This window comes from Sus scrofa, chromosome 13 (assembly GCF_000003025.6).
Source record: "Sus scrofa isolate TJ Tabasco breed Duroc chromosome 13, Sscrofa11.1, whole genome shotgun sequence".
Lineage (NCBI taxonomy): Eukaryota > Metazoa > Chordata > Mammalia > Artiodactyla > Suidae > Sus > Sus scrofa.
The window spans coordinates 140,965,535-142,118,967 of NC_010455.5; the positions used below are offsets into that span (position 1 = coordinate 140,965,535).

The window sequence follows — 1,153,433 nt, forward strand, 5'->3', positions numbered from 1 at the left end:
TCTTCCAGGCTCTTTCCTTTCCCTCTGCCCTGCTTGAAAATTCTCTCAGGAGTTCCTGTCGTGGCACAGTGGTTAACGAATCCGACTAGGAACCATGAGGTTGCGGGTTCGGTCCCTGCCCTTGCTCAGTGGGTTAAGGATCCGGCGTTGCTGTGAGCTGTGGTGTAGGTTGCAGACGCGGTTCGGATCCTGAGTTGCTGTGGCTCTGGCGTAGGCCGGTGGCTACAGCTCTGATTCGACCCCTAGCCTGGGAACCGAGGGAGCGGCCCAAGAAATAGCAAAAAGACAAAAAAAAAAAAGAAAAAAAGAAAATTCTCTCAAAGTAGTAAGCTGGGGCAATTGTAGGGCTCATCTTGTTTGTTTCCTGTCTCTCAGGGATTATTGTCCTTTGCTGCCTGATATAGAGTATTTTGAAAATTGTTGTTTTATATATTTTTTCTTTTCTTCTTCTTCTTTTTTTAAATGGATGCTTCAGGTGGAATGGTAAGTCTGGTCTCTGTTACTTCTTCTTGGCCAAAGGGGAAAGCCTAGTCATTGTTTTTTCCATTTTGAGATTTAAGATTTAAACCTTTCTATTTTATTTAAACTTTTAAGAACATTTCAAGGCTTAGAAAAGTTGTAATAATTATCAGGAACATCTCTATACACTTTGATCACTTGTTAACATCTGTATAAATTGATCACTTGTTAACATTTTGCCGCATTTGTGGGTTCTCTCTCTCACTCTATCACAGACACAAATTTTAATTGAACCGCTAGAAAGAAATTGCAGATGTCATGATACTTCATTGTGAAGTAATTCTTAAGAATATACTTGTTCTCCTATATAATCACAATACAAGGATCAAATGTAAGAAATTTAAGATTGACAATTTTTTTTTTTTTTAATTTTTGGCTTTTTAGGGCCATACCCTCGGCATATGGAGGTTCCCAGGCTAGGGGTTGAATCAGAGCTACAGTTTCTGGCCTACATCACAGCCACAGAAATTTGGAATCCAACCACAGAGTTCCTTTCTGTGTTTGTTACTGCTGAGCCACAACAGGAACTCCTAAGACTGACAACAAAATATTATCATACAATATATGGTTTGCTCTGATTATCTATTGTTCTGTAACAAATGACTCCAAAACTTAAGAGGCTGAAAACAACAATGTAGTACTATCATATCTCACAATTCTGTGGGTCAGGAATTCAGATATGGCGCAGTGGGGAGGGCTCATCTCTGCTTTATGATAATTATGCCTCAGCTGGGGGCATTCCTGAGTGATTAGTGGTTGGAACATTTGGGAGGATGTTGGGCACCTCTTTTTCTTTTTCCACTTGGTTTCTCCATATGGCTTCGCATGGACTTTCTCATAGTATGGTGGCCTCAGGGTAGCTGGGCTACTTACATCATAGTTCAGGGTTCCAACAAAAAGTTATTCTAGAGATCACTAGTAATACAAATTGGCATCACATCTCAGAGGGGATACACAAAGGACATAAGCTCATCTTTATCATATTTCTGCCAAAAATACATAATTGGAATTTAACCATGAGGAAATAATCAGATAAGCCCAAATTAAGGAATATCCTACAAACAACTGGACTGTACACTTCAAAAATGTCAGTGTCTTGCAATACAAGGACAGATGAGAAACTATTTCAGATTAAAGGAGACTGAATTAATTTCCTAAGGCTGCCAAAACAAAATACCAGACTGGATGGCTTAAACAACAGAAATTTATTTTCTCCCAGTTCTAGAGGCCAGAAGTCCAAGATGAAGATGTCCACAGGTTTGGTTTCTTCTGAGGTCTCTCTCCTTGGCTTGCAGGTGGCCACCTTCTAGCTGTGTCCTTGCATGGTGGTCTCCCTGTCTCTCCTAATCTCCTCTTCTTTATTAAGACATAGGTCATACTGGATTAGGGCCTACCACAACAACCCTATTTTAATTTATGGGCCTCTTTAAAGGCCTAATTTCCAAATATAGTCACATTCTGAGGCACTAGGAGTTAGGGCTTTAACATATGAATTTAGAGGGTGTGGAGTTCAATTCAGACCATAGCACACACTGAGATTCTGTGTGGCTTTAGATTGGAAAAAAAGTTGCTATATTATTGAGACAATTGGAAATGAATATGTACAGCATGGGAGATTAAAAATAGCCCTGACTTTTTTGACAGTCCTCTCACTAAGAAATGGGACTATATTAACCCCCCCCTTTAAATTTGGGCTGGCCTGTGACTGCTCTGACACACGGAAAAAAGTGGGAGAGGAAGTAGAAACTGCCTTTAAAAGGCTGGGCTTAGAACTGGCCTAGCTTCATTTCCACTCCCCTTCATGTGTCAAAGCGGTCACAGGCCAGCCCAGAACTAAAGGAACGGGAAAATATTCTTATTTCTCCGTGAGAGGACTGTCAAATATTTTGAAGCTATTTTTAATCTAACACATTGTACCTACCTATTCCCAATTGTCTCAAGAATATACTTTGTGGCAATTTTTTTTTTCCCATTCCAGAAATTTAAATGTCAAATCTCTTCAGTCTCCTTTAATCTGAAACATTCCTCATCTTTCCTTGTTTCTTTCATGACATTGACATTGACATTTTTGAAGTGTACAGACCAGTTGTTTTGTAGAATATCCCTTAATTTGGGCTTGTCTGTTTCCTCATGGTTAAATTCCAATTATGCATTTTGGCAGGAATGCAGTAACAGTGATATCAGTTTGGTGAAATTAACTTTGAGTACTTGGTTAAGGTGGTATCTGCCAGATTTCTCCAATGGATAATATATCCTCTTTGTAACTGGTAAATAACCCCTAGGGAAATCTTTTTTTTTTTTTCCCCCTTAATAATTTTCAAAAAGAGCTCTCCTGTATTCTGCAGCAGACAATTCCAGTGTCTGATGTCTTTGGGAGTATAAATCTCTTGGTCTTAATTCTGCCCACTGTCTTTTCTTTCTTTTTTTTTTTTTTTTGTCTTTTTAGGGCTGCATCTGCTGGCATAAGGAAGTTCAAAGGCTAGGGGTCAAATCAGACTGTAGCAGCTGGCCTATGATCTACACCACAGCTTTGGCAATGCTGGATCCTTAACCCAGTGAGGGAGGCCAGGGACCCAACCTGCATCCTCATGGTTACTAGTCAGATTTGTTTTCACTGAGCCACAAAAAGAAGTCCCTGCCCACTGTCATTATGTGTGGCCCCTGGAGCTTGGTGATTTTTTTTAAAGATTGTGCATTTGTATTTGTTTGGATTCTGTGGGACTAAATGGAAGATGCACCCTATAAAGTATGTTTCCACTGCTCGGACCTCAGGAGACTGGGAAACTCAGTAGTGCTCTTTCACAGTCTTGGCTGGATGCTGAAGGGGCAGGTTTGGCTCTCCTGTTTGGGTGCCAGATCACAGTGCCAGCAGAGATCTTCCGTGTGCCCTCAGCAAACCCCAGGTCTCCTGCTTAGAGCTCAATGACCCCAGGGTTGGTTCCATTTGCAGTGGGGTGCTTCTTGGAAAATCTCCTATTTCTTAGAGAATCTAGTCTGCTCTCCTGCCAGCCTAAGCAGAACTTTCCATGATTTTTCACTCAAATCATCAGTATAAATATGATTCTGTCTTGGCTTTTTGTATTAATATCTGAAGAAATTTGGTTTTCTCACAACTCAATATTCTCAGTAGTTCTGTGAAATGGGGAAGTCAGTTAATTTGGCACATTGTGCAGTTGAGAAAGCTGAAACCTTTCGTCAGGGTGATGTAAGGTAAATTTATTAACTTCTAAAGCCTCAGTTTCCTACTCCGTAAAATGGGAAGGTTCATCTCTCCTTCTCAAAGTTTTGTGAGCATTTACGAGAATGGGATTTGGGAAGCGTGCAGACCCTAGGGCAGTATTGGCATAAGGTTTTATTACGATCACTCAAAAGATAAGCTGGCGTTTTCCCTCCTGGTGCTTCTTCTGTTGGCCGGGGACGGTTACTGGGTCGATCGGACTCGGCTTGCATAGGACCGCGCAGACGGCCCCGGGGCCCGGCCTCAGCTACTTCGGGGGAGGCGGAGCCAGCCCGCAGGAGCCGCCTCCCGGGAGGCGGGGCGGTCCCGGCTGCTGCAGCTTTTGCCTCCTCCCCTGGCTCCGGGTGGTGCTCTTCGCGGCCGCGTCAGGGGTGAGTACGCTGGGCCTCCGCTCCGCCTGCGCCCGGGACAAGCAATTCCGTGGGGAGGGCGGCGGCTGGCGCTCTATGGGCATCACCGGGTGGCGAGCGGGATCGGTCCCAGGGCCTGGGACGGCCCTCCTGCCTTCCTCCGGGCGGTGGGGCCGGGCAGGGGGCCTGCAGAGGCCGAGCCCTGAGGGAGGCACGGGCTCAGGTGCCGGGGCCACCGCGGCGCTCCCTCTGCTGCCGGAGGGATGGTAGGTGAGATGCTGCCAGGTAGGCCCTCAGGGGTCGTTCCCCCCGCCCCGAGAGCCCACCTCAAGGTTCTGGGGTCGCCACTAGCACTTCTCTCCCCTCCGGGCGCATCAGTGTGAAGAAGCTGCTTCCTCCCTGGAGCCCTATTTCACCAAGGTTTCTACTAGGAAACCCATCTGCTGATACCGACGAGGGGCCTGCAGGGGCCGAAGAGCTGGGGAGGTCGACTGGATTTTAAAGTACCTTGGATACCTGCCCTTAGTCTGGCTCTGCGTCCATCTATGTCGGTCGTATCGGTTGCTGTTCGGTCTTCCATTAGATAAGAGCCAACTCTCGGTTTGAGGGGGGAAAAAAAAGAAGTCTATGAGGACTGAGACTGAGAAAAGGCCTTTGGGTTGGTACCCTTGGGAGAGCACTTCTCAACGGGGTGGGCGTGTGCTGGATTGCAAAGTGTTCGAGAGTGGGTGAGGGTTGAGGACCTGGAGGCGGCCAGGGCACAGGGAGACCTTTCCTGTCCTTTGGTGGTGAAAGGGAGGAGGAAGAAAACAGCAATTTGAAGGTTGAGGGACTTTTTGCTTTTTTTATTTTTTAATTTCTAAATTTCTTTTAAGAAAGGCGAATCACATTGAGGATGCAAGAAAGTGAAGGAATCTTGGATAGTGATGAATAACATTCAGGGTCCAGACTGAGAAAGTGGGCTTAAAAAGGGGCTGAGGGCTCTTCTAGGCACCTGGGCTGAGCTGGTGGGCCAGAGGGCTGGAATGCGTTTCTCTGGCCAGAGATAACGCTAAATGCGACCACAGTTTATCGTTTTGGAATTTTATCTTCTAGAGCAGGGTTGGCTTTTCAACCACATGCAATTGCAAAATTTTAATGTGCCTGTTTGTGTTGTAGGGGAGAAAACCTTTTCCTTTTTTCCTCTCCTAGGTCCTTTAGCTGGTCTAATAATGGAATTGATGTGAAACATAAACAGGAGAAAAATTTAATTTCATACCGGTGGGATTCCATAACAGTATGAGGCTCAAAGAAGTAACCAAAGCAGACAGCTTTCATATGGTTCAGACAAAGAAAAAATAAATTTGTGAAGAATTGAAAAGGCAGAAGTTAGGGCTTGGGGTAGCGAACTGATGAGGAAGTAATAAGGTTTGTTATATAGCATTCTCCACCTTGAATTCCCAGCTCTAGTAATAAGAGATGCCTTATCCTGGTGCCTTCCTGGTATAGAGAGGGTGCCTTTCACCTGGAAGATTTATTTCCTGCTTTCAAGAAGAACAAAAGAGGGTGAAAGTGATCTTGCACTGACTGTTAAAGTAACTTTAATTCAAAATAATCAGTATGCCCAAGTGGCATATGTTGGCATGGCATATTTTGCCTACCTTCATTGTTTTTTAGAGGAAGATCCTTGTTTTGGTAAGATTTCGACAGCCCCCCCCCCCCCAACCGTGGCATGTGGATGCCCTCAGGCCAGGAATCAAACCTAGGACACTGCAGTGATGATGCTGGATAGTTATCCTGCTGTGCCACAAGGGAATTCCCCTTTGATCAGATTTTCTTTTCCCCGTCTGATTAAAAACATCTGTTAAATAGAAGTACTGAACTGTTTGACTACATAATCTTGCAGAGGGCAATAAAACTAGCTCTCTTAGTGTATTTTATGTGTCACTTGGTGGCCTAAGTATTAGTATCTACTTTAAACTGAGCAAATAGTAATTAATGCATGTTTTTCCCCAGAGGTACATGCATGACTGGAGAACTCACCATTTCTTTGAAGATCTTTAATTCAGAGTGGAAACAGTCAAAGCAAGTCTGTTGTGATGGTTTTCTCCTCACTCTAAAGCCATCATAAAACAGTGATGATAATTGAAGCCTACCTGGGTTTCTATTGAAAATATTGATTCCCTGGCCCCACCCCAGGCCTTGGCAATAAAAATCTCTGGGGGTGAAGCCTAGGAATAGGAATTTTTAACAGAGACTGCAAAATTATCTGGCATTGAAAATTATTGGAAGCGTCTGAGGTTTTTCTTTGAGATTTGGGCTTGTTGACCTCTTTAGAGTAGATTTCCTTAAAGGTTATATGAATGAATTACTACTAAATTTAGGTAAATCATAATCCCCGCCTATTGTGTCATCTCTGAGTTTTTAATACATTTTAAAACTAGGTAATGATTTTATCAGAAAAAAAAATTTCTGATCATAAAAAACTGTTTTAGAAAAATGAGAAAATTGAAAAGGAATAAAATTTCTCTAATCTGTAATTAAGAGATGACCACCAGTGATTCTTTCTGGCATTTTATATGTAAAAGGCATGCACATCACACATTTATAGCATAGTTTGGATTGTATACTCTATACGTTTTTATATTCTATTTTAAAAAATTTATTTATTTTTAATTAAAAAAATTTTTTTGTCGTTTTAGGGCTGCACCTACCACATATGGAGGTTCCCAGGCTAGGAGTTGAATCATAGCTGTGGCTGCCAGCCTACGCCAGAGCCACAACAACGTCAGATCTGAGACTTGTCTGCGAACTACACCACAGCTCATGGCAATACTGGATCCTTAACCCACTCAGAGGGGCCAGGGATCAAACCTGCATCCTCATGGATACTATTCAGATTTGTTTCCACTGAGCCACTCTGGGAACTCCTGTATATTTTTTTTAACTTAGCTACCATGAGCATTTTCCCATGTAAAGTTTTTTAAGCACCATTTTAAGGAAGGTATGTGTTTCATCATATTGGTACTGTAATTAATTAAATCAGCTCCTTATTAACATTTTGATTTTTTTCAATTTTTGGTTATTTTAGTAATGTTAGTTTGAATATCATGTCTACCTGTCTGATTATTTCTTAGAATAAATTTCTAAATGATGGAGTCAAAAGCTAGTCAAATGCATTTTAATTTTTTAAAAATTATATTTTATTTACAATGTTGTGCCAGTTTCTGCTATACAGCATCAAAGGCATTTTAAAAATCTGCTTTTCACATATCTCCTTACTGCTTTTCCTCACCAGAAGGAAAATGAACATTTCTGAAGGGTCTATTACATTAAAGTCCAATCTCTTATTTCAGTGGTTCTCAAATTTTAATGTGTATAAGAATCACTTGGGGAGCTTATTAAAAATTCATTTTCCTGCGTCCCAGGCCCAGCTGTTCTGACCCATTAGCTTTGGAGTACGGCCCAGGAATCTGCAATTTTAACAAATTTCCCTCCGTATTTGATATAGGCACTCTTGGAACTACACTTTGAAAAATGTTTTTTTAAACAAATGGCAAAATGGACTCACATTAAGGTCACTTGCCCAAAGCTATTCATGCATCTGGTTACCAGATGTGCACTTAGCTCTTTGTGATTTCAGAACCCTTGTTTGTTCATTACCTCAGACCTTCTCAAACCTTTTTGTTGATGTGCCTGTGCTGACTTTGGAAAGGGGGCTCCACCTGACCCCACTGCAGGATTCTCTGGGATAGGTGGGAATGACGCATTATATAACAAGCCTCTCTTAAAGCACCCACCAGAACTTATGACTACTTTTATGCTGCATACATAACAAGGGCTACATAAAATGATTCCAGTCTTTTGCTAGTTAAATTTATTTGTTTCATGCCAACTCTTGTAAAGTAGATTATTCAGGACTATTGGGCAACTTTTGCCCAGAGGCAGGGACACTGACTGCTCTGGTGTGCCCTCTAGGTGGAGGGAGGAAGGGGCAGGCTAAATAGCAACTCCTCCCAGAGTCAAAAAAGAGCAGTACTGCTTTTGAAAACTCAGCAGAAGCAGCAGAAGGTGGTGGGCATGACTAAAGGAAAGTGCCATCTATTAAAGATGAGGCCCTCTACCCTTTTAGAAGAGTGTTGTTGTTGGTAAACCAAAGGGATCTTGTGTAGGGCTGAGCCTTTTTCACTTTTTAAAATCTGCTCTAAATGGAATTTTGCACACATTTAATTTTTTCCCTCCTTTATTAGTCTTTTTTTTTTCCTTCTATTTTCCCCATGTTGCATTTGTTCTATTTTTATTTATTTATTTTTGGCCGCACCCATGGCGTACTAAAATTCCTGGGCCAGGGACTGATCCCATGCCATAGCAGTGACAATGCCAGGTCCTTAACCTGCTGGACCACCAGGGAACTCCTGCATTTGTTTTAGTAGTAGCCTGGGATCATTGTGTGTCCTTATGTATTTCAACTAGTATATCCTAGAAAGTCATTCATAATTTACCAAATTTAGTATCTTCTATATCATGTCAGTTTGAGGTACTAGGAGTACAAGAAACAGTGCTTCTCTTTGAGAATTAAGTTAATTTTACTGTCATAGGTTGACTTGGGCTATATGTAGTCTTTGACTTATAACTTTAAATTTTTAACTAATTTTAGGGAAAAATTACAAATATTGTACAGAGAACTCACTCAACTTTCCCTAATATTAGCCCCTTCATAACCATTGTTTAGTTATCAATACTTTTAACTAAGTTATAGACTTCATTTGACTTCATCAGCTTTCCTGCTAATGAATTTTTTTCTGTTTCCATATGTGATCAAGGATCCTACCTTGCATTCAGTTATTTCACCTTAGTCTCCTCCAGTCCTAGATAGTTCCTCAGTTTTTCCTGGTTCTTCATTATTTTGACCCTTTTGAAGAATACTGATGAGTTATTTTGTAGGATGAAGTTAATTTGTAGAAAAGTACTGGCTAGTTGTTTTGTAGAGTGCGTCACTGATGCATGAGGTTGCTAGATCTTATTACTGGTAATATTAACCTTCATCACTTGGTTATGGTGTTATCTGCTAGGTTTCTTCACTATAAAGTTACTGTCTTTCCCTTTGTGGCTAATAGTTATTTGGGGGGAGATACTTTGAGACTATGCAAACTCTGTTTCTCTTCAGATTTTTATCTACAAATGTAAGCACTCATTGGTGGGTTTTGTCTTCAACAATTATTTACAGTGGTGTTTGCCTAATGATGATTTTTTTTTCTATCTCTTGTTTCCTTATTAATTGGAAGTTAATTTTAAGAAAAAGCTGCCCTTTCCCATTTATTTGATCATTTATATTAGTATGGACTCATGGCTATTCATTTCACTCTGTGGGTTAAAACATAATATCATTTTCTTCCTCCCTCCAGTGCTTCCACTTTTGTCCATTAAGAGCTCAGCCTGAATTTAAATGACTTGTACATGTAAATGGCTGTTATCATTTCTATCCCGTCTTTGCCCCCTGCCCTGTTACCCTAAAACAATGAACAGTAAAGCAGCCAGTTATTTTATAAAATGGGTTTATTCAGAAGCAGCAAAGAATTGCAATTTGGGACATGCAACTATGGCAAGCCACATGCAGTTTTAGATAAAGCAAAGGAAAAGGAAACTCTTATTGAGGAGAAGGGAAAATTGGGAGGGGCTGTTATAAACAAAAAATCCGGAGTTCCCGTCGTGGCGCAGTGGTTAACGAATCCGACTAGGAACCATGAGGTTGCGGGTTTGGTCCCTGCCCTTGCTCAGTGGGTTAACGATCCGGCGTTGCCGTGAGCTGTGGTGTAGGTTGCAGACGCGGCTCGGATCCCGCGTTGCTGTGGCTCTGGCGTAGGCCGGTGGCTACAGCTCCGATTCAACCCCTAGCCTGGGAACCTCCATATGCCGCGGGAGCGGCCCAAGGAATAGCAACAGTAACAACAACAACAACAACAACAACAACAACAACAAAAAGACAAAAAAAAAAAAAATCCATTGGAGGAAATTGGCAGTTTGAAGTATAGTGGCTTTTCATTGGCTGAACTGTGACAGTCTCTCAATGGCTGTGGTGTTGCCAGGTGAGGAGAAAATCTTCCTACCCCTGGTAGTAAAGTCCTGTTACTTCCTGCCAGAGATGCAAGGTAGGTCTCTTCCTGTTGGGGTCTGTATTGTTGTGATTTGTATCTCCCCTTCCAGCTTCCCAACTCCATTTCAGTGAATTTGCTCTTTATTAGTTTTCACACAACCATTGCTTCTTTAGGGTCTGGGAGTAATCCCTCAGGAGCTGGGTAAAGGAGTTTTAATTGGGAAAATGAATATTAGCGGTCCAAGGACAACATGTGTGCAAATAGTCAGCACTCAGGAACTCTGCAGTAGTAAAAGGAGTAGCAAAATATCAGCCTTTCCACTGGTACTTCCCCAGACAGGCCCAAGGATAGGACTACGGGCCTAGGGCCAGATCTTGCCGGCTCTGAGATACCCTGTGTCTGCAGGATTATCAGACCAGATGGATTTAGAGACATTAGGATGCTGATTTTATTGCTCTTGGCTGCTGAGTGAAGACCACACCCTTTCTCTGAGGTACATAGTGCTTAATATTTACAGAGTCCTCCCTCCCCAACCCCATCACTTTCCACCTTCCATCGTGGTGTAAAAATCTGTGCATGTAGAGATTCTTTGAGAATGCTACTTGGCATTCCTGATTTACCCTTTGTTGTAGCTTGTCTTCCATGCTCATTTTTTTTTTAATTGAAAGTTTCAAATATACAAAAAAGTAGGGAGAAAAAGAAAATGAACCCTCAGATACCTATCACCTTGCTCAATAGTTTTTGATATTTTACCTACCTTATTTCATCTATTCCCTTATCTTCAGAGTTGGGGCTGGCATATTTGAAAACACATTGCAGACATTAAGATTTAAAGAAGGAGTTCCCATTGTGGCTAACTGGGTTAAGAACACAACATAGTGTCCATGAGGATGCAGGTTTGATCCCTGGCCTTGCTCAGTGGGTTAAGTATCTGGTCTTGCCAAGAGCTGTGGTGTAGGCTGGCAGCTGCAGCTCTGATTCAGGTGCAGCCATAAAAAGCAAAAAAATAAATAAATAAATAAAATAAAATAAAATAAAAAAGGAAAGAAAAGATTTAAGGAGTAAGGAAGTCTTGAGTGCAAGAACTATCCCTTAATTCCCATTGTAGCCCAGTGGTGCCTCCCACCATGCCTGAAAATAGCAGGTGCTTAGAAAAGACTGGTTGAATTGGGAGGAGAAAAAACAAAATCATGAGAACGTCATCATTTTGAACTAACTCTAGGGCAGACCTCGAAAGGAAAAGGGTGGTGAGTCTTGCCCTAAAATAACTTCTTTCATGTTACCTGAATTTGTTCTCTATAAGCATGTTCCCCTGTCACTTCAGGACAGCCTTAATTATTAATTAGAAAACTCTTCTGAAGGAGAGTTCAGGGTCTCTCATTTATTTAAATGTTTTTCACAAATCCAGTCTGATGCCATTTTCCCAAACACCAGCTGGGAGTTACCTGCCCTAAAAAGAACCTTCTTTAAAAAAATAATTTTTAAAAAATTATAAAAGTGGATATACTCCCTGAAGGAAAAATAGGAAAGTACAGAGAAATAGCAAATAAAAATCATTCAATATGTATTTTAATATGTAATTCCAGAGATAACATTATCTTAGTTAGCATTCTGATAAAATGTGAAGATGAATCACATTGGTAATCAGTCAATAAATATTTATTATATCCTTTGTATGTACTGAGGGTGTTTGTTGCATCATCTTGTTAAACTTCTTACATCAGTGTTGTAAGATAAGTTAATTTTTTTTTTGGTCTTTTTTTGTTTTTTAGGGCCACACCCATGGCACATGGAAGTTCCCAGGCTCGAGGTCGAATTGGAGCTACAGCTGCTGGCCTACACCACAGCTCATGGAAAAGCAGGATCCTTAACCCACTGAGCCAGGCCAGGGATGGAACCTGAAACCTCATGGTTCCTAGTCGTATTTGTTTCTGCTGTGCCACGATGGGAACTAACTCCCAATAAGTTAATTTTTTTTTTTAAATTGTTTTATAGCTGGGAAACAGAAACATGGTGAGAGAGTTTTCCTTCAGTCCCTTAGCTGATAAGCAGGCCTGGCAGATCTCTCTTGAAAGACAGTGGGATGAAGTAATAGACCGTTCATCCTGGGGGATGTTTATTAGCAGGAACTGAGGAGACCTCTTACTTGAGCTTCCTTCATGCTGGCTCCCTGTGTGGTCGGTTTTGAGGAGGGAGTTCTTGTGGTGGCTCAGCAGGTTAACAGCCTGACTAGTATATCCATGAGGATTCCGGTTTGATCCCTGGCCTTGCTCAGTGGGTTAAGGATCTGGCGTTGCCGTGAGCTGTGGTGTAGGTCGTAGACATGGCTCGGATCCTGAGTTGTTGTGGCTGTGGCGTAGGCCAGTGGCTACAGCTCTGATTCGACCCCTAATCTGGGAACCTACATATGCCTTGGGAGCGGCCCTAGAAGAGGCAAAAAGACAAAAACAAACAAACAAAAAACACTGTGGTGTAGATCAGCTTGAATCTGGAATTGCTGTGGCTCTGGCATAGGCCTGCAGCTGCAGCTCCAATTGGACCCATGGCTTGGGAACTTCCATATGCTGCAGGTGTGGCCCTAAAAAGGAAGAAAAGAAAAGTTTTGAGGAGAGCAGTAAGGCCTATGAAAATGAGGGAGTGATTAGTTGTAGGTGGATCCCACCTAGTCTCAAGAATCAAGGTCAGCAATGAAGGGCTAATTAGTACAGCTGACTATTGAACAACACGGGTTTGGAGTGTATAGGACCCCTTATATGAATGAAGTTTTTGTCGATAATTACTACAGTGCTACACAATCTGGGGTTGGTTGAATCCAAGATTGCTGAACTGCCCATGCGAATGGCTGACTCTGGGACTTGAGCACCCAAGAATTTCGGTATCTGAGGCAGGTCCTGGAACCAGTTCCCTGCAGATACCAAGGGGTGACTGTAATCATTAAGAATGTCTCCTTGCTTTATTATAAATTTCTTATCTTTGGACAAATTCTATGGGTTGTAGTGCAGGATATTAAGTCTGTGGTTATTCCTAACTTGCTACTTGTTGGGTATGTTTTTAAATCTCCCTAAAACACAGTTCCTCTTTCTTTAGAATGAGGGGGCAGGATTTGTATGGTCCTTTCTGCTTCTAACACTGCAGTACTTCTTTGATCAGAAATCCCTTCAGCATGTGTCTCATTGTCAAGGGCTATTCCTCTATTATTTTTTTCTATCGAAAAACAATGTTCCCTATCTAAATTTTCCAAGATGGAGATGTTATCGAAACCAATTGCCAGTCCTAGCATTTCAGCCTCCTGTAATTAAGTCCACAAGAGGTCATCTGGCTCTAGGAGCCTGCAGACTTTCTGTTACCTGGAGGGAAGAAAATAGACTGCCAAGAAACCCTTTCAAGGACAGTCCCAAGGAAAGGAGAGGAGGAGAGAGGTAGAAGGCTACATTTTTCAAGGGTTTGTGCTGGGCATACCCAGGCATGCAGGGGAGGAAAGAGATTGAAGTGTCCATGTGAAGAATGTGGCAGAAGCCCAGGCTGGGGAGCTGAGCATTTGGGCTCAGACCCTCAGCTCCATCACTTACTAGTTGTGTGGGGTTGGGCACATTCCATAATCTCTAAACTGTTATTTTCTCCTCTATAAAATTAGGAGACTCATAATTTTTATCTATAAAGTTGAAATAAGAATTAAATAAGTTAATACAAGTGATTTAGCCTCCGTGCATAGCACTGAGTAAATATACAAGTAAATCACTCTTTTGTTTTTTTGGCCACCCCAGGCATATGGACTTCCTGGGCCAGGGATCAGATCCCAGCCATAACTGTGACCTAAGCCATGGCAACATGGGATCCTTAACCCACGGTGCCCAGCCAGGGATCAAACATCTGTCCCAGTGCTTCCAAGACGCTGCTGATCCTGTTTTGCCATAGCAGGAACTCTAACAACCCTTCTTTTTTTTTTTCTTTTTAGAGCTGCTCCCTCAGCATATGGAAGTTCCCAGTCTAGGGGTCAAGATGAATCTGTAGCTGCTGGCCTACACCACAGCCACAGCAACTCAGTCTCTGAGCCTCGTCTCGACCTACACCACAGCTCTCGGCAACACTGGATCCTTAACCCACTGAGCAAGGCCAGGGATCGAACCCACATCCTCATGGATACTAGTTGGGCTCGTTACTGCTGAGCCACAAGGGGAGCTTCCTCACTCTTATTAGCAATTAATCTTCTAAGTAGTTTTTATGCCCTTCAGCATTTATTTGTGATACCTTCCCAAGACACTAAACGCGGGCCCTACTGTTTAATTGCTTGCTGAGTCAAATCTTCTTTTTGTGGTTTGACCCAGGAAACTAACCTCTGTTTATAACAGTGTCCAGGAATGCTTTCTAGGTTTCCTCAAGCTCACCTCAAGCTCAGTTTTGGGAATGCTATCCTTTCGTAAGTATGAGGTTTTCTTGAGAGTTGCTAAGATTATTTTATTTTTTTCCACAGTAAATTACCACATCCCCACTTCTCATTTGAAAAATCAACAACTTTGTTTTCTTTACAAAAGCACAGAAGTGTATCATACAAAATTCCAAAAATGAAAGAAAGAGAGAAAAAAAAAAACACCCCTAGCTAATCCCATACTCCTAATGCAACTATTGCTAGTTTTTGGCTGTATTTCTTTCTAGAGTTTTATTTCTATAGTTTTAGTGGTAATCATGCACACATGTATTTTCTGTTTTTTCTTTTTGTCCCTTAAGATTTACTCATACATGTTTTTGTATTATTTCAGCACAGAAAATATTTTGGTCTCCATTCTGTCCATTTAATTGAGACTGTGTTTAGCTGTGGAGATTATCAGTGTTCTGGCCTTAGCATTTTCCATACTCTTCTGATAACACATTTGGAGGAGAGATGTGGTTTTGGTAATGCAGAAAGCATGTGGGGCCTCCCAGGTAGCCTTCATCACCTTAGTGCATTTGTGGTCCAAGGAGGGCCCTGAGCTATGTGGCCTCAGAAACTGGATTTTTGTCCATAACTAAGAGCATGGCCCCTTCTCAGGGGTGAAGCCATACTGTCCTACTACATGCTATTGAAACATGATTCAGAATGGCGATTCATCCACTGACAGAAATACACTGCAATAGAGTGGTGGTTCTGGCAGCCATTAGTGGGTCTGCCTGTTGGTTATCCCCAGTCTAGAGACATTCAATGTAAAATAATATAACAGTAACACTTAATAGGTGCCTACTGTGCATTAGGAGGTGGGACAACATTTTATGTATTATTAGGTCATCCAGGCCCACAGTAACCTCTCTAGGAAGGTGCTGTGTTTTTTTGTTTGAGTTTTTTATTTGTTGCCTTTTAGGGCTGCACTTGTGGCATATGGAAGTTCCCAGGCTAGGGGGCGAATTGGAGCTGTAGCCACCAGTCTACACCATAGCAACTCAGCATCCGAGCCATGTCTGTGACCTATACCACAGCTCACGGCAATGCCAGATCCTTAACCTACCGAGCGAGGCCAGGGATGGAACCTGCATCCTCATGGATTCTAGTTGGTTTGTTAACCACTGAGTCACGACAGGAATTCCTGGAAGGTGCTGTTTTTATCCCCATTTTACAGATAAGGAGACTAAGGCTCAGTGAGCCATGGGCTCTGTTTCACAGTTGATATGTAGGGGAGCTGTGGTTTCTGTCTAAACCAAAACACTGTGCTGTAGTTAATTACTGACCTCCTGTGTTAGCATTCTCTTGTGATCCTTGCCTTCTTCCCCACCTGTGGCAGTGCCTCATTGTGGATGTAATACTTATTACTGAAAAATCCTTGACTTTTCATTCCCTGTTGTCAAGAAACATGTAGAGGAGAAGAGCTTTTGTCTTTCCCTTTATTTTCTCTTTGGGTCAAAATACACTTTAGAACAAGATTTCTCAGGCTGTTACCTTCTCTCTCTCTCTTTTTGCCATGCCAACAGCATGTGGAAGTTCCTGGGCCAGGGATCGAACCCAAGCCACAGAGGCCACCTGAGCTGCTGCAGTGACAACACTGGATCCTTAACCTCCTGGGCTACAAAGGAACTCCCATGCTGTTACTGTCTCTTAAAACTGTTTCAGGAAGGGGCAACTAAGGAAGAGAACCATTAGGGTTGAATTTGGGGGGTGTGCCCAGCTCATTGCCCATCTCTTCTTTGCCTTCTCCTGTGTAACATCTGGAAATGGCTTTTCTTCTGGGGTTGATGGATGTCAGCTGGGGTGACAACCCATAGAGAACCCCTGTGATGCATAGATGGTTGGAACCTTCTACCTCATAATCTCTGGTTTTCTGATCTCCAACTGTAGTTAGAGAATTCCTGTTACTGTTAGTCAAGATCAGTTGGGGGTAGGTTTTCAGTTTATACTGATAGGAATCATTTCAGGATAGGATTTCCATTTGAAACAGGATGTCTTTGTGATTGCATTTTAGAGACTGCTGGAGCAGAACTATCAAGCAAGAGCAGGCTTTGCACTGTCATTTGTCATCAGGTTTGCAACCAGACTGGAAAAGCTGAATTTGAAGCTTCCTGCCTGCAGTGAGGCCAAGAGACACCTATTGCTCACAAAATAAGACATGAGCTTCAACGTGACTTTTCACCTTTCCTACAGATTCCGATTACTGCTGCTTTTTACCTTATGCCTGACAGTGGTTGGGTGGGCCACCAGTAACTACTTTGTGGGTGCCATTCAAGACATTCCTAAAGCAAAGGAGCTCATGGCTAATTTCAACAAGGGTATAGTTTGGGGGAAGAAAGGAACTGTGACAGATGAAGCATCTGTGAAAAAAGCAGACCTTGACAACTGCCCTTCTGTGTCTCCATACCTCAGTAAGTATTTTTTTCTTTTTTATAAGTAGTACATAAACTGTTTCTTTAACTATAACAAATGTACAGAAAAGTACAAAAACCAGATGTGTATACATCTCACTTAAGTTTCACAAAATGAACATACTTGTGTAACCAATTTGTAAATTAAGAAATGAAATCGGGTGTTACTGTTGTGGCACAGTGGGTTATGGACCTGACTGGTATTCATGAGGATACACGTTTGATCCCTGGCCTCCTTCAGGGGGTTAAGGATCTGGTGTGGCCATGAGCCATGCTATAGGTCTCAGACGTGGCTCAGATCTGGCATGGATGTGGCTGTGGCATAGGCTGGCAGCTGCAGCTCCGATTTGACCCCTAGCCTGGGAAGTTCCATGTGCCACAGGTATGGCCCTAAAAAGCAAAAAAAAAAAAAAAAAAAAAAAAAAAAAAGGAGAGAGAAGTGGAATCTTATGGAGTTCCTTGGTGGTGCAGTAGATTAAAGGTCCGGCATTGTCATTGCTGTGGATTGGGTCCTAGCTGTGGCTCTGGTTTGATTCCCTGGCCCTAGAACTTCTGCATGCTGTGTGAACAGCTGCAAAAAAAAAAAAGAAAGAAAGACATGGAATCTTCGTAGAACTCCAGAAGTTCCCATACTTCTTTCAGTCACTGCTTTTATTTAAGATTCTAACACCAAGTGTTAGCTTTTTCCTGTTTCTGAACTTTAGATAATTGGAAACATACACTGTACATTCTTGGTGTCTGGCTTCTGTTGCTCACCATTATATTTGTGAGCTGTATCTGTATTGCTGACGTATAGTATTTATTATATAAACATCCCTAATTTTATCATCCAGCCACAGAAGTCTCAGGAGCATGTGTCAGTAGGCATGTGTGATGAGCTGGGGGTTGGTTGATCTGGGTTGATGGCTCTGCCCCGGTCCTCCTCCTGGGACCAACAGGCTGGCCTGGGCCTGTTCTCCTGGTGTTTGCAGAGCACAGCAGAGAAACACCAGCACATCCAAGCCTCTGCTTCTCTCACAGCTGTTGGCATCCCCTTGGCTCAAAGTAGGGAGTCAAGGGAAAGGATGGTACATTTTCAGTGTAGTCTTTCTTAGTTTATTTCTGTGTTTACTTCTTAAATATGTTGTATGTTTTGATTCTCCGTTGATGTCTCACCTTTCAGTTTAAATGAACAATAAACTGGTTTTTGGGGAGTACTTTGATTAGGAAGGAAAAACTCTACAGCAGTGTTATATGTAACCCACAAAGGTTCTCTCAGACCTCTGATTCTCCAGAACATCAAAGTGCTTATAATTCTCCAGATAATCCTGGGCCTGTCTTTCCAGAATGCTCTTCCTCAATCCATGTCTGCCTGGTGGATTTCTATTTAGTCATCAAAAATCTAGCTTAGATGACCTCTCTCCCAGAAAGGTTCCTGAGATGGGCCCAGAGTTAATCTTAAGTTCCTTGTGTCCTTGCCTTTTGTTCAGTTGTTGTGTTGTTCAGTGTGTTGCTTACATGTTTGCCTTTTTTCCCCCATGCAGGCAGGATGAAGGTAGGGTGGTCCTTTCCAGTTCTGTGAAGTCCAGAGCTCTTCCTTGGTCCCATGGAGGTGGCTCTCTGCATACACTTAATTATCTCTCTGTTGGGCGGCCTGGGGCTCTTTAACTGAGCAGAACCTGCAGACCCCCTTTCCTGACAGCATCACAGACTTGTATTGTGCTCATCCTTTCTTTACTCGGTAGTAGAAAAGCCAAAAAACATTATTCCTGATTGTTCGAGGGAAATTGTTCCGCTCACAAGTTACACAAGTTGAGAGAGGAAAATGAGTTACTGAAACACAGATCTGAGGGTATCATCTGCCTTGTTCAAAATCCTCTCAACATATTAAAGCCACAAACACATTCATAAAAACCACTGGGCAGTGACACAATACTGAGTATGGATCAAGAGGGTGACATAAGTAGTGATGAATTAAGATGGAACATTAGTGACCCAAGGAGGAACAAAACTTGAGAAAATAGCATGGGAGCGGAGAGTCAGTGAAAACAGGCTGCAGAAGGGTAGGCATGTAAAAAGTTATGACAGTGAGAGAGTAAGCAAGGGCCTTCGTTTCCATCAGACATGTTCTATGGGGCCCTTTCAGGGGCCAAGAATAGAGATGTGGTCAGGTTAACTCAGCTGATGAGGTTTATGAATAGATGACACAGGAAAACATCTCAACAGCCACCCCATCAGCTCCCGGCAGCTCTGAGAGTTTGCCTTTTGTTAGAACTCCTTTTCTCACTGTTTTTAAGGCATTATTGCCTGCTGACTCTGTGTCTCATGTGAAGACCCTTCTGAAAAGTTTTTTTCTTGTAGGTTAGTTGTTTTCTCGAGGTGGCTAGAAGCAGTTATTTGCTCTTGGTGCTGTTGGGGAGAGTCTTGCAGCCACTTCACAGATATTAAAGCCTGGTCTAAGCAGCCATGCCAGAGAAGAGATGGTCACATGAAGCAAGGCACAGCGACATAGATAGGAAGGGTGCATGACTGAGGGTAGTGCAGCTTGCAAGCATCTTGAGATTTTTTACAGCTTGACCACTTTTGAAAAAGTGTGGCTGTCTTCCTAACCATAGCTCTGCCTCCTCTCTTTCCAGTCAGCGTTCCCTGTTGATTCAGATGCAAGGGGAGGGTCAGGGGCTTCAGCCTTATCTTTAAAGGCTTGCGTGAGGTTGGTTACCGTGGATGGTCCTTGGGGTTCATCCAGTCAGGCTGTGTCCAGACTCACTGAGCAAAACCCCACTAGGCATTTCTTCTGGAACAATGGAGAATTCTTGCGGTATTACACATACCTGTTACTATTGAGTTACGGAGTGAGGCTGGTTTCAATATCCTTTTGCTGTTTCACCTTCAGGGAGTTAGAATTGCTCTCAGGAGCTTAGGCAGGAACCTTAGGTAAAAGGGCCTTATCCATGAGCTTGGAATGCTCATCCATGGAATGCTCCTGATTTTTAAGAGACTTCACCCTCCTTTGGAATTTTTTTTTTAATGGCAACAAAAAAGTTGGGTTTATTTAACTTATTTTTCCATGGGTGAGTCTTCCTCCCCACCCCTGTTTGAAATTTTGAGAAGGAAAAGAGGGAAGAGCAAATTTGAAGTTTATCAGTCTAACCCCTGACCCCTGCTCTCTCTACTGGGGTCATCTGGACAGAGTGTGTCTCCTACATATGGATGAATCATAGAGCCAGGCTGGTTACCTGGCCACAGGGGAATTCTCAGCTATGTCCTCTGCTTGCTTTTGCAGCCAGTAACCTGAGTCATATCATTGTGTGGTTATAGTTCATGACCAATAATAATAAAAGCGAACACTCACACAGCGCTCACTGTGTGCCATGCAGCATTCAGAGTACCTCACAGGTACTAGCTCATGTGAGCCTATCAGCGCCTGGCAAGTGAGCTCCTGTTGACGCCCATGTCCTGTTTTTGTTGTAGAAGGCCAGACCAAGCTTGTTTTCAAACCAGATCTCACTCTGGAAGAAGTACGGGCAGAAAACCCCAAAGTGCACAGAGGCCGGTATCACCCGGAGGAATGCAGGGCTGTGCAGCGGGTGGCCATCCTGATTCCTCACCGGCACAGAGAGAAGCACCTACTGTACCTGCTGGAACACCTTCACCCCTTCCTGCAGAGGCAGCAGCTGGACTATGGCATCTACATCATCCACCAGGTAAGTGGGGGGTGGGGCACAGACCAGACTCTGCTTTCCAGACCCTCCTCTCTCTGAGGACTTGGCTGCTCATCTGTCTTGGGTATAAAGGCATCACACTGTCATCAAGGGAGAGGTCTCCTACCTCATTTGTCCTTGAAAGGAGTAAAGGAAGTTCTTGTTCCAGTATGTGGAATAATGGGATCAAGTGGTGGGAAATTTTACTGGCTCTTTAAATGAACCTCTGGAGGAAGCCTGTTTTTTTTGTGTGTGAGCCCTTCCATGTTAGCCAATGACTGCCCGAAGATAGTCCCCTTGGATTCACCTTACATTTCCTTCTGCATTTGCTATACACTACATGGTGAGATGCTGAAACTGTGTTTTATTATGGACCCTGGCTATTCCATGTGGATCTAGACTGAGGAGGCGGCAGAATACTGTGTGCTGATCACCATAGAAATCGATGACTTGTCTCCACCTTTCTGTCTTTAACTTTGCCACTCTCTATTATATAAAGCATTGTTTAGTTTTCACTTTTTTGGCTTCTAGAAGCATGATTTAGTAGAAACACAGTAAGTATAAGTTTTGGCTGCTTTTGAGAGTTTAGCTCTAAGTCGACTGGGGGATTTAAGATGCTCTATTTGGTATTAACATTTATTGGAAGAAAAATAAGGCATCAACTTAAACATCTGTGGTGAGCTTTTCAAAAGTCACCTGGGCCATTCAAATAATTCCCTCTAAAGTCCTTACAAATGCTTAGAAAGCAAGCAAAATCATTAACTATGTGCCTAATATTGGTTGTAGCTGGTAGTATTTGCTTTAGGAAAATGTTTTTGTTTTTGTCTTTTGCCTTTTAGGGTCACACCCGAGGCATATGGAGGTTCCCAGGCTAGAGGTCTAATCGGAACTGTAGCCATTGGCCTACACCACAGCCACAGCAACGCCAGATCAGAGCTGCGTCTGCCACCCACAGCACAGCTCACAGCAACCACTGAGTGAGGCCAGGGATCGAACCTGCAACCTCATGGTTCCTAGTCAAATTCGTTAACCACTGAGCCATAATGGGAACTCCCTAGGAAAACTTTTGACAGATCAGGGGATGCAGTTCTGCAATGTATACTTGATAATAAACTGGGCCTCTTGAAAACCAGTGTGTATATATATAGTACATCTATGCCCATATTTTAAGGATTTGAAAGAGAATTTCACTGTTATATTGGTTTATAATTATTTTTGTTTTTAGCACTATTAATCCTTCAGAGTTCTTAGGACAACGGCTCCTAGTATATAATGTTTTTATGCATAGGAAAATATATCTGCTTTGTGGTGTTCTTTTCAGGAAAGTACTGTGATCAGTTTTGAGAACTGCCTGTACTTTTGTTATGGTAAACTGTTTATTGAACTGGAATTTATTCTTAAGAAATTCGATCCAAATAGCCCTGAAAAAAACTACTAATGTAAAAATTTTTTTCATACTATAGCTTTGATTGTATTACTGGTTGATTTATGTTCTTGTCTTACTCAGTAACAATTCCTCTGTAAGGCCATGTTTAGGATTAGCTCTGCCGTTGAGTGTGAAAACAGGATCTCTTACAGTAATTCCATGAGACTTTTTTTTTCTTTTTTTTCTTTTTTGGCTGCCCCTTGTCATATGGATTTCCCAGGCTAGGGATCAGATCTGAACCATTGTGGCAACGCTGTAACCTTTAATCCACTGTGCTGAGGCAGGAATTGAACCTGTGTCCTGGGGCTGCAGAGATGCCACCAATTTTGTGGTACCACAACAGGAACTCCTTCATGGGACTTTTTAAGTAGCTTAGGAATATTAGCATAAACTTCACTGTTTATAGGTTAAGATTCCTCCCTTCCTTCCTCTTCCTTCCTTCCTTCCTTCCTTCCTTCCTTCCTTCCTTCCTTCCTTCCTCCTCTCCCCTCCCCTCCTCTCCCTTCTCCTCTCCTCTCCTCTCCTTTCCTTTCCTTTCTTTTCCTTTCCTTTCCTTTTCTTTCCTTCCTTGTCTTTTTTGGGCCATACCTGCGGCATACGGAAATTCCCAGGTTAAGGAATTTCCCTTCCCTTCCCTTCCCTTCCCTTCCCTTCCCTTCCCTTCCCTTCCCTTCCTTTCCCTTCCCTTTCCTTTCCTTTCCTTTTCTTTCCTTCCTGGTCTTTTTTGGGCCATACCTGCAGCATACGGAAATTCCCAGGTTAGGGGTCAAATCAGAGCTACAGCTGCCAGCCTACACCACAGCCACAGCAACGCAGGATCTGAGCTGTGTCTGTGACCTATACCGAAGCTCAGGGCAACACTGGATTCTTAACCCACTGAGTGAGGCCAGGGTTCAAATCTGCATCCTCAAGGATCCTAGTTGGTTCCTTACTGCTGAGCCATGATGGAAACTCCCTAGGTTAAGATTTCTTGATTCTTTCTGGCAAACTGCTTTTTGGAAGCTTAGTGTAAATTTGTTACATAGGGTAAGTTTGGGATTAGCTGAGAATTGAACAATGAAGATACTAATTGGGGCGACTGGTATTTAAGGAAGATTTTGTAGTTTTACGTGGAATAAATAAGTGTATAAATTTTTTTGGGAGTAATTTTTATTTGTATTTTAAAACTGGGTTTTTTTGGGGCGTTCCCGTCGTGGCTCAGTGGTTAACGAATCCGACTAGTAACATGAGGTTGGTTAAGGATCCTTAACCCACTCGCTCAGTGGGTTAAGGATCCAGCATTGCTGTGAGCTGTGGTGTAGGTCACAGATGTGGCCTGGATCCTGTGTTGCTGTGGCTCTGGTGTAGGCTGATGGCTGCAGCTCCAATTCGACCCCTAGCCTGGGAACCTCCATGTGTCATGGGAGTGGCCAAAGAAGTAGCAAAAAAGACCAAACAAACAAACAAACAAAAAACAACTATGGTTTTTTTGGAGTTCCCTGGTGGCCTAGCAGTTAGGGATCTGGAATTGTCACTGCTGTGGTGTGGGTTCGATCCCTGGCCCAGGAACTTCCACATGCTTCAAATGTGGCCAAACAAAAACAAAAACAAAATGAAACAAACAAACAAAAAAATAGGGCTACTGTGGCTCAGTAGGTTAAGAACTCAACTAGTATGTATCCATGAGGACATGGGTTAGATCCCTGGCCTCACTCAGTGGGGTAAGGATCTGGCATTGCTCTGTGGTGCAGGTCACCCACATGGCTTGGATATGCTACAGGTGCAGCCCTAAAAAGTAAGATGAAGAAGAAAAAAGAAGTGTTAACTATATTCATATTATTTTTATTATTATTTGTCTTTTTAGGGCTGCACCTGTGGCATATGGAAGTTCCCAGGCTAGGACTGAATCGGAGTTGTGGCTGCTGGCCTATGCCACAGCTCAGGGCAATACCAGATCCTCAACTCACTGAGTGAGGCCAGGGATCAAACCTGCTTCTTCGTGTATACTAGTCGTGTTTGTTACTGCTGCGCCACCAGGAAACTCCGTATATTCATGTTATTGTGCAACTGATCTCAATCTTTCATCTTGCAAAACAGAAACTTTAAACTGATACAACAAAAGCAACAAAAACACAAAGCATTTCAAAGTTGTGGCATATAAGTATGTATGAATCAGAAAGAAAAATACAGTGGGGCTCTGTTCTTATTATTGCATCTTCCGAGCTTCATGTCATGTGTATGGTCTTGCATGTTAGTAAGAACACAGCTCCTGCATCTGAACAGAAGACTGGCATGAAGTGAAATCTTGTCTCGGGAGCTTTTCATATTTTAATTTTCATACCCACAGGCTGGAAATAAAAAGTTTAATCGCGCCAAACTCCTGAATGTGGGCTATCTAGAAGCTCTTAAGGATGAAAACTGGGACTGCTTTATATTCCATGATGTGGACCTGGTGCCTGAGAATGACTGGAACATTTACAGGTGTGAGGATCAGCCCAAGCATCTGGTGGTTGGCAGGAACAGCACTGGGTACAGGTAAGGTGGCTCTGCTCTCGGCTTGCTTAGGTTGAGAAGCCTGGCCTGTTGTCATCAAGGCTGTGCGGACATGGTGTCCAGGATGTCTGAGGAAGATGTCAGAGAGGAAAAATGGACCATGATATATCACTTAAAATAGGAATTAGAGCAATTAGATTTTTTTTTTTCTTTTTTCTTTTTTCCCCCTTTTTGGCTACCTAGCAGCATATGGGAATTCCCAGGCCAGGGGTCAGATCAGAGCTGCAGTCATGACCTAAGCTTCAACTGTGGCAATTCCAGGTCCTTAACCTACTGTGCTGGGCTGGGGATTGAACCCACATCCCAGTATTCCCAAGTTGCTGCTGAACCTTTTCTTATCAGGAAAACATCCTACCACAGCCTTGGCAGGGGATCACAAAGACAAAGCGGGGAGAAAACAGGAGAGGGAAGATAATGCAGGCCTTGCAAACAGTGGCCAGCCTCAGCTGAGTGCCTGCCTGGTGGAACTTTTGTAAGTGCTTCCACACTGGGTAGAACTCAAGTAACTTATCTGAATATCCCTGCCTTTGATCTCTAGGAGGCAATAAGAGTGTGCCCCCAGGTCAGCTTTCAGGTCTCTTTTGTGAGACTGTGCATTCTCTTTCCAGACTGTGGCATCTTTCCAGAGTTGAGAGGGAGACTGGGGAGGGGCCCATCCATAGAGGAGTCTGCTCGGGAGCCAGGACACCCAGGGCAAATTCCTTTCTCCCAAAGCCACTGTGGGAAGAGCTCAGCACCATCACTTCTGTTTTCATTCCCCGCCCCTCTGCCCCCAGGAAAGGCATAGCTGCTTTTCAGCCTTATTTTATATCAGCTCCTATATGAGAACAACTGAGGGGAAATAGCCAAGAAAATTCTTCACAGGTGAAACCGTATGTTCATTTCTCTGTGTACACACTTACCTGTCGGCTTCCTCCAAGCCCTGCCCTTCATGTGTGCTCACACCTGGGGTGCTTACTGTGCTCAGGGATGTGAGACCAGTTTGAATAAGGCCCGTGAACGTGTCCTCCCTAAAGCGCTCCCTGTTACAGGCTGGTGTGGGGAGACAGGCAACTACCACAGAGCTGGATCACTTTTGTACTTCACTTTTGCACATTCATCTATAAGCACTTGGTAATAACAGGGAGAGTAGAGGAGAAAGGCAGAGGGAGAGAGAGAACAGCAAACTATGAAGTAATACGGGAGATTCCACCCGTGACTCGCAAGTGCGCATGAGAGGCAAACCATGGATCTCTTGATGCCTGCCTCGGTCTTTGTTTCCAAGTTGCTCTGACTGTGGGTTTCGCACTTTGGAATGTTTAAGCAATTTCCATGAGAAACCCTGACTGCAGGTGATTTTTGCCTTGGGTACAGACCTTAAACTCAATCTGTGTCAAGTATGGGATTTAAACACATTTCTGGAATAAGCTACAGTGGGTGAGTGCAGTGTGTCTTTAAGAAACACCCAAGGAAAGGCTGAATGCTGTTGCACCTTTAAGCCTTCATCTTGTGGAGTCAGTGGGAGCTTCCCAGCAGGGTTCCAAGACACGGAAGCAAGAGAGAGATGGCACAGGTTTGGGAGAAAGGCGGGAAGTTCATTGGTGCTGGAGAATGAAAGTCTTGGGTGGTGGAGGGAAGAGAGGCAAGAGATAAAGTAGGCAGGGGCCAGATGATGCAGGCCCTGTTCAGTCTGGAAGGAGTGTGGCGTTCCTGTGGAAGGAATTAGGGAGCTGCTGGCACATGGTTACGGCCAGAGAATGGCAGGGGGAAGGTCATTTTAGCTGGCCTCTAGTGTGTGGGATGGAGCAGGCAGTGGGGGAGAAGTTAAGGGTGATGCCCTTTCCTGCCTCCAGGCTACCAGGCAGTGGGGCCAGAGGGCAGGGAAAGGGTCTGGAAGAGGACCCCAGATTTTTTCCTTTGGGGAACTTAATCTTGAATCATTATCTGGAGGTTTTGCTTTCTGGTCTCTGAGCCATGTCTGCCTTGAAGAAAGCAGCATGTCATGCCTAGGTACCTCGGTATTTTCAGAAGCATGTCAACCATCTGCTTACTTATTGGTTCTGAGATGTTTCTACAACGCAGAATACCTGTGCTTCAGACCCTTGACATGGAGGATAACTTCCCACTGCCCAGTCTTTCCAAACATCTGTGGTGAGAAATTACCATTGCACAGAATTGGTTTTTTGTTTGTTTTTGGAGTGTTGATGCACAGGGTTGTTTTGTTTTTTCTTTTTCATCTTTTTAGGGCTGCACCTGTGGCATATGGAAGTTACCAGGCTAGGGGTTGAATCAGAGCCACAGCTGCCAGCCTATGCCACAGCAATACCAGATCCGAGCCGCATCTGCAACTTGCGCCACTGAGTGAGGCCAGGGATCGAACCCACGTCCTCATGGATACTAGTCGGGTTCGTTACTTCTGAGCCACAATGGGAAATCATACACAGGGTTGTTTTAAGGACAGGCTTTTTGTTGGGATTCCAGATTTTATTTTTATATTAAGCTGGACCGTAAGAAAATGAGTTCTTGGGCATTTCTGCTGGGAACCAATTTTGAGTAAAATTTTGGTGTGAGGATTATGGGTTTTATCAGATGCTACTCACTCTAAAAACAGCCCCTGTATGAATTTTGCTGTTTAAACTTGCTATTATAACTGGCCATGTGTTTCTTTTATAATTGGGTATCAGGAAGCATTTGTCTTCCTTGAGTAACTTGAAGTTTTCTTAATGTGAACCAGGTGATTGAATGTGTCTCCTCTTTTGTTCAGGATGCAGGAAGCTGGAAGCCAAATCCATGACCTTTTAGAAGCGGAAAAGAATCTTATTTGCATATCAGAGTTCTTTTTTGCTTTTGTTTTTGGCCATGCTCATGGCATATGGAAATTCCTGGGCCAGGGATCAGACTCTTGCCACAGCAATGACCCAAGCTACTGTAGTGACAATGCCAGATCCTTAATCCAATGCACCACAGGAGAACTGCATATCAGAGTTCTGTTTCCCATTCTAATCATCTGTCTCATTGACGTTTTCCTCTGGTCCTGGTTTATCATTTATATTTTTCTACTTTATTATATGTAGCATGTAAACTGCCTCCTCATCTTCTGTGGCCTGGGGGAAGTTTTCATGGCTAATGTAGGGGGTGTCTTTACTTCCTTTACTTCTTTCCTTTCCTCCTTTGAGCAAAATCCCTTTAGCTGCAGGCAGGTACAGTTGCAGGCAGCGAAGTGTCTGCCCTGTTGGTAACTGTGTGTCCCTGTGCCACAGAGCTTAAATCAGCACACTTCTCATTGTCACAACTGCCCCATGAGTATGAAGAGAAGTGCAAGAAAGGTTTTCACACACACACACACACACACACACACACACACACACGGAAGAAGTTAAAGCACCTTGCCCCAGTGGTCTCAGACTCAGAGGAAGAGAAATAAATGTTATTTATCCCACTGACTATGGGTCAGTGATAAAGATCTGTACCAGCCTGTGGCAGATTTTACTGTTGAGAATTCCTCTGGTACCTGCCTGCTTTCTACAAGGACTCTACTGTTATTTTATGACTACATTTCCTCCACCCTTGGGCCTTACAGCCCTTTAAAAATAAGGAAAATGGTTTCAGAACCAATCAAATATGTATGCTTTTCTAGATAAGAAAAATTAGAAGCAAAGATCAACAGACATGTAGACATTTGCCATCCTAGAGGCAACTGAGAAGCTGAGAGTTCTTTACCCTTTCTTTCCAACTGGTTTCCTCTGACACCTCCCACTGCAGCTAGACTGGTCTCCAGAAACTTCTTAGATAGCCTGCACTTTTCCATTTTCTACATTTTTTTTTTTCCTTCGGCCACACTTGTAGCATATGGAAGTTCCAGGGCCAGGGATGAAAAGAGCCCGAGCAACAGCAGTGACAACACTGAATCCTTAACCGCTAGGCCAATAGGGAACTCCATCTCCTCTCTACTTTTCTTCATGGAGTTCTAATCACCAGGAGACCCCCGTTTTTCTACCTGTCTGGATCCTCCAAGGCCCACCCAAGCTGATGTGCAGCATCTCCTTCCTCAGAACCCTGATAATGTTCACCTCTCTCGTTAGACCATAAACTGTATGAGGATGGGGCCCGCTGACATAGCGTTGAGCCAGCTATTTCGCACACAGTGATTGTTACTTAATAGAACACTACCAGAGCATCAGTGCTGGTTCCCTCCTGGTGACCCCTTGTTGGTGCTTGGCAGGTCATGCCTGGACAGTGGTTCTACTCGGTGTCCTGAGGAAGCTACTGCTCTTTATGTAGTTTAGGAATCCCTACCCGGCCAAGCAATCCAGTAACCAAGGCAACACATCACTGCAGTAGATGACTCGGTCAATAGTAGCTGCCTTCTGAGCACTTTGTTCCAGTTGTTTGTTTCAGGTTATTTTCCAGAGTTTTGGGTTGGGGTATATAAGTAAACCTAGTTCCATTACGTGTTAAACTGGGGCCACCCCATCTGTACTTGGAACATAGGAACAAACAGCTGAGCTGCAATTAGCTTTGGGGACCCCACCTGTTAGATGGCAATTGTCTACATGTTTATTGATCTTTTGGTTTTTCTTATCTGGAAAAGCAGAAATATTTAATTGGCCCTGGAGTTAATTAAAATTAGAACCGAAGTTAATTAAAATTAGAAATCCTCCCTATATTCACATCCTTTTGTTCGCTACTAAGTTATTGAGCAGGCTTCATTTGCATTTCTGAATTGTTAGTGTTCCATTCAGGGTTCTGTTGCTCCAGTTTGCTAATTCGTCCATCAGCACAGTGTGGGAGGTGCTCTTCTCATTCCTCTTTTTCTTATTGGTGTTCCCACGGCTCCACCCTTTGTACGCTTCGCTTTTCACTCACTGCATTGTTTTTGAGCAGTTTCTCCTACTCTCGTGCCTTCAGGTACCACCTCTTGACAGTTATTTCCAAAGCTATCCTTGTAGCCATGCCTCTTTATTGAACTTGGACCCTGTATCCTTTTTCCCACTGGCAGAAGTTCCAGGGGTATCTGAAATTCAGCTTAGCCAAACAGCAATTTATTGTTGTCATCCTAAAAATGTAATTATTATTTATATACCCTGTTTTTGTGAAAGGCAGAGTCATCTACCTCGATGCCCAAGCCAGAAACCTCAGGGTTATTGAGATATGTTGGGTTGTCCAGAAAACAGACTGAGATGGAGATTTGCATGCATGAAAGTGGAGAATTACATTCAAAGTATGTGCGGGAGCTGTCTCCCGCTCTCCACCCCACTCCTTAAAAAAAGTGAAAGTAAAAAGATAATAGAATTCCCTTGGTGGCATATCAGGTTAAGGATCTGGCATTGTCACTGCTAAGGCTTAGGCCACAGCTATGGTGTGGGTTTGATCCTTGGCCCTAATTTATGCATGCCAAGAGCGTGGCAAAAAAAAAAAAAAAAAAAAAAAAAAAAAAGACAATATATTCATTATGACACTCATTCATGCTGAACCTGGCTGCAGCCTCAGAATCCCACCTAACCTAGTGTGCTTGACAGCCATTGCTGTTCATTGGATTAGTACACGAGATGAAACCTGTCATGCAGATCTGATGTTTTAGAGCACAGTTACAGGTACCTCTGTAGACCTCTGCACAGAGTAATGGTAACAGGTGGATGGCACCTTGCTTAGTGTGCATTTGTGAGCCCTTGTGTAGACAGGACAGAAGGCCAGTCAGGGCAGGGCAGGAACATGGGAAGGTGAACATTAAGCAGGAGTGGCTGGGTGAAAGTGCTTGGTCTTCACAGTGTCCTAGAATGCCTGCCCTGCAATCTGAGACTTGTGAGGCCTCTGTGGAGAACAAAAGGTCTTTGTGCTAATGGTCTTACCTTTTCTCTTTCCTCTTTTGCTCCAGGTTACGGTACAGTGGATATTTTGGGGGTGTTACTGCCCTAAGCCGAGAGCAATTTTTCAAGGTGAATGGATTCTCTAACAACTACTGGGGATGGGGAGGCGAAGACGATGACCTCAGACTCAGGTGAACAACGGAGACAGGTCCCCTTCATGGGGCTCTGCTAGCAGTGGTTGTGTATGGTTCTTGTAGGTGCCAGTCTGGCAGGTCATAAGGCTCAGACTTGGGTTTCAAGGGTGGCAGGGGTCGGGGGAGGGCAGGGAAGCCCAAATTGCTCTTTGCCACTGGCAGTTTAAACATGATGGAAGGTGATCTAGTCCTGGCTCTGGGTATTTGGGGTCCAGAGCATTGATGGAGGTCTCTGTGGACTTGTCAGTAGGTATTACTGAGACAGGGTCTCACCAGGGAATGAAAAGTCCAGACTGCAGAATGTCTGCAAAGCTACAACCTGAGGGAAGTGGCAGAGGACCAGTTATGAACCGATGCTTTCTCTCAGACCCCAGGTGACCCTGGCAGTTCCCTATATGCAGAGCAAGCAGTGCCAGCAGCCTGTGAAGGGTTGCATGCCCCGAGGCAGACCAAGATGCCCTCACACACAAGCCAGCCCCGTATGCTGTGGGAGCAGCTGGTGGCCTGATTCCCAGGCCTGACTCTGAGCTGCTAGCACGACCCTTGGGTTCTCTTAGATTCTTTCTGCTCTGGAGGATTCAAAGGGAATATCCCTGGTCTCCTCTCTCAGCCCCCTTCCCTGAACTTGGGTTTTGTGGCCAGATAGTTCTAGAAATACATAATTATTCATGACCCTGGACCCAATATCTTTGGCTTGTAATAACGTCTTTCTATTGGGAGACCCACTTTGTTGCCTCTTAGAAAGGAAATTTCTCAGCTGGGGTTGTACATTCATAGATATGCAACTGCCAGAAATTTTCCATTGCTTCAGCCTAAAGATGCCAGGGCTCCATGCCAATCTTGTTTCTATGTGTAGGCTGAAAGTCTCTGGAATGTTTCTGGCAGGAGGGAGTGGAGCTCCCTGACCAAAGGTACATGGGAATGGCCATAATGATGGGCAGAAGTGCAGCCCAGCCCAGCCCAGCCTGTGTAGCTGAGGCTTATGAAGTGGATGAAGCGTGCCTGCTAGATTTTAGGGCAGGAGTAGCAAGGACTAGGGAATCCACAGTATCCGTCATCTTCCCCAGTTCTATTTTACTGCCCAAGTGGGATGGTTAGAATTTTGCACTGATGATAGATCTTCACTCTCTTCATTCCTCTTGCTCTTGGCTTCAAGGCAAAGGGGAGTCCCAAGTTTTGCTTTCATTTGATGAGAATATCATGGCCTCCAGAGTGGTTTTTGACTAATGCTATGGATAAACCAATGCATTTGAGCATAAAAGCTGGTTGGGAGGTCTTTACTTATTTACTCACCTATATAACAGGCACCACCCTCTTTGCATTTATATAGTACATTTCAGTTTGCACAGAACGTTTCATGTGGTGATCTTATTTGAGTCTGTTGGATCCACCCCAGAACACCATTGTCATTTTATGGTGGAAAAACTCAGACCTTGAATAATAAACCGACTTACCAAGATTGTCAGTAACGAAGTCTAGATTTGAACCTAGGTTTGTGGCCTTAAGTGATCACTACTTTCCTTGTTAATAGAAGGAAACGCTAAGTAAATTAGGAATCCTAAGAGGCTTGATTTTTCTTTTTTAAGATGTGTTTTCTCAGTTGTTTTTGGAAAATGACAAACTGTAAATTGACACATCTTCCTTGTATCGCAGTAGTAAATGTTAAATGTGATTCTTTTAGACTTACTGCCTGAGGTCCAACATAAGAAAACTGTTTTTTTTTTTTAATATAAAATAATCAAGATACTTGAGTATAATAATCAAGATATGTGAGTACGTGCAGATGTTTGTAAATTTTTGCAAAGATTCTTTTTTAAGTGCCTAGTGGTAGATAAATAGGATAGTTTTGTTTTGTTTTGCCTTTTTGGGGCCGTGCCCATGGCATATGGAGCTTCCCAGGCTAGGGGTCGAATTGGAGCTGTGGCTGCCAGCCTATGCCACAGCCACAGCATCAGATGCGAGCTGTGTCTTCGACCTACACCACAGCTCCTGGCAACATCAGATCCTTAACCCACTGAGCAAAGCCAGGGATTGAACCCACGTCCTCATGGATACTATTCAGGTTTGTTAACTGATGAGCCTTGATGGGAACTCCTAGATTTTTTTTTTTTTGAGAATCCTCTCTTATTTTTCCAGGGTTGAGCTTCATAGAATGAAAATAATCCGGCCACTACCTGAAGTGGGTAAATATACTATGATCTTTCACAAGAGAGACCAAGGCAACGAGGTGAATATAGAACGGTAAGTCCTAGATATGTGTGCCTGGCTGGCTATCTGTGTAGTCTCTTCTGTCAGTAGTACTATGACAGATTTGATCAGTTAAGTCAGTTCATTTTGTTCTAACCTTTTTTTTTTTTTTGGTCTTTTTTTTTTTTTTTTGTCTTTTTAGAGCCTCATCCAAGGCATATGGATGTTCCTAGGCTAGGGGTTGAATCAAAGCTGTAGCTGCTGGTCTACACCACAGCCACAGCAACACCAGATCCGAGCCTTGTCTATGACTTACACCACAGCTCACAGCAATGCTGGATCCTTAACCCACTGATCGAGGCCAGGGATCCGACCTATGTCCTCATGGATACTAGTCGGGTTCCTTAACCACTGAGCCATGATGGGAACTCCTAATTTTTTTTTTTAATGGCCACACCCACAATGTATGGAAGTTCCTGGGTCAGGGGATTGAATCCGAGCCACAGCAACCCAGATCCTTTAACCCCCTGCACTGGGCTGGGGATTGAACCTGCGCCTCTGCAGTGACCCAAGCCACTGCAGTTGAATTCTTAACCCACTGTGCCACATGGGAACTCCTTAAGGTAATTTTCAAACAGACCCCAAAGCAGAGGGAAGGTCTGTTGAATTTTCAGGTACATGTACCCCATACTCAGCTTCAACAGTTATCACTTCATGTCCTCTCTTCTTTCTCCCACTTTTTTTCTCCTCCCACAGTGGATCCTTTAGAAGCAAATCAGATATCATAGCATTTCATGTGTAAATACTTCAGTATGTATCCTTAAAATAAAAGAAGTCAAAAATAGAACTACATCATTTTTTATTAGATTCCATATATAAATGATATCATATGATATTTGTCTGACTTACTTCACTTAGTATGATAATCTCTAGATCCATTCATGTTGCTGCAGATGGCATCATTTTGTTCTTTTTTATGACTCGGTAATAATCAATTGTATATTGTGTACCGCATCTGTATCCATTTCTCTGTTGGTGAACATTTAGGTTGTTTCCAATGTCTCAGCTATTGTAAATCAAACTTAAGAGTTACCAAAGGGAAAACTGGAGGGGGCAGTGAGTGATAAATTGTTAGGATGGGATTAACAAATATACACTGCTACATAGAAAATAGATAACTAACAAGAACCTACTGTATAGCACAGGGAGGTCTACTTAATGTTCTGTAATAACCTATATGGGAAAAAGAATAGATTATATGTATAACTGATTCACTTTGCTATAAACTTGAAGCTAATAATACAACATTGTAAATCAACTATAGCACAATAAAATAAAAAAAAAAATAGAACTGCAATATCATTATCATTCCTAAAATAAAATTAACAGTACTTCTTTATTGTCATCAAATGTCCAGTTAATTTTTGGGAGTTCCTGTCATGGCACAGCAAAAATGAATCCAAATAGGAACCATGAGGTTGCAGGTTTGATCTCTGGCCTTGCTCAGTGGGTCAAGGATCTGGTGTTGCTGTGAGCTGTGGTGGAGGTCGCAGACGCGGCTGGGATCCTGCTTTGCTGTGGCTGTGATGTAGGCCAGCGGCTACAGCTCCAATTGGACCCCTAGCCTGGGAACTCCATATGCCATGGGTGCTGCCCTAAAAAGCAAAAAAAAAAGTCTAGTTAGTTTTCATATTTCCCTGATTTTCTCATAAATGCTTTAATTTTTTTTTCTTATGGTTGCACCCATGGCATATGGAAACTCCCAGGCCAGGATTGAATCTGAATCACAGCTGCAGCAATGCCAGATCCTTTAAGCCTCTGCACTGGGCCGGGGATTGAATCCATGCCTCCACTGCAACCCAAGCCACTGTAGTTGGGTTTGTACCCTAATATACCACAGCAGGAACTCCTCCTGCCCCAATTTTTTTTTTTTTTATTTTTTAAATTTTTTTGTCTTTTTGCCATTTCTAGGGCTGCTCCTGCGGCATATGGAGGTTCCCAGGCTAGGGGTCGAATCGGAGCTGTAGCCACCGGCCTACACCAGGGCCACAGCAACTCGGGATCCGAGCCGCATCTGCAATCTACACCACAGCTTACTGCAATGCCAGATCCTTAACCCACTGAGCAAGGCCAGGGATCGAACCCGCAACCTCACGGTTCCTAGTTGGATTTGTTAACCGCTGAGTCATGATGGGAACTCTCCCAATTTTTTTTTGACAGTTTATTCAGATAAGATTCTAGACAAGATCTACACATTGCTTTTGGATAATCTCGCTGAAATCTCATTCTATAGGTTCCCCCTCCTTCCTTTTTCTCCCTTTTAATTGATTTGTTGAACAAACCAGGTCATTTGTCTGATGGGATTTTCTACATTGTGGGTTTCGTGGTTGCACCCCTGTGCTATAACATAATTTGTGCCTCTGACCTGTGCATTTCCTTATAAACTGGCCTTCTATCTGGAGGCTTAAACAGATTCCAGTACTACGTTGGGGCAAGAACACTTCCCTGATAGTGCCAATTATCTCCTTTTGTATCCCAGCAAGAGGACATGATGGCTGACGTCAGGATGGATCTCTTATCGGCCTTGTCCAGGCATTGTGAGGGCCCCCATCAGTCTGTCACCCTTTGATTTTAGCAGCCATTGTTGATCATTGCCCATGTTGATTATTCGTTTAGGGATTGCGAAATTCTGATATTCTCTCACTCCTTCTGCATTTACTAGATAGATTTTTCTACAAAGAATAATGTGCCTTCTTCATCTTTTTGAGTACCTTGGGGTACAGTTCTTATCGAAAAGGCAGGATAAAGGGAAAGACTCATCATTGATTTATCATTTCAAAATGATGAGTTGGTATTTCTGACATCCTTCTGGATGTAGTTAATATTGTTTTTGATGCCCACATTGTTTTTGGCAAGTGGGTTCTTCTTCCAGCTGGCTCCTGATCCTGTGACTTCATAGTTTTGAGAGGTTTTTTCCCCCTGTGCTCTGGTGTGATGAGGTATTCTAGGGCTCAGCTTTTGCTTCTCCTGCCCCAAGAAATAATCCTTTCACCAAGGAATCCTGACAATTAAAGCAATTCCTTTGGGGGCTATGACTGAAAAAAAAAAGATATCTGCATTTCTTTGTTCTGTTTTTTTCTCTAAAGTTTGAAACAGTATTAAAGGACTTTTAGCCTTTTTGTTAGAGTCTGCATTTTAAAACAATGCTAAAAGACTCTTAGCCATTTTGTTAGAATCTACCACTTTAATAAGGCAGCTATTTCTATTTTCCATGTATCTTTTAAGTCTTTGTCCATAGGTGTGCAATTTTTTCTTTAAAGAAAATAATAAATAGATACAAAAGAATACTTTAAAACTGAATGAAGAATCTGAAGATTCTTGATCCCCTGAACCCTGGCGGTATTCCCTAGCCAATTTATGCCCATGATCTGTGTGGCCCTTCCTGATCCTGTATCTTCCCCCTACCCCAAAGGTAACACTTTGCTGCATTTTAATGCTAATTATAATTATTTCTGCTGTTTCTTGGTTTTCTTATCTTCCCGTGTGTTTTTATTCCTCCACAAAAGATTGTTGAGTAGTTTTGCACGTTTTTCAATGTTATGTGAGATCATGCCGTATTATTGTCCTCTGACTTTATTGAGCTCAGCTTTGTTTCTGGTCTCCATCCACGTTGTTATTGTAACTGAAATGCATGCCTTTCACTGCTCAGATCTTAGAGACCAATTCAGCTTACCACTTGCTCTTGCCTACATCCCCAGGCTCTGGCCACACAATTGCTTTCTCTTCTTCAAACTCGTTCTACTCCTTGGCATGTCTCTGTGTCCTGCACAGGATGGTCTCTTTTCCTGGGTGTCCTTTCCCTCACCACTTCTGCTGTGAATTTCTTCTCTTTTAAGCTTCAGTTGCATTTATCTTCTTCTTTTTTTTTTTTTTTTTTCTGTATTTTTTGCCATTTCTTGGGCTGCTCTCACGGCATATGGAGGTTCCCAGGCTAGGGGTCTAATCGGAGCTTAGCTGCCAGCCTACACCACAGCCACAGCAACGCAGGATCCAAGCCGCGTCTGCGACCTACACCACAGCTCACGGCAACGCCGGATCCTTAACCCACTGAGCAAGGGCAGGGATCAAACCCGCAACCTCATGGTTCCTAGTCGGATTTGTTAACCACTGTGCCACTACGGGAACTCCGAATTTATCTTCTTTACGACCCCTCCCCTGTCCCTCATGAAGTCAGGTGCCGCTTCATTCAGCCTCCTCTGTATACAGTCTAATTTTCTTTGGACTCTTATGAAAGCTCTATACCCTCCTTGCCTGCAGACACAAAGTTCTTCCAGCAACATTGGAGGATTCATAGATTCCTGGAAGCTTATCCAAGGACCCATCAGCAGTGGATGACATGTATCATCTACGTCCCTCTGTCCTATAGACTGGGGGCCCCCTGTGTGTAGGAGTCTTCTCATCATTGGTCCTCAAGGTCTTACGTGGGGTCTGATATGTGAACACGTGGATGTCATTGGTGTCTGTTACCTTAGATGGGGAAAATAAACTTCTCATGCCGTAGCAAACCTAGCAAGTGCAATAATTAACAAAGATGCTTTTGCCAAACTTTGTGGTGAGGCAAAAAGTGGTGGAAATGGATGTCAAATTCTTATCATTCACGATTGTTCTCTTTATCTTTAGGATGAAGCTCTTACATCAAGTGTCACGTGTCTGGAGAACAGATGGGTTGACCAGTTGTGATTATAAATTACTCTCTGTGGATTACAATCCTTTATATATCAATATCACAGTGGATTTCTTGTCTAGTCCATGACTCTGGATCTTTTGGTGACATTTGGAGGAACTGAATATTTGATTGCAATAATTTTGACCTAGAGATTCCCCTGGTAGCACACATTAAGAACTTGTTGCAGCCAATCATTGAGCTGAATTCTCCTTTTTTGGTGTTTTCTTAGCAGAGCTCCTGGTGATGTGGAGTGTAAAACAATTGTAACAAGACAGCTTTCTTAGTTGTTTTGATCATGAAGGTTAAATATTGTAATGTAGATACTTGAAGGACTAGGTGTCAAAGGACTACACAAAAGATCTCATGAAGGCTACATACATATTTTCTGATATATTAAAAAGGCCATGGGAGGTAAGATTGCTAAATGTCCCGGAGAACCAGAATTATTCTCATCCAAGGGAGACAGAGATGAAGATGTGTTTCTCTTACTTATTTATCCTGTATGGCCATCTGTGAAGAGGTGGGTCCCCGGTGAGAAGGCAGCCAAGGAAGAGGAGACAAAAGGTGAAGAATCAAGGTGCAGTGAACTTGGCACTGAAGAGGTGGCAGAAGGACTGTGTCAGATGGAGAGCTGCTGTGGTGCTGCTGCTGCTGCGGCTGTGCTGCTGCTGCGGCTGTCACTCTGCAGTGGTGTCACCTGCCCAGATGAGCCTTCTGGTAACAACCTAGCAGAGAACACGTTACCTACTCATTTTTAGAGCATTTTTGTAAAATGATTTTGTACGTGTAGGATATGAAATAGTTGTTTACAAATTACATATTAACAATAATACCTACAAAGTACCTCTGTAGTAAAATATGAAAAAGCTTTGGTTTTTCAGTCTTGTTTTTTCCTATTGTTTGAAGCCTCCAGATGTGTTCATGTCAGTATCCACAAGCCTGCTGCTTAAGAACAGAACAGGTGAGACTAAGCCTTCTTCATCCCTCCCCTCTGTCCGCATCCTTCTGTTGCTCCATCCTGTTCTCTTCACAGCCACCTTGTGAGCCAGCTTCAGGCCTACAGCAGGCGCCTCTGCATCTCACTTCGTGTTTTCGTTGTCTGCATCCTCCTGTGCTTGCTCATGGCCAGTAAAGGGCACAGCAAGGCTGCCTCAGGGGCACAGCTGGTTGATGAGAGGCAAGGAAGGGGTGGGGCCCAGAGCTGGGGAGGTCTTTCATTTGGAAGGAAGGTGGGGCCAAAGCATTGATTTAGGAGAGAAGCTACAGTTACTCCTGAGCTTCCTGAGAGAGGGGCCAGGACATGGGAGGATAATCTAAGGGAGGTAGTAGGAGGTGGTTACTGGGTCAGAACAGATATGAGAATACTTTGCATAAGAGAAAGGATACAAATAATGTGGTTGCGGACATCCTTGAGCAAGTATTATGCAACCATGCCCTAAGTTGCTCAATCCATCATTATTATATAACACTTAAACTTTAACATGAATGAGGCCCAGCCAATTACTGTAAATAATATCCTCCCCAGACAGGGAGGGGGAAGGAATAGGATTTGGGGTTTCCAGAGAAGATAGCAGTCACCACCCATGTGGGGAAGGAGAATTTGCAAGGAAAATACACTTTATGGACACGACAGGTTTACCTACGGCTGGCCTGGCTTACCTTTAACCCAGTAGGGACAGGTAAAAGCTGCGTATTTTTTTAATTCAGAAAAGAAAGAATAATGGTTTTCCTATTTCCACCCCCCCCCCCACTCTTGTCTCTCTTTTGCAGAAGCTTCCTCTAGTTTTCCATCCTAATTTTAACAATTGAAGTATAGGAGTTCCCGTTGTGGCGCAGAGGAAACAAATTCGACTAGGAACCATGAGGTTGCAGGTTCGATCCCTGACCTCGCTCAGTGGGTTAAGGATCTGGCATTTCTGTGAGCTGTGGTGCAGGTTGCAGACATGGCTTGGATATGGTGTTGCTATGGTTCTGGCTTAGGCTGGCAGCTACAGCTCTGATTAGACCCCTAGCCTGGGAACCTCCACATGTTGGGTACAGCCCTAAAAGCAGAAAAAGACAAAAAAATTAAAAAAATAAAATTGAAGTAAAGATTATTTACAATATTGTGTTAGTTTCAAGTATACAGCATAGCAATTCAGGATTTTTTGCAGATTATATTTATTACAGGTTTTTACAAGACGCTAGGTATAATGCCCTGTGTTATACAGTAAATCCTTGTTGCTTATTTGTTTTATGTATTTTGCATCTGGTAACCATCTCAATTTTCTTTAATTTTTTATTTTTTGCTTTTTAGGGCTGCACCTGCAGCATATGAAGTTCCCAGGCTAGGGGTCGAATTGGAGCTATAGCTGCTGACCTATGCCACAGCCACAGCAACGAGGCATCTGAGCTGAGTGCGACCTATGCCAGAGCTCATGGCAACGCTAGATCTGAGCTGCATCTGCAACCTACACTGCAGCTCATGACAACATCAGATCCTTAACCCACTGAGCAAGGCCAGGGAATGAACCTGCATCCTCATAGATACTAGTCAGATTAATTTCCTCTGTGCAACATCAAGAACTCCACCAGTTTTCTTAATTAGAAGCATATACAGACTAAAATATTGTAATTGCCAACAGCCTATGCTAGGCGCCTCCAGTTTGGAGGCTGTGTGTTCCTGGTCATGGTTGAGGAAAGTAAAGGAAGAAAAATAGTGTGTGCAAGGAATCTGAGGATCCATGCTGAAAACAATTTCTCATTCAATGGAAACAAAATACAGTTTTTACCACATGGAAACTACCTTTGTGTTTTCACCTATTAACAAGGCATCTGCATATTTTTTATAATGTTCAAAACCACTGCACTAGGCCTATTGATATTCAGGTAATTCTTTCAAACAAGATAATGTACAAATCATTTGAATGACTCACTATGAAACTTCTTGAGGTGGAAGATAGTATTTTGAGACCTTTATTTTCCTGCTGTGCCACTGTACCTGCACCAGGATTCAAAGCCACTGGCGGGAGATGTGTGGCTGCGACCTTGCTCTTTTGGGCAGTTTGGCCTCAAAGGAATGAACCAAGCTTCCCCCATTTCCTGCCCTGTGTATTTTTTAATTGTCAACTGCCACAAAGAGGCCAAGCTTTTTTGTTCATTTGTTTTTTCTGCCGTGCCACAGTATATGGAAATTCCTGGGCCAGGGATCGAACCCATGCCATAGCTGTGACACCAGATCTTTAACCTAATGAGCCATTAGGGACCTCCCAGAGACTAAGCTTTTAGAGATTTGTAGATAATGCCTACTACACTTGCTAAGGAGTATATGAGGGCAATCTCTTTGGACACCACAAATACTTAATGTGAAGAGTGAGCCACTTTAAAATTTTTTATTGATTTTTTTCTCACTTGTACTACTAGTCAATTTTATAGTGCTTTATGGGTTATGACATTCTTACGCACACTTTATTTGTCCTGCTGGTCACTTTATTGATCCTGTTGACTCAAGATAAGTGGGGTGGAAGAGGAAATGGAGGTTCCATTACACCATATTGCCTCCATCTGGATTTCTCTCTTTAAGGAAGTTTTCCCATCGCCACATCCCTATCCGAGCTCCTAGAGAACTGTGGCATATTCTGGACTCAAAAGTACATTCCATTCTGGTTTCTGAACTTTTTTCCAGACTTGCTCCCTGTTTGTTTTGTTTTGTTTTGTCTTTTTAGGGCCGTATTCACGGCATATGGTGGTTCCCAGGCTAGGGGTTGAATTGGAGCTGCAGATGCTGGTCTACACCACAGCCACAGCAATGCAGGGTCCAAGCCACGTCTGCGACCTATAACACAGCTCATGGCAATGCCGGATCCTTAACCCACTGATCGAGGCCAAGGATTGAACCTGCGTCCTCATGGATACTAGTAGGGTTTGTTAACTGCTGAGCTATGACAGGAACTCCTCCCTCCCTGGTTTTTCTGCTCTTTTCCCTCTCACTTCCACTCAAGCCCCTAGGGGGTTTCCTGGGGGTCCTAACTGCCCTGTGAATGGACTCTTAGGAGAGATGAAAGACATTTTCTCCCAGACTCAAAACCTGCACTCTCCCCAAGTTCTGTGTATACATATGGTCTCTGTCTAAAGCCATGAATATGTCCCACAAAATGGAGCATATTCAGGAACATTTCATAATTTCTTTTCACTAATGATATTACAAAATTTTCTTCATGTCTGTTCCTTAGTACTTCAGATATTTAAGCTATTGCTGTCTTCATTGGGTTTTTTTTTAGTTGTATATAGTTTTTTATTTTACCACTCTAATATTGTTTATTTCATTACTCCTCAAATCCACCAACTCTCAGAATCCAGACTTCTCTCTTTTTATACTTGTAGAAGAAAGCTGATATTATTTTGGTGCCTAACGTGTACAATTGGCTATGTTAGGTAATTATAAGCTTTGTCCTATCTAATTGCATCTTACAAACTCCTGGGCAGTTTTATCTCTTTTTTTATTATTAATATATAGTTGATTTACTACTTTGTGCCAATTTCTGCTGTATATCAAAGTGATTCAGATATATATATATATATATATATATATATATATATATATATATATATATAACATGTGTGTACACACACACACACACACACACACACACACACACACACATCTATATATAAACTTCCATCTTGGTCTCTCCCAGGAGACTGGATATAGTTAGTTCCCTGTGCTATACAGTAGGACCTTATTGCTTATCCATTCTAAATGTGATAGTTTGCGTCTACTAACCCCAAACTCGCAGTCCATCTCATTCTCTCCCCCAGCCCACCACTCTGTGGTGAGTCTCTGTCTGTGAGTCTGTTTCTGTTTTGTAGATAGGTTCTTTTGTGCCATATTTTAGATTCTACATATAAGTGATATCATATGGTATTTGTCTTTCTCTTTCTGACTTACTTGACTTAGTATGAGAATCTAGTTGCCTCTGTGTTGCCGTTAATGGCATTACTTTGTTCTTTTTATGGCTATGTAGTATTCCATTGTATGTATGTACCACATCTTAATTGATTCGTCTGTCAATGGGCATCTAGGTTGTTTCTGTGTCTTGGCTATTGTGAATAGTGCTGCTATGAACATAGGGGTGCATATATCCTTTTGAATTACAGTTTTGTCCTAATATATGCCTGGGAATGGGATTGCTATATCATATGGTAGTTCTACATTTAGTTTTCTAAGGAACTCTATACTATTTTCCATAGTGGTTGTACTAATTTACATTCCCACCAACAATGTAGGAGGGTTCCATTTTTTCCATGCTCTCTCCAGCATTTGTTATTTGCAGATTTATTAATGATGCTAACTTCACTAGTTTTAAGTACACCAAAGACCACCTTAAACCTGCTGAGAGGGCCTGGTGGGTCTCAAAGATATTCACAGAGGAGGGAGTACCCCAGGGAGCATACCCATACAGGTAAGTCTTCATTGTTCCACTGACAACCGCTGAAGTAGAAAATTCAAGTGAAATGGAATTTCGTATACGTATGTGGGGTGTGTGTGAGATCTGGGACCTTGGAGGAGAGGTTGGTGAAGGGTGGGGTACAATAAAATGCCTGCTCTGTATTTCAATTTTCCTTTGTTTTTTCTTTTTTAACTTTCCAATATTTCTGAGGTATGTTTGTAGCACTGCAAAGAAAAAACAAATTCAAGTTAAGTAACTTCCCAAAGAAGGTTGGTAAGAGGAAGAGATAAGATTTGAACTCAAGTCTCTTGACTCCAGTGTCTTGTTTGTTTTTTTTCCCCAGAATATCACATTGTCATGAGATTATGAGATTTCTCTATCAATGCAGCAACAGCTGCAATCTCATTTGTAGCTAGGATTCTGGAAATAATATACAGAACTTGAGATGTAGCCATTTAAATGCCTTATCTTGATGCCCTAGTACATTCTTCCAGTGTTGAGTAGGAGTTTTGCTGAAGAGTTATTACTCATAGCTATTGTTTGAGGGCCAATAAATTTGGACCCATATATTTGGTCATTAAGCTTACTGCAACAAAATGAAGTAACATGATATTAGTTGGCATGTTCCCAGGGATAATAGGCCATGCAGAGTTCTTCAAGTCAGATTTATGGTATAACTTCCTTTTAGTATCTCTTATAGGCTGTTAGCTGTTCTAATGCACACATTATATATCTTATGGAATTTCCCCCAATTCTCTGTGAGACCTTTTTCTGAAACAGGTTCCAAGAGGCTGACTTGCCAAAGTCATGCAGAGCTGGGACTTGGAGCCAGATTTTTGACTCCAAAGCGCAGGTTCTTAATCACTTCATGGTAACAAACAAATAAACCTACAAACACAAAGAGGGAGGAAATAAGGATGGGCAGAGTTCTTTGGAGACTGTCTATGCCCTTCAACCAAAGACGCCCAGAAACACACCTGCAGATAAGTCACTCAGAATTCTGACTCATCACCTTGAGCTCTTGAGAACGCACTTGGGGAATCTAGAAGTATCTCGGGAAAAGGGAGACAGGGTCTATCAGAGTATCTGGGTTTGGGTGGGTCATTTGGGGAGGGTCTAAGCCAGCTGGCTGTACTCTGTATGGGATGCTGTCAGAAAGTCGGACAGGTCTGTGATTGTGTATCTCAACACATTTTACCTACAGGGAGAGACCAGCGGGGGAAGTGAGTTGTAATTGTAAACATGGAGCAGTCACTTATTTTAGTCGGAAAGGGTGTGTTTGGTATTTGTGGGTGGCACAGTGACCTTGTTTTTATGCTTGGACAGAATTGTGAAGTGGCCTCGCTTTGCCTCATTTTATGCGACCTTCTTTGAGGCTGCTGTTTTGTGAATTGTTTACATCTAACAGGAAAATAGATGGCCTGGTTGTGAATGCCAGGCTAGGTTCTGAATGCCAGAGTCTGCTCTTTCATCTTTTTTTCAAGAGGAACTCAGGGTGGAGGCAACTAGAAAGTAAGTCAAGACAGCATTGTTTCTCTCTAACCCCAGGATTTGACTATTTACCTTTTTCAAAGGAAGGAGAGAGAGAGAGATGAAGGGTGGGAAGGAGTGTGCGTGTTTTGGGAGTTGGCTGGGGGTTGGAGAGGGGTCTGGGAAACATGCATTCTCAGCAATGTACCCTTTTCCAAGATGTTCCTGGATCTCATTGTCTTTTTTTTTTTTTTTTTTTTTTTTTTTTTTTTTTTTTCTTTTTAGGGCTGCCACCTGTGGCATATGGAATTTTCCAGGCTAGGGGTTGAATCGAAGCTATAGCTGCCAGCCTACACCACAGGCACAGAAACACTGGATCCTTAACCCACTGAGCGAGGCCAGGGATTGAACTTGCATCCTCTTGGATACTGGTCAGATTCGTTTCCTCTGAGACACGATGGGAGCTCCTGGATCTCCTCTTTGGATGTGGCCACTCGAGCCTTATGATAAAAATGTCACCTGTGAAAGCAAACCCAGTAGCTTACAGCTCTCTCCCCTGGGTTTTTCTTTGATTCAGCCTCACATGTAGGAGGTGATGAGGATCTGGGTGAGGTGAAGCAGAGAAGAGGAACTAGACCCAGGAGAAAGGAAATTGTTCATTCTATAGAAATGAGAAAGCAGCTTAGTTACCAATTTGCTGACCACAGTTTCCAATTCTGGCTTGTCAGTCAGATGAGTGGAGGTGGGGTTGGGGGGTTGAGAGGAGAAGGGATTTTCAAACTCCATGAGTGTGATTATTCCTTCTTCCCTTTATGGGTAGCCAGAAACTACCTGATCTGCTGCTTAGAGTAGGAGCAGTCCCTGTTTATTCCAGCTGATGTGGGAAAAAGTTACAGGGCTGACAAAAATGAGCAAAGGGCTTCCTAAAGTTTAAGGGAAACAGCCTGCAGGGAACCTGAATAGCAGTCTGGGGAGGAAACAGCCAGCCACAGAGCGTGATGACTCATCTGGTGTTGCAATCAAGGTAAAACCAACCCCAGTGTCAGTCTGACACATTTTTGGTGTTAGGTGCTAATTGTTCTCTGCCCATCTGATAAGCAGGTAGAGAACAATTGGAGAAGTGTGAGGTTTCTTGAGACGGTTTTGTCTGGGTGTGTCTCAGGCCTGGCAACCTGCTGGCAACCCAGAGCCAGGCTCTCCTGCTCTCTTTCCCTTCCCTGGGTTGGTGGGGCTGCTGGGGACCTTGATAAGCTGGGTCTGGGCCTCACCCTGAACTGTGGCTTGTGTCTCATTGTGAGCTTCACCTCCAGTCTCAGAAAGATGATGGCAAGTCTGGGCTTCCTGGGAAGGTGAAGAGGATGGAAGCAGGAACGGGGCAGAGCAGGAACAGCCCTGAGGTTAAACTGAAGATGCTTGTAGCAGGGGTTTCAGAGTCCTGAATGGCTATACTCTCTGTAGGGAGGTCCTCAGGCCTGGGTTTGTCTCAGCTGAAAAGTGTGTCCCCCCTTAACGCTGGAGGCCTGGACATAGTGAATATCTGGGTCCAGAATCCTATTTGGGAGGAAGCTTGCTGGAGTTGGGGCAGGGCAGTGGCCAATTGAAGGTGTGTTCTTTTTCTTTTGGCCACACATGTAACAGGACTCAGATACTGTGTCAGGTTCTTAACCCGTTGTATCAGGATGGGAACTCCCAAGACTTGTACTTTTGATGGTATGTGAGGCAAACTTGGATATATATGATATGGGATTTCAGTTCCCCTACCTGGGATTGAAGCCGAGCTGCACTCAACAGACCATCAGGGAACTCCCCTGTTTTCTTATCTAGCTACCTCTTGGTAGAGAAGAGAGGTGGTAAGATTGAGGAGCAACAGGTGGGCCATTTTCCTTCAAAATAGCTCTTTCCTGCTCCCCTTGCTGCTTTGGATCCCACCAACTGGGGTCAATTTCAATTATTAAGAAAAAATCTGCAGAGGAGGTTAAGAGTGGGAACTAGTTGTCACTCACCCCTTAGTATGAATTAGTTTGCAAAAAGGCTTTCTCTTAACCTAGCTAAGTCACAAGGAGAATGGAATTTTGTAGGTAGAGAGAATGTTGAAGCTTAACGAAGCCTTGGAGGGCAAGGCAGGAGTGGGTCTGGGACTGGATTTACTCAGGCATGAGGATGCTGGAAAATCCGCTTAGCAGTGGAAGAAAAAGGCACCAGAACACATGAGAGAGGATGGGAAGGGAGATGGGAGAGAAGCATCAAGGCTTTGCCCAGAGTAAGCTCCTTCCCTTTCCTCTTCTCTTCTAAAAGACCACAGAAAGGAGTTTCTGTTGTGGCTTGGTGGTAACAAATCTGACTAGTATCTGTGAGGACTCAGGTTCGATCCCTGGCCCTGCTCAGTGGATTAAGGACCCAGTGTTGTATGAGCTGTGGTGTAGGTCACAGATGCAGCTCGGATCCAGCGTTGCTGTGGCTGTGGAGAAGGCTGGCAGTTGCAGCTCTGATCTGACCCCTAACCTGGAAATTTCCATATGCCGTGGGTGCGGCCCTAAAACAAAAAGAATGAAAGACCATAGAGAGACCCATCTCAGTCAAGGGCAGGTGTCATTGTCACAACCCAAGCCCTGTCCTGGAGAGGCAAGTGAGCCCAGGGAGGGTTTCAGAACATGGCTTTGGCTCCCTGTCCTGGGAATCAGGGATCATGCTGCTGCCTCCAGCTTTACCACCCAAGAACAGGCCAAGGCTCACCTCCACCCCTCACTTCTTTGTCCCTTCCTGCCCGGATGCTCAGCCTGACTCAGAGGAACTTGGTCGAGTTCGCTGATGAGAGCAGGACCCTGAAGTGACAGGTACCTTTTCTTCATAGGGGACACAGTTGAGCTGTTGAAGTCAGAGAGGCAGGGGGGAAGGATTTGAGAAGCAGCAGCTCCATCTCCACTTCTGGGCTAAGTGCAACAGAAGTAAACTTGGAAGTTCCCACCATTTAACTGTACAGCAGGGTTACTGGTATCCAGCAGGAAACCACACCTTGTTGCATCCATCTCCTGGAATTTTAATGCTGTGAGCTCTTCTGTTGGACCACGCATTTTGCTAGACTCATATATGGCCAGTTATGACAGTGGCAAAAAGAAAAGAGAGTGAACATATTTAAAAGCCCTCTTTATTTATAAGGCTAGGCAAACAAATGCTGAGTTATAAGAACTTCCGTCAGGATTACCAGAGGAAACAGAGATCAGAAATATTTTGACAGTAAATAAAATCACCGACCTAACAGCTGGCTTGCTTCTCCCCTGTTTGAAAGGGGATTGAGGTTGAGATTGGTAAATACAGAACAGTTCCCTCCTTTGTCCCCCAAAGTCCACATACTTTTAATTAATGAGAGAATTGAGGTTACTAAGCACACATCACTCTGCAGTGTCGGAGAGGAAATTTCAACCATTGTTGGCTCAAGATGAGACACTGTCCTTTTAAAAAGGATGCCAAGGTGGCATTGAAAGAATCACTTGAGTCTCTGAAGATGGAAGCCACTATAGGACAAAGTATATTTCAGCACTGTTTTCCTTAGTTCTCTCACCTGGACAGTACTGAGATGAAGGAAAGCCTTTGAAGCTTTCTCTTAGAAAGCAGTGAGAAATACACGCAAATTTGCTGTCCAAATACAGACTCATCTCACTGTGATAACACAAGTTCCTGTGTACATCTTTATGCCCCCAAATTAAAAATAAACAGGGATGAGAATGGTTACTATCTGCTATCCTACCTTCTCTTTTTCCTACAGTCTATAACAGTGTTGCAGACTCCTAGATGAGGGTGAAAACACCAGTGGTGAGACTTTCAGGAGTCTGAGAGCCTAGAGGAACTCCATACCGACTGACATGGCCATTTGAGGAAGAACCCATATAATCCCAAGGAGCACAAAGGTGGAATATTAGGACAGAGCGGTTCCAGAACCAAATGTAGAGTCACTGGGGGTAGGTGGTGCGGTGGTTACTTTTTATTCTTAATATTCAATTCTGCTCCAGTAGAACATGGTACCCAGGAGAACCCAAAACTAGAATACATGGAAAAAAAAAAAGAAAAATAAATAAGGGACTGTTTTAGAAACATCTCATACTTGGGGGAAGAAATGGTGTTAGGTTCATTCAGGCTTCAGTGAAACTGGATTTTTAAAAATAATCTTGCCTTAAGCATCATCACAGGGGAAGAGGTGACACTGAATCTATCCTGTTACATAGTGAACCAATACTTTCCTAAATGACCAGTGCATGATGTTCTATAATGGTGAATGGATAAAACATCTGTGCAAAACTGCAAGACAAACTACTGTAACATATTTTAGTGTAGTACAGTTTTTTTGACATAGTTCAGACTCCATATTGCAACTAGCCTTTAAGAAACTACTACTTGTCAAGTTTTGTGTAGTACCAAAGAAGAATATTCAGTTATCTTTAGATAAAACTACCCAAAATTCCTGCTTTTTTCAACCCATGTCAGTGTGAAGATGTATTTTCTTCAAATCCTTCAACCTAAGCAACATATTATAACAGATTAAATGTAGATGAAATATGAGAACCCCGCTGTCTTCTCTCTATTAAAGCCAGACATTGAAGAGACCTTCAAAAATGGAAAAGAAATGCCAATTTTCTCTCTCTCTCTTTTTTTTTTTTTGTTTGGGAAAAGAGTCACTTCTTCCCCACATAAATATATTGTTAATAGTAACATATATCTGGTTTATTTTTGTTATTTTAAATGAATTAACAAGTATTTTTTAAAATTGTGTTAATTTCCAATAGGATAAAAATTAATAGATATAGCCCCCATAGACAAAAGATGTTTGGAGTCCTCGATAATTTTTGAGAGCATAAAGGGGTTCTAAAACCAAAAGTTTAGGACTGCCTTCTCTTAATCCTGATAGCAAATTAGAATCATCTAAAAATTAGAAAATAAAAAAAGTCTGGGTCCTGCCCCTAGATCAACTGAAATCTGAATCTCAGAGTTTGGGGTTCAAATATGCTTTTTCCCCCCAAGCTCCCCCACGAGGTTTGGTTTTTTTCTGATTGTTCGTTTTTGTTCTGTTTTGCTTTTGCTTTTTTTTTTTTTTTTGTGGGGGTGGGGGCCACATCCAGGGCATATGGAGGTTCCCAGGCCAGGCATCAAACTGGAGTTGCAGCTGCCAGCCTATGCCATAGCCATAGCAACGTGGGATCTGAGCTTCCTCTGCAACCTACACCATAGCTCACAGCAACACCAGATCCTTAACCCACTGAGTAGGGCCAGGAATCGAACTTGCATCTTCCTGGATACACAGGAACCCCCCCCCCCAATGAGGTTTTATGTGCATTTAGGGCTGAGAACCTCCATTCTACCCTCCTGCTGCATATGCATCAGATAAAGTGGGCAGCAGGGCAAGGTGAGCCTGGTGAAGGCAGCTCCTTGGAATGGCTTAGGGTTGGGCAGGGGCCATCTAAATAGATGACAGTCTTTGACATCCACTTGTCATGAATGTATGTGATCTGGAGAGATGGAGGAGCATGCAAAGGCACCAGTCAGAGAAGGAGCTGATTGGTAGATGAAGTTAACACCTACCTCCTGAGGGGATCCACTGTCCTTGCCCTGGTGCCAGCAGCCTCCTGATTAGCCCTCACATCTGAGGTTTTGTTTCTAGACAGTCTAGTGAGGTTGGGTTAACCAGGGAGCAATCTTCAGGTCTCTCCTTATCCCTCTCCTCCCAGAAATAAAACATGTGATGGGGAATACTCACAGTCCAACAGAGAATGGCAAATCCAAACCATGCAACCCCCCAGGCATGTCGGTTCATTGGTCCAGAGATCAGTTCATAGCAGCCCTGGAGGAGTGGGTGATTCCACATGCACGTGAGAGGGGCCAGAAAAAAAGATGTAAGAGATGGGCAGGAAAGCTGATTGATCTTTGAATCAACTTCACTCCAGAGTCCAGTGTAACATCACCAGGCTATTTCTATATCCCTGTGGACAGCCAGGTATTAACTGAGCTCTACTGAAGAAATAGGACTAATCCTAATGAGCAGCTCTTCTGTATCACATTTATTTGTGTCTTTCATACAGTCTAACTAAGTGAGGTGCTATTTCAGCATAACACTTTTCTCATATTGAATATGTGGGCCATATAAAGTATTCCTAATAACATTTGAGATTTTTTTCCTTCCAAAAGATTTTATTGGTGATTTGAAGCTACAGTTACCTTTTGATTTGTTTTCAACAAAAGTGCTTCCAGTTAATGAAAACTAGAGGTTTTATGTTTTAATCATTAAAGAAACCCCTATACTCCACTTTCTAAATTCTCATTTATGTCAGAGTTCATCATATCTTTATAGGATTCTAGAAGAGCCATGGTGTGCGTGTGAAAGAGATTCATTTTTTATTCACCAAGTCATTCATTTATGCATGCTATAATCTGATAAGTTTTTATTTGTGGCCCATTCTGTTGTAGTCTTTGTGAAAAGTGCTGGAGTGAAACCCACACACAGGGCTAGACTTGCCATCTGAGTGACCACTACTAATGCCTTGGAAATGTGATGTCCAGGCTGGTTTCCTGAACCATTGAGGTCCAGAGAGAAAGGCCCCCCTTGAAATGCAGGCCCCGCCCAGTGTCTACAGGTGGCCCCTTGCAATTCTGTCATTTCTGACCCTGCCCCAGCCCCTTGTTCACTCACTAGCACACCCTGCCTTTGTGTGTGTGCCTGGATTTCTCCATTTATTCTTCTCCATCTACCTGATATCTCCATTCACCTAGATGCTCCAATGAAAAATCTTGGCATTATCCTTCACTACCTTTCGCTCAAGCAAACCCTTTCAGTCTGCTTTTTAAAATAAATCTCAAATCCCCACAGGTATTACTTCCTGCTACCACCTTGGTCCATCAATGCCTCACTCCAGGATTCCTACAATTGCCTCCTGGCTGGTTCCCCGAGGCCTACGTCACCCTTGGTGCCCTACTAGTCTTTATATGAGGCCAGAGGGGTCCTTGTAAAACAGAAGTCAGATTACTTCCCTTCCTTTTCAAAACCCTTGAGGACTTCCCATCACCTTTAAGATGAAATGCTAAGTCCTCACAATGGCCCATGAGGGGCTGCAGGTTATGGCCCTGCCTCTATCTGTGATCCCAGCCACCACTACCAGAGGCTTTTTCAAGGCAAAGCTAATAACATCCTTGCGCTCAGGGCTGCTTACTTGCAAGATGATTTCAAAGCCCTGTACCTAATTTTATATGCATGTTTTAAACTTTTTCTAAGAAGACCTCTCCCCAAGAATTTGATAAGCTTCAGGCCCTACAAAGTCTGGATTCCTGCTTGCTTCCTACTCTTCCTTTGCTTGTTCCAGTCTTGCCATATGGATGCCTTGATGTGCCTCAAAAAAGCCAAGGGCCCCCACTTCAGAGCCTTTGCACTTCCTGCTTCCTTTGTTCAGAACTCTTTTCTTCAATCTTCTTAAAGCTAGGGTCTCCTTTCCTCACTTAATTCAGAACTCTGTGCAAATATCTCAATAAAGCATTTTATGGCAAACATAGAGAAAAATACCTTTCCCCCCATCATTTTCTATGCATTTATCCTGCTTCATTTCTGCTCATGGCATTTATCACTACCTGGAATTTATGGTGTCTTGGTTTGGTAACTTGTTTGTGGTCTATAGACAAGCTCTGTGAGAGTAGGAATTTTATCTTATTCATTGCTGAATTTCTAGAACTTAGAACAAGGGTCCAGCACAAAGCAGCCACCTAATCAGAATGAATGGAAAATGATAGGAAGTAATAATTACAGCAATATTATCTGTGATATACTTGATGGTTCACAAACACTCCTATATCCATCACTCATATGATGTCCCTGACAATCCTGGGAGGTGGTCCTTTGTCCAACAATATGTATAGAAGTCCACTTATGACAGGTGGCAGGCACCAGGCTGGGCATTCAGCTGTGACAAAGCAGAAATAGGTTGGGCCCTCTTGGAGCTCTCAGACAAAAGCCCCAGTTTTTTCACTCTGATGTAGTGCCTTTCATGATGCCTTTTTTTTTGTTTGTTTGTTTGTTTTTGTTTTTTTTGTCTTTTTAGGGTTGCGCCCTTGGCATATGGAGGTTCCCAGGCTAGGGGTCGAATTGGAGCTACAGCTGCCGGCCTACGCTGTAGCCACAGCAACACAGGGATCCAAGCTGAGTCTACGACCTATACCACAGCTCATGGCAACTCCAGATCCTTAATCCACTGAGCAAACTGAACCTGTGTCCTCATGGATGCCAGTCAGATTCATTTCTAGTGAGCCACAACAGGAACTCCTCATGATGCCTTTTTAATCATTGTAGTGGTACTTTTCTTGATCTTCCCTAGTTCTATCACAGTATTCTTGAGGTGTAGTGATCAGAAGTTGCATAGCATTTTGGGGGCAGATGAACCATGATGTAAGAATATATATATTTATTTGCCTCTGATGTCCTACATGACATTCTGGAGGATTTCTACTATTACCACACTTATGACAACTTCCCTAGTTTCATTAGTCTTCCTTTGTCATTGTAGATCCTGCAAAGCTACAATGTGGAGGTGAAAAAGAGTCATTTGCCTCTTCATTTGCCCACATACCAACCATTTATTGATGTCTGCTTTTTGCCTGGTGTTATACTAAGTACTGAAGATACAGAATTGAACAATGCATGGCCCTCAAGGAGACACATAGGAAAAATAGACTTGCCAACAAAGAATTGTAATATATTTGAAGGGTCAACTGCAATCATAGAAGGAAAGTGTATGAGATACTGGGGTGGCCTATCTGTTTTGTGGAAAAGGATTGCTACAGGAGAATTAGCAGGCTCTGTAACTCACAATAGTGGTGTGGTGGGAATCTGGAGACAAGGGCAGGGAGAAGTGGGAAGGATGAGTAGATAAGAGATTCTGTTGAGGGTGAAGAATGAGTGAGATTGAAGAAGTAGGAGCTCAGGAATGAGAGACAGAGAAGAATTTCAGGATGTGGGACCTGGGAGGAGCAAGGACTCACCTGGTTGTGATAGTAACCGGGTACTCCTAGTTTGCAGGCCTCCAGGTTGAGAGGTTCTTTAAGCTTGTTCATGACACAGCACTGACGGGGCCAGGGTAGTCCGCATCGTTATTCTCAGTCCGGAAGGCAGAGGTGTATTTCTGCCAGTCGGATGGGCCATTGACCCCACAGCAATAGTCCTGTCAGCACATGAGAGACACAAAACTCCCTTCCATGGTCCTTGCCAGAGCCACCAAAGTAGCAACTGTGATTTTATGGAGAAAGAAGATATGGGAAGTGTACCATATCTTACGTTTCTGAAAAATCCTCAAATGAGAGCTGAAGGTATTTTTAAGGTATTACATTTTAAAGTTTGTGAAATACTTTTACATTTATTACCTTACGAGCTGCTAATGAGCTCTTTTTGACGGGTTAAACTTTCTAAGCCTCACTTTCCATAACTGCAAAATTGGGACAAACATAGTACCTATCTCAGAATTGTGTGAAGATTAAATTAATACACTTATGTGTTTGGCACAGTGCCTGGTCAATAGTAAACCCTTAATATGGAGCAGCGGAAAGGAATCTGACTAGGAACCAGGAGGTTGCGGGTTCGATCCCTGGCCTCACTCAGCGGGTTAAGGATCCAGCATTGCCGTGAGCTGTGGTGTAGGTTGGAGATGCAACTCGGATGTGGTGTTGCTATGGCTGTGGTGTAGGCCGGCAGCTACAGCTCTGATTGGACCCCAGGTTTGGGAATCTCCATATGTTGTGGGTGTGGCCCTAAAAAAAAAACTTAATAAATGGTAATCATTATTAATACTAATATCTTGATAAAACAATGTGAGTTATTATCATGTAAGTGAACTGAGAATCAGAAAAAATTTTGTGGTGAAGAAATTATGAGTGATTCTTCTTGTTTTACTTTCCTATATTTTTAACATTTTCTAGAGCTATTATGTGTTATATTTTATAATGGGAGAAAATAAACAGGAAAAAAATAACCCAAACCCAGTGGCACATGGCATCTACACAGGAAAGGAAGATCACTTAACACATAGCTTATATCTTTACACTTTGAATGGAATTGATAGAGGATAAAACATAATTCATATCACTTTCTTTGCTTTTTATAAATTCTACTAAAATGTTTCAAGGGAAGAAATTAAAACTCTGGCATTTCTCATCTTTAGGGATAAATATATCCAGCAAACTTGGTGATAAAACAACTGTCTTAAAGGACAGTTTGATGGAAAATATCTCACCAAGGAAAATAATCATTCTGTAATTTGACCTGAGCATTTTAGAGGAAAAAGGCTAAGTCTAAACCTGACTTAGTTCAGAACAGGCTTTAAAAAGTTGGTAAGTGGATTATTCAAATGTGTGAGCATTCACATTTTCATTTGAAAAGCTTAGTTCTTTGCTAACAGAGTGGAATAAATACTTGGCCTATCATTGGAAGAGTGCTCACAAGTGAAAAAGTGCCCAATAAATTGGAGGGTCTGATGGGCTAAAAAAATTGATAGAACAGGGTATATTAGAATAAATGAAGGAGATTTTAGAAGATAGAGAGTAAAGAGAGTGTTCAAAGAAGGGGTAGAGGCTATCATGGATTTTGCTGAAGACTGTGAAACACTGGAATCGGGGTCAGTAGAGGAGCTGGGTCAGATGAGGGCTCCTGCAGGGGATAAGAATTAACATACTTACAGTAGTGTAGAGGTGACAGTAGGTATTCTGAAACACTTGTACTTTTGAAGGCATTTGAGGTAAACTTGGATATAAGGTATAATGGCCACTTAGGCCAAACTACGTGTTCAAACCATGTCATGGCCCCTGCTCCTTAATAGGACTACCCCACAGGTGTGAAAACTTACTAAATAAGCAAAATAACAGTAACTGCCACTTGAGTTCATAGTGGGGAAGGAGAGGCACCATTTATTTATTTTTGACTATGGCTTGCAGAAGCTTGACATGGGATCTCAGTTTCCAGACCAGGGATTGAACCTGGGCTACAGCAATGAAAACTCTGAGCCTTAACCCCTAGGCCACCAGGGAACTCCCAAGGCAACATTTTTTAAGGTGGTGATGCCTGAGTTCTAAGAGGCAGAGGGTGTGATTAGTCTAAACTTCTTGACAATGTTATTACTCCTATAAATGGAAACTAATCAACACCATGGCTTAAAATAAAACACAGATCTAGGGGTCCCCCTGAGTCATGTGTATACCCCCAGTCCCTGCCAGTAAATGAGGGGGGAACTGATGAACTTGCCTATGCCTAGTCTTTCTCTCTCTCTCTCTTTTCTGCTTTTTAGAAGCGCACTCATGGCATATGGATGTTACCAGGGTAGGGGTCGAATCAAAGTTTTAGCCGCCGGCCAACAGCCATAGCAACACAGAATCCAAGTCGAGCCACATCTGCAACCTACACCACAGCTCACGGCAACGCCAGATCATCAACCCACTGAGCAAGGGCAGGGACCAAACCCGCAACCTCATGGTTCCTAGTCGGATTCTTTAACCACTGCGCCACGACGGGAACTCCCCTCAAATCTCTTTTTGAAGGAAGCGCCTTTGGAGGCTGTGGTCCCTACACTTTGACATCACACCCAACCATATAGACACCCCTGGATACTGGTTTAGGTACAAAATGGCATCTCCCCACAATAACTGCCACAGGCATTACCTGGAGCATGAGCCTGTCCCAGGTCTTGGTGACCCCATTGTTTTTCCACTTGTCATCGTTGCTTGGAGGACTGTTGTTCTGGTACCTCTCCAGCATCTGCTTCAGGAAGAGGTTGGGTGTGAACTACAGTGGGAGGAGACAACACAAGTGGAAGGGTTAGCACCCTGATCCTCAAGGAGGCGAAGTGATTTGCTTGGCCTGCTGCAGGGGACACTGAATGTTGTCTCCTAGAGTAAAGCCAAGCTCAGAGGCATGGAGAAGGGCTGAGTGTGGGTGTGAGGCTGCTCTGGGTGGCCAAAGTCCCTGTGTAGGAAGGAGACTTCCATCTTCAAAGAAATCCCAACGAGACAGGGTGGACAGGCATTATGGGGTGGCCTAGGGTAGGGGATGGAGAAGAGAGAAAGCTGGATGATGAATTGGGAGGAAGTCTTAGATGTGGAGGATTCCTGATCATCTTATTGGAAGGCCACTGACTATGGTAGAGGAGTGCAGTGCATGGTGGTGCAAGCTTGGGCCCTGGGAGTCCCACTGCCTGGCCTCATGATTCTGCTCTTTCACTTACCAGCCACAGAACTTGGGACAGGTTACTTTACTCTTTAAGTCGCATTTTTATTTTTATGTATAAAATGACAATAGTATTTTATTTCATAGGGTTATTATGAGTAAAATTATATATTTATTATTAACATATGAATTTGCATGAACACACATATTACAATGTCTGGTACAGGGTAAGGGCTTAATACATGTCAGTATATTAGGATGGTAATGATTTGTACCATAGTTGCTGCTTTCTCCTTTTTGAGGTTGTACTCACAAAGTCTCGTTGTGTTGCAGCTGTGATACAAGATGCCACTTCAAAGCCATATACAATAAACATCAGAATGAAGTACTGGAAGGGAAACCAATGGAATAAAAGAATTACATCTACCTATGTTTTCTGTAGCACATGACCCAAACATCATTATTCAATCATTTATGTAATTTACTCAACAAACCCTCACTGATCATCTTTTTGGAGCCAGACTTGGAGCTAGGTGTTAAGCAGTTCAATTCTCTCCTTTCCCCAAAGAACAAACTCTAGTTCAGTATCCTGCATTTCCATTTTAACTAAGAAAAGCAAACACAAGAGAATGTACTGGGGTGTGTGTGTGGTTCATTCAATGGCTGGCAAGAAAGTTTCAGTGTATCTCACACTATGTAGACCCTTATAAATCCCCTTTCACTGGGAGACATTTTCTTTATGGTTTACCGAAAATTTAGGATAACTGAGGTCAGAAAAAGATTAAGTGAACCATGTTTAATATCCATTGTCCCTTTTGATAATCTCCAGTCTCATCAGAGAGGAACAGGCGGCCTCCATGTATACAGCTCCTCACCAGCAACTTCTCTCACCCACTCCCACTCTAGATACAACCCGTCTGGTGAGTAAGACAAGTGGGCTCTGTGTTTTTGTTAATTTTTGTGCGCGCATCTACATGTATATTGTTGGGGGTGGGGGGGAGGTGCATGCGCACATGATGCCTCCAGGCTGCACATGACGACCCTATTTGTGGCTGGAAACCATCTGAAGGACAAATGACCTCTGAATCTGGGACGGGGACTATTTGCAAGAGCCTGTCTTTGCTGTCCCTAGCCTTGCACATGTGCTTGTGGTCCTTGGGTTCTTCTGGGATGGGTGCTGTGAGCAGGGCTGGCGGATGAGTGCGGGGAAAATGGCACTCTCTCCCTGTGTAGGGGAATCTCTCAAAGCAGGACCCTCTGCTGCCCTAACACTCGGCCCAGAAAAAGGCTTTGGCTACTGTTAACTCCCAAGTTACCAGCAGAAGCCCCTTCGGAGGATTCATAATATTTCCCCCTGTATTAGTTGCTAACTTGCTTTTTGTCGAGAGCTTTGCTGGCTTCCCTTTATGGAGGCTCAGAATCCACTTAGAGACAGTCCAGAAAAGAGGCTCAGGTGCAGGTGTTTTCTCCTTCAGCCCCATAAAGAGTGAGTTGCTCCTCGCTTTTCCAGGCATGGTGAAGGATGTTCCCCTGCGCAGGTCTCCCGGCTGTGCAGGCACACACAACTGGCCCGGTGTGAGACAGGGATGCTGCTCAAGCTCCTCTCCAAGGATCGCTGCCCCTTCGTTACCTTTCCCTGCATTCCTCTCCCCACCCTGCAAAAGTGGTGCTTTTACCCTGAAACTAACTCACACCAAGGACCCAGGAAATGTAAATATTTTACATTCCCTGGGCCCCGGCAGGATGTTAGTTCACAGGAAAAGCAAACCAACAAGCGCCTTAGCCTGCTGGACTTGTTCTATGAAGGTGGGACTCAGGTCCTGCAGCATTTGGGCAGGAGAGTTATTTCAGGGCAGGGAGTGGGGCTGAGGCCCCATCACAGTGTGAGAAACCCCTCTCCTGAGCATGGGGACAGAGAGTCGCAGTCTAGACCCAATACTGAGGATTCTTAGCTCTGCTGGCTGCAAATCTGCTTCCATCTGCAAAGGCAGGGCATGAGCTGGTGACTGTGGTTTGGGGAAGAAGCCTCCCTGTGGGTGCCCAGACTTAGAACCTCCACAGTAGGTAGGAGCTGAGGCTGTTCTCTACAGTGGTACCCATCAAGGGTTTCCAGGATCCCTAAAAAGCAGAGTGAATGCATAAAATGGGAAGGGTCAGCCATCTCACAAAATCATCAGCCTTGAACTCAAAAAAGCCTAAAAGGACTCATGCTTTCTCTTAAAAATTTATGTATATTTTGTATCTTAATATATCATTGCTTAATATTAAAAAGATGTTTTATACTACTTATTGTCAGAAGAAAAAAAATCGAATTATCACCTTCTTGCTATGTTTCTCCCTTGGCCAGTGTAGTCTCAGGTTGTATCTGTCGGGTACATGCAACCAGTTGGAGAAACAGATCTGGAAAATACCCACATGTTTCTCCTTTGGAGTCTGTATTACTCTCTGGACTTGCCATCATGGAGAGCATCTTGCCCCCACATGGACAGTCTTCACCTCAGAAAGTGTCTTCCCTTCTCCGTACCCCTCACTTGACCCTCTCTGCTCCCACCCACCCCACTGAAAGCCAAAGCATTGTGCTAAGGGAAGAAAAAATAATCCGTCAAAATTGGTCCAGGAGAGAAATACAGAGCATTTTAAGATCTTACCACCAAAAGGATTTTCCTGTTGGACTTCATGATGCCTACAATGCCTAGGACAGACAGGCAGAAGAGGCAGATGCCGACAAATATGCCAATCCAGGCTGCCCCATAGATGTCATCATTGTCAGTGGCTTCAAGCAGCGGGTAGAGGCTATATTGGTCTGATACGAAGAAGATGCACTCTGCAGTCAGGGCGATGCCGCACATCTGGGGACACAGGGGGATCTGTCAGGCTGTTGGCCAGGAGAGCAGAGTTGGGATAGGGATGGAGGAGTGTGTGTGTGACTAAGAGAGTAAGAGAGACTTAACTCCATCCTCTGCATAGGCTTTAAGCAACTGACATAAACTCTTCATTGCCGGAAAATCAAATCTCTCCTTCCATCCTACCAGCTGGTTTCATACTTCCTTCCACATTTTGCTCTATCTTATTATACTTTGGAGGAGACTCAATTTCAGACCAACTATGAAGCCCTAGGGCCTGAACCAATCAAACAACGGCTTCTTGTACAAAATTAATCTCTCAGCCCCATTCCCACTGCCCACTGCCCAAATTCCTAGACAGTAATATTTAAACTGGTCCTGGTCATACTTAGCAGTGCCAGAGAATCATGGAACATTAGAGCTGAAGGAACCTTGGTGGTTATCCTACCCACCCCTTAGGCTTTATAGATGAGGGATCTTGTCCTTGAAAGGTGATGACTTGCCCAGATTCACACAGAGTCGGAGGCAGGGCTGTGCCCAGAGCCAGCGACATGAGTCCTAAGTGCTCTCCTCACATGGTTCCCACCCCACGTAGGCCGGCTTCTGAGCCACTCTCATGTCCCAGTGCTGGCATCTGTGTGACCAGAACAAGAAGATGCAAACATCTGTGCCCAGCAACCTTAACAGCAGAGTCCATGGAAATCAGACTAAGGTGGGATGAGAGAGACACACCAAAGCCTGTGTTCTGGGAGTGCTTGGAGTCTGACTGTGGCTGGCATGGCTCCTTTTAGACACTTGTGTTTTAAAATCAGGAGGGAAATATTTGCTTTTTTCAACATGGTCTTTTGCTATATTACATAGTTATATATGATAATTTCTATAGGTAAATTCTAGCTAGTATATTTTACTATCCATTTCTTAAAAGGAAGATGTAGGGAGATATTGTCATTATATAATCATATTAATTATAATCATATAATCATAGTCACATAAATACCATTATTTTCCTATAAACTCTCACTTTTTAAAAATTAGTTAATTTACAATGTTGGGTCAATTTCTGCTGTTCAGGAAACTGCATCAGGCATACCTATACATACATATATATATATATATATACACACACACACTCATATGTATATACATTTTTCCCATATTGTATCATGTTCTATCCCAAGAGATTGGATATAATTCCCTGTGCTGTACAGTAGGATTTCATTGCTTATCCATTCAAAACGTACTACAAAGTGTCACTTTGGATTGATCTAAAATCATGATTATAGGAAGAGCAGAATTTCCTGGAAAATTACTTACACCAATAATCACATTTCCAAAAACCAGCAGGCTCTGGAAGCAACGAACAGTGGAGTCATCTTTGGCCATCTTCAGGATCTCCCACAAGCTGAGGACACAGTTGAGAACATCACAACTTGATAGGAGCAAGTAATGAAGGCCACTGCAAGTTCCACAGCAGGATTAAACCATGCCACAATGCACTGTCTTGGGTTCGAAAGCATCCAAACCAAGTCCTTAAGGTATGGAAATTGCATCCTTCCGAGTGATGAACCGAGGCTCCAAAGTCACTGAGGGCAGACCTGAGATGGTGATGAAGCAACTGAGGGTCCCTGGTATGTCTCTGCCCACTCTTGCTCTTGGCCAACTGAAACCCAAAAGATTAACCTATGGCTGGAGTTGGCAATTAGTTCCCCCATGAACTCTAGGCAGTTGCAAAAAACCATTATTTTCAGAATGTTTTGATATCCTCAATATAGCTGGCAAATTAAAAATGCCCTGTCACGGAGTTCCCATCGTGGCACAATGGAAACAAATCTGACTAGTATCCATGAGGATGTGGGTTTGATCCCCGGCCTTGCTCAATGGGTTCAGGATCTGGCGTTGCCGTGAGCTGTGGTGTAGGTCGCAGACACCGCTTGAATCTTACATTGCTGAGGCTGTGGTGTAGGCCAGCAGCTGCAGCTCTGATTCAACCCCTAGCCTGGTAACCTCCAAGTGCTGTGGGTGCAGCCCTAAAAAACAAAAAATAAAAAATAAAAATAAAAGTTCCCTGTCACATAAAAGGGGCAGGGGGTGAGAGAAAGAGGAGCTAACATTTAGTTCCTTCTATATGCCACCACAGATATTTTATATATGTAATTCTCATAACCCAATTAGGTTGAAAAAGAAAAGGAATACGGCGGCTCCATGTTGCAGCTGAGGCAACTACAGCTTAATTGGTAAATGAAGATCCCTGGGGTCATACAACCAATAAGTGGAAGGGCTGGGTTGGAAGCCTTGGTCCACATGACTCCAGGGTCCAAGTGCTTCCCTCCAGCCCACGCTGCTCTCAGAAAATACTTACAAGGTTTAGTGCTACGTGTGGCACTTAAAAAAACGTGGGTCTCTCCCTCCCTGAGGATTCTTTGGAAGGAACACGGGGGTAACTGTTTGGGTCAGTTATTTTGGCTTTTTGCATTTGAATTACCTTGAGATAAGCCATCCATGTCCTTCAATGTTTTATTCTTTTAATTAACTATCCACTCCATGCACTGAGGGTCTGAATCAAAATGTATTATATGATACAACTTGCCTCCTGTGTATACAAAAATATGGAAGGGAGATTGTTGTATTCTAGGATTTGGCTTTAGTAGGGAAGCTGTTTCTCCAAATCATTATCATGAATCTAGTAAGACCTTAAGTACTGGGGGAGTTCTGGGGGGAGGGGAAGAGGAAAGGCTTACAGAATATGTATGGTTTTGATGGGTCAAGTAGAGGTGGGAGGGTGTGGGAGGAAAGGCGGGAGTGACATCCCAGGTGAAAGGAGAGGGAAGGTCCGAGCATAGAGCCCTAGAAGAACAAGGAGCCTGGGAAGTAAAAATTAGCCAGTTTGGCTGAAGTCCGGGCTTGTGAGGGAATCCAGGGGAGACAAGCCTTCTATGTGACTCAGACCTTGCTGAGTTTTAACTTCATCACTACACTCTTAGGGAAGTGCTAACAACCTTCTAAGTCCTCTTAAACAGCCCTCAATATTTCCCTTTACCTGTTCCTCTGGGTAGAGATGGGAACTGAAGGAGTTGACATTTATGAGGGGTTGAAACTTAGGAGAACTGGGTACACTGTGGGTACTCCATCAATGCTTGCTGAGGGAACAGGAGAAACCAGGCCATTGTTACAAGACCCCATGTGTAGTTTCTGCTCAGAAATGCCATTCATTCTTTGCTGGGACTATGGCACCCTGGGTGGAGTGGAGCCTGAGTGCTCAGAAGTGCACACCCCTCTGAGTGCACACACCTCCCACCCACCTCCCCACCCCTTGGCAAGGGATCCTCACTCCCAGAGCTGGATTAGCCACCTTATAAATTTCCTCACTGGAATGCACAGACACTGCTCCTGACCAGTTGGGTTACCATCTAAACTAGAGACACAGGTAAATAGACCGTGAAAGGTGGAAGTTCAGACAACACAAGTACATATGGAGAGTAAAGGGCAAAAACCTGGAGAGGCCAAATTTACCCCCATTATCACCCAGTACTGATTAGGACCTGTTTTCAGATAGCAGCCTATTTTGTGGTCATTAGTTGAGCTCAACAGAAAGAAGGCAATTTTTTCTTTCAAGGGGTTTAAAGTATGAAGATAGGTTCCCGTTGTGGCTCAGTGGTTAACGAATCTGACTAGGAACCATGAGGTTGTGGGTTTGGTCCCTGGCCTTGCTCAGTGGGTTAAGGATCCGGCATTGCCGTGAGCTGTGGTGTAGGTCGCAGACACAGCTCGGATCCTGCACTGCTGTGGCTCTGGCGTAGGCAACAGCTCCAATTAGACCCCTAATTAGACTCCAATTAGACTCCATATGCCGTGGGAGCAGCCCAAGAAATGGCAAAAAAAGACAAAAAAAAAAAAAGTATGAAGATAGCAGCATGGATTCATAGCAAAAATGACCATACATCATAGACTAAAGGGGAAAAGTAAGGCTATGGAGAAGAAGAAGGCAGGTCAGACACCAAGGAAGGGCTTTATGGGTCCAGAAGAAGCTGATGGGACCCTGAACAGGGGATTTGGCCTCAGAGACCCAACTGTGTCCCATAACAGGCATACTTTCCCCAAGATGTATCTGCCACATGGAGTTTTTAAAAGGGGAGGAGACATATAAATACTCTGGGAGAATTGCAAGTCAGAATTAAGAAAGGAATGGGTTCCCCTGGTGGCTCAGCAGGTTAAGGATCTGGTGTTGTCACTGCAGTGGCTTAGGTCATGGATTTGATCCCTGGTAGGAACTTCCACATAGCATGGGCATGGCCAAAACAAAACAAACAAAAAAAACCCCAACAGAATTAGGGTGGAAAAATGCAGACCAGAGTGGGAGGAAAGAAGGAAGGAGGCAGGTGGGAACTTGGTTTGAGCAAAAAGAAGAGTGAAGTGAGGAAATCTAGATAAGCATGGAGCAGGAGATGCCCAGGAAGCAGCCTGGCCAGAAGCTGATTTAGGAAGGCAGGACTCTGTGGACAGGCACGGAGTGCTGAAGTTGCTTCCCACTAGACATTTCTCCTTTTGTGCTGTGTGTTCTCCTTTTCCTCCTCCTTCAGTGGCACCTTGTAACATAGATGAGAGCTCAAAATAATGAAAGATGATGACAGCTGTCATTTAATGAGTGCTAATGACAGCCTCAGCACATGCTGTCACTGTGTTCATCCTCTCAACAGACCTAAGAGATGGGTAGTTTTCCCAACATCTGTATTCATTTCTTATTGCTGTTGTAACAAAAGTCCACAAACTTAAGTGACTTCAAACAAGACACAGCTATGATCTTACAGTTCTGGGGGTCAGAAGGGTGAAATGAGTCCCACAGGGCTAACATCTAGGTGTCAGCAGAGCTGCCTTCTTTCTGGAGGATCTAGGGAAGAATCTATTTTCTTGCCATCTTGCAGATGAAGAAAAGGAGACTTAAAGAGATTAATCACTTTCATGTTGCTAGAAATTGCAAAAGCTGAGGCTTGAACTTATATCTGCCCAGCCCCAGATCATTTACTTAACATGACTGTTTGTAAAGACGTGCATATGGCTAATGTTTTCAGGAGAAAAACAAACACCTGACTCGCCTCCTTGCCAACCCTGGAAGCAGAGAGAGTAGATATTACATCTCCCTGTTCAGACGATCCTGTCTTTGCACAGGTCAGTTATGGGGACCCTCTTTACTCAGTTCTCCAAGTTTTTGCCTCCTTAGCTCCTCAACGCAGCACTAACCTTTGCACATTTTCCCCAAATCTAGTGCTGCACCCACACATTGTTTTTTTTTTTTTTTAATCTGTCTAGATGTATCCCAGACCTGCAGCAATCTCACCCACCCCTTGGGAGCAAAATTCTAACTAAGAAGAGGTGCAAATGTGCAGGTCAATGTGAAAGTCAGCATTTCATGGCCTCTCCCTGGCCATTGTTTTTAGACTAGGTGGTGTCTGGAAGACCTGAAATATTTATCGCATCCCCCGAATGGTCATGAATGTCAAAGAGAGGTGGCACTTAGGGAGCTAGGTGTAGGCTTCTGGATGCTCACAGGATTGTCTACTGGCTGTGGTCTAATGGTGAGCACCCAGGCCTGGTGTCAGAAAGCCAAGGGTCAAACCCAGTCTCACCTAGTCCTTACCCTGGGTGATGCTACCCAGTGTCCATTTCCTCATTTATAAAGTGGATAAAACATGACTTGTTTGATGTGATTGTTGTGATCTCTGAGATAAAAGATGTGGAAGTGATTGGTAAACACCAAATGCATTTACAAACATAAGAAATGATGAATAATAACCAGGGGGCTATTGAGGAAGGGCAGGCTATTGGGCTGCGGCTTTGCTTTATGCACCAGTGACATCCAGGGCCCAGAAGGTAGGTTTTAATGGTTACTGGTCCTACAGACAAATGCTTCTAGACTGAGATTAAGCAGCCCCTTCCACCTTCCCTCTGCTCTCTGTTCAGGGACTGCTCTGCTGGAGGGTCCTAAAAGCCTTACCCATCTCCGGTCTCTCCTTTTTATTTTCCATGGAAGGATTCATGGAAGGAAAAAAAAAAAAATCCCTTTGGGAGAAGATAAAATGCTTCCTAATTGTGCTTGGGGTATGGCCAGAATGAGGTACCAAACAGCACGTCCATATGGGAGGGGCCCTCTGCATTCCGCCAGCATTCCTGAACAGTTAACACCTGCCATTGGGCCTCATCCCTCTGGCCTGGGCCAGCTATGGAGCCTCTGGTCTAGACTGCACTGTGATGCAGAGACTACCCCAGAGGTTCCTCCTCTGTACTGGGAGGCTCTCATCCTGACACAGAAATTACTCAGGGAGAACTCTGTTCTGCTCCTCTTGTATGTCCTTTCCTCCTGCTATCAACCTATGAAGGGCTTCCTGCACTTCACTGCAAGAATCTCCAAAGCAGGAGAAGGCCCTGGGACCTTGTTTAATTTGTCTTCTTAGGTCCAAGGTGGCAGAGTGCTTTATACATGGTAGGCACTCAATAAATTCTTTTACTCGGTGAAAGGACAGATAAAGTAAATTTTAAAAATGTGTATTTAAATGAATGGAGCATATCTGAGTGAATTATTTGCCTAGACTTTTATCGCTGAACAGGTTAAGGAGTTCCCATGTGGCTCAGCTGTAAAGAACCTGACTAGGATCCATGAGGATGTGGGTTCAATCCCTGGCCTTGTTCAGTGGGTTAAGGATCCAGTGTTGCACTGAGCTGTGGTGTAGGTCGCACACTTGGCTTGGATCCTGCATTGCTGTGGCTGGGCGTAGCCTTGGCCTAGGAACTTCCATATGCCCTGGGTGAAGCCCTAAAAAGAATAAAACAAACAAAAAGAACAGGCTAGGGTATGGTGAAGTAGAAGGAACATGGGCTTTGGACAGATCTAGGTTTGAATCTTAGCTCTTCCATTTAGCAGTTTTGTGGCCTTTGATAATCTTGTAGAGCTTTATCTTTAAATGGGTATTGTAATACATAACTAAAAGGATAGTTATGAAAATTACATGAGAATATGTATGAAGTTCTTTTGCTTCAGTTTCTTTTTTTAAAAAATTTTTAAATTATAGTTGATTTACAATGTTCTGTCAGTTTCTTTTTTGTTTTTTTTTTTTGGCTTTTTAGGGCCGCACTCACAGCATATGGAGGTTCCCAGGCTAGGGGTCTAATCAGAGCTGTAGCTGCTGGCCTATGCCACAGCCACAGCAATGCCAGATCCTTAACTCACTGAGCAAGGTCAGGGATCAAACCTGCAATCTCATGGTTCCTAGTCAGATTCGTTTCCACTGTGCCATGATGGGAACTCCTGTTTGGTCAATTTCTGCTGCACAGCAAGGTGACCCAGTTGCTTCAGTTTCTTGAAGCAGATAGACCAGAGCACACAGTGAATGGTGAAGGCACCTAAAACTGGTGATTTAATTTTGTTTTAAAATAAAGTCATATTGGGAGTGTAAATTGGTGCAGCCACTTTGGAAAACAGTATGGCAATTTCTCAAAAAACTAAAAATAGAACTAACTTTTGACACAGAAATTCCATTCCTGGGTACACATCTGAGAAAAACCCCACCAATTCAAAAAAAGAAGATACATCATCCCAATGTTCACAGCAGCATTATTTACAATTGGCAAGATATGGAAGCCACCTAAGTGTCCATCAACAGATGAATGGATCAAGAGGATATGATGTGATGTGTGTGTGTAAAGAAGAATGGATTTTTCCATTTGCAACAACATGGATGGGCTTGGAGGGCATTAGGCAAAGTGAAGTAAGTCAGACAGAGAAAGACAAATACTGTATGATATCACTTGTATGTGGAATCTAAAAATATACAACAGACTAGTGAATATGATAAACAAGAAGCAGACTCATAGACGTAGAGAATAAACTAGTGGTTACCAGTGTGGAGAGGGCAAGGGGAAGGGGCACAACAAGGGAAGAGTATTAATAGGTACAAACTATTAAGTATAAAATAAGCTACAAGGGAATATTATACAACATGGAGAATAGCCAATATTTTGTAATAACTATAAATGGATTATGACCTTTTAAAATTTGAATCACTATATTGTACACAGGTGACAAAATATTATACATTAAGTATACCTCAATTCACCAAAAGAAAGAAAAATAGAGCCACATTTTAAAAGGAAATATGGACATATGATTTCAATATGAAACTCTATAAACCCAGATCAAAACCTGGCTGTGATAAGAGTAGAGAGCCTGAGCCTCTCAGAATTTCCCCTTATCAGTTCTAAACTTCTTAATCATAGGGCCAGCCCCAGAGTGGTTGGAAACTACTGTTCTATAACTAACAGAAAAGAAGCATGTAGGCACATCACTAAGGTCAGAAGGCAATTACCCAAGATGCTCAAGAGTGAAGTTGGAAAACCCTGGTCAAAGTGTATAGGTTGATATTACACAATCTCTCAATGGAAAACGTCTAGGAAAGACTGCTGGAAAACTGGGGGAGATAAGTTTACTTCCATAATAGACCAGCTGAAGGAATCTCCAGGAGGTATTTTGTTTTTGATCCATTTAGAGGAAAGGCAATACGATTGCTATGAAAGGAAAGGATCAGACCTTTTAGAATGTTTTGAAGGCTAACAGATGCCTGTGCCTAAGGGAAAGCTAATGAACTTATTCAGATTGAAAAAAGAAAAACTTTGACAAGGTTTCATCCTGATGGCTGTTTAAAAAAAAAAAAAGACATTATAAATTCATTGAACTTTCCACAGAAGACAGTCATGTGGAGAGAACAAAATGGAGGGACAAATGAGCCTTTTTCTATACATAGAATATAAACTCTGGTGTTCTCTGGGGCCTGGAGTAGTTGTGCCTTAAGAAGTTAATAACTTCTTGAGTTTGTCTCTGCCTGCCTGATAAAGAAGTATCAAAATAAATACCCTTTAATGATTAACTTTAGGTATCAACTGGACTAGGATATGGTGCCCAGTTGTCCAGTTGAATATAATATCAGTCTAGATATTGCTGTGAAGATATTTTTTAGAAGTAATTAATATTTAAATCAGTTGCCTCTGCATAAAGGAAATGACCCTCCATAATGTGGGTGGGCCTCATCCAATCAGTTGAAGGGAACAAGAGCAAAGACTGAGCTTTCAGGAAGAAGCAATTCTGCCTCGAGATTGCAACACAGGATGCCTGTCCAAATTTCCAGTCTGTAGATTTCAGACCCAAGATTGCAACACGAGCTTCTCATCTGAATTTTCAGGCTGTTGGCCAGCTCTACAGATTTCAAATTTGCCAACCCCCACAACCACAAGAGCCAATTCTATAAAATGAACCTTTTTCTTTATATATGTCCTATTGGTTCTGTTTCTGTAGAGAACCCTGAATAATATATCCCTGATTTAAGTTGACTTATACTATTAATAGAAGCAAAAATGATCATTTTCTTATGTTTCCTGAGATCATCATTTCACCCTTTCTTTCCAATTCCCACTGCAAGCTCCTAACTTCTGACTCAGAAGGATCCACCAGTTTCCATTTCCCTTCCACACAGTGCGTTCAGAGTAAATATTCTACAGCAGAATTTCTCAAACGACCCTATAGGGCACAGATGTTCTGCCTACTGGGGCGACTTGTTTAGATACCAAAATTGAATAATTGCAGTCATTTCCTAATCTGAGGGGAAATGAATGATCGAAATTGGTCCTTTAAAGTATTTTCTTAAATCCTGGCTGCCCGCTACCATCCAGCTGGCTGAAATCTGGTTTATAGTATGAATTTAAGCCAAAATGATTGACTTAGTTATTTTAAATCTCATATATCAGCATGTTGTGGTGTTCCACAAAAATAAACATGCCCTCTAAGTGCCAGCCACTCCATCAATCTTGAGATGCATTGTCCTAAAACACAATTGGTTTTATATCCCTCCATGGTTAAATACCCTCAAAGGCTCCCTTCAGCCTCAGTTCAGAGGAGAGCCCTCCACAGCCCCCACACCCACCTCCAGCTCAGCCACAGGCTCCTCCTTGTTTCCTGGTGCCAGATGGTTCTACTTGTCCACCCATCCTTTCCTGCTGGTCCATCCCTCCAAACCCAAATATCTCCTCTCCTACTCTGCTGTACTTGAATTTGAGAACATTTTGAATTTCAGCCTTGGAGACAGATGAAGGGCTTCCTTTGCCTGTATCTACAGTATTTGTCTGGACCCAATCATTTCAGTCTCTTTCTGGTCCATGAGGGGAGGTTGCACAACCTAAGGGATAAAGCACACACTCTTTAGCTTGTATTCAGTCAGCACCAGCCAGGCTCCAGTGGTCGCCTGTTTACCCTCATCTCCTCTCCTGAGTCTTCTCTCTTTCTTCTCCGTGGGCCTCTTTCCCTCTGATGGTGCATTCCCTCTGCCTTTGGAAACACGTGAAAGTGTTCTAATACAATCATTCCCGTGTGGCCTTGACATTGCTGGCTCTGAGGCTCACTGTGTGTCTTCCCACATGTGGAGGTTCCCTGGCCAGGGATCCAGCCTGAGCCACAGCAGCCAGCCAAGCTACAGCAGTGAAAATGCAGGACCCTTAAAATCCACTGTGCCACAGAGGATTCCCCCAATCAGGAGTTTAGAGGTTTGTCTGTTAGGCTATGGGTAGAGACTGACCCCGATAACATTTTGTGTTCTTCCCTGCTTTTAGCCCAATTTATTGAAACTTCCCTGTGTGATTCCAAAATAGTGCTTCCCTCACATGTGTTTGACTGTTTCCTCTCCTCTCTTCCTTTCCCCTCCCCTTCCCCTCTCCTTCCCTCCCTCCCTTCCTTCCTTCCTTCCTTTCTTGTTGCTATTTGAGAGGGCTAGTAAGGAGGCAAATGGGATGGGGAGCATTTTAAAAAGTGGTTTGGGGGAATTCTCTTGTGGCGAAGTGGATTTGAAGGGTCCTGCATTTTCACTGTTGTGGCTTGGGTGGCTGCTGTGGCTCAGGTTGGATCCCTCTGGCCAGGGAATTTCCACTTGCGGGGGGAGGGGAGGTGCATCGCCAAAAATGGGGTTGGTAGGGGACAGAGGATGGAGTAACAGCTGTCCCCTTTAGAAGTGATACTGCCCCTGACTGAGAGTGTGCATTTTTCACCTCAAAATGTTTTCCACATACAGGAATAGCCCCTGTGAGCCCCACCCTGTGGAAGACTGCTCAGGGGCCTGGCACCAGGGTGATTTACTCAAATTGCACAACATCCTGGGAGTTCCTCTGCTCTGAAGAGTTCAGATTTTTTGAAAGCCTGAGGTTGTCTTTATTTTTCTTGTGCCTGCATTCAGTTTACATTCTTATAAAAATTATTCATCTCCACAGTGTTGATGTTTCTAGACACATTGAACAGGTCTAAAACCCACCACGGTTCATTAAACAAACCATTTTTTCAAAGCAGAAGAAAAAGAAGTGAGACTCACCCACCAAGCATGAGATCATTGTTTCAAGTTCATTACCTCTTTTCCTCACCCAAGTTTGTGGGACCATAGAACGCACAAACCACACCTCACACTTGAGCTCTTGTTAATGAAATTTGGATTGACAAAAGGAAAAATAAGAAGGAGAAATGGGAGAGGAAGAAACACACGATAGGCTGTTACCTTAGTCCTGATTCTGAAACCCAGAACAAGATTAGACAGTTGGATGACCTAGAGGTGAGAATAATGATGACTGTGGAGAGATTAGATCAAGACAATCCATGGCTGGTCTGCTTATATTTAGGGTTTGATGAGTCCTTGGGAAGGAGGAAAGGAGGAGCTTGTTCCCTTGCCCATAGCATTCATTACTTTTTTTCTTGCTTTAGAGCTCTAAATCTGCTCTGACCAATGTGATAATGAGTAGAGGGTTGTAGCTATTCAAATTTAAATTAATTCAATTAAATAAAATTAAAAATTCAATCCTTTAGTTGTATTTCAAGTCCTCAGTAGCCATATGTAGTTAGTGGCTGTTGTGCAGAACATTTCAGTCTTGGCAGAGCCTTCTATGGGACCAGCATCCCTCCAGATGCCCAGCCTTGCTGTGCTGATCTGAGGGTCCCTCACCCACCTGAGGTCAAGAACTAAGATGTCAGCAGTGGCTCAGAAGTCCTCAGCTAAGTGAGGACCTTGGGTGTGGGCCATGCCAGTGGGATGGCCAGCCCCAGGGCAGCAATGCTATGGAGATTTCTCAGGAGGTGAGCTTAAGGTATCTGCCCCAATTAGAGAAGGGTGATCCATCACTAGGGTGGGCTCCCTGCATGGCCATGAGGGTAAAGCATATCTTAGGGCTAATCAGTGTCTGCTCTGGGTAGGAATGTAAGCAGGAGAGGGCAAAAGAAATTCGGAGATTTCATTTGTTTTTTTTTGTTTTTTGTTTTTTGTCTTTTTGCCTTTTCTAGGGCCGCTCCCATGGCATATGGAGGTTCCCAGGCTAGGGGTCGAATCGGATCTGGAGCTGCTGGCCTACACCAGAGCCACAGCAACACGGGATCTGAGCCATGTCTGCGACTTACACCACAGTTCACAGGCAATGCCGGATCCTTAACCCACTGAATGAGGCCAGGGATCAAACCCTCAACCTTATGGATCCTAATCGGATTCATTAACCACTGAGCCATGATGGGAACTCCTCATTTGTTTTTCTTGATGGTGTCTAAGATCTCCTTTGTATTTACAAGTCAATGATTTTTACCAAGTAGTGAAAAAAATAGATGAGTTGATTTTTTTACCTGTTGTTGCAGAAAAGCAAAAAAGTTTGTTGCAGCAGAAAGCAAAACAAGAAATTTTTCTCCTCATGGAGAAAAGTTAATTTTAAAAACCCCATGCATTTCTTTACAAGGTTTGAAAACTATGTAACCCAAGTTAGATATAACTGAAATACGTACATATATGTAAAATCTGAGTTTTCTTCTTAGGCTTAGCAATTCCATTCAGGCAAAACATGGTCAATAAACATTAAGTTTACTTAAAAAACACATTCAAATTCATAAAGTTCAAGATGTTTTAAAAATATTAAAAAATGGGGTTTTAAACTCATAAACATAAAACAATACTAGTATTTGAAACTTAATCTGTGTTATGTGTAGAAACGGTTGTTAGAACCAAAAATATGACCTGCAAATTTGGTGGATCAACCATCTGGTGAACAGTAAAAATAAGTCATGTAAAAATGACATTGTGTAGATAAAGCTAATTTGTTGACCTCTTTCAACATTTATTAAGCACAACTGTTGGCAAAGAAGTAACATGAATAAATTACTTCAGAAATCCCACTGCTCCCTGGCAGGACCAAATGATTTCTGACAAGAAGTCTAAGGCAACTTTCTCTCTGATAGGCTAAGGGATAGATTATTAAGAAAGATGATCACCTCTTTCTTTCCTTAATTTTTCTTTTGCTTTTTTCTGATTCTACAAGGAAATTGGAGGTCCCCAAAGGTGTCTGTCTATCTGAGATTTAATCAAGAGATAGAGGTTTTCCCAGGGTTCTTGGATTTTTCTAGTTCTTTCTGTGAGGAAATGGGAGGGGGAAATCAGGATGGGTGAATAACACCTCCGGAAGAACTTTATCTTGTTCTGAGAACTGGACAATATCAAAGGGGTTACGAAAGCATTTGTACAGTTTAAAGTAAAAGAGAACAGTCACAATATCCTAAATCACAATAAACGACAGGCTCTATTCATCAGGAAATTAACTTCTCACCCTCTCCCTTTCAGAAGCTCGCTCCCTTCCCAGGAAAGCAACCCACCCTCTGAGAATGCATTTATCTTCCTGTCCCGCCCCCCGCCCCCCGCCCCCCTCCCCCCAGCCCGCCCCTCAAGGGAATGGGTCTACTCACCGCGCCCTCTCCCCCTCCTCCTTCTTCTGGTCCGGTGCCGGCCAACTCTGCACACTGCTCTGGCCTGGGGTGCTTTTCTACCTGCACCAACTCTTTGAGCCTCCCCGTTCAGGGGAGGGTGGTCTGTGATTGGGAGAAGGTACCTCACATGGGCTGAGCCTGATGCTGTCTGACCCTGCCTGGCTCAGGCCCGGAAGTACCAGGACACTTTCAGCCAGTAGATTTCTGTTGCTTTGGAATGTGTGATTCTGAGAGGTGGAAGGAAACACCTCGATGGGGCTCAGCTTATCGCTGCTGCTCTGGATTCCTTGTAGGTCAGCGCTTCCTCAAAAGCACACTCAGGACTTTTGTTTTGATTTGATGTGTTTTTATTAGCGAGATTTAATCCTTAAGTCTGCTCGTGTACCTTAAAAGGCCTGACTGCTGTCCTACCGCCTCACAGGGATGCTGGTACTACTTGTCTGTTCAGGGTCATGTCTAGCTTCAGTTTCCGTAACTTGCAAATGCTACATTTACTGGGCATAGTAATTGCCTAAGTAATGCTCCCAAAGCCTAAGGGGCAAGACATCTGGAAGCAAAGAGATTGGGAGGAATTCAGACAGAGAGAGGGCACAAGTAATTATCTGATGTTGTCCAATGAATTTCTCCCTTCCCTCTTTTCTCTTCCCTTTCCATCCTCCTTTCTCCTGCAGCTACCATGGGCCACACGCAGAATCGACGAAGTCTGAACAAAAGAAACACTTCTTTCAGTGGCTGCATAGCATATGCATACATGCATCACAGTTTATTTAGCCTGGTGTTAGTGATGGGTCATGGCAGCAACATCAGGATTTCCTGAGTGTCCTAATCAACAGATATGGGAGTTCTCATGGTTAGTACCATCTCTGTAGCAGGTTAGGTTTTTTAGGAACATACTCTGAGGCAGAGTATAGTGTGCAATATATTCGTTAGCAATTAAACACCCATGGAAGGGAGAAGGAATGGGATTGGGCAGAGAGGGGAGTTGAGCTATCATGGCAACATCCCTTCCTCAGCCCCAGGAAACTCCCGAGGAGGATGGCCTGTCACCATTGCTCTGCCTTGGGCCCCTCTATGATCAGTCCTTAGATGTGGGTTGTTCTGGGAAGGTGGCTTTTTGTAGCTAAGGCAATCCTGAAGGGGCTGAAATGGGGGCTGGAGTGGTCAGTACTCCTGACGGCTGGGCTGCGTATTCCCTCTTAAGGGGTCAGCACCAGGCATCTCTGTGTCCATCACACACCTTATTCCTCCTCAGTTCTGCAGGGCCTGGTTAGAGATGGCATGATTCACACAGCGGAATAACATGCAATTTTTTTTTTTTTTTATTTTCAGGGCTGCACCTGTGGCATATGGAGATTCCCAGGCTAGGGGTCTAATTAGAGCTGTAGCTGCTGGTCTACACCACAGCCACAGCAACGCCAGATCCAAGTGGTGTCTGCAACCTACACCATAGCTCACGGCAACGTCGGATCCCTAACCCACTGAGCGAGGCCAGGGATCGAACCCGCAACCTCACGGTTCCTAGTCAGATTCCTTTCTGCTGTGCCAGGATGGGAACTCCCAGAATTCTATGCAATTGTGATGGAAAATAAGGCCACATAAAAATGTTTCATGAAATGGAAACATGTTCAGTTATTTATTCAATACTTATTTATATAAATATTTATTTAAAACCTGGGATGTGCCAGACACTCTTCTAAGTGTTACAAGTGAAAAGAGCAGGTTACAAAATAGTTTGTACAATTTGATACGCTTTAAAAAAAGTGCAAATGCATGTATATGAATTCAAAAGTTAGAAAGAAATGAAAGATTAACAGGGTTATATCTAGATGATGTGATGTGGGTGACTTTTTTTGTAGTTCACATGTTCACATATGATCTGTGTTTCAGAGAAATATGTAAGTTACTAAAAACGTGTTCTTTTGGAAAGCTTTGTAGTAAAGTAGCAAGGACATATGTTTCCATTCGTATCTTAGGCATTTCATGTTCTATTACTGGGATTACATGGGGAGAAAATAAACACGAATCTTTTCAAAATAGACAATGTGAACACAAAACTCATAACGAGAAACCAGAGACTAGCTAGGAATAGGAAGTTTAATTTTCAGACAATAACTGCAGCTGATTAGATGAGGTATTTCAGGTCCTTAATGTACAAAGATAATCTATTTTTCAGTAAGTGCTTTCTGACTATGTTCTACTAATTTCTCCTTCCCTCTGGCTTGGTGGTTCTCTTAACCACGTCTTAACTCCAGTGCAAAGCTCATCAGTGAATTCTCATTACGGAAAAACTCAGTTCAGTTAGAAAGACTTAGAGATTTTCTTCCTATCATTACAATTTAGACTGGAGACTCCAGTGATTTGGGGGGATGGAGAGAAGGCGGGGCTGTCTCCCCAATAATTCCCTTTCCAATTCCCTGAATACACTCCTTTGAGAGTGAAGTGATGTTGTCTAAAGGACTGGCCCTGGAGAGGCTGCTGTTTTTGTTTATTACCACCATTCACCATCTGGCTCACCACCAGCAGCCTCAGTGCAGACAGGGGCTGCTGCACAGAGCTGGCTGATGAGAATGCTCGCTCAACCCCAAACAGCTCCTCTAAGTTCCAGAGTGTAAACACCTTCATTGGTTTATAGCCAGTTTGAATCTTCTCATCTCACACTTAAGGACCCCAGTTCTCTAACTGTATCCACCTGGATGCAGGGACCTGAGCTACAGGGAGGTATGTGTGTCTGTCCCTGCTTGGTTGTGTCATTGCCCATCACTCTCCAATGATTTCCCTTCTCTGTGGCAGTTCCCAGGCAATTCAACAAGCCTGGTGACTAATGTGATTTCTAGCCAAGTTACCAGATGTTGGGTCCTATACATACCCTCAAACTTTCCAACCCTCACGGGGTTTCTCTCCCATCTTTGGAACAAAGAACCACTGGAATGTTTCTGTTCACAAACACTGCACTCCCTAAACAGATCTCTCTCTTAAAATCCACTTTTTATTGAGGAAGGATGGAGCTGTAGTGTAAACTGGCCCCATATCTGGAAGTTCTCTGTGAAAGAGACTGGCTCCATATCTGGAAGTTCTTTTTTTTTTTTTTTAATTTTGTTTATTTTTTGAAAAGTTTTGGCTGCAACATGCAGTGGCTTAATGTGAAATCTCAGTTCCAGACCAGGGACTGAACCCAGGCCACAGCAATGAAAGCACTGAATCCTAACCACTAGACCACCAGGGAATGTTCTTTGAATTAGAAATGTGAGTTATATAAGGCCTTTTGCTCTAATTACCAGTTTCCGGGGAAAAAAAGAAAAGACTTCTCCATGTTGTCTACCATGTTTCAGGACTTACTAAAAGTCCCAGGTATTGTCAAATTTACTCTTCACTGTGAAATATATACTATTTTTGTTTGTTTGTTTTTGCTTTTTAGGGCCATACCTGCGGCATATGGAGGTCCAGGCTATGGGTCGAATCAAAGCTGTATCTGCTGGCCTATACCACAGTCACAGCAATGCAGGATCCAAGCTGCGTCAGTATCCTACACCACAGCTCATGGCAACACCAGATCCTTAACCCACTGATCGAGGCTAGGGATCGGACCCACAACTTCATGGTTCCTAGTTGGATTCGTTTCCGCTTCACCATGATGGGAACTCCTAAATTACTCTCTGCTTTAAAAACAATATCCATTATTGTACTCTGATAACAAAGTGAATGTATATTCATTGTAAAAAATAAAAATTCTTATACTTCCTTAACCAGTGATAAACGTGATGAACATTTTGGTGTTGAATCATGCATTTAGGAATATTCGGGGTACAATTATTGTCAGGTACAGTACAACAGACAGAATTCTTACTCTTGTGGTACTTTGGATCTTTCTTGTTTGCATTTCCTCCCAAAGTAATTGGAATCATACTTAATTGCAGTTTTCTAAATTAGTTATTTTTACTTACAGTTCAGTGCAGACCTTTCCCTATGGGATTCTTCTACAACATCATTTTAAAGGATGTATTGTATCCCACCAAGCGAATATGTTATGATGTACTTACTGACTTGTTTAAGGTTGAAAATTCAGATTTTCAATTTCTAATATTAATAAATAATTCTATGGAGAATATTCTTGTACATAAAAATTTAAACACATTTCATTATTTTATTCACACAAATTCCTAGATTTAGAATTTCTGACGAAAGGGCATGCTCATTTTAAAGTGTTTGTCTTCATGGGGTCCAACTGCATACCAGAGAGGTTGTTAAATGTATACTCCCAACAACAGTATAAGAAAGTGCCCATTTCTCTGCACTTTAAGCCAGGTTAGCTACTGTCTATAACAATTTTTGTGTTTATAAAAATATTTAAATTACATCTAATTTTTGTTTTAATTATATTTATTGAACCATTTACATGTGTGTGTTTTTTAAAATGTTTCCCACTCATTCTTGGCCCTTTGACTGGGGTACTTACAGTTTCAAAAATTGGTTTGTGGGAATTTGTTCCATATTTAAGATATTGACCTAACATGTTTAGTGCATCTGTTTCTCTTCACCATTTGCCTTTTTGCTAACATTTTTTTCCATACATTTTGAAATATTTCATGTCAATTATATAAATACTGTTCTTAATCATTTCTGCCTTTGGCATTACACTTAAAAAGGGCTTTCCAACTCAAGATTTCATATTTTCCTATCCTTTCATTTCTTTCAGTCTGTCTTTTTCTCTGTCTTTATGCTTAAATATGTATATAGTTATGAGTGTGTATGGATGCTGTTATATGATATGGGGGTAGATCCAACAATGCTCATTCAAATAATTAAACAATAATCATCACATTAACTGGATGCATAGAATTTCATTGAAGGATATGCCACAATTTATTTGATCAATCTGTGCTTGGACATTTTTGAGTTTGGACAATTATCCTCACATTTTTTTCTCATTAGAAAAATTTAACACAAATCATCTCTATAAAATCCCCCAGGTTCAGTGTTACTTCTGGAAGTGGAATTTTACTACATGCGTGATTTCACTGTGGGGCAGTTCTGGTGATGATGAGGTATGGCTCTGGTGGGAGGCCACTAACAGAGTGTAAAGGTCATAAGAAAGGAAGAGCCCTTTGTTACTCATAGCTCACTCCTTTCCCCTGTACCTGCCCACACTGGGCTCCGAGCTGGAAAATATTCTGCTCTTAGCCACCTCTGTGCATTCTGAGGTGGATCCTCTGCCTCAGTTTATCCATCATTCCTGCACGATCTGCTTTCCAGTTTGAGAAATCATTAAAATCTCTAGTTTCTCTCCCTTCTGCTTTGAGTAAATATTTGTAAATATTTACTATACTTTTAATGGCATTTGAGGAGGATGGCTTTTTGCCTTTTTTGTGTGTCTTTTCTAGGGCTACACGGAAGTTCCCAGGCTAGGGGTCTAATTGGAGCTGTAGCCACTGGCCTACGCCAGAACCACAGCAACCCAGGATCCGAGCCATGTCTGCAAACTACACCACAGCTCATGGCAATGCTGGATCCATAACCCACTAAGAAAGGCTAGGGATCAAACCCACAACCTCATGGTTCCTAGTTGGATTCATTAACCACTGAGCCATGATGGGAACTCCCTGCTTTTGCTTTTTTAAAAAAAAACAAAACACAGAATTAGGCAGACAACTAAATGTCTACTTAATGGAATCCTATCTGTTCATAATAATAGGCCATGCTACCATTGTGTACCTGGTGTTAACTTATTGCAATTTCTGCCAACACTACAAGAAAAAAAAGTAGCCCCTTCAGAGCATAATAAGCTGATATTGCCCGACACTCATAACAACCCAATTCTCTTTGAGTTTTAGCCTTACAACATTTCCAATCAAATAACTGGCATGACGAGCCAGCTACAGAGACACAGCCATCCATACCTGTCCACACCCCTATTCAAAAAAATATATCTAGACACATGTGAGCACAAAACATCAACTGACATAATCATACTTAAATACTCACGACTTACTATTCACAAGAATAGGTGGTTTGCATAGACTTAACACAAAGGTTGGTGAATAAGAGCAGAAGAAGACAAGTGAATAAGAGAGGGTGAGTAAAACAGGTTAGTCAAGAAATCGTGGGAGGGAGTTCCCACTGTGGTACAGTGGAAAGGGATCCAACTAGTAACCACGAGGTTGAGGGTTCCATCCCTGGCCCCTTTCAGTGGGTTGAGGATCTGGCGTTACCTTGAGCTGTGGTGTAGGTCACAGACTCGGCTCAGATCTGGCATTGCCTTGGCTGTGGTGTAGGCCGGCAGCTGTAGCTCCAATTTAACCCTTAGCCTAGGAACCTCCATATGCCGTAGGTGTGGCCCTAAAAGAAAAAAAGAAAGAAATCATTGGAGGCTTTATTGTGGAAAGTATTTCTCAATATGTACATATATCAAATCATTACATTGTACACCTTAAACTTATACAATGTTATATGTTGACTATACCTCAATGAGCTAGAAACATACACAAACATACAAACACACACAAACACACACACACACACACACACCCACTGACACACACACATAAACATGAAATAACAGAAGGTTAATTTAAAAGAAAGTAAGGTGTATGCAAGAGACCAAAGAGTAAAACTTAGGGAATTTGTAAAGAATGGGGGAAACAGGGGGATAATTCTGGAAGACTTGGGTACTCTTGCTGCTATTATTTTTGAGTTTAATAGCTATTCTTCACTCTCCTCAGTCACAAAGTAGACTTAAAGATATTAATCTCCGCATTAATTTTTTAAAAACAGCTTTATTGATATACTATAAAAATTTACCCTTTGAGGATATACATTTCAGTGGGTTTTTTTTTTTTTTAAGGAAGTCAGAGCTGTGCAACCATCACCACTATCTAATTTCAGAACATTTCTATCTCTCCCCAAAGAAACCTCACATTCAGTGCGTTGAGTCCCCACCTCTTCCTCTCCCCTGCCCCCTGGCAAGCACTAATCTACTCTCTGTCTCTGTGGATTTGTCTATTCTGGACATTTCACATGAATGGGATCACATAATACATGGCCTTTTGTGCCTGGCTTCTTTCACTTCACAGAATACTTTCACGGTTCATCCAAGTCATAGTCATATATCAGTCATTCATTCCTTTTTATTATCCAACAATATTCCATTGTATGAATATATCACTTTTTTTCATTTTATACTTTTAAAACTTGTGGGGAAAACACATAATACCATCTAAACCATTTAACATGTACCGTTCCGTAGGTTAGTGTACACACATTGCTGTGCAGTAGAACTCCAGAACTTTTCCACTTGCAGAACGGAAACTCCATACCTTTTCAGCCCCTCCTCCTTCCCCCTCCCCCAGTGCCTGATAACCACCACTCTACTCTGTCTCTGTGAATATGCCTACTTTAGACACCTCGTATAAGTAGAATCACAGGGTACTTTCCTTCTGTGACTGGCTTATTTTACTTGGCATGATGTCCTCAGGGTTCTTCATGGTGTAGCATGTGTCAGAATTTCATTCCTTTTAAGACTGAATAATATTCCATTGATACATATACTACAGTTTGTTTATCCATATCTGTCAATTATCATATGTAAAAAACCCATTCATTTTTGATGGACATTTGCGTTGTTTCCACTTGAGGTTATTATGAACATTCTGTGAATATTCTTGTACAAGTTTTTGGATGGCTGTGTATTTTTAATTGTCTTAGGTATACACCTAGGTGTCAAATTGCTGAGTGATAAGATTTTGTTTAACTTTTGAAGAATTGCCAAACTGTTTTCCAGAACAGCTGCACCATTTTACATTCCCACTAGCAGTATAGGTATTCTAATTTCTCCATAGCCTTGTCAACACTTGTTATTATCTCTATTTTTTTTTTAACTTTTTACGGCTGCACCTATGCCATAGGACTTGAATTGGAGCTGCAGCTGCTAGCCTACACCACAGCTACAGCAACGCTGGATCCAAGCTGCATCTGCAACCTATGCCACAGCTTGCAGCAATCCTGGCTCCTTAACCCACTAAGCCAGGCCAGGGATTAAACCTACCTCCTCACAGACACTGTGTTGGGTTCTTAACCTGCTGAGCCACAATGGGAACTCCTCTGTCCCTTTGTCATAGCCTAATGGATGTGAAGTGGCATCTCATCATTGTTTTGATTTGTGTTTCCCTAATGACAAATTATATCATGTTTATTCTTTGAGTGAAAGAGGGGGTAGGATATGCCCAGGAAAATTGTTCTAGTAACTTCACTCTCTATTACTGTGAGGGGATCAGAGGGTTTGGGGAATACAGTGAGGGAGGGTCACCAGGATTACTTAGATAAAATCCAGTATCAATATTGTTGATAATAATATTATAGAAATAATAAGAGCATATAGTACCAGGCACTCTTGTAAGCACTTTTATGTTATTTCTTTTAACCACACTTGAGACACTCACATCTCAGATTTATAATAATAACTTCTTCAGGAGCATCCTTGGAGATTCCTTTAAGTGAAATTATATCCTCTGATCAGTGCTTGTTCCGACACTGAAACTTTTATTCCCATTACATCTTTATTCCACATGTCCATCCATGTCCTCTGCCAGTTTTACTCAGAAAAGGCATCTCTGAGACTCTTCCTCCTCTTCCAGTTGACAGCCAGCTCCACCTAGAGTGTCACCTTTCATGTTTACTCCTGACCTGGAACTACCTCCTACCACTTAGGGACCGAATGTGCTTTTCACTGACTGATCTTCTGCACTAGGCAGCTCTTTTTGGAGACAGCCTGAGTCACTGAGAGTGAGACCTGATCTGCATTTTTTCCCTTCTCCTTTCAGTCAAACATGTTCAGACAAGATCACTGGACCATGCCAAGCCCATCCTCTCTGGTCCATTGCTCCATTGTGAAAGGTCAAAATGACAGCTCTGAAATTCATCACCGAATGCTGATGAGAAGGGCGGAAGTGGCTGGGGGGGTCTAATTTGAGAGGTTCTGCTTTAAGAAACATAAGAAAGCTGTCTCATATTACGGCTGAAAACCAGTGAGCTAAATTCAGTATTTAATTGCATATGTTATTGATAACATCCAAGTTTTTGATCACTAATAATATTGTTGGCCTTTCAATATTTGGGTTATTTTATTCTGCCAACTGATTAATTATAACCTTACTCAAGTTGCTCGAAGTTTTCCTGTAGGTTCACAGCAAGTTTATCAGCTTTCACCTAGTTTGGTCAGCCCACAATCAACAGAAAGACTGCTTATCTCCCTGGAGAATGTTTACTGACTCTGGGCACATGTACATTTGGTGGACAAATGAAGGAAAAACTAAATAAGCTTTGAAATTATAAGCAGATATTTGAAAAATGTAATAATTAGACATGAAATTCAGGTATAAGAAAGGGATTTCTGTATGATTGTTCAAATAGCAGCTTAATTCATTGTAACACAACCATATAATCACAACAAGTCACCAGCAAAACAACATGGAGAATCAAGTCTGCTTTAATGTTCAGCTAGAAACTAAATGAAAGGTTCAACTCACAAAAGTAGTACCAGATGATCACCTCTGTTATCATGGCCAGGCAAATAGTCTCATACCAGGCAGACCACATTGAGGCTTTTTGCTTTTAAATACCAGTTCAACTGGTCACACATTCCACACCTTGTAGACACTCTTCAGAGAATAAAGGTAATAAGGAAGCGACATTCTGCCTTTCCCATAGGTGTGTACGGAGAAGTATAACATGTTTGAGTTTGGCTGGAGGTTATAGATCAGATGAGGACTATCTCTAGGAATGGAGTAAATCACATCCACTAACATAACAGGCAGGAGGGTCAAAGAGGAAAAAGTAAAAATTCGTTGGAGGTATTAAAGAAAGACTTTACAATAATTTAGCTCCCGCTAAGGGAGAAAAATAGCGCTGTTACAAATTATTTTCTGCACATTTTCTGATTGAAAATTTTATAAACAGCTTTCAGACATAATAGATTTGTGTGCTTTTTGGAATTACAGATAAATTGTTAATATGCTTTTCTTGATCTTTGGAATTTGTGAACTTGCTTCTGTTTAGCACTTTGGAGGACTGAGTATTGAAATATCAATGCATGGATAAATATACGGGTGTATATGTATGATTAGCCAGAGGTATTTGTAACTGTTATATGAATTTTAAAAAGATGCCCAGTAGATTTCTACTTAAAAAAATAATAACATATTTAGGCAGAGTCACTACCAATGACCATTCAAAAATGATTTTTTAGAGTTGGGAAGAAGAACATAGTGTTGACACTGATGGTTTTAGACGACGTCGAAGAGAGACTCATTCTTTTTAGGTTTCACATTTCTCTCTGTTTTGTATCATTTCCTGTACCTGAGAAGAATAAAAAAGGATTTTTTTCCACTTGCACTTTTGGTCTAATTGGAATTACTATATCTTGTAGGGTTAAAATATGTAGAAATTTAAAATACACAAGTCTTTGTACCAATTTGGCACAAATAACTTAGACTTTAATAAATCAAGAATACATGTTGTAAAATCTAGGGGAACAATTAAAATATTAAGAGGATTTTTTTAGGGCTGTGACTTTATTCTGTTTGATACTGTGCAGCTACATGCATATATTTGTCCAAACCTATAGAATGTACAACACAAAAGCACTTTATGTAAATCATGGACTTCAATTAATAGTAATGTATCCAACTGGCTGATCAACAGTAACAAATGTACCACACCAATGTGAGACGTAATAATAGGAGAAACCAGGGATGGGAAATGGGGGAAGGAGAAAGGAGTAAATGGGAACCCACTGTACTTTCTGCTCAATGTTTTGTAAACCTAAAACTATTCTAAAAAATAAAGTATATTAATTTTAAAAAATAACCCCAGGAGTTCCTGTCATTGCTCAGCAGTAACAAACCTGCGCAGTATCCATGAGGATGTGGGTTCTATCCCTGGCCTTGTGCAGTGGGTTAAGCATCAGGCATTGCCATGAGCTGTGGTATAGCTTGCAGAGGTGGCTTGGATCCCACGTTGCTGTGGCTGTGGTGTAGGCTGGCAGCTGCAACTCCGACTTGACCCCTAGCCTGGGAACTTCCATATGCCGTGGGTGAGGCCCTAAAAAGACAAAAAAAAAGAAAAATCATACCCCTCAAAATAGAGTATAATTTCTTAATAGAAAAACTGGAGCAATAAAAGAAGACAAAATAAAAAGGAAAAGAAACAAAACAGGATGGACAAACAGCATAAAGTAGGACAATAGATTCAAACCCAAATATATCTTTAATAACATTAAATAGAAAGGGACAAAATGCTCCAATTAAAAGCTTGTCAGATTTGAGACATTTTCCACAGAACTAGAACAAAATATTTTAAAGTTTGTTTGGAAGCCCAAAAGACCCAGAATAGCCAAAGCCATCCTGAGAAAGAAAAATGGAACTGGAGGAATCAGGATCCCTGACTTCAGACTATACTACAAAGCTACAGTCATCAAAACCATATGGTACTGGCACAAAGAGAGACATATAGATCAGTGGAACAGGATAGAAAGCCCAGAATTAAGCCCATGCACCAATAGTCAATCTATGACAAGGGAGGCAAAAATATACAACAGAGAAAAGACAGTCCCTTCAATAAGTGGTGCTGGAAAACTGGACAGCCACATGTAAAAGAACAAAATTAGAACACTTTCTAACATTACACACAAAAATAGATTCAAAATGGGAGTTCCTATCGTGGCGCAGCAGAAACGAATCTGACTAGGAGCCATGAGATTGTGGGTTTGATCCCTGGCTTCACTCAGTGGGTTAAGGATCCAGCATTGCTGTGAGCTGTGGTGTAGGTTGAAGATGTGACTTGGATCTGGCATTGCTGTGGCTTTGGTGTAGGCCAGCAGCTGTAGCTCTGATTAGATCCCTAGCCTGGGAACCTCCACATGCTGCAGGTGTGGCCCTAAAAAGACAAAAGAAAAAAAAATTAAAAAAAAAAAAACCTCGAAATGGATTAAAGACCTAAATATAAGATTGGACATTATAAAACTCTTAGAGGAAAACATAGGCCAAACACTCTCCGACAAAAACCACAGCAACATTTTCTAAGATCTACCTTCTACAGTAATGATGATAAAAACAAAAATAAACAAATAGGACTTAACTAACTTAAAAGTCTCTGCACAGCAAAGGAAACCCTAAACAAAACAGAAAGAAAGCCCACAGAATGGGCAAAAATATTTGCAAATGAAGCTATTGACAAGGGATTCATCTCCAAAATTTATAAACACATTTTGCAGCTCAATACCAAAAAAACAAACAAACAACCCCATCAAAAAAATGGGCAGAAGATCTAAACAAATAATTCTCCAAAGAAAACACACAGATGGCCAAAAAAAAAAAAAACACATGAAAAGATGTTCAACATTACCAATTATTAGAGAAATGCAAATCAAAACCACCATGAGGTACCACCTTACACCAGCCCAATGGCCATCATCAAAAAGTCTACAAACAATAAGTGCTAGAGAGGGTGTGGAGAAACGGGAACCCTATTGCACTGTTGGTGGGAATGTTAGTTGGTGCAACCACTATGGAAAACAGTATGGAGATTCCTCAGAAAACTAAACCTAGAACTACCATTTGATCCAGCAATCCCACTCCTGGGCATCTATCCAGAGAAAACCATGACTCGAAAAGATACTGAAATGTCTGAAATGTGTACTTTGGTGTTCACTGAAGCACTCTATACAATAGCCAAGACATGGAAACAACCTAAATATCCATTGACACAGGACTGGATAAAGAAGAAGTGGTACATATACACAATGGAATATTACTCAGCCATTAAAAGGAAAGAAGTAACAGCATTCACAGCAACATGGATGGACCTAGAAATTATCATGCTAAGTGAAGTTAGACAGTGAGACATCAGCATCATATGCTATCACTTGCAGGTGGAATCTAAAAAAAGGGCACAATGAACTTCATGGCAGAATAGATATTGACTCACAGACTTTGAAAAACTTATGATTTCCAAATGAGACAGTTTGGGGGGGTAGGGGGCTGCACTGAGGGTTTGGGATGGAAATGCTTTAAAATCAGGTTGTGACGATCATTGTACAACTATAAATGTAATAAAATTCATTGAGTAATTAAAAAAAAAGCTTGTCAGATTCAAATGATAAAATTATATGCTCTTTATAAGAAAGCAAAAATATAAAGACAAGAGTAATATAAGGGTAATAAGGATGGAAAATATATACCATTTAAATGTTGACTAAAATAAACCTGATATATCTACAACAATTTTGAAGAGCACTTAGAGTTCATGTTATAGCTCTTAATGATAAAAAATTCAACTTACCAGAAAGATATAACAACTCTAAATTCATATGCATCTAATAACATAGCCTCAGTTACACATACACAGCATAATCTGACAGAACTATAGGAGATAGGCAAATTCACAATAATATTGGAAGACTTGAACAACATGTTTAGCCACACTGATCTAGTGAATATATGTAGATACTTCCCACTAATTGCAGCATAAACATTTTTTTCAACCCCAATTAATTCAGTCACAGCAACTAACCATATGCTGCATCATAAAGCAAATCAATACATTTCAATGATTTGAAATCTTGTTCTATGAGTAAAATGCAATTGACTTATGGAAATCATTATCAAAGGGCAACAAAAAATCCAATATTTTATAATTTATATAAATAATCTAATGTCCAAAAATTTAAGTTGAAGAAGATATCATAATGAAAATTAGAAAATATTTTGAGGAGTTCCCGTTGTGGCGCAGTGGTTAACGAATCCGACTAGGAACCATGAGGTTGCGGGTTTGGTCCCTGCCCTTGCTCAGTGGGTTAATGATTCGGCGTTGCCGTGAGCTGTGGTGTAGGTTGCAGACGCGGCTTGGATCCAGCGTTGCTGTGGCTCTGGCGTAGGCTGGTGGCTGCAGCTCCGATTCGACCCCTAGCCTGGGAACCTCCATATGCCGCGGGAGCGGCCCAAGAAATAGCAAAAAGACCAAAAAAAAAAAAGAAAAAGAAAATATTTTTAACTAAAGTGAAAGCACCATGTACTTATGTGCATATATTAAAAAGGAAGATCTGCTTCCTATATGCAGGGTAAGTACTCAAAAAAAAAAAAAATCAGTTTTTAGTTCCTTCATAGCCTAGTAGTTAAGTAACCAGCATTGTCACTGCTGTGGCTCAGGTCACTACTGTGGAGTGGGTCATTCCCTGGCCCAGGAACTTCTGCATGCTGCAGATGTGGCCAAAAAATAAATAAATTCTGCAAGTAACAGCTATCTACTATGGACAAAATACAACTCCCCTCCAAAATAACAAAACAAAACAAAAACCCTGTAAACCAAATCAAAAACAAAAAACCTCCACAACTACCTGAAAGTTCTGCAGACTAAGCAGACAGGCAGATTTTGGAGGGAAGTCTGAACTTAAAGCAAGTAACCAACATGGGACAAATACCTCATTTTTTGTAATTTTGACACAATGACAGTCATAGCCACAGCCATAGCTTTGGCTGCACAGGAATACCTAAATCTCTGATAGAAAACCCACTGTGTAGATGGATGGAAGAATCAGGGGAAGTAGTAAGTCAAATAAGGCCAGATGAAGAGCGAGGGGAAATCCAGCAACACTGGATCCTAACCACATCTGTGATCTATGCTGCAGCTTGTGGCAATGCCAGATCCTTAACTCACTGAGGAAGGCTAGGGATCGAACCTGCATACTTGTGGACATTATGTTGGGTTCTTAACCTGCTGAGCCAAAATGGGAACTCTGGTTTGCTAGTATTTTTTTGAGAGTTTCTATAATCAACAGGGATCTTGGCCTATAGTTTTCTTTTCTTGTGTCTTTGTCTATCTTTAATAATCAGGTAATACCAGCTTTATGAAGTACGCCTGAAGTGTTCCCTCCACTTCAATTTTTTGGGGGGAGAATTTGAGAAAAATTGATGTAAATTCTATAAATGTTTGATAAGTCTTCAGTATGTCTTTTTTTTTTTTTTTTTTTTTTTTTTTTTTTTTTTTTTGTCTTCTTAGGGCTGCACCCACGGCACATGGAGCTTCCCAGGCTAGGGGTCTAATCAAAGCTGTTGCTGCCTGCCTACACCACAGCCACAGCAACACCAGATCTGAGCCGCATCTGTGACCTACACCACAGCTCATGGTAACGCTGGATCCTTAACCCACTGAGCAAGGCCAGGGATTGAATTCACAACCTCATTCGGATTTGTTTCTGCTGTGCCGAGATGGGGACACCAGTCTCCACTATGAGGCCATCTGGTCCTGTGCTTTTTCTTTCTTGGGAAGTTTTGATTATTGTCTCAATGTCCGTACTAGTTAAAAACTCTTGGGAGTTCCCGTCGTGGCTCAGTGGTTAACAAATCCGACTAGGAACCATGAGGTTGTAGGTTCGATCCCTGGCCTTGCTCAGTGGGTTAAGGATCCAGCGTTGCCGTGAGCTGTGGTATAGGTCGGAGACGCAGCTTGGATCCCACAGTGTTGCTGTGGCTATGGTGTAGGCCAGCAGCTGCAGCTTCGATTGCACCCCTAGCCTGGGAACCTTCATATGCTGCGGGTGTTGCCCTAGAAAAAAAAAGGCAAAAAGACACACACACAAAAACAACAAAACAAAACAAAACAAAGCAAAAACTCTTAGTTTCATTTTTTTCTACTTTCTTCTATTTTCTGTTTCATTTTTTTCTGCTATAATCTTTGTTATATCCTTCCGTCTGCCGACTTTGGTCTTAGTTTATTCTTCCTTTCCTACCTCTGAGGTGTAAAGTTAGGTTATTTGAGATATGTCTTCTTTCTCAATATGTGTTTATTGTTATGACCGTCCTTCATTATTATCATTATTATTGTCTTTCGTCTTTTTAGACCCGCACCCGCAGCATATGGAGGTTCTCAGGCTAGCGGTCTAATTGGAACTATAGCTACCCGCCTACACCACAGCCACAGAAACTTCAGATCCGAGCAGCGTCTTCGACCTACACCACAGCTCACGGCAACGCTGGATCCTTAACCCACTGAGCAAGGCCAGGGATCGAACCTACAACCTCATGGTTCCTAGTCGGATTTGTTAACCACTGAGCCACGACGGGAACTCCCAAGAGTTTTTAACTAGTACGGATCCTTAACCCATTGAGTGAGGCTAGGGATCGAACCCGCAACCTCATGTTTCCTAGTCGGATTCATTTCTACTGCGCCATGATGGGAACTTCCTGACCTTCCTTCTTTAAACCTGTTTCTGCCGCATTCAATAAATTTTGGTATGATGTCTTTTTGTTTTCATTTATCTTGAAATTTTTTTTTTTTCCTTTTTTCAGTGTCATACCTGCAGCATATGGAAGTTCTCAGGCCAGGGGTTGAACTGGAGCTGTAGCTGCTGGCCTGCGCCACAGCCACAGCAATGTCAGATCCGAGCCATGTTTGTGACCTATACCACAGCTCTTAGCAATGTGGGATCCTTAACCCACTGAGTGAGGCATGGGATTGAACCTGCATCCTCATGGATGCTAGTTGGGTTCTTAACCTGCTGAGCCACATGGGAACTCCATATCTCGAGGTATTTTCTAATTTCATTTTTTTAATTTTTATTTTTTAGTCGATTGAAAGATTATTTAAATTCTATAGTGCTTTACAATTTTCAAAAATTTCAGACACATGGTTTCATATAACAGCTCTTTTTTCTTCTACCTCCCCTTCCCTTTACCTCACCCCACCCCCACCACTGGTAACCACTAGTTTGTTTTCTATACATCTTTCCTCTTTTTTGTTTCATTTACTATTTTGTCATATTTTTTAAGATTCCCTATATTTGTTACTTTTGTCTTTCTGTCTGACATTTCACTTAGCACAATGCCATCCAAGTTCATTCACATTGCTACAAATGGCAAAATTTCATTCTTTTTTGTGGTTTAAGTGTGTGTGTGTGTGTGTGTGTGTGTGTGTGTGTGTATCTCAAATCTTCTTTATCCATTCATCCATTCATTTGTTGATGGACACTTAGGTTGCTTCCATACCTTGGCAATTGTAAATAATGCTGCTTTACATAAACATTGGGTATATGTATCTTTTTGAATTGGTGTTTTGGGTTTTTAAAAAAATATATATATTCAGGAATGGAGTTGCTGTATCACATGGTAGTTATATTTTTAGTTTTTGAGATACTTCCATACTGTTTTCCACGGGCTGCACTAATTTACATTCCCATCAACAGTGTATGAGTGTTCCATTTTCTCCACGTCCTTGCCAACATTTATTATTTGTATTCTTTTTGATGATAGCCATTCTGACAAGTGTGAGGTGATATCTCGTTGTGGTTTAGACTTGCATTTCCATGATTATTAGGAATGTTGAATATGTTTTTATGTGTCTATTGGCCATCTGCATCTCTTCTTTGGAAAAAATGTCTGTCCAGTTCTTCTGCCCATTTTTAATTGGGTTGTTTGTTTTTTTGATGTTGAGTTGTATGAACTATTTATATATGTTGGATATTAACCCATTATTGACCATAGATTTTGCAAATAGCTTCTCTCACATAGTAGGGTGTCTTTTTGTTTGAGGTATTTTCTAATTTCCTTTTTGATTTATTCTTTGATCCACTGGTTGCCCAAAATTGGAAAGGAAGAAGTAAAATTGTTCATTTTTGCAGATGACATGATCTTATAAATACTCCCTTAAAAAACTCATAAAACTAATAAATGAATTGGACACATTTTATTACATTATGTTACAATTGAATTAACATACAAAAATAAGTTGCTTCTCTATACACTACTAGCAACTACCTGAAAAGGAAATTAGGAAAACAATCCCATTTACAATAGCACCAAAAAGAATAATATACTTAGAAATAAGCTTAAGTAAGGAGGTAAAAATTTGTATGCTAAAATCTATAAAATTAAAGACACAAACAATTGTAGAGACATCTTATGTTCATGGATTCGAAGAATTAATATTGTTAAAATGTCCATGCTACCTAAAGAAATGTAAAAATTCAATGCAATCCCTATCAAAACCCTAATGGAATTTTTTTTAAAAACAGAAAAAAAAAATGCTGAAATTTATATCAAACCATGAAAGACCCCAGGTAGCCCAATTAAGTTGAAAAGAGAAGGACCAAGATGGGGGCATTACACTCCATTATTTCAAAGTATATTACAAAGCTACATATGGTACTGTCATAAAGACAGACAAATAAACCAATGGAAAGAATACAGATCCCAGAAATGAATCCATATGGCTTGGAACTGGTCTTTGACAGTGGTGCCAAGAAGGGTAAAATGACAGTCTCCTTAACAAATGATGCTAGGAGAACTGGAAATTTAATGCAAAACGATGAAATTGAAACCCTTATTTTTTGCCATACAGAAAAATCAAGAAAATGGAATAAAGACTTAAGCATAAGACTGTAAATTTCCTAGAAAATAACATGGAAAAGCATCATGACATTGGTCTTGGCAGCAATTTCATGAATATGACAACAAATGAACAGATAACAAAAACAAAAATAAACAAGTGAGATTACATCAAATAAAAAGCTTCTGCACAGCAAAACAAACAATCAACAGAGTGAATAGGCCCACTACAGAATGGGAGAAAATATTTGCAAACCATATATTTGATAGGGGGTTAATCGCCAAAATATATGAAGAGCTACAACTTAAAAAACCCTCAGTAACATAATTTAAAAATGGACTAAAGACTTTGAATAGACAGTTTTTCAAAAAAGATATACAAATAGTCAGAAAGTATATAAAAAATACTCAGTGGTGCTAATGATTAAAGAAATGCAAATCAAAACCACCATGATATCATTTTATACCTATTGGGATGGCTACTACCAAAACAACAAAAGACAACAAATATAAGTGAAGATATGAAGAAATTGGAATTTCTGCACATTGTTGATAGAAATGCAAAGTAGTCTAACCACTATGGAAAAGGGTAAGGAGGTTCCTCAAAAGATTAAAAGTAGAAGTACATATGATCTATCAATTTCATTGCTAGATTGCTCTATTTATCCAAAAGAATTGAAATCAGTTTCTTGAAACAATATTAGCACTCTGATGTCCATTGCAGCACTATTATAATAGCCAAAATGAGGAGACAATCTAAATGTCAATCAACAGATGAATGGACAAAGAGGTATATACATACAAGGAAGTATTATTCAGTCTTAAAAAAGAAGGAAATTCTGCAATATGTGAGATCACGGATGAATGAAGACATTATGCTAAGTTAAATAAGCTAGCCACAGAAAGACAATACTGTATTATTCCACTGTTACAAGGTATCTGAAATGTAAATTATTGAATCAAGGAGTGGAATGGTAATTGCCAGGGGTTAGAGGTAGGGGGAAATTGGGTGTTACTAATTAATGGGCATAAAATTTCAGTTAAGCAAGATGAATAATCTCTAGAGATCTACTGTACTCATTGTACCCATAGTCAACAATAATGGATATACACTCAAAAATTTGTTAAAAGGGTAGGTCTAATATTAAATATCCTTACTACATTAAAATATTAAAAATAAATGGAAAGGACAACCGACAGATGCCAACTCCAAGATTATCCAACGTTGAGATTATCAGATGAGAGTTTATATCAGTTATTATAAATATCCTCAATGAAATAAAGGAAAATACACTGGAAATGAAAGAAAATATAGGAAATACTAGAAGACATTAAAATATAGAAAAGAACCAAACAGAAAATTTTCGAACTGAAAAATAAAACTTTCACTGGCTGGCCTGTAATAGCAGAATATAGATGGTTGAGGAAAGAGTCAGTAAACTTGAAAATAGAGACAAGGAGTTATTTAATGAAGAGAGAGAAAACTTGGAAAAAAATGAAGAGAACTTCGGGGGCCTGTGGAATAATATCAAAATGTCTAATATAAGTTTAATTTGAGTCTCAAAAAGAGAAGGAAGTTCCTATTGTGGCTCGGTGGTTTAAGAACATAGTATCTGTGAGGTTGGGGGTTCGATGCCTGGCCTTGCTCAGTGGGTTAAGAATCCATGTTGCCTCAAGCTACAGATTAGGTCGCAGCTGCAGCTTGGATCTGGCATTGATGTGGCTGTGGTGAAGGCCTCAGCTATAGCACATGATTTTATCCATAGCCTTGGAATTTCCCTATGCCACAGGTATTGCCATTAAAAAAAAGAAGAAGAAGGGGAGAAAGAAAATGGGACAGGAAAATACCTGAAGAAATTTTTACAGACAACTTCCAAAATTTGGTATTAGAAGCTAATATTGACTTAAAAAATATATGCACAACCTAAAAGTTGAGGGTTAAGTTTTATCTGGGGGCAAAATGAAGACTTAAGTCTAGGAGGCAGCATGTCAAGTAACCCTGAGAAAACTGCTCAGAGGAGGCATGAGAGGAGCTAGGATATATGAGTTTTGTTTCAAAGGGCAGGCAGTAGAAACAAAAGATTACTGTTGATAACAGAAAACTGGATATCTCTAGTTAAGGAATTTAGTGCTTTCTCTATGTATGGGAAGATACAAGATCTGAGCTCACTGAGCTCATTCCTCTGATATGCACCTCAGCTGTCTGGGGCCTGTATCCTGTGTTTTCACAGCCTGAGTTTCCTTAGGGCTCCCTGTTAGGAGTGGCTGCAAGTCTGATAGCTTCTAGATGGCAGATATTCTTTATCTCCTTCCTAAGTTCTCTCAGGGCTCACCAGCTTGGAGGTGGCTGCAATCGCTGAAGACTGTGACATCCTTTGTTTTACTGATATGGTAGACCTTTTTTTTTTTTTTTTTGCTTTTTAGGGCCACACATGTGGCATATGGAAATTCTCAGGCTAGGGGTCGAATCATAGCTATAGCTGCTGGCCCATGCCGCGTCTGTGACCTACACCACAGCTCACGGCAATGCCAGATCCCTGACCCACTGATAGAGGACAGGGATCGAACTTGCATCCTCATGGATACTAGCTGGATTCCTTTCCGCTGTGCCACAACAGAAACTCCACGGCAGGCCATATTTTACTTCTCAATGAGCTAGCCCCCAAATAAGTGTCAATGAACATGATGATAAAACCCCGGGAATCTAAAGAAAAAGAGAAGATCATAAAGGCAGCCAAAAGAAAATGACATATTATACAGAGGGGAATGACAATTTGGATGACCATAGACTTCTCATTAGAAATCACGAAGGCCAGAAAGTAGTGAAACAATCTTTTTTTTTTTTTTTTTAAGGGCCGCACCCTCGGCATATGGCATCTAATCGGAGCTACAGCTGCTGGCCTACACTACAGCCACAGCAACACCAGATCTGAGCCAAGTCTGCAACCTACACCACAGCTCACAGCAACGCTGGATCCTTAACCCACTAAGCGAGGCCAGGGATCGAACCCTCAATCTCATGGTTCCTAGTCGGATTCATTTCCACTGTGCCATGACGGGAACTCCTGAAGCAATCTGTTTGAAGAGCTGAGGGAAAAAGTCAATCTAACATTGTTAAGAGAATTACCATAAGATCTATTCTCTTAACAAAAATTTAAGGTACAGGAATTTCCATTGTGACTCAGTAGGTTAAGGACCTGCTGTTTTTGTGAGGATGTGGGTTTGATCCCTGGCCTGGCTCAGTGGATTAAGGATCCAACATTGCTGCAAACTGTGGCACAGGTCAAAGATGCAGCTTGGATCTGGTGGTGTTGTGACTGTGGTGTAGGCCCCAGTTGTAGCTCTGATTTGACCTCTGGCTCAGGAACTTCCATACGCTGCAGGTGTGGATATGAAAAGAAAAAAAAATTAGGAGCCCCCGTCATGGCTCAATGGTTAATGAACCCGACTAGTATCCATGAGGAGGAGAGTTCAATCCCTGGCCTCACTCAGTGGGTTAAGGATCCGGTGTGCCGTGAGCTATAGCGTAGGTCACAGACGTGGCTTGGATCCTGTGTTGCTGTGGCCAAGGCCGGCAGCTGCAGCTCTGATTTGTCCCCTAGTCTGGGAACTTCCCTATGCCGTGGGTGCGGCCCCGAAAAGGCAAAAGACAAACAAACAAACAAAAAATGTACATTATTGTTGACTACAGGTACAATGAGTGCAGTAGATCTCTAGAACTTATTCATCTTGACTGACTGAAAAGTTAATAATTTTATATCTAGCAGAAATGCCCTACAGTAATGCATGTATAATAGATTTCTGGATAAAGAAAAACTGAGAGTACTTATTATTTGGTTCCATTTACATAAAATCTAAAAAAGTCACATTAATCTAGAAGTCAAAATAGTGGTTATTTTGTGGAGGAGAAAGGGCAGTGATTGGAAATGGGCAACATGTAGGATTCTGAGGAGCTTATAACTTGCAATCTTTGATTTGACTGGTGGTTTCATGGTTCTATTCAATTAGTGATAATTAGTTGTGGTACAATTTTGATGTAATTTTTTTGTATTATGCTTGAAAAGTTTTTCAAATGAAAATAAATATATTTCACTACACTAACAGAAGGGAGTAAAATCATACAATCATCTCAATAGATATAGAAAAATAATTTGATAAAATTTAATGTCATGATAAAAACTCTCAGAAAACTGACTATAAGGGAACTTCCCTAATATGATTGATAGTATTTGTAAAAATAAAAATAAACAAACACCATACTTAATGGTTAAATAGGGATTTTTTTTTTTTTTTTTGGCTGCACCCACGGCATATGGAAATTCCTGGTCCAGGACTGGAATCCAAGCCACAGCTGCAACCTATGCCACATCTGCAGCAATGTGGCACCCTTTTACCCACTGCACTGGTCTGGGGATCTAAGGAACTGGCACTTCCACAGAGAGAAGTTGGATCACTAACCCACTGTGCCATAGTGGGAACTCTGGGATTTTTTTTTTTTTCCTTAAGATGGGAAGCCAGCAAGGTGAACCATTGTAGTTACTTCTATTCAACATTAATTCTATTGGAGAACTGTAACCAGTGTACTATGTCAGTTAGTGTTCCAACAGGACATAGACAGCACTTTCAAAATAAATTCAATGAGAGTTTATTTAAAAGGGGGCTATTTTAAAAGACTTAGGCATCATGTAGTTATAGGAAATAATGTAATAATCCAAAACTAGCGGAAGTTGAATTAAATTTAGGACTGAAGGTCAAGGGGAGGGAACATTAATTGAGAAGCAAAGAGTTATACAAAGTAAGATGCCTTGAAGGAAGTAATGACTCCCAAACAACTCAAGACAGATAGGAAAAAGACAGGGGAATAAATCTAACTTCACCCTCTTTCTTCCTTCCAGTCTTTCTCTAGGGTTTCCTACTGGCTTAATCTGATTGGAGGTCAGAAGGAATGTAAGCCTGATGATCTAGTCTGTACAGATTAGCATCTTTGCAGGATAAAGTGAGGAAGATGGATCTGAAGGGACAAAGAGAAGATACACAATACATGTAATAAGACAAAAGGAAAGAAAAGGATAAGGATTGGAAAGGTCAAATAAAACTGTTACTGCTTGCAAATGATATAATTGTATTTGTAGGAACAACCGGAGTATCTACAAATGCAGGATTCAAATTAATAAGTTGAGTTCAATAAGGTCGCTGCATATAAGATCAACAAAAATGAGCTATATTTCTATATGCCAGAAATTAGTACCAGAATTTTTTTTAATTTTTAATTTTAGGGCCACACCTGTGGCATATGGAAGTTCTAAGGCTAGAGGTCAAATCAGAGCTGCAGCTGCTGGCCTATATCACAGATACAGCAATGCCAGATTCGAGCCTCATTTACAGCCTACACCACGGCTGGTGACAACAGAGGATCCTTAACCCACTGAGCGAGGCCAGGGATTGAACCCACATCCTTATGGATACTAGTCGGGTTCTTAACACACTTAGCCATAATGGGAACTCCTAGAACCTGAAAATTTTAAAGTTTCTATTTGATAGCATCCATATTATAAATTACCTATGAATAAATCTATCAAAAGGTATATAAAACCTTTATGCAAATAATCAACTGTATTAGAAGACAATAAAGACCTAGACAAATAGAAAGGATTTATCCATTGTTTCAAGCTGTCACTTTTCCACAAATGATCAACAGAGTCAATGCAATGCTAATAAAAATCCCATCAATGTGTGCCAGTGTAAGAGTGAGAAAGAGAGAGTGTGCATGTGTGTGTGTGTGTTTGTGTGTGTGTGATTACACTACTGATTTGGAAATGCAGGGCCTAAGACCATCCATGATATTTTAAAAGAATAATAAAATGTGAGGACTTGCTCTGATATTAAGACTTATTATAAGGCTTTCTAGTTAAGACATTCTCAGTTTTCTTATTTAACTTGCAAAGACTGACAAACATACCATAGGAATCAAATAAAGAGCAGTGTGGAAAGTGCTGTTATTTTATGGAAGATGCTGATCAGTTGGATGTCGGCTTGGAGGAAAATGAAAATTGACCCAATCTCACATCCTACACAAAAATCAATTTCAGATTGATTGGATATGGACATAAAATGCAACAAATGCACAAAATTTAAGAACAAAAAAATCCCCCAACCTGCACAAACTTGACAAGGTAATATAGGGACTATGGTCAGGAGCATGGGCTATAGAAAGACTTAAATTGGACACCAGAAGTACTGCAGTGCCCTGGGTAGCTGTGGAGGCGAGGGTTCTATCCAGGCCTGGCACAGTGGGTTAAAAGATCCCTGTTGTTGCAGTTGTGGAGTAGGTCTCAGCTGTGCCTCAGATTCAGTTCCTGGCCTAGGAACTTCCATGTGCTGTGGGTGTGGCCATAAAAAAATGGCTAATGCTGAAAAGACTGAAAATACTAAGGGTCGGGTGTAAGTGGTAAGGTTATAAGACAGAACTCTTAATACACACTGCTAATGGGAATGTAAACTGGTACAATCTCTTTGGAAAATCATTTGAAATAATCTACTAGAGCTGAGCAAACCTTATGATCTAGCAATCTCTCTTGTGGTTATATGGGCAAGAGAAATATGTGTATGTGTGTACCAATAGACATGCCCATAAAAGTTCCTAGGAAAAACTTTTGTAATAGCGCCAAGCTCAAAATAACCTACATGTCCACATCCATCATAGAATGGATAAATTGGGGCATGTCATACAAAGAATATTATACATCAGTGAAAATGAATGAACTACAGCCACACATAACTATTCAGGATTAATTTTACAGACACAATTTTGAGCCAATGAATGAACAAATTAATCCCTGTTACATGGTTCTCTTCATATAAAGTTTAAAAGCTGACAATTCTACACAGATATAGAGAACAAATTAGTGAGGGTCAGGGAGAGGGGCAGCAATATAGAAGTGGGAGAGTGAGAAGTACACACCATTGAGTGTAAGCTAAGCTCAGGATGTATTGTACAACAGGGGAATATAGTTAATATTTTATAATAACTGTAAAATGGAAAGTAACCTTTAAAAATCATATAAAGAAATGAAAATTAAAATTTTTTTGAAGTCTAAAAAATAAAGCAGTGTGGCTCTAGAATCCATGCTACTAGCCAGCAAAAAAAAAAAGTAAATAAATAAAATAATACATTTTTTAAAAAAGCTGACGAGTCTAAACAAAAGTGTACCATGATTCATGTTTCATGGTAAAGTTATAAAGAAAAAGGAGAATGTTGGAGTTCCCATCGTGGCACAGCGGAAACAAATTTGACTAGGAACCATGAGGTTGCAGGTTTGATCCTTGGCCTCGCTCAGTGGGCTAAGGATCTGGTGTTGCCATGAGCTGTGCTGTAGATCACAGATGCGGCTCGGATCTGGCGTTGCCATGGCTCTGGTGTAGGCTGGCAACTACAGCTCCAATTCAACCCCTAGCCTGGGAACCTCCATATGCTGCAGGAGCAGCCCTAAAAAGACAAAAGAATAAAAAAAAAAAAAGTGAGACTGCTATTATCATAAAAGTCAGAATAATAGTCCCTTTGTGGGGAGTAAGTAACTATGAGGAAACGGAAAGGGGCTTCTCAGATGCTGGCAGTGTTTTAATTTTTTTTAACTTGAGTGGTAGTTACAGGTATGCTCACTCCATGATAATTCAGTGAGTTGTACATGTTTTGGACACTTGTATGGGTACTATTTTGTAATAAAATAAATAGGTTGTTCTTTTTCTCCTATTCCATACCTGGGACAGCATAAAACTCAGGGGGTCCTCTGGCTTTTCATAGACTAGGTTTTCAGTGATCTGCTGAGAGAGAAAGGTATCACATTATTGTTCTGAGCTAAAGCCATGTGGTCAGGTTATACTTGAAGCAATCTTGCATTAATCTAACATATACCATAGTATTTTAGAGAAATTCATATATCTTCACAAAGTGACAAGTTACTTAGTACTGATAAATTTGGGCAAATTGAGGTAAAATGTGAAAGAATAAAATTTAGTAATCAACAGCAAAGGCTATTTTTCTAGTTTCCAAGATCAAAGAGGTAGTGAGAGTGTTTTGGGAGAAAGTTTTCGTTTTGAGAATTGTGATTTTGCTAGACTGAGAATCAATAAATTATTTGCTTTGAAGAATAGTCAAAAAATTTCTTGAATAAAAATTTTAAAGCACTTTATGATTTAACATAGAAACTTCCCTCTCAGGCATTTGGTTCAAAAGGTGAAAGTGATGCTCAGTATTTGTAATAACAAATGAGAGAGCATATAAAAAAACTTCAGAGACTCAATCCATATTTTTTGTTGTTGTTGAATAACTCAAAAATTGAGTAACTCAAAAATTATAAAAAGCAGAATTCTCACATCAGGGAATAACGATAGGGAAAATTTCTGGTATAAAATATTCTAGTCTGTTTAATGTATCAAGCCAATTTATTATTTCATATGTGTTTCTATTGAACATATATTTATAACTAATTTTTCTTTCAGAAATGTTCAATGCATAGATATTGTTTTTTCTTGACAGATGAAGAAAATTACTTATAGAATGATTAGAATTCTACTTTCTATAACTTTCATCCTTCAGTTTAATAATTAATAGTTCTTTGGCTAAAGCCAGAAAGCCCAGCCATTAGCATTCTCCCACAAAAGGACATTTTAAGCAAGAAAAGAGCAGGGTTAAAAATGTACATGTCACTTATACTTATTTTACATGAGGAAACTGAGATTCACAGAAGTTAGGTAATCACCCCCAAATCACAAAGAGGAGGGGTGGCACAGTTAGCTTGGAGCCTTGGGGTAATAGATCATAAAATTTGTGCTTTTTCTTCCACATGCTACCTCTTTAAACTTAAATTCTTCCAGTTTAAATGTTTTTATTTGAGGTGGGCCATTCTTACTTACAAGGTTCTAACCATAAAGTTACTTCATGTATATATATTATTATATATGTATCTGTGCCTTGCTGAGTAATAATAGTAAGATAAAAATATACACATCAGGAAAACAAAAACAACAGACAAAACAGCAAAAACTTTATTAATGTGATAATATAATTCTATATTGGCCAAGGAATGTCATACTGTAAAGAAAGTTCCAGCCCCATATCCTGTGGTGAATAAAATGTATAGTTTCAAGAATTAGAAGCAACTTTTAACTACTTTTTCCCCCTAAAGAATGTGGTTTCTTAGGTGGTCACAGGGGTCATCTTTTGAAAGTATTATATTCCTGGCTGAAAATTCTTTTTCTCTCCTTTTAAACTGCCAATATTTTGTCCTTCCTTCCTAGTCTGGCTCAAACATTAACCCTTAGCCAGGTTTTTCCCTAGCGATCACCCTACCAGCTCTCTAATTCCTCCGAAGGGCCTCATATATCATCGTGAGAATCATTCATTTGGTATTTATCATTTACTACTTTTGGTTAATACGTCTTAAAGCACTTACTGACTTGTCAATGAGATCACAAATCTTTTATAGTAAATGCCCTTTCCCGTACCTCTTAAAAGCCAGATCAAAGTTGGTGTTTACATTACAATTACTGCAAAACTCACAATTAAAGAGAAGGGTTGAGAGGTTTACCTGGAATATCTGCAGAATGTGGTGTTTCTCCATGTAGCGCAGTGAAACTTGATAAGGATCTTCATATACCATTGGAGGGAATGGCTTCCTATAAAATTGATTGTATTCCTGAGAATTCCTTCTTTCCTGGTATTCTGAAATATCTTCCTGAAATGGAAATATCCCCCAAGAGGGTCTTTAATACATTGAAAATCCCAAGGAAGTTTTGTCGCTATTGTTGCTGATGTTGATGGGATCTGAACACCAGGACTTGGAGTGAAGACATATTGTGAGAGACCTGGCTGATCTGCCAGGCAGTGTCATGCACTTTAAGTCCTGGGGAGTACACCTTAGGCATCTCCAATCTACTTTTTTTTTTTTTAATGATTTTTATTTTTTTCCATTATAGCTGGTTTACAGTATTCTGTCAATTTTCTACTGTACAGCAAGGTGACCCAGTCACACATACATCTATACATTCCTTTTTCTCACTCCAATCTACTTTAGATAATTTTCCCTTCACAGAGATCTCCAGTGGACACCAAATTCCTTTCCTTTGGAACAGCCCAGAGAGGGGAAATAACTTAGTGTTCCAGTGTCAGCAGCAGAACCAGGACTTGAAACCCAGGTCTCCCGAATCCTGGCTGATTGATCCTTTCCCGCACGGCCTTACTTAGGGCAGCAGAGAAGGCAACATATCTCTTTGTTTCCCACCCTCTCTTGCCCTTCCTGAATCCTATGGGTCACACATACTACAACAATGTGCCTCTCCAATGTCACCACCTCAGGCCCCTGTCTTGGCTCCAATCTCCCAGGTGGGTATCAAATAAACCTGTAACCTACAGTAGGCCTGATGTCCATGGGTCGAATTTTCTCTTTACTGATGATATAATCCACTTTGGATGAGATGGAGGGAAATCTTCGAGAATAGGCTTGATCTTGTACATAGAAATTTCTGCTCAATCTCTGATCAAATGGCATGAATGATCGCAGATCCATTATACTTTCAGTGTCAGTTTCAAGGGAAGCCTTCGATTCATCGCTGTCTCTCTCACTAGGCTCAAATTTGCAAGGTTGTACTCGGAAGTCTTCCTCTTGGTCTTCCTTGCTGTAGCCAAACTGGTTGAATATTCTGTCGTCAGACTGGCTATATTCTCCATAGTCAAGCAGGTTGTCATCTGCGTAGTCATCCTCTTCACCCATTAAGTCCTCAACCTGTCCAGATTCACTGTAGTCAGCCTCGTCAATTGCGAGGTGATAGGCAGGGTCAGCAGCCTGGTATTCAGCTGGTTTAGTAGCTTGGTCAAGCACTTTGTGGTAAATTTTTACAGATGTTCTGGGCTTAACTTGGTCAGACGATATATGGCCAATCTGTTCCGAAGTTTTTTGCTCAACCAGGCCAGACAGTCTACTTTCAATCTGTTGAGAAGTTCTTTGGTCAGCGGGGAGAGACATTCTGTGGTCACTCTGCTGAGAGGCTCTTTGTACAGATGGGGCAGACTTTTTAGGGTCAATCTTTTCAGAAGCTCTTTTCTCAGTTGGGCTGGACATTCTGTAATCAATCTGCTCAGAAGTATGTTGTTCAGGAAGAGCAGACATCTGGACCTCAGCCTGTTCATCACCATCAGCTTGGCTAGACGCCTTGCTGTCCATCTGTTCTGACATTTTTCTATCGACGCGATCAGATGCTCTACGATCGGCAACATTTGTGTGGTTGGATGCTCTGAGGTCAGCCCGATCAGATGTTCTTTCCCCAGTATGTTCATATACTTTGTGGTCAGCAAGGCCAGACGCTATTTGGCCAGCCAGGTCAGCTGCTCTGTGATCCATCTGGTAATCTGCCTCCACATCATCCTGTTTCTGCCCGTTGTCTTCCTGGCCATCTGTGTGGCTGTTATTTGGGTACTCGCCTGTATTTTCGATTTCTAAGGATTCAGCTGGAGCCTCTTCTGGGGGCTCTTCCATTTTCTGCTGGGTACCTGACCTGTTTAGGTTGCTAGACGCTGTGGGAGGGGTGGGGTCCGTTGCCTAGGCGACGGTGGGGCGCTTACAAAGACAATGCCTGGCGCGCAGGCTTCCAGGCACCCAGCGGATGCTGGGAGGTGAGCCCACTGCCGGCTGCTGCTTGGGCAGGGGCTGCCTCCAGGCGCAGCCTGGACCACGGCGTCCGCTGACGCTCAGTGTGGATGTCACCAGAGGGGCGGACACCCTCTCCCAAGAAGAGACAATGAGCACAGGCTGGTGTCGCCACTGTGCAACGACCAGGCCTCAGGGCTCTATGAATCCGTGCCTTTGAGCAGTCCCTTCCTCGTTTTCTTGCGGAGATCCACAGCGGTGTGTGTGAAATAGGATCGATCAGGTATCACTCGAACCAACAAAATGTTAGCGATGAACACACATCCAACCACACGAGGGCAGCAAACCCGAAGAGAAGTTATTCTTATCACAGCTATGACGCAGAGTGTGATATTCGTGCCAGGCTCTGTGCTAGTCAACGGTCCTGCTAAGTGTTGTCTTTAGACCTTAACGGATATTGTGGTGATGTGGCCAAATTCTGTGTTTTTTCTTTTAATTTTTAAAAAACCTGCTTTAAAATCCTGTCTTTACAAACAGTGCTGGTGCTGTTTTCAGTGGTACCAGGAAGGATTTAGTCCATCTAACACTAAGTCATCAAAGTCATACAAGTCTTTCCTTACAGTAAAAGAGTATATAGTCAAAGAGTACCTTACACACTCTCCTCCTTACCCTCACCCCCACACACTTCTTGGCAGTTCATTGCCGCAGGAGCGTGCTCTTCGGGCGCTGTCTCACGGGACAGGTGAGCAGTTGTTTTCTATCTACCCTGGGAAGAGCTATCCTGGCTGTGGAAACTCAAGCCCCAAGATGTTTTCTTGATGAAACAGTCCTCTATGATTGGAGGGCTGGAGGGAGGAGATCCAGTGAGAATGGGTTCTAAAATCACACCATCTCATAGTCTTATAGCAAAAGGGAGAGTTAGGGTTAGGAGTTAGAGTTCCAGAAAGACAAGGTGAGGTAAGACAAAGGAAGGTAAGGGTGAGATAGGAAAAGGAACATTTAACAAGTGGGGAACTTGCACTTGATGGTGGTGGCCAGTGGCGGCCAGGTGTTGAGATTAGCCCAATGCTTTTTGAAATAAACTTTAAGAATCCCTTTCAGGCCACCAGGAACAGGGCAGTACAGAGGTGGTGACTGATGAGAATTTGATTTTCCAAAGTCTAAATCACTGAGGCAGGCCAAGGATAGGTAGTATAATGACTGGTATGCTCTTAATATGGGTTTAGTTGCATACAATAATTAGAAATTAGACAAAATCCAAATGCAAATAGTAGGAATTAAGGAGAAGGAGCGTGGGTACCTTTGGCGCCTTACTTAGGAGTAGAAAGGAGAATTTAGATACACTGAAAGAAAATCATTTACCTAATAATACCTAGAGCATAGTAGGTGCTCAAGACATGTTTGTTGAATATAAACATATTAAAGGTTTGCCTTATTTATTTATCTAAAATTGTGTGAAACAAATGGATGCTATGTTTGGAGTAAAATAGGTGATAGGCTCTCGTCTGCAACTTCAAAGGAGCATTGGTTTTGTAGATTTGTTTTTCCATTTATAAATTAAATGTCATTATTGTAGAAAGGTTTCTTTTATAAAGCATAAATTTAAAAAAAAATTCCCCAAACACCCAAGGAATAACCTTTATTAAAATTTTGACATATATCCTTCTAGAATTTTTCCTATGCAAATTTATATATCTAATATCTATAGATATGTGTATATTTCTCAGAATTGAATCAAACCATGCAACTGTTCTATAAACTACATTTTTATTTAATGCTATGGTTTAAATGTTCTTCCATGCCAAGAACTGTAATCTAAATTAAAGAACATTGGCTTTTGGAGTCAGACCAAGTTTGTTTTAATTCTGTATCTGTCACTTACCAGCTTGCTGAGCTGCAAATCTCATTATTTTTCTGAACTTCAATTTTCTCGTCTGCAGATGAAAATGGGAATAATATAATAGTTCTCAGAATTCTTGTGAAAACTAAATGAGATAATATATATAATTAGCTCATATGCGCTTCATAGAGTAGCTATTTTAAAATATATGTAACTTATTATATACATTTATTTTGTTGCTTTTAAAACAGTGCTGCATCGACCATCATTGCATCATTGTACAAACATTTTATAAGCTTGTCATACTTTTTCCTTTTTTTTTTTTTTTTTTAATGCTTTTTGGGGCTGCACCATATCGGCATATGGAGGTTCCCAGGCTGGGAATCAAATCGGAGCTGCAGCTGCCAGCCTACGCCACAGCCACAGCAACGCCAGATTTGAGCTGAATCTGCGACCTACACCACAGCTCACTGAAACGTCAGATCCTTAACCCACTGAGTGAAGCCAGGGATCAAACCCGCAACCTCATGGTTCCTAGTTGGATTCGTTTCCGCTGTGCCACAATGGGATCCTATTTTTTTCCTTAAGATACATTTTCAGTTGTGGAATTGCTTGGTTAAGGAAGTGTGCTCATTTTGATCTTTTGAAAGTACTATATTTAAAAATGCCTTCTAGAAAAGTTGAGTCAATCTCTAGCTCTATCAGTAATATATGAGAATGCTATTTCCCTGTACCAAGTCCAATTCTGTGTGTATTTTTCATTTTGCCTATCTGTTAAGTGAAAAATAGTACTTTGTCTTGATTTGTGTTCTGTTTTATATTTTTAACGACTTTAGATTTCTTTTTTTTGTAAATTTCCTAGTTATTGCCTTGTCTTTTTTTTTCTTATTGATTTGTAAGAGCTTCTTTTATATTAAAATATTTAATTCTCTGCTTAAAAAATTACAAATAAAACTCTCTGGCTTATTCACCTTGTAGTTTTATATTTTTTGTTTTTATGAAGTTAAATTCATTTTTCTATCTCTAATTTTTATCTTTGGAGTCAAAAGTCTCCTTTGTTATTTCTTAAGATTACATTAATGTTTCCTGCTTATATTTTCTTTTAGTATTTTTCAGTATGTGTGTATTTATTTTCTTCTTGCATAGAGTTAAGTGCACAAAGCTAAGTGTGAAGCCTGATGAATTTTTACACACATATACATCTCTATATAGATTGCCTAGATCAAGATATAGAATATCTGCAACATAACAGTAGGATCCCTCATATCCCTACCCAGTGAATACCCCTCCCAAAGTTAAGTACCTGTCCTGATCTCTGTTTCCATAGCATAGTTTTTCTGGTTTTTGAACATAACACAGTATGATTCTTATTCTGGTCATCTTTTATTCTGCATTATATCTGTGTGATTAAGTTATTTTTTGTTGCTATGTTGTATTCTATTGCATGATTATACCATATGCTATCAATTCTGATGCTGATTGACATTTGACTGTTTGTAGCTTGGAATATTTAAAACTTTCTTTACATATCTTTTGGTGGATAACAAGTGCACATTTCTCTTGGGACAGACCAGAGTGTGGAATTCCTGGATTGTAGGACTGGCTCATTTTTGGCTTTAGTAAATACTGCTAGGCATATTTCCAAAATGGTAGTACCAATTTGCACTCTCACCACCTATGCATAAAAGTTGCTCCACTTCTTGCCTCTTACTTTTGATTGCTTTGCTGTATTGGTTGAAGCCTTAACATGTGCATTTCAGGAGGACATACTTTAGTCTGTTACAGTGGTAGTTGTGAGGGTTTATTTCTCAGTTCTCAATTTTATTTCATCAGTCTATCTATCCTTATGCCAGTACCACACTGTTTTGATTCCTACTGTTTTGTAGGAAAGTTTCAAATCAGGAAGGGTGAATTATCCAACTTTGTTCTTTTTCAACATTGTTTTAAATTTCTAAGACCCCTTGAAGTCATATATGAATTTTAAGATCAGCTTTTCCTTTGCTGCAAAAAGCCTATAGGAATTTTGATAGATAGTGCATTGAATCTGTGTAGATTGCTTTGGGTTAGTATTGCCATTCTAAGGACACTGTCTTCCAATTCATGAACACGGGATGTTTGTCCATTCATTTATGTCTTCTTTAATTTCTTTCAGCAACCTTTTGTAGTTTTCAGTGAACACACCTTTTATCCTCCACTTGGTTTAATTTATTCCTAGGTATTTTATTCTTTTGGGTGCTATTGCAAATGTTTACTTAATTTCATTTTTTGGGTTGTTCATTGGTAGTGCATAGAAATACAGCTGATTTTTATAAGTCGATCTTGTATCTTGCAGCTTTATTGTATTTGCTTATTATTTCTAATAGGTGTTTTTTGTGGATTTTAAAGGATATTCTTTGTATAGGATCATGTCACCTGTGAATAGGGATGGGTTTATTCTTTTTTCCCCCATTTGGATGCATTTTCTTTTCCTTACCTAATACTCTTACTAGAATTTCCAGGACAATGGTGAATAGAAGTGGTGAAAGTTGGCATCCTTGTCTTGTTCCTGATCATAAGAGGAAGGCCTTCACTATTGAGTATAAGTTTTTCATCAAAGCCCTTTATCAGATTGAGAAAGTGCCTTTTTGTTCCTTGTGTTTGAGTCTTTTTATCATGAAAGCGTGTTGGGTTTTAAAAATTACCTTTTATGCATCAACTGAGATGATCATGTGGGGTTTTTTTTTGTTTGTTTGCTTTTGCTTTTTAGGGCCACAACCACGGCAAATGGAGGTTCCCAGGCTAGGGGTTTAATTGGAAGTACAGCTGCAGGCCTACACCACAACCACAACCACAGCAACGCAAAATCCAAGCCACGTCTGTGAGCTATACCACAGCTCACAGCAACGCCATTAACCGACTGAGCAAGGCCAGGGATCGAACCTACCACCTCATGGTTACTAGTTGGATTTGTTTCTGCTGCACCACAATGGGAACTCACAGTTTTTATATGGTGAACCACCCTGACATTCCTGGGAAAATCCTATTTGATCATGAAGTGTGATGCTCTTTTTTTTTTCATTTTTTATTTTAAATTTTTATTTATAATTATAGTTGATTTACAGTGTTTCAGGTGTATGTCAAAGTTATTCAGATATACATAAACATATATTTATCTATTCTTTTCCATTATAAGTTATTAAAAGATTGAATACAGTACTCCAAGTTACATAGTAGGTTGTCCTTATTGTTTATCCATTTTATATGTAGTAATGTGTAGAGTGTGATGCTTCTAATAGGCTTCTGGAGTTAGTTACTAGTATTCTCTTGAGGCTTTTGCATCTATATTCTAAGAGATTAATTGGTAGGTTTTGTGTGTGTGTGATGTCTTTTTCTGACTTCTGTATCAGGATAATGCTAATGTATGGAACAAATTATAGTGTTCCTTTCTCTTTTTTAATTACTTAATGAATTTTATTACATTTATAATGTACAACGATCATCACAATCCAATTTTATAGGATTTCCATCCCACAACCCCAGCACATCCCCCCACCCCCCAACCTGTCTCCTTTGGAAACCGTAAGTTTTTCAAAGTCTGTCAGTCAGTATCTGTTCTGCAAAGAAGTTCATTCTGTGTTTTTTTCAGATTCCACATATCAGTGAATGTTGGTGTCTCATTGTATGACTGACTTCACTTAGCATGATAATTTCTAGGTCCATCCATGTTGCTAAGAATGCTGGTATTTTTTTCTTTTAATGGCTGAGTAATATTCCATTGTGTGTATGTACTACATCTTCTTGATCCACTCCTCTGTCGATGGGCATTTAGGTTGTTTCCATGTCTGGCTATTGAAAATAGTGCTGCAATGAACATCAGAATACATGTGTCTTTGCAAATCATGTTTTTCTCTGGATAGATGCCCAGGAGTGGGATTGATGGATCAAATGGTAATCCTATTTTGAGTTTTCTGAGGAATCTCCATACTGTTTTCCACAGTGGTTGCACCAATTTACAATCCCACCAAAAGTGTAATAGGGTTCCCTTTTCTCCACACCCTCTCCAGCACTTATTGTTTATAGACTTTTTGATGATGGCCATTCTGGCCAGTGTAAGGTGGTACCTTGTAGTGGTTTTGATTTTCATTTCTCTAATAATTAGTGATGTTGAACATCTCTTCATTGTTTTTTGGCCATTTGTATGTCTTCTTTGGAGAGTTGTCTGTTTAGATCTTCTGCCCATTTTTTGATGGGGTTGTTTGTTTTTTTGGTATTGAGCTGCAAAACGTGTTTATAAATTTTGGAGATGAATCCCTTGTGAGTTGATTCATTTGCAAAGATTTTCTCCCATTCTATGGGTTGTCTTTTCATTTAGGGTTTCCTTTGCGGTGCAGAAACCTTTAAGTTTAATTAGGTCCAATTTGTTTATTTTTGTTTTACCTGTCATTACTCTAAGAGGTGGATCTGAGAAGATGTTGCTGTCATTTATGTCAGAGAGTGTTTGGCCATGTTTTCCTCTAAGAGTTTTATAGTATCTGGTCTTATATCTAGGTCTTTAATCCATTTTGAGTTTATTTTTGTGTATGGTGTTAGGAAGTGATCTAATTTCATTCTTTTCCATGTGGCTGTCCAGTTTTCCCAGCACCACTTATTGAAGGGGTTTCTTTTCTCTATTGTATATTCTTGCCTCCTTTGTCATAGATTAGTTGACTGTAGGTACTTGGGTTTAATTCTAGGCTTTCTATCCTGTTCCACTGATTTATATTTCTGTCTTTGTGCCAGTATGATATGGTTTTGATGGCTGTAGCTTTGTATTATAGTCTGAAGTCAGGAAGCCTGATTCCTCCAGTTCCATTTTTCTTTCTTGGGATGGCTTTGGCTATTCTGGGTCTTTTGTGTTTCCAAACAAACTTTAAAATATTTTGTTCTAGTTCTGTGAAAAATGTCCTTATTAATTTGATAGGAATTACATTGAATCTGTAGATTGCCTTGGGTAGTATAGTCATTTTGATAATATTGACTCTTCCAATCCAAGAGTGTTATATGTCTTTCCATCTATTTGTGTCACCTTTGATATCTTTCATCAGCATCTCATAGTTTTCAGAGACACGTCTTTTGTCTCTTTAGGCAGGTTTATTCCTAATTATTTTATTCTTTTTGATGTGATGGCAAATGGGATTGCTTCCCTAATTTCTCCTTCTGATCTTTTGTTGTTAGTATATAGAAATGCAGTCAATTTCTGTGTATTAATTTTGTATCCTGTGACTTTGCCAAATTCATGGATGAGCTCTAACAGTTTTCTGGTAGAGTCTTTAGGATTCTCTAGGTATAGTAGCATGTCGTCTGCAAATAGTGATAGTTTTACTTCTTCCTTTCCAATTTGGATTCCTTTTATTTCTTTTACTTCTCTGATTGTCGTGGCTAGGGCTTCCAAAACTATGTTGAATAGTAGTGCTGAGAGCAGACATCTTGTCTTGTTCCTGATCTCAGTGGGAATTCTTTCAGCTTTTTACCTTTATTATGTTAAGGTAGGTTCCCTCTATGCCCACGTTTTGAAGGTTTTTTTTTTTATCAAAAATGGGTGCTGGATTTTGTCAAAGGCTTTTTCTGCATCTATTGAGAGGATCGTATGGTTTTTATTCTTCAGTTTGTTAATGTGGTATATTGCACTGATGGATTTGTGGATATTGAAGAATCCTTGCATCCTGGGATAAGTCCCACTTGATCATGATGTACAATCCTTTTAATGTATTGTTGGATGAGGTTTGCTAGTATTTTGTTGAGGATTTTTGCACCTATGCTTACCAGTGTAATGGGCCTTTTTTGTGGTATCTTTGTCTGGTTTTGTTATCAGGGTGATGGTGGCCTCATAGAATGAGTTTGGGAGTGTTCTTTCCTCTGTAATTTTTTGGAATAATTTCCAAAGGAGAGGTGTTAGCTCTTCTCGAAGTGTTTGATAGAATTCACCTGAGAAGCCATCTAGTCCTGGACTTTTGTTTGTTGGAAGTTTTTTAATCACAGTTTCAATTTCAGTACTTATGATTGGTCCATTCATCTTTTCTATTTCATCTTGGTTTAGTCTTGGAAGATTGCACTCTGCTAAGAATTTGTCCATTTCTTCTAGGTTTTCTGTTTTATTGGCTTATGGTTGTGTATAGTAGTCTCTTATAATCCTTTGCATTTCTGTGATGTCCATTGTTACCTCTCCTTTTTCATTTCTAATTTTATTGATTTGAGGCCTCTCTTTTTTTCTTGTTAAGTCTGGCTAAGGGTTTATCAATTTTGTTGATCTTTTAAAATATCAGCCTTTTGTTTCATTGATCCTGTCTATGGTTTTCTTCATTTCTATTTCATTGATTTCTGCTCTGATCTTTATGATTCCTTTCCTTCTACTAACTTTAGGTCTTGTCTGTTCTTCTCTTTCTAGTTGCTTTAGTGTAAAGTTAGGTTGTTTATTTGAGCCTTTTCTTGTTTCCTGAGGTTGGCTTGTATTGCTATAAACTTGCATCTTAGAACTGCTTTTGCTGCATCCCATAGGTTTTGAAGTGTTGTATCTTTGTTGTCATTTGTATCTAGATATTTTTTAATTTCCTCTTTGATTTCTTCAGTTATCCATTGGTTGTTTAGTCTCCATGTGCTTGTGGTTTTTGCAGATTTTACCTTGTTGTTGATTTCCAGTCATATAGCGTTGTGGTCGGAAAAGATGCTTGAAATGATTTCAGTTTTCTTAGAGTTCCTGAGGCTTGATTTTTAGCCTTAATGTGATCAATCTTAGAGAATGTTCCTTGTGCACTTGAGAAGAATGTGTATTCTGCTGCTTTTGGATGGGATGTCCTATTAATATCTATTAAGTCCATCTGGTCTAATGCATCATTCAGGGGCTGTGTTTCCTTATTGATTTTCTGTCTGGATGATCTGTCCATTGCTGTAAGTGGGGTGTTAAAGTCCCCCACTATTATTGTGTTATCATCAATTTCTTCTAAGGTTTTTAGCAGTTGCCTTATATATTGTGGTGATTCTATGTTGGGTGCATAGATATTTAAAATTGTTGTATCTTTTGGATTGATCCCTTGATTATTATGTGGTGTCCTTCTTTGTCTCTTAAAATATTCTTCATTTTAAGGTCTACTTTGTCTGATAAGAGTATTGATACTCCAGTTTTCTTTTGATTCCCTTTTGCATGGAATATTATCTTCCATCTTCTCACTTTCAATTTGTATGCATCCCTGGAAGTGAAGTGGGTCTCTTGAAGACAGCATATATATAGATCCTGTTTTTGTATCCATTCAGCCAGTCTATGTATTTTGGTTGGGGCATTTAGCTCATTCACATTTAAGGTAATTATTGATATGTATGTTCTTATTGCCATTTTATAACTGTTTGGGATTTGTTTTTGTTGCTTTTTTTCTTCCCATCTTCTCTTATTCTCTCCTCTTGTGGTTTGATGACTATCTTTTGTATTGTATTCGAGTTGATTTTTCTTATTTGTTTGTGTATAAATTATAGATTTTTTGTTTGCGGTTGTCCTGAAGTTTTGATATAGGAGTATTATATCAACTTGTTTTAAGCTGTTGGTCTCTTAAAGCAAATGCCTCTCCAGTGTCCTGCATTTGTACCATCCTTTTCTCAGGAATTCTGATTTCGGTAGCATAATTTTGTGTGGATGATTTCCTATCTTTCCTGTATATATGCCTTTACTGGTTATTCTTGTCCTTTGTGGTATTTTTGTTTCTGGTGGTGACCTTTTGTTTCTGCCTAGAAATATTCTTTTAGTATTTGTTGTAAAGCTGGTTTAGTGTTGCTGAATTCTCCTAGCTTTTGCTTATGTGTAAAGCTTTTGATTTCTCCTTCAAACCTGAATGAGAGCCTTGCTGGGTAAAGTAATCTTGGTTGGAGGTTTTTTCCTTTCATCACATTAAGTATATCATGGCACTGCCTTCTGTCTTTCAGAGTTTCTGCTGAAAAATCTGCCAATAACCTTATCAGGGTTCCCTTGTATGTTATTTGTTTCTTTTCTCTAGGTGCTTTCAATATTTTCTCTTTGTCTTTAATTTTGGGCAGTTTGATTAATATATGTCTTGGGGCATTCCTTCTTGGGATTATTTTATATGGTACTCATTGTGCTTCCTGGTTCCTTTCCCATGTTAGGGAAGTTTTCAGCTATTATCTCTTGGAATATTTTTTCTGTCCACTTCTCTTTCTCTTCTGGCATCCCTATAATATGGATGTTGGTGAATTTCACATTTTACCAGAGTTCTCTGAAATTCTCTTCATTTCTTTTCAATCTTTTTTTCTCTTTTCTGTTCCACATCAGTGATTTCCACTAGTCTGTCCTCCACCTCACTTATTTTTTCTTCTGCCTGCTGTATTCTGCTGCTGGTTGCTTCTAGTGAATTTTTTAATTTCAGTTATTCTATGTTGCATCTCTGCTTGCTTAAGTTTAACATCTTGTATTTCTTTGCTCATTGTTTGCTGTTAATTATGAGTGTCTGCCTCCAGTTTATCCAATGTCTTGCACCATCTTCAGCATCATCAGTCTAAAGTCTTTTTCCTGGAAGCTGATAATCTCCAGGTCACTTAGCATTTTTCTGGACTTTTTTCTTTGTCCCTTATCTGAGTTATAGTTTTCTGCCTTTTTATTTTGATAGGTTTTTGATATGGTGTCCTTTTTGCTGGCAATAGATTTGTAGCCTCTCTTACTTCTGGTGTCTGCGCCCCTTGTGGCTGAAGTTGGTACAGGACTTGCTGTAGGCTTCCTGATGGGAGGGACTGGTGCCTGCCCACTGGTAGGTGGGGCTTTTTCCTATTTCTCTGGTGGGTGGGGCTTTGTCTCTGGGTGAGATTACAGGTGGTTTTTAGGCCTTTTTACTGATGGGTGGGGCTGTGATCCTACCTGGATTATTGTTTGGCCTGGGGCTTTTCAGCACTGATGGGTGGGGCTAGATTTTCCCAAAATTGCCATCTCCAGAGAAATACATGCTGATGAATATTCCCAAGAGCTTTGCTTCCAATATCCTTCCCCCACAAGGAAACACAGTCACTTCTGTTTCCCAGGAGATCCTCCAAGAATGGTGGTCAGGTCCAATCCAGATTCCTATGGAGCCTCTGCTTTGCTCTGGGACCCAGGCACATGAAAGTCTGTGTGTGCCTTTCAAGAATGGGGTCTCCATTTACCCCAGTCCTGTGGAGCTCCTGTGCACAAGCCCCACTGGCCTTCAATGCCAGATGCTCCAGGGGCTCTTTCTCCCAATGCCAGATCCCCAGGAGTGGGGATTTGATGTGGGGCTCAGAACTCTCACTCCTGTAGGTGAGTCTTTGTGATACAGTTACTTTCCAGTCTGTGGGCTTCCCACCCAGGAGATATGGTTATATCACGTAATCTCCCCTCCTACCTTTTGATGTGGCCCCCTCTTTGTCTTTTGGAGTAGGATATCTTTTTGAAAGTTTCCAGTCCGTTTGGTTGAAGGTTGTTCAGCATTTGGTTGTAATTAAGTGTTTCTTTCTCTTATTCTTTGGAAGAATGTGATAAGGATTGGTCTTAATTTTTCTGTAAATGATTGGTAGAATTCATCAGTGAAGTCATTTGTTCCTCAGTTTGGTTGTTGTTGTTTTAGGTGTTGTTAATTCTATCTCTTTATATGTTACAGATCTGTTGAGATTTTCTATTTCCTTTTGAGTCAGTTTTGGTAGCATATGTTTTTCTAGGAATTTGCCCATTTCATCTAGATTATCTAGGTTTTTTTTTTTTTTTTTTTTTTTTTTTGTCTTTTTGCCTTTTCTAGGGCCATTCCCACAGTACATGTAGGTTCTCAGGCTAGGGGTCTAATCGGAGCTGTAGCTGCTGGCCTATGCCAGAGCCACAGCAATGCCAGATCCAAGCTGCGTCTGTGACCTACGCCACAGCTCATGGCAATGCAGGGTCCTTAACCCACTGAGCAAGGGCAGAGATCAAACCCGCAACCTCATGGTTCCTAGTCGGATTTGTTAACCTCTGCACCATGATGGGAACTTCAAGATTATCTAGTTTTTTTTGCTGTACAGTTGTTCATTGTGTTCTTACAATCCTTTTTCTTTCATAACGTTGGTAGTAATGTCTGCAGTTTCACTTCTGACTTTGGCTATATACTACTCTATTTTTTTGTCAGTCTAGCCAAAGTTTTGTCAATTTTGTTGATATTTTCAAGGAACCAACTTTTTGTTTGGTTGATTCTATTATTTTTCCATACTCTATTTTATTTATCTCTGCTTTATGTTTCAGAGTAGAATTTCTTTCCATCTTCTATTTTGGCTTTAGTTTGCTCTTCTCCTTTTAGTTCTTTAGAGTATAAAATTAGGTTATTGATTTCAGATCTTTCTTATGTTTTAATGTAGACGTTTACAACTCTACATTTCCTCTGGAATATTGTTTTCTCATTAATTTCGGTATGTAGTGTTTTTATCTTCATCCATATCAAGGTATACATTTCCCTTGTAGTACTTTTTTTCATTGATTGGTTATTTAAAACTATGCTTTTTAATTTTCAAATATTTGTGAATTTCCCATTTTTCTTCTGTTACTGATTTCTATCTTCATTTCACTGTGTGTATCAGAGATGATGCTTGTAGGATTTCATTATTTTTAATCTATTAAGATTTCTTTTGTGGTCTAACATAGGATCTATCTTGAAGAATGTTCCATGAGGGGTATGTGTATCTGCTATTTTGGGGAGAATGTTCTTTATATGTCTGTTAGGTCCACTTGGTTTGTAGTTGTTGTTCAGGTCCTGCATTTTCTTATTGATCTTCTGCCTTGATAGTCAATCCATTAGACACCTTATGTCAGTATTTCAGGTAGCCCTTAGACAAGTTAAAAAAGACAAACACAGTCTTTGAGAATAGGGTGTGTTCTGCTCCCTCTGTGACCAGAGGCTAAAGTCCCCTGCTGTGAACATGGGCTGCTGTATTCAAAACTGTTGCTGAGTTGAGAAGCTGGAAGAAAGGACAAGTAGAAATGCTGCACTACTTTCCTACTGTTTGTAAATTGCCTCTTTCTTGACTCAGTATTGCTGAAAACCTTTGTCTACTTTCCAGAGTCCTGACAAACTTGACTGACAGTTTTTGCTTTGTTTTTCTTTCTTTTCCGTGGCCTCTGAAGCTACATACTCTGCTATTTTCACTGACATCACTCCCCACCCTACCCCCACTTAAAATTTTGAAAGTGAAACTTTGTATATCCACATAAGATTTCCAGTTTCTTTTGAAGAATTAGACAATCTGTCAATACTGGGCTCATAGTTCCACATATTAAAAACTGCCTAATGAGTAACGGTTTCTGTGTTTCAAGTAAGACATTCCTTCTTCAATTTCCGCACACTGTTCTTTTGGACACTTAATCATTTAAGTTCCTCCATCCATTTTGATTTTTTTTTTTTTTTTTTGCTTTTTTGGGCCATACCTGTGGCATATGGGAATTCCCAGGCTAGGGGTTGAGCCATGGTCACAGCAACACAGCTCATGGCAACATCAGGTCCTTAACCCACTGAGTGAGGCCAGGGATCAAACTTGCATCCTCATGGAAACTAGTCAGGTTTGTTACATGCTGAGCCACAACAGGAACTCCATCTATTTTTTTTTTCTTTTTAGGGCTGCACATGCAGCATAGGGAGGTTCTCAGGCTAAGGGTCTTATTGGAGCTACAGCTGCTGGCCTATGCCACAGCCATAGCCATAGCAGCACAGGACCCAAGTCATGTCTGTGACCCACAACATAGTTCACAGCAATGCCATATCCTTAAGCCACCAAGCGAGGCCAGGGATCGAACCTGCAGCCTCATGGTTATTAGTCAGATTCATTGCCACTGCACCTCAACAGGAACTCCATCCATTTTAATTTTTGATCTCTTAAGTAATAAAATAGTAACTAATAGCCCAGGCATTGAGCCAGACAAAATTGGATTTAATAGGGTTTTGAATTTCATCAAATGATTTGTAGCACCTATTGAAATAATCTTGTGATTGCCTTTATTAATTTATTCATGTGGTTATATCAACAGATTTTTTTTTAAATGTTAAATCATTTATCCATTCCTGGAATAAACCTTACTCGGTCATCCTAAATTAATCTCTTGATGCAATTCTGTTATTAGTTGCTTAAATTTTTACTTAGGCTGTTTGTATCTTATTAATTAGTGAGATTGGTCTGTTATTACCTTTTTTGCTTTATATTTGTCGTCTTGGTATCAGGATTATAATAGATTTATAAAATAATTTAAGAAACTTGGAGTTCCCGTCGTGGCGCAGTGGTTAACGAATCTGACTAGGAACCATGAGGTTGCGGGTTCAGTCCCTGCCCTTGCTCAGTGGGTTAACGATCCGGCGTTGCCGTGAGCTGTGGTGTAGGTTGCAGACGCGGCTCGGATCCACGTTGCTGTGGCTCTGGCGTAGGCCGGTGGCTACAGCTCCGATTCAACCCTAGCTGGAACTCCATATGCCGCGGAGCGCCCAAGAAATAGCAACAACAAAACAAAAAAAAAGACAAAAAAAAAAAAAAAAAAAAAAAAAAAAAAAAAAAAAAGAAACTTACTTCCTTTTTCTGTGTTCTGGAAAGTTTACATATGAACTATCTATTCTTCAAGCTTTGCTAAAACTAACCTATAGAATCTCGTGGTCTGGTTCCTTGGAGTCGGAGGTTATGGTTGTACTATGTAGATCTTTTATAGGATTTCCACTTGAATCTATGATTATTAGTCTACTTACATTTTGTCTCTCTACTTGAAAAAATTTTTAATAATTTGACTTAGAAAAATATTTCATTTCATCTCAGATTTAAAATGTATTGAGAATGAAGTATTTTCTTACAATATCATTTCAATATTCTCTATATAAGTTTATATTTCCTTATTTCCAATATTGAGTCCTCTTTCTTTCTTGGTTATTCAGTTATACCTTCTTTCTAAAATTTTGTTCAGTGTTTCTTTCAACAGCCTTTTTAAAGAAATACTTCTCTCATTTATTAATTCTGTTGTAGGTCATTTTGGGGTATTAAGTCCATAATAAAATAGACAATGAGTTTACAGTTCTGTGCTTCTCTAATTTGTAATATCTGACTCTGTGTAGACTCCCAAGACTACTAAAATTTGGGTGTATATCCATTATGTGCAAATGGGTCAGTAGGGAGGCAAGTTGACTCTCTTTCACCCTTTATCATTAATATTCTTTACCCTGTTTATTTATTGCTATGTGAGTTAACTGAATTGAAAGCAACTTTGAACTGATTTTAAGCTGTCATTCTTGGTTATACTTAAACCCAATTAATAATCTGTGGTTTTGGGGGAAAGTTCAAGGTGGCAGAAGAGTAAGACGTGGTGCTCACCTTCTCCCACAAACACATCAAAAAAAAATATCTACATGTAGAATAGTTCATACAGAACATTTATTGAATGCTGGCAGAAGACCTTAAACCTCCAAAGCAGGCAAGAAATGCTCCGCATAACTGGGTTGAACAAAAGGAAAAAAACAGAGAGAGAAGGAATGAGGATGGGACTGTCACTCCTGAGAGGGAGCTGTTAAAGAAGAAAGGAACCCACACCCTGGGAAGCTAGCTAACCAATGGGGAGATCAGCTGAGGTGGAGGGACCTCAAAGTTGCAGAGAAAATCACAGCAGCTGAACTGAGGAGACAAAAGCAGAGTGAGAGCCACACAGATCATCTGAACCACTGCCCAAGACATCACAACCTAAGACACTTGGATGGTGGCTGGGCACTGAGATTCAGGCTCCAGAGGTTAGTTCCAGGGAGAGGACTAGGGTTGGCTGTGTGGAGACAGCTCAAGGGGCTGGAGAGCTGAATGCCATGGGCTGGGGAGCAGAATGACAGAGCTGAGGGAACCTGGGAGGAGATCTGGCCCCACAGGAGAAGCAAGGTGCCATTGTTGGTGAGGGCAAGAGGAGGACAAGTGGACCACCATAGGACTATCTTTCCATATGCATGCATGGGCTCTTGGAGGGCAGGGTGCCTCTGGTGCAGGCTATGGGTGGTGAGGTGCCACTTCCTTGTGCTACAGGTGACTGGGCACCTCTTCTGCCAGCTATGGGTGGCCAGGCACCTCTTGTGTGGCCTAAGGGCAGTGGGGGGGCTAAATGAGGCATGCCACCTCTTGCATGCTCTGTGGGCATTGAGGAAAAACCACAGCAGTCATCAGAGAGGGATCCGTGAACAGGCACTACCTGTATCCTGGTCACACCAGAGGTTAGCAAAGAAGAGGGAACTGCAACCTAGCACCACCCATTGTTGTTCTCACTCCCCTGGGAACACACCTGCCCTGAAACTGCCCATGCTCACTATCACTTCACAGGGCCCTGCTACTAGGAGCAGCCTAAGCCACCTTCCTGCAGGTCCTTGCCATTGTTAAGGGCCCAGCAAACAAGCATGGGCTACTAGCCCTGACCATTGCCTCCATCTCCCTGGAAGCACAGCAGCACCCTAAAAATAAAAAGTAAGCCCTAACAAAATACCCAGGGGTACTCACTAAGACCAGAGTAGTTGTTTTACCTAAAAACTCACAGAATAAGAAAACTGCACACAAAATGAAGAAGCTCTGGAACCATTCCCAATTAAAAGATCAGGAAAATTCACCTTAAGGAAAAAATAATGAAACAGACACCTGCAATCTGACAGACATTGAGTTCAAAAAGGAAATTGTGAAAATACTGAAGGAATTAAGAGTGGATATGAAGGAATTAAGAGCAAACATGAACAGTAATGCAGATTATGTTAGAAAGGAACTAGAAAATATAAGGAGGAGCCAAGAAAAAATAGAAAATTCATTTGCAGAGATGCAAGCTGAGTTAAAGACCTTGAAGAGCAGAATAAATAATGCAGAGGAACAAATTAGTGACTTGGAAGATAGAATAATGGAAATTGCCTCATCAGGACAGTAGACAGAAAACCAAAAGAAAAAACATGAAAGCAATATAAGAGATCTATGAGATAATACAAAGCTGGTCAATCTATGCATAATAGGGATTCTAGAAGGAGAAGAAAAAGAAAAGGGGATTGAAAATATATTTGAAGAAATTATGGATGAAAACTTTCCAAATCTAAAGGAAATAGATATCAAGATACAGGAAGCACAGAGGGCCCCAAACAAATCGAACTCAGGCCCACACTAAGACATATTACATTAAACATGGCAATATGACATTAAACATGGCAAAAGTTAAAGAGAAAATTCTAAAGGCAGCAAGAGAAAAACAGAGTTAATTATAAGGGAACCCCCATAAGGCTATCAGCTGATTTCTCTACAGAAACACTATAGGCCAGAAGAGAATGGCCAGATATATTCAAAGTTCTAAAAGGGAAAAATTTGCAGCCTAGAATACTCTACCCAGCAAGACTATCATTTAAAATAGAAGGAGAGGAGTTCCTGTCGTGGCGCGGTGGTTAACGAATCCGACTAGGAACCATGAGGTTGCAGGTTCGGTCCCAGCCCTTGCTCAGTGGGTTAACGATCCGCATTGCCATGAACTGTGATGTAGGTTGCAGACGTGGCTTGGATCCTGCGTTGCTGTGGCTCTGGCGTAGGCCGGTGGCTACAGCTCCTATTCGACCCCTAGCCTGGGAACCTCCACATGCCACAGGAGCGGCCTAAGAAATAGCAAAAAGACAAAAAAATAAAAATTAAAATTAAAAAAAATCTAAAAAAAATAAAAATAAAAAAATAAAAAAGAAGTAAGAAAAAGTAGGATGGAGAAAATCACCTTAGGGCAAGGGACACATATAATTTGAAAGTGAGGGGATGGAGAAAGATATTTCATGCAGTGGAAAACACAGGAAAGCAGGGGTTGCAATACTCATATCAGACAAAATCAACTTTAAAATGAAGGCCATAGGAGTTCCCGTCATGGCACAGTGGTTAATGAATCCTACTAGGAACCATGAGGTTGTGGGTTCGATCCCTGGCCTTGCTCAGTGGGTTAAGTATCTGGCATTGCTTTGAGCTGTGGTGTAGGTTGTGGACGTGGCTAAGATCCCGCATTGCTGTGACTCTGGCGTAGGCCAGCAGCTACAGCTCCGATTAGACCCCTAGCCTGGGAATCTCCATATGCCACGGGTGCGGCCCTAGAAAAGACAAAAAGACAAAATAAATAAAAATAAGAAATAAAATGAAGGCCATAAATAAAGACAAAGAAGATGACTATTTAATGATAAAATGGTCCATTCAAGAAGAGGATCTTACAATCATCAATATATATCCCCCTAATATAGGAGTGCCCAGATACATAAAACAAGTGCTAACAGACATAAAAGGAGAAATTGATGGGAGTACAATAATAGTAGGAGACTTTAATACCCCACTCACATCACTGGACAGATCCTCTAGACAGAAAATCAATAAGGCAGCAGATCATAAATGACACAATAGAAAACTTAGACTTAGTTGACATTTTCAGGACATTACATCCAAAAAAATCAGAATAAACATTCTTTTCAAGTGCACATGGAACATTCTCAAGGATTGACCACATCATGGGACACAAAACTAACCTCAACAAATTTAAAAATAAATAAATTATTTCAAGTGTCTTCTCTGATCACAATAGCATGAAGGTAGAAATCAACCACAGGAAAAGAATGATAAAAAAACTAACTACATGGAGACTAATCAACATGCTACTAAAAAACCAATGGGTCAATGAGGAAATCAAAACAGAAATTAAAAAATACCTTGGGACAAATGGTAATGAAAACACAACTCTTCAAAATCTATGGGATGCCACAAAAGCAGTGCTCAGAGGGAAGTTCATAGCAATATAGGCCTTCCTCAAAAAAGAAGAAAAATCTCAAATTGACAACTTAACCCACCACCTAAAAGAATCAGAAAAAGAAGAACAAACAAAACCTAAAGTCAGCAAAAGGAAGGAAATCATAAAGATCAGAGAGGAAATCAATAAAATAGAGATTCAAAAAACAATAGAAAAAAAAAAGAGTTGGTTTTTTTGAGAGGGTAAACAAAATTGACAAACCTCTGGCCAGAAGAGGATCTTACCAAGGAGAGAATTAACTCAAATAATCAAAATAAGAACTGAAAAAGGAGAACTCTCAACAGAGACTGCAGAAGTACAAAAAACCATGAGAATACTATGAACAATTATATGCCAACAAATTTGACAACCTAGAAGAAATGGACAACTTTCTAGAGACATACAGCCTGCTGAAGCTGAATCAAGAAGAAAGGGATCAATTGAACAGACCAAGCACTAGAAATGAAATTGAATGTATAATAAAAACACTCTCTACAAACAAAAGTCCAAGACCAGATGGCTTCATAGGCGAATTCTACCAAACATGCAAAGAAGTACTTACACTTGCCCTTAAACTTTTCTAAAAGGTTGAAGAAGGAACACTCTCAAAGACATTCTATGAAGCCACCATCACCCTATATCAAAACCAGATAAAGATACTACCAAAAAAGAAAATTATAGGCCAATATCTCTGATGAATACAGATGCAAAAATTCTCAACAAAATTTTTGCCGATTGAATCCAAGGACATATAAAAAAGATCATACACCACGACCAAGCGGGATTCATCCCTGGTTCACAAGGATGGTTCAACATATGCAAATTAATCAATGTCATAAATCACATTAACAAAAGGAAATACACAATCATACAGAAAAAGAATTTGACAAAGTCCAACATTCATTCATGATAAAAACTCTTACTAAAATGTGTATACAGGGAACATAGCTTAACATAATAAAAGCCATTTTTGACAAACCCACAGCAAATATAATACTCAATGGAGAAAAATTAAAAGCCTTCCTGGTAAAATCTGGAACAAGACAATGATGCTTATTCTCACCACTTTTATTCAACATAGTATTGGAAGTCCTAGTCACAGCAATCCACAAAGAAATAAAAGGTATCCAGATTGGAAGAGAAGAGGTAATTTTGTCACTCTATGCAGGTGACATGATACTATATATAGAAAACCCTAAAGACTCTACACAAAAGCTCGAACTGATCAACAAATTCAGCCAAGTAGCAGGATACAAGATTAACATTCAGACATTGGTTGCATTTCTGTATACTAACAATGAAATATTTGAAAAGAAATATAATTATACAATACCTTTAAAAATCACACCCCAAAAATTAAATACCTAGAAATAAAGGAGGTGAAAGACTCATATGCTGAGAACTATAAAACATTAATCAAGGAAATTAAGAGGATTCAAAGAAATTGAGATATTCCATGCTCCTGGATTGGAAGAATCAATATTGTTAAAATGGCCATACTACCCAAAGCAATCTACAGATTCAGTGCAATCCCTATCAAATTACCCATGACATTTTTCATAGAACTAAAACAAACAATCTAATAATTTATTTGGAACCATAAAAGACCCAGAATTGCCAAAGCAACCCTGAGGAACAAAGCAGGAGGAGTAACTCTCCCAGACTTCAGACAATATTACAAAGGTACAGTAATCAAGACTCTACTGTTACCAAAACAGACATACAGACCAATGGAACAGAATAGAGAACCCATAAATAAACCCTGACACTTATAGTCAATTAATATTTGACAAAGGAGGCAAGAATATAAAATAGGAAACTGTTTTTCAGGAAGTGGTGCTTGGAAAACTGGACTGCTGCATTTAAATCAGTGAAACTAGAACACTTTGTGGATTGCTGTGACCATGCACAAAAATAAATTAAAAATGGCTTAAAGACTTAAACATTAGACAAGACACCATCAAACTCCCAGAAAAGGACATACGTAAAAACATTCTCTGTCGCCAACCATACAAATGTTTTATTAGGTCATTCTCCCAAAGCAGTAGAAATAAAAATGAAAATAAATCAATGGGACATAAACAAACTTAAAAGCTTTTGCACAACAAAGGAAACAATTAAATAAAAACTTATGGAATCGGAGAAAATAATTTCAAATTATGAAACCAACAAGGGCTTAATCTCCAATATGTACAAACAACTCATACAACTCAACAACAAACAAAACAAACAACTGAATTGAAAAATGGGCAGAAGAATTAAATAGACATTTCTCCAAAGAAGACGTACATATGGCCAATAGGCACATGAAAAAATGCTTAACATCAATAATTACCAGAGAAATGCAAATCAAAACTACTATGAGGTACCACCTCACACAAGTCAGAATGGCCATTATTAATAAGTCCACAAATACCAAATGCTGGAGAGGGTGTGGAGAAAAGGGAACCTTCCTACACTGTTGGTGGGAGTGTAAATTGGTACAATCACTATGGAAAACAGTATGGAGGTACCTCAGAAAACTAAATAGAGAACTACAATATGACCTAGCAATCCCACTCTTGGGCATGTATCTGGACAAAACTGTAATTGAAAAAGGTACACACACCCCTATTTTCATTTCAGCTTTATTCACAATAGCCAAAACATGGAAACAACCTAAATGTCCATGGACAGATGAATGGATTAAGAAGATGTGGTATAAATACAAAATGGAATACTACTCAGCCATAAAAGAGAACAAAATAATGCCATTTGCAGCAACATGGATGGAACTGGAGACTCTCATCCTGAGTGAAGTAAATCAGAAAGAGAAAGACAAACACCATATGATATCACTTATATCTGGAATCTAATATATGGCACAAATGAACCTTTCCTCAGGAAATAAATGAACTCATGAACTTGGAGAACAGACTTTGATTGCCAAGGGGGAGGGGGAGGAAGTGGGATGGACAGGAAGTTTGTGGTTAGTAAATGCAAACTATTGCATTTGGAGTGGATAAGCAATGAGATCCTGCTGTATAACACAGGAACTATATCTTGTCACTTGTGGTCGAACAAGTGGAGGATAATGTGAGAAAAAATGTGTATATGTATATGTGTGTGCTTTTATATATATATAAACCTGGGTCACTTTGCTGTACAGCAGAAATTGACAGAACAATGTAAATCAACTATAATAGAAAAAAACAAAAAAATTAAAAAAAATAATCTGTGGTTTGGACTAGGGAAGATGATTTTCTCTTCTTTTTGCTTTGCTTTGTTATTTTTGATTGGTATCTGGAAATTACCTGTTCTTTAAACATGAGGCTAAGTGCTTAACATAATTATGTATTTCTTTTTTGTGTGTGTGTGTCTTTTTGCCATTTCTTGGGCCACTCCCGCGGCATATGGAGGTTCCCAGGCTAGGGGTCTAATCGGAGCTGTAGCTGCCAGCCTACACCAGAGCCACAGCAATGCCAGATCATTAACCCATTGAGCAAGGGCAGGGATTGAACCCGCAACCTCGTGGTTTCAAGTCGGATTCATTAACAACTGTGCCATGACGGGAACTCCAATTATGTATTCCTAAAAATATTTTTTATTAAATTATATTTCATCTACCATAAAGTTCACTGATTTAATATGTGAAATTCAGTGTTTTTTTTATATATTCAGAGTTTTGTAACCATCACCACAATCTAATTTTAGAATAGTTTCTTTTAACTTTTTATATAATGATTTTTACTTTTTTTCAATTAGAACTGGTTTACAGTTTTCTGTCAATTTTCTACTGTACGGCATGGTGACCCAGTTACACATACATGTATACATTCTTTTTTCTCATATTATCATGCACCATCATAAGAGACCAGATGTAGTTCCCAATCCCAACGCTACACAGCAGGATCTCATTGCTAATCTATTCCAAAGGCAAGAGTCTGCATCTATTAACCCCAAGCACCCCAGCCATCCCACTCCCTCCCTCTCCCCTTGGCAACCACAAGTCTATTCTCCAAGTCCATGATTTTCTTTTCTGTGGAAAGTTTTGTTTGTGCCTTATATTAGATTCCAGATATAAGTGATATCATTTGGTGTTTGTCTTTCTCTTTCTGATTTACTTCACTCAGGATGAGAGTCTCTAGTTCCATCCATGTTGCTGCAAATGGCATTATGTTGTTCTCTTTTATGGCTGAGTAGTATTCCATTTTGTATATATACCACATCTTCCTAATCCATTCATCTGTCCATGGACATTTAGGTTGTTTCCATGTCTTGGCTATTGTGAATAAAGCTGTAATGAACACGCGGGTGCAAGTGTCTTTAATTTCAGAATAATTTTAAATTCCAAAAAGAAATTCTGTACACGCTAGCAGTCATTCCCCATTCCTGCCCTCACCTCTTCCCCTCTTCACCTCAACCCTAGCCAATCAATGATCTATTTTTTGTGTTTATGGATTTGCCTATTCTGGACATTTCACATAAGTGGAATCATATAATATTCTCTACATCTGGATTCTCTCACTTAGCATAATGTTTTCAAAGTTTATCAACATTGTAGTCTATATCAATACTTCATTTTCTATTGGTTGTGATGATCATTGTACAACTATAAATGAAATAAAATTCATTGAGTAATAAAAAAGGAAAAAAGAAAAAAGATATTTACCAAGTCATAAAAAAACCTTCATTTTCTTTTTTAATGCCAAATAATTTCCATTATTTGGATATATCACATTTTGTTTATCCATTTGTCAGTTAATGGATATTTAAGTTATTTCTACTTTTTGGCTATTATGAATAATGCTGCTATCAACATTTGTGTGTAAGATTTTGTCTGGATACATATTTTAATTCTTTTTTGGTATTTACGTAGGAGTAGGATTGATGGGTCTTATGATAATTCTGTGTAATCTTTTGAGGAACTCCCATACTTTTCCAAAATGGCTACATAATTTTACAGTCCTACCAGCATTGTATGTAGGTACCACTTTCTCCACATCCTTGTCAGCACTTGGTATTATGGCTCTATTATTTTTAGCCATATATTAGTGTATATGAAGTGGTAAATCTTTGTGGTTGTGATTTGCATCTCCCTGATAGATAATGATGTTGAGGATCTTTCTATGTGCTTATTGGCCATTTGTATATCTTCTTTGGAGAAATGGCCATTCAGAATCTTTGCCCATTTTTAATTTAACAAGTAATTTAAATTTACTTATCTATTTATTGTTACAAGAATTTTTAATACATTCTAGATATAAATCCCTTATGAAGTATATGACTTGTAAATATTTTCTCCCATGCTGTGTTTTTTTCTCTTTCTTGATGGTATCCTTTCAAATACAAAAGTTTAAAATTTTAATGAAGTACAATTTTTTCCTTTTTTGGTGTGCTTTTGGTGTCATATTTAAAAAACCATTGTCTAATCCTAGATCCCAAAGATTTATACCTATTGAAGAAACCCAGTAAATGCCATCTTCCAAATGAAAAGACTCAAAGCATCTGTGGTTTCCTATTCCTCAAAGAGCTTATAAATATTTTTTAATTTTAAAATATGAAATTTAGGTATTATAATATTATCATAGCACAGACTCTTCCTTTCTCCTTTTCCTCATTCCTCTCAGGTAAGCAGAGGAGATGTCTCTGGTGGGACTTTTGCTCTGGTGGGACTACTTTTCTAGTACTGGTGAGTGACTTGCCGATTGATAAGATTTCAATACAATTAGCAGTTATTATCTCTGATGACCTAGGGGAGGGAAGGGCTTTTTATGATTCTGACCTCTGGTTACATTCTCCTACTTATTAAAAATAAAAGTCTCCCACTTCTCAACCCTGGAAAGAAATGGTTTTTTTATTTCAAAAAAAATTTACCTAGCACTTACTATGTGTCAGGCAAGACGGATGCAATAGAAAACAAGACAGGTACAGCTTTTAACCTCAAGAACTTCATATTCTAGAAGGAACCTCTTATAAGAAAACAAGCAATTATAATAATGTATTAAGAGCTATGAAGGGAGAAGTACAAGCTGTTTTTGGTGTGTTTAGGTGAGGCACTGAACCCAAAGTTGAGAGATGGGGCGCATAATGAAAGAGGAGCATAATATGTAGTCAGTTTGTTGTTGGAGGACCTGCAGCTCCAGCATCTACTAGCTTGTCACTTTGGGCAAATTTCTTAGTCTTTACCACATTCAGTCTCTTCGTATTTGAAATGAGGATGATAATAGTACTCACATCATTAGTTTTCTATGAAAATAAATGTCAATACATATAAATAAATATAAATACATATAAATTGCTTAGCATAGTACCTCAGTAAACAATAAAAAATGGTAACTCATTATTATTCCAAAAGCCAAATTGTTATCAAGAGTTAAGAATTAAATGAAATGGTCAATGTCAGGGGAAGAATATTCCAGGCACAGAGAAGGCAGAATAAATCATGGAGAGTATGAATAACTAAAAGAAAGTCATTATGCTGTAATACTGGGTATGAGGGGGTTGGAGAAAAATAGGTGAGGCAGGAGAGGTAGACAGGCACCAGATCAAGGCAATGCTTGGTTTTATCCCATGAGTAAGTAGAGCTGTGATCAGAGCAGGGTGCTGACATGATCAGATTTGCATTTTAGGTCATTCTTGTAATTGAAAAGATGGATTGAAGGGTAAGGTTGGAGGTAGGAAGACTAATAAAACTCTGCTGCAGAGGCTTCAAACTTTTAAACAGCCAAGTAAAGATGGCACTATACTCTTCTTTCAGAAATCAATGCAAGACAAGAACAAAAAACACAAATGTAACTTCACTCTTCAAAAAAAGTGAAATCTATAACCCACAACCATAATATATGAGGAAGGGTCATTGAGAGCTGCTATGGTCAAACAAGAGAATGAGTAGATACAGAATGATGCTGCACCTGCTTATTTCAGGCAAAACTGGCAGAGAACAGTTTTCCAGAAGAGACACTACACCCCCGAGGGGGAAAAACCCCAACATTACCTTATTTGGAATGATGGGAATATGTCATTATTGACATGAGAAGAGTGAGAAGGAAATGGAAATATATAAATTTAGTAACTGCTGACTTTATGGAGTAATAGATACTGCCCAATGAAATAGATGATTAAACATATTATAAATTTATAATTATCACACAGACATACTTATGAATGTGAAAATAAAGTATGTGAAGAGACATTCACTGCAACATCATTTGTAAAAGCAAACAATTGGAAATAGTATAAATACAATGTATAGTATAGAGTACAGCTATTATAAAGAATGACTCTATGTATACTTAGATAGAATGATCTCCAAGATGTATTATTAAGTGGCAAAACAAGGTACAGAACAGAGTGAACAGAACAAGGACAGAAACCAACATATATACATATATGCTTGTGTGTGTATATGTGTGCGTGTGTGTGTATGTATACATATCTGAAATATATATATATATGTATATATGTGAAAGGATGCACATAAATTTGGTTCGTTTGATTTCCTCATATTAAGGAAATAATGTCATTGGGGGAATTCTGGGGTGGGAGGGAAATGTTTATTGTATACCTTTGGGATTTTTTTGAATTTTTTACCATTACTTTAAAAAATAAATTTTTCTTAAAAGAGGATATTGAAGTCACATATGTAAGAGATGATGGTAGCCTGGGCTAGAGAAATGGCAGTAGGGATGGAGAGAAGTAGATGGATTGGAAGTGTTATCAGTTGGAATGATGGGTATTGAGGAAGAAAGGGTCGAAGATGACATCTAGGTATCCTCCAGCTTAGGTGACTGGGGAGGTGGTGTGTCATTCCACAAGATGAGATACTCAGGTCCTTTGAAGTTCTGTCTCCAGGCTACATCACCTATTTTCATCTATAGAATTCCGTAACCTCATGCCTTTCTACCTCTTTACCCCTTCAGTTTTCACCTCTTTGAGAACAATTTTTACACCTTTTATAAACTCTAAATTACCAGGTGCCAACTAGACTTAATTCAAATACATACCCTTAAGTAATCATAGCCCTTAAAGAATCATAAATTTTAGATCAAATTAATCAGAAATTTATTATGGTCTCATCATTTTATTTTACCAATGAAGACCCTAAGACACATAGGCAACATGTGACAGATTTTTGTTACAAATTTACATACATTAGAGCATGAACTTAATGTATTTTCATCTCTCTTCTTTATATTTTTCTTTTTATATTTACATGTAGTTGACATACAATATTATATTAGTTGCAAGTGTACAAGATAGCGATTCAACATTTATATACATTGCAAATTGATCACCATAAGTCTAATGACTATTTGTCACCATGCAAATATATTACAATATTACTGACTCTGTCTCCAATGCTGTACGTTATATCCCTGTGACTTACTTTACAACAGCAAATTTGTACCCTTTAATCCCTATCACCTATTTTGCCAACCCCTCACTCCCTTCCCTTCTGGTGACCTCAAGTTTATTTTCTGAATCATGAATATGTTGTTTTGTTTCTTTTTTTAGATTCTACATAAAAGTGAAATCATATAGTATTTGTCTTTCTTTGTCTGGCTTATTTTTCCTAGAATAATATCTTCTAGGTCCATCCAGGTCACAAATGGCAAGATTTCATTCTTTTTGGTGGCTGAGTTATATGTTACTGTATAAATACCACATCTTTTTTTTTTAATACCACATCTTCTTTATCCATTCATCTATTGATGGATGCTTAGGTTGTTTCCATAACTTGGTCATTGTAAATAAGGCTGCTATGAACATTGGGGTGTATGTCTTTTCAAATTGGCATTTTCATTTTCTTTGTATAAATATCCAGAAGTGGAATTTTGCTAGATTGTATGGTAGCTCTACTTTTAGTTTTTTGAGGAACCTCCATACTATTTTCCATAGTGATTACACCAATTTACATTCCCACTAACAGTGTTCAAGGGTTCCTTTTTCTTCACATCTTTATCAACACTTGTTTTCTGTTTTCTTTTTGGTAATAGCCATTCCGACAGGTGTGAGGTGATACCCCGTTGTGGTTTTGATTTGGATTTCCCTGATGATTAGTGATGTTGGACATCTTTTCATGTGTCTATTGGATATATGTGTGTCTTGTATGGAAAAATATCTGTTCATATGGTAGAAATAGCTCATTCTTAAGCTGTGTCTCCATCTCTTTCCCACTTAAGAATGTGTGTTATAATTTAAATGAATGAGAGTAATTTTACCACCTCTAATCATGAATCTTTCTAATTCATTTTTAGTCTTAAATAATTTAATAATTTTTATACTTTTGGTAACAAATAGCATGCAACATACCTCTATCTTATATTATCTGATAAGAACACTGTAAACCAGCTATAATGGAAAAAAATAAAAATCTTTTTTTTTTTTTTTTGTCTTTTTGCCATTTCTAGGGCCGCTCCCATGGCATATGGAGGTTCCCAGGCTAGGGGTCGAATCAGAGATATAGCTGCTGGCCTATGCCAGAGCCACAGCAACAAGGGATCCGAGCCACGGCTGCAACCTTCACCACAGCTCACGGCAACGCTGGATCCTTAACCCACTGAGCAAGGCCAGGGATCAAACCTGCAACCTCATGGTTCCTAGTCAGATTCATTAACCACTGAGCCACGATGGGAACTCCTAAAAATCATTTAAAATAAAAAAAAATAATGAAAAAAAATCTGTTCAGATCCTTTGCCCAATTTTTAATCAAACTGGGTTTTTTTTTTGTTTTTTTTTTTTGGCTATTGTGTGAATTCTTTTTATATTTTGGATATTAACCCCTTATGAGATATATAATTTGCAAATATCTTCTCATTAAGTTTTTTGTTTTATTGATGATTTCCTTGCTGTGCAAGAGCTTTTTAGTTTGATGTAGTTAAGTCTTTATTTTTGCTTTTGTTTACCTTGCCTGAAGAGACAGATCCAAAACAATATTGCAAAGACTGATGCTTGAGCATATTGCATATTTTCTTCTAGGAGTTTTATGGTTTCAAGCCCTACATTTAAAATTTTTAATTCATTTTGAGTTTATTTTTATATATAGTGTACGAAAGAGCCCCAGTTCCATTCTTTTGGAGGTACAGTTTTCCCAACACAATTTATTGAAGAGATTATATTTTCCCCACTGTATATTTTTGGCTCCATTGCTGTAAATTAATTTCCTATAAAAGTGTGTATTTATTTCCTGACTCTCTATTCTGTTCCATTCATCTCTGTGTCTATTTTTGTGCCAGTACTATATGGTTTTGATTCCTACAGCTTTGTAGCATAGTTTGAAATCAGGGAGCATGTTACCTCCAGCTTTCTTCTTTCTTAAGATTGCTATGGAAATTTGGGGTCTTTTGTGTTTCTGTACAAATTTAAGATTATTTGTTCCACTTCCATGAAAAATGTCATTTGTATTTTGATAGAGATTTCACTTAATCTGTAGGTTACTTTAGGCAATAGAGAAGTGTTAGCAATATTATTTCTTCTAATCCATGAGCATGACATATTTTTTCATTCATTTCTGTTCTCTTCAGTTTCTTTCATCAGTGTCTTACAGTTTTCAGAATTGGTTTAGGACTGATGAATTCTTTTAGTTTTTGCTTGTCTGAAAAGTTATTGCTCCTTCAATTCTAAATGATAATGTTGCTGGGTGGACTATCCTAGGTTGCAGAGTTTTCCCTTTCAGCACTTTGAATATACTATGCCATTCACTTCCGGACTGCAAAGCTTTTTTGTAGAAATGAGCTGATAGCCTTACAGAGATTCCCTTGTATATAACTCTTTTTTTCTTGCTGCCTCTAAAATTCTCTCTTTATCCTGAAGTTTGATTATTTATTTATTTATTTACTTTGCTTTTTAGGGCCTTACCTGAGGCATAAGGAGGTTCCCAGGTCAGGGGTCTAATCAGAGCTACAGCTGCCGGCCTGCACTACAGCCACAGCAATGCCAGATCTGAGCCACGCCAGTGATGTATACCAGAGCTCATGGCAATGCCGGATCCCCAACCCACTAAGTGGGGCCAGGGTTGAACCTGCAACCTCATGGTTCCTAGTTGGATTTGTTTCTGCAGCACCATGATGGGAACTCCAAGATTTGCCATTTTAATTATTATAAGTTTTGGGTCTATGTGGATTCATCTTCCTGTACCTGGATATAAGATTTTTTTTTAGGTTTGGAATATTTTTAGCTGTAAATCTTCTTTCTTCAAACACTTTTGATCCCCTTCTCTTTCTTTTCTCCTTCTGGAACCCCTACAATGCAAATGTTGGAACACTTGATGTTATCCCAGAGATATTTTAAATTGCTTTCATTTACTAAAATTAGTTTTTCTTTTTGCTGTTTTGTTTAGGTTATTTCCATTATTCTGTCTTCCAGATCATTTATGCATTCTTCTGTATCATTTATCTTCTACTCAATCCTTCTAGTGTGAATTTAGCATTTCTGACTTTGAATAATTTATTTTTGATTGGGTCATTTTATATTTTCTAGATCCTTGTTCAAATGGTAAGTGTTTAGGACAATTATTTTCCCTAATTCAGTTAACACTTTTATTACTAATGTTTTGAATCATTAATCTGACAAATTGTTTATTTCTGTTTCGTTGCCTTTTTTTTAGAGTTTTCACTTGTCTTTCAATTGAGAGTAGCTCCTCTGCCTTTTCATTCATTTAACTTTCTCTGCCTCTGTGAATTTAGGTGAAACTTACCTACCGTGGTCTTAAAGAGATATCCTAATGTGGGAGTGACCCTATACAGACTGCGTGCTGTTGGTGGGAGAGCTGGATTTGACATGGACAGTCATGTCTTTCCTCAGGGTGTACTGGCAGCTATTGCCTTGGTAGGAGGTGTGGCTAGAGATGGAGAGGCTAGAGTTGGCACCAGGTGTGAGGTAGGACTTGCTTTCAGCACAGTGGCCATTATCACTCTGTTCAGGGGCAGTGTCTGATTGCCAATTGCTGAAGCAGAATCCCTGAGAGTCAGGCTCCAGCTGGCTCTGTTCCCCTTATGTGTGTGTGTTTTCCCTCTACTGGAACCTATGCCCCAGAGGAGGGGAGTGCTGAAGCAAGGGTTTCATGGGCATACAGAGGTCCCTTGCCATGCCTGTATAGGTGTCTGTGCTTCCACTTAGACACAGCTTTCACTGGAGTCTTTTCTCCAGTCCTGGCTGCCCCAGATCCAATGCCGCACTGTTGCGTGGACTAAGCAGGGCTGGGCTGGGCTTTCACTGGAGTCTTTTCTCCAGTCCTGGCTGCCCCAGATCCAATGCCGCACTGTTGCGTGGACTAAGCAGGGCTGGGCTGGGCTAGGGCTTGGGCAGGAAATTTTCAGTCACAGAGCAGACCTTTCTCTGCCCTGCCTGGATGGGCAAGACCCTTCCGTGTCTCACAGCTGTTCTTCACTAGCTTTTTTTGCAGATATATCAAACTACACATTTTCCTTGGATGGCACTCATGGCTTCCATGATTTGTAACTAGCCCTTGTTTCTGATTTCATTTCTGAATATAACTGCTGTTGCAGCCGTACTTGACTGGTCATCTTTCCCAAAATTCAAATGTGCCTTTCCACTAATGTGTATTAGTTCACTTTTTCCCTTCCATCTGAGAACATTTTTCTCTTGTTTATTTTTGTTGATGTTTTAGCCATCCTTCAGGAACCCTTCTTTTTCCCCCTCTCATATCTTTGAGTTTGTACCACCAAAGGAACAGTATTCTGAAGTTTTCATTTTAGCCGTGCTTGTGTTCATGTACTTTTCTCTTTACATGCAGAGACTGTATCTTTTTCATTTTGGTATACTCTACCAACTTTTTCTCTTTCCTAACTTTTGCATATTCTAGATGCTCAGAAGAAAAAAATTGGATTGAATTGAGGGTTTTTTGTGTCTCCACTGCAGAACTTCAGTGGTCTGGAACTGGTTTGAAAACTGAGATTAGAAATTAGAGGAATTAATTTATTTTTTTTATTTTATGTTTTTTTGTCTTTTTGCTATTTCTTGGGCCGCTCCGGCAGCATATGGAGGTTCTCAGGCTAGGTATCTAATTGGAGCTGTAGCCAGCGGCCTACGCCAGAGCCACAGCAACCCGGGATCCGAGCCACGTCTGCAACCTACACCACAGCTCACGGCAACGCTGGATCCTTAACCCACTGAGCAAGGGCAGGGACCGAACCCGAAACCTCATGGTTCCTAGTCGGATTCGTTAACCACTGCGCCATGACGGGAACTCAGAGGAATTAATTTATATATTTATGTAATAACAGAATAAAAGTACACTTGAGCGACTTCAACTTCTAAATGGCTTTCTTTGCATGTGACTTTTTTGTTGCAATTTTCTCATATCTATTTATTTTGCAATTTATTAAAACTGATGCACATTCTAAAAAGTGAAACATTTGTGCTTAATATGACCGATTTCCAAAGGGACTAAATTATAAATGCAAATAAACTTTTACTGGAGATACTAATACAAAATTTGAAACACTTAAAATGTATAAGAATGGAAGTTCCCACTGTGGCTCAGCAGGTTAAGAACATAACTAGGATCCATGAGGATGTGGTTTGATCCCTTGTCGCGCTCAGTCGGGTAAGGATCTTACGTTGCCATGAGCTGTGGTCACCGAAGTGAATTGGATCTGCCATTGCTGTAGTTGTGGCATAGGCTGGCAGCTGCAGCTCTGATTTGACTCCTAGCCTGGGAACTTACATATGCCGCAGGTCCAGCGCTAAGAAGAAAAAAAAAATGGAGAAGAGTATTTGGAAAAATATTTGAGTAGAAAAATTTGTTTTTTTACAATGAGTCACTTAGCTGATAAGGCTGTGATCTTTATGTGCACTACATTACGTCTTCCACAAGAGGGCAGCAGTGACCCATGATTGCACCAGACAACAGTGAAATGCTTTGCGATTATCCTTGGAGTACGGTTTCTAATGCAAAATTGTACTAAATGCATTTGCCATTAATTTTTAATATATATATATATATTTCGTTGGCTTTCTGGACGAGTTTAAATTAAGAGCTAATGTTAGTTGTTAAGTTTAGTAGACAAATTGTGTTATGCATTAGAATAATTTTCTTAGTTTTCAATTTCATTTCTCATTTCATGTATTCATGTATTAAGCTCTGTTCTAGGGGAGGCACTTTGTTTTTCCTGGGAATAGAAAGTTGAATGAGACATAGTCTGAGCTTTGTTTCATTAAGAAAAATTTGGGGGGGGATTCCCATACCAAATACAATAGGGGCTACAAATATGGACAAGAAGTAATAACATATAGAATGCATTGAATGCTTACAATGGGCTAGGCCCTGCTCTATGTGCTTTACTTCTGTTATCTCACTACAGACAACAGCTCTGGAAGTATTAGGCACTGGTATTTCTATTTTACAGGTGTAAATGGAAGCACAAAGAAGTTAAGTACCTCCTGCATAGTATTGCACAGCATTTGAACTTAGGCAGATCTTTTTTTTTTGCTCTTGGGGCTGCACCTGCAGCATATGGAGGTTCCCAGGCCAGGGGCTGGATTGGAGCTACAGCTGCTGGCCTCTGCCACAGCCACAGCCACAGCCACAGCAACGCAGGATCCAAACTGCTCTTGTGACCTACACCACAGCTCATGGCAACACCCCATCCTTAGTCCAACATGAGGCCAGGGATTGAACCCTCATCCTCATGGATACTAGTTGGATTCATTTCCCCTGTGCCACAAGGGGAACTCCTGAACTTAGGCAGTTTTAATACAACACCTGGATTCTTCAACATTGTGCTACTAAACTATTTCCCGCAATAAGCTCTGTTCTCAGAAAGCAATCACTTATGGAGAAATGAGACATCCTGGGGAAATAAATAGCATCAAGTGAATTAAGTGCTTCCTCTTGAGGTCTGTGAGAGAGTGTCAATAAAGGAACTCTTTCTCACCTGGATTCTGAACAATTTAAGGAATAAGACAAAAGAGTTGGGATATGGGGTCAAAATATCACCTTTATTACTGATAGAAGCCAAATTGGAGGATTTGGCTTTAGATCTGTTAGCCAAATGGGCTTGTTGATCCTGAGCCACAGAATTAGTAGGTTCCTCCCTCACCCACTGTGAAGGGAAGCCCAGGCTTAGGGTACACCTCATCCCCTCCATCCAGTGCTGACCCCCAGTAGGGCAGAATCCCAGGATGAGCGGTGAAATGTGTCCACTCTAAATACCTCACATACCTCAAAAAGAAGGCAGGCTCTGAGCCAAGCAAGCCTAATTTATTCTTTCCCAATTTTCCAATCAGATTAATCACTCCATCTCCTTGGAGCAGTGAGATGCCAGTAATTACAGTGAATGAGTTTTTTTTCTGGGAAGGAAATATCAGAAGCAGTGGAGATGCATACCTTTCTAATATTTGCTAGCTCCTGCCAGATATTTATTAGCTAATTTTTTTTTGAGAAGGTCATTGTGGTAGATAGGATAATGCCCCCCCCCCAATATGTCTACATCCCAATCCCCGAACCTGTGACAGTTGGATTACATGTCAAAAGGGAATAAAGATGCAGATGGAATTAAGTTTGCTAATCAGCTGATTATAAAATAGGAGATTATCCTGGATTATCCAGGTGCGATACAGACTAAATGTGTTCCTCCAAAATCCATATGTTGAAGCTTTAACCACTAATGTGATGGTATTTGGAGGTGGGGCCTTCAGGAGGGAATTGGTTTTGGAAGAGGCTGTGAGGGTGAGTCCCTTGTGGTGGGTAAATGCCCTTCTAAGAAGAGGAATCTCTCTGTCCACGAACACGCATGGAAGAAAGGCCCTGGAGCATAAAGCGAGAAGGCAGCCATTGGCAAGCCACAAAGTGGTCTCTTAGAGGAGCTCACCCATGCTGACCCCTGATTTTAGGCTTCAAGCCTCTAGAATTGTTTGCGTCACACGGTCTGTGGCATTTTCAATAGTAGCCTGAGCTGACTAAGATATGGTGGGTACAATGCAATCACCCCTAAAAGTGAAAGAGTCACAGAGATGGCAGTATGATGAAGACCAGGCTCCCCAAAGCATGAGATAACTTATGACAAAATAGTGTTTGATGAATGTGGGACTCCTGGTCCAGAAGAGGGTATGTGTGGAACAGAGGGAGTAAACTCAGTGAATCAAGAAGCGGGATCTCCACAGCTGCACTCCCTACCTAAGGCCCCATGAGATGAGACAGAGCCTGTATGACAAAGTTATAGCCACTCAAGGTTGATGCTACTCCCTCTGTTTCCCTTATGATGTGTCTCGGCATTTAGTAAAGGCATACATGTCCAGTCTTTCTCAGCTGTGCTGCTGGAAAGATGGGGTAGAAAAAGCACACGGTAGAGAGCTCAATGCAAAGTTGTGCAACTTTATAACCTAGAAGCAAATATGATGATGGCATTAGACCTCTGCGAGGAGACTCAAAGGGGAGGGAAGAGTCTCAGTCAAGGTCAGGAAGTGTAATCTAGTTCCTTTCTCCATTTGAAGTGTCCTTGGAGTGTCTGACTTCATCATCATCTATAAAGCTGCATTTCCTTTTAAGAAGTTAAGGTTGTGTACGTTTCCTTTGTGGTGCAGTGAGTTAGGAATCTGACTGCAGTGGATCAGGTCACTGGAGAGGCACGTGTTCGATCCCCAGCCCAGTGCAATGTATTAAAAAAATGGCACTGCCGCAGCTGTGGCTCTGATTCAATCCCTGGCCCAGGAACTTCCATAAGCTGCAGGTATGACCTTAAAAAAAAAAAAAAAGTCAAGGCCATATATGTCCATTTGTCCTACTTACATATATTCCCAAGAGCCTGGGCCATGGGAGTAGGCCAGTTAAGAAAGCCTTGAGGACAAGCATGCTTTCCCACCAAGAAGAGAGCTTGAAAGATAAGTCGCTACAATCATGGTAGATTTTATTTGATATATCCATTGCTTATTTGGTGACTCTATATTAGGTACTAAACAGTGCACTAGGTAGTTGTTAGACATTAAAAAAATAAACAAATAGTCCTTGTCCTTAAGGAGCTCAACGTGTTCTTGGGGTAAAAAAAAGACAGGTAAATGAGTTATTAGAACACAGTATGATATAAGTGAAAACCAAAGATGCTAATAAGAGGCAATCTCCCATGGGCCCTGAGCATCCCTGTGTGCTTCTCCTGGATGTGCCAAGAGCACAACACCTGAGCTCCCTTTATGTGGACCGTTTCTTGGAGTTGGGTTTGTACAAGCCATCTTGAGAATAAGGTAATGTCTCCTGAGGCAAAGAATCGTCTTGCTTACCTCTCACTGTAAAAGTGGTGCTCCAACTGCAGTGTTTCTCTCTTGTGATGCAACCCACAGCATATGCAGACAACTCTCTAGACCCATTGGGGTTAACCCTGTGGGACTGGGAGAACCCAAGGAACTGGCACACGTGAAACTTTGGCTACTACTTTTGTCATAATGAAGTTCTTTGTCTCTGATGAAGGAGTCCTGTGTCTTCTGCCAGCACTGTGAAATAGTAACAAGCTAGCTTGTTAACATGTAAGCAGGGTACAATCCCAGACCCTTCACAATTTCTGACTGTCTGCTACCTTGGGGAAGTAACCTGAGACTTGAAGAATGAGTGTGGATTTTCTAGACTGACAGGAACCACATACACCATTCAGAGAACACTGAGTCAGGCAAGGCTGTCCTCTTAAGGCCTCAGGTTGCCTATTGATTTGAACCCACATAGATCTACTTGGTTCATTGGTTCCAGTCTCAGAAAAATTAAGTTTGAATATTCTCTTTGCAGGGGCTCTTTAATGTTTCCTGGCTCTTAGTGTAAAGGAGACGGTGTCAGCAAAAAGAAAGCTTACGCATTCTCCGACTTCAGCATGAACCATAATCTGAAGAGCGTGTGTGTGTGAGAGAGAGATTAAGAGAAAGATTGATTTAGCTAATTTGGTTTAGGTTTTGACTTCTTTTTGGCTCAGGTGTGCAGCAGCTTGATGTGGGATCTCAGTTCCCAGACCAGGGATCAAATGTAGGCTGCAGTGGTGAAAGCAAGTCCTAACCACTAGACCACCAGGGAACTCCTGGGTTTTGACTTGGATACTTTTTCTTAGCTTCTTTTATGTGAAAATTTACTGAACTTTTAGAATGAAGTGTATTTCAGGAAAGGTTATCATTTGTTTTCATTTCAGAAAACTAAGTCTTTTGTATGGTATTAAAAATATGGTGGCTTGCATTTGGGATCTTCTGGCTTTCTTTACCTACACTAGTTTGGTCTAGGTATTCCTTTATTTTTAGGGTTGCACCTGTGGCATATGTAACTTCTCAGGCTAGGGGTCGAATTGGAGCTGTAGCTGCTGGCCTACACCACAGTCACAGCAACACATGATGTGAGCCATATCTGCAACCTACACCACAGCTCATAGCAATGCTGGATCCTTAACCCACTGAGTGAGGCTAGGGATCGAACCCTCATCCTCATAGATCCTATTCAGGTTCATTACCGCTGAGCCACAATAGGAGCTCCTGGTCTAGGTATTATTCCTTTTTCCTCTTTTCTGCTCAATTTTTTGTTTGTTTTTGACTGCCCCACAGCATATGGAAGATCCTGGGTCAGGGGAATGAATCCAAGCTGTGGCTGTGCCTACCCAACTACTGCAGCAATGCTCGATCTATAACCCATGGCGCCAGGCTGGGGATCTAACACTTGCTTCCACAGTGACCCATGTAGTCAAATTCTTAACCCACTGTACCACAGCAGGAACTCCTCAGTTCTGCTCAGTTTTGATTGCACTCCCATAAGTTTCTCCTCACTCTTCTGCCCTTTCCTTCTTGGAGGACCTGAACTGATAAAGGGGTTCTGTCGAGTCCATGAGAAGATGCTAATTTCTGCTTTGTTTTCCCTATAAAATAGACCCCAATACCATACAAGGTTTTTTTTGTTTTTTTTTTTGTTTGTTTGTTTGTTTGGTTTTTTTGTCTTTTTGCATTTTCTAGGGCCGCTCCAGTGGCATATGGAGATTCCCAGGCTAGGGGTCTAATTGGAGCCATAGCCACCAGCCTATGCCAGAGCCACAGCAACGCAGGATCTGGCCGCGTCCGCAACCTACACTACAGCTCACAGCAACGCCAGATCCTCAACCCACTGAGCAAGGCCAGGGATCGAACACGCAACCTCATGGTTCCTAGTCGGATTCGTTAACCACTGTGCCATAAGGGGAACTACCAATACCATACAAGTTTTGTGCCTTAGTGGTTCACCTGCACACCCATTTTTGTTCTGTGGTTTGTAATCATACCTTGTCATCCAATTTTTAAACCAATGTTGTTTGTGGCTTTTGACTTAGCTATCTAGTTGCCCTTCTTGTTTTCATGTGAGAATTTGGATAAATGGAAAAGTTATGCAGCTGCTACCCCTATGTTCCTGCAATCCATATTAAAATTCTTGTCAACTCTAACTGTTGATAGCATTAGCTGTATAGTGTACTATTAGATTAGTATAATCCTGCCACATGCTACACATGACTCATGTACCTGAGGCATTTGACAAGGTTGCTCCAGCTTTATGAAAACATCCCTTAAAAGGATCATTGTCCTTCTTGTATTTCGGCAATCTTCTGATCTTAATTTGATTTCTCCCTTGGAAGCAATCTTGCTGATTAGCTGAGATGACTAAATACCCTTGGTTGTTCTATTTCTCATGATAAATTATTTACATATTCAGTTCAGGTTAACCCTTATTTGGGCCCATTGTTTGTGCTGGGCACTGTGAGGTAGGTGCTAGAGAGAGAGTTGAATAAGCCATAGACCCTACCCTTGAAGGAGTTCACAGATACATTTGTTTGCTGATATTTGGCGTCTTTCCTTACCCCAGATGCAGTCAGACCCCTAAAAACAGCCTCAGATGCAGAGAAGGAACTTGGACTCTCTGACTAGTAAAGCCTTATAAAAATAACTAGTAAAATTTGGGGGAGGGAGTTCCTTTCGTGGCTCAGCGGGTTAAGTACCCAACTTGTCTCTGTGAGAACAAGATTTGATCCCTGGCCTTGATTACTGGGTTAAAGATTGGAGTTGCTGTGAGCTGTGGTGTAGGTCGCAGATGCTGCTTGCATCCAGTGTTGCTGTTGCTGTGGTGTAGGCCAGCCCTGGCCTGGGAACTTTCATATGCCGAAGGTGCAGCCATTAAAAAATAAAGAAAAAAAATTTCTGGGAGGTAGAAAGAAACAAAAACTGGTCCTGAACCTTAGATGAATGTGGAAGATGAGACTCTGAGTAGTGATATTGAAAGTCACTGGTGTTTGTTCGTAATTTGTTATCTCAAAATGGAGTTGGATCAAGTCATTTAATGACCCAAGCTTTCCTAAGAGGTATGGTCAACCAGAGTAATTTTAATGGTCTGGGGAAAAAAGACCTCATAAGCCCAAATACATGAATGTCCAGAGGCTTCTGCAGGGAGCCATGCATAGTGCAGTGTCTGGGTCTATCGGAGCTCCTCCACTGACATGGAGCTGATGCAGTGGGATCCCCGGGAAGGAGGCAGAAGAGTACAGGACTACTGACTGAAGGTGAAACCAATGAGCTTTGCAAGTAGAGCTAGTTTAGCAATCTTCAGTCTCCTATATAACATTAACGCAGTTAGTGTGTGGGCTATATGATCAAGCATTTCACCCCTCATTATTTATGTTTTTAATATATCTTTGTGGTATTGTACATGTATGTGTGTGTGTGTGTATGCAATAGATTGAATGTTTATGTCTCTCCAAAATTCACATATTAAAACTCTAACCCCCAAGATGATGGTTTTAGAAGGTGGGGCCTCTGGGCGATGATAAGGCCATGAAGGTGAAGCCTCATGAAGGGGACTGGTGCCCTTTAGGGAGGCTCCAGAGACTCTTTGCCTCATCCACCACCTGAGGACAGAGTCTATGAGGAAGGGGGCTCCCACTCAGCAAACACTGATTCTTCTCACACTTTGATCTCAGACTTTCCAGACTCCAGAACTGTTAGAAATGGATTTCTATTGTTTATAAGCCACCCAGCTTATGGCGTTTTGTTACAACATCCGAACAGACTAAGGCTGTCTCTATAAAAGCTTTGTGGTAAGAGTGCATGTCCTATAGAGCAGTTAGACCTGTCATTCCCAGGAGGGCTGGGAAAGGAATTGAGAATATATGGTAGAGAAATAGTTCATGAAGCCATGGGGGGGGTAGTCAATGAAAGAATTCACAGTTTATAGTACTGCATTTGTATTTAGATGATCCATTTAGGCTTCTTGATTATAGTTTTATCTTAAAACATAGTCCTTATGATTGATTTTGGACTTTTTTCTTGTGTGCGTTTTTTAGGGCTGCCTCTATGTCATATGGAAGTTCCCAGGCTAGGGGTTGAAATGGAGCTACAGCTGCCAGCCTATGCCACAGCAACGCAGGATCTGAGCTGTACCTGTGACCTACACCCCAATTCATGGCAACGCCAGATCCTTAGCCCACTGAGCGAGGCCAGGATCGAACCCACATCTTCATGGGGGCTAGTTGGATTAGTTTTTGCTGCGCCACAACAGGAACTCCCTAACAATTGACTTTGAAGCTCTTATCCTTACCTGGTACTATTCTTTCACAGCCCCTAGAGACAAGACAGTTTTGTTTGTTTGTCTTTGAGAATCCTGCTTTTTGTAGCTTAGGCCACAGAAGCATGCTACGTTGATGTTTTCAGAGAAAATTTTTCTAGTCTCCCAGATCCTTCTCTTAGGATTTAAGTAAAATTCACTTTTTTATTGTTATAAATGTTTGAACATACAAACCCTGAAGACTAGACATAGGTGAACAGAATTTTATGCTGTAATCAGTGAAACTTACAGTGACGTCAATTAATCTGAAATAGTCAACGATGAGCATGATTAGTATGATGCTTCATGAAATTTAAGGACACACAATAAGAACTGAAATTTAGCATTAAAGTATTTATCTGTTGAAGGATAGCCATAATCCATAAAAGACAGTATTGTATTAACTGTGAGGATATTGAGGTTATGACTTAACACATTACCTACCAATTTCTGTTTGAGTTCTCATGGAAGGAATTTCTCCCTGTTCTTGGTACCAGGAATAGTTATGCTGCTGCTAAACTATTGCTTTGTTTACCTGTTAAGGACCCTATGTCTTATGACTGATCATGTTTCTCTCTGTGTTGCCTGCCATGAAGCTCATAGTCAAGTTTATGGCTGACCCATTGTAAGTCTGGGCGATATTACAGCTTGCATTATCTGTCTTAACCTCTCACTTCATCTTACTCTCACCTTGCCATCATTTCTTACCAATTAATTTTTGTTATAACTTATCTTGTTTTTAATTGTTGATGAGCCTCTAAATTTTAATTAAGAGGCTTGAATTAAAAAATGAGTAGCTCATCTAGATAATTACATGGGGTAGTAAATACATACAGAGTTAAACTCCCCTGGCCTGTCTTGGAACTGAATGTAGGCAAACTGGATGAAACAGGAAGTTGCCTTGAACACTGTATGATTTACTCAGGATCATCATGTAGAAGGAGGCAGGAGGCCAGGCATAAAGATTTCTCTCATTGGTGCCTTCCACATCTGTGACTTCAAACTCTCTCCTTGTTCTTCCCTCGTCTCCATTTTCAGTGTTTGCCTTAGCAGAACAGATCCAAGACATGTCTTGAAAGAGGAGGCTTCTTGCCCCAAATATCTTCCCTTGCTGAATGAAATTCCACCAGGCATAGGTTTATTTGGACAACCAACAAATAGGTATGGAAGGGCTAAGAATTAGGTCTTCCTACCTCTTTCTCCAAAATGGTGTGGCTAAACCACAGCAGTATAAAACTGGAAGGGACCTTACGGTACCCAAACAACTCTTCTTTTATAAATGAGGAAATTGAGGCTCCATGAGGTCACATGATTTGCTCAAGGCAATAAGTTTATAAATGTTAAAAACCAAGCCTGGAACCCTTTGTTTGAAACCTGGTGTGTGTCAGAAAATAGGTTTTTAAAAGCACTGTATGGCATGGTATAGTTCTTTATATGTATTTATTACATACTTAGCATATATATATATATATATATATTTAGGTATTCTGGTCATGATAATGAGAACAGAGATCAAGCAGAGCATGAAGAGACAGACTGGGAAAAAGAATACATAAGAACAAGTAGCAATAAACAGCAGAGGGCAAAGAAGTAAAGGAAAAGATTATGAGGAGAAGCAGAGGCAGATGGGAAAGAAAGAGACAGAAGTAGAAGTTAAAGGAGACAGAAGAAGAAGATTAAAAATGAGAAAAATGAAGACAGACAGTAAAGGGGACGATGAGCATGAAAAGTGAGCAGAAAGACATAGTAAAGAATAAGACATGAGGAGTTCCCGTCGTGGCGCAGTGGTTAACGAATCCGACTAGGAACCATGAGGTTGCGGGTTCGATCCCTGCCCTTGCTCAGTGGGTTAACGATCCGGCGTTGCCGTGAGCTGTGGTGTAGGTTGCAGACGTGGCTCGGATCCCGGGTTGCTGTGGCTCTGGCGTAGGCTGGTGGCTACAGCTCCGATTCAACCCCTAGCCTGGGAACCTCCATATGCCGCGGGAGCGGCCCAAGAAATAGCAACAACAAAAGACAAAAGACAAAAAAAAAAAAAAAAAAAAAAAGAATAAGACATGAGGGCGTTCCCATTGTGGCTCAATGGGTTATGAACCCAACTAGTATCCATGAGGTTGTGGGTTCCATCTCTGAACCCACAGTGGGTTAAGGATCCTCTCAGTGGGTTAAGGATCTGGTGTTGCCATGAGCTGAAGTGTAGGTCACAGATGCATCTTTGATCTGGTGTTGCTGTGGCTAGGGCAAAGGCTGGCAGCTGCAGCTCTGATTTGACCACTACCAGGGAACATCCATGTGCCCCAGGTGCAGCCCTAAAAAGCAAAAAAAAAAAAAAAAAAAAAAAAAAAAAAAAAAGAATAAGACATGAAAGAGATGAGGATGGGCCCCAGGAGCAGTCAGATGTTCAGCCAGATGTTGTAAATAGCAGATGCAACACATGGAATGCTTAATGTTGAAAAACACCGGGCATTCACTTTACTTCTAAGTTGTTAAGAGGCACCAGTGCATTGCCCTGAAATGAAAATCAATTCAATGTTCAAAAAGCAAAACCACCAAATAAAACCCCAAATTTTCTGGGTAAAATTTTAGGAGGAGTAAATTCATGAATATATTAATAGATTTTTGGTCTGTGGGGAAGTAGTTAAAAACTGGGCTATAAAAACAACTGTCACCCTAGGTAGGGTCTGTCTTTCTTTAAAGATGCAAATTAAGCATGGACTCTCAAATGTTTCTTAGGATGGGAAAGTTACAATTATCTGCTATAATAATGTGCTCTTTGGTTCTTGCTTTATTTCACAGTGGCTTTAATTAAAGGCCTAGCGATGTCGGGAAGTCACATTAATTATTCATCTGCAAACATTTGCATAGACTTCCCTGCTCCCCTTCAATAAATTATCAACTTCACATCTCCATAATTTAATCAAAATGACTAAAAATACACCATCTCCAGCTTCTGCCCCTCCCCTCTGGGCTTTGTCTCCTCAGTGTTATTTGTTACTGGAGAAGATGTCCCACTGTTATTAAGAAAGAAGAGAAGAAAATCTGTCTGCTGAAATTGTGTAGAGTGTTTACTTTTTTCCACACTGTCATATTGGTTGGTATAAAGCTGTAGTTTGCAAATGTCCATAATATTTTTGGAGCAAGATAAGAGGTACCACAGAATTGTGCTATTATTAAGGGCCAACATGATGTTAGGATATATTAATAGAAGCATAATATTCAAGAATAAAGCAGGAATTTCTCCCATAATCCTCAGAGTGTGAAGAATCAAAGCCTCGACCACTAAGCATAAAGAAAAATCATAAAAAGGGAAACTTCTAGGGGTTACAGCTGAAGGACAAAAAAAGTTTTGGTTTTTTTTTTTAATATTTGGGATTTTATTGTTATTATTTTTTAATAGTTATTTCCCCAATACAATTTTTTTCTACTGTACAGCATGGTGACCAAGTTATACATACATGTATACATCCTATTTTCACACATTATCATGCTCCATCACAAGTGACTAGACATAGTTCCCAGTGCTACACAGCAGGATCTCACTGCTAATCCATTCCAAAGGCAATAGTTTGTATCTACTAACCCCAAGCTCCCCAACCACCCCAATCCCTCCCCCTCCCCCTTGGCAACCACAAGTCTATTATGCAAATTCACGATTTTCTTTTCTGTGGAAAGGTTTGTTTGTGCCTTATATTAGATTACAGACATGTGATATCATGTGGTATTTGTCTTTCTCTTTCTGACTTACTTCACTCAGGATGAGAGTCTCTAATTCCATCCATGTTGCTGTAAATGGCATTATTTTGTTCTTTTCTATGGCTGAGTAGTATTCCATTGTGTATATATACCACATCTTCCTAATCCAATCATCTGTCGAGGGACATTTAGGTTGTTTCCATGTCTTGGCTATTGTGAATAGAGCTGCAATGAACATGCAGGTGCATATGTTTTTTTAAGGAAAGTTTTGTCCAGATATATGCCCACGAGTGGGATTGCTGGGTTATATGGTAGCTCAATGTATAGATTTCTAAGGTATCTCCATAGTGGTCGTACCAGCTTACATTCCCAGCAACAGTGCAGGAGAGTTCCCTTTTCTCCACACCCCCTCCAGCATTTATTTGTGGACTTATTAATGATGGCCATTCCGACTGGTGTGAGGTGGTATCTCATAGTAGTTTTGATTTGCATTTCTCTGGTAATTAGTGATGTTAAGCATTTTTTCATGTGCTTGTTGGCCATCTGTACCTCTTCCTTGGAAAAATGTCTATTCAGGTCTTTTGCCCATTTATCAATTGGGTTGTTGGCTTTTTTGCTGTTGAGTTGTATAAGTTGCTTGTAATTCTAGAGATTAAGCCCTTGTCCGTTGCATCATTTGAAACTGTTTTCTCCCATTCTGTAAGTTGTCTTTTTGTTTTCATTTTGGTTTCCCTTGTGCAAAGGCTTGTCGGTTTGATTAGGTCCCATTGGTTTATTTGTGCTCTTATTTCTGTTGCTTTGGGAGACGGACCTGAGAAAATATTCATGAGGTTGATGTCAGAGAATGTTTTTGCCTATGTTCTCTTCCAGGAGTTTGATGGTGTCTTATCTTCTATTTAAGTCTTTCAGTCATTTTGAGTTTATTTTTGTGCATGGTGTGAGGGTATGTTCTAGTTTCATTGATTTGCATGCAGCTGTCCAGGTTTCCCAGCAATGCCTGCTGAATAGATTCTCTTTTTCCCATTTTATGCTCTTTTCTCCTTTGTCAAAGATTAATTGACCATCGGTGTCTGGGTTTATTTCTGGGTTCTCTATTCTGTTCCATTGGTCTGTCTGTCTCTTTGGGTACCAGTACCACATTGTCTTGATGACTGTGGCTTGTGATATTGCCTGAAGTCTAGGAGAGTTATGCCTCCTTCTTGGTTTTTGTTCCTCAAAATTGTTTTGGCAATTCTGGGTCTTTTGTTGTTCCATATAAATGTTTGGATTTTTTGTTCTAGTTCTGTGAAAAATGTCATGGGCAATTTGATAGGGATTGCATTAAATCTGTAGATTGCTTTGAGTAGTATAGCTATTTTTACAATATTGATTCTTCCAATCCAGGAGTATGGAATATCTTTCCATTTCTTTACATCTTCTTTAATTTCATTGATTAATGTTTTGTAGTTCTCAGGATATAAGTCCTTTACCTCCAAGGTCAGGTGTATTCCCAGATATTTGATTTTTTAGGGTGCAATTTTAAAAGGTATTGTATTTTTGTATTCTTTTTCTAATATTTCATTTTTAGTATACAGAAATGCGACTGATTTCTGAACATTCATCTTATATCCTGCTACTTTGCTGAATTTGTTGATCAGTTCAAGTAGTTTTTGGGTTGAGTCCTTAGGATTTTCTATATATAGTATCATGTCATCTGCATACAGTGACAGTTTTACCTCTTCTCTTCCTATTTGGATGCCTTTTATTTCTTTTGTTTGTCTGATTGCTATGGCTAGGACTTCCAGTACTATGTTGAATAAGAGTGGTGAGAGTGGGCATACTTGTCTTATTCCAGATTTTAGTGGAAAGGCTTTCAGCTTTTCTCCACCGAGTATTATATTTGCTGTGGGTTTGTCATAAATAGCTTTGATTATGTTAAGCTATGTTCCCTCTATACCCACTTTGGTAAGAGTTTTTATCATGAATCAGTGTTGAACTTTGTCAAATGCTTTTTCTGCATCTATTGAGATGATCATATGATCTTTGATTTTTCTTTTGTTAATGTGGTGTATGACATTGATTGATTTGCTTATGTTGAAAAAATATGTATTGTTGAACACCAAATACAAAATTTTAAATGCCACTTAAGAAAATTTACTCAAGAAAGCAGACGCTCAATTTGATAAGTAGTTACTTAGTAGGTCTATGATTTTGCCTAACTTTTTTTTCTTTTTATGGCTGCACCTGTGACATATGGAAGTTCTCAGGCCAGGAGTCAAACTGGAGCTGCTGCTGTGGCCTGTGACACAGCCATGGCAACATCGGATCCTTAACCTGCTTCAACGTCCAGTTCTTAACCTGCTCAGCCACAACAGGGACTCCATGACCTAACTCTTAAAGGTACATTGGCCAACAGTTAAATCCAAAGACTCATAAAGGATAGCAATGGGAAAAACATGAACTTGGAGTTCCCATCATGGCTCAGCAGTAACAAATCCGACTAGTATCCCACCTTCAATGAGGATGAAGTTTCAGTCCCTGGCTTTGCTCAGTGGGTTAAGGATCCAGCATTGCTATGAGCTGTGGTATATGTCACAGATGTGGCTCAGATCCCACAGCACTGGTGAGGCTGTGGTGTAGGCTGGACGCTGTGGTGTAGGCTGGCGGCTGCAGCTCTGATTGAACCCTTAGCCTCGGGTGCAGCCCTAAAAAGGAAAACAAACAAGCAAACCCCCATGAACTTGGAGCCAGCTGAACCTGAGTTCAAATCTTAACTCTGCCATTTATGAACACTCTGATTTTTAGATACTTTCTGAACTTTTCAAAGTCTGTTAATATTGATAAATAATGTCTTAGCTTAGGATCTTTTGATCACTAGGAGCAGAAACCCATTCAAGGCCAGTTATGCATAGCAGATTCACTATAAGGAAACAAAGGAATCTCATAAAACACACACATTAAATATAGCCAGGCTTTATAGGAATTAGAAAGTCTTCGGACAGCTTTTCCTTCTCTGTGTGTTCTCCTAGATTCTCTTATTTATGACTTCTATTTATGATGCGCATTTCCTGAAGAGATTGAGAGGGTCTAGATAAATGGGAGTACAGCTCATGTTTGTAGATTAAAAACTTAATATTGTTGAGATGGTAATACTTCTTAAATTGACCTAGAGATTCAAAACAATCCCTAACAAAAGGCCAACTTCCTTCCTTCCTTCCTTCCTCTTTTTTTTCCCCCTAGAAATTGCCAAGCTGATTCTAAAATTCACATAGACATTTCAGAGACCCAGGATAGCTAGAATGATCTTGAAAACAGTTGGAAGACTGATACTTCCTTATTTTAAAACTTAATACAAAACTGTAGGAATCAAGTGTGGTTCCATTGTGAGAATACACCTATATATTAAGTGGGATATAATTGAGCATCTAGAAATAAATCCATACATGTAAGGTCAATATATTTTTGACAAAAATTCCAGGACTTTCAATGGGAAAAGAAAGGTCTTCTCAATAAGTGGCACTGGAACAACTGGACATTCATATGCCAATGAATGAAGTTGGACTTTTATTACCTCACAGCACATACAAAAGTTAACTAAAAATGGATCAAAGACATAAAGCTAAAACTTTTCAGAAAGAAAAATAGGTCTAAATCTTCATGACCTTGGATTAGGGGCTAGTTTAAATATGACACCAAAAGCACAGGCAACAAAATAAAAAGCAGATAAATTGGACTATATAAAAAAATTTGTATACCTAGGTCACTATCAAAAGGGTGAAAAGACAGTTCACAGAATGGGAGAATATATTTGCAAATAATTTATCTGATAAGGTCTAATATGCAGAATATATAAAGGACTGCTGAAAATTAACAAGAGAAAAAGTCTCAAAAAGACAACACAATTTATTTTTTTATTACTCAATGAATTTATTACATTTATAGTTGTACAAAGATCATCACAATCCAACTTTATAGGATTTCCATCCCACAACCCCAGCACATCCCCCCACCCCCCAACCTGTCTCCTTTGGAAACCATAAGTTTTTCAAAGTCTGTCAGTCAGTATCTGTTCTGCAAAGAAGTTCATTCTGTCCTTTTTTCAGATTCCACATGTCAGTGAAAGCATTTGATGTTGGTGTCTCATTGTCTGACTGACTTCACTTAGCATGATAATTTCTAGGTCCATCCATGTTGCTAAAAATGCTGGTATTTTGTTCCTTTTAATGGATGAGTAATATTCCATTGTGTGTATGTACGACATCTTCTTGATCCACTCCTCTGTCGATGGGCATTTAAGGTTGTTTCCATGACTTGGCTATTAAAAATAGTGCTGCAGTGAACATTAGAGTACACGTGTCTTTGCGAGTCGTGGTTTTCTCTGGATAGATGCCCAGGAGTGAGATTGATGGATCAAATGGTAATCCTATTTTGAGTTTTCTGAGGAATCTCCATACTGTTTTCCACAGTGGTTGCACCAATTTACAATCCTACCAAAAGTGTAATAGGGTTCCCTTTTCTCCACACCCTCTCCAGCACTTATTGTTTGTAGACTTTTTGCTGATGGCCTTTCTGGCTGGTGTAAGGTGATACTTCATAGTGGTTTTGATTTGCATTTCTCTAATGATGAGTGATGTTGAACATCTTTTCATGTGTTTTTTGGCCATCTGTATGTCTTCTTTGGAGAATTGTCTGTTTAGATCTTCTGCCCATTTTTTTGATGGGGTTGTTTGTTTTTGGTATGCAGCCGTAGGAGCTGTTTATAAATTTTGGAGATGAATCCCTTGTCAGTCGCTTCCTTTGCAAAGATTTTCTCCCATTCTGGGGGTTGTCTTTTCATTTTGTTTAGGTGTGCAGAAACTTTTAAGTTTAATTAGGTCCCATTTGTTTATTTTTGTTTTTATCATCATGACTCTAACAGGTGGATCTGAGAAGATGTTGCTGTTGTTTATGTTGGAGAGTGTTTGGCCTATGTTTTCCTCTAAGAATTTTATAGTATCTGGTCTTATATCTAGGTCTTTAATCCATTTTGAGTTTATTTTTGTGTATGGTGTTAGGAAGTGATCTAATTTCATTCTTTTCCATGTGGCTGTCCAGTTTTCCCAGCACCACTTATTGAAGAGGCTGCCTTTTCTCCATTGTATATTCTTGTCTTCTTTGTCATAGATGAGTTGGCTGTAGGTGCATGGGTTTAATTCTGGGCTTTCTATCCTGTTCCACTGATCTATATGTCTCTCTTTGTGCCAATATATGGTTTTGATGACTGTTGCTTTGTAGTATAGTCTGAAGTCAGGAAGCCTGAGTCCTCCAGTTCCATTTTTCTTTCTTGGGATGGCTTTGGCTATTCTGGGTCTTTCGTGCTTCCAAACAAACTTTAAAATATTCTGTTCAAGTTCTGTGAAAAATATCCTTGGTAATTTTATAGGGATTGCATTGAATCTGTAGATTGCCTTGGGTAGTATAGTCATTTTGATAATATTGACTCTTCCAATCCAAGAGCGTTATATGTCTTTCCATCTATTTGTGTCACCTTTGATGTCTTTCATCAGCATCTCATAGTTTTCAGAGACAGGTCTTTTGTCTCTTTAGGCAGGTTTATTCCTAATTATTTTATTCTTTTTGATGTGATGGCAAATGGGATTGCTTCCCTAATTTCTCTTTCTGATCTTTCATTGTTAGTATATAGAAATGCAGTCAATTTCTGTGTATTAATTTTGTATCCTGTGACTTTGCCAAATTCATGGATGAGCTCTAATATTTTTCTGATAGCATCTTTAGGATTTTCTAGGTACAGTATCATGTCATCTGCAAATAGTGATAGTTTTACTTCTTCCTTTCCAATTTGGATTCCTTTTATCTCTTTTACTTCTCTGATTGCTGTGGCTAGAGCTTCCAAAACTATGTTGAATAGTAGTGCTGAGAGCAGACATCCTTGTCTTGTTCCTGATCTCAGTGGGAATTCTTTCAGCTTTTTACCATTGAGAGGGATGTTAGCTCTGGGTTTGTCATATATGACCTTTATTATGTTGAGGTAGGTTCCCTCTATGCCCACTTTCTGAAGGGTTTTTATCAGAAATGGGTGTTGGATTTTGTCAAAGGCTTTTTTCTGCATCTGTTGAGAGGATCATATGGTTTTTATTCTTCAGTTTGTTAATGCGGTATATTGCACTGATGGATTTGTGGATGTTGAAGAATCCTTGCATCCTGGGATAAATCCCACTTGATCATGATGTACAATCTTTTTAATGTATTGTTGGATGAGGTTTGCTAGTATTTTGTTGAGGATTTTTGCACCTATGTTCACCAGTGAAATTGGCCTGTAGTTTTCTTTTTTCGTGGTATATTTTTCTGGTTTTGTTATCAGGGTGATGGTGGCCTCATAGAATGAGTTTGGGAGTGTTCCTTCTTCTGCAATTTTTTGGAATAGTTTCAGAAGGATAGGTGTTAGCTCTTCTTTAAATGTTTGATAGAAAATGCCTGTGAAGCCATCTAGTCCTGGGCTTTCATTTGTTGGAACATTTTAAATCACATTTTCAATTTCAGTACTTGTGATTGGTCCATTCATCTTTTCTATTTCATCTTGGTTTAGTCTTGGAAGATTGCACTCTGCTAAGAATTTGTCCATTTCTTCTAGGTTTTCTGTTTTATTGGCATATAGTTGCATATAATAGTCTCTTATAATCCTTTGCATTTCTGTGATGTCCATTGTTACCTCTCCTTTTTCATTTCTAATTTTATTGATTTGAGTCCTCTCTCTCTCTCTCTTTTTTTTTTTTTCTTTTTGCCATTTCTTGGGCCACTCCCACAGCATGTGGAGGTTCCCAGGCTAGGGGTTGAATCGGAACTGTAGCTGCCGGCCTACACCAGAGCCACAGAAGATGGGATTTGAGCCATGTCTGCAACCTGCACCACAGCTCATGGCAACATGGATCCTTAACCCACTGAGCAAGGCCAGGGATCGAACCTGCAACCTCTTGGTTCCTAGTTGGATTCATTAATCACTGACTCTTTTTTTTTCTTGATAAGTCTGGCCAAGGGTTTATCAATTTTGTTGATCTTTTCATAGAACCAGCTTTTTGTTTCATTGATCCTTTCTATGGTTTTCTTCATTTCTATTTCATTGATTTCTGCTCTGATCTTTATGATTTCTTTCCTTCTACTAACTTTAGGTCTTATCTGTTCTTCTCTTTCTAGTTGCTTTAGTGTAAAGTTAGGTTGTTTATTTGAGCTTTTTCTTATTTCCTGAGGTTGGCTTGTATTGCTATAAATGTTCCTCTTAGAATGGCTTTTGTTGAATCCCATATGTTTTGAAGTGTTGTATTTTTGTTGTCATTTGCATCTAGGTATTTTTTAATTTCCTCTTTGATTTCTTCAGTGATCCATTGGTTGTTTAGTAGCATGTTGTTTAGGGTCCATGTGTTTGTGTTTTTTTGCAATTTTTTCCTTGTTATTGATTTCCAGTCGTATAGCATTGCAGTCAGAAAAGATGCTTGATGTGATTTCAGTTTTTTTAAAGTTCCTGAGGCTGGATTTGTAGCCCAGGATGTGATCAATCTTAGAGAATGTTCCATGTGCACTTGAGAAGAATGTGTATTCTGCTGCTTTTGGAGGGAATGTCCTATAAGTATCTATTAAGTCCATCTGATGTAATGCTTCATTCAGGGCCTGTGTTTCCTTATTGATTTTCTGTCTGGATTATCTTTCCATTGCTGTAAGTGGGGTGTTAAAGCCTCCACTATTATTGTGTTATCATCAATTTCTTCTTTTAAGGTTTTTAGCAGTTGCCTTATATATTGTGGTGATCCTATGTTGGATGCAGAGGTATTTAAAATTGTTATATCTTCTTCTTGGATTGATTCCTTGATCATTATGTAGTGTCCTTCCTTGTCTCTTAAAATATTCTTCATTTTAAGGTCTATTTTGTCTGATACGAATATTGCTACTCCAGCTTTCTTCTCCTTCCTGTTTGCATGGAATATTTTCTTTCATCCTCTCACTTTTAATTTGTATGCCTCCCTAGAAGTGAAGTGGGTCTCTTGAAGACAGCATATATATGGGTCTTGTTTTTGTATCCATTCAGCCAGTCTATGTATTTTGGTTGGGGCATTTAGCTCATTTACATTCAAGGTAATTATTGATATGTATGTTCTTCTTGCCATTTTATTAATTATTTTGGATTTGTTTTTGTTGCTATATTTTTCATTCCTTTTTTCTCTTGTTTTCTTCTCTTATGGTTTGATGACTATCTTCAGTGTTGTATTCAAGTTGATTTTTCTTATTTGTTTGTGTATCAGTTGTAGATTTTTGGTTTGCAGTTGCCCTGAAGTTTTGATATAGGAGTCTATATATATATATACAAGATTGTTTTAAGTTGAAGGTCTCTTAATTGCAAGTGCATCTCCACATCCTGCATTTGTACACACCTCGTCTCATGATCTCTGATTTTGGTAGCATATTTGTGCATGGATGATTTCATATCTTTACTGTATATATGTCTTTACCTGTGAGCCTTGTCAATTGTGGTATTTTTTTTTTTTTTTGTCTTTTTTTTTGCTATTTCTTGGGCCGCTCCCGCGGCATATGGAGGTTCCCAGGCTAGGGGTCTAATCGGAGCTGTAGCTGCCAGCCTATGCCAGAGCCACAGCAACGCGGGATCCGAGCCGCGTCTGCAACCTACACCACAGCTCACGGCAACGCCGGATCGTTAACCCACTGAGCAAGGGCAGGGATCGAACCCGCAACCTCATGGTTCCTAGTCGGATTCGTTAACCACTGCGCCACGACGGGAACTCCAATTGTGGTATTTTTGTTTCTAGTTTTGGCCTTGTCTTTTCTGCCTAGAAAAGTTCCTTTAGTGTTCGTCATATTGCTGGTTTAGTGTTGCTGAATTCTCTTAGCTTTGGCTTATCTGTAAAGCTTTTGATTTCTCCTTCAAATCTGAATGAGAGCCTTGCTGGGTAAAGTAATCTTGGCTGGACGTTTTTTCCTTTCATCATATTAAGTATATCACACCACTCCCTTCTGGCCTGCAGAGTTTCTGCTGAAAAATCTGCCAATAACCTTATCAGGGTTCCCTTGTAAGTTATTTTTTCTTTTCCCTAGGTGTTTTCAATATCTTCTCTTTGTCTTTAATTTTGGGCAGTTTGATTAATATGTGTCTTGTGGTGTTCCTCCTTGGGTTTATTTTATGAGGTATTCGTTGTACTTCCTGGATTTGAGTGAATGGTTCCTTTCCTATGTTAGGGAAGTTTTTGGCTATTATCTCTTCAAGTATTTTTTCTGTCCCTTTCTCTCTCTCTTCTCCTCCTGGCACCCCTAATATATGGATTAACATTGTCCCAGAGTTCTCTAAGACCATCTTCATTTCTTTATAATATTTTTTCTCTTTTCTGTCCCACATCCATGATTTCCACCAATCTGTCCTCCACCTTGCTTATTTGTTCTTCTGCCTACTGTATTCTGCTGTTAGCTGCTTCTAACGAATTTTTTTATTTCTGTTATTGTATTTTGCATCTCTTCTTGCTTAAGTCTTATATCTTGTATTTCTTTGCTCATTGTTTCCTGTAAATTATCCATCTTTGCCTCCATTTTATTTCCAATGTCTTGCATCATTTTCAGCATCAATAGTCTAAAGTCTTTTTCCTGGTGGCTGAGAATCTCCTGATCACTTAGCTGATTTTCTGGGCTTTTTTCTTTCTCCCTCATGTGAGTTATAGTTCTCTGCCTTTTCATTTTTTATAGGTTTTTGCTGTGGTGACCTTTTTGCAGATAATAGAGTTGTAGCCTCTCTTACTTCTGGTATCTGCCCTCCTTGTGGCTGAAGTTGGTATGGGGGTTTGCTGTAGCCTTCCTGATGAGGGGACTGGTGCCTGCCCACTGGTAGGTGGAGCTGATTCCCATCCCTTTGGTGGGTGGGTGGGGCTTTGTCTCTGGGTGAGATTAGAAGATGCTGTGTGCCTGGGCGTTCTTTTAGCAGCCTTTTTACGAATGGGTGGGGCTGTGATCCCACCTGGATTGTTGTTTGGCCTGGGGCTTCTCAGCACTAATGGGTGGGGCCAGAGTTTCCCCAAATGGCCACCTCCGGAGAAAGGCATGATGCTGAATATTCCCAAGAGCTTTGCTTCCAATGTCCTTCCCCCACATTAAGCCACATTCACCCATTTTCCCAGAAGCTCCTCCAAGAACTGCAGTCAGGTTTGACACAGATTCCTATGGAGACTTTGCTTTGCCCTGGGACCAGTGCATATGAAAATCTGTGTGTGCCTTTTAAGAATGGGGTGTCCATTTCCCCCAGTCCCGTGGAGCTCCTGTGCACAAGCCCCACTGGCCTTCAATGCCAGATGCTCCGGGAGCTCTTTCTCCCAGTGCTAGATTACCACATGTGGGGGTTTGATGTGGGGCTCAGGCCTTTCACTCCTGTAGGTGAGTCTCTGTGAACCAGTTACTTTCCAGTCTGTGGGGCTTCCCACCCGGGAGGTATGGGGTTGCTTATATTGCATAATCGCCCCTCTTACCTCTTGATGTGGTCTCCTCTTTGTCTTCTGGTATAGGATATCTATTTGGAAGTTTCTGGTCCATTTGGTTGAAGATTGCTCAGTATTTGGCTGTAAGTCTTGTTGTTTTTAGGAGAGCAGTTGTGCTCCAGTCTTTCTATTCCACCACCTTAATCCCATCTCCAGACAACACAATTTAAAAGTAGACCAAAGACTTGAATAGATGTTTCTCCAAGGACGAGACACAAATAGCCCTAAGTACCTGAAAAGATGATCAGCATTATTGGGAATCAGTAAAATATACATCAAAACCACAATGAAATACCATTTCATACCTACTAGGATAGATATAATCAAAGGGGGATAATAATAAGTGTTGGTTAGGATGTAGGGAAATTGGAGCCTTCAAAAACTGTAAAATAGTGTAGCCACTTTAGAAATAGTCTGGTAGTTCCTCAAAAGGTTAAACAGAGTTGCTGCATGACCTGGCAGTTCTACTACCAACCTGTGGCATATACCAAAAAGAAATGAAAATACATGTCTACACAAAAACTTGTACATGAACATTCATAATAGTATTATTTGTAATGGCCAGAAGTGGTAACAGCTTCAATATCCATCAACTGATCAATGAAAAATACAGTATATCCATAAAAGTAATCAAGTTCTAATCCATATACAACATGGATGGACCTTGAAAAAAACTACATTGAGTGAAAGAAAACTATCATGAAGACCACAGATTGTATGATTCCATATTATGAAATATCCAGAGTAGGAAAGCAGAGACAGAAAGTAGATTAGTGGTTGCCTAGGGATGTGAAGGATTTGGGGGTGGGAAATGGGAGTGACTGCTAATGAATAGGGGGTTTCTTTTAGGGTGATGAAAATGTTCTGAAATTTATTGTGATGGTTGCACAACTCTGTGACTATACTAAAAACAATTGAATTGTACACTTTAAATGGGCAGATTATGTGGTAGGTGAATTATGTCTCAATAAAGCTGTTTTTTTTAAAAATTCATATTTTCTGATTTATGGTGACTCTAGTTTGCTTACTCGGGGACATGGTAGGGAGGGATTTAATGTAATACCCAAGTCTCCCAAACTGGGTCGTATGTTCCCAAAAATGGAGTTTGGCTCAGTGGGTTAAGGATCCATTGTTGTCACTGCTGTGGCATGGGTTCCATTCCTGGCCCTGGAACTTCCATATGCCACAGGCATGGCAAAAAAAGGAGTGTGAGAGGAACTGATGGTTATTCTCTAATACAAAATATTATATTTACCTCAAAATCGGGAGGATTCAATGAGATATGAGAAGCATCAATAAAAGTGCCTCCCAGCTTCCCCTTCACCAGTTTGACTTTGCTCTTACTTCTTGACAGACTGAAACAACCATCATTAGATATACTACATACAGCAGTTCTTTGCAGCATGGTTGCCTAGCAAGGCCAGGCAAACCAAATCTATGGCAAGTGACAAGTTAGCTTATGGCAAATGGTTTGTAAATTCTGTATTCTTAGTTTTAAACTTCCAGTTGGGGGTGAACTATTCAGTTTATGTAGTTGGATTTGACACTCAAGATTTCTAATAGGCGTTCCCACTGTGGCTCGGTGGAAACAAATCTGACTAGTATCCATGAGGACGCATGTTTAACCCCTGACCTCACTCAGTGGGTTAAGGATCTGGCATTGTGGAAAGCTGTGGTGTAGGTGGCAGACGTGGCTCGGATCTGGTGCTGCTGTGGCTGTGGCGTAGGCTGGCGGCTACAGCTCCAATTCAGTCCTTAGCCTGGAAACCTCCATATGCTGCAGGTGCAGCCCTAAAAAGACAAAAAAGAAAAAAAAAAGATTTATAATAAAACCTTTGCTATACAAGTGTGATTTTTCAGATAAAGCTTGGTCCATGGCCTCAGTCATCAGCAGATCTGTCATCAGACTGTGGCCCTGGGCTGGCCATGAACGTCAGTCAGTATTCCCTCATGTTTTCTTGTGTGTTTCCTTTGAGAGAGCAGCCATCAGTAGGTAATTGCTCCCACATGATCATCTCAGGGACTTCTGATTATATAAACTAAGCCTTTCTCAGAAGTATGGACATTTATTTTGATGACAGTTTCCTTATATCCCTGGCTAGTATAAACTAGACTAAAGTAGATCAGACCTCATTACAGTCATGCAGTTTTGCTTGGCTCCATTGGTGACAGGGAACAGAGTGTGTTGCTGCCAATTGCGTTGACAGGACCAGATATGGAAGTGTCTCTGAATCCTACATAATTTCTCAGAATAGGCAGAGTTGCTTAGTAGCTTGGAGAGCCAGGTTCTGGATGATACTAAACAAGACGTGAGTGGTAGATAAATATAGGGCAGTACTGCTTGTACTTCTGCATCTGTTGTATACATGGTTTATTTTTAATAGGCTGTTTTCAGACTTCATGTTATAACCACTTCATGTTATAATAGGTAGAGTGGAGAGAGGAAAGAAGGCTGAATTTATCATCAAACAGACTTGTATCAATTCCCCTATTATTTCTACAAATATGAATTACATGCCTTGTAATATGTCACTTGATCTTTGTATCATGAAGTTGTGGTAAAGAGTTTTGGTATTTTGATACAGCATCAGTAGGAAACTGGGACCTCAGCCACGGCAAGATTGTGATCTAAGCCCTCTCCTTAGCCTCTCAATCTTTATGCTTGTTCTGGCTTATCTTACTCTCATCCATGACTTCAGGTCCAAACAAGTCAACTCATGCCTGCTAAATCCACAACAGTCACCTATCTGAACTACAAATATTTACTTTATTTGGATGTCCCATATGAATCTTAAAACAGGTATAAAAACTAACTTCATAGATGTTTTTACCCCAAATCGGATTCTTGTTTTGTGCTCCTCGTTCCTGTGATTGGTACCAATATTACTCAGTTGCTGGCTAGGTGCTCTATCACCTCTCACAATAAATCATTAATTTCTCTAGTCTCTCTTCTTATTTCCTCTCACCCCATGACCACTTCTCCATTTCTATTGTCATTGCCTTGGTTTAGGCTTTTATCAAGTCTAGCCTGAATTACGATTTTCCATAATAAGAGTTCCTCCCTCATAGTCCAACTGCCAATCAATTTTCTGTTGTAATGCTGCAGTATTCTTAAAAACAAAACCCCACAAATATATCACTTCCCTGTTTAAATTCCTTCATTAACTTCCTGTAGTAGCTTTTGATATCTCCACTTGGCAAGACTGAACTACAGTCCCCATAATGTCATTCTAGTATGTTTGTGGTTAGGGTGGTCTACAAGGAAAATTTTCTTGTAAGGGTTGGAGGATGGTAGCAACACACACCTTCTCCAGATTATGCAAACAAATACTAAGTTAAGTGCTCCTGAGAAGAGATCTTGTAGATATGAGTAAGTTCCCCTAATAAGGTGATTTTAATCAGAAGGGAAATTATCCTAGGTGGGCCTGAATTAATCAGTTGAAAGGCCTTTAAAAGAGGGTTTAGGCCTTTCCTGGATACCGAGCTGCCTGACTGTGAGTGACAGGCTTTACCTTGTGCTCCAGGAGTTCCAGGCTTCTCACGATCTTCTATTCCTGATTGTGGGCTTTAGCATTGCTTCAGCCAGCCCCCAGCAGTGGGTAAGCCAATGCTGTGTCATAAATCATTCTGTGACTAGATGTATATCTAGTATCTACATATAGACCTATATCTAGATCTAGACGTGTGTGTGTGTGTGTGTGTGTGTGTGTGTGTGCGCGTGCGTGCGCATGCATGTGCATGCAGTCTACTGGTTCTTTTTCACCATTTGAACTGTGACTGATACATAAGTTGATACCAAAAGTATTGTTTCCAGAGGAACTGAGTATTAAATACAATTTCTTTGAATTGGTTTTGAGTTTTCTGGAATTGGTTCTCTGATTAGATTTAAAGACACTAACGACCCTACTTCCAGTGGTATAAAGTGGCAAAAGTGTTAAGAAATTTATCACATTTTGATACCTACAATCAACTACATATAGAAGGCAAGGCTCTGGGTCACCAAGTATTAGCAACCCTAGAATATCTGAGTCAACATAAGGACTAAAATGGGATTGATTGGTTGTTTTTAATTGCACTGGGGAAAGTAGGGAAAGAAAATGAGAATCTCAGGGCTTCAAATTCCTAGCTCAATGACCTGAAACCTTCTATAACTTTCCTGAAGTTCCCTTATCTCTTTTATCTGAAAACCATACCCAGAGTTTCATCTTGTAAGTAGCTGAATTACAACATAAATTGAAGTACCAACCTTGCAGCGTCTATTCAAGTCAGATGGATAGGATGGGATCAAGAATATATCATTAGGTTCCAATGAGTGTGGGGGAATTTGAGCCCCTAAATTAGATAGAGGCTTCATTAGTAGTAGAAACAGCCTTTCTGCCCTTGCCCAAGAAGGTTCATGGTAGATTTGAAACTGAGCATGAGCCCAGTAGATATAACATAGGTCGTGCAGGCACAAGTAAACTGAATGAAAAAGTGGTCCAAATGTTTATGGCCTCTACTCCTGCCATATTGCTTTTTTACTCTCTTTTTCAACCTGTACTTATAGCCTCACAGGAAGTTCTCTATGACCAGTGGACTAAGCAAGAAAAAATCAAGCCTGATTTATAGATGTTTCTGTATGATACGCAGGCACCTACCCAATGTGGACAGTTGTAGCATGACAGCCCCACTCTGAGACATCCCTGGAAGAAAGTGATGAAGGGAATTCCTCCCAGTAGGTTATACTTTAAGTCATGCACCTGGTCGTTTATTTTGTTGGAAGGAGAAATGGCCAGATGTGTGATTGTGTATCACTGGCTATGGCCAATGGTTTGACTGGATGGTCAGGGACTTAGAAGGAATATGATTAGAGAAGTGATGAAAAAGCAGTTGTATGAAGAAATATGTGGATAGACCTCATTGAATGGAGGAAAAATGTGAAGATATTTGTGTCCCGTATGAATTATCACCACAGGGTGACCTCAGCAGAAGGACATTTTAGTAATCAAGTGGAAAGGATTACCTGTTCTATGGATCCTCGTTAGCCAGCCTCTTCCCCTAACCACTTCAGTCTTTGCTCAATGGGCTCATGAACAAAGTGACCATGGTGGCAGGGATGGAGGTTATGCATGGGCTCAGAAAAATGGACTGCCATTCATCAAGGCCAGCCTAGCTATGTCCACTGTTCACATTGCCAGAAGCAGAGACCGATAACGAGCCTCTGTTATGGCACCATTCTCTGGAGTGATTAGCTGCTTACCTGGTGGTAGGTTGATTATATCTGACAACTTTCATTATGGAAAGTACAGCACTTTGTTCTTAGTGAAATATATAGTTATTCTTTTCATTATTATTATTATTATTATTATTATTATTATTTGTCTTTTCAGAGCTGCACCTGCGGCATATGGAAGTTCCCAGGCTAGGGGTACAATCAGATCTATAGCTGCCAGCCTATGCCACAGCCACAGCAATGCCAGATCCAAGCCACATCTGTGACCTACATCACAGCTCATGGCAACGCTGGATCCTTAACCCACTGAGCAAGGCCAGGGATCGAACCTGGGTTCTCATGGATACTAGTTGGGTTCGTTACTGCTGAGCCATGACGGGAGCTCCCACTTATTCTTGATATGGATTTTCCTTCCTTGTACACAATGCTTCTGCCAGAACTAATGTATGTGGATTTATAGAATGTCTTATCCACCTTTATGGTATTCCACATAGCATCACTTCTGACCAAGGAAGCAATTTCACAATAAGCAAAGTGCATCAGTGTGTCCATGGTCATGGAGTTCACCAGCTTTATCAAGTTCTCCATCGTTCCAAGGAAGCTGGCTTGATAAAGGGTGGAATGACTTTCTGGATAACCAGCTGTGGTACCAACTAGGTAATAATACTTGGCAGAACTGAGACAATGCTTCCAGGATGCAGTATATGTCAAAATCCCGTGTACGATATATGGTACTGTTTCTCCCCTAGCAAGAATTCATGGTCCAAGAATCAAGGGGTGAAAATAGCACTGCCTCCTCTCACTATTTCTCCTAGTGTCACATAAACAAAATTTTTTGCTTCCCATCCCTGCATTTTTAGTTTCCACTGATCTAGAAGCCTTCATTCCAAAGAGAGGAATGCTGCCATCAGGGGAACACAACAACAATTTCATTGAACTTCAAGTTGAGATAGCTACTTGGCCACTTTGGGTTCTTCATATATCTGAATCAATAAAGAAAGGGATCACTATACTGGCTGTGATGATGTATAGTAATTTATACTACAAGTTTTGAGATTTGAGGAAATATCAGAAATAAAATTCCCTAGAAATAAAACTCAAGTTCCTCAACTTTCAGCAATAAATAAGTCAACATCATTAGGTGTATATCGATAGTTGCATCAAATTATTGGGTTACAATTTCCATGATATACAATATTCCTCAGGTAAAATACCCAGAGCTTAAACAATCTCCCCTCAGTCAAATGAATGACCTCATTTCTGAACCCTCCTCCTGGGTCTCATTGTCTTCCTGTACCCTTTGGACTGTGGCCAGATCACATTTTGTCTAAAGTAGTGACCACAAATAATATGAAGATTATAACTGCTATGATAACTCAAACAAGATACGTCACGGTTTCTTTAAAGAGCTTATTTCTTACTGTAAATATTTTCTGTCTGGTAAACATGGAACCTGGACAACCAAAGCTTCACTAAGTGTGAGTCTGACTGTGGCCATGTAACATGTATGCCCAGTCTGCCTCTTCATAATATCTGTTTTCACAGGACCTCGTCTCCCTCTCAGAAATTTCCCCTGTCATTTCAAGGGGAACCTCCAATATTCTGATGTTTCACATGTGCTCATAATACCTCTCTATATTCTTCCACTCTTGTATAAGCCCCCTGACTACAAACCACAAAAAAAGACACCTTTCCCTGGCAAAGAGCTTAAGAGATTTTTGTGAGAAAGATGCTCTGCTGAGCACTGCTGCCCAGCTATCTGCCTGCTATATATCTGTATCTGTATCTATAATCTATATCTCTATCAACATTGACATCTACATCTATTTATCTTGCTCTATGCCGAAGCTGTGGTCCATGGTGGAGTTGGGGGAAAGGGAAAGTAATCTCTTCCAATTCTCTATGCATTTGATCACCTGGATAAAGGTAGCTCTATTCTGTTGAGAGCCTCCACAGACTGTCATAAATATATTCCCTTCAGCCATTTATCTTCATGCTGCTCTCAGAGGAATTTGAGCCCATCCATCAGTGCAGACATTGAGAGAAATGGCATAGCATCCTTATAACTGTCCCCATTTCCCCTTGTCTTTCCACAGGTGCCTTTATACTGCTCTATCTTCCCTTAGAAAAAATTAGAAAAAATTAAAAGCCCCAAACCAAAACAACAAAGACATACAAAAAATTATCTAACCCCTCGTTCCCTCAAATGTACATGTACTCTACAGATAGATACTTAGATGCTACCTCCACATCAGCATATCTGATTCTTAGCTGTTTGGGTAGCATCCCCTGGTAAAATTTTTTAAATTAAAAAATTAAAAATCATTTTAAGGTAATTAAATGTTGAGTCTACATAAAATATCATCCATAAGGAGTTATTTGTGTTTGCTTGCTCTGTCAGTCAAATCTCATCACCTTGTCCATTTTCCCTTAGGTATTCCAAATATGTTATCCTTTTCATAGCTAGGAGAATATTGTATGGAGTTCCTTCATGGCTCAGTGGTTAACGAACCCTACTGGTATCCATGAGGACGAGGATTCAGTCCCTGGCCTCACTCAGTGGGTTAAGGATCTGGTGTTGCCTTGAGCTGTGGTGTAGGTCACAGATGCGGCTCAGGTCCTGTGTTGCTGTGGCTGTAGTGTAGGCTGGCAGTTATAGCTCTGATTCGACCCCTAGCCTGGGAACTTCCATATGCTGTGGATGTGGCACTAAAAAAAAAAAAAAAGATATTGTAATATAGTAGTTTATGATGGGTAAAAATACCAGCACTTTTATATGCTGAATTCCAGGAAAAGAAGTAAGCCCTTTCTGGAAATCAGTTTATTTTTGCTTTCACAATTCAAAAGAGTAAAGAAAACACATCTGAAATTCTTGCTGAGGGCCTAGGGTTAAAAGTATACCATTTTATTATTTTATCCAGGAGAACATGTGTTCTAAATTCCTAACATCTGAACTCCAACTTCACTGCTTATGTACCCTAGGTTAAAGTACTTTATGGACCTGTTTCCTCCTTTGTAAATTGATGATACTTCCCAGTATTGCTGTCAGGGTTAAATGGGTTAATGCCCAGCTCTTAGTAGGGTCTCAATAATTGTTACTCCTCCTACCCAGTGCCTCTTCTTCCAGAGTTGTATCACACTGTAGAGAATCATTGCTATGTGGAATTTCAGAGCTGGGAAGATAGAGAACTCCATTTTCATTGCCATGACGACAGAATTAGAGAGGTGAAAAATTTCCTCCCAAAGCCGTGAGCAACTGTTAACAAACTAGCACCTTTTTAATTGGTGGCAAGTGTGTGATTTCTTTCCTACTGTTTCCCTCTTTGCTCAAACTAGTTTACCCAAACCTATCTGTTTACTCTGAAAGGACCAAAAGGAGAAGTGGGAGATTGATTTTCTGATTATTGGGTAAATGTTAACCATGCTATTTTGGAGTTCCCGTCTTGGCGCAGTGGTTAACGAATCTGACTAGGAACGATGAGGTTGCAGGTTTGATCCCTGGCCTTGCTCAGTGGGTTAAGGATCCGGCGTTGCCCTGAGCTGTGTGCAGATCCGGCTCGGATTTGGCATTGCAGTGGCTGTGGTGTAGGCCAGCGGCTACAGCTCTGATTCGACTCCTAGCCTGGCCCTAAAAAGCCAAAAATAAAAATAAATCATGATATTTTGTACATTTACATCACCTACCTTCGAGCTGCTACCTGCAAAATATCCTGGAAGCTTCCTGCGATCTTATTATTACCTGAAATTAGGCCTTTTCAAAATCAATACCTGGGTTTTTCAGAAGTATTTAAACTATACTTTATGAGTTTAAGAGTTAACAATGGTCACCATCTTTTTTTCACCCTCTAAATAAGGAATTTTTTCTCCTGTTTTGTCTGCCTAAAGTTGACTTCACTCAATTAATCTCTGTGGTGATATTTCATTTCCTCATACATTTTATGGTCTTAATTAGCAACCCAACCTACTAAAATTTAAGCCTCTTCTCTCTTACCAAAGATATAGAAAATATTTACTCATTGTCATTAACAAAATAACTTTTATATATGTTCCATTAAGAAATACTCCAATTACTATCTCTTCTTTAAGATAAACTGTTTTGTTTGTTTGTTTGTTTGTTTTTTGCTTTTTAGGGCCACACCCATGGCATATGGCAATTCCCTGGCTAGGGGTTGAATCAGAGCTATAACTGCTGTCCTACACCACAGCTCATGGAAATGCTGGATCCCCAACCCACTGAGCAAGGCCAGGATTCGAACCTGTATCCTCATGGATATTAGCTGGATTTCTTTCCACTGCACCACAATGGGAACTCCAAAATGTTGTCCTTTTATCACCTGACCTTGTGCAAAGCTATTTTAAAGCAATATATTCCACTTAAAACATACTTTTAAAACGTTGCTTTGAATGCCTGATTTCTTAAAAGCAGCTTGGCAGAAATCTGTGACTAAGGTCAGGCTTCAGAGATCAGTAAAGAAGCCATTTACTGAAAATTTCTTATTTGAGAGAAGAACTGAGTGAGGTAGAAACATGTTGCCAGTAAAATTATTTCCTTCTCATTGGTAAAAGATCACCACAGATAGGGAAGTCATGCTTCTTGCATGCAAATATGAAATAACAGGACAATTTGGGCTTTTGACAAGGTATTTGGAACAGAAAATAGTTTTTCCCTTGTTCAATTATAGAGAGGAATTTATTAGTTAGATAAGAAAAAAGGGCTAAGAATGGAACTGTAGCAGACATTACTAGCTCCCCACTTAATATGCATCTCTCCTTTTTTCTTTACTAAGGGGAGCCGCATTTTTTTAGGAGCAGCACTGTATCTAGATTAGCAAGTATTACATTTCCCAGCCTCTCCTGTAGATAGAAGTGGACAAGAGATACAGATTGGGTCAGTGATGTACAAATGGAATTTTTTTTTTTTTTTTTTTGTCTTTTTGCTATTTCTTGGGCCGCTCCCGCGGCATATGGAGGTTCCCAGGCTAGGGGTCGAATCGGAGCCGTGGCCACCGGCCTACACCAGAGCCACAGCAACGCAGGATCCGAGCCGCGTCTGCAACCTACACCACAGCTCACGGCAACGCCGGATCGTTAACCCACTGAGCAAGGGCAGGGACCGAACCCGCAACCTCATGGTTCCTAGTCGGATTCGTTAACCACTGCGCCATGATGGGAACTCCTACAAATGGAATTTTAAGGTTAGAACTTCTTGGACTACTTCTTAAAATGAATGATCTGAGTGACTACTTCTTAAAATGAATGATCTGAGTTGCTGTGGCTGTGGCATAAGCTGGAAGCTGTAGCTCCAATTGGACCCCTAGCCTGGGAATCTCCAGATGCCGCGGGTGCAGCCCTAAAAAAATAAAAGGAAAAAAAAAGTGAATGATCCGTGGCTGATATGCCTTTTCTGCTTTATGGACTTGTTTCTTTATCCTCTGTGAAACATGAAAAGCATAACACATGGGGATCATTTACCTTGTTGAGGTCAAGGCAAATCATGAGAATCACCCGTGCCTCTACTCAGATCGCAGTGTTGGATTAGTTTCTTTGATGAGGTCATTATTGCTTAAGCTGGGCATCTTATTAGGATCTTCTGAGGATACTCTACAAACTCAATATTGGGACTTCTTCTGGCAGGTAGAATGTACTTGAGAGCAGTGGGCCAGTGTTCCTGTTGCAAAAGCCAGAGAAATTACAAATATATTTCTAAAGGTGTTAGAGAGCTGTAAAAGCAAGTTTATGGCACTAAAATTCCAGACAGGGAGGAACCATTCTTAGGTAGGGGGATGAACAATGGCCCTTTCTCTCCCAGGGGTCAATGGCCAATTCTGGGCATGGTCTGAGGATCTGACTTGGCTTAGACCTAGGGACTCCACTACAAAGTGAGAACCGTATAGGTTTCAGTGGTCATGCAGGGCTGGAGTGAAAAAAGGAAACTGAAGCACTTCAAATGCCATGTCTGGTTTTCCCTACAAGATATTAGCCAAGTTTGGTGCCACATAGGTGGCTGAGGAGCCAACCTGAAAGTTTCCGATAGATGGGGTGAAATCTGCTGAGGTCTCGTGATACTTAGAAAATACTCACCAAGGGAAGGGGGTCTACCTCAAACATACAGCTAGTTCCTCTTTAAGACACTGGCTAGATTTTATTTGAATTGTAGGTATGGGAGACTGAAGAGTTAAGCTGAAACCTTGGGCAGGGGAGAGATGGATCTTTCAGTTTGTCAGAACTGAAAAATGGAAAACTACCAGGCTCTAAAAAATAAATAAATAAATAAACTTCAGGAAAAGAGGCGAACCAGAGGTAGACTTGAGTATTACTGAAACTGAAAATTGAGCTCTAACCTAAATCAGTACTTAATGGGTGGAGGTAGTCAACCTCTCATCCTAAATGCTATTAGAGGATAGGAAAAACTCTCTTTGGTGAAAGATGACATTATTTGGAACTTTTGTATTTTTTTAATACACAGAGTTTGGCATACAATAAAAATTTACTAGACATATGAAAAGACAAGACAAATAGGACCTATAATTAACAGGAAAAAAGCAATTGAAGTAGGAACATAGATGGTCCAGATATTGAAATTTGCAGACAAGGAATTTAAAATAACTGTGTTTAATGTGTTTAAGAAAATAAAAGCATGGCCAAATAGATGAAATGATGAAAGATATAATCAGAGATTAGAATCTATAAAAGAGTGAAATGGACTAAAAAATTAAAAAATACAGTATCTGAAATTAACTCAATAAATGAGTTTTTGAGGTTGTACACAGCTAAGCAGAGATTTAGTGAACTTGAAGATGGTTCAAGAGAAAATATCCAAGTTGACGCATAGAGAGACAAGAGGTTGGAAAGAACAATACAGAGTATAGCAAACATGTATGGTGGCATGGTAGATCCCAGCTGTCTGAAAAATAAAGTCTTGATTTGTAGTGATACAACTGATTTCCATGGTGTAAATACTATTACCATAGTTGAGTTCAAGCTACTGATGATTTAAAAGATATCTCACAAAATTCCTTAATATTGAACCCTTGACTCTGGCAAGCTGCAACAAGCTGACTCCAGCACACTCTTCATATGAATTATATTCAGAAGGTCTTAAATTAGAGACCTAGAAAGAGAGAAGAGAATGGGGCAGAAGAAACATTTGAAGAAGTTATAGCTGAGACTATTCCAAACCTTTTAAAGTAAATCAAGCCATAGATTAAAGAACTCAGGCAACTACAAGCATCATTAATACAAAGAATACTTCATCTGGGCATATCATTGTAAAACTGTTGCAAACCAAAGAGTAATGGGCTGGATGGCAATGCCCAAAAAAATATGTCCATGGCCTGATCCCTGGAAACCTGTGAATGTTACCTTCTCTGGAAAAAAGAGTTTTTGCAGGTATAATTAAATTAGGATTCTGAAATGATGATTGATCCAGGTGGACTCTAGCTGTTATCATATTCCTGTTCTACCCTTTAAAAAATACAAGAGTTCTCTGTTGACCTAGTGGTTAAGGGTATGATGTTGTCATTGATGTGGCATGGGTTTGATTCCTGGTTCAGGAACTCTTGCATTCCATGGGTGTGGCCAAAAAATTACCTGTGTAAGGTATAAAAAATGTGACATTGGTATGGATTTTGTAGCCATCAAAAATATGCAGACTATTATGAACAATTTTATACCAGTAGATTTGGATGAAATGGATAATATTTTGAAAAGTATATCTAACCAAAGCTGGCAGAAGAAGAACTAGAAGAACTGAATTGTGTTATGTTTATTTAAAATGTTGTCCATTAAAAACAATTTTCCATAATGAAAATCCCATGTTTATGGATACAAAATTGAATACTTACATTTATGAGGAGGTGAAACAAATCTTTCACAAATTCTTTTGTAAAATCGAAGAAAAGGAATACATCCCTGCTTTTTATGAGGGCAGCATAACCTTGACTCTAAAACTTGATGAGGAAATTGTAAAAGGAAGGAAAATTTCAGACCAATCTCTTATAAAAGTGGATTCAAAAATTCTTAATAAATCATTAAAAAAACATCTATTTAAAAAGGGTATACATCATGACTAGTGGGATTTATTTCACAGTCAAAATGGTAGTTAAGTATTCCAAAATCAATTAAGGTAATTTAAAAACATGTACTTTTTTATCTTTGGTATATTCAACTTTATTCATAAGTTTTTGGAAATTTACAGCTGATAACAGCCAATGTTGAAGTTCAGATCTGCTATTCACATTGGCTATAAGTGAACTCAGACTTACATTTAGTTAAGCAAGATCCACTGTCAGCTTTACATGCATCACTTAATCCTCATCATAGCCCTCTTCATTGTGACTTAACAAATATGCTTGTTCTGGTGAAGCTTACATGCTACCAGAGAACAGACAATAGGTATAAAAATAAATGAGGAAGCTAGTCTGTCTCAAATCTCTTTAAAAGTGACCTCTTAGCACTGAATTTTAAAGGTCAGTGGTTATCAATCTTCTCCTGAAAGGAAATTAAACTCAATTAAGGTAATTTACACATTACTAAGTAAAAAGGAGAACATCTATGATCATCCCAAGGCAAAAAGAGAAAAGTATCTGAAACAATTTAAGACACATTAATGATTTTTTAAAAATCTTGGCAGCTTAGAATTAAAATATATTTTTCTTAATTTTATAAAATAGATAAAAATTTGCAGATGACATCATAATAAACTATGAAACAGTAAATTTTTTCCTTTGATATTGACTAGAGGCAAGGAGGCCTGCTACCAGCACTTCCATTCTATCTTTTTTAGAGGTCTTAGGAAGTGCAATAAGGTAAGAAAAATAAAGGAGGATTTAAAAGGAAGAATTAAACTTATTTTCAGACAGCATGATTGTATATGTGGATAATTAAAAAGAAGCTATGTAAATGAGTTTAGTGATATTGTGAGAAACAAGTTAGATGTATGAGAGTTAATTTTTTTTATATTCCAGCAATAACCAAATAGAAAAGGAAATTTGGAAAATGAAACAATTTACAATAGCATCAAATAACATCACATACTTAGGAATAAACTTAAAGTGGATAAGAAGCCATTAAATATCATTGCAAGAAATAAAAAAACTCTAAATACATTGATTGGCATGACCTGTTTTTGGATTGGGAGACCTAAAATAGTAAAGGTACACTTTTCCTTAAGTTAATCTATAGTTTCAACACAATCCCAATCAAAATTCCAGCAGATTTCATTGTAGAAAATGAGGTGTAATTCTAAAATTTATAGGGAAATGTAAAGGTCCAAGAGTAGTCAAGGCAATCTCAGGAAAAACAAAGCTGCTCTCAGATATTGAAACTATTATATACCCATAGTAATTAAGACAGTGTATTATTGGAGTTTGGCTGGAGAAACTGATCAACAAGAACAGAATAGAGGCAGAAACCCTGCACATATCCAATTATCTCATTATGCAGGAGACAGTACTTTTTCTTACTAGGAATAAATGGTGCTGGGTTAACTAGGTATCTCTATTTCACACCAGACACAAAAATCAAATCCATATGGATTGTAGATATAAATGTGAGTGGTAATATAATAAAGCTTTTGGAAGAAAATTTAGGAGGACATCTCTTCTGCACTTACTGTATTCCTTCAACGGTGGTCATTCCTTTCCAACTGCAGAGTCCCTCTGGCACACCGTTTTTCTTAGCATCTCAGAGTACCCTCCCTTCCCTCACCCAAGAACATGGTAACTCTAACCTGTCTTTATGCACCACTGTAATGGAGTGCCTGCAGCTCTGTGAGACCACCTTCTAGGCTCATCCCCACCCATCAAGATTTCCCCAGCCATGTTCTTCTGCCATCCACTTGGCTAATTGCAGCACTGCCTCCCTGAGCTGCTAACCCCTCCAGGGAAAGTGAGGACCCTCCAGTTTGACTTCCTGCCCTTCTCGCTCACTCTCTCAGTTCATCTTTGAAAAAAAACTTCCCTTTACTTTTTGCTAGAGCAGGTTGGAAACCTCGTTTATGTAATATCCTCCTACCTGTCTTAAAGGTGACTTACAAAAGAATCTTTTTGTTTTTTAATTTTTATTATTTTATTTGCATATGGTTGCTTTATAAAGTTGTGTTAGCTTCAGGTGTACAGAAAAATGAATCAGTTATACATATACATATATTCGTTTTTTTCAGATTCTTTTCCCATATAGGTTATTACAAAATATCAAGTAGAGTTCCCTGTGCTATGCAGTAGGTCCTTCTTGGTTATCTTTTTTTGTTTTCTTTCTTTTTTTTTTTTTGTCTTTTTCCTTTTCTAGGGCTGCTCCCGTGGCATATGGAGGTTCCCAGGCTAGAAGTCTAATCAGAGTTGTTGCTGCCGGCCTACACCAGAGCCACAGCAATGCAACATTCGAGCCGCATCTGCAACCTACACCACAGCTCACAGAAACACTGGATCCTTAACCCACTGAGCAAGGCCAGGGATCGAACCCGCAACCTCATGGTTTCTAGTCAGATTCGTTAACCACTGCACCACGACGGGAACTCTGTTGGTTATCTATTTTGTATATAGTAGTGTGTATATGTTCATCTCCAATTCCTAATTTATCCATCCCTCCACTACCTTTCCCCTTTGGTAACCATAGTGTATTTTTTAAATCTGCGAGATTGTTTTGTAAATAAGTTTGTGTAGAATCTTTATATTTGAATCCATCTCACTTATCTTTTGATACTTAAAAGGGAGCTATTAGAATTTAAAACAAACAAAACTATTAAAATAATGACTAGAACAACAACAAAAAAAATAGGTAGAAATTTCCCTTCTCTTGAAGTTTGGCTACAAGAAAGTAGCTTTGGCATGAACTCAAAGAAGTTACTGTCATTCTCAAAGCAGAAGAATGACTTTTTCACCCCCTAAGTGCCTTTTCTGCCCTTCTCTGTGCACAAAAGAATTTACAGCTTGACCTAGAGAAGGGGGGGACATTGAAGACATTGAAGACATTGAACAGTGATTTACAGAGGAAAATTAAAAGTGCATGGTTTTGTTTCAAAATACCTCCATTACACATTCTGTTGCCTGAGCCAGAAATGATCAACTTTGCCCCATCAATGTTTCAGTCCTTGCAGAGGAATCCTTTTTTTAGGGAAATTTCCCCAGATCTCTTTAATATCTTAAATTTGTTATGAGCACAATTAGCATCCTATTTCTCTCCTTCATATCACTGTCACATTGTTTATAGGATTATGTGATGAATTTCTGCCTTTTCCTCTAAACTGGTAATTTTGTAAGAGCAAAGACCTTTCAATTTTTGCTGTTTAATGTATCACCAGTACCTTGGACAGAGCTGTGGAGCTCAACAAATGCTGTAGAAACATATTATAATATGCTCCATCAATAATGAGAATTAGTATGTAACACAATTTACAGTTCCTTTTCTATGTTCAGTTCTTTTTTCAAATGGGGCACAGGATGGAGGTAGTGGAAATTAAATATTTGCTTTCTAAGGGAGCATGGGGTGGGGTGAGTGGCATTAGAAAGTTAGATGGCAAGCAGTTCTGTCTTAGGAAGTGGAAGGTGTGTCCCTGTATGCTATGGCCTAGTATTCTCACATCAAGCTGATGAAGCAAGTGCCAATTCTATAATTCCTGGAATCACTGAGGCCGCCCTGGAAATGCCAAACAGAGTAGGACCCAGGAATATTCCCAATAGCTGAGCTTGGTTTGAGGTGCCACCAGGTGGTGCTAAACCACAACTAGGACAGGAATGGATAGGATCTAGCAACAAAACCTCTGGAATTCCTGGCCAGCTAGTCAATTTATTAACCCAGTTACGTTATTAACCTCACAATAATGTGGGTATGCATTTATATGACATAATTTTTTGCTTGCCACTCAACAATCCTATCTGGATTTTTCTGTAATGTTAAATTGATAAGAAACTACATGAAAGCTGTGTACCTTCAGTAATGGTAGAAGGACAGGGTAGAGTTTGTTGTGAGGCAAAGGTATTTGTTAAACCAATAATGAAGTTTCTCATTTCAAATATCCATACACAGATTTTCTCATTTATTCTATGGATGTATCTTGATTCCAAACGCTAAATGAATTCAAATATTTACTTATGGCTGCAAAGTGCAATTGATGAAAAAGGTTTTGGGTGAAAATATCAAGTCTGCGAAATGGATATTATATCCTCATGATGGCAGATTTTCTTTTTATTTTTTTAATTAAAAAATTTTTATTGTTATTTCCCCAATACAGACTTTCAAATAAAATCAGTATTACTGTCTTATTTCTTCTATTTTCTTTGGACCTATTTTCTTAACTTCTTAAGTTATATTCATTTGTGTTTAGGTTTTCACATTTTTTCAAAAAATTCAAATAGAGTTGATTTACAATATCATGTTAGTTTCAGGTATACAGCAAAGTGATGTCACTAAATATATATATATATAATTTTAAGGTTATTTTTTATTATAAGTTATTACAAGATATTGAATATTGTTTCCTGTGTTATGGAATAAATTTTTGTTGTTTATTTATTTTATATATGATAAGGTGTGTCTGTTAATCCCATACTCCTAACTTATCTCCCTCCCTTTCCCTTTTGGTAACCATACATTTGTTTTCTATGTATGTGAATAGATTTCTGTTTTGTGAATAGATTCATTTGTGTTGTATTTTAGATTCAATATATAAATGATACAATATTCATCTTTCTTTAACATCACTTAATATAAAAATCTCTAGGTCCATCCATTTTGCTATAACCGGAATTATTTCATTTTTTTAAACTTTCTAGAATAATTTTATGTTTTTTTAAATATTTTATTGGAGTATAGTTGACTGACAACATTGTCTTAGTTTCAAGTGTACAGCAAAGTGAATCAGTTATACATAATACATATAACCATTCTTTTTCAGATTGTTTTCCCATACAGGTTATAATAGAACATTGAGTAAAGTTTCCTGTCTCTACAGTAGGTCCTTGTTAATTATCTATTTTGTATATAGTAGGTGTGTCTATGTTAATCCTAAACTCCTAATTTATCCCTCCCCTTCACGTTTCTCCTTTGGTAACCATTTGTTTCAAAATCTGTGAGTCTGTTTCCATTTTGTAAATAAGTTCATTTATATCCTTTTTAAAATTAGATTCCACATATATGTAATATCATATGATGTTTGTCTTCCTCTGACTTAGCATGATAATCTCTGAGATAATCTCATGATGCTGCAAATGGCATTATTTCCTTCGTATTATGGCTGAGTAATATTCCTTTGTGTATATGTACGGCATCCTCTTTATCCATTCCTCTCCAGATGGACATTTAAGTTACTTCCATATCTTGGCTATCATAAATAATGCTGTAATGAACATTACAGTGCATGGATCTTTTTGAATTAGAGTTTTGTCTGGATATATGCCCAGCAGTGGGATTGCTGGATCATATGGTAGTTCTATTTTTAGTTTTCCGAGGTACCTCCATACTGTTTTTCATAGTGGCTGCACCAACTTATGTTCTCACCATCAGCGTAGGAAAGTTTGCTTTTCTTTATATCCTCACTAGCATTTATTATTTGCAGACATTTTGATAATAGCCATTCTGGTCAGTGTGAGGTGATACCTCATTGTGGTCTGGATTTGTATTACTCTAATAATTAGTGGTGTTAAGTATCTTTTCATGTACCTGTTGGCCATCTGTATGTTTTCTTTGGAGAAATGTCTATTTAGGTTTTCTGCCCATTTTTTGATTGGGTAGTTTTGTTTTGATTTGTACTAGCCATTTGTATATTTTGGAAATTAACCCCTTGTTGGCGAATCATTTGCAAATGTTTCCTCCCATTTTGTAGGTTGTCTTTCCATTTCGTTTATGGTTTCCTTTGCTGTGCAAGAGGTTATGAGTTTGATTAGGTCCCATTTGTTTATTTTTGCTTTTATTTCTTTTGTCTTGGGAGACCGACCTAAAAAAAATATTGCTCTTACTGATGTCAGAGGAAGTTTTTAGGCTTTCCTCTTTTTTATGTAAACATTTAAGGCTTTAATTTTCCTTCTAAGTATGCATTCTAATTGCATTTTAAAGGCTTTGATATAAAATATTTTTATTTTTGTTTTCTTCTAATACTTTTTCATTTCCTTTATGATTTAATTTCATGTTTTGAATTATTTAGAGCTGCCTTTCTTAACATCCAAGAGTGTGTGTGTGTGTGTGTGTTTGTGTGGTGTGTTTATTCATCTTGTTATTGATATCTAGCTTAATACAACTGTGGTCAGAGTGTGTTCTGATTGATTTCAGTCCTGTGAAATTTTGCTTCAATCACTGATTCACCTATTCGAAATGTTTATTCAGTGTCTACTATGTGCCAAGCACTGTTAAATGTACCAAAAATTCAGCAGTGAATAAAACAGATCAAAATCCCTGTCTTCATTGGTTCTATTGGGTAATGCAGGCAATAAACAAACATGATTATTAAGTAAAACATAGAGTGTGTTGGTGATAGAGTGCTTAGAAATAATACAACAGGGAATGGTATTTTTAAATGCCTTTAAATTTTTATTTCAGATAGAATGGTCAGCTAAGTCCTTACTTGGTGACATGTAAAACTTAAAGGAAGTGAAAGAAGAGTTATGCAAAAATCTAGAGGAACAATTTCAGTGGTCCTGAGGCAAACATGTTCCTGCTTGTTCAAGGAACACTGAGATCATCGTAATATGAGCAGAACAGTGAGGGGTAATAGAAGAAGTGATTAGGGAGATAATGGGGGACTAGATTGAGTACAGGCTTGTGGTAAACAGAGTAAGCCCCCCTCCCACCAAAGATGCCCACTTCCTAATCCCTAGAACCCACCAACACAATATACATGGCAAAGGGGAATTATGCTTGCAGATGGAATTAAGGTTACTCTTCAACTGACCTGAAGATGAGGTCACCCTGGATTATTCAAGGGGGCCCACTGTAATCATAAGGGTCCTTACATTTGGAGAAGAGAGAGTCAGAGAGGTGGCAGTGTGAGAAGGACTATGTGGATGCCTTTGAAGATGGAGAAGGGGGCCAGGAGCCAAGGAGAGGAGGTGCACTCTGGAAGCTAAAGGAAGTAAGGAAATGGATTCTCAAGAAGGAACATAGCCCTGTTGCCATCTTGAGGTGAGATTGTTACCTAATGAAACTGACTTTGGACTTCCAACCTCAAAACCTCAGATGATAAATTTGTGTTGTTTTATGCCACTGTAGTAATTCATTACAGCAGCAATAGATATCTAACACCTACCCTTCAGTTTACAACAAGGATGTACACTTTCACTCTGCATGAGATGGGAAACCGTTAGAAGGATTTGGGCAGAGGACCCGATCTGACCCAGTGGGATCACTCTGGCTGCTGTGTTGAGAATAGCACATAGGGGAAGGATTCCTTCCTTCTAGATTTTGGTTTGACTTCTCCATATTTTAGTGGGAACTCACCAATTCATTTAAGAGTAAAAAAAGAATTTCACAGTTTTTGTAAGTCAAGGCCTCTCATCTGTTAGCAATGAGAGTCATATCCACACTTTAAACTTCTATGGAAAACTTACCAGAATTTGAAAAAAAAAAAAAAAAAAAAAAGACAACTGACTGTCAATACCCCAATATGCAAAAATCCAGTGACAGAGTTGGCAGCAGATTAATTTAGATTAGTAAAAACTGGTAAAGGAGTTCCTGTTGTGGCTCAGCAGTAATGAACCTGACTAGTATCCATGAGGAGGCAGGTTCAATCCCTGGCCTTGCTCAGTGGGTTAAGGATCTGGCATTGCCATGAACTGTGATGTAGGTTGCAGACTCAGCTCAGATCCCAAGTTGCTGTGGCTGTGGCATAGGCCGACGGCTACAGCTGGCTACAGCTCCAATTCTCCCGGGAGCTTCCATATGCTGCACATTCGACCCTTAAAAGCAATAAATATAAATAAATAAATAAATAAATCATTTTTATCATTAGAAGGAGAATACAAACAAACTTCAGGTGACAGAAAATGCTTCTTATGCAATTGCCCTTTTCAAGTCCTAAAAAACAGAATGGTGCCGTTTTGAATTTGCCATCAGAATGAACTCAGTAGTACTTGATTACACTCGTCCCTGCTCAGGGAATGACTTTGCCTCCAAATAAATGTGTTCAGAATGAAACGGCTTCAAGGAAAAGAGCTAAATTTTCCCCAAATGAATGAAAATGTGAAACTTCACTTCAGCAGTATTCATAAGGGGGATGGAGACTGGGCTGTGGTGAGGATGGAGATGCTCTTTACCTTGGCATAAATCCCATCTAGCAAGGCTTACAGAGGAGTAGGCAGAAACAGATAGAAGCAAGGCTAAGCTAGCGATATATCTAGGTTATAAACTGATCCAACAATTCGAGAGGGATGTTTTAAAATGTTAACTGAGAGGAGGCAGGGAAGTTAATGTATGGCTATTTTATGTGCTCAATGTATTGATATGCATAGAAGTAGAAATGCAAATATTACAATAAATTACATAGAAAGGCTATAAAATATGATATAAAATAAAATGGATTTATGTAAACCTAAAATTTTCTAAATAGAAGTCGTTGTAGAGAGATAAAGATGAAAAAAAATGTTAAAGGATCTACTTATGTTTAAATATACAATAAGACTTACTGGTTTGCTTATTGCTTCACTCTAACAGTTCCACTATTATCTTTACTCCCTTATTATTATTTTTAGAGACTTTATTGCCTCTTCACAAAGGGGAATTGGGAAGAATTCCTCTCAAATTTTACTTCTGAAAGGACCAAGCTCTCTGCTATAGACTATATATGGTTCTAAGAAACCAGATTAAAATAGTTACAGAATGAGTTATTGGCTCAAACAAGGATCAAAAAGATACTATCTAACTTTATGAGTGATGTTTTTATAAAGCATTCCAGAGACAAACATTCTCAAAAACTTAAATTAACAGCCTTTAATTATACACATGCATAGAGAGGGATAGGTTCTGGTAATAATTTAAATTAGCTAATTCAAGTAACTAATATTTAGCTTTGGAAAGCGTTATAATTCCCTCCATAGTTTTCCTTCCCCAGCTATATTTCTCCTAAGCTGATCACAAATTAATTTTTCATTTTTTTTCCTTGGCTGTTCCCGAGGCACATGAAAGTTCCCCTGGCCAGGTGTCAAACCCCAGCCACAGCAGTGACAATGCTGAATCCTTAATTGCTAGGCCACAAGGGAACTCCTAATTTTCCATTCTTGAACGCAGAGTAACTGATTTTGGAAAGAGATGGTCTAACATTTGATGGGTGGAGGAAAGAAGCTGGTCTAGGACTAAAGTTTGAATTTGGATAGTTCCTATCTAAATATTTAGAAATTGACTGTATTCTCAGGTCATCAGTGTTTTTGATCCAAGATTATTATTACACTATAACAGGGTCCCTTGTTCCGGTTTTTGCCCTTTCCATTTCTTCCTTGGTCAGCTAGGCCAACTATAGTACCCCTTCCCTGAGGTGAGGCTGAGGCTAGTCTCATTTGATTTTTACAGCTACTCTTGTAATGGTGGTGGAGATGGAGGGGAGGTGGTATAAATATTGGGGAGGCCACTGCAGTGTTCCCCACGGATAGCTTTAACATACCATGGTTGGTGAAAATTCTTTAGATGTTAGTTTATAAAGAGATAAAAGAAAAAGATTTGGTGGTGTGGCTGGAAATACCATAGGGTTGGTTCCAGGTCTGCACATTGGGATTTGCAATCCCTGAGGTGTCCCTTGATCTTTTTGAGACTTAGTATCTTAGTGAATGAAGAGGAGGTAATACTATTTGCCTTTCCTACCCCCTGGGGCGGCTGTGAAGATCAAATCAGATAAAATATGTGAAAGCGCTTTGAAATTTATGAAGAATTACACAAATGAAAGATGTTGTCTATTGCTTTAGCACTCAGAATAATTAAGAGTGTTAAAGAAATCCTACTGTGGTCATAAGGCAGATTAGGATAAAAGAGTTTGGAAGAACTCATTACCAATAAAAACTTTAGTCAAAGTACATGCCAGGGGTATTATCTCTTTGAATTAAATAGCACATTTTTTTCCTTGTTTCGTGTGAGAATGTCCTTCTGGGTGCCTCTGTGTACAGCACTTGGAGTTTTCAGAACTCTTGACCTGCTGCCTTTGAATCCACCATTTACTATATGCCCCCAGCTTTTGGGCAGCCAGATTGCCTCCTGAAATCTGATCATCTCCACTTTCCTTTCAGAAGCCACACTTCTTTTTCAATTAGAATGCCTGTTCCACCCAACAGTGTACCCTCTGTCCTCTTAATAACTCAGCAGCTCCTGTAGGGCAAGGCAGAAGTACATGATGGTGACAAGGGGCAGGAGAGCTCTTTCTGGGCTGATTCATAACATTGCAGATATATCCCAAGAGCAAATGGAAGTTATTTAAGGGTGAGGATAACATTTTATATTTTATGTTTAACCACAACCCAGTGCCCTACACAGTGTAGAGACTCAGTAAATATTGGCTGAATTAATGTACTAAGAAGTATATCAGGTAACTTGCCTTATCAAGGCTTTTAAGCCTAGATTATTAGGTTATTAATTTAATTAAAGAATAAATATTCTCTCTCCATGTATATTTCTTTTTTTGGCTGCACCCATGGCATACGGAAGTTCCCTGGTTAGGGATCAAACCCACACCACAGCCGTGATCCAAGCCATAGCAGTGACAATGCCAGGTCCTTAACCCTCAAGCCACTAGGGACCTCCTCTATCTCTATACTTAAGTCTGGGATTATAGTGAAGCAGAGTCCTGTTCTGAGTAGCACCTGCCATTTGGCAGTTTTCTTGTTTTTCTTCATGTATTACTTACTCTTATACCCTGCTTGGGGCTGCATTATAAGTACAAGATGAAGCAAAGAACTGAATTAGATGAAAAAAAAAATCTAGTCCTTACTCTGGAGTTTAAAGGAATGAGAATGAACCCATGATGAAATATTACACTTCTGTTAATATAAAAAATTCTATATTGTCATATCACTCTTTTCTTGCCAGCAGAGATCTGATAAGAGGTTTCAGCAAATTAGAAGTAGTTAGGAAAGTTGAGGCATTTTAAATTCATAATCAAATTGTATCTTTTCAGGGTGTTCTTGTCAAAGGTGATTGGCATATCTTAATGTGCTCCTTTTTTAAACTTGAAATCCTAACAGCAATGTTTTCCAAAAAGAAAAGCATATTCATAATTCCACCATCTTGATACTATTTTAATTTTTACATGTCTTCCAAACTTTGTCCAAATGCATAGATGCTTTATATATTTGTCTTTCTCCTGTGCATACTATTTTCATTTCTAGGTTGCCCTGGGAGAATTTCATCTGCTAGATGGAGGCTCAGAACTTCGGAATGGCTCCAAGAATCCTAATCTGTGCTGCTGTAGAAATTGATCAGAATGACTTGTCATTCTTTGGAGAGGTATCACCTTTAATCCAGAAGGCTTGGGTGAGAGGCTGAAGCAGAATGGGACAATGGCCTTTATGAACGAGACCAGTGACCTCACTGGAAAAGAAATGAAGATTAGGTTTTATAAGGAAAGGTAGATATTTAAGCAGAATAATTTCAGATGCCAGGAAGGTCCCTCTTCCCACCTAACCAAAACAAATAAGAAACAAAAAATAGAAACCCAAAGTAACAACCACAATAAAAGCATCTTTAGTTAACATAAAATACAAGCTTTACTAGTTAACGAATACTTGAAATTAGGTTAAGAAAGCAATAGCGTTTAAAACAAAATTTAAATATTAGAAGTTGACATATGTTTTACTAAAGGGGCAAGGGAAGGTGATAGTGTCTTTGATAGGAATGGGGTGTGAGGGGACACGGCACGGCCGTTATGCTTTTTTCAAGGAAGAAAGGTCAGGGAAAAAAAGATATAGGATAAACCTCATCGATTCTTAATTTTTTTCAGAGTCAGGCTCTTTCGAATTATTTAAGTAACAGAAGAGAGGCCTGCGAAAATGTGAAATAGCCAAACAGAAATAATCTGAAACTGGAAAAGAATCTTGTGGCCTCCGACGCAGTCTTCGGTGAAGTCCCTCCAGGAGCTCTGTGGGCCTCAGGACTGACACCACGGGTGTGGGGAGTGTTTCAGAGCAGGGGAGGGGCCCTGGCCGCGAGCGAGGACGACGCCCGCCTCCAGGTTACCGACGACAGCGGAGGCGTGCGGGAGCCGGCGCCCAGCGCACAGGTGGCCCTGCCGCGCCAGCTGCGCGCCGCGCTCGCTCCGCTGGTGGGCCGCCAGGCGTCGCGCTGGAGCCGCGGTTGCCGGGGAGACCGAGCGGGGCGAGTGGGCGGCGCGGAGCCGAGCGGGAGCCGGCTGCAGCCAGAGTATCAGGGCTAGAGTTGGGGGGGAGTGGCTCCCCCGGCTGCGCTAGGGGCCGGCGGGTCCTAGGGCAGCGCGAGGTGGCCGTGGCGCCGCGGGGCGAGTCCGGCGAGCCCGGAACGCGCAGGCTCTCAGCTCGGCCTCCGGAGTCGAGCGGGGGGGGAGTTGCACTCGCCTGGTCTGCGCGCCCCACTGTCCCAGCCCCGCTGGACGGACTGCGGCCGGGCGGTGGCTCTGGGAGGTCCGTACTGCCCCGAGAGCGCCGAGAGCCCGGCCCGCGCCTCCGTTGCCTCGACGAGGAGCCGGGCGGACGGCGGGCGCGCTCCCCGCGGCCCCGGGATGACTTGTCGGGGCTCTCCTCTGGCGCCTTTGCTGTTCCTCTCTCTGCATGGTGAGTAGCCCGAGCCCTCCCCTCCCGGTGGGGCCGGGCGGGGCCGGCGGGCAGGGGGAGGCTGTCTGGGACGTTCACAGCCTTGTCGCCGGGGAGGTCTTGGGATCCCAACTTTCTCCGGGGGCCCTATTCGTTGCTGTCTGCCGAGGCTCCTGCGCCCACGCACCCTGCAGCCCCTCCGGCGCCCCCGTCCCCGCCCCCTGCACGGCTCAGGTGTTCTGATCCGAGAGGTAACTATGCCTGCCACCGCGTTACTGCCGCCCTGACTCTGACCCTGACCCCGACCCCGTTCTTTGCCCTTTTTAGATAACGAACTCCCCTAACTTACAGGGTCCAGGGAGAGTTAATGCGAGTTAGAATCGTTTCTGTCGCCGGGCGGCTTCAGGAAAACTGGAGAGGCTTGTGAAATAATTTGGAAAACTTTAAGTTGTAGTTATCCCCAAAGGTTTAACAAGCATGTGCAGGGTATGACTGAAAATGTGATATTTGTATAAAAAATAACTATGGAAGTGTGCTATCCTGTGTTCGAAAATAAACTTTTTTTTTTGATAGTCTGGCTTCTTCCCCAAAGAATTTAAACTGACAAAAATACATAGACTATTGCAATATTAGAACAAAAGAAATATGTGTTTGATTTTCTTGTTAACTGTTTTTAAAAAATCTATTTAAATTTAATTTTCTGATTTCTATTTAAGCTTTCTTATGTTTTATTTTCAATGACTAGCCCCTATATATAGACTCTAATTTTCGTTTTATACAGTGCCCTTTCTTTTTGTGAGTGTCCTGTGGTTTCAAGTTTTCTGTTCCATTTATGAGGTTGTTGAGATTTACTGAGATTTATTCTGTAGGGTTTTTATTTAAAAAGCAGGTTCACTGATGTATGGAGTGTCGTGGTTAATTTTGTTTCTTTCTGGAGGTATCAGTATGTTTCCCATAATTTTATGACCTCATTTGAACTGATAATGTACCCATAGATCTTGAGGTAACCTAATTTTAGTAGACTTAAAGTGTGCAAGTTCATTTAAGGGAAGGAAGAAAGGAGTACAGAACTTCTGTATACTTTATCCATAGAAGACAGAAGAGGAAATCATCAAAATTACAGATAACTTCTCTGGAAATCAGTAGGTATATATTTAGTGATGATGTGTAGATAATAAAGTGACATCAGTATGTACATTATATAAGCTTGTGCTTCCAAATTAATTTTGTCTGGTTACTACTTTGAGAGGAGGAACATTTCTGTCTTACCTTCTTTAAATGTGAAATAAGAGTAAAAGCGTTTTTAAAGAATCTATTGGACATCACTGAAACTATTATGAATATTACTATAAGAACAGCTGAAATTTATGGTGAAAATGTGTTGTTAACCTTTGTATATTACAATAAATGCCTCTCTCTTCTTGTAAATATCATTTGTGAATGGTTTGTTTTTTAGGTATTAGGCAGCACTTTTAAAGGGTTGGTGAAATTTGTAGAATCATCTCACTTGTTTCTTTTCTTTCAACAAGAAACTTTTCCTAAACTTTAGTAGGATGTTTTTAAAGACTTCCAAGGACATGTCAGTCCTCGTGTCAATCTATTCTGTAGAGGCACTTTTCACCTGCAAAAAAAAAAAAAAATGTATTCATTTGTTCAGCAGATATTTACTGAGCTACCAATCTGTCCTTGGGTGTCTGGGGGGGAGGGATGGTGGTGGAAGACAAAGATACACAAGAGTTTGTCCACAGCTCTTAAGGAGTTTGCAGTTTTAAAACAAGCTAGAAGCATACACAAGTGATTTATGATTCAAGGAAAGGTGATATCAAGGGAGACTTCATAGAAAAGTTTACTCTTGATTTGGACTTTGAATGAGTAGAATTTGAATTGGCTACGATGGAAGTGGTTGGGCTTTCCTAGCCAAAGGAACAGCTTGGATGAAGGATATAAAGTGGAAAGTGCAGGGGCATATTGTGGAAAGGCTAGACTTTTGGCTGCTAGAGCAGGAGATGTGTGCAAAGCAGAAAGGGCTAAAAAGGAGTAAAAGGATGGTAGAGAACCTCGAATACTGGTTTGGGCTTTATTCAGTGGGCGGTGGATAGGCCACTGATACTCAGGTTCTTTAGGACGGGGAGGGTGAATAGCTAATGAGTGCCCAGCATGAGAGTCTCCAGAATACCAAATCCTGACTGTATTAAGTTCTTCAGCCAGTCATTGGCAGAGTTGGAGTGAATGAATTAAGGCCCATTCCTAAGACTTCCAATGTGGAATGGGTGGGGTAGGGTGGATGGATTTCTGAACAAAACCATTATGAAGGGGGGAAAGAGAAATGGATGCAGGTAAATAACCATTGTAGCAGTGACTACAACAGTGGGAGAATGCACCAAAAGTAGAACTTGTGTTTTAAAGTTTTGGAAGAAAATGGTTGTCAAAAATTTCTTTTTTAAAAGTTTTGTTTAAATCTCTGTGGAGTAACTTCAAAGGGAATTTGAATTGAAAAGTTGACTTCTATATGTACCAACCAATAGGTTAGATATATCTAAAGTATTTTTTATACTACTTGTGATTCCTTGAAATAGCAAATAACTTTGCACTATCTGATAAAAATGTATAAAAGACCACATAATGTGAAATGCAAATGAAAAGAATTAATGAGCCTAAATGTTTGCATTATGAAAAATTTATAGTAAACTTCCATTTCTTAACTCTAGTTTTAATTATGGACCTGTTTTGGATGGCTTCACTTTTTAATAAAAATCTGTAGTTTGACCAACATGAAAGGTGACAGCCCCTGGATGAAAACTTTAGAAAAATTAAGTTCCATACAGTGTATATTCAACATGGACTATTCAGGAAGCGATTTAAATAATAAATCACCAAGCACTTTAAAAATGTTATGCTGGAGTTCCCGTCGTGGCGCAGTGGTTAACGAATCCGACTAGGAACCATGAGGTTGCGGGTTCGGTCCCTGCCCTTGCTCAGTGGGTTAACGATCCGGCGTTGCCGTGAGGTGTGGTGTAGGTTGCAGACGTGGCTCGGATCCCGCGTTGCTGTGGCTCTGGCGTAGGCCAGTGGCTACAGCTCCGATTCGACCCCTAGCCTGGGAACCTCCATATGCCGTGGGAGCGGCCCAAGAAATAGCAACAACCAAAAGACAAAAAAAATAAAAATAAAAATGTTATGCTTAGAGCTGTTGTCAGGCCCAAGGTAATGATGCAATGGGTAAAGGCTTTTTGCCCCCAGTAACAGTATGTGGCAGATTTTCAAATGTGTTTTCGCACTTTGATAGTGGAAGCATTTATAATAAAAAGTCTCATTTGAATCTTCATACTTAAGCCATGTGATTTAGTGTCAAACAGGGTGATGTGATGCTGCACAAGATTCTTTAGTTGCTCTGAGTTATACAGAACTCGGGTCTGGAAGGACCAGCTGAGTTGGGAGGAAGTTGGAAACATTGTTATGTTCCCCTAAAATTCTCATCCATGACCTGTTTATTTAGAGTAAGGATTCTGACTGTTTTGCTAGCTACACCAGTAACACCAATTTATTTCTATATTTTAGGCCTTTTGAAGTAGGATTGTTGGCTTTCTTCACTTCAGGTGAACCAGGTCCCCTCAGTTTCCTCCTCCTTTGGTAAGGACTCTCTGACACTTAAACACTTAACCCTGGTGTTTTGAGGGCAACCTCAGACCAAATGGAGGCTCTGAAATCCTCCCTTGGTTGTACTTGAAAATACCTAGTTTAAGAGAGGGTGTCAGTTTTTGGGTGGTATCCAAAACGCCATCTGATTTGAGCTGATTTTGGTCTTAAAAGTGGAAAGTTAATTAGTATACTGATGAGTTAAGCGGATCTTGCTAAACTGGGAAGGATTTCTTCCTGTTAAAGTTTGGGTAATTGATTTCCTCAGTCCTTGGTTTCTTGTCACCTAAGAAGGAGTCTGTAGTTGTAATTTGCATCTGTGTTGGTTTTAAAATTGGGGAAATGTCATGGCCAGTCAAAGAAAGAATCTGTTTGCTAATTTCAGAAGTGGTAGACTCAGCCCTTGATCTGAGACAGCCCATCATTACCATGATTGGGTACTGCATAGGTGCTATGTGGTGTGGTTCTGCTTCACGCATGTGTTATTGAAAGATCACAGTTTTACCAGTTAACATTAATTTTTTATTTTTAGGGAACAGAATTAAACAAGTGCTGTTTGCCAATGCAAATAAGAAGTCTATTCAATAAAAAACTCTTAGAAGTCCGCTTACTGGTTTCTTTTCATTTAGCATTTGCATCTTGAGAGAGGTAACAAACTGACAAGGTTAGCTGCACAGTTTTATTTAGAAAAGCATTGCCAGTAAGGAAGTTGAGATCCGGGAAAATTCTTGTACCACATAAAGTTCTTTGGAACAGTCTTCAGAGAATTAGGTTAACAGTGGCTAATAACGATATTGAATCAGGATTCAGAGTTGGGATAGCTGGTTAAAGTATAATAGGTTTGTGGGATTGTAGATTCACTGTTGTTTTTCTCACTGAGGGTCAGAAGGGGCTGTTCTTAAAAGACTCATTATTCTACTATTTTAAAAAATGAAGAGAAACTTAAATTTTAATCTACCATTTTAAAAAGTGAAAAGAAACTTAAAATTCCACCAAAGTCTGTTGAAGATCACACTGGTGGAAGCTTCAGAAATGTTGTAACTTAGGGAACTCCTTTACCCACCTCTGCCCAAAGGCTCCTTGTTCACAACAATAGCTTGTGTAAAATCTGTTCTCTCAGTCCTCTTGTCTTGGTGATGTTGATTTTTTCTCTCCTCTTTCCTCTTCATCTTCTTCTTCCTTCTTGGAGAATGTTATATTCTGTTTAGTAGTGTCATGTTCTTAGGTAGATAAATCTAGCCAGTCATAGCTCCTTCCAGTGATTCAGCCCTGCCTATTTCTAGGATTGGTAATAAAAAGAAACCCTGCAGCCAACCAGGCAGACCCAGAAATTACCTTAGAGCTGGACATGGTGGGGGTATATGGGAGTGTGGATATAGTTCTATGCCAATATTTCTTCCATGAAGTTAACTTTATAATTGTGTGTGTGTATGTATGTATGTACACTTTCCCTAAAGACAGTACCATGCCTGGCACTTAGTAAGTGTTCAGTAGATAATTGTGGCCAAATGAGTGAGTGGTTACTAATATAGGTGGTACTCAATGTGTGCTTGAAGTACCCGAAAAGAATGCTTTTTTCCTTTTAAAGAAAAAGAGAATTCCATTATAATTCTCCTTAGGGATTTGATTTGACTGTGTCAGCTTCACCTAGTCTTTAAACCTTCTTGTGTTTTGTGAAACGGAGGTGATAGAGATCTATTTTCAATTAGTCTTTTCAGATTCTATAACTTTATCGGTTTATTTAGAAATGCAGTACTTATAACTCTTTTAAAATTGATCCTAAGCTTATCTCTAATCCTAAAACTTTGATGTTGTCCATTTTGAAGTATTTTTTTCCTAAGGAATATCTGAAGTCTTTGTTCTTTGTAATGAAGAATGACATTGGACTTTTGGGTATCCATTAAGAACGTCAAAGAAGTTTCCCACTCACTCACTGGTTATTCTTAGTCCTAAGGACCTGTGTGTTAGAACTCATCTCTCAAATAATTAATTAAAATAACACCTCCTATAGTCTGAGTCCTCTCCCCCTCCCCAAATCATGTACATAAATACGAGAGGATATTTTGTTTGTTTGTTTGTTTTTGATCTAGGATCAGAAACTAAACCAGCCTCTTGTCTAGAGCATTATAACCTACTCCCTGTGGGGATTTCCATTTGTCCTCCCCTCCCAACCCTTTCCCTTTCTCTAAAGTCTACATCTTTCCTGCCACAGTTTCTTTCAGCCCTGATTCATTCTTTATGGACCATCCTTTCAGTCTGCAGTGAGGTTTCCGGCTCTCAAAATGTCAAAAAAGTCTTCTACTAATCGTAATTGCATCCCCAACAATAGACTTGAAGATGCCTTAAGTATCATCGGTTTTAAATATCATTATACTTAATCTTTGTTCCTTTGGACCAGGCCCATCACTGTCAGTTACACAACTTCACTCAGCCCCCACTGGTCAAGATGATTCACCAGAACACAAAATACATGGCAAAAAGAGAGGTGGAAGTGCAGTAAACATCACTTGTTGCAGAACATCTTCAAGTCAGGCTAGCATTTTATGCTTTCATTGGTTAAGAAAGTTTGTAGTCCAGTTCACTTAACGTGTATCACGCATGGATAAATACAGATTGCCATACTAGCATTTGTAGGCCAAGACTTAAGACAATATGTGTAGCACACTTGAAAAATGTTAACAGTGTGCTGCAGAGATTCTCAAAAACTTTTTGATGTTGAAGATTATTGGGACCTTAAAGATTACTGAGGGCAAGGAAAGCTTTTGTTTGCGTTGATTATGTGTATCCATATTTTCCATATTAGAAACTAAAAGTGAGAAAATTTAAAATATGTATTAAGCAATTTAAAAACAACAGTAATAAACCCATTACATGTTGACATTTCTGTGACAAGAATTTTTCCAAAACTCCAAAATATTAGTGAGAAGAGTGGCATTGTTTTACATTTTTGGAAATCTCTTTAAGGTCTGGCTCATTAGAAGACAGTTGGCTTCTCCTATCTGCTTCTGTATTTAATTTATTACTATGTGTTGTCTTGGTTTGGGTGAAATATATGAAGAATATCTGGCCACACACAGATGTGTAGTTGGAAAATGAGTATTTTGATAGCATTTTCAAATAATTTTGGTTATTCTTCTTTGCTGTTCCACCAAAACACTTTAAGTGGTAGTATGTTAAAGATTGGGTGCCAGGCAGAATCAGGAACTATAGCAATAAGCCTCTCTTACTCCATTATATAAAATCCACTTTAATGGATTTAAAATATTGCACTTTAAAAGAATATTTTACTCATACTTGATTTTTTTTGGTAACGTTATTCATTGATCATTTGGAAAATATTGGTCCACTGATGCAGACCTAACAAATGTTGACATGTATTACATTTTAGAAAATGAAAAAAAAGGTGACATGTTAATATCACCATTGATTGCAACTGGCAGCTCTTTAAGTATTACGAAGATGTTAGGCTCGCAACGGCAGATACAAGTTTTTCAAAATTTTAATATTTGCTCAAATTTTAGCATTGGCAACAAGCAGTTGTCAATTGTTTCCCTTGGAGCGAGAGCCTTATTTTGTTCAATTTTGAGAAAATGTCATCCAGATACCTAAGTCTGAATGATCGTAGTCTGGGTTGTTCTTTCAAGTGAAAGCGCTGATCCATGGAAAAAGCGAATAATTCAGTTAGCTTTGAGCTCCAGCAGCTGCCCCATCACTTCTCCTCGGGACAGGCATTTTGCTCTGGTATGTGGCGTATGGGATTCATGTTTCATACTGCCCATTCATTCGCACAGAATATTATAAAAGGTCAGGATTTAATAAGATCACTGTTGTTTCACAAAGATATTTTTTAAAAACTGGATTTCCTTTTGTAACTGTGAGCGTACGACAGTGACAACTATTGTGACTTCTCCTACAGTTTAGTGACAGTGTCTTGACTTGTACTTAGGCGCCAGCAGTCTCACCCACCATTGCTTCTGCACCATCAAGGCAAATGTTAACAAAGGCAAAAAGGCAGGTAACATTTTACCATTATTAAGAAAAAAGCTTTTACCTCATAGACTTTCTTACAGGATCCTGGAGACCCCCATGAGTCCATGGACTAGACTTGAAATGTTGTTGTACTGTAATGGAATGTTCGTTTTTTTTTTTTTTTTTGGATAATGTTTTAGAAACAAATTGTCACACAATTCCATGGTGTGTGGGATGACATTAAATGGAACATATATGCATTTAAAAAAAATGATGCTCATGTAAAATTCTTTATTTTTGTATGATAATTTACATAAGTAACATATCCTAGGGGGTAAAAACTCAGAACAATGCAGAAGTGTTTAGCATTGATTCATACCCCACGTCCATCCACTAAATTCTCCAGTTTTGCTGTGCATTGTCCAAGCCCTTTTTCTAATCACAAATCCTACATGTGCATGTAATTAAAAAAATAATGCCATACATATTGTTTTACAGCTTATTTTAAAAAGATACCAATTTAATGTGGACATCTTGCCATATCTATTACATGGATTTACATCATTCTTTTTAGTGACCATTTAATATTTCATAGCATATATACACCATATTTAGCTGTTTCCCCATTGTTGGTCATTTATGTTGTTTCTGTTTTTTATATTAATGATGTAGTGAACATCTTTGTACATATGACCTACAAATGTGTGTTGGTGTTTTTGTAGTTTAGGTTATGTGGAATTGTAGCATTTGAGGGGAGACAGTAGCATCGTGTGTATAGCATCATGTAAAAGTTCATGGCCTTTGTAAGGTCAGACAGGTTGAGTGTGAATTCCTGACTTGTCGTTTACTTATTCTATGACTTTGGAAATATTATAATGTCCTGAGCTTAAGTTTGATTATCCTGTAGAGTGCAGATGGCCTTCTCAGTGTGCTGAGAAGTACTAAATTAAATGAAATGACACATCTCTAAACCATCTAGCATAGTACCTGGCGTATAGAAAATGCTTGTTAGTGGCAGTTACTGTGATAAAGATTGCTCAGCCCCGACTTGAGTCAGAAGGTAAGAGTTGTGTCCAGGGTTATCGGTGAAGCTGTGACCTGGAACTCATCTACAGCTCTCCAGGCCTGCTTTCATTTGTAAAACCAAGGAGGTAGATTAGGTAATCCCCTGATCTTTTCCAGCTCTGTGATCTCATGATTTTTAAACTTGGCTTCCAAGTGTTGAGAATATTAGCAATAAAATAAGCTGGAGATAATGTATGACTGGTGTTAACATATGTCTAAAACATATCCTAAGATAGTTATTTGACTTTCCTCCCCCCTCCCCACATCAATATGAGTCTTTATGGTGATAGTTATTCTAGGAATTAAAATCATCTTCATCTTTTGTAGAAAGATTACAAAAAATGGTTTCAAATATAAAGAACATTATTTTAAATTAAAAAAATTTTAAATAGTAAAATAAAATTAAACAAAAAATTTAAAAATTATTTAAAATCAATTTTCGTTCACTTTGGCTCAGGCTATGTAATCTTATTTTCTTAAATCCCTTATATCATAGACAGGTGTTGTATGTGTCAGGTGAGGGTCAGTTGTGAGTAGGCTTTAAAAGAGACAAAAAATTTTTTTACCGCAATCGCTGTGTTCTGGTCCTTTAAGTTGGTTTTTAGGACCTTTCTTTACTTTTATCTCATAAAGACTTTTCTTGATCTAAGCTGGGCATGGGTGTCTGAAATTTATCTGCACTGGGTTATGACGAATATAGACATTTTAGTAGCGCTATTAATGATTAAAAGGGAAAAGCCTGGGAGCTTTTAAAAAACAGTGAGTGTCCTCAGGGAGGTAGAGATACTTAAAGCTTTGGAGGGGTGTGGTCAGGCACATGTTGAGTCTTGGTTCTGACTTAGTGTCATTGATAGTGCTTCCCAGCTGTCCTTTGTCCATTTCATGAAAGAGGGTGTTTTTATACAAAGCCAGGTGGTCTCCCAAATGGACAGTTAGTCACATTGGCAGAACTTTCAAAATAATTCTAAGATTCATAAACCCACTGTTGTCTGTGTTTTCTTGGTAAGTATAGTTTGTTTTCAGATCATTAAATTTTTCCTTAAGTTAAACCACACTAATAGAGAAGGTTCTGGGGTTTTGTACTCCAAAAGAGTTACAGAAACTTAAACGTGATTCATTTTTATGACAGTATTTTCTGAAAGTGTGACTTTTAGTTCTTCCTAATTCGTGATTTCCTTGTCCTCAGAACAAGACATGTTCAGCTGCCCTTTGCTCAATCTGTATTTCCAGTTTCCATCTCAACATTTGCACTTCTTTGGACAAGATAATTGTACTGGTCCCTCCTCCTTCCTTCTTTACTTTGAATTCAGGGGGTTGAGTTGTCTTTCTCATTAACAAGGAAGTGTGATGTTGTGAGCCACTGGGAGCTGGACCAGTAAGGTTTCTTAGAGCCCTTTAATTCCATAATGTCCTTGATCTGATGAAGCCGCTCAGTAAATCTCGTCACAATTTCCACGACCAAGCCATCTGCCTGCATTGAAATAAATCAAATCTGCTTACTCCGTCAGTGCCTAACGAATATTCTATAAACGATGATGATGACCATGAACACGAAAATAATTTGCAATCTTGAGCACTTCCTCTTGAATTCTTGTCCCAGATTCTCTCAGCACAGTGGAAGCTGGCTTGCCAGCTTTCTCTTTGACTTGACTAAGAGGGTAGTGGAACCCTTTCCCTGATCCTCCTATTGTAGTTAATCCCGCGTATGGTGCACAGACTGCTTTAGCTTTTCCACATTGAGATGGAACTTCACAAAACCGTAACTTGCCCTTCTACTTCATATATGCTTGCTAATGTGTAAACGCACATATTTATCTAATTTTATATTTGGCAGTTTGCGTGTGTGTGTGTGAGTGTGTACAGATACACCGTTTTTTTGTTTGTGGCTTGTTTCTCCAGACTTTGGTGGCAGCATCATGCTGTGCAAGTGCGTGATCCCGTGACCTGTTCCTAGGCACATGTCAAAATCATCAAATCTTTAAACTATATCTTCTCAGTGTTCTTAACTTCTTGCTCTCCTTTCTTTCCTCACCACCTTTGTTAATTTATATGCTTATCAGAGTTTCCATTGTGGCTCAGTGGTTAACGAATCAGACTAGGAACCATGAGGTTGTGGGTTCAATCCCTGGCCTCACAGCATTGCTGTGCTGTGGTATAGGTCACAGACGCGGCAGCGTGGCTGTGGCTCTGGCATAGGCTGGCGGCAGCAGCTCCAATTAGACCCCTAGCCTGGGAACCTCCATATGCCGCAGGTGCGGCCCTAGAAAAGACCAAAAAAAAAGGACAAAAAAAATTTATATGCTTATCATTTTAAGTGTGTATCATTTCGACAGTTTTCTAGCATGTTTTTACTTCATCTTTCTTGTCTTTGGTTCATCCTTTACTCTCTGCCAGCTTGCTTTTCTGTCAGATACTGCTCTCATTATATTCTTCCCTTCCTTCAACAACAGTAACAACAGCAAACTCCAAAATTTTTAATGCAGTTATTCAGCCTTTTCCTTTATGGGGACTAAGTTTACGGTAGGGTCCCACTTTCTTTGAACATGCTTCTGCCGCTTTTCTAGAATTTATCCTTTGTTCAGTCCACTGAAGAATGATGACATGTAGTCATTTTTCTTGGATTATGATATATTTCAAAGTTGTTGTGTTTATTAGAAAAGAGAATAGTGACCAGAATTAAATTTTTTAAAGTGTAGTGTACACACAAGTAGAGTAGAAATACTGAGTACTACTTAGTAAATTATCATAAATGAATATACTTATGTAACCATTATCTAGATCCAAAGACAGCATGTTGCCCACACCCTATAGCCCTGAAAGACCCTCTCCGTCACCCTGCTGTTCCCTGCTCCCCAACAGTAACCACTTTTTTGATTTCTAGTACCAGAAATTAGTCTGTTTTTGAAATTTATATAAATAAAATCATCCGTATTCATTATGCTTTCTTTTGTGTCTGGCTTTTATTTTTTATTTTTATTTATTTATTTATTTTACTTTTTTGTCCATCTAGCAGCACATGGAGTTCCCACACTAGAGATCAGATCCAACCTGTAGTTGTGACTTATGCTGCAGCTGTGCAAGGTGGAATCCTTTAACCCAGTGTGCCAGGCCAGGAAATGAAATTGCATCCTGGCACTGCAGAGATGCCGCTCATCCCTTTGTGCCATAGCAGGAACTCCTGTGTCTAGCTTATTTTAAAACTCAATGTTGTTTATGTGATTTATCCACCTTGATATGATTAGCTGTAATTTTTTCACCTCCGTTACATATCAATGTATGCATCCTGCTACTTGTAGACATTTGGGTTGTTTCTGGTTTTGGCCTGTAATGAAATGTTGTTGTGAATATTCTTGTGTCTTTTGATGCGTGATCAGAGTTAGGTATATACCTAAGAAACAAACTGCATGTATTCAGCTTTAATAGGTACTGCCGTTTCCCCAAAGTGATTGTGCTGATCTTTATGCTCTTGTAGCAATGTGTGAGAGTTCTTTCTCCTCTGAATCCTTGTGAGCATCAAGTATTGTCAACTTATTTTACTTTAGTCATTCGATGGGTGAATAATAGTATCTCTTTGTGTGTGCCCCTTTGCAGGTATTTTGCACTTCCCTGATTACTAATGAGGTTGCTCACCTTTTTCCATCTTCCAGACCAAACATTTAGGTATCTTCTTTTGTGGATTGTCTGTTCAAATCTTTGGTTGTTTGTTTTTAAACATCTTTATTGAAATAGAATGCGCGTATCATGTTTCACTCATTTAAGGTATACAGTCAATGGTTGGAGTTCCTGTTGTGGCGCAGTGGTTAACGAATCCTTCTAGGAACCATGAGGTTGTGGGTTCGATCCCTGGCCTTGCTCAGTGGGTTAAGGATCCATCATTGCTGTGAGCTGTAGTGTAGGTCGCAGATGTGTCTCGGATCCCGCGTTGCTGTGGCTGTGGCATAGGCCGGTGGCTACAGCTCTGATTAGACCCCTAGCCTGGGAACATCCATATGCCACAGGAAGCGGCCCTAGAAAAGACAAAATAAATAAATAAATAAAATAAAATATATAGTCAGTGGTTTTGGTGTATTACATTATTAATTTTTAAGAATTGTGGTAAAATGTTACATAAAATTAGCCTTTTAAAGCATTTTTTAGTGTGCAGTTCAGTGGCATCAAGCACTTTCACAACATTGTGCAACTGTCATGACTATTTCCAAAACTTTTTTTATCACACCAAACAGAAACTGTAAATATTAAGCAGTAACTCCCTATTCCCATTTTCCCCAGCCCCTGGTAACATCTAATCTATTTATATCTCTAAGACTTTGTCTACTCTAGGTATCTCATATGACTCTCATATGGAGTCATACAGTATTTGTTGTGATTGGCTTATTTCACTTAGCATATTTTCAAGAGCCATCCATGTTACAGTATGTATCAGAACTCTATTCCTTTTCATGGCTGAATGATATTTCATTGTTGGGTATATGCTATATTTGTTTACCCATTTATCCATTGATGAACGCTTGTGTTTGTGCCAGTTTTTATTTACTTTATTTTATTTTTTTGGTCTTTTTGCCATTTTCTTGGGCCGCTCTCACGGCATATGGAGGTTCCCAGGCTAGGAGGCGAATCAGAGCGTAGCCACTGGCCTGTGCCACAGCCACAGCAACATGGGATCTGAGCCGCGTCTGCGACCTACACATAGCTCCTGGCAATGCCGGATCCTCAACCCACTGAGCAAGGCCAGGGGTCAAACCCGCAACCTCATGGTTCCCAGTCGGATTGGTTAACCACTGTGCCACGATGGGAACTCCTGTGCCAGTTTTTAAAATTAGAGAGTCTGTGTGTCCCCCCCCGCCCCCGATTTGAATGGGTTTTTAAAATGTTTGCTGAAATATTGGCACTTTATTGGTTGTGTTACAAAATCTTTTACTCTGGGACTTGCTTTTTCACTTTCATATTTTGGTGGATATTAAAGAACAGGTCTTAATTTTAATCAACTCAGTTTTGAATTTTTTTCCTTTTTGACTAGCACTTTTTGTGTCTTGGCTAAGAAGTCTTTGCCTGTTGCAACGTAATGAAGATAGTTTGTGTTATCTTCTGAAAGCTGTACTGTTTACCTTTTGTATTTTGACTTGCAGCCCACTTGGAATTGGTGTGTGTGTGTGTGTGTGTGTGTGTGTGTGTGTGATATGAGAGTTGGGAGTTGAGGACTAAAACTTGCTTTTTGTAGTGGTTTGCCTTTTTATGCTTATGTCCAATCTTCTTGGTTAGTTAAGTACTTTGATGTGATCCTACGCTTCATTTTGCCTCCAGGGTCTAGTACAGTGCCTTGCATGTGGTAAGTGATCAATAAATAGGGACCCAAACAGAACAGTACAAAGTAGGACTTTATTCTTAAATAGCATTCATTTATTAATTTTGTCTTCATAGCATTATTTTCTTCTCTCCTTTTTTTTGAAGGGGAGTCAGTCATCTCCCTCTTCTTCTTCCGTAGCCACTGCCATCTTTGCCATCATCATCTCCTTCATTAATATCATCTAATTTTACTATTGTATAGTACTTCCCTTTAAAAATAGTAATTTTGGGAGTTCCCGTCATGGCACAGTGGTTAATGAATCTGATTAGGAACCATGAGGTTTCGGGTTCGATCCCTGGCCTTGCCCAGTGGGTTAAGGATCCGGCATTGCCGTGAGCTGTGGTGTAGGTCGAAGACGTGGCTCAGATCCTGCATTGCTGTGGCTGCGGCATAGGCCTGTGGCTACAGCTCCGATTTGCCCCCTAGCCTGGGAACCTCCACATGCCGTGGGAAGCAGCCCTAGAAAAGGCAAAAAGACAATAAATAAATAAATAAATGAAAATAAAAAAAATAAAAATAGTAATTTTGGTTTTATAATAGTGTTTTATTTTTTTAAAAAACATTTATTTATTTTTAAGGCCACACCTGTGGCATACGGAAATTCCCAGGTTAGGTGTCGAGTCAGAACTGCAGCTGCAGACCTATGCCACAGCCACAGCAATGCTTGATCTGAGCTGCATCTGGGGCTTACACCACAGCTTGTGCCAACGCCAAATCCTTAACCCACTGAGTGAGGCCAGAGATTGAACCTGCATCCTGATGGAGAATATGTCAGGTTCTTAATCTGCTGAGCCACAGTGGGAGCTCCATACAATAGTGTTTTATATTGTTGACTACCTTGCATTATAACAATGCTACCTTACATTTGTTTTGTACCAGAAATTTTAACCCATGGTCCCCAGATGGTTTTAGAGATGTCACAGAAATTTTTGTGTTTATGCGTTTGATATTTTTCTTTTTCTTGGTGAGAATATCTCAACTTTTAAAAGTATATTCTTTCATTTTCTAATAAACCATTGAGAAACTACTCTATATTCACCACTGTACGAGGCATCGTGGATTACAGAGTATTCAGTATGGTACCTGGTCTTAAGGAAGTTGATGCATATATAACTATAGTTAGAATTGTAAGCACAGTTACAACTTGAAGATTTATGTGAATCAGAAAAGGAGTAATTGTGAAACAATTGTCACAATTGTGAGGAAATTGCAGATATGTAGTAATTTAAGTGTCAAGTGGAAGAAGATACAGCCAGAAGTAATGGCCTTGTGTACTGCCTATCTGGTCTTTATTCCAGCCGATGAGGCGAAACACCTTTGCTTTTTCTGAATTCATCAGTTTTAAAGGAAAAAACAAAGCAAAACAAAAAAGGAGGATTTATTATAGTCCAGGCATCTGGGGATAGATAGATGAAAAAAGGGTAGGGTCTAGTCTTCAGGACTCCATGAGTTTAGTTTAAAAGACAAGTATGATTCATCTCTTTAGGATTTTATTTGTTACATTAATAGTATGAAGTGTTTTCTCCTGCTCAATATTTTTTTTTTTTTTTTTTTTGGCTACACCTATGGTATGTGAAAGTTCCTGGGCTAGGTATCAAACCTGAGCCACAGCAGTGACTAGAGAACTCCTCTCATTCCTGTTTTGCCTAAGCCATGTTGTTTTCCTGGGTGGTATGATTCCTGGGGTCTGTCAGCTCTGCAGCTGGCCACTTTGAATATGTTCCAGAGTGATGGCATGGAGACAGTGGCAGAAGGCGGGTGGAGTCAGAGGGAGTGCCTGGTTCCCCAGGCCCTTCATGCAGTGTGTGAGAGGCCTGGTGAGGGACTGAGAGAGGTCTGAGGTTAGAAATTTACGTGTGCAGCAGTTTCAAGATCAGAGATAAATGGCAGGGACCGCTGTACAAAAATGGGAACCAGCACATACCCACCACTGTTCTGCATTCAGCACCACCACCACCACTGGAAGGGACACCTCCATGGGGGACCAGTCTCAACTTACTGGTTATTAGTCTGAGAGTAAGGAAGTCAAGATACTCTACAGCAGAGGCCAGTACAGACCCAGAGAACTTTGTGTGGATATGAGGGCCAGCTCTCTTCTCTGCCTTGGGGTAGTTAGAGGACTCTCCTTCATGCAGTCAGATACCATCTTGAAAAAAAGCAGGATAAGAGGAGAGACATCTGAAAGACCAAGCATTTATCCATGTCATCCAAAAGAGGTATCTATATGATTACTTAAAGAGCTTGTTCAAATTATTGGATCAGCCTTAGCAGACCAGATTGGGCTGAATTTAGTTATCCTCTTCACCATTGCTACCCATCTGGTTTTGGGGTGGGTTGTCAGGAGGTGAGAAATGGTAAGAAGATCACACCAGTGTGAGAGAAAATAGACTCTGCTTCTTTGCATATGCTTATTTATTAACAAAGAAATGTAAATTTACTTATTGCTCTTCTCTTGATAACATTTGGTATAGATGCATGGCCAATCCCACAGAATCTAGAGTGCTCATCTGGCCAGATATGCCCATCTTGATCTCTGTCCTAGTTTTTAACTTGAGTTGATGTACCAACATGGCAGCAAATGTGTAAGAAATTGCAGGAACCATGCTACAGTGGTTTATTGAATCTCAAATGATCTTTTCTTTTACGAAAAGCCTCTTTATTTGCTTGATCACTTGGAGTGCTTTTTTAAGATACTTGGATTTGGCAGGCTTTTTCAATACTGAGGTGCCCACAGTGAACTGAATGTGGTTAAACAGCTTGGAACACTGGAGTTGAATAGGCTCTGGGCACATGTGCCAAAGGGTGGCAAGCCAAGCTGTGCTGCCGCCAGTGCCAGCTCTGGCAAGCTTCAGTTCTGCTGCTCCACCACTTCTGGTGTCTAAGTCAACACATTTCTTTGGCTTTTAGAGTCCCACGTTTCCAGTCTAGATGTCAAGTTTCCAGTAAGGTCATAGCTGCGATACCCACCACGTGCTATGCATCACCTAGGCATTTTAGATATGTTTACGCGATAATCCTTAAGATAAGCCTGTGAGATAGGTGAAATTTCAGTACCCGGAATCCAGTGCCTGGAAGAGAAAGAGTGTGTGTGAAGTGCGCAGTACTGTTTCAGGCTCAGATAGTCAGTGACTGCATTATATTTTCTCTTTTAAGCTCTGACTTTATGGTGGCTTGTCCCCAATCCTAGGGCTTAACTGGAGAAGAATTTGGGGAACATTTATGTGAGCTGTGTGGACAGGGCTTATAAAGATGTTTAGAACTGTAAACATGAAACGATGATGGTGCCCCCGTCCTGTGAAACTCAAAACGAGACACTAAACTCTAAAGTAAGGGTAAGCAAGTCCAACATGATTGTGTTTTTTTCCTTCCAGAGGCCTGCTTTGATCTTTCTTCTGAAGGATCAAATATCAGCCTTAAAACTCCCCCTTTCCCCTGCCTTTTCTCTTCCTCTCTCTCCCCTCCTACCTTGTTGGTGCCTTAGGTATTGGTTTGGGGTGCCTGTTGGATAAACAACTTGAGCCATAAAAGAGTTTAGAACTTACTTTTGTTTATTTTGACTAAGTTGGCATGGTGGAAGGTTTATGAGTTCTCAGGTTCAAAGGAGAATGATAGGAAAATTATCCTACCAAAAAGAAATTGTGCTTGGCCTTTCCGTTAGACATGGCAGGTTGTAGGAAAGAAGTATAAAATGCCATTCTTGCCTTCACTGAGTTGACAGTTTTCAAGGCAGGCAGGGAGGACACTTTTTTTTTTTTTTAAGCCTATTAGATAGTAGCCCTTCAAATATACATATATAATTAATCTTCACAACATCCTTGCATTATTCGCATTTTATAAGTAAGGAAAAGTTAAATTAGGTCACAGCTCGTATCTTTTGGTATCCACTCCTGCCCTCTTCTTGCTTTGGGAAAAGGAGAGCAGGAAAATACTGTCATTTCAATTTGCAGTTCCCTTTGTCTTCTTCTCGGCCTGGAAAATAAGGCTTGTGCTTCAGCCACAGGTTGGATGTCACTTCCCATGTGGTCTCCCTGAGCTGCCTTTTTCCTTCTCTGTCTCTACAGAATGTTTGGACTTCAGCCTGTCCTGTTTTCTGTAATCCACACACTCACCTCTTTGTTTAACCCTCCTCTTCCGTGCTTACCCTTAGGTGTTGTGCCTGATACACAGCCAGGGCTTAATAGATGTTTGTTTCATGAATGACGAGTGATAATTGTATAGTTCAAGCTATAAGTGCAGCTGAACTTCAGAGAGACTTTGAAGACTTTATGGAACAGCTGGGGACTAGCAGAATCTCGCCATAACTGAGTAGGATTTAGCCTAGCACACAGGGGAGGTGGAGCATGGCAGATTGGAGATGGGGGTGGGGCGGGGACAACATCAGAAGTGGTCACGTGGAAAGGAGCATTGCGAGCTCCTGTTAGGAAGTAATGTGAGTTAAATTTGGATGCCACGTTTATTATTTCAGCTCTTTGAAAACTGCCCCTAATGATATCTCTTTTCTTTTGTTTCCTCAAAATTAATTATCTGTTTGTAGCTATGGCAACTCATTTGAAGCTCTATTATGCTTGTAATCTGTACACATTGAACTATTTGCCTCAGCATTCTAAACATTTTCCTGCATAGTCAATAATTCTATATTTATGATGTTCTCTTCCTTCTGGTGAAAATTGGCTTTTCCCTTTAGATTTCTAAAGACGATTTAAAAAAGAATTAGGAGTGACAGCTTGACTAATAAATTATCATAAATGACCATCATCTTTGTCACTAACATTCATGTCATTATTTGCTTGTACTGACATATTTCTAGGCTGTTTTACTTTGAGAAGCTTTGAACACATGCCACACCACCCTGGTTTCCCCCCTGCTCCCTCATCCTGAGAGATCTACACCCCCGGCTATCCTTCTTGGACTCCCACAGTCCAGCAGGACACCCTGTGTGCCTGCTGCCTGGCTCTGGCCCGGCTGGTTACCCTGCTTGTGTGTACCTGTCCTCTTCCCCTGCACTGCTTAGCCTGCTGCTAACCTGCCCAATCCAGCCTCTTTGTCTGGTCTCAGACAACTTGTCTTTTGTGTCCTGCCTCTTGGAGGAGTTTCGTACCTGCCCCTCAGCTCACCTAGGTAGATCAGATGGACAGGTGGTCCATATTTTCTCCTCCTCTTTGGCCAGAGTATTGTTTAGACTTTGACTCTTTCCCTTCATTGGAAAGTGAGATACACAACACCTACCCCACTGAGTGTCTGGATTAGATGAGGAAATGGCCCAAAGCATTTGGCGCAGGCACAGTGTCTATAACTCTTAAGTCCCTGCTGCCTCTTAAAACACTTGTCCACTTACAGTGTCGTGGTAGGTTAAGAATAATGTAACTGACACAGAAAGAAATTATGTTAAGAACTTACGTCTCCTTCAGTCGTGGTAAACATGCTTTTTAAAGCTTTCCCAGCCTTTTGATTTGTTCGTGTTCTCTAGCTCTATCACAGTTTCCTTAGTGAAGGCACAGGATCACGGTGGGTACAGCCTGTGCTGGGTCTTTGTCGCTGAAGCACTTGGAGTTAGTTGTATTCGATGTGTTGGAATTTGGAAGAATTTGGAACTGACTCTGGTTAGTTGTATGGTTTTTATTTCTAATTAAGTAACTCCCTGTTGCTGAGAGCAGTAATAAAAACTTGAACGGTTTCATCTGAGACAGTCGTGACTGCTCAGTATTGCTTATACCAGAGTACCTTACGCCAGGAAGGCATTCGGGAAAGGCTTATGGACCTAGAAAATGTTTATTTCTCTGAGAAATAAACTTCTCTTTTGGGGGCTTTACCACAATTACATTTGATGTTTATCACCAGTACTAGACATCATCCTAGTCAGTGCTTGCTTCTCTTTCTCTTTTACCTTATTTTTGTACTTTGGAAATGTAAAATTGTCCTTTTTGAATTGTGTTTATTTTAAAAGTACTTCTAAGTTGTTTTAGTATTTACTAAATATTTAACTTCCTATGTATGTGATTTTAAGGGCAATAAAAAGGTAATAAAAAGCTATATATAAATAAATATTAATTTGTGGGTTTCACATTGAAAATTTCAGACTAGAAGAGGAAACTTCTTATGCTTACAGTGGCTTTTTGCGAATATTTCCACAGCTCTCATACAGTTCTGGAATTGTAGATCTGGAAAGCACCTTCAGTCTTCTGGTTTCCCTTCTTTGCTCAACTCTTTCTTCCTTCGCCTCCTGTCTCTATTCTTGCACATTGTATAGTAACAAACCCAAGGAGATAAAGTAATCTTTTCAGAACTACACAGCATCTAAGTGGCAAAGTTTGAACTGGAATTCAGGTTAATGCTCTTTCCAATAAAGGCAAATAATACAGCCAAACAATGTTTCAGTTGCTTTTTCTGTCTTATTCATGATAGGGTAAAACATCTCTTCCTAGGGTCTTTGTGTCTCTGCCACACCACCACCTGAACAAAATATTATACAGGAAAATTGTATATATACCACGAGTGTACACAGGTGTGTATAAATAGCACGTGTTGGTATAATTGTGGTAGGGTGATTGAAACGCAGTGGAGGTGTTGTGTACCCCCCAAATATATATATATGAATGATACCCTGCCCTTGGCTACTTTTATGCTTCTGTCATGTCCTCCTATTCCAGACTGGGTAGATGAAACAGACGAGAAAATACTCGAATTTCATTTCAGAATCTGTAGCAGCTGGAGTGAACGTCAAACAGATGGGCTTTTCCACCCTGATTATCCTAACTTCCTAAATTTAGAAATACATGCTTTAAAAAAATGTAAATTACCCGAGGGGGTGGTGTAGCACATGCCAGGCAGTGCTAACGAGTGCAAATAGATGTCATCTGCTGACTTAGATGAATCTCAGCTCCCACTTCTGGGTCTCTCTTATTTTGTTCCCTTTAGATTTGTTTTATGTCACTGCATTCCTTTCTGCAAGTATAGTGTCAAGCCTCTTTTCACATATAGATTAATATTATTTTTAAAACGTTGAGATTTATATAGTGTCTTAAACCAAAATAGTGTTTAATCTGTCTTATTACTCAGATTTCCTTCAAACTGGTGGGAAAAAGATAGGAAAGAAACATAAGATGAGCAGTTTCTTACATCTTATCTTTGCAGCTAATTAGTGGGGTGAATTTGGCCAAGATTCTTCTACCCTCAAATGGGTGGACTGGACTCAGTGGTTTCTAGTACACTTTTCAGGTGTAAAGTTTTCTGCTTCTGTAAATTATATGTATCTATAAAGTAGTTAGTGCAGTGTTGTGGCCTTAAAAATCTAGCATAGGGCCTAGCACATAGTAGGTGTTTAATAAACGTTGTCAGAAAAATCAGTACAGTCTTATATTTTCAATTTACAGAATTTATTGGGCAAACTGTTTTAGAACTAAGTGTTTTATGGCCACCCTATTTCTATTAGAATTTCTATTTCTCTCCTGTGTCTTATGGTTAAGTTGAGATCAACAGTCATCCAAGGACATAAAAAGCAACATCCAAATAAGGAAGGAGTATATTGAATATACACGTCACCTCCCACTGGAGGAATCACAGTTTATATAAGTGAATATGTTGATAGAATCTCCTTTATTCCAAAGTCACAGTAGGGAAAGCAGAAAACAGTCTGCAAGTCCATCATCAAGGGACAGTGGAATGACCAGGTTTGCAGGATGAGGTCGGAAGTGAGTCCCGAAGCTTCATCTTAAGGGATGAATAGGCGTTCAGGAAGCGAGGGGTAATGTAGAAGGGTGGAGTGAGAGAGCTATCCTTTCTGGGCAAGAGAGTAGAGGAGCAGAGTTACAGAGGCACAAAACAGTCTGAGATATGAGTAGTCCTGCGTGCCTGGGGGGAGGAGGGTTCAGGAGGAGCAGAGGCTAGAATAGGCCAGGAGGGTAGGCAAGCACAGGGATCCAGCTACCTGGTGAGCAGTGGGAAGCCTTCCCAGGGTTTTCAAGAGGAGTAACTTACTCAGCCTTGTTCTTTTAGCAGTTTGACTTTAGCAGTAGAGCGAGTGGAGGATGGATTGGAAGTGGACGGGGAAGGAGACAGCTAGATCAGTGAAGAGCCTGTTGTGGTAGTTCAGGATCACGTCACGTTTCTCGGAAGTGTTGATAAGAGGAGAGACGTTTTCTCAATGAAACTTTTAAAAACTTGGCATAATTGCTGTTTCAAAGTTTCCCTCCCCACAAAGTAGAGACACGTAAAGAGAATATTTTCTTCTCAGAATGGAGGAAACGTAAGAAGGAAAGAAAGTGTGACATTTGTGGTAGTTTCATTAACAGATGGATAAATGTGATCAATTGAAATGTTATTAGTGGTGTATTGAGACTGAAACCTAGCCATTTGTGTCCGTATTCTATTCTGTCGTTGATGCCCAGGTCATACCTTAGAAAGCTAGATATCATAGCAGATGAAGTTTGGTTTCAGCTAGATACTACCTGTCTGAGCACAAACTAAACCAAACCACTTTTTTGGGGGTGGGTATAAATTATGAATGCATTAACTAGAGCAAATAAAATCATAGTGTAGCTATGATTGGGAATTTCTTAAGGTTTGGGAAATGTAATGAATATTCCTGAGAACAGCAGGTGTTTGTGATTTTTTTCTTTTCTTGAGTCTGCCTCTAGAGAAAAGCCACTGATGGTTTGTTTGCCAGTTTCTCCATATTTCTAGGAGGTTCCCAGGAATCTCCGCCAATCTCTTGGCCTCAAGGCTCTTTTCAAGAATTCTGATCGAGTTGTGTGTTTCACTTCCTGAAAGGGATCCTCTCCCTTTGTCCTGGGAAGAGGGAGCTGTGTCCTCGCCACCTCTCCCCTTTGCTTTTACCTTAGCCTCCCCAGTGGAAGCCCATTAAGTTAAGTTATCACTTATTAGCTATGGCTTCTTTCCCACCCTCCTTCATGGGGAAATAGTTTTTAAAAATTGTCATCCCATTTATTTAGGGTATTTTCGTGCAAAAATGAAACATGATTTATCTTTTTAGTTTGGTTGATGTAATGACAGCTTTTACTGACACCATGATTTTGTGGAAGGTGTTAAGATGGTGAGTTGCCTATGGCTAGTTCACTCATCTTACCAGATCCTCTAGTGGGCACTGATGATTTTTTAAAAAATTACTTTGATAAGGTATAGTTTGAGTACAAAAATCTGCATCTATTTTAAAGTCCACAATTCGAGAACAGTTGTATGTATCCACGGACCCACCACTGCAATCAAGATATGGAACATCTGCTGTCTGCTGCCCCCTAAAGATTATCTGCCTTGTTTTGCATCCCTCCCTCCCTCTGCCCCCAAGCAGGAAACCACTAATCTACTTGCTACTACCATGTGTTGGTTTGCATTTTATGGAATTTTTGTAAATGGAATCAAACAGTATGTATTCTTTTGTGTCTACATTCTTTCACTCAGCATAAAGATTTTGCCATGTTGCTGCATGTATTGGTTTGTTGCTTTTTATTGCTGAGTGGGACCCCTAAGGCATGGATATTCTATACCAATTCTTCTATTGAGGAAAATATGAGTTATTTCCAGTTCTGGCATTACTGTCGTATGAGTCTTTGTGTGACCATGTTTCCATCTCTTCACTTGCTTAGTAGTTATTTGTATTATTTCTTTAGGGAAGTGTTTGTTCAGACTCTATTGAACATTTTAAAAAATGGGTTATTTGTCTTATTTTTTTTTTTTGTTTGTTTGTTTTTTTTGTCTTTTTGCCATTTCTTGGGCCGCTCCTGCGGCATATGGAGGTTCCCAGGCTAGGGGTCGAATCGGAGCTGTAGCTGCCAGCCTACACCAGAGCCACAACAACGCAGGATCCGAGCCGCGTCTGCGACCTACACCACAGCTCACGGCAGCGCTGGATCTTTAACCCACTGAGCGAGGCCAGGGATCGAACCCTCAACCTCATGGTTCCTAGTCAGATTCGTTAACCACTGCACCACGACGGGAACTCCTATTTGTCTTATTATTGAGTTGTAAGAGTTATTTGTATATTCTGGATACTATTTCTTTGTCAAAGATATATATTGTGAATATCCTCTGCCTTTCTGTGTGTTACCTTTTTACTTTATTAGTGGTTCTTTTGAAGAGCAAATGGTTTTGATTTTGAAAAGTTTGCTATAGTTTTTTTCCTTATGGTTTGTGTTTTGTTTTGTTTTGTTTTTGTCTTTTGCCTTAGAGGGCTGCACCCGCGGCATATGGAGATTCCCAGGCTAGGGGTCTAATCGGAGCTGTAGCTGTTGGCCTTTGCCAGAGCCACAGCAACGTGGGATCTGAACTGCGTCTGTGATCTACACCACAGCTCACGGCAAAAACATCAGATCCTTAACCCACTGAGCAAGGCCAGGGGTTCCCAGTAGGATTCGTTAGCTGCTGAGCCACGACGGGAACTCCTGTGCTTTTTGTGTTCTATCTAAGATGCCCACCAAAAGTTGCAGATAATTTCTGCTGTTTTCATCTCGGAAATTTATAGTTTTAGTTTTTACATAAAAATCTGTGATAATTTTGAATTGATTTTTGTATATGTTTTGAGGTAAATGTAGATGTTCATTTTTTTAAATGCAAATACCCACTTGTTCCAGTACTTTTTGTTTAAAAGATGTTCTTTTTCCTTATTGAATTTCCTAATATCCTTATTATTTCTTTTTTTTAGCTTTTTATTTTTTTAAATTGTTATTTCCCCAATACATTTTTTTTTCCTACTGTACAGCATGGTGACCCAGTTACACATACATTTACACATTCTATTTTTGCACATTATCATGCTCCATCATAAGTGACTGAACAGCAGCAACATGGGTGGAACTAGAGATTCTCATACTGAGTGAAGTAAGTCAGAAAGAGAAAGACAAATATCATATGATATCACTTATATCTGGAATCTAATATAAGGTACAAATGAACCTTTCCACAGAAAAGAAAATCATGGACTTGGGAGGATTATTTCTTTTCCTCTATTAACTTGTCTTTGCTCTTCTTTTTCTAGCTTCTTTCAGTGGAAACTTGACACTGATTTATACCTTTTTGTCCTCATCATAAACATATATAGCAGATCACTGTCCCTATAAACACTGTTTTTCCTGCATCCCACATATTTTGATAAGTCTGTTTTCCATATGAATTTATTTTCCATTGTTTTCCAGTTTCCATTGTGATTTTTTTTAAAAAATATGGGTTCTGTAAAGGTGTCTTATTTAATTTCCAAACACTTAGGGAGTTCCCTAGATATGTTTTATATATATATATATATATTTTTGTGTGTGTGTGTGTGTGTGTGTGTGTGTGTCTTTTTTCCATTTTAGGGCCATACTTGTAGCATATGGAGGAGGTTCCCAGGCTAGGGTTCTAATCGGAGCCGTAGCCACCGGCCTATGCCAGAGCCACAGCAACGCAGGATCCGAGCCGTGTCTGTGACCTACACCACAGCTCACGGCAATGACGGATCCTTAACCCACTGAGTGAGGCCAGGGATCGAACCTGCAACCTCATGGTTCCTAGTCGGATTTGTTTCCGCTGCGCAACAACAATGGGAACTCCCTAGATATATTATTGATACTGATTTCCAATTTAAATCCTTTTTGGTCAGGAAACATACTTTGTATGATGTCATTTCTTTTAAATTGATTGTGACTTGTTTTACAGGAAAACACGTGTTCCTTCTTGGTGAACGTGCCATATGTACTTGAATTAATATTGGAGGTCACGGTGGTTGATAGTGTTGTTCTGATCTTCTTTTTTCACTATTAATTTTTTGTTTAGTGTTTCTACCAATTGCTGAGAGAAGAGTGTTAAAATCTTCCATTATTGTGGAATTATTTTTTTCCTTTTAGTTCTGTCAGTTTTTGCTCATGTACCTTCAGGCTCTGTGTTATTAGGCTGACATACATTTATGATAATAATGTCTTCCTGGCAAATGAACTCTTTTATTTTTATAAATTGTCCCTCTTTATCTTTGGTTATACTCTTTTCCTTTAAGTCTATTCATATAACATTACAATATCTCTTTCAGATTTTTTCAGATTCTTTTCCATTACAGTTTATTATAGAATATTGAATATAATTCCCTGTGCTACACAGTAGGACCTTGTCGTTTATTTTATATTGTAGTTTGTATCTGCTAATCCCAAATTTCTCATCCATAAATTTGTTTTCTGTATTTCTTTCAGACTTCTTATACTTACCATTCATTTGCATGGTGTATACTTTCCCAGTGATTTATTTACAACCTGTTTTCATATTTAACACTGTCTTGTAAATAGCATATAGATGTGTCTTGACTTTCAGTATATTTTGATAATTATCTGTTAACTTGTAAGCTATTCCTCTTTATTATTCTTTTTTTGCCGATTGCTCTAGAGATTGTGATATACATCCTTAACTTGTTGTGGTACACTTAGATTTAATATTGTGCCGTTTCACATAAAATATAGAAACCTTTCAAACATAAAAGTCCAATTACTGTCACTCCCACTGTCCTTTGTATAATTGTCATATATATTACATCTACATATATTATAAACTCAAAAGGCAATTTGTTTGTCAAATAGTCATTTTTATTTTGAAGAAATTAAAATAAAAATATTTTAAATAAATTAAAAAAATATTGTTTTATGGAGTTCCTCTTGTGGCTTAGCCTGTTAAGAACCCAACACAGTGTCCATGAGGATACAGGTTCAATCTCTGGCCTCACTCAGTGGGTTAAGGATCTGGCGTGGCCACAAGCTGTGGTGTAGGTTACAGATGTGGCTCAGATCTATGTGGCGTAGGCCTCAGCTGCAGCTCCAATTTGATCCTGAGCCTGGGAACTTCCATATCCCATGGGTGCATCCGTAAAAAGAAAAAGTGTTATTTTATATTTACTTAGGTAATAGCCATATCTGATGCTTTTCATTCATTCATGAAGATTCAAATTTTCCTCTGGCTTTATTTTCCTTTAGTTTGAGGACCTTCCTTAGCATTTCTTATTGTACAAGTCTGCTCATGACATATTTTCTTAGGTTCCTTTATCTGAAAATGTCTTTGTCTCTCTTTCATTCTTCAAGGGCATTTTTGCTGAATATAGTATTTCTAGGTTGACAGTTAAAAATATATTTTAAAAACTCTTTCTCAAAGATAGTGTTCAGCTGTCTTCTGGTTTCTGTAGCTTTGGGTGAGAAGTCTATAGTCATTGGAATATTTCTTTTGTGTATGTAATGTTTTCTTTTTTCTCTTAGTTGTTTGGCTGCTTTATTTTTTATTTTTTAAGCATTTTAACTGTGACAGTCTTAGATGTAGTTTTCTTTGAGTTTATCTTGAGCTTCTTGACCCTGTATGCTTTTCACCACATTTGGGGAGTTTTTGGCCATTATTTCCTCATTTATTTTTCTCATTTGGGGAGTTTTGGGTCATCATTTCCTCATTTATTTTTCTCTGCCTCATTTGTTCTTTCTTCTCTTTCTTGGAAGACTGTTACTGTGAGGGCAACATTTTGAAATTGGTGCAAATATCTTAGATTCTAGTCCTGTTTTTAATATTTATTTATTTAGGAGGTTCCCAATCTAGGGGTCTAATTGGAGATACAGATGCTGGCATAAGCCACAGTCACCGCAATGCCAGATCTGAGCCGTGTCTGCGACTTAACACTACAGCTCACAGCAGTGCCGGATCCTTAACCCACTGAGCAAGGCCAGGGATCGAACCTGCAACCTCATGGCTCCTAGTCAGATTCGTTTCTGCTGCACCATGCAACCTCACGGCTCCTAGTCAGATTCGTTTCCACTGCACCATGACAGGAACTCCTGGGCCTGCTTTTTTTTTTTTTTTTTCTTTCCATTTTTTTTATTACTCAAATGAATTTATCACATCTGTAATTGTATAATGATCATAACAATCTGATTTCACAGGATTTCCCTCCCACAGCCCAAGCACATCCCCCCACCCCCCAAACTGTCTCCTCCAGAGACCATAAATTTTTCAATGTCTGTGAGTCAGCATCTGTTCTGCAAAGAAGTTCCATCTGTCCTTTTTTCAGATTCCACATGTCAGTGAAAGCATTTGATGTTGGTGTCTCATTGTATGGCTGACTTCACGTAGCATGATAGTTTCTAGGTCCATCCATATTGCTAAAAATGCTGGTATTTCGTTCTTTTTGATGGCTGAGTAATATTCCATTGTGTATATATACCACATCTTCTGGATCCACTCCTCTGTCAATGGACAATTAGGTTGTTTCCATGTCTTGGCTATTGAAAATAGTGCTGCAGTGAACATTGGAGTACATGTGTCTTTGCGAGTCGTGGTTTTCTCTGGATAGATGCCCAGAAGTGGGATTGCTGGATCAAATGGTAGTTCTATGTTTAGTTTTCTGAGGCATCTCCATACTGTTTTCCACAGCGGTTGCACCAATTTACAATCCCACCAATAGTGTACTAGGGTTCCTTTTTCTCCACACCCTCTCCAGCACTTCTTATTTTTTTTATTTTATTTATTTATTTATTTATTTTTTATTTATTTATTTATTTATTTTTGTCTTTTTGCCATTTCTTGGGCTGCTCCCGCGGCATATGGAAGTTCCCAGGCTAGGGGTCTAATCAGAGCTGAAGCCACTGGCCTACACCAGGGCCACAGCAATGCTGGATCCGAGCTGAGTCTGCAACCTACACCACACCTCACGGCAACGCCGGATCGTTAACCCACTGAGCAAGGGCAGGGATCGAACCCACAACCTCATGGTTCCTAGTTGGATTCGTTAACCACTGCGCCACGACGGGAACTCCTCCAGCACTTATTGTTTGTAGACTTTTGGATGATGGCCATTCTGGCTGGTATAAGGTGGAGGACCTGCTTTTTAAATCTCTTTTTTTTCTCTTCTTGGTTCTAATGATTTCTGTTATTCTCTCCTCAAGTTCACTGGTTTTTCCCTCTTTTATTTACTATTCTGCTTTAAACCTTACCCAGTGAACTTTTAAATTTCAGATTTTTTTCCAGTTTTAAAACTTTCATTTTATTCTTTAGTAAATTTTTTTTTTGCTATTTCCTATGTTTTCATTCATTACAAATATACTTTTACTTTGTTGAACATTCTTATTAGAACTAATTTAAAATCCTCATCTGATAATTCCAGTATCTGCTTCATATTGAGATTAAAATCTGTTGATTATCTTTTTATTTGAGAATAGATCAAAATTTCCTAGTCTTTAATGTGGGGTAATTTTAGAGTGTATTTTTGACATTGTGAATGTTATGTAGTAGAGATTCTGTTTCTGTTATCCTTCTCCGAAGTATACTGATTTTTTTTTTTCTTTGAAAGCAGGCATTTAACTTGGTTAGACTCAAATTGCACCCTGTCGTGCCTGTGGTGCTGGTGGTGGCAGAGATCTTATTTCAGGCTTTCAGCTTTGCCTTGTGCATCTGTGGTTCATGGGTCAGCCACAGACTTGTGCAGTCTTTGTGCAAAATTTTGGGCTCTTTCCCTCTTTCCTGCAGTGTTTCTCCCTTATTCTCTGGTGGCCTTTGTTGCTTTGGGCTCCGATTTCTTCTGTCAGAAATGCAGTGGATTTTTCAATTGGATTTTTAGGTCCCACATGTTGTGGCCACAGTGGGTGGCGGCTCATCTCATGTTTTAGACTAATTTTGGTCTGTTCCACACAGACCTGCTTCAAGGGTCTGCCAGACAGTTGGGCAGTTTTTATAAAGAGTTTGAGGTTCTTCTTTTCTGGGTGTCTCCTTCTCAGGGTTTTCGTTCACTGTTTGGTGCTCTGATTTCCTTTAGCTCCTTTCTCTGGTTCTTCTGGTCACTAAGAGGATAGGTTTTTCAAAGTGAGGGTTTAGTGGTTCAGCACCACCACCATGACTGTGGCTATTCTCAGGGAAAACTTGCACGCTTGAAACTCACCCCAGGCTGGTCACTTCCAAGGTTAGACTTCCTGTCCAAACACTTCTGTTCACTTGCCAGAGCCCTCAGGTAGTTGTTTTTTATATGTTGTCCAGAGTTTCGTGGGAGATTTGTAGGAGGATTAATTGATAGAAGCTTACTGTTCCATACTGGAAGTAGGCCTCACAGTGATTTTTTTCTCCCCAAGTACCTTTATGTCAATAACCTCTTAAGCAGGAATATTGGATTGGAGAACTTTTTAGTTCCTTTTTAACCAATATCGTTCCTTGAGTTTAAAATGATATTTACTTAAGGTGACCACATGGCCCGTTCTTGGCTACCATTTTTGAGTATGAGGTATTGAGAGAAGCATCTTAATGTTTCCTAATGTAGGAATTGCTGCCATCTTTCTTGCCTTTCCCTTTCTTGTTGTGTTTGCCATCTTTATTCCTTTTACACAAGGCTGCTGGGAATCCTGGTTGAATCTCTGTGACCTCATACATACTGCTTTGCCAGAGGAAGCCCTATTCTTGGGAACACTCTGTGCAGGGATGTCCCCTGGCTCTAAGTCCAGCTGGCTCAGAAACAGGAGTCTGAAGGAAGGAAAGCCAGTTGGCAACACATGGAGCCCCAGAGGGCAGCCTGTAGGGTGATTCTTCTCTCCCTAACTTCCACTATTTTCCCTTCATCTTTCATTCTTCCACCTTCTTTTTCCTCTAGTTTGCTCATTCCTCATCGCCCTCCTCCCCTTATTCTGCTGATTAATTTTATTAATTAATACTCAAAATCACATCAAAATGGTATCTTATATTTCTCAACCAGTAAAACATTACCTTTTTATATTGTCTGTTTAATTTGAAATCTAGGTATTGTATATTTCAAGGTAGATGTTAGATCTTTTATAGAACCCTGCCTTCCTCACTTTGTGGGGTGGTTGAAAATTGTGTGACAAAACAGTAGAAAGTTCTACAAGAAAATTCATAAAGTCACAATTACGTGCGAATGGAAATACCTGGAGAGGCTGAGTATAAACAAACTATATATATATATATATATATATAATATATATATATATGTATATATATATAATGTCTTTTTAGGGCCGCACCCATGGCATATGGAGATTCCCAGGCTAGGGATTGAATCGGAGCTGTAGCTGCTGGCCTGTGCCACAGCCACAGCCACAGCCATGCCAGATCCAAGCTGTGTCTGCGACCTACACCACAGCTAACGGCAATGCTGGATCCTTAACCCACTGAGCAAGGCTGGGGATTAAACCTGCGTCCTCATGGTTACTAGTCAGATTCATTTCCACTGAGCCACAGTGGGACTCCAACAAAATAATCTTATTATCTGTTAATTCCTATCAGTTCTCTGTATAAAGTGCTCACATTATTATTATTATTATTTTGGCAGTATAGATGTTTCAAAGGGTGTGTTATGGAAGAAGGTATTGGGTAAGGAGAAAACTTTGGGAGTAAAATTTCAAATATCTTAACTCTAACACTGGTTGGCCTCTAGAATTTACTGTCTTGAGAGACTGAGCACAGGTAGGTTACAAATAGATTAAGGCATGTATACTCTTCATGCTCATGGGCATGTTTATTTGTGAAAGAGGCTAGGCCCTAATTCAGGAAAACTTCAGGGACTTACTTATAATGACCAGCAGTATCTGAAAGAGGTCTCTAGGGGGAAGATGTGCACGGTCAGCATTCAGCATTGTTGGCTGCTTCCTCCTTCTAGAAACTTCTTGCTTCTTATCGCCCATTTCTCTTTCTGCTTCTCTGGCTCCTTCAGTTTCTATGGAGGGTCTTTAACACTCAGATTTAGACTCTGTATTGCAGACAAGTGCATGGCAGGGGGAGGGAGGAGCAGAGAAAAGGAAAAGGAAAATTAGCTTTCCTGAAAAGACTTCACAGTGGAACTTTATTATTTGGTTTAGATGTTTGGGAATTTACAAAGTTCAAGGCTGCATTCCAGAGCCAACTGAACTGAATTTTGGACTATCTGTTGCTCTATTTGTATTGACCTTCATTTCAGATTGTAAATGTGACTCTTCCTTTCTGTTTTGTGGAGATACCAGAAATAACCTTGAGTAAGGGTCATCTTGCTTTAGTTAGTTGTATTTTTTTAAACCAAGGAATGTGTATTCTTCTGGGTAGAGGGCTGTCAAGATTGTGGCTCACAGTGATTCGCTATATAACATTGGTCAGATTAATCCTTTGTGGGTGTCGGCTTCCTTAACCATATACAGAGCCAAATGAAGGCCTCCTCAGTTTTGATTCAGTGATTAGGAGGACATGGGGCAACTTTGATAAGACTCTTTTGGTAGAGGACTTGAAACTAAAGCATCCTGAAAGAAAAAGGAAGAGGTAATGGATGTGAATTAAGTATTTGGGTAGCTTGATTAGAAAAAGGGGAGAAATATGATAGTAGTTAGAGGAGACAGTAGGGTTCAGGGAAAATTTCAAAATAACAAAAGATCTTTGCTCTTTTGAAGCCCCAAAGGAAGGGGCCAAAGAAAAGGGAGCGCTCGAGATGTGAAGTGGTTGGGTGATGAAACAAACAAGAACTTGGTGGAGGTTGAGAGATGGTTTAAGTCAACGGGATGGGAGAGAAAGGCAAGGGGATAAGAGATGGACACTCTGGGGTGGTAGAGAGAATTCCTTGAATTTCTTCTAGAAGAGATGAAAAGTGAGATGTTTGCCAGCAGTTGGAAGGGTGGGATGGGAAAAGGAGTTAAGAAAGATGAATCTTTGGAAGAGCTGTTAAAGTCTGTCTGCTATGAACTCGGTGAGAAATGGATAACACGAATATCCATTTCAAGTTGGATGGTGAATAGAAAAGCCAAACTTTTTGTTCATCTTGTTTTATATTTTTATTTCTCTCTCTCTCTCTTTTTTTTTTTTTCCATATTGGCTGTGTCTGCAGCATGTGGAAGTTCCCAGACCAGGGATCAAACCTGTGCCACATCGTGACCCAAGCCACTCAGTGGCAATACCAGACCCTTAACTCTAGGACACCAGGGAGCTCATGTTTTATATTCTTAGATTTTTGCTCCCCAACAACTCTTGAGTGTCAGTTGGTCACTGGTACCATAGGCATCATGCTTTGTTATCACCTTTTTTTTTGAACCTGAGACCTTGTTTCTCAAGAACCTCTTTATGAATTAAATTTTATAAAGCATTCTTTCATTGAGGGGAAGTACAAGCTGATGTGATTAAAATAAAACATCTTAAATGGAATTCTGTTATTAAGTGCTATCACTATAAAGTTTATATTTAATATGTGATGTAATGTAGCATTGTAAATGAAGAGGCATTTACATCTTTCAATTAACAGGTGATATGCAGTTTAATTAGAAAAATCCAATATTTTCACAACTTTTTTGCTCAGTTCCTTCTTATGAGAATTTGTCAAGGGGCTGATGTTTAGACTGCCTTTTCCTCATAACCCTAAGGAAATGAAGGAGCCCATTGTAGCTGCTATTTCAACCATTGATGGAATCTGGAAAGGATTTGAGGTGAAATTAACTCTAAGATTGCTATGTTCCATGTGATTCATGTGAGCATGTAATGAACAGTTTTAACATTATAGACGTAATTGTGATAGTTCTTTACAAAATGGTTTTATGTATGTAATATTTATAATGTAGTTATTGAGTACTATATTTTTTAAAATGTTCATTTCTTTTAAAATAATCTTACATGTGGTTTATTTACTAAAAATGTCATCCATTTAAAACAATTCTTTCTTGGAATATGGTTATACATTCACATGGCTCAGATTTCAAAAAAATAAAATAAATAAAACCATACTTTAGGGAAAAGTTTTCATTGACCTTATTTCTCCAGTATGTTTCTTCCACAGGGTAACCAGCATTGTTGTTGTTTTTTTTAAGTATCCTTTTAGAATTATTTTAAGTGTATGCAAATACTTTTATAACTTACCTCCTTTCATGCATAAGTAGTAGTACACATACCTGAGTGATTATTATTATTATTATTATTATTTTTTAGGCCTGGACCCATGGCATATGGAAGTTCCCAGGCTAGGGGTTGACCTGGAGCTGCAGCTGCCGGCCTACGCCACAGCCACAGCAACGCCAGATCTGAGCCACGTCTGTGACCTGCACCACACCTCAGGGCAACACCAGATCCTTAACCCACTGAGCAAGGCCAAGAGTGGAACATGCCTCCTCATGGATACCAGTCAGATTTGCTTCTGCTGAGCCATGATGGGAACTCCCCTTATTATTTTTTTTAATGCATGCATAACACTTCACTGTATTGATTTACCATAACTTATCTTCCCTGTTGATGAATACTTAGATAGTTTCCTATCTTTTACTATTACATACATTACATATTAAATAAATTTATATATATGTTATTTTGCATATGTAGCAGGGCTGCTGTGTTTATTTATTTATTTTTGAGCATACTTTATATATATTTATTTTGGGGCTGCACCTGTGACATATGGAAATCCTGGGGCCAGGGATCGAATCCCTGCCATAGAAGTGACACCACTGGATCCTTAACCGGCTGAACCACCAGGGAACTCCTAAGTTTACTATTAATCACATCAAATAAAGCAGCACTTGTCAAATTTTAAGATGACTTGCTTTTGGGCATGAATATATATTGTGTAGATTGAAATTTAAGGTTGTGTTGAGGCACTGAAAATAAATAAAAACCTTACTTTTTCACCCCGTAGTTGAAAGTCTATTATTTTGTCTTATTTTTTAAAAATTATTTTGAGGCTTTCTTTTTGAATGTAATAGATGAAATATTTCAAGGTGCTGTTTGTAAGTATTTTTTTGGCAAATAGCACACTGTGGGAGCAGTCTTTATTTTTCATAGATGAAGAGCCTGTTTTGATATTATATTTTCCATATCTTTCCTTTTTTTTTTCCACTGGATTTTGCAGGTTGGAGACATTGTGTTAGATGTGAGAAATCTGACCAGGTAATCTGATGGAGATGGTAAAAATCATCTTGAGTTGAAGTTGCAGAATTTAATGTTTGTGTTTTTTATTGACTTGTATTTCAACAATTCTTGTGTTTTCTGTATTTAACCAGTGGTTTTGTATAGATATCAAATAAATGATAAATGGCTAAACATAGATCTTTTTATTTTATTTTTTTTGTCCTTTTGTATTTTCTAGGCTGCACCCACAGCATGTGGAGGTTCCCAGGCTAGGGGTCTAATCGGAGCTGTAGCCCCCGGCCTGCACCACAGCCACAATAGTGTGGGATCTGAGCCGCATCTGTGACCTACACCACAGCTCATAGCAATGCCAGATCTGTAACCCACTGAGCGAGGCCAGGGATTGTACTCCCAACCTCATGGTTCCGAGTTGGATTCGTTAACCACTGAGCCTCGATGGAAATTCCACATAAATCTTTTTAAAACCTTAGTACTGCAAAGTTACCAGGCTATTGTCTTTGGTCACCTGACTGGTAAACCAACCAACCAGGTCATAAGCCGACCCATCTTACATTAATTATAGTCATACATGCTCCTTGGCTATATGTAGACAGAGGTTCTCAAAAGTTCTTTTTTGAAAGTTAAAATACTTGAGTAATTATTTAATTATCAACTTGAAGGTTGAATAGATGCCATTACCGTCTTATTGAACTTGAAGAGTTCATATACAGTAGTTCAGAAACACTGATATTGGGGGAAATCAAGGAGGAAAAAAGAACTAGGAGGTTGTAATGAATGCGTTTGCATTTATAAATGTAATCATTACTTACTAGAAATTCTCTGGAAGTTCTTAATGCTTACAGTCATGTGCAGTACTTTATATTAAATGCTTTGCACAGTACCATAGGAAGCCCACTATAAGTCATAATTTAATTATTAATGCCTAAAAATCCTTCTAGCAGCCAGATTCTGTCACAACTCTCTAGTGTCAATAGGAGAGAGGAAGGGAGATAACTCTTGTATCTGTTCCCTAAACTGTTAACTTAGTGACATCCCCAGACTGAGAAGTTGCCTGGTGTAGTTGTCAGAATATGGACTGCTATGCACTGCCCCAGATGTACTGTCTGAGTCAGGAATGATTTATGATTAACCAAGAGAGCAGGCATTTGGAAATTGGGGAGGCTCTCAGAGAACAGAGGTATTGCAACAAGTTTGAAGGAAGTAGCCAAATCATAGCTTTGCTACCAAATTGCTCTTTGTAAAGATCCCACCACAAATCTAGTGCTATCTCAGTGGTTTCTGTTGTCCTTGAAATGCTAACCTAGGCCTCACCCAGAGCTGCAGAATTTCAGATTAGAGAGACACTTTAATCTTTTCTAAGAAGCTGAGCTTGCTTCAAGCTTTATTAACTTAGTTCATGATTATCTAAAATAGTCTTAGTCCTGTTTACCATAGATAACTCCACTTCTGTTAGTACTGAAATAGTGAAGCCAAATGTCATTGGGATCCAAACTCAAACTGCCTGTTGTCAGGAGAGTAACTCTACTTAGATAAACCAGAGACACCTCAAACCCGCTGGCCTGTAACTGAACTCATCATCTTCCTCCAGACCTGACCCTTTCTCCTTCACTCATTCAGTGTATTAGCCACTGAGTATCCCCACATGGACAAAAAAAAGACGTTCTCTGTCTTTAGATGTGAAGTGCAATGTGAGTTCACAGAAAGCTTTTCACTTTAAAGAGATTATCCTTGTTTTATGGAATGGAGTGAGTCAAGGGTAGTGGTGAGAGGCTGATTAAGGAAGGACCATTGGAGAAATCAAGGAGTCAGAGGATGGCAGCTTGAAGCAGACTGGCGGCAGTGGTGATGGAAGTGGTGCATAGATGAGACAAACTTTGGGATTAGGATCAGTGGCACTTGGTGATGGACTGAATATGGGGGCTCTGGGGAGCCGATGTCACAGGAGATTCCCAGGTTTCTGGTTCAAGCACTAGCATCAGCCTCATGCCATCTTCTGAGATATGCACCCCCATGCTGGGGAACAGGTTTAGCGGGAAGGGCAAAAGTTCAGTTTTGAGAATTATTAGACTTGAAGGATCTTTAGGAAAGTCAGCTATCTCTTGTATGTTTCCTCTTATCAGTGGCTATAATCCTTTTCATGCAGGCTAGAAGCCTGGAAGTTACCCCTGATTCTTTATTTTTCCTCGCTCTCTAATTTCAGGAAGTCATGAAGTCTTGTCACCTCCATATTTATATACTTATATAAAACTCCTTAGAGTTTTCTGGATTCCTTTTTCCCCTTTCTTCCTCATTAATGCTTGTTTTAAGCTCTGATCATTCCCCCCCTGGTCTATTGCACTGGCTCCCTGATAATCTCCTGCCTCCCATTATGCCCATTAACAGTCACTCTTCACTTTCTCCCACCTCCTCTTAGTACAGGGCAACCTCTAGTCTGTTTTCTGTCTCTGTAGAGTTGCCTGTCTGGAAATTTCATATCAGTGAAATCCTACTGTATCTGGTCTTTTAATAGCTTCTTTCACTTAGCATAGTGTTGTTGAGGTTCATTCATGTTATAGCATGTATCAGTACTTCATTCTTTATGAAAAATGCTGAGTGATATTATATGTGTGGACATACAAATTTCTGTTTATCCATTCCGCAATGGGGGTATTTGGATTGTTTCCACTTTTTGGCTTTCATGAATACGGCATGAACAGGTTTTTGTGTGGACATACATTTTCATTTTTCTTGGATATGTACCCAGAAGTAAAACTGCTTGATCTTGTGGCAACTCTCTGTTTAACTGCCAAACTACTTTCCAAAGCAGCTGTTCCAAAGTGGCTGGCTGCATCATTTTAGCGTCTCCCCAGCATCGTGTGAAGGTTTTAGTTTCTCCACATCCTCATGAACACTTGTTACTTACTGTCTTTTCATTGTAGCCATTCTAGTGGGTTTGAAGTGGTATCTCATTGTGATTCTACATTTTCCTGATAACTTATAATGCTAAGCATCTTTTTGTGTGCTTATTGGCCACTCATGTGTTTTCTTTGGAGAAATTCTAACCCTTTATCAATTCTTTAATTGGTTTTTTTTTTTTTTGGTCTCTTTATTATTAAATTTTAAGATACCTTTTTAGGTGCTAGATGTAAGTTCCTTATCAGACAAATGATTTACAAATATTTTCTCTCTTCTCTTGGCTGTACTTTCACTTTATAGGTATTGTCATTTGAAGCACGAACATTTTAAATTTTGATCAAGTAAAACTATCAGTTTTTCCCTTTATTGCTTGTGCTTCTGGTACATATCTAAGAAATCATTGCTCAATTTCGGGGTGGTTTCTTGAACCTCTCTTTTTCCACCGAACGTCATTCTTCAATCCCAAAGTGGCTGTGGAATCATGGTAATTTATCTGAGAGCCTGTGGGCTTGTTATAGCCCCAGGATTGGTTTCACAAAGCTAGGTCTATAGATCGGATAGGCCAGTATTGCATGAGTGCTGGGAGGTGGTGGTGATGATGGTAACTCTTTGTCCAGCCAGTCTGGAAGATTGGTACAGATTTGCTAGAATCTGTTACTCTGGTAAATAAAGGCTTTTTAAAGTAGATTCAAATGGTGTATAAATAGGCTTTGTACTCTTTTACTAAAAATGTTTAAGGAACACCATGTAAATCAGCTGTGTGCTGGAATCTCAACTATGGTTGACGCTTGTATGTATGTAATAAGAGATTTAAAAAGGGGAGTATCTGGGTAAAATCTACCAGTGTGGGTTGGCAGCTGGGAGATCCATAACATCTAGACTCATGTCTGCTATGTGGATTTTTCAAAATGCTAATAACCCTAGTAGTCTTTATTATGTATTTCACATTTTGGAATGTAGGTTGTTTGTGATGTTTCTGGTACAATTCCCTGTTCTTCCTGTTAGTGCCAGTTTAAGGAATTGCTAATTGTCCATTCTTGCTGGAAAGTACTGATTTCCATTTGAATATAACAGTCTTTTTGCTAAAACTTTCCTATGGTCGACTCGAGCAAATACAAGAAGCCTTCTGTTTGTGGACTGAATGTTCAGCCAGCCGTGACGTGGCCACTCTCCTGAATGAAGCTTATTCATCACTTTCCGTGCGGGTGCATTGTATGGGCTTGCCGAGGACCCCGGAGACTTTGCATGGAGAGCTGCTCCTCTGCTTACCTCCATACACTGTCGGTATTAAGCGATTCTGTTCTCGATCTTTTCCAGACCTTGTGGATAATTAGATCTTTTTGTCTTCCATTGATTCCCAATCGTGTCTTGCAGATGATGGGCACTGACTGAGAGTTTGCTCATTTTTCTAGTAACAAAATGGCCATTAATGCTCTTAGGAGATAGTTTTATGTTCTCTTCTTGCTTATGTGAACTTTTATCATAGATCCAATGTCATTTTACACACATAGTCAATGTTATATTTTTATAAGATAAAATGAAATGGCTGTTGATCTTAGATTCAAAGCTTACTACTCTTCAGGTAAATTAAACTTTTTAATATTTAATCTTATATACTTGTTAAATAATTAGTTTAAAATCACAGGTTAATTGCTGAATTTCATTTGGAGAGATAGATCTGTAAAGATACAAGAGGGGTTATTTGTTCCAGTTCATGACTAGAAAGCAGTGGGAGTTGTTAGAAAACTAAGCCTATTGTGTGCTTTGGTAAAATCATGTGCCCTGAAACTTAGCAGGCACTTATTATAAGAGAACCTGATAAAACACAATCATACCACGGAACTGTGGATACCAGACACAACAATAGTGTTATGATAAGTGGGTTCCTTCTGTGTGTTAGCCGTGGCTAATGGGGTATAAATATCCATGATAGAATAATATTTGATAGTTTTTGGCTACATTTAACAACAGGCTTTTTTTTTTTTTTTTTTCCAAAATAGTTGATGAAAAATGGTGTATGTTTGCCCTACATCCCCCATCCCTTGCTTTCTCTCAAGAGTTGCAGTGTTTCAAGGATTCACTAAGCCTGTGGCCTCTATTCTAAGAAGCTGCCAATCTCTGGAACTTGGTAGAGTTTACCTGGTGTGGGAAGGCTGCACTTCCTCTGAAGACTGGGTGTTTCCAGAGGAGCAAGTTGACATAACAGTTTTCATTTGAAGGACTCAGACTTGCCCTGGGGACATTTTAGGAAATACTAATTTCTTCCAGCCAAAGGGTCCTTCCCCCAACCCCCCTAAAGCATGAGTGTGTACACGCACACCATGCCCTTTAGAGATTCCTTGAATCCATGGAATTCTCTGGATTGAAAGTGAGTCTGGGTTCGGTACTTACTGAAGTGAGCACTTCAGACTTCTGTGGCCCAGAGCTTAAGTTCTCGGAAGTCTCAGGAGACCCTAAAGTTGCCCTGGGACTAATAATGGAGGGACTGTTCTTATTGCCTTTGTACCTCCCATAGTGTCTGCAGTACTGCTCTGTGCATAGAATGTGCAAAATAAATGTGTTGGCTCCAACTCTATCTGTTGTTCTTTTCCGCTGATATATGTGCATCTATTTAGATTTTAAGCCCAATGTCATTCTAGAATTTCACATTTCACCCCAGTTACCTCCCCTATTTCTCAGCAGCACACTCATCATACTTGTATTTACTGAACCTTCACGTATTCATTCCCAGTATCATTTTATCCCAGTATCTCTTCGGTCTCTTAATAACGCACTCATCATCTCATCCTTACTGATCTCCCCCTTGTATAATCAAGCCACTGATTGCATATTCTGATCCATATTGATAAGGAATGTTATACATTCCTACCTTGAAAACATTTCTCTAATGATACTGTGTGCTCTATCAGGACAGTTACAAATCTCAAGGTTATGTAGGTTTTTGTAAGTTTTAAATTGTGCACATTTTCCTCTCTAGGTAGCCCCAAAATGGATGAAGGCTTAGCTTTAAAAATAGCTCTTCCCAAAGAAAAGTAGAACATGGCTCTAAATTCCTTAATCTCTCAGTTTTAATTTTAATCTAAATTTATATGTAATAGTTGATAATAATTTACTCATTTGAATATGATCTGTGATATAAGACCAGTGACTTTTTTTCCCTGAAAACAGTTTGGTTGCTGCAGGTCAGCATATTCTAGGGGTGTTATGATGAGTAAAAACTCCTCATTGTCTGCTTCTTAAAATAAATTAACCTGTTCTCTAACCATTTTCTCTTGCCCGTTTTTCTTTCTTCTCTTCCTACCTGGATTATGTTCATGATTGGTCTTGGTCCCTCCCTTTCTTTGTTCTCGCTCCCTTCAGATCTATCTACCACACTTGCGAAAGAATAACTTTAATGAAAATATAAACACATCCTTCTGCTGGTTGTAAAAATGGCCATTGGTTCCCTCTTGTGTTTTGATTTAAGCCCAAAGCCTAAACTATAAAGTCATACAAGACTTTTTGAATCTTTGTAGCTCAACTTGCTGCACTTTTACTGTTTATTACTTGGCCTCAGAGTCTTTTCTCTAAACACACCGTCCACTTTTATGGGCTCTGAGCTTTTGCAGATCCTTTCCCTCTGCCCAGGATACCTTTCCCGTCTCACTGTCTCTGACATACCCTCCACAGCCCAAAGGTTATCTCCTCCCTGGAGCCTCTCTGAAGTCTCACAGCCATTCGTTTTCATCTGTGCTCATATAGTATCATACTGTATAGAGTACTTCTGATAAATCACTTTATTGTGTACTAATACTTCTATAAAATGTAATAAAAAGGAAATAGAAAAATGAGGTATAAAGAGGACATAAAACATGGAAACCTCATTTTAAAACTATTAGATTCAACAGACCTAAAATAACAAGGTTTCTAAATGTTTACCCTGTTTTGAACTGAACTATCTTCTTATGGATCAACAACAGACAATTCACAGGGTGCAGGGTCACAAGTCACATTTTGAGTAGCACTGTTTTGTAACATTTATCAAACAGTTTTACAGTTACTTGCATGCTCATTTTTTTCCTGACTTATCTTACGTTTTCCTTTGTCTGGCCTCTCCCCCTTGTCCCCTAACCTGGCTCGTCATTGTTGTCATCATCCACACCCCACCCCCAGCCAGGTCTTAAAATAGTATGGGACACAGAGTTAATCAGTGAATGTTTGTTGAATGAATTAAGTGAAGCGCTGGTCTAATTACCTTATTATCACAACTGGCTTGCCTTTCAATTTGCAAAGGAACATGGATAGAGCTTTGTATTAGTTCATACAGGTGTGGCTTTGAACTTTATGATGCTGTAGTGAAGTTCTGCTGGGGAAAGGGCTTGATAACTCCATCTGAAATAGATACAGTTGTGTTGTTCTCTGCCTAGTTTCGGTAGTCTCTAAGAAATCTTGCACGCAAGACCTCTCTGCGTTCTTAGTGCAAGTGGTAAATTAGCTCTCTGCTGCCGTAGGGGAGGAGAAGCGAACTAGTAACACCATTGTGAAATAACCTTTTAGCAGATAGTTGCTTTGAGGAGAATGTTTGCTGTCAGTTACAAAGGAAATCCTCTTCGTTTTTTTCCGGTTTTCCTGACATACTGCATGCAGATGCCAGGTCTCCCACCCTTGGGGACATCCAGCCCTCACACCCCTCCCCCCATCTCCACTCACAGTTCTTTAGGCAGTTTGTTTAGAATCTGCGTTTGTGAAAGTTGTAGTTACCTAGCTTCAGAAGCCTGGGACTTGTTGCATATCTGTGACTTCGGGACAATGTTCTGCTATGGTGGAAAGGTCTGGAGACCTGAGTTACAACCCAGGCTTTGCGTCTTAATGGGCTGCATGACTCTGGGCAAGTCATTCTCCCTTTACAACTGGTGTCCTCATTTGAAAATCCAGACTAGATTGTTCGTAGGTTTTTTTTTTTTTTTTTTTTTTTTTTTAACCCTCCCCTTTGGTCCACATGGATGTCGATGGTTGCCTGCTTTGATTTTGTTCGTTTAACTCTGGCTGGTGATCTTCATATACTGTTGTATCCATATCGTGCCAGCAGTTATCATATTATATTGACATTCTTTTTGCCCCTCCCCCTCCAGTGCACAGGAGTTTCCTCCAAGACCTCTTATTCACCTTTGTATTACCTGCTCTTGGCCCAGTGTCTCAGTTCATGCCCTGTTAAGGTTGGTTGACTTGTTAAGCTGAACTCTGTTCCTTTGTTTTTGCAGCAGAGCTTTGTTTCTCTCTATGCCGACTGGGGAAGAAACCCTGCATTGGTTGCATATTTGATACCCAATTAATATGTTACAAGCTGTTTCAGGTTGTAGAAGTCATGGAGCCTGGTTTGCACATGACTGTGCAAAGCAGGTGAGAGTTATGGTTATTCATTCACTGTTGTCCTCTGGAGAGTCTCATTGATGATTAGCTTGCTGGAAGATATGAGTTGGTAGTCCTCCGTCTGGTCTGGCCCTTCTTAGCCTCTGGCAGCTGAGAGAAAGATGTGAATTCTCTGCCCACAGACTGTCCAGTCTTGTGGGGCAGCCTGCCAAGAGTCTCAAGTCACATGCCCAGGGAGTTGCTGCTACATTTTTTCTTCCTTGTCTTTTTCAAGGCTGCCATTGTTGGGCTTTCTGCCTAGTGTCCCTGAGTTGTAGCTCTTTTAGTTCTCTGGGTGCTGAACTCCAAGCATTGCTGAGCAGCCGATGCAATTTTTATTTTGGCTGAATTACTTCCACCCAGTAGGCAAAGCGTGTTTTTTATGATGCCGCACTACCAGGCACGACTTGCTGCCGGGACCTGTATGCTGAGCCTCTGGTCCTTGGTACCTGCAGCGTGCCCCAGAATGTCCCCAAGCCAGGGTGTGCGGGATGTGGTGCAAGAGGCAGCTTTTCCTCACCCATGTCCTGAAAGAGAGAAACCCTAGTCCTGTGGTACAGGCCATGAACTAACCCTCATGCTTAGCTCTTTCTAGGTAGGAATTCCAGAGCGTATTCTCTTTGCAGAGCTGAGCCCTGAGCCTCTTCGTAATATCTTCATATACAAGAGTATTCAGGCACCACAAGAAGGTTAGTACTTCAAGCTGTGTTGTAGTGGTAGTATTGGATTAAAATTGAGCCTCTGCACACATGGTCCTGGTCCATGTGTTTGTGAAATGGTTCATGAGGTTAGAAGTTCAGTAGATGGATATCTAGTGGGATGAAATGGATTAATCCTTAAGTTTATTGAACCACTAACCTTCACTTTCCTTAACATGGTGTTCTAAGTAATAGCCGTGATCTTAGCATGACCCCATCACCCTGAGCCACGTCTTCAGATGAGTAATAGGGAGAAAAGAGAAAACTGGGAGTCTGGAGGAGAACTTAGAAAATTTTCTTTTTTCTTCCTTGTTTGGCATTTTCTTTCCATTTAATTTCTGTGTTCTCTTATGTGAGAAGCACTATTGGATTCATGTAAAACCTATATTGTAATATTGACCCATTCACTTTCCACTGTGTAGCTCTGTAGCCCTTACTATTCTCTATGAGTTGTCATTTCCTTCTCTGCAAAAACAAGATGCTGCCACTACTTAGCTTACGTGGCTTTTTTAAACATTAAGTGCTGTGTGAAGAAGTGTACTTGGTAGTACCCTGCTGACCTGGGGGAAACTAATAAAGGCTCCTTGCCCTTTTCCTGTTGAATGGGGCATATAAAATAGGTCTTCCTATGAACCACTCATTTGTACTTGTGTTGAAAACTAGCAGCACTATTCACAATAGCCAAGACATGGAAACAACCCAAATGTACATCAACAGATGATTGGATTCGGAAGATGTGGTATATATACACAATGGAATACTACTCAGCCATAAAAAAGAATGACATAATGCCATTTGCAGCAACATGGATGGAACTAGAGAATCTCATACTGAGTGAAATGAGCCAGAAAGACAAAGACAAATACCATATGATATCACTTATAACTGGAATCTAATATCCAGCACAAATGAACATCTCCTCAGAAAAGAAATCATGGACTTGGAGAAGAGACTTGTGGCTGCCTGATGGGAGGGGGAGGGAGTGGGAGGGATCGGGAGCTTGGGCTTATCAGACACAACTTAGAATAGATTTACAAGGAGATCCTGCTGAATAGCATTGAGAACTATGTCTAGATACTCATGTTGCAACAGAACAAAGGGTGGGGAAAAATGTAATTGTAATGTATACATGTAAGGATAACCTGACCCCCTTGCTGTACAGTGGGAAAATAAAAAAACAAAACAAAACAAAACAAAACAAAAACTAGGAGAAAATGTTACAAATAGCATCTAGTAGAAATTGCACATAATGAAAAAAATTTCGAGACCATTTCTTGGGCAGCAGGCACTGAGTGAAGGAGAAGGCAGCTTCCTAGAGCTGTCAGCAGCCCCACGGGTAATAGAATAAAGCAGACATGTGAGAGGGTGTGATAGGTAGCTGCTGAGGAGGCCTGTGTACTGTGCAAAGACAGAGGGAGGACCCCCCCTCCTGAAGCCAGTGGAGCAGAAGGGGTGGCAAAAAGTCCGGGGAGGGTTTCTGAAGGAATGGGTTTTTGAACTGTGGCTTGTTGACGAGAAGGACGTTCCAGGCAGAGGGAACTACATGGCAAAGAAAAGCATGTAAAGTAGCATGTGGAGTGCTGCGGTGAGCTACCTCATTGTGTCGATGTGTGACACGGAGTGCTGGAAGGGGAAGTTGATGGCCGGCCCACGAAGGCCTTTCTGTCATGCTCAGAAACTTGGTTTGTATTTTTTAGAGAACGGGATCTAGTCATCCCAGGGCTCTGGGGTGCAGCCTGATCAGATTTGCATCTTGGAAGCATCCCTCTGTTCGGTGCTCTGGCGCAGATTCTGTTGGTGGGAGACAAGATGAGGAGAACCGGGGACATTTGCTAAGAGGATAGCGCAGGGGTTCTGAGGCCAGATGGGAGGGTCTGAACTGAAAGCCTGTGGCAGAAGGGATGAAGAGTACACCAACCAAGAGTAGCTGACGAGGTGAAAGCTTTGATTCTTTCATCTTAAAGGGTGGAGAAGCATCCGGGGGAATCAGATTCTTGTCTTGGGTGCTTTGGAATGGGAGATTAAGGAAGAAGAGCAGATTTTGGAAAAAAAAAATGATAAATTCAGTTTTGGTCACATTGAATTGTTGTTGCTTATGGAATGTGATTCAAGGGAAGGGAACACGAGGAAGCAGTTCCATATTATGGGTCCAGGGCTTAAGGGAGGTCAGAGCCAGAGATGTAGCTTTTCACCTTAATCAATAATAGTAAAGTAGGAAACAAGAAGTAAAATGGTCCCTTTGTCTTGCACTGTGACAGAAGGACAGACCTTCACAATATATCACAAATGACGTTGTCGTTAAAATGTCTGGCAGATGCCCCTCCCCTCCTGCCTCAGTTCTGTCCTTAGTAGAGATGGACTGTTGTTACCTCCCTTTTCTCTCTCGATTCCCACAGGGCCTTTTGGTTTGAAATACTGCTTTGAAATTAAATAAATGATTTTTATTTTTTTCCATTATAAAAATCATTTATTTAATTTCAAAGCAATGAAATTAAACAAGATTGAATTTTTTGAAGGGTCTTAAATTTTAATGCGATACTTTGCATAACTCCATGCTGCATTTTAATGTGGCTCAGCATAGCTTCTGTTGCCTCTGGGGGTGCTTCTCAGTAATTTACTATTATTATTTTGTCATTAACTCTCAGACAAAAGTTGGGAGAACAATTAGGATGTATTCCCTAGGCTGTAAAAGGGTTAAGTGTAAGTGTCTCGGCTACAATGGCTTTTTGTCTTCTCCCTCAGCACACCCTGCCTTCCCTCTCCTGGGGGCTCTGCAGTTTTACTTCAGAGTCAGTATGTCACTGAGGGGCAGCATTCAGTGACACAGTTGTTGCAGCTTGGAATTTTTGGATAATCTTCCACATCGTTACCTTTCTTCCTACCATTCCCTCTTCTTTTCTCTGCAGGGAAGACAGACTTCACCTTATTTCGGTGGACCTTAGGAAATCATATCCTTGCATGTTCTCATTCTGTTCCTTTGTGGTCTATGCATATTTTCCTTTTGTCAATATTGAAGTTTATGGTAACCTGTCCTTTTCTATCTTCTTCCACTTGGATATGCATAGAAAATCAACCAAGGGAGTTCCTGTCGTGGCTCAGTGGTTAACAAACCCGACTAGTATCATCAATGAGGACGTGGGTTCCATCCCTGGCCTTGCTCAGCAGGTTAAGGATCTGGCGTTGCCGTGAGCTGTGGTGTAGGTTGCAGACGCAGCTTGGATCCTGTGTGGCTGTGACTGTGGTGTCGGCTGGCAGCTACAGCTCCAACTGATTTGACCCTTAGCCTGGGAACCTCCGTATGCCTCAGGTGTGGCCTTAATAAGACAAAAGATGGGGAAAAAAAAAAAAAGAAAGAAAATCAACCAAGCTCTTCTGGCTTCCTTGAAATTATAGGTTTGTCTGTTTTATATATGTGTATGTGTGTATATATATATGTATATATTTTTTTCTCTTTCCTACTGTCCATTAAGATGGCAGATATTCTAGGTCCAGTCACTGCCAACCTCCCACCCCCACTTCCCGAATATATCTGTTAAACCTCTATATTACTCTAGCTACATGACCAGCTGCACTTGTCTTAGACACTTGTTATACTGGGAAGTTTACAGTCTCACGTGGCTCATTTCATTTTCAGTAGCTTCAGTTGTCAAAGGCTTTCTTTTCTTTTCTTTTTTGGGCCACAAGTACAGCATATGGAAGTTTCCAGACTAGGGGTCAAATTGGAGCTACAGCTGCCTGCCTACACCACAGCCACAGCAACACAAGATCAGAGCCACGTCTGTAACCTACACCACAGCTCACAGCAATGCCGGATCCTTATGCCACTGCATGAGGCCAGGGATCGAAACCACATCCTCATAGATCCTAGTTGGGTTTGTTACCACTAAGCCATGACAGGAACTCCAAAAGGCTTTCTTTACATAACATGTGATATTGTGATATATTAACTGATGTACTTCTGTTCCTGGCATTTCCTGCTGCCCTTTGACAGTTTTACTTTTTGTGGTTAGCAGAGGAGGGATGAGACACTTCAGCAGAATGCAGAGAAGAGGCAAGTGTCTGGTTCTAGTATTTCAAAAATTACAAAGTCTGAGTCTGCCTATAAAATTACATTTGGAGAAGTCAAGAGAAAAGATTTTTTAGACAAGTTGAGGCGTCAGCTACGGAGTTGAGAGAGCCCAGATATTGGTCTTGTGTTTGAAAGAACCTCTAGGAATGTTTGGTGGGTTTGATGAGGAAAGTGAACTTCTCCCCAAGACCTCACAGCAAAACTGCAAAGATTAAGTTTCTGCCTCTCAGCTAAATGTGGCTCACAACCAAAATTAAGTTTGGTGACTGAGAAAATGAAAAATTAAGAGAACGAAGTTCCATTGCTTGCCCATGTGATTTGTGGACTGTGGTTTGTGTATGTTCTCCCTGTATTGAATAATAGGGAGACATGGTGGAAAATTGCTCAGGCTTGTAAGCCAGATTAATTTGGGTTTGAATCTTGGCTCTGTGTAATATCCTAGGCAAGTTAATCTCTCTAGGTCTGTTTTTCTCATTTGTGTAACTGAAGTTATAATACCCACCTTGTGGGAGTATTTTGAGGCTTAGCTGAAAGGTACATATAGTGTCTAGAATGGTGTCTGGCTTATAATAGGCTCACAGAAATACTCTTTCACTGAATTTATTCTCAGTAATACCTCTTATTTTGTCCTCTCAATGAGAATATCTAAATCCGTCTTTCATATGATAGGCCTACAGATACTTGAAGACCAATATCCTTAGTAGTGTCTTGCATATTTGAGAAGCAGTGTGATGTAGTGTATTTTGGAACCCCTATTGGATTTGAATCCCAGCTAGGGCCCTTACTGTTAACTTACATAAGGTGTAAGTGGCTTACATTATGTGGCTTACATAAGGTGAGTTACTTAATGTCTTTGGACCTCAATTTCCTCATTTGTAAAATGGGATAATAATGCTAATATCTATCTCATGAGGTGATTGCAGTTAGGTTAGGGCCATATACTCATTCTAGGCAGTAGATTATGGATAGAGTGACAGGTGTCACTTATGAGCCAAAGCTGTTTCCCATGTGGATTGTGGAGACCTACATGTTGAGTTGATGGTGTCAGGGGGTAATGCGAGACTGGGTCCCTGAGTCACCATGTAGTAGAGAGCTTCTGGATCCATAGAGGACATTGTGTGAGCAAGAAATAAACTCTGTGTAAAGCTGCTGAGGTCTCAGAGTTAATTTGTCCCTGAGGTATAATGTAGCCTATGTGTATTAGCATAATATGGCTATTATGATTATTGACTAGTTGAATACCAAATGAGAGAAGCTGTTGAGTCAGTTTTAGTAGAGGCCTCTTCAATGAAGATATTAAGGAGAGAGAAGGGAATTTTATTAAGGAAACAGAGATAGGATTAAGATAGGGACATTAATTTTTCTTTGCTTTTTATGGCCGTACCTGCAGCATATGGAAATTCCCAGTCTAGGGGTCAAATTGGAGCTGCAGCTGTGGCCTGTGCCACAGCCTCAGCAACACAGGATTTGAGCCACATCTGTGACTTATGCTGCAGCTTGTGGCATCACTGGATCCTTAACCCACTGCTCAAGGCCAGTGATCGAACCCACTTCCTCATGGATACTAGTCGGGTTCTCAACCTGCTGAGCCACAATGGAAACTCCTCCTAATTTTTCTTTTTGAAAGAAATTTCATGAGAGTTTATGTCTGGGTAATAAAATCCTTTGCACTTCTTTTCCTTGCCCCAAATCCTATACTAGAAATTTATTTTTTTTAAAGCTTCTTCTGTCTTGTTAAATGTAAAACAGTTATATTCTTGAATGGTAATTGGTGCTTTTACTAGTGAATGAGTTTATCAGATATATTTGATATTACTAACCACAGCATGAGAAGAGTCTGAAAAAATATCTCCGAGGTTAGAGCCTGTTGTTTCCATTAGCTAGAAAAAGAGGTTGAGAAGACATACCTATTTTTAAGGAGACGGTATTGACTGTGTTTCTGGATGTCGAGTTTGAAGTGATGAGTATGAACCTGGTGGTTGGAAGTTTGACGCTCCATTTCTTGTGAAAAGCTGGGTTGATGTGGTTTGGATAGAGACTTTTTGCTGTTAGGCTCAGGTTACCCCAGCCCCTCCCCCCATTTTATATTCGATGGAGCACATCTTTGAGGTTATAGAACAGGTTTGTGTCAGATTTTATTAACTCTAGACAAACTTCCTGTGAATACGTCTCTTGTTTAGCAAGGGGTACAAATTGATCTATTATATAAAGTAATAGAAATCACATGAACTGAGTAAATTCTTTTTTTAAGTAAAGGTACTACTGAAGAAAATAGGAAGTGGTATAGCATTTTTAAAAAATGTACATTTGGCTTTGTGAACAAAATGATTTAAAATTTTTCTTTTTCAAGGCAAAGTTCCTTCACTAAATGGATGAGAGAGAAGAATTTCTTCTCCATCAAATTTAATCTGTAGCCATCTGCTGCTGTATCTCATTATGTTCTTCATGTAATTAGAGCAATTAGGATGAGGCTTGCACTATATATTGGTCTTTGAAAGAGAGTTGAGCTATTTTCAGGCTTATTTTGAGCGATTGGAGATTAATGGCCTAATCTTTTAGGTAAACTGGTGGAAACTGAGAAACATTTCAGCTAGTAAAAGAAGAAGGGCAATTTTTTCCTCTTGTCTGTAATATTGTTTTCCTTTCACCATGGTAACTAGGTATCTTGGCAGATATGTTTTTAATGAGATTAACTCAAAAAGTAGTAGAGAAGAAAGGTTATAGAAGAAAAGAGGGGAGGTGGGCTCCGTGGTGTGGTGATTGGGGTGGAAACTTCTATCCAGAATTTTGACAATGAGCTGCTTGGAGGGAGGGGATGGAGAAAAGGAGGAAGAGAATTGAAGGGAGCCAGCATTGATCAGAGATGTGCAGAGCTCTCTTTTGGGGAGCCAGTCATACGGATGTGGTTCGTGTGCTGAAAAGGGCAAGGGGGTTAGGCACCCTAACTAAGATGTGCTAAACTATCATGAGGTCCCTTGGGTAGGACTCTGTGTCACCCCATACACCCAGCGAGGCTTAGTGTGCCATTCACCATCCTGGAAGGGACTTCTCATGAGGTCTGACGGCTCTTCTTGCTCTGTCTCCCTTTGCCCTTTTATCATCGTTGCAACTGCCGGTTCACTAGTGGTGATTGGTTGTCATTACCAATAACTGAACTACTGCGTTGCTTTTCAACTCATTTTTGTTAAATCGCTATCTACTCCAATTCCACCTCCCTGGTAGCTACCAAATACATGTTTATGAAATATCACTTCATTTTGGACTTTTAATTCACATGCTTTCTGCATTGCCCACAGTGCCACACTTCTTATCCTGGCATTCAGGGTCCCTTAAAGGAGAGTGACCTGTGTTATGACCCATAGCTCTTCTGCATGAGCCCTACTATTTCCAGCTGGTCTAGTGTCTTCCTTGTCTTACGAATGTTCCCTGTTCATCTGTACTGCTACTTCTCTGCAGATGCTGTTGCTCTTTCTGAAAATTTCCTTGTTTATTATCTAAGTCCTAAATCCTTCCAGGTCCACCTCAGTACTTCCCTATCCTAATTATTTTCTTTTTTTTTTTTTTTTTTGTCTTTTTTTTGTCTTTTGTCTTTTGTTGTTGTTGTTGTTTGTTGTTGTTGTTGTTGCTATCTCTTGGGCCACTTCCGCGGCATATGGAGGTTCCCAGGCTAGGGATTGAATCGGAGCTGTAGCCACCGGCCTACGCCAGAGCCACAGCAACGCGGGATCCGAGCCGCGTCTGCGACCTACACCACAGCTCACGGCAACGCCGGATCGTTAACCCACTGAGCAAGGGCAGGGACCAAACCCGCGACCTCATGGTTCCTAGTCGGATTCGTTAACCACTGCGCCACGACGGGAACTCCCTAATTATTTTCTACCGCTGTCGTCTCTTATGTTTTTATTTCATCGACCTGACAGTGCTCAGAATAGTTGTTTTATAATACAGTGGATGCTGAAAAGTTGGTAGTGATTGAACCCTAGGCCTTTAGAAGTGGAAGAACTTTAGAGATTAGAATGGCTCATCTTGTTCTGAATTTCAAGTGGTTGTGGCACCAGGTCTTTGGGAACACAGACAGCTCAGCTTAAAGAAATGAGTTGAGTCTTTATTTTCATTCCTTTGTTTAATCTTCCCTCAGAGCTCTGGTGTCCCTGAATTCCACCATCCTCAGGCAGTTGACAGAGACAGCCATTTTCTCCAGTTTTAAGGGGATTTATCCTGGATGCATTGAATGTGTTTGGCTTCTGGGTGCATGCCCAGGGCTGTGTGCATGGAACAGTTAATTCTAGGGGCTGTCCGTGCTCCACTCTATTCACATCAGAACTTATTTATGTGTGCCAGGCCACTGCTGAGCTTGGCACATGGTGGTGGGCAGGGGAGGCCTGCTGGTGTCTGTGCATATGACAAGTTGTGCTCCTGCTGGCTGAGGCATATGCCCGGGTGAGAGCACGGCAGAGGGAACAAAACACTGGGGGGTGAGAGACTGGGAGTGAGCAGTAAAAGCAGAAAGAAAGGGAGATATTAAAAATAGAGGGAGTTGGTATCCACGTTCCCAGTGGAAACAGCCAGCCGGAACAGGGTTGTGATGTCTTTCTCAGTGTCTTGCATCTTTATCTGGGGCCTAGCATCACCTGAAAGTAACTGACTCCAGCTCTTTATGCACTTATGGTGTGATCTACGCCTTATCCTAACTCTACTTTAAGAAGGTGTTAATTCTTTATTAAAGATGTCCGTATTTTAGTTCTTTGGGGCTGCTGACCTCTTTATTTTAGTTAATCCAGTGAGACCCTCGTCACAGTATCTGAAACTTTCAATTTATCCTTCAATTATACCTCCAAAGCATTAAGTGCTAGCTTTTACAGATTCAGGAGTGGTGTCTGTCCAGAGTAACCAGGATCCAGCTGTCCAGCCCTATAACGATATGTTTCAGGCACATGGATTTTGTTGCTTCAAAATAGCAAATTTATAGGGTGCGGGGATTGCAAAGACTATGCACATGCATCCATTCAACAGCTATTTACTGAGCAAGGATTCTCTGATGTGAAAAATGTAAAGATCTTTGCCCTCACAGAACCTCCATTTTAGCAAGGAGAGACCGACAGTAAACATTAAGAATAATAAGTGTAGGAGTTCCCATTGTGGCTCAGTGGTGACAAACCTGACTAGTATCCATGAGGATGCGAGTTTGATTCCTGGCCTCACTCAGTGGGTTAAGGATCCATTGTTATTGTGGCTGTGGTGTAGGCTGGCAGCTGTAGCTCCAATTGGACCCTTAGCCTGGGAACTTTCATATGCCACTGGTGCATATGGAAAAAAAAGCAAAAGAAGAAAAAAGGGTGTGAGTGGGGAAAGGATGCATTTCCTTTGTCCTCCAGCTAAACTTCAATTTTTCATTCTCCCTTTTTCTTCCTGTTACTTCTCTGTAAGATAATCAGTGTTACTGAAATAGGGAACTATAGCTCAGAATTAAGAGCAAACAAATGGCCTGGCATAATCCTCAGTTTCTTATGGTCTGTTTTTCGTGTGCACACGTAAAATGTTTTTGCTTGTATATTTATTTTCTGTTACTGGATTTTCATTCCCTAAAGTTCACTAGTCCGACTGGACCTGACTGACTTAGTAATTTATAGTATGAGAGTCACTCTGCTCGCTGCCCTGTGTGCATGCATGCCATGGGAGCCCGCTGTGTACTCCAGTCATTTAGTGCTTTTTGCTCTCTAATATGATGATTGACTTTACTTCTATTTCTTCAGGTTGTCTCCTGGGCAGAGATTTAGCCAGTGAGGTAGCGCTAGGACATCTGTCTGTTGCAAGGCTGGCCAGAATTCGCCTTCAGGCATTGGTAGGGTGTGGAGAGCTGGACCAGTCCTCATTTTCTGTCAGCTCTTGTCACCTGTTCTGCTTCAGCTGCCCAGCTCTGTGCATGTGGAGGAAGCACAGCATTAATCTTGGTTTCCTTTTCAGGTAAATATTTTTTTCCCCAAAGGATAAATAATCTGTGTGTCTGTTCCTACAGAAGAAGAGACTGAGTAATAGAGAAGAGTAATGGAAAGGCAGATTTTAGGTTTTAAAAACTTTTAAAAAAGATCAGTTGTGCTGTCTCTTTCATAAAACTGTGTAGCAGTTTGAAATCTGATAGCATTTGAAAACCATAGTAGTGAATGTATGATAAGCAACAACTCAGTAGTACTAATTCCTAGAATAAATCTCCGTTCCTTTTTCGTTGGAATGTTAGGTTTTTTCATTTTTTAATTTAATTTATTCTTTTAATTTTATGGCTGCATCTGTGGCATATGGAAGTTCCCTGGCCAAGACTGACTCCAAGCTACAGCTGCAACCTATGCCAGATCCTTTAATCCACTGCCCACTGTACAGGACCTGGGATAGAACCTGTGCCTCCACAGTGAACTAAGCCACTGCAGTTGGATTCTTAACCCTCTGTACCACAGCAGGAGCACCTCACTGACATTTTAAATCATCACCTTGAACCAGAAAAACCTATCTTAATGTTATTCAAAGCCAAATTCAGAACCTTTTCATTCTAAACTGTCTACTGTTTTGATAATGTCACTCTTTTCCTAATCTCGGAGGCTAGAAAACCTCTCTTATTTAAATACTAGTTATTTTCTCTCTTAAATAGCATCCTCTCCTTCTGTCAAACATTCCTATCAGTTTTCCCTTTTAATATTTCTCTCCTTCCTTTTTATTCTCCACTTCCAGAGAAGCCCAGGTTTAGTCCTCTTGACCTCCTGCTTGGAGTGATGGGATGATGTTTGTGATACTAACCAGTGGCGTCCCCTCCCACCCCTGTCTTTTATACTTACTTTTTTTTTTTTTTTTTTTTTTTAACTTGGCTGTCTGACTTTTTAACGAAAAGATAAACACAGCATATTACATACTGCAAAAGCATCAGGTTCTTGACTTCTTAATTTTAGGAGTCAAGTTCCAATCATAAAGGGAATTGATCTGGAAGATTCCAAATCAGCTATCCTGTCCTCAGAAAAGTAGGGCTTGGAGTGGTGGCCCAGAGATACCCTGTGCCCAGCATGGTAGATGCTCCTGAGATAGCTCTGCCAGTGCCCATGGCCGGGACAGCTTAGGTGGCACCAAGGACATGCCTGTGTATGCAGAGGGACAGGAATGTGGCCAGGAGAGACCAGACGTGCAGAGGCTTGTGGAAGGGCTGAGGAGGTCGAGAGAAGGATCTGGGTAGACCTATTGGTGGAAGAGCTTCAGATATTTGCAGGGATAGAGGCAAATGATGATCTTCACACATCCTGTCCTCTGCACCCCCCTGCCCTAAATATAGCATTTTGTGATTCTCTGGAATTTAAATGCAACCCTGAGAAAGAGGAAGCCAGAAATTGATTGAGATTACCCCGAATTGACTGAAAAAATTTTTTTTCCTGTCTTTTCTAGGGCTGCACCCGCAGCATATGGAGGTTCCCTGGATAGGGTCTAATTGAAGCTGTAGCCACTGGCCTATGCCACAGCCACTGCAGTGCCAGATCCGAGCCACATCTGCGCCCTACACCACAGCTCACAGCAACACCGGATCCTTAACCCAAGGAGCGAGGCCAGGGATCGAACCTGCAACCTCATGGTTCCTAGTCAGATTTGTTAACCACTGAGCCACAACGGGAATGCCTGAAATTTTGTTTTAACCATTCAGTGGAAAGCTGGCTCCCAAACAGAAATTAAGTTCAGTTACATAGAAATAGACTCCAGGGAGTTCCCACTGTGGCTCAGTGGAAGTAAATCCAGTTAGTATCCATGAGAATGCGGGTTTGATCCCTGGCCTTACTCAGTGGGTTGGGGATCTGGCGTTGCTTAGAGTGAGCTGCAGTGTAGGTCGCAGACAAGGCTCGGATCTGGCATTGCTGTGGCTGTGGTGTAGGCCTGGGGCTACAGCACCAAATCAACCCCTAGCCTGGGAACTTCTTTATGCCATGGAGGCAAAAAAAAAAAAAAAAAAAAAAAAAAAAAGACTCCAATTTCTTATACACTTAAGATCATGCCTTGCAGTATGTGTACCTGTTACACTAGTTCCTTTCCAGTGCTCTAATCTTGCTGCTTTCTGTGGAGGAATTTCCATAGCTTGCAATACAAGGCCTGGATTTCCAGATTTTGTATAGTCTGGTTCTGCCCCCTTGTTTCCCACTGTTCTCCAAATTCAACCTCTCACTTAGGCAGGCCAGTCACTCCATTAGCCTCATGTCTACCAAAGGACTTGTCAGCTTCCCATCAAACCGCTCTTTATTTGCTTCTATTCCTCCTCTTTAGTTCTGACATGGACCGTGCCTCTCCTCTAATTCTATCCACTTTCAAGGTTCAGCCTAGATTTTTCTGCTTTTAAAAAGTTTTTTTTTTTATTAATTTTCAAATTCACAATGGTCTTGGTTTAAAAAAATTACAATACCACTTAGCACTTAGTTACATAGTGCTATTTGTGCCTTGATTTTTTTCCTATGGCCATTAGTTTTTATTTCTCCAGCTAGAGGTAAGCTTCTTGGAAATATGGGTCATAGACACCTATATTTTTCTTGCATTCTTTTGAATAGTAGCACATGATGGGTATAGAGCAAATAATGGAAAATTACTCATAATTAATATGGTAGAAGCCATTGCTCTTTATGTTGTATGAGATGAATTTTATCTTTATTGGTTTTATTCTTTGTGTGTTTCTACATCTCTACCACTCTAGCATTTAAATACGAGGCAAGCAGTGGGTGGATGCACTGAGCATGTCTCTGACAAGTGAAACAAAGCTGATTTGCTCTATTTTTAGAAACCTTGATGGTGTTCATTTTTGAAGTGTCACTTAAAATTGGATAGCTAAATAAGTACTTTGAGTTTTTTAATGCCATAGGACACTTCAGTAAAAAGGCCTTTGAAATATGGGCACCATGGGTTTAACATCTTTAGTCAGCACTTGTTCGGAGTTATGGAAGGGATAGAGAAAGCTAATATTCTGTCTTATTTAAATTTTTAATTATGGAAAATTATCTGACATTAATTAGAGTCCCTTTTAGACACTTGTAACCTCAAAAGAATAATTTTATCACAAATTTTAGTTCTGTGTTTTATTTGTTTGCTTGAAAGTCAGCTGGTTTCCTGCCCTGTTCAGTACTTTCTTTTTTATTCAACATTTGGAGGCTCTTCATAGAAGGGCCCTACATTAGGGTTTGGAGAGGCAGAATCTTCTTTTCCCATAATAATTCCCTGGAGACCCAGGGTAGGAAGGAGACCTGGGGAAGGGAGGAAGGAGCCGAAACCCAAGGGGCTTCAAGCACATAGGGATGTTATCCTGTTCCCTTTCCCCACTCTCTGAAACAATGCATCAGTTTTTGCTAGTTTTGTAGGAGAGAACACAAATCCCATTTTGCAGAAATAGGCCATATGCTCCTATTTAGGGATGACCTATAAGCATGTATCCTTTTTCACATGTAAAAATGCATAGTGCATCTAATTTTTTTAAAATCCTCAAATGACCCCTTGCTAATAATTTGAGTTTTGTGATACTCTTGCTTGTAATGCAGCCTTATCTGAGTTTTTTTTTATTAAGAAGCTCTAAAAAAAGTGATGTGTATGTGTGTATACACATACATGCACACTTTCCTACTAATAATGACCTTGATAATAGCCTGTCACAATAAGGTCATTAGAAAGTGTGCTCTAATTGTGAGGGTAAGGAAGAAGATACATTAACTTTGGGAGGAATCCTTGCTCATTCAGTGATACTGCTTGCCAATGAATAATAAAAACTGAAGTAAAATAAGTAGAAAACCCTCTGCAACTCTATTTATTCACTTGCTTGCTCATGCACTTATTTATTTAACGTGTTTCAATAAATGTTGATAAGAAAAAGCACCTGGTATTATGGGAAAGAATGCACAGGAGAGGGGGCCTTTCTGAAAAGGTTCTTTAAGGGAATGATGTCTAAACTGAGACCTGAAAAGCAAAATAGGAATTAAGAAAATAAAAGAGACTGTCACTCTGAAACAGCCAGGTGTGTTGGAGGACCTGAGGGCTAGATGTGTGGCACAGCAACTGAGGGGCAGAGTGGCAGGTGCTGGAGGCAGCTTCATTTAGAAATGCTTATACTTAACTTAAAAAAGATGATTTTTATGCAGTCATGTCTAACTTTTTTTTTTCTTTTTTCTTTTTCTTCTTTTAGGGCCATAACCATGGCATATGGAGGTTCCCAGGCTAGGAGTCGAATCAGAGCTACAGCTGCTAACCTACACCACAGCTACAGAAACACCAGATCCAAGCCACGTCTGTGACGTACACCACAGCTCATGGCAACGCCAGATCCTTTAACCCACTGAACGAGGCTAGGGATTAAACACATGTCCTTATGGATACTAGTCGCGTTTGTAACCCTCTGAACCACAGCAGGAACTCCCAGTCCTAATTTTGATAGCGAATGTAAAGAAAGCCTACAGGAAAAACGGAACACAGGTCATTCTATGATCAGTAGCCTTTATAAATCTTTTAATCTTTTACTTTAAGGTAATGAGCAGGGGAGCTCCTGGATGGCTCAGTTGATTAAGGATCTGGCATTGTCACTGCTGTGGCTTGGGATTGGTCCCTGGCCTGGGAACCTCTGCATGCCACAGATGCGACCCCCACCCCCAAAGATAATAAATGGAATACCTAGACTTTTACTTGACAGATTTTATATATATATGCCAAAAACATTTTGGCATTAATTCTTGAAACTCAGTTTATTTGGCATCCCCACATGTTTAGTAACCTTTAGAACTTGGGCTCTCTCACTGAGAATATAACAATGCTGTGGGTTTAGAGGTGTCTTTCAGTACTCATTTAACTTTGGAATGTGCATCTTTTTTTCCCCTTTCCCTTCCCTTCCCCAGCTTATCTTTAGGTAGAATTACAGAAAGCAGTGGGAGTGGCTGTCTTTTCTAGACGTGGTGCTGTTATTACCACCTCCTGGGCAGACAGAGCCCTACGCGTTCCAGAGATGTCCTGGGAATGGAAATGAGATGAAAGGAGAGCACTGGGCTGGCCTGGTTAAACGGAGGATTGTTCCGTTTATGAAAGGACAGCTGAATATAATCATTAGGAAGCAGCAGATTTTCACTCGGCTTTCAAATATAAATCTAAATCTGGTCCTCATTAATGTAATTCGGCTCCTTTTTATTTGGGTAAATATATAGCCTTTGCTGTACTGTCTCAGTGCTCTCTTTGTACGATCCTGTCTGGAAATCCTTATATATGCCATTGAAGATCCATGATATGGAGGTGGAAGTTGCCTTTCTAATTCTTGCCCCTTCTAATTCACATTGTCAAGTGCTTGATAAAGGCATCAGAGAGGTTAGATGTCTTTTGATAGACTTAGAGACACCATTTCTGATTTTTGAATTGTGTAAGATATGATTAAGATAAACCAGGTGACTCAGTCAAGCTTGTAACAGAGCTGTGACATAGGGAGGAGCAGAGTGGACTTGGGTCCTTTGAATTCCTGCTCTGCCACAAATTGACTATGTGATTTTAGACTAACTACTTGGCCTTTCTGAGCTATTTCTTCATCTGTGAAATGGAGATAGTCATCCTACTTCATTAGGGTGCGTTAGGAGGGTTACAGTATATGTGAAAGTGCACAACATAGGTAAGCATGGTTCCTAACCTTTAAATACATGTAATGAAATAATTGTGGAAGGTTAGGTATGCTAGTGCAGGCATCCCTGGCTCCTGCCTTCCAACAGTTTACAGCTCAGTAGTTGTGAGACCTGACTCCTTTATTTATTTATTTATTTATTTATTTATTTATTTATTTATTTATTTTTGTCTTTTTAGGGCCAGAGCCGAGGCATATGGAAATGTCCAGGCTACGGGTTGAATCGGAGCTGTAGCTGCTGGCCTGCATCACAGCCACAGCAATGCCAGATCCCAGCCACATCTGTGACCTACACCGTAGCTCATGGCAATGCTGGATCCTTAACCCACTGAGCAAGGCCAGGAATTGAACCCATGTCCTCATGGATACTTGTAGGGCTCATTATCGCTGCTCCAACACAGGTGCTCCTGAGACCTGACTCTTTTATAGTTGCTCTCTTTGTTGTTTGAAAAGCCTTAGCAGTGCCACTTCTGCATCGTGCTTTGATTCAGTGGCTACCCTGGTGGTCATTTACAGGGCCCCGCAGCAGCCAGGACACTCACCATACTGCCACTCTCCTGGACCACATGAGATCAGGGAGTGGAAGAATCACCCTGGTTTCTCTGCTACTCAGGTTGGTGAAGTGGAAGTGAGTCCACCAGAATCAGGATGGGTGGAAGAGAGCCTGCATTATCACAGGGAATGACGATGTTGCTGGGAACCCAGCAGTCAGAGTCAGCATGTAGATGCTGTTTGATGAAAACTGTGTTGAGCTCTAAACATGGTGGCTGGCAGGATGTGTGGCAAAGTGAAATTAACCAAATGGGGATATACCTGATACTGGTTTTATATTACTCATTATGTATTTTGTATAAAAAAGGAGACAATATTTTTGTGCATATTTTGAAATGGGATCTGATTACCCTTGTATGACACTGGTTTGATCAGCTACTACTCCAGTTCTACCTCTGTAAACTCTTTTTTTTTTGCATTTTATTCTCCTTTCTGTGGCCTTTTCTTACCTTTTCTTAATCTCCTGTTTGGTCTTTTCTGAACACTCTGAACTGTTCCACCCCCAGAATTTATCTACTCAACTGCTGGGTATAAAACAAATTGACTTTTCCTCATCTTTCTTTTATCTCTTTGAAATGACACTTGTATTGCTATGCAGTAAGCATGTTTTAATAGATGCTTCTATAATTCTATGCATTTTTTGTAGGAAGTTTAGTAGATACAGGAAATTATGAAGAAGAAAATTAAAATTTACCTGTAATGCTTTAGCACCTAGAGACCACATATGTGTCTGTTTAAGAGACAGACACCTTTCTGCCTCTTAAAATCATTTAGTAAAATTCAGATTTTCAGTGCAGCCCACATAGACTTGTTATGTTTAGAAAACCACATGCTGCATTTACTTATGATCTCTGATAATTTGGAACTGTTTTTCCTCAAGAATTGTCACTTCTACAGGAAAGTGCTGCTTTTTTTACTTATTAAAAAAAACCCACATCTGGTATTAAACCAAAGAAGAAGCAATGGAGTGGAAATTAGGAGAGAGAAAAGTTTTTTATTTAGTAATTTATGACATATATTAGATGCCCAACAAATACTTTTCCTTTCTCCTATCTTTCCCTCTTTTTATTTTCTTATGCTCCTCTTCAGCTCATATGTGTAGCTAAGGAATGGAGCCCTACCAGATCTCTTTGGGGTGTTTGGTGTGATACCTGTTAGAACTTGGGTGTAGCCCCTTTGACAATGCATTGAGTCATCTAAGTTGGGGTCTTCTGACCCAGAGTGTCTATTTCTCTAAAATTGTTTGTTAAAATATATGTGTGCTTTTCTGGGAAGAGAATTGGTTCATGAGTCTCATCAAAATTTCAAATGATTCTGTGACCACTACACAGATCTGAATCTAAGATCTGGTTGTAGCCTTGTCCTTGAATTGTTGTCAACTCCTTGCAAGGCAGATAAACTCTCTGAAAGGAGAGGGAGTTACGTGTGCATAGTACACATGGAAATTGAAAAAAAAAAAAAAAAAGGAAAAAGAAAAAAGAAAAGTAAAAAAAAAAACTTACCACAAAATGGCTTTATTGGTAAGAAAAAAAGTCGAGACAGTTTACTGACAATCTGAACCATACTGTTCTTTTTTGTTTGTTTGTTTCATAATATTTTTTAAAATTTATTTATTTTTTATTTTAATTTTTTCCTGCTGTACAGTATGGGGATCAAGTTATTCTTACATGTATACATTTTTTTTCCACCATGAACCCTACTGTTCTGAAGCTTGCTATGAGCTGTGGGATTTGGGGACAGCATAGATGCATAGCATAGGCTTCAAACTCTAGTCTGATAGATTTGGGTAGATGTATGGTGACATTGTCTATGAGAATTTCACACACAAGAATGAGTTTGTTAATCCTCTCTTCTACAAGCCCCCATAAATGAGATAAAAATGTTTTATTTGTGTGAGACAGTTTAGAAGTGATCTTTTTTGGAGTTAAAATAGGTTGGATTACCTATGAAAGAGCTATGAGCTGAGAGTCTTAAAAAAAATCTAACTTAATAGCTAGTTAAAAGTATAAAATGTCTTTTTTCTTTTTTTTTTTTTTTTTTTTTTTTTAGGTTTGTACCTTCTCCCTTTGCCTTGCTTTTCTTCCTGCAAGTAAACTTGGGTATTTGCTGTAATGTGTCTTCTTCCCTTAAGCTAGCGTTTTCAAAGCTTTTCTCATCCTTCGACATACTGGTAGGAAATCCTCAACCCTAAACCCCTTCCTTTCCTTTTTAGTTCTGCCCATTCTCTAATCCACCCTCTAGTTTGTACTATTATCAGTGTGTATGTTAACTGTTTATGTAACACCGTGGTTAATATACAATCATAGAACCCTCCAACTTTCTGACTCCCACTTACTTGCTGTTTTACTTAAAAATCTGCAAAGCAAATATACAAACCCAGAATGTAATGATAACCAAGACTGTCTTTCCCAAGGTCCATGTACAGAATGCCATAATGAGTCAAGAGGGAGTAACTGGAAGACCTCAAGGGAAATGAGTACCTCCTTTAGGCTTTGAGTTGTGGGTGGAGGGGTGTTGGAATGACTTTAGAAAACTATGTGGAAGCTGAATGAGATGGCCTCCTGAGGATCTTTCTGCCTCTGGTATTCTGAGACCTAAAAAAAATCTTGCCTAGTTGGAGACCACTAGAAACAAAAGGGTTCTGTGCACAGTGGAGCTCATTGTGCTTCTGACCCAGGAAGCTTGGCAGCGACGCCCATCATAAGACTGTCATTAGTCAATTCAAATCAATGCCAATTAGGGAATAGTAATTAAAATTATTGCCTCCCTAAGGAAAAAAATATTGATTCTGAATCGTTTCTATATATAGATAAAAAGTTGACTCTTTCTATATATGAATAAATAGAAACATAGTCTTTTTTTCCCCAAACCAAAAGGAAGGTAATATCACTGAATATTTTTTGAATGTATCTAACAATAGTAATCCAGCATTTTTAGGTTGCATGCATTCTTCACAGCAACTCAGTACCACCAGAGCTTTTTCTTTTCATTCTTATTTGATACAGTTCACCTGGCCCTCAACCCCCATCTCTGTGGTCTCCTATCTACCCCAAAACGTAATTCTCCCCCAAGGCTACTCTACTTCCTCGGCCCTCATTAGACTGATGGTACCACATAATCGAAATGAGCTGATGTAAATGAAGGGCAGAAGTGTTATTTCTGCCCTGAGTACTTCTGATTATTATGTGTTTATCATGTAGTTTCTGACTTCTGGGTGGATGCCAGTAATTATTGGTTTAGCATCCTGTTTTCAGAGAGACAGACTGTTGAACTACAGAATGTCAGAGGTAGAATGGACTGTGAAGAGCATATAGTCCAGTGTTCCTCAAATTTTAGCACGCGTTGGATTACCTGGGGAGCTAATTAGGGATACCTAGCCTTGAATTTTTGTCTCTGAAGATTCTGATTCAAATGTCTGAAGTAGGGTCCTTGAAGCAACAGTTTTAAACAAGTACGTCAGATAATCCTGGAGTGTGTGGTTCAGGGTTTGGGGAGCCCAACGAATCTCATTCTGGCTCACGTAGGGCTGGGGATGTGGGCTTCTGATTCTGCAGTTTTATGTTTTAGCAAAGTGGCCAGATCTCCTACCTTTCAGGGACCGCCTTTTGTAAAGACCACCAAAGATCTCCTGATTGCCAAATCCAGTGTGGTTGATTTGGAGGTTTCACAATAAATTGACTTTAATGTACTAATTGATTTCGTCTTTTTTGTTGCCCCCCCCCCACCAGTCTTTCCCTTCTCCAGGCACTTGCCTTGCCTTCATCTTTCTCCTTCCCCCTTTCCCTTTCCTCTGCTTGCCTCTGAAATGTGATGTGCCACAAAGTTCTGGCTTTGATTTTTGTGTTTTCTTGAATGATCTTTTGTTCAGTGTCATGACTTCATGGCTCATTTGTTTGTCTGAGACTCTTAGATCTTCTTTTTACCGGTATTTCTGGCTACCTACTGAGCATGTTCATCTGCTATTCTCTTAGAATATTCAAACTCAGTGTCTAAAATTGAACCCCAAATCATTTTTTCCCAAACGCTTCTTCCACCTGTATTCCCTATTTTAGTAAATGACCCCATCCGCAGGCTACCCAGAGTACTTGATAACCAGAGTAGATTATTTTTTAACACCCTTTTATTCTATATGACAAAATTATTTTCAGTAATAATCATGAAATGAGATAAATAGTAATGACCAGGAAATAACTTTTTTTTCATTGAAATTTTAATACATACAATCACGCCAGTAACAAATATTACAACACAAAATGAAAACTTGTAAATTATAGTAATGCAATTATATTGATGTAAGAATTGGAAGGAGGAAAATATGTGAAGAAACATTTCCAAAAGAGTGATTTTTGCAAGGTTCGGAGAATGATTTTGGGGAGGACAGAACTAAGTTGTGTTTCTTCCCTTACAATCACTTTGTGAATCACTGTTTATTTAGAATCTACTCTTCAGTATACATCTAAGGATAACCTGACCCCCTTGCTGTACAGTGGGAAAATAAAAAAATAAATAAATAAATAAATGGGAAAAAAAAAAAAAAGAATCTACTCTTCAAACACAGGACTATATAGTGGGATTCATATGTGGGTTATAAAGAGGAACTGCACTTGCAGTGAGTTCCAGTTCTTACAATTGAACGTGTGTTGGAGGCCAGGCCATATAATTATGTATATGTACATCTTATATAATAGTAATTTTTCTGAAATAGCTTCCATGTGGAATATACTATTTGTTAATGGATAATTAATAAAATTGTCCTAATTCAAAGTTTACATATGTATTACTAAAACTTAACAGTAACCATGGCAATTGTTTAGAACTTAGACCAACATATTTCTCAGAGAGTAATTTATTAATGACATTGTGTAGAATTACTTCATGGTGACAGTAAGAAGCAAACTGACTTTTGTCAGCCTTACTGTTTTTAAATTGGCTATAAAGAGTGCGCCCCGGTGTTGTCCAGCTCACTCCCGGGCCCTTCCTTTCTCCACTGGACCCTGCTGCTACTCATTCACCTCAAGCCAGAAGTCTTAGAATCACTGTAAAAAATTCCTTTTCTTCTGTGCTTTTTTGAGCTCACTTTGTTATTCTTTTTTAAACTTTTCCTTTATGAGGTTGATTCAGTAATTTGAAGATTTTCTTTTTGCTAGTGTGAACATTTTGGGCAAATTTCCTTTTACCACTTTAAAAAATAGCTTTGGGGTTTTTTGAGGAGTGATTTATATGTAGTAAAATTGACCCTTTGTCTAGTGTACAGTGCTGTGACTTTTGAGAAGTGAATATGGTGTGTGAGTGTGAAAGAGCCTGTGGACCTGCAGAAGCCTGGTGTTGGAGCTGAGAGGTCGAGTATTGGGCATCATGACCAGAGTCAGCTGGTACCACAGGCCCCATAAGTGGGTATCAGCAACTCTCCAGGTTAGCCCAGGACCAGCCACATCTGAGCAGGAACCTGTGGAAAGAAGAGAGCCAGGTACCTGACAACATCACCAGGATCAAGGCCCTCTTCTCCCCGTCACCGAAATGATCTTATGAACTCCTTATGTACTGTCTCCTTTGGTCTTCCCGGATAAGGGAAAGGAGTGAGGTACAGCTCTGAGAGTCTGTCCAAAGGAGACCACTTAAACCAGCGATTTTGTCAAGTCAGATTTTGACTAGATAAGTTTTTAAATTGAAGGATTATTTAAACTGGAAGAGATTGAAATATTAATGATTTGCAAATATGTTTTCCCACTTCCCATGAGGATGAAGTGCCTAAGGATGATTAAATCAGCCATAGAAATGAGAGGCTGCATTTTCTTTGCACAACTGAAAGTTTCAAAAATAAACTTGTAATATTCTACCACAAAAAGGAACCATTGCTAAAAATAGATGTGTAGCCTTATTATTATTGTGATAATAGGAGTGATATGATAAATGCACGGCAGAAAGACCAGAAATATGAACGCCAATAATCGTCATCTCTGAGAAGTGACATTACAGTGATTTTTCTTTTTGTTTTTTTTCCCCTAAATGGTCTGAAATAAATTATATACTTTACTGCCAGGAGAAACAAATGTTACTAAAAATAAGTTAATCAGCCATCAGAACCACAGAACCAGTAATTTCTTTATTGGATGTATGCATTACTACATAGCCTTGTGGTATTTATTTTGCATGCACATATTTGATGCAGTATTTAACAGAATTCCATATCCTGTTTTTAATCACCTAATATTAGAATATGATCATTTTCCCTTTTCCCTGTTTTTTTTTTTTTTTTTTTTTTTTTGCTTTTTAGGGCTGCACTTGCAGCATATGGAAGTTCCCAGACTAGGACTGAATTGAAGCTGCAGCTGCTGGCCTATACCACAGTCACAACACCAGATCTAAGCCACATCTGTGACCTACACCACAGCTTATGGCAGTGCTAGATCCTTAACCCACTGAGCGAGGCCAGGGATCGAACCTTCACCCTCATTGATACTAGTCAGGTTCGTAACCCACTGAGCCGCAACAGTGATGCCCCCTAGATGTTTTTCAAAAGTGTTTAAAAAAATTTTATAATAGCTTTTAAAAATTAAAAAAATTATTTTTTAAAGATAAATTTTATTGGAGTATAGTTGACTTTCCAAGTTGTATTATTTTCAGGTGTATAGTGAAGTAAATCAGTTATACATGTACATATATTCATTCCTTTTCAGATTTTTTTTCCCATGTAGACTTATTACAAGGTATTGAGTGCATTACTCTGTTATACAGTAAGTCTTTGTTACCTGTCCGTTTTATATATAATAGTGTGCATATGTCAGTCCCACCCTCCTTATGCCATCCCCTTCCATGTTTCCCCTTTGGTAGCCATAAATTTAGTTTCAAAATCTTTTGAGTCTGTTTCTATTTTGTAAGTTCTTTTGTATCATTTTTCATTGGATTCTACATAATAGTGATCTTGTATGATATTTGTCTTTATCTGACCTACTTAAAGTATGATAATTTCTAGGTCAGTCTGTGTTGCTGCAAATGGCATTATTTTGTTCTTTTTATGGCTGAGTAATATTCCATTGTATATATATACCACATCTTCTTTATTCAGTCCTCCATCATTGGACATTTAGGTTGCTTCCATGTCCTGGCTATCTTAAATAGTGCTGTGATGAACATTGGGGTGCATGTATCTTTTTGAATTATGGTTTTCTCTGGATACATGCCCAAGAGTGGGATTGCTAGATTATATGGTAGTTCTATATGTAGTTTTTTAAGGAACTTCTGTACTGTTTTCCATTAGTGGTTGCACTAGTGTAGGAGAGTTCCCTTTTCTCCATACCATCTCCAGCATTTTTTTTTTTTTAATCTTTTTAGGGCTGTACCCATAGTAGATTCCAATGCTAGGGGTTGAATTGGAGCTGTAGCTGCCAGCCTAAAGCCACAGTCACAGCAATGGTAGATCCAAGCTGTGTCTGTGACCTTCACCACAGCTCATGGCAATGTCAGATCCTTAACCCACTGAGCATTTATTTTTTGTAGATTTTCGATAATGGCCATTCTGAGTACTGTGAGGAGATACCTCATTGTAGTTTTGATTTGCATTTTTCTAAATAGTGATGTTGAGCATCTTTTTCATGTGCTTTTTAGCCATCTGTCTGTCTTCTTTGGAGAATTGTCTGTTTAGATCCTCTGACCATTTAAAAAATTTTTTTTGTTATAAAACTGTATGAGATGTCTGTATATTTTGGAGATTAATCCCTTATCGATCGCTTTGCTTGCAAAGATTTACCCCCATTCTGTAGGTTGTCTTTTTGTTCATGGTTTCCTTTGTTGTGAAAAAGCTTTTATGTTTAAATAGGTCCCATTTGTTTATTTTGTTTTTATTTTCATTACTCTAGCAGGTGGGTCAAAAAAGATATTGCTGCAATTTATGTCAAAGTATGTTCTACCTATGTTTTCTTATAAGAGTTTTTATAGTATTTGGTCTTACATTTAAGTCTTTAATCCATTTTGAGTTTATTTTTGTGTATAGTTTTAGGGAGTGTTTTAATTTCATTCTTTTGCATGTAGCTGTTTAGTTTTCCCAGCATAACTTATTGAAGGGGCTGTCTTTTCTCCATTGTATATTCTTGCTTCCTTTGTTGTAGATTAATTGCCCATAAATGTGTGGGCTTATTTCTGGGCTTTCTATGTTTTTTCCACAGATCTAATTCCTGTTTTTGAGCCAGTACCATACTGGTTTGATGACTGTAGCATTTTAGTATAGTTTGAAGTCAGGGAGCCTTATTTCTCCAGTTCCATTCATTTTCTTTCTCAAAATTGCTTTGGCTATTCAGGATCTTTTGTGTTTCCATACAAATTTTAAAAAATTTTTGTTATAGTTATGTGAAAAATGTTACTGGTAGTTTGGTAGTGATTTTACTGAGACTATAGATTGCCTTGGATAGTATAGTCATTTTGACAGTGTTGAGTCCTCCAATCCAAGAACATGGTATATCTTTTCATTTGTTGGTGTCATGTTTGATTCCCTCCATTGGTGTCTTATAGTTTTCAGAGTATAGATCTTTTGCTGCCTTAGGTAGGTTTATTCATAGGTATTTTATTCTCTTTGATGAGATGGTAAATAGGATTGCTTCCTTAATTTCCCTTTTCTGGTCTTTCATTGTGTATATGAATGCAAGGTATTTCTGTGTATTAATTTTGTATCCTGTAACTTTACTAAATTCACTAATGAGCTCTGATAATAGTTTGTTGATGAACAATTTCTCTATTTCTGGACATCAAGCTTGTTTTTAAAATTTCACCTTTTAAAATAATCCTGTAGTATAAGTAATTCCTTATAAATCTTTGCATCTTTGATTGTTTCCTTGTAATAGATTCATTGGAAAACAACAGCAACAATCAAAGCACACACTTGTGCATGTGTACACACCCTCCTCCTCCTACAGCTGTTCTGATCTATCTAATCAAGACTTCCCAGCCCATAGGCTCCTAAAAATTTAGGACACCTATTGTCTATTCCCTTTGAAGGACCTCTCACTCCTGATACTAATTGCTCTCTCCTTCTGTGAACTCAACAAGGACAACCAGCTAAGAATGGCCTTGTTGGTCATTTCTTTGGTGGGGTCACATTACCTTGGGGTGTTATTTCTCACCTGTTGTTCCTTCAAGAGTAACTCTTGACATGTTTCTATGAGGAATTCATTGCTATTTCCTTTGTCTGGAGTGTGGTCCTACGTCTTTGCTATTTAATTATTCTGTTCCATGTCTTTCCAGATGTCAGGCAAGACTCAGACTATCCACAGTCTTTCTGTTTTGAGTTAAAAAAGTCTATCAGTCTCCTCCTTTTCTGATATCCAGTAGTATATATAATAAGTCAGACATCTTACCTAGTGGCTTAGATCTTCTCTAAGCAGAGCACTGTGGCCTATAGTTTATCAGAGGGAACAGGAAGATTGACTCCCTGTTTAAAGAAAAATCTTCCATACATTTTGGAGGACAGGTAGCCTATTTGTACTTCTTGCCTAATCCAGATATCACCTCCAAAGTGCAATCTTTAACATCCAGTGAAATCCATTGTATCCAACTTTATTTGTTAGTAAAATGGCCTTCTCTCTCAGACACATATTTTGCAGGTGCCTTTGTAGTTCATAGCACTGAGAAGTAAAATTATTTCTGGGAGGGAAGAGAGGAGTTAGCACTTGGAACACATGAAATGGGATGATGACTTCTATTAATGTAGAGAATCTCATTTACTGCTTTTGTGTTCCTTACAATGCCTAACTCAATGCTAAGGACAAAACTTGTCCATAATAAATATCTGTTCTCTCTTAAACCGTTATTCTCTTTCATTTTATTGGCATAATAATGCCTTCCATGATAGTTAAGTGTTGAAGAACATCTGTTATGAAGTATGCCTATTAATCCCTCAAGTCACCAGCTGACCTTGTTATTAACTCAGCTTTTTACTCACTGCTCTTAAATCTAGTGTTCTCCATTTTTGAATCATTCCAATGGCTGAAGCATTCATGTCCATCAAATGTTTACATTTTTTGAGGTTACCTATTGAATATGCATGTAACCCTTTGTAATAGGGTTCTTTATTTTGCTGTTTATAACACCATTTTTGTTTTCTCATTGATTAGGGAAAGTTGGAGATTAATGCAATGCTTCCTAAAAGGTCCCTAGACTCTCACGTAAGTCATCTCTGAGTACATTGTGCTAAGTAAGGGAAGGGAAACATTAAACTGATAAGTATAGTCCCAAAGTATGCCTATATTCCTCCTTGCTTCTCCCTCTTAAAGCATGAATGGTGGTTGCAGAGATGGTATTTATGATGGCTTCTGGATTCTGGTTCATTGCCACATCTGTCAACTTTATTTCTCTTCTTTTATGGAAGAACAACAGTGGTCTTCTTCATTGGCAAGGTTAATTGTTTAACCCTTCCTTTAGCGACTCTGAATTTTTTTAAAAGTGCAATCTATGAAATATAGAGAACTTTGCAGAAATATTTGTAACCCCAAGAAATACAAGGAATGCAAGAGGTGATTTGCAAGTGATTGTAGAATAAGCAGTATTGTTTATAATTTTTTTCTTTTGAATTTCCAGTTTTGGATTTTAGTTGCCTTTGATTTTAGGAAAAGAGCCTTGCAGCCACTGTAAACCTTGCCCATCTTGCTGATATCTTCCTAACCAAATCAGAAATATGTAATAGACTCAGAGAAAGTAGGAATGATAAGGAAATTTGGAGTGTAATGTCTTTTCTTGGAAGTAAAGAAAGGAGTGCTGGTTTCTTGAGCCCTACTCAAGTTGGTAACAAAACCGTCTGTTCCCTTTCTCTGGCCTGTAGACAAGGCACTTTCCTTAATCCTCTTCTAGCAGTTGGCTGCTGTTTCAAAGGAGAAATTACTTTTATTCTGTAAAACAGAGGTGACTGCTAATTGCAATGAAGCTTATGTTTGAAATATGTTGCTTGTAAAACAAGTGATGATTTGAGGAAATACGCTCACCTGTGAGACGTGGAGAACGAGGTGGTTAAGAGTATGCATGGGCCCTGGAAGCAGACTTCTTGTATTCAAAATTCAGCTCTGTCATTTATTTTCAGTAAGTTGGCAAATTGCATAATCCCTTTGTCTTACTTTTCTTATCTGTATAATAATAGTACTTATATAAAGGTTTTAAGGATTGAGTTAATACATGTGAAGAATTTAGGATGGTTCTTTTTTTTCATTTTTTAAATTATTCAGTGAATTCTATTACATTTATAGTTGTACAGTGATCATCACAACCCGATTTTATAGCATTTCCATCCCAAACCCTCAGTGCATCCCCCCACCCCCCAAACTGTCTCATTTGGAAAGCATAAGTTTTTCAAAGTCTGTGAATCAGTATCTGTTCTGCAAAGAAGTTCATTGTGTCCTTTTTTTAGATTCCACATGTAAGTGATAACATTTGATCTTGGTGTCTCACTGTCTGGCTGACTTCACTTAGCATGATAATTTCTAGGTTCATCCATGTTGCTGCAAATGCTGTTATTTCTTTCTTTTAATGGCTGAGTAATATTCCTTTGTGTATATGTACCACATCTTCTTTATCCACTCCTCGGTCTATGGACATTTAGGTTGTTTCCATGTCTCGGCTATTGTATATCATGCTGCAGTAAACTTTGGAGTACATTTATCTTTTTGAGTCACAGTTTTCTCTACATAGATCTATATTGTTTTCTACAGTGGTTGCACCAATTTACATTTCCACCAACAGTATAATAGGGTTCCATTTCTTCACACCCTCTCCAGCCTTTATTGTTGTACATTTTTGATGATGGCCATTCTGGCTGATGTAAGGTGGTACCTCATAGTGGTTTTGATTTGCGTTTCTCTAGTAATTAGTGATGTTGAACATTTTTTCTTCTTTTTTGGCCATCTGTATGTCTGCTTTGGAGAATTGTCTGTTTAGAGCTTATGCCCAGTTTTTGATGGGATTGTTCATTTTTTTGGTATCGAACTGGTGAAGGTGTTTGTAAATTTTGGAAATTAATCCCTTGTCGATTCATTTGCAGATATTTTCTCCCATTTTGTGGGTTGTCTTTTCATTTTGTTTAGAGTTTCCTTTGCTGTGCAGAAACTTTTAAGTTTAATAAAGTCCCATTGGTTTTTGTTTTTGTATTTATTGTCATTACTCTAAGAGGTGAATCTGAGAAGATGCTGCTGTCTTTTATGTTGGAGAGTGTTTGGCCTATGTTTTCCTCTAAGAGTTTTATAGTATTTGGTCTTATATCTAGGTCTTTAATCCATTTTGAGTTTATTTTTGTGTATGGTGTTAGGAAGTGATCTAATTTCATTCTTTTCCATGTGGCTGTCCAGTTTTCCCAGCACCACTTATTGAACAAGCTGTCCTTTCTCCATTGTATATTCTTGCCTCCTTTGTCATAGATGAGTTGGCTGTAGGTGCATGGGTTTAATTCTGAGCTTTCTATCCTGTTCCACTGATCTATATTTCTGTCTTTGTGCCAGTACCATATGGTTTTGACGACTGTTGCTTTGCAGTGTAGTCTGAAGTCAGGGAGCCTGATTCCTTCAGCTCCATTTTTCTTTCTCAGGATGTCTTGGCTATTCTGTGTCTTTTGTGCTTCCAAACAAACTTTAAGATATTTTGTTCGAGTTCTGTGAAAACTGTCCTTGGTACTTTGATAGGGATTGCATTGAGTCTGTAGATTGCCTTGGGTAGTATAGTCATTTTGATAATATTGTCTCTTCCCTTCCAGGAGCATGGTATGTCTTTCTACCTGTTTGTGTCATCTTTGATTTCTTTCATCCGTGTCTTATAGTTTTCAGAGTACAGGTCTTTTGTCTCTTTAGGTAGGTTTATTCCTACGTATTTTATTCTTTTGGATGCGATGGTAAACAGGATTGCTTCCCTAATTTCTCCTTCTGATCTTTTGTTGTTAGTATGTAGAAATGCCGTTGATTTCTGTGTATTAATTTTGTATCCTGCAACTTTGCCAAATTCATTGATGAGCTCTAACAGGTTTCTGGTAGAGTTTTTAGGATTCTCTAGGTATAGTATCATGTCCTCTGCAAATACTAATAGTTTTCCTTCTTCCTTTCCAATTTGGATTCCTTTTATTTCTTTTACTTTGCTGATTGCTGTGGCTAGGGCCTTCAGTTTGTTAATGTGTATCACACTAATTGATTTGGAGATATCGAAGAATCCTCACATCCCTGGGATAAATCCTACTTGATCATGATGTACAATCCTTTTAATGTATTATTGGATTTGGCTTGCTAGTATTTTGTTGAGGATTTTTGCACCTATGTTCACCAGTGAAATTGGCCTGTAGTTTTCTTTTTTCGTGGTATCTTTTTCTGGTTTTTGTGTCAGGGTGATGGCAGCCTCATAGAATGAGTTTGGGAGTGTTCCTTCCTCTGCAATTTTTTGGAATAGTTTCAGAAGGGTAGGTGTTAGCTCTTCTTGAAATGTTTGATATAATTCACCTGTGAAGTCATCTAGTCTTGGACTTTTGTTTGTTGGAAGTTTTTTAATCACAGTTTCAATTTCAGTACTTGTGATTGGTCCGTTCATCTTTTCTGTTTCATCTTGGTTTAGTCTTGGAAGATTGCACTCTGCTAAGAATTTGTCCATTTCTTCTAGGTTTTCTGTTTTATTGGCATATAGTTGCGTATAGTAGTCTCTTATGATCCTTTGTATTTCTGTGATGTCCATTGTTACCTCTCCTTTTTCATTTCTAATTTTATTGATTTGAGTCCTCTGTCTTTTTTTCTTGATAAGTCTGGCTAAGGGTTTATCAATTTTGTTAATCTTTTCAAAGAACCAGCTTTTCGTTTCGTTGATTCCTTCTATGGTTTTCTTCATTTCTATTTCATTGATTTCTGCTCTGATCTTTATGATTTCTTTCCTTCAGCTAACTTTAAGTCTTGTCTGTTCTTCTGTCTCTAGCTGCTTTAGGTGTAAAGTTAGGTTGTTTATTTGAGCTTTTTCTTGTTTCCTGAGATGGGCTTGTATTGCTATAAACTTGCATCTTAGAACGGCTTTTGCTACATCCCATATGTTTTGAAGTGTTGTAGTATCCTTGTCCTTTGCTGCTAGGTGTATTTTAATTTCCTCTTTGATTTCTTCAGTGATCCATTGGTTGTTTAGTAGCATGTTGTTTGGTCTCCATGTGTTTGTGTTTTTTGCAGTTTTTCCCTTGTTGTTGATTTCCAGTCATATAGTGCTGTGGTCGGAAAAGATGCTTGAAATGATTTCAGTTTTTTTAAAGTTCCTGAGGCTGGATTTGTAGTCTAGAATGTGATCAGTCCTAGGGAGTGTTCCATGTGCACTTGAGAAGAATGTGTATTCTGCTTTTGGGTGGAATGTCCTATAGATATCTATTAAGTCCGTCTGGTGTAATGCTTCATTCAGGGCCTGTGTTTCCTTATTGATTTTCTGTCTGGATTATCTGTCTATTGCTGTAAGTGGGGTGTTAAAGTCCTCCACTATTATTGTGTTATTGTTGATTTCTCCTTTTGTGGTTGCTAGCAGTTGCCTTATAAATTGTGGTGATTCTATGTTGGGTGCATAGATATTTAAAATTGTTATATCTTCTTGGATTGATCCCTTGATCATTATGTAGTGTCCTTCCTTGTCTCTTAAAATATTCTTCATTTTAAGGTCTATTTTGTCTGATGTGATATTGCCACTCCAGCTTTCTTTTGATTCCCATTTGCTTGCAATATTTTCTTCTGTCCTCTCATTTTCAATTTGTATGTGTCCCTAGAGGTGAAGTGGGTCTCTTGAAGGCAGCGTATATATGGGTGTTGTTTTTTATCCATTCAGCCATTCTATGTATTTTGGTTGGGGCATTTAGCTCATTAACATTTAAGTTAATTATTGATATGTATGTTTTTATTGTCATTTTTTTTAACTGTTTGGGATTTGTTTTTGTTGCCCTTTTTTCTTCCTTCTTCTCTTGTTCTCTCTTCTTGTGGTTTGATGACTATCTTTAGTGTTGTATTTGAATTGATATTTCTTATTCGTTTGTATATCAATTGTATATTTTGGTTTCCAATTGCCCCGAATTATTGATATAGGAGTCTGTATATATATATATAATATATATATTATTATTAATATATATATTATTAAGATTGTTTTGTTTGTCTCTTAATTGCAAGTGCATCTCCAGTGTCCTGTATTGTACCCTCCTCTTCTCATGATCTCTGATTTTGGTAGCATAATTGTGCATGGATGATTTCGTATCTTTACTGTACATATGTCTTTACCAGTGAGCCTTGTCATTTGTGGTATTTTTATTTCTGCTTGTGGCCTTGTCTTTCTGCCTAGAGAATTTCCTTTAGTATTTGCTGTAAGGCTGGTTTAGTGTTGCTGAATTCTCTTAGTTTTTGCTTATCTGTAAATCTTTTGATTTCTCCTTCAAATCTGAATGAGAGCCTTGCTGGGTAAAGTAATCTTGGTTGAAGTTTTTTTCCTTTCATCATATTAAGTATATCACACCACTCCCTTCTGGCCTGCAGAGTTTCTGCTGAAAAATCTGCCAATAACCTTATCAGGGTTCCCTTGTAAGTTATTTGTTTCTTTTCCCTAGCTGCTTTCAGTAGTTTCTCTGACTTTAATTTTGGTCAGTTTAATATGTGCCTCATGGTGTTTCTCCTGGGGCTTACTTTATATGGTACTCATTGCACTTCCTGGATTTTAGTGAGTGGTTCATTTCTCATGCTAGGGAAGTTTTTGGCTATTGTCTCTTCAAATATTTTTTCTGTCCCTTTCTGTCTCTCCTTCTTCTGGCACCCCTATTATATGGATGTTTGTGCATTTAACATTGTCCCAGAGTTCTCTGAGACTCTCTTCATTTCTTTTCAATCTTTTTTCTCTTTTCTGTTCCACATCCGTATTTCCCCTAGTCTGCCCTCCACCTCACTTATTCGTTCTTCTGCCTACTGTATTCTGCTGCTGGTTGCTTCTAGTGAATTTTTTTATTTCAGTTATTGTATTTTCCATCTCTGCTTGCTTAAGTCTTACGTCTTGTATTTCTTTGTTCATTGTTTCCTGTAAATTATCCATCTTTGTCTGCAGTTTATTTCCAGTGACTTGCATCATCTTCAGCATCAACACTCTAAAGTCCTTTTTCCTAGAGGCTGAGAATCTCCTGATCACTTAGCTGATTTTCTGGGTTTTTTTCTTTCTCCCTCATGTGAGTTATAGTTCTCTGCCTTTTCATTTTTATAGATTTTTGGTGTGGTGACCTTTTTACAGATGAAAAGAGTTATAGCCTCTCTCACTTCTGGTATCTGCCCACCTTGTGGCTGGAGTTGGTACACGGGCTTGCTGGAGGCTTCCTGATGGGAGGGACTGGTGCCTGCCCACTGGAAGGAGGAGCTGATTCCCATCCCTTTGGTGGGTGGGTGGGGCTTTGTCTCAGGGTGATATTAGAGGTGGCTGTGTGCCTGGGGGTCTTTAGGCAGCCTTTTTACTGATGGGTGGGGCTGTGATCCCACTTGGATTGTTGTTTGGCCTGGGGCTTCTCAGTTCTGATGGGTGGGGCCAGGTTTTCCCAAAGTGTCCACCTCTAGAGAAATGAACACTGATCAATATTCCCAAGACCTTTGCCTCCAATGTCCTTCCCCTGCAATGAGCCACAGTCACCACATATCCTCCAGGAACTGTAGTCAGGTCTGACCCAGATTCCTTTGGCACCTTTGATTTGCCCTGGGACCCAGTGCACATAAAATTCTGTGTGTGTCTTTCAAGGATGGGGTCTCTGTTTCTACCAGTCCTGTGGAGCTCCTGTGCACAAGCCCCACTGGCCTTCAATGCCAGATACTCTGGAGGTTCTTTCTCTCAATGCCAGATTCCCAGGCGTGGGGATTTGATGTGGGGCTCAGAACTCTCACTCCTGTAGCTGAGTCTCTGTGATACAGTTACTTTCCAATCTGTGGGGCTTCCCACCTAGCAGGTATGGGGTTGTTTATATCACATAATCACCCATCCCACCTCTTGATGTGGCCTTTTGTCTTCCGGAGTAGGATATCTTTTTGAATGTTTCCAGTCCATTTGGTTGAAGGCTGTTCAGCATTTGCTTATAGTTTTGTTGTTTTTGAGATAAATTAAGCTCCAGTCCTTCTATTCTGCCATCTTAATCCCATCTCCAGGTGGTTATTAACTCATATTGAAGTGTTCATTAAAGGGCTAGATACCAGATATCAGGATTTTATTGTAAAAAGAAACATCACCTGAAGCTTACTAAATGTGAATTTGTGATGTTTTGTGAAAAGGAATCTGAAAAACAATGCCATCATTTTTGTAGGAGTAGCAAAGTCAAATGCTTTTGTGTATGTGTTTGTGTTTAGGGGAATCAAGAAATGTTAGATATAGTGGCCAACTGGGGAGTACCCTTCTAAAAGTATTTAATTTAGATCAAGAGCAAAAAATGCAGTGATCATCAAATCAAACTCACCTGTCAGCCACGTTTGGTCTATGGATCAGCTGTTGTAATCTCTGTGTGAAGAAACATGTTTGATGGATTGTATAGCTCTGTAAAAACACTAAGAATCTAAAACTGTGCTGTCCATTAGGCACATTTGGATATTTATGTTTAAATTATTTAAAATAAAAATTTAAAAAAATAAATAAAAATTCATATGGTATTTGTCTTTCTCTTTCTGACTTACTTCACTCAGTATGAGAACTTGGGGTTAATAGTTGCAAACTGTTGCTTTTGGAATGGATTAGCAATGAGATCCTGCTGTGTAGCACTGACAACTATGTCTAGTCACTTATGACGGAGCATGATAATGTGAGAAAAAAGAATGTATACATGTATGTGTAACTGGGCCACCATGCTGTACAGTAGGAAAAAAAATGTGTTGGGAAAATAACAATTTAAAAAATTTAAGTAAATGAATAAGTAAAAATTTAGTTCCTTAGTCACTCCAGCAGCAGTTCAGGTGTTCAGTAGTCACATGTGGCTAGTAGCCAACATATTGGGTAAATGCATATACAGAATTTTTCATCATTACAGAAAGTTCTGTTGGATAGAGCTGCTCGAATGGTTTATAAAAATATTCACACATTGCTGTTTACCAACTTACTTATACCTCCATGAGAAATGGCTAGGCCAAATGTAGTGAGGCCTTGGGAAGAGTTATTTTCTGCTGATTTTACATTACAGCTGTTAATCCACTCCCTAGTAGCAGTTTATACCTTTGTTTTTAAGAAAGCTCTGTAGGCTTTTGGCACTAGGTGAATCTCATTTGAAGAGAAAGTTCTATAGGGCAGGGGAATTGGAAGTGTGGCTTTTCCCACTGAACTTCAAAGGATACATTATTAGTGCCTTTCCAGGGATGAATGGGAAATTGAATCAAGGTACATATGTATTTACATTTGTGTGCATTTCTCCCCACTAAGAAAAATGCCTCAGTGAAAAACATATTCTTTATAAAATATATAAAATGCATGTTTCCCTAGAAATTTTTTTTACTGACTTAATAATGCTGTATCTCATGTTGGCAATCAGTACTTTCTATTGCTAGAATAATATTTTATCATGTATAATGGGAAATATCACACTTTTAAGCATTTAATGGTGATTTGATGAATTTTCACTGTTAAAACAACTGGAGGAAGCTTAAACTGGGGGTGGGGTGATGTAACAGATCAAATTCCTTAGGGCTGTTCAGGTTAGTGGATAGGATTATATCTTTGTTGCCATTCATGACAGAGCCTATGTGTTACTCTTTAAACAGAGATGGAAAACAGAGGGAGCCTGTATATGGTTGTGGTTCCTTTAGGAAGAGCTGGTAGCATCACATATTATATGTATCAGGGGGAATTATTAGTTTTTCCTCAACAAATCTGTACTTTCATTCCTGACTCAGTAAATATAGGACTTGTAGAAGTGAATGTATATCTTCCACAAGGGTTGAAGTATGCAGAGGCATATATTTGAGATGTGTGCATTTTTATGCCTGTTATGTTTAAAAAATTTTGCATTAAAATATGAAGTTGTAGCTAATTTTATATTATTTGTAAGTGTTGGGTTTATTTTTGTAAATACTTTTTTTTGCTAATTCATCAATTTAAAGCACATTGATTCTTTTATTTTATTCCTCATTATAAAAGTAACACCTGTTATAAATTTTATTTGCTTTATTAGGTAGTTTTCTAATACAAGCATTTAGAGCTATGAATTTCCCTTTAAGTACTGGTTTAGCTACATCCCAAATATTCAAGGTTATAGAGAAAAACACCCATGGCAAAGCCGAAGGGTTAATTCAAACCTGACTCATCATTGCCAGGGGAAAGACCCCTAATCCTGATGATACCTATTTAAGTCCCTCTGGAGGAATAAATTTTTAAACATTAAAAGGATAGAGAGGATCTCCCTGAAGGATGTTAGGAATCACTGAAAACCCAACAAGCAAATGTCTGGACACATGGAAAGGAACAAAAACCTGAATCAGAACTCATCAGGTTGGCCCAGATGGAAATCCGAAATTTATTTAAAGAATTTAACAAAAGGATAAAAGACACTGATTGACTTTTCACCTCTGCAACAGAGGTTCTGAGTTAACTTAAACATCTGCTGAAATACATGTCTTTAATTGATGCTGGGACTCAAATTGCAGTTATATCATAATCTTAATAAATTTAATCAAGGTAACCCTGTACATGAGGATCCTACTAAATTTTAGTAGGGTACCCCCTATATCTTAGAGAAATTACCAAATATGTAATAGAATTGAAATACACATGTCCCACCTTACCAGTTGGAATTATCTTTCCTAAATTTTCCATGTTCATAGCATTTATTGCCCTAATATCCTACAGTCAGCATGGATACTTGGACCCAGCGAATAATACATGAAGTTAAATTACATTTTTGGCACTTACAGTTGGCTTGAAAAAAATGGGACTTCCTTGAATCCCTACTCACTTCGTGATTAAAGTAGCTAATATTGCCCAATGCCAGGAACTTAGGGAGAACTAACTCTAAGTAGACATCTGGAGCTTGTTCTCTTTACAGCTTCTCCTACCCTCTGGTGACCTACCCCAGAAATTCCACCCACCTCTATAGCCCCAGTCTTGAGTGTCTGCCTTCTTAGCTTAATGAGTGTGCTGTGCTCTGCTTTGATTGTACTTGTCTACACTAAGTCTAGAATGTGCCTCAAGGCAGAAAGGCTGGGATGATCATGGGCCTCACTCATTATGGTCCTGTATGCCTCTTTTCCAGCTTCTGAAAGCAATTGCTTCATGTGTTTTGCTAAGTTTTATAGCTATTTATACTCAGTGAGAGGGAGAGCATGATACTATTTAGTCTTTTATGGCTGTTAGTAGAAGTTATAATTTACTTTTTACTAGTAGTTGGTGGCAACTTTTTCCTAGCCATTTCAAGTAATATCATCAGCCTTCTCCAATTGTATGCTGTATCTTAATCACACATTATACTTAGCTTCATTTACATAATCTAGATCATATGTTGTTTTTTACTACCATCCCAGTTATATTTCTTAAATAGCTGTTAGGTTACTTACAGGTTTTCCACAGAACTTATATTTCATGATACCAGATTCAGTTGTGTATAACTCTGGTACATGATTTGTATATTTTATGCTTTATATTTTTTATCTAATTCAACTCTCAAATTATTTCAATAACTTTAAAAAATATTTGAATTTTTATACAATATAATTTGATTATCATAAATAGCATATGCTGGCATTAATTGTAGCCAAATAGCATTTGTTTTTTCCCTGTGACAGAGTATATTTTCAAACCCTTTGTATTTAGTTTCATGCAGAAACATTAATATGAATGTTTGATTTTCTAATCTGGAGAATATTTATTGATGTTTTCGTGGGGATTGTGGCCTAATATATTAGAAGGTGGGGAGATATGAAACATAGATAATTGAAATTATTTAAATCACCAACTGCAATTTCTTCCCTATAATTTTAATCTCTTTTCATCCAAAAACTTTAAAATAACTAAGTTTTCTAGAAATTATTAGACTGTATTGATTTCACAGTCATTTTCTTTCTGTCATCCATAATTTGGTAAACATCCAAAGAGTGATGGAATAAATAAAAGTGGAAAAGATAAAGAGGCATACATTTCAGGCTTCTTATTATAAATACTTGAGATTTATTCCTGGGTATTTGAGTTTCTGTCTTTTGTGCAACTAATCTGATCCCAGGAAATAACTGAGCTGGAAATTAAGCACTAGCACTAGCTAACAGTGATTTCAGACCAGTGACTTCCCAGTTGTGGGGGAAGTTTCTCATTTATGAAATGAAGGGATTGGATTAGATGATATTTAAGGTCACTTTCTACTCTTTATTTATTTATTTTTATTTATTTTTTAATTTTTTTTGTCTTTTTGCCATTTCTTGGGCCGCTCCTGCAGCATATGGAGGTTCCCAGGCTAGGGTCAAATTGGAGCTGTAGCCGCCGGCCTATGCCAGAGCCACAGCAACGCGGGATCCGAGCCGTGTCTGCAACCTACACCACAGCTCACGGCAACGCCGGATCATCAACCCACTGAGCAAGGACAGGGATCGAACCCGCAACCTCATGGTTCCTAGTTGGATTCGTTAACCACTGCACCACGACGGGGACTCCCCACTTTCTACTCTTTAAACATTCCGAAAAGTTTCAATTAAAAAGAAACAAACATTAAAATGAAATGACCCCTTAAGGTCTAGGATTTACCCCAAACCTTTATTTTTACATGAAAAGTAAAAGAATCTGTAAGCTCTATTGGGAATCTTAAGGGGGGCACATAAAACCATTCAAAGTAAATACTTTCAGAGAGACTCTTAACAGGAGAGCAACAATGGCAAATGCCATCTGATTAGTGACTTGATTTCTGAACACAGTTTGGGTAACTGATACTTACAAGGAACAGAAAGCTCACTGTAGGTAGAAATAGCTGTTGAAATGTTCCCTAAACTAAATACAACTTGGAGATGAAAACTTGTAAATTAAGATTGAAACAATCTATATACAGTTTAATCTTTTTGTTTTTTAAGCTTCAGTTTATAAAATTGAGAAACTATTTATAGACCACTCTTTTACTTAAAAGCTAAATCACTAAATATACCACCCCACTACTGGATTGGCAGGAAGGCGAAGAACTTTTTGTTTTTGTCAGAACTCATTGATTTTGCCTGAGTTGGTTGTTTTCTCTTCCAGACCATGTTCCCGTTGCAGTTACAGAGCGGGCTTAGTTACAGTTTTGTCTCATATTGCTGGCACTAGACACTGGTGTCTGAGCATCTAGAGAATCTATACTGTCAACTCTAATTCAAAAAATAGGAGGTGGTTGTTTTAAGTAGAATAACTAGCAGACTTTAAGTTGAGCTGCTTATCTGATTCACCTTTAGTTTTTCAGGCATTCTGTCTGTTAGAGTTTTATGCATATACACACACACAGACATGCGCGCACACACACACATCTTAAGATGTAATGTTAAGACTGGTCATAAATACTGTAGAAGATTCCTCATAATTGAGTAGTGAATTACCTAGTTTGGGGATTATGTAGACCTCTGGCCTCCATGTCACTTTTCTCTTTGTTGATAACTTTGCTGGTGAAGTGGTGGTCCCATTGGAGTCTGGACTCAAGGAGAAAGTGGAGTAAAAGGAGCAGATGATTACTTCGAAGATATTTTCAATTAGGAGACTGGGTTGAGAGGACAGACTCGTGACGTCCAATTTCTCCCTGTTTTGTGCATGGGCAAAATATTTTTAACTCTTTGAAAATTGTAGATAAGTGGCAGTCTTATTGTTCTCCTAACCTTCAGCTCAACAGCTACTTTATTCTTGCAGTTTTGTTACTACTGTTCTTTTTTGTTATCCAAAAAGGGGTAACTGATTTTTATCTCCAAATTCTCAGGTTGTGTACACACACACACACACACACACACACACACACACACATAGATGCTTCTGTGGTTAATTAATTAGTTGCAAGCTATTTTCTCCCTAGTAATCTCTTTTTGTCTGGCTAAATCTGAAAACCATAGATAACTTTGATTAGCAAGGGAATTGTCTGAAATGATTAAATTGGAATGGTATGAGGCTCTGTATAGTTCATAGGGTGCTGGGAGGAGTGGCCTTCTTGGGTTTAGAACATAATATGGTGGGTACTATGCAAGGAAAAGTTGTCAGGGTCTAGAACTGCTGCTGTTTCCAGTCTCCAATTGGAAAGTGTTTTGGGAGGAGAGAAAAGGAGAGAAGGACTTTAAAATCATGTGGAGTCAATGTAATATTGTATAAGAAGTTGTAGGACCTTAGATCTAAGAGTGCTTTACAGTTTTCAAAGCCCCTTAACTCAGAAGTCAGGGGAAGCACACATTTTCTTGTACTCACACAGCTTGTCTCATTCTCACTAGGGTGGAGCTGGGTAAGTTTTACTCTCAAATCATTACTCTTAGGGATCAAGCTTATTTTTTGCAGAAAAGTGGCTGCTATGCAGAAAGTTCTATCTGTCCTGCTTGGTGTCTTCAGGCCAGGATCATTTTTTTCTCATGCCAAAGAAAACATCCCTCCACCAGCCTGGTAGGTCTCCCTCTGAAAATCAGTTTTATCAGAATTCAACTGAAATCCTCCCTGAACCTGAGACAGCTCTGGAAAGGCTGGATGAGCACAATGGAAGCCCACAGACCCTCTGCACTGGAGCACAGAGTCCTAGGACTCCAGGAAAGAGTGGTGCCCTCTCCTTCACCCTCTGGGTACCCTGTGTCAGTTGCAGACCATGAGCTAGCCCTGATTCCATGGTATTTTTCCTGAAACCTGAGGATTCAGCATTGTAGACAGGCCTCTCAAATTGTAATGAAATCTCACAATCAAAAAATACCTCATCCTGAGAAAAGAGAAATAAAACTGCATATCTTCTGCATTATATATATCACCATTGTGTTTAATCGATTTACAGCTGTATTTCCACTAGATTTTAGGTTCTGTGAGGGTAGAAACTGTCTGCCCTTCGTACTGGTGCCTGGCATTTGATTGGCTGCCTGAATTAATAGTGTACCGCGTGGTCACTCTGGGCTCACATGAGCCTTTGGGTGGAGGTGAAGCATGAAGAATATGGTTCCCTGTGCTCCAAGCCCTAGCCCCTAAGCCAGTGCCACTTCCTTCTGTCCTCCCCCTCCCTCCCCTGCCCATCACACACATGCATGCATGCATGCCACGTGCACACACACACTGCAGTGCTCTGGCCGTTGGTTCTCTTTCTGTTCCTGAAAAGAATCAAGTATATTCTTTCCTTAAACAATAATATACCTGTCATCAAAATATTTTCTCCTCATGTCTCCTCCACTTAATCCGTTGTGTTCAAAGCCTTTATATTTCCTCTTCTTTCCCTGTGTTTTAATAAAATTTATCTTCCTGTGATATTCAAATTACTGGATGTAAATATTTGAGCTAAGCCAGTAATGACTTCAACATTTAGTGAGAGAACCTAGTGAACAGTCCTAAACTCTGCCTGGGGAGATCTTCTGGAGTCTAGTGTAGGTTTTAACAGGTGTTTAGCACCTTCTGAGATGGTTTCCAGGTACTCAGATAAAAGGAAAAATCCTCAAAAGAGCAGGTCTTACAGGAGAACATTCATTCATTCATCTAATGGCATTTCCATCTCACCCTAAGAAGCTCTTTTCCTGTCTCTGCTGTGGGTCTCTGGAGGTGCCAAACTTTTTCTCATAAAACCGTGCTTCCCCATAGCTGCCTGGTTGGAAGACCTCTTCATGTTGAAACCTTCTGTTTTATGTGCAATTATTTTTTTTAACATGTGACCTCAGTTTAATTACTAAAATAATTCTAAGAAAAAGTAGGCTAATGGAAACCAAAGAAATATGTTTTGACTAATTTTAGTTTCTTTAATTTTTTTTTTTTTTTTTTTTTTTTGTCTTTTTGCTGTTTCTTGGGCCGCTCCCGCGGCATATGGAGGTTTCTAGGCTAGGGTCAAATTGGAGCTGTAGCCGCCGGCCTACGCCAGAGCCACAGCAACGCGGGATCCGAGCCGCGTCTGCAACCTACACCACAGCTCACGGCAACGCCAGATCATCAACCCACTGAGCAAGGCAGGGACCGAACCTGCAACCTCATGGTTCCTAGCCCGTTAACCACTGCGCCACGATGGGAACTCCAAAAAATTTTTTATTTTTTGGTTAATAGTTGAATTACAATGTTGTGCCAATTGCTGCTACACAGCAGAGTGACTCAAGTCATGCATATATATACATTCTTTCTTTAAAGTCTGTCGCAGAAGATTGGGTATAGTTCCTGCGCTATATGTAGTAAGAACTTGTTTATCCCATGTGCAATTCTTAATTCTGCAGTTGAACATCAGTGTTAAGCCAAAATAGTGCAACAGTGACTGCAAACTAGGGCAATAGTTCCCAAAGAGTGACTACAGTCCTTTCTTGCTTTTACCTGGCATAAAAGTCCTTGTCAGTGGGGCGACCCTTTCCAGTTTTTCTAGCTTTAAACTTTTCACCAGCAGTATAATGTGCAATGGACACAAAGTCACAACCTTACTTTACTGTCATAATACTCTTATTTAGGAATGGTAGGCAAGGTAAACACCTATTCTTCTGGACCAAACATTAGGAAATCTGTTAGGCCTCAACAGATTTTTTTTTTCCTTGTAAAATAGCTCATTTTAGAGATCAAATCTGTTGTGAAATGCTATAAATATGTCACAAATGTAAGTGCTATAGAAAATAACAATTATACTACCAGCTATAATGGAAAAAAATAAAATCATTATACAAATTTTAAAAAAAGAAAAAAAAAGAAAAATAACAAGTATGCTATGCTTGCTTAATTCTGGTTTTGAGTGGTGAATCTTCCACAGAAATATGGAATTAAAGAGGAATGTGTAATATTTTTAAAAACCATTACTGGATTCTGCAGTTTCACAGGATTTACATGTAAGTGTGTGTGTATACATAATAGGCGCCTTTTTTTAATCTTCTCATCTATTTCTTGCCACTGCAGTTCTGTGGTTGCTATGGAGAAGGTTATGATAAGGAAAAGCTTCAGAAGGTTAAAAGTTCTTCCTGCATCTGGGACAGAAATAACAATCCCCCATACCGTCTCTTTACGCCCTCCCACTCCTGTGATGATCTCCAGTCCTGCACCTCCCATTGCTGACGGAGGATGGCTTTTGCTGTGTGTTAAAAACTATGCAGAGGAGCTCATTCTCCCTTTTTTCTTTTCAGCTTTGTCACATTATCATTTTAGTAATCATGTAGATTGGAAGGAAAGAATAGGAACATTAGGGTGAATCGTCAGCTCGGGACATTTCTGTTTTGTGTGGGAGGGCTTTTTTCTTCTATTTTATTTGTGTGTTTAAAATTTTTATTCATTCTTTATTACTGGTCTGAGGAAAGATAGGCTTAGAGAAAGGACCTGATGTAGAACAGTTGGGATTTGGTTAATCTGCTTAGAAATAACATTAATCAGTGGCTCAGATACTGTCAACAATACAGGGCCTTCTATCCCCATTCTCTTCCCCCGTTCTCTTCTTGCTTATTCTTCCTGCATGATCTTTGGTTTCATGAAGATTTGTCTTTTTAAATTTCCTATCAGTTGTTTTCTCTTCTCTTCTCTCCTCTCCTCTCCTCTCCTCTTCTCTTTTTCTTTTCAGGGCTGCCCCTGCAGCATATGGAGGTTCCCAGCCTAGGGGTTTGAATCGGAGCTACAACTGCCAGCCTACAACACAGCCACAGCCACATAGGATCCGAACCACATCTGCAACCTACACCACAGCTCATGGCATCACCGAGCAAGGCCAGGGATCACACCTGCAACCTCATGGTTACTAGTCAGATTCGTTTCTGCTGTGCCACAATGGGAACTCCTAGTTGTTTACTTTCTAACGTATCTTTTATATTTTTACGTCACATTTAATTTTTGAATTTCACTCCTTCTTTGTCATGGGGAAGAATTTAGTCTTTTAGCTTTTGACTAGGGGAGTGGGGGATATAAATGTGTAAATAACACATCTACCAAAAGAAGTTTTCTCTTAAACATGTGCTTAAGCACAACTTTGTATAGCTCTTAATAATTAAAAAAAATCACAACTGTCGATATATGTCAAAAGTAAGCATATGACTATGATTTTCATGAAAAGTTTCATGCCACCAGGACAATTGTGTGTCTAGGTGAACAGATACTGTCTTCTGTTCTTTCTTAATGCTGCTTCAGCTTATCTTCCTGAGATCAGATTCAGTTACCATGCATTCAGGACTTCCTTTAATGCCAAGTACTTAATGTGCACTTCTTCACTGTGATCGCATGAGGCAGATATTTTTATCCCCTTTGTTAAAAATGAAAGAAAAGAGATTTAAGTAACATGTCCAAAGTTACAAGGTGCGTAAGTAGCCATGCCTGGATTCTAAGTCCTGCACCCTTTCCACTGTTACTAGGAAGATGTATGAAGTCGTGTTAGGAAAGGCCCTAGAGTCAGACTAGACATTGCTTTGAATCCCAGTTCTTTCCAGGAATGTTTTTTAGCATCTTTTGGCCTTGGTGTCCATATGGGCAAAATATGATCAACAGTCCTATCTCCAGGGCTTGTTTGTTTCTAAGCTCATGTAAGGTGCTTAGAAGAGTAGTTGGCATGTAAGTTCTTAATGAATATTATCAAATACATATTGGACATTTACTATATTGTCATTATAAGCTGCTGGGACCTAGGCCTGTAGTTTCTACTCAGAATCTGGTAAGAAGGTACTCTGACAGTTTCTGGGAAGTACAGGGTTCTGGGGAAGCATTTCATGGGGAAATGTAACTGTTCTGTAGACCAGGGAAATTTTGAATCTGAAGGATGAGTAGGAATTAGAAGGCTCGTGTGTGTGTGTTGGGGGCAGGGAACAGGGGAGGGTATTTCAAGCCAAGGAAAGAGACCATACAAATCCAGGAGAGCCCAGTGTATTCCTGGACCTGAGAAAAGTCCACTGTAGAGGAAAGTGCTATAAGGCTGGAAAAATAGGCAAAGGTCATACTCAGCAGGGTCTGAAGGTCATGGAAAATACTTGGACACATTGTGTTAGTATATGATTCTGATGTCATACTACCTCTGTCTGCATTCTTAGATTTCTGAGAGCCTCTAACAGGATAGATAATTAGATTTTCTATTTTCACATTTCTAATTGAGATATAATCGACATAGACATTATGTTAGTTTCAGGTGTACAGCATAATGTTTGTTGTACACATATTGTTTATTGATGTGTACATATGTATATTGAAAAATGATCACCACAGCATGTCCGGTTAACATCCATCACCATGCATACAAAACTTTTTTTTCTTATAATCAGAACTTTCAAGATTTACTCTCCTAGCTAATTTCAAATATCAAATACAGTTTATTAACTATAGTCACCCTGCTGTACATTACATCCTCATGACTTATTCATTTTGTAAGTGGAAATTTGTACCTTTAGACCCTTTATTTGGCCTACACTCCTGCCTCAGGCAACCAAAAATCTATTCTCTATGTCTTTGAGCTTAGCGTCTTAATTTTATTTTTTTAGATTCCGCATATAAGTGAAATATTTATCTTTTTCTGTCTGACTTACTCCACTTGGCATAATGCTCTCATGACCTATACATGTTGTCACAAATAGCAAGATTTCATTCTTTTTTATGACCGAATAATATTCTATTATACATACATACCATATTTTCATTATCCATTCATCCATCCATGGACTTTTAAGTTGTTTCCATGTTTTGGCTATTGTAAATGATGCTGAAATGAACATAGAACTACAAAGAGTTACAGAAATTTTTTTCAAATGAGTTTTTGCCTTCTTCGGATAAATATCCAGAAGTGGAATTGCTGGATTATATGGTAGTTCTATTTTTAATTTTTTAAGGAACCTCCATATTGTTTTTCGTAGTGGCTCTACCAATTTACATTTCCACAAACAGTATGCAATGGTTCCCTTTCCTCCACATCCTTACCAGTACTTGTTATTTCTACTCTTTTTCATGATAGCCATTCTGACAGGTGGAGGTGATATATCATTGCAGTTTTGATTTGCATTTCCCTGATGATCAATGAAAGATGATATTGAACATTCTTCTATATATATTCTTTGGAAAAATGTTCAGATCTTCTGATCATTTTTAATTTGATTGTTTATTTTTTTGCTGTTGAGTTATATGAGTTCTTTAAATATTTTGGATATTAACCTCTTCCTGAATATATGACTTGCAAATGTTTTTTCCTGTCCTGTAGGGTGCCTTTTCATTTTGCTGATCTTATTTCCTCCACATTTCAAATCTCTTTATTTTTTTCATGTTGTACATACTGAAGAATGCTTGAAACTAGTTAAAAGTTAAACTGGTACTGCTACCAATTATCCTCCAAAAATCAAGGGAATTAAAAAAAATAATGTTTCGTTTGGAAATAGGCAGTGTTATTGGTGAACAAGAATAAAATATTTGTCGAGTCATTTTTAAAAAAGAATTTAATTGTTTTCAGAACATAACTTCCTTCTTGATAGTTTCAGATGGCTTTATTTGTTTATAAATAACTCTACTTTTGACTTAGCCTCTTTTATCATATGACTGCTTCATTAAACAAACGGAGCTTGCTCATTACAGCCAGGTGGGGCTGTGTTCAACCACATGGTGAAGTTGAGGGTACGTGGTTGTAAAGGCCATTTAACTTGCCTTTTGCCATCTTGGAAACTCTAGTTAATATTTCCCAATATAAATCTTCAATCTGCTAATCAGATTTATACTGGCATTTAGTTATAGTGTGACAGTGTCAGAAAGGCCTATCAAAATATAAACTAAACAATTCTGTAATTTCTTTAGAAAACACAATAAAACTAAGGAAAGAAAAGTACATTCTTCCCACCTCAGTCATTGTCTAGGATAAAAGCCTACATTTTAAGGAGTTCTTTAGAAAGCAACACAGTAAAAGCATTTGACTTTTTTCCCCCCCTTGGAAAAAGAACAGTGACTTGCAAGTTCAGATTTGGCTAAAACATTACCGCTATAATAAATAAAAGGCAGTTCTCAAACGCTGACAGATAGCTTGTAGATGGTCACTTTTCTCTCCCCAGACTCTTTCAAAACAGTGATTTCTGAAATTTGAAAGCACGGAGATTAAAAAAAAAAAGTCTTTCATAGAATCCTTGGGGCATTAAGATTTATTTTTAACTCATACATGTTCCTAGGACCCACAAAAGTTTGCAAGAAATGCTTTTCATCTATTTTCTTTCAATCAAGTTAAATACAAATTTGAGACTCTCTTATCACAATGGCAGGAAATTTAACATCAGTTATTACTGGGGCTCCCTCCTCCACACTGCAGGGCCTCATACAGAGCCAAAACACTGGGGGAGCCCTCTGGTCCTCTAGGAAGGACCCCCTGTTTGAGCCTGCAGGGTCTGCTGAATCTAGCTTTGCAGCTCTGTACTGTGACAGAGGGCCACTGTCTAAGGGCAGCCATGTCTTTGAAGGCACTGCTATTTCCCTTGGCCTGGTAGGAAAGTAGAGCATGGATTCCCTCTTCTCCAGGAACTTGGCCAGTGTCCATGCCTTTCCTAGCAGCCCTTCCTACCTCTTCTCTCCAGGACAGTCTGCTCAGTGTAGCCCAGGCTTTCTCTAGAGACAGGAAGCCTGTTTGTCTTTGGTAGTTTCAGCTTCCCACATTGGAAAAGCCTCTGAGTTGAGGAAATACAGGGTGCTTGACAAAGGAAGGCTTAGGAGAGGTAGAGGAGAGGAAAGAGAAAGATAAAGAACTTTTTTTTTTTTTTTTTTGCTTTTTACAGCCACACATGCAGCATATGGAAGTTCCCAGTTTAAGGGTTGAATTGGAGCTGTAGCCACCAGCCTACACCACAGCCACAGCAACACGGAATCTGAACTGCATCTGCAACCTACACCACAGCTCATGGCAGTGCTGGGTGCTTAACCCACTTAGCAAGGGCAGGGATTGAACCTGTGTCCTCGTGATTATACTAGTTGGGTTTGTTACCACTGAGCCAGAACAGAAATTCCGAGAAAGAATTTTTAACATTTTCATTTACTGCTTGTTGTCATCAATACTTGTCCTATTCATGTCTGGCTTCATATTTTGAGAGCATTTCTATAATTAGAGAAATTTCCACATCATGGATCCATCTCCCCAGGGTCAAAAGTGAAAATTCAGTTTCCAGCCTCTTCTGCCACTTGGACTTCAGATCTCCAGGTGGAAGCACATAGGTGAGACCATGACTTGGAAGAGAATCATGTGAAAAACTGGCCCTGTGCACAGCAGGTGTGGCTTTGGGGGAATAATATTGTTGTAGGGTTGGGTGCCCTGCTGAGTAGCAGTAAGGTTCTGGCGTTTAGGGTTTAATGAAGGGATAGATGCAGCAGCGTTTTGATCAAGCCAGTTCTGCAGTATAGTTTTGGATGTTTTCTTAGAAATTTAACCTTGAGCTTGTTTCTCTGGCATCTCTGATTCTGTGAACTTCCCCGGATCCTTTTTTTTTAATTAAAAAAACTGATTTATTGAGGTATAATTTACATATAATGAAATACTCCCTTTGGGGTTTATTGTTTGTTGGATTTTGACAAATGTTTACACTGTTCTAATAATCACCACAGTTGTGATGTTGAATACTTCTTTCACCCCTGCAGTCTTCTTTGTGCCCCCTTTCCTCTCTGCCTCAGCTCCAGCCCATTTTCTGCCACTATGGTTTTCCCTTTTCCATAATACTGATTTTTTCAAAATGTGGATACATACTGTATATAGTTTTTGTTTCTGGGTTCTCTCACTTTGTGTAATGCCTTAGATATTTATCCATGTTGTGTGTGTCAGTACTTTGCTCCTTTTTGTTAATAAGTAATTTTCTAGTATATGGCTATGCCACAGTTGTTTTATCCATCCGCAAGCTGCTGGGTGTTTGAGTTGTTTCCAGGCTTTTTTTTTTTTTTTTTTCCTCTTGTGAATAGAAATGCTATGAACACTTGGAGATAGTTGTCTTATTTTGTGTGTGAGTGTATGTTTTTACATCTCTTGGATAAACACCTAGGATTGGAATTGCTGGATATTATGGTTAAGTGTGTGTTTAACTTTGTTAGAAGCTGTGGAAATATCCCAAATGACTGTACGACTTTGTAGTCCCTCCAGGAATTTATGGAGTTTGAGTTGCTCTGCATTTTCAGTGAAACTTGATATTGTCAGTCATTTTAATTTAACACATTCTATTGATGTGGAGTAGTATCTCAGTGAGACTTTAATTTCTCTGTTGATTATGAACTCGAGCATCTTTTCATATGCTTATTACTTATTGGTATGTTTGAATGGTATATTAAAAAAATTGAGTTGTCTTACACAATGAGGTACCACTTTACACTGATCAGAATGGCCATCATTAATATATCTACAAATAACAAATACTGGAGAGGGTGTGGAGAAAAGGGAACCCTGCTACACTGTTGCTGGGAGTGTAAATTGGTACAACCACTGTGGAAAACATTATGGAGGTACCTCAGAAAACTATAGAACTATCCTGTGATCCTGCAGTCTCACTCCTGGGCATATATCTGGACAAAACTTTCATTCAAAAAGATACATGCACCCCTATGTTCATTGTAGTACTATTCACAATAGCCAAGACATGGAAAAAACCCAAATGCCCATAGACAGATGGATGGATTAAGAAGGTGTGGTACATATATACAATGGAATACTACTCAGCCATAAAAAAGATCAAAATAATGCTGTTGGCAGCAACATGGATGGAGCTAGAGAATCTCATACTAAGTGAAGTAAGTCAGAAAGAGAAATACAAATACCATATGATATCACTTGTATCTGGAATGTAATATATGGCAAAAATGAACCTATCTATGGAAAAGAAAGAAACTCATGGACATGGAGAACAGACTTGTGGTTGTGGAAGGTAGGGGAAGGAGTGTGATGGACTGGGAGTTTGGCATTACTCTAGCATTTGGAGTGGATAAGCAATGAGATCATGGTGTAGAGCACAGGAATGTGGATGCAAACTATAGCATTTGGAGTGGATAAGCAATGAGATCATGGTGTAGAGCACAGGAAACTATAATCAGTTGTGATGAAACATGATGGAGGATAATGAGAAAAAGAATGTCTATCTATGTGGAACTGGGTCATTTTACTGTTTAGCAGAAATTGACAGAACATTGTAAATCAGCTATTATAAAAAATTAAAAAAATAAAATAAAATCCTTGCCTGAATGCAAAAGAAAAAAAATTGAATTATCTTACTGAATTGTAAGATTTGTTTATAAGTTATAAATACAAGTCCTTGATGTGTTTTGAAAATATTTTTTCACAAAACAAATTCACAAATTATGCTTTTTTTCCCTTTCTGTTCTTTATTCTATTCTTTTCCTTTTCTTTCTTTCTTTTTTTTTTTTTGGCTGCATCTGCAGCACATGGAAGTTCCCCAGTCAGGGATCAAATCCAAGCCTCAGCTGTGACCTATGCCACATCCTTAACCCACTGCATCAAGCTGGGGATCAAACCTGTGCCTCCACAATGAATAAGGTGCTGCAGAAATAATACAGCGGGTTAATAGATCCTTAACCCACTATGCCACAGTTGGAACTCCTTTATTTTCTTAATAGTGTCTTTTGACAAGAAATTGTTAATTTTGAAAGTGTAATTTATCAATTTTTTCACACATTTTGTACCATAAGAAATCTCTTCCTAATTCAGAATTATAGGGATGTTCACCTATGTTTCCTTCCAGAAGTTTTACAGTTTAACTCTTACATTTAAGCTTTTGATCCATTTCAGGTTAAATTTTATAAGAGGTGTAAGGTAAGGGAAAAGTATTTGCATGTGGAGGTCCAGTTTTTCCAGCACTATTTTTTAAAGAGTATCCTTTTCCACTGAACAGCCTTTACATCTTCAGTGGAAATCAGTTGACCCACATGCGTGTGAATCAATTCCTGTCCTCTATGTCTGTCTTAATGCCAGTCCTACACTATCTTGATTACTGTAGCTTATAGTAAGTTTTAGAAATCAGATCTTGCAAATCCTCAGATGTGTTTTTCTTGTCAAAATTTGTCTATTTTAATCTATACTTTTACACATACATTTTAGAAGCGGTCTTTCTTATTTCTACCATACAGTTCACTAGAGGTTTGTTTAGGATAGTATTAAATTAATAAATGAATTTGGGGAAATTTGACTTCTTAATGTATTGTCTTTTGATAAATTTCCATGGTTTATCTCTTTATTTAGGTCCTTAGGTTTTTCTTAGGAAAGTTTTGCAGTTTTCATTGTGTAGGTCTTATAGATATTTTGTTAAAGTTATTCCTAAGTATTTCATCTTTTGGTGCTATTGTAAATGGTATTATTTAAAAATTTTAATTTATAAATATTCATTGCTATTATATAGGAATATAGTTGATATCTATATATTGACCTTGATTTCTACAGCCTTGGTAAACTAATTTATTAATTAGAGTTGATTGCTTTTTAATAGATTCATTAGGATTTTTAATGTAGGTGATTTGTTATCTCTAAGTAATGTGTATAATTTTACTTGTCTTTTGTTTCTTATCCTTGCCTTATTGCAATGGCTAGGACCTCCATGTTGAGTATATGTGGTGAGAGCAGACATCCTTGCCTTGTTTCTAATCATAGGAGGAAAGCAACTTTAGCCATTAAGTGAAAGTTGTCTTTTATTATTAAATATAAGATTAGCTGTCTTTTTTTGGTAGATACTTGTTACCTATTGTGGAAGTTTACTACTCTTCCTTGTTTTAAGAAAGTTTAAAAATAGGTATTGATTTTTGTCACTTTGTACCTATTGAAAAGACTGTGTAAATAAATATATATGTAGGTATATTCTAGTATTGAATGAACTTTGCATTCAAAATGGTACACATCACTTTTGTCATGATTAATTATCCTTTCTATATATTGCTGGATTCAATTTGCTAATATTTTGTTGAGCTTTTATGCTTATATTTATTTATTTAAAAATTTTATTGAAGTAAAGTTGATTTACACTGTCCTTTCAATTTCTGCTATACAGCAAAGTGATAACAGCCACTCATACACACACACAATCTTTTTTTTTTTTTCATTTTCCATCATGTCTAACCCGAGACCGGATGCAGATATCTGTGCTGCACAGCAGGACCCCATCACCCATCCATTCTAAATGTAGCAGTCTGCATCTACCTACCCCAAACTCCCATCCGTTGTCCTCTCTCCTCCCTCCCTCCCTGGCGAAAACAAGTCTGCCTTCCATGTCCATGATCTGTTTCTGTATTGTAGATAGATCATTTGTTGTGTATTTTAGACTCCACATATAAGTAATATCATATGTTGTTTGTCTTTCTCTTTCTGACTGACCTCACTTAGTATGAGAATTTCTAGTTCTGTCCATGTTGCTGCCAATGGCATTATTTTGTCCTATTTTATGGCTGAATAGTATTCCATTGTGTATATGTACCACATCTTCCTAATTTATTCCACTATTGATGGACTTTTGGGTGTGTTTCCATGTCTTGGTTATTGTGAATAGTGCTGCAATGAACATAGGGGTGCATGTATCTTTTTGAATGAAAGTTTTGTCCAGATATATACCCAGGAGTGGGATTGCTGGATCATATGATAGTTCTATAATTAGTTTTCTGAGGTACCTCTATACTGTTTTTCAGTGGTTGTACCAATTTACATTCCCACCAACCATGAAGGAGGGTTCCCTCTTCTCCACATCCCCTCCACTCTCCAGCATTTGTTGTTTGTTGACTTGTTAATGATGGCCACTCTAACTGGTGTGAGATGGTGCCTCATTATAGTTGATTTACATTTCTCTAAATTAGTGATGTTGAGCATTTTTTCACGTGCCTGCTGGCTCTATGTCTTCTTTGGAGAAATGTCTATTCAGGTCTTCTGCCCATTTTTCAGTTGGGTGGTTTATTTTTTTGGTATGAGATGTTTGTATATTTTGGAGATTAAGTCTTTGTTGGTTGTATCATTTGCAGATTTTCTTCCATTCTGTAGGTTGTCTTTTTTTTTTTTTTTAAATGATTTCCTTTGCTGTTCAAAAGCTTTGGAGTTTAATTAGGTCCCATTGGTTTATTTTTCTCTTTATTGTCATTATTCTAGGAAGTGGATGAAACAGGATGTTGCTGAGATTTATGTTAAAGAGTGTTCTGCCTATGTTTTCTGCTAGGAGTTTTATAGTATCTGGCCTTACATTTAGGTCTTTAGTCCATTCGAGTTTATTTTTGTGTCTGTTATTAGAGAATGTTCTAATTTCATTTTTTTAATGCAGCTGTCCAGTTTTTTTTTTTTTTTTTGGCTATTTAGGGATGCACCCAAGACATATGGAGGTTTCCAGCCTAGGGGTTGAAGTGGAGCTACAGCTGCCAGCCTACACCACAGCCACAGCAATGACAAATCTGAGCCATGTCTGAGACCTACACCATAGCTCACAGAAGTGCCAGATCCTTAACCCATTGAACAAGGCCAGGGATAGAACCCGCAACCTAATGGTTCCTAGTTGGATTTGTTTACACTGCGCCACTATGGGAACTCCTCCAGCACCACTTATTGAAGAGACTTCCTCCACTGTATGTTCTTGCCTCCTTTGTCATAGGTGCTTGGGTTTCTTTCTGGGCTTCCCTGTTGCATTGATGTATATTTCTGTTTTTGTGCCAGTACCATACTGTTTTGATGACTGTAGCTTTGAAGTATAGTCTGAGGTCAGGGAGCCTGATTCCTCCAGTTCTGTTTTTTCTTTTCAATATTGCTTTGGATATTTTAGGTCTTTTGTGTTTCTGTACAAATTTTTAAATAGTTTGTTCTAGTTCTCTAAAGAGTGTCCTTGGTAATTTGATAGAGATTGCATTGGGATCTGTAGATAGTATTATCATTTTGACTATATTGATTCTTCCAATCCAAGAGCATGGTATATCTTTCCATCTATTTGGGTCTTACACAAATCTTTGATTTCTTTCATTAGTGTCTTATAGTTTTCAGAGTACAAGTCTTTTATCTTTTTAGGTAGGTTTATTCGTAGGTATTCTCTTCTTTTTGATGAGATGGTAAAAGGGACAGTTTCCCTAATTTTGCTTTCTGATCTTTGATTGTTAATATATAGAAAGGCAATCGATTTCTGTGCATTAATTTTGTATCCTGCAACTTTACTAAATTCATTTGATGAGCTCTAACAGTTCTCTTTAGGATTTTCTTAGTATCATGTCATCTGCAAACAGTGATAGTTTTACTTCTTTTCTAATTTGGATTCCTTTTATTTCTTTTTCTTCTCTGATAGCCATGGCTAGGACTTCCAAAACTATGTTGAATAACTTTGGTGAAAGTGGACATCCTTGTCTTGTTCCTAATCTTAGTGAAAATGCTTTCAGGTTTTCACCATTGAGAGTGATGTTAGCTGTGGGTTTGTCATAAACAGCTTTTGATTATATTGAGGTAGTTCCTCTCTATGCCCACTCTTCAGAGAGTTTTTATCAGTGGGAGTTGAATTTTGTCAAAAGCCTTTTCTGAATCTGTTGAGATGATCATATGATTTTTATTTTTCAATTTGTTGATGGTGGTATATCACACTGATAGATTTGTGGATACTGAAGAATCTTTGCATCCCTGGGATAAATCCTACTTGATCATGGTGTATGATCTTTTTAATATATATTTAGATTTGGTTAACTAATATTTTGTTAAGGATTTTTGCATCTATGTTCATCAGTGATATTGGCCTATGATTTTCTTTTTTGTGTCTGTTATTTTTGTCTGGTTTTGGTATCAGGTTGATTGTGCTTCATAGAATGAATGATACTTATGTTTAGAAGGGATGTTAGTCTGTAATTTTCTTTGCCTGTATTATCTTTGTTGGATTTTAGTATCACAGTAATTCTAGCATCAAAATGACTTGGGAGTGTTCCCTTTTTTTCTGCAAGAATTTATACATAGAATTCTTTATTGCATTATTTTTTCTTTAAATGTTTGGCACAGTTAACATTTGAAGCCATTTGGACCTGGTGTTATCTTGGTGGGGAGATTCTTAAATGCATATTAATTCATTTTTTTTTAAATGAGCATAGGGCTAGTCAGGCTATATTTTTTTACAGAGAACTTTGGTAGTTGTGTCTTTCAAGGAATTTGTTCATTTCATCTGTGTTACCAAATATATTAGCATAAAGTTATTTACAGTATCCCTTTATTATTCTTTTAATGTCTCTAGGATCTGTAGTTATGTCTCTTCTTTAATGACGGTAATTTATGTCTTTTCTGTTGTATTCTTGCTCAGTCTGGTTAGAGATTTATCAAATATTGACTCCCAGAGAACCAGCTTTTGATTTCAGTGATTTACACATTCATCATTTTCCTGTCTTCATTTTCAGTGAATTTTACTCTTATCTTTATGCTTTTCTTTGACTTGATTTTGATTTAATTTTCTTTTCTTGGTTTCTTAAGGTGGGTGCTTAAGTTGTTGATTATAAACCTTTTTTCTTTAATTCTGTGAACATTTAGATGCTATTCATTTTCCTCAAAGTAGTGTGTGGTTGTTTCCCATGTGTTTTGATATGTTGTTTTAGCTTTTATGACATTCAAAAAATTTTCTAATTTTCCTGATAATTTGACCTTTGACCCATGAATTATTTGGAAGTGGGTTTTTATAAATATTTGAACATTTTCTAATTTTTTTTTCTGTTATTGAGTTCTAAATTAATTAACATTTTTGTATGATTTTAATTATTTTAAATTTGTTAAAGTTTATTTTGTAGCTCAGAACATGGTCTATCTTGGGGAATGTTTCATATGCACTTAAAAATGTGTATTCCACAGTTCCCCTTGTGGCACAGCAGAAACGAATCTGAATAGGAACCATAAGGTTGCAAGTTCGACCCCTGGCCTCGCTCAGTGGGTTAAGGATCCTGCATTGCTGTGAGCTGTGGTGTAGGCTGCAGATCCTGCATTGCTGTGGCTGTGGCATAGGCTGGCAGCTGTAGCTCTGATTAAACCCCTAGCCTGGGAACCTCCATATGCTGTGGTGTGGCCCCATAAAAGGAAAACAAACAAACAAAAAAAAAGTGTATTCCATAATACTAGGTAGAGTGTCCTAAAAATCTCAGTTAAGGTAGTGTTGTTTATGTCTTCTGTATTTTTACTAATGTTTTTAAAACTGATTTTTTATATTCATTTTATATAATTGTTAATTACAGAAGAGTGTTCTAGTCTCTAACTATGTTTGGGATTTTTTTTCTTTTCTCTTTTCAGTACTGTTAATTTTTACTTCATGTATTCTGAAGCTCAATTGTTAGGTGCATAACAGGATTGATATGTTCTTGATGAATTGATACCTTTAGCATTTTTTAATGTCCCTCTTTATTCCTATTTTTGGTGATCTAGTTCTTCTCTCTCTCACATTGCTTCTTTCTCAAACTCTCTAACAAGAGGGAAGATCCTATTGAATTTTCCAGGCACTATTGTATTTGTTACACCTCTTGACAAGGATCTTAGGACAGTTATCTCATAAACAATTGTCTGGTCCATAGGTGACTAATTTGGTTAAGTTTTATATCTTGTATCTCTTTGCTCAGTGTTTCCTGTAAATTATCCATCTTTGCCTCTAGTTTATTTCCAATGTCTTGCATCATCTTCAGCATCGACAGTCTAAATCCTTTTCCTGGAGGCTGAGAATCTCCAGATCACTTAGCTGATTTTCTGGGTTTTTTTCTTGCTCCCTTATCTGAGTTATAGTTCTCTGCCTTTTCATTTTTATAGATTTTTGGTGTGGTGACCTTTTTACAGACAATACAGTTGTAGCCTTTCTTACTTGTGGTGTCTGCCCCCCTTGTGGCTGAAGTTGGCAATGAGGCTTGCTGTGGGCTTTCTGATGGGAGGTACTGATGCCTGCCCACTGGTACGTGGTGGGGCTGAATCCCATCCCACTTGTGGGTGGGGCTTTGTCTCTGGGTGAGATTACAGGTGGCTATGTGCCTGGGGGTCTTAAAGGCAGCCTGTTTACTGATGGGTGGGGCTGTGATCCCACCTTGATTGTTGTTTGGCCTGGGGCTTCTCAGTGCTGATGGGTAGGGCCAGATTTTCCCAAAATGGCCACCTCTAGAGAGATGAATGCTGATGAATATTCCCAAGAGCTTTGCCTCCAATGCACTTCCCCCACAACAAGCCACATTCACCCCCTGTTCTCCCAGGAGATCCACCAAGAACTGCAGTCAGGTCCGACCCAGATTTCTATGGAGCCTTTCCTTTGATCTGGGATCCAGTACATGTGAAAGTCTGTATGCACCTTTCAAGAATGGGGTCTCCGTTTCCCCCAGTCCCGTGGAGCTCCTGCGCACAAGCCCCACTGGCCTTCATTGCCAGATTTCTCCAAATTCCAGAACCCCAGGCATGGGGATTTGACGTGGATCTCAGAATTCTTATTCCTGTAGCTGAGTGTCTGTGATACAGTTACTTTCCAGTCTGTGGGGCTTCCCACCTAGTAGGTATGTGGTTGCTTATATTGTGTAATCGCCCCTCCTACCTCTTGATGTGGCCTTTTGTTTGTCTTCTGGAGTAGGATATCTTTTTGAAAGTTTCCAGTCCATTTGGTTGAAGGCTGCTCAGCATTTGGTTCCATAGGTGACTAATTTGGTCTAGTGCTAATTCCTGGCACAGTCATTTGTAGCAAGCAAGAGTGTGAATGAGATCCTATGTCACAAATCATGGTGACCTATGTTTAAAGAATTGCTTCATTTTGCTTTCCCTGAAGGGAGTTTTGGCTGTGAAAGCAGTCATATTATCATGTCCATTATAACACTACCAAATTTGGATCTGCTTTTGTGGCTTGCTTCTTTAAACATCTAATTATAATCACATTACTCAGTTTTACAAAAGGATTTGTAAACACAAATGTCTGTAGGAGTCAGGCAAGTATCCTGACTGAGTAGAGTATGGGCTATATTGTAGACAATAGGGAGTGGTGGGGATTGTGGCAATGTGGAGAGTACATAATTTGTCTGATGGGGCAGTAGTAATCAATTGCCATGAGAAGTGTGGGGCCAGTTTTACTAAATCTTAAAGTTTTTAAAGATAAGCTAGTAATCTAGAGTTTTATACTATTTACTTGTAAGTAATTCAGAGTACTTAAAAATTCTAAGTGGGTCATATAATATAGGCTAAACAAAATATATATGTAAATCATCTGTAACCTTATTAGAGTGTAGTCAGCCCTGTAAGGGAATTCCTAAATGGAGTGGAACATCTATGCCTGAAGCCAGATATAACATCAGGAGAGGGTGGTAATAATGGGAGATTTGCTGTAGAAGAAAGGTTCTGTTCAGTTTCACATAAAGTGTTAGGGGCTGAGTAAATGTCACCCATATAATAGATATACTGTGTCATGAGCGGGCCAAGAAGGCAGATGCATATACTTTTGATCATTTGAAAAATGACAAAGGGGTGTGATAATGTAGAATGTGAGCATTGATTTAGTATAAGGCCGTGGCCACACTCTGGACCTCTGGGTCATCTCTGGGTCTACTTTTTGGAACTCCACCTGAGGAAATCACTTCTGTACCCAAGTTCCCAGGCATGCTGTTTGCCTTTGACATGTTTCCTGAGTAATGTTTGTGGTTGAATAGGAGGAGTCAATGAGAAGGCACTGCAATGACATTGCAAGGGGCAGTGTAACACCGTGGAAACACAATACTGTGATACCATGGAACATGTATGATGTAGATTGCTTCAGTCAGTGGATGAGGATGTATAATTTTATGGTAGCCTGCCTTTGCATAACAACAATAAACTATGTGTATTGCTTATTATGGCATAAAATGAAGTAGAAATTTGGCACTGATCCTGTAAATTGGTAGATGACCAGTGCATAATAAAGCAGTCTACATTGATCAAATTAACCAAATATTTACTCTTCATTTAATTTGGTGCTGTGTTGATGGCTTTAACCTAATTTAATGTCAGTTAACACAAATAATATTTTTTAAGTTAATACAGCAGTTATATATAATGTGTTGGCAAGATTATTTCATCTGATTACAATTTCCTTGAAATATGAAGAGAAAGTGATTTCTTTTAAAACTACTATAGTATTAGAGACTTTGCTTCAGAAAACAAGTAGTATAGCATAGAATTTTTTCTTTAAATTTATTTCAATCTGATGGAACTGTAAAACTGAATTTGAACAGGTTAATGAATTTTATGTTATAATTTTTATATGCACAAAACAGCACTTATGAAATCATACTGGACTCATATAAGCCATTAGGCCTTATGTGACTTCTGATAATAACATTTTGGGTGAAAGACATCATAGGTTTCCCAAAATGCCATAAGATCCTTTTGAGTCTTTGCAGACCACATTCCCAGAGGGCAGTGTTCTGGCAGTTGGGCTGAAACTTGAACACATGCTCAGCAGACATCAGCCAATGCTCTATTTTGACCTTTCAGTTGAAATGCTTGTGTTGGGTGCTGCTTCTGAATCTCAGACATTCTGGCTGTGATGGATTTGTAGGGGAGGCCTTGTCCCTTGTCTTTTGAGTCTAGCCAATCAAAGTGCCCTTTGTCAGTTCTCTTGGCTATGTAGTATGGATGATTCCTCAACATTTTTAAAGATTCTTTGCTGTCATCCTCTTCTCCTTTAACATGTACCTCTTGGCCTAAGAAAACGTGGATTTCTTTCTGCTTTAAATCTTGGGGAATAGAGGTCTAAAGAAAGAGTATAGACAACTGTTATTTATGGTTTCAACTTCTGGGAGGCAACAGTACCATGTGCTTTATGTCTATCTTGTTTAATTGATGAGAGTCATTCACAATTCATGAGTTGACTTAATTTTTCTTGGGTGAAAGTACTAAGGAATGATTCAAGTCTGCAAAATGCTGCCAATTCAACTCTTAAATTATGCATTTTACATGTAAATATTACAAGTTGTAAGATATTTTAAATGAATTTTTAATTTGATATTTAGCATTAAAGTTTAAATTCCTGTCTAGTATTTAAAACATGGAAATACACTCTAAAAGGAAATAGGGTGAGTTCCTGCTGTGGCTCCATGAGGATGCGGGTTCCATCCCCAGCCTCGCTCAGTGGGTTAAGGTCCAGAGTTGCTGTGAACTGTGGTGTAGGTCGCAGATACAGCTTGGATCCTATGTTGCTGTGGCTGGGGCGTAGGCTGGCAGCTGCAGCTCTGATTTGACCCATAGACTGGGAACTTCCATATGCTGTGAGTGTGGCCCTAAAAAGACAAAAATAAAGCAAAATAAAATAAAATGAAGTAGAGTTTTTAGAATTTTTAAAGTAAAATAGAAAAAAAGTTAGCATTTAAAATGTGAAACAATTCACAATAGCCAAGACATGGAAACAACCTAAATGTCCATTGACAGTTGAATGGATTAAGAAGATGGGGTATATATACACAATGGACTACTACTCAGCCATAAAAAAGAATAAAATAATGCCATTTGCAGCAACATGGATGGAACTAGAGACTCATACTGAGTGAAGTAAGTCAGAAAGAAAAAGACAAATACCATATGATATCACTTATATCTGGAATCTAATATAAGGCACAAATGAATCTGGCCACAGAAAAGAAACTCATGGACTTGGAGAATAGACTTGTGATTTGCTGAAGGGGAGGGACTGAAGGTGGACTGGGAATCTGGGGTTAATAGGTGCCAACTGTTGCCTTTGGAATGGATAAGCAATGAGATCCTGCTGTATAGCACTGGAAATTATATATCTAGTCACTGATGATGGAGGATAATGTGAGAAATAGAATGTATATATGTATGTGTGACTGGGTCACTTTGCTGTATAGTAGAAAATTGACACAACACTGTAAATCAGCTATAAAGGAAAAAAAATAAAAATTATTTAAAAAATGTAAAATGCACCTATTTCCTTCCTTCTTACTCTAAGAAAATTTCAGTTATATTCATTTTTGAATCAGTGTGTCAAATAGGAATCCTGAGACACAATCACAAAGCAATTTGAATTTTAAATTTTATTTCACATCTTTAAATTTATTTCAGATTAAGTTCTTTTTCTAGATGAAAACTTAAGCAGGTTACATGATTTTTCTGATCACTCTGAGTTTCAAAATAAAGCAAAACAAGAAAATCTTAATTTATATACAGAAATGTATGTGTAGTTCTCAGAGTGCCAGTGGTCCACTCTCTGGTCCAGAGGTCTACCTCCAGCTCCCTTCTCCTGGACTTCTCATTAGATAGCCCTCTTGAACAGAACCTAAGTACCAGCTCCTGTGTGTTCACATCTGATCCATTGGAAACATTCAGATGTCCTTGACCCCGACACATTCAGGGAATATAGGCCCTTTTGCTAGGTGGGAATGGAGTGGGACTTAGAACATACCACAGCTCAAATGAAAAATTTTCTCCTCAAAATCTCTTTACAGACATTCACCCCAACCTGTTTATTATCTGTGTAATCCTAAAAGTTATATGGCCAGTTTTCAGCCATCTTTGTGCAAATCCTTCAGGGTAGCCATTCTTAAAACTCATTTTGATATCTTATATCTTATATCTGGAATTTTAGGGTGTTGGATGACTTTCAAAATTGTTGCATAGAAAAAGAGCATAATGGGCTTTTTTATGTTAAATTCTGTATGCATGAGACTGAGAGTAGAACAGATATATTTACAAATAAATTGAGTTCTTCTTGCTCAGTATTGGTTCTATTGGTAAAGAAGTGTCCCTTTATCCTAATTATAATACAAATAATAGTATCATTTGTTTTCAAAAATGCAGTCCATGAAAGAGTTGGGAATGGTAGAAAATACGCTCTATTGGCAGTCAGAAGAAATGGGTCCTAATCTTAAGACTTTGGCAAGTGTAGCTCTTTGGACTCTGGTGTTTTCATGTGCAAATTGAACTAGATCAATCAGGCAATATGTATTTATTGAGTTCTTATTGTGTGCTTTCAGTAATGGAGTTCTTTATGTACCTCACAATATTTGATGAAGTTGTCTTAAATAATCCCGCTGATGAAAGTATGATTACAAGTTTGAATGGTGTTTAGAATGAAAGGAACAGTGCTTTCTGAGACCCCGATCTTGACTGAGGGATCAGGAAAGGTTCTTCTGTGAGAAGGTAGCATTTAAGCTAATATGAAGAACGGGTAGGAGGTTAATAAGTAAAGAATTAGATGTGGAACCGAAAATCAGAAGAAAGACTTAAGATAGAACAAAGGCTCTGTTTTAACAAGTCAAGAGAAATTTAATTGGTAAAATGGATCATACTTGATCATGGATTGGTTTTGGGAGATGTTGAGAGAGTAGAAGGAATCAAGAAAGATTTCTAAATTTCTGACTTTTGTCCAACTGGATGGCTAGTTGGGCCATTCAGTAGCCTAAGGAACTCTAGAAAGGAGCCGCATATACAGAGGGTGCTGGTACAGAGGGGAAGATCAAGAGTTTGAACGTGGACAAGTTGACTTGCGATACCTCTGGGGTGGCTGTGTGGAGATGCCTGGAAGGCAGTTGGATGTAAGAGGAGAGGTTTTGGTTAGATAAATTTGGAGTCCCTTGGCCTGTATCTGAGAATTAAAGCCGTGATAGTGGATAAACTCTCTGCAGGGAGAGTTTAGAATAAGAAGAACAGGCATCCCTTTAGGACTGCCAACATTTAATAGCTGGGTAGAGAAGGGAGAAGAAGCAGAAGAGACTGAGAAGTATCCAGAGATATGGAAAGAAAACTAGAAGTAAATTATATCACTGAAGCTAAGAGAAAACCGATTTCAAGAAGGAACGAGGAATGGTCCTCTTTGTTAGATGCTACTGAGAGTCCAAGTGTGAATTCAAGAGTTTTGAATCCATCAGGAGGTCTCTGGAAAACCTCGAGAGAACTGTTGTTAAAAAGTAATGATAGCAGGAGTGGATTGAAGGCAGAATGGTGGAAGAGTCTGGAGAGAGTGAGTATAGACGCTCTTTCAAACAGGTTGATGGGCAAATGTCAGAGGGGCAGGCCCTGGAGGGAAGCATAGGGTGGGTGGAGGGAGGGAGGGACTTTGTTTTTAAGTGGAAATACCTGAATATGTTTAAATGCTGTCAGGGGTGCAGGGGGAGAGGCTGAGGCTACAAGAGAGGGGACAATCTGATAAGGTTACTAAGGAAGCTAAGAGGACAGAGTAGAAATGATGCTCGGATGAGGGGTTGGCATTCGATGAGGAGAGAGGAGGAAGAGGATGAGATAGATCAAAGCTGCCTTGTAGGCTGGGAAATAGAACGTTAAGGGAGTTTTCATCTGATGGCTTAATGTAAAAGTCCATACTGATTTATTATGTGATTGTTGGAGTTCCTGTCGTGGCTCAGCGGTGATGAATCCAGCTAGTATCCATGAGGAGGCAGGTTCAAATCCCTGGCCTCGCTCAGTGGGTTGGGGATCTTGCATTGTTGTGGCTGTGGCGTAGGCTGGCAGCTACAGCTCTGATTTAACCCCTAGCCTGGGAACTTCCATATGCTGCAGGTGCGGCCCTAAAAAGATGGAAAAAAAATATGTGATTGTATAATATAGTAGTAATGACAACAGCAAACATTTATAGACTGATTTTCTAAGCTTTATGTGTGGTCATTAAGTATATGTTCTCTGTAGAGAAACTGTCTGGATTTGAATCCAGGGCTTACCACTTTGTATGTGACCTAGAGCTGGTTTTTTTTTCTTCTCTGGGCCTTAATTTCTTATGTATATGAAATTATGTATGAGGTATAAGATACCTTGTAGTATTACATGAGTGTGTGTATGTGTATGTTTATATAGAGTGCTCAATGTGGACTTGCTATGTGGTCAGTGTGCCCTCTGTGTCAGCTGGCAGTAGTGACCGTGGAGTGGTCATCGTCAGCCGTCAGCCTTTTACCCTGGAGCTGCCCTCACATACGCTTCTGATGATGTGATGGTATTCTTAGCCCTAATTTACAAGAGCAGCAACAGAATCAGAAAGTAAGTGGCTTATTTGAGCCCACAGAGCTAAGTAGATGAAAGAGCTGGATTTCAAACTAGACCTATTCAGCTTCAAACCCATATTTTTACAAGTTCTGAAAGCAACATACCTGGAATATATCTTCTGCTGGTATCTCAGTGCTTGAGATTTCCAGCGTTAACCTCATGGGAAAATGTGAAGCCAATGGAGACACTCTTTCACAGCTTCTGCCACCCTGGGGGCCTGCCCTCTGCCGGCTGACCTGCTCCTTTTCTCTCAGCTCCCACTCCATCCTGCAAACCTACCCTTCCTTTATTGAAATCCTGCCACATTTGGTAGTTTCTCCATCTCCATCTTCATCTTTCATTCTTAGTTTATATTACCCTTTTTTTTTCTTTTTAAAACCTGTACCACAGATTGTGTGCATTCATCTTGAAATTATTGCATTGAGGGTGGGGGGTTGCATTATTTTGTACAGTTAGTTATAAGGGGTGCATGTTTCCTTCACTTCTTCCTCAGAGTATTAGCTGAAGCATGGAGTGAGGTAGGTTTTCTGCCAGTTTGGTTTCCACACTTACTTTTAAAAACATCTCCGTTGCATCTATCATAATCATTTTAACAAATACCCTCTCTTAATCCACTTCTACCCATGGGGTGGCTTGTTCCTGTCCTTGCCAAAGATAACATCTGCTTTCTCCCTTTTAACACCTGAGGTTCTTTCAGCTTACCTTTTTAAAACTTTGAGATTTTCCCTAATGTTATTCAACTTAGAGACTTTTCCTGATGCTATCAAGTACCTTATATTCTCCCACAGATAGCTCATCTTATGAAACATTTTATCCTGCAAATTTAACTCCTAAGAGCATCATCAGACTATATGTGAAGAACACGAAGTTCTATAGAAGGAAGGTGTTATGTATATTTATTTTTTAAATGAATTGGAATCATAACAGTATGCTATTTTGTTACTTTTTTGAGAGAATTGAGGTAATAACACTTCAAAATAAAACAGTTTGAGATACTGCCACCGACTTAATGTATTTTCATGTTCAGAATAACTTCTTTGTTGGATCCCTCTGACCTATTTTAATCTCCTGTTCCTCCCATATTGTTCTATAGTCCCAGGGGGTAGGCTTTCTTTTCAGAAGAGGTAACAATTGATTTTGACTTGCCAGGAATTAGCTCTGGTATGTTATTCTTTTCCTTTTTATTTTTTTTTTTGAATTTTATTTACTTATTTTTAAAAATAAATTTTATTGGAGTATAGTTGACTTAGAAAGTTGTGTTACTTTTAGGTGTACGGCAATGTAAATCAGTTACATGTATACATATGTTCATTTTTTTTCAGATTCTTTCCCCAAGTAGATTATTGCACAGTATTTTTCAGGTGCTTTCCCTAAATAGGTTATTACACAATATTGAGTAGATCACCCTGTGCTATAAAGTAGGTCCTTGTTAGCTATTTATTATATATATAGTAGTGTGTATATGTCGGTCCAGCTCCCTAATTTAGCCCTTCCACCCCGCATTTCTACTATGATAACCATGAATTTAGTTTCAAAATCTTTGAGTCTATTTCTGTTTTGTAAGTTCTTTTTTTAAATCATTTTTTTGTTAGATTCCATGTATTAGTGATCTTGTATGGTATTTGTCTTTCTGTATTTGACTTACTTCATTTAGTATAATTTCTGGGTCCATCTACATTGCTGTAAATGGCATTATTTCATTCTTTTTTGTGGGTGAATAATATTCCATTGTATATAGGTACCATATCTTCTTTATCAAGTCCCTCTGTTGATAGACATTTGGGCTGCTTCCATGTCTCGACAATTGGAAATAATGCTGCAATGAACATTGGGATGCATGAATTTTAGTATCAATATTGGGGTATAATTTACATTTCAAAGAACTCACCTCTTTAAAGTATGAAATCCAATTATTTTTAATAAATTTGTAGAGTTGTACAACCATCATAACAACCCAATTTTAGTTTTCTATTGCCCTTAAAGTTCCATTGCAACTATTTGCATCAATCCCTTATCCCTTCTCTCTAGCCCCATGCAACCACAGATTTACTTCTTGTCTCTATAGGTTTGCCTTTTCTGGACATTTCATTTAAATCGATTAGTACAGTATGTAGGTTTTCGAATCTGGCTTCTTTCACTTAGAAGAATGTTTTTGAAAGTCTCCTCCATGTTGTAACATGTATCAGTAACTTGTTGCTTTTCATTTCTCAGTATTATTTCATTGTATGGGTATACCACATTTTGTTTATCCATTCATCAATTGATGAATATTTTTATTATTTCATTTGGAGATATCATATCAGTAATGGTATTCTAAGCATTCATGGTCTCTGTGTGGGCATATATTTTCATTTTACTTGGGTAGATTCCTAGGAATGGAACTTCTGGTAAGTTTATGCTAAACTTTTTAAGAAAACAAACTATTGTCTGAAGTGGCTGTACCATTTTATATTTCCACCAGCAATGAATGAAGAGAATTCTAGTTTCTCTGCATCCTTGTCAGCACTTGGTTTTGTGTTAGCTATAGCCATTCCAATGTATGTGTGATGGTATCTTATGGTGGTTCTAATGTGCAGTTTCATAGTGAGTAATAGTGTTGAGCATGTTCCCATGTATTTATTATTAGCCTTTGTTAAAATATTTACTCAGATATTTTATTCATTTTAATAGTAGGTTGCTTGTCTTGTTATTTTTGAGTTGTAATTGTTAATGTATTGTATATACAACTCCTTTATCAGATATGTGGCTTACAAATATTCTTTCCCAGTCTATACCGTGGCTTTTTGCTTTCTTAATTGAGTCTTTTTAAGCACAAGAGTTTTTTTAAAAATTTTAATGAAGTATAATTTATTACTTTTTTTCTCTCACAGCTTATGGGCCTGGTGACATATCGAAGGACATATCTTTGGTGAACTCAAGGCCACAGAGATTTTCTTTTACATTTATTTCTAGAAGTTTTATAGTTTTAGTTCTTACATCTAGGTCTGCGATGTATTTGGAGTTGATTTTTGTGTATGCTGTGAGGCAAGGATCTGAGTTAAATTTTTTGCATAGTGATATTAAATTGCTCTAGTATCATTTGTTGAAAAGACTTTTTCTCTCATTTAATTGTTTTGTACCTTTGTTGAAAGGCAATTTACCATAAACACAGGGTTAATTTCAGAACTCTCAGTCCTGTGTCATTTGTCTGGTGCTCTGTCCTTATGCTAGTATTGTGCTGTCTTGATTGCTACAGCTGATTTATAGCAAATTTTGTAATCAGTGTGACTTCTCCCAGTTTGTTCTTCTGTTTCAATATTCTTTTGGCCATTCTAGTTCTTTGCCTTTTCACATGTCTTAGAAGTACTTTGTCAGTATCTACAAAAAGGCTGCTGCGATTCTGATTGGGATTGCTCTGCATCTGTACAGCAATTCGAGAGGATTGGCTTTTAACAATATCGAGTCTTCCAACCTATGAACATATCTGTCTGTCCATTATTTGGTCTTGATGTATTTCATTAGCATGTTATAGTTTTCTGGGTATATAGATCCTGCTCATATTTTGTTGGATTTCTATATAAGCATTTAATTTTACAGTGTGCTAGGTGTAATGATGCTTTAAAATGTTTTCAGTTTCTTATCCCCTGTCACCATTAAAGCTTTGTTCAAACCCTGTCAATTGAATTCTCCCAGTTTGTTTTTGAATCTGGCAAGTATGAGATAGTGTCTTACAAAATGGAATAGGTATTCTGTAATACTTTTCGTTTATAGTTTATAACATATAAAGGGATAAACAGTTTTTAGTATTTTGATACAGTGAATGGTCAGTAGTAGTTTAGTAAGACTGTCATGTCAGCCTATTTACATTGTCGATAATGTGAAACACACAAACCTTTTCCGAAGGAATTTGGTCTGTTAGGAAAGGGTGATCACATAACTTCCCTGTTCCTTCATCCTTAGGTGTTGCAGCTTCCCTGGAAGTCTCAGAGAGCCCTGGGAGTGTCCAAGTGGCCCGGGGTCAGACAGCAGTCCTGCCCTGTACGTTCACTACCAGTGCTGCCCTCATTAACCTCAATGTCATTTGGATGGTCATTCCTCTCTCCAATGCGAACCAACCTGAGCAGGTACTTCTGTTCCATCCTATGCTACCTCTGAAATTCTAATCTTTTCATAAAAGGTGGGTCAGAAAGCTTCTTGAGTTTGTATTTGCTTTCTAGAATAAGGTGATACTTCCGGCGTGCCTATGCTGTTTTAAGTGCTCCTTAAAATATTAGTCAACTGTCAGAAGAAGCTCTTCTCTTTGTAAAAGACTTTTTTTTTTTTTTTTAAAAGCAATTAACAGATGTCAAGGGAACTCCCCTATGGATTTTATTTAGGAACCTGGAATTTCATTAAAAGACATTGCTGACAGGAAATACCAAGGCAGAGAAAGCAAAGTGTATTTTGACAGGAAGGGGACTAGCACTAACACAAGTGGTTAGGGAGTACTTTTAAGGATAGTGATAATATTAAGTAACATTAGATAATAGCACTTGATTTATTTGGTTAATTGCACAAGTGTTTTAAAATAAAGCCAGGCACACTAGCCATCTCCCAAGAGTCTCAAATAAATTAGATGTGTGATAATACAAGTGCTATCTATTAAACTGTATCACTTAAAGGTAAAAGACCCATAACGTGTGATGCCCACTGTAGACAAAAATGCTCAGAAAATTAGTGAATTGTGACCATGACTATACTTTCATTCCCAAAGTTAGCTTATTTCTGTTATGAAGCTTTTCTGCCTCAGTAAGCCTTTTACTTTCTAAAATTATTTGATAAGCTAAGTTTTCTGATACGAAATTAAAATAGACATATTTAACAGTAAGTTCTATTTCTTTAATCCATGGAACTTTTATAATTAGGCTGAGACTTTGAGATCATTTTGTTTATCCTTATCATTTTAGGAGTCAGTGATAGAGGCAATGAAAGACTTGACCACAGTCACCTAAGCATTTGCAGGTAGAGCTTGAATGGAGCCAGGTACTTCACACTCAGCCCTAAGGGCTTTTTGCAACACCACTCTGAATCCTCTTCCAGGAATAGTTAACTTTGATAAGGAAACTAATATAAGGAAAGCAATGATGGACTTGTGACTTTTCTTCCTTTTTATGACATTCATTTATGGTCAGTCTATAACTGAGTGATCTGTCATTTTGTGACCTGTAAAAGCATGGGAATGGCAGTGCTAATTTTAACTTTTAGTTTTGGAATTAATTTTTTGAACTGGTAAAAGTATTTATGAACTGATAGTTAGGTATCATAAAATGCACTTTCTGCATTCTGATGCGTTAGGTAAGAATACGATGTCGCACCAGTTTGATGTGTAGGAATTTAGAACCCTGGATATCTATAGACAGGTGCTAAAATAAAAAGTTGGTGCCAACTCTAAGATTAGAAATAAAATTTTTCAGTGCTTGATAGAGCCTATTGTTTCCTAGGTAGTTATTGTTATGTGTGTAGAAAGAGATACAGTGGCCAATTTATTTATTTTTCTTTCCTTTGCAGGTCATTCTGTATCAAGGTGGACAGATGTTCGACGGTGCCGCCCGGTTCCATGGTAGGGTAGGATTTACAGGCACCATGCCAGCCACCAATGTCTCTATCTTCATTAACAACACTCAACTCTCAGATACAGGCACCTACCAGTGTTTGGTTAACAATCTTCCAGATAGAGGGGGCAGGAACATTGGGGTCACCGGCCTCACAGTTTTAGGTGAGTGACAGGAAATGTTAGCTTTACTTACGAATTTACTCTCAAGCATATTTCCCTCTGTCAGTTCAGTTCTTCTATACTCTGTCCGCTTGTGTGCTTTTCCTGTCCTCTCTCCTTTCAACCCTTTCTGAACTCTGCTTCTCCATGCCTCCTCTGCATAGATCTCCCCACTCTTTATCCCATTTCAGGGGACTCTCAAAAGCCTGCTTTTTAAATGACTTTTCCTGAAGGTGAGAGAGGTGATATAAAATAACATAGAAAGTGGCCTCTCACATTTTTTTTGGCTGTGCCCATGGCATTCTGGGGCTGGGGGTCAAACCTGCACCACAGCAGCAACCTGAGCCACAGTAATGACAACACCAGATCCTTAACCTGCTGAGCCACCAGGGAACTCTGTCTGCTCACTTTTCCTAAGTTTTCGCAGGATATGATTTATTGTTGAAAGGAAATTAAATCAAGAACAATTGGTTGTGAGTGGGAAGCAGGGGTTTTAGCACATCTGAGTCTGTTTACCACTGCTACGTATCTGTATAACACTGAGTAGGCCCATGATAGTTCTAAGCTTACGCCTCTTGTCTTGGCAGAATTTTAATAATAAAATGATTATTAAATAATCTTACTCTCAAAAGTATCCTTGAACAATAAATTATATGATAAATTTGGTCTTAATACTGAGACCAAATAGATTTAGCACCTTTTCCAAAGTTATGTAGACCATGAACAACAATAAAATTTAGATTAAAATGAGGTCTCTTTTCTCAAACCAATGTTCTCTCCTTTATACCATGCAGTTAGACTATCTCATGCTAAATTAAATTCATTCTCGGCATGTTTTATTTCTCAGTGCTGCCCCTGAAATAAAGAACTGCCTCCTAAATGGGTACTTGTGGCAGGAGTGACTAAATACAGTTCATTTGGGGAAACCGAGAGGTACTGAGAGAAGGCAGATGCTCTTGACTGTCCTCCCCCTGCTTAAGTCCCAAAATCTACTCTAGGATCCCTTGGCACATTCTCCCTGCTTCTCTTTCACTGTTGAGTCACCTGCGGATACCAGTGTAGGGGATCCTTGCAATTTTCCTTCTCTGGGCAAGAAAATGCTGTAGCCTTGCTGCCTTGTTCTCCTAGTCTTCAAACAGAATAAGATAACTCAGGAAAAGTGGGAGATTTCTGTCCTAGAACTGTTGTTCATTCAAATATATTAAACTGTATAGACTTTTTTTTTTTTTTTTTTCCAGCCGCCCCATGGCCTAAGGAGTTCCCCAGGCCAGGGATCTGATCTGAGCCACAGTTGTGACCTATGTCGCAGCTGCAGCTACACCATATCCCTAACACGCTGTGCCAGGTCAGGGATTGAACCTGCATCCCAGTGCTCCCAGGACACTGCCGATCCTGTTGCACCACCACCATGGTGATGCAACACAACAGGAACTCCAGAACTGTACAGACTTTCTTTTTGGCCACACCCATGGCATACAGCAGTTCCCAGGCTATGGGGTCGAATTGGAGCTATAGCTGCCAGCCTACACCACAGCCACAGCAATGTGGGATCTGAGCCACTTCTGTAACCACAGTCATGGCAACACTGGATCCTTATCCCACTGAGTGAGGCCAGGAATTGAACCTGAATCCTGATGGATACTAGTTGGGTTCATTACCACTGAGCCGCAATGGGAATCCCCAAAACTGTATAGACTTTTAAACACTCTGAGTACTAAACACAAAGTACTATTGGAATTTAATGTTACTTGGATGCTCACACCTGGAACTGAGCTAACGAGCTTCCCACATGATACACATTTGTTTATTTTTTCATTTTTTAAGGGAAGGAAAAAACCCTTTAATTTATCTTATAGTTAATGCTACCCTCAAATAATTATTTTGGGTTTTCCTTCATAGTGTCGCAGTGGCAATATTGAAGAGAGTAAATTGAAATTGGTTTATCCCATCATAGCAGTTAGGAGTCCTTGAGACTTTAGTCTTTCTACCTATACCCTGTCATTGTTCTCTCTTCCCTCACCTACTTTCTTTCCTGGTTCCTCTGTGTAGTGCATTCATTTTCCACTCATTCATTCATTTTTGCAAGGTGAAACACAGTTTATTGAAATGTCACCAGCATTACAAGTATATCACCACTTGGATATAACCTCTACTGCGTACTTTACCCAATATGAAAATCCAAACCCTGGGCTTAGATGGAAGAACTTCCATCTTCTTCCTTTAGTGTTCTTTTTTTAATGTAATTTTTTGTTTCACATCATTTGTGTTCTTGTGTCTTAATGATTATAAAATGTCCATTGCATTACCATCAAATAGTAGATACACTTAAACCTGACTCTAATTCCCCCCGTCATGACAGCAACTGATATAAAGTTGGTCTTTCTGGTTTTTGTTTGTAAAGTAACGAAGAACTTTGTTAAGATAATCTTAGCTGAGAGTAGCTGATAGGGTGAGTGGATGCTGTTCTTGAAAATATCTCCTTTACAAATAGGCTCTTTCATTAATCAAAAAAAAATTATTGCAGGGAGTTCCCATTGTGGTTCAGTGGGTGAAGAACCCGACTAGTATCCATGAGGAGGACAGGTTTGATCCCTGGCCTTGCTCAGTGGGTTAAGGATGTTGGTCTTGCTGCAAGCTGCAACATAGGTTGCAGATGTGGCTTGGATCTGACGTTGCTGTGGCTGTGGCCAGCAGCTGCAGCTCTGATTCAACCCCTAGCTTGGAAACTTCTTTATGCCACAGTTGTGGCCTTAAAAAAACCTGCAGTAACATATAATGGAATTTACCATCTTAGCCAATTTTTAAGTGAACAGTTCAGCAGTGTTTAATACATTCACCTTGTTGTACAACCAATCACCAGAACTCTCTTTGACTTAAAAGAATAAAACTCTACCCATTAAACATTTCTCCTCCTCTAGACTACTGGAAACCACTGTTCTGCTGCCTTTTTCTATAAATTTGACTACCCTTGGTACCTCATATAAGTGGGATCTTATATTATTTGTCTTTTTATAACCGACTTATTTCATTTAGCATTATGTCCTCAAGGTTCATCCATGTTGTAGCCTGTGACTTCTTTACTTATCAAAGCTAAATAACATTCCATTGTATGAATGTACCACATTTTGTTTATTCCTTCGTTTATCTATGGACATGAATTTTTTCCATTTTTTTAGCCATTGTGAATAATGCTGCTGTGAACATGTGTATCTTCAGAAATGCTTTTATAAAGCAATAAGTTGACATGAAGGATCCGAAGAATTCTTTGAATTTTTTGAAGGAAGCAGAGTGAAACCAGAATCATAAAATAACTTGAAAATATAAGCAGAGGGTATAGCCCCCTTTACATATTTGTTCCCTGCCAGCTGAAATTTTAGGTCCTGCACCTGTGGCCTAGTCCCGATTCACTGCCTTCACTCCCGAGCTAGTGTCCTGGTCTGTGGTCCCCAGTGTTATCTGAGGCCCCGGGGTGCTGGATGTTGATGTCTCCACCATCACCAGTTGGCTCATAGTAAATGTGTACCTTACTCCTTCTTCTTCCTGCTCTAGTTCCCCCTTCTGCCCCACACTGCCAGATCCAAGGGTCCCAGGACATCGGCAGCGACGTCATCCTGCTCTGTAGCTCAGAGGAAGGCATTCCTCGACCCACTTACCTTTGGGAAAAGTTAGACAACACCCTCAAACTACCTCCAACAGCCACTCAGGGTAGGTATGGCATTGATTTGCTCATTTAGTTCTTTATCATGAAAAATTCTGATTCTCAGGCTCACAAAGTAATTCACTTTAATAGCTTTTGAAAAATAGCATACTAGATTGGTAACTGCTAAAAAAAGCCAGCTGGATCATTTTGTGTTTTCAACTTTAAAAATATTTTCTTTCATCTTTTCATTGCTGCCCTTTATGAAATGTAACTTAACCAGTGGTAACTGTATATGGAAATTCAGTTCCTTTACAGTACAGATTTAAAATAGCTAATTGATCGTTTCTTTGTATCATTAACTGTAAGATAATCCTTGAAGTTTATCACCGAGAATTCACTCTCTACTTAAGAAACAGCTGCCTAATTTAGTATAAGCATCAGCATGGTCATGAGAGGGTTAATCATCCTATTTCAGCTTCAAGTCTAATTAGAGGAGCAAGATGGGAAAGAGAACAGGAAAAGGCCTCAGATCATGGGAGATCCAGGAGTTGATCACACCAGACAGGTAAAGATGGAGGAGGCATGAGTATCACTGATGGTTTTCTGTATGTAAATCCAGCTGCTTAAATTTGATGTTAAAGGAAATACCCTTGAAAAATTGAGGAACATTTATGAGATAAAATGAGGGAGACTATAGAATTACATGTCTAACCTTCTATTTCAAGAAAACTTTTAGCAGCCTGTGTGCTGTATCATCTCTGATACAGAGCATGTCTCTTCTAGCCTTCTCAGGGCAGATTTAAGATGTTAATGTAAGGAGCTGGCAGTTCATGGAGGGGTCCCAGACAGCCTTACTTATGCCTGATGGGTCGGAATCCTACTGATGGTATATACCTGTCATGAGAAAGAAAGTCCCGAGTTGTATGGCGAGGTAGACGTTAAGGAATAAGGACCAAAGCTTTTAAGTTTCCTTTAAGAATCTGCACAGAAACTTATAATGGCTCTTCCCCTCACCTTTTAATTAACCCGGCCCCAAATTAGTTATTTAAAAAACTTCTTTTCAACATAATCACATTTTAGATTACTCTAATAATGATTACTGCAGTACTTTTGTTCCCTACTGATTGTTCATTATTAAATGTTTTAGCCACACTGTGGGTGAAGTAGCTTTTTATTTTTGGTGGACTAACCTATTAATCTCACTGTTGCAAGTAGCATGTTTTAAATAGCTCTTGCCTTGAAATCCTGAAATCCATATTCAAATTCTAAATTTTCCAGTAGCTATTTCTGTAACAGTTTACCTCTTTGGGCCTGGGCTTTTTTTTTTTTTTTTAAGAAGGGGATTTAACAATATCATCTCCAGGGTCCTCTATATCAGTATTAAGATTATACTATATGATTTATGGAGCTCCTACTGTGGCACAGTGGGTTAAGGATCTGGCATTGTTTCTTTAGTGGCTCAGATTCAGTCCCTGGCCTGGGAACTTCCATGTGCCATGGGTGCAGTCCAAAAAAAAAATTAGATGATTTATAACATTTCTTTGAAATATCAGGCTGAGTTTAGAATTACAAATGAAAGTTTAAAAATGGATGTATGTAAGTTGCAAAATATCTGTAGAAAGAGTCTCCGATACCTCTTTCTTTCTGGATAAATATGTATGAATCAAATTTCTTGGTATCTTCTTTGTAACTTCAGTATTCTGTGGTACTTTGGGTAGAAAAGTGAACTTAAATGCCAAAGATGAAAACCTTTGTATTTTATAATTCAAATTCTGGATTGGTTATCAGAATTACTTTGAATAACTATATCTATCATAGTAATAATGTGCATTAAAGGAGTCAGATTTTTAACTTAAATTTACCTCTTGATGTCTATATTAGTAAAGTAGATCTCAAAGTAGTGTATAATCCCAAAATAACAGAATTTTATTTTCAGAATATTTACTTTACTAATGTGTATGCATTTGCTTGATATAAATTCAGGATGCATTCTCTAAGAAAAGAATAATTGGCAACAGGGGAGGATGCCCCAGAAGTCTGATTAGTGGCAGGGGCATGATATTTGGGGATTAGAATTGTCCTTGTACATAGGGGTCAGCTCAAAATAGCTCCTTCTGGCCTACTCTGGGACAATTTGAGCATTTAAATAAATATGTAATCCATTGAATAAAATGAGAATCCCTGAATCCCTACTGATAAACATACGTAACCGGGGAGAAGGGAAAGCATTTTCTTACAGTAGAATGCCTAGTGATGTACATAGAAGGAATGATGGAGTTAAAAAATCATCTCTGATGTCAAAATAGCAGGCAAACGTTTGATGAGGAGCAAGGTATTTACCTAGTTCCAAAGTATTTCCCTACAAATAACTTAATAATTTCAGAGAAAAACATAGTAACTTTATAGTGGAGAGACCTGGTGGATACCGCTTGAACCACATAACCACTGTTGTGACAGACTGGTATCTGGTGCCTCCTGTCGTATGCACTGAGGAGGACACAAGCATCATTGCCGTGGTGTTACTGTCCAAAAAACATCACCTAAGCCCCATCATGTGGAAACATCCAGCAATCAAAGGTGAAGACAAACTGTTTCCGACTGAGAGACTGAGGAATTAAAACAACTAAATACAATACAGAGATTAGAATCTGGATGGGGGAAGACAGAGATATAAGGGACATTATTGAGTCAGTTGATGAAATCTGAGTATAAGTCGAGTGAGATAGTACTATGATTATGCAAAAAATGTCTTTGTTCTTAGAAAGTACTAAGTTCTTAGTGGTAAAAAGGCACTATGTCTTCAACTTGCTCTTAAATGGTTCAAGGAAAATACTTCTGTTTGTACTGAGAAAATGATAACCTAATAGAGAAAAAAATATATAAATGTTGAATCTGAGTAAATGATAATGATGCACAAAGAATTCCTTGTATTCTTGCAGCTTTTCTATAAGCTTAAAATTATGTTGCAATAGGAGTTCCCATTGTGGTGCAGTGGAAACAAATCTGACTAGTAACCATGAGATTGTGGGTTTGATTCCTGGCCATGCTCAGTGGGTTAAGGATCTGGTGTTGCTGTGAACTGTGGTGGAGGTCGCAGATGTGGCTCAGATCCCGCATTGCTATGGCTGTGGTGTAGGCTGGTGGTTATAGCTCTGATTTGACCCCTAGCCTGGTAACCTCACATGCTGCAGGTGTGGCCCTAAAAAAGCAGAAAAAAAAAAAGATTATGTTGCAATAAAAGTTATCAAAAAGTTGTCCTCATATAGTTCATATGTGGTTACTAAATTAAAGCCTTAGTAAATTTAGAGCCAGCATCCTATGGAAGTATACCTCATTTTCATACAGAGGAATAACAAAGTGAATTTAATATTGTCCTTTTGGTGTGTAACACTAAATTCTAAGTAAAAACTATATTTGATGGGTAGTTATTTGAAACAAAATGTAGGAGTTTGGCCTGTGTTTCATTAGACTTGTACAGTTGGCCCACATCTCATTAAGTGGAAACATGATGCATGAGACAGTTCACCAAGCTCTGCATCAGTGGTTCTCAACCAGGGACGGTTTCCTTTGGCAGTAAGTCTGGAGATACTTAAGTATGAATAAGTCTAGAGATACTTTTGGTTGGCACAGCTGGGAGAAAGGTGGTATAAGTAGATAGTAGGTAGAGGCCAGGGATGCTGCTAAACATCCTATAATGTACAGGACAGCCCCACAGCAAAGAATCATCCAGCCTGTAATAGCAGTAAGTGAATTATACACTAACAGATTTTCAAACATTAAAACATCCTGGCATTTTTGAAATCAAATCTGATTTTTTTTTAGGTAAATTGCTCTATTTGATATGCTAATATTTTAATAGAATTTTTTCATCTGCGATCATAATTGAAAACGGCCCAGGATTTTTGTTTTCTGTTGTCCTTGGTTGAGTTTTAGTATCAGATTATATAATATCCTTTTAAAATGAGTTGGGCAGCTCTTTCTCTTTTTCTTTTCTTTGAAGCAGTATGAATAAGATGGAGGTTATCTGATGATTTTGTAGAATTTCTTGTAAAAGCTTTGCTTGCTCTTGCGGTTTTTTGGTAGATTTTAGATTACTGATTCAATTTGTCTAATGGGTGTAGGTTTATTTAGATTTTTCTTTACCTTTTTTATTTTATGGGAAATTTCTCTTTTGTCTCAGTTTATGCATATTGGCATCAAATTGTTCATAGTATTCTCTAAGTGAAAACAGAAGCGTGTATTTAAGAGTGCAGGTTCTAGAGTCAGAGGATGTGGTTTGGAATTCCAGCTCCAGGAATCACGGGCTATGTGACCCTGTACCTTAGTTTTTTACATGTAAAATGGAGATAGTAACAGTAACTGCCCCAAAGGGTTGGAATAAAGATTAAATGGAAGCACACGTAAAACATTTAGTAGAACAGCATCTGGCGTGTATAAGCAGTTAATAAGTATTAGCATTTATATTATCATTAGTATTATTATTCCTTTGTGAATTTTAAAATTCTCTGCATTTGGAGTTCCCATTGTGGCTTAGTGGTAATCAGCCTGACTAGTATCCATAAAGACACGGGTTCTAACCCTGGCCTTGCTCAGTGGATTAAGGATCCAGCATTGCCATCATCTGTGGTGTAGGTTGTAGAATTGGCTGAGATCTGATGTTGCTGTGGCTGAGGCGTGGGCTGGCAACTACAGCTCTGACTCATCCCTAGCCTGGGAATTTCCATATGCCATGGGTGCAACCCTAAAAAGACAGACCAAAAAAAAAAAAGTTTTCTTCATTTACACCCTTTTCATTCCTAATTCTGTTTGTCCTTTTTATCTTTATGTTTTTGATCAGTCCTGCCTAAACCAAGCTTTTGATTTTATTTATCTTCTTATATATATGTTTTAATTTCTGTTCTTCATCTGTTCATTAAACAGATATTTATTGGACACCTACTAGGTTCCAGACACTGTTCTAGGGGTTGGAGATACATCAGTGAACAGAAATCATTCCGCTGTAGAGCTTATATTCTAGTGGGTGGAGGTTGAACATAATAAATCCGTAAGTTGTAGAGATGCTTACAAAGTGATAAATTCATTGGGGAAAAAATAGATAAAGGTACAATGGATTAGTTGAGGCACAAGGAGCTGAAATTTGAAAAAGGTTCTTAAGGTAAAGCTCATTGAGAAGATGATATTCCAGCAAAGATTTGAAGATGATAAAGGAATGAGGCATGTGGATGGGGGTGGGTGGAGAGCATTTTGGGCAGAGGGAACAGCTATATGGAGGCCCTGAGGCAGTGTGCTTGGTGTTTCAGATGGACAGCAAAGACGCCAGTGTGTTTGGCGTGGAGTGAGCAAAGCAGAGAATCGTTGGAGCTGTTATGTCCACGTACAGCAGCTAGGATGGAGATATATATTTTTAAAATGTATATTTGTTAATTGTGTTATTCAAATATTGTATATCTTTACCAATATTTTATCTATTTCAGCTAGTATTTTATGAGAGAGATTTGTTTAAAAATCACATAGTAGGATTGTGGATTGGTTATTTAAGCCTTTTTTTAACTTACCTTGAGCTTCTGTCATGTGCTTATAGATTGCTATATCTCACTGATTCTCTAAGTTTAATATACATTTTTTTAGAGCCACACCTATGGCATGTGGAAGTTCCCAGGCTAAGGGTTGAATTGGAGCTATAGTTGCCAGCCTACTCCACAGCCACAGGAAGGTGGGATCTGAGCCACATCTGCAACCTACACCACAGCTCATGGCAACACCAGATCCCTAACCCACTGAGCAGGGTCAGAGATCCACATGCTCATGGATACTAGTTGGGTTTGTTACCACCAAGCCACAATGGGAACTCCTAATATGTGTTTTTGTATTATTCACTGTTATTAAAATCCCTGTAGTTGCTTTCTTTGGTTAATTCTTAGTTATGTTTCTCTTTTATGGTTCATTTACTCTCAGGTTTCCATGCTTTATGTTGTAGGTGTTTATCTTGTAAATAGCATGTCTGGACCTAGTTTGGTTTCCAGTCTACAATCTGAGAGCACTTTTACTTTGATTGATTGAACTCATTTATATTGCTTGTGACCATGGATATACATAAATTAATTAATTTTTTTTTGACCATACTCACAGCATATGGAAGTTCCTGGGCCAGGGATCAAATCCAAGCCACAGCTGTGGCAATGCCAGATCCTTAACCCCCTGTGCTGGGCTGGGGATTGAACCCACACCTCTGCAGCCACCCAAGCTGCTGCAGAGACAACACTGGATCCTAACCTGCTGTGCCACAGTGGGAACTCCAATTCCTTCCTTCCTTTCCTTCTTTCTTTCTTTCTTTCTTTCTTTCTTTCTTTCTTTCTTTCTTTCTTTCTTTCTCTCTTTCTTTCTTTCTTTCTTTCTCTTTCCTTCTTCTTTTCAGAATTAAAATGTCATATTTATTTTTATTGGAAAACAGTGACAGTTGAGACAGAGTTCAGATATCTTTGGTTAACTGAAGAGAGACCTTGAGAATTTCACGAAAAACTCACTCTTTTGAGATAAAGTAGAATTAACTTAATGGAAGTGTAACCACGGGTTAACCTGCCTATGAATTATACCTACAGGAGCCTTCGGAGTAAAGCTTTTTGGAATAAGCCCTGAAATATGCTTATAATACATATCAAACCCTTTGTGAACCTGAAAGAGCTATCATGCTTTTATTATTTATTTTTTAATCAAAGTAAAGATATTTTTCTGGTTTATACTTTTGGAGCCATCTGAAATTTCCTTCAAGAACAGTGTTTTTAAAAAATAAAATGTTAACACTACAAAGTTCTAGAAGGTGTTTGTGGAATGATTCAGCAGGGTTAGTCTAGAACTCTTAAATTAGCAAGGGTTCTAGCTGTATGAGTATTGCACGCAGTCTTTGCGTCTCTATGAAGGGATAAAATGGCATGTGTGCTAATAGATGATGACAGATTGTGGGTGGCAGAGGGAGGGCTCCTCCTAAGCCCATGAGTTTGTTGTCACATGGTAAGGATAGTTAGGGCTGCAAATGGGATCAAGGTTGCTAGTCAGCTGACTGAAAGATGGGGAGGTGATCTGAGACTTCCTTCTCTCCTTCCTTACTTCCTTCTTTCCCTCCCTCATGGATCCTAGACAGATTTGTTTCCGCTGAGCTACGATGGGAGCTCCCATTTCAGTGTTCTTTATAAATTGTACATTATTCCTTCATGGTTCCTAAGGATTCTTCTGTTGTCCTCATCCTTTCCTAATTTAATATGGTGAAGAGAGATGATTAACTGCTTGCTTGAGAACTCTGTGCAAAACTTGGTGTGGAGATAATAAATGGAGCATTCTAACTATCACTGAAGCCCAACACTATTGTGGGATAGGGGAAAAGATTGAGGCCCAGAGAGGATACCAGGTCTGCTTAAAGTCCAATGATTGAAAGCACTCCTATTCTCCTGCCAGCTGGAAGTCTCAGGAATCTTGGTCCTCTTTCTTGAACTCCCACTGCCAATCCCTTCCCAGTGAGAGTGGTTCCATTACTCTCTCACAGGCAGCAGAAAATTTTTTTCAGCCACTTATGTTGTAGAATAAATAGGTGCTTATTTCTTCTTGATCCAGATGTTATTCTGAATGAAGAAAGGTTTCCCCTTTGCTTTATCCTCAGACATAAAGAAACTGTTTCCATTCAGTGTTCAGTTCTCCCTCTTCTGAAAAAAATTAAATATGAATGAATATCATAAGTATATTCATTTGTTTATATAATTGCCCATTCTTTAAATATTTGTTTGTGTTTAGGTTCACACACACAGACACAGCCTTTATTCTGTGCAACTACTTCAGGGTAGAGTGTTGGGAAACATAGAGAAATGTAAAGAGACATATCTCCATTCTAGAGGCAGATATAAAGAGATAACTATAGTGCTGCATATTTAACACTATAAAAATGTTTATAGTGCTATAAAATTAAAAAGATGAGAGTATTAGTTTTCCCTGAAGAGTCTAAGAAGGACTTTATAAGGAAAACAGTTCCTGAATGAAAAAGATCTTAAAGGATGAGTAAAAGTTTTATCAGGTAAAAGGGTAGTCATCGATACAGAGACTCATGCATGCAAAATCTTGCAAGTGTAAAAGTTTGACTATTTTGTATTGAAGTACAGTTGATTTACAGTGTTATGTTAGTTTCAGGTATCCAACATAGTGATTTGATATTTTTATAGATTACATTCCGTTTAAGGTTGTTATAATATACTGGCTACATTCCCTGTGTCGTACATCACATAATTATGTCTTATTTATTTTATACCTAGTATTTTGAATCTCTTAATCTCGTCTAACTTTCCCTCTTCCCTACCACTCTCCCCCTGGTAACCCACTAGTTTGTTCTCTTTATCTATGAGTCTGTTTCTATTTTGTTACATTCATTCATTTGTTTTATTTTTTACATTCCACATATAAGTGAAAACATAAAGTTTTCGTATCTCTGTGACTAATCTCACTAAGTATAATACCCTCCTGGACCATCTATGTTGTTGCAGATGAAAGAATTTCATTCTTTTTAATGGCTGAGTAATATTCCATTGTGTGTGTGTTGTTCCATTCATCTGTTGATGGACATTTAGGTTGCTTCCATATTTTGGCTATTGTAAACAATGTTGCTATGAACATTGGGGTGCATGTATTTTTTTGAATTTATGTTTTCATTTTCTTTGAATATTTACCCAGCATTAGAATGACCGGATCATATGGTAGTTCTATTTTGAGTTTTTTGAGGAGCCTCCATACTGTTTTCTGTAGTAGGTATAAAAATTTACATTTCCACTAACAGTATACAGGGTGCCTTTTTCTCTGTATCCTTGTCAACATTTATTATTTGTTGTCTTTTTTACAATAGCTATCTGACAGGTATGAGGTGATAGCTCATTGTGCTTTTGATTTGCATTTCCCTGCTGACTAGCAAAGTTGAACTTCTTTTCATGTGCCTGTTGGCCATCTGTATGTCTTCTTTGGAAAAATGTCTAGTCTGGTCTTCTGCCTAGTTTTTAATTAGGTTGTTGGCTTTTTTAGTATTGAGATGCATAAGCTATTTATATATTTTGGATATTAACCCATTACCAGACATAGCATTTGCAGGTATCTTTTTCCATTCAGTAGTTTTTTCATTTTATCTGTGGTTTCCTTCACTATGTAAAAGCTTTTAAGTTTAATTAGATCCCATTTGTTTATTTTTGCTTTTGTTTCCATTGCCCAAGGAGATAGATCCAAAAAAATGTTGTTAAGACTTATGTAAAAGTGTATTGCCTTTGTTTTAAGAGTTTTATGGTTTTCAGTTTTACATTTACATCTTTAATTCATGTTGAATTTATTTTTGTATGTATAGTTTGAGAAAATGTTCTAATTTTATTCTTTTACATGTAGCTGTCCAGTTTTCCCAGCATCACTCATTGAAGTGACTTATTCTAATTGTATATTTTGTCTCCTTTGTTGTAGATTAATTGACCCATACATGCATGGGATTATTTCTGGGTTCTCTATTTCATTTATCTATGTGTCAGTATTTTGTGCCACTACCATACTGTTTTGCTATGGTAGCTTTGTAGTCTTGTCTGAAATCAGGGAGGATTATACCTCCAGCTTTGCGGTTTTTTTCTCCTTAAGATTGCTTTGACTATTCAGAGTCTTTGGTGGTTCCATATAAATTTTAGGATTATTTGTTTAAGTGCTGTGAAAAGTGTCATAGCTATTTCGATAGGGATTGCATTAAATCTGTAGTTTACTTTGGGTAGTATGGACATTTTACAATATTAGTTCTTCCAATCCATCAACCTGGGATATTTTTCCATATCTTTTGTGTCATCTTTAGTTTCCTTCATCATTACATTATAGTTTTCTGATTATAGGTCTTTCATCTCTTTGGATAAGTTTACACCTAGGTATTTGATTTTTTTGCTGCAGATGTAAGTGGGATTGTTTTCATGTTTTCTTTTTCTGATAGTTAATTATTGGTGTATAGAAAGGAAGCAGATCTCTGTGTGTTGATTTTGTATCATGCAGCTTGATGAAATTCACTTGTCTTTTAACTTTTGCCATTTTAGTTATGTTATATCTTGGTGTGAGTCTCTTAGGATTCTTCTTGTTTGGGACTCTCTATGCTTCCTGTACTTGTATATCTGTTTCTTTTTTCAAGTTAAGGAGGTTTTCAGTTGTAATTTCATCAAATACATTTTCTATCTCTTTTTCTCTCATTTCTGGGATCCCTATAGTACAGTTTATTTAGTATACTTGATGTTGTCCTTGAGGTCCCTTAAGTATTCTCATTTTTAAAATTTGTTTTTCTTTTTGCTGTTCTGATTGGGTGATTTCCATTATTGTGTCTTCCAAATCACTTATGTGTTCTTCTCTATCACTTTATCTGCTGTTGCTTTCCTCTAGTATATTTTTCTTTTCAGTTACTATATTCTTCTGCTGTGTCATGTTCTTTTACATATTTTCTAGTTCTTTATTAAGCTTTCACTATGTTCATCTATTCTTTTACCAACTTCAGTTAGCATTTATTATTATTGCTTTGAACTAGTTATCAGGTAAATTATTTATCTCTGTTTCATTAGGATTTTTTCCAGGTTTTTCTTGTTCTTTAGTTTGAAACATATTCCTTTTTCTTCTTATTTTACTTAACTTTCTCTGTCTTTATGAAACTAGATGAAATAGTCACCTATTCCAGTCTTGAAAGTGTGTCCTTGTGTGGGAATGTCCCTGTACAGTCTGTGTGTGCCCAGTGGCTTTGGTGGGAGAGCTGCCTCTTCACCTTGGTTTGCTGGCAGCTGTCAGCTTGATGGAAGGTAGAGCTGGAGATGGAGGGGCTAGAACCAGAGCCACGTGTGAGGTGGAGCTTCTCCCGTGCTCAGTGGCCATCACTAACCTCTTAGGGTGGGATAAGGGCTACAAAGGCTGGAGCAGATGTGCTGGAAGTCTCAACCTTGGTTTGGGGTATATCTAGGACCTGAAGGTGTTTAAGACTGCACTCTTTGCTGCTTTCACTTTTTCCTCACTGTGAACACCTTGGTTAGAGGCTGGGTTGGGGCTAGAGGTATTGGTTCCACACTAATGGGCTGGCTTCCTCCCAGGTGTGTGCAGAACACATGCTCATGGGATGTCAGTCTCTGCCCTGAGTGTGTGTACCAGAGCATTAATTGAAAATGGCTGTCTTTGCCCTGGTCAGAGGCAGGGCTGGGGTCAGAGCAAGTTCTTTTCTCTCAAAGTGTGTGCATGATTGTTGGCAATAGCAGCCTCTGCCTTAGTGGAGAACAAGTCTGGAACAAGAGTGGCTGGAGCAGGCAGCTGCTGCTGGGTGGGGAGCATGCTGGGGTGTTCCTGGCAGGCTGGCCAGAGCCCCATGCAGCTTCCAGTCTGCTGCCTTTACGCTGTGACTGGGAGCAAGCAAGCTTGTGCACATGCTCTTCAAGAGTAGAGTCTTGGTTTCTTACGGCTCTCTGGTTAACCCCACTGGCTTTCACACCAGCTAAGGGGGCTCATTTTCCTGGTGTTGTGTCCCAGAGCTGGGCTGCCTAATATGTGGCTCAAACCCCTTGTTCCCCATGGAGGATCCTGAGCCTGTGGTACTCCTTCTCTTCTGTGTCCCCTGCTAGAGATAAGGGTCCTGAGAAGATTTCTTCTCCTCCCTTCCTCCCAGACTCTGTGGCTCTTTCTTTACAGCCTTGCATGTAGAAGAGTCATCTTGCTAATCCCCAGGTTGATTTCAGTGAGATTTATTCTCTATGTAGTTGTAGTTTTGATGTGTTTCTGAGTGGGTGAACCCAGGCCTCCTACTCTACTGTCTTGATCCCACACACGCTAACAATTTTGACATTTTAAAATGAGAAGATCTATGAAGCTGACATGAAGATTTATGGAGGTTTGGCCAGAGAGGAGGTTGGCAGGTTCAGTCTAGATTGTGAAAGTCATTGTATAACATTCAAGGAATTTGGATATTATATTTGAGACTGTGGGTATTGACTAGCCTTAAAAGCCAAGATCTCAGGCCCAAAGCCAAGTCCACCAGAGTGGCTGTAGGCTAAGCCTAGAGTCCCTGCAGGTCAAACATTTATCTTAACCTGCTTTGCCTGGGTGGGTCTTCAGCCTTTCTCTATCCCCACAGGAGCTGACAGGTGAAAATAATAGACTTTATTTAAAAAAATATGTATATGTGTTTGGAAGATATCCAGATCTGTATTTTAGAAACAGCCTCAGCAGTTAGGGTGAGAGATTGGCAGCCAGCTCACAGATAGGAGGCTTTGATAATAGCTCCACCAAGAAGTTAAGAGGGTCTGAATTAAGGACCTACTGATCAGGATAGAGGAGGGATGGGGGGACAGGGTGGGATTCAAGAGAGATGGAAGCCAGAACCCACAAGACATGGAGCTTGACAGTACACTGGGGCTCAAAGAAGGGTCAGAGTTAACTCACATTTCCGTCTTAGGCCCTTGAATAAATGTAACTATTAGAAAAGATTTACTTAGAGATTTGTTTAGGAAAGTAGTGAGTTAGTGGTCCTTCGGGACCTCTAGATGGGGACTGAAATAATGTTAATGGTAATAGGCACCATTCCTTGAGCACCAAGTGCCATTTTCCCTTGATAATTAAAGCTTAACAATCAGTGTAGAGACGTACTGACCTAAAAGAATCTACTTATGTCAAGTTAGAAGCAAAACCTTTCAGAGTCAACATTTCTGGGAACCTAGACAGAAATATATAGGAGAAAAGTAGTCACAATCTAATCAGACATGGTCGTAGCTGTTGTCATGCTATGAGTTTGTATTCATGACTTGGTCTGTTGCCATTGGTGAGTCATTCTTGGAAATAAATATTAGTATGTTTATCTGTGTATATTTACATATTTTATACAAATGCCATGAGTGGTATTCCAATAAATAACAAATTTTTTGAAGCAAAATCCTTGACTTAGAATTTTGATGCGTGATTCTATGCAATGTTGTTAATACCAGGAAATTCAAACCTTGTGTTATTCAGAAATCCCCCAGTAATGTTTACTGGTGTTTTCTCATGTTGAAGTATTTGCTGTGGATTACTGTTATTTGTAAATACTTTAATAACAGAATGCAAAGAGAAGTAGATGGGAGTGTTGCTATAAAATACATTGATGTGAAAGCAGAAATGGACTTAAAATCTAAGTTGGCAAAAGTAATATCTATTTCAAGGGCAGAATGAAAATCAGGATGAAAAAGCCAAGTATTTTCACTGTTAAATATGAAGTAGCGTGTGTCCTCACATCTGCCTCGAAGTTGCTTAGAATATTCTCTTAATGGGGAAAATACTCGCTGTATCCCCTCTCCATCTCCATCTTAACTCAACCAACATCAACACAAAAGGATGTTAAATTTTCTATGTCTGGAAAATTGGGCATAAAACAAAGATGAAGACTATTGGACTGGGAATCAGGGGTTAATAGATGCAGACTATTGCCTTTGGAATGGATAAACAATGAGATCCTGTTGTATAGCACTAGAAACTATATCTAGTCACTTATGATGGAACATGATGGAAGATAATGTGAGAAAAGAATGTATATATGTATGTGTGACTGGGTCACTTTGCTATACAGTATAAAATTGACAGAACACTGTACACCATCTATAATGGAAAAAATAAAAATCATTAAAAAAAGACTATTGCGTAGTGCACTTAATGCTGCATAGTGTTTTTAAACTTCCTTTTGGAATGACAGAGTTTAAATAGTAAGTATTTGTGATACTACCTTTGAATTTTTGAATAGATTTTAATTTGGCATTTATTCGGTGTTAATGTTCCCATTTTACTGTTCTTTATCATCAAATGTTTGTATCTGATTGTGATCATTTTTTGGAAATTATTGAATACATAGTATGCCATAATATATTGGCTCAAATAACAATAAACTATGAATTCCTTATTTTTTTTTCCTACAGAATACTTGTGAAACTTTTATGTAGGAAATGACTCACTGTTTATGTTTATGGCCACTCATTTTTATTTAAAAATGCACAAATCATATAAAATATGGAGTAGTTTAATTTAGGAATTATAATCTCTCAACCTCAAATCCTGAGTATTAGTATTTATGGGAATTTGGAAGACATTCAGCATTTTCCCAGTTTCTTGATCAAGTTTTCCTATGATTAATAAAAAGTTTTCTCAAGCAATGTCAGGAGGGCATTTACCCATGGAAGCCTTGCCAGGCGCTGTGCTGAGCTTGTTATCTGCAACACCTGTCCTTAGAGTAACCCGTGACTCAGAGGCATGTTGGCAGTTCCATGTCACACATGGGGAAACAAAAACAGATGCTAGGAAGAGGTGACACATTCATGACCACCTCGCTAGTAAGTGATAGAGCAGGTTCCACACCAGGCCATCTGAGTCCAGAACACACATCCTTAGCCAGCGTGCCATCCCCTAGACAGCAGGGGGGTGGTTCTGTAACTAAGGAGAGAGGATGGAAGTGGAAATGTGCACTTGTGTTTATTTCTGTCTAAATTTCTGTAGGGTTTTCTGGTCCAGGTATGCAGCTTGCGTGGAATTCAGTGTTGCTATGAACTGAAACAGAGTATGGGGCGGGGTGGGGGCGGGGGGCGGTGATGGAGTTTGTTGCTTTCCAAACTGTAGGTCCACACCGTTGGACTTACTCTTTAAAAGAAGAAAGATCAGAAGAGTATTTATTCTCTACCTTCATCTCAACAAATTACTCTGTGCCAGAGCAGACCAGATGAAGTGACAGACCAAGGAACTGGCCATCTTGTTTGTGAAATGTCTGGGAGCAGACTGGTGCTCGCTGCAGAGGTGCGCTCAGCTCTGTGTTGCTTTGGCTACAAGAGCAGTGCTGTTCTGTTTCTGGCTCTGTCCCCTCTTTGCAATGCATTTGTCCTATCCCCTGATTCCCTTCTGTGTTAGCTGCGGCATGTGCTATGTCATATGTCAGCCTCAGTGAAGAGCACTTTCTTAAATCACTCTGCTTGTGGTGTTGGTGTCTGCAGAGGCAAAGGGAAGAACAGTGACTTCATCTTTTAAAAATAACTTTTTACAGCAAGAATCTTTAAAGTTTACCTCTTTCTGCATGGCAGAATGCTGCTTAGGTAAGCTGTTAAAAACTTCCCAAATTCTCTCTATGTAAAAAACGTCAACAAAATCACGGGTTTGGTGTGAGCTGATCAAATTTCTAGAATTTCAGGATTTAGGAAAACAACAACACAGTGTGTGAAACTGTGGAATTAGTTGCCCAGAGACCATGGTGTAAGTATGCATGGTGACATGTGGTAAGGTATTGAAGGTGGAGTTAGGCAGATGGGCTGGTTTAATACCGGAACATTGCGAGGTTAAGAAACAGCCTATAGAGGCACCCCACTGAATATTGTAGTTTTAAATACCTTCTGGAAAGCCAAGTATATGTCTGGTGATTACGAGCGTTGGACATGGACAGACCTGGTTTTATATGCTGCTGTTTGTGTATTATGTGATCTTGGACAAATTACATAGCTTCTCTGAGCTTTTTCATCTTTGAAAAGTAGGGGACATAAACTTAAGGTTTATAAGATTAAACAAGACTCTTAGCACAGTGCACAGGGTACACAATAGACCCTTCAGAGAAGATGGCCCGTTTATTTATTTATTGCCCACCTCTCTGTGTGCTGGGTGATTTCTGACCATGGTGATGAAGTGATGAACAGGACAAACTCAGTCTCTTAGTGAGACAGGTAGGCAAGAAATCACAATGAATGGGGTAAGCTCTAGCACTAGAGAATATCGGGTGTGGGGCAGCACATAGGAAGGACATTTAATGAAGGCGCAGGAAATCAAGCAGAGCACGGAGGAGGAGAAAACAATTTCCCTCCAGGCTGGCCAAGTTATCTGAGTGAACTCACTGAAAAGCCCCACACATTGGTAGCCATCAGAGCTGTTTGTTTGTTTTGTGGCTCTACCCCTGGCATGTGGAAGTTCCTGGCCAGGGATCAGACCTGTGCCACAGCAGTGACCCTAGCTGTTGCAGTGACCACATTGGATTCTTAACCCACTGTGCCGCAAGAGAACTCCCCAGGGTTGTTTATTTTTAAGGAAAAGGAAATAACATGCAAGTGTGAACCAAATAACCACCAAGTATATTGACCTGGGTTATGTACACTACAATCCAAATGTCCATCAAGCATTGTGTTCTGAATATGTAAGATATCCACATAATATGGAGTTGGCTATTTAAATGCTTCCGTTAAGGAGTTCCCATTGTGGCTCATCCGGTTAAGGACCCGACATTGTCTCTGTGAGGATGTGGGTTCAATCCCTGGCTTCGCCTCAGTAGGTTAAGGATCCATCATTGCCGCAATCTATGGTGTAGGTCACAGGTGCAGCTCAGATCCGGTGTTGCCATGGCTGTGGCGTAGGCCCCAGCTCCAGCTCCGGTTCGACCCCTTGTCTGGGAACTTCCACATGCTGCAGGTACAGCGGTAAGAAAATTAATTAATTAATTAATTGAATGTTTCCATTAAAAAAAAATAAAAATAGAAGCAAAAAAAAACAAAACTCCTTTCCCTGGCCTGAATATTGATGTAAATTTCAGTGTGTGTTTGATGATTCAGAGTCGTGTCCTAATGTTACCCACTCTATTGTGTTAGAAGGCAGAGTGATAACCCTGAGGGATGTTGATGTTTGGGGTCTTTCAGAATTTGCTCATCCTCGTTAGATGCCCAGTTATGTGTCCTCGACACCCTGTATCCTCTAGTGCTGGCACTTAGCCCATTTATTGTGAATTCTTGCCTACTTGTGCCATTAAGGTGCAGTGCTGGTTTGTCTTGTCATTGTATCACCATCCTCAGAAATTGTTCAGCACACAGAAAGATGCTCAATAAATATTTATTTGTTAAATGACTGCTTTTGATCTAAATAGAAATGAAGGTTGCCAGCAAAACCAGGTCATTCAACCTTAGTTTCATGTAAAAATTCAGCACAGCTTAGAGATGGCCACAGCTGTTGCCCTGGGATTACATGATTTTGTGCCAGAAATTTGCCATCAGGGGACTTTTCCACTTGCTCCTAGATTCAATGCTCTTAGAGTGGTTGAGGTGACTAAGTGTGTTAGGTTCTGCCTGAGAGAGGCAGTGAAGCCCTGAGCTTAGAGCTAAGACAGCCCCCACTCCCCCATTCAATTCCTTTGTCATCTTATTACTCATCTAAAGCCTCAGTTTCCTTATCTGTTCAATAGGATTAATAATAATACTTCTGAGAGTCATCGTAAAGCTTGAGATAATAAAAAGCCTAGCCAGGAGTTCCCGTCGTGGCGCAGTGGTTAACGAATCCGACTAGGAACCATGAGGTTGCGGGTTCGGTCCCTGCCCTTGCTCAGTGGGTTAATGATCCGGCGTTGCCGTGAGCTGTGGTGTAGGTTGCAGATGCGGCTCGGATCCCACGTTGCTGTGGCTCTGGCGTAGGCCGGTGGCTACAGCTCCGATTCGACCCCTAGCCTGGGAACCTCCATATGCCGCGGGAGCGGCCCAAGAAATAGCAACAACAACAACAACAACAACAGACAAAAAGACAAAAAAAAAAAAAAAAAAAAAAGCCTAGCCAGTTCTTGGCATATAGTAGTAACTGTTAACTTTTTTTTTAATTATCATTATAAGTTACTTACATTTTGTTTAAAAGGAATAAATATCCTAATGTTGACAAATTACTAAAATGGGAACCGCTGTAATATTTCTTGGTAATATCAGTGTGGTCACTTTGAAAACACACCGCCCAGATGTTCCACTAAAAATACACTGCCCAGATGTCCTGCTGTGGGGAATGTGATGGACTGACAGCCCAAGTGCCTTCAACCTGTAGCCACTACTGCTTCCCACCCAAGCTGAGCTTTGCTCAGGCAGCTCCCACCCAGTCACTGGGCACAGTGAGGCTGCTAGTCCAGGTCTGCTCCTCAAGGCATGAGATGCCGGTGAAGTGACTTGGGCTCCAGGACTCCCCCAGCAGCCTGATGGAAACTCCCATAACACTGCTGTGTGCTCTCAGGCGCTCCCCTCCTTCTGCCCCTTTCCCTGTCCCAGGGGCTGGACCTGCACTGGAGTTTCTGCCTGCTTTCTCCCTATTTCCTTTACTGGCATTGCCTCCAGTTAGCCTCTTGCTTGCCTTGGTGTCCACTTCTTGTGAGCCACAATGGAAGTCCTTGGTGTCCACTTCTTGGAGAAGCTGGACTTCCACAAATGGGTATAATAGCTGTTGGTCAGGAGTAACAGTCTTACATGCTTGATCACGGAGTGAATGTATTTTCCATCATGTAATGATGACTTCAAATATGAACATTATTATAATGTTTTACTTCATCTTTATGTTACTGCATTTCCTCAATTAAGATTTGGTGTCTCTTGGAGTTCCTGTCGTGGCTTAGTGGTTAATGAACCTGATTAGTATCCATGATTCAGGTTCGATCCCTGGCCTCGCTCAGTGGGTTAACGATCTGGCATTTCTGTGAGCTGTGGTGTAGGTCACAGACGTGGCTCGGATCCCATGTTGCTGTGGCTTTGGCGTAGGCTGGCAGCTGTAGTTCTGATTCAATCCCTAGCCTGGGAACCTCCGTATGCTGCATGTGTGGCCCTAAAAGACAAAAAAGACAAAAAAAAAAAAAATTTGGTGTCTCTAATTGTTAATGCTCGAAAATAGGCATTAGCCAACATTTCCTCAAGGAAGGCCTCCCACATTTAGGACCTCACATTAATCTGTAGGTTAAGTTGTTAAGCCCTTAGCTCTGGGTCTTTAATATTATGTTATGATTTTAGTCTTTAACATTCATGAACCAAAAAATCTCTCTCAGTACATGTACTGATAGCTCTTCACTGTTGATCACTTTTTATAGTCTTTCATTGGTCTCTTTGGTTTTCTCTTTTCTTTCCTAAATCCTCACTCAACTATTGTTTGTGTGACAGACCAAGTCCAGGGAACAGTCACCATCCGGAACATCAGTGCCCTGTCTTCAGGTTTGTACCAGTGCGTGGCTTCTAATGCCATTGGGACCAGCACCTGTCTTTTGGATCTTCAGGTTATTTCTCGTAAGTATGTAAAATTCTGAAGTCTGGTCTGGGTCTAAAATGCCAAGATCTTCATTAAACCAGGGAGTGAAGAGTTCTGCTTAGTTGTGTTTAGGTTGTTTGAAGATTTAAAAGTTCTTTGAGTTTTAACATTATTGAAAATATTTAATAAATGTATTAGCATACTTTTTAGCCTCAGCAGTATGACTTGTTCTTTATGGTAAAATGTCTTCTCAGAATCATTAGAATCAAATCAGTTCTGACTGTGTAGTGCTATAGATATAGAAAAATTTGTAATGATCTTATGGTCATGGCAAGACCTTCCTGTATTTTCTTCTGATCCCTTATATCTGCTTAAATATTGGGTGCCCTGGTCACACATAAGCAATACAGAAACTTTCTCTTTAGTTGAGAAGTCGGGGTTGTTTGAATTCCACTTGCAAAAGGGAATGATGTGGCTGTGAGGAGGTGACAAGTTATCTCACTGCTTGCTGGCTTCATTTGGGGTGGGTCACAGAGGCAGTCAGGGACCATTTTTCCTGCTCTGCCCTGGTCATGGCTCTCCTACAGCTGTGTGTCATGTAGTGGTTCATTCATTCAGTAAATGTTTGTGAGCTTACTGTGTGATAGTACTAGCCAAGGGGATACAGAAAGTTAAGGGGGGTTTAACTTTAAACGGATATGATACTGTAGGCAATTTTGTACATTTTAGGAAGATTCTCCAGGAGTCTTATCTTGCTTATGAAGTTGTATGAGCATATTCTGTATCTCTCTCTTTCTCTCCTTTTTTTCTTTAAATATACCTTAAATATATTTTGCAGCTCAGCCCAGGAGCATTGGACTAATTGCTGGAGCCATTGGCACTGGTGCAGTTATTATCATTTTTTGCATTGCACTAATTTTAGGGGCATTCTTTTACTGGAGAAGCAAAAATAAAGAGGAGGAGGAAGAAGAAATTCCTAATGAAATAAGGTTTGTGTGTCGTATAATTTATCCTGTATAGCCAATGTCTGTATTTCTATTCATTTTGACAGGTGAGATTTTTTTTTTGCTAATCGAATGACTGTGATGGCCAAGACAGTTAAAGTGGCCAAATGATATTTTCTTGTATGTTTTATCAGTCTTCATCATGGTACTATTCAGCTTTATTTCCTGGATCATGGAAGGAGTGGAGTGGGGAGTCTAGCATGTGCCCAACCTGGAGGAAAAGTGAAGAATTACTCCATATCTCCGTGGTGGTGGTGTTAGGTGATTGCCCTAGTATAAAAGCTAGTTTAGAACATGTGTCTTAATACTGGCATTTATAAATGATGAGAACATGAGTTCCCGTCGTGGCACAACAGAAACACATCTAACTAGGAACCATGAGGTTGTGGGTTTGATCCCTGGCTTCACTCAGAGGGTTAAGGATCCGGCGTTGCCGTGAGCTGTGGTGTAGGTCACGGATGCACTTCAGATCTGGTGTCACTGTGACCGTGGCATAGGCCGGCAACTACAGATCCAATTAGACCCTTAGCCTGGGAACCTCCATATGCTGCAGGTGCAGCCCTAAAAAAATACATGTGTGTGTGTGTGTAAATGATGAGAACATAAAGCAAGAAAGAACACCACCTATACATAGACCAGAGCACTGTGGCATGGTGTGAAAATGGCTTGGTCAAAAATATGAACATCTTAAGAAAACAATGTCAAAATGATCTTTAAAGAAAAATGACCCTTGGCTTATTGTGCAGATGTGGGCCAGGCACAGTCTCCAATGGCATCACATCAGTGTCCTTATTGAAAATGCTTTAATGACTCCAGTCTACTTAACATGACCTACACAGCCCTTTAGGAGCTGACACACCTGCTTCCCTGGTTTTATCTCTCACCACTTCCCTGATCACTTTGTGGTCCAGTCTCTTTTATCTTCTCTCATGCCTCAGAGCCTTTCCTGTAGCTTCCACCCTCTTCCTGGACCCACCTTCCCTTTTCATCCATCTCTTCAGCACATTCTTGATCTGGTTCCAGACTAGTCCAGGCATCATCTCCTCACATAACTTAGGCCCTTGTCCAAACTTACAGACTTGCAGATGTCCTTGCATTATTATTACCTTCATGTGACTGCATGGGCTTCTTGGGTAGAGGAGCTGTGCCTTTTTCACAGGAAACATCCAGTAGAATGCCTGGTACTCAGTAAATGTTAAACGAATTAGTAAACATCTTAACTTAATGACTGCCCTTAGCCTCTTGTAATTCATAAGGGTGTGGACTGTATGCAGGGACAGAGTTTGTCCCAGTGTAAGATTACTGAGAAAACCTCTCATCGCTACACCATAGCAGTTTCTCAAACCCTAAAGTGCAGTAAAATCAGGTCAGCTCTAATAGTTTCTTGAGGTTCCCACATCCATAGTTTGGTTTCCTAGCTGTTTTACAGCAACGAGCCCCACACCCGCAAGTGTTTTTCAGTTTTTTCGGAAGACACAGTCTTCGAGAGATTTGGTACTACTTTTTTTTTACCCTCAGAGACTGAGATGCTGAAGGAGAATTTTTCCTAAGTATTGTCCTGAAGGGAATGAATGTCAAAGCCAAGGCCACCAGGACTGCCTTCTTTGCTCTCCTGATAGGGTGGTCTGTTCTGAGGACTTGAATTTCACAGACATGTTAGTCCAAACATGAGAAGAAAGGGTCCTGAGCAGGAGGGTAGGATGAACCTCAAGTAAATCCTTACAACAACTTTATTTTTTGTTCCTTTTCAGAGAGGATGACCTTCCACCTAAATGTTCTTCTTCTGCCAAAGCTTTTCACACCGAGATATCCTCCTCGGAGAACAACACATTGACCTCTTCCAATACCTACAACAGTCGCTACTGGAGCAACAATCCCAAAGTGCACAGGAACACCGAGTCGTTCAACCACTTCAGTGACTTGCGCCAGTCTTTCTCTTTCCACCCAGGCAATGCCAGCGTACCATCCATCTACGCCAACGGGAGCCATCTGGGCCCAACCCCACACAAGACCGTGGTGGTGACAGCCAACAGAGGGTCATCACCACAGGCCATGTCCAGGAGCAATGGCTCAGTCAGCAGGAAGCCCCGGCCTCAGCCCCCACACTCCTGCACCATCAGCCAAGCAACCCTAGAGCGCATTGGCGCTGTCCCTGTCATGGTGCCAGCCCAGAGTCGGGCCGGGTCCCTGGTATAGGACTGCGGATGCATTGTGTAAAGAGAAGCAAAGAAGGTACCCGTGCCAGGGGGAGGCTGGGGTGGTGGAGCGCTGGGGGACATTCTCCTGACGGTGATAAAAAGCACAAAGGAGGAGGTGGTGCTGTGACCTGGTCACCAAGATGCGTACGATGAACTGGAGTGCTCCAGCATGAAGACTGTTCCTCCACCCAAGCTGTCCCAGGATTCTATTCAAAAAGCTGGATCTCACTGATGTGCCAAGCCAAGGAAAAAGGTATACGAGCAGAACAGTATTTAAAACCCAAACTGCAGTCCCGATGGGCTTGTTTTTTAATTCATGCCTAACATAATAATTTTTCAAGAGACTAAAGTGCCAGATGGAGTTTAAATGATGAAATTATTTTAAAAGATAGGCATCTTTAGAAAAAACACTGAGCAACCCTGTGGTATGTTGTGCCTCTCCCACCCCTTCTTTGCGTTGGGGCTGAATGGCATAAATGGTGAACCTTGGTCCTGACAGGACTGGCTCTTGTATCATAGAATCAAAACTTTTTACACCAACAGAATTCAGTAAGGAATGGGGGAAAACTAGAAACTGCTTTGAGAAGCCCCTTCATATTTATTTATTTATCTCTTCCTGGACCATGAATTTCATATTTGGAATATTGCTGTATTGACAGATTATTGCCTGTCTCTGTTTTTCTAGGGTCTGTTATAGGTCCATGAAAATTACTGTCCATTATTTCCTGGGAAAATATTTTTAAAAGGAAACCTTTTTTTTCTTTTTTTTTTAATATATGAGAGGCATTGGGTTAGGAAAGAAAAGACTGTTGTTAATACCACATTCAGTGAGTGTGTTCCTTGAGCCTGGCAGGGCAGAAGGCCCATCACAAAGACCTGGGACCTGCCAGCAGCACAGGAGCAGGAGGTGGGTGGAAGGGAATTCCTGGCAGCCTCTTAGAGCAGGGCTGTCCAGCCTCCCTTGCTGTCACACCAGGCTACTCTTAATGAGGGCAGCCCCCCATGCCTCTTGTACTGCGATAGGTAACTTTTTCCTTGTTTGACAAGTCAAGTTACTAGGTTGGTACATGCAGGGAAGAACCTGCTTTGCTTTTTTGGGTTTTTTTTTTTGTTTTTTTCAGAATAAACAGTTGTGCAAATGAGATAAAACTGAGACAAAAGGGATGTCTTCACATAAGCTCCCAGGAAGGTCTGCCCTGTATTTGTCACAGCTCAGGGTTGCAATTTTGCCCAAATGCATTTAACACCACTATAAAGAGACTCTTGGTGATTAATTACCTAGCCTTGGAGTTTACCAGGTGACTTGCAAACTCCCCGCTCTATTTTGTGCTGCATAGATCTGGCCATGCTTGTGTTGGTGACTCTCTCGCCTTAATCACACTTTAAGCAACACACAAGTGATTTCTTCTCAGATTCGTTTCTCAGATTATTTATAATACTGACGCCGTGATTCGATAAGAGCATCTTTTCTTTCCCTAGTGTTGTCTCTCACTCCCTCTTCCCTGTATGTTTTTTGCCCTCTTTCCTGGCAAGCATAATAGTCCCAGGGAGTGGCCTCCTGGTTTTCAGACTTACTTGGATAGTGGAAACCCACAGCTGCTGCATATGCTATGTTTCCAAGAGGGCTAAGCTCAGAACCTAACCATTGCAACCATTCCAATATTGATGGAAAGTTGAATTTACTTTAGCATTGCTTATTTTTTTTCTGTTTGATGGTTCTTGACTTTGTAAAAATTTAAACAAATGAATGTCTATACTTTTTATAAAGAAAAGTGAAAATACCATGACAGAAAAGATGATACTATCAGATGTTGTTTAGAAAGCATTTATCTTGCATTTCTTTATTCTTTCTAATTATCTAAAATTCAATAAAAGTTTATTCATATAAAAAACAAGTTGTCATTAATTATCATATACCTATGAATATATGATTTTTTATTTAGTGCTCCAATGCTATAAGCATTTTCCATTCTGTTGAATAGTATTCATAGCAATTTGAATGAGCATATAGTACTCCAAAATGTACTTACCTTTATCCTTATCATTAGAAATTTGAGTCTGTCTGTCACATGTATGGCTAAGATGTAATAGTTCTTTTCACACATTGAGCTATTTTCGTGTTTCCTATCCTATCCACTGTCAACTAGTGTGTGCCTGACGTGGATATGGAGTAGATGGATGATGGTTTCTGACCTGAAGTTGTCAAGTTTCAATTTGGAAAGTTATGGTCATAATTGTAGCTCTTGATATATATTGGATTATTCCCTTAACTTTTTATTTTGAGATAATTATATAGTTAGATGCAGTCTTTAAGAAATAACAGATTCCCATATACCCTTCACCTAATTTTTCCAAATGGTAATATCTTGCATAAGTGTTATACAGGATCACATGTTGATATGGATACAATCCATTAATATAATTCAGATTTCAACATTGTAAATGCACTTGTGTGTGTGTGTGTGTGTGTGTGTGACTCTCTGTATGTGCATGTGTGCATTTAGTTCTGTGCAGTTTTGTCACTTGGGTAGATTCATGTGGCTACCACTACAGTCAGGATACAGGATTTCTTGAGCTTTTCATTTATAGTCGTAGCCAACTCTTTCCTCCCCAAGTCCCTGATCTGTTCTCCATCTCTCTTAATTATTGATTTTTAAGAATGCGACATGAGTGGAATCATGCAATATGTGACATTTGAGGATTGGATTTTTTTTTGTTTGTTTGTTTGATCAGCATAACTTTCTTGAGATCCATCCCAGTTGTTGCATGTATCATAGTTCATTCCTTTTTATTGCTGAGTAGGATTTCATGGGACATATATACCACAGTTTGTGGAAAAGTTTACTCACTGAAGAATGTGAAGGATATTTGGGTTGTTTCCAGCTTGTAGCTACTGTGAACATTTTTTTTTTTTTTACAGATTTTTATGTGAATGTAAGTTTTTATTTCTCTGAGATAAATGCCTAAGTGTATAGTAGTTCCAGCACTATTTGCTGAAAAGTCTATCCTTTAGTGAATTGCTTTTGCACCTTTGGATAAAATCTTTACCATTTTAAGCATGTTGGTGTGGCGCTCTTTCTGAGTTCTTTAGCTTTTCCTCTGATCTTCCTATCTATTCCTCCATCAATACTATGCTGACCATTGTAACTAAGTAACAAACTTTAACAACTAGTAGAGTGGTTCCTCATATGTTATTCTTCTTTTTCAAAATTATTTTAGCTATTCTATGTCCTGTACCTTTCTATATAGATGGTCAATGCCTATAAAACATCTTGCTATTTTAATAGGAATTGAATTAAGCCTATTTGGGGAGAACTAGCATCCTTACTATATTGTCTTCCAGTCCATGAACAAGTTTTGTCTCTCTTGTTATTTAGGTCTTCTTTGATTTATTTGATTGGCATTTGTAACTTTGGGGAAACAGATCCTATACACATTTTGTTGGATTTATCCTTAAGTATTAATTTTTCTTTGAAGCAATTGTCAGTGTAACTGTTTCAAATTTTGGTTTCTGTATATTTGTCATTAGGAAATGGAAATGTGATTGAATTTTTTGTGTTGATTTTGTGTTCTCTGCAGTCTTGCTGAACTCACTTCTTCAGGGTTTGATTTTTTTATGTGTGGAGGTTTTTTTGGTAGATTCCTTGGAATTTTCTACGTAAATAATGTCATCTGCATATAGGGACAGTTTTGTTTCTTCCTCTCCAATCTGTATGCCTTTTCTTTTTCTTATCTTATTGCAATGATTAGAGTTTATAGTACTATGTTAAGTTAAAGCAGTGAGTGTGATATCCTTCCCTTGTTCCTAATCTTGGGGTGACAATCATTCTTTTACCACTAAGTATGATGTTAGCTCTGGGGTTTTGTAGATGCTTTTTTTTTTTTTTTTTTAGTCATTTGAGGAAGTTTCCTTCTATTACCAGAGTCTATGGGTGTTGGATTTTGTCACATGTTTTTTCTGCATCAACTGATATATTCATACGATACTTTTTTCCATAGTATGTTGATATACTGGGTTATATTGGCTGATTTCCAAATGTCAGACCCGCCTTGTGTACCTGGAATAAATTGCAGCTGGTCATGGATAAAATGTTTTTCAACATTTCTGGATTTGATTTACTAATGTTTTGTTGATGGTTTTTGTGTCTAAGTTGATGGAATTCTCTAGTAAAATTATCTATGCCAGGAGATTTCTTTTTCAGGTTTTAAATTATTAATTCAATTTCTTCAATGGTTATAGGAGTACTCACATTATCTATTTCATCTTAGTTGAGTTTCAGTAGTTTGTGGATTTTGAGGAATTGATCCATCTCTTCTAGCTTATCAATTTTGTGGGCATAAAGTTATTTGTATTTTCCTCTTATTATACGTCTAATGGGAGCAGGATATGTATTGGTATCTTTTGTTTCATTTCTGATGTTGGTGATCTGTATCTTCTGTCTTTTTAATTTTTATCAATCTTGCCTAATGTTGGTTAATTTTATTGATTTTTTTTTCCTTTCAAAGGAGCTTTCTGTTTGATTTTTTCCCTATTTTTCTGTTTTTAGTTTTGTTGATTTCTGCTCTTTATTCTTTCATCCCTTGCTATGGTTTTGCTATAGGGTCAGCTTGCTATGGGTTTATTTTTTGCTTATTTTTTTAATTTCTTGAGGTGAGAGCATTTGAAACTCTTCCTCTGAAACTTCCTCTTTTCTAATGTAAGCATTTCAGGCTTTGATTTCCCCCTCAGTAGTTTCTTAGTTACATCCACAGTTTTTTTTTTTTTTTTTTTTTGGCCATGTCCATGGCATGTGGAAGTTCCTGGGTCAGGAACTGAACCCATGCCACAGAGTGACAACACTGGATCCTTAACCTGCTACACCACAAGGGAACTTCCATTCATGTATTTTCAATGTTAAATTTTCATTGTCATTCACGTCTATGTTTTTAAATCTTGTAAGGATTTGCCTCTCTCTCTCTTTTCTTTTTTCTTTCTTTTTTTTTTTTTTTTTTTTTTTTTTTAGGGGCTGCATTTGTGGCATATGGAGGTTCCCAGGCCAGGAGTCAGATTGTAGCTGCAGCTGCTGGTCTACACCACAGCCATAGCAACACAGGATCTCACTTATGTCTGTGACCTACACCACAGCTCATGGCAACACTGAATCCTTAACCCACTGATGGAGGCCAGGGATTCAACCTGCATTCTCATGAATACTACCTCTGCACCACAGAGGGAACCAGCCATTGTTTCTTAAAATAACCTTTCAGCCCTCTTTCTTTCTCAAATCTTCCTGGGACTCTGATGATGAATCTTTTGTTATTGTTCCTCTGGTTCCCGAAGCTCTGTTCAGTTTTTCAGTCTGCCTTTTGGGTAAAGGCAGGATACAAAATTTCTCTCTGTTGCTTAGACTAAATCCTAGGGATCTGTTCTCAACGTGACTGATTTCTGTCCTCACGCTTCTACTGAGCCTGTCCAGAAAGTTATGTTGGTTACTGTATTTTTTAGTTTGATAACTTATGTTTGATCCCTGTTAAAAAGAAAATTTAATTATCAATTTAAATCGACTTAAACTATATTGAGATACAATTTACATAGCAGAGTTCACTTATATAAAGTATATAATTCAGTGGTATGTAGTATGCTTACAGAGTTGCACAAGCGTCACCAAAATATAATTTTAGGACATTTTTCATCACCTCAAAAAGAACTCATACCCACTGACAGTCACTCCTTATTCCATATTACCTTCAGCCCCATGCGACCACTGATCTACTTTTGGTCTCAATAGATTTACCTACTCTGGGCAATTTCATATAAATAGTATCATACATGTGTGTGTGTTTTTGTGTGTGTGACGGACTTAATTTACTCAGCATAGTGTTTTTTAGGTTCATCCATGTTACAGCATGTATTATTACTTTATTTCTGTTTTTGTTTTTTTTTTTTAATGGCCTCTCTGTTGGTAGGTGGGGTGCAGGCTCCCCTCACTGCTGGGCCTGCAGAAGCCAGGGGAACGGAAAAGGGAGTGTCCACTCCCGTGCTTTGTACTACCTCTTTCCACCTTGTTGGTGCTGGGTGTGAGTGCAGGCTCAGTTCCCCTACTGGGGGCAGGGGGGAGTGTGTGCCTTGGTCCCTAGGAAGTGCATCTTCTTTCCACTGTTTATGTTCCTGTGCTTGTTTGTTGTATTACATCCAGGTTTTTTCCCTCGTGAGAAGGAAGACTGTCTTATAATAAGACTTGTAATGGGCCTATTCCATCTGGGCTGGAACCAGAAATCCCAGAACTTTGTTTTTTAAGATAATCAGCAGTTAAACACATAGTGCTCTACTCTTTGATGATGTTCATGATTCTCAATTGTGTATTAAATAAAGTTCTTACTCCTTGGCTTGACTCCTTCAGTTCCTTCCACACGTGGTTCACTGGCTTTCCAGTCTCAGCTTTTGCTCGTCTTCTATAGGCAAACTTTGCTCTAGGCCTGTTTATCTTTTTTTGAATTAACTTTTTTCTTTTTCTCTATCTCTTCCCCACTCTTTTTCCTCCCTTATCTTCCACCATTCTCCACCCAAACCTTTCTGTGCTACCAGTCCAGATACTCTGTCTTCCATAAATACTCTCTTTTTCAGTCTAGTGAGAAGTGACAGTTGCTTCTTATAAGCTGTGTACCATTCACTCCCTATGAGGGAATTGTCACAGTCTGTGTTATAGTCCTGTATTTGTATACATGATGCACCCCCCTTGGGGACTATAAACTGGGTTGTTTTTGATCCCTTACTATGTGCTAAATACTGTTCTAGGTGTTGGAGATAAAAGCAAAATAAGCGGCAACAGCTGTCCTCAAGGAGCTCATGTTACAGGAGGAATCAGACCTATAAACAAATAATTACAATTAGTATTCTAAAGATATGAATGGATGTATATACATGTACAGGCAGACAAGAGGATCTTTTCTTGGCTATGGTCACACTTAGCACGTTGCCTCACTTAGACAAGGTGCTTGAAGGGTATGCTAACTTGATGAGACCGAAGGTATAGGGGTGGTCTCTTAACCTCAGGTGTTAAAATAGCACGCAAATATCTGAAAAGTTCTAAAGTAATTGGTGCATCAGAATCATTTACTTAAGGGGAAGATGATCGTACCAATTTCCTGGGTGGCATTTGCTGTTATACTAGAGATGCCGTGTTCTTTGGGGAAGCAGTGGAGATAACATACTAAATCCAGTGATTTGGAAGAAACTCAGGTAGTTAGGAAGTGTTCATGTACAGATAATAATAGCTATTACTTATTCTATGCTTCCTATGTTACAGGCTCTTTTAAAAATATATGTAAGGGGGTACCCCTCTGTGGCACAGCAGGTTAAGGATCTGGCATTGTCTCTTAGGTTGCATGGGTTTGATCCCCTGCCTGGCGCTGTAGGTTAAGGATTCAGCATTGTTGCAACTCTGGTGTAGGTCACAGCTGTGGTTGGGATTCAGTCCCTGGCCCACTCAGGAACTTCCCTATGCTGTAAGTGTGGCCAAAAAATAAAATGCATGTAAGTGTTAATTCTTTTAAACTTATCCCAATCCTATGTGGAATGTATCATTACTCATATTTTACAAGTCCAGAAACTGAAGCTAAAAGTGGTTAAGCAATTTGGCCAAACTAGTAATCTGCTGGTTGCTTTTCAGTACTTCCGTCTGAGTGAACCCTTACCTGGAGGAGAAATCTGGGGTCCTAGTTGTTTTGCCTTCTGATGGCCTCTTTCAGACAGCCATCTCCCTTGTGTTTACTAAAATAATACCCAATCTTACAGCAAAATGTTGAGAAGATGAATGCAATCTAGAGAAAGGGTGACTTGTAAATTCTATGTGTATGTAGTTATTTATAGCTTTTCCTCACAGCTCTCTTGTGAATAAAATCTTCATCCCTATTTTAGGTAAAGGCAGGGTATGAAATTCTGACTTAATCATAAGACATTAATGATAGAGACAGAATTATTGGATGAAGCAATAAGTGTAAGTGCCTGCTGTGTATTTAACACTGTAAGTTCAGTTGTTATCTGATTTATTTTGGCAGTTTGGATAATTAGATTAGATAATTTAGCCTAAAAAAAAGGTTTTCTTTTTTTTTTTTTTTTTTTTTTGTCTTTTTAGGGCTGCACCCATAGCATATGGAGCTTCCCAGGCTAGGGCTCTAATTGTGGGCTGATGCCAGAGCCTCAGCAATGTGAGATCTGAGCTGTGTCTGCAACCTACATCACAGTTCATGGCAACACTGGATCCTTAATCCACTGAGCGAGGCCATGGATCAAACCCACAACCTCATGGTTCCTAGTCTGATTCTTTTCTGCTGCGCCAAGATGGGAACTCCGAATTTAGCCTAAAAAATTTTACACTGAAAATACATTTCTGTAGCATCATTGCTCTCCAATTAATCAGATTTATAGCACTTTTGCATTTGGGGCTTGGACAAGATTATATGTTCATGTATACATGTATATATGTACATGAATGAATTGCAGTTATTCATTATATAGGACAATTTACCAAATTCTTGAAGGCTCAAATTCATCTACAAACTAGAGATAACAGTAGCTATTTTTGAGATCGTGAGGATTAGATGAAATAGTGGACATAAAATGAATAGCATGCCTGACTATGGTGAACAATATTAGCCGTTATTAGTAGTAGTTCAGAAGCTTAAATTTCCAGGTGATAGTTATTTACACTTACTATTCCAGCTCTTCTTGCTGGAATTTGAGTGCTGCTGCATATAAACTAGCATTTTGAGAGTCTTTTCGTTTAAGAGAAAGCAAAAAACTCAGCATTTATTATCTGTCTGACCAAATTGTCCCCTTGTTTTTTATTTTCCCACATTTTTTCCCAGAATAGCACACCTATGCTCTGGTTACATCAATTTTAAATCACTGAGGAGAATTAAAAGGGTGGGGAAGCATCAACATTTATAGAGCACCTACTGTATGTCAAATAGTATGCTAATCACTTTGTGTGCCATCCCATTTAACCCTCACAACACACTTCCAAGTTCAGTGTTAGGCTAATTTTATAGATGAGGAAACCAAGCCTTAGGTTAAGTAATGTGCTCAAGGTCTCAAAGTTAGTAAGTTGTAGGGCCAAGAATATTACTGTTCATGTATTGCCATAGGCTGCTCCTCCATTAAGATAGCTCATAAATATTAAAAGTCTTGGCATTGCCTCAAATTTGGCATGACATAGACAGAACTCTTAATTCCTTTCAGTCATTCTTTGCCCAAGTGTTTTCTAATGATCAGAGGAAATTTCCGTCTCTGAACTTCTAGACAATCAGAATAATTTTCTCCACACAGTCAAGGTTTTGAGGCATCCTTTTTTAACTCCTGTACTTTTGGGAATCTCACAGCTTTTTACTTTTTTCTCATTGGTTTCCTAGCATATCCAAATTTACATAAAATACCTGTCCCCTCACCACCTTTAGCTCAAGAGGGAGTTGTTGTGAGGGAAGGGTGGATTTGAGGAAATTCTCTTAAGTGAGAGGTTTTGAGGGGGACAAAGAAGTCCTTGGAGGCACTGGGCAAATTTGGAGGGAACTGAAACCTGGAAGGATGCATGTGTTACCCTCGACCTAGGGTCTAGATCCCCTCTCCATCACTTCCTAACTGACCTCAGCCAAGTTGTGTAGCTTCTCAGAACCTCTTTTTCTTCATCTATAAAATGAGGATCATCATTCCTACATCATAATTCTGAGGATTCAATTAGCTGGTGTATGTAATGTGGCATAGTTCTTGATAAATTGTAGCTTTTGCTGTTTTTTACTTTATAAGTCTTTTATTTGAGTTTTAGAAGGAGGGGGAAAAAGTTCCAGTGGAGAGACTACAGAAGGTCTGAGTCTCATGTACAACCAGCTCATCATGCTGCCCCATCTTCACTTTCCTTTCCCAGTCAGCAAGGAGGCAAGACTGTGTCCACCCCTCCAACTTCACCTCACAGAACCACTCCTTTATTATGAGGTGGGTATAGGCTGTCACTTTCCACGCCCCAGTCCCTTTGCTGTATCGACCACAACTTCACATGCCTGGAGAGGTTGAGGAAATGAGAGGATAGGACCCACTGGGTGGTAATGACCTGGAGACTGACTGCATATCCACCACCCACTGTTTAGCAGCTCCTCACTTCCTGCCAAGAGTTGCTCCAGGCCCAGGAGGACCAGATCTCTGGAATCTTTGAGAGAAGTCCCAAATGCTGATTTGTTAACCTCCTAAATCGTGTCTATAGGCGATGCAGTTTTGAAAGGCCTGTTCAAGTTAAACATACATGTCTGTGGGCCTTGCTTGTCATGTGGTCCAGTGCTTAGAAGCTCTCTCGGAGAACAGATCCTTTTCTAGCATCTCCATGGGTTGGGGTTGATCCAGCCCAGATCTCTCCTAAGCTGAAGAGTGTCTGGTGACCAGAAACCACATGGCAAGCACTTTCCTGAGCACTTAACATCTATTAGCTCATTTTAATCCTCACAACGCTGTGAGGTAGATATTATTGGCATCTCATTTTACAGATGAGAAAAAGAGACCCAAGCAATTTGGTAGCCCCAGTAGCAGAGCTTGGACCAGGATTCAAATGTAGGCAGCTGGGCTCTTAATTGCCAGATTTTCTTATTTATAGTGTTTTGTGATATTTATGCTTCCAGAGGAGGAGGAAAAGAGGCCTTTCTGATCATTTTTAAATTAAGAGGAAGTTTTTTTTTTTTTTCTTTTTTTTCTGAACCCATGACATACATAAGTTCCCAGGCAGGGATCAAATGTGAGCCACAGCTGTGACTTACACAACAGCTGTGGCAACACTGGATCCTCAGCCCACTGCACCGGGCTGGGCCAGGGATTGACTCTGTGCCACTACAGGGAAATGGGATCCTTAACCCACTGCAACGCAATGGGAACTCCAAGAAGAAAACATGAATGATTTAGATCACATGTCCTTCTCCCTAGTTTTCCACATGACAATCTGGGCTTCACACTTGGAAAGGCGAGAACAGGCCTGGTCTTGGCTTCTGACTTCTTGAACTAGGTTCTTCTGAAGTAAAGGTAACCGAAAGCCGCACTGTGTAAACTCCCAGCACCCCCCCCCCCCCCCCCCCCCCCGCAGTGAGAAGTCATGAGCAAGTCTTAAGTCTCTACAGGACTCTAGAGGCCTATGGAAAACTCTTCGTTAACAATGCATTGATTTGTGACTGCACTTTTATAAAAAGAACAGCTTTAATAGAGGCCTCTACACCCCCACCCCCTGCTTTAAGTGCAGTGTTTTTGGTTACTTGCAAAGCACTGAAGAGGAATTAACTTTTAGATGGGTACAAGAAATCTTCAATGTGTTGCTGCTAGCACTTTTTTTTTTTTTAATTGAGTATATAGGTGAAAAGAATGTTACATTTCGGGGGGGATTATCAGGAAAGAGAATTTCTTCTCAGTTGATAAATCACAGCCAAAAGTGGGGAAAAGCTTTCACCTAGCTCTTCCTTTAATTATTCCATATGATAAAAAATTCCTCTGTCTTGTCTGAAAAAGAAAGTGAAAACTTGTCATTTTAGTCTTGCACTAGAACACTTATAAATGTGCTTAAGACAGGCAAACAGAGCTGGGTAGAAATTTTGGTCAGACAAGAGGAGGACTGGGGCCTTAGCCATTCCTGTCCACAAAAAGGAAATGATCTATTGAGAGCTTACCATGTGCCAGACACAATCCATACATGATCTTATTTATTCTCACTTCATATATCTATGAGGTGTTGGAAAAGGCAGTCATCCTTAATTCCCCTCCACCTCCTGTTTTACTGCTCTGCCTCCAGAGTGGCATCAGGAAGAGGAGTGGCTTTGAGGTGGCAACCTTTTGGAAAGTGGGCAAGGGGGAGGAAGGGAAAGTGGAGATTTTTCCTATAGTTCTGTTAGCATAGCAAATCTCTGCTTTCATTTCACTTGTTTGTTTAGGAGGGCTACAGGGAATTCTGGGGGAGCTAAACCTCCCAGCACCCAACCTGCCCTCTGTCACCACCACTGCCTTCATAGAAGTCCAGACTGTGGTCTTGACATTTCAATATCCTTCTCCTCCTCTCCTTTCCAACTGTTTGCCTTTAGCCTCCCCCATCCCAACTCATTCATGATGGTTTCTTTAATGGGGCTTCCTGCCTTCAATCTGTTCACTTCCTGTCTACTCTCCACCCTGCTGCTGGTTGGACATGTGATGTCACACCTTTGCTTACTGCACTCTTTAAATAGCCTCTCATCGCCTAAAGAAAGAGGTTGAGCAAAAAATAAACAGTAGATCTCTAGAGTTCCCATTGTGGCTCATTGAATGAACCTGACTAGGATCCATGAGGATGAGAGTTCAATCCCTGGCCCGGATCAGTGGGTTAAGGATCTGATTTTGCCAGTGAGCTGTGGTGTAGGTCACAGAATCAGCTTGGATTCCACTTGCTGTGGCTGTGGCGTAGGTTAGCAGAGCTGCAGCTCCAACTCCACCTCTAGCCTGGGAACTTCCATATGCTGCCTAAAAAGCAAAACCAAACCAAACCAAACCAAAACACAGTAAGTCTCTTGAAGAGTGGACCTATCAATATTACCCAATCAGTATTACTGGAGGTGGGTCGGGGGGTGGTGGTGATCCAGGCGTTTGCAGTTCTCAAGGCTGTACATATGATGATGATGTGTATCCTCCTTAACATCCAGTGGCCCAGAGTGCAGTCTCTTTAGCAGGACGCACAGGCCCTCTGATCTCACCCTGGCTCAGCTCTCCAGCTTCATTTCTCACCCCAGTTCCTACCTTACTTTATGCTCCTGTCATACCAAGATGCCTCACATCCCCGAATTCACCCTGCAGGGTCACCCTTCCCTTTTCCTGCACCCCACTGCTCCATCCTTCTATCTGGTATGCCCTTCTTTCCTTCTTTGACTCCTTGAGACAAACTCATCTTTAATCTCAGCTCAGGAATCACTTCCCAGCAGAAATAAGGACTTTGTTTTGGGCCCACATTGTACATCTTATGTCCACCTGTAATACCAGTGCATTAGTTTGTTTCAATGTCTGCCTTCCCATGATAGATTTGGCACATATTTTCATTTTGAGTACTCAGTACATAATGTTTACAGCTAATAAATGTTTATTGAATAAAATGAATCTACAGTTAATTCAGGGTCACGTAGGACTCCAGGACTGTCTTACCCCTCCTCCCCTGGCTCTTCCCCCGCTCTCCTGTTCTGCTCCATGCAAGAAACTATGGCAAAGGAATATTAGTCAAATTGTGGACAGAATGAAGTACCTTATTTCTTATCTATGGCCCCAGAGAACATTCCCAGTGAATTCATACTTAAAAAATATTAGACTATTAAAATATCAGACTGAAAAAATCTAATCTAACATTCTGTCACTTACCCCCGGCACTTAGCACATAGCTGTTGTCCTAGAAAGAATTCCTGATTGATAGTCGAGGGGGGTAGAATGGGAAGAAGTAATCTGCTAAAAGTAATTGTGAAAGTAATTGTGAAATGGTGCATTGGTTTTTTGTTTTTGCCTTTTTTTTTTTTTTTTTTGTATTCCTTAGTCCAGGTTGAAATGTAGGCGGTATCAGGTGTATTACATCCGTTCTGTCTCTTGATAACTTCAGGGCGCAGGCATAGATTGTTCGGTAGCTCTCGGGTGACACTTGCTGCAAATTGTAGGAACTGCAACTTTTAAAAAATTCAACATCTGGGTGTGACGGGTTAGTAATTACACCCGTTCCGCAAACCTCCCATGAAAACCAGTTTCTCTGTGCCAGGGCATACCACATTCCTGGTATTGGTGTACACCTGGATATTAAAAGCGGATTAAGAGCACCAAGCGCCTACACTGTGCACTGTGTTGCCACCTTGTGGCATGGGAGGCGTGGGCATAGTGGGGTCCCCAGGCCTGGGAATCAGGCTACCTGCAGCTCTGAAACATTTCTGTGGGTCCTAAGATCTCCCTTGCCTACGCAACCGGATTGTCACGTGGTTTAAATAACATGTGTGATAACTTTTGTAAACACGTATAAAACGGTTGTCCAAAGCCCTCCTTAGGGACCTTACACTCTCGTGGAGTGTAATACAAGCAATACATAATAATGACAAAAGACCCCATGCAATACGGCAGCAATAATAATAACACCAACTAACACTCTATGGTGGTTCTACTCTGGGACAGTTGAGCTAAGAGGGGACCGTGTCCTCCAGGATTCCTTCCTTATCTGGTTCTGGCTTAGTGGTGACCGCAGGAGCAATCCACGCGAGACTTGGAAGGCGGAAGTGACGAGGAAGCCCTGTGCTGGGAAAGTTGGTGTAGGGCGCCGTGGTGTGTGGTTTTGACTTTGTTGGAATCAAGCAGCAACTGGGACTGCATCTCTTCCTGTTCCCACTGGATCTCCTTGAGCTTCTTCCAGGCCAGGTAGGTGCATGCCGCTCAAGGAAGGGCACCCGTGTGTCTTTTTTGGATCACCAGCGGTGAGTGGTTAAATGCAGCAGGCGATAGTCTTGAGTTCCAGTTTTCCTTGCTTACCTTGGCTTTGATCCCGAGTTTCTTCCCCATCAGCTTGCTCTTCTGACCCAACGCGTCAGGCCGCAGGAGATTCCGAGGCAGCCTTCCAGTAGTCTTCGTCATCGGCTTTCCTTTGTGATCTTGATTAGTGATTTTTCTCTGATGCTCCAGCTTTCCCCTTGCAGACCTTTACTTACCCAGATTTCCCCACAGTTATGTAAGGGAATCACTATAACAAAAACATGGATGTCAGTCTCATGGTTCTGTTTCCATGATATATGCTTAGAGATACTCTTCTAAGCATTTCACACATATTTACATATCTAACCTTCCAATACAAGCCTGGTGAACGGAACAGGTCCATTTTATCTGCATTTTGAAAATGAGAAAATTGAGGCATAGAAAGACTAATAACTTGCTCAAAATCATAGTCACTAAAAGGCAGAGCTGGGATATAAGTCCCAACTTCTCTTTGGCTCCAGAGTCTTGTGCTCTTATTCTCCATACTATACAATCTCTCTGGGTATTATTTTTGTGAATAAATAAACAGATGCCGCTGTTGTTCATTGTCAGGAGTGAGCCATGAGGACTGAAGTTGTCTCTCAAAGTTAATGAGATTTGCGTGAGAAAAGCTGAACCTGAAGAGCACTGGTCCAGAGGACCAGAGCAAAGTTGAGCTCCAGACTGGGTCACCAGTCCACAAGAGAGAAGGGACAGGCAAGTGGTGAGAATTAAATCCAAGGTTCAAAGGCTGAATGGGAGAATGGAGTTGGTTAGGTTCTCAGAGGACCCCATGTAGGTTAGCCTGGGAGAGACTGAGCACACACTTAATAGGACCTGCAGATCAGGAGTGGGAATCCAGTGGGAATTCAGCTTCCTGACACAATGATTATGGTGTAAATAGAAAAGAGGAACTTTTAATCAAGCAGCTCTTAATACCAATCTTCCAAATTCCCCTTGCCTCGTGGCCATTGAGTCCAGGGTCTCAAGCAGTTTAAGCCCACAAGTAGTAGTTACATGGATATATGTGACTTGTGCCATATCTGTTTCCTTGGGGACCCCTCTTCTTTGATTCAGTGTGATTCATGTCATGATTATCAGCTCTCTTACTGAACCACAGCTCCAGGCAGTCAGAGCCTTGTTTGCCAGAGCTATTGAAGACAATGTAGGTAGGTTGGAGTTGGGTCTCTTCCCTTGGCTTCATTGGTTGGTTCATGGATTATGTGATATTGGCAGGACTAATCATTGCTATCACAATGATGTTTTTTTCCTCTGAGACCATGAGCTACAAGCACAGTATAAACTGGAACTACTTGTAGGCCATCGTGTCTAGCCACATGAAAGTATCTCTCCTTTTGGGGAGGATGAGCCCAATATGCAAAGAAAAGCGAAACTGAGGGAGAACCCAGACCATACTAGTAAATTCCTGGATCCAGCCATACCTGAAGGTCTAGCTCTAGGCCTGTGCTGTCTAACATGGTAGCCACAAACACATGTGGCTAGTGATTGCTTGATTTATGGTTAGTCCTGGAGATAGAAGATATACACCAGATTTTTTAAAAAAATTATTTTTTATGGCTGCACCTACAGCATATGGAAGTTCCCAGACCAGGGTTTGAATCTGAGCGCAGCTTCAACCTACGCTGTAGCTATGCTGGATCCTTTAACCCAGTGTGCCAGGCTGGGGATCTGATATGAGCTGCTGCAGTCAGATTCTTAACCCACTGTGCCATAGTGGGAACTCCTCACAGCAGATTTCGAAGACTTTCGTATGTTAAAAATATAAAAAGATAAAATGTCTCAATAATTTAAACTTTCTGTTTACATGTTGGAAGTAGAATAATTATAAATATATTGGATTAATAAAGTATATTATTACAACGAATTTCACCTGGATCTTTTAACTTTTAAAATGTGTCTGTTAAAAAATTTTAAATTATTTCTGTCTCACATTTATTTCTTTTCCTTTTTTTTTTTTTTTTTTTTTGCCATTTCTTGGGCTGCTCCCAAGGCATATGGAGGTTCCCAGGCTAGGGGTCGAATCAGAGCTGTAGCAGCTGGCCTATGCCAGAGTCACGTCTGCAACCTACACTACAGCTCACAGAAACACTGGATCCTTAACCCACTGAGCAAGGCCAGGGATCGAACCCACAACCTCATGGTTCCTAGTCGGATTCGTTAACCACTGAGCCACGACGGAAACTCCTTTTATTTCTATTGCTTAGTACTCCTCTAGACTCGTTACTTACAGTAGCCAATAGATTCTCTTCTTTATTAATTCTGATTTGAATTGAGTTTTTGTCACTTGCAGATGAGAGGACAGGCTGGATCCCAGCTTGGAGGATTGGAAGATGCAGGAGTTCTGCCATGCACAGCCCTGCATAAATCCTCAGGATAGAGAACACAGTACATTAGACTTCCATGTATGTGGCTTCTGTGACATCCCAGATTACATCTTTTTTCTTCATTTCTCTTCTGAGTGCTAGGCACAAATCCACAGATGTTAGCTAGATATTTCTCTTTGACCATTCCCTACCAAAAAGTCAGTATATTTATAAGGAAGTTTCTAGGTGTTTCTGGTTGACCATAGTCTATAATTTGAAGTCATTCTTGATCACACCACCCTTCCCTACTTCTGATTTTCAACCACAAAGACTATTGAGCCAGAATGAATTTTAAGGTCTTATAGTTGGGTGTAAACTCAATTCAGAGATGTGAAAACTGATTAGTCAGAAAGCTTGTTGAGTCTTCCTCTGTGCCCTTTCCTTGTCATAGCCCTTCCCAAGTGATGGGAACAAGCAATTGCTGCATTCTGCGCCTCTCCCCCACCTCCAGGAGGAAGCCCCTGACTACTGGTGTTATAACAGCTTGGGTTAAATGATCTGCTTGATTGCACTGCCCCCTTGTGGTGCCAACAAATGTTGGTTAGTAGTGCATCTTATAAAAAAGAATAGTCAAGGATTATGTTATATATATAATAGTCGTTATATTAATTTGATTAATTTGGTGTTCATTTACTTGTTTTCGTACAAGAGAAGACATAAGTTTGAGTCATTTACTTACCAAAGTAATGCTTGAGAACAGATCTCATTCATTAAGTTAAAAGTAATTAAAAAGCATACTTCAATATTAAGAGTGAAAGAAAAGAAAAGAGCAGAAAAGGGAATGATAAGGAGTAAGGGACAAAGACCCTAAGAATGAGGCAGAGAGAGAATAATGAAAAGGTATTTAAAAAATAAAGAGATAAGGAAATACATAGTGAGAAACACAGAGACATCCAGGGAAAGAGACCTTTAAATGAGAAAAGCCATCGCTAAGGAACGATGGCTTCTGCAGAGTCCAATGCTGTCTTGCCATGGCGAGTTCCTAGCAGTTCAAGACAAGGACTGGAATGCTTTCTGGGTGGTGACTAAATGGGCCTTCTAATGAGAATGATAAAGAGGCATCAGGGAGCTGACGGCTGAGACTCTGTTCAAGGCTGGATGGTCAGGGGGTGGTGGACAGTTACAGGTATAACACTTGATGCTCCTCCCCTAGTGCCCCACACTTAGCCTCCAGAGGGGCATCTTTCAACCCTCCTGCAGGAGGGACTGTAAGGAACTGAGGATAGAGGGCCACACACATAACAGTGTACTGGAAGCAGCTGGTATTGCGTATCTATCCTGTTTGGGACTCTATTAGTCACCTCCAGCTGCTGTAACAAAATACCACAGACTGGGAAGCTTAAACAACTGAAATTTATTTTCTCATATTTTCGGAGGCTGGAAGTCCAAGATCAAGGTGCCAGCAAGGTTTCTTTCTTTCTTTCTTTCTTTCTGCCATATCTGTAGCATATGGAATTTCCTGGGCTAGGGGTGGAATTGGAGCTGCACCTGGGGCCTACACCACAGCTAAGGCAACACCAGATCTTTGACCTGCACTGCAGCTTGTGGCAATGCTGGATTCTTAACCCTCAGAGTGAGGCCAGGGATCAAACCCGCATCCTCACGGACACCATGTAAGGGTCTTAACCTGTTGAGCCACATCAAGAACTCTCAGCAGGGTTGGTTTCTGATGGGGCCTCTCTTCATGGATTTAAAACTTCTGCCTTCTCACTGTGTCCTCATGTGGCAGAGAAAGAGAGAGAGAGAGTTCTGGTGATCTTCCCCGTATAAAGACACCAGCCCTATCAGATTAGGAGCCCGCTCTTAAGCTCCTTATGACTTCATTTAACCTTAATTACTTCCTAATAACCGTGTCTTCAGTATAGACATATTGGGGGTAAAGGCTTCAACTTAAGGATTTTGGAGGGACCAAGTTAGAATGTTGGAACATTAGTTTTGAGAAAGTCCTCTCCTGCCTCAGTGGTGTAGTTGGGGAGGTCAGTGGGGCACCCAGGAAGGGAGGGATGGTGGCAGGGTGGTGATGAGGAAGTGGAAAGGGCTGGCTTGAGGGTGAGGACTGCTTCCATCAGTGATGGTCAGGTCTTTCCATCATCTGCCATGTCACAGATACAAGAAGAAAATAGTAACTCTAGCCCAGAGAGGATCAGAGGAGAAATTTGTGCTTTGACCATAAAGGTGAGCTTGGAATTACTCACAAGCACAATGGGCCACCCAAGAACCTTGTCAGGAAAAAGGAGGAACTCTGGCAGGATTGGGTTCTAGTGTTCCCACAGGCAGGGACTTAGTTTCATTTTTTAAAATTGCCCACGCCTTTCTCAGGCTGGTGATAGCTAGGAGACATAAAGACAGTGGGGCCAAGGAAGACAGCAGGGGGTGTGGCTGATGTACATGTGAGGGTTGACTGAGGGGAGTAGGAGAGACTGACACACACACACACACACACACACACACACACACACACACACACACACACCCTACACACGACACCTGAGCTCCACACTTCCATTCTGTAGCTGAGAACCTTTATTATCTGGCCTTCTGGTTTACCACTGTGAAAGACCTTAATGTGAGCTCATGTTTTCCCAGTCGCAGGTGTGGGGGGAAATGGGACTCTTGGTCCTTGCTGCTGAGGTAGATGGTATTGAATCAAAGGCTGGAGTCTGGTTTGGGGACCAGAGGTTCCATTCTATTCACTCCGAGTAGAGTGGAGCTGGCAGAAGGCCAGCGGGAGGTCTCCTCCCCCTGTGTCCTCCTAAGCAGATGTGCTTTGGGCTGTGTTTAGTTCCCAGGGCACCCTACAGCCAGCCTGTCTTCTAGCCAGTGGCGAGTGTAGCAGAGCAGAATCATAATCATCACGTTGATGTATCAGTTAGGGATGTTACAAGAGGAGATGCAGGAGGCGACTAGGAGCTCACACTCAAAAGAGCTGGGCTTTTTGCAGTTGGTAGAGGAGAGACAATGAAAGGACTGAGAACTAATGAAAAGCAGGTTGCCCCTTAAGTTCAAATACCTTGAAGTTCTTGCCTAAGCCGTTTAGAAAGCAGGGCACACCCAGGCCAGATTCACAGAGCTCAGTATCCCCAGCCCAGCAACCACCTGTCGTGGGTGGACACAGCCACCTTATCAGAGGCAAGTATAGAGGAAGCAGTGAGCAGTCAGCTGCAGAGCAGCACATCCAGGACCACCAGCCCCAGTGCCCCAGGCAGCACCTGGTAAAGTTACTCTTAGCCCTGAAGGCTGGCCTCTTCCCTTCCTCCCATGCAGATCTGTGAGCTAGCATGCAAGCAGAGCATGCTGACAACAGAGTGAGCAGAGTAGGCAGGTGTCCTCTGTCGGGGCTTTGTGTCCAGGAGACTGAAAGCCACCAACGAGCTAGGCCAGCAGATGGAAGAGACAAGAAGTTAGAGATTGGGGGGAGAGGAAGTTGAGGGGATCATTGGTGTTTGGGGAGTGGGGAGATTGTGTGTGTGTGTGTGTGTGTGTGTGTGTGTGTGTGTGTCCAGCATGAGTGAAGGATGTGACATGGAGAAAATAAAGGTAAGTAAGACCTTTCTGCCTCGGTCCTCGAGCTCAGGGGAAAAGCTATAGCTTTTCTGTGCTTGGTGACCTACCTCTAGTTCTCACATTCCCAAAGTCGTGTGTCCGTATTCGCTGTTGTTATTTACTCCTTCTGGGATAGAGTCGAAAGCCCAGCCCCTTGCAGAGGAGGTTATTTCTGTGTAAGGTTTATTTCAGTTCATTACAGTGGTTGGTAATCTGACTGTCCCTGTGTTCAGAGATCTGAGATTGACAGTCCCCAGGATCGCACTCCAATTGTCACATCTTGTTAGAAGGGCGGGAACCTGTGTTGGATGTCTGAATTATGCTGGTGCCTTTGAAGGCACTTGTCTCCGGAGATTCTGCAGGCTGGGTGGCTCTCCCAGCACTGTATGGACCTCTTGGCCATAGCAACCCCTGAGACCTGCTTAACCTTTGCTTGTTTGCTGATATCATGGTAGTCTGAGAAGCAGTGCATCAGGACCTGCTTGCAAAGCTAAACTGTGCCAGAATTTTACAAAGTTCAAATCTCTCCCTACTTTAGAGGAGGGGTTGGCCTACCTTTTCTGTAAAGGATCAGGTAGTGAATATTTTAGGCTTTGTGGGCCAGTTTCTGTTGCAGCCACTCAATTCTGCCATTGTAGAATGAAAGCAGCCTTAAACAACATGTAAACAAATAAGCATGGCTCTGTCCCAATAAAACATTCTTTACTAAAATGGGGGCTGGCTGCTGGCTGGGTTTGGCCCACAGGCCATGGTTTGCTGATCCTTGATATAAAATATCTTTTATAATCCTCTCCCTTTTTTTAAGAAAAAAACCAAAAATTTAATATGAATTAAAAAAAATAATTTGACAGGACAAACCAGGAAATCTCTGCTTTCCCCCCATTCCATTTCCTGCTTCCTAGAGTAAATCACTTTTCTTCTTTTAATTATTTTTCAATCGCCTCTATGTCTAAATCACATGCTTAAACCACTATTTCCTTCCCTCTTTCTTTCTTTCTTATGGCCAAACGCTTGGCCTATGGGAATTCCCAGTCCAGGGACTGCATCTGAGCTGCAGCTGTGACCTGTGCCACAGCTGCGGCAATATCAGATCCTTTAATCCATGCTCTGGGCCAGGGATTGAACCTGTGCCTCTGCAGTGAGCCGCTACAGTCAGATTCGTAACCCACTGCACCACAGTGGGAACTCTGGAAACCACTATTTCTTGTTATACTCATTGTAGGCAGTGTCTAATGATGTATCGCTGGGAAAGATATAGTTCTTTCACTCTGCCACCTCCTGTTGCCCTGCACATTCATACTTCCTGCCCTCTCCTGTCTGCCAATAATCATATCACTAGTTTGGTTGGATTGATATCAGGATTTATGTTCAATCCTCTCCCTTCTTAAACTCCTGCCATCACTAGAACAACCTATATTCCATAGTTCTCAGGAGAGATGGGAGGAGCTTGAACATTCAAGGTATTTGTTTTGACACTTCTCAATGGGTCTTGGCCCTTGATAAGCTCAGATATGTATGCTTGGTCCATCAGCATTTGAAAACCCTCTGGGCATGAGTTATTGAACAGAGTTCTAAGTGTCCTCCCTACTGTCCTGTATCAATAGACAATTCAAACAAGATTACATTGCCTCTGCCTGGCACAGGTAGGGAGGATGGAACAGTCCTGCTCCCACTGTACCCCAGTGATAAAAGGAGTCTAAAGTGTTTCCAGATAAAAATGGAATTCAGGATAAAATTAAAGAAATATGGGTTAGATAAATGCAAATGTAATTTTACTAGAGGTTGCCATTTTGCCTATCTGCCAGCTAAGAAGCAGAACAGATGTTCTCCTGTAGCTTCACCTAAAGGATTTATGGTTAGACTCATGGTTTTTGCTGGGAGATAAGTGAGAAATAGTGTATCAGTGTTGTTTTAATTGTGTTTTCACGTTTTATGAAACATTTATTTATCTGTGAATTTATTTGTTAGTATCTGCTATGCCTTATTTTACAGGGTTATTTGTCTTTGGTGCTACAATTTTTATAAAGAGTCCTTATGTACTTACAGAGATTATTGTCTATTTTTCTAAAAATATATGTTACATTTCCCCCAGTGTTCACTTGTATTTTATTTATTATTATTATTTTTAAATTTCCCTTTTGATTTCCTCATTGACCCATTGGTTTTTGTTTTTTTTTTTGTCTTGTCTTTTTTTTAAGGGCCACACCTGTGGCACATGGAGGCTCCCAGGGTAGGGGTCAAATCAGAGATGTAGCTGCTGGCCTACACCACAGCCACAGCAACTCAGGATCTGAGCTGCATCTGCAGCCTACACCACAGCTTATGGCAACGCTGGATCCCTAACCCACTGAGTGAGGCCAGGGATCAAACCTGCAACCTCATTGATGAAACCCACTTGGGTTTGTCAACCACTGAGCCATGATGGGAACTCCAGTATTCACTTGTATTTTAGATTTTCTTATTTTTTTTAATGTAAAAGTATTTTTTCTTTTTTATATTTTATATACTCAAATAAAGCAGTTTTTTTCTTTCTTGCTTCTAAAACTTGTCATGTGGGAAAATTTCCTTTTTTTCTAAGTTGAAAAGAATATACCTGTTTTTCCTTTAGTTTTTAATATGATTTCATTTTTTATGTTTAAATCTCTAAGTAATTTGGAAATTATCTTGGTGGGTAATGTGAGGGAGGATTCAATTTTATGTTATTTTCCAAATGGCTATCTGGTAATTTCACTATTAAAAAGTCATTTTTTTCTCTATGATTTTGAGATAAATTTGTTCATGTATCAAATCATCATATGCACTCGCATCTATTTCTAGACTTTCTATTCTGTCTACTCATATGTCAGAATTATACTTAAAATGTTTTAATTTTAAAGGATTATAATATGCTCTGGTGTCCCAGAGCCTAGACTCTCCCCTCTCTTCTTTTATCAGGATGATTTTGTTTCTTCTTCTAATTGAACTTTATAATTTAGTTGTCTAACTACAGAAAACAACTCTTTTAGTATTTTTGTTAAGTTGAAGTAAATTTGTAAGTTAACTTATAGTTAAGATATTTATGATGTTGAGTCTTCTTGAAATATGTGATATGTTTACATTTATTCATATTACTCCAGTGTCTTTCATTAATGTTTATAATTTTCATCATGTTCCTTCAGTTCAAAGAACTACCTTAAGAACTGCTTGTTGGGCAGGTCTGCTGGTGATGAGTTATCTAAAATTTTACTTATCTGAAAATGTCTTTGTTTTGCCTTCATTTGTGAAGAATACTTTTACTGTATATATAATTTTAGGTTGGCAATGTTTATTTTTCCTTTCAGCATTGTAAATATGTCATTTCATCAGTTTCTGGATTGCACGGTTACAAATGAGGGGTCAAGGATAATTCTTATTATTTTTGAGCCTTTTTTATCTGGCTACATTTCTTTTCACCATTGATTTTTAGAAATTTGACTATGATGAGCTTATGTGTCATTTTCTTTGATTTATTTGGATCATTAGTATACTCTTGAGCTGCTGAAATCTGTGGGTTGATATTTTTCATTAAGTTTGGAAGTTTTTCAACCATTATTTCTTCAAATATCTTTTTTTTGTTCTTGTATTTTATTCTTATTCTTCTTCTTATTTTACTAAAACATCTCTCTCCTCTCCCACTATAAATCCAATCACATTTTCATTAGACTCCTAGCCATTGAGGTTCTATTCATTCTTCTAGCCCTCTCACCCCATCTCTAATCCCACTGCTTATGCTTCTGTTTGGGTAGTTTTTATTGTCCTGTCTTTATGTTCACTGATTTTTTTTTCTTTATTGTTCCATCTGCTGTTACATCCATCTAGAACATTTTTAATTTATATTCAATTATCAGTTTTAAGTTATATAATTTCTATTTGGTTCTTTTATGTAGGGTCCACTTATATCTTGAGATATTTATCTCTTCATTCATTATATCCACCTTTTCTCATAAATCCTTAGACTTATTTGTACTACCTATTTAAAGTAGTTGTGTGCTAATTGCAACATCTCTATCATCTCTGGATTTGTTTCTATTGAGTTTTAAAAATGGATCACATTTTCTTACATCTCATGTCTGATAATTTTTTTGTGTGTGCTAGACATCTTAGCTACTTTAAAAAAAAACCCCTGACTTCTGTTGTCTTATTTTAAAAAGTGTTGGCTTTTGTTCTGTCAGGCAGGTAATAGAGGATCAGTTTGATGATTTCAGGGTATGTTTGAAAGTTGTGTTAAGATAGATCTCTGTTGGACTTTATGGCTAGAATAAAGCAGCTCATTTTTTGGCTTTTCTAAGGTCTCAGTTGGATTCTTAGAGTGCAGTTAGGTTTTTTTGCACTGAGTGGTTGAAACACTCATGTCTCTGTGTGCACTCTAGGACCTCTGCAATCTCCACTCAATACACAGATCTCATCCTCAGTAGCTGATATCTGTTATGCCTCATCTACTCTCATCCTGGGCATCTTAATCGTTGTTCAAAGTGTTGAGATGCATTTGCAGAGTTCTGGTTCTTCCCCTCAGTGAAGTGTCCTTCTTTCTAGTATTAGCCTCCACAGATTTCATCCCCTTGAGGTCTTAATCTTCAAGCTCTGTCTCTCCAGGTCATAAACCTATTATTATGCTCTGTATAAACTTACCTTTCTGAACTATGACCCAGAAATTGCTTTCATACAGAAAGCCAGGGAGAGCATAGCATTTATGTCATTTGCTTACTGTAACCCTTCTTTTTTATGATTCTTTTTGTCCAACATCAGAAAACATTTACTTTCATAGATCTGTCCTATTTCATGGTTGATTACTGGGAGAGTATTAGTTTTGTATTAGTTACTGTCATGGTCAGAAGCACAGATAGGATCTTCATTTGTTTATTCTTATTCTTATTATGTGGCATGATGTTTAGGAGGAAAATTTGTAGATCAAATAAACAAAAAACCCTATCCTGCTTCTTTTTTTCTGCAGGATAGTAAAATCCATATCCATGCAGTTGACTATAAATATGTCCTTATCTCTATAGCAATTCTCTGAACCATTTTAGCTACCACATTTTGCCTTTGAAGTTTTCATGGTTTGTCACATATGCTTCTGAGCTTGTCAGTGTGTTGGCCCTCAACTCTTGAGGGACTCTGTTTGGATCTGAGCTCCCTTTGTAGCCTTAGGAACTTTAAAACTCAAGCCACAGCTGTGTCCTCGCCTAGTCCTTGTGTTTGGGTATCCCATCAGCTGAAGCAGGATTCAGTTCTTCACAGCATGAGAGAAATATGGATCACAAGTCTTTAGAGTCCCTGTATAGTACAGAGACACCTCAGTTCATGTGAGCACAGCCTGAGAATTCAAGCCATCACCCCCTGGGATTGTTGTTGCTGATGGCTCACACTTAGCTGCAAATCTGATAGGGATTAATAGTGACTCTGCCTCTAAAGCTTCTAGTCTTTGTGGCAATGAGGCTGACTCTTCCCTGGAATTATAGATTCATACAGTGCAGCTGCCTCATTCCCATAGAGAACTGACATGGTTTCTCACTGTATGGTGAGATGCTCTTTCCAAAGGCTCTTTCCAAAGACAGCATCCCCCTTCCCAGCCTTTCCTTCTCTTCTTCCAGGCAGCCTGGTGAAAATGTGCAACTGTTCCCGCAAAAGGGCATAGGGATGCTGATTCCTTTTATTACTGTATCCTAGGCTGAAACTGTGCTTTTATGACATCCACGCACAGTTTTATTTTGTCTTCTTTGGCTTACAAGAGACTTAGCTGCTTCCATTTTATTTATAGAAATCCACTTATCAAAAGAGAGAATAAGGGAGATTTTTATACGATGTGGCTCTTAGTGAGAATCTGCAGCTGTTACATGCATCTCTCCCTAATTGCAGATAGGCAGCCTGTCTTTGGAAAGGGCAGGAGAGACTCTGTCACACCTTTCTACCAAATCATGATTATAGTCTGTTGGTTCTCTTTAGTCTTGTAAAGAGGAAAAGTCTTTATGTAGTAGTGCCAGAAAATCTAGGCCCCGTTTTAGGACATTTTCTGGAGAATATCGAATGCATCATATAATATGAATGTGTTGTAGTTTGATTCAGAGCCCCTTTTTCAGAAAATTCTCAGTCAACTCATTTCATTGACCATGAATAGTGTTGCTTTATTTCCCCTCTTTCAACACTCTGTGAATTAAGGAGTTTTTTTTTTTTAATTACAGAATTAGTTAATTAGAAATGTAATTTGGGGAGTTCCCGTCGTGGCTCAGTGGTTAATGAATCCAACTAGGAACCATGAGGTTGCAGGTTCGATCCCTGGCCTTGCTCAGTGGGTTAAGGTTGCCGTGAGCTGTGGTGTAGGTTGCAGATGTGACTCGGATCTGGCGCTGCTGTGGCTGTGGTGTAGGCCTGCGGCTACAGCTCCAATTAAACCCCTAGCCTGGGAACCTCCATATGCCTTGGGTGTGGCCCTAGAAAAGACAAAAGGACAAAAAAAAAAAATGTAATTTGGAAAACAACACATGATGAATGTTTGTTTTATGTAGAAGCCAAGATTTCTTGCTGGCTGGGATGTTCCACACCTCATCTGTGTGGCTGAAATCTCGGGGTCTCTTTCCTGGGCCTCAGTGAGGGGTGTCATCAAGTCCTTCTGGAAGCTACTCTTTCCCCCACCTCTACTGCTAAGAGCATAGCTTTAGTTGTTGTTTGGACCCCTGGGCAATACAGAAGCCTGATACATACCTCACATAGCCCTCTATAAGGGGCTTAGACAAGAGGAAGGAGCTACAGTTCCTTTTCTCTGCATGACACTCTTTCTTCTTACCTTCCCCCGGCTGTTCCCTCCCACTCTCCTGCTGCAGTGTTTCCTTTACCAGCCAGCGTGATCCTGCGGGTCTGGAGCTGAAAGGCTCTTCCCTGTCAATTATTCAGCCTCTGCCCCTCCCTGTGGTGCGTTCCTGTATTGCAGCCACGTTGCATTATTAAATATTTTCATGATAAACAATTCAGAGCAGCATTCAAAATTAAAAACATTCATCCCGAGGCAAATAACAGCTCTAGTTTATTGGATGCGCTTTACCAATAATCGGATCATCCCCAGAAGCGGGTTCTCAAATTACAGCCTGCGTTGCTGGGTGGTGGGATACCTCTGTAGAGTCCCAGGGTCTAGTGACCCTCTCTGAATTTGCACTTGATTCTCAGAAGCACAGTTCTCTCTCAAGCTGTGGGCCTTTCTCACATAGCTGATTTTCTGTTGGACAGTTTCCCCTGGTTCCTCTTTCTTACCACACCCCTTTGAGAAATGGGAGCCAGTTTGCTTCTTCCATCACTCATTCATTCTGGGTGAACTACCTTGTACTAATGGCCTTAATGAAGGTGTGCATTGAGTAGCACCAAGCTTAGCATCATGTACATGAACAGACCTTTAAAATTCCTTTAAAATTCATTTCTGGAAGAAGTTTCTTTGTTTTATGAACCCTTAAGACAAGTGTCTAGGATAATCTCAAGTTCTTCCTCATATTTCTTAAATAGGTGGCATTGCCTTTAAAGAGCTACTCAAATCTGCCAAAAATGGTGGAGGCGTTGCTGCCCCGAGACTTTGCAGCTCAGATCTTAAGTACAAAACAATGATTATAGTAGCATCCAGCATTTAAAGTTATTATGAAAATACAGTAAGTAGATAAATGTAAAGCACTTAGGACAGCAACTGAAACATCCAGCAAGTGTTAGCTGCTATCACTTTTATTTGAAAGGACTTATTATAAATAACGCACTTTAAAATGTGTGTCGAATCAACATTGACGTTAACACCATACTGTCCCTCCAGTGCCTCAGTGCCACTAATTTAATCCGTGGTTTAGGTCTCTCCAGACAGCATCTGAATGAACTCCGGGGTACAACTGGGGTTACCTCCTTTCAGTGGACCATGTAGATACAGCATTCCCACCCAGACTTGCTGAGGTTCACCTTTTCTTTCCGTGATCTCTGTTACCAACTGAAAGAACCTCCAGTTTTACCTTGCTCCCCTTCCACTTCCTCTTCTGACAGCCACAGGTGCGTATTTGTACAGCCTGAGGTTAGAGAAGGATACAAATCAGGAACCTCTGGTGGCATTCTCAGCTGTCACCTTCCCCAGTGCCTTTCCCCCTGGATCAAGTGCTCGCTCAGTCCCTCTCCTCTCATCATGTCCTGTTTTGAGTAATGACTCATTCAGATGGGATCCTACTCTATTAAAAAGTTGCTTATTTCTCAAGGCCAGAAATATCTCAGGTTTCAGGAGGGTATCACTGGAAATCCTTCACAAGTAGCTCATCCCCAATATGATGTAGGAAGACCATTGGTGACAACAAGGTATGTTGTTGGGGGTGTTTATTATTTCCAAGATGCTATAGACTGTTTGTGTCCCTTTAAAATTCATATTTTGAAACCTAATCCGCAAGGCGATGGTATTTGGAGGTGAGGCCTTTGGGAGGTGATTAGGTCACGAAGGCAAAGCCGTCATGAATGGCGTTAGGGCCCTTAAAAAAGATACCACACAGAGCTTCTTTGCCTCTGTTGCCTTGTAAGGTTAAGGTGAGAAGATGGCTGTCTGTGGACCGGGAAGTAGACCTTCACCAGATACCAAATCTTGGATTTCCCAGACTCTAGACTGTGAGAAATTCCTATTGTTTATAAGCTACCCAGTCTGTGGTAATTTTGTCATGGCAGCCTGAACAGGCTAAGATATAAGATGACTGGAAGATGATCTTATACTAGTGTAACCTTGTTATCAGTTCATCCAAGTTAGTCTTGGTTTAAACTTGTAGTCCTAGAAATTATTATTATTATTATTATTATTATTATCGGCCACACCTGCACCATGCAAAAGTTCCAGGGCCAGGGACTGAACCCATGCCACAGTTGTGACCCAGGCCACAGCAGTGACAATGCCAGATCCTTAACCCACTGAGCTACCAGGGAACTCCCAACTTTTTTATAGAGAGGTAATTAACAAATAACATTGTGTTAGTTTCAGGTGTACAAAATAATGACTTACTCTATATGTATATTGTGAAATGATCACCACAATAAAGCCAGTTAACATTCATCACCATACATAGTTACAGTTTTGTTTTTCTTGTGATGAGAACTTTTAAATTCTACTCTTAGTGACTTTAAACTATACAATACAGTATTTTTAACTGTGGTCACCATACTGTACATTATATCCCCAGGACTTATTTATTTTTTATCTGGAAGTTTATACCTTTTGACCACCTTCAACCATTTTGCCCACCCCCAACTCCCACCTCTGGCAACTTCCAGTCTGTTCTCTGTATCTGTAAATTTTTTGTTTGTTTTTAGATTCTACATGTGAGTTCATACAATATTTTTCTTTTTCTGTCTGACCTCACTTAGCATAATGCCCTCAAGTCCATCCATTCTGTCTCACATGGCAGGATTTCTGTCTTTTTTATGTTTTAATAATATTCCACTTAGTGATATATGTATATATATGTGTGTGTGTGTATATATGTTTGTGTGTATATATGTGTGTATGTGTGTGTGTGTATGTATATGTATATATATGGCACATTTTCTTTATCTATTTATCAATGGACACTTAGGTTGTTTCCATGTCTTGGCTTATAAATAGTGCTACAATGAATGTGAAGGTGACGATATCTTTGAGTTGGCACTCAGAATTTATGGATCATATGGTAGTCCTGTTTTTAATTTTTTGAGGAACTTCCATGCTGTTTTCCATAGTGGTTATATCAAGTTACTTTCCTACCAGCAGTGCACAAGGATTCCTTTTTATCTACATTCTTGCCAACACTTGTTATTTCTAGTCTTCTTGATAACAGCCATTGTAACAGGTGTGAGATGATATTTCATTGTGGTTTTAATTTGTATTTCCTTCATGATTAGCGATGTTGAGCACTTTTCGTGTACCTATTAGCTGTCAGTATGAATGCTTTGGAAAATTGTCTATTCCAACCCATTTTAAAATTTTTATCCTTTATTTTTTCCATTTTTGAATTTACAGGTTTTACATACACACACACACACACACACACACACACACACACACACACACACACACATACACACACACGGTATTAACTTCTTATCAGATATATGGTTTGCAAATATTTTCTCCCATTGTCTTTTCATTTTGTTGATAGTTTCCTTTGCTGTGCAGAACTTTTTAGTTGATGTCGTCTAACTTGTTCATTTTTGTTTTTGTTGCTCTTGCTTTTGGTGTCAACTCCGAAAACAGTCATTGCCAAGACTGATCTCATGGAGCTTACCCCCTATGTTTTCTACTAGGAGTTTCCTGTTTCAGGTCTTACATTCCCTAGAAATTATTTACTTTTATTTTTTTTGTTTTTATGGTCACATCTGCAGTATGTGGAAGTTCCTGGCCTGGGGGTCAAATCAGAGCTGCCGCTGGGGCCTCCACCACAGCTACAGCAACACTGGATCTGAGCTGCAGCTCCGGCAGTGCTGGATCCTTAACTCACTGAATGAAGCCAGGGATAGAACTCACGTCCTCATGGATACTATGTTGGGTTCTTACTGATGAGCCATGAGAACTCCCTTGGAAATTATTCATAGTATCTTTCCTTCATTCTTATAAGTGTTTTAGTTTGGACAATATATTATAAGGGCACTCTAACTTGAACTGTTGTCTTCTAACCTTCCAGATTATTTTAGGACAGATGTTCACCATCTAGCATTACTTTCCCATAGATCTCTACCTCTGACTTGCTGGCTGGTGGTTTTCATAGGCTCCTCTAGTTTAACAACTCTGTTACAAAACTTCCGGAGAGTTACGTTGGGAATTATGTTAGAAAACCTAACATAAGTGTATTTGTGGTGAAAAGCATGGTAAAAATAGGACATCAGTCCCCACCACAGTGGGGAAGGAAACAGACACTCTCTTAGGTGACACCTCTTCCTGAAGCCTTCCTTGATTGTCCAAGACAGGTGAAGAAATCTTCTGTGCTTATACAAGATAGCCTGTACTTGTATCTGTTTTAGAATGTACCATATTATATTCAAATTAACTTTACCTTGTGACCATACTCCTTGAAGGCAAGAGCTATTTTGCAATTACTTGTACTTTCCCAGGGCCTCACACAATGCCTGACACTAATATCTGCTGGAAAATATGTTTGTTGTTCTGAACATTCATCAGGCTAATCGAACTCAGGGCTATTTTTATCAACTCTTCTCTTGATAGAAGTTGGTTAGTGTGTACTCAAGGCTTCTGCCCACTTGTGTAATAAAACAAATTAATCTGATGTGTTATTAGTCGTGCAGCTCCCTCCCCTCTCCCCCGCCCTCTCTTCCATGTCAGCAACATTCTCTTCTTCTACCCACATGGAGGCAGGTGAACCCCTTTCTTTCTCCTTACTCTCAGTGAGTCTCATGACACCACATGTTCCTGCTCACCTGATCCTAAGGCACCAAAAATAAGGTTTTAGAACTGAAGAAACACTTACCTGCCAAGAATTTCTTGGTAAGATCCTGTCAGGGGCTATAGCCAGTCCCAGACAGACATGACCCCGAGGCCCATAAGCAAAGCCCATGACCCAGGTGAGGAAGGTGGCAGTAGGTTCTCCTGGCCAAAGTCACATGTCTGGAATCTGAGATTAGAGCTGATCTTGGCAAAAGAAATGGATCAAATAAAGAAAAACCTGGAGTTCCCATCCAGGCTGAGAGGAAACAAATCTGACCACTATCCATGAGGACGCAGTTCAAGCCCTGGCCGCACTCAGTGGGTTAAGGATCCACTGTTGCTGTGAACTGTGGTGTAGGTCACAGATGCTACTCAGATCTGGTGTGGCGTGGCTGTGGCATAGGCCAGAGGCTACAGCTCCGATTCAACCCCTAGCCTGGGAATCTCCATATGCTGGGGGTGCAGCCCTTAAAAATCGGAAAAAAAAAAGACCAATTAGAACTTAGGATAATTCTCATTCCCCACCTGTAATTCTGGTAAAACATATGAAAATCATGGCACACATATGGTGTTTACACTCTGTGGATTTGAATGACCAAAGCTATTCCTGTCCTGCTTTACAATGAATACTTGAGATTTGGGCTTTGTTGGCTGAAAAAAAAAAAAAGGTATCAAAATCCAGAGTGACTATAACAGTATCTGCCTTTCAAGTGGGATGAGGTGACATATTTCGTAGCAAAGGAAAATATGTATATACAACTGTACTACTTCTTTCTGCTCACAGAGGCCGGAAGGGAAGAAAGAAAGGAAAGCATGAAACTTCAAAGTCTCCCCTGTTCCTTCTTTTCCTTTCTTATTCTAATCTGCATAATGCTGCACGTTCTGGGGGTGGGGGGGGGGAGGCCGGTTGAGATAACCCACTGTTTTATCAAAGGACATAAATGAATTTTTTTAAACATATGCCATGTGTGCTCAGAGCTAGGTTAGAGTGAGAACTAAATTACTCTCAACAGTAAAATGAGGGTAATTGAAATGTGAGATTTAAGGTATAAGGTATAGGCATTGCTTTTGTGCCTGACCCTTCATTGTCCCAGATCTGTAATAAAGTCTATTATTCTCTCTGTGCTTTTGGGTAAATCAAGGAGTGACTGAGTTCTATATCTCCAATGTCTGTGCTGAATATAGCAGAGGTCCTCCAACTCTAATATACATGCAGATCATGCATATCTGAAGATTTGTTAAACTTGAAGATTTTGTTAAACTTGTTAAACTTGAAGATTTTGATCCAGCAGATCTGGGGTAGGTCCAAGGGTTCTGAATTACTAACTATTGCCCAGGTGTTACCAAGATCCCTGGTCTGAAGAACGTATTTTGAGTTGCAAGGGGAGAGGTGAGAGAATCACAGGAAGAAATGCAGGAGGACTGTCATTTTCAGTGGATTGAGAAACAGAGAATCAGAAAAACCTTGAGAACAAAAGCCCTAGAGCTCCTCACGTATCTCAGGGGAGAGGATTAGACTGCCCACTGAACATAGGGAAAAAATGATGGAATCAGTTTTATTAAATCTCAGATGACAAGGAGAGGGCAGCTGACATGATCTATAGCACTCTAATTACTTTTTGAGTTTGGGAGTTTAATGGGTTTCAGGATCGAAACTTTCTTGATTTGCTTTTCGTGGTCCCTCTCTCCCTCCCTTCCTTTTTCTTTGCCACTGTTCCTTCTTTCACTTTCTTATCCTGATCTGCATTTTGCTCACATCCAATGCATGGTCTCCCCTGGAATCCTTGGAAAAAAAGTTAAAGTTTGCCCTGAAAGTGTCACCCCTAATTAATATCCTAGAAGGCCGCCCTTTCATTAGTATTCAGACCTGGTTTCAGCCCAGAACATTAATGGACTCTTTTCTCCAAGGATGATAATTATGTGTGATGCTGATGTTCCCTGTCAGTCTGGAGGTACGAGGAGCTTTATCACTGTGGTGGGTTCATCAGAGAGTTCAGTGGCCTGGCTGAAAGCTGTTCCACAAAGAAAACATCTTTGGACACTGCAAGTAAAGTTTCAGCCGTCCCGTCCCCAAACCTGCTGTTACTGCATAAGCTCATTTGGGGTTCATGTAGTTGCTGATGGATGAGGGTGTGAGAACTGCTGGGTACTCTTGGGGTGTCTGATGTTCCTACACCCTGTTCATTGTTCTCGGCTCCTCTGTTGACTCAGCCTCAGGTAGATGCAACAAAAACAACAGTTCCTCCTCTGAAATCAGCTCCAATCTAGGACGTTCCCCATCCTGACTTAGTTATTATGAACTCTGATCACATGATGTTTCCAAATGCCTCATTTCTCCTCAGCCTTTCACTCTGTTGACCATTATCCAGTCTAGTCTTTTTATAGCTTTGTGTATATCAAAGAGCTTCCACATAGATGCTTGTTTGATGCACATGCCTTTACCTCTTACTAATTCTCTTTTATTGCTTCATCACCTTCCCAGTAGGAGAGTACTTGTCACTTTCTGTGGTTTACATTCACAGGGCAGTGTGTTCCACAGTATTAGGCAAGCCTTTCCTTCCCTCTTCCTGATATTTCGCAGAGCCCTGGCCCAGACTGACACACAGGGGTATGGGTTGCAGCTCTTCCTTTGTGGCAAGTGAGTGATTAAGCCAGGCCCTGGAGGGGCGTGTCAGGAGTAAGAACCAGGCCAATGGGCAGGTAAGGAACAGTCAGGCAGGCCAGAAACCTGGGGCCACAAGTTCATGGAAAGCAAAGTCCTAGGTGGCCTACCTTCCAGGGAAGGGGTTATGAGTTGCAGTTCTGTAGAAGCTGAAGACAGAAAAGTAAACAAGAAAACTAAGGTCTATAAGAATAGCTGCAAAATCAGGCTCTTTATTTCAGTCGCAGAAGTTTATAGATGTTTCTTGCCAAGGCTGAATCTGTTCCCTGGAGAGGCCGCCTCTGGACCTGCAGGTGGAAGTGAGTGAACTAACTTGCTGAAGTGCAGGATAGGGTGGGACTCAGGGCCACAGAGAGAAGTCAGTTCCTAATGGAGACTCTATTGTTCATGCAATTTTGGATATCCAGGTATCCAGAATTATAGGAGATGATCAAGGTATATTTGTGTAGAAAGGACAAGACCAATCAAATTGCAGTCTAGATTTTCTGTTTTATTTGATTTTATTTTATTATTTTATTCTTGCTTTTTAGGGCCTCACCCATGGCATATGGAGGTTCCCAGGTAGGGGTTGAATCGGAGCTACAGCTGCCAGCCTACACCACAGCCACAGCAAGGCAGGATCCCAGCCATGTCTGTGATCTATAGCATGGCTCATGGCAACGCCAGATCCTTAACCCACTGAGCGAGGCCAGGGATCGAACCCGCAACCTCATGGTTCCTAGTTGGATTTGTTTCCACTGTGCCACAATGGGAACTCCGCAGTCTAGATTTTGCAAACATTTATGTGAAGCCAGTATGAACTTTACTACTAGAAGAAAGGCTGGTTCCCAGCACACAGTTGGTACTATTAATCTTTGCTGTGCTGAGCTGGACTAAGTGGGAGTGCACTGAGCTTTGTCCAACTAGAAGCTCTGGATGTGTGAATCGGGTAACTGGGAATTAACATGAGTTAAAAAGGGCAGAAATATTGAGAAAATGAAACATAGCCAGAAAAGGAAGGCTACATGTTGGAAGCAGGGCTATTGAAAAAGAACACAGTGGATGTTCCCTGGTGGCTCAGCAGGTTAAGGATCTGGTGTTGTCACTGCTGTGGCTTAGGTTGCTGCTGTGGCGAGGGTTTAGTGTCTGGCCCAGGACTTCCATGTGCTGCAAGCACAGACACACACACACACACACACACACACACACACACACAGAGAGAGAGAGAGAGAGAGAGAGAGAGAGAGAGAGAGAGAGAGAGAAGAGAGAAAGAGGTCCAGAGGTCCAGAGTAAATTAACTTTGTCTCACCAATGTCTTGGAGTAGCCAGCTTCTTTCATCCTGATCCCCAAGCTCAGTGTGGTGCTTCTCTCTCAGGATCGGCCTTCCCATGGTGATAGGATGGCTACGTCCTTTCTACAGTTGCATATACACAACAATAAACAGGGTTATGAGAACTGTCTCTTTCAGGTTCTCCTTCATAGAGAGATTTGAGTAGATCTCTCTTCACATCTCTTTGACAAGAACTGTGTTCCCATTTACTCCTACCTCAGTCACTGACAAGCAGAATGAGATTTCCATGATTAACATATATAGTACTGAGCAGAATGTATTCCTGGGAGCTAGGGAGCTGGGAGTGGAGCTAGACTCTTTTTAAACACTAGTTGGGAGAGGATGAAGAAGAGATTTTGGATAGGCTACCGTCAGTGTCTGTTATAACAGAGACTTAGGGGGTTGGAGAAGCTTTTGGACTTAGTCTCGTGAAGGTCAAATGCAGTGTCTGGTGTGCAAGCCACATTACCTCACCTTGCTATAACACATGTTGCTCTCTGAATCACTGTCGTGGGATTGTGCTGCAGATCTTACATTCAAGAAGGCTAATGAAGGGATGCAAGAGGAAAGGCTGAACCCCAAATCATGATCTTTAGAAGTAAGCTGGTCCAGTGACTATTCTGCATGGTCCTAGTTTAAAGACTAATGGCGTGGATGCTCATTCCCCAGATCCCTCTCTCCTTGCTAGCCAGATGTCTTGTCACAGCTCTCTTTGGCCTTCCAGACCCTACTTTTTTTTTTCTTTCTTTTTAGGGCTGTACCCGTGGCATATGGAAGTTCCCAGGCTAGGGGTTGAATCGGAGCTGCAGATGCCAGCTTACACCACAGCCACAGCAACACGGGGTCCGAGCTACATCTATGACCTCCTCCACAATTCATGGTGACACCGGATCCCCAACCACTGAGCGAGGCCAAGGATTGAACCCACATCCTCATGGATACTAGTTGGATTCTTTTCCGCTGTGCTACTTCTTGCTGTAAGCCCAGGCTCCTATACTTTCCAAGGTCAACTTTGAACTAATGGAGAAATGCATCTCCATCTGGGACTTTCAGACAGCCTTTTGGGGTAGTTTGGAAAAGGGAAATCTTTAATGGTACCCCATGTTTTGCTAGATAATTGTTCTGTCCATTGTGCCTCCTCCTTAAGCTCATTCTTCCAAATATATTTCAAGCTCAAAGAGGCCAGAGTGAATGGTGCTTTCTTCCTCCCCAACTTGTAATTATGTTTTTCAGTTGCTGTTGAGGTGGTTGCAACATTCATGACATCATAGTTTTAGATTTGGAGTTCATCCTTTATCCCCTAGTAACAGCTGTAAATCCCTTGGCTAAATTCAATTGGAAAATGAGATTCTCCTTATCTCATTCTCAATTTATGTGAGAAAGTCACAAAAGTTACTTTTTATCTTCTGTCTCCTGAGGTTTAAATGCCAGTCTAACCTCATGTACCCTTGACACATTGTCCCAAGATGGACTGACAGTGGAGACATTTTAGATGCCATAGGATATTTCATAACTTTAAATATTTTATAACAAATTAAATGTTAATTATATGCTGGTCAGGGAAGAAGATAGCTGAAGTATTTAATTAACATTTAATTTATTAGTCATCAAATATTTAAGTAGCTCCTATCTGAGGGTCTTTTCATTAGTTGTAAGTTAGTAATAAGTTATCATTGTTAGTTGCTGCAGCTTCTGCTAACCAAGTTTGGATGGTCTTTCTAGATTTCTTTAAAAATACCTTTGCATTTGCATACAGGTTGACCTCAGTATAGAAGGATATACTTCTGAAGCTTTTTGTTTCCCCAGAGTCTTTTTTGTGAGTCCAGTCAATTCCTACTTAGACATATTTTGTTATAGAAACCCTATGTTTGTATGGGACTTTACAATTTAAAAACTGCTTTAATTTTCATGGGCTCAGTTGGCCTTGTCACTAGCAAAATACTTTCATGAAGTTTGTAGAGTAGGTAAAATCACTTGATATCCTATAAGAGTTGGATTCTCAAAAGGCTTGTATAACCTCCAGTGTCACCATGACAGAGGTGGAATTTAATCCCAGATTTTCTGCCTACAAATTTAGCCTATATCATGGTTGATACTAGGCTGTATTTCAACCTTGGAAAAGTCTGGAGTTGCTTTAGTGACCAATTTCATCTTTTGTTTTTAATTGATTATGAGTGGAAAATGTGGTCTAAAAATGATTATCTTTAATATATTTTTATTTTTTAATTAATTAATTAATTATTTTGGCCATCCCTGCAGCATGTGGAAGTTCCCGAGCCAGGGATCCAAACTAAGCCACAGCAGTAACCCAGGCCACAGCAGTGATAACACCAGGTCCTTAGCTGTTAGGCCACCAGGGAACTCTCTTGAATATATTTTTATTTAGGCAAAGTACAAGATCAATGTGAACATTTAATGGACATAAGACAAAAAGGTGTATGTATTCTCCATTTGGAGCTATATGGTTCTCCACATATTTAATACATTTATTGCTTGTATTTAATTTATTGATTGCATTATTCAGTTCCTCTAGGTATCTGCATATTTTTTGTCTAATAGTTTGACCCTTTTTTTAGAAAAGTATTTTGAATCTTCCTAGTATACTTTTTGTTTATTTATTTATTAAGTTCTCTTTGCATCTCCAATACTTCTTGCTTTACGTATCTATCTGCTTTGTTGTTTGGTGACTGTAGTATCTTCTTTATAAATACTGCATTCTTATTATTGCAAAGTGTCTCTTTGATGTGTTTGATGTTTTCATAACCTTGTTGAATTTAAAATGCTCCATTCAACTTTTTATATTTTCTGAGATTCTCTTTGTATAATTCTTTATTTTCAACCTTTCATTATCACTTTAAGTATTTCTTGTTAGCTCAGGTTTTTTTTTTAATAAGCAAATCTGAATTCCGTCCTTTTTTAATGGGAGAATACAGTCATGCACAGGGCAAGGACTGGTCTACTTGATGTTATTTATTCTATCTTGCTTTGTTTGCATTCATTTACATGGCTTGTTGAGCTACAACTGAAGCAGACTAAATGCACATATTTGAAGTATACTATTTGATGACTTTGATACATGTATATATTTGTGAAATCATACCTTCAATTAAGATAAGAAGCATTCCTATCACCTGTAAAATTTCTTTTTGTTTCTTTGTAATCCATCCCGCTCTCCACCCTGGCTTGAGGCAAACACTTCTGCTTTTTGCTAATATAAATCAATTGGAATCTTCCAGAATTTTATATGAATTGAATCACAGAGAATATACTTTTTTTGACTGACTTCTTTCAAATGGCATAATGATTCTGAGATTTCATCTACTTTGTGTGTGTAACAGTAGTTCCCTTTTCTATTCTGTTGTATGGATATATCATAATTTGCTTATCCAGTGACCTGTTGCTGGCTCTTTGGGTAATTTCTAGTTTTTGGACTTCATGAAGAATGCTGCTATGAACATTCATGTAGAAGTCTTTGTTTGGACATATGCTTTCATTTCTTTTGGGTAAATATGTAGTAGCAAATTAGCTGGGTTATATGGTAGATGCATATTAACTTTATGAGATACTGCCAAACTGTTTTCCAGAGTTGCAACATTTTATATTCTGATCAGCAGTATATGAGAGTTCCAGTTGTTCCATGTCCTCATGAACACAGAGGATTATAATAGGACCAAGAGTCTACATGACAGAAAATTCTCAATGTCTAGTTACTTGATATATAAAGAACCAGAAGAATGTGACCAATACTCAGAGGAAAAGACAGTAAATAGATGTGAACACTTAAATGACCCAGATGTTGGAATTATCAAAGTCTTTTAAGCATCTTTTATAACTATGCTCCATGAGGTCAAGGCAAACACACTTAAAAATGAATGGAACAATAGCCCTCTGCAGAGAAGTAAACTATAAAAAAATATTTAATGAAATTTTTAGAACTGAAAAATATAATATCTAAAATAGAAAGCTTACTGTATGAACTCAATAGTATAGTGAAAAAGACAAAATCAAGTCAATGAATTTGAAGATAATCTGAAGAAACAAAGGAATAAAAGATTTAAAAAGTTAACAGAGTGTAGAACTGTGGTGCAACATGAAAAAGTCTAATATATATGTCTTGGTAGTCCTAGAACAAGAGGGAAAAAATACTGAGGCAGAAAACACATTTTAAGAAATAATGGCCAGGAGTTCCCATTGTGGCTCAGTGTGTTAAGGACCTGACATTTTCTTCGTGAAGGTGTGGGTTCCATCCCTGTCCTTGCTGAGCAGGTTAAGGATCCACAAGCTGCTGTGTAGGTTGCAGATACAGCTCAGATCCAGTGCTGCTGTGGCTGTGGCATAGGCTGACTTGTGATGCCTGGCCTGGGAACTTGCATATGCTGCAGATATGGCCATAAAGAAGAAAAAAGAAAAAAGAAAGAAATAGTGGCCCAAATTTCCCAAATCTGGGGAAAATAAATCCATATGTTAATAGATTCAGGAAGCTCAGTGAAACCTAAATGGCACAAACTCAAAGAAAGAGTTGCACGTAGATGCATCACAGTCAGTGTGATGAAATAAAGGTAAAGACTGTTGTCTTGAAGGCAACTAGAGAAGAGTGACATATTACACATGGGGAAGCAGTGATTAGAAGGACTGTGACTTTCTCATCACAAACCATGGAGGCCAGGAGAGAGTGAAACAACAACTTTAAGTGTTGAAAGAGATGAACTGTCAACCTCAAATTCTATGTCCACTGAAAATATCCATCAGGAATGAAAGCAAAATAAAGATATTTTTCTAAGAAGAAAAAAGCTGAGAGAATTGATCATAAGCAAAACTGTGTCTTAAGACATGCCAAGGAAATTTTTCAAGTGAAAAGTTCCTGAGGAATAAAGGTAGACAGCAGAAATGGCTAATCTCTGGTTGAATAGAAAAGACTTTTTTTCCTTAAGGTTTATAAAATATGTATGCTGAAAAAAGCAAAAACTTTGTGGGGTTTTTAGTGTATGAAGATGCAATATTAAATGATGATTACAACATAAAGGTCAGTGGAAGGACTATATGGTTGGAAGGCTTTCCTTTTTGCATGAAGTGAAACAGAATTAACTCTAATTAGACTGAGAGGGTAAGGTTAGATATTAATATTGTTATCTCTAGAGCAACATCTAAAATAATAAGACAAAGCAAAAAAAAAATATATATATAACCAAAAGCCAATAGATAAATTATAATGGGATAGTAAAAATATTTAAATAATCCATATGTTTATTCTTTTTCATTTTCATTTTTTGGATGTTGATTTGTTAAAACTGATACTCATTTGTTGTTAATTTGGAAGTTGTATGTTCTTTCCTGTTCCTTTTTCTGTTATTCAAACTCATATGCATATTTCTTTACTCTTTGTTTAAAATATCTTGCCTATTTCCCCCATTAAGACTCTGTTATCTTCTCTCAGTTTCCCCTGTCATTATTCTAATAAAATAAGACTTTTAAGAACACTGTCACTTTCCCCATCTCATAAACTCCCAGCCTCAACCCAGATGAGACTTTTGAATGGCATCTTTCTTTTCTCTATCCCCAACCTCAACGTTTGGCTGAAATGATTTAGTGCTTTTAATTCTTGGGTATTATGAAAAATTTCACTGAAGTTACCCCTTTTTTAAAAAAATAATTCTTACTTAATGCATATATCACTCAATTACAGTTTATCAGTATCCATTATAATTCTTTATCTGTCTCTCACACTGCAAAGCTTTCTCTGTGTGGAAAAACACACTGTTTTCTCTTCATTATGTTACAAATTGAGTTCTGATTTGTAAGTTGTTTGATTAGAGCCCTTTCTTGAGTCTTTGGAGAGGGGTATAGGTGACATGAGTATAAATAATTGTTTTCCTACTGATAGTTAAACATCAGGGTTCTTAGGTTATAATCCTTTCCTCTCAGTACTTGATAGGTAATAATCCACTATCTTCTAGCTTCCAGTGTGATGAGTAAAAACTTCTATACCAGTTCTTAGTAGATAGCTTATTCCATTAGAAATTCATAATTATTTTGTTATCCCTGGATTAGGAATTTTAACATCACGTGCTCAAGAATATATATATATATATATATATATTCAGTTAAATTTGCCTAGGATTTAGTGTACAATTTTAATTGGAAAACTTGGACTTTCCTTCATCTCAGGGAAATTCTCTTTTATTATTTGGTTAATTATCTCCTTTTCTTGCTACAGTTCTTTAAGGATTTCTAGAGCTTCTATTACCACCATCTTAGTTCTGAATCTATCCTCCAAGTCTTTCACCTTTTCCCCTTCACAATTTACTTTTCTATAATTTGAGATTATTCTTTTAAATTAGAGTTCAGTGCACTAATTTGGGACTCGGTGTTTACCACTTCTCAGTCAATTAATTTACTGAGATATTTAGTTTGAAAAGCAAGATTTTCAGTTCTGGAAGATCTTTTGTGTACCTGTGAGCTTTGTTTGAATGTCACAAGGTGCTGTTGGTATACTTCTGGTCAGTTGTCATCTGTCTCCTCTGGAAGCACCACTTTCGCTGGGTGCCATATTGTTTGGTCTTGCCTTCTCTGGAGCCGTTAGATGTGTTGTTATTTTCCTTTCTGTGTCACTGAGACTTATATCTGGTTATTGGGGTATGCTGAGTGGCAACAGTCCTGATGGTAGCAAGAGATAACGTGGTCTCTACCTCATGGCATGGTGGAGTAGAAACAGCAGTCTGGAGTCTCTGGAGAAAGTCACTCTCTCTTGAAATTCCATACACTCTCCTCCCTGAGGGGTAGGGAGACCTCAGCCCCACAGCTGGCACATCTCAGCATCCTGAGGGCCTGTGAAACCTCTCACAAAGGGCCAATGTTGACCTAACCCTTAGGGGGGGTGAAAGTCTCCAGGGACCAAGCTCTTTTAGGGTATCCAGTCATTACCCCAGAAACTTGACCCTGGTCTTCAGGTCTCCCATGAGCTCTCCCTTTAGACATGGATTGCAGCCCAAGACTTCTCTGGCATTCAGCTGACCATCGACTGCAGCATTTAGCTGGGGTAGGAACAGCAGATGATGGGGATTAGGAGGATGGGGGCAAGGGAGCATGATCCAGATTGCTGTTATCCCAGACTTCCTCTTCTTGTGGAGGTTAAAAAAAATGCCAAGCTGATTCAGTATAAAAATAGTAAGGGAAGGAGTTCCCTTGTGGCTCAGTGGGTGAAGGACCTGGCATTGTCATTACTATGACTCAGGTCACTGCTGTGGGGTGGGTTCAATCCCTGGCCTGGGAATTTCCACATAATGTGCATGCAGCCAGAACAAAAATAGTAAGGGAAGCAAGAATAGAATTTCAAGCAAAATAAATGGAAAGAGCATGTATGTACACACTTCAGATGTTAATTTGGATGAAGGGAAGACATTCATCCTAAAGGATGGTGGCAAGTTGGAAATTTTATATTGTTATGTTTGTCTTAAATTGACTATTAGCCAGTGTTCATTGATTGATGAATTCTAGTGATGTAGAAAAATGTGGTCAGTAAGATAAGGAGTGACATTAGCCTTATACAAAATATGTCCTGGGGGTCAACTTAATATCCTGTTTTGATTAATATAAGATGTTTTTATATAGCATAAGACTTTGCCTGTCGCATTGGCCGTGTTACCCCAGAGAAAACAGTAAGAGAATTGGAAATCTTTGAGCCAAGGCATTCAAAAGCACAGGAGATGAAAGGAAAACCTGTAGACAATGAAGGACAATCACGGACCAATACTCAAAATGAACAGGGTCATTGTTGTACTTTTCACTGAGTTGGTAGCTAAGTGAAGGCTCTTCCAGTCAGAGTCACTCTGTTCATTCCTGGTCATCTGAATTGCACCAATCACATGCATGTATAAACATTAACTTGCATTCTATGGCTTTCTCATGTCTGCTATGGGTTATTCCTGCCACCCACCCACCGCCAGAACTGGATGTAGAAAAGAAAAAGGAGGAAAAGAAGACAAAATCCTCTCAACTGGATTTTTTAAAAAGTGGGAAAGGAAGGCAAAGCCCCTTCCCCAATCTCGGCCTCCTTTCATCACAGTGGTTTATAAGGCCCTAGGGCTGAGATTCACATCCCAGTGATCTCAGGCAAGGTAAACATGACTCAGAAAGCTTTTCAGGGAAATAAACTGGTCTCGTTTGTGCCTTTTTTTTTTTTTTTGGTCTTTTTGCTATTTCTTTGGGCCGCTTCTGCGGCATATGGAGGTTCCCAGGCTAGGGGTCGAATCGGAGCTGTAGCCACCGGCCTACGCCATAGCCACAGCAACGCGTGATCCGAGCCGCATCTGCAACCTACACCACAGCTCACGGCAATGCCGGATCGTTAACCCACTGAGCAAGGGCAGGGACTGAACCCGCAACCTCATGGTTCCTAGTCGGATTCGTTAACCACTGCGCCACGACGGGAACTCCTCGTTTGTGCCTTAATTAACAGAAGGTCAATTTCTTCATTCTTGTTCCTAAATGATTACTCTTGCTTTAAAAAAAAATGAATACTGCTGTACAGCACTGAGAACTATATCTAGTCACTTATGATGGAGCATGATAATGTGAGAAAAGGAATGTGTACATGTATGTGTGACTGGGTCACCTTGCTGTACAGTAGAAAATTGATGAAACACTATAAACCAGCTATGATGGAAAAAATAAAAATCATTTAAAAAAAAAGATGTTTTGGAAGTAACACTGTTTTGAAGGGGCTAAACTACTCGCCTCTTAGATTTGAGGTAGGTTTATAAGACCAGGAACAAGGATGGGAAAGATGGCCCCTTGATGGCATCAACTTAGCCTCTCAGATGCAGTAGTGGAATATCCCCTTGAGGGTGGATAGCCATAGTGGGGGAAAAATAATAGTCACATTAATTTTTGTCTATTGGAAGCTCATGACTCATCTTGGAACCATTTTTCCTTCCCTAGCTTTGTGCCCATGCCTGAGGAGACAGTCTAAGGGCATTAGTTGCACCACATTATAAGGAATGAGCCTTGGTGCAAGGAGTAAAAGTGTGTTTGTGTATGTTTCTTTCTTTCTCCTGGGAGGAGCTGCCTTGCCTTGAGATGTCTTAGATGGTAGGAAGAACCTATTTCCCTCCCTTTACATAATGTACTCTTCTTCTCATCAGAGTGGCAGTACTTTTAAGATTTGAGTGTGAGCTTTGGGGAGAGAGGCCAAGGGAGACTCTTAGCCTTGTATGTTTATATGCCTCTTAGGTAAAAGGAGTCCTGCATATGGGTCAGTCTGGTCACCAAGGGCTACACTGGGTTTTAAGTAAACAACCCATGGTAATAAAAAGCCTGCATCTTCTTGGCTTTAATATATATATTTCTTTAGGGACCTTGGTGGGGCATGCATTTTCTTGGCTTTATATACAGTGTGTGTGTGTGTATACATATATACACACATACACATACATCTTGGCTTTATATATAATATATATGTTATATATATCTTGGATTTACATAATATATTAAAACATTTTATTATTAAATTTTTTACTATTTAAAACATTCTGTTTCTCTGTCTGTCTATCCATCATCTTTGGGACCTTGGTGGAGCAGTAGTAGTAGGTATAATAGTCTTTAGGTATTTGTGGCTATTGGGGATTTGGTCCTTCCTTTTAGTCTCTCATTTTCAACATGATTTGTAACCTAGGAACTGAGATAGATCTGGTGTAGGCAGTTTTAGGAGGTCGTTTAAGTCTTTCATATCCTTGGGAAATCTCTACCTTCCTCAGGGACTACTAGGGCTGAGGGCTGGGGGTCCTTTGAGTAGAGAAGGGCAGAGTGGATGCACCTGGACCCACAGTGGTTTCACACACTGTGGGGAATCTCTGGTCAAGGGGCAGGATAGAAGCCTTGCACTAGGCAGTAAACTGTTGTCTCGCACCTCCAAAGCCACCCTTCCAACTTTGCTTTCTGATAATCTGCCAACTGCATTTATGCTTTGCCAGCTGCTTCTTGATTAGGATTTGCCAGTAGGGGACACTGAGAGGGAGATTGCAAGGCTGGAAGAGGAAGATGGGATTTATTTCTGTCTGTTTGCTTGTGAGTGTCACCAGTAAAGCTTCTTCACTCAGGCAACAGCACTTCCTTCTTGTAGCAGCTGAATTTGGTTTGCAGTTTTTCCAGCACCCAGGGTCTCTGCATCTTCTCAGAGATCCCACATCAGTCACCTGGTCCTCATTCCTCAGAGGACTGTCCCTCTGGAAGTTTTTTTTTTTTTTTTTCCCTTTCTCTAAGTTTTAATAATAACAAACTCTTTCCATTGCTTCTCCCACCCTAGGGGTAGTAGCTGTTTCTTGTACTTGCTGCCTGCTTAATGTTCTTTTTTCTTTTGGTTTTCTGATAAGTGACTTTATACAGTTCTTTGTGTTAAATTATTATTATTGGAGTTCCCATTATGGCTCAGCAGTTAACAAATCTGACTAGCATCCTTGAAGAAGGCAGGTTCGATCCCTGATCTTGTTTAGTGGGTTAAGGATGGCGGGTGTGGCCATTAAAAAACTTACTATTATTATTATTTTGCTTTTTTTAGGGCTGCACCTGTGGCATATGAAAGTTCCCAGGCTAAGGGTCTCAAATCCGAGCTGTAGTTGCCAGCCTGTGCCATAGCCACAGCAACACAGGATCTGAGCTGTGTCTATGACCTACACCACAGCTCATGGCAATGCTGGGCCCTTAGCCCACTGTGGGAGGCCAGAGATCAAATCCAACTCCTCATGGATACTAGTTGAATTCATTACCGCTGAGCCACAACGGGAGCTCCAATATTAAATTCTCACCATTCAGATTTCTTCTGGGTTCTCCTGGCTGCCTTAACTGATGCAAGACCTTATCTGAGCTTGTACCTCAAACCATAGTAAGGATTTTTAAACAAGGCCAGCATGGGGGCCCTTGAGACTTATAGTTGTGGCAGAAAATGGGAAGAAACATGAGTATTCTCATTTTTCTCAGTTCTCCAGGCCCTAGGTGAAAAGGTTGACATGGACTCTGGCTTATACAGTGGTTCCAGTCAATACCCATCACTTTCCAGAATGCTGATTTGAGTCACCAGAAGTTACATCCTTCTAGAGCAGGCAAGATTGAGCAAGAGTGCCCAGATACCCAGGAAATAAGGCAGCAATGTAGAGGCATGATCTTCAGCCCTACTGAGAGTCTGCAAAGCCAGCTAAGAAAGCTTACTTTTGGAGTGGAAAAGTTAATGTTGCAGAACTCTCTGGAGTCTGTGGCCAGAGCCTCTAGAAGACTTATGGTCATGGTTGTTCCAGCAGTTGCTCTAAGTCAGATTATCAGGGATTTGGGGAAACCAGGAGAGACTTGGTCTGCAGTGAAGAATCTGCGCAATGGTTTTATTTATTTATTTATTTAGCTAGCTAGCTAGCTAGCTAGCTTTTTAGGGCCACACCCATGGCATATGGAAGTTTCCAGGCTAGGGGTTGAATTGGAGCTTCAACTGCCAGCCTACGCCACAGCCACAGCAACTCGGGATCTGAGCCGCGTCTGCAACCTACACCATAGCTCATGGCAACACAGGATCCTAGACTCACTGAGTGAGGCCAGGGATTGGACTGTCATCCTCATGGATACTAGTTGGATTTGCTTCTGCTGTGCCACAGTGGGAACTCCCTGGGCAGCGTTTTGAAGGATGACTGACAGATGACTGATATTAGTTTCTTCAGTTTACAGAACACTTTATCTTAATTACTTTTCATGTGTTATCTTTCCCAGATCTTGCAATAACTCATTTTGTAAAGGAGGAAATAGTTTTTTCCTTCCTTTTTTTTTCCCTGGGCCGCACCCGTGGCATATGGAGGTTCCCAGGCTAGGGTTTGAATCACAGCTACAGCTGCCTGCCTACACTACAGACACAGCAATGACAGATCCAAGCCACGTCTGCCTAGTCAGATTCATTTCTACTGCTCCATGACAGAAATGCCAATGAGGAAATAGTTTTAAATAGGTTCAATAATTTACTCAGTCTTACAGTCAGGTTGTTAGTAAGGGTTAGGAGTAGACTTTGGATCCAGGTCTCTTTTAAAACTGTAACACTTAAGCACCATTCTTGAACTTCTCATTCCATGGAAGTTTTGATAGGCAAGGAGTCTATATTCCAAGTGGGAGGAAGAGTAAAACACATCTTTGGCTACACCTGCCTAGTTCCTGGTCTTCCCTATCAGTCTGAAATAAGTTTTATAAAAATAGTATTAATTTAAAATAATAATTGGGAGTTCTCATCGTGGCTCAGCAGAAACGAATCTGACTAGCATCCATGAGTATGCAGGTTCGATCCCTGGCCTTGCTCAATGGGTTAAGGATCCGGCATTGCTGTGAGCTGTGTACACCAGCAGCTGTAGCTCCGATTCAGCCCCTGGGAACCTCCATATGCTATGGGTGTGGCCCTAAAAAGACAAAGGACAAATATAATAACAAAATAATTGATGTATGTTTTATCCCTAAGTAGTTTGAATTTTTCTCCTTTGGTTTGAGTTGTGTTTGCTCATTGTTAGCCCAAGATTGCTCTTCAGAGAACAAATCACTTTTCTTTTGTCTAACTGTTCTCTCTCTGTCCCTCCAGCCTGGGCTTACCTTCATGTAATTGATTGATCTTTACGCTAAGTTGGGTACTTTCCCTGTGAGTATAGAAAGATTCCTGATTCTCCCACAACTATTTTGCGCACGGGAATGCAGAGCTGATCTCACATCAGGCAGGAGAAGAGGAGTGTGGTTGAGAAGCAGAGATGGGCAGGATCTCCATCTTCTCTCCTCTTATTAGATAACAAATTCCTGAAAGGCAGAGCTCTGCTTACAGTTCCTCACTGTCACATTGTTAACTGGTGTTAAATACCTGACCCAGGGCTTCTGTTTTTAATATACTTTATAGCCTGTCCAGTAGGAGTAGCGTCTAGTCACCTATGCATGCTTTTGCCAGGCTGTCCTCATGCCCGATACTGTTGGTGGTGCTATGAATGGAACTGTTTGATGGGTTTACTGCCACAAAAAGGTGAGGGCTCTTTGTTGCTAACAAATAAACACTGCTACTCTTTATTTGGCAAAAATAGTTTGAACCAACATTCCAGTTTTCATTTTAATTGTATAATATCAGCATATTTAAATTCAAACTTAGTGTGGGAATCATAAATCTGAAAAGGGACTTTCTAGTACCATGTCATGGAGGTGGCACATGGCCATGGAAAGAACACTGGGTTGGGAGTCAGAGGACATAGAGCTTGGTTTCATCACTTACTAGCTTTGCGCTCTTATGTTACATAAGATATCAGAACTTCATCCTTCTTATCTCTAAAGTAGAGCTGGAACACCTGACCACGTCACCTCATACAGTGCCTGTGTCACTGCAGGTTAACAGAAAATTTAAGTTAAATCAGCTTAAATAACAGAGAGCATTTATTAGCGTGCATAATTGGAAGTCTTGAACTAGGTGGGCTTCAGGATTGGTGGGCTTCAGCAGGCCACAATAGCTCAAGAATTATGTTTCTTTTCAGCTATTTTGCCTTTCCTGGTGCCAGCTTCATCCTGAGACTGTGCCCCATTGCAGTCTCAACTCAAGGCCCATGTGCTTCCTTGTGCACATTTGGAGTCTGTACATAGGGAACCTTCTGGAAGTCTTTCAGAACAGAGGTAGCATATCTTTCTTACATATCCCTAGAAAGCTCCAGTGTACAGTCTCATTGACCCAAATTGTACCACATTCCTGCCTTTGAACCAGTAACTGTAGCCTGGGGTCAGGTAGTAGTTCTTTTCCTACATGCTGTAGGTCTAGAACTATAGTGGGTAGGATACGAATTTCCAAATAGAAATCTTGGCGGCTACCAAGAGAAGGGGGAATGGAGGTAAGGGCAGTAACTACAATATCCAGGATAATAACCTTGAGGATAAAATCAGGGAGTTCCCACTGTGGCTCAGCAGTAACGAACTTGACTAATATCCGTAAGGACTGGGGTTCGATCCCTGGCCTCACTCAGTGGGTTGAGGATCCGGTGTTGCTGTGAGCTGTGGTTTAGGTTGCGGACATGGCTTGGATACGGTGTTGCTGTGGCTGTGGCGCAGGTCAGTGGGTATAGTTCTGATTTGACCCCTATTCTGGGAACCTCCATATGCAACAGGTGAGACCCTAAAAAAAAAAAAAAAAAAAAAAAATTTCTGTGTCCCAAAAAGCCACCGCTAAGGGTGTGAGGAGACAGGATACTCAGCCTCAACCTGCACCTGACACACACAACTTCTACCAAGGCACCTCTGCCTAGGGAACTCTAGGAAAATATTAGGAACCTATAAAGCACTGTGTATGGTATTAATATTATTAATAGTAATGAGAACAAAACACTGTTGTCTTAATTAGTTAAGTTTGTGTCCTGCAGACTTTGCTGCTCACTTTCTGTTTAGCCAAGAGAAGAAACAGATTGTTTTATATCATGCCAAGGTCCAAAGAGGGTTGAGTAATGCTGATCTCAATAAGCTTCTGTCATTCTCTGCTTATAATATATTTGAAAGCACCTTTCCTGCACCTGCAAATGCAGATTGGTTTCTGTTTACTGTTGCAAGAGGCACCTTTTATTAAGATGTAAGCAGAGCGGAAATAAAATTATGGAAGGAGTCTTCAGTTTTGACCTTCTTGACTTTGTTGCTAATAAACTGTCAAGATAACACATTACCTTATACAGAACACCTTAAAATATTCAAGACTCCACTGGTCAAATTCCTTAACCAAAGGAAAGATAAATCTATGTATAAACAGGTAGATTACCAATTTATATTGTCTGCCTCTTGTTTATCAGTCCCTGAAGTTCAGGGCCACAGTGGCTTGGATTTTTCCTGTTTCAAAGGTTAACGTGGTGTTTTTGGATAAGGGCTCTTAGCTCTTCAGTCTTCTGACCTTGGAATGTCATTCAAACTAGAATCTCCCTCTAATGTGGCCTCAATTATTCAAAACGCCTTTAATCTTACAAATTAACCAAATCCCTTCCACTGCCCTTGCCCAGGGCTCAGAGTAGACCTTTATCAGTTAATGAAATTTGACTTGAAAATTTTGAGGTTTTTATCATTTATGTTTAAATTCTTTTTTCCCTTAATCACTAGAGTTAAAGCTACAATGAAGAGCAGTCTTTCCCAAAAGTTTGAGAGCATTATTTTAAAACAGTAGATTTTATTCAAGTCTTATGCAGTAGAATAAAATGGTCCCATCACGTATGGGCTGGCCTTGGGTATAAAATTTCTTCATCTAGTATTTGACTGTAATTTAGGAACTGTCATCTCCCTCCTGCCCCTCTTTCTCTCTCCTTTCCTGCCTTCTTTTCTGTCTTCCTTTCTTTTCCTTCCCTGCCTTCCTTTCCTCTCTCTTGCCTTCCTCCCTGAAGGGCTGTAAGACTAAGGTTTTAGTCCGCATCTGCCAGCATTACTTGGTTTAGAGCCTGCTCCACGAGTTACTGACTCCTGTGTAATTTCACTCAGGAGAGAAATTTTTCTACTCTGAATTTTGTGACCTGATGGGATTGGGGGCTGGGTATAATACTCCTTCCCACTCCCTACACCCCAGCCTCAAATCCACTTAAAGCCCCACACGCCCCTTTGGACTTCGCCTGGGGCTGTGATTCACCTCTGCGATTCACATCAAGTCCTTCTAGAGCTCCTCTTCCAGCTACCCTGGCCCCTGGCTCGGCACACTGGAATATTAAGGATTAGCAGTTCTTTCCTGGAGCTGTTCAGTTCAACAAAACTGTGAGGACCACCTGCTGGCCAGGTGCAGACAGGTGACATAAAGGTCATTTTCACCCTGCTCACAGGAAGCTCTACCTGCTTAAAGCACCCACTGGCTTTCTTCTGAGATCACTCAGGACTGGCCAGGTTTGTCCATCAAGTTCCAACTGGGAAAAGGTCTTTCTCATGATTTAGTCTCCACCTAGGAGCTTTTGCCTCTGGATTGCCAAGGGCTGTTGCATCAACCAGGCTGGGTGGGCTTCCACGAGGGTCCTGCAGCTGATCACCCCCTGGTGTGGCTGAGGCCAGGGCCTCTGCTGCTGGCCTCTTGTGCTCCCTGCCCTCCGTCTCCATATTCAGGGCTCACCGAGGGCCTGGAGGGAGGCTCCTGTCCTAAAAGTCAGCTTACAGCACACCGCAGCCACCCCTGGTGCTGGCACACATCCCTCTGGCCGCTGTCACCCAGCTGGGCTCTTCTACCATCCCCAGTGAGGATTGGGTGGAACCCCTGATAAGATTTCTGGTTCTTTCTCTGTCTCAGGCAGAGGGTACAAATTGAAATCAAAGGATTATGCTTGTTAAACTGACCCCAGGGGGGGCTGTTGACTGTCACCACATTCACAGCCCAGCCTTGTGATGAGCTCAGCTGGCTCACATTAACATGCTTCTCCATCTCTCTGCCACGTTCCTGCATTAGTGTTTGCAGACTGGGAAACATTTCTGTACTCAGATTGTCTGCGTGCAGATGCTGGCTTGGCTGCCTTCTGTGTGCCTCTGGGCAAGTAAATTAGTTTTCCCGGGCTTCAATTTCTTCAGCAATAAAACTGAGACTGCTCTTAGCTACCTCAGAGGGCTCCTCGAAGGCTTTGACAACCTAGTGTCTGGTAAGTACTTAACCCAGTGCCCGGCACATTGTAATGCTCAGTAAACACCTGTAGTATTTATTATAATTATACCTCTACTTGGTGGTACTTTTCTTATCTCTCTTTTCTGATTACCTGATTTAAACCACCCAGCAATTCTGGGAGGTAGAAGTTACTGTGTCTGTTTTACGTATGCAGACACCAAGTCTCAGGGAAATTGAGTAATTTGTCCCAGGTTATGAAGCTGAAACCTGAAAGCTTGCTCTTTTGGGCTTTGGTCTGTGGGAATTCCAGAGCATCGGCTCTCCTTCTCACTGTTTCCAGACTCTCAGAGATGACCCAGCTCGGTCAAGCTGCCAGGGTCCTGTCCGGGCCTGTCCCCTAATTCAGAATCCTACATTTCTGAGAGATCTTCCCTGGGTTCCCGAGTTCAGCCATAAGTCGTCCCAAGCCCCCACCACCCCTGGGTGGGAGATTCCCGAGCACTGGGCCCCATTCTGTTTTCCTCTTCATCCCTGGGCCAGACCACCCTGGGCTGTGCACCCCATTTTACCACTTTCTCTTGGCCACACAAGAGGGTTCTGCCTTCCAGGACACCAGGGTGCCCTTCCACATGCTGTAGCCTCACATTAGGAAAGGGAAGCTGGGCCATGCAGGATTTCAGTGCAGGCATCAGGCCTGGGAAGTTCATGCCCAAAGTTGGCAGGGATCCCTTAAGTGAGGGCAGCCCAGCCCAGTGTCTGTTGTTACTTTCCCCCTAGGATTGCAAAATGCCTTCAAAGGGAGCCCAACCAGCTGCTTAGTCTGCCATTTAAAGGTTACAAAATGCGGATAAACACGACAAAGACACCAAGACTTCTGTGTGTATATGAAAAATTCAGATGTAACCTTTAAATTGGGATTAACTTTCCCCCCTGTCCTAGAGCTCATGCTTAGTATGTGTAGTCTGCTCCTAGGTGTTTTGAAGTTGCACATGGAATGAGGGGACTCCATGGTCAGCCGTGCTGGGTTAAGTAGTTTTCGTCAATGGAAGGCTTTTCTCAGCCTTAATGGAATGTGAAACTCTAGAGAATGTTGCTTGCAGCATTTCTGAACCAAGACCCCAAGACCCTGGGGTTTTTCCTTTTTTCCTCCCAGAGCACCTATTGAAGCAAGTATTTCAGTAGACTAGGAGGTCAGAGACTGGGGCTTGGTCCTGATGGCCAGTGGCAGCCATGTGACCTGAATAAGCCACGCTGTACAGGTTGTAGCATTCTCAGCCTTGTAATAAACATGTGGGGCCACTAAATGATTTTCTAAATATGCCATTCCATATTTGGGTTCCATTAGAATACTTCTCGTGTGTGTTTTCTGGGAGATGGAGAGGTGGAAGGCAGTTAAGGAGAGAAAGGAAAGGGCCCAGCGTGATCATTCCTGTGCAAAGTCAGTCTGCTTATTATCTTTTATTGTTCTGTTTCCTTTACTTGGAACTCAGTATACTTGTGAACCCCTGTTTCACCCCTGTCATGGCTTTCCTAACCCCTTGTTTCCCCTCACATCCTCCACCTATGACCAGTCATCAAGTTCTGTTGGCTCAGCCTCTAAGATCCATCCTTTAGTTCTTCTCCTCCTGTCCCCAACCCTTGCCTTCATCACCTCTCCACTGCACCACTGCGAGTCTTCTAGCTGGTGTCTCAGTTTCTCTCTTGCTCCCTAAACTCCATTCTCTACTCTGAAGCCAGCTTGGAACTTCTTCATGGGAAACAAAATTTATGTGAGCTTTCTCTTTCAAGTGGCACTTTTGCCAAGTATACTAATGGTGCTAGGGTGGGATACTGGTTGAATGTAAATTGTTTGGCCTAATGGGACTTACTTATCTATTCATTAAAAAAACTTTCCTAAATGGCTACTATATGCATTATTCCTGGTGCTGGGCCCAGAATGGCAGGCAGGTTGGACCTAGTCTTTACTCCTACAGTGGTGCTCAAATGTCAGCAGGCGTGCATCCACAAAGAAAGCTTGCTAGAATAGAGTGTGGGCCCAACCCTCAGAGTACCCCTGGTGATGCTGGTGTGGCTTTTCCAGAGACCACACTTTAAGAACCAATGGTATAATGAATGGAAAAGAAAAAGTACATGAGAAAACAAGTGAAATAATTGTCAGCTTTACTTCACGCTTTACTGGAACACCAGGGACCAGTTAAGGACTTACTTAAGGTGAGATGGGCAGAAGGTTCTTTCTGAGAAGATAATATTTAGACCTAGACCTAAAGGAAGGGTGGGGTCTCTCTATGTCTGGCAAAGAATATCCAACAAAAACTGAGCCTGTCCAAAGACTGTGTGGTGGGAAAGATCTTGGCATGTCTAAGAAACACAGTGAGGCTGAACATAGAGAATGTCAGGCTCAGGAGAGATGGAAGAATAAGTTCTCATAGGGTATTTCAGGCTGAAACATGAAGATTTTGTTCTGAGCACAGTGGGATGCTTCTGAAGGACTTAGGCCAGCTGTGGAATAGAGGGTGGATGTCAGGGAGCAGGATGATCGCTGGAATGCTAGCTGAAAGACCTTGCTTTGGTCTAGGGGAGAGAAGACAGTGGCTAGGACTAGAACGCAGCAGTGGGAATGGGAAAGAGGAGATGGATGAGAGGATGGATCTTAGAGGCTGAGCCACCAGGACTTGGTGACTGGATGTGGGCAGAAGGCAGTGGGGAAAGTGTGGAGTTAAAGATGGCTCCTTAGTGGGATTGCTGATCATATGATAGTTCTATTATTAGTTTTTTGAGGAACCTCCATGCTGTTTTCCATAGTGGTTGTACCATTTACATTCCTACCAAGAAGAGGATTCCCTTTTCTCCATACCCTCTCCGGCATTTACGGTTTGTAGACTTTTTGATGATGGCCATTCTGACTGGTGTGAGGTGGTACCTCATAGTAGTTTCAATTTAGATTTCTCTAATAATTAATGATGTTGAGTATCCTTGCATGTATTTTCTGGCCATCTGTGTGTCTTCTTTGGAGAAATGTCTATTTAGATCTTCTGCCCATTGTTTGATTGGGTTGTTTGTTTTTTGCTATTGATCAGTAAGAGGTATTTGTATATTTTGGAGATTAATCACTTGTCAGTCGCTTCATTTGCAAATATTTTCTCCCAGTCTATGGGTCTTTTTTTGGTTGTTTGTTTATAGTTTCCTTTGCTATGCAAAAACTTTTAAATTTAATAGGTCTCATTTGTTTATTTATTTATTTTTTATATTCATCACTCTAGGAGGTGGATCTGAGAAGATACTGCTGCAGTTTATGTCAGAGAGTGTTCGGCCTATATTTTCCTTCAAGAGTTTTATAGTATCTGGTTGTACATTTAGGTCTTTAATCCGTTTTAAATTTATTTTTTCTATATGGTGTTAGAGAATGTTTTAATTTCATTCTTTTGCGTGTAGCTGTCCGGTTTTCCCAGCACCACTTATTGAAGAGACTGTCTTTTCTCCATTGTATATTCTTACCTCCTTTGTCATAGATTATTTGCATGGGTTTATTTCTGGGCTTTCTATACTGTTCCATTGATCTATAGTTTTGTTTTTGTGCCAGTAACATACTGTTTTGATGACTGTAGTTTTGTAGTATAGTCTGAAGTCAGGGAGCCTGATTCCCCTATTTGTATTTTTCTTTCTCAGGATAGCTTTGGCTGTTTAGGGTCTTTTATGTTTCCATAAAAATTTAAAATTTTTTCATTCTAGTTCTGTGAAAAATGTCATTGGTAATTTGAGAGGGATTGCATTGAATCTGTGGATTGCTTTGGGTAGTATACTCATTTTGACAGTATTGATTCTTCTAATCCAAGAACATAGTCCAGAGAAAAACCATAATTTGAAAAGATACATGCACCCCAGTGTTTATTGAAGCACTATTTACAATAGTAAGAATGGAAGTAACCTAAGTATCCATCAACAGAGGAATGGATAAAGAAGATGTGGTACATATATACAATGGAATACTACTCAGCTATAAAAAGGAATTAAATAATGCCATTTGCAGCAACATGAATGGGGCTAGAAATTATCATACTAAGTGAAGTTAGCAGAGAGTGAAAGACAAACATCATATGATATCACTTGTATGTGAAATCTAAAAAAATGATGCAATTTGAACTTATTTTCAGAACAGAAACAGACTGGACTTTGAAAAACTTATGGTTACTAAAGGGGAGAGGTGGTGGAGGAAGGATGGACTCAGGGTTTAGGATTGACATAGGCCCACTGAGGTATGTGGAGTGACTGGCCAATGGGGACCTGCTGTATAGCACAGAGAACTCTACTTAGTATTCTATGATAATCTATGTGGGAAAAGAATCCAAAAGAGAATGGATGTGTGTAAATAAATGTATAACTGAGTCACTTTGTTGTACAACAGAAATGATCACAACCTTGTAAATCAACTGTATTTCAATAAAACTTAAAGAAAAAAAGATGGCTCCTGAAATGATTCCAATGAATTGGCTCCTGTAATGGGATTTGCTTAAAAAAAAAAAAAAAAATCTCAGGAAGACATAGCCTGCAAGTACGGTTACCTGCCCCAATGTATACCTGGTGCCCAAAGAGAGGGTCCCTGGCCTGGTTCTTTGTTCACAGACTCACTGTTAAATACCCGAGTAGAGCCCTACCCCCCCACATCACCCTCCATTCTGCTGGTCAACTGGTTGCTCACCTTCTTGACTTACACTCATTTATGCAGAGAAATTCATGTTACCATCAGTAATTTGTCTGGTTTTTGGAAGAGAAGGCATGCAAATCAACAGGGGAGCTTGATAAGCTTGCAGATTGCTGGATGCTATCACCAGAGATGCAAGTCTGGCGGGGACTGGGGTGTCTGAGCTGTGGCTGGGTACTGAATGAAGCTGATCCAGGTGAGAAAACTGCTGCTTTACATCCCACTTCACACAATGTGGTTCCAGGAACGGCAGCATCAGGGTTGTTGACCAGCTTGGTAGAAGCACAGGTTGCCAGGCCCCCTCTGGACCTTATCAATAGTAATCTGCATTTTAATAGGCCCTCCTGTGGTTCAGTTGCTCAGTCAAGTTCAGGCATCCCTGCTCCAGATGGTTTAGCAAAACTGACCTCCGTGGTCTCTCATAATGCCTTTTGGAGAGGTCAGTAGCTTGTCTCGGGGTCTCGGGGCTCTGGCTCTTCCTGTTTTATGACTCTGTTCAGTTTTATTCGCATAAACCAACCTGAACCCACATCTCCTTTCTGCTGTGTCTTGGACAGGACTGAACACATCTTGGCCCAAGGTGAGTGGCTAGCAGTGGGATCCCTCCTTGGTCCTGGTTCTCTTTCTCTGGGTGGCAAGTATGTTCCTGCATGTCCCCGCTTCTCCCTGTCCCCGAGGAGACCCCTCCACCGGCTGCAGTTTTATTGCTTTTAAAATCTATTTTGTATTCCATTATGCGATTTCACTGTCCTCCCTTGCATTCAGCTGGAGTGCATGTTCCATTCTAATCTAGGTTCAGAACATTTCATCAGATGGTCTCCGATTAAAATCCAATCAAATTTAAAGCAGGGGAAAGTCCAGAATAAAGGAGATGCTATACAACCCACGAGGTCTGAATGAAATTCTGTTTCAAGCCCTCTGAACACATTTTGGGAACCACCTCTGAGGCCTATATTGAAAAGGAAACAAAATGACAATAAAAACTCCCTCCTCCTGTCTCTTGCCACACAACCTGTTTTGTGTCTTTACCCTGAGAAACCCAAGTAGGACCTCAAGAATGTAGTACATTTATTAGATTCTTATTATATGCTAGGAGTGGGTAACATATTTTCTATCTGTGTATCTAGCTATGCATGTATGTATGTATATATGTCTATCATCTATCTATCTATCTATCTATCTATCTATCTATCTATCTATCTATCTATCTATCTATCTATCATCTCTCTATTTGATATCACAGCTGTAGCTTCCAGGCCTTTGGAAGCAGTCATCCCGGGCCACTCATGACCTGCACCCTGATCCCCTTCCCCCTGCTCATTTGCTCACGGCTGTCTGTTCCTCTGCATGACGCTTGGCCTCCTCGGATGGTGCTTTCTCTGGCCATCACCGCCTCTCTCCTCCCACGGGCAGCTCTTCCATTCAGGGCAAAAACTGACACCAGAGTGTCAGAGGAACTCTATTCCGTGTACCCCTGACAAAGCGCCTATTTTGGAAAACGGACTGTCCCCAATATACGCTTACTTGTCACGTTTCTCAATATATGTAATTAGATGCATCCAACGTATATTTAGTCTCTGCCCTTTCATAATTGTGAAGGAAAATGTTTCCTCCACACAATTCCGCATACTTTAAACAGCAAACAAAGCTGCAGCAGATACACTGTCATGCACACGCTGACACCTGCACTTAGAATCTCCATCATCATTCTTGGCGTAAAGAATTTTTTGCTTTGTGCAGCATATTTTTTCCCCCTTAGGAACATAAGGAATTGTCATAATTGCCTGGGACAAAGCCTGGGTGATGTGGTCAGAGAGAGAGGGTGCAATTAGCTTTGTCATCAATTTGGGGATGGTTCCTCTTCCTCGGTAAAGTAGACTCCTCCATCCCTCCATTTTGCCCTAATGTACATTGTGCACGAAGAGGTGGGGTGGGGAGGGCACGACGTATGCATGTGAATACCATCCTGCTGTTTATGTGCAATTATTTTCTGTTCAGGCTACCAGAGTGGGAGTGGGAGAAGGGAGCTGAGCTAAAACTCAAGTTGGTTGTTTTTGTTGTATGTTAAACCAGAGGAGGAGGAGGAGAGCAGCAGGGAGGTTCTGTATTATCTTTATTCAGTTTTAAATATTTCAATTATGCTTCTCCATTGGTATGGAAAATTGAGAGTTGGCTATAAAAAGCTTGTAAAAATAACCGCACTTGAAGCCGTTTAATTACTTTAATGAAATGAAGACAAATATTTGTAAGTGAAGAGCATGCTCGTAGATTATGCAAGTAGAGAACATGTATTATTCAGCAAATGACTTAATTAGTTTTTAATTAGTAGAAATTGCAATAATTTTTCAGCATATCTTTTATTGGAATGGTTTTTAGTAATAAAATATCATGTGGGTATCCTCTGTAGAAAGCCATTTACTGTAAAGCAGGGTAACAGATTTGTTGTTTTGACGAGAAAAATTTCACTTCCATTATAAGCTAATTATAGCTCAGCCTGTCCCAGCAATGCTGGTGTAGTGCTTCTCCTGTGTTGTGTTGTCTGCAGTATGTACCCATCCGAATACATGAAGCAACTTGAAGATAGTTTAGTTTCTAGATTCTTTCACCCTCTGAAGACCATAGGTTTCCATCCATCTGTCTATCCATCCATCCATCTATCAATCCATCCATCTTTCTGTTCACTTCCATTTATCTTTCGTTCATCCGTGTATTTAGTATTTATGGCATGTAAAGGATGGGACTAGGTATTAGAAATTTAAAGGTTTCTAAGCCCTAGGGCCTTTGAAATGTTCAGAGCTCAAGAGAGGAAACAGACACATAAAATGAATCATTAGAATTAATTTAGTAAATGGCCTTCTACAAACAAGTATCAAGTGGTTCTAAAACAAAGGTGAGGAAATAACCAATTCTTACTGTGGGCTTCAGAGAATGTCACGTAGAAGCAGTGAACTTTCAGGTTCTTGGAAGGACCTCCAGGCAGTAGGAACTTTAAGAAGAAAAGCAGGGAGGTGTGGACATGCCTGATGTGTTGAGGAAACAATCAGGATAGAAGATAGTAGCTGGAATGGAGGCTTCCCAGGGTCTTGAGTGCCATGCTATGGAATGTACTTTAAATGAATATTTTCTCTTGTTATTAAAGTAATGCATGCATATTATGGAAAATTTGGAAAAAAACAAATATAAAGAGTGAAATAAAAATCCCTTTTTTTGGAGGGGGTGCACATAGGTCTGTACCCATGGTATATGGAGGTTGCCAGGCTAGGGGTCGAATTGGACCTGCAGTTGCCGGCCTACACCACAGCCACAGCGATGTGGGATCTGAGCCGTGACTGCAACCTACACCACAGCTCAGATCAATGCCAGATCCTTAACCCGCTGAGTGTCAACAGGGATCAAACCTGTATCCTCATGGACACTAATTGGGTTAATTACTGGTGAGCCACAGTGGGAACTCCTACCATCACCTGTAATCTTACAAATTATTCATGCTTTGGTACTCTCTTTTTCTTTACCTTTGCATACAAACTCACTTAAAAAAAATAAGGATGAGATTGTGCTGTATAAATATCTTTTTATCCTATTTCTTTCACTTAGTGCATTATAGCATTTCCCCATGTCATTCAAAATTCCTTGTAAATGTAGTTTTTAGTGGCTGTGTAACACTCTGCCATATGCAGGTTTGTATGGCCTGTAATTTATTTAAGCAGTCCTCTTATTGTTGGGCATTTTTATTGATTCCATTTATTACTATAATAAATAATGCTATAATAAACATATTTGCACATAAATTTGCCTGCATTTCTGATTATTTCCTTAGGGTAGTTATCTAGAATTGAAATTACTAGGTCAAAAGCTATAAAAATTTTAAGACTTTTGATGCATATTGTTTTAGTGTTTCACAGTGGAAGAGGATTAGCTATATGAAAGATATAAGTCTTACTGGACAGTAGGGAGTTTTTATAATGTTTTTAACCTTTGCCAGCTTGATAGAGAGAAAATAGTATCTTGTTGCTGAGGTAATTTACATTTCCTTAATTATAGTTATTTTTATTTTTTAAGCAGCTGCTAGTAATGGGCTCTGTGGTTTCAAGCAGCCATTTGTATTTTTTTTCTTAGAACTGTCTAATCCTTTGCCTATTTTTCTATACTGTTTTAATATTTGCATTATTGTTATTTTATCGATAGGCAGAACATAGTGAAATCTATCAAAAGTGTCTTTTGAGATTTCTTCCATTCCTTAATGTTTTTCACATCGTTTGACCTGGAGTCCTCAGGGATCCAGAGGGAAATCTGCTGCCATGTGCCAACAAGTTTTCAGCCTAAAGAGCGAAATTGCATTTTTCATCCGTGAAGAGAAGGGTCTGGGTTTTTCTTATGAGATTACATGCATGCGTGCACGCACGCGCACACACACACACACACACACACACACGTGCATGTGTGCACACACACACACACATTGATTATAACAATGGAAAAAGAAAAAGAATGAATACCTAAGATGTTCATTAGCTTTATATTGTATTTTGTCACCAAAATGTTTGTGTGTTTGCTACTTTGTCATATCTTTTCAGAGAATGGGAAGCCCACCTCTTGGAGCCCTGATGAAAAAAGGAAGGTTATGTCTGGAGGTTGTTACTGTCAGTCATGTTTGGATTATGGTAGAAGAGCCTGTGAACTCTCAAGGGAGAGATCAGGCATGTCCTAGGAGCTTAGCTATGGTTGCACCTAAGCCAGTGTGTGTGTGTGTGTGTGTGTGTGTGTGTGTGTGTGTGTGTCTAGTTTGGCTCAGGCCTTTGAAGTAGTTCAAGGAGAAGAGATATCTGATGATTTCTTAATGTTATCTTGAATAGAAAATAAAGGGACTTTGTTGAAAAAATGTCTGATTGCTATCACAGCCTTTCACTCACTGCCTTTAAAAAAGAACCTATTAATTAATTCTGGACCAAACAAGGAGAGAAGAATACTAATCTTTGGTCAGAAATTTTTCTGAATCCTCAAATTCTTGTAATCTTTGTCAGATAACCTCATCATCGAGCTAGAAGGCAAACAACAAACAAGGAAAAATATTTGAAATAACTGTAATATCTTGAATAGAGATTCCTCATTCTTCTTTTAAGGTATTTAAAAAAGATGTTCTTGTCTGTTCATTTTCCCAAATGGGATTTAGAACACCTCTGTCAAGTTCTATACCACTCCCTTAAAAAAATCCTGTAGGAAATGAATAGAAATGCAAAGATTAGTGTGCATACATGTTTTGTAGTATGTTTATTAATAGACTTGATGAATTGATATTTGAAATCATAAGATTAATGCTGAATGAACTATAACCCTCCAAATGTCTCATAACATCACACAAAAATAGAAATTGAGGAGTTCCCTTCGTGGCTCAGTGGTAAGAACAACGAGGCTTCGAGTTCAATCTCTGGCCTTGCTTGGTGGGTTAAGGATCCAGTGTAGCCGTGAGCTGTAGTGTAGGTTGCAGATAGGGCTTGGATCCTGCATTGCTGTGGCTGTGGCATAGGCTGGGAGCTGCAGCTCCGGTTTGACTCCTAGCCTGGGAACCTCCATATGCCACAGGAGCGGCCCAAGAAATGGTAAAAAGACAAAAAAAAAAAAAAAAAATTTGAGTGAGCCCCCTCCCAGATGGAACAAGTGAGCACCTCATCCCAACATAAGTCCCACTAAAAGTGGGGGCAGAAAAATTTGGCAAATGTGTCCCATCCCACCACAAACAGGTCCGTGGTAGGAAGATTACATGTAGGACTCTTCTCTGACTCTTCTTTTGGCTCAGTCAAAGCAGAGGAATGAAAAATTATTTCTTTAATATTCTGTAGACAAGAAGGCACAAGCAGATTTTGGACAACTTGCAGATGGAGTGAAGGGATCTGCTTCAGATGGTGTAATTATTTTAAGAGCAGCATGATGAGGCCCTGTTGGCAGGAATGTCCTTCTGTGTCAGTGCATTGGTGCTGAAGGACTTCAGTAGTGGGCTAGCACATGGGCATGGCCCTGGGCTGCCTATTTCAGAGGGCATTTGGTGCTGTGGTTCTGTTTATTTTCCAACTGGTGGAAGCTCATCTTTGCTAAGAAATCAGCTCTCTAGAAGTCATTTCAAAGCAAATGAAACATGCACTCGACTGACTCTTAATTTTCATCCTCTGGCCTTTTCACCCTGCTTATCTTTACAGGGCTGTCAGAAACCTCACATATGGCTTTATACTTAACACAAATGAACCTCAATTTCCTCACCTGTAAAATGGGATCAATATATTATATGCCTGACTCAGTGCTTTTTTTTTTTTTTGTCTTTTTGCCTTTTCTAGGGCCGCTCCCGCAGCATACGGAGGTTCCCAGGCTAGGGGTTGAATCGGAGCTGCAGCTCCCAGCCTACGCCACAGCCACAGCAATGTGGGATCCAAGCCCTATCTGCAACCTACACCACAGCTCACGGCAATGCTGGATCCTCAACCCACTGAGCAAGGCCAGGGATCAGACCTGCAACCTCATGATTCCTAGTCGGATTCGTTAACCACTGAGCCACGACGGGAACTCCGTGTTGTTTTGTTAACAAAATAAAAATTATGTATGTGAAAGTGTTATACAAATGTGAGGTATTATTGTATCTCAATATGTTTTAGCATTCATCAATAAGGACCTGCAGGACATGCCCAGAAGATATCAGGACGAGCCTCATTTTGCATTCTTCCCCTCCCTGGAATAAAACAGGATTTCCTCAAAGCAGGTTGTTTGGTCAAAATAGCTAACATCACTTAGTGAATGAAATTCTAGAACCTTGTGATCTGTAGCCAACATTGTTTTACTCCCAGAAGCAAAGGCATATTTTATTAGCACAGAGCAGGTAGAACCTTGTAAGTTCTTTCCTTTCACCACAAGGTGGTGCTAGTGTATCCAGTAAAACAATGTACCCTCGGCCTGAATCAAAAATCATCTTTACATCAGCCCTAATTTATGATCAGGATTTACAGCCCAATGCCATAACTTTACCTTTCCTTAGCCATCAATTCTCTGTTTCTCTTTTAAACATTCTCTTCCTATGAAATTACTACTCTTTTTTTTTTGGAGAGTTAAGTTTGCTTTTGGGAGAAATCCATGTCTACATTTTGAATTATGGACTTCTGATTTCCACAGGGGCCAATGCTGGCCTTTCTTCAGTGGGATACTACAAGACTCAGTCCTGGGCTTATTTGCGGAATGTCACCATTAGGTTCTGATACTGTGTTTTATGATGGATAGTCTAATAGGAGGAGTATGCGAAGCATTTTCTCTATTGTTGCAATATTGCTCTGTAGAAGGAGCTTCACCCTCCACACTGGAAGATCTGTGTAACCTGTGGGCAAGTTATTTGACCTTTCTGAGCCTCATTTTATCATCTCTAAAATGCAAATAAAGGTAACAGACATCTGGATTGTTCTGAAGATGAAAGATTATAATGTAGTTTTTTTCTCATCTGTAAAATGGGATGATAATAACAATTCTCTCTTAGGATTGTAGACTCAGTAAAATAGAGAAAAAGAGAAAACATGCCAAACTCATAAGCTCAGTGCTTGGTATTGAAGGAGCGCTCAGTGAACATTAGTGATTATTGTCATTATCATCAAGGACACATAGAGAATGTGCTAAGGGCTGGGGATCAGGCTGAAGGACTGCTGACAAGGATCTCTTGTCTCTGTGGGACTGTGCATAACTATTTCCCTGGCCGTATGTGAAGCTGGTCATAACTGCGTTTGAAGTTGTAGGAGCTTTTGTCTCCTTCCTTTTCTTTTCCTGTTCCTCATTGCCCTTTTTACTTAAGGGGAGAATAAGTTATTTCCATTTACACTGCCCCCACCCCTTTGGGATCTGAATTTGTGTTTTTTGTTAAAAGACCTGACCAAGAAGATGGGAGCCCTAGTTGTCTCTCAGCAATGCTTCAAGGAGCCCTGATTAGAGCAGACCTGGAAGCCAGGGGACTCCAGATCTAGACTCGGAAATAAATAAGTTAGGGGACTCACTCATAAATTTAATGACTGAAATCCTCTGATTTGGTGATTCTTTGAAATGGGAATGGCAGAATTTTTTCTTCCTATCAGACGGGGTTGTTATAAAGACCAAAATGAACAAGTGAATGATAATATTGGGGTTCCAATATTTTTAATATCAGTATTAAAAAGAGGCTATTAGGGATCTGATGGTGCACACGTGTGTTGGAGGAAAGAGGTCATGCTTTTGGAAGCCTGATCGGACACCATATGATTGACTAGCAGTTTTCAAGTGTAAAATCAGGAAGTGAGAGTATTACATATTTTCTTTCCTTTTTCCTCACTCACTCACTCTCCCCACACCCTAGTTCCAGTTTAAAATATAGGACAATTATTTGTCCCAATGGAGTTGAAAATGGAACAAACAGTAAAATATGGGTCACTCCCAACTGTGTTTGGGATATCTAGCAATTTTGCCTTTGGGGGAATGTGCCTGTTATTTTCTAGGGCAGGGATCAGCCCCTGGCGTATCCTTAAGATCCTAGAGGAAAAAGACCTTGCGGAGACATGAGTAGGGATGGGGAGAAGGCATAGAGCAGATCATAGACAAAGGAGGGAGGTGAGAAAGAGAAGAAGGCCGAGAATGGCAAAGGAGTCTGCATCTCTGGGAGAGAAGAGAGTTCAGATGTGGGATAGAGGAAATGAGGAGAGCCTGCAAGCTGTTGGAAAATGAGATCTGGCTGACCCAGTGACCCTAAGTAATTAATTTAACTACTCTTATTCTCAATGTCCTTAATTCTAAAGTGGGTTAATAATCTCTCTCTTTGTATGCTTGTAGTTGAGCAGGGCAAAATATCCAGGGTGTGTGCGTGTGTGCGTGCGTGCGTGTGTGTGTGTGTGTGTGTGTGTGTGCTTGCCCAGAACTGAAGCTGCCTTCCTGCCACACCCTTCTGGAGATGATCCCATCCCCATTGGAGCCTTCCCTATTGAAGTCTACACTATGTTCTGTGTTGTTTCATATGCAAGAGCTTCCCTTGAGAGCATCCATCACTGTCAAAAATGTGCAAAGAATGGCTCCAAGGACGTTATTTTCAGACCTCTCTTTCAAGCTAACTTTGAACACATAATCAACACGACTTTGGAGTAGTTTTTCAAATAGACACTAATATACCTAATCACACTGCCCCTCAGTCCCTATTTCACCATCCTAATCACAGGGATCTATTGGGGGATATTAGGTATTTTGCTGAAATCAAGTTATAGTATATTTGCCATATCCCTCAAGTTGTTTAGCTTGGTAAGGAATTCTAACAAATACATTCTGTTGTGAATATTTCAAAAGCTTTTGTTAAGGTGTTTTCTAAATCTCCTCAGGATTGTTAAGTAACATGTTGGTCTGTAGTGGTACCAGAACTATTCTTTTTTTCCTCCTTTTAAAAATTCAAGGAGTTCCTGTTGTGACTCAGTGGGTGAAGAACCCAGCTAGTAACCATTAGGATGCAGGTTTGATCCCTGGCCTTGATCAGTGGGTTAAGGGTCCAGCGTTGCCACAGGCTGTGGTGTAGGTCACAGACATGGCTTAGATCTGGCATTGCTGTGGCTGTGGTGTAGGCCGGCAGCTGTAGCTCCGATTCGACCTCTAGTATGGAAACCTCCATATGTTGCAGCTGCGGCCCTAAAAAAAAAAAAAAAAAAAATCAAGAATTATCCCATATTTCAGTATTCTAATAGATTGTCTATTCTTCCTGATTTCATCATGGTAACGTAGAGTAGTTCTGAGTCACAGGTGCAGATTCCTTTAGCACCTGAGATATAATTAGTCTGGATTCTGCTACATATGTTTTTTTTCTTCTTTAAAAATAAAATAATGCTTTGTTTTAGTCAGTTTGGGCTGTTATAACAGAATACTATAGAAATAACTGGGGTTTCTTTCTCACAGTTCTGGAGGCTGGGAGGTCCATGATCAAGGGATGGGCAGATTTGGTATCCAGTGAGGGTCTGCTTCCTGGTGTGTAGAGAGCATTCTTCTTACTGGGTCTTCACAAGGCGCCAGGGGCGGGGAGGTTGGGTGGGGTCTCTTTCATGAAAAAACTAATCCCATTGGTGAGGGCCCCACCCTCATGACCTAATCTCCTCACAAAGGTCCCACCTGCTAATCCTATCACACTGGGGGTTAGGATTTCAATCCGAATTTTGAGGGGACACAAACCCTCAGTGTACAGCCTGATTCTTTCTTAGTATAGGGATAACAATGGCTAAATTTGGATGTTGCCTTAAACGTCTGCAGGTATTTCCACGTGCATTGTCTCATGTGATCTGATCGTTATGACCACTGGAGAGTTTGGTTGGCCTTAGAGCTGGATTCTACAAAGCCTGGAGCTTCTGACTTGATTTTTGAATACTTTGGCATGTATGTATTTTATTGTGCATATATTATTTTTGGAAGAAAGTGAGCTACAAATAGATAAGAATACACACACGTAGAATATGCATATATAGTGCTGTCCAATGGAATATTCTGCGATGATAGAAATGTTCTATGTCTGTACTTACTAGTTGTGGTAGCTGCTAGCCGTATGTGGCCGTGGAGCACTTGCAATATGGCTAGTGTGAACAGGGAACCAGATCTTTAATGTTATTTCAGTTTAATTGAAATAGCTGCCCAGGAGGAGGTGGGACAGCAGAGCTCACCGTGAAGGCCGTCCCCAGAGCTGAGAGAGTCAGTGAGTCCACTCTCTGAGTAGATTTTACAGGGGCAACTCCTGAATGCACTGAACAGTCACCCAAAGAGAAGATGGTTTTAAGGCACCGTGATTGCTTAGAAGCCTTGCAGGGGCAGCCACATGGAAATGGGGGCTCGGGAGCACAGGAATTAAACTCTATTTCTGCACATCTGAGTCATGGTGTGTAAATTTTAATTCACTGCCTGAGCAAGCCTCGGGCCCTTTGGGGCTTTTGCCCGCTGAATGACTCTCATGGGGTCATGCCATCCTGCCTGTAAATCTTTGGTTATGTGCACCGCTTTCTAATTCTGCACATTTGGAAGTATGGATCTCTGCAGAGGTAATTGGTTTTGTTGGTCCTGTTTAGAAAGGACATGGAATTCCCTGACCACCCCCCTCAGACAATCAGGGGCCCTAATAAGTAGCAGATCTAGTGTTTAGAGCACGGACTCTGGTGCCAGGCTCCCAGGGCTCAGGTCCCTGCTGTGCCACTTACTAGCTTTGTGACCTTGGCCGAGCATTTAAGTGCTTTGGGCCTCAGTTTCCTCATCTGTAAAATGAAGATGATAAGAGTAGAGCCTGATTCTTAAGGCTGGGGAGGGGAGTAGACAGGTGGCTGAATTTAACAGTGCTCAGCACCAGGAGCACAACCTTGGTGTTGGTTGTTGATGCTATGATAGATTCAGCCCCTCTCTGGTCTCAAAACGCCAGCTGAGACCAACGGAAGTTTTAAGTGAGGGAGATTTAAGGAGTCCCAGGCTTTCTCTTTGCATCTGTTCAGTGAGAGATTATCTGTTAATCCTGCCTAAACAGGGGGCTGCTTACCTAGTTTCTGGCATTCTACCTGTGACCCCCAGACCTCATGAATCAGTCTGGAACTGCCATGAGACTTTCCCAGGACTGATCCCTATCTGCCTGCTGGTGACCCCTGCCAGACTGGTACTGATGATGCTCAAACCACCTGCCCACACATCTGTTGTCAAATGCTGGTTGCTTGAGGAACCACCTGCCCCACTCTGATAGGTTTGTGCATTTCCCAGGTTCCAACCCCTTGGTTGTCTGGCCCCTCTTCCTCTCATCATGTTTCCCTTTGATTTCTCATCAAGCATTGTTTTGAAGGTCCAATTAGACTGTTTTTGTTTTTTTTTACTTTTGTCTTTTCCTATCTCTCATGAATTCTGTATATTTTTTGGCAATAGAATCAAAGCCTATCTTTTTTCTTAAGCTTTGAAATGATATAAATTCAAGCATTATCTTCATTTTTTCTTTTATTTTTTTTTTAATTTTTAGAAGCACACCTGGGACGTATGGAGGTTCCCAGGCTAGGGGTCCAATTGGAGCTGAAGCCGCCGGCCTATGCCACAGCCACAGCAAGGTGGGATCCAAGCCATATCCTCAACTTATACCACAGCTCATGGCAACACTGGATCTTTAACCCCCTAAACAAGGCCAGGGATCTAACCCGAGTCCTCATGGACACTAGTTGGGTTCATTAGGTGCTGAGCCATGACAGGAACTCTGTTAACTTCTTTTTTAACATCTAGACCAAGTACTCATTCATTCATTCATTCATTCAACAAACGTTATTTACTGTTCACCGTGCATGAGGCACTGTGCTAGCTGCTGCTTAATTTTAGGCCTAGAGGAGGGTCTCCAAACATGGTTAGTCAGTTACACTCTAGGATTAAGCCCAGAGTCACACTTTCCTGGATGGCTATCATACCTTTAGAGAGACTTACCTCAGTGCCCATAGGCAGGAAGGAAAAGGGTAGCTCCAGTGCAAAGAACCAAAGACGACATTGAAATCATCACCAGATCTTCGTTCATGGTCATCCTGCTCCATGGGTCCATTTAGCTGCTCATTGCCAAGGATGGCCTGGGACCAGGGGGAGACAAATCCTTACCTAATCTTGTCCATAGCAGTCCACCGTGTTCTGCAAAATGGAAACGGCAAGATGTATCAGAACTTCCCAAATTTGAAGACTTGTTCGGAACTGTACATTTGAATTCACACATCTCATCTTGTTTCTCATTTAAGACTCTGCTTGTCCCTGGCGTAATCAGTTATTCAGGAGGAATTTACAGAGCAAAGCTCCGAGACATACACCCACAAACGTGCCTTCTTGGTTTATTTGCCTTTTCAAATATAAGCAGTTTAACCTGGGCGCTATTTCCCAGGTACTGTCTTAGAGGAAAGAGATGTAAGTACTCAGGTCAGATTTATTGGCTCAGGAAGTTCAGGCCCCACTGGAGGAACACAGAAGGGCTCCTCTGGCAGTGGCTGGAGCCACAGGGTTGGGAGAGGGTGACAGGTGCAAGCAGATGTAAATGTTTCTTGATATTACGCTCAGACATGGCTGATGCCTGGAACAGGGCGGGGAAACAGAGAGGAGGAATAAGAATGAGAAGCCCTTGCTTGCTTGTTAATATGTATATTTTACATGGCATCTTTGAAGATGAAGCTGCTGCTTACACCACTTTACTCCAATTCACTGAGTTTTACAAGACCACAGGGGGACGCGTTCCAGTTTGAGCAAGCTGAAACTGTCTCAGAGCTGACAGAATAACAAGTGTTTTTTCTTTGTTTAATATTTTTGATCCAGATCGGATAACTGGTTTCTATCATTTCTACCCGATATACCTTTCTCAATTTTCTGGCTATGTTTCTTTCACTTACCAGAGGGTTTATAATTTCTTGTATGTGTAATAAGAAAGCCAAATATAGGCAGTCATTTCCTGTCATTTTTAAGAATTTTCCAAAATTATGTAATGAATATTTGATTCTCTGCTTTAGTTAATTTAAAAACTGATGGTTTTGACAGAAGTATTTTTTTTTCCTCTTCCTTTTTTATTTTATGCTAGTCAGTATATTTCTAGCCTGGGTTTGAAGATTCAGCCTGTGACTAGAGTTTGGCTTTCCACTCCTGGACAATCAGAAAGTGACAGAGGGAACATTTTTCAGGACAGATAAACCCCATTGGGATTAAATTTGCAATAGGTGAGTGAGTGAATATTTAGAAGTAAGATTTCATGTTGGCTTTATTATCATCTTGGTTTTTATGCTTCTCCCCCACCAATCCTGTCCCCTGCTTTCCCTCCTCTTCTTCCTCCTCTTTTTCTCTTCCTTCTCCTCCTCCTTCCCCTGCCCCTCTCCTTCCTCTACTCCCTCCTCCATGCCTACTTCTCTCCCCCTCTTCTTCTTCTTATTCAGTGCTATGATTTACTGATTTCCCTTTTTTTTTTTTTTTTTTTTTTTTTTTTTTTGTCTTTTTAGGGCCGCACTCACGGCATATCAAGATTCCCAGGCTAGGTGTCTAATCGGAGCTGTAGCCGCCGGCCTACGCCACAGCCACAGAAACACCAGATCCAAGCCGGGTCTGAGACCTGCACCACAGCTCACTGCAACACCCAATCCTTAACCCACTGAGCGAGGCCAGGGATTGAACCCGCAACCTCATGGTTCCTAGTTGGATTTGTTAACCACTGAGCCACAACGGGAACTCCCTAATTTCCTAATTTGTGCCAGGAACCTAAGGTTTAGAGAAGTTAAGGAGTTTACTTAAGGTCACTTAGCTGCTGTGGAAGCCCAGCTCTGTCTGTTTCCAAAGCTTATTCTTGTTCCTCTACATTCTTTCTCCATCTTTCAATCTAGGGCCTCTCTGTCAGAAATTCCGTAAAGGCCTAGTATGTTTGTCCCTGAGGTGGTAGGAATTGTGATGATAGAAATAGTAGTGCTGTCGCACCCTCTTTATAATTTACATACACGTTCCTATGTCTCACTTCAGTTTCTTATAGCGTCAGGGTAATGAACCCATTTTATAGATAAGGACAAAGAAGCTAGAATTTCTGTCTTTTTGTTGTTGTTGTTGTTGTTGTTGTTGCTATTTCTTGGGCCGCTCCTGCGGCATATGGAGGTTCCCAGGCTAGGGGTTGAATCGGAGCTGTAGCCACCGGCCTACGCCAGAGCCACAGCAACGCGGGATCCGAGCCACGTCTGCAACCTACACCACAGCTCACGGCAATGCCGGATGGTTAACCCACTGAGCAAGGGCAGGGACCGAACCCGGGACCTCATGGTTCCTAGTCGGATTTGTTAACCACTGCGCCACGACGGGAACTCCCAGAAGCTAGAATTTCTAAACTCTCTTTTGTACTTTCTCCTTCCCTCCCTGGGTGCAAAAATCCATGTGTCAGACTTTGTACTTTGTACCCTGTCCAGGAGCATCAAACCAGGAGAGAACCAGAGGGGTCTGTGTCGGAGGCCAGGCTCTGAGGGCATCCTCCGCAGCATCCCACACAGCCTTGCTCGGCCCTCCCTGGTGATGGTGTGTCATCAGCCTCCGTGGCTTCTCTGCAAGCCAGAGACCTGTTGCACGTCTGCTTCGCTGCCGCCTGTGTGTGCATCCGTTTTGTTTTCCACCCTCGTCAACTGTCAGGTTTTCATTCCCATTCCATTAGATTTGATTCTGTTTCCTTCATCAATAATTCTTGGGTGGCAACAGCAGCTCTTAGCCCTGCTGGGCTCTGGAGCATTCAGGGGAATGGGGAGGTGGACTGGGAGGAATCTGAAACTAAACTAGGAAACTGGGACTCTGGTCTCAATGACCGTGTGGTCCTGAGAGGCTGTCTTTCCCTCCTTGTTAGCACAGGACTGGGTGGTTGGTTCTAATAGGCCATGGCTCCAAATGCCGTGTCCCTGGAATGCAAATGGCTTATCTCCTCTGCTTTCTGTGAAAGGGATATGCTTATTTTATTGCTGAGAATTGTTAGTACTAAGGATAGTTTTATATTTTTATCTTTTCTGACAAAAAGAGACTGCATTTCTCCAAAATATTGACAAATGCAAGGGATGCTGCATTTATCCATGCTGCCATCTACACTGGGTGGACGGCAGCACAAGTGAGAAGCCCCCAAATGTAGTGCACTGCACCAGTGCCTCAAGCCAAAGGCACGTGAAATTCTCCATAACATGTCAGTTCTCCAAGCTCAGACTTGGTTAGGAAGAAAGAATGGCTGCAAGACAGGGCCAGCTCTATGGAGAATTTTATTGCCACTTTCTGTAAAAGCTCTGAGGAGCAGAGTTCTATTTTTCACCTAGAGGACAGCAGAAAGACTGAACAGTAAACCCTTTGGGTGCTATAAGTGTGTACATACGGCACTAGAATTCTGTATGAAATGCTGATGGTTTCTCCTTGAGATTGCAGTCTTGCTTTAGGTTTTTGTCATCCGTTCTCTCCTCTCCTCTCCCATTCTTCTGGCAGAGAGTGAGGGTGCCCTATTTTCTCAGGCTTTTGCCTTATACGTTTTTGCAAGTTTCTGCCTTGAATCTTGGTTTCAACACCTTATCTCCTTTTTGCTTCCTGCCTGGTTCCAATGTTTCTTTCCCATGAAAACCTGACTGGCTCCTGCCACAGTCCTCCAGGAGGTAGAGGTCCTCACATGAAATGCCAGTCCCAGCATCCATCTCATTAAGAAAGGTTACAGGATTTGCTTTATTATTATTTCAAAGGTGTTCTGCATGTCTCCCCCAGTGGGATCTCATGTATCAATCATATCCAGTGGGGAAAAGCTTGTTTCTCTTTATCGAATATTGGTTGTCCAATGGAATCCAAAGAATAGATGGTGTTGAAAGAGAGGGGATTCTCAAAACGTTGGTTTTGGGTAATTACATAGAAGAGAACTCAAGGGACAGTTCCTTCATTTATTTGTTTATATGATGTCTTCTTACAAAATAATTTCAGGCAGTTTTCAATAAGGCTTATATTTACAATGTCCTTATCTTTCCAGCTTTCCTAGACAAGGGCTCCTAATGGCTGAGGAGAGTTAATGAGCACCATTCTCTGGAGAGCTGGGAGAAGAACCCAGATTGATCCAATTTTGCCTTCCAATCCATGCTGTATCTCTATTTGTTCTAGTATTAAGATGTTTTAAATGACCTAACTTTGAATGAATCGAAGTCTCTGGATGCATGAGCTGCCTCTGTCCCTGGCTTCCTGGATCCCCTGACACATCACTACAGAGCCTGGGGATGCATGTGCCTCAGTGAGAGAAACCTGGCAACAGGACTTTCCCACAGGTATAAAAGAGCAGGAGTCAGGTACTTTTTTTTTTTTTTTTTTTTTTTGTTGTTGTTGTTGTTTCAGGGCTGTACCCACAGCATATGGAAGTTTCCAGGCTAGGGGTCGAATTGGAGCTGCAGCTGCCAGCCTACCCCACAGCCATAGCAACACCTGATCCGAGCTGCATCTGTGACCAACACCACAGCTCCACGGCTCACGGCAATGCCAGATCCTTAACCCACTGAGCAAGACTGGGGATCGAACCACATCTTCATGGATACTAGTTGGGTTCTTAACCCACTGAGACACAGCAGGAACTCCTCTACCATATAAGGCATCTTATTGATTTTTAGGGCTGCATCTGCAGCACATGCAAGTTCCCAGGCTAGGGGTCGAATCAGAGCTTCAGCTGCTGATCTAGACCATAGCCACAGCAATACCAGATCTGAGCCACGTCTGCTGCCTACACCACAGCTCATGGCAATTCCAGATCCTTAACCCACTGAGTGAGACCAGGGACCAAACCCACATCCTCATGGATACTAGTTGGGTTTGTAACCCACTGAGCCACGTGGGAACTCCCAGGAGTCTGCTACTTTAAAAAGGAGAGAGAAAAGTCCAAAGGACAAAAAGCCTCTGAGTTCCCTAGTAGCAAGGACAAAACAAGAAATCTCAAATACACATTTAAATCAACCAAGCCCAAGACATTTGTGAAAAATGCATTTTTTTCTTTTGTTGAAATATGATCAGAGAAAGACATGGTTGAGTCTATCAGTATAGATTACTTATTATTCCTTGTAACTGCAGCTTTGGATACCTGTTGACTACCTATATGCATTTTGCCCCAGGTATGAAGAGTTGTCTGTTGACATTCATTTCCTGAGTATATTCTAGAGGTTTACAAACTTTCTTGTACCTTTGAATCACCTGTGGAGTTTTAGTACAGTCCAAATGCCTAGGCTTCACCTGATGCCAGTTAAATCAGAATCGCTGAAGTTGGCAGAGGAGGTAGGAGCTAGGCATCAGCATTATGTTTTTTAAAGTTTCCTGGGAGATTACAGTGCATGGCGCAGTTTGAGATCAGTGATTCTCAAACTTGAGTGTGTATCAGACTCACGTGGAGGGTTTGCTACAACAGATTGCTGAGCTCCACCTCCAGCTTTTCCCAGTAACTTGGCTTCACATGGAGCTTGAGTATTTGCATTGCTGCTGGTCTGGGGAGCAAACTTTAAGAACCATTGTTCTAGAGTTTCAAGAGTGTTAATATTGCCAGAATAGATGGGATGGAAGTTTTCAAAATCTAAAGATGAATTTGGGTTAGTTCGGCAAAACCAGGCTATGTAGCAGGGCTTGGGAAATACTTGTATAATGGTGCTCTTCTGCTAAAGTGGGCACATTTGATTGATTGACAATATGTTTGTCGCAGTTGGATTTAGCTCAGGTCTTAGCAACCCAGCCAATCTTTTTCCTATGGGTTAATGCTGTTCCCTAAATGCAAAATAGGGAAAATGTTCTTTCATTGCTGTTGTTTAACACTGGTGTCCTGAGTGGTGTTGTGGTGTACTGTGACTGTTGTGTCATTACTCCCAGGGTTTGGTAGTTGCAGTGGCTGCTGAGATGCTGTGGACACCATCAGAGGTGTGATGAATGGCCTTCCTTAGGAGGGCTGCAGCTTTTTCTTTACTGGGCTGCACAGTGCCTAGCCCGGACAGCCCTTGCTTCAGCTTGGTGCATAGTTTCTTTTCCTTCTATTATCAATATTATCTACACAACTCTCTTAGCTTTCCTCGTCCCATTAAAAGGTCATTAGGTTTCCCATTAGCAGCTGCTGTTGATGGTTTCCTGCAGAGGCCTCAGCGTGGGCCTCCCTACCATGAATCAGAGTTGGGGGAAAAGGAGAGAAAGGAGGGAAGCGTGCAGACTCCACTAATATCTGCCTTCAGACTTGGTAATGCAGAAGCCAGACTGGAACCAAAGTCTCTCTTCTTCATCTAAGTTGGCTGCAGGTAAAACCATTTGCATGTTTGTTCCTGAGACCCCAAATTCCCAAGTAGTAACTTTCATTTAATCTCTTTTTCTCTACATCTTGTAATATGAAAACAAGTAAAACATCCAGTTGACCTTCTGCCAGCTGCCGCTTCTTGCTGTTTTCAGTTTGCTGTCTGGTTTTCCCATGGTTCTAGATCTGATTAATTAACCTGCCTCAAGTATGGATTCCTGGGTGCCCCACTGGTGAGGTTGTGTCCCAAAGACAGTGGTACATACATTTCTTTCTTTCTTTTTCTTTTTTTTTTTGTCTTTTGTCTTTTTAGAGCCACACCTGTGGCAGATGGAGGTTCCCAGGCTAGGGGTCTTATTGGAGCTGTTGCTGCCGGCCTACATCACAGTCGCAGCAACGTGGGATCCAAGCCGTGTCTGCGACCTACACCACAGCTCACAGCAACGCCGGATCCTTAACCCACTGAGCAAGGCCAGGGATCTAACCCGCAACCCCATGGTTCCTAGTTGGATTCGTTTCTGCTGGGCCACGATGGGAACTCCCATAGATTTCTTTTACTCAATTTTTTTTTTTTTTTGATAAAAACAACCAGGTTTTGTACTAACTTTCCCACAATGTGATTTATTAAAACTGTATTTATGAAGAATATATATACGTAGAGTAAAATTTAAAAGAAACACAAAACCTACTATAATTTAGAAATCTTGTTTATTAAATGCTTATAGTGCTTAATATCAATCCTTTAAAAAAATCTGTAACTTTTGAAGAAAGAATACTATCACTCTAGAATTCTTGACTTCAAAAGTCCCTGTCAATTCATGTACTTCCTGGGGCTGTAGCTGTTTCCAGCTCTTCTTTCTTTCCTTTTTTTTGGCTGCGTCTACAGCCTGTGGAAATTCCTGGACCAGGGATCAAATCTGAGCCACAGCTGCGACCTATGCGACAGCTGCGGTAACGTTGGATTGTTAACCCACTGAGCTGGGCCAGGGATCAAACCCTCCCGCTGCGGGGACAATGCCAGATCCTTAACCTGCTGTGCCTGAGTGGGAACTCCTCCAGCTCTTCTTTAAAGAAGACAGTTATCAAGGCCTCATGTCTTCTGAATTGGTCAAGGAAGTCATCATCTGGAAGTTTCTAACTACCTTCTCCTCAGGCCCACATGTCCTTTCTTACAGTTTGGAGGAAAAGAAATAAGATCCTAATTATACACACCAGCTCCATTTACCTGCTTGACTTCACCATGATTGTGCTTTTCTGATTAGGAGAAATCTGCTCTCTCTGACTGCTTCTTAGATTTAGCTCTCTGCCCTTTCCGGAAGAGAGTCCTAATTTACAATGAATACATGCGTTTAGTCATTACCACTAAATGTTACAACCTCTTGTTGAGAGTCTCCTGGAGCTGTTCTGTCTGGCTTTTGGCTCAGCTTCATTTCCTTTAAGGGACTTTACTGAGTGTTGAGCCTACCCCATGATATGATTATTTAGGAATAGGAGTTAGGAATGGGAGTGATTTTCTTCCAGTGATGGGGTAGTTCTCTGGCTTCTGGGTCAGGTCTGTCCCATGGAGTGGAGATCAGAAAGAGCAGCCAACAGCATCTGGAAGTTGACAGGGATCCAGCCCCTGAAGGGAGCAGGGCATGGCCACAGGTCCAGGAAAATTAGGTATAAATCCAATAGAAACTTTAAAAACTTTATCTCCATTTATTAAGGTCCTTGGAATACTAGTGCTCTCTCTCTCCTCTGTAAAACACAGGACACTGTCAAGAATTGGGATAAACCAAATACTCTAATATACCAATCACTTCTGCTCCCATGGTGACTACACTTCTCAAGAGTCAGCTGCATTTGTGGCAGACTTGTTTATGCCAGTTGTGTTTGTTATAATTATATAATTTTATTAAACATTACATAAGTAGATGGGACAGTAAAGCAAGAAGAAAGCGAGTCTATGAATGTTAAAGCTTCTTTGGCAAGATTTGATAAAACAAGTGGCTAAGAAGAATTGTTATCAAATTAGGGATGGGCAAAACATCTGCACAAGATTAGAAAAATATCATAAAAGTCTAGGAGAATCCTGCAGATTAGATTGTTTTGTCTTGTCTAAAGGAATTAGATTCTGCATTATGGATGTGGTTTATGAAAGAAAGACAATAAAGAACTCCAATCAACAGACTCATAGTAGAAGCAGCAGCCTTGGTTCCACATGAATACATTGGTGAACAAATATGCATTTATAGCTTAAAGTTTGAATAAAATGTTTTAGGAACGTTAACTGACTTTTCTGATTAGTGGGACCACTCTCAGTCTTTACTTCATTGTCTCTACTCTTTATGCAGCCCAAGGGTGAACTGGGTGTTCCCGCTCTATGAGACTCACAGGAAATTGTCCCAAAGCTCCATATTGGGCCCTGTGGGTTTTGGGAATTCCTGGGGGGAATAGTCACCCCTGGATCTAAACTTCTGGTTTCCTGAATTTGGGTTTTTGCATCATCACTTGCCCTTTGTGTGCTCTCTGTTCGGTGTCTCTTATCCTGGCATATAGAACTCTGATTTCTTTAATTTCTATACAGAATTTTACATTTACATGTATAGTCACTGTGACTCAAGTAGGGGCAAGAGGGAGGGCAGGGCAGGGCAAGGCAAAGTTCTGCAACTTGGGAATGAAAAATACTTCAAATTTGAAATGAGTTATCCTAAGGTCCCCCAAGTCTGTGATGTGGCCGTTGACTCCACACACACTGTGCCAGCCCCACAGAACTCATCTAGTTTCTTCTCACCACTCATTTCCCTACTCTCTTCTCTCCATCCCTCTTTATATCAATGCAGAGCAACTTGGCCATCTCTTTCCTGCCTCATTTCCTGCTGACCTTCCCTGTCCATTGGGGTCTCACCTCCTTCCCTGCCTAGATAGTCAGTAGGGTGACCACTTCCTAGGAACTGGAACACCTTTGAAAGTACACGTGGGTGGTATAATAATTTCTAGGACAAAAGGCAAAAAAAAAAAAAAAAAAAAAAAAAAAGAAAAGAAAAACTTGGGCGTGTTCTGGGCAACCAGGATCTGCTATTTATCAAAGTATTGTCCTAAGCACAGACTATTTTTTCCTTCAGAAGAATCCTGGTGTCAACAGATAAAACTTTTTTCACCCCGTTACATGTACTCTCCAAATTTTGTTAAACTCAAACAGTCAAGTCTTTCTTTCATCAGGGGTGTGGATTATACACCAAAGCAAAGTGTGCTTTTTGTTGGCCATCCCTGTTTGCTATTGTGTGTACCTCACCTTCTCAGGCTCAGTTTTTCCGTCTATGAAATGGGGAATATTATTGCCTGCTAAGGGAATTAAGAGACAGTAAGTGAAAAAGTGAAAGAGACAGTAAAATGTTTTGGAGGTTGTCTGTAGAAACATAAGGTAAGAGTTATTGTCATCACTGTTTTATTATATATATATTAAATAAAATTGAGTCAAAAGTCACAGAGGAGCTGTGAATGAGATTATACTATATCAGGCTAGTGGCTTTTCTGGATTTGAGTCTCTAAGGATCTTATTTGGTGCCCTTTATTCTTATTCCCTAACTCTAAACCTGGGCCTTTGAAATGACTCAACCAATAATCCTGCATCCTGACCTTCAGCCTCCTTATTATTTCAGTCTTGGACCTCTACTCAGCGGAGTCATCCAATCACCCTAAATTGTGAGTCATGGAGTTGGGTTATTGTGATGCTGATAAATGAGAACTAAATTGAAGCCATCAGCCTCATTTTCCTTACTCACCTATTTCCAGATGTGGAAGTTAATGGGCTTGGATTGGCTGCTAACACTGAGTCTCATCAAAGACCATTTTCCCTAAGGGCATTAACTGCAATTTATTGATTGAGTGGAGGCCTGAGGTATTTGGGGCATGGATTTGTATTAGGGCCTCGAAAATGGTTGGAGCTGAAATCTAAGCCTGCCACCCGAGTTTGTCAAATTGAACAGGAACATTGTGACTTTGGATTCAGAAGCCAGGTAGGCTGACAAAATGAGCAGTTAAAAAAATGTCTCACCTTATTACAAAGAGGTAAGCAGTTCTTTCCTTCCTTGGAGAGTAGGAACATAGACCCATTTTATATGTGCTGATTTCTGCTGCTTTTATCAGGGGATCCATCTGTTTAGTTCTTCAGTGGCTCTGCAGACAGTGATGGCTACTTAGACTGTCTACACCAGCTTTTTTTACTTCCTCTCCTCCTATATCTTTTTTAAAAAAATTAAATATGGTTGATTTACAATATTGTGTTAGTTTCAGGTATATAGCATAGGATTCAGTGTTTTTGCAAATGATATTTTATTATAAGTTTTTGTAAGACAATGCGTATAATTCCTTGTGCTGTACAGTATATCCTTGTTGCTTATTTATTTTATATATAGTGGTTTTTACCTGCTAATTCCCTAATTTGTCCCTCCCACTTCCTTCTGGTAACCGCAAGTTTTGCTATGTCTGTGATTCTGTTTCTGTTTTGCATATAAATTCATTTGTATTTTTTTTAAGATGAAAGTGTAAGTGTAAAGTGTATCATGTAAATGATATCATATAGTGTTTGTCTTTATTTCCCTAAGCATAATTTACTCTAGGTCCACCCATGTTGCTGTAAATGGCTGTATTTCACTCTTTTTTATGGCTGAGTAGTATTCCATTGTCTATATATATGTGTGTATATGTATGTATGTAGCCACACACACACATACCCACTAAATCTTCTTAAGCCAATCATCTGTTGATGGGCATGTGGGTTGCTTGCATGTCTTGACCATTTTAAACCATGTAGTGATGAACATTGGGGTGCACATATCTTTTCAAATTAGTATTTTTGTTTTTTCCAGATATATACCCAGCAGTGGAATTGCTAGATTATATGGCAGTTCTATTTTTAGTTTTTTAAGGAATCTCTATATTTTTTCCTAGCGGCTGCACCAATTTACATTCCTACCAACAGTGTAAGAGGCTTCCCTTTTCGCCACATACTCTTGAACATGTTATTTGTAAACCTTTTGGTGATAGCTATTCTGACTGATGTGAGATGCTACCTTATCATGATTTTAATTTATGTTTGTTAGTAATTAGCAATGTTGAGCATCATGTTCCTGTATGTCTTCTTTGGAAAATTGTCTATTCAAGTCTTCTACTCATTTTTTGATTGGATTGTTTTTGATGTTGAGTTATATGGGTTGTTGATATATTTTGGATATTAACCCCTTGTTGGTTGTATCATTTGCAAATATTTTCTCCCTGTCCTTATATTATCTTTTCATTTTGTTGAAGGTTTCCTTTGCTGAGCAAAAGCTTTTAAGTTTACTTAGGTCCCATTTGTTTATTTTTGCTTTTTTTCTTTTGCTTTAGGAGATGGATTCAAGAAAATATTGCTATGCTTTATGTCAAAGAATGTTCTGCCTATGATCTCTTCTAGGAATTTTATGGTTTCCAACCTTACATTTTTGTCATTAAAGTTTTTGTCTTTGAGTTCTGTTTGTTTGTTTGTTTTTAATATAATGTGAGGGGACGTTCTAATCTCAATGTCTTACATATGCCTCTCCAGTTACCCAAGCACCATTTGTTGAGGAGGCTGTCTTTTCTCCATTGTATATTCTTGCCTCGTTTGTTGTAATTTAATTGACTGTAGGTGTGTAGATTTGTTTCTGGTCTCTCTTTTCTGTTCCATTGATCTATTACCTGATTTTGTGCCAGTACTATGCTCCATGCTGTTTTGATAACTATAGCTTTGCAGAATAGTCTTAAGTCTGGGAGAGTTATGTCTCCAGCTTTCTTTTTTTCTCACGTTTGCTCTGTCAATTGGGATTTTTTTTATGGTTCTACATAAATTTTAGAATTATTTGTTCTAATTCTGTAAAAAATATCATGTGTATTTTGATAGGGATTGCATTAAATTTGTACATTGCTTTGAGTAGCATGGCCAAAGCAATGTACAATATTTAACAATATTAATTATTCCATTCCAAGAACATGGAATATGTTTCCATTTCTTTGAATCATCAATATTTTATTGTTTTCAGAGTATAGGTTTTTCATTTCCTTGGTTAGTTTATTGGGTTTTTAATGGAAGTTTTAAATGGGATTTTTTTTACTTTCTATTTCTGATGTTTTATTATTTGTGTATAGAAATTTAACAGATTTCCATATATTAACCTTGTATCCTGCAACCTTGCTGAATTCATTTATTCTGATAATTTTTGGATGGAAATTTTAGGATTCTCTGCACAAAATGTCATGTCATCTGCAAATAGTGGCAATTTTATCTCTTCCTTTCCAATTTATATACCTTTTATTTTTGTTTCTTGTCTGATGGCTGTGGCTTGAACTTCTGATACTATGTTAAATAGAGTGGGCCTCCTTGTCTTATTCCTGAATTTAGCAGGAATGTTTTCAGCTTTTTACTACTGAGTATTTTATTGTCTGTGGTTTACCATAAATGTCCATTATTATGTTGAGATATGTTTCCTCTATACCCACCTTGATGAGAGCTTTTATCATTAATGGATGTTGAATTTTGTCGGGTGCTTTTCTGTGTCTATTTGGATGATCTTGTGATTTTTATCCTTCTTGTTAATGTTGTATATCATATTGATTGATTTGCATATGTTGAAATATCCTTGTGACCCTGGAATAAATCCCACTTGATCCTAGTTATGATCCTTTTAATATATTCTTGGATTTGGTTTGCTAATATTTTGTTGAGGACTGTTACATCTATATTCATCAAAGATATTGGCCTGTAATTTTCTTTTTTTTGTAATATCTTTATCTGGTTTTGGTACCAGGTCTACTATTATTGTATTATTATCAATTTCCCCTCTGTCAGTATTTGCTTTATGTATTTAGGTACTCTTGTATTAGGTATGTATATGTTAGTGAGTATAATATCCCTTTCTTGTATTGATCACTTTATGTAATGCTCTACTTTATATTTTGTTATAGCTTTTGCTTTAAAGTCTATTTTGTCTGATGTAAGTATTGCTACCCTGCTTTCTTGTTGTTTCAATCTGCATGAAATATCTTTTTCATACCCTCTTTCCCAATCTGTATATGTGTCTTTCATCCTGAAGTGAGTCTCTTCTAGGCAGTATATTTAAGGGTCTTTTTTTTTTTTAATCCATTCAGCCATGCTATTCAGTCTTTTGATTGAAGCATTTAGTACTTTGACGTATATAATGTAATTATTGATAGATATCTACTTATTGCCATTTTATCCCTTGTTTTCTAGTTGTTTTTATAGTTCTTTGTTCATTTCTTCTTTTTGTTTCTCCTATTGTGGTTTGATGATTTTCTTTTGTAGTCTCCTTGAATTCCTTTCTCTTTGGTTTTTGCTATCTATTGTGGGTTTTGATTTGAGGTTATCATGTTTATATATGTTGAACTATAATTATAACTACTGGCTTTAAACTGATGATCATTTAAGCTCAAACACCATTTTAAAAGATCTACCTTTTTACTCCCCTCCCCCCCAGTTTGTATTTTTGATGTCATATTTTGCATCTTCATGCTTATCTCTTTATTGTTTATTGTAGTTTTGTTGATTTTTATATTGTTAAATTGTTTTTAAATCTACATCCTGTCCTATTTAAGTGCTCTTCAATTCTTATTATATATTTGCCTTTCTTATTGGGATTTTATCTTTTTTATAGTTTCTTTTCCATTTAGAGGAGGTCCTTCAGCATTTCTTTTAGGGTAGGTTTAGAATTGCTGAATTCTTTTGCTTTTGCTTGTCTGAGAAATTCTTTATCTTTCCTTCTATTCTAAATGATATCTTGCTGGATAGAGTATCCTATGTTGCAGGTTTTCCTTTTTAGGACTTTGAATATATTGTGCTACTCTTTTATGACCTGCAGCATTTCTGCAGAGAAATCTACTGATAGCCTTATGGGGGGGGGTTCCCTCATATATGACTGCTTTTCTCTTGCCTTTAAAATTATTCTTTGTCTTTATTGCGATTTGGATTATGATATATATTGGTGTAGGTCTGTTTGGGTTCATCTTGCTTGGGATCCTCTGTGCTTTCTGTACTTTTATATCTATTTCTTTCTTTGGGTTTGGGAATTTTTTCAGCCATAACTTGTTCAAATTTATTTTTGAGCCTCTTCTTCAATTTATTCAAATATATTTTTGATCCTCTTCTTCTGGAACCCCTGTAATGCATATGTTGACATATTTTATATTATCCCATAGGTCTTGTATAATCCTTTTTTTTTTTCATTTGTCTTTCTGTCTGTTATTATAATTGGGTGATTCCCATTATTCTCTCTTCCAGATCACTTATACCTTCTTCTGTGTAATTTAGTCAGCTATTCATTGCTTCTAGAATACTTTTTATCTCAGAAATTGAACTATCCATTTTTGATTGGGTTTTCTTTACAGTGTCTAGTTCCTTTTGAAAATGAGCTGTATTTAGATTAATTCTCTTTGTTAATTCAGTTAGCATTTTTATTGTCAATTTTTGAACTCAGTGTCTGGTAGGCTGATTTTCTCTTTAATTATTTTTTTGGAGGTTTTTCTCTTGCTCTTTCAATTGGGAGTAGTTCCTATGCCTTTTCATTTTATTTAACATCCTCCGTTTCCATGAATTTAGGTGAAACAGTTATCTGTTGTGGTTTGAAGGGGTGTTTTTATGTGGGGGAGTCCCTGTTTAGGCTGCATGTGACCAGTGTCTTTGGTGTGATGACTGGGTTTGCTGTGGATGCTAGGCATGCCTTTCTTTGGGTGTGTTGGGTGCTATCACTTTGATAGGGGTTGTGAATGGTTTTGGATGAGCTAGAGCTTTGCAGGGTGTGAGGTAGGACTTCCTCTCTGCTTAGTGACCATCACTACCCTGTCAGGATTGAGGTCTGCTCCCAAGTAGGTGGAACAGATACCTGGCAGGTCAGGCTCGAGCTATGTTTTAAGTATGTGTTTTTTCTTCTCCCTGCTCTGGAGCCTTTGCCCCAAAGGAGAAGAGTGTTGTAGTAATAAGTGGGGATCATGCACTTACAGAGGTCTGATGCACTGTAATGTCTTTTCCCTGGTTGTGTTCATCTCAGTTCTAGTGCAAGTTAATGGCATGTAGTGGGAGGGACTGGAGTGTTTGTTCATCTGGGCCTGGAGATTATGATGTGTTGGTTGTGGGGTTCAAGTGACTAAGCTTCTATCAGAAATCTAGGCTGCTTGTAGGGTGCTAAGTAAGTGCCAACTTACAGTGCTGTTCTTGCCCCACCTGTACCACACCCTGGGTCCCCTGGTCATCTCAGCATCCCTAGATCAAATCTTTTCCTAGGATCTTTTCCTAGGATTGGGTGCCAAGATGTGGCATGGAGTGAACAGGGCTGGGGTGTTCACTCAGCTTGGATCAGGGAATGTAGTGAGGTGGCAGCCACTAGGGAAGAACTTTCTCTACCTTGTCTGGTGGCAAGCCAGCACCCTCGCATTCCTTGTGAGTGGAGTGTAGACTTCTCCAGCCCTTCTGTCTATCCTAGCAGTTCTCTAAGCAGCAAACGGGTCTCCCTGTGTAGGGTCTCAGGACTGGGACACCCTGTCTGTGGCATGACCTGCTCAGTCTCCAGAATGAGAGTCTGCCTGTGCAGTCTTCCTTTTCCTCTTAGTACCCTGCTAGGGGCATAGGTCCTGATTTGCACCTTTTCCCCCCATCATCCCATCTGATTACATGAGAACCTGTCTTGAAGCCTTGGTTGTGGGGGAGTTCTTGTGCCAGTTTCCAGCTAGTTATCTTTGAGAATTGTCCCACATGTAGATGTATTTTTGTTGTGCTTGTTGGGGGAGGTGAGCTCCATGTCCTACTTTACCATCTTGATCCCCCTCCCTTCCCTCTTGCTTTAAATTCACTCCACTCAGGCTCTTAACCTCTTCCACTCCAAGCATATCAGTCTTCTAGTGATCATGAGTGCCTTCCCCATTGCCAAAACAGTTCTCAGTCTGATTCTAATTGCTCTGTCAGTGCATATAACCTGTTTGGTTATACTTATACTTGAAACAGTTTCTTCCCTTAGCTTCCAGAATGTCACACTCTTCTGGTTTCCTCACACCTCATTGGCTGCTCCACCTCAGTTCCTTTGGGTGGTGCAGCCTGTTCTTCTTGACCTCTAAACATTAGGTTCTCTGGGGTTCAGTTCTTGAATGTCTTCCCTGTTCTGCCTACACTCATGCGCATCTATACTCATGGCTTTAATGCCATCTGTCTGCTAAAGACTCTCAGACTTTTATCTCTGGCCTGAAACTCTCCTATGGACTCAAAGTGAGTATAATCATATGCTTACTCAACTCTCTACTTGAATTTTAATAGGCATATTAAAAAATTAATATGACTCATATTGAACTTCTGTTCTCCTCCAGTTATGCTCCTCCTAAACTTTCCTTATCGATAAAGGGCAACTCTTCCCTTTAAGTTGCTTGGGCCCAAACCCTTGAAGTCATCCTTAACTTCTTATCTGACTTTCTACTTTCAGTGTATCATCACAGTTTATAGGTTTCATTTTAAAAATGCTCAGATTTCCAGAATCTGACTACATCTTATCACCTTTCCTGTTATTATCCTGATCCCATGTACCATCTTCTTTCACCTGGTCCACTGCAATATCATTCTTGAATGGTCTCCATGCTTCTGCCATGGCCAGCTGTGGTGGAGTTTCAGCATGGCAGCCAGAGTGACCCTTTAAAAACCAAAGTCAAATTATGTTACTCCTCTGCTCAAAATCTTGAATAGATCCGCATTTCACTCAGAGTACAGCCAGAGTCCTTACAAAGCTCTTCATACCTGTTTCTGCACTAATGTTCTAATAGTTTCCTCTTTACAAGTGTGGTCAGTGGCCATACTGTCTTCCAATACTCCAGCCATATTCCCACCTCATGAAATTTTTACTTATTTCCTCTGCCTCTCTCCAAATGTGTGCATAGCTGGTTCCCTCACTTTATCAGGGTCTTGGCTCAAATGTCACCTTCAGTGAGGCCTCTCCTGATCATCCTATTTAAATTTGAAAACCCCATTCACCCAGAGCTTCCTACCCCATTTCCTGTTATATTATAGAATGGACTTTAAATGAAACAGAATACAAAAAACAATGATCTTCTATATAATTTGTTCATGAATCTTTATTTTTTATTTTTTATTTTTATTCTTGAAGGTAATAATGTTTTCAATCTCTAAACCTTTTTATGAAGGTATAGTTAACCATCCCTAACCATACTGTTTAAACATACCATGTTACTTGAAGGATCAACATCACATATCCATCTCTGCTTGAAGAATTGATCTTTAGTCACTGCATTCTAGTATCTTTGAACACTTACTATGGACATGGTGTAGTGACTTCCCACCCCCAACTCTCTTTGTTGTAAATTAATTGTATTTGTCTTTGTGTTTTTTTAAGCCTTTATGATTTAATGGTATGAGAAATTTATTCCAGAATTATGGCCTCTTCTGTGAATGTAAAATGAACGGAGTCCTCCATTATTGGGAACCACAGGTAGTGGCAGCTAAGTACTGAACAGACTTAGGTGGCAAAATCAGGATCTTGGAAGGTAAGTTAAAGGAAACCTGAAACCATAAAAGCTATCCCATGGAATTTGCCTCTGTTATCAGACTAAGGAAAAGGGTCCAGTGTCTATCAATTCTCCATTTTACTAGGCACACAGCTGACTGGCTGTTTCTATCTAGAGCAACACCCCAAACCACTCTCAGCCTATTAAAAAGTGATAACATATTATTTAAATATATCTTAGCCTGTTTTCAAATGTGACGCATTTAAAATACATTTGAAATATACGTGAATTATTCATTTACCAAAGAGCAGACTTTTGCTAAAATAGTTCAGGATAAAAAGCAGCATATGAAATTATCTGATTGTCACCTCCTTGCATTCTAACAACCATATGTACCCTCCCATTCACTTTGGGTATTTTCAGTCTTCAGGCTGAAAGGTCAAATAGCATTTTGAGATTTGAGAATTTTGAGGTCTTTGATTAAATCTACACCTACTGGTGATCCAACTGCTGATGATTCCATATCAGGAAACATCAGGAGAAGAATTTTGCATGTTTGGACAGCCAGCGCTTTCTGAAATTTTGATAAAGTGCAAATTCAATTATTTAGAATTCACAAACTACAAAATAAGATATGTGCTCTAATACAGCTTGCCTCCCCTCTCTCCCTCCCTCCTTCCTTCTCTCTCTCTCTCTCTCTCTTCCTCTGTGTGTCTCTCTTCCAATGTTCTATCCTTCTATTTGGAATATTGCCTTAGATGCATCATTAGTTTAATCAGTGTTAGAGAACATGTAGTGAACTAGGCAGTCAGTCAAAATTGGAGTATTTTGAAGAGAAGCTACCATTTCCTGAGATGTCAAGTCATAGAACCTAAGTTTGGAAGGAACCTTAAATTTTAATCTAGATGAATGATTCTCAATTCTAGTTGCCCATTAGAATCATCTGGGGAGTGTTTGAAAATACAGATGCCTTAGACCAACTGAAACCAAGTCTCTAGTGATTGTGCCGAGGCATCTGTATTAAAACAAAAACAAAACCCTGAATGTTTTTACTCTGTAGTCAGGATGGAGAACCATGACCTATGTAAACCTGCTTGATGCCCAAATCTCCTCTGCACCTTTGTCAGTGCCCCAGACTTGGCTGTTCTCTGTTAGACCCTTCCAAGGAAGACGTGCTCCCTCTCTAAAGAAGAGCTCTAGGGAGTTCCCGTTGTGGTGCAGTGGTAAACGACTCTGACTAGGAACCATGAGTTTGCAGGTTCGATCCCTGGCCTTGCTCAGTGGGTTAAGGATCCGGCATTGCCGTGAGCTGTGGTGTAGGTTGCAGATGCGGCTCAGATCCCACGTTGCAGTGGCTTTGGCATAGGCCAGCGGCTACAGCTCCGATTCGACCCCTAGCCTGGGAACCTCCATATGCTCGTGCGAACAGCTCAAGACAAGGCAAAAAGGACAAAAAAAAAAAAAAAAAAGGAAAGAAAAAAGAAAAAAGAAGTTCTTCCCTCTCCTTATACCCTCTGTGCCTGATTATATTATTTGGGACCACAAAGAACAAATCTCACCTTTCCCCATGGCAGTTCTTTGGTAATTGGAAGACAATTGTCATTCATTCACTTTTTTTAAACCAGATATTTATTATCTTTTGTAGACCCAGACCCATCCTGGAGCCCCAATACAAATTAAATATGCACTCATGATGCTCATGCTCTAGTGGGGAAGATGGAAAAACCAATGACAGTGGCAGTAGCTCAACAATGCATTGTTACCCTCCTATATCCCCACCTTGCATCCCACCCTATCTTACTCTTCTCTGAACAGAAGAGCCTTAATTTCTTTAACTCATTTTCATATGACATTGTCTGAGGCCTTCTGCCTACTGTGATTAGACCATATCCCTAATAAAGTATGGCTCCTAGAATAGATTATAGATGTCAGATGTGGTCCGAGCATACTGAGGACAGAGGGACTACCGCCTGCTTCTTTCCACTTCTAGGAGATACACTGGTGGCTCATCACGAAATTGTAGACAATTAAAGCCATTCTTCATATATCCAGCACTACTGATAATGACTGCTCATACTTAATATCTTTTGGATGGATAGGACGGCAGGGAAGGCAAAGCTGATGATGTCAAAGCGACAGGTTGGAGGAGTTTAACTTCCCTGTCTTGTCTAACTTAGTCATGGGTCTCTAAGTTCATATGTGAACATTCTGTTAATTGAAGATTAATGTTGCTCATCCTGGAGGGGCCATGGATGGGTTTGTCCACAGGTGGGCATAATTGCCAAGTGAACTGGACCTAAAAAAGAGATGGTGGTGGGTAGGGAGCAACAGTTTGGTAAAACTTTTTTTTTTTTTTTTTTTTTTTTCAGATTTTCATCTATCTCCTAATCAATATTAGAAGGAAGTGTTTTTTAATGGTCACTTTTGGACACAAATTTATCAATTCTATTTTTTTTTGCTTTATTTTTCCATATACCCGTGGCACATGGAAGTTCCCCGGCTAGGGGCCGAACTGGAGCTACACCTGCTGGCCTACACCACAGCCACAGCAACACAGGATCCAAGCTGTGTCTGCCATGTACACCACAGCTCACAGTCAATGCCAGATCCCTGATCCACTGAGTAAGGTCAGGGATTGAACCCGCATTTTCATGGATACTAGTCAGATTTCCACTGTATCACAATGGGGAAGTCAGATCAGTTCTATTTTTTTAGCTTTTTTTTTCCCCCTGTGCTCTAAGCTAGTTGATACATATGCTGATTTCCAATATTACATTATGGTTTTATGGGAAATATTTAATAGTGATTTCTTTGACCTTTATCTTATTCATCTTTTACACACTTCAGGGTGTCTGGATTATTATGAACCTGTAGAAACTCCCACCAATGGACATTGGCAGTATTTTCCCCAAACTACTCTCTCCCCTTATGTTTGCAGTTAGCATCTCAGGAAGACATGCTGCTAATATATTTGGATTTTTGCATTCACATTTAGTGAAATGTTTCACAGTCATTTTTAACACAACAAATTATACTCTGCTGAAATTAAAAAAAAAGGATACATTGAAGGCAGATCAAAGGCCATGCTATCAACATCAGGATCAGGAAATATTCATTGAGGATGTGCCATGTAATTGATTTTGGTTAGAATCAATTTAGGTTCTGATCTGGGGGAGATTTGGGCAAGCTCCTTCACTATTGGTGCTTCTTCATTATCTTTTCAATAAGAACAAAATACCATCATCCAGAAGGTAACAGGAAGAAATGGTGAATAACCCACTCCAACCACACAATGTTTGCCAAGTTGGCCAACATCCAGGGTAGATGCTGTTGAACAAAGTGGAAATAGAGCTTAAGCTTCTGAATGGGAGTTGAGCAGCGAAGAAGGTACTCCATTCCAGGAGCCTTTAATCTGCCTTCTGCTGGACACAATGACCTTTTCAAGAGCTGGGGCTACCTTTGCAGATGTACATATGGGAGGTGTTTGAACTTAGGCTTTTGTCTATCTGCCCACTTCTCTTGCCCAAGCTCCATGAGAGTTTGAAATGCTCAGCTTTCCAAGGAGTAGATTTGTGCCAATACCAGCGGTCTGTTCAAAATTCACCATCCTGTCTTCTCTGCAGCATTTGACTTTGCTGACAGTTCAGATCTGGAAAACCCCTCCCCAGTGCTCTCTGTTTCACCATACCATTCTGGTTGTTCGTGTCTGTCTGGTCCATCCTTCTCTCACTCGAGATGGGTGTAATTTAGACATGAGTTCATACTTCCACCTGCTAACCACAGGAATTCCTCAAGTATTGGTTCCCTGATATTGTTTATGTGTACCTTTTTTTTTTTTTGGTCTGCACCTGTGGCATGTGGAATTTCCCTAGCCATAGGTTGAACCCACCCCACAACAGTGACCTGAGCTGCTGCAGTGACAATGCCAGATCCTTAACCCACTGTATCACAAGGGAAATCCTGTTTATATATACTTTCTCATTTGGATTTCTCAGGATTTAACTACCACTTATATGATTAAATGTTCCAAGTTTTTATTTTCAGCCCCAGGGTACAGCATGCATTATCAATTAGCTAAGTCAAATGTTATTATTATCTTTACTTAAATCCACCTACATTTACTGTTGTCAGATATTTCCAGTACCTGAAATAAAACAGCTCTCTTTTTTTCTTTCCTGGTTTCCCTGTCTCTTCAGTGGTACTCTTATTCTCCTAGCCATCCAAGGATATTGGCTTTCTTTTTTTTCCATAGCAAATACAAGTATTAACTATAGTTCAGATACTGTTCTAGGTGCTGGGTAGATTATGGTCTCTGCCTTATCTTAGTGCAGTTTGTATCCCAGTGGGAGAATTAGACATTAATCATATAGTCACAAAAATATACCTTACTACACGTATGAGAAGGGCTTCATAGGAAGAGTTCAGGGAACCATGAGAATGTATAACAGGGAACCTGACCTAGACTTGGAGGTGAGGGAAGTCTTCCCTGCAGAGGGGATGTTTGACCTGAAATCTGCATAAAACTAGCCTCACTGAAGTCTTGGGAGTTGGGGTGGCAGTGGGACTTTTCAAGTTAAAGCAACAGAGAAAATGAGGGAGGAAGAAAAGCGACATAGAAACGAGAATGGAAAGGGATGAGACAGAGTCAGATCACGAAGGGCCTGGAGGCCCTATTAAGGGTTTTGGTCTTTATCCTAAAGAACTATTGCAGCGTACTAAGTAAGGAGATAATACCATCAGATTTGTATTTTTAGATGACCATGGTCTGTAAGGAAGAGAATGGATTGACAAGAAATGGGCACATGGGAGTTCCCATTGTGGCACAGTGGAAAGATTCCGACTAGTATCCATGAGGATGCAGGTTCCACCCCTGGCCTCACTTAGTGGATTAAGGATCTGGTGTTGCCATGAGGTGGGGTATAGGTCACAGACATGGCTCAGATTGCATGTTGCTGTGGCTGTGGTGTAGGCTGGCAGCTGTAGCTCCGATTCGATCCCTAGCCTGGGAACTTCCATATACCATGGGTGCAGCCCTAAAAAGCAAAGCAAAGAAAAAGGCAGGGGGACACAAATGGACCTAAGGATGCTGGTCTGGTGGCTATTGCAATAGTGCAGACAGGGACAAGGGTGATAGTTATGGAGTGGAGAGAAAATGCTGGCTCTGGGACACAAATTCAAACTTCAGAGTCACTATCTGAATACACTTAACATTCAACCATTCAACACATTCTATTAAATTTTCCTGTCTATACTTTCCTTTCTATTCCTTTTCTTGCTTCGTAATTCCACAGCTATGAACTCATGTCTATTATCCATCTCCTGTTATGATTTGCTCCCTGGAAATGTTGTTCTTCTGCCCCCTAAACAGGGTCTCAAGAGTTCTAGTGACTTGTCCCCACTTCAAGATCTTTGTCAGCTTCCAGTGGAACAAAACAATATGAATGTGTGTGTCTTAAAAGGCTATGGTTGCAAACTTGAATAAATTTGATCATACGGTGCACTTTGAAAATGTACAGATTCCTGGGCTCTGTACCCACAGGTTTTGATTCAGCAGTTTTGGGGCAGCACCCAGGAATCTGTATTTTATGAAGCTCAGGTTCATAAAACCAGGCAGGAATGGTTTGCTCTGAGGCACTGTTTAACTGCAAGTCCCTTTGTGCTAAAGGGGACAGTTGGTTTCTGGGTCTAGTCCCTGTCTTCTCTGAGCTCACCTCCTCCTCTAACTAAAACAACGTTTCTCACCGAAATCATGGTTTGACTTGAAAGCCTTCTGTTTTGTAGTTTTTCTTCCCACTGGGGAACCTCTGATGTCTTCTCAGCAGGCGTAGCCTCCTGTGAAGGGATGTGCCATGCTATGGGGGCCTGCTCTCTGCATGGCTGAGTGACAGGGAGGGTTTCCTGAGATTCATTATAAAACAAAACCTATTGCAAAGATGAGGTGTTCGATAGAGCAAGAGAGGAAAGTCAGCTGCAAGAAAATATTTGAGAATGCAGCCCTGATTCATGTATCTACCAATTAGATTTGCTTCCTTTTGGTCTTTAGATAAAAAAACCCTCAAATAAACATGACTGTGGTGCATCTGTTTTAATGCTTCTAATCTTCTGACTACTAGAGCAAAAAATTAATATCTTCCTTCCTTGGTAACAGTAAAAACTTAGTAGCAATGAAAGGAGGGGAATGAAGAACAGATACAGTTTATCTCTTGGTGGGAGACTTTGCGTGTGTGTTTGTGTATATACATATATATATGGTTAGCATCAATTTAATATTTTTATGGAAGTATTGCAATAGATCATGTTAGATATGGAAAAAAATCAAAATTGGATCCCTGATCTTATATACCTCACTTTATAGGCATAAGTGTGTTATCAGATATCTAAGGGCCAAAGAAATGACATAAAGGGAAGTTTACTTAATATCCAAATATGGATTTGTAACTTTTTAATGTATCTAACGTTTATTCTTAGAACAACAGGTCTTTCCCAACGTCCTTTAATTTCATGTATATTCATGTAGAGTCAGTATATTGACAAGTGATTATTGAGATAGGGCAGATCGCAAAAGAACACAGATTTACATTCCCTAAATCGAGTCACTGAAACCTAAATAAAGAGGAACACAGATGAATTATAAATTTAAATTGTAGTGTGTGTGCGTGCTTGTGTATGTGTGTCCATGTAAGTTGGGGAGGAGGTGAAATTGGGAAGAGTGAGGAGAAGGCCTTCCTCAAAGCACAGGGTGGGGGGATAAATCAACACAGATGATTAAAACAAGTAAAAAGCTTTTCCCATTTGCCTGGCTTCCTTGTGGTGTCTTTGAATGTCTTTGGCTGCAGTGGGCCATATCAGGCCACCTGTGCTGTCAGTAAATTGCTCCTGATATCTAAAGGGCTCCTTTATCTCTTCAAGTAGCCCTTTGGGAAGCTGGATGCTTTCTTTGGAATGGCCACTGTATTTTTTACTTTTCTTGAGAAGTTACCATTTTTTTTTTTGTTTTAAAGTTAATGAGGATTTCCTTTATCTCCACAATTGACGGTGAGCTTCTTTCTTCCTTTTGTATCACTCACTTAGAATGCCTTGTCTGGTGGTAGCTGGAGTCTGTAAATTGTGCAGTTTGGGGCTCCAGTCACGTTGTTGTGCTGGGAGGAAGAGATTAATGGGGGAAGCATCGCAAGTGGTGCCCCTTGAAGTCATGCAACACGGTAGTAGAGAATACGAAATCAGTAAAAATTAATGAATAAGCAGCTGAGCAAATGCCTTTCTTTTCATTTTTCAGGGACAGTTTAATACAGTTTATGTTGAGTCTAGATGAAATAGAAATATATAGATTCTGCATTAAGAGAAACTTGGGTTTAATCCTGGCTCCCTCGTTTACTCACTGTGTGATCTGGGCAAGTTACTTAATTTCTTTTCTTTTTTTTTTTTTTTTTATAACTGGTCTTACACCTTAATTGCTAATTTTATTTATTTATTTATTTATTTATTCATTCATCTTTTTGCCTTTTTCTTGGGCTGCTCTTGCGCCGCATATGGAGGTTCCCAGGCTAGGGGTCGAATCGGAGCTGTAGCCGCCGGCCTACACCAGGGCCATAGCAACTCGGGATCCAAGCCGAGTCTGAAACCCACTCCACAGCTCACAGCAACGCTGGATCCTCAGGCCACTGAGCGAGGCCAGGGATCGAACCCGCAACCTCATGGTTCCTAGTCGGATTCTTTAACCACTGAGCCACGACGGGAACTCCCACTTAATTTCTTTGAACCTCAATTTACTCTGTCTGTAAAATAGGTAGAGTAAGACCTAGGCTATAGAGTTCTAAAGAACTCATGATTATATGCAATATATCTAGAAAGCCCCCAATACAGTTCCTGGCAGAGAGTAGCTACTGACTATTAACAATGATAATCATGGTTCTCTTAATCCAGCATTAGTTGCATTAGTAGCTGTATGTGGAGAAAGAGCATGAACAGAGGACTGAGCTAAAACCTGTATCAACTAAATGCAGGGTTTGTGTCTTACTCATATACGTGGCTCCTTGTCTGTTCCTATCATTGGGATGAACATTGTGTGAATTATGATATGTTACCCTTATGCGCTTGCAGCATACTTCTTTGTTGAAACATTAAAAAAAAGGTAGTTGAGAATCACTGGTTCAACGTTGTGCAATGTGAAGGATGTGCATTTTATCATATGTTAGCTTTGGCCTGTGGTCATATAACTAATTAGGAAGGATGGACAGTGGGTTCTGATATGAAATTCTGAGGGCTCTACACAAGTGCAGCTAAGGGAACCGCCCTGTCCTGGCTGTCCCAGGATCCTCTTCTGGGTTCTGTTGCTCCTCCGCCACATTCCACTTTCTTTTCTACTGTAATAAATTACTTATCAAGCCTGCCGCCTGCCCTGCAGAATTTGTCAAACCTATTCCTTTTTATTATTATTGCCTCCTTGCTGCTTTTTTCATTATTTGTGCCTTTGCTCTTTCCATGCATTTATTAACCGAATTAGCACATTTCCAATGTTTGTTCACATTTAATGAGGTATTGGTATTTTGACGGCGGAAATGAAGAAGTGAGACCCACGGGTGAGAATTTTATTGAACTTGACTCTATTCTATTTTCCAAGATGTGTAATTCACCAAGTCATAATCTTTTGTGCAATACAAAGTGATACGTGTCCCTACAGTATCTGATATTTTTATGCCTGAAAATATGACATTGTTAGAGGAAAGTTCCTCACACTAGCTGACTGTATGCTAAAGAGTTCAGATTTATTTAGTAGAAAAAGAAAAAAAAATCCTATCAGTCACAAAATACATCAAATGTATTAAACATTATTAGAAATTCAAATTCAAATTGGAAATGCCTCTAGGATTAATTTGATTAAATAGTCTTAGTCAAGGTTCTTTTGGTGCAAGTAACAGAAACCTACCCAACTGGCTGGACCAGAAAGATGGAGTTTATTATAAGGACACATGGATGTTCCAGAGTTTTCAAGGGCAGAAAATAGGATTGTAGCCTGGAGCTAGGAATCCATCTGAACCTGGGCACAGACATGTAAACCCCCAGCTCTCTTCCCTACTTCTTTTCTGTTTCACTGCGGCTGTTATTTGTGTTGCTTTCTGCCTATTAAAGTTGGCTATACCCTGAGGGCAAGCCAGCTCTGAGTTCAGGTAAAAAGCTCAAGCTACCCGACCTGTCTGAATCCCAAGTTCAGATTCCTAGAAGGAAAGTGATTGGACAGGGATGTAGGAATCCTACCATGACTGTACTGCTGCCTAGAGATCTGAGCTGGGTGGGCTGGACTGGGCTGGGGGAGAGAAGTCCTCTGTGTGGTTGGGTCATAGGTCCAGCATGTCTATGACACATTGTCTTGCTCCATTCTCTTCCAGCCACATAGAAAGCCATTTTAATGTGGGCACAAAATAGTTGTAGCTGAAGTATGTGACATTTGCTTTACTATTTTTTTTTTTCTTTCTATGGCCACACCTGCAGCATATGGAAGTTCCTGGGCCAGGGATTGAATTAAGCCACTGCTGTGATCTATGCTTCAGCTCCAGCATGCTGGGTCCTTTAACCTGATGTGCAGGCCAGGGCTAAAACCTTCACCTCTGCAGTGACCTGAACCACTGCAGTTGGATTCATAATTCACTGTGCCACAGCGGGAACTCCAACATTTGCTGGCTATTGAAAGGCTGAATTAATACATACACATGCCAAAGTGACTTATTACAGAAGCTGTCTGTAGAACTTAAGCTCTAATCATTTTTATCTGAAATAAGACATTATGGAGAGGGTGCCTATATTTGATTTTTTTGTTTATTTTGCTTTCTTTGGGTTGGAGTGGATTGTGTTCAGTCATCATTGTAAGCTCATTGCAGTGGTAGCCTTTGTTTAATCACTCAAAAATGTCTATTATTTCATTGCAAATTTCCTTTTCCCATCTTTATCCTCTCCTTTGTTCCATTTTCTCCCCTACTTCACTCTTACCCTATCCTTTCTTTCCTCCCCCCTTTTTTCTCACTCTTTTTCTCCCAAGGAATGAGAAGATATTCATGGGCAGGGGGAGGGGAAGAAAAATTGAGCAATGACAAGTTTGAAAGTAGCAAAATTATTTTAGTAACTCACTGTCTTGGGAGGATACATATTGATGTTTAATTTATACACAAATGCAAATCGCCATGTAAATTGGGTATGTATTTTAGCTCTTAGAACATGCTGCCCACACGTTGCTGTGCTATCCTTCCTGTGCCTCAGCTTTAGGCGGCTGCTTTGGAGTTGCAAGGAGTCAGAATTAAGAGGATCTGGTGTTATAATGAAATGCACAGCCTTTATATTTTCATAAAATGACCAAGGCATGTGAAGGGAATGAAAGGGGTGTAGAGAGGATAAATGGAAGAGAAAGATGTTCAGGAAGACAGTGTGGATGATGGGGGAGGGCAGGCAGGGGAAGGAGAGGGGAGCTGAGCAGGTGGTTAGTCGTCAGCAGTGGTGCTGAGCTGTGCAGGTTGTGGGCAGTTGCCTGGAGGACATTGACTTGGTCAGAAGAAGGGCTGCTGCTGGCACATCCAGGGTCTGTGTAATCTAGGATAAGACACCCACCTTGCAGTGGTGTGGCTATAGAGGAGTGCCATCCTCAAATTCACTGGGCACATCTGTGCAGGACAAGCTTCCATAATGTCATGCAGCATCCCTGAGGGTGAGGGACAGGAGAACTGGGAAGCTGGGATGAAAATCCAAGTTTTGCAAAGAGCCCATCCCTAGCTCATGACCCCAGGTAAGGACTCCTAACCATGCTGAAGGGGCTGTGTGGGTCAGATATTCTCTTTGGGGCAATATTGTCCAGGGGCTCTGGGACAGGGAGACTCAAAGGGAGACTAATCAGGGGAGGCAAGGCTTCCAGAGTGGGCCACGTTTCCAAATGAAGGTGGCAGAGGAGTTCTGTTGGCAGGAGAAGGCCCTGGGCTGGGGAAGGCATAAGCACCTGTTGCATTATGTACTGTTGGGTGATAAATTCCAACTGCTGGAAGAGAACCTCCTGCTTCACCTTATCCCTGGGCGGAGGAAGAAGAGCACTTCAATTGGTTGACACCAGCTCATGGAAGGCACCTCCTTAGCTCATAGTTGGTAGAGATGGGATTTCAGTTTAGGCCTGTCTGGCTGAACAGCTTTTATGCTGTATGTCCTTCCTGGGTCTCTCTAGCACCTCACCTCTCCTGCCCTTTTTTAGGGGCAATTCTGACCCCCTCCAGTTTTCAGCCAGTAGGCTCACAATCATTACAAACACACACCTCCCTTTTTAGAGCAGCCTTGAAGTAGTGACGTTGTTGTAGCAAAGGTTAGGACACGCACGTTGTCATAGGAGACAAGACTCCTTGAATCTGGTCTTCAGATTTTCTGAAGCAAAAATTGTGTGTGACACATGGTCTAACAAAAGAATTTTGTGCTGCTTCATGCTGTGAAATTAGACAGGGAGACATAGATAGGAGATGAAATATTCAGTCTCAAATAGGGACTTTGAGAGTGTTTGAAATAAAAATTGTCCTGGAAGATGCTGGATGTAAGTTCATGCTTCCTAGGGAAACCTGCACAGGAGCATCCCATATCTAACAGGCCCTACAGGGCAACTCAGGATGTATTTAGGATGATAGCACATTTTTACCTTAACATAGTAGGGAACTACCTCAAACAATTGTGATAAGACCGTAACTAAAGAACATACAAAGAAGAGCCTGGCAGTGGGAAGAATTAATAGACCCTGGAGGGATCAGTTAGTGATGAAGAGGCATATGAGAGACTGCAAGCAACTCAATGGTGAGAACAGAAAAAGGCATCAAGAGAAAAAACAAGATGTTGAACTGCATGTGAAAGCATTAAATTATCTTTTCTATTGATACTAGGAGAGAGAGCTTGAATGACTTGTGCTTACTCAACATTTAGTTCTTGAAGGTTCAGTGTTCTCTCTCACCTGTAATTTTAAATTCCTGGCTTCCTCTGCCCAATAGTGATGCCACCCTTGTCTTTCTACAGAACATCTTTTCTCCTTGGAGGCCTGGTTTACTACCTTCTCCTCAGTGAAGACTTGATTCATTTGCTCCCTAACTCCCACCACAGCAGAGTGGATCACGCAGCAGTTTAACAACAAATATTTGTTGTGCATCTAAGTTAAGTGGGGCTCTGTGCCTGGCCCTGACAATAAAATACCAAAGAAAACATACCTCGTTTTTGCTCTTGTGAAGTTTTCTCCACTTGGTGCCGTTCCTGAGCCTCTTTTTTTCAATACATGCTACTATTATTTATAATACTTACATATTGTTTTGAAATTACTTATTTATGTGTCTCTCTCTCCTATTAGATGTGAATCCTTGAGGGCAAGCACTATGTCTTAATCAAGTTTTTCTCCTCAGTACCTGCCTGAGTGCCTGGAGTATAATAGTAACTATACATGCATATGTATAATGAATGAATGCTCTTCATACTTTTACTTTTTATAAATTTGCAGACTTTGAGCATGTTCTCACTCATCTTTCATCTTCCAGCACTTCCATTTTCATAAAGAAGAGCTGCCCAGGGGAATTATTTAGTCCCTTCTACAGACTTATTGAGATCTAATATCTATCTTGAGGAGATCAGCCCAAACTGGGACAGAATGATTGTGGTTGGTGTTGTTAAAATGAGTTCATTTTATTTCACAGGGCCATTATCTGAAACCTTAGACTTACAAAAAAATGTTTTATTGAGAATTGTTTAATTTTTCATCAAAGGATTCCTTTATCTGGCAAGTTCTTCTAGTACATTTGAAATATGATTCCCTTTACAGAACGCTGATTTACAAATAGCTTTATCAGCAATATATCTATTGTTTGAAATATACAACAGCAATATTTGGGCACAGAATAAATGATAAGTTAATTAGGAACAGGGAACATAAAACTTTAATCAAAAGACATCACAAATAAAATGTACTTCAAACTAACATTATGGCCAGGCCTGTGACAGGGAGAGGGAGAGATGAAAAGGACGGGTTCCTGTGCTGAAGGGGGTGGGAGGAAGAGATGCAGAGGGAGAAAGGAAAGATGAAGAAAGGGGCAACAGGAACTGAGGAGGGGAAGGGGTGAAACAGAGGCATGAGATGGAGAGAGAAGAAAAATCGAGAGACTAGGATTAGCGAAGTCTGAGAAGGATCAGCTAGAGGGATCAGGGGCATAGAGAGTTGGGGGCATTGACTTACAGGTAGACAGAATTGAAACAGAAAAAAAGGCAGAGGGAAGGAGAGAGGAAAAAGGAGAGAGAGCATAGGGCTCTGTGTATCTACTTCTTAGACAGAGCTCTATACTTACAGGGTCATCTTGGAACTAATACGGGGCTGGTAGGGTTAATGAATTCCTTCAGCTATTCATTTCTTTGATAGACATTTATGGGACAGAAGCTGGGCATCCTTCCGGTGTGGGGATAGAGTGGTTAACATAAGGAGAAGATCCCTGTCCTCCCAGAGTTCAAGTTTAAGATTGGCAACAGTGATTGCTGTCTGGGCTCTCTTATTCCTCAGCTACAGCAGTAGGATTTGGGTCTGTGTTCATCGTAGGGTACATATCTCACACCATCTCTTACATGTAGGCCTGCCTGGAGTTACCTTCAAGACCCTTTGAAACCCTAAGTATCTATGACGTGTCTCTTTTGGGCTGGACTGGTCCCCTTAATTATAGATTCATGATGGACTGAGAAGAAAAAGTGTAGCTAGACAGTCACCAAGTTAAAAGTCTCCTTAAGTCTTAATGTTTCCGCTCCCCAGATTTACATCTGAGTATGTGTGTGTGCATATGCACACGTGGTACTTATGAAGATTGTGCCTTTGAGGCCATGCCTTTTCTTGGCTACTCTTCTTATACTTCCTAACCCCGTAAGCAAACTGCCAAGAACACCCAGTGTTTGTGGAACCTCCGTCCTCGGAGGTTGTGATGGTGTTGGTGGGGATAGAAATCAAGTGGACCAGCGTGAGGTTGGGTCCTAGGGCTTGGTCAGGCATGGGAGTTATCCAGGGTAGCCACAAATAGATGGACCCAGAGAGAGACCTTATTGAAGAAAAGTGACCAAAGCTAACCAGGAGGACAAATCTATCATAAATATGAAGAAAGATGTTAGGGCTAGACAAAGGAAATGAAGTCAGGGAGTCATTTCCTGCCAGGAAGATGCAGGGACAATGCTGAAGATGGAACAAAAAGAGGATGATGGAACCTTTTGAGGGGATTGGGAAGCTTGGAGTTTCTCCTTGATGGTTGTTGGTAGAGTGAGTCACTGGACAGTCTGGTCCAGTGAAAGGCAGCGTCAGGCACAGACAGTTCCAATTGGGTATGTAGGTGTCTCAGAGTAATAAATGATATAATAAGAATTATGAGTATGTTGACCAAGCGAGACTCTCAGGGTGTAATCTGAAAGCACCCATGAGGATGCAGGTTCGATCCCTGGCCTTGCTCAGTGGGTTAAGAATCTAGGGTTGTTGTGAACTGTGTTGTAGGTTGCAGACGTGGCTCAGATCCAAAGTTGCTGTGGCTGTGGTCAGGAGTTAAGGCACTGCTGGGTCCTTTGCTCAGCATCTCACAGGGCTGTGATCTAGCTATTGGGCTGGGATCTCATCTGAAGCTCATGATCCTTTTCCAAGCTTACATGCTTGCAGGCAGAGTTCCTTTCCTTGTAGCTTTAGAACGCACTGCCCCTTCTTCTTTAAGGCCAGCGGGAGAGGGCATCTCTGCCCTCTAGATGCATATGTGATTAGGTCAGGCCAACCCAGGAGAGTCTCCTTTCGATTCCTTAAAGTCAGCTGATTAGAACTTTAACCACATTTACAAAATCTTTACCTGTTCTATTGGTTAGAAGCAAGACACAAGTTCTTCTCACACTCAAGGAGAAGGGCCACCCAAAGGTGTGGCTTCCAGAGGGTGGGAATCATGGAGGCTACCTTAGAAATCTGCCTACCTCAGGTAGAGAGAACATTTTCCACTTGATAAATATTGCTATGAGCTAGCGTCAGTGTTTTTTTGGTTTGACAAGGCTTTGTAGCTGATGTCATTTTACGCACCTGATAGGCTTTTTGGAAATGGCTTCAGTACCCTTTCCTGCCCCCACTTTCATAGGGGTTCTTTCACCTGAGGTTTCCTTGACTTTTCCAAGTACACTTGTATTCCAGCTCAGGCCCCAGGCCTATTGCTGGCCACCAGCCCAGCCTCCCTTGGCTGGGGTCCCTTATCCCTGTTGAGGGCTCTTGTTCAGGATCCGTGAGGTTTCCATGCAGCCTCAGGAGTAACTCACACCTGGTTCATCAGAAACACTCACACATTTATTTCCCTCACAAATGCTGGGAGTGCCAGAGCCTTGGTATGAGAAGCTCTCTCTCCTCATGTTATGGGAGGCCAGCCATATTCCTCTGACCCTTTGGATTTCACAGGCATGAGTATTCACCATTATTATGCCCACCCACCACACAGAGACCACGTTAAATTCTCTGAGAGCTCCTGTTTGAACTCCTCTCCCTTTGCTTGAAGGGAGGAGGGGGTGTCAGCCCACCAGGGGTAGATATTCTTGATCAAACCACTCTCCTAATTTCCAGCTCTTTACGCTTTTTTTTTTTTTTCCAGGTTTTTTGTTTGTTTTTGTTTGTTTGTTTTACTTTCTTTCATCTTGGATCTGGAAGTGGGTGCAGCACCAGTCAAAGGCAGTTGCAGAGTAGGATTCTGTAACCAAGAAAGTTAGAAGTATACCGAGGACTGTAGTTGCCTGGTCTGTCTGTAGCAAGGAAGGACACTCAGAGATCAAGACATCACAGAGCCATCACACTCAGAATAAGCAGTGGAAAGTCAGGTGTGTAGAAGGACACAGCTATTGCCAGCAGGGCCCAGGGAAGAGCTATGGACTTAGGAAAGCAGTCTAGAGCCTGGGAGCCTTAGGAAAATGAGGGCTAGACAGGCAGCAGATGGCACAAAGATGACCTTGGCTCCTAGCCAAAATCTCTCTTAACTAGATATGGCACACATGGAGTGATTGGTGAAAGTTGAAAATTAGTAAGGAACATAATTATTTGTGCCTTTGTACTTGTATTTCTTCCTTCCTTCCTTCCTTTCTTTCTTTCTTCCTTCCTTTCTTCCTTTCTTCTTCCTTCTTCCTTCCTTCCTTCCTTCCTTCCTTCCTTCCTTCCTTCCTTTCTTTCTTTCTTTCTTTCTTTCTTTCTTTCTTTCTTTCTTTCTTTCTTTCTTTCTTTCTTTCTTGTCTTTTTAGGGTTGTACACACTGCATTTGGATATTACCAGGTTAGGGGTAGAATCGGAGCTGTAGCTGCCAGCCTACACCACAGCCACAGCAACTTGGGATCTGAGCCACGTCTGCAACCTACAACACAGTTCACAACAACCCTAGATTCTTAACCCACTGAGCAAGGCCAGGGATCGAACCTGCATCCTCATGGGTGCTAGTCAGATTCATTTCCACTGAGCCACAGTGGGAACTCTTGTATTTCTTTCCTTTTAGGGCTTCACCTGTGGCATATGGAAGTTCCCAGGCTTGGGGTTGAATCAAAGCTGCAGCTGCCAGCCTATGTCACAGCCACAGCAACTCAGGATCTGAGCCATGTCTGCAACCTACAGCAGAGCTCATGGCAACACCGGATCCTTAACCCACTGAGCGAGGCCAGGGATCGAACCCACAACCTCATGGTTCCTAGTCAGATGTGGTTCTGCTGCACCATGATGGGAACTCCCTTGCTTAATTTCTTTTCAATGCTCTTCATTTCTTTTAAATCATATTCAGCAACCACAGTTTCTTATACCTTATATTGTCTTTATATATACCTCTTTTTATTTTATTGTTTTCTTCTTTTTAGGGCCATACCTGTGGCATATGGAAGATCCCAGGCTAGGGGTCTAATTGCAGCCACAGCTACAACAACGCAGGATCTGAGCTGCATCTGTGACCTACACCACTGCTCAGGGCAACCCTCGTTCCTTAACCCACTGAGTGAGGCCAGGGATCGAACCCACATCCTCGTGAATACTAGTTGTGTTCATTACTGCTGAGCCACAATGGGAACTCCCCTGTTTTTAATTTTATTGGGATAGCTTTTAGTGTATTTTTTTCTCCATATGGAGCATGTGAATTTTCAGAACCCTCAGTGTCAAAAAATTCCTTTATTTTGCCCATGCATATGACTGATGCTTTGAATATGTATGAGATTTTGGCCTTAAAAATAATTTTTAAACAACTTTGAAGATAATATTTGATTGTGTCCAAGTACTCAGGCTTATTGATAAAAAGAATTGTGATACTTTAATTGTCAAAGGAGTTATTCTTTTTAAAGTACCTAGAAAATGGCCTGGGATATAATAAGTGCTATGTAAGTGATTGATAAATAAAACACTGAAAATATCATTTAATTCTTCTTTTATAAGTTTATTTTCTCTCAACAAAACTAAGATTTTTTTCTTTATCCTTGGGATTCTGAAATTTCATCAAGTTATATTACTAATCCTACTTGGCACTTGGTAGAAATTTCTGATTAGAAGATTCTTGTCTGTCTCAGGCTTTGGGAAATTTTGTTTCATTATATGTTATTTTACCCACATCTATTGTATCAGTTTCCTCCTTCTGGAGCTTTTGTTAAATAGATGTTGGACTTGATTCAATCCTCCATATCACTTAACTTTTCTTCCCATGTTTTTCCATTTTTGGGGGTCCTTTTTCTTCATCTTTTGGACCAACATCTGTCTGTATTATAGAAATGTGAAATTCTTTCTTCTATCACAGAGTTAGCTAATTAGATCTTTTGAAAGTTCATATGTGCTCCCTGGAATACCTGTTTCTTATTGCATCAGTATTTGGTTTAGTCACTGTGGTGGAGCTTCTTTCTCTCTGGGTTTCACTTAGATGTCTGATGAGTCCTGGCTGTTGATTAAGACACATGGTGAAGGGCTGGTTGAATTAGATTAATCGGTGTATATTCCTGATATGTTTTCCTCTTTGGTTGTGCCGGTGTCTGTCAGCAGGACCTTCTCTCATGGAAGGGAAGAGTGTGAGTAGGTGGGCCATGTGCCAGGCACCTGGAAGTGAAGCAGGCAGTCACTCTGTGGGTGCTACAGCAGCTGAATTGAGAAGGGAGGGCATTCAGAGTAGAGCACTTTCCTCCTCTCAGCCCCTTCATCTTGTTCCTCTTTTTTTTTTTTCCTTTAGGACTGATGAGTACAGAAGGGTATGAAACTTTGTTCTCCTTCCCTCTGCCCAAACACTCACACATCTACCCTTATCCAGATAATTGCCCACTTTTGTGTGGGAATAGTTGTAAAGCTTCATCCTGGCAGCCAAAGGCTCTGCCCTTTGTTTGGTATACCTGGGAGTGCAGGCAGCACTTTGCTGGCTCAGATGATCTAAAAAGAGTTCAGTGACTCAACTGATTGCCTCAGATCCCCTCCCCACTCTCTCTTGTTTGTTGGCCCCAAGTCTTTAGGCTTGTCTTCAGCTTTTCCTGGGAGCAGCATCTCTTACCTCTGGTGTTTAGGTGGTGACACCCCTCCCATCACCTTTTGTCTTCGAACTTTCTTTAAATGATGTCATTTGGTTATTTCACTAAGAACTTGGGTTGGAAGAGATGTAAATGGGTATGCTCCTACAACCTTCTTGAACTAGAGGATTTCTTTTTAGCACCCTGTATTAGTAGGGAAATCACAATGAGGGCACGTGTGCTAATTGCTGCCCACACTTGACTATACTGATGGACAACAGGTCTCCTCCGACTCTGCTCCTACTCCTAAGCTTTAAAGGAGGCATCACCTAGTGACATATTTGAATTGTGGTCCAGTCCTTATGAGGAAGAGGGAAGCTTCACTATTAGTAGCCCTGCAAACCCAAATATCTATAAAAGGATAGCAGACATCACTGCCACTCACCATTGATGGTGGATGCTTTGCCATCAATTCATCCACCATCTCTTCTACCACCTTGACTGCTGTTGCCCAGGGAGTGTTAGGAGACATTGAGAGCTGAAGACCTTCGTGCCCTAATGTGGTGATGGCTCCTAAGCCTGAGGAGAAGGCATTCTTAATCAGGTCTTTTGAAAATGTCCTTTTTCTCCTTATGACTTGAGTAAAACACGTTTCTCTGCCTAAAGTATTCAGCTAGTGGATGATGGGGAACAGGATGTTCTTAAGGTTCAGGGAAATTTCAACACAGCAAACACTATTTCCAGTCTTTCAGGAAACCTTTTGATTACCAACTTGTGCTTGGAGCCATCCCTGAAAAAAATCCAATTTGGTATATTTTATGGATTTTATTATAGTGCTATTTATTCTCCACCCCAGATAGCTAAAGCCAGTGTTAAATAATGCAGGCTTTGTAGCTCTGAACCTCCAATACAGACTGGTTTTGTGTACTCTGCTTTCAGAGACTTTGGGGGTGGGGGAGGGGACAGCAGCTGTAGGCATGCAGGGGCTCACAGTCCTCTGCTGTGCTGCGGGGTGCAGGGCCTGGCATGGAGGCTGGAGGAGCTGGCCTGGGAGTCAGGACCCCTGGGGCTTCTGACTCAGTTCTGAGGCTGCCACTGCCTTGTGTCCCCAGGCAAGTTGCTGATCCCCTCTGGACCTTGGTTTCCTCCGTAAAATGTTTAGAGTTTGCTCCCACCTCCTTAGGCAGCTTCATGCTAGATGCTCTCTAAGATTTCTGTTGAACATTCTAAGTCTCTTTTAATAAGATTACCTTTAACACCACAGCAAGCACTTCTGTAAGCAAAAGGAATACTTGGAAATAGAATGCACTGTTCGTCTCTTTAGGAGATAGTATTTTCCAGGCCAAAGGCTTATTTAGTCAGAGAACGAGGGACATGTCCATCAGTAGTAAATTATTTAATGAGGCATTGTCATTACAACTAAAGGCCCTACTGATGGGTAACTTGTGAGAATCTATGATCATATACCCTTGAAAATGTACCTCCAGTATCCTGGGTGTTTACGCTAGGTGCAATGATGTTCAATTCTTGGAGCCTTGGATTAAAAGTGTACATGGATGAAGAGGAGGTCATGGAAAACAGAAGAGTATGTGGATGTCAGAAGGAGTTGGGGGTGCAAGAGAGGTAGGGAGAGGGCTGGAGAAACCATGGCAATGGAGAAAAAACTAAGAGGCACACATAAAGACTCACATGGCTCTTACACCTCCTGTTTGATAAGAAAATGAGGAACAGAATGAGATATTGCACAATTCTGTTCACAAGAACTAAAAATATATGTTATGTAAGACCACATATAAACATAATCTTAGGAGAATTTAATACAAAGAAACATTTAAAGGACATGGGATTATTTAGCTTGAAGAACAAAATGTTTGAAAGAGATGTGGTATGTATTCGCAGGTATTAAATGCTGTCCTGTTGAAGGGGGAAGATTTGTTCTGGGCAGACTTTGAAGACAGATATGGGACCATTTGTTTTATCATTTGGGGAGTAGGTTTTAGTTCAATACCAAAAACCTTGTGTGTGCCAATGAAACCTTACAAAGTAGGCCAGTTGGATCTATTTAGGATAGGTTAAAGGAGACTGGTCTTGGCTTATGTGGAAGTGAGCCTTGGATTGGGTATAATTGATTACGTAATATCTAAGACCCTTTTTCATGGCTAATATTCTATATACTAGGGCATGTGTAGAACAGTGTCCAGATACCTCTAGAGTTGATAGGCAAGAGAGTTGTATGAAGGTATGTGTTGTTCAAGGGCAGAAAGGAAGTTCATTAACCACCAAAACATCCCCAGGGTAGCACTAGTGTGATGGATTTGCTACTGTCTAGCACTGGCTAGAACTAGCTTATGGAACTGTCAGAACAGCTGTTTGCATTAACACACATATGAATCACTTGGGAAACTCGTTTTTAAAGAAGGACCATCTGCAGATGATGCTGCTCTGGTAGGTTTGGGCGGGGGTTAGAAGTTGCTGCAGTTGAGGCAGGTGCCCAGGTGATTCATACACGGGTCAGGTAGTTGTCCCCAGATAAACTCTGAGAAGCTTTGTGTCAGGCCCGATGCTGTTGGCGGGGTCAGATTTTGATGAATTCTTGACCTCTGGGGATGTTTTAACACTGAGCTCCTGAGCTCCTCTGCCAACAGCACTGGCTTCCCCCTTTTTTCCGACAGCTTCCTTCCTGCACATGGGAGAGACTTGGGTCCCTGGCTCCCCAGCCTCCTTGTCTGTCACAGACAGTGCCTCTCACTCTTAACATAGGCACCTGACAGAGTTGTAGAATAATAATAATAGTGAATGTCATTATTCCTGAAGATAAAAATGTTGATTTAGAAACAGATGTAAATATTTAGTATGGAATTCCTGCTTTTGGCACTAATGATTTTTTGATAACCTTTTGAGTTTTAGTAACAAAATAGACACTGGTAATTCTGAGTACTAACTGCATTTTTTTTTTTTTTCCCATACAGAGCTGGTTGATTACATTGGCTCTAGCAAAAAAATTCATTTCCTGAAATCCCATATTTGTGTTTGGTCATTAGTTGCTTCTTCCTGGTCAGTAAGCCCAGAAGCCATGGGGTTGTTACACCCTGACTTCACAGCCCCACAGTGGAGGGTGGTAGTTCCTGACCTCTGCTGGACACTTGTGACTCACTGGGAAGGTTCACTAATCCTGGGCATCTCAAACTTTAATGCACACCTTGCGTGGGAATCACCTGGAGGTTGTGTTCAAGTGCAGATCCGAGGAGGGGCCTGGGATTCTGTGTTTCTTGCCAGCTCCTAGGTAGTACTACCACCCCTCAACCCCACCTCCACCCCCTGCAGGTTAGAGGTTGAGTACTGAGACCCTTTGTTGAAACAGCAGGAAGAAAGTGATGTCTGAGGTACTGAAACATAGAGCTTTTCCCTTTTCCCACAGCCTCACTTTTGGCTTATCATGGTTTGTTTTGCTATTTAATGTGGTACTAAGTAAAGGAAAATGCAAGTTTTAAATTATAAGCATGAAATTTGTCATTTAGCATAAAGTTGTGCAATATCACTTTTAAATGCAAATAGGATAGCATTTAATTCATATGTAGAATTGCCACAATTACATGATTCAGCTCCAGTGCTCATGCATCCAGCCATAATTTGTTCTTACCAGAATAGTGGTATCGCTGTGTGGACCTAACTCAGCTGTTGTTATTTCACTTCTTGATGTGCTCACAGTCCACAGCATTCTCTGCTTTCCTCTCCTGATGAGAAAGGAAGGACTGGAAGAACTACGAATGGTTGTTGCATCTTCTGTCTTTCCTTTTTTTTCCTGTTATCATTTTCAGCATAGATAACATGTGATGGCTGGTTAACATGTGATGTAAGAAAAGATATGAAAGGGTTCTTTGGAAGCTTGTGTTTCTTAGATCACCATTTCCTTCTTGCTTTGTTCAAAGCAGATTGTGGTGGGTAAGGAAAGTGTGGTTTCTTGGGGCTGCTGGCATTCTGGCTTGCTCAGTCATGGGCTTCACATGTCTGCCTTGTCCTTGCTTTGAGCCTCGTTGCACTCCCACTTTGTGGACCCACTGGAGCTCAGTGCTTATGGGCATCACAAACGCCATATGCGAGGGGGCATCGCAGAACTGTAACTGGGCATGTTGCCCATGTCTCCTGTGCTTGTGAGCACATGCTATATCCCATTAGATTTCATTTCCAAAACACAAGCTGAAAGGTAAACTTACTAAGCATTTCAAGACAGCAGAGCATCAAACCAAGTGTGACCCTTGTGGTCAAGGGTCATTTTCTTTAAATATACTCATGTAAAAAGGGTCATTTTCTTTAAATATACTCATGTTCTGATGAAAGAATGAATGACCCTAGCCTGGGTTGGTCTTGGTCTTCAGCCCAGTTGTGTGACTTGCCATGGCCAAGTGTGACTGCAGGCCTAGGGATTCCAGTCTTTGAGTGCCAGGGAAGGGAGAGAGGGCCAGTTTCCCAATCACCGAGTGGGAGGATGGCAGAACTCGCTTGTGTTTGTCCCTTGTCTTCCTGCTGCTTTTGTTCTCTGAGCTAATTCCTGCTTGTAGAGCTGATATTTAATTCAACAGCCCCCCGTGGAGCCTTGTGCCTGTGATAGAAGTTTCTAAAAATCTCTCAGTCAACAAAATGATAACAGCTGGTCTTTGAAACTCTGGGAGCTCTAGACTGGGGAGGTGCTTGGGGAGGGAGAACTAAGGGAACCAGGGATTGGGGCGAGGAATACACTATTTGTTAAGGATAATGAGGCAAAAATGTGACAGAGGTTTTTATTACAAATAATAGACAGAAGTCTTCAAACAACAGCAGAGAGTCATTAAAAAAAGAAACAGAGTTAAATAATTGTCTAATTAGTAGGCACCAAGAAGGCAAAATTTATTCCACTAGAACTTCTTAAGGGAGAGTCAATAAATTCACAGCTGGGTATTCATTTTGTCAGGAATACAGAGACTGTGGACTTGCCTGGTGCCAAGTTGTTCTTCGATCCCTTTGCCAAGCATCCTTTCTGATTAACCCAAGGTGATTCTTGCCATGGAGAACTACTGGGCCCAGTTGCTTTACTCGACCATGTCATTAAGCTGTGGCCCAAGTATTGAGCCTTCAAGAAGTCAGGAACTGCAGGGACCTCTCGTATTAACAACGCTGTGAGCTAATGTTCCTACAGTGCTGCACAGTTTACAGGGCATATTGACATACATGATTTCATTGAATTCTTTCAGCTGCTCAGCAAGGGAAGCTGAGCCTGCATAAGTGAATGTTTATGAATCTGGATGCTGTATTAGCTAGCTTGGGAGACCATGACAAACCATAGTAGACTGGATGGCCTAAACAACAGAAATTTATTTTCACACAGTTCTGGAGGCTGGAAGTCAGAGATCAGGGTGCCAGCATGACTGGCTTAGATCTCTCTTCCTGGCTTGTAGACATCTTCCTTCTCTCTGTGTGCCTGCATGGGCTTTGCCCTGTGCATGTGGAGGGAGGCATGGACAGAGAGAGGTGGGTAGAAGAGGAGAACAAGAGAGAAGGAGAAGGGTGGGGAGGGGAGGGACACACGGAGAGGGGAAGAGGGAGAGAAAAGGAGATCTTTTTCCTCTTCTGCTGAGGCCACCAATCTTATCTGATTAGGGCCCCACCCATATCACCTCATTTAATCTTAATTACCTCCTAAAAGCCCTGTCTCCAAATACAGTCATTTTGAGATGATGGGGGGTGGGAGTATTAGGACTTCAACATACGGATTTTGAGGGGACACATTTCAGTCCTTATCAGATGGCAACTAGCTGGTGAGAACAAAATCCATCTGCAGCCACACAGCTTGCAGTCTGCATCAAAATAACCTTATTTCAGGAGACTCTTACCCAGGAATAGGATGTTGCAAATAATTATGATTCAAGTAAAGAACTTCCAGAAAATCCATTTATATGAAAAAAAAAGACATGATTCAACTATCTCTCATCAGAGTAAATGACCCCCTTTCGGGACAATAAATTGCTTTACTAGACTCATCAAGCACAATTTATGCTTTAAGACTCTTGGAACCACTTCCTTGCTGGGTCAACCAATCCTAAACTGCTATGTCAGGAAGTTGGCCTAATTTGAATTGGGACCCTATGCTGAAATCCTTGCCTTAAACCAGACTCCCAAACCTCATAAATATCCCTTCTAGGACATAAGAGTCTTGTCAAGAGAATATTCTTCTTTACTGCAGTAAGTAATGAACTTCAACTTTACCTTATCAATGGGTTGATTAGATGCTTTTACTGGGAAGTCAGCAATCAGCATCCGATTGAACCTTGGTTCTAGCGCTTTGTAGCTGTATGATCTTGGGAAAAAATTTCTTAACCTCTCTATGCCTTATTTTCCTCATCTATAAGTTAAGCATCAACTCTAGAAGGTCATTATAAGGTCTAAATGAGTTAATACAGGTGAAGCTCTTACGTACCTGGCACATGGCAGGATCTCAATAAATATGAGTTTTATTATTACATTCAAATTATTGAAATCTGTCAAATGGGCTGACCAGTGCCTTCATTCATTTTCTGGATCTATACTTACCTAAAAAAAGGCTGCTTAAGAGAAATATTAATAGCACATGCTTTTGATTTACAATGAATTTCCTCCATTTCTAAAATGCCATTAACTGTAAAATATCAATTTAAACACAGTGGAGGCAAAAAAAAAAAAAAAAAAAGGAACATTACCGTACTAAGTGTACACATTGTCTATAACATGCATGCCAATTTCAGAAGTGATAAAATGTAGGAGAAATTGTCTTCAGAAGGATTAAGTGAATTTAGAGTTTTTTTCCTGAAGCCCTAAGCTTCTGTGGGAAGGATGGGAACTCCCCTGTGGAGCTTTTAAATGGATCTCCACAGCTGAGTGATTCCTGACTCTCTTTTGGGGCAGGCCAGGCGAGCTTGGGGAAAAAGGCAGTGAGCCTAAAACCATTTCACATATGTTTGAGTTCCTTGTGGGTTTGGTCATGGGACCCTATGTTTGTAGACACTTGGAGTGTGTTTGCTGTAGGCTAGAGCCGGCCTTTGCTGCAGGCTGGAGGCTTGGGAAAGGGAACCATCTTCTCCCAGAGGTGGAATTTTCCTTGGCTGTGCTGATGGAAAGTACTGATTCAACCATCGTTTCTGCTCCCATAGAGGACCTTTGCTCTGCATCCATTTGGTCTCCTCTTCCTCCTTAGTCTCACCTCATGGCATATTCATGGCCACTGAAAGTGACTTGAATGGTCAAGGCACGTTTTGTACAGGGCTTCCCAAAGTGACGTCTGTAGACCAGGGCCAGTATGCAAACTGTTTCCAGTCCCTGGTGAGAAAAATACAGACATTGAGAGTGTTTAGACATTTTATAGCAATTCGGTGTTACCATAAAGTCCAAGCAGGTAATCACTGACCTTGTTTCATTGAACGGAGTCTAGACCAGTACAGGGGTTGTGTTTTACTCATAGTCAGTCACAGTTAGTGCAAGATACCTGTTGGTCATGTGGACTAGGATTTCAGTGGGTTGAATTAAAACAGCAGTAACAGCAAAATCCTGTCGATAACCAGAGCTTTATGGAGAAATACTGTTCTAAAAACTATTATTTTTTTCCCCATAGAAGCTATACCTGGCATCTTGGGAGCCACCATGTCATACAAGATCTTGGCACACTGACTTGGACACCAAGAGTTCCCAGCCCGGCTGGTTCAGGATGATTAAAATTTATAATTCATTTGACATTGTTCTGAATACCAAAATATGTTGCTGTACTAAAAACTGTCTGTATGTGGACAGATATGGATTGCTTATTTCTCCATTTCATGAAAATATAATTTGAAGTAAGTTTGGAAGAAGCTGTAGACTAGACACAGATCAGCATATTCTCTCTAGCTTCAAGTCTTAATCAGAAAATGACCTTGGGTTTTCTTCACTACCAGAGTGAGAGGCCTTTCTGGGCTGTCCTTTCTGTGGTTGAAGGTACTTTTAAAGTGAACAGCAACAACAACAAAACAAACAAAACAATCCCAAAAAACTATTTCCTGCCAGAGCCTTTCCTCTAGCAGTTTTTTTTTTTTTTTAAAGCAAGAGGATAAAATGTTCTGTTAAAGTCATTAAAAAAACAAACAAACAAACAAAAACAACAAACCAATCTTCTATCTACTTGGCCCTTTTTCCACTAGAGAGAGACAAACCATAACAATGTCCTGTTGGTTAGAACAAAACGTTGCTTAATGGAGACGGAGCATCCTTGTCAAAGGTCTTCCCCTTCTTTCTCTGCAGGGATCCCCTGCCATTCTGTAAGTTTCTAACTATAGCTGACCAAACTATTTTTTATATAAAATCTATATCTTTTCCAGATGGAATAACTTCTATATATTTTTTGACTTAAATGCATTTTGAGCAGGCTCAAACTGTTTTTAGAAGTTGTTTTACAGAGTAAGTTCCTTATGCCTCACTTGTGGTAGTATCTATTTTTCCTTTCCTCCCTCTCTTTTATCATATTTATCTTGGAAGTTTCCACTGATCCTTCAGGACTCTCCTTAGGTTGTATGGTGTAATGGTTAAGAACTCAGATTTACCACGTTCCCACCTTTACTAGCTGAGTATCTTGTGCAAATTACTTAGCTTCTTGAGGTCTCCATTTACTTACCTGTAAAATGGGAAAATAGTAGCACCTACACAATGGGAGTTATTATAAGGTTTAGGTGAGATGGTTCTTTGGAACTAATAGCTGTTAAGGATCCAATAAATATTAGCTGTTCTTACTTTTAGGAAACATTTCTTACGGGAAATATTTCTTTCCATTGCTTCTTCCCTCTGAAACTGGGCTCATTATGCTCCTTGGGTTACTACATTTCCACATCTGTGGTGTATCTTGTCTTTCCCACCAGACTTTGGGTTTATTCAAGGCAGATTTGTCTTTTTGTCTTTAACCCCATTGTATTTCATCACATGCTCAATGAATATTTGCTGAGCTGAAGCCAAATGAACTTCTCTCTTTTCCCATCTTCTCAGCACATGGGCATTTCCTAGTACAGGGTCAGTGGGAATGTTTATTTAAACACAGACTCCTTGGTCTGCATGGAATCAAACTTTAGGGGGATTACCGAGAATCTTCATCTTTAACAAGCTTCTCAGGGATTCTTAAGCTCAGTAAACCACTGACCTGCATCTCCTCAGCATGTCCACGTTTGGCATCTTGTGTGTCTCAGATCTGTGTCCAAGGCTCTGCCTGTAGATTCTCTAGTCATATGTTTCCTCTCAGTCGCCTTTAGTCTTCATAGTTTCTCCCCATTTTGAAGCTTTACCATCTCCTAACCACAGTTTGCAGTGCGCGTATGGCGCACAGACTCTTAGGGAGGTCTCCCCAGTCCATGCCTCTTAACATCCACCTTGTTTGTGGACAGGACTTATGACTCACTTCAGTCAACAGAACGTAGCAAAGGTGGTAGGATGTATGTGATTACCTCACATGGAAGACTCTGCTGGCTTCAAGTGGCCAAGTTGGGAAACCCTGTGAGTCAAAGAACTCTGGGGGCAGCCTGAGGGCAGCCTCAGGGGCTGAGGATGGCCTCTAGGGAACAGTGGCAAGAAACTGAAGCCCTCAATTCTACAAATCACAAAGAACTGAAATCTACCAACAACCTGAGCTTGAAGCAGATTCTTCACCCATATCCCTCAGCTAATAATCTCAGATAATATCCCCGCTGACAACCTAGATGACATGTTAGTCCAGACCCTAAGTCAAGGACCTACCTGAGCTTGGCCTCCTGACCCACAGAACTTAAGATAATAAATAAATAAATAAATAAATACATTTATTTAAGTTTATAAAATAAATTTATTTAAATAAATAAATAAATAAGTGTGTAAGCTGTTAGGGTATGGTAATTTTTCCTACAGCAGAAGAAAACTGCTACACACTCTAATTGGTGATCTTGATTTCTTTTTCTCATTTCCCTTGCCTTTCCCATCCATTCCCATCCATCCATTCTAACCTGTCATCTAGGTTGTCAGCAGGGATATTATCTGAGGCTATTATCTGAGGCTGTTATCTGAGGGATATGGGTGAAGAGTCTGCTTTCAAGCTCAGGTTGTTGGTAGATTTCAGTTCTTTGTGATTTGTAGAATTGAGGCCTAGAGTTTCCTTCCTACCACATATAGACTCTGAATAGCCGACTTCATGTTTCTCACTATCCCCAAAGCTTTCATTAGGTCCTCATTCCATCCAGAAGAAATTCTAGACTTTTCAGGGACAGGGCTCTACCTTCTTTGTTCTCACCCCAAACAGGCTTTCCAATCTGTTTCCCACCAAATGTCTCTTTGTGTCACAGAGATATTTATATGTGCCTTACACTTTCTTATCGGAGGCCTTTGCTTATATTCGTCCTTCTCCCTAGAATTCCTCTTCCCTTATTCTTACTTTTCAGTACTCTAGTACTACATCTTAAGTCTTTCTTTCTTCCTCCCATTCAGAACGAGTTTTCTCCTTCTTCCTTAGACATTCCTTGTACCTAAGGCTAGCACTTTTTTATGCTATCTCATTGTCTAGTTAGTCATTCATGAGACTCTTCCCACAAAATTCTAACCCCATTTTCATCACTTCTTCTGGAGAATAGCATTCCACATGTTCCCTGACCTCAAGGCCGAGTTTCTGTGTGCTCCTTGGCTGACGCTTACTTACTTTACTAATCCGACTTCTACAAACATAGTTTCAGATATTTTTTAAAAGACCACAAGTTCCCTAAAACTGAGAAAGGGAGTAGAGAAATAGGACTGAGTCTAAGAAAAGTACTGTTATGAACCTCATACTAGAAGGAGCAGTCAATTTTATTGTGATTTTCAACAGCTCAGATTGTTGATTTGCCCAGAAAAAAAACAGTGTTCCCCCCACTCTACCATAGTAAATAAATGGTCCACATAAATAAGTTCTCCAAACTTTTTGCATTCCAAGTCAAAATTGGTGCTAGACTCATGTGGTTGAGTTTCCTTTCTCTCTCTTCTTTGAGAACAAAGCACTAAGATAGATGTTAGGGAAGACATTGCAGAATCTAGTGTTATTTAAAAATTTTTTTTTAAAAATTTATTTTTAAAATTTTACTATTATTATTACTATTAATATATAGTTGATTTACAATGTTTCCTCAAGTTCTGTTGGACAACAGTGACCCAATCACAAACATTTCCCTATGCTGTACAGTAGGATCTAGTGTTTTAATAGACAGAATCAATCTAGATCTTCCTCTCTGTCATTAGGGTATGTGATGGTTAATTTTATGTGTCAGCCCGGTTGGCTGGGAGTTTCCCTAGAAATTTGTTAAACATATTTCTATGTTTGTCCATCAGGGTGTTTCTGGATGATATTAACATTGTAATTGGTAGACTGAAAAAAGCAGATTTTCCTTCCCAGTGAGTTCTCATCAAATCCACTGAAGAGCTGAATAGAATGAAAGCCTGAGTAGGGAAGAATTTTTTCTTTCTTTCTGACTGTCTTCAAGCTAGGACAGTGATCTCGTTTTGCTTTCAGATCCTAATTCAGGCTGCAGCTGTAGCATTGGCTCTTCTGGGGCTCCAGCTTGCTGACTTCTCAGCTTCCATAATTGTATGAGCCAGTTCCTTATACGAAATCTCTTCTCTTGCAGTAGTAAACTATATACTAGTATCTCTATCTCTATGTCTATCTCTATATCTATAACTATACGTATCTGTATCTATTAGTTCTGTTTTCTCTAGAGAACCCTCTAGTCATCAAACATGTTTTAGAGGCTACAGAAACTATTGTTTTGATTAACCAATTCAGTTCATCAACTCTTTATTAAACATCTGTTAGACTCAAAGCAATGAAATATACTCAGTACTACTAGGACCATAAAGATAAAGAAGTTTCCAGCATTCCAGTAGGTTTTTAAACTTGCTCTTAAACTATCATGAGTTTAAGAGGGTTTTTAAGAGCCACGAGAGAAGCACAATTCAAATGCTTTGTCTTTTCAGTGGAGGGAAGGTCACTTTGGGCAGATAGTTAAGGGATGGCTTTATAAAACAGGCAGTACTAATTTAGGCTCAGTTCTCTATTTAATGTCACTCAATTTTCCAGTTATTGTTCTCTTATTTATTTGGAAACAACCTTGAACTCCTCTGGTCGGTGTTGTAGGATATGTTAAAATCATGAAGGTACTCTTCATTTACCAGTCATTCAATCAACATAGCATCAGAATAAATAGAGCAAAAACTATCAAGGAGAAATAGACTGAGACACATTAGGATAAGTAAACTTTAACAACTTTTCCTCAGTTTATTGACAAATTAAGTAGACAAATGAGTGAGTAAAGATGTAGAAGACCTAGAAGACGTAATTAACAAGGTAGACCTAACTGATATAGCTGCATCAATCTAGTGTACCATACTCTGAAAACAGAGAAAGCACTTCCTTAACATGTGCTGTGGAACATTTATAAAAATGAAATGCTATTGGTCCTAAAGAAGGATTCCAAACATTTTCTGAACCACAGATAAAATTCATGGAACCCAATAAAATGACATTAGAAATTAATTACCAAAAGAGAAAACAAAGATTTCTATCACCTGTACACTAAAACCTCTTTCTTAAACTGTTCTTAGGTGAAAAGTGAAGTCAAAATTGAAATTTTGAGAATATATAAATTTCGAGGCTATCTAAAATTAAAAATATGAAGACATATCCAAATATGAGGGATATAGCTGAAACTAAGCTCATTGAAAAGGATGTGGTCTTAAATATTCATATTGATAAAGAAAAAAGAACGAAAAGAAATGTATTAGCCATCTGTGAAAGAATAGTAACAAAATTGATAAAACTCCTAAGTAAAATAGAAAGAAAGGAATTCAATACATCCAGAAATTAAATGAAGTCAAAAGCAGAAAACTGATGGAACTAGTAAATCTAAGAACTGTATTATAAATACATTATAATAAACAATCAAGTAACCTAATACAGATAAAGCAATAAAGAAAATACCATATGATGGCATTTCTTTAACTAAATGCGAAAGAAAGTCCTGCAAAGAGTGATGCTGCAGGCTCAGTTTCTAGGATCCCCTTGTTGAGATGACTCTCAGTGTGGTGTCTTGTTTTAACATGTAGTTCCTGGCAGCATCTTTCTGGATAGGTATGTGCTCTGTGGCCCTCTTTCCCCTTGTGAAGGAAGACACTGGCTGCCCATGCATCCCAGGGATTAAGCAGTGGGTCTTTGTCTCTGGAGGCATCAGGAGCCGTCTATATTTTCCTCTTGCCTTTTCTATTTCTCTGGTGCTTGATATGAGTAGGCCCTGGACTTGGGGTCATGGTACCTTAGTTCTAGTCTGCTACTATACCTTTCTGCTACTAACTTGGATATTCTCAGGTCAGATTCTTGAACAATTGGAGCCTCAGTTTCCTCTTCTGCAAGATGAGGAAGATTGGATTTGATAATTTCTGAAATTCTTACAGAGATAATGCTTTTTGTTTCAGTATCTTTTGCTATTCAGTGTCTTATTCTCCAGATGGTTGTCAGTTACTTGGTTGCCTGCATGCTACTCTCTCTACCCTAGGGTCAGGTCAGGTAGTCAGCCAGAGGACAGTGTGACCTCAGATTTCTTTGGAGACTTTGTGAAAATTGATTCTTAAAGTTTCATCACTGAATATTTTCCCTTGAACATTTGTGTGAAACTATTTTTTGTTTTGTTTATTGTGCTGATTGACAGTGAGTTCAATAGGGGCTGAGCCAAACTCTCAGTTCTTCTTTTACAAACTATGAAATGCATTATCATTTTCCCTTATTGAATTCTGCTGCCTTCTGCCCATTTTCATCTGAGTTCAGAACTACTGGGATTGATCAAAATGATTATCCATTCCAGGTTATGTTTCTGCCATATCTAAAGGAAAGTCTTAAGTATATTATATATTTGGGGCTTTCTCAAGAGTTAATTCAAAGGCAGTAGATCTATTACCAAAAGGTTAAAAAAACAAACAAAAAACCCAAAACCCAAACAATATCCTCTGCCCTATGCATGGAAAGGTTGAGGAATTTCAGGAGCAGGCAAATTCTACTGACATTGATATACAAGGAAGTAGTTCTTCATGAGAACAGAATGTGCAGCAGCTCCTCCTACCAGATCAAGTCTGCTTACCTGGATAGTTAACAAAACATCTGGGCTAAGTAGCCTGCATCTGTGTCCTATTAATATTACTGATACTAATTGCTCTCCCCTGAACATGGGTCAGAGCAAGGAAAGAATACCAGCTCCCATCTTCCAGGCATCACCCTTTGTGAGCCCCTGATGAGTGTTTAGGAAAAGAAAGCAGATTAAAGAAAGCGAATTCAGTTTGCATTTGGGAGAGTGAGATAATGAACAGAGAACAGAAGAGAGTTCACTTGCATAAAAAAAAAGAAACATTGTAAGACTCATTCAGACATATGCTGAAACATTTCTTGGCTATTCTTTCTGACTAAGACTCAAGGAGCAAGTGAAGAGCCAGAAGGCTTTGGGGTGAGGGTGTTGCTTGCTCAGTGGTGGGACTGCATTTTCCATTTTCTTTTACTACTTAAATAAGAGCAGTAATATAGCAACTTAGTGTGGGAGGGGAGGGGATGGGAGACTTTTCCCAATCAGTAATTCTGTGAGATTGTTGGTATTGATTTTTCCTCCTGAGTGACACAATTTTAAGTGACTCTTGACAGAAATTTTCTTCTTGATGACAATTGACTTCTGATTGCCTGGACATCTTACAGCCACTCACAGGAGAGACAGGGAGCACTCAGAGTGTTGCCAGCTTCCTGTCAGGCTTCCCCCCACTAGGATGCCCTCAACAGTCCCCATGAGCAGCCAGGTGACAGCAAAAGAGAAGTATGACAAAAGCGACAGCCTGTCTATTGTAGACTCTTGCTCTGATCAGCTTGGAAATTCTGAGAATTCTTGACATGTCTATTGGCTTATTACTGTCATCATCATCATCATCATCGTCATTATACTTTAGGGTAGACCTGCACAGTCCCAAAGAAACAGATGGGAAGTGAAAATATTTTCAATCATCTGAATAGTTTGCCTGCAGCTCAAACTAAACACAATAATGGCTGATGAATCTGGTTTCATTCTGACCATTTTCATCTAATTTCAGAGCTACCATGTTTAATAAATAAACATGAGAATAACTGATCCAGGGTCTAGGTGTTATGCAAAATGGAGATTTCTGGGCTCCTGACTAACTGGGGAGAAGGAAATGGTGCTTGAGGATTGAGTTCTCTGATATTCCCTGGTTCGAATCAAAAAAAAGCAAGAATTGAACCATCAGGTCTATTGGGGGCCCTCTTTACTCTTTTGGACAAGACAATGAAACATTTACTTATAACATCTACTCTATTTCCAAAGAAGATCTGAGGCAGTTTAAATGAAAACATACAGAATAGGAGAGTTAAATTGTAGATAAAACAAAGAGGGCTCAGAAATCTAGGTAAAGGAAGGAATTATATTACCATACAATTAATGCATTTGAACACCAAGCTTGGCTCTGATGGAGAGTCAACAGCAGTAGTAGTAATAAGGATAATAACAATAGTTACCATTCTTTTTATTCTTTTTAACTAGTTTTAAGACATTATTCTAATCTTTACAGCAACTTTACACATAATAACAACAATAAACCTAGGGGCTCAGAAAAGACAAGTGATTCTACAAGAGCTGCAGAGTAGGTGATGGAGACAGAATTCAAATTTTCTGAACTGTCCTGGTTCAAAGCCCATATTTTGTGGCATAAAACATATCTTTGCTGGACAATAGCTTCTTCCTGGGCCACAGGACAAATTACTGAGATTTAAGATGCCCGACAGCCCTAGTAAAGGCCAATTGTTGGAAAGAATTACCCAGTTTGACAGTCCTTCATTAGTGAGTTGCTTTGGAATGTTGATTGAACATTTTTAAGAGAAAGTTTTCTGGGTCCTTGCTGCTTCAGTTTCTAGGAAGAGATTCCAACTCTGCAGGCCTTTAGGGAATTATCTTCTACGGTGTATTTTTCCATAGAGAGACTGTTGAAAAGGAATCAAAATACAGCCCGTGTCTCACCACTTCTATAAAGGAAGCCTCAGTCCTGCTTCTGTGGGAAGAAGGGTTCACAGCCTTCCCCTTGCACAACGAATGGTCTGAGCAAGGGGAAGCTGATCCCGGCCCTGGCTACCTGATACTATCATCCAGATGGCACAGCAGACTCAAGCCCTCCATGCCAGAACCCAGGATTATGGTTGACTAGGAGGCTGGGGCTCTTGGGGACAAAAATTTTTTTTTGGACAAAAATATACATAAATGGTAAGTATGTTTGCAGCCATAAGAGTCTCTGCTCTGTAATAACCATGTTAATGTTCTCATAAAAAGATATGGGGCAAGAGCAAAGTGACAGAAAGGCTGATTAGCATTTTATGACAGAATTAAGCTGCATGACAAATAACTCACCAGTTTTTACAGCCCAGCAAATTCCGCTTTCAAATGCTGGAGGTGCTAGGCTGTTTTTGTTCATTTATTTGTTTTCTATATTTAATCATGAAGGTGTCCAGAGCAATATGAGCAAAAATGAAGTACAATTGTAATAGTAGTAAATATGATGATTAATGCTAATATTTATTAATAATTCTTTTGCTCCAAAATTTTTGTAAAAATCATTGTCTTTAACTATAGGATTTTTCAAATATGCATTGATTTAGAACTGGAAGAAAAAGTTTACACCACTATTCGTCAGTGTCCTAATTCATATGGGGGGTTTTACAAAATTGAACAATTCTTCCATTAGTTTTCCCCAACTTTGGGGAAATCTCTTTGAGGCCAGTATCTTGTGGGTGTTAAAGGGGAAATGACTTCCACGTTGCCCACAGTACCAAATCCTAGATTAAAGACTCCCTCTACACTTGCAGTTTTGTTTGTTACAGGTACAGAATGGGAACTGGCAGAAATAGGCAGGGGAGACACCATGTTTAATTCAGCAAAGGAGATGTGTATTCAAAGGATCAGATACCGTTGCTGAGAAATGAATCAACAGCTGGTTTTCTCATCTGCAGATATAGGAATTGCCCCAGGTTTCCTTAATTGCTGGTGGAGGATGAGGATATTAGTTTTCATTTACTTCATTAAGAGTAAAATATTAATGTATCTAAATTACCACTTAAAAAAGAGTGAAAAATCTGTTCATAAATTTTCCCTCCTAATAGAACACTGATGATATACAACATCACATATTAAATACAAAGGGGTACACAAATTCACCTCTTCTTTGTAATTAGCCAACACGATAGGTGATGGTTGGGGGTCTGCTTTGTGTCTAGCACCATGCCAGGCAGCTGGGGCTGCAAAAAGACAATCTAATACCTGCTGTCCAAGAATTTCAATCCATTTGGGAAGCCAAGGTGATTGAATGAAGCAATTAATGAGCAATGTAGGGTCATATAATGAAGTGCTATAGGATGTGGATAAAAATTATTCTGTCATTGTGGTCTTGATTGCATCTGTAATTTAGACTGATAACACTTTATATATTCTAACTGCTCACAAATATCTATTGGATTGAGAGTCAGGAGATGTTAGTTTTGTTTGCCACTTTGTGTGACGATGAATATGCCATTTAATATATATTTTGCTCTTTATGAAATGAGGAAGATGGAGCTAGATTACCCAGATAAGCCTTCCCATTTTGGTATATTAGGAGCTCATGACTGTGACTGCTCCTATCACTAGGATGATTTAAATCCTTTTTATAGAACCTGGGAGATGGAGGTACTTGGAAGTTACTTCTCTGAGGTTAACAGTATCTATTAATCTTTCCTGATTGGTGCGGTTCTGGGGCTCCAGACCTGAGAGGTTTCAGATCATGACCTGGATAAGGAGGGGGCTGGAATGGCCCTTAGCTGCAGAGTATGGGACTGAAGTAGGTCTGAAAGCACCCTCGCAGGACAGCATTGGAACAGAAAGCCTAGGAGTCTGGTCAGACAAATTACTGGTTTGCAAAGAAAGTACCAGTGGGTAGACATAGAAATCAGAGATACCAAAACTTGAGCGGAGGGTCAGAAGAAGAATCAGAAGAGATTATCTGAGTTCAGGAACATAACCACTGGGTAAGAAGGAAGCTTTTAATTTTAAGGACAAATGACAGCGACAGCCCCACCGGCTGGTGGTATGGCAGCCATCTTCATATGCTGCTTCACACAGACTTGGTATTTTCCTGTAGTCGTGGGATTCAATGTATGCTCTCTTGCCTTAATTCTTACATGAGCAAAGGCGGGCTTTGGGAATGGTGGTTGTCTATGACTGAGGGTGTAGTTCATATCTTAGGGGTGAACATTTCTCAGCCCCCTACTTCAAATCTCTTTCTTACCCAACCCACGCTCAATACTGCTACTAGCACAGTAAATTTCTGTAGCTTAGTGCCTCTGACCTTACTACTTTTCTGCATGTGAACCTTAATAGCTATCTTTGACAAAAGTTAAAATTTTAAGATCTTCTACAATATGGTTTCAACTTTTTCACCTATATTGCCCACTTTTACCATGCAAGCATCCTATATTCTGGCCGAATTATAGCCCTCAGTATGTTTCATATATGCATTGTTCTTTTCCACTGCTGTGCCTTCATGCTAATCCCCTTTCCTGGAATGCCTTTTCCTGGTCAGAATCCTCCCTAGGATTCAACCCAGTTTCTCTCTGCCCTTGGAAGCCTTTCCAGAGTCCTCCAGTGAGATATGATTTTTCCTTCCTTTGAATTTATGCAGCCAATTCTCCCTCTACCCTTTTTGAAATTTATTATTTCTACCTAATATTTCTCTTATTTGTATGTTTTCTTTCTCATATTGGATTGTGGCCTCATTTGGGGGAGGAATCATGTGTTTTCAGCACCTCACATAGCACCTGTTACATGGTGAAGTCTTAGATGTCTTTTGAGTTCCTGACCCAAGCTGAGTAAGTGGATAGACATTCAGAAAAAAAAAGAAAAAGAAAAAGAAAAAAGATAATCATGTAAAAGCAAGAAAGCAAGAACTACTTCTATTAAAGTTCCCTTTTTTCTTGGCATTACTCATATTTGCAATATACATTCCCTCCAAATATACATCCCCCAAAAATACCTTTTGCCTCTAAAACATGAAACAGCGTAGGAAAGTAGGTTTATTTACTGTTTTTGATTTTTTTTTTCTTTTTACAGCCACACTCGTGGCATATACAAGTTCCTAAGCCAGGGGTTGAATTGGAGCTGTAGGTGCCAGCCTAATGCCATAGCTGTGGTGACACCAGGTCTGGGCCGATTCTGTGAACTGTGCCACAGCTTAGGGCAATGCTGGATCCTTAACGCACTGAGTGAGGCAAGGAATCGAAACCCCAATCCTCACAGGGAAAACATCAGATCCTTAACTCGTTGAGCCACAACGGGAACTCCAGTTTATTATTTTTGACATAAGCAAACAAGTGGCAAGTCTATCTTGTTAATCCTTTAATTGGAACAGCTCATTTTAAACTTCCCAAGTAATTGTGTCAAAACCCATGTGCCGTTTCAAGCAAATTGCTGGAACACAAGCGTTTCAAATGAAAAAAAAAGGCGCCCTGTTCTTTCTTCCTTCTTGTCTTCCTCCAGGGATGACTCCTTCAGTTTTGGTTTTTTTTTTTTTTTCTAAATAGACTGACTTAGCTTCATTCTCTCAATTTTGTGGCTCTTCTTTTGGCCCCCATGTGTTGTGCTTACAAGTGCTGCAGGTGGAAGGTGCAGTCCTTCATGCATGCTTCCTGGATCAGACTGCCTGGGTTCAGATCTCACTTCTGCAGAAGTTCCAACCCTGTGACCTTCCACCACCTTGTTTATCTTTCTCTGCAGCGTTTCCTCATCTCTAAGATCGGAATGATGATAACCTGGTTGTGAACTAAAGATTAAGTGAATTAATGTCTGCATCACACTTAGTGCACAGCCCGGGGTTTAGAAAGTATTAGCTATATTAACTTTTCTACGTTGTTAAGCTTAGAACTGACCTGTGTTCCTGAGCTGTTGTAACTCTAGGGCCATGTCGCCATTTCTTGGTCAAATCGTGATCCCTGCTGGTTTCTAGGCTGTCTTTTCCACTCATTCCTACACAGAGCCACAGAGCCACTTCTCCATCTTGTCTCTATGCGATTTCTTATTCTTTTTTTTTTTCCCTTCTTCTTTGCATTCCTGGATGTACCACTATCACCCTTATTTGTGTGGAGATTTCATTAGGCTCTGACGAGTACCTCCCTTCATTGTCTTAGATTGAGAATAGTAATGGCTAATATCCCGTGCTGCACTTTGGGTAGAGGCTGAGAGGAACATTTCCACTCTAAATGGAACTGTGTGATTGGTTAGAGACATAATGAAACTTTTTACCTTTCCCTATAGCATTCAGGGAGAAGAGGCAGGGCCTTGGTGGAGGAGCATTTTGATTTGAAAGAGCAGATTCTAACAACAGCAGAGAGACTGGGGGAAGAGCTGTTAGGCAGCCTTCCAAACACACCACACAGTTGATTCTAACAGTAAAGGGGCTCTCTTTCTAATCACTCAGTTTATATTTCTGAGCCCTCTTGACAAAGGCAGTGGAGATGAAGGCCACTCTTACAGATGTGGCTTGTGTGCCTGAGTTAGCCAATTCCTGAGATTAAAAGTAAATTAGAAAAACGTGTGCGATTTGGGATTCTTCGGAAGCTTTTCACTCCCATCAAGGGGTGAAAATAGTAAAGTTAATGCATACTTTTTTCCTTTGATTCCAGTCAGAATTGAAACCAACCTAGACTGGAAACCAAATTAAATTGGAAATTCTTTATACCAAGGCGGAGCTGGCCCACAGGGGGCACTGAGTGTTAGTTGACTCTGAGGCGCCTACCCATTAGCTGTTCAGACCGTCCTATTCAGAACAAACCTGCATTCTCTTATTTATTAATAGTTCCAAGCTGCTGCAAATGCAGTATGCAGTATTCTAAATACAGTTTAGTCAGTTTTTTAAGGATAAAAAATGATCAGATAATTTTTTTTTCTTCTGGGATGCAGGTTCTTTTCTTACATAATCCAAAAAAAAAAAAAAAAAAAAAAAAGCAACGGCACTTTTTGTTGGAAAAGCACACTGAGATTTCATATCTTATTCATATTTATCACCAGCATTCATTCTTACCTGTCACTCCCTAGTCCCTTTCAGCCTATCTGTTTTTTATTCTCCATGAATATTTGTGCTTTGGAATAATTTTTCCTAAGATGAGTATATCTTAGTTTATATACAGTTTGCATTTTTTTCAAGTTCAATCTCTCCTTTATATACTTAAAGCCTTAGGGTTTTGTTTTCCATTTCTAAGTTTTCATCATATGCAGTTTTTTTCCTATCCAGTATTATCAGCATCACTGACTAATTTCTTCCTGTTTCCAGATCATGCCACTGTGAACACAATCATAGGCTCTGGGAAAGGACTTGGCAAATATTATTAATTTGTTGAGTAATAATCTGAAGAAATGATTAGATGATTTCCATGGCATTCTGAGATTGGTCCCATCTGCCCTTATCCATGAAAATTCATGGTGTTATTCAAAGCCAGGACACCTGCTGCTGCTGCTGCTGCTTTTTTTTTTTTTCCCTATCTTTTTAGGGCCACACCCAAGGCATTTGGAAGTTCCCAGGCTAGGGGTCAAATCCAAGCTGTAGCTGCTGGCCTTTGCAGATTCCAGATGTATCTATGACCTACGCCACAGATCACTGAATCCTTAACCCACTGAGTGGGGCCAGGGTTCGAACCCGTGTCTTCATGGATACTAGTCAAGTTCATTAACTGATGAACCACGATGGGAAATCCCAGGGCACCTGCTTCTGATGTCTGGGATTAGGAAGAGTGAAGAAGCAGTGAGACTGGGTGGGGCAGAAAGATGTCGGGGATGAATAGAGGTGTGCTTATCTAGAGAGGGGCGTCAGGACAGGGTGAGGTGCAGCCCTTCCAAGCTAAAAATGTGATTCAAATAGACAATATCTGTTCTTTCAGTTTGGCCTCATCATGAAGGCAGAGTATAAAAGGCATGGGTTTTGGAGTGAAACCACTGGGGTTGGTGTGTTAATCCAGTACCCTATTAGCTACGTGATCTTGGACGTCAAAGCCTTGTCTTTCTCCTCCTCCCTTTCCTCCTCTTCTTCCTCATTTCTCTTCCCCCTTGTCCTCTCCCTTCTCCATTCTCTTCTTTTTGGGAGAGGTTGTTGGGACCTAGTTCAGAAGCACATTATTTCTGAGCTGTTTTATGTATATTTTTCCTACTTTCAAGCAAGCAGATTTTATTTCCATTTTGCGGATGAGGTAGCTGCGAGACTTTTAAGGTTTTACCACTCTGATAGCTGTGAAATATTACACCATTACTGTTTTAACTTTCCTTTCTCTCCGTATTAGTAAGGTTGTACACGTATCTATATATTATTGTGTCTTTTGGTTTGGCTTTCTATGAATTATTTGTTCATATAAATAGAATGTTACTGGATATTTTTAACACTAATCTGCCGTCTGTCTTTAACTAGCATGTGTAACAATTACTGTGATTAATAAAATAATTGACTATCTCTGCCATCTTATTTTTTACTTTTCTTGACTCTGCTTTTTCTATGCTTTTTTCCCCTTTTACACTGCCATATATTGTTATTTTTATTCATTTTTCCTCTTGTACTATTTGAAATTCATGCCTTCTGCTTTCATTTTTTAAAGGTCACACTTAACATTTTAACATGCTTGTTTGGCTTAACAAAGATTCTCTTCTCTCAAACAACACAAGAATCTTAGAATCTATTTGTCCTCTCTTTCTACATTTTATTGTTCAATATTTAAGATTTGTCTGGTTTTCTACTTGCCAATTATCATTGTTATTATTGATTTTATAATTAATGCTTATATAAATTAACTACATTTTTAACAATTTTATTTGGTCATTATTCTTTCATGTATTTTAGCCCTTCCTTTTGGGTTGAGAATCCTACCTAAAGTATGTTCTTTATTGGTGTTTTGAGGAACTATCTGTCAGTGAAAAGCTCTCTATCTAGCTTAGTGTGCCTGAAGCGGTCTTTATTGCATTCTGACTTACGAATGGTGATCTAGACTGGTAAAGAATTTGAGGTTGCCATTATTTTCTCTGACTATTTCAAACATATTACTATTTTGTCTTCTTATTTCTATTGTTGCTGTTGAGAAATTGTCTGATTATCATTTGTAGGCAACCTGAGTTTTTTCTCTGGAAGCTTTTAAGATCTCTTCTTTGGTATTGTAGAGTTTCACAGCGGGTATCTAGGTGAGGATTTATTTTTACTTGTTCTGCTCAAAAATAATTTTGCATCCCGAATTATGTCTTTGTTCAATACTTGGAAATCCTCTGCTGTTATCTTTTCAGTAATACATTTCCCATTTCTCTCTATTTTCTCTTTTTGGAACTCTCATTAGATACATAATTGGGCCTTTTCATTCTATCATCCATACCCTTCCACGTTCTCTTATATATTTTTTTAAATCTCTTTAGTTCTTGAAACTTAAAGAACTTAGCCCAGGGGTGGAGGCTGGGCCTTCTGTGGGGGCTGCCATCCAGGTCCCAAATCCCTTACAAATACTTTTGTGTTCATTATTCTTTCTTCAGGTATAGCTAATCTGTTTAACCTAGTCACTGAGTTTAATTTTTTACTTTTTAAACAACTATTTTCTTGAGATACACAAAAACTATAGAGAATACTGTAATGAATGCTTGGGAATGCACCATCAAACTTCAGAAATAAAAATGTATCTTTTGTTTATTTCCTTTCCTTCAAATCACTAACTTAAGATGTTCCACTTTGGTCTTTTTCAAACTTTTCTGTTATTCATTTATAATGTCTTGTTTCTTTTTAAAATAATTTTCCATTCCATCTATATTAAGCATCTAAAATATTTATTTTGCAGTTTCCCTGATAGTTCCATCATTTGAAGATCTTGGGAGTCTAATCTCTAGTGTTTTATATGCTGACTCTTGTTTACTGAGGAGATTTTCTTTATTTGTTTTACAATTTTGGAATATAACTGGATTTAGCTGTGCTTTTCCTATTTGAATTCTGGGTGGCCTGGGTTGAGAGCATGTCTCTTTAGAAAGCTTTTTTTTTTTTCCCTTTCAGGTGCCCCAGGGGCATTAACAGGCCAGAAAAGATTTTTATGGTTCCTAGAGGTTGAGCTTGATAAATTCACACTCAACACACTCATGGAGACACATTCCTGGTTACAAGTTCTTAGGGTAAACTTTAATTTATTTCTACCAGCAACCAGGCCATGACAGAAAAAGCTTTCCTGTTATTTCCCTCTGCTAGTAGATAGGTTTTTCTAGTTCACTCTTTCACTGAATTTATAACCCAATTCCTGTTTTTATGTGAGGTGACTTAATTCTAACTCTGTGCCTTACTTTATCTCCTGGCCCTGTCTGGGCATAAAATCCAAGGGACTTGACTTACAAAAAGCAGGAATTCCACCCCCTCCCCCTCACCTCCCAGACTGCAGCTGCAGCTCATACACTTACCCCCCATGGATTCATATCCCTCTTTGTTTTTAGCCTTTGGGATTTTCTCTCAGTTTGTTATAAGCTTAGCTCTTTCTCAGATGTTTATGTATTATTTTAGCCCGTATTTTCATGTGATTTTTGGTAATGAGATTTATTTGGTTTCCTGGTTCCCCAAACAGAACTCCAACTTACCTTCTTGAAGGTACTCTTTTATTTTTAAAAATTCAATAATAATACATACTTTGTAGCTTTTTTTAAGGATGGGATAAAATGTATGCAAAATATCTCTCTGTGTCTGGCAATGTCTTGCATATAGATATTTGACAAAATGGTTGTTACTATTTTTATTATTCCTTAACATATGAATAAAATATGAAAAATAAGCCATGAAAAATGTTTTGGATTATTTATTATCATTAAGAAAGCACTTCTGGGAATATTTCATGACTTAGTAACTTGGACTGGGGCCCAGTTCTTCATTAGATATTATAAAAGTTTGTTGAAGGCCTACTGTGAGGTTAGGACTCCAGTATATTCTATTGGTTTCTTAGTTTTCAGTATAGAAGCATTGCCACCTTTAAACTGCCTCCTGCTTTTTTTTTTTTTTCCTTTTTTTGGCTGCACCCATGGCATGCCGAAGTTCCCAGGCCAGGGATTGAAGCCAAGCCACGGCAGTGACAACACTGGATCCTTAACCTTCTGAGCTGCCAGGGAACTCGACATGGTGCTTTTTTTAAAAAAAATATTCTTACAGTTTACATTGACTCATAAGGCAAATATTAAAGACACCATGGAAATTAATTTTATCTCTTCATTTTTAATCATTTAGCCATCTGACTGCTGCTACATCATTCCTATCCACTTTGTACTTCCTTTTGCCAATTCAGCAAAAAAAAAGACTATTTATAATGTGTGCTGTGTATATGTAAAGTAGAAAAAATAATGTGTGCTATATACATATTGTTCAGAGCATCATGAAGACTACAGATGTAGTATAAGAACATATTCCACCCTACGATATTTTAGAGTCTATTTGGAAATATTAAGTATCCAAAATTATAGGCATTCCCATTGTGGCTCAGCGGAAACAAATCTGACTAGTATCCATGAGGACACAGGTTAAATCCCTTGCCTTCCTCAGTGGGTTAAGGATCTGGTATTGCCATGAGCTGTGGTGTAGGTTGTAGACACAGCTCGGATCCCATGTTGCTGTGGCTCTGGCGTAGGCTGGCAGCAGTAGCTCTGATTCAACACTGGGAACCTCTGTATGCCAAGGGTGTGGCCCCAAAAAGACAAAAAGAAAAAAAAAAGAAAAGAAAAAAAAGGAAAAAGAAACAAAATTATAAACAAGAACAATAACGAAGAGGTCTAATTAAGTACCATTCTACCTGGTGATGGAATATTTAGGTTGGAGTCCTGGCTGTGTGACCTTTTATGTTCTAGTCTTCCATCTGGGAAGATCATGTTTTTTTGTCCTGAGGAATATTTTGGGAAAGGACATAAGGCATTGGTTAATGTATTAGTTAGGATAAATGAAAGAAAACCCAATTCAAACTAGCTTAAGAAAAAAAAGAAATGTGTTGTTTTTCTTAACTGAAAAGACAGAGAATTGCCCTTCACATGTGGTTTGATCGAGGGGCTCATAAAGTGCCATCTGGATCCAGTTGTCATCCTTCCCTCAACCCTCCTCTCCTTCAGAGCTGGTTGCAATATCAGGTTCCATATGATAGTTGTTAGAGGCACCAGAACTTTGTGCGATTTAAGTCCAGTGGAAAAGAGATCACTTTTTTTTTTTTTTTTTTAAACAACAGACTAAACCAAATTTAAGTGTGTCTTATGAGTCCTGATTGGGTTATTCCTCCATCCCAAGGGCATGTGATACTCAATAGGACAGATCAGGGTCAGATCACTCAGGATGGAGTCAACTCTTCTTGGAGCACATGGCTTGAGAGAAAAAGAGGGTCTAGTTACCCGGATGAAATGTTGTATATGATTATTTAAAAAGGAGTTGATGGAATCTGGCAGCTAAAGCAGCAGAGAGAGGGAGGGAGTTAATATTTGGATGGATGTTATAACCAGATAGAGCTGTGTCACATTTTGGGCAAAAGTTTCAGACTTTGTGAGACTCAGTGTTCCCACCTCTAATGGTGCCTGCCAGTAGGATTGCATGGAGAACCAGGAGCCCTAATGAATGGAGAAGTGCTTTGTAAATCAGAAATCATTATGAAAACATAAGGTGTCTATATGTTATGTGGACAGGTGCAAACACAGAGGAAAATTAAGGGATGTGGTGGACTTTGGACATGCTAAATAAATGTTTTTAGGTGTGTTCCCTGGGAGTCACTAAAAACTTTCTCTGTAAAGGTCAATGCTATGTTTGTCACATGACTGATGTTCCTAAACTTTGACTTGTTCTCCCTTCCAGAATCTTTATGCATGCTCTGCCCTCTCTCTCTCCCCTGCCCAGAATTTTATCCTCATGAATATAGACTCTAAGCAAACATTAGGGATCTAGATAATCTTTAGTAATTGCCCTGGTTTCTCCAAACACCTTGGAATAGATGAAGGACAGGAAGGGAATGGAAAGAGATTTGTAGGCTCTAGGTTTCCAAATTCTTTATTCTCTTTTATTTTTTGCTGAAGTTGAAAATGCTGATGTATCCTGTGTTGTTTCACAAAAAGAGGCTGTTGCTCCTTCCTTTACTTTGCTTTCTCACCACCACCTTTTCTTTATATTCTCTGGGTTGTAAAGTATTACTACGTGGCTGAAACTGAATTATCTGGTTGGCAGTCCCTAATGAGCAGGAAATCAGGTTATTCCTTTGAACAGGTTTCATAGAAAACAAGCCTGTGAGCCAGCTACTTCAGACCCTGAACCTAGATAAATTGGATATATTTTCTTTTCTGTCTTCAAACATAAGACCAAATTTGGGATGATTCCATTGAACCAATATCTATTCTCTTTAGGCAGTTTATATTTTGTATGACTCTCTAGCTCTGCCAGTGACTTTTATGATACTGTTTTCCCATAACCTGCAGTGATGCTTCTTTCATTTTTTTATCATCTGTCTTCTGATATTTGTAACTGTCTCTCCTTTGTTATCCACGTAGGCTTGTTATACCAGTGGGAAAGGAAAGGGTTACATCTTTTCTGTTCAAGAGTTAAGAGAAGATAAAACAGTTAATTTGGGCTGCTTTAAGTAGTAAATTGGTTTCAATTGCAGGAGGAGTTTGCAGGCTGATTTTGGGCTCCTGGCATGGAATACAAACAAAGTAATCTAATTCTTCACAATTAAAACAACATATGAGTTTTAAAAAGTTGCAAACTTTGTTTTTAACCTTGTTTTTCATAGGGCTAAATACTTGGTCATATTAGTGATATATTGCTAGAACCCACCAACTCACAAGCCGCTAATCCTCATTGGTACTGCAAAGACTGAGTGTGGCATCTCACTTATGGCTGATAGAGTTATATTGTTGACCTGTGGGTCTTATCATTGAGGTCAAAATCAAAGTGTAGTCAAGCGTCATTTGACAGCTGACACAGTGGTTTGAATCATAAGGGCTGACAAATTGAAGCAATAATTATTTTGCATTTTTTTTTTTTTAATCCTAAACCCTCCACTTGCCTAGTACCTAAGAGGCTGACCTGTTTGCTTATGCCTACCTTTTCCTTATGGAATTCTGAAAACCCCTTAGTAGACTATGGTCCCTTAAAGAGAAGGAGGAACCTAGGGACTCTACTGCCAATCCACCACCTAGACCGTGGGCTAGGAAGCTATATTCTCTGAGTTCAAATCCTGGCTCTGCCACTTACTCACTGGAGGGCTTTGGACTAGTTACTTAACCTATGTTTCAGTGTCTTCATTTATAAAATAGGGATAATAATACTTCCTATGATACGAAGTTGTTAGGATTAAAAAAGTACATTGCATATAAAATGCTTGGAAACTAGCACATAGGAAGAACTCAGATGTTAGTTTCATATTCATTGGCATTACTTATGATTTTTATTATTGATTCAAGATTAGAAGATACCCTGTGACTCCAAATGGGATGTACTTTTTACCTTCCAAGCCTTAGTCGTCTTTTCTCTTCTCATCTTCTTAGTAGAAGCGCTTTCATGTGATATGCTTCAGTTTAGTGCATGGATGTGAACACACGCACATGTATGTACACACGCACATGCATGTGCATGCTGTTTTGACAGGTAAATTTTGATTGTAAGAAGTAGAAACTCATTCAAGCTAGCCTAAGAAAAGAAATTCCTTTTGAATTTGTTCATAGCAAGCATTCAAGGATAAAGGCTGTAAGAGCACTGAATCTAGAATGTCACACCGCAGGATGGAGCTATCCCCTTTGTCTCTCATTTAACTGGATTCTTTCTATTTCCTGTTTCATGGTTTTAATACTCTATAGCCATTAAAAATCTGTGCCTGGGTTCACTCTGGGTTGGTTCCTCTTGAGTCTGGCATCTGCTGGTTTAGGTATCAGTATCTTAGGAAAAGGTAAGCAGTCTGTAGAAATATCAGTTGGGAAAGGTTCTCTTAGGTGAGTTTCCAGATGAGCAGGACACAACTGCCCCATTAGTATAACTGACAATCAGTCAAGCTTCACTGAAAGTTTTCTACCTCATAGAATTGTTGGTTATTGTTAGTTATTAAAAGAGCACATAGATATAAAATTTTTAGAACATAGCGCATAGTAAGAGCTCACAGCCACCGACTTTCTTTGTGTTTTGGGCAAATTATTTCCCTCTTCCAGTTCTCAGTTCCATTATCTGCAAATGAGGGTCTTAGACAAGGTCCTTTCTTGTTCTGCCATAGAACATGGTCCCACCTAAAGATCAGTTGAGGGACCAAGTGACCAGGGATTTCCATTTCTTCTTTATCTTATTCAGCTTCCAGGAGTAGGTTTCATTGCTGAGCTGCTCATTAAGTTTCTTCCTTTTACTGGTGTGAATAATTAATTGCCACTATCATTTAGACTCCTAGCAACAAAGTTCTGTCCCATATCTCCTGTGGTGCAGCTTGTACTTCCTGGGCAGATGAAGAACTAACTGTGTGAGAAATCTGTTAGCAATTAGCATGGCCAACTGGACTTTCTCAGGAGGATACACAGCATCCCCCTCCAAGAACAAGGATTCTGTTCCCCACACCAAAGAGAACCATCTGATGTGCTCAGTATTTAATAAAAGAACCAAAGCTCTAATGAGGTGGAGACATTATACATGGACAGTTTTTTTCCTGAGGGGTTAGTGGGGCAAGCCACCTCCTGAGATCGCGTCAGCTGTGGTATTATGATTTAAACAAAGGCCTTGCCTCCTCCAGCAGAAGACAATTCACAGCTCATTTTTCACCTGTTTGGCAAAGCCTAATATCTGCTCACTCCTCTTGTCTCAGTTCTAGAATGTGGGCATGAAAGAGGCAGCAGGAACCATTAGCCCTTTTCTGTGGTGGTTATCCTCTACATGTGAACTTGGTAATTGTCTCTCAGTAGGGAGTTCACCCTCCATGGTGGAAATTCCATGTGGGTCAGCCAGCACAGAAAGATTAGGTTGGCAAAAGACTTCACAATTCTAGATGTGTTCTGGAGATGGGGAGAACATTGGAATGGCGTGACTGTTCACATGGTATGGATCAGCTGGACTGCACCTTGGTCCCTTGGTCTCTCTTCTTATAGGGGATGCTGGGATCTCCAGGATCCTATTGCCTGCCAGTGTCTCTCTGTCAGCGTATCTGCCAAATACAGATAACATGCTGACTCTGGAAGATGAAACTTCTGGAGATGCTGAGGAGAGATCACATATGTGGCCCTTCCTCTTCTTCCTCTTGGTCTTATTCCATGTTCTTCTGTTCTCCTGCCCTGTCCAGTTTTCTCTGTTGCCCTCATCTTCTTTCTTTCCTGCTTTTTACCTTTTACCCAATCATCAAAGCCTCAGGACATGCTTTCCTGTTGTGGTAGTGATTGCCAATACAGGAAACCATGCAGTATTTTATTGAGGGTTATTCTAAAGAGTTGATCCTCTTGACACCAGGAATGGTGGGTGTGAAGAAAAGAATATTTTTTCAGCAAGTTTGAGGATCACCTTTCTATGACTGACAGCTTCTGTCTAAGTCTTGATGACTTTATATGAAATACTTCACACCAGTAATAGGGGTGGTAATGAGGCATACTTATGTGTATGCGGTGGTGGGGGAGGGAGGGTAGTTTGTGGAGAGTAGGGCTGGAGGGGGGAGTAGGGAGGAAAGGTTGCTTATAAGCCTAGGAATTACTTAAGATAATAAACCTCTGATATTGAAAGTTTGGGATTGAAAAGGGAATAATAAAATAGTAATCAGAAATGTGCTAAAATGAATTTGATGCAAATGAGATGCAGAGAGTGCCCTGGATGTGTTGGAAGAGGATGTCAGATAATTGGAAAGCGTACATTCTGGCCTACGCATGGCCAGTGCCAATCTCTTCAAGAATTCTCTGGAGCCTCTCACTGCTAAACCGTTTTAAGCTGAACGGGGACTTTTTTTTTTTTTTTTTTTTTTTTTTTTTCCTTCCTGTCAGTTAGAGAGTTGTGAAATTTTATCTATTTTGGTGTTTGTTCTATTGGGAAATGGACAAGTTCTGGAGAGGAGTCAGGAACAAGCGTTGGCAGACATTCCATGCTCGTTCTGAGTTCAGCCAAGTCACCTAAATCCAGCAACTGCCTGGCATGAGAGAGGACTTGGTGGTTTATGTCATAGGGAGAAGGAAGAATGTCTAACAAAGACCAAATGCAGGGTGCCATTCACCCTGACCCCTGACCTTTGCTCTGTGGGTGAGCATCTTCCTGTGGCCCTGAGGAAGAGGAGCAGCTAATCAGACAGGACCAGATTTCCAGACTGCCTCTAGCAGTTGGCGGGGCTCAACGTCAGGCAGCTGTGTCCTGTGTTCTGTCTTCCACAACCTCCGAAACAAAACTGATTGCTAAGTTGAGTTTGAGTCTTTCCTGGGGCATTTCCTTCTCTCTTTGTCTCTGCACATGTGCCATCAAAGCAAGATCATCCATGTGTCCAGGAGAAGACAGTAAATACTTACTTTGCCTCATCTTCTTTCTTTGAGATACAGGCCTCAAGGTCAGCCCTGTTTTTTCCAGAAAGCTACTTGGTCTTGCATTGCAGTGCCAGGCTCTGGCCATTACCATGCTTCCCATCTGTCTGCAATTCCTTAGGCTCCTTTGAACCTTCCCAAGGGCTGGGGGGTACAGGTGCCTGGCAAAGTAGGATTTAACAGAGCCCTCTTATTCTTCCTGTAGGCCTGGCAAAATCACAATCCTGCTCTTATCACCAAAGGGCAGAAATGTTGCCAAATTGTCCCTCTCTAAGAGGATTAAGTTATTCTAATCTGAAACCAGAGAAATTGAAGTCTGATTAGATATGATAATATGCTGTGCTAATGTTTATCTGGGCAGAGCTAGTAAGCCAGGGTGGTGAAGCTATGGGAACAGATTTATGAGGGGAACAAAAAAGGGATTTGAGACTCAGAGGAAAGCTTGGGGTGCTTGCTGGGATGCTTGTGGCCAAGAGGATAGAAAGCCCAATATGGGGAGATTTTATGGGCAGAGTCCAGGGCAGCTGTTGAGTCATGATTTGTTTGTAGACATAAATGGAAGGCAAATTGTATCTTAGAAAAAAGAATGTTCTTTTCTGGTGGCCAGAGGATGTGGGTCCCAAAGCAGAGGCTAGAAGAAAGAAGACATAAGGAGGAAAACTGGAAAAGAAGAACTGTTTGAATGTCCAAATCTTTTTTAAAACAGGATATCCTCCTACCAAAAATGATGTGTCTTGGGTGCATAATCTTTAGGGTGTGATTTGTTACTGTGCATGTGGTGGGAGGGGTATATTATCCAGAGTAGGGGTGCAGCTTGCTGGGATGAAGGGTGGCGAGCCCGGGAGCATGGTGTTTGAGAGAGAACGGCTTATGCACTTGCTGAAGATTTGGCAAGTAACTCAAAAATACAACCCCTGAGTGGTGGAAAGAATCTGAAATGATTTCTGGATTCAAAGTTTGACTATGCCAGTACTTAACACCATGACCCAAGGGATGCTTCATTCCCTTTCTGGGCTTTGATTCCTTCTCTGCAGAGGAGGAGCTGGTCATGTGACTGCTTAAGCCAGCCTCCGCTCTGACTTCCTGTGTTCCTGCAACTTGTTTGAGTATTCTTCTGGGCTGTGCTTTATCACAGGGATCCTGTTCTTCACCAAGCACACTGCAGGCGCGCTGCTGTTTCTGTGGTCAGCTTAGACGCATCCCTGCCCCATTATGAACAGCAACAACTACCCCCACCTCCCTGCTATGATCCCATGATTTTGATTCTTCAGAACCACATTTCTTAGATTCCCTTCTTGGCAGGTTCTGTGGTGCCTTTGCTGATGAGAGGTACTTGTATAAGGTTTGAAGCGAGAGGGAAAGAAAAGTGAGTTACTAAGGCAGCTAAGGGCATGGTATTGGCCTCAGCAGATTGCAGATACAGGGCATGTCAGTGGTTTCAGGGCATTTTCTTGAGAGAATACCTTTTTTTTTTTTGGTCATGCCCACAGCATGCAGAAGTTCCCAGGCCAGGGATCCAACCCACACCACAGCAGTGACCTGAGCCACAGCAGTGACAATGACAGATCCTTAACCATTGGGACACCATGGAACTCAGAGAATCACCTCTTTGATGCTGTAGGCAGCTGAGATCTTTAGCAGTAGCTTCCCTGTGCTTCTTACACTTCTGCATTGTCTGAAAGCCAGCACCAATCCCCTTGACCTTCGAATCATCTCTAGCCCTGACAACAATTGTGTAAGCCTGCAATTCTCTATATTAAATCTCTTCCCCCTTGACTGGTTTCTGATTTCTTGACTGGATTAGTCAGGGTTCTCCACAGATATGGAACCAAGAGGATGTGTATGTGTATAGAAGGAGCGAAAATCTTATTAGAAGGAATTGGCTCATGCAGTTGTGGAGGCTGGTGAATCCAAATTCTGCTTTGTGCGCTGGCAGACTGGGGAAGTTCCAGTCTAAAGGGAGCCTTAAGACCCAGGAGAGTATTGGTGCAGACTAAGTCTGAAGGCAGTCTTCTGGAGATTTGACTCTCACGTAGGGAGGCTGGGTCTTTCTGTTTTATTCAGGCTTTCAACCAACTAGATAAGGGTCCACCCACATAAAGGGAGGGCAGTCTGTTTACTTAGAGTTCACCACTTTAAATTTTAATCTCATCAGAAACATCCTACAATTTAACACCTAAAATAAACCCTCACACTGACTAAAGCCTATTTGATAAAGCTTTAGGATCCAGTAAACAGAGTTTCAAATGTGGAGTGTAGGATTTGTTATCTGATTTATTTAGACTTAAATGAGGAATGACGAGGGAACATTGGAATGCTGGTAGTCCATGGCATGTGGTGATAAACACTTAGTTAAATTTTCCTTTGTATTTTCCATAATTAAAAGTCTATTGACTATAATGCTTCAGGAAACAAAACAGCTATTGTAATAGGATGTTATGGAGGAAATAAGTTGTAGGACTATGGGATAAATGGTTATTAGTGCATAGGGGAATTAGTGAAGGCATGGTGTACCTAGAATTAGAATGGGACATTTGGATGGAGTCTGCTGAACATTTGGATTTTGAACCTCAAATCATCTTCAATTCCCTTGTCAGGAGAAGTCGTTCCTCAGTCTGTCTACAAGGTGTTTTGTCTCCTCATTTAAAGATATTCTGCTATAAAATGATCTAAGGCACTTAGGAGAAGCTGACTATCTTTAAGTCTTACCCCCACTCTCTCTCATTGTCCATAGATCCAAACTAATATTGGGTCTCAGCAGCCTCCAGGGATAAATGGAAACAATCCAACCTTGAAGGAGATAGCATATTCACCAAAAGAAGATTTACCAATAGGTTTTTTTTTTCTTCATATTTTTAGGACCACATCCTCGGCATATGGAGGTTCCCAGGCCAGGGGTCGAATGGGAGCTGTAGCCACTGACCTACACCAGAGTCACAGCAACTCGGGATCTGAGCCACGTCTATGACCTACACCACAGCTCACGGCAACACCGGATCCTTAACCCACTGAGCGAGACCAGGGATCAGACCCACATCCTTGTGGATACTAGTTGGGTTCATTAACTGCCGAGCCGTGACGGGAACTCCTACCAATATGTTCTTAAAATTTATATACCAAGGAAGAAATAATGTAGCATTGATTTTGGACTGAATTTATCAAAATGCATTTGAAGTTTTATCTCAGACTACTGAAACTGACTCTAACAATTGCTTACCTGAACATAAATGTAAACTTAATTGTGGCTTGTAGTAACTGAAGTTGAGATGTTAGACTTTCTAGGGTAAAATGCAGAGGGACAAATCTAAAGGTTTAGCAAGGCAGAACTGTCAGACTAGGTTTACCATACATGACTCCCTTGCTTAACATTCATCAGAAAGGCCTAGATAACAAATTATTTTTTTTTACTAAAGCATGGTGAAAGACATTAGTGAGGGGAACATAGGTGTCTTTGAAAAATTCTTTAGTTGTTCTCTACAGACTAAGAATTGTACTGGGAAAAGCCATGATTGCAATGAAGTCCCTTAAATAAATGGGGATTTGGCATCCTGGATTGACAGAGGACAGATGATCATGCTTAACTACCCAAGGAAAGGGATTCATGGTTATGGTAATGAGCAGCATGGCCAGAGCAATGATCAGAATGATTTCACAGGCAGAGATTTGAGGGAATAGGTCAATGATCTTGGTATCCTTGGGACTGACATAGGTGGGAAGCCTCCTAGAGTCTTATCTGATCTGAATAACTGAGAAATCATTGTCTAGTGAATAGAAAGCCTTGATCTATTTCATAAAAATGGTGATGAAAGTTCTAGCACACACTTTCCAGTCTGTGTGAAAGTTGGAGAGTTCACAGACCCAAAGATGCTTGAATAAAGAAGGGAAGTTTCTCCCCTTGAGGAGGAGCCCTACACTATTCTGCAAACTATAAATAGTCCTTCTGGCCTCCTCCCAAGGGCTCATGCAGCCATTTCCCCAAAACTCTGTGCTCTTGAGAAGTGAGAAAACCCATCTTTTTTAGGTCATTCCTAAATGTTAGCTCTCAACTGAAGCTACTCCTGGGGATCCAGTATACTTCTGTGGTCCATCAGTCAGAGGAAGGATTTTTGGCTTTAGTTAATCTCATGGTGAGTACAGTGCATCTACCACACCACCCTGTAGTTATTTCTCTAGTTCCTGAATTCATAGCTGGAAAACACAGTTGGCCACAGGAAAACCCCTGCTTTGGCTACCTAACTTGTAGACTTAGGGCAATCATTATAGGAAGAGCCAAAGAGGATCCCATGGAATTGTCTCTCCTACACGAATAGTAAACCAAACACTATCTTCCTTTGGAAAATTAATTACAAAATTAGTGCCACCAGAAAACATTGAAAGATGCAAAAGTGTGGTTTTGTCATCAGCATCTAACATGTATATTTATTCTATACAGAAAACAAGTAGATCTTGAGGAAGAACAATAGAACCTTTTAAACCTTATCGGGTTTGGTAACTCCATTTTTAGCTAAAGTATTAGATATGGTCTCTTTCCAAGAGCAGATATCTTCATTCTGTTTATGGCTTTGGCCTTGTACTTTTTGGTATTCATAACCATCTTGTCTCTAGGACCTCCTATGTAGCCATTTATCTTGCAGTTGTTTTTCTCTTTGTTGAATGGCACGGACTACCAGAGGCTGTTTCTTTCACCTAACAGGGACAGCAGTATGCTTCAGTCATTTACCCTACATCAGTGCCAATTCTCAGACTCTGTCCTGTTGGGTCTGTAGGAACCTTGATCATCTTACTAACCCATAGGCCATCATACTGGACTTCCACACTGTTTCATCCTACCAATTGCCCTGGTGAATAGCAATTTTCTAGATGTATTCATCAGCACATTGTGTACGAAGGTGGCAATATTCCCCATGAAAAGTCAGGGCTCATCACTTTAGGGAAGTTCATAGGAATTTATCATTCTGGGCTGCTGAGGTGTCCCTTCTGAAGTGTGAGAGGTGGGTTCTTGCATTTTTCATCTCTGGTCCCAACAGAGAAGTGCAGCATTAGTCAACTTCTCTGAATAGCATATTTCAATGTGATGCTTTGATTCATTTATCAAATAACCTGTAAGACTCTTGGTTTTGAGTGGAGCCCAGTAAGAGAAGGCTGTGCAGCACTTACATGCTGTAGGGCAAGGTGCTCTATTCTTGAGCCTTATTAAGTCAGATCTAGTGAGATTTCTGGAACAGAGAGGGATGTTTTCTGGAACCTCAGGAAAACTCTGATTAGAGAATCACAGTACAGACCCTTAGGATTATAAAGTCAAGTAATACCCTGTGTAAAGCAATTCTATGATTGCTTCCAAGACTGAATTGATGACCATTGGACAGTGTGTGGCCATGTAACCTAGTCTACATAGCATCTGCTGAGTGGCAGCTGGTTAATGAAGCCATGAAGTTGAGCATGTGCTATAGCATTCCGTAATCAAGTGGAAATAGTATAGGTGAGATGGGATTTGAGTAAGTCCTAGAGGCAGGAGTAAGTTGCTTGAGCACGTGGTTTGGACTCTTACGGAATCTACTTCTTCTCTATTGCTGCCTCCTCCTCATCCCATACCTGTGGACTCAAGAGAAGCTGCTTATGATAATTTGACCAGAGAAGGAAGATCTGGGGCCTTTATAGATGATGCTATGTGATGTTTTCCCCCAGACATGGAATGTGTTGCTAATACATTGCAGGGGTGGCCCTAGAGGACAGTAGGGAAGCTAAAACCTTCCTATGGGAAGGACTTTCAGAGATAGCCAGAGGTATAGGTCCATATTAGGCAATGGCTTGGCTGGATGATGGGATTTGGGGATATCAAGATTAGAGGCTTGGAGACAGGGAGCTCTGAGGAAGAGGTATGTGGATGGACTTTTGGAATGGGCATATAGTTAAGGATAATTATTACTCATGCAATTGCTCAACAAAGAACACCTGCTCCAGAGAAGACTCAGTAATCACAGGGACTAGACAACTTGATTTATGATGGCTGTTAGCTTCCTCCCCAGCTACTCAACAACTTGCTCATCAACAAAGTGGTCATATTAGGAAAAAAAGAGTATACATATGCATGATTGGGTGGCTTTGTTGTTCAGCAGAAATTGGCACAACATTGTAAATCAACTATACTTTATTAAAAAATAAAAACAAACTAATAAACAAAACAAAGTGGCCATGTTAATAGGGATGGATGTTATTCATGAGCTCAGGAACATGGATTTTTCCTCACCAAGGCTGCCTCTGGCTGCAGCTGCTGAGTGCCCAATATGTTGACATGTCAATGGCAGAGCCCAAAACTGAGCTCCCAACATGGCAAATTCCCCAGGAGGACCAGCCAGCCACCTGGTGGCAAGTTGATTACACTGGACTCTTTCCATCATTGAGGGGGCAGCAGTTCTTTTATCTCCCTAGAATAGATGCATAATATGGATATGGGTCTGCCTTCTCTGTCAGCAACGTTTCTGCCAGCACCACCATCTGTGGACTTAACTGAATGCATTATTCACTGTCTTGGTATCACACACAATATTTTTATTCTGACCAAGGAATTTTATTTTGTAACCAAAATAATAAATAAAAAGTGAAAGAAAGAGTCACACTCATGGGATTGACTGGTCTTATCATGTTCTTCATTCACTCTGAAGCAAGATACAGTAAATACTCCAAAACAGAAACCCATATATGGTATCATTTATCCCATTGCCAGAATGTATGGGTCTAGAAAACCCTCAGTTCACAACTTTGGACTCTGATGATTTATAAGTGTTGATTCCCAAAGGAAAGAATCCTTTTCACCAGGGGACACAGCATTAATTATCATTGGAAGCTGATGCAACAATCTGACCATTTAGGGCTCCTTCCATCACTGTACTAAGAGACAAAGGAGGGAGTCAGTGTATGACTGGTGATTCATTCTGATTATGAAAGGATTTGGGATTGTTATTGCATAAAAGAGGTAAGGCAGAGTGTCTGGAGCCTAGGGGATTTACTGAGGTATATTCCATATTTGACTGGTAGAATTTAGTGGAAGTCTGTAGCAACCCAATGTGGGGACCTTCTGGAATGAAGATTTGGTTATCTCAGTAGATAAATAGGTGTGGCTGGCTTAGGTCCTGATTGATTATAAAGGGAACATGGAATGGGTGGCAGAAGAAGGAAGTTCATGGCCTTGTGAACACTTCTGAAAATGAGGACTGTGCTAGTCATGTTTTATTTATTTATTTATTTATTGTTTGAGATACATGTTTGAGATAAAGATATAGATAGCTCATATATCAATTTCTTCTTTTTATTCTCTCTCTTTTCCATACATTTTATATAAGGTGTGTTAGTTGTTATTAACCTTATAATTTAATCTTTAGTGTCTATCAAAGAATTATGACCAAACTAGAAGAGGAATTAACACTACTCAGAGATGGCTATGGCTCCTCAAGGGAACTCTGAGTCTTCATTTTTGCAGGAGAGGACAAGTGCATCTATATTTGCTTGAGAGATAGATGCCTCATATTTGGTGAACACATGAGGTAGATTAGAAGATAAACATGATTCAAAAGAGTTTCATGGACTTGAGAAAAGAAGTAGGTTATACTGGGTAATTACTACCAATCGTCACCAGCCTTCCCCCTCATACAATCACGGGAAAGAAGACTGAGAACTACATTTCCCAGCACCCTATCAGCATAACTCCAGGCTGTATTCAGCCTGTGAGAAGCATGCCTGGGAAATTCAGAAGCGGAAGGGAAGGAGCAGCCTTTGTTCTCTAGCTGCAGCTGTGAGCGGGTGTATTGCCGAGGTTGGTACAACATGGTGTTTAGCCAGTGCTCTTCTTGCTGCAGACAGCTGTGGTCTCTGCCCACAGCTTCCCTGTGAGTCATGCACTTCTGGGTTTTCCAAAAGACAGCAGTGGCCTCCTTGACCTTTACCCTTTCAGTCCTAATGAAAATTGTGTATGTCTCTAATTCATTTGTGAAATCCCTTCCTGTTTATAATACCTTGAGGGGCTTCTGTTTTCCTAAGCCTTTCGTACTAAACTCAAAGCTCTCATCCTTCCCAGAAAATCCTGAATCCAGGTTTCCCACTTAGGAAAGGTGGGTAAGGCAAGGCTATCTCCAAACTGTTTTCACTAAATGAAATCATTTTTGAAGATTCTAAAGTTAACCACTTCAGAAATGTCTAAAATTAGGAGTTCCCATCGTGGCACAGCAGAAATGAATCTGATTAGGAACCGTGAGGTGGTAGGTTCGATTCCTGGCCTCGCTCAGTGGGTTAAGGATCCAGTGTTGCTGTGAGGTTGCAGACGAGGCTTAGATCCAGCGTTGCTGTGGCTGTGGTGTAGGCCAGCACCTGTAGCTTCAATTAGACCCTTAGCCTGGGAACCTCCTTATGTCGCAGATACAGCCCTAAAAAGACAAAAGGCAAAAGACAAAAAAAAAAAAAATTAAAAACAACCAGTGTTAGAAAATTAGAAACAACCAGTGTTCCTCATTGGACTTCCTTTTTTCTTAGGTCCATGGTTCCTTGGAGTGTCTTGGTTTAGTGGTAGGGATTTGGAATCTTTAAGTGTACCAACCACTATCTGTAGAATAAATTTTTAAAAATAGGGAGATCGTTCAGTTATATTCTTTCTCTTTCCATCTCTCTCTCTCTTTTTTTTTCCTCTCTCTTTTACTCCCACCCCAGCATAAACACAAAATTTTCAATTTGTTTTATTGGTTAATAACATAAAAAAACTTGTTTTAAAGCATTGTTGACATTATTGTAATTATTGTCATTGATTTTTTACTCAGTAAGTAAATATTAAAAAATGCTCATTCTAAAGTACAGATCTTTAAAAATCTTTTGACTTTAAAATTTTTTTCCCCATACTAAGATGATTGGGATCTTCTTCCCTTAAGTACAAAATATCCCAGTGTTTTCGCTTCTATCCTTGAGCCTGGGATGGAATGTGCATCTCATTTAATAGACAGAAAGCTGGGGATTGTGTTGTATTTCTTCCTTCTTGCTGACTCTGAAATCTTACATAAGTCATTTTTTCTCCCAGGGACTCAGTAACCTCTTCTGTACAGTAGGAATGAAAATAGTTGTTAGAAGTAGTAACGTGAAATAAGTATTTTTAAAAATCAGGGCATTCCCATTGTGGCTCAGTGGTAACAAACCCAACTAGTATCCATGAGGAGGCAGGTTCAATCCCTGGCCTCACTCAGTGGGTTAAGGATCCCATGTTGCTGTGAGCTGTGGTATAGGTCACAGACAGGCTCAGATCCTGTGTTGCTGTGGCTGTGGCATAGGCCGGCAGCTGCAGCTCAGATTCAACCCCTAGCCTGGGAGCTTCCTTATGCTGCAAGTGTAGCCCTAAAAAAAAGAAAAAAAAAATCGGGTAATATAAGTAAGTGCTACCCTGTGGTCAACTAGAAGAGTTGTGAGCCCTTCATGTACCTAAAGTAAGCACTTATCTTTTCTCACTGACCCAAGCTTACCTTTAGCCCACCACCATACCAAGAAAATAAATGTAGCTTTGGCAAAGCTTGTTTACTCCTGATTTATTTTGTGGTAAGATTTTTTTTTTTTTTTTTTTTTTTTGGTACTGATTGCTTATCCCTTTCCTGTTGTATTAAAGTTATTTTGCTTATGCTCCAAGCTAACACAGAGGAAAAATTTATCACATGGGTATAGGGAACATCTCCTGGATCCCAACCAAGGGCAGGGAAGTAGTTAGACTTTAACTAGAAACTAGAACTAAAAGTGGAATATTTGTCTCTTTATAAGAGTCTCCTCATTTTTCTCTCTCAGACCTGCTTCTCTGACCCACATGATGGAATATGATTCATCACAGCTCCTCAGTGTACATGTTACTTTTCTAGCAACTGATCTGGAAAGCACTAGATTTGCTTGGTCCTTATTCTAAATGCTGAGTTGAGAAAATCTGATAGAATTTTCTTGGGTCAAATGCCTATCTCTGGCCCCCAAAAATGGGGCCAACATGACAGGCTCATGGGGTACAAACAAGGCTGCTAAAATCCCTTTCTAGTGGGTGAACAGCAGAAAAGGTAGCCAGCAGAAGGTGGAGGGAGGCCCCAAAGGTTCTTTATGAACCTCTGAACAGTCAGGCAAAGGTGGAGGCCACAGAACTGTCTGTCTCCTGACAATGCTGAGTCCTGATAACTTATGTGCTAATCTCTCTGTTATGACCTTGAACATTCATTTATCTGTTTATGTGTTTACTGAGAGCTTGCCAAGTGTCAGGCACTGTGCTGGACAGTGGGATCCTGTAATGAGCTGGATGTATAGAAACCTGTCTCACAGGTTTTGCAGTTTCATTCTCACTCGTTGAATTCTAAGCCTCACATTAAACCTGTGTCTTTGGCATCTTAATTCCCATTTTATAAATAAAGATGCAGAGAAGTCAGCTTTCTGACACAAGCTCAGAGCGCTTTTCTGTCATCCATTCCATCATGATATTTTGTGTACCAACTTTCGATATACTGATTGGAAATCATTTTGTCACTGTATCACATCGATTCTCCTAGGCAATTCTTTTCAGAATTATTTCAATTACTGAATATGTTTGAAATGAATTAAAGTATACTTAAAAAAATATCCCATATTGGGCTGGGCCTTCTCCCAAGTTATTTTAAATTAGTAAGGTCACTCTTAACACAACCAACTGTATTAATAAATGCATGAACATTTCTTGTACATCTATCATGTCCAACAAACTCTAAGCTAAAATCAGATTTTAATATTTTATAGATGGGATAGGGTTTTAGCTTCTAATTACTCATTTGCTATGTTCTCTTGTAGCTGGAGAGAGATGGCGTCTGTTATTGTGCTCAGTTGTTAAGAGAGAGGAAGAAGGCAAAAATAACGCTGATGCTGTGGGTGAGTTGGGAGTCCATGTAGGTTGTTCCAGACACTATTATTTATTTCCTCTTTCTGCATTATCTCATTATCCCCGGTGAGGGATAATCATCTCAATTTTACGAATGGGGAAACTATGGTTCAGAAAGGTTAAGACACTTGGTCAAGATCAAGGAATCATACCTTGTAGCCAGATGTTTTTCACGATGAAGTTCACACTTTCTCTACCATCCAGTCTTGGTTGTAAGATCTGCAGCTTTAGGGCATCCCGAATGGGAGGCAAAATTCCAGCAGCCAAGCCAAGAATTTGTGAAAAGCTTCCGTCTGGTCCAGAATTGCCCCAGTTCTGTTTCAGACTAGTTCTATAGTGGACACCTATTTATTTGAAGAGTTTCTGGACTGACTAAACTCCCCAACAGAGCGTTAGGACACTCTTAGAACTAGAACTAGAAAAGCAAAAAACAGGAAAGACAAATGGAATGAAGGCTCAGGAACCAGAGCAGTGCTGAGGACCCACTGCCCAGAGCTGGGCCCACACTCCCAGTCTCCACTCCACTCTTGGTGGTTCACTTCTCTGCAACCTCATGACCAAAGAAGAAAGGGGGTTGAGCATGAGATGGGGCTTCTCTCTCCAAGCTCCTTTTTTTCAAGTCTTTCAGAAGGCCTCTCGTGGGGCCAGGTCTCATGTCCTCCTTGGCTCATGCACTGCATGGAGCTGGAGAAGGGGGGTTGCAGTGGGGGCTGCTGGCTCATTTGGATGTGTCTGGGGCCAGGGGAGGGGCCTCTATAGTCAGAGGAAGGGGAGATGGGTGCTGGGAAGGGAAAGCAAATAAGAAAAAGCTGTGGGAGAGCCTTCCAGCTTACAGGGCTTACAGGGACATGCCTCTGGGTCAGGGAGACTAGGATCAACAGGAAGTATTGGCCAGGGCCACCTCTGCAGCGTGCCACACAAACACATCCTGTGCCTACCCCCTACCTTAGTGAGCACCTTCCAGATATTTTTTTTCTTTTTGGCGCCACCTGCGGCATATGGAGTTTCCCAGGCTAGGGGTGGATTCAGAGCTGTAGCTGCCAGCCTATACCACAGCCACAGCAACACAGGATCCGAGCCACATCTGTGACCTACACCACAGCTCGCAGTAACTCTGGATCCTTAACCCACTGTGCAAAGTCAGGGATTGAACCCGCATCCTCATGGATACTAGTCGGGTTCCTTCCCACTGAGCCACAAGGGGAACTCCCAGATTTTTAATATAGAGTCAGAGATGAAAACTTCAGTGTTGAATCAGTGCTTCCCTCATCTTGGCTTTACCCCTCCCCCACTCTGTTTTCTCTGTAAAGGCCTCCAAATGTTCTTAAATTATTTTTTAAAAACTACAATTAAAACAAATCTGTTTATCTCTAAAGCTTGTTGGTTCATTATGGATTCAGAGAATAGTTTTCTGATTTATTTTCTCTGTTTGGGCTTCTTCTACCCTGTTAGTGGAATTTGAATCTAATCTTTGTGATCAATTATAATTAATTAGGCAGCATTCTTCCTCAGTAATGGTGGCTATAGAATGGTTATGGCGATCTGTGTGTTTCTCTCACTCTTAGCTGTAAGTAGAGATCTGTTTGTTAGATTGCTGTTAATTAATTGTTTAGTATGTCAAAACAACACAATGGGCTTAAAAATACATTTTGATAGTACTGTTGCTGAATGTGACTTGTGAATATCTGCTGGCACCAAGAAAAATGTGATAAGGATAAGACCTCCTTACAAAGTTGCTGATGTTGGTGTGTAAATCTGTGTCACTTGCTGGGAACGTGTGTGGTTCTGAGACTATATATTTATTTTTAGGACATATATTCACGTGAGTATAACTGATCACTGATGAGGACAAATGCACCATCTGTAATTTATTTCAGATAGATACAAACTGGCAAGTCAAAAAAAACGGCTGTTCTTCAGAGCCCTGGGTGATATTCATAGATAATACAAAAACTTCATTTCAATCAATAGTGTCAGTCTTTTCCCCAATCAAACTTGTAACTGTAGTGCTATAAAGGACCTTGCTGTATGTTTTCCCATAATGTTCAGCTCTGGGAGTGGAGGCGCAAAGAAATAGCTCAAGATCGATGGCAGTGAGGAGAGGTGAGGAAGAAGCTCAGGACCCAGAGAACATGGTTAGAAAGATTATTGAATGACAGAGTAATGGATTTAAAAGTGGATTGTTTCCCCACCTCTACAAAAGAGGAACAAAGGCTGCTCCAGAGTGTCAAGTCAAGGAAGTGGGCCTTAACCCTGGCTGGCTTTGAGCACGTGTTCTCTGAGGACCACGGAGTGGTGTCAAAGTTGTTTTCAAAGCAGCACAAGTCAAGGGGAGGAGAGGGGGTGTGTGCAGGGCCAGGCAGGCCTAGAACCTGAACCTGATGGGGGTGCTTGCCTCATTCTACTTGGAGGCACCTGAGGTGGGAGGCTGCTGGATCATGGGGAGAACAGGGCACATGAGCCTGTCTTATGATGAACCCTACTAATCAATTTGTTAAATGCATAATGCATATATTGTACAGAGGCTCGCAAGGGACACCTCAGTGTATAATCAAAGCATGACATGGGGAGAATCAAACATCCTTCCCATGCTATTCCAGGACCCTCTGATATATATAGCCATCCCTTCTTGCAGTGCAAGGTTGTCTTGTTTTTTACTTACTTGTATTGTTTTGTTTCATTTTAAACTCTTCTGAATATTTCAGCATTAGTTTTATCTCCAATTGCATGATGATAAACACAGTCTCTAGTTCCAAGAATTTCATTCACTACTTAGGGAGTAGGGAGTCATGGTTAAGAGTCTGGGCTCCCGGGCCAAATCACCTTGGCATGAATCAAATTGCCTTGGCTCCAAACTTGTTCAGTGAATACAATTGGACAGAGTAGTTAATACTCTATACTTATTTTCATCTACTTAAACTCATTTTTTATAGGAATACCTTTTGCTTAGTGTTGTTCTGAAGATTTAAAAGAATTTATGTTGTAGTTCCCTTGTGACTCAGTGGGTTAAGGATATGGCATTGTCACTGCTGTGGCTCTGGTTACTTCTGTGGCATTGGTTTGATCCCTGACCTGGGAATTTCCATGTGCCACGGGTATGGCCAAAAATTAAAAAATAAAAGAAGGTATGTTGAGGATTTAGACAAATTTTGGGCATGGAGCCAGTACTGTATGTGTCAGCTAGAGAAGCAGTACATCAGAGTGATTGAGAGGCCAGACTCTAATAGGCAGACTATATAGATTGAACTTACAGCTCTGCCACTTGGCTGCTGTGTGGCTTTGGGCCTGTCATCTAACCTTTCTGTGCCTCATTTGTGTCATCTGAAAATGGTAACAATATCTCAGCATCATTGTGATAATTAAAGCCATGAATATATGTAAAGCCCTTAGAATCCTGCCTTGATTAGAATAAGCTGATATGTTATCTATTATCACGATTACTATTAAGTAAATGTGGGATGAATTTCTTAGTTCCAGGGATTGAGTGGCAGATGGCATGACAGTGGTGAAGAGCATGGGTTCTGGAGATGATGGTCCTCTACCTCATCTGAAAAATGAGGATGAGAAATCGTTTTGCCATCTGAAAAATGGGAATGAGGAAAAGAACCAAACTCAGAGGAGAGTGGTGAGGATTTAATGAGACGGGACATGGAGTGTCACTGGCACTTAACTTGGAAAGGAATGCTAGCTAGTTTAATTTATTGCTCTCAATGCTTCAGAGGCTGATACCTGCTTTTCGTGCCCACAAGGTAGTCCTTGGAGTTCTCAGATCCCTCTGGAGCTCACTGTTCCTCAGGGTCCTCCCAAATTCCCACACACCAGAGCACAGCTGTCTCTTCTTTTCCCTCAACGTGGGTCTTCTCCACCCCTCCTCCCGCATATGGCTTTATTCTGTGCCTTGTGTATGACTTTTTGGAACTCTTAATTTTTTTTTTTTTTAAATTGGAAAATATCTCGATTGGTCAAAACAATTTAGGGATGCTGGAAGACGTGTAGATTACTAAACAGAATCAAAATAACAATAGCCACTGAGTACTTACTACGTATCAAAACCTGAGGGTATATTCTTTTAAAAATAACCACTTTATGGAGCTATAATTTACATACTATAGAAATCACACTTAGAGTTCCCATTGTGGCTCAGCGGAAACGAATCTGACTAGGAACCTTGAGGTTGCAGGTTTGATTCCTGGCCTCGCTCAGTGGGTTAAGGATCCAGCGTTGCCGTGAACTGTGGTGTAGGTTGCAGAGGTGGCTTGGATCCAGCATTGCTGTGGCTGTGGTGCAGGCCAGCAGCTATAGCTCCGATTCGACTCCTAGACTGTGAACTTCCATATGCCTTGGGTGCGGCCCTGAAAAGACGAAAGACAAAAGACAAAAGACAAAAAAAGAAAAAAAAAATCACCCTTTTGAGGTCTCCAATTCAGTAGATGATAGCATATTCACAGAATTTTGTGATCATCTCCATATCTAATTTTAGAACATTTTCTCACCACTAAATAAACCCTGTACCTTTAGCAATTACTTTCCATTGTCCTCTCCTCCAAGCCATTGGGCTGTTACTGATCAACTTTCTGTCTATGAGGATTTGTCTGCTCTGAACATCAGGTGTAAGTGTGGCCTTTTGTGAATGGCTTTTCTTCACTTAGCATAGTGTTCTCAAGAGTCGTGCATGCTCTAGCAGAAATCAGTACTTCAGTTAGTCCATCCATTTTTTACTGTAGGATACTATCCCCTTGTGTGGATAAAGCACATTTTGTTTATCCATTCATCAGTCGGTGGACATTTGGGTTCCTTCCACTTTTTTTTTTTTTTTTTTTTTTTTTTTTGTCTTTTTGCTATTTCTTTGGGCCGATCCCGCGGCATATGGAGGTTCCCGGGCTAGGGGTCGAATCGGAGCTGTAGCCACCGGCCTACACCAGAGCCACAGCAACACAGGATCCGAGCCACGTCTGCGACCTACACCACAGCTCATGGCAACGCCGGATCGTTAACCCACTGAGCAAGGGCAGAGACCGAACCCGCAATCTCACGGTTCCTAGTCGGATTGTTAACTACTGCGCCACGGCGGGAACTCCCTCCTTCCACTTTTTGGTCATTATGTGCAATACTGCCACGAACATTTGTGTACATGTTCTGTGTGGACATATGTCTTCATTCCTCTGAGGTATATCCCTAGGAATGGAATTACTGAGTCATATGGCAATTCTCACACATATATATAATCTTTTGAGGAACTCCCAGGAACTCTTTTACCTCTGTCAACTGACTCACTGCTCACAGTGCTCCTATGAGGTGGTTGTTGATTGTCTCATTTTACACATGAGGCATTGAGCGTTTAAGTAACTTGCCAACATTCACAGAGCAAGTGACTGATGGGGCTAGTGTCCAGTCTTTAAAATAGCACTACAAGCCACTTGTGTCTCCAGAGAACTGTTCAGGATTTTGAGAAGTGTGTTCACTATATCAGTTCTAGGGAAAATTTGAGGATGGGGATTTTCATAGGCAAAGGGTATTGGTAGTGGCCAGAATGTACGATAACCTTTCCCCAGGTAAACTTCGATCCTGAGGGGAATTAAACTTGAATGAGGGGTTTTGTAGAAATTAATCCGTGGGATATTAACATGACCAGCAAAACAGAAATGACTCAATGCCAGCCTTGGCTTGAGAAGTTTAGTATAGCACCTGCATACCAGTTATATATGTTAGAAATCTCTTCTCCCACTTCATTATGTTTGTCTTTTGGTTTTCTTTATGGTGTCTGATGAAAAAAATTTTTTTTAGTTTATTTTTAGAGCATCTTTAGGTTTACAGCGAAATCTGGGGAAAATGTAGACAGTTCCTCTATACCCCTCCCCCCTCCCCCACAGGCTCTCCCCCAGTGCCACCCCCACCGCAGCTCTCCTCATTTTCCACTGGAGTGTACATTTGTTAGAGTTGATGAATTAACCCAAAATTCATTGTTACATTAGAGTTTTCTCTTGATGTTGTACATTCTATGTATAGTTTTAGAGAAATTTATAATGACAGGCATCTACCATTGTATCATACAGGATATTTTCACTGCCCTAAAAGTCCTCTGTGCTCTGCCTGTTAAAGTTTTAAATTTCAATGTAATCAAATTTGTGTATCATTACTCTAGGGCACAGACTTGGAAGCCAGGCTGCCTATATTCAAATCACAGCACTGCCCTTTGCCAGCTGTGTGCTTTGGGCAAGTTACTTAATGTCTTAGTACATCAGTGACCTCATCTGTGAAATGGGGATAATAATAGTATGTACCACAGTGGACTTTTGAGAGGATTAGATGAGATTATACATAAAGTGCTGATAATAGTGCTTTAATGAGGACAGGATTTTATTATTACATATTTATAGTTTGTACTTTTATTGTCTTATTTAAGAAGCCCTTCTCTAGCCTGTTGTAAAATCATTTTCTTTTTAGTGGTTTCTAATCTGCTGTTTACTTTGTCCTCACGTAGTGGATTTTTTAAGTCTAATTGGTTGTTTTCCTGCTTATGTTTAGCTTCCCCTCTGATCCCCTCCCTCCTCCCTTCCCCTCTTTTCTTCTTCTTCTTCCTTTCCTCCCTTATTTCCTTAGCTTGCTTATAATCATTCAGCAAATCAGCATCATCCTAGAAAAAAGAAGGCCTTATATATGGGTAATGGCTTTAATTATCCTAGCACCAATCCTCTTGCAGATTTTTTATTTGTTGAATTTTCTGTAAATAATGCTCTAACTCCTTTTAGCAAAATAGAGTGCTTTATTCATTATTATATCTGCAGTGAACTAGAGAATTATTATAAGGCAATACACACAAAACAAACTTTCCTTCTGGGTGTGTATAAAAATAAATCGCATTTACAGGAACATAAACTGCATAAGTGAACCCTGTATCCATCGTTAAGCCTTTTGACGGTATTCAGTTCCACAGCCTGGGCCAGGCTTTCATCTCTCTAATCTTTGGACATTCCAAAGTTTCTTAGGCAGATCTGAAGTCTGTTTTTTTAGGATTATTATAAACCTGTTATTTAAAAGTCTTAACCTGTTTTATTCTCAAATCTCTAAATTGGCTCCTAGCAGGGGCTCTACTTTCTTTTCTTCTCTGGGTATCAGGGACGATCATGATGACTGGCCCAATCTGAACTGAAGGGATTGAATTGCAGTCCATGTAGCCCCCAGAAAGACTCTCTTGGTAGAGTTGATTTTATTATCCAGAAAGAATGGACTGACCTGACTTTCTGAAACCATTCAAGTAAATTTAGCTTGGAGCTAACACATGAAGTTCATAGGTCATTCACTCACTAAACTTTTTTCTTTTTTTGTCTTTTTAGGGCCGCACCTGCAGCATATGGAGATTTCCAGGCTGGAGGTTGAATTGCAGCTGTAGCCACTGGCCTATGCCACAGCCACAACAACGACAGATCAGAACCAGGTCTATGACCTACACCACAGCTTGTGGCAATGCCGTACCCTTAACCCATTGAGTGATCCCAGGGATCGAATCTGCATCCTCATAGATACTAGTCAGATTCATTTCCACTGAGCCACTATGGGAACTCCACACCAAACATTTATGAGACACTCGCTGTGTGCCAGGGATTAAGACAGTATGACAGACTGGAAAATAGTCATTAGTAAGACAAACTTCTTATATCTGAGTATCACATTATCATTTTGTACAGTGTAAACTTACACAATGTTGTCTGTCAATTATATCTCAATAAAGCTGGAAAAAAAAATAAGACAGAAAGCATGATCTCAAGGAGTTAGTGGTTTAATAGGAATGGTAGTAGATCTCCCAAATACTCGGTGTTCTAATAGAAATACCATCTCATCATCTTCATTGCCAACTGCCCCCCCAACCCTGAAACAAAAAAATACATAATACTCTGAGGACATGGTTGGTTTAAAGAGTATGCCATATGTATAAAATTGTGATTTCAGTAGTGTAGCTCTGGTTCCAGAGTAGTTTTGCATTTTAAAAATCAAGACCTAGAGGTACATTTTGATGTTTATTCAATATCTTTCTTAAACATTGAGGGTTCTTGGCAGCTTCTACTAAAATGTTTTGTTCTATTTTCTAATTCCCCAAACTTGAAGTCTCTTACTCCTTAATACTCCAAACTCTCTATCTATCACACCCTGATACTGCCACTTTATTTTTTCAATTCCCTGCTCTTCTCCTTCGGGTATACAACAGCCCTGGTAATTAGAATTATTCTCCTGATTGCTTTTCTTGTGATAACCTTCCTAAGCAGCTTTGGCTCTTTCTTTACAGAGAGTGGGACTGGGAGAAAAACTAAGTAAATGAAGGGGAAAGTGGTGAATACCAACATGTTAATATATTCTCTATCTTATCACATCTGCTTGTATAAAATAAGTCCTTTACTAATGCATGTGTTATTTGAACTGTTCTTTACTTTGAGGGGGTAAAAGTGTATTATGGCCCATATGTGGAAATACAGATAGTCAAACATGCCAGTTTTCTTTTTTTCTTTTTATTTTTTTTATTACTCAAATGACTTTATTGCATTTATAGTTGTGCGATGATCATCTCAATGCAGTTTTATAGGATCTCCATCCCACAACCCCAATGCATCACCCTACCCCCCAAACTGTCTCCTTTGGAAACCATAAGTTTTTCAAAGTCTGTCAGTCAGTATCTGTTCTGAAAAGAAGCTCAGTCTGTCCTTTTTTCAGATTCCACATGTCAGTGAAAGCATTTGATGTTGGTGTCTCATTGTATGACTGATTTCACTTAGCATGATAATTTCTAGGTCCATCCATGTTGCTAAAAATGCTTGTATTTTGTTCCTTTTAATGGATGAGTAATATTCCATTGTGTATATGTACCACATCTTCTTGATCCACTCCTCTGTCGATGGACATTTAGGTTGTTTCCACATCTTGGCTATTGAAAATAATGCTGCAATGAACATCGTAGTACATGTGTCTTTGCGAGTCATGGTTTTCTCTGGATAGATGCCCAAGAGAAGGATTGCTGGATCACATGGTAATTCTATTTTTAGTTTTTTGAGGAATCTCCATACTGTTTTCCACAGTGGTTGCACCAATTTACAATCCTACCAAAAGTGTAATAGGGTTCCTTTTTCTCCACACCCTCTCTAGCACTTACTGTTTGTAGACTTTTGGATGATGGCCATTCTGGCTGGTGTAATGTGGTACCTCATAGTGGTTTTGATTTGCATTTCTCTAATGATGAGTGATGTTGGACATCTTTTCATGTGTTTTTTTGGCCATCTGTATGTCTTCTTTGGAGAATTATCTGTTTAGATCTTCTGCCCGTTTTTCGATAGGGTTGTTTGTTTTATTGGTATTGAGCTACAGAAGGTGTTTATAAATTTTGGAGCTTAATCCCTTGTCCATCAATTCACTTGCAAAGATTTTCTCCCATTCTGTGGGTTGTCTTCGTGTTTTGTTTAGGGTTTCCTTTGCTGTGCAGAAACTGTGAAGTTTGAGTAGGTCCCATTTGTTTATTTTTCTTTTTATTGTCAATACTCTGATAGGTGGATCTGAGAAAATGTTGCTGTGGTTTATGTCAGAGAGTATTTGGCCTATGTTTTCCTCTAGGAATTTTATAGTGTCTGGTCTTATATCTAGGTCTTTAATCCATTTGGAGTTTATTTTTGTGTGTGGTATTAGGGAGTGTTCTAATTTCATTCTTTTCCATGAGGCTGTCCAGTTTTCCCAGCACCACTTATTGAACAAGCTGTCCTTTCTCCATTGTATAGTCTTGTATAGTCTTTGTCATAGATGAGTTGGCTGTAGGTGCATGGGTTTAATTCTGGGCTTTCTATCCTGTTCCACTGATCTATATGTCTGTCTTTGTGCCAGTACCATGCAGTTTTGATGACTGTTGCTTTGTAGTATAGTCTGAAGTTCAGGAGCCTGATTCCTCCAGCTCCAGTTTTCTTTTTCAGGATGTCTTTGGCTATTCTGGGTCTTTTGTACTTCCAAACAAACTTTAAAATATTTTGTTCGAGTTCTTTGAAAAATGTCCTTGGTAATTTGATAGGGATTGCATTGAATCTGTAGATTGCCTTGAGTAGTATAGTCATTTTGATAATATTAACTCTTCCAATCCATGAGCATGGTATATCTTTCCATCTATTTGTGTCATCTTTGGTTTCTTTCATCAGTGGCTTGTAGTTTTCAGAGTACAGGTCCTTTGTTTCTTTAGGTAGGTTTACTCCTAGGTATTTTATTCTTTTGGGTGTGATAGTAAACAGGATTGCTTCCCTAATTTCTCTTTCTAATCTTTCATTGTTAGTACATAGAAATGCCATCGATTTCTGTGTATTAATTTTGTATCCTGCGACTTTGCCAAAGTCATGGATGAGCTCTAACAGTTTTCTGGTAAAGTCTTTAGTATTCTCTAGGTATAGTATCATGTCATCTGCAAATAGTGATAGTTTTACTTCTTCCTTTCCAATTTGGATTCCTTTTATTTCTTTTACTTCTCTGATTGCTGTGGCTAGGACTTCCAAAACTATGTTGAATAGTAGTGCTGAGAGCAGACATCCTTGTCTTGTTCCTGATCTCAGTGGGAATTCTTTTAGCTTTTCACCATTGAGGAGGATGTTAGCTCTGGGTTTGTCATATATGGCCTTTATCATGTTGAGGTAGGTTCCCGTTATGCCCACTTTCTGAAGGGTTTTTTATCAGAAATGGGTGTTGGATTTTGTCAAATGCTTTTTCTTCATCTATTGAGAGGACCATCTGATTTTTATTCTTCGGTTTGTTAATGTGGAGTATCACACTGATTAATTTGCAGCTGTTGAAGAATGCTTGCATCCCTGGGATAAATCCCACTTGATCATAATGTACAATCCTTTTAATGTATTGTTGGATGCGGTTTGCTAGTATTTTGTTGAGGATTTTTGCACCTATGTTCACCAGTGAAATGGGCCTGTAGTTTTCTTTTTTTATGGTATCTTTGTCTGGTTTTGTTATCAGGGTGATGGTGGCCTCATAGAATGAGTTTGGGAGTGTTCCTTCTTCTGCAATTTTTTGAAATAGTTTCAGAAGGATAGGTGTTATCTCTTCTCTAAATATTTGATAGATTTTGCCTGTGAAGCCATCTGGTCCTGGACTTTTGTTTGTTGGAAGTTTTTTTTTTTTTTTTTTTTTTTTCCTAATACTTATTTAAAAAAAGTATATTTATTCTTTATTTTAAATTTATTTTTTTCCTGCTGTACAGCATGCAGATCAAGTTACTCTTACATGTATACATTTTTCCCCCACCCTTTGTTCTGCTGCAATATGAGTATCTAGACATAGTTCTCAGTGTTACTTAGCAGGATCTCCTTGTAAATCTATTCCAAGTTGTTTCTGATAACCCCAAGCTCCCGATCCCTCCCCATTCCCTCCCTCTCCTGTCGGGCAGCCACTAGTCTATTCTCCAAGTCCATGATTTTCTTTTCTGTGGAGATGTTCATTTGTGCTGTATATTAGATTCCAGTTATAAGTGATATCATATGGTATTTGTCTTTGTCTTTCTGACTCATTTCACTCAGTATGAGAGTCTCTCGTTCCATCCTTGTTGCAGCAAATGGCATTATTTTGTTCTTTGTTATGGCTGGGTAATATTCCATTGTGTATATATACACATCTTCCTAATCCAATCATCTCTCAATGGACATTTGGGTTGTTTCCATGTCCTGGGTATTATGAATAGTGCTGCAATGAACATGCACGTGCAATGAACATGTGGGTGCATGTGTCTTTTTAAAGGAAAGTTTTGTCCAGATATATGCCCAAGAGTGGGATTGCAGTGTCATATGGAAGTTTTATATATAGATTTCTAAGGTATCTCCAAACTGTTTTCCATAGTGGCTGTACCAGTTTACATTCTCACCAACAGTGCAGGAGGGTTCCCTTTTCTCTACAACCCCTCCAGTGCTTGTTATCTGTCGACTTATTAATGATGACCATTCTGACTGGTGTGAGGTGGTATCTCATGGTAGTTTTGATTTGCATTTCTCTTATAATTATAGATGTTGAGCATTTGTTCATATGCTTGTTGGCCATCTGTATATCTTCCTTGGAGAATAGTCTCTTCAGGTCTTTTGCCCATTTTTCACTTGGGTGATTGGCTTTTTTGCTGTTGAGTTGTATAAGTTGCTTATATATTCTGGAGATTAAGCCCTTGTCCGTTCCATCGTTTGAAACTATTTTCTCCCATTCTGTAAGTTGTCTTTTTGTTTTCTTTTGAGTTTCCTTTGCTGTGCAAAAGCTTGTCAGTTTGATTAGGTCCCATTGGTTTATTTGTGCTCTTATTTCTGTTGCTTTGGGAGACCGACCTGAGAAAATATTCATGATGTTGATGTCAGAGAGTGTTTTCCCTATGTTCTCTTCTAGGAGTTTGATGGTGTCTTGTCTTATATTTAAGTCTTTCAGCCATTTTGAGTTTATTTTTGTGCATGGTGTGAAGGTATGTTCTAATTTCATTGCTTTGCATGCAGCTGTCCAGGTTTCCCAGCAATGCTTGCTGAGTAGACTTTCTTTTTCACATATTATGCTCTTGCCTCCCTTGTCAAAGATTAATTGACCATAGGTGTCAGGGTTTATTTCCGGATTCTCTATTCTGTTCCATTGGTCTGTCTGTCTGTTTTGGTACCAGTACCACATTGTCTTGATGACTGTGGCTTTGTAATATTTTTTGAAATCTGGGAGAGTTATGCCCCCTGCTTGGTTTTTGTTTCTCAGGATTGCTTTGGCAATTCTGGGTCTTTTGTGGTTCCATATAAATGTTTGGATTTTTTGTTCTGGTTCTGTGAAAAATGTCCTGGGTAATTTGATAGGGATTGCATTGAATCTGTAGATTGCTTTGGGTAGTATGGCCATTTTTACAATATTGATTCTTCTAATCCAGGAGTATGGAATATCTTTCCATTTCTTCACATCTTCTTTAATTTCTTTGATTAAAGTTTTATAGTTCTTGGCATATAAGTCCTTTACCTCCTTGGTCACGTGTATTCCGAGGTATTTGATTTTTTGAGGTGCAATTTTAAAAGGTACCATATTTTTGTATTCCTTTTCTAACATTTCGTTGTTGGCATACAGAAATGCAGCTGACTTCTGAACGTTCATCTTATATCCTGCTACTTTGCTGAATTTATTAATCAGTTCAAGTAGCTTTTGGGTTGAGTCCTAGGGTTTTCTAGGTATAGTATCATGTCATCTGCATACAGCGACAGTTTTACTTCTTCTCTTCCTATTTGGATGCCTTTTATTTCTTTTGTTTGTCTAATTGCTGTGGCTAGGACTTCCAAAACTATGTTGAAGAGCAGTGGTGAGAGTGGGCATCCCTGTCTTGTTCCAGATTTGAGTGAGAAGGCTTTCAGTTTTTCCCTATTGAGTATTATATTTGCTGCGGGTTTGCCAGAAATGGTTTTGATTATGTTCAGGAATGTTCCCTCTATACCTGCTTTGGCAAGAGTTATGATCATGAATGGATGTTGGAGTTTGTCAAATGCTTTTTCTGCAGCTATTGAGATGATCATATGATTTTTGACTTTTCTTTTGTTAATGTGGTGTATGACATTGATTGATTTGCGTATGTTGAACCATCCTTGTGAACCTGGGATGAACCCTACCTGGTCATGATGTATGATTTTTTTGGTATGTTGTTGGATTCAGTTGGCTAAAATTTTGTTGAGAATTTTTGCATCTGTATTCATCAAATATATTGACTGATAATATTCTTTTTTGGTGTTATCTTTGTCTGGTTTTGGAATTAGGGTGATGGTCTTTTTTTATGATTTTGATGCTCTTTTTTTTTCTTTTTAATTTTATTTTCTTCGAAACATGTTCATGATTAAATCTGTAAGCTGGCTTATTTGAGTGACTGCTCTCTGATTGTGTTTTCCTCAATCCTAGTTCTTCCTCTTTTTTTTTTTTTTCTTTTTCCTCCCTTTCTTTACTTCCTTTCTTTTTGGTTTAGAGAAACTTTTTCAATATTTCTTTTAGCCTGGGTTTTATATTGCTGTATTCTTTTAGCTTTTGTTTGTTGGAAAAAAATTTTATTTCCCCTTCTATTTTAAATGATATTCTTGCTGGATAGAGTATTCTAGGTTACATATTTTTTACTTTTAGCACTTTAAATATCTCTTGCCATTCCTTCTTGCCCTGTAGAGTTTCTGTAGAGAAATCAGCTGATAACCTTATGGGGGTTCCCTTGTAGGTAACATTCTGCTTTTCTCTTGCTGCATTTAGGATCCTCTCTTTATCACTAACTTTTGCTGTTTTATTATAATGTGTCTTGGTGTGGGTCTATTTGGGTTCAACTTGTTTGGGGCCTCTGTGTTTCCTGTATCTTGAGCTCAGTATCCGTTAGATTTGGGAAGTTTCCAGCGATAATTTCTTCAAATAAATTTCCCTTCCCTTATCTTTTTCTACTCCTTCTGGAATTCCTATTATGCGAAGATTGGCCTGCTTTATATTATCCCATAGGTCTCTTATATTGCTTTCATGTTTTTTCATTTGGTTTTCTGTCTGCTGACCTGATTGGGTGATTTCCATTATTCTATCTTCCACATCACTAATTCATTCTTCTGCATTATTAATTCTGGTTTTTACTGCCCTTAGTTCAGTTTGTATCTCTGCAAATGAATTTTCTAGTTTTTCTTGGCTCCTCCTTATATTTTCTAGTTCCTTTCTGAGGGCATCTGCATTACTGTTCATATCTTCTCTTAATTCCTTCAGTATTTTCACTATTTCCCTTTTGAACTCCAGGTCTGTCAGACTGCAGAGATCTGTTTCATTGTTGACTGCTTTGGGTGAGTTCTCCTGTTGGTTTAACTGGGGGTAGTTTCTCTGCTTCTTCATCTTGCTTGTTGTTTTCTTTTTCCTGGTGGAGTTGTACTCTCCATGGCCAGGCAGTGTTTGCCTTGGCACTTCTGTGGAATGTTTCCTGAGGACTGGCATTGTTGGTCAGTCTTCTTTGAGGCAGCATGGCTTTTCCAGAGGGTGGGCGGGGCTGACAGGGTCTTTCTGAAGCAAAGGAAGGGCTTCCTGAGGGCAGACAGGACTGGGATGTCCACACCGTGATGGAAGCAGATTTCACTCATCTGGGCAGAGTTTGCTCTGGTGCTTTTGGGCTGTGTGGCTCTTGGAGGGAGCTGGCGGTGCTAGGCAGCTGTTCCATGGGAGTGAAGCACACCCCACCAAGGGCTAGAGCAGCTACCTGGGCTGCTGAGAACCCAAGAGGCTCTTCCCCAGGGCAGTTAGAATTGGAAGGACTGCCTAAGAATGGAGGCAGATTTTTCATGGCCTGGCTGAGCTTGTTCTAGCTTTTCTGGGCTGCAGGCCTTTTCCCGAGGGCTGGCGGTGTTGGGTGCAGATCTGCAGGTGTGTAGCCCCTTCAGAGGGCAAGCAGGCCAGGGCAGGGAAAGCCCCTGCCACGGTAGGCTTCTGGCAAATGTTGAGGCCAGCCCTCCGGGATGGCAGGCAACGCCAGGTATGGCGTGTGTGTGAGGGGTAGGGGAAGGGGGGATGCACTGGGAAGCACAGCTTTCTGATAGCTGGTGGGCCAGTGAGCTTGCTGTGGCATGGGGAGTAGTCTATGGTGGCCCACCCCTTCTTCTCTCCCCTCCCCAACACTGGCGCCTTGTCTCTCCTGCAGATCCACCTCTTCTCCCAGGTTCCCTCTGATGTGGCTTTCCACTTCCCAGCCTTTAGCGTATTGCTCCCTCCCTCCTGCGATGATGCTCTGCTTTCTAGTCTCCCAGGCAGTCTCTGCCCCGTCAAACCTGACAGACTGCTTCCTAGATCCCCCAAGCAGTCTCTGCACTACCCACCCCAGCCCATTCCCAGGGAGTAATCTCCGGAGCCAAGATCTCGGTGCCGAGCCCCCACCCAAGCATCTCAATTTTTGGCGACTGTGCCAGTAGTTCAGATGATCTGTTTGGTTCTCACTCTGCTTTCCAGAACTCTGACTTACTGCTGCACTTTTCTCTGCATCTGGAGATTCCTCCAAATTGGTTGATCTTTCCATTGAGTAGGTGACTTTCCAGGGTATGGGATCCCTTTCTCCTCCACAGTTCCCTTTCAGGAGCACCCGTCCAGCTCAGATTTCCCTTCTCTCACACTCCTCTTTTCTCTTGTTTTACCCAGTTATGTCACGAGATTCTTGCCGTTATTGGAGTTTAGGTTCTTCTGCCAGCGATTGATTGCTATTCTATGTGAGTCGTTTAACCCGTAGATGTGTTTTTTGTTGTGTTTGTGGGAGAGGGTGAGCATGTCCCCCTACTCTTCCGCCATCTTGCCTCCTTTCCCTGTTGGAAGTTTTTTAATCCCAGTTTCAATTTCAGTTCTTGTGATTGGTCCATTCATCTTTTTTATTTCATCTTGGTTTAGTCTTGGAAGATTGTACTTTTCTAAGAATTTGTCTGTTTCTTCTAGGTTTTCCATTTTATTGGTGTATAGTTTCCTATAGTAGTCTCTTATGATCCTTTGTATTTCTGTGATGTCCGTTGTTACTTCTCCTTTTTCATTTCTAATTTTATTGATTTGAGTCCTCTCTCTTTTTTGCCTGATTAGTCTGGCTAAGGGTTTATCAATTTTGTTGATCTTTTCAAAGAACCAGCTTTTTGTTTCGTTGATCCTTTCTTGGTTTTCTTTGTTTCTATTTCATTGATTTCTACTCTGATCTTTATGATTTCTTTCCTTCTACTAACTTTAGGTCTTGTCTGTTCTTCTCTCTCGAGCTGCTTTAGATGTAATGTTAGGTTGTTTATTTGAGCTTTTTCTTGTTTCCTGAGGTGGGCTTGTATTGCTATACACTTTGCTCTTAGAACGGCTTTTGCTGCATCCCATAGGTTTTGGAGTGTCATATCTTTGTTGTCATTTGTATCTAGGTATTTTTTAATTTCCTCTTTGATTTCTTCAGTGATCCATTGGTTGTTTAGTAGCATGTTGTTGAGTCTCCACGTGTTTGTGTTTTTTGCAGTTTTCTTCTTCTTGTTGATTTCTAGTCTTATAGTGTTGTGGTCAGAAAAGATGCTTGATATGATTTCAATTTTCTTAAAGTTACTTAGGCTTGATTTTTGGCCTAGAATGTGATCAGTTCTAGAGAATGTTCCATGTGCACTTGAGAAGAATGTGTATTCTGTTGCTTTTGGATGGAATGTTCTATTAATATCTATTAAGTCCATCTGGTCTAATGCATCATTCAGGGGCTGTGTTTCCTTATTGATTTTCTGTCTGGATGATCTGTCCATTGCTGTAAGTGGGGTGTTAAAATCCCCCTCTATAATTGTGTTATTGTTGATTTGTCCTTTTAAGGTTGTTAGCAGTTGCCTTATATATTGTGTGAACCTATGTTGGGTGCGTAGATATTTAAAATTGTTATATCTTCTTCTTGGACTAATCCTTTGATCATTATGTAATGTCCCTCTTTGTCCCTGAAAATATTCTTCATTTTAAAGTCTATTTTGTCTGATATGAGTATTACTACTCCAGCTTTCTTTTAATTTCTGTTTGCATGGAATATTTTCTTCCATCCTCTCACTTTCAATTTGTATGTGTCCCTAGAAGTGAAGTGGGTCTCTTGAAGACAGCATATATATGGATCTTGTTTTCGTATCCATTCAGCCAGTCTAAATCTTTTGGTTGGGGCGTTTAGTCCATTTGCATTCAAGGTAACTATTGATATGTATGTTCTTATTGCCATTTGATTAATTGCTTTGGATTTGTTTTTGTTTCTCCTTTTTCTTCCCTTCTCTTGTTTTCTTCTCTTCTGTTTTGATGACTATCTTTAGTGTTATATTTGCCTTGATTTTTCTTTTTTGTTTGTATATCAATTGTAGATTTTTGGTTTGCAGTTATTGTGAAGTTTTGATATGAGTTGATATATATATATGAGATTGTTTAAAGTTGTTGGTCTCTTAATTGCAAGTGCATCTCCAGGGTCCTGCATTTGTACCCTCCTCTTCTCATCATTTTTGATTTTGGTGGCATAATTGTGCGTGGATGATTTTGTATCTTTACTTTATATATACCTTTACTGGTGAGCCTTGTCATTTGTGGTATTTTTGTTTACTGTTGTGGCCTTTTCTATCTAGAGAAGTTCCTTTAGTATTTGTTTTAAAGCTGGTTTAGTGTTGCTGAATTCTCTTAGCTTTTGCTTATCTGTGAAGCTTTTGATTTCTCCTTCAAATCTGAATGATAGCCTTGCTGGGTAAAGTAATCTCAGTTGGAGGTTTTTTTCTTTCATCATGTTAAGTATATCATGCCACTCCCTTCTGGCCTGCAGAGTTTCTGCTGAAAATTCTGCCAGTAACCTTATCGGGGTTCCCTGGTATGTTATTTGTTTCTTTTCCCTAGCTGCTTTCAACATTTTCTCTGTCTTTAAGTTTGGTCGGTTTGATTAATATGTGTCTTGGGGTGTTCCTCCTTGGGATTATTTTATATGTACTCATTGTGCTTCCTGGATTTGAGTGAGTGGTTTCTTTCCCTCGTTAGTGAAGTTTTTGGCTATTATCTCTTGGAATATTTTTTCTGTCCCCTTCTCTCTCTCTTCTCCTTCTGGCACCCCTATAATACGGATGTTGGTGCATTTAACGTTGTCCCAGAGTTTTCTGAGACTCTCTTCATTTGTTTTCAGTCTTTTTTCTCTTTTTTGTTCTGCACTGTAAGTTCCTCTAATCTGTCCTCCACCTCGCATATTCATTCTTCTGCCTCCTGTATTCTGCTGTTAGCTGCTTCTAGTGAATTTTTTATTTCAGTTATTGTATTTTGCATCTCTTCTTGTTTAAGTTTTATATCTTGTATCTCTTTGGTAAGTGTTTCCTGTAAGTTATCCATCTTTGCCTCCAGTTTATTTCCAATGTTTTGCATTATCTTCAGCATCAACAGTCTAAAGTCTTTCCCTGGAGGCTCTTGATCCGGCCTCCTCTTTGTCTTTTGGAGTTGGATATCTTTCTGAAGGTTTTTAGTCCATTTGGTTGAAGATTACTCAGCATTTACTTGTAAATTTTATTTTTTTAGGAGAGAAGTTGAGCTCCATTCCTTCTATTCCACCATGTTAATCCCATCTCAAACATGCCAGTTTTCAAGGAGCCAGTAACCAAGTCATCAAATCTTGAGCCTAGAGTCATCTTGTTGGCCAATAAGACAGTAGTAGGGAAGGAAGTTTGAACTGTTGCCAGGAAGAAGGAGTGGCACGCTTGGAAGGATGATCTAGGAGAATTAAGTAAGACAAGGAGTAGAGGGGCATAATGGATAAAGTGAGCATGGAGAGCCCAGAAAGAGAGACATAAGATCAAGGACTTGTTTGCCTGTGGAGTCCTAGGCTTATGGACTCTAAGTTCTTTTTATTTCCAGAGCACATATGCTGTTTTCTAAAGCTTGGCTCACATCATGTAAAATGCATCTTGGTTCCTGACCCTGGTTGACTAGCATGAAGCAGGTAAGTTTCACCATTCTCTTCACATAGTTGAGATCCGATAGGATAGCTTCAAATAACTCACATTTTCTGTATATATGTACTTTGCAGCAAACTGACTTGGTATCTTATGGTGGGTTATAAACTTAAAGCCTCCCTTTCCTATGTTTAATGACAAGATTTTGTGTTTTAATCTCCAGGGTAGTTCAACACTGAATTCTACCAGATACATGAATTTCTCTAAAAATGTCAGGAATCCTACCTGGTTAGGTTGCAGGGGTTTCCTCAGAGTCCTCAGGGAGGACTTCCTGTAAGACATTATCACTGTCATTGATTAGACCCTGGTGGATTCTCTTTGACCTTGTCAGTACTCTTGTTTCAACCCCTCAAAGTATGAAGAAATCATAGTGCTTCCATCTTCTCTAGTGGTCTTAGTCTGTTTAGCTGTTGTAACAAAATACAGGACACTGGGTGGCTTATAAACAACAAACATTTACTTCTTACAGTTCTGGAGTTTGGGAAGTCCAGGGTCCTAGCACAGGCAGATGTGTCTAGTGAGAGTCTGTTGTCTCCCTTTCATTATGGGAGTGACAAGGAATCTATCTAGGGTCACTGTTATTAGTGTACTTATCCCAATTGTGAGGGTCCTGCTCTCATGACTTAATCACCTTCCTAAGGTCCCAATTCCTTACACCATTTCCTTTGGGGTTAGGATTTCAACATATGGATTTTAAGGGGCCACAAATGTTCAAACCATAGCGATGGTCATTAGCTTAATAATGCTGACCTTTGTATCAGTTTCAGGATTTGAGGGTACTGCATGTCATTCTAGAATTTAGTGCTCTGTGATAGGCACTTAGCTGTAATTACATAAGTTTCCTTTAAAAAATTTCTTTAAAGTGTAGTTGATTTACATTTTGCCAATTTCTGCTGTATGTCAAAGTGACTCAGTCCTGCATATATATATATATATATATATATATATATATATATATATATATACATTCTTTTTAATATAATTTTCCATCCTGGTCTAGCCTAGGAGATTTGATATAGTGCCCTGTGCTATACAGTTGGACCTTGTTGTTTATCCATTCTAAATGTAATGGATAAACTAGCCCCCAAATAGGAGTTTCTAAACAAAATTTTGAAAAGAAGTAGTAAATGATTGTAGGAAAATTAGTGATCCATATGTAAAAATATAGGAGCCATTTGTGTCTGACCTCATATACCCTGTACTGAAATAAGTATAAGATGGATTACTAATTTGTAAATGTAATAAACAAAGATGAACTTGAAACAAATAGAGGAAATATTTATTGGATTTCTGGATGGGAAAGCATTTTTTAACCTTGTAATTGTTGAAAATAATCATACAGGAAAATATCAATAGATTTAACTAGATAAACATTTAAAATGTATGTACATTAAAAATATACACAGTTAAACGTTCACTATAAACTTCAGTAAATACAATGAAAAGAGTTAAATTTAAATATATAAAGAGCTGAAAAACTGACAGTATTAGAACTCAGAAAATTAAAGAGTGAAAAAGTGTATGTGAAGAAACAACTCAAGAGGGGGACCTTTAAGTGGCTACCAAAAATTTATAAAAAAATGTTCACCATTATTAATTATCAAAACACTATACCTTAAAACAATTATGAAATAATAAATTTTGTCTATCAAATGGGAAAGACTTAGAAAATAATAATAGGGAAAACATGATATAACAGAAACCATTCTATGTTACATATACATTTAATAATCGAAAAACACTTCCGAAAAGTAATTTAGAAATACATACCAAGAATCTTTAAAAGATTCTTACCCCTTGCTCCAGTAAATTGTATTTTATGGGCCTTGTTCTATAGAAATAGTAAATTTAAAAGCAAATATTAGGTTTCTGGAAAGACTGGATAGATGCACTTTTTCCTTTTCCTCCCATTTAGAGGGCAGTAACGTGACACTCCTACCCCTCCCACCCAGGGTCATAGCATCAGAGGAAATCCCAATCCTACCTGGATATAATGAGGAGCCCATATACCAGGGTGTCAGTGAAGGCTGAGTGAGGTACCTGGATATCTAACCCCATCTGGAAGTAAAAAGGTAGGACCTACCTACCCTTTCCTCTGTCAGAACAGTGGCAGAGAAAGCTATCTAAGAGAAGTTTTAAATAAGTTCCAGAGTTCTATTAGATGCTTCTAATAGAAGCATCACTTATCATACCAAGAACTAGGAAAATCTGAACTTGAATGAAAAGACAATCAACAGACACCACTGCCAAGATGACAGAGATGGTAGAATCATCTCACAAAGATTTTAAAGTGTCCATCAGAAAAAAGCTTTAAGAAGCAGTTATGAGCAGACTTGAAACAAATGAAACAATAGAAAGTCTCAAAAAATAAATAGAATATAGTAAAAGGAATTACATGGAAAATTAGAACCAAAATATAATAACTGAATTAAAAATCTCAGTGAATGAGCTCAGCATGAGAATACTGAGGGGACACAGGAGAGAATCAGAGAACTTGATGATAGAACAGTAGAAATTACTTAATCTAAACCAGTCTTATACATGACAGCATCTCAGGAACCTGCAAGACTTTAACAAAGGGTATAATATTTGTGTCACTGGAGTCCTGGAAAGAGAGGAGAGAGAGAATGGCTGAAAAAGTACTTGAAGAAATAATGGCTGAATTTTTGCAAATTTGGTAAAAGACATAATTTATAGATTCAAGAAACAGAGTGAACCCCAAATAGGAAAGCCTAAAGAAATTCATACCAAGACACATCATAATCAGGTTTCTGAAAGCTAAAACAAAGGAAAAATCTTGAAAGCAGTGAGAGAAAAATGACAACTTTTCTGTGGGGGAAAAACAAAAAAAGAAGGCATATTCCTTATTAGAAGACATGAAGGCCAGGAAGAAGTGGCACAAGATTTTTCTAGTATTAGATGAAAAGACTTGTCAACCCAGAATTCTATAACCAAATAAATATATCCTTTAGGAATGAAGGCGAAATCAAGACATTCTTAAATGAAGAAAATGCAAGAGAATTCATCACCAGAAAACCTACCTTAAAAGTGTGACTAAGGAAAGTTCTCTGAACAGAAAGAAAATTTTAAAAGAATACATTTTGGAATATCAGCACTGAGAAAAGAACAATGGAAAGAGCAAAAAATAATGATTAAATATAGTAGAATTTCCTTCTTTTCTTGAGTTTTCTAATTTATGTTTGACAAGTGAAGCTAAAGTTATAATACTGTCTGATGTGACTTTAAAGGTACACAGAAAAAATATTTACATCAATTCTATTATACATATAAGAGAAAAACAGACATCAAAGGAGGTGGGGTTTCTAAACTTCATTTAAGCTGGTAAAATGTCAGCACCAGTAGATTATGATAATTTACGTATATATAATGTAATAACTAGAGCATCTGCTCACAGAACTGTATAGATAGATGCATTCAGAAACACTGTATAAATCAAAACATAAATCTTAAACACGTTCAGTTAACCTACAGAAAGACAGGAAAAAAATAGAGAAATAAGAACTAGGATAAACACATGGTGCAGTAATAAAATGGAACATTTAAGCCATGACATATCAGTAATTTCATTAAATATAAATGACATAAGTATATCATTTAAAAGATGCATTGGCTGAATGGATTAAAAAAAACCCTGACCTAATTGTGTGCTGTCTGTATAATCTCACTTCAAATATATGATACAGGCAGGTTGAGAGTAAAAATATGGGGAAAAATATACATGCAAACATTAAAAAGTGGGAGTGGCTATATTAATATCAGATAATGTAGATTGTACAGCACAGGTTATAAGACACAGAAATTAAACATTATAGAATGATAGAAGAGTCCATCTATCAAAAAGACATAACAATCCTAAATGTGTATGCAACAAACGATAGAGCTGAAAAGCATGTGACGCACAAACAGAACTGAAAGGCTAAATAGATAAATCTGCAATTATAGCTGGAGACTTCTACACCCTTCTTTCAACAGTTAATTGAACAATAAGACAGACAATCAGCAAAGATATAAACAAGAACACCATTACCCAACAGGATCTAATTTATAGAACACTCCATCCTACAAGAGTAGAAGACACATTCCTTTCAAATGCTTATGGAGCATATTGGAACAGACCATATTCTGGGCCATAAAACAATATTCAATATATTTAAAATAATTAAAATCTCACAGAGAATGTTCTGTAATCACAATGGAATCAAAATAGAAGTTAGTAACAAAAAAATAACTAGGAATCAAAGTATAGGTCAATAACAAAAGTAACTGAAAAATATCCATACCTTTGGAACTAAACAGAATACTTCAAAATAACCCATATGTCAAAGAGCAAGTCTTATGGACATTAAAAATAATACATTCAAGTGCATGCACATGAAAATATACCATATCAGAAGTTACGGGAGACAGTTAAAGCAGTCTTGAGAGAGAAATTTATACCACTAAATATTTAGATTAGAAAAGAAGAAAGAAACATTTTCAAAACAACAACCTAAGCCCCAGCTCAAGAACCAAGAAAAAGAGCAAAATAAACCAAAATTAAGCAGAAGGGAAGAAATAAATATAAAAGTGAAAATCTATGATATTGAAAACAGAAAAGCAGCAGAGAAAGTCAGTGGAAAAAAAGTTAGGCCTTTCTTTAAAAAAAGATCAATAATATTGACAAACTTCTGGAAGGATCAAAAATAAAAAAGAGAAAATACACAAATTAATCGATATCAGGAATGAAACAGAGACTATCAATGCATATCCTGCAGATATCAAAAGGCCAGAAAGGAAAAGTATGAACAACTTTGCACACAACAACTTGACATCTTAGATGAAATGAGCCAATTCCTTGAAAAGCATGAACTGGCACAACTCATCCAATATGAAATAGATAATTTGAATGGCTCTATGACTATTAAGGAAATTGAATTTGTAATTTACAAACTCTCTAAAAAGAAATCTATAGGCCGGATGGTTTCCTTTTAGGAAGGGAAAATCAATTGTGAAATAACACCAATTCTATACTGTCTACACTGTCTCTTCCAGGAAATAGAATAGGAAGAAACAGTTTCAACTCATTTTATGAAGCTAGTATTTCCCTGACACAAAAGCTAGATTGTACAAAAAAAAAAAAAAAAAAAAACAAAACAAAACAAATCAAAAACAAAAATAAAACCAACAACTCTAGACCAATATCCCCATGAATATAGATTCAAAAATCTTTAATAAAATACTAGCAAGTGTATTTGGCACTATATAACGAGAATTATCACAGTAGGTTTATTACCAGAATGCAAGCCTGATTCAATATTCAAAAATAGTATAATTGAGTATATTAAAGGCCAAAGAAGAAAACTGTATGATCATATCAATTGTTGCATAAAAACAAATTTGACAAAAAGTCTCAAAAAATGGAATCAGAGAAGTAATTGTTCAGAGGATAACAAGATGCAGAATTGACAAGGTACAGACTTAGAGAATATATTTGGAAATCGCATACTCACCAAAGAACTATTTCTAGAATATATAAAGAACTCTTAAGCTAAATATTAAAAAAAATCAAACGATCCAAAAAGAAAATAGGCAAAAAACATGAGCAGATATTCCACTGAAGAGGATGTACAGCTGGCAAATGGATACTTGAAAAGATATTCAACATCATTGGTCATTAGGGAAATTCAAGTGAAAACTGTAATTAAAACCACTGTATATGCAACAGAAAGGCTAAAATAATAATTTAAAAAAGTCCCCAACACTAAATGCTGGTGAATAGATGTGAAGAAACTAGATCACTCACACATTGTTGGTGGGAATGGAAAATGGCCCAGCCACTGTGGAAAGATAGTTTGACAATTTCTTATAAAACATGAAGCTACTATGCAACTTTGGGCAATTAAACTGTTGGCATTTGTCTAAGATAAGTAAGAGCTTATGTTCACAAAAATTGTCCATGAATGTTCATAGCAAGTTTATTTGTAATAACTTCAAACTGCAACGGTCTAGATGTACTTCAGTGATGACTGGTTAAATAAACTGAGGGACATCGTGCCATGGGATACCGCTCAGCAATAAAAGGAACTGACTATTGTTGCGTCATACTTGGGTGAATGTCCAGGAAATTATGTTGCATTCAAAAAGCCTATCTCAAATGTTACATATATGTGACTCCTCTGTTTCCAAAGTGGCACAGTTATAGATTTGGTGAATAGAGTAGTGATTGCCAGGGGTTAAGGAGTGTGTGTCAGGGAGGGAGGTGGAAGGGAGGTGGTGTAGCCATAAAAGGAACACATGAGGGATCCGCGTAGCTTGGAAATGTGCATACCTTGACTGTAGCAATGTCAGTATCCTGGCTGGGATATTGTCCTTTAGTTCTGTAAGAAATTATAATTGGGAAAACTGGGCAAAAACACATGGGACTTCTCTGCATTGTTGTGCAAACTGCATGTTGTAAAAAGCTACAATTATAAGAAAATAAAAAGTTTAATACAGAAGCAAATATTATCTCTTCATTACAATACCATTTATAATGGCAGAAAATTTGAAGCAATCTAAATGTCCAGAAACAAGGGATATAGGGGTTCTCACTGCAGTGCAGCGGGTTAGGGAATCTGGTATTGGCTCTGTGGCGGTACAGGTTTGATCCCTGACCTGGCACTGCGCTTGGGTTAAGGATATGGTATTGCCTCAGCTGTGGCCCAAATGTGATCCCTGGCCTGGGAACTTTCACAGGCCATGGGAGTGGTCAAAAAAAAAAAAAAAAAAAGGAAGAAATTAAATTTAAAATTTTATTCTTAACATAAAACATAGAATATTATGTTTTAATGAAACTTCTGGGTTAAATAATTTTAAGTGTTTTAAATGAGGTTACAGACTATAATTATCATAATATGAAGTGAAAGAACAGTATACAAAATTGTTTATACCTTATGATCTCAGTCCTGTTTAATTGTATTAAAAAAACTAGAAAATATAGGACTAGTGTATAAATAGATTAGTGTACAGAAATAGACCCACAGTACATACAGATGTTCAGAATATGATAAAGATGTCATTTCATGTCACCGAGGCAAAGATGGACTGTTTTGAAAAGAATAAAGGTAGGGCTGTATCTCACACTGTACATAAAAATAAACACCAAATGGCTTAGAAATCTAAATGCAAAAATTGAGACTATACAAATACTAGGAGAAAATATGGGCAATTATTTTTAATCTTTGTATAACAAAAGGCTTCCTACCTATCCTTTAAAATCCAGAGGTTAGAAAGTAAAATTTTGATAAATTGGACTACATAAAACTTTTAAAATTGCATGGGCAAAACCACCATAAACAAAGTCAAAAGACAACTGACAAACTGGGAGAAAATATTCACAACATAAACAGACAAAAGCTACTATTTCTAATCTATAAAGGTCTTTATTATACTGGGAACTGTATCTAGTCACTTGTGATGGAACATGATGGAAGATAATGTGAGAAAAAGAATGTATATATGTATGTGTGACTGGGTCACTTTGCTGTACAGTAGAGTTGACAGAACACTGTAAACCAAATATAATGGAAAAAATAAAAATCATTAAAAAAAAGATCTTTTAAAACTTGAAGGACAAAGGAACAAAAACCTAATAGAAAAATGGGAAACTGACATGAGTAGACAATTCAAAAAATGTATATTTATCTCTAAATCATATGAAAATGTTCAAAGTCACTGACCTAAACAGAAATTAAAATAACTGTGATATATCTTTCCTTACCTATCTGACTAGCAAAAATTTTAAAAGTATAACAAAACATTCTTTTGGTGAAATCATGGAGAAACAAGCAATTTCAAATATTTTCTGATGGGAATGCTTGCAGCTCAGTATCAAATATTATGTTCTCTTAAGTTCAAGTTTCCTCAGATATAGCACATTGCACATCACCTCTATGGGCCTTGGGGGGACAGACAAATGGAACCAATGCAGACATGAAGCTCATTACATTTGCTATGCCTTGAGAAATAAAATCCTTTGTGATCTAAGGGTTTTGCGTCTTCTGCCAGCACTTATGAAATTGTGGTATTTAAATGCTCATATATAGGAGGGTGGTTAGGTAAATTGTGACACGTCTGTTAAGAACTGTGAGCATGAGATTTTATCCTATGTGCAAGTTAACAATCTGCCATGCAAGAGTTTTATGGAATCTCAGGTTGGAGAAGCAGGCAGTTGATTACTTAGAGAAAATATAGTAGCCAAAGTATACCTATCTTTGCCTCAGTTTTTTGAGTCCCAAATCCCACAGAGAAAAACAAAGAGTGCCAGATAACACCTGCATGAGTGTTGACTGCACAGAAGAGGAATACTGAGATTAATTTAAAAGTATAACAAGGAGGTATATCAGAGATTAGGGAACCCAGGTCTTTTATAATAGACAGTACATGTGCCTGCCCTGAAAAGATAGTCTGCAATGAAGGGCACTTAATGCATTGCTCAAAAGATGTGAAGAAATGGAAAGAGTCCGTACTATATCCACACAGTGGAGTACTATACAGCTATATAAGAAAGAGAAAGAAAAGAAAAAGAGAGGAGAGGAAGGAGGACGTTATCTATGAACTAATTTGGGATGGTTTCTGGAGCACACTGTTAATAGCAAAATGTAAAAACAAAACGAAACAAAGAACAAAAACAATTTTTCTACCTTTCATATAAGGAAGGTGATGATATAAGGAAAGGTGCAGATATCTGCACATTTGTACAAAAAATATAGGAAGGATGAACCAGAAATTGGTTACCTACATGGACCAGTTAGGAAACGGGTCAGGAAGAAAATGGTAATAGGAATGAAAGAGTGAGGATGAGGAGGGAGCAACTCTTTTATAAGTACACATTTTTCTATAACTTTGACATACCATGGTAAAGGTTTCATATTTCCTCCTCCCCCCCAAATAAATCAAGCAGGATACAAGGGGAATTCTAAATAAATGCAGTGACTAATGAACCTAGCTGTATGACATATAAATAACAACCACAGTGAGCACAATAAGGAAGAAAATATCTAACCTGTGTAACTTTGGAAAATGGTAATTCGACTGCTGTTAAGACTAAAGATAAAAAAAATATGTATACAGATTCTGTATTCTAGTTAGTAAATCTGTTTCTCATAGAGGTACATTTCAACAATTCTGTAACTACTAGTGTGTCCTAGGACTGAACAAATAAGTGACTGCATTGCAGATAATGAAAGCCAGATATCTTACTGGTGGAGAAAGAAATTATAAATAGGGAAATGGAGAGGCTAGGATAAACATTGTGGTATTACATTAGAATTAGAGGTATCAGTATGAATTCATATGCATTTATATATCTGTATACATAAACATAAGTCTATATGTCAGTATGTGTACATATATAAAAATCTAAAAATTAATATACATATGTATGTATGCATAGGTCATTATTCACATATGTATATTTCTATGCTTTGCCCATTGCAAGGGTCTAGGAGTAATGTTCTCCACCACCCAAACCTTGGACGACATGCTAACACCCAGAAATGTGATCCTGGTTTTCTAAATGCATTTTTCAATAAAAAGGAACCAGGGTTCAGCAAATGAGTGCTTGATTCCAGGGCAGGGGTAGGGCAAATACAAGATGAGCGTTATGGTACCAGAAGAGTCTGAAAAATGATGGGAATGTATCAGAAGGACATAAGAGCCAACCTGAAAGAACTCTCAATGGCTGAATCTGGAACAATTTGACCAACAGAATTTGTGCAGAATACAATTTGGTAGAATTGTACTATAATCCATAGAAAAAGTAAGTATCATTGAGTCATATTCATCCAAAATTTAGAATTGAATGTGTAAATAAATGCGATAGAAGTGATAACTCTTTCTCACAAAAGAATTCCAATTAATAAATAGAGAATGAATGAGGTGAAAAAAATGACCATGAGGCAAATACCACAGTAATAATTGTTGCAGGCAAAATCTGCTGGATGCTATTATCAGTGGGTGAAAGTTTCAGAGGAAGTAGGCTATTAGCAGATTCTCAAAGATTCTCACCCACTATATCAATTACAAAGGAGAAAACAATAATTTTACAATGAAGAAATCCAACAGACACCACCCTAACTAAATGCTCAAGGTTAACTTCCCCAGTCATAAGACCTGCCAACATTGTACACCTATTGAAATGATGTACTGAGAAGGATGTAGCATCACTTCTATGGTATTATTATCAAAAATGCATAACCTCCTTCTCTTCATTAGAAAACAATAAGCAAACCCAAATTGAGAGACAACATTATCAAAAGTTCTAAGGCCATGGAAGACAAATAGAGATTGAGGAGCTGTCATAGATTGGAGGAGACTAAGGAAATACACTAAATGCAAAGTAGTATCCTGGGATAGGAAAAGGACAACAGAATCAACTGACAAAATTCAAATAAGGTCTATAGTTTTACTGATGGTATTGTACTTATGTTAATTTCCTGATTTGATAATTACATTAAGATTCTATAAATTGGTAGCAATAGGGGAGGCTGGGTGAAGGGTGTACATGAATAGTTTCTACTACTTTTTTTTTTTTTGTAGCTCTTCTGTGAGCCTAAAATTGTTTCAAAATAAAATGTAAAAATATTCAGGTGAAAATAAAATTTTGACAGTGTTTTCCTTAGGATAATGATATTATAGATTTATCTATATACTGACTAAACATTTTTTTGTAGTTTCCAAATTTATGCATTATTTGAAAAAATGAAATATTTCAAATGTCCTAAAAAGTAGAAAGAAATTATTAGACAACTACATATCATCCAAATTCAATAATGTTAACATTTTGCCATATTTAGTATTTTTTTTAAGGATATAAAATGTTACAGACATTCAAAGGCCTTTCTCATTGTCTACTTATTCAACTTCCTTCTTTCCAGAGATAAATATTGCTCTAAAGTCACCGTATCTTTCTACCCACATTTTTACACTTTGATATATGCACAGATATACATATATATATATATGCTGTACAACACCATACAACATTACTTGGTGTATTTTAAATATATATAAGTAATAATACAATGTACAAATATACAAATGCTATAAATATAAATATTATAAATAATACAATGTACACATATATTTATATATTTGCACATAAAATAACACATAATATCATAACATACAAATCCTTCTACAATTTTTTTTTTTTTTGTCTTTTTGCTTTTTCTAGGGCTGCTCCCCTGGCATATGGAGGTTCCCAGGCTAGGGGTCCAATTGGAGCTGTAGCCTCTGGCCTACACCACAGCCACAGCAACGCGGGATCCAAGCCACGTCTGCAACCTACACCACAGCTCGCAGCAACACCAGATCCTTAACCCACTGAGCAAGGCCAGGGATCAAACCCGCAACCTCATGGTTCCTAGTCGGATTCATTAACCACTGCGCCACGACGGGAACTCCTACAATGTTTTTTTAATCAACATTATATTTTTAAGATTTGTCCATGTCTGTGCATCTTAAATGCCATATAGTGTTCTACTGCATATAATCACATTTAACCACTCTTCTATTGAAAGAACTTGTTTTCTTTCTTTTTCCTCCCTTTTAAAAATATTATAAATAATGTTAATAATTACAATATGGACAAAACTTATTGTGAGCCTGTTTGCAATTTCTGTAATAAACCTCATTAGAAGTAGAAATTCTGGGTTGTAGGGTGTGTGTATCTTGAATGTTACTAAATATTGCCAAGTTTCTCTCCTAAGTGGTTAAACCCACTTGTACTCCCACTAGCAGCGTATGAGAGTTCCCATTTCCTCACATCCTTGCCAACACTTCTATCATCAGACTTCTAAAATTTGCCAATCCAAACAGTGTGAAATGATATTTCGTTTTTGTTTTAATTTGCATTTTCCTGCTTAGTAATGAGGTTGAACATCTTTTTGTATGATTCTTGGTCATTCGCGTTTCCTGTTTTGGAAATCACTTTTTCATAGCTAACTCACTTTTATGATAAACTTTATATGTACTGGTAATGAAGACTTGAACAAGGCATAGAAAATCAATGGCCTCCCCAGTGATGCAATACGTGATTGCATTGCCTGAAGTAGAATACGGTCTTGGAGTCCTGTGTTTTGTTCCCGGTAACAGTCCAGAGCATGGCTTTTGGGATTGTTAAGGGTCTGAAAACCATGAAATATGAGAAATGATTGCAGCAATAAAGAATGTTTCTCCTGAAGAAATATCTTAGGAGGGGTGGGACAGCTGTTTAAAAAAACTGACAAGCTCTCAGAAGGTAGAGGGTATGTATGTGTTAATGTTGTTTCAAGGGAGCTAAGGCCAGTGGTAGAAATTTTAAGGAAGCATATTAGAACTCAGGACTAGGGGGACTTTTTTTTTTAACAGTTAGATTTATTCTGGGTTGGAATTGGTTGCCTGATCCCTGAACATGTTTAAGCTGTTTGAGGCCCCTGTGAATGTAGTTAGATTCCTCCACAGGGGACGATGCTGAAGGAATAATTTCTTGTTCACTTCAAAAGTCTGTGCTTCTATGTAGTAAACACTTCATAGAATGAAGTTCCAGGAAACCTACAAATGACTCATTTTAACAGTTTATAACTATGGTTGCTCAATTAAAATGTCGCTTGAGGTAATGGTGAGTCAGTCTTTAATTTTTCTAAAATTCATCAGCTAAACAAATAAGCCTAAATTGGCCAACGCAAAGTGAAGCATCAGCTCAAATTCAGGCTTGATTTTCAGGACATTTGAAGGTCACCTCATTCACCTTCCACTCCAGGTGACACTCTACCATTCGAGGCCTGTGATTCCTGTAGCTAGCTAATGAATATAGCCAGTGGTACCATTTTATCTTTTGTGCTAATGGATGTGGAAACATAAACGGTAAATGGTGAAAGGAAGACCCTTTAGGGAGAGAAGAAAGTTATAGCATTAGTCAAAAAATAAAGAACTGTTTTGGGGCAATTAAGGGCCCTTTATAAATGGACTTGGGGGTGCAACAAGAAGAATTTAAGTTAGAGGGAGAATTTTCTGGTGAATTTTCTAAACATTCTAATGCATGTTTAGTAGAAGTTGAGGAGTCCATTCTGATGTCACTTAGAGAGAAAGAGTTAGGGTTTAGATGTTATCTTCCTGTAAACTCACTCTACTGGGATGGCTGTTGACAGGCCTAAGTGGCCTCTAACACTAGAAGGTGTTGTATGTTCTGAGGGTCTCAGCTGTTTCCCCTCTGGGCCACTCCAGTTGGGATTTTAACTAAAATGTCCCAGTCCAGTCACTCTATACTGACTGTATTCCTCCAGTGTTGCTTGTGCAGTTGCCATGGAGTCATATGGGCTCCCAGATGCCTGGATGCACCAGTGGATCATGTCTTCCATTACTTTCTTTTCTGGGCCAGGTGGAGACTGGTCCAGATTGTTGTTTAGTCATCTGCATGTTTCACTTACACATGGGGAATCAACAATGATGCCTGGTCCCTTTGTTTCAGACAGACGTTTTATAGCCACTGCTTATTTATTTTTATCCTCTAGCAACAAGCTTTTGGAAGAAAAGCAAGTCCAGGAGATAGTGTAGGCAGATCGCTACCCCTCCCCAGTGACTCTTGCTCTCTCTTCCATTGGAAAAATCTTTCCCACGGAGTTCCCGTTGTGGCTCAGCAGGTTAAGAACCTGACCTAGTGTCTGTGAAGACATGGGTTCGATCCCTGGCCTTCCTCATTGGGTTAAGGTTCTGGTGTTGCCACAGCTGTGGTGTAGGTAGCAGATGTGGCTTGCATCTGGGGTTGCTGTGGCCGTGGTGTAGGCCAGCAGCTGCAGCTCTGATTTGACCCCTAGCCTAGGAATGTCCATGTGCTGCAGGTGCGGCTGTTAAAGAGAAAAAAAAAAAAAAGAAAAAAAAAATCTTTCTCACGCCTCCCCCCCGGAAGTTTTAGCTCCCCAGCCTTCCAGATAGGTCCAGATAAATCAGGATGCTGTATGAATGCAGTTCAGGCTCCTGAGGTGCCTACTCCCTGGGGGTTCCTAAAAGTGTGTAGATGTTAAGAGTTTTGCAGAAATATTGTTCTAGGTTGTGGACACATAATAGTTGAAAGGAAATACCCAGACAGGGAAAAAGAAGTCAGAACCAGCTGGGAAGAAATGTGTAAGAGTGGTAATGTCAAAACCAAGAGGATTGGGAAATGAAAGGGACTGAGTGAAGGAGGGAAAAAAAAAAGTTGAAAATTTATGTAAATACAGAGAATCAAAAGAAGGCTTTGAGAAAGAGATTAACATAATTATGATTCTGAGAGTGTAAGATTTTGGCTAGATCATTAATTTGGATTCACTGGCGACAGTAAGTGAAGAAGCTAGGAGGAAGTTTGCTGAATAAATGTGCCTGAAGTTGACTGGAATATGCTCGGCCATTTGTAGCACACCGGCTCCACTTTCTTCCTGAAGGGTGCACTTGGTGTGGCAGGAACCCTGAGCTCAGACAGACCTTAAGTGTGCAGGGAAATATGGGAGGCACCAACATTTGAGCATCTGCCCTTTTTCTCCCAAAAAATCCCAAAGACCTTTTTGCCATTTATAATGATTCCAAATGTTTGAAGAAAGCAGTTTATAAACACTAAAGGATGCGTGGAAGAGAGACCAGGAAACTGGGAATCAGAGAGGTAATTATAGAGAAAAGTGCTAATTCCTTGTAAGCAGCAGTAGTGGTTTGGAAAAGGATTGATTGCCTTCTGGATTCTGAGCTGATGGTGTCCTGTGTGTCCTTTGGAACAGTATCCAATATAAAATGTTCTATCTTGATGTTTAGACTATATCAGACAGTGAAAAGCCTTGCTTTTTGGATGGCACATAATAAGATTTGAGAGGAATCTGGCAAGGCGGTATGGTCCTTTCCTCAGTGGATCAATAGAACGTCAGAGCAGAGAAGGACCTTACAGAGGATCCAGACCTCTGGGGGCCTGGGCACTCGAGGCAGGATGGATGCCCCCTAGTTGTTGTGACAACCCAAGATGCCCTCCATTCACATTATCTGCCCCTGGGAGAGCAGTGTTTGTAGTTAAAAAAAACGCTTGGTTCTAGTTTCACTTCTTTATTTTATGGCTGAGGAAATGGAAGTGAAAGAGGTCAAGTGATGTGCTCCGGGCCACTCACTGCTATAGCAGCAGATCCAAGGTTGGAACTTTCATCCATTGCACAGCTTGGAGCTGCACCCCCACCAGACTCTTCATTTCACTCACAGAGCTTCATCCCCTTGCACCCTTGCAGGTGTTGCATTATTAGCAGTCCCCACCAATGTCAAATGGTGCTAGGAAGTACGATGGATTATATAACCCTTGAGTTACTTTGGAAACTTAAAAATATCAAGACAGAGAGATGTTGAAAGGAAAGTAAGAAATGGGAAAAAAGGATGAATACAAGGGGTACTGCTCAGGAAGGACAGCAGAGAAGGATGGCCCAGAACTGGCCCTGGAGCGGCAGGTGGTCATGTACAGAAACAAGCAGTATTCACCAGTGATGTGACCGTGGCAAGAGGGACGTGTGGCTGGAAAGCACAGAGGCTGGCTGTCAAGTGGGGTTTGTGGAGCCAGTCTTTGACTTCAGTTTACAGTCACCCCTCACAGAATTTATATCATGAATTCACCTTTGGGAAGATCTTTTTAGTACTCTTGTTCAGTGTGAATTTATTTATTTCTGGCTTTTCAAGCTCAGCCCACTTTAGGGCCAGGATTCCAGCCTGGCTCTTCAATAAATTTCTCTTGACCTGAGTTTGAAGCAAGCACTGGGAGGGGTGCAGGCTTGGCATTCAGCCAGATGGGGGCTCCTCTCCACCCTTACTGTCCCAGGTTCTGGGATTTGGGGCATACCCTAACCTCTCCTGGGCTTCTGTTTCCTTCTCTGAAAAATGGGGTGGCCAGATGGCTTACAAGGAGGAGTGTGTATAGCAGAGTCAGCACCCAGTCGGTACCAAATGTTGGTATCCACCTGCCCTGCCTAATCATTAATGATCTTCTGGGTAGAATTTCTCTTCCGTTTCAAATTTCCTATGGCATTTCCAGCCTTCTCCTTGGCTGGTTTTCCTATTGTTCCTTAAGGGTGTGTGAAGAGGTATTTTGTCTCATATTACAGAATCTTTAGCAGCTTATATACATATTTAAGTTTATTCAAAGGAGCTCGGTTTGTCACTGAGTGTCTTGGGTTCCACATTGCCCCTAATTCTACAAGATGCACTTGCACTGGCTGCTCAGAGACTACTATAGCTTCTATAAACCCCAGAATCACATGTAATAACCATTCAATTTTACTCTCCCAAATTTACGGGAAGCCGCAGCCAAATTCATCGGCTTGTTGAGGATGAATTCCTTATGAGGCTCTGCTCTGCATAAAACAAAGCCCATGTCCCTGCTTTATGACTCTTCATCCTCACAGAAGTCCATCCGTCACAGTCCGTTCCAGGGCAGCCTGTTGTGATCAATTACTTGTAGTGAAAGGGAGCTCTTGCAGAGTTTTCCATAAGGGCACAGGGCTTTAGATATGCCCCTGTGCTCCTGAGACAGGCCCCTGATTTGCATCTGTGTTGTGACAGGGTGATTATGCATGTTGTGAATAAACATGCTTGTGTACGCATGTGTGCTGTCACAGCAATGAGTAGCATCAGATAAATACCGGGTTAAGAGCATGCCAACATCTTCCCAACAGCTGGCACAGCTGAAAACTCGCCTGCCTTATTAACACTCCACTTATCTGGAATCTGCTCACTGAGCAGAAACAACTTCATAAATGTCTGCAATTTGCATTCTGCCTTTGCTGTTGCTCATTACCGTTGACCTTACTCCCTCCTGAGCTAGAGTGGATTGGCCCTCCGCAGACCCTGCCTGCTAGATGTCCCCACCTCTGCCCATCAACATCAGAGGCAGAGTCGAGGTGAAAGCTTGTGGCTTCGGCCAGGGCTAAGAAGGAAGCATGACAGTTTTTTCCCCCTTCATTCTGGAGAAGCTGACATTTCTAGATTCTTTTCTTCCTTCTGTCAATGTGTAACCTCTTCCTTCCTTCCGAGGCAGATTTGAAATGGAGAGGGCCAAACTGTCTTCCAAATGGGAGAGAAAGAAAGAGGCAGGCAGTAATTTGGTTGTCCAAGAAAATATCCCCTCTCGGTGTCTTTCAGAGATTAGTCAATTGTGTTCTCGATGTGTGCCAGTTTCTCTTAATCATTCTAATCTAGTTGTGCAGCCTTTTAACCTTTCTCTCCTTTGCCCTGGCTCTTTTACTCCACGTTGTGTTGTCTGCTCTTTCACTAGCCCCAGTTCACCACCCATAGCATCCAGTGAAATATTTTCAGGCCAGGTACCTTTTCTTATTGGTGTGTGTTGCAGGGGAAGCCGATTCCTTCTCTCTCCTCTGACACCCTCCCCCACCTTCCAGCACATTACTCTGTTGTCCTCTAGGATCCCTCCTGAACTGGCCCCCTCACCCCACCACCCCACCCCCTGCCATGGTCCCTGAATCCCCATGGAGTGGAGAGGCAGCTCCTGAAGGCAGCAGATCCTCAGAGCAGCAGCCTCATTGAAAATCACATCACGGATTTGGGTTTATTTTTTTTTCCCCTCTCTGACTTGATGAAAACAAAACAAGAAGAGGAGGGGAGGGAAGAAGGAGGAGAGGAAGAAGTGAATTGCTTAATGGAGACACTCGGTCTGAATATTTAATATGCTGATTTTATTGAATAAAAGGTGAAAAAGTGGTTCTTGTTTGTTGCTTGCCTGTCAAACCATGGCAAACAAGCATTCTTTTCCCTGACTGGAGCTTTTTATTACTGTATGGATTCTAGAGTGTAATTATGCCCTATATCTGAGCTGCATTATACACACAATTATAATTCCCTGGCTGAACTATTTATTTATTACCAGGGGATATATTTGTTCAGTTTCCTTGGAGGATTTTTTTTTTTCAGTGGTGTGTCTCATTGTCTTGCCCTTCATCAGGATGGAGTATCCAGGAGGAGCCCCTTGTTCTGAGCCCCTGGCTTGTCTGTTGACAGTTTGGACAAACTTCCCACCTACATATATTCATGCCGTTGGTGAAAGACGCCGGGCTGGAGAGATTTCAGAGCTATAAATGTTTGAGAATGTTTGCACTGTTTTCAGAGCTTTCATGGGAAGGACTTTTTATTCCAGCTATTATCATCTTATGAAGTCTGATATGGAATCATTTTAGAAAATGGCTTTCTCTAGGTGCAGCCTGCCTGCCTAGAAGTTCATAATGAAAGCGCCCGTGGCTAAATAGGATTCAGATCAATAATAAACATTTGTTGAGGACCTTGCTGTGAGCTGGGCACTGTGCTGGGCACTAGGCCATAGAGAGGAGGAAGACTCACAGTTCATCACAAGGAACAGATCCATCATTAATTAAATGGGAAATTCGTAGGTGCTGCAATGTTGGTTCATGCATTCACTTAAATTTTTCCTTATGTCATACTGTGTCTAAACACTAAGATATAGATGTAATCAGAGAGAAAAGATAGTCTTTACCCTCAGGTGTGGTCTCTACCCTCATTGTAGAAAAGGTGAAGGGGGAACCAGACAGACAACAATAAAGGTAGCAAATAAATAAACAATTTTAGATACTGATGGTGGCCATAGAAAGGAAATGGGAGAATTCGATTGAGAATGTCTGGAGGTGGAAAGGAAGAGATGGATAGTTAGAGAGGATCTCTTTGAGAAGGTGTCATTGGTGCTGAGGCTTAAGTATTAATGGGGAGCTGGGCATGGGACAAACTGGGGGAACTCTTTTTGGGGGAGAAGCTTTCTGGGCAGAGGGAACAGTAAGTTGAAGGGTCCTGAGGCAGGGACCCCAAGAAGGCCGTTTGGTTGGAGCACAGGGAGAGAGGGAGAAGGAGAGGAGAGAACTGAGGATGAGGAGGTCGCCAGGACTGTGTCCTTTAGACCCTTGCAGGCTGTGGAAAGGAGTTTTGAGGTTTTATTTTGTTGGCAGTGGGAAATCATTGGACACCAGCTGATGGGATTGTAGTCACAGGTCTATTCTTTCTTAGCACAACTTCCAAACCAGGCCAACCATATGTTCCCTTTCTGGAACAGAAGGAGGAGAAAGTGAGTGAAAATACCTAGGAGGCACTACTTCTTCTAGGAGGCTTATGGTGGCTTTGGCTTATCAGCAGATATCTTATTTATCATCTGACAATATTTCAAGCTGGTGTCCAATCTTCCATTGATTCTGTGAACCTCAAACTTACTTCTAACAAATTTCTTTTAGATTATGGTAACAAGTTTTTTGTTGGGACCAAGGAACTCAAACTGAGATAATGAGATACTTAGAGGCTTCCTTCTTACGGGGGCTCCAGAGGCAAGAGGCATAGATCTTTCCTTGACTTGCTCTGTTAGCCTTGAATGTAGTGACAAACAATTCCAGATTCTGCCTAAAGTATCTCCAATACAATGGTTTTTACTGGTATTCAATGTTTTAGTCTTTTTTTTTTTTTCTGTGTCTTTATTGATATTTTGGTGGAAAATTGGGAAAAGCTAGAACAAGAATTCATTTTCAATTTTAAGTTTTAATTTTAGCTGCTTTTAAGAATCAGATTAGCCAGAAAAAAAAAAAAGAATCAGATTAGCCAGGAAATTTTTAATTTTTATTTCTGTGTGAGGTTGGTCTAAGTTGTTTTGTGTGAAATTTTAATTTACCTCCTAAAGCTTGCCTTCTTCAAAATAGTTAGACTACTCTCTTGGATATTTGAGGGATTTGAGAGGCATCCTGACTGAAGGCAGATTGAAGTGACTAGAGAAGACACATATTTAGAAATCTGATTTCCTTTTTCTAATTTGTCTTTAAACAATTTACTTCTAGGTATTATTCCTTTTCTGGGTCTCAGAAATCAAACACGGATTGCTGTTTGCTAATGATTTTCTAATTCTTTTACATCTTTTTAATTTTTATAAAAATGTATCCAGATGGCACCCGAATAATTTTCTTATTGCTGTGGCTGAAAAGTTTAATACTTAGTTTAGAAGAATTTATTTTACTATTTCTGCTTCTAGATGTCTGTTCTGTTCTTTCTTTGAGTCTTTCAAATATTTTCTTTCTTCCTCATTTTCCTCTCTCACACTTATAATGATCTTTTTGAAATATGATTACTTTAAAAAGAAGTCAACCCTTTTAATTAGGATTTCAATTCATTTTCCCATTTGAATATTTTTCTCTAGCATTTTGCCTTAATTGAAGTGACACACATTTGCAAATAGATTCTTATCATTTCTCTGGTTCATTTCCATTTCTAGTTTGGTTTGTAAATAAACACAGGCCATGAAGTCCAAAGACAAATGATCTATGAATCCTTGGTGTTCCAAATTTTTTTTTTTTTTTTTAGAGATTATGTGTTTTCATCAAATTTTCATATTAAAAGTGTAGGAGAAAGGAAGAGGTAGATACAATTAGTTGTAAGAGTGTGCCTACTCTGAAGGTCCTGACAAGATGAGGATTTTTTCAAGTATTGTGGGAACAAGCACGGTTCTTTGCTGCCATTTTGTACTCTTAGCACCTTTATTTTGAGGGCTGAATTTGTATTTATTTTTTAATCAAAGGGAATTAACTTGTTCAAAAATCCTAAATCACAAAAGAATCGTCTAAAGCTTTGCAGAAGATATCTAGACTAGAATAAAGTACACTACATCAGTGGGTAGCGGTTGCTAACCAGATAGGAGTCACAGCACAGGTTGATAAGTGATGTTATTATTATTATTATTTTTTGTCTTTTTAGGGCCTCACCCATAGCATTTGGAGGTTCCTGAGGCTAGGGGTCACATCAGACCTGTAGCTGCCGGCTGGCACTACAGTCACAGCAACACCAGATCTGAGCCGTGTCTTTGACCTACACCACAGCTCATGACAATGCCGGATCCTTAACCCACCGAACAAGGCCGGGGATCAAACCTACGTCCTCATGGATACTAGTCATATTTGTTTCCACAGAGCCATGATGGGTACTCCCAATGAGTGATGTTATAATGAGTTAAGTACAAGACACTTTTGTACACGAGAGACCTCTACTCCAGTCTTGTGTTGGGGTATAGTTCCCAAAGGAAAGGAGACCTGAAGGAGAAGGAAGAGTTAGCCAAATAGAAATGGCAGAGTTCTAGAAGGAACCATGTTTACCTACAAATGGTCACAGTTGTATGCATGATACATCTTTCCACTTTCATTATGGCTGAAGGGTGCCCAGTAAGGGATGATGATGGAGAGGCAACTGGAAAATGCTGCCGTAGACATGAGACTGCTGTCATGTGCAGTGGAGATTTTACCTTTGTACTGTCTCTTCCCCAGTGGTCACTCTGGGTAAAGGTCCTGGTTTTCTCATTGTTCTAAAGTAAATACTAATATCTCTTGACAAGGTTGTGGTCAGACTGAATGATAAAATGTATGCTGGTGCAGAGGAGAGTATGGATATGGTAGGGAGAATTCCAAGGTACCCCCTAAAGATATTCTGCCCTGTTCTCCAGGACTGTAGATAAGCTGAGATATGTCACATCCAGAATTATGTTAAATTAAACAATGAAAAGATTTTGCATATGTAATTAAGTTCACTAATCAATTAACCTTGAGTCTTTTAAAAGCAGAGAGTTTTTCCCAGCTAGTAGCAGGACTCAAAGAAGATCTCAATATGACAAGAATTCCGTATACCCTTGCTGGCTTAAAGGTGGAGATTCCCATGTTTCAGGGAATGAGGGAAGCTTCTAAAAACTGAGAACAGACCCTTGCTGACAATATGGATCTTGGTCTTATAACCTCAAGGAACCGAATTCTGTCAACAACCTAAATTAGCTTGGAAGTGGACTCTTCCTTAGAGTTTCCAGATAAGATCTCAGTCTAACTGATACTTTGAAATCGGCCTGTGAGAATCTAAGCAGATAACCCAGCTGAGCCCACTCAGATCTGACCTACAGAACTTGGGATGATGAAGAGGTAGAGTTTTGTGGTAATTTGTTATGCAGTGATAGCAAACTAATACAGTGAATATTAAATTATGGTGCTTTGAAATTAGATCTGAATTCAAGTCCAGAGTCTTCTATTCACCATTTTTATGATTATGGGCAAGTTACTTGGGAACCTCTCTGAGCCCCAGATTCCTCAAGGAATAGAAATAGAAATACTATTTACCTTATAGAATTAGTAGGAAGCCCAACTGAAGAAACATGGAAAGTACTTACCTCAGAGTAAATGCGCAGTAAATGTTAGCTGTTTTTGCTATGGCTTTTGCTTACTACCATTTCTGTTTTGTGCAGTACCTAGCAGAGTGTCCAGCACATAGTAGGTGCTTAATCATTGCTAGTACCTTTCAGCTTTCCTCCATCTTGCTTCAATTTCTTGAAAGCCCCCTGTTCTACTAACTGCCGCATTCCTGCCTATCTCCTCCACTTTGTGAATATTGATTTTGAGACTGGAAGGGAAACATTTATCATTCTTAATTGCAATAAAATCATTACAATGGTGTTAAACATTCAAATAGAAATTAAGTTCCACTGCATAATGTAAAGACAACTATTAATCTGTGCCGGTAGCCAAATGCAGGAAAAGTGATATGGATAAAATGGATGTGATGTATTAATTACATCATGATGCTAGGGAAGGAACTTCGATCTGAGCAAAATAGTTATACTTTACAGGCAAGACTTTCTTTTTCAAAATGGAGAATCAGCAGATAAATCCCTGCAGCAAAATCACACAGTAGAAGGAAAACTTTTAAAAAATATAGAAGGCATTTAATTTCCAAGTAATTATCAATACTGTCAATGGAAGATAAAGTTACAAACACTGATACATAAAGATTTGTGTTTATTCTTACACTATTGGCATGAAAACTGATTAGCTGACATACTCTCTACTCCTCTGTTCCTGACCAAATACCACACAGCTTCAGGCAGGCAAGACTTTCAACTGGGGTCACATGCAGTCTTTGGGAATCTCGAAGCTTAGATAATTTTTTGATACCTCTTTAAGAAAAATATGAAATAAAAAATTAAAAGGTAGAAAAGTGTACACTTATTCTAAATGAGAAAAGAAATCACACCCACTATACATTTTTAAAAAAGATAACAAATACCACAATCACCACAAAATTCACAAACATGGCTTTATTATTATTATTATCAATTTCCTGCCTACTCCACCTTTATAATATTCTCTCCCTATATATTTGGTTGTCTGCTCTTTGATCATCTTTTCATATGACAACAATTTTTTTTGACTTTTTTTGTCTCATTAGGGCCGCACACACGGCATGTGGAGTTTCCCAGGCTAGGAGTCCGACTGGAGTTGTAGCCACCAGCCTACACCAGAGCCACAGCAACGCGGGATCCAGGCTGCGTCTGCGACCTACACCACAGCTCACGGCAACTCCAGATCCTTAACCCATTGAGCAAAGCCAGGAATTGTACGTCCTCATGGATGCTAGTCAGGTTTATTAACCACTGAGCCATGGCAGGAACTCCTCACGTGACAACAATTTTATAATATAATTTTCTATAGAGAAAATTTACTTTTCCTCTAGCATGGCTGATAGAAATTTGGTAATTGTTCAAAAATGGGTTTTATGTCTCAGAATGCTGCATCTCTAACTTCCTCTGAGGGATCTCACCCAGAAGGTGCTTCTCAGCCCAGGGCAGGCCTTGGAGAAGCCTGTTCTTTTGATCTTTCTGGTTCCATCTTCCAGAGCTGCTGCAGCTGATCTCTGTTCTCTGCACCTCAATGCCCATCCTTTTGCCAGCACCTTCCTTCTGGATTCCAAAGAGCAGCATCTCTTCTTCTTAGGATCAGAGATGGTGTCCAGATGTTCATTAAGGTCCACCGTAGGCGATTTTTGCTGGAGGACAGGTGGATGTGGAAGTGTTGCTGGAAGTGTAGTCCCAGGACATCATGCGAAGGCTGCCGTGGGCTACTAAGAGTGCTGCTTCCTCCTTGTGCCCTGGTACAGAACCTCAGCAGCCTTAGACGGGGTGAGGTGTGGGAGGGGTCTGGAGCTTAACCGTCTTTAGCGTCAGATTAAATCTTCCCCTCCTCTTAATCTCTCTTCAATCTCTAGCAGTAACCTGAGCCACAGCATTGACAACGTGGGATCCTTAACTCCTCAATCTACCTTTCTAACTTGCAAACTTGGTGAACAGTTTTTCCACACAGATGCTTTTATTCCAGTATTTCTACCTGGAATGCCTTCCCCCCAAATTTGCCTACTGAAATCCCTCAAAACCTAGATCCAACCCTTTTCTGATTTGCTTTCCCAGATGAGGTCTTGCCTATATCTGAACCCTGTTAGTGCCTATTGTCCTCAGTGTTCACAGGGACTGTTTCAGAATATCTTTGCATGTTGTTAGTATATATATTCATGTATTCACAGAAAAGGAGCAGAAGCTTTCTCCAGATAAATAGAAGCCAAAAAGAAACATTAAAGCATTTAATTTTAAAGTTTCGAAGTGTTCATTCATTCAGCATATTTCCCCCTTCCCCCATGCAAAAACTGAAACTACACTACTGAGCAGTCAAAGTTCTACCCTTACTGACTTTACAGCTTATGAGAGGCCAGCATTTAATTTTAGGTACAGTGAGGGTGAGAGTTTTACAGGAAAAGAGCTGTGTCATGATAAGGTAGTGACAGGGCTCTTGTGTGTGTCCTTATGGAAGTGACAGATATGAGATCAAAGGATGAAGAGCAGTTAGCCAGATAAAGGAGAGGAAGCATTCCTGGCAAAAAGAACAGCATTAAAAGGCCCTAAACTAGGAAGGATCCTGTTGCATTTCAAATCCCTAAAGGATGCTTATGATCATGTGCATCTCTTTTGCAATTATTTGTTTCTATGGCTGTCTCCTCTCACCCTATGCATTTCCAGAAGACAGGATTTCCTAAACATTTCTGCATCCCTCCTGCCTATCCTGGTGCCTATCATATACTCATTAAATGTTTTCCTAAACTGACTCAAACTTCATTTGTTAAATGAAGGAAAGCAGAGAGCCTATGTAAGAGCATAAATTATCAAAGTCATTTTTCATATCTCATCAATTCTCAAATGCACATCTCTTCATTTAACATCTTTGAAATTAGGATCCTTTTTACAGTTGAGAGCATCTTACAACTACATTTGGCATAATTTTTCTTAGTAGTACATAAAACAATGGTGTGTTTCAAAATCAATGGTATGTTATATTCAAAGAAATTTGGTGGATGTCTTCATATGGCTGAATTTCTTTTTGTTAATTTAAAGAGATGAGTGATTTTTATAATTTTTAATTTTGCAGAATAATTTTTAAAACTAATGATTAATTTGAATCCATTGGTAGATAAAGTCTTACTCTTCACTGACAGAATGGTAGGGTTAAAGAAAAGTTAAAGGAACTTGGTTCCACTTTTCATCCATTCTAAAGTGTAGTGAATACCTGTTGTCTTGTTTGACTAGAAGTATCCCATGGCCTTCTTCCCACTTCTAGGAACTTCTGCCTTCTTCTCTGGGACATCATCTCTCCTCCTTTCAGGGTCTTCGGTGGTTACTATGGGGAAGACACTGTCAATACAGTGGGATCCTGATTGCTGGTCACATTCATCTGGTCCAGGTCGCAGCTGAATGGAGCATAATTCCTTCCAGAGGAATTTGAATTTGTGACAATCAGAGAGCTATGGATCAGCTATCATTTGGGGTACCTGACCTGTAAGGTATAAAATTTGTGAAGTTTTAGCATTCACATTCAGTCATAGAAACTGAGAAGAAGAGGAAGCTTCTCTGTGCCCAGAGGAGAGAGACAAGAGACATGCAGAGATGGAATAAACACGCACACGTGGCATTGGGGTCCTATCTGCATTCCTGTTCATGGCTTGCTTAAGACAGCAAGTAACCATATGACATAGTCTCTCTTGGCTTAACTTCCTTGTAATTGCAACCAAATTGCAACCAATTAAAACCAAGAGAAGCTCAATTTATATATACATAAATGTATATACACATATGTGTATATATATTTATGTATACATAAATGTATATATACATATGTGTATATATATTTATATATATGTATACACTATATATACTCTACACACACACACACACACACACACACACACACACACACAGAGAATACAGGCGTTTCTTGTAGATACTTCAGATTTAATTCCAGGCCACCTCAGTAAAGCAAATATTGCAATATTGTGAGTCACACTAATTTTTTTGGTTTCCCAGTGTTTGTAAAAGTTATGTTCACACTACACTGTAGTCTTTTAAGTGTGCAATAGCATTATGTCTAAAAAACAGTGTATATACCTTAAAGATACTTTATTGCTAAAAAATGCTAAACATCATCTGAGCCTTCAGCAAATCATAATTTTTTTTTGTTAGTGGACAGTCTTGCCTTGATATTTATGCCTGCTGACTGATTGCCGTGGTGGTTGGGGTGGTTGTGCCTTTTCTTAAAGTAAGATAGTAGTGAAATTTGTTGTATTCTTTGACTCTGCCTTTCATGAATGATTTCTCTGTAGCATATGATGCTAATGCTGTTTTGATAGCATTTTACCCACAGTAGAAAGTCTTAGAAAATTTGAGACAATCCTCTTAAACTCTGCCACTGGTTTATCCACTAAGTTTATGTAATATTCTAAATCCTTTGTTACTTCAGCCATCTTCATATCATCTTCACCAGGGGTGAATTCTATTTTAAAAAACCTTTCTTTGCTTATCCATAAGAGGCAGATCCCATCTGTTTAAATTTTATCCTAAGTTTGTGGCAATTCAGTCACATCTTTAGGCTCCACCTCTAATACTAGTTCTCTTCCTATTTCTATCATATCTTCAGTAACTTCCTCCATAGAAGTCTTGAACCCCTTGAAGTCATCAATGGGGCTTGGAGCCAACTTCTTCCAAACTCCTGTTTTTTTTTTTTTATCTTTTATATATATCTATATATATTTTTTCTACTGTACAGCATGGGCCAAATTCCTGTTAATGTTGATATTTTAACCTCTTCCTGTGAATCACAGATGTCTTAATGGCATCTAGAATGGTGAATCCTTTCCAGAAGGTTTTCAGTTTACTTTGCCCAGATCCATCAGAGGAATCATTATCTATGGCAGCTTTAATATTATGAAATGTATTTCTTAAATAATATGACTTTGAAGTTAAAATTACTCCCTGATCCATGGGCTGCAGAATGCATGTTGTATTAGGCATAAAAACAACATGAATCTCATACATCTTCATCAGCGCCCTTGGATGACCAGGTACATTGTCGATGGGCAGTAATATTTTGAAAGTAATCTTTTTTCCTGAGCAGTAGTTCTCAACAGTAGGCTTAAAATATTAAGTAAACCATGTTGTAAACAGATGTGCTACCATCCAGGCTTTGTTGTTCCATATATAGAGCATATGCAGAGTAGACTTAGCATGATTCTGAAAGGCCCAAAGGTCTTCCAAATAGTAAATGAGCATTGGCTTCAACTTTAAATCACCAGCTGCATTAGCCTCTAACAAGAGTCAGCTTCTCAGCTTGTCCTTTGACTTCTCCTCTCTAACTATGAAATCCCTAGATGGTGTCTTCTTCCAATATAAGGCTGTTTTATCTACGTCAAAAGCCTCTTGTTTAGTGTAGCTACCTTCATTAACGATCTTAGTTAGGTCTTCTGGATAACTCAGTGAAGCTTTTACATCATCAGCACTTGCTGCTTCACCTTGCATGTAGAGATGTTTTCTTTCCTGAAACCTCATTAACCAAGCTCTGCTAGCTTCAAACTTTGCAGCTGTCTCACCGCCCTCAGCCGTCATTAAATTGAAGAGAGTTAGGGCCTTGCTCTGGATTAGACTTAACAGAATATTGTGGCTGCTTTGCTCTTCTATCCAGACCATGGAGGCCTTCTCCATATCAGTAGTTAGGGTGTTTTGCTTTCTTACTATTCATGTGTTCACTGGTGTAGCACTCCTTCAGGAATTTTTTTTTTTTTTTTTTTGCTTTTCAGGTTGGTATCTGCAGCATATGAAAGTTCCCAGGCTAGGGGTCGAATCAGAGCTGCAGCTTCCAGTCTATGCCATAGACATAGCAACGTGGGATTTGAGCCACATCTGCAACCTGCACCACAGTTTATGGTAACGCTGTATCCTTAAGCCATTGAGTGAGGTCAAGGATTGAACCTGCATCCTCATGGATATTAGTCGAGTTCGTTACCACTGAGCCATGATGGGAGCTTCCACTCCTTCAAGAACTTTTCCTTTTAATTCTAAACTTTGGTGCAAGATACCAAGATGCCTAGCTTTCATCCTCTCTTGGCTTTTTTTTTTTTTTTTTTTTTTTTTTTTGGTCTTTTTTAGGGCCATACCCACAGCATATGGAAGTTTCCAGGCTAGGCATTGAATCAGAGCTGTAGCTGCTGGCCTATGCCACATCCACAGCGATGTGGGATCTGAGTCATGTCTGCGACCTACACCACAGCTCACAGCAACACTGGATCCTTAACCCACTGAGTGAGGCCAGGGATCAAACCCACGTCCTCCTGGATACTAGTGTGGCTCGTTTCCACTAAGCCACAATGGGAACTCCATCCCCTCTTGGCTTTTGACATCCCTTTTTCACTAAACTTTTTTTTTCATTTATTTATTTTTTTACTTTCTAGCTTCTGATTTAAAATGAGAGACATGGAACTCTTCCTTTCACTTGAACACTAAGAGCCATTTTAGGGTTATTAACTGGCCTAATTTTAATACTGTTATGTCTCAGGGAATAGGGAGGCCCAATGGAAAGCAAAGAGACAGTAACAGCAGGTCACTAGAGGAGTCAGAACTCCCACATTTATCAGTTCACTTTGCCTTCTTAGATGGGTATTGTTCATGGTGCCTCCAAACAGTTGCAATGTGAACATCAAAGATGACTGATCACAGATCACCTTAACAAAGATAATAATAGTGAAAAAGTGAAACATAGCGAAACTTGTCAAAATGTGACAGAGCCATGAATTGAGCAAATGCTGTTGGAAAATGTCATTGATAGACTTGTTCAATGCAGAGTTACCTCAAACCTTCAATTTGTAAAAAACGGAACATCTGCAAAGTGCAATAAAGCAGAGCCCAATAAAATGAGGTATACCTGTATTCCCAGACAATGGTCATTTAGGACCTGCTTGAATGTCCCTAGTGAGGTAGAGCACACCATCCTCCTTTCTGGTGTGAGGAAATGATGATTGTTTTGTTATTCTGGTCATATTGAGATGAAAAAGCTTCATGTGATTTGGTTACTAGGTCTATATGCCTTCAAACAGAGCGAGTCTATTCTCTCTCCTGCTTGTAGCCCCTCAGCCTTAGTCATTATTATTCCATCCTCTGAACCTTCTTTATTCAGGAGAGATACCCTCGGCCTTATCAAATTAAGTTTATTTTCCTTGTTCATTTTAGAAGAGTAGGGAAAAGAAAGTGTTAAAACAGCAAGAGAAACAATAATACCAACAAGAAATATCTAATTTTGGAATGCATTTCTTTTGGGCCAGGCACTCAGCTTGTGTTTTATGTACATCAGTTCACTGGATCCTCACAACAACCTTATGAGATAAAGACTGTTACTTTTCCTGGAGTTCCTGTTGTGGTGCAGTGGAAATGAATCTGATTAGGAACCTTGAGGTTGCAGGTTTGATCCCTGGCCTCGCCCAGTGGGTTAAGGATCCAGAGTTGCTATGAGCTGTGGTGTAGGTCTCAGACGTGGCTTGGATTTGGCATTGCTGTGGCTGTGGTTTAGGCTGGCAGCTACAGCTCTGATTTGACCCCTAGCCTGGGAACCTCCGTATGCCGCAGTTTCAGCCCCAAAAAGCAAAAAAAAAAAAAAAAAAAAAAAAAAAAAAAAAAAAAAAAAAAAAAAAAAGACTGTTACTTTTCCAAATTTGCTGATAAGGAAACTAAGGCTTGGGAAAATTAATTTACCCAAAGTTACTCAGCTTGTAAGTAGCACAGGCTGCATTTGAACTTGAGAGATATCATTTCAAAGTTAAGGGCTGGCATTGCCCAGGCCTGTCTTGGTGAAAGAAACACATCTTCGGAGAGCTCAGTAGTAGTTCTCTGAAATTCTGGGACATGTGACTGAAAAGTGGTGTCAGCAAAATAGCACATTTGAAAAGAATTAATCCCTCAGAAACACCCATTCGCCTGGGGAAAATACCCTCATGAGGTGAAAGCATCTGCTAGTCCAAGAATAGCTCACCTGTTATCTCAGATCTCTTGGATAAGATTTTCATTGAAGGCATCTTTCCCGTCTCTATGAGATACTGCTTGATATATGTATACATATATGAGCCATGCTGAGCCACGATGGGAATTCATGTATATATAGTTTTTTTAGAGCCGCACCCATGGTATTTTGAAGTTCCCAGATGAGGGGTTAAATCCGAGCCATAGTTGCTGGCCTATACCACAGCCACAGCAACACCAGATCCAAGCTACAACTGTGAACTATGCTACAGATTATGGCAATGCTGGATCCTTAACTCCCTGAGCAAGGCCAGGGACTGAACCTACATCTTCATGGATACTAGTCAGGTTCTTAACACATTGAGCCAGAATGGGAACTCCAACAGAATTTCGTTTTATTTTTCACATTTGTTAATCACCCTCAAGATGCTGAGGGTTGAGCTCACCAGCTCTAAAGAGGCAGCTATCTACTTAAGAATGCAAACACATGTTATATCAAAAGAAAAAAATAGGAGTTCCCACTGTGGTGCATTGTGTTAAGAATCCAACTGCAGTGGCTTGGGTTGCTATGGAGGTGTGATCCCTTGCCTGGTGAGTGGGTTGAAGGATCCAGCATTGCCTCAGCTATGGTTTGGACCCAATCCCTGGCCCAGGAACTTCCATATGCTGCCATTAAAAAAAAGAAGAAAGAAAAAGAAAAAAAAAAAAGTTCTATTGGTTCTCCTTTTCCCTAAGATGAACATGTTGAAGAGGTAAAATGTAGTAGGACAAGATAGGAAGAGTAGGTGGAAGGTGACAGCAGGGAGATGTGTATAGGATGGCAATTTTTTTCATATTTGTTTTTAAGCCATTCTGAGTTATAATAATAATTTCTGTTTTGGGAGCACTCATATCTTAGGTCAGGTTCCCAGAAGCACACCCTGAGAGAAGGATTCACATAAAGTAATTTATTTTTATTTTTATTTATTCTGTCTTTTTAGGGCTGCACCCGTGGCACATGGAAGTTCCCAGGCTAGGGGTCAAATCGGAGCTGCAGCTGCCGACCTACGCCAGAGCCACAACAATGCCAGATCCAAGCTGCATCTTTGACCTACAGCACAGCTCATGGCAACGCCGAATCCTTAACCCACTGAATGAGGCCAGGGATCGAACCCACAACCTCATGGTTCCTAGTCGGAATTGTTTCTGCTGTGCCACGATGGGAACTCCTAAAGTAATTTATTAAATCAGTGATTCTAAGAGAAGACAGAAGGAGAGTAGGGAAGTGTGACAAGAAGCAGGAAGAAACCAAGCCAGAGTGTGATTAGAGGTGATGCTCTTACCTTAGCCTGGGCCCATGGGGAGCTTGGGAGCACAAGTTAAACTTCAGCGTTTATCTCAGTCACAGCCCAAGGACTTGGGCTCTTTTACTCCAACACCAGCCAGTCATTGGCCACAGCCACCAACATGAGGGCTTAAATCTGCAAGTTCTCTGTGTTTAGGCCAAAGCCCAGTAATCCAATGATGTTCCTCTGAGATAAATTTAGGGTGTCAGCCATTAGGACTAAAGTGCAGAGAAGCTGGAGGATGGGCACACCGTGAGAGAATCCAAGGGCATCTGTTCATTGTAACTACTAGAGTCATTGCAACTCATCATGTATGAAGTACTATGCATGCCTTTTAGTTCATTTTCATATAATCTAGCAAGGTGGAAATTATTATCTCCATTTTACAGGTGCAGAAATAGTATTTTAGAGGTTAAATAATGTTGTCTAAGGTTGTATCGTAGCTAGTAGGTGGCTGAGATGGGATTTAACCTTGGGTTTCTCTAAAGTTAAATCTCATGTTCTTCCTATTGTGTTCCATATTACCTCTGTAAGCAGCTTCTGCTACTCACAACACCAACCCTCAACTAAACTTCAGTTCAGTGAGCAATATCTCTTGCACTTACCATGTGTCCAATGTTCTGCTTGGCATCATAGATTAAAGATAAGTAAGATTTAATTTTGCCTTTGGGAGACTGCTTTCTTGCAAAGATGATCTATAGATGCACAGAGCTAAATAATGTAACCTGTGAAAATGCCACAATAGGCTTATGAATTAAGTATTAAAGATCATGGAGGAAGGAACAGTTAATATTGCCCAGTGGCAGATACAGGGGAAAAGGGAGGCTTCAAGATGGGACTGTTGTCTGAATTAAGCTGTTATATGTGAGAAGGATTTAAGCAAGTCAAATTGCAGCAATAAGTACCTATCAGAAAGCAATTTAAACAGGGGGATGGAGGGGCAGTTGTTCAACATGGGGTGATTATGTCACTTCTGTACTTCCTCCAAACTATCTAAAATATAACTTTGGCCCCCCTCAAGCCTGTGTCTTAACTCAGCTTCATCAGACATTTAGCAAGTAGGTTTCTTCAACTCCATTCATAAGCTTATTTGTTTATTCCCACTCAAAATGATGACCTCTCTGATGGGGGTTTTTGGGAATGCGGAAGACAAGGCCTGAGACAAATGAACAGATGATTAAACTGATTAGGGCCAAGATCAGGGCCAAAGGCCAAGAGCAATTGGTGGTTCTGGAAGCCAAGAATAAGTGGAGTTGGGACTGACCAAATGATAAGTGAAGGAAGTGGTCAAGATGGAGGGGGAGGTAAAGAACCATTCCACACCTTTTTCTTCTACTTCATGACCTGGGTTTGACATTGCCACATTGCCGTAGGAGGTCAGGTCACCCACATCAGCTTATCTTTTCCTCTGATCAGTTGGTCAGTCAGCCAACTCTCTTATCTACTCTCTCCTTAGGCAACACCTATGGGAGGAAAATATGATCTCTTTTTGCAGCTTAGAATTGACCAAAATTGTATAGTGTTCAAGACTGATTCCTGAGATTCTGGGACTAAGAGGCAAGTCTCAGTACTGGAATTCCTAGGTGTCCTTATTGTCATAAAGACCACTTATTGTAAAAAATAAATAAGTGGCTGAGGAGAAGGGGCTTCAATGAGTAGTAGAAAAGGTGAAGAATTTATAAAAAAAAAAAAAAAAAAAAAAAAAAAAAAAGAACCACAGAAATGAAGGGGACATTAGAAAAGCTTTTTATTTTTTCTCTTGCCTCCAGGAAGTATCATGCTGAAATGACATCACAAATGTTGTTTTTGAGAACTCTTAAGTCATGACTAAAAACCCTTTTCTGAGGGCTGTTGCCTCTTCTCAGTAGTAGGTAAACAGCACCACAACACACCTTATTCTTTGAACTAGGAGGATGAGATACATACACATGGGCATCTTAAATGAGCTTAATAACTACTTAAGTGATATATACTTCATCTTTACCAACAATTAAAGCTCACATCATGGAAAAATAATTAGCAAATCCCTGCCTGATGTTTCTGCCATCAAATCTATGCTTTCTATTCTAATATTAAATATTGGGGTTAAGGAGACCTTTGTCCTTCTTATTTTGTTGCAGACTATTGTTTGAAGATGTGGCTTCTTGGCATAAAATGAAAAATATGTAAAATTCGTACATACAGATTCATACTTGAAGATTTATAGTGCAGTCTCATTCAAACTCTTACTTAAATGTGAGGTTAGGTTTTGGAATACAAGTGCAGGAAAAAGCCCAATTAACTTATTGTTCCTCCCCATTAAGGACTTTAGCAGACAACTGGAGACTTAAAAATCATGACTATATCAAGAGTTGAAATTTAAGACATCCTTATACAAGGGAAACTGCTGACTCTAAACATATTAATACTGGAGTTCCTGTTGTGGCTCAGTGCCTAGCGAACCTGACTAATATCCATGAGGACGTAGGTTCCATCCCTGGCCTTGCTTACGGGCATTGCTGTGAGCAGTGGTGTAGGTCGCAGATGTAGGTGGGATCCCACGTTGCTGTGGCTCTGGCGTAGGCCGGCGGCTATGGCTCTGATTGAACCTTAGCCTGGGAACCTCCATGTGCTGCAGGTGTGGCCCTAAAAAGACCAAAATAAAAAAAAAAATTCTAATACTGACCATAACTACCAATAGGATGCATGTGATCCAAATAGCTATTTATAATAATGCCTGGAGCTCTTTGATTTGAGATTTTGGAAAGATAATTTTATTGCAGAAGAACTTTGGCACTTTAGAGTCAGATTTACACCATTTGCTTTAAACAGTTATCTTGAACATACTGTGATGGATTGTGTAGCTGATAATCAGGGACCCTGCCTAGAGAGGGTTATATATTCTTACTCTGTTGAACTTAGGCAGCACCATTTGACTTTCCTGGGCCATCACAATGGGCAATGCATGTCACTTCTGGGCAGAAGCTTTATGAGGTGGAAGGAGGCTTACCACATTCTTTTCCTGACTGACATGACTACAAGCAGTGTTTCAGATGGAGGTTACCCTGATTAGCCTGAGACTGGGAGAAGTACTCTAGCCACTCACTCTATGATGAATCATGTGAAAAAGAAATCAACCCTTGTTGAGAGATTTTGAGATAATATGTTACCATAGCATAACAGCCTATCTTAGCTAATATAATCATGAGACAAAGTACAATTACATAGACAGGTTATAGGACAATATGAATTTTTCCAAAGCTTCCACACCAAGGAGATGGGGATCCCTTACTCCATGTGCTAAGAATCATTTCCTTCATGGGCTTAATATATTTTTGGTTTATTTCTGATTTACTAAACGTACTCTATATCCTCTGCTATTTTTTGTCCAATAGTAGTCTGACCACTTGAGTGGTCATTCAAAAGACTTAAATGACAATTGGATGGAACACTAATATTTTCATTGCTGTTAGTGCCAAGTTCCTACTTAGTCTTTTCCAATTCATCCTCTAGCCTTAGATAGCTCTGTTTTGCATAGAATTTCTCTGCACCAGTTTTTTTCATGTCTCCAAAGACTGCAAAAAATGACTATACAAAAGACTGTAGAAAGCAGAATTGTAATTATTTCTCCAGAAATGTTTTTCTTCTTTATCTATGTGGTGTTGTGATTTTCTTCTTTATCTGAAGACTTTCTGTGTTTTGCCACATAAGGCCCTAGTGGTGATGAAGGGAAACATTCCTCTTTCTTTTTTGACTAAAAGATTTCTAAGTTAAATTTAACCTTTGGGAAAATTTCATCAATGATCAGAATCATGTAACTATATTGTTTCTTGTATGAAATTTCTCCTAGCTTTAGCTTCTTGGTATTCTTACCATTTAATCTTTTTATGATCATATTGATGGGTTCCATTTAGAGCACTAAACAATATGTCTAATAGAAATACTTCTAAAATGAATTTGAACTTCAAAGGAAACATGGTCACTTAGAAAATATTAGGACAGCTATTACTTCTCAGATCTTTCTATTCTCAACTCCACCCCTTACAGCTTTATTGAAGTATCAATAACAAAAAAATATATAACACACATGTTCTGTGTGTATGCATAAATGTATGTATCTATATGAAGAATATGTGATATATATTATGTACATTTCATTTTCTTTATCCATTCATCCATTGATGGGCAGTTAGCTTGCTTCCACATTTTGGCCTTTGTGAATAATCCTTCAGTGAACATGGGAATGCAGATATTTCTTCAACAGAGTGGTTTTTTTCCTTCGGATATATGCCCAGAAGTGGAACTTCTGGAACATGTGGTAATTCGATTTTTAATTTTTTGAGGAGCCTCCATATTGTTTTCTATATGCCTACATCAGTTTACATTCCCACCAACAGTGCAGATGTGTTCCTTTTTTTCCCCACATCTTTGCCCACCCTTAAAATCTTTTTCTTTTTCTTTTTTTTTTTTTTGTCTTTTTGCCTTTTCTAGGGCCGCTCCCGTGGCATATGGAGGTTCCCAGGCTAGGGGTCTAATCGGAGCTGCAGCCACTGGCCTATACCACAGCCACAGCAACGCCAGACCCGAGCCGCATCTGCAACCTACACCACAGCTCACGGCAACGCTGGATCGCCAACCCACTAACCAAGGCCAAGGATCGACCCCGCAACCTAATGGTTCCTAGCCGGATTTGTTAACCACTGCACCATGACGGGAACTCCCTTTTTCATTTTTGATAATAGCTATCTTAACAGGCATGAGATGATATCTCATTAAGATTTTCATTTGTGGAGTTCCTGTCATGGTTCAGCCACTTAAGAATCTGACTGGAATCCATGAAGATGTGGGTTTGGTCCCTGGTCCTGCTTGGTGGGTTAAGGATCTGGCATTGCTGTGAATGAGCTGTGGTATAGATCTCAGACACTGCTCAGATCCTGTGTTGCAATGGATGAGGTGTAGGCTGGCAGCTGCAGCCCCAATTCGACCCTCAGCCTGGGAACTTTCATAGACTGCACCTGCAGCCATTAAAAAAAGAAAAAAGCTTTTGAATTGCATTTCCTTAGTGATCAGTGATGTCAAACATCTTTTCATGTGCCTCTTGGCCATTTATTTTTGTCTTTGAAAAAGTATCTATTCAGGTCCTGTAGCCATTTTTTAATTATATTATTTGTTTTTTACTCTTGGATTGCATGAGTTTCTCATATATTTTAGATATTGATCCCTTATGTGACATGTGGTTTGCAAATATTTTCTTCTATTCTGTAGGTTGCCTTTTCATTCTGCTGATTTTTTCCTTTGCCATGCAGAAACTTTTTAACTTGATTGATTTTGCTTTTGTTGTCGTTGGTGTCAAGTCCGAAAAAATCATTGCCAAGACCAATGTCAGGGAGCTTTTTCCCTGAATTTTCTTATGTTTTAGGCCTTACATTTGTCTTTAATCCATTTTTAGTTGATTTTTATATATGGTGTAGCATAAGGTCCAATTTCTCTCATATGGGTATACAGTTTTCTCAATACCATTTATTAAAGGGACTGTCTTTTCCACATTGTGTGTTCTTGGTGCCTTTTGTTGAAGAGCAGTTGACTCTGTATGTGTGGGTTTATTTCTGACCTCTGTTCTGTTCCATTGGTCTGTGTCTGTTTTTGTAATAGTACCATACTATTTTGATTACTATAGCTTTTTAATACAATTTGGAATCAGGAAGTGTGATGCCTCTATCTTTTCTCTTCTTGCTTAAGATTTCTTTAGGTATTCAATGTTTTTCTGCTTCAATCTGAATTTTAGGATTTTTAAAGAAAATCTGTGAAAAATGCCATTTTTTGGAATTTTGATACAGATTGCAGTGAATCTGTAGGTTGCTTTAGGTAGTATGGACATGTTAACAGTATTAATTCTTCTAATCCACAAACGTGGAATATCTTTCTTTCTCTACATCTTCTTCAGTTTCTCTTATCACTCTATTTAGGTTTTCAGTATACAGCTTTTTCACCTCTTTGGTTAAATTGTTTTTAAGTATTGTATTCTTTTTGATGCTGTTATAAATGGGATTATTTTCTTTATTTTTTGGATAGTTCTTTGTTAGGGTATAAGAATGCAACTGATTTTTTAATGCTGATTTTGTATCTTGCAACTATACTGAAATTATTTATTAGTTCTAACAGTTTTATTTATTTTTGACAGTGTCTTTAGGGTTTTCTATATGTAAGATCATGCATGTCATTGGCAAACATAATTTTACTTCTTTTCCAATTTGAATTCACTTTATTTATTTTTCTTATCTAATTGCTCTGGCTAGGATTTCCATTACTATGTTGAATAGAGGTGACCAGAGTAGGTATCTTTGTTCCTGATCTTAGACGAAAAGCTTTCAGCTTTTCATTATTGCATTTACTAGTTATGGACTTGTTCTATATGGCCTTTATTGTATTGAGGAACATTCATTCTGTGCCTAATTTGTTAATAATTTTTATCTTGAGTTTTGTCAAATGCTTTCTGCATCTGTTGAGATGATCATGTAATTTTTATTCTTATTCTCTTAATGTATATAACAATGATTGATTTGTGGATGTTGAACCATCCCAGGGATAAACTGCATTTGATCATGGCATATGAAACTTTAATGTTCTATTGAATGTGGTTTGCTGCTATTTTTTTGAGAATTTTTGCATCAGTGTTCATCAAGGATGTTGCCCTGTAGTTTTCTTTTCTTGTTGTGTCCCTATCTGGCTCTGATATCAGAGTTATACTGGCCTTGTAAAATGAGTTTGGGAATGTTTTATTCTTTCCAATTTTTTGGAGGAGTTTGAGAAAAATTGGTGTTAATTTTTTAACGTTGATTCTTTAGGTAGAATTCATAAGTGAACCCATTGGGCCTTAGGTTCTTCTTTGTGAAAGGTTTTTGATTACAGATTCCATCTCCTTAATCGTTACTGGTTGGTTTGGATTTTTTATTTCTTTATGACTTAGTCTCAGTAGATTGTATGTTTCCAGGAATTTGTTTGATCATATCTATTTAAATTTTGAGGGAACAAACTCTTACATTTGTTGATCTTTTCTATTATCTTCCTACTCTCTATTTTATTTATTTCTTCTCTGATCTTCATTATTTTCTTCACTGAAGTAACTCTAGGCTTAGTTTGTTCTTTTTTCAGTTCCTTGAGGTGAAAAGTTAGATTGTTTATTTGAGAACTTTCTTCTTTCTTAATGTAGGCATTTATCTCCACAAAGTTACCTCTTAGAACTGCTTTTGCTGTGTCCCCAAATTTTTGATATACTGTGTTTTGTTTTTCATTGTTTGAAGGTTTCTTTTTTCTTCTTTGAGTCATTGGTTGTTCAGCAACATGCTAATATCCACATCTTTTCCAGTTTTCTTCCTTTTATTGATGTCTAGTTTCATATAATTGTGGTCGAAGATGCTAGAAGTGGAGTTCCCGTTGTGGCACAGTGGTTAACGAATCCGACTAGGAACCATGAGGTTGCAGGTTTGGTCCCTGCCCTTGCTCAGTGGGTTAACAATCCGGCATTGCCATGAACTGTGGTGTAGGTTGCAGACTCGGCTCGGATCCCGCGTTGCTGTGGCTGTGGTATAGGCTGGCAGCTGCAGCTCTGATTAGACCTCTAGCCTGGGAACCTCCATATGCTGTGGGAGCGGCCCAATAAATGGCAAAAAGACAAAAAAAAAAAAAAAAAAGATGCTAGAAGTAACTTCGGCCTTCTTAAATTTTTTAGGACTTATTTTGTGGCCTACATATGACTTATCCTAGAGGATATTCTATATGAAGGTGAGAGAGATGTATATTTTTCTACTGTTTTATGGAATGTTCTACATATATCAATTTCATCCATGTACCTACAGTTTAGTTCAAAGCCAATGTTTGCTTGATTTCCTGTCTGGATAATCTATCCATTGTTGAAAGTGCAGAGTTGAGGTCCCCTAGTATTATTGTATTACTGTCTATTTTTTCTTTCAGCTCTGTTGATATTTGCCTTATATATTTAGGTGCTCCTATGTTGGGTGCATACAAATTTACAATTATTATATCCTCTTGATGAATTGACCACTTTATCATTATACAGTGACCTTTCTGACTCTTCTTACAGTCTTTGACCTAAAGTCTATTTTGTCTTGATATAAGTGTCAAGCTACCCCTGCTCTCTTTTGTTTTCCACTTGAATGGTGTCTTTTTTCCATACCTTCAGTTTCGGCCTATGTATTTCCTTGAAGCTGAAGCAAGTCTCTTGTAGGCAACATACATATCATTGGATTTTTTTTTTAATGCACTCAGCCACTCTGATTGGAGAATTTAAGCTATTTACATTTGAAGAAATTATTGATAAATAAGGACCTACAATTTTTATTTCATTAATGTCTGGTTATTTCATAGTCCCTTTGTTATTGTCTTCCTCTCTTGCTATTTTACTTTGTGATTTGATAATTACCTATAGTACTATACTTTGATTACTTTCTCTATCTTTTGTATATCTACTGTCAGTTTTTTCTTTGTGGTTGCCATGAAGCTTATATAAAAATCTCATATTTATAAGTTTATTTTAAACTGATAGCAATTTAACTTCATACAGAGTTAAGTTGTATAAGTTCATAATCCCATACAAAACCTATACCCTTTTACTTTCCTTCCCTACAGTTTATGATTTAATGCTACAATTTATATCTTTTTATGTTTTATTTCCACTGAAAGTTATTTTATATAATTATTTCTAATACTTTTGTCTTTTAACCATTATATTAGAGTTATACATAATTTATATGCAACCCTTACAGTAGCACATTATTCTGAAATTGACTATATATTAACCTTTACTAATGAGTTTTATACGTTCATAAGTTTTCATGTTATTAATATTTTTAAATTTCAGCTTGAGTAATTCCCTTTAACATTTTTTGTAAGAAAGATATATTGTTGATAAATTCTCAGCTTTTGTTTATCTGGGAATGTCTTTCCCTTTCCTTCATTTGTTAAGAATAGCTTTGCAAGGTAAATTATTTTTGGTTGGCAGTTATTTTTCTTGCAGTACGTTGAATATATTATCCCACTCTCTTGACTTACAAGTTTTCTGCTAAGAAATCTGCTTGAAGCCTTATGGAGAGTCCCTTGTATGTGATGATTTTCTTTTATCTTGCAGCTTTCAAAATTTATTCTTTGTCTTTGATTTATGACAGTTTGATTATAATGTGTCTCAGTGAAGTCTTTTTTGGATTGAATCTGTTTGAAGACTTTTGAGCTTTATGTACCTGAATATTCATATCTCTCCCCAGATTTAGGAAGTTTTCAGCCATTTTCACTTAAAATAAACTTTCTACTCCCTTTCTCTTCTTCTCTGGGATTCCCATAATGTGTATAGTTGATGTTTTCATGATGTCTCATAAATCCTTAGGCTTTCTTTAATATTTTTATTTTGGCTACTCCTGTGGCATGCATAAGTTCCTGGACCAGGGGTTGATCCCACATCACAGCAGCAACCTGAGCCACAGCAGAGACAGCTATAGAACCTTTACCAACTGAGTCACCAGGGAACCCTTCTTCACTATTTTTCATTCTTTTTTCTTTTTTTCTCCTGTGGGTAATTTCAGATGACCTGTAATTGAGTTAAGAGATTCTTCTTCTGCTTGTTCAAGTTTCATATTGATGCTCTATGGCATTTTCATGTGATTCCTTCTATTAATCAGCTACAGAACTTCTGTTTAATTTCTAATTTTGTTCATATATTCTTTCCCTGATTTCATTGAATTGTCTGTGTTCTCTTATAGCTCTCTGAGCTTCTTTAAAATAATTATTTTAAATTCTTCGTTAGGCACTTTGTAGATTTCCATTTTTTTGGGTGTGGTTACTAGAAAATTATTTTGTTAATTTGTTATTGTCATATTTCCTTGATTTGTCATGTTTCTTTAAGTCTTATGTTGCTATATTTGCATTTGAAGAAGCAACATTTCCTCCAGTATTTACTAACTGACTTTGGGAGAGAAATGCTTTTACCAGTAAGTCTGGATAGGAATTTTGAAGCTTTCTCAAACCTTTTCTGTGGAAGCAGCCATTCCAAACCTTGTTTTCTTTCTTGGGAAAGGATTTATTAAGATTGTATGCCTTCTTTTGATCTTGAAAGCCAGGCTAAATGCTCAGATCCTCCTATTTATTTTTCTTAGCACAGTGCCCTGAATTGTTCAAGTTTGTGTGCATTCTCTCAGTCCCACAGTTGGACTGGATTTTTGCTGTGTTTATGAACTTCCTGTAAATCCTTACATTTCCAGTCCATAGGGGTACACAGGGAGAGCCAGCCATGGGGAGAAGGGTGGTTGGGTGGAGTGTGCTGAGTGTTCCATGTGGCTGGGGGCAAGTTTGGGGTGTCTACAAGCAAGACATTTCAAGTATCCCATAGGCGAGTTTCCTGATGGAGTCTACAAAGCCCTTAGAAAGACCTGAAGTCTTTGATGAGTTCTGAGCCCTGGTTGCTATGTTTTCAGCCTCTTCAAACCCTTCAGCTGTGCTGATTCACCTCCATATTCTTGGTGGAGTAAGAAAGAAGTGAACCTGTTGGGCAGCATCTTTCATAACATGGGAAGTTGGCAGTACTCACTAGGCTCTCACTTTTCGCTGTGAGAGAAATCAGACTTGGTGGGATGGATGGGGAGGTCTTTTTTAATGTATCTTTTCTCATAATTTTCTCCAATGATGTGCTGAAATTTCTTTGCTGACTCTTGGACTCCCACAAAGTTACTCTTATCTGTGGGTCATTGTCAAGATCTATGTTCTATGGGGAGATGATGGTAGAAAACTCTTATTCCATCACCTTACTATCATACCCCTCTATCTTCAACTCTGATTCCAATTCAAACTTTTAACATTTTATTCAGATTTTATAAAATTGGGGTCCCCATCTTGTCATAACATCAGCTCAGGGAAGGGTGGTTTGTGAAAGAGAGACTAATTTCAGAATCCAGCTCTTCTACTTCACTTAACAAGAAGGCTTAGGCCCAGGGTATGATTTTTGGTGACTGCAGGAATATCTCTGCTCTACTGACTTTTGATTAAGTGTTGAATGGTTTTGAATTGAGAATATTATTTTTCACCAAAATGCATCCTAGAAAACATCAAAGGCAGGTATAAACTTCAAGTTTAATACTAATTAGAGGCATCTGTTTCCCAGGTGTGAAGTGTTTATCTTTGAAAATAGGGAGATAGTAAAGTACAGAAGAGGCACACTAGAGCACTGAGAAGCAGTAAATGATTGAGTGGATTCAGGAAAGGAGGAAAAAAGAAGGGAGATAAAATAAGATGTTGTGGTGAATATGAAGAGCTGGGAGAGCTGCTCTCATGTGCTTCTGTGCATGGGGCTGAAAATAATATGAATGTGTGTACTGCATTGCCTGATTTTTAATTCAAATTCTTCAATTTTTTTTTCTTTTTTTTGTTTTTTTTGTCAGGCCTGTATAACAATATTGAGTTTGAAAAGTATACTTTTCTCTGCAACTTTTGAGCCCTAGGAGAGCTGATACATCTATGCACTTATCTGTACATTGCTGAATCCATCTCTTCATTATTCATATGCAGCACTTACTTACAAGGAACCTTGAAAACAGGAACCACAAATCTCATGCTTTCCTCTTCCTAAAGTTGAAGCAAATAGAAGTAGCTTCATTTGGGATATAGCGAAATAGCATTTGATTTGGGGATAATCTCAAATATCTGCATATATCCCCAGGTTTTCCTGAGATGTCTTGCCCTAGTGTCAATGAATGTAACATGTTGGCAGCAGTGGGCTATTGGGATTTTTTTAAAACATTTTTTGCTTTTTAGGGCTGCACCCACAGAATATGGAAATTCCCAGGCTAAGGGTCAAATCAGAACTACAGCTGCTGGTCTACACCACAGCCACAGCAACACGGGATTCAAGCCTTGTCTGTGACCTACACCACAGCTCATGGCAATGCCGGATCCCCGACGCACTGAGCAAGGCCAGGTATCATACCCGCACCCCCATGGATACTAGCCAGGTTCATCTCTACTGAGCCACAAAGGGAACTCCAAGGGTGGGTGATTTGGAATCTAGAGACCCGGGTCCTTATTCTCCCGCCTGTTCCCAGATGTGTGACTGTAGGACATTCACTTTGTCTCTCCAATTCTTAGATTTTTATTTGCAAAATAAAAATGCATGAGGGTTACCTTAAAGGTTTCTACCATGATGGTTGTTTCGTTATAAAACTCATGTCGAATCAATTCTCTAAAGCTTTTATTGTGTATTAACTGTACTTGGTACTTGAGTTAAGACAAATATAAGATATGATCTCAAAGAGGTAATTGTGGACTGTCTGCATCAGAAGAGTAATGTCTTAGATACCCTGTTACTCTGAAAGAGGTGGGGCTGATAAATCCAATCCTGGGGGATTAGGGAGGGTCTCTCTATAAAGGTGACATTAGGGCAGGATCTGAAGGATATATGAGTCACCATGCAGACCAGAAAGATTATTATGTAGCTCAGAGATCTTCAGCCTGGATATTTCCAAGTCTTCCAGGCTCTGGTATCCTCTTTACCTCAATATTGAGCTCCTAACTCAATCCTCTGCAGAGGTCCATCAAGGTGTGTGTGTATTTATTAGGTAGGAGGCATTTATTCTCATCTAACTTGTTCTACACTGAGAGATGCTTTGAAATTTTTGCTGGCAGTTATTGTTATTATTATTATTTTTTTTGCTAAAAACCTTGCTCCCAGAACCTGAAACTGCTACCGTCACCTGCTCAGCCCCACCTTCCCTCTTATTTTATCCATCCAAACATTGTGAATACAAGGTTACTCAGCACAGACAGCTTTTACTGAAGGTTTAGGGAAGGGGAGGGCAATTATTAAGAGCAGAGGAGGACAACTTTATAGTAAATGTTGCTATAGAAATACTTATCTCAGAGACCTTTTCAGGGCCCTTGCTTTGAATTACAGGAGCTTCTCTCATCTTTCTTCACGTCTCCACCACTTTCCTTGAGGATGTTCCTATCAACCCCCAAATTCCTAACACTAGATTAGGCAGAGCAGTTCAACTTTTCACCTTCATTCTTCTGGCCATGCCCAAGTAGCCAGACTTTCTTTCCTAAAAGAACCCACCAAGACTTGATATGTATTTTAACTAATCAGTAGAACAAAACGTGGGGGCACATTTACTTCTGTGACATATTAAAGTTAAAAATCTAAAATAAGATTCACTTAAACTAGATAGTTATTTTCCCTCTCATGTTAGTGTTACAGAGGGACAGTTCATTCTATAGTGGCATTATTCCACAAGGTCTGCAGAGACCCAGGCTGTTTCTATTTTATTACTTCATTGACCGTGACCTATATTCTCAAGGCCATCCCACTGATACAACATGGCACCCGAACTCCAGCAGTTATATCTGCGTTCTAAGATGAAAAAATGAATAATGATGAGGCAATGGGAAGACACTCCTTCCCCTTAAGGAATGTTTTTGGAAGCTGCCATACCATTAGCTGAAATTAACTGTTTATATCCCACTAGCCAGAATTTAACCTGATCACGCATCACACATGGCTACAAGGGAGGCTGGGGAATGGAGCCTTTATTCTGGTCACATCCCCTGCTAAAATTTGAAGGTTTTACAGCTATACACAAAAGAAGGAAGAGACATTCAGACTTTTTAGTCATACTTTCTTTTTATGATGTGGAAGGTGGAAAGAGAAGGCTGTAAGTACCTTGTGGCTTGTCTTTATAGTGCGTCTTTAATCTATTGACATGATTCTTTGTAGATCGTTCAGAGTTTCTCCATATTCCTCTTAAAAGATGGATAACAAAACTAGGCACAAAGTTGGAATAATAAGGGACTCACCAAATTCTTAAGTTCTGTTTAATCACTTGCCAAGTATGAGCCTTTTCTGTTCCTATCATTTGGATTAGAGCCCAATTTTTTTTTTTTTTATAGAGCATGGATGCTTCATCTGTTTTGACAATCTTGTTTTTTATTCTATTGTTATTTTTGTGTTGTGTGAATCTCATACTCTTTTCTTTGAAGGCTCTCATGTATTCTTTTTTTTTTTTAATTTAATTTTGTACTGTTTCCCTTCAAGCTCTTTTTAATGAGAGCATTAAATCGGAACAAGAGCTAAATTGTAAGGGGTTTAACAGAGTAAGTATCATAACAGCATTAATAAGGCCATTCTGTGAAAGCCTGCTGGTCATATCTGGTGTTTGCCTAGATATAATCCTTTTTTCATTCTTTTATTCATTCAAGAGATGTGTATGATGTGCCTTCATTTTGCATTTGTACTGAGCATAGTGCCTGCCACAGCTGGGACATTAAAACATGTCAAGAGTTGTGGATCCTGACCTCACAGAACTTACCTTCTGGTGGAAGAGAGTTAATAACAAAGGCAGATAAATTAATTATTTACCTTTTGTAATAGAAGCTCTAAAGAAATGGGGAAAAATGGATTCTGCAATAAAGAGTGATGAGAGTAGAGGTCTACATTAGGGACAATGATGCCAGGATAGGGCTTTCTGAAGAGGTTTCACTGAAACTGAGACTTGAAGTTTGAGATGAAGTGCATCATGTGAATATGTGGGGAAGAGCAATTCAGGGAGATGGAACAGCAAATGCAAAGGGGAGCAACTTGGCCTAATGGAGATGCCAAACACAGGATAGTGTGGATGGTATGTGAGGATATGCCCATAGGATTAGTAGGCTCTGCTGTAGCGCTTGCTTTCAAAATGCAAATCACTTTCAACAAAATTGATAGGGAACAATTTTATCTTTACATGGATTCACATTTGCTTATGTGTGCTTTTGCCTGAGAGGAACACTGGGTGAATGCAGAAAACTGCACTCAGCTGCACCGAGCAGTGTAAGAATATACTAAGTACACATACCTCAGACACTTACCAGCTGCCTCAGTTCACCATGTATGTATGAGTCACAGCCCTCCACCCATCTGATGTTATACCCTTACTCTCTGATTATAGGTAACCCTCCTTCTACCACTTACTTCACAAGCTACTACTCTTCTGGCATCCTCTTCCACAAGTAAACTTCAAGTCTTTGCAAGGTAAAGTGCCATGTTTATTGTAGTATATGTCTATTTCTTAACCATTTAAAACATGTAATTAAACCCATGCCACCATTTTTATTAGCTTCCTACCATCTTTTCATGTACCACCGATGGTGTTTTTGAGTGTTGTTACCCTACCCTCAGGTTTTCCATAAACTCTGTGGTTTTTATTGCTTGCTTTTCCCTGTGTGGCACTTTTTAGGAATGCATGTGCTGCATTCTAGCAGAACCCACTGTATCAAAGGAAGTTGGAGTGGACATGGAACAGATCCCTATATATAGCCTTACACACTATGTGAAGAAATTGAAATTTTTGTTCTGGCTTCAATGAGAAGCCTTCAAAAGATTTTAAGCAGGGAAGGACCATGATATGATTTGTGTGGTGGTTTGCTTCATGGTAAAGACCTAAAGTCGAAGCCGAGAGACTAGTTGGGAGAATATTACAATGCTTCCGGTGAAAGGTGATCATGATTTGAACTAACATGGGAGCACTGAATTTGGAGGGGGGTATTTGGAATTCACCTAGGGTTTGCCTTGCAGGGATGTCTGTCAGCTCTTACATAAGGGCCAACACCAACTTAACAACCTCCTGAATCTTTGGCTCAAACCTCTACAATCCCTGGTTAATGTGGCCCCATCTATGGATAGTAAAAAAAGACACCGTCCATTTCTGAGTGAATATAGGCCATTTTGTTGTTTTTGTGCTCCAGTACTAATTACTATACAATGCAAAATCACTTTCAAGAAATGAGAATGCCCTTGAAGGTATCTTTTGTAATCAAAAATGCTAATTTATTTTCATTAATTTCTATCCTTTTCTTTTAAGAGACACTTAGGATTAATAAAATAAATTACAAGACACAGTGACTTGAATCCTGTGATGCTTAAGGAATTAACTGAAACAAAACCTTCTGAAAACTCTGAGAAGCTTGCTGAGGGGCCCATGATATGAGATGCCATAAACCAGGCAGCATAACAGTCATATCTAGAAATACAAGAATAATAGGAGGATTAATTTTCAAAGTCTGAGAGGGATTACAGAGTAGTGGGGGAAAAAATCAAAATGACTCTTAAAAGAACTAATCTTGTCAAACTAATCTGACTTTTTTTTTCTACAACAGCATGAATGTTATAATGTGGCTTGGTGCTTATTGTGCTTTTGATTAGGCATTTGAATGGCATTTTCCTCAACAGTCTGGGCAAAGTGATTTTGTACATTTTCTCCCTCAGGGGTACCTGGAGCAGAAGGATGCCCAGCCTCACGGGGTTACTGATGAGCCCAGTCATCAGGGAGCAGTGGGTTTGGTCCTGAATAGATGGAGAGTAAAATGTCTATATTGAGGATCCATTTTATGAATAAAAGCAGGGCAGGCCAGTCTGAACAATGAATATCTACAAGTATTAAATTAAATATTATTAAGGTAGGAAGGAGTGGAGATGAAGGTCACAGCTGGGTCCTGTAACACACCTGTCACTCTACTTAGTTTATGTAGTTTTGAAGGTTCAGGGTGTGGGGAGTTGGGGACAGAATGTCAAAGGCTGAAGACCCAGTGCTTCTTGGGAGCAGGGAACACTGGCCTGGAGAATCTGATGTACAGAAAGTGGGTTAGAACTGAGGATAATCTCAACATGCTTACAAGGTGAATTTTTGTTTTCCCCCAATGTATTGAAATAAATTAATCACCAACAAAGTCAAGCAGGATAACAAACTACCTTAATGAAGAAGGAAAAATCATCTGATTAAATTAACATTATCCGGTTACATACAAATACTTAAAGTACAAAGTTTTTTTTTTTTTTTAACTGTTTATACCCTACAACAGGGTGAAAGAAGGATAAATATTGCTTTCTTCATCTCATCTTTTTCATGGTTGTGGTTCAGTTTATAATTGTGATTATATAACCTGGATTAAGTCATCCTTGGTAACAATATTTTATAATCCGTAAAGTGGGTATATTTTTCATAAAACAAAAGCCTTTGGGGGAATAAGATAATTAATGATTACAATTTCATTAAATACATACTATGTGTTAGACCCTGTGTTAAGCATGTTTTATTCATGTATTAATTTAATTTTTCTTCCCTACTATAGGGATTTGGAAACTGAGGGTCAGAGAGGTTCTATAAACATACTCAAGGTCCCAAAGTTAGGAAATGGCTAATGCTAAATATAGTCTGAAGTTAGTTCACTCCACCACTAAAAGAAAAAAAGAAGAAAAGAAAAGAGGCCTTTTCTCTGAATACTGTGAACAATTTTGGGAATGTTACCAACTATTCATCTCTTCCATTCTTCTGAGGACAGAATACTTTTAGTATCTGGGATTTTTTTTCTTAAAGACAGAGGTAGCTTGTGGCAGATGTGATATTTTTGGCTATTTTTGCACTATGGTTTGGCTCTTCTGCTTCCATATTTCTTGGGAGAATCAGAGGCTTATTGTTTGGTCTCAGGAGTTACTTGAACTATGGAGAAGTGTAAGGGTGATCCTTGCAGCCTGTGTCTGTGATCAGGTTCAGACCAGTCATAGTGGTTGGCATACTGCATACCCCATCCTGTTAGCTCCTGTCCGTCATTCCAGAGCAGGTCCTGACTGGTTCATCTCCTGCAAGGTAGTTACAAGAAAACAAGAGCTGCTTGCTGTCCTAGTTATTTCTTGCCAAGATGCAGTAGAAGTAATAGAGGTAACAATTATTTATTCAACTGTTTTATCTTTTTGCTACAGACAGGATTTTGATTACTAAGGGTTTGTTAGCCCTTAAGGATAACAATATTCTTTTAGGTAGGTCTCATTGAATAAAAACAGAGGTATCTTTATTAATGATATTAAAATATATCAGATCTAAATATAGTCTATCTGAATTTACTTCTGGCAATATCTGCATACCAGCTCCATGACTTCAAACTTGGAGAGCTTATCTGAACACAAGAGGCCATCTTACTTTTCATCATTGTATACTTATTAAGAGATTACATTACAAAGAGAGCTTTAAGAATTCTCTTTCAAGTAGCGGAGTTGGGGTTTGAACTAGGCATAGATAGTGTTGAAGTCCATGTTTTTAATCATTCTCCACTTTTACCTCCCAGTGAGATGACTGTTCTTCAGTTTTCTTAGATTTTAGAACTAGGAGCTGAAGCTTTTATTCAGTGAAGATTAGTAAAAACAAAACTGTACAACATTCTGTGACTATGTATGTATGCAAAACTCTTCATGTAAATTTATGATCATAGTGACACATATATAAATATATACATAGGTCAATTGCAGGGATTTTCTCCTTCTGCTTCCTGCTAAGATAGAATTGTGCATGTGTGTGTATGAATTAGCTGACACTTTACCTGGTGAACGTTTCAAAAAATACTAATATTTTATTTGCAAAAGTGCAATTAGAAGGATTTGTTTAATGAATTAGAGACTGGCTTAAAGCTGAACATCTTTTTAGCATTTTTATAAGTTCATTTGATATGAAAACAAGAGAGCTTCTTTTTGTTGGAACTTCAAGATGTAGATTCTTATTTGGCAAAGCCTCTAACTGGCTGGATGACTTCAAGTGAATCATTTTACCTTTATTCAGGATAGTGAATTTTGAAAGATAGATTAGAATGCTTCTAAAGTGACTTTGAGCTCTGAACATTCAAACATTTGTGACAATAATTATCTTCATCCTGAAACATATAAAGTTCTTTCTTTAACTGAAGAAACTTATTATGATATAAGCAAAACTGGGATTTATTGACTTAATGCAATAAAGGAGAACACCACACAGGCAACTTTGAAATGGAAGCATATTTAAGGAAGTATTTTTTTTTTGCTTATGAGTTGGGTTCTTAAGTTCTTAGGATAGGCTATCAGAAGTGAGTGAAACTTTGAACTGATTGATTTCTGAAAACAGGTGTTGATGTCAGTGAGGTGAGTTTGTGGATGAATAAGGGAGTGCTGTGTGACTTACAAGATGATGTTGGTTGTAATTGTGTAACTAATGGACTCAGTTGTTCTAGTTCTAACTATTATACTGTATTAGTCTGGGTTCTCCAGAGGAAATATATGTAGTTATCTATTAGAATTATAAGGAATTGGCTATGTGATTATGGATGCTGAGAAATCCTAAGATCTGTAGTAGGTAAGATGGAGATCCAGGAGAGCCAGTGGAATAAGTTCCAGGCCTAGTCTGAGTCTGAAGGCAAAAAAGACAGATATCCTCAAAGACAGTCAGACAGACAGAGAATTAATTCTTTTTGCCCTTTTATTGTTCTATTCAGCTCTCCAATTGGATGAGGCCCATCCATGTTGGGGAGGGCAATTTGCTTTACTCAGACTACCAATTCAAGTGTTAATCTAGTAGAAAAAAAACTCTCATTAAACATATCCAGAATGTTTCATCAAATATCTGGGCACCCTTTGGCCATATTAAGTTGACCCATAAAACTAAGTATCACATAGACTGTTTTTTAGAGTTGAACTGCCCATTTCTCTGTGACTTTTTGGAGGCATGAACTGTGACTTGCTGATAACTAACATAGGATAGGACCTGGCCTCTGCATTTGGCCTTCCATATCTTCAGATGCTTCCATTTTATGTAAGGTGTCCTGGTTTGTGAGCACAGATTGGAAAAAGAATTTTCCAGACTCATAGTGGGGTGGAAAGAAAGGTAAGTTTATTGAGATAAGAAATACTAGCACAGTGGGATGACTTCCTGATGATCAGGGAGCATTGACCCCAAGTGTGTGGTGGTTTCTGTTTTTATAGCCCAGGGAGAGAGGAGCTGTCTAATGATATACCTGCTGACCTGATGATTGGTTGGGGAAGGAGGGGTTTTGCAATACAGTTGCTGGTAGGTCAGGGGCATATAATGCCCCTAAAGGTGTGGGGTGAGGAGTGGGCCACATTCCTTTCCTAGTAGGGGGTAGGAAGGAGTAGCCCAGGTTGCTCAAGGTAGGAGAAGGGGCATTACCATGAGACAGGTAGGGTGATAAGGGCGTGATAATTCTTGTCTTGGTCAGAGATTTTAAGACTTATCTCCTTGGAGAGGCTTTGAAGTCCCACCTGAGGGACTTGAGCATCTGCAGATTTTGGTGTTTTCAGGGAGTGAACCAAGCCTCTACAGATATCTAGGGATGACTGACTGTATGTAGTAGTTTCTTAATATAAGTTTATTAAAGAGTGAATGAATGGATGAATGGAAAGAAATCGAAAGAAGTCTGGTTCATGTTAGATTGGGGCTGGGTAAGTGTGGAGCTTGGTGGAGGTTGAGGTTTTGCCTTAGAGCAATTTGATTTCATTATCTTTTAAAAAAGAAAGAGAGAACCTTTCAAAACTGCTTGATTTACTGTTGCTTATTTGAATAGATGTTACATTCCAAAGTTGATATTCCTTAATAGCTGTGATTTGCATATATAAATACTTCTCCAAAGACTTGTGAGGCATTTTCTTTTGTTTGAAGTTTCATTACAATGTAGATTGGTGGTTTCGAGGAACCAAGCTACAAGTTTTCTTGTATCCTTCTTGCTAATTGAAACATCATTGTGTAAATGGATATTCCAGGAATGGGATTTTTTTCTTCCAAGGACAAGAATCAGTTCAACATTCCCATAACTGAGAAAACACAATTTGAAATACAGTTTATAATTTCAAAGAATTCTGGTAGGCTTCATAAGGAAACACCCTCTACTGAAGGTCTACCCTTGAGCATAAATTGAGTTTAATTTGCATGGCCAAGCTTTTCTTCATGCATACTGCAGAAGGAAACTTCAGATCAGCCCAGATCTTGTCCCAGTGCTCAATTAAAAATCTGAATTAATAAAGCTGTCTTAATTGGACTAACGGAACTAGCAGTCTGACCTCATCACCCAGCTACACCCCTTTGATCCCAGATATAAATTTCCATAAAGGGCAGAGGGGAACTAGCAAATTCTTGTTTTCTTAATAACATGCCACATTCACTGTTATAACATTCAGTGCCCCAGCTCACAACTTTATCTACCAATCTAGAGTATGTTCTGGAGCTAGTTAAATTAACTTAGCTATCAAAATGCTAAGCTTGATAGCTCATTTATCTTTCTGTCTCACACCTCGACATTACAATACAGTGGTGATTGATCTTGCATCTTCCAGGTAACATATAGTATAAAAACTAAGAGAAGATTAATTAAAAGCTGTCTTACCCAGACAGGTTTTTAAATAAGTTTTAGATTTACACTATATATCAGCTGAAGCAGAAAGAGATCCTAAGACCAGGAGCTCTGTAACACCAATTGGATTTTTCTTCTGTGTAGAATATGTATGCAGTGGTCCTGATGACCATTATTATTCTTTCACACATGTTGAATACCAAAATGAGGCAGAGAGACTGCCACAAATGTCTTCCACCTGTCTCCAGTCCAATGCAGTGTATCATATAACCACACACCGAAAATGTGCCATTGCTCAAGTATTTCACATGCCCAGTCCTCACTAATTAAAAATTCATTCTATTTTTTTTTTTATGAATTTGGAAGGTTGAAAAGTTGTTAGTTAATATGGAGGAAAATGATACCTAAACCCAGCACCAGGAAAGAGGAAAAACTCCATTTTTATCTCACATTTCAGGGAAAGTCTTTTAGGAATTGGTGAAAGGTATCTAAAATAATCATAATTGGAGTTCCTGTTGTGGCACAGTGGACACAAATCTGACTAGTATCCATGAGGATGCGGGTTCCATCCCTGGCCCTGCTTAGTGGGTTAAGGATCTGGCGTTGCTGTGAGCTGTGGTGTAGGTTGCAGATATGGCTTGGATCCTGCATTGCTGTGGCTGTGGTATAGGCGGGCAGCTATAGCTCTGATTTGACCCCTAGCCTGGTAACTTCCATATGGTGTGGGTGCAGCCCTAAAAAGCAAAAAAAAAAAAAAAAGGAAAAAAAAAAGAAAAATCATAATTGTAGCTACCACTGAGAGAATTACTGTGTCAAGTAGCTTATTTACCTTACTTCCAATCTTTACAGTAATTTTAAAAGGCTAAGTATCACTGTCCACTTTAAAGATGAGGGAACCAATGGCCTGATGTGTTAAAGTCCATCACCAAAAGCCTAGTGGTTAGTAATCAATAAAGTTGGGATTTACATTACAGATGGTTTACTTGGCTCCAAAGGCCAATGCACCATGCTGCCTTCCACCTCCCTGCAGAACAGAAAATACACCCACATACATTTTGTATCTTAGGCTGTTCAGGCTGCTGTAACAATATACTACAGAATGGGTAGCTTATAAAGAACAGAAATTTATTTCTCACAGTTGTAGGGGCTAGAATTCCACAGTCTTAATGCCAACAGAACTGGGGGAGAGTTCTCCCCTGGGCTGCACTCACATGCTGGAAGAGGCTAGGGATCTCTCTGGAACTTCTTTTATAAAGGCACTAATCCCATTCATGAGGGCTCCACCCTCATAACCTCAGCACTTCCCAAAGGCCCCACCTCATCTTTGGGGGTTAGGATTTCAACATATGAATTTATGGCGTGATACATTAGACTATAGCAACACCCGTATTGAGTTTTTGTGAGCCAATAAAATCCTTGATTCATTGTAGACTACTCAATCTTCAGTTCCCTGTTTATAAGAACTTACCGATTCCATGGGATGACACACCTTCCAATCAATATTCCTCTCTAGTCAACCAGAGGGTTCTTTGTGGATTTTAGACCCCAAATTATTTAATAGCCTTAATGGGTGAAATTCTCTGGTTTTCATATTTAAATATTTTAAATTCCTGACAAGAAAATAACCAAGATCTATTTTTTTTGACATTAAAACTGAATAGCTGAACTGTCCTTACAAAGCTTTAAATGTACAGTTCCAAAGCTTCTTATATATGAACTGTAAAGGAAACACTATTAACAGTATTAGTCACCTCTCTCCCTTGCAATCTTAAGCACTCACTATCAACTTGAATGATTACACCGACAATAGCTATAGGTCTTAATTTCTTAAGAGGTGCCTTCTTCTCTAATTTTTATTTAGAGGGAAGAAAAGGAAAATAAAATTTAATGAATACCTAGTGAGCAGTAAATAATGTTCCCTATGACCTAATTAATGCCATGTAACTTAAATGAAGTCATCGAACATCTATTGAGTATCTTTTGAACATCAGCCTCTGTGCTAGGCACTTTCGTGAACACAAAGATTTTTAAGATGTGATTCTTTTCCTGAAGGATCTAGTAGGAGAATATGATTATGTCTGCACACAAAACAGATAGGAAAAATAATTACTCAAGGATATGATTGATGAAGAAATAATTTTCTTCAGTAACTTGGATATTTGTCTCACTGGCTGATTCTCAAATTAGAATTTGCATGAGTTTCTATGGGAGAAAGTCAATCCTGGACCCTCCCCAGAGTAAGATTTCTCCTAAGGACAGTGCTTGTCAGTGGCCATGGGGAGCAGGACTAATCCCAGGGGTTTTCTCTGAAGGTAGGAAAACAGTCCCTAAGTTCCCTGTATAGACAGAGGGATGTGATAACATGTACAGTTTGGGAACTTTTCACCTTTGGGAGACAAGTATAATTCTAGCCCTCTGTGGAAGGCAGAATTCTAAAGATATCCCTACCCCCCCACCCCAACTCCCACCCTGGAAGACTTTTATACCCTGGTTATTCAGTTGAACACTAATCTAGATAGTATCATAAAGGGACTTTGCACATGTAATTAAATTCCCAAGTTAGCTGACCTTAAAATGCAGAGATTATCTGGGTGAGCCTTTATCACAGGAAACCTTTGAAAGCAGAACATTTTCTCTGACTAGCAGCAGAAGAAGAAGTCAGAGGGATGTAAGTACAAGAGGAATTTGATGCACTGTTGCTAGCTTGAAGATGGAAGAGGTCGCATGACAAGGAATAGAGGTTATCTTTTAGAAGCTGTAAAAGGCCTCCAGCTGACAACCAGCAAGAAAGCGGGGACCTCAGTACCACAATCACAAGGAATTGGATCCTATTAACAACAGTAATGAGACTGCAAGTTGATTCTTTCTAGATGTGTCCTTTTAAAAGCCCAGCCTAGCTGATACCTTGATTTCAGCCTTGTGATGCTCTGGGCAGAGAATCCAGTGGAACTTGCCTGCATTTTCAAGGTACAGAGTTGTGAGCTAGCAAATGGGTTTTGCTTTAAACTGCTAAGTTTGGGGTCATTGGATACACAGCAAAAGAAAACTGATATACCGTTAAAACCCATGGGGGCAATCTGTCAAGTACGTCCAAGCAAAGGAGACTTCAGAGCCTCCACACTCATTTATTCCCTGATTAATGAGAGAGTCAAAGCCTTGTTTTATATGACAGTCAACATGGAGTAGAAGAAAGATCTAAACTTTGGGGTCTCACAACCCGGATTGAAGTCCTAGCTCTGCCATTTATCAACTGTGCCACTCAGGACTGTCGGCTACATCTGCAAAATAGGTGCTTTATTGAGTGGAAGCATCTTGCGGAGGAAATGAAATAATAATATGTGGAATATAGTAAGTGCTATAGATAAAAGCTATAAAAGCTATCCTTGATGCTGTTATTTGGTTTAATGACTGACTTTCAGCATCTCTTTTTGAATTATGTGGCTTTGTGGAGAAGCTCCTTATCAAGGTGCGGATAGCCAAAGAAGAATCCTCAGTATCTTAACTTTCTCAGACTTAACGGAAATAGGTGGCCAAGGGTAACTTCTTTAAAATACACCTCCTTCCCCAAAGCAGGCAAGGTAGTCCATTTCCCTGTTATTGAGGAAACTTCTTGCATCTAGTTTAATCTGGGTATTTACTAGGGCCTTGATGGTCAAGATTGACAGTTGCTTCATTTCCTGAATTGGGTCTTCTGGTGGGTGGTCATAAGGGCTTATTAAATGTGTATTTGAGGAAAGAATAATTTTCAGAATTCTCATAGTCAGGGAGTACCAGAGTGGAATATATCTCAGCACAGTTTGAAAACTGAAGAAGAATTTTACAGGAGAATTTTTGTTCATCTCTACCCTGGAAATTCCCTAAGCAGACAATGGGCCTCAAATGCACTCCGTAGAAAGTGTTCAACATTTCAAACTTGGGCCCAACTCCAGATCTGCTGAGTTAGAATTCTTGAAGGAAGGACCCAGCACTTTCTGTTTTTACTGGGCCTGTTTGTGATACATCTCAGATTTGAGGACCCCTGCCTTAAGAGATTAAGGTGATTCCTAGCATGTCCTGGAAATTTTACATGAAATTTTCATGTTTGCAAAATGATGAACACAACCACAAAGAATTAATGAGAAAGATAATGAACGATCCAATTCTATAAGAGACTGAACACAATCTCAGCGGATATGCCTCCAAAATTTTGCATGTATATTAAAATTTTATAAAATGAACCACTGTATAAATGTACCAGGAAACTAGTTTTTTAAAGAAAAAAAATTAGGTGGCAAATTCTTTTGTAAAGTTAAAACTCTGATTTATCTGTTTTGTAAGCAGATTTTTATGTATTGAATTTTCTTAGGAGAAGGCAGATTGTATCTGGTAGTTTTATGCATTGGAAATGCTTCTGAAGAAATATTTGATTAGTTGATATGGGAGTCAAAATATGCTAGGTTGTAGAAAACTGAGAAAATTGCCATTTTTACTGTAAATGCTTTTAAAATGGAATCTGATAACTTTTTTCCATAGTTTAATTTCCCAAGCTATTTTTTTTCTCCCTTGAAAAAAGTGGTATGAGGAAGAGTGAAGCAGAATGGTTTACTGGTAAGAATGTGAGCTGGTGCACTTGGCTTTCCCACTTATTGGCTGTGACCTTGGGCAAGTTCCTTGCTTCTAGAGATGGTTAGATTGTGGTGAAGCTTCTCTAGGCTAGTGTTTCTTAAACTTGAGAGTGCATCAGAATCTCACGGAAAGCTGGTTGGCACACAGATTGTCTTTGGACAGGGTCTGTAGCCCATTGCTGGTGACACTACTATAGCTAATAGTCCAATTTTAGGTTGTTGTTTTCCATGATCTACCTCTGGGTATATGGCAGGAGGATGAGTCACCAGCTGGTTTAAGGAGCCACTTAATAAGGAAATTGTGACTGTTCCTTCCTTCTGAATGAAAATAGGTGATATTAGGAGATATCTCTAATTTTTTGTCCTTCAGGATTCCATGGACCAAATTCATGCATAGTAATCTTTCCAGCACTGTTGGAGTGCAAAAGATTTGTGTCTTTAAAATAAATATGAAATTGTTTCAATAATCAATTGACAATACTGTATAATACAACAGTTTCTAAAATGATTTATATAATTTCACATTTAAAGTATTATTTTGAATTGGAAGATTCTAATTTATTGAAATTAAATTACCAAATTAAATTAAACAGAGAAATTGAGTAATGGTGTCTGCTCCAAGGTTGAAAGCAGGTCGTGTCATTTGGCTCGTAGTATAAAAATATAAAGTCCTGTGACTGGGGTTGTAGCTGTGATCCCTTTTCTGACTCTCAGAGTATAGTTCCAAGTGCACTAATAAGCAATTATAATAGCTAACATTGATTGAGTGCTTACTGTATAACAGGCAATGTTTTAAGCACTTTCCATTGACCAGTTCATTTGCTCTTTACAACTCTTTGATGTAGATACTAGTCTTATTGCATATAGGAGGAGGGTTGAGTTATTTGCCCAAGGTCAGAGAGCCCATAAATGACAGAGCCGGGGTTCAAATGCAGGGTGTCTTTTTTTCTTTTCTCTTTCATTTTAGAAGTTTTATCGAAGTATAGTAGATTTAAAATGTTGTGATGTTGTGATAATTCCTTCAGTACAAAAAGTGATTCAGATATACATGTATACATATCCATTCAATTTTACATTCTTTTCCCCCATAGATTATCACAGAACATTAGATAGAGTTCTCTATGCTACACAGCCAGTCCCTGTTGGCCAATCATTCCATATACTTCAGTGTGTACATGCCATTCTGAAACCCCAAGTCCATCCCTCTCCCTGCCTTGTTCCCTTTGGTAACCATAAGTTTTTCAGTCTGTGAGTCTGTTTCTGTGTTGTAAATAAGTTCATTTATATCATTGTTTATATTCCACATATAAGTGACATCCTATGGTATTTGTCTTTCTCTTTCTGATGAACTTCACTTAGTATGAGAATCTCTAGTTGCATCCCTGTTGCTGCAAATGGCATTATTTCGTACTTTTTTATGGTTGAGTAATGTTCCATTGTATATATGTACCACATCTTCTTTATTCATTGCAGGGTGTCTTTCTTGAGAGCCCATGTTCTAAACCTTGTGCTGTATCGGCTCTTGTAGCAGAATGATCTCTGCTCTGGTTTTCAATGATAAGACTCTCAGTGACTTGACCAGATTTATCCTCTGAGTCCAGGAGACCAGGGCTTCTCACACAGAGCCCCTTCTCCCAGCTCGTGCCACACAACAAACCTTCCCATTGCACTCCCATTGGCCACCTAACCGTGCCCAGCCTAACTGTTTTGCCCCTGCCACCTTATGTTATTTAATTGACTTCTCCTTTTGCCTTGGAACTTTCTTCCAACTTTTCTTGGGAAACTAATTCCCCGTCTCTGTGTAAACCAGGCCACCTGCTCCTTGGAGCAGGGCAAACAAAATGAAGCCTTTATCTCCTTCTCATCTCTGGGACTCCTGAAGCCTTCTCACTTTACTCTCACCCTTCCTCTTACCCAATCTATCATTTCACCATCTACCAGCTTCTCTTTCTGGGTCTTACTCCTGTTTCTACCTTCATGCTGGCCTCCTGGACTTGAACATAAAAAAATCAGTTCCCCTCTTTTACCACTTAATCCTTGTAAGGACTTCGTTGGAATTTACTTACTGAATCTTCTCCTTCTGAGCCACTTGAGGGAAATGTCTACACTAGACCAGTCCTGGTCAGTTGTAGTCTCATGCAGAGGAGGGGGATGAGACAGAAATTTAGAGTTTCATTCAAGTGAAGTTATTAAGAACTTAACTTCCCCTCCTTCCTTCCCAGGTACACAAGCATTTCAATAGTGGCTTTGCCATGGTCCATTGGTTTATTTCAGGCAGAGCACAGGCTCCGGGAAGTTGCAGCTAGAGGCATGTTTGCTAGTGCCCTTCAATTCACACCTATTCTAACATGTATCAGGCATCACCAAAGCTGACTCTTAATATATTCTTTTAATTAATGGAAAGTGGAAACAATCTAACATCACAATTTAAATGGCGTTTTATTGAATTAATTTTTCCTGTAGGGATTCTCTGACAGATGGAACAGACCTGGCTGAGCAGCAGCCTTTTCTAAAACCTTTCAAGTCAGACGCTCACAAAACCTGGAAAAGGAAACCGATCGACAAATTACATCCAAAGTCCCAATCTCCTTTGTTTGTTCAGGTCATTCAGGATATCATTATCACGTTAATGGAATTTTCTTATTTCTATTTGCAGATCCTTTTGTGTGCACATTGTAATCTGATTTGAAATGAGGGGGAAAGAAGCCCTCCTTCATTTTAATTTTTTCTTTTTTTTCTGGAAGCTTAGCTCACATGCTAGAGGTGTTGAGCCAACAGATTTATTGGCTCTCATGAAAGAGATGCCCTTTACTTTTTCATTTCTTCTGCCTCTAATTCTTTGACTTCCATTTCTCTAATTCTTATTTTGTCAATTGATTGTAACTTATTCACATTCTGGCATGAGCTCAGGCCAGAAGACCCTATGGGCCCCAGAGTCAAAATAATATAGAAAGTGAAAGCTAAACCCAGTTGCACAGTATTTGGGGATAACTCAAGCAAAAAAAACAAAAAAACAAAAAAACCCCACAAAAACAAAAGCAAAACCAAAAAAGCTTTAATTTTAACTGCATATAAGTGTGTGTCTTCTCACTCCATCAAAGTAGTTAAATTGACTGTAAGGATAGTCCCAGGTTCACTGCAAAAGAACTTAATTCTTCATTTGATTTTACTGAGAGAGAACATTTTTATAGCGTTGTGATTCGGGGATGATCATTTCATTCGCAAATGGCGTGTTTTAAGCAGTAAACAAATATTATTTTCCAGACCCCAAAGATAAGTTTAGGCAAGGCTCAAATCATCTGGTGCTAAATTTGGAGCCCAATTTCCAACAGGTTGGGTCTGTTTCTTTATGGTGCAATATGGCTGTGTCAGGAGGTGGAAATTTTATTCTGTGCTAGCAATGATAAGAGGGAGCAACAGCCTTAACAAGAGTTGATCAAAAGTCCCAATCAAATCCCATGTCTGCAGTCTTGGAAAATTACAGCCCATATAACAGATCTTATAGAAAATCTTTTCATTTCTGTGAATTCCACTAACTCAGAGAATTTCCTTGCTTCTTTATTTGGTTTCCTTCCTCCCATAAGTAATTACTTTTTATTTTAAGTGACAGAATCACTTTAATTTTGCATTTTTTCATCTTTATATAGATGTTGGCAAAGATTAATCTGTCCAGAATATTCTGAGTACTTGGCTCCCCTGTTTCAGGATTGTAAATGGGATACAGCAGGCGCTTGCCTTTCTCCTGCCTTCCAGGTTTATTTGCATGTAAATTGTATATAACAAAAGAGTGTTTCCTTGCACCTCCTCAGTCCTTAAGTAAAGGCAGACAGAACTACACTCCTTATTACCATACATTCACCTATAAACTCATTATTGCCTTGTGGGGACTTAGGAAACCCTGATGCTGCAAGAAAAAAAAAGTCAGTACAAAATTCACCCATGGCCAGTTCCTCCTCTTTGTCCATTTTCTTGATCTCCTCATGTTTCTCCTCTCACAGCTTGCTGTCTTTTTCCTCTTCTCACTATTTTATCCCCTCTTTGCTTTTCCTTTTTCAAAGCCAGTTTTTCTTTCTGGGTTTTTTTCTTTCTTCTTTAGGTTAGTGCTTCTTTTCTTGGGCCTCAATTCCCATTGCCTGTTCTCCAGTTTGTTTACCCCTTTCTATTGAAAAGGGACCTAGATGCTTCTACTGTTGTGGTCTGGAGTGAACTGGATTGATTTTAAAACTTCAGTTAAAACCACTTCTCATCATACTCTTTCCCTCCCCACCAAGCTGATGAATCTACTGCCATTTGACAAGTCTGCTTCCTCATGGGTGCATACATGCCTAAGGGTGTGTGTGTGTGTGTGTGTGTGTGTGTGTGTGTGTGTGTGTGTGTGTTGGGGGAATAAGAAGCAAAGAAGGAACATCTTGAGGTTGATAACCATCTCCTTAGGAACACCAAGTAAATGGGTCAGAGTCCACAGGGTACTCACTGGCCCAGGCCCAAGGTATTTATTTTGCTCTCAGGGTAAATGGCAAGAGAAAGGAAAGCCCTTCATCATCTCTCTACCTTCCTGCTTTCCATTTTAACCTGTGTTCTTGTGCCTAGACCAACTCAGCAGGATGGGGCTGAAAAACGGGTGCTGCGGAACTTAAGGAAAAAAAGTTAACATAAAACAAGACACAGAGACATTTATCTTAAGTAAAGGTGGGAACGGGGGACTCGAGGTCTCAGGGACCAAGAGCCATGCCTCAGAAAACCACACTGCTTTTATTGTGCTCTTGAGGATTAAGTCAAGTGAAAAGGGGGTTGTAGGTGCAGGATATAGGTTTTTTTTTTATTATTTTATAAGGTTTTTTATTATTTTTTTTCATTTTTTTATTATTCAAATGACTTTATCACATCTGTAGTTGTATAATGATCATAACAATCTGATTTCACAGGATTTCCATCCTACAGCACAAGCACATCCCCCCACCCCCCAAACTGACTCCTCCGGAGACCGTAAGTTTTTCAATGTCTGTCAGTCAGTATCTGTTCTGCAAAGAAGCTCAGTCTGTCCTTTTTTCAGATTCCACATGTCAGTGAAAGCATTTGATGTTGGTGTTTCATTGTAAGGCTGACTTCACTTAGCATGATAGTTTCTAGGTCCATCCATGTTGCTAAAAATGCTGGTATTTCATTCTTTTTGATGGCTGAGTAATATTCCATTGTGTATATGTACCACATCTTCTGGATCCACTCCTCTGTCGATGGACATTTAGGTTGTTTCCATGTCTTGGCTATTGCAAATAGTGCTGCAATGAACATTGGAGTACATGTGTCTTTGCGAGTCATGGTTTTCTCTGGAGAGATGCCCAGGAGTAGGATTGCTGGATCAAATGGTAGTTCTATGTTTAGTTTTCTGAGGAATCTCCATACTGTTTTCCACAGCGGTTGCACCAATTTACATTCCCACCAACAGTGTACTAGGGTTTTTTTTTCTCCACACCCTCTCCAGCACTTATTGTCTGTAGACTTTTGGATGATGGCCATTCTGGCTGGTGTAAGGTGGTACCTCATCGTGGTTTTGATTGGCATTTCTCTAATAATGATTGATGCTGAACATCTTTTCATGTGTTTCTTGGCCATCTGTATGTCTTCTTTGGAGAATTGTCTGTTTAGATCTTCTGCCCATTTTTGGATGGGGTTGTTTGTTTTTTTGGTATGGAGCTGCAGAAGTTGTTTATAAATTTTGGAGATTAATCCCTTGTCAGTCAATTCATTTGCAAAGATTTTCTCCCATTCTGTGGGTTGTCTTCATGTTTTGTTTAGGGTTTCCTTTGCAGTGCAGAAACTGTGAAGTTTGAGTAGGTCCCATTTGTTTATTTTTCTTTTTATTGTCAATACTCTGATAGGTGGATCTGAGAAAATGTTGCTGTGGTTTATGTCAGAGAGTATTTGGCCTATGTTTTCCTCTAAGAGTTTTCTAGTGTCTGGTCTTATATCTAGGTCTTTCATCCATTTTGAGTTTATTTTTGTGTATGGTGTTAGGGAGCATTCTAATTTCATTCTTTTCCATGTGGCTGTCCAGTTTTCCCAGCACCACTTATTGAACAAGCTGTCCTTTCTCCATTGTATAGTCTTGTATAGTCTTTGTCATAGATGAGTTGGCTGTAGGTGCATGGGTTTAATTCTGGGCTTTCTATCCTGTTCCACTGATCTATATGTCTGTCTTTGTGCCAGTACCATGCAGTTTTGATGACTGTTGCTTTGTAGTATAGTCTGAAGTTCAGGAGTCTGATTCCTCCAGCTCCAGTTTTCTTTTTCAGGATGTCTTTGGCTATTCTGGGTCTTTTGTACTTCCAAACAAACTTTAAAATATTTTGTTCGAGTTCTTTGAAAAATGTCCTTGGTAATTTTATAGGGATTGCATTGAATCTGTATATTGCCTTGAGTAGTATAGTCATTTTGATAATATTAACTCTTCCAATCCACGAGCATGGTATATCTTCCCATCTATTTGTGTCATCTTTGATTTCTTTCATCAGTGGCTTTTAGTTTTCAGAGTACAGGTCCTTTGTTTCTTTAGGTAGGTTTACTCCTAGGTATTTTATTCTTTTGGATGTGATGATAAATGGGATTGCTTCCCTAATTTCCTTTTCTGCTTTTTCATTGTTAGTATATAGAAACGCTGTCGATTTCTGTGTATTGATTTTGTATCCTGCGACTTTGCCAAAGTCATGGATGAGCTCTAACAGTTTTCTGGTAGAATCTTTAGGATTCTCTAGGTATAGTATCGTGTCATCTGCAAATAGTGATAGTTTTACTTCTTCCTTTCCAATTCGGATTCCTTTTATTTCTTTTACTTCTCTGATTGCTGTGGCTAGGACTTCCAGAACTATGGTGAAGAGTAGTGGTGAGAGCAGACATCCTTGTCTTGTTCTTGATCTCAGCGGGAATTCTTTCAGCTTTTCACCATTGAGAATGATGTTAGCTCTGGGTTTGTCATATATGGCCTTTATCATGTTGAGGTAGGTTCCTGTTATGCCCACTTTCTGAAGGGTTTTTATCAGAAATGGGTGTTGGATTTTGTCAAAGGCTTTTTCCACATCTATTGAGAGTATCGTATGGTTTTTATTCTTCAGTTTGTTATTGTGGTGTATCACACTGATGAATTTGTGGATATTGAAGAACCCTTGTATCCCTGGGATAAATCCCACTTGATCATGATGTACAATCCTTTTAATGTATTGTTGAGGATTTTTGTATCAATCTTCATCAGTGATATTGGCCTGTAGTTTTCCTTTTTTGTGTAATCTGTGTCTGGTTTTGGTACCAGGGTGATGGTGGCCTCATAGAATGAGTTTGGGAGTATCCCTTCTGCAATTTTTTGAAATAGTTTCAGAAGGAGAAGTGTTAGCTCTTCTCTAAATGTTTGATAGAATTCACCTGTGAAGCCATCTGGTCCTAGACTTTTGTTTGTTGGAAGTTCTTTAATCCCAGTTTCAATTTCAGTACTTGTGATTGGTCCATTCATCTTTTCTATTTCATCTTGGTTTAGTCTTGGAAGATTGTACTTTTCTAAGAATTTGTCTGTTTCTTCTAGGTTTTCCATTTTATTGGCATATAGTTTCCTATAGTAGTCTCTTATGATCCTTTGTATTTCTGTGATGTCCATTGTTACTTCTCCTTTTTCGTTTCTAATTTTATTGATTTGAGTCCTCTCTCTTTTTTTCTTGATAAGCCTGGCTAGGGGTTTATCAATTTTGTTGATCTTTTCAAAGAACCAGCTTTTCGTTTCCTTGATCTTTTCTATGGTTTTCTTTGTTTCTATTTCATTGATTTCTACTCTGATCTTTATGATTTCTTCCCTTCTACTAACTTTAGATCTCATCTGTTCTTCTCTCTCAAGCTGCTTTAGATGTAAAGTTAGCTTGTTTATTTGAGCTTTTTCTTGTTTCCTGAGATGGGCTTGTATTGCTATATACTTTCCTCTTAGATTGGCTTTTGCTGCATCCCATAGGTTTTGGAGTGTCATATCTTTGTTGTCATTTGTATCTAGGTATTTTTAAATTTCCTCTTTGATTTCTTCAGTGATCCATTGGTTGTTTAGTAGCATGTTGTTGAGTCACCACGTGTTTGTGTTTTTTGCAGTTTTTTTCTTGTTGTTGATTTCCAGTCGTATAGCATTGTGGTCAGAAAAGATGCTTGATATGATTTCAATTTTCTTAAAGTTACTGAGGCTTGATTTGTAGCCCAGGATATGGTCAATTTTAGAGAATGTTCCATGTGCACTTGAGAAGAATGTTTATTCTGTTGCTTTTGGATGAAATGTCCTATAGAGATCTATGAAGTCCATCTGGTAATGCTTCATTTAGAGCCTGTGTTTCCTTGTTGATTCTGTCTGGTTGATCTGTCCATTGCTGTAAGTGGGGTGTTAAAATCCCCCACTATGATTGTGTTATTGTTGATTTGTCCTTTTAAGGTTGTTAGCAGTTGCCTTATATATTGTGGTGAACCTGTGTTGGGTGCATAGATATTTAAAATTGTTATAACATCTTCTTGGATTGATCCTTTGATCATTATGTAATGTCCCTCTTTGTCCCTGAAAATATTCTTCATTTTAAAGTCTATTTTGTCTGATATGAGTATTGCTACTCCAGCTTTCTTTTGATCCCCGTTTGCATGAAATATTTTCTTCCATCCTCTCACTTTCAATTTGTATGTGTCCCTAGAAGTGAAGTGGGTCTCTTGAAGACAGCATATATATGGGTCTTGTTTTTGTATCCGTTCAGCCAGTCTATGTCTTTTGGTTGGGGCGTTTAGTCCATTCACATTTAGTGTAATTATTGATATGTATGTTCTTATTGCCGTTTGATTAATTGCTTTGCATTTGTTTTTGCTGCTCTTTTTCCTTTCCTTCTTCTCTTGTTCTTTTCTGCCTAGAGAAGTTCCTTTAGTATTTGTTGTAAGGCTGGTTTAGTGTTGCTGAATTCTCTCAGCTTTTGCTTATCTGAGAAGGTTTTGATTTCTCCTTCAAATCTGAATGAGAGCCTTGCTGGGTAGAGTAATCTTGGTTGGAGGTTTTTTCCTTTCATCACATTGAGTATATCATGCCACTCCCTTCTTTTATTATTTTAAAAGTCACTTAGCTGGTAGATGGTTAAACTTTTACTCTAAACTTTAGGCATTTAGGAATCATTAGCATTTGAGTTAGCTATCTATTCATAGCATTTCAGAGAATCCTCAATGTGCTTCTGCAAATGGTCTGCCTATTTGCAGCAACCCCGTGTGCCTAGGTTTGCACCTTGCTTCTCTTTGCTAATGCATATTCTGCTAACGACCACTCATAAACCACTTGGCCATGAGGTTCCTCTTTCTCTTATTCTTTAGAGGACATATCATGCTTGTGCAAATGGTGTGCCAATCTGCACGGGTCTGGCGTGCCTAGACCAATGTATTATGTCCTCATTCAGCTGACCCCACGAATAACCCATGCCTTTAGGTCTTTGTTCTTAAGCTTAAGTCATTTACCATCACAGTGACTGTTTCTCAAGCAGGAAGACAGGACAAAGTAAGGAAGGACAAGATGGAGTTTTCAGCAGAGGCTAAGAAAATATTATAAAAACATGTCTCGCAACATTCTTGCTCCTAATCCAACCATTGAGATGCTTCACTTAAAAGCGTGGCTTGTACTTTTGCCCTCCTTGGACATCACACTTAGTGGCTTTTCCCTGAGGCACCTTTTGCTTTTGGGGAGGTGTCCCAACCCTACAGGAACCACCACTTTCCTTCCCTTTTCCCCAACACCCCAATCTTTCTTTCATGTACACATAGTTTCACTCTGTATCTGTACAGAATTTTAGACTTTGAAGGAGGCAAAAATAGAGATAATTTAGAACTTCATTTTAGAGATGGGGATGTTGATGTATACAAAGGTGAAATAATTTATTTATTTGAGATCACTCAGGAAATTGGTAATAATTACAGGGACTATATTTTCCAATCTAATACTGAAACACAAAATCTGACAATAATGATCATAATAACAGCAACAAAGACAGCAACAACAACAATAATCACAGCTGTTAATTGGTTATTTATATTGCCAGGCATTGTACTAGGTACCCTGCATCTTATTTGATCCTCTTAGCACCCCTCTATGGGTAGATAATTATCTTTTTTCCAAATTTTACAGAAAATGGAGGTTCAGACAGAAAACCACTTCATAAATAACAATAGGGCAAAAGCCAAAAATTAGCCTCTCTAATTCCAAAACTTGTGCCTTACATAGTGGAGTACTTGAGCCATCTTGTTCATTTGGTTCCTGGGAGCTGATTTTTAGCCCCTCTTCCCAAATCAGTGTTCAGTGACATCATGTTAGTACTTTCTAATCAGCCACAATAAAGTATTTACATCATGGAAATTGGCAAGTACTGGAGAGTAGGGCATGGTTTCTATTTGCTCAAGAGCTTAGAGTTGTTACAATTTACCAACACATCCCCACCTATATGTATTTTTATAATATTGTCCATTTAACTGTGGAATGAGGTTTTAAACATCATGATTCTCCTAGAAAATCTGGATCATCTGATTACTATTATGTTGGTAGAAAAACCTAAAATAAAATTCTGAGTTCCACATATTTCTGACTTAGTGCTCTTTTTGTCATCTCTTGCTGGAATTTAGTTTCTGTGGGAATCTTAAATCCACCAGCTGTGTGTTATTCAAGGAGCATTTGGCTGAAGGAACAGAAACCCATTCAGTACAATGTAAGCTGAGAAGAGAAAATCTGCTAAGGAGATCCAGGGGCCCCAGGGACATCCATCCCACAGAGCCCCACCACAGGCTGTGCAGCCCCCAGGGGAGTGGAAGGGCAGCCCTGAGCACCTTGCCTCACTATCTAGAACTTCCTGGGTTCCTTTCATTGCATGTCCCTCTATGCCCATGTCTGTAGACCAGGCCTTTCTGCTTTAGTGTGATGTAGACAACACCCTGACTGATAGGGCTTCTCATTCTAGGCAGGCACAAATAAACTCAGTGTTTTTTACTCCATTTCCCATTTTCCAGGAGAGAAACACTTCCCAGCCCAACATGGGTCAGTTGCATAATGGGTTTGGGCAGGTGAAACCAGAGCATGCTCTAAGCAAGGCTGTGGAAAGGAAGGTTTCTCTAGGGAGAGAAGATGAGAGCGAGGAGGAGAGGGTCTGCATCTTTAGTACAGGAACTTGGGATGGGAAGGGTACAAAGTAAAGGGGAAAAGACCTGGGTTGTAAGCAACACGAGGGGTGAAGCTGGCTTTTATTCATTTCTAAATATCTGATGCATTGCTTTACATTCGGCACTTAATAGGACATAGCAGTTGAAAGAGAAGGACTGGCACTTGTGTATAAGTATACATTTCTCCAAAGTGTAAAAAAATAACAATAACAACCCAAAAACATTTCAGTAAGAGAAATGAAGACTAGGAAATATTCTATTAACAAAACCATCCTGGTGGTCAGTATAGATTATCACCAGGAAGATCTACATGGGTCTGTGTTGGCCGTCAAGGGGCCTCTGCTATCATTTCCAGCATTCAAATGTGACCTTCCATTGAGAGTCCAGTTCAACATAAAACATTTTCAAAGACCCCCCCCCCCCATTGCTTTACTCCCTTACAAAGTTATGGCTAAAAGTAGGACCAGTTTAAAAATAATCATTTTGTGAAATTACATGCAAAGAGAAGAAATCATACTCAAATTAAGGAAAATGACCATGTTTTTCATAGCCAATCTTTAGAAAATGGCTTTTAAAATAAGTGCCATACCATTCTTAACTTTTTTGTGGTTAATGAGGAGCAAAATTTGTGCCCTCAGGATGAGGAGCTCCAGAGTTCAAACGATCAATGGAATTGGAAAAACTTCTTAGCCTACATATTGGACTTAACGTCTCATAAGAAAGGATTTGATATGTGCCATTGGAATGTTACTGCCTAAAGCCTTCACTTGTCCTGGAAAGTATTGTTAAGATGAAAAATAATGGCACATAAGCCAATCCACATTTTCTAAGATCAGGCAGAATGATGGTTTAGTCTGAGGGTTTGAATTTATTTTACCCTCTTTCAGTGTCTGAGTTTATTATTAATACTTTATCTTTGAAAGTCTATAAATATGATATAATCAACTGTTAATTTGGGGAGAACTGGTGAGCCACATGGAGATTTACTCACGGCACATCTTGCTTTTTCACTTCCATGTAACATAACCTTTTCTGCTTAAGCAACTCCTCTAGTGACATTATCACCATCTTGCTAAGTTTATTCTTACATGGAATTGCAGCCTGCTAGGAACTGGAGGAGGTGTGTTCTGCTTGACTTGTTTTAAGATAAAATAAAACAATCAATTGCTGTCATCTTTTTAATTTCTCGTTTCCTTTCTCTTCCTCTTTTCTCTACCTTTTCCTTGCCAGGTGTCAGACAGATGGTCATGCCACAGAGATGAAATAAGGGCTCCTATCCAGCTGGTGCTGGATCCAGCTGGTGCTTTTCTTCTGTGGCACCTGTGGTGTGGCAGTCACCTGGCTGCCAATTGGCATCCAGGATAACTGTGACAGGGAAAGGTGGGGACATATTCTGCACTGACTTTTTTTCCCAGTGTGCCCTGGAATGACTGTGTAAGTTATTAAAATACATTGAAAAATGTTAGTAGTTGTTGTTAAATAGTCATTGGTTCAAGTCCCTTAACACTTAACTCTTCCCCTCTTCTACTGCTGTGTCTTCCACTGTTCCCACTCTGGGATCTCCTGACCTCCCCAAAACCTGTAGGATTGATACCTGACATAGAAAGGGGGCTGGGGACTTCTTTTACTGATTTTAAGAACCATTCTTGTTTATTTGCTTATTTTTCATCTACATGCAACCTAACCTAATCCTTATATATTTTAGAAAAGTGGTCAAAAGTATAACCCTGATAATATGCATGATTGTTCTAGTACTAAGTCCAATTCATCTTTCTTAAGGCACTGAAAAAATACCTGGCCAGGGGTTTAGTGAAATATCCCTGCCTAGACTCCCTCCAGATCATCTCCTTGTGTTTCGGTTGTGACTTGGTCATTATTTCAGTTCAGATGCTTTCTGTTGCATGTGGCAGAATACCTAATTCAAATTTATCTGCTTCATATGATTAAACACCTATGAGGAAAGGATAAGGTGTGGCTTGAACTAGGGCTCACATGACATCACCAGGACTGAGATTCTTCTTTTCTTGGCCTCTCTTCTTGGCCTCTCTTCTTGAGCCTGGCTTCATAATAAGATGCTACCTGTTCTCAGGTTCACTACAGCAGCTCTGCAGTCATCTCCAGAGAAAAGAGACCAGGAACATTCTTCTCATGTTCCCAAATGAACGTCTTTAGAATTACTTGAGTCTTTTTGGCTCTCATTCACTTGCCCATCACTGAACTAATAGCTGTGGCTTGGGGAATGGAGTGTGCTGATTGGCTTAATCTGGGTCATTTGCTTCACTCTAGTATCTGGGGTTGAAGCTGCTTCGCTGAAAATACAGAGACTGGGATTGGGGAGGGTGGCTCCTCAAATGAAGGGGACTCTCACTTGCTATCTTTTTAGGGTAGTCGATGCTGACAGGAATGTGTCCTAAAGTCAAATCATTGATTCACCTGTTTGTTCTGTATTCTTTGTATAGACGCTTTGACTCTAACTGGAGAGGATTTTCATTCTCTTATGACCACATTGGTCACAAGAGAATGAAAATTGCAAAACTTCATCAACTGTGTTTCGTGTTCTTTGCAAAACTTTATCAACGGTGTTTCTGTGTTCTTAATTTGCTACTATGCCTATGGCACAATGGCAGAGACCTTGTCTATCTTCTTCTCTGTTGTGTCCCCAGTACCTTTTAGGTGTTCAGTAAATAGTTATTGACAAAAATGGAGGTTTCTTCTCCTTTGGTGGCTTTCTGCAAGAGGGAGCCTCTTGTTACCCTAGAATGCTGCCACCTGTCCTCTGTTTCTCAGCTTCACTGGGAGGTGGTGGTAGGAAGAGTTTTATAAATAGTCTTGATATTTGTTAAGAAGAACACACTTCTAGGAAGGACACTGAATAGTCCTATCTTGGAGTTGCTGTAGTGGTTCAGCAGTAACAAACCTGACTAGTATCCATGAGGATGTGGGTTCCATCCCTGGCCGTGCTCAGCGGGTTAAGGATCTGGCATTGCCATGAGCTGTGGTATAGGTTGCAGACATGGCTCTGATCCCACATTGCTGTGGCTGTGGCACAGGCTGGCAGCTGCAGCTCTTATTTGCCCTCTAACCCGGGAACTTATATATGCTGCGGGTGTGGCCCTAAAAAGAAGAAAAAAAGGTGAAGAAAAGTCCTCTCTTTATGAGGACATCATTGACTCTTTAACTTCCTGCATCTCTGATGTAGCAGATATTCCTCTTTGTGGCAGTTCCTCTGGGGTCACAATTTAACTGTTCATTCCCACTGACCATTAGTGCTATCACCTGTGCCCTCAGATCTGTTCCCAGAAGGGAGAGCTTTGTAGTGCCACTATGGTCTTCTGGACTTGAAGCCAGGAAGAAAATAGGACCTTGTGCTTCTGAACCTATTGTCAGTAAATACCGCTATTTATACACAGGGTTTTTGTGTGCCAGTCCAATTGTTTTATTTATTGTTTTTTTCTTTTTATGGCCACACCTGCAGCACATGGAAGTTCCTGGGTTAGGGGATGGATCTATAACCCACTGAGCGAGGCCAGGGATTGAGCCCACATCCTCATGGAGACTATGTCAGATTCTTAACCCACTGAGCCACATGAAAACTCCTGGTCTTATTGTTTTATATGATTTTTTTTTTCATATGGCAATCATAGGGCAACAAAACAGTACTGGACAAGGCTTGTGGTTTTTATTCATAGGCTGGGAATTCATGGAGGCTTCTTTGATTTCCGATTGTGTAGCTCCTCAGTTATCAATCTCAGCATGAGCCACGCAGTGGTAAACTCCTAAGTCTCTTTTCTTGATGAGTGGTATCCCTTACCTGCATGTGGCACATCATGGTTCACACGACACTCACACACCATTGCACCATTGCACTAACACACTCACACACCATTGCACTTTGATCTTTATAATAGTTTGTGACGTACCCAGGGTCAGGGATTGTTGTTCTCATTTTACCAATAAGTAAACAAAGATTCAGAAAGAAGTTACATGATTTGCTGGAATTCCACAAAGGTGTGTAGAACTAAATCCAGCTCAAGTTTCTGGATTTCTAGCCTGGTACTTTTGCATGGCATCAAACTTGGGTGTCTTATTTCTAGGGTTGATTCTAAGTTCCTGCAAGAAGGGCCATATTGACATTCACTCTGTAGCCCTAATGGCATCACACTTGGCTCTCTATGCATCTGTACTGGGGTCTCAGCTGTTAAACTGGAATTGAGGCAGCAGGAAGTTCTGTTCTGCTTGGTCCCGGAGAAGACACACTCAATGGCTTCTTCATCATGTCCACTAATCATCTTCCATGCCTGTCTGTAAGTGCTGTGTGCTCTCCCTCCCTCTCTTTTTGTGACTTTTAGGCCTCCCCTTTCATTGTCCAAGGCCAAGTCAAATGAGAGAGATGTGCGGCAATACATTGTTACTCTCCAGCCTAATTGACACCCAGGGCAACAAGTTGATTCATTTATTTTTAAATCTGCGTGCAAGTATTAAAAGCTACATTACTCAAAGCTTTAAAAATTGACTTTTTTTCATTATATGTATTTGTCAGGGTTTTAATAAGAATACATGCATGTTTGTATGAGACATTTTCTGTTTAATTTCATTTTATAGGTATTGTTATACATGTCTACACAGTCACCATTGAGCACCTACTATATGCTAGGTGCTAATCTAGGCTCTTTTTAATGATCTGTTTAGTCAGTGGGCTATGATTTACTCAACATTTATTTATAGATGTACATTTCCCCCACCCCCAATTTTTCTACTATTATAAATAGAAGTGCAGTGAATATATTTGGGTATACAGCCTTTTCTGCATTTTTCTTTGAATTTATTTCAAAAAGTGAACTTACTGGGTCAAAGAGCATGAATATTTTTAGGGTCATTAGTCATTAATACTTTACTAAATTGCTTTTCAGAAAGGTAGCTTAAATTTACAATGCTATCAGCATTGTAAGAAAATAGCAATTTCACTGTACCTACATCAGCATCTGATTTTATCATTTAAAAAAATACAAAGAGTCCCAGAAAATCATATTGTGATTTTTTTTTTTTCTTTTTAGGGCCTCACCTGAGGCATATGGAAGTTCCCAGGCTAGGGGCTAGGGGTCAAATCTGAGCTACAGCTGCTGGCCTACACCACAGCCACAGCAACTTGGGATCCGAACAACATCTGTGACCTATACCACAGCTCATGGCAACGCCAGATCCTTAACCCACTGAGCAAGGCCAGAGATCAAACCCTCAACCTCATGGTTACTAGTCAGATTCGTTTCTGCTGTGCCACAACAGGAAATCCGCATTGCGATTTTTTTAACTTGCATTTTTTTTGCTTAAATTGGGAAGGGTGAAGATTTTTGCAAATTGTTCTAGTTTTATTTGTGAATTATTTTGGGGAGTTTGTTATTTGTTTTTGTTTTTGTTTTTAGCACAGTAAATTTGTAAATTGTGTCACTGCAGGTCAAATAACTGCAGTAGCCAAGTTCTTGAAGGTGACAAGCCCTCATGTTACAATATCGGTCCTCTAGACTCCCCCATTGCAGGCTAATAGGACAGTGGCATTTGTTGCATCTATTTCCAGAAAGATGTTAATGGTCTCCTTCCCCTCTGCTTTGACAAAACAGCTGTGAAGGAGCCAGGAAGCCAGCATGCAGGAACTGCCGGAGGAAAAAAACCCACAGTGGCAGGAAATTACCCTAATAGGGTGAAAATTAAGAAACAACTCTTGGCACAGCCTGTTTCCAAGATACGGGTGGTGCTTTCACGCCTTAGCAATTATTCTCTTAGAATCAATTTGGTGGTTCTTTTTTTAAAAAAAAATTAGATTTGAACCTGAAGGGGGTTAAAGAGAAAAGGATAAAAGCTTGGAAAATATTTAATTTGGTTTAATAAAGAAGTTATTCTCCTCTTCCCCATTGAGTAGAAAAGGCAGCTGTTTGAAACTTTCTCTTGGTCTTTCCTATTTTGTGCAAAATGGAATCATCTCATTTTGGGTTTTACACTTTGAGGCTCAAGGAGACAGTAGACACTTGTAGGAGGAAAGGAGTAAAGCCTTTTTTTTTTTTTTTTTTTTCTGGACACCCCAGGCCAGGGATCAGATCTGAGCCATAGTTGCAATCTATACCACAAGGCTGTGGCAATGCTAGATCCTTAACCCACTGCGCTGGCACAGGGATTGAATCTGGTCCCAGTGCTCTGGGGTTGCTGTACATCCTACTGCACCACAGTGGTAACTCCAAAGCCTTTTTAAAGAAATTTTATTTATTTGTTTTTCTTCCCTTGACTTTTCATTTTTTTAAGTCTTATTGAAATATAGTTAATTTACAAGGTTGTGATCATTTCTGTTGCACAGCAAAGTGACCCAGTCATACATGTACACATATCCATTCTTTATTTGCAGAAAACAAATATCAGGGACCTGAAGCCACAGATTGGCAGTGGTGTTTGGAGTCCCACAAGGTAGTGGTCCTGGGGTTGGGAGGTGGAGTGGAGGATACTACATTTGAGGGGCAAACATATCTGCATCCACCTGCTTCTGTGTCAGGAGTACAGAGCCTGAGTCCCTGACTACTTTCTCTCCCTGTGTCCCAGTCTCTCCCTATCTCCTGGTCACTTATTTACATGTCTACCATTAAAACCTGTAGAAAGGACTCCTCACTTGTCTCTATTTCATCTACCTGTTTTTGCTTTGACTAAGTCTTGGCTTGATTGACTAAAAAATCTGGCAAGCCCTGAACAAATATTCCTCTCTTGTGTGGAAAATAGTCAGTATTTCTTTGTTTATTATTTCATTTATTCTCTGTGCCTTTTTGGCAAATAATAACTCCAAGAAGTTAAAAATGGAATCGTCTTTCCTTTAGTTGCAAAGGATATGACCTGTGTTTGGATGGCTAAAGGTATAAAAACCTTATGCAAGATAGTGGTCATAGAAACTAAAAGGTGAACTCTTTGCGGCAGGTCATGCCTTGCTTATCTCTGTGACTCTTCATTCTTGGCACAGAAGAGATGGTTATTGAGCTGAAGTGGCACCAGGAAAGGCAGCCACTTCTCTTTCATTCTCTGAAGCTTCACTCTGCGGACAAGTAAACAGCTGTCAGTGTATTCAGTAGGCTTAATTCGATTTTAAGAAATTCACAGAAATTCTTTCCATTTATAACACCAGTTTCCACATTTGAAGAGATCTTGGAGTTCAGTTCCTCTAAACTTGCCTTCAGAACTGAGCTAAAAAAGAATCTCAAAACCTAGAAACAATGAGTAAAACTAACAAAATGGGATTTAATAGGGATCCAGTAAACATTGTATCAAGAATTTTTTGAATCTATCCTCTGTAAAAAGCTAGTTGAGAATGAGTTTGCAGAAATGTGTAACACCTAGTCTGTGGTATCAGTTTCTTAAGAAATAATAGGGGTAGATTAGGACTAGTTTCAATATTACAAAAAAATTAATTATACTTGTTCATTTATTCATATACTCAGTTATACAATCCACTCACTGACAAAGTCAGTTGAGCATATAATGTAACAGGGACAGTGGACAATGGAGAAGACCTGTCCCAGTAGAAAAGAACTGGGGACTTTAGTCAACCAGTCTGACTTGAATGCTTCCACTGATGGGCTGCTCTTTACCTCCTGGAGCGAGCCCTCTCTTTTAAAACAACTCTCTAAAATATTCTTATTAAATATTAACTGTAATATACTGGCCCTAATTCTACCATATGAAAAGCTATAGAAAAATTATAATTCCCTTCCACATTATAACCCTGCAAATAATTGTCTGGAGCCCCTGCTTATCTTTAAAAGCTTAATTTGAACATCATCTCCTCTGTGAAGTCTCTGTGAAACTCCCCAGGAATTGTTTTTTCTCCTTTATTACTACAGGCATGTTGTCCTAAAACTTACTGTGTAATAGAACATCCTAGGGAATAATTAAAAATATAGAATCTAGAGCTGCACTCCAGTATATTAGTAAAACTCCCCAGAAAATCCTGAGGCAGGTGGTTCACAAGGTAGCCTTTGCTAACTACTGTATAGAGGAGACATTTGTGGAGCACTTACTAGGTGTTTCAGCATGTCCTTGTTTAGTTATACCTATGCACATTTGTTGCTCTGTAAATGTCTCCATTATCACTTATGAAATTGCAATTTAACTGTCTCATTATCTATCTGTATTCCCCACCATATTGAAAAGTTTTCATTTATTTTTGATATTTCTAGGATTTAACCACAGCGCCTTATACATGATAGGATCTCCATGAGTGACTGTCCAGTGAATGAATGAGTGGAGTGGCAGGAAAAAGCTTACCATGAACATTTGTACCACCCTCTGAAGTAGGAAAACTAAACCAAGATTTTCAGAAAGTCTCTAGGTTTCCTCTGCATTACTTCATCCAGGTCAGAGTGCTAGAGAGATTAGGACATTACCCTAGGAGTTGGGAAACTTGGCCAATAGTCACAGCTTGGCCACCCACCATATCACTGCTGGGGCCCAAGTTTTTTTCCATGTAAAGAGAAGGGGTTTGCCCAATAATCTATTGACTTCCTTCTAGTGCTGCAGTTTACTTATAGTCCCTGATATAATATCAACCTCTGGATGAGGATAAAGGGGAGGCTGATTGAAAGAGGCTCCTGGCAGGACCTTGGTAAGGTATTGGCCACTGTGTCTCGTGGTCTCCTAGTGCAGCTGGAGGAGTGAAGTATGTTCAAAAACTCTTCTGTCTCCCTTTGTTCAAGCAGAGTAGGTGAGACAGGGAGGGTGAATCGGCCAACTAAATCAGGTCCTTTTGAGATCTTTTTCATTTGTTGGTCACCAGATCAATAAAGATTCACTAAAGATTTCACTGAAGGGACAGTGAGGCCCTTCATTTCAGAGACTGGCTTTGAGTGGTTTGAAGCAGTTACCACCTAATGGCTCTGCTCTATTCCTGGAGCCCTGAGCAGCTGTTTAACATTCAAGCTGCATAGAGTCAGGGAGAGCTCCCAGCAGAGCAGGGAATTAACTGTTTGGTGTATTTTAATAAGTGAGTGAGCAAAGATCATGTGAATCGATTATCAATTTGGCTAACTTTCTTGCAGGGCTTGTGTAGAAGAATTAAATGCAAACAGACTGCATGTTTACCAAAGAGGAATGCACCTTGAAGTGGGTATTAGGATTCTCGGATGTGATTTTTGTAATGTATTGGAGCTTTTATCCCTTTTCTTTATTTCTGTCAAGAACATATGTTGGAAATGAAGGTGGAAATCACTTAAAAAATCAGATTAAATGCAGGACTAGCATACAGAGGACCTGTTCCTCTAATAGATGTATTTGAGACCAACCCAATGCCTTCCTATTAGTTCAGAGGTTACTGCCAGAGCCTGGGGCTCATGGGGCACGTGAGGATGAAACTAAGTTTGCACTGACGTTGGGTGAGGTGCATGCACTTAAGATGGTCCTATTTAGGGGTTTCCTGTGGTGACTCAGTGCTAACAAACCTGACTAGTATCGGCAAGGATTCAGGTTCGATTCCTGGTCTTGCTCACTGGGTTAGGGATCTGGCATTGTGTGAGCAGACTTGGCTTGGATCTGGCCTGGCTGTGGCTGTGGTATAGGCCGGCATCTGTAACTCCGATTCGATCCCCTAGCCTAGGAGCTTCCATATGCCAAAGACATGGCCCTAAAAAGACCAAAAAAAGAAAAGAAAAAAAAGATGGTCCTATTTATTCCAACACACTTGCCTGAGGAAGAGATGCAAAGACATGGCACAAAAAAGTGGAATTGAACTTATTTTACTTCCAGGGTGAGCACTATTTGATCATAATTGGAAAACAAAACTTAGAAGGAGCCTTGATTCTAGTTCTTCCCTCTTCTTCTTCCTCTATCTTCCCTGTTCTCATTCTTTGTTTTCTAACAGGGAAGCACAGCTGCTTATATTTTCATGGCTGGTGAACACTGTTCCTCTCTCTGAGAAGGCAGTTTGGGGAGAGAGACACATGGACTGTGGGAAGGAAGGGGCCAAGCTCTTGGCCAACCACTTTTCTGAACCAGCATCTTCCTCCGTTTCTTCTTTCTACTGTGGGACATCTGTCTGGCGGCACCCAACACAGGTGTGTGTTATCCTGTTGATTACTTACTGCTGTTCTTTGAGCATAGTGCCAGGCACAGAGTAGCTACTCTTCATTGCTGTTGAATGACTGAATGAATAACCTCTCGTGAGCTATGAATTGATAAACATCCTATTTTTTTTTTTTTTTTTTTTTTTTTTTTTTACAATTTTCAACTTTCCATAGATTCACAGATTTCTGAGCTCTGCTGTCAAGCACTGGCTTTCAAGGGACTGTCCAGTTGAATTTTTAAAGTCCAAAGATCTCTTGTTTTATTTCATTATTATTGGGTCATGTGAAACGGTAGATCAGAAGCTTGCTGGGTTCAAGGAGAGATACAGATCTTAATAAAACATGAGCATTGAAGTAACAGTAACATGTTGCATTCTTGCTGTCTTTAAGAAGTAAATGCAGATAACTCAGATCAGCCAATTCATAGTAAAGTGACGAACGATCAAAGAAGAGTTTGGAAATGGAATGGAGAAAAGAAACTGTTGTGTTTTTACTGATTAGTGAAATGGTGGAGATCTTGTACAAGGCTGGCTCAAATGGTGGAGAGGGTTGGGGTTTGGCGGTCTCTCTCCTCTCGTCCACATCCTCTGAGGCTGTCGTTACCTCCCCTCAGGTCTCCCAGGTTGTCACACTAATGCCTCGGAGGTTGGCTCCCATTTCCTGACTGTCAGAACTCAGCAGGCTTGCTTGGTTGAACGAATCGCTTGTATTTGATGAATTAAATTGTAGTAAGACCTGAAGGCTTGGTATTTTTTACTTTCTAGGGTTATTTGCATTTTAACTGGATATGCATGGATTCTTGGTTTAACTCAGGGAACTAAATTACTGATGCTTGGACTCCCAACCAGGCAGGTAGGTGAGGCAGATATTTTTCTCAGGCTCAGCTCTCAAATCATGGGACTGAACATAGCACAATGTCTTTGCCTCCTCTTTTCTCTTTTGCTGCTTCTTCTGTATCCTTTCCTTCTTCTTCCTCCTCCTATTCCTCTTTTTTTTTTTTTTTTTTTTTTTCCCAAAGTCTTCTTTTTAAAGGTCTGAGTAGGCCCTAGAGTCAGAAGCTACACTCAGTATTGCTTTGTGGTTAAAGGAAATCTTTCAGAGTGTTGTTGGTCTTAGAACTAGACTGGGAGATGGAAGTAGTGGTGAGCGAGTTGGCAGAAAGAAACTCTGAGATTGAATGCTTTGAGGTTTGGATGTGGCCCTTCTACATTGCCACTACCTGTGCACTTTGGTAAGTTGAAAATGTCCTTGGAGTTTTCTGCTTCCTAACACGGAGGGTCATCAGGTGGAGGATATGGATCACTTGTGTCTCTCCCCTGTGGAAGACAGAATCAGAAGAATAGGCTTAAATGCAGCAGTAGATTTAAGATTAACATAGAAGGAAAATCTCAGGATGGGTTAAGTTTTGAATAAATGATTGTGAATGGTAGTAACAGCATAATCATTTCAGTAGCCATTTACAGAGAGTCACCTTCATTATAAAATGATGATGGGAAGGCAGGGTCTTTGCTGGCCTTGGGAAACTTTAGAGGCCCAAGTCACTTTGATGATGTTATTATTTCTACTAATGAGTGAATGGCATAATCGAGATCTGTACCTTTCAATATGGTAGCCACTAGCCACAGTCATTGCTGAGTGTGTGAAATGTGGCTAGCCCAAGCCAGAAATGTACTCTTTTTTGAAGGCTTTGTTAGAAAAAAGGAATGTCAAATAAATTTTTTTGCTGAATATGGATTATAATAATGTTTTTAATATTTTTGACATATTGGGTTAAATAAAAGATATTAAAATTATTTTCAATTGTATATTTTGCTTTTATTCAATGTAGTTACTAGAAAATGTAAAATTAGGTATGTGGCTTACATTTGTGCCAGGCATATTTTTGTTGGACAGTATTGATGTAAATCATACACACTTTCAGTGCACAGATTTTCTTCAAATATTAAGTCATATATATATACATTTTTGTCTTTTGAGGCTCATACCCTCAGTATATGGAGGTTCCCAGGCTAGGGGTTAAATCAGAGCTATAGCCGCTGGCCTATGCCACAGCCACAGCAACGCCAGATCCAAGCTGTGTCTGTAACCTACATCACAGCTCATGGCAATGCTGGATCCTTAACCCACTGAGTGAGGCCAGGGATTGAACCTCTGTCCCCATGGATGCTAGTCAGATTCATTTCTGCTGAGCCATGATGGGAACTCCTAAGTCATATTTTTATTCCTCCGTTTTGCTGGATGAGTTTCATCATCACCCTCAACGCTTGCTTTGTTACCAGCACAAGGGCTCTGGTGACAGGCCTCTAGGATGTCACTTCTTGGAAATGTCTGGAGACACGGAACCTCCTGGGTGTGCATTTCAGGTATGTGCTTAGGAGGATTTGATTGGTATCATACTCCTCTAGGGAGTGGCATGGAAACTTTAAAGGGTTTTGCCTGTGGATAAAATATCTTATTTTGGGGGAAGAGAACATCATATTTTGCATCTCATAACCCACAAAAATGTTGTATCTTTTTTTTCCTTTTTTTTTTTTTAGGGCCACACCCGCTGAACATGGAGGTTCCCAGGCTAGGGGTTGAATCAGAGCTGTAGCCACTGTCCTATGCCAGAGTCACAGCAACACCAGATCCAAGCCACGTCTGTGACCTACACCACAGCTCACGGCATTGCTGGATACTTAACCCACTGAGCAAAACCAGGCATCGAACTCACTTCCTCATGGATGCTAGCCAGGTTCGTTAACCGCTGAGCCATGATGGGAATTTCAAGAAATGTTATGCCTTTAATGAAACTGCTAAGAATTCCTTGGATTACCAGTGAAGGATGAGAGTCCCACCTTGAGACAGTTCACATCCTCATTTCTCTTCAAGATTTCCTCCTTCCTCCCCCCCCTCTCTTTTTTATCTTTTTAGGGTCGAACTGGCAGCATATGGAAGTTCCCAGGCTAGGGGTTGAATTGGAGCTGTAGCTGCTGGCCTATGCCACAGCTACAGCAACGCCCAGATCTGAGCCTTGACTGCGACCTACACCACAGCTCATAGCAACACCAGATCCTTAACCCACTGAGTGAGGCCAGTGATTGAACCCACATCCTTGTGGATACTAGTTGGATTCATTTCTGCTATGCCACAATGGGAACTCCCTCTCTTTAGGATTTCTTCTCTGCTATATGTCATTCAAATTATTACCTGCTTAGATGGCTAATTAGGCATTAAGAGCTATGCTATAATCTCTGTGTTACTTAAGATTGGATTTGGCTGATGTTGAAACAATAAAACCCAACAAACAGGGGCTTTAAAAAGATAGAAGCTGGGGAGTTCCTGTCAGAAAGGAATCTGACTAGTATCAGATTCAGTGGAAAGGAATCTGACTAGTATCCATGAGGATGCAGGTTTGATCCCTGGCTTCACTCAGTGGGTTAAGGATCTGGCATTTCTGTGAGCTGTGGTGTAGGTTGCAGATGTGGCTCAGATCTGGCATTGCTGTAGCTGTGGTGTAGGCTGGCAGCTGTAGCTCCTATTTGACCCCTAGCCTGGGAACTCCCATATGCTTTGGGTGTGGCCCTTAAAAAAAATGACCCCCCCAAGAAGAAGCTTATGGCTGTCCTGTATGAAATGTGATGATGTGAGTCCCAGGGTGTTGTAGTGGCAACACTTTTAAGTAACAGTTCTTCACATGGTAAGATTAAAGATTGTTTTGGAGTTCCCGTCGTGGCGCAGTGGTTAACGAATCCGACTAGGAACCATGAGGTTGCGGGTTCGGTCCCTGCCCTTGCTCAGTGGGTTAATGATCCGGCGTTGCCGTGAGCTGTGGTGTAGGTTGCAGACACGGCTCGGATCCCACGTTGCTGTGGCTCTGGCGTAGGCCGGTGGCTACAGCTCCGATTCGACCCCTAGCCTGGGAACCTCCATATGCCGCGGAAGCGGCCCAAAGAAATAGCAAAAAAAAAAAAAAAAAAAAAAAAGATTGTTTTTATTACTGTTAATAAGGAGCACAGGTTGATTATATAGATGACCAGAAACTATCTCTTTACTTTTACTTGGAGTTGTGACATCATCTGGTGCCCAGCAGCTTAATTTGGGGCCGTGGCTTGTAGAAGCTCTCCTCAACTCCATCAGGATGGACAGTCTTCCCTGGGATGCATGCTGCATCTCCTCCATTCTCGGGCAGCCTCTCCGCTACTCAGTCTGCCCCAGGGATTTAGGCTCCTTTTAGCTCTTACTCTCCATCCTCATATGGCTCTCTCTCATGCTCCCAGAAGACATACTCCACATTTCAGAGGTGGAAGAGAAGGAACAGAAGAGAAGCAGAGTTAGTGCAATAGCTGTTCCTTAAAGTCTCTGAAACTGCCACATAAATGTATTTATATCATCTTGGCCAGACTTGGGTCTGAATGGCTGTATTCTGAGCTAAAATTTCTGTGGCTATGAAAGAAGGCAGAATGGATGTTGTAGGACAGTTTGTAGTCTTTGCACCTCATGCTGTTACCCATTATAAACCTTATTTTCTTATGTATTACATGTTCTATTACTTTAGAGCCCTGCCACGTAGTTACCTCATGCAGTTTCATGTAGAAAAGCAGGAAAGCCTGTTTCATGTTTGGCCTTGATTCTTAAGAGAAGCCAAGTTATTTCTGGAGATTGGCTATCATATGTGATACAATAATAACAATAACACTTTACATTTGTGGAGAGAATAGCCCGTGAACCTGATTTTGTACACTTAGGATACTAGGATCTTGACAGTAATAGTCCAGTGGGGTTTGCCTGCTCCCTATTAATATTTAAAGGAGGTTCTTTACTACGGGAATTAAAAATCTAACAAAAGACTTTTCTGAGCATGCCTGCACTTACCCTTCAGCATGAGAAATAAATGTCTTTGGCATGGTCACTTGCTTAAGTCTAGGCCAGGCAAGCTTGGGCACAGCTACCAGATGAATGGGACCAGTGTGCCATAAGATTTCTATTTTTATGGAAGTTTGAGAGTCCAAGAAAGAGTATGGGATGTGTGTATGTCCATCCTTGCTGTCAGTGAGTTGTTGTTTGTTGTTCACCAACCAAGGGCATTGTGTCTAGAAAGGAGACCTGCATTAGAGGTCACCAAGGTTTCTGCAGAACATTAAGTTTTGCTTATATTTGACTTTCCTGGAGCAATTCTTTTCTGTATATATTGGTTGCTTTGCTAAGTCCATAAGCATTTCCAAAATTCGAACTTTCTTTCCAGTGGGAGTAAACCCTGGAGTTCCCTTTCTCCAGCTTCATCGAAACAACTCTAGACTTTTTTTTTTTTTTCCACTAAGCACTTTGTTAAAGAATCATTTTTTCCTTTCCTACTTGGTAAGATGATTTTCTTTTCACAAATTATTACATTAAGCTTTGAAGAAAAAGCCATTCCTTTAATGTTAAATAAAGCATATTTATAGCTCCTTTAAAAGGTCCCCAATTTAACAAATTTGTGTGATTTCACAAGCACACTTTCCCAGATATTTATTATAGTACATGTCGAGAAAGCTTGTGGAATTTTGAATCAGATTAATTTAGGTTTGAGTACTCTCTATTTTTATTAGCATTGCCGTTTTTACTAGCTGTGTGATCTTGGTCAAGTCACTGAACTGTTCTGTGTCCTAGTTGCAAAATTATTTTCCTGACATCCACTTTGCAGGGTAATTATGAAGATGGAAATAATCTATGTAAAGCTCTAAACATAATGTCTGGTATTAAAAAGAAGCTCAGTAAGCGCTATTGTTATTCTTTAGGCAGTAGATCCTACTCTGCATAGTGATGCAGATTCTTTTCCAGTTTACATATTGTAATACTCCAAAGGGATATTTATTTTGAGTTAAATCCCCACTTCTCTTTTTTACTTCTCCTTTCCATCCTTTATTTCTTCATCCTTTCTTTTACTCCCTTCCCTCTCTTCCTTTTTTTTCATCTCCCTATCATCTTCCTTTTCATCTCCTTTTTTCATCTTCTGCTGTCTCATTCCAGATGTAAAATCCTTCTGTTAATTTTGCCCCAATGGTGTAGTATTTTCCTTACCACAGCATCCCTTTGATTATTACCAACTAGGACTCCATAACTGGATTTCAAGAGCAAAGGATGTCAAATCATTCTTTGATTTCATTCAGCTGTAATTGTCAGTTTACATTTGATAATTTCATGGTGTAGAGGGTTAAACTGAGTGAAGCCAGGTTTAGGTTTTCTCTTGGTGTTGATAAGAGGCTGTTGAGGAGAAGATCAGATCCTGAACCTCTAGAGTTCTACTGTTTCTTGTTTCTTTGCCTTGGGGGGTTGGGAAAGCAACTGGCAAGTCAAGGCAATGGATGGAGCAGGGTAGGTGTAAAGAGCCAGAGTCCAGGCTCTGCAGAGTCCTGTTGCTAGGCAACAGCATGCAGAGAGCAGACACATGCATATGCCTGCTAGCATCCTGTTGCCTTAGCAACAGAACATTTGGGTGGAGGACTGGGGGAGGAGGGAAACTGGGTTTAAATTATTCAAAGTTCTCCAGGTCCTAGGGTACTCCCAGGCCTGAAAAACCCCATGTATTCATTGTCTTAATCTTCCCTCATTCACTGAAGCTGAGGTTTCCATGTTTTTGTTTTTGTTTTTTTTTTTCCCATTAAATTCATCATTCAACGTGTGTAAGAGGTTTTTTCTTTACATTACCCAAGTCACATGGCGCTCATTTGATCCTGTCCACCTCCAACTCTTCTGGTGCTCCGTGGCAGGGCCTATTCTATGGAATTTTAAATGATCCCTTCCTCTAAGTACAGCCCTGGGGGACAGAAATTAAATGTTCACTTGCATAGAAATTTAAATTCTAGTTGTTTGGTATGTGAAATATTGCTAAGTCATTACCATTAGATCCAAGGCTGTCACTGTGAATTTTTCATTCAGTTACAAAGAGTAAGAAAAAGGACAGAGGAGAGAATGTCCCTTCTATAAAACTCAGTGATGTTCAGGAATGACTATGTTTTCACCCATGAGTACTTTACGCTTGACCATACTCCCCTAAGCACTGAGGCCATGTCTTCTTCTGAGTTATTTATCTCTGGGTACTCCATCCCTGCCATGGGTCATGGCACATGGTAGGTAAATTATTAGATAGGTGACCTGGGAACCCATATAGTGTGATACTGTAAATGAAAATATTTGGAAACCATTCAGTGCAGTATAGAAATATTAGTTACTGTTCTCTAATCTTGTGCCCGTTGCTTCCTGACCACTTCCTGCCTCAGGACCACTGTGTTGGTGACTTGGTTCCTATCTTGTTTTCTCAAGTACTGTGCCTTGTCCAATATCTTATGGTTTAGATCTTAGCTTTTCCTGTCTTTCCCAAAGACCTTATAAACCAGTGCTATGGCTGAGGGTCCCCTCCAGTTTTCAGATTTTCCTGATGCTGCGTATTGGCTCTGCTGCATTTTGCTTTATCCTGGGCCTGCAACTATTCTGTTCTGCTGTCCCACTGTTGTCTTTCCAGTTGCAGGGTTCTGAAGCCATGTGCTTGTGTTGGCTCCCACATGTTTGTTATTGCATATTCTGTGGGTGTTTGGTACTTACCTGGGGAAATACTTAACTTTAGGTTTTTCTCCACTGTAGCTAATCCTTCTGATAGGGATGGAGTAGGGTAGTTACACAGGTAGTTGTAGATGATGTCCCAAAAAAGGGACCATAGATAGAGAGGGAAACCTAGGGAACTTTGGGAGACCTCTGTAAGTTGCTTAAGAGGGCCATCAGAATGAGGAGGGAGTCTTGCATGACTAATGGAGGAGTGAAATATGCCTCAGGTAATTGGGTGGGGGATGGGGTAAAGCCTGCATTCAGGTTCAGACCAAGGGCAGGAGTTTAAGGACCGCCCTTCAGGTGAGGTGAATAAGCACCATGACAGTCTTAGTTTGACCTTACAGGGTCAAATACTCTCTTACCCCATACCGAGGAGCTACTACTCAAAGAAAGAGGAAGAGGCAGTCTTTTCTGACCTCTCTCCCCTTGGATTATAAAACTGTAATCCACCTAATCCTTGGGGCAGAGCCTCCTTGCCTGCCTGCTTGTATCTCTCATAAGCGTCCTATCTTAATAAATCTATTTCTTGCCTATCACTTTGTCTTTCACTGAATTCCTTCTGTATTGAGGAATAAAGAACCTGAACCCAGTAAGTGTGGATACCAGGTGAGTGATTCTAATATAAAAACTGTGGATTCAAGTCCCAATCTGGATTTAGGCTGGGTTTGAGTCCCGGCATGTGAGTTCAAGTCCTGGTTTGGGTCCTGGCTGGGCTCAAGTCATAAGTGCTGTCAGTTTCACTTCTATTTGGGGTGTGCCTGGTGGGACCATTTCTCTTATTTTCTTTTACACTATGATAGCAACTTCAGCCTACTAGCCCCTACCTTACATCCATTGTCCTTCATAGGGGATCATATAATCACATGAAAGCAAAAAAATACTTCTCTATAATGTGGTCTAGATGAGTACTTTATTTACTGCCTATGCTATTATTTAATATTTTCATAGCAAACGTATATGCCATTAAATGTAGAGAAAAAAAAGTTTTAAAAAGCCCTCTTCAATGTCTACCACAGGGTTAAGCACATACTATTCAAAGATGATAATGCTTTCTGAATTAAATTGGATATAAGTTTTAATATTTACCAGTGAGATTGAGATAGAACTTTCTTTTGCTAAACCTTTGAATTTCTTCAACTGTGGAAGTTGCCAGCATATGGCCCAGCATCTCAAATGCTTAGGATCCTAAATAGCAGAGAAGAGGCTAGTTCTCTAAGCAGTGCATTATCTTTATCCCAGCTTTACATTTGGGTTCTATATGCCCTGAATTGGTGCCCATCTTCCCATCTTTGTAATGGAAACTGTTGATATTCTAGGGCAAACATGGCTGAGTGATTCTCTCAAATAGCCCTAATGGGGCCCCTGCCACAGTTTTGCATGTGAGGATATGACGGTGTGTCTGGAGTTAGTCATTTTGACAGGCTGGAAATCCAATGGTCCATTTAAGGGAAATTTTCATTTAGAACAATTTGAAAGTTGTATAAGCCATATCAAATCAATCTAAACAATAAATACCTTCTGAGTTTATATATATATATTTCTGTATGTGTGTGTATGTGTGTATACATATATATATATGTAAGTTTTCATGCCAATATACACATGCATATAGAATATATACATATAGGAAATATATGTATCATGAAAATTAATTTTTCCACTAGACTCAATCAAGACAAAGACGTTTATCTGCAAGTAAGCCACTGACCCCCTGAAAACTGAAGACCTTAAAAGAGAGGAATGAAGCCTGTCATAGGTCTGCCCATAGATTTCTGTCCCAGCCTCTTGTCCTTCTCTCCTCCTAGTTTCCTTATTCTCCTAGAATAGATTCTTGCTGTAGATTTTCTTTTTCCTTCTTTCTTTCTTCCTTTCTTTCTTTTTCTCTCTCTTTCTTTCTTTCTTTCTCTCTCTCTCTCTCTCTCTCTCTCTCTCTCTCTCTCTCTCTTTCTTTCTTTCTTTTTTTTGCTTTTTAGGGCTGCACCTGCGACACATGGAGATTTCCAAGCTAGGGGTCGAATCGGAGCTACAGCTGCCTGCCTATGCCACAGCCAGAGCAATGCTGGATCCAAGCCACCTGTGACCAATATCAGAGCTCATGGCAACGCTGGATCCTTAACACAGTGACCGAGACCAAGAATTGAACAGGTGTCCTCATGGATACTAGCTGGGTTCGTTACCGCTGAGCCACAGTGGGAACTCCTAGATTTTCTTAATCCTTCTTCAGGTGATACAGCAGCTACTCTCTCTTGTGCACAAAGAGGTTTCAGTTCACAGGTGAGAGCAGAACTCGTATGTCATCCCTGATCAGACCCTGCAAAGGTGACATAAGGAGTGGGGTAATGCAGGGTTGGTGTAGGATGGACACACTGGTACTGCTTTGGCCAGGGGGTTATGGTGATCTAGGGAGGAGCACAAGGAGAAAAAAATTTTCTATGTTAACATTGTGCTAAGATTAAAGCCCTGCTGGAGGACCGTTTTGCAGATGAGTGCTTAGAAGAAGTAGGTAGAACAGCTCTCTGCTATTGCTGGTCATAGAAGTATAATGAGACTCTTTTTTACCAGTTGCTCATATACATACAAAGCTGGTATTACCAAAGAATTTGACCAGGTGAGCTGGAATCTGTTCTATTTTGAAAGATCTCTTCTACTCATTCAGGGGTGTGTGTGTGTGTGTGTGTGACTCAAGATCACAGCTACTGTACACAGCACTACTGTGTTTTCCCTGAAGAAAATGCCGCACACAACCTCAAGTTCTTAGTTCTTGCCTTTCAAATGATGAAGGAAATTCAAGCTTGTGGCCATCATTAAAATTTCACTTCTGTCATTGAAATATAATTTTGTTTTTATTTTTTGTCTTTTTAGGGCCACACCTGCAGCATATGGAGGTTCCCAGGATAGGAGTCAATTTGGAGCCATACTGCTAGCCTACGCCACAGCCCCAGCAGCACCAGATCAGAGCCACACCTGTGAACTAAGCCTCAGCTTGAGGCAACTCTAGATCCTTTAACCTGCTGAACATGGCCAGGAATTGAACCCACATCCTCATGGATACTACTCAGGTTCTTAACCCGCATAGCCACAATTTTTTAAAAAATATTTCCATGCTTCTTATCATCAACAGCTATAAAATAAACCAAGGCTATCTTTGTTTTTCAGGAAACTAAGACTTCTCAGAGTTTTAAGGAGGGATCAGAGGTGAGTGCCAGGGTACTCTTGGGAGTCCTCCACAATATTGGAGAACCACTTTCCATCTCCTAGCTTTGCAGCGTAATAATAATAGGAGGTACTTCTCCAGGGCCTGGTGTTACTCCTGAATCTGCTGAATCCTCCTCCTGATGCCCAGGGCTCTGGGGATATGGACAAGGCTCTCTAATGCTCACTGCCAAAATGGATCTCTAGGGCGCACTTGGCTGGTTGGTGCTGTCATAAATACTCCCCTTCAGGATGTGAAGATCCTGGCAGAGACCTAAGTCCTCAAAACTCACATTTTATTTTTTTATTTTATAAGTTTTTTGCTTTTTTATGGCTGCACCAGCAGCATATGGAAGTTCCTAGGCTAAGGGCTGAGTTAGAGCTGCAGCTGCCAGCCTACAGCACAGCTGCAGCAACACCAGCTTCAAGCCACATCTGCAACCTGCACCATAGCTCATGGCAATGCCGGATCCTTAACCCACTGAGTGAGGCCAGGGACTGACCCCTTGTCCTCATGGATACTAGTCAGATTCATAACCTGCTGAACCACAACAGAAACATCAAACTCACATTTTATATATGGCTTCATGGGGTGCCCTTCTATGATGCATATATGATATGGAAGGACGGCTGCTGGGGGATCATCCACAGACAAGTGACCATCTCCTCTTGGAAATGCCTCCATGTACCTCGGGGATAAGCGGAGCTTGTTCTCTGTGCAGAGAAAACACATCTGGAAAATGTGCCTACCATGCTTCTTGTCATAGTCTGACTGTGGCTGGAGTACATTCTGGGGATCACTGACTGTTGTGTACAGTGGTTCTCTCCTGATCGTTGTATGGAAAAATTCACCAGTTCATTCATCCCTCATCCATCATTTTCCTCAGTGACTCATCTTCTGAAAGTTTCATCCCTCAGTCCCCCTTCTGAGGCTGGTAAATAGCATGTCATTCCAGCAAAAGGCAGAGGGGGCGGCAGCCCATCTGGGCCCTCAAGTTTGATTTCATATTTATGAAACAGCTTAAATGTCAGTTTGAGTGAAAAACGACACCTTCTCCAGCTTCTCACATTAGTGCCTGTGGCTGCCGCTGAGTGTTTCTTTCTTTCCTTTTTTTTTTTTTTAAGGCAGCTTGTGGCTTCCTTACTTGTTTGCACTAAGGCAGGAATGGAAAAGGGATAGATGGATGCACAGATGATGGACGGATGGATGAGACCACAATTTGGTATCCCCACCAGACAGGAGAGGGATAGAAGTTGGGAAAAACAAAACAAAGATCAAAGAAAAATATTCTGGTTTTGTAGGGAGTTTTGATCAGTGGTGAAGACCTTGAGATATTCTTGTGCTTTTTGCCCTCTATGTTTTAGGTTGAAAAATGTAAAACAAAAATTTGGAAAACCAGGATTTAGAAAAATAAGGCACCTCTAATTCCAGCACATTAACATTTGTAGTGATCACTTGGATGTATTTCTTCCAACTCATTTTTTAATGTATATGTAGTTTTCGAAAGTTCAAAACAAGATATGCATATAAGACCTGGGAATCCCCAGTAAGGACTTTAGGAAACTCTTAGCTTGGGCCCAAAGGAAGGCTGGGAAAAAAGGCAAGTGAGGAAGGTCACCAGTGAATGCCTTCAGTGCAGTTTCTATGTATTCTCCTGAGAATTTGAGACACTCTCATTAATGAGAGATTTTCCTCTTGTGGGAAGGCTGGGGAAATTGTACAACATTGAAAGCTGACCTTGTGATGATGCATGTAGATTTGCTTGTCCAAGTGCAAAGCTGGGCCTGCTCCTACATGGGGCCTTTGTGTTATCCAAAAGCACTCACAGAATGGTAGTGAGATGGGGCTGCCAGTGCTGAAGAGCCTCAGCAAGTTTCTGAGTTCTAGCAGGATGAGTCAGTTGCTTTTCTTCAGCCCAGCACCAGGGGGAGGCCTCAAGTGCAAGTAACAGAAAAAGGGTTAGCTGACTTCACCAAAGGTGTTAAGAACTTTCTAGTGGAAGGCAGAAGAGAGCTGCCAAGGTGGGGAGCCAGTGGAGAACAGAGAAGGCAATAGGTCTGGTGAGAGCTACCAGATAGTGATGGGATAGTGGGGATAAAGGGGTACCTCCAGCAGTGGTAGTGGGGTGATAGTGGGGATAAAGGGGTACCTCCAGCAGTGGTCAAGTAAGCATAGCCCCCCCACTCTCAGGGGTGGCCGCTGGCAGTGCCAAACACGAGAGATTACCTCCAAGAGGCAGTGGGTTGTCGCTTTCAAGACTGCTGAATTGACACTTAGAGGTCCCTGCAGACTTGCTAACTCCATTGTACAAGACGTTGGATCTCTCCTGGACCAGGGTGGGTAGGAATAGTGCCTGAGGCACCAGAGGTCCAGGGAGAGACACTGGAATAGAGATGGTTGGTAGGACAGTGGTAAACTCGGATTGTTAGTTTGCTTTGTTCAAAGTAGAGGTATTTGTGTGGGAGGAAAGTGGGAATGCTTCACCGTGTTTGTGACATGAAACTTTGCCTTCTCTAGAAAGAGGTCACTGTTGCCCTGCCAGGGTAGGATAAGTGGGAAGGAGGAAAACTTCACCTCAGTTCACAGGTAGGTGATAAGACCCTACATTTCTGGAACTTTCAGAACTGTTAATATGTACCCTTTATTAGGGGTTGAATATATTCCAAACTAATGAAAGTAACTAACTAGAGGGAAAACACAATGCCTTCCTTTATGATTGCTACTTGTCCTTCCAGATTGTCTTGTACCCTTTTACTTAGGTTATAATTTATTTAAGCACTGCTTTTTTAAAAATTAAAATTATGTTTAAATATTTGCCCATTGCTACCTAGTCTTAGTCATTAATTTTAATGGTTATAACTAAAACAACGCCGGTATTTTATGGATACGCCTTATTTAATTATTATTTCTCCACTGTGAGTCACTTGGGTCACTTCTAATTTTGCTGTTACAAATTATACTATAGTGAATGTCTCATAGCTTATCCTTCACACCTCAAATTTTGGATTTTTTTTTTTTTTTTTTGGACAGGGTCTACATTCCTAGAAATGGAGTCTTGGCTTAAAGAGTATAAATATTCTTGGCCTCTTGATTTTTTGAAAGACCAAAAAACCCTCAAAGGACTAATGTTTTCCTGGAGATTGTTGCATAAAGATGCCAAAGAAGATAAACACAAGAAGTATAATTAGACTCAAGTTTCAGAGCTCTGACAGATTTCTTTCTTAATTAAATAATTATGGCGGCCCTCAACTTCCACTTGCATGTGAGCCCAGAAAGAAATTTGGCTCTTAGACTTTTCGTAACAGTGAGAAAAAAAGGAAAGAACATTATTAAAACCAGTATGTTTGCTAGGGCAGGGCCTGGACAAAGGAAGATAAAAATAAAGTGCCCCAGGCTTATAAGGCCAGAGCAAAAGCAGACAGGTGATGGTAGTGTGGATGGGAGAGAGAAAGCCATATACCTTTGCCCTACTTGGCACACAGAGGGCCGTGGGCCTCTGGAGGAGGCAGAACTATGGCAGATGTGATGAGGGGAGAAGCTGAAACCAAGCCGTACACCCTATAAAAAAGGAGGTAAGTTAACCTTGTGTCAAACTCTCTGAAGTAATCCAGAGAATTGGATATTGACTATTTCAATATTGAATATTGAATATTCTGATTTTTTTTAAGGGCATGAATGGGAAACTTACTTAGAGTACCATTTTTTATGATTATGAAAATATTATCCATTCTGCAGAACATTTAGAAAGCATAGAACAATACAGGGAAGAAAATAGAGATATCACCATTCTCATACTGGAAATAACTATTATTAGGATTTCCATTTATTTCCTTTTTTAATTCATGTACACATTCACTCACACCCAAACACATACACAGATGAAATCACACTGCATATGAGTGCTATAGATTATTACACCATGTAGATACATACTACTAGAATGCATTTCAATTTCTTGTGTTATTGGTATTTGTGGTACTTTAACATTCTATTATATCTAGCAATGAGATGGATATGCTTTTACTTTAATTTTTAAAATGTTTTTGGAAATTTTTTTCAGACCAAATTACTTGACTTGAATTATTAGGTCAAAGGATAAGTGAAATTTTGAAGCTCTGTCACATTTATAGCAATAATTCTGTAAGCACATGGATCTTATCATACCCTTGCTAGCAAAGGAATTTTTGTTATTATTTAATTCATCTTTTTAAAAAATTATAGTTGATTTATAATGTTGTGCCAATTTCAGCTATGCAGCACAGTGACCCAGTCATACATATGTATGCATTCCCGTTCTTATATTATCTTCCCACGAGATTGGATATAGCTCCCTGTGCTGTATAGTAGGACCTCATTGCTTACCCATTCTCGATGTAATACTTTGCATCTACTAAGACCAAACTCCCTGTGCATCCCACTCCTTTCCCCCTCCCTCTTGGCAACTGTTTTGTTTTTAAATCTTTGACAGAGGCTTCCTTCTGAAACAGTGGATGCCAACCCCCTTCCCACTCTGTACCTCTCTACTCCAGCCAGTGTTACAAAGAATGTCGATACAGCAAGATATGTGCTGGAAGAGGATTGATTAAGAAACTCAAAAGGGTTTAGTTTCCTCAGAAACTTAAATTATTTGAAAGTGTCAAGTGACAATAAACACAAGAAGCTGTCAGGACCTATTAATCTTATGAGAGGGTGAGAAAGTGAAAGATTGAGTCAGCTTTGATTTACAAAAAATGCTGCCTCAAATCCACTTTGAAAATTAGTGAAATGTAAACCACAAAAATATCAATAAGTCATTATCATTATATTTCATATAAACAAAATCCTCTGGCTAAGTAGCCTTTTTATTAGGTGGTCCAAATATTGGAAAATTCAACCATCACAATTTTGAGTTATCTGTATGATTGTACTAGGTCTATAACACTATTCAGAGTTTTATGGCTTTTGTTTTTATTTTATTTATAAGTCTAATATCAAAGGAATGCTTTTTGTTTATAAGTGTAATATCAAAGGAATGCTTTTTTTCTGAAATTGGATGACTTTTTATCTTTTGATGATAAATTATTTTATTGTATAGTCTTGTTTGAGAAATAGTTCTTAGGACTTTGTCATAACACGCACACACTTTCCCCAAGTGACTAAGCATGGTGGATCTAGGATTACTAGTGTTGGACCCCTTCTCACTTTCCTTAAAATTGTTTTCAATTATCTTGGTTTCATCCCTAGACTTTGATACCAACTTCACTTTATATTTATGCAATCTAATCTTATAATTGCATGTCTCTTTGGACCACCATGTGATTCTGTTTCCAGGCTAAATTTGCCTTCAGAAAATGTCTGACTTCTTTCTGATGCCTTAAGGCCAGAATAACGAGCCATTCAGAAGTAAGAAGCCAAGTTGCCGGTTACTGTTGTCTCTGGTGGTGTAGGCATGGTAGTTGTTTGGGGCAGGAATGGTACAGTGAGTCTTCCCAACCTGTGAAAAAATATTGTCTCTTATATTCCACTAATGACAGAGTCATATAAGTTAGTGGTTCTCAATCTTGTTCAGTTGGCAAAGTACCTATAGAGGAAGTCATATTCTGAGAACTCCATGAACTATTGATATACTTAAGGCCACTTACAAACTAAGAACACTTAACCAGCAGAAAATATGACTGTATTGTATACTGCAATATGAAATCACACCCATAATCACAAATATGCCAAGGAACTAAGGATAATTGTAACTTTTCCTGGTAATGTTAATGTAGTGCCTAATAATTTGTCTTATCATTTGCTAGGACTCACAAAGAGCAAAACTGTAGCAATCGTGAAAAATTTAAGAAAATCTTTGGTTTTCTAATGGGGCAACATTTTAAATTGAGAAAACTGTATTCATTGAAATGTCTTGGGATTGTGAATTCAGATATAAACAACCACTGTTCTTTGTTTTTTGATTTCAGCAGCAGAACACCTCTGACTAGCATGCCTTTGAGAACTACTAATTTAGCCTCTTCTTTTTTTAAAAATCAAACAAAAATTTTCAGCTTCATTGTGGTATGATTGACAAAAATTGTATATATCTAAGATGTACAATTTGACTTAAAAAAAAAAATTTTTTTTATAGCTGCACCTGTGGCATATGGAATTTTCCGGGCTAGAGGTCGAATTGGAGCTGCAACTGCCGGCCTATGCCATAGCCACTGCGACTCTGAATCCAAGCTGCTTCTGCAGCCTATACTGCAGCTTGTGGAAAAATTGATCCTTAACCCACTGAGCAAGGCCAGGGATTGATCCCACATCCACAATGTCACAGAGACAATGTCAGGTCCTTAACCTGCTAAACCACAATAGGAACTCCAACCTTTGAAAAATTTTCTTGCAGTCTAGTTGACTTTCAGTGTGGTGTTAGTTAATTTTAGGGTACAGCAAATTGAATCAGTTATATATATATATATATATATATATATATATATATATATATACACACACATATATCCATTCCTTCTCAGATTCTTTTCCCATATAGTTCACTACAGAGTACTGAGTAGATTTCCCTGTGCTGTACAGTAAGTCCTTGTTACTCATACATTCCATATATAGTAGTATGTGTAATCCCAACCTCCTAATTTGTACCTTTCCCCATAGTTCCCTTTGGTAACCATAAATTTGATTTCAAAATCAGTGAGTCTGTTTCTGTTTTGTAAATAAGTTCATTTGTATCCTTTTTTAATTAGATTGCACATATAAGTGATATATGATTTTTGTCTTTCTATCTGACTTCATTTAGCATGATAATTTCTAGGTCCATCCATGTTGCTGCAAATGGCATTATTTTGATCTTTTTTATGGCTAATATACCATTGTATATTGTATACCATAATGTACATTGAATACCACATCTTCTTTATCCATTTCTCTGTTGATGGACATCTAGGTTTTGGCTATTGTGAGTAGTGCCATGGTGAACATTGGGGTGCATGTATCTCTTTGAATTATGGTTTTCTCTGGATATATGCCCAGGAGTGGGATTGCTGGATAGTTCTATATTTAGTTTTTTGAGGAATGTCTGCCTCTTATTTTAAAATGCAAACATTTCCTTAGAGTTTAACATATTAGTCAGGCAATCACCTAATGGCTAGTCGATATCAGCTGCTCTCTTATCTATTTGCTTTGCGTGAGTCTACAATTGTGGTTTTCAAAAGTATAAATTTTAGCTACAGATCCATTAGCTTCAACTATACAGTTACTTTTTCAGTCTTTTGGGCTTACAGACTGAGGGTCATCTCAGAGTCTTTCTCTTATTTATATTTATTCATTTGTTTTGATTATTTCATGCTTTATACGAAATCATTCTAACACGTGTTAGCTTACAAGCTTAAAAAAAAAAAAAAAAAAAAAAAAGAGTAATCACTTATTTTACTCATAAGCCTGAAATTCAGGCGGGACTTTGGAGGAGAAGTCAGTGTCTACTCCATGTAGAGTCACTGGGGCAGCTGGACTGAGGGCTGGAGTATTTGTTTCAGATGTGGTTCACTCACATGGTGCTAAGTCGGTGCAGGCTGTGGACGAGGGCAGTGCTCTGCTGGCACCCGCCTGTACTGATCTGCAAAGCCAGTTTTGTGCATTTCTTTCTCAAATCCATTTTCAGTGGAATCATGTTTGTAGTGTGAAATCAGTTATGGCGGGAGTATTTACACCATGGAAATTGACAAATAGGACAGATCAGAGCTCCCATTCACTTCCATAGAGTCACTAACTTAACAGGATATAACTAGTTGGGATCTCAGATAGGGATGAGGTTTGAGGTCTCAGAATCCCTCTTGGAGGCCTTTTTGCATGGCCTGCCTGGGCTTTTTATCATGGTGACTGGAGTCTAAGGACAAGCATTTGAGGGAGAGAGGGAGTACTAGATGGAGGCTGTATCACCTTTTATGGCCTTGCCTCAGGAGTCAGATAGCATCATTTCCCCTGTACTCTACTAGTCCAGGTAGTCACAAAAATCTTCCTAGTTTCAAGGTGAAGGGACACAGACTTGACTTTTTTTTTTTTCTTTCTTTTTTTAAGGGCTACACTTGTGGCATATGGAAGTACTCAGGTTAGGGGTCGAATCTGAGCTGCCAGCCTATACCACAGACACAGCAACATGGGATCTGAGCTGCATCTGCAACCTATACCACAGCTCATGGCAGTGCCACATCCCCGACCTATGTAGCAAAGCCAGGGATTGAACCTGCATCCTCATGGATACTAGTTGGAGTTGTTTCTGCTGTGCTACAACGGGAACTCCCTAGACTCCACTTCTTGATGGCAGAATGGCAATTTATATCAGATGAGCAGTGGAACCAGAAATATTGTTGTAACCATTTTGGGGACACTCTACCACATAGTCTTATATCCTTTTGTCAGACATGATTTCTCTGATTCCGCAAGCCTTGGAAATTAGAAGAATAACTTGCATAAGTGAAGAAAAGGTATGGAATCCTACAAATTGAAATGAGCAAAGCTGAGGAGATGGCAAGGGACAAAGTAATTTGGCAAATAGGGGAAAGATTGCCCTGTTTGGAGCACTAAACTTGACTTGGTAGGTATAGAACTCTGAAGTTAGGTAGCTAGGTTATGGTAAAATTCTAGGTATTAATGTGTCATTTCAGAGTTTCCATTGTGGCTCAGGAGGTTAGGAACCCAGTATAGTCTCCGAGAGGATATAGGTTCGATCTCTGACCTCACTCAGTGGCTTAAGGATCTGGCGTTGCTGCAAGCTGCAGTGTAGGTTGCAGATGTGGCTCAGATCTGGTGTTGCTGTGGCTGTGATGTAAGCCAGCAGCTGCAGCTCTGATTCAAACCCTAGCCTGGGAACTTACATATGCTGCAGATGCAGCCATTAAAAAAGAAAAAGAAATTATTCAAGGCTCAGTTCCTTCACTTGGAAAAGAAAAAGTTAATAACAATATTACTAACTTTATCCCGCAGAGTTGACCCAAAGCTCATCTGGGTTAATGAATGTAACAGTGTTTTGAAGAACTTAGAGCTTTGTTGATTTTTGTTGAAGAATCCACCTGTCACAATCACACATTCATATCAAGTTCAGATTCTATGTCCTCCAGTTTTCTTGATCCTTCTAGCAATCTACCATCCCATGATCCCTCCCAACAGTTCATCTGTTTATTTTTTCTTGTGTAAATTTATATATATTTTAATTTAGTATAGTTATTTATAAGGGGTCTCTTTTCCTTTTTGGCCTGTGAGCTCCTTGAGGACCTTTGCATTCCTCACAGATTTATAAAAAGCCCAGCATAATGTCTTCCATATGTTAGAGGCTTCTTAAATATTTGATTGAAGAACAAATGAAGATTAATTTGCTGGGGTAGCAAATAGCATCAGAATGAAAGAAGTAAGCTGCAACTAGAATTTTGGTTCCTATATATCTAACACAGACAACACCTAGCTGAACTCCCCTGGAATAAATATCTTAGCTCAGCAAGAACATGAGCCTAACACATTTTGTCAGATGGCCACCAGAGTGTGAGCTCTGGCAGCTGCCATGCCTCCCTTGAGCCATGGTACTGTGTCTGCCTATTGTAGCCAAATGAATTCAATGAACAGATGAATGAGCGAGTGAGTAAGTGAATGAATATTGGTTCTGGTATGGCTCTAATGGGAAAATTTAGGTTCAGGTATGGCTTTGACCCTATTCCATGGCCCCACCCTCCCTCACCTAGTTCCCTGTCATTGAGGTAAATAGGAACTGGAACTCGTATATGAAAGATCCAGCAGAGTTTACAACCATAGCCAGGTGGCCAGCCATGCTTCCATATTCTGATCTTTAAGGATCAAAAAGCCTGGGTTCTTGTGACAGTGCCATTAAAGCCCAAAGGGTCCCAATTCCTGAATGCCCAGGTGGTCTTCCTTCATAGGAGCTCAGACTCCCAGCAGGCAGCAACCTCAAATGGCTTTCCAGGCAAGCTCACCTCCCCACAGACTCAGGCTTTTTGTCCAGGGAAATCTGGATAAAAATGCCATGAGGAGTCAGGGTCAAAAAGGAAACTTAAAAATTTCAGTTCTGCATTGTCTGTAATAAAGTGTAACTCCAGTGAAAGTGGTGGTGGAGTGATAAAAATAGCAGGGTTATTATGCTCATCTCTAATGCATTTAATGTAACAATAGATTATTCCATTGTCATTAAATGAAGGGAAAGTAGGAGGATCTAATTCTATCTCTAGATTCCTTAATAAGTACTTCATTGTCAGTAAAATCATTTACATTATTCAGTCTCAAAATAAAAGGAAAGGCCATACAGTGGCGTGTACATTCGGCAGAGAGCTGGAGATCGTGGAGGGACTTAGAGCCAGGTGCCCAGTTAAACTGCCCCTGGCAGGGAGGTTGGTGATGAACTGCTCTTTGTTCTAAAATGAAGTGCTTCAGTGTGGTGGAATCTGGGAGGTAGTGTTTTGGTGAGATGGAATTGACAAATGCTTCACATTATCCACCTCCTCACACCCCCATGAACGTGTGATTTTGTGGCAGGATTTGGAGATGAGATTTTCTACTGTATAGGCTTCTTGTCAGGATGAATGAAGACCCTGTGTTAGCGAGACTGCATTAACTTCCATGGCCTGTAGGCGGAGCTTTCGCTCTAGATTGGATCACCCGCAGGTTGAAGGCTGAGCGGCTTCGCTGGCTGACGTCTGCTCTGGCCTTGGCAAAGTACAGTCCGGTGAAATCGCTGCACTGGGGAGGCCTAATCAAAGAGCTCTGGCGCAGATTTCCTCATGCCAAATCCGCAGATCTTCGGTATTTGCTAATCAGCCGTTAATGTTCTATTGACAGGCAGGACCAAAGCAGACTGGAAGGAATGGCTTCATGGATTTACATTGCTAATCAAGTTTATAGCTTGAAAAAAATATTTCTCTTTCTTGCTTCATTGCTTCACTATGCCTTTTCTTCCTTGAATTCCTTAGAGATTTCAAACTTAGAGAGTTAACAAAATTATCAGGGACTATGGTTTTGTTGAAAGGGAGAAATCATTTAAGCGCCACATCGATTTAATTTCTTATCCTAAGAGATGCAGTTTATGTACACACATATGCACACATAACTATAGTGATTGGGCATATATTAATCCCATATTACTTCTATGTATTAGAATTATGCACTGTTTAGTGTGGTCACTGCTAGTTATATGTAACTCTTTAAATTTAAATGATTTAAAATAAAAAACTGTGCTTCCTTAATTGCATTAGCCACATTTTAAATGCTCAATAGCTACATGTCACTAGTGGCTACTGTATTGGAAGTGCATATATAGAACATTATCATCATTATAGAATGTTTTGTTGGACAGCACTAGGATAGATGAAAGGTGAGTAGGGAATAAAAAGAGAGTTGAATTTGGAGAGGTAAGAATCAAATGAGATAGGTCATCTGAGCGAGAAAGAGTGAGGAAGAGAATGACACAGAGTCAGACTTAGACACAGAGAAGAAAAATCACAGATAAACTGCTGTGGCTAAAGCTTGTTATGTGTAGACGCAGAGTAGAAAAAAAGAATTTCAGAAAGACATTCTAATTTTATAGCAATCAAAAATTCCACAGATAAAGGCTTTTAACGCCATGTTGCATTTTTGCTACTATAAGCAAAAGTAAGCATGGACGGTGTCCCCTCTTGGTACTTTTCATGTTGTCCTGATGAAAATAAATGGAGAGTTTCATTGGGCTCATAAACCAGAGATCGTCTCTACCTAATCTATGCAATGGCAACCCAATTTGTTGTAAAGTTAAAGAAAAGTCTTTCAGATATTTATGTTGTATATATGAGATATAATGATTAATTTGACTTATGTGCATTGAATCAACAAATTATATTAGTGCCCTATAGGTACATTTGAAGAGTCATGGGGCTAGAAATGATGAAGAGGGTAGGTTTGAATGTCAGCTACAATAGACCAATAACTACCGGTCTTATAAAGCTATGCTTTATAATAGTTCTGATATCAATTGTTCTGTCAAAAGTTCTTTTTTTTTTTTTTTTTAAGCTAACCAATGGCTCTTTTGCCGTGATATACATCTATTGCCTTTTGATCTTTTGCTTGGTGTCTGGTGAGACAAAGGAAACTGTTTTTGTTGTTGTAGTCCATATAATGCTTCCTTGAACTCTGAAGGACACAGTGGGGAATAATAACATTGAAGGTTGGGGCTTCCTTCTAGCCCTTAGCTTTTCTTGTAATCTTTGCTATACTCATTGAAGTGATGTGACAGGTAAGGCTAGCAGGCCTGGACCTCCTAACACTTAAGTCCTCCGGTCTGCAGTTTTATAGCACCAACAATTTTATCCTATTTAGTTTTTTTTTTTTTTTTTCCTCGCACGTTGAGGCACCGAATAATTGGTTCATGATCATATTCTCTTTCACCCCAGTTCTGATATGTAAGTTAGAATGCAGGTTTATTAACTTGCAGCTGGAGAAAAACCTGGCCTGAGACTGTGAGTTCACTCAGAAAAACGCATGACAGTTCAGAAGGTTTCTTGGTGAATATAGAATCAGAACCGATGTCCTCCAGGGATAGTCCTGTCAAGCCTTGGTAGCTTGATGAATTGTCTCTCTCATCCCAAGAGATGTTGCTGTCGGAAGAGCCAGAACATTTCCAGTCTGAGCACCCCTCGTGCTGAGCAGTGCAGGAGAGAGGCGACCCCCACCTCCTCAGCTCTCTGATGACCACTGTCACCTGCCTTTGTTGTTGAGCAAATCCTTCTCTTTCTCATTTAGCATCCTTTTGTAACAGTTTACACTCAATGAGTTTACAGATTACTTTTAATTAATTACAGTTTAGGTTGGCTTCCTCCCAGTGACATTTAGGGAAGCATTAGAAACCCATTTGCTAGTACATCTCCAGATCAACTTGTGGAATAAATTTCTTCTGAGGAAGTTTTCTTTTTTTTTTTTTTGATAGCTTTTCATTCATTCAGAATTTATTAATTCCTATTTTCCTAGGCACCAAGAGAAGCTCATAGATTTGAAAGATGAGTACAATTTTCCTGATGTTGCAGAGCTCACACTCCGATTCAGAGACAGATTCACAAGCAAATTCTCCTGATAGAAGTGCTGTGGTAGCGAGACGTACACATTGTTGTGGAATCATGAAGGAGGAGCTAATTGAGAGTTTCAGAGAATACATACTTGTAAACTTGATTTGCTGTGAAAGTCTTCTCTGCTATCTGCCTTTCTAATTTTTTGCTCATTATTTTGGGATGAATAACAAGAATGATTATAATAGTGACATTTACTATGATTTCTTGAGAACCTCTCATGGTTTTGACACTGTGTCTGGCACTGCGTAAATTGTTATCTAATTTATTTTTCACAACAATAACGAGAAGAAAATATTTCTGTTTTATGGAGAAGAAAACTAGGACTCAGAGTGAGTAGATACTTGTCCAGTGTCACCCAACAAGAAAGGGATTGAGTGGACTTGGATCCCAATTCTGGCTCATGTTCATCCCAACATATCATATACCACCCACCAGCCTGTAGTCCTCTAGCTGTGGAGTCTACCATCTGGAATTACAGGATAAGGGGTGTGTGGTTCCACTGGAGGGTCCCTATCCATTTGGTAGAATGCATGGATCATCTAAATAGATCTACAACAGCTGAAAACCCTCTGCACCCTCTCTGCCCCTCTGGAGGAAGGCAGACACATCTGAATGTGTGAAAACCAGATGATGACAATTGAGGTAAACACATTGAAATTATGGAGAATGGTGATTTTAAGGGACATATCAGAAATATGAGATGGGTTTAATGAATTTTGAAAGTATTTGGGGGCGTCCTCAGAGGGACTGTGTGTTTATTGGGTGAGTAGAGGCAGTACCAGGGACAAAGTTGCTGGCCACTAGGGTGTCTATGCTGGCTGACACCATCCTGACCCTAGTTCACTTACCACAATTAGGATAATTCTGCTTTCTTCATTGTCTCATTACCCACTGATTTGCTTCTATCTCTGAGGCTAAGGCAGTGGGATTGGGATTCCTGAGGGGCAACAGAGATGAGGGATGTGAGAGCTCATAGCTGATTTAAGACACATAATCTTGAAAGAACATGGTGGTTCTGTGAAGGATTTGCCTGAGAATCATGTACTTCCTCTGAGCCTCAGTTTCCTCATCAGTAAATATTTGTAGCCTTCCTTATCTCCTTTTTTTTAAAAAAATTGAAATATGGTTGATTTACAATGTTGTATTAATTTCTGCTATACGGCAAAGTGATTCAGTTATACATATATATATATAATCTTCTTTAATATTCTTTTCCATTATGCTTTATCACAGAACATTGAATGTAGTTCTCCATGCTGTATAATATGTCCTTATTGTTTATTCCTTCCATGTATAATAGCTTATACCTGCTAACCCCAACCTCCCACTCCATCTCTCCCCCAACTTCCTCCCCTGTGGCAACCATGAGTCTATTCTCCTGGTCCAAGAGTCCATTTTTGTTTCATAGATAGGTTCATTTGTGTCATTATCCCTTCTATACTCTACTCTTCATTGCTCCTTCCAAGAGGTAATGCCTCATCCCCGTCCTCTCTCTGACTTTCTTTGACGTCCTCTACCATCCCCTTGAGGCCTGGCTACCTCTTGGCCATCTTCTGCCACGAATGGGAGTTCACTGAAGCACATGGATAACGGCTGCCTCTGATGTTGTCTCCAGGGTAAGATTCCCCATCTATGGGCAAGAGTCCACTGACTATCAGCAAGGTAGGAAAAACACTAGAAGGAACGTAGGATTCCTTTCTCTTCTCTCTTCCATTTCAGGTTTTGGGGCACAGGGGAAAAGGGAAGAAACCTCACCTATAGGCACACTTGCAGGGAACCACAGAGTAGGTGTCTGTGATGAGCACACCTACACACACAGTGACCAGAGGCACTGTACCTTTATGTCAGTGTTCTCTGTGGAGCCCAGTACCTGTGCTCAACAACCTACCATTCTTACTGTTCCACTATGACCTCTGCCCTTCCACAAAATAAATAAATAAACATAGGACCAGAGGATTCATTATGTCACGCCTTACCATGCTGCATCTTACTTAGAGCTTGGTGAAAACATGATGGGTTTGTGGGTGGAGCTTGGGTTTAGAATCAGGAAAACTGAATTTTCATCCTAACTTTGCCTTTTACAGGCCTTAAGACTTCAGCCATTTATGTCATTTCTTTCCCCCTAGCTTTATCCTCTGTCACATGAAAATAGGGATGAGTATTTGTTTTGCCTTGCCCTGGTGAAGTTCGAATTTGATAATGAGTTGGAAAGCACATTGCAAATTTTAATGCACTAAAAAGATGCAGTGTAGCCACTTGGAGAATAGTCAGTTATGTATCCATTTTTGTTTAGAAGGAAATAGTCCTATAGGAAGGACACAAAGGAGGATTTGTTTCTTTCTTTCCTGGCCATTAACTAAAGTCTGGGAAGAAAATAGGAAAGGTGTACTTGGAAGACATTTGTCTGCTGTGGGAGCTCTGTAGGAGGTCATTAATTTTAGAACTTCCATACATTTGGGAGGCAGAAAAGTGGTTAAGAGCATGGGCCCTAGAACCAGACATTCTAGTGCAAATTATGGCTCTTGTGTGACCTTTGGCAAGTCTTATGACCACTCCATGCCTCAGTTTTTCTATCTGTAAAATATGAGGATTATAATAATAATAGCCCAAACAGAGTTTTTATAAGGATTGGTGATTAATATGTGTAAATTACTCAGAGGGCAGCTGAATCCATATTAGCTTTTATTGTTAGAACTGCTATGTCACTTAGACCTCTCCCAAGGATGTTCACCTGTTACCTTTCATTTGACCGTCATCACAGGACCCTTGAGCAGGAGTGAGTCCATTTCATAGGTAAGGAAACTGATTAATGCAGTCACTTCCTCAAACTCACACAACCACTTAATGACAGCACCGCAGCAAGTGTCCAGAGTTCTTTACAATATACTTTGACTATCAAGTCCTTAGATCCTGAAACTGGGAAAAGGGCTGAAGATTCAAATGATAGCCACCCTACTTGACAGGTAGGCAGACTGATTGCTTAGCTAAGGTCTGGGATTTTGGATTTGTAATCAGAGGTTTTAAGTAGATGTAGAACTTCCTGAAGTCATTAAATATATGAAATTAACACAAACTTTGTGTTTTTTAGCATTAAATGGTGACAATGGCAATTAAAAAATAAAAACAATATTCCTTTCACTATTTAATATTTTTACTCTACCTACTTTCATGATGCATATTCCTACTGAAACACAGGGCTCAAGAAGACATTCAGAGATTTTAAAAAAAGAAAAAAGTTCACCTAACTCAATGCTAAGCAACCTTCTTCTTCTTCTTTTTTTTTTTTTTTTTTTTGTGAGAGCTAATCCAGGACAAATATACATATTTATATGTAATTTTTATTTCATTCCAAATGAAAATAGGCTTATTAGGTCCCTCAGGGGAAATGTATATTTTTATAACTTAAATTACCTTACATTTTAAAATATGACAGTGTCGATGAAATAAATTGCACAGAGTCTTAGCCATTAAAATGTTAATTTGGGGACTAAGTTCATCCTGAAGTTGACTAGAAAATAGGAACTTGAACCTAGATGGGCTACCTGTGACTGATGGGTGGGGGTCACTCATTTTTGATTTAAATAAAATGTGAGAGATAGACCTTTCCAAGGCAGAGGAGGCCAGCTAGTAACTCTCAAGGGACACTGAGTCTGGGTAAAAGTTTCTTTTGTTTCCTAATGCGAGAGAAGAACTTTGTGCATTATTCCATTTCATTTCCTGACAAGAGAAAGTAGATGCATTCACCCAGAGAGACCTTTTTATTATTCTGGAATCAAACCTAAGCAGACATTTGTGGAATGAGAATGTATTTAAGGAACTTTGAGTAACACAGTGGACAGTATCTTCAATGACAGCCCTGTTAAAGACACTAAAATCCTTCTTAAATAGACAGTTCTTATTTCAACTTTCTATGGAGGCAGAAGGCATTACATTAAGTTCTAACTTAGTAAAGCCTCCCCACCCATACTTTTTTTTTGAAGAAGGCTGTGAGAACAAGCTAAGCTAGTACATAGTTACCATGCTTGCTGATAATTAATCTTAAGCTTCCATGAAACAGTCTACTGGGGTCAAAAACTCCCATGTCTCTGGGGATCTGATGAGTAACCCTGGTGAGTGAGCAAGGCTAGCCAGGGGCAGTGACAAGCAGGAGAGCATGTAGCCCACTGACACAGCAGTACATCCTGCGCTCCTACTGATGGGTGCTATGAGGGTATGTGAATCAGTGCCATCTTATCTTCTGATCTCTCAAAAAAAGTAACAGATCCAGTTTATACATGAAATCCCCCTATTTTTAAGTATTGACATCTAATTCATGTTTTTGAAAAATGTCCAGTGTGACATGCAAAATCACGTATGTATTTATTATGCATAAGTGTATATTTATATACATCTGGTTTATTGCAGCATTTTCTGTGCTGCCAAGTTTGGAAGCAGCCTAAAATTCATTAATAGGGACCAGTGAATAAATCATGACACATCCGTTCAATGGAATATTATGCTGGTGTTTAAAAAAAAAAAGAACGAAGTAGGCTTTACATTCTGACATGGAAGTTTAAAAGGAATTGTGAATCAGAAAAATCAAGGTGTGTTCTTATGTGAAAAAAGGAGAAGAGTGTGTGTGTGTGTGTGTGTGTGTGTGTGTGTGTGTGTGTGTGTGTGTAGGGCTGTCATAATAGGCTACCACAGGCTGGGTGGCTTAAAAAACAGAAATTTATTCTTTCACAATTCTAGAGGCTAGATGTCCATGATCAAAGCGCTGGCAAATTTGGTTTCTAGTGAGAGTGCTCTTTTTTGCTCAAAGACAGATGCCTCTCTCTATGTGCTCACGTGGCCTTTGCTCCGGTGCTTGTGCAGAGAAAAAGAGGTCTCTGGTGTCTCTTTCTCTTCTTATAAGGACATCAATTCTCTTGGATAGGATTCTACCGTTCTGACCTTATTTAATCTTAATTCCTTCCCTGAAGGACCCATCTCCAAATAACATCCCACTGGTGGTTAGGCTTCAGCATATGAATTTTAGGGAGACACAAATCAGTCCATTGTTTTAGTATGCATAGAATATATTTAGAATGATAAAAATGAATCACATTTAGCATTAATGTTGTCATCATGCCCATGACCAGGAGTGAGGACCTGGAAAATGCTGGACAAGGTCATGCTTCCTTGTACACTCCTCGGGGGAACCAGCAGTACTTTTACATTGTCCAAGTTTAGGAACTAGCACCTGTCATCTCATTCAGAGAGAAGACCAGCCTTCTCTTTCACTTGTAGTTGCTGCTACAGACAATATTATTTTTCAGAAAAGAGTTTTGGATCTTTAAGTGTTTGTGTAACTGCTTGCTTGAGATCTCAGCGTTCTGCCCCATATAATACAGAATGTAAAAGAATACCAAACACTAAAATCAAAGGGATTGTGACTTACCAAATTAATCATCCAGATTCCAGTTCCATTTTATTTATTGATGAAGAAACAGGTCTGTTTATGCAGCTTATTAAATGTTCAGCTTGAGTCTCCCCCTTCACATAGGCAGAAAACTCCTTCCTTGAATGCAAGGAATTTCGTTTTCTCTTCTCGAAGTCCTGCCTTCCCCCATACTAAGGCAAACAACAGGGACTTTAACTACTAGCTTAGGTATATCCTTTCTCTGGTTCATTGATTGGAAAATACAGCTGGTTAATAAGCAGCTTCCATCTCCATTGAGGGTGGGTGGGTGGAGGAGGGGTGGGAACAGCTACTGTTAATATACTTCCAGCAGAGTCTTATGCTTCTTGAGTTGCATCTCTCCAGGTTTCATGGAAGCCAGGAAGGTACTAATGACAATTTCTTGTCCATTCACAAGCCCGGGTACAAATACGAAGAAGGATGGTTAACTCCCTGGTGGCAATAAAAATGATATTTTTCTTGAGGAGTTTCAGTTAGCATAGTTTGTTGTAATTTTATCTGTCCTCTCTTTCTCTTCATCTCTCTCACTCCTGCCCCCAAATGCATCTTGTTGCTTCCAAATACTATTTAACATGGCAAATGGTACCCTGGTTTCAGAGCTGGGTCCTGCCCTGTATCACTGTACAGTTTAGGTACTGGAGTACCTAAAGGGCACCATTTATGTAGACTCTGATAGGGACTGTACTGAGTGCTCGGTGCCACCAGCAGGCATTTCCCTTCTCTGCAACCCACACTCCCATCTGTCAGAGAAGCTGCGTCTTAGGCCCAGTGAAAGTAAATTAGAGCCTTGCCTCTCAAATAGTCTCAGCATTGGAGCCACTTCTTCCACTGTTCCCACCCCTTGGAAGTTCATGGTGCCCCTCTTTCCCTTTAGAAAGTGAGGCGACAGCCCCCTCTCTCCTTCAACATATACAACACACACAGTGTGTTCCCTCCTCCTCCTCTACTTTTCATAATAGTTCACCTCTCTTGAGCTCTTCCTTTTCCCAGCTGGCTTCCCATTTTCTTAATTCCCTCCATCCTGTTGGCTCTTGTGGAGAGTTGGGGGTTAGTTCTATTTGGGAAACTGGGGCAATCAGAACAACATCTGTAGTTTGGGTTATAGATGTTAATTTCTTGATTTGATCTTTGTACTATGGTTATGTAGGATACTAATATAAGGTGTTCCCAAGGGGGAACTGGATGAAGAGTATACAGGAACTCTCTTTACCATCACCACAACTATTTTGCAAGCCAGAAATTATTTTAAAATAAAAGATTTTGGGATATCTGGAGAAGTGAATCTACATGCATTTTCCAAAAATCTCTTGATTCAGGGCTCACCTGGCTGGCTGCTCATTTCAGTGGTTCTTTGAGCAACAGCCTGTGCATATTGCTAGGGGCACACACTCCCTCCCCACCACCCATTTGTAGATGGTCCCTGTTTATGCTAATGTGTGCCAGCCTTCACTGAGATAACCCTGGGGAAGAGTAGGAATGCATCAAGGTAAGATGCGTTATGAAATCCCAAGTGGAATTGGTTGCAGAGCAGTAAGAACAATTATGTGTTTTGAGTTGTAACTTCAGTGCATTTGAATTGAAAATATGAATATTAATACAACCTATGGAATCTAGTAACTTTCAGACACTTTTCCTACTGTTATATTAAAGCAGCTTTTCATTTTATAAAACACAAGTCTTAGGTGTCCTTGGGGATGTGTCCACTCATCGCAGAGGACAAAGGAAACTTTTCTAGATTTCTCTTCAGCAGTGTGGATCAAAGGCATCTACAGGGGGGTGATTGTTACTGTATTTGTGTACCAGCTACACTGTGGGCCCCTTTCAGAAGTTCTGAGAGTAGGTCTTTGGAGTTGTTACTTAATTGCATTCTCTCTATGTCTTATAAAGTCCTGAGTGATATGGCTTATGCTGCATTTTCAGCCTTCTGTCAATACTTCCAGTCATTAAGCCCCAGCCACACTGGATCTATTCTGTTCCTAAAACAGTCAGCTTTCTCCCAGTACAAGGCTTTTGCATTTGGTGTTCCTTCTCAAGGGACCATGCTTCATCTAGGTCTTCTTATGGTACCTTCTTATCCTTCAGGTTTCTGCTTAAATTTCACTTACACAGGAGGTGTTTTCTGACCAAGCTACCTAAGGTAATCAACCTATTCCACTACCTCATTCTCTTCTATTTTCCTTCCTAATGCTTATCACAATCTGTTATTATTGTTTACTCATTCTTGTACTTGCTTATCAACTGCCCAGAATATAAATTTCATGAGAATAAGAACTACTTGTTCACTACCATACTTCAAACACCTAGAACAAAGTCTGGAGACAATAGTGTCCATGAGACTGGAGCTCCGGGCCATCTTGGAGTTGGAGGCACCTCCTGCGGTGGTGAAGGGCCTCAGACACCTTTAGTCCTCAGGGGAGATGAAAGGCCCCTTTGCCGATGATAGGAAGAAGGGCGTTGTGCAGCCCATCCTGAACTCCCCCAGGCTATTTTCCTCTCTGTGAGATTTAAGGCTATGGGACATATATTCCCTCTGTGTGAAAGGACTTGAATTACCCACTCTTTCCCCTTGTTTCTGTCTTGCCCAAATGTTTATTGTGTGTTATGACTTAGTGAGGTGCCTGGCCCATGGTTAACACAACTCTGAACACGGAAAGCTCGATCACTTGCCCTCCAGTTACTTCTGGACCAGCAGGGCTGGTGAGGCAAGAGGCAGCTATAATTCTGTGTGAGAGGTGCTCTGGGAGGAGGTGGGCTCAGAAGAGCATTCTCCTCCTCACATGGGTTCAGGCCCAGGAAAGAGGAGGGTGAGAAACCTTAGAGGGCTCACAGCCAGACACTCAGAGGCCCTAAATAATCTGGGAATCTGTTAATTTCACCAGGCTGGGTTCAGTTACAAATAATTGGCATAACACCTCTTGACTTATATCTACCTTCTCAACATATTTATTTTACCTGCTGGCACCTGGAGGAATCTTCAGGGTGTCACAAGGCAGATGGGCCTGGAACTAAGGGACCAGGGTTCAGATAATCGCTTTGATAAGTAGCAGACATCTGAATGTATTTCTCAGACTTCTTCTGGGGGCTCAGCAATCTCCCTCAAAACCTAGGGCTTCAAGAAACTCCATGCACACCAAAGTTTAAAACAATGGTGTTAAACTTTAAGCAACTGGAATTAGGGACAAAGTCTTTCCTATTTATTTCCAGCAAGCATGGCACATAGTAGGTATTCAATAACTACCTGTTGAATGTTAAATAACTTTTTGCTAGGTGATTGATGAGATTCAAAATCTTATTGAATTTCAGTTTCCTAAGGTATAGAATGGGGACTATGTTTATTCATCTTCTAAGGCCGTAACAAATCACCACAAACCAGATAGCTTAGCACAACAAAAAAATTATTCCCTCATGGTCTGGAGGCCAGAAGTTCAAAATCAAGGTGTCATCAAAGTCATACTCCCTCTGAAGGCACTAACAAGAATTTTTTTTTTTTTTTTTTTTTTTTGTGCTGCTTCTAAGCTTTTGGTGGGCTACCAGCAATTTTTGGCATTCCCTAGCTTGAATGAACATCATTGCAATCTTTGCCTCTGTTTTCTTCTTCCATATGTATGTCTCTGTGTCTTCACATGATCTTCATAAAAGGACACATCACCAGATTTAGGGCCTGCTCTGAACTAGCCTGGCCTCTTTTTAACTTAAGTAATCACGTCTGCAAAACCTATTCCAAGAAAAGTCATGTTCTGGGAGTTCCTGTCATGATTCAGTGGGTTAAGAACCCAACTATTATCCATTAGGATGTAGGTTCAATCTCTGGCCTCACTCAGTGGGATAAGGAGCTGACGTTGCTTCAAGCTGCAGTGTAGGTCTCAGATATGGCTCAGATCCCGTGTTGCTATGGCTGTGGTGTAGGCCAGCAGCGGCAGCTCCACTTTGTCAACATCTAGCCTGGGAACTTATATTCCCAGAAAACTTACCTGGGAACTTACAGATGTGGACATAAAAAGAAAAAAAAAAAAAAAAAAGGAAGTCCTGTTCTGATGTTCTGGGTGGATATGACTTCTGGAGAGACATTATTCAACTAAGCATTCAGTGTAATAATCTCATGCTGCTCAAACTAGCTAGAGTGAATTCTGTTCTCTAAGCCGAACTCTGCTGATTTGGATGACCTCTGAGGCTCCCAGGCATCTCTGATGTCTTAGAGTTCTACTCGTAAGAGTGAGGTATTCGACCTGCATTGTGATTGACAGCTGTCAGCAATCCTGCAGAAAAGTTCATTGCAGGAGGTCTTCACTATTTAAAGTCGTCCCTCATGATTCACTTGTGCATGGGGAACACAGCAGCCCCCCTTCTCTTTTATGGAAGCCCACAGAGCCATCTATTCAGGCTTTCTTGTCACTTTCCTTTGCCCTTTCTTCTCAGCTTTCCTCATATACAATAGACAGTCCGCTTTGGTAGACTAAGGCTTTTCACACGCAAATGATTCCTTCAGTGTGGATTCTATTCTTAGCAAGAGAAACTTGCTTAAAAAATTATTTCAAAATCTGCTTCAGGGAACATTTCATTACAAAATTAATAGTGATTAGGGCTAGGTGGTGGCCACCAAGAAAGGGCTGAGGAGGAATCTAGAAATTCAGGTGTAATCCATGAAGACTGCCAGCTCTAGTTAAGACAATTAGTAGTTAGAATGTGCCAGGTGATGATTCACATATATCACGATATATGTATTGTCATAGTCATTCATAATCATGTAATTCACAATACACCTCTCTCTTTCTCTCTCTCTCTATATATATGTATATATATGTGTGTGTATATATATATATACTGTATATATGTATATACACACACAGTGACTATGTCTTTATAGTACACACATGCACACATATATATATAGGGGTGTATTGTGAATTACAGTTGATTCTTGAACAATGTGGGTATGAACTGCATGGGTCCACTTATATGTGTATTTTTTTCAGTAAATATATTAGAAAATGATGTCCAGATTTCTGACAATTTGAAAAAACTCACAAACTGTGTAGCATAGAAATATTGAAAAGATTTAAAAATGGGTGTGTCATGAAGGCATAAAATATACATAGATGCTAGTCTATTTTCACATAGACATAAAGGGGTGATAGTTAATATAAAATTAATACTGTTAGTTTGCTAGTGTCTGCTTTTAAGAAATGACCTTGCTGTACAATACATCTCTCCCTCTCGTAAGTGGAGAAACTGTATCAGCCTCTCATCACAGGCAGGTTTTTTTTTTTTTAATGTAACAATGTTTCTAATACTGTATTATGGATATGAGTGTAATGCTGTATGCCATGAAAATTTTGTAATGATTCATTCATTAGTGTATAGGCTAGGCTACCATGAAGCAATTGTATCAGTTTCACTAGGCTACCATTAAACAATCATATTGCTGCTTCTTTGTTATTAATGCATGAATCATGATACCTGTAAGTAAATATGAATTTCTTTTTCACACTGTATTTTCATTTCTTGTGTCTAGTGTTACTAATTCATATAACATCTACAGTGTTTTGTATCATATGACAATATTGATGTAGGTACTGATAGAGATGATTCATCTTGTAAACAGATGAGTAAATTTAGGGAATTGATAAATACAGTACAATACTGTCAATTATTTTCTCTTCCTTATGCTTTTCCTTTTTTTTAAAATTTTTATTGAAGTATAGTCAATTTACAAGGTTGTGATAATTTCTGCTGTATCACAAAGACCTCACACTTTTCTTAATAACATTTTTTTCTCTAGCTTTATTGTAAGAATATATATGTATAATACATATAAAATACAAAATATATGTTAATTGACTGGTTTTGAAAATGCTTCTGGTCAACAGTAGGCCATTAGTAGTTAAGTTTATTTTAGTGGGGGTCAAAATTGTAAATGGATTTTTTTTTAATTTTTTTTTTTTTTGTCTTTTTGCTATTTCTTGGGCCGCTCCCATGGCATATGGAGGTTCCCAGGCTAGGTGTCGAATCGGAGCTGTAGCCGCTGGCCTACACCAGAGCCGCAGCAACGTGGGATCCGAGCCGCGTCTGCAACCTACACCACAGCTCACGGCAACGCCGGATCGTTAACCCACTGAGCAAGGGCAGGGACCGAACCCACAACCTCATGGTTCCTAGTTGGATTCGTTAACCACTGCGCCACGACGGGAACTCCATAAATGGATTTTTGACTTAACAGGAGTTGGTGCCCCAACCTCTTCTTTTTCAAGGGTCAGTGTGTGTGTATATATATATATATATATATATATATATAATTTTTCTGTTCCTGCAATAGCAAATAACCATGTACTTGATGGCTTAAAACATAACCATTTATTATTACATACTTCTATAGACCAGAAGTTTGCATATGGCATGGCTCCTCTGCTCAGAATTCACAAGGCAGAAATCAAGCAGTTGGCTGGGCTTTGGGGAAGATTATACTTCCAAACTCATTCAAGTTGCTGATGGAATTCAGTTCCTTGTGGTTATAGAACTGAGGTAGCCATTTCTGTGACATATGGCCCCCTTAATCTTCAAGCCAACAATGGCACATCAAATCCTTATTATGCCTTGAGTCTTTAACATTCCTTTCTGCTATTAGCTGGAGAAAGATCTCTGCTTTTAAGAGTCTGTGTGATTTGATTAGGTGCACTCAGATTCTGGGATAATTTACTATTTTGAGGCCAACTGATTAGTAACCTCAACTACATCTATAAAGTCTCTTTCTGCTGTGTCATGTAACAGATTGATGGGAGTAACACCTGAAGGTGAAGGTCATTGGGCCAAAATTCTGTCTATGACAACACACATTGTCTGAAAAACCTGAATCTTAGAAAACTGAAGCTAAATGTCTTGCCAGGGTTACACAACTGGTGAAGGGCAGAACTGTGATGCCATGCATTCTTTCTACAAACATTTATTGGGGGCACATGATATTCTAGGAACTATTAAAAATGCAGAGAATGTAGTAGTGAATTAAATAGACCAAAAAATCCTGCCCCCATATAGTTTGGAGTCCTGTAGAATTTATTTGACTCCTGCCTCCTGCCTCTATGTTTTGTAGCTCTTGTCCTGGAATATTCCAGCTCCTTGTAGCTCAAGTTCAGGTCTGCTCCTCTCCCTGAATCAGTGGTGCCTGAGATTGAGACAGAGCACTAATAGGACCTGCTTTCTATTTGGGGAACCAACCCTGGGCACTCTTGTAGGCTGCCTTGTATAGCTGTCCCTATGCCAAGGTGGATCTAAGCTTCCACACATCCCACTCTTCCTGCAGGGAGGTATCCCAGACTTCCTGCAGGGAGTGCTGTTCTTCCTAGCTCCCACTGACCCTTTGACAGGAGCCTGGACCCTTCCCTAGGTTCCAGCTCTCCCTCTCCCATGTACTGTCCAGGAATGCCCTTGTGAGTGGCCATCCTCTCAGAGCCTTGTATTGTTCTGTTGACTCTGCTCCGTTACCCCTAGTGGGGATGTCCCTGGCTCCTCCTCTGCCATGTGGACCAGACCAGGTCTATCTTTGCTGCTCTCCTGAATCATGCTGGCTACTGTGTCTTCATCTGAGCACTGATGCTGGCAAGGTAGTATTAAAAAATGATGAAAGAAAACAAGTTAGGTGATATAGATTTTATTTAACACTTTATGAAGTGGACAGTGTTTTTTCAGAGAACTATAAAATGGGTGAGGAAGAAGGCAAGAAGCTTTTATGGAATAAAAAATAAAGAACAAGGAAGAGACCAAATAGAAAATATCTGATGGGCTGGGGCCATATAGTTGACCCAGAGTCGGCTTGGCTTTTGGGGACCGGCCAACTGAATAAACCATATTTCTGGTCCAGCAGAGCATTTTCAGGAACAAGAAAGTTATCTATATTTCACTTTGTTTACATAGTACCCCAAGGCAGGAGCTGCTTCATCTTGAGCCTAAATATATTTCAACAGAGTAGAAATCACTTCTATTTTTCCATCATTTAAAAATGGCCAGGTTTGATAAGTTACTTAATGATCTATTTAATTTTCATAAATAAAAGCTCAGGAGCAGAAAGATTTTTCAAAGTGAAAATAATGAATCCTGTTCATAGTGAATTTTGTTAATTTTACCTTCACGAGACTAGGCACACCTCAGAAATACTATGGGTTTGATTCCAGATCACCACAATAAGTGATTATCTCAATAAAGTCAGTCATAGTAATGTTTTGGTTTCTCAGTGCATATAAAAGTTATGTTTAAACTATACTATACTTTAAGTGTGCAATAGTATTCTGTCTAAAAAATATGTATCTTAATTAGAAAGTACTCGATTTGCTGAAAAATGCTAACCGTTATCTGGCAACGCAGGATTGCCACAAACCTTCAATTTGTCAAAAGTGCGATTTTTGCAAAGTGCAATAAAGCAAAGGGTAGTAAAGTGAGGTATGCCTATATCATTCACATCGCCCCTATGCATATCCTTCTCCGCTTCTGTATCAGTTTACCCAAACCCCAGTGTGCAGGGGAAGAGTATTAAAAATTACCCAAATTATATCTTGATCTGATTTTTTTTCCTTCTCCTCTCAAATTTTGCCCTGTTCACTCAGCAGCATTTAATGTCTAAGGGGAGGATGATCTCACAGAAAACAAATGAGTCCAATAAGAAAATTTGCCAAGAACATGAGTCAAATTATTGGCTTTTGCTGGCCAAAAGCTGAGGTTCATGTACAAATAAGAATATGTGGTCACTCAGCTTTGTCCTGCCCCTCCGACTCTCACCCCTGCCTGTCTAGCTAAAGCTTCTCCTGGGCCGAGGGAAACAAAATGTTTACAGGGAGGAAAGGAAAGAGTAGATACTGTGGGAGGCTGAGAATGTGCCGTAATAGAAATGACCTTCGGATCTGAGGTGGATGTGACCTGCAACTCATGTTATAGGTAGAGCCTAAAAAGATGAGAGCATGTAGAGACCCAGTCTCAGTCATGGACCTTAAAGTAATGGGGCTGTGTGGGGTGTGTTGGCTTATGGGCCTGAGACAGCCTCACCAAATTTCTTGGCTTTTTAGCATGGGTGAGGGAATAGCCAAATGGTTCCCAAATACCTTGGACAGTTGTGGCAGGATCTGGGACCTGTGATGATTTGAACCATTAGAGTGCGAATGTCATCTGTAAGGATACCTTCCAGGTTCGTGAGCCCTACATTGTGCTAGTGGTAACATAGGTCATGAGGAATGGTGACCAGTTGTCTCCTCCTCCCTGTCTTTTGGCCCTAAGTCAGTTCCTATGCTGCTACCCCCAGGGACAGACACCCCATCAGGGAGGGGTGAGAAAAGACCCTGTGTGTTAGGCTGGCTGCTTCTTCTTCAAAACAGAACCAATAGGATATTTATGAAGACTAACTGTCCAAGATCTGCTGTGGGCAAGGTAGAGACACAGAAGAGCCGACTGAGATGGAACAGTGCCTGTCTGAGTCCAAGGTTTGACAACTGGGAGAGCTGATGGGGTAAGTTCCAATCCAGGTCTGCATCTGAAGGTAGACTGATGTCCCAGCTCAGACGCCATCAGGCAGAGAGCAAAAATTCTTCCTTATTCAGCCTTTCATTCTGTTCCAACCTTAAACAGAATGGACTAGGTCCACCCACATTGGAGAAGGCAATCTGCTTTATTCAGTCTATGGATTCAAATGTTATTCTCATCCAGAAACACCAAATATCTGGGCATCCCATGGCACAATCAAGTCGACACATAAGAATAACTTGTGGTTGCCAAGGGGGAGGGTGGAGTGAGTGGGATGGACTGGGAATTTAGGATTAGTAGAAGCAAACTATTGCATTTAGAATGGATAAGCAATGATGGTCTGCTGTATAGCTCAGGGAACTATATCCAATCACTTGTGATAGAACACGATGGAAGATAATATGAGAAAAGAATGTGTATGTGTGTATATATATATATATAAAATGCATATATATATATATATATATATATAAACTGGGTCACTTTGCTGTATAGCAGAAATTGGCAGGACATTGTAAATCAACTATAATAAACATTTTTTAAAAATTAAAAAAAGAATATACCAAAAGTGAAAAATAAAACTTCTATTAACACACACAGACACAAACACACACTAACTATCACACCCTGAATGGACCAAGAATACACAGACTGACAGGACGTATACTCCTGCCTCCATGTGCAGAAGATTAGTCTGCTAATATATCCTACCTACCTCAGAAGTGCTGAGAGTTTTGAGGGGATTGAATGGAGCATTTACTATGAAAGAATATGAAATATAAAACCGCTATAAACTGTGTGAATGTGTGGTGGATTTGTTGTTGTTATTTCCAGGGTGTATGTGCTGTCCACAGTTTATAAATTGCTAGTGATCAGGAACCCTCAATCTCACGTATCCCTCAGAGTTCCAAAGACAGGGAAGAGCTTGAGGGGCGTGGGCAGGGCTTGATACCTACCTGCCAACCCGAACTCGTATTTGCTGTGAAGGCTTGCTGAGTCTGAAGGGGCTAATGATCCCCAGACTTCAAGTCTATGTCCTGTCATCATGTAAATAAGAAAACTGCACAACTGGTTTAGTGAAGGAAGTAAACGTGGAAATGACTGCCCACCTCTTCTGGTGAAGGGTCAGGTGCAGGACACATACTTTGTGTAAGATTCTATTCCAAGTGCTGGTGAGAGAAAAAAAGATTCATTAAGTGTCCCAGCCTGGCCATTTCTTGAGCAGTTGTGCACCTGCAGAGTTCCAGGTAGGGTGTTTTTTTCCTGTTTTTGTTCAAGTAGCTCCCATAACAGCTCTGTGAGATAAGGACTGTTATCCCTTTTTCACAGGGGAGGAAACTTGGTGGGCAACAGAGTTGAGGTAAAGTACCCACTGAAAGCCATGTGGACCTGGGATTCAAATCAGAATCTCAATGAAAAGCCCTTGCTTTCCATTATTCTATACAGAGTATGAATCTGGTTTATAATTTAGAGGTGTTTTTTTTTTTTTCTTAAAAAGAGAAAAAGAAAGCATACTAGGAGGTGGAATCCTTTAAATGGCACTCAGAAATTATCATGTTACGGGGTACAAGTTCATTTTCAGGATCTGGTTTTTAATTTTCCATGAAAATTGCTTTGCGTTTATAACCAATTTGGCTTAACATGCTTTCCTCCCTCTTTAGTGAATATTGCCAAATATTTGCAACAATCCCCTAGATGTTTCGTGCTAACCAAGAACTTGGGTTGTTCTTATCTTTTTTAAATGATTAAATTAAAATTTACCCTCAAAGGGTTAGGACTCTGAAAATGCACCATTTTGTTGGTTCCAGGCACAGAAAATAAATCTACATGGAAAGAAAAGGGGTCATATTAATATAATTGTGGTGACCCCTATATCTCCATAGACCTAGGCTCGCAGGTTTGGGTTGCATGCAGCCTGCCTGAAAAAGGCTCCCTGCCCTTAGGCAAGAGAAAAGAAGTACAGCCTGGGGAAAGAAAGTAATACAAAAAGAGGACAGAGAAAATGAGTTGTAGGAAAAGAAGAGAAGGTTGCAGTTGTAACTGTGTTTCAAACATACTGGGAACTACACAGTATTTAAGGAAGATGACCCTGAAACATAAGGTTCATATAACATATCACACGAATATGTCATTCAGTTTACAAGTATTTTCTGTGTCTCCTGTCAGTGCCCAACAGTTTTCATTCTAGTCTATTACTTATTTTCTTTATCCTTCTGATTGTGCAAGATTAACTGATATTTAATTGAGTCAGTTCAGTCATTTAAGGAGCATACACTATGTATAAGCCACTATCTTGGGTGCTGATGAGAGAAAAAGATTCATGAAGAACCTCAACCCTGTCCTCTCAGAGCTACCAGTTCTGCACAGGAACTAACAGTGATACAAGGTGGGTATCATACCAACATAAAACGTGAGTCTTACAGAGGAAAGAGGGATTGTTATTTATGGAGATTTGGTAATATTTCCTACAGGAGGTGATGTTAAACTGGTGTTTACCTGTGTGATTACTAGCAGGAGGCTTATTCTGGATAAGGAGGACATGTATCTAGAAAGTGGAGGCCATGTGTGAGAACCTGTGATTTGACTTGCTGGAGTTAAAGGTGATTGAAAACAGTAGTTAGAGGTGAGCAGGGGAGGGCCGGCGGGGGACAGATTGCAGAGAGTTTTTAATGCCAGGTGTAGCTGTCAGGATTTGCTCAGAGAAGCAAAATCATTACAAATATTGTGGAATAATGATTTATTGCAGAAATTACATCTTATGAAATTGTGAGAGCAGCTGGAATATTTTGCCTTTCTATTGTTGTATAACAAAACACCCCAAAACTTAATGGCTTAAAAAGACAAGCCTTTTACCTGCACATGATTCTTTGGGTTGGATGGGGCTCAGCTGGGTGGCTCTTTGCTGGTCTCATATAGGATTTCTCATGTGGCTTAATGGGAATGCCCAAGATGGCTTTACCCTTGTATCTGGTACTTAGCAAGGATGGCTGGGAGCCTGTGATCTCTCTCTCCCACATAGCTCTTTCCATGTGGCTAGTTTGGGTGTTTTACATAGTGACTGGATCTCAAGAACATGCACTCCAGTAGGATAAACCTCAGTGTTCAAATGCATGTTTAGCTTCACTTTGCATTGTGGTTGCTAATGTCCCATTGGTCTCAAGTCTCTGTGTAGGAGGGGATACATAGGGCATCAGTACTGAGAGATATGCTTCATTGAGGCCATCAGAGTAACCATCTGCCACACAAGGCGAAGGGATTAGGAATTTTTTTCACTAGGTAATAGGGAGCTATTGAAAAGTTTGGGGAAGAAAGTGCTATGATAAGATTGCTATTTTAGAAAGATTCATCTGGCAGTAACGTTTTAGGATGGTTATGAAGACACATGAGGCAGGAAGATCAATTAAGAGACTATTACCAGTAGTCAAGGTGAGAGGAAATGAGGGATGGAACTAGTGTATGTATTAGCCAACTACTTATATACTTTCAGACCTATACCTCTCTCTTCTCCTGACTGCAAGGGAGCTGACTCCTATAACCTTTGTTTCCCAGGCCCCACATCAGTCAGCTGTCAGCTGGGTTCCTGCTGGTTTGGCCAATGAGAGGCACTGGTATCAGAGAGAGGGAAGGAGGCAGGAAGAGTAGGTCTCTTTCTCTTGGCTTCAGGTGGTACTTCTGGGAGCGGTGGTAACTTCTCTATGGCTCTAGCTTTGGTAAGCCTGACTTCCATTTTTGCTTGTCCAAGATAGGGATAGTAGGAGTTTACCATTGTATTAATTTCTGGATTGCTTGATTACCTCTTGTTTAGTTTCTTGGTTTTCCTATCACCTGTAGAACTAAAATCTTGTATTTATCTTTCTATTTTATTTTTTATTATTTTTTATTTTTCGGGGGCTGCACCTGTGGCATACAGAAGTTCCCAGGCTACAGTTTGAATCGGAGCTGCAGCTGCAGGCCTATACCACAGCCACAGCAACAGGGGATCTGAGCCACGTCTGTGACCTACACCACAACTCACAGCAATGCCAGATTCTTAACCCACTGAGAGAGGCCAAAGGATTGAACCCACCTCCTCATGGATGCTAGTCGGGTTTGTTACTGCTGAACGACAATAAGAACACCTATTTTTCTATTTTAAATAGTGTAGTTTCTGTCCTCATGGTTCAACACTAGCTGATATAGCAGGCCAGCAGGAGTATAGAAAGGGTAACACATAGAAAGAGGATTACATAGGATTTTAAAAATAATTGTAGAGGTGGGTATTTTAGAATGCTAACAGATAACACTGATGGCTTGAGTTTTTGAATCTGGATAACTGAGAGAATGGTAGTATAAGTAAAACAAACAAACAAACAAAAACAGGACAATAATGAGAGAAAGAAACACTTGGAAAAAAGATGATGAGTTCAGTCTCGGTTATAATAAATGTTTGCATGGTGGGTTATTTAGACCGAGAAATCAGAAGAAAAGGTCAGAGGCAGAAGCCATCTGAGTGGGAGTGGTTGTCGAGGTTATGGAATCTTATAAGATTGCCAGGAGGAGAATAGGAATGAAGAGAAAAATTTAGTAATTACCTGTGTATAGGGAGAATGGAAGAGTGGAAGAAGAGGAGTTCAAGGAGATGGGAGTTGAACCACAAAGGGCATTACTGCAAAAGCCAAGGAAAGAGTTTCATAAAGAAGGGGGTGTTTTCATTTTTATTGATGCTGTAACAGATCACCACAAACTTAGTGGCTTCAGCAACTGAAAATTATTATCTTCAGTTTTGTAAGTCACAATCCTGGTAAGGTTCTCCCCTGGCTAAAATCAAGATGTCAGAGGACTTGCTTCTTTTCTGGTGGTATTAAGGGAGAATCTGTGTACTTGCTCCCTAGGATTGCTGGCAGAATTCACTTTCTTGTGGTTGTAGGACTGAGATCCCATTTCCTTACTGGCTGTTGCCTGAGGGGCCTTCCTTCCCAGATTCTGGAGGCTGTTTTACTCCATCTTCAGCAATGGTGTAATCTATTAAGTTTGTCTCATGCTTCAAATCTCTCCTGCTGCTTCTTGCATCACATTTCTCTGATTGACTCTTGGCTCATGTCATTGGATCGTACCCATATGGATAATCTGTGAAACTCTCCCTATCTCAAGGTCTGTAAACTTAATCACATTGCCTAATCTCTTGTCATATAATGTAACATGAACACAGGATCTAGGGATTAGGAGTTGGGCATTTTTTTGAGAGGGGTACTATTCTGCCTGCCCCTGAGAATTAATCATTATTGTTATGTGATGCAAAAGCCAAATCATGTTAGAAATAAGAAATGGACTTAGAACCTGGTGATTGGGAGTCTGAGGTGTCCTTTGGGAAAAATGCATCCATAGAGTGATTAAGTCAGGGGAAAACTTGCTGGGCTTAATGGAATGTGAGGGTGGACAGGAGGAGGAAGCAGAGTCATGCAGTAGGCAGAGATGTGGGGTTGTTGTTACTCAGAGCTCAGTGCTTGTTTTAAAAATGCAGACTTCTAGTAGTTTGGTGACAAAGTGAAGGAAAACAGAAGTGCCCTTGAAGACTAAGGGGAATCCTGGAGAAATAGACAGAAATGGAAAAAAAAAGGTGAGTGCAGGAGGGGATGATTGAAGAATAGCTGTGGAGGGTTACTTGGGAGATGACTTCAAGTCAAATTGAAGGGTTGGCCTTAAAAAGGAGGAGGGGCCTTTGTACTTAACACAAGAAGGAAGAAGAGAATATAGAGAAACAGAAAACAGTCGTTTAAAAGTGAAAAGGAAATGAGATGGAGGTGAATGTCAGAGATGCAGTGATCTTTGCAGGAGGATTGTGGTTATTTTTGAGGGCTGTGGAGGGGTAGGACTAGGGAAATAGGAGTTTGAATTGAAAAATTGCCAAAAGTTCACTTTTTTTCCCCCTGCAATTGGCTTCATTTTTTTTTTTTCTGTTCCTTTATCACATTTGAGGCAGAAGGTAGCCAACTCAGATCAGACTGATTAACTGTTAATTCTGATTCTAAATTTTTAGGAGGAAACAATTTGACTACTTCTTCTCAGTTCAGATGCCCCCTCTTAATCTAATTAGGCATGAAAAAGCCCATGCCTGGGAGCAGTTCTTGGCAGCCATTACCCAGAGGAGGTCGTAAGTCCCCCATACCTTTAGTACTGGTGGGACCATGTAACCAGTGTAATGAAACCAATAAGGATGGAAGGAGGAGCAAATAAATGGCTTTTTGTTGTAATAACAAAAATGATCATGGTTAGATGATTATTGGAGCTGGGGTTTGGGTCTTTATACTGGGGGTTTCTATGGATCATTGAATGGAAGAAAGCATGAGAGGCTATTTTTAAAAAGACTATTTTAGGTTATATAAGAAAGAATTAAAGGAAAAGGGGAAAAAGACACACCAAGGAAAAGAGGGGTTTGGGATGAGAAAAGTGGAGAAGGGAAGACAGCCTGTGTGATACCAGATATTGTTGGCTAACCTCCATGCACAGGGTGGATATCTTTTCTTTGGAGGTGGGCAGTGGCAGTGCCCACCCAGGACACTCAGTCAAACCTGGATAGGGCATTCCAGAAGGCAGGATATAGCCTGCTAAATTCAGAAATTCTGAACCGATTAGAATGTTGGTAGTCATTCATGTGGCTTTGCTCAGTGAATTTCCTTCCTTCAATTAACATGATTACTATCACTGTTACTAAATTAAATTATTTCATGTGTGAAGAAGCCAATTTTCAAAAATCAAATTGCCTTATTGAGTGTTTTCTAGGCCAAAGTCTTTGAAGACCAGAGTTCTAAAGATGGTAATGAAAAGGCAACCCCAAGGTCCAGGTGTGTAAATAAGATGATGGAAGACTCATCTGTACAGCTACCAGGTTCCATCGTCAAGACGGTCTCCGTGAACACTGAGGGCCCGTCACTGTGGGCACACCTGTTATTCTCCTCTTTGGAAACAGTCACAAACAGGTCGAGGCCGTTTCATGAATGAGGGGCTGGGAGGAAGCTCTCATTTTAGAATTAATTCCACTTAAATATTTATGATGAGTTTCAAGTCGCTGAGAGCCTCAGTCCTTAATGAGAACATCAATAGGTCCATAGCTTGAATGAGGTGAAAGCCACCTAGGCTTCCAATGCATCAGCTTAAATGGTCCCACTGACATGAGCCCATACTCGGCTTTCTTTGTTACACATTACCAAGGAGAAGTAAATCTCAGCATGAGGTTTGCTAGAGCAAAATAATTCACTGCAATGGTATCTCTGTTAACCTAAACTTCCTTCTTTCTCTGATAGCTACATCTTCACACACTGATCATCTTTGACTACCAACTCGAGACTTGAATGGATTTAATTTCTTTTCATAGAAAATTTCTCAAGTGGAAACTTTTTGTGCCTAACATTACCTTCAGTTGCTAAAGACATTGCTTAACAGTGTTACAATTCTTACAATGTAAGAATGCAAAGCCAATTTAAGATTGAGTATTCATCTGGTTATAGGTATGTTGTTAAGTATATATAGTTTGCCTTCAGTTGATAAGATTTCTTAGAGTCTCATCCATTACTTTTACTTTTCCATCTTGCCTTACAATGGATTTTGTTTAAAGAAGACCATACAATTAATGCTTCTTAAAAATAAGGACACCATGCTTTTCTCTTCTTCTGACATTTGCTAAAGCAGCTCTATCCAATAGAACTTTCTGTGATGAAAGAAATGTTCCACGTTTGTGCTGTCCAACGCAGTAGCCATGAAGGGCTACTAAGCACTTGACGTGTGGCCAGTATCCCTGAGGAACTGAAATTTTTTTTTATAATGTTTTTTAATTTTTTTCATTATAGCTGGTTTATAGTGTTCTATCAGTTTCTACTCTTACAGCATGGTGACTCAGTTACACATACATGTATAGATTATTTTTTCTCACATTATCGTACTCTGTCATAAGTGACTAGATATAGTTCCCTTAATCTAATTTAAATTTGATTTAAGCAGCCACATTTGGCTAGTTAGCACTTGAAATGTGGCTAGCATGACTGAATAAATGAATTTTTTTTTTTTGGCTTTGCGTTTTAGGGCCGCACCCATGGCATATGGAAATTCCCAGGCTAGGGGTCAAATCAGAGCTGTAGCTGCTGGCCTGCACCAAGCCATAGCAATTCCAGATCCAAGCCGTGTCTGCAGCCTACACCACAGCTCATGGCAATGCCAGATCCTTAACTCATTGAATGAGGCCAGGGATGGAACCTGCATCCTCGTGGATATTAGTCAGATTTGTTTCCTCTGCACCACAATGGGAACTCCAGAAGGCCTATTTCTTGAAGGGCCCCTTTTTCATTTCTGGCCTTTGATTCATTATCAAATGTACTTCTAGTTCTTGGCATTCCTGCTGCTTTAAGACTGCTGTATTTCTTCATCTCAATTCTTAGCCAGCTGTTAGAGGGGTTCTAGCAAGTACAATGCCTTTGTTGGTTTGCTCTGTCACAGTCCTGATAGATGGAGATAACTAATTAAAAACAAGGAAACAAAAATATTTATAAAAACAGGTATACTGTTTTAATCAGAGTACAATTTTAAAAAATTTAATATTTAGATAGAGTGGGGTACCTTTCAGGGCACTTTATATGTAATGAACCCCTGTATAATCTAATTCTATTGTTTTCCAGGGTGTACTCATTAGAATGAAACCTCCTTGAATGGGCATGGGTTTCACAATGTCTGTGTGCTTCAGGTCTTCAAGAAATCTTGGTATTCAAAGCTCCTGAAAGAAGTCTGACTATCCTGTTATTAGCCCAGCACATGAAAGTTTCTCTCTGAGGATGGTTGACATGTGCTTTTCTCCACATGGAGAGGGGAGTTTGAATGAAATGAAAGGAAATCATTGCCCTCTGCTGTGGCCACATGGACCCATTGATCAAATTCAGTCATTGTTCAATCATTGCTTTATAAGTGTGCTATATACTCTAAAGCTGTATGAAGTTCACATCTGTAGGAAAGGATATGAGTCTTTTAAAATAGGTCATACTAGATCAGAAATCATGCTCAGGAACCACAAGTTTATCAAAGGAGGTCAGTGAGAGTAGTGCTGAATATTGAGTCGTTTATAGCCAGGACTATAGGGGCAGAAAGTTTGTTTGAATTTGAATCCCAGATGACTAGAGGTATGACTTTGGACAAATTACTTTTTGTACCCATGCCTTAGTTTGGTCATCAGTAAAATGAGGATATTAACAATACCTGCACAATAGGGTCTTGTGACAATTAAAAGACTTATAGTAAATTCTCAAAAAAACCCCTTTATTTACTCTTTTTTTTTGTTTTTTTTTTTTTTTTTTTTTTTTGCTTTTTAGGGCCCCACCACAGCATATATAAGTTATGTAAGTTCCCAGGCTAGGGGTCAAATTGGAGCTACAGCTGTTGGCTTATACCATAGCCACAGCAACGCAAGATCTGAGTCACATCTACGACGTACACAGTAGCTCACAGCAACGCTCACGGATCCTTAACCCACTGAGGGAGGCCAGGGATTGAACCTGAATCCTCATGAATACTAGTTAGGTTTGTTGACTGCTGAGTCATATTTATTCTTATTCTTATTTATTCTTATTTTTATATACTCATTTATTTTATTTATATAGTCTTGTGATTTATTCTTATTATTATATACTTATTTATTCTTACTGTATTCTCTTGTGATTATTATTACCTTAGAGCTATACTTGACAAGAGGTGGAGAGTCTTAGAACACATTAATTAGACTGAGTCAGAGAAACCACCATTTACGAAAGAGCAGTTAGTCTGCTTAACACAAAAACTAGAGAAATCATATTACTGCAATAAGCAAGGGGAAAAGAATCTGTAGAATCGTTTTCATGGAAGGACTATTTCTTTGTGTCAGTTCAGTCTTCCCAGTATCATGATGGTGTAATTCTCTTTGTAGTGGAAAGCCTTCCATTATTGTTCATTCTCTCCATGGGTGCCTGGTCTCCTCTGTTCTTCCTTTCCTACCAACTTTAATTCTTGGGTCAGTGATTGAGCTGAAGAGCTAGACCGTAAATTTTAAGGGGGCAGCACCCCTGTGACTTATGGTAATGAGGGACTTCTGAATCCTCTTAATCTTCATAACCAGTTCCATGAACACATTGGACTTAATCCCCAGCCCCAGGCACAGGAGATGTGTGAGTCTCCCCAGACCCATACTTTAGGACTTAGTTTGAGGTGCTAACCATATTGCTAATCAAACCTTTGTGACTTGCCTCCATTTAGGAGATGGAAATTTCTGATTTGTTGGTTTTAACCTAGTTCTCCTCTTCTCAACTTCCTGAATTGGAGCTTTGGCCTTGATTTCTGAAATGTCTTCTTGGCATGAATTCTCCTACATTGTAGTGGCCACTTTCCTGCCTGGGCTTCTGCATATAGCCCACCCCAAATTCCTTATTACTTCCTTCCCATCTCATTTGGGAACCTCCGATACCCCTCATATTGGGGCCTAATATTTGTTGCTTTAGCTCTGACAGGAAATTGATATAGTTCATAAACATTATGTGTTATGAGAGGTATTTACCTCAGGTCTGCTCTACCTGGGGAGGAGTAAAGTGTTGGGTCTGGTTCCCTTCCATTGGCTCATCTGATCCACTGGCTAGGCTCCACCCATACCCTGCTCAGGGCATCTGACCACATACCCTCAGGGAAAACCATACACATTTGTTATTTCACTCAACTAATACTTCATGTATACCCACTCTGCGCTGTTCTAGACACCCAGACACTGAAGAGAGCAAAATAAAATCCCTGTCCTCATGAAGCTCAGATGAAACCTAGTATTGACATTTTGTGTGTGTGTGTGATTTGATTTGGAATTTCTACCATTGTTGTGTGCTTGCCAGTTTGGAGAGAATGAATATAATCTACTTGAAATATAATATTTAATAACTGTAGGAATTCACTTTTACAACTGTCCTATATTCATAATGCACCATCTTATTACTCTAGTTACCAAGTTCATCTAGAGAGTGGAGTGTCTGGCGGCAACGGGGAGTTCTGGCTGATTACATTCATATTTAGAATTTGATTGGTCTAAATGTCACCCAGCTATGCACATTTGAAAGATAGAATTTTGCTTTCTTGTGGTAAAATGTCTTTTTTGAACAATAAAAAAACATTACATAATATTTATTTTAGGTTAATATCCAATATTATCAGTTTAGCTGATTCTGTAGATCAAATGCAGTAAAAAATGCTTTATCCCACCTACAAAAGGATGAACATGAAGGTGCATTTATATTGTATATTATATGCAAACCACTCATGCATTCACATCTTCGCTTTAGGTCATAGAGTGTTCTGTAAGAAACTCTTCTTTTATTCAAAATGAATCAGCAAACAGAAATCTCAGCTAATGGTTTTATTTCAATGATGCCTAAAATAATTGGTTTGAAATTCAACAAGTTAACTTTTGTATTCCCTAACATCAATCAACTATATAATCTTAGCTGGCTGGTTCATCATTATCTGGATGGAGGTGGTTATGTTAAACCAGCTGTCACATAATAGTTACTCGTATGCTCACTGTTGAATAAATGTTGCATTTAAATAGAAGCCATGCCTCATGCTGTTTTGTTTTTGTTTGTTTGTTTGTTTTTGTAAAACTGGTAGAACACACATAACATAAAATTTATCATCTTAACCCTTCCTAAGTGTACAATTCAGTGGCATTTAAGTGCATTCACATTTTTGTACCTGTGTCACCACCATTCATCTATAGAACTCTTCATCTTGCAAAACTGAAATTCTGTACTGTTTAAGTGATAACACCCCTATTTCTTCCTACCCTAGTCTCTGGCACCTACCATTCTACAATCTGTCTCTTTGACTTCACTGCTTTAGGTACTTCATGTAAGTGGAATCGTAAATGGCTTATTTCTCTTAGCATAATGTTCTCAGAGTTCATCCATGTTGTAGCATGTGTTGGAATTTCCTTCCTTTTTAAGGATGAATAATATTTTATTGTATGTATATATCATATTTTGTCTATTCATGCATTTGTCAATCTTTTGGCTACTAGAAAAAATGCTGCTATAAATATGGGTATGTAAATCTCTCTCTGAGTTCCTCCTTTCAGTTCTTTTGGATATATAACCAGAGGTGAAATTACTGGATCACATGATTATTCTATGTTTAATTTTTTTGAGAAAGTGCAATACTGTTTTCCACAGCAGCTATATCATTTTAATTTCCCTCCAACAGTGCATAAAAGCTTCAATTACTCCAACATCTTGCTGACATTGGTTATCTTTTTTGTTTTTTGATAGTAGCCATCCTGATAGTGTGAGGTTTTGATCATCTCTCTAATGATTAGTGATGTTGAGCATTTCAGGTACTTATTGGACATTCATTTATCTTCCTTGAAGAAAAGTCTATTCAATTCTTTTTAAATTGGGTTGTTCTGGTGGTGTTGACTTGTTGAATTTTATAATGTATTCTGGATATTAATCCCTTATCAGTTACATGATTTGCAATATTTTCTCCCGTTCTGTAGGTTGCCTTTTCACTATTTATTGTGTCCTTTGAGGTACAGAAGTTTTAAATTTGGCATAGTCCAATTCATCTAACTTTTCTTGTCCTTTTGCTGTCATATCCAAGAAATCATTGCTAAATCCAACATCATGAAGATTTCAGCCTATGTTTTCATCTCAGAGTTTTATAGATTTAGCTTTTTCATTTAGGTCTTTGATGCATTTTAATTAAATTTTGTACATGGTGTAAGGTAAGGGTCTGATTTTATTTTTTTGTAGATATTCTTTTTTTTTTTCAGTTTGCCATGAATGTACAGGTTTATTTCTGAACTCTTGATTCTAATCTTTTTTTAATCATCCTTTTAATTTATTTTTAAAATTACTTAATTTTGTTACATTTATAGTTGTACAATGATCATCACAACCCAATTTTATAGGCTTTCCATCCCAAACCCCCAGCCCATCCCCCCACCTCCAATCTGTCCCCTCTGGAAACCATAAGTTTTTCAAAGTCTGTGATCTAGTATCTATTCTGCAAAGAAGTTCATTGTGTCCTTTTTTTAGATTCCACAGGTAAGTGATAGCATATGATGTTGGTGTCTGTCTAACTCACTCCACTTAGCATAATAATTTCTAAGTCCAACCATGTTGCTACAAATGCCATTATTTCTTTCCTTTTAATGGCTGGGTAATATTCCATTGTGTATATGTACCACCTCTTCTTGATCCACTCCTCTGTCAATGGACATTTAGGGTGTTTCCATGTCTTGGTATTGTATAGAGTGCTGCAATGAACATTGGAGTACATGTATCTTTTCAAGTCATGGTTTTCTCTGGATAGATGCCCAGGAGTGGGATTGCTGGTTCAGATGATAATTCTATTTTTAGTTTTCTGAGGAATCTCCTTACTGTTTTCCACAGTGGTTGCACCAATTTACATTCCCTCCCACAGTGTAATAGGGTTCCTTTTTCTCCACACCCTCTCTAGCATTTATTGTTTGTAGACTTTTTGATGATGGCCATTGTGGCCAGTGTAAGGTGGTACCTCGTAGTGGTTTTGATTTGCATTTCTCTAATCATTAGTGATGCTGAACCTCTTTTCATGTGTTTTTTTTAGCCATATGTATGTCTTCTTTGGAGAATTGTCTGTTTAGATCTTCTGCCCATTTTTTTGATGGGGTTGTTTGGTTTTTTTTTTTTGTATGGAGCTGCAGGAGGTGTTTATAAATTTTGGAGATTAATCCCTTGTCAGTCACTTCATTTGCAAATATTTTCTCCCATTCTATGGGTTGTCTTTTTGTCTTTTGTAGATATTCTTATGCAGATATTTAGTCTTCCCAACACCGTTTGTTGAAAAAACTGTCCTTTTCTCATTCAGTGGTCTCATTCACATCATTTAGCCACGTGTGTGTGGGTTTATTTCTGGGCTCCCTATTCTATTTCATCAGTCTATACATCTATCTTTCACTGGTATAATGTTTTGATTATTGTGATTTTGTAGTAAGTTTTGAAACTGGGGAGTGTGAGTCTCCCAACTTTTTCTTTTTCACTATATTTGGCTATTTGATGTCCCTTGAAATTCCATATGAATAGATTTTTTATATTTCTGCAAAAAATATTGTTGGGATGTTGACAGGGGTTGCATTGAATCTGCAGACCCCACTCTGAGTAGCATTAGTATCTTAATATTAAATATTCCAATCCGTGAACATAGATGGCTTTTATTTGTGCGTTTGACTTCTTTCATCAACATTTTGAAATTTTCAGTATATAAGACTTTTGCTTTCTTATTTAAATTTATTCCTAAATATTTTATTCTTTTTTGTGATATTATACATGAGATTTTTAAAAATCCTTTTTGGATTGCTCATTGTTAGTGTGTAGAAACACACTGGTTTTTGCACATTGATTTTGTATTCTGCAACTTTGCTGATTTGCTTATTAATTCTAAGTTTTTTAATGAAATTTTAAGGGTTTTCTACAAGTAAAATTATGTAATTCATGAACAGAGATAATTTCACCTCATCCCTTTATAATTTGTATGTCTTTTATGTATTTTTCTTACCTAATTTCTCTGAATAGGACTTCCAGTGTTATGTTGAATAGAAGTGGTGAAAATGAGAATCCCTGTTTTATTTCTGATCTTGGAGGAAAACTCTATTATTCTCTTGAGGTAATTTCCTTCTATCCCTAGTTTTTTGACTATTTTTATCATGAAAGTGTGTTAAGTTTTGTGAAATGCCTTTCCACACCAATTGCAATGATCATGTGATTATTTTTCTTTGTTCTATTTATGTGGTATATTATATTGATTGATTATTCCTTGCACTGCAGGAATAAATCTTGCTTGGTCATGTTGTATAACCCTTTCAATGTTCAATGTGCTGTAAATTCTGTTTGCTAGTGTTTTTTGAGGAATCATAATGTCTTGATATGGGAAACACTTTTCCCACATTACAGTGAGGAAACTAAGACTTCCCAAGGAGATGGGTTCTAGTCAAAGTTATGCATCTGGATATTATTGTCGTGGTTGAGTCTAGAACCCAAGATTCCTGCATTCTACCAGGTGGTTTTAATTGGTCTGAGTTTTGAATGAATTAGCAATCTGCTTTTTATTTGCAGAGATCTGTGATTCTCACCTTGCTGGAACTCTGAAATCAGCTAGGAAGCTTTAAAAAAATACCAAGGCTTGGATTCCACTCACAGAGATTCTGATTTTTGTTTGTTTGTTTTTTCTTTTAGGGCCACACCCATGGCATATGGAAGTTCCCAGGCTAGGGGTCAGATGGTACCTGCAGCTGGCCTATGCCACAGCACTGCCATATCTGAATCATGTTGGCCATGTGCACAACAGCTCATGGCAACAGTGGCTTCTTAACTTACTGAGTGTGTCCATGGATCAAACCTGTGCCCTCACGGGTACTAGTCATGTTTATTACAACTGAGCCACAATGGGAGCTCTAAGATTCTGATTTAATTGACTTTGGGGTTGAGAGGAACACCCTGGCAAATATGCATATGTGTGTGTGTGTGTGTGTGTGTGTGTGTGAGGGTCTCATTTATTTACTTAAAAATTTTTAAAATATATATTATTTTTAGCAGTTTTAGGTTCATAGCAAAATTGAGAGGAAGGTAGATATTTCCCATACACTCTGACCCACCCATGCATAGCCTCCGTCATTATCAACATCTCATGCCAGGGTGATACACTTGATACAAGTGATGAACCTACACTGATACACCATTATCACCCAGAGTCTGTAGTTTACATTAGGGTTCACTCTTGACACTGTATGATTTATGGATTTGGACAAATGTAATGACAGGTATCCACCATTATCATCTCAAACAGAGTAGTTTCACTGTCCTAAAAATCTTGCTGTGCTCCACTTATTCATTCCTCTCTCCCTGATAGCCCTGGCAATCACTGATCTTTTCATTGTCTGTAGTTTTGACTTTTCCAGAATGTCATATAGTAGGAATCACATAGTATGTAACCTTTTCAGATTGCCTTATTTCACTGAGTAATAAGCATTTAAGTTTCCTCCATGTCTTTTCATGACTCGACAGCACATTTCTTTTTAGTGTTGAGTAATACTCCATTTTTTAGAAGCACTGCAGTTTTTGTATCCATTCATCTATTGAAAGACATCTCGATGGCTTCCATGATTGGGCAATTGTGAATAAAGCTGTTATAAACATCTTTGTGTTGGTTTTTGTATGGACATACATTTTTAACTTCTTTGAGTAAATAGCAATAGTATTCTTAATGTGTGGCCAGGGTTAAGCTCCTCTAGTATAAACTTTGTAACTATGGAGAAAGTTCTGGATATTGTTCTCATAAATCAGAGGTACATCAATGACATGGGGTCACATGACCTTCAGTTGTAAAAGGCAGCCTTGAAGCTTATTATTTAGAGGGGTAAGGTGGAGATGGCTGTGAGCATCGTAGACTTTTAATCTGTCAAACTGGAAGGGACTGAGGTGAAGTTTTTTTATCAGACGAAAAAAAAATAAGACACCATCATGTGGGAATAAATGAATACACTCACTTTAATGACAAGACAGACTTCTTGGCCAAGTATGTTATTGTCATGAAACTGGGGGAATTAGCTGGTGCTGAAGAGAGGACTACTCAAAAGGCAGTGAATTTTCTGCTTCCATGCTGAGAAAAATCTAAGCTTGCTGTCTAATATCTATGCTCTATGAAGGGAAATTGTCAGGGGAAATAGGGGCAACTGATTTTACATTCCTACATCAGTTTCTCTAAAAGTCACTGCATTTTTTAATCCCCTACACATTTTTCCTAAGATGGCATACAAAATTTCTTAAAAAAAAATAAAAATAAAAAAAGAAACTTTCTGAAACCATGACCCTATCAGAGGCAGATCTTCACTTGCTGATTTATTTTAGAAGGGATTTTTAAAGAGGATGGAGACTTTGTACAGCAGACCTTTATGATAGGCAATATTAAGTAAAATTTTATTTTATAGGCTGCTGTGTTGCCTTGTTTAATTGATTTATATACACTCTAGAAAGCTTTATGCAATATAGTGTAACAGGTATAACATTGTAATTGATTAAATGTCCTGCTTGTGACCATTCATATGAAAAAGTTGGGCACCAGGTCTTGGTTAAGAACAGAAACCAATTTTATAAGATTGCTCTTATGGGAAAAATAAGATTTAACTTACTTCACATAGGCTTAGAGGATCTGGTTCAGTAAAAAACCTGGTAAACAACCTAGTAAAACTGCTGTAAAATGCCTTTCTTTCTGCAAGGGACAAGGCAAGTTATACACACAATATTTTAACATTTCTTGGTTGAACTTTAAATTCTTAGGAAACCACATGAACACTTTCAAGCTGTCAGTTTTGCATTTTACAGAGTACTAACTGAGCATCTATTATGAATTCATATTTGGAGAAGAGGAAGACAGTGTAGAGATAGTGGTGCTTCCAATCTAAAAAGGCAGACAAGATATTTTATCATGATGTGAGAGAGAACATGATTAACATCATAAGAGAAATTCAGTTAAGTCCATGGTTGAAGTCACTTGAGTATATATCATTTTTGATTGACTTTCTAGAAGAATGAGTACATTAAGTTAGACTTTAAGGGATTTAAATAGGTAGAGATAGGGTGGGACATTCCAGGCTGAGAGAATGGTGTAAGGAAAGTAAGTGGTGGCAGGATGCGTTTGGGGAATGGTGAATAATCCCATTTGCTGGAACAAATGGGTTAGTAAAGGATATGTGTCTAGAAAAACAGGACCGTGACTAAATACAGTCAAGGTTCAGGAAACTTAACAAGGGGGCAGGATGTGAGATATATTTGTAGGAAAAGAGAGGCTGGAAGCAGAGAGGTAGCATTTAGTTGAAAGTCATGATTGGGAGGAAAAAAGAAGGATGCATAGGAGATAGCTTGTAAATCCAGAGCATTCATTAGCCAGGCTGGTTAGTCATTTGGAAACTGTGTGCCATGAATGGAAACGAGACCTGGTTTTTAACCCAGGAAAGACCTGTGCCACCCAGAGCTCCAGCTCTGGGGAGGCAGGTCCTCGGCACATCACCATTCTCAGATGAGCACAAAGAAAGTGTGTCTTCCCTTTGAACAGGAACTCTCTGAGACTGAGCTGTGCTACAAGAGATTGAGTCTCAGAGCAGCCTGGGAAAACCGGGCATCTGCCAACCATAAATGGAGCTTAGACCTTAAAAACTCCAGGTTACTGCAAAGGCTGTCCCCAGGATGCCGGCACTGAGTTTAATGTACCCTGAGATCCTTTCCAGCTCTGTGGATGAGATGGCACGAAATCAATGTGGGGTCCTGTCTGCTTTATAAACTGTGCACCAAACAGGGAGATACAAGCTTTGTGACCCCAAATGTCCTCATTATCTGCACTGACTTGCTAGGCATTTTCAGGTAATTTATTTACTACTGAAACCCTCATTTTAGGTGGAGAAGATCATTCCAGGACAATGAAATCTTTTGCAGTATGCTCCTTTGGGGATCCTGACTCAGCTGGCATCCTGTGGAATGTTCTGGGTTGTTTGCCTTCCCTTCAAAACAAGTCCCCCGCACCAGTCTTTGTAGTCTTCGCACCAGCTGTTTTCACTTCCAAAGTGGATCATTCAGAATGCCTAATGAAGAGTTCAGGTAAGAAATCATGGGGTTGTGTGACTGTTCTTGATTTCCTCCAGCTTGTTTTTCTGTTTATTTTCTCCTTTGAGGTAGGCCTGCTGACCTCTCAGAGTTTATAAGAGAGAGGCCTCTCTTCACTTGTCTCCCTAGAGTGTTGTCTGGAGCCAGGCTCATACCTGATTGTAATGGAGAATAACCCTTCCTGCTGACAGGGAGAGAAAATGCAAAGACATTTCTGAAAACAGCAAGGTGGGTTATAGAGAGCTCTCAATGGCAGCAGCTATTTCTTAAGCAGAAATGAAGAGACCGTCTCTCCCCTTTACAGGGACTGCAGATGTGTCCTAGGATCCATGTTTTCTCTCTGCCTGCTGCCTCTGCAGGAGAGTATCACACAGGAGCTTGCAGTGGGGAAGGATGAAGCCAAGGATCTTCTTGTGTTCAGAGAAAATGGAAAATCTTTTCCTGTTCTTCTCAAAGTTCAGAAACTCAGAAATAGCTTGGCTTTATAATGTACCTACAGTGTACAAAGTGCCTGATCTGTAGCAAATAAACTATCCCCCACACAGAACAAGAAAACATGGACATAAAGTACAGAGTAAGGAGCTTTGATAATATGATGCATCTTTTAAGAAATATTATTTTTTATTGAGGTATAATTGATATACTGGGTTGCATCTTTTGATGGTGAAGGTTGTTAAACCTTAAGAGGAATTAATGAAGGAGGGAAGGAATCTTATGATGGAGTCCTTGCCCAAGCATTTCAGACAAATTAAAAGCCATCCTAACACCCATTCCTCAAGTTCATAGACGTAGAGCAGGGCTAGCAAACTATTAGCCTCAACTAACTTGCCTTTTTTTATTGGGACAGAGCCATGCTCATTATCTACATATTGTCTGTGGCTGCCTTCATGCTACAATGGAAGAGCTGAGCAGTAGCATATAGAGATTGTGTGGTCTAGAAGCATAAACGGTATTGTCCTCTGGTAATAATTGTAGCAGCTTGCACTGTAAGAAAGCCTTAGAAATTTCTAAGAGCTTTTACATCCATTATCTCATTTGGCCTCCATATCAGCCCTGTGAGATAGGCAGAGAAAACATTATTCCTATTTTACTGATCAGGAACCCGAGTCTCAGAGACATCCTCAATACTCTCTAGATACTAACTGGTGAAGAACCATTGATGCCTAAAGAAGATCATTAGAGGCCCTAAAACTGAAGCGAGAGTGGTTCATCATGACAAGTGGAACCGTTGACCCTGATGCTTCACCCCTCCCTATATCTACACCCTTTGCCACAGCGCTTTATAGAGCTCTCTCAAAAGGCAGTGTGCACTTTCCTATCCCTTGAATTTGGGCTTGGCAACTTGTCTTGCTTCGTCCACTGAGATGTTAGTAGATAAGATTCTAGGTACTTGCAACGTGCTTGCACACCGGGACTTGCCTTCTCTTGTGCTTTCTGTCAATGCCTGGAGGAGAACATGCCTGAGCTAGCCTGATGGAGCAAGGATGAGGAGAGGCGTAGGCGAGCCATCCAGCTGCCTCTAGCCCCATTCTGAGTGGCAGAGCTGCTCCAGCCTCTCTGGCCTGAGACAAGCTTGACTGTCTGAGTCCAGCCTAGATGAGACAATGCCCAGCTGACTTAGAGGTCATTGATGTTTTAAGTTACTGTGTTTGAGGATGGCTTGTTACATGGTATTTTTGTAGCAGTGGTTGACTGATCTAAAGGACATGACACTGTTGCATAACTATAAGAAACTATTCTGGTTTCTCACACTGATTATGTTTCTTTGAAATAATACATAGTATATTCTATCAAAAGCATTTTTTTTTTTTTTTTGGCATTTCCCTATTTTGCTGGGTAACTTACTGCTCCCTCCAACCTGCCAGTTGGGTGATACAGGATAGCTCCATTGTCCTCACTGCTAACATGAATGAGATTTAACTGCTCTGATTACAGTCATGAGAAAAGGCTCCTAGGGGACCCACAAGTCCCTATGAAGCAGTCTTGTGGGTGCTGCAGCCTTAAGTTGATTTTCAGGAGAAATTCACTCCCTTGTTCTCTTATTAAGAGCCCACTCCTGCCAGATCAGAGGCAGAGAGGCTGCTTGGATGCCTCCCATGCAAAAGCCTCTTCTTTTCTGGATTGGGGCATTTGATATCAGTGCAGTCCGTTTTATTTCTAAGGATCACTGGAGCCTAGCAAGCCAAGAGATGCACAAATCCCCCAGCCTGCAAATAGACTCATTTCCTCAGCTTTCTTTTCTGTTCACTCTCTATCCTTCATCCCTTTCTGTTCTCATTTACTTTTTAATCCCCAAGCATGGAACTCTCCAAGGCTCTAAAGAAGGGTTTTCTTGGCATCGAGTCAATGTAGACAGTGAGTATAGCATCTTGGAGAGTAATCAGGGAAGACTGGGGGCCCTCCCGGGGCTTTTGCAAAGCAGAAGAAAAAGCCGCCCACCTCTCCCTCTCCCACCAGCCCCTCCTGTCCTCCCTGGGGATCCTGCAGAAGTTCAACTCATTCATCAACACGTCCTTCTCTCTTTAAAAAATAAATCAACAAAACAGGAGAGGGCTTTAGAAAGCCTCTGTAAAAAAACTGCTTAACGAAATAGTCTCTTTTTATTCCAGTCACATGCTCTTGAAATCAGGCAGGTGTCTACACAACTCAATTATTTGGATAACTCAAGTCCAAACCTGAGGTATTCGAATCATCTGAGGTCAAAGCATTTGGAAGCAAGCAGGTCCTGGGTCATTCATATGGTATAAATAGCATGCGATAGAGCAATGCACTTCTTTGAAGCGGTAAAATTAGGCTGCTGGTGCTGCCCCCGAGACTCAATTGTGGAAAATTTTCTAGCTTTGGATATCTAAAGGGGTTTGGAGGTGCGGGGCTGTGGCTGTATTACCCCCCCTTTTTTTTCTTTATTATGGGCATACCTGCAGCATATGAAAGTTCCCAGGCTAGGTAGTCAAATTGGAGCTGCAGCTGCTGGACTACACCACAGCTACAACAATGCCGGATCCAATCCACATCTACAACCTATGCTGAAGCTTGTGGCAATGCGGGATCCTTAACCCACTGAGCAAGGCCAAGGATCAAACCTGCATCCAGACACTATGTCACATTCTTAACCCACTGAGCCACAGTGCAAACTCCAGCTGTATTACTCTTGAATGAAATGGTGAGGGGAAATTTCTGCTTAATGAGAGAACATTTCTGTGCTGTCCATAGATCTAAGGCAACTCGGAAGATTTTGGCAAGTAACACCCCCCCACCCACCCCGCACGCGCCATCCCCATCTGACTCATTTTCTTTCTTTCTTTCTTTTTTTTTTAATCTGTTGGTTTACCTTTAGAATCAGAGCAAAAACCATGGGTGGGCCTCATCTCCTGGTCTCCACTTCCTCCTCTGAAGGAAGGTCATCTGGGCTTTTTTCACTTGTCCTGTATTTGAAATGTAAATTCTGGAGCAATATGCATTCTGAAAACTATAACTTCCTTCCACTGGTAGTATATGACATTCATGTCTGTCGTGTGGTTGCTGCCACTAAGATCGAGCAGATGTCTCACTTTTGAGTAAGAAGAGCTTTGCAGGTCACACTGGGAGAGGCTTGGATGTGTCATAATAGGTACTGTGTGTGGTCACCAAAGCTTTTACAGCTGAGGACCAGCTGCTTTCTTCAAGGAAAATGTAGTTTAAGATAATTCCCTACAGCTGTATTTAAGATGGGTTGGAACCTGAGAGATTGAAGGCAGAGAGGATGGCTAGGGGGTAGTTACTGCAATTTAGGCCAATGCTTCCCAGGGTGAATTTCAGGTAATGCTACAACCACAGGGGTTCCATGATCAAATATTTTATCTCTCCCTTGGAGATTCACAGTGCACAGAAACACATTAAAATCTATGAAAGGTCCTGCAGAAAAACCTTGTAACTTTGTTTAACACAGTGTTTCCCAAATGTGGCTGGCTGCAGAACCATCTCCATGCACAGCACCTATTAGCAAGGTGTGGCACTGTTTTTTGATAGAGGAATAGGAGAAAGAGATACGGCCCAAACATCTCTATGGTCTCAAGCCTGGGAAAGAAAACTATGGGGCAAATATTGGCAGTAATAGAGGAAATCATGAAGGTGAAGGTGATGTCAATTTTTCGACATGTTGGAATTTTGATCAGGATGTGACTGACTGAACAAGCTCCATATTTTTGTCTTTTATGTCAATTCTATTGGTCCAAATTAGGAAGAACAAACCAGGGCCCAGACCCAATTTATTCAGAGTACATAATATTGCCTGGACAGGAAAGACTCCCTATGGAATATTTTAATTGGTTCAGCTAACATTTCTACTCTATTATATTTTAGTCCATTTCTAGTTTAGTAGTCTGACAGAATCCCAGTAAGTCACATATTATAATTAAAAAAGAGAGAGAGTTGCCAGTTTTCCCCTTAGCTAGGATGGAGGAGAGAGTGGATATTTTTAACTTCAACTGAGAAGGCTTTACTTACCCACTCCTCAGGGCCTCTGGGTCACACCCCTGCCTGGGACAGATCTGCATACATTTAGGCTGTGTCCACCATCACTTTCATCACTGCTGTTCTCAGTTTGCAGAACCTGCCAAGAAAGTGGTGGAGTCCTGTAAGCACTCACTCACCACATCCCTAATTTTCGATACCTCAGAGAGGGTCTTTGTTGCTGTCCAGTAATCCATTCTTATTTCTGTTGGGGACCGTTCCAGAGTTCTCCTCACACTTCAGCCTCCTCCAAAAGGCAATCTCACCTTATACTTTACTGAGACGATCGAGTTAATCAAACATAAATCTGCCATACCCACCTAGCTCCCTTTCTTCATAAGTATTTGTTTGCCTCTTGATTCTTCCCTCTAGTTTCAGATGTTACAGCTTTTCCCGGCATTTCCTTCTAGCAGTGTTGATTCCTGCTTTTCCATAGAATCCTTCCCCTGGGCCTTCTTGTGGGTCACCTCCTTCCTGTGTGACCTTGGACAAGTTACTTCATTCCTCTCAACCTCACTTTTCATAATAACTCCTACCTTGAAGAATGCTCAAAGAAATGAGTTTAATATATGCAAGCATCCTACACAGGGTATGAGACATACAAAACATTATAAGTCACAGCTATTTTTATGTTTACTACTTCTATTTTCATTTTTTTTTCTTTTTGCTTTTTAGGGCCATACCCACGGCATATGGAAGTTCCTGGGCTAAGGGTCGAATTGGAGATACAGCTGCCAGCCTACCACTATAACCACAGCAATGCAGGATCTGAGCCACATCTGCAACCTACACCACAGTTCATGGCAACACTCAATCCCCAACCCAATGAGCAGGGCCAAGGATCCTAAGTCAAACCTGCATCCTCATGGATTCTAGTTGGATTCATTTCCACTGTGCCAAAACAGGAACTCCTCTATTTTCACTTTTTTTTAAATTAACTTTATTGGGTCATAATTTACATAAAATAAATTGTACATATTGTAAGTGTATAGTTAGATGAACTTTTGTTAGTAAATGTACCATGTAACCACCACCCCAATCAAAACATTTAACATTCCTTTTATTCCAGAGAATTCTTTCATGCCCATTTACAATAAATTTCCTCCATCCCTTGCTCTAAACGTTGATCTGATCCCTATCACTTCAGATTTGTTGCACAAGTTTTAGACTTCATATAATTAGAATCATTATATACTTTATGCACAGTATACACTTTTTGTGTGTGGTTTCTTTTACTTAGTGTAATTAAAATTTTTTTTTGCATGTTTAAAATGTAATAGTTGCTGAATGAACATTCTTTGTATTATAGAGTAGCATTTCATTGTGTGAATATACACAATTGTTCTCATATTCAATATATAATTTATTTATCCTTTCACCCTTGATGGGCATTTGAGTTATTTTAACTTTTTTATTGTCAACAAGCTGTTATGAACAGTTGCTAAAAAGGGTATGTGGACGTGTATGTGGCATATATTTTTTTCTTTTGGAGAAATACCTAAGGATAGAATTATTGGGTCATTCGGTTAGTGTATGTTTAACTTTTTAAGAAACTGATAAACTGTTTTCTAAAGTGGCGACACCAGTTTACTCTTCAAAAATCAGTGTATGAAAGTTCCAGTTGTTCCACAATTATATTACATTTCATCTTAGCAGTTTTAATTTTAGTCATTCCAGTGTCATGGAATCTCACTATGGTCTTAATATGTGTTTTCCTGCAATCAAGTGGTGTTGATCCTCTCTTTAACTGGTCACTTGTATATCTCCTTTTATGAAGTATCTTGTAAATATTTCTCACATTTTTATAAATTGGCTTGCTTGTCTTATTATTGAGTTAGGTGAGTTTTCTTTAATAAATTCTGACAAAAATTCTTTGTTAGGTATATATTTTGCAAATATTTTCTTCAAGTCTTTGGCTTACCTTTTTATTTCTTAGTGGTATCTTTTGAAAAATTGAAGTTTTTAATTTTGATGAGGTCCAACATATCTTTTTTTTTTTTTCTTTTCTGGTTAGTGATTTTAGTGACTCATCTAAGAAATCACTGCTTATCACAAAATATGAGCATCAAGTTTGGAACTTTTTTTTAGTTGATTTTTTAAAAATTTATTGAAGCACAGTTGATTTATAATAGTGTGTTACTTTCAAGTGTACAGCAAAGTGATTTGGTTTTACATAAGTATACAACTGTATTCTTTTTAAATACTTTTCCAGTAGACTTTATTATAAGATGTTGAATATAGTTCCCTGCGCTATATACATTAGGAACTTAATTGTTTATCCATTCTTTACGTAATAATTTGCACCTATTAATGCCAAACTCTCAGTCCATCCCTCTCCCACCTCTCTTCCACTTGGCAACCACAAGTCTGTTCTCTATGTTAGTAAGTCTGTTGCTATTCTGTAGATAGGTTCATTTGTGCCACATTTTAGATTCCACATATCAGTGATATCATATGGCATTTGTCCTTCTCTTTCTTAGTTCATTTAGTATGAGAATCTCTAGTTGCATCCATGTTGCTGCACATGGCAGTATTTCATTCTCTTTTATGGTATATATGTACCACTTCTTTATCCACTCATCTATTGAAGGACATTTAAGTAGTTTCCATATCTTGGTTATTGTAAACTATGAACATAGGGGTGCATGTATCTTTTTGAATTATAGTTTTGTCTGGATATATTACTAGAAGTGGAATTGCTGGATCATATGGAAACTCCATCCTTTGTTTTTTTGAGGAACTTCCATACTGTTTTCCATAGTTGCAGCACCAACTTACATTCTCGCCAACAGTGTAGGAAAGTTCTCTTTTCTCCACATCCTCACTAGCATTTATTGTTTGTAGACATTTTGATGATGACCATTCTGACTAGTATGAGGTGATACTTCATTGTAGTTTTGATTTGCATTTCTCTAATGATTAGCAATGTTGCGCGCCTTTGCATGTGCCTGCTGTCCATCTGTATGTCTTTTTTGGAGAAATGTCTATTTAGAACTTCTGCCCATTTTTTGATTGGCTTGATTTCTTGTTATTGAGTTGTTTAAACTCTTTGTATATTTTAGAAATTAAGCCTTGTTGGTTGAATCATTTGCAAATATTTTCTTCCATCCTGTAGGATGGCTATTCACTTTGTTTATGATTTCTTTTGCTGTGCAAAAACTTGTACGTTTGATTGGATCCCATTTGTATTTATTTATTTATTATTAATTGTTATTTCCTCAGCACAGTTTTTTTCTCTACTGTACAGCATGGTGACCTAGTTACACATACTTGTATACATTCTTTTTTGTCACATTATTATGCTCCATCATAAGTGACTAGACATAGTTCCCAGTGCTACACAGCAGGATCTCATTGCTAATCCATTTGTTTCTTTTTGCTTTTATCTCTATTGCCTTGGGAGACTGACCTAAGAAAACATTGGTATGATTTATGTCAGAGAATTTTTGCCTGTGTTCTCTTCTAGGAGTTTTATGTTGTTGTGTCTTTAAGTCTTGAAGCCATTTTGAGTTTATATTTGTGCATGGTGTGAAGGTGTGTTTTAACTTCACTAATTTACATGCAGCTGTCCATCTTTCCCAGCACCATTTACTGAGGGGGCTGTCTTTTTTCCCATTTTATTTTCTTGCCTCCTTTGTTAAATTGACCTTTGATGTGTGGGTTTATTTCTGGGCTCTCTATTCTGTTCCACTGCTCGTATGTTGATTTTTGTGCCAATACCACACTTTTTTGATTACTGTAGCTTTAAAATATTGTCTGAATCTAGGAGGGTTAAACCTTCTGCTTTATTCTTTTTCCTTAGGGTTGCTTTGGCATTTCTTGGTCTTTTGTGGTCCATAGAAATTTGGGGATTGTTTGTTCTATTTGGGGATCAAATTAAATCCATAGATTGCTTTGAGTAGTACAGCCATTTTAACGATATTAATTTCTCCAACCCAAGAGCCTGAGATATCTTTCCATTTCTTTGAATCAACTTTAATTTCCTTTATTAATGTATTATAGTTCTTGGCATGTAAATCTTTCATCTCCTTGGCTAGGTTTATTCCTAAGTATATATATATTTTTTTTTGGTGCAATTTTAAAAGGTGTTGTTTTTTCTTACATTCCCTTTCTGTTGTTTTATTGATAGTATGCAGCCTATTCCTATGTTAATCTTGTTGGACACTTTTTGTTTGTTTTTTTTGTCTAATTGCTTTGGCTAGGACTTACAATACTCGAATAGAATTGAGGAGAGTGGACATCCTTGTCTTACTCAGAAATTTAGTCAAAAGAGTTTCAGCTTTTCACTACATTTCATAGATTTTTGCAAGGTTGTGTTTTCATTGAAATAGTTTTTTTTTTTAATTTTCTCTTCGATTTCATCATTGACCCATTGATTTTTAGTAGCCTATTGTTTAGTCTCCATACCATTGTTTTTTTCTTGTTTTTCTTTTCTGTGTGTGATTTCTAGTTTCATGCTGGTGTGCTCAGAAAAGATGCTTGAAATAATTTCTCTTTTCTTAATTTTGTTGAGGCTTGTTTCGTGCCCTAGTATATTGTCTATCCTAGAGAAAATTCTATGTGTGCTTAAAAAGAATGTGTGTTCTATTTTTTGTTTCCTATAGATATCAAATAAATCTAACTGTTCTATTTGTTATTCAGAAACTCTTCTGCCTTATTTATTTTCTGTCTGGAAGATCTGTTCATTGATGTCAGTGAGATATTAAAGTCTCCTACTAATATTCTATTTCCATCAATTTCTCTTTTTATATCTGTTAGTATTTGTTTTATGTATTTAGGTACTCATGAATATTTATTCATGTATTTTCTCCTAGATTTATAGTTTTTAATTTTATTTTTAGGTACATGCTCTGTTTCAAAATAATTTTATAGACTGGTACTATATTATTTTGATTACTGTACCTTTTTAGTAAGTCTTAGAATTACATAGTATATGACCTCTGATTTTATTTCTCTTTTATAGGATTATTTAGGATATTCTATGTCCTTTTTGTTGTCATATAAATTTTCAAATCAGCTAGCCAATTTCTACAAAAATGCCTAGTCATACTAGAATTAAAATTGTATGGAACCTGTAGATCAGTTTGAGAAAAGTGAATATGTTAATATTGAATCTTTCAATAAATGAATGTGGTATATCTGTTTATTTAAATTTTTTTTGTCTTTTCAGAAATATTTTGTAGTATTCATAGTCAAAGTCTTATTCATCTTTTATTAAATTTATTCCTGAATATTCTTGTTTTTTGATGTCATGATAGAGTGTCTTTTTAAAATTTTCAGGTGTTTTCTAGTATTTATAAATATGATTAATTTTTATATGATAATTTGTATCCTGTGACCATATGAAAATTTTATTTATTAAGTCTAGTTGTTTTTCTTTTTGTATAGTCTATGTGAACAATCATACTGTCTATGAATAAAAATGGATTTCCTCATTTTTCCCTTACATTTATGCCTTTTAATTCCATTTCATGTTGTATTTAGTGCTTAAGACTCCAGAACAGTCTTGAGTAGAAGCAGTTGGAATGGACAGACTTGCATAGTTCCTGATCTTAAGATTTCACCATTACCGAATTCAGTAGCATTGGTATGCTATTAGAGGTAGTTTTTTGTTTGTTTGTTTGTTTTGTTTTGTTTGTAGCTGACCTTCCTTTAAACTGAAGAAGCTTCCTTCTTACTAAATTTTTTAAGAGTTTTTTTAATTAAAAATTTTTTTTGACTGCACCCACAGCATGTGAAAGTTCCCAGGCTAGGGATCGAACCCACACCATAGCAGTGACCTGAGCTGCTGCAGTGACAATGCCAGATCTTTAACCCTCTGAACCACAAGGGAATTCTGAGAAGTTTATTTTTACTATCATGTGTAGATTTTTTGAATTTTTTCAAATTCTCTGTATCTGTTGAACTGATTATATTAGTTTTCTCCTTTATACTGTTAATGTGGTGAATTACATTTTTGACTTTCACTTATGGAACCAACTTGCATTCCTGGACAGTTCCCACCTGGTTATGGTATAATTTTTTAAATATAATTCTGGATTTGATTTGCTAGTATTTTTTTAAGGATTTTTGCAACTGTTTATGAGAGCTGTGAGTTTATAATTTTTTTAATTTCATCTTGATCAGGTTTTAGTATCATGGTTATGCCAGTTTCACACAGTAAATATTTCCTTTTGTCTATTTTCTAAAAGGGCATTTTTAATTGGTATCCCTTCTTTCCTGAATGTCTGATAAATTTACCAGAAGAGACATCTGGATCTGGTGCTTTCTTTGAAGTTATTTTTAAATTACAAATCAGCTTCTTTAAAATAACCTGCTATTCCAATTTCTACACCACAGTTACAGCAACACCAGATCCAAGCCACATCTTTACCTATACCACAGCTGGATCCCTAACTCACTGAGCAAGGCCAAGGATAGAACTCACATCCCCATGGATATTAGTTGGGTTCATTACCACTGAGGCACAATAAGAACTCCTAAAATAATCTTAATTGTTGCTCTTGAGAAAATAATATTCATCTTTACCTTTCAGAGTTTACTTTTAGTTAATGTATCATTTCATATTTCTAATTTTGTAATTCTAAATTCTTTCTACTCACATTATTTTTCCCATTTCACTAATATAAAAATATCATAGCAGTGTACTTCCATTTACTCACTCCTACTATCCTTTGTCCCAGTGTTGTCACATCTTTTACTTGTGTATATATTAGAAAATAACCTTACAAAAGTGTTGCTTTTGCTTATATAAGTTGTTTTTAAAGGAAATAAGAGAAGAAAAATGTTATTTTATATTTATTTACATATTTGCTATCTCTGTTTCCTCATTTCCTGAAGATATGAGTTCTGCGTAGTATCCCTTCCCTTCAACCTCAAAGATATAGTTTAGCATTTCTTGAAGTGCTGGTCTGCAGACAAAAGATTCCTCAGTTTTTTGTTTTTGTTTTTTTTTTTTTTTAAAGAAAATGTCTTTTCATCCTAATTTTTTATAAGATTTTATTTTTTCTATTATAGTTGGTTTATAATGTTCTGTCACCCTAATTTTGAACAGAAATATTTTCTATCTGTTTAATAGAATTTTAGGCTGACTGCCGTTGCTTTTAAATTGTTTTTTTCCACTACTTTAAAGAAGTCATTCCTTACTGCTAATATATGGCCTTTCTGAATGCTCAGCTGGAGGCTGAGTGTTGAAGAGGTGTTAACAGTGTTTTAATGAGGTATCTGCACCCAGGCTAGTCCATAATCTAATATAAATCAAAACGTTGTTTGATTTCTATTGTTTCTTTTTCTACTCTCAGCCTTATAGCAATTACTTTCTGATAAACCTCATGTAGTCCCCCCTTGCACATGAGTCTTCAGCCAAAGACTTACTGGAGCACCCCCATTAGAATTCTAGGGGTCACTTCTGCACAGACCCCTCCTATTTACTAGAATTCTGTTCAGATCCCAGCTCCTTCTCTGTCTCCAAATGGGTATGAGGCTCTTTAGCTCAGATGGAGGGCTGTATTCTGTTTAGACCCCAGGTCTAGCTCCACCTGTTTGGGGAACTTTTCTCCAGAGAGAAAACGGAGTGGTAACTGGTACACATCATCCCTCACTTTGTAAGTTTATGTTTTTCAGTGCCTAAAAATAATTTCCCTTAATATTTTGCCAATTTTTTAGCAGTGTAAGGGGTGTTGGAATCAGCTCATACTGGCCTATGAAAGGCAATTTTTAAATTTTTAGAAATTTTGCCAGCCAGTTGTTAAACCATTGGTAACTTGAAGTCAGCCACCTGGGAAATTAAGTATGTAAGAAACATGCAAATGTTATAAATCAAGGAATTTTTTTTTTCTTTATTAGGGAACTGGTTGTTAAACATTTACCAGCACATCACTGTTTATGGTGAGAGAGCTGGTCGGATACTAATTGCTCCATCATGGCTGTAAGATGAAGTTCCATTTTCTTTTAATTCACTTATTCCTTAATCTCTTTTCAATTTGATTTTAATTGCCTCCAATCTACTTTGAAAGACTATTTTATCCATGAACTTTTCTATATTCTTTTTCTTTTTGATGCTTCTGATAATTTGATTACATTAAAATTGCCATTTTAAAAATGTCTTTGATTGTTCCTTCTGTGTTATATTGGCTGATTTCTTACTTCTGCTTCTTATCTGTAGTATCTCCCTGTCATTTGGTTTCTCCTGCAGATAGCTGAATGGTGCAGGCAGTGGCTTCTGCAATCTGGTCAATTTTGAGTTACATGGAAAAACAGTAAGCCTGCTCTTTCACACACACACACACACACACACACACACACACACACACAAAACTTTACCTCGTCTGGTGCACCCTTTTGTGATTTTTTGGTCTTTTTCTCTGCTCCTCCACTAAGTATGAACAGGGACTTGAAACTCAGTTTCCAGAAGTAGAGATGAGAAAAAGGAGGGAAGGGCCCTGAAGGTGCTTGTATACTTGCCATTTTAGTTGCCGATCCTTTTGACTACTTATGTCTTCTGCAAGTTCTAGGTTATGCATGATATAGTTCATATTGGAATTTGTCACTTGAAATAAATGTGTTCTAATTCTCAGTTCTTCCTTTAATGTACTTAAAATCCATATCCTCGTTGAGCCTTTCCTAACTACCTTTGCCAAATAATATCCCATTTCATCTGTACAACTACTAATTTTCTAGTCTTTCCTCTAGTTAGGCATGAAGTTCTGTTATTCACCGTAGTCACTATACTATTCTATATCCTCAATTCGATTAGAAGCCACTTAAAAGCAGGGATCATTTTTTTCTATATTTCTTTGTTTCCTACCTAGTGTTTAATAATTGTAGAAACAAAACATTGAATTGTAGAACTCAGCAGATGCATGGTGATGTCTTGACTTCTGAATCTATTTAAAATATACATATTCTTTGCAGAAAATCTATTCAATTTTGTTCCTCTCCAGATCAACTTTCCTGTTTATTTGACATTGTATCATCAACACAATTAATCACTTCTTTTAGAAGAAATGAGTTTAATTAGTTAAACATTAATCTGTGGGTTTAGTAAAATGGCTAATCTAATGCATTTATCTTAACAAACAAGATAATTTGATGTGGCCTAGTTATTTTAGTGACTAGTTATTATAGTTTATCAAATGTGCTTCATCTACCATGATATGATTGGATGATTATGATTAACTTTCAAGTACCCTTATCATCTCCCTTCCCACTTGCTGTAAAAGACTGTACGAGAACTAAAAAAGCATCTGCGACTGTGTTTCCTCTGTTTAGGAAATTCCCATGGCTCTGAATTAATTTTTTCCCTGGAACTTTCTCATGCTGGCCTGACCTCCCCTTTTTACAGTTTATTTTCACATAAATAGAATCCTCACTCTCTGTATATCTCCTTTTGTAGAGTGATTAAACAGACTTGGCCTCCCATTTTAATAGTATTTACAAAATACAAAGAAATCAAACAATTAAGAGACAGAGTAGGATAAAACAAAATTACCATAAATTGTAAGATGTAGATTAGAGAACATGTTCATTTTGAGAACTGTCAGAGAAGTTGAGGAATATTTAAACTGTCTTGTTTCATATCTAGTCCAAAAGACATCATTTTACCAAAGGTAAAACGAAAGCTCAGAGAAAGGGAAATGACCTACCCTCAGTCATGTTGTTAACTTTAAAACTGGAACCAACCCTGGTTTGATCCTTAGTCCATGGCTCTCTGTACTATCACAGATATTTTAAGTCAAATTTTCCTACCTTCTGTTTCATCTTGCTTGCTTACCTTAAAAGTTGGAATACTCTTTCCTCCTTGTTTCTGGATTCCCCATCCTCTCCAGCCCTATTTCTCTGCTACTTTTTACAGGAAAAATTCTGTTAACAGGTTGATGGTACTTACTCTCATCCTTTCCTTACTTCCCATTCTCCAATCTGTCTTTGTTCCACCTCCTCCAACCCCTGGAAAGATTCGTGTCATTGTCTCCAGTGACTGCCTGTTGCCAAATCCATGGTCTTGTCTCTGTCCTCATCTTTTTGAGTTCCGAGCAGCATTCAGTATGAAGTACTTTTCTTTTTTTTTGAATTCTGAACTGCTAGCTTCTGATTTTCCTCCTCCCTTGCAGGCTGTTCTTTCTCAGTCTTTTATTTTCTCCTACCACCTAACTAATCTCTAAATGTTAAAGTGTCTCAGAGCTTTCCTTCAGCTCTTTTGTCATTTTACACCCTTATAGTAGGTTGCCTCATCCATTCTGTGGATTTAAATATTACCTAGACACTGATAACCCTCACACTTAACCTACCAGCCCTTTTATTATAAGGCTCTAAATTTATTTATACCACTATCTACCTGACAGTTTGACTTGGAGGTTGAATAGGATTTCAGCTGAACAAGTCTAAGATGGAGCTCTTGATTCCCAACTTCCCCAGTCATGTTCTTGCCAGTCTTTCCCATCTTAGAAGATTATTCAACCAGTTGCCCAAATTAAAAAAAATGATGAAAAACCCTGATTGGAAGACCTTATTACAAAGAATAAAATCATTATCCAGTGTACATCATGATTATCAGCAAATAAAATCCAATAGCACATAAAATGGATAATACTATATAAAGTTTATCCCTAGTAATGTTTGGTTTAATATTATAATCAATCAGTGTAACTCACCATACTAATAGAATAAAGGAGGAAAAGCATATGGTCATCTCAATAGATGGAGAAAAATATTTGACAAAATTAACATTTATTCATTGATGAAAACTCTCAGAATTCTAGAATAGAAGGAATTTCCTCATTCTGATAAAAGACGTCTATGAAAAATCAACAGGTTCTTAATGGTGAAATATTGAATGCCTTCTCCTAAGACCACAAACAAATTAGGATGTCAACTTTCATCATTTCTATTAATATTTTATTAGAAATCTCAGACATTGCAGTAAAACAAGGAAATAAAAAGCATACAGATGAGAAATGAAATAAATACATCTTTATTCACAGATGACATGCTTTTTAGGGTTGAAAAGCCTAATGAATCTTTTAAAAAGCCATTATAACAAACATATAAATTTAGCAGTGTCTCAGTATACAAGGTCAGTATACAAAAATCGGTTGCATTGATTTTTGCAATTGGGGTTGGTTCCTTGGGGTTGAGTTGTTTCCTTCTGAGGGCTGTGGTAGAGGATCTTTTCCATGCTGCACTAAGCATCCAAAAGTATCATGATTGATGCATGAATAGTAGGATGGATAGATGGATGGGTATGTGATGAATCATATATATAAAATGTTAATTGTATGATCTTCATGGTGAGTACATAGGTGGTCATTATTCAGTCCATTTCTAGGTTTGAAAAAAATTTTTTTTTTCTTTTTGGCCGTCCTGTGGCATATGGAGTTCCCAGGCCATTGATCAGATCCAAGCTGCAGGTGCAACCTAATGCACAGCTGCAGCAATGCTGGATCCTTAACCCACTGTGCCTGAGGCTGGGGATTGAATCTGCATCTTAGTGCTCCCAAGACGTCGCCGATCCTGTTGTGCCACAGTGGGAACTCCTAGGTTTGGAAACTTTTATTTAAACATGTTGTCATCTTTGATTTATTTTTTAACTCACTATTCATATCCATTCTATCAATATGCCTTGCCTCTTCAATTATCAAAATATATCTCGAACCATTTTCCATTTTCTGTTTCTGAAGCCATCAGTTCAGTGATAAGGTATCAACAACCCTCTCAGCTAGACTGTAGCAGTAGCCTGCTAACCAATCCGTTTCTGCTTCCTCTTATGCTTTTTAAATAACCTATGCTGTTTACCACAGCCAGTGGGTTCTTCTTAAAATAAAGCTGACATATACTACTCCCTGAATTAAAACTTCCAAACTAGTGGCTCTCTCTGGTCAAAGTCTTGCTGCCTTGCCATGTCCCACAAGGATCTGCTAGATACAGCACTCACCATTTTCTTGATGTCTGATGACACTATTTGCTCTATCCAGCCACTCTGCCTGACTTTTATTTCTTGGACTTGTTATACGTTTCCCTCACACCATGCATTCACTTTGTTTCCTCTACATGGGATGCTTTTTCCTGGCTCTTGACAGGGATTGTTCTTTTCCTTTTTAGAAAACTGAAGTATAGTTGATTTACAGGATTGTATTAGTTTCAGATGTACAGCAAAGTAATTTGGTTATGCATACATATATGTATGTATTCTTTTTCAGATTCTTTTCCATTATAGGTTATTACGAGATAATGAATACAGTTCCCAGTAATCGTTCCCCTTTTCAGGTCTCAGTTAATAGGCTATTTCCATTCCCTCTGTATAAAGAACCCTCTTCCCATCAATTCCTTTCACATCACATCACTTGTCTTACTTCCTTCATAGCAGCATTTTGAATTTACCTTGTTAATTTTGTGCTCTACTTAGAGTTTAAAGTCCAAGAACATAGGGATCACATCTTTCTTATTCATTGCTCTATCATCAGGCATCAGAATAGTGTCTGGCACATATTAAATGCAACATAAATATTTGCTATTTGAATGAATCCATATGGGATATAGTCAAAAGCTTGGTGACAGTTTGTTGTTGTTGTTGTTTTGTTTTGCTTTTAACTCAGAAAAGCCTAGACATGCCTACTGACTGGAGAGTGAGATTCCATAAGGTACTCTGTTAGACAGAGAAAGCATCGTAAAAAGATTTATGGAGGAATGTAAGAGTCATGATCGTGGAGCTGGTCCTTAAGTTGTACACACCTCTGGGCTCAATTCACTATCTTCATTTTACGTTGACTTGTCTCAGGAATAGAGGATTAGTTAAGTGAATTATGGAATGAACTTCCTGATGATAGAAATCCCCATAGCTATTAAAAATCATGTTGTGGAGGAATATTTATTGACACAGGGAAAAGTTCACGACACACTGTCATGGGAAAAAGCAGGTTTCAGACGAACATGCTCAAGATTCTCTCCAGACCGCCAAGTGCCCTCAACAACTGCATCCCTGTAGTAATAGCATTCTTCCCAAATTGATAAGGAATTATTTTCCTTGGCCTAGATCTTCTGAGGGCAGGCAGCTCTGGTCACTCTTGGAATCAGAAGGAATGTGTATTTTTGAAAACCTTAAATATAGGAAGGCCTTTAAATAAGTGTAATTGATAAGATATTCATATAATAGTAAGTGCTGACAGTCTGCTAAAAGTGAAAAAGATGGTAAAATTGAAGAAGAAGAAGTCTGTGTTGTCTTATATTGTGTTATATGCCATGAAGGAATTTGACTCCAGCTGGGGCACAGAATCAACCCCCATGATATAATAAGAAAACTAGAGTGCACCATTCTGAGAGCAGGTGGAGTGATTCATCTCTGTGAGTGTCCCTCAGTTTTTCACCCTTACCCTTAATAACTTAAATACAATAATCTGAGGCTCCCTCTGGTGTCCAGTTATGCCTGAGGTTGCTGGAGGATGCTATATTGGTTTCCAAAGTACCACAAACTGAGTGCCTTAAACAACAGAATGTATTGTCTCACGTTACAGAGGCTTGAAGTCCAAAATCAAGGTATCACCTGGGTTGGTTCCTTCTGAGGGCTGTAGGGGAGAATCCTTTCCATGCTGCACTCCCAGCTTCCAGTAGCCCTAGGTGTTCCTTGGCTTGGAGGTGGACATGCCTCCCCATCTCCAAGCATTTTCCTTCTAGGCATGTCTCTGTGTGCACATTTCCCCTTTTGATCAGAACACTAGTAATATTGTATAAAGGCCCACTCTAATTGCCTATTTTACCTTGATCATCTGCAAAAGCCCTGTTTCCAGATAAGGTTACATTTATGGGTTTTGGAGATTAAGACTCCAATATCTTTTGGGGCAATAAAATTCAACTCATAACAGATAACTATCCTGGGTGTGACATTTGGGATTGGGGGCCACCCTCTGCTCTGGCCTCCATCCCCATTTGCCTTCCATCACTTGTTCTTCATGTTATGATAGCTCACCCTTAGCTACCAGCAAAAGGCTGTTATGTAAAATATTAATCTTGGAGTCCCCATTGTGGCTTGGGGGCTTAAGAGCCTGACTAATATCCATGAGGATGTGGGTTCGATCCTTGGCCTTGCTCTGTGAGTTAAGGCTCCAGCATTGCTGCAAGCTGTGGCATAGGTCACAGATGTGGCTCAGATCCCCCATTGCTGTGGCTTGTGGTGTAGGCTGGCAGCTGCAGCTGATTTGACCTTAGCCTGGGAACTTCCATATGCAGCAGGTGTGGCCCTAAAAAAAAAAAAAAAAAAAAAAAAAATCAAGAAAAGATAATAATAGTACAATGATCATCACAACCAAATTTTACAGTATTTCCATCCAAATGTAATAAAATGTAATAACAAAAAAAGATAAGAAAATAATAATCTTGACTAAGAGGTGATGCTAACATAAGAAAAATTCAGTGTAGAGAAGGGAAACTTGAACCTGGATATTCGATATATCAGCTTTTCAAGCTGGGTCCACAACGTCTTCCTGGGGTTCCAGCCATCCCTTGTCTTAATTCTTGGCCTATTGCCAGACTATTGTATTTGATCATCTTTCTTAGGGGAGTTTTCTCCATTTCAGTTGTTTCCTCACCCCAGTGTAGAGCTCCTATAAGAAAAAACACAAATAAGTTAATATCAAAATAAATACTTCAGAGATACACCATTTTACATCTAAAACTCTGTCATAGGATTGAAATAACTGATTAATACCAGGATTGTGGCATATGCATTTTGGTATGTACCCTTCTAGTTAAGAGTGAGTAGGTACTTGCCTTAATAGCTGCATAACTGAAACTGTCACCAAAATGACCCTGTGTAGAGCTAAGAAAGAACATTCTGAATAAATGGACTTTGAGAAGAAATTTCTCTGGTGTTTTTATAAATAGCACTATCATTTTTTTCCCCCTGTAACTTCGTCATAGAGTTAGTAGGGTCTCCTAGAGGAATTGGGACAAGAATTGCCCCTTGAAAGATGATGCTTGTTGACTGGGTTAGTGATTTTCTTTACATTCACATCCATATAAACACTGTGATAGGGGTATAAGTTATTAAGACAGAATTGTTCCAACTGAAGGATGAGTTAGCTGGGGCATTTATCTAATTGCCCTGCATGGTCAGGGGCTGGGGTGGCTATGCCTGCACAGGCCAAGCTGCTTTCTCCATGAATGCTATGAAGTAGAAAAGTAGATGCCAAGGGTTGAATTTGAGATGGGATCCTGACAGTATGCATCAGTCTTCCCATCAGAGCTGTGCTGAAATCAGGTAGGCTAAGGTGCTGAGGTGTAGGGCACACAAGCACATGTTACAGTCCACCCCTTGCCCCAGCCACATGTGATTTTGCTCACATTAAGTCCACCTTGTCACCGATACCTCAAGATGGTAGCTGGTTGCAGTCTTATAATCAGCACACAAATGAGGGATAAGGGAATACCTCTACTGGGTCAGGGGTCAGGGGAGTAAGGGAAGGCATTACAGAGAATGCAATATTCCTTGACACAGGATCTTATGAACAAGGTCATAAGGCTAAGATTTCCAAAATCGTGCCCATGGGCTGTATATAGCCAACAAAGCATGTTGACCAAGTCTTCTCAGAAGACTTCACATGCAGAGTTCCCATCGTGGCTCAGTGGTTAACGAATCCAACTAGGAACCATGAACCGGGTTCGATCCCTGGCCTTGCTCAGTGGGTTAAGGATCTGGCATTGCCGTGAGCTGTGGTGTAGGTTGCAGACGCGGCTCAGATCCCACGTTGCAGTGGCTCTGGTGTAGGCCAGTGGCTACAGCTCTGATTAGACCCCTAGCCTGGGAGCCTCCATATGCCGTGGGTGCAGCCCTAGAAAAGGCAAAAAGGCAAAAAAAAAAAAAAAAGACTTCACATAAAAATAAAGATTTGTGGCTTCTCTTGAAAATTGAAAGATTGTCAATATTAAGCTTCCAGAGTTATAGAGCAAAGATAGTCTAGATCTGAGAGTTTTTTGCCCCCCCCTTGAGAAAGAGTGTATGATTTTAAGTTCTTCTGAGTCCCTACCACTCCTGACTGAGTCCCCAACATGCAGGCAGTGTTAATTGCCATGTATCATCTATTGATCTTAATCTAATTTTTTCCCCATTTAAAAAATTTTTTGAAGTATAGCTGATTTACAATGTTGAGATAATTTCTGCTGGACAACAAAGTGATTAAGTTATATGTGCACAGACACCTATTCTCTTTCAGACTTCCCCCCCGCTAGATTATCACAGAATATTGGGCAGAGTACTCTGTGCTATACAGTAGGTTCCAATTGGCAAATGGTTCCATATACCTCAGTATGCATATGTCACTCCCAAACCCCCAGTCCATCCCTCCCACCCCCAACCTGTCCCCCTTTGGTAACCATAAGTTTTTCCAAATTTGTGAGTCTGCTTCTGTTCTGCAAATAAGTTCATTTGTATCCTTTTTTTAGATTCCACATATAACTGATACCAAATGATGTTTGTCTTTCAATGTCAATCTTAATCTAATTTTTAAACAATAGAGAAATATTTCTTTGTCTCATGGTTCTATCAGAGGTGACAAAGAAAAGACAGGGTAGGACAGCAGTATGATTTTTCTTATACTAACTAGTTTCTTTCGTATTGCTATCTATCAGAGCCTAATAGACATTTCAGTTTTTAATCTCTGTTATTTAAAAAAAGAACAGGATTTAGTAGGCAGAGAAAGAGGATAGGACAAACTAGTAAAAAGGTATTTTAATCAGAAGAAACCAAATCAGCATAGTCCCAAAGGCATGAAAATGTATAAGTACTAGGAACAGTGTGTCTGTTCTCTGTTTTTGTTAAGGAACTCCAACTTAACTTAGATATTATCTTAGGCTGGAAAGGGCAAGAGAGAGAGGGAGAGAGTGGGTAGGGTAGCAGCAGGGTGCAAGAAGACTGTAAGGTAGCAGGAGTGACTTGCTAAGCAGTTGAGGAATCTATGAGATTCCCCAGGAGAATTGATGGCACTAGATGACCAGTTCCACTGGTAGGTGGTTGAGAAAGAATGGGTGAACTAACAGGGTCCCTTTGCAGGTGACATAGCTTGTATTTAAAGATGCAACCAAAACTTTATCATTCTGGGATAGGTTACTGCAGCAACCAGGTAAAAAATATATCCAACAATGTCATCAAACACCCAGAAAGCAAAGTCAGTTAGATTGGTTTTGTTTTAGTTTGTTTTTTTGCTGATTTTTTTTTGGACCTCTTTGGGATCTAAATAAATACTAGGTACAGATTTCTTGCATTTTCTTTCTTGGCCCAAATAACCACCAACATGCTAATTAACATGTACCATGCTACTGTGGGCACAGCAGGTTTTTAAGTTTAGTTGGCTCCTGACCTGAGGTAATGCTGAATTCCATTTAGCTTTCAGGAACCTGATGCTTTACAGCAGGTGCTGATTGGATATCAACCTCCTTAAACTTATTTTAGGCAGCTAGGGAGAATGAGGCTGATTCCTAATGTGAAACTAACATCTTTAAGGGCTTACTAGAAAAATCTGAATACTTATGTAGCTGTTTCATTCATTTAGCTCTTTAGATTTGGTAAGTTTTTCCTCCATGATTTTATTTGGTTTTTGTTGCAAGGCTGTTATATGGGGAGGGGTTAGAATTATTAGCTGTATTTTCAATGTAGAAAATTTGTCCAAAACTATATGACTAGTAAGTGGCAAAGCCAGGCCTGGAAAACAGGTTTTATGGATCTTGTTTCATTGCTCTTCACCTGTTCCTTGTTTAGTGTATTCTATTCCCTAAGAAACTACATTTATAAAGAGAAAACTTTTGAAAAAGAATTTTAGCATTCTGTAAGTAAGAATATTTTTCCATATCAAATGACAGGAAATCTAACTCAAACTGGCTTTAATAAAATGAAAAAAGTTTTGGATATACATTTCTAGGGAGTCTAGGATTTGGCTGTGACTTGATCCAAGAGGTTCGAATTTTTTTCCATTTCCTGGCTCTGCTTTCTACCATGATGACTTCATTCGCAAGTTCCCCAAAGTAACATGATAGCTGCACTATAGCTGCAGCCCTTAAATGTTCCCCTGTTTGAATCCAGTGGACACAGGAGAACACATCTTCCTGGCAGCTCTTGAATAAGCCCCAGCATTTACCCTAATTGGACCAGCTGGGGCTGTGTGTCTGTCTCAGAACCAGTCACTGTGACTTCTTAGGGCAATTTGGCAAGCTATGTCCCAAGTGCAGTAACAGACTTTGCTTCTGTAGGAATAGAACCACATATGGACTGAAAGTGGGTATAGGATGGTTCTTTAAAAAATGTGGGGTGATAATACCATAAAAGAAGGGGACTTGATGCTAGGGGGCCAAAGCAACCAAAGCAAATTTCCTCCGTAAGAAGCCCCTTAAATTCTGGCTATATTCTCTAGTTGCTTGAGAAATCATGGACTTTTTTAAAATTGCTCAATGAATTTTATTACATTTATAGTTGTACGACGATCATCACAACCCAATTTTATAGCCTTTCCATCCCAAACCCACCCACCCCATCCCCCTATAACCTGTCTCCTCTGGGAACCATAAGTTTTTCAAAGTCTATGAGTCAGTATCTGTTCTGCAAAGAAGTTCATTGTGTCCTTTTTTAGATTCCACATGTAAGTGGAATATGATGTTGGTGTTTTACTGTCTGGCTGACTTCACTTAGCATGATAATTTCTATGTCCAACCATGTTGTTGCAAATGCCATTATTTCTTTCCTTTCAATAGCTAAGTAATATTCTACTGTGTCTATCTTTATCCACTCCTCTGTTGATGGACATTTACGTTGTTTCTATGTCTTGGCTATTGTATAGAGTGCTGCAATGAACATTGGAGTACATGTATCTTTTCAAGTCATGGTTTTCTCTGGATGGATGCCCAGGAGTGAGATTGCTGGTTCAGATGGTAATTCTATTTTTATTTTTCTGAGTAATATCCATACTGTTTTCCACTGTAGTTGCACCAATTTACATTCCCACCCACAGCGTAATAAGGTTCCCATTTCTCCACACCCTCTCCGGCATTTATTGTTTGTAGACTTTTTGGCGATGGCCATTCTGGCCTGTGTAAGGTAGTACCTCATGTTGGTTTTGATTTGCATTTCTCTAATAATAGAGATGTTAAACATCTGTTCACGTGTTGTTTGGCCATCTGTATGTCTTCTTTGGAAAATTGTCTGTTTAGATCTTCTGCCCATTTTTTTGATGGGGTTGTTTGGTTTTTTGGTATTGAGCTATAGGAGGTGTTTACCAATTTTGGAGGTGAATCCCTTGTCAGTCACTTCATTTGCAAATATTTTCTCCCATTCTGTGGGTTGTCTTTTTTTTTTTATTATGGTTTCCTATGCTGTGCAGAAACTTTTAAGTTTAATTAAGTCCCATTTGTTTATTTTTATTTTTATTGTCATTGCTCTAGGAGGCGGATCTAAGAAGATATTGCTATGGTTTATGTTAGAGAGTAACCTCTGTTTTTCTCCAAGAGTTTTATAGTGTCTGGTCTTATATTTAGGTCTTTAACCATTTTGAGTTTATTTTTGTGTATGGTGTTAGGAAGTGCTTTAAATTCATTCTTTTACATGTGGCTGTCCAATTTTGCAAACACCACTTGTTGAAGGGACCGTCTTTTCTCCATTGCATATTCTTGCCTCCTTTGTCATAGATTAGTTGGTCGTAGGTGCATGGGTTTAATTCTGGGCTTTCTATCCTGTTCCACTGATCTATATTTCTGTCTTTGTGCCAGTGCCATATGGTTTTGATGACTGTTGCTTTGTAGTATAGTCTGAAGTCATGGAGCCTGATTCCTCCAGCCCCATTTTTCTTTCTCAGGATGGTTTTGGCTATTCTGGGTCTTTTGTGCTTCCAAACAAGCTTTAAAATATTTTGTTATAGTTCTGTGAAAAATGCACTTGGTAATTTAATAGGGAATGCATTGAATTTGTAGGCTACCTTGGGTAGTATAGTCATTTTTGATAGCATTGATTCTTCCAATTCAAGAGCATGTTATGTCTTTCCATCTGTGCATGTCATCTTTGATTTCTTTCATCAACATCTTATAGTTTTCAGAGTACAGGTCTTTTGTCTCTTTAGGTAGGTTTATTCCTAAGTATTTTATTCTTTTTGATATGATGGTAAATGGGATTGCTTCCCTAATTTCTCTTTCTGATCTTTCATTGTTAGTATGTAGAAATGCAGTCAATTTCTGCATATTAATTTTGTATCCTGTGACTTTGCCAAATTTGTTGATGAGCTCTAACAGGTTTCTGGTAGAGTTTTTAGGATTCTCTAGGTATAGTAAGTATCATGTCCTTTGCAAATAGTAATAGTTTTACTTCTTCTTTTGCAATTGGGATTCCTTTTATTTCTTTTACTTCTCTGAATGCTGTGGCTAGGACTTCCAAAACTATGTTGAATAGTAGTGGCAAGAGCAGCCATCCTTGTCTTGCTCCTGATCTCAGTGGAAATTCTTTCAGCATTTCACCATTGAGCATGATGTTGGCTGTGGGTTTGTCATATATGGCTTTTATTATGTTGAGGTAGGTTCCCTCTGTGCCCACTTTCTGAAGGGTTTTTTATCAGAAATGGGTGTTGGATTTTTGTCAAAGGCTTTTTCTGCATCTATCGAGAGGATCATATGATTTTTATTCTTCAGTTTGTTAATGTGGTGTATCACACTGATTGATTTGCAGATATTGAAGAATCCTTGCATCCCTGGGATAAATCCCACTTGGTGATGATGTAAAACCGTTTTAATGTATTGTTGGATGTGGTTTGCTAGTATTTTGTTGAAGATTTTTGCATCTATGTTCATCATTGAAATGTCTATAATTTTCTTTTTTTGTGGTATCTTTGTCTGGTTTTGGTATCAGGGCGATTATGGCTTCATAGAATGAGTTTGGGAGTGTTTCTTCCTCTGCAATATTTTAGAATATTTTCAGAAGGATAGGTGTTATCTCTTCTTTAAACATTTGATAGAATTCACCTGTGAAGCCATCTGGTCCTGGACTTTTGTTTGTTGGAAGTTTTTAAATCATGGTTTCAATATCAATACTTGTGACTGCTCCATTCATCTTTTCTGTTTCATCTTGATTTTGTCTTAGAAGATTGTACTTTTTAAGAATTTGTCCATTTCTTCTAGGTTGTCCATTTTATTGGCATATAGTTGCATGTAGTAGTCTCATGATCCTTTGTATTTCTGTGATGTCCATTGTTCTCCTTTTTCATTTCTAATTTTATTGATTTGAGTCCTTTATCTTTTTTTCATGGTAAGTCTGGCTAAGAGTTTATCAATTTCGTTGATTTTTTTTTTTTTTGTCCTTTTGCCATTTCTTGGGCTGCTCCCGTGGCATATGGAGGTTCCTTGGCCAGGGGTCTAATCAGAGCTGTAGCCACTGGCCTACACCAGAGCCGTAGCGATGTGGGATCTGAGCCATGTCTGCAACCTACTCCACAGATCATGGCAATGCCAGATCCTTAACCCACTGAGCAAGGCCTGGGATCGACCCTGCAACCTCATGGTTCCTAGTCAGCTTCATTAACCACCGAGCCGTGATGGGAACTCAAATTTTGTTGATCTTTTCAAAGAACCAGCTTTTCGTTTCATTGATCTTTTCTATGGTTCTCTCTGTTTCTATTTCATTGATTTCTACTCTGATCTTTATGATTTCTTTTCTTTTGCTAGCTTTAGGACTTGTCTATTCTTCTCTCTCTAGCTGCTTTAGATGTAAAGTTAGGTTGTTTATTGAGCTTTTCTTGTTTCCTGAGGTGGGCTTGTATTGCTATAAACTTTCCTCTTAGAACGGCTTTTGCTGCATCCCATGGGTTTTGGAGTGTTGTTTCTTTGTTGTCATTTTCTTCTAGGCATTTTTTAATTTCCTCTTTGATTTCTTCAGTGATCCATTGGTTGTTTAGTAGCATGTTGTTTAGTCTCCACCTGTTTGTGTTTTTTGCAGTTTTTTTCTTGTTGATTTCCAGTCATATAGCATTGTGGTCAGAAAAGATGCTTGATATGATTTAATTTTCTTAAAGTTACTGAGGCTTGATTTGTGGCCCAGAATGTGATCAGTCCTAGAGAATGTTCCATGTGCACTTGAGAAGAATGTGTATTCTGTTGCTTTTGGATGGAATGTTCCATAAATATCAATTAAGTCCATCTGGTCTAATGTGTCATTTAGAGCCTGTGTTTCCTTGTTGATTCTGTCTGGATGACCTGTCCATTGCTGTTAGTGGGGTGTTAAAGTCCCCCACTAATATTGTATTATTGTCAATTTCTCCTTTTATGGTTGTTAGCAGTTGCCTTATATATTGAGGTGACCATATGTTGGGTGCATATGTATTTACAACTATTATGTCTTCTTGGGTTGATCCTTTGGTCATTATGTAATATCCTTTTTTTGTCTCTTATAATATTCTTTTTTTTAAGTTCTATTTTGTCTGATATGAGTATTGCTACTCCAGCTTTCTTTTGATTCCTGTTTGCATGGAATATTTTCTTCTTTCCTCTCACTTTCAATTTATATGTGTCCCTAGAAGTGAAGTGGGTCTCTTGAAGACAGCATATATATATATGGGTCTTATTTTTGTATCCATTCAGCCAGTCTTTGTCTTTGGCTGGGGAGTTTAATCCATTAACATTTAAGTTAATTATTGATATGTTATGTTCTTATTGCCATTTTATTCATTGTTTTGGATTTGTTTTTATTGCTCTTTTTTCCTCTCTTCTTCTCTTGTTCTCTTCTCTTGTGGTTTTATGACTATATTTAGTGTTGTATTTGAGTTGATTTTCTTAATTATGTATGTATCAATTGTAGATTTTTGGCTTGCAGTTACCCTGAATTTTTGATATAGTAGTCTATATATACACAAGATGGTTTTAAGTTGTTGGTCTCTTAATTGCAGGTGCATCTCCAGTTCCTGCACTTGTACCCTCCTCTTCTTACAATTTCTGATTTTGGTAGCATGTTTGTGTGTGGATGATTTCCTACCTTTACTGTATATGCCTTTCCTGATGAGCCTTGTCATTTGTGGTACTTTTGTTTCTAGTTGTGGCCTTTTCTTTTCTGCCTGGAGAAGTTCCTTCAGAATTTGGTGTAAAGCTGGTTTAGTAGTGCTGAATTCTCTTAGCTTTTGCTTGTCTGTAAAGCTTTTGATTTCTCCTTCAAATCTGAATGAGAGCCTTGCTTGGTAAAGTAATCTTGGTTGGAGGTTTTTTTCCTTTCATCTCTTTAAGTATATCATGCCACACCTTTCTGGCCTTCAGAGTTTCTGCTGAAAAATCTGCAGATAACCTTATCAGGGTTCCCTTGTATGTTATTTGTTTCTTTTCCCTAGCTGCTTTCAATATTTTCTCTTTGTATTTAATTTTGGTCTGTTCATTTAATCTGTGCCTTAGGGTGTTTCTCCTTGTGTTTATTTTATGTGTTACTTGTTGTGCTTCCTGGATTTGAGTGAGTGGTTCCTTTCCCATGTTAGTGAAGTTTTTGGCTATTATCTCTTTGAATGTTTTTTCTGTCCCTTTCTCTCTCTCTTCTCCTTCTGGCACCCCTACAATATGGATGTTGGTGAACTCTAGTATTCTCCTAGAGTTCTCTTAGATGGTCTTCATTTCTTTTCTCTTTTCTTTTTTCTCTTTTCTCTTCTGTATCAGTGATTTCCACTAGTTTGCCCTCCACCTCAATTATTCATTCTTCTGCCTCCTTGTTCTGCTGTTGTTTGCTTCCAGTGATTGTTTTTTATGTCAGTTATTGTATTTTACATCTCTGCTTGTTTAAGTTTTAAATCTTGTATTTCTTTGCTTAATGTTTGCTGTAAATCATGAGTTTTTGCCTCCAGTTTATTTCCCATGATTTTTCACTATCATCAGTCTAAAGTCTTTTTCCCAGAGTCTGATAATCTCCAGATCACTTACTGTTTTTCTGTTTTTTTTTTTCTTGCTTCCTTATCTGAGTTATAGTTCTCTGCCTTTTCATTTTATATAGATTTTTGATGTTGTCTCCTTTTTGCAGACAATAGAGTTGTAGCCTCTCTTATTTCAGTTATCTGCCCCCCTTGTGGTTGATGTTGGTAAGTGGGCTTGTTGTAAGCTTCCTGATGGGAGGGACTGGTGTCTGCCCACTGGTAGGTGAGGCTGATTCTTATCCCTCTTGTGGGTGGGGCTTTGTCTCTGGGTCAATTAGAGGTGGCTGTGTGCCTGGGGGTTTTTAGGGAGCTTGTTTACTGATGGGTCAGCCTGTGATCCCACCTGGATTATTGTTTGGCCTGGGGCTTCTCAGTACTAATGGGTGGGACCAGATTTTCCCAAAATGGTCACTGCTAGAGGAACACATGCTGATGAATATTCCTGAGACCTTTGCCTCCAGTGTCCTTCCCCCACAATGAGCCACAGTCACCCCCTGTTTTCCCAGGAGATCCTCCAAGAACTGCAGTCAGGCCTGACCCACATTCCCATGAAGTCTCTGCTTTGCCCTGGGACCCAGTGAACGTGAAAGCCTGTCTGTGCCTTTTAAGAATGAGATCTCTGTTTCCCCCAGTCCCATGTTGCTCCTGTGCACAACATGCTCCAGGGGCTCTTTCTCCTGATGCCAGATCCCCAGGCATGGGGACCTGACATGGGGCTCAGAACTCTCACTCCTACAGGTTCATCTCTGCGATACAGTTACTTTTCAGTATGTGGGCTGCCCATCTGGCAGATATGGGGTTACTTATATTGAATTATCACTCCTCTTACCAGCTTGATGTGGCCTTCTCTTTGTCTTCTGTAGTAGGATATCTTTTTTTTTGAAATTTTCCAGTCAATTTGGTTGAAGGTTATTAAACATTTTTTTTTTTTTTGGTCTTTTTTTTTTGTTGTTGTTGTTGCTATTTCTTGGGCCGCTCCCGCGGCATATGGAGGTTCCCAGGCTAGGGGTTGAATCGGAGCTGTAGCCACCGGCCTACACCAGAGCCACAGCAACGCGGGATCCGAGCCGCATCTGCAACCTACACTACAGCTCACGGCAATGCCGGATCGTTAACCCACTGAGCAAGGGCAGGGACCGAACCCGCAACCTCATGGTTCCTAGTCGGATTTGTTAACCACTGCGCCACGATGGGAACTCCTAAACATTTTTTTTGTAATTTTGTTGTTTTTATGAAAGAAGGTGAGCTCCATTCCTTCTATTCTGCCATCCTAATCTGGTCTCCCCAAAACCTTTTATTGAAAACTGAAGCAGGTGGTAGCCCTCTTCATATTGTGCCACATTACAATGCAGGGCGAGCAGCAGGTAAATTATGAGGAAAGGTGAAGTCTGTTTCATTTCAGAATAGTTCCTCATTCTGAAACCAAGTGCCCTAGACTAAGGCCACTGAGTGACTCGTACTTGGGTGGCAGTTGGCTGTGCTGGTTCTTAATGAGCTTATCTAACGAGCTTAGGGCTTAAGACCTAAGTCCTTCAGAGCTCTCTGTCTCTGCCCCACATGCATTTGATGTTACAGTTTCCCTACCAACCTGGTGCTTCTCTTCTTTCATGTTCTGCTTCTTTCATGTTCTGCTGCCTTTGCATAGGTGTGCTTCTCCTGTCATTGGCTTCCTGAGAGAGTCACACCTAATTATCCTTCAGGACTCTGTTTCAGGGTGACCTACTTGATGAACTTTTCTGATCCTGACCCTTCAGGCTGACATAGTGTTCCCATGGGACCCTATATATTTGATACACAATGTATTTACTGTATTGAATTTTAATTCTTGGTTTTCTTGTCTGTCTTCCTCCTCTAGAACTCCTTTAGGGTCAAAACATGATATATTTGTCTGTGGCCTGATAACTGTCCACAAACTGGTTCACAGTAGGGTCTCAATATATATTAGATTAGTATGCCTAAATGCTAGATTGATAAATGGTGAAATGACTATGTGGATGAATCATTGTCAAAGTAATCATGAAAAGGTATCAGCTTAACTTTAGGTCCTTTATCATTTACTCCCCTTTCTGATATCAAAACGCAGGCAGAGGAAGTGCTCTGGGTACACTCATCCAGAGCCAGTGTGGGGAAAGGAAACAGACAGTAATCCTAGGGGATGCATTTCCCAGGATCATACTTGTGGGAGCAGTACTTTGCAAAGAACTTACCCCTTGCTGTCTTGACCATGACAACAGGAGCTAAAGAAGTAGGTTTGGAAAATGCAGAGATCTGCAGCCCAATTAATGGCTGTGGCTGCTCATGTTGGTGGGAAACCTGTACCCATACTGCAGCAGAAGCCACCCACGTTTGAGTGCCTTCATTAAGTACCTTCTCTTCTCCCTTGCAGAGGGAGATGGTGTTGTCCTCTGATGGGGGATCACCAGCAAAGGTAGCTCCTATATCATGAGCTGTTATCAGAATATTGTGACCAACTTGTAGTGTCTCAGAATCACACAACAAGCAGAATGGATATAGCTGGAAGGCAAGCACCCAAAATAATTGCACAAGATTGAAAAAAAAAAGTGGCCTAGAAGAAAAAGTTACAGTAATTAGCTTACTTCACCTGGAGAAGGAAAATACAGGGGGAATTTACTTCATTAACTGGCTTCAAGGCCATGAAGCATACTTTTAGAGGATGGTGAATTTATAGTTGGACATGTTAAAGGGTTTTTCTTGTTGTCCTCTCTCCATTTCTTGCCTGATTTCTCCTCTGTGATACATGATGAAAGATAATAATGTGGTGACTTCAGAAAACACCTGAGTATAAATACTTGAGGAGTTTGCAGCATTATTGCACTGTTTTGCAACTACCTTCCACCCTTCCCCCTCCAAAAAGAAAAGCACAGAAAGGACTAAGTATGCCATCTGTAAGAGCTCTTTCCTCTTTTACAGCCATCCTGTCACCATCTGCTAAAATCCTAAGCCCACCTGCGTAGTGAACAACATTAATTGTCTTCCAGAAATGCACAAGAACCACAGTCTCCCCCAAGACTCAGGGTAGGAGGAAGGAGGCATTTTATAGCACTTTCAAACGAGCTTTTCACCCTGCCACTCACCTGATTACCTTTGTTAACCTACTGAATGTTTAACCAAGCTTACTGTCTAAGCAGGAATGGTTTTGAGTTAAACAAAATCTTAGCAATTGTTGCTTTCTTGGCTCTCTTTTTTGATGTTTTGAATGCCTGTAGCACCTCAGAGGAGCTGTTGTTGAAGTGAGCAGAGTGTAGAGGTTTTGGAAGTAGCCATCAGGCTCTTTGCTTCAGATCAGAAGATTTTTTCAGCCAAATTCTAGTGTTTCCTGTGTGTAATTATGGCTAGAATTTGGTTTTCCTTGCTGATACTGTACAGGTGGCCTGTGAAGTTTCAAAAAAGAATTGGCTAGTATTTCACATTAATATTTGTATTGGGGGCAGGAAACTTGTTCCTTTTGGAAAGCTGTCCTGTATGCTGCAGGATGGTTTCCTTTCCTAGCTTTCATCCATTAAATGTATTTCTGTTCCCTGTCACTGTGGCACTACAGCAGTTCCACATTCCCCCTACATTTTCTTTTCTTTTATTTATTTTTTATTTTTTTGGTCTTTTTAGGGCCACACTCATACCATATGGAAGTTTCCAGGCTAAGGGCTGAATCAGAGCTACAGCTGCCAGCCTATGCCACAGCCACAGCAAGGCCAGATCCAAGCCATGTCTGTGACCTACACCGCAGCTCATGGCAACGCCAGATCCTTAACCCACTGAGAGAGGCCAGGGATTGATCCTGCATCCTCATGGATACTAGTTGGGTTCATTACCACTGAGCAACAATGGGAACTCCCCCCGATATTTTTGAACAACCTGTTAAAGTACAACCCCTGTTGAGAATTATTGAACCTATCTCCCTCCTTACAGTTTGCTATTTCAGAAGAAAGGAGAGATTTAGCTGCTGTTTCCTGCTTAGGAGGAAAGATTCTGATATGTGTAGCCCCAAACTACGTGATCAGGGCCATAAGCTACCAGAAAGAATCTAAGGTTATGAAAAATTGACAGTGTGTCTAGCAGAGGTACTTCCTCAGATTAGTGTTTCTCATTCTCTCTCTCTCTCATACCTGCATGCATACACAGCATGGTTCTTGAATCTGAATCTAAAGTTTATTCTCAAGTTTATAGTGATCCATGTGAAGCAGGATACATCTGAGAAGAAAAGGAAGGCTTAATTCAAACAGCCAGTTATAATCAACCAATTTGAAATATTAATAGCCACTGTTTGCAATTGGTCTGTATATACATATTCCCCTGACAAGTTCATTTTGCAGTTATATTACTGGATGTCAGTTGACAGTGCCTCTGACTAGTTTGGGCTGCTGTTTTCATTATATATTTATATATCATTTATTCAATTATTCATTTTTTTCATTCACCTATATTAATAACGATTCACAGTCCAATTGGGGTTATTTTTATCAGTTAGCATTATACATTCACTATATTTTATGCATATATTTATTAGATTTAGCCTCTCTCAACCAGCTTATCCCTTTTCTTATGAGAAAGAGCTTATATTGACTTCCGTTTCTCCTTCCTGAAACGGTATTCCTTTATAAAACAAGAAAATAATGAGTTAGTATAGCAGGCTCTTTTAAGGCTATGTCCACATAGATGAGCTTTGCCATTTGGCGGCTGATTACCGGGCAATCAGTCCTACTGCAGAGTCAAGCTGATTCATTTGACTTAATATCTAGAGTAATCACTACTTGGTAACTCCTCTGTTGAGTGGCAATCAACAAACGTGGGTTGACCATAATAATGATCAATCCAACAGATTATATTGTCTCTTTTCCATACTGAGCTGTTACATTTGTAATTCAAAGCTTTTTAAAAAAACATTTTATTGAAGTATAGTTGATTTATGTGTTAATTTCTGCTATACAGTGAAGTGACTCAGTTTTATATGTATATATTTCTTTTCATATTCTTTTCTAATATGGTTTAGCACAGGATATTGAATAGAGTTCTCTGTGTTTTACAGTAGGATCTTATTGTCTATCCATCATATATATAATAGTTTGCCTCTGCTAATCCCAAACTCCCAATCCTTCCCTCCTCCACCCCTCCCAAAGCTTTTTTTAATTAACAGCTACAAACTCACTTGACTATCTAGCTAAGTACTACACACTGCGTTGACTGGCAAGGACACAAAGATAAAGGGAACAGGTGTTGTGGAAAGACAACAGACGTAGTAGTCAGAGCAATAAGGCTTCAAATCCCACAAGCTCTTTGGGCAAGTCATTTAACCTCTTTGAACTGCAATTGCTGGGCTGTGGTGAGGATTAACATCATAGCATAACACTGCACAGGGACCGTGACTAAGCATTCAATACTAGTCATTGCCGTGATTACAAATGAGACGCAGCTTCCACTCTTGAGCACACATGACTCATTGTGATTATGTAAAATCATAAGTTCTAGATATACATATTATAGTATAGTATCTTTTTAAGTTTTTTTTTTAAATAAAACCTCTAAATTTAGCATATCTATTCTATATTGAGTCACTGCATACTCATGCTTTGTACCCAAGACTTTTTCCTTGATATCGGAAGATAAATTATAAGTGTCATGCAAATCAAACTTGACCCTGCCACAGCTCTGTTCAGAGCATTATCTCACAATTGTTCTAAATGCTCTGGGACTGAGTCATCTAATGTAGCTTACAGGAAAACAAGCTGTGTGTTACTGTAGGTGACCTTAATGATGAGGAGTTATTTAAGAATCTGGTGTTCACCACTTCCAGTTGAAAGTGCATGAGCAAATTAGGAAGACAGTATAATTATATATACTGAAATTAGGTTCACATGGATGCTCTAATAGCTCAGTATGACCACAGACCAGGCCTTCGATATCAGATTGCCGCCCCTTTGTATATACACACAACCTCTCTCCCACACACACATCTATCTAAGGTATACCACATAAGCAAAACTTAGTAGTAGATTTTATAAGTACCTGTTGTAGAATAGTGATCATTTTATGTCACAGTTGCTTTCCACTCCAGGAGGGATAAACCATCCCTTGAGGTCAGGGGCTCTACCCATTATCTAATATTTTGCAACAAATCATTCTACAACTTAGAGGCTTACAATAAAAATATTTGTTCTTCTCACAAATCTCTGATTTGGGCAGACCTCTGCCAGGATAACTCACTTTCTCTCCACTTGGAGTCAGTTCGAGCAGCTCAAAGGCTGGGTTCTGGAATCCTTTAAAGCAGTGGTTCTTAACTGGAGGTGCTTGCGCCTTCTTCTCAGGGACCATGTGGCAATGTGTGGAATCATATCTGATTGTCACAACTTGGAGGAGGGATGTGACTGTCATCTAGTGGGTAGAAGCCAAGACTTCTCTATGTATTCTTGTGGCCCTCTCTAATGTGTCCTGTCCACTTTCCATGTGGACTAGATTAGGCTTCCGCATAGCATGGAGGCTGGCTTCCAAGCTGGAGAGTATCCTGAATCAGAGAGTAAGAAGTTGAATCCTTTGTGTGACCTATCCTCAAAGGGCACATACTGCCGTGCTCTGTTGGATGGAGCAGTCACAAAACCCCACTCATCTTCATGGAAGGGGACATGGACCCTGCCAATCCATAGGAAGGGTGTTAGTAAATCCCATTGTAAAAAGAACAGAAAGTGAACTTGGCCGCAGGGACCGTGTCTCATTCTTCTTTGTATCTCAGCACCTTAGCAGTCAATAGTGCTCAATCTGTGTACTTTTGAATTGTATTAAATTAAGTAAACTTGATATATGAAATCTATGATAAACAATGAGGATATTTGGCATTATACATAAAAATTTTCCACAGAGAACCTTTAAATAGTGACTTGTTCCACTTCATTATAAAGTATGATTTAATTATGAAAATTTCAATGGCATATTTATTCATCTGGCTGTTCATTAATTCAATATGCATTGAGCACATACTGTAGGCAAGAGAGCGTTCAAGGTGCTGGAATACAAAAATGGGTCAGACATAGAATTGCCTTCAAGTCACTCACAGTCTAGTGGGGAAGATAAATAATATACATAAATCACTCTGATACAGGCCTGAGCTCCTCAGAGGTACAGGTGTTCTGGTGCTATATGAAAACATGAAGCTTTTCAGAAATAGAAAGTGTAGACTTTATTAAGGATGCTCACGTTAATGAATACTAAATCTTTTTGCTTCTTCACTCCATGCTTCTATCATTGCAAGGGGGAATTGGCAGAATTTCATCCCATTTTATAATATTCAGTCGAAGCAGTCACCTAAAACATGACTGAGGGCCATCTGCTGTGCAGCTCTTACGTCTGTCTGTCTCTGTCAGAGTCATTTATTGTTCTAGGAAGGCATCTCTTTTCACAAGGATATGGTGAATCTTCTTACTGCAAATCCTAGGACATACCAATCTGAGTGACAGACAAAAGCAGAAAAGTTACAGACATCTATGTGTTGCTCTGGGGTGGGGGAAACACTTGCTTAGTAACTCAGTAGCAGGATAGTATATCCACCTTGTGAATATTTGGCATATTCAGGGATGTTTCAGGAAGTCTATGTATTGGTGCCTCTTTGACTGAAAATTCCAAAAGCAAGAATTGGGGACTGATGCCAAACCCACTAGTTCTTGGCACTTGGACCATGTAAATTTGTTAATCTAGTTTATCCCATCTGAGACATTAGTACACTTAAAATACCACTGTAAAATATATGTGGTATTTGCAAGAATAATTAATGGCATTTTAGAAATTGCTTATTATATTTGATAAAATTCTACAGCTGTAATTTAAAGAGGGAAGGAAGTCTAGGACAAAGAATCCAGTTAGGAAGCTGTAAGAGATCGTGCCCTGGCTTAGAGTAATAGCAGAGGGAATCATAATAGCTAATGTTTGAGTATTTGCCATGTGACAGGAACTGTGCATGGCTTCATAAGGATTGTCTTAAGTTAATATGCACAACAATCATTTGAGATAGGTACTATTTCCCCCCATTTTATAGATGAGGAAACTGAGGCTTAGTACATAGTTATCAGTAGAACTAGAATGTAAGTCTACCTGAGCCCATTTTTGCAGTCCATCAATTTAACCATTTTGCACATTGGACCTAAAAGAAGAGAAGACGTGGAGGGGATCAAGGAGGAAGAATTGAGATGATTCAGTAATATGATTTGATTTGTGGGGGGAAGGAGAGTGTGACATCTAGGATAATACCAAGGTCATAGCTTGAGTTTGGCAAACTGGGTGGTGGATAGAGGTACCATTCTCTTAGATGGAAAACACAAAAACATTGGAATGGGTTGAATAACAACTTCAGTTTTGGGCTTGCTGAAAAAGAGAGAGGAACCTGAGAGCTATCCATATGGAGATGTCCAGTAGGCAGTTATATATATGACTTGAAGTTCAGCAAAGAGGTCTAGATAGGAGAGCTATATTTGAATATCATCAATTTACATATGAAACCTTGAGAGTGATGAATTATGTACAGGAAGAATTTGAAGCCTAAGGAAAAAAGGTGACATTACAAAACATAATAAGTAGAACTTGCTTTACTGTGGGGTGGGGGTGGGTGGCAAAAAGCTTTTGGTTGTTGGTCATAGTTGTTCATAATCTAGATATGGAGATGTAGCAAGGATATGTGAAAAAACTTGAGAATGATTACCAGATAGACTACAATGGGCGACAACACACCTTTTAGATTTAGAAAAGAAAAACTAGAATTGGAGTAGGATTTATTGGAAGACTTCCTGGAGCTCAGATTTGAGCTGAGTTCCCTTGAGAATGCAAGCATGTGGAGGAAAAACTGGGGACTTAGTGAGGCTTGTGGTGGGGGTCAGGGAAATCCCCCCCCCGCCCCCACCCCTGCTACACTTTTGCCCTTTACCTTCTTGCAGGGAAGAAACATCTACCTCCCTTACTGCTCATGTTATAAGGCTGTTATCTTTTCATCTGATGCAGGAGATTGGAGTGCATACACTGTCTGCTGAGGAGAAGGTCGGTATAAGATAGTAAGAACAAAGACAAATAGGAACCTACAAACTCATGGTTCTTACTGCCTCTAACCTTGACAGTGTGAGTGTCCATAGGAGAAGCTGGGGCTCCTCATCATGCAGCTCAGGGCCCATCTGGCCCATGATTTAGAACAGGTGAAGGAGGATTCAGGGAGAGAGCAGCAGCAGACCCCAGTTGCACACCCACACTCACTAAGTGAATCAGCGAGTGGCAACGTGTGAGCTACAAAACAGCGGCTACTTCATCTCCACCCTCCAGATCTTGCACTTGAATCTCTGGTGGCCCAGCCTAATAGGAAACCTACAGGTAAGGAAATGCTGTGAAATGCAGTCCTTCCTATCCATGTTGATTCATTGCAGAGCCCCCACACCATGTATAAAGGGGACCAGGTGAGAATGAACAAGCAAGTTATGAAAGGAGCCAGCAGGTCAGCTTAGCTCAGTGCTTTAAGTTTGCCTCTCAATCTTGACTACTATCAGAATCACCTGGATGACTTGATCAACCATAGAGTTTCTGATTCTGGGGTTTGAGGTCGAGGAAAGAATGGCATTTCAAGTTCCCAAACAATGCTGACACTGCTGGTCCAGGGACTTCACTTCAGGAACCCTTGGTTTAGCTGAAACTCAGAGGCCCCATTAAGTTTTAGTGAGAAATAGAGCTAGAGAAGAAAATATAGCAAAGGAATAGTTAAGAAAATTTATTGAACAGTGGACAACTGTTGAGTGATAATCCGATGTGACAGGACATCATTATAAGCTACTAAACAGGAGGTGACTGGCAAATATGGTGTTTGATGCAGGATGCCTTCTTGCTATGTGGGAGGGACAGCTTCAAGAGGAGCTTTGAAGTGAGGAAATACATTGAAAGATACTTTTACAGAAATCTAGTGATGCAGATCCAGAATAGGGAGGTAAGTGACTGACTTGGGACACAGAAAGAAGGGATGCAGGAATGCAAAACTGCTTTGGATGTACCTTCTGATTCTCGGCTTCCTCACTCCCCTGTAATATGGTCTTATGTGTCTTCTCTTTATATCATCAGAGTCCACTTAGAGGGACCTCAGCCTTTAATGTTTGTGTATTATAACATTTTTTTTTCTGATTGTATTACCAATACCTGTGCAATGCAGCAAATTTGGGAATAGGAAGTTATAAAGAATAAAATAAAAGTTGTCCTTCAGGCCAGATGTAATCACTATCAGGTTTGAGGTATGTTTCTCTCCCTTCTTTCCTCTTCTGTGTGTCTGAATTTTTATATTTTATTTTACTTGACATTAGCAGACTTTACTCTTGATCACATGCAATTTGACCTTAATTGAACAATTAATTAGGGTAGGGGCACATTTCTGGTGTCCCAGCCCTCTGTGGTCCTGTCATTTTCATACCCCTGAATGAGCACCATCTTGCCTGTTCAAACAGTTCACGGCTGGTGACATCAGCTTGTTACATGGCTTCAGACTGATGCTTCCTCAGACATCAAGTGACTGGATCACAAGAGTGATAGACTAGGTCAGGTGTCGAAGCTTAGGGTCTGAGAACCAGTGTAGCCAAGGTCTCAGGCTTATACATGTTATCTCATCTGATTGTTCTTTACAGAATTCCTATGAGATAGAAATAATAAAAGGCAGGGTAACAATGAACATTCACTGAATGCTTACTGTATGCTAAAACCTTTACATCGGTTAGCTCATTTAATTCTTAAAACATTGAGATGAGAGAGATTCTGTTTCTTTATCCATTTTGCAGATGAAGACGTGCTGGCTTGGAGAAATTAAGAACTTGGTAGAAAAAAGATTGATACTTGAAAACTAAATGACCTTTCCAAGATCAAACACGTGGTGCATGAAGGAGCCTAGCTTAGAACCCAGGTCTTGAGATTTCTAGGTTATTACTCTTTCTGCTTTATTCCCATGCTCTCCTGAACAAACTACATGATTCTTTCTGATGCTGACCACAGCTGAGAAACTCTTTCCTGTCTGTGTTCCTGATTGGGGATTTACAATCTCTTCTGATCTCATTGTCTGCTGGTAGTGTCTGTGTCGACTCACGTTCAAATGTCGGCACTCCTGACCCCTTCAGTCTGGTTACCTGACCCCTGAGTGTGCCTTAGCTCAGACTAAGTCCTCCCCTGGGGCATCAGCAGGAAGGCCCTAAACCTCTTCGCCTGACACTGCTGAGCTGATGAGAACATTGAAGTGTGGCGATAACTTATTCTGAAACCTTTGCCTAAGTGCTCAGCAGGATGTAACAGGAGTGGTTTACCTCCCGTTCACTGGCTCAGCACCCACCCAATGCCATCTGTCTCCTCCACACTCTGGCTCCTTCTTCCTCTTGCTGCTCTCCCTCCTCCAGGCCCTCTTTCTCGCCCCTGAAGCACAGTGCATGGATCCCTTTCTCCTCTGCATGAGGCACAGAGGACACAGGGCCTCCATCCTCATGTTTTCCGTAGTCTGTTCTCAGCAAGTGGCAACAAGCTATTTTTACATGTGTTTCCAGACAAAATATAATGTGAAGGCAGGAGGTAGGTTTTCAAAACAAATAACTTGCCCTAAATTATTTTTCTATAAAAACAGATTTATAATATAATGGTGAAAATCTGACATGTCTGGCTTGACCTCTTTATTGGGAAACTATTTTTAATGTTTGAAATCTGCTATAGATTTCATGCCCTTTCCTAAACCATGCATCTAAGGCAAAATTTATTTTACTTTGTATTTTTGTTTTGCTTTGTCTCTGGTTCACATCCTCTAGTGATTACTAATTTATAAAGCTTTCTCGTAATCCTTGGATCAAGGGTTAGATTTTTTTTTCTCATAGGTGAAACAGGAATCTTAGTTCATTAACCTAGACATGGAGCATGTGTATATCCTTAGAGGGGTAACAACCACTTAGCAAGGAGCAAATTATCGAACCAAACAGTGGATCAGGAGATTTTGTTTCTGATGGCCTGTCTTTATGTCAGAGTACATCTTATTTTATGTATGTGTGTATATACACACATCTACAAAAGTTAATATTATACATGATATAATATCTGTAATATATTGTATATAATGTTCATAGAGAATTATATGTTTCTACATATAATATTTATATATATATGCTACATATAACTATATATAAAATGTGTGTGTGTGTGCATATGTGTACAATACTAAGAGGAAAAGCCATTTTAGCAATGAGAAAACAGATTTAAGAATAGGGATGGGGTGAATATCTGTTGGTGGATAATCAGGTGGGGGGGGTCAGGAAATAGACAGTGGGCATGGAAAATTCATTTGAGAAGTTGAGCAATGTGAAAGAGAAGGAGAAGGGAGGGAGAGACAGAAGACAGAGAGTGAGAGAGAGGAGGAAAGCATCAGACAAATATATTTTCAAGAATGTAGAGGCCTGTGTGTGTGATTAAAGGGTCAGACACCATGAAGAATGAAAGAATGTTGCTATTTAGAAATCTCATCCCAAAGGTGCATTGCATGGAGAGCCCAGGCAGAAGTATTAGGCAGGGAAAGAAGACTCTTCACTGTACACTCTGTAGATTGAGATTGAGAGCAGACCAGCATTAATTGAAACTACCAGGTGCTTTGCATCTCTCTGTCGTTTGAAGTGCTCATTCCTTGCATTACCCAGATTTACAATTGAGGAAACTGAGGCTCAAAGAGTTTTAATTAGTCACCTACCATATGACCAATGACTGGCAGAGCTGATATTAGGATTCAGCCTTGTCTGTTTCAGAACTCGGTTCTTTGCCCTAGACCTCTCGACCCTTTAAAACTATATCTGGTGGAGGACAAGGGGAGATAAGCATCTCCTCCAGGAGAGAGATAAAGTTAGTGGTGCAGTGGGACCAGTGTTTCAAGAGCAGCTGAGGAAGCCCTGGGGCGTGGTTGCAAATACAGTATTCCAGGAGGTAAGCTACTCTGGGGAGTTGGCATCCAGTGGAGTTGAAAGAGGCAGAGCATGAAGTTGAAGGTAGACCTTGGTTCAGGGAGTAACAAATGATGAAGACCAAATGATGAGACTATGCTGGTGAAGGGAAGAAAGAAGCTCTGGAGGCATGAGGATGGCTTACCAGCTCAGTTACTTCATGACTTAGCTGCTCATCTTTTCCACTGCATCTCTGTTTCTAGGCTGGGTACTTCGGCTGGACCAGGCATCTTTCCATAGTCTTCAAAGGAGCAACAATTCTCTTATCCTCCATTCTTTCCTTGTGCTCTCCTCTACCTGGAAACCTTCCCCAACTCTCTGCCTTTGCCTTTCTTTCTGCTCAGGTGTTGGGTTAGACAGCAAGTCTAACCCAACCTTTCCTGATTCACTTGGACTGAGGTGGGTGCTGTCTGTTGAACCGGAAGCTTCATTGCGATTATTGACAAAGTTGTCTGTATCCCTGCTCTGGTTGGAAAGTTTCATGAAGGCAAAGATCATGATGATTGGTACCTCCTCCAGCTCCAGGTGTTTGGTGACATTCCTGGCACACAATAGGGGCTCTGTTAATACTTGTTGAAAGAATAGGTAAATAAGTTACTTAATAATAATGAATGAATAACTTACTTGAAAAAAATCTATCTTTCTCTCCTCCTTTTTAAATGAAATTATTCCTGTTGTTATTGTTTAATCTCTACATTTTCCCTTGCGGAAGAATACTTAATTATCATCTCTATGAATGCTAATCTCCATCTCCTAGCACTACATTATCATTCAGCATCTTCTCAGGTGGTCTGTACATTTTCTCCTGGGCAATGCAAACTCAAATGTCCAAAATAGAGCTTCCTTTATTCTAAAAACTGCCTTCTCCCCTGCTTTCCTATTCATATAAATGGTGGTAACATTATTCTTCACTATACTGCTCTCTTGCCTCCTCATAGCCCAGCCATGACTCCCTATTGTTTATAATGCCTTCCTAGTGGTTCCCAGGACCTTATTATTATGGGCCTGGATTATATGGAAAAAGCCTACTATTTCAATAAATGGTGCTAACAAAACTAGATATCCGCCTTCAAAAAAATGATGTTGTAGTCCTACTTTATACCATGTATGTAATAGAAGTTAACATGTATCATAGTCCTAAATTAAGATCTAAAACTATAGAGCTCTTAGAAGAAAATATTGATAAGCAGAGATTCCTGGGACATACACCTAAAGCAAAAGTGACAAAAGAAAAAATTGATAGGTTGGACTTAACTAGAATTTAAAAATCTGAACTTCAAAGGACACCATCAAGAAAGTAAAAAACCTACAGAATTTACAGTAAACATTTGCAAATCATATAGCTTATAATGGAAGTGTATCCAGAATATATAAATAAGTAAATAAGCATTACAATTCAGAAACCAAAAGATACCACAATGATCTTAATAGATGTTTCTCCAAAGAAATAGCCAATAAACACAAAAGGATGCTCAACATTATTAATCATTAAGGAAATGCAATGAGATGCCACTTCACAGCTACCAAAAGACAGAACATAGCAAGTATTGGCAAAGAAGTGGGAAAGTTGAAACCCTCATACAGTGTAGGTAGGAATAGAATATGATGTGGCTATTTTGGAAAAAAAGTTTGACAGTTTCTCAAAATGTTAAACAGAGAGTTACCATATGACTTAGCAATTCCACTACAATGTATATTTTCAAAAGACATGAACACATATGTCTATACAAAAAGTTGCACAAGAATGTTTATGGTGGCATTATTTTAAATAGCTCAAATGTGGAATCAATGTAAATGCTCATCAGCTGATGAACAGACAAATAAAATGTGATGTATCCATAAAATGCAATGTTGTCTGGAAATAAAAAGAATACAGTACTGATACATGCTACAATATGGATGACCCTTGAAAATATTATGCTAAGTGAAAGAAGCCAGTCACCAAAGACTACATATTAATATATCATTCCATTTGTATGAAATGTATAGAATATGCAAATCTGTAGATGCATCAAGCAGACCAGTGGTTGCTAAGGGCTGGGGAGGTAAGGAAAGGAATGGAGGATTGACTGCTAATGAGTATAGGGTATTTTTCGAGGGAGGCAAAAATGTTGCTAGATGAAAACTCTAAAACATAACTAATTTAAAATGGGATGAATTCTTGAAAACTGGAAGTCATGTGGTAATGTACTTATCAGCAAGAACACTTAATGTCTGATAATGAATCCTGGAAAAGGTGAATTAAAAAAAAAACTTGGTAGTCTTTTGGACAGTTTGGACTCTAATCCCTTATTCCTTATACAAAATTATCTCTTAGTAAAGAGAAAGAAATGGCCTTAGGCAAGAGGAACACACTGATTCTACATGAAGTAGAATATATATCTGTGTGTGTGTGTGTATATGTTTATGATTATATATCATATATGTGATTTTAGTATATATTTTAAATTGAAGTATTGTTGATTTACAATATTAGTTTAAGGTATACAACATAGTGATTCAATATTTTCATAGATTGTACTCCATTTAAAGTTGTTACAAGGAGTTTCTGTTGTGGCTAAGTGGTAACGAACCTGGCTGGCATCGGTGAGGATTGGCCTTGCTCAGTGGGTTAAGGATCCAGCATTGCCACGAGCTGTGGTGTAGGTCACAGATGCAGTTCAGATCCTGTGTTGCTGTGGCTGTGGTGTAGGCCAGTGGCTACAACTCCAATTCAACCCCTAGCCTGGGAACTTCCATACGCCATGGGTGCGGCCCTAGAAAGATCAAAAAAAAAAAGTTGTTGCAAAACAATGGTTATATTTCCTTGCACTGTAAAATATGTCCTTGTTACTTATTCATTTACATAATATTTTGTTTTTCTTAATCCCATACCCCTGTCTTGCCTGTTATTCCTTTTCCTAACTGGTAATCACTTCTTTGTTTTCTATTTCTGTGAGTCTGTTTCTGTTATAGACAATCATTGTTTCATTTTTCAGATTCCACATGAAGTGATAACATAGTTATCTTTAGGTCTACTCTTTAGGTCTATCCATGTTGTTGCAAATGCAGAATTTCATTCTTTTTATGGCTAACATTCCAGTGTGTGTGTGTGTGTGTGTGTGTGTGTGTGTGTTCATCTGTTGACGGACACTTGGGCTGCTTCTGGGTCTTGGCAATTATAAGTAGTGCTGCTATGAACATTGGGGTACCTGTATATTTTTGAATTATTATTTTCATTTTCTTCAGATTTATACCCAGGAGTGGCATTGCTTGATCATATGGCACCTTGGTTTTAGTTTTTTGAGGAACCTCCACACTATTTTCCATGACTGCATCAATTTATATTCCTTACCAACAGCATACAAGGATGCCCTTTTCTCTACATTCTTGCCAACATTTGTTATTTGTAGAATTTTGATGATAGGCATGCTGACCCGTGTAAGGTAATACCTCATTGTGGTTTTGATTAGCATTTTTGTAATGATTAGCATTGTTGAACATCTTTTCATGTGCCTGTTAGCTATATGTATGTCTTTGGAAGAATATCTATTAAGCCCTATTTTAAAATATTTTTTTTAATATGAGTTGTATGACCTGTTTACATATTTTGGATATTAACCCCTTTTGGTCATATCGTTTGCAAATATTTTCTCCCATTCAGTAGGTTCTTTTTGCTTTGTCAGTGGTTTCCTTTGCTGTGCAAGGGCTTTGAAAGTAAATTAGGCCCCATTTGTTTATTTTTTATCTTATTTTTTTTTGGCTTAGGATACCTGCCCCCAAAAATATTGCTACAATTTATGTCTGCCTATGTTCTCTTCTGAGAGTTAAATGGTTTCAGATCTTGCATTTAGGTCTTTGAGTTAATCAGTTTGGGGGTTATTTTGTATATGGTGTCAAAAAATGTTCTACTTTAACTCTTTCACATGTAGCTGTCCAGTTATTCCAGTACCGCTTACTAAAGAGAATGTCTTTTCTCTATTGCATATTTGCATATATCATATATTAATTGACCATAGGTGTGTGGGCTTATTTATGGGCTGTCTGTTCTGTTCCATTGATCTGTCTGTTTTTGTGTCAGTACCATACTGTTTTTCTTACTGTAGCTTTGTAACCTAGTTTGAAGTCAGGGAGGATTATACCTCCAGCTTTTTTTTCCCATCAAGACTGCTTTGACTATTTGCAGTCTCTCGTGGTTCCATATAAGCTATTCTTAAAATAATTTTAAGATTATTTATTCTAGTTCTATGAAAAATATAATGAGTATTTCATGAGACTGTGTATTCTATGTAGAGTATTTTGTCATCTGCAAATAGCTACAGTTTTATTTCTTTTTCAAGTTGGAGGCCTTTTATTTTTTTTTCCTCCTGTCTGATTGCTGTGCTTCTAAAAACTATGTTAAATAGAAGTGGTGAGAGTGGCCATTCATGTCTTATTCCTTAGTTTGGAGGAAAAGCTTTTAGTTTTTTACTGTTGAATGGGATTTAGCTGTGAGTTTGTCATAGGTGACCTTTATTATGTTGAGATATGTTTCTCTCTACCCACATTGATGAGAGTTTTTATCAGGAATAGATGTTGAATTTTGTTAACTCCCTTTTCCGAATAAGGCCATTTATATTTTTTCTTACAATGTCTTAGTCTGTGGAAACCCCTCAAATATCATAATTCTTGAACAAGACCTGAGACAAGAAAATGGTCTTCATTAGTCAGGAAATACTATCATAATACTAATAATAATGACAGATGTTTAATTTTTATTATTCAGGCCTTGTATTTATATGGATTTCACACTTAATCTTTAAGATAAGCTTCTGAGCTAAATGTGTACTAATTCTCATTTTATATAACTTGTCAGCATTAGTTCAGAATAGGTTTGAATGCAAATATGAGAAAACCTTAAAATAACAGTTAAGTGGTTAGCAGCACATTTCTCTGCCTGTAAACATGCAGTGGTGTTCATCCAGGGTTTGGATGGCATATTGTGACTCTTCAGAGACAAACTTCCACCAGTTCCCCATTCTGTCATGTACTCCATGTGACCTCAGCCTCATTATTCAGGGTGAGATCCGTGTTTTAAGCGATAGGAGTGAGGGAAGGATGAATAACAAGGGGAACAAAGGATATCAGACTCCTCAGAATTTGCTCATGGGACACTTTCACTTAAACTGGACAGAATTAGTCATTTGGGATATGGTACAGAATGAGCTACAAGGTAGCTTAGGGAATATAGTCTTTATTCTGGGTGACATTGTGCCTGATGAAGAATTATATTATTGTACAAAAAAGGTGAGAATGGATACTGGAGCATGACCAGACATTCCTACTGTATTAGCCAAGGTCACAAGCAGCTAGTAAATGATGGGGCTGGAATCAAATCTGATCTTTTTAGTGCCCATGTGTTTGAAGGTGCCTTTTAAGCATCAAGATTCTCCATGATAGGACATTTAGTTGGGAAAGAGAGGAGAAGTAGGAGAGTAGGGTACTCATGGTCTTAGATAAATGTACTCAGTAACCCATGAGACTGTTGTTTTGTTTTGTTTCTGTTTTTGTTTTGAGCAAAAGCTTTGGTTTACCCATGAACTGAAGGCAAGATTTGAAAGCTCCCAGTGGTTTTATTCAGGTCAGAAATGAGAGTCACCATGCCTTGTATCTTACTTTCATTCTTAATCTCATTTGGCTCTGGAGACCAAATAGTGGTCATACATTTTTCATGTTCCATTATCATTTATGGGGAATCACATAACAATTGGTTTTCTAATCATTAATAGCAAACACAATTGCATTGCTGAATTTCATGCTGAACAAACTGTATTGCATGGAGACAAACAACATAATTTCTAATTTATATGTGGAAACATATATTAAGGCTCATACAGGAAAAAAAATCCGACTTTAGCTTTATAAAACTTCAGAAGATACTTTAGAGATCTTGGAGGCTGATCTTTAACAACTATTTCTCTTTAAGTGAAAGCTGCAAATTTTAAATGTTGTGTTCACTTTGTCCTGTTACATTTCCAGCTATGTGGTGGTTTCTTTTGTTTCTCTATTTATTTCTATTTCGTGTGATTTTTAACCCCTCAGGTTAGGAAAGTAGGCCCTGAAATAAGGCTTACACTATTCCTGGCTGTGTGACTTTGATTGGGTTCCCTAAGTCTAAAAGTCTCACATTCTTCTTCTGCAGTAACAATGCTTCTAGTGTAAGAACTAAATAAGAATATACTTTGTGAAGTGTGTGGAATAGTGCCTGGTCCTATTTATATATTATTTTTAATTATTATTTTTTTCTCACTCTCTTTCATACTGTTTTATATCCCACCCTTCTTTACCAATGAGTGATTTTCTAACCATTGATTATTCTGGACACACATGAAGGACTCTCGTCCTGTCCAGCAAAGCAGAACACTTGCTAACCAGACTGGTCAATCGTATATGCTGGCTGGGAACACAGCATTCAGCTCTGTCAGTCTTTTTCCACTATGTGGGAAGAACAAAAGCTTGAGCATCACCAGGACCTGGTATAATTTCTGGCTGTATGTCTTATTAATAGTGTTACCTAGTATGTATTTTTTTTTGCATTCTGAGCTTCTGTTACTTCACCTATTAAATAAGAATGATGATCACATCTATTTTGTGAAGTCATATAGAGAATTAAAGAAAATAAACATAAGCACCTAATACTAGTGCCTGGCTGTAAATATTACCAGTGCATGATGTCCTTAAGGTACAGGGAACTAGTTAGGCAAAATGGGTTGGGCAAAAAGAAAGTAAAGTAATATGGCCAAATGGCACTGGGTTGCCATAGAAAAATATTCCAAATTAGAATCAACCCAGGCTGAAGAGGAGTTTTAGTTTCTCCTGTAAATACCACAGAAATTCTGCTTTCATTGAAGCTGTCAGGAGGGCTAACAGTAGGGAAATGTGTTTTCAGCTCTTGAAGCTTCCCAGACCTCTGCTTATTTGCTTCTCTTTCCTCTAACAGACCTTTCTTGTTCTCTCCAGAGAACTGTGAGGACATTAATCCTGTCTGCAGAAATCCCTTTTTAGTCCACAGATCATAAAAAGTGTAAGATTATCCATGACTGGATACACATAGAGACTCTGTGTTGTACGGGACTGAGTATTGGCCTGGGAATTAATGTTTTTAGATTTCTGTTAACAGCAAACTGTGTGACCTTAGATAGGGCCATCAGTCTCTCAGGGGCTCCGTTTCTCTGCGGTGAAACTGGGAGGCAGAATCAGTGATTTGTAAGATCTCTTCAGCATCAAGAATTCTAAAATTGTGAGATTTGTTAGGTAACCCAGATTTTTAACTTGTGAAAAGTGTTTCTTAAATCATTGAGTTTTCTTGTGCTAGTGTTTATTCTACAGTACCTTTTGGGTGGTCATAACTCGGTTACAGGGCTTGCCAGGGTTTTCTGTCATTGCAACTGGTAATGTCAGATTTCATTTTTACACGAACAGCTTCTTTGACTATCTTGCTGACGGTCCAGATTTTATCTTTTTGTAAATCATTATAAAACCTTACAAAAAGCATTGACCAATGCATCACCATTCACCAAAACCAAATTCCATATGCCTCAACCCATTGTAAACTCTTATTTCCCTTTTTTCTCATTCATCCATTCATTTGTTCAATCATTCTCTTTTAAAAAATTTTATTGGATGCCTACCATATAATTATATTCAAGGTACTGCGTGAGCTCTGGTATTTCTGTCTTTGTGGGGTTTTATGAACTGGTAGAGAGCAGATAAGACATTTGTATTATTATCTAAATGAATCTCTAGGGCCCCAGAAGCAGAGTAACCTAGTGGTCAATAAGCCAGATTTAGAGTCAAATCAAGGGTATGTACACTTGGGCAAATAACTTCTCTGAGTCTAAATGTCTTCATCTGTTAAACAAAGAGGAATCATAGTACCTTTCTTGCTGGTTGTTGTGAACGCTAAATGACATAATATATGTAAGGCTTGGCATAGGCCCCAGCTCACAGTGTTGCTCACTTCTTATACTCTGTCGTAATTTGTAAACTTGATGAAACACACATTTAAATTTTGTGCTGAATAAAGTGGATGTATGCAAGTCACAGAGTAAGTAAACCCAGCAGTTTCACCCCAATGAGATAATAGTTTTTTACTCATCACATGCACAGTGCTTCATTGAGCATCTGAAGTGGGCACTAAATACTTACTTTTCACTTGACTGGATTTTTTATAGAATTGACAAGCCGATTCTAAATTTAATGCAGAAACACAGAAAACTTGGAATGGCCAGAACAACTCTGCAAATGAATAACAAACTTGTAGGACTAAAACTACCTGATTTCAAGTTTTATCACAATTCTGTAGTGATCAAAATAGTGTTGTGTTGGCATCAAGAGAGACAAAAGATCAATGACAAATAATACTGAATCCAGAAATAGACCCAGGCATATATGGACAACTCGTTTTTGACAAAGATTTGTGTAAGAATGGCAATTTATTGGCGACAGGATGGAATTTTTAACTAATGGTTCTGGAATAATTGAATATCCACATGTAGAAATATGACCTTGCTCTATACTTTACAGTATATTCACAAATTAATATGAAATGGATCATAGGCTTAATTGTAAAATCTAAAACATGTAGGTTCTAGGAGAAAACATAGGGGAGCATCTTTGCGATCTTGGATTATACAAAGATTTCTTAGATATGACACTAAATGCAGACTTCTTAGAAGAAAAAAATGATAAATTTAACTCCATGAAAATTTAAACTGTTTTTAAAATACACTGTTAAAAGAGTTAAAAGACAAACACAAACTAATATGAAACATTTGTTCATCATACATCTGACAAAGGAATTGCATGCAGAAAAATACATATATTTAGTGAAAAAAATACATTGCATACACATACACACTCTTGGGAAAGTAATATAATGCTACCGAAAACCAAATTAAAAAATGTGCAAAGGCTTAAAGATGTTTCACTAAATAAGATAAAAGGATGGCAAATAAGAACTCAGAAAGATTCTCAATATTCTTAGACATTAGGGAAATTAAAGCCACCATATACCTAATAGAAGGCTAAAATAAAAGAAAATACAAATAAGCATGTGTTTTAAGATGTGGAGGAAATAGAATTCTCACACTGGTGGGAATGTAAAATGGTGGAACTAATTTAGAATAACAGTTTGGCAACTTCTTTAAAAGTTAAATATTACCTACCACATGACCTAGCCATTCCATTCACATATATATACATATATATATATATATACACACACACACACATATATACACACACATATATACATATATATACATATATATATACACATGTATATATATATATATGTATATATGAACGAAAAGCATGTAGCCAGAGTTCCTGTTGTGGCTCAGCAGTAACGAACCTGACTACAATCCATGAGGACCCAGGTTAGATCCCTGGCTTTGCTCAGTGGATTAAGGATCTGGCCTTGCCATGAGCTGTGGCGTAGATTGCAGGAGTGGCTCAGATCCCATGTTGCTGTGGCTGTAGTGTAGGCTGGCAGCTGCAGCTCCAATTTGACCTCTAGCCTGGGAACTTCCATATGCGGCGGGTGCGGCCTTATTTAAAAAAAAAAAAGAGCATGTAGTCACACAAAGATTTGTACACAAATGGTCATGGAAGCTTTATTTGTGATAGTCCTGATTGGAAGCAATCTAAATGCCTGTCAACAAGTGAATATCTGATGCATCCCAAAATAATTAGACTGAATGAAAGAAGTCAGACATAAAAAGAGCATAGATTTTTAATTTATGTGAAATTCTAAACAATGCAAACAAAATTATAATAACTGAAAGCAGTGCAGTGTTTCACTGGGAGTGAGGCTGGTTGAGGGAAGAGGCAGGAAAGAGAAATTTCAGAGAGACACAAGGAGACTTGGGGAGGTGATGGGTATGCTTATTTTACCTGTGGTGATGGTTTCACAAGGATAGATACATGTCAAAACTTATCACATCAAATACTTTCCAAGTGTGCAGTTATTGTATATCCATTATACGTCAATAAACCTGTTTTTAAAAGTTCTTTTCTATTTCTCATTGACTGGTTTTTCATAAATGGATACTAAAAACTATCAAATGCTTTTTGCTACATTTTTTGAGATGATCATATGCTTTCTCTCCTTTATTTTGTTTATATGGTGAATGATAAAGGTTATTTTTTGGATTGCACTTTTGGATTATTTTCATGATTGCATTTTATTTTATCTGTTACAGAGATGATGCATATTTTCTTGTTATTTTTTTATGATATACTGCAGGTTATGTTTTCTCAATTTATCGATGTCTAATGCAAATTAAGACTTTTACTTCTTTTTGCAAAATTCAAGGGACTAAAACCTTTTATACCTTTGCTCTCCTTCCCAACCTGTATGCTATGGCTTCATGTATTTTGATTCCCTACAATTTGTAAAGCCTAGAAGCATTCATTATTCATGTGTTTAGCTAATAAACAAATTTGCTCACGTATTTAACACTTTTTGTTGGTTCCCTTCTTCTACTATTTTCTTTAGTTCTAGTGTAATGTAGAAAATGCTCTTGGTTTTACTTACCTAAAAATACTTTTAATTTTCTTTCATTTTATTTGGTATGTAATTCTTCCTTGGCAATTTTTTTTCCAGAAATTTGTAGCTATTCTTTTTTCTTGTTGTTGAGAAGTCAATGATTATGATACTACCTTTTGAAAGTATTGTTTTTCTAGCTGCTTTTGGGAATTTATCTTGATCTTAACAATTTTACTATACTGTGCATAAATGTAATTTTATTCTGCTCACTGTGTAGAGTGCTTCTTGCACTTGTGGCTTGATATTTCTTATTCATTTTGGGTAATTTTTGGGTCTTATTGACTCAAATATTGCTTTTGCCTATTCTTTCTCTCCTTTCCTTCTGGGATTTTAATTATACCTATTTTTCTCTTAATTCTCTCTGTATGTCCTTTATTTTGCATTATATCATCTATATTTCCCATCTTCTTCTCTCTCTTTCTTCATTCAGGTATATCCCTGTCATCTAACTTTCAGTGCATTAATTCTCTAATCAACTGTATTAAATATGCTGTTAAACCTATCTATTGACTTTCTAATTTTCCAATTTATCAATTTCTAATTTTGTTTTCTTTCCTTAAACACATTAAACATAATTAAATTCTACATATCTTCACCTTTTGGAGCCCAGTGGATGGGTTTTTATTGTCTGTTGTCTTTCTTGCTTTTCAATCCTATTGTCATATCTCCTCCTGTGTCAAGATGTTTTGATTATGTGCCAGTAGGTGAAAATATATGATGATGTATATGTTTTAAAAATTTTTAAATATGAAAAAAAATATATGAGTAATTAGTGGCCTAAAGTTTATGTTAACTTCCTCCAAGGACTATTCATGTTTGCGCCTGCCAAACAGTTAGTAGGGACGCTAGCTATTTCAGATCTTCTTTCACTAGTTTCAAGGAATGAGGTAAGTTAAAGCTGAAGACTCTGTAGGGCCAGGTCTATTTATGATTTCATTCCTTACTTCTAAGACGTGGTACTTCATCTCCATCCCAAGGCTTATGTTTCCATCAGGCTTTTCATGGAAGGTTGGAACTCCTAGCGTTGTGCCCCTGCTCAGCTTCTGAGCCTTCAGCTACTTTTTCAAAATTAACAGACACTCCTAGGGCACAGTGGCCTTAAGTGCCAGCTTTGTCTCTCCTGATTTCCATTTGCTTCTAGACTGTAGCCAGATAATTGTTCACTGCTTTGTTAGCCCTTGACAGTTTCAAAGAGAAGATGTTAATATTTTATCCAGTTTTAAAAATTATTGTTTCTCTAGGGATGTTGCATCTCAATTACATAAACCATCTTCCTGGAAACAGAAGTTTTTATTCCACTGTGTGTTTTTTTTCCCCCTCAGACATCTGAATCTCAGTTTTCTCAACTTTATTCCTGCCAAAGTTCTTACCTTCTAGAAGTATTTTTAAAGATGGAATATGGGAAATGCAAGAAGTGAAATATGGTACTCTTGTGTTTCTACCCGACAGATATCTTCCCTTCCTTGCAAATAAAACCTTAGTTTTATTCTTGCTGCCATGTACTCAATCCCAGGGAATGAGATTTTAATTAATTTAAGCCAAGTAGAACAGTCCTAGTCCCTGGCAGGTAGCTCATATTTGGCAAATAGGAGGTAAAAAGAAGTCTTCTGAGTAACTGACCTTAGCTCGCCTTCACCATCACCACTGAAGACAGAGCCACACCTTTTATGTTCCCACCTACTTCTTCACTTTTCAGATACTGTTTTGTGAAAACAGGACACAAAAGTTGCTGCACTTAACTTGATAATGACAGGAAACCAACACACGAACAATTATAGTGCAACAAAGCAGCTTTCAACCAAGCTTTTTATTGACATTTGTGAGCTGCTATGCCAAATTTTGAATCCCCCTAATCCTGAATTTCTTGTTATTTGAGATAATGGATCCTTATTATTATCGCTTTCAATTAGGGATTGTTACTAGTAGTAAAACATATCCCAGTGGATATAGTAAACCTCCCTGAATTGCATCTTGCTATTTCTAAGGTATACATATTACCTTCCTATCTGGACCAGTTGTCCACATTCTATGGCATAGCTCTGATGGTTTCTGTTCTCAAGAAACAAGTCTACTTTTCTTGCTTCAGTACTTACTGAACTTTACTTTCTCTTCTGTCCATTCCATTTCCATCTGCAATGCTAAAACTGTCAACTTAGTTCTCCCCTGGGTTGAGCCCCATTACACTTCTGTCAAACCCTGGGCAGTGTCTTCCTTCTGTGTCAAGGGACTTTGAGTTTTTGCTTTTGATGAATACATCCTCACTCTTTAGATATTTCAAAGAGGCATCTAATCTTTTGCCTGAAACAGCCTCACTTTAGTTATTAACCTTCTCCAACTTGATATTGGAGAATGCTGAGAAAGGACAGCATTCTGCATGGAGGAACTTTCTCTTAAAAGTTATTCCTGCTGCCCTTTTGTGAGAAATACTTAAGAGATACATGAACATGTATAAGATTTAATGCCAAAGTGGAATTAGGTGTGTGTTGGTTCTTATGTTTATAAATACTAGGTGGGGCTTTGCTTTTACTTAAAAATGCTTGTCTAAAGTCAAGCATGAGCCAAACAGAGAAGCCTGCTATTCTTTTTCCATCTTGGTGGCTATGGCCTGGATGTGAAAGTTGGGGCTGGAAGAGGCACATAACTAGTGTGGGGATTCTTTGACTTTTTAGAGCAAGAAATCCTTGCCTTCTCCTCAAAGTCGGCCTTGTGTACTGATTTTTAGGCAGTGTGAGAGGATGCCTCGTTTGATCCTGTGAAGTGGCCTGGGGATGAATTTAAGATGTGGACAGTGTCTGCTGGCACCAGCCCAGATACATGAGGGACAATTTAGTTCAATATGTTTGGGGAATGTTCCTCAAATTATCTTGTTAAAAATCTGTCATTCTCCTTTCCGGGCTGACAGTTGATAAAGAGTTTAATGAATATGCATTTTGATAGGCAGACAGCCTCGTCTTCCTTTGCTGGATATGCCCTTCTCAGATCAAGTCTGGACAAAGGACCCTTGTCATCATTCTGTGTCTGTTGGGTCAGAGGAGTGATCTGAATTAATGTTCCAGCTGACCCATCTGTAGAGGCCATGAGGCCCAAACTCCACAAAGGGGAAGGGAGGATGCTGTCCATTAGCATTTAGCATTTGGAGTTTCCTGATATACTTTGCTGGGCCCCAGGGCTGGCTTTAGGCGACTTCGTTACACAGCTTGTTATCATCAACATATTACCTAGTATCTATTTAATATTCTGAAGCAGAACTCTAGATCTGCCCAGAACCTGCTCCTCTTCCAGTATTCTCATGTCAGTCTGTAGCAACAACATTCTTCCTGTAGCTCAGGACAAAACCTGTGCTGTCATCCTTGCCTCCATTGTTTCTCTCACACACCACATCCAGCCCAGCTATTGATTACAGTTTTACTTGTTGTACTCTCAACATTTATCCAGAATTTAGCTGCTTTCCCCATAGCCTGAGCCATCGTCTCTGCCTAGATTATTTTCTTTTTAAAAAAATTTTATTTGTTGATTTACAATGTTGTGTTAGTTTCAGGTGTACAGCAAGGTGAATTAGTTATACATAGACATACATGCATTCTTTCTCAGATTCTTTTCCCATGTAGGTTATTACAGAGTACTAAGTAGTGTTTCCTGTGCTATATAGTAGGTCCTTGTTAGTTATCTCTCTTATATATAGTAGTGTGTATATGTTAATCCCAACCTGCTAATTTATCCCTCTCCCTCCCATGTTCCTCTTTTGGTAGCTATAATTTTGATTTCATAATCTGTGAGTCTGTTTCTGTTTCATAAATAAGTTCTTTTGTATGTAAATATCATTTGCTATTTGTCTTCCTTTGTCTGACTTACTTCTCTTAGTATGATAATCTCCATCCATGTTGCTGCAAATGGCATTATTTCCTTCTTTTTATGGCTGAGTAATATTCCATTGTATATATGTCCCACATCTTCTTTATGTAGTCTTCTGTCAATGGACATTTAAGTTGCTTCTGCATCCTCAATCGTCTCCTACTTCTACCCCTGCCCCACTTCAAAGCATCAGATTTATCTCTAAACATACAGATCAGTGCATATTCTTACTTCTTTCAATCCTCCAGCCAACTTGCCAACTCATCTTTTACTGTCCTCTGTCTAATTCTCTCTGCTCCAGCTCTGTTCCTTCCTTCCTGATCCTGGAATCTGCTGCACGGGCCTAGGGTGCTGTCATCTCATGGCTTTTGCATTGGTTTACTTTGCCTGCACCACTCCTCTCCTAGGTTTAGCACTTCCTTCATGTTTCCTCTCTAAGTTACCTTCTCATGGTTGCCTTAGCCCTTCATTAAAACTTTACCTCCCTCTGTATCCCCCCATTTCCTGCTTTTTTTCCCCCATAACACTCATCATCATTTGGTAGGCTATCTTTTACTTTTTAATTTTGTTTGTTGATGTGTTCTTCCAATAGAATATATGGTTGATGGATGTAGGAATAAAACAGGATTTTTATCTGTTTTGTTCACTGAGATATCACCAGCATCTAGAACAGTGCGTGGCACACAAATATGTTTCCAGTGTTCACAAGTCAGGGCCAGCCACCTGTTTTTGTAAATACACTTTTACTGGAGTATAGTCACTTCCCTTTTTTTACACATTGCTTCTGGCTCCCTTCGAGCTAAATGTCAGAGATGGCATGCTTTATAAGCCTAAAGCATTTACCGTTTGACCTTTTAAGAAAACGTTTGCCAAACCCTGCTTTCAAGGATTTTACAATGTAGATGTAGAACTAAGACCAGTAACTTTTAGAAGAAAGTTCTCTATGGGTCTGTCATGTTTCTTTTCTTTTTTTCTTTTTTTTCTTTTCTTTTTAGAGCCGCACCTGTGGCATATGGAAGTTCTCAGGTTAGGGATTGGAATCGGAGCTACAGCTACTGGCATACACCATGGCCACAGCAACATGGGATCCAAGCTACATCTGTGACCTACACCACAGCTCACAGCAATGCCAGATACTTAACCCACTGAGAAAGGCCAGGGATCGAACCTGGGTCCTCATGGATCCTAGTTGGGTTTTTTACTGCTGAGCCACAACAGGAACTCTTGATACTTCACAATTCTTGACAGTATCTAAAAAATATACCAAAAATGCAAAGCGGCAGGTGCTCAAGCCCAGGGTTGACTAGAAGAAGGCTTGATAAAAGAGATTTTTATAGGTGATAAAGGGATGCAGAAAATATAGGTAAAATGGGAAAGTTGATGGAACTTATTTGCAGAGGGAGTGGGAGGAAAGGGGCCAAAGTGTATGTATAGGAGAGTAGCCCAGATAAGAAAGAGGGCCATCTATTCCAACCTCTAAGGCTGCTTGAAAGGGACAAGGATGGGTAGACTGGATATTGACAGGAAGGTAAGTCTTAAATAAACAGACAGGAAAGGAGAGGGTATTTCAGGGAAAGGAATAAGGAAGATGGAGATGGGGATTGTGGGGGGAGGGGTTCCAGGTTCTTAGCAGCTTTGGATGACATGCAAGGAATATGGAGTTTATCTCATAGGCTGTAGAGACTAGTTAGAGACTTACAAATAGAATATAAAGCAAAATGGCATTTTAGAAAGATGAATCGGACTAATGCACTGAATGCCTAAGATGGGGAGAGTCTAGAATGGAGAGATTAGTTAGGAGACATTTAAAATTTTTATGGTGTAGCATTTAGTACTTCTGACAGGTTAAAGACATAAAGAATAAAAAATAAACAAACCAAACCCCTTGTGTATCCACAATCTGCCTCAAGAAATAAAACATTATGAATACAGTTGAAGCCCTCTCTGTACCCCCTCTAGGCCCATTCCTCTTCTCAGCCTCATTCTTCATGCCCTGCTGAGGAACATAGTGATTTTGGTATTCATAAATTCTATGCTTTTATTTTTAATTTTTAATTTTTAAGATTTTTTCTTTTTTCTTTTTAGGGCACCTGTGGCATATGGAAGTTGCCAGGCTAGGGGTCAAACCAGAGCTGCAGCTACCAGCCTATGCCACAGCCACAATGACATCAGATCCGAGCTGCATCTGTGACCTATGCTGCAGCTCATGACAATCCTGGATCATTAACCCACTGAGCGAGGACTGGGATTGAACCCACATCCTCATGGATATGAGTTGGGTTCTTAACCTGCTGGGCCACAATGGGAACTCCCCATGCTTTGAAAGTGATGCTTTAACTAAATGGTGTTACTAAACAACAGTGATATTATTTGCATGACTTGAAATACTTGTCAAAAGGATATCATATTATGATGTTGCTATTTTCATGATCATTTTGTTGTGGAAATCACTCACGTCTATATAGGTAACTTCAGTTTATTCATTTTCACTGTTGTGTACTCTTCAATCGTGTGAATATACCAGAATTAGTTAGTTCTCTTGTTAATGATTATGTTCATGTTTTCCAGGTTTTTTTGTTTTTCTAATCAGTGCTGAAGTGTAGATTCTTGTAATTTCTCTTTGCACGTGTGTGAGAATTCTTAAGGGCATGCCCTTAAGAATGGGATTTCTGGGTTATAAGATGTACTACTAGGAAAGGTACTGGAATAGTCTAAGTAGAATTATCTGGATCAGAGTAGAATTAGGTAACAGGAGGGAACAAAACATTAGGAAGGGGTATTTGACAGATGTGGAGGAGGCAAAGAAGTAGGGTTTGAGAATGACACTGAGTTTGTATGGCAGGGGGTGGTCAGGATAATAACACCACCTCTGACAGAAATGGGAATGTATAGAAGTGTGCTTCCCTGTGGGGATATGTTTAAGGCATATCTAGTGAGGTGCTGATGAGAATCCTGACTCACACAATGTAGAATTCTGGCAGATGATTTAATATTTTAAGTCAACTCTTGAGAGAAAGCAATTATATCAGAGATCTAATTTATGTGCTATTTTTAGCATTTTATAATTATAACCATGTGAGAAGAAGGTACCTACCTAAGAGGAGGTGACTAGAACAAGAAAAGCACCCACAGAGCAGTATCAGGGAAGTGCTATCATAGGCTGTATTGTTGCTCACCATTGTTAATATCTGCTTCTCTGGATGAGCATCCTCACCCACCACTATGAGACCTTTTGTACACCCCAGCCCCACTGACTTTGTGTTTGACCACATGATGTGCTTTGGCTAATGGCATATAAGCAAATGTGAGGATTTTGTCTCAACAGAAGCATGGGAAGTGTTCCTTTAGCCTCAATCCCTGAAAAGAAGATGCAAGGGGTGGAGTTCCAGCCTGAAGCAGAGCTGCAACCAACCTAAAGTCTGTAAGTGATATGAAATAGAAATAAATATATATATATTTTTTTATAAACTACTAGGTTTGGGGGAGTGGGAAAGTTAAGCTGACTTATTCATTGATGTAGAAGAAAATTTGCAAAAAGTTAAGGATTGAATGTTTGTGAAAAAACTTTGCATTGACTTTGGTCTAATTTCTTGAGAATTCTGGTGGTAAAACCAAAGGAGAGAGAGATGTAGAAATATATAATACTCACTTATATCCAGTATTTTCTCCTCCAAACAGAATCCTTGAAGTTAGCCTTGACCATAAGAATTGATTTGGGCAATGAAATGTCTGCAAAGGTGACATGTCTTATTGTTGGGCAGAAGCAGTGAATGAGCATATGGACAGTTCCCCATCCTGTTCTTCCTCTCTTGTGCTAGCCACTGAAGTTCCATCCACTACGATTGCTGTACTGTACAATTACAGAATACTGGAATACTCTCTATGTGGGACATTGAATTGTCCACATAGAAGACCTTTGTTTTAGAGATATGTCCTGAGTGCACTTATTTTGAGAAATACATAAATATTTGTTGTTTCCTTTGAGATGCTGGTGCTGTTTGTTATTGCAGTAGAGGCTGGCACACCCTGGCTAGATGACATGGTATGAAGAGGCAGCAACAGCATCAAAGAAAGGTCTTTTTAGACTATATGAAACTAAGATCGATAGAGATGAAAACAGCGAAAGAAAGGGGTGAGATGGTAGAAGGACTAAACCAGTGAAGTAAGCAGCAGAAGAGAGGAGAGAGGCTCACAAAGTGGATTAGTAGGAAATGATAAAGATCATCTCTTCCTCAGGATTATGAGTTGCTTCCATAGCCTAGACCAGTCTATTTATTTTGGTAGGAGTTCTGGTTCTTCTTAAAAAGAGCTGGGACAAGAGAATGGAAATTTTATTTTATTTTTTTGTCTTTTGTCCTTTTTAGGGCTGCACCCGCAGCATATGGAGTTCCCAGGCTAGGTGTCTAATCAGAGCTGTAGCTGCCAACCTACTCCAGAGCCACAGCAATGCCAGATCCGAGCCGAGTCTGCAAAACACCACAGCTCCTGGCAATGCCGGATCCTTAACCCACTGAGCGAGGCCAAGGATTTAACCCGCAACTTCATGGTTCCTAGTCAGAATCGTTTCCACTGTGCCACGACAGGAACTCCAGAAATTTTATTAACAAGCATTTTTGATCTTACAGATAACAAGATTATCACTCAAAGTAAAGGAGAATTTATTGTTTATGGAGCACATCACAGAAAAGGTGGCACTGGCCTCAAAAACAACTGGTTCCCTGCCCTGTGATTCTGCCAGGACTCCTTCTCTATCTCTGTGTCACTTTTTAGCTTCTCTTATGTATTGGGTTCATCTTTTCCTAATAGAGACAAGTTTTCTTCATAAGGAAAGGAATATAGCCACTTGCAGTCCTGAACTCATGTCCCAGAAATTCTGCCTCCAGAGAGGAGAGAGATGATTTCTGTTCCTTCAAGCCATAAATATCCTCGAACAGGACTTTGCATGGGTCATCTGTCTATTCCAAGCCAACCTCAGTGGCCAGGTAGTTGGATGATATTTTTGACTCAGCTTGATTCAGATACCCACACCTGTGTTCAGGAGTACAGAATCTCCTGCCAGAAGAGGTAGAGGCAGGCTCTGGACAGAGAAATACAATGATTGCTGCAGGAATATACACGTAATCAGTAGAGTCCTCTACATTTGGGAATGCAACTTGATTGTGGAATGAGTTCATATTATCAATTGTACAGAAAGTCCCAAGTTCTAAATTTTGAAATATTTGTTTCACCTATTATATAATCATAAACAGACTTTAGGAAAGGAACCTGCAAAATGTATTTGACAATGACAGGACAATAATAGGAATGATAGGGAAAAAAAATGCCAGCAATGTTCTTGATAACAGAGCTAGAGTAAGGTGTTACCTATATGCATAATGTCAGGGACAGGGGCAAATCCTTTTTCCAAAGTTTTTTTCCTAGATGGAATTCTTCTGAAGCCTTTTCAGAGTCATCCCACTGAGGAAGATACTGAAGCCCCTTAAAATAACACAAACACCCTAGAGAGGAGAGATTGTACATAACACTTGTTGCTTATCTACTAACTACATCATTGATGTTATTGCTATTACTTCTGAGAGATGAGGAATAAGTTTGTTCCCTCAATATGATGAATTGCATGATGGGAAAGTTTCCTAATTTGCCCAAGTTTAAATAACTACAGAGCAGCTGAAATTGAAAGTAAGGCCTATATGAATATAAAGGTCTGCCAGTGCACTTCCAGTTATTAACATTTTATCACGAACTAGTTCATCAGATATTTAAGGTATACTATGCAAACTTCTTTTGGAATGACTCAGTAAGGTAAACAAACTTTAGACTTCCCCAAAGTCATTTGGCTTCCCCTGGACTTTGGAATAGCTGAGACAAAATGTGAATGTAGAGTTTTAAACGGTAAATGTTGCAAGGAAAGGCAATACTGGGGAAGTGTGTGTAGATAGTAACTGGGCTTTGCTATGCTAAGGCCTGTGGCAGCTCTGAGCTAAGTGGTATCCAGGTGGGCTACTGATGCTGGCTGGGTTATTGTGGAGGAACAGTGGGGGTTTGAGAGGCCCTGGGGTTACATAAAGAAAAGTGAACCTCTGAGAGGCCAATTAAGATAGGAGGACCTTGTCAGCTCCCCTCATGGAGGGGGCATTGAGTGAAAGGACCAGTAGGAGAGAGATCATCATGGATGGGTTAAGGGAAAGTCAAAGATTGGAGGCTGAGCTTAGTAGTGCTGTGTAGGATGCTGCATCTCAGGAACAAAGGAAAAACTTCAAAAGTTCGTCTGGGTAGATTCTGAGAGGCACCAGCTGAGATGTGGAATTTAGGAACCTCTAAATGATTTTGATCATGGACAGAAAGCATAGATCTGGGAGCTCAGAGAGGAAGATCCTTGCTCTTATTGATTCAAAAGGGAGCTAAAAGAAACAGCCTGAGCGTAAAGGCTTCAGAAAGTGCAGTGTCCTGGAGTAGGGACCTTCTGCCTAGAAGAAAATATAATAGAATAGAGAGTTCTGTTCATGTCGAAGTGAATGCCAAGATGAATTAGAAACACAAGGCTATCAACCCGAGGCGGATAATCTCGATACAGTTAACACACAGAGATTCTAACACAAGCTGTAAACACAATTTACACACCTGAGCTGATTGTGCTTTGGAACACTGCTGGAAAGAAAAGAAGCTGTGAAGCTCATTGGGTGTTGTCTTCAGAGAAGTAATCTGCACACCATGTCCTCAATATTTCCATCGTCTAAAACGCCAGTAAAGCCAGACAGAGGGAGACTTCTGTGGATTTTGTTATATAACAATAAAAACACAGGGTTAGAAGGAAAGTGGAGAGATTTGTCTATATCTAAGGCATTTCTCTGGTGGGGAAAGCAGGCTTACCTGAAGCCTTACTGTGAAGGACCCCTGTCAGTCCAGTGTAATAGGAGGTCAAAGTGTTGCATGGACAGAGGGAAGATGGAAAGAGAAGGAAACGTAAAAGGAAACTCAGAGCATAATTTTCTCTGGAGTTGACTTGGTTCTAAGTTCCATAGAGTCTGCGCAAGTCAGGCAGCTGTTAACACTTTCTTGGCCATAATATCTATGGCTATAATAGGACTCTTCAAACACTATGATTCATGTGAGCCAATTGGAGTAAAGGCAGAACTATTAAAATGAGGGGAGAGAATGGCGTGAGGGAGGAATTTAAAAGGAAAGACCAGGGATATCACTGCCCAGGGTCAGACTATCTGCTCAGAGCAGACAAAGAAACTTATGCAAAATTTATGATGGACTTAGATCTAGGACAGTGCATGCTTTGAAACTCTAATCTATTTAAATGATGGTAAATGTCACAGCTGTTCTCCTTTATAGAGTTATTTGCCCAATAGAAGAGAAAGATTTCAAGCTGTCTTTTCCAAAGGGATAAAAATCACTTAAAACTGGTCATTCAGATTGTCTCATAAGTCTCTTAAGCTACAGAAAGTGATACCCCTTTTTAAGAGAACCTACAAATAAATGCTCTTTTAAGAATATGCTAATGTTCGGTCTGGTCCCGAGCTCAGTTATGACCAGCGTGGATTATTCTCTCACAATGTCAGCGACAAAATTTAGTAGAAAACAGAACTATGTATTTTTTTTCAAAAACCTATCATTGAATTGGTCTTTTGTTAATTTAGTAAAAGGATTTGGAACCCAACAGCCACAGCTTATCCTGTTTCATAAGGTACCAAAATTCACAACTCTCTTGTATGAAGAAATATGTTGTTTCAAACTTTAAACCCTTGAGTCAAGGTTCACACTTGGATCTGGTAAGCAGCTGGAAATTTACACTTATCTCCAAATTTCAATATTGTATTTTTGCACATTTGAGTTCCTTCCTTAGATGAACTTGCTGTTGGTGCTGTTATATTAATTAGACAAGGAAGCCTTTAGACTGAGGTAGCCCTAATACCTTGACAACCTGCATAAGAAAACCAAAATATAAGCCTGACATGTCTTATAGTTTAAGACATCAAATCCTAAGGACAACCAATCACAAACTTTCAACTAGGCATTCCTTTTTTTTTTTTTTTGTCTTTTTGCTATTTCTTTGGGCCGCTTCCGGGGCACATGGAGGTTCCCAGGCTAGGGGTCTAATCGGAGCTGTAGCCATTGGCCTACGCCAGAGCCACAGCAACGCGGGATTCGAGCCGCATCTGCAACCTACAGCACAGCTCACGGCAACGCCGGATCGTTAACCCACTGAGCAAGGGCAGGGACCGAACGTGCAACCTCATGGTTTCTAGTCGGATTCGTTAACCACTGCGCCACGACAGGAACTCCCTAGGCATTCCTAAATAAGGCAGCAACTATAGACAATCAAATCAAATTCTTGCTTTGTTTCCATGTCTGTCTATTAAAGTCTTTCTCCTAGCTCCTAGATAGAGTGCTTCTAACCACTTCTGGTTTGGCACTCCCCAACTCAAATCAATATTTGTCCAAAAAAAAAAAAACTCTTAAAAGTTTTAATGTCTTAGTTTATCCTATAGCAGTATTAAGGGAAAACAAAGAAGCATATTTAGTAGAAATTTCAGGAAGGGAAGTGTTTATCTCTGTTCATTTGTGACTATATATGTCATGCTCTCAAGCAGATGTGACAGAAGATTCATTTCTTGAAATAGCATATGCTTCATTCCAAGACGTAAGAATAGATATATTGTTACATGAAAAAAAAAAAAAAAAAAAAAAACAAAGAACGAAATAGTATGTACTAGCATTTTTTTTTTTTTCTGTCTTTTTAGGGCCATGCCTGTGACATATGGAAGTTCCCAGGCTGGAGGTTGAATCAGAGCTGCAGCTGCCAGTCTACCCCACAGCCACAGAAATGCCAGATCCACGCCGTGTCTGCAACCTACACCAAAGCTCACAGCAATGCTGGATCCTTGACCGATTGAGCAAGGCCAGGGATCAAACCTGCGTCCTCATGGAAACTAGTTGGGCTTGTTGTGGTTGAGACACAACGGGAACTCCTGTACTAGCATTTGAAGCTACATTTGTGCATATATATTTGAAAATGCACAGAATATCTCTGGAAACATATCCAAAAAATTGATAAGAGTTGCTGCCACTAGGGAGGATACTTGGTGTCTGGGGGATGAGGAAGCAGTAAAGGGAGTTTTACTTACTGCCATAAACACTTTTGTAATCTTTTGGGGTGGTGCCATGTACAAGTATTGCTTATTAAAATGACAATTAGCCAACTAAGCAATGTGAACAAAACAAAATGGTGAGGTTGACCTTACCAAGTTGGGGTTTCTACAGCTGGATAACTTTATTGATGTTTTTATTGAAGCTTTTTGAGTATTAATGCTTCTCCCCTGCCCTTTGGTGAAATGGGTGACCCAGCATGTCCTTAGTTGCTGTTGTGTTGTCTTTCATATCTGAGGGCTGTTGGAGGATGAGTGCAGATTGAATTCTTTGTGGTAATGCCCTAAGTGTGGAGATCAAGAATTTCTGGCAGACCACGAAAGTGCCCATACCACAGAATCCCTATTAGCACATGGACATAAGCAAGGGCTAGAGTAGATGATTCCTATACAGTGGAAGAGAATTTAAGTTATCCCCAATCAGCAGGATTTGGGAAAACCCCAGGGAAAGGAAGAATACAGAATCTTAGAGATGTGAGACAGGAATACAGATCCAGGGAAAATTTTTTATACTTACAGGACTATGTTTTTCAGATCAATGTTGGTTACCAGTAGCAAAAGCTCTACTTGAAATAACCTGGGCAAAAAGGAAACTTTATTAGATGGATACTGAGGGCATCTCCACAATCTGAAAGCAATAGGGTATACCAGGGCCTGAGGCACAGCTGGAAATATTGATAAGAATATCCTCAAACTCTACTTTCTCAGCATCTTACTGCTTACATTGGCTTTATTCTCTCAGACTTGCTTCATGCATGGGGTGGGGCACAAGGTTGGTCAGAGAGAGCTGTTTTACACTTTCCCTACCAGAGAAATTGCCTGTTCTTCCCTCAGTTCTAGTGTGAAAGATTGGCCAGGCTTGGATCATGTGTACATCCTTGAGTTGATCTGCTATGACTAGGGGTATGGGTGTACTCTGATTAATAACTTCCACTGGACCGTGTAATTTGATGTGGGGTTAGGCCTCAAGGAAATAAATACTGTTTCTGGAACAAGAGGTCTACACAAAATATAAACAATATAAAGGGATTGCAAGCAGCAAGAGGATACTGTGGTATACTTCCAGGAGCACTTGCCTACCTCCTTGGATCACCTCCGGTAGTCTAGCATTTTTAAATAAAAGCACTTCTGAGAAAGGTAACTCACTATTAAATTCACTTCACATTTAAATGACTAGTATGCCCTCTCTTTCTTGAGATAAGAACCTTTTTTGGGGGGAATGGGGAAGGAATAGGATGCAGAGGGCAGACTTGGAGTTCCTGAAGGAGTAGTAGCTAGGAGTTCTATTCATTGCCACTCCTTTTTCAGATTCTTCCTTTCCTTTTTTAGTGCCCAATTTCTCCCTTTTAGGCTGTTAGGGTTAGTCAGGTATCAGTTCCACCAGCAGCGTTATAGGAGATTGTATCTCACTCATATGGTCCTGTATTCTAGAGTGTCTATAAAGCCGTTGTGAATGGTGACTGCTGGAGTTGTACAATATGGCAGTCTCTCTGGATTCTCATGTAGGCAAACTTGTTTCTTCTTGAAAGCTTTTACTGCCTTCTTACTGTGTAAAATACATACATGTATAAGATATATGTAAGCTTAAAAAATGCATTAAATGACATATAATCCATTTCCCAATAGAGACTGGGAGCCAAATCCAGCCTGCTGTTTTTGTAAATAAAGTTTCATCAGGACACAGCCACACTCAAGTGTTCACACATTGTCTCTGGTTGCTTTCATGCTACACTGGCAGAGTCGAGTAGTTATGACAGAGACTATATGGTCCACAGTGCATAAAATATTTGCCACCTGGCATTTTACTGGAAAAGTTTGCTGATCTCTGGACTGGAATATATGCTAGAAATTGTAATTTTCCTTTGATCTGATAAACACAACCTTCCACACTGTTAATCATCTTATTACCAACAAAATTCTCTGCAAGTAAACAAAGGATAGTAATAGTTCAGTTAGGATCATGAAAACTTAGAGCTAGAAAAGGTACTTGGAGGTCATGGAGCTCACTTCTTGTGTTTGTAAGGAGGGGAACTGAAGCTCAGGTAGCTTCCTCAAAGTCATATATCAAATTAGAGTGAAAGTTTGGCTGGTGTTCTTCTATCCCACCAATTGATGTGGCTCCACATCGCCTTCTGTCTGGACTCCTCTGTTTTTTAAACCTGCCCTCCCTCCCCTTTCAAGTTTTTAACTTGCACGAGTCCTTCAGTCAGTAGGATTTGTGTGTTCACCTTGATTTTAAGCACTTCATTATTGTTACTGTACTACGGTATCCATAATATGATCACATTAATTATTCTCTACTTACCTACTCTTTCTGTCCTTTTTCTTAATAACTCCATATGCACTTTCACTATGTGATAAGTTCTTTATGAATGGCAGTTGCAGACTGGCTGCTGGGTCCTCCCTGTACTTTGTCATTACTGAGCCAGCCCCTACCAGATGTTCTCACTTTCCTCTTTTATCTCAGAAAGTCACCTTGGATGCTGTTGATACCAGGAAGCCTGGGGTTTTGAGGTATAGAGTTCAGAATGTAGTGATTAAGAAGCATCACTTAGTGATTATGTCTCTTCTGTACCATCCGCTTTGATGAAGGCATTCACTCTCCCTCCCTCAACTTGCCCTGCAGACATTCAGTCCCCAAATCAAGGCTGAGTGTGTCTCAGGCACCCTGCCCTACAGGACATCAGAGACGCCACATGATTTAGGGTGGAAGGATTGCTGGTAGGTTGTGATGGCAGGACAGGAAAAGTTTATAGTAGGAGTGGGGATATTTGTTCAATTGCAAATGAAAGGCTTTTGGGATCTGTGTCAGATCACAGAAGAAAGTAATACAAACACGATAATAGATTAATTTCCTGTGTATCATTAGGTTACCTGATTAGCCTCTGTGCATCTCAGTTTTCTCATCTGTAAAATGAGAGGTTTGAACAAAAACAAATCAAATACACTTCCTAGTTAGTAACTATATTTTCTGAGTCCCAAATTAGGACATATGTTCTGACAAGTTCAATTACACTTATGGGGACAATGAGACAGGAGATTTGCAATATGAATTATCCTAGAAGATCTGGAACATATGGCTGCCATACTTCCAGTTATAAAATTCTTTGAGATTTAAGGCCCTCTTAGCTTTTGTATACTGAAGAAATTTATGGATCCTTAATGGTCCTGGTCACAAATTCTATTAATTTTTATGCTTCATAGTTTCTCAGCCTTTACATTGTTACTGTATTCCTCATATGCCAAAGCAGTTCCATTATGTTCTATCCACTTATTCAAAAATATTTAAAGTGTTCTTCTTTGTGCTGGTCTAGGGTTGCTGGATATGACAACTCTGTCTGAGTTATGCCCTACACCAGGGGTTCTGAGAATGGGGGAAGGGAGCATAAACAGTCTACACTCTGCTCACCGAGCACAGGCTAAGTCCAGCTGGAGGAGGTCACCTCAAGGCATCATATGAGCCAGTGGTTTCCCTGTGTTAGGCAGTAGACATATAGGGCTACTAGATAAATATAATTCCTACCTGCTTTACAATGATGGTCAAGTGGGAAAGACAATACTAAAAAATAATTATACAAAATATAAGTAATATCAGAGAGGATAAACAAATGACTTAATGTAGATGAGGGAAGGAGTAAAAGCACTGAGATGAAGGAAGGAGCAGTGGTGAGTGGAAAGAGTCTGGGAAGAAATCGCAAAGGAAGTTACCATTGGCACTTTATTGACCTGTGACTTCATCCCAAGGAGGAGGGGAGCCACAATAGATGTGTCATGTCCTGGGATTTCCTAGAGGGCAGGTCCTAGTGGCAGGTGTAAAACATGAACCTATGGTGGGTAAATAGGTCCGTTCCTGTTATCCACACGGTTAGGAGGATGTTAGGGCCCGTGGTGTTCCTGCCTAAGAAAAGGGAGCTCCCACCCTTCCTTTTCTCTCAGACTCTTAGAGAGCATTAGAAACTAGAGTGAAGTCCCACAAAAAAAAAAAAAAAAAAAAAAAAAAAAAAAAAAAAAAAAAAAAGCCAGTTTCTCTGTGCAAGGAAAATAATTGTATTCAAGGCAGTCTTGCTTCTGTTAGCCAACCCAGGGCTTCCCGTTTGCATTTGAGGCCAAAGCCAAGGTAAAAATTGTTCTTTTGCTTGCCTTAGTGTACATGGTAGTGGTTCCCTTAGGTACCTCTCAAGGTTATAGAGGACTTAAGAACAGAGCTCTGGAATTCAAAAAGCTATCCTCAATCTCTATTACTAATAGTTACATTGAAACTGGGTTTTAAGGGAAGAGTAACAGTTTACCTGTCAAACAAGTCATGGGGAGGTACTATACATGAAGGGAACAATGCACTCAGTGACTTGAATTAGTGGCTGATATTACGTATTTGGGAAATTGGAGCAGAGGATTGGCTGAATAGCTAGGCTGGGAATATACAGGGCTATGAGGCTCAACTAAAATGTATAGATTTTATCCTGTGGTCAATGGACAGAGCTAATAGAAGTTAGCAAGTGACAGAATGACATAATTCGATCTCTTTTGTAGTGTGAAGGGCAGATTGGAATAGAGAACAGATGATGGCCTAGAAATCAGTTTGAGGGTCTTAGACTGGGCAGCAGAATGGGAGTGGAGAGAAAAAAACCTGATTCAAGAGACAGGACCCTTTAGATGGGGCCATGAGGAAGAGGGGGCATCATGAATGCCAGGATGCTGCAAATGGATATTAAGAATATACAGGGGAGGAGTAGAGTAAATTTGGCAGATGAGGGTGGGGATTGGGAATTACATATAAGGGTCAATATAAGGACTATTTCCATGTGAGGCTGATTGGATTATCTGAGGTAGAAAGGGGTGAGATTTGATGGAAATTGCTATTTGATGTGAAAACAAAGATATTTCTACTCTGCCCTCAGCCCAGTTGTCCCCATCCACCCTCTGATGAAAACTGCAGAAGCATGCATTTGTGGCACAGAATTATACTTGTGGACGAGGACTGGCAGGGTAAAGGATGTATTATAATCCCACCAACAAAGCTCTGTTACTAGAGACTGTTAGAATGTGCAGATAGTTTACTCATAGGGAAATTTGGTGACAGAATTTGACTCGAACCAGGAAAGATGTGTTATCATGTATTAAAAATATGATAATAATAGCTGCCATTTATTGTTCCTGGCATTTGATGCACATTAATTTTATTGGACCCTCCCAATAACACAGTGAAGTAAATATTATTTTCCTTGTTCCATAAGGAAGTAAACTGAGACTCAGAGAAATTAAGTAACTTGTTCAAGGTATATTACTGTTAAGTGGCAGCCACACAACTAGGTCCACCTTGGTTCCCTGCTCTCCCACATTAGATGCCTTCTCTTTAGTCCACTTAAAGTGAAGACAATTGGCAGCACTATTTGCATTTAAATAATACATTTGTTAAGCACAACTGACTCTTACCTATTTGTTAATGAGTTGCTGGGTGCTAAAAAAACCTTTGTGGCTTTTTTTCTCCTTACTCTCAAGGGTTTTTTTTTTTCTCCTTACTCTCTTCTATTTTGTCTTTCACAGCCTCTGGGATGCATTGAGGTAGTCTCAGCTCTGGTGAAATCAGTTTACCCATTGACAGATATTTTCAAGTTTTTCTGCTTACTTCAAGCCCTACAACTCTTATTTTTTTTACCCATTGAAATTTTGTCAGCAATATCCACTTTCTGGGGTATGTTTTCTAGACCATGCTTCATCTCATTGATTTATAGTAGGTACTCAGTAAGTATTTGCTGAATGAAGATATAGATTTTTGGCTTCTAGGCATATATAATTTTGGCCCCAAATGTGTTCAAGTGGCCTGACTTTCCTATGCTTTCTTTTCACCGTTGCTTCTGTATTCGCCAATATTAAAAACTCAATATGAATAATACTGATTAAAATAGATTTATTTTAATAGTTAATAAATCTGTTAACTTTTTCCTAATGACTCCTCCTCATGTCTTGCCTCTTTTGGTTGTGGGCATCATCATTGTTTTAACCAATCTGTTTCATTTATAATTCCTTTCTTTTTTTCTGCAGATTCTATCATAGATATATTTCTTGAATCAAATCCCTCTTTACACTGCCATCATACTCATTAAAATGAGTATTACTGAATTATTCCAGTGGCCTCCTAAGCGGTTTCTCTTCATCTAATATTTCCCTCTTCCAATGACCTGGCACAAATTTGCTTCTATCGCCTTCTGCTCAAAAATCCTGCATGTTCAATTTCTATGCCTGGTGTTGAGGACCCATCCCAACACAGTACTTGCCTCAGTATCACCTAGATTGCCTCCCTTCACAACCTACCCAACAGCCACATCAGGCCAGTCTCTTTCCCCTTTAATGAGAATCACTTTGAGCCTTGCTTGTGCATGTTGTCTCCTGAGCATGGGAAGTCACATGTGGGTGTCCAGGGCTCCACTTCCTTTGCTTGGGTTCACAGGGGAGACTGCTAATCCATCAGAGCATCACCTCTCAGCAGGGCTAGACTCACATTCAGAATCCTCACCCAGGGTTCCCCGCGGCCTTCTCACAAGGGACTGAAGTATGACCTTATTTTCTGTGTGGCCTTTGTACAGCTTTGCCCTCTTTACCAAGTCATCTTTCAAGACCCAAATCCAATGGCATCTCTGCCATGACACCTTCCCCATCTTCCGGCTTTGGGCTTTGGTTTCACTGGATCTTTTTGCCCTGGCGACTGTTCATTGTCCTTTACCTTAAGGGTTTTGTTTGTTTGGTTTTTGTTTTGCATGGTAATCATTTAAGTACAAATTGATCCTCTGCTAGAGTCTAAGTGCCCTGAGGGTGAAGACCATGTGGGATTCACTTTTGAGTTTTCTACAACTCTAACCACAGTGTAGGGGTTAATGTTTGTCAGATGAATCAGCTTCTCACACACTCTGCTTTATTAAGGTCATACAGGAGCGTGCTGTATTTTCTGTACTATATTTAAAATCCTCGAGGGCAGGGATCAAGCCTTGTTCATCTCTGAATCACTCACAGCCCTGAGAACTCAGTAAATTGTTATTGGTAGTTCTGTGAATAGCTTTCTTCATTCTTTGTCAACAAGCATATTGTGTCCACTTAATATCCTTCAACTGGGAGGTTTTCGTAAAATATTCTATTTCTCAGGGTTACTATTTCTGATTGACCTTCTCTCCAAATTAGGGCAAACTATTAAGGAGTTACTGAATTTCAAAACCTTGAAAGTAGCAACTCAGCAGAAAGTCAGCAGAGAGGGAGGCAGTATAGCATGGTAGAATTTGGAGCGGTGACTGCCTCTCAGAGGGAACGGACCTAAAAATGAAAGAGAGATGGAGGAAGGAGAGGACAAGGTAGAAAAGGATGCATCCTGAAAGGAAGAAGCAGATAAGGAGACAGAGAAGGGAGGGGCAGGAAAGATGGAAGGAGAGGGGAAGGCAGGCTAGAAGAAAAGAAACCTGGAATTTGATAGTATATGCCACCATTGAAAACAAATCAGGCTGCCAAAAATAAGACTATGTCTCAGGTTTAAAAAAAAATAATAATAATAATATTTTTTTTTTCCAAGTAAGAGGAGGATGAGATGAGGCTAAAGAGCAATTTTATCACTTTAACCTATGACAGACTAGGAGCTGGAGAAGGAAGAGATTTTTGAAGACACATGGGAAGAAGATGGTCCTCATACCAAGAGAGGAGAAAGAGAGTGTAAATCATGGGAGGGGTGGGGGGGAGAATGAATATATTAAGAAATGATAGGAGGGAGCAAGGGAAAGTAACTGCAGGCAAGATGCCAGATAAATTAACATGTTTGTTTGAATACAGGGGCTTCTTTGTGAAGATGAGCACTCACATCTGCCTTTGATCAGGCCCATGGCAGCCCAGGATCAGATCAGAAAGCAAATGAGATGATAAAGTGGATGAAACCACAGTAAGTATAATATCGAGGGTGGGGGGACAGGGAAGGGGAGAGGCTGCCCCGTGGAGCATAAAGCCTGCCTGGGCTTTCACATCAAGGCTGGCAGGGCCTGGCAGTAGTCCAGATGCCCTCTGTCCTTCAGAAGTACAGCAGGGCTGTGACACCAGAGGGGAGAGAGCCTCAGGGAAACTCCTGGGCCCCATGTCCTGCTGGCAGACCTGGCTTTGCTGACACAGCCCATGAGCTGATGGTAGAGAATTTGCACAGCTCCAGGGACTTTCTGAATTGGCTTTTCTTTACCCTGAAACAGGCCAGAACCAAAGATGAAATCATTATTTCCAAGGGATATTTTTTTTTTCTTTTTTCATACCCCTCTTCCTCTTTTTAAAGGGCTTTTTATTGCTAAATTGTCAGAAAGGCTGCTTAATATGTAAAATTGACCATATTCTGCTCCTGAGTTTCTTTGTGAGTTTCTAGATTGTTTGTAATGAGAGCCCTATAATCATAAAGCAACTGTTTGGAAGACATCTCAACTGTCTTGAAGGCTTTGGGGAGTGACAAAAAGATCCACAAGCTCTAGGATACATTCATTATAAAAATTGCTGATACTTTCAGAGCACCTCATTTGGGCCATGTGCTGGCTTATGTTATCTGATTTAACTCTGTGGTAGTGTCCTTATCATTCCCATTTTTACAGATAAGGAAAGTGAAGCTCTGAGATGTTAAATAGCTAGTTGGGGAGTTCCCGTCATGGCTCAGTGGAAATGAATCTGACTAGTATCTGTGAGAACACAGGTTCGATCCCTGGCCTCGCTCAGTGGGTTAAGGCTCTGGTGTTGCTATGAGCTGTGGTGTAGGTCACAGATGAGGCTCTGTCTGGTGTGGCTATGGCTGTGGCGTATGTTGGCGGCTATACCTCTGATTCGACCCCTAGCCTGGGAACCTCCATATGCCATAGGTGCGGCCCTATAGAGACAACCCCCCCAAAAACAAACAAACAAACAAACAAACAAAAAACCCAAAAAGCAAAAAAAAAAAAAAAAAAAAAAAAAACACACACAAACAAACAAAAACACCCAAAAAACAGTTGAAGGCTAGGAAGGGGCAGAGGCGGGACTGGAGCCCCGGTTTCTGTATCTTCTGTATTTCTGAGTCTCTCTCTCTCTCTCTCTCTCTCTCTCTCTCTATATATATATATATATATATATACACACACACACACACACATGCATATATCTATGTAGTTATTATTTCTAAGATAGGTGGCAGTATAAGTTACTTAAATCTGAGAGAATCCGTAGCTCAAATCATTCCTCCTTCCAAAACAGATGCTTGTTATTTGAGCCGTCCCATTCTGTTTAGTCCTATGCATAACCTGGAAGGCAGACCCCCCATCTTGCCTGATTTTAAAGTTAGCTACAGAATTCCAGTTGAGGCTTAGCAGGCTAAGAACCCAACTAGTATCCATAAGGATGGGGGTTTGATCCCTGACCTCATTCAGTGGATTAAGGATCCGGCATTGTTGCAAGCTGTGGTCACAGACACAGCTAGGATCTGGCATTGCAGTGGCTGTGGTGTAGGCCGGCAGCTGCAGCTCTGATTTGATCCCTAGCTTGGGAACTTCCATATGCCATGGGTGGCAGGTGCAACCCTAAAAAAAGTTGACTGGGCAGAGAAAGTCAGGAGAGCTCAGCATGCAGAAACCCATGCTCTGAGAACAATGGAGGGAGAGAGCTCCAACAGGAGTCACCACTGCTGTCCCTACCCTCAAATTATATAATTTAATGGGGGTATAAGAGTGCACATGAATAACAGGTATGAAAGCACCAAGGAATCAAGATATAAGCACTCAAATGAATATGGAAGAGAACTTCTCAATCCTGTACATTTCAAAGAGGTTCCGTGTGGGGAGGGAGAAGGCTGGGAAGGGGTATCTTTCTACCCCTTGTCCCATGGAGGGAGGAAGGGTGTGTACAGCTGCACCCGCAAGGGACAGGGCAGAGAAAGAAGAGGATCGAAAAACGACGACTCTAATTAAGAGACCAAAGATAGAAATAAGAGAAAAAAGTAAGGTGGTTTAGTGCCAAATGTTTCAGTGCAAGGGCCAGAGACTGCTCAGTGGCACGTGCTGTACTTGACTTTGATTTTAAGATCTGGAAGAAAGTTACAAAGAGGCAAGAGGATGGGGGCCAGGCCTGGAGCAATCCATGCCTGAAGGCTTCCAGGACCACTTAGCACGCTTAGATGGGAGAGCCTGTCTCTGGAGGAGAAGCAGTGAACTGATAGTAGATAAGCTCTCCTATAACCGTGGAGCTTTATCATGGCAGAAAAGGACTCTGGCCAATTTCACCTGCCATCACTATGCCATTCAAGAATTAGAAATAAAAAAAGAACAAGCCCAGTCAGAACAGTGTAGCATTCTCTGTTATATGTGACATATGCTGTAAGAATTGTGAGCCGTAAAGGAAGTAAAATGAGCCATTGAAACTAAGGGTGGGCGTTGATTACAGATAGTTCTCTGCAAGTGAAGTTGGAAAGGAGTTTTATTTATTTGTCTTTTTCATTTTTTTTTAAGGACCTATGGATGTTCCCAGGCTAGAGGTCAAGTTGGAGCTACAGCCGCCGGCCTACACCACAGCTCCCTGCAACACAGGATCCTTAAACCACTGAGCAAGGCCAGGGACCCAACCTGCATCCTCATAGATACTAGTCAGATTCGTTTCCACTGAGCCGCAATGGGAATGCCTGGAAAAGGCTTTCAAAGGGAACAAAGTAAAGGACTCAGGTAAAAAGGGACATCCAGAGAGGCAGTGGTTTTAGAAAGAATGACCATGTTAGGGACAGCATGGCTGTGAATAGAAGTCATGATACATGGGATGATCAAGGAAAGGGACTCTAGCCCACATTTCCTAGGAACTCTAGAGGGCCAAAAACAGCACTGAAGCTCTGAACATAGTCACGAAGCAGGAGTTGCATCTTAGTTTTTGAAGGAAAATCAGAAATATATTTGGAGTAAGGGGATGGGAAGGTTTTGAGGGTCTGAATGACCAGAGGGGCTTAGTCAGTGACAAGGCTTGAAAATTCCTTTGTAGGATGGATTTACATATAGGAATTTTTATATATACCATTGCTTTTTTTGTTTGCTAAAGGGAAGATTTTGTGCTTAAAGAAAAAACAAAGCGCCTAGATATAAAATTCAATTTAATACATCAGGCCTTTGAAATTCTATCACTAAAAAATATTTTTTGAAATAAAAATGACACACATAAGGCAAACATATTCTTCTGATGTCAGTGAAGATATTTCAAACTTCCAGGATAGTCTAGTGGTTAGCAGTGTAAATTCTAAAGTCGCAAAACCTGGATTTCAGATTCACCTTCTAATTAGCTAATGGTTATTACCAAGTTACTTTAAATCTGCATACCTCATCTACAACATGAGGGTAATAGCCATATACCTCCTTGTGTTATTGTGATGATCTACTAGCATCACTTTGGCCCATGGTAAGAGCTCTAAAAATAAAGATAAAAAGTACTTTTTATTGTTATTATTCTAACATGGTACTGTTTTAACACACTTCTCTATTTCCTTGGACTCCATATTGAGAAACTTTGTGGAAATGTCTGTGGGAACATTCTATAAAGTTTGTCATATAATAATACATGCAAATTTGTCTCTAGATTCACAACTTCTCAAACAGAAATTTTTCCCCTAACATGTCCCTAAACATAAATATATACTTGAGCACATGTATATTTTTTAATTGAAAGATCAGCTCCAAGGAAATGTATAACTGTCCCATATTGAACCTACTAGAAATCAAATATTAATGAAGAGCAAACACTCTACCCCAACTTTTACAGCCATGTTCCCTATTTTACAAACTCTATGCCCGAAATAACGTCACACGTTTTCTGAATAACCTTGAAAACATGGAATCTTAAACTGAATCTTTTTTTTTTTTTTTAAATAGCTGGACTCAAAGTTAGCTGCTGCATTTTTTTCCTACTCTGCTTTACGGATCAACACGCTGGCCGATCGATTGATCCTTTACCTTCTCTTATTTTTGATCCTTCTGCCATTATTTAAATCTGGCCAGAGTTCCTCTCCAGTTCTAAATCCTTACTCTCAGCACCAAATTGCCCTTTCAGTACTTGGTCAATTCTATATTTGTGACTGCTTGGGGGAATTTTAGGGATAACGTTTTTAATCCTAGTAGCATCACATGTTTGTTCTTTCATAGAGATTTATTTTCTGCTAAAGTTTGTGGGTTTCCTGCTGATGTCAGGTTGAGCTTTCATACATATTCAGCATTTTGCCTCTATTCAGGTTGATAGCAAGAGTTCTCCTCTGTGTCTATACTTTCCATTATTGTGGCCATTGTGATCAGGATCACTGACATCAGCACATTGTCCATGGTGTTTCATGGTCATTGGTCATTCATTCAGAACCAGGCTTGTGCTTAATGCTGTGAGGGAGACCCAAACACACAGGCAATGGTCCCTGCCTTACAGAACTATACAATTTAGGTAATAGATAAAGATAGTACACTTATTCTGGGGCTGAGTAGGGAAGACCCACATGTGAGGGAAAACATTTCTCAGGCTCTAGGCTTATTATTAGAATGACTGACACAAGAAGGATAGTCGTGTCAGCTATATAAGCTGGATGAGGATGACTTAGGCAAGATGAGGAACTGTACTTTCCTTCCTTCTGATTGAGAAACACGAACCTCGTCTTAGTTTTGTGCAAAATATATATTTGAGAATATGTTTGAAGATCCTATGAACAACAAACCTGCACTTTTCATGGTTCTGCGAGTTACAAAATATTATAAAATTGGCCACTTTACCTTGTCTTCTAGGCATAATCTTCATGGAAATATTTTCCATGTGTTATATATTGAGAAGAAAAAAAAACTTATGTTCTTTGCTTGGCTTCGGTGGCAACTGATCAATTTAACGAGCATCCCATTGAAACTAAGATTCACTGGTTTCTGCATAGCTCATGATTTCTATATTTGTCTCATTATTAATTTTATGAGAATAAGGATCTTGTCAATATGTGCATTTTTATATTTTCCACCTACTTTTGTTTTATATATATATATATATATATATATATATATATATATATATATTTTAATTGTTATTTCCCCAAAACAATTTTTTTTCTACTGTACAGCTTGGTGACCCATTTACATATACATGTATACATTCTTTTTTCTCATATTATCATGCCCCATCATAAGTGACTAGACAGAGTTCCCAGTGCTACACAGCAGGATCTCATTGCTAATCCATTCCAAAGGCAATAGTTTTTATCTATTAACCACAAGCTTCAAGCCAACCCACTCCCTCCCCCTCCCCATTGGCAACCACAAGTCTGTTCTCCATGTCCATGATTTTCTGTTCTGTGGAAAGGTTCATTTGTGCCTTATATTAGATTGCAGATAAAAGTGATATCATATGGTACTTGTCTTTCTCTTTCTGACTTAACTTCACTCGGTATGAGAATCTCTAATTCCATCCATGTTGTAGCAAATGGCATTATTTTGTTCTTTTTTATGGCTGAGTAGTATTCCACTGTGTATATATACCACATCTTCCTAATCCAATCATCTGTTGATAGCCATTTGGGTTGTTTTCATGGCTTGGCTATGTGAATAGTGCTGCATTGATCATGTGGGTGCATGTATTTTTTAAGGAAGTTTTGTAAATTTCTAAAATCCCTTTTCAAGTAACATCCTATCTGGAAGCAGCATCAGATCTGAAAGCATGCAATATAAGATAAATCCAGGGTGGAGCTGCTGTGAGGGATAGGTGGGTGTGGAGGGGCTTGGAGAACTGAAACTGGGTGCCATTTTCATTTTTCACATTGTCATTCTCTGTGGTGGCTCCCAAGAAATTGCTTGGCCTATGTGGAATGAAGTGCAGATACTAGACTACATCATTTCAGTTGTCAAACTTTATTGTGTAGATACAGGTGTGACTTTGCCCAAATAGGATTTTCGATGGAAAGTCTTTCCATGTTGATACCTTAAAGTACTCATTCCTTATCTAAATAAGGAAAATCCACATTAATATATAAAAGGGGATTAAAGGTGTCAACATAAATAAAAAGAAATATATCTAGCCAACATAATTTCATTTTCCATTAAAAAGTGGCATTAAAATAGAAGTATAAATGCCAGTAAGCACCGATCTGCTCCATTTGCGTATTACTTTTGGATAAAATAGGATGTGAGAGGAGCAGAAATGCCACATGTAGGCACAGCTGGTTGTCTTTTCTCTAATTTCAATTTCTCTTTATTTTTGCTCTTTTCTTGAGTGTATTTTTTAAACTCACATTGAAACTTTTGTGGTTCTCTTCATTTTGGTTCTTTTTGGAGTTTGTACTGAATGTTTATGTTAAAACAAGAAATGTAAAAGCTTGCTGCTTATATCTGTTATATCTATTGCAACAATATAGGCTCAAATGACTACCAGGAAAGAAGGAATTAGTGAACATTTTGTCTTCTCTTTCTTTTCTTTTCCATGGAAGATTGCTGTGTGACTCTGCTCTTTTTCAGCCCACTTAGAAACAGAAATACCAGAAGAAAAACAATGTAATAATTGCAAAGAATAGGTTTTCCCCCTCAATGGATATATATTTTTTTGTTTTATCTTTGTTTTTCATTTGTTTTTAAATTGAGATGGAATTCACATAACATTTACCATCTTAAAGTGAACAATTCAGTGGCATTTAGTACATTCACAATGTTGTACAGCCACTACTTCTGTCTTGTTCTAAAATATTTTCATCACTCAAAAAGGAGGTCATGTATCCTTTAAGCAGTTACTCCCTGACCCCCCTCCCTTCAGCTCCTGGTAAGTACCAGTCTGCTTTCTGTTTTTATGGACTTTCCTTTCTTGGATACTTCATATCAATGAAACAATACAATATGCAGTCTTTGGTGACTGGCTGCTTTCACTTACCATAATGTTTTTGAAGTCCATTCATGTTGTAGCATTTATCAGTATACCATCTTTTTTTTTTTTTTTTTACAGCTAAATAATATGCTGTTATATATAATACCAATATTTGTTCATTCGTCTGTTGATGAACACTTGAGGTGTTTCTACCTTTTTGTTTGTGTGATTACAGCTGCTACATGTAGGTCTACATGTATTTGTTTGGGTATCAGTTTTCCATTCTGTTGAGAATATACCTAGGGGTAGAATTACTGAATCATATAGTAATTCTATGTTCAACTTTTTGAGGAATAGCCCAGCTGTTTTCCACAGTGGCTGAACCATTTTACATTCCCACCAGCAATGTCTGAGGGTTCCAGTTTCTCCACATCCTCACCAACATTTATTATTTTCTTTTTTTATTTTAAAATTATAGCCACCATAGTGAGTATGAAGTGATAATTCATTTTTGTATATCAGCTCATTTTCTTTTGTCTTTCCCCAAAATGTTCTATATTACTTTTAAGCACAATTTTGCTTCCTGAAAATATTTGTCAAGTAAATGTTATACTCATGCCTGTGAATGGGCAGCCTGCAGAACAGAGCTGATTAGGAATGGATCAGGGATAGGAGGCTGGCTAAATACAAATGGTTCAAATGATTCTATAAGTCTAATCAGGCAGGGAATCAAAGCACTCAGTATAGTAAAGGAGTGGTAGGCAGACTTCTGCGATGTCCTCTAAGATTCCCTTTTGCTGTTGTATGTACCTTGTATAACCCCCTTCCCTTGAGTGTGGATCTCCAAATTTTAGAAGATAGTCATTGCTGTAATTATATTACTTTATATAAAAGTATGTAGAGGAGTTCCCATTGTGGCTTAGCAGTAACGAACCTAACTAGTATCCATGAGGACATGGGTTCTATCCCTGGCTTTGCTCAGTGGGTTAAGGATCCAGCATTGCCTTGAGCTGTGGTATAGTCACAGATGCAGCTTGGGTCTAGCATTGCTGAGGCTATGGCATAGGCCAGCAGCTACAGCTGTGATTCTGCCCCTAACCTGAGAACTTCTGTATGCCACTAGTGTGACCCTAAAAAACAAACAAAAAGACTATATATAGAAATTCTGTCTATAGCCTTTGTACTAGAGATAGAGATAGATATCTATTCCTACTAGAGATCTTCCTGACGTCTTTAAGGAAGTAAGCTGACCTGTGAGAAGGTCATGTGGCTTGGATCTGAAGGCGGCCTCTGGGAGCTGAGGATAGCCCCTGTCAGACAGACAAAAAAATGGGAACCACAATCCTGTACCCGCAAGGACTGAATTCTGCCAACAACCTGAATGAGCTCGGAAGAGAGTCCAGAACTTGAGATGAGAGCCCAGCCAGACTGATGCTTGGATTGAAATTTTGTGAGATTCTGAGCAGAGAACTCCTTTGAGCCCACCTTAACTTCTTACCTATAGAACTAGTTCAGTTAATAAATGGATGTCATTTGAAGATGTTAAGTTTGTGGTAGTTTGTTACATAACAAAAGGAGATTAACACAAGGGGCTATTTAAAATATATAATAATGACTTAATATTTAAGATAGCATGGGTACTGGCTAATCGTAACAGATTCTGGCTATAAGGTCTGGTGATGTGCCACGGGACTAGTAGGCTATTATCCCTGGACTGGGTATATAGGTTTTAGTGGCAGAATCACCAGAATGTAGGGCTTTGGCAAGGCTATCAATTCATACACTGTGTTCACTTTGATTTTGTGTAAGTTTGGCCTGGTTGTGGCCCTGTTTGCGTGAGAATGGTCTCTCTCTTTTCTAGCAGCATTGAGGCAGGACCTCTAGGTTCTGGGTGGATATGCTTTTTGGGGAATGATGCAGTCCCTCAGGGCTGGGGATTGGAAGGCAGGCAGATCTTATCTCTGGTGGCATAGGGACAGCTGTATTTTCACCACATTTGGCAATATCTACAAATGCAGTGGCAAAATTATTAGACTTCTTATATTTTTAAACCATGACATGCAGGGTCATGCAACTAAAGTGTAGCAAAACTGCCCCAAATGACAGAACATGGAAAAGAAAAACAGAAAAGTGTTTGTAGATATGAATAACTTTACTGCTTATTCTTTGAGTTATGCTCTCTTCCACATTGGATTTTTTAATCTGTCTTTTCATCCACTTCTTTAAGTTTTAATTACTATGTATATTTAGACAGCTTCCATGCAGAAATATTTTCACCTCACTCATGCTTGATGTAGGAAGGTCTGTCTGTAATTTAGATTTTCTCTAACATAGTGTCTGTCAGTTCTAATAGATCTTTGGTGAACAAGAAAGTTTTCCTTTGGCATCAAGATTTGAAAAATAAAACCAAATTGTAGGAAGAAAAAGAAAGAGAGAGAAAGGAAGGAAGGAAAGCAAGCAAGGAAGGAAGAAATGGAGAAATAGAGACAGGGAGAGAGAAAAATATCAGATTTTGAGAGGGAAAATGTGATCTATATACTTTATAATCATTCAGAGTGTCATTTTTATATGAAAGGAGCAGATCGACATCCCTAAACATGCAAGAACTCAAGGAGTGTGTATCTTTAAAAAGTACTTGATGAAATATGGCCAAATGAAATATAAACTTTTTTTTAAAGGCTCAGGATAGAAGTGTTGTGATATAGGTATTGGTGTAAATACTGAATTTACACCACATTAGCAGAACTAAGAGGAAGCTGGTAATATATTTCAGAACAGAAGGCAAATGATATGTAACTTGATATTATTAAAATAACATAATAAAAATCTGGAGAAGGGGCAGTGGAGGTGGGTGGGAATGCTAATTTTCTCATTTTTCAGAGCAAGCAATCAATCAATATTGACTAAATTTGACACATTTAGTCCAGAAGAACCATAATGACTCCAACTTCTTAATACTTCTCCTGTTATTTCTTTTTGAAATTTGGTTTTATCATTTTGGAAACTATCTCCTATCATAAGTATTAGATAATTATGCAAATTCTACAATTCCTTCATTTTTATATTGTTTTCTTTACATTCATTTTTAATACAAATTAAAAAGTAGCATATTTTAATATGATACGATTTTTATGGAATTATTTATGCCTCTATTTATCTCACTATCTTTTTGTCTACTGTTCTATCTGTATGTGGAATGATGCTTATATAATAACAAAGATGACTATTGTTAGATGATATATGGGCAATTCTTAGATTTTCTTATCTGTACTTTGCTTAACTTCTTTAAAAGATGTAAATGTCATTTTATGAAAAAATATGAATCTAAAAAAAGAGGAAGAAGGAACTTTTAAAGTGATTATCTCAGTTTTGATATGAATATTTTCTCAGGTAAAGGAGACAACTTTGTGGAACATTCAAGGCTAGTTCATGCTTTTTAATACTGGCTGTTATTCTTTAAGGGATAGGAAAGTTGGCAGAATTCTTTGAGTTTGGGCAAAAGAGAAAGATTCTTTTCTTTCTGAAAGGGGAAATCTATAATACAAATCTTGTTTCTGCCCAGAAAAGTTACCACTTCCAGTTTTAGGAGTAATACTCACAGGATATTTCAAAGCAAAGTGAATGTAGTGTTTAGGTTATGGGGAGCTCCAAAAGACTTTGACATTCACCTGCATAACTGATGCAAGAATGCCTGGCATATCTAGGGGCCTCCAAACATATTTATTACTTATAAGTGAGATGAATTAATAACTAGGCTAAATCTCCCATGTTTAAAAATACAAACTACTCTCTCACGTTAATGTTCTGTCTTCTTCCACCCTCACTCTGTCTATGAATTTATCTTGTATTAGTTAAGTGTGGCTGAGTAACAAATTACTCCAAAATTTAGCGGATTAAAACAACACATATGTATCATCATCATCTCACACGTTTTCTGAAGGTCAGGAATCTGGGGACCAACCGGGCTGCATGGATCTGGCTTAGCTTCTTTTAGGGCCTTGCAGTCCGGCTGTCTGACTTTGAGTGATGAACTCACTTATGTGGCTGCCATGAGCAACCTTCAGATCTGCCCCAATGTGGTCTCTATAAGGTGGCTTTCCTCAGAGTAATGAGAGAGAAAGGAATAGAGAGAAAATAATGACCACATTTATCTATTCTTTCTCCACTCTCTGCTCACTTCCTCACTCCTTGAAACCTTGGCTCTGTCCCTTCCTCTCTACAGAAACTATTTCGGAAGTTTCTTGTTAGCCTCCTTCTTAATGGTTCAAGGCCTTTACTTGGGGTTGTAACCTCTTATCTCTGCAGAACTGACTGCTTTTCAAATGCTCAGCCTGTCTTCTGAGAAAATGCCAGCTCCTTGGAAAAGGGGACACTTTCTTACACAGTTTTGTCTCCCAAACAGTATTTGGCAAAAGAAGATTCTAAATACTCTTCAACCAGAATAAGTGTGCTGTTTACTTTGAGAATGTTCTTAGTTTCTATTGACTCTAATCAAATGTAAGTAAAATTACATTACTTCTCGCTCAAAGCATGAATGGTTCCCATCTCAGAATAGAAGGCCCAAAGTCCTTGCAGTGGCCCACATGACCCTGTGTGATCTGCACCCCACTTCACAAACATCATAGCCTGCTACCTCACTTGCACTTGACTCCATTCACATTGGACTCCTTATTATTCCTTAAACACTTAGGGCATTCAGCTGCCTCAGGACCTTTGCACAAGCTATTCCCTCTGCCTGGGACACCCTTCTTTTACATAGCCATGACTCATTCTCTTACCTGCTTGAGATCTTTGCTTAAATGATACCTTCTCACTGACACATTCCCAGTGATGGTATTTCTTTGGCACAGCAAAAGAAAGCATTAAGAAAACCATAAAGACAACCTATGGAATGGGAGAAAATAATTTCAAACAGTGTAACTGACAAAGACTTAATCTCTAAAATATACAAACAGCTTATACAACTCAACAGCAAAACAACCAACAACCCATTTGATAAATGGGCAGAAGACATAAATAGCCATTTCTCCAAAGAAGATATGCAGATGGCCAATAGGCACATGAAAAAATGCTCAACATCACTAATTATCAGAGAAATGCAAATCAAAACTACAGTCAGGTACCACCTCACACCAGTTAGAGTGGCCATCATTAATAAGTCAACAAATAACAAATGCTGGAGAGGTTGTGAAGAAAAGGGTACCCTCCTTTGCTGTTGGTAGGAATGTAAACTGGTACAACCACTATGTAAGACAGAATGGAAATACTACAGAAAACTAAATATAAAACTATCTTATCACCCAGCAACCCCACTCCTGGGCATATATCTGGACAAAACTTTCATTGAAAAAGATAGACACAACCTTATGTTCATAGCAGCTCTATTCACAATAGCTAAGACATGTAAACAACCTAAATGTCCATTGACAGATGAATGGATGAAGAAGATGTGGTATATATACATAATGGAATACTATCAGCCATAAAAAAGAACAAATTAATGCCATTTCCAGCAACATAGATAGAACTAGAGACTCTCATAGTAGGTGGAGTAAGTCAGAAAGAGAAAGACAAATGCCATATGATATCTAGAATCTAATTATGGCACAAATGAACCTATCTACAGAAAAGAAACAAACTCATGGACAAGGAGAACAGACTTGTGGTTGCCAAGGGGGAGGAAGTGGGATGGACTGGGAGTTTGGGGTTAGTAGATGCAAACGATTGCATTTGGAATGGATAAGCAATGAGATCCTGCTGTATAGCATGGGGAACTATATCCAGTCACTTGTGATGGAACATGATGGAGGATAATGGAATAAAAAGAATGTATATGTATAAATGGGTCACTTTGCTGTGTAGCAGAAATTGACAGAACATTGTAAGTCAACTATAATAAAAAATAAAAAAAAATTCACCTTTCTCTGTCATTATTACCCTCTTTCCTGCTTTATTTTTTATATATAGTACTTCTCACTGAGGAACATACTATATATTTTACTTTTTAATTTTGCTTCTATTTTTTCCCCTCACTGGAATATAATCTATTTTATTGACAGTTGTATCTTCAGTGCCTGGAACAGTGTCTAGCCTATGTTAAGCACTCAATAAATATTCGTTGAATTAATTAACATTATAGATGTAATTAGAGCTGCTTTTCATTTGGTGAGGGTAGCAGCACGAGTGGGAAAGGAGATGATTCCCACTCCCAGGAAGTAGTTATGCCCCCCCCAGTCACATATTTGATCCAAAGAAATGGGAGAGAATCATGTAAAGATTAAAAAAGGGAGTAAGAGGCGCAGAAAATCAATAAGAAAAACCACAGCTGGGAGCTTTCGGGAAAGAGTATGTAGAATAAGGAGGGTGTGCAGAGTGATTTCTATTTCTATTCATGCAGCACCCTCTCCTTGCTCATTGACAGGAGCCAAACCTTCCAGATCACCCCAATTAAACTGGAGGTTCCAGGATCTCCCTTGGAAGTGGCTCCCCATAAATTACATTAAACCCCAATTCTCTAGAGCGTGATCAAGCTTGAGTGTTGATGAAAATGTATTGCCTTGCTGTGTCCTTTCTGAGGCAAAGGAGAAGTGAACTGGCACAGGCAGGGCTGGATTTCCTCATGAGAGAAGTGGGGAAACAGTGGGGCAAAGGCCCTAAATCTCTCCTCATTTATTGAGTAATTGTGAGAGTGATAAGCAGGCTTGCAGAAGTTTTACCCTGGGGATGACTCAGAACTACAGGCTGTGGTTGAGACCAGTGACAGGAGGAAGGAAAAGGAATATCCAGGGAGGAAATAAATATATAAATACATGGGCATGATATTTAGGTAAAAGAGGCATTGAAAAATATCTGCTAGAAGCCTTAGAATCTGTTCTCATTTTAGTTTTTTTCTTCGTGTCATAAAACATCTATATTTTCATATCAAGAGATTCTCTCAAGGGAGACTTTAGGAAAGTAATAAATCACTCAAAGCCCAAATTTATCTATCTATATATAATATATATATTATATATGTATATATTTCAGAGCTGTACCTGCGGCATATTGACGTTCCCAGGCTAGGGGTCAAATCAGAGCTACAGCTGTTGGCCTGCACCACAGCCACAGCAACATGGGATCCAAGCTGTGTCTGTGACATACCACAGCTCGCAGCAACTCCAGAACCTTAACTCATTGAGCTAGGCCAGGGATTGAACCCATATCCTCATGGATCCTAGTCAGGTTCATTAACCACTGAGACACGAAGGGAACTCCAAATTTTGATGTGCTTATTAAAAGCTATGGAAAAATTTTCCAAAATTACTGTGAAAGCTGACTCCAAATTGATATGAGTAAGAAACAGGAATGTTGTATTTTATTTAAAATACCTATTTTCTGGTCTGTAATTTTCAGTTGGCTCCTTTGTAGCCCAGTCTGTCTCACTCCCATCTCCCATGACCATATTGTCCCTACCTTACTATCCTTTTTTTCTTGTCATCTCTGTTGTCGGTCAGACCTGGACCAATCAGCTGGCATTTAATCATATGCTGGGATAGAGCGTAATTGACTATGTTTTGTGGAGTAAGACAAGCACACACCATCCACAACCGTGTGGCTTTGAGCAAGTTACTTTCCCTCTCAATTTCAGTTCCTCAAAATGTTGTTAATAACATTGCCTACCTCACAGTGATTTTTTTTCCAGGACGATGGGGTGCGATGGTGAGGTTTCAATGTATGTTGCAGATAACATGATAATTTATGTAATCAATACTATTCTTGCATGCCTGAGGTAGAGCAACAACAACACAAAAACTGAGTAGGGTCCTTAGCCCAGGGTAAGTATTTAATAAAAGATTCTTTATCTTGATGAAATGGAGCCATCATCGATCCAATTTTACAAACTGTGAAACTGACTGGTCTTTGATGTTTCCTTTTCTTTCCACCTTTTAGCACGATTATACCCAAGTTTTGCTGGCTTTCCCTTCTCAGTGTCTGCAGGCTGTCGTTTCCCTCCTTTTCGCCAGCACAGATACCTCTCTGATCCAAGGAATTGTCATCTCCCCTGAGCTTCACAGCACATATTTCCAGGACTCTGACACCCATTCAGGCCCTCCTCTGTCCCGTCTCCACAGTGAAGCAGTCCAGATCCTCCTAATGCTCCATCTGAACATTGTTCTGGTGAAAACTTTCCAGCCACCTCACCTCCAGTCACCTCTCCCATCACTCTTGGGATAACAGGCCAGGTCCTTCACACAGCCTTCACGGCCCAGTAAGAACCACTGTCCGGCCCCATCTGCTCTCCCCTTCACTCTGGGTACCAGCCGCCCACAGCCTTTTTCTCTTCCTTGAACCTGCTGTGCTGCCCCTGTCTTGGGATGTCTGTACAGTGGTCCACTACTTAGGGCATCCATCCTTTCCCCTAGTAATTCCTACTCTTGGCACAAGCGACACTTCCTCTGGAAAGACTTTGACCTGCCAGTCTAAGTTCTGGACCACCTTTTATAGGATTGCACTGATCTTTCATCACATCTAAGTTTGTAGTCATGCATTTATTTGTGTGGTTATTGCTTAATATCTTATTCTTTCGCTTTTCTGTAAATTCCAGGGAAACATATCTCTTCATAGTTGCTATTAAAATCTCAGCTCCTGGAACTGGATCTGGCCAGTAGTAAATGCTTAATAAATAACTTGCTCAATAAATGAATGTATGAATGAGCTGGTATCGACAAAGTCTCTTCTTTTATTCTTTTGGTATGTCATAGATAATCATATAGATGTATATAAACATTATTTAATTTATTTATTTATTTATTTATTTATTTATTTATTTATTTATTTTCTTTTTAGAGCTGCACTTATGGTATATGGACGTTCCCAGGATAGGGTTTGAATTGGAGCTGCAGTTGCCACTTACCTACACCACAGCCACAGCAATGCCAGATCTGAGCCACATCTCTGACCTATGCTCCAACACCAGATCCTTAACACACAGAGCAAGGCCAGTAATCAAACCCTGGGATCGCATCCTGATAGAGACAATGTTGGGTTCTTAACCTGCTGAGCCACAACAGGAATGCCATCATATTTGTTATTATTTTGATAGGATGAATACTGTGTCACCCTTTTTATAATGCTACAACTGAAAAGACAATTTCTTAGCTTTCTCTGTGTTTCATTCACTTGTAGCTCTGTAGGGACTATCTCTCTTCTGCTCAGAAATGCTGCTTAAGATCTCCATCCTATCTTTTCTCTTTCTGAAATGGTTTACCATTTCCTCTTCCCTGGTCTAAATTACCACCAGATATGAATGACTCTCTACAATATGGTGATTAAGAACTAAGGATACGGAGCTAAAATCCTGGGGTTTAGATACCACTTCTTTCCGTCATTGTCTGTATGGACTGGAACAAGTTGTTTTAACTCATCAAGCCTCAGTTTCCTTTTGTGGTAGGGGGGAGGAGTAAAATCTACCTTCTAGTATCATTGGGAAAATGTCACTCGCTGAGGCATGTAAAACAGTACTTCATCTGCAACATAATAATATTGCTACCAAGCGATAGCAACAGAGTAATAATAATAGGGGGTATTTTTATTATTATAACTATTATTATTTTATTTTCTAGTTCTTAACTTCATACCTTTCTCCATTCTTTCTGGTGCCTGCTAACCTCCTTGGGGCAGCTCAGTGTGGAATTACATGCAAATTCCCCAAATCTATCAGAAAAGTGCATTTTGCCCCCACTAAACTTTCGGCTTTTCCGGGTTTTCTTCTTCATTGTTCTATAAAACTCTGGGGCGGATTTCTATTTTTCTCTCTTCCGCGTCCCATGTGTTTAAGACACTGGTTGTATTGAACAGAACTTCTCAAAGTTCTGTGCGAGAAGTTGTTTAGCACTGACTTTTCATACTTCAGAAACCCAAAGAAGACTGTCCTGGATGTGGGGGACAGGTTTACCTCCAACTGTGCTGTCCAAACTCCCCACAATTACTTTTCTACTTGTCAGATGACTATTTCCATTTTGGATACGCAGTATATTTTCACTAAAACCATGGAACCTTTTTTTCCTGTTTCTTTCTACTCACTCCTTTGGCCAGGACTTTAATAGCCTCCTTCAAAGACTTCCTGCCTGGATCTCTTAAGCCTTTTCATGAATTTCTCCTAGAGTCATTTAAAAATTGCATTATGTTGGCCCTTCCATATCTTGCTCAAAATTTTAAAGTGGCACACCATTTATCACCATTACAAATGCCCACTCCTGACCATGTTTCATAAGCGTGCATGCAATTCTTCATCTCTTGCCTCTTTGCCTCCAGAGAAACAGGAGTGCCAGCTTTCCCGAATCAGAGTACTGGCTCCGTCCTCATTTTATGCCTGCTCCTTTATTAAAGAAAGTCCTCAACTATCCTCAAAAGAATGCTCAAGGCTCTTCTCCCTAAACAAATATGATCATTTTAAAAACAAACAAACAAAAAAGACATGTTATGGCAAGCCTAATTAATAATAAAGTTAAACAGAAACCAGATTTGAGAAAGGAAGTTTTAAAAAGACAAGAAAAAAAATTTAAATTCGCAAATAATACTATATGTAATACAATGTGTTTTAGTCCACTTGACTTACTGGGAAAAAAATGCCTCAGACTGGGTGGCTTATAAACAATACAATTGATTTCTTATGGTTCTGGAGACTGGAAGTGCTAGATTAGGGTGCCAGAATGGGTGGGTTCTGGTGCAAACCCCTTTCTGGGTTACAGACTGCCAGCTTCTTATTGTAGCTTCGTGTGGTGGAAGGGTGAGAGATCCCTCTGGGGTCTCTCTCTTTTTTAAAAAAAAAATGTTTATTAAAGTATAGCTGATTTACAGTGTTGTGCCAATTTCTGCTAAACAGCAAAGTGACTCAGTCATATATATATATATATATATATATATATATATATATACACACACACACACACATATATGTATTCTTTTTCATATATATTCTTTTTCTCATATTATCCATCCCGCATTATGTCCTATCCCAAGATACTGTACACATTTCCCTGTGCTGCACAATAGGACCTTATTGCAACTCCATTCATGAGGATACTTTTCTCATGACCAAATCACCTCCCAAAGGCCCCATTTCCTAATATCACCACCTTGGGCATTAGGTTTTCAACATGTGACTTTGGGAAGCACATATTCAGACCAAAGCACAATGCTAATAAATGAGAAAATATAAACGAAACAGTTTTTTAAAAAATATCATAATTGCCTATGAGAAAGTCTGGCCCCATTAAAAATTAGGAAAACTGAAAAATTTTCATAGCAATGTATATTTTTTAAATTATAGCTTTCACTATTTATACATATGCCAGTTTTTTTCAAAGATTTAGGAATAGAATTTTAATAGAAGCTGTAAAGTTACTGATTTTATGTAATAAATTTATCAGATTTGGATAGAAAAACCTGATAGTCATAGCAAAAAAAAAAAACACGAAAAAACAGAAAAAAACATAAGCCACATAGCTATCTCTATTTTTATTTTAAATAAAATCTCATTTATATGAGGCAAAACCTAAATAACCCATGAATAAATTGAATCTAAATATACCTTAAATATAATCCATAAATACAATATAAGATTTATATTTAGAATGTAATGGTGAGTTAATGTTAAGAGATCAGTTAATTAGATCAAGAGACCAAAAGGGAAAAATAATTATCTTAAGAAATATTGAGTAGGCTTCTGATTATAGTCAACATCCATTCCATCACAAATCTTAGAAAACATTTCTTAATATCTAAACAAGATCCAACTTTATATTTGAATGCAAAACAATTGAAATAGTCCCATTTTTATCAAGAAGAGAAAGTTGACTTCTCTAAAAGTTCTCTTCAGTAAAACAAGATGAAAAATGAGGAACGAGAGGCAAAACTATTGGAATAGGAATTATAATTAGTATTTTTTGCATAATATTTTATTTTATTTTGAGAAAAACATCAACTCTAATTACAATAATTAATAAGAGATTTTTAAAATGACAAGACAAAATAATAATAATAATAATTGTTACTATTATTGCTTTTTAGGTCTGTGCATGTGGCATATGGATGTTCCCAGGCTAGGTTTCGAATTGGAGCTGTAGTTGCCGGCCTGCACCACAGCCATAGCAACAGGGGATCTGAGCCATATCTGTGACCCTCACCACAGTTCACGGCAATGCCCAATGCCGGATCCTTGAGTCACTAAGCGAGGCCAGGGATCAAACACACATCCTCTTGGATACTATTCACATTCATTACTGCTGAGCCACAACGGGAACTCCCAGACACAAAATAATTTTCTGAAATCTAGTAGCTCCTCCGTAAACCCTGAATAGTTCATTAGAAAATAGAAGAGAAAAATAATTCTGTTCACAATAACAGTTAAGAAAAATATAATCCCTGGGATAGAACATAATAAATGAGTATGGTCTTATGAAAGAAATTATTAAATGTATTACATTTCTAGAAGAGAGATATCTATTTTAAAGAAGTGAATCCTTCTCAGTACTTTCATTTAAAGCACACTATAAAAATACAGTTGATTGTCATTATTTATGGTAGGTTGGTACTATATTAGAGTTGCTGTGAATACTGATTTAAAGAATTCTGAATTTGCTGCACCCTTAGTATCTGCAAATAACCATGAAATTGCCCTGAAAATTGATTTGGGGTTACAGATAAGTTTTAGTGAATAAGTGAATTTGCAAATATGGAATCTGTGGGCAATAAGAATTAACTCTACCTATTAATATTACTTTGTTGTAGCTAGTCTGTAAAAAATAATTCTAAAATTCAACTGGAACACAAACTGGTACAAATACAGCTAAGAAAAATTGAAAAAAATGAAGAAGAGGATTTGTCTTTTTGGACCTTAAAATTCATTATAAGCTCAAGGAAGTTTAAATGCTTTGGTGTACATATCTATAGACAGATCAATAGAATTTGTGATACTGGAATCTATGTGAATACTTGATGTGTGACAAATAGTGCATCATAAAATAATAAGGAAGCTATGCATGATCCAAAATTCGTTATTTTAACTTTTTATGTGGTAACCCTAATTTGTTTTTTCTGCTGTTTACATCAAAATAAATTTCAGACACATTTAGAACATTAAATGTAAGACTGCTAACAATGACAAAAACAGGAGAAAACATGGCTGGCTAATAAATACTCAGGCAAAAAACTTTTCCTCACTGTAAAGCCATGGAAATAAACAACAGAGGAAAGACCAATAGATAAATTGTTTCCTTTAAAAGACAGACTATCCGGCCATTAAAAATGTTTTCGAAGAGTCTTTATTGACATAAGCGTGTTCCAAGCACTCTGTTAAATGAATGAGGCAGGATGCAGAATCACATATGCAATATAATCCTGATTTCTCTGAAGACTTTTCTAAAGTTGTTTCTCTGTTGTGCTCTAACGCATGTTGCTTCCTTGAATGCATCACATCACAAACTGTAGGTAATTGATGTGTTTTTTGGTCTCTTTTTGCCATTGAAAGAAAAACTGAGGCATACTAAAAATGTGAAGAGCAAAAATCGATTAGCATTGGGCAGCATCCAAACTGGCAGATAGAAAGGAGCTCTAAGGAACTGCATCAAAGGAGAGACTTTTATAGGTAGAAGGGAGTGGGAACAAGCTCTGCAGAGTGACTTTTCTTTAGAGGGTGCGCGATCTATCAGGCAAAAACCGACGAGTGCTAGTCTGGTGATTCCTGACTGACAGGTTTAAGATTCCATTTCTGGGCAAGTAGGAACAGTAATTAAGTCTCAGTTTGGTGACCTGGGGCTTAGTAGCTCTATTTGGGGCCTTTTTGTTTGTTTGTTTTTTTCGCTGATGATAGGATATGGACTCCAGGAACATATTCACCGTCCTGTTTTGTCTTCATTTCACACTGAGTGAAGCAGTGCTCCTTGCATAGTAGATGCTCAGTGATAATTGTTGAATGAATGAATTATTTTGTCAAAATGTTAGATAGAATCATTAAAAAAAGATTGAAATAATAATGGAAATTCTTTCTTATATTTACATGAAAGTTCAGATTTTCTCCAGCAGGTTCAAATTACATCTACAAGGATGTAAAGGTCATTAAGCACACATACCCAATTGTCTTTCATTTGCATGTATCTTTCCCAAACGCAGCTGGTTTAAAATTCTCCTTATTTTCCACTGTATTTTCCATGCATGTTTTTACATTTCATATTGTTCTTTCCTTTTTGTGTGTGTCTTTTTAGAGCCTCACCCTTGGCATATGGAGGTTCCCAATTTAGGGGTCGAATCGGAGCTTTTGCCACCGTCCTACGCCACAGCCGCAGGAATGTGGGATCCAAGCCACATCTATGACCTACACCACAACTCACAGCAATGCCGGATCCTTAATCCACTGAGTGAGGCCAGGGATTGAACCCATATCCTCACAGATACCATTTGGGTTCTTAACCTGCTGAGCCATAATGGGAACTTCTCATGTTGTTCTTTCTATTTTAGGTTACACAGTCATTATGATTAGAAGAAAGTTAGACCAATCATATATACTGTATATTTTAGTTACTGGACCTATTGCTCTTTGGTTAAATAACGGGCACTCTGACTAACCACATTTGTTTTAACTGAGCAAAGTAAAACAGCTGTTGGAAGCACCAAGCCACCAATGCCATCTACATCTTCATCTTTCATCCTGTATTTTATTGAGCTCCACACATGCAAACCACCGATTGTCAAAGCCCAGATCATCATCAGGCTGTGCCTGCTTATTTTCGCCACTTCCTCTTTTTAAAGGAACAAATCATGCCAAGAAAAATATCTATGTATGCTTTTCTCGCTATTTGAGAAAAGTAAAATGTGGAAATTAGCATCAGTTAAATTCCATTGTAAGTGATAAATGGAGCCGTGGTTTGGAAAGGTTGGAGTATGTAGGGAGGCAGAGAGCCACCCTTCCATTCACAATTAGAAACATCCATAACAAGGCCATGTAGTCAATACATATTTTCCCCTTTAGTACATAAGGGTAACCTGAATAAAAGTTTGAATTACAAAGCAGCCTAATCCTGCACATTCTCTGAGCAATGACTGCCATTTGTGTCAAGAAAATAAAGAGGCTGAGAAAAAGAGCGTAAGAGACTGGGAGGGAGAGAGGGAGGAAGCGCAGGCAAAAATTATCCTTCTCACACAAAATGGGAAAACTCATAGATATTAGATTTTTTTAATTATTGAAAAGTTAGTGTTTTATATCTTTGGGAAAATCGTTATTCCTAGAAAAAAAAAAAACCCGCATATTTCTAGGTTTCTATACGACTTTTTGTCTCCGCCTAAACGCAGAGAACAAGCTCCAGTCACCACATACCTGTGGCCCCTTCTTCCCTGCGGCCTCCCCCGCCCTCACACTTGGTCTCGTGGTGTTGCTAATGTGTAGTAATGGTGGAGCTGGAGAGGCATTTATGTTCCATTTTCCTTCAATATTATTAAAACTGCTCCATCACTGCCTGTAATGGGGGCGTCCGTATTTTCTCTTGCTATATCTCTGACATGACATAATGCCTGCCCTCACCAGTATGCTATAACACAGAGGTAATTGAAACATAACTCACCCTAAATTACAGTCAGTGTGCAGGCTGGGCCCCAGTGAGTTTCCTGAGGCTCATTACAAGTATAAGCTAAATATTTCTTTAAGGGGGTGTGGGGGAGACCCAGAACTTAAAGGGGAGTGAAAGGGGGGGGGGAGGGAAGAAAATTAAAAGCAAATGAAGTTGAGGCAGGCTTCTATAAAGGGAGATTTCCCCCCCCACCACCACACAGTTTTAGGTGACCCTCCCCCACCATTTGGCTGAGATCAGTAGCAACCTGTTATCATTATTAGCTGAACGGCTCTTTCATGGACTATTTGAAATTGAAGGTTCCCATTCAGTTCCTAGGAAAACATGGGTATACCTAGTTGTATTTCCTGGCCCAGAGACTCCGGGGTTAGCAGTATTTACTTTCACACGAGGCTATGAAAAATAGTATAATAGCTGACTTCCTAAGACTGAAAGGCAGTATGAAAGACAGTGTGTTCTCTGTAATTCTTTCAGTTGTCAAAACCTGACATCCCACCCATTGTCCTGAGATTGTCTCTCTGGAGTAAGGAAGTCAAAGCTCAAACACTTGTAACTTTGAGTGAGCCTCTTTATTATATACGTGGTCCTGTCCAATCCTATTATAAAACTAGGTATGATTGTGTGAAGGTCATGGCTTCAGGGTTGGATGGCTATCCTTGATGGAATTCATTTTTACCTTCTCATGTGGGAGGGCCTCTATGAACCACACCTCCTCCTCTGTTCTCCCTCTGGAATGTCCCCCCTCCATCGCTACTTCTCGGAAGCTATTTGATTCACCTCACTGAAGTTGCTGTCTTACCACTGAAGGCCTAGAAGCTGGTGTTCAGTATCACAGCCCTTTCTCAAACCAAGGGAAGCAGCTTCTTCCTGCCAGTTCTGGCTCCAGGGTGACCCCTTGAGGGCATGAGCAGTGCTGGTGGTGAGGGGCAGAGAAGAGGGGAGTGTTGCCCACCAGGACCCTGTGCTTCTGGAGATTGGTCAGCTGATTTCACCCTCTGCACTTTCATAGTGGTTTATAAGCACATCCTGTGTGGATTGACGTAAGGAGCAAAGCAAGTATATTCCTCTCCCCTCATCTTACTCCCACCTGGACAGCCAGTATTCTGTGATGGTAAACACTGTGGGCAGCACGTGTACAGAGGTGATATAATGACCCTGGCTTTCACCAAAGAGCTCAAGCTGGCCTTAAAAAACAACCTGGTCTCACTGCTCATTGGCCTCCTGCCACCATCCCTTGTTTTTGTGACTCACAGTGATAGGAAGCCAGAGCTTTCATTCATAACTCAGGCTTACCCTTCACCTTCCCCATTTCAGGAACTAAGAAGAGTCGTAGAATTATGTGACCCTTAGGGATTATCTACTCCAATCCTCATATTTTCCTGATGGGTGGTCTGAGGTGTGATGTGGGAAAGGACCTATTCAAAGACACAGTTAATTACTGGCATAAGTGTGAGTAGAAAGCAGATTCCTGTTTCTCAGTTCTATGTGTTCTTTCCACTCTACACCAGAATGCCTTTAATTTTACATCCCGTTCTTACAGGGTAAAGTTTTAGGTAGCTATCAAATTGAAAATGATGTATTGTTACATCTGTAATGAAATGTTAATGACTGATAATGGCTTAATGGGGTGCCATCTTTTAAGAATTTGCCATTCAGCCAGCATCTAAACATAATTTAGAAGAATACGAATTTCTTAAGATCATATGTAAAATATACTTGGGGCTAAAGAACTTTGAGGCAGCCATAATTGAAATCACATCATGTTATGCACCCATCTACTTCCTTTAGATTTAAGGACTGGGTTTATTTGTGTGTGCTGGCCAATTGGTATGGATTTATGTCATGGGATTTACACATGTGTGCCGGAAGGGACCTTAGAACTCATCTGGGTCAGGCTCTTTTACTTCATGGCTACGTTATCCAAGGTTACTCATTACTTGCAGAGCCAGGACCTGTACCCGCGAGGGCTGACTTTTCACACAGTGCTTGAGTTACCTCAGGCCAGGGATAAAGTGATCTGCAAACAAGGACATGTATCAGAATCATCTGGATAACTTGGAAAACTTTTTGCAAATATATATACTTATGTACTTTCTCTCCCTCAGCCCTGTTTCTGATTCTGTAGGCCTAGAGAAAAGTCCAGTAACTGTATTTATTTTTTAAAGATTGCAATTCATTTTACATACAGTGAAGTGTGTAAATCTTCAGTGTAAAGATAATGATTCTTTATATATGCATGTAGGTATTTATATATAATAAATATATAATAAAGACCAGTACCTTTTCAAATGCTTATTGTTGGTATCCAGATTTTTTGGATATATATTTTGGAGATAACTTCTTCCAGTTTGTAGGTTACCTCTTCACTGTCTTCATAGTGCCTTTAATGAACAGAAGATCTTAGTGTTTTTCTTTGGGCACGCTCTTGGCATGTGGAAGTTCCTGGGCCAGGGAACTGCAGTGACAGTGCTAGATCCTTAACCTGCTGTGCCACAGGGAACTCTTGAGGATCTTAATTTTAATAAAATCCAATCTGTTATTCTTTATTGGCCAGTCCATTTTGAATCTTGTTTATGAAATCCACCTATCCAATAGTCATGATTATAATCTCCCATGTTTTCTTTTAGAAGCTTGATTGTTTTCAGCTTTTGTGTTTAGGTCTCTGATCCATCTCAAGTTTTTGTTTGTTTGTTTTTGTTTTGTTTTTTTTGGAGGAGTGGTATGTGGTAGCACCTGTAGCAGTTAAAACTTTCCAGTTAATTTTAATGACCAGTCCTGACTGAGAACCAGTGGAAGTAAAAAGATTTAGAATCGGTTTTGGGCTCAAATCCCATTTATTGTCACATATTAGTTGAGGAATATTTTCAAAATCCCTTATATTAAGAACATGGAGAATGGTTTTAGGATTTTAGAGATATTAAATGTTATAATTATTTAGAGACTAATGTAGAGGAGAAGCTCGTTAAATCATAGCTGTTTTAATTTAAGTCCTTTGAAGGCATGGTTCATTTATCATGAAATGCAACTATTATTATTTTTTTTAGATTTTGGTTTGTTTGGCTCAGTCTTCATTGACTGATATGTACCCACAGGTCATTCATAGTGATTAGCAGATTATTTTAAAGGATCAATTTAGGTAAGCTTTCCACTGGTAAGGTGGCTAACAGCTTATAGAATTCAAATTAAGAAACTAGAAATTCATGACAGGACAAAAGGTGGTGGGAAAAAAAATCCATGGCATTTTGCCTGAAAAAAGATCTGTCTTTTAAAATTCAAATGAGAAGAACTTGAAGAGAGAAATATTCTGGACTTCACAGGTGATGAATCCTACTTTTCTCTTTTGGGAAAATTCCCATCAATTGTTCCTACTGGTTCTATGCTTGGTATTGTCACAGACACTTTGCTTTGCCCCCTACAGGAACATCAGAGCCACATGCTACTAGATACACACACTCTTTTCTCTTGCTAAGGTATTTACATATCTTTACATTCTGCACCAAACTTAGTTTTGCCCACACGGTTGAGGCAGACCAGTGTATTTGAGGGTGTACCTTTACCTTATCTAGTTGTCTCTATTTCTCATTTTAGGTCAAATTTGATTTCAAAGGATACCTCCACTGATGATATACTGTTTATGGTGGAGGTTTATATGTTTTCCAAGCAAGACCCATCTATGCCTAACCTTTTCCAAACCTCCCCAAGGAACTGCTAGTTTTGATTGGTCAGAGTTTAAGGTGATTGTGTTCCTCTGAAAACTGACCTTGGACAAAGGTGAAGTTTCTTAATTTATTTGGGAAGTGATCCATGGAAGCAGAAATGTGGGAGAGAAAAAGTGAAATGGGGGAAAGGAAATGATGATAAAGCATATATTTTGTGTCGGGGGTGCTATGGGCTGAATTATGTCCCCCACACCCAAACTGACATGTCGAAGTCCTAATTTCCTTTACCTCAGAATGTGCTGTAATTGAAGACAGGACTTTTGAAAGGGTTATTCAGATAAAATTAGGTCATATGGGTGGGTCCTAATCTGGTATGTCTAATGTCCTTATAAGAAGAGGATATTAGGACACAGATGTATATGTGTGTACAGGAATGTATGTGAGTGTGGGTGCACAGAAGAGAGACCATGTGAAGATGCAGAGAAAAGGAGGTTGTCTACAGCCAAGAAGAGGGGGCTCAGAGAAAATCAAGCCTGCAGACACCTCGATCTCAGACTTCGCAGCCTCTGGAACTGGGAGAAAGACATTTTCTGTTGATGGAGTTCCCACGGTGTCTTAGTGGTTAACAATCCTGACTAGGATCCATGAGGATGTGGGTTTGATCCCTAGCCTTGCTCAGTGGGTTAAGGATCTGATGTTGCCATGAGCTGTGGTGTGGGTTGCAGATGCAGCTCAATCCCATATTGCTGTGGCTGTGGTGTAGGCCAGCAGCTACAGCTGCGAATCAACCACTAGCCTGGGGACTTCCATTTGCTGTGGGTGTGCCCCTAAAAAGACAAAAGTAAAAAAAAAAAAGAAAATTTTCTGTTGTTTAAACCACCCAGTCTGTGGTATTTTGTCGTGGTACACCTAGGACCCCTAGCAAACTAATATGTAGGGACAACAGCTCACTCCTAGTGGACTACTGTTCTGTTACTGGAAGAGTGTGGGACTTGTCCCAGAATTGTCCACCAGGAACCAGAAAGACTAGACTGTCTATCCAATAATTCTCATCCACCACTGGGGCGGGTTGCTACTGGGGACCTCAAGCTCCCCTAAGCTTCTACATGGCACTTGCTTGTTGGCTGATGGTTTGTACCTGATATGGGATACTGGCTCTGGGCCTGGGCCTTTTCAGGGCTGACCTGCAGTCAGGTGGGCCTAGGACATGTGGTGCACCATAAGCATCTGGGGCACTGCTAGTAACTGGTGACGCAGCCCACTAGTTAATGTGGAGAGCTAAGTTGCTATGTGCAAAACTTGGCCTCTCAGAGAAGCCTGGGAAGCTTTTTTTTTTTTTTTTTTCTTTCCACTTATTTTTGGCTTTTCCATTCCTGTTGTCCTTGTTGCAGGGTGGGCTTTCTGGAGAGCAGACTCTGAAATGTCATTTAGAATGCAAGAGTTTTATTAAAAAGTACTCTTGAGATGAATACTTAGAGGAAAAGAAAGGAATCTATCCTGAGCCGAGGAAAACATTCGGTTGTGATACTGTCATAACGAAAGCCTCTGTGAAGCCCATAAGGAGCTTTCATGCTGAAAGGGCCTGTCCTGGGTTTGGATGAGAGGGTGGGCTTCGTATTCTCACAAGAACTGTACATGGGGTGGCAGGCTTCTCCTGGGAAGGAGTCATGATCATTGGTCCAGCTACACTCAGCAGCTGGAGAGGGCTGATGGCTAAGGGATGGCTAGTGGGTAGCAGCCCCAGTAGATAGTTGGAAAAATGTGTTTTTCAGTCCTGAAAGGGTTTTGGGCAGCACAGCATGTGTCAACTGCACACATGTGGCTGTGTGGATCCAGAGAGCCAGAGTCTGTTCTGTTGGTCAGTCCTATAGAGTCTACCGCCTCCCCTTTTCTGACTGTCTTTCTTCATGTAGCACATCAAAGGCTGGTAAGGTTAAAAAAAAAAAAAAAAAAAAAGTCTAGATTAAGATTGATAATGGTGTTGAGCACTTAGGCCCTTGTGCTCCAGCTCAGTTTAGAATCATGCTCTGAATTGGGTTAGGGAGTTATTGGGATTGGTGCAGCTGGTAAGAAAGCAACACTGTGATTTCTCCTTGGCTACTCCCTTACTAAACTGGTGGTGATGGTAGTAGTGGGTATGCTGATCAACAGGGCAGAATGAGATTATTTCAGGGTTTTGGGTGTAATAATCAAAATGCCTCCAAAGTCCACTACTAATATGATGTTCATTAACTCCCTAATTTCTAACCTTTCCTGCTCCAGCCTAAAGCAGAGGCTGTAGATGGATCCTGTGCATAGAGGTCGGTATGTGAAATGAGCATATTAAAATCAATTTCAGGTGTCCACCCTATCTCTGTTTTAGCGAGACCACTTTCCATTTGCCATTGTGGTACACAGCCTCTGACTATGACTTGGGATACAATCTTTTTGAGTAGCCTGGTTTTAATGACTCATTCTGGACACACTTCTCTTGCTTAACCTCTGCACGAACCACAGATCTGACATTCACCTTCTGACCCTGTAAATAAAGACCTTAAATAAAGAACATCTAATTCTAGTTCTCCACTAGAGGGATGTTTGTGAACTAGCTTATCTCTTGTCTTCCCAGTCTTCTGATTGAACCCAGGAGGAGAGTTAGAGGAGTTCCTATCATGGCTCAGTGGTTAACGAATGTGACTAGGAACCATGAGTTGTGGGTTCAATCCCTGGCCTTGCTCAGTGGGTTAAGGATCTGGTGTTGCCATGAGCTGTGGTGTAGGTCACAGACGCAGCTGGGATCTGGCATTGCTGTGGCTCTGGTGTAGGCCAATGGCTCCAGTTAGACCCCTAGCCTGGGAACCTCCACATGCTGCTAGTGCGGCCCTATAAAAAGACAAAAAGACAAAAAAAAAAAAAAAAAAAAAGAAGGAGGAGAGTTACATTATTAAGTCATGTGTTCCTAATTTTGGTCCTGAAGATGTAATCTATAGATTAAGGAACATTACACAGATTCATGGGTTCATTCAGTTTTTAAACTGATCATGGTATTGCTTTGCCTCACTTGGGTAGGGCCATGAAGAAAGATCATTAGGGCCAGATGCAGATAAAATTGTTTCAAAGCTAAAATTTACTCACTTTGCAATTTGGGGGTGATTCTTTTTCTTGTATTAGAAATGCTCTGCTTTCAGGATGCCACTCTCTTGTGAGTCTTCTGAGACTGCCTGCACTGGACTCTCCTCCACAATGACTGATGTGGCTCCACCAAGCCCATCAGGTCCTCAGCAAGGAACTGGCTTAAGGCAAATCCATTCCTAGAAGTATATCCAGGTCCTACCAAAGGAGGCCAGTTTGCTGAGCAGTGAATCAGAGAGATCGTAAGGAGGAAGTGGGGGGTGGGGGGTTGGATAATGAGAAGGCAGAGAACACGCTTTGGTACAAGGACAATGAACTTTGATTACATAATAGTGAAACTATCCCAGGCAATAGCAAGGAGAAGCTGCTGCCTCAGTAGTTCCTGAAATAGATAGATCAAATTTAGCAGATAAGGGGGAGCGAGAGGCAGATTGGAGGAAGCAAAGATGCAGACCATCATAATGAGGATATCATTTAAACACAAGTGTGTTGATACTTGGAATGCACACTGTGTTTTGTTTTTGCCCTTGTACATGACTTAGCTCAAAGGCACCACAGGCTACATTTTCTAAAGCCTGACCACTTGGGTCACAGCAGTAGTCCAAGCTGGTTTAACCCTGGGGTCAAAATGGGCCAGCCTTTTCTGGATAGTTGAGAGCTGATGATGCAGAAGCAACAGGATTGTATGACTTGGAAGCAGAACATTCTCTTATAGGCTTTATAATAACCTAGACACCAGATTGCTACTTTTGGAATAAAAAATAAAAAATGTAACATCTCAAGCACACAGCAAGGAATACAGAAACATAGGTAATCACCCCTACTATGCTTTTGTCACAACAAAGCCTCACTGAGTAACTCCTACAATCTGAGAACCTTTAGTGGTGCTTCTCAGAGTAACCTCAGTCACAGCCCCTCAACTGCCCCAGTCTTTAGCCAAGGAGGGTAAGCAAGCAAATTGTCCAGTTTTATGAGTGAAGACATATACAGATGAGCTAAGCAGAGAAAGGAACCACAATGAGGTCCATCACATATATTAAAGCAGAGCTACAAGAATAAAATGTCTCATCTAGAAGAGCATTTTGGGGTGGTCCAGTCTAACCTTGTCATTTTACAGATGAGAAAAAAAAATAAATTTCTCAGAATCAAATAGCTAGTACTTGTAGAGATAAGATTAGAGTAAAAAGGGATTAAACCTAGCTGAGTTGCATTGTTACACCAGATTCAGTGGTCAATAAGGAATTCGGATGAGTAAATGCTAGGCAAAACATAAAGCAATAATATAAAGATAACTAATAGGAAATCACCCCCATTTCTCATGGAAATATGGTTTAGCTAAAGGAAAAGAAAATCCACATTAAAAGATATCTGCTAATAAATGGAGTAGGACATAAAATTTAATGTTCATTAAAATACTTTGTTAGGGTGAACTCATTTTTAAATCTATCCTCAAGAAGAAAACTAAAGCCTATAAATCTAAACATTAAGAAATAATAAAGCAACTATTGACCTAAAGAATGCAAAAGAGCAGGGAGAAAATTTGAACATTTGCACATCATCAAGTCAAAGCATTATTTATCTGCAACTACTGTAATTAGCAAATATGTATTAGCAAAGCAGCTATTTTTGAAGAATGATTGAATAAACTGAGTAAATACTTCAAGGTTGGAAAGGACAATGTTGAATTCTGCTTGGACATAAAATCTCTGGATTGAACATTATGTATCAACCTCCATGTGTCTAATACACCATAAACAAGAAGGAAGCTCATGTAGAAAAAGTAAAGGACACATTTTAGTACTTTCTAGACAAATATGTATATATATGTGCTTAGTGTGGAATATATGCCTCCATAATGGAGCATCTGTCTACATGTTGGGCCCCATCTTCTTCCATGTCCTTCCTTTGCCCTACAGCCTAGCCATACCAAATTATGTACAGCTCACTGAATGTGTCTGGTTTTGTGTTTTCTCCCACTCCCCACTTTTGCTCAGATTCCTTAAATACCTTCCCCTTTTCATGTCCTTTCCTTTTATCACTCATCCTATTGCCAAGCTTTGACTTACCCTGATTCAGTTCCTACTTCCTGTCTTGTCCACATACTCTGTTCCATCATTTGGACAAATTGCTCTATCTTTTTGCTCTGTGGTATCCAAGGCCTGTAAGCTTCTCTCACTCCATGTTTAATACTGATTTATAAATTGCCTTGGTTGCATCTACTGCAGTCTGTATTCTTTTTTTTTTAATAGTTATTTCCCCAGTACATTTTTTTTTCCTACTGTACAGCATGGTGACCCAGTTACATATACATGTACACATACTGTTTTTGCACATTATCATGCTCCATCATGAGTGACTAGACAGAGTTCCCAGTGCTACACAGCAGGATCTCATTGCTAATCCATTTCACAGGCAATAGTTTGTATCTATTAACCACAAGCTCCCCAACTACCCCACTCCCTCCCCCTCCCCCTTGGCAACCACATGTCTATTCTGCAAGTCCATGATTTTCTTTTCTGTGGAAAGGTTCATTTGTGCCACATATTAGATTGCAGATATAAATGATATCATATGGTATTTGTCTTTCTCTTTCTGATGTACTTCACTCAGTATGAGAGTCTCTCCTTCCATCCATGTTGTAGCAAATGGCATTATTTTGTTCTTTTTTATGGCTGAGTAATATTCCATTGTGTATATATACCACATCTTCCTAATCCAATTGTCTATCGATTGACATTTGGGTTGTTTCCATGTCTTGGCTGTTGTGAATAGAGTTGCAATGAGCATGCAGGTGCATGTGTGTTTTTTAAGGAAAGCTTTGTCCGGATATATGCCCAAGAGTGGGATTGCTGGGTCATATGGTAGTTCTATGTATAGACTTCTAAGTACCTCCATACTGTTCTCCATAGTGGTTATACCAGCTTACATTCCCACCAACAGTGCAGGAGGGTTCCCTTTTCTCCACACCCCCTCTGGCATTTGTTATTTGTGGATTTATTAATGATGGCCATTCTGACTGGTGTGAGGTGGTATCTCGTGGTAGATTTGATTTGCATTTCTCTAATAATCAGGGATGTTGAGCATTTTTTTCATGTGCTCATAGGCCATCTGTACATCTTCCTTGGAAAAATGTCTATTCAGATCTTTGCCCACTTTTCAATTGGTTGTTGGCTTTTTTGCTGTTGAGTTGTATAAGTTGCTTATATATTCTAGAGATTAAGCCCTTGTCTGTTGCATCTTTTGAAACTATTTTCTCCCATTCCATAAGTTGTCTTTTTGTTTTCTTTTTGGTTTCCTTTGCTGTGCAAAAGCTTGTCAGTTTGATTAGGTCCCATTGGTATTATGGGGAAAAATCATTAAAAAAAGAGTATGGGACTTATCCTCTTTTTTTAATGATTTTTTTCCCCATTATAAGTGGTTGCAGTCTACATTCTCAAAACGTAGCTTCTGATTTTTCTTGGCATCATTAGGCTTGGAGCTATCAACTCAATTGCATTAAATAAATGTTTGTTGAATAAATGATCAGAAATTCTCATCCTTGTACCCAAAGAAGAGGTTGTGATGGCTCTGGTCTTATGCTGGAAGTGAGTGAACATAGTCCACGTCCTAGGTCACTTGACCTCTTAGTACATGGATTTATTTACTTCTCTGAACAAAGCAGTCTCTGTTGTAATTAGACTTGATAACAAACAGATCCAAATACAAATAATAGAAACACCAGAATTCTAAGTGGAATATAGCCTCACATGCCCAAGAGCCCATTCTTTTTACATTCTCAAATAGAGAAGAGTGGTTCTCTTCCCATATCATCAAGTTTATTACTAAGTTTGTGAGGAATGTAATCATGTGAGGAATGATCTTTCAGGCACCTGCCTTGGGCCCTGTCATAAATGCTGGAGAGCTCACTGTAGTGCATGCAATTTAGCAGCTTTTGATAATGTTATATTATATGGTATTCATTATTCTTCCAGTGGTATTGGTGACACTTCAGGGAAGAGATTAAGATAAAACAAAAAATAAAGCAAAGAGAAAACAAGTGAGCTTACCTATCTGGTGTTTGACAACTTGGCTGGGGCCACAGATGACATCTAAAGTTGGGTAGCAAAAATCTAGGGGGAAAAGCCCATATGAATCTATCTAAGAAGGATCTGGAACCCTGACCTAAAGCCATAGCATAGAAAAGGAGAGAACTTGGGATAGAACGTGATGGAAGATAATACAAGAAAGGGTATATATATATATATATATATATACACACACACACACACACATATATGTATATATAACTGGATCACTTTGCTGTACAGCAGAAATTGACACATTATAATTCAACTATACTTTAATAAAAATAAAGCCAAATAAAAAAGAAAAGGAGGAAAGAACAATACAATAATTTTCAAGCCAGAAGCTGATGCAAAAATGCTCCACAGAGCATGAACAAGGTTCAGTCTTTCCATATTAAACCGGAATAATTTGTCAGAAACTCAAAGTCATAGGCTTTAAAATGTCGTTAGTAACTTTTTATTGTATATGGACATTAATAAGCAAAAATGTGCCCTACTGACAAACTTCAAAATTTCAATTATTGCCCAAGTGTTTGTTAATTAGTTGTCTATCTTATTTTGTAAATTGAAAATTTGACATTTCCCTGTATGGGCTTAGTGTTTTTTAGTGTTTGAACAAATTCTTCAAAGTGGTTACTTCTTTATTCAAAATTTTCCATTTGAGAAAATTAAATATGTATCAAAAGAACTAATTTTTAAAATAACAATTGAGTACCTACCCATGTGCTGGGGCACTATTCTAAGCAGTTGGAATATATCAGAAAATGAAACAGAACAAATCCCTGTGCTTGCGAAACTTATATTCCAGTGTAATGTATGTGTGTTTGTGTGTGTGTGCATGTGCGTGTGAAGGGAGGTAGATAGCAAATAAATAAGAAATAAAGAACATATATGTGATGTGTGTGCTGTGGGAAAAAAAAGAAAAATAAAGCAAGTGTGGAATTCTGGGGACTAGAGTTCAGATTGCATCATTACATAGGGTGACTGGGATAACTTTAAATGATGGATGCTATTTGAATAAAGGTCTGTCCCAGGAGAAATATTCAGTTGAGGATTTGGGGTCTGGATACTCTGGGCAGAGTAGGCTACCTGTGCAAGGGACCTATGGAGGAGTGGCCCTGGTGATGCTGAGGAATAGCAAGGAGGCAGTATGACTGGAACAGAATCGGGGAAATGAGAATTTTAAGAGGTGAGGGCAAAAAGAAAAGAAGATCAATTATGTGAGACTTTGTAGATCATTGTAAGGACTTTGGTTTTTCTTCAGAGTGAAATGGAAAGCAGTGGAGTAATGTGACTTGGGTTTTAGCAAGATCACTGTTAGACTGAGAACAGACTGCAGGGGAACAGGGAAAGAGCAAGAAAACCTATTAGGAGGCTAGTGCCAGTTTCTTGTTGCTGCCCTAACAAGTGACCACAAACATGGTGGCTTAAAACAGCAAAAATTTATTATCTTGCAGTCCTAGGGCTCAGAAGTCTGAAATGGGTCTCACTGGGCTGGAATCAAGGAGTGAGCCAAAATTTTTTATTTTATTTAATTTAATGAAAGCTTTCCTCTATCCTGTCCTAACTTAAGTCTGTGATGCAGAATTGTCTGTGGAATATATTCATTTTAGATGTAGTGTGAATATCTGCACTTTTTGATCTTCTTGCATCTCTTGTCTCCCCTTGTTCTAGTGTAAGGAGCTTTTTTTTGGGGGAGAGGGCTACACCCACAATAAGTTCCCAGGCCAGGGATTGAATTCAAGCCACAGCAGTGACCATGTCAGATCTTTAACCCCCTAAGCCACTGGCTACTAGGTCAGAAATCTGACATGGGCCCTACTGAGCTGGAATCAAGACACCAACAGGACTGCTTATCCAGAGGCTCCAGGGGAGAGTCTGTCCCCTTGTATTTTACAGCTTCTAGAAGCTGCCTGCATTCCTTGACCTGTGGCCTCCTTCCAGATATTGTGTCACTCTGGTCTCTGCTTTCTTCAGTGTATCTCCTGTGACTCTGACCCTGTGACTTATTAAGTTATCCTTGTTATCACACTGTGACCCTGGACAGGCCAAGATAATCTCTCCCTCTCAAGATCCTTAACCACATCTGCAAAGTTCCTTTTGCCATATATGGAAACATGGTCAAGTTCTGGGGACATGGACATCCTTGGGGAGGGAGCCATCATTTTCTCCATCACAAAGCTGTTATGTGAACCCAGGCAGGAGATAATGACTTGGACTAGGATATCACAGTGAGGATGGTGGGGAATGGTTGGAGTTTGGATATTGTTTTGAGGTTAAGGTCAATCACTGTTTCCTAATAGATTAGCTTTGGCGTTTGATGAAAAACAACAGAGAGATGAGTCAAAAGAGTGGGGCCATGCTGTGGCATGGGTTCCATTCCTAGCCCAGGGTATTTCCACATGCTGTGGGTCTGGCAAAAGATAAATCAATCAATCAGTCAATCACCATGATTGAGGAAAGCTAGAAAATAGGGGGAAAAATCAGCAAAACAAAACAAAACACAAAAAACTCTATGCTCAAATATGCAAAACTACTTTAATGTTTTGTTATTTGCTTCAGAACTTCACTATGTAAGCAGATATTTTTCTTTTTAATTTTTTGGTAGCACTAAACCTGCTACTTTGTGTTCTTAAATTGTTTTCATTGAGCATTTTGCTATGTTTATAGTCTTCATTAATATCAATTTTGATAACTTTTATACTATTTCTTTCAGTGGATGTTTTATAATTTAAATAATCATTACCTTAGTGTTGGACATTCAGTTATTTTAGCATTTTCACTTATATAAAGGTGTAATTAATATGTTCCTTGAATATTTACCCAACATTATATTTTTAGATTAGGCTCTCAGAAGTAAGATTACTGACAAGGATGACATCTTTTCATAAATCTTGATGCCAGAATGCCAAATTGTTTACAAAACAGTTGTTCTAATTTCTCTTGTCAAGTGTAATGTGTGAGTATATGAAAATCTATAGATTCTTCTCAGTAACAAATAATGTTACTGAAAAAATGTTCCCCTTTCTTAGCTGGGAAAGAGCATCTCATGCTTTTAATTAATTCCTTTTCCTTTGTGTGTCAACCAGATATAATTTCTGTTTGTGAATTATCTGTCCATATAGCTATTAAATTATCTTTTTAAAAATTATTATTATTTTTTCCATTATAGCTGGTTTACAGTGTTCTGTAAATTTTCTACTATACAGCAAAGTGACCCAGTCACACATACACATAAACATTCTTATTCTTACATTATCCTCCAACATGCTCTATCACAAGTGATTAGATATAGTTTCCAGTGCTATACAGCTGGATCTCATTGCTTATCCATTCCAAATGCAATCGTTTGCATCTATTAACCCCAGATTCCCAGTCCATCCCACTCCCTCACCCTCCTCCTTGGCAACCACAAGTCTATTCTCCAAGTCCATAAGTTTCTTTTCTGTGGAAAGGTTTATTTGTGCCACATATTAGATTCCAGATATAAGTAATATCATATGGAATTTGTCATTCTCTTTCTGACTTACTTCACTTAGTATGAGAGTCTCTAGTTCCATCCATTTTGCAGCAAATGGCATTAATCTGTTCTTTTTTTAACTGAGTGATATTCCACATTGCTTATGTACCACATCTTCTTAATCTATTCATTTATCTGTGGATGGACATTTAGGGTGTTTCCATCCATGTCTTTGCTATTGTGAATAGTGCTGCAGTGAATATATGGGTGCATGTATATTTTTTAAGGAAAGCTTTGTCCGGATATATGCCCAAGAGTGGGATTGCTGGATCATATAGTAGTTCTATGTATAGAGTTCTAAGGTACTTCTGTACTGTTCTCCATAGTGGTTGTACCAGCTTACATTCCTACCAACAGTGCAGGGGGGTTCCCTTTTCTCCACACCCCCTCTGGCATTTGCTATTTGTGGACTTATTAATGATGGCCATTCTGACTGGTGTGAGGTGTTACCTCATAGTAGTTTTGATTTGCATTTCTCTAATAATCAGTGATGTTGAGCATTTTTTTATGTGCTTGTTGGCCATCTATATATCTTCTTTGGAGAAATGTCTATTCAGGTCTTTTGCCTATTTTTTTCTTTTTCTTTTTTTTTTTTTTTTGTCTTTTTGCCTTTTTTAGGGCCACACCTGTGGCATATGGAGGTTCCCAGGCTAGGGGTCTAATCGGAGCTATAGCCACTGGCCTTTGCCAGAACCAGAGCAATGTAGGATCCAAGCCACGTCTGTGATCTACACCACAGCTCATGGCAGCGCCAGATCCTCAATCCACTGAGCAAGGCCAGGGATTGAACCTGCAGCCTCATGGTTCCCAGTCGGATTCGTTAGCCACTGGACCATGACAGAAACTCCCATTTGCCCATTTTTCAATTGGGTTGTTGGTTGTTTTACTGTTGAATTGTATAAGTTGTTTGTATATTTTAGAGATTAAGCCCTTGTCAGTTGCATCATTTGAAATTATTTCCTTCCAATATATACAATATGTTATCTTTTCTTATTAGTATATCTGAGCTTCTCAGTTAATACAGTTATGAAATTTCTGTCCATAAGCAGCATATGGAAGAGCCAGAGTTCGAATTGGAGCTATAGCTTCAGGCCTATCACAGACCTGGCTATACCAGATCCAAGCTATATCTGTGACTTATACCACAGCTTGTGGCAATATCATATCCTTACTAACCCACTGAGCAAGGCCAGAGATGGAACCTGCATTCTCATGGACACTATGTCAGGTTCTTAACATGATGAGCCATGATGGGAACTCTATAAAATATTTTTAATATAATTGATTACAAATCAGAAAATAAAGTATACAAATATGTAAAGGATAACAAAGTTAGAGATGGACACAGTAAGAACACAATAAATAAGTGACACAATAAAGACACAGAAAACACAGTAAGAAGGAAGGGCACAGGCTGAGCTCTCTTCATCATATTCAGTCAGATTTGAGTCCTCTGATCAGCAATCTGGTCTTCTATAGACCTCCCTCTGCATGTCTCTCCGGAACATCTGCAGTCATCAATAAAAACATCCAAGACAGAAAAAGATTTTGAAAATCTGCTTTTCTAATAGAACTTCCAAATAGATGGAAAGAAAGGAAAGAAGAAAAAAAAAAAAAAAAAAGAAACCTGCTTTTTAAATGACTATAAACCCTATAAACCACATTTTATTTCATTTTAGGAAGGAGGTAGTTCAAATGAAATTATATAACAAAAAGTCATGAATAGTAACAGTTATTCACAAAAAAGTAGACTGAACAACTTAATAAACTATAAAGGGGACTGAGGGCATCTTGGATGTGATGGGACAAAATATTGCTTCCACTTTTTTGTGTGTGTTTCTTTTTGGGGCCACGCCCTCGGCTTATGAAGATTCCCAGGCTAGGGGTCACATAGGAACTGTAGCAGCTGGCCTACACCACAGCTCACAGCAACGCCTGATCCTTAACCTGCTGAGCGAGGCCTAGCATCGAAACTGCATCCTCATGGATGTTAGTCAGATTTGTTTCTGCTGAGCCATGCCAGGAACTGCATACTTCTTTTTTTCTAGCTCTTCAATTAATATCTGCAGGAGTCAGTGCACATTAATATATCTTGAAATGATGCTATATTAGGCAATGCTGTAAACATGGATAATGACTTAGAAACTACTTCTCTGAAACTTGAAAAGGTTACAAATATGGACTCAAATCAAAATGAGATTAAACTGGAAGAATGTAAACTAGTACATCTGGGAAGAAATTGAATCAGATTCATAGTTCTCCTGAGAAATCTGGTAAGTGGTAATGTTAGAAGAGACAGAGCCAGTGGATAAATAAAAATAAAATTAAAATATAATACTGTGAATTGAGAAAGGTCAATGTGCTTTGAACTGCCTAAAGAGAAATTTTGAAAGAGCGAAGAACAAAATGAAACAGGAAATACTAATCAAACCCTTTCTTAGAATGGGGGGTGGCAGCTTTAGTTTTTGAAACATATTTGAACAATCAAGACAAGTAGTTAGACAATGGAAAGTTATTTGGGAAGAAGAAAACTTAATAAACAAATAAGTTTAGGTAATGACCTGAAGCATCTCACACACAGTCACTATAAAGAGTTCTGCTGTTCTGTGCACATGTCCTATTTCACAACTTTGTTGTTTTACCAGCTTTTGCTCATGTTATTGCTTTAGATTAGAAATATTTTGCTGCAATCTCATCCTAAAAAAAATCTGGTTTATTATTCAACCTTAGTTCAAATGCCACCCCCTGGCTAGCCCTTGTAAATTGCTCATTCCTGTCCGTACAAAGTTAATTACTTCTCTTTTGTAACTCTACTACTTGTATTTATTATGTTAATTACTTAATTGCATCCCTTTTCTCAAATAAATTTGGAGCGTCTTCAGAACAGGAAGCAATTTTCATTCATTTTATTTCTTTTCTCCATTTTCTATAACAACTAGCCATAGAAATTTGTATACAGAAGGAGCTTAATATTTATTGAATTGAAGATCACAAGACTGCATCATTACTTCTAGAAATGAGGTTCAGCTTCACCAGCAAGTGGTTTGAGAATGAGCTGGTCCATAGGCTGGGTCACAAGATCCATAGGGCCGGACAGCATTTGGGACCCAGGAGGAGAAACTAACTTTTGTGGTGAATGATTGCTATTTTTCAAGACCCTAAGAATTAGTTCTTTTACATGTAATAACCCACTGTATCCTCACACCTACCATGTGTTGTAGACACTATCAACCCCATTTTGCAGATGAGACTAGATAAGAAAATACGGAGTTCCCATCGTGATGCAGCGGAAACAAATCTGGCTAGGAAACATGAGGTTGCTGGTTTGATGCCTGGCCTCGTTCAGTGAGTTAAGGATCTGGTGTTGCCGTGAGCTATGGTGGAGGCCGCAGATGCTGCTTGGATCTGGCGTTGCTATGGCTCTGGCGTAGGCTGCCAACAACAGCTCTAATTAGACCCCTAGGCTGGGAATCTCCATATGTCGTGGGTGCGGCCCTCCAAAGCCAAAAAAAAGACCAGATAAGAAAATAACAAGAAAGTGGTGGGCAGGATTTGGGCCTTTATCTGCCTGATTCCAATACTTGAGTTTTAATTTTAGTTTATTTATATTTATTTTCATTTTCATTTCCACTATACAAAACCCCCTCTCTGACATCATTACTTTTAAATACAGGTATCACTACAGAGTATGTAATGTAGCTAGTTCAGTTAATCTGGCATCACAATATTTATAAACTATGAAGTTTTCCTACTGTATCTTACATTTCTCCAAATGCTGAATTTCCCAGTTTGCTTTGTAAAGTGTGATTGTCTGGGGGGAGGATGGTAAATAAGGCAAGGGACTGGAAACTCATCAGATAGTAACAAAGTAAAAACTAGAACTTCTCTCATTAACAGTATCTCTCCAAGTTTACCTGCCAGATACAGCTCCCAGTGAAACTAAAAGGTTGAACTCAACTGCACTGGCTGTTAAAGTTTAAAATATGTAAAAAAATCTATAGGAATAGGAATTCTCACCATCCTAGTCATTTTAAAAGAAGTGTGCAGTTAAAGATAACAAGGAATGTCTACAATACCAGATGTGATGATTTATATAGAAATAAAAGGTCGAATCAAGGATAACAACAAACATTATGACAAGAATATCCCATCACTCTAAGAAAATCACAAATTAACGATTCAGGTAAAATTTTTGGCTTCCATGTTAGCACCGAGCCCAATTCTGTTGGGATATGTCTCTAGAAAAGTTTTGTGTTTTAGTGATTTTTAGGACTTTTCCTAAGAATCTCATCAAACAATGAGTATGAAGGATTCTGTCTTTCACAGCTTCACACATCAACACCAGAGAAAGATAAACAGATAAATAGATTCTCCTTATTCGCCTGTGTTAAATGCCATTTTTATATGCATTGCTCTCTAATATAACCTAGTGGTTAAGGATCTGGCATTGTCATTGCTGTGGCATGGGTTCTATCCCTGACCTGGGAACATCATCAAGCAAAGGGCATAGCCCAAAAAAAAAAGTTCATCATATTAGCTGGCATTTATGTGTTTCCATGAGATAAACACAGTTCTATATCTTTTATATGAAAAAAACCACATAATTCTCACAATTCCATGAGGTAGGTACTTTGATTATTCCAAGTACAAAGTTGAGGATTCCTACAAAGAGAGGTTTAAATACCAAGGTCCCATAGCTCGATAGTGGAGAAACGGGATCTGAGTTCAGACAACCTGACTTCAGAGTCAATCCTCTTAATTACTTCATTGCTTCCACATGCTTATGTAATGAAGCACCTGACTTGGATGCAGTGCTAAGAGGCAAAGCCTGTCTCAAAAGCAGTCTATTTTGGTTTGCAAGGTGAATGGATGGAACGACTGACCTACTCTGGATTGTTATGTGTGTAGGTTGCGGGTGTTGGATGATGAGGGTGGATGTGGGCTGATGTGAAAACTGATAGTAGAGCAAGGTAAGAGTATCCCAGCTTGAACCTAAGCTGTGACACCTCTGGGATACAGGAAAGATAGGGTGTGTGTATATAGAGCTTATGGGAGCTCTTGGGAGTCAGGGTCAATACTCATACATAGGAATAAGTTAATAGAGACACAAGAGTCTGGCCTCTGTCATTAGAGAGGAGTAGTTGTGAGTGGAGCTTAGTATCTTTTTATTCAGATTGACTTTCCTGACCTGGGCTTTGGCCCTAAAGTGTTTCTAATCACTGTAGTGCCAGTTATTCGCTGTGTAACTTCATGCAGCGTACCTAGTCTGTGAGCCTTAGTGTTGTATTGCTACTGTCATCCTCCTCGCGGTCATCATCATCAGATTGGTGCCTGAAAGAGGGAGTCCTACAAATAAAGATGGTGAAATGACTTTCTTAAAAATTCCGTAAGGTGTTGGGAGCACGTGTTTTCAAACTTGAATGTGCATAAGGATCACTTGGGAAGCACAAGAAAATGCAGAGTCTTGACTATATTCTCAGAGACTAAGGCAAGTGGGACACAAGTAATACATATCCTGCTATCCTGCTGAATAGCATTGAGAACTATGTCTAGATACTCATGTCGCAACAGAAGAAAGGGTGGGGGAAAAAGCTGTAACTGCAATGTATACATCTAAGGATGACCTGACCCCCTTGCTGTACAGTGGGAAAATAATAAAAAAAAAAAAAAAAGATAAAAAAAATAATAAAAAAATAAAAATCAAAACCAAAAAAAAAAAAAAAAGCAAGTAATACATAGACATAGTCCATTTGAGAAAAACAACAACAACAACAACAACAACAAAAAACAACTAGTATGGTATAATGGAAAATAGCAGAGGTGGGGAAGAGGCATTTTAGCAGAAGGGCCCACTCAGCATTGCCAAGCAGAGGTCTGAGTCACTGCCATCACAGGGGCAGGAGTATTTTGCTGCACCGTGGCAGCTTTGTCACAGGGGAGCTCCTTCAGCAGGTCATGCTCATGGCTCAGGGTGAGCACCAGGAGGTTGGTGAGAGTGAACACAAGCACGTGTGATGTTCTAGGAGAGGCCCAGCAATCACTGGGCGAGACTGAGAGCAGTTGACATTCGCAGTAGCAACCTGGAGAGAGAATGTTTGTGCTCTGCAAGACCTTATTTGTTATTTGCTTTTCTTTAATCTGAAGAATGACAGGGCTTGGAAAACATGGGTCCTACAGCGTGATTGGTAGGCAAGCAATATTTTATAATTAGAGGAGAAAATTTTAGGAGAAATTTTTAAAAATTAAAGAGTAAGTAAAAGAAGAGGGGAATGCAAATTTTAAGAGCAAATCTTATAATGCTGCCATTATTTTAGGTTCTTTATTCAAATATCTCACACTGTGTTTGAGGCGATTTTAGGCACTTGAAACTTGATCAATAATTCCCACATCTTCTACCCTATGATTAGAATGGCCACAAGTACCTCAGAATATCCTCACTTATCCACACTGCAAACATTCTGAATAATATCTGGGTAGATCTTAATGTGGTTTTATAGGTTAGTGGGAGGAGAGGAGAGAGAGTTTGAGGGAAAAAAGTGGGGAAAACGTCAGAAAGCATGAAGGATGAATGCTTCAGAACAAAAAATTATGCAACTGATGGAAATGTAGAAAGGTAAAATATTTTTTATCATCCACTTGCTTCCAACCTTTGTAGTCATAATCTACTTGAATTCATCCATCTTTCTCTCTGAAATGATACTTTGATTAGTTGCTGTCATGATCCGAGATAGGCCAAGAGGGTGCTGGCTTGCTTTTCCCTCCCAAACTTCAGCACTATCGACATTTTAGGTCAAATACTTCTTTGTTGGGGCTTCATTGTAGAATGTTTGGCTGCACTCCTGGCCAATGCTTATTCCATGTAATTAGGAACTTTCCCCCAGTTGTGACCTCCAGACATTGCCAAATGGTCCCTTGGGGGCACAGTTGCCCACAGTGAAGAACCACTGCCTTACCAGTGATCAACAGTGGTCCAGCTGCCCCGTTCCTTTCCACTGTGCAGCATCAAACCTTTGCCTCCTGCAAAGCCTGCCTCTGCTCCCTTGCAAATATTTCCATGACACTTCACAACTGAGGTTTATGGATCGCTGTACTGTGCTCTTTGGCATGATTAGTTTTTCTTTAGTGACTGGTAGGGTTCCTAAGCAATTCAAAAATAACTATTGTTTCAATGTGTCTGAAAACATGGCCTCCAGATCTGCGAGTTATTGATTATCCTACCAAGGCCCAACGTTTCCTAATAGTTTCTTATTTCTTATGTGCACATTTAACTGATTTGGGAGCAACTTTAGGGCTCATGAAATGTGAGGCCTAATAAAGTCAGTCAGGTGGAGAAAGTTCCTATTGTGGCTCAGTGGTAATGAGCCAGTAGTATCTAAGAAGGTGCGGGTTCAATCCCTGGCCTTGTTCAGTGGGTTAAGGATCTAACATTGCCTTAAGCTGTAGGTCGGCAGCTGTAGCTCTGATTTGACCCCTAGCCTGAGAACTTCCATATGCCACACATGTGGCCCTAAAAAGAAAAAAAAGCAAAAAAAAAAAAAGGTCAGCCAGGTGGAGAAGTTGCTTCTCTTCCTCTCTTCTTAACCAGCAACCAGTTTTGCTGCTCTCCAGGTCATGGCCCTCTGGTTTTCCCTAAAGTGTTCTGAGAAGCCCTCTACTTTTAGAAGTCTTAAGGTTGCTAATTCTGAGTCAGATACATGCTTTTCTTTCTTCCTCTTACGGATTGTAATGGCTTGTATTAACTAAAGAATGTCATGATTGTTTAGAGGTGTTATTTGACTTTCTTGCTGCTAAATTAGTGAAACCTCATGATAAGACAATAATTGATTTATACGCTGCTTCTATCCATAGCCTGTTTATAACTGTAATCTGTAGCTCACGTAGAAAGGAAGACACCTGGCTAAGGCAGTTTTGGGAGATTAGGCGTGTGAGGTTTGCCTGTGACAAAGATTCTGCTCTGCCCAAATTCTAAAGAGGGTCCTTTGAGCCTTTTTTTCAACTAAGCTACTCCTTGGGCCTTGTTCTTAAGAGCCCAATTGTTACAAAAATCCTGCCAAGTAAATTAAGGAGAATCCCTCAACCTCAGCATCTGAGCAAATTTCCTCACCACCTCCACCTTCCAGGTAATATCTGATCATGCTGACCTTCCTTCAGCAGAATCCTATTAGATCAGTGTACCAAGAATTCCTCTCCCCCTAATATTTCCTCTCAGTAACTCTCCACCCACTGACCTTCTGTCCCTTACCCCAAACTGCTTCTTGGCTATAGATCCTCACTTGCTCATGTTCTGTTCGGAATTGAGCCCAGTTCTACACTGAGGTCTGTTTACTCCTATTGTAGTAGTTTTTGAATAAAATCTCTTTTTTACTGCTTTAACTGCTGTACAGCTCTGGTTTTCTTCAATATCGGTTCAGGCACCAAAAGCTTGCTGCAATTGCCAACTAGGGTCCTATATTTGTCTCTAACAATGCCTTGAGGAGCTCTTTCACTCAAGCCTTTATAAAGAATACAAAAGGGTTGATGGAGAAGAGCGAGTTATCACAGTCTGGGCTAAACCTGTGAAAATATGTCATGCTCACTGATTTTCATGGATGAAAGAGGGAAGGAAAGCCCACCAAAAGATTCTGTATGGTTTGGAGGCCAAGTAGCTTCAAGGGAAAAATACTCACCCTGGGGTGAGGCGAAAAAGTTGAGGCTGGCCAAATCCACGTGAAGCTAATGAGTCTTCACAGATGGGGAGACAAAGGGCATTTGAGGAGCAGTGAGGGTCACTCAGCTTAATCTCAGGCCCATCATTCTCCCCTGAGATCTGTGCTGGGTGACATTAAAATTTAAAAACATATTACTCTAATCTCCATGAGATGCTAAGATTTCAAGGTAGAACTGCTTTTCCACTACTAAATAAATTAGAATGAAAGGAATTGGTTGAAGCAAGGTCTGCCACATAATTTGGAGGGATGTTATTTAAGAAAAGCATACAAAAATAGGGATGTGGCCTTGAAAGAGATGGTGAAAATGAGAGGCCCTAAAACTCAAGCTCATTAGCTTCCTGACAAATAAGGCTCTGGATCAAAGGGTACTTGGTTTCCCCTCCTTGCTCAAGCTGGCTGTTGAGGGATCTGAAGTCAGATGTAATGCAGGGAGTGGAAAGCCCACTAGCTCCACCATCAGTGCCAGGAGCAGAAGGCGGCTCACACTGGAGGATATCGTGGCTGGGGTATGTGGCTGGGGGTACTCCTCCAACAGTCTGGGACCCTCCCAGAAATCACTGGGAGCAAGAGGAGAAGGATCCCACATAGGATCCAGGAAGGCTGTATATGTGGGTAAGGATCTAGTAACCTTCTGGGAATTTCCAGAGCCAAGAGGGATAAAATGGGGCTTACCATCCAACAATTCAGTTGATGAGGCTGAGCCAGAGTAACCCCATTTTGTTACTTACATTATGCCCCTTTTGTGGGCACTGTGGCCCAGGAAAACATGTTACATGAATATGGCTGAACCTTCATCAAAATGTAAGGGAAGATTTAAACTCTTTTATTATGAAGTTAGATGAAGAAACTTTTACGCTAAACATGATAGATAATTTGTACTCAGTCAGCTCCACATTAATGGAAATTCTCTATTCTTTGGTGACACACAGTGAGTAGTGCTGATGGCTGGTGTGTCCTGTCTGTTATCTGCTGTGTCTCAAGCACAACTTTTCTATCCATCGACTTGTGTGCCAATCAAGGGTCAACTATGATTAATCCTAAATTTGTTAAATTGTAGTAATTTAATTAAATAATACCTAAACCAATGATGGATAAGTGTGAGAAGAAAGAGCATGTTGTTTCTGCAAAAGCTAAGTTAAATGCTTATTTAAGACTTGATAAAGGAGAGTGAGACAAAAGATAGAAAGAAGGTGTAAACTCTGGAAGAATTTTGCATTCAGGTGGCTTTACAAGTAATATGCTTAATTAAGTTCTTGTTTCACTTTAAAGGCATTGAAATGGAAAAAAATACACAATGCCCATAGTCATGGTTAATGAAAGAACTGTGGCCAATAATGTCATCAGCTCAGGTCCTGTGTAACAATATTACATTTATACGTGTCTTTATGTGTTTTAAATGAAAATAAAGTGTATGAAATACATATGCATCATTATTTTAATGCCTGCTGTTTTAAATTACTTTTTCAAATAACTGACCAGGAACAACTCCAATTGCAAAACAATATAAAGTGAAATTCTGGCATGAATTCCCAATTCCTCCTTGCTAGGGCTTGATATAATTAGTTAGCTGTTAGTGTTGCCAAGGGAATCTATCCTGTTTGGGACCTTTTGAATCTCTTCTCTTACCCTCAAGCTTGGCTGAGCCTCTTCTTCTGCTCCATTAATATTCTATATGGGTACAACCACTTCCTTATAAACTGTGTCAGAATTTCTATTACTGCCTGAGTTTGCATATGAAATAGCAATGTTCTTGCTAATTGATTTCTAATGACTTTTTTTTTCTTTTTGCTTTCTGTTAATATGCTCTGCAAAATACCTGCCTCAGTCACTCAAACCCAGATTCTGCCCCTCCTTGCTCATCCCTGGAGCTGCCTCTCTGGGTACTTTTGCCTGCTGGCTCTGTCTGTGTGGTGCCCACTGCCTCTTTCTCTGTCTCTACTTTAACAGGGAGAGGAAGATTTAAATTCATTAAACTTTTGAGGGAAGCCTTGTGTTCAGATTAAGTTTGATTTTTAAAATGAACTTTTCACTGTGTAATATAAAGTTAAAAAAAAAAGTAATTCTGAAAAAGCTATTTTGTATCTGGAAAAAACTGGAAATTCAGGAAATATGTATCTATTCTTTGGCAGTGATGTCCTTGGTATGATGCGGTCATCCAGCATGAGATACACAGCCTTATTTGAGAACCATCAAGAAAGATACTCTAGAAATATTTAAGGACTATTAGAAAGACACTGTAAAAAATGACAAAGAGGAATCTACTTTAGAGGAACTAGGTACAAAAGCATATAAACAAATTAGAGAAGAAAGAGAATGACTGACATAGGAAGAGATCTGCTTCCACCAGGCAGAATATTTATTGGACCACCAGGCAAAATGCCTATTGATCAGAGGGGCACAGCCAGAATTTCACAGGTGCCAGCTTGAAAGTTTTATATATGGATGAAAAAAAGAAAGCCTAATTGATGGGAATCACTACTATTAGGATGGAATCTACAAATGTCACCAATTCAGAGTAGAAGATATTTTGAGGAAATATTTTACCTGTAATTGAGCTCAGACAAAAGTACTTTTTATCTTTAGTCATCACTGGAACTGAGAGGTGACACTTTAGGACCCAAACAATTCTAGAGGAGTTGGCTAAATTACACTAGATATAGAAATAGGAAAGGCAGACTAACCTGAGGATTATGGCTGGAGGAATAAAATAACGTGGGAATAGAAACACATGCAGAATCCCAATTAAAAAGCCTTGGGATCACCATCCTCACCATCATCACCACCATCATTCTTTCTTTAAGTGCCTGCAACCCTGTTATTTTCTAGGAAAGACTGGTTCCTCATTGAACACCATCCTCATGCACTGTTCTATAAAGTGATTTTTCATGGTAAGAGATGAAACAATTATGGTTTCTTTTAGCCCAGATGACAAAGACCATCTGTTTCTGACGATGTCCCTAAAACAAGCACTATTGATTCAAATTTACCACAAATGCCAGGAGTTAAAGAATCTGCATTTTCCCTTTTCTTATCCCAAATACTACAAACCTTTTGAAATGTGATAAGCTGTAGGTTCTGAATAAAAAGACTCTGATCTGATAGACAGCTTTAACATTATCAATCAGAGACCCAGTTTGTAGAACATAAATTATCTCATGTCCTTGGGCTTGATGTTTTTGCTGTTCTGGTCACAAACTGAAGTGGGCTTGAGGTCTTTGCTGTTCTGGTCACAAACCGAAGCGATTTAGATAGAGGTAAAAGTGTGCTAGCCACATTTTTAATCATTGTCAATAATGCTTTTTGAGTTATTTCTGAAAATTCATTTCCTTCACATCTGTTACGAAGAAAGACTTGTCTTTTATATCTTTACTTATATTTATACACTCTAAGAGGTGTGTAGATTTTTTACATACCTAGTTTCAACTTGATGATCTCCTGAACTTTACAATCTCTGTGCCCATTACTTGACATAATAATTTTATTTAATCTAAATTCTAGAACTAGCTATGATACTAACAGAATTTAACCTCTAGGACATCTAGATTTACAAGATAATTTCACTATGGCTCCACTCTTAAATAGAGAGATATCTGAATGAAAGAGGAAAGAAAAAAATACCTGGTCTAATTGATCCATCTATGAGCATTCCCTAGTAGAATTAAAAGAAAATTAAAGGGAGATGCAGAGTAGAATTTACTTTGCATCTTAACACAGGGTCAAGGATAGCTATTATTCATTACTTAGATAGTCTTATTCTTGTTACCATCATTCTCTTATGTATGCAGAGGGAGATGATCTCTCTTACTATGAACTTCAATATAATTACTATTAGTTTTTGCCTATTTTTCCCAAATTTAAAATAGTGAAATGAAAGGGGTAATGATGTGGAGCTAGAATCCAGACATTTTAATTCTATAAGCAACCTTTCTTTTTAAGTTTATTTTTCCAGAGACAATCATTCTTGAGCCACATCACCCATTCCATCTTTCTCACAACCAGGATTATTCATTAAACAATGGCTTCCAAAAAATCATGATCTAGGCTTTGGTATGATAGCTACTGAGCAGCAGGGAGTCTTAGAATATGATGAATAATATATAATAAATATATGATATATATATAATATTTATATTCATTATATAAGATAACATTTGTTTGGAATTGGGTTTTGTTAGATAAAAGTTGTAAATGCTGATCAACAATCAAGAGTGAAATACAACGATAAGTTTGAAAGAAAGAAAAGAAGAGGTACCCTCTTCATCTGTCTTTAATATGATATCTTGAGATGGCTTTGCTGTTGTATGCATGCTTTATCGTTATGGGAGTAACTAGCATCTACTTAGGTTTGGGGGGGGAATTAATTACTGCTATGGGATAATTCTCTCATGTACGTCTTAGAAGGTAAATTTAGAGAAGATATAAATGTGGACTTAGGGTTTTGTGGACTTCTTTTACTCCTATAACTTACAGAAGATTTTAATTAATGATATAATTTTCTGAATATAGTTCTTTTTAAAAAGCTTTATTTTTAGAGAGATTTATAGCAAAATTAAAAGGAAGGTACACAGATTTTCTAAAAGTCTCTGTCCCCAAAACTCCCCCATTATTAATATCACTCACCATAGTGGACATTTTTTTGTCAAGGATAAACCTACATTGACATACCATGATCACCCTAAGTCCATAGTTTACCTTAGAGTTTACTCTTTGTATTGCATATTGCATGGCTTTGGACAAACGTATAATGACAGTAATCTGTCATTATATTATACAGAATATTTTCACTGCCCTAAAAATCCTCTGTACTCTGCCTATTTATCTTTCCCCCACTTCTCAACCTGGAAGTCACTGATGCTCTATCCACTTTTGCCTTTTCCAGAATCATATAGTTGGAAATATATAGTATGTAGCCTTTCCAGATTGACTTGTTTCACTAATGTGAACTTGAAGTTCCTCCATATCTTTATATGGCTTGATAGCTCATTTCTTTTAATATTCTTATGTCTAGAAGTATCAGAGTGTATTTGTCAGTTTACTTACTTAAGGACATATCAGCCACTTCCAAGTTTTGGCAGTTATGAGTAAAGTTCCTGTAAATATATGTGTGCTGTTTTATTGTGTGGACTAAGTATTTAACTCCTTTGGGTAATACCAAAGAATGTGATTGCTAGATCAAATGGTAAGAGTATGTTTAGTTTTGCAAGAAATCTGCAAATGTCCAAAGTGACTGTACCATTTTGCATTCCCACCAGCAATATATGAGAATTTCTGTTGCTCCACATCCTTGTCAGCACTTAGTGTTGTCAGTGTTTCAGATTTTGTTCAATTCCTATAAGTACATAGTGATATTTTATTGTTGTTGTTTTCAGTCATATTTCCCTGATGGCATATGATGTGGAGCATCTTTTCATATGCTTATTTGCTATGTGAATTTCTTCTTTGCTCAAGTATCTTTGAAGGTCTTTGGCTCATTTTTTTAATTGAATTGTTTGTTTTCTTACTGTTGAGTTTTATAAGTTCTTTGTATTTTCTTTTCTTTTCTTTTTTTTCACATTATCATGCTCCATCATAAATGACCAGACAGTTTCCAGTGCTACACAGCAGGATCTCATTGCTAATCCATTCCAAAGGCAATAGTCTGCATCAATTAACCCCAAGCACCCCATCCATTCCACTCCCTCCCTCTCCCCCTTGGCAACCACAAGTCTATTCTCCAAGTCCATGACTTTCTTTTCTGTGGAAAGTTTCACTTGTATCTGGAATCTAATATATGGCACAAATGAACCTTTCCACAGTTCTTTGTATTTTCTGATCTTTATCTTCACATTGAATGTATAATTTTTTCTTGATTGTCATACATATGTGTTGAATAAAAGGAACTGTTATTAATAGGTCTTTAATAATATGTTGGTGAGGTGTAGGGGAGGCCAGGTGTTCTATACCCCTATAATAATGTCTCAGTCTTTTAGAGATCATGTGCCTCTGACTGGGGGACTTCACAAGAGTTCCTCATTTTTTTTCTCCCCCATCAGTGCAACAGGAGTTGAGTATTTCCCTTTCTCAGCAGGTCAGGCTCTGTTTAACTAGTTTCTCCTGAGAGCAGGCCTTGTTAAGAAGAACTGAGTCCTCTGGAGGGTCTTAAATTATTCCTTTTCCCCTCCCCCTGCAAAGCAGGTTGGGATTTTTCTCTGGTATTTACTGTGGGAACCTGGTAGCACTCCTGGAGGTAAATCTTACAGTATTTTGCCCCTCTCCGCACCCCAGGACTGGTTCCCTAGGAGTTTTTAACTCTCAGAGTTTCCTGAACTGAGCCTCCAGCAGTTCATCACCTATAGTCAAGGCTTTCCCACCCCAGCATTGGTTCCAGTGGTGATTTCGGCTAGAAGTCTATGCTCTGTTAGGTAAGCCATGCCTCCCAGTATTCACCTGTTTGTTTCTCCAGTCTTGGAATTAATACTTTGCCCTGGGTTCTCCATCTCTTAAAAATTTAAGAATATTGGTTAATTTTTCATTCTGTTCAGTTTTTTATTTGTTATTAGGACAGAGTGGCGATGTCTAAGCTCCTTATATGTGAAATCAGAAACCAGAATTCTTTGTTTGCTTCTTTTGAACTAATTTTAGGTTTGCTAAACTATTGTCATTATCCACATTGACTTGAAATCCATACAGCATGACTAGGGGCTCTAGATTCAGAAGGATTTTTCTTTCTTTCTTTTTTAATGGTCGTTAGTGTTAAAAGATAAACTAAGGCATATTAAAACATTTAAGAGTTTGTTTAAACAAAAATGGTTTTGAATCCAGCAGTATCCTATTTAGCAGATAGAAAGGAGCTCTGAGGAACTATACAAAAAGAAAACTTTATAAGTAGAAGGTAGGAGGGACAAGGAAGTTACACTAGCAAAAGGCAGATTGGTTATTGCACAGTTTCTTTCCTTTAGGGGATGACAGGAGTCTGTCATGCAGATGACCTAACTAGTCCTGATCAGGTGGTTCCTATTTGAGGTTCTGTTTCTGGAGAGCTGAAGCTGTAATTCCTATTTAAGGTTCTGTTTCTGGAGAGCTGAAGCTATAATTAAGTTGTGGTTTGGTGACATGAGGTTTGGCATAAGCAACTCCATTTTGGGCCTATTTTGTTTTTAACTGTTCCCCCTTTTAAATCAGACTCTAATAGATGTGGTCTACCCTCACAAATGCTACTTGGACCTCTCCCAGTTTTTAGCTGAATCTCTGTGTGGTCTTCACATGTCATGACATATTTTGCTGAATAGCATTGTGTGTTTACAGATCATGGTGAGAAGTTCATATTCTTTTTTTTTTTCTGGAGTTAATTTTTTATTGTATTTTAATTTATGTATAGTTATTTACATGCATTAGTTTCAGGTATACAACTTAGTAATTCAATAATATTATGTGTTATAGTCCATTTAAAGTTATTACAAAGTAATAGGTACATTTTAATGTACTGTACAATATACCCTTGTTGCTTATTTTATTTACAGTAGTTTTGTCTCTTAATCCCATATCCCAGCCTCTCTTCCTCCCCCTTTCCTCTACGCACTGGTAACCACTGGTTTACTCTCTATATCTGTGAGTCTGTTTCTCTTTTGTTATGTACATTCATTTTTTAATTTTATATGTTCCACATATGTGATAACATTAGTATTTGTCTTTCTCTGTATGACATTTAATTAAGCGTAATACTCTCTAGATCAACCACATTGTTGCAAATGGCAGAATTTTATTCTTTTTTTGTGGCCAAATAATATTCCATTGTTTCTGTGAGTGTCTGTTGTATGTGGGTGTGTATATATATATGTGTATATATATACACATATTTATATACATGTGGGTGTATATGTATATGCATATACACACATGAATGCACCACTTCTTTTTCCATTCATCTGTTGATGGGCATTTGGACTGCTTCCATAGTTTGGCTGCTGTAAATAAGTGCTGCTATGAACATTGGTGTGCATGTATCTTTTTGAATTAGTATTTTTGTTTTTTCTGGACATATACCCAGGAATGGATTGCCATATCATATGGTAATTCTATTTTTACTTTTTTTGAGGAACCTCCATACTGCTTTCCATAGTGGTTCCCTAATCCAATTAGTGTTTTATTAACACTTTTTGAATTCCTTATCTCGTAAATTGTTTACTTCTCTTTCATTAGTTTTTTTTTTTTTTTCCAGAGTTTTTCTCTTGTTCTTTCAATTGAGACAATTCTTTTTTTTTTTTTTCTTCACTGTGGTTATCTTTCTCTGTTTGTGGGAAATTAGGTGAAACAGTTACCTGTGGTAGTCTTGAAGGGGGTCCTTATGTGGGAGTGTCCCTATAGAGTCTTAGTGTGCTTAGTGGCTTTGATGAGAGAGTTCAATTTTACATAAATGAAAGTCATGTTTTCCTCAGTCTGTGCTAGCTGTCACATTGGTAGGAGGTGAGGCTTAAGAAAGACAGGCTAGATATGGAGCTAGGTATGAGGCAGGGCTTCCCTCAGGGGCCATCACTGTCCTATTAGGGGTGGGTCAAGTCCCAAGTTGTTGGAGCAGAAGCCCTGAGGATTGGGTCTGAGCTGGTTCAGGTCCCTTTCATTGTGTGCTCTTCTCCTTCCAAACACTGGTACCCTTGACTTCAGTAATGAACAGTTTTGGCATAAGGTGTGTTAGTATGGGTATTTGGTGAGGGTCAGGGCACCATGTTTGGAAATCTGGCCATGGTCAGAGATCTGGTCTTCCACTAATGTGCTGCCTGTGCAATTGCCAGTAATGGCTGTCCTTTCCTTGTTCAGACACCTCTGTGGTTTCAGTCACCATTCATTTAATGGCCAAACTTTTTCCTTGGTTATGTCTTTTCTATCCCAGTGTATAGCTGTGACAAATGGTGCTGGATTGTTTGCTCAGCTCAGGCTAAGATGTGCCATGGTGGTGGTGGGAAACCAGTCAGCCAGCTGCACAGTTTCAGTCTGTCCTTTCTGCCCTGCTTCAAGGGCAAGCAGACATTCATGTGCTCCTCTTCAGCCAGAGTCCAGGCTTTTCACTGTTCTCCTGTCAGTCCCACCAGCTCTCCAACAAGTCAGTGGGCTCATCTTCCCTTTTTTTTTTCTGAAACCCAGGGATGGGGTGCCCAATATGTGGCTTGAACTACTTACTCCTCAGGGAAGGTCTCCACCCATGTAATCTCACTTTTCCTATGACTGCTGCCACAAGGGCACAGGTTCCAAAATGATCACTTTCCTTTCTGATTCCATGTGTAGTTTTCTTATAGCCTTGGTTGTACCGCAGTCTTTCTGCTAGTCTCCAGTTAGTTTTCAGTGAGAGTTGTTTCACGTGTAGATGTGTTTTTAATGTGTATACTGAGGAAGTGATTTCCATATCTCCCTACTTTGCCATCTTGATACTGTCTCAGGTTCATATTCTTTAAATTGGATATTCTGTTTCTTTTCTGATGTTCTAGTCTTATGGAGATCATTTGCTTGGTGGTTAGTGGCTGCTCAGTATGCATTTAAAGTTTTTGAAAGACTACAGTGCACTAGAGGGACTACCATAGTTACTATAAGAAGGATGATTCCTAATATTCGGGGGCTATTTTAGAACTGTGGTCCCAATATCCAAACCAATAAAAACCAAAGAAGTCAAAGAAAGATCCCAATGAAAGAGTCACTTTCTTAAGCCACCTGAATTGTTCAGTGATCTTATGTAGCTGAGTCTCTAGAAGTGTCAATCCCAGTACAGCAAGTGGTGTTGGCCATGGCACAAATGCTTTCTTACTCAACTACAAGATAACCAAGGGCTATCCTATTATCAAGAACAGCTTTGATTGGAGAGTCTAGGGATTTTTGTTGGGTAGCTATTGCTTAAGCAGCAGATTGTGTCATATCTTCAAGAGTTCTACATGAGAGATTGCTAATCATAGCTTCTCTGCACTTACTCCTAGCTGGGCCAGTAGGGAGCTACCAACAGAAGCTAATTTTGAATCATGAATACCTCTGGTAATTTTTGTTTTAGTCTGTGGCCTAGCAATGGAAAAGTGACAGCTGTGGAGGCCAGTAAACTCCCTAGACCACACAGGTAGTTTTATTCTGGTTATCCTTGCTTTGTGTCTCTTTCTTTGTACAGAGCCTGGATATGAGGTTTCCCAGGTTTGCAGTTATTTACCAGAGACTTGAAAATGGATTTAAGGTTTGAAAATTTCTGACATGATAGGGTGCTGAGTTTATTCCAGAGAAACTGAGACATTGGTGGGTAGAACTAAAGGATCACCAGTACTGTGGAAAATCCAATAGTCATTTGGAGGTTGGATTATTCATCCTCCTCTTCAAAAGTCCTGAGTATATGAACAATAACATTATTATTATTTTTTAAGTGAAAGTAGACAAAAGTTGAGAAAAAGAATCATAAAGACCTTCATGGTGCAAGAATTGAGAAAAGGATGGTCATAAAAAGGAGGAAAGGAATGTTCTTGATCTAACATCTTGGGAGGAAGCACCCAACCTCAATGTCAGCTACTTATCTTTCTCTTCAATTTGCTTTTGAGATCTCCAGCATTTCACAGGATCGCATGTAAGATAGATCCTTCTCCAACTGTGAAATACGTACTCAAGTTTCGATAACTATTAGTTTGGCAAACAGTGTCAGTCATCATGTGTACTTGGTAGGGTTTTTCCCATAAGTCTCACTTTTGTAAAAGCATCAAAACATAGCAGTAACTGTCTGTATCTGACAAAAGACTCTAACATGCCCATAGTTAAAGATCTTACAAGAATTCATTATAATGGAATTGACAAGGAAACTTGGTTATTTCAGTGAAAACAATATTTTAAGAGAATAACTGGAATTATGACTGCTGACATTATATTAGAACATAAGAGATTTTAAAAATTCGTACAGTTTCTGGAACACTTAAATTAATAACCTGCATGGATACAAATACAACCTAAGAAGCTTTATCATCACTTATTTGACAATGCTTTCTTTTTAACTTAATATACCTAATAAACATAATTAGTTTAACATCTCTCTTTTACAGGGTCAGAGGCAAATCCTTTGAAATTTTCTAAGAATCCTCTGGGAAATCTTAAAGTGCTTTGAGGTCAAAAAGTGTTCATTTGGAATTTTATTTGGGGAGGTTGTTAAAATGTCAAAAGATTTGAACATTTGACTGAATAGGATCAGAGATTATTAAAAAATAACAAATATCTATTTAACCAGTATGATAATAGAATATATTAAGGGCAAATTCAGAAGTTTACATAGTTGTGAACTAAACAGCTCTTTTAATATTGAGAAGGTTGGGTTTTCTTAAATAATTGAAACCTAAAAAGGACAATGTGAAGCACGGTCAATTATTTTGGTAAAATAAAATCTTTGCTTCCCAGGTAGATTACCCAAGAAGTAAATGAACAACTCTTGTAATCTCTTAACCGAACAACTTTATAATCTCTTAACAGAAGAACAATTATCCAATAAATCTTTGTCCTTTTAACAGTGAGAAAACCAAATTCTAATTTTGCACTAGTGTGTTTTTGATATTAAAATTCATTTTTTATAAAGACTTAAAAAAGTCCACTCCAGTCTTAGCCAGCTTGACCACATATTAAATTTCTTTACCAAGATCCCTTTTCTACAAACCTATAACTTTTTTTAATATTTTAAATATATTGAAATCCATATTTCATTAAGATTTTTTTCCTATGATTTTTCCTCTTTTCAATTTTGGAACAATCAGTCTTTTACTCTCTTTACCTACTTTTTATATGCAGTTGTTTTTTTTTCACCCTGATTTTTTCTAAGCAGTTTTAATTACCTATATTAATTGAAATTATTTACCCTTCCTTAATGTCTAGTGAACACTAAGAAGTAAGCAATAATGGACAGGTAAACTACCATTCTGTGGATTGGCAAATTTATAAATACATCTTATAATTTCTAGAAGTATATTCTTCCTTATTGTAAATTTTACAGTGTGTCACCAAAAAATGTCTGCTTTTAGACTCAAATATTTTTAGCTCCTCTGTAAAAGGAAGCTGAATGTGTTTCTTTTTGAAATATGTTTAGTAATTAGTGTTTCAGTATTTTGTCTTACTTGGAAATTATCTAGATATTCAATGAATATCCATCATTTAACTTATTTTAGGATAATTTTAAAGTTTTAAATTACCAAAAAAATTGGAACTAATTTAATTAATTAATTTTTTGTCTTTTCTAGGGCATATGGAGGTTCCCAGGCTAGGGGTCCAATTGGAGCTGCAGCTACTGGCCTATGCCAGAGCCATAGCAACATGGGATCCAAGCCGAGTCTGTGGCCTACACCACAGTTCACAGCAATGCTGGATCCTTAAGCCACTGAGTGAGGCCAGGGATCTAACCTGCAACCTCATGGTTCCTAGCTGGATTCATTAACCACTGAGCCATGATGGGAACTCTCTGGGAACTATTTTTAAATGGACCTACCTGAAAGCATAATTATTTGTAAAAAACTCATAAATTTCTTATTTAAATCTATTTAATATGCTTGTTTTAAACTCATGTTTTGATTACTCATAAAAATTTCATGGAATAGTAAACATCTAACCATCATATTATCTTTTTTGCTGATAAATTCTGTAACAGAGATAACATTACCTTGTTTTACTTTTAGTAAAATGAGGTAGAATAAAGGTATAATATTTATTACTGATAATTCTAAGATGTGTGCCTCTTTTAATTAAACCAATAAATTTAAACTGTTTTTTTATTTACCTAAGATTTTCCTAGATCTGTTATTCCTAGATCTGTTTTTGAGTTTCTGTGTTTCTGAGAGTATATTTGATTGATAGAAATACTTGTCTTTAAATCAATTAAATAGAGCTCTTTACAAATTAACTTTTGAAAAACTATCTAGAGGTAGGAAAAAAAAATCACGTTTGTACCATACATAAGTAGACATACATAACCAGATGTACATAACCATACAGACAGATGCAGAGCTCTTACAGCTTTTGTTTTAAAATTTTAATCACAAGGCAGGTACAATAATTCAAAGTTCACTAGTTTATAAAATAATTGTGTTTCTGGTAGATGGAATAAATTAAGATCACCTGCTCAGATGGCTAAACTTTTTACCAATATTTGTAGAAGAGGCTTTTAAGACTTTTCATAAGCCTAGGAGTTACCTTCATGGCTCAGGGGTTAATGAACCCGACTAGGATCCATGGGATGCTGGTTTGATCCCTGGCCTCACTCAATGGGTTAAGGATCTGGCATTGCCATGAGCTGTGGTGTAGGTTGCATACATGGTTCGGATCCAGTGTTGCTGTGGCATAGGCCGGTAGCTATAGCTCCGATTTGACCCATAGCCTGGGAACTTCCATATGCCACAGGTATGCCCCCCCCCCCCAAAATAAAGATTTTTCGTAAGTCTAAATTTTCAAAATAGTGTTTTGTTTTTTTCTTTTTTTCCTTATAAGGATTACCTTGATTCCTGGAGAGGATTGGGTAGAATATTTAATCTCAAGGCACAGAAGAGAATGATATTTAATCTCAAAAGGCACAGAACGAGAATGCAATTTCCACCAAGAAGAACTTGTGTTTCCAAAGTCCAGATCTTTTACATTGTCTACAAGTCTTTTGAGATGAATAGGGGAGATTTGGGGGTTAGTGGAAAGAGTTTTGGTGGGCTCTGCATTGTTTTTCTAGCCACATTTCTGCTCTTGTAAACACTAGATTTGTAATACAAGGGCATTTTTTTTTTAAATTCCTCAACTGAGTGCAATATGAAGGATATGGAAGCTGCTCCTCTCATTCAACTACATTATCTTCAATTTGCTTTTTTATATCAGGGACCTTTTCAACTAAAATGGAAACCAAGAGTCTTATGTTCTAGATGTAGAGATGCATGTCCTTGAAATGCTTTAGTAAATCCTTCCCCAAAAGCTTTACAATGGTTTGTTTATTTGTTTTTTTTTTTGTCTCCCCCTCCCCACATAATTTCATTTTAGCTTAGGAGAGAAGGCTTAAAATATGAATTCCTAACATAGTCTTTATATCAACTTCCAGTTTGTCCAACTTTTGACCATAGAGATATTAAAAAAAAAAAATCCTTCCAAGTATCATGTCAGGTTTACCCTGGGCTAGACAATAAATATTCCTGTGGTATTGAACAACCCCTTGGACACGGGAAGCATCCCAAAAGAGGGTACAAAAATACTATCCTCCCAAGAGCCAGAGCTACTTTCAAAGACAAGCAAAAAGAGGCTTTAACAATTCCTCTGAGAGCTGTCAACAGTTGGTGGGACCCTGGCCACAAATGGAATGCAAACCATATTTCTATCCAGCCAAATCTAGGCGTAAATGAGATGCAGTTTATATTTCTTTCTGGTCATATTTGGGGGTCCCCAACTGGATAGTTGTCAAGCCAGTTCTTTGGACACAAAGCAAGAGAAGCAAGAAGGCAATAGCTGTCTCTGGAAGAGAAAGGATCAACAACCAGTGAGGACCTGAAAGCAAATTCATGAGTCACAATTCAAAGACCTAATTCTTATACATGTTTTTCCTGCCAATCTGAATTTGAAAAAGAAGGGATGTGAAATTTTACCTACCTCTTTCAATCAGGCACTATAGATAAAGATGTAGCAGACCTGACTTTGGTAAGAATTCTCACTCTTGGCTAGCTTCTACCAGTTTTCCCAAGATTCTTTGTATCTGCAGCCTCTGGAGTGAGTGGGGTGTCACAGTGGGTTTCATTCTGGTCATGACAACCTGTAGAGGAGGAAAAATAATTTTCCCATCACTCTATATGATGAGTGCTTGACTGAGACACCTTTTTTTTTTTCTTTTTTCTCCTCCAGCGCCCCTCCTACATAGATAAGTTTATCTAGGTTAAAAGTTCTCCACTGTGGCCACTATAATTGAAATTACCTTTGGTAAATTAATCTGCTTATTCACCCTTGTAACAAAATTTTATTCCCTCAAGTCCTCACACTGGAACCTTCTAGCTTGAGTTAGACCCAGACCAACCTTGGACCCTGTCCATCCCAGACCCAGTCTGAATCTAGCAGGTTTCTGGATCCAGTCTGGAATAATAAATGCTCAAATAAAGTCTGAAAGTTCATGATGCAAAATCTGTGGTGCTAGGTTTTGAGAGGGACTGACCCATGAGTGACCTCCAGAAGTGAGAATGCAGGGAGCAAGTAGTGAGCTCAAGGGTCCAATAGGTACCTATGCCTGGCTCCTTGTTGCTCTGGGGCCTTCAGTGACTTCTTCAGTTTCCTTTTCTGACACTAGAACTGTTAAAAGATAAACGTGAGCATATTAAAAAAAAATTTTAAGTTTATTTGAGGAAAAAAATTTAAATGATCTGACAGGAAGAAGCTCTGAGAAGCTGTACAAAATTCAAGACTATTAGGCAGAGGGATAGGAACAAGGAAATTGTACTGGCTGAAAGTGGGTTGATTATTGCAAAGCAACTTTGCTTTAGGGCATGGCAAGGTTCATCAGGCAGATCACCTAACTGGTGCTGACCAGGTGATTTCTGATTGACTAGCTTAAGATTCCATTTCTGGGTTTGCTGAAACTGTAAGTCTTGGTTTGCTGATGTGGGACCTAGCTTAAGCAACTCCACTTTGGGTCTGTTATCTTGTTTTTAACACATTAGGAAAGAGGAGAGAATGTGGCAGAAAATTTATATCCCTGTGCAAACGTCTGTTAACATTTGCTTAATGACTGTTTATGTTCCTCAAACTTATCAAGTCACCCTCCTCTAGTTTTGGAATTTTGAAATGTGTATACTTCTTTGGTCCAGCTTTCCTTTGATATATAGCAAGGTCTCAGCTTAAGTCTGAGCTGTGTCTGGGCTTCCATGAGTCCTGCAGGTAGAGCTACCAAGGCACTGTCACATGAGAGAGCAATCATTAAATTCTTAATTAACCATTAAATTCTAAAGGAAAAGAGAGAAGAGACCCCAGTATTCAAGGACAATGACCCAGTCGTTAAAAAGAAAAGGCAATTCTGCGTACGAGTGTGTCTCTCAGATTATCTTTTGGTTGGGCTACAGTAAATGGAAGAATGAAATCCAAGGGCTTTTTCACTATGGTCTTTGTAGCTCATTCATTGCAGTGTTCCAGAAACAGATGTGCTAGGGCTGTCTGCAGTGATTGTAGGCAGTACTGATGCCTTTAGTAGGATGCATACCAAGGCCCTCCATGCAGACAGCATGCCCTCATCACTTTGTCTGCCCTAAGGCCGACAGAATTGGGTGAAGGCCATCATGGTAGCTTTGGCATATGTCACTATTATCTGTGGCTACTATACCATCATTGGGCTTGAAATAAAAGGGCGTCCATAACGCATGCTATATTTTAGCTCAGTGGACTAATTCATAAAGAGCATGTAAGACACTTGCTGATAATTCTATAATTCAGGTTCCTGCAGGACGAGTGAGGATAGTAAACCCAGGTATATTGAGCTTTGTGATGGTTGTTGTGATTATCTTCCTATAATTTATCTATAAAGATGTTATAAATGTATCAGTGCAAATATATTTACACGTGTAGAATACACTCAATGTATTTGTTATATATTTAATATGTATAATAATTACTTGTGCTCTGTTCTAAAGCATTCATTTATCTGCTTATTCTCATATCCTCATTACATTTGAAATTATTTTGACTTGAGAATAAGAATTACTATCTAATAAATTTAATTTATTGTACTGCTCTTAAAAGTTACCTATTCTATTCTTATCTACTTGCTTTTTCAGATAGTATAGATTTCTGTTTTATAAGGCTCAAATCTTTTGCAGAAGGAAGGTAGGGAATAAATAAAACATTAATAAATATCTTCCCATTGCATACTATCGATTGAAAAAAAAAAAAAAAACACAACCCAAAAGTTGAGAGTCATATTTTATTTGGGAACTAATTGAGAACTATAGTTCAGGAAATAACCTCTGAGGAACTGTTCCAAAGAAGTCGAGGAGGATCCAGTATATATGGGAGTTTTTGTTTTTGTTTTTCCTGAGAAGAAAACCATGGTCAAACATCAAAAGATCACGCTAATCACAAAAAACCAGACATTTTTAAGTTAATGATTTTCATGCTTTTCTATGTATAGGAAGATGCAAGAGTCTGGGTTCGTTGAAATTATTTCTTTGATATTCACCATAAGTATCCAGGGCTGGTATCCTGTTTTCCTCCATTCTGAATTCCCCTCTGGGCACACCATCAGGGGCAGCTGCAGTGGCTGATGGCTTGAGGATGGACAACCTTCACTGTTTACTGATAGGACAGACAACATTTTTTGTCTTTTTTGTGCCTTTATGTATTCATTAACAAACAGCTAAGCAGGTTTGTCCTTCCTTAAATACTTAGTTGTTTTCCTACATCCAGTAAAATAAGGTCCAAATTCTTTAGACTGACGGCTAAGGGTTTCCAGAGGCTGGGTTGAATTTTTCCTTTTATTTTCCATCAGCACCTTGGAATTTCCTCACACCAGGCTGGTTTACTCCTTCCAGAGGTCAGTCTTATTTTTTAATTGGTTTTGCTCACGCCATGAGCTTTTTCTGGCTGCTTGTCCTCCCCAACGCCATCTTTCTTTTTTTTTTTTTTTTTTTTCCCATATCTGTGGCATATAGAATTTCTCAGGCTTAGGGTCAAATCAGACAAATCAGAGCTGCAGCTGCAGGCCTATACTACAGAGCCAGGGCAACACCAAATCTGAGCTACATCTGCAACCTATGCTTCAGCTTGTGGCAACACCAAATCTTTAACTGATTGAACAAGGCCAGGGATCGAACCCGCATCCTCACAGAGAGTGTGTGGGTTCTTTACCCGCTGAGCTACAACAGGAACTCCACCCCACTCCATCTATTAAATGTATCATTTTCTGCATCCGCCTCAAGGGTCTAGCTACTAGGCCCTTCATTTCTTTGTCCTTTGAACTCAGAGCCTATTCATCTGCACTGTAATTCAACATGTACCAGTTGGTGTCAAGCCCTTTTGGTTCTCAACAATGATATGCTTTGGCATCAGGGAGAGTATCTTGTCTATCTTTGTGTCCCAAGGCTTTGCATGGTTTCTGGAGCACACTCGGGCCTGAACATGCATTTATTGCTGGCTTGATTGATCAGAGTGCATAAAATGGGAAAAGAAAATTCCTAAGAAATTGGAATAGCTTTGAAAAAAAGAGAAATGGCAGGAGGGCTAGAATTCCTTTAGTTTTAAATTCAAGGTTTACTGCGAGGCTTAGATAAGCTGCTATTACAGATAAGCCTCTTCAGTTCCAGAACTCTCCTTCTGTGCTGCTCCACTAATGATAACACTGGGAGGGGAGGGGGAAGAGTGAGGGGAATCAGTGAGGGAGGAACTGGGGCTTAGTCTCTGCCTCTCCCCAGAAGAATCTTGGCAGGGACTTGTGTAATCCAGTGCTGAGTCGAAACATAAGCACCTTTGAAATGCTTCCCTGACCCCATCATCAGATAGGCACCGCTATGGGGATCTACTCTGGGGACTGTTTTTATAGAGTCACTCTGTTACTTGAACCACTCACACACACACACTTCCTTGCTTTCTTTTCTGGTTAGTTTTTCCAACTTTTTAGCTCTCCTCCTGTACCCCACCTCCCGCCTCTCCCCACTGGCCCTTCTTTAAGTTTGCCAGATTGCACGAATGACAACTCCTGAGTTCTGCTGGCATAATTCATTGAAAGAGCTACTTGGCCTAGATTATCTGATCATGTCTTAAGGAATTATATAACAGTTTTACAGTGTAGTATTGTATTGTGCTAAGAAGTAAATGAGGTCAAGTTTGCAAAGTGAACTACAGAACAGATTTGGACATTACCTTGTAGAACTGGCCTAAAGAAAGTGCCGAATCAGAATATGAATTTGGGGTCCCCCCCATTTCTTTCTTCTACAGATTATGTAATATCTATAGAGTCTGAGTTTATCAGGTGTTAGCTGCTTCCTGGGATTGGACTGATTTAATATAGTACCTACCCAATTGGGTCCTTGGCCTTGAATAAGACTTTTGGGCACCCTGGAGTTAAGCCACCAAAGGCTTAATTGCTTCAGATATCTCTGCTTGTTTGTAATTTGGATTTTGTTTGCTCCTAGTCCCTTGGGAGTGCTCTATGCTCTTCAGTTAATTGAAAGTGGCTAAAGCTGAATGAGGCAGCAGCATTGCAGGTGGCATCTCGGGGATCAATTTGAGAAGACTATTGAAATTCTCTTGCTTAGTATAATAATTATCTCTGATTGAGGTAGGATTTCAGTCTTGAGACTAATAGGAGATTCCAAAGTTTCCCATTGGCGTTAGGGATTAGCAATTCCCAAAGCAATTAGCTTTGCCTACAGGTTGTTTCAATGAAACAGTACAGCTGAAGATGTTAGAAATTGCGATATTAATGGTGTGGGATATGGGGGTATTACATACAAGGTGGGGGAAGGAAGGGCAGATATGAAAGAGTTGGAGTGAAAGATAAAAAGACTACAAAAGATAACCCAAGTATCCCATATGGAGAAGAAATAAAAGGTGTATATGGGGAAATAAAAGCATAATTCAGAAATAAAAAATAAAAATTTAAACAGTATAGAAGAAAATAAACAGAAATAATATTAGCATTTTAAAAAATAATAAAGGGAATATTAGAATTAGTATAGATAGAGAAAAGAAAGGGGAAAACTTTTAAAAATGAAAAAAATGCAAGATGTTGAGTAAATAATAGGATATTGGTTACATCTTTTAATTTTATTTTTTGATCATGGTATTTGAGTGAAGCCACTGGGTTCCACAGCAGTTAGGTGGGTTTTTCCAAGTGGTGAAGAAAGGAATAAGATAGGTCTTAGACCCTGCTATGTGTCAGGCATCCTGCTGGTTACTTTTAAACAACGAGAGCCAGGACTTATTGAGAACTCTTTCTGTGATAGGCATTACACGAAGGGCTGTGCCTATACAAAATATTGTCAACCTCACCAGGAACTTATGCTGTAGGTTCCAATATGCACTATTCATGAATCCCTCTTTAAAAACAATACAAAATTATAAATAGACAAATATATGTGAAAGTGGGTATAGATTTAGAAAATGAAAAAAGTCACAAAATTTGCAAATTTTAAAAAGCTGTCTGAGAGTTCCTGTCATGGTGCAGTAGAAATGAATCTGACTAGGAACCATGAGGTTGCGGGTTTGATCCCTGGTCTCTCTCAGTGGGTTAAGGATCCTGCGTTGCTGTGAGGTGTGGTGTAGTTTGCAGGCGCAACTTGGATCTGGCGTTGCTGTGGCTCTGGCATAGGCTGGCAGCAACAGCTCTGATTGGACCGCTAGCCTGGGAACCTCCATATGCTGTGGCGCAGCCCTAAAAAGACAAAAGACAAAAAACGACAAAAAAGCTGTCTAAAAAAACATCTCATACATGCACAAAATAGCACAAAATCTTTATTAATTAACTGTCCCACACACCTCTATAATACTTTTAGTTTTGGTACAATCAATAACTATAAAAATGTAAAATTAATCTGAAATCAAGGAATACACAAAAGCCAATCAAATGCATTTAAAAATTGTGACTACATTATGTATTGAGCTACATAATTGTGTAATCAAATTACTCTTAAATAGTGTTCATTGACTTACTGATCAGCATGTATGGGGGTTTCTGTCACTGGAACACTTCTTTCTTCAGGGTGTTTTGTAGCTTTAGTGGCAGTTTTGCTCAGATGTGTCTGAACCTGCTAGACTGCATCAGTGCAAGTTGCATGAGATGTGCTAAGATCCATGCCCAATATCTTGTGATACATACAGCAGACAGCTTCATCTTCTGGTGTCCTGGCTCTTTGAAGGACAGGTGTGTGGCCAATACACAAAATCATTCTGATAAATTTAATTTTGTGTCCAATTCTCCTTTAAAAATTTGTGATTTATCTGTCATTGTATATACTGCATTATTGAGTATATCCCTGACGGGTGGTATTATTTTGACTAGACTCTGTGGAAGTTGAATGCTTATAATTTTACCCCACTGATGACTGGAAGAAATGTCTGCAGACATTTCAAACCTTTTCCTCACCATTATCCTAATAAAATCCAGTTCTGAGAGCTGGAGGGCATGTTCATACTATACACAGGACCTCACCGCACAGAGGGGGTTCATGTGGTGAGAGTTGTAGGCGTTTTGGAATCTGTTCCTATACCAGCACTGATGGTGAACCACATAATATGTCCTACTAAACCCAAATAAAATGCATTCTCCACTGAAATTCTCCTTTGAAGGAGTCCCCAAATGCTCATAGGCACTCCGGTGCCACCTGCCCCAAGGGGACCTGTGATGAAAGGAAGTCAGTGTTTAAAGAGACCGTCTTTAAAGCATCTTACTTTTGCAAATCTTATATAAACCTGACCATGTGAACATATGTTAGAACCCCTCATAGAGTCCGTGTAAATGAGGGTCCCTGAATTCTAAAGTTCCATTCATTTCATGGCAAACTTGTCCCTAATATTAATTGATTTATTTAAATAATTCAGGAATGATTTCAATAGAAGTATTAGGACTCAGCTTTCCAATTATATTTCAATAATCCATTATTACCCTTAACCATCTTTTCTATTTTATCCATGAACTGTTACTTAAATCTTTTCTGAAATACAGTTTTCATCTATCATGATATCATCCCATATGTAATCCTAGAAGACAATCATTATTGTAAATCTTTCTATCCTCCAGTATAACCAACTCATTGCTTTGCATGGATGATAGATACATAGCAAACCGATTAGAAACAAATTAAATGGAAGAAACATGACTTTATATCTTTCTCTCCATTGCTGTTAATTAAGTGTATAACTGTGGATATGGGAAAATTAGGCACCAAATAAAACTAGTTGAGATGGTCGGAGTGTTTAAAACTTTACATCAGTGACAGAAACCCCTACACATGTTGATCAGCAAGTCAATGAATGCAATTTAAGTATGCATTTCATTTGAGTTTAGTAAGATGTAGATTTACTTTGTATGACAGTATATCTCATGATACTACCTAAGGTTTCTACCATAGGATTGGTTGAAGATAGACATAACTGCTGGGTTCGGGGCTTTGTGGTAATGGTAATAAAAACTAAGAAGTATTGAATGATTTTGTGACTGCCACTGTCCTAAGTGCTTTTATAGGCATTAAGTAATTTAGCCATCAAAAGAACTTTAACAGGTAGATAACTTATTATATCCATTTTCATTCTGAGGCATCTCAGGCTCAGAGGTTACATTGTAAGTTAGGCCATGCTCTGAATCACTAAGCTCTACTCTTTCATATCAAGAAGGCAGTTGAGGAGATGGGATTAAGATGGCAGAATAGAAGGACTGGAGCTCAACTTCTTTCCTAAAAACAACAAAATTCACAACTAAAGGCTGAGCTATCTTCACCCAAATGGACTAGAAACCTTAAAAGAGACATCCTACTCCAGAAGAAAAAGAGGAGGCCACATCAAGAGCTGAAATTGATTAAGAAAAAATAAAATTACTGGCAGCATCTGCTAAATTGCCTATCAAAAAAAAAAAAAAAAAAAAAAACAGAAAAAAACAAAAACAAACAAACAAACAAAAATACCCAAAAAACAAAACAAGAAGGCAGTTGAATCCCCTTGGCTTAAAATTCCTTCTGCTGGTCACCTGGTTGAAGTACTCTCACTGTCTCTGAGGCCATAACATATAAATGTAACTCTGTAATCATTCCATAATTATATCACATCCTCACATTGTATACTTTAAATATATGCTACATTTGTCGATTATTCCTCTGCAAAGTTGGGGGAAAATAAATAAACCTGAATTTTTTGCTTATCTCCACTGCCTCCAAAGCTCCAATAAAGTTATGTTTGAGGAATAAAAAAAGTGGAAACTCACATGAACAATAAGTACAGAAGAGGAAATAGAAATAAATTTCAGATGATAGAAAATAGATGGGCATAGAAAACAAAAGCACAGGAACCACATGTTTTATATTCTAGACCCCCAGAAAGCCTTAGAAATAGGGGAATCAAATAACTTTAAAAGTGTATAAGCAGGCAGGATGAAACAGAACTGTGGGAATCTCCATAGAATCACCTGAATAGGTCCCTTTGTCTGTTTTGTTTGGAACATTTATGATGATAGTAAAAAGGTTAGTTATTTCAATAAGGTTTAAAGTACAAAAAATTGGATAAAATGCCAAATTTATCATCTTAGAGGCATCATTAGAGTTCCTTAGGTACTTGTTATATACATCTGTGATATGTGTTACAAAGATTTTCTTTTTTTTTTTTCTTTCTTTTTCTTTTTGTCTTTTTGCCATTCTTGGGTTGCTCCCACTGCATATGGAGGTTCCCAGGCTAGGGGTCTAATTGGAGCTGTAGCCACCAGCCTACGCCAGAGCCACAGGAATGCGGGATCCAAGCCGTGTTTGCAACCTACACCACAGCTTACACAACGCCAGATCCTTAACCCACTGAGCAACGCCAGGGACTGAACCTGCAACCTCATGGTTCCTAGTCGGATTCGTTAACCACTGCTCCACGACGGGAACTCCAAGATTTTCTTTCAGTTTTTCACCTGTCTTTTATTTTGCTTATGGCATTTTGTCATTCATATGCCTATCAGATATATTTTTTTAATAGTCAAGTTTATCTTTTTAAAAATTGCCTCTGGAAAATAAAAAAACAAAACAAAACAAAATTGCCTCTGGATTTTGAATCTTAATTATACAGTCTATACCTACACAGAAATTAAGTGGAATTCAGCTATGATTTCTTTTAGTATGTGTATGGTTTAATTTATATCATGTATGTCCCTGGTCCAGTTAAATTTTATTCTAATGTATGGTGTGACATATGGGTGTAATTTTATCTTCTCCCAAATAGCTAAGCATTTGCTCCAGAACAATTTATTAAATAATTATTTTTGCTCCATAAGGATGCTACCTGTATGATATCCTACATTTTCATAGGTACTTGGGTTTATTTCAAAGCTAAGTATTCCACAGGTCTCTTTGTTTATTCATGTATCAGAAACACACTGTTTTGATTATGTAGATTTTATACTATTTAAAAAAAAATAGTAAGGTAGGTCAATGCTTGTAGCTTTTTGTTTTTGTTTTTGGTTTTTCCTATTCTTTCATTTTTTTTTTACCATAGGAATTTTATCACCAACGTGGATTTGACATAATACCTTGATTAGTCCAGCAAATATAAAACAATATAAATACAAAAACTTTCCACTCATAATACGTTAGAGTATTATCTACATCTTCGCTATAGAGAAAAAGACACAGAATCTTCAAAGTAGTTAGGAACTAATTATAAGCATGTGGAAAGTTTGGGAATGGTTTGATACTTTCCCCTAGTTTCTGTTTTGTCTACCAAATTACACATTTTCCCTACCATTTAAGAATTTGTTTTCACAGAAAAGAAAATAATATGTTACTGTTAAGACAAAAATTGTGAAATCAACAAACAAACAAAAAATAAAAACATTTTTGCATAAGAGAATGGAACAAAGTGCCAGCTGATTTGATTGCCATTACATGTCTATTATTTATAGCATCATCATTTTCCTCTTCTCCTTCCTCTTTCTGATGGTATTCCAGGAAGAACTTAACCTCTGTGAGCAAGGAGTACCTAAGCTCAGTCAGGTATTCAATTGTAATTATCACTATTTGCCTCCCAATTCCTTATCTGCCAGGATATGGAAAATATTTGAGCCAGTAATGTGGGGGGTCGTAGCGGGGATGATGGCTTCACTTTTCCTCATTCCTCAGACTGCAACTTATATGGAGTTCATTCCCTTTTATGGAAAAATACTTACTTTATTCTCTTTTGTTTTACATGTGTAAAATAATTTAACATTGTTAGAGCTTTCTTCTGGTTGTACTAACCCAGAGCTAGGAATTCTAAGGAAAATCAAGTTGAAAATGATGATGAAGATGATTTGAAAAAACAGCAAGTAAATATTATTTTTATCCACCTTCATCCTTCTTGATTTCCTTGAAGCTCACATTTTTTAAATGTTTCAAAACTGTGGGTAGTGCCTGACAGTATTGGGGAAAAAAGAGCAGAATTTTTCAAAACTAATCTGCTAAGAGACATGTCTTTTTCTTTTTTAAAAAAATCACAAAGCACCACATTTATTAGGTTATAAGAAAGGTAATTGAGATATTTTTACTAAATTCCAGCTTGAAGTACTTATTGATGACAGGTCAATCCATTTTGATCAATGTCAGAATCTAATTCTTTATTTTTCAATGTGGTTTTAATTTCAGAAAGAGGCTATTAATAATAAACTTCCATGAGAAATGAAAGAGACAAAGGCTATGTATCTGAAACAGATGGAAAACCTGAAATAACCCTCCAAAATTCTAGTCTCCTTTCATTTTTCTAACAACTTATTTATTAGATATTCACAGTAGATTTCTTTCTTTACATCTTAAATTATAAATGAAAAATAACCAGTGGCATTCAGTTGCAAATTTAGTTTTATTTCTTACCTTTGAAAAATATTATTTTTTTTCTCCTTAGGTGGGTTCTCTTTTCTTTAACAGTACATTTTTTTATGTAATAGTTTTATTAGAATATTCTTCACAAACTATAAAATTTACTTTTTAAAATGTATACTTTAGTGGTTTAAGTATATTTAGAGTTAAACAATTATCACCCTCAACTGTTTTTAAAAACTGTTTTAGCATATTTTCATCACTTCAAAAAGAAGCCCCACATCCATTAGCAGTCACTCCCCAGTTCTCCTTCCATTTAGTCTGTGGAAACCACTAATTTACTTTGTCACTGTAAATTTGCCTATTTTGTACTTTTCATATAAATGTATTTATACAATCTGTGTCCTTGTGATAGACTTCTTCACTTAGTATAATGTTTTCAAGGTTCATTTGTGCTGAATCATCAAACAGTACTTCCTTCCTCTTTATTGCCAAGTAATATTCCCTTATATAGCTAAACCATATTTTGTTTACCCAGTATTCAGTTAATGGACATTAGGGTTGAATATACTTTTTGATTATGATAAATCATGATCTCATGAACATCTTTACACAAGGGTATTTTTTTTTGTGGATGTGTGTTTTTATTTCTGTTCAGTATGTACCTAGGAATATAATCATATGGTAACTCTATGTTTAACTTTTTGAGGACCTTCTGAATATTTTGCAAAAGAGCTGTACCATTTAACATTTCTACCAACAGTGTATAGTGTTTAATTTCTTTACCTTCTCACCAGCGCTCGTTATTATCTGTATTTTTATTTTAGTTACCCAAATATGTGTGTTACCTCCTTGTTGTTTTCATTTGCATTTTCCTCGACACTAATGATATTGCACATCTTCTCATGTATTAATTGGCCATTTGTATGTCTTATTTGGGGAAAATATTTATTCAGTGCTTGACCCAGGAGTTCCCATTATGCCTCAGCAGATTAAGAACCCAACTAGCATCCATGAGGATGTGAGTTCGATTCCTGGCCTCACTCAGTGGGTTAGGATCTGGCATTGCTGCAAGCTGCAGCATAGGTTGCACATGTGGCTTGGATCTGGCATTGCTGTGGCAGTGGCATAGGCCAGCAGCTGCAGCTCTGATTCAGCCCCTAGTCAGGGAACTTCCATATGCCACAGGTGCTGCCCTAAAAAGAAAAAAAAATGTCCCTGATTGTCCATTTTATTATCCCCCTACCATTGAATTATAAGAGTTCCTAGTATATTATATGAATATCAACCATTTAACAGATATACGATTTACAAATATTTTTCTCATTCTATGTGCAATTTTTTGTTTCTTCGTGGTATCATTTGAAGAAAAAAAACTTCGTATAAATAAGAGGATGTCAAATTCTTTCCATTTTTTTCTTTTGTTGCTTAAGCTTTTGGTATTTTATCTAAGAAACTATTGTCTAACATAAGATCACAAGAGTTTACTATTTTTTCTAAGTTCTTTGTAGTTTTAGTTCTTACATTTTTGTCTATTATCTACTTTAAGTTAATTTCTGCATATCTTTTATGGTAGGAATCTGATATTATTCTTTTGCATGTACATATATGTCTCAACACCATTTGTTGAGAATAGTATTGATTTCCATTTTATTGTCTTTGCACCAATGGTAAAAATCGATTGACTATAAATGTAAAGGTTTATTACTGGACTCTGAATTTTTTTCCTGTTCTTCTATATGCTGGGGTTTATGCCAGTACTGCTCAGTCTTGATTAATTTAGCTCTGTACTAAGGTTTGAAATTGAGAGATAAATTTACCTTTGTCCTTCTTTCCAATATTGTTTTTGAATATTCTAGATCACTGGCATTTTCACATAAATTTTAGGATAAGTTTGTCAATTTCTGAAAAAAAGCAACTGAGATTTTGACAAGGACTGCATTGAATCCGTAGACAAATTTGAAGTATATTTCCATCCTAGCATTTAAAATCTTCCTATTCATGAATATGGGCTATCATTCTATTTATTTAGAATCTTATCATTCAGTGAATTTATTCATGAGTAGTTTATTATGTTTGATGATCTCGTAAATGGAATTGTTTCTTTCATGTTTCATTTTTGGATTGTTCAGTACTAATTCCAGTGATTTCTGCTACCAACTACTCAAGAGTTGAGCCAAGTTTCACATGTTAAGACTTCTCTCACCTCAGACATCAACTGCAAGTTTGGTGGTCCCCAGGCTGCCCTAGCTACAAACGGCAAGATTTCTATTTCTCCTTTAGGTTTGCTAATTTGCTAGAATGATTCAGAACTCAGAGAAGTACTGTACTCATTATAACTTTATTATATTCAAAGAATGCAAATCAGACCCCCCCCCCCACCCCGCCAAAGAATAGACATATTGAACAAGGTTCAGGAGGGTCCATAATGCAAAGCTTCACTGCTTTCCACTGGGAGTCTGGACATATCAACTTACCAGCACATCAGTGTGTGGCAATATGTAGAGTGTTGCTAACTAGGGATGCTCACCTGAGATTGGTGCCCAGAGTTTTTAATTGGGGTTTCATTACCTGGGCACTATTGATGGAATCATTTGCCGTGGCTGAAGTAAATCGCTAATATCTTTTTATTTTCCCAAAGTTGGGTTAATATCACATGACTCAAAGCCTCAGCCCTCTAATTGTATGGTTAATTTCTGTCATAGCCAGTTCTCATTTTAAGTCATCTTGAGAGTTAAACTGTTAAGGGGCCCACTGTGAGATGCTTCATTAACATAAACTGTCAGGAACCAGCTGATGGTCTCCTATCACTTGGGAAAATTTCAAGGATGTAGAGGTTATCTCTCAGAAATTGGGGATAAAGCCAACCAAATTCTTTATTGCACAGGACTAGTGTATAGGAATGGAATGGGTTTTTGTATATTCATCTTACATTCTCCAACCATATTGAGGATATTTTTTCATGTGGAGTGATTATCTGTGTGTGTGTGTGTGTGTGTGTGTGTGTGTGTGTGTGTGTATGTCTTCCTTGGGGGTTTTTTAATACAAGGTCCCGCTATCTTCAGAGAAAGAGGATTTTGCTCCTTTTGTTTTAATCTGGATATATGCTATTTATTTTTCTTGTTTAATTGCTTTTGTTTGAACCTCTAGTACAACCTCAAATAGAAGTGGTGAAAATGGATATCCTTGATTTGTTCCTGGTCATAGGCAGGAATGTTCTTTTTTTTTAACATGAAGTATGGTTATCAGCAATGGGTTTTTCATAGACACTCTAGCACATTGAAGAAGTTTCCTTACACTCCTAGTTTACTGAGTGTTTTTAATCATGAAATGATATTGGATTTTGTCAAAAGCTTTTCCTGAATATATTGATATGGTCATGTGTTTTTTGTCCTTTATTCTATTAATGTGGTGTATTACATTGACTGATTTTGGGATATTAAACTAACTGTACATTCCTATAATAAATCCCACTTTGTCATGTTGTTTAATTCTTTAAATTTTTCTTATTATTTGTAATTTGACACTTGATGCTTGATGAGAGAGTCTGTTTTACCAATCATTAGGAATGCATAAATAAGGAAAATATGAGGGAAATAGATCAATTAAAAGTATTCCCCATCTTTTTTTCACATTTAAACTGCTCGTTCTGTATCTGTTTGACTCAGAATCACTCATGTCTTTGTTTTCCCATGCAATAAATTGTCCATCCAACTAAAGTATTGGTAGTGCAGAATTTCCAAAATGAACCCATAAACAACTAGAAGTCATTGAACTGAGCTGTTACGCTATTTTTGCAATTAGCTATAACTAACCTAGTTACAACTCCTGCTACTGGAACATTGCTAAGCATTTCTGGTGATAGACCTCCCCTGACTTGTCCTTATAGTCATGGTTTCTGAGAGTAAAATGAATGCTTCACATGGTGTACAACATTTTCTTCTGACACTCATGCAAGTTTCATCTTAATACTTGAAAAAAAAAAAAACTATCTTAAGTGACTAGTATAGTAATGTTAAAAACATGCATATTGTCGTGTAACAGATCACTGTAACTTTTTCATCTTGAAAAACTGAATATCAGTATCCACTGAACAATTATCCTTTCCTTCCTCCTCCAAGTTCCTGGCAATCATATTATGCATCCTGTCTCTAAAGTCTATTTTAGACACCTCATGTAAGTGGAATCATACAGTCTTTGTCTTTTTTGTGACTGGTGAAATATTTCCCTTAGCATAGTGTCTTCCCTCTTCATCTCTGTTGCAGCATATATCAGGGCAGGATTTTCTTTCTTAAGGCTGAATACTGTTCTGTGATATACCACATTTTCTTGATTCATTCTTCTGTTGAGAACGGTTGGATTGGTTCCACCTCTTGGCTACTATGAATAATGCTGCAGTGAACATGGGTGATTTGAACTTCTCTTTGAGATCTTATTTTCAGTGTTTTTGGATACATACCCAGAGGTGGGATCATATGGTAATTCTGTTTTTAACTTTTTAAGCAACCTCTATAATATTTTTCCTAGTATCGTCACCATTTTACAATCCCACCAACAGTGCATAAGTGTTTAAGTGTTCCAATGTCTCTACATCCTTGCCAATGCTTATTTTCCCTTTTTTTTTAAACAAATGTGAAGTGCTATTTCATTGTGATTTTGACTTATTTTTCTTTGATAATTAATGATGCTGAGCATCTTTTCATATGTTTGTTGGCTATTTATATATCTTCCTTGGAGGAATATCTGTTTAAGTCCTTTACCCATTTTTTCCCCACATTTAAAAAAAAATTATATCATCTATTTTTGTTTCTTTTAAATTTTTTTATTAAAATATAGTTGATTTACATTGTTGTGCCAATATCTTCTGTACAACAAAGTGACCCAGTCATGCATACATACATTCCTTTTCTTAAATTATCTTCCATCATAATCTGTACCAAGAGATTGAATATAGTTCCCTGTACTATAGGGTAGGACCTTACTTATCCATTCTAAATGTAATAGTTTGTATCTCCTAACCCAAAACTCCCAGTCCATCCCACTCCCTTCCCCTTCCCCCTTGGTAACCACAAGTCTTCGCTCTATGTCTGTCAGTCCATTTCTCTTTTATAGATAGGTTCATTTGTGCCATATTTTAGATTCCACATATAAGCGATATCATACAGTATTTGTCTTCTTTTTCTGACTTCACTTAATGTGAGAATCTCTAATTGCAGCCATGTTGCTGCAAATGACATTATTTTGTCCATTTATAGCTGAGTGGTATTTCATTGTGTGTATATACCACCTCTCCTTAATCCATTAACATGTCAATGGACATTTAGGTTGCTTCCATGTCTTGGCTATTGTGAATAGTGCTGCAGTGAACACAGGGCTGCATATATCTTTCTAAATTATAGTTTTCCCCAGATATATCCCCAGGAGTGGGATTGATGGATCATATGATAGTTATATATTTCCATAGTGGTTTTCGCTATGTGGAGATAACATGATAGTTCTATATTAAGTTTTCGGAGGAACATCCAAACTTTTTTCCATGGTGGTTGTCTCTATATGCAGATAATGTGATACTATGTATAGAAAATGCTACGGACTCAACACAAAAACTACTCAATCTGATCAATGAATTCATCAAAGTAGCAAGATATAAGTTAACATTCAGAAATTGGTTGTATTTCTGTATACTAAAAATGGAATTTTAGAAAAGGAATAAAAAAATGCCTTTTAAAATAACACCCCCAAAAATAAAATGTCTAGGAGTAAACCTGACAAAAGGAGGTGAAAGACTTAAATGCTGAGAACTATAAAAACACTAATTAAGGAAATTAAAGAAGATTCAAAGAAATGGCAAGATATTCCATGTTCCTGGATTGGAAGAATTAATATTAAAATAGTCGTACCACCCAGAGTAATCTGCAGATTTAATTATCAAATTACCCATGATATTTTTCACAGAAGTAGGAGAAATAATCCTAAAATTTATATGGAACCACTAAAGATGCAAAATTGCCAAAGCAATCCTTAGGGGGGAAAAAGCATGGCAGGAGGCATAACTCTCCCAGACGTTAGATAATATTACAAAACTGGTTATCAAAACAGTGTGGTATTGGTACAAAAACAGACATATGGATCAATGGAAAAGAATAGAGATCCCAGAAATAAACCAAGACACCTATGGTCAATCAATTTTTGACAAAGCAGGCAAGAATATAAAATGGGAAAAGACAGTCTCTTAAGTGATGCTGGGAATACTAGACAGCTGCAGGTAAGTCAATGAAACTAGAACACACCCTCACACCATGCACAAATATAAAGTCAAAATGGCTTAAATGGCTTAAAAACATAAGACATGACACCGTGAAACATAGGCAAAACAATTTCTCTGATGTAAGCCATATAAATGTTTTCTTAGGTTAGTCTCCCAAGGCAATAGAAATTTTAAAAAAATAATAAACAAATGGAAGATTTACCTGTTTTTAAAGTGGATTGTTAGTGGAAATTCCTGGGTTTTGATAGAGATTGTATTGAATCTGTAGATTTCTTCAAGTAGGGTATGGGCATTTTAACAATATTAAGTCTTCCAGTCTGTGAATACTGCGTGTCTTTCCATTTATTTGTATCATGTTTAATTTCTTTCATCAGTGTTTTGCAGCTTTCAGTGTAGATGCCTTTTGCCACCTTGGTTAAATTTATTCCTGAATATTTTATTTTTATTTTTTTAAGACTGTTGTAAGTGGAATTGTTCTTATAATTTGCCTTTTTCAGTTGTTTATAGTTAGTGTATAGAAGCACAACTGATTTTTAGGTGTTGACTTGTATCCTGCAACTCTACACGATTTGTTAATTAATTTTAAAAGTATTTTGTGGAATCCTGTTTTGGTTTTCTGTGTGTAAGATCATGTCACCTATAAACAGAAAATTTTATTTATTCCTTTTCTATTTGGAGGTTTTTTTTTGTGCTTAATTTCTCTGGATAATACTTCTATTACTGTTTTGAATAGAAATGGCAGGAGTGGGTATCCTTGCCTCGTTCTTAATATTAGAGGGAAAGGGCTCAGGTTTTCATCATTCAATATGAAATTAGCTGTGGGCTTTTCATACATTGCCTTTGTTATGTTGAGGTAATTTCCTTTTATTTATAGTTTATTGTGTATTTTAATCACAAAAGGGTGTTGAATTTTGTGAAATGCTTTTTGTTCATCAATTGTGATGATTGTGTGGTTTTTATCCTCTATTCTTTTAATGTGGTGTGTATTACATGAACATATTTTATACTGAACCATATTTGTATTCCATAAATAAATCCTACTTTGGCATGTTGTATAATCGTTTTAATGTGTTATTTACTTTGGTTTCCTAGTATTTTCTTGATGATTTTTGTGTCAGTATTCATCAGGTATATTGGTCTATAGTTTTCTTGTGGTATCTTTGATTTTTGTATCAAGATTATCCTGGCTTCGTAGAATGAGTATGGAAGTGCTTCTTCTTCATTTTTATAGAAAAATTTGAAAAGGATCGGTGTTGCTTTTTCTTTAAATATTTGGTAGATTTTCCAGTGAAACCAATTGATCCTGGGATTGCTTTTGTTATGAGTTTTTATTATTATTCTTACTTATTTAATATCATTATTTGTTATGTCTGTTTAGATTTTTTAATTTCTTTATGATTCAGTTTTGATGGGTTGTATTTTTCTAGAAATCTATTTCTTCTATATTGTCCATTTGGTTAGCATATAATTTTTCACAGTTTTCACTTATGAGCAGTTTAAAATTCTGTTTAATGTTAAATTCTGTTATTGAGAAACTTGTACCTATATTCATAGGGATATTGTTCTATCATTTCTGTTATTTTTTTTTGGTTTTATTTTATTTTACTTTATTTTATTTTTTAGGGTAGTACTTGCAGCATATGGAAGTTCTTAGGCTAGGGGTTAAATTGAAGTTGCAGCAGCTGGCCTGTGCCACAGCCACAGCAATGTGGGATCCGAGCTGAATCTGCAGCCTACACCACAGCTTGAGGCAATGCTGGATCCTTATCCCACTGAGTGAGGCCAGGTATTTAACCCACATCCTCATGGATGTTAGGTCCACTTCGTTACCACTGAGCCATGACAGGAACTCCTCTTATAATTTCTTTGTCTGGCTTTGTAAAGACAATACTTACTTCATGAAATAAGTAAGAAGTGTTTTGTTTTGTTTTATTTTTTTCTGGAGGAGTTTGTGAAAATTGGTATTAAGGTTTTTTTTTTTTTTTTTTTTTTGAAGTTTGGTAGTTTTTACCTGTAAAGCCTTCTAAAGTGGACTTGTTCTCTGGTGGGACTTTTTTTTAAAGTTACTAAATAAATCTCTTTACTTACAATAGGTGTATTCAGATTGTCCACTTCCTTTTAGGTCAGTTTCAGTAGTTTTTATATTTTTAGGAAAATTTCCATTTCATGTAAGTTAATTTATTGGTATGTAGTTGTTTATTCCATGCCTTTATTATCCTTTTTATTTCTATAATGTCAGTAGCTATATCTGTTCTTTCTTTTCTCTTTCTCTCTTTTTACTTTGTAATTCTAGCTATAGACTTGTCAGTTTTGTTGATCTTTTTAAGAATCAACTTCTAGGAGTTCATGTTGTGGCTCAGCAGTAACAAGCCTGACTAGTATCCATGAATTTGCAGGTTCAATCCTTGGCCTTGCTCAGTGGGTTAAGTATCTAGCATTGCTATGAGCTGTGGTTTAGGCCATGAGCTGTGGTATAGGTCATAGAAATGGCTTGACTCTTGCATTGTTGTGGGCTCTGGTGCAGGCCAGCAGCTGCAGCTCCAATTTGACTCCTAGCCTGGGAACTTCCATGTGCCATATATATGGCCCTGAAAAAAAAAATCAACTTCTGTTTTTATTTCCTTTCTCTATTATTTTTCTCTGTTTCATTAGTGTTTGCTCTAATCATAACTGTTTCATTCTTTTCACTTTCTTTAGGTTCTTTGTGCTTTTTTTTTTCTGGTTTCTTACAGTGAAAGATTATGTTATTAATTTGAGATATTTTTCTTTTTTAAAAAATAGGGATATTTGTAGGTATCAATTTCCTTTAAAGTACAGCTTTTGCAGCATCCAATAATTTTTCTTTTTTTTAAGGGCTGCACCTGCAGCATATAGAGGTTCCCAGGCTAGGGGTTGAATCAGAGCTACAGCTGCTAGCCTATACCAGTCACAGCAACAAAGGATCTGAGCTGCCTCTGTGACCTACACTACAGTTCATGGTAACATCGGATCCTTAACCCACTGAGTGAAGCCAGGAACTGAACCCACAACCTCATGGTTCCCAGTCTGATTTGTTTCTGCTGTGCCACGATAGGAACTCTGCATCCAATAAATTTTATACCCAGTATTTTTATGCTTCCTTTCTCCCTATCTTCCAGTACTTATTTTTTCATCCTTACATTTAACTCTGCTCTTCTCTAGGCAAGTATTGATTCATGTGTTGGCTGATTGCTGACAAACCTTGTTTGGAGAGACCAATATTTAGCTCCCAAAACTGCTAAAGCATTCATTTGACAAAACATTTGGACCATTATGGAACTGGAACCCAATATCATCCATAAACTAGGGTAAATAATGCCTTGTCTTGGGCTTTGCATTATTTAATGTCCCATGTATTACAAATGCATAAAACATAATTTATTTAAAATAATACGGGTGACTCTCCTTTTGGCAAACACCCGGCTCCACCACAATACATTCTATTACTCTGAACATCTGTTTTTGTAACTGATAGTGTCCAGTCTCTGGGGAAACAATTCTTTTTTTTCTTGCCCTTAAAAAAAAGTCAACTGCATATAAATGCTGTGAAAGTTTATGGGATGTGCTATTACTTCAGTTTTGAAGGGAAAAGATAAATTAATTCACTTGTCTGGTTTTCCTCTCAGATACCATGAATGCCACAGATTTTTGTTTCTCAGAGGTGCTGAACATCTGTGCTTTTGCTTCTCTTGATACAATATCTGCTCCTGGAAACACTCAGAAATTAGCCTAGAATTTCAGTGTGGTACATGGGAACTGAAGTACTCTTTCCTATATTGAATATTAAACAATTTAAATCACTATAGACGTAATACATGTGATGAAGTTTTCAAGTCAACTTTGGGTAAATTTTTCTTCCCTGTCTCTTTTCAAGGGCATAGTGCTATCATGTAATGGTCCCTTGGGCACAGATTTTTGTGGAAAGGAAAGAAGGCTTGTATCATCAGATGTATCATCTTTTGGGTAGTCAACGCTCGTGCTAACTCTATGTGTCTGAGATAGTTTTTAGCAAATTTATAGTTTGGTCATTAAGTTTAATGTTCCTTCAACATGTATTGGTTACCTGCAAAGTAGCGATTACAGTGCTATTCAGTAAAGACATAAAGATGTTCACAAAGAGCTTTTGGTCAAAGGTATAAAAAAATTACTAATAATAACCATGATAGTTAATAAAAATAATAATTCAAACTATGATTATTTAAATACTTAAGAAGAAACACGAATGGAAACTTGAGATTTAAAGAGGGTAAATAACCTTCCCCAGGTTGAATAAAAGTTGAAACAGCAGTAGAAATAACCACTCATGATTCTTATAAGAAGAATGGACCCAAAAGGTGTTATCAAACTGATCTGGCAAAAGGAATACAAGAGAAGAGCATTTACTTAAATCGGAAAAGAAAGTTCAGCTCTATTCTCTCCATCTTCTGAGCACTTTTTCATATGCATTCTTCCTCTTCTCTTGAAAATTTGACTCTGACACATCGTCATGTATAATAGCATCAGCATATTGTCTTTCATGAACAATATAGGCAGGAATTATGATCAATAGCAGGGTCAATTAACTTAGGCTCAGAGCCTCTGGACATGTAATTTCTATGTTGTCCTAGTTTACACTAAAGTACTTAGAGCTAGAATGCTTATTATATCCTGGCCTTGCCTCTTCCTTTGTAAGTAACCTTGAGACAGAGAACCTCTGTTCCTTGTTTTTTTTCCATCTGTTAAATGGGAATAATACCCTCATAGGATAGTTGTGAGTATTCAGAGAAATAACATGTGAAGTGCTCAGAACCATGTTTTGCACAGAATAGGCTCCTGTATAAGTTGGCTCTTACTGAGGTTATCAAGGCTTTGAGATATTTGTCTTCTCAGAGTGTCATGAAGAAAAAATAGGATATTCATATTAGGGTAGGATAAGGAGAATTCTATTCGATTAAAAGGGCATTGCCCACATAGAAGAGGTGTTCTGAGTCAGAGTATGAAAGTGAGGGAGGAATGAAGTGCACTGTGTTTTGTGTAAGCAGATGAGGCAGCTCTGTGGAAATAGAGATAAAGCCTGGGTAGTTAGCAGAGGTTTCTCTTAGATCCAGATATTTTTTTTCTTCTTCTTCTTTTTTTTTTTTTTTTGGATGGCCACACCCATGGCATATGGAAGTTCCCAGGACAGGGACTAAATTCAAGCCACTTCTGCAGCAACACTAGATGCTTCAACTCACTGTTCAGTGCCAGGGATTGAACCCACACCTCAACAGTGACTGAGACACTGCAATCGGATTCTTAACCCATTGTGCCATTGTGAGAACTCCCAGATCACCTTTTAACTGTCATTCTTTTTCAGTGTTATCATTTCCACCTTTTAGGGTTTTCATAGATATTTTTAGGGGGAGAGGCTGCCTCACAGGTTATCATGATTGTGAGCCAGAAGTCAGAAGACAGTTTTTTTTTTTAACTAAAACCTCAGTAAAAACTGTAGTATAGCACAAAAGAATGTCTCGTAAGAATTGACCAGGCCTCTACATCTCCTACTCCCACTCAGAGTCTCCAGACTCTGAGTTTCCCACTCAGACTCATTAGAAAGTATCGTAATCGAAGAAAATGAAGATTTTTATTGCCAACATCAAATGACAAAGATAATTTTAAAATAAGAAGGCTCTTTATGATCTAAAAATTCATCTGCGAAAATTATAAATGTTTTGTTTGGCAGTGGTGGAAAACCTTGAAGAAGTCTCAGCTTTATAAGAGCTTGATTCTTTCTTTCTTAATGACCACCAGGTTGTCCCTGGACCTGGCATATGGCTGACACATAGTGATGGCTCAGTTAAGGAATGTGGGGCTTCCAGGATAAGAAATCTGGCAACAGCAGGATGATTAATAGGATCAGAGGAGGCAATATGTATGTAAGGCTTGACCAGCAAACTTAACACAGCAAAGTGACAAAAATTAAAACCAGTACACCATATACCTCCTATAAGGTAGAAACTGAGATAGGCCAATTCATTAAATAGAATGACTTCAAGTATCCATCCAAAAGGTGCCAGACCAGATGAAATCCGTAGCAGAAGCAAAGTATGTAGATGAATTCTGTCGACCTCCTAGAATGGGCCATCTTAAAATTTGCAAAGATCTCTAAAGTGGCTTGGTTCTCTGTAGGGAACACAAATTTGTACCTTATTTATCTGTAAGGAAAATAAGAAGCAGCACCAAAATGTAACATGGTGATCTTATGAGGAAAATAAAATAAGCAAGCAAAAAGACATTCATCATCCAGTGGAAATTCAGAGATTGAAAATTGACAAAATAAGATGTTAAGGATACCATGAAAGGAAAAAGAAATTGAAAGCCCATAAATCACAGTAAGCTTGAAAGTCAAGTTTTTGAAAAGGAGCCCTACAATGAGGAAAATTATCTTTGCAGAAAGGGGGGAATCAGTTAAGAGATGAAACCAGGGTGTCTCAGAATTGCAGCTGGTCAAGGGCATAGTAAACATTAGGCAAATCAAAAAAATTCAAGAAAAACCTATAAGATTCTCTCATGCCAATAATAATTTCTTTAAGCATACTAAAAGCAGGAAACCAGAAAGCAAAACACTCGACAAGGGATGTGTGAAGTTTGCATTTGGGAACGAAAGAGAGGTACAGGAGAATATATGAATTCTTTGCTTGGGAATTTTCTGAGGAAGACGTTAAAGGAATCTCCACTCCCAAATTATCTCTTAACAAAGACAGATCAGAGATACTAGATCAAAATGCCAGGAAATGCTAGGTCTGTTCTATAGGTAATTGAAAATCTAGATGAAGACAAATAACTTGGGCTCATATCATCCATCCTAGTTTTTTTTTGTTTTGTTTTGTTTTGGTTTTGGTTTGTCAGGAAAATGCCTTTGCTCCACCTACCCTTAGACTCACTGTCTAGCATGGCAGCTTATTTGCAAATGACTCCCCCTGGCCAGGTTCAGTGCAGACTGGATCATACCCAGGGGAGTGGAACATGAAGGCAGCTGGTCAACTGTTGAGGCATCCTAGTAGAAACCCAGCTATCCTCTCTGCTGTGTGTGTCCTGTTCCTATTTCCTCCATAATGTCCATGTTCCTAGTTACACACTGTCTCCCCATGAGCACAGATATTGACCTTTCAGACTTTAGAATCTCTTCCTCTGCTCTGTATAAATTACACACTTGAGACCTATTGCAAATCTGACTCATGACTTTGTCCAGATCCTGGTGCTTGGTTAGGGTTCTGTTCTCTCCTTCCCTGTTCTGTTATCCCAGCATCTCTTGGATCCCCTAGGTCCTCTTCTGCTAATGATGTGTCAAGAGAGTTTTAAAGGAACTCAGGGGTGAAATTGTGGAGTCATTGGCATAAATATGCAAGCTGCCATAAACACACCACTCTGCCCTGTGACTGCCAAGGAAACTCCCAGCCATGAGTGAGAAGTGTTCCCTGGAGACCAAGAGTCACAGACCAGTGAATCGCATTCTTTGTTGGACAGACTGGTGGGATTTGTAACAAAGGATTATTCTGCTGACCGCTGAAACTAACATTTCTGAGATTTTTCCCAAAGATAACTTAAAATAGGAAAGTAGATTGAACCCTGGAGTTGGAGATGGGTACACCCTGGCATAATATGAAGAAATCTGCTGCAAAAAAATGCATTTTATTTTTCATTGAACATAGATAAACTACATTTCAGATTCTGGCTTCTGAAAAAAAAATGATGTAGCATGAGCCATTAGCTCCTTCTCTAAAGTCAACCATAAAGAGTTTAGAGGGCAGCTCAAATCTGAGAATGAACAGAAACATAATAAATTTTGAAATTTGGGGGGAATGGTTCTCAGCAGCCTGGAGTAGAGGGCAGTAGAAGATGGCTGAGAGTAGTTTTTAAATGCTGTTCATGCTTTTCCTCCACAGTGAGTTAGGCAGTCTTTGCGGATTCTGTGATCTCAGCTAAGGCTACCTGGTGTTGGAAAGTAATATCCAACAATAAAAAGGACTGCTGGGGTAAGTAACTACTGCCCAGTGACTGGCTGACTAGCTACTCTCAGGTGTTTCCTCCTGTATCCCATTATCTTCCAAATTCCCAGGGTGAATGGATAATCACTAAAGAAGCTGCCCCTTGCAAGTGATGCTTTATTCTAGTGGTTAAAAAATGGATCCCTCACTGGCAAATGTGGCAACAAATGTGGCTGCAGCTAGCTTGGGAACTTCCATATGCCTTGAGTGTGGCCCTAAAAAGCCCAAATAAATAAATAAATTAATTAATTAATTAGTTGCCAAAAATTTCCATGAAATGAAACAGGAAATTCCACCTGTGATGGCATCTTTCCCAGGGCTCAACCCTTCAGTTTTTCTGTGACTCACCCAGAAGTACACAAACTAGGGACTGTATTGTGGTCTTTTCCCCTACACATCCCATGATATGGGAGATGATCTACTCAGGGGAACATGAGTCCACTGACCAAAATAACCAGGCAATTGAGAAATTGAACTATAATAAAGAAAGAAAATAGACTATACAATATGGGCATTACTGGAACTGATGAATTAAGAATTTATAATAAGCAAAATAATATGCTCAATGAGCTAGAGGAGGATGTGGAGCAGAAAAATTCATACCAAGAATTGAGCAGGAATATTAGGTCTGAAAACAGTAGTAGTGGAAATCAAGAACACAATAGCTGAGATAATAGGATGGATACAGTTGAAAATGAATCAGTGAGTGGGAAGTTTAGATTAAGTAGTAACCTTAATGGGTGGCAGGCAAGGATAAAGATATAGAAACATGAATAGAAATGTTAGAGACTAGAAGTTGTAGATAAGGATAAGAAGGCCCAGGAAGAGACAAAAGAAATGTTTAAAAATTCCAGCTAGTTATTTGACAACATTTTTCCTCCAAATCTTAGAGTAAAGAAGGAAGGTTCTTTATTCTCTTTACTCTCAGGAAGATGCACTGCATTCATCCTCTGGATTCATATGCTGCTTTTACTAAGGAATGTCAGGGGAAAGACATATTAATTCTACAGTATGTGTGCCTGTGTATGCATTGATGGGAGAGGGGAGGTGATGTGCTGGGAGCCAGGATGTGTAAATGAACACTTCAACAAAAAGAAATATGAAAATATACTGTGTTTTGAAGTAAAAATTTTTGCCAAGGAGGAAGTTCCCATTGTGGGTCAGTGGGTTATGAACCTGATTCGTATCTGTGAGGAGGTGGGTTCGCTCCCTGGCCTCACTCGGTGGGTTAAGGATCTGGCGTTGTCATGAGCTGTGGTGTAGGTAATAGACTCAACTCAGATCCTGCCTTGCTGCAGCTTTAGCATAGGCTGGTAGCTGCAGCTTGTCTGGGAACTTCCAGATGCCTTGGGTATGGCCCTAAAAAGCCAAAAAAAAAAAAAAAAAAAAAAAAAGAAAGAAAAATTGTCAAGGATTTCCATGAAATGCATGTGCGTGTGCGCACAGATGCATACACACACACACACACAGGGAGCAGTTATTCTGATTGTGGTGATCTTGCCTATGGCCTGGGAAGTTCATATAGGAAAAGAAATGAGGAAATCAACTTAATAATATATGGGAAAAATCTGGTCATGTCTTTGCTCTAGGATTGTTAAAGTGAGTTCCTGCAGGTATTTGGCATGATTGGACTTCATTAAAATGTTTAATAAATTTCTTGGGAGTTTTCAATAAAACATCCAGATTTGCTGATACACTGAGGAATATGCAATATTCAGATTCCTAACAGATGTGCTGAGAAGTTGGGCAGACCGGTAGTATCATGTAGCTTGGTTTCTTGGTCAGGTTAGACTAATCTCGGACCAAGACATGCATCAAAGTTAGCATAACATATTTTCCCTTATTTTTATTTAAAAATTATTTTTAAAGTATAATTGATTCACAGAGTGTGCCAATTTCTTCTGTACAGCAAGGTGATCCATTAGTGCATATATCTACATTCTTTCTGTCATATCATCCCCAATCATGTTCTATCCCAAGAGACTGGACACAGTCCCCTGTGCTGAACAATAAGGACCTCATTGCCCATCCATTCTAAATATTATAGTTTCCTTGTACTAACCCCAAACCCCCAGACTCCCAGTCCATCTCCCTTATTCCTAATATCTGTGTTATTCTAGAAAATCTAGGAAGCTTACCATTGCTTGAGGAAGGAGATAAGTATAACCTTAGGAAAGTTTAAAACAAAATATAATTTGTTAATCCTATGAAATCTAAGCCTAAAATAAACTAATGTTTGTTAACAAAAGTTTATTTATTAGAGCTAATAAATTCATGAAAGATTCATATGGTTTTGTTCATTAGATTTCACTGTCAAACTTAGAGGGATGCTTTGAGGTACGAAAGGAGGTAAATTTATGCTTGGCTCATGCATTTGTTTGATTTTATGTGTTGACTTCTTTAGGTGGTGATGCCCAGTTACTTGGTCAAACACTAGTCTAGATGTTGCCATGAAGGTTGACAGGATTAACATTTATCATCAATTGACCTTAAGTAAATCACTTTCCATGACATGGGTGAGCCTTATCCATCCTGTGAAGGACTTAAGAGCAAAGTCTGAGGTCTTCCTGAGAAGAAGGAATTCTGCCAGCAGACTAACATAGAAATCTGCCTGAATTTCCAGGCTGCTTGCTTGCCCTACAAATTTTGCATTTGCCAGCTTCCATAATTGTGTTGAGCCATTTCCTTAAAATACATCTTTCTCTATGTATCTGATTGGCTGTTTCCTTGGAGAATCTTCACTGATGTAGCTTACAAACTCAGGGAATTCTCTGGATAAAGAGGGACTAGGCAACTCAGTGTCTTTAAATATAAGTTATAGGCAAAAGATAGATTTATTCAAATCCTATCACATTTACCTTTTGAAGATCTCCTTAATAAAACCAATTTAATTACTCACATGGTCAATCCATGGACAAGCCACGTCTAATGGACAAGTCAGATAGCCTCATAACTAGTGTAACTGGCTTCTACTCTGAATCATTATACCTCTTCCCTCTTTCCGAATCATATGTGGTTATTTGAAATGTATATAATCCCAATCATATTTACCACCCACCCTTTGAAGGGTATGTATGGTCTGGCCCTACCCTTTATTCAAGGTTTGTCTCATTCTAGAATCTTTTCTTTTTTTCCTGTACCTCTCTCCGTTCTAGCCACACAGATCTCTTCCAGTCTTTTATACCTGAGATACTTATTTCCACCAGAAAGCTTTTACAGTGTTGTAAGCATAAAGTGCCTTTCTGAGTCTGGAAGAGCTTTCCCTCATTCTTTTGAGAGGCTCTGTTATCACTACTTTAGGGGAGCTCTCCCTGACCTTGGCCAAGCCTAGTCTCATTTTATTCATATGCTTTCACAGCACCCTGTAACTCTCATTTGTAGCAGTTATCAAATTCAAATTTTTTGTTTGATAATATGATATCAATGAGATAATATGATTGGTATGCAGTCCACTAGATTTTACACTTCATGCAGACAGGGGTCATGACTGTTTTGTTCATCTTTTATTCCCAGGGCATAGGACAGGTGTGACAAACAGCCACTCAATATATTTGATAAGTAAGTTGATTTATGGCTTCATGCATCATCCATCTAGAGTTATACAAACTAGAGATACTTGGGATGACATCTTAAACACCTGAGCTTGGCAAAATATATTCTGATATAATTTATAACTTAATATTTAGATTAAAGAAACAAGGAGAAATATGGCCTTTTGATTCCATTTTATGCAATAAGTCACAAATATAAGTTTCAAGCACACAAGATGCCCTGAATCTAGGTAAGCTTTTAGTTGGTTTTTGATGTGAAAATGTTATGTGGTTTTAGATTATGCTCAGCAAAATATGTTCATATATCTGTTATGAACTTTGGCTTGGCAATCAGTAGAGAAAGGAAGAAGCAACTTAAATCAATTAGAGAGCTGCTGATTCACAAAATGTAAGAGTTTAATGGAATCTTTGGCCAGCACATTAGATGTTACTAAGTGCATGGAGTAGTGTGCTTGGTGGATTAGCTGAGTTGGTTAGACTGAAAGATACAATGGGGAAAAACAGGAGTCAAACAAGAACAAATACATACAAGAAGCTGAGAGTTTTTCTTGTTGGTCTTCAGGGTCAATAATTTTTTAGAAATAGGTCATAGCAAATATAAAATAAGATCATCCTATAAAAGATGAGGTTTATAAAATGCCTGATAATAAATCTGATTTATTTGACTATTAGTATAATTAATTAATAATATAATCTTAAGTTGTAAAGGGCCTGTAAAGGTTAGCTCAAATTTCTACCGCCCTTTAATGGGGAGCTACCTAGTCATTTGAAGGAGTGATCATCAGGTGCCATTTGCAGTGAGTTTATTGCTTCCATAAGGAACTTCCTGATTTCAGACAGCTCTGATTATTAGAAAATCTTTTTATTTTTTTTTTATTTTTGTCTTTTTAGGGCCACACCCGTGGCATGGCCTGTAGAGGTTCCCAGGCTAGGGGTCTAATTGGAGCTGTAGCCACCAGCCTATGCCACAGCCGCAGCAACTCAGGATCCAAGCCATGTCTGCGACCTACACCACAGCTCACGGCAACACCGGATCCTTAACCCACTGAGTGAGGCCAGGCCTGCAACCTCATGGTTCCTAGTCAGATTCATTTCCACTGCACCACAATGGGAACTCCCCAAAAATCTTTTCTTTTCTGAAGCTTAAACCTTTATCTCTGTAATTTCCACCCTTGGGTATCAGTTCTGGATCTACATGGAATAAACTGAATACCTTTCCCACATGTCTTCACCTCTTTCATTAAATAAGAGTTGCCTTGAAGTCTGATTTTCCTTAGGCTAAACAGTCTCAGATCATTAACCAATACAAGATTTCCTGATGAGCATCCTTTTTCCTCTTACAGAGTCTTCCACTTTAAAAAATGATTTCCTTAAATATGCTAATAAGAACTGAATACTCTGGCAAGCGCAAAAGACAAAACGCACTAGGGACTGTTACTTCCATTGATTTGGAGATATTACTCCTATTAATATATGTGTAATATTATGTATGTATATATATATGTAATGCGTTTGTGTTGTCCACAGTTGTAAACACATCATTGAACTTGTATCCAATTGAAATCCCAGAACTTTACCCATGATTTGCTGTTAGATTCTTTTCTTTGTGCTTATGAAATTGACTTTGTTTTTATGCAAAGCTATTCATTTATCCATATAAAACAGAAACTCATCAATTGCAACTCATTTTTAAAAGATACTATGATATCTCTAAATCTTCATTTAAATTCAGGTCATTTATTGATGACTCCTAGATTTGTGCATGTGAAAACTGATAGGGATGCCTATTGTATCTTGGTCAAAAATTATGATAAAATGCTGACTAGTGCAGACCAAGAGTACCAGAGAACACATCCTCCCCTCGGGTCTGTAACTATCAATTATATACATTTATTCTACATGTAACTGTTCAAGTATGTGGGAATCTATGAAACTGTACAATATTCCAGTTCATATTTCTCCATGATTTCTCCAACAGAGCTGAGAAAGTACTTTCCAAATTGCACTGACGTCTGGTAATAAATATTTTGGAAGTTCAGAGGACCCTGTTTAATGATGGCTGAATGGTTCCAGAGGGGGGTATGTGACATTGTCAGGATTTGGTCTTTTTCTCTCTCATGGGATCTGATTTCTTCTGGGATATCCTGACTCTGATGTAACTTGTCTCCATATGGTAGTTTTTCACAGATCTGGAATTATATACACAAACCCCTATGTGTAGTTCATATATAGCATATAAAGGGGGCACCTTTTCAGTTGCCAGAATAGTTAGAGTATGTGATCATTCCTAAACTAACCACTGTGCCTGAGGGATGTGATACTCTCCTCTATGATAAAGCCTATATAAGATAATTGTTCTCCATGGTGAATGTCAGAGGATATAGCCCTTTATTTGATAATTGTACATGAGAGTAATTACATTATTATTTGTATCCAATTAAAACAAGTTTATTTTTCAAGTAATTATCATAAATCATGATATTTTGTCATTACCTGTCTGCTTCCTTTTCTCAGTTTTTATCTGAGGAAAGGAAAAAACTTTTATCATGGAAAATTTCAAATGTATACCAAAGTAGGCAAGCAGTGTAATAAACCCTCTTCTATGATTTCCCAGATTTAACAATGATCAATTACAGTCCATCTAGTTTCATTCTCATCCTCTTACTCATTCAATTGAATACATATTTAGGTTTATTTATTTTATTTTTAATTGAAGAGATTGATCTATAATTTTGATATTGTTAAAATTGTTTGGTGGAAATATTTTTATAGTTCCTAACTCAAATCTTAAAAAGATATATAGTCAAAGAGCTCAAACTTCTTTCCCTGTTCCCTTCACTCTGTTCTGTTTCTTTTATATAGCCACTAAAATAAGTTATAATCTATTCTTCTGTTGTTTTATACTAACACGTTTATATGATATTCTAAGTTCCTTTTTTAACTTATTTTCTGTTGATTCCCTGCTATTAGCAGGCTTAGAATAATTGGTAACCCCTTCTTCCCATCCATTCTTTCTCTACTGGATTCTGAACTGAAATAATGTTCCTTTATCTTAGATAGGAGCTATAAGGCATTTAACAAGTCTATTTTATTTTTATATTTTCTCTTTTATTTCCCCACTTTTGATTGTTATATTTTACCTATATTATCAGAGTACACTACTATTATATACTATATTCTTTTCCTTATAACTATCATTCAGTTTTAATTCTACAGATAAATAATGTTTAGAGGTCACCATAGTGCCTGCATCTTTTCTTTCTCTTTTGAACCCTCATTTTTATTTTATGTAATTTCCAGGATTTATAATCTCACTTAGCAAGAGGAATAGGAAAAAGCATGACTACTTCATTTTCCCAGATATCAGATGTTCATGTCTTAAAAACTTTATTTATTTTGAAACAAACTCAGTCTTACAAGAAGTTTTAAGTAATATACATACACACACACACACATATATATACATGTGTGTATGTATAATTTTTTACCTGAACTATTTGCTGATATACTGTCCTCTTATCTTCAAATACCTTAATGTTTATTTTTATAAGTAGGGACATAGATATATAAGTCCAGAGACCCAGCTCAGATTTCAGTGATTACCTCAATTAGTATTCTTTACAATAAAAGTTTCTGAGTCAGAAACAAAATGCTTTATTGAGTTGTTATACCTCTTTAGTCCACCTCAATCTTGCAAGGTTTTTCAGTCTTTCACTGAGTTTATAACATTAAAACTTCTGAAGATCACTTATTACTACATTATTTGATAGAATGATCCTTACTTTGAGTCCTTACGATGCCAATTCATGATTAGATTAAGACTCTGTATTTTGGGCAGAAATATTAAAATAGTAACATTATATTCTTCTCTTTATCTCCTATTAGGTAGACACAGGATTTCAATCTATCACACAATTTATTGCTGTGTTAACTTTGATTATTTTGATAAGGTTGGTTTATGCAAGACTTTTTCATTGTAAATCACTACTTTCCATGCATAATTAATAAATATTTAGGAGAAGGGATGTACTTTGGAACTGTGCAAATACTGTGATCTTCATCATACTTTCAACATATTCTTTATATCAATATGGATACATGGATTCCTATTTTGTATAATGGGTCATAATTTGTTAATATTGGTGTAACTGTTAACCCCTTTATTTTTATGCTCAAATTATATGTTTTGATCACTGAGAGCTCCTTCAAGCTGGTTTTGACACATTCTTGCTATAATTTAAGTTATTTCTTACTTGTACTCATAAGATATTCCTAAGTTAATTTGTCCTATCCCTACCTCTGCCTTAGAATCAACCATTTCTCCAAGCAGCCACTTTTGTAGTGAGGTGTTCTGGCGGGGAAGAAAAGTGAAAGAAAGAAAAAAGAAGGAAGAAAAGGAGAAAGTAGAAAAATGACATTAGGCTATTTTAAAAAGAAATGTTTCTTATATTGCTGTCATGCATAGCTTCCTTGTTGACATTTGATGTGTTGTGGCAATTTTATGTGGAAAGTAACTTGAGGATTTCCTGAACATTGTTTGATTAGATATGATTCATTAATTTTGGACCTGCAAATATTGTCTCCTATAAAACATCAGCTGAAGAACATTATACTGTGGTATATGTATATACATTTATATATACATATATATATATTATACATTTTGAGTATTAAAAACCAAGTGGCATTCTACTAGAAAAATATAAACTAGGGATATGTTCTAACCAAATAACATATTAAAATAATAATACTTCTTGACCAAATGGAACCTTATTCCAGATATATTAGAATGGGTCGATATTAGGAAATATATCTATTAATTACCATATTAATAGATTTTAAGACTCATGTTGTCTTAGATGATAGAAAGACATTTGGTAAAATTTATCCTTGACAAAAATCAACTTTTAAAACAGAAACATATTTATCTTAAACCAAAAACTAGCATCATTATTATTGAGGAAATGCTAGAAAAATTTTTACTAACATCAGGGGCAAAGCAGGGATGTCCATCAACTCCTAGATTATTAAACTTTTATTCTTAGGTTATACAAATAAAAATAGACAATAAAAAAGAAGCAGAATATATATATATAAACATAAGAGTATAATCTGTAGATATTATAATTGTCTATTTGAAATTCCAAGATAATTAATCAAAAAGACTAAAGATAGCAAAATTTGTTGTCTTCCTATAGATAAACAAAGCCAGTAAGAAAAATAATGGTGGTTAAAAAGATCCTATTTATAATAGCAACAACAAAAATAATAAAATTATAAGAATAAATTTAACAAGAAATGTCAAGAACAAAAAATATGTAAACACTATTGACAGTTGCAAAATATAATTCAGACAAATGAGAAGTCTTCTGTTTGCATACGAATATTCACTCTCATAAAGATGTCATTTTTTTCCCCAAATTAATGTATAAATATTAGCCTACCCCCCATGTTAGCAGGTCTTATTTTAACGTCTAACCAAAGTGGTTCTGAAACTCATGGAAATATTAAGGAAAAAATACATCCAAGTAGGGGAGGGATAAATTAGGAGTTTGGGATTAACAGATACACTCTGCTATGTACAAAAGAGATAAACTAAAAGGATATACTGAATAGCATAGGGAACTATATTCAATATTTTGAAATAACCTGTAATGGAAAAGAATCTGAAAAAAATTTCAGTGTGCCATACACCTGGAATTAACACAGCACTGTAAATCAACTATATTTCAATTAAAAAAATACATACCCAAGGAAAACCTGTAAAAGAGGAGTCACAGGGGACAATTTTGAAACTACTGTAATTAAGACAGGATGGCACTAATTTATGAATCACTAATGTATGAATAGATCAATGGAATAGAAAAAGAATTTCAACGATATGTATATTATAGAGATAACTTACATGTAACAGCAGAGAAAACATAAAATTTTTAGTAAATGTTTTTGAGGGCAACTGAGCAACCTTGCAGAAAACTGTTATTTTCTTTTTGCATCTGAAAATCCAGTTAGATCAAACACAAAAATATAACAAAAGAAATAGAAGTTATGGAAGATAATATAAAAGAGATATGTTTATTCTATTGGAATAGAAACATCTTCTTAAATATGACACAAAATTCTAGAGACACTAAAATCTAGTGATAAACTGGATTTCATAAAAATTTAAGAAACTCAACAACAACAGAAACTTAAATGAATTCAAAGACAATTGATCATCTGAGATATTTCCCATACATTTCAAGTGCAAAATGTGAATTTTTATAACATATAAAGAAACCTACAAATAAATGTAGAGTGACCAACAGCAAGGCTCCATACAGGCTACAAAGATTATGTACTATGTAATCTGGTGAACATTCATAAAGAAGTGAAAAAAACACCTACCCATGATAGCCCCCACCCCAGCAGAAATATGGTTAAAGGACTTACAAAATGATACACAGGACATAACTGTCTGGGCTCTTGAATATATGAAGTTTAAGAACTTAATAGACTTGTGCTTGCCTGGGGGGAGGGGGAGGAAGTGGGATGGATTGGGAGTTTGGGATTAATAGATGCAAACTATTCCTTTTGGAATGGATTAGCAGTAAGATCCTGCTGTGTAGCACTGAGAACTATGTCTAGTCGCTTACAATGGAGCATGATAATGGGAGAAAAAAGAATGTATACATGTATGTGTAACTGGGTCACCATGCTGTACAGTAGAAAAAAAACCATATTGGGGAAATAAAAATAAAAAAAAATTTGCATTTAAAATTGACTCTGTTGGAATTCAGGTCGTGGCACAGTTGTTAATGAATCCGACTAGGAACCATGAGGTTGAGGGTTCGGTCCCCGCCCTTGCTCAGTGGGTTAACGATCCGGCGTTGCCGTGAGCTGTGGTGTAGGTTGCAGACGCGGCTCGGATCCCGCGTTGCTGTGGCTCTGGTGGCTCTGGTGTAGGCCGGTGGCTACAGCTCCGATTGGACCCCTAGCCTGGGAACCTCCATATGCCGCGGGAGCGGCCCAAAAAAAAAAAAAAAAAAAAAAGCTAAAATTGACTCTGTTGAGAGTTCCTGTTGTGGCTCAGGAGTTAATGAACTGTATTGTCATCCATAAGGAGATGGGTTGATCCCTGGCCTCCCTCCGTGTGTTAAGGATCTGGCGTTGACAAGAGCTGTGGTGTAGGTCACAAACGCGGCTCAGATCTCCTTGCTATGGTTGTGGTGTAGGCTGCCAGCTACATCTCTGATTGGACCCTTAGCCTGGGAACCTCCCTATGCCATGGGCGAGGCCCTAAAAAGACAAAAAAAATATTCACTCTGCTGGGTTGCTGCTTTTTTAAACTTATTTTTTTGGCAAAATCATACATTAAAAAAATTGATTTAGAGAAATAGTTACTCTTGTACTCTTGCTCAATAGGAGCATTATGTAAATATTTTCTGATTCAGCAATTCTATTTATAGGAATTTATTCCACAAATATATATGTCTCAAATGGCATCCATATAGAGATGCATTATAACATAGAGTGAGAACAACTTAAATATTTATCAACAAGGAGTGATGAAGAAATTAATGGGCATAATATGTCCATTAAATGGAATACTATATGCTACTAAAAAGAGTAAAACAGCCCTGTATATATTAATATGAAATAATTTTCTATCTGTTTATCTATCCATCCATCACTATTTCTTTTTTATCTGTAAGTAGATGAGAGCATATTTAGAATACCATCTATCTATCACTATTTTCTATTTATAAATAGCTTGGATAAGACTTATTTATTTATTTTTTATGATTTTTTTCCATTATAGCTGGTTTACAGTGTTCTATCAATTTTCTTCTGTACCGCAAGTTAATAGAGAAGATTTAGAATAGGAAAGTCATTATTTGTGTGTTTATGTATTTGTATCTATATATGCTTGCCTATGCATTTAATATTCAGCAGGGTACCCTAAAAATTGGAAACTTCATTTGCTTCTAAGAAAGGTGACTTAATGACTGAGACATGTATATCCATATCATGATACACATTTTGTTCCCTTTGTATTTTTCCATGTGTACATAATATATATTTAATTTAATCAAATAGAAATATAAACAACAAATCTCTGCTAATGATGTCATCATTTTCATTTGCATAATTTAGATGTAAAGATACAGGATGGGTAGCTGCAGAGTGGTAAGATGAATCAGTTAATAGGTGTGTTTATCAAGAATTATCAAACACAGCAAAATATTACAAACACAACAAAATATCTGTCTAAACCCAAATGTAACACCTTGTACACCATAGAGAATATCTTGTTAAATATTTTCAATTAATTCCTTTTAGAAATTAGCATGTAGTGATAGCAGTTTCTGAATAAAAAGGGAGTAAAGAAACAAAACCGATTCACAAATAAATTTAAACAAAAACAACCCAGTGTGCCCTAAACCGTTCTAATTTCAAGAGTCCTAGGGAATAGATTGAGATTATGCTATTAACCTTGTTTCCTCCTCTGTGCTTTCAGAACATCTGTTAGAGAACATACTTTTCATTTTGATTATATTATAGTTTGTCTATACTGGAATTGATTTATCAGGTATGTAAGAAAAAAATTTCCTCAATCTCCTCAAGCCTCAGTTTCTCCATATTTAAGATATTGATAATAATACTTACCTCTAGAGTAAGTACATGTAAAATGTAGTTGATTTATGTAGAGTATAATAAAACCTCAGTATGTTTTCTTCCTCCAACTTTCTTTCCTTTTTATTTTTTTCTTTTATCTGTACATTCCTCAATGGTTCCCACATTCTTCCTTCTTCTATTCTGTCCTCCTTTCTGCCCGCCCTTTCTTTTTTCTTTCTTTCTATCCCAATTTCTTCATATATTTCCTTATCTCTCCTGCATTATCCAAAAATATTTTGGGATAGTCCACAAATCCCACGGTAAGCCATTGTGCCCTTATTAATTCATTGCTGTCTCCCAGAGCAGTCTTTGTATTGGTGGGATCAGATGCAAAGCTATTCACTGACTATTGTCCTGGGTTCCAGAGCCCTGTGATTTCACTGCTTCCCTCCCTTGAGTCAGTCTTTCTGACACTGTGGCCCTCTGGCCACTCTCCCCTGACTTCTCACTTTTGCAGCACTTAGTTCTCTGACCATTTTGTCCCCCAGTGGTCATCAGTCCAACTATCTGATTCTTACTTATATTTCACAGCTATGTCTTCCTGCATTTACCCAGAGCAAATGCTTATAAAAGGGGTCATTAGAGGTTGAAGAGGAGCACACACTACAGAGAATTGTTAATACTGAATGATGTAAGACATTATTCTTATTATTACCTTTTTAGGGCTGCACTCAGAGCATACGGAAGTTCCCAGGCTAGGGGCTGAATCAGAGCTGTAACTGCTGGCCTACACCACAGCCACAGCAATGCCAGATCCCAGCTGCCTCTGCAACCTACACCACAGCTCATGGCAACATTGAATCCTTAACCCACTGAGTGAGGCCAGGGATCGAACCCGCGTCCTCATGGATACTTGTCTGGTCTGTTAACCACTGAGCCATGATGGGAACTTCAAAAGTAAGACATTATTTAATTCCCCCATATATCCTCCAGAAAATAACACCTGATAGCATAATATGTTGTGCAGATCAACACTTTTCCTACCAGTCTTCTGACACAGTTAAAGTGCCAATAACTTAATCTAAGATTTTTCTTATACACAAGTTTGTCTAAGATGACAAAGCTTCCTCCCATCCTCCTAAAGAGTGGTTTGTCTGTCTGCCCCAGGACAGGCTGCATAATTTCACTCACATCTCAGCATTCAGTTACATAGTACCATGGTGAGCATGCTCAGACCATCCAGTTCAGAATTTAGCTTGCCCTAGACATCTGCTCTCTCCAGAAGTACTGGTCTATGGAATTGTCTGGTCCCTGTGATTTCTGCAGGGGGACTCAGTGGATGCAAATTTCGGGGGCTCAGCAAGTGAAGAAGTGCTTAAGAACAGGGAGAAGCTGCCTAACCAATGCGGGCTCATGTTTTCTGGGGGCAGGAGTAAGAGGAGGGCTCTTTGAGTTAGGGGATGAACAAAGCCATGTAATGAGGAAATTAGTTTCCCAGCTCTGGTGAAGAGATTCAGAGGATATTAAAACATGAAAATGACTGCATTTTGAGACAGAGTGTATTCAACTGAACTTCGAGGGAGACAAAGCAGATAACATTTTGTACATCATTTTTATCTCTTTTATTTAAAACAGAGTAATATAAGGCTAAAAATTAATTAGAAGAGTAAACTTACTGTGATGAAAACTATGCAGTCAATTTCTAGACCAAATATTGAAAATAAACTGGGTTATATGGGATTTAAATTTTTTTCTACCTCTCTTATTAAAGACAATAATGGGTTACAAAGAAATGATTCCTCTAAGAGAGGCAAGAATTCAAGGGTGTTAGAAGCAACACCTGGAGGTACTTTTAATTTCCTCCCTAAGTGTTATATCTCAGTGCAGGACCCTGCCTTCTGGTCAATGGCTATGTAATCACATCGTCAAATTAGTCCTTGTCAGGATTCCTGACTAGTGTTTATTTTTAAATAGTTCTATTATTAATGTTTATATAATAGATGAACAACACTAGCAAATAATTTAGTAATATACTCTGACTCAAAGATCCAAAACCACAAAGTTCTAACAATTAAATCACATATTTATTTACATGTTCTTGTTTGCTATGTTTAATTTTCCAACATGATGTCTGTTGGAAATATGGCAACTCCTGTATGCTCATCAGACTCTGTTTAGGTAGCTAAACTTGTCCTCCATGCTAAACTTCTTCTTAATCTCTGAAAAGTCCAGTCTTTGTCTAAAAACTGTATTCTCTCAGACCGCATTTATCCCTGCCAGTTCCTTGTCTGACTCACAGCTGTCACACTCTTGATGTGCTCTGACAGGCTACCTGCTGACTCTCTCAAACATGGAGAAACACTCTCTCCTATTTAACACTGAAGCCCTCCACAAGCATATTTTCCTTCTCCTTTATATATTAAAGGTTTGCCCAGTGATGGCAGCACCAGATTTAAAAAGCATTCCAGGAGTTTCTGCAGTGCCTTGGGTCAGGAATCTGATTGCAATGGCTTGGTAGCTGTGGAGGCCTGGGTTCCATCCCTGGCCTGGCACAGTGGGTTAAAGGATCTGGTGTTGCCACAACTGCAGTGTAGGTCGCAGCTGTGGCTCAGATTCAGTCTCTGGCCTGGGAACTTACATATGCCACACGTGCAGCCATAAAAGAATAAATAAAAATAAAAAGCATCTCATTAGTTCATAGTTAGGCATGCCTGTTTCCATCCTATTTCATCATCTCAACAGTGGGAAGTTTCATGTGACTTGTGCAGTGAAAATGCCACTAGTGTTATCTCTCCTGCCACCTTCTTTCATGGGCCTCATTAAATTATACTTCCAAGCAATTTTGTTCTTAAGTGTACTTGAACTACTTCTCAAATTGTCCTTCTGAAAACCCTTACTATGCTATCTCAGGAAAAATCTGTCCCATGTTCCCCTCCTTTTTTTTTGTGTGTGGGGTCTATTTGTTTGACAGTGGCATAGCTAGGAGGCTATGCTGCATAATAGAATATACCTGGATTTGGGATGAAAAAGATTTGGTTTCTAAATCTAAATTTTCCACTTATTAGTGATTTAAGTTACATAACCTTTGGTTTTCCCATCTGGAAATTGGGAATAATAACATCTATGTCATATGAGCATTTGGGGAGATGTGTTAATACAGGTGACCCTGACTGGTACACAGTATAGTAGTGAAGATTACTGGGGCAAGGGAATTCATGGCTTTTAAAAGTAAATTTAGTATAAGTAAAAGATCAGAGAGACAAGTCAGGATGTGACTTTTATTGTTCATAAGAGAGATGGTGAGGACCTGTCTTAGTCAGTTTGGGGCTCTTATGACAAAAAACACCATAACCTGGGTGGCTTATAAGCCATGGACATTTCTTCCTCACAGTTTTGGAGGCTAGAAGGTCTTTTTCTCTGTATCCTTACCTGGTGGAAGAGGTGAGAGACAATTCTGGGGTTTCTTTTATAAGGGTACAGACCCCATTCATGAGAGATCCATTATCATGATCTATGCACCTCCCCAAGGCCCCTCTTCCAAGTACTATCACTTTAGGGATTCAGGTTCCACATATGATTTTTGGGGGGTGGGCACCAACATTCAGACCATAGTAGGATCCTAACTTAGGTGGATGCAATAAAAGAAAGTATAGGATGCATAGGAAATAACTTAAGGTGATGACATAAAAATACTTGGTTAATTGGTTAAAAGAATGGTGGAATGGTGATAACTTCTTTTATCTAATACCAAATAATATTAATCAGAATAAAGAATAGAGCTGACTATATATATATACACCCCCACATGTGTATAACATATATTATATATATAATACATATACAATACATATAACACATCCAAAACTAATTTGTGTGTGTATGTGTGTGTGTATATATATATATACATATATATATATATATATTAGTTTTAGATGTGTTATATATGTGAATGTTATACATACATGTAGTTAGTTCATTAGGTTGGATATGTTAAATTTGATTTGCCTGAAGGACGTAGTAGATTCTTAGATTTTATAAGTGAGTTGATGAAATATCTGATTGAGGAATGGATATAGAGCTCTGAGGCTCAGGAGAGGTCTGGGCTGGATAGTCATGATTTGGCCATCTTTACCACCTAGTGGGAGGTGAAGCTATGGGGATCAGTGAGACAAGCAAGGTTCTAATTGCCTAACTCAAGAAGTTTTAAATTTAGTATTTCAAGCATCAGTATCCACAATTAAAAAAAAATTACATTGCTCATTCAGTTTGTTTTTCTGCAATAAGTACTATCCACAGATATTAGTATATGTAAAGCAGTATGGTATCAGATGTAGCACTTCTATAGTATTCTGCTTACTGGATACCTAGTTGTATCCTTAATAATTTATTAGGCTTCACTAATTCACTATAAATATTTCCTTGCCTAAATATTCTATTGAGTATAATAGAAACCACTGGATTGAGAACAGCTTTTCAGAAAAAAAAAAGTGTTTTAAAAATCAGGAGGCAGATTATAATTGTAATGTTGAACTGTGAAAAATATATGCACTTTCGGGCTGAATAAATACGATGTATTTGTATAGAAGTGTCAGGAAAATTGTTTAACTTATAACTTCATAAAGGACCAGTCCATGAAATGAGAACTGCATATATTTCATTTCACAGATAATTCAAGCAAATGTGAATACTTTATGGCAGAGAGCTGTTATTAGATTTTAGTGTTTCTTAACCAAATGATAATTCTTAATAGGAAAATTCAAGAGACTAGTCTTTGGTAGACTTTCTTTTCTTTTTTCTTCCAATGTTCTAAACTGTGATTTTTCTTCTCTGTGTGTATAATGCAGTTTTATCTCATGCTGTTCTGAGTACAAAGGTCCATATTACTACTTGTAAGTTGCATCTGGCATTTTATACCTAATAGTACTTTTTTTTTAAGTACTAAGCCTTTATCAGCTGGTTTAATAAATAGGAGATTTATTTATTTCCAGATTTCATCTTCCTACATCAGTCCCACAAATGGGAACATTTACTTGCTTTTTATTACATCATTTCCCTGGAATGATGGCTTTTGAATTTTTCTAATACAATGACTTAGTATGATGAAGTCAAGTCAGAAGCAAATGTTAAATAAGAAAATATGAACATTGTTTTCAACTCGTCTTCCTTCCTCAACTTTCATTAACATATACCTGATTCAATATCTTATCTGCATATATTTTAAGGTATTTAAACTAGCCATGTTGATATCTTATCTGTTCCTAATTTTAACTAAGGCTAAAGTCTCTGCCCAGAAAGGTGTAGGTCTCTCCCCAGCACTTTATAGGACTTGTTTGTCTAGGAAATATGTGTTCTTCCCCCTCCCAGCAATAGTATAGATTAATGGTATTTCTGAAATCAAGGATTTAGAGGGAAATCTGTAAAACTTCATTGCTAGACTGTTTGTGTATATTATGTTAATTACAGTGCTGGACTACCCAGGACATTGTCACTGTATCTCTTATTGAGGGAGTTTTGCCAAGTGTGAAGTAAGTGGGAACAAAGTGCATAAGAGGTGGGGGAGGGGGGGGTGTTTCCCCAAAGCCATACTCTGTTTCAAAAATTCATTATAAAGACTTAGAAAACACAGAAAGATGTAATACTCACAGCTAGGGTTTAATACAAGGAAAGGAATACATATCCAAGTCAGCCAAGGAAAGAGGCAAAACCAAACACAGACCTTCCAGTCACCCTCCCTCTGTGCAGTCAGGACAGAGTTACATTACTGGCATCAAGCTGTGACAATACACATGGGGTATTGACAGCCAGAGAAGCTCACCTGAACCTTGATGAACACTGTCTATAGTAGGGCTGCATCTGGTGGGAATTGTTGACTGCCCACTTCACTGACCTGTTTCCTGCCTTTCAGTAGATGGAGTTGTGTGACCCAAAGCACCCTCCCCTAGGCACTTTGTTGGTGTGGCTCTGATGCCCCAACTTATATAGCATTGTTACTATCCTGTTGGCCCCAGGCCCACAGCAAACACAGGTATTCTTGTCAGGCATGACATTTTTAGGATTTAGAGATTCCCTCTCAGATGCTAGGGGTAAAAGCCAGCCCTCTCTTTGGTCAGGATTAAATTCTTCATTGCACACTCTTCTTCTGTTTTCTTTGGTGGCCCCTCTGTGTGGAGGAGTTAATATTTCTGGATCTTATACCCTGACTGCTTTGATGGGATATGTGACCTTGGCTGGACCAGTCACAGACCTCCTTGGGATTTTTGTGTTGGATTTAGGGATGTAGTCTCTGGTGGCTTTCAGTTAACATTCTGTGGAGAAAATCTGTGTGCAGTAGGAGAGAATCAGAAAGAGAAACAGAGACAGAAAACAAAGGAGAGACAGAGACATAGAAATGAAAGTAGGAGTGAAGTCAGACCCCATTTGAGGCTTTGATCACTGTGAGGCCACTTTTGGAACAGCTGAGGACAACCCTGGATTTCCTCATAGTGCATGTAATTAAATCTCCTTGTTTACCTCAAATACGTTGAGGCAGACTTTCTCATTTGTCACGGAAATTCTCTGTCTAATACAGGGGCCAAAATATAAACAGCAGTCATTGTTGGGAAACAAACTCACTGATAATAATTTAAACCCTTAGGTCTAGGTGGAGTGACAAACAGGCCATTCCTTTCTATTATATTCTTATGACCTAATCTTAGCATTGATCCCTAGGGTAAGAGACCCTATTCATAGTGAAACTCCTTGTCTTATGCACAATTGCTCAACTCAGTCCTCATCCTTCATGAGAGACATACCTGTGCACATACTAAGTTTCTTTAATAAGGTCTTAGAGGAGAGACTGCATCAAAAGTTCCAGAAGGTCTGCATGCAACTAGTTTGCCATTAGACAACTCCTATATCAACCCTTTCATTAAAAGGTAACTGGCAAGAGAAGAAATTTGCTAAAACAGATTTTGGAAACAGAAGTGAAGCTTAAAATAACAATGTTTAATATAAAATGTGTTAAAAGTTAACAGTGGTTCTGGAGCATAATCCATGCCTCTCTGGTGTTTAGGTCTTTTTAAAAATAGATGTAACCTATGTTTCAGTCTTTATTTATGCATGTAAGCCAGGGACACCTGTCCTAGGAGTATAACATTGGGCACAACCCTAACAGAACTCCTTGGAGTATGTGCTCTTTCTTACATGCAGTGCTTAATCTCAGATGTAATGTGACAAAACCTTGTAAGGTTAGTGCACATAGGTGTACACACTTCATACAGAGCTGTGTAAGCCCTCAAGGTCTTGATTCGGAAATATATAACAATGTTCTTGGAAAGTTGCTGATGAATGTGTAACCTTATGAACTCCTCTTGACAAAGCTAACCAAAGGAATGCCCAAATGTCCATTAAGAATAGAATGAACTGTAATACAGATATATGATGAATGTCATACTGCAATGAATGTGATGAATTATACATACAAGAGTGAACTGTAAGACATAATATTGAATTAAAGAAGCCAAACATAGCATAATAAATATTTTATTATTCTCCTTATATAAATTTCAAAAAAAACAGGTAAAATTAAACTACATGGTTTAAAGGTGTACGAATCAGTAGTAAAACTATTTAACAAATACATAGAAATTGATTTCCATAAAATTCAGTGTATTGTATTCCTTGGGTGGAGGGAGAGGATTTTGTTTGAGAATGAATAGGCAGAGCACTTCTGGAATCCTGTTAATATGCAATTGCTTGACTTGGACAAAAGTTACACAGATGTTTAATTGATTAGTTCATTAAGTTCACATTTATGTACTTTTCTGTACATTTGTAATATTCCAGACAAGAGAGATTAAAAAAAATGACTATTAGCAATATGCTCCCTGGCACAGAAGAAGGAGGGAAATAAGAATTCTGCTACTCCTTGTCCCCTTGCAGGACTGAGCCTTAGATTTTTCTTCCAGTGACATGACCTTGGGGTGACCCAGGACTCAGAGTGGAAGGGAGATGACCGTGGTTCTTACTGAGAAGGGAGCAGAACTGTGGGCTCTTTTCTGGATCCCCATTTCATCTTCTCTTTTTCATCTCACAGCAAACTACCCCATAGCAGTGTGTGCCCAGTGTATACCTGTTCACAAGGACCCTGCTCTGTCTTCTCACTCTCTGGCCAATTCTCTCAGCACAGAAACCAGGCAGAACCAGACTCAGTTGAATCCCCTTAGCTGGCGTCTTGACCCCTCTGAAACTTCTTCCTATCGGATGTGTCCCGGCCTCCCCTTATGCGTCAGAGAAGGTTCACCAACCTCCTTTGGCTTGGGGGGAGGTAGGGGCAAATCCTCTCAGTTTGGATCATGTGCTGGAACCATTTTTCTTTCTCTCCAATCCACAGTACTCTCTCCTCAAGGGCAAAGGAAAAAGAAAATAACTCCTGCTGTGGCTATTGGAAGTCATCAGCACACTTCTCCCACCGGGCCCTTCTGTTCTAAAATTTGTCTAGCAATTCCCCTAGCAACAGAATTAGTGACTCCCACTAGAATTCTCTGGAGATAAAACCAATGCTCACTGAAATAATAATGTGATCTTCCCTTGCCACAAAATTATGGCCAAGAAAATCTAAGACTGTTTTGGAGTGTGGGAATCTGTGATAGAAGTATTTATTATTTCATAATTTTTTCCAGCTCAAGTACAGTCTTGGATATTTCATTAAATTATTTTATAATTACCTACTGAAGAAACACTTACATGGTAGAAATAATATTGATCCCTCTGGGGATGTCACAATGAGTAGGTAAGACTCCCTTCCTATCTCTTAAGAAATATATATTGGTGGGTGGGGGTGGGCAAGATTCAAACAACAAGAACACAAGTTAGAACATGAAAGGAATTGAAAGAAACTATCGAGAATTCAAAAGAGGGAGAGATCACATTAATTTAGAGAAAACAGTATAGGCTTTAGAGAGAAGCAGGCATCTAGTGTGGACTTAAAAGTATGAGTTGTTTATTGATCACCAGAGACTCTTCCATGTAGAGGGAACAGTACAAGGGAGAAAGGCAAGAGATACCTGGCTTAGTCCAGGCTACCTGGGGGCATAGTGTTTGTACAAGGAAGCCTTGGGTCATAATATGAAAGCACTGGAACCAATGTTTTGAATGTTGAGCTAAAGAACTTGGCCTAAGTTGAAATGCAACATAGGTTCACTGAAGTTTTGGAATAGGAGATGGTGAATATTAAACTTGTATATTGTTAAAATATGATTTATTTCTCTCTATATCTACTTTTATGGGATATAATAGTGATTTGCCTTTTTTCTTTTAATTATATATATTTAATCATTCACATTTCTTTTTTCTTCTTTTTTAAACAAATACTTGTGGCCCTATTCCTGTGTTGGCCACCAATAGAAAAACATCTAGTATTTCTTCAGACTCTTGACATGGGGAAAATATCCTCTAGGCTTAGTGGTTACTTCTTTTGTTCTGAGGCTAATGTTGAAAGGAGATAGTTCTTAGTTTTGTCTGCCTGAGAGCAGTAATACCCCTGTAGCAATAAGCATAGCCAGCATCTAGTTCTTGGTTTATTAATATCAGTTTCCATTAAAAGGAACTAGATACCTTGAAAATGTGCTTGACTCCATAACCAGGGCAGGGAAAATCCAAGATAGTCATGAAAAATCTGATAGTTATAGGATTAATGAAATCCAGTTCACATATCGCAGGATTCAGGATTTAGGAACTCTTAGCTATTCTACAGGATAATCCTTATATTTTAGATTTTTGCTTGTAATAGTTTTTCCTCCTTATTCTACCTGAAATTCTATCTCATCTATTTTAAAACCCTTTTTATTTTGAAATAATTTAGATTTATGAATAAATTGTAAGAATAGTACAGAGAGTTCCTATTTACTCTTCACCCAGCTTTTCCTCAGGCTAATATCTTGTATAACCATAGCACAATTACCAATACTGTTTTCTAAATTACATACTTTATTGATTTTCACAAGTTTTTCAATTAAATCCCCTTTTATATCTCAGGATTCAGTCTAGGATTCCTTATTGCACTTAGTGGTCATGTCTTTTTAGTTTTCTCTAATACTTGCCATTTCTTTAGTCTTTATTTGACTTTGATGAACCTAAAAGTTTTGCAGCGTAGTGATCAGATATTTTGTATAATGTTTCTCAGTTTAAATTTGCCTGATGATTTTTTTGTTGTTGGATTTATTTATTTACATATTTATTTTTAATTAGGCCTAGATTCTGCAGTTTTAGCAAGCACTTCACAGAGGTGATGTCACTTTCTTAATGCAGTGTGTCAGGGGTTCCATAATGTTGATAGGATGTATTGGTTATGTTAAGCTTGATCACTTAGTTAAGTTGATGTCTTCCAGGTTTTTCCATTGTATAGTTACCAATTTTTTCTTCATAATTAGTAAATATTTGGAGGAAATACTTTGAGACCATGCAAATATCTAGTTCTTAAACTTTCATCTGTAGATCTTATTTTTCTAATGATAGTGTTTATCAATTGCTGTTTAGCAATTGTAATTTTGGTGTTTTCCTGAGAGGAGGTGAGCTCAAGTCCTTCTACTCTGCAATCTAGTCTCTTGACTGTGAGTTCTTTTGGGATTCATGGGAAATCAAAAGTTCTCCTGATGACTTAGCTGTGTAAAATAATTGAGGTCAGTGATTCTTGACTAAGAAATTCTATTCTGTATCTTGAATCATACTCTCTTCAGTTAGGTTCTATTACATTTCCCTGGGTCATCCAGGAAGCCAGAGCTTATGTTACAGTGGAATTTTCATCAGCATTCTGCGTCCATCTAGACATTAACTTCTTATATCTGCTTTTTTTTTTTTTTAATTTTCACATTGGCTGTCTCTGCCTGTTGACACCCCTGTGGAGTCACACTCCATCCTATTTCCAGCCTATGGTTATGTTTAATTTCTGTAATTCCTTCTACATTTATTAATTTGAATACTTCTGTAAAGAATAGTTCTATAAGGAATAGTTGTTCCTGCTCCCCTTTAATTTGTAACATCGATCATATGTCAATATGGACATAGATATTTATTTATCGATAAGAATCCAATGCTATTGTTATTTAATTTTTTTGCTCAATATTTTCAAAGTTTGGCCCTCAGCTGTTCTTACAGGTTGGCTTCTCTATCCTTTTTGTGTATTATCATCCTCCTCTCCATTTTTGAGTACATCCTTACTTTCTAGACCACTAGATGCCCTAGGCTTATGCTAAATTTTCTTTGCTTCAGCTCTGTAATACCACTTCTCTAAGGAGTCTGTTTTCTTTTATTGGAAAATAGTATTTGTAAACCAACATATAAGAGCTGGTGTGCATACTGCTATTGAAGTATCCTCACTCTCAGCAGACAGAATTAAGAATTATTTGTACGTCTACCAAGCCATGTACATATACCACATATATATATTTATAACTCAATCTATCTGAACAGGTAACTAAAAAATAAATCTACTCCCAACTCTGTGAATTCACTCTGATACCTCTAATTTCCAATCTAGCAACTAGGGGTTTATTGTAGAAATTCACCTTTGCTTATTGCAACTTTTCCACCAATAGTGAGCAATCTGGCTATTAATATCTATAACATATTTACCTATTGTTTAAACCTAGTATATATAGGATGTATTTCCAGAATTACTAATGCATAGCACTGTGAAAAAACAGATTACTATGGTTTGTGTATAATTCTTTTTTGTCTTTAGTATTATAACATTCAGTCGAAACAATAATTTTCGGAGTTTCTTAGGTCAATTCATTTCTTCCCAACCACTTCAATGTGGTTATGTCATTCATTTGAATTACAGTTTGTTGCATTTGTCACAGTCTGCACTCCATCTGTAGTTACCTTACAGTCTGGTTGATATTTTAAAATTTGAATGCAGTAAAATTTACTCTTTATGATATACAGTTCTGTGTTACCTGAATAATTCAGAGAATATCAAAGAGGGCAGTTTCATAACCCCAAAGGTTTCCTTTGCCCCCCCTTTTTAGTCAACTCATTCTCCATACCACCCCTCACAACACTTATCTGAGAATTGGTGTTTGGGATAAGTGACACACATTCTTTAGGACTATGCCTTTTTTTTTAGACTAAGACAAAAGACATCTAGAAACTAAAGAATGAGTGATCCTGTGAAATGAGAAATAGTAATCCCTACAGAGCCATGGAATTTTGTTGTTAATATTTAGTCAGATTATATTTTTCCATCTTTGCTTTGAAATAACTTTTATGTATGTTTTCTAACACTGATGATATTTTTCAGTTTTCTTGCTATTTTTGGTTGTTTGTTGTTTAGATTTCTTCAAAACTGCCTGTATCCTATTTTATCTTTTATATATGCCAGGTGTTATATGTTTCATTTGGTTAGCTGTCATTTTTTATTTGTGTAAAATATCTTTATATATTTTAATTTTTATTTAGAAAATAAGACTTTTGATCTGAATGGTATCTGTGTTGGATTTATTTCTAGCAATATCATTAAAATATAAGAATTTTGGACTTTTAGCATATGTGTTTCCTTTCTCTAACACTTGAAAATAAATATAAAGCAAAAGGGAATCAATGAAGGGTAGGATTCAATTTTACAAGAGAAGGAATAAAAGTTCTATCCTTATGTATTTTCACTTGATGTTTCCTAATCAGGAGATTGGTCAATTCATATCTGTCTTTTGATAATGCCTCAGAGCGCTAGGGATAAGATTGGACTCTGATCATTTATTCCCACAGTGAAATTCAAGTGTGTTTTTCTGCTTTCTCATATAACAAAAGACAAAGAAAAATAAGAGCAAATATAGTAGCCTGAATTCAGAAGGGAGTTAGAACTTTGATTCATTTCAGTCGTATGAACTTGAAAGATTCAGAAATGATCTGAAAAATGAAGATGGGCCTGCATTTATCTAAATTATATGTGTTCATATTTTTTCACATTGACATATGGAGTATTACAATTAGAGAATATAGGTATAAACAAAATAGTTGAACAAAGGCCTCTTTACTTTTTAGAATTATTTGAAGAAACAATATTTTTCCTGTGTAAGCAAATGAAGATACTGACCATAGAAAATGAAATAAGGAAGCATAAGCCCACAAAAATTGTGCCACAAGACTTCTTGGCATAATATTATTAAAATATAACAATACTATAATAATTAAATTCCTATTTATTTATAGTTCTGTGTCAAAATTGCCTTCACAACCTCAAAAGTTCACTGAAGACATTAGGACCAGAAATTTTCATAATTAGGAGTTCCCATCATGTCTCAGTGGTAGTGAATCCAACTAGTATCCGTGAGAATGAAGGTTTGATTCCTGGCCTTGTTCAGTGGGTTAGGGATCTGGCATTGCCATTTGCTGTGGTATAGGTCACAGATGTGGCTTAAACCTGGCATTGTTGTGGCTTAGGCCATGGCTACAGCTCTGATTGGACCCCTAGCCTGGGAACGTCCATATGCCACTGGGTACTGCCTCCAAAAAAAAAAAAAAAAAAAGAAAAAGAAATTTTCGTAATTGATTTTGAGAAGATACAAAACCTAATATGGACTACTTTATTTTTACATATAAGTGAAATTGTATTTTTACATGCAAAAAATTGTAAGACTAACTCTAAACATTGGAAGTATGTGCAATCCATAAGTAATTTTGTGTTGACAAAAGGGTTTTGCAAATGCTGTCAAATGAAATATGCATTTCCAAATGCTGCTAGGATGACCGAATGTATTCTTGTAAGATGTGTCTTGTAGGCACTTAAACTTGTTAGTTGTCTCAGACATGATCTTAATGATAGAAGTGGTAGCTTTTCTTGAACTTGGCTTTTGAAAAAATTCAGCTGCTGCTCTATTGCTTCAGTACAGACAGCACAAACCACATAGATTACCACTCATCATGCTGTACAACATTCAAGTCTGATGGTATAATGCATGCCTAAAATTACTTTAAGATCAAGAAAAATTTGATGAGGTAAGAAAAAATATTCAAGGTATTTTAAACATAAAACTATTTAATATAGGGAGTTACATGTATGGTGTACATAAAAGTTAAGCAATTATGAGCAAGAAATTGGCTGTGCCTACAGAAATGATTTCTATAATGCTATATAACCTACTTGTGATAAGAGCTATTGGCCCTGAGACTACAACTGAAATTTTTGATTTTTAAGAATACTCACCTATAAGTATGATCTCAGGATCTGGAAGTATCTGCTGTAACTTCCTCTCAATGTTAACAGACTGGCTGTTTATAGAGATGTGTTAAAAGAGCCTTACTTGTTAAAACTGGCCAAACTGTCAGGAAGATAAGTTGAATTGTATTTCTCAAAAAAGATATGTTGAAGTCCTAAACTCTAGGACATAAAAATGTGAGCTTATTTGGAAATCAAGTCTTTATGTATATAGTTAAATCAAGATGATGTCATTAGGATGGGTCCTAATCCCATGAAACTGTGGTCTTTATCATGAGACTATGTAGACACACACATACACAAACATACACACAGAAGGGAAACAATGATAAAGACACAGGGAAAATGCCATGTGAAGATGGAGGCAGAGATTGCAGCAATGCTGCCACAAACCAAGGGACACTTAGAATGACAGTCACCACCAGAAGCTAGGAATAGTTAAGAAAGAATTCTTCCCTATAGACTTTGGAAGGAGCCTGGTCCTGCTGACACCTTGATTTAAGATCATGGGGATGATACATTTTTGTTATTGTAACACATTCAGTTTTTCATGCTGTTAGAGCATCTTTAGGAAACCACTGCATTGGCCCAAACTTGTCTCTGTTTTCAAATCTTGAAATGGCATTTGATTTAGGGACCCTTATTTGCATCCAGAATGCTGTCTGTAAGGATGTTTGTGAAATATAAACATGTCTAGCATCCCATCCTTGGCATTATAGTAAGACATTGTTGTTAATGTTTTAATTTTATGGCCACACCCATGGCATATGGAAGTTCCCAGGCCAGGGACTGCATCTGAACCACAGCTGAGACACCATAGCTGTGGCAGTGCCTGATTCTTTAACCCACTGTGCCATGCTGGGACTCTAATCTGTGCTTCCATAGTGACCCCAGCCACTGCAGTCAAATTGGATTCTTAACCCACTGTGCCATGGCAGGAACTCCCTAGTAAGACATTCTAGAACAAGGTTAGAAAGGAAGCTAATTTAATTCATAATGTCTACCTTGACCTCACCCAACTTTTTTGCAAAATTATCAGCAAATGAAAATGTGGAACAGTAAAATGTCTTGATATTCCTAATGTCACCATATGCTCTCCCCATTCCATTATTTAGTTTGTTTGTTTTATGTAATAGAGTTGGAATATTATTGACAGAATTGATGCAAGAAGGAATTAGGGGCAAAAGTGGGGAAAAATATATTTTGGTGGTACTTTCCTCAAATCTTATTTTGCAAATATAAGCATTGAAGCTGCAATATAATTGAGACATGGTTTCAGTCTGTTTGGGCTCATAGATGACCTATTAGTGAATTCAGTCTAGGAAATCTGTTTCAGTTGGATTTGTGGCAAAGTTAAATCTCTTAATGAAAAAAAAAAAGAGGGAGAAAGAAATGTAAGGTTATCTAATTTCAGAAATATGGAATTTAGCAAAGCCATGTTATTCATTTGCCACTTATGGAAAAAGTGTTAAGGAAGAAAGCCTGGCCAGATCTGCATAAGCAAATTGAGAGCAGTGGGCTCCAGAGGGCACTTATTGAACAATGTCTGTAATGAGCAGCACCATGCAGGAAGAAGGTAGTAAGAGGTGATAAATAACTTTTAATATCCACATAGGCATTAAGAATTCAGTGAAGAATAAACAGAAAGAGGAAAGACCCATCTGAAATAGGAAAGACTGGAACTTGGGATGATAGGGATTGATTTTAATTGGGGTGTGCGCGTGTGTGTGTGTGTGTGTGTTTTGGGGGTGGGCAGGTGGAGGCTGTGTTCTGGGAAATGAGACAACAGGAGGCACTGTGGGAGAATGTAGTAAGAAAGTAGGTGTTAGAGTTCTTTCATTTATTCTCCCCCTCCATCCATCTTGAGGTGAACAAATCCTGTCTCCCAAATCTATGATGGCCCAGAGCCCTGGCACAGTTCTCAGGAATGCATTTATCAGTTACAGAAACCCTGACTTGATAAAAGTGTTGAGAATAACTGTAAGGACAAAGTAGCTAGGTGCAGCCACTTTCCCACCCCTCCTACTCCCAAATCCAAGGCCTATTAAATTATAATATAGGAAGTAATATCTCCTCTGATATTACTTCTCCTTAGGGAGAAAAGATGAAGCCTTCATTTGAGAAATTGTTCTGTATGTGATAAGCGGTTGTATTTTCTGGTGATGTGATTATCTACCATAGCACTTATCCATTCTCTATCCCCCCACTCTCTGGGGTTTTGGAGATAAATAATATGCATGGTCAAAATTATTGGTATTTCTGAGGATGAGCTTACAAACTAAAATAACAAGACATTTAAGAACTTTTAAAAACAAAAAACAACACATTGGAAGATGCAGTTTGACAGAATTAGAAATATTAGAACAGATGCACCCAAATTTAAAATTACACTAATAGAATTCAACAATCAGAAAGAGAAGATACTAGCCATGTAAAACAGGAAGAAGAAAATAAAATGTCAGAAACATTTATTATTAAAAATAATGGTTAGAATAAAAACTATTGTAATTAAGGCTTTAACTTTTTGTACAACTTTCAAAGATCATTCTATAAGTTATATGCGAAAGAATTACCTGAAAACCTTTGTAATGTGTGGGCAAGAGACACTTGTATCAAGTGGTTGTAATTAGCATAGTATGATATTAGTACAAGGACATGTAAATTGACCAATGAGATAAAACACAAAGAGACAGAATCACAGATGTATTGAGTTTGGCATATGACAGAAGTAGCACATGAGATAAATGTGGAAAAGAGGGAATGTTCTTTAATTGAAAGTGGGGAAAGGGTTATACATAAAAAGAGAAAATTGTATATTCCAATAATCAATTTCAATTGGATTAGAGACAAATATAAACATAATTAAACAAATAGAAAAGATTTCATTAAAAAGAAACAAGCATTGACTATAAAAGAAAAGATTAATTACTTTGAATATATAAAATTAAAGTCAAGTCCCTTCATGGCTCTGCTTCTGCCCTACTTCTCTGGCCTCATTTTCTTCCCGTATTTCTCACATTGCAATATTCCCTCTTTGCATTATTGCATTATGCTTTTCTCCAGAGATCACTTTTTCCATTTTCCAACCCAGGAAATTCTCATTGCACTCAGAAAAATAATGCATGTTTACACTTATAATCTACCTTTTATGTGTATAATAAATATTTTCCTAAAACTATCTCAGTGTATTTCACAACACAGAAAATTAGACTATATAAATTACAGAATGCTACTTATATAAGTATGATCTTTAAGGAGAAAGAAATGTAAGTAATAAAATTGGCAGTAAAAACTGACAAAGAACAATTACAGTGTCATCTATAATATTACTAAATTTCATGGAATCTCATCAATAAACAAGAGTTGAAGGTCTTGAAGGAGCTGGAAATGTGAAGACTATTTTAATTGAGGATGTTTTGTGAATTCAAACACAACTCCTTCAAGGTTCTAACGTCAGTTTTCTCAGCAGTCATCCAACAGTACACTTTTGTCAAACATTTGTTACCAAATGATCTTAAAACAACTGTTCTTCAGAAGCAAAGTGTATCTTTTCTAACAAGGTCACAAAAATATTTTATTAATAAATGCAAGAGAAATGTTCTAAGTTAACCCATGCTTTTAAAATATCCTGAATTTTAGATTTAAATGCAGCTCTATGAATTCTAACATCATTGTGCTACATTCAACTAGATTTAAAAAACAAAAAGCAACAGGCAACATAATAAGCAAGATAGTAATTTTCCAATATTGGAGATTTAGAACAACATTGGATGTTTAGAACAGACATAAAGTTTAGGAGAAATCATTCCAGAGGATTCAGAAATGAGGAAATGAGAGTACAGTAGTTCTCTCCACAACAAAATAGCCATATAACTGGAAAAATATTTTAAAAATATTTAAAGTCTTCTAAAATTGTTCTGGGGAATACAGCGAATGAAGAAACATTGATTAAATGAAATCTGTTCTTACTGGGTAAGAAGAATCAGAGATGACAGCATTAGAGCCATCGCCTTTTTCCTTACCTTTCATCCAAGCTGTGTTTTATGTGCTTTACTCTGAGTGGGTGCGGCCAAGAATACAGGGTTCTCTTTTCTCCCCAGAACCCAGCCTAGAGCTATGATTTCAACTTAGAAGGGTTCTCATTCCCCCACCCTTAGCTCTGTGTTGACAAAGCTCTATTCCTACTGAGTACTAGAAAAATGAGGGTCCCTTAAATCACCCAGCTCTTTTGTGTTGAAAGTAGGCCGAGCATACTGGGAACCTGATCATCCCTGACCCAGCTTATTTATAGGGCAGGGTTTCAAAGCCAGGAGGGGTAATCTGAAAAGACTAGGGCTTGTCACCCTCCTCCAGAGCCCATTTGTAGAACAGAGGTGACCACTCTTCCTTTCCCCAGTTCTTGTGTAGTGGCAAAGAGGTTCTGCCTGAGAGAGAGGCAGCAAATATGACGAAGTGCTCCACAGTTCTATCTGAGGAGACTGACTTATTTGGACAAGAACATGGAGAATTCCACCACTGTGTGTTGTTGCAGAAAATGAAAATCTTAGTGGAGATCAATTAGAAGATTCTCATAGTTCCAAGATACTATTAGAAACAAGCAGAATGGTAGAGCAGCTAGAAGTTTAGCAGAAAAAAAAACAAGGGAAAGAGACAACCAAAAATAACCTCCTAGGATAAGTGTTAACACTGAAGATTGAGAAGTCTGGGAACATTCTAATCTGTATACACCCAGGAACAATCAATACAGAATGTGGAACAGACTTGAAAATATTCTCAAGATGCACAGAAATTTATCCATGAAGGATGGAAATCACTGATACAAGGGGCTTTGGCAAACAAATCTATACCCAGATACATCATAATGAAAAATTTTGAGGTCAAAGATAAAAGGAAAACTCTCAAAAATCCCAAGAGAAAAATGACCCATCATGTACAAGGGAACTCCTATAAGTTTACCATAGACTTGTTACTAGGAGCAATAGAACCAGAAGCAGTGAATCACATACTCAAAAGTGCTAAAAGTAAAAAACCAAAAAACAACAACAAAGCTATTGACCAAGTATCAATACTTGGTCAAAACTGTCTTTCAAAAATGATAAATAAAAGATGAGAGAACTAATCAATATCAGATCTGCCTTAAGGATATTCTTCAAACTAGAAACAAGCAGCACCACACAATAATTTGAATCCACATCAGTAAATAAGGAATGCTAATAAGGGTATTAAAATTGAATAATTAAAAAGAAAATATGACTAAATAATTTCCCTTTTTTTTCTTGATTGATTGAAAAAGGAGTTGCATAAAACCATGTATATAATTGGATTGCTGGCCTTTGAACATATAGATGTCATATTTGACAAAAACAGCACAAAGGATAAAGATAAAAATAAAACAATAGTGTAGTACATAAATGACATAAGATAGTACTCAAATCCTAAGAGTCAATGAAGAGAATCAGAAATGATAGTTAATATAAAAAACTATAAATACATGCTTGCTTTCCTTTCTGTTCTAAGCTCCTTTAAAAGACAAGACTATATAAGATAATTTTGACAATGCAGTCTTGGGTTTGTAACATGTGTTGGAGTGACAGGTATAACAATAGTAGCACAGAAAGGGCAAGAGGAAATGGAGCTGTATATCAGAAAACTTTCTATGCTTATAATTAAGTTAGTGTAAATCTGAAGTGTATTTTGATAATTTAAAATATATATTGTAAACTCTAGAGCAACCACTAAAAAAATTCAAAAAATATGATTAAATATTATCCATGAAATTAAAATATTACATCAGGAAATCTCTAAAAAGAACAAAGAATGCAGTTAAAAAGAACAGAGCAATGAAAATAAATAAGACATATAGAAAGCAAAAAAAAAAAAAAAGCCAGATATAAATCTAAAAATAATAATAAATACAAGTAGATTAAATAATACAATTAAAAGGCAAAGAGTATGAGATTAAAAATAATAATAGTAGATAAAACAAGATCCAACTGTATCCTAATGAGAGATATATTTTATTTTATTTTTAATTGTTAATATGCAAATAGTTTGAAAGTAAAATACTGGAAAAAAGATCATGCAAGCAGTAATCATAAAAAAGCTAGAATGTCTATAATAATATCCCCAAAATAGGCTTTGCCACAAAAATTATACTAGAGAAAAAGAAGAGCATTTATATAATAATACAAGGCTCAATCCATGAAAAAGCAATTATAAATATACATATATCCAAAAGTAGAGCCCCAAAATATATGAAGGAAAAACTGATGGCATTGAAGGGAGAAACAGGCAATTCAAAAATCATATTGGAAGACCTCAGCACTCCACTTTCAATAATGGAGAGAACAACTAGGTAAATGATTAACAAGAAAATAAAAGACTTGAACAAAAGTATAAATTCAGTATGACTAATAGACGTCTCAAAAACACTCTACAGTAGAATAAAAAAATTTTCTCTAGTGTGCATGAAACATTTACAGAATAAATCATATGCTAGGCCATGGGAGAAGAAACAGTAAATTTAAAAGAATCAAAATCATTCAGAGTTTTTTGGGTTTTTTTTTTTTTGCTCTTTAAGGGCTGCACCCGCAGCATATGGAGGTTCCCAGGCTAGGGATCGAATCAGAGCTACAGCTGCTGGCCTACACCACAACCATAGCGATGGCAGATCTGAGCCACATCTGCAGCCTACATCACAGCTCACATCAATGCCAAATCCTTAACCCACAGAGAGAGCCCAGGGATCAAACCCACAACCTCATGGTTCCTAGTCAGATTCGTTCCTGCTGCATGACGATGCGAACTGCCAGAATATGTTCTTTGGTTAATGTGGAACTAAATCAGAAACCAGTAACACAAGGAAATTTTGTAAATTCATAAATGTGTATGAATTAAAAATATATATCTCTAATAATCTATGACTGCAAGAAAGACATGACATTCATAAACTCATGGAATGCAGCTAATTGACACAAAAAGAAATAGAAAATCTAAAAGACTTATAACAAGTACAGAGAATTAGTTAGTATTTAAATAAATTCCCACTAAGAAAACCCTAGATCCAGCCTTGACTAGTGAATTTTACCAAATATATAAGGATATCAATTCTTCATAAAATTTTTAATAAATAGAAAAGGGTGATATGTCACAATTCATTCCATGAGGCTGGTATTAACCACATAAAAAAACCAGACAAATATTTCATAAGAAAAAAAATTAAAGTCAACTATTCTCACAAATACTTATGTAAAAATCCTTAAAAATTAAATCAAATCCAGATACATATAAAAAAGGATTGTACACCATAACCAAGTAGTATTTATCTCAGTAATACAAAAGTGTTTAACTACTACCAATTAACCTCCTAGCATACCATATTAAGAGAACACAGGACAAAAAAATATATGATCATATTAATAGACACAGAAAAAGCATTTGAAAAAATCCAATACATTTTCATGATAGAAGAAAAAAAAAAAAACCTAACAAAATTGGAATGGAAGGAAACTTCTTCAACCTGACATAAGACATCTACAAAAACGCACAGCTAAGATCATACCTACGGCTAAATACTGAATGCCTCCTCTCTAAGATCAGGAATAGGACAAGGATATCCACTCTTACCATCTCTGTTTAATACTGCATCTGATTCTAGCCAGGGCAATCAGGCAAGAGAAAGAAATAAAAGGCATCAGAGTGGACAGGAAGAAGTAAACTGTGTGCACTTACTGATAACATAAACTATATATAGAAAGTCCTAAGAAATATGCTAAAAAATACCAGAACTAGTGAACATATTGAGCAAATTTGCAGGGTACAAAGCGGATATACAAAAATTAGTTATATTTCTGTACAGCAGTAATGAAAATTTGAAAATGAAATTAAGAAAACAATTTCAATTATAATGGAATTAAAAAATACCCTACCTAGGAATGAATTTAACAAACTAGTGCACGACTTGTACACTGAAAACTGCAAGGCATTGATGAATGGAATTGAAGAAGTTTAAGTAAGTGAGACACATCCATTTATCTGAAAATTTAATGTTAAGAGGACAATAATGGAAAATGATCTGTAGATTTGAAACATTCTACCTCAAAGTGTTTTTTTGTCTTTTTTGCCTTTTTCTAGGGCCGCTCCCATGGCATATGGAGGTTCCCAGACTAGGGGTCTAATCAGAGCTGTAGCTGCTGGCCTACATCACAGCCACAGCAATGCGGGATCCAAGCATGTCTGTGATCTACACCACTGCTCATGGCAATGCCAGATCCCAAGCAAGGCCAGAGATTGAACCCACAACCTCATGGTTCCTAGTCGGATATGTTAACCACTGAGCCACAATGGGAATTCCCCTCTACCTCAAAGTTCTAATAAAACTGACAAGATTTTGCACAGCAAAGGAAGCAAACAAAAAGACAGAAAATAGTTTCAAATGATGCACCTGACAAGGGCTTAATCTCCAAAATATACAAACTTATACAACTCAACAGCAAAAAAACCCAAAAACAAACAAAAAACCCAAAAAACCCAACCACAACCCAATTGAAAATGGGCAGAAGATCTGAATAGACATTTCTCCAAAGAAAATATACAGATGGCCATCAGGCACATGAAAAAATGCTCAACATCACTAATTATTAGAGAAATGCAAATCAAAATTATGATGAGGTACAACCTCACACCTGTCAGAATGGCCATCATTAACAAGTCAACCAATAACAAATGCTGGAGAGGGTGTGGAGAAAATGGTACCCTCCTTCACTGTTGGTGAGAATGTAAATTGGCACAACCACTATGGAAAACAGTAGGGAGGTACCTCAGAAAACTAAATATAGAACCACCATATGGCCCATCAATCCCACTTCTGGGCATTTCTAGGAGTTTGATGGTGTCTTGCCTTATGTTTAAGTCTTTAAGCCATTTTAAGTTGATTTTTGTGCATGGTGTGAGGGTATGTTCTAGTTTAATTGATTTACATGCAGCTGTCCAGTTTTCCCAGCACCACTTGCTGAAGAGACCGTATTTTTTCCCATCTTCTTGCCTCCTTTGTCAAAGATCAATTGACCATAGGTGTCTGGATTTATTTCTGGGTACTCTATTCTGTTCCATTGGTCTCTATGTCTGTTTTGGTACCAGCACCACACTGTCTTGATTACTTTAGCTTTGTAATATTGTCTGAAGTCTGGGAGAGTTATGCCTCCTGCTTGGTTATTGTTGCACAGGATTGCTTTGGCAATTCCGGGTCTTTTATGTTTCCATATAAATTTTTGGATTGTTTGTTCTATTTCTGTGAAAAATATCATGGGTAATTTGATAGGGATTGCACTGAATCTGTAGATTGCTTTGGGTAATATGGCCGTTTTAACAATATTAATTCTTTCCATTTCTTTGAATCCTCTTTAACAGACTTTCTTATTTTCTTTCTTCCTTTCTTTGGATATCTTAAGTCACATACCATGAAGTTTACCAATTTAAAGTACACAGTTCAATAAATACCCAGAGTTGTGCAACGATCACTGCAATGTAAATTTACATTTTCATCAATCCTCAAAAAATAAAAAAGAAACTCATTCACATTATTCATCACTTCCCAACCCCTACCTCAGACCTAGATGATCAATAATTTACTTTCTATTATTAAGTAAAATAATTTACTTAACATACCTCTTTATAGATTTCCCTGTTCTGATTATTTCACATAAATTGAATTATACAATATATCATTATTTTTTTAAACTGACTTGTTTGACTAGGCATCATGATTTCAAGGTTTATCTCTGTTATACCATATATCAGTTCTTTATTCCTTTTTATTGCTGAGTAATATTCCATTGTACAATTATAGCACATCCCATCTATCTATTCATCAGTTGACCTGCATACATATGGGTTGTTTCCAATTCATTGATATTATAAATAATGTTGCTATGAACACTTGTGCACATGTTTCTGTGTGAGCATGTTTTCATTTCTCTTGGCTATATGCTTCAGAGTAGAATTGCTAGGACATATGGTAACTCTATGTTTAACATTTGAGGATTTTCCAAAGTGGTTCTACAGTTTGACATTTCTACCAGCAATGCATAGAGTTCCAATTTCTCCATATTCTCATCAACACCTGTTATTGTCTGACTTTCTGAGAACACCCAGTTTAGTGAGTATGAAGAAGCATCTCATTGTGGCTTACATTTGCATTTCTTTAAAGACCAATGATGTGTATCTTTTCATTTGTTTCTTAACCAATTGTCTATCTTTTTAATTTTAATTTTTTTGGTCTTTTTAGGGTCACACCCATGGCATATGTATGTTACCAGGCTAGGGGTTGAATTAGAGCTGTAGATGCCAGCCTACACCACAGCAACACCAGATCTGAGTCACATCTGCAACCTGCACCACAGCTCATGGCAACACCAGATCCTTAATAAACCAAGCAAGAGCAGGGATTGAACTTGCATCCTCATGGATAATAATTGGGTTCATTAGCCACTGAGCCACAATGGGAATTCCATTTGTCTATCTTTTTTAAAGGTCAGTCTCCCAAGACAACAGAAATAAAAGCAAAAATAAGCCAACAGGACCAAATTAAAATTATAAGCTTTTGCACAGCAATGGAAACCATTAAAAAATACAACTTAGGAATTGGAGAAAATAGTTTCAAATTATGCACCCAACAAGGGCTTAATCTCCAAAATATATAAACAACTTATACAACTTAACAGCAAAAACCCACAACAACCCAACTGAAAATGGACAGAAGACCTGAATAGATGTTTCTCCAAAAAAAAAAAAATATACAGATGGCCATCAGGCACATGAAAAAATGCTCAACATCACTAATTATTAGAGAAATGATAATCAAAATTACAGTGAGGTACAACCTCACACCAGTCAGAATGGCCATCATTAACAAGTCAACAAATAAATGCTGGAGAGGGTGTAAAGAAAAGGGTACCCTCCTACACTGTTGGTGTGAATGGAAATTGGTATACAACCACTATGGAAAACAGTATGGAGGTACCTCAGAAAAATAAATATAGAAATACCACATGACCTAGTAACCCCTCTTTTGTGTGTATATCCAGACAAAACATTCATTCACAAAGATACATGCACCCCTACATTCATTGCAGCACTATTCACTGTTCACTATATCCAAGACATGAAAACAACCTAAATGTTCATTGACAGAGAAATGGATTAAGAAGATGTGTTATATATACACAATGGCATACTACTCAGCCATGAAAAAGAACAAAATAATGCCATTTGCAGGAACTAGAGACTCTCATACTAAGTGAAGTAAGTCAGAAAGAGAAAGACAAATACCATATGGTATCACATATCTGGAATTTAATTGTGGCACAAATGATCCTATCTACAGAAAAGAAACAAACTAATGGACTTGGAAGCAGACTTGTGGTTGCCAAAGGGGAGGGAGAGGAAGTGGGATTGACAGGAGTTTGGGGCTAGTAGATGCAAACTATTGCCTTTGGTATAGATAAGCAATGCAATCCTGTTGAGAATAAGCAGAGGGAACTACATCTATCACTTGTGATGGCACATGATGGAGGATAATGGGATAAAAAGTGTGTGTGTGTGTGTGTGTGTGTGTGTATACTGTGTCACCTATCTGTACAACAAAAATTGACAGAACATTGTAAATCAACTATAATAGGGAAAAATCACGTACAGATGACCAACAAGCACATGAAAAAATGCTCAACATCCCTGATTATTAGAGAAATGCAAATCAAAACTACCATGAGATACCACCTCATACCAGTCAGAATGGCCATCTTTAATAAGTCCACAGATAACAAATGCTGGAGGGGGTGTGGAGAAAAGGGAGCCCTCCTGCACTGTTGGTGGGAATGTAAGCTGGTACAACCACTATAGAGAACAGTATGGAGCTACCTCAGAAATCTATACATAGAACTACCATATGACCCAGCAACCCCACTCTTGGGCATATTTCCAGACAAAACTTTCCTTAAAAAAGACACATGCACCCACATGTTCACTGCAGCTCTATTCACAATAGCCAAGACATGGAAACAACCCAAATGTCCATCAACAGATGATTGGATTAGGAAGGTGTAGTATATATACACATTGGAATACTATTCAGCCATAAAAAAGAACAAAATAATGCTGTTTGCAGCAACATAGATGGAACTAGAGACATACTGAGTGAAGTAGGTCAGACAGAGAAAGACAAATACCATATGATATCACTGATATATGGAATCTAATATACGGCACAAATGTACCTTTCCAGAAAAGGAAATCATGGACTTGGAGAATAGATTTGTGGTTGCCAAGGGAGAGGGAAGGGAGTGGGATGGACTGGAGTCTGGGATTAATAGATTCAAACTCTTGCCTTTGGAATGGATAAGCAATGAAAAAAAATCTTACAAAAAATAGAAAAATACAATAAGAAAGTCTGGGTTTTCCAAAGGTGATTGTGAGTTTTGCCAACTGAGAAATGAGGCAGAACACAGGCCACATAAGACCACTTTCACTTCTAACATGAACTATAAGTTCCAGGAATCCCCAAATATCCTGAAGTTCAGTAATTTACTCAAAAGAAGGATTCACAGAATTCACTGAAAGCTGTTATATCCATGGTTGTGGTTTACTACAGGAAAAGGGTACAGAGTAAATTAGCCAAGAGAAGAAGCATGTATGGTGGAGTCTGGGAGAATCCCTTCAGTGTGGTTTATAAGCATGGAGTACTGCCAACTGTGTAAGTTCATCTCAAGTGGGGAGTTTCATTTATGCTCTATTACTTATTACAACCAACCATTGGTTGATTGATTGACCACTCCTTCTGGATGTAACCCAAAGCCTCTACCCTAAATCACATCATTAAACTATCTCTCCTGGCCCAAGGCCCACAGGCAAATTCCTAGCCGAGGACAAAAGCCAGACCCCTTTGTGGGCACACAGAGGGACTCTTGAATACACAGGGGCCTTCTTTGTACCACATTGGCAAGATATAACTCCATTGAAGTCTCTGCTCCTTCTTCTTATCTGTCTCAGATGCCTTCCTTCTACACTCAGTGGATGAAACTGTTCCTTCTGTAGAGATGCACTCATTAGTAAAGATGAAGTGGAGGTTGTAAAGGTGTATATTCCTGGTGCTGCTCATGGCTGCCACAGAGAGATCAGATTAAGACTCATATGATTGCCCAGGTTTATTTCATTTACATTACCATTGGAAATAGCTGCCATTGCACCAAAACACATGGCAGTGTTTTAACCTAAATATCATTCAAGTACTTTTAAGGCATAAATGAAAGATTCCACAGAAAAGAAAATCATGGACTTGCAGAATAGACTTGTGGTTGCCAAGGGGGAGAGATTAGGGTGGTTGGGGAGCTTGGGGTTAATAGATACAAACTATTGCCTTTGGAATGGATTAGCAATGAGATCCTGCTGTGTAGCACTGGGAACTATGTCTGGTCACTTACGATGGAGCATAATAATGTGCAAAAATAGAATGCGTACATTTATGTGTAACTGGGTCACCATGCTATACAGTAGAAAAAATTGTATTGGGGAAATAACTATTAAAAATAATAAAAAAATAAAAAAGAGCAATATTAACCTATTTTTTACATGTAAAAATTACATTAACATTGATTTAAGAGTTGGTATGAAGATGGCACATCCCACTTTCATACTACTGGTTTCTTCATTTTTTTGACTGGAGCAATATCGTTGTCACATCACACTGTTTAAGGACTCCAACTCTGTCTGCAGGGGCACACTCCACAGTGCTTTAGAGACCCTCTGACTCTGAGGTATACAGGTAACCATCATAATGCCTACTACTGTCATGAACAGAACTTGTGTTCTTTTCGTTTGTGATTGCCACCTTTCTCTTATTCTTTCTCCTACTTTAACGTCATTTCTCACAAGCAAGTGTGTTTCATATTCATGGGAGATGTTTCTTATCCACCTCTTCCAGCAATTTCCACTCCCCACTGCACCTTTTCCACATAAGAATGTGTAATCTACTTGGGTCAACCTCTTTATGGTTCTATTCCACAATTATCTCACAATGCTGGAAAGAACCTCAGAGATCTTGTTGTAGTCCCACAGAAATCAAGTGAGTTGCTCCAGGTCACACTGTTCTAGAACTCAGAGACCTGGACCTAAGACCAGTTGTTTTTCTATAAAAGGAATTTATTCAGTTTTCAAAATAAAGCATCAGATGAAACAAAAACTGCTGAGAGATGGCTCAGAGACTAATAATGATTAGATATTCTGATATGCCAAAAATATTAAGTGAACATTTTTCTTTTTTTAATTCTAAAGTTCTTCTGAAAACAAGTGCTATCTGAAGTTCTCGATGTTGTACTGGAAGACACTGATTCGACAAAATGGAATGATTTTCTTTGTCTTACTGTAGTATTACTGTTTCTTCTCATCCTCAAAATTTTGCCTATTTCTTATAAACTGACAGGATTAAGAATATGTTTCTTATAGTTTAGAAACTTGTAGCTGAATTTACTACATTTTAAAACATTCCCCTAGTAAATTTGTAATTGTTTGAGAAAACTGTACTTTAAAATTTAATGTATAAAACATGAACATTTTATGAACAAATCAATTAGGCCTAATACATTCTTATGTATCTAAATTAACACAATTGCTTTAGATATATGAGATGCTATAAAGTAAACACTGCATTTATTTCTATCTTCCTTGAAATATCTTTATTTTATTTTTGTCTTTTGTCTTTTTAGGGCGACACCCATTGCATATGGAGGTTCCAGGCTAGGGGTCTAAAAAGAACTGTAGCTGCCAGCCTACACCATAGCCACAGCAATGCAGGATCCAAACCACTTCTGTGACCTACACCACAGCTCACGGCAATGCCAGATCCTTAACCCACTGAGCGAGGCCAGGGATCGAACCTGCAACCTCATGGTTCCTAGTTGGATTTGTTAACCACTGATCCATGACGGTAACTCCTCTTTAACTATAATAACAAAATATGGAAAAAAAGATTTTTGGTGGCTATGAAATCTTTGTAAATTAAATCTCTACTCCTTTGGGATCCTAGTTTCTATTCCAGACATTCCAAAGCAAATAAACACATGCTTTTCCTTATATATGAAAGAAATGGCACGGATGATGAAGGAAGCTAATATTTAAACTTTGAAATATTTTCTACTGCTTTTAGGATCAGGTCCACATTTTTTTTTTTATCGTGGTTTACAAAGCTCAGCATCATTTGGCCATTGCTTTTGGTTCTGACCATCAGTCCTTTAAACTCCTTACTCCAGTCAAACTAACAAGACTTACTTTGCCAAACACATGTGCTTTGCCTCACCAGCAGGCCTTTGTACATGCAATTTCCTCTATCTGGAATACCCCTTCTTCACTCTCCTAAAGTGTTCCATTTAGACTTTCTTTCATGTCATTGTACCTATTGAATAGCAAACATATCATCAAATATCTGTTGGAATGATGGACAAATAAACGAATGAACAGATGAATGAATGAGTGACAGTGTTTGGTGTTGAGAATAACCCACACTCTGCCCTAATCCTTCTGGCCTTGCTTCTTTAGTAGCAGAGACCAGGGCTACAGATGATAATGAAGGGAAGACTATGGGAAGGTAGTGAAGGATGGTTAAGGGATTAGAGGAAGAGAGCAAAATACCTGGAGATGTCACATAGGCCAGGACTGGCCACTCTTCTGCAATAATAACTTAATGTTCTTTCAGTTCTCACCATATTGCTAAATACCAACATGTCCAATATTTTTCCTGGAAGATTGTGTGTTCACTCTGAATTTACATTGTAGAAGAACATAAATCCTTTTGGAAACACTACCCTAAACATTAATTTGTCATGCCCATTTCTAAACCCTTTGTCCTCCGCACCCCCACTTCAGTGCACTGCTGTGAGGATTTGAACTAAATAGTCTGGGGCATCTGTCCACTATCATTATTAACCTTGTTTTTAACAGGTCATCTCCAGTCTCACTTCAGGAAGATCTCTTATCTTCAGAAAGAGTCTCCCTTGCTTCTAGGCTATCTTTGTTTTCCACAATCACCAAAGGCATAGGATGCATTCTCTCTATTTCTACAGATGTAATCTGGTTCTTGCTACTTAGCTTTCTGTAATCAAGTCAGTTTCTTATATCCCCACTTGTTCTCTTGCATGCTTAGTTCTCTTGTTAAACCATATTTGTTATCCTGACGAGTAGTCACAGGGAACATGGAGCACAGGGCAGGTGTGAGTTGGCTATGGTGTTGGATGCAGCTGGGTAGAGACGGGTGAGGGCTGAGCAGAGAGTGGATTTCTGGGAGTACCAGTGTGCCTGGGTTTTCTGTGGACTAACGCCTTCTGGTCAGGGCTGTCTTAATTTCCACATTTTCAAACAATCTGTCCTGCTTATTCTCTGATCTCCTGAGGGACTAAAGACTATGCACCTTAAGTAACAGTTTGTATTTTTGAATTTTTATTAAAAAGTATTGACCTAGACTCTTCAGCTAGACTGTGTATTTTTCAAAATAATTCACCCTTTATGATTAGGATGATGTCAAATATATTCTTTACCTCCGACGATAGCTAGTATAATTTTAGATACAAATGGAAAATGCCCAAATCTATAAAGTGGAAAAGGACTTAGGTGAAAGAAACACCTGTTTATTAAGTGCCTATTATATACCAAGTTTTTCTGGAAGACAGTGAGAATCCTGCTCTTAAGGAACTAAAATTTACTTGGGCAAAAGATTTAGCACACCATTTAAAGGTACAAAAATGCATTATGAAGATTTACAGAATGATTTCCAGCTTGGGGATGGATGTTATCCTGAGAGACTCAAAGAAGAGATCTTGAAAGATGAGCGGAATTCCATGGGTGGGAAAGAGAGGAGGCACATTTTATTCTGAGGATACTCTTATAGGCTTTTTTCCCTTACAAAGTATTTTCAATAGAAACTTAGTTTTAATGAACATTATAGGTCCCATAAAAGAAAGGATTATATTTATAAATATGCCCAGAGAATACTGAACTAAAAGAAAGTTCTTATTGTATGATTTCACAGTTTTTCTTATTTTGGTAAGTAATAGGCGTCTTTAAGAGCAGCATAGAATAAATATGTTTATCATTTATTTGATTTTGAAATGATTAATTCTACAAGTATTTCCTGGGCTAGTGTTCCCTAGAACTCCTTTTGGGAAATGCTGAGATAAATGAAAGATTCAGACATGAAATTGTGTGGCATGTTTTGTGGACTCTCCAGTACTTTGTTATGACTGATTTAGGCTAAATTTCTGTGGTAATTATAATTTTAAAAATTATTGATGCAATTACAGGTTGGAACATAGGAAAAGCCCTAATTTAATTTTCCTTCCCAGGTTATAAAGAGGCACTAAAGTGTTTTGAGGATCAGAGTGAGATTATCCAATGAGGAAGGTAATTCTGGTTTAACTGTGAAGAATTCATTGCAGAAGTTGAATATTTTTGACAGGAAAACCAATTAGGAGGCTATTATAGGATTCCAGGTGAAAGATAATGGGGATATGGACTAACACAGGGGCAAGTGGAGCATGGAAAGGACAGACAGGAGGTATCACAAAAATAGAACAGAGAGAAATGTAAAGAGTGTTCACCCTTAGAAAAACTATTAATGAAATTCACTGCATTATTAGATTAAGGAGAAAAGGAGAAAAATCTGCAATCATCTTGACAACATCAGCAATGGTTATGTAAATTCAAGGCCCTGACTGATGTAGTTAAGTGGCCTGATAAAAGATTAACATAATTCAGTTTTTATTTCTGTAAAACAAAATTTTATAAATAAATTAAAAATTTCTGCTTAAAATATCAACAAAAAAGTACATGACCTTTACAAAGAAACTTACAAAAGATTATTTAAATATATTACATAAAACATAAAACATGGGAGTTCCTGTCATGGTGCAGTGGAAACGAATCTGACTATGAACCATGAGGTTGCAGGTTTGGTCCCTGGCCTCGCTCAGTGGGTGAAGGATCTGGCATTGCTGTGAGCTGTGGTGTAGCTCACAGATGTGGCTCGAATCTGGTGTTGCTGCGGCTGTGGTGGAGGCCAGCAGCAATAGCTCTGATTGGACCTCTCTCCTGGGAACCTCCATATGCTGCAGGTGCGGCCCTAAAAATACAAAAAAAAAAAAAAAAAAAAAACAAACAAACAAAAAAAAAAAACAAAACCCACATAAAACATGAAAAATAATATGGTACTCATGGGTAGAAAGATCCAATTTATAAAAGTGTCAGTTCTATTAGAGTGAAATAGTTTCAATGAAATTTCTCCCAGAAAACACAATAGGTTTTTTTGTGTGTATACTTATATAGTCTTATTAAACAAAATTGAAATTACAGTAGAGAGCCAAACTAACTTAAACAAGATTGTATTGATTTAATTACTGAAAGTCATGAACAACAGTTTTTATTTTTTTGAAGTATAATTGGTTTACAATATTATATTAACTTCAGATGTACAGTAATTTGATTCAGTATTTTTATAGATACATGGCTATTGTAAGTTTTTCTGCAATGAACATGGGATACGTGTATCTTTTTGAATTAATGTTTTCACTTTTTTTGGATATATATACTCAAGAGTGAAATTGCTGGATCATATGGTAGTTCTATTTTTAGTGTTTTTAAGGAACTGCCATACTGTTTTCCATACTGGCAGCACCAGCACCAATTTACATTCCCACTTACAGTATAGAAATGGTCCCCTTTTCTCTGCATCCTTACTGACATTTGTTATTTATAAATTTTGATGATAGCAATTCTGACAGGTGTGAAGTGAAATCTCATTTTGATTCTCATTTCTCTAATAATTATCAATGTTGAGAATCTTTTCATATGCCTATTAGTCATTTGTATATCTTTGGAAAAATGTCTATTCAGGTCCTCTGCACATTTTTTTTTTTGATTGGGCTGTTTTTTTTTTTTTTGATATTGAGTTCTATGAGATATTTATATGTTTTGGATATTGACTTTTTTGGGGTCTTTTTAGGGCTGCACCTGCTGCATATGGAGGTTCCCTGGCTAGGGTTCTAATCAGAGCTGACAGCCTACACCACAGCCACAGCAATGCCAGATCCAAGCCTTGTCTGCAACCCTCACCACAGCTCAGGTCAAGGCCAGATTCTTAACCCACTGAGTGAGGCCATGGATTCAACCTGCATCCTCATGGGTGCTAGTCAGATTCATTTCTGCTGAGCCACAACAGAAACTCCACTCTTTTATGATCATATCATTTGCAAATATTTTCTCCCACTTCATAGCTTATCTTTTCATTTTGATGATACTACAATTTACATCATAGAGTATTCTACCTATATTCTCTTTTAAGAATCTTGTGCTTTTAGTTTCTAAATTTGGCTCTTTAAATCATTTTGAGTTTATTTTTGTATATTATGTAAGGAAATGTTCTAATCTCATTCTTTTATATTCAGCTGTCCAGTTTTTCAAGGATCATTTATTGAAGAGACTCTCTTATCCATTGTGTATTCTTGCCTCCTTCATCGTATATTGACCACAGATGTGTTAATTTATTTCTGGGCTCTCCTTTGTGTTCCATTGATCTATGTGTATGTGTTTGTTCTAGTATCATACTGTTTTGATTACTGTATCTTTGTAGTATAATCTGAAATCAAGGCAATTGATAACCCCAGATTTTTTTTCCCCCTCAAGACCACCTTGGCAATTTGGGGTCTTTTTTAGTTCCATATAAATTTTAGGATTTCTTTGTATTATTTTCAACTCCTCCATCAATGTGTTATTATCAGAGTATGTCTTTCAGCTCCTTGTTAAATTTATTCCTAAGTATTTTATTCTTCTTGATAACATTTTAAATGGGATTTTTTTTTGCTTTCTCTTTCTGATATTTCATTATTAGTGTATATAAGAGCAACAGATTTATGTATATTAATCTTGTATCCTATAACTACAGAATTCACTTGTTAAACTTTTTGATGGAGAGTTTAGGCTTTTATGTATATAGCATCATATCAACTGCAAAGGCACTTTTACCTCTTCTCTTCCAATTTTGATGCATTTTATTTATTTCTCTGACCTCATGGAACTTTCAATATTATGTTAAATAGAAGTGGTGAGAATGAACATTCCTGTCTTGTTCTTGAATTTAGAGGAAAGGCTTTCAGCTTTTCACAGTTGAGAATGATGTTAGCTGTGAGTTTACCATAAGTGGCCTTTATTTTTATTGAGTTATGTTCCTGCTAAACATACTTTGAAGGGAGTTTTATCATGAATAAATGTTGAATTTTGTCAAATGTTTTTCTCAGCATCTGATGAGATGATTCTGTGATTTTTATCCTTTATTTTGTTATGTGGTGTATCACATTGATTAATTTTCTAATATTGTATCATTGTTGCAACCTTGGAATAAATCCAAATTCATCGTGGTGTGTGATCTTTTTTATGTACTGTTGGATTTGGTTTCCTAGTATTTTGTTAAAGGTTTTTGCATTTGTATGCATCAAAGATATTGACCTGTAATTTTCTTTATTGTGGTTTATTTATCTGGTTTTGGTATTGGAGTAATGATAGCCTTGGAGAATGAATTTGGGAGTGTTCAATCCTCTTCCAATTTTTTGGACCAGTTTGAGAAGGATAGGCATTAATTCTTTATTTTTGGTAGAATTCCCCTGTGAATTCTGGCCATAGACTTTTGTTTGCTGGAAATTTTTTTCCCCCTTATAAATTCAATTTCACCACTATGATTGGGCTGTTCAAATTGTCTATTTCTTCTTGATCCAGTCTTAGTAGATTGTAGGTTTGCAATGTGTCCGTTTATTCTAAGTTATCAAATTCATTGCCATATAACTGTTCAGAGTGTTCTTTTATGAATTTTTGTGTCTCTATGGTAAAGGGTATTCTTCGTTTTCATTTATTTAATTTATTTGGGTCCATTCCCGTTCCTTCTTGATGAGCCTATCTAAAGATTTATCAATTTTGTTTATCTTTTCAAAAAAACCAGCCCTTGGTTTCATTGATCTCTTTTATTTTTTTTTAATCTCTATTTGTTTCTTTTCTAGCCTTATTATTTCTTTCCTTCTTCTGAATTCTGGCTTTGTTTTTCCTTCATTTTCTGATTTCTTCAGGTGGTAAAGTAGGGTGTTTATGTGAAAATTTTCTTGTTTCTAGAGGAATGCCTTTGCTGCTATAAATTTCACTCTTAAAAAGGATTTTGCTGTAGATTTTATAAGGTACTATTTCCATTTTCATTTGTCTCTTGATATCTTCTGATTTTCTCTATTGTTTCTTCATTGACCCATTGTTTTTTATTTATTCATTTTTAATTTTTAAATTTTTTTTATTGTTTTGCTTTTAAGGGCTTCATCCACAGCATATGGAGGTTCCCAGGCTAGGGGTCTATTTGGAGCTACAGCTGCCACCCTATGCCACAGCCACAGCAATGCCAGACCCAAGCCGCATCTGTGACCTACACCACAGCTCATGGCAATGCTGGATCCTTAACCCATTGAGCAAGGCCAGGAATCAAACCTGTAACCTCATAGTTCCTAGACAGGTTCATTTCCATTGTGCCATGATGGAACTCCCCATTGTTTTTTCAGTTGTATGTTGTTTAGTCTCCATGTGTTTGTGCTTTTCCCATTTTATCCCTGTAATTGATTCATAGTTTTATACCATAGTGGTTAGAAAGAGGCATGATATAATTTATACCTTCTTAAATTTGTTGAGACTTATTTCGTGCCCTAGCATGTGATCTATTCTGGAGAACGTTTTATGTGTCCTTGAAAAGGATGTGTATTCTGCTGTTTTGGGATACAAGGTCTTATAGATTTCTATTAAGTCCGGCTGACCTATTTTATCATTTAAGACCATTGTTACGTTTTGATTTTCTATGAGGAAGATCTGTCCATTAATGTCAGTAATGTCCTCTACTATTATTTGATTATTTTCTATTTCTCTTTTTATGCCTGATAGTATTTACTTTATATATTTAGCTGCCTCTGTATTGGGTGCATATATGTTAATGAATGTAACATGCTCTCCCTGTATTTATTCCTTTATCATTATATAATGCCCTTCTTTTGTGCATTGTTATAATCTTTGCTTTAAAATCTATTCTGTATGATATGTGTATTGCTATCTCCACTTTCTTGTTGTTCCTGTTTTCATGAAATATCTTTTTCCTTCCCCTTACTTTCAATCTGTATTTATAGCTCTGAATTGAATCTCTTGCAATCAGCATATGGAAGGGATTTTTTAAAATCCAATTCAGCTATCCTCTGATTTTGATTGGAATGTTTAGTCTATTGTCATACAGTAATTATTGATAGGTATGTACTTATTGCCATTTTATTACTTTTGTCTGGTTGTTTTTGTAGTTCTTCTTTGTTCATTTTTTCTTTTTTGTGTCTTCCCTGTGGTTTGATGAATTTCTTTAGTGGCTTGCTCGTGTTCCTTTCCTTTTGGTCTTTGTTTATCTATTGTAAGTTTTTGTATATCTACTTGTTTTAAAATGATAGTCTTTAAATTTAAACACATTCTAAAAGACCTAAATTTTTACTCCCACCATGTTTTGTATTTTCAATGTTAATACATTTTCATGTTTATCTCTTGGCTGTTTATTGTAATTAGAGTTACTTACATTTTTTGTCTTTCAGTATTTGCACTGGCTTATTTAAATTATTTATCTTCAGTCCTTACTATATATTTGCATTTTCTAGTTGGATTTTCCCTTCTCTATAGATTATTACTTCTTTTCTCCTTAGTAAAACCCTTTAACATTTCTTTTATGGTGAGTTTACCACTAGTTTTTGATGTCTGATAATGTCTTTATCTCTCATATCCTAAATGATGATCTTGCTTGATAGAGTATCCTGGGTTGTATATTTTCCCTTTCAATATTTTGAAAATATGCTACTCTCTTCTGGCCTGCAAAGTTTCTGCAGAGAAATCAGCTAATAGCCTTACAGGGATTCCCTTGTTTATGGCTCTTTCTTTTTTCTCTTGTTGCCTTTAGAATTCTCTCTCTCTTATTTTTTTTTTTTTTTTTTGTCTTTATGCCATTTTCTTGGGCCGCTCCTGCGGCATATGGAGGTTCCCAGGCAAGGGGTCTAATTGGAGCTGCAGCTACTGGCCTACTCCATAGCCATAGCAACATGGGATCCGAGCCATGTCTGCGACCTCCACCACAGCTCATGGCAACGCTGGATCATTAACCCACTGAGCAAGGCCAGGGATTGAACCTGCAACCTCATGGTTCCTAGTCAGATTTGTTAACTTCAGAGCCATGATGGGAACTCCAGAATTCTCTCTTTATATTTATTTTTTTTGCAATGGCTTTTGAATTTTTTTATTAAATTATAGTTGATTTTCACTGTTGTACCAATTTATGCTATACATTGAAGTGACACATACACACATTCTTTTTAAAAAAATATTCTTTTCCATCATTATCTGTCTCAGGAGACTGGTTATAGTTCCCTGAGCTATGCAGTAGGTAGTTGTTGTTTATCCATTCTAAATGTAGTGTCTCTTTATATTTAAATTTGCCATTTTAATTATTATCTTTCTGGGAGTAGGTCTGTTTGGACTCATCTTGTTTCAGATCATTTGTGCTTCCTTTACCTGACTTCTTCAGGGAAATTTTCAGACAAAATTTCCTCAAATACATTTTCCATCTTCCTCTCTCTCTCTTCTTCTGAGGTTCCCCCCCTTTTTTGGTCCTTTTAGGGCTACACCCACAGCATATGGAGATTCCCAGGCTAGAGGTCTAATTGGAGCTGTAGCTGCCAGCCTCCACCAGAGCCACAACAACTCCAGATCCAAACTGCATCTGCAACCTACACCACAGCTCATGGCAACACCCGACTCTTACCCACTGAGTGAGGCCAGGGATTGAACCCACAACCTCATGGTTCCTAGTCAAATTCATTTTTGTTGCACCACAATGAGAACTTCCTGAGGAGAATGTTGGTATGCTTAATATTATCACAGATATCTCTTAAATTGTTCTCATTTGTGAAAACATTTTTCTTTTTGCTGTTCTGTTTGAATAATTTTAATTATTCCAGATTAATTATGCAGTTTTCTGTGTCACTTAGTCTGCTCTTCATTCCTTTTAGTGTGTTTTTTATTTCAGCTTCTGGATTCTTTATTTCTGATTGGATCCCTTTAATATTTTCTAATTCCTTATTAATGTATTCACTTTGTGCTTCTATTCTTTCTGCAATTCAGTTAAAATCTTATTTCCAATACTTTGAATTCTTTAGTAATTTGTTTATTTTTCTTTCATTATTTATGTCTTCAGAGAGTTTCTTTTGCTCTTTCAATAGAGTAGTTCCTCTGCCTTTTCATTTTGCTTAATGTTTTTTTGCCTCTATGAATTTAGGGGAAATAGTTACCTATTTGCATTCTTGGAGGGCTGTTCTTATCTGGGAGCATCCCTGTACAGACTGTGTGCACCTAATGCCTTTCTTGGGAGAGATGAATTTGATGTGGACACACATAACCTCTTTCCTTGCAGTGTACTGGAAGCTATCACCTTGGTAGGTGGTAGAGAGCCAAGTTTTAGAGCTGGAGCTGCATGGGAGCTAGGACTTTTCTTCTATCAGTTGTTGTCACCACTCTATTTGGGGTGGGGTCTGATCCCAAGTTGCTGAAGCAGAAGCCCTGAGGGTGGGGTCTGGGCTGGCTCTGTTCTCTCTAAATGTGTGTTTTTCCTCTCCTTGCAATGGGACCCTTGACCCAGAGGGGAGGAATGCTGAAGCAAGTGAGGTTAAGAGTTAAACATATAAATTTTGGAGGGAAACAAGAGTTCAGTCCATAAAATGTGGTAAGCTTTAAATTATATGCCTTGATTTTCAAATATTAAACCAAACTTTTATTCCCAGAATAAATATAACTTGATCCTGGCATATAATCTTTTAAAATATCTTACTTACTATATTTAGTTGGTTAATATGTTACTTAGAATTTGTATATCTGTGTTCATAATTGAGATGGGCCTATAATTTGCTTTGCTTTCATAGTTTTTAACTTTTTGTATCAAGTTTATTCTGGACTCATAAAGTAAGTTAGTATTTATTTTTCTATTGTCTGGAAGTTTTGTTTTTGCTGTTGCTTCTTTTAAGTGCTTAGCAAAATTCACCAATGAAGACACATAAGCCGAGAGTTTTTGTGGATATTTTTAATATTATAGATTCAACTTCTAATAGTTACATGAAAATTTGGATTCCTATTTCTTATGTCATTTTGGCAAATTTGTTTTTTAGAAATTTTTCTTTGATTAGTATTTATTTATAGTTGTTGATAATATCCTATTATCTTTTTTGGAAGTTAAATGATATTTTAAAAAATGTATCTGTCACCATTAAAAGATTACTCATTTCCCTTGGCAATCCATTCCTCATAATTATTCTCTACCTGCATCCTCAGGAATATGAAGGTAACTTCTGATGTTATTTTGTATATTCCAAGGTTATTTTGTAATTCCTAGAACTTCATATAAATTGAATTACATAGTGTATACTATGTTTTATTTTTCTCCTCTCACTAAGCATAATTATTCAGTGATGTGTATCAAACAATTCAGTTTTTTACTGTTTAGTATTATTACATTGAATACCTATGATATACTCTATTTATTCATATACTTATTGATAGACATTTGGGTTGCTTCCAGTTCTTGACTCTTACACATAAAACTACTATGAACATTTGCATTCAAGTTTCTCTGTGAACATGTATTTTCTTTTCTCTCAGTCAAGTATCTAAGAATGGAAAGGCTGAGTTATATAATAGCTGTATATTTGATTTTTAAAAACTGCCAAACTGTTTTTCAAAGCAGTTGTTCCATTTTACATTCTGAACAGTAGTTCATAAAAATTCACCTTCCATCACACTCTTGCAAATACTTAGGATCATTAGGCTTTTTAGTTTTGCCTATTCTAAGAACTGTAGTGTTAATCATTCTGGTTTTAGTTTTGATTTCCCTAATGTCTAAATGGTTGCCAAGGTGGAGGAGGAGGGACTGGGATGTATGGAGAGTTTGGGGTTAGTAGACGCAAACTATTGCATTTGGAGTGGATAAGCAATGAGACCCTGCTGTATATCACAGGAAGCTATATCTAGTCACTTGTGATGCAACATGATGGAGGATAATGTGAGAAAAAGAATGTATATATATATGCGTGTGTGTGTGTCTGGGTCACTTTTCTGTACAGCAGAAGTTGATAGAACATTATAATTCAACTATAATAGAGAAAATAAAAAAAATCTTAAAAAAAACTAAGTGATATTAAGCATCTTTTCATGATTTATTTTCCTTATATTGTTAGGTGAAATGTTTATTCAAGTATTTTGCCTATTTTAAAATGTGTGCTGATTTTTTTCTTGTTGCTGTGTTTCTTTATATATTCTGACCCAAGTCCTTTATCAGATATATGACAGGTAAATATTTTATCCCACTTAGTGGTTTGCATTTTACTTCTCTTAATGTCATTTGGAGAACTGATGTTTCAGTATTGATAAAGTCCAATTTAACTTATTATTTTATGGATTGAGCTTTTGGTGTTGTATCTTATAAATCCTTGCCTAATCCTAAATCACCTTTTTTTCTAACTCTTCTTCTAGAAATTTTATAATTTAAAATTTTGCATTTATGTCTATGATCATCCATTTTGACTTATTTTTTAATGTATGGAGTGAGGTATGAATTGAAGTGCATTTTAAAAATATGATCCAATTTTTACAATACCATGTTGAAAAGATTATTGTTCTCTAATGAGTATCTTATACTTTTGTTTGAAATTTATTGTGCGTATATTTATGGGTCTATTTCCGTATACTCTATTAGATTCCATTGTGTTATTTCTCTGTCTTTATACCTATAACAGATTGTCTTAATTACTGTAGTTCTGAAATACATCCTGAACTCAGATAGTTTTAGTCTTCAAATTTTGTTTCCCATCTTCAAAGTTGTTAGTATCTTCTAAGTCCTTTCCATTTCTACAAGAATTTCAGAATCAATTGTCTATTTCTACAAAAAGGAGTACTGGGATTTTCATTGGGATTTTGTTTTATCTTATAGATACATTTGGGTATAATTGACATTTTAACAATATTGAGTCTTATGACCTGTGAACATTGTATACATCTTCATTTATTTAGGTTTCCCTTAATTTCTATTAGCTGAGTATTCAAGGTATCCTCTCTGTAATCTCTGGAGTTCTCCCTTTGTGTTGCTTTTTCCTCTTGGTACTATGTTCTGAGACATCAGTTTCCTGGGTGTCTTTGGAAAATTAACTCTGTCCTCTCAACTCATGGGTCCACAAGATTCTGCATGAGTTTTCCTTCCTCCAATGTTTCCTAGAAACTTGCTCAGAGCAGTGATCTTAAAAAATTGTAGATTTCATCTCCTGTTTTCTGTCTCAGTTTAGTTTTAGCATATAAAACTGAATGTTTGTGTGTAGGTATTTGAAAGAACACATTTTTTTGGTCTGTGTGTTTCTTTTGGTTAAACACCTAGGAGTGGTATACATGTACAGTTGTGTAGATGTATGTCTTGCAAAAGGTTTCATATATTCCTTGATTATTTCATATGTGAGGGTAAATACAGTTCCTTTTATTCAATCTTGGCCTGAAGTAGTCCTTTATGATTGTAGGGTGTGTGTAATTATGTTCCTACCTTCTTAATATTATATTAGTTATTTCTGCCTTCTCACTTATATTGGTATCCAATTCTTCAAAGTTTTATTTACTTATTTATATTTTCAATTAGCAGCCTTTAGCTATGTAGTTGATCTTCTCTATGGTGTGTTTGTTTTTTATTTTAACGTCTTCCCTTAATTTTGTCATTTACTCATTTCAACTTTCTTTATGTTTACTTTAGTGTCTACTGTGAACTTTTTGAGATGGATGATGATAACATAGATTTTTAGCTTATTTATGTGTTTTAAGGCTATATATTTCCCTCTAAGCATAAATTCAAATAGATTCACAAGTTTTGAGATACCATATTTTAATTGACATTCCATTTAAATTTTAATTTGATTTAACCTGTGTTTTCAAAAATTTATTTCTAAATTTTTCCAAGTATAGGTATATATCAATTATCTTTTTTGAATTTCTCTATGACAAAAATTCTTATTAATTTCAGGTCTTTCCAAATCATTGGTACTCATTTGATGGACAAGCATGTAGTCAATTTCAGTAATTATGGCATGTGGTCTTAGAAAAATGTTTATTCAGAAGTTGCTGGATGTATGTGTTTATTTAGGTGCAACTTATTCCTTGTATTATTTAAGTTTTCTGTATCTCTACTAATTTTATAAATGGAGTATATTTCTATTTTTTTATATATATATATATATATATATATTTTTTTTTTTATTTTCCCACTGTACAGCAAGGGGGTCAGGTCATCCTTAGATGTATACATTGCAGTTACAGTTTTTTTCCCCCACCCTTTCTTCTGTTGCGACATGAGTATCTAGACATAGTTCTCAATGCTATTCAGCAGGATCTCCTTATAAATCTATTCTAGGTTGTGTCTGATAAGCCCAAGCTCCCGATCCCTTCCCCTCCCTCCCCCTCCCATCAGGCAACCACAAGTCTCTTCTCCAAGTCCATGATTTTCTTTTCTGAGGAGATGTTCATTTGTGCTGGATATTAGATTCCAGTTATAAGTGATATCATATGGTATTTGTCTTTGTCTTTCTGGCTCATGTCACTCAGTATGAGATTCTCTAGTTCCATCCATGTTGCTGCAAATGGCATTATGTCATTCTTTTTTATGGCTGAGTAGTATTCCATTGTGTATATATACCAAATCTTCCGAATCCAATCATCTGTTGATGGACATTTGGGTTGTTTCCATGTCATGGCTATTGTGAATAGTGCTGCAATGAACATGCGGGTGCATGTGTCTCTTTTAAGTAGAGTTTTGTCCGGATAGATGCCCAAGAGTGGGATTGGCAGGGTCATATGGAAGTTCTATGTATAGATTTCTAAGGTATCTCCAAACTGTTCTCCATAGTGGCTGTACCAGTTTACATTCCCACCAACAGTGCAGGAGGGTTCCCTTTTCTCCACAGCCCCTCCAGCACTTGTTATTTGTGGATTTATTAATGATGGCCATTCTGACTGGTGTGAGGTGGTATCTCAAGGTAGTTTTGATTTGCATTTCTCTTATAATCAGCGATGTTGAACATTTTTTCATGTGTTTGTTGGCCATCTGTATATCTTCTTTGGAGAAATGTCTATTCAGGTCTTTTGCCCATTTTTCCATTGGGTGATTGGTTTTTTTGCTGTTGAGTTGTATAAGTTGCTTGTATATTCTAGAGATTAAGCCCTTGTCAGTTGCATCATTTGAAACTATTTTCTCCCATTCTGTAAGTTGTCTTTTTGTTTTCTTTTTGGTTTCCTTTGCTGTGCAAAAGCTTTTCAGTTTGATGAGGTCCCATGGGTTTATTTTTGCTCTAATTTCTATTGCTTTGGGAGACTGACCTGAGAAAATATTCATGATGTTGATGTCAGAGAGTGTTTTGCCTATGTTTTCTTCTAGGAGTTTGATGGTGTCTTGTCTTATATTTAAGTCTTTCAGCCATTTTGAGTTTATTTTTGTGCATGGTGTGAGGGTGTGTTCTAGTTTCATTGCTTTGCATACAGCTGTCCAGGTTTCCCAGCAATGCTTGCTGAATAGACTTTCCTTTTCCCATTTGATGTTCCTGCCTCCCTTGTCAAAGATTAATTGACCATAGGTGTCAGGGTTTATTTCCGGATTCTCTATTCTGTTCCATTGGTCTGTCTGTCTGTTTTGATACCAGTACCACACTGTTTTGATGACTGTGGCTTTGTAGTATTTCTTGAAGTCTGGGAGAGTTATGCCTCCTGCTTGGTTTTTGTTTCTCAGGATTGCTTTGGCGATTCTGGGTCTTTTGTTGTTCCATATAAATGTTTGGATTGTTTGTTCTAGTTCTGTGAACAATGTCATGGGTAATTTGATAGGGATTGCATTGAATCTGTAGATTGCTTTGGGTAGGATGGCCATTTTCACAATATTGATTTTTCCAATCCAGGAGTATGGAATATCTTTCCATTTCTTTACATCTTCTTTGATTTCTTTGATTAAGGTTTTATAGTTCTCGGCATATAGGTCCTTTACCTCTTTGGTCAGGTGTATTCCGAGGTATTTGATTTTGTGAGGTACAATTTTAAAAGGTATCATTTTTTTGTATTCCTTTTCTAATGTTTCATTGCTGGTATACAGAAATGCAACTGACTTCTGAATGTTAATCTTATATCCTGCCACTTTGCTGAATTTATTAATCAGTTCAAGGAGTTTTGGGGTTGAGTCCTTAGGGTTTTCTAGGTATAGTATCATGTCATCTGCATACAGTGACAGTTTGATCTCTTCTCTTCCTATATGGATGCCTTTGATTTCTTTTGTTTGTCTAATTGCTGTGGCTAAGACTTCCAAAACGATGTTGAAGAGCAGTGGTGAGAGTGGGCATCCCTGTCTTGTTCCAGATTTGAGTGAGAAGGCTTTCAGTTTTTCCCCATTGAGGATTATATTTGCTGTGGGTTTCTCATAAATGGCTTTGATTATATTCAGGAATGTTCCCTCTATACCCACTTTGGCGAGGGTCTTGATCATGAATGGATGTTGAACTTTGTCAAATGCTTTTTCTGCGTCTATTGAGATGATCATATGATTTTTGACCCTTTTTTTGTTAATGTGGTGTATGATGCTGATTGATTTGCGTATGTTGAACCATCCTTGTGAACCTGGGATGAACCCAACCTGGTCACGGTGTATAATTTTTTTTGATATGTTGTTGGATTCGGTTGGCTAAGATTTTGTTGAGAATTTTTGCATCTATATTCATCAATGATATTGGCCGATAGTTTTCTTTTTTGGTGGTATCTCTGCCTGGTTTTGGAATGAGGGTGATGGTGGCCTCATAGAATGTCTTTGGGAGTATTCCTTCTTCTTCAACCTTTTGAAAGAGTTTAAGGAGGATGGGCACCAATTCCTCTTTATATGTTTGATAAAATTCACCTGTGAAGCCATCTGGTCCTGGACTTTTATTTGTAGGGAGTGATTTTATGACCTCTTCAATTTCATTTCTAGTGATCGGTCTGTTCAGTTGGTCTGTTTCTGCTTGATTCAGTTTTGGCAAGCTGTAAGATTCTAGAAAGTTGTCCATTTCTTCCAGATTGTCAAACTTGTTGCCATACAGTTGTTCATAGTATTCTCTTATGGTTTTTTGTATTTCTGCTGTATCCGTTGTGATTTCTCCTTTTTCATTTATAATTTTGGTTATTTGGGTTCTTTCTATCCTCTTTTTAGTGAGTCTGGCCAGGGGTTTGTCAATTTTGTTCACCTTTTCAAAGAACCAGCTCTTGGTTTTATTAAGTTTCTCTATTGTTTTTTGAGTCTCTATTTTATTGATTTCTTCTTTGATCTTTATAATGTCCTTCCTTCTGCTGACTTTAGGACTTCTTTGTTCTTCTTTTTCTAATTCGTTTAGGTGGAGGGTTAAGTTGTCAATTTGGGATCTTTCTTCTTTTTTGAGAAAGGCCTGTATTTCCCTCTGAGCACTGCTTTCGCAGCATCCCATAGATTTTGAGAGGTTGTGTCTTTATTATCATTTGTTTCAAGGTAGTTTTTAATTTCCTTCTTGATTTCCTCATTGACCCATTGGTTTTTTAGTAGCATGTTGTTTAGTCTCCATGGAGTAGGTTTTTTCTCTTTGCTTTTCCCATGGTTGATTTCTAATTTCATGGCATTGTGGTCAGAGAAGATACTTGAGATAATTTCTACGCTCCTAAATGTATTGAGATTCGCTTTGTGTCCCAATATGTGGTCGATTCTTGAGAATGTTCCATGAGCATTTGAGAAGAATGTGTATTCTGCTTTTTTTGGATGTAGTGTCCTGAAGATATCAATTAAGTCTAACTTTTCTATTGTTTCCTTTAGGATCTCTGTTGCTTTATTGGTTTTCTGTCTAGAGGATCTGTCCATTGATGTGAGGGGGGTATTTAGGTCTCCTACTATGATTGTATTCTCATCAATATCTCCCTTTATGTCTGTTAATATTTGTTGTATGTATCTGGGTGCTCCTGTATTTGGGGCATATATGTTGACAATAGTAACATCCTCTCCTTGGATGGATCCCTTAATCATTAAATAGTGTCCTTCTTTGTCTTTCTTTATGTCTTTTGTTTTAAAGTTTATTTTGTCTGATATGAGCGTTGCGACTCCTGCTTTTCTGTCATGTCTATTGGCGTGAAATATTTTTCCCCACCCTTTCACTTTCAATCTATACGTATCTTTTGTCCTAAGGTGAGTTTCTTGTAGGCAGCATATTGAAGGTTTTTGCCTTTTTATCCACTCAGCCACTCTGTGTCTTTTGATTGGGGCATTCAGTCCATTGACATTTAAGGTGATAATTGATAGATGATTATTTATTGCCATTTGAATCTCATGTTCCAGTTGATTCTATGGTTCTCCATTTTTCTTTTTTTTTTTTTTTTTTGGTTGGATGGTCTCCTGTTATTATCTGCTTGAGTGGTTTTTTTTTTCATTTTTTGCAAATGCAATATTTGGTTTTGGCTTGTGGTTGCCCTGTTTTTTAAGTATGCTAACCCCTTCCCATAATTGTGTGTTTTAGCCTCATGGTCCTGTAAGTTCAAACACTTCATTACTATATTAAAATTAAGAAGAGGGACATACATATAAACAAAAAGGGTTATTTACCTCCTGACATTCCTTGCCCACATTTTATGGTTTTGATGACTCTTTTTTATTTTTTTCTTTTTAATTTTATTTTGTTTGAAGCATGTTCATGATTAAATCTGTATGCTGGCTTATTTGAGTGACTGCTCTCTGATTGCAGTTTCCTCAGTCCTAGTTCTTCCTCTTCTTCTTCTTTTTTTTTTTTTCTTTTCTTTTTTCTTCCCTTTCCTTCCTTTCTTTTTGGTTTAGAGAAGCCCTTTCAATATTTCCTTTAACCTGGGTTTTGTGTTGCTGTATTCTTTAAGTTTTTGTTTGTTGGGAAAAATTTTTATTTCCCCTTCTATTTTAAATGATATCCTTGCTGGATAGAGTATTCTAGGTTGCATATTTTTTCCTTTGAGCACTTTAAATATCTCTTGCCATTCCCTCCTGGCCTGTAGTGTTTCTGTAGAGAAATCAGCTGATATTCTTATGGGGGTTCCCTTGTAGGTAACATTCTGGTTTTCTCTTGCTGCCTTTAGGATCCTCTCTTTATCACTAACTTTTGCCATTTTTATTATGATGTGTCTTGGTGTGGGTCTGTTTGGGTTCAGTTTGTTTGGGGCCCTCTCTGCTTCTTGTATCTTGAATCCAGTATCCTTTAGATTTGGGAAGTTTCCAGCAATAATTTCTTCAAATATATTTTCCATTCCCTTATCTTTTTCTACTCCTTCTGGAATTCCTATTATGCGTAGATTGGCCCGCTTTATATTATCCCATAGGTCTCTTATATTGCTTTCCAGTTTTTTGATTCGGTTTTCTGTCTGTTGACCAGATTGAGTGATTTCCATTATTCTGTCTTCCATATCACTGATTCGTTCTTCTGCATTATTCATTCTGGTTTTTACTGCCCCTAGTTCAGTTTGCATCTCTGCAAATGAATGTTCTAGTTTTTCTTGGCTCCTCCTTATATTTTCTAGTTCCTTTCTGAGGGTATCTGCATTACTGTTCATATCTTCTCTTAATTCCTTCAGTATTTTCACTATTTCTCTTTTGAACTCCAGGTCTGTCAGACTGCCGAGATCTGTTTCATTGTTGACTGTTTTAGGTGAGTTCTCCTGTTGGTTTGACTGGGGGTGGTTTCTCAGCTTCTTCATCTTGCTTGTTGTTTTCTTTCTCCTGAGGGAGTTGTACTCTCCGTGATCGGGCAGTGTTTGCCTTGTCACTGCCGTGGAATATTTCCTGAGGGCTGGCGTTGTTGGTCAATCTTTTTTGAGGCAGTGTGGCTTTTCTGGAGTGTTGATGGGGCTAACAGTGTTTCTTTGAAGCAAAGGAGGACTTCCTGAGGGCAGACAGGACTGAGAGGTCCACACCGCGATGGTAGCAGATTTCACTTGGTCATGCAGAGCTTGCTCTGGTGTTTTTAGGCTGTGGGGTTCTTGCAGGGGGTTGGCGGTGTTGGGCAGCTGCTCTTCAGGGGTGCAACACCCCCTGGGGGCTGAAGCAGCTATCTGGGTCACTGAGAACCTAAGAGGCTCTTCCCTAGGGCAGCCGAACTCAGAAGGACAGCCTGAGAATGTAGGTGGATCTTTTCACAGTCTGGCTGAGCTTGTTGCAGCTTTTCTGGGCTGCAGGGGGTCCTGCCTGGAGCTGGCAGTCCTATGCAGCTGGTCCACTAGAGCATCCCCTGGGGGCTTGGGTGGGTAGCAGGGCTGTTGGAAACCGAAGAGGCTCCTCCCCAGGGCAACCCGACTCAGAAAAACCATCCGAGAATTAGGCCGATCTATTCACAGCCTGGCTAAGCTTGTTCTAGCTTTTCTAGGCTGCAGGCCTTTTCTCGGGGGCTGGTGCTGTTTGGTGCTGCTCTGCGGAAGTGTAGCCCCTCCAAAGGGCAAGCAGGCCTGTGCAGGGACAGCCCGTGCGGTGGTAGGCTTCAGGCAATTGTTGAGGCCAGCCCTCCTGGATGGCAGGCAGCCCCAGGTCCGTGAGAGCGTAGGGCGTGGTGGGGGTGGGGGGAGGGGATGCACTGGGAAGCACAGCTTTCAGCTAGCTAGCGGGCCTGTAAGCTTGCTGTGGCGTGGGGGGTATTCTATAGGGGCCCACCCCTTCTTCTCTCCCCTCCCCAGCACGGGCGCAGACCAGGCTCTTCTCCCAGGTTCCCTCTGATGTGGCTTTCCCCTTCCCCACCCCTGGAGTATTGCTCCCTTCCTCTGCGACAGCTTTGTTTTCTAGTCTCCTAGGCAGTCTCTGCCCCGTCAACTGGTTTCTAGACCTCCCAAGCAGTTTCCGCTCTGCCCCGCCCCCCTAGCCCGGGGACTAATCTCTGGAGCCGAGGTCTCGGTGCCCAGCCCCCACCCAGGCGGCGCCCCCCGGCCCTTTCTCGGGGACTAACCTTCTGCAGCGAGGTCTCGGTGCCCAGCCCCCACCCGGCGTCCCCCGGCCCCCTCTCGGGGACTAACCTTCTGCAGCGAGGTCTCGGTGCCCAGCCCCCACCCGGCGTCCCCCGGCCCCCTCTCGGGGACTAACCTTCAGAGGCGAGGTCTCGGTGCCCAGCCCCCACCTGGCGTCCCCCGGCCCCCTCTCGGGGACTAACCTTCAGAGGCGAGGTCTCGGTGCCCAGCCCCCACCCAGGCGTCTCAATTTTTGGTGACTCTGCCCGTAGTTCAGATGGTCCGTTGGGTTCTTGATCGGCTTTTCCGTACTCCAACTTACTGCTACACTCTTCTCTGCATCTGGAGATTCCTCCGGTTCGTTTGATCTTTCCCCCGGTAGGTGACTTTCCAGGGTGCGGGATCCCTTTCTCCTCCGCAGTTCCCTTTCGGGAGCCCCCGTCCCGCTCGGATTCACCTTCTCTCACTCTCCTCTTTTCTCCTGTTCTGCCCAATAATGTCACGAATTTCTTGCCGTTATTGGAGTTTAGGTTCCTCTGCCAGCGATTGGTTGCTGTTCTGTGCGAGTCATTTATTCTGTAGATGTGCTTTTTTTGTTGTGTTTGTGGGAGAGGGCGAGCGTGTCTTCCTACTCCTCCGCCATCTTGTCCTCTCTCCTATATTTGTTTTATTTTTCATCTTTTACATATAAGTGATAACATAGAGTATTTGTCTTGGGCTGACTTATTTCACTGAGCATAATATCATCTAGGGGAGTACCTGTCATGGTGCAGTGGAAACGAATCCAACTGGGAACCATGAGGTTGCAGGTTGAATCCCTGGCCTTGCTCAGTTGGTTAAGGATCCAGCATTTCTGTGAGCTGTGTTGTGGGTCAGAGGCTCAGATCTGTGATTGCTGTGGCTGTGGCTTAGACCAGCAGCTGTAGCTCTGATTCAACCCCTAGCATGGGAATCTCTATATGCTATGGGTGCAGCCCTAAAAAGCAAAAAAAAAAAAGTCCGTTCACATTGTTGTAGTTGACAGAATTTCATTTTCTCTGGCTGAATAATATTTCTCTGTGTGTGTGTGTGTATGTGTGTGTGTGTGTGTGTGTGTGTGTGTATCATGTCTTCTTTATCCATTCATCTGTTGATGGACACTTAAGTTGCTTCCATATCTTGGCTATTATAAATAACACTGCTATGAATATTGGGGTTCATATATTTATTTCAATTAGTATTTTCATTTTCTTGGGAAATATAATATACCCAAGAGTAAAATTACTGGATCATATGATAATTCTCTTTTTGTTTTTTGAAGATCCTCCATATTGTTTTCCCTAGTTGAAGCAACAATTTACATTCCCAACAGTGTACTTAGATGCACTTTTCTCTATGTCCTCACCAACATTTGCTACTTGTAGACTTTTTGATGATAGATATTCTGATAGGAGTGAGGTGATATTCCATTATTTTCATTTTTCTGATGATTAGCAATGTTGAGCATCTTTTCCAGCTTTTGTACAGCAAAGAAAACCATCAACAACAAATAAAAGCGTACGAAATGGGAAAAATATTTGCAAATGATATGAACACTAAGTGGTTAATATCTAACATACAGCACACATACAACTTAATGTATTAAATAAAAACTAAACCACCAAATTAAAAAATGGGCAGGAGATCTGAATATTTTTCTAAAGGAGATATGTAGTATAATTATTTTTATTTTTTTTTATTATTTTATTATTTTTTATTTTTTGTCTTTTTGCTATTTCTTTGGGCTGCTCCCGCGGCATATGGAGGTTCCCAGGCTAGGGGTCGAATTGGAGCTGTAGCCACTGGCCTACGCCAGAGCCACAGCAACGCAGGATCCGAGCCGCGTCTGCAACCTACACCACAGCTCATGGCAACGCCGGATCGTTAACCCACTGAGCAAGGGGCAGGGACCGAACCCGCAACCTCATGGTTCCTAGTCGGATTCGTTAACCACTGTGCCACGACAGGAACTCCCTAATTATTTTTAAAATCATTGTTTTTATTGTTTTAGTTACTCTGAAATATGTGTTTCTATTACTTTCTTTGACTGAGACTTTATAATTTTGTATAGTTTTTATTTGATTAGGTTTAATTTTATATATATTAAGCCTGTGTAATTAGTTGCAAACATGTTGTAAATTTACTATTTAATCATTAGAAATATAATCTTTATCTCTATTAGTATTTAAGTTCTAAGTTGTAGAATATTAATATAACTGTATAAGAGAAACACAACTAATAAAACTAGCCAGGTTGATTAGAAAAATATGTTATTAATATCAGGAATTTGAAGGATGATAAAGGTAAACATTCTATATGTAGTAAAAAGATAAAAGTGAAAATTAAAAATAAAATCATGCCAGTAATTTCAACTCAGATATATTGGACACATTCTTTGAGGGTAGAAACTACCAAAATTGATTGTGTATATATGTGTGTATATGTATGTATATATATATATAATAAAATTTTGAGTTTCTATTTAATAACCTTCCCACAAAGAAAACTTCAGGGCCAGTAGCTTTACTTGGAATTTATACCATGCATTAATGAAGGAATATTACCAATTATAAAAATTAAAATGGGAGATATACATCCAAACTAATTTTATGAAGCTACCATCATAATTCTACCAAAACCAGACAAAGATATTAACAAAGATGCTAAAAAATAAAAATAACAGATCAATATCCCCATGAACCAGATAAAAAATCAAAACAAAATGTTCTTATAATTTTAGCCCATTTAATCCAATGGTATATAAAAATGATACTACTTTATAATCAAATGGGTTTTTTTCTCAGTTATGCAAAGTTGGCACAGCTTTTGAAAAGCAATCCCATAATAATAGACTAAAAAGAAAAAAAAAGTATGATTAATATAAGAAAGGCAAAATGTGTATTTGACAAAATCCAACATCTATTCCTGGTAAAAACTCTTAGGAAGCCTGTATAGGGAAATTTCTCAACATGACATAGGTCAACTACAAAAACCTAGAGCTGATGTTGTATTTTATGGCTAGACTGACTGCTTTCCTTTTAAGTGGGAGGAGGAAATGATGTCTGTTCTCACCACTTCTGCTCTACATTAAGGTGGGCATTCTAGCAATAAGAAATAAGGAATATAGTACAATAGGGAAGGAAAACAGATATCTAGATGGGACAGAAAATAAAAGAGGGGAATTCCTATGTGGCTCAGCAGGTCACAAATCCAACTAGTATCCATAAGGATGTGAGTTTGATCCTTGGCTTCACTCAGTGGGTTGAGGATCTAGCATTGCCAGGAGCTGTGGTATAGGTCACAGAAGTGCCTCAGATCTGACATTGCTTTAGCTCTGGTGTAGGACAGCAGCTTCAGGTATGCTTCAACCCCTAGCCTGGGAATTTCCATATGTCGCAAGAGCAGCCCTAAAGAAGCAACAACAACAACAACCACAACAACACCAAAAAAACATTAAAAATATTCATTCACACAAAACTTGATTTCTAATATAAAGTCCTAAAAAATTTACAAAAACTAAAGAATTGGTATATCACTTTAGCATTGATGCAAGAAATAAAGTCAATATAAAAATTGCTTGCATTTCTATATATTTGTGATTATAATTTAAAATAAATGTAGCATTTATTGTAGCTTCAAGATTAACATAATCAGTATATTAAGTTATTGTGATGCTCGAGGGATGAAGATCATGGGGAAGATAGCCAGAGTGAGGAAGATGAACATAAAATAAATGGTTACGAGAGGGAGCCTACTAAAGTAAGCATAGGTAGAGACAAAGGACTATGAAGACCATAGCTCCATGGTATCTTGCTGAGTGATAGGAACATTGTTGACTCAATTAACGAAAATGGAAGAGCAAAAGGGAAGCTGATTTCAGGAAGAAGAATTAATGGCTTTGAACAAATGAAATTTTAAAAGCCAGAAAGGTAGTCACGTGAAACGCCTCCTTCTCTATCTTGCCTTCTGCCTTCCCCTTAAGGAGTGATTTCACCTTTCTCACCAGTGGGGTATCCTTGCCTCTCCTCTCATTCTTTATTCTTCCTCTGAGTAACTCCTCCACTCCCAAGGCTTCACTACCATATTTAGGTGGATGCCTCCTAAAGGCCTGTCTCCCTCCCCATCCCATCTCTCTCCTAAGTTCCAGACTAACTGTGCTACCTTCTTCCAAATACCTCTACCTGGATGACAAAGAGCCAACATGTACAAAATGGAATCTATCTTTCCAGCCAATCCTACCCTTTTCCTCCGTTAACAGCATCAATCCCTGTGGTGCCCAAGCTAGAAAGTTAAGGAATTCTTGGCATCTTCCACTTCTCATCCACCGTCATTTGTCCCTCAACATTTCAAATTCTCCTTGCCTTTCAAAAGCATGTGGCTACTCCTGAAAGACCCTTACAATTATCTTTTTATACCAGCCCCCACCTTTCACTAGCCGAATTGTTACATCCTCATCATTGTCCTGGCATTATTGCAACAGGTGGAATTTTTAAAATCTACCTTTCTTCCAAACTCTTCCCCAAACTGTATTTTTACAATACTGCTATTAATGGCTTTCTCAGAAACTGTAGGAGACTCCCTGAGCCTAACACGGATTTCTTCAGACCTGACTCCAGGCTACCTTGCCACCCACTTGCAGCAAGACCACTGTGGTCTGACCACATTGGTGTCTTCTCTGACCCTTGACACTTGAAGTAGTTAAGTGCACACATATTCCATCCTTACTGTGCTTCCAAGCCATGCAGCTCTTCTTCCCTTCTTGTTTACCTCTTAAGTTCTACTCATGCCTTAAGACCTGGCTGAAAGGTCACATTTTTCAAAGCCTCTCTTTTTCCTAGTTGATAAAATTAAAATTCTCATCACGTTGTAGAAATAATTTACCACACATCATGGTATGCTTTGGCTATTTATGTAGGTATCTGGTTTTGCTCTTAAAATTCTTGTGAACAGGACCTAGGTTTTATTCATCTTGTAATCCCCAGTAGCCAGCACATGATGAAACATGGGTGAGGATTTATGTTTACTGAAGTCAATTTGAATGGAGCTGACTTGAATCGAAGATGTCTGGGAGTAGTGAGAAACATTATAATGAAGTTCAGAAAAAGGATCTGGAGTGGAGATATTAGTAAAGTCACTAGAAAATTCATTTTTTCTAAGTTTCTTGTAAAGAAAGCATTAGCTCATAGAGCATAATGACATGGAGAAGATAGAATAAGAAAAATATAAGGGGAATCCTGTCAAGATTACAGAAGAGAAGCAATTAGTGAAATAAAATGAGCACGAGAAACTTAAAAAATGTCACTGAATGCAGTCCACTGGAAAGAAACTTCAGGGGGAATGTTTAGAATCTTATTTCATTTTTGCCAAGTCTTATTACCCATCTTGTTCTAAAGGATACTTTTCTCTTTCCCCCAAAAAGAAGACAAATGGCACCCAAATGTTTTAGGATTATTATTCTTTTAATTATATACTTTAAATAACTTTTATGAGATTATATAATGATATAAATTTACTTTTCATTAGCTTATTTGTTTGTTAACTTGGCTGCTACCTCAAGTACCAGGTGATGAATGGCATTGTATATAAGTACATTGTTTGTAAACTTACTCATTTGCTAATAAATGGATCTTTTGTCTCACTGATAATATCTGTCCATTAAAATTTGGATCAGAAAACATAAATACTTTTTGAGTTCAAATTATACTTTCATTGTTTTTATTACCTACACAATGATATGTATAGCAAACAAAATACAGGTTGAAAAAAATGTCCTAATAATTTTTCTATATTTGTTTTCTCTGGATACTCTTAAATTTGTGTAGGTCCTATTTAACATTAACAGTTCTAATTCCAGCTACTATTTAAGAGTGAGAGAGTCAGAAATTATATTCTAGGAAAAACTTGGTGTATTGTCTTCTTCATAAAATCAGCTTTAATATCTTAGCATATGGAGTTCCCATTGTGGCTTCATTCCCTGAACCTGCTCAGTGGGTTAAGGATCTGGTGTTGTCTGTGAGCTGTGGTGTAGGTTGCAGATGTTGCTCGGATTCCATGTTGCTGTGGCTGTGGCACAGGCTAGCAGCCGTAGCTCCATTTTGACCCCTAGCCTGGGAACTTCCATATGCTTCTGGTGTGGCCTTATAAAGCATGCTCCTTATTTTTCTTGGTAACCAAGTAAGATCTGTAAGCTGGGATTGCTTCTGATTATACTGAGTGACTTGTTTGTTTCAGAGGGAGCTCGGGTTTCTTCATTCTTCAGATCACTTCCCAGTGGTCCCCAAATTGAGAAATAGTAGCCTCTATTATGACTCCTCTGATTCTTCCACAACAATGACCTGTCTGAAAGATAAGAAGCCTATTCTAAATCTCTGGTTGAAATGTGCTAACCAATCTATCATGAACTATTTTTTTTTTTTTTTTTTTTGGCTGTACCTGCCGCATATGGATGTTCCAGGCCAGAGACAGAATCCAAGTCACATCAGTAACTAAGGCCATAGCTGCTGCAACACTGAATCCTCAATCTACTGCAATGGGCCTGTGATCAAACCTATACTTCCGCAGTGACCCCCAGCCACTACAGGGACAATGCTGGGTTTTTAGCCCACTGTGTCACAGTGGGAACTCTCAGTGAACTATTCTTGAGAAATTCCTAAACACAGCCAAGCTCCAATCTCATCCAGTGCAGACACCTCTCCTCAAATGTTGGCAATAAGATGTTGGTTATAGAATCATGATTGCACCATACTCTTCTGGTTTTCCTTTCCTTTAGCTCTTTTTGTTTGAAATGATCTTTCCCCTAGTTTAACTATTTGTCTTAAAAGATCTATTGTAAATCCGCTATGTATCTTTAAGAAAGGAAGAAATGATAGGACAAATAGACAAATGATTGAATTAACTGAAAATAATACATATGAACTGATACCAAATACTTTCGGGTAGAAAATTTTATTTATTAGAAATATATTTTTAACCATGTCTTTACTTCTTAGGGGCTCCAATATGATTTTAGTGTTCACTGACAAAGCTATTCTTGTACTGATATTCATGGTAACAATTTTATATAACCACTTTGGAGGAGCACTCGGCTAAACAGAAGGAACTAAAAATTCAGAAATTCCAAAATAATAATAACCATTTTCTTCCCTCAAATCAAATAAAGTTTTTTCCATGTATCTTTCTTTGAATACCATCACCTCCAACTTCTAATGTCTTAGAAATACTGTCATTTGTTTCCAACTTAACCATGCACAGATTATTCTCAGATGCCAAGTCATGTTAACTTTGCCCCTTTGTTAATTTTTTTAAATTGCAACAAGACACGAGTTTGTAAGGTGGTTTTCTAATGGTGCCTCTTGGCCTCTTACCACTCCATTTTTACCTCCCTCCTTAAAGAGAATCTTCATTAAAAGCTAACCTCAAATGTATTCTGGATTATTTTCAATGCATTTACAAATGTGACTATTTGCATACCCACAGTCTTAGTTCAATAAATAGGAACCTACTTTAGATCTATCTCTGTGATTTTTTTTCCCATATAACAGTATTTCTTGGCAATATCTCCATGGCAATGTGAATACATCTATCACTTTCTTTGTAACAGTCACGTAGCATTAAATAATACATACATATTTATATACATATGTATACATAAATTATTTAACCTTATTTAACTTTACACTTACTAATGAACATTTAGTAATTTAGTGCACATGTATAGTTTACTATTTACAATGGCAAAATGAATTTCGTTGTATATAATTTAGTGCCCATACGTGACTATTTCTCTGGCAGATAGTCAAAACATGACGTTTCTGGGCCAAAGTTTATGTATATTTTACATTTGATAAAATATAGAAAATTGCTTTTCAGAAACATTTGTGCCAATTTACATTTCCACTAACATTGGAAAATGATGCCTGTTTCCTCAAAAACACATTAAAACCAAAATTTTTCAATCTTTCAAAACATTTTTCCCATCTGATGGATAAACATTTGTACTATTTTGCTTTAATTTGCCTTTATGTGATTTTTAATACACTTAATAGTTTTTCCACAGTTTATTGGCAATTTGCATTTTTCTATATATTTGTTCCTTTTTTCAATGGTTTAGTTGTCTTTCTCCCTTGCACTATATAAGAGCTCCTCATGTATTACAATTCCATTTTGTCATATATGTTGCAAGTATATTGAAAACTCAGAAAAGTACAGTAACAATGTCAATAATTAAATGATGATAATGATAACAATAATGATGTAATAATTCAATTGTGTAAAAAGGCAGAATTTCTGGAGTCAGAACACCTACCCTGCCAGTAGTGTGAGATATGCCAGTGCAAATCAAGCCTGTCCAGATCTGGGCTGCACTCTGTTGCCACTCTCTGCCTGTTTACTGGTCTGACTCAAATGCTTGTAAGGAATATTCTGGGCACATGCAGTGGTTAATTTTAGGTGTCAGTTTGACTAGAACCAGGAGGTTCCCAAATATTTGGCTAAATATTATTTCTGAGTGTGTCTGTGAGAGTGTTTCTAGATGAGATTAGCATTTAAATCAGTAGACTCAATAAATTGGCTTTCCCTCCACAATGTACATGAACATTATCCATCTCCTAAGGGCCTGCATAGAACAAAAAGACAGCATAAGGAAGTGCTAGCTCTCTGTCTGAGAGCTGAGCTAGGACACCTGTCTTCTCTTGTACTCAGGAGAACAAGGCTTCTTTGTTATCACAGGCACCTTTGGTTCTTAGGCCTTTAAACTCAGACTGCAGTTCACATCTTTAGCTTCCTTGGTTTTCTGGCCTTTGGGTTTGAACTGGAGTCATATCAGTGACTTTCCTGGGCCAACATCCTACAGTTGGAAGATTATGAAATTTCTCAGCCTCTGTAATCACACGTGCTAATTCTTTATGGTGAAACTCTTTCTCTATATGTATACATATATCTTTTTTGTTCTGTTTTTCTGAAAGTACCTGTCTGATATGCTGTGGCTATCTAAGACTGGCAGGAAAATGACAGTAATTCCAAGGGTCTCCTAGATTGCTGGCACTAATTATATCATCCTGCTCAGTGGAGACTGAACTGAAAGAATACATGGGAAACTGAATACGTGAGAACCCATTCTATGCATATCATTTCCTGAGGTGGAAATTTCTTCTTCCTCGCTTAACTCTACTGTTCCCTAGTGTATAAATCCTTCCTCTTGCAAAAGATAATAAAACCTTTTGTCTGAAATCATTCAAAACTGGATTGAACAGAAGCCAGAAGTCAGAAGCCAGTGTGTTATACCCCAAATCATGTCATCACAGCTATCATAATCACAGGATTTCACTATATGTTTTCTTTTTATCTATTCATCTTTGATGGACATGTGGGTTGTTCTCAGTTTTCACCTATTAAAGATAAAAATGCTATAAACATTTCTGTACGATTCTTTATATGAACAAAAGACAACTTACAGAATGGGAGAAAATAGTTTCAAATGATGCAACCGACAAGGGCTTAATCTCTAGAATATATAAACAACTTATACAACCCAACAGCAAAAAAACCAATCAATGGAAAAATGGGCAAAAGACCTGAATAGACATTTCTCCAAAGAAGATATACAGATGGCCAACAAACACATGAAAAAATGCTCAACATCGCTGGTTATAAGAGAAATGCAAATCAAAACTACCATGAGATATCATCTCACACCAGTCAGAATGGCCATCATTAATAAATCCACAAATAACAAGTGCTGGAGGGGGTGTGGAGAAAAGAGAACCCTCCTGCACTGTTGGTGGGAATGTAAACTGGTACAGCCACTATGGAGAACAGTTTGGAGATACCTTAGAAATCTATACATAGAACTTCCATATGACCCCGCAATCCCACTCTTGGGCATCTATCCGGACAAAACTCTACTTAAAAGAGACACATGCACCTGCATGTTCATTGCAGCACTATTCACAATAGCCAGGACATGGAAACAACCCAAATGTCCATCAACAGATGATTGGATTCGGAAGAGGTGGTATATATACACAATGGAATACTACTCAGCCATAAAAAAGAATGACATCATGCCATTTGCAGCAACATGGATGGAGCTAGAGAATCTCATACTGAGTGAAATGAGCCAGAAAGACAAAGACAAATACCATATGATATCACTTATAACTGGAATCTAATATCCAGCACAAATGAACATCTCCTTAGAAAAGAAAATCATGGACTTGGAGAAGAGACTTGTGGCTGCCTGATGGGAGGGGGAGGGAGTGGGAGGGATCGGGAGCTTGGGCTTATCAGACACAACTTAGAATAGATTTACAAGGAGATCCTGCTGAATAGCATTAAGAACTTTTCTAGATACTCATGTTGCAACAGAAGAAAGGCTGGGGGAAAAATGCAATTGTAATGTATACATGTAAGGATAACCTGACCCCCTTGCTGTACAGTGGGAAAAAAAAAATGAACATAAGTTTTAATGTCTCGGGGAAATATATATGATTGGAATAGCTGGATCATGTCATTGATGTATGCATACCTTATTTAGAGACTGCCAAAACTGTTACAGCTTTTTACATTCCCAAAAGAGTGTTCCCTTTTGTTCTTATCTTGGCAAGAATTTTGTGTTGTGTTTTTTTGGTTGTCTTTGTTTTTAACTAAAAGGTTATTTTATCATTCTAAAAGATTCTGAAAAATTATATCTCATTGCAATTTTAGCTAGCATTGCCTGGATGACTGATGACAAGATCTTTTCATAGGCTTACTTGCCATCTATATATCTTCTTTTATTTTAAAAAATATTTAAAATAATTGAAAAATTTTATAGAATAAATATTTAATTTTAATAAATTAGGTTTTTAGTTTTCTTATTTCTTAATATATTCTAGAAATAAATTATATATAGGATTTAGGTTTGCAAATTCTAATTTGTGGAATGTCTTTTCATTTTCTTCACATTGTCTTTCAAAGAGCAGTAATTAATTTTGATTGAGTCCCACTTGTCAGTGATTTGTTCTTTTATAGATTGTGCTTTTGGTGTCAAGTCTAAGATGTTTGCTTAGTTAAAGATCACAGATATTTTGTCCTAAGTTTTCTCCTGCAGGTTTTATAGTTCTAGGTTTTACATTGTGATTCATTTTGAGTTAATTTTGTCTATGCTATAAGGTATTAATTAGGTTGATCATTTTTAATTTGGATAGCTAATTGTTCCAGAACCATTTGCTAGGAAAAAAAGAAAACATTTTTTTTTCTCAGCTGAACTTCCCTTATACCTTTACTAATAGTATAAAAATGGATTTTTTTTCTCCTAAGACTCAATTCTGCCACATTGTTCTACATTTCTATCTTCATCTCAATATTACATTTAGCTACTGTTGCTTTATAATAACTGGCTGAAATCCTCCAACTTCTGTTTTTCAAACTTTTTGTTAGCTTGTGGTAACATTTTGGTCTTTGTATTTTCACATTTCTTTTACAATCACCTTGGCTGCTAAGATTTTATTAGAATTGCATTGAATTAATGGGTCAATTTGAGAAAATTCAGATCTTAATTATACAAAATTTTCAGAGACATGAACAGAGCACACCTCTTTATTTATTTAGATTTTCTTTTCTCCCCTCAGTAGCATTTCGTAGTTTTTAGTGGACATATCTTACATATCTCCATCAAATGTACTAATTATTTTAAAGACATAGGTAACAACAGGCGTTGAAAAATGTGACCTTTCAGCCAGGTCTTAAGGCATGAGTAGAACTTAAGAGGTAAACAAGAAGGGAAGAAGAGCTGCATGGCTTGGAAGCACAGTAAGGATGGAATATGTGTGCACTTAACTACTTCAAGTGTCAAGGGTCAGAGAAGACACCAATGTGGTCAGACCACAGTGGTCTTGCTGCAAGTGGGTGGCAAGGTAGCCTGGAGTCAGGTCTGAAGAAATCCGTGTTAGGCTCAGGGAGTCTCCTACAGTTTCTGAGAAAGCCATTAATAGCAGTATTGTAAAAATACAGTTTGGGGAAGAGTTTGGAAGAAAGGTAGATTTTAAAAATTCCACCTGTTGCAATAATGCCAGGACAATGATGAGGATGTAACAATTCGGCTAGTGAAAGGTGGGGGCTGGTATAAAAAGATAATTGTAAGGGTCTTTCAGGAGTAGCCACATGCTTTTGAAAGGCAAGGAGAATTTGAAATGTTGAGGGACAAATGACGGTGGATGAGAAGTGGAAGATGCCAAGAATTCCTTAACTTTCTAGCTTGGGCACCACAGGGATTGATGCTGTTAACGGAGGAAAAGGGTAGGATTGGCTGGAAAGATAGATTCCATTTTGTACATGTTGGCTCTTTGTCATCCAGGTAGAGGTATTTGGAAGAAGGTAGCACAGTTAGTCTGGAACTTAGGAGAGAGATGGGATGGGGAGGGAGACAGGCCTTTAGGAGGCATCCACCTAAATATGGTAGTGAAGCCTTGGGAGTGGAGGAGTTACTCAGAGGAAGAATAAAGAATGAGAGGAGAGGCAAGGATACCCCACTGGTGAGAAAGGTGAAATCACTCCTTAAGGGGAAGGCAGAAGGCAAGATAGAGAAGGAGGCGTTTCACGTGACTACCTTTCTGGCTTTTAAAATTTCATTTGTTCAAAGCCATTAATTCTTCTTCCTGAAATCAGCTTCCCTTTTGCTCTTCCATTTTCGTTAATTGAGTCAACAATGTTCCTATCACTCAGCAAGATACCATGGAGCTATGGTCTTCATAGTCCTTTGTCTCTACCTATGCTTACTTTAGTAGGCTCCCTCTCATAACCATTTATTTTATGTTCATCTTCCTCACTCTGGCCTCTTCCCCATCATCTTCCACATCTCACACCTCTAGCTTTACAAGGAGTTACCTAGTCTTTCCTCTGCTGGTGCCCCTGCCTTCCCACTATAAATGCATTGTTCTTCTTTAAAGTATGCCTTTCATTATATTGAGGACAATGGTTTTCAATATCTCCATACATTACCTACAGAATTGAGTTCTAACTGCCTTCTTAGTCATTCAAATAATTTTTTTTTTGTTTTTGTTTTTAGGGCCACATGTGCAGCATATGGAAGCTTCTTGGCTAGGGATCAAATTGGACCTGTAGCTGCCAGCCTATACCACAGCCATAGCAACGCCAGATCCAAGCTGGATCCTTAACCCACTGAGTGAGGTCAGGGATCGAATCCACATTCTCATGGTTACCAGTCAGGTTCATTACCACTGAGCCACCATTGGAACACCCTCAAATTCATTCATAGTCTCATTCCACCTTCTTTTTGAAGACTTATCTTGCTCCCCTACATGCATGTTTTCTCCAGAATAATTGTTCAAAGAAGAGTAGCTCTGACACTAACTTAACTTCTTTCCTTTAGGTCTTCTTTACTCCCATTCTTTCCCCCAATCTTTCAATCATTCATCTGTGTATTTCAAGCTAAATATCGCCCTTATATGATTCTTAATTTTTAAAATTACTTACTAGGATCCTACCAAAACAATTATCGTTAACTTTTTATGTGTTCATGCCTCTAAATTGCAAGTACCTTGAAAACAGGGACCATCTTAAACTCTCTTGTATCGGCTCCATGATCTTAAATTCACTAGAGACAAAGTGGCTTATGTAATTCTCCAGGGTTTATCAGATAAATGAAAATAATCATGGGATTATTATTTCTGCACTTAGGGAGAAAATTTTCAAACTGTCAAAATATTTGGGGCAACAATGTGATTTCACAGCAAAATTGGTGATATATTGCTCACCTTTCTCTACAACAATCTTCTTGGAGAAGTAAACTTTATAATGTTTCTAAGCCACAATTTTAATTTCTTTAAGATTCTGTTGTCTTGCATACTTTTGTGATATCAGGATGTCAGGAAAGCATATGGAAACAGAACTCAGTTGGCTAAAACTCCTAGTTTCCCCCTCTTGACCCACCTGAATTACTGAAAAGGCTGATACCACTTTAAATTACTATTTCTGTCAAAATCAAAAGAATAGCCATCATTCTATAATACATATTAATACCAGAACAGATCAACTTGAGGCTCACCTTGGGGTTCACATGACTAGCGGTTCCTGAATCATTTTCACAGTGGACTGTTTTGTATGTGTTTGAAATATACTACTTCTTTGAGAGAAACATCCTTTAGGACTCTTTTATTTTTATGGTCACTTCTGTGTTCACATTTGCCATGTATTTTAAGGGCACACCTGATTCTCCTGTGTTCTTTCATGCATAGCCCATTGCCTGACTGGTGGGCATGGAGCTAAAGCTCCCTTCCTCTACACAGCTTGCTAATTTCTGCTCGGCTTGTCTCTTTGGTAGTCAGGGAACATTTTCTGTACTCTTATCTGAAACTACTGATTCCCTATTTAGATCCTTGTCATTTTTCCTTTTAAAAAAGTAGCTTGGCCGAGTGCATGTGGAAATCCATTGTGTTTATTGCCAGTATCATTTTGAAATCTCATCTTAACCTGGATGTTGCTAAATATCTCTACCCACCTACATTTTTATCCCATTACCCAGGATACTGATGAACTTTAAAAAAAAAAAAATGGTCCTAGCATTCACCCTGGCAGAATACTCTTGCTGTGTCCCCTCTGGGTAACATTACTCTTATGAAGGAAATTTATTCTCAATGACCCTCCAACTAGCAATTAGGCAGTCTGGTCCATAATTTCTCATTGAATTGATAATGGTGTAATGAAGGAAAGAATGTAAAGCTTTGCTAAAGTCAAAAGGGGCTCCATTGTCTCTCTTACATCTACCTATCCTGTCATTTCCTCATAGAAGATTAATCTTGTAATTTCATAAAATGCTGACACAAGCTTTATGGCTTCATCACTAAGTAGTTGATATCCTTATAACAGCCTTCTTGTGGCTAGAATAATTCTTCTTACACATATTTGAATTCAGACAAAGATAGGATTTCAGGAGGTTGTCAGGAGTATTCTTTATCATAATTTTTCTGTTATTTCTCCATAATCAAAGGGAATTCCTTGTAAAGCTTTTGCCTTCTTAAATTTGACTGATAAATTGCTTTCCACCTGTGATAACATGGAGTTCTGTTGTGGTCTACAAGATTGTGGCACAGACTTTCTTTTTATTTTGATAATCATTCTCATATGTGCCAGAGGAGGACATAACAAAGACACAGAGTTTATTCTTCGAGTGCTTACTATGACCTAGGACACTATGACCTAACCTCTACTTAGGAACTCATCAGGAACACAAGTTATTCAAAAGGGGGAACTGTATGATAAAAGATGGTTATGGTGTCAGAAAGTAGCTTCTTTCTGATGCTGATCTTATTATGCATTACCATACAGGCTGAGATAGTCCATCTTAATAAGGTGTAATTGGGCCTGCCATTGCAATGAATCATGCATGCCATGACATCCAGTCTGTAAAGTGGCTTTTTTAACTTCTCTAAACAGTGACTCATTAGGCCAATTGCAATGAGCGGAGATGTGTGTGTGTGTGTATACACTGCACACATCTCTAGATAAATTTCTGTTTTAATGCCCTTCAAAGCTACTGGCTAAAGTAGAGCTTCTAGAACATCTATTGCAGACCTTGTGGGGTCTTCAAGAAGGAAAGAGTCACTTTTCCTTGAAAGGCATGACATTTGATTTGGGTTTAGTTTGCATCTTACTGACTCCATCAGATCTTCTAATTTTTCTCATTATATACTCATTAAAAAATAGGATTTTTTCCCCATTGAATTCTCCTAACAGGCTTTATATTAATTTGATTTTTCATGTCTTTCTATTTTACTGTATTTGTTACTATTCCTTCTGTTACTTCTCTTTTTCTAATTAATTAGTTCGTGACTTCGTTTTTCCTTCTTTTAGCTATTCTATTGATATATTATTATTTTTTTTTTGGCATGGCTTACTTGTGTTTAATAGACGATATTTTCCTTCTTCCTTAATTGTTAAAAAAGAAACTTAATGCTATGCAATTACAACAATAGTTTCAGCCACACACCTTCTTAGTGAGGGGGCATTCTAAGCTATTATAGCAAACAGTTCCCCAAATACAGTAGCTCAAATAAGGAAGCAATATAATTCTCTCCAATATAGCAGTCCAGCTAAGTAAGTTGTTAAGTGGCCCTGCTTTACAGTATCATTCATGGGGCCTAAGTTTCTTCGATTTTCTTATTCTGCCATTCCCACAGTATCATCTTCCCATGCATCATTAGAACTAAGACCACACAACTCTCAGGTATACTCCACAAAATAGAAAGAGAGAAAAATTCCAGAATAAGTAACTTTGTCTGTAAAATTATAACCCGGAATTGTGCCAGTTATTTCCCTAATTTGCATTGGCCAGGCCAATCTTAGTTACAAAGCATATCGAAAAATGTAGTCTCTAGCTTTGTGACCATCTAAATTGATAGGAAGAAAGGCAAAATCAATGTTGGGGCCAACCTTTATTTTAATAAGCAGTGCTCTCATTTTTACTATTTTCTAAGTAGTTTATGATTTATTTTGGTCTTTGATTCAATAATAATTTTGAAGAAATTTAGAATTCCATTAATTTCAGTTTTTAAAATATTTTTGTTAATTTATAACTTAACTCTGTAGTTATTAAAGAAATAAATGTTTACTTTCATGTTTCAAATAAGAGGGCTGAAGCTCTTATAGATTATTATAAATGTTTCATGAACTCTTGAAAAGAAAATCTAAAATCTGTTTGTAGTATTAAAAACCCAAATGTATCTCATAGTAACTTTCTTAATAATTTTTTTTCAAATTGTCAACATTTTCCAATACTTTTTTCCATTGATCTAGCAAAAGAGGTAGTTGCATTGAGATCTCCCACTATTACTATATCTCTAACATTTTGCTTTATATATTTTGTTCTGTCATTCAGCACATCAAATTGCATGACTCTTTTATTCTGAAGGTTATAAATTTTATTAATATAAAATAACTCCTTTTAAAAATTTATTTGAATTTAATATTTTATATATTAATGTCGAAGTTTTTGCCTTGTATCTTGTATTTATTGGTTTAGTGAGTTTAGTAAGGAGAATGTTGAATTATTTTAGGGTGTAAGTAGATGCATTCGGTATGAAGGGTGCTTGTTAGTGGGGAAGAGAAGAGTGTGTGGAATATTTGAATTAAAAAAACCAAAAACTAAGAACTCACTGGTAAGGAAGGAATTGAGGAACCTTTCCTTCCCCAGGATTTAAGTTACTTAAATTTATCAGTGTGGTTAGGATTGACCTATCCAGATTCCAGTGACTGGGAATAGATTAGCTTCCTGAGAAAAAAAATCACTATGAGGGCTTAAAAAGGCTGACTCAGTGGACTTTACTGAGCACTAGATTGGTTGTTAAAGGTGAAATGTGCTTCCAGCTTCCTAAGACAGTGGGCTTGGAACTTCCCTCACCCCAGCCATATTTAGGCTAAACTTTTGCCCAAAGGAACCAGACCTGCAGGTAGATCTGAATTGCTTTAACATTGAAGAGTGCAGATAAATGTTGGCTAAGAACACTTTGGTGGGTCATAACATGTTCTTTATGGAAAAGTATCTACGGTTGATTACATTATTGTAGCTCACCCCCGTATGTGCATGAAATCTATTTCCCTACCCTATCCTCAGGCTTTGCATGTTGCTTATTTCAACTAGTGCAATTGAGATGTTGTGCTATCTTATTAACAAGTGACTGTTAAAAAAAAACAAAACTGCAGTTCATTTAAGATTCTTGTGGTTTTTCCTTTAGCCTCGAGAAACGCATGCTTTGATAAGAAGTGCTTCTTCTGATGGACTCTGGAATGAAGTCTTGTGAAACATATCTGAACTGAATCCTGGCATAGAGTATAACTGAAACTGATCAGCCACCTACATGTAATGTGAGTAAAAAGTAAACCTCAATTGTCATCATTCACTGAAACTGGAAGGAGGGTATTTGTTACACAGCCTAACCTGGCAAAACTAACGTAGACATTTGTATCTGGAAGTTTTGCTTCCCATGGCAATATGAGAGAAAACAGAGTAGATGTGGGGACATTGCAAGTAATGGGAAGAATTTTTAAAAATATATTTCTTGTTTGTTTTGTTTGTTTTGAGTATATGAAATGAGAGTGTTGGCTAAGAAAAGTTGTTATTCTGAGAAATTTTTGTTACTAAAACAGTATTCCAAGGAAAGTGTATCCATATTGTTCCTTTTTCTACTAGTTGTGAAAATAATGAAACAGGCTTTAAAACTCTTCAAAAGTTTGTATGTGGACATTTACATACACTTCAGACAGCTTGAATAGTTATCAAAATTCTACCATTTTTAACTCTGTATGACTATCTGAATATTCTTGCTGCAGATGGCCAGATGATATTAAACTCTATCTTTATCTATCTATCTATCTATCTATCTATCTATCTATCTAATCATCTCCCATGATCTCTTTTGAATTAATTTGAGATAAATTCTTCAGTATGTATTTCTAACAGATAAAAATTTAAAATAATAACTGTGATGTCAATATCACACTCACTAATATTTTGAATTTAACATTATCTACTGCTCAATTATGTTGACTTTTTTTCTAGTTATTTCAACAATGCTGAAATAATTGGTCTGGTGTGAAATAGTATCAAAACATGGTTTACAATTAATGTTTGATTGATGGATGTTATGTTTCTTTTAATCAATAGTAGTTCAGTCTCTTTTTATTCCATCTCATGTATATTGTTAAAAAATAGAGTTACATTGTAGAATTTCCCACAGATTGAATTTTGTTGATCATTTTCTCATAGTCTCATGTAACTCTGTATCCTATCATCAGATTTTCCTCAAGCTGGTAGTTAGAGCTAGAAGCTTGGTGACATTCAGGTTAGTTGGTTGTTGATGGTGATGATGTTATTACATTACATGAAGACACCTGATATTTGATGGTTGTACTTAGAGTTATGCTAAAATTGGTCAATAGGGTCATATTTGTCGCTCTATTTGATCCATTAAATTTCCCCAGCAATGTTTCCACTGATGGTTTAAGTTTTTGCTTAGTCTATTACTTAATTAAGTGCTACAAAATGGTGATTTCTTAGTTTATTATTTCTTCCCCATTTATTAGCCTAGATTATTTTGTGGGATAATTGTCTCTTACCAACTATTTGTTTACACTGAAATTTTGTCCATATAGGGAAGGCAGGATAGATGCTTGAATCTTCCCTGTATCAATTTCCAAAATAATTACCTTCAGTGGTTAACACTACATTATTTTAGTATGCCTATGAAAACTTAGGGTATTTTATCTTGGGCTATTTTAGGCCCTTTAAATATGACTCCTTTGTCTCTTTACAATGATCTCAGCAGTAGTCTCATCAAATTTCTTGCTTCTAGACGTAATGTGTCCCAGTGTTATACATTTACATTTCCTGTCCCCAAACATGGATTCAGCTATTTTTTTCCTAGAATTCCTGTACCTTCTAAATTAGAAATGAATTTAGTGATGATAATATGAGGGCTAAGACTATTAATTACTACCAAGTTGCTATTTATTTTAGGCCATTTTTATGGGCAAAACTAGAAAATACATAATGTTTACAAAGGGAAAACAAATAAATCAAGAGTTTTTACTCATATTTCTGATTCAAATGAATAGATAATAGTTTTAACTTAACCCTATTTAAAGTAGTATAATATTTGTATATCTTTTATCCTAAAAAATCTTGGATCCTCATCTATCAATCATTTTTTCAATCTATCTATATTTATCTGTAGTATTTTCTTTCTTAGTACTATGTTGAGATCCTATTTAGAGGCCAGTCATTTTCCCTTACTGAGCAGTTGATTAAGTTCATACCCTAACCACTTCCCTTTTCTGGAGTTACTGTGCACCCACCCTAATCATCGTGGGGCTAAGTGTCAATCAACAAGGGACATCACCTATGCCCAGGAACCTAGGAAATTATTCAAATTAGCCAATCCACTGGAATCCTGTGAACCTAGCTAACCTCATCCTGCTTGCCATACCTAAGCTGCTTCCTCTAGCTTCCAGCTTGCTGTTACTTTGGCTCTAGTGCAACCCTGATGTGAACCTGTATGTTGGCCTTCTCTTGTTTGGAGCCATAAATAAAAAAGAGTTCTGCCTTTCATCTAAGTGTCAGTTTTGCATGCCCCACTAACAAAAAGGTCTTTATTTTTTTGTTGTTGTTTTATTTTATTGAAATATAGTTGATTTATAATGTTGTGTTAATTTCTGCTTTACAGTAATGTGATTCAGTTGTACATACATGTATGTTCTTTTTCGTATTCTTTTCCATTATGGTTTATTACAAGATATTGAATATAGTTCCCTGTGCTATACTTTAGGACTTTGTTGTTTGTCAAGTCTATATATAACCGTTTGTATCTGTTAATTCCAAACTCCCAATCCATCCCTCCCCAACCCTACTAAAAAGGTATTTAAATCATATAAAACATGATCTGTTTCTCTCTCTGTTTCAAAATAACAACACCAATATTATTATCAATAATTGCACAAATGAATGTGGTTTAGATTTCTTTGTGCTTATCTTGTTTTTAGAATAGTTCCCCCTAGGGAGGTGCAGCCCAAATACTGTATGTTTCAAAATACTTCTCTTGAAATACTTCCTCTCAGTTGAAAGAATATTCTGTGTGGCTACGCTAGCAATTTGACATACAGTCAGGCTCATTTGTTCCAGCTTGTTTTTGATTTTAGGTATTGCTTTGCTTTTTAAAAATCTAATTTCATGTTAAAATTATGCAGAATATTTACATAGCTGCAAGGTTAAATGTACAAAACAAGATAGATGAAGAGAAGTCTAACTTAAATAACTGCTCCCACACTTCCTTTCAATCTTTCCTTTCTCTGTAGGTTACCGTATGCATCCACATGTGTTTTCCTCACTTTTCTTTCATCAAATACAGTATACCATGCACTCTTTTATACCTTCCTTTCTTAATTAATATTTCTTAAAGATGACTCTATACAATGTATATTTCCCACTCTTTTTTTTTTTAAAAGAACTTTATGGTTAAGCACAGTTTTACATTTGCAGAAAAATTGCAAAGGTTGTACAGAGAGTACCATATACCTTGCACCACCTTTCTTTATTATTAATATCTTGAATTAATATGGTAAATTTGTTACCATTAATGAACCAATACTGATATTATTTTAAGAGGCTCTACTTTACTCATATTTTCTTAGTTTCAACCTAATATTCTTTTTCTATTCTAGAATCTTATCCAGGACAACATATTACATTTAGTCATCATTTCTCTTTGAACTCCTCTTGGATATGATAGTTTTTCAGACTTTCCTTGTTTGTAATAATGGTTTTGAAGAGTACTACACAGATATTTTACAGAATTTTCCTTTATCAGGATTTTTCTCATGGTTTGATTGTACGAGTATATTTTTGGGAGGAAGACCACAGAGGAAGACATCTGTGGGTCTGCGTTTTAAATACATCACATCAAGAGTACACACTATCAATAGGACTTATCACTATTTGTGTTGACCTTATTCACCTGACTGAGGTGGTTTTGTTAGGTTCCTCCACTGTAATGTTATTTTTTCTTCTCTTTTCCTGTTATTTTTGGAAGGAAGACACTAATCACAGGCCATACTTGTGGAATGTAGAGATAAGCTCCATTTCCTTGGGAGTAGAATATCTATATAAATTATTTGGGAGGATATTTGTCTTTTCTCCCTCATTTATTTATTCAATCATCTGTATATATTGGTATGAAAACACGAATATTTATTTTATATATTGAGTTATAGTCTAACAGTATTTTATTGACACTCTTGCTCACTGTAACCTAGGTTTGGCCATGGGGTGATCTTTCATTTGGCTTCTTTGTCCTTCTGAAATACATAAAAATTTGTTAGGGGTTAGTTTTATTTTTGTGGACTTCCTTACTTTTTCACATAGCCATGTGCTTTGGTGTCATCTTATATATTACCTGCCCTAGTCCTAGAATCAGCAATTTCTTCAGGAGCCTGAGTTTGTTTTATTATAAAAGGGTATTAGAAACCAAGGTCTGGGCACAAGGTATGCTCATTGCCATAGGGGTGCTATTCCTTCTGGACCCTCTCAGCTGATAAAGCAAGAAAATATATATGACTATACTAATACATTTATAAACACAAACCCATACATATTTCTATATCTAATCTTCTGTAATATATTCATACTGCTGTCTCTAACTTAATCAATTACTATATGATTTATTCCAGCTTCCTCCTCTTGCTTTATCTGTATACTCCCACTCAAGTAGGGAGGTTAGTAAGAAACTTGTAGACCCAAGGAAAACAACTTTATGAACAAGAGTACAGTACTTATTGGCAGTGTTTGTTTTGTTTTTTCTCCCTTTACTGACAAACCTGTTATTTCCAAAGTTTCTGAGCTCAGTACCTTTTTCTCCCAACCCCTTCAGTGAGCTTGTTAGCTTATTTCCTGTATTTATAATACAGTTACTTTTGTCAGTCTGCATTCTATGCCAGAATCTCCTCACCAGAATTTTTTGGTTATGTATATGTTTGTTTTATTACTTGTGTATAAGCTTACTCTTTGTGCTATAAAGTTCTATGGATTTTGACATATGCATAATCTCATAAATTGACCATTATAATAACAGATTCCAAAAGTTTCACCTCATTGGGGGTGTGGAGAAAATGACACTTGTTTAACACATCTCCTGGCTATCACTGACATTTTTATTTCCATAGTTTGTGTTTTCCAGAATGTCATATAATTGGAATAATACCATATAAGGCCTATTCATATTATCTTAATTCACTTAGCCATATGCATTCAAGCTTCATCCATGTTGTTCCATGAAGTGATAGGATTTTTTTTTTGTACCATTGAATATTAAGTCACTGTATGGATCTACCAGTTTATCCATGTGCCTATTGAAGGTAATCTTGATTGCTTCCAGTTTTGCGATTTTACATAGACTGCTTGAAACATCTATGCTGAGATTCTTGTGTGGACACAAGTTTTGATTCAGTTGGAGAAATACTTAGGAACGAGATTGCTGGATCATATAGTAAGACAAGAGAGTGGTGGAATATCTCTTAACAATATGTTTTATTTAACCCAACATACCAACAATATTTTCACTTCAGCATATAATCTATATACAAGGTCCATATATTTTACATTATTTTATATGCAAAGTCTTTGAAATCCAGTATATATTTTATACCCTCAACAGTCTATTTGTACTAGGCCCATTTCAAGTGCTTATAGTCACAGGTGCCTAGCTACTGTCCGGGCATTGGTAGAGCTATAGACTGTAATTTGTTTTAAGTTTCTATAACATGTTGGAAGATAGAGATCTTTTTTAATTCTACTGATAATAAGTTCATAAAATTCATTTTTTAAAATCTATAGCCCTTAAATTATTAAAGTAAAAAAAAAATTCTCAGAAGGAAGGCAAGATGGCGGAAGAGTAGGGGGTCACACTCACCCTCTCCCACAAACACAACAACAAAAAAACATATCTACAGGTTAAATGACTTGCACAGGACAGCAATTAATCGCTGGCAGAAGAACTTAAACTCCAATAATGGCAAGAATCTCGTGACATAACTGGGTAAAACAAGACAAAAGAGTAGAGTGAGAGAAGGGGAATCGGGGCTGGACAGGCCCTCCTGAAAGGAAACTGTGGAGGAGAAAGGGATCCCACACCCTGGAGAGTCACCTACTCAATGGAAAGATCAACCAAATCAGAGGGATCTCCAGATGCAGAGAAGAGTGCAGCAGTAAGTCTTAGATCCGAAGTACAGAGTGAGAACTGAATAGATCATCTGAACTCCTGGCACAGTCACCAAAAACCAAGATGCTTGGGTGGGGGCTGGGCACTGAGACCTCGGCTCCAGAGGTTAGTCCTTGGGAGCGGGCTGAGGTTGGCAGGGCAGAGACTGTATGGGAGACTAGAAAGTGGAGCATCACGGATGGAGGGAGCAATAGGCTAAGGGCTGCAGAGTGGAAAGCCACATCAGAGGGAATCTGGGAGAAGAGCTGGATCTGCAGGAGACAAGGTGCCAGTGTTGGGGAGGGGAGAGAAGGAGGGGTAGGCCACCACAGAATACTCCCTGCGCCACAGTGAGCCCACTTGCTTGCCAGCTATCAGAAAGCTGTGCTTCCCAGTGCATCCCCCCCTCCCCCAACCCACCCACCTGCACTGGACCTGGGGCTTCCTGCCATCCCCGAGGGCTGGCCTCACCATTTGCAGGAAGCCAACCACCACAGGGGCTTTCCCTGCCCTGGCCTGCCTGCCCTCTGGAGGGGTTACTCCCCCGGAGCAGCACCCAGCACGGCCAACCCCCTGGAAAAGGCCTGCAGCCCAGAAAAGCTAGAACAAGCTCTGCCCAGCTGTGAAAAATCTGCTTCCATTTCAGGGTAGTCCTGCCAGTTCTGGCTGCCCTGGGGAAGAGGCCGTTGAGTTCTCAGTGGCCTGGCTAGCCGCTCCCACCCTTGGGGGCTGCTGCACTCCTGTGAACAGCTGCCCAGCACTTCCAGCTCCCTGGAAGAACCCCACAGCCCAGAAACACCAGAGCAAACTCTGCCCAGCTGAGTGAAATCTGCTTCCATCATGGTGTAGACCTCCCAGTATTGTCTGCCCTCAGGAAGTCTTCCTTTGCTTCAGAGAGACCCTGTCAGCCCTGCCCACACTCTGGAAAAGCCACACTGCCTCAAAGAAGACTGACCAACAACCAGCCCTCAGGAAACATTCCACAGCAGTGCCAAGGCAAACACTGCCTGGCCACAGGGAGTACAACTCCACCAAAAAAAAGAAAATAATGAGGAAATGAAGAAGCTGAGAAACCACCCCCAGTTAAACCAACAGGAGAACTCACCCAAAGCAGTCAACAATGAAACAGATCTCTGCAGTCTGACAGACCTGGAGTTCAAAAGGGAAATAGTGAAAATACTGAAGGAATTAAGAGAAGATATGAACAGTAATGCAGATGCCCTCAGAAAGGAACTAGAAAATATAAGGAGGAGCCAAGAAAAACTAGAAAATTCATTTGCAGAGATACAAACTGAACTAAGGGCAGTAAAAACCAGAATTAATAATGCAGAAGAATGAATTAGTGATGTGGAAGACAGAATAATGGAAATCACCCAAACAGGACAGTAGACAGAAAACCAAATGAAAAAACATGAAAGCAATATAAGAGACCTATGGGATAATATAAAGTGGGCCAATCTATGCATAATAGGAATTCCAGAAGAAGTAGAAAAAGATAAGGGGATGGAAAATATATTTGAAGAAATTATCGCTGGAAACTTCCCAAATCTAAAGAATACTTAGTTCAAGATACAGGAAGCTCAGAGGACCCCAAACAAGTTGAACCCAAATAGACCCACACCAAGACACATTATAATAAAAATGGCAAAAGTTAATGATAAAGAAAGGCTCCTAAAGGCAACAGGAGAAAAGCAAAATGTTACCTATAAGGGAACCCCCATAAGGTTATCAGTTGATTTCTCTACAGAAACTGTACAGGCCAGAAGGGAATGGCACGAGATATTTATTTATTTATTTATTTATTTATTTATTGTTTTTTTTAATTTTCCCACTGTACAGCAAGGGGGTCAGGTTATCCTTACATGTATACATTACAATTGCATTTTTCCCCCAGCCTTGCTTCTGTTGCAACATGAGTATCTAGACAAAGTTCTCAATGCTATTCAGCAGGATCTCCTTGTAAATCTATTCTAAGTTGTGTCTAATAAGCCCAAGCTCCCGATCTCTCCCACTCCCTCCCCCCCCCGGGGGGGGAGGCAAGAGATATTTAAAGCACTAAAAGGAAAAAAATATGCAACCTAGAATACTCTATCCAGCAAGAACATCATTTAAAATAGAAGGGGAAATACAAATTTTTTCCAAGAAACAAAAGTTAAAAGAATATAGCAATATAAAACCCAGGCTAAAAGAAATATTGAAAGGGCTTCTCTAAACCAAACAGAAAGGAAGGAAAGAAAGGGGGAAAAAAAAAGAGGAAGAACTAGACTGAGGAAACCACAATCAGAGAGCAGTCACTTAAATAAGCCAACATACACCTAATCATGAACATGTTTAAAACAAAATAAAATTAAAAAGAAAAAAGGAGTCATCAAAATCATAAAATGTGGGCAAGGGAAGTAAGGAAATAAGTAGACTCCTTTTTAAAAGTTTTTTCTTTTTTTTTTCTCTCTTTTTTTCTTTTTTCTTTCTTTCTTTTTTTTCCCTCTTCTTAATTTTAGTATAGTAATGAAGTGTTTGAACCCACAGGAGTATCAGGCTAAAACACAAAATTATAGGAAGGGGTTAGCATACTTAAAAAAGAGGGTAACCACAAATCAAAACCAAACATTGCATTCGCAAAAAATGAAAAGAAAAACACTCAAGCAGAAAATAATTGGAGACCATCCAACCAAAAAAAGAAAGGAAGAATGGAGAATCAGAATCAACTGGAACATGAGGTTTAAAATGGCAATAAATAATCATCTATCAATTATCACCTTAAATGTCAATGGACTGAATGCTCCAATCAGAAGACACAGAGCAGCTGAGTGGATAAAAAAGCAAAAACCTTCAATCTGCTGCCTATAAGAAACCCACCTTAGGACAAAGGACACATATAGATTGAAAGTGAAGGGGTGGGAAAAAATATTTCATGCCAATAGACATGACAGGAAAGTAGGAGTTGCAATACTCATATCAGACAAAATAGACTTTAAAACAAGACATAAAGAAAGACAAAGAAGGACACTATTTAATGATTAAGGGATCCATTCAAGAAGAGGCTATTACTGTCATCAACATATATGCCCCAAATACAGGAGCACTCAGATACATACAATAAATATTAACAGACATAGAGGGAGAAATTGATGGGAATACAATCATAGTAGGAGACTTTAATACCCCACTCACACCAATGGACAGATCCTCTGGAGAGAAAACCAATAAAGCAACAGAGATCCTAAAGGAAACAATAGAAAAGTTAGACTTAATTGACATCTTCAGGACACTACATCCAAAAAAATCAGAATAAACATTCCTCTCAAGTGCACATGGAACATTCTAAAGAATTAACCACATATTGGGACACAAAGCTAACATCAACAAATTTAGGAGCATAGAAATTATTTCAAGTATCTTCTCTGACCACAGTGCCATGAAACTAGAAATCAACCACAGGAAAAGAAATGAAAAAAAACCTACTACATGGAGACTAAACAACATGCTACTAAAAAACCAATGAGTCAATGAGGAAGTCAAGAAGGAAATTAAAAAATACCTTGAGACAAATGATAATGAAGACACAACCTCTCAAAATCTAATGGGACGCCACAGAAGCAGTGCTCAGAGGGAAATTCATTAGCGATACAGGCCTTCCTCAAAAAGAAGATCTCAAGTTGACAACTTAACCCTCCATCTAAACGAATTAGAAACAGAAGAACAAAAAAGACCTAAAGTCAGCAGAAGGAAGGAAATTATAAAGATAAAGAGGAAATCAATAAAATAGAGATTCAAAAAACAATAGAGAAAATTAATAAAACCAAGAGCTGGTTCTTTGAAAAGGTAAACAAAATTGACAAACTCCTGGTTAGACTCACTAAGAAGAGCAGAGAAAGAACCCAAATAAACAAAATTAGAAACGAAAAAGGAGAAATCACAACGGATACTGCAGAAATACAAAAAAAAAAAAAAAAAAAAAAAAAACAGAGAATACTATGAACAACTATATGGCAACAAATTTGACAATCTGGAAGAAATGGACAACTTTCTAGAATCTTACAGCCTGCCAAAACTGAATCAAGAAGAAACAGACCAACTGAACAAACCGATCACTAGAAATGAAATTGAAGAGGTCATAAAAACACTCCCTACAAATAAAAGCCCAGGACCAGATGGCTTCACAGGCAAATTCTACCAAACATATAAAGAGGATCTGGTGACCATCCTCAAACTTTTTCAAAAGGTTGAAGAAGAAGGAACACTCCCAAAGACATTCTATGATGCCACCATCACCCTAATTCCAAAACCAGACAAAGATACCACCAAAAAAGAAAACTTTTGGCCAATATCTTTGATGAATATAGACACAAAAATTCTCAACAAAATTTTAGCCAACTGAATCCAACAATATATCGAAGATATCATACACCAAAAAAAGCATTTGACAAAGTCCAACATCCATTCATGATCAAGACCCTCACCAAAGTGGGTATAGTGGGAACATAGCTTAGCATAATCAAAGCCATTTATGACAAACTCACAGCAAATATAATACTCAGTGGAGAAAAACTGAAAGCCTTCTGACTCAAATCTGGAACAAGACTGGGATGCCCACTCTCACCACTGCTATTCAACATAGTTTTGGAAGTCCTAGCCACGGCAATTAGACAAACAAAAGAAATAAAAGGCATCCAAATAGGAAGAGAAGAGCTAAAAGTGTTACTTTATGTAGACAACATGGTACTATACACAGAAAACCGTAAGAACTCAACCCAAAAACTACTTGAACTGATGAATAAATTCAGCAAAATAGCAGGATATAAGATTAACATTAAGAAATGTCACATTTCTGTATAGCAGCAATGAAATATTAGAAAAGGAATACAAAAATACAATACCTTTTAAAACTGCACCTCAAAAAATCAAACACCTCGGAATGCACCTGACCAAGGAGTTAAGGACTTATATGCCAAGAACTATAAAACTTTAATCAAAGAAATTAAAGAAGATGTAAAGAAATGGAAAGATATCCCATGTTCCTGGATTGGAAAAATCAATATTGTAAAAATGGCCATACTACCCAAAGAAATCTACAGATTCAATGCAATTCCTATCAAATACCCATGACATTTTTCACAGAACTAGCAGAAGCAATCCAAAAATGTATATGGAACCACAGAAGACCCAGAATCCCAAAGCAATCCTGAGAAACAAAAACCAAGCAAGGGGCATAACTCTCCCAGACTTCAAGCAATATTACAAAGCCACAGTCATCAAAACAGTGTGGTACTGGTATCAAAACAGACAGACAAACCAATGGAACAGAATAGAGAACCCAGAAATAAACCCAGACACCTATGGTCAATTAATCTTTGACAAAGGAAGAAAGAGCATAATATGTGAAAAATAAAGTATTCAGCAAGAATTGCTGGGAAACCTGGACAGCTGCATACAAAGCAATGAAACTAGAACACACCCTCACACCATGCACAAAAATAAACTCAAAATGGCTGAAAGACTTAAATATAAGACAAGATACCATCAAACTCCTAGAAGAAAACATAGGCAAAACACTCTCTGACATCAACCTCATGAATATTTTCTCAGGTCAGTCTCCCAAAGCAACAGAAATAAGAGCAAAAATAAACCCATGGGACCTAATCCAGCTGAAAAGCTTTTGCACAGCAAAGGAAACCCAAAAGAAATCAAAAAGACAACTTATAGAATGGGAGAAAATTGTTTCAAACAATGCAACAGACAAGGGCTTAATCTCTAGAATATACAGGCAACTTATACAACTCAACAGCAAAAAAAATCACCCAATGGAAAAATGGGCAAAAGACCTGAATAGACTGTTCTCCAAGGAAATGTACAGATGGCCAACAAGCACATGAAAAAATGCTCAACATCTCTGATTATAAGAGAAATGCAAATGAAAACTACCGTGAAATACCACCTCATACCAGTCAGAATGGCCATCATTAATAAGTCCACAAATAACAAATGCTGGAGGGAGTGTGGAGAAAAGGGAACCCTCCTGCACTGCTGGTGGGAATGTGAACTGGTACAGCCACTGTGGAGAACAGTTTGGAGACACCTTAGAAATTTATACATAGAACTTCCATATGACCTCGCAATCCCACTCTTGGGCATATATCTGGACAAAAGTTTCCTTGAAAAAGACACATGCACCCGCATGTTCATTGCACCACTATTCACAATAATCAAGACACGGAAACAACCCAAATGTCCATTGAGAGATGATTGGATTAGGAATATGTGGTATATATACACAGTGGAATACCACTCAGCCATAGAAAAGAACGACCTAATGCCATTTGCTGCAACATGGATGGAACTAGAGACTCTCATGCTGAGTGAAACATGTCAGAAAGACAAAGACAAATACCATATGATATCACTTATACCTGGAATCTAATATATAGCACAAATGAACATTTCCACAGAAAAGAAAATCATGGACTTGGAGAATAGACGTGTGGCTTCCCAGGGGGAGAGGGAGGGAGTGGGAGGGATCGGGAGCTTGGGGTTATTGGATGCAACTTGGAATGATTTATAATGAGATCCTGCTGAGTAGCATTGAGAACTATGTCTAAATACTTATATCTCAACAGAACAAAAGGTGAAAAAAAAATGTATACATGTAAGTGTAATTTGGTTCCCATGCTGTGCAGCAAAAAATAAATAAACAAATATTTAAAAAAATAAATTAAAAAATTCTGAGGATCCCTATACATTTTGAGGAGTTAGTTTTCTTTAACTGACCCCACTCCCCCACTCTCATGTTCTAATTTTTATTAATTTAAGCTAGATTTTTTTTTTTTTTTTTTTAGGGCCGCATCTGTGGCATATGGAAATTCCCAGGCTGGGTGTCAAATTGGAGCTGGAGCTGCTGGCTACAGCCACAGCCACAACCACAGCAACACCAGATCTGAGCCACACCTGTGACCTTCACCACAGCTGGATCATTAACCCACTGAGCAAGACCAGGTATCAAATCTGTATCTTCTTGATATTACTCAGGTTCTCAACCTGCTGAACCACAAGAGGAACTCCTAAGCTAGACTTTTGATTCCAGTGTGTTGTTATATTTCAGCCATACAAAATATATTTAAAAAATTAGTCTCGGGCTTTTACTTCTCTTTTCTTAATCATGCCCTATCCCTTCCTGGGCTAATAAAATTACTTCAGTAATTCTTCAGTGTATCACAAGGAGGCTCTATGCAAGCTTTTGAGAATTATGTACTTCCTGTGAAATATTAATTCCTAACAATCATCCTATGATAACTCATTCTTGTTTCATCTGTTTTTGTTTGTGCCAGTCCTCCAATTCTTGATTAAGAGCGTGCATTTTTACCCAGTGAACACAATTCTTTTTTTCTTGTGCTTTTTCCCTCAAGCACATTGTATTGCATGTCATTGTAAGATACTCAGCAAAATTTTTTGGTTAGATCATCACTGCTTACTGCTAAGAAACCCTTTAGTGTTAGATATTTCTTCTAAATAATAAAATAGTTGTGTGTCAAAAATGTTCATTTTTCTGGGAGGTAATTTGTACCGAACTGACCAGTGATTTAGGCCTATTACAAAGTCATATTTCTTAGACTTACAGGAATCATTTTCTTTGAAAAGCTATGTTACCCAGCATGCCACTTTCTCTCATGAATTTGCAACTTTGTGTTAACAGAAACCCTTATTAATACAATATTGGTTTATTTAGGATAGCAAGAGGACTGCTGGTCCCCAGGTGTCTAGATGCTCTGTTACTTTAATAAAAAAAATTTAGATAATCTCAAGCAAGTTAATTGCAATTCTGTATTTTTTTCTTTCTCTGGTCCCCTGTGTTAAGAATTAATGAGATTTTTACTCCATTATGTTAGCATTTTCCTGATACTAAAATTAAGCTCATAGAACTGCAGTTTCTAGGGTAATTCTTTTTTACATTTTAAAATGATAGCAGTCTTCTGATTTTTATCATATATTCAACCTGTTTTCCATGGTGTCTCCAATTATTACCAATATCTATGTATGTAATATTATGAGTTTATATCTTTATTTAATTAAATCTATTTTTATAATTTTACCAAAAAGATAAATTAGGGAGTACTTTCTAAAGTTATTTTTTCTTCAAAAGTATTGTTCTTATTATATAAAGAGATTTCCTTAAGGAGCACATTTACCTCTTGCCAAAGTGCTGGAATATGGGTTATCTTTGCGTGTCTGTATTCTGAAAGGAGAGAGTGTATGTAGAAAGAGAGAGGGTAAAATATAAATGAGGGGATTGGTAACTGAGAGGGAGGGAAGGGTCAAAAACCCATCAAAAAGAGTCTTACTTGGGAAATTAGGAGGTGTATTTCTTCCATAACTACATTTACACTTTAGATAATTAATCATCTGTAAGGTAGAACTACCACCAAGGAATATTAAGCTTTCCAATACTTATGGGTAAGATGCTGAAAAACCCACAGGTATCTATCTCCTTTTAACACCTTACTTGTGATCACTATGAGCAATTAAAATTAGATTTATAGATATATACCTGACCGTGGAAAATAGGAAAGAGTGTTATATGTTACTATTCCTGATCTTGCATCCCACCAAAGCTCCCAATGTACTAAAAAAAGTTGACGAAAAGGGAGCAATACAGGCAGGACACATTTCTGAAAATGTGAAGGATTTTATGGAAGAAATAGTAAGGCCAAAATATATTACACATGAACAGACAAGCCAACAAACCAAAACAGGTTACCTACAAATTTGAAAAATCAATTTGATCTCAAACTTCTCTCAAACATTAACCCTTCAAAATAAAATACATATTGATTTATCTAGTTAATTTACTCTCTTTGGAAGGACACAGAATTATTCAGATGAGAAAGCATGTGACAGTTGAAAAAAATCATATGCCTGACTGAAAATTTTGTGATATTTCAATTTCCACAATTATAAACCTCAACAAAGTTAATTGTGAATAATCATTTACATCAGTCAAATACAGTATTCATGTTACTTCCAATTAATTTATTTTTATTAATTTATTACATATTTTGGAATAATCAATTATTGCAAAAGCACTAAAAACAAAAAGCAGCAATCTCCTGCTCTATTTTCTTAATCCTATTTCTCAGAGGCAACTACTTTCTTTTCTTGCGGCTATTTCTTTTGGTATTTTAAACACATTGCTGTATGTCATGTTTATATTTTTGTTGCTTAAATTATGAAATTGAGACATTATTTATTGGTTTTATTTTATTAGAACTGATAATTCTCCCATCTTTATATTGTAGTTTCTATTATAGTTAAATTATAGTTTCTATATAATTTTTATTAAATAAAATATATTCTTTATCTGGTTAAAGAATATATATTATAATTATGAAAATATAATTCCTCAATGAGCCAAGTCATACACCATAATTATTTTTTCATTTAATATGCAAATATTTTTTTCTTGGATATAATAATTATTTTACTACTTAATTTTTTAGTTTTCTATAATGTTATTTCCCCTAAGATTTGAATAGATCTACTAAAACTCTAACAATAAATTTTCCAAATATATACACATATTAGATATGCCCTTTCCTATTTTATTATTGTTATTATCATTATTATTATTTTAGTCTTTGTGGCTATCTTTTTCTTTCTTACCTTCCTCTGAAATTTGTAGTGGCTTTCTGTCTTGCTTCAAACTGTCATCCTGAGAGTTTTTGTGTTTTCAGATCCATTTCCTTCTCTATGCTTTGCCCTCTAGTTTTACTAAAATAAACCACCTCAGAACTTCCAAGCAAAGTCTTTGTGAGTTATATTTTTGGATTCTTGCATCACTGAAATAGACATTATTCTCTCTTCACATTGTATGTATAATTCAATTGAATGGAGAATTTTATATTGAAAGTTATTTTTCCTTAGTATCTTGAAAATACTGCTCCATTTTTTCTGCTATTAAAAGCTCCTGTTTACTTTCTGGCTCCTATTACCTTGAAATTTCTTTCTGTAATTTTAGAATGTCCTTTATATTTGTATTCTGATATTTCACAAATAATGTGTCTTTATATGGGTTGATTAATAATCCCTGTACAGGTGTTTGAGAGAGGTTTGCTATTCTAATGGCTGTGTATGAGATTTTCAAGCAAGCACTCTGTGTTAGACCTCACATTCCACAGTAGCTACTGCCTCAGAGTCTAGGTCTAGAGGTTCTACATCATTAATGGGATCTGTATTACAAACATTCCCCCATTGTTGGCACTTAAGTAGTAATATGTCTATTATCTCTCTGTTTTTTAGTTTCTCAAAAATACATTTATAATTCAAATTTCTGTTTGCCTTCTCTCTAGTTTTCATTGTCTTTGTCTGTTAATACTCATTTAAATCCTTGAATATATTAGGATATATATTGTCCTCAGAGGTAAATACCTATTGTCCATCTATAATTATTAATTGAAAATAAAATTGATTTTATGTTTTACTAAATATGGTCACAAGATAGCATTCAAATACAAAACTAATAAGTAAGTCAATAAATAATTACTAGTTAAATATTAAGTGATAGAAAACAGGGGCTAAAATTTATGATTATAGAAAAAAAGATGAGGAATTCAGTAGACATGCTCTTGTTTATAACATTGATATTTAAGGAAACACTAGTTCAACTATGTTTATAATAGTACAAAGAATAAGTAAGTGTCACCACAATAGATGCTGGAAGATCATTTGGTAAAATTTAAACTTCATTATTGACAAAATACTCTTACTAAATTAAGAATTATAGGATATGACTTCCTATTCTGACTGTGAAGTAGTTTGTGCCTACCTATGCTCCTTTCAATAATGATGATAGTAGCTTGAAAAAAAATAGTATCAAAGCATTAGAAAGCTGAGAAAGTAACTACAACTTGAAAAGGGACAAAGTCTTGATAAGAAGGAACCAATCAGTGGTAAGAATTTTTCATATACAATGTCTAGAAACCAATACAAATAATCTGAGAATATAAAGAAATAAATTGAAAAATGCTAATAGAAAGAGGTTGACATGTGTATTGGACACAAGCTTTGTCAGCCATACATTTTTAAATAATAATAATTAACACATACAAAAAATAGATGATAAAGTTGAGAATTTTATCCCAGAATTCTATGAATAAAGATGCCTTGGGGAGAACTGGTACTGAAAAAAAAAATCAATAATTAAAATCTGGAAATCAGTAGTCATCTGTTTTTAGTTAGGTTACCAAGAAACAGATTCTGAGATAAGAATCTGTATGCAATTGATTTATTAGAAAACATTCTAAGAAAAACAATGATATGTGAGTGAGAAATGAGACCAAGGATGAAAAGATGCCAAGCAAGTGTGAGTTATTGAGTAAAATCCTTCAGGGGAGATTTAGAGAAAAGTGTAGATCACACTTAAATATGTCCCAATCAGATACAAGGGAACAAGAGTGTTTATATCTCTGTACTTCTCAATTCTTAGCTAAGGTATTACCTCAGGGGAATGAAAATCCGGCATATACTAGCAAACACAGCTAAAGAAGCTTGAGGGCAGCACTCAAATTAACAGATACAGTGTTGGTTGTATAAATATAAAGGTACTGTCCATTAAATGGGTTTATTAGCATTTAGACATGAAAAAATAGATTTCTAGCCAATAAAATATATTCATATTGAAACTTAGAGTTATGTTAATAGGTAATATAGAGAAAGTTATGCAGAATTTGATGAACATGATTAAAATATATGTAATTGGAGTCCAAATTGGAGGAAGAAAGACTGTAAAGCAGAAGAAATATCTGAAGAGCTAAAAGCTAAGCATTTCTGGAGTTCCCATCATGGCTCAGTAGTTAACAAATCTGACTAGGAACCATGAGGTTGCTGGTTCAATCCATGGCTTTGCTCAGTGGGTTAAGGATCTGGCATTGCTGAACTGTGGTGTAGGTCACAGTCATGGCTTGGATCAGGTGTTGCTGTGGCTATGGTGTGGGCAGGCAGCTATAGTTCCAATTAGACCCCTAGCCTGGGAACCTCCATATGCCATGCGTGTGGACCTAAAAAGACAAAAGACAAAAAAATCTAAAATGGGTGTCAACTTAGAATATTATACTTAGCAAAATGGCACTTCAAGATGTAAATAAATAGAGATATTTACAAGGAAAATAGGGAAACATGAGAGAATTTTCCACCAATATACCCATAGTAAAAAAATACAAAAAAGACATAAAATATTGTGAGATGCAGCTAATGCTGTACACAGAGGAAACTTTAGAGATTTAAATGTATGTATTAGGCAACAAAAATCAGAAAAAACATTGACTACAATATATATTTTGAGGCATGATCAAGATGGCAGAGTAGGAAGATGCCAAATGTGAACTCCCCTTATTAATGCATCAAAACTACACCTACATAAAGATTAATTCTTGCTGACATTATCCTGAATACTAGAAGAATGCTCTTCTATAATAAAGGCTTAAAGGAAAATTCCATAGGTTTAGTAGTGAGGGAAGAGAAGCAACCTAGTAGAGACCTACACCCTAGCTTATTACCCAGAAGAGGATAAGGATAGCAAAACCTTGAGAAGCAAGGGATTTGAGCCACATTTTAGGCACCTTAGCCTGGGATCTTACACTGGCAAGATGAGCCCCCCATAGGTGGTTTGAAAACCAGTGGGTCTTACCAGAGGGCTGTAAGAAACTAGGACTCCACTCTTTTTTTTTTAAATTAAAGTATACTTGATTTACAATGTTGTGCCAATTTCTTCTGTACAGTGAAGTGACCCAGTCATATATACATATATATATATATATACATGCATTCTTTTTCTCTTATTATATTCAATAATATTCTATCCCAAGAGATTAGATATAATTTCCTACCCAATACAGTAAGAACTCATTCCTTATCCATTTTATTTTTTTATTAAAGTATAGCTGATTTACAATGTTTCTTCAGTTTCTCTGGTATAGCAAAGTGACCCAGTCATACGCAGTTTCTGTGCTATACAATAGGACCCTATTGCCCATCCCACCAAATCCAAACTCATCTCTATCCCACTTGCTCCCCCCGCCCCCTGGCAACCACAAGTCTGTTCTCCCTGGCCATGATCTGCCTCCGTTTTATAGATAGGATCATTTGCCATATTTTAGATAAAATATTTGCCATGTTTTAAATTCCACACATAAGTGATATCATGACATTTGTCTTTTTCTTACTTCACTTGGCATGAGAATCTCTAGTTTCATCCATGTTGCTACAAATGGCATTATTTTGTCCTTTTTATGACTAATATTTCATTGTATATATATATGTACCTCATTTTCTTAATCCATTCATCTTTTGATGGATATTTAGGTTGGTTCCTTGTCTTGGCTGTTGTGAATAGTACTGCTCTCAACATAGGGGTGAATGTATCTTTTGAATGAATATTTTGTCCAGATATATGCACAGGAGTGGGATTGCTGGATCATATGGTAGTTCTATATTTAGGTTTCTGAGGTGCCTCCATACTGTTTTCCATAGTGGTTGTACCTGTTTACTTTCCCACCAACAGTGAAGGAGAGTACCCTTTTCTCCATACCATCTCTAGCATTTGTTATTTGTTGACTTGTTAATGATGGCTGTTCTGACTGGTGTGATATGGGACCTCACTGTAGTTTTGATTTTCATTTCTCTAATAATTAGTGATGTTAAGCATTTTTTCATGTGCCTGTTGGCCATACGTATGTCTTCTTCGTAGAAATGTGTATTTAGGTCTTCTATCCATTTTGTGCTGTTGCGTTATCTGAGTTATTTTTATATTTTGGAAATACTTGTCTGTTGCATCATTTGCAAAGATTTTCTCCCATTCTGTGTGTTGCTTTTCATTTTAATGGTTTCCTTTGCTGTGGAAAAGGAAGGTCCCATTGGTTTATTTTTGTTTTTATTGACTTTATTCTAGGAGGTGGATCAAACAATATGTTGCTGTGATTTATATCAAAGAACATTCTTTGTTTTCCTCTAGGAGTTTTATAGTATCTGGCCTTATATTTAGGTATTTGATTCATCTGAATTTATTTTTGTGTATGATGTTAGAGAGTATTCTAATTTCATTTTTTTACATGCAGCTGTCCAGTTTTTCCAGGACCACTTATTGAAGAGACTATCTTTTTTCTACTGTTCTTGCATCCTTTGTCATAGATTAGTTGACCAGAAGTGCTTGGGTTTATCTATGGCCTTTCTGATCTGTTCCATTGATCTGTACCTCTGCTTTTCTGCCAGTACCATATTGTTTTGACAACCATATCTTTGTAGTATTGCCTGAAGTCAGGGAGACTGATTCCTCCATTTCCATTTTTCTTTTTCAGTATTGCTTTGGCTTTTTGGGATCTTTTAAAATATTTTGTTCTAGTTCTGTGAAGAATGTTCTTAGTAATTGATAGGGATTTTGCCAAATTTGTAGCTTGCCTTGGGTAGTATAGTCATTTTGGCAACATTGATTCTTGCAATCCAAGAGTGTGGTCTATCTTTACATAGGTTTGTCTTGTCTTTGCTTTCATCAACATTTTATAATTTTCACAGTATGGGTCTTTTTTCTCTTTAGGTAGGTCTATTTCTAAGTATTTTGTTCTTTTTAATGCAATGGTAAATGGGATGGTTTCCCTAATTTCTTTTCCTGGTCTTTCATTGTTAGTATGTAGAAATGCATTTGAGTTCTGTGTGTTAATTTTGTATCCTGAAACTTTGCCGAATTCATTGATGACTTCTAATAATTTTCTGATAGTGTCTTTAGGATTTTCTAGGTATAGTATCATGTCATCTGCACACAGTGTTAGTTTTAATTCTTTTCCAATACGAATTCATTTTTATTTATTTTTCTTCTCTGATTGCTGTTGCTAGGACTTCCAAAACTATGTTGAATAGTAGTGGTAAAATGGACATCCTTGTCTTGTTCTTGATCATAGTGGAAATGTTTTTATTAACTGAGTTTGTTATATATGGCTTTTATTATGTTGGGACATGTTCCCTTTATGCCCACTCTCTATAGGTTTTTATCAGAAATGATAAAATGATATTAACCGGGTTTGTCATATATGGCTTTTATTATGTTGGGACATGTTCCTTCTATGCCCACTCTCTACAGCTTTTTATCAACAATGGGTGTTAAATTTTCTTCAAAAGCTTTTTCTGCATCCATTGAGATGATCATATGGATCTTATTTTTCAGTTTGTTCATATGGTTTATCACACCGATTGATTTACCGATATTGTAGAATCCTTGCATCCCTGGGATAAATCCCATTTGATCATGGTGTATGATCCTTTTAATATATATTTGGATTTGGTTAGCTAATATTTTGTTGAGGATTTTATCTATGCTCATCAGTGATAATTTTCTTTTTTGTAGTATCCTTGTCTGGTTTTGGTATCAGGATGATGGTGGCCTCATAGTGTGAATTTTGGAGTGATCTTTCCTTTACTATTTTTTAGAAGAGCTTCAGAAGAATAGGTGTTAACACTTCTATGAATGTTTGATAGAATTCACCTGTGTAGCCATCAGGCCCTGGACTTTTGTTTTTTGGAAGTTTTTAAAATCACATTTATTAGCTTTTGCTTGTCTGAAAATCTTTCAATTGCTCCATCAAATCTGAATGAGAGACTTTCTGGTTATAGTATTCTTGGTTCTAGATTCTTCCCCTTCATCACTTTAAATATATCGTGCTACTTCTTTCTAGCTTGCAGAGTTTATGCTGAAAGATCTGTTATCCTTATGAGGGTTCCCTTATATGTTATTTGTTGCTTTTCCCTTGTGGCTTTTAATATTTTTTCTTTGTATTTAATATTTGTCAGTTTGATTAGTATGTGTCTTGCAGTGTTTCTCCCTGTTTTTATCTGGTATGGGATTCTCTGTGCTGCTTCCTCAATGTGAGTGTTTACTTTCCCATATTAGGGAAGTTTGGGGCTATAATCTCTTTCTAACATTTTCTCTGGCCCTTTCTCTCTCTCTTCTCCTTCAAGAACCCATAGTATGCAAATGTCAGTACATTTAATGTTGTCCCAGAGATCCATTTGACTCTACTCAGTTCTTTTCAATCTTTTTTTCTTTTTCTTTTTTTTTCCCTGTGGCAGTGATTTCCACAACTCTGTCTTCCACCTAACTTATTTGTTCATCTGCCTCATTATCCTCCCTTTTGATTCCTTATAATGTATATTTCATTTCAGATATTGTGCTATCCATCTTTGTTTGTTCTTCAAGTTTTCCAGCTCTTTGTTAAACATTTTTTTGTAACTTCTCTATTTTTGCCTCTGTTTTTGTCCCCAAGATCTTGGATCATATTTACTATGATCACTCTGAATTCTTTTGCATGTAGATTGCCTATCTCCTCTCCATTTAGTTGTTTTTGTGTTTTTATCTTGTTCTTTTGTCTGAAAACTATTTCCTTGTTGTCTCATAATGTCTAACTTTCTATATTTATTGTCCTCTTGACAGCAGGTATATAGTCCTGGAGTTCTTAGGTGTGGTAGCAGCTCACGTGTACCCATAGCACATGATGGGACGAGTGGTATTACACTACTTCCCTTGGAACCAGGTGGCTGCTAGGGAATGGGGTCTGTGAGAGAGGTGACAGTATTTCATGGTTCAAAGGATTGCTTTTGTTGTAGGGATGAGCAGCACTGGCTCCTGCTACCAGGTAGCTCTCAGGACAATTTCTTATAACTGGAAACATCAGCAGCTGCTCCTGCAGTCCCTCCCTCTGCTGGGGAGGCTTAAAAGGACTGTTCTATGTAGCTATGGGGGCATGTGCCTTTATGTAGTCACTACCTTTGTTTGGCGTTTGTTCTCTGTAGCCCCATGAGCAGGGTCTTCTCCCTAACTGTTGCTAAAAGGCTCTCCCTGTAGCTGTGGGACCTGTACTGTTCCTGCAGTCCCTCCCCATACTGAGCTAATGGCAGAGTAGTCCCTATAGCTGCTAGAAAGTAAAATGTGACTTAGTGGGCCCCTCTCTGTTCCTTTGGCTAGCCATGCAGTGTATGCTGCTTCCACAGTTCCCCTGCTTGGTTGTTGGCAGGTATCACTCAGCTTGTGCTATTCCCAATATCTTTCCACCAACCCACCAGGCCATTTGCGACTCCCAGGCATTGTATGCTATTTCCAATTTCACTTTGCCCCCAACCCCGACTGGGCCTTTTGCAGCTCTCCACCTGCCCCCCAGGCCTTTTGCGACTCCTGGGACTGTTTGCACTGTTTCAGAAATAACTTTGCCAGTTCAACAGGCGTTTTGCAGCTCTCTGCCTGCCCATAAGGCCTTTTGTTACTCCCAGGATCCTTTGTACTGTTTCCAAATTCACTTTCCACCCCCTAGGCAGAGCTCAGCTCTCCACCCACCCAACAGACTTTTTGTGAATCTTGGGACCATTTACATGCTTATCCATTTTAATTATAATAGTTTGCATCTACTGACTCTAAACTCCCTTCTCCCACCCACTTTGGCAACCACAAGTCTGTCCTTTATGTGGAGACTCAACTCTTGAAGCATGTATGTACAGACTTTATTGCTGTGAGGCACAAAACAGAGGCAGCTGACTGAAAACTTCCTAGTGTTCTGGATAGCTTACCAGAATTTCCCCAGTGTACCCTCCAGCCTTCATGAGGCTCCTGTTCCAGCATCTTTTGCTCTAGAGCTGCTTCCCAGTAAGGTAGAAAATGCCATTGCCAATGTGACTGCTCATAATTAGAGGGAACAGAACTGGTTGAGGCTTGGCCCTGACTTTAACCAGAGCAGAGGATTGCCATTATATGTATCCATGCACACACTTTGCAGGGAGCAGAACTAGCTCCAGGGCAGATACCACCATCACAGGCATGAAGATTTTGTGCAGAATTAGGACAGAATGGAACCAGCTCAGTAGTGAAGCTCCATTCCCTCCGACCCCAACTCAGCCTCTGATCAAGATATGCATACCGGGGAAAAAATGAAACCAGCACAGTTTTGCAGCTCAATCCTCAAGCCCTGGCCACAATGTAAACAAAAGTGGAGATTGGCATCACACCCAGGAGTTATCCAACTTCCTCAGGGTCCCTGCTCCAGCCCCTCAGGCCCAGCAATCAACCCTGCCCCAGTGACTGCCATTAAGCATAGGAGAAACCCTGACTTGTACCTGGCTCTGGCTCTGGCTCTGGCTCTAATCTCTCTAAATCCAGCCCTGTCTTCCAATAAGGCAGTGGATGATACTGCAACTCAGGGTAAGAGTCATCCCCTCTGCCCTTCAGATCCAGTTCTCTCACCAAAGTGACTGGACACATGCAGATCACACAGGGATTCTCACACAACAACCTGCCTTCAAGACTAAGATGGGTAACTGTTTTACCCATTTTCATAGAGAAAGTGTTAAACAAAATGAGAAAATAGAGGAATATATTTCACATGAGCAAATCAGAAAAAATCTGAACAAAGCTGTAATAAAATAGATAAATAATTTACTTAATAAAAATTTTGAAGCAATAATAATAAGAATGCAAACTGAACGCAGAAAAAAATAGACCAAAAAGTGAGACTTTTAACAAAGAACTAGAAAATATAAATAAGAAACAGTCAGAGCTTAAGAATACTATAAGTGAAATGAAGAATAAACCAGAGGAATTAAAAATAGATTAGGTGGTACAGAAAAATGCATGAGGAAAGAACAGTTGAAATCACCCAATAAGAATAGCAAAAAGAAAAACATTTAAATGAGCATAGTTTAAGGCAACTCTGGGACAACATAGAGCATACTAAGTAATTGTCTAATGGGATCCCAGAAGGAGAATAGAGAGAGAGGTAGAAATTGTATTTGATGAAATTGTGGCTGAAAACTTCCCTAACATGAACAAGAAAACAGAAACACAGGTACAGGAATCACAGGGAATCCTAGACCAAGATGAAGCCAAACAGACTCACACCAAGACATATAATTTAAATGGAAATTGTTAAAAGGAGAATTCTAAAGGTGGCAAGGGAAAAAAAAGATTCCTATACAAGAGAATCCCCATAAGGATATTAGCTGATTTCTCTGCAGAAACTTTGCTGTCAGGAAGGGAATGGCATGATATTTAATGAGCCAAAAGGGAAAAACCTGCAACCTAGGATACTCTACCCAGTAAGTTTATCATTCAGAATTGAAGGATAGATAAATAATGTCTCAGACAAGCAAAAATTAAGAGTTTGTTAATACTAAACTGACCTTACAAGAAGTATTACACGGTATTATTTAAGTAAAATCAAAAGGCTACTGCAAGAAATAAGAAGTAATAGGAGGGGGAAAATATTACTGGTAACGGCGCATATTTAGTAAAGTCAGTAGATTGAGTATTTATATAATACTCAATCGAGAAGACCAAAAGACAAAATTATAAAAACAACTCTAACTACAACAAACAGTTAAGGGATGGCTGTGAATATGTGAAATATGACATCAACAACAAAAACATAGGGGACACTAAAAATGTATATCTTTTATAGTGTTTGAACACAAATGACTTTCAGTTTAAAAAATTGATATAGTTATAGGTCAACACATGTGGACTCCACAGTGATCACGAATCAAAATCCTAAAATAGATATACAAAAATAGAGAGAATGCAAGATGAAAATAACACTAAAGAAAATAATAAAAGAAGTTCCCATTGTGGCTTAGCAGGTTAAGAACCGACTGGTATCCAGGAGGATATGGGTTGGATCCCTGGCCTCAGTGGGTTAAAGGATCTGGCATTGCTATAAGCTGTGGTGTAGTTCACAGACGTGGCTCATATCTGGTGTTGCTGTAGCTTTGGTGTAGGCCAGCAGCTGCAGCTCTGATTTGACCCCTAGCCTAGGAATTTCCATATGGATGGAGCCATAAAAATACAAAAAGAAAGAAAGAAAGAAAGAAAGAAAGAAAGAAAGAAAGAAAGAAAGAAAGAAAGAAAGAAAGAAAGATAGATCATGAAAGTACAAATGAAGAGACTAAAAGAATAAAAGAATGAAGAATTACAAAAACAACCAGAAAACAAGTAATAAAATGGCAATATGTATATACCTATTAATAATCACTTGAAATATCAATGAACTAAAGGCTCCAATCAAAAGATATAGAGATAGCTGATTGAGAGGAAAAAAAAAAAACAGCAAAAGCCATCTATATGCTACCTTTAAAATACTCTTCAGTGCTAAAGACACATACAGACTCAAAGTGAGGGGATGGAAAAAGTTATTCCATGCAAATGGAAATGAAAATAAAGCCGGTTCAACAATACTCATATCAGACAAAGAAGACTTTTTTTGTGGTCTTTTTAGGGCCATACCCATGTCACATGTAAGTTCCCAGGCTAGGGGTTGAATCAGGGCTGCAGCTTCTGGCCTACACCACAGCAATGCCAGATCTAAGCCACATCTGCCACCTACACAACAGCTTGTGGCAATGCCAGATTCTTAACCCATTGAGTGAGGCCAGGGATCAAACTTGCATCCTCATGGATACTAGTCATGTTATTAACCCACTGAGCCACAACAGGAACTTCAGATAAAGCAGACTTTAAAACAAAGTCTATAGTAAAAGACAAATGATATTAATGATAAAATGATCAATACAAGAAGAGGATATAACTGTCATTAACATATGCACACCTAATATAGGAGCACACAAATATTAATAGAAATAAAGGAGAATTGACAGTGATAACAATAGTAGTAGGAAACATTAACATCAATTTACATCAATGGACAAATCATCCAGAAAGAAAATCAATAAGGAAATAACCATCTTACATAACACATTAGATTCCTTGGGGTTAATAGATATCTGTAGGACATTCCTTCCAAAAATAGCAGAATGCACATTCTTTTCAAGTACACATGGAACTCTCCTGGAATATATTACATGCCAGGTGACAGACCAGTCTCAACAAATTTAAGAGGATAGAATTTATATCAATTATCTTTTCCAACTGCAACTATATGAAATTAGACCTCAGGGGAAGAAAAAGAAAAAAGCAAACATGTGGTGACTAAACAACATACTACTAAAAATCCAATGAATCAACAAAGAAATCAAAGAGAAATCAGAAAGTAACTTGAGACAACTGCAAATAAAAACCTAACTCTCAGGTTATCGGCAATATTCAGTTCTTTACACTTGTAGAACTAAGGGATATGCTAATCAGTAAGGGTAATAATTGCTGGTATACTGGTTCTTAAGGTCTAAGAGTCAGAGATGACATAGCCTAAATCTAGTACAGAGCCCTTTTCTGCAATGGACCTCTTTTATACTGATAGATTTTCATATCACAGTAAGTATTTTCAGGTGTAGAATATGCTGCCTTAAGAACCAAAAGTCCTACATTGGCCATTCTTCTTTTATATGATAGAAATTGTAAGATACAGTCATTTATTATTCACTTTGAAGAGACTGGCCTAGTATACCCTATTACACTGGACACCAGAAACATTTTCTGATGTGGTAGATTCCTGATTCTTTGTAGGGTTATCTCCTATCCTCTGGAATTGATGAGTTTTTTTTTTTTTTTTTTTTTTGTCTTTTTGCTATTTCTTGGGCCACTCCTGCGGCGTATGGAGGCTCCCAGGCTAGGGGTCCAATCGGAGCTGTAGCCACCGGCCTACACCAGAGCCACAGCAACTCGGGATCCGAGCCACGTCTGCAACCTACACCACAGCTGACGGCAACGCCGGATCGTTAACCCACTGAGCAAGGGCAGGAACTGAACCCGCAACCTCATGGTTCCTAGTTGGATTCGTTAACCACTGCGCCACGACGGGAACTCCTGGAATTGATGAGTTTTATCTTGTCTCCAATGCATCAGCAATTTATTGATTCTCCTCTCTGATTAGCATCATGTCAGCACTATTATAAACCAGATGCCTAGCCTATCTAGATCTTTTTAGACTACATTATGACATGTTTATTCTTATCTGTTCCAAGTGAATTCAAACTATTTCTGATCCTCATTTTAGAAAAAATATATATAAAACAATGCCATCATATCATTGGCTAAATATCAGGCACCTAAGGCCATGTTAATCTGTAGCAAACATAACACAATAGGCACAGTAGTTGTACATTGAGCTACTTAGTTGAACTTATATTAATTTACTATAATTTCCCCTGATTCATCTAGTTTTTACAGGAGTCAAACTGACAAATGTGTATATTAGGAAACCCAACACCTTTATTCTAGGTTTTAAATTTAAACTTTAATTTCTGCCATTTCCCTCTTACCCCCAGAGTCATTATATTGTCTATTTCAGTAAATAGTCATAGGTCCCCATGGGGAATGAATGGGGATAATTACACGTATTTTGCTGAATGAAGTATACCATATGTTCTTCCTTGGAACGAGGCTTTTCCTTCAGTCAGTGGATTCTGGCTCTGAAAACTGGCTCAATTTTAAAAACTGGGCAAAGAGTATTCCTTCCTCTGCAATTTTTTGAAATAGTTTCAGAAGGATAGGTGTTAGCTCTTCTCTAAATGTTTGATAGATTTCGCCTGTGAAGCCATCTGGTCCTGGACTTTTGTTTGTTGGAAGTTTTTTAATCCCAGTTTCAATTTCAGTTCTTGTGATTGGTCCATTCATCTTTTCTATTTCATTGTGGTTTAGTCTTGGAAGATTGTACTTTTCTAAGAATTTGTCCATTTCTTCTAGGTTTTCCATTTTATTGGTGTATATAGTTGTGTATAGTAGTCTCTTATGATCCTTTGTATTTCTGTGATGTCTGTTGTTACTTCTCCTTTTTCATTTCTAATTTTATTGATTTGAGTCTTCTATTTTTTTTCTTGATAAGTCTGGCTAAGGGTTTATCAATTTTGTTGATCTTTTCAAAGAACCAGCTTTTTGTTTCCTTGATCTTTTCTATGGTTTTCTTCATTTCTATTTCATTGATTTCTGCTCTGATCTTTATGATTTCTTTCCTTCTACTAACTTTAGGTCTTATCTGTTCTCTCTCGAGCTGCTTTAGATGTAGTCAGCTTCTTTATTTGAGCTGTTTCCTGAGGTGGACTTGTATTGCTATAAACTTTCCTCTTAGATCGGCTTTTGCTGCATTCCATAGGTTTTGGAGTGTAGTATCTTCGTTGTCATTTGCTTCTTTGTTGTCATTTTTAATTTCCTCTTTGGAAAACAATATGGAGATTCCTCAGAAAACTAAAAATAGAACTACTATTTGATCCGACAATCCCACTCCTGGGCATCTATCCAGAGAAAGCACGACTCGCTAAGACACATGTACTCCGATGTTCATTGCAGCACTATTTGCAATAGCCAAGACATAGAAACAACCTAAATGTCCATTGACAGAGGAGTGGATCAAGAAACTGTGGTACATATACACAATGGAGTATTACTCAGCCATTAAAAGGAATGAAATACTGGCATTTTTAGCAACATGCATGGACCTAGAAATTATCATGCTAAGTGAAATCAGCCATACAATGAGACACCAACATCAAATGCTTTCACTGACATGTGGAATCTGAAAACAGGACACAATGAACTTCTTTGCAGAACAGATACTGACTCACAGACATTGAAAAACTTATGGTCTCCAGAGGACACAGTTTGGGGGTAGGGGATATGCTTGGGCTGTGGGATGGAAATCCTGTGAAATTGGATTGTTATGATCATTATACAACTACAGATATGATAAAATCATTTGAGTAATAAAAAAAGAAAAAAACTGGGCAAAGAATAAAAATTGTTTAGGTGATTGTCCTCAACCTCCTTTGATTTCATTGCTCCTAGAGATGCTATATTATATTAAAAATCATCATAAATAACTCTCTGTGGATTAGAACCTTTGGCTGTGCCTCAAACCTTATGAATGACACTTAGCTTCTGATGATTAAGCCCTATTAACTGGCCTTTATTGTGTTGGGGCCCTATAGTCGCTCTTGCCCTTAGATCTGTAAGTAACTCCAGTCATCAGTTTTAGCCTATATGGGAGAACTCACACCGAAAATGTTAGGGATGTTGGTCTCCTTTTTATAAGCACAATCTTTATTGCTTTTGTAAATGGTATAGTCTTTGAGCATCATTATAGAATAAAGACCTTTGGTTGATGATTTTCTGGCCCTAAACAGTATATCTTCATTAGCAGGCCCACGCCTATGAGTCTTTCAATTCACTTTTCTACCCCATGCACTAGAATTTCTGCATTTTCACATTACTTTGTGCTGACCATCACTTTTCTCATGATTTAGAAGCTATCCTAGCAACACGTTTGCTCTGTCTTCTGGAATCCTTGCCAGTGGATTCCATTCTCTGATAGAATGCTCTCAACGTGACTGGCTTTTCATTATCAAACCTTATGCTCTACAATCCTTGATCAAGACCCCTTAGAATCCAGTCTCATCCATATTCTATCATCCTTTTTTAATACATGCAGGTTAGGGCCTGCAGATCCTGTAGAATATAGACTTTTTCCTGTCTTATCAGACTTGGCCCATCTTTGGTCAACTTATGTCATGACTTAACCCTAGCTTTTGGCTTAGAGTCCAGGAGAAGAGTGGGGGATGATCCTGACATGGGCATATGTTGTGAGTTTGGGGCGAAGCTTTGCACCATGTATTAAGCTTTGCACCATGTACTAGTACTTAAGAGAGAGAGATAAGCCACTTCTGTAGGCTCCTGGGGTTCAAAGAATCAAGGGAGTTGAGATTTTTTGTGTGATTCAACTCAGATGTACCATGTTTCATGGACCTGAAATTCTCAAGCAAGATTTCTGACCTTGGCATAACAGACTTGCTGGGCTGAGAGTTTAACCTCTGGGGGCTCTGATACTCTTATGACTAATTCCAGGTATGTTCCCATCTTTCTCTGCTGTCCTGTTTTGTAAACTACCAAGGAAGCACTTAGCTTTTAGTTGTGATGATTAATTACTCTCAGCTTTTCATTGTCTTCAGTTGAGCTTAGCAAGAGTCACTCAATTTCACTGTCCTTATAGTTGTTATGTCCCATATACTTCTTAACTTCCTGATATATTGTACCACTAGTGCATTCACTTTCACCAGTATACCATCCCAGTTCACCCTAGGTAAAGGTTTTAACAGTTGCATTGCTGCCTCATACTGAGGCTCTCAGTAGTCCACTTATTTGTTTCTCATTACCAGCAGGGTGAAGGATCACCCAATCTACTTTGTTGGACACCTCCTGGTACCAGTTGTCACAGACTTCTGAGATGAAAATGAGCAGCAGGAGGTTTTTTCTAGGAATGTTATAGAGAGTAACACTTGAGGAAGAGAGGGCCTGGAAGAAGAATTAGATAAAAATATAAGTTGAACTGAAATGTAGTCTCAACAGAGAACTCTTGAGGGTGAGTTCTCAATGAAAATCTTTGAAGCTGAGATGACTTTTCCCTTTGTCTTGAGTTTGAGAAAAGGAGTCAGACATTTATACCTCACAATAGGCAGTCATTAGATACAGACTACTCTTAGGAAGGGGGTGTGACCTTGGGGAAGATAGCTCTCTTCATTTAAGACAATCCTCAAAGGTGAGCAAACACTGAATCTTTCCTCTAGGAAAGACTTTTCTCTACTGAAAGTGGATCTAAGCAGAACCTTACAGTATTCACCACATAAAGAGGTGAAAAGGACATTGTTCAAGACAATCATCAGAAATAAAAACTAAACTGAATCATGTATACAGGCAGATATCAATACATACTTTAAAACTATAGTAATTATTATAGTATTGGTATAAGACTAGATGAATAGACCATTGAAACAGACTGAAGAATCCAGAAATCAACCCATACATATATGAGTGCTTGAGTTATGATGATAAAATTGTCATTATAATGAGTTTGTGAAAGTATATCTTTTCAAAAATGGTGGTAAACCAATTAGCTATCTATATGGAAAAAAAATGAATCTTAACATCCATATTCAGACCATAATACAAAACATTCAATTTCATCTGAAATGTGAAAGAGCTGAATATAGAAGCTAAAAATTTAAGTATTTAGAAAAAAAACACAGAAGAGTATGTTCATGTAACTGAGACATAAAGCAGTAATCAAAAAAATCAATTTGATTCATTATACTATTAAAATTAAGATACTTTGTTCATTAAAACATATCAAAAACCTTAGGATAAACTACAGAATGGAAGATAAAATTGTGACAAATATATATTTAAGTAAGTCATATCCAAAAATATGTGAAGAACCAGGCAAATCTATAAAAAAAATTTGAAACTGATTCAAAAAATGGACAGGGAGTTCCCTTAGTGGTTCAGCAGTTAACAAACCCCACTAGGATCCATAAGGATGTGGGGTTGATCCCTGACCTCATACAGTGGGTTAAGGATCTGGCATTGCCATGGGCTGTGGTGTAGGTCACAGACATGGCTTGGATCTTGTGTTGCTGTGGCTGTGGCATAGGCCAGCAGCCACAGCTCTGAATCAACCTCCAGATTGGGAACTTCCATATGCTGCAAGTATGGCCCTGAAAAAAAGCAAAAAAAAAAAAGTGGACAAACATCTAAAATAGGCAGTTCACAAAAGGTAATATCCAAGTAGCAAAATAAATAATATGTAAAAAGATTTTCAACCTCATTTCTCATCTGGGTATAACAAATTAAAATTTACAATGATGTCTTTCAATACACTTAGATGAATAACTAGAATTTAAAAGAAAATAAGTGAAGTTATGGATTAGAATAGCTTTTACACTCATATTACTTGTGAGCATTGCTATAACTACTTTGGAAAACTATTTGATAGTATCTACTAAAGCTGAACATATATATATTCTATAGCCAATAATTAAATTCCTATGCATATTTAAAACAGAAATATGTGTGTTCACTAAAAGATATATACAAGAACTTCAGAGCAGGAATGTTGGTAATAAATCTAGACTGGAAATAAATGGCCATAAAAGAATAGAATAAATAAATAAGTTGAGGTATATTCATGTAATAGATAATTATAATTATCAACATTCAAGACACTAAATATGCATTATGGAGGAAAAAGGTGTGTGTGTGTGTGTATATTTCAAAATCAGAGAAATTAGTATATGGTATTATATATTAGAATCTTTATTTCATATGGTAGTTTTATAATTCTATGGGGGCATAAATATACTTCTAGAGGGTTGGAAATATCCTCTATTTTGTTATGGTGCTATTACACAGATTTAAAATTATATTGAGCTATACATCTACAATTTCATATATTATGTTTTATGCCTATTATACTTCAATTAAAGTATTATTTACAAAAAAACAATTGGGAAAAATACCCCTTACCATGAAACAAGCATCATTAATACTGAAATGATATTATCCTAGTGGTGGTCCCAATAATATCAGGAATATGTAACAATACATTCTTTCACTACTAGCATTTAATACTTTTCTGAAAATCCTATATGTGTAGTAAGAAAAATAATTTAGAGATATAACTATTATGAGGTAATATCAAAATTATCATTATTATATAAAATATTTGACAATCTGAGAAAATAAGAGATTTCACTACAAATTATTATATTTAATGATAAAGGTGGAGAGTTTGGCTTATTTAAAAATATAAGTACAAAAAATAAAAAATAAAAATACATGTCCATATACATCATTGCTATTTAGTTGTATTAACCTATTAGAAAATAAAAAAATAAATAAAAATATATTCCCTGGTGGCTAAATGGCTTAAGGATTTGGTGTTGTCACTGCTGTGGCTCTGATTACTGCTGTGGTGCAGGTTTGATATCTGCCCTGGGAACTTTCACATGCCACAGGTGCAGCCAAAAAAAGAAAAGAAAATTTTGTTTTTAAATGTATATGGCAAAATAGAAATAGACTGCAGATATAGAAAAGTAGTGGTTACTGGTGGGGAGGGGAAAAGGTAGAGGGGCAGGTTAGGGGTATAGGATTAGAAGAAACAAACTATTATGTATAAAATAGATAAGCAACAATGGTGTATAATACGGTGCAGGGAATTATAGCCATTACTTGTAATAATTTTTAAAGGAGTATAAACTATAAAAACACTGAATAACTATGCTATACATCTAAAACTAATATAAATCAACCATACTTCAATTAAAAAACTCAATAGTGGGAGTTCCCTTTGTGGCTCAGCAGTTAACGAAACTGACCAGCATCCGTGAGGATGCAGGTTCGATCCCTGGCCTCACTCAGTGGGTTAAGGATCCGGCATTGCCGTGAGCTGTGGTGTAGGTTACAGACGCAGCTCGGATCTGGCATTGCTGTGGCTGTAGCTCCCATTGGTCCCCTAGCCTGGGAACTTCCATATGCCATGGGTATGGCCCTAAAAAGCAAAACAACAACAACAACAACAACAAAAACTCAATAGTGAAATTTTGATAGTCAAACCACTAGTGAGCAACAGTAAATATAAAATATGTACAAATAAACTTAATAACATATGTAAGATAAGTACAAAAAAATCTACTAAATATCTACTAAATATAATTACTGTATGGAGACAAATATAAAGACTCAATACTAAAAATATTAATTTTCCATATAGCACAATTTATAATGTGTTATAATTCCAGTCAAAATATCAATGGCTGTTTTTGAGCAGTTTTAAAGATGTTTCTAAAGGTCATCCTGAAAAATTAATGATTATAAGATCCCACAAATTCTGCAAATAAAAGAATAATGAGAATGGTTTGTACTGGTTAATATTGAAATGGTATTAGAATGCCAAAGTCATTAAAATAGTTTGGCGTGGGATAAGAACTGACCGATTAATTGTACCAAGTAGAAAGCATAAAGGTATCCAACCACATTTGTGTATAGAATGTGACACAGTTCACATTAAGAAACTTACTTGCAGAAAGTAAGATGTATTAGGGGAAATGGTCCATTCTAGATGATTATGTAGTTAAAACAGAAAAGGTCACCAACCAAAAAAATGACTTGAAGAAAATGAAAGTGAGGCATTTAGGAAAAATATATGTATGAAAGAAAGACAACAAATCCTAATTATACTGATATTTTGCATAAATAATAAAGTCGATATGTACTATAAAGTCGTTAGTTTTAAATGAAAATTTTAAAATGAGAGGATGCATATAATGTTTAATTATAATGTTACTGTACAAAAGATTTAATCTTTTGTATACATGAACCCACTAATAAAAATAGCCAAACTATATTTTATGGACCAAATATTTGTATCTTTGTAAAACTAGTATTTTGAAACAGTAATCTCCAGTGTGATGTTATTTGGATTTGGACATTTGTGGGTTACTGGGTCATAAGAGAGAAACCCCCCACGAAGAGCCTAAAGGTCTTATAAGAGGAGACACAAGCAAGTTTCTTCCTTTCTCTGTTCTCTGCCATGTAAGGATATAGTAAAATTTTTGCAAACTTTCGCCAACAACCCCACCATGCTGGCAACCTGACCTCAGACCTCCCAGCCTCTGGAACTGTGAGAAACAAATTTCTGTTGTTTAAGACAACCAGTCTTGGTATTTGTTATGAACTGACAAATATGAGCAGATGATTAATAATGACATTATTAGTCATTAATAATGATAAACACCTTGTTAAATAAGTCTTTTTAGAAAAATCAAAGAGATATATATTAAGAAATGAGAGCCTCTAATAATCAATCCTTTTAAATTTAACCCTTAATGGCTCCATCCATGAATGTATATAGTTATTCTACAATACATTAGTTTTTGGAATGGATTTTTAAAAATTTTTTGCAGATCACTTACCTCCATTTGCTTTCCTTTTTAAAAATTACCAACAAGGGGTGGATTTTGTGTTTTTGAGGACTGAAGAAGAGTGACAAACTAAGAACCAATGATATTTACTATTTATAGAGTATTTTTACAAAAACACTTTAATAGCTATACTTTCATTTTATTATCATGTACATTTCATTGTAAACCTATTTACAAGTCCATACTTCTTTTCCTACTATATGATAAAACTAAGCCAAAACAGAATATTATGGCTACCTCTTTATTTTTTAAACATTACTTTAGTTTCAAAATTCTAATATATCAAAATATATGGATATATTAATATTGGGAAGTCATAGATGCAGGCAAAAATAATTACACTTAATGTTAAATAGAAAAATTTATCAGATTATATGAATAGTCATACACTTCATACCATTAAAAATATGAATTTGAAATGTATTAAAAAAGCAAAGAGTTTTAAGGAGAAGTTGACAAATTTTTTATCATAATGTAAACTTTTAACTGGTGAATCATGCAAAGAGAATATTAGTGGAGATGAAGAAAAATTGAACACCACAGTAAGCTTAATGTGATTGATTTTTATAAAAACTTCAAAATGGAAATAAAGAATAAGTTTTTTTTAAGCACATATAAAACTGAAACACATACTAGGTCATATAAGAAACTTTTAATAAATCTAAAATAAACAATATTATGCAGACCAAATTCTTTAAATGATGCATTATAATTAGAAATAGTAACCAATATTGGTCAATAAGATCTGATAAACTTGAAATGTGAAGACATACTTTTATATAGCTTATGTCTCAAATTAGAAAACAATGAAAATAAAAAATATTTAGAAATTATAATTATACTTGCAGGATGAAGCTTCAGTTTCAAAGACACATGTAACCTTAAATCCACTTTTTAAGAAAATAATTATATATTAGAATAACGAGACTTGTGACTTCTACTTTTATTTAAGAGAACAGAAACTGGTATCTAATATACAGCACAAATGAATCTTTCCACAGAAAAGAGAATCATGGACTTGGAGAATAGACTTGTGGTTGCCAAGGGAGAGGGAGTGGGATGGGTGGGGTGCTTAGGGTTAATAGATGCAGACTATTGCCTTTGGAATGGATTAGCAATGAGATCCTGCTGTGTGGCGCTGGGAACTATGTCTGGTCACTTATGATGGAGCATAATAATGTGAGAAAAAAGAATGTATACATGTATGTGTAACTGGGTCACCATGCTGTACAGTAGAAAATTGACAGAACGCTGTAAACCAGCTATAATGGAAAAAAAATAAAGATCATTATATAAAAAAAGAATTAGAAAAGTGAATAAAATGGGAAGCAATGATTTTTCAAACACTGGACAACAGGCAGCATAAGATAGTGAGATCTGAGACAGCAAAATCAAATAAGTTATGATTACCTGCAGTTTCCAAGATGCAGAGCAGGGAGAGGGAAATCAAAATAAGTCCACTGGGTTACAAGACAGAACGCAGATGTTGGGAGGCCAAGGTGCTGCAATTCACGGGGAAGAGTACTGAAAAAAAAAGAAAATTGCACAGGGAAAGAGTAGTCCAGAGATTTGTCCAGGAGTCCTCCATGTCTTCAACTGAGTGTGGATTAGTGCAATGCATGAGGAAAGGCTGAAGTTTGGGGAAAATCCCATTAGAAAGGACCATATGAGATACCTTAGAAATCTATACATAGAACTTCCATATGACCCGCAATCCCACTCTTGGGCATCTATCCGGACAAAACTCTACTTAAGAGACACATGCACCCTCATGTTCATTGCAGCACTATTCACAATAGCCAGGACATGGAAACAATCCAAATGTCCATCGACAGATGATTGGATTCGGAAGAGGTATATATACACAATGGAATACTACTCAGCCATAAAAAAGAATGACATAATGCATTTGCAGCAACATGGATGGAACTAGAGAATCTCATCCTGAGTGAAATGAGCCAGAAAGTCAAAGACAAATACCATATGATATCACTTATAACTGGAATCTAATAGCCAGCACAAATGAACATCACCTCAGAAAAGAAAATCATGGACTTGGAGAAGAGACTTGTGGCTGCCTGATGGGAGGGGGAGGGAGTGGGAGGGATCGGGAGCTTGGGCTTATCAGACACAACTTAGAATAGATTTACAAGGAGATCCTGCTGAATAGCATTGAGAACTATGTCTAGATACTGATGTTGCAACAGAAGAAAGGGTGGGGGAAAAAATGTAATTGTAATGTATACATGTAAGGATAACCTGACCCCCTTGCTGTACAGTGGGAAAATAAAAAAAAATAAATAAATAAAAAAGTCTTCTAAAAAAAAAAAAAAAAAAAAAAGAAAGGACCATATGGAACAATTCTCACACAGGGCCAGGGCCAGGAAGTTGTTCTTATTAGTGTTTGTATCAGTCAGAGCCCTGTTTCAAAAGCTAGCTGAATTCATCTAACAAATCTTAAAAGCAAACAGTGAAAGGATCGAATTGTTTCTAAATTCTCATTGTTTTCAAGTAACTGCATAATAGAACAAAGCTCAAAAGTATTTTTTTACCCACATCCATTGGCATGTAGAAGTTCCCAGGCCGAATGGACCCATGCTACAGCAGTGACCCAAGTCGCTGCTATGACAACACCAGATCCTTAACCTAGTGCACCATAAAGGATATCCCAAAAGTAGTTGAATAAATGGAAAAAAAAAAAAAAAGCAATATCCAGATTGTAAACTTGACAAAGCCTGGCATCGAATCAAAGATTACCAGGCAAACATATGTAAATGTACTTAATACCACTGAACTGTCCACTTGAAATTATTAAAAAGGTAAATTTAAAGATAAAAGTAAATTAAATGGTAACAATAAAATTGAAACTACCAGGCATGAAAAGAAGAATATACAATAACGATGAACAAAGTAATCCATAGAAATAGAACCAGAAATAATAAACACGGGAGACATAGCAGACCAGATATTAATACATGTTATAAAAATATATACCATATGCTCTGTATGAAGAGTATGTCTCTCTTTAACAAGAAGAGAGCTTGTTAAAGAGAGACAAAGGAGATATGGATGTAAAAATGACACAAATCAAGCTTCTAGAGATAAAATTTAGACTGTATAATCTGAAAAATGCATTAGGTAGGATAATGGAGGGATAGATATTGTGGAAGAAAAAATTAGTGATTTTAAAGACATGGGAATAGAAACCATCCAGCATGACATACAGAGAGAAAAAATATTTTTTTAAAAAAGGAGCAAGATAGCAGTGAATTGTGAGAAAATATCTAATATTTGTAACTGAGTCCCAGATAATAAATAAAACTCTAAAGCCACAGATCCAAGAAGCCCAATGCATCACAATCAGAAAAAATCAATACCAAGGCCATCATAACACAGTTGCAATAACTAGTGATTAGTGAATCTTCAAAGCCTGAGGTAGGAAAAAGGCCCATTATGCACAGAAAAAAAAACTAATGATATTTTCAGCAGTTATCTCAAAAACCATGTAAATCAGAGAAAAGTGGAACAATATCTTTATAATACAGGAAAAAAAATGTAAATTTGGAATCATCTACCAAGTGAAGATATCTTGCATGAACAAAGGTGAAATTATTTTTATATAGAAAAGCTTAGAATATTATCATCAGTGGGCTACCACTATACTGCTCACCATTATAACTATAAGAAATGTTATAGGGAATCTCTCAATGAGAAGAAAAATAATGCCTGATCAAAATTTGAATATATATAAAATAATTAAAAGTATCAGAAATGCTAAATATGTTGGTGACTCCCATATCTTTCCCTAAAAGATGATTGACTTTTTAAAGAAAAATAATACAAATATTTTGTGGGTTTTTAATGTAGGTAAAAATATAAAATATATGACCAGTTGCATAAGTGTGGGAAGAATGAAATGAAATGATATTTTAATGTTATTGTATTATACATAAATTTATGTATTACAGTCAGGCTAAATCCTTATACAGCCGCAAAATAAATCCTTATACAATCACAAAAGCTAACTCCTTACACAACCACAAAACAGTAGTACATCTAATAAGCCAATGAGAGGTAAAATTGAATCATAAAAAAGAATCAAGAAAAGCTGAAAAACAGTAAAAAGTGAAGAAGGAACAGATGATACAGTAGGCAGGTGAAAGGCTTAAACCTGACTATATCAATAATAAAACTAAATATAAAGAGTCTTCAAATTTGATTGAAAAAATTAACTTGGTTAATAAAACAAAGCCCAATGATGTGTTATTTACAATAAAAAATTAAATATAATCACAAAGATAACTTAAAAGAATGAAAAAGAATTCCTATAATATCAGAATAAAGCTGAAGTGGCTATATGAATAAAGACAAATCAGATTTCCAAAGTAGAATGTTACTAGGGATAAAGATGATAATTTCTTAATGATAAAGAATTCAAATCAACAAGAGTAAGTAACCATCCTACATTTTTATGCTTCTAATAACTGAGATTCAAAGTTTGTGAAACAAATACTGGTAAATCTGAAATAATTAAATAAAGCAACAATTATAGCTGGAAATTTTAATGATACTCCTACTCTCGCTAACTGGTAGAATAAGAGAAAGAAATTAGTAAGGCTATAGAAGACATGAACAATGCAAATTAACCATCTGACCTGATTTACATTTATACAGCAGTCTACTTAACATTTTTTTTTAATGTATACAAAACATTTAGTACAAAACATCATATACTAGGCCCCAAACTAAATCCCAGCAGGTTAAAAGTTTTCAGATAACACAATTTATTTTCTCTGACCACAAAAATTAAATTAGAAATCAATAGCAAAAAGATATCTGGAAAACCCCCCAGTATTTATAACCAAATACTTCTATATATACACAGGTCAAAAAATTTCACAGTGGAAATTAGAAAATATTTTAAACCAATGGAGAGTGAAAACACATCATAGAAATATTTTAAGATGTAGCTAAAGCAGAAGTTGAAGGGAACTTTTATAGTTTTAAACATTTTTAAGGTTATTAGATCTATAATCAATGATCTATGTTTCCACCTTATGAAGCTAGAAGATTAGTTTAAACCAAACATAATCATTATAAAAATAATTAAATAAGAGCAGAAATCAATGGAATACCAAACAAACAAAACAGTAGAGAAAATTGGAGAACCAGATGTGGGTTCTTAGAGGGTATCAACTAAATTGTTAATCATCTAACTAGATTGATCATAAAAGATGCAGAGGAAAAATAATATATCAATATCAAGAATAAGAGAGAGATCTTGTAGACACTGAGAGGGTAATAACTGGATATTATCAAATAAGGGCAACACTATGGTGATCTTTGTGCAACTTGGGAAGCTGTATGAATGTGGAGGTAAATGCAATGGAAGCAAAAGGGAACTGTATTAACCAAGGTGATTGAATGGGAATCAGGAAGGAGAACTTGTCCCCTACATGACTGTAAGATATATAACAAAACTGGAGAAACAGTAAAGAAGAAGTTTGTTCAGAGAGAGGGAAAAGCCATATAGTTTTAAAGACAAACTTCAAACTGGCAAAGATATTTGCAAACTGCTTAATTGATCAAGGATTAGTGTTTTGTATACATAAAGAACAGTGGATAGATAGATAGATAGATAGGTAGATAACCCAAAGGCAAGATGGGTAAGGGTCATGAGCTAGGAATTCACTGAATAGGAAATGCAAATGGAAAATAAAATATAAAATCTACTAGTAATTGAGGAAATGAAAACTAAAATAGCAATGTTATATAATTTCACATTTATCTGACTGGAAAAATAAATCCTAAAATAACAATTTTGGTAAGAATGTAAATGAGAATCTTAATTTCCTCAGGGGGATTGATTCAAGTGAATATCAGTATAAAGCATTTGGGATCAGTTTTCCAGTATCAATAAAGCTGGCCGATGCTGAATTTATCCACTGATATACATCTCAGTTTTGTTTATTGCTAACTCCAGGATCTGTGTCAATATCTGGTATACATTAGGCTGTAACTACCTTATATTCATAACTTTTCTAAAGTAAGTTTTTGCTGTATAACTATCCCCAAAATTAGTGGTTTAAGACAATAACATATTGCTCATGATTCTGTGGGCCAACAACTTGAGCAGGGCTTGTTCCTACCTACTTTCTCATGAAATTATCTGTGTTCAGTAGTAGGTTGAGGCCTTTACTGGGGTATGTGTGGCTCCTTTCCTTAAGCTCTTTAACCATCCTCCAGGAGAATAGCCTGGCTTTTTTCACAGGATGTCAAAAGAGTTTCCAGCAGCAAGAGAGGGCAACCCCCATCACGCAAGTAGATTTTAATTCTCTCCTTTTATCACATTTAAAAATCCTCCTTTATCAGGAGTGAAACTGTGGAAACTGGGGAGGATATGAGATTTTCTTTGCTTGCATGCTAACATGTTAGCCTGCTATAGTTTTCTAACATGAACATGGCAGAAGATACAAGTCTCTTGGTCCAGAGACAAAGGATTTTGTTACTCAAAAAATAGCAAATAGCTTGAGCATCATGTTCACATCTGTTCTTTTTGCTTCCCCAGTCATATGATGGTGGCACAGAGATGGATGCTTCACATGCCGTGGATTTTAATCACAGCTGAGGGACCCTGAGCTTATAGAACCTAAATCTTTTATAACCAGCTGCAACAAATATGCATTTTGCCTCAGAAGACATTGTCTTTATGATACAGAATGTTAAGCAAATCTGTCCATTGCTCTGCAGGGAAAGGCTATCTTTAAATTCTAAAGCCTTTTGCTATACAAACATCCTTGAAAAGAGAGGCTGGAACAAAAGGCCATTAGTGTTTTGTTTGTGAGATGTGAAGAAATGTGAGAAAGCCATGGAAAATGATCTCCAACAATGTATCATTGACCAAAGAAGTCACATGGACAAGGCTGGAGTTGGCTTAGGAGGACACAGTACCAGGTCCCGCATACAAGGAGTCATGATTCATTGAGTCCTCACTGTACTGATCTATCACATCTTTCAATCCAACAGCACACAGCTGGATATGATTTATTCTTACCCTTGTGTACAGGGAGATATGTACAACTATGTTCATTACAACATGTTTTTTAACAAGTAAATATGGGATACTATTGAGAACTTCATTAAAAGGGGAATGGGTATGTAAATCATGGTATGTTCATGTGACTAAATGATGATAATGGTGAAAATTATAATAGGTAATCTTTACTGAGTGTTGACCCTGTTAACAAGACATCATTATAAATATTTTAAATACATAATGCTGGCTTGCAAAAATTTTATGATGTATCAGGTATATATCTTGATCAAGATTGAGATCTAGTGAGATAGCTGGCTGAAATATGCTATATCAGGATGGGTACTTAGAATTAAAAAAAACTGAATGAAAAAAGTAAATTGTGGGTAGAGATAGAGATACGAATCCACCTACATACAATTTAAGGACATACAAAACAATACTATTCATTTTTTATCTTTCATGTCTTTAGATCTGTTTTTTTCTATATCTATGTGGGAGTTCCATAGTCATTTTGAACCCTATTTTGCCTCTCTTGCTACCTATCTCCTTCCACTATTAAAAAAAAATATATATATATTATATTTAAAGCTAGGGGCTTAAATATAATCTTGAACATTTTGTATTTAAACATAATATTTAATACGATATAAATATACAGTATCTACACCAAGATTAGTAAAGAAGATGCCTTTCCCAGGCAGTTCTTCTGCAGAGTTCCTCTGGGCTTCTCCAGGGAATAACATACCTCTGCTGCTGTTCTTTCCTTGGCCAGAACATTCAATCACATCACCTCTCTCAGACAGTCTTTGAACTTTCAAATCCAGCAAGTAAACTCATTCTTCTTTTCCATCCATGTTTTGAGTGTTTCTTCTTCTTTTTTTCTTTTGTATGTATTTCCTTATTCCCACTTGATGGGATTTTTCTAGGAGGGGAAGTGAAATTGTATGTTGACTCCCATCATCTGTGAGGAGACCCCATGTTGTATCTTTTCTTCTACCCACTTTTACTTGTTGGAGGGGCTGCGTGGGTAAGCGTGCATTGTTTCCCTTGGCATTTTAATTTATTTTCCTCACTCATTCTTAGAGGGGAGATTCAGAGTCAGGTCAACATACAACATCCCAGTGTATTTAAGATTGTACATGATTCTACCCCAAAGTGGGGCCTTAAAGGAATAGAAAAGCATTTATTTCTTTCATAACTTAAACATTTATTTTCGATATACACATAATCAATGTTCTTTTCACCTTTGTCCTTTGGTATTTTCTGCTATTTACATTACATTCACCAAAGTTTTAGATTTTTCCAGCCCTCTGTGAAAACCACTGTGCATGTTTTATCATATCCTATGATAGGGTTGGCAGCCTTTTACCAAAAATTCTTAACAAACATCTTGTATTTAAACATAATGATGCTGTAAAATTTCTGATGAAATTCAACAAATATTTACTGAGAAGCTGGAATATTCTTGGCATGGGTAACGCAGGGATAAATAAGATTTGCTACCTGCCTTGGAGGAACTCAAAGTCCAGTGGGAGAGAAAGACCCATAAACATATTAACCAAGCCATGATGTGATATGTGCTAAGACAAATGTGTTTATAAACTACTTTGGCTCACAGATAAGGGAGTGATTAATTCTGCCTTCAAGGCTGAGGGAAAACCAGAGAAATTTAATGACATCCAGTTGACACTTGACAGATAAGTAGGGGATTCCAAAAGGAAAAGAGTGAGCACGGATGTTCTGAGCTCACACAAATAGCTGAGGTATGAAAGGATGTGGATATTACAAGATGTTGTTGGTGAGTTGGGAGATATAATAAGAGATAAGTGAGAGAAAAAGCATAGGCATTGGGGGTAGGGTACACTTGGGAGTCAGGCTAAAGAATTGGAACTTTGGTATGCAAACCATGTGGCTTTTAAAATATTTTGGGTAGGGATTTTTGTGTGTGTGTGTTAAAAAAAGAAGGTTACTTTTGTTTGTTTGTTTGTTTCATTAGACTATATGCTCGGGAAAATAGCAAGCTTGTTTTATTATTATATACCAGTATCGAAAACAATCCAAGCATGTAGTAGGCAAGTGCTTAGTAGTATTTCTTAAATAAATGAATAGCCGCTAATATGGAGGCAGCTATTTCAGATAAGAAGTCTATACTATGGTCTATGGAAGTGATAAGGGCCTTTATTAATATGCCTTGTTTCACTGTAATGCTTAATCCCTTCAAATTAGTGTGACCATATAAGTTATTCAAATTAGGAAACCTTTGACAATAAGGATGGTGCATTTAAAATTACTCTAGAGATAACAGGTGCAAACTGGATAATATGATGGGTGTTTCTCAAGCCCATACCTTGTCAGTACTCAGCAGTGGAAATGAGGAAGGGGGGCACCACTAGGGAATAGGCAAAGGCTGTGAAAGAGAAAGCTCCATAAGATAAATAATATATATTCTACATGTTGTCTTTGTGGGTATGTGCATGTGTTTAGCCTGGTCTGCTTTGTAGTTATTACCTACCCTTGAAGTTTGTGAAATACAGAATATTGATATCATTGGGGGAAAATAGATAACATCCAATGGGTAGGACAGAGTTTATCCTAAAGGGAATTTTCCCATTGCAAGCTCAGTCCTGGGGCAAGAAGTGAACACGTAGGAGGAGGGCCCTGGATTGACATTGCTGCAAACCATTTGCCCTTTCCTGCCATCTCTTGACAGTTGGGTGCTAGAGCACCAAGATACCTGAAGCTCCTTTGGGCTGGGTAGGGGGCACATTGGCTTCTTTCTTGAGGAAGCTGGTGAGGACCTAAGTCAGGGCTGTGAACTTTGAACAACTTTAAGGGTAGGCATAGGTCTGTGCACTCAGATCAGGCACACAGCAGGTAGAAAATCTGAGTTATTCTTCATATATGTTTCTTTCATGTCTCCAAATCATCTGTAAAATTTTCTTAAAAATTACATACTTCTATGGGAATGTAGGGCAAAAGCTGGGAGAGAAAAACCTGGGCTGCAGGGGTATGAGCCAGGGCTGCCAGAGGAACATCTCGCAAAAGAGGAAAGTGGAAGCAGGATAAGCAGAGGCTTGGGGCCAAGGGGAGCAAAGGACTGAGCCAGAAAGCTGGCTGACATGGTGAGCAGTATGATCTGTGGTTCCTTGTCACATCCAGACACTTTTGAAAGGGAAGCCTGTTAAAAGGTGGGACTTTGCAAAGTCACATAGTCTGAGGATTCAAACATCAAAACTGCATATTTAATTTTATATCTCCAGGCTGGTGAGGTTAAGACATTTGGGTGGAATAAAACGTGTTTTCTAATTGCCGGAAGCAGAAGAGTTTTTCTTTTCTCTTGCCTTTTTCCCCCCTGTTGCCCAAATGGTCAACAATATCCAAAAATTTGTCATACTTTTATTTTTTTCTTTCCCACTTCACCTTCCCACTTTTTTCCCTTTTTGTATCACAATTCATCAGGCTCCCCATTTTCTGTCTCCATTACCAACACTGATGGTAGCTCTGAACTTGGGTGGAGGAAGAAAAATTCTGGTTTCACATACCCTGCTCCTGCCTTTTTTCTTCTTTCTGCCATTGTTTTTGTTGGTTTTTCACTTTACCAGTTTCTGTGTGGCTGTGTTCTCACAGGCTTCCTCTTGCTTTCTCCTTTTTCTTCTTGCTTGAGAGGGTGTACCATGTTATAGAGCTCACTCTTCCCCTCTTTGCTCCAAGGCCACATCAGCCACTTCCCAGCACACCTCATAACTTGCTCATATACACATACACATCTTTGTTTCTCTGACCTCCCTAAACAAGGAGCAGAGATAAAGGGTTATTATTATTTTACCAATAATAAAGAAGCATTTTTCCAGAAAGATTTTGATGAAAGCCAGACAGCCATAAGTGACAGCATCACAAATATTAAATCAATTACAGCAAAGTCTACCTATGTATTTTAAAAAATCATCACAGCTGGGAGCTATCAGTGGCATCCACAGCAAAGTCTACCTATGTATTTTAAAAAATCATCAGAGCTGGGAGCTATCAGTGGCATCCACAGCAATTTAAAGAGTGGGCGCTTACCAAATCAACCAATGAAAGTATGTGAAATATGAGTCCATGGTGGCCACAGGCCACCCAGGCAGTGTTTGTTCCTCCAACATCTCTTGAAAGCCTGGACCCATAGCAGCACTGTTGCTGTCATTAAGAGCCTCCATGATGGCAAGCTCTACTGCCAATTTAACCAGCTGCCAATAACAGAATAAACAGTGGGGTTTGGTAAGTGGTTAGAGCTGATGCCATTTAAAGCAGGGAAACTGTGAAATATAAAGTGAGATTTGCACTTGTTTTTAAATAGCATTAGTTTAATTTGTGAGAAATGTAAATAAGACCCTTTGGAAATTTCAGGTGCCCACATTAGTGACTCTAGTGTTTATAAAAGAGAGAACACCGAGAAGCCTGGTGCTCATATTTTAGAATTTAAGAACCATAGTCATGGTCCTTTAACAACTCTGTGGCACTTTTTTACAAATGTCTCATTAACAATGTTTCCATATCATAAAGCCAGATGGGGGAGGCCATCTTTTATTTATCAGCCTCAAAATAAAATGTTATCATCTCTGGGATTTGAAAAGAATTTTGGTGGCTTCAATTTTCTTCTTCATCCCCCTCATCACCAGTACTCCCAACTCCAGCCAACTTTTTGTTATTATTCTGAATTGCTCTGTTCCAATGGGAAAGCCTGCTAATTAAGCTGGTCTTGTTATTCATCCTGGCTCTATCAGCCATACAGCTAATTTAAACCATTGATTTCCACACTTGGCTGAGCCTCAGTATTACCTAGGGGATCTTGTTTAAAACAGAGATTTTTGGGAGTTCCTGTCATGGCTCAGCAGGTTAAGAACCCAACTAGTATCCATGAGGATGCAGCGGGTTCAGTCCCTGGCCTTGCTCAGTGGGTTAAGGGTCTGGCATTGCCATGAGCTGTGGTGTATGTCAAAGACGTGGCTTGGATCTGACATTGCTGTGGCTGTGGTGTAGACCAGCAGCTGCAGCTCTTATTTGACACTTAGCCTGGGAACGTCCATAAGCTGCAGGTGTGGTCCTAATGGACCACACCTAAAAAGAAAAAAAAATAGGTTCTTGGACCCCACTCCAGATTTCCAAATTATAATTTCTAGGAATGTGACATGGAATCTGTATTTTAGAAAGTTCTCTGGTGATTCATATGTAGACTCGTGTTTGGGAACTATTGAAATAGGAAACTTCCCAATCTGATCAGTGTCTAGACTGGTATGACAGGTGTCCCTATGGAAAACTCTGAGCTTATCAGCAGGCCAAAGAATGCCAAAGGATCATGGCAAAAGCATGTATCTCCTTCTACAGATGCTAGGGGGAAATTTCAGGATCTTTTTTGGGGACATGGATGGAGTTGCAGATATGAAAAAAAAAATAGATTTGTTCTCTTGGGGAAGCCCATCTCTTTTGTGAGCTGTACTCACTGATCTGGTCAACACCATAAACTGTATTCAAGTTTGGCAAACATTCCATGCCGATGAGAGCAATATATGATGTGTCAGGGCTATGCATTTGGGATAAAGTTAGAAAGTACGTGAGTGACACATTAAATGCCTGTTAAGCAACATGATTTTTTAGTTTTGAACAATTAAACATTCATACATATATCCATCAAATATTATTCTTTATAGTGCAATAGATGGAGAAGTTTCAATCAAGGGAATAGTATCATCAGTTATATATGTTTTAGAATGATATTCATTTAGCAGTGAGTGGATGGAATCAATTAGAATGGGAAAATTTGGAGTGAGGAGTTTAGTTAGTAGCCAGCACCATGTTGAAAAGGGCTTGAACTCAGGCAGTGGCTATCAGAATACTGAATGAAGAACAGTTTTCAAAGTCATTTTTGGGTAGGATGAGCAGAACTTTTCTAATTGGCTAGGTAGGGAGACTGATCAGAGAGAAGGGGGTTAGAATTAAAGGTGAGTGGGATGTTTTAATTTGACTGCCTGGGAAAATGATCATGCTTGAATCAGGGACAGAAAACACAGTAAGAAGAGTAGCTGTTGCCCTCCTAAACTTGACATGCTGCAGGTGGGGCATGAACATTGGGCTTATTGGGTGGACATTTAAGCTGGGTGATTGAGACTAGAGTTCAAGAGGGAAGAAGGAAAGATAGAGGGTTCAGAAAGTCTGGCCTATGGGGGGCAGGTAGAATTGGATCCTTGAGGGAATGGATAAGATGGCTCAAAGGGAGTGCACCAAATGGGAGGAAAACCCAGGGATGGAAACAGGGTCACACAGAAGAGAGAAGTATAGTCAAGTTTTCATCAAAAAGAAAAAAAAAATCTAAGGAAGTGTCCAAAAATTCACTTCCTGGTGGTATGTGGGCTTAGTGGCTACTGCAAAGCTGGTGGTGGTCAAGATGGAATGAGTGGAATGAGTGTGGGAGTGCTCAGGTGAGGATTTCTCTCACACTGGCTTTATACTAGAAGAGATGCCACATCTACTGTAGTGAGCAAAGCTAAAAGCTGAGGGGAAACTAAGGTCCAATAAGCCAAACAGAGGATTCTAACCAACTGTGAAAACCTCAGTGCCAACAGCAGGGCCTGCAAGCCAGAGCAGAATCAGGACCCACGGGCCAGCAGGCTGAACACTAGCAGTGGACCTGTAACTCAGTGGGTTTGGAGACATATGACTAAACATTGTATCCTGTGACTCTTTTAATATGGACCAGCTGTAGCATGTGGTGTGGACAAACTAACCACATGCAAAGGTCAAGGAATAGATAACAAAAGAAGAGGTAACTATTTCAAAGCCTTCCTTACATTAACTTCTGAAACATTTGTACTATGCTTGGCATGTAATGGGTTCTCTGTAAAGGTCTGATGAAGGAATTAGTGAATAAATCAGAGTAGCCGACAATTTCTGAGAGTAAACTAAATTCCTAGGAATTCTGAAAATGAGTACCAGCTCAAAGCAATTCTGTTGAGGAAGCCTGGGGATGCCAACCTTTTGGGCTAGAATTGGGAAGTGCCTTCACCAGAGAGAGCATTGAGGTCAACTCTGCTCTTGTTGATGGGATGGAAAACCTCTTGTCTGGATGCCCCCTATGAAGCAGAACAGATAGTCCTCCTTGAGAAGCCCCTTTCTTGCTTATGTGATGGGAAAGCTGATAGATAAAGAATAATGGACCCTATCAGCATCCATAATTATCTCACACAATTTTGGCTTTATAAACTTGTAGTGCTATAATTTTCTGTCTTTCTTTGCACCATTGTTTTGAAAGACTGCAGTGTGTTCTTTATTTTCCCTGCACTAGGACTGCCATCATCCTGCATATCACATCCACTATATCATATTAATGGCTGCCAGCTCAACAGTTTGATACTCAGTCCCATATATCAAATGCTGATATAATCCATTGCTGTACGGTATATTTCATTTGCATTTATCTTTTCCATATCCAGCACTCTTTTATCACTCTTTCGGCAGCCCCTCTTCTCCCCCTCCCCCCGTTTATTCTCCCTGGCACATATCTATACATTCTTCTTGACTGCGTTATTAATAATCCCTACAAAGACCTTTCTCCCCCTTTTACCTTTTCCCTCTCGGTAACTGACAGCTTCTTACAATGTGGCCTTTTAATGCGGTAGAGTGGGGCCTGAATGAGGATGTTTCTTTGTTATTTTCACAGACATTAGCATAGCTGCCTGAGCTGGGACTCAGGCACTTTCTCTAGATATGATTTATGACATCAATCCAATTTATGGCCATTTAAAGGAATGCTGAACTGGCTGTAAATCAGCAAAAGCACATAAAATACTCATGAGAACCGCTGGAATCCATCTGCATCAGCCTCTATCACCTGTAACAGCAGCCAATCAGCATCAAAGGGATGGAGCTGTCATTTGGGCAGAGGGAAGCAATGGCAATGATAGGTTTGCATCAAGAAGAAACAACTCACCTGATGACAGTAGACAGAACAGATGTGAATTTCAGGTGGGTAAGGAAAAGTCTACAAGGACAGAGTGGGGGTGAAAATTTGTGTTGGTACCTAATAGGTGCACATTAGGATGTTGCAAAGAAAGGAAACAATAACATATTTTGTGCTGGTTTACAATTTATAAGGTAACTTCATATACAGTTTCTCAGTCTTGACAATTGGGTTTATTTTACCTAATTTATCTCTGAGAAAGATTTAGTCTATAATTACCAAAGGGTCAAGTTAAGTCCATATTCTCTCTAACAGAGTTAAACACACCCTTCTAAAAAATGGTTTATTATTTTGTGTTGTTGTAGTCAATCGTCATCGTAGTCAATTAAGGAAAGACGTAACAGTTCTTTAAATATATTGCTATTGCTAAGCACTGAATGGCGTTTTTGCTGCAAATGATTTACTTTTTTCCCTCTACATATAAAGATGAATAAAGCCTTGAGAGATTTTGGCTGTTCTAAGGTGTCTTCTAATGTGTGGTTTAAAAGAGAAAAAAATAATCCCTCAATTAAAGCTAGTTGTCCCTTCTTCATCCCCGTACTCTGTATGTACATCTATTTACTCAGCAATTTTGCTTTTCATTGTACCTTATGCTGTGCTGGTACGTATAGGTAGTTGGATAAGATTTTGACTTAGTAATTTTTTTTTAGGTCCACACTCATGATACATGGAAGTTCCCAGGCTAGGGGTCAAATTGGAGCTGCAGCAACCAGCTTATGCCACAGCCAGTGTAGGATCTGAGCCATGTCTGTGACCTATATGGCAGCTCATGGCAATGCCAGATCCTTTAACCCACTGAGCAAGGCCAGGAATCGAACCCACATCCTCATGGATACTCGTCGGGTTCATTATTGATGAACCACAATGGGAACTCCTGACCTATTAATTTTTATTTTTTGCTCCCTATCCTTTCCTTAGCTCAAGTTTCTCATCTAAACAGGTAGCTGGTACTCTGTCCATTTTCTCAGGGACTTTAGTGGAAGAGAAGAAATTAGATGATTAGACATAGCCTGGAAAGACCTAGCTTTTGTTTCCTAAAGCCAGAGACTCACAATGGGAGAACATTTTCAAGTAGAGCAGAGTGTCTGTGATAAGCATAAGAGAGAAACAGATCAAGTCTCTGCTGATCCCCTTTTCATTGAGAAAGAGATTTCTCTTCTGGGAGGTGGAGAAAATGGGAATGTGGGCTTTCAGAGCTTGGGAATGATTGGGGTCCTGCTCCTTGGTTGTGTTGTTTGGAGATTACAAGACTTCAGGTGTTTTTTATCACTTTAATTAAAAATATTTTCAGTTAATCTTTCTAAAAGCCTGCATATCTGTGTGTGCGCGTGTGTGTGCGCACGTGCGTGCTTGTGTGTGCATGTTTTTTTTAATTTATTTTTTATTGTTATTTCCCCCAACACATTTTTTTTCCCCACTGTACAGCATGGGACCCAGTTACACATACATTGTGTGTGCATCTTGATCCCTTTTTGCCTCATGATAAACTAGATTCAGCTTTTTTTCCAAATTCATTGATAGCATATTCCCTGACACATGAATTTTTCTCTACCTAGTCTTTCAGGGGGTTGTATATTTTCTAATGATTTTTTACTATTTCTTTCACCTACTTCCCTCACCCCCCCCCCATAAATTATGTTCCTTGGACAAACTTTTCCCCAACTGTGCATAAGCTGAACCTTTCAGGGAAAAGATGCTATAAAACATCTAATCGATAAATAACCTTGTTCTCTTCATAGAGTAAAAGAGTCAATCAATCTTTACACCCCCACATAAATGTGCATATCTTATCATAGCTCAAATCCCATTACAAGCTCCTTCATGGGGATTTCTTTTTGGTTGCAAGAGAGATTCTGTAACAAGTAAAGAGGGTATTTTATTTCCCAGAATTCTCTGTTTCTTTCTCAAACAGGATGGGGGAAGTGAAGAGAAAAGCAAAATAGCCACTGCAAACTATAGGTGCTTAGTACCTGTAAGATGAGATCTGTATTCTGACCTTGGATGAGCTAACCAGGAAGAGGTCTGTATTAATTCCCAGCAGCATCCAGGACATGCATAGTAATCCCTCCAGGGCTCAACAGCCCTCCTCAACAAAGACATTAATGTATTCAAAAAATGTAGATGAACTATGCCTGGGATTATATAGTCATTACCCTTAATTAAATTTAATCACCATAATTTATGAAGGACATGGAGTTATTTCTCCTGAATTGTAAAGACTAGTTGTTTATGTTTTATGAATTTGATGGAAATTTGGCATCATATTGCTACTTCATTCGAGGTATGTTTATGTGACTTATAATTTTCAACATCTAATTCTGTTCTGAATTTCCTTCAGGGCAGTGGGCTGAAGATATCCCAAGAGGATTCACTGGGGAGCCACACGGTAGTAGTCACATGGAAACTGCAAATTTCAGTGAGAAAGATTCTATAAGGCAATGGCAAAAGTCAAGTTTGGAGGGCCTGGGGCGTGGCACAGAAGTATGTGGTATGTAAGTTGAGCCGCCTTGAGGTACAGTTTCAAATCACATGTTATTTGTCTATGAATCCAATTGTCTCATCACTTATAAACTGTTTGACCTTCATCAAACTTGTTAACCTCTCTCTGCCTGTTTCTTTATCTGTAAAACAATATAGTACTTGTTTAAAGATGAATGGACATATTTCATGCAAAGATGTAAAGTGCTAAGAATAGTTTGTGGCATACAGTAAGTGCTGAATAATGACATCTATTAGTATTTTTGTTACCGCTATTATTACATACTTTGTTCTTTTTTTTTTCCCCAGGCTAGGGGGTCTAATCAGAGCTGCAGCTGCCAGCCACAGCTGCAGCCACAGCCACACCAATGAGTGATCCAAGTGGTGTCTGTGACCCATAGCTCACAGTAACACTGGATCCTTAAGCCATTGAGCAAGGCCAGGGATCGAACCCACATCCTCATGGATACTGGTCGGGTTCATAACCCATTGAGCCACAGTAGGAACTCCTGCACTTTGTTCTTGTTCCCTCTTCTTAGTAAAGCCAACCTAATGAAATTTTATTACCATGATTTATTTGGCCCCTAACTTTTTTATATTACTTCTAAATTGTTATGTTATCACCACTTCCTTCTCTGACAACTTCCATAATCCACATATGTTGCAATTTAACATTGCATATGTTCTCACCCTATGCCTATACATTGAATCAATTCCATCCTAGCTCTATAAATCCTCATCAGTGAACAGACTGATCAACAGCATAGGTTTCTATGCCTTGCCCATCTGGTTTTCTGCATAGTCTTTCCATCCTAACGTTTTGGTTATTTATCTCCTGGAATTTATACCCTAACTATTTTATAAAAAAAAGGCATTGAGGCAGTAAACATCAGTATCAAAAATCTAGCAGTGTTTTCCAAAGGAGTTAAATTGCCATATTAAAGAGCTAGATTGCATGTGAAATTCTTTGCCTGAGAGTGAGAGTTACTGAACACTGGAGAGGGTTGCCAGGTTGTTTTAACTAAGACACCAGAGCTTTAGTCTCACATATTTATATCCAAGTGGTATGTGGGCATAGGGCACAAAACTCAGACCTGCAGTAAGCAAGGACCCTTATCACAGGTCATATGATATCAAAATATCCCCTTTAATAAGGTCATTGTAATAAAACGCAGATAACAGAATAGGATTGGCATAGATCTGGGGAGGGGATGACTGACTCCAGCTTGGATTAAAAAGGCAGTTATTAGAAATTTTAAAATGGAGTTCCCATTGTGGTTCACAGGGTTAAGAACCTGACATAGTGTCCTTGAGGATTCAAGTTTGATCCATGGCCTTGCTCAGTGGGTAGGAGATCCATCACTGCTGCAGTCTGTGGTGTAGGTCACAGAGGCAGCTCAGATCCAGCGTTACTGTGGATGTGTCATAGGCTGGCAGCTGCAGCTCCAATTTGACTCCTAGCCCAGGAATTTCCATATGCCACAGGTGCGGCTGTAAAAAGAAAAAAAGAAAAAATTAAAATGGCATGTATTTTTATTTAGTTATAATTCTAATCCCAATTGTAGACCCATGGGTTAAGAAGATCAATCCTCCCCAATTTTCTGTAATGAAAGGAAAAGTTGGTATAGATACTTAAAAAGATCCCAGAACCCTCCAAGCTATTTTAAATCAGTATTTTCAGAGTGCCTATTGAAACAAGTTGCTAAACAGGCAGCCATAAGATTTTTATTTTTTAATGATGCTTGGAAAACATTGAATTGGATGATCACTTGGTAATCTGACCCTCCTCTTTGTTGCTCCCTGTTGTTCTTCATAGGATTTTTCTTAGATTAGGAGAATCATCAGGCTACCATAGTGAAAGATCATGAGCAAACATCATCAAAGGCCTAGTAACAATGGGGAACATTTACCTTCTTTTAAACACATAGAAGTATTTCCAAGACAATCTATAGAATTTAAAGACATAAGATAACAATTATCTTCTGTTACTGACATTTATGATCAATGTGATTTTATGTAAGACTGACCTTTTATGCCTCAGGTTTTTCCACCTCTAAAATGGAAATAATCACATAATGGGTCCTTCATAGAATTGTGAGACAAATCTAGACAAAGTGCAAAGTATTACATCTGTGTTAGTTATTATTACAATCATTCCTTCACTAGGGCTTCACCTCTGAGGGGATGACCTTACCAGTAATCTTCAATTGTTTTCTTCCTCTCTTATCATTTCAGTGACACAGCTATAGTGTTCTTCATGTGTGCTGCACAGACACTCTTCCTTTGTTCTTTCCATCTTTTTACCCAAAAAGGAATGCTTAGAGTTTCCTTACTCCATTCCATCCTCTGCTGCAAAGCTGAACATTGATCGAATGCCAACTCAGCCATTTTTATACCCCAGAGTAAGAGGGAAATGTGAAGTTGGCTGTTGGCACCGCCGCTTTCTATGACTTTTTTTTTTTTTTACGGCAAAGTTATTCCACAACTTGACTAGTTGGAGCTGAGATAAACAAGCTTTCCAAAGTCACAGAACCCAGAATAGACCTTGGATTTCTGACTCATCAGAGGCAGTTTAAAAATTTTCTCCATCTGCTCTAAAAGCATAAAGAGCCTGGTGATTCTTGTGTTCAGTCATTAGTAGAATTAGGAAGGAATACCCATCCCATCTTAAAATATATGCCTCCCCCATGGGTGCATCCATCCACTACCTCATTCCCTGGGATGCCCTACTCATCTAAATTTTGGAAATCACAGCACTCTCTGATGTGGCCACAAAGAGAGCACAAATTTTATACTGTTGAGGAAGTTTGGTGACCTTGAGTGGATGGAAAGTAGAATAGTTTGCTGTACAATCTAGGGCAAACTGTGACAGTTAGAAGAAGGACTGGAGAACTTGGACAAAGCATGCCCTGTGTGTACATGGATCCATGTCTAACATCTAATGTGCTTACAGGTCATCTCAGGGTTAAAATGCAGATTCCAAAGTAGAGGTTTGAGGTAGAGCCAGAGGCCTACATTTCTTGTAAGTCCCAGGAGATGTTTAAATTGCTGCTTTGAAAACCACATCTTATCAACAAAGGGCCTGGCCCATACTTTACGCCATAGTACACACATTAAGTTTGAGAAACATTGATCTAGACTGATTCTCAAGCTTGGGCTACACATTGGCATCACCTGGAGAACTTTACAATCTATAGGTCCACACCCAGACATTCTGATTTAATGGTTTTGGAGTGCAGCCTATACAGTAACTCCCCAGGTGACTCAAATATGTGGCCAGGTTTGAGAGCACTGGGCTTATGTTTAGACCCTAGACAGATGCTTCGCAAAGCATGGTTCCTGGGCCCATGGCATTAACATCACCTGGAACTTGTTATTAATTAAATTCTCAGGCCCTTCCCCAGACCTCCTTAAATCAGAAACCCAGGAATCTGCATGTTGACAAGCTGTTCAGGTGATTCTGATGCATGCTAACCAGAGCACTAGTAGAGGGTTTGATGAGACATATATTGCTAGCCTATTGTGAAAGTTACCAATTCACTAGGTCTTGGGTGGGACCAGAGACCTAACTTTGAGGCTTCAGGTCTAGATGCAGGAGATCATGGAAAAAAAGAAGAGAGAGTATAGTTTTAAAAGAGCCTAGGAATGAGCTTAGCAGGAAAAGAAGAAAGAACGGACCAAAAATATACAAGTAGAAGCTAAGAGGCAAAAATCATTATGGTACAAACTAGAAATACTTTAACTTTTTTTTCTTAATTAGTTTAACATCATTCTTCCTTTTAGAAGGGAACTCTGTAAGGTCACAATTTACATTTTTCTTGCTAACTGCTGAATGAATGAAAGGATGAATTTAGTGACTTAAATTCAGGATACAAATCTGTTTATATATAGCCTACTCATATTCATTCATTCATTCAACATTTGTTGAGTTTCTATTGTACCAGGCACTGTGCCAATGCTAGAGAAAGTAGGACGAATAGTCAAAGTCTTTGTTCTAAGGGAATTTATAGTTCTCCTGACCTTTATTCATTTATCCTTGCATTTATTTTTCAATCTCTCTTGACATATTTGTTGAGTACTTCCTATGTAGTCAGTCACATTATGAGCTGCATCATGCAGGTTAAGAAAACAAAAAACAAACAAAAAAAAACCCAAAAAAAACCAGATTTGACCCTACCTTTGAGCAGATCAGTCTGATGGGGGGAAGCAAGCAAAAAAGTATATGAATACATAAATAATTTTGAATAAGGGTTTGTGCTCTGAAGAAAATGCAAAGAATGTGGTTAATAAAATGACAGAGGGCACTGAACCTCAATGGGCAGGAAAGAGTCCCTGTGGAAAGGTCAATTCATTACACAAAAAGAGGTAACATAGTAAAGTAGTGGCTTAGAGTCTGGGATTTGGAATCTAAAAGCCTGATCTTGGCTGGAAAACTTAGTAGCTTTATCCTGGAACAAGTTACTTTAATTCTCTAAACCTTGGTTTTCTCATCTGTAATGAGAATGGTGCTAGTACTTACAGGGTTCTCTTGAAGATTAAATAAGATCATCCACATAGAGTATTTAGTCTGGTGTATGGCATGTTTTATGTACATAATATCTCCTCAGAAAACCCCCATGAAGTAAGTACATAGTATTTTTCAGACTTGGTAATGGGGGTTCAAGAGGTTAAGTAGCTTGACTAAATCACCAGCTGGAAAGAATGAAATATGAAGTAAGTTCTATCTGATGTAAAAGCCTATGTCCACCAGTATTTTTTGTTATTTTTGGTTTATTAACTTCATCTTTCAGCTTAACTTCACTCTTTTCTTTCTAAGCAACACAATAATGTAGAATCAATGCAAATGGGGGGGGGTGGCATTCTTTCTCCCTCTATTTTGATTACTTACCCCTGTCTGGCTTGAAGTAAGGAAGGATGGGATTGGGAGTTAGTATTACCTTTCCCAACTAAACTTCAGGGAACCTTATCTCTTCATCATTTTAAAATATATACTTCCAACTGTTTTGCTAATTAAGGTCAGTTTTTCTTCTCACATACTTCTTGTCATTTCACATACACAGTAAAATGTAGAATGGAGGCATTTGTAAAAATGCAGGATAGAAAACGGGTTTATCTAAATTGTTCGGCTGCTGTGAGACCCTAGGACTGACAGCTGGGAATGGATGGTCTAGGAAGGACAGCTCCAGTCAGAATCAATACTCGATTGATTGATTCATTATTTGACTTCTAATTTCTATTGTGTAGAAAGAATATAGTACAGCAAGATATAGTCAAAATTTAATATGCTTTCCATGCTCATGAAGTAATGATACTTATTACTTCATCATTATTAAGCTGCAACACGTTTTCTGAGAAGTTCTACCATTCCTAAAGTATTATATGCATATGAGAGTAGGTGGCATTTTTAGAAGTGGTACATCTTGGTTGCTATCCCTCCTGTGGAGATCTCAAGTAAGGAGACTAAGGGGATGGGTACCGTGATTTGTTCTGCCTGTATTTTGGCTGAAGAAGCTTAACTCTACCATGTCTATTTCATCAGAAAATCAATTTGTGATATTTGTGTATCTTTGTGAATCTATTCTCAAACAATCATAGTACCAGATTAAGAAAACACCTATTCGGTCACCTCATATTTACCTTTCTAAGCCTCAGTTTTGTCAGCTGCCCAGTTGGTCTGGTTCCTGCCAGCTCTAACATCATGGCTCTCAGGTTAAAGATCACCAAAATGATTAGCAGTTCTTCACTTCTACTGTGTTTTCCAGTTATGGTTGTTGATGACTGATTTCTGAGCATGGACATCAGTGAAAAGTTATGACTTTTAACCAGGTGGAAATGATGCATTGGTGCAGGACATTAATGTTCTCAATTTCTTTTAACTTACTGGACTGTGAAATTCATGAACACCTAAACCACTTTGAAATTTTTAAAGCATTTTTTATAAAAGCAAAGTTATATTGTTCTTTAAAAAACATAAAAATAGCAACTCTGTGCTAATGCTGGACTTAAAATTTAGCATATGTTATTTCATTAATCTTGTATTAATCCCATGCATTGGTGCCCTTACCCTTTAGATGAAATGAAGATGCTCTGACACCAAGGTAGCTCAGTAGAACATTCAGGCTTCACGATTGCCTGAGTTGAAAACATGACTTCACCACTTAAGTAATTATGTGTCATTAATAAGTTAATAAACCTTGTAAGCTGAGTTTTCTTATATGTAATGGAATGGTTATAATATACCACCTAACTCGAAGGGTTTTTCTGAGGATTCAGTGAGATGTGATATAAGTGTCTGGTATATATGTAATAAGAGATCATTAAATGCTGTCTGTTGCTAACATTGCTCACAGAGCCGTTATGTGGTGGAACTTAAAGTTGATTTCAATGTTCTTTGTCTCAAAAGTCCATACTGTTACCAGTGTACCAAGGGGATCAGAATATGCCACTCCAAAACATGACATTTTGTCATAAGGATTATTTTGAACTGAAAGCAACTGAGAAACAACAGACACAGAAAAAGACTCTCTACCTTCCCCCCTTCTGTTAAAAGCAGGGCATAAATTTGCCTTTGTGAATGTGACTCCTTCCCTTCTCCTGTAATTGGAAGAGGAGAGGACTCGTCATTGGAGATGATACCAACTTAAATCTGCAATTTACAAACCCTGGAAGTCCAAGCCCCCTTTCCTTTGTCTTAAGGAGGTAAATCTCCATAGTTTACTGCTCTTTGTTAAAATGATTTATAAGCTTTCAAACTTAACCACTTTGGGGGGCACTTTCACTTCATTTTTATGAAGTCCCTCCTCCACACTAACTAAAAATGTTAAAACCAAATAGAACTTACATGTCTTTTCTTATGTCTCTTTCAGCTTAATTTGCGAGGCTCCAGTTGCTGGACAAAACAGGGTAGAGGAAAGGCGTTTTCCCTCCCCTAGACATCCAGAGATGAGATATCAGCCTCAGATGACTTGTGAGTAATTATTATTATATATAGTACTTGCCTGAGTATGGTGCTTTGAAACTGTTATCTTGAAGTTATTTTCCTTATGCAGTCAGTTTTCTACCTAACAGTCAACATAACCTTCTAAATATTTAAATTGCAGGATAACACATATTTTCCTAAACTACTTCAATGGCTTTCCATTGCTCCTAGGATAAGATCCAAATTCCTGATCCTAGCCTCTGCCCTGTGTCTTAAGACTTCTACTTATTCACTCTGCTCAGCAGTATAGTCATCCCTTCAGTTCCTTCAACCTGGCAGACTTGGCAGTCAGGGATTTTACACATGATGTTCCCTGTGCCTGGAAAATACTTTCTCCCACTTTTCTCTTGGTTAATTCTTCCTCATCCTTTAGGCCTCAACTTAATCAATCAATTAATTATTTTCTTATTTTTTGGCCACACTGCAACACATGGAAGTTCCCGTGACAGTGATCAAATCCGAGCCAAAGGTGTGACCTATGCCATAGCTGCAGCAACACTGGATCTTCACCCACTGTGCCAGGCTGAGATCAAACCGCTGAGCCACTGCAAATACAATGCCAGATTCGTAAGCTGATGAGCCCGGAGGGAACGTGTAGGCTTCAGTTTAAACATTTTCTCTCAAAGAAGACATCCCTGCTCATACCACTCCCTTAGCTTCCCTGTCTCCAATAAATGCTATTTATAGTTCACGGCACTTACTACAGGTGCCAATTATGTATTTATTTATGTTTATTTGCATAATATCTGCCTCTCCCAATATTCTGTTAACCTTCTAAGAGTAAAGGCTCTTTCTGTTTTGTGTAACACTATGTGGGCTAAGAAAGAATCTTTTTCATTTATAGGCACTCTTTCTCAGAAATTCTATTATCCCAATAAGTCTGAACTTCCTTGAGAGGTGTGTGTGTATGAGTGTGTGTGAGAGAGAGAGAGAGAAACTGAGAGAATTTCTATTATAGGTACTGTAAGCATAAAGTTTCATGGGAAATATAAATACCTATTACATAACATCGTCAATTTTTAACCATGTTTATTTAATAGTTTGGTATTATAAAAACAAGTTCAGATACAATGATCTTCTCTACTCAGAGACTGTCATTATGTTCAACTTGATATTTGTTATCCTGGTGCATGTTTTTATATTATTATTACAGGTGAATATATCTGAAACAATATATAGCATTGTTTAGCTCATTTGTAAATGTCAAGCAAAGAAATTATCTTAGTGAATATATCATACTATTTTTTCATTTTTCTTTTTTATTTGTTTTTCTGCATATTACATTTTAAACATTTGACCATGTTGATATCAGTAGTTCTAGTTCATTCTTTTTCATCAGTGTACGCTATGAAATTTGATAAATACGCTGCATTTATTTATTATCCTGCTGATGAATGTTTAGGTCATTCCAAATCTTTCTTTAACTCTCTCAAGATTTGAATGAACTTGTTTGTCTTGTCTCCTTGTGAACATCTGCTAATTTTCGCTGGGAAATATTCCTCAAAGTGAAAGTGAAGAGTCAAAGAACACGCTCATTTTCAAAGGTAGTAGGTATTTTAAAAATGTTCTTCAGAATGTACTAATTTACTCCCTGCCCCCATGATATGAGAGTTGCTTTTTCTCAGCAGTCGTGCCAATACTTGACATTGTCAACAGTTTTAAGATTTGCCCTTCTCATGGTTGTAGAATGGTATTCTATTGACTTAAAGACATTTTATATCCTTGAAATATGGTAGACATTAAACAAATAGTTTTGCCTTATGCTATCACAGCTGAATATTTCATATTAGTACCAGAATTCAGCTTTTATGCATATCATGGGGAAGATAGGATCCCTGTGGAAGGGTTTTATCAGTAATGGGACATCCAAAGTGCAGTTTCATTGTAAGATTTAAGAAATCAGAGTTCCCGTCATGGCTCAGAGGTTAATGAATCCAACTAGGAACCATGAGGTTGCGGGTTTGATTGCTGGCCTTGCTCAGTGCGTTAAGGATCCGGCATTGCTGTGAGCTGTGGTATAGGTCGCAGATGCCACTCAGATCCTATGTTGCTCCATCTCAGGCATAGGCCAGTGGCTACAGCTCTGATTAGACCCCTAGCCTGGGAACCTACATATGCTGCTGGTGCAGCCCTAGAAAAGGCAAAAAAAAAAAAAAAAAAAGAAATCCTTCCTTTCTTATGTTATCTCTAATCAGTGAGAAGTAAAATGAAGCCTCTAAGTCCCAAAACTGTATCAAATAAATTCTTTCAAATAAAAAGTTTATTAAGGTTTCTCTTTCTTTCATTCCTTTCTGTTACCTAGGAGTCAGTGGTGCGGCCTAAGGAGGTGATGAGGTGGCAGCTGGGCTGTTGGGGGCTGAAATTGGGGCAGTCATACCCAAGGAGCTAGTGGCAGGGCCAGTGGCCACAGAGACAGCAGTGCTGGGACCTGAGGAGGCGGTGGTTCTTGGGGAGTGCAGGGCCAAAGGATCAGAGGTGTCCAGCACAATCTAGAGATTCACTACCTATGGTACTCACTGCAGAGGAGAGATTTATACAAACGGGGAAAAAAAAGAGAGAAGGCAAGAAAACCCTGAGGTGGTAGGTTGGAATTGGCAATATATATTTTATCCAGCAGAAGCAGGCTAGCCAGAGCATGACAATAAAGAGAAACAAGAGAGGAAAGGGAAAATGCATTTTCAAACCCCTGCTTGCATCAATTCTGCTAAGAAACTAGTGACCAAAGCCTTTCTAAACCCACGGTCAGAGCAAGAGCAAAATCAACATTTGTAGGACACAAAGGCTTGCACACAGAGAAGTCCTGTTAATGGGAGCCATCAATGAAATTAATCTACCACATGTCCTTTAGAGGACTTCATGAGAGTCACAAAGAAATGAACCCCATTTCTCCTTGAACCCCACAAAGAAATGAACCCCATCAAAGGAGTGGATGCATGAGGGAACATTTCTAAAATATTTATACTGTATTTTGGGGGATTATCTTACATTTTTAGTTTATCTAGCTTTTGCCTTTGTAATATTAACTTCAAACTCTTGATTTGTTGACTTTAGATAGCTTCTATTATCTCCTGATATTAAAATGATAGAATTATAGAAGTTACCCTTCTTTCCATCATTCTTCTCTTACCTGTAAGTCATTTTTGTCATTTATGTTACCATATTTACATTAAGATCCTTAATATTGATCAGTGATACCCATACATATTTCATACTTCATTGGTTGATTTCTAATAGTTGAAACTCATCCACATAATTCACAATATTATAATTGTGTACATATTATTCACTGTAAAACTCAAACATGATTCAACTCAAGAGAATGAACTGCTACCCAGTGTCATTTAAACTCTGTAGCACAACAATTTTCTCAGCATCTCATTTTAGTGGATACCTTTCTTCAATGCTTTTAAGCTTTCCTCCCTTCTTCTGGGTCATACTTGAATATATATCCTAGGTCACTCTCTTTCTTGGCTTCTTTTTTTTTAAAAAAATTTTGTTGGAGTACCTTCTTGAGTAACTTCTTTTATTCATAAAGAGTGTGTGGGTTGTAAACTTTTGAAATTCTTGCCTGTCACCAAGTGCCTTCTTATTTCTCTTGTATTTGACTGATATTTTTCTAGTAGTGAAGATTTGGTTTAGATTATTTTCTTCTTGAGAAGGCTGAGAATAGCATTGCATTATACTCTGTCCTTTAAATTGTTGAATATCAAAATTATCACTAAAATTATGTACTTTCACTTGGGTGTGGGTGTTTTTAATTTTTATGCATGTATTTAATTGACCTTTCTATCTAATAGGTTTTGTGCCTTTCTTCAATATGTGAAAATTATCTCTTCAGGTTTTTTGTGTTGGCTCTCCTACATTGTCACTGTTTCTTCCTGATTGATATTTTATTAGATCACCACTGACTATCACACTTTTTGACCATAATCTGAAACAAGAACTATATACATTTACATGCTTTTCAATATGCGTATACATAGACTGTCTATCCCATTTTGTTTTACCTATCTGATCTATCCCATTGCATTTTTTAAAAAAATGCTACTTGTAGAGCACTAATTTGATATCATAACCCACTAAAGGACTAGACTTGCAGTTTGAAAAATAGTATATTTGATCAGTGCTGCTCTTTTATATTTCTTAAATATACTTTCGTATTTCTCAGTTCACTTATTTTGCTATATATGTCATTTTTAAAACTTTGTTAGTAAATAAGTCTTAAATTGGGTCCAGTTTACTAATTTTCTAATTCATTGACTTTTTGCTTTTATTTATTGTTTTAAAATTTTATTTCTGATTTATGCCATGGTTACGATGATAGAACATGATTTCGTTGCTGTCAGTTAAGTGCGTTGCGTGACTGTTGTAGTTGAGACACTGGATGCTTGTGTCTGGTGTAGCGGAGCTACAGCTCTAATTCGACCCTAGCTGGAACTCATATGCCGGGAGCGCCAAGAAATAGCAAAGACAAAAAAAAAAAAAAAAAAAAAAAGAAGTTTACTTTCTGAGTACTGTTTTCAGAGCAGCATACTCTTGTTTTATGGCTATAATTTCCTCTTTGCTTCCCTTTTAAATTGAGATATATTTCTCATAATAAAAAATTCACCATTTTAAAGTGTACAGTTCACAGGGTTTTTTTTCCCACTGTACATTCACTATTATGTAATTATCATGTAATTCTAGAACATTTCCATTACCCTAAAAATAAACCTTGTATCTATTAGCAATCAGTCCCAATACCTTCTCCCCTCAGCCCCTGGAAACCAATAATATAATTTCTGTCTCTGTGGGTTTACTTAATCCAAACATTTATAAATAGAACAAGTGATATGTGGCTTTCTGTATCAGATGTATAGTTTCATCCACTTAAAATAATGTTTTCAAGGTTCACCCAGGCTGTAGCATGTAACAACACTTCATTCCTTTTTATGGCTGAAAAATATTCCATTGCATGGATATGCCACCTTTGTTTATCCATTCATCAGTTGGTAGACATTAAGATTACCAGTTTTGAGCTGTTATGAATAAAGCTATTATGAATATTTGTACAAATTTTTATGTGAACATATATTTTCACTTCTCTTGCGTATGTATTTGAGAGTGGAATTGATGGGTCATATGGTAGCTCTATGTTTAACTTTTTGATGAACTGCCAAACTATTTTCCACAGTTGCCGTTAACATTTTACATTCCCACCAGAAATATATGAGTCATCTAATTTCTCTACATCTTCCTCATCACTTGTTTTCTGTTTTTGTTTGTTGTTTTAGTTTTAGCCATTTCAGTTGGTCTGATGTGGTATTTCATTGTGGGTTTGATTTGCATTTCCCTAACAACTAATTATGTTGAAGATTTTTTATGTGCTTAGTAGTCACTTGTATTTCTGTTTTGGAGAAATGTCTATTTAGAGCTTTGGGCCATTTTAATTGGGTTATTTATCTTTTTGTAATTGAGTTTTAAGTGTTCTTTATATATTCTATATACTGGAATATATCTGGTTATATATATAATTATATATATATCTATATATCTAATATATGTTTTGACATTCTGTGGGTTGTCTTTGTACTCTATAGTGTCCTTAGATGCACAGAGGCCTTAAATTTTGATAAAATCTGTTTTATCTGTGGTTGCCGGTGCTTTTGATGTCATAGCTAAGAAACTGGTCTAATCCAAGGTCATGTAGATTTACACCTATTTTACTCTGAGTTTTATAGTTTTAGCTCTTAAATATAAGTCCTTGATTCGTTTTGAGTTAATTTTAGTATATGGTATGAGGTATGGGCTCAAATTCATTATTTGCATGTGGACATCTAGTTTTTCTAGCTTCCATTTATTGTAAGGGCTTTTTCCCCATTCGTCTTGGTATCCTTATTGAAAATCAATTGATCATGAATATATGGGTTTATTTCTAGGCTTTCAATTTTATTCCATTGGTCTTTATATTTATCCTGGGCCAGTAGCATACTCTTTTGATTACTATTGCTGTGTAGTAAGTTTTTAAATTGGGAAGTCTTCCATCCTTTTCTTGTAAGATTGTTTTCACAGTCCCTTGAATTTCCATAAGTACTTTAAAATTAGCATGTTCATTCACTGTTGCTTCTTGGATTTTCTGAAGTATGAGACTAGCTTAAAATATTTCATAATACATTTTTATATCTAAATTATCTTTTTACTGATCTTGGTTCTGCTTATCAGTGCTCGTTTCTCAATTGTTTGATCTTCTGTTCATATTAGGTGCTCCAGTATATATCTGTTGAAGTAGTGAATGAATAAAGAATTAACTTGATACGAATGAATTGCTGAGTTGGTTTTCTGTGTTCTGAGCTAGATCAAAATTCACCCCTCCAGATTTATTCCTCACTGAAATGCCACTAGTGACGCTGATCAATGCACAGTCTACACAACTCACGATTTATGTACTCCGTCTCAGGCATAAGTATTGCAAGAGTTCTCAAGTCATTTCATTTGTTTGTTTCTTTGGATACAGATAAGGTCTTTGATGTATCTTTTTCTCTTCCTCTTTTTTGTCTCTCTTTCAACTTTTCTTTCCCTGTGCTACTTTCCATTACTACAGTGGTGCTCAATAATTTAGACTCATTAACACTAATATTGACTAGCTGGGCAGAAAGAGCAATCACTGGGTACACAACGGCTTTACTACATTTTTACAGTTTCACCTGGGTTCACACAATTATATGGTGATCTTTCCTTTGTCATGTGGCTTAGGTAATAGAAAGTCATCATAATACAAGAATTTATGATTGATAAAATGAGTTGTTATAAGAACTGTTCTTGAGAGGAAAAAAGTCAGTGGAAAATATATAATCTGAGTCTACTTTAATAAATGTAAAAGGCATTTGTCATTTTCTTGTGTGCTCATTTCAGCATAGTCTTTCTAAAGGGGGAATGCTGTGAAAATTCTGCCTGCCATTATGGAATCCACAGGTGGAGGACATCTCAGATGTAGATCACTTTAAGATAAACCCTAAACTTGGTCAGTTGAATGCCACTCCTAAACCTTTGGATCTTGAGGATGTGAGATGAAGTTATGCCTAGAGACCATGAGTGGAAATAGCTATGGAATCATGAACCTATGCCTCAAGCAGTGTGTGTTCATGGATAGTGGTATCCAGGGGTACTGTTGCTATGGTAGGATCTTGGCTGCTTTTTAGTTCCCATTACTCCCTGTTCTTTTTTGGAACTTGGCTCTGTGGCATTCCTGATGATTTTCTGAGCTACCCAATATCCTTCAAATAAATTATCTTCTAATAATACCAATATAGTTTCATTTCTGTGGTTTGCCACAGCTGCTGATAAAAAATGAAGATAATTCCCTAAATAAAAGTTAAATTAATGACATTAAAAATCTTAAATTATGAATGATGTGTAGGTACTCTTACTTTCCATATGTGATCCCTTGTATCATACATGTATTTCTGAGTTACTTCTCCCATATTTAATTCACATATTTATTTAATTCACATATTTATTTTAAATATAATAAGATTTTCCCCTCCATCTGGTTCTCCAGCCAGGTAGTCAAAGGTCACCTGCTTGTATGGTTTGGCGCTCTTGACTCCTACATCCTTCCTCTTAGTAAGCATCTACTTATCACACTCCTTACACACTCCTCAGCTCTCTCCTTCCTTACACACCATCAGAGTATAGCTATGATATAGAGATTTTTCTCCTCCTTCACTTAATTTTCCATGGTATTCCTGCAAAACAGTTTATCTCTTTCTGCCACTTAGTTTATCTCTTTTTTATATACCCATTCCCCAATTTCCTATTGTTATAATTCTCCTGGATAGACTCAACTCAAAGCTTAAACCGCTTCATATAGGATATACCTAGAACAGTAATTCTTTTTGTTTAAAATTCGCTGGTAATAGTTTTCCCCAATATTCTAGTGCAAGCTACTAGAATTTATTCGATGTGGTGATTAGATTCTAGTTTTGTCCTCAGATGCCTTAAACTTGTAGGGACATCCAACATCACTCATTTTACAGAGATGTTTTATACATTGCTTTTATCTTAGAAGAATCCTGGGAGGCTTCTTTAGTCCCAGACAAGAAAGGAGGAGAGCCAGGCTATTCCATGTGCTTTGCTGCTGCTGCTGCTCCTTGTTCCAGGAAAGAGGCCTATATCTGCAAGTAGCCAGAGCCAGCTGAAATTGAGTGGCGTCACCCTCTCACCCCTTTAGGCAGGACATTAAACCCTCTAGTTTGTCCAATTTGTACCACTTTCTCCTGTCTCCCAGGAAGCCAGAGGTCAGCTAGAATACATCCCACAAGGTCAGCATGGGTCATTTCCGTGGTCTGTCTTCCTCCAAAAAAGGTTTTGGGTTGGTGAACTCTGGGCCTAGATCATCAGTACCAAAAGGCCTATTTATCATCTGAGTGACTCAGATTTACTTATCAACTTCTCTTTTGTCTAGAAACACAAAGCTGGTTACTGCTTCCCTATCCACTATGGGTAAGAATTGTCCAGAAATTATTAGGAACAAAGGAAGCTTGGCTTCTCTTTAGTATGAAAAGAAAAATGCCTCTACATTTGTTTCTCTGTTTCTCCTCACATGTTAAAACAGAGTACAGGGTAGTTTCTCAATAGGATCTCCTGCTACCTGAATTCACAGTAAGCCATCCCATTATCCATACAAGGCACATTTCATTTGAGGGAAGTTCGTGCATGTAGAAGGTTTACTGAACCACATATACTTCCTGGCTATAGCTTCCCTTGGTCACTGGATGGTGATAAATAATAGCAATTGTTTAGAGCCCAAAAAATAGAATTCTAAGAAGAATTCTGTCAGCTGACTGGATGCCAGAGTGGACACCATGTAACTGCAGAGTCCTATGGGAGAGAAGCCAGCTGTAGCCACTGCCCCTCTGATGGGGACCAGATGCAGCTGCTGTCTAGTTTACTTCAGATGGGGAGAGTGTAGTGACAAGGAATGAAGGGGTCTCTCAGTATCCCCTTATGGTACATGGGCAGCCAACTGAGGCTTCCTAGGGAAAATTCTCTCCCCCTACCCTGTCCAGGCTCCTGCCAGTAACCTAATGTTTTTGTCCTGCTGGTCAACACAGGAACTGAGGATGGATCTGTTTCCCTGGGGGCTTCTGCCATAAGTAGCGAGGATCCAGGGGCTGAGGTATTGTTTTTGTTGTGTGCCCACAAGTGTATCCAGGACCTGGGCTAATAGAGAGGATGCTTATGTTTGTTGCAAGGTGGACTTGTCAATTAAAAAGGACAGAGCAACTCTTAATTTCCTCCTGAGTCCTCAACTGCCCTTTTCTGGAAGCTAAGAAATGTGGTGAATTATTCATGATTATAATACCTCTGATCTTCATAGACCTTTTCTTTTCAGGTCAACACCCAGTGTCTGAGAAGAATTACCACATTTGTTTGCTTAAATTTTGTTGGCTGGGTAGGCATAGAGGTCCTGTGTAATAGGATATAGGTGCATGGGTCTGGGAAATTCCTTCAGTCAAATTGGTGAACTAAATCTGGTCAGTGGTTCTCTTTCTGACTGAGGTTTTGAAGACCTCTCCTTTTCCCCTTTTGCCCTTTTGTGGTTCCTTCTAGAGTAAAAACTAGATGTCAGAGAGATCTTGAGAATCCTTTTGGAATTACCTCAGGGAATAAAGATCATTTACCACTCAGGCACTTCCCAGTTATTATTACCATTAATTCGAGACATGGGCCAACTAAATTAGTTATTTCCACAATACTGCTATGTAATAAAAATTCTAAAATATCAATTGTTTACTAAAACAAACTTTACATTAAATTAAAATTCTGTAGGTCAGCTGGAACAGATCTGTTTGAGGGTGAAGTCAGCTGGATTTTATTTTAGACTTTAGGTTGATTTCAGGTCATTTCCATTTGTCTCTTCATCCTCTCTGGGTGAATGGCTGTGGAGGAAGTATTTCCATGACGAGTGGCTAGAATGCACAAGGGCAGGTGGAAACACATGAAGCCTCTTTAGGACTCACCTTTGAAAATGGAACATTACCACTTTGACCTGCATCCCCTTGGCAAAAGCCAAACATATGGCTAAACTCAGTGTCAGTGGGGAGGGAGATATACCCTGCACAATCTAGAAGATGGAACCACAAAGTCATGTGACCAAGAACTTGTGCAAGTGCTTCTAATATGAGAAGGACATGATAAAACTGTGAATTGCAAAAAATTGTGAATAATGATTGAATCTGCCACACCAGTGGAGAACACAGGAAGCGGGGGAGGGGGGGACATCTCCCTGAAATAATGGAATAGAGGAAAAGCTTCATTGTTAAATAATGTAATGATAAATTTTATGAAGTAAGCTGTCCAGTCTTGGAAAGGTAACTATAGATTAAATGAAGAATGTCTTATACAGAAGATGGGGCCAAACAGGTCATGCAAATGAACAAGTTATTTTTTTAAGTTCCTTCCCAAAGGTTTGTCTGCTCAGCATGACCCTAAGAGAGACAAGAAAGGAAATAAGATGAGAGAATAGTCATGGACACAAAAGAAGAGTGTGAAAAAATCGATCTAGAAAGTGACAAACTGTATCAGTGGCATTTATCTTGGAACAAGCTTTAGGAGGTTCAGGAGTTCAGTATTCCAGAACCATGCTTCCCAATCAGTGTAACTGCTGTCTAAGCTGCTGGGATCATTTCTTTACAAAATTTCTTTTAATGTATTTTTTTTTCTGTTCTCAGTGATTTAAAAGATGGATTGTATAAACACCGTAAAATGACAAGAAGTATATAATCTTAGAGATTATAGCATATTGTGTTTGGATCTATTTTCCCATTTTTACTAAGAGAATGCTATATTTATGTGGGTTGTAATGTGCCCAATTATAAATGTATATTTTCCAACTTCTCTTACAGCCAGGGATGGGTCTATTCCATAGTTATTGTTGGTTAAATATCAGTTCTGGGTGGGGTTTCAGGTAAAATCTTAACAAGGGGGTAACACTCAGCTAGATCCTATCTCTTACCCCTCTTCCTGCCTCGATGCTATCACTAGAGATATAGCAGTCATCTTGAAATCACAAGTGGAAAGCTTGAAGTCAAAAGCCCTTCACTGAGCAGAAATACTGAAATACTTCTCCCTGTTGGTATTGGAGAGCCTCCATACCAACCTGTATTAAACAACTTTCATGTCTGTCATTATGTGAGGGAAAATAAGCCTCCACCTGTGGGATAGCCCTTATAGTTGGATTTCTGTTACCAAATGTATCACCTTGCTAAGAAAGTGGTGGAAGGTCATTAGAGATCACTTAATGAATCCCTTCCTCTTTATTTTACAGTGAGGGAAATAGTTCTGAAAAGGAAAGTGATCAGTTAGTTGGAGATCACAACCATCCTTTCAGCATTGTGTTTCTAGGATTGGGACCATAGAGCTATGGGTGAATTAACCAAAACAAATAAACAAACAAACAAACAAAAACAAAACCCATGGACAGGATTCACTGCACAGCTTCATTCTGTGCCAAAGCCCTGAATTCACAGCATGTTTCTGCCCTTGTGAATATGACCTTCAGCATGCTGGGCACCTCTGATTTCATAGGCCACAGTCAACTGACCTACACCTGCGCCAACATTCCCTGTGCATTCTAAAAAGAGCCAAACCTGGACTGCTGAATTGTGGACAGCCTTGCCAAGACACAAGCTTTGGGATTTTGGCAACTCTTTCATATGTACATACAAATGATAGCAGTTCAAGGTAGCCAGGAAATCTCACTCCATACCAGGGTGGGCTAGCAGCTGGCAAATCAGCTGGCCCCACCCTCATCAGACTCGCTTTGAAACTACAGGTGGGCTTGTCTTATCAGGAGCGCAACAGAAGACAAGCATTCTGAGATCAGATCTATGGTGTGAGGGCTGCAAGTTAGTTGGCTGGAGTTTAAGATAATATTCAGCCGTTTTACTCCCTCCTTATACTTAATGCTTACAGAGATTTTAAAAGGAACCTATCACTCCTGCTTTGGGAGTATTTAGTGAGTTTGTGTGCATGTGTATGTGTGTATTTTCAGCTACCTCTAGGAGCCTCATGCCTGGGCCTACATTCTACCTCTAAATGTACACACAAACACACACAGTTGAGTGTTAATCATACTAATCTGAACTATGGATCTTTGAGCATGTTTTGCTGTTCTCATTCTAAAATGGAGGAGGCTACTATTTTCCTTTCGGAGTAAGAGGGGCAGGAGAAACATATTTCTAACTTTCAAACTGCCTTACTCAAATTCTTTTTACAGATAGCGGTAGTTTTCTTACTGACATCAGTTAAAAGGCCTTTCAATTGAAATTGTCCAAGTGACAAGATAAACGGGTACATTCATCTTAAAGCTTGAGGGATATACAGGGGAATAAGCCTCTGTAAGAATTAGAGAGCAGCTATGAAAATCTTCAGATTGAGCTGAACATGCAAATGTAAGGAGTCTACTGGATTTTAATTTGCTCATGAGAGAAACTAAACACAGTAATGATCTGATTTAAACACTTATTGTTTTCTTTTGTTTTAATTACCAGATTTTTTCCTTCTTGTGTTCTCTTATGTATTCTCATTTAAGCCAGTATTTTTTTTCTCTATATACCATATCTTTTATTTTTAATTTAATTTAATTAATTTATTTATTTAGCCTGAGCCCAAGGCATGTAAAAATTCCTGGGCAAAGAACTGGAGCCACAGCAGTGATCCCTAACCCAGTGAGCCACTAGGGAACTCCATAAAAAGACTTAAATTTGCTGTCAGTGAGAATTCAATGGATTTAAGTTCTGGCAGTGACGCTTATATTAAGATATTGATGAGGGAATAAGTAATTCAGCATAATAATGAAGGGAATTTCAGAAGCATTTAAGAATATTGTATCAATTTCCAGAACAAATCAAACTATATGATTATAGATATGACATTTGTTATAATATGCAAGGTAATGAAAATAATATCTTATTTGGAAGAATAATAAGTGCTCTGCTATTTAAGGCCCCTCTTTCTCTGAAAACTTCCTAAGTAGGGTTTCCAGATTTATTAAACAAAATTCAGGATGCCCAGTTAAATCTGAATTTCAAATGAGCAATGACTTGTACAGAACATACTTACATGAATAATTATTTGTTGTTATATGACATTTAAATTAACTGATTGCTCTATATTGGATCTGGCAGCCTTATGGCCTAGGATACCCATGTGCTCTTGCAGGCCATTAAAGATCTTCTGAAGCTTTGAGTCCTCCTTTCTTCATTAACATGGTCTGTTGTCATATTGAGATCAAAGAAACCCCCACTACCAGCACTGTTAGAGACCTTCTTAGGCTACAAGAAAGGGGGCTAGGGGGCCAGTTCAGTACCCCCAGAATTAGTTTTTTAAATTGAACTTTACTCTCAGATTTTTACATCTTTTACTATTGAGCAGATTGGAACATGCCCCCAGTACCTGATTCACTGCTGTTATACAAAATCATGCAGAAGTCAGGGGGTTCCTGTTGTGGCTCAGTGGAAGTGAATCTGATTAGTGTTTATGAGGATGCAGGTTCGACCCCTGGCCTCGCTCAGTGGGTTAAGGATCTGGCTTGCTGTGAGCTATGGTATAGGACACAGACATGGCTCAGAACCCACATTGCTGTGGAACCTCCATATGCCATGAATGTAGCCCTAAAAAGACAAAAAAAAATTATGTAAAAGTCATCTTTTCCTGATGAAATCAACTTCTGTTCTAAGATTGTACTCAGATTCCTTGCCTCCATCTGATTTCACAATAAGTTCCCCCTGTCCCCTATGTAGATCATGTTTTTAAAAGTTACAGATCATCCCTTCTTCATTTGAAAGTCCTTGTTCCTCATCAGACTCAGGCCAAAGTGCTTAATTTTTTTCCAAGAAGGATTCTAGGTCATCCATTCTATGAAAACACGAGAAATACCCTAGCACATGTGCTGGAAGAAGAATTCTCATTGAAAACCACACTAAATATGATGAAATTTGCATCCAGATAGAGTTGGATAAAACTTGTAGTCATAGACTGAGTAGATTTTCAGCTCTTAGTGACTCCCTGACCATAGCTGGTAAATACAAAAATTCAGTGAACAACTGTATTACCTGAAATATGTTGATTAATGGATTATTGTCCACCTGGAGGTGGATTTCTTGTGGTTTGGCTCAGATCTTTGTCTTATGTTTGCCTCGGTCAACATTATTCTTACTGTCCTGGATTTAGATATTGTTTACCTAGAATTTAACTACCAGATGCCCAAATATTGACTTTTTTATGGGATTGAAAGAATAGGAATATGAGTCATATGTATACAAATATGATTTAAGCTATTTTCTGTTGGTTGTATCAGGCAGGAGTTGCTAATAAGTTGGATTATAGAGGGGTGAACATGAAATTGTTAGAGATAAGGGCGATGAGGGTACTAAATTCTATCAACATTATTTATTCAATAAAATTTACCATATAGAGTAGCTTTTGAGCTGATTCCACCATCAGCACGTCCAGGTGACATAGAGAGATGCTATGGGACCACATGATAGAACAACTTCAATAACTTACCAGTTGTCACTTGGTGCAGTAAATAATACCTAGCTATATATTTTCTTGCAATCATAGTTATTTGTTGCATACATTAGCTTAATAAGGACTGTTACTGAGTGTCTTCACCAAGCTGTTATATTTTAACCGTATAAGCAAATTTTTGGTATTAGCAGGCATCTGGGATGTGGAAGCAAATTTGTTCTAGAGAAATGGTCATTATGATGGTATCTAACAGACTAGGCTAGAAAGCCTTCCTACCTTTTAGCACACATTGGAGTAAACAGTGCTGTAGAAGTTAGGCTATTACTGAAGCAGAAGACAGAACAAGAAAAGCCTGAGTGTTAAAGAATAAAAATGGTTTATTCCATGATATTGATTATAGAAAAATGTGTGTGTGTGTACACACATGCATGTGTGTTCTTACTTGAAAGTATTCATTAGCCAAATTTAAAACTAGATTGAATACATCCCAACCCACAAACAAATAATAAACATAGCAACAAGTAGAGCCAATACAGTACAGAAAAAAATCTTCCATTAAAAACTAGCAAACATAGAACAAGATGAATGACCTAAAACTAAATTTATAAGTTGTAACAATAAGTGAAAATAAGCTAATGCTACATTTTAAAAAAGGCTCTAAATTATAATAAAAACTAAATAAAACTATATGCTGCTTAAAAGAGATGCACTTAACACGTAATGGCACTTTTAAAAGAGAAAAGTATAAATTAATATCAGACAAACTTGGAAAAAAGAGATCTTAAAATTTAAACAGAGAAAATGGAGAATCATTCATTTCTTTACTAACAGCCTTGTGTTAGTTTTTCAACAACAAAAACTCTATGAAGCAGTTCTCACTAGATATCAACCACAAAGCAAAGCCAGTAAAGTGCACAGAATGTCATTTTATTCTGATAAATGACACAATCCACAGTGAAGACATGAGTCATAAAGATTTATGTCCTAAGTATCATTATATCAAAATATATAAATCAAGAACTATTAGATAAAGAGAAGTTGACAATAGCATATCCCTGTAAGTCCTTTATAGACCAAAAAAGAGAAATAAAGGATGATGATCTTAATAATGTAACGAGGGTAATTTGATAGATAAAAATAAATAGATATCTAATTTGATCATCTTTACACAGAAAATATAAACTGTAGTCTCTAGTCTATTTTAAAAATGATTTCTGTGTTAAGCTACAGTAAATAATCAAAATTTTCAGAATGTGGAAGGTAAATGGACCATATTTTCTGCTTAAAAGCAAACAAATAAACACAAAAAACTGTAGATAAAATCTTGTCACTTGGAATGAAAGCAAACACACTGACAAAATAACCCTTGTGAGTTTAAGAAGAAGCTGAAATTGTAATCAATAATTGCTAGCGTTTGTTAAACATTCATTATATTCCAGACCCTGAGAAAAACTAGTTTAGATATGTGTTATATTATAAACTCACAACAATTTATTTAAAATAGCATCTCATTGGCCCCATCTATATCCTTGCCATGACTGATTTTTATCCTCAACACTCATCACCTCCTTGATATTATATGACGTATTTATGTGTTGATTGATTTGCTGTCCATCCCCTAGGAGAATGTAAGCTCCATGATGGCAGAGATGTTGCCTAGTTCCCTTGTTACTGTGCTGCAGACATCTAGATCAATGCCTTAACAGGACAGGTCCTTCATAAATATTTACAAATTCCATAAGGTAGATAATACTCAATTATTTTTTCAGGTGAGAAAATAAAGGTAAAGAAGGGTTAAAGAACTACCTGCTTGTCCCATAGCTGTTGAGAGACCAGAATTTGAATTCTTGGACTTGGCCTTGAATACTAACTCTAGCTCTTAAGCAGTGCAATACATATATTTTGGGAACATAATTACAGTTTTAAAAAAATCTAACACATTAACCTAAAGCTATAGCAAAAATTGATTCATAGGAAAATCATTGCTTAAATTTGTTCTTATTACAAAGTAAAAATGAAATATAATAAATGGCATACTAATCTCATGAAGTCAGAAAACTAAAGAATCTGTGACAAGCAGGAAAAGTTTCAAAGCAAAAAATAAATATCAAAAATTTCTGCGAATAAAAGTAAAGGCAAATGTCAAACAGGAAATGTATGTGAAACATACAAGACAGAGATGTTATTAATTTATAAAAAGGGTTTACAATTCCGTAATAATATACTGCCCTGAGGAAAAGATATATTGATTTCACTCTACCAAATGCACTACTCATCGTTGCAGAAGAAAATGACATTAAAATAGTATATTAACTTCCAAGACTTGGCCAGAATTAACTTACAGGTAAATCTATGGCCTACATATTTTCATTATAAATTAAAAGGAAAATCAATAAAGCATTTTTTAACTTGGCAAAAGACATGATTTCAGGCATTTAACAAAAGAAATATAAATAGATAATAAAGTTACAAGCTCCTCTCCACTATTTCATGAACTAATTGTAAATTATCATCAAATCTGGATAATCCAAGTATGCTGAATATGTGAGGAAACAGACACTTTCAAGTTTTTGCTTGCTAGAGCATTTATGGAATATCCTTTCTTTAGCAAAGATTTTGTGTCTTAAGAATATTCATATTTTTGTGATAATTCTATTGCTAAGATTTTAAGTAAATAAACATAAATATTGTTCAAGATTTAAATACAGGGATCTTCATTTCAGCATTATTTCAAATAAAAGAAATTAGAACTATCGAGGAATAGAAAAATTGTTAAATTAGGAAAAATAAACTTTCTACTTCGACACTTAATTTATCATCCATTTAATCATTTGAAAATCTGCCTCAAGTGCCTATGATTTTCATCCACTATGCTGGCTCTTGGGAATCCTTCAGAAAATGCAGCATATCTAGCTCTCCAAGATCATAGTCTAGTCTGGGGACTTAGTTTTCTGCTCAAACACCTGGCATGCCCAGAGATCACGATTTCCTTTCTCTTCAAAGTAGCTGGGATGGTATTATTACAATTCAAAATCTGTTCAAGTCCAAATTCTTTTGTGTGTGTGTGTGTGTGTGTGTGTGTGTGTCTTTTTGTCTTTTCTGGGGCCACACCCTTGGCATATGGAGGTTCCCGGGCTAGGGGTCTAATCCGAGCTGTAGCCGCCGGCCTACACCACAGCCACAGCAACGCAGGATCCAAGCTGCATCTGCAACCTACACCTCAGCTCACAATGCCAGATCCTTAACCCACTGAGCAAGGCCAGGGGCTGAACCCGCAACCTCATGGTTCCTAGTCAGATTCGTTAACCACTGAGCCATGACGGGAACTCCCACGTCCAAATTCTTTAGTGTGACATCTGGGCCTTTAATGACATGGATCCTGCTTTCCTCTCCAGCCTTGACTTTTGTACATTCCCTTCCTGCCATCAAGGCCCCAGATACACTCAACTCTGCTTTTCCTAGAAAGGGCCAAGTCCTCTGTCCTTTGGACCCTCATATCTAAGTTTGCTGGCAACACTTCTCTTTGCTTGGTCTTGTCAGGTTAGATCCTACTTGTCTTTGGTTGAGTGTGAAATTCATTCCTGCACTAAGTTTTCTCTGGAGCCCATGCCTATGGGAGACCCCCCTCTTACAGGCTTCCACAGCAGCTCCTTCTGCCACCACAGAGCTCACAGAACACCAAAAGGTAACATGTGATTTCCTAGTCTGCATTCTCTTCTACACTGTGGATGCCTTGAGTGCAAGGACCATATCTAGAGCCTTCTGATTGGGCATTCGGTTGCATAACCACTTTGTGCAGGTCATAGTGGCCAATCTAGTACTCCTTAGATTCTAAGGAGTGGCATAAAGTGAGTTTTAAAACCTGTTGTTACCAACAATTGAAAAATCTTATGATTAGAGCATGTGAAACAGCTCATTTAGGTGTATCTCCAATTTTAAGGTATAGTAATTATATTAATGTGAATATAAATATAAATAAATACCCTTAACTTGGGCTCAATCTTTTGCCATTTGATGTCTTTTTTTTTTTTTTTTTTTTTTTGTCTTTTTGCCATTTCTTGGGCCGCTCCTGCAGCATATGGAGATTCCCAGGCTAGGGGTCTAATCGGAGCTGTAGCTGCCAGCCTACGCCAGAGCCACAGCAACACGGGATCCGAGCCATGTCTGTGACCTACACCACAGCTCACGGCAACGCCGGATTGTTAACCCACTGAGCAAGGGCAGGGATGGAACCCACAACCTCATGGCTCCTAGTCGGATTCATTAACCACTGCCCCACGACGGGAACTCCTGCCATTTAATGTCTTATAACAACCTTCTAACCAGGCTTTCTGTTTCCATTTTTTTGTTTCCTTCAGCCACTTCCCACTTGTACCTGAGAAGTCTTCTTAAATTCAAAGCAAGTCGTACAAGTCCCTGGACAAACTTTTTCACAGTATCCCTGTTTGCTGTGTTCTTCCTAATGACATTTTTGACCCTTCAATATACTCTCCTCTTTGTACCACACATGCAGGCTTGCCAACATGATTCCTAAGTTCTTGTCCACCGTTGTTCCCTCCAACCAGAATGCTCTTCCTCCACTTGTTTTGTAGCTAGTACACACTCTTTCAAGAATCTGCTTACATTCCTTTTTCGTGCTCTTCCTCTACTCTTGCATTACCTGCTGCAAATTCCTCCATCACAGCATGTAGGTGGTTTCCTCATTGCCTGTTATTCAGCTTCCTTGCCTCTCTTACTGGTCACAGAGCTCTCTGGAAACTGGGATCTTTGCCTTTTAATACTTACCTCCAGTTGTTGGCACAATGGCTAATATATATTCTAGCATTTTTGAAAGGAGACTGAATAAATGAATGGATAGTAAATATGTCACAGGCTTTTTATCTATATCATGAGAAGAATATATAAATCGAATATTATAAATGATTTCCAGGCAGCATTTCATATGATTTTTAGCTTTACATACAATTTAAAAAAAGATATTTCCATTTAGGCTGAATACAATTCATATACCAAGTGCTAACTCTGTTAATCATATTTTTTTTGGCTTAACGCTCCCAATAGACTTGAGAGGTAGTTGTTATTATCTGTATCTATACCTATATCCATATCTGTATCTATACCTATATTCATATCTATATCTATCTAAATTTAAATCTAAGAAAAGTAAAGCCAAAAGAGTTAAATAACTTGGAAAATACCATGCAGTAATAATTAAAACCCTGGCTTGTTTGATCCTAAAGGCCAATGCATACTACAATTTACTAATTATTTCTATTTTACAAATAATAAAAAAATCTAACCTTATGAATATTTTTTATGTGCTTGGCCCTTTTATAACTATTTTACACATATTATTTTATTAAACAATTAAAATTGCTCTGAGTTAGATATTATTATTATGATTCTATTTTTATAGATTAAAATAAAAAGGAACAAAGAGGTTAAATAACTTTCCCCATGATATTCAGCTATAAAGAGGAAGAACTAGCTTTGAATCTGAATGTCTGACTTCAGAGTCAAAGATTTGAACTGCTACAGGGTTCCCTTCGTAGCTCAGAGATTAAGGAACCTGACTAGGATCCATGAGGATGCGGGGTCGATCCCTGGCCTTGCTCAGCGGGTTAAGGATCCAGCATTGCCCTGAGCTGTAGTGCAGGTTGCAGACGTAGCTCAGATCCTTCATTTTTGTGGCTGTGGTGTAGGTGAACAGCTACAGCTCTGATTCAACCTCAGCCTGGGAACATCCATATGCCGCAGTGCGGCCCTAAAAAGGCAAAAAAAAAAATTTTAACTGCTACATTATGTGATCTCTCAGATGAGGAATCATATTCAATTTCCAGATCTCCCCCAAAAATGGCAACATAGATTTAATCGGGTAGTCATGATTTGCATATAGATAAACATTTCTGAGACTTAAATGTGAGGAAAAGAATTTTTGATTAATTATAGGTAATCAAGATTAATGAAGTGCTACAACTACAAATGAAGTTTCAGTGATCATTAAAAGAGGAACCAATATAATCCTATACAAAAAGCATTAATAGAATTAGAAAAATAATTAGAATGCCAAAAAGACCCTATTGTAAATGTTAAAATTGGCATCAGTGAAATGGAAAAGTTTCTTTAATTTTAAATATCATTACTTGCTGCAGTGCTCACCTGATATAATAGTGGTCTGTCAAAAAATAAAAAAAAGAAAAACTCTTTGTCTGAAACAATTCAACTTTTATCTAATTTGGTATAAGAATACTATTTTGTAAGTTTTTAATATTTAAGTTATTCATAGTCTGTTAAATTTCTTGAGAGGTGATGGAGGTTTTTTATTTTTTTAATTTGATTGTCACTTTTTAAATTTCTATCTCAAAAAAAACTTGGGCAAGGGCTCCTTGCAGTGAAATACAAGATGAGTATCAGAACACTCACAGCGTTATTTGAACAACTTGTCTTTCTTTAAGGAATTCCTGATGTTGTGTTTACTGCCATATAGAATGTTTAGGTAAAGTATGAAGAGAAACCCTTTTACGTTTTGTGATATTTTGAACATGTTTTAAGTTAGGGAAAAGACTGATTTAATACCTACCGTTATCTTTGGCCCTTTTCAAGACAAAGAGGTAGAGCTATCTCCTTCTGTATAGTACCTTAATTGTCGTAATTAATGACAGAAAAATCTTTGGTAGATCAGGCAACATACATATATGTGTTTATACATATACATCCAAAGACACAGGTCGAACATAGCATTTGCACAGTTGGATACAAAATTTTACAGATGACTATAATGTCATAAATGATTATCTCACTAAAGGCTTAGTGGGCAGTCCTAACAGTGACCATTATTGTGCCTAGTGTTTAACATAAGACTGAAGACTGGACTGTAGACCAGGAGTGTGTCAACCTCTGCACCTGGTAATCATTTATGAAGGCAATTTAAAGAATTTACTTCTGAATGCATAAAATTATCTCATAACGTTTCCTAAACCTCCCACTCACTCCTCCATACAAGAGGAAGTTTGAAACCACTACCTTCCTTTTCCCCTTATATCCTTCAGAGAGTTTTTAGTGGTTTATGTCCCCGTAGCTACAAAGGCTGCCATACTTCACCCAGCAGGTCTGCCATACACAGCCCCAGAACCTAACCTAACCACACTTCATTGTTGTTAGCAATACTGTCTTGCAATATCTTTATGCTCAAAGTCCTATTTACTAAGTGCCCAAATGATCTTCTAGGTTCCATGTCCACCAATCTACAACCACTGCCACCCTGCCCTCAACTCATTCTTTGTGCATTGCAGTTGTGACTGGGCTTTTCCTCTATAGCCCGGTGTTGACAAGCTCAGCATTTGGAACCAGATAGCAATGGGTTCACAGCTTGCCTTAAACCAATGATTGGTTTTGTAACATTGAGCAAGTTACTTAAGCATTGTGTATTTAAATTTCTTTTATTATTTATATGTACTTATTTTTAGCAAGAATCAGCATCCATTCACTGCTTGATATGTGCCAGGCATTCTTTGAAATTCTGCTTTATATGGATTCATATAATCCTTATAATAACAATCTGAGGTTTGTAATTTTTTTATCCTTATTTTACTAAAATTCCTTCTGTGGTCAGACTTTTAAAACATTACTTCCTCATGTAAATGACGCTTATAATATTTTTTTTACAGAATGACTGAATGGAAGAATTCATTTGTATTTTTGTACAAAATGCCTAAAACAGTGCCAGGGACATAGTCCTTGCTAAAAATCTTATTATTATTATTAATATGCCTCATTTTTTAAATTCACAGTGCAGTTTACATTGCAATTTCTTTTCTTGAAAACCTTTCTGATCATAAACTCTCTCCCCAGAGCTTTGAAAACCTTCCTAGTTCTTCCCAGCTGCATCTCTCCAGGATCTGGGTGCTCTGTTTTTTTCCCTGTGGTCCTGCTTTAAAATGCTTGGCGCCCCTGATGCTCAGGCTTGTCTACAAGTTAGATGCCAAATATCACCACTTTCTGCATATTCTTAACCTATTGCAATATCTTACCACAGAAATCAGAGTCTAATATTACTAATCAACTCTGGACCATCTAGAAGCTTCCACATGGGGTAGAGGGTTAATCTCTTTGAGGTTAAACCTGCAAAGTTTAGTTCTCTGGCCCCAGTCTTTCTAAATTCTTGTCTGTTTCTCTCCTTGAAGATCTGCATTCAAGATCCTTCAACTCATCACAGCAAAGGCAGCAGAGTTAAATATTTTAGATGTAAAAGAAAAACCCCAGATACATTTATATAGGATACTATGGAAGATATCAACCCCAAGAAATGGTCTTGATTTTTTCCATTTCAAATACACCAACAGAAAGAACTTTAAAATAGGTAATAGCTATGATCGTCAAATCTAGATGCTGTTTTACTCAGTGATGTTCTGTTTCCGTATCTGTCTTAGAAACATGGTGCAAGAGCTTTTTACAGTTGGACTATTGTAGGAACAGGGATTTAATCACATATCTTAAGAGGACTCAAGGAAATGAGTCATTTAATCTTTCCAAACCTCAGTTTCCTCATTTATGAAGTGAGGATAATATGATGAAGGTAATTATGCAGCGATCAAGAACAGAATTATAGGCTTGAAAGAACTCTCCTTTGTCATAGCATTGTCCTTGCCTCATTTGAAAAGACAGATGAAAAACATGATCCTACTCCCCATGAAGGGGCAAAAAGAATACAGTTGAAAGATAGAAAATAGATGGCAGCACAGCCTCCCTAACTTCCCTCTGAGTTTCTCTTGAAATGCTAGAAACTTTCCTCTGACTCATTTTGTGCTGCTTTAATGTAAGCCTTTGTTACTTGAGGCCTTCACACCAGGACTACTGGAGAGCTTTTTACTTTTCAAGTCTTTATTTTATTTTTTTACATCTCCATAAAGTTTTTGCTTCAGCCTTCTAGCTATGTTTCTCCTACTCCTGTGTTTGATGCTCCTTTTCTTTCAATGGTGAGCTAAGCATGCTAGACAGTTTATTGAGTACCTATGTGTGTTCTGGTTTGTTCTCAGTGCCATAGTGTAAGAGAAAGAATACAATGGGCCTACCATTTGGTTGTGTGTGATTGTAAGGTAGTTCTTATGTGATTGTCTACATTTCACAAATGAGTAATCTGAGGTCCAAGGTCACAAATAGTAAAGGGAAAAGCCTGGGTTTGAGACCATGGCTTTGTGACTGAAGGCCCTGAGTTAAGGATGTGCTTTGCATGTGGATGACTCAGGCGGAAACCAGGTTGACAGGAAGATGGCGTTGGAAGTAGTCAAAAATGGTTAACTTGCTGGAAACATTCTAGATTTGGGGCAGCATTTATGAGAAATGATGATTAAAGATTGTTGTTGCAATGAGAAGCAGGAAGAGGAAAAGCAAGGTTAGATTAGGGGACATTGTTGCTATAATCTAGCCACAGAAAGAGGAAGGCTAGGACCAGGAGGAGGGGCTATTTCGGAAACAAAATTTATGAAATTACACAGTTGGGAAATAAGGGCAACTTCCTGAATGCCTATGCCATGGGTTTGATTTTTCCCAGATGGGCAGGAGGAAGGATTGTTATCTTTTGAAGTTCAGGGCATGGAGAAGGCCAGGGCATCTTTTGAGGTTCTTTGGTGGGCCCTTGTTGAGAAGAGCTGCCTGAAGGCTGGAAGCTACTTAGAACAAAGGTCTTATTGGGAAGTGGAAGTAAGAAGCCAAGAAAATATCCTTCAAGACCAGTTGTTTTTGGTTGGGTATTTTCCCCTGGCAGCACTCAGAACCCAGGGAGGATTGGAGATGGTACCTAGTGGCCACTGATTGAAGGCTGGGTAAGCACAGTGTCCAAGGACAGCCAGAGAGCTGTGGCCACTGGCAATCAGGAGTTGGCTTTGTCATGAGGCTGGGGCCCATCTTCTTAGCAGGATGGGCCTCATGGAACTGCTGAAGTAAGACATGTGAGTTCACTGAACTCATTGAGCATGTGAGCAGCTGACTCACAGGGATAGGTAGGGAGTAGAAGATAGGATAGGTGAAGAGGTTGTGAGGGGAAAAAAAAAAAAAAAACAACAACTTGACCCATTTGTGGGATGACTGAAAAACCCACTGCCCAGGTCCTAAAGATTTAATCCTCTGACTTTTCTCACGTTGGTAAATGGAGAGAAGCTTCTCAGGATCACTGTGTATATTTGAGGGAGGAGGCAGTCTTTCGTCTCTGTTCTTTGCTTGCTTTTTATTTTTCTTATTTTTCTTGTCAGTATTTAATTGCCACCTTTATATCCTTTGAGAGTCAAGACATCTGCTCTCCTGGTTGAGAGGTACAGTGCAAGGAAAAGACAAAGAAAAGATGAATACATTTTGCTTCCCCATGAGTCACTTTCTTTCTCCTCCTCTTCTCCCCCCTCCTTTTAATTATTCACCACCATCCTTTTTCTTTATTCACGTATCCTCTCATCTCAATGTTCATGTCACATTGTTATTCTTAAATCATAGCCGCTGGAGGGGAGAGAGGGTTGTCTAAGACCTAAAATGTGGAGGTTGCCAATTTATAATGCACATATGTAAAACAGAGCTCAGCAGTGATTCCTCTGGCCTCTTCAGTGCCACTCCTGGATGTTACCCCAGAGCTGAGCACAAGGACAGGGAAGTTTTCCATTAGCCTCTCAGTCTCTTTTCTCCTCCCTCTCCCTCCCACAAATGAGAGACCTTTGAGCACAGACATTCATAAATTAAAGTGTGTTGTTAATTATTCTTAGACACCAGAAGCAGTTCTTTCAAACAGAACATATATTAGTCTTCAAAAAGCAGTTCTATTCCAAGCTCTTCAAAAACTAACTCACCAGTGGGTTTCTAAAGAGAAATAAAAGAGATTTAGAAAATAATAAATATAAATATGTAGAAGGGTTCCTTAAACATACCTTATTTTTGCTAACCATTATGGGGGGTGGGTGGGTATGTGCATTTATGTGACTAAATGCAATGGAAGAGTAATGGAAAATAGTATTTAGTCTAGGGTAAATCAGGTGGAATAGAGTAGAGAATGAGGTCATTTTTTTATAAAGGATTAGTTCTCTCTCTGTCTCTCTCTTATAAATGTGTATACATATATGCATATCATTTATCTATCATCTATCTGTCTATCTACCTATCTTCTTGGTGATTTTCTATCTGTCTATCGATCTATCTATCTATCTATCTTCTTGGTGATTTCCTTTCTTTATCCAGTTATTTATTAAGCATTTATTGAACACTATGCTATGTATTAAAGACAAAAAATTAATGACTGTTCTCCAAAGCTCAGAGATGACAGAGCAGTCACTAATTAAATTTCTTTCAAGCCATTGCAGAAGATAAAGAACAGTGACCTGAGTGTAGCATTACAGTGGGTTACTCCCTAGGGCAGTTCTTCTGCCTTAGCCAGAGTCCCCAAAGGGTGGTCGTCACTGTCTTGATCTCTTTACTGTGGTCTAGGCTCTGTTGTTCTCTGCAGTCTCAAGGTCTGATGTCAGCTAGCCTGCCCACCGCAAAGAAATCTACCTCTTTAGCAGGCTCATATTACTTGGCCTCAGAGGGATATACTGTAAGGGAGAACACTAAAAAGAAATATAATATGTGGAAACAACTTAAATGTCCATCGACAGATGAGTGGATTAAGAAAGTGGTACATATATACAATGGAATACTACTCAGCCATAAAAACGAACAAAATAATGGCATTTGCAACAACATGGATACAACTAGAGATTCTCATGCTAAATGAAGTAAAAAAGAGAATGACAAACACCATATCACTTACATGTGGAATCTAAAATGTGTCACAGATGAACCTACCTACACAACAGAAACAGACTCACAGACATGGAGAACAGATTAGTGGTTGCCAAGGGGGAGAGGGAGTGGGATGGCAAGGTGTTTGGGGTTAGTAGGGGCAAACTATTACATTTAGAATGGATAAGCAATCAGGTCCTGCTATATAGCATAGGGACCTATATCCAATCTCTTGGTATGTACCATGATGGAAGATAGTATGAGAAAAAGAATGTATATATATGTATGGCTGGGTCATTATTGCTATACAGCAGAAATTGACACAACACTATAAATCAACTATACCCTAATAAAAATAAAATTAAGGGAAAAAAATAATAACTGTCAGGGAAACACATACTTCTGCTCCCCAGTCAGCTTGTTCTCTCCCTGAAGGGGAGACACATGGAAATCCAAGTACAGTCAGAAGACTGAAGATTTGAGCTATCAATGATATATGAGGTGGTGGTATAATATTTTACATGCCGGAATGATTTCATTTTCTTCCAAGTTTCTAGGGGACCCCTATTTTCTAACTTCTCACACAGTTTACAGCAGTGCTACTCAATTTGCAGACATTTTACTAAAATATAATTTTGTGGGACTATCCCAGTTTTACTGAGTCAGATTATCTGGGTAATGGGTCCTGGAAGCTATTTTAAAACACTTTTTACAGGTCACCATTTGTTCATAAAAAGAGATGATGGAAATACTCTTTTTTCCCAAGACTCATTCTAGAGCAACCCAGTACAGAGACAGATATAGTGTGAAATGGAGAAATTAGAAAATTATCCGATCAGTCTTGGCTATGTATTTCAGTAGTGTATTTCCTTGATCTTGCCTTGACTCTCAGAGGGGAGTACATCTGGCTGCCTGTGTCAGAGTGTCAGTGAGGCCAAAAATTAGCAAGAGTTCATAAAGATATACCAAAGGCAATGTGTGGGGGGGTGCCAAATCCTACTTTGTGGGGAACAAAGCTGGAGTCAGGATTGGACCATCATTGGGTATCAAAATAATAGAATAAGGCACAAGACACAAATTTGGCACACTGTGCAAACTGTAAGGAAATATCCATTATTCAAGCTGGCACGAACTGACCAAAGAGGCAAGGCATCATACTAGATGTCATGTAGGTGGATTATTATGGAAATAATTCAGTTTATTATTTTTTTCTTTTTAGGGCTGCACATGTGGCCTATGGGAGTTTCTAGGCTAGGGGTCAAATTTGGTCTGCACCTGCAGGCCTACACCACAGCCACAGCAATGCTGGATCTGAGCCACATTTGTGACCTGCACAGCTCATGGAAATGCTGGATCCTTAAACCACTGAGCGAAGCCAGGGATCAAACCTTCATCCTCATGGATACTAGTCAGGTTCTTAATGCATTGAGCCACAACGGGGACTCCAACAGCCTCTTTTAAAGTATAGCATTCTCCAACATCAAATGTACCACATTGCAAAACCCAAATGTGACATTCATGTCATCAGATACACTCTCCTATCTTGGGATTTTCTTTTCTCTGTTCATAGATGTCATTTCCAGTCTTGCCTTAGCTCTTCTTTTTTCAAAGCCAGGTGTGCCTCCATAGCCTGTTGCTATAGACTTCCACAAAACTAACTGATAGGCAGCTGAGACTCAAGCCTCCAATTTGTAGCACATGACCAAGATACCATTCACAATTTTTTGCAATACACTCTAAGAATGTAATTTCTATGCGGTGCTTACCTCTCTTAAATGTTTCATTAGCAAAAAATAAATGCATAAAGTGAAAGTTTTATCTCGACAACTCTTGTGGGTCAGGTTTACTAGGGAAAGGTAGGGAACAATTGAATCATCTGTTCATTGATTGTGCTATTTTTGAGTCATAGCAGTGTGTGGTCTGTCTATCATATCTAAAAGTACTCAACCTCTGGAAAACCTTTTCTCCAATTATGGGTTCGCAGGAATGCTAGCTTTCCCCTTCTGTGAAGGAGAGCACCATTGAGACCAAAGGGGGGTGACTACTTCTTGGTAATATAAGGAAAAATAGAGCAGTGACAGTAATAACACTATGTGATCGTGTATGTCAATGTTCCCCACTTGAAGCAGCCTCGTTGACATTAATAAAATGTGAAGGCATGGAACAGACCTTAGAAATTAGCTCAACTATCTTGGCAGTGATTTATTGTTCTAAGAAAAAGATGATCGTAGAAATCCATTAGAGAAGTTTTTGACATTGGGAATGCATGAGGAGCCCAGGTAAATGTTCTTTATGTCAAAGGGCGGTACCTCTTTCCCCCAACTCATAGAATAGAGTTACTTGCCATCCAGGGTGAGAAATGGAGCATTTCTTCCTTTGCAGTCTCTCATCAAAGGAGGACAGTGATGTTGCTTCAGGGGATCCAAGGGTGTAAGAGCCTTGGAACTCTATGTGAGGTCTTGAAACAGCTCTAGAGATCCTGATTTACAACCTGTCTCAGTTCTTTACACATAGACATGTAAAATCAAGATACTCAGAGAAAGCAAACAAACAAACAATCAAAAACTATTAACTTTTCATGCTGCCAGTAGAAAGGGAACTCAGGAAAGGTTTTATCTAGTATAGAAGTTTCTTCAATTATTTTCTGTAAATGATCTTTCAATAAGGCAGGAATCTTTCTTCCTACTCCCACCCCACCAGATGTCCTTTTATGGTTAATTCATGGTAAACTGAGATCTATTCAGGGTGTGAGACTCAATGGTTTCACTTGCTATAATATTCTATTTCATATGAGAAAACATGAATGATATCATTCCTTTTGTTTTTAAACAGGACATTTTATTTTCTGATTCTAATGTTTTGGAAAGTATGATTTCACAGAACATATGAAGAAAAAATATAATCTTATTACTCAGAGATTGCCATGCTATTATTTTGGTATACTTTGGTATATAAAGATATCATATGTACCACATAAAGTATGCACATTTGAATATGATTATGCATGTATATATATAAATATATGTATATAAATATCTATGCATATATATGTGTATATCCACATATGTCAAATATGGATTATTATACAGTAAACATAGTTTTGTGTTGGTTTTGTTTAAATTATATTGCATACATCTTTGATAATATTAGATAGACTTTAAAGGCAGGATTTTTTTTAAACACATACCATTCTATAGTTTGGCTATGTCACAATATATTTTGCAAAATATATATATATTTTTTTTAATATTTTTTTAATTTTCCCACTGTACAGCAAGGGGGTCAGGTTATCCTTACATGTATACATTACAATTACATTTTTTCCCCCACCCTTTCTTCTGTTGCAACATGAGTATCTAGACAAAGTTCTCAATGCTATTCAGCAGGATCTAATATCCAGCAAAATATATTTTTTAATTAAGTATCATATGGGGTACTCCTTTTTCAAAAAAATATATCATTCTTTTTTTAGTAAGGTATAGTCGATAAGTAACATTATGAAAGTTTCAGTCCATGATTTCTTTCCTGAGGAAAGATTCATTTGTGCCACATATTAGATCCAGATATCAGTGATATCATATGTTATTTGTCTTTCTTTTTCTGACTTACTTCACTCAGTATGAGAGTCTCTGGTTCCATTCATATTGCTGCAAATTTTGTTCATTTTTATGTCTGAGTAGTATTCCATTATGTATATATACCACATTTTCCTAATCCAATCATCTGTCAATGGACATTTGGGTTGTTTCCATGTCTTGGCTATTGTGAATAGTGCTGTAGTGAACATGTGGGTGCCGTCTTTTCAAGGAAAGTTTTGTCTGGATGATAATGTGAGAAAAAAGAATCTATACATGTATGTGTAACTGGGTCACCATGCTGTACAGTATAAAATTGACAGAACACTGTAAACCAGCTATAATGGAAAAAAATAAAAATCATTATATTAAAGAAAAAAAGAATATTAAAAAAGTTTCAGGTGTACAACATTGTGATTCACAATTTTTAAAGATTACAGTCCTTTTCCAGTTATTATAAAATATATAATATTTTGATTATATTCCCTGTGTTGTGCAATATAGCTTCTCTTTTACAATTTTGCATTTCTCTTTTATTTTTGGTGGCTATGGTAAGCAGAATAAGACTCCCTCCCCAAAGATACCTGTGCCTTAATCCTTGGAATCTGTGAATATATTACACTACCTTGGCAAAAAGGAATTTGCAAATGTAATTAATATTAAAAAAACTTAAAATAGGGAGATTATCCTGGATTATTCAGGTGAGCACTATGCAAACAAGTGAGCCCTTAACATCCAAGAACTTTTTCTGGCTGGAAACAAAAGAGAAATTCCAGTAGAAGAAGTTTAGAGATACTCCAAACTTGAAAAGGATTTGACACACTGTTGCTCGTTCTGACAAGTAGGGACACATGTACAAGGACTAGAGAGAGGGCTCCAAGGACTAGAGAGAGGCCTCTTGGAGCTAAATGCAGCCCTGAGCTGAGAGATGGGGGAAAGAAGGGTATCAGTCTTACAGCTGCCAGCAACTGGACCCAACCAATAGCCAGAATGAACCTAGAAGTAGAACCTCCCAAAGGTCTCCCAGAATCTCCTGATAATAAAATAGCCAGTATGGAGTTCCCATTGTGGCTTAACAGGTTAAGAATTTTACTAGTATCCATGAGGATGTGGGTTTGATCCCTGGCCTCCCTCAGTGGGTTAAGGATCTGGCTTTGCCACAAGTTGTGACGTAGATCACATCTGTGACTCAGATCTGGTGTTGCTGTGCCTGTGGTGTAGGCCTGCAGCTGCAGCTCCAATTAAATCCCTTGCCTGGGAACTCCCACATATCAAAGGAATAATAAATAAATAAATAAATAAATAAACTATCCAGACAACAACTTCATTTGGCTTTTGGGGCTTTGTGAAATCTGGAGCAGAGAAATGAGCTGAGCCAAACTAGACTTCTGGCTACACAACTGAGACAATAAATTTTTATATTTTCAGTTTCTAAGTTTGTGGTAATTTATTATAGCAGTAGTAGAAAACTAATAATGTGGCCTATTATACATTCTCTAATGTTAATAGGAAATTATTTTATTTTTATTTTTTTGGGGTTTTTCAGATTGGGTACCAACTTCTAAGATTTTGGAAACCAAGTCTTTGAAGTTTTCATATTTAAATCTAAATTTGATATACACAATGAAGAGCCTAAAAAAATAACTTCTACTGTTACAATTTCTCTAGAGTTATGTATATTACATTTCATTATATGTCTACTAGAGGTTATTAATGAAACATTGTATGCTGTCACTCTAATTTATGTGGCATTCCTTTTAATAGCTCTTTCCAATGAACAGTATAATCCTGAATTAGTAAAATTATTGAGCTTAAAAATAAATGTAATGTAAAATCAATTAATCAGTTGATTTTTAAGGTATATGTTAAAAGGGACTCTAGTTTATGATGACGTTTTAAAATCCTATTTACATCCCTATTTCACTGGCCCCTGAAGGGTTCTAGCATAGTTAATTGTATATTATTCCTCTTAACATCTTTCCTGGAAACCATGGGAATTTTCCTGTGAAATGATTGAACACATGTGAATTACTTCTTTATATGTTGCTAAACTAGTGGGAGCAATTTGTTAGGAAGACAATTTGCCTTTTGAAAAACATTATATACCTAGAATCAGAATTTAGACCTTATCTGGAAATAATTTCCTATCCTGGATCCTCTAAGTACTCTTAATTTAGGTGTAATTCATTCATTAGCCCATTCTTAAATAGCAACCCTGACACCCCCTAGAAATCCTGGAAAAATAATATTTAAAAAACTACTTTTTCCTAAGAAAGACTGCTGTTCCAATAATGTATTAAATTATAATTAATGCTATACTACCATCAGACACTTCTCTTTGTAGACAATGCTTTGCTCTTGCCTGGACTGACAAAGTTAAAAGACAGTAAAATCTTTCTCACTAACAAGACCGAAAATGCTTCCATTGAGACTTCTGCGTTGGTTATATATAAAAGATAGTTTATCAGAGCTAAAAAAAGAATGAACAAAAGAAGAGGCCCAAAGAGCTAGGCTTCCAGGGAGGTACTGGACAGTGATGAGACCAGCTTAAGTGAGAGAAGTGTGTAAAGAGGCCATAAATATTTTAGGATTGGGGACAGGGTGTGACAAGCCAAAAAAAGCAAGACAGGGTATACAAATGATTATATCCTCTTGATTTTGGTAGCTGCCATAGAATGAATGGTCTGTTTCAGTGTTAATGGTTCATCCGATGACAAATGTTTTCTACTGCCTCCACCTGTTTCTACTTTCCACACTTTTTGCAAGCAGCCACTGGGCATTTTCTAGCTTCTTGACTCTCCTTAGTGTAGTTGTTTCTCTTGCCATCTAATTGTGACACACATGCTAATTAGTTCTCCAGTGTGGCTGCCACCTTCCTGCCCTGAGATCCACACCCCCAGAGCCACCCAGGCTCTGCTAAAACTCAGTGCAATCTGGTGAGGTCAGGGCATCCACAGACTTGAAGAGCTGCTGGGCTATTAGTTGCTTTGTCCACATCCCTGTAGTTTTCACTTCTCACATAATGTGAAAGATTCATTTATCTTGCACGTATTTACTTTTAGCATTCTCTGTTCCTATAGCTGAACAAACACCTCACTCTTTACTTTTCTCAAAGATCATTTACATTTTAGAACCCGTTTCAGGATTAATTCACTCCACTAACGTCTTAATCTGTCTATTCTTTCCATCCACTAAGGGGGTTAATTGAAACCTAGAATTCTGCAGATGCCATATTTTCTTCCTTTACATCAAGTAGAAACTGCTCATTTTCCCTCATCCCATGGACTTTAAGGAAAGGATGTGAAATAGGTGTCATCTTTTCTCCTCAATTCAGTCTAAGATGATTATACATTTAGCTGGATGTTAAAAAATAAGCATAAAGATGTAATTATATTATAGTTAGTCTCATGACTTTTGAATATTTTATGCTCTTCCTTTCTTTGTCCTGTCATCCAATAATTCCTCCTTTCCCTATTTCATTTATTGAGACATTTCTTTCCTTGTTGCAAGTGTCTTTCTATTCAAACCAAGTCCTAATCTCCCCCTGAATAACTTCAAGACCATAGTAGTAGACACATTCATCCAAGGCACTTGAGCTCTTCAATGTCTCCCTATCTCCTGACCTTGTCCCTTACATCTCTCAACAATATCAGATTATGTCATCATTAGAAACCATCAGCATTTCTTACTTATGTCATTGAACATCATGGCCTTCTACTTCCTCTCTTTGCTTCCATGATGGCTCCTCTGAAATCTACTCCACAAATTAGAGTAACCTTTAAAAAAGGAAAATAGAATCATAACACATCCTTGTTTAAAACTCTTTGAAAAGACTTTGGGTTTTAGCCTTGATGTGTAAAGTTCCTGAAAGTCATCGTGCCTGTCCTACAAGAAAAAAGCTGGACACACTGAAAATCAATGATGTTTTTTGGCCCCTTCAGAAAACTGAGGTCATAAGACAAATTGGCAGCCTGAAATCTGGAGGGGAGAGGCACATGTAGAGAGATGCAGCCCTGAGTTTTCTTACTTGAAGCAAAAGCCAATGGACTCCCTTTAATTAATTACATTGTAATTGAATTGTGAATATGTTTAAGGCCAGATTCAATATTGAGAAAGAGTGATGGAAATATAAATGACAGTATAAATAAAAATATATGCTAATGATTTCTATATTGTCACATATTTTCTAAGTTATGCTTAGGTTTTTGTCTACTCCCATGATGTTCTCTGTCTTTACATGGCATTTTCAGGCACCGGAAATTCTATCATCTCAGTTGACCTCTGGCTTCTTGGCCAGCCACCTACCTTTCAAGCCCTTACAGTACTTTTTCTTGCTGTCAAAGTTAATTAAGAATTATTGATGTCATGGCTTCTTCAAGTCTTTGTTCAGCTTCACTGGACAGGCAATCCTTCTCTTAGAAAAGAAAGTTTGTAGACTCAGGCAAGGCCTGAAATAACATTTTCTCCAGATTTGTTCTTTTCTTTCTCAGATAAAAAAAAAAGTGATATTGTGTCTCTTTCATAGGTTTACTTATTTTTTTTCCCCAAATTCATGACCATCCACTGGGGGAAAAAAAAAAAAAAAAACCCTAATCATTGTGACTGAATTACTAATTCGTTCAACTTACTTTCTCCTTTATCAATGCTTCATTAAGTGAGAATATTTCCCTCTGTTTCTTTCAGTTTTGCAACCTGCTTAGGCTGACTTGATTTTTCTTTGACTTTTACAAATACGTCTAGCCATGGAAAGATAATTACAGTGATTGCCTCACAGTGGCTATTTTAGTAACCATGCCTAGCATACAATGTCATGCAATAATTCACTATGACAATACTTCCAAGAATTACTTTTACCTCTTTTTTTTTAAGTTAATGACTATACAATCTGTTCAAAGTTAAAATACTTTTTGTGCCGTCTCCCCAGTCTAGATGAATACAACTTAAAGCTTTCTCATATATTCCACAGTTATGCATCTTTTAAGACTTTTGAAAAGGCAGCTACTCCCAACTCCACTGATGGTACTCACAGTGCTCATGACATATTTTATGATCTCTCTACTTCTTTGGATCCTTGATTATTTTGAGGCTTCTTGCACACCAAGACCTTGCCTTTCTGTGAGTCTTCAGCATTTAGCAGAATTGCTTACACAGTGTTCGCAGTAAGGATTTGTTGAATGACTGGATGAATGAGTGAATAAATGATTTTATATATATGCATGTATAAATGATATAAATAAGAGAATTAGCATATTATTTATAATTAGTATACTAATACATAGGCTAAGTAGAATGGAGACTTCAAAATTTTTTTGGCTTTAGGAAGAAACCAGTAAACAAACAAACTTCTGGCTTCAGTAATGCCTAGAAGACACCAATCCGGTTGCTCAGTAGCACCCCTCCATGTTTGCTTCCTATGTTACCCCGTAAAGTAACTTCTCTTCAACAAATGTTACTTCCTTCAGTTTCCTGTCTGATGATGTGAGAGTTGGAAAAAATATGAGTGAAAAATAATTAAATGAAAGAGAGAAAATGTAGATAAAATATAACTAGAAAACTTGTTGCTCTGATTTTCCTTCCAAAAACACCAGATCTTGTGTGCCATCACACCTTCTTCAATGTCTAGAGCTCTCAAAAACAATGTCATACACATATTTAGTAAGGTCCAGGAGAAAGGGCTTGGTTGTAGTAAGTGGATGCCACAAATTAACATACACCAAGAAAAATTAATAACATGAGGGCTGGAGGTTGCTGTCTGAAACACAATTTGCTCCTTACTTTATATTATAGAAGTAGAGAGGAAAGATCATTGTCAAAGCAGAATTTTGCTGCATCCCTATGATAAGCTCTCTAATTAGAATAAGCAGAGTATCCAAGAACAAAGATTTTTTAAATTGGCTTGCCGTGAGTGCAGGTGATGAAGCAGCTGGCAGAGTTAATAACATACCTTCTATAATTGCCAAAGACTTAGTTCCAAACAGAGTGGGTAATGCCACATTGGAAAGAGATGAAGAGAAAATTAGATAGGGATGAGGGGGCACAATGCATGGGGGTGCACAGAAGTTGTAGGAGGGTGCAGAGTCTATTTGAATGGGTGTGTGGACAAGGAGTCATCTCAGATTGAGAATGTGGAAAGAGGAGTTTGGGGAGGGAGTGCAGTAACAGGAAGGTGGGAATATGGGAAATCCCTAGAATATTTGTAAAAAATAACCTTTGAACAGGAAACAAGAGTTCTGGTTGCTAGGGCCAGGCTGATTTTGGCATAGAATGGTGGAATTGGAAGAAGCATGTTTGAAGAACTCTGAGACTGATTTTTAATGTTTATTTGCAAAATCAGAGGTAAATATCGGACTAAGTGTTTATACTGAGGAAGTAAAGGGTAGGGAAGGATTAGCTTAGGTTAATCATTGATTACTGGAGTTCCCTTATGGCTCAGCAGGTTAAGGATCCAGCATTGTCTCTGCTGTGGTTCTTTTTTTTTTTTTTTTTTTTTTACAGCTGTGGTACAGTTTGATCCCTGGCGGAAATAGTTAATTACTGAAATCTTACTACAAAGATAGAGATGGTAGCCTGGCATGTTTAAAAGATTATTAAGGGGAAACCAGGAATCAGGTTCAATGTATTCACTTTGCAAAAATTGTGCCAATACCTCTGTTCTATTAGAAAGAGCTACAGTGTTGCATTCATCTGGAATCCAAGTTTAACATCCTATCATATTCTGCTTAAATGTTTTCCAAACAGTGCTTCAGTAATCTTAGTATTATATCATTAAAGGGTATATTTTTATTGGAGAATATAACAAAATACAAAAATAATCCTTGAAGTGGTTTAGGTTTATGTGGATATAAACCATTTTTTTTTTTTAAAGCAGAACCAAGATACAAAGACCATGAAAAACAGACTGTAGAACACTGGCTGGCATCAGTACAGTGTAATGGGAAAAATTGTTCTATCTCTAATATAGTCTTGATTACAAAAGTATTTTACTGTATAAACACACTTGAAAGAAAGACAGGAGTTCCCACTGTGGCTCAGTGGTTAATGAATCCAATTAGGGACCATGAGATTGTGGGTTCAATCCCTGGCCTTGCTCAGTGGGTTAAGGATCCGGCGTTGCCATGAGCTGTGGTATAGGTCGCAGATGCAGCTTGGATCCCATGTTGCTGTGACCGTGGCGTAGGCTGGTGGCTACAGCTCTAATTAGACCCCTAGCCTGGGAACCTCCATATGCCACGGTGAGGCTCTAGAAAAGGCAAAAAAAAAAAAAAAAAAAAAAGACGAGAAAGGAAGACAAACTGCATTAGGGTTATCAACAGAAATGGACTGTACAGACGCCAAGCAAAGTACTCTTGGACCAGATCATTATCCATGTTATAATTCCAAGACAGTAAAAGGAACAGAGGCACCAGCTTGACATGGTCCCAGGATAAGGCAACCCCAAGGGATTCTGGACAGGATGGTTGATAGATATGTTTTTCATTTGGAAGGGGGAATTTTGTTTAAATACCTAAATCCAAGTTTGAGATCTTCCTTAAGACTGCAAGCCTATTGTCCTGTTCTCTCTGGATGCCGGCTCTGGGTGGATGGTCACAGAGATGGATACCCAGGTCACTGATACATAGCTGCCTCTCAGGTTCCCTTACACAGTCAGTTGCGTTGCAGAGGAAACTGCAGACCACAAGCGTGCTTGCAAGTCCCATTTTCCAGGTGACTCAGTTTTTACTCAGCCCTGTCCAGGTAGTCCTATTGTGATGAATTCTGTCTGTACTCACCATTTCTACAAAAGGTAGGGCATGCCCAGAATGGGAAGTCAAATAGGGCATCATTTCTTTATGAAAAGAAAGCTTTGCCCCAGAAGTTATTGTCTAAAGCTACAAGAAGTCTGTTGACTTGAGAACTGTTTACATGCAAGTATTAGGCAAATAACTGGAGTAGGAAGGCCATGGAAAAAGAGCAAACTATTTTATTTTTGTTTGGTTCGGTTTTGGTCATGCCCACTCCATACAGAAATTCCCAGGCCAGGGATCAAACCCGAGCCACAGCAATAACAACACTGTATCCTTAACCTATTGAGCCACCAGATAACTCTGGAAAACTATTTTAAAATGTACAAAATACCCACAAAAAACAAAAAAACAAAAAAAAAAAAAAAACAAGGGGGAAAAACCAGGGTCAGAGAAAGCCCTTCTCTTCCCGTTGAGCAATGTGGGCTTTTTCTGGCTTCCTTGTCATTGTGCTCTACTCTTCTGCCAGACGACTTTATGTCAAAGCTGTTCAACCAGGTTTCTGGATTTCCTCTGGATCTCTTTATCCCCTCCAATAGCACTGTCTACCTGCTTGGGTACCCCCTGAGTCCATTGCCAGTCCTTCCATTTCTTAGTTCTGGTTGCCAGGCAAAATGATCCCCAGAGCCTGCAATTGTACCTGCCCCAGCTGTGCCAGTCCCCTTACAGGAGGCACAGCCTCTGAATCTGCTTCTTTCCCACCAGGTTCATGATTGTGACGGGTGTGGTTCATGGCAGAAAGTTCACACCCATGGTGTGTTTCATTGTTAGATGTTGAAATATCAGCATACTCTTTCAGTGATGATTTCTTTTCTCTTAAACATTTGCTCATTTCTGGAGTTTACCCAAACTCATAGAGTAAGGGAAATAAGTGGCATCAAGATGGCAGGCATGATAACATCCGTTCTCCAACTTTTTAATTTTGAATTTGTCTGGCCCATGGGCTGAGTGTGCTGCTAAATTAAATAATTCTTCATATTTAGAATTGTTTTCAGTGAATTTCAGTTAAGCAAGGTTTACATAAAAGAGTGTTGGATTTCTGTGACAAACGACAGATGGCCAAGCCAAATGCTGACAGCTATGGCAGCTATATATCTGAAACGGGAAACATTTTTCAAGAATCAGTATTGTCATCTCTTTTCTCCATTTGAGTGCTAAGAGCATGCTAGGAATTAAATGTAAAGGACTCCTAAAGAAAAAATAGTACATTACTCACCAGGAGTCTCCTGTTTTTTTATTAGATTCTCCCAACAACACAGGCACAAAGAAAAAAGTAGTTTCCACTGTTCAACTTCCATGTCTGTTCATGGCATCTGGGAGATGCACATACCTTGTCCATGAGGAGGAGAGGATTATGGTTTACATTCCTTGGCTATGCTGTGTTCTTATTTGAATATGCTCTAGGCCAAGCATCCTTGTGGCATTGTATATCCTCAGCGGAGAGATGCTGCTATTTCAGAAGGGAGAATTGAGTCAGCCAGGCGAGCAGATTGCCCTTCGTCCTTGGAGACTGCTCAGTTTTGCAGAAACAACCCAAGTCCTTTGATATTCAGTGCTTTAGTCCCATTCCACCAGGAAATGTATGCATGACCTTGGGAAGGACACTTTATCTTCCTAAGCCCCAGTGTTTTCATCTGAAGAAGGAAGATAAAGAGCTTGTCTTTTGGGGGGCCATACCCACAGGATAGGGAATTTCCCAGGCAAGGCATTGAATCTGAGCTGCAGCTGTGATCTATGCCACAGCTGCAGCAATGCCTGATCCTTTAACTCATTGTACCAGGCCAAGTAAGAACCTGTGTCTCTTCAGTGACCCAGCCACTGCAGTTGGATTCTTAACCCACTGTGCAATAGTAGGAACTACAACATCTTGACTTTCTTATTTCTAGGACTGTTGTCAGACTGAAAGTAGGTGGCTTGAAGAAAGTTCACAGTCATCTATAATGAGCTATAGTGTTGCCACAGAACCCTCATTTGGTATCATCACTATGGGGTAAAGCTCCTCAAAAGAGAAATTGTGGCTGAAGAAGCCTGTAGTTCCTATCTGTAGCTTGGAGCTTACTCTCCATGGCTATCTAAGAAGTTATGCGTTGTACAGCAAAGGCTAAGATTCTGCTTCTCTGTTACATCCTAGCTATGTCACTCCACAGCTGTTATGACTAGAGGCTTTGTTACAAAAACTGGAAAGGATACTTGGCAATTAGTCTTTACCCCACTTCCCTTCCAGATTTGCTTCCCAGTGTCAAATACAAGATTTTCTTTGGTTTTATCCGTGGACCCCAACTTGCACCTAGTTGAGACAACACCAACTAATTCCCCAGAAGAAGAAACATTCTTGGAACTGAATTCCTGAAAGCCATCAGAACCATATCTTTGAGAGTCTGGCCAGGCCTCATTAAGGGACTTTTGATGCTCCCCTGTGTATTATGATAAATACCAGCCAACTTTAGGCACTGAAAATCTGCCTTTTATGACTCAGGACAAAAGGTCTAGTGTTTCCTGTCCGGCCTTCCATGTGGGTAGCAATTATGAGGTCAGGATGGCTTCAAGACCTGGGAGAATCAATCTACATTTTTAAAGACAACTAATTATCTTCCCTATCTTGTCAATTCCCACACCACATACACACATCTAATTGGTCATAAGTGCTTCTGAGTGTTCCTTTTAAACCTCTCCTGGATCTTCCCTGCAGAAGAATGACAGAACTTTTCTTGACTTATCTGAACCATGGCAATAATCTTCATACAACTGACCTGGCAGCAGTCTTCCTCCAATCCATCTTTTCTGCACTCTGCTACTGGAGTCATCTCCAAATACAAAATCATGACTTGGTTTTTCCTTTGTTAGTGCTCCAGTGCTTCCCTAAAACTCTCAGGTTTATGTACAGATTCCTTAGCACAGAACACAAAGCCTAATTATTCCACTCAATAGGTCTGCATTTCTCAAGTCTGACCCTAAGATCATCTGCTTCAAAGTAAACCAGGACATTTGTTAAAAGTGATTATTGCAGGGTTCCACCTTAAAAGTGCTGCATTGGGGTTTTGAGGGAGGAATCTACCAAATCCACATTTAAAATAACTGTCCCATGTGACTGTCATGTATAGTAAAGTAAGAACCACTGCACTAGATCATGAATAAATAACACTTTGGGGCCAAGTAAGCAACTGTGTCTATTCTTTCTGTGTCTACTCCCTATATTTTCCTGACCACTAATATAAACTCAGAAAATATTTGTTTAGTAAAAAATATGTAAAATGAGCCTAACTCAAAATCCACCAAGGGGTATATTTTAAAATTATTTTTTAATGATTTTTATTTTTTCCATCATAGCTGGTTTACAGTGTTCTGTCAGTTTTATACTGTACAGCAAGATGACCCAGTCACACATACATATATACATTCTTTTTCTCACATTATCATGTTCCATCATAAGTGACTATACATAGTTCCCAGCACTACATAGCATGATCTCATTGCTAATCCATTCCCAAAGCAATAGTTTGCATCCATTAACCCCAGATCCAAATCCATCCCACTCCCTCCCCCTCCCCCAGGGCAACCACAAGTCTGTTCTCCAAGTCCATGATTTTCTTTTCTGTGGAAAGGCTCATTTGTGCCCTGTATTAGATTCCAGATATAAGTGATATCATATTGTATTTGTCTTTCTCTTTCTGACTTACTTCACTCAGGATGAGAGTCTCTAGTTCCATCTATGTTGCTGCAAATGGTATTATTTTGTTCTTTTTTATGGCCGTGTAGTATTCCATTGTGTATATATACCATACCTTCCTAATCCAATCATCAGTTGATGGACATTTGGATTGTTTCCATGTCTTGGCTATTGTGAATAGAGCTGCAATGAACATGCAGGTGCATGTGTCTTTTTTAAGGAAAGTTTTGCCGGATTTATACCCAAGAGTGGGATTGCTGGGTCATATGTTATTTCTATGTATAGATTTCTAAGGTACCTCCATACTGATCTCCATAGTGGTTATACAAGCTTACATTCCCACCAACAGTGGCAGGAGGGTTCCCTTTTCTCCACACTCCCTCCGGCATTTGTTACTTGTGGACTTATTAATGATGGCTGTTCTGACTGGTGTGAGGTGGTATCTCATGGTAGTTTTGATTTGCATTTCTCTAATAATCAGGGATGTTGAGCACTTTTCCATGTGCTCATTGGCCATCTGTGCATCTTCCTTGAATAAATGTCTCTTCAGGTCTTTTGCCCATTTTTCCATTGGGTTGTTGGCTTTTTTGCTGTTGAGTTGTATAAGTTATTTGTATATTTTAGATATTAAGCCCTTGTCCATTGCATCATTTGAAACTATTTTCTCCCATTCTGTAAGTTGTCTTTTTGTTTTCTTTTTGTTTTCCTTTGCTGTACAAAGGCTTGTCAGTTTGATCAGGTCCCATTGGTTTATTTTTGCTTTTATTTCTGTTGCTTTGGAAGACTGACCTGAGAAAACATTTGTTGACTAAAACAGGCATGAGGAAGACTTATGGTGTGCTGGAAGTTTATCTGAATTGATCTGGGCTATGGCTTCACATATTTATATAAATGTTAAAATTCACTTAAGATTAATGCATTTTTATGCAGTTAACTAGATGTGTTGTACCTCAATGAGAAGGGAAAAATGAATGAATGAAACGGTTAATCTATGGAGCCCAATAATTTGCTTCTCCTCTTTCCTGAACCTAGATGTTCTCTCCAGTCTTCCTTATCTTGGTTAATGATCTCTTCCAGCCACCAATGCTTAACTCTTCAGTGAATTTTAAAAATTACTTCTCTTCTTAATCTTCATGAAAACACTTACTAAATGCATTTTTTCCCTCTTCAGTGTCTCAAATACGGCTTTCTTTCTTGCTCATCTCAATGACACTGTCCCCCATTCAGGACCTAATTATTTACAGTTCAGCCCTAATTATGCCACATCAACCCAATTTAAACTCCAAATGACTTCATATTGCACACAAAAGTGATCCTTATATTTGACCTTCATTATCTGATCTTAACCTCTTTATACAGCTTGTTATTCTCTCTTAGCCTCAAGACCCATTGGACCCTATACTTAATTCAATCTTCTTGAACATCCTTCCATGTCCTTGTGTCTTTACTTCTGCTCTCTTCACTATCCTGAATGCCCTCATCCAATTTTTACCTTCTGAAAGTCTATACAGTCCAGCTCAAGTGCTGCCGCTTCCTTGAAGCTGCTTCTTATCCTAATTCTGGAAAGAATCAATCACTCCTGAATGTTCTTAATATGTGAGAGCTTATTGACTCAGAATAAGTATGAGTCTTGCAAGCCTCTAAGGCCAGAGAAGAAATATCAAGGTAGTGGGGAAGAACATCATGTAACTGTCCTCTCATGCTGTAGGTCTCTTACACTGGGCATGGAGATAAGGAGTTCAGGATGATTAGTGTCCATTCTGCATAAAACAGAGCTGACTCTCAATCTCCTGGAACCGTACTTTTGGCTGAATGGAAAAGAAACTGGCCTTTATGCACAGTCAAGATGGCTGCAGTTTCCATCAATGGATATGAGCTCAAAATCACTAAATGATTTCAGAGGGCAAGAAAAAGGAGGCTCTTCCATTTTGAAATTTCATTCATTGGAATAACTAAAATAAAAGATTTTTTAAGTGTATGTACAAGTAAAATTGTTAAGGCTTAATTTGTAAAACTTTTTAATTCAAAAAACACTTTCATATACATCTCCTCTAACCCTAGTAACACCTCTCTGGAGGTAGTATTATTTCTATTTTCATTTTTAAGAAAATAATATGTCATTCAAACAGGCTAAGTAATCCAAGATTTTGTAGAAATCTACACCAGAGACCCAAAGACAAATTTCTTATATATTCTGTGCTTTGGACAAAAATTAAACATTTTCTTAATATTGTATTTTCCTTAAAGTTTTCAAGTTGAAACTAGAATATAAAATGCATACATATATGCAGATGTACATATCATATACCTATACATGTCAATTACATATATAAGTACAATCTATATGAATCTTCTGTTACCTAAACCTGTGTTGACATTGGCATTTTGAGCAAATGGTCTAGAGCTTGGAGCATAAAGTTTATACCACTAAAATGTGTTTTTAAGAGTTAAATCTGTTGGAAGTATCAGTTTCATGTAGGTATCTTAAATTAAAGTATATGTAGACAGTGGGACTCCATAAATAACCCTACGATTTCTTGAGGCTTTACGTATTAAAGGAAGAAAACAAAAAACTGGGTGATGTCTTAATCTTATTTTCAAATCAGACTATTCTTATTTCAGCACTGCTGAATTTTTCCTAAATAAACTCTAAGACCCTAATTTTGTGTTTCAGGAAAAGCTTCCATAACATAATGATAATAGTAATAAAAACAGCTAATATTTATTTTGTATTATATACCAGTCATTGTTTGTCACTTAATCCTCATACCTATTATGTGCTATTAATGTTAATTACCACTGTGTAAGCAAGACAAAGAGAAAGTAATTTTTTCACCACCACACATTAAGAAGGTTATAGGGATGGTATTTGTCTTAGTCTAAGTTTTCTCCTCTAGGTAAAGCAGATAAGAATAACATTTATGAAGATCAAGAATGAGGGACTGGGAAGAATAAAATAAGGAAGGGTAAAGAGTCAATTTAAGAGTGTGATATCAAGATAGTCAATACCATGGCAAAGGAGTTCCAGTCGTGGTGCAGTGGAAATTAATCCAACTAGTATCATGAGGATTCAGGTTCAGTCTCTGGCCTTGCTCAGCGGGCCAGGGATCTGGAGTGGCCATGAGCTGTGGTGTAGGTTGCAGATGTGGCTCAGATCCTGCGTTGCTGTGACTGTGGTGTAGGTCGGCAGCTGTAGCGTTGATTTGACCCCTAGCCTAGGAACATCCATATGCTGTGGGTGTGGCCCTAAATAAACAAACAAAAAACCTTGAATAAGCTAGAACCTTCTAAAAGGAGATAGCCAGCCAAGCAGTTATCAAAATTGTACACCAAAGAATTGATGGGAGCAAACATTTCCCATCACTCTACACTGAGTATTACTCAGGGACCATTAACCCCTGCCTCCAACTCACGCTTTCTCTCCCCGCTGGATTATACAAAATTCATGCTATTGAATTCCAACTGAATTCCTATACTTTAACATTGGAGAAAGCCCAAGTGAAAAGTAAAAAAAGTGGAGGAAGAAGTTAAACCCACATCGAATTTGTTTATCAAGCTTGAATTGGAATCAGAGATGCAGATGTGAAGAGGTGAGACCAAACACAGGATGCATTTAGTAGTACACATCTAGCAGACTAAGAACTGCTTGATCTTTACACTAAAATGTAAATCACAACTTCTAGCTAATGGCTAGCTGCAATTTCCAAGAGAATTCACCTGAAATAATGTAAAGTTATATTTTAATTATTCCTAAAAAATAATTACTTTTTAAAAAGACAATATTCAATGGTTAGTGGAACAAGCTACTTGCTTCTAGTCCCAAGGTCATAACTGATTTATCTTTCCTTCCTCCATCTCTTTCTAGATTCCCTTATTATCAGTTAACATTTCAGCCAATCTAGGTTGTTCGCATGGTAGGGTGACCCAGATCTTCATTCCTGAGGGGCCTGAGCTTTATTGGACTGTGTTTACTGCAAAATGTGTTTTCATCATTATCACCAGACCTGGGGGTATAAAAAATGTCCCAATGAAATCCTCAAGTTCCAGACATATTAGTCCTTGTTCCTATTTTGGAGGAGCAAACTTTGTTCCCTGTGATAATCAGGATCAATTTCTTGTAATTATAATAACTCCTTTGGCTTTGGCCCCTGGTACCAGGTGGTATAGCATTTGTTTAGTGGAACCCTTATTTTGTTCCCTTATTAATTTTTTTCCCCTCTGCAAAACAGGACTTTTAATACACCAGACCTTAGTGTTTTAAGAATGAAAGATGTAAATTTCTGAAGGGGATCATTAGAAGTGGTGGTCATAAGTTCCAGTCTTCCACCCTTTGGTTGTCAGAACTAAGTATTTATTAGATATTGAGGGATGAGTTATCACATAATGGTTATTGGTTTACTTTACACACTTCCTTCTAGAGGAAAGAGTTATTAAAACCTACAAGGTATTAACTCTGAGATGGTACCTTGGCTGAGCCTTTAATAGGCCATTCCACTATTCTATTATTCTAACTATTTCCAGATATGTGGGCAAGACTAGTTTGTACCTATTGTTACACACTATTAATCACCTGTCCTCCATTAACCCTCTAACTGGCATTACTCCCCTTGTATTAATGTTAGCTTAGACCTTGTTTCCAATAGCTCTCAAAGTGTTTGGGGTATATTCCTTTCCCTAATATGCAATTACTCTGGCAAATGACCATAAGTACTTTGTGGGGGAGGACTCAGTGAATATTTATCATATACATAACTTAATGGCATTTCAAGGTTCTTCAAGGGGACCCAATCTCTCCTTCATTCAGTGTGCTCTGGATCTAAAAACTTGTTGGGTGCTTTGCTGAAAATTGGGTGGTGCATGCAGAGAGATGTAATGTGAGTGTGCTGTACTGTCTGTGAAGGTTCAATCTGCCATAGAGAACAAGATAATTAATGGAATGAGAAAACCTATGTGATTAACATAGATAGTAAGTAAACTGGGAACCTATGAGAGACATAGGTAAACCTCATAGGATATGTTAAATTAAATATAGATAATTAGTAAATAAGGAGCCAGTGAAGCATAGGCAAAATTTATGAGATATGTTAAATATAGATTGTAAATGAGTTAGTAACCCATAAGACATGCCAAAGATAGAATAAAAAGGCAAGATGATGGAACAAATACAAGTACTACTTACAGATAGGGATAGAAAGAGTAAGATTAATTAGGCCTCCTCTTTATTGACAGCCCCATGTGTACTCTTTGTGGATGAAATGCAAATAAAACCCATGGTTGTTCAACACTAATTGGCAGCTCCCTACTATGGCCAAATGTACATTTCCTATATCTTTCTAATAAAGCAAGTATGAATTTTTGGCCCAGAATACCTTCTGTCTATCAACCCCCTTTTTAAACTCCAACGCTGGGTCTTATAATGAACCATCAGCAAGAAGACTGTTTAGCTGAGAGAGAGAGAGGTGGGACAGATGAGCATTACATAACTCAGGACCTGAGAAATGTGGTCCTCCTGTCCAGTTGTAACCTATCCTAAAAATGTTAATTTGTCCCACTTCACTCCCCTTGCCTCTTGATATGTGTTTTAAAATATTGAATAAAATCATTTAAATTTTTTCTCTGAATAGACTTGTGGCTGCCTGACGGGAGAGGGAGGGAGTGGGAGGGATCGGGAGCTTGGGGTTTTCAGATACAGCTTAGAATAGATTTATAAGTAGATCCTGCTGAGTAGCATTGAGAACTATGTCTAGATACTCATATTGCAACAGAACAAAGGGTGGGGAAAAAATGTATACATGTAAGAGTAACTTGATCCATATGCTGTACAGCAGGAAAAAATAAATAAATAAAAAATTAAAAAAAAATTTTTTCCTCTGAATCCTTCTGTTCCATGACCACTGGGTAAGATAATCTGGTAGCATATTTAGAGGCTACCGTTGCATAAAAGGCATTTTATACATTGCAGCAGGTCAAGACTATGAGAATCTTATCAGAGAATAGTACCTAAAAGATACAGAGAACAGAAATAGTATAGATCGGGATCAAGTGTGCTGAAGGACGGTGGAATTTCAGCACAGCCAAAATGAGCAGACCTCATTAGCATCTCCGTAACACCTCTAATATCTAGTTGAGACACTAGAAGGGATGCTTTAGGGATAAAAATTACACTGAAGAGTAAGAACAACCTACAAAATTTAGGAACTCATTAGTGATAGAAAGATAAACAACACAATTTTAAGAGTGGTTAAAAGATTATATATCTACTCACAAATTAAGATATGAAAATTATTAATAAGCACATGAAGGATATTTCACTTATTAGTAGAGAAATGCAAATTAAAACCGCATTGAGATACTGTGTCACATCGGCTAGAATAGTTAAAATTAAGACTTTAAGAAATTAAAATTAGGAATTCCCTGGTAGTACAGTGGATTAAGGATCTGGTGTTGTCACTGCTGTGTTTCAGGTTGCTTCTGTGGTACAGGTTCAGTCCCTGGCCCTAGAACTTCCAATTGCTGTGGGTACAGCCAAAAAAAAAAAAAAAAAAAAGAATTAAGAAGACCTCACCAATTTGGTAAGGATGAGGAATAAATGGAACTCTAATGCATGGTGGGAATATAAAATATATACAACTACTTTGGAAGACAGAGTTTTTTTATAAAAATCATATACCTATTCCTATATAACCCAGTAATTCCGCTTCTAAGAATTGTACCCAAGGAAATTAAATTATAGTTCCACATAAAGACTTAACAGGAATGTTCTTAGCAGTTTCTTCAAATTACCTCAGAACTTGAAACAATCCAAATATTCATCAGCAGGCGAATGTATAAATAAAATATTGGAATATTTGAAAAATGATATAAAAAAGGCATGAATTATTGTTACTTGTGATATTTGAAACTCAAAGAGAAAAAAATACATGAGCGTACACACTCTATGATTTTATTCATATGGAGTTTTAGACTGGGGAAAACTGACCTAGAGATATAGACATCAAATCTGCAGCTGCCTAAGGTGGAGTGTGAGGATACTTTAACTGCAAAGGGCACAGGGGAATTTTTGTGGTGATGAAAGTATTTTTATATTGATTAGGGTGGACATGGGTGTCTGCATTTATCAAACTTCTGGAACTACATACTTAAATGTGTGCATTCATTGTATGTAAATTGTACCTCCATAAAGTTGATTAAATTTTCCAAAGTAATTCCCAGATCTGATTTCAATTATTGTGGACTATAGAAGTATAAGAACTTTAAGGGACCATTCCTCAGCATATTAGAATTGGCTATAGTTATCCAGGCTAGAATATTAAAGTCTGTGCCATGGGGGAGTGCATCTATGTGAATAACATCCCTTCATTCAGTTGTATATTCTGCCCCTTGATCCAAGGGGAACTCTCATGATTCATTGTGCATATTAACCAAAACCTGCCATTCTTTTAGGGAATAACCTATTACCTTCTAGAACAGAGACTGATGAGATCTAATTCACCAAAATGAAGAGAGGTATGCCCAGTCTTGAGGGAAGCAAACAGAACCTTGAGTGAGTTCTTTATATGGTTTTCAGGCCAGGGGAGGCCACTGTCCTCTCTAAAGGGAGGAGGGATTTGCTTCTACTGGCTTAGAGGATTTAGGAAATGTTGGCAGTTAAACCTTCTTAGGGTTATCCACCCAAATATTCCCATACCAGTATCAGGGTCATACCCTTCCCCCTCTTTGTCAGGACTCCTTTGGTATAGGAGTCATGTTGAATCTGCATGTCAGTGTCCTTTGAAGTTCCCCCACTCTTAAAAAAACTGCAGTCCAATCTTCAACACAGGCTGCCCTGTGGCTGCAGGAGAAGAGGTTTTCTTTAAATCCCTCTATGGAGGCCTTTATGGCTTTCATAGCTTTATGACTTGGTTTTTGGCTTACCAAACCAATCATTTTCTTTTTTCAGCATTTCCAATACAGCCAACAGAACACTACCTTGTAATTACCACTGCCACCTATTCTGTTCAATAGCCCACATTACCCCAGACTTCACCTTCACTTACTTTTCTAAAATGCCATAGGTGATGGTTTTTCTCATTGTGATGTTACAGCATGCCTGCTGTTATTACCACCTCACTGGTCACCAGCAATGGTGAGTGATTCAGGTCCAGAATTTCATCCTGGAGATCTAATCTCTAGGGCTATTTCCAGTATCAGTTGTCTTAATCTGGGCTCTATCCAAAGGCTTATGGGCAGATAGTTTATTTGGGAGGTGATTTAAGGAAATAGAAGCAAGTAGCTGCATAGAGTTTAATAGGGAAAGACAAAAAGCCAATATAAGAGAGCATTATTGAGCATTATTGAATCATGGAAAACTAGAGTTTGGTCTTGTTGGGATCTTCTGAAGTCATATGAAATGCCTCACTGAATTGTGTATCTAAGGACTGACAGGGAAGAGTATTCATCCATTGGCTCCCATCCCAGCTAGATTGAGCATTATCCTAGAAGCAACGCCCCCACACTATGCAGCTGTATATGAGTTGTGCCAAAAAAGTTCCCACTGCAGGCTCATGCTTTGGCACTGGAGAAGTCAGGGGCCCATAAGCAGGGATGCTTAGCATGCCATGGAGGTGAAATGCTGAAGTACCAAATGAGTCTAAACCTACCTGGAAAAATATCTTGCAGCTGTTGTTAGAATCAATGATGGGGCCATAAAGATACCTAGTGAGGCCAGGAAGTATCTGATAGAGGATTCAAACCTAAGCTTATTTGACTCAACAGCTCAGACATTAGTTTATCATACATATGTTATTTCCAATGAACCAAGATGAAAATTTGATGCCCCAAACTCTGTGTCCCCAAAGGTCATTTTTGGTTTGGATGAACTTGAAACCATATTTATAACATCACAAGTATGCAATAGCATTTTACAAGGTTTTGCAGACAAAAATTCAGGATATTTTCCAAGAATCTTTCTTTAGGCTGTTATGTGGTGAAATTCAGTATAAAATAACTTTAAAAATAATGGATAATTAGCACACAGTAAGGGTCATACAAATATACTGACACAAAACCCAGGCTTTCTAAGGCTTTTATGAGAACATAATTTTTTCAAAACCTTTCACAGCCAGAGTTAATTTATAAGCATTATTCTCTTAGGTTTTTGAGACATGGCCTATGGACCTGAAGAATAATGTGGCAGAACTAATGTTTATATTTTGGCAAGACTTTATTTATTTATTTTTCAGAAATGTTGAAAGTGAATCACCCCTTTCAAGCTCAGGGGGATGTAATTAATGAGTGCAGGGAAGATGGAAAAAACCTCCCCCAGCACTGGAATCAAATAATTTTGATGTAAAGAAACAAGTTCTTACATAGCTGGAAAAGGCTAGAATTATACTCAGATCCAGACTCTCGACTCAGTTTAACTTTCTTCCCAAGAAAGTCTCAATGATTTTGCATAAGAAGAAGTGAATTTAAGTCCTGATTCTCTGCCTCTTACTTAACACATAAATTTAAACATCCACTTCTTTGGCTTCAGGATCTTCATTTGTAATATGGGGATAATTAAGACAGCACTTTCTATCTCCTGAGGCTGCTATAGGGTTAAAATATCCAATGTTTAAAAGCTCTGTGCAAATGTTTTCTCTTGTGGTTGTAGTGGTTGCCAGATTGGCCCTTGATGAGCTGTGGTTTGACTTCTGGGGCTTCTTGCCTTCGTGTTCATTGTTTTCCCCTCCCTTCATAATGTTCCTGTCCAGCTGACTTCCAGTTTATCAAGGTTATGCCCTCCCCTCCCACAACACCCATTATTATTTGCTCTCCTGTGCAGCTTGCTTTTGTAAATGAAGTTGATGTACAAATTTGAGCTAAGATGAAAATGAATGATTCTGATTTTTCCATGTTAATCGCTCTCCTCCAAGAAATATTTGTGTACAAAGAACTGAAGGTCAGAACTGAAAGGACCATATAACCCTGTTTTTATAAATGAGAAAAATCTAAGCCTAGAGTTGAAGAGACTTGCCTAAGGACACAGAGCTAGTTGGTAGAAAAGCCATTTCTCAAACTAATGCTCCTGATTCATCCTCCAGTGGGATTTTGATTGAAGTAAAGGTGCATTTGGAGAGACTGGTCAGGATGAATGATTCCAAATTTACCTTTCTCCAAAAAGCCAAGTAATTGGCACATTGCACAAAAATAAAACTCTAAAACACCCCAAACCAATAAGAATTTTCACTAGATCTTTTAAGGCAGAATCTCTTAACCTCAGCATTATTGACATTTTAGACTGGATAATGCATTGCTGAGGAGAGCTGTCCTAAGCCTTGTAGGATATTTAGCAGCACCCCTGGCCTCTACCCACTAGAAAGCAGTAACATCTTCTCCAGTGTTGACAACCAAAAATATCTCCAGAGATTGCTAAATTCCCTTAAGGACTCACTGATCTAGGTCCATCTACCCAATTATTTAGATCAGCAGAAACAGTAGCCAAAGTTGAGAGAAATCTAGAATGGACAGCTGAGGAAGGAACAGTCATGGCTTCAGGAGCAACTACAGAAGTGGAGCTGTAATATGTCCTACTAATTTTCCTCTTGTAATATTTCCAGAAATCCTCACCAATAAGAATACTGATGGACCTCTAACTCTATAGGGTGAAACTCCTGTGATAAACAAGTGAATCTGAATTGTGCAAGGGTTGGACCACAGTGGATGTGTAAATGCCCCAGCCAGACCCCCTTTATCAGCTGGTGTACCCATTCTTCACCTGCTGTGATTAACTGGTAACGGTACAGCTGCCAAAGGATTGTTCTCAGCTCAGTGCAAGTCACCTTGCCCAAAGGGGTACACTTTCATCTCATTCCCTTTGGGTGTTAGCCAATAACTAAGTGACACAAGTACAACAGGTCAACACCCCTTAACTCAAAGTGAGACTGTGTGGTATAATTCCTGTGCCAGAACTTCTCCGTGGGATACAACTGAAGCAAACATCAGCTGCTTCAATCTCAGCTGCTCACCTGCCCACATACTGACTACTGTCTTACATGATTTTTCCTTCTCTACCAGAGTTTTCTCAGTCCTCTTTTCTTGAGTACATCCTAAAAACAAAACAAAACAAAAAAAACCCTGGTAATGATTATATATGAATAATCTATGAATATAAGTTAATATATAAATATGTATTTTTCTGACTTTTTGCTTTTCTTTTGAAAGCATGATGGTTTGCATTTATAAGGATTTTGTCCATTTTATATACATGTTAACATATTTTTGTTTAAAATTACTCAAATTTCCTCTTATTTTTCTAGTATCTGAAGCATATATTTGTTGTTACCATTTTTCATCCTTACATAAAGTTCTTTGTGTACTTTGTCATTTTCCTAGGGTTATATAAATCTTAAATTATTTTGAAAAATAAACATTGGACTTTGTTGCTTTTATCATTGATTTCTATGCATTATATTTCAGTTCTTATTTTCATTATTTTTCAGTTTAGGACTTTTTTGATATTTTCTTTGACTTCTTGAAATGGATATTTAGCTCCTTTATTTTCTGTTTTACTTATTTTCCAATACATTATTTTCTTAGGCTAGTGGGTTACAAGTGATTTTTAAAACTTTGAATGTTTGGGAACTTCCTAGTTATATTTATGTTATTTCTGATTTAATTCCATTGTGATAGATAATACAATTTATATGAATTCAGTCCTTTAACATTTATTGAGGGTTTTTTTTTTGTTTAATTTGTTGAGTGATGACCCAGTGTATTTCCCAATTTTGTTAAATTTTAGGTACACTTCAAAAAAAAATGAATCTTCTACAGTTGATCAGTATATTAGGTCAAACTAGATTGAGTGGTTTAAATTAGATCGTATGTGCTATGCTGTATCAGATCATCTGTATCTTTACTGATATTTTGTCTGCTTATTTTATCAGTTATCTGTAGTGGCTGTGGATTTGTGTATTTCTCTTTTTAGTTCTGTGAGTTTTGGCATTATATATGTTGAAACTATGTTATTAGGTGCACACACATTTATAATTGGTAAATGTTCCTAGTGAATTTACTCTTTTACCATTCAGAAACATGGCTTTTTTTCTATTATTGCCTTCAATTCTACTCTGTAGAACATTTTTATGGTTATGGAAGTTTTACCTTGATTCGTATGTGAGTGTTATACAGTTAAACAGATTTAAAGGGATGATGTGGAAAGGAGAAATACTCTCTTTAACAGATAAATGTCAACTACTAAATGCAGTAGTAATAATAGTAACAGAAAAAAATCACCATATTATAAAGATCATGGTAATAACGAATTAAAGCGTTCTTTCTTCAAGGGATACTAAAGTCATTGAGTGAAATATATTAGGGGAACAAGATATTTCCAGAATTTCAAACTATTACCCTCACATTTGTTATTAATTGTGAAGTGAGGAGGTACTTTACAGTGGAGAAATCTGGTGTGAAATACTTTAACCAAATAATCAAACATCCCTAGTAATGGGACAACCTGATATCATGTGTTTACTAATGTCATGTACTAGATGGGGACACAGCATCACCTATATAATATTTCAAAAAAGATGTTTTAAACTAAATGTACTCATGAGAAAATGATCAATCCCCCAAATTTTGAGACATTCTCCAAAAAAGCAGGGGAGTTTTTCTGGATTAAAAGCGACTAATGGTACATGACAATTTATTGAAATTCTTGGTAGAATCTGTAAGCTATAAATTTGCCTTCAGGCACAGGTTTTTCCCACACCTTTTATTAGGGAGAAAGAGAGGGTGTGTACACAAGTGTAGCTAAATGGTAAAAGCTTAATTTAGGTGAAAGGTGCACTATACCATTCTTGCAACTTTGGTGGAAATTTGACATTTTTTTTTTAAATGAAAATTAATGGGAAAAGTTAATTTGATTTGAGAAATTAGAAATACCCCAGATAACTGCTGGAAATAAAATGGATAAATGAATTGTGATACTATTCAATAGTCAAAATAAATTATAGGTATAAGCATCAACATAAATGAATCACAAAAACATAAAAAGTCACAAAACAATTTGTACACTGTAAGTCTAGTAATATAAAATTCAAAAACAAGTAGGCTGTATACCATATTTTCACATGATGAAACTAAGAAAAACAAGACAATGCTGAGCAGAGGAAATGTAAGGCAATCATGTGGGGATATATAGAAAACATCAAAGGAACAAGTAGCATTGTATTTGTAAAATGGTGGTGAGTATATAGGTGTTCGTGGTATTTATTTATTTCGCTTTTTTTTAGGGCCACAGGAGTGGTATATGGAAGTTCCCAGGCTAGGGGTCAAATTGGAGCTACAACTGCCAGTCTATGCCACAGCCATAGCAATGCCAGATCCCAGCCATATCTGCAAACTACACCACAGCTCACAGCAAGGCCAGATCCTTAACCCACTGAGCAAGGCCAGGAATTGAACCCACATTCTCATGGATATTAGTTGGGTTCATTTCCACTGAGCCATAATGGGAACTCCTAGTGTTAAGAATTGAGGAATTTCATGAAATTTTGGAACATGTAACAATTTAGGTAGAATGTTTGACTTGGGAGTTCCCATTGTGGCACAGCAGAAACAAATCCGACTAGTATCCATGAGGACGTGGGTTCAATCCCTGGCCTTGCTCTGTGGCTCAGGGATCCAGCATTGCCATGAGTTGTGGTATAGGTTGAAGACACAGCTCAGATCCTAAATGACTATGGTTGTGGCTGTGGCCAGCAGCTGTAGCTCAGATTTGACCCCTAGCCTGGGAACTTCCATATGCCTCCAGTACAGCCCTAAAAAGCAAAAAAAAAAGTATGACAAAAAAAATAATGCATGAGTTTTTAATATAAAGAGATATAAAGAGCCATTTAAAAATATTTTTTACATACATATATAGATATTTTTCTTTTTTAATATTATTTTCCATTATAGTCTCTCCTAAGAGACTGGATAGAGTTCCCTGTGCTATACAGTAGGACCTTGTTGTTTATCCATTCTAAATGTAATAGTTTGCATCTACCAACCCCAAACTCCCAGTCTATCCCACTCCCTCTCTTCACCCCCTTGGCAACCATAGGTCTGTTCTCTATGTCTATAGGTCTGTTTCTGTTTTATATATAGGTTCATTTGTGCCAGGGTTTATTTTAGATTCCATGCATAAGTGATATAATATGGCATTTGTCTTTCTTTTTCTGTCTTACTTTGGTTGGAATGATAATCCATAGTTGCATCCATGTTGCTGAGAATGGCATTATTTCATTCTTTTTTATGGCTGAGTAGTATTCCATTGTATATATGTACCACATCTTCTTAATCTACTCATTAACTAAATGTCAATAGACATTTAGGTTGTTTCAATGTCTTGGCTATTATAAATAGTGCTGCTATGAACATAGAGGTGTATGTATCTTTTTTAATGAAAGTTTTATCCAGATATATGCTCAGGAGTGGGATTGCTAGATCATATAGTAATTCTATTTTTATTTTTCTGAGGCATGTCCATACTGTTTTACAGTGATTGGTACAATTTACATTCCCACCGACAGCATAGGAGGGTTCCCTTTTCTCCACACCTACTCCAGCATTTGTTATTTGTAAACTTATTAATGATGGCCATTCTGACCAGTGTGAAATGGTACCTCATTGTAGTTTTGATTTGCATTTCTCTAATCATTAGCAATGTTGAGCGTCTTTTCATGTGCCCCCTGGCCATTTGTATGTCTTCTTTGGAGAAATGTCTATTTAGGTCTTCTCCTGATTTTTCAATTGGAAAAGTCTTTTTTTTTTTTTTTTTAAAGAAGCATGCTCCTATTCTTTTTTTCCTGACCACTTACTCTAAGGGAAGATGGAAACTGTCTGGAACAGAAAGCAGAAGAACAGAAAAAATTTAAGGAATTTCTTTCCCTTAAACTCTTTGTGGCAATATCCACTTGGATAAATATCCTTTGAAAACTTCTTCCCTGCTCTATCAGTTCTGGTACTGATTTATTTAGGCAACTTTTCTGTGCTTTGTATGTGACCCTGAGGAAGAAATGGGAACTGGCTCATGTCACAACTGTCCTTGGGTTTTACTTTGAAATGTCACTAAAGCTGCTTTTACTTTGTATTGATTAACTTTTTCCCCATTTAAATTATTTAGTATAGAAAAGATTAGTTAACCTAAGCATTTTCCTAAATTCTGCATGAAGGAAATATTACAGAAAATTTATTATGTGGTAATCTGTATTTAGACCAGAAAATTAAAAATAAAGCAACATTAATAATGTTGAGTCATTTCTTATTAATGCATGCAGGTTTTTATATGCAATTTAAAAGATCCAAGGGTGGATTAACTTGTGGAACTTGTTTGAATCTTTAGTTTAAGGTGTTCTCTACCATTAAAAGAAGTTTATCTCTGGTATTTGAGGATGGATTTCAGTTTGCTTTCAAATTTCTTTCAGGAACAGTGAAAATGTAAGAGTAATTAACTCTTAGGTAGTTTAAATGCTACCTGATTCTACCAGGTCTAAATTTAAGAGTACTATAGGAAGAAGGATATTGATTCTTTAGAACACAAATTCCTACTCTGAAGAGCAATTCTCAGCTCCAGAATTGGCACTAAAATTTCTAGGAAAGGATTTTCTCACATTTTTCCTGTATTCAGATATTCTTAGCGATGGTTTCACCATATTTGCAATGGTGAGGCTTCCTTCAGTTAAATCAAGAATAGCTTATCTTGCACTTTTAAAAGCATATCAAATGTGAAGGAATAATCATTAAAGCCTTTTATTTTTATGAAGTCTTCAGAGATTTGTGGGGAGAGGCAACATGCAGTACTTTGTAAATGTCAGATCTCTTTACAGAAATGCGAAGGAGGTATTGCAGGCTGTCATCTGTTCTTCATGCTGCCTACTGACCCTCACTGGGAGCTACCAATTCCCAAAGATTCTGTGGCCGCTAAAATAAATAGCTCTCTCCGGCACAAAGCAAAATGTTAGGCAACATACAGCATAGCAGAATCCACTTTAATTATACTATGCAATGTGTTTCATAAAGAAGTGGGGATCTGAAGGTTTAGACATTGAAGGACAGTTCCAGCTGGCAGGCAGTGAAGGAGAATGTTTCAAAATGACTGTGGCAACTGACCTAAAAAGCACAGAAAGAAAAAGCGCGTTAAGTTTCAGGCACGTGAAGAAAGAAAAAGGATGATGCATTTGTTAGAGTGCCCAATAATAAATGTCTGTGAATGTTAAAAACAACAATTTGATTGTGTTGTTTTCAGGTACATTTGAGTGGCTTAGCAGATGGGTATCAAAATAGTGATATGGCAGCTGGGACTGTGTCTCCACCAGCGGCTGCCTCAGTTTTTGGGGATACAGAACACAATCCTCCGCAAAAAGCTACCCACTGTGTCTCCTCAGAATTGCTATTAACAATAGGTTATTTCACTAACAAAATTTCCTGCATTGCATGAAAATGTACAAGTCACTTGAGATCTACATCTGATTATTCATTTATGGCACAGCAAACAAAGTAGTTTTAGTATCACAAAGCCCAATACGTAGTTATGAGGCTTACTGGATAAATTGAGATTAGGTAAATTATCTAAGTGTAATGAACTCCAGTTTTTCTCTTTCTAATTAATACATTCACCCAAAATTTTAACTTTTGGAACCAGACTGTAATCAGCAGCACAAAATTTTACATTGTGCCAGCTTTATAGGTCAGGGTGTCTTTTTATTAGTCATATTTCTTGGGTTTTGTACTTGCTAATTGAATTATTACATTTAAAAACCTTAAATGTCATATTAACCTCAAGACTTGTCCCTTGATTTAGAAACTTTTCTTGATTTGATCAATTTATTACCAACATTTTTTTCAACTCTAGTAACTCCAAAGCAATTATTCTTATTTAGTTCTTCCTGCACTTAAAGCTTGATGGTTATTCTTTTCATGAACTGTTTCCATTAGTTTTATTCTCTTTTGCATTCTAGATGTATAAGGCTTCAAATCTCAGAAGCAGTTCAGATTAGCCTCCAGTCCAGTGTATAAAATACTTCAAAATTATCTCTTCTAACTGCTTCTCTAATCTCGGCATGAACATGAAACTCTTAGCACTTTCCACTTTTAAATAGATCTAACTGCTAGAATCTTCAATCTTATATTGAACTAAAGGAGGTGGTGTGATGTGGTTGAGTCATTACTTTTCTGAGAATCGGAAGATACTGATCTGTTATTTTTAAATGTGTGACCTTGAAAAAGGTCTGAACACAGATGTCTGAGCCTTTACTGTAAGTTTATTTATTTTAATTTTTATCAGTATTTTTCAAATTTCAAACTCTGTATATTGATCTTTTAGTGCAGTGATTTTCAGTGTGGCTTCTTTGAAAATCAGGGTTAGCATATCCTGGAATTAGTAAGAAAACCTGATAGTTTGCCCCCAGCAGCCACCAAGACAGAAATTAGGGGGTGAAGTCCACAGTCTGTGTTTTTGAAACTCTTCCAGGTGTTTTTAATGTGCAGTAAAGTTTTAGAACCACTGTGTTGATTGTTTGTAAAATGAATTCAGAGGATTAAGATTTCCATTTAAAAAATAAATAGTACAGAATAAAGATTGCAAAAAAAGAACTATTATGAAATTAAGAAACATGATCCTAATAATCCTTAGATGAAAAAAGAAATACAAAACAGAAACCTCAAAACTTATAAAAAAATATTTACAGGAAGTTCCTGTCATAGCTCAGCGGTTAACAAATCTGACTAGCATCCATAAGGATGCAAGTTCGATCCCTGGCCTTGCCTAGTGGGTTAAGGATCTGGCCTTGTCACGAGCAGTGGTGTAGGTCTCCGATGCGGTTCGGATCCTGCGATCCTGCGTTGCTGTGGCTGTGGCATAGGCGAGGAGCTACAGCTCTGATTCGACCCCTAGTATGGGAACCTCCATATGCTGCAAGTGCAGCCCTAAAAAGCAAAGAAAAAGAAAAGAAAAGAAAAAAATTACAAATTTATGTAAGTATTTTTATGTTTTGGATGTGATTATAAGTGATCATTTTAAATTTAATTCTCTGATTATTTGTGGCTAGTATGTAGAAAACAGCTGTAAATTACCTTTGTTTTTGGCAATTTTGCCTGACTTAATCATTAGTATTACTAGTTTATTTTTTAAAATTCCTTAGTTTCTATATACATGATTATGTCATATATGAATAAAGACAATTTTATCTTTCTTCCCCTACTTTATGTCTTGCATTTTTTTCTTGCCTTATTTTATTGACAAGGACCTTCAGTGTAATATTGAATAGAAGCAGCAAAATTGAGCACCAAAATAACTTAATGACTGTGAAAGTGCAATAAGAACGTAGACGTTAATTTGTTATTCCCTGTATATCTATCAGCAGAATTGGGTAGTGATCAATGATACAGGATATCTTCTCATAGTGTAACAGGTATGTGTTCCTGAAGAGCATAATTCATAATTAGGATTTTTAAAAAGTTCTAATTTGCCCTAAGCCATTTCCTAGTTTCATATTTTTATGATTTGAGATGGACTGGGAATTTGGAGTTAATAGATTCAAACTACTGCCTTTGGAATGGATAAGCAATGGGATCCTGCTGTGTAGCATTGGGAACTATGTCTGGTCACTTGTGATGGAGCATGATAATGTGAAAAAAAGAATGTACACATATATGTGTAACTGGGTCACCTTGCTGTTCAGCAGAAAATCGACAGAACACTGTAAACGAGCTATAATGGAAAAAATAAAATAATTATAAAAAAATTATCTTCCAAAGATGCAGCTACATGGAGAAAAGTATGTTTGTCTCATAACATGTTTTAGCCATGACTCCTTTGGATTCAAGTTACAGAAATTCAGTTTAGCTAATATAAGTTACAAACATAATAAATAAAATTTATTTACTGCTGAAAAAATTTGCAGCACATCTGCCTTTAGGCCAAGTGGTGTTTTCAGCCTTCACTCTCTCCCTACTACTACGATTTACGCAGAAGACTCTCTCCATATGGTAGTCAGTAAGACTCCCAGAGGCTCCAAGACATGTGCCTGACAGAAAGTGCCTCTTCCCTGATGAGTCTAGTAAAATCCCAACAAGTGATGCATGTGGCCAGGAGTTGTCATACTCTGATGGCCTGTGTCTAGGTTGTCTGAGCATTCATGGGACCAGAGGGGAAATTCAGTGTTACTTGAATTTCTAAGAGAAGGAAAGCAGTGGTTCACCAAGAGAAGATGCAGGTATTATCAAAAGAAAGGAGAAGGGATTCTAGGAAAGTGAATAAAGAAACAAAAAGCAGCAAAAATTGATCACTACTAAAGAAATTTACTCTACAGAAGCAGGGTACCACTAACTACCACTATAACACATCTCTGATTCTTAGACTCTATAGAAGAATTTATAATACTTATTTGTAATACCCATGTCTTTCATATGTTCTATGGAATGTGACAAAATGTAGGTTCTTCACAAGGATAGCATTTAATTTTTTTGAGAAGAACCTTAAGACTCCAAGATTTCTTGTCTTTGTTTTTCATGCCTGTGTCATAGTCTAATGATCTCCCGTCATTCGACATTCCTCTTGATTTCCTCTCTACTGAATATTTTTTCCATCCTTCTGCAACCTCATCCCTGAGGACTTGCTATGATAAGCAATAGCGGCACCAGGCTCCTCCCGAGCCACTGCTGTTGTGGGGGTGGCAAATGGTGCTAATGATTACATGGTATGGCATGTGTTTCAGGTCGATGACTGCAAACGGAGAGTATTTTTCCTCTGAGGTGGGTATAAAACATACATCTTATCACCACAGATCACACACATACAAAATGACAAAATTATGATGAAAGAGAACACAGATACAAATGTTTCAATATACACAAGAAAAGTCATAATTTCTCTCAGGTCCTGTCTTTCGCAAAGCATACTGAGGTGGAAGACAAACTTCTGTAAAAATAACTTAGTAAATATTTAGCCCTGAATTTTATATTTTATGTATTGAAGAGAGAACTGGTAATTGGAGCTCAGAATTAAGGGGTGGACCATGCCATTCCTTTAACTCTACTGTTTAAACATCATTCCCAATTTCCTAATGCAGAACATGGAAACAACTATCAGAGAGCAATATACACTCGTATTCTTTCTGTCTGGAAGAAACTGCATATTTTCCATTTCAGATTATGGGTTCAGGCATATTCATCAAATCTCCTGTTTCTCCAAAGCCATGAGTTAAAAAAAAATCTTACTGTTTTTGAATGTAAAAATTTGGACCATACTTCATATTCAGAGAGAGATTCTAGTGTTTTGAGTAGGCAAAACAAGGAAAATGGCATTATTTTCAGCATTTCTTCATGGATTATTTCTTCTGAGTTACTTCTGAATGATTCAGTCTCTCAAATAACTCAGGGTCTAGGGAAGTATTTTTTTTACAGCATCAATAGTGGGCACAGTAAGATAGACCCCAGTGCTTTGTTCTTTCTGAATTTCTTCCACATTATACTCAAATTATTTCTTTCTCAAGGAAGCCAAATGAAACACAATGAAAAATAAATATGTAAAAATAAGGTTAAAAAAAATAGCACACTCAGAAATGGTGAGTCATTGCAAAACTGGATTCCTTAGCTGGATAGATGACCTCATTTCTAGGATCATTTGCACAGGAGCCATGAATTTTAACCTTGCAGACTTGTCTTTACTTTGAGTTCCATGCAAGGCAAATTGAGTTATCTCTGTTACCTTTAGGAGAATCCCTATTTTTATGTCAGAGTTTAAAAAAGAAAAGGAAACAAACCTATTTGCCACTGGTTCATTATGACCCTGGCTGAGAAATAGTTTGAAGAGTTGGTTAATTTTCATTGGAATTAAGACAGGGTCCATGATTTTATGATCATTTTTTAAATCATCTGGTCTTTTAGGTACCCTATGCTCTCTTCCCTCTCTTCTTCTACACTCACATTCTAAGGGCTTAAATTTCCCATCAGCATGAACGAGAGCTTCAGGGACTTAAGTGCTCTCACCATGAGAATATACTGAGTCATAGAGTGTGAAATCATCTTTCTTCTTGTTTATGGCTTTAGGTAATTATGAGACAAATTTTTTTCGCCTATCCCTTTTTTAAAATTTTATTTCAGTTTCTTTTCACAGTGATTTCTATAAGCTATTTAAAATTATATTTTTTAAAATAAAGAAGATAAAAATGTCTAAAATCCCTTGATAGTTCTGAGTCTGTTGTCCTCACTATATAAAATTGAGATGCATGAGTATCTGGCTTACTAATAAGTTGGGATAATGCATTTTAAACTATTGGCTTGAAGTTTAGGGTGTCTTTTCTTTATGTTATGGTGGTGCTTAAGTTCCAAAACCTGTATATAAAATCATCTCTTACTTTCGATTTATCTGAAATATAACTATAAAACTGAACTTTATATGTAAAAATATGTTTTCTGAGAAAAAAAATTCCCTGACTTCCATTTTAAGATGACAAGAATACTTCTCATCCACAATGCAGTGGAAATGACTCACTCTCTTTTCCTAATTATCTGTTTGCTGGGTGGCATAATCAGAGAAGTCTACCAAGAAGAAACTGTTGAATTTATGACTACAATAAATATACAGAGAGAATGAAAATCACCAACTTTCCCTGGGATACTCTGCCAGATTCTTCCCAAATACAAATCACCTCTCTGGCTTTTTTAAAAAATTCCTGGAGTTCCCATTGTGACTCAGTGATAACAAAAGTCCCTAGTATTCATGAGGATGCAGGTTCTATTCCTGGCCTCACTCAGTGGGTTAAGGATCTGGCGTTGCCATGAGCAGTGGTGTAGGTAGCTTCTTGGATCCTGCATTGCAGTTGCTGTGGCATAGGCCAGCAGCTATAGCTCCAATTCTGTCCCCTAGCCTGGGAACTTCCATATGCTTCAGGTATATAGCCCTACAAAAAAAGGAAAAAAAATCCTTGACCTTGGCCTCAGAAGAGTAGACAAGTTCCTCCTATACCCATAACACTAGAGTGCCTAGTATCTCCTGATAGCATGAATGAACTTGGTAGCTTCCTCTGGAACTAAATGTTTATAACAATCTGAAAGAAGAGGGGTTCTGTTTTCAGAAGAGAGAGGTATTGGGTAGACAATACACATGTTGAGAAAAGGAAAGACACAAAACTAAAGCCCCTCCCAAAAAACTTCCACCACCAAGCAACTGGGATTTTCCTCCAACTACCCATCTTCCTCGGCTCCAGACTCCAGCCTTCTATCACATTATTCACCCTTCTCTTGTTCCTATCTACCTTTCTGTTTCTTCTGATCTACTCCTAGATTCTTCTTACCTTATTAGTTTAATTATCTCCTTTTTTGTTTTTTGGGGGGTCACACCTGCAGCATATGGAGTTTCCCAGTCTAGGCATCTAATTGAAGCTATAGATGCCGGCCTATGCCACAGCCACAGTGACACCAGTGCTGAGCTGCGTCTGTGATCTATACAACAGCTCACAGCAATGCTGGATCCTTAACCCACTGAGTGAGGTCAGGGATCAAACACGTCACCTCATGGTTCCTGATTGGATTCATTTCCACTGCACCATGACAGGAAATCTGATCTCCTTCTCTTTTGGTAGACATACTCTTAATATTTTACTCCATGCACTTAATGCAGATGAACAAAGCAGTTTCTCAAATTAAAACCAGAGAAACTCTGGTACCAGTTGTTCAAATAATTTAGAGAATGGTTTTCTCATTAATATATTCATCAGGCCTTATTGAACTCAAACTTAGTGCCAGGCTGGACCCTTATACAGAGATAAAGATGACACTAAGACTGACCAATATGTTATAATGTAATAAAAACAGATAACTTATCGGGATGAGATATAATGATGGTAGAAATATACACTAGGCATTATGTATGCACTGAGGAACTTGGCAGTGAGCATCTGGTTGGCTTCCTGGAGAAGATGACAACTGAGTGAAATCTAAAAGGGAATTAAGACTTTCCAGAGGAAGGATATGGGTGATTTGGGTAGGGATTATTATAAATAGTGTGAATGCATGAAGGGGAGAAATAACATGACCAGTATGAATACAATAATTCATTGCCAGTGAAATACAATTTGAAAGGAAAGGACTCATGGGAAAATAATCTATAGTGATAGGCAGAAATAAGCTCACGAAATGCCTCTTATGTCACACTGAGTAACTTGATCATTATACTGTGGATACTTTAAGGAGAGGAATAATAAATGTATTACTTTTGTGGCAGAGTTGGGTTTGGACCTGAAGGAAAAAGGAATAGGAGTCAAGAGGGGTGTTCAATGCTTAAGTTAGAGAAGTGAGAGTAAGGATGAATCTGGTAGGATTTGGACTGGTATATTATTTAGAAGATAAAATCTGTACAATTTAATGGCTTTGTTGAGCCAAGGGCAGAGTTATCTAAAGAGGGTTGCCTAAGGTAGTGATTGACAGTGGATATTATAAGAATGGAGGAGATAACTTACTTTCAGAGCCTTGGAGGAAATTTCATTGTTACTGCCCATTAAGATGCAGATCCATTTTTTGTGGACAAAAGTTAGCAACTGTCCTTTTTAAAATGTTTTTCAGTGGTTGTTTTGGAATCTGCCCAGGGCAAAATCGTGTACTTGATATATTGGCCAGTATTTAACTTAGAATACATCAATATTTCCAATCACAATAAATATACTATAAAGACAAGTTCAATGCTTATCTTAATTGGCTAACAGATAATCAGGCTCATGGTGCTGTTTAATCTATTGGCATTAACAAGGTGGAGGTAGGCTTTATCAATACTGACACTTGTTCAGATCTTAGGTCTGGGAAAATAAGAATTTACAATTACAACCAACACTTCTCCATTAACAGCAGTGTGTTACCCTGAATTGTTTCAAACTCTAAAAATTCTGTTGTATCACCCTGTAAATTGTACTGTCAGTACTTCTCTGTTTGTGGTCAAGGGCCTGACTACTCAAAGTGTGGTCTATGGACAGTAGCATCCATATTGCCCAAAAGTTGTTTAAAATGCAGAACCATAGGCCCCATTCCAGACTAACTGAATCAGAACCTACGTTTTAGCATAATTCCCAGATGATTGATCTGTGCACTAAAATTCGAGAAGCATTTATCTAGTATGTTGGTTTGGCTGAATGTAAAAATTCCATGGAGGAGTTGTTTGCAAGAACAGAAGATCTTGTATCAGAGTAACTGTCCTGCTGAAAACAATGATAAACTTTACAAAATGCTTTAAGATATTGGAGAGCAACCACTAACAGGGAGATGAGGGAGCAATCAGACTCTTAAATGAAGAGAAGCACCCAGAGTAAGATCTACATTTATATAACTTCACTCTGAGGGTACTATTACCCAAACGATACAGTGTGCTAGAGATAAAAGTCAAGCATATAACCAGAATATAACTGATCTGAGGAGTTCAAAGATGTTACCATGGCTGGAAGAAAAAGTAGAATTCCATAAGGTAGGGAACTACAGAAAGAGATTCCCAAATTTTGGTACATACCATACACAAATCTTTGGCTGATTTCTAAAAAGTACTCGCAGTGGTTGAATCTCCAAGTAGCCAAAGGAAAAACAACCTATGAAGAAATGGAGGGTTTTGATAGAGATATTAGCTGCAGAAACAACAAAGAAGGTATAATTTTTTTAATATTTCATATCTTTGTTAAATTTTGATCTTTATCGTTGTTTGACTTACAATATTAATGTATTACTTAGCACTATGTTTCTAGCTTTGGAAGGTGAAAACTTAGGTCAGTGATTTTTCTGCCTTTCTTTTTCCTAATGTTATCATAAAAAGACTAATAAATTTCCCTATAAAAGCCCCTTAAGCTGCCTGCCACAAGTTTTGGTATGTTGTAATTTCATTACCTTTCAGTTTGGACTATTTTCTTATTTACCTGTGATTTATTCTTGGACACATAGATTATTTAGATGTGTGTCTTTCAATTTCTGATGGGATTTTCTTAGAATTTTGCTGCTATTTCTTTCAAATTTTTGTAGTAGAAAGTACTTTGTATGATATTGGCTGATTCAAATTTATAGAGCTTATTATCATGATCCAGGGTATGATCTATCTTGATAAAACGTATTGTGCCCACTGAAAAAAAATTATGTATTCAGAAGTTGTTGATTATACTATTGTCTAAATATAAATTCAGTCAAAGTGGTTTAGAGTTTTTATCAGATTTTGTTTGTATTTACTGAAATTTGTCTATTATTGCATCAGTTGATGAGAGAAGTATGTCACAATCTCCATCGGCAATTATAGAATTAAATAGTCTTGCTTTAATTTTGTCAATTTTTGACTCATGCAATTTGAATTTGCTATTTAGGTGCATCTATATTTCTGGTCATTACAGCGTCCTGATGAAATAGTTCTTTAACAATTATGCTTTAACAATTATGCTTTGCTGTCTCTGCTAACACTCTTTATCTTAAAGTCTATTTTATTTTAAATAGAGTTATCCAGCCTTCTTATAATTACTGTTGGTGTAGTATACTATATTTCTTATCTATTTACTTCCAAATGCCTGTGCAGTGTTTTTAAAGTGTTTCTGTAGATAGCTTATAGTTAGGTTTATTTCTTGTCAATTATAAGTTCTGCCTCCTGCTTAGAGTGTTTTGCCTATTCCTATTTTAATTAATTAATGATATGCTTGGCTTCAGCTCTCTTTTATTATTTGTTTCTTTTTATCTTATCTTTTTTTCCTAAATTCCTTTGGGTTCTGTGAATATATTTAAATCCATTTTAATTTATCTATTGGCTTTTTAGCTATGCTTCTAAATATCTTACCCTGTGGCTTAAATGTATATCTTTAACTTTCTATAGTCTACATTTTATATATTGTACTGCTTCATGTAAAATGTGGAAATCCAGGAACTCTATAGGTAGATTTATCCATTTGTCCAACTTCTCTATCTGATATACATACATTATAAATTATACAAAAAAACATAACTTTTGCCTGAAATAATAGAAAATATAAACAAATTAAGAAGAAAAAACATCTTTTGGGTTGTGTTAGTTTACCATTTACAAGGCTCTATTCCTTCTTGAATATCTGAATTTCTATTTGGAATTATTTTTATTCAGCTTAAACAATTTCACTAAGCTTGTTTGAGAATAAAAATGTTTGACAAATTCTCTTATTTTTCTATTATTTGAAATTGCAGTATATTGGTTTTTCTTCCAAGAACCTTGAGAATGTAATCCCATTGTCTCTGGCCTCTGTAATTTCTGATGAGAAGTTAGTAGTTATGTAAATTGGTCTCCTCATGAATAAAATGTGCCATATTCCCCTGCTGTTTTCAAAATATTCTCTTTATCTTTGGTATCAACAGCTTAACTATATGCATAAGTATGGTTTTATTCATCTTTATGTTGCTTGAAGCTTTCTAAGGTTTTAAAAACTATACATTTATATCTTTTATAAAACTGGGAAATTTGACATTCTTCTCAAATATTTTCTGCCTTATCCTCTTTCCTCTCACATTGTAATCTACTTATTTTGATTTATTGATCTATTTTGAACTTCACTGACTTTTTTTTCTTAATTTTCAGTCTGTTCTTAAGTTCATCCAGTGACCTTTTTCATTTGTAAATTGCACTTTTCAGTTCGAGAATTTCCAATTTTTCTTTTTCATATTTTTTATTTCTCAATTGGGGTTCCTATCTTTTTATTCATTATGTATATACTTTTCTATATCTCAGTGAGTATAGTTATGAGAGCTACTTTGAAGTTTTTGACTACTATCTCTAGCATTTAAGTAGTTTCAATATTGGCCTTTATTTTTCTTAAAATGGGTTACATTTTGTTGTGTTATATTTCAAGTAATTTTGGACTATATCCTGGACACTGCAAATGTCATGTTATAGAGACTGGGATTCTGTTATATGAGTGAGAAAAGCATGTATTTTTTCTTGTAGGGCTGCTCCTGCAGCATATGGAAGTTCCCAGGCTAGGGGTTAAATCAGAGCTGCAGCTGCCAGCCTAAGCCATAGGCACAGCATTGCCAGATCCAAGCCAGGTCTATGACCTACAACATAGCTTATGACAATGCCAGTTTCTTAACCCATTGAGCAAGGTCAGGGATTGAACCTGCATCCTCATGGATACTAGTAAGATTCTTAACCCATTGAGCCCCAGTGGGAACTCCAGTATGTATATTTTTGTTTTAGCAGACAGTTAACTTGGTTGGACTCAAACAGATAACTCTAACTCTTAGGTGAAAACTCAAATATCAGTTAAGTTTATTTATTTATTTTTTTTCCGTTTAACTGGATTACTTACACCCTGCTCTTTTGTCCTGCACATGTATAATCTGAAACTCAGCTGGAGATTTGTGCAGAGTTTATACATAAAATGTAACTCCAGGGATCTACTTTTTTTGGGATTCCTGCTTCCCACACATACCTCATGTTCCAGCAGCTGGGGTTTCCTTAACCTCTGTTCTCTCTTTTTCAGTCCAGAAATATAATATTGTGGCTTATACATTCTATAACTGTTCTTCATGGGAACATGAGTATTATCAGTGCTGAGGCTAAAAGCCACAATGAAAATAACTAACCCTGTGGTGACCACCCCCCACCCCACTAAGTTTTGTTTGTTCGTTTTTCATTGAATTATAATTGACTTATAAAATTATATTAGTTTCAGGTGTACCACATAGTGATTTAATATTTTATACATTATGAATTCATCAACACAATAAATCTAGTTACTTTTGTTACCATACAGAATTACACTATTATTTACTATATTCCCTATGCTGTATATTATATCCCCATTACTTTATTTTATAAGGAAGTTTTTACCACTTACTTTCCTTCCCCTATGTTGCCTATCTCCTACGTCTCTCCCATTTGGCAGCCACCAGATTATTCTCTGTATCTATGTGTGCATTTTTGTTTTAAGACTGTTCATTTGTCTTGTTTTTCTAGGTTCCACATATAAGTGAACTCATATGTATTGGTCTGTCTTTATCTGACTTACTTCACATAGCATAATACCCTCTAGATTTATCCATATTGTCACAAAGGACAAACTTTACTTCTTTTTTATGCAGAGTCATATTCCATGGTATATAGATACCACATCTTCTTAATAAATTCACTTACTGATAGCCTCTCTAGGAATCTTCTGTAACTTAGGTATTTTAGATTGGAGTGCCATGGTACATTGGAGTGCCATGGGTACATTTATCTTTGTATACATACAAAGGCATGTATTAGTGCCTTTGTTTACATCAGATTAATACCAAGAAGTAGAAATACTAGGCTGCATAGTAGTTTATTTTTAATTTTTTGAGGAACCACCATACTGTTTTCCAATTTAATATACTATCAACAGTACAAAGATTCTCCTTTTCCTACATCCCCTCCAACACTATGTCTTTTTTTTTTTTTTAACAATAGTCATTCTAATAGGTGTAAGGCGATATCTCACTGTGGCTTTGGCTTGTAATTCCCTGATAATGAGTGAGGTTGAGCATCTTTTCATGTGCTTCTTGGTCATCTGTGTGTCTTTCTTGGGAAAGTGTTTATTGAGATCCTCTGTCTATTTTTTAATCACATTATTAGATTTTTTTATGTTTCATTGTTTGAGGTCTTTATATGTTTTGGATATTAACCCCTTGTTGGACATATGATTTGCAAATATTTTCTCCCATTCATTAGCCTGCCTTTTTGTTTTGTTGATGGTTTCCTTCACTGTGCAGGAATTTTTAATTTTGATGTAGTCCCACTTGTTTACTATTGCTTTTGCTGCCCTGAGGACACAGTTTCAGAAAAATATTGCTAAGACTGACATCAAAGAGTGTACTGCCTATATTTTCCTCTAGGAATTTTATGGTTTTATGTCTTAAATATAAGTCTTCAATACACTTTGATTTTATTTTTGTGTAGGGTGTAAGAGAGTGGTCTGGTTTCATTCTTTTGCATGTAGCTGTACAGTTTTACCAATACTGCTTATTGAAGAGACTCTCTTTTCTCAATTGCGTATTCTTGCCCCCTTCATAGAATTGCCTATATAAGTGTAGGTTTATTTATGGGCACTCTGTTCTATTCTATATTGTTCTATTCATATGTATTGATCTATATGTCTATTTTTTTGTGCCAGTACCACATCATTTTGATTACTATAGCTTTGTGTAATAATTTAAAATAAGGGAGGACAAAGCCTCCCACTTTGTTCTTCCTTCTCAAGATAGATATTGCTATTTGGAGTATTTATGTTTGGTTCCACAAAAATTGTAGGAGTCTTTGTTCTAGTTCTGTAAAAAATACAATAGGTATTTTGATAAGGATTGCATTGTATCTGTAGATTGTTTTTGGTGGTATGGATATTTTAATAATATTAATTCTTCCAATCCATGAACACAGTATATCTTTCCATTTATTTGTGTCCTCTTAAGTTTATTTTATCAGTGTCTTAGAGTTTTCAGAGTGCAAGTATTTCACCTCCTTGGTTAACTTCATTCCTTGGTACTTTATTCTTTCTGATGCACTTATAAGTGGGACTGATTTTTAAATTTATTTTTCTGATTAAAGAAGATGTAAAGAAATGGAAAGCTATTCCATGTTCCTTGGTTGCAAAAAATTAATATTGTAAAAATGGCCATAGTACCCAAAGTGATCTACACATTCAATGCAATCCCTATCAAATTACCCATGACATTTTTCACAGAACTAGAACTAACAATCCAAAAATTTATATGGAACAACAAAAGACCCAGAATTGCCAAAGCAATCCTGAGGAACAAAAACCAAGCAGGGGGCATAACTCTCCCAGACTTCAAGAGATATGACAAAGCCACAGTCATCAAAACAGTGTGGTGCTGTCTTGTACCAAAACAGACATACAGACCAATGGAACAGAATAGAGAACCCAGAAATAAACCCAGACATCTATGGTCAATTAATCTTTGACAAAGGAGGCAAGAACATAAAATGGGAAAAAGACAGTCTGTTCAGCAAGAATTGCTGGGAAAATTGGACAGCTACATGCAAATAAATGAAACTAGAGCACACCCTCACACCATGCACAAAAATAAACTCAAAATGGCTGAAAGACTTAAATATAAGACAAGATACCATCAAACACCTGGAAGAGAACATAGGAGAAACATTCTCTGACATCAACCTTAAAAATATTTTCTCAGGTCAGTCTCCCAAAGCAACAGAAATGAAAGCAAAAATAAACCAATGGGACCTGATCAAACTGACAAGCTTTTGCACAGCAAAGGAAACCAAAAAGAAAACAAAAAGACAACTTACAGAATAGGATAAAATACTTACAAATGATGCAACTTACAAGGGTTTAATATCTAAAATACACAAATAATTTATACACTCAACAGCAAAAAAACCCAACAATCCAACTGAAAAATGGGCAAAAGACCTGAATAGACATTTATCCAAGGAAAATATACAGATGGCCAACAAGGACATGAAAAAATGCTCAACATCACTGATTATTAGAGAAATGCAAATCAAAACTACCACGAGATACCACCTCATACCAGTCAGAATGGCCATCATTAATAAGTCCACAAATAACAAATGCCAGAGGGGGTGTGGAGAAGAGGGAACCCTTCTGCCACTGTTGGTGGGAATGTAAGCTGGTATAACCACTATGGAGAACAGTATGGAGCTACTTAAAAATCTATACATAGAACTACCATATGACCCAGCAATCCCATTCTTGGGCATGTATCTGGACAAAACTTTCCTTCAAAAAGACACACGCACCCGCATGTTTATTGCACCACTATTCACAATAGCCAAGACATGGAAACAACCCAAATGTCCATAGAGAGATGATTGGATTAGGAAGATGTGGTATATATACACAATGGACTACTACTCAGCCATAACAAAGAACAAAATAATGCCATTTGCAGCAACATGGATAGAAGTAGAGACTCTCATCCTGAGTGAAGTAAGTCAGAAAGCGAAAGACAAATACCATATGATATCACTTATATCTGGAATCTAATATGGGCACAAATGAACCTTTCCACAGAAAAGAAAATCATGGACTTGGAGAATAGACTTGTGGTTACCAAGGGGGAGGGACAGGGCGTGGGATGGATTGAGATCTTGGGGTTAATGGCTGCAAACTCTTGCTTTTAGAATGGATAAGCAGTGAGATCCTGCTGTGTAGCACTGCTATGTCTAGTTACGGATGATGGAGCATGATAATGGGAGAAAAAAAGAATGTATACATGTATGTGTCACTGGGTCACCATGCTGTACAGTAGAAAAAAATTGTATTGGGAAAATAACAATAATAAATTTTTTTAATTAAAAATAATAAATTTATTTTTCTGACAGCTTAATATTAGTGTATAGAAACACAATAGATTTCTCTGTATTTGTTATGTATCCTGCAAGTTTATCGAGTTTATTTACTAGTTCTGATAGTTTTATAGTGATTTTTTTTTTTTTTTGTCGTTTTTAGCTATTTCTTGGGCTGCTCCCTCGGCATATGGAGGTTCCCAGGCTAGGGGTCCAATTGGAGCTGTAGCCGCCGGTCTACGCCAGAGCCACAGCAACGCGGGATCTGAGCCGCGTCTGCAACCTACACCACAGCTCACGGCAATGCCGGATCGTTAACCCACTGAGCAAGCGCAGGGACCGAACCCGCAACCTCATGGTTCCTAGTCGGATTCGTTAACCACTGCGCCAGGACGGGAACTCCAGTTTTATAGTGATTTTTTAAATATTTTTTCTATATATAGCATTGTATCTGAAAGTAGTAAGTTTTATTTCTTTCTTTCCAATTTGGATGTCTTTATCTCTTTTTCTTATCTTACTGCTATGACTAGGACTTCCAATACCAGGTTGAATAAAAGTGGCAAGAATGGGCATCCTTGTCTTCTTCCTGATCTCAGAGGAAAAGCTTTCAGTTTTCACCATTGAATATGATCTTGTCATATATGGCCTTTATTATGTTCAGGTGTAGTCCCTATATACTCATTTTATTGAGAGTTTTTATTATAAATGAGTGTTGAATTTTGTCAAATGTTTTTTCTACATCTGTTGAGATAATCACATAATTTGTATGCTTTGTTTTATGAATGTGATGTATTATGTTGATTAATTTATGGATGTTATATTATTCTTGCACCCCTGGGATAAATCCCACTTGATCTGGTATATGATCTTTTTAATGTATTGATGAATTCAGTTTGCTAATATTTTGTTGAAAGTTTTTGCAGCTATGTTAATCAGGGGTATTGACAGGTAGTTTACTTTTTTTGTAGCGTCTTTGTCTGGTTTTGTTTATCAAGGGATGCTGGCCTCACAGAATGAGATTAGAAGTGTTCTTTCATCTTCAATTTTGTGAAATAATTTGAGAAGAATAGGTGCTAACAATTCTTTAAATGTTTGGTAGAATTCATGTATGAAGCCATCTGGACCTGGACTTTGGTTTGTTGAAAGGTTTTATTTTATTTTTTTAAATTAATGACTCCTTTTACCCTCTTCCAAATGTTTTATGTTTTAAACATCATATTTTACATCTTTTTATGTTGTGTATCTCTTAACTACTCATTGTAGTTATAATTGATTTTAAAATTTTTGTTTTTTAACCTCTACACTAGCCTTATAAATTGCTGATCCCTGCCTTTACCATACTTTCACATTTTCCAGTGAAATTTTTTTTCTCTCATATATTAAAAAAAATACAACATTTTTTTTCACACTTAAAGAAGACGCTAATAGTTCTTACAAGGCCAGTTTAATTTTAATGAACTTCTTAAGTTTTGCTTATCTAAGAAACTCTTTAATTCTCTTTTAATTCTGAATGATTTTTTTTGTTGGGGGTAGAATATTCTTGGTTGTAAATATTTTTCTTGCAGCACTTTAAATATATCCCACCATTCCTTTCTGGCCTGAAAAATTTTTGCTGAAAAATCAGCTGATAATCTTATGAAGGTTCCCTTGTATGTGACTAGTTGTTTTTCTCTTGCTGCCTTTAAAATTCTCTATCTTTAAGTTTTACTATTTTAATTATGGTATGTCTCAGTGTGGGTCTCTTTGGGTTTATCTACTTTGGTCCTCTCTTTATTTCCTGGACTTAGATATCTATTTCTTTATCCAGGTGAGGTACGTTTTCAGCTGTTTCTTCTTCCACTAAATTTTTTTGTCCTTTTCTTTTTCACTTTTCCTTCTGGGACTCCTATAATGTGAATGTTAGTATAAATAACTTTATGTTTTTCAGAGGTCCATTAAACTCTCCTCAACTTTAATTTTTTTTTTTTTTCATTTTGCTGTTCTGAAGGCCCTTCTGGTGATTTTTTTTGTCTTTTTTTGCCTTTTCTAGGGCCACACCCACTGCATATGGAGGTTCCCAGGCTAGGGGTCTAATCGGAGCTGTAGTCATGGGCCTACGCCAGAGCCACAGCAACATGGGATCTGAGCCGTGGATGCAACCTACACCACAGCTCATGGCAATGCCAGATCCTTAAGCCACTGAGAGTGGCCAGGGATTGAACCTGCAACCTCATGGTTCCTAGTCGGATTTTTTAACCACTGAGCCACAACAGGAACTCCTCTTCTGGTGATTTTTATTATTGTCTTCCAAATTGTGATCCAGCCTATCATGCTATGGATTCTCTCTAATGCATTTTTCACTTCATTATTTTATTCTTCAGTTCTGATCAGTTGTTTTTTTTTTTTTTCTGTTCTCACTGTTTTCCTTTATTCTTCTATTGAGTTAAGCAAACGTCTTTATGACCTTTACTTTGAACTATTTATCAGGTAAATGATTTATCTCTGTCTCATTATGGTTTTTTTTTTTTCATGTTTTATCTTGTCTTTCTTTTGGAACATATTCCTTGGTCCCCTCATTTTATTTGAAATGGGTTTCTATTAATTGGGTATAATAGCTCACTTTTCCAGTCTTGAAGGCATAGCTTTGTGTAGGAGTGTCCTTGGTATAGATTGCATGTGCTGCGTGGCTTTGGTGGGATGGCTTGTGCTGGAGTAGGTATAGGCTGGTGGGCGGGGGGTACTCCTGGGCCACTATCCCAGGGCTGCTTTGGCAGGAGGGCTAAAAATAAAACAGGCAGGGGTTAGGCAATCCTGGGCACTATGTACTGGGGTTACCCTGGTGGGACATCTCAAGCTGGAATGGGCATGGCTTAGGAAGTTTCAGAGTTCTCTGCACTCTAGATGCCTTGGCCAGATAGTTGGAGCCAGAGTGGGCATTGGCTGGGGTCTAGAACTGCTGTGCCTGGACCACATTGTCATGGCATCTGGAGTAGGGCAGGCACATGATCACCATGAGGAGCGCATACTTGTAGCTGGTGAGGGCCAGGGACCTGAGTCACACTGAGATTGCCTTGGGAGGCCAGCTAGAGCATTTGGATCCTGTTCCCATCCATGCTACTTACGTGGAGGGGAAAGGAAAAAAAAAAAACTTTGCTACTTCCAACCTCAGAGAAAGTTCTAGCAGTTTCCTGACATTTTGGAAGATACTCTAGGGTTAATAAATGGACTACCCTCTTATAAAATTTAAGTGCCTTTTAAACTGCTGTTTTCTTTTTAAGGTTTTTTTTTTTTTTTTTTTTTTTTTTTTTTTTTTGGTATGCCCCACAATAGGCAAATCTGCACGGGTGATATTCCCCCTGTGATGTCCTTCCCTACAGTAGCTTGTTGTGTTGGATACCGTGTCTTTGTCTCTCCTGCCATCTCTCTGTGGTCTCTCTGTCATTTGTTGTGCAGTAGCATTTCAGTAAGTTCTCAGTTTTTCCTCAGGAGAAATTCCTCTATATGTAGGTGTAATTTAGTATGTCCATGGGAGGAGAGGAGTTCAGGGTCTTCCTGTACCAAAATCTTGGACACCCTAATCTTTTCACTTCAGGCAAGTTGTAACTCCTTTCCAGAATCTGTCTTTCAATTTTCACTCTCTAAACCACTATATATGACTCTTTGTGTATTTTGTCCAGAGTTCATAATTTTTTTCTTTGGGATAGTTGATGCAATTAGGAGCTTGCCTGGCCCTACCAGATATAGTAGAGGAAACTGTTTAGAGTTAAATTCCTAGTATCCAGACCCTACCTAAGACTACCTAAATTGGAATCTTTATTTTAACATAATTCTTCCATAAGTTGAATGTATATTTTTTGCTAGTTCTCAGTTTATTATTTCTTGGATAAAAATTCACCTTTAGTAATCTGCTTTGCGATAATGGAGATCAATCCTTTAAGTCTATCTCCTTAGACAGAGAGAAAAATGTTAAACTTGGAAGATAGTGCTAGAGGGACATTGAAAGAGAAAGACCACTCTGTTTCTCATTTCACTGTGCTTCCATTTTTGTTTCTTTTTGCTTCTACTGAATTACTCCAAGAGGCACATGTAGATAGAGACATCCAGAGCCACTCTGCCCAAACCATGTGCCCAGAGCACAGAATGTCTTCGTAAACTGTAGCCATGCCTCAGGCCTCATGTTATCCTCACTTTGGCACTCCTAAAGTGCACACGGTGCATCTAAGGCCTTATACTATGAGTCTTGCTGGTAGATCCGCATTGACTCCCAGTGTTCATCTACCTTCCAGCCTTGGCATCCCTTTGCCCTAGAGTGGTGTTTCTTTCTTGCCTGGCTTGGTAGAACAGCTATGAAACAGATAACCAAATAAACTTCTCCCTAACACCTACAAATGCAGTTTTACCTACAACCAGTTCTGAATCCTAACCTTGTGGTTGTTTCAAGTTCCCCTTTTGAGTACTGGTCCCTCAAACATGTGCTGTTCTGGTTTTGGGGGTGTTTTTTTTTTGGCCATGACCAGAGAACTGGCCCAGGACCACAGTAGAGACCTGAGCCATTGCAATGACAACACTGGATCCTTAACTTGCTATGCCACATGGGAACTCCAAACATGGGCTATTCTGTATAATTCTCTTTATACTCTTATAATTAATTTCTGTTATGGTTAGTAATTCTTCAAACTTTCTTGGCTTAAATTACAGTTATATTTTTGTTTTTGAATTAGACCTTGACAAAGAACTTGTATTATGAGTAATTCTAGGTAATAGAATTGAAAGGATGGCATTAGGGGTTGCTCTGTTTGCATCCTTGTTTTTGAGCAGTACTGAGCCAACGGAAAATGGATGAAAAGGAAGTTAATTAAATAAACAACAAATATATAAGGGAGAAAATTTTGAAAAGACAAAAGTTGAAAAATTTTAAAAATACTTATTCAGAAGTGATCAAGAAAAAAAAATAGATTAAACACAAATTTTCTTTAACTACCTGTATCTATCTGGAATATTTTTGAACTCTAACCAATTCATTGATCATCTTGGATACCAATTCAATGCCAACAATTTAATTTTGACACTAAAAGCCTGAGTTGGCATCAGGTTCAAGGGTACAGACCCCAAACACTGCCCTCATTCCAGAGGCCAATTGCAAGTATTGGGCCAGCAATATTTCAGACTAACTAGCTATAATTTAAGTGTTCCCACAACTCCCTATTCAGATTTGATAGTTTTGTGGAATAACTACTAAACTCAAAAGTCACTTTATGTTTTCCAGCTTATTTATAAAGGATAGAAATAAATAGCCAGATGAAGAAGTTTACAGGAAAGGACTAGAAGAGCCTCTGGTGTAGGATCTTTTGTCCCTGTGGAGTAGGTATGCCCCACTCTCCTTGATGTGCGTGTGGTCACTAACTCAGAATCTCTCCAAAGCAATGTGTTCAAGAATTTTTATAAAGCTCAGTCTCCAGCACCCTCTTGTCTCCTACAATTTGAAGGGTGGAACTAAAAGTTCCAACTCTCAAATTGTTTGATCTTTCTGGTGACCTGTCCCACCCTGATATAATCTGAAGGCCCTCCCTAACCTAAATCAACTCATTAGCATAAACACAGGTATGATGAAAGGGGCTCATAATGAATAACAAATGATGCTGCTATCACTCAGGAAGTGTCAAGTGTTTTAGGAGCTCTTTGCCAAGAACTGGGGACAAAGATGAAATCTATTTTTGTTTTATACCACAGTTTGAAATAAAAGAGGTTATATAAGTTATATATTAATTCAGAGTTCCCATCATGGCGCAGCAGAAACAAATCTGAGTAGGAACCATGAGGTTGTGGGTTTGATCTCTGGCCTTGCTCAGTGGGTTAAGGATCCAGCGTTGCCATGAGCTGTGGTGTAGGTTGCAGATGCAGTTCAGATATGGCGTTGCTGTGGCTCTGGCATAGGCTGGCAGCTGTAACTCCGATTAGACCCCTAGCCTGGGAACCTCCGTATGCCACAGATATGGCCCTAGAAAAAGACAAAAAAAAAAGAAAAAAAAAGTTATATATTAGTTATATATAATCTACATATTAATTTCCCACAAAATTAAAAGGAAATAAATAGGATACTTTGGGAAATAAAAAAATTAATACCAAGATCAGAATCTGAATCTATATAAAGGGATAAGAAAATCAGCAAACAGAAATATGTCAATGAGTATAAAATAGCCTTTTCTTTTAATCTCTATAAAATATAATTATCTAATGCATATAAACTAAATGATCTAAATATCATGGTATTGTAACAAATATAGAATAAAATGATAGAATTCATTTCAAAGGCCCAGAGAGGTACAGAGGTATAGAGTTGTATATTTTGTGTGAAGAGATGTATTATAATTAGACTGTAATAAGTAAAATTAGCCCTAAGACAACTACATAAAAAAAAAACAAGGATAGCTAACATTCCAACAAAGATCAAATGCAATCTTTAAAATATCAGATTAATCCTTAAAAAAGAACAAAATAGTAGAAAAAGGAGGCAAAAATATGAAATGGAATAAAACAATCTGATAGATTTAACTCAAAGATATCAATAATCACAGTAATTGTAAGTGTTGTAAATATTCTAATTTTATGGGATTTTAAATATAGATAAAAATCAAGATCCAAGTATAAATTGGAATTGAATACAATAATTCTATACTCAATATATTATAGACATAGATTAAAAGTAAGTGGAAGAAAGATCTTTCATGCTAAAACTAATGAAACAAAACTGAAATGGCTATATTAATATCAGAAAAACTATTTTTCAAGCCAAAGAATATTGCTAGAAATAAAGAGGGTTATTTCAAAATGATTAAAGGGGGGGCCAATTTATCAAGTGGACATAATTATCCTAAATGGTCATACTCTTAATATCTGAGCTTAAAAATAGATTAAGCAAAAACTAATAGAACTGAAAAGATAGACACATTTATGATTATAGTAAGATGTTACAACACTCCTCAATAATTAAGATTAGGAGTCAGAAAATCAGTAAGATAAAGAAGAGATGAAAAATACTATAAACCAAATTTCTGTAACTGATATTATAAAAACATTCACCCAAGAATAGCACAATACATATTTTTCTCGTGTGCATTAAACATTTAAAAAATAGAACATATTCTGGATCATTAAACAAACCTCAATAAATTTATAGACATTTAATAATATGAATTATGTTCTCTGAAATCAATGGAATTAAATTAGAAATGAGTAACAGAAAAATATCTAAAAAGCTCCAAAATATTTGGAAACTACACACTTCCAAATAATCCATGAGTCTAAAAAAATATTTAAAAAAAAAGTTAGACCTGAATGAAAGTATTGAACTGAAGTATTGATCTATAGAAGTACTGAAGTATGGAGATACTGAACTAATGAAAAAACACAAAATAAGGAAATTAGCGTAATGCATTGAAAGCAATGCTTAGGGAGAAAATTTTAGCATTTAAACTGGTGTTTTTAAAAATATGTTCACAGATTCTTTCACACAACATTTCTAAAGAGGTAGAACTTAATTCTCTCCCCTTACAGTGTGGGATACACTTAGTCTTTTACTTATAATGATTAGAGTAAGACAGAAGTAATGGTATGTAATTTCTGAAAATAGGTTATAAAAATATTAAATTTCCATTTTGGATGCCCTCTATTCAAAGAAATTATTTATACTGGAGAAAGCTAGTATCTATTTCAGGACATTCAGGCAACCTCTAGCCTATGCAGCAGGAAACTGGTCTTTGGATTATATCTAGAGCAGAACTGGAGTTTTCCAACAAACATGCTTGAGGTTGGAAATATATGATCTCATAGACTTGCTATTAGATGACACTGCAACCCAGGCTGACAACTTGATTGTAAACTCATGAGAGATCCCAAGTTAGAGCATCCATCCAGCTAAGCTATACCTAGGATTCTAAGCCATTGAAACTGTGAGATAAGATATATTTGTTTTTTAAAAACTCTAAATTTGGGGATAATGTATTACATAGTGATATATAAGTAATAGAAATTGTGATACTGAGAATAGAGTATTGTCATAATAATAATAATAATAATAATAATAATAATAAACTCCTGAAATTTTGGATATCTTTCATGCCAGACTATGATATTTGCTGAGATTGGTATGGAAAGCCTTGATGTCTTTAAGAAACCATTAACACAAGTCTTTGTGTTAAGGTCTTAGCTAAAACTTCTGCTGAAGACTTTCAGGAAAGTGACCTAAATGTTGTTGGACACTGGAAGAAGGGGGGGGTCTTTGTTACACAGTGGTAGAAAGTGCAACATGCACACCATCATCAGATTGAAAGTACAAAACACACTGATGAATTGGATGATATGGTTAAGTATATTTCTAGTCAAAGTTTTGAATGCTCTGTTTGTTTTCATCCTTGCTGCTTAACATAAAATTCAAGATAAGAGAGGTAAATTAAGAAAGTGCTGTGAAACATGGAGCTGGAACTTAATAGTTTTGAAAATTCTGTCTCTACAGACAACATACGCTAAAATTAGGTAATAGCTCCTGAGTAAAAATAAAACCCAGTGCACTAATGTCTAAGCCAAAAAACTGACTGTAAGTCTTTCGTCAAGATCTCAGGAAGATCAGCAGTGATATATCAGGCAGGGTATTATTGAGTGAAACAAAATGCTCTCTACATAGAACAAAGATTTGCCTCACATATCTTCTCTGTAGAACTTTTGGAAAGCTGTAGGGTGTCTTCCTTCAGCATTTTCATCAGAAACAATATTGTGGATTGTATCCCTGGGGATGCAGTTTCAATCCCTAGCCTCTCTCAGGGGGTTTTAGATCCTGCTATTGCCATAAGTTGTTGGTGTAGGTCTCAGATATGGCTTGGATCTGGTGTTGCTGTGGTGTGGCATGGGCTGGCAGCTTCAGCTCTGATTTGACCCCTAGCCCTGGAACTTCCATATGCCACAGGTGCAGCCATAAAAAGAAAAGAAAAGAAAAAGAAAAAATAAATTATGAAAAGATTGCAGCTTCCATATGGCATGGACTTTCTCAATTTCAGATCACATGCTTTGGAGGAAGCCAGAAACTATGTCATAAGTTCATTAAGGCAGTCTGTGGAGAGTACCACATGATAAGAAAGAGAAGTCTTTTGCCAACCTGACAACAAAGAGTTAAAGCCCATCAACAGTCATGTGAGAGAGCTTAAAATTGTGTTATTTCTGAGGTAAGCCTTTCAGAAGTAGAACAGCTGGATCACATGGTAGTTCTATTTTTAATTTTTGAGGAACCTCTATAATCTTTTCCATAGTGGCTGCACAAATTTACATTCCCACCAACAGTGTATGAGGGTTGCCTTTTCTTCACATCCTCTACAGTACTTGTTATTTCTTGCTATTTCATGAAAGGCCCACATATTTCATGAAAGACAGAAAGACCCTGAGGCTGACCCACCTAGCTATTCCATTCATGCTTTCTGACCCATGGATACTAAGAAGTCAAATGTTGTTTTCAAGCTGCTATGTTTCCTTGTAATTTTTTAAATGGGATTAGAGATCTGGTACAAATACCTATATCAGAAAAGTTGAAAACTCTCAAATAATAGACTATTCCTCCATCTTTAGAACCTATAAAGTGATGGCAAATGAAACACAAATGAAAGTAAGCAGAATAAAGTAAATAAGACATAGTATAAATGAATTAAAGTATAGTCAGTAAGAAAATAAAGAAAAGTTGATATTACACAGGTCAAAACAACATGGGATTGGAAGAAGAACAAACACATGGATCAATGGAACAGGATTGAAAGCCCAGAAATAAACCCACACATATATGGATTATTAATTTATGAAAAAAGTGCAAAGAGCATACAAAGGAGAAAGGATAGTCTTATCAACAAATGGTACTGGGAAAACTGGGATAGTCTCATCAAAAAATGATACTGGATGTGCAAAAGAATATAACTAGACAACTATCACACTAAAAAAAAATCAATTCAAAATATAGTAAACTCTTGAATATAAGACCTGAAAGCATAAAATTCATAGAAGAAAACATAGGCAGAATACTCTTAATTTGGTCTTAGCAATGTCTTTCTAGGTGTATCTTGGGAAGCAAGGGAAACAAAAGCAAAAAGAAGCAAACATGACTACATCAAAATAAAAAGCTTCTGCACAGCAAAGGAAACCATTGACCAAATGAAAAGACAACCTACTAAACAGAATAAATTTGTAAATCATATATCTTAAAAGGAGTTTATATCCAAAATATAAAGAACTCATTCAAACTCATCAATAACAAAAAAAAAAAAAAAAAAAAAGATGAAAAGCTGAACAGACTTTTTTCTGTTCGTATACAAGAAGACATACAGAAGGCCAGTAGGCACATGAAAAGATGTTCAACATCATTAATTATTAGGGAAATACAAATCAAAACCATATGATATAACCTCATGACAGTTAGAATGACTGTTATCAAAAAGGCAAGAAATAACAAGTATTGGAGAGGATGTAGAGAAAAGGCAACCGTCATACACTGTTGGTGGGAATGTAAATTTGTGCAGCCACTATGGAAAAGAGTATGGAGGTTCCTCAAGAATTAAAAATAGAACTACCATGTGATCCAGCTGTTCTACTTCCGAATATTTTTGCGAAGAACACAAAACACTAAGTTGAAAATATATATGAACCTCTATGTTCATTACAACATTATTTACAATAGCAAGATAAGGAAGAAAACTAAATGCCCATCAATGAATGAATGTATAAATAAGGTATGTTAAAACTACTCAGCCATAGAAAAGATGACATCTTGACATTTTTAACAGCATGGATTGGCCTTGAGAGTATTAACGCTAAGTGAAATGAGTCAGATAGAAAGACAAATATTGTGTGATTTTAATTATATATAGAATAAAATCAAAAATATCCCAAAGAAATAAACCAAATCAAACAAAAACAAACATAAATAAGGAGAACAGAGTAGTGGTTACCAGAGGTGAAGTGGGTGGAAGAGGGTAAAATGTTGATGTGTGGAAACTAAACTTTTGGAGGTAAGCATGTTGTAGAGTGTACAGAAGTAAAATATAATGTACACATGAAACTTAGATAATTTTATAAATCAATTTTACCTCAATAAATTAAAAAAAGGAAAAATCAATTGAGTAAAAAATCTCTAAAATATACAAACACCTTATACAACTCAGCAGCAAAAAAGCCAACAACCCAATGGAAAAATGGGCAAAAGACCTGAATAGACATTTATCCAAGGAAAATATACAGATGGCCAACAAGCACATGAAAAAATGCTCAACATCACTGATTATTAGAGAAATGCAAATCAAAACTACCACGAGATACCACCTCATACCAGTCAGAATGGCTATCATTAATAAGTCCACAAATAACAAATTCCAGAGGGGGTGTGGAGAAGAGGGAACCCTTCTGCCACTGTTGGTGGGAATGTAAGCTGGTACAACCACTATGGAGAACAGTATGGAGCTACCTTAGAAATCTGTACATAGAACTACCACATGACCCCAAAATCCCACTCTTGGGCATGTATCTGGACAAAACTTTCCTTCAAAAAGACACATGCACCCGCATGTTCATTGCAGCATTATTCACAATAGCCAAGACATGGAAATAACTTAAATGTCCATCGACAGACAATTGGATTAGGAATATGTGATATATATACACAATGGGATACTACTCAGCCAGAAAAAAAAAAACAAAATAATGCCATTTGCAGCAACATGGATGGAACTAGAGACTCTCATACTAAGTGAAGTAAGTCAGAAAGAGAGAGGAAAATACCATATGACATGACTTACTTACAGCTGGAATTTAATATAGGGCACAAATGAACCTTTCCAAAGAAAAGGAAATCATGGACTTGGAGCATAGACTTGTGGTTGCCAAGGGAGAGAGGGAGGGAGCAGGATGGATTGGGAGCTTGGGGTTAATAGATGCAGACTATTGCCTTTGGAATGGATAAGCAGTGAGATCCTGCTGTGTAGCACTGGGAACTATATCCTGATAATGGGAGAAAAAAAAGAATGTGTACATGTATGTGTCACTGAGTCACCATACTGTACAGTGGAAAATTGACAGAACACTGTAAACCAGCTATAATGAAAAAATAATAATTATATATATTACAAAAAAAATTGTCCTTTGAGAAAGTCAATAAAATCAAAGAGGAAAAAAGTTCTAGCAAGACTGATAAATAATATAAAAGGAAAGGTGTTCCAATAACGAGAGAGATGACACTTCTATAGATCACTTAGATATTGAAAAGATAATTATAGAGTAGTACAGATAATATACAGTAGGCCCTCTGTATCCATGTATCCAACTAACTGCAGAATGAAAATATTTTTTTAAAGTTCTAGAAAGTTCTTAAAAGAAAAACTTGAATTTGCAGAATGTTAAAACAATTTACATAGCCTGTGCATTGTATTTAGAACTATTCACACAGCAATTACATTGTATTAGGTATTGTAATTAATCTAGATATGCTTTAGGGTATACAGAACAATAAGAATAGGTTATATGCAAATACTACACAACTTTATATAAGTGACTTGAGTATCCATGGATTTTTGTATCCATGAAGTTTCCTGGAGCCAATAGCTGAATGGTACCAAAGGATGACTATATGTCAATAAAGTCAACAATTCAGACTGGACAAAATTTTTAGAAGATACAAACTACTAGAGATCACAAAGGAGTTAAGATTTAAGCAGAATACCCCTATATTTATTAAAGTCATTTAATTTGTAATTAAAACCTTTTCAAAATGGAAAAGTTCTTCAAAGGTGAATTCTACTAAGCATTTAAGAAAAACATAAAACTAATGGTGTACGAGCTCATCTAAAAAATAGCAGAGAGAAAATATCTCACTTAGTTTGTGAAACTAGCATTACCCTGATATTAAAACCAGTCAAAAGCAGTATAGGTAAACAAAACTGTAGACAAACTTTCCTCATGTGGAAAGTAGCACAAATTCCTGACAAGGTTTTAGCAAAAAAAAAATACATAAAATAAATACTATATTATGATCAAATGGGATTTATTGAAAGAATGCAAAGTTGACTCAACATTAGAAAATCAGTCAAAAAATTTATAACATTAAAAAAGTATATGATTATCTCGGTGATCTAAGTAAGTATTTGAAAAAATAAAAACAACATTTATTCATTATAAAAACACTCATCAAACTGGTCACAAAATGACTGTGGTGAAAAGACTATAGAAAACAATGAGCTATCGATGTACTTAATGTGAAACACTGTGTTTTTGTGCTTTCCTTATAAAATGGGGAGAAAAGGAGAAAAAAATTTGTTTTTCTATTTGACATTGCAGTGGAGGTTCTAGTCAGAACAGTGAGTCAAAAAAAGGAAATAACTGTTGTCCATATTAGAAAGGAAGGAATAAAACAATATTTTATTTGCATATGACATGTTCATCATGTATAAAATCCTAAATAATATATTTAGAAAAAGGTACTAGTAATAAGTGACTTTAACAAGATAATATTTTGCAAAGTGAATATGCAAAAATCAATTATGTTTCTCTATGCTAGTAATAAATAGTTGAAATTGAAATTTAAAAAAATACACAAGCTTCAAAAACATAAAATAGTTAAGGGTGAATTTTTAAAACTACATTGAAAACTGTAAAACATTTTTACTCTAAGTTAAAGAAGACTAAATAAATGGAAGTATACACAGTGTTTACTCATCAGAAGACTCAGTGTTGTTCAGATATCATTTCTTTCTCAATTGATTTGTATTTTTAGGGAATCATTATAAAAAACAGCAGATTTTAATACTTTTATTGAGGTATTTATCATATTGTAAAATTCATCCAATTAAAGTTTACAATTCTAAGTTTTAATATCTTCACAGAGTGGTACAACTCTCACTAACATAAATTTTAGAGCATGTCTATAACTACAGACAGAAACTATCTACTAGCAGTATTCTAACTGTATTCATAGATTGTTCATGTTGTGTCATCATCAGTGTTTGAGTCATCTTGTACTATCTTCAGAGTATAATTTTTTTCTAATAAAATTTCTATCTTTGTTCATCGTCTCTTTTATCATTGATGAGAATCCTTGTCATATCTTTAATTATTTAGACATGCTTCTTCTAGTTTTTTGAATGAACTTTTGCTAGCTGATTTAAAGCTATGTCTAGTAAGTTTAACATCTGGATCCTCTCAGGAATATTTTCTATTCACTGAATTTATTCCTGTGTATGGACAGTTCCTTAACATTTCTTGTAAGTTTTTTGTTAAAAAATGAATATTTAGGAAAATATAATATGATAACTCTGGGAATTTCTCTCTCCCTCTCTCTTGTTGCTATTCATTTGTTTAGTGACTTTTCTGAACTAATTCTACTAATTCTGTATTCTTAATGATTCCTCTTAAATCCCTGCTTCATTAACTTACTGGCCAGCTAATGATTGATCAGGCATATTTTTAAATGCCTTGAAACAATAAATCTTTCATTATTTATAAAGGGTCTCTGTATATGGGTTAAGACATGCCTTCAGTTCACAGGCTGTTCAAAACCCTGCCTTATCCTTCATTTCCTGTTTCTGTAGTATTTCGATTTCAGCTACATCTGAGAAATTGAGGTGTTCACAAGTCTTTTGTGGGCATGTGCATAGGCTTGAACATGCATGCAGACTTTTTCAGCTACAGAAATATGTTAGAGACTTCCAGAGTTTCCTATGGTCATTTTGCTCCTCAAATATCACTTTTAACTTCTTATTAGGGTCATATTTGCCTCAATAGTATTGCAGACCTAAGAGGCTTCAATTATAAACAATTTTCATTAATTTTTTCCAACAAAGGCCATGGATATAGAGATTTTATAATGCAATGAGATCTCAGGTTAAATTATGACAGTGCATTATAAATTAAACTTTTCTAGTTATGTCAAAGTGATATGTCTAACAGTAAAAATAAAATGGAAAGGGATTTTCTGAAGAACTGAAATCCTTATCTGCTCTTTCTCATTGTTCTAAGACTCCTAGTTTTTATGATATTAGTTGGTTTCAAGACTACCATGGAGTCTTTAAATTAGATTAATAATGGATATCTTTGGAGAGGGGGTGGGAATAGGCCAAGCATAAAATTGAAAAGCACTGCTTTTGTTTCCAAGGGATAGCAGTTTTCTTTTGTTTTATTTTATCAAACACTCCTCTCATTGTCACAAACCTATTAATGATTTCCAGCCCTGATAAAATTGATTTTGACCTTTTTTTTCTAGAATTTTCACTGATTCTATGGAGAAAGAGTCACAGAGGTCCTCAATGTAACTTTTAGGAAGCCTTATCTTCACATCCACATTTTTAAAATATGAACTGAAAAATTGATTCTAAACTTCACTGGGAAATGGAAAAGACATTGAACAGCCCAGAAAACTTGAGGAAAAACAGTAAAACTGGAGTACTAAGAATTTTTTAATGTAAAACTTATAACAAAGGAATAGTGATGGAGGCTGTGTGGTACTGGTATCAAAGCAGACAAATTGATTAATAAAACAGGATGGAGAGTTAAGAAAGAAACATACATATACGGACAACTGACTTTTGACAAAGCTGTAAAACCAGGTTAGTGGAGAAAGGATAGTATTTTTGTTGTTGTTGTTGTTGTCTTTTTTGTCTTTTTTTGTCTTTTCAGGGCCGCATCCTCGGTATATGGAGGTTCCAAGGCTAGTGGTCAAATCAGAGCTACAGCTGCTGGCCTATGCCAGAGCCACAGCAACACCAGATCTGAGCTGCGTCTGCGACCTACAGCACAGCTCACGGCAACGCTGGATCCTTAACCCACTGAGCGAGGCCAGGGATCAAACCCGCAACCTTATGTTTCCTAGTTGGATTCGTTTCTGCTGCACCACGATGGGAACTCCAGGATAGTATTTTTAACATTGGTTGTTTGTATGCAAAAACAGAAACCAAAAAGATCTTTGATGCATACCTCACCCCATATTTAAAAAGGTAACACAGAAAATATCTTGAACCTAAATGTAAAGTCTAAAACTAGAAAATTAAGAAAATATATAGGAAAACATTTTTGTTTATGTTTAGGGAAAGATTTCTTAGCTATGACATCAAAAGTATAATCTGTAAAAGAATAGAATGGAAAATTGAACTTTGTAAAATTAAAAATTTTATTGTTGAAGCATACTCTTAAAATAACGAAAAGATAAGCCACAGTGTGGAATAAAATACTTGTAATTATATAATTATAGAGTATTATATCCAGAATATATAAAGAACACTCAAAACTAAGTGACAGGATAAATAAAAACACCTCAGTAAAAAATGTTATTCAAACTGATATTTCATTATTAGATAAATGATAGTTTAAAGTATAATGCAATAGCACTACATGATTATAATAGCTAAAATTAAAAAGACCAACTGTATCATTCATTGGCAAGTATTTGAAGAAACTAAAACTTCCATACACAGCTGGTCAGAATATAGGAGAGAACAACCACTTTGGAAAATAGTTTGGCAGGGTTTTTTTAATTATTATTATTATTCTTTCAATAGTTATTTCCCCAATACATTTTTTTCTACTGTACAGCATCGTGACCCAGTTATATATGTACACATTCTATTTTCACACATTATCATGCTTTTTTTTTTTAAGTATATATCTATCACATGGTCTAGCCATTTCCCTTCAGTTATTTACCCAAGAGAAATGACAGAATTTGTCCCTAAATAGACTTGGAGGTGAATAGCCATAGCAGTTTCATTAACAGTAGCCTCAAACTGGAAATAATTAAATTTCTATCAGCAGATGAATTGATATAACATAATAGGATTCAGAAATAGAAAGAAAGGAAATATTGATACATGACACAAAAGGGATGGCTCTCAGAACACTTACATTTAATGGAAGAAGGTAGATAAAAAAAATTATATATTATATGGTCCTATGATTTTTACATTCTAGAAAATACAAGGTAATCTATATTGATGGAAAACAGATCAATGCTTTTATAGGACAGTGTGGGGGGAAAGTGGGTGAAACAGATAGGAAGAGGATAAATTACAAAGGACGTGAGAAAAAATTTGAGAGTGATGTATAGTTTCATTATCTTAACTATGGTGATGGCTTCATCAGGGTACATAAGTCAAAATGTCAATTTGAACATGAAATATGGGCAACTTGTTATATGCCAAATATATTCCAATAAAGTTGTTAAAAATAACTTCAGCCATTTTGATAAATGAAGTATGTATTTTTTAGGTTAGTGGTAAAACAATATCCCTTGATTTAAAGAAAGTATACAGTATCATTAGTCATCATGGAAATGTAATTTAAAACCAGTTATAGAAAGACAACTCCTAAATTCCTGGAATTGCAGCATTTCGATGTCCATAGAAACACTCCCCCTGGTAAAACTGGGGGAAGATTATGGTGAAAACATGACTGATGAAATAGTTTTTTTAAAAAAATTAAAGTCTCTGGAAATTGTCCTAAGGGCACAGAACAAATGAAATAATATTTTTTCAAGAAAATCTACTAAATATCAGTAAGAATAGTAAAAGTTGGTGGCATTGAAACCACAAGTACTCCCATTCATCCACACTCAATCCCCTGCCTTGAATTAACATTGTGAGAATTCCAGTCTGAGCAGGCTTGGCCAAGAAGTCTGAGCTCCCTCTTTCCCAAGCTCCCAGTCATGATATCTCTCCAGGAAGGGCAGGCTATTAGTATGTCTCATCTTCACTAGCTTGATTTTGCAGAAAGTAAATCATAGATGAAAGTAACCTAGAAAGCAGTCATGTGATTCCTTTTTCTCCTAGGTCCGCATTTACTGGGCAGAGATTGTACCTCAGAATACTGGATGATATATAGACCTTGCCTGACCTTGCTTCTAAGGTGGAGTTTCCAGGCAAAAGAGGCAAGCCAGGAAGGCCAGAGCCTGTAACTTTCTCTCAGCACTGTTTTTGTAAAACAGAAATGTCACTCTGAAAGAAATGAGCCACTTTTTCTACCCAGCTCTGGAGCTTTGGCTCAGAGATTTTTCACAGGGGTCAGGGAAGGCCATTCATAAGAACAGAGAGCTCTGAAGTTCCCCCCAAAGGAAATATCTTTATGTGGAACAAAGTGGATATTTAACCTTAAGGATGCTCTCGAAAACAATGGAGGTTGTTATAGTAAACAATTTAGAGGGAACTGGTAAATTCTTGAGAAGCACAACTAAACCATAGTGCCACTAGTTTACCAAAGAGAACCATGTAGGGAAATACCTAGGAGCATCCTTCCTAGCATTATTATAAATATCAAAGAATCATGTAAAAATTATCCCTGAAAAGGGACACAAATTTACTTAGCTAAGTTTGTGGGATATTTTGTGCCCCAGGGAACTATTACAAAAAAAAAAAAAATCAGCTGGAAGTATTAGAAACAAACCTGGGTGTAATACCTGCAGACAGTTTAATCAAGAGATCATGGAGATCAGTCAAAAAGCTCCCTGTTATCTCATGCTGATTGTATATTAATTCAAGGCTCCTCTCTTTGAAGAGTGATATAAGAGGCCTTGCAGTGCAGGAGAAGTAGACTTAAGGCCAACTTAAATCCAAATAAGTAAACAAAAATCAAAGAACCACAACAAACCATGGGAATTTGCTGTATCCAGAACTTCTATATTATCTAAAATGTTCAGTTTTCAATAATAAATAATAAGATATGTAAATAAACAGGGAAATGTGATAGCAGAAAAATAAAAGCAGGCAATAGAAACTTCTGATGAAAGGGACCAAATACTGGACTTAACAGACAAAAAATTTAAAGCAGCCATTATAAATCTGTTTAAAGAACTAAAGGAAATTGTGTTTAAAGAAGTAAAACACTTGGGGTTAGTAGATGCAAACTATTACATTTAGAATGGATAAGCACAGAGTTGCCATCATGGCTCAGGAGAAATGAATCTGACTAGCATCCATGAGGACACAGGTTTGATCCCTGGCCTTGCTCAGTGGGTTAAGGATCCAGTGTTTCCATGAGCTGTGGTGCAGGTCACGAACACAGTGTGGATCCTGCATTGCTGTGGTGTAGGCTGGCAGCTGCAGCTGCAGTTCCAATTTGACCCCTAGCCTGGGAATCTCCATATGCTGCAGGTGTGGCCCTAAAAAGGCAAAAGACAAAAAAAAAAAAAAATGGATAAGCAATGAGGTCCTATTGTATAGCACAGGGAACTATGTCCAATCTCTTGGTATAGAAAATGATGAAAGATAATATAAGAAAATGAATGTGTGTATATATATATATATATATATATATATATATATATGTATGTATATTACTGGGTAACTTTGCTGTATAGCAGAGATTGGAACAACCTTGTAAACCAACTATACTTTTTAAAATATTAAAGAAAGTAGTAAAAGAGTATATGATGACAGTGTTTTATTAAATAGAGAATATCAAAAAAAGAAAAAACTTATTAAAAAATTATAAATGAAAATTCCAGAGTTGGAATATGCAAAAATGGAAACAAATAGTTGACCAAAGAGGATCAACAGTAGATTTAAATGGCACAAGAAAGAGTAGGGGAAATTGAAGATAGATCAATAGAGATTATATAAGGAACTGAGAGATAAAAGAATGGACAAAAACTACCAGAGCCCCAGAAAATGTGAGAAACCATTAAGCACATGAACACATGTGCAACAAGAAAACCAGTAGAGGAGAAATAGAAAAAAGCAGGAAAATATTTGAAGAATTGACATCTGGAAACTTTTTGAACTTTATGATAAATACTAATTTATATATGAGGAGGTTTGTTGAACTCCAAGTAGGACATAGACAAAGAAGATCCCCATGGAGATACTTTATAATAAGAATATTGAAAGACAAATACAAATTTTTTTTGTCTTTTGTCCTTTTAGGGCCACACATGAGGCATATGGAGGTTCCCAGGCTAGGGGTCCAATCAGAGCTGTAGCTGCTGGACTATGCCAGAGCCACAGCAATGCCAAATCTGAGCTGTGTCTGCAACCTACACCACAGCTCACAGCAATGCCAGATCCTTAACCCACTGAGTGAGGCCAGGGATTGAACCTGCAACCTCATGGATCCTAGTTGGATTCGTTTCCCCTGTGCCATGATGGGAACTCCCAAATACAAAATTTTGAAAGAAACAACTTGATGTATAAAAGGGAACTCTAATAAGATTAACAGATTTCTTAACTGAAATGATGGAGAAGAGAGTGTGTTAATATACTCAAAATACTGAAAGTGAAAAAAAATGATAAAAAAAGAAACAATCAACTGAGAATCTGTCTTTCAAAAAATAAAGGTGAAATTAAAACTTTCTCAAATAAAAATAAAACAGAATTTGTTTGCAGTAGATCCATCTTGTATGAAATATCAAAAATAGTTCTTCAGGCTAAAGCAAGTGACCCCAGAATTTAATTTAAATCTACATAAAAAAACAAAGAAAATTAATAAATATAATTTATATAATTATATGACAGTATAAATACAGTTTTTTTCCTTTCATTCATTAATTCATTAAAACAATTTTATAATATACATAATTTATAAATAATTAATATATAATAATACATATGTATATATATGTGTGTTTGTGTGTGTGTGTGTGTGTGTGTGTATAATAACAGCACATAGGGTAGGATTAAAGCTGTATTTGAGAGAGGAAATGACACCAGATGATAACTTGAATCCATAGGGACAAATTAAGGGAACCAGAAATGTTAAATTTAAAGATTACTCTAATAGAGTATAAATAAATATTTTCTTTTCTTTTTTCTTCCACCTTCTTTAAAAAGTATAAAAGTACATAAAATCATTATAACCATGGATGGTTGTGTTAGTAGCATATGGTGATATAGCTAAAATGAAGAAGGAACATAGTTCTGTAGAATTATTATTTTTACTTCAATAAACTGTAGAAGTTTGGAAAGTTTCTAAGTAAATTTCTAAGTTTGTATTTAAAGTTTAGTAGAAGGACTTGAGTTATCACAAATTCTATATTGATAAATGTACATCCTCAATTAGCTATTATTAAAGGAATTACATAAGAGAGGCAGAAATATATATCAGTTCTCTCTGATGGGAGGGCTTCATAATTATAATCCCTTAGAAGGTGAATCAGAGTCTGAAGATAAATAGATATGCCATATTTCTTTATTTTTTTCCCTCTTTGGTAGTTTTTGTTGTTGTTGTTCTGCCAATTGACTGAAAGAGGATGAACATAAAGACAGTGTTCTCCACTGGGAGCAAAACTGGAAGAACATTTACTCTGAGATACACTGAAACAGGGATGGTTTATAGCAAATTGCGGAAGGTGCTTTTGATACAGAGTCAAATAGGTAAGCAAATAGGTTCTTGTATTTCCATTCGAAGGTAAATATATGACTCCTTTAAGGAGGAAGGATGAGTTTTAAGTTAATGTGTAGGAAATAATTTCTAAAATATATACAATATACTATTTCTTTAAATATGTTTTGTTTTTATTGTGGTAAGAACACTTAACATGAGATCTCCCTTCCTGACAAATTTTAAATGAACACTGCACTATAATTATCTATATCTATATCCATATCTATCTGTCTATATATATGTATAAAACTGTTAGCTATATTGTTGGCACAATGTTGTATAGCAGATCTTTAGATCTTAACCCATTAAACAGCAAATTCTCATTTATTGGCTTGCTTTGAAATATTTCTTTGAAGTTTTTGTCTGTTTTAAGGTTAGTTAAACATCATTTAATTTTTATTGTTTTTAGAGAGGAAGCTATATTTGAACCTTAAAATTATTGGCAATCTATGACCATATATACTTTAATATGTATGTACTTTCTGAAGAGAAACTTTGTTCTCAGAGAAAATCATGCAATACAGACATGCTGCTACCTGGTAACAGGTAAGGATTTAGAAAGTGAAATTACCACGTTGACTCTGAAATTATGAAACATGCATCATCAATATCATGCTTTCCTTTTCTTGAGCTTCATGGTAAGTTACCATTTTTTTTATTTGCACCTGGAATTTCATTTTGGTTTTTAATAAATTTTCTTTCAAATTCAGCTTCCAATATCATAGATTTTCTTGCTTGTAACATGTGGACTTTTTGTATCTGAGGTAGCGATCCAATCGAAGTGAGAGTGAATGAACCACACCAGAATGGTGACAATAGAAAGGAGTAAAAGAATTGGTGGGAAGTTTGACCTTTACTTTTACAGGATAGTCTTGTGACTCTCTTCCTTATTATTATAGAGTTTCACTCTGGGAATTTATAATTTTCTTGCTATTCATTGATAATTTTAAATCTAATATTTATTTTAAAAAATATAAAGAAATAAAATGTCTTTGAATTAGATTTGTTCAGTATCACTAAGTGTTAGAGACTAATATTTCCTTTAGACAGTACCCATTTTAAAACTAATAATTTCAGTCTTAGAAATACAGAGGCATAGGGTTTTAAGGAGTTTTCTAGTTGCATTGGCTCAGGTGCTTGGATTTGTGTCATTAATATCTTATTTCCAGCCTATGAATTGATTGACAAAAATGTTTGTAAGTGAATAAAATCTACAGATAAAGAGTAACCATTGCAAATCTGATTTACCCACCTGGAAATAATTCAATTTTAAATTACAATTTTTTTCTCTATCTTTGCATCATGGGGCATTAAAGCTGGTATACTTCTCCCATTCTTGGCAAACAAGAGGGTATCTTTTTCAGGTGATCTAAGTATACATTTCACTCATGTCCTTGGAGTAGCAATGGCACAATAATATTGCAACATGGTATTATGCAAAGAGGCTTGAGTTTGGGGTTAAATGTTCTCTCAAAAGAAGATGAGTATAGGTTACAAAATAGCTGGAATTGGCCCTTGCTCTGTTACTTGTGAAATACAGGTTTGAACAAGTTACTTAGCATTTTAAGCATATTTATTCATCTATTAATTGGTGAAAATAAGGTTATTTGGGGAATAAATGAGATGAATGCCTATGAAAAGGTAATCATATGTGTTTAACAAAAGCTTGCTTATACTATATTCCTTTAAAAAAAGTGTGTATATCTTGTTAGCATTATTACCTTGATAAATTACAGTAACATGTCAGATTATCAATTTGCTTATGTACAAAATTAAGGTAGTATTATTAAACCATTCTGAGAAGTTTTAATTAAACAACGTTTTTGAGCATATTTGATAAATAAAAAACAAACAGCTGCTGTATAGTGCTGGGAACTATATCTAGTCACTTATGATGGAGCATGATGGAGAATACTGTGAGAAAAAGAATGTATATATGTATGTGTGACAGGGTCACTTTGCTATACAATAGAAAATTGACAGAACACTGTAAACCAACTACAATGGAAAAAATAAAAAACATTTTAAAAAGGAAAAACAGCTATGTTACCTCTTGATGTGCCTTGATGCAGTGTCTCATTTGGAAAAGTGATGATAATAATAACTGAATTTTATTAAGCACTTTTTCATGTTCTTTGTACCATTACAAATACTTTATATACTTTAATTCATGTAATCCTTGCACAAACCTATACATGTGTTGAATTTGAAATGTATTGACCTATAATATTTATATTATTCTCTTCCCAATTTTACATATTAGGGAAACTGAGTCACAGAAATATCATAAACTATTAGGGGTATGAGCCAGCAGTTTATATGGGAGGATATATTTAAGCTGAGGTATTCCATTTAGTTATAGGATTATCTCCTTCTGATAAGGTGGGAGGAAAAGTTAACTTCAACTTTAAAGAGTGGGAAAATGAGGAAGTCAAAATGTACAATGTAAATAAAAATCATAGAAAATAATTACCAAATCATAATGAGAGAGAAGAAAAGACTAAACCAGAGTATTTGTTTTGTGCTTATTTTCCTCCCAATTTTTATAGCAGGTAAAAATAATGAAATATACCACTCTCTTGCCATCTAGATGAAAAGACAAGATGAAAACATGAGATAATTGGAGACAATATAAAATCACATATTTAAATACCAGATGTAACTTCATGTGTGTGATGGGGGAGATTGAGACGGGTTAAATATTTTCCCTCATTCTTTTTTCTTTATTTTTTATAAATTTCATTTGTAAAGATCTAAAAGGAACATTGCTGTTGTATGAAAAGCTCTAAGAAAATATTTAAAACACAGTTACTAAAGAAAGTGAAGGTACTGGTAATTGGAGGAGAGAGTCAAGGTGACTAGTGTTTCCTCAGACATCCCAAGTTTTATCCCAGTGTCGGAATGCTCTGAACTGCAGAACAAAGAAAGCTGTAACAATAAAGAAATGGAATATTTTAATGTAATACTTAAGGCCAAAATAATAATAATGGGCCTCTTTCTCTAAAGATTGTTTGAAAAAAGATGAAAGAAGGGAACAATCAAATCTTCCTCCTCTTTCCCTGACCCCATGTCATTTTTTAAAATTCGTACTTTAGACACCAATTCAAATGCAAGCCAGTTCAGTCCCTGGGCACATCAGTGTGAGATCTTCAATGTGAGATCTACATACCATCATCATCACAGTCATCTAGAGTGCTTGTTAAAAACATAGATTCATTCTTCCAGATGGCCAACAGATACATGAAAATGTGCTCAACATCATTAATCATCAATAAAATGCAAATAAAAACCAAAAGGAGAGATCACATTGCACCTGTTAGAATAGCTATCATCAAAAAACAAAAGTGCTCACTTCAGCAGCACATATACTAAGAGTTGGAATGATACAGAGAAGATTAGCCTGGCTCTTGGGCAAGGATGACATGCAAATTCATGAAGCATTCCATATTTTTATGATCTAGCAATCCCACTCCTGGGCATATATCCAGGCAAAACTTTCATTGAAAAAGAATCATGGTAGTTCCCACTGTGGCACCGTGGAAATGAATCCCACTAGTATCTGTGAGGATGTGGGTTTAATCCCTGGCCTTGCTCAGTGGGTTGAAGATCTGGTGTTGTCGCAAGCTGTGGAATAAATTGCAGACATGACTTGGATCCCATGTTGCTGTGGCTGTAGCATAGGCCAGTGGCTACAGCTCTGATTCAACCCCTAGACTGGGAATATCCATATGCTGGGCATAGCCATAAAAAAGCAAAAAAAAAAAAAAAAAAAAAAAAGTAAACAAGAAAAAAAGAAAAAGAATCATGAACCTGTATGCATTGCAGCCCTATTCATGATAGCCAAGACATGGAAACAACCTAAATGTCCATCAACAGATGAGTGGGTTAAGAAGATGTAGTACATATATACAATGGAATACTACTCAGCAAGAAAAAGTACAAAATAATGCCATTTGCAGCAACATGGATGGAACTAGAGACTGCCATACTGAGTGAAGTAAGGCAGAAAGAGAAAGACACCATATGATATTACTTATATGTGAAGTCTAAAATATATCACAAATGTTCTATTTATAAAACAGAAATAGGTCATGGACACGGAGGACAGAATTGTGTTTGCCAAGGGGAAGGGGGAGGGAGTGGAATGGATTGGGAGTTTGGGGTTGGAGTGGACAAGCAATGAGATCCTGCTGTATAGCACAGGGTTATATATCCAGTCACTTGTAATATGAGAAAAAGAATGTGTGCATATATATGTATGTGTGTATATGTATTTATATGTATAGAACTGGGTCACTTGGTATACAGCAGAAATTGACAGGACATTGTAAATCAACTATAAAAAATAAAAAAATTAAAAAGTGATAATAAATGTTGGCAAGGATGTGGGAAAGAGGAACTCTTGTGAACTGTTGGTGGGAATGTAAATTGGTACAGCCATTGTGGGAAACAGAATGGAAGTTTCTCAAAAATTTTAAAGTAGAACTGTCATATGATTCAGCAATCCCATTTCTGGGAATGTATCCAAAGGAATTGAAAACAGGATCTTGAAGAGATGTCTGTACTCTGATGTTCTTTGCAGCATTATTCTTAAAAGCCAAGATATGGAAACAACCTAAGTGCCCATCTATAGATAAGTGGATAAGGAAAATGTGTTCATATATTATTCAGCCATGGGAAAGAAGGAAATCCTACCTTTTGCGACAACTTGGATAGAGCTTGAGGATGTTATGCTAAGTTGAGTGGTGGTTGCTCTGTGGGTGAGGGAAATGGAAGGATGTTGGTCGTAGGAACAAACTTCAGGTTATAAAATGTCTAAGTTCTGAGGATTTAATTTACATCACGGTGCTTATGGTTAACATACTGTAATATATGCCTGAAAGTTGCTAAGAAAGTAGATTTTAAGTATTCTCCCACAAAAAAGAAATTTTAATTATGTGAACTGATAGAGAACTACTGCAGCAATTATTTCCGATATATAAATGTATCAAATCATATCATACATCCTGAACTTATACAATGTTATATGTTAATTATATCTCGAGAAGGTTATAAAAATGTAGATTCTTGTTCATACTGCCAGTTCTCATGAACCATTTCAGTTTTTGAATTCGTCTTGAATCATTAAATTTCTAAACATAGCTCCTAGGAATCAGTATCCAAATTACCTGGGATTCTTTTTAGTGATTAATTGAAGAACTAATCTTGGTCTATGTGGAAGTCAAATCCCTAAAATTTTCTTTAGACAAATCAGATGAGTTATACTTACCTTTACCTATGGGGCTAAGTTGAACTATAGCCAAGACTATAATTATCCATTTCATTCAGAAATAGCAACTACTATGAGGGAACAGGACAAAGAGCATATCAGGACTCTTGGCACTTACAGTAGATGAAATGATATTCAAGATTGCGGACACTCTGGGTTCAGAATGAGTCTTGGGCATCCATGTGCCAATTAATGGCAACATTTCTCTAATTCTCAACCTGTTGGCCTAAGCGGCATGCCTAAGCTTCTCTTGGTTTCTTGATTTTGTGAATGCATCATTGCCTTGAAGTGCAGAGAGCCTAAACTAGTTGAAATCAAGACACTATTCCTTAACCAATTCTTAGGGTATGCTTGTCACCTCTGTAAGAACCATGTAAAATCCTCCCATATTTGTAAATGTGATCATAAAGTGCTTGAAAAATATAGGCATTGATAGTTACATTCTGGGTGCTGATAATGTATTAGACACTGGTTTAGGCATCCTAACATAGTCCTCAGAGCAACCCCACAGAGTTAATATTATACCCACTATACATATGGGAAAACTGAGGCCAAAGAGGTTAGGTAACTTGTTCAAGGTCATTTAACCAATTAGTGGCAGCCCAGGTATCAAAATTCAAATAATCTAGTTCCTCAGCAAGGACTTTGAACCAACATACCATATTGACTCTTCAATAAAGTCTAAATAAATAGAGTTAACATTTCCATAAACTTGTGACAAGGAAGAGTTCTATGTAAGGCACCAAAGGAGAGGCAACATGAGAATACATTAATAGCATGGAAATAAATGAAGACCAGCCAAATAAGAAAAGCAAAGTTTATGTATACTGAGCTTATAATAACAAGGGAATCAGCTGCTATTACTTGTGTTTTGGCAGAGACTCAGGCAGAGGAGTGGGAAACCTTTATAGTGGATAAAAGGGAAGGCTTCTGGTATGCCCCGACTGAGGTTATTGGCAAGGGGAAGCTATAGAAGGAAAACTAGAAGTGGACCATCCTATGTAATTGGTTAGGGGATTATATTTGGCTTTCTCTGGTTGGTTCTAAGTTGGAAGTGAGGACAAAATTAGGGAAACTGTCAGTTACTTATCAAATCCTGGACATTTGGGACTGACTGATACAGACATCATTGTTTAGCTTCCTAGATTGCCACTAGACATAGCAATCTCTGTTCCTGCATGTCTGACTTATAGCCAGCTGGCTTCCTGATTATTTACTGTAGGAGCTGGTTTCCTGGGAAGGTTGCTGTAGGTTGTGGATTAAAGTTCGAGTTTATATATGGCCTGGCCATTATAAATTTTTATATTTAGTGTGTCAATTTGAAAATAAAATATAAAACTTCCTTATCCATGTGGAAAAACAGAATAAACAAATTTGAGATTGAATACTAAACTAGAAAGAATTACACAATATATTAATATATGTTAATATACTTATCATGCAAAGAGTTTTAGCAGCAATTGTTAAACATCTCAATAGAAAAAAAATAGCCTGGGCAATAACGGATAATTCAAGAGAGAAGAAAATATATTTAACTTCAAAAAATGCAAATAAAGTGAGATTCAATTTTCAGCTTGCTATAGTGACAAACATTAAAATGTCTGACAAAACTGAGTGACAGCATGGGTTGGAAGAAACAGACATTCTGGTACACTGCTAATGGTAGTCTAAATTGGTCCAACTTTCCTGAAAGACAATTTGGCAACTGTATCAAGTGCCTTAAACATATGCCTTCCTTTTTGGCCAGCAGTGCTCTTCTAGGAATTTATCCTAAGAAATAATGAGGGAAATGCACAAATATGAAGGGAGAAGGAGGAATGTAAATCAACTCATGATTCCAACAATAATAAATTAATTAAGTAAATTATGGTATGTTATATCTAGTCCCTAAAAACGGTAATGCAGGAGTTCCCTTTGTAGCTAAGAGGGTTGAGAACCTTACATGGTGTCTGTGAGGATGTGGGTTCGATCCCTGGCCTTACTCCATCGGTTAAGGATTTGGTGTTGCCACTAGTTGCGGCATATGTTGCAGATGTGGCTCAGATCTGGTGTTGCTGTGGCTGTGGCCGTAGGCTGGCAGCTGCAGCTCCAATTTGACTTCTGACCCGCAATTTTCATATGCCACAAGTGTGGCCTTAAAAAAACTGTAAGAATTATGTTAAGCGATATGGAAAGTTATATATTAGGTGTTAATTTAGTGTAATCTATTTGATGAAAAGAATCTGTAAGAATAAACACCAAAAAGCTAAAAAGTGTCAGATCATGGGATTTGAACATGATTTAGTATTATTTTTTTGTTTATCAGTTACTGCTAATTTTTGACAATGAGTATTGCTCAAAAATAGCATTAGTGCTTTTAGTTCACAAAACCATAAAAAACAAATATATATAGTTCATGATCTCTCCAAACTACAAAATATCAATCAACATTTAAAAAAAAGGTAATCTATGTACATTATTATAATAGTCAAATAATTGTTCAGAAAGCTTATCATGGGTATCTGAGCTTTCCTCCTCTGTTCTACTGTTCTTTTTTTTTTTAGGACCACCCCTGCAGGATATGGAGGTTTCTAGGCTAGGGGTTGAATCTGCTTTGCAGCTGTCAGCCTATGCCATAGCCACAGCAATGCCAGATCCAAGCTGTGTCTGTGACCTATGCTGCAGCTTGCAGCAACACTGGATCCCTAACCCACTGAGCAAGGCCAGGGATCAAACCCACCTCCTCATGAATACCAGTCATGTTCTTAGCCTGCTGAGACACAATAGGAACTCCTACTCCATGCTCTTTCCCCAAAGATAATTATTGTTAACAAAATTTTATGTACTGTTTAGTTATATTTTAAGGGGGAAAAAAGTCCCTCCATCAAAAAGGAGAAAAAAAAAATAAACTAACAATTCTAGACTAATGTCTGTTGGCTCAGAAAATAAATCCTGCCTTCTGTTCCTCTTTAGCTCTTGTCTAAATTCCTGAGTTTCCAACTCATTGACTTCATATTAAGTTGATTTAAATTATACCCTACAATCTATATTAGAACATATAGCTTTTTATGTTTTTGAGTCAAATACCCTCTTTTTCTCCTATTAATATTAAAAGTGCTTTTAAAAAGAGGCACAGAATTTCCTATATATTGACTGTATATTCATTTTGTTGTAGTCCTGATGCACAGTTGCATCTTTTTGCAGATTATCCATGATGCTAAAAATTCTTCCCACACTTACATTTGACACAGGAATTGAAATAGAAAACTGAACCCATTTAAACAAATTTAGAGCTGAAGTTTCTGTGCTAAAGACAAGTTTTGATTTTTTTTTCATGTTGTTTCCTCAAGAGAAATGACCATCTCCTGTCCAAAGCACAGACTTTCTCTTAAAGAAAATTTGAAGTGGACTCTTATTTTCATTATGAAAACATTCAGATATGAGTTATTTTATCAAAAGAAGGAGATAACTCATGATCAAGCAAACATGATATATCCAGAGCAATATATGGTGGCTATTCAAAAAGAAATTACTTCTTTGTATATAGGAGAGCTCTTATATTCTGATTTAATTCTTTGCAGGTAAAATCACTAACTATGCAAACTGGTGGTTATTTTGTAATGTGTATAAAGCTCCTGTGTCCTGAGGGCATGGATTCAGACTGGAAGATTTGGCTTCCTACACTGCATTATAAGGAAGCACCATTGAATTGATTAAATAATCAGAGACCCGTGCACAGTCAGCTCAGTTGTAGAAAGTGCCCTTGACTTTGACTGAAAAATCTGAACCTCAGCTCTACAATAATCTCTGTAGTTCCTGCCTGTTATTCCTTTTCCCTGGATTCTGGGCATATACGCTGACTAGAGTGAGGTGCTTTCAGGTGAGGAGGTCCAGGAAAGACATCTTGCACAATATACAGATAGCACATTGAAGTAGAGCTTATTAGTGATCTTTCTTCCCACTTCTGTGATTCTAGTTTCATTAGGAATGACCTCTTCCAGGACAATTTTGGCTTCGAATGTATCAACCTCTGTAACTTTTCCTAATTCTGATCATTTTCTCAAGATCTGGAGTACTGACTTAGGAAAATCAGTCTTCTACAAACTCACAAATATCCAGAGGCTATACCATCTACCATAACCTTTTCCTTGATGGATTCCTAAATCACCATATCTGGCATCAGATTATGTCTTGATTTGGCAGCACTTCATAAAGCCTTGAAGTTCCTGTCTTTCATCTCTTATTCTTTTATTGATGGGATAACTAACAACCAAAACCTAGGAGGCTAATTCTTTCATGCTTGCTATTGCTAAAACACCTCTCCATAATTTAAACCAGCTATAATAATTCACTGTCTTCTCTTTAAGAATTGGCCTTTAAAAAATAATCCTGGCTGCTTTTGCTATTATAGCAGCTGAGTCGCATGGGGTATATGATGAACAATCCAGGGGACACCATTTGCATGATAGTCTGAGTGTCAGCCCTAAAGTTGAGCCATATAGTGCTTATACTGAACACAGGAGTGTCACATCTAACCAAGACATAGCTGGTCAGAGAAGGTATCCCAGAAATAATATAAAGGGAGCCTTCTGACAAACCCCAGTTTGACATACATGTCTGTGATTTTCCTATTTATGGTATTATTACACTGTGATATAATAGCTTATCTTATTTCTTTGCCTCCTCAACTTACCTTTATGAGTTTCATAAAGATAGTGATTACTCATATTTTATCACAAGTGGTTGCAAAGTGCCTTGCACATTTTAAGACTAGTTGTTGAAAAAAAGACTACAAGGCATTTAGTGGTATGATAAAGAAAAAGAAAAAGAGGTAACTCTAGGGGATGAGAGTCAAATGATAGTATCTATTGGTCTATATTTTGGAATGGTTGAAGATGAAAATGTCCATATATCCTCTTTCAAATCCAGCTACTCTCTCCAAGTGCATCCACATTTTCCATAGTCTTTTAGCTGCTCAGCACACTCAGGCTGCCACTCTCTCTAAGCACATTAATATATGCAAATAAACCAAAGTAAAACAATATATAATGATAATTGTGATGGGCACTAACAACACCATGGCTAACACTAGTACCTAGATATGTTCTATGTGTTATGCATATGAACTTGACTTTCATCTAGAAATAAACCTGAGACTGAAGAGACACTGGGGAAATCTAGAGACACTCTATTCTGGTCCTAAGAGGTATGAATGTGCCCTAAGGAAGGTAAGGGGGGAAAATCATATGCATATATTAGCAAAGCCCATATTAAGTAAAACAGAAGTTGACACTCATTTGGTACTGTTAAGTTCTCAGGACCAACTTCACCTACAGCTTTAAGAATAATAGAAATCACCATAGCTTCATGTTAGTAAGCTTCAGAAATGAATACAGACTTGATGTTATTTTTTTTTGGATTAAAATATAGTTGATGTACAATATTATATGTTATAGGTGTAAAACATAGTGATTCACAATTTTTAAATGTTATACTTTGTTTTTGGTTATTATAAAGCATTGGCTATATTCCCTGTGTTATACAATAATATATCCTTGTACCCTTAAAGCTCTTCTCTTTTCTTCATGGTTTCCTAATGTCCTTTGGACATGATACCAGATATTAAGACCAACCAAGAGTCTGGTAGTATCATAGACAATCTTGAATTTTATGCTTCTGGGTATATATATTTTTTATAAATGGTGGGAATCAGACAATCAGCCCTGAACTAACAGATCACCAACAAGATTTTCAATAGCTATCCACCAGGCTATACACAACACGAGTGCAGAGATATGCATATTAATTTATTCATTCTATTATTAATTCATGTAAATCTGTATTATTTAACTTCCATATTCTAGGTACTATACCAGTGATGTGCAAAATGGGCATTATCCCCATCTTCATTGAATTTACAACCCAGTAGCTGAGTTGGGAATACAGATGTTGAACAAATACATAGTTACAAATTTTAAGTGCTACGAAGAAAATAATATAGTATCATGGATTACTGCCAAACTAGAATTCTATACTCAGCAAAACATCTTTCAGTATTTAAAAAGATGAAACAAAGACATGTTTACTAAAACAAATATGAGAAAAATTAATCTCCAAAAGACTGTCAGTTATTACAAAAATCTAGAAAATAATCTTCAGGTGAAAGGTAAGTAATCTCTAATTTTTAAAAAATTTTTTATTATGGAGTTCCCGTCGTGGCGCAGTGGTTAACGAATCCGACTAGGAACCATGAGGTTGCGGGTTCGGTCCCTGCCCTTTCTCAGTGGGTTAACGATCCGGCGTTGCCGTGAGCTGTGGTGTAGGTTGCAGACGCGGCTCGGATCCTGCGTTGCTGTGGCTCTGGCGTAGGCTGGTGGCTACAGCTCCGATTCAACCCCTAGCCTGGGAACCTCCATATGCCGTGGGAGTGGCCCAAGAAATAGCAACAACAACAACAACAACAAAAGACAAAAAAAAAAAAAGAAAATTATTATGATTAATTTACAATGTCTGTTAATTTCTGCTGTACAGCAAAGTGCCCCAGTCATACATATATATATATATATATATATATATATTATTTTTCTCTCATTATCCTCCATCATGTTCAATCACAAGTGATTAGATATATCTCTCTGCTATACAACAGGATCTCATTGCCCATCCACTCCAAATGCAAGAGTTTTCATCTACTAACCCAAGCCTTTCAATCTAACTCACTCCCTTCCCCTCCCCCCAGCAATACATGTCCACAATCTTTTGTTTTGTAGATAGATCATTTGTGCCATATTTTAGACTCCATATATAAGTAATATCATATGGTGTCTGTCCTTCTCTTTCTGACTTACTTCACTCAGTATGAGAGTCTCTATTTCCATCTATGTTGCTGCAAATGGCATTATTTTGTCCTTTTTATAGCTGAGTAGTATTCCACTGTACATTATGTACCTCAACTTTCTGATCCAGTCATCCATTGATGGGCATTTAAGTTATGTTCATGTCTTGGCTATTGTAAATAGTGCTGCAATGAACATATGAATGCATGTAACTTTTTCGATAACATTTTTGTCTGGATATATGTCCAGGAGTGGGATTGCTGGGTCCTATGGTAGTTCTATGTTTAGTTTTTTTGAGGTATTTCCATATTGCTTTCAATGGTGGTTGTACCAATTTACATTCCCACCAGTGGTGTAGGAGGGTTCCCTTTTCTCAACACCCTGTCCAGCATTTGTTATTTGTTGACTTTTTAATGATGGCCACTCTAACTGGTGTGAGGTGGTGCCTCTTTGTACTTTTGATTTGCATTTCTATAATTATTAGTAATGTTAAGCATTTTTTTCATGTGCCTGCTGGCCATCTGTATGTCTTCTTGGTGAAATGTCTATTTAGGCCTCTGCCCATTTTTCAGTTGGGTTACTTGTTTTGTTGTTGAGTTATATGATTTTTTTGCATATTTTGGAGATTAAACCTTTGTCTGTTGAGTCATTTTAATATAGTCAAAATGAGAATACCTCCTAAGGCAATCTGCAGATTCAGTGCAATCCCTATCAAATTACCAATGACAGTCTTTACAGAACTAGAACAAAATATTTTAAAATTTATATGGAAACACAATAGCCAAAGCAATACTGAAAAGAAAAAAAAACAAACAAACCAGTATTGGGGGAATAGGCCCCCTGACCTCAGACTCTACTGCAAAGCTACAGTCATCAAAACAGTATGGTACTAGAACAAGAACAGAAATATAGATCAATGGAACAGGATAGAAAGCCCAGAAATAAACCCAAACACCTATGGTCAATTAATCTATGACAAAGGAGGCAATAACATACAGTGGAAGAAAGATAGTCTCTTCAATACATGGTGTTGGGAAAACTGGACAACTGCATGTAAGAGAATTAAATTAGAACATTGTATAATACCACATACAAAAATAAACTCAAAATGGATTAAAGACCTAAATGAAGGCCATATACTATAAAACTCCTAGAGGAAAACATAGGCAAAATGTTCTTTAACATAAATCACAGCAATGTCTTGTTTGATCTACCTCCTAGAATAAAGACAATAAAGACAAATAAATCAATGAGGCCTAAATAAATTCAAAAGCTTCTGCACAACAAAGGAAACCATTAAAAAAAATGCAAAGGCAACCCACAGAATGGGAGAAAATTTTTGAAAGTAATCTCTAACTGAATGTCTGAGTTGCAAGAAGAAATGAGGATCCAAAGAAAGAGGTAAATGAGTGGGTGATATAAATGAACACTGAATCTATAAGCAAAAATAATAACATCTGTTGGTGAAAATACATAAATAGAAAAAAATGAATGAAAAAATTTAGATAACTAAAAAAATCCATGGAGCCATAATCTATAAATTGGAATGATTGAAATTAATATGGATAAAAGTTTTAATATGCTAAAATTTTCAAAGAAGGTAAAAAAACAAATAATCACAAGTGTTAATAAATTAACTATGCATGTTATAATTTCTTTTTCTTTTTTTAAGCTCTGTAAATATTTTATTAGCCTTCATAATTAGTTGTTACATCTCACAGCCCTGCTGGGAAGTGGGTCAGTGTGATAATCCCCATTTTACCACAGAGATAGAAGAGAGCCACCCAGAGATGGGAAAGAGTATTTGAATTTCTAATATTACCACAAGAGAGGAAATAGAGGGTCCAAATTTTATACTAAAAATAAATTAAAACATGATTAAAATATTCAATAATATTAGTAAGAAAGTGGAAATGGAGAACACAAACAAAACCTACAATATATGATGGTGAAAATAAATCCAAATATATTGTAATTATCCTGAATAAAATGAGCTAAATATCCTAGTTAAAAAAAAAAAGATAATCAGGAGGAGGAGATCAAAATGGCAGAGTAGGAGGAAGCCAAGCTCACCTTCCCTTAGGAACACATCAAAAACATACCTACATGTGGAGAAATTCTCAATGAAAACAAACTGGAGACTGGCAGAGTCTTTTATAGCCAAGGCTGAAAAGAAAGATCCACACAACATTGGGTAGGAAGAGAAGAGAAGTGATAAGGTCAGGACCTTCACCCTTAGGAGGCAACACAGAATAGGAGGAGAATATCATGGACTTAGAGATCCTCCCTGTGGATTGAGAGGTTCAATGTATTGGATTTCACAGCTGGGTTCTGACACCAGAAAGACAAATCCCCTTAGCTGGTTTGAAAACCAGTGGGAATAACTGGAGAATTGTGAGGAACCTAAATCTAATAAACTTTAAATAAACTATGTAGGCATAATTGTGATCAGTATTTTTTAAAGTTAACCCATGATTTGCATCACATGAAGAAAAATAAATTCTTGAAAGCCTATATTGATGTTTGAGATCTAAATTTTAATAGTAAAAAATTATAAGAGAGAAATAGAAGAATATCTTTATACCTCAGTGTAGGAATGATTTCTTGGACAAGACACAAATTACAGAGCCATAATGATAAAGACTTGCAAAGAGGAGAGCATTAAGTTAATTTCCATTAATCAAAAGAAATTTCATTATAGAGACAAGAGAAGCTACAGAGTGGGAGATGATATTATAACACTTATAACTAACAAAGTGTCCAGAATATATAGCAAAATCCAAAATATATAACAGCCTCCAAAAAATCAAAGTAACAAAAAGCAGATAACACAACAGAAAAATTGTACAAGTCTTAAAGAGGTACTTCACAAAACAGGATATCTAAATAAGTGCCATGGACTGAATATTTGTCACCCCCTAAAATTCATTTATTGAAGTCCTAATTCCCATGCGATGGTGTTTGGAGGGAGGTAGCCCTTTGGGAAGTAATTAGGTCAATAGGGTAGAGCCCTTATAAATGAGATTAATACCCTTATGAAAAGAGACAGGTAAGAAATCTCTCTTCACCATGTGAGGATACAGCAAGAAGGCATCCACTTGAAAACAAGGAAGAGGGCTCTTGCCAGGAACCAAACTGGCTGGCACCTTAATCTTACAGTTCTCAGTCTCCAGATCTCTGAGAAATAAATTTCTCTTAAGCCACCCAGTCTAGGATATTTTGTGAGAGAAGCCTGAGCAGACTATGACAATGACCAATAAATATGATAAAATTACATGAATATTCATTAGTAAGGAGGGTAATGCAAATTATAATTGCAGTGGTATTCCAATATACATGCTCCATATTGGCAAATACTAAACCATACTTGACTATAGCAAGTGTCGACAAAAACATATACCAAGTGTTGACATACATACTCTCATGTATCATTTAGGAATGGAAATTAGTACAACATTTTGAAAATTAGTTGGGGGGAAAAAAACTAGTGACATTGAAAAAACACACATATCCTTTGACCTATTCTTTCATTTCTAAGCATATACTCTACAAATCTCCACAGTTATATTTAATAAGAAATAAGATGCAGGAATATTCAAAGCAGCATTTTTCAAATTTTTCAAAAACTTAAGTTGTCCTTTAATACTAAAATGGATAAACAAATTGCAAAATCAACAAACCAATAAATATTATACAGCAATGAAAATTAATGAATACTTCTATATATATATCAATTGTGAGGTACAATCTTCATAGTGAATGAAAAATAGATTATATAAAATATATGCAGCATGATTCCATTTATATAGTACTCAAAACAGGCAAAACTAGAGTATTTGCTTGGGGATACATAAAACAGGAAAATAAGAATTTATTATTATTTCAGTGTCGGGATGATGATTACCTCAAAGGAGAGGGAGTGGTGGGGAACAGACACATATGGATGTTCTGGAATGTTGATAATATTCTTTTGCTTGACCTATATAATATTTACATGACTGTTGTTTATTGCTATTTATTAAACTGAGAATGTATTTTATGCACTTTACCAAATGCATATATATTCTAATTCATAGAAAATGTGTTTAAAAAGCAAAAAACACAAGACTTTGTAAAACCTAGTTAGAGGTGTTTGGGCTTCTTTCTTGGCTGGACAAGACCTCATGGTTTTCAAGTCCAAATATTTGTCTTTTATGAAGCATCATAGGGCCTCTAGCAGAAGGATTGGGTTGGAGGAGTGGGTTATGCATTTTTAAGCCCACTCCAATGCTCTCCATGTGTCAGAAGTGAACTCTTTGAAAATCTTTTTCTCTGCTTCTTACATTCACCTATATATACAATCTAAAACCTGTCTCTAGACTGATTCACAAGCTCTCAGATAAAATGTAGAGCTAGTTCAAGCTAAAGGTAAAGACTCATAGCTTGAGTGTAACCAGTCATGATGGAGCCCTTCACCTACTCAGTGGAGCCTGCAGATTGTCCTTTCATGTGAACTGACAGTACCTCAGAGCATTGGATTGGTTCAGCAGTGAAGCAGGGAAAACTGTGTCGAAGTGAAAATAATCTGATACACAAAAAATGTTCTAACTCGGTATAATGGTAGAGAAATGTTATGGTTGGTATAAAAGCAAGTCATTACTGGAGGCAAATGACTGAACTAAAGAAATTTGATTTCCCCTGGATTTTAACTTTATGGGTGGCTGCCTACAAGAAAACTCAATATATCTCTAAGACTTCTGCCTCTTTGTCAATTTGACTGAAATCAGCCTATGAAATCCAAGTGATTTGATTTCACAAGAAGCTAGGTAGATATCTGAAGGCTATATTTTTAATCAAAATTCAGAACTCCTTGAAGAATATGGTTTCTTGTCAGATTAATTTATGGAATCATAAAAATTTCAGTTTCTTATGTGTGTAAAGGGAAAATTTTGATCTCCAGTTGAAAGAGGTCAGTTTGATATAAAACTTAGTCAGTGAAACATCACTAGATAATGATACACAGGGGAACAATATTTGGTCACTTAAAAAGTGCTAGTTTTTGAAATTAGAAGCAGTGATAGAAGGGGAAAAACTGAGAGGAAGATTCTAATACCCATTATGGTTTTAATTTCAGTTCCAGGCTGGCAAAGTCATGGGTTTGTTGAATCTAATGAAAAGATTACTCTCTATCATGGCTCAAAGAGACTGCAAACTATCTGCACTAGTGTGCTCTGTTACAACTTTCTAGTGGCAGAATAGATAGAACGTTAGGCAAGACCAAGACAAGACTCCATGAGCTTTCGTCCATAGGAAAGCAGATTGAAGAACTGCTCCATTAAATAATAAACTACTTGAGGCCGTGGGTCATACCTTTTTTTTCATTGCAATATTCTAACTGAACTTAAAGTTCTTAATACAGTGTTCCTGTGAATTATCCACTCAGGGATTATTGATTTGCCAACAGAGGCAACTTGCTTATTGTGGGACCACTGAGAAAGCAACTGTATGAAATCGAAGTGCTTTTTCCTGCAGTTATTAAAGCAGTTGACCCCCTATAGGTCCCAGAAGCTAGCACTTCCATTTCAAATCACAAAAAGAATATCTCACTCATATTAGGATTTCCTTTATTCCAGGAAGGTGATCGTGAAAAAGGATTAACAAGGCTGCTTCAGTCTCCTGTAAGTACTGAATGAGGATTTTGGTAGCTTTCTCAAACAACTGGCCCACGTTTAAAAGTAGCAAGAAGAGAAATAGTATGTGGAAGAAATCTGTTGGAGTATGTTAGCTACATCTCAATTCCAATTTACTTCAATAAAAAGGTCCTTTATTAGCTTATTTAACTGTAACCCCAAAATAGCGTAGGCTTGAAGTCTGTGACTCTGCCAATTTCTTTGTCAGATATTCTGGCTGTGTCCTCTTTTAAGTAATGATCACATCTTCGGGGTACTTCCTTTATGAAGAAAAATGCCTGTACTGGTTCCTGGCTTCACATCCACATACCACAATGTCCTGAGGAAGAAAGAAAATGTTCTTATCACAGACTTCTAAGACTTCTGAGCTCCACCTGAATTTGGCTGTTCATATTACTTGCTCATTCCTGGACCAGTGATTACGGACGTGGCAATGGAATAGGTTGATTAACACAAGCCAAGAAGGCTGGGCCTTGAAACTGGGAAGAATCCTTTGTCTTTACAGTTTTCTAAATGCATAAGAGCAAAAGTCTTAACCAAAATCTCAGAAAAAAATTATTCTGAGTAAGCAAACAAAAGAAAGGAAAACCTATAGCCATGGTTCTCTATTTTAGCTGAACATTAGAATCATCTGGAAACATTTAATACATTTTAATATTTAGGCCAAAACCTCGGATGAGGGCAGTACTTTTTCACATTCCGCAGTTGATTTCAACGTGCACTTCGGAGAGACCTCTGTGTTGCATGGGGAGAGTTTATTACAGGTAGACAGAACAAATATCTGTCAGCTTCTCTTATCACTTGGGGATTTTGAAGAGAGATGAGTTGGTTTTATTCCCCAGACTCTGGCAGCTTAAAGCCCCTGAGCTGACAGTTGTATTTCCCCTTACAAAGTGGCTTAAATGTAGTGGAATTGTACTTTTCTAGCCTCACAATGAACAACACAAGGGTTACAACCGTGGCTAAATCCCACGTGGGAAGCGTAGAGAAAGTCATTGTAAGCACTGCTTTTCTAGAGCAACAGAAAATAGAGGGGGATTACAGTTGGGTTTAAAATACCATTTCTTTTCCTCCACCATTAACAATATTTGTAGTGTGCGTGACCATGAGTTCAGCATGGTCAGCTGTGGCATGGCTTTATTTTGTTTTGTTCTCTGATTCCCATCTCTATCCTTTCATCCATTTACTACCCATTTTCTTACTCTGTTTGGTGCTCTGGATTCTGAAGTTTCTTTCCTGAGAGTTTAGTGGATAAATCAGGCTGAATTGCAGCAGAGAAAACTCAAACCCCTCTTCAGACTTGTAACTTCTTGCTTTTAGTACTTTTTTTCTGGGGGGGGGCAGATTATATGAGGAATAAGAAAATAGAAAATAAATTTCTCCCTCTTGTTTGATGTCTATAACTGCTTGGGCTTTTTTGGAAAGTCATACTTTATCTTTCAATTCACTAATTTCATTTGTGTTCAGAAAATACTTTTCTAGAAAAAGATCAGTTAATATGGCTTTCATTTCATCCTAAATTAATTCGCTCATGCATCGATTAATTCGTACAACAAAAACTTACTGAATGCCTAATATATGTCAGGTACCATACTGGAATAAAATCAAGATAATAAAGTCTCTATCCTTATGAAGCTTATATACTAATGAGGGAAGACAGTGTATAAACAAATATATAGTAGGTTAGGTAGAATAATAAATAAAGTTAAGAAGGAAAGAGAATTTTGGGTGAGGGCGCAGTGGGCAAAAATGGAGTTTATCTGTTACTATTTTAAACAGAATAATGAGAGAAGAACTCCTACTAAGGTGACATTCAAAGAGATACCTGAAGGAAATGATGGAGTAACCCATGGGGATACTTGGGGAAAACATTGCAGGCAGAGCAAGTAGCAGGTGCAAAGACCCTGAGGTGGGAGAATGCTAGTGTGTGTGGAGCATAGTGAGGTTAATGGAGCTGGGAGAATGGAGGAGGGAAGTGGTTGGGCAGCGAGAAGAGGGCATAGATTATGTAATATCTTATGTAATATGCAGAACAAAACCTTAATTTAAATGAGTTGAGAAGTGATTAGAAGATTTTGAATCATGGAGTGATACCATCTGACATATTTGAAAGAATTCTGTTGAAAAAAAGACTAAAGTGGGCAAGTGTAGACTCACAGAGGGTTAAATATTTGTCTTAATAATTTTACCTTTAATATTAGGTTGCAAAGAAGTGAAATAAGATTATGGCTTGCTTTGTTGAATACATTCCTTCTTGTAAGTTGGGTTCCTTAGCCATAAATTAAATTTTCATACTAAACTATAATCTGTTTTAGAGGCCTTTATCCTGTTCATTGAACTAACTATTGATTATTGCACTAATAACCTTAATCATTGAATTATTGTAGCTTTTATTGTACAAAGATAAAATGTTGTTTTCAGTGAGCATTTGATCACCTGGAAAATATTCATCAGATAATATTAAGTCACCACAAGTAAATAGAATTACAAATAGTGAGATGTTCTTAGGATGGTAGTATAATGATGATTTTTTTCTTTATGTTTATCTATAGCTTCCTAATTTTCCATGATAATCGTATTTATCACAAATACTTGTCCTTGGTATATCCACAATGCTTGTGTTATTTTAGAAAATACAAATGTCTTGAAGAAAAACTGATTTCTTAAGAAATTAAGGATTCCAGACATATATCTCCAGGTACTCAACATTTCAACTTGAACATCTAACAGGCTAATATCAAAATACACATGACTGAAAAAAAGTCATAAATTGCTTGTCCCCAAAACTACTTCTCCACAAATTTTCCTAATGTGGTAAATGGCACCATTTGTCATCTAGCTGTTCAAGTCAAAGACCTTGCCGTCATTCCGACTCCTCACTGTTTTTCATGCCTGACTCTGTTTAACAAGATGTGTTGGCTCTACCCTAAAAAATGTCTACCAAATCCTCTTCCTTCTCACCACCTCAAAGACTACCACACATTAATTCACCTTCCTCAGCTACATTCAGTTTTCTATACAGCAGCCAGAGTTTCTTGAAATACCTGAATCCAATCATGGTAGTCACTCCCTCAAAACATTTCTGTAGTTTCCTATCACACTAAAAATAGACACCAAGATCTTTCCATGGCCAAGTAAGTCCTATTTTTTGTTTCCCCGAATGACTCCAAATTGATTACCTATGCCCCTCCCCCTCTCAGGAGGCCTTTTCCACCCTGGCCTTCTTGATGTTTCTCAATATAACCAAAGGCAATTATCTAAGACTGCATTTCCTGGTCTTTCTGCCTGGAATGTTCTTCTAAATATTTTCATTAATTGTTCCCTTACTTCATTCAGTCTCTGCTTAAAATATCATCTCTTCAGGAGAAGACTTCCACCACCAGCCTTTTTAAAATAACTCTAGGAGTTCCTGTCCTGGCTCAGCAGAAACGAATCTGACTAAGAACCATGAGGCTGTGGGTTTGATCCCTGGCCTCGCTCAGTGGGTTAAGAATCTGGCATTGCAATGAGCTGTGGTGTAGGTCACAGATGCTGCTTGGATCTTGCGTTGCTGTGGCTGAGGTATAGGCTGGCAGCTGTAGCTCGGATTCGATCCCTAGGCTGGAACCCTCCACATGCCATGGGTATGGCCCTAAAAAGCAAAAAAAATAAATAAACAAAAAATAAAATAACTCTAAATCATGCTCCATCTTTTTACCTGGCTTATTTTTCATCTAAGTATTATTACCTACTTACATATTTTGTGTTGGTTCTTATTTTGATTGTATCCATCTCACTTGACTATGTGAATACTCAAACAATGAGGTTTAAAACAAAGAGGATACTATTTTTACCTGAAATATGTAATGATTAGAAACAACCAAAGGAGATATATTTAAGCTAATACCTATCCCTGGAAATGAATGACAATCACTAGGAAGTGCTCAGTTTCTTAATTTATTGTTATATCCAAACTTCTGAGTATAAATATAAATATCCAATTCATTTCTTCTACTCATCTATTCATTTCCTTTCTTCTTTTATTTCTCTGGAAAGGAAGTTCAACATTGTAAAAATATTTTCTTCTTTTTTTGCTTTTAAATTTATAACCATATATTCTTACAGACAAGAAAAAAACACCAGCTCTTTCCTTAATTTAGGATAATTTCTCACTACCTCAGCCTTCATTACCCACTCCTAAACACAATTGAATTTCATATCTCTCTTTCTCTCTTTTTTTTTTTAAACCTTCAGTCCATATTTAGTATATCAACCAGGGCTCAATATAAGAAACAGAAAATATTCAAGATATTGCAAGCAGAAATATTTAATAAAGGGAATTTGGTACTGACAAATTTATTGGACATACTGAAGGGAAAGTGTGCCATCACTGTACTTTTGGTTTCAAAATTTACCACTTCTGGCTGTGATTCATTGGCCCAAAACTGCTGCTAGTTATTGCCTTCACTGCCACCTCTACCAGAGAGATGATGGAGAAAAGAGAAGAAAATACTTTTTAAGGTTATTATGGACATAATCAAGATTTTAAGAGAGAAATTGTAGTTATGAAGCAGAAGAGGTTCTTAAGAAATAAAGAAAAGTGGAAGAGAAGGGAGGGAGGAAGGAAGGAAGAAAGGAAGGGGAAAGAAATATTGGGGGAATTTAAAACTATGATAGTAGAAATGATATATATGTATATATTCAAGGTTTTTGAGGAAAATTTGAAAGATAAAATTAATAAAATCTTTCCAGGAATAGAATAAAAAGACATACATAGAAAATGGAAGACTATAGGAAAAAAAAAGGGGGGGGTCAATCTAGCAAGTCCTATATCTGATAAAGAGGAGTTTCTGAAATAGGAATTTGAAAATAGAGAACAGAAACTATTAAGGAAAGGATAAAATAAACAAACAAAAGTCCATGACAGAAGACACACCTTTTGAGAATGAGAATGTCACTGAGTACCCAGGCAATAATTTTTAAAAGACCCATACAAAGATGTATTATCATGAAATATGAATACACTAGGAAAAGAGAAGACTGTCTTTGAGGGGGCAAAATATTAAGTCTCAAGCCAAATATAGGGGATCAACATGGTGACGAACTTCTCAACAGCGACATTGGAAGCAGGAAATGACAGAGCATTTGCTTTTCGATTCTATTCTCACAAAATTATCAGTAAGTGTTGGGTTTATTGTAAGTAAAAAAATAAATAGAAAAAGTAAAATAAAAAAATAGAAAAAGTAAAATAATTAGAAAACAAAAAGAAAATAAACTTTAGTAGAGCCACCCTAATGGATAAGGGAAAAAGATCTCAGGGATTCAGGAATTTTTAGCAAAAGATGTTTAAGTATCTTTAATCTAGTGCCTCACCTTTAGCCTGATTCAAATGCTCCCTGCTTTTTCTATATTCTATATCCTTTTCTAACTATCCACTTAACTTTTATTTTTAATGAAGTATAGTTTATGTATAATATTATGTTAGTTTTAGGTGTACTACATAATGATTATACATTTGCATCCATTGAAAAATGATCACTGTAATAAGTCTATAACAATCAGTCTTCATACAAAGTTATGTATGATATTAATCCCAAAGTTATTACTATATTATTGGCCATATTCCTTATGCTGTATATTACATCCCCACGACTTATTATATAATTGGAGATTTGTACCTCCCCCCTCCCTTCTGTCAACCACATGTTTGCTCTCTGTATTGATGTCTATTTTCATTTGACTTGTTTTTTTGTTTTGTTTTTTTAGAGTCTACATATAAAAGAGATCATGTGGTATTTTATTTTATCTATGTGATTTATTTCACTTTGAATAATCCTCTCTAGATCCATCCATCCATGCTCTCTGAAATGTCAAAGCTTGCTTCTCTTTCTGAGTCATATTCCATTTTGTATATACCCTACATCTACTTTAATTCATTTGCTAATAGACATTTAGGTTGCTTTTCTGTCTTTATTATTGTAAATAGCATTGCAATAAATATATGGGTATATGTATCTTTTTGAATTAGTATTTTCTTTCATTTACTTTGAATAAATGACCAGAATGAAAGTTCTAGATCTTACAGTAATTTTATTTTTAGTTTTTTGGGGAACCTCCATACTGCCTCCCACAGTGGTTACACCAATTTACAATTCAACCAACAGTGAACGGGGATTCAGTGTTCTCCACATCCTTGCCAAAACTTGTTATTTGCTGTCTTTTTGATGATAGCCATTCTTATAGGTGTGAAGTAGTATCTTATTGTGGATTCATTTGGAATGTCCCTGATTAGTGATGTTGAGGATCTTTTCATGTGTCTGCTTTCCATCTGTATGTATGCTTTGGAAAAATGTATATTCAGGTTCTTTGCAAATTTATTATTATTTATTTTTTGATGTTGGGTTGTTTGAATACTTTGTGTATTTGGATATTAATCCCTTATTGGATATTTCATTTTTATTTGATGTAACCCCATTTGTTTATTTTTGGTTTTGTTTCCCTTCCCTGAGGAGATAATTCCAAAAATATTACTAAGATCAATGTCAAAGAGCTATGTTTTATTCTAGGAAATTTATGGTTTCAAATCTTACATTTGAGCCTTTAATCTACTTTCAGTTTATTTTTGTATATGGTGTGATAAAGTAGTCTAGTTTGATTCTTTGCATATAGCTGTTCAGTTTTCCTAAGATTTATTGTCTTTTCTAAATTATGTAGTTTTACCTTCTGATTGACTATATATAAGTCTGGGTTTATTTCTGGGCTCTCTGTGCTGTTCCATTGATCTATGTGTCTATTTTTTGTGCAAGCACCATGCTATTTTGAATACAGTAGTTTTGTAGTATAGTTTGCAGTCAGGGAGCATGATACCTCCAGCTTTGTTTTTCTTTCTCAAGAATGCCTTGGCTATTGGGGTTCTTTTGTGTTTCCATAGAAATTTTAGAATTATTTGTTCTGGTTATATGAAAAACACCATTAGTATGCTGATGGAGATTACATTGGCATCTGTAGATTGCCTTGGGTAGTATGGTCATTTTAACAATGCTAATTCTTCTACTTCATGAGTATGATCTGTCTTTCATTTGTTTGTGTTGTCTTCAGTTTCTTTTATTGATGTCTTACAATTTTCTGAGTACAAATCTTTTACCTCCTTGGTTAGACTTATTCTTAGGTATTGTATTGTTTTTCATGCAGTTATAAATGGGATTGCTTCCTTCTAATTCTGGTAGCTAGGGTATAGAAATGTTAATGTATTGATTTATGTATATTAATTTTGCATCCTGCATCATTTACTGAATCCACTTATTAGTCCTAATAGTTTTGATGACAATTTTAGGCTATATATATATAAAATCATGTAATCTCTAAACAGTAACAGTTTTACTTCTTCCATTCCAATTTGAATTCCTTTTATTATTAATTTTTTTCTTGTTGATGCTTAAGTACTCTAATTAGTGCTTCCAATACTATATTGAACAAAAATGGTGAAAGTGGTCATTCGTAACTTGTTCCTCATTTTAGAAGTAATGCTTTAAGCTTCTTACCATAAATTATGATATGGCTTTTATTATGTTGGGATATATTCCCCCTATACCTACTTTGTTGAGAAGTTGTTTTTTTTTTTTTTAGTCATAAATGGGCACTGAATTTCATCAAAAGCTTTTTCTGCAGCTTTAGAGATAATATGATTTTGATTCTTCACTTTGATAATGTGGCAAATCACTTAGTTTGGTAAAGAACTGTCTGGCATCCCTGAGATAAATCCTGCTTCCTTTTGGTATATGATACTTCTTAAGTATTATCGAATTTGGATTGTTAATATTTTGTTGAGAATTTTGAATCTATGTTTTTCAATTTTATTGGCCTGTAATTTTCTTTTTTTGTGATGTCTTTGGTTTCAATGTAAGGATGATTCTGGCCTCATAAAATAGGTTTAAAAGCATTCCTTCCTCTTCTCTTTTTTGAAAGAGTTTGAGACGTATACATTTTAACTCTTCTATAAATATTTGGTAAGCTGTATTTTTAAAGCCATGTGGTTCCAGGCTTTCATTTACTGGGTGTTTTTGACTACTCATTCAATTATAATACTAATTATCCATCTGTTCATATTTTTTATTTCTTCCTGATTCAATCTTGGGAGAGTCTGTGTTTGTAGGATTTTATCAATTTCTTCTAGGTTGTCCATTTTATTGGTGTATAATTGTTGGTAGTAATCTCTTATGAACCTTTATATTTCTGTGGTGTTGATTTTACCTTCTTGTTCATTTCAGATTTTATTCATTTAGGGCAATTCTCTTTTTTTCTTGGTAGTCTGGCAACAGATTTATTTATCTTTTCAAAGAACTACCTCTTAGTTTTATTGATCTTTTCTATTTTTTTAAATATTTATGTTTACTTGAATATTTATTTCTGCTCTGATCTTTGTAATTTAATGCCTTCTACTAATTTGAGGCTTTGTTTGTCCTTTTTTTTTTTTTAGCAATTTTATGTGTCAGGTTAAATTATTTATTTGAGATTTTTTTTTCCTGATGTAGGTTTGCATGGCTGTCAACTTCCCTCTTAGAACTGCTTTTGCTGCATCTCCCAAATTTTATATTACTGTATTTTCATTTTCATTTATCCCTAGCTATTTTTTGATTTCTTCATTGACCCATTACTGTTTAGTAGCATATTGTTTAGCCTCCATGTTTTCGTGTTTTTGCAGTTTTTTTTTTTTTTTCCTTGTGGTTGATTTCTAAGCAAATATCCTTGAGATCAGAAAAGGTGCTTGATAGGTTTTCATTTTTATTAAATTTACCAAGGCCTGCATTGTGGCCCAGCATGTGATCTATCCTTGAGAATGTTCCATATGCACTTGAAAAGAATGTGTATTCTGCTGCTTTTGGATGGAATGTTTTATGTATATCAAGTAAGTGCATCTTCTCTAATGTGTTATTTAAGACCAGTGTTTTCTTATTGATTTACTGTCTGGATAATCTGTCTATTGATATTAAGTGGGGTATTAAAGTTCCTTACTGTTATTGTTTGTTTTCAGTTTCTTCTTTTATGTCTGTTAGTATTTGCTTTATGAATTTAAATGCTCCTATGTTAGATACATATATATTTATAAATGTACCTATTTGGTGGATTAAAACTTTATCATTAAATAATTTCCTTCCTTGTATCTTATTACAGTCTTTGTTTTAAAGTCTATTTTGTCTGATATAAGTATTATACCTCAGCTTCCTTTACATTTCCATTTACATGGAATGCCTTTTTCCAACTTCTTATTTTCAGTCTTTGTGTGTGTATTTAGATTAGAATTGAGTCTTTTGTAGGCAGCATGTATGTATGCGTCTTGTTTTTTTATCCATTCAGCCACTCTATGTCTTTTGATTGGATAATTTATTTTATTTACATTATGTATTTATTGCCATTATTGTCATTTTGTTAGTAGGTTTTTCTTTTTTGGTTGTTTTGTAGGTTGTTTACTTTTTTTTCCTCTTTAGCTCTTTTTCCTTGTGATTTGATGACTGCCTTCAATGTGATATTTGATTTCCTTTCTATTTTTGTTTGTAGTTAATGTAAAGTTCACATATAATAACACGTATCTGTGATTATTTTAAGTTGATGATATTTTAAGTTCAAATACTTTCTAACAATCCTGTATTTTTATTCCCCCATCCCGTGTTTAATGTTTTTGACATCATAGTTGCATCTTTTGGTTTTGTGCATATCTTAACTATTGATTGTAGATATAGATGATTTTACAAATTTGTCTTTTAACTTTCCTCTTTTCCTGTATGTTTGCCTCTACCAATGAGTCTTTCCTTTGCTAGTTTTGATATGCCTAGTTGTGATCTTTTTTGTTTAAATAAGTTCCTTTAACATTTCTTGTGGAGACTCTTAGCTTTTGCTTATCTGCAGAACTCTTTATCTGTCTTTCAAATCTGTCTTTTTGAGTAGAGTGTTTTGTATCATAGGTTTTTCATCTCTTGGAATATATTATGCCAGCCCTTTCTGGCCTGCAAAGTTTCTTTTGAAATGTCAACTGATAGTTGTATGGGAGTTCACTTTTATATGACTAATTGCTTTTCTTTTGCTGCTTTTCAGATTCTCTCTTTATTTTTAAGTTTTTCTATTTTAATTACAATGTGTCTTGATATGGACTTCTTTATGTTCATCTGATTTAGAAATGTCTTTGTTCCTGGACCTGGATATATGTTTACTTTTCCATAGTAGGGAGTTCCTCAGCTATTATTTCACCAAATAAATTATCTGCCCCTTTATCACTCTTGTTTTCCTCTAAGACTCCTATAATGTGAGTGTTAGTATGTTGTTTCAGAGGCCTATCAAACTATCCTTATTAAAATTTTTTTTTTCTGTTCAATTTGGGTGATTTCCATTACTTCATCTTCTAGTTTGATGATCCATTTCTCTGTATCATCTAATCTACTTTTTATTCCTTCTAGTGTATTTTCTATTTCAGTTATTATATTTTTCAGCTCTCTGGTTCTTCTTTATATTTTTTAATTCTTGGTTAAAATTTTCACTGTGTTTATTCATTCTTCTCTTGAGTTGTTGAGCATCTTTATTACCTTGAATATTTATCAGGTAGACTGTTTATTTCCATTTTATTTAGTTCACTTTCTGAGGCTTTGGCTTGTTCCTTCCTTGTTTGGAACAATTCCTCTGTCTCCTCATTTTGTATAATTTTTGTGTTTATTTCTATGTATTAGGTCAGACAGTTTCCCAGTCTTGGAGAAGAGGTCTTATATAGATGTCCCATACCATCTAGCAGCATACTCCTCTCTGGTCACTAGAGCTTGCTCTGGGACCACCCTCTACATAGGCTGTGTGGGCCTTTCTCTTATGGCAGAGCTGACTACTGTGGGCATTGATAGTTGGAACTGACCCCTGGACTTCTTGACTGAAAGACCCTGCCTTCTTTTGTGGCTGCTGGCCCACTGGTGGGCATGGCAAAGCACTGATGGGCATGGGAAGGGCCCAGGGCTGGTGCCAATCTACTGGGAGTCCAAGACTAATGGCAGCCTTCTGGATGGGTAAGCCCTTGGCACAGATATGCTAGAGGGAAGAATCTAAAATTGCTCTTGCCAGCCTCAGTATCCTTCTGGTAGAATGAGCTCTCCAAAATGGCTGCTACCAGAGTATATGTCCCAAGCAGAGCCCAAGTTGCCTTTTGCCTCTTTGGAGGGCTCTCCAAATCATCAGTGAATCTGACCCAGGCTACTTTCAAAGAACTGTCTCTACTGGGATTCAGCACACATGACATTTTGTGTGTAGACTTTAAGAATGGAGTCTGTTTCCTACTGCCTCACTGGTCTTCAAAGCTAGACATACTAGGGGTTCATCTTCTCAATGCAGGACCCCCAGATTAGGGAGTCTAATGTGGGATTCAATCCCATCCCTCTTTATGGAGAATTCTATGATTAAGATTATCCTCTCATTTGTGGGCCACCTACCTGGGGGTATTTGTCTTGACTATTCCACATCTGCCTCTCCTGTCTTCTTGTGATTCCTTCATAATATCTTTAGTTGTGGGAATTACTTTCTGCTATTCTTCACATAATTCTCATAGGTATTTGCTCTGTAAATAGTTGTGATTTTTGTGTGGTCATGGGAGGAAGTGAGCTCAGGGTCTTTCTACTCTATCATCTTTACCACACCCCTGTCCATCTACCTTTTCTCTCCTTCCTTTACACTTTTCTTTTTCATTTCTGTTTCTTATATTGATTGCTTGTCTTTTAAACATGCATTTGTTCAGATTATTATGATAGATGAAACAATTTCCTAGGCTTGTCTTTTCATGCCAAGGCACATTTATAGGTCACCAAACAGACTATGGATTGATTGAGTTCTGATGTCTAATTATCAATTGAGAATTGTGGGGTGATTTACTGCATAAGAAAATATGGCCACTTTGTGTTTCTTTAGTAAAGGGTATGAGCAAGGCATTTTTACTTAGAGCAGTGATTCTTCATCATTATCACCTGGGAATTTATTAGATATACATTTTGGGACCCCACCCTTGATCTACTCATCCAGAAATTCTGGGGGTGACTCTCAGCCATATTTATTTTAGCATGACTTCTGAGTGATTCTGATATATACTAATATTTTAAAGCTACTGCCTTAGAAAAGGGCTATTAAAGTATTATTCGATATTTAGCTCACATAATCTTTCTGTATCTAAGTTTATTGAATGTTAAAGGGTGATGACATTACCTTTCAGTTTTTCCCTGAAAATGTACTGCTTTTTTCTATATTAACCCTCCTTAGCTGTGGAATGGGCATGGATGGAAGACCAATGAGATCAGTGTGATTCACTCCAATGAGATGACACTAACATACACAAACTTCTAGCATATTCCAGAAGCATTTGGGGTAACAATAAATGTTAGTTTTCTTGATTATTTCTGACCACAGGCAACTCACTAATTTATTTTAACTTTACTGACTGGTCCAGCTATAGGTTCATATTCTTCCCAATAGAACAATAGAATGGATTTAGATCCAGTTGTCACATACTAAGAAGCCAGCATGTGCCATGTTTTCTCTTTTAGGTCTCCCAATTACTTTGTGTAGTAGACATTGTTATACCTTTGCCATGTGAAAGCCCTTCGAACATTTGTAGACTCCCTTACCATCACATTCCAAGGAAAACAACTCTAACTGTCAATTACTTCCCCTACAATATGGTTTTAAGGCTTTCTGGTTGCTTTCCCCAGATCATATTTCAGCTTCCTTACATGAGCTCCATTCCTCATATTTTAATATTAAGTATTACATATATAAGCAATGACCTCCAACATGTATACCATATTATCTCTTTTGCACTGGACACTGTTTCCCAATTTTAAAAACCTGAAATTACCTTCAACTCTGAGCCATATAACTGTAGTTTATATAAACTGATGTCTTAAAGGGTCTCTTATGACCTGATTTTTTTTTAACAGAAGTGTATTTTATGTCTGTTCATATTAAATATCATTTCTGTAGTTTTAGTCATAATTCCAATCTGTTATGATTTCTTTGAACTTTGATTCTTTCTTCCCTGCTTTTTATTAGCTATTCCTCCCATATGTTGATCATCTGTAAAGCTTATAATTGTGCTTTTATGTCTTTGTTCAAGTTGTTGATAAAAATGTTAGGTAGAACAGATTCCCATAGTAATGCACATAATACTAATATTTTATGTTTTCATGGTGCTAAAACATTCAAAAAACATATTGATATACATGATCTCATTTGATACTATTATCCTGAGGGGTAGAAAAGGCAACCTTCTTTTTTTTCCTCCTATATTATGGATAAAGAAATCTGATGCTCAGAGAATATGTCACACCACTATTTGTAGAGAGTTAGTAGTACTATAACTTTAGTGTTTTAAACAGTTTCTTGCTTATAGTTCTAACCAACTATGAATCTGAATCTACCTAACTATATTACCAATAAACCTGTATTCATGCATCCATAATTAGTTTCATGAAGCAGGAAGAATTAACTCACTCTTCTGGAAGAAGTGGTGCTAAAACAGACAAGAAAGGATAAGGCCCAGGCAGCAGAAGTGATGTGGGAGGCAAATGAAGGCCAGGCAGCCTCTGTATCTCTCAGTGTAGCACAAGCAATGTACAGTTCTTCCTACGGGGGAAGGGATGTCAGAAAAGCCAATGGGGGATCTACTTTGGGGTGGGCAAATGGCCATTGAGAGATCTCCTCTGTTGACATATAAGATATTACATGTTACATGTTTTGAAGCCTATTCTGCATGTCTTAGAACATATTTGTTGAAGAATCTCACTGATTGAAGAAGTGAGCTCTTACAGTAAGCATACAAAGGCAGGATTGATGTGTTCTGATGTGTGCCCTTACTTAGCCCCTTCCTACTCCTCTGAGGCTTATTCTCAAATAATGCACAGCAGCGAGGAACACATGGCTAGTTACCCAAAGCACAGCAACCCTGATCTCCAGTAAACAGGAGTGAGGGCGAGCTAAAGGGCCTGGGAATTGAAGCACAGCCCCATCCTTACCAGGATAAGTTCACAGTGATAACTGAAATACTGTATAGAGTAAGTATCTCTTAAGTTGAATCTTATAAAATTATGAATATTTGACTCTTTTTGACCAGTGGCAATTTCATACAGTTAACCCATAATACCTCCTCATTTTGTTCTGAAAGGATTTAAAAGGACCAGGATAAGGAAATATGCCTGAAGTTCGTCATCACTTTCTTCATTTTAAAGGTCTTTAGAAAAAAAAATTAGCTGTATTTTATTTCAGATTAATAGTTCACAAGAAAGCATCACAAATCTGTCAAATCACTAGTTAGTGGGAAACTATCAAAATGAGTCTAATCATACATATATATTGAGAATGTTTTATGCTCTAGACACTATAGTAGGCATTAGGGATAGAGAAATGTGTAGGATAATATTCCTAACTTCAAGAGTTCTTAACCAAATCTAGGGTCAAACAAACAAACAAAAAAACAAACAAAAACCAAAAATAAAATATAGTAAAATTAATCCAAGATAAAAATATGTAGGAGTTCCCATTGTGGCTCAGTAGTAAGGAACCTGACTAGTATCCATGTGGATGTGGCTTCAATCTGTGGCCCTGCTCAGTGGGTTAAGGATCTGGTGTTGCTGTGAGCTGCAGTGTAGGTTGTAGATATGGCTCAGATCCCATGTTGCTATGGCTGTGGCATAGGCCAGCAACTGCAGCTATGATTCAACCCCTAACCTGGGAACTTCCATATAATATGCTACAGATGTGGCCCCAAAAAGCCAAAAAAAAAAAAAGATAAAAATATATAAAGCTAGAAAACACTTTTCCAGGCCAGCAAGGGTAAGGCAGATAAGATGACAACAGATCTGATTTTTGAAGGATAAATATGACTTAGCCAGATAGACTAGAGGAATAAATGGCATTTTAGGCCAGAAGAGTAATTGTGCAAAAGTCAGAGGAATTGGGGATAGCGGAAGCGTTGGGGATAGGAAAGTCAGATAAAGAAAGACACACAATTTGGAAATGTTTTCTTTTACTAATGGGATCCCCTACTTGTGATGTTAATTAACCTTGTCCTGATGAAAATTTTAAATATATTTAATTTTTGAAGAGGTAACATCAACATTTCAATTATTTCTCTAAAATTTTTTTTGCATTTAATTTTCCTATGTTTTAGATTTAAGGAAGTGAGATGGCAAATTTAAAAAAAGGAAAGTTGTGCTTTGAGTTACCTAACTTTATTTGCATAACTGTGTACATTTTAAAATAGAACACAATATCAAAACAAACAATAATATCCTTGCCATGTTACACAGAGGTATGATTACACAATTTAAAATTCAATTTTATTGTGCATAGATGAACGCTGGTTTTTGATTGCTCAGTTTTTTTTCCCCCAAACTCATAACAATTTCATTCTTCATCTTAAAGTTTTGAGGTTCAACTATATTTGAATTATCCATAAAAAAATCATATATTCTCTGCATGAAAATTCCCCCCCTACTTCATAACCTGAAAATGACTAAAGCAATTTATGCACTAAAAAGGAGGGGAAGAGCTCTCTTTGTTCTCAGAAAAGGGCAAGGGAGTTTTAGAATCAAAGGATAATTTCTTGAAAGAAAAGGTTGAACAGGTCAAAACAAAAGGTGATACTGCATGTTGTTTTGAAATGCTAACAATAGCATCCCTTCCAACTTGCCTTTCTGCTGACATGGTCTGACATACAACTGTGAGGGGCAAGAGCCCCAGGGTCTCTCTGCAGATTATCTTTAAGAGCCATAAAGACCTAGTGTTCTCCATCTACCCTCTTCCACTTTAGAGTGAGAGAAACACACAGGATTGAAAGGAAGGTTAAAATCTAAGCCAGACAACAAGGAGGAAGCTGAAAGGCTTACTCACCCTGGAGTGTAATGAAAGATGTTGGTTCTGAGGTGGAAGTTATGCTTTGTTGGAGACTTCTGGTTACCTAGATGTTTGCAATCAAAGGGGAGTCGGAGTCTGATGTGCTTGAGAGCAAGTTACATTGCTCTCCTGTGATATAGGGGCTGTATACAGGCCTATGTATTGAATTGGGAATCCCTGGGAAGTCCCCAAAGAAGAGTTCCAGTTGTGTTCTGCTGAAGCAGTTAACTTCAAAGGGACCCAGGTTTGCTCCTACAGAGATAGTATCACTGAGATTTGTGGTCTTTTCCTGCCATTTCTGCTATTGTTAAGCACAGTGTCCAATACCAGACAGCACCTGGCAAGCCAGTGTATACAGATTGCTGAACTATATTGTGAGGAAACCTCAAAGTCTGGACTATTTATGAAATGAGTTTGGTTAAAAGTAAATAGATTGCCTGGCCATAATATGTGAATCAATCTCTTCTAGAAAAAGGACCTGAATTTAAACTGGGCCTTACTTAGGTATTAATAATTGTGTTATATTAAAAACCAATAACAGGTGTTCCCTGGTGGCCTAGTAGTTAAAGAATCCAGCATTTTCACTGCTGTGGTTCAGGTCACTGTTCCAGTGCAGGTTTAGTCCCTATCCTGGGAACTTCTGCATGCTCTGGGCATGACCAAAAAAAGTCCAATAACCTATTTTGAAATGGGAGTGGTATGGGAGGAAAATACAGTGTTATGAAGATATGAGTAGGCCTCAACATTATATCTTATGTACTAAAATATTAATAGACTTGAAGTTAAGATTGTAATGGGTATCATAAGTGAAAGCTGAAAATGAGGACAAAGGAGGACCTGACAAAGAATAATTGGAGCTCATGCAAGCACTGGTTCAAGGCTTTGCAGAGCCTAGCTGTAAAATTGCTGCAAATTCAGCATAAATACAGGATCTAGGGAAACAAAACAGTACTTGAGCAAAGTGGCTTATATTTTATATATGTGATGATATATTGCTAGTAAGCTCACTGAACTAATTTAAATAGTCATGTGTAATTCAGTAGTCTCTCACATTGTAGTTTTGTTGTGTTAGATCATCTACCTATACTAAGCATGGATTTTGTGGATTCTTAGGACTGAGGAGGAAGATAAGAATGTCAATTAAATAAACTGAGAACCAGGTGAGAGCAAGGAGTGCCAACTGGAGGAGCTTGTCTTGCTTGAGAAACTCCCCTGTCCCATCAGCCTTTGCATGTTCTTTAAATTGAGACATTGGAGAAAGAAAGCTAACATTCATCAGCGATGAAACCCCAGTGCTGAGCAAAACTGGAGAGTGACTCTGCCACATCCATCGCAGTTCTTCGTGCAAACTAAGAATCATCATAGAACACCAAAGGGACACCAAAAAACACCCTTTGCCAGATTCACCTAATAGCATTTTGCTCTGATTTATCTCTAAAGATGTTTTGAGTAGAAAATTCAGATATTCCTGGATGCTTGAATGACTCTCCTGAAAATCTAAAAGAGATATTGCTCTACACTTTCTCATGTCTTTATTTCTTTACTTTACTCCTAAGCCCGGGAAAGCCTTGTCTCTTTTTGTTGGACTGGCAAGGCTCTTTCCTCTCTGGCCCTCTAATGGAAACTGCTCTCCCTAGAGCCTTCAGCATCCCAACTTTATCGCCAAGGTTATTTCCTGAGCTTGCTTCCCTCTTTTTTCAGGTGCAGTGCCTTATTTTTGAGATCTCTGTGATCTGAGTCCTGTCTCCATGTCTTCTGCCTCCTTGGAGCTATTTTTTCCCTTACAGCTCCATATGCTTGCTCAATTTTCACTCCCAGCTCCCACAAACCTCTCTCCACCGGCTGCCCCTCCCATCTGGAAGCAGTCCTCCTCACTTAACATTAGTATTAAAAAATACCCTCATTCATTCCACACTTCTGACCCAGTACTGTATCATTCTCTCTCCCACTGGAAGCTGCACATTTGCATTTTATCACATCCACCCCAGCACATATGGGGTCACCCTTCAATCCTCTCATATTTTTAGAGAAAGTAAGGATTTTGCTACAATTGTTAGTCTGGTATTTGCGGCTTTTCACCTGAAAGTCTAGCTTTCTAGTGACAGGCTGCAGAAGTGATTGAGAAGTGCATCATAGCTATTGTCAAGCAGAAAAAGTTTGCTCAGGATTCTTGAAGCCTATAGCCTCCTTTTCCCTCCTGTGTATTGAAATATTAGGTAGAGTGTGAATTAGTGGTTAATGTGGCTGAGAGGAAGGAATGCACCAGGTAAAGAGAGGACCAGTTGTAGTTAGGGTTAGAATCTTTCAACTACTGCTAATGTTGACAACAATTAAAATGCCTGGAGGAGTTCCTGTCATGGCGAAGTTGTTAACAAATCTGACTAGGATCCATGAGGTTGCAGGTTCAATCCTTGGCCTTGCTCAGTGGGTTAAGACCTGGCGTTGCCATGAGCTGTGGTGTAGGTTGCAGACGCGGCTTGGATCCTGCGTTGCTGTGGCTCTGGTGTAGGCCAGTGGCTACAGCTCCCATTCAACCCCTAGCCTGGGAATCTTCATATGCCGCAGGAGCAGCTGAAGAAATGGCAAAAAGACAAAAAAAAAAAAAAAATGCCTGGGAACAGTTGTTGGTCTCAGAGTACTAATAATTTTCTTTGCTAGGATATATTCAAGATGTTACTTTTGATCTCTCATCTTAGATACTTAAATGATACACTGAGAATACTGGAGCTGTGCAGGGGTATGTTGATTTGAGTTGTTGTCAGTCCTTCTCTTTGAATAGCTGTTTAAATTTAGATACTGCTGGCTATCTCTTTATCTGTCTAAAATGGGGGCACTGTATTTGACATCCCCAAAGTCTAGTTCATTATGTTTCTTTGAGTGCATAACCATTGAGAAACATGTTGGAGGATTGAGTCAGGAACTCCTTCCTTGGAAGAGGAAACTGTTGAAATGACACTAGGAGCACTGAACACTCCTCGTTTGTACCTGGAATTATCCAACTATAACAAGGAGAAGAAAAATTATGACTTAGCACCCAAAATGACTATAGATGCTTTTGCTTTCTAAATGAATTGGATAAAATCATCTCTTTGTACTGTTCCTTTACTCTGATGAAGATTAGTTGAGATGGTAGAGAGTAAGGTAATCTCAAAACTTTCTCCAGTTTATTTGTGTTTTTTGGAGGCCCTGGAAGAATCTGTTGCTTGACACTATCCCCTAGTGACTCCAGGGCCATGCAGTGGCAAGCTCTGAGCTGGGTATGTGTTGTAGGGCTAAGTTACTCTGCCTAGTAATGTACAAGGGGGTGTCCTTTCTGTGAGACTAAAAGAACCCCCAGAAAATAGTGAAGAAGGGAATTAGACAGATAAGCAGCAGACTGAAACAAACATCTGTCACCTCAACCTTTCAAGAGAGTCTGCTCTATGCAAATGCCTTAAATAAGAAAGTCCATCTAGACAGAAGACACCAGTTAGAGGAGGTGAAAACTGAGTAAGATCAGAGTTCATTGGAAGATAGAGCTCAAAAATAGAATAGATTATTTGCAAATATTTTGACAAGAGCACTGCAAATTTGGTATATTAGAATCAAGACACATAAAGAACATGTCTTATATGCCCAATTATCTCTCATTTCTAAAGAACATTAACACCCACAAGCCATATCTCTCATATACCTTCTGTTCTTATACCTGAAAGTGTTAGGAAACCCCACATATGTGACTTTGCCCTTTAAATGTGGCATAATCAACTGCAAGGACTATAGTGCCAGTTTTTAAACTGTGAAGGCTAATTAGATCTAAAACATATACTATGACACATTTCAAAGGGAGAGATTTAATGTCATCATTTTTATCTATGATGTAGACTTAATTCCATTTTATCATATTAATTTTTTCAGCTCTCATGTTGGACTCACTGTAAATGTTCTAATCTAACAGCACACCCTCAAACATTTTTCATTCCTTTAGAAACTGAGGAGCTGTTTAGGGTGGTAATCAATACTTGATGGAACTGCTGAATTACTTGATATGATAGCTTTTGAGAAAAAACACTAACTTTTATTGAAAACATATTCACATGTTTTGGTAAAGTGCTTGGCACATAGTAATTGTGCAATAAATATTAGTTATTGCCAATATTATTTTTGCAGTTGTTGTTAAGTACTAAATATGATTCTTTTCACAATTATTACCTTATTAGAACCAAATGACTGTAGTTCAAGGTAAATACAATTATCCTAGTTTCAAAGAAAAGTAGTATAAAGTTCAAATAAGCAAAGTACTACTTACCTATATTTTAATAAACAGAAAATGAGAAAGTGACTATTCAAACTCCAAGCACATGTTCCTTCCATGATATGCACTTTTCTAAATACAGTCTGTCTTTGCTGGAGATGAGATGATTTTAAGTGGTGCATAGAAAAACACTTAAAAGATTTACTAGAATTGTATTAATTTTAATATATACCAGAAAAATATTTATGACCAGTTCTAATGGATTTCTGAGTATAGAAGTGATTATAAAAATAGTCTTAAATATTTTTATCAGAGTGAAATGCATATTAAACTTAAAAAATATTTTCATAATAATACAGCTCTGGAAAAAGTCACAAAGGGGGTATTTGAATGGTTGAAGTTTAGATAACACTGCAATAAATCACACTTATTGGACTTCTTAAGCTTCTCTCTTCAGGAATTTGATGTCTTACGGACTACAAAAAAATGTAGTCACATACTCACACAAAACATCTTATTTTAAAGTAGTTTTTAAAGTGTTGTCTACTAAATTGTTTTTGTAAAGGAAATGTCATTTTGAAAGCAAGTACAATTTCTTACATGCTTTAGCCTTACCTTTCCTTCATCAGCTAATTCTTACACTTTTCCCTCATCTCCTGCCTCACTGTGGTGACTTCCAGGCATCTAAGCAGGGTGGTTGCCTGAGCACCTGAGGGACTTGAACCACTCTGAATGTCAAATTTTATTTTGGCCATCACTCTTCAAAAGGGACATCATGCCAGGGGTGGCATAGGTAAATATTTCCCCCACTCCTATTTGTTTCCATGTCTGTGGATGTTACCTGAAGATCCCAACCTCCTGGTGTTGGTATAGCCTCTTCTTTGATGTGGGCTGGGCCTGGTGATTTGCATCTAATGGGTGGAATCTGACAAAAGTGGTAGGATGCTACTTCCATGATTAAATTGCAAGGACTGTGAATTCCATCTTTCTTGACTCTCTTCCCTTGGACTTATCCATTTGCGTTTTGATGAAGCAAACTGCCATGTTGGAGAGGCCCACCTGGCAGCTACAAGCCCTCCAGAAACAGAACTTCTGCCCAATACTCATGATGAACTAATAAAAGGAGTGATTTTGGAGTGGATTCTTCTCCAGTTAAGACTTAGATACTGCAGGCACAGCTATACCTGGATTGCAGCCATGAAAGACCCTGAAGAAAAATAACAGTGACAACAACAACAAAACAGCAAAATTGTGCTTAAATTCCTAAGCTAAAGAAATTTTAAGAAAATAAATGTTATTTCAAACTACTAAGTTTGAGAGTAACTTGTTATGCAGCAACAGATAACTAATATACTGTCTTACTAAATTAGACTTTTAAAAAGACCACAATGTGGACCTCCTCTCTACCCATGACTGTATTTTACTCACTTTGGGAGAATTTGCCATCAGATATGTTTCACTGACTTTAAACTTCCTGCTAGATATTCTCCCTCTCTAACCCCACCCCACCAAAGCTCCAATAATTTCTGGTAGATGTCTTGGGTGTTTTTTTCTCTCACATTTACTTCTGAATAAGGTATGTCAGCTACAATGAAGTTTCTATCTTTTCCTCCTGTCTGTCCAAGCCTTTCTTCTGCTGAGACATCTTCTACTCAGCCCTCTGTTACCTATGAAGGTAGTGAAGGATTTCTCAGCCCTGCCTTTGATAGGGAAAAATTCACCTGCCTCACTTCAGGAATTTAAGCTCTCTCTGAGCAGGAACAGAGAAAGCTCAATGGAGCCTTCAAGTTATCAGAGTAGTATGGGAAAGTCTCTGGAGTCTTTGATAAGACAAAACAGCTCAAAGTCCTGGGCTGAAGAGGAAATATTTACCCAGGTTTCACTTTAAACTTTTCTCTTCTTTTATTATATGAGCATTTGAATCTGTCAATACTCTTGTAAGCACTGCCTTAGGTGCATCTCACAAACTGTGAGGAGCTATTCTTCCCTTTTTTTTCCTTCAATCCCTTTTCTCTCTGTGATTCAGTGTGGATGGTTTTTACCGCTAGGTCTTCAAGCTCATTGATTTTTTTCCTCTGCTATGTCTGATTTTATGTTAAGCCCATTTTTAATTACAGATTTTGTATTAACTTGATTTTTTTTCATGTATATCTTTCATTTCTCTCCTCCATATGTTCATGCCTTCCTTTAATTCATTAAACATATTTATATCAGCTCTTTTATTATTTTTATTTATTTATTTGGCCACACCTGTGGCATATGTAAGTCTCAGGCCAGGGACTGAATCAGAGCCCCAACTATGACTTTTGCCTCAGAGACAACACCAGATCCTTAACCCACTGCAGTACAGTGGGAACGCCCTATAATAGCTCTTTTAAAGATTTTCTAAACATTTAAACATCTTTATTTTCTGACTCTGTCTCCAGGAACTGATTCCTCCTGATTATGTGTAGATTTTATTGTTTCTTTCATCCTAGTAATTTTTGAATGCCTGTTAGATAAGATAAAAATTAACTAGCTGAATCTGTGTATTCTTTTGTCTTCTTTTAAAGAGTGTTGATATCCATTTAGGCAGTTAGTTAAAATTACTTGCAAATTAGCTTGATTGTTTTAAGCTTTGTTTTAATCTTAGGCCTTGTTTATTAGTTGTGGTTTAGAGTATCTTTCAGTCTAGAGCTTGTTTCACTTCTAAAGCAGGAGTATTCTAGGATCTCCACTGAATGCTCCAATAAGGCGTCTCCCCTCTGGTTGGTTGGAAATCAAATGTGTCCCAAGGCTGTATGATCTTTGGGAATTGTTCAGATTATAACCAGTTTCTTTTTCTATTGGTCGTTCTTAGTCTAGTCAAGTGAAGATCCATCTTTGTAGGTTTAGCTTATATTCAGACAAAGCCTTAAGGAACCCTTGTACAATTTCTAGAAATCTTTCTCTGAATAAGTACCTCTTCTCTGGTGCTTTTCCCTACAAAATACAACCACTCCTCTTTCTTCAACTCTGATCTCTGTCATATCTGCTCAGCAAAATCACTGTTCTCCTTGGATTTATCTTCCCAGTGCTAGGCTATCATAAGGTACCCATCATTTGTTTACCTTTACTCAAGTGTCAGAGTCTAGCCTAATGCCCAATGTGCGAAAAGAGTTGTTTTTTATTTTGTAAAGTTTTATATTTTATACAGTTTTCTAGTTGTTTTAGCAGGAGAGCCAGGGTCTCTTTGTCACTTGGGTTCCCAAATAGGGCTTCCTCATGTCCTAATACCTTTAAAAAAAAATGAACACAAATTTGTTTATTAGTTTCTACTTCTTTTCTCCTTAGGATATGATATAAATAAGTTCATTCTAATTCAGGTAGAAGGCAATTTGAGGTTGCAGATACCAAGTTATACTCAGATTCACTCCTCCCTTTTACAACAATGCCTTGTTATTTGTCCAAGCATTCTGCTTATTCCTTCTTTCCTTTAGAATAAGTCTCCACCTAAGTCTTTGAATACTCATGTAAATAAACACCTGTCAGGCCAGAACCATTACACTCCCAGTTAAGCTCAGGCCTGAATTTAAACACCAGGTATGGCTCAGCCTCGGGAGTTCCAACCTTACGCTCAGACGTTTATGCAGTTACCAGATTCTCTCACTCTTGATTATATATATGTATGTGTGTATATATATATATTATATATGTATATAACAACACTCAGGCTCAGTCTTCCTCCCATTGCATAAATAGGGTAGGCAAAAGAACTCCTTGTTTTGGTATGTTGTTTGTATTTTTTTTTTTTTTTTTGGTTTTGGCCATGCCCATAGGCACGTGAAATTTACTAGGACAGGGATTGAACTTGTGCCACAGAGTGACCCAAGCCTCTGCAGTAACATCACCAGATCCTTAACCCGATACATCACAAGAGTACTCCAGAACTCCATGTTTTTAATTCTTTTATTTAGAAATTTGCTTATGAGAAATGGCTAATTCTTGTGTTTACCTCCTGGTTGTAGCTTAGGGAAAACATTATGCCTAAAGCAATGATTCTTAAATGTTAGCAGGATGAAGAATCACATGGACATCTATTAAAGATTCATAAGCATGTTGCTTTTATTTTTCTAATATCAAATCAAATCTGACACTAAATCCCTATGTTTCCTAAGGCTAATGAGAAATTGATTTTCTGTCATTAATTGGGATTCTTTCCTTCAAGGCGTGAAATGATTCTAGGAGTCTTACTCAAAGTGTAACTTTTAGGGAGACAATTCTGGTTTAGTGTCCATATATGATTTCATTTTCAAAGCCTTAATGGTCCCTGCGGGAAATGGTCCTGTGGTTTCTGTGCTACCATTGGGCAGAAGGATCTTTGTCATACTTGCAAGCTGTGCTCATATAGTTTACCATCTGGGAGTGTATCATACAACAAATGCCCTCCCAAGATTTTCTTAGCTTTGCTAAGAAGAAGTGCAAACACTCCTGTTTTTTGCAGAGTCCCTCTCCTCTCTGGTCTTGAAGAACTTCTTCTGCCTCTGTTCTGTCCTTTTCTTCACTAAGAACTTGCCTTATTCCTCAAAGGCATCACATTATTTCTCATCTTCCTCAGGAAGACATTAAGGTGGTGGTAGCAATCTCCTTACACTGTCACTAGTCTTAAAGCAATAGGCTACTAACATCTATCTCCTTGAAACAGAGAGGTGAGAATTAAAAAAGAAACACACACATAAATTATTATCTCAATCATTACTCCATTTTCATCTGAGTTCAGCTGTTTTCTCGGAGTCTCCCACACAGTTACTATTCTGTGTTTTCTTAGAAAGTTTTAACTGTAATATCTAAAACCTGTTGTTTATATTTTTTAACTTTTATGATAGGTATGTTTATAGCTTTCTAAACTTCTTAAAGATAATGAATTCCATTTGCTCAATGTGGTTAGAACCTGAAGGAGAAAGACAGACAAGGATAATTTTGCAAGAAATCAAAATGTATCCCTCTGATGATTTTGGCAAAAAAAGCCAAAAGGTTTTTTGTGGCAAGGTTTTGTTTTTTTTTTTTTTTTTTCCCCCAACTAATGTGAATTTAGTGCTTACTATGGGTTCAATATGTAGCACACTATTTTAAGTATTGTAGGTGGTTTCAAAGATGGTCTCTACCCTTCAGGTGCTTGCGTTCTGACAGACTATTATACTGCATTATGCATGCCTCCTACTCTCCAACTTTCCACTCTTCTCTTTTTCTCCTGTCTCTTTCTGTCTCTCCTTTTTTTTTCTCTCTGTGTCTCTATTTTTCTTTCCCTATGTCTTTCTCTGTCACCCTCTCTCTCTCTTTCTGTTTTTCTGTTTGTATCTCTCTCTACTCTTCCACCATCCCTCTGTTCCCACACTGATGAATCCTTTCCTGGCATTTCTGCTTCATTCTTCCTGTCTGCCCAAATCCTTTCTCTGCTGACAATTTACTCCTCTTAATCCATTTCATTTTCTTATAATTTACCCCAAAGTTAGCAGGGTGGCCACCCGACCCCTTTCTAGCTACTTTTCATTTTAATGCTCATTCTTAGCAACTTTCATCATGAAGATTTATAATTTGTAACTAACATCCAAACTCATGTGTTCTTCACGGTAGTGTCCTGCGGTAAGCAGGTAGCTGCTGTTACTTACAAGCTACAGATAAAGCTTCATTAAGGCACAACTAAATACTGTTATGGTCATAGTTTAGTAGAAGAAAGTGAAGAAAAGAACTAAGACCTTCCAACTTTCAATTCCACATCCCTTGCAATTTACCATGATTTCCTTCAAGGTTCTTCTTGCTCTTGTAGTGTTACCCTTAGCCACAGGCAAAGGTGTATTGTTCAATGCCACCCAGATTTTTTTAACCATTCACCACCTTAAGGTCAGAGATTATGTCTTACTCATCTCTCCTGTGGCAAGGTAACACATTCGAGGGCTTGTGGATGATATAATCCCAAATAAGTTACTGGCAAAAGTAGTACACTGGGATTGGGCAAAGGGCAGCATAATAAAAGGGGAGGTCCTCGTGACAGTCATCTTGGTTGGGTTTATGTTTAATATATTTCTACACTGATGAAATGTGATGGATGTTGCAAATGATAAGCCAATATTGCATCTCTCTTTTCACCTGTGTTGGCATTTTAGGTTGAAGACTTCATTCGACGAAGATGGAAATTACAATTCTAGCTGTGGGGTGGAACATTACCATTTCCCCCAGAAATAGATTGATTTGACCTTTATCACTGATGCTAAAAACCATGGAGTTTCCTCCTCAACATAGATGGTTGTTCTTTGATTTTGGGGAAGGTTATCACTTTTTCTTCAGTGACTGCCCTGTCTCTCTGCTCTATTTATGTTGCTCTTAGTAGTGTGCTGCAGGGAACTTGTGCTTACAAGGAATGCTGTGCCTCATTATGTAGATCATGTGACCATGGGCTTTATGCCTATGAAAGAGTTCTTAGTTTGCCTAGGCTACTTTTTATTATTATTATTATTTTATTTTTTTACCTTCAAAAGAATTCATGCATCACCATCTCCTTATGCATCCTCATGAAAATTAACACCTGCCTTCTCCTTGCTGCAAAGAGATGTATTGAAGATTTATGTTTAAAAGAAGGTTTGAACTCCTTTGAGCTGGTTGCTACCAATGGAAATGTTATTATGTCCAATTTATGTATGGAACAAGGAGAGTAGATTGATTGTGTGATATCTTCAAGGTTATACATTTAATAGAAACAGTTTTCAAAACAAGAGAGAAAGAATGAGTGCCAAGAAACCATCTCCCAACCAAACAGGGTTTTACATTATTCAAAAAGATTTCTTTAAAAACAAATGGTTCCTGCATTGTGCATAGGGTTTCTGTTTTTGCTTGGTTTAAGATTAACAGCACACCTGCAACATTCTTTTCATTTCTCTCTACTATGGCACATAATTTTACTTCCCTTAAAGTCCTATTCCAAACTCACCTACTTCCCAGATTAATCTAATGTCCTCAGATTCTGAAGGGGGAATGTTGTAGAAGAAAGAACAAGGGCTCAGAACCCCAGCATGGCCACAGTATTGGCAAACTCTGAGCCCTAGTTTCTTCACCAGCTAGACAGGATAATGAAAAGTTAGTCCTTTATTTGAAAGGATTGCAACTAATGAGATAAGGCAAGAGAGGTATTTATAAATTAGAGAAGACCATATAATTCTAGTTTTTTTTATTTTTCTTCCTGTAGATTCTGTCTGGCCTTAATATAATACTCTGTTTACACTCTATTAATATGTCTATTTGTGAATTGCTTTCTAAGCCTTCCCAAGCCCTTTTTTTGTGAGTTATAAATTCTTCAAGGACAGGACTATATCTTCTGTTTCTTTTATATCCAGTGCCTCCTGCTCTCTCAGTGGTGCATTGTCAATCAATACCACCTTGAACATAAAATGCCCTGAAAAGCAAGGGATGGAAAATGACTTTGGATCATCCACAATCTATGATACCAGCAATCTAGGCAGTGTGCCTCAGTCAGAAGGATGAGAGCAGGGACTGGACACTGTTGTTGTAAACTATAGCAGCCTTGACATGAAGTCACAGAGTAAATGGTTATTAGCATCAGCAACAGACTTTTGTGGGTAAAAGGTGAAGGGGATAAAAATAAAAATTTACTGCCTTGTAGATAAAAGTAGTCTTCCCTCATTAAATCAAAGCATGCAAATTTCAGGGCTTAGCAAGTGGAGAGCCATAGCCACCCCCACCCCCCTCCGGGCCCCCCGTATCTCTTTTCCTTATCTTTCTCTTGGGTATTTCACTGGGAGTCCATTGCCCCTGGCTTTTCTCTAAGGACACTGCTTTCTCCCTTCAAAGCTGAAGTCCAAATGCAGACAAAATCCCTTTAGTAAAGAATAGCTAGAAATGTCAAGAAGTGTCCTGAAAGTAACAAAAGGCAAATGAGAGGGGAAAAAAGCAAAACAAACCCCTGAAATTAGTACATTTTATAAAGCATATGTTCTTAGCCCATGAAATACGCCAACTTTTTTCCAAGGTTCGCATTTTAGCACACTTCTGAACAAATTACTTTTTCAACCACAGCTAAATCTTGCCTTGTTTTCCAAATCTGACTCAATATGGGGTTGTCATTTATATCTCCCTGTTTGTCTCTGCCAATCTTTAGTTACAAACTGTGGTGTAAAGTCTAAAGGAGAACGAACCTGCTTTCTCTCTACCCACAAATCAGGACCCTTTCACTAAGTTTTTGATTTCATGAGAGCAAACTTTCCACTGGCCATTGCTCTAGGTCATGCTGGAGATTCCACAGTTTTATAAATGAGAAATAGCTTGCCCTATTGCATGAGGGCATCTTATTTTTGCAATAAAATTATATCCACACCATATGAATTTTGCACATGAAAAAACAAGGGCTGCTTCACACGGATAAAACTGATTTTACCTTTTAAAGTGTTGACTGAAAAAATATTCACAACCTAAAAGTTGAGAGTTATGTTTCACTTGGACAAAACTGAGGACTTAAGCATAGGAGGCAGCATCTCAATTCCCCCCAAGAACACTGCTCTGAGGAGGTGAGGGGGGAGATAGAATGTATAGGAGTTTGGCAACAGGGAAGATAGTTGGAACAAAAGATTACTCTTAGTAAAAGAACACTAGGTATTTCAAGTTAAGGAATTTAATGCTTTTCTAGAATGGATATATGCAAGCATCTAGGCTCACTGAAATCATTTATTTGATATGCACATCAGTTCTCTGGGGCCAGTAGGCAATGTTTTCATGTCCTGAGGGCTCACTTTAGGGAGTGGCTGCAGTCTGAAGTCTGCTAGATGGCAAGTATTCTTTGTTTTCTTCCTGAGTTCCCTCAGGGCTCATCTGCTCCTCCTCAGTGGCTGCAATTGCTGATGATTTTGGTATCCTTTGTTTACTGATATGGGAGACAATGTTTTCTTGGACAATTCCCATATTAATTTTTAGGAAAACCTGTGGTGTGACTCTCTGTGTTTTCAATTTCAATCCCTACAGCCTACAATAAAATTGTTACCAGTTATTGTTTGATTGTTGCTCTAGCTGAGACCTAACTTTGCTGCTATTACTAGCATATTAAATGAGAAATCATTTGCTTTCTTTCTTGTAGTCTATGAGAAGTTTCAGTGTGTAAAAAATTAGACATTAGTTGAAACTCTCTGATGTTTCTAAGGACTTAAAGAAATTTGAGTCCAAGGAAGGCTCTTGAAAAACTGGGGTAGTTTCCTGCAATGATGTAATTTTCAAAATTCATAATGTCACACAAGATATATTCATATCTTATTGAAATTTAAATTAAAATTACTGGAGTTCCCGTCTTGGCTCTGTGGTTAATGAATCCGACCAAGAACCATAGGTTGCAGGTTCAATCCCTGGCCTTGCTCAGTGGGTTAAGGATCCAGCGTTGCTGTGATCTGTGGTGTAGGTTGCAGACGCGGCTTGGATCCCGAGTTGCTGTGGCTCTGGCATTGTTGCGGAAACCGCAAAAACCGTGGCTACGGAAGGAGACAAACAGCACTCGGAGATATGGAAAAGCAAGGTTTATTCAGCACCGGTGCGGGCTCAGAGGAATCACCTCCAGAGTCTGAGCACCAGGTCTTTGTTCTCAGTAACTTTTATACACTACAAGGTCTTGATTTTTCCATGTAAGCATCCCAGACCTCCCCCATCCCCAAGCAGACAGTGTTCCTCCCTAAGAAACTGAGCAAGCAAGGTTACAGAAGCAGAACTGATAAGCAATGCTGGGTACCTGATTAGCAGGGCTGCTGGCTTGGACAGAGAGCACACAGTTGTTACATTATTACAAGAAGGGTGGCATAGTGATGAGCACAGCTGGAAAGGCTTGAAGCTGCCTTCTTAGCCAAGGGGGGTGGGGTTGTTCTTTAGTTAAAACTCCATTTCAGCATAGGCTTGGCAGCTACAGCTCTGATTCGACCCCTAGCCTGGGAACCTCCATATGCCGTGGGTGAGGCCCTAGAAAAGGCAAAAAGACAAAAAAAAAAAAAAAATTAAAATAAAAAAATAAAAAATAAATAAAATTACCTGGACTTGTGTGTGTGTGTGTATCTGTGTATTAAGTACTATATGTTTGTATTTTCTGTGAGGGTTTGTGTTGAAAGGCCAGTCGAATGAAAATTCCTCTCGTCCTGACTCGGAAGAGGCGACATCCCAAATCACTCACGAGAAGCGGTCTTGATGCAAACAGCAAGAGGATTTTTATTCCGAGCGCGCTGGGGCCCACAGTCGTACGCCACGCAGGGGTAGAGGACTGCGGCCCCGAGTGTGGAGTCGGGACAGCTTTTATGGGGTTCACAACAAAGCCCGCGCTTTTACAAACTAATCATTTTAAAATATCGCAAACCAGTCAATTCAAAACTTCGACAGCCCGCGCTTTGTGGACCAATTAATTTTAAGTTGTTCTGGAGTTACATGTTTGTGCCTGTCTCTGGGTGGGGAGACATATTGTCACCAAGATATATTTATCAGGATTTTCAACATTTTGTGGCACACCCGATCTTACTGGGGTCGGTTAGGCGATTGACTTCTCCTCTTTTTATCGTATGCAAGCAGGTTTACAGAAGCCAAACAAGCAGTTAGGAGCAGTTTCAAGAAGTTTCAAGCATAGAGGCACATACTCAGGGGCCTGTTTTTCCCCTTCCACAAAGTTTTGTACAGAGCAGAAAGCAAGCCCTAAAATAGCAAAAAGTATGATCTTTTACCTATAGGGAACAGGGTCTGGAATTCGAGGGCATTTAGAGCTTCTTATTAACTTCCTGGGTTCTGGGAGAGTCAGGTTGCATTTTCATCCTTTCATTCCCCACTTCTTCTCTTGTTAATAGTTCTAATCTTAGAACTAGGAAGGCTAAAGGTCAGTTTCTCCTTAGCTTGGAAGGCCTTGGTACTGCTGTCTAAGTACCATGATCCGAACTGCACTCACTTGTTCTCTAACAAAGGCAACAAACCGATTAATTAAGCAAGGCCCAACTGTAAGCAACAGGAGCAGTATTACTAGGGGTCCTGTTAGAGCAGAAAGCAGGGTGGTCACCCATGGGGACTTGTTGAACCATCCCTCAAACCATCCTTGGCCAGCCTCTTTTTCTTTGTGACGTTTTTCTAACCTTTCTCTGAGCTTGCTCATGGAGTCCCTGATAGCTCCTGAATGATCCACATAAAAGCAGCATTCCTCTTTTAAGGCTACACATAACCCTCCTTCTTTTAGAAATAACAGATCTAACCCCCTTCTGTTCTGTAGAACCACTTCAGATAAGGAGGTTAGGGATTCCTCCAGGTTACTGACAGATTTTTCTAGGGCTTGGAGATCTTCCGTTACAATTCGATGTAGGTTACTAAGTCCTTTCTCCAGCTGTTGTGGTCCTGTGATTAGGGCAGCCGTTCCTGTTCCCACGCCTGCAGCCACTCCCAATCCGAGCATTACAGCTAGTGTCAGGGATATGGGTTCTCTTTTTGGCCAATTATATCTATAGTCATATTCATCAAGGACTGCTTTTTCGGGATAGTAGTACACCCGGGGGACAATTTGGACCATAACACAAAAGTCTTTAGTTTGGTTGAAAACCAACGTGGAAACACAAGGGGTTAATCCAGTATTACATGCCCACCACCTGTCATAACCAGGTACCAGATATTGACTCTCAGAGGTTCGATTAAAGGCTTCAGTGTGGTTACAAAGGTGTTGGTGGGATGGGGGAACCCTCCCTATGCAGGTGCCTTTTCCAGAAACCTCAGTAAGGGTAAGCTTATTTTGGGATCCCCATGTACATTGGTCTCTATGTTCCTTTGTCACATTGAATTTCCCTCCTCTAGCCATTCCCTCATAGTAAGGTGGGCCCGAAGCTAAGCAAAGCCAACAAGAAGAGGTAGCCTCTGGAGTCTTGGAGTTAAGAGCTTGAAAAGCTCCCTGGATGAGGCTAAAAAGTTTCGCCCCTGTTTTAATAGTGATGTTAGGCTCAGTGGGGACTGATCCAGAGGTTGTATTGTAATCAGAGGGGTTAGGAGATGGCCTCTGTTCTTGGATTGGAGGTCCTTGTTCGGCCAAACCCTTATTTGGTCCTATAGCAATCGGAGGTTCCATCTGAGTTTCTATTCTGAGGCGAATAGTCAGAACAGATCCTTTCTTTCTCCCAGAGCCTCCATAGTACACTATTCCCCAAGACATACCATTTACCCACTTTTGAATATTTTCTTGTTTTCCTTTTTCAGTGAAACTTATTTTTAAGTAATCTAGGTCTAACGAATGACAGCTTATTTGCTTATTTCGTACATCTTTTTGTACCCGCTGTTGCCAATCTTTCCATCTCCCATGGCCATAATTAAATTGATTATAACTGGTAGGATTGTTAACAAAAGAGTAACTTACTCTGTCTTGCTGAGAGACTGGCCATTTCCAATTCCCATCATTAGAAGTTACGCAGCTCCATTGCTTGCAAAAGAAATCCTGAGGATTTCCACAATATTCTTCATTATTTGGGGGTCCTGGGCAAACATAAAACCCGTAAGCACGGAGTACATCGGGGGGTGTGGCCTGGTCATTGAGACCAGGGATTACTGATCGAAGGCAGACATATAACTCAGGCCACCAGGTCCCTAAGGGAGCCTTCCCTTGAGTGCTGTTAATATTAATACCTGTACCGGAGTCAGTAAGTAACCAGGTGAGAGATAAGGGTTTATGGGAGTTCGGGCTGTCCACAAGGCGTTTACCATTAACTTGAGGAGTTATTGACAGAGTAAGGAACCACGCGATGGAGGCGAAGCTTAAGGGAATTTTCAGTCTTTTCGGCTTTCCACCCCGAATCGGGAGGTGGCGCCGGCTTAACGTGGGATGCATGGATCCAGGTGGGGATTCCTTCGACTTTCACAGCCGTTGGTGTGGTCAAAAGTACGAGATAAGGGCCCTTCCACCGAGTCTCGAGGTTTCCTGCATGGTGGCGTCTAACATAGACTGAATCTCCAACTTGGAAGCGATGTGGAACTTGCAAGTCTCCTCCTGAGTAGGCCTCCCGGAGCTGCTTCCACGCTCGCTGCCTCACCCACTCGAGCACCTTGAGCCTAGACAACAAAGGCTGGGAAAGCAGCACATCAGCACTATGTGCAAAGGCAATTTCTGCCAACGGGGGGGGGTCCCCCGTAGAGCAATTCATAGGGGGTCAGCCCAAACTGTCCAGGGGTGTTCCTAACCCTAAAAAGCACAAAGGGCAGGAGAGCTATCCAATCATTAATGCCAGTCTCTGTGGTCAATTTGGTAAGGGTCTCTTTAATGGTTCTATTCATCCTCTCTACCTGTCCTGAGCTTTGGGGTCTGTATGCACAATGCAGTTTCCAATCAATCCCCAATATCTTGGCCAGTCCCTGACTTATCTGGGCAACGAAAGCTGGACCATTGTCTGACCCTATTACCTTAGGTATTCCAAATCTTGGAAAAATTTCCTCCAGTATTTTCTTAGCCACCACGGTTGAAGTCTCTTTCTTAGTAGGATAAGCCTCTACCCATCCTGAAAACGTGTCTACAAAAACCAATAGATATTTGTTTCCGTATTTAGCCGGCTTTACCTCAGTGAAGTCCACTTCCCAGTGAGCGCCTGGGTGGCTTCCCCTTAGTCTCTTTCCTGGAGGTATTCTGGAAGGATTAGCATTAACCAGCTGGCAGGGCACACAATGTTTGACCACCGAGTCAGCCACTCCTGGTAGCCTCAGAACATGATAAGGGGATATTCTGACCAACTGCTGCAGGTGTTTAGTTCCTAGGTGGGTTAGACGATGTATCTGTTGGACATATTCTAACCCTTCTTTGTGGGGCAGGATTTCCTTCCCATCTGAGGTATAGCAGGTCCGCTCCGGAGTCTCAGAGAACTGGTCTATCTTTTTTATCTCTTGCCAGTCTTCTAGGGTGTACTGTCGTCCGGGTTCTGGGGCTTTGGGTGTTTCTATTATAGGCAGAAGGTTAACACCCTGGGCTGCCTGCTTGGTAACCCGGTCAGCCATCTGGTTCCCTCTGGATATGGGATCTTTGGCTTTCTGATGTCCAGGACAGTGTATAATAGCTAGCCTTTTTGGCAAATGTAAGGCTTCTAATAGGCTTAGAATTTCCTCTTTGTTCTTTATTTCCCTCCCTGCTGAGGTAAGCAACCCCCTTTGCTTATAGATGGCCCTGTGTACGTGTGCAGTCGCAAAGGCATACCTGCTGTCCGTATAAATGTTTATGGATTTCCCTTCGGCCAGCCGCAAAGCTTGCGTGAGGGCCATGAGCTCAGCCTTTTGTGCTGAAGTCCCTTCCGGCAGGCTGCTGGCCCAGATCGTGTGGGTCCCGTCCACCACCGCCGCCCCAGCCATCCTCTTACCTTCCACCACATAGCTGCTTCTGTCAGTGAACCAGGTTAGCACTTCTCCAGTCAGCGGTATGTCTGTAAGGTCCTTGCGGACCCCAGTCTCCTCAATCAATAGTTGATGGCAATCATGAGTCACTGGTTCATCAGCCTCTTCAGGCAGAAGAGTGGCAGGGTTGAGAGCAGCTGGTGGAGCGAACGTGACCCTCTCTGTGAGAAGCAGGCTTTGATAGTGGGTCATGCGGCGTTGGTCATCCATCGGTCTGGGGGCTGCCGAACGATGTTCTCCAACGCATGGGGGGCTATTACAGTTATATTCTGTCCCAAAGTCAATTTGTCAGCGTCCTTGACCAGTATGGCCACAGCTGCGATAGCCTTCAGGCATACGGGCCAACCACTGGCTACAGGATCGAGCTTCTTTGACAGGTAGGCAACAGGTCTCCTCCATGGTCCTAGGGTTTGGGTTAAAACTCCCCGGGCTACTCCCTTACGCTCTTCCACATAAAGGGTAAAGGGTTTAGTCACGTCAGGGAGGGCCAGAGCAGGTGCGCTCAGCAGGGCCTTTTTGATAGCATCAAATGCCTTCTGGTGCTCAGGAGCCCAGGAGAATTCCCCTTTTTCTTTGGTTAGCGGGTAGAGTGGGGCTGCTAAGGTCGCAAACCCCGGGATCCACAGTCTGCAAAATCCAGCTGTCCCCAAAAACTCTCTCACTTGTTTGGCTGTGGTTGGGGCCGGTATCTGGACTACAGTTTTCTTCCGTGCCTCCGTCAGCCATCGCTGCCCGCCCCGCAAACTGTACCCCAAGTATGTTACCTCTCTCCTGCAAATCTGGGCCTTCTTAGCGGAGGCTCTGTAGCCTAGGTCAGACAATTCCAGCAGTAGTGCCTTCGTACCTTCTAAGCAGTCCTGTTTGGTGGCTCCCGCCAGAAGCAGGTCATCCACGTACTGGAGGAGGGTCACCTGGGGGTGTTGGATCCTGAAGTTGGCCAGGTCTCTGTGTAGGGCTTCGTCAAAGATGGTCGGGGAGTTTTTGAACCCTTGGGGCAGTCGGGTCCAAGTGAGCTGCCCGGTTCTTCCCGCACCTGGATCTCTCCATTCGAAGGCAAAAAGTGGTTGGCTAGTGGGATGTAGTCTCAGGCAGAAGAAGGCATCCTTTAAGTCCAATACTGTATACCAGCTCCGTTGGGGTGGGAGAGCACACAAGAGGTTATAAGGGTTCGGGACTGTTGGGTGTATATCCTGCACCCGTTTATTGACCTCTCTCAAGTCCTGTACTGGTCGATAGTCATTGGTCCCAGGCTTTCTAACCGGCAGCAGGGGAGTATTCCAGGGAGATTGGACAGGAACTAGGATGCCCTGTTGGATTAATCTTTGAACATGCGACCGAATTCCTTCTCGAGCTTCTTTACTCAAGGGGTACTGTCTGACTGACACTGGTGTAGCACTGGCCTTCAGTTGAATAACCTGTGGGGGAACTTGCTTTGCCAAACCCATCCCTGCGGTTTCTGCCCAGGCTTGGGGAAACTGTTCCAACCAGAATTGTATATTTTGATCAGGCTTTACTAGGGGAGAATATAGTCGATATTCGTCATCTAATTGGAGGGTCAACACAGTGATAGGTTTGTTATTTGCAGACACTTCTGGTTTTCCTTGTTCAAAAGAAATTTGTGCTCCCATCTTGGTCAGTAAGTCTCTACCTAAGAGGGGTGCTGGGCACTCAGGGATGACCAGAAATGAGTGGGTTACCCGTCCCACTCCCAAGTCAACTGTTCTTCGGGTAGTCCATGGATACTGTCGTTGCCCTGTGGCACCCATCACCCAGGATTTTTTATCTTTTAGTTTTCCTAATGGCTGTAGTAGCACTGAATGTTTCGCTCCGGTATCAACCAGAAACTCAACTGGTTGCCCCTCCACCTTTAAAGTTACCCTGGGCTCGGGGAGGGGGTCCGAACCCCGTCTTCCCTAGTCTTTATCTTCTTCCAGAGCTAAGACCTTCAGTCCTTTGTTTCCCTTCTTGGGGCAGTCCCTTGCCCAGTGTCCTTTTTCTTTACAATATGCACATTGGTCCTTGTCGAGTGGGGTCCTATTGCCCAGGTTCCCTGACTGTCTAGGGCCTGACCTAATTTTCCTAAAATCTCTCTCTCTTTCCCTATTGCTTTTCCCTTCAACCACTGCAGCCAAGATCTTAGTCAAATTCTTCTCTTGCCGTTTATTACGTCTTTCCTCCCTTTCCTCTCTTTCTCTCTCTTTTCTTTGTTCCCTTTCTTCTTCTGTCTCCCTTTTGTAATACACTTTCTCTGCCTCCTTCACTAGATCACGTAACTCAGCCTCCTGTAACCCTTCCAGTCTCTGAAGCTTCTTTCTGATATCCAGGGCTGACTGTCCTATGAAGGCCAGGGCCACTGAGGCTTTCTGGGCCTCCGAGGTAGGATCAAAAGGGGTGAACCGCCTGAAGGCTTCCATGAGCCTCTCAAGAAAAACCGAGGGAGGTTCATTCAGTCCCTGCATCACCTCTCTTACCTTAGCCAAGTTAGTGGGCCGTCTTGAGGCGCCCCGGAGACCCGCCACCAGAGCCTGGCGATAGATTTTCAAGCTCTCCCTACCTTCAGCCGTGTTGTAGTCCCAACCGGGGCGAGTCAAGGGAAATCCCATGTCAATCTCATTTTGCAACTGCGTGGGTCGCCCGTCAGCCCCAGGAACATTTTTTCTAGCCTCTAACAGAATTCTCTCTCGCTCCTCGGTTGTGAAGAGTGTCTGCAGCAGCTGTTGACAATCATCCCAAGTAGGCTGGTGAGAGAACATAAGGGACTCCACCAACCCCGTGAGGCGTTGGGGATCCTCCGAAAAAGGGGGATGGTTAGTTTTCCAATTATAGAGATCTGCAGAAGAAAAGGGCCAATACTGGAGGGGCTGCAATTGGCCCCCCGGTATGGGAGGGCCGTAGTGCGCAGCGGTAATGTCGCGATCTCGTCTGTCCGCTCCGGGGTGGCGCCCCTCCAGCTCCGAGTCCCTGCAGCAGGTCCCTCCACCTCCGGAGCTCCAGGAGGGGCAGAGGGTCCCCTCGCAGCACCCTGTGCCGGATAAGGGGGTGGGGGAACAGATTGGGGTTCCGGCCAAGCCGGCGGCTCCTCAATCTCGGGGTAGATATGAGGAGAGGGCTTGACTTTTTCAGCCGAGTGTTTGTTTTTCTCTCCAAGAGCCAGAATTCGGGGACCTGGCTTTCTTGGCTTATTCAGCCATGGTTTAACCCATGGCGGAGGATCCTCTGCCAAATCTTGCCACGTAAGGATATAGGGCTCCTGATCAGGATGAGAGCCGGGTCCAGTCTGAAAAATAATTGCTTTAACAGCCAGGATAATCTCAGAATTAAAGGTCCCCTCTGATGGCCATCCAACATCAAATGTCGGCCATTCAGAGGCACAGAAAGTCTGCCAAGGTCCCTTCTTAACATGAACTGACAAATTATGAGCCCTGGATTTAACTTCAGTCCAATGGTCGAGAGTCAAACTAAGAGGGGTCGTCACCGTCTGTCCCATATTAAAACTGTAGACAAGGACGCACAAGACAAAGACACACAAAACAGAAACCAACAGATCCAGACACACGCGACCCGTCCGCGTCTTCCACAAGCAGGCAAAAGAGTCGGACGGCCGCGGAGGGGGAAGCTTTCGCTTCAACAACAGAACTCGGTCCTCTGACCGACAGAAGGAGACCACCAGGTGTCCCTGGCTCTCCCCACCTCCCGGGGCGTCCCCCAGGGTGGCAGCCTGTGATCCTCCTAGCACGTCTGCTGATCACAGTCCCCCAGTCCTTACGGTCTGAGAGGACAGCTGAAAACCGAAAGCGCGCATCACCGAAAACAGACACTCAGAACAGAGACGCCAGCCGACACACACACTCACATGTTCCAAAGGGGATCCCTTTACCTCCAAGTCAGTTCTCGGGTGTGAGGGGTAGTCGCGGGTTTCTCGGCCAACGCACCAAAATGAAAGGCCAGTCGAATGAAAATCCCTCTCGTCCTGACTCGGAAGAGGCGACATCCCAAATCACTCACGAGAAGCGGTCTTGATGCAAACAGCAAGAGGATTTTTATTCCGAGCGCGCTGGGGCCCACAGTCGTACGCCACGCAGGGGTAGAGGACTGCGGCCCGAGTGTGGAGTCGGGACAGCTTTTATGGGGTCCACAACAAAGCCCGCGCTTTTACAAACTAATCATTTTAAAATATCGCAAACCAGTCAATTCAAAACTTCGACAGCCCGCGCTTTGTGGACCAATTAATTTTAAGTTGTTCTGGAGTTACATGTTTGTGCCTGTCTCTGGGTGGGGGAGACATATTGTCACCAAGATATATTTATCAGGATTTTCAACATTTTGTGGCACACCCGATCTTACTGGGGTCGGTTAGGTGATTGACTTCTCCTCTTTTTATCTTATGCAAGCAGGTTTACAGAAGCCAAACAAGCAGTTAGGAGCAGTTTCAAGAAGTTTCAAGCATAGAGGCACATACTCAGGGGCCTGTTTTTCCCCTTCCACAAAGTTTTGTACAGAGCAGAAAGCAAGCCCTAAAACAGCAAAAAGTATGATCTTTTACCTATAGGGAACAGGGTCTGGAATTCGAGGGCATTTAGAGCTTCTTATTAATTTCCTGGGTTCTGGGAGAGTCAGGTTGCATTTTCATCCTTTCAGTGTATGCACCACTGCAGTAAAGATATTGAAAAATTACAACACCACTGTCAAACTGTTTTCCATCTGGAATGTCTGTGTGATACAGTTCCTCTGAATTCTTACCAGCATTTGGATTTGTCACTACATTTTATTTTAACTATCCTAACAGGTGTGCAGTGATGTCTCATTGTGATTTAACTTTATGTTTGTGTGGTGGCTAATGATGTTGAAGATCCTTTTATGTTCTTATTTGTCATCTGTATATCCTCTCATTAAAATGTCTGTTCATGTTTTTTGCCCATTTTCTAATTGTATTCTTTTCTTCTCTCTTTCCTTCCTTCCTTCCTTCCTTCCTTCCTTCTTTCTTTCTTGTCACAATTGAGTTATTTATATATTCTTGATACTAGCATTTTGTCAGATATATTGTTTTTTTAACTCAATGAATTTTGTTACATTTATAGTTGTACAACAATGATCACAACTCAGTTTTATAGCATTTCCAAAACCCAAACCCCCAGCACATCACCCCACGCCCCAAACTATTTCCTTTGGAAACTGTTAAGTTTTTCAGTCTGTGAGTCAGTATCTGTTCTGCAAGGAAGTTCACTGTGTCCTTTTTTTGAATTCCACATGTAAGCAATAGAATATAATGTTGGTATCTCACTATCTGACTAACTTCAGTTAGCATGATAATTTCTAGGTCCATCCATGTTGCTGCAAATGCCATTATTTCTTTCCTTTTAATCGCTGAGTAATATTCCATTGTGTACATGTACCACATCTTCTTGATCCACTCCTCTGTTGATGCACATTTATGTTGTTTCCATGTCTTGGCTATTGTAAATAGTGCTGCAATGAACATTGGAGTACATGTATCTTTTTGAGTCATTGCTTTCTCTGGATAGATGCCCAGGAATGGGATTGCTAGATCAAATGGTAATTCTATTTTTAGTTTTCTGAGGACCCTCCATACTGTTTTCCACAGTGGTTGCACCAATTTACATTCCCACCAACAGTGTAATAGGGTTCCCTTTTCTCCACACCCTCTCCAGCACTTATTGTTTGTAGACTTTTTGATGATGGCCTTTCTGGCTGGTGTAAGGTGGTACCTCATAGTGGTTTTGATTTGCATTGGTCAAATAATGAGTGATGTTGAACATTTTTTCATGTGTTTTTTGGCCATCTCTATGTCTTTGGAGAACTGTCTGTTTAGATCTTCTGTCCTTTTTTTAATGGGATTGTTTGTGTTCTTGGGTATTGAGCTGCAGGCGGTGTTTATAAATTTTGGAGATGAATCCCTTGTCAGTCACTTTATTTGCAAATAGTTTCTCCCATTCTATGGGTTGTCTTTTTGTTTTGTTTAGGGTTTCCTTTGCTGTGAAGAAACTTTTAAGTTTAATTAAGTTTAATTAATTTGTTTATTTTTGTTTTTATTGTCATTACTCTGGGAGGTGGATCTGAGAAGACTTGTTTTTATTGTTGTTACTCTAAGAGATTTATGTTGGAGAGTGTTTGGCCTATGTTTTCATCTAAGAATTTTATAGTGTCTGCCTTATATTTAGGTCTTTAATCCATTTTGAGTTTATTTTTGTGTTTTGTGTTAGGAAGTGTTCTAATTTCATTCTTTTACATGTGGCTATCCAGTTTTCCCAACACCATTTATTGAAGGGTCTGTCTTTTCTCCATTGTGTATTTTTGCCTCCTTTGTCATAGATTAGTTGACTGTAGGTACATGGGTTTAATTCTGGATTTTCTATCCTGTTCTGCTGATCTATATTTCTGCCTTTGTGCCAGTACCATATGGTTTTGATGACTGTAGCTTTGTAGCATAGTCTGAAGTCCGGGAGCCTGATTCCTCCAGCTCCATTTTTCTTTCTCAGGATAATTTTGGCTATTCTGGGTCATTTGTGCTTCCAAACAAACTAAGATATTTTGTTATAGTTCTGTGAAAAATGTCCTTGGTAATTCTACAGGGATTACATTAAATCTATAGATTGTCTTTAGTAGTATATTCATTTTGATAGCATTGATTCTTCTAATTCAAGAGCATGGTATGTTTTTCCATCTGTGTCATTTTTGATTTCTTTCATTGGCATCTTATTGTTTTCAGAATAAAGTTCTTTTGTCTGTTTAGGTAGGTATATTCCTAAGTATTTTATTCTTTTTGATGCTATGTTAAGTGGGATTGTTTCCCTAATTTCTCTTTCTGATATTTTGTTGTTAGTGTATAGAAATGCAGTTGATTTCTGTGAATTAATTTTGTATCCTGTGACTTTGGCAAATTCATTGATGAACTCTAAGAGTTTTCTGGTAGTCTTTGGGATTTTCTAGGTATAGTATAATGTCATCTGCACATAGTGATAATTTTACTTTTTTCTTTCCAATTTGGATTGCTTTTATTTCTTTTTCTTTTCTGATTGCTGTGGCTAGGATTCCAAAACTATGGTGAATAGTAGTGGAGAGAGTGAGTGGATATCCTTGTCTTGTTTCTCATCTCAGGGGGAATTCTTTCAACTTTGCACCATTGAGCATGATTTTAGCTGTGGGTTTATCATATGTGGCCTCTATTATATTGAGGCAGGTTCCCTCTCTACCCACTTTCTGAACATTTTTTATCAGAAATTGTGTTGGATTTTGTCAAAGGCTCTTTCTGCACCTATTGAGAGGATCATATGGTTTTTATTCTTCATCTTTTAATGTGGTGTATCACACTGATTGATTTGAGATTACTGAAGAATCCTTGCATCCTTGGGATAAACACCACTTGATCATGATGTACAATTTTTTTTAATGTATTGTTGGATTTGGTTTGCTAGTATTTTGTTGAGGATTTTCGCATCTATGCTCTTCAGTGCAATTGGCCTGTAGTATTCTTTATTTGTGGTATCTTTATCTGCTTTTGGTATCAGAGAGATGGTGGCCTCATAGAATGAGTTTGGGAGTTTTCCTTCCTCTGAAATTTTTTGAAATAGTTTCAGAAGGATAGGTGTTAGTTCTTCTCTAAATGTGTTAATAGAATTCCCCTGTGAAGCTATCTTGTCCTGGACCTTTGTTTGTTGGAAGTTTGTTAGTCACAGTTTCAATTTCAGTATTTGTGACTGGTCCATTCATCTTTCCTGTTTCATCTTGGTTTTGTCTTGGAAGATTGTACTTTTCTAAGAATTTGTCCATTTCTTCTAGGTTGTCCATTTTATTGGCATATGGTTGCATGGAGTAGTTTCTTATGATCCTTTGTATTTCTGTGATGTCTGTTGTAACTACTCCTTTTTAATTTATAATTTTATTGATTTGAATCCTCTGTCTATTTTTCCTAATAAGACTGGCTAAATGTTTATCAATTTTATTGATCTTTCCAAAGAACCAGCTTTTTGTTTCATTGATCTATTCTATGGTTTTCTTCATTTCTATCTTATTTATTTCTGCTCAGACATTTTAATTTCTTTCCTTCTGCTAACTTTAGGTCTTGTCTGTTCTCTCTCTAGCTGCTTTAGATGTAAAGTTGGGCTGTTTATTTGAGCTTTATCTTGTTTCCTGAGGTAGGCTTGTATTGCTATAAACTTCCTCTTAGAATGGCTTTGCTGCGTCCCATAGGTTTTGGAATGTTGTATCTTTGTGGTCATTTGCTTCTAGGTACTTTTTAATTTCCTCTTTGATTTCTTCAATGATTCATTGGTTGTTTGGTAGCATGTTGTTTACTCTCATGTTTGTTGTTTTTTTGCAGTTCTTTTTCTTGTTGTTGATTTCCAGTCATATAGCATTGTGGTCAGACAAGATACTTGATATGATTTCAGTTTTTTTAAAGTTGCTGAGGCTTGATTTGTGGCCGAGAATGTGATCAGTCCTGGAGAATGTTCCATGCGCATTTGGGAAGAATGTGTATTCTGATGCTTTTGGATGGAATGTTCTATAAATATTTATTAAGTCCATTTTGTCTAATGCTTCATTTAGGGCCTGTGCTTCCTTATTGATTTTCTGTCTGGATGATCTGTCAATTGCTGTAAGTGGGGTGTTAAAGTCCCCCACTATTATTGTGTTATTGTCAATTTCTCCTTTTAAGATTGTTAGCAGGTGCCTTATATATTGTGGTGAATCTGTGTGGGGTGTGTAGATATTTAAAATTGTTATATCTTCTTCTTGGATTGATCCTTTGATCATTAGGTACTCCCTTCTGGCCTGCAGAGTTTCTGCTGAAAAATCTGCTGATAAACTTATTGGACTTCCCTTGTATGTTATTTGTTTCTTTTCCCTACCTGCTTTCAATATTTTCTCTTTGTCTTAAATTTTGATCTGTTAGATTAATATGTGTCTCAGGGTGTTTCTCCTTGTGTTTATTTTATGTGTTACTTGTTGTGCTTCCTGGATTTGAGTGAGTGCTTCCTTTCCCATATTAGGGAAGTTTTGGGCTATTATCTCTGAATATTTTTTCTGTCCCTTTCTCTCTCTCTCTTCTCTTTCTGGCACCCGTATAATATGGATGGTGGTGCATTTAACATTGTTCCAGTGTTTTCTAAGATTGTCTTCATTTGTTTTCAATCTTTTTTTCTCTTTTCTGTTCTATATCAGTGATTTCCACTAGTCTGTCCTCCACCTTGCTTATTCATTCTTCTTCCTCCTGTATTCTGCTATTGGTTGCTTCTAATGAATTTTTTATTTCCGTTATTGTATTTTGCATCTCAGCTTGCTTAAGCTTTAAACCTTGTATTTTTTTGCTCAGTGTTTCCTGTAATTTGTCAGTCTTTGCCTCCAGTTTATTTCCAAGCCTTGAATCATCTTCACTATCATTAGTCTAAAGTCTTTTTCCTGGAGGCGGATAATCTCCAGATCACTTAGCTGTTTTTATGGGATTTTTTCTTTCTCCCTTATCTGAGTTATAGTTTTTTGCCTTTTAATTTTATATAGATTTTTGATGTGGTCTCCTTTTGGCAGGTAATAAAGTTGTAGCCTCTCTTTCTTCTGATGTCTGCCCCCCTTGTGGCTGAAGTTTGTATGGGGGCTTGATGTAGACTTCCTGATGGGAGAGACTGGTGCCTGCCTACTGGTAGATGGAGCTGATTTTTATCCCCCTGGTAGATGGGGCTTTGTCTCTGGGTAAGATTAGAGGCAGCTGTGTCCCTAGGGGATCTTTAGGCAGCCTGTTTACTGATGGGTGGGGCTGTGATCCCACCTGGATTATTGTTTGGTTTGAGGCTTCTCAGCCCTGATGGGTGGGGCCAGACTTTTCAAAATGGCAACCTCTAAAGGAACACTCACTCATGATTATTCCAGAGACCTTTGCCTCAAATGTCCTTCCCCCACAACAAGCCACAGTCACCCCATATTTTCCCAGGAGATCCTCTAGGAACTGCAGTCAGGTCTGATCCAGATTCCTATGCAGTCTCTGCTTTGTCCTGGGATCCAGTGCACATGAAAGCTTGTGTGTGCCTTTCAAAAATGGGGTCTGTTTCCCCCAGTCCCATGGAACCCATAAGCCCCACTGGCCTTCAATGCCAAATGCTCTGGGGGCCCTTTCTCCCAATGCCAAATCCCAAGGCATGGGGACCTGACATGGGGCTCAGAACTCTCACTCCCTTTAAGTGATTCTCTGTGATAAAGTTATTTTCCAGTCTGTAGGCTGACCACCCAGTGGATATGAGGTTGCCTATATTGCATAATCGCCCCTCCTACTGTATTGATGTGGCCTCCTCTGACTTCTGAAGTAGGATATATTTTTTAATAGTTTACAGTCTATTTGGTTAAAGGTTGTTCAGCTCTTGATTGTAATTTTATTGTTTCTATGACACATATATTATTTACAAATATTTTCTTCCAGTCTGTAGCTTGTCTTTTCATCTTCATAGTATGGATTTTCATAGAGCAAAATATTTTAATTTTGATGAGGTCCAATTTATAAAACTTCCTTTTATGGATCCTACTTTTCTGTAAAGTAAAACAGCTTTTGATTAGCTCTAGATTCCAAAGATTTTTCTATTTTTTTTCTAAAAATTTTATGTTTCATTTAATTATATGATTCATTTTGATTAATTGTTATATTAGATGTGAAGTGTGAGATTTAAGTAGAGGTTCATTTTTTTTCTTTACCCAATGAAAAGAAACTGCTCCAGCACCTTTTGCTAAAAAGGCTATCCTTCTTACAATGAATTGCTTTCACCTTAAAAAAAATAATTTTAACATATTTCTCTGGGTCTGTTTCTAGGTTCATTTTGTGTTCAATTGACCTATGAATCTATTCCTTTGCTGATACCACACTGTCTTTAATATTACACCTCTATAGTAAGCCTTGATATTGGGTGGAGTGATTTCCCCCTACCGGCCTTATTCTTCTTTGCCAGGCTTGTTTTACCTATTTTCTGATCGGTATCTTAGAGTAAGCTTGTTTATGTCTATAAAAATAACTTGTTGGGATTTTGATAGGTATTAACATTAAACTTATAATTCAGTTTGGGGATAACTGACATTTTACGGTGTTCAGTCTTATAACCCATGAACATGGTATTTTTTCCCATTTATTTAGATATTCTTTGATTTCTTTTATCAACATTTAATAATTTTTAGCATATAGATTCCTGCATATTTTGTTAAGTATATCCTTGAGTATTTGATTTTCTTTGGAACAATTATAATTGGTATTGTATTTTTTTAATATTTTTTTTTCTATTTTCCCACTGTACAGCAAGGGGGTCAGGTTATCCTTACATGTATACATTACAATTACATTTTTTCCCCCACCCTTTCTTCTGTTGCAGCATGAGTATCTAGACAAAGTTCTCAATGCTATTCAGCAGGATCTCCTTGTAAATCTATTCTAAGTTGTGTCTGATAAGCCCAAGCTCCCGATCCCTCCCACTCCCTCCCCCTCCCATCAGGCAGTCACAAGTCTCTTCTCCAAGTCCATGATTTTCTTTTCTGAGGAGATGTTCATTTGTGCTGGCTATTAGATTCCAGTTATAAGTGATATCATATGGTATTTGTCTTTGTCTTTCTGGCTCATTTCACTCAGGATGAGATTCTCTAGTTCCATCCATGTTGCTGCAAATGGCATTATGTCATTCTTTTTTATGGCTGAGTAGTATGCCATTGTGTATATATACCACCTCTTCTGAATCCAATCATCTGTCGATGGACATTTGGCTTGTTTCCATGTCCTGGCTATTGTGAATAGTGCTGCAATGAACATGCGGGTGCATGTGTCTCTTTTAAGGAGAATTTTGTCCGGATAGATGCCCACGAGTAGGATTGTGGGGTCATATGGAAGTTCTATGTATAGATTTCTAAGGTATCTCCAAACTGTTCTCCATAGTGGCTGTACCAGTTTACATTCCCACCAGCAGTGCAGGAGGGTTCCCTTTTCTCCACAGCCCCTCCAGCACTTGTTATTTGTGGATTTATTAATGATGGCCATTCTGACTGGTGTGAGGTGGTATCTCAAGGTAGTTTTGATTTGCATTTCTCTTATAATCAGCGATGTTGAGCATTTTTTCATGTGTTTGTTGGCCATCTGTATATCTTCTTTGGAGAAATGTCTATTCAGGTCTTTTGCCCATTTTTCCATTGATTGATTGGCTTTTTTGCTGTTGAGTTGTATAAGTTGTTTATATATTCTAGAGATTAAGCCCTTGTCGGTTGCATCATTTGAAACTATTTTCTCCCATTCTGTAAGTTGTCTTATGTTTTCTTTTTGGTTCCCTTTGCTATGCAAAAGCTTTTCAGTTTGATGAGGTCCCATGGGTTTATTTTTGCTCTAAATTCTATTGCTTTGGGAGACTGACCTGAGAAAATATTCATGAGGTTGATGTCAGAGAGTGTTTTGCCTATGTTCTCTTCTAGGAGTTTAATGGTGTCCTGTCGTATATTTAAGTCTTTCAGCCATTTTGAGTTTATTTTGGTGCATGGTGTGAGGGTGTGTTCTAGTTTCATTGCTTTGCATGCAGCTGTCCAGGTTTCCCAGCAATGCTTGCTGAATAGACTTTCTTTTTCCCATTTTATGTTCTTGCCTCCCTTGTCAAAGATTAATTGACCATAGGTGTCAGGGTTTATTTCCGGATTCTCTATTCTGTTCCATTGGTCTGTCTGTCTGTTTTGGTACCAGTACCACACTGTTTTGATGACTGTGGCTTTGTAGTATTTCTTGAAGTCAGGGAGAGTTATGCCTCCTGCTTGGTTTTTGTTTCTCAGGATTGCTTTGGCGATGCTGGGTCTTTTGTTGTTCCATATAAATGTTTGGATTGTTTGTTCTAGTTCTGTGAAAAATGTCATGGGTAATTTGATAGGGATTGCATTGAATCTGTAGATTGCTTTGGGTAGGATGGCCATTTTTACACTATTGATTTTCCCAATCCAGGAACATGGAATATCTTTCCATTTCTTTACATCTTCTTTGATTTCTTTGATTAAAGTTTTATAGTTCTCGGCATATAGGTCCTTTACCTCCTTGGTCAGGTGTATTCCGAGGTATTTGATTTTGTGAGGTACAATTTTAAAAGGTATCGTATTTTTGTATTCCTTTTCTAATGTTTCATTGCTGGCATACAGAAATGCAACTGACTTCTGAATGTTAATCTTATATCCTGCTACTTTGCTGAATTTATTAATCAGTTCAAGGAGTTTTGGGGTTGAGTCCTTAGGGTTTTCTAGGTATAATATCATGTCATCTGCATACAGTGACAGTTTGATCTCTTCTCTTCCTATATGGATGCCTTTTATTTCTCTTGTTTGTCTAATTGCTGTGGCCAGGACTTCCAAAACGATGTTGAAGAGCAGTGGTGAGAGTGGGCATCCCTGTCTTGTTCCAGATTTGAGTGAGAAGGCTTTCAGTTTTTCCCCATTGAGGATTATATTTGCTGTGGGTTTATCATAAATGGCTTTGATTATATTCAGGAATGTTCCCTCTATACCCACTTTGGCGAGGGTCTTGATCATGAATGGATGTTGGACTTTGTCAAATGCTTTTTCTGCGTCTATTGAGATGATCATATGATTTTTGACTTTTTTTTTGTTAATGTGGTGTATGATGCTGATTGATTTGCGTATGTTGAACCATCCTTGTGAACCTGGGATGAACCCAACCTGGTCATGGTGTATAATTTTTTTGGTATGTTTTGGATTCAGTTGGCTAAGATTTTGTTGAGAATTTTTGCATCTATATTCATCAATGATATTGGCCGATAGTTTTCTTTTTTGGTGGTATCTCTGCCTGGTTTTGGAATGAGGGTGATGGTGGCCTCATAGAATGTCTTTGGGAGTATTCCTTCTTCTTCAACCTTTTGAAAGAGTTTAAGGAGGATGGGCACCAATTCCTCTTTATATGTTTGATAGAATTCACCTGTGAAGCCATCTGGTCCTGGACTTTTATTTGTAGGGAGTGATTTTATGACCTCTTCAATTTCATTTCTAGTGATCGGTCTGTTCAGTTGGTCTGTTTCTACTTGATTCAGTTTTGGCAGGCTGTAAGATTCTAGAAAATTGTCCATTTCTTCCAGATTGTCAAACTTGTTGCCGTATAGTTGTTCATAGTATTCTCTTATGGTTTTTTGTATTTCTGCTGTATCCGTTGTGATTTCTCCTTTTTCATTTATAATTTTGGTTATTTGGGTTCTTTCTATCCTCTTTTTAGTGAGTCTGGCCAGGGGTTTGTCAATTTTGTTCACCTTTTCAAAGAACCAGCTCTTGGTTTTATTAAGTTTCTCTATTGTTTTTTGAGTCTCTGTTTTATTGATTTCTTCTTTGATCTTTATAATTTCCTTCCTTCTGCTGACTTTAGGACTTTTTTGTTCTTCTTTTTCTAATTTGTTTAGGTGGAGGGTTAAGTTATCAATTTGGGATCTTTCTTCTTTTTTGAGAAAGGCCTGTATTGCTATAAATTTCCCTCTGAGCACTGCTTTCGCAGCATCCCATAGATTTTGAGAGGTTGTGTCTTCATTATCATTTGTTTCAAGGTAGTTTTTAATTTCCTTTTGATTTCCTCATTGACCCATTGGTTTTTTAGTAGCATGTTGTTTAGTCTCCATGGAGTAGGTTTTTTCTCTTTGCTTTTCCCATGGTTGATTTCTAATTTCATGGCATTGTGGTCAGAGAAGATACTTGAGATAATTTCTACGCTCCTAAATGTATTGAGATTCGCTTTGTGTCCCAATATGTGGTCGATTCTTGAGAATGTTCCATGAGCATTTGAGAAGAATGTGTATTCTGCTTTTTTTGGATGTAGTGTCCTGAAGATATCAATTAAGTCTAACTTTTCTATTGTTTCCTTTAGGATCTCTGTTGCTTTATTGGTTTTCTGTCTAGAGGATCTGTCCATTGATGTGAGGGGGGTTTAAGGGCTCCTACTATGATTGTATTCTCGTCAATATCTCCCTTTATGTCTGTTAATATTTGTTGTGTGTATCTGGGTGCCCCTATATTTGGGGCATATATGTTGACGATAGTAACATCCTCTCCTTGGATGGATCCCTTAATCATTAAATAGTGTCTTTCTTTGTCTTTCTTTATGTCTTTTGTTTTAAAGTCTATTTTGTCTGATATGAGCGTTGCGACTCCTGCTTTTCTGTCATGTCTATTGGCGTGAAATATTTTTCCCCACACTTTCACTTTCAATCTATACGTATCTTTTGTCCTAAGGTGAGTTTCTTGTAGGCAGCATATTGAAGGTTTTTGCCTTTTTATCCACTCAGCCACCCTGTGTCTTTTGATTGGGGCATTCAGTCCATTGACATTTAAGGTGATAATTGATAGATGATTATTTATTGCCATTTGAACCTCGTGTTCCAGTTGATTCTATGGTTCTCCATTCTTCTTTTCTTTTTCTTTTGGTTGGATGGTCTCCCGTTATTATCTGCTTGAGTGTATTTTTTTTTTTTTTTTGCAAATGCAATATTTGGTTTTGGCTTGTGGTTGCCCTGTTTTTTAAGTATGCTAACCCCTTCCCATAATTGTGTGTTTTAGCCTCATGGTCCTGTAAGTTCAAACACTTCATTACTATGTTAAAATTAAGAAGAGAAACATACAAACAACCAAAAGGGTTATTTTTTTCCTAACATCCCTTGCCCACATTTTATGGTTTTGATGACTCTTTTTTATTTTTTTCTTTTTAATTTTATTTTGTTTGAAGCATGTTCATGATTAAATCTGTATGCTGGCTTATTTGAGTGACTGCTCTCTGATTGCGGTTTCCCCAGTCCTAGTTCTTCCTCTTCTTCTTCTTTTTTTTTTTTTTTTTCTTTTTTCTTCCCTTTCCTTCCTTTCTTTTTGGTTTAGAGAAGCCCTTTCAGTATTTCCTTTAACCTGGGTTTTGTGTTGCTGTATTCTTTTAGTTTCTGTTTGTTGGGAAAAATTTTTATTTCCCCTTCTATTTTAAATGATATTCTTGCTGGATAGAGTATTCTAGGTTGCATATTTTTTCCTTTGAGCACTTTAAATATCTCTTGCCATTCCCTCCTGGCCTGTAGTGTTTCTGTAGAGAAATCAGCTGATATTCTTATGGGGGTTCCCTTGTAGGTAACATACTGTTTTTCTCTTTTCACAGTCTGGCTGAGCTTGTTGCAGCTTTTCTGGGCTGCAGGGTCTCTTCCAGGGGGCTGGTGGTGCTGAGCAGCTATTCCGTGGGAGTGGGGCACCCCCTGGGGGCTTTGGAGGGTAGCAGGGCCACTGGAAACCCAAGAGGCTCCTCCCCAGGGCAGCCCGACTCAGAAAGACCGTCTGAGATCTTTTCCCGACTCGGCCAGGCTTGTTTCAGCTTTTCTGGGCTGCAGGGGGTCCTGCCTGGAGCTGGCAGTCCTATGCAGCTGATCCACTACGGCACCCCCTGGGGGCTTGGGTGGGTAGCAGGGCCATTGGGATCCCAAGAGGCTCCTTCCTGGGGCAGCCCGACTCAGAAAAACCGTCCGAGAATTAGGCCGATCTATTCATGGCCTGGCTAGGCTTGTTCTAGCTTTTCTGGGCTGCAGACCTTTTCTCGGAGGCTGGTGGTGTTTGGTGCTGCTCTGTGGAAGTGTAAGCCCCTCCAAAGGGCAAGCAGGCCTGTGCAGGGACAGCCCCTGCGGTGGTAGGCTTCAGGCAATTGTTGAGGCCAGCCCTCCTGGATGGCAGGCAGCCCCAGGTCCATGAGAGCGTAGGGGGTGGCGGGGGTGGCAGCGGTGGGGGAGGGGATGTACTGGGAAGCACAGCTTTCTGGTAGCTAGTGGGGCTGTAAGCTTGCTGTGGCATGGGGGGTATTCTATGGGGACCCACCCCTTCTTCTCTCCCCTCCCCAGCACGGGCGCAGACCAGGCTCTTCTCCCAGGTTCCCTCTGATGCGGCTTTCCACTTCCCCACCCCTAGAGTATTGCTCCCTTCCTCTGTGACAGCTTTGTTTTCTAGTCTTCCAGGCAGTCTCTGCCTGGGCAAATGGTTTCTAGACCTCCCAAGCAGTTTCCACTCCGCCCCGCCCCCCCAGCCCGTTCTCAGGGTCTAACCTCTGGAGCTGAGATCTCGGTGCCCAGCCCCCACCCAGGCGTCCCCAGCCCGTTCTCAGGGACTAACCTTCGGAGGTGAGGTCTTGGTGCCCAGCCCCCACCCAGGCGTCCCCCGGCCCTTTCTCGGGGACTAACCTTCGGAGGCGAGGTCTCGGTGCCCAGCCCCCACCCAGGAGTCCCCCGGCCCTTTCTCAGGGACTAACCTTCGGAGGCGAGGTCTTGGTGCCCAGCCCCCACCCAGGCGTCTCAATTTTTGGTGACTGTGTCCGTAGTTCACATGGTCTGTTGGGTTCTTGATTGGCTTTTCCGTACTCCAACTTACTGCTACACTCTTCTCTGCATCTGGAGATTCCTCCGGTTTGTTTGATCTTTCCCCCGGTAGGTGACTTTCCAGGGTGCGGGATCCCTTCCTCCTCCGCAGTTCCCTTTCGGGAGCGCCCGTCCTGCTCGGATTCACTTTCTCTCACTCTCCTCTTTTCTCCCGTTCTGCCCAGTAATGTCACGAACTTCTTGCCGTTATTGGAGTTTAGGTTCCTCTGCCAGCGATTGGTTGCTGTTCTGTGCGAGTCATTTATTCTGTAGATGTGCTTTTTTTGTTGTGTTTGTGGGAGAGGGCGAGCGTGTCCCCCTACTCCTCCGCCATCTTGTCCTCTCCCAGTATTGTATTTTTAATTTCAATTCCTATATGTTCCTTGTTATTATAGGTGAATTGAATTGATTTTTTTCTGTTGAGTTTATATCCTATGACCTTACTGAACTCAGTTATTTAAGAGTTTTGTAAACTGTAGGATTTTCTATATAGACAGTTATATCATTGCAAATAGAGATAGATAGTCCTTTCTTTCCAGTCTGCCTGTCTGGTTAGAACTTTTGGTTCTATGTTAAAGAAGAATGTGAAAATGAATGTTGCAACCTAACTAACATTTTAAAAACATTGAGAAAAAAAAAAAAAGGCTATATACAAAGGAATAGACCTTGGCTTTGTCCAGCTCATTGGAAGAGTCTGGGTCACTTGGTGTGGAAATCCATACCAAATATTAAAAGCCTATCTCTTAATATTTGAGAGCTCAATTTGGAAACAAAAACGTATAACAGTTTGTTGGCACATGACACTGGGCAAGATTTGTAAAAAGGAAGATTTTTGGCTTAGAAGAAGGAAGAACCAAATACTCTTTTGTATTATAGTAGGAACATACTTGCTCACATTGATGAATGGTGTCTCATGGAGGATTAGTTCTCTTTTCTAAAGATACTCAGACAGAGGCAAGATTATCTTCTAGGAAGGACTATGTAGAATGTGCTCCTTTCTGAGTCCCAGGTGCCCTCCAAGGCTTGTGCCATTGTCTATTCTGTTACACTAGGAGTCTATGATTATTCTCCATTTTCCAAAAACACTTTCAGCTGTGTTTTTCTGGTGGTTATTGATTCATGCTTTTTTGTGCACATTGGACTTTGGGCACAGAAAATGTCCCAGCTCATAAAGTTAATTAAAAATGGTTATTGTGCAAATAAACTGAGTCATCATGCCATGGAGAAAACACAACCTGAAATAAACTTGATGGGTAATAATAACTGCAGCAATTCAATCTCAGCCACTTTTTTGAATAAATTGCTTTTTTCCCCTTTTTTAACCCTGAATTTTTCATTTTGCTCTATTTAATGCTTGCAATTTTTTCCCCCAAAGTAATGTGACCAACCCTTTTCACTATGTACAAAAATAAATAAATAAATAAAAATATGCTGCCTTGGACTTGTATCTTATGATTTTGATTGCCTACCTTATATGGCTTAGGTATAGAATTAACAAAATTGGAATAAAAAAAGAGGAGGGGCAGTAGAGATGAAGTGTGAAGCCAGGACTAGGGTGAGCAAAAGAGGCACCTGGGATGCAATTGCAAGAAGCACTCATTCTTGATCTCATGTGAGTGCTGAGTGAGCAGTTGAGAGTGAGCACTTCCTTGTATTATCCCTGGGCACCTAGATTCTCTCACCCAAGTCTAGGCTGCAGACCACTGATTCATCCTTAATTAACATAGGCAGACAGATGACACCTAAGCAAGAAACTTCCCATCAATTGCTGATAGGATATTTTATTTCTAGATTTTTCAAAATATAAATGCACTTAAAGAAAAAGATTAATTTGCAAAATAAAATGTTCACATAGCTTTACTTCTTTACATTAATTATCTGTATGTTACTTTGTCTTCCCTCATGACTTTGAATTTATTATATTAAATGATATAAAGTCATAATTTTCATAGGTAAGATAATTGAATCCTGGCTATTTCATGTGTTTAGTTTAATCTATTTCTGTATGGTGTAGTAGAAAGAACATGAGCTAAGGGGTCATATCTGTGTTCAAATTCTGAGTATGTCATTTACCAGCTATGGTTGCCAGATTACTTCTTTCAAGTATTCTCTATACAATGAAGTCATAACTATATTTCAATATTGTTTTGACTATTAAATGAGGTGATGTAGGTATACTACTGCTATTAATTATTAGTGTTCGCCACTACACCTGATTACTGAAGAAACTCTAAAGTAGAAGTCCATCACAGTTATGGTTGTACAAGTGTCAGAGCAGAATTATGGTGAATATTCTATGATGCTCAAGATTAGGGATTTCCAAAGCTGTCAGAGTATCGGATTCTGACACAGTTGGTTCAGGATGGAGCTTGATTTTTTTTTTCTTCTTTTGTCTTTTGAGTGCCACACTTGTGGCACATGGATGTTCCCAGGCTAGGGGTCAGATCAGAACTGCCGCTGCTTGCCTACACCACAGCCACAGCAATGCCAGATCTAAGCCACATCTGCAACCTACATCATAGCTCATAGCAACACTGGATCTTTAACCCACTGATCAGGGCCAAGGATTGAATCCTTGTCCTCATGAATACTATTTAGGTTCATTACTACTAAGCCACCACAGAAACTCCTGATTAATTGTATTTTTAATGAGCTCCCCTGGTGACTGAAATACACTGCCACATTTTAGAGGGTCCTCTGGGTAGCAACAAAGTTGCTATCTTACTTTAAGTCTCATCATTTATCAGCTTCTCTTTCCAGCACTTTTTTTTTTTCCTTTTCTGATATACACTCATGACTCCTTTACTTGACTTAGTAATTTCTTCCCAGGCAAGGCCCTGGGCTAACTTGTGTGCCTTCCTTGTGTGCACAGGGGAAGCCTTTTGTTCAGGCATTGTCCTTTGAATCTGACAGTTTTGCTATACATTTCTAGAACATCTTTTTAATTAAAAAAAGAATAGTCAAACAAGATTACTTAGTTTTCACTTTAAAGCATCATTGTCAGTTTCCATGAAATCCCTTTTCTCTTTAACTCTCTTTCTTTAGGTTATTTGAGTTCTGCAATAGCCTCTGTGTCAACTTCTAGATAAAAAAGATGTTTCTTGGTCTGTTTCTATTGTCCGTGACCTCCATGGTAAAACAATCCATGCCAATAGTCCAGCTTGTTGGGCTCCCACTGATAAGACTCCCTCTTTCCTTGCTCTGGCATCTTGTTCAGATACTATATAGCAAAATCTATTATTTTCCAGGAGCAACTTGAATGTCATCTTGGTGGCTCCCAGCCAACATTTCTGTGGAAGGGACTTCTTAGGCACAATCCAGGATGTACTTTGTATAGGGTGGTCTAGAGGATTTCCCCCTTATGTATTTAAAGTCCGTATTTTTATTTCTTCTTTTAATTAAAGTATAATTGATTTACAGTGTCGTGCCAATCCCTTGCTGTACAGCAAAGTGGTCTAGTCATGCATATATATATATATAGATATATGTATATATATATGTGCGCATTATTTTTCTCATATCATCCCCCTTCATGTTCCATGTCTTCAACTCTTGAGTCTGAATTTTATTCCAGCAAATATATTAATCTAGATGAAATCCAGCTCATTCTGGGAAAAAAGAAACTTTCAGGGAAGGTTTTTGGTGCCTTAGAACTAAATATTAAAGTTGAACTGGGGCTTCCAGGTAGTTTATAGCAGAAATATGTTTCAAATAATTGAGGTCGTTACTTTATTTCAATGGTGTTGTCATTCACACAACAGGTTCTCAGCAGCAGAGGTGTCAAGGAGTCTGGGAAGTCATTAATTCCAACATTCACCTCTTCAGGAATCCTTTGCTAAACTTGCTGGATAGATTGTTATCAAATCCTCTGATTGAAAGCTTTTGTTGACTAAGCCACCCCATTTGCCTTGGAATCCTCTATTTTTTACAAAGTGTTTCTAAATATTAACCAGCCTCTCTAAAATCCCAACCATTTATTTTAGTTATGCCATGGGGAAAAAAAATCACACAAAATAAATTTAATTTTTCTTCTGTATCTAAGCTCCTCAAATGTTTGGTGATAGTAACATCCTCCCAAGCCTTCCCTCCTCCAGCTAAAATAGCCCTAATTCTCTTTTATATGTCATAGCATTAAAACCTATAGAACTTTCTATGTAATTTACCTGAGTGCTCTCAGGTACTCAAATACATAAATATGATCTGATCAGGGCAGACTGCAGTGGGATAATAATCTTCCTTATGCTAGATCCTCTGCTTTATTAGTACAGCCTCTTATCACATTAGCATTTTTGACAGACTTATTACTGTTTTGAATCATAATACATTTTCAGTCACCTGAAACACCCTGTGGTTTTTCACATAAACTGATGTTAAGTCAAGAATTATGAAGATATGAGGAAAAAGGAAAATAGATTGGATTGTACTTTAGTCCAAGTTTAATTAAGACTTTATTTTGTGAATTTAGGCAAGTATCTGATTCTTTGTTTCTTCACTTGTAAAGTAGAAAGTTTGGATTAAATAATTTCTAGGGTCTATGCCAACTCTACTATTCCGTAATTTTAGGGAATCCTATGAAATTGGTTGACTTTTCACTTAAAAAATAGTAACTATTGCAGTATGTTTGTGTTTATTATTATTTCTGTTGACACTCACTTTTAAAAAATTAGATCCCTAGATACACAGACATGCAATTCAGTCATTTTCTAAGAAGCTCCTAAGTAGGTAGGAGACAAAACAAAATAACGTTCACTTCATCATGGCATGAAGGAGAAGAAAACACTTGAGTCAAATAGGTTTGAGTCTTAAAAGCATATCATAACTATGACTGATGTGAAACAAAGGATAAGAATGGACAAGATTGTGCTTATTTATGAAGATGGTTCTGAATGGCCTGTGCACCTGATTGTAGACCTATCATTTCTATTTCAGTAAGCCCATGAATAAACATGAATTAGGAAAGAATGAGGGCAAACTAGAATTGGTAAAGATAAATTGAAACACATGTGGACAAACAAGAACACACATCAGTGTGTCATCACCTCTGACCTGCTCTACCCTTGACGGGATGGGTGTCCTGCAGAAGGAGCAAGGGCTGCCTCTAAGGAACTGCACATGCAACTGGCCCAGCTCCTACAGAGGCTGAGGAGAAGATATGGTGAGAACTAGAGGAGCTGAAAGCCTACATACTCCCCAGCACTGACAAGTGGAACTAGAATATGAGCTTCCATGGGCACAAGCTGTGGAGGGGACTGAACCCTATCCAACTTTATTTTCCTGGCTTCCAAATCTCACACACATTTCCTTGTAGTTAATCCTAACCCAGAGCCACACAGGGAGGGGAATTCTCAGCATATGCTTCCAGATTAGTCATGTTGACATGATACAAATATGCAGCAGAAATAGCATTTTCTGACTATTTTAGACAGTATTTGAGGGTCTAGAAAAAGTAATTATACACAATCCATAAAATAAATGTGAAAACAAAAAGAATCGGGATGAATGGCTTTGATTACATAATGAAATATAATAGCATAATAACTATAATGACTAAAACAGCATTTTCTATGTTGAGGTACATAAGTAAACTTTAGTAAGCTCTCTGTTCAGTATAATAAAATGCATCAACAAATATAAATGACTAATTCTTAGTATATGTGTGACATTGAAATCATCTAAATGTGACCCATGCAGTCACTACTTTTGAGGTGTGTGTGTGTGGGTGGATGTGGAGGGGTGGGGATTTGACTGTCTGACAACCTTATCTTATGTCAAAAATTAATTTTATGTGTGGAAAGCATCACAGCGGTCTCTCTTCCAGAGTTTCTCTCTTGATCCTTTCCTCCTCTCTCTGACTCTCTTTTCCTCCTTCTGCCTGAACTTGAATAATTCCCCACTGGTGTTCATTCCACCAAATCTATTGATCATAGCTCACAATTTATTTTTCAATTACATTATTTTAGTTTGTAGTCTGATTTTTATCATGGTACATGGGTTTTGGTATGCCGTAGTCTATCACTGTGGTTTCAAACAAAGAGGTGTACAATTGCAAGGCATTGGCATCCTGAATAGATATAATTATATGTAATGTTAAACACAGCCCTAGTATTTTGACTACTCAAAGAGTTTCTGTGGTCTATGAATGATTCTAAGTGCTTTTGAATATGCTTCTAAAAACATAGAAGCTCAAGGTATTCTGTTCTCATTAAAGGTCAAGTGGGGCTTAAAATGGTTTATACTAAATTTGCTATGTTTATCAGCCTAAATTATTTTTCACTTGCCTTCAAACAGCCACACTGACCAAAACAAAAGTATTCTTTTAAACTTCACAAAATTATCTGGGGATAATGTGGAAGAAACAGTGGTTAGTGATTTTTTTTTTTTATTTGATCTGTGGGAGGCAAACACATCTTTTCACTTCTAGGAAACTATTAGGTCAGGTGTGTACCCGGAAATCTTACCTTGATACCTTATCACTTCCAACTTAATGCTAAGTTTCTTCCTGACTCACTATGCCAAATGTCCCTCCTAAAATACTAATTGTGATTACTCTTGGTGATTCCAGACACCCCAGAGCTTTCTGTTTATAGTAAGGCAAAATAATGAACAAGAGAATTGCTTACATTGCTCCTATGCCAGATAAGGACAGTTTAAAAAGGATTAAAAAGTTCAGGAGGTTATTAAAAGAAACTTAGGATTGGAGGGTGGTGATAAATGAGATTTAGATGCTGGTGACCTATTTAAGCCTTAGGGAAGAACTCTTTGAGCATACTTATGTAAATGTCAGGAAATGTTGGTATTTACCTATTCATCATCTACTTAGTATATAAGTTTGAGCTTTGCAGGCATTTACCAAAACAACAACAAAATCATGTAGTCTCTGACAGTCAAATATATCACATAGTATTTTTATTTTCTTTAAACCTTTGAATCTTGTATACACCTTCAGAAGAAGAGAATTTTTTTTCTGCCCGATTAAGACCACTTAAATTTCTCCTATTAATTAAACATTAATATTTCCCTGTAGTACAGCTAATTAATCCTTAAAATATGAAAATCACCATGAGAAGACAATTTATAGTAATAATTTTCATAAATTCAAGCCTATGCTATAGTGATCAAGATAGAAGAAAATGAAAATTAAATACTAGTGGAAAGAGAGAATATGTATTTTCATATACCCTCAGTACAAAATGATGGACAACTGATTAATTTTATTTTTTTCTCTTAACTAATAATATCCTTAAATTTAATGTGTCAGCTTGACAAATTAATTTTTTTTTGGCTGCATCCATGGCATATGGAAGTTCCCAGGCCAGAAATTGAACCTGTGCCACAGCTGTAACCAGAGCCACAGCAATGACATCATTGGATCCTTAACCTACTGGGTCATGAGGGAACTCACTGATTAATTAAATTTAAATTTTGATACATCTATAGATGGAATGAATTGAACTCTCAAAGGAAATTACCTGTATTCAATATGAAGTCAAAATCTTTAGATCCTCAAAATTTTAGACACTTTATAAAAAAAAATCATACATGAACTTATTTTAATTTTCACAAAGTTCCCATACTACCACTTTTCCAATAACAAGAGAAAGGAGTTAAGGAAGTTCTCAGTCTCCTTAGTACATTTCTTCATTAATACTTGAGCCCCAAACTTATCCAAATAAGGCAATAATGACATCTGCTCCATGGTATGTTTGGAAGATGAAATTATTCAATGTAAATAAATGTATTTTGCAAGCATAAATTGTTAGAAATAGTACCCCTATTGAGAAGATATTTCATTGGAAGCACTCCTCTTTATAGACATCTGAAGTCATTGTTAAAATTTTTAGAACCACATCACACTGAAGCAAGGACAGAGGCTTTAGAAAATTTTCGTGTATAATATTATCAGCTCTTTATTTTTCCCTTCTCTGTAGACCTGCTGGATAGATTTTTCTGGGCTGGACAAGATGACAGCCTCTGGTGAGGAGAGGGTGGTGTAAGCAGCAGCTGCTCCTGCAGCTGCAGAAAGTTGCTGACACAGGACTCAGTTGGGAAAGCACTGAATGGAGTGCAGTAATTTGGTGGAGAAAGGCAAAGAGAAGGCAGAACAGCATGCAGTGAAGAATGACTCAGAGTTTTCCCTACCCAGAACTTTATTCTGCTGGAGTTCTCTTCAGCGTTTTTGTCACTGCAAATTGTAGACTTGGAATCAGCAAGAGATAGAAAAGAGTCTCTGATGAATCTCCAGATGGAGGTGCTTTGTTTAAAAAAAAAAAAAAAAAAAAAAAAAAAAAAAAAAAAAGTGAGACTAGAAAGAGAAGTATCCTTGCGTAACAAAAAGAGGCACAGAGAGTGAATGAGCTCCTCCAGAAAGATAAGATTATGAAGGGATTGCAGAGGGAGCAGCATAACTCAATAGCCTTCTGGGTGATCTTAAGAAGTGGTTCAGGAAAAAAAAAAGCAAAAGAAGGGACACAAGGAAATTTTGGAGGTGATGAATATATACATTTTAATTTGATTGTGCTGATGGTGTCATGGGTACGTGCACATGGCCAAACTTACCAAATTGAATACATTAAATACTTGCAGTTTTTTGTTTTTTTTAAAAAAGTTCTACCTCAAGAACATTGTAAAACAAAAACAGAGGAAAAGGAAAGAAATGGTTTCATTCTGTCTTGTTCATATCCTTTGAGGAAGGGGGTTGAATTTAGCACTCAATACTACAGTATAAAAGGAGAAAACTGACTTCTTTCAATGTCTAAGCTTATTTCTAGCCCAATAAATTAGAAGAAAATGTCTACAGCTGGGTTACAAAGAGTGCCTACTGTGTTATTGATTGGTGGAAGTTCAAAGAACGTATTTAGAGAATTTAGACCTAAAAACATGCATATTGTTTTTGAGCAGCTTTATTGAGATATATGTTCCATACAATAAAATTTACTGATTTAAAAAATACATTTTATGATTTTTATCACATGTGTACAGTCACGTGAGCAACATCACAATCACAAAATAGAACATTTCCATCATTACAAAAAAGTTCCCTTTAACTCTTTGCAGTCAATCCCTTCCTCCTGTGTCTGGCTTGTAGAGAACAATGCTAATATGATTCTTACATTGCAGGTTAACCCCTTTCTAGAATTTCATATATAAGTTATCATATATATAGTGTTTTGTTTTGAGATTTATCCATTCAGTTCCCTATATCAGTTAGTTTCTTCTTATGGCTGAATAATACTCTTTTGTAAGGATACACTGCATGTTTATCCCTTCACCAGATGGTGGACATTTGTGCTGTTTCCAGTTTTCAGCTATTATGGATAAAGCTCCTAAGAACATTCATATACAAATTTTACTATGGTTTTGTGTTTTCATTTCACTTGGTTCAGTTTTTATACATGGGATTATTAGGTCATAGAGAAATGTATGTTCATAAGAAATTACTGAATGGTTTCCAAAATGTATATACTATTTTGGACTCCCCACCAGCAATGTATGAGAGATCAAATTCAACTTTTGGCAGGCATTTGGAATTTTCAGTCCTTTTAATTTGAGCTACCATAGTGGCCATGCAGTAGCATCTCAGTATGACTGTTACTTGCATATACCCAGTGAGGAATTATGCAGAATATTGGCATTCATATATATGTGGTGAAGTGTCTGTTCAAATCTTTTGCTAACTCTTTAACTTTGTCTTGCTATAATTGAAATGTAAGGTATTTTTTATATTCTAGATAAAAATCTTTAATCAGATTCAGGTTTTTCATATATTTCCCCCAGAGTGTTATGTGCCTTTTATTTTTTCAACAATGCTATTTGAAAACAAGTTATTAAACTTAAAGAAGTCTCATTTATTGATTTTTATTTTATGTTTTATCCTTTTTCTGTCCTATCTCAAACATCATTGCCTATCCAGGTCACAAAAATTTTCCTGCGTATTTTCTTCTGTAAGTTTTGTAATTTTTAGTTCTGACATTTAGGTCTCTTAATTCAACTTATGTTCTGTATATGGTATGAGGTTAGGGACAAGTTTTATTTATTTATTTATTTTGTATATAACTATCTAATTGTTCCAGCGAAATTTATTGAAAAGACTAAACTTTTCACAATGAAACATCTTGGCACCTTTGTTGAAAATCAATTGACTATTCATGTGTGTTTATTTTTGAACTCTGCTTTCTCTGCTATTCACTTATATGTCTATATTTATGCAAATATCACACTGCCTTAACTACTATGATTTATACTAGTCTTGAAATCAGGTATATGGGTTCTCTGATTTTGTTCTTTTCAAATTATTTTGACTACTGCAGGAGCTATGCAGTTCCATGTGAATTTTAAAATCAGCTAGTCAGTTTCTTCAAATAACATACTAAAATTCTGTTTGAGATTGTTTTAAATCTATAAATTTGGGGAGCATTGACAGTATATTGTACTCACGAGCATGGTTTATCTCTCTACATATTTAGGTCTTCTCTAATTTGTTTCAGCAATTGTTGTAGCTTTAAGCACATAGATAATGCACCTGCCATGTTGATTTTTTCACCAAATACTTCATATTTTTGATGCTATATTTTAAATGATATAAATATAATAAATTCATTTACAATTGTTATTAGTATATAGAAATTTAATTAATTTTGGTATATTGACTTTACACATACAAATTTGATATATTAATTATTAGTTCCTGTAAGTTTTTGGAGATTTTGGGGAAATATTGTCTGTGTGTGTCTGAGAAGAGATAGTTTTACTTCATTCTTTCAAAACTCTATTTTATTTCTTGCCTTTTTGCACCGTCTAGGGCCCACAGTATAATGTTGAATTCAAGTTGCTTTGTTGCTAATTATAGGGGGAAGCATTCAGTTTGTTACATTTAAGTATGGTGTTAGTTGTAGGTGTCTTAATAGATGTTCTTTATGAGATCGCTATTCCTAATATGCTCAGAGTTTTTTCATAAATATTTGTACATCTATGGATATGATTATATGATTTTCTCTTTTACTCTTTATTAACAATACATATTTGTATTTTTTTGATTTTTTAAATACTAAGGCAAACTAGTATGTGTAAGATAGACTCCACTTGGTGGTGTGTGATCCTTTTTATATATTGCTGAGTTTAACTTGTTAAAGATGGATTTTTCCATGTTTGATCATGAATGATGCTAGTAGGGTTTTTTTTTTTTTTGTACCCATTTTATTGTTTTTGTTATCGGGATGAGGCACCTTTCTTAAATGAGTTGGGAAATAATCTATTTTCTAGAAGCGTTCGTATGGAATTGCTATGCTTACGTTCAAAGTTTTGTAAAATCATCTGTAAAGCCATTTGAGCCTGGGGTTTTCTTTGTGACAATATTTTGAACTATCGGTTCAATTTATTTAAGTGTTACTTGACTACTCAGGTTATTTCCTCTTGAAGTGTCTTTGGTAGTCTATATTCTATCCATTTAATCTAAGCTGTGGATTTTATTGGCAAACTTTTTCAGAGCATTTCCTTATTATCTTTACCTTGTTTGTAGGATCTCTAATGATGTCCATTTTTAATTCTTAATATTCATAATTTCAGTCTTTTGTCCGTTTTACCTGTTAAATCTGGTTAAGGATATATTAATTTTAGTGTAGTATCTGTTCTTAGTTTATTGATCTTTTAGAATAAATTGCTTTTTGTTTCATGGATTTTTTTTTACTAATTTTTTGTTTGTTTTCTACTTTGTTTTTGCCATTATCTTTATAATTTCCTTTCTTTTGCTTACTTTGTGTTGACATTGTTACTCTTTTTTTTATTCTTTAAAGTTTTATTGAAGTATAGTTGATTTGCAATGCTGTGATAACTTTTGCTCTACAACGAAGTGATTCAGTTATGCAGGTACCACACATCCTTTCTCTTTCAGATTCTTTTCTCACATAGATTATCACAAAGTTTTTGGATTTCTCCTCTTTTTTGTAGTTTTAAAGGTAGGAGTAGAGATAATTTATTTGGGACCACTTGTCTTTATCTACTTTAGGTCTAAATACTATGAATTTCACACTAATCACTGCCTTAGCAATGTACACACATTTTCACAAGTTGTATTTCTGTTTTTTTCAGATCAAAACACTTTCTTATTTTTCCTTGTGATTTCTTCTTCTATCCTACGTCACTAGAGGCATGATATTTAATGTCAAAATATAAGGGAATTTTCTAGGCCTTCTTGTTATCAATTTCTAATTTAGTTCCATTCTGGTGAGAGAACACATTTTAGATCATTTCAATCCTTTGAAATATATTACGACTTCTTTTCTGGTCAGATTAGCATCTATCTTGGTGAATTTTCCATGTGCACTTGAAAACTAGTGTATTCTACTACTGTGGGTATAATGTTCTTTGAATGTCAGATAAGTTGGTTAAGAGTGGTGTTCAAATATTCTATGTACTTACTATTTTAATCTACTTTCTCTATTAAATCTTGAGAGAGGAGTGCTGAAATTCCAATTATAATTGTGCATTTGTTTTTTCTCTTTTCAGAAAGTTTTGTCATTTCTATGTGTCTTTTCTTGAGGTATTTTGAAGCCTGTTTTCAGCACATACACATTTAGGATTGTAACGGTTTCTTAATGAATTGGTTCTTTTATCACTATCATATGTCTCTCTATCTCTGACAATTTTACTATATTCAATATACTTTTTCTGATAATAATGTATCATTATACATTGACATATAATTTACATATGCTAAAATTCCAACTTTAACTTCCAGTTTTTTGTGTTTTAAAAAATGTATGCATTTGTGTAACCAGCAGCAGAATCAAGATAAAAAACATTTACATCCTCACAAAAAATTATCTCAGTCTCCTCTAAAGCCAGTTCCCTTGCTCGATCCTTTGTCTCTGTGAACAGCTCATTTACTTTCTATCCCTACAGATTTTCATTTTCTGGAGTGCAATATAAATGGACTCAAACAATTTGTAGCCTTTTGTGCTGGTAATATTAGTAATTTGCTCCGTTTTATTGCTGAGTAATATTCCATTTCATTGACATGCTGGTCTTTGTTTATCTAGTCTCTAGGCAATGGATTTTTATTTTTAGGTTTTTCTGATTTAGGGCTATGTGAGATATAAATGTTCACATATAGGTCTTTCTGTGGACATATATTTTCATAAAGTTCCAGGCCTTAGGATGTAAACAATAGGAGCCTTTACAAAGCAAACAAGAATGAAAAATTGGGATGGCCAGAGACTGTGAAATAGGTTACATGTAAGTTGCAGACATTCTCAGTGAATTGGCTTCTAGAGCAAGTTCACCTTCTTTGAACACAATCCACAATTCAAAGTGGCAGATTTAACTAAAAAATAATTTGATAAAAACCATGTTAGGCAGCTACCAGGATTTTGGGAGGGCTGGATAAAAGGTGCAAGACAAAGTTCTAGGTGTAATAATGCTCCAACGAATGGGTGCAGTATAAAAATGCTGTGTGTATTTTACCTCATGAAGTATTATTTAATATTATTGCTATAATCACACCAATGTCATTTTTATTCCAGGAAATAAAACTTGCAAATATTTCCAAACCCCAAATCAGATGTCTCTAGCACATTTTCAAGCACAATGGACTCGCCTCTTTTCCCTCTTGAGTTAGTTTACTTCCTCAAGCTGTTCATTTCTGTATTAATGAAGGTTGAACCTGTGAAGGTTGAACCTGATAGGTAGAGCCTCAGTAACCCGTCTGTGCTTTAACTGCAAAAGTGGCAGGTAAGGCAAATTTTCAAGGTTCTGTTTTGGAGAAGGAGTGTTTTTATCACTTTGTTTTGTTTTTTGTGTTTTTTGGAGTTCCGAGGCTAGGGCTTGAATCAGACCTGCAGCTGCCTACTTATACCACAGCCACAGCAACACAGGATCTGAGCCTTGTCTGCCACCTATACCACAGTTCATGGCAATGCCAGATCCTTAACCCACTGAGCAAGGCCAGGGATCCAGCCCGCATCCTCATGGATACTAGTTGGGTTAGTACCCTGCTGAGCCACAATGGGAACTCCCCCAAATTGATTAATTTTTTTAATAAAATATTCTGCCAGAAAATATGGCAAATGCCTATTGTAGTCTCTTTAATACTTCTTGTTTAAATAGAATATTGGTTTAAGGTAGAGTTCTATGCTAACAGTGAAAGGAATAGGAAAAAGTGAAGAGAGTATTTACCATAATCGTCCTAACAGATTTAGATTCATGGGCAAAACTAGATATAAACCAGAGGAAAATAGACCATAAAAACCCATTGAAGATGGGACTGTTTGTATTTTGTTTTATTCTTGTTTGTTCTTTATTTTACCATTATCATTTTAACCTTAATAAACTAAGTACATTGCACATGATGGTAAATCAATCTTTTTTCTAAGATTAGTAAACCATATTGGCACATGAAAAGGACAATAGAGCTAAATGCAACTTCCAGTGGTGAAAAAAATGCAGTGGAAAAGTGTTTATATTATAAAAAGTGTTCACTTTATAAACTGAATTTTATATATTCTATTTAAATGAAAACTGTTCTCAGTCAAATGGTATTTACCATGTATTTTAATTTAAAACTGTTATTTACACATACTTTTTCCACATGTACAGTTATTCCTTGCATAAAGCAATATCTACTTTATCATGTTATGATTTCTACTGGGATATATTACATTTTGATTCCACCATACAAGTATAAGATAGCTAAGTCATAAGACACTTGGGAGAGTCAGAATAATTTAGTTCTAATCGCACTTGGCAGAAACACAGAGTGAGGTTAAAGAGTAAAAAGGAAAATTAAAGCTAATTGAGAAGATAGATAATGATACCTATAATAGTAAGCATTCGTATTGCTATAATTGTATGTTCTTTGCATAAATATACTGTTTGGAAATTTTTGCTGACTTACTGTGGTAACTATAAAGGGGCCTCGCTCAGACATTCCTTCAAGAGAACGTGCTGTGGGTTGCAGAGCTGAGAGATGGCCACTGGCTGCTGGGTTGTCAGATTCTCCATTGGACCATGAACACTTCTGTGCTTCTCCCAGTCAGGGCTGCCTAGGCACAGCTAAAGGAAGAGAGTCAGGCTTTTCTTGCCCCATAGAGATTCGCTAAGCATCAACTTTAGCTTGGAAATACCCTGTCAGCCTGGCTGAAACTTTCTCAGGACTGCGTTGTGGTAATTTTCTATGCAGTCCTTCTTTCCCTCTCTTTTTCCCACAGGTGTCAGACCTGTGAGTTCTCTCCCAACCTATTCTTCCCCTTCCCCTTTATCCTTCATGGGCATGATCTTTCCTCCAATCAATCTTTTGCTTTCCTACTCTCAACTTGGTGTCCTGTCTTCTGCACTCAGAACACCTGGAATGGCACAGTTACATTAACAAACTCCCCATCTCAGAGTTCTCTTGTGGCATAGTGGGTTAAAGATCCGGCCTTGTCACCACTGTGGCTTGGGTTGCTGCTGAGATGCAGGTTCACCACAGGCGTGTGTGTGGCCAAAAAACCCCATAAACTATCCAACTTTTTTTCAATTGAAGTGTAAAAATAAAAACAATACTACCAGAAGACTAGTTATATTGAAATTTTAACTCAGTTAACCATACCTTTAAAAAGCCTAGCATTTAGGCACCAGAATTGATATAAAACTCTTTCACCTAGTTTATCATAAATACTGACACTCTAAATAGGAGGAAATAACTAACACAAGGAATTCTCATTAGCCCTGCAAGCTCATAAATAGAGTAAAAAGTCATTACACTTCCAGCAGTAAAAAGGTAAGTGATTTATTTTATGAAAACTAGTGCCTTGCTTCGTATGGGCAGTTTTTATAAGAGGTTTATGTGAGCTAGGTTTCTTTTAAGACAGCAGTGTCAGGAGTGATGAGGATGGTCCAAGCCGTGGTTAGCAATCTGGAAGCTGGATGGCTAAATTGGGTCAGCAGATATAAGGGGTGTATGGGAACTCTTTTTATTCTGCTCAATTTTTCCATGAAACTAAAACTCCTTTAAAAATAAAGTTCATTAATTTTGGGGGAGTTCCTGTCGTGGCGCAGTGGTTAACGAATCCGACTAGGAACCATGAGGTTGGGGGTTCGGTCCCTGCCCTTGCTCAGTGGGTTAACGATCCGGCAATGCTGTGAGCTGTGGTGTAGGTTGCAGACGCGGCTCGGATCCTGAGTTGCTGTGGCTCTGGCGTAGGCGGGTGGCTGCAGTTCCAATTAGACCCCTAGCCTGGGAACCTCCATATGCCGCAGAGTGGCCCAAGAAATAGCAAAAAGACAAAAATAAATAAACAAATAAAATAAAGTTCATTAATTTTTAAAAAAGCTAATGACTATGCGTGTCGTGAGGCAGCACCAGCCTGGTTAGAGAGACTGAATCCATGCTCCCCCTTCGTACCTTACATGAGCTTCTTCACATATTTACTGCCTGGCCATGAAGATATGCTAATGTTTCTTAAAGTGAGCCTTCACTGAATGAAGGAAATTAGAGTGGAAGATTCCAGAGGAAGAGGTTTCCTTCAACGTTGGATATATATGTCGGGTACACATTCTGGAAGGCCATTGAAAGCTGGACCAAAGAGGAAAATTGGGTTTTGTTTGCCTGCTTGCTTGTTTTTTGATTATCAGTGGGTCACATGTTTTGAGCAGAAGAATGATATTTAAATGCCAACAACAAACACATACACAAAAGAATAAAACATTACTAGAACGAAATGCACTGTTGTAAAGCAATTTTAAAATGGATTTTAGATTTGCTGTGAAAAAAAATAGAAGGAAAATGTTGCAACAAAAAATAAGATGGATTTTTGCAATATATATCACTGTATCTGGATCATAATAGCCTTTAAATTCAAGACTGATAGGTAAATCAAGAGGCAGTGCAATTACATTAAATCAAAAGGCAATATCCAAATAAGAAAAGAGAGTTAGGCTGGTTAGTCTTAAGTTGTCTAGAAACTGGCAGACAACTAGAAATAAACATCTTCCCTCTATACTGAAAACCAAACTTCCTATTTATAGAGGAATAAGGAGAGCTATGAATCACAAGGATTTCACGTTTCAGTTCTGCAATCAGTCTTCTGTCTTCAAGTGTTGGAAACCATCATTACATCTCTGCTCTGGTGACTATTAAGTAAGCGAGGGCTGTTCTGAGGCTGTCAGAAGAGGCAGCCTGGGGATGGCTTTTAGACAGGCATCAGTCCTCTCTGCTCCATCCACGCAGACTGACATTGACTCTCTCAGTGACAGCACACAGGACAGCAGTGTTCACGGTAGCTCCAGGTTCTAGTTCTTGTTTTGCTGCTTTAAACTTTGCCACCGATAAAGAGGCATGTAAACGTCACAAAATGAAAAGGAAGAGGAGAAAGGCGGGGCAAAATCTGTGGGAAAAGGACAGATGGGAGATCCTCCCAAAAATGAATGTGTTATGAGAATCAGACTTATGGGTGAAATAAGTAAAAGCCCATGAGGGGAATATGCAGTAAGAACATTGATAATAAACTCATTAAGAGTGTCTCCAAAGAACGTCTGAGGAGCGATTCAAATTCTGAGGATGCCTAGGTATGATATTGGCTTCAGAGATGGAGCAATATATAGGGCATTCGGGGAGTTACCCAGGGAAATTAGAAGACAGCAACTGGAAGGAAATTGCTATAGGAAAACCAGGGATAGAGAATATGCACATGCAGTTTTGAGATTAAAAGCGAGCACTGCAATCTATTGTATCTGGTATGATGCAGTCTTAAAATAATTTCCTTTGTCCCAACACCGAAATCAAGTTTCTTATCTGCAACACTGATAACCATGTGCTGGTCACAAGTCTTTGTGGAATAGCTTCAGATTTCAAGCATCCACACTAATTTTTTTTTAATTGATGTAAGAGTTAATTACATAGAGGAGTAGGAACCTGGAAGAAAATAAGCATATTAATTAATACCAGGATATAGTTATCATCTTTCTTGTCTGCTTATACTTTTCACTTGACAAGATGGTAAAATAGGGAAAAAGCTACAGAGAGAAACTTTAATCTTTTCATTTTTGTAATTTCTCTTAAGTCTCTGCCTAGTGTAACCTTATGTTCACCCAGCTTTCTTTTCTCATCATTCATTTTTCTAGTTTTTGTTCCTATGCTAAAATCTGTTTTCTTTAATTTTTTTTTCCTGAAAATTGTACTCTACCCTACCTTCAAGAATTCTTATGCCTCTGCCTTGCCTGTTTTTCCTTAATGCAACTTCCCTTCCAAAGAGGGAATGCTTATTTAATTTAAAAACATTAGTGAGAATGAGTAGGAAAGGGAAAAGTGGAAATACAGTTTCAGGACCACATTTTTTTTTTTCTGCTTTAATTGGCTTCACATAATACTCTTCTGTTTTCACTAGGATCTTAGTTGCACCTGGTATAAAATATGGTAACCATCCCCATAACATTTCCCTTAAGACAAGCTACTCATGGCAACTCACCAAAAACTCACCTTAAACTGTTTGGATAAAGAATTCATGTGGAAATAACTCCCTGCCCACTCCCACTCTCATGTACACAATAAAGCAAAATTTGTGTGTGTTAGTAATCACAAATACTGTCATGTCTTCTCTTGATTGAGCCAAGCACTTTAAATGTTTCATATATATTTTCATTTCTTAGGACTGCGGTAGACAAAATTCTAAAGTTGTGCCTCTGAAATTCTCATCCCTTCATTATTAAAAAAATGAATCTAATACTGCTGTGAAGAGGCTTTGGAGATGAAATTAAGGTTACTAATCAACTGACCTTAAAACAGGAAGATTATCTGCCTGAAATGAGGCAATCTCATGAGCCATAAAACAGATGAGACAGGTAGAAGAGTCAGAGAGATGTGGCAGGGTAAGAAAACAGAGGAGGCATGAGGGGAAGGGGGAGTCAGAGAGATTCAAGCCACGAGAAAGATTTTATTCACTTTTGCTGGCTTTGAAGGTGGAGGAAAAGGGCCATGAACTAAGGAATGTATGTGGCCTCCAGAAGGTGAAATGACCCCAAACCAAAGAATAGAATGGGGACCTCCCTGCTACAATAATTTGGAACTGAATTCAGCCAATGATTTGGGTGAGCTCTAAAGGGAACCCATCTGCAGAATCCCCAGAAAGGAGCACATGGATTTTGGCCTTATGAAGCCTGGAACAGTAGATTGTGCCTGGACTTCTGACCTATAGAACTGGTGAAATAATACATTTGTGTTGTTTTAATCATTTATGGTAATTTGTTACCGAGGCAAAGCAGAAGGAGAAGAGTCAGACAAGCAGAACATTTTTATTGAATATTATATCCCAAGTATTGGTGCTAGTTGCAAGAGGGGCTAGAATAGCAAAAGACAAAAGATGAATGTCTTTTCTCTTCCCATGCTTTTATTCTAGTGCATGGGACTGTATAGATGTATGTATATATACCTTCAGCTATGTATTTGTATATATCATATCATTAGCTAGTGATGATGCATTTGGTGAGCACTGAAAAGGGAAAGAGGAATGAAACAGAATCATGTCAGTAGTAATACTTTATGAATGGCTAGTCCAGGATTTTTGATTGTGCTTCCATTTTTATCAGAGAAACATGGTACATCTGAATAATTTATTGAACTGGGTATAAAATTTTTAACTTTGTAAACATATGTACATATTTAAAATATTTCATCATAGATCAGTGAATGGAAAGCTCTTTTATTGCCTAAAAAGCATGCCACACTGAGTTCTCATCAAGCAGAGTTTTAAAATGTGAAATGTTGCTCCGATCAGGGCATTCCTAGAAACACTCAATTTCAGGTTATAGTTCCAAATTCATTTCAGTTAGTGATACCCTCTTCTGTAATTTCTGGATTTAACCAATTCTAAATCATTTTTCCTATAGATAAAAGTGAGATTATATATATTCATGTATTTACTTATATGTGAGTAAATGTAATGAGCTCATTATATATATTCATCTAAATTTAATACTTCTGAAATTTAAAGTTTTTGGTTGAAAATCTTCACACAAATGAAAGATAATTTCCATTCTTCTTTCCACTCACAAAATACACACACACACATACATATACATATATGCATAAGCATATGTGGAGATAATCACCAGCTTTTGAAATGAGCCCTTAACTTCAAAAGTTGTAAGATCTTATCTAAAATCTCTTTAACACCTCCAACATATTTTTCTCCTAAAAGCAGCTCCTACTGGCAGTTTCTAAACTTACCCACCACTAGTGCCTTTTCTAGTAACAATTTCAGTATTACAACACCCTCAGTCAATAACTGTGCTCTGAAAAAGAAAGTTGTGATTTGAAACACCCAAAAATGAACATCTTATAACTGATCCTTCAGTCAACTTCTAGTACTTAAAAGTTTAAACACTGGCATCATTCTATGAGTGTGGCTTGGGATAATATTGATGATGATGTTGATAGAAATGCAGATATGTCATATAGCAAGGATAAACAACTCACTATGAACAATGGTTTGTTACCCTTGATTAATTTATAGGGTTACTTATGAAATTTAGAACAGGCGAGTTTTCAAAAAAATTGATTCAAAACAGTAGTTATCTAAACTGCACAAATCATAAGTGGAGAACTCAACTAATTATTACATTTATATGCACCCATGTAATACCAAGCAATAAACATCCTGAACATTTCCAGCATCCAAGGAAACTCTCTCATGTATGAGTTTTGCTTCAGAGCCGGTGTGCTTAAATGAAGTTGGGAGGAGGTGGTTCAGATGAATGAGGAGAGTAGGCTTGAGCAAGGGTTTCTGGGTACCCAGATATGAATCTCAGATGGAGAAGGATGGCATAAAAGACAATTGTTGCCTGATTTCCTACTCCAAAGTTGTATGAGAAGTCTCAAATAAAAGAGGTGGAAACATTTTGCTAAGATGGCAGAGTGTGCTATTGAAAGACATAAAACATTTCTAACTTACATATAGGTTGTATCCCAAAATCTCATTTATAAATTCATCCCTGGGAACTTGGAACCTACTTCCTTATAGAAGCAATGTCATGAATGTCATAAATGATAATTGGGATCCTAGATTATTCATGTAAGCCTATATCAAGCATAATGCATCTGAAACATTGCACATTTAAAATAAAAAATAGGTTCAAGTCCACAACACACATAATTAAGCAAAACAGAAAAAATGAATAATTATTCTTATTTATCTTGATGTTGGTTCTTTAGAAAAACTAGGTTTAATTACAGGAGATATGTGACATTAATTTATTTAAGTTTTGAAAGGATATTAGGGGCATTTTCAGATACTTTAGATGATGTTTTTCCTTTATTTTATTTTTCTATTTTTACTCTAAAAACACCCCTTCTAATTACCCTTATAAGGTGAATCACTAACCCTAGGTCTCTTATTCATCTATCATATATGACCAATAATGAGTGCTTTAGGCAGAGAATTTAGTAAAAGGAGAAATGGTATCGACATTTTCTTCATCCTTATACAAAGTCTCTTTCCTCTTCTGGAGAAGTATTTGGAAGATGGATTGGGAATTATGTCTCCAAGCCCTCCAACTACACAGGGCTTCATTGATCAAGGGTCCCTGTGTTGTGTTCAGAAAGTTACCAATGCTTTGGTACTGAGGTTACAGTTCCCACAGTTTACTCCCTGTCAATGACTGAACACAGTTAAAGGATTCATGGTCCTGGAAGACAAGGGACAGCTTTGTTCTGATGCCTGACTTTTGCTAGAAGATTCCTAATGGCACTCCTTAATCTGCTCAAAACTGTAGGACAGAAAAGGAGCTTTTACCTCACATGCCCCTCCTCTCTCCTTCACTCTGGCTTGGACTTGCATTGCATCTGACGGTTCTCTTGACCTTCCCTAGCTCCTTTCCAACTTTTTTCCTCATAGTGTTTCCCCTCAAACATAATCTCTGTGTGTTTCATACCATCTTGGCTTCTTGGAAGACCTAGATTAGCATAGAAATACTCTCTCTTTTTTTTTTTTTGGTCTTTTTAGGGCTGCACCCAGATTTACTTGCTATGAATACTTACAAAAAGAAATTTTAAAAATTGACTCCATTTAAAATGGCACTAAGAAAAATAAAATAATAAAGAATAAATTTAGAAATTATTTACACAGCCTGCACACTGACAACTATAAAGTGTCACAGAGTAAAAGCTTCATATACATTACACTAAAAGCATAAACTACAAAAGAAAGAAAATGGACTTGATTAAAATAAAAAAAAAACCTTACTGTTTTAAAGGCAATTAAGAAAATAAAAAGGCAATATGCTGACTGAGAGAAAATATTTATAAAACCTATGTCTGACAGAGGACTTGAATGTAGAATATATAAAAATATATATATCACAACTTAATAATAAGTCAAGCAAAATGGTCAAGGATTTGAGCAGGTACTTCACAAAGAAGATATGCAAATGGGCAATAAGCACATGAAAAAAAATGGTCAATGTGATTAGTTATTATGGAAATGCAAATGTAAACCACAATAAGAAGCCAATATACATCCACTAGGATAAAGTCAAAAGGGTAACAGTACCAAGTGTTGACAAAGTTGGAACAACTGGAACTTATATATTTTGCTGGTACATATGCAAAATGATAAAGCCACTGTGGAACATAAGTGCATCCTGGCAGTATCTTATGAAGTTAAATATATGCTTCCTATGTGACCAGCAATCCTACTCCTGGATATTTACCCAGGAAAAATGAAATCATATATTCACACAGACATTTCTACTCAAATCTTCATAGAAAATTATTTATAATAGTATAGAATTAGCATTATTACAAAATGGAAGTAAACATTTATAATTCATATATCTCATTAATGACGTATTTAGAGCATGTAAAAATTCTTACAACAGAGACAAGTCTTCATGTTTTAGAAGTTATCAATGTAACAGACCTGTTTGATATGGGGAAGGAGAACATAAATCAGGCCACCATCCATGACACAGTGGGACAGTACAAGTGGCCTTGGGGAAGCATTTGTCCCTCCCATGTGAAGTCAAATTGATTTTGTGATTCCATGCCTGAGGGTTTACCGAATAAAGCATTTGCTAAGTCCAGTATAGCATGGTACACTTCTTGGTCCTTGGCCAAGGTATCTAAGATGGTGGCAGAGTTAGCACAGCTGCATGATGAGCCACTACCCTGTTCAATCCTAGGTAGTCCACAGTCATCTTCCTTAAGCCATCTGGTTTTTCTACCAGCCATATCAGGCTGTTGAAGGCACTATGGATGGGGTGTATAATACCTACTAGGTGCAGTTTTTAAATAGCTTCTCCTATTTCCTTATGACACCCAGGAAATTTATGTTGTTTGAGTTACCACTCTTAGTTGGAATGGGAGACTTAATGATTTTCAGTTGGTGTCTCCCCTCAGCAGTTGTTTGAGTGCTCTAATCATAAGGCAGAATTCACAGATAGAGGTTTGTAAAATCTGACTTTGCAGGATATCAGTGCCCAATATGTTCTTTGGTATTGATGAGGTTAAAAAAACAAAAACAAAAACAAAAACAACAACAACAACAAAAAAAACCCCTTGTATTCTCGTGGAAGAGAATACCAAATTTTAAGTGTCAATGGGGCTTTCCTGACCATACTGTCTATTATCCATAAGCATCAATAGTACTGAGGGGTCCAGAAAACTCCTGAAGGTAACTGTGTATTTGAATACATTCAGCTCCAGAATCAACAAAGGCATCACCTTTTGTTTATTTCAGCAGGACTAGTGAACAGTGAGCTTAATGTGAGGCCTTCAATCTCCTACAGTGGCCCTCACCTGGAGGGACTTCACCCTATGTTCTGGCTGTGGGAGGCACTCCTTTCTGGTAGAACTGTGACCCCGGGGACTCTGCTGGAACAGGTGGGACACCAGGGGTGGTAGGACCTGGTGGGGCAGGGCTGAACTATTGTTCAGGTTTTAAGGCTTTCCATGAGTCGACCAAGAGTGTTGGGTTGCTGATCTATCTTTTTGGGTGGAGTCCCTGCAGCACTGAGGTCAAATAGTACATAGTTCTGGGTTATTTTTATCAAACTCATCACAGGAGATTGGGATAGCCTTTTGACTAACAAGTACCCTCTCTGTCTCAGGTCTTTCTCAAAGCCTCCACCTGTTCCCAGAATTTGTAATTTCCCCCAGACCAGTAATGGATTGCTGGACATCATAAATGTCTTGTCCTAGGACTGGGCTTAGTAGATACCAGCAGCCCATACCAGGTATGAAAAGAAGACTGGAGTATCTTGGCTTTCATTCCTGCAGTGAATGTGACTAGATCGGGGACTTCAAAAGACTGGCCTGTCTCATTTCCAACTCCCTAATAAGTTGTTGCACCTGCTCTATAGATTTCTGGGGTTATTGGTGCCCAGGGAGATCCCCTCATCGGGCCAAGCCTCCTTGCAGGCTAGAGTAACCCAATCTACAAAGGAGCGAGTCCAATGAATCGCCCCACCTCACCTCCCAAAACCATTCAGGTGCTGCCACAGGTCAGGGTGTATGGTGATGTTGCTCATTTTCTCTGCCTCCTTCCTGGTCAGCGAAATGCCATCACACTCCCTATCCGATAGCCTCACTGTGCCTGGATACTTTCCTTGGCCTTTTTCTAGATATTGGCAGCTAAATCAATAAGCTCAGCAGGAGTAGATTCTCTCATCATGAATTTCTCCTGAATGTGCAGATGCCCTGCTGGATGGGGTTGTGGTTGCCATCCTGCTTTCCTTTGTTTTAGGGGTCAGAGAACACAGGGTGTTTCATCTGTTTCAATCATGGCATCTTCCTGTTTGCTCTCTTTACTTCCCAAGGATTCCACCTCTCCCCTCCACCACTTAGGCTTTGTCACAAGTTGCTTGGATCTTAATCTGAGGCAGCTTGTCCAACTTTGCAAAATGGCAAGCTAAGGTCTCCAATTTATTATTCTGCTCTCCTACCTTGTCTGAGCCCCAAAGCTAGTAGAGAACTAGACACTGCTCATCCTTCTCTAATCTCAGCTCTTCATCCAAATTTCTCACTTGTGTTTCAGCCTCCAGTTGGGCCTCAGTAGTCAGCTGACCTGTTCACAGGAAAGGTGAGCCACATTTGGCATCCCTTTTTTCTTTACTTCATCACAGGGCCATTGTGCAGTACTCAAAGTACATCAAACCAGCAAGTGTTTTAGGAGAATTGGTGTTCACACATTTTAGTCCACAAGCATCTAATATATGGGCATCGCTCTCCACACCAAGGTCCATGGCCAGCTCAGGATTTCTGCTGAAGATGCCTCTTTCCCAAGACTCATTTCTTCGGTCTCCTGGCTGGTTTACCATTTGTTGGCTTTGAACTGCTGGGAGCTCCTTAAGAGAAATCTGAAACTGGCTCCAGCTCAAGGAGGGCAGGGAGAGACCAAAGAAAGAGGCAGACAACACTAGACTGACAGGGGGCATGTTTAATAGACAAGGAAATTTACTTACCAAGTTCATCTTGGGCAGCTGCACCAGGAGTAGAACTCCACACCCACCCACCAGAATCTTAGCAGTTTATATACATGCTTGAACTGAGATCAGTCTTGTATCGAGTCCAGACAGCCTCAACAACACTTCGCTGTCTTAAGGCTGCGTCCTTGAAAATGAGTCTGGCTTTGAAAACATGGACAGAATATAGTTTCCAAGGAGAGACTGGGGGAGTGATAGTCATATGATTGACCAGCAGCAGTTCTCAGGTTAACCTGTGGTCACCTCCTCTTGATGACCTCCTTCAACAATGTTTACCATCATTTTTTAGCCAGTGTTTCCTTGATAAATATTGAGGGGTATTTAACCACTTTTTCAGTCTTCTAAACAATGCAATAATGAACATTCTTTTACTGGTTTTCTAGGGAACTTTTGCTGGTGTATCTGTGGAAAACTATGTTCTTGAAAGAGGACATGCTGAACTAAGGTATGTGATTTAAATTTTTGGTAGACTTTATTAAATATACTTCTAAAAAGACTGTACTAATTAACACTCTCCCCAATAGGAGAGTATCTATTACTAGCCCAGACTTTTGCCAACACTATTATAATTTTTTAATCATTTCAATCTGAAAAACAACGACCGTCTAAAATTGTTTATTTAAATATTAATGAGGATGAGCATCTTTTCATGTGTACATTTCTACATAAATTTCCTCTTTGTGCTCTATGCACATTTTATTGTTGATTATTCATTTTTTACTTTTTGATACTAAAAATATGTTTCTATATTTAAAGAAAGTTTGCCTTTGTCATAGAGTTGCAAATAATTTCCCCAATTATTTATATTACTTATTTTCTTCCTATAGACATCTCTAATCTTTAGGAAGTCATGTTCAGTATTCTTCAGCACTCTGTATTAAAAAAGTCTCATATGTCTTATTTTGGTACTTTTATTCTTATACTTAAAAATTTAAACCTTTGCTATAGCTCAAATTTATTTTAGTGTAAGTAATGAACCAAGAATACATCTGAACTCCACTTTCTAGTACCAGTGTTAGCCAATAGTACCAAGAAAAAAAGGTAATAACATATATTTTCTACCACTCATTTGCAATGCCCTTTAATATATATTACATTTTTACATTTTTTTATTTTTATCTGAAGACTGTAGTATATTCCATGGATTTGTCTAGCCCCATTCAGTAAGAAAAAGATTTTGCTGGTTTTGATTTATTTTCAATTTTACTATTTTTAAGAATAGTCTGCTCTCATTTTTTAAGAAAAATTTCCTGATTCTCTCTCCATGTTTTTAAATTTAGACTAAATTTAGTATCAACTTTTTTCAAGTTCCAGGAAAAACATCCTGTTACTATTTTGATTAACTACATTGAATTTCTAGATAAATTTGAGAAATATGAACAGTTTTTACAGTACTGAGCTTTTCTAGTATTTTTTTCCTCTGCAAATACAGTATATTTTTACATTTATATGGCTTCCTTTATGTCCTACAGTTATTTAACTTTTTCTATGTTATTGTTACAAATGGCATACTGGTTTATTCCTAGTTGTATGTTTTTGTTGCTATTAACTCAATGGAATCTTTTCTTGTGTTATATTTTGTAACAAAAAAGCCATTGGTATTTGAACATTAATTTTATGATCAAGTCACCTTACTAAATTCATATTTTTCCTATAGATTTTTTCAGTGACTTCTCTTTATTTTTCCATTTTTAAAGATATATTAATAGTAAATAAGGCAGAAATTTTTCTATTCAGTAATTTCTGTGTGCTTAATTCTCCAGCATCTATGTATAGACTAGTACTTTCAAAGTATTGTTAAATAACAATATGGAGTGTAGGTATCCATATAGTCTTCCTAACTTTAAAGAAAATCTTTTATTTATTTATTTATTTATGTATTTATGTATTTATTTATTCATTTATGGCTTCTCATTTTTTAAATTGCTATTTCCCCAACACAATTTTTTTTCCCACTGTACAGCATGAGGACCCAGTTACACATACATGTATACACACTTTTTTCTCCCATTATCCTGCTCTGTCATAAGTATCTAGACATATTTCTCAGTGCTACACAGCAGGATCTCATTGTTAATCCATTCCAGAAGCAATAGTTTTCATCCATTAACCCCAAGCTTCCAATCCATCCCACTCCCTCCCCCTTGGCAACCACAGGTCTATTTTCCAAGTCCATGTTTTTCTTTTCTGTGGAAAGGTTCATTTGTGCTGTATATTAGATACTAGATATAAGTGATATCATATGGTATTTGTCTTTTTCTTTCTGACTTACTTCACTCAGGATGAGAGTCTCTAGTTCTATCCGTGTTGCTGCAGATGGCATTATTTTGTTCTTTTTTATGCCTGGATAGTAGTCCATTGTGTATATATATCACATCTTCCTAATCCAATCATCTCTCAATGGACATTTGGGTTGTTTCCATGTCTTGGCTGTTGTGAATAGAGCTGCATTGAACATGTGTGTGCATGCATCTTTTTTAAGGAAAGTTTTGTCTGGACATGTGCCCAAGAGGGGGATTGCTGGATCATACAGTAGTTCTATGTATAGATTTCTAAGGTACTTCCTTACTGTTCTCCATAGTGGTTGTACCAGCTTACATTCCCACCAACAGTGCAGGGGGGTTCCCTTTTCTCCACACCCTCTCCAGTATTTATTTTTTGTGGACTTATTAATGATGGCTATTCTGACTGGTGTGAGGTGGTATCTCGTGGTAGTCTTGATTTGCATTTCTCTAATAATCAGTGATGTTGAGCATTTTTTCATGTGGTTGTTGGCCATCTGTACATCTTCCATCAAACTCCTGGAAGAGAATATAGGCAAAACATTCTCTGACATCAACCTTACAAATGTTTTCTCAGGTCAGTCTCCCAAAACAACTGAAATAAAAGCAAAAATAAACCAGTGGGACCTAATTAAACTGACAAGCTTTTGCACAGAAAAGGAAACAAAAAGACAACTTACAGAATGGAAGAAAATAGTTTCAAATAACGCAGCTGACAAGGGCTTAATCTCTAGAATATTCAAGCAGTTTATACAACTCAACAGCAAAAAAACTAACAACCCAGTGGAAAAATGGGCAAAAGACCTGAATAGACCTTTTTCCCAGGCAGATGTACAGATGGCCAACAAGCACATGAAAAAAATGCTCAACATCCTTGTTTTATTTTTTTATAATTTGACATGATAGTGGCTACTTGCTAATGTCATTATGATGGCAAGAAATTATTATTAATTTTTTATTAGGAATGTTTAATTCTGCTAAATGTCATTGCATAATCTAGTGAAATAGTCTTATATTTTTAATAATTTGGCTTATTAATATTGGAATCAAATAAATGAATTTTCTTATTTTAAAATATTCTTGCTCTATAAGTACATGATTATAGTTGTTATTTTCATATATATTACATCATTTTTTGAGCTAGTATTTAACTTATTTCTGCATATATATTCATGGACAATATTTAGTTTCCTTTTTTCTTTTGAAATGTATTGATTTTGTTAGGTTTGAGAGATTACTGATCTGTAGGTTTTATGAAGCCCGCTTGAAATCTCTTTGTCCATGAAGATATTTCTCTAAGTATGTTGTTACACATGAACCTGTTACAGCTGCCAATTGGTGTTTTGTTTTTAATTGTGGTGACTATTTTTTATCTTTTTTCTTCTTTTTATTTCAACCATTTAGCCCTTGAATTTTCTTATCTCTTTTCTTTTTCTTTTTTTCTCTTTTCCTTTTTAGGGCCACACCTATGGCATGTGGAAGTTCCCAGGCTAGGGGTTGGAGCTACAGCTGTTGGCCTACAACATAGCTATAGCAACACAGCATCCAAGCCGCATCTGTGATCCACACTGCACCTCGTGGCACGCCAGATCCTTAACCCACTGGGCAAGGCCAGGGATTGAACCCACATCTTCATGGATACTAGTTGGGTTTGTTACTGTTGAGCCATGACAGAAACACCAAATTTTCTTACCTCTTTATTTTTTGCCTATTCTGATGCAATATATCCAACGTGTCAATGTCCAATTTATCATGTTTCCCTCTTTTTGCTTTCCTGGCTTGTGATTTTTACCAACTTGCATTGAATACTTGATTTTTTTTATTTTTGTTTATTGATGTCATATGTAAAGATAAAATCTTCTTATGGGAGCATTCAATCCATGTGTTTTGATACAATATTTAACTAGTGCTGTTTTCTAGATATTCCAGTCTTGATTATTTTAAGACTTGATATTCATTCTTGATTTCTTCTCTGAATTAGGAGTTTAAAATTTCATCCCTAGTAGTGGGTAATTTTGTTATTGTTGCTGTTGTTTTACTCTATTGTATTGTACTGTATCATAAAATATTATCTGTACCATTTCAGCATTTTAGATTTGACTCATGGTAGTGTTTTTAGATTAATATATAGTAAACTTTTGTAATCATCCATTGAGGATACCATACCCTCTTTATCAGAGATTTTACATATATATATATATATATATATGTGTGTGTGTGTGTGTGTGTATGTAAATATATATATATCATACTAATCAATATCACATTATTCAGATTACTGCATATTTTTATTGTGAGCTGAGAAAAGTGATTTAAAATGTCCTATTGCTATTCCCTGTCTTTGATTTTTCCTTGCATCTCCTAAAGTTTTGGCTTTGTGTTTTAATGTTATGTTAATTTGTGGCTTAAAGAATTATGACAGTGATATTCTACCTGTTAATTATTTTCCTTACTATTGAACACTCTTCTTTATCATATTTAATACATTAACTCCTTGAATCAAATTTGTTTGATATGGCTATAAAGATATGAACTTTCCCTGCATTAGTATTTGCCTGGTTTATCTTTGTCATTATTTTACTTTGAATATTTTATTCATTTATCTTAGATACATTTGTTGCATATGACCTATAGCTTTGTCTTTGCTAATACAAACTTAGTGTACATTTTTATAGTATGATTTATTTCAATTTAATTTACTGATATCATATTTTACCTTAATTGACAATTGTTTTGTTTTTAAGGTTCATTTTAACATATCTTATGATATTTTATCTACTTTCTGCCATAGATATGTTTCCTACCTTCCATTCCACTTGAAATTCATGTAGTATTTTTTCTTATTACCTGTTTGGATGGTTATGTTTGTAGTTTAAATAATACTTATACCTTTATTTCAAGCTTTTTTTTTTTTTTTTTTGGGGCAGCACCTGCAGCGTCTGGGTTAAATTGGAGCTGCATTTGCTGGCCTATGACACAGCCGCATCAGTGAAGGCTCCAGGCTGCATCTGTGACCTACACTGCCGCTTGTAGCAGTGCTGGATCCTTTACCCACTGAGTGAGGCTAGGGATTGAACCTGCATCCTCATGGATACTAGTCAGATTCTTAACCAGCTGAGCTACAACAGGAACTCCCAAACTTTTAAATTTTAAAAGTAAAGCATTATGTATTAAATTTATCTAAATGATGAGAAAATTAGTTCTTACTCCATCCTCTTCCTAACTTTGATTTTTATTGTTAGTGCTGGAATTTTGGCTTAATCCACTCTACTTATATTATTATTTTCAGATGGTGTGTTTTTTCTCCCAGTGTTCTATCATTTTCTTTCTTTTCTTTCTTTTTTTTTTTTTTTTTTTTTTTTGGTCTTTTTGTCTTTTGTTGTTGTTGTTGTTGTTGTTGCTATTTCTTGGGCCGCTCCCGCGGCATATGGAGGTTCCCAGGCTAGGGGTCTAATTGGAGCTGTAGCCACCAGCCTACGCCAGAGCCACAGCAACGCGGGATCCAAGCCGCGTCTGCAACCTACACCACAGCTCACGGCAACGCCGGATCGTTAACCCACTGAGCAAGGGCAGGGACCGAACCCGCAACCTCATGGTTCCTAGTCGGATTCGTTAACCACTGCGCCACAGCAGGAACTCCTCTTTCTTTTCTTTAAACACAAATCAGACATTTATTTTGTCACAAATCAATAATCCCATAATTCATGGCATTCATTTTTTGCTCCCAATTTTTTCATATCATGGTTTCTTCATCCCCAAGTTCTTTGTTTGATTCAGTCTTTGTTTAGACATCTCCAACAAGTTGATTTTAAGACTTTATGTTTGCTATATTTCCTGATTTAAGAATGCCATTCTTTACCTTTATATGTTCAAAATGATTTAAATGAGAATAAAATTCAGATTCTAATAAATTTTCTCTTTATCAGCTCAGAGTTCAGAATTTATAGATAATATTATGCCTGCTTGGAAGTAAACGTTAGTGTCAAAAAGTCTGAGGATTTTTTTTTTCACTCTTGATAAGTAAACTGCTTTTTATTCCTATTAGAGTGCCAAAGGAGTTTTTTTTTAATTAAAATCTAATACATTAACTAGGAATGTTTCAATGAAAATGACAGAAATTAACTATTAAGTGGCATGAGCAAAAAAAGATTTAAAAGCTCATACACACTAACAAAAAGGGAAGGAGTATCACTGCCATTAAAGATGACTGGATTGTTTCCACTCTGTGCTTTGTACCATGTGCTTACTTAATTATTTCCAACTAAAGACTTACAGGGGAGAGGTCTTTAGGAAAGGTAGGAATATAATTATAAGCAGCTCTGGACACAGATTCTCAGAGCTTAACAACAAGAAAGGAAAATCCATTCTCTTCTAACTCCACCTTGAAAAATGGTACAACGTGTCTGGCTGATCTGAGGGTCATCTCCTCTATGGACCTGTCAGCGTAGACAAAGGGGTTATGTACTCTGAATGAGCTAGATCTAGGGTCTTCCTTCTACAGAGCACTGAAGGTGCTATGATGGAGAATCCCCCACGAGAATTGAATAAAGAACATTTTAAAAAATTGAATGCTACTTTAATTTGAAAAAGAAGTATTTGTGGACTTCATTCAGTAAATTCACCAGGATATCACTTATTTGAGCTTTTGATTCAATTTTTAAATTGGAAAACAGTATAACCTTGTAAACTATAGATTCATACGTTGTTTCATTTTAGGATAACTTTCTTCTATTACATCTCTCCACTTGGGCCCTGGTCTTGTTTGCAAATATGTATTACTTTGTTATGCAAGAAATTCAACCTTTTCTACATTTAACCTCCTTCACAACAGTGCAATAAGCATTCTCTTCATTACCAAAGGTTCATCAAAGTATTCTGGTAAGTAAAAGAGACTGAATGAATTAAATATTACCGGAATACTATTTGTGTAAAAAAACCCTTAGAACTTAGTTGCATAAAAAAATAAGTATTTATTATCATGCTCATAGATCTGAACCTCACCTGGACTTGATTAGGCTTATATGGGTTTGATTGGACTTAACTCCAGATTACAGGTTGTGTTCAGATTATCTCCACATGTCTCTCATCCTTTTTGGACCCCAAAGTTACCAAAGGTATATTCTTCACATGTGAAAGATAGGGGTACAAGAATCCAAGCTCAGCTTCAAAGAGCTTTTAAAGCCTTTGCTCATGCCACATACACTAGCACCTTCAGGTTAAAGCCAAGTCCTAGGATCAAGCCCAAAGCCCAAAGCAAGAGGCATTTGGTTCAACCTTTCCATCAGGAGAGGTATGTAGATATACATTTATAACTGCAGGGAAATTAACAATTGAGACTAATGATTCAATCCGTCACAGCTTCTTTGATGGTCATAATTACTTGCATATAAAATATACTCACTTCTATGCAAACCATCCCCCCCAAAAAAAAGTTTCATCAAAAGTCATAGGAAAAGACTCAAAATCCAGGATCTGTGTTATGCCCATATGTAGTTCCTTGTGATCCAGAAACCTCTGAGTGGATTGGAATTTCACCAGAATCCAAAGTCCAGAGGTATAACAAGGATGGAAAAAAGCATTATAAATATTCCCCTTCAAGATAAGTCACAAGGAAATGCACATCAGTCAACGGTCCATAGAAATTTCATCCTCCTGCTGGGCAAACTCTCAACCCACCCATCTTAGCAGTAGGCAATGCTCTTTAGGCCCTGCGTGGTCTCTCTGAGAATGATTCTCTCACTCATTGCTCTGCATTGCTGCTTTTATTATTTAGGAAGCCTTTCTTTTTCCAAAAAATCTCCTTGGTCCCTTCTGAAGAATACCTGGGAGAATATGCTTTTCTTCAGAGCAGAGGAGGTTGTGAATTTGCTTACTGCATAGAGAAAGGAGAAGGCTCAATGGTCTATTTTGCATCTTGCAAACTTTCAGTCTCTCTTAGTCCACATTAGAGAGATTTTGCCAATACATCTGTCTCAAAAAACTATAAAATTTCTATGTATTTTATTCTAGTCAATTTCACATTCTAATAGCTATAACCACAATTATTTCATTGCAATTATAGTTTTCCTGGGTGTATCAGACATCTTGGGGACCACAATCTCAAGCTTTCTAGGAGGCACTCCCCATTCTTTCCAGCTGAAGACATCTATTAGATGTTCATTTAATTCGTTCAGAGGTTTTAAAAATGGTACTCTAGCCATACATTTAATTTTGTCATACTCTGAGGCTGTGTTTTTTTTGGAGGTACCTGAGAATTATATTTTCCCTTGAGGCTATATCTTAATAACCATATATTTAATATGGTGAAAAGCAGTTTAACTTTCAATTTTGCAATCTTAGCATTTCTGGATTCTTCATATTTCCTCTCAACTCTATTTTTACCCTGGCTGGTTTTTTCCTGTCATGTAGAACTTTATCATGTGCAGCCTGCAGTGGCCACCTTGGGATTTCAGCAATCTCCTTCAAAATCTCCTCAATCAACATGACAAGTTCATTAGATATATTTTCTATTCTCCCCATTATCAAGAGTGACAGTTTTACAAATATTTGGCCACTATGTGGCATGGGTTAACATTTCCCAATGTTTCATAACTTTCTTCACAATTTTTCTTGCCTCTTATTATAGTTTGTCACCTGCTGCCCAGTTCCTAAACCACTGCCATCATTTTTAGGTTTTATAGTTGTTTTCCTTGGTACCATTAATGATGCTGAATAACCAAACACCCTAAAACTCGGTGGTTTTTAACAGTAAGGTTATTTCTTTATCCATGCATCTGTGTGTCATCTTTAATTCCATTGATCTAGACTGGATCTGCCTCCAAGTTCCATATTAGACAAGGTTGCACAATGTGGCTCTCATTCTCCATGGAGAGACAGTTATCTCAGGCACAATTCTCATGTGACTAAAAACAAGTGTTCAAGAAGGCAAACCCAAATATGTAAATACATTTCAAGTTTTTGCTTATGGCACACATATGAACATATTTTGGCAAAGCGAATCAGTTGTCTAAGCTCAAAGAAAAGAGATGCATAATTACATTCTGCCTACCAGAGAGGTATGACATTGATGTGGATGTATATTAGTATTAGAGGAAATGAATAATTTAGAGTTGTAAGTCAACCTACATAGATATATTTGGTTTGTTTTTCAAGAGAAATTCAATAGACAAATTCTAAAATCATAATATTTGATCTCTGATGCATATTGATTAGCACTTACTTGAATTCAAATTTCTTGGAATTCCCTTTTAGCAGAGCTAGTTAAGGATTTGGTGTTGTCACTGCAGTGGCCCAGGTCACTGCTGTAGTGTGAGTTAAATCCCTGGCCAGGGAACTTTTATATTCCAAGAGAATAGAGACCAGTAAGAGAAGAATTTGTGAACTTTCCTGTTAATATCATACAGATTTCTATATATCAGTCTTCTCTTTATATCTTTGTGACCTGTCATATCCCTATGACTCTGGCTTTTCTGAGAGCTAATCAAAATGAGAGTTAAGGATAGCTAATAAGAACCAGTTTAAGAGCAATTGCTGTGTTCTACTGTTTCACATGATAACAGTAAGTCAATATTTTCACACATCTCCAAAAAAAAATCCATAGAGATCAAAAAGGAGAAGAAATAAAACAGCCCATGACTTATGCCTAGAGAGTAACTAGGACATAGAGGACACTACAAACCTTAAATCATGGATAAGTAGGTCAATAAACACCCAAATTACACACATATAGCTCCATAGCCCATGCTTGGGTGGAGAAAGAGAGAGGTAGAAAGAAAACACAAGGACAAGGGCACCAAAAATGATGAAAGACAGATCAAATTACTGCTAGAAAGAAATTCCTACACTTAATAAGATAATATTAAAGTCAAGTTTGTTAAGAGTAGATCAGAGACTAGTTATTAAAGAATTGAAAACAATTCTGTGTGCAGCACTCAAACTGAGAGGCTCAGGAAGGCACAGATTCTGATGAACAGGGGAAATCTTAGGGGATTCATTCATTCTTTGAGACTCGGTAGTAACAATGAAAAAGGAAACAAGAAGTATATATTAAAAAGTATATTAAAAAATTAAAGGAGGAAGAATGTATCATGGGTTGTGTATTTAGCCAAGTTTCTAAAAAAATCAAGGGCAAGGGCATATAAAAGTAGCTTTACTCTGTGGAATCAAACAAACACAGAAAGTATGAAAACTATCCTCTCATAAAAGACTGTATTTCACTACTTCAAGAGGAAAGAACAAAACTACAAAATTTAGTAAGCTATCTAAAGCCCTTCAGCCTTCTGCATACAACTGCTTGCTAGTCCCAGAAGACAGGACGTCCCAAAATAAATAAGCGGTCCTTTATGTCCATACAAAGCTAGAAAGAAAACAGAAAATAATAATAAAAATTTGAGCTCATTAAAAATTTCCCCAAAGAATAGTACTGAAGCAGAAGGAAACTAACATAACACATGACACACCAAACTAAATTAAATGTTATTGAACAAGCATTTGTGGATATATAAGAATCAGAAATTTATAATCATTTGTGGATATTTAAGAATGATTTAAATCAGAATTCTGAAAAAAATCAGAAAGCTGTGAAATAAGATCATAATCAGAAGTGAAATAGAAGAAAAAGACAAAAATTAATTAAAAATGAAGATAGAGTATAAGGTACCCCAAAAGGAATAGATTAAGTTGAAAATATTGAGATAGGAGTTCCTGTTGTGGCGCAGTGGTTAACGAATCCGACTAGGAACCATGAGGTTGCGGGTTTGGTCCCTGCCCTTGCTCAGTGGGTTAATGATCCTGCGTTGCTGCGAGCTGTGGTGTAGGTTGCAGACGCGGCTCGGATCCAGCATTGCTGTGGCTCTGGCGTAGGCCAGCGGCTACAGCTCCAATTAGACCCCTAGCCTGGAAACCTCCATATGCCATGGGAGCAGCCCAATAAATAATAAAAAGACAAAAAAAAAAAAAAAAAAAAAAAAAAAGAAAAGAAAATATTGAGGTAAGGCATAAAAATAGCTAAAGGAAATATATGTAGTAACTTGTGATGGAACATGATGTAGGATAATGTGAGGAAAGGAATGTGTGTGTGTATATGAGTGTGTGTGTGTGTGTGTGTGTGTGACTGGGTCACTTTGCTGTATAATACAAAATTGACAGAACACTGTAAACCAACTATAATGGAAAAAAATGAAAATCATTTAATAAAAGAACTAAAACTGGCATTCACACCTTAGAATAATAATTTAAAATAATAATTAAAAAAAACTAACAATAAAGACCTACTGTATAGCAAGGCAACCATACTCAAAGTCTTATAATAACCTATAATGGAAAAGAATATGAAAATTATATACACACATGTTTAAATCACTTTGCTGTACACTTGAAATTACCACAACACTGTAAATTAACTATACTTCAATAAAAAAACTAAAGTACTAAAAAAAAAGCTAAAGGAACATAAAGTGGTTAAAGGATCATCAGAGCAAAAGTGACTGATAAAGAAAATAAAAAAATGAAGACCCAAGATATGTATAATTGGAGTCCATGAAAAATTAAAAAAAGAAAAAATAATGACAATGGAAAAGAACTACTTTAAAAAAGATTTTTTTCAGGAAAATTTCTAGATAAAACACCTGAGTTTATTTATTCAAAGGGTTCACTATTTATGGAAAAAAAATCAGGTGAGAAACATACAATTCTAAGACATATAATTATACAATTCTTGTAATTTAATACTGAAGGAAACCAAACCAAACCTAAGGGCTATTGACAAAAAGATCAAGTCTTATACTCAGGGGAAAAATTAACATTAGCATTATATTAATAACAATATACAAAACAAAACAACAGCAGTGTAGCATTTCTCAGAAATTTGAACTTGATTTGCCATATTTTGTTGAGAATTTTTGCATCTATGTTCAAAATATTGGTTTGTAGTTTTTTGGTAATATCTTTGTCTAGTTTTGGTATTAGGGTAATGACGACCTCATAGAATGAATTAGGAAGTATTCTTTCTGCTTCTACCCTCCAAAAGAGATTGTAGAGGTACAATTTCTTCCTTGTTTTGTAGCATTCACCAGTGAACACTTCTGTGCCTGCTACTTTCAGTTTTAGAAGATGATTAATTATTGATTCACTTTCTTTGTTGTCTTTGCCTTTTGGTTTTCCAGGACCCTAGTGATACAGCCTCTCTCAGAGTTTCTTTCCTTAGGTGTGCCCAGTGTACTAATAAGCCCATCAAAGGCATTATTCATTTCTCTTACAGTAGTTTTGATTTTTATTTTTTGAGGGATTTTTTTATTATAATTTACATCTCTCTATTTACATGACCCATCTGTTTTTTTAGGCTGTCCATTTTATCCAATACAGCCCTTAGCATATTAATCAGAGTTTGTTGTTGTTGTTGTTTGCTTTTTAGGGCTGCACTGTGGCATATGGAAGTTCCCAGGCTAGGGGTTGAATCGAAGCTACAGCTGCTGGGCCTATGCTACACCCGACAGCCACACCAACATGGGATCCCAGCCACATCTGTGATCTACACCACAGCTCATGGCAATGCTGGATCTTTAACCCACTGAGCAAGGCCAGGAATTGAACCCTCATCCTCATGGATACTCGTTGGATTCATTAACTGCTGAGCCATGAAGTGAACTCCCAAACATAGTTGTTTTAAAATCCTAGTCTGGGAGTTCCTTTGTGGCCCAGCAGTAATGAACTCAACGAGTATCCATGAGGGTATGAGTTCCATCCCTGGCTCTGTTCAGTGGATTAAGGATCTGACATTGCTGTGAACTGTAGTGTAGGTCACAGGTGCAGCTCGGATTTGGCATTGCTGTAGTTGTGGTGTAGGCTGGCAACTGCAGCTCTGATTCAACCCCTAGCCTGGGACTGGGAATTTACATATGCCTCAGGTACAGCCCTAAGAAGCAAAAAAAAAAAAAAAAAAAAAAAAAAAAAAAGGCAAAAAAAAATCCTAGTCTGATATTTCCAACACCCCTGCCATGTCGAGTTCTGATGCTTAGTTCTGATGCTTACTCTCTCTCTCTCTCTTTTTGTTTTCCTTTTGGTATGACCTGTGATTTCTTTCTTGATAGCCAGACCAGGGATATTGAGTAAGAGGAATCACTGTAAATAGGCCCTTAGTAATATGATGGTAAGTTATGTGGGGCAGGAAGGCATTTTATAATCCTATGATTAGATGTCAGCCTTTTAGGGAGCCATGCCTCTAGCTCTGTGAATGTCATGTGTGTCTCTTTTTTTTTCTCCCTCTTTTTGGCTAGAATGGTGCTGGAGTTGGGCATTTCCCTTCCCCAGCAGGTCAGGCTCTTTTTAATTAGTTTCTTTTGAGGGCAGGCCTTGTTAAGAAAAACAGCATGCTCTGGTGTATTTCAAAGTGGTTCTTCCCCCGAGGGCAGGAAGCTGGAGAGGATTTTTCTCTGATATTGTTGTTGGAACCTAGTCAAGATCCTGGAGGTAAATCTTACAGTATTGCTGGCCCCCCAAGGGAGTAATTCTCTTGAAGTTTTTAACTCAAGAGTGGCCCTGCACTGAGCCTCCAGCACCTCGTCAATTACAGTCAAAACTTTCCTACCCAGCCCTGGTTTCCCTGATGGTTTCAGTTAGTGAGTCTCTACTCTGATAGGTAAGCCATGCTTCCCAGTATTTACCTGTTCTGTCTCTCTAATCTTAGGGACAGTGGTTTGTCCTGTGTCTTCCCCTCTCTTGAAAATTCAAGAAGAGTTGTTGATTTTTCAGTCTCTCGAGCTTTGCATTTGTTGTTAGAAGAGAGTGGCAACTTCCAAGTTTTTTATGTGTGGAACTGGAAACTCAGCATCTTAATATGTATCTTTATAGCTAGTATCAAGTCCACTAAAATATTTTCCCCTAAGGGCAAGCCTTGTAGGAACTGGGCATTCTGGAATATTTCAAAATGCCCCCCTCCAACCCCTGTCAGAAGCAGGAGGGGATTTTTCCCTGGTATTTATTACTGTAGTTTAATACTGTAGGAATTTGGTCAAACTCCTGACCTGCTTACCTGAAGGTACACCTCACAATATTGTGGGAGGTCACCCACCCTGACTGCATCCCCCTTGGTGTTTCTAACTCTCAGAGTTGTCCCCCTGTGCCTCCAGCAATTTGTTAATTACAGTTCAGCTTTTTCTATCCTGGTGCTGGCTCCACAGCAGTTTGTCCTTGTAGGTCTCTGATCTTTGTAAGTCTCTGATCCAGTAATCTGATAATCCAGAACTCTTGTATTCAATGTCTATTTCTCCAATCTTGGGAGCAGTGCTTTTTCCTGTGTCTTTACTTTTATGAATCCAAGAGGAATTGTTCATGTTTAGTCTGATAGGTTTTTTACTTGTTAGGATGGAGTGATGGCTTCTAAGTTCCTTACATCTGGAATTTGACATCAGAAGTCCCAAACATTAGGGTTTAAATTTATTTGTGTTTTTCTGATGACTAATGAATAAGAACATTTTCACATACATATTTGCCATTTGTATTGTTCCATTTAGAAATGCCTGTTTAAATCCTTTATTATTTTTATAGCATTGTGTATATTTTATTGTTATAGTACATATCTAATATATATTAGATATTTAGGTATCGATATATCAATATACATATATATCTATACATAGATATATTAGATACATACAGACATATTAGATAGATACATCTATTTCTTGGAAACCTCAGATATTTTAAAAATATTTTCTCTTAGTTTATATCTTGCCTTTTTTTTTTAAATGGTGATGTTTGAAAGCAAACATTTCAAATGTTTGTAATGTCCAATTTCTCTGCTTTTTTTTTTTTTTGTAATTATTTCTTTCTGCATCATGGGAATTTCTTGTAAAATGAAACACATAGCTATGCTATGACCCAGCAATTGCACTCATAGGTATTGTCCAAACGAAATTAAAGCATAGGTCCACAAAAATATTCAAAGCTGCTTTCATAACAGCCAAAAATTAGAAACAATCCAAACTGTAATTACTTACAGGCCTTTGACGCAAATAATACCCATTTTTTTCTGATAACATTTAATGGAATAAGAATGCACTCATGCACATGGTAGAAGCAATCATACTGAGATCAAGAACATGTCCTAGAAGTCTGTTTCCCCAGTAGTATTTAAAATTGTATGGGAGTACTCACCAAAATGGAAGAGAAGAAATAAAACTAACCTATCTGCAAAGTATTAGACAGTATTCTGAAAATGCACAAGAATAAATTACAAAACAAACTATATAAACATTCTATTAAGCAATGGGATATAAAAATTAAAAATATAGAAAGATAGAAAAATATAGAAAATCCAGTAACTTTTAACTACACAAATAATAACAGTAAAGTGATATAATAGGGAAAAACCATTTAAACTGCAACAAAATATATACAAGTCTTAGAAAAAAACACTCAAGAAATGCACAAAAGTAGATTTGAACAAAAGTAAAAACATACCTTGTTTTGGAGTAAATATCATGTGGATGTCAGTTTTCTTTAAGTTAGTGTATGAACCTAATGCAATTTCAATTAAAAAATCACATAATTTATATTTATTGCTGTATATATAAGTTAATATGGAAAATTCATGTGAAAAGGTAAACATGCAAGAATAACAAAATATTGGCGAATATAGAGTAACAGAGTGGTGCATACTTACCTGATAAGAAAACATATTGTAAACCTTGTGTAATCAAACAGTTGTGTTTTGACATATTAATAGGAATAAACAGTATAGAAGAATAGAAAATTCTGAAAATATCCTAAATACATATAGAAATTCAATGTAAGATAAAGATGACATCTTAGTCATGGTAGAAGATACAGAAAATACAGGCTTATTAATAAATACAATTGGCCATCAGCATAGTCACTTGGAAGAATAATATTGAATTTATATCCTATATAGATTACAAAAAAATGAATTCCAAGAAACCATACATGGAGTAGAAGAAAGCAGGGATATAAATTACTTTATAATATGGATGAAGGCAAAGTTTTCTACTTGAGTCTCAAAATCCTGTTGCAATAAAAGATTGGCAAATTCAAAAACATGGAAAAAAGTCTTTTCCCTGGAGGGAGTGGGGAACAGCCAAAAATACAATTAAAATATAAATTACAAACTTGGAGAAAATATTCGCTTAACATTTATCCTAAGAACTAATTTCTGAAAATTATAAAGAATTAAAAGAAATCAAGAAATAGCAAGTCCTTTATAAAAGGAAAAAAAAGCACTTCCCATTGTGGCTCAGCAGGTTATGAACCCAGCTAGTATCCATGAGGATTCAGGTTCGATCCCTGGCCTCCCTCAGTGGGTTAAGGATCCGGTGTGGCTATGAGCTGTGGCATATGTCATAGCCATGGCTCGGATCCATGTTCCCATGGCTGTGGCATGTGGCATAAGAAGGCTTGGGAACTTCCATATGCTGCAGGTGTGGTCCTAAAAAAGAAAAAAGGACAAAAGACCTAGTAGCATAAGATAGTAGAAAACAGTTTCCAAATTTTTGAAAAAGAGTATAACTTCATCCAAGCTACTATAGATATAATTAAAACTACACTGAATTAAAGCTTCATTTCTTTCCTATTAGACTGATGAAATTTTACTAGTTTGATAACACACTTTATTGTTGCTCAGAATGTGGGAAAATAGGTATTTTTTTATGTTGATGCTAGAAATGTCAGTTGGTATAGCCCCTATGCAGAAATATTTAGCAAAATAAATCAAAACCACACACCCTTTAACCTAGCAATCTCAGCTCTAAAAATTTACCCTAAAGATACACCTGTAGTAACACACTCATACAAAATACGTTGCTTATCTATTGTGACATTATTTATAACAACAAATTATTGCCAATAATGTACTTACATGTCCAACAATTGGTGATTAGACTAATCAACAAAATATATCCATAGAGTTAAATAATACACAAATAAAAAATGAAAAATATCTCTGTAGGTGCTATAGTTTAAGCAGAAATATGGTGTATATGTTTGTGAAAAGAGAGAAGTGTAAATAAGAATGTTGTGCATTTTTGTTTTATGGAGATGGGTGTACCTGCCTATTTTTGTAAAAGAAATAAAGGAAGGATAAACCAGATTAGAAAAGATAGAAAAAGGAATGAGACTTTGCTGTTGAGGTTTTTTTAATTGTTATTGTTTTGTTTTTTGTTTACTTTTTAGGGCTGTACTTGTGGCATATGGAAATTCCCAGGCTAGGGGTCAAATCAGAGCTAAAGTTGCAGGTCCACACCACAGCCACTGCAATGCCAAATCTGTGACCTACACCACTACTCATGGCAACACTGGATTCTTAACCCATTGACGAGGCCAGGGATGGAACCTTCATCCTCATGGGTACTAGTCAGTTTTGTAACCTGTTGAGTCACAATGGGAACTCCCAAGACTTTGTTGAATATTTTTATATAGATTTGACTTCTGAATCATGTTATTACTTTTATACTCAAGAATATTAATTCAACAAAGAACTGCAGAAAACTATAAAATTAAATGCAAATATAAGAAAATATCTAATCATATATCAAATTGATTGTACTCTGACTATATTCCTGGTGGGATATATTCTGAGGAAAAAAAGAAATCTTGACCTTTAATTAATACATTTATCAGTGGCAGATATTGATGGTATTACACTTGTTCCCATCTGTGGAAGAAGGAAGTTGCAGATGTGGAACAGGAAGAGAGGAAGAATACCATGGTGTTGAATTGGAGTTATCATATGAATTAATTATTTTTAAAATACATATTTCCTAGCTCTTCCCACTGATAAAGCTAATAGTAATAGTATTTAAAGTAGCAGTGAGCAGGAGTTCCCATCATGGCTCAGTGGTTAACGAATCTGACTAGGAACCATGAGGTTGCGGGTTCTATCCCTGGCCTTGCTTGCTCAGTGGGTTGAGATGCTGTCAGCTGTGGTGTAGGTGGCAGACACGGCTTGGATCCCACGTTGCTGTGGCTCTGGCATAGACCGGTGGCTACAGCTCTGATTAGACCCCTAGCCTGGGAACCTCCATATGCCGCAAGAAGCGGCTCTAGAAAAGGCAAAAAGACCAAAAAAAGAATAAAATTAAAAAAAATAAAGTAGTAGTGAGCATACTTAGAACCTAGATCTTGATTTTTGTAAGTACCATTCTCCTCTAAAAGGAGCCAGAGCTACTTGGATGATGGCTGGCTCTGGATCTGTGTCTCAGGAAACAAGATGGGTTTAAAATATTTTGTTATATCAGAGAGTAAAGTTCTCAAAATGACAGGAATATGTCAAGAGGACATGAAAGCATATTTGAAGAAGCTCCACTGGCAAAATTTGAGATAATTTTAGCCTCAATAAGAAATAATGATGGAAATGATTAATAAACATTGAATAAGAAATGAATCTATGAACCATACATAATACCATCTAATTTTCAAAGGTCCAAGGAAGAAGAGAATGAAGGAAAATCTTTTCTTATAGGAAAATGCCAACTAATAAATATAGAAGGAATGATAAAATTAGAAAATCATCATTTTACAACCAACATTTTAGGAACTGACTCAGGAATAAATCTTTAATGGATGCTAAAACCATTAGGTTAAAAATTATAGGGAACAGGACTCTTGCACAATCTCAAAATATGACCTCAGAGATTAGTTATTAATTTTAAAGGGGGACGGTAATACTACAGACATTTGGTGAACTCTACATTTTCCAAGTGATCAAATTTAATTTCACTGATAGCAGGACAAACTGAGATCATCCATCTCCTTATATGAGTCATGGAGGATGATATGAAGCCATCTCTGTAGTATTCTTGTTTAAAATGTTTAACCTGAATCCACTCATTAGGAAACAGTCAAATCCAATGAGAAACATTCTACAAACAAAAGACTTACAGTTCTCAAAAATATCATTGTCATGAAAGAGAAAAATAGCCAACCAATAAACTAGTCTCGATTACAGTAAACTACAGAATGATAGCAATTAAATGCATTGATTGAGTCCTGGAGAAGTAGAAGAAGACATACTATTGAAACATTATTGGAATAATGAGAAATTAGAATATGCACAAGATATAATAAATCAATATTGAATTTCTTTGATATAGGTATTATATCACAATTATGTAAGAACAGCTTAGGTCTTTGTAGATAAATGATTAAATATCTAGAGGTGGTAAAATGTTAAAAAAATTGGTGAATATAAGTGAAGGATATAAGGATGTTTGTTCCCTTTTAGCAATTTTTCTAAAATAAAAAATTGAAGGAAAAGAACACTATAAAGGCCAAACGGATTTGTAGATTGGACATTTTGTTTGTTTTGAAAGTCAGGTCAAGTAATAATCTGCCTTTGCAATTTAGAAAAGTGAATTGTTTTTCTAGGACATGCTGGTCCTTCATATTATTGAGAAGCAGGATAAATATACAAAGCAGATATGATATGAACAATTCTGAACAATGCATTGGTGCTTGGTACTGACATTTTCTAAGCTACAAATACTACATTCAGAATATAGTTTTGAGATGAACCTTTCCTATTTCCATCAGTGAGTCCTCTTCCTTAGAGAAGTTGGACACCAATAGTGAGGAAACAAATGAGATCACCAAGAACAAAATGTACTTTTGTAGTGCTTGACAGTAGTGGGCTTGGTGGGAGAAACAAAGTTGTACAAATATTCTCATTTTTTTGAGTTCTTTGTGCTGCTACCAGATTAGTAAGATGGAGAAGTCCTTAGAGATTCAGAGATGCCCTCAGTTTTGGATGGCTGAGAAAAAATTAGGGCAGGAACTTTAAGTTTAACCCTTAAAGGAAAGTGTAGATTGGCCCAAATAGCATCCTATTAGTTTTGACTATGTGACAGACATCTAGCTAATGAGATGCAAGTGGGCATGTGCTGGTGCTGCTAGTTCTTTCTTCTTTATTTTTCTTGGCCAAATATGATATGATAGCAGGACCCTCTGCAACCATTTTGCAGCCACAATGGGAAGGCTAAGGGGAGTCATTCCTGATTGCTGATTTAATAAAGCAACTCTGCAATCAACTACTTCTAGACTTCTTATGTAATAAAAATAAACCTATTTTTTAAGCCACTATATTTGTTTTATGATACAGTCTGTCTCACTTGAGTGAGACCAGGAATTTGTGGCCAAAAACTCACATCAAATTTGAAAAATTTAATTTGGCTTGAATATCCCCTGTGTCATCTCCCTCAGAAAGCTGTGTGACCAAATAGAGTACACAGCAGACATAAATCATACCTTTAATTAATGTAAAACATTGCCCAATACAGAATTAATTATTTCAGGGGGAAGGAAGAAGCAAAGACCCTGCAGAGGGAGAAAGGTGATAGTGTGGAATTTAACTTGGACTAGAGATCCCCACATCTATCACCTGGAATCATTAAAGTCTAGGAGGTGCAGTGTGAGTAGGAGTGATGGTGAGGAAGTGGCCTCTTACGAGTAAGACTGTAGACAGAATACATAGCACAGCCAGGTGTGCACAAAGGGAGGTGTCAAATAATAATCCCCAAATTATGCTGTTTTTAGTTGATAACTACAAGGGCTTTCTTCAGGGTAGTTAATAAAATATTTAAAAAGTTATTATATGATAACTTGAAAAAATAATAAATCTTGATGAGGACTGTTGATCCTGAGACCTAGCCAATATTAAAGTTCTTGCCAAAGCAGCGCTGGTATTTGGCTCCCTCACAAAGGCAATCCCGTAGATGCGGAAGCATCTGCTCTCCAACTCACTGCTTATGTTAAAATGAAAGCTATTCAATAAAATATTTATAAATATCACTTCCACTGGTGGCTGGATGGAAATAAAATGGCAAGGACCCAAATTTCTAATAAATATATGAATAGCCACTCAGTTGACCACTCTTTGACATGAACATCATTCATAATTCCTGATTCTTCTTCAATGTGTGCTTTCTTGTCAGAAAATTGAAATAAAGTTATTCTTGGTCTTAATTTTAAGTGTCCAGAGTAAATGAGTTCTGTCAATACAGACAACAGCAATCAATTAGTGTGTTTTTTCCTCTATAAAATTAGAATGCTAACTCAATCACTCATTAGTTAATCCACTGAACATGTATTTTGTGCCAGATATTGTCATAGGCTCTGTGGATAGATTAGCAAACCTGGCCTTCTGGAAACTCACCTGTGCATGATTAAAGGGAATAAAAAGAGATTAAAAAGGGAAAAGGAAACCATGCTTATTTCTTTGCAAAAAGCATCAAGTCTGGCTAGTTGCACTTTGCCTTGAAGTCAGTCTCAGTAGACTCATTTTTAAAAAATTAATTAAAAGCAATTTGGCCAGGTCTCTTTAGAAAAGATCAACAGACAGATCACAAAACCTGTAAAATTCTACTTCTTTTAGCTATGTCAAAACATTTCCCGAGCATTTCCTTTCATTCTATAAACTCTTAAAACAAACTGTCTCTTTGCATTATATACACAGGTCCAGAATACCTTTTTCCTTCTTCACAGCCTCAGTTCTTTATGGCATATCATCCTAGCCACTCTGGCTTCCTTTTTTTAGTGAACAGTGGATCAAATGGTGAGGTATTAGACATATTTTTGTCAGCATTTTATAGGCCTCTACAAAGAGAGACAAGATATGTATTTATAGAACCTTTTGCTCTTTGCCAACCAATTTTTAAAAGTTTCTTTCTTGTTTGAATGACATTCATGTAGGATAATTCCAGGAATCTTTCCAGATTCAGCATAGTTTTGCCACCCAAGTTCCATCTAGAAATTCTGTGAACTCAAAGACTTTGAATGTCTTGTGGAAGGAGGGCCAGATGAAGGCAGGTTGGCTTGCTCTTACTTTGAGCATGGCCTCAGGGGGGGAAAAATCACAGATAAAGCAAACAAACAAAAAACTAGAATTCAGCAACAAAAGTTTAATTAGGAGCAGTTTGAATCTTAACTATAAACTCTCCCAAAAAACTTCAGAAAGCATATTCTAATTAGAGTGCTTCCCAAATTTCTGGAAAGACTCTCATCCAGTGGCTTGCTAATTATTTCACTTGTCTGGCAATTGTCCATTCCCTATTGGTTCCAAATGTCAGTTCTCACCTACTACTTAGCCTCCATAAACTATAGATCCTTCTCATTCTCCTATACCTCAGCCTCTATTGTGTAGGCAACATTAGTCATTTTGTTAATATTTTCCCATTTATTATTTGGAATCTTCTCAGTAAACTAAGGCCTGATCAGACATAAAGAGGACACTAGAAGGAGAATAGATAGCTAATACTTATGACTTATTAACATTCCTTTTGTCATTGTCACAGCTGAGAAAATCATGGTAAGGCTAAGAGAAGGGGAAATAACATTTCTGAATACCTACTGTGTGTTAAGAACCATATTGGGTTCCTTTTATACATAGTCACTTAGTAGAATTTTAATCTTTAGAATAAGTACAAGTATGTCTATTTATGGGGCAAGAATTTTGAGGAGGCTGTATTTATTTTAATTATATTTTATTTTTTCATTAAAGTTTGAAATTATTTATTAATGGGAGGAAATGAAATAATCTTAAACATCAGTGTTCATTGGGCAATCATGTAGGAATACAATTGGAGATACCAAGGGTCTCAATAATGAGAAAACCTGAAAAATAATGATTAGCAGATAACACATGGAATATCGGAATGAATATAATCATATTTAAACTCCAATAGATTTATTTAAAGGATTCCTCATAGCAATGTCCATACCAAGCATGAAATCAAGGAATTACTAGTTTGAAAAAAAGATTCTCAACATTTTATTATTATTTTTCTTACCAAAACACACTTGATGTATGATTCTGGGACCCTTCTAAGGAGCAGACTTTGGTAAAGATAAGCAGAGTAGTAAATGAGACTCTGTTTTTGGTATACTTCCATTAACCTCATCCTTTTTTCTCCTACTCAGTAAAGGATATAAGGATGTGAAGGGAACACAAATACAATAAAGTTTCTTAAATCCATTCTTATATATATATAATAAACATCAGTTCTGTCACCTTAGTGGTGAATTGCTTTCATGAAAACTTAAAAAACATATATATTGTTTAAGAGTACATAAGTAACAAATGACCAATATAAGTGCTCCTTATTGGTCTATGCCACCTCACAGGAAACAGTCCATTTTATCCAGCCATTTCACAAACATTTGCTGAGAAATTACTAATTTTTATCAGTGGACCAAAAGAAAAACTATCTGCCTATGTGGAGCAGGAAGTTTGAGGGTGTAAACAGATACAAAATATAATGCTGGTTGGTAAAAATTTTGTTTAAGGAACAAAAAAAAAATTAAAAAAACTGAGGGTAGGGGTGGTGGCAGAGGAAGTCATTGAGATAACATGGCCCTTAGCTGATCCAGGCAATCAGAACTGCCTCATCCCTCCTCTGTTCCTGAAAGGTACATTCTGTCCACCAATCTTGCAGCTGGAGTCATTTTCAAGGTTGCAGCCTTAAGAATGTGTTGCTGAGACTGCCTGGAGACCACACTTGTTGAAACCCATTGAAGGCGTCTACGTAAACTTTTAAGATTCTGGTAGGCAGGTGCAGAGATCCACTCATCTTGCGGTCACCCAGGACAAGCCTTCTATTTCCTTTGCTTATTAAACCTGCCACCTACAGATCTGGAGACATCTGCCTCTTTCTTTGGTCTCTGCTTGACCTCTTTATGTGGGATAGTTTGCCAAGAACAAGCCCGGTGCTATTTTTAGAGAACGTATCCAAGGAAGACCTCTCTGATGAAGTAATAGTTGAGCATACACAGGAAGTTAAAGGAGTCAGCCATGTGGGAAGAACATTTCAGAAAGATGAGCCTCATCAGAAAGGCCCTGAGGTAGGTGCGTGCTCAGAGAGACAGGGGTGAATGTGAGCCAATAAGGTCAGAGAGGTATGGAGAGACCAGATCAGGTAAAGAGTTTTGATCTTATAATAAAGTGATGGAAAGTCATTACAGTGCTTTCAGCTAGGGTGTAACATGATCAGATTAATGTTTTAAAAGGATCACACTGGCTACTTTGCAGAAAATAGCTTTTGAGGGGAGGAGTGCAGGAGTTCAGAAAGCTATTGCTGTAATTCACAAGGGAGATGTTGTGACCAAGAGGCCTTGGAAATGACTTTTAAAAAGTACGTTCTAAACTACAGCTGTGAAAAGTAATAACATTCTGATCTCACAAAGACTATCAGAGTTAGTATAGGGCAGACCATAAACTGGTTCTACATATTTCAGAATAACTGACAACTGTGGAATGGCTTCTGGGGATGAGGGCGGTGGTATAGCTAAACATACCTTAAGGCAACTGTAAATGACCACATATTTAGGGATATGCATAACTTTACTGAAATAAGCATAAATTCACTGTAGGAAATGTTAGTTCAGCAGAATGGAAGGGTAATTGGAAGGTAGCCTCCCATAAGACAAGTTTTGCACATTTCAGATACTTGTCTCCGGACTCCCTTTAGTCCTTTGCCTATTTTGGACGTGATCTCTTGCTTTATCATGGCACACCTTTTTACATTTGATTCTTGCTATTTGAACTGTAGCTTCTGAAGAAGAATAAGGGCTCAACAAACTCATGTTTACTGTTACAGCGCCAGAGAACATGTTCTCTAAAAGCAGGCAGGTATATGCTGGAAGAGTAAGAGATACAAGTCTTTGGCCAACCATGGCCAAGAAAAGCCACACATTCTGTAGGAAATGCTGTTGGCTCAGGCCTGATGTGAGTCTGAGCATGTCAGATGTGTAAGAAGTAGACAAGAATGTCTCCAAATGTAATTACTATTTTAAGTAATATTCTTTCATATGTAAGACGTGTCGACATCTGCAAAAAATATCTGACACTTCTGAGGTCGTCAGGACCTTAATATTGGATGAAGGGTGCTATAGCGTCAGATGCACTGGCATCCTCGATTCCTATCTTGAGTTTGGAACCATCTTCCAGAGAACCATCTTCTCACAAACACAGAGAGTCTTGAATATTCTAAGCCTCAGTTCTCTCATCTAAAAGAATCTGAACTAAATGGTCTAGAAAGTCATTTCCTGCTTTAGTGTTCTCTGTATTTTGGTTGAATACAATCTTGTGGTAGTCTTAAATATCAAATACTGATCTGTTTTTTTATCTCTGTGTATTATTTCCACCCTCTTCTTTTACTCCAATAGCCATTTTTCTCTACCTCAGCCTACACCAAAATTGAAACAAAGAGCTGCAAGACATTCCTTAGAGGTCTCCAGTTTGGGCTTTGTGCTCCAAGAACCAGATGAGACTGATTACTCTGATTCGAATGCTTGTGTGCCCCCAAAATTTGTAATGTTGAAATCCTGATTCTCCATGTGATTATAGTAGAAGGTGGGGCTTTTGAGAGGTGAAAAGGTGATGAGGGCAGAGCACTCAAGAGCGAGATTAATGCCCATATCAAAGAGACCAAGAGAACTCCTTTGACTCTTCCACCATATAAGGACAAAAGTCAGAAGTCTGAAACCCAGAAGAGGTTCCTCACAGACCATGCTGGAACCCTGATCTCAGACTTTAGCCTCCAGAACTGTAAGAAATAAATTTATGTGTTTTAAATCTATCCAATGTGTAGTATTCTGTTATAGCAGCCTAAATGGACTAAGCCACTCATTTTGGGTGAAGGAAAATAAATTGTATGATTTGGAAATTATACAGGATAAGGGCTAATGAGATGAATGAAAGGAAGACAACCTGGGATGTGCCAGGTTAGGGTAAAGGAGAATTTTATGCTGGGCATGGAAGTGGAGCTGCAGGGACTGTGTTTGAGATGTCGTCTAGTGCAGGGGCCTGCCTCTTCCACTGAGTCTGCTTAGATAGTCTGCATTTAACTATTCTACGTACATGTAATTTTCCCTCTGGCCTGAGCTTGAATACCTTGTCTGCAAAGCGAAGCATGAGGGAGAGCATTATCTCCTTCCCAACATGAAACTGAACAGAGTAAGTGGAATTTCTATCTAGTCAAGGCAGCAATGGACACAACATATGTTACAGTGCCTTTCTTATGGGAAGAGAAGCAGACTAGTAGAAAGACTAGGAAAAGAACACCTCAATATAAGATGTTTCCGTTAGTCGCAAATCACTCGAAGGTTGTTTTAATACACAAAGATAAATTCATGGCACTGGGCTATTTTGAAAATGGTGTAAGCCTCAGTTAACTGTTCAATAATTGCGCATGACCTCTGCAAGTAATCTCACTTCTTTGGGTACCAGTTTTCTCATTTATAAAATGAGGGAGTTGGAATTGACAGTTTCCCGCATTTCTTTTAGGTATGACAATCTCTGCTGCTATGAATGGAATCTGATAAGGTATAGTCTATAAAGACGGGGGATGATTTAAATGTATTGTGCTTGGACTCAAATCATTCTTCTGGATATTTCTTTTCTTCTAAGTTGAATTGAGTTTGAGTCAAATCTTTAGTAATGTAAAATGATGGAGCTGAAACATAATCAGAGGGTTAAAAGAGAGAGAGAGATGTAACATATACCAAAATGGCATAAAGTTTGGGTCTATGGGAGAATCTTTTTTATTCCTTTTATTTTTCAATACTTTCCAGTTTTATTTTTATTAAACTTGTAATTTTTTACAAAATATTTTAAAGCTTCTATAATAGAGAGAATGTTACTGATTGTGTGTGTGTGTGTCTGTTTGTTTCTTTCTATTCATAGTGTAGAATAGCTCAAATATTTTCCATAACAATCCAACTTTTACAGAGGTCAGGGAACCTACTGTGAAGGTTTGGTCTCTCTTTCAGACTTAGCCTTGAGCTTAATGATGTTCATGTTGAATTTTCTTGCCTCCAACGTGAAAGAACACATTATGTGATTTTTTTATATACTGAGTCCTAGATGAATTTAAAAAAATCCAATAATAGATTAGCTTTCTTTTTGATCTCCTCGTAGTTTATTTCTGGGAAGAAGGCAAGTGACTGGAATACATATTTCACAAGACTCCATTCTGCAATAGCAGGGTACTAAATCCTTATGTGGATGCATTTATGTACAATGACTTCCTTTTTACATCAGAGTATGCCAAAAAGTCTGCTGTAGCAATTAGCAACCTTCCTTTGTAGCGACTAAATATTATTGGACAGATTTCCGTAATTCCTTATCTTCATTTCTTGCTTTAGGTGGTCAGTCTTGGTGCCAAGACTTCTACAAGGTATAATATAACTCAGGGATATTGTTTCCATAGCAACATGATTCTCTAGTGCACTCATCTCAACAATTGCAGCCACTTCTGCCAACTTACGCTTGATACCTTCAGATGAGAACAGATGGCTAAGTAGTCTACTTCAGCTATCAGAATGATCCAGTCAAATCATTTTACTTCTCTCCAAAACTATCCTTGAATTCCAACTCTACTAAGGCATTTTTGATTAAGTGGGAGTGAGATGTGTTTAAATAGCTGGTCCTTACACAGCTAACAAATACCTTTCTGAACCCTATCCTTGTCACAGATGTAAGTAAATACTAGAAAATGAATGAAGCAGAGAGAGATGTGGCATTAACAAACACTCTAAAAACAGTTTCCATCTCACTTCCTCTCTTCTAATGCTGCTATGACCTCCTTTAAAGCAAGACTCTGACTAGTTATGTCTAATATATAGAAGTGTTGTAAAAATGCTAACTTAGAAAAGCTATACTTTAAGTCATATTACTTGACTGCCTTTTATTTCAGCATTATAGTTATCTTTTACATTAACAATGTACCTCCATTGTCTTCTGAAATTATTAGAGTAAATTAGGTGCTAAAATTTGCTTAACTAATGCTGCCAGCTTTTAAAATATGGGGTCAATTTTTTGGAGGGGGCAACCATTTACTTCAAACTTACTCATTATTATGACCAACTGCTTCTCTTTAGTCAGGGTCCCCTCAAAAGGATCAGGCCTGAATGTTATCAGTGTGGAAATGGACAGCTGTAAATCATAGCTATCTTGTACTGTTACGTCAAGTTGACCCATAATGTGTGCATGGTATTTGAAAGGGAACTTTAATCTGGCAAAAAAACTACAGGTTTCCTGACAAAGAAAACTTTTTACCATTAAAAAAAAAGAAAAAAACATCTTTTCTTCAATTAGTCATGAGGTTCTCTTCAATTCCTCTCCAGCAATTTTTGGAACTGTATTGGAGTTAACTTAGATTTCAACTTGTGTCTCCCTCAAACTGATTTGTATCAAAAAGACAAAGCATTGGACTCCCTGGATTTGAAGGAAGATTATAAAGGGGATGGTCACAGTTCCCATACACTTGCTTGTGAATTTCCAAGAAATACAAGAAAAGAGTCTAGTTTAGATTAATCTGTAATAGCTGGAGGTAGTTTTTTAAATGTTTTTGATATTTTAGACCTTCTTTGTGTCACTATAATGGCAGATGGGTCACATTGTTATTTTGCAATGAGAGAGTAAGAATGAAGACCTCTCAACAATATGTTATAGGCATGTGAAATAGGAGGGGATGTTTACAGTTCTTTCTTGCTTCTCTAGAGATCATTTTGTTAATTGGCCCAGAAAAGGGAAATTCAGTGCCAGTGATAAATGGTATAGTGACTGAAAACTGGCCCTTTGAGCAGGCAATTTGGTTTATTATTATTAGCGTTGTTAAAATAACAAATAATAAAATAATAATACCTTTAAATTTCTATAGAATACATTTCCAATCTGAGGTCCTAGACCCCCTGGGAGCTGATAAAGTTAGTAATTGTGAATTGTTTATGATATTTCAAATTAATCAGGATAATATTGTAGTTCAATTATTTTACTGCATAGTATATTATACATTTAGCGAATTAGTAAAAGTAAGGGAATCAGTTATATATTAATAAATACATATATATTTACATACAATTCAACTTGGTAAAGTGGCTTTTCAAACAATGAAGGTGAATGATAGTGAGGTATCTTTAGAGATGTAGAAGTTATTAGGATATTTTATAGCTAAATGATTCTTTTGATTTTCATGCTCCTCTGTGAAGTTGGCTGATGGATATAGTTAGCTCCAGTTATTAGAAAAGGAAACTTAAATTTGTTACTCCTATCTATATTATCTGTTCTTTCAGATTTCAAATACTATAGATCTCTCTTTCATGGTTTCTTCATTCCGTAAGCACTTTATTGAAGTCAGAACTTGTTCAGGAATAACACAAGGCCAAATCACTCTATGGTTATTATATTAATTTTGTCCATGATGGAGCTTATAGTCCAAATAGTGGTAAAAGGTGACTGCATGAAAAGTCATTGAAAAAGGAGAGGTGGCAAAGTACACCTTGTCCATTTTTCTGTCTCATTATAGCTTCAATGCTATCAGATTGATAACTACTCAAATACCAAAGATGAAAAAAATGCAAAGAATATAACAAAAAGGATAGCGTAAGGCAATATATTATTATGAGACGAATAATGCGGACAATATGAATTAGCAGGAAGGAAGGGATCATCATAAGTTTAGTTAGTTTAAGGAAACATTTTTATGAATATAAGCTTGGCTTTTAAAGATTGTTCTACAGCGAGGGAAAAGGAGTAGAAAGACATTTGGGGCAGAATATTGACTCTGTCATGTGGCATGTCTCTTCCAATAAGATGCTACATATCAATATGTTCTAACATTTTTTTTTTAACTTGAAAAAAGGATGCAAAAGGAAAAATAAACTTGGGAGTTCCCATTATGGCTCAGCAGGTTAAAAAACCAAGGTAGTCTTCATGAGGACATGGGTTTGATCCCTGACTTCACTCAGTTGATTAAGGATCCAGCATTGCCACACACTGAAACATAGGTCACAGAGGTGGCTCAGATCTGATATTGCTATGGCTGTGACATAGACCTCAGCTGCAGCTCCAATTTGATCCCTAGTCTGGGAACTTCTGTATGTTATAAAAAGAAAAAAAGAGTAAAGTGGAAAGAAATAAGTAAATATATGCTATGAAAACATTTTAAAACATAAAGAAGAAACAAATCTTATTATCAGTATCTCTACCCTTAACATACTGAAGGATCATGAAGAAAGAATTGGACCATTTATATAACATATGCTAACATGAAGATGGGTTCAGGTCTTTAAATATCATGCTCCTATACACACTAGAAACAGCAAGGAGAGTGAGCCAGAAAGAGCTGTTAAACAAGGGATAGCAAAGAGCATGAGGGGAGACAAAAATCCAGTGAAATGGACCAGAAAAATTATGGTGACCCTAAAGCAAAATTTGGAAGAAAAAGTCTGCTATGTAAAGGTCAGAAGCCAAAACTGGAATGGGATCTGCCTGTCACCAGGTAACAGGCGAGTACAGAATCTGAATCCAGTTTGCTCAGTCTATCAGCCCGGCCAGGTGTGAGAACATTCATCAAGCTCTTGATAGACTATGGCACCCATCCATGAGAAATCTCATTTCTGGACATTCAGCAGTCCTTGACCTTGAAAGCAGTTCCGGACTGATAGTCAGTCTAACTTGATAAATGATGATTTCTCAAAGAGAAATGCAATTCTCCCACTCCACTATGACCACAAACACACACACACACACATACAGGGTATAAAAATGTATAGTTATGTATGTGGAAAGACCCATGAATGTGTGACAGACTCATTCCACCAGCAAGTCACTGATAACAGTGGTGCACTTGATGCATTCAACATAATTACAGATACCAACACCTGTGTCCATCCTGTTCTAAAAGCTCCCAGAGAAATCTTGGCTGTCTGACAGCAAGGTGGACAAGGGAGTCCTTGCCAAAGAGCAAGAATACAAATGTTTATTACAAATGATGCCTAGGATTGTGGTTGTGTTCCCTGTAGAACTACGGTGGCCTGACCAGAGCACCTGGCCAAGGAATAAAAACATGTGCTGGGATTTTATTTAAATATGTATTTTTTTAGTCTAAACAAGTGTGATAATGATATTTTTGTCTCTTCTTTTTACATTCCTCTTATTTATTTATTGTATTCTCATTCCTACCACCCAATTGTAAACCCCTCTGAGGACAGCGGTTCTGAGTCACTTCTCTCTCTTGTGCATCTATGAAAATTCTCTCTGTCTGAATAATGTATGATCAACGACTGCTTATTTTGATTTATCCATAGTCTTCCTTCATTCCTGCAATAATACAAGTAAAATGAATATGTATGACACTTCATGTTAGTAAGAATTATTTCTAAAACAGCAAGCATAAATATATTTTATAAATGAGTAAATATAGGCACCTGTTTAATAGAATATCAAATTAGGAATACATATGACGCCTGCACATGGGTTCTCTTTTTTTTGTTATAAACAGTTTTTGTTCTGAGATGTTAAGATTCTTTATGCATTTTGATACTATACATATAGAGTGATGGCTACCTCTAGATCTATTTTGTGTTACAGGAAAAGATCTCTTATGCAATTGTACTTGCCCAACTCCTCAATTAACCATCATTCTTTCCCTCTATTCTGACTGGAGCACTCTGATTAGTAGACCTCTTTAACACGCCATGCTCTTCTTTTCCCATCAGTTAAATTATATGTTTATCCAGTGCGAATTATTTTTTCCAAACGTATTTATGCTAGCATTATATGCTATGATAACTACATAATTTAACTAATTACTATTTAAACAAATAATGGGACCATAAAGAAAAAGTTGTAGTTTTAGTGAAAACAGTGTTGAATTCTCCAGACATATTTGTTAAAGGTAAGCTGGAAAAAATGCTGTTGAATTAGGTGGGAGTGAGATAGCTGTAAAAGACTCAGGGACAATTGAAAAAAATCTGGAAGCAGTTCCATACACAGATTTTTCACAGATTTATCCTAAGGCTTTTTTTGTAAGAAAGATAACGGGCCTATTCAAGAAAAAGGTTCGCAGCTTAGACTAAAATTATGGTAAATAAATATATATTTGTAAGTTTTAGTTAAAATAAATTACTGCCTCATAGTCTTATCTGAGAAGATGCTCCTTGAATGCTCCATAGGTAGACATAGATTTTGAAGAAAATTGGCGATGAGGTTGGTTGGTACCTGGAGCAAAAGCAGGAAAAAGCTCAAAATTTGTTGAGGTGTTAATGAATAATTTGGCTAAAGGATGAGCTATCTGTGGAAGTATAGTGAGAGATACAGATGAACATGTATGCAATCTCCTCTTTTCATGTAAGGACAATTCTTTGAAAATCAGTACTGCGCCTTTCTGAGCCTGTTTCCTCATCAGTGAAATGCAGGAACTGGTCTGCCTGCTGGATTGACAAGGTCCAAGATGTCCTAGTGTTTTTCTATTTTGAATTCAAATCCCTCTTTCTGGTCTTTGAAACATGTTCAACAGCCAGAAACCTTCCCTCCAGGTTTGGTTTGTTCTTAGGCTCTCATCTTGGGTTGGAATTTACATGGGGAGTTCTGGTGAACAAATGGAATTTCTAACACACATTGCTCAAAGCAGGTTGTCGAGTTCTGCTAGGTACTCCATTTAATCACTACAAGTACAATATAATAGGAAGGCACAAGAGAAAAGAAACCAGAAGCCTTTCTAACTCCATTTGGTTCCTATAATTGCTTCTTCTTAAGAGTGTGTTTTGCCCCCCCAAGTGTTACATACAAAAGTGTCATCTAGATTTGGAATTTATAGCTTCTTCTCCTTTTGTGTTATTTGCTTTTATAGTTTAGGCTTTACAAATTCTAAGACTATGTCTATATAATGCCCCAAAAGATTTATTGGGCAACAAATTTGCTTGGCCATTTGCATCCTAATGGCAAAAGCAATTGCTTTAGCCAGAATAGTTTATTTTCTTTTCAGTTGCAAATGGGGATATTTTAAGAGAAAAGAAGTTATTTTGGTTCAAAGGGGGAATATTATAGCTCCTTATTTCTGACACCTGTCAACCCCTGCCTCAGTAAAAGTCCTTTACTAGTCAGGAATTTATGTCTTGACTCAAACTCATGCTGTAATAACTAGTCCTTATCTAGGATCAAATAAACTTTGGAGTTTTTCTCTAAGTTTATGTGAATAGCTTAAAAATTATACTGTCTAAAGGAAAGAAAATTTTATTGCATGGAAGAAGGTTGGTGCAAAGCATTATATTAGGAATCAGAAGGGTTAACATCTATTATTTAGTTATATGAGTTTGGACACATGGCTGGAGTGTTGGAAGCCTTATTGTAAAACTGGAGGCGGGAGTGGGTTTAGGGAAAATCGGAGGGTGAACTTCATTGAGTGCTTAATAGATAGATGTCAGGAAGCTTACATATCTTACTGCAATAGGTAATCACATTACCCTCAAGGTAAGAATGAGAGCTTAAAGAAGTTTTGTTATTTACTCAGGTGTTGGAGGGAGCCCTCATGAGAACATGAACCCGGGCTGAGCTAAGAGCCAGACCCAGGCAACCAAAGATTCCTTTCAAATTCCCTGTCCTTGGAATCTACATTTTGCCCATTTTTTCCCACAGTGGGAGCTGTTTTTAAAGGAGCAGCCTTTGGTGTTGTTGAGGCCAAAGGTCTGGATACTTGACTGAACCTAGTTCAGCCTCTACATTGACTTAAAATTCTGGCGAGTATGGAGATCCACTTGTTTTGCAGCCACCCAAGGCCAGCTGTGTATGTAAATTCCCTTGCTTGTTAAATCTGCCACCTACCAATCTGGAATAATCTGCATAGTTTTTTTCTATCTTTCTTTGTCCTCTTGGGGGCCAGTTTGCAAACCAACACTGGCATGAGTGGAAAACCCTTTATGTGTTTGAGCTTAAGGCTAGATTTTTCTTCAGTACCATACTACACTGCTTCATTTAATGTCCCTTCAAGTAGTGATGTTCTTTCTCTTGAAGCTCTACTATTTGGTTTCTTGACACTTCAGGTTCCAGATCTTCCTGCTTTAGTTGTAAACTTTAGGGTGAAACAAGTCAAAGGAAAGAACATAACTCTCACCTTCAGACATTTTCTCCCTTGCCACATTAATGAGCTCATGCAATTGAAGTTGCTACACAACTGTAAGGTATTATTGTTTGATGAGCACAATTTCTCTAGGCTTTTCAGTCTGGAGTTGGACTTGTTTCTTTTCAGATGCCCACAGAAATCTGCATTCTAGTTCTTTGCTTTTTGATTCCACATAACTTAAGTAGCCACTTCTAAGATCTGTGAATACTGCTTCTGTCAGGTACTGGCACAATCAAAAGAAACCCCCCAGTCCAAATTGCAAAGTCCATTATGGAAATATTGTGCATATCACTTTCTCTTGCTAAAGTCAAGTAGGAGGGGGGTATAATATAGGCAGGCATGAATAGCAGTTGTATACATCTACAGGATGATGATTCTCCAGTTTAAAGAGGGGAAGAACAGCTCTACTGTTGAAAAGGTAAAAATAGGCAATCCATCTGTTTGAAAAACAACAACAAAACTTTCCTTTTTTTGGTTCATTGTCCCAGTACGGTAACCTAAGAGATCTCTGAATAAAAAATGTGCTTCTACGCATATAACTAATCATACTTGCAATATAAGGTTTTCTTTTTCCTTCTTTTTTTTTTTTTTCTTGTTTAGGATTTGCTAACACTTCATAGAAACCTTTGAAAAGTATTCTATTTAGTGATAGTTTTGCTGATTCAGTATACCATGCATTTGTATTCCCATCTTCTCTTGATTTTATTTTGGGACATTAGTATAAAGCTGTTCTTTTTTTTCTCTTTAAAACATTTTTCTTATGATCTTAGAGTTTCGGAGGAATACTCCATAGTAAGAATGGTTTAAGCACAGATATGGTAACTTAAATATTTCATCTACTCATTGGGGGAGTTAGTTGGGGGTCTATTGGAATAAAACATGAAAAGCCACCTTAGGTATCTCTGGGGTTCTTTTGAGTGGGAAAGGACTGTTTTCTTTCTCATAGGGAGATTTGGGGTCTGAATGAAAGAAGGATAATTGATAAGTGCATCCAGTGCTACTAGATTTTTTTTTTTTTTTCATAATCAGAAAGAGAGAATCCAACTGAAAGGTAAGGAGGGGGACAACTTCTAGGAATTCCTGGACCCATTAGAACATACATCTTTCAGTAGAATGCAAATGACTTAACAGTAATAGCAGGAAGCTTCTCAGAGTAAATTACAATTCCATCACTGAGAATTAGCAATGCAAGTTGACAGGCTTTATAAACTTAGAGATTTTGTTAGAGTGGAAAGCAGCTGCAGGGAAGGGAATAAAATGCCCTTAGGTAAAAAGCTAGGAAGGGCTTCTGAGCTGGTGATTAATAATTTTTTTTATCTGCGTGGCTTTCTAACCAAAATTAGCTTTTCAGAACCATCATGGTGATGCAATGTCACATCTAGTTACTACCTAGTTAAGCAAACTACCTAAACAAACATATTCATATATGTAGGTGTGTCTTCCACCATGATATTAAAAGGACAACCTCCACACTGTTACATAAGCTGAACTTCACAGTAAGTCAATATAGATTTTGTATTCATAAAATTCCAAAAACACACACACATATACATGTCTTCAGCTTCCAGGTTCCTGAACTCTGACAAGGCATAAGACTAACCTATGACCCTATCCACAACTGAATTAAAGCATCTGAGGATAGGGCCTGAATATCTACTATTTATAACATATATAGAAGTGACTTTACCCAGCCAATTTGAAAATCACTTTTCCATCTTGTAAAATAGCATCCCTGAACTCAAGTGAAGCATATGGGCAGAAATAGAGTGGGATACTTTTTTCCCCCTAGAAAATAGTATTTGTGAGAAAAAATCATCTAAGCATATATTACCATTTAGAATATATCTGATGAAAAATATTTGACAGTTGATAGATATAGAAGGGATCTCTGGCCCTCACAAACAAGTAATTATTCAATTGCTAGCTACATTTGAGAAATGTCTGCCCTGAATCTCACCCTCTACTAGGCTCTGTAAGGGATGCCAGGTAATTGGAAGGTGTGTTTGCAATCAATTTGGAAAAATGTGATATAACATAGAAATTAGAGATTAATTTTTAAAGTAATACATGAACAAATAGTATAGCTGATATGCTGTACGTGTCAGACAAATGTCTAGTTTAGGCCTGAAGAAAAATTTTGAGATAACTCCTAAAGAATTATTTCTTAAGCATAGTGTAAGGAAACCACAGTTACAAGAAGTAACACATCCCTTGGCTTTGGCAAATCCAAATCTAAATCCTATGACTTTTGTAAGTCATGTGACTTCCCTGGGACTCAGTGTCCTCGCCAAATAAAGGTGGTCTCTAAGGGGTGGTAGAATGGACTGGGGAGACTATTGTCCCCAGGGGACATGTGGAAGGTCTGGAAATATTTGTGGTTGTCACAACTTTGGGATGGGGGTACTAAAGGGATCAAGTGGGTAGAGGTTAGAGATGTTGTTAAACACTCTAAAATGCAAAGGACAGCCCAACACAAAAAATAATTATCTGACTCAAAATAGCAATAGGACTGGGGAGTTCCCTTTTAGTGCAGCAAGTTAAGGATAAGACGCTGTCACTACAGCAGCCCCAGTTGCTGCTGTGGCTGGGTTCAATCCCTGGCACGGGAACCTCCACATTCCTTGGGGATTTGGCCACACACACAAACACACACACACAAAATGCCAACTGGACTGAAATTGAACTTCAAGATTTCTCATAGTTCTTAACACCTTGAGTTCTTAGATAATGTCTTTCAGTCATTAGAAGGCTTGAGCCATCTACGGAAATTAGTTTAATGCAGATTATGAGACCCCAACATCCAAATATGTTAATTCATTAGGTCTGGTATGTGACTAAGTAATCCGAATTTTTTGCATGTGCACTAAGTGATTCTCTTGCATCTAAGTCCTCAGATTACATTTTGAGAAAATTTACTAAGATACATATTGACATTGGAGATATGCAGGTTGATTCTTGAAAAATCTGCTAGATGTAATTTATTAAATATTTAATGAGTCATATTCACAACATCCCTTGGAGACTTACACAAGGGACCCACAGTTTGTTAGAAGCAAAGTAGGACCTGAATCCACCTAGTTTTAGCTCCGAAGTCCTTCCTCTGGCCACTCTGCTAACTTCCTCCTGAGACTAGTACAATCTTGGCAAGACAAACAAGCAGCATGTGGAGGAAGTACAGAGACTGAAAGAAGATGGGGCAGTGTGGAAGAGAGGGGTCTCCATCGGTTATAGAAAAGAGCACATAAGTTATTAAAGGAAAATTTCAGAGTACCCTGATTTAGAAAATGAGGAATCTTATTTCCACATGGTAGACCAATGTTTCTCCACCCTTCCTACAAATTAGAATCACCCGGGATGTTTCAAAAACCTACTGATGCTAGGGCCCCACTCTAAAGATTCTAATCTAATTGGTCTGGGGCGAGGTCATGCATCAGTAGGTTTTAAAAGCCCCCAGGTGGTTCTAATCTATACCCAGAAGACCATAGGGAGCTTCTGTAACTCATAAACAGATAAGAGTCTTAAAGAAAGCGTTAAAGAGGATTAACCTGGTGGTAATGTATAGACTAGATTAGAGCATGGAGGATGGAGCAAAGGGCTCAACTGGGAGGCTATTCTAAGAACTTAGGGATGTGGAGAAAAAAGACCTACATTCAAGGGATGGGTTAGAAACAGCACTGAGATCAGGAGACCTCCCTCAGCTCTGCTGACCTTGCTGTTACTAGCCTGTTGTGTACGATGGGAAAAGTCACTTAACTTTTCTGTGTCTCCGTGGTTTACTAACACAAAAGAGCTAATATTGTCCCTGACTATACTGCAGAATTGTTATGAGAGTCAAATTCCATAATGAAAAGTTAGGTATTTTGGAAAGTGTAATGCACACAATACATGTCACCCGTGTGATGGAAACGGTGGCTGTGGAGCTAGAAAAAGATAGAGACATCTTTGACATGTTTGTATTGGTGAGATTGATGACCAAATAAAACTGGAGAAGGAAGGCATGAAAAATACTTCTAAAGGTATGGGCCTGTGGAATTGGGTGATCCTTCTAACAGAAACAAGTTGGGGATGGGGAATCATTCCTGAAGGAAAATGACAGTAGGCAGAGAGCAGAGGTTCTCAGCTGGTAGCAATTTCGCACCCTAGGAGGTATTCAGCACTGCCCGGAGACATTTTTGGTTTTCTTGTGTGTGAAGATGCTACTGTCATCTAGTGGGTAGAGGCCAGGGATGCTGTTGAACATCATATGATGCACATGGCAGACTCCTGTAGCAAGATATTATCTGATACACTATGTCAATAGTGCGGAAGTTGAGAAATCTGATACAGACATTACAGACAGAGTTGGAAGGGGCAAAGACATCATTTAAATTCTTTAATTTCACTGGAATTCAATTCTTTAATTTCATTGATAAATACAATATGGTTCAGATTTTAAATGACTTGGTTAAGGTCCCCAACAAGTGGAAGCTACAGTGTCAGAACTGAAATTCAGTTCACCTGAAAGCCAGTCAGGGCTCACTAATGAGAGACCCATCTAACCTCTCCTGCCATTTGGATCTGCCCCTGGGGCAGTCATCTGGAAACATCACTACCTGCCCCAGCTGGGAAGTCTGATTTGAGGGCTAAATAGGAGTTTAGTAGTGAGGTCTACATTATGGAGTAACCAGCACAGATGTGTTTGATTTCCAAATAAATTGAGGGAAGAAACAAACAAAAAAATGTAACAGAATCTAAACGAAAGAGCAGAAGACCCAGGGGGTCTCTAGGAGTGAAGGTCAGAAACAGTAGAACTGTTTTGACTCCGTGACTTTGGAATCAAGTAAAAAAGAATGTCCAACGCCATGAAATGCAGCATTAAAGTCGGATGAGATGAGGCTTCAAACAGCCATTAGGCTTCTTAAGTGGAGGTCATGGTGACATTTAGAGGAGCATTTCCATTGGGTTGTTGGGGAAAGAAGAGAAATTTCAAAGAGAGAGAAGGAGCAATGGGACAACGAAGAAATGTGGGTAGTAAGTGCCAAGTGCCTCCTCGTGGAAAAGAGATAATCTGGACCTAGGGGAAAACAAGGTCAAGTCAAGGACTCAGAAGGGCAGGAACTTCACCTGTGATCCTTGAGAGCATAGGGGAATTGGCAGCTTTGGAAAGACCTCACGCGCACACACACAAGCCAACGCAGAGGTGCGGCGATGCCGGGATGTGCACACTAGATGGCAGTAACGGGGCCTTTTCGGCTCGGTTCGCGGTCCTTTAAGACGCTGCTTGTTTAAGTACAGTCGCATTTAGTTGGAGCTGCAGGGGAGTGAGGGAGAGGAGGGTAGGGAGGAGGAGAGCGGGAGAGCTAGAGAGAGAAGGGGGCTCGCTGTGTATAAGGAGGCACAGCTCCGAGCGTCCGTCCAGCCCTGGGCTCGCGCTCTTGCGGAGGAGAGCGAAGCCGTTCTGGGTCCGGCCGTCGTGCGTCAAGAGCCTGCTCGGTCCGGGTTGCCGGAGCCGGGGGGAGCCCAGAGGGAAACCGAGGGAACGAGCAGCGCGTTTTTCTAGAGAGCGCGAGCGAAGAGGCGAGAGCCAGAGCGCACGGGGGAGCATCGAGCGCGGCGGAGACATGAGGACCTACTGGCTGCACAGCGTCTGGGTGCTGGGCTTCTTCCTGTCCCTCTTCTCGCTGCAAGGTAAGGGGGTGGGGGTGGGGGCTCCTACACCAGTGGAGTGCGGAGCGCTCGCATCTGGACAGAACGAGGTTTATTTACAAGCCCTGCGGTGCGCTCCCTGCCCTCCCGGCTCTGCTCCCGGTTGGGTCCCGAAGCGTGCAGGAGAGTGCGGAGAGACTTGCTGCATGATCTTGGCTGGGGGGAGATATGGAACTGGGGGGTGTGGTGTGTGTGTGTGTGTGTGTGTGTGTGTGTGTGTGTGTGTGTGTGTGTGTGTGTTGGCGTGGGTGGGGGCTGACGCCAGGGCTGGTGGCGGCGGTGCTGGGGTTGCTCCTCAGTAAACTCCAAGCGCCTCCGCGGTGTTCGCTGTCCCCGCGTCCCCGGTGCTGATACCACTGCATTCTCTTTCAGAAGGGAATTGGCATTAAGTTTAGGAGGAGGCTGGGTATACACCCCACACCTGGTACTTGTATCTCTGAGCAAAATAACCCCAACAGATTCGATTCCAAGGTGGGGGAGGGAAGCGGGTGGAAGGGTTGGGGCGGGGGGGAGGAAAGGGGGGAGGGACAGAGGGAGAGAGAGAAAATGATTATGAATTCATGGGTTAATAGCTATGCTGACTTGTAATGGTCAGTATGTTTCACGCTTGGAGGACTAAATTAGCTAGTGCTGGGTGTTTACTTTGAAGAGGTTTTTAGGTCTCTGTTTTGGGAGGTTGTGAAATGAATTCATGAAGGTTAAAAATGAAAACATATACACAGTGTGTGCATTTCACTTACAAGCTGGCATCCTGTGTTGAATGCACCTACAATACACCAAGTGATTCTAACCCAAGAATTTATTATCTTTTAAATTCACCTGCCTCACACTCTTGCCAACCATGAGAGGAGCCCTGCACCATTAGCCACCACAGTCAGTGCTGTGTTGCTCTACCACTGGCTGTTTTACTACATCTTGATGTTTGGGGCGTTCTGCCATCATTAGAACCTGCACCCACTCAGATTCCTCATGCCACTGCACATGCAAGTCTGTTCATTTATGCAAATGCATGTGTGTGTGTGGGCACATGTAACACACACACTCATACACACACAGTCCTTCTCATGAACACACTGACATGAAATGACCAGACTGGCAATCCTACTCCTGATTTTATTCTGACAGCTGGTTGCTAATGTTCCATTGGTGGGTTTCA

At 38.5% G+C, this 1,153,433-nt stretch overlaps 4 protein-coding genes and 4 long non-coding RNA genes across 9 annotated transcripts; 5 read left to right on the forward strand and 3 right to left on the reverse strand.

Moving 5' to 3' along the window:
- On the forward strand, nucleotides 4,027–38,402 carry B4GALT4. Its single transcript, XR_001300547.2, has 7 exons — nucleotides 4,027–4,128; nucleotides 16,607–17,003; nucleotides 20,454–20,686; nucleotides 24,436–24,623; nucleotides 30,496–30,618; nucleotides 32,758–32,862; nucleotides 37,489–38,402. It is a non-coding gene; the product is annotated as a beta-1,4-galactosyltransferase 4 (long non-coding RNA).
- On the reverse strand, nucleotides 48,419–60,834 carry UPK1B (uroplakin 1B). Its single transcript, NM_001123212.1, is given in 8 exon segments — nucleotides 48,419–48,469; nucleotides 50,180–50,263; nucleotides 53,443–53,535; nucleotides 53,538–53,621; nucleotides 56,105–56,227; nucleotides 56,922–56,996; nucleotides 59,257–59,457; nucleotides 60,766–60,834. Coding segments are annotated over 8 exon segments (780 nt in total).
- C13H3orf30 (chromosome 13 C3orf30 homolog) lies at nucleotides 99,121–103,202 on the reverse strand. Its single transcript, XM_005670190.2, has 3 exons — nucleotides 102,036–103,202; nucleotides 101,214–101,360; nucleotides 99,121–99,447 (listed from the first exon to the last, which is right to left on the reverse strand). Exons 1-3 carry the CDS (start codon nucleotides 103,155–103,157, stop codon nucleotides 99,298–99,300), a joined length of 1,419 nt encoding a protein of 472 aa, XP_005670247.1. The 5' UTR covers nucleotides 103,158–103,202; the 3' UTR covers nucleotides 99,121–99,297.
- IGSF11 (immunoglobulin superfamily member 11) lies at nucleotides 182,955–323,970 on the forward strand. Of its 2 annotated transcripts, none has more exons than XM_013982416.2 (7): nucleotides 182,955–183,493; nucleotides 294,422–294,585; nucleotides 296,009–296,216; nucleotides 299,763–299,918; nucleotides 318,792–318,914; nucleotides 319,715–319,865; nucleotides 321,632–323,970. In XM_013982416.2, the coding sequence occupies exons 1-7, from the start codon at nucleotides 183,442–183,444 to the stop codon at nucleotides 322,074–322,076; spliced, it is 1,299 nt and encodes a 432-aa protein (XP_013837870.2). In that variant the 5' UTR covers nucleotides 182,955–183,441; the 3' UTR covers nucleotides 322,077–323,970. The 2 variants fall into 2 exon arrangements, with proteins under 2 accessions (XP_013837870.2, XP_020925990.1); XM_021070331.1 differs by having other exon boundaries at nucleotides 183,131–183,493; nucleotides 319,799–319,865.
- Nucleotides 443,961–923,814, forward strand: LOC110256420. The gene is made up of 9 exons (XR_002337890.1): nucleotides 443,961–444,223; nucleotides 470,324–470,401; nucleotides 536,335–536,417; nucleotides 625,623–625,823; nucleotides 684,930–685,025; nucleotides 698,569–698,674; nucleotides 863,186–863,315; nucleotides 916,274–916,427; nucleotides 923,280–923,814. It is a non-coding gene; the product is annotated as an uncharacterized LOC110256420 (long non-coding RNA).
- LOC110256421 lies at nucleotides 750,086–790,868 on the forward strand. Its single transcript, XR_002337891.1, has 3 exons — nucleotides 750,086–750,638; nucleotides 783,864–783,953; nucleotides 789,495–790,868. It is a non-coding gene; the product is annotated as an uncharacterized LOC110256421 (long non-coding RNA).
- Nucleotides 1,072,225–1,073,389, reverse strand: LOC106505794. Its single transcript, XM_013982417.2, has one exon. It carries the CDS (start codon nucleotides 1,073,073–1,073,075, stop codon nucleotides 1,072,254–1,072,256), a length of 822 nt encoding a protein of 273 aa, XP_013837871.1. The 5' UTR covers nucleotides 1,073,076–1,073,389; the 3' UTR covers nucleotides 1,072,225–1,072,253.
- On the forward strand, nucleotides 1,111,023–1,113,040 carry LOC106505797. Its single transcript, XR_002337633.1, has 3 exons — nucleotides 1,111,023–1,111,158; nucleotides 1,111,959–1,112,003; nucleotides 1,112,790–1,113,040. It is a non-coding gene; the product is annotated as an uncharacterized LOC106505797 (long non-coding RNA).

Excerpts from the sequence above, each read along its gene's own strand:
- C13H3orf30 (XM_005670190.2), bottom strand. The coding sequence starts at position 103,157 with ATGGAAGAGCCCCCAGAAGAGGCTCCAGCTGAATCCTTAGAAATCGAA. Across the intron at positions 101,361-102,035 it reads CCATGGACATCAGGCCTACT|GAAGATATTTCAGAATACCA; the intron begins GTAGGTTACAGG and ends TTTCCATTTCAG. Across the intron at positions 99,448-101,213 it reads ACATTCTGCAGATATTCCAG|CAGATCACTGAAAACCTAGT; the intron begins GTAAACCTCTCA and ends TTTCTCTCTCAG.
- IGSF11 (XM_013982416.2), top strand. The coding sequence starts at position 183,442 with ATGACTTGTCGGGGCTCTCCTCTGGCGCCTTTGCTGTTCCTCTCTCTG. Across the intron at positions 296,217-299,762 it reads CACCGGCCTCACAGTTTTAG|TTCCCCCTTCTGCCCCACAC; the intron begins GTGAGTGACAGG and ends TTCCTGCTCTAG. Across the intron at positions 319,866-321,631 it reads GAAATTCCTAATGAAATAAG|AGAGGATGACCTTCCACCTA; the intron begins GTTTGTGTGTCG and ends GTTCCTTTTCAG.
- LOC106505794 (XM_013982417.2), bottom strand. The coding sequence starts at position 1,073,075 with ATGGGACAGACGGTGACGACCCCTCTTAGTTTGACTCTCGACCATTGG.